General features: G+C 42.5%; 3 protein-coding genes and 1 long non-coding RNA gene across 5 annotated transcripts; 2 read left to right on the forward strand and 2 right to left on the reverse strand.

Moving 5' to 3' along the window:
• Window positions 1-8,416: 8,416 nt before the first annotated feature.
• On the forward strand, window positions 8,417-75,481 carry LOC137333768 (uncharacterized). 2 transcript variants are annotated; one of them, XR_010965980.1, is made up of 4 exons: window positions 8,417-8,747; window positions 66,230-66,299; window positions 68,941-69,054; window positions 75,384-75,481. It is a non-coding gene; the product is annotated as an uncharacterized lncRNA (long non-coding RNA). The 2 variants fall into 2 exon arrangements; XR_010965979.1 differs by lacking the exon at window positions 68,941-69,054.
• Window positions 55,540-102,153, reverse strand: mphosph6 (M-phase phosphoprotein 6). The gene is made up of 5 exons (XM_067998099.1): window positions 101,990-102,153; window positions 87,682-87,794; window positions 75,713-75,803; window positions 69,475-69,572; window positions 55,540-62,230 (listed from the first exon to the last, which is right to left on the reverse strand). Exons 1-5 carry the CDS (start codon window positions 102,044-102,046, stop codon window positions 62,095-62,097), a joined length of 495 nt encoding a protein of 164 aa, XP_067854200.1. The 5' UTR covers window positions 102,047-102,153; the 3' UTR covers window positions 55,540-62,094.
• A 44,180-nt stretch (window positions 102,154-146,333) lies between these two features.
• On the forward strand, window positions 146,334-914,734 carry cdh13 (cadherin 13, H-cadherin (heart)). Its single transcript, XM_067998100.1, has 14 exons — window positions 146,334-146,438; window positions 268,039-268,150; window positions 366,659-366,873; window positions 399,824-399,940; window positions 467,487-467,636; window positions 531,762-531,906; window positions 666,354-666,532; window positions 800,971-801,111; window positions 831,066-831,248; window positions 834,649-834,902; window positions 866,858-867,000; window positions 891,500-891,733; window positions 897,414-897,629; window positions 908,741-914,734. The coding sequence occupies exons 1-14, from the start codon at window positions 146,394-146,396 to the stop codon at window positions 908,746-908,748; spliced, it is 2,142 nt and encodes a 713-aa protein (XP_067854201.1). The 5' UTR covers window positions 146,334-146,393; the 3' UTR covers window positions 908,749-914,734.
• A 182,221-nt stretch (window positions 914,735-1,096,955) lies between these two features.
• mlycd (malonyl-CoA decarboxylase) lies at window positions 1,096,956-1,123,917 on the reverse strand. The gene is made up of 5 exons (XM_067998101.1): window positions 1,123,312-1,123,917; window positions 1,109,704-1,109,816; window positions 1,108,715-1,108,871; window positions 1,104,765-1,104,917; window positions 1,096,956-1,098,980 (listed from the first exon to the last, which is right to left on the reverse strand). Exons 1-5 carry the CDS (start codon window positions 1,123,840-1,123,842, stop codon window positions 1,098,447-1,098,449), a joined length of 1,488 nt encoding a protein of 495 aa, XP_067854202.1. The 5' UTR covers window positions 1,123,843-1,123,917; the 3' UTR covers window positions 1,096,956-1,098,446.
• Window positions 1,123,918-1,153,433: the final 29,516 nt, after the last annotated feature.

Here is a 1,153,433-nt window from a genome sequence, read left to right on the forward strand (position 1 = left end):
CAATGACTCAGCCTCCACAGCTTTTTGGGGTAAAGAATTCCAAAGATTCATGACCCTCTGAGAGAAGAAGTTCCTCCTCATTTCCTTCTTAAACGGGCGACCCCTTATTCTGAGACTATGCCCCCTAGTTTTAGATTCCCCCATGAGGGGTAACATCCTCTCAGCATCTACCCTATCGAGTCCCCTCAGAATCTTGTATGTTTCAATAAGATCTCCTCTCATTCTTCTAAACTCCAATGAGTATAGACCCAACCTGTTCAATCTTTCCTCATAAGACAACCCTTCTATACCCGGAATCAACCTACTGAACCTTCTCTGAACTGCCTCCAATGCAAGTATGTCCTTCCTAAACGCAGTACTCCAGGTGTGGTCTCACCAGCACCCTGTACAGTTATAGCATGACTTCCCTGCTTTTACAATTGTAAACAATTTTACAACACCAAGTTATAGTCCAGCAATTTTATTTTAAATTCACAAGCTTTCGGAGGCTTCCTCCTTCCTCAGGTAAATGTTCAGGAGCTCCTCGAAGCCTACGCATTTATACATATAGAACAATACATGGTGTTTACAGAATGCCCCTGCAACTGCCCGTTGCCAAGGCAATCACCGTGTTCAGACAGAGAGGTGTCACCTGCAGAACCCCCGAATACACATTCAACAAAAAAACAAACAGGAAAAAAAACAGAGAGAGGCAGAAACATCCGGAAGGCAGAGAAAGCCAGCAAATGACCCATTATATTAAAAACAGATAACATTTGTTCGCTGGTGGGGTAACGTGTAGCGTGACATGAACCCAAGATCCCGGTTGAGGCCGTCCTCATGGGTGCGGAACTTGGCTATCAATTTCTGCTCGACGATTTTGCGTTGTCGTGTGTCTCGAAGGCCGCCTTGGAGTACGCTTACCCGAAGGTCGGTGGATGAATGTCCATGACTGCTGAAGTGTTCCCCGACTGGGAGGGAACCCTCCTGTTTGGCGATTGTTGCGCGGTGTCCGTTCATCCGTTGTCGCAGCGTCTGCATGGTCTCGCCAATGTACCATGCTCTGGGGCATCCTTTCCTGCAACGTATGAGGTAGACAACGTTGGCCGAGTCACAGGAGTATGAACCATGCACCTGGTGGGTGGTGTCCTCTCGTGTGATGGTGGTATCTGTGTCGATGATCTGGCATGTCTTGCAGAGGTTACCGTGGCAGGGTTGTGTGGTGTCGTGGACGCTGTTCTCTTGAAAGCTGGGTAATTTGCTGCGAACGATGGTCTGTTTGAGGTTGGGTGGCTGTTTAAAGGCGAGTAGTGGAGGTGTGGGGATGGCCATAGCGAGGTGTTTGTCCTCATTGATGACATGTTGAAGGCTGCGGAGAACATGGCGTAGTTTCTCCGCTCCGGGGAAGTACTGGACGACAAAGGGTACTCTGTTGGTTGCGTCCCGTGTTAGTCTCCTGAGGAGGTCTATGCGATTTTTTGCTGTGGCCCGTCGGAACTGTCGATCGATGAGTCGAGTGTCATATCCCGTTCTTACTAGGGCGTCTTTCAGCGTCTGTAGGTGTCCATCGCGTTCCTCCTCGTCTGAGCAGACCCTGTGTATTCGCAGGGCCTGTCCATAAGGGATGGCCTCTTTGACGTGGTTAGGGTGGAAGCTGGAAAAGTGGAGCATCGTGAGGTTGTCTGTGGGCTTGCGGTAGAGTGAGGTGCTGAGGTGCCCGTCTTTGATGGAGATTCGTGTGTCCAAGAAAGAAACTGATTCTGAGGAGTAGTCCATAGTGAGCTTGATGGTGGGATGGAACTTGTTGATGTTATCGTGTAGTCTCTTTAGTGATTCCTTGCCGTGGGTCCATAGAAAGAAAATGTCGTCGATGTATCTGGTGTATAGTGTTGGTTGGAGGTCTTGTGCAGTGAAGAAGTCCAGCTCGAACTTGTGCATGAAAATGTTGGCGTATTGGGGTGCGAATTTGGTCCCCATGGCTGTTCCGTGTGTTTGGGTAAAGAACTGGTTATCGAAGGTGAAGACATTGTGATCCAGGATGAAGTGGATGAGTTGTAGGATGGCGTCCGGAGATTGGCTGTTGTTGGTGTCGAGTATTGATGCTGTCGCAGCGATGCCGTCATCGTGGGGGATACTGGTGTATAGTGCCGAGACGTCCATCGTGGTGAGAAGTGTTCCTGGTTCAACTGGTCCGTGGGTACTGAGTTTTTGTAGGAAGTCTGTAGTGTCGCGACAGAAGCTGGGGGTTCCCTGTACGATGGGTTTCAGGATGCCCTCGATGTATCCAGAGAGGTTCTCACACAGGGTTCCGTTGCCTGATACGATGGGACGTCCGGGTGTGTTGGCTTTGTGTATCTTTTACACTCCATCCCCCTCGAAATAAAGGTCACTATTCCGTTTGCCGTCCAGATTACCTGCTGCACCTGTATGTTGACTTTTTGTGTTTCATGTACGAGGACACCCAGATCCCTCTGTACCGCAGCATTTTGTAGTATTTCTCCATTCAAATAACATTTTGCTTTTTTATTTTTCCTCCCAAAGTGGATGACTTCACATTTTCCCACATTATATTCCATCTGCCAAATTTTTGCCCATTCGCTTAACCTGTCTATATCCCTTTGCAGACACTTTGGGCCCGATTTTAGCACCCGGTCCCGGGTGCGTTCTCGGCGGGGGGGCCTCTAAAACCCCGATTTCGAGGAGCGGGACCGGATCGCGCCTCGATCCCGCCCACTTCCGGGTTGCGCGCTGACGTGCGGGGGTGCGTGCGTTGGCCCCGCTGGTGGGAATCCCGCAGGCAATTAAAGCCAGCGGGGTTCCACTTGAGTGTATTTATCTAGGTATTTCAGGTCATTAAATGACCTGATTGAGCTGTTTATTTAACAGGTGTGGGATTTTACAGTGAAATGAGACTGTTTCCCATACTGGGGGAAACACTCACACTCTCAACGGACGTGTTGCAGCCAGTAGCCTGTGGCAGCTGCCAAGGTGCATTCCACAGGTGGGGGGGGGGAGAGCCTTCACCAACGCAGGAGGCCACTCCGTAACATTGGGCAACGCCTGCCCTCCACCACCCTCCTCCAAGCAAGAAGATTCACCGGCGTGGAAGTGCAACCCCTGTGCGAGGACACACTTTTCTAGCGTGCACAACCCCGCAAACCTACACCTGCCAGATGGGTGCTTCGTTGACATCCTCAGAGGACGAACAGCATGACCAGCCTCAGCAGCCTCGCAGTCCATGCCGTCCGCCTCAGAGACGTGCATCCCCACAACACGGTGCTGTGGCACATCCAACTGCACAGCAGGATGGAGGGCATCCGCAGAGAGAGATGCGTCGCAGGAGGCACTACCCTCCGCACAGGGTCTACAGACCGAGGCTCAGCTTCATGGACCTCTCTGAGCAGCAGTGCATACGTAGGCTCAGAGTCACTCGCCAGGTAGTCGCCGACATCTGCAGCCTCCTCAATGACGAGCTGCTCCCGGATGGACCAAGCAGCATCTTCTTACCCGTTGCCGTCAAAGTCACCACTGCCCTCAACTTCTTCGCCTCCGGATCCTTCCAGGGTGCCACGGGGGACATCACCGGGGTCTGTCAGTCGTCTGCACACAAGTGCATAAGGCAGGTCACCGATGGGTTGTTCCGCAGGGCCTCGGCCTACATCAACTTCGCCATGGATGAACGCAGCCAGACGGAGAGGGGTGTTGGATTCCATGCTGTGGCCGGCTTCCCACGGGTGCAGGGTGTAATCGATTGCACCCACATAGCAATACGGGCACCTCCACATGAGCCAGGGCTGTTCATCAACAGGAAAGGGTATCACTCCATGAACGCCCAGCTCATTTGTGACCACCGCCAGAGATTCCTACACGTGTGCACCAGATACCCTGGCAGCTGCCACGATGCCTTCGTCCTCAGGGAGTCCACCGTACCGCCCCTCTTCCACGCACCCAACGCCGGCAACGGCTGGCTCCTCGGCGACAAGGGATATCCCCTGCACACATGGCTTATGACACCTCTGAGGAACCCCATTACTGAGCCGCAGCGTCAGTATAATGACAGCCACATTGCTACCAGGTCTACAATTGAGCAGGCTATAGGGCTGCTCAAGATGCGCTTCAGGTGCCTTGATCGTTCCGGGGGAGCGCTCCAATACACGCCATTCAGAGTGGGACGAATTATAGTTGTCTGCTGTGCCCTGCATAACATGGCACTCCAGAGAGGGGTGCTGCTGGAGGAGGCCCCATGCACACCCGCCACCCACATTGAGGACGACAATGAGGAGGAGGAGGAGGAGGAAGAGGAAGAGGGAGAGGAGGAGGAGGAAGAGGGAGAGGAGGAGGAACGACCCATGCGCCGAACACCGGCTCACCTGCGTGCTCGTCAGGCCAGGGAGGCACTCATATGCCAACGGTTCTCCTAACATCACACTGTGTGAGGCGTTCACATGTCATAACGTGCACAGACGAGGGTCCATACAGGCTCCATCCACAGAAGAGTGGTACCTGTACACCTGCACCCACTGTATTATGCCCAATGGGTGGGACGGGGTGGTCGTCGTCATGACGAGGCGCACGGAAGGGACATATTGCACAAGCCGCAGAATTATGGACAAGAGGTGGCAGCATTGGTGAGAAAAAGTGAGTTTATTTTGTGGTGACATTCAAAGAGTGGAAATTTAAAAAAAACAAATAGACAAACACCCTGGTGCAATCCCTGTGTGCTCACGGAACTTTAGGCATTCGTTTTCGGGACCCCCTACGTGGTGCTACCCCTGTGGCTCCAGCAGAGGTGGTGGCAGGTTGCTCCTGTTCGTGCCCTGACCGGGTAGATGCTTTGGGCCGACGCCCCCTGGGTTTCGGTGCCCGTGAGGGCACCTCCACAGACTGCTCCTCCTGCACCTGTGCAGGGGCAGACTCGGCCACCTGGAGAGGATGGACTATTGCGGGCACTGGTTGAGAGGGGGGCAACGGGTGAGATGTGGGGGCGCCTTGAGTAGCGTCCACATTTCCATTTCCCCGTTCACCATCTTCCCTCTCATGGCCAAGGCCCACATCACCCCTTCCACCCTGCAGGACGGCAGTTTGGATGACGTGGGTGAGACCTTGCAAGGCCACCTCCAATGTATCTGTCAACCTGTTGATGGCGGCAGAATGTTGCTCACCCTGAATCCGAACAGCCGTTGTGAGGGCCTGGATGGACTCATTGGTGAGCTGTGCGTGACGCTCGAGGGAGGCTAGCCTGTCCTCCACCGCAGACGTTCCCACACCTACCCGTGACACTATCTCAGAGATGCCTTCACGTCCCTGCGACACTATCTCGGCGATACCCTCCTGCACCTGTGCCACCATTCCCCTCATGCAGGAGTTGGACTCCTCCATCCTCCGTGCGATTGTGGAGAGTGCGCGTGGCACCTCTCCCACTACCTCAGCAATGTTCTGGTGCCCCTCGACGACTCTCCTTTTGACAGGTGGCCCCCTGGGTTCAGCATCTGGGTCCGGCTGAGCAAAGCCTGGAGAAGAGTGCTCCCACCGACGCGGACCCTCCGCGGCTGACCCTGCTCACGTGTGCGCGGTGACTCACCATGTGCAATCCCAACTAACTGAGGGGGGGGGAACCCACCGAGGTGTGTGTATCTGCGCTGGTGGATGCAAGGCTCATGTGTGACGATGCACCCTCAGAGACGGGCATGCCCCCCTGAGGAATGTGACCAAATGTGGCGGTGCGGCATATGCCATGTGATGCTAAGATCATTCGCGCTCATGAGTCATGAGTGCCAGCTTTCCCTTACCGGCCGTTTCGCCAGAAACAGACTCGCCATCCGCCACCGACAGGCAATGCAGCGTGCGGCTGAACTCCAGTGCCTCGACCTCGGCGTCTGTCAGGGCCACCTCGTGTGGCGGGCCCCCTCCGGTGCGTGCCCTATCGCGTGCATTCCTGGCCCTCTTCTCCTGTGAGGGCAAAACACAAAAACGTTATTGAGTGATGATTACAATGTGAGACGCTTCAAGCATTGGGGTGAGTGGGTTGAGCGTGTGCCAGATGGATGGGAGGATGCGTGTGCCACATGGCCATCCCATTGTATGGGCATTGGGGTGTGTGGTAGTGGTCGAGTGGGGACAGGGACGGTGGGTACGTGCAGGCACTGTGAGGATGATAGTTGGGTGGCTGTGAGGATTGGTGCGGGAGCACAGTGCTGTCAGTGGAGATGTGGTTGTGAGGTGTTTGAGGTGATGTGGAAGACGGAGTGATGCAGAGTGCGTTAGTGTACTCACTTTTCCGGACCTGGTGAGGTCATTGAATCTCTTGCGGCACTGAATCCAAGTGCGGGTGGTGTTTCCCCTGCTTGTGACCTCAGCGGCCACCTCCTCCCATGCCCTCTTGGTGGCGCTGGCAGGGCACCTCCTTCCATCTGTGGGGAACAGCGTCTCCCTCCTCATGCGGACCCCGTCCAGCAGCACCTGGAGGGCGTGGTCCGTGAAACGGGGAGCAGCCTTACCCCTGTGCTCCTCCATCCTTCATGGAGTATAGTTTGTGGCTGGAGGGGCTTTGGTGGACTGCCCCTTTAAATAGAGCGTCACCATCGCTCAGACGTCAATGCGCATGCGCAGGCCGCCGGCACGCAGCTGAGAAGCGCGGAACCCGTAACTGCCGGCTAATTACATCAATCATCCCGCGATCGCGCGCACAACGCACTCAATTTGGACGGCGCGTTTTCCTCGAGCCCGACTGACCACCCGCTGCCAACCCGCACCCCTGGTAAAATCGGGCCCTTTGTGTCCTCATTGCAACTTGCTTTCCCACCTATCTTTGTATCATCAGTAAATTTGGCCACAAGACACTCTGTTCCTTCATCCAAGTCATTGATATATATTGTAAATAGTTGAGGCCCCAGCACTGATCCCTGCGGCACCCCACTAGTTACAGATTGCCATTTTGAAAATGACCCTTTTTTCCTGACTCTTTGTTTTCTGTTAGTTAGCCAATCCTCTATCCATGCCAGTATATTACCCCCAACACCATAAACTCTTATCTTGTGCAGTAATCTTTTATGTGGCACCTTATCGAATGCCTTTTGGAAATCCAAATATACTGCATCCATTGGTTCCCCTTTATCCACCCTGCCCGTTACTTCCTCAAAGAACTCTAATAAATTTGTCAGACATGATTTCCCCTTCATAAAACCATGTTGACTCTCCTTGATTGTATTATGAGTCTCCAAATGTCCTGCTACTACTTCCTTAAAATGGATTCTAGCATTTTCCCAATGACAGATGTTAGGCTAACTGGTCTATAGTTACCTGCTTTCTGTCTCACTCCCTTCTTGAATAGGGGTGTTACGTTTGCGGTTTTCCAATCCGCTGGGACCTTTCCAGAATCTAGTGAATTCTGGAAGATTACAACCATTGCATCCGTTATTTCTGTAGGCACTTCCTTTAAGACCCTCGAATGCAAGCCATCAGGTCCAGGGGACTTGTCAGTCTTTAGACCCATTAGTTTACCTACTACTTTTTCTCTAGTGATACTTGGTGTGAGTTCTACCACCAAGTCAGGCTGAAAAAGAACAATATTCGGATAGGGCTTGGTCTGTTATACCATTGTTTCCTTAAATCAGAACCTATTTAGATACTATTTTTGGAGCAAATCTGACAGGTTTATTAAGAAACCACAACTTAGCAGATGTTCATTATCTGTTTTACGCTGCTAGATTCAAAACCTCTTTCCCCATAATATTTACATTTGAAAACAGTTAAAAATCTTGGTTTTATCTGATCTAACTAACTTTTGCAACTGCATACCATTTAATAGATAAGGAATCATTGAGCCAGAAATTGCTCCCGAAATAATGGAGGAGCTCATCAGTGCTCTCTTTTCTATGGCGAATTGAAGGAGCAAGTTCCTGTGTTTGCACATACGCACTAAAACACAGAAATCATGATCCTGCTCCTTTTGTTTCGCCGATGACTTGGCAGCTGTGAATTAAAGGGCCATCGCACGCTACAATCAGAGAAATCACTGAAAAATCGCATACTTGCTCATCTGCCCAGTTAGAAAGTAACTAATTACACCACCAAACAGGTACGCTTAAAAATACCAGGTCAGAACTAAGGTTTAGAAGTTAGTCTTAATGACTGCAAACCAACTAAAAATTAAATTTTAAATATGTGGAGTCTCATATTACTCTTTATTTTAATAGTTTTTGGTCATTAAAAGAAAAATTTTAAAAATTAAAAAAATATTTTTTTTACTTTTCCCTTCTGTCTCTTTAATTCAATTATTTATTTGGCTTTTTATATATTTTTTTATTTACAATGACTTCCAGAATAGTAACTTTAAATGAATGAATTCTGCTTGCCTGCTTGTGGGCGTGACTTCTTTTCCTGACAGATTTTGTGGGCGCGTCTTCTAGTTTCACAGACTGTTCCATGCGCATCGACTTACCCTGCTCAGAGTTGTGTTTTTCCGATAGACCTGGCAAAGACCAGACTGCAGAACCAAAGGAATGGGCTGCGTACCTGCACTAACATGATGGACTGTCTGATTAAGACCGTGCGATCTGAAGGATATTTTGGAATGTCCAGAGATGCGGCTGTGAACCTGACATTGGTAACAACTGAGAAGGCTGTTAAACTAGCTGCAAATGACTTTTTTTCGTCGATATTTGTCAAAAAATGGTAGGGGCTTAAATGTATTCAAAGAGATGCTGGGTTGATAGCGCACAATTCTTTAAAAGTTCAAAATCAAGCAAGTCGACGCCCCAGAGCCCGCAGTAAGTACATTCGATAATTTAATTCACAGGAACTGCTGCGAGCGTTGCCACGTCACTCTGTGCAAGTTCTGACCCATTAAATACCCAGAAGGTTTTAAGATGTTGAGTGAACCTTGGTTTTCTTGTTAACTTGAGAGATTTCAACAGTCATTTATTAGTAGGTTTCAGAAGGAAAGTCAACATATCTTTGGTTAAATTGGTTTACCCCAGAAAACAGGCGCGGGCATCGCATTGCGCTATTAACCCCTGTCCGGTCGACCTTTCGCAGGTAGCACAAGACCTCGTGCATCCAAAGAACCAGGCCTTCACACGAGGATTCCACGACATTCGCACTTTCCACCAACAGGGGGAACCTGAATCTCTTAAGGGCAGGCTGTATCACTGACAGGCAGCCTGCATCTCAAAGGTAGCCGGTAACTGTTATTTGCTAAAAGTAAAAGTAAGATACGGGTCTGCACAGAACCTGAATGGAGATCAGACATCGCACATGTAAAACACAGATACAGGTCCTGTCCCTATGTTTACAAACAGTTGAGTTATGATAAAACATTGAATAAAGGTTGCGCACCACTAAATTCCACATCCTCCAATCTGCATGCCAGGCCTCACCAATCTGCTGGTCTGAGTTGATACCAGGCCTGCGAGAGTGTGTGCACCAAGGTTCTCTGCTGATGCACTAGAGACCTTGGTGCAAAAGGTAGACAGAAGGAGGGGCATCCTATATTCGCAGGGGGAAGCAAGAAGCCCTCCAGGCATATGCTCAAAAGGCAGTGGGAGACAGTAGGGAACGCAGTCAATGCCAGGCGCATAGCACCACGATCATGGATGCAGCGCAGGAAGAAGTTTAATGCTTTGACACGAATGGTCAAGATGAGCGAGGTCAACTGTTAAGTGGCGTCTCCTACCAACTGCACCACTAGCCACATCCACTGCTCCACGCACTACACCCCCCCATCACCCACATACCAACAAACTCTTTCAATCAGTACTCAACTCTTCCAATCAGATACTTCCTTTCATCCTCACACATTACCAATGTTGCAAGCTGCACACCCACAACTCACAGGTCACACACACTGGTAGCTATTCAACCATGACAGACACATCACCCAGACACACTTCTCGCTTTCTTGCAGGAGACAGTGGCACATAACAGGAGGCGGCAAGTGGCAGTGGCATTTAGCCCTCAAGCCTGTTCTGCCATTCAATGAGATCATGGTTGATCTGTGACCTAACTCCATATACCCCCCTTAATACCTTTAGTTCACTGAAATCTGTCAATCTCAAATATAAAATTAATAACTGAGCTAGCATTAACTGCCGTTTGCAGATGAGAGTTCCAAACATCTCCCACCCTTTGCTGTAGAAGTGTTTCCTAACAGATATCCCCACCATCACAGAAGCCAGTCTTCAGCCAATTCGATTCACTCCACGTGATATCAAGAAACGACTGAGTGCACTGGATACAGCAAAGGCTATGGGCCCCGACAACATCCCGGCTGTAGTGCTGAAGACTTGTGCTCCAGAACTAGCTGCGCCTCTAGCCAAGCTGTTCCAGTACAGCTACAACACTGGCATCTACCCGACAATGTGGAAAATTGCCCAGGTATGTCCTGTCCACAAAATGCAGGACAAATCCAATCCGGTCAATTACCACCCCATCAGTCTACTCTCGATCATCAGCAAAGTGATGGAAGGTGTCATCGACAGTGCTATCAAGCGGCACTTACTCACCAATAACCTGCTCACCGATGCTCAGTTTGGGTTCCGCCAGGACCACTCGACCTGATTACAGCCTTGGTCCAAACATGGACAAAAGAGCTGAATTCCAGAGGTGAGGTGAGAGTGACTGCCCTTGACATCAAAGCAGCATTTGACTGAGTGTGGCACCAAGGAGCCCCAGTAAAATTGAAGTCAATGGGAATCAGGGGGAAAACTCTCCAGTGGCTGGAGTCATACCTAGCACAAAGGAAGATGGTAGTGGATGTTGGAGGCCAATTATCTCAGCCCCAGGGCATTGCTGCAGGAGTTCCTCAGGGCAGTGTCCTAGGCCCAACCATCTTCAGCTGCTTCATCAATGACCTTCCCTCCATCATAAGGTCAGAAATGGGGGGGGGGAAACAAGAGGCCCTCCAGACATATGCTCAAAAGACAGTGGGAGGCAGCGGGGGACGAAGTCAATGCCAGGAGCACAGCATCATGAACATGGATGCAGTGCAGGAAGAAGTTCAATGCTTTGACATGAGTGGTCAAGGTGAGTGAGGTCAACTGTCAAGTGGCGTTTTCTACCAACTGCTCCATGCACTACACCCCCCCATCCCCCACATACCAATAAGCTCTTTCCATCAGTACTCAACTCTTCCAATCAGATGCTTCCTCTCACCCTCACACATTACCACTGTTGCAAGCTGCACACCCACAACTCACAGGTCACACACACTGGTAGCTATTCAACCATGACAGACACATCGCCCAAACATCCTGCAGGACACTCACCGACACACCTCCCGCTTTCTTGCAGGAGAAGGTGGGGTATAACAGAAGGCAGCAAGTGGCAGTAGCATTGAGCCCCTCGAACCTGTTCTGCCATTCAATGAGATCATAGTTGATCTGTGACCTAACTCCATATACCGCCTTAGCCCCATATCCCCTAATACCCTTGGTTAACAAAAATCTATCAATCTCAGATTTAAAATTAATAATTGAGCTAGCATCAACTTCCATCAACTTGCAGAAAAGCGTTCCAAACTTTTACCACCCTTTGCGTGTTTCCTAACTTCACTCCTGTAAGTCCTGGCTCTAAATATTAGGCTATGTCCCCTAGTCATCGTATTCAAGTATAGGAGACCTCCAAAAACAGGTACAAATGCATCAGCAGCCAGAAGCACTAATCCAGCAACTAACCTGTAAATTCTGCATGGTCCCTTTAAATAGCACTGGTGGAGAGTCCTCCAGATCATCTACCACATGTTCAGCTGGACGTGGTTAAGACAATGCGTTGGCTGGAGCATTGAGTGCCAAAGTGGTATCTATCCCTTTAAATCAACATTGCACACTGATCTAATGCATAATCTCCTTACTTTATATGCTTTTTTTTAATTCATTCATGGGATGTGGGCGTCGCTGGCGAGGCCAGCATTTATTGCCCATCCCTAATTGCCCTTGAGAAGGTGATGGTGAGCCGCCTTCTACGTTGCTGGCATTCATTATTTGCATCTGCGCAAACCCCTTTACCAAGGTGGCGTCCGGTGCATGTCACTCTAGAGGCGTACACGTGCATTCTGGACGCCATTTTGGGACTTCAGGAGGCCACATAGCACCTAAAAAATGGGCCCTGCACAGCCGAATTTCTAGCCCATTGTCTCCTTCGAGGGCTTCTCTTCTCTCCCCAAACCGTTACCTCTGGAGTCCCTCAATGATCTGTCCTTGGTTTTATCTTCTTCCTCATCTGCATGCTGCCTCTTTGCGACATCACCCACAGGCATGAGGTCAGCTTCTACACTTACGCTGACAATACCCAGCTCTAAACCTCCACCACCTCTCTCAACCTCTCCATTGCCTCTGAGTTGTCAGACTGCTCGTCCGAAATCCAGTCTTGGATGAGCTGCAATTTCCTCCAGTTAAACATTGGGAAGCCATCATCTTCGGCTCCCACCACAAACTCCATACCCTTACCAATGATTCCGTTCCCCTCCCTGGCCGTTATCTCAGGCTGAACCAGGCTGTTTGCCTGACCCCATCCACTCTCCATCACAAAGCTGCCTACTACCACCTCCGTAACATCCCCCGCCTGCACTCCTGACTCAGCTCACTGTTACCTTGGCTCAGTGGTAGTGAAATCTGGATATTCAGATTTTGTTTCCATGCCAGCAAGTAGAGCTTTCTCCCATGAATAATACACTATTTATGGTAGAACTGCAGTAATTTCATTGCAAAAGCCTTGGTGTTAGTGCTCTACAAGCCCACTGAATTTCAACTGGAAAGTCAAAAAGATGTTATTAGAGCATTACATTTTGTCCTCTCAGCCATTGCTTGATTTGAACTTTTTCTTTTCTTTTTCAGATTTAAAAGCTTATCCACTTTTTGTTCCAGTCTTAAGCTTCAGTGGGAGTCGGCATTATTTTCATGTGTGTGAAAAAACAATTTTTCTACAGAATCCTGCATCTTATTTATCAGGTTGTATTTTAAAAATCAATGTTATTTTACTTTTCTATGTTCCCATGTTTTTTCCATGCTTTACTGGAAAAATTAAACTTCTGTCAAGTTTGTGTCTGAAAATCTGTGCAACCCATGAAATTGTTGACAGGGAGGTCACTGTTGCAGTAACAAATTGCCATACTTGTTGCCTCCTTAACTTTTAGGGCCATCTACCCCACCACAAATCTGACTGCAACATTCCATTACAGTACGTGAAGAACCTGGTTGTTAAATTGGGTTTTTCTCACTTGCCATTGAGACTTTATCCATTAAATATTGTGGATTGCATAGCTGATTAATGAACTTTGACACTTGTACTGTTTAAGTGGATTGTGAAGCATGAAATGGTGGATCGCAATTGGCTGCTATTTTGCATTACTAACAAAATCGTATTCTTAGGAATTGCATGTTTCAAAACAGCTTTTCCACAATTTCATTAGTGGGTCATAAATTACGCTGAAAAACAGATCTTCCTCTTGTTTTTCAAAAAGAAAAAACTCTAACCCATAGTGTTCTATATAGTCAAGAAATATGAGCATATCTGATCCTTCAACTCATTGCTAAACTCTTACACTGGAAATGTGCAAGATGTGAGAAACCCTTTTGTGTGGGTTTTCGAAGAGCTTTGCTGCCAATGAAATGAATATTTGATAAATTATATTCATATCAGATGTTTCTGCATAGTACCAGCACAACAGAAAAGTGGTAAGATTCTGAACATAAAAAAAAATCAGCTCATTCCTAATGTTGGACTCGGTCCAATACTAAATTGGATTATTTTTCCAGATGTTTCCAGTTTGAACCGATTATATGGCAGTAAAAGTCTGATAGGATTTGACATTGAAATATTAAGATTACAATAAGTGTTATGAAATCAATTAATGAAATCCATGTGAATGCAAATCTGACTGAAACTCCTGATGTAAACATCATCATGATGCAGCATGGCCCTATAATTTTCTACAAATAGGAATCGCTCTGGTGTCCTTTCCTTTGACTTTAAGGAATAACTTTTGTCAAACACAGAAGGTAAAGGGCAAAGGCTCTTTTTGCAGGTTGAAAAGCGTAGAAGACAAGATAAATCAGGAAGTAATAGTCAGGTTGAGTTTTAAAAGCCTGAAGATTGTAGGAGGATGGAAAGTCCGAAGGCGGTAAGGAGTTCCACATTTTCAAGATCCTGGGAAAGAATGAGTTCTAAGAGTCTATTTATTAATTATAAATAAGAAATGCCACTTTAATCTCATTGTCTTGAGCAGTTTGTATCTACACAACTTCCCTCAGATTTTTCTTAAGTTTTTTAGCAGCTCAAAACTGGGCATCCATAGTGTGGGACTAGAGTCACATATATGCCAGACCAGGTATAGGTGGCAGGTTGTCTATTAGCGAACCGGTTGGGTCTTTAGAACACTCCAGCAGCTTTCATGTTCATTTTCTGGTGCTAGCCAAATTACCAGATTTATTGAATCCAATTTCACAACTTGCCATAGTGGGATTTGAACTTATGACTTTTGGGTTGCTAGTCCAGCATCATAACCACTGCACTATTTTACCCATTACACAAATATAAACTAGAATAATTTAGAAAATAATATCAAGAACAATATTAGACTAAATGAACTGAAGAGCTGCAGAAGTTCTTCTTGTTATTCACTTAATTTCTTTTGAAGTCAGTTTTCCAGCCAAACTGGATGAGATTAAAAATGATCAGTACAAAAGGATGAATTAGACAATTCAAACCTACCATTGGACAATTGTTAGCTCAATAAGTTTCTCACAGCTGAATTAACACCAACATTAATTAAATGTGTATCTAAATGTGTGAGAGGCAAAGCAACATTCGATTAAATTATCAGTTTATGTGCACAAAGCGTTTGCTTTATACATAAATGTCTAGATAAATATCTAGATATATATCTTACAAAGAGCCAGCATGGCCTCAATGGGCCAAATGGCCTCTTTCTGGTGCTGTAACCATTCTATGATTCTATATACATTTATAAACCATTAACTTGCTTAACACATAGAAAAATCTGCTGTTCATGCCTATGCAACCATTAGGAACATAGGAACAGGAGTAGGCCATTCAGCCCCTCGTGCCTGCTCCGCCATTTGATAAGATCATGGCTGATCTGTGATCTAACTCCATATACCTGCCTTTGGCCCATATCCCTTAATACCTTTGGTTGCCAAAAAGCTATCTCTCTCACATTTAAATTTAGCAATTGAGCTAGTATCAATTGCCGTTTGCGGAAGAGAGTTCCAAACTTCTACAACCCTTTGTGTGTGGAAATGTTTTCTAATCTCGCTCCTGAAAGGTCTGGCTCTAATTTTTAGACTGTGTCCCCTACTCCTAAAATCCCCAACCAGCGGAACTAGTTTCTCCCTATCCACCCTATCTGTTCCCCTTAATATCTTATAAACTTCGATCAGATCACCCCTTAACCTTCGAAATACAACCACAATTTGTGTAATCTCTCCTCGTAACTTAACCCTTGAAGTCCGGGTATCATGCTAATCTTATCATTATCATTTGAGTGTTCTGCATCATCATTTACATTTCTTGATCCATTAAATCATATCATTAACTTTTTAAAAAATAAAATCAAGACTAGCTATATAAGCATTTTAGTAAATGATACAATAACTGACTATTTGCAGCCATATGAAACTGGCAAAATCAGGAATGTATGCCTGCTATAGAAATGATCAAAACTATGAAAAACATAACGTCTGGCGTGTGATGGTTCAGTGCATTGGAATCCCACACAGGGACAAGCTTGTCACAAGAATATTTAATCCCTGAGCAGGAAGATGAGATAAATCAGTGAGAGGAGGTTCTGAGGGAAATAGAAAGATGAAAAAAGAGGTGGAAAGAAATAAGACAAAAATAGCCGTAGTAACTTATTGGGGGGGGTGGGGGCGTGATGAGTTAGTGATTGAAGCAGCGATCATGTCAACATTTAAAAATAGGCCAGAAAAGTAGTTGAAGGAAAGGTGGATAAAGGGACAAAGGAACACGGCAGGCCCATGGGTTAGGATGACTGCTTGTGTGGAGGATAAACAAGCACTGGTTGAGCTGAATGGCCTACTTCTGTGTTGTAATTTCTATATATTGAGCATAGCTCGTGGCAGTTTAATGACTGAGATCAATTAACTTAATGATCACTGCCACAGGGCCATTTATTGAGGGAAATCAACTAATTTAATAAATCAGGTCATTAGGAATTGGTTGAAGGTAGGAGGAACCTTGCTGCCTATTAACAATAGGAAGGAATCAAGCCAATTTTTCTAGTTGGGCAAATCCGTGACCGTGAGTAGGTTGGAACGCAACTCGCTCCTGCCAAATGGGTTGACAAACGCAATTCCCTGAATTAGCCCCATTAAAATATAGAGCAAGTTCCAGGTGTCAAGAACATCTCTCACTGTGAATTCACCCGTGGAGATTGGGTGGAGGGGGTTACTAGCTCCCTACTGCGAGATTTAAAAGCCTCCATCAGCTTAAAGGGACAGGCATCACAAACATTTAAAAATGATGACTGGCAGGCTTGCAGGAGGGGAGAGAGCCCTAGTATTAAGTTTATGGATGTAGCTGTGGAAGTGCTGCTGAAGGAAATGAAGCAGATGAAGAAGGCTCTGCTTGGCAAGAGTGGCACAGACCACCCCCACCATGGAGAGCAGGACAGGAGCAATTGAAGAAGGTAGCCAGGAGCAGTCAACTCTTTGATCCCAAACACAGCAATGTAGAACCATAGAATCATAGAAAATATACAGAACAGAAGGGGGCCATTCGGCCCATCGTGTCCGCGCCGGCTTGAAGAACAACCAGGTGCCCATTCCAATCCCACCTTCCAGCACCCGGTCCGTAGCACTGCAGCTTACAGCACTTTAGGTGCAGGTCCAGGTACTTTTTAAAAGAGTTGAGGGTCCCTGCCTCTCCCACCTATTCGGGCAGTGAATTCCATACACCCACCACCTTCTGGGTAAAAAGGTTTTTCCTTGTGTCCCCTCTAATCCTTCCGCCAATCAGTTTAAATCTATGTCCTCTAGTTCTTGAACTCTCCACTAGGGGAAACAGGTACTTCCTGTCTACTCTATCTGGGCCCCTCATAATTTTGTACACCTTTAATCAAGTCTCCCCTCAGCCTCCTCTGCTCCAAGGAAAACAACCCCAGCCTATCCAATCTCTCCTCATAGCTGCAATTTTCAAGCCCTGGCAACATTCTTGTAAATCTTCTCTGCACTCTCTCCAGACCAATTACATCCTTCCTGTAATATGGTGACCAGAACTGCGCACAATACTCCAGCTGTGGCCTTACCAGCGTTTTATACAGTTCCATCATTACAACCCTGCTTTTGTATTCTATACCTCGGCTAATAACGGAGAGCACTCCGTATGCCTTCTTCACAACCTTATCTACCAGTACTGCCACCTTCAGGGACCTGTGCACATGCACTCCAAGGTCTCTCACTTCCTCTACCCCTTAATATATTCCCGTTTACTGCGTATTCCCTTTTACTGTTTGCCCTCCCTAAGTGCATTACCTCACACTTCTCCGGGTTGAACTCCACCAACCCATTGATATCTTCTTGGAGTCTATAGCTATCCTCTTCACTATCAACTACACGGCCAATTTTTGTTTTGTCTGCAAATTTGCCAATCATGCCCCCTACGTTCAAGTCCAAATCATTAATATATACCACAAACAGCAAGGGACCTAACACTGAGCCCTGTGGCACACCACTGGAAATGGATTTCCATTCGCAAAGACATCCATCGACTTTTACCCTTTGTTTCCTGTTACTGAGCCAATTTTGGATTCAATTCGCCACATTTCCCTGTATCCCATGGGCTTTTACCTTTCTGACCAGTCTGCCATGTGGGACCTTGTCAAATGCCTTACTAAAATCCATGTAGACAACATCCACTGCATTACCCTCATCAATCCTCCTTGTCACTTCCTCAAAGAATTCAATCAGATTTGTAAAGCATGACCATCCCTGAACAAATCCATGTTGACTAGCCCTAATTAAACCATGCCTTTCCAAGTGACAGTTTATCCTATCTCTCAGTATTGATTCTAATAGTTTGCCCACCGCCGAGGTAAGACTGACCGGCCTATAATTGTTCGGCCTTTCCCTCGTACCCTTTTTAAACAATGGTACTACGTTTGCAGTCTTCCAGTCCTCCGGTACCTCCCCTGTATCTAGTGAGGATTGGAAAATTATCCTCAGAGCATCCGCTATTTCCTCCCTGGCTTCCTTCAATAGCCTAGGAAACAACCCATCCGGCCCTGGTGACTTATCAACTTTCAAGGATTCCAGTCCCTCTAGTACTTCCTCTCTCGTTATGTTTACCTTATTCAATATTTCACACATTTCCTCTTTAACTACTACGTCCGGATCATCCCTTTCCTTTGTGAATACGGAGACAAAATATTCATTTAAAACCCTACCCACATCCTCTGCTTCTACACACAAGTTACCCTTATCATCCCTGATAGGTCCCACCTTTTCCTTAGCTATCCTCTTGTTCTTAATGTACTGATAAAACATCTTTGGGTTTTCTTTCATCTTACTAGCTAATATTTTTTCATGCCCTTGCTTTGCTGTCCTTATTTTCTTTTTTACGTCATCCCTGTACTTTCTATACTCCTCTAGGCTTGCTGCAGTATTTAGTTTTCTATGACAGTCATAAGCTTTCTTTTTGTGCTTTATCTTGCCCCGTATACTTCTAGACAACCAGGGGGCTCTAAATTTGGCAGTGCCAGCCTTTTTCTTTGAGGGGACGTGTCTGCATTGAACCCGTAGAATTTCACTTTTTAGTGCCTCCCACTGGCCTGCCACTGATTTCTCCTCAAGTAGTTGTGTCCAGTCCACTTCTGCCAAATCACCTCTTAGTTCTGTAAAATTTGCCTTCCCCCAATTTAAAATGTTTACTCCTGATTTAACTCTGTCCTTTTTCATAATAATGCTAAAACTAATTTAATTGTGGTCACTATCCCCAATATGGTCACCCACTGTCACTTCACTCACTTGCCCATCTTCATTTCCCAGGACTAAATCTAGAATTGCATCCCCTCTTGTTGGGCTTGTCACATACTGGCTAAAAAAGTTCTCCTGGACACCGATCAAGAGTTTTGCTCCCTCTGTGCCCCTCACACTGTTTGAATCCCAGCTGATGTTAGGGTAGTTGAAGTCCCCTACTATTATTGCCCTCTTACTTTTGCACTCAGAAATTTGCCTACATATTTGTTCTTCTATCTCCCTTTCACTATTCGGGGATCTATAGTACACTCCTAGTCATGTGACTGCCCCTTTTTTATTTCTTAGCTCAACCCATATGGCCTTGATTCATGATCCATTTAGCGTATCATCCCTTCTCACAACTGTAATTGATTCTTTAACCAATAATGCTACCCCCCCTCCTTTTTTAATCACCCACTCTATCCTGTCTGAAAACTCTATATCCAGGGATATTGAGCTGCCAATTATCCCCCTCTTTAAGCCAGGTTTCCTTTACAGCAATGATATCATGCTGCCATGTGTCCATCTGTGCCCTTAGCTCATCTGCTTTGTTTGTAATACTCCTTGCATTGAAGTATATACCCTTTAACCCCGTCAAATTCCTGTGCTGAACACTATTTAACCTTTGCTTCTTTTGCCTTTCTGAGTCACTAACTACATCACTAACTGCTTTTCTACTTCCTGTTTCCTGGTCTGCCCTTTGGTTCCCATCCCCCTGCCATACTAGTTTAAACCCTCCCCAACAGAACTAGCAAATGCCCCCGCGAGGATATTGGTCCCGGTTCTGCTTGGGCACAACCCGTCCAGTTTGTACAGGTCCCGCCTTTCCCAGAATCGTTCCCAATGCCTCAGGAATTTAAACACCTCCCTCCCACACCATCTCTCAAGCCACGCATTCATCTGGTCTATTCTCCTATTTCTGCTCTCGCTAGCACGTGGCACTGGGAGTAATCCTGAGATTACTACCTTAGAGGTCCTGCTTTTTAATTTATTTCCTAACTCCCTATATTCTGCTTGCAGAACCTCATCCCTTTTTTTACCGAAGTCGTTGATACTGATATGGACTACGACCTCTGACTATTCACCCTCCCCCTTCAGAATGTCCTGCAGCCGCTCCGTGACATCCTTGACCCTAGCACCAGGGAGGCAACATACCATCCTGGAGTCACGTCTGCGGCCGCAGAAACACCTATCTGTTCCCCTTAAGATGGAATCCCCTATCACTATTGCTCTCCCATTCTTTTTCCTCTCCTCCTGTTCAGCTGAGTCACTCGTGGTGCCACAGTCTTGGCTCTTGCTGCATTCCCCGATAAGCCATCTCCCCCAACAGTATCCAAAGCAGAATATCTGTTTGAGAGGGAGATGGCCCTAGGCGACTCCTTCTCCACCTGCCTAGTCCTTTTACTCTGCCCGGCAGTCACCCATTTCCTTTCTGCCTGCGTAATCTTTACCTGTGGTGTGACCACCTCACTGAACGTGCTATCCACGATAATCTCAGCATCGTGGATGCTCCACAGTGTATCCGTCTGCAGCTCCAGCTCCGAAATGCGGTTAGCCAGTAGCTGCAGTTGGACACACTTCCTGCACACATGGTCGCCAGGGACACCGGTAGTGTCCATGACTTCCCACCTAGTGCAGGAGGAGCATATCACGAGTGCAAGCTCTGCTGCCATGACTTGCCTTAGAGTAAGCTCGTTAGTTACTCCCTTTAAGGAGTTTACTCATTTAAATTACTCTTAATTTAGAGAATGTTAACTACACTCAGGACCTTGATTCACTAAAAAATGCTACTTGCTATGACTAAATTAAGTTTAGTTTTTAATAAAAAATGCAGTTTTATGCTATAAGTTACTTAGTCCACAGTCCTAAGAAAGAAGAAAACAGAAGAGATACTCACCACCAACCACCTACCTGTCTTACCTGTGACCTCACACTGCAGTTTTGTTGTTGCTGTGACCCAATCTCGGTACGCTGTCTAATCAAATGCACCTCACCCCTTACTGCACTGAATCCCCTCACTCACCAAATTCCCAATTATAGACTCTGTAGAAACCAGACTCCTTCGATAGCTGCTACTCCGTGCTCCCTCACTCCATGGGCTCGAATTTAGCAGGCCTGCGGGTTCCCAGCGGGTGGTCCTCCGGGAGCGTGGTCAACACGCTCGGCGAAATTAGTGGGTTGCCCGCGCGATCGTAGCAGGCAACACACTAATAGGAATCAATTACCTGCTCCTCCGGGGTCCACGCTGCTGGCCTGCGCGTCGGGCGGGCTGCGCATGCGCAGTACGATCTGTCAGCTGGAGGCTCTCTAGTTAAAGGGGCAGTCCTCCACTGACAGATGCTGCAACCAATGGAACAAATTGCAGCATGGAGCAGTCCAGGGGGAAGGCTGCTCCCAGTTTAATGATGCCTCACTCCAGGTATCAATACATGGGGTGAGGAGTAGGGGGAGGACACAGATCTTCCCCCCGGCGGGCGGGAGGAAGCGGCCTGCCTCTGCCACCAAGAAGGCCTGGCTCGAGGTGGCAGAGGGGGTCACCTGCGCCACCAACATATCGCCCACCTGCATACAGTGCAGGAGGCGCTGCAATGACCGCAGTAGGTCAGCCACAGTGAGAACACGAAGTCTTTCCCCTACACTCCGTCTACCACAACACTGCCCCCACCCCACATCTCCTTCGGCACCGCCAACACTATTCTGTCACATCACCCTTCATACCCACTCAAACCCCATCCTCATCTTACCTCCACCTACTCACCTCGCCAGTACTCATCCTGCCACTAACACGCAACCCAATCCTCATACAATCTCATTGCTCCATCCCATACTCACCCTCTCGTGCATCTCCCTCACGGCCAGCCTCACTCAACCTGCCACCACCTGTGCTGCAGCCACAGGGCATGCATCACATATGTGCAGTAGGCAGCGTAAGGCAAACGTGTCGTGAGCATGAAGGGGGTGCACAAGGGTGTCTGAGGGTTTGTCCTGGGTGTTACCTATATTGAATTTCAGAGCAACAAACAGCACACATTATATTGACACCAGCACTGCCATGTCTCCGCGAATCCTATCCGTTGTGTCCAATAATGCCCGCTCCTGGGTATCACTATGAGGACCCACCACTGATGCCACCCATCGTGTTACTGCAGAGTAGGTGCAGGTGTATTTGCAGGACTCTTCCGCGCAGACGACTGAGAGACATCGGCGGTGTAGCCGGCTGCACCCTGGAAGGATGCGGAGGAGAAGTTGTGGAGGGCAGTAGTGACTTTGACAGCGACAGGTAAGCAGTTGGTGCTGGGGCCAGCCAGGAGCAGCTCGGCATGAAAGAGCCTGCAGATCTCCACGACTACATGTCGAGCGAATCTGCGCCTCCCTGTGCACTGCTGCTCGGAGAGGTCCGGGGAACTGCGCCTCGGTCTGTGGACCATGTGGCGAGGGTAGTGCCCTCTGCGACGCATCTCTCCCTGCGGTAGCCCTCCCTCCTGCTGTGCAGGTGGGCGTGCAACAACACCGTGTTGGGGAGCTCCACGTCTCTGCTGCGGACGGCGTGGACTGCGAGGCTGCTGGGGCTGGTCATGCTGTTCGTCCTCCGAGGGTGTCCACGCACCACCCATCTGGCAGGTGTTGGTCTGAGGGGTTGTGCAGGGTAGGTGGGTGGTTCCTCGGACTGGGGCTGCGGTTTCGTGTCGGTCTGTCCTCTGGCTTGGCGGGGGGTGGTGGAGGGCAGGGGTTGCCCTATGTGACGCGGTGGCCTCCTGCGTGGGTGAGGGCTCTCCCCTGTGGAGTGCACCTTGGCACCTGCCACAGGCTGCTGGCTGCAACACGCCTGGTTGGAGAGAGACTGTTTCCCCCAGTGTGTGAAACTCACTGCCTTGAACCTAAAATCCCACACTTCCTCTTTTGACAGCTGCTTCAGCTCATTAACTGACCTCAACAAGCAAGGTAAGTACACTCAAGTGGAACCCCGCTGGCTTTAATTGCCTGCGGGATTCCCACCAGCGGGGCTTGCGCGCGCAGCCCCGCACGTCAGCGCGGTACCCGGAAGTGGCCGGGATTTCGGCGCGATCCGGTCACGTGACCGGATATCGGGATTTTCGGGGCCCCCCCGCTGGAAACCCGCAGGTAACCCGACCCGAAAATCGAGCCCCATGTGTTAGCAAAACCCTTCTGAATTTATGCTAGCTAGAATGCCAATCACCTGAGTCAGCCCCAGCTAATAGTAGATTACCAGTTCTAAACAGTCACCTAATTAACTAGGTGACCAACTGCCACTTCAGGCTGCTTGTTTACCACTAACTGAAAACTGCAAGTTCAGATTAAATTTAAGTTAAATGCTTGATGCCAAACTTAGTCAAATTGTAAACAATTTTACAACACCAAGTTATAGTCCAGCAATTTTATTTTAAATTCACAAGCTTTCGGAGGCTTCCTCCTTCCTCAGGTAAGGAGGAAGCCTCCGAAAGCTTGTGAATTTAAAATAAAATTGCTGGACTATAACTTGGTGTTGTAAAATTGTTTACAATTGTCAACCCCAGTCCATCACCGGCATCTCCACATCATGACTAGTCAAATTTTAGATAAAGATCAACCCTTAAAAATCCCCTCACTCACCAAATTCCTAATTATAGACTCTGTCGAAACCAGACTCTCTTGATAGCTGCTACTTCGTGCTCCCTCACTCATAGTGCCGGAAAAAAGATTAGTTCTGGCAAGGTAAGTGAAACCAGCCGCATCTGCCAAGAATACAACCAAGGAGCATATCAGCCACATATAATTTCCTCCTCTTACCGTGTGTTGAAGTGCCTGAAGTACCATGAATGTACAGAAAGCAGCACAATGCTTTTTATCCCTAACCTTCACCTGGAAGTGTTCCTTCACTCACAGTCCTACCCCATTAAAAGCCTCTTCATGGTATGTAACTGCCTGTTGCATACACGTCATAGCAACCATCATGAGTTGTATGAAACCCAGATATCAGCATACCTGTCATAGTAATAAAAGATGACTTTTTTGACTTTTTTCTCAGGACAAGAGAGCCCATTAAAACTGATAGACCCCCAAAGCTCTGCACTCACCCCTGCGAAGAGGAAGAAGAGAGGCACTGGCTGAGCGGTCAAGTTGTGCACTAGACCCACAGCATGTGGCATAACACAATGACAGTTCCCTTTGAAAGAGCAAAGCTTCTGCAGCCTTTGCTCCTTGGTGAAATGCAAGCAGGAGCACTTCTGCCCATAGACTCTGGTGTTTAGGTTCCCATTGGTGGATGTCATGTTCTTCCAGTGCGTGACAACCCTCCATTGCTCCTCCTAATTTTTATTAACAAGCAACAAGGATAGAGAGGAATTTGCATTGAAAAAGCTATTGTATGGGGGAGTATAGGCAGCCCTCAACAAAGGCAGATGACAAAGTAGTTCGCTACAGCAAAAAAAAACCATAATGACTGAGAAATAAGTTCTTAACTGCACCTGTAAACATTGGCCCTTGAAATTCTCTTCCATCTTCACTAGAGTGCTTAGCAATCCTAGACGACATTTTATACAGGTATGAATATGATTTGTAAATCAAGCATAATAGATGTCTTTCCCATTTCTTGCTGCTGCCTGCATGATTGGCCCCCCAAAATCAGACAGCTACCAGCTGAAACCTAAGCAGAATGAATTTTGTAAAACTATATTGCTATATATTTGTGTTGGTATCCACCCCTAGTGTGCAGTCATAGAAAATAGTTATAAAGTTATGCACTACCGAGCTGTTACATGAGGACATCTAGTGGTATATTGATCTCACTTCATCCATTTTGAAATGTTCAGGACTTTAGCTGCATTCATAATGGTTAGAAAGCCTCTTTATGGAATAGTAAGTATAATGGAGTGGGGCGATTAAGAGTGTTGCAACAAAATAATAATACATTCAAAAAATACGAGCGTAGTAAAAGACAGAGAAAGACCAGCTGGTTCATCAAGCTTGTTCCTTCGTAACAGGTGCAACTTAAGCACGGCATCAACTCAACCCAAGTGAAACCCAAAGCCTTCCGCTCCCCACCCCCCAATAGTCCTGACAGAAACCTTGGGCTAATTTGGTAAAAACTCTTCTCCGATCCCTGAAGGCAATCAAGCAAGCTCCAGGAGATCATGGTGACTCATTTCACCAAGCCCCATTAACCTTCTATAACTCGAGATGTCTGCCTCTCACAGGAACTCGCCCAGCTTCCTTCTGGAGGCCACACTCACGGCATGTACTGGCAACCTATCCCAGAGGCTGACGACTCTGAAAAAAGAAGTACCTCCTAGAATCTAGCTTAACTCTATCCTTTTGTAACTTTCTGAAATAAAAAGCCCTAGCTCTCTAAGCCTGTCCTGGTAACTTAGAACCTTTAAACTAGGTATTAATAGAGTCACCTTCTTCTGAACCTTTTCCACTGCCTCAATACTCTCCACTATGTAAGGTAACCAAAACTGGACGCAGTGTTCTATATGCGGCCAGACCAAGGCTTTGTACAAGGCAAGGATTTCACTCCTAGTTTTATATTTAATTGTCCTAGCTATACATCCGAACACCCAATTTGCTTTTGCAACAGCCTTGCAACTCTTGTCAATGATTGAAAAATTACAGCCCCATGTCCTCTCCCATTTAGCAGCTTTGAGCGCAGTGTTTGCATGCTTGGAATTGCTCCTTCCCAATTGCATCATGCTGCACTTGTCTACATTGAAAGACATCTGCCAGACATAGGCCCATTCCCCCATTGCGTCTAGATTCACCTGCAAACTATTTTTTCATCTGAGGTCCTAACTCCTGCACAGATCTTCGAGTCATCCCCAAATTTGTGGATACTTTCATCTAGACTACTAAGAAAGGTGAATAGCAACGGGCCTAACATCGATCCTTGTGGAACTCTACTAGTGACCACGGAGCTGTTATCATTAATAACTACCCTCTGTCTATGCAAATGCAACTAATTCTCTATCTAACTTAAGCTCTTCCCATCAACCCCACAACATGCAACCTTACTTAGCAACCTTTTGTGTGGCATTTTATCAAAGGTTTTTGAAAATCTTGATATGCAATATTTATCAGGCTTCCCTCATCCACCAACCAAGTGGGGGATTTTAATTCCTGAACTTCATCTGCATAGCCTTAGTCTGTCTCCCACTCAAATCCGCCAGGAAGTAGCAGGCAGAAGCGCAACGTTAGTTGGCAGGAGGCCACTGCCGGGGAATGAAGGAACAGCCCTTAGCACTTGGGTAGGTCTTGGGGAAGGCAATTAGGGATACAGGGGTAGCCCGGGGCAGGGCAGGCCTAAACTTTCCATTTGGGATCCTAGGTTTTGTAAGTAGGGGTATAGAGTACAAAAGCAACGAGGTAATGTTAAACCTTCTGCAAATCATTGGTTAGACTGTAATTCGAATAGTGTGTGCAGTTATGAGCAACTTACTTTAGGAAACATGTCAAGGCCATGAAGAGGGTGCAGTAGAGGTTCATTAAGATGATACCAGGGATGAGAGGCTTTAGTTATGAGGAGAGACGATAGAAACTGGGACTCTTACAACAAAGAAGGGTAAGAGGAGGTCTGACAGATGTGAAGGATTCTGATAAGGTAAATAGGAAAAAAAACATTTCCACTGGTTGGCGTGTCAGTAGCTAGATGGTACATATTTAAGATCATCACCAAAAGAACAAAGGTTAGGAGAAATATTTATACTTTATAATTAGAGTGTTTTTAGAATATGGAATGCTCTATTAGCAACAGTGGTGGAAGCAGAACCCATAATAGCTTTTCAAAAGGAAGTGGATAAATATTTAAAAGGAAAAATTTAAAAGAACATGGGGAAAAGGCAGGGGAATGGAACTAAGTGGAGAGCTCTTTCAGAGACCTCTAGAGAACGAAAATATAATAAAGACTAGTCAGCATGGATTTCAGAAGGGAAAGTCATGCTTGACCAACCTTATTGAATACTTTGAAGAAGTAACAGAAAGTGTAGACAAGTGTAATGCAGTAGATGTAATGTATTTGGATTTTCAGAAGGCCTTTGATAAGGTACCATATTGTGGACTCATGGCTAAGGTCAGAGCATGTGGAGTCAGGGGACAGGCTGCAGAATGGATAGCAAGTTGGCTACAAAACAGAAAACAGAGTGGAGGGGTTAAGGGCAGCTACTCAGACTGGCAAAAGGTGAGAAGTGGTGTATCACAGGGACTGGTGTTGGGACCACTGTTGTTCACAATTTACCTTAACGATTTGGATCTGGGAATCAGGAGTATAATTTCAAAATTTGTGGACAACACCAAATTGGGGGGTATAGTTAATACAAAGGAAGAATGTGTCAAAATGCAAGAGGACATTAATAAACTTGCAGAATGGGCATGTAATTGACAAATGAATTTCAATATAGATGAATGTGAGGTGGTGCATTTTGGGAGGAAGAGTAAGGAGGCACATACTGCTTGGATAAACGGGATAAAGGAGCAAAGGGATCTAGGGGTACAGATACACAAATCACTAAATGTAGCGACGCAGATTAATACAGCCATAAAAAAGGCAAATCATGCACAAGGGTTCATTTCTAGAGGGATAGAATTGAAAAGCAAAGAAGTTATGTTAAACTTGTATAGAACCTTGATTAGACCACACTTGGAGTATTGTGCACAGTTCTGGTCTCTATATTATGAAAAAGAATTAGAGGCATTGGAGAGGATGCAAAAAAGATTCACAAGGATGACAACAGAACTGAGAGGATATCCTTATCAGGAAAGGATGAACAGGCTGGGGCTCTTCTCTCTAGAAAAGTGAATGCTGAGGGGTGACCTGATAGAGGTCTTTAAGATAATGAAAGGGTTTGATAGGGTAGACGTAGAAAAAATGTTTCCACTTGTGGGGAGTTCAAAACTAGAGGTCATAAATATAAAATAGTCGCTAATAAATCCAATAGGGAATTCAGGAGAAACTTCTTTACCCAAAGAATGGTAATAATATGGAACACGCTACCACAAGGAGTAGTTGAGGCAAATGGCATAGATGCATTTAAGAGGAAGCTTGATAAGCACATGAGAGAGAAAGGAATAGAAGGGTATCCTGATAGGGTTAGATGAAGTGGGGCGGGAGGTGGCTCATGTGGAGCATAAATGCCAGCATAGACCAGTTGGGCTGAATGGCCTGCTTCTGTGCTGTAGTTTCGATGTAACTTGATGCTGAAAGATGACCTTCTGGCTGCTGTCACTCTGCAGCCCTGTGTAGGCTACCTGAAATGGAAGTTTTCAGAGCAGCGTTATACGTGTACATTTTTTATACTGATCTGAAAGAACTGTATAACTAATGTACCTATCTGTGTTGTATAGAGTTACTTTCTCTTTTAATCTTATATCGGAACTCTGCATTACTGATGTTGGCTTAAATCTAATAAAAAAAGACTTGAAGGCAAACTCAATCAGAATGTGTGTGACCTTTAGCTTCTGAAATACTCAGCAAGAATTTTTCTAAGGCAATCATTACATATTTGTAACAATATGATGACTGTCTGTAACTGGTTGTCACAGAGAAAAGTTCAGATATTCTAAAGCCAACATGGTTTATTTAAGCAAGAAGCATTTTACAATGTTGACACAAAGTAATAACAAACACAAGAAATAGAAATAATATAGCTGTTACAAAGTGAACAATAATCATTTCAATAAGACTTCTTACATTTCTGACTTGTGTTAAGAGTTTAGAAGCTTAGAATCCAATAACCCCTCAGAAAAAAACAATACGAATCTGACACTTTCAGGGAAGGTTTAATTCAAATGCTTTACACACTTTAACATTCTGTAATATTTCCTATGATTTTGGCATTTATATTTTATTTAGTCTGTTACATACTATAAAAGAATAGTTATGTGCAAGCGATTCCATGGCTCCAGTCTGACCTTGGAAGTAGATGACGGTAAACTTTCAGTTTAAAAGAACATTTATATTGCATAATTACTTTGGGAAGTGGTTCTGCAATTCTAGTTCCAGTTCCTGAGTGCTGTAGAAACTGATCTAGCTACATTGCATTTCCTTACAGATGTTATTGCTCACCCCCAGGCTCGACAGTCCCAATGAACTCATCCTTCACCTTTCATAAACTTCAGCCTCTCATCTTTCACCATCCATAAACTTCAGCTCATATCAAAACTCTTCTATCCATATCCTAACACCCACCAAGTCCCGCTAACCATTCACCCCTGTGATCGCTGACCTACATTGGAGGCGTTGAGGGAAGTAGGAGTCAATGTAAAATTCTCATCAAATTCCTCATGGCCTCGCCATTTCCTATCTCTGTAACCTCCTCCAATCCTCCAAGAACTCTGCATTCATCCAACTCTGGCCTCTTGTGCACCCACCACTCCCTTTGCCCCACTATTGGCAGCCATGCCTTCAGCTGTCTAGGCCCTAAGCTCTGGAATTTCCTCCCTTAACTTCTCCATCTCTCTCCTCCTTTAATACCCTTCTTAAAAACTAACTTTTGGACTACGTTTTTAGTAACTATTCTTAATATCTCCTTTGGCTCGCTTTCAATTTTTGTCTGATTACACTATTTGAAGCACATTGGGACATTTTTCAATGTTAAAGATGATATATATGCAAGTTATTGTTTTGAAATGTAGAAAGCTTGTATAATATGCTCATCAAGGTGAGGGATGACAATGTTAGTAAATAGACCGCTTCTTTTTTTTCAACCTGTGACAGTATTGAGCATTCCCGGATCAAGTAGAGCAGGGATTACAGGATAGAAATACAGTTCAAACACATTGGTCCATATTCACATAAAGTCAGTAACATCAGTTTCTTTGTCAACTAGATTAGATTTGATTATGGAAATACAATAAAAGTTACAACATTGAAATAGGTCAATCAGTCCAACTAGTCCGTGCCTGCATTCACTCTCCACGTATACGAATAGTCCTAATCACCTTTACCCACTCTGTTCCCATATCCCTTTATTCCCATTTCCTTCATCCACCTATCCAGTCTAATCTCGAATGCTGGCATATTTTCTGCCTCAACCACTAATCCTGGAAATGATACTCCCAGCCTCACAATTCTTGCACCTATGGCCCCTCAACTACTAGAAACAATCTATTTCTATCTACCTCGTCCTATCCTTTCATAATTTTAAACACTTCTATCATATCGCCTGATAATCTGCATTGTTCTAATGAAAAAAGCCCAATTTATCAAGACTTTCTTCACATTTGTATTTCCCCATACTAGGTAGACATCATTCTACTGAATCTGAATTGTACTCTATCTAAAATTTCAATATTTTTCCTATAGTGTGAAACCAATATTTTACTGTTCCTTTTGATATTATTGGATTTTTTTTCCTCTTGCTTTTCCTTATTCCAGTAAAGCTCTTATTTTCTCATATTAATTTATTCATTATTATTATAGTTCTTATTGACCCTCTTTTTCAATTCTAATTGGTTTCTAACCTCTATTTATCCATAGCATCCTGGACTAATATTAATATCATTCTTTTTTAATGGAATATTCCAATTCTGTAGCTTCGCAATCTCTTTTTAAAAACATCCCACTGTTGCTCTACAGTCTTGTGTGCCAATTTCTCTATGCAGCAGACCTCAGCTAGCTCACTCCTCATCTTTCTAACGGCAGTGCTTCGAGACTGCTTTAAACACCGGCAGCCAGAGACCAAAGAGGGAGGGCAAACAGGACCCGAGATCAATTCGCATCGAGCGCGGTATCGCTTCTCGGCCTTTTGGCTAAGATCAATCTGGTGTTCTAGTTTCTGTACTGACTTTTCCCCTTTCTAGATGGATCTTTAATCTGATCGCATTGTGGTGACTATTAGTTAAGTGCTCATCTGCATTTAGCTCACCCACCTGATCTAAATCTGAAGAACTAACGCTCTAACTCACTTATACGTATTTGATGTCTTCTCAACAAGTTTTGTCTCAAAATACTGAAAAAGGGTGAATGCATGAAGCCAGAAAATTAATAATGTCTGCCAAAAGTGCAGACTCTTCATTAGTGACCAATTTCTAGTCTTAGTAGAACCTTTCCATCATGAACGTCCACTGAGCTGAAATATTTTTGAGGGCTGGTTTTCAAAAATTTGATGATTAAATGTTGACAAATTCCCAGATCTTGATGACTAAATAGTAATTAAATTATCCTTCTCCTCTGTGTTATATAATTCAAAGAATTTGATCATTAAAATTGACTTCTCAATGTGTTGGTCAACAGTAATTTGCTGCTAAGCAATGGCTTATCCAATCTCAGCAGGATAACCCTACTGCATCAGCATTCTATTTCCATTACACAGTAACCTTTCAATTGAAAAATGCATCATAGCTGTTGCTTGTCCCTGGGTGAGCAATTTTGTTTCAAGAAACATTTTTTTATTTGTCGGTTTCACTTTAACATGTACTTTGAATTTATGTATTTTCTAAATTCTGATTGTACCACTTCAATCTCTAATTTTCTAACTTATTGATCCACGTGACCAATATTTTTAGTATTGTACAATATGCACAAGATCAACACTAGTATAATTGAACTCCTTTTAGAATCAACAATGATTGTGTACAAAACTGTCCACTAAATTTAGATCAATTTTGAAAAACGGAAGCCTACTTTAATTTAAATATCGCAGATTAGCATTAATCCATTTCCTTATTTAGTCCAGGCTGGATGTTCTTTGCCGTCCTTCACACTATACAATAACACAGCTCTCAAATATTATGTGAATAGGGTCTTAATGGATTCTTGCCAACAGTCACATTTCAAAGCTCTGACAAAAATTCACATTCATGCAAATTTGATGTAGAACATCTATCTTACCAGATATTGTTTCTAAATGACTCAAATTTTGTAAGAACATTATATAATTATACATTATATTCACCCCTGAGAGAGGAACAAATTGACAATTATTTGGAACTTATGACATTCGGAAACATTTTTAATCATCTTGAACAGCTCTGCAGTAAGGAATACAAGTAACTTCAATTACAACATATGTAGTTTAAAGCATTCAATGTCCCTCATGTCAGTTTTAAACTATTGTAGGTAAACTGCTGAAAACCAAAGGCTGAGATTGCTCAAAAAGATTAAAATTGGTAAATTTTCCCTCACTCTATCATCAGTTTTTGAAAATTTTCATTTTTGTTGCAGCCCAGTAGCAAGTATTGGAAATAAATGAGTTTAAATGATACTATTGGACCCATGTAACTAAGGCAGGTAGCAAATGGCTATGCAGTGTTGTCCAGAGGTATCAATACTGCTCCCAGAAGTAATTAGTAAACCAAAGCATGTAATTAGCTAACATCAGCAAGTATGTCTCAACCTTCCTAAGGCCAGCATGCAGAACAAAGCTAACATTTATTTTTCACAATAGATTGCAATCAAACTCATTGCAAAGTTAACAAAGTGTGAAATAAACCTTCCATGTTTTTTTCTGGAACATGTTGTTAAATGATGACAGAGCAAGTGAAAAAAAGTGAGAGAGAAAACAGTGAGCTTATTTATTTTTGATTGTATCAGATTTTAATGCGGCAGCTTGGCTCACTTTGGAGCACTCTCATCTGAGTCGGAGGGGTTGTAGGCTCAAGCCCCACTCTGGGACCTAACCACATAATCTAGGCTGATATTTCAGTGCAGTATTAAGGAGTGCTGTATTCTCATGGATGCTGTTTTTTGATGACCTGTTAAATTGCAGCCCTGTCTGCTGGTTCAGGTGGATATAAAAGCCCTCATGACACTATTCAAAGAAGAGAAACAAGTTCTCCTAGAGTCTTGGCTGGCATTCCCTTCTTAATTAGCACTGCCAAAAATGGATTAACTTTTCAGTCACCTCATTTATTATTTGTGAGACCTTGTGCAAAAACTGGCAGCCGTATTTTCTTATGTAACAACAGTGACTGCTCTTCAAAAGCAATTCATTGTCTATGTCCTGAAGACAATGAAAAGGCATTATGCAAATACAACTTCTTTCTTTCTAACTCTGAAGCTCATATCCAAAAATACTTTACTCCTTTAGGTTAAAAAAAAGCTCATGGGGACAACATGGATCATTCACTGACAGTGCAGGGAAGTGAGAAAGACAATCTTCCTGCCTGAAATTTATGGTAGCCGAGAGATATATTAGCAAAATAAACCAAGTTTGAAATCTAGCTTCAATTAACCCTCATTCCTAACTCACCTGTCCTAATGGCCAAGCCATTGCATAGAACTCTGTAGCAATGGAGTATTGTATTTCAAGGTAGAAGCAATACTGTTTCTATTCGCAGTGGTATCCAAATTTTGTCCTACCTTAATTACCTTTCCGCGATTGACTTGTGCCCATATTGGGAGAACCAAATTTGGCATCAGATTTCATCCTGCCTTAGTAACTTTTCCCTTGTGTCATGATATATATTGGTTGTGATATAATGCCAGTTTAACCCTATATTAGTTATCATTTTAATATCTAAGGCTATTTGAAATTAGTGGCTAGCTGGTTGAGTACTTCTCACATTAGATCAAATTATAAACACAAATCTGGTGATAACACTACCTTATTATAATCAAAATAAATCTGATTTGATGTTTAAGCTGTATAATTATATTTCAATATTCTCTCCAGTAAGACCAGGGAGCATATTGTCTTCCAAACATTTACAGATCCTTTTCGTTTCAACATAAACATCCAACTGTTGATTCTGGACATTTCCTGAAGGATTCTTTAACTCTGGAAGTGCAGCAGCCATGTTACTTTGTCTGAGTGTGATTGGATCATGGCATAAGCTATGGTAATTATGCCACTTCTAGGTCTGACTGACTGAAAAATAGCATTTGCTGTTGATTATCAGCTATTAGAGGCTATTTTTTTAAAATATGAGACCCATTTCCACATTGAACAGTTGAACTCAGAAGTCAGAAGAAAACGAGGGAGTACAATATTTAAAGTTTTTAAAAGAAATGGAACAGACTAGATAGAAGTATCTAGAAATGAAGTCAAGGCAAAGTTAAAATAATAAAAAACAGTAGAGAGAGAGAAGGTTAAAAGGAAAAGAGGGATACTCAGAAGTATTTAAAACATTTCAAATTGAATTTTAAGTGTGTGCTTTAGTACAAGTTATTACAAAACGAAGCAATTGGCATTGGAGTAGCTTTATTACTTTACCTAGTGGATCGCCTGTGGCATTGCACATAGAAATTCAAGACAAAGCAAATTTCCCTCTGTGTATCAATGATGACATAGATATAGGGATCTGCAGCTTTGGAGCTTATGAAGCCCCTCTGTTGGTAGAGATGTGCAGCTGAAGGTGGGACTGTATGACAGCTGCCTTTAGAATGGGAAAATCCTGATGCGATGCCGCCTAGAGGCATGACTGAATGCTGATGCTCTAATAAGGTGACTGACATACATAGTAAATTTATTAGAGATATTAGCATTTGTTTCAGCATCACAGTCTGTGAGCCGAATAGGTACAAATAGCTAAGTGGACTGAAACTCCACAGCAGCAGTTTGAGGATTAATTATTCAAAACGATATTTCTAGCAAAGATAATTAACCTGCATTACCATGGCTACACTAACATTTGTACATTCTCCTTTCCAATCCCAATGACATGAATGAAGTCATTTGTTAAATCTTGCATTTACACTAGATTAATTCAACCCGTCTTACTGTACCTGGCCTCTTCATGATAGAAGACCAGTCACTTGGGTGCACTAGTAAAAGAAATATCAAAGACATCTTATCTCATGTACATCCAACATAAGCCGTTTCCATTAGTGTTGCTTGGAGTGCACCGTGACAGTCTCGCACATACTCACCAGTTGCCTCCTTTCCTTTGATCTCTTGTCTCAGTATTTAAGATTTTTTTAAGCAGTTTTGTTTTGATATTTTATATATATATATCATGCCCTCGGAACATGCCATTTTCCTGGCTGAAGAAGGAGGTTTGGTGGAAACTGGCTTTTACTCAGCAAGGGCAGTGCAGCAAATGGAAATATCACTGTGTTGTATTATTCTGAGGTTGGGATTGACAGCTATTCTAAGGCAAGATAAGATGCAGACTCAGCAAACCATCTGGGTACCTCTACTTTTGATAGTACAGATGACATTTTTACACTAATGTGCACTTTAAATGAGTACTGAACCAAAGTGTACAGAGACATCAATGTGTGCTTAAGTGTCCTGGAACTGCCCAGGGTCAAAATAAATGTTCCAGAATTTTAATATACTTTATTGTTTACATGGAAGGTAATATTTTTCTTCAATATTATAGTTCAATCTCAGCAAAACAAAAAGGAAAAGGTCATCTTGTTGCCAGGTAATATTTTCATACCCTTTTCATATTCTTACTTTCTTTCAGCACTTATGACAGATGCTCCATCTTTATTAGTTCAGCTTGCCAGCTGCTTGATTAGTTCAGTTGAAAATTGCTGTGCTCCTGCCATCATTCTGGTCTTAAACTTCTGCTTTGTGACTTTTCGTTGCTGAACCATTCTTTGACCTCTATAAATATTCAGGTAATGTTCTAATCTGCCAGCCACATTTAGTCTCCTCTGCAATAATCTATAATCCTCGTGTCTGATTTTTAATTTAATTTTTGAAGAGAAATTGATGCTATATATCTTCCAATAAGGTGAATGAAAATATGGAAAGTATTTGAAATGCAGAACTTGCCGATGTTATTGCACACATTACACACAATGGCAAAGCAAAATCTCAATTTATTAAAAGGTACTATGAGGCACTATCTATAATAGCAATATTATATTGCACTTGACATCCGCAGAATGTGTCAGTCAACTGTTTGTAAATAGAGAAAAACGTTGCAGAAGTGATACCCCGCGAGTAAAAATTACAAAATGCAGAAAAAAAGAGAATATGGGGGGACAAACTGAATGGAGTCAAGAATGCTAAACTATGGCATTTTTCAGGTATTCTAAAAACAGCATATGGATTCTTAAGCTTGTAGATAAGTTCCTACTTATAACAATTTGAACACATTATTTAAGTCAATATTATTATTTAAAACATTAAAAAACAAAATCATACAGCAGCATTGGTTTCACTTTTCTATTTTCAATATTACATGCTGGTATTTGCAACACATTTTATAATTATTTACCTAATATTAAATTCCACTAAGTGGTCAAATCAAGTCCAAGTGTTCCATATGTATTTGACAGTTTTCTGTTAAATAATCTTTAGCAGGAGATAAAGGATATTGTAAATGTTTCAACTTTCTGTTACTCAGTGGTTATAGCACTGATCAGCACAATGCTACTAGAGTTTCATTGCAAATTGACCTTCATCTGCCCTATTTGATTCAACTAATCTCTATATAAGCACCTGCAGAATCATCCTCGGAGCCCTGCTTGACTGGCTTCCAATTGAAAACGTACATAGTATTACAACTGAAATTCAGTTCAGTCTCCTAATTGTCCTGTTCATTTATTTATTTTTCCTTTCCAGAAAATGTTGACCTCCAGCTGAGATACAATCCATAAATACTGGATGCCCTCTGGCACCCCATCCAAGTGTCCATCCCTCATGCATAAGTCAGGACAGTAGTGTCACCAGACTATTCAGCTGCAAAAAAAATCACAACAGAACCCAATCCTGTTCTCACCTTTCTTCCAGACACATGCATTTCACCAGGGATCACCAAATAGTGATCAAACATAGTAGCCTGGCGAATATTCCCTCCAGAACAAGGAACACTAAGACCAATTGTAGTATCCTTACTACTGCTGCAGTGGAGGTCAGCACAGATAAAGCCTGAGATCTTCCTAGTCTGTAAATTAATTTCTTTAATACTAAAAGTAAGGTAGACTTCCAGTTTGTAAAATGGTTTTAAAAGTTCAACAACATTAGAAATGTGGTTTTTCAAGCCTATTGACCTTATTTGCATGTTTACTGCAGCCAAGCACTATGTTGAAGACCTCATAAATTTATCCACTATAACCAATAGATATTTTATCTGACCAGCATAATTTACCAACCCGTCATTCAACACATACTCCCACTTTTGGTTTCTTTGTTCCTGTACTAATTATTTTACACTTATTCACACTTTTGCCAGCTTTGGGCCGAGTCAATAGAACAAATTCCTTCTGAATTTGGTTGCATTGTTCCTAATTATTTGTACTGCTTTCTATTTTGAAGCCATTTACAAACTTGGAGATCATATTCGAAGAATTGTTACTTGAGTAAGGTGCGAGAGGGTTATCAGCAATACTAAATGATGGGAGCTGGAAAAGAACATCTTGCAATATCTATATCTGTCTATCTAATAAAATTTTTTAAACAGTTACATCTGTGCTCAGACATCACACTTTTTCACAGGTGCAAAACAATCTTAAATAGCTGCATGCTTCTAAGTTTGAACCTGAAACTGACCAGCAATTGAATTCCAATTTACAGTTTCCTGACCAAAAATCAATTCAAACCTGATTGACCTGAGGCTCTGTTTACTTATAGCATTGGAATTTCTAGCCTTAAAGGGACACAGATTCATCTTACCAGCACATTCATGCATTGTGTATTACATGATATATTGGGTGGGAAATTTTTATTAAAATAACGATGAGCCTAACAGCGCTCACCGTTATTAATGGTGAAATCGAAGACCAAGTTCCAGCGACCGCATATGCGCAGTCAAACGTGGAAATCCGGAACTTGCTTTTCCTGGTCCATCGTTGATTTGAAAGCTTTGCATTAAAGGGACCTCGCTGGCTGCAATCAATGGACCAGTGCGAACTTGCTCTCCTGCCCAGCTGGAAATGAACTAATCTCACCACAAACAAGGTATGCTGATTTTTTTAGGTCTAAGTTAAGTTTTAACAGCTTGGTAAGTATTAATGAATGCCAAACATCCTCTCTGGCCCTGAAAATTAAATTTTAACAATGTGGAGTCTCATTCATTGCGATATTAATAGTTGTTGGACATTTAAAAACATTTTTTTGTCTCTTTTATTGGTCTTTAAATTTGATATTTCTTACCCTCTCTTTATTTTGCTTTCTCTAACTGATTTTGCAATTGATTTTACTGTTATAGCTTTCACTTCCTGGTTTTGACTCTTCGCGGCTTGTCAAAGATGCTGCAATCTGATTGGTTAAAGCTAGCGAGAGCGAGATCCTCTTGTTGCCTACATAGGTCCTGGGTTCATGGGAGTTAAAGATGGACTGTTTTCAGGTTCCCAGTAGAGGAAGTTCCTGCAGTAAAGACCGCGGATGCAATATGGGTACGTTAGTATGTAAGGAGCGGCAAGTACCTGTCAGTCGATGCTCACAGCAATTTCCAGCCCAATATTTCCGTCCTTAGAAAGCAGCATGTTATCCAATAGTAATATATTAAAAATGGCACCTGAAAGTGCAGGTGGTAATCTCAGGTTTACTACCCGAGCACATGCTAATTGGTATAGGGATAGGAAGATCAGAAAGGTGAATGCGTGGCTGAGTGGTATAGGAAGGAGGGGTTCCATTTTATGGGACACTGGCACGAGTACTGGGACAGGAAGAAGCTGTACCACTGGGACGGGCTCCACCTGAACCGGAATGGGACCAGAGTCCTACCGGAAAGGATAAATGGGGGGGTGCATAAAGCTTTAAACTAGCAAGATGGGTGGGAGGTATCTGGTAGCAATAACAAAAGCTTAAAGATAAAAGGAACAGGAGATGAGTATAAAGGTCAGACCAGGACAAGGAATAAAGATAACAAATGGTCAAGGAAATACAGTTCTAAAACAGAAGTATAAAAAGACTGTTAAAAATAAAGTAAAAGGAATTAAATTGCCTGTACAGCAATGTACACAGTGTCCAAAATAAAATGGGGGAACTGCAGGCAAAGTAATAAATTGGAAAAAAGCTGAATTTCAGAGGATAAGAATGGAACTAGGGAAAATAAACTGGAAAAATTTACTGATCAACAAAGAAATAGAATAGCAGTGGGAAACATTTGAAACAGTGATCAATAGAGTCCAGGAGAAATATATCCCACTAAAAAGCAAGAACAAACTAGCCAATAATGATACACCATGGATGAAAAAAGAAACAAGGGCAAAATTGAAACTAAAGAAAAAGGTATACACTAAGTACAGAGACAACAAAGGAGAGGATGACTTAAGGGAATAGGAAAAGGTTAGGAAAGAAGTTTAAAAAAAACAACTAGGAAGGCAAAGAGAAACTACAAAATTAAATTATCAGGGAAAATAAAAAGAAATAATAAAGTATTCTACAGAAACATAAATAATAAAAGAAAAATCAAGATAGGGATAGGGACACTAAGGGATGTATACAATAAACTCACAGGTAATGACAGCGAAATGGCAGAAATAGTAAATAATTACTTCGCCTCAGTATTTACCAGGGAAACTAACATGGTGGGCATGATATTAGAAGAAGAGATCAAAAAGATATAAAGACACTTAGGATAGAAAGGGGGGGGGGGATAATTGATAAACTAATCAAACTTAGAGAGGATAAAACCCCTGGTCCGGATGGATTACATCCGCGCATTTAAATGAAGTTAAGAAAGAGATAGCTGAGGCACTATTACATATATATAAAAATTCATTAGAAAAGGGAATAGTGCCAGAGGACTGGCAGACAGCTAATGTGATTCCTGTATTTAAAAAGGGAGATAGAACAAGTCCAGAGATCTATAGACCAATTAGTTGAACGTCGGTGGTAGGAAAGATAATTGAATCTTTACTCAAAGATATAATAGAAAGACATCTAGAAACCAAAATATAATAAAGAATAGTCAGCATGGATTTCAAAAGGAAAGGTCATGCTTGACCAACTTTATTGAATTCTTTGAAGAAGTAACAGAAAGAGTAGATAAGGATAAAGCAGAAGATGTAATATATTTGGATTTTCAAAAGGCCTTTCACATGGTACCGCATAGTAGACTCATGACTAAGGTCAGAGCATGTGGAGTCAGGGGACAGTTAGCAGAATGGATAACAAGCTGGCTACAAATCAGAAAACATAGAGTAGAGGTTAAAGGTAGTTACTCAGACTGGCAAAAGGTGGGAAGTGGTGTTCTACAAGGATCGGTGCTGGGATCACTGTTGTTCACCATTTACATTAACGATTTGGACTCGGGAATCAGAAGTATAATTTCAAAATTTGCGGATGACACCAAATTGGGGGGGGGGTGGGGTAGAGTTAATACTGAGGAGGACTGCGACAAAATACAGGAAGACATTAATAAACTTGCAGAACGGGCGTGTAATTGGCAAATTAATTTCAATATAGATAAGTGTGAGGTATTACATTTTGGTAGGAAGAATAAGGGGGCCACATACTGCTTGGATAATAAGTCTAAATGGGTTAGAGGAGCAGAGAGATCTGGGGGTACAGATACATAAATCGCTAAAAGTAGTGAAGCGGGTTAATAAGGCCATAAAAAAAGCAAACCAAGCACTGGGGTTCATTTCTGGAGGGATAAAATTGAAAAGCAGAGAAGTTATGTTAAATTTGTATAGAACCTTGGTTAGACCACACTTGGAGTATTGTGAACAGTTCTGGTCTCCATATTAGAAAAAGGCTATAGAGGCACTGGAGAAGGTGCAAAAAAGATTTACTAGGATGATACCAGAACTGAGAGGTTATACCTATCAGGAAAGACTGAGCAGGCTGGGGCTCTTTTCTCTAGGAAAGAGAAAACCGAGGGGTGACCTGATAGAGGGCTTTAAGATTATGAAAGGGTTTGATAGGGTAGACGTAGAGATGTTGTTTCCACTTGCGGGGGAGACCAGAACTAGGGGCCATAAATATAAGATAGTCACTAATAAATCCAATAGGGAATTCATTAGAAACTTTTTTACCCAGAGAGTGGTTAGAATGTGGAACTCGCTACCAGAAGGAGTAGTTGAGGCAACTAGCATAGAAGCATTTAAGGGGAAGCTAGATAAACACGAGGGAGATAGGAATAGAAAGATATGCTGATAGGGTTAGATGAAGTAGGGAAGGAGAAGGCTCGGGTGGAGCATAAACACCGGCATGGTCCTGTTGGGCTGAATGGCATGTTTCTGTGCTGTTTATTCTGTAATTCTATGAAAGTATGCAGGAGCAAGACTCTGAACATCACACTTCGATACAGATGCAAAATAACCTTAAAATGCTTGGTGCTACTGAGCTGCAACCTAAAACTACATTTATTTATACCAATTAGACTCTTGGGCCTTGAAAGGACAGCTGCACCTTAGCACCAGAATGATACATTGTGCATTATTCCTGTCCTTATAAAACATTGGATCAACTAATCTATCATAAGCAACGCCACAGGCATTCAGTTAGTACACAAATAACAGTCTAGCACTCATTCATCACTCTTCAGATGTCGCACTAAAAATCTTCTAAAAAATCTTATTGACCTGGAATTTAGAATCAATTTCAATTGTCCTCTGGTTGACCTCAGCAGGTTCTAAGTGGCTGAATTTGCTTAGAGCATATCAGGCCAGGTTAGCAGCTAAACATCTCAGCTATACTTCAAAACAGAGATCACTTGTGAGCAATACTATAGGTGATCCACTAGAAGCATAAAATGTATCCATGTTTGGAGCCAAAGCCCAAAAGTCTTATACTGTAACAGGTATAGCATTATAATGAAAAATGTTACATTAAGGCCTGTGGTGTGTCATTTCTTTTAAGGCATGATAAGCACCTTACAGGGCTGCAGCAAATCATAGGGCAGCTGGCCAATAAGCATTGAAATTAGTACATTTTCAGAATCTAGTAAGTTCCAGTGGCCCACAATGGCAAAATGTTTTAAAGTTAATGTAATAATAACTGTGATATAGCAGATACCTCTAGTTTTAAATTCTGATCACCTCAAACATGTAGTGTGGTCTTATTCTAATGTATTGTAAATTAAAATCAATAAACACACAGCATTGCCCTTGAACCTCAGGGTTAATGTTGCTTGCTTCTAAAAAATAAACAAATGTAGTGCTTGTTTCATCAGGGAAAGGAACTTAAATCAGATAACTGTCATCCATACGTTTACATTTCAGCCTGGTTTAGTGTGACAAGGACACGGACACAACTTCAAAGCAACTAATCATCTAGCGGGAATGAAGGTGACCTCCTGGGCATTCTAGCACAGCATAAAGTATAAGAAAATGTCTGTTCTAATGCTCATCCACATTGTTAATAACCTGCAGAGCAGCGAATTTAACATACATAACCTTCTGAATACTATGTCTAACCATATAGAATCATCACTACAGGTTTTTAGTTATTTTTAATATATAATGCTGCTATGTACAACACATTGGATTAGACAGAAACATTAATATAACTAGATTCATGTAAGTTAAGACTTTAATAGTTATGTTGGTGTTTAGTGACTCAAGCCAGGAACCATTTTAGCAGACAAGCCAACAAATGTGATTTTTTGAGACATAATCAGATTTAAAATATTTTCACAAAACGCTTCTCCCAATTTTTAAATATAGTTAATATTTTATTAATTGGCATCCTAATTTCATTAGTAAAAATGAGTGTCAAGTCAAACTTTTACATTATATACAGGGAGCCAAAAAAGTATTAAATGTACTAAACAAATAATGTATTACTGCTACCGCACAACGCGAGGACTCATTATTCATGTGAGCGATGATGCTGACTGTTGGCATTCTATTCCACTAAGGGTTTGGGGCAGGGGAGAAAATCATCCTTGCCAGTCTGTATGGCTCAGCTGTTCACTGGATAAAGTCACTGAATCATCATGGGAGTCTGTTTGTAAAATAAGTTATACACAGCTCCGATCCTTGAGAGAATTGGAGCCTTTGGCTGGGCTCTGCATTTTGGATGTTCATTCTGCTTTACACACTTCTTGCTTGCAACAAACTTTCTAATGTCTCTCAAATTACAGTTGACTTTAATTAAGACCTTTACAGCTCATTTTATGAATACGAAATGCAAGGAAAATATACCTGTTTCTATTTCAATCACAGAAAAAAAGTATGGAGTGGTCACTGGCCTCCTTAAATCTAGTGTGTTGATGCCATAGTTTATTTCTAGTGCTGTATGGTTTTGAATGCTGGACTTATTAAATTCCTTTTGTAGCTTTCTCAACATGAGGTGCAACTTTTTGTGTTATACAGTTCTAAAAAAAATGTTTTGTCAGTTCTACTATAAAACAGAATCAGAAATGTTTAAATCACAACATTGGAATACAGACCATTGTGTACTTAAGAAAAATAATTAACCATACTTGCTTTATTATTAGTTATTCTAACTGGAACAGGGGTACATCCAACAGCTCAAGCGGCGGATGTCCAATGTGCTGTGGTACTGAGACAATGCAAGCCAGGAAAACCCTATTTCATTCTCTGGCCTGTGCCAAGTTAGGTGATCTCTACTGAGTGCGATGAGGAGGCACATTTCATCTAAATGTTGCTGGGTTAAGGATAGGAAAAATATATCAGTCAGGGTCCCTGCTTCTGATCCCTATCCAGTGAACTCTACTGCAAATTACTGGAGTGAAATTCAACTTCAGTGGGGGCGCAAAAGGATGGTAGTGAGTCGGCCGCCTGGTATACACCCCGCCCGATTGAAGTTAATGGAAAGTAAATCCGGCAGGGATGTATAATGAGTAGTTGATTTGCTATCACCTGTTTTGCAACCCTGCTGAAGTTGGATTTCACCCCCTACATATCAAAAGGAGGGCAGGATTGGGCTTGGGTGTGATGCTGTCTTAAAGGCAAATAGCCTGTTGCCACTCCATGCTCAGACATTAGGAATAACCATTTTAACAAGGTAGCAGAGGGCTGCTAGTTGCTGTGAAATCACAACCCAGCAATAGGCATTATCTTCAAGAGGAGGGGAGATGAAACACATTAATAACTTGACACATTCTGATTTGAATGTCTAGCTGTGAGGCTGATTCATTGTTTCATAAATGTAAACATAAAAGAGCATAGAATAAAGAAAAGGCCATGTGACTCATTAGGCACATTCCTTCCAGATACCGTGCATCGGTCACTTTCATGGTCTCTATTTGCTTTACCTCAAAAAAATTCCCCAAATTTGCTCGCTACATCCCACCCAAAAGTAAATCAAGAAAAGCTCTGGAATATCTAGCACTATACCCTATATTATTAATTTTTCACTAATTATTGTACTTGGAACATTTCCATTATTACAGTAGTGCAGGAACCATCATATTTCCACATAGAATTCAATTGTCACTATCTGTATTTGCACTTATAACATTCAAACCCGTTAATAACCAAATATTCATTCATCTCTTTTCGAATAGTTAAATGAGCTAGCATTAACTGCCTAACCTGGGAGTCTGTTCCAAATATATACAAATCTGTGGGAGAGGGGACAATTCTCTCTAATTCAAGTCTTTTTGCAAGAATATAAATATATTTTCTAATGGACAGATCAAGGAAGAACAAAAGAGTGGGGAGCAGATCAGGATAACATAACCAGCATTATTAAAATCTATTTATCTCATATATTTAGAAAGCCAGAGAGGGATCTGTACTGGGGCCTCAGCTTTTCACCATATAGGTCATAGGTATGTACACAAGTCTTTGAAGGTGGCAGGATGAGTTGAGAAGGCTGTTAAAAAGGCATACAGGATCCCAGGCATAGAGTACAAAAGTAAGGAGGTTATGCTAAACCTTTGTAAAACACTGATTAGACCCCAGCTGGAATATTGTGGCCAATTCTGGGCACGATACTTTAGAAAGGATGTCAAGGCCTTAGAGAGGGTGCAGGAGAGATTTATTAGAATGGTACCAGGGATGAGGGACTTCAGTTATGTGGAGAGACTAGACAAACTGGGGTTGTTCTCCTTAGAGCAGAGATCATGAAGGGTTTTGATACAGTAAATAAGGAGAAACTATTTCCAGTGGCAGAAGGGTTGGAAATGAGACGACACAAATTTAAAGTAATTGGCAAAAGAACCAGTGAGACATGAGGACATTTTTTTTACATAGTGAGTTATGATGATCTGGAATATACTGCCTGAAAGGGTGGTGGAAACAGATTCAACAATAACTTTCAAAAGAGAACTGGATAAATACTTGATTGCTCGGCTATGGGTGAGTGGGACAGATTGGATAGCTCTTTCAGAGCCAGCACAGGCACGATGGGTCAAAAGGGTGTAAGGATGAACCCAGCAACTATAGGCCAGTCAATTTAACCTTAGTGGTGGGGGAAACTTTTAGAAACGATAATCCGGGACAGAATTAACAGTCACTTGGACAAGGGTGGTTTGATTAGGGAAAGCTAGCATGGATTTGTTAAAAGCAAATTGTGTTGAACTAACCTGATAGTTTTTTGATGAGATAACAGAGAGGGTAGACGAGGGCAATGCAGTTGATGTGGTGTATATGGACTTTCAAAAGGCGATTGATAAAATGCCACACGGTAGGCTTATCATCAAGATTGCGGCCCATGGAATAAAGGGGACAGGAGCAACATGGATACAGAATTGGCTAAGGGACAGGAAGCAGAGACTAGTGGTGAACGGTTGTTTTTCGGACTGGAGGGAAGTGTACAGTGATGTTCCCCAGGGGTCAGTGCTGGGATCACTGCTTTTCTTGATATATATTAATGACTTGGATGTTGGGTGTACAGGGCACAATTTAAAAATTTGCAGATGACTTGGAAGGGTAGTAAACAGTGAGGAGGATAGTGATAGACTTCAAGAGGATATAGACAGGCTGGTGGCATGGGCAGACACGTGGCAGATGAAATTTAACACAGAAAAATGCGAAGTGATACATTTCAGTAGGAAGAATGAGGAGAAGCAATATAAACTAAAAGCACAACTCTAAAAGGGGTATATGTGCACAAATCATTGATGGTGGCAGGGCAGGTTGAGAAAGTGTTTAAAAAAGCATTCGGGATCCTGGGCTTTATAAATAGAGGCATAGAGTACAAAAGTATGAAAGTCATGATGAACCTTTATAAAATACTGGTTCGGCCACAACTGAAGTATTGGGCTTGATATTAGCACCCGCTATCGGGTGCGTTTCTGGCGGGGGGGGCTCCGAAAATCGGGGAATCCCGGAGCGGGTCTGGAGCTCGCCTCCAACCCGCCCACTTCCGGGTTCCCCACAGACGCGCTGACGTGCGCGCACATCCCCCGCATGTGGGACTCCCGCAGGCAATTACAGCCGGCGGGGTGCCACTTAAAAGTATTTATTCTGGTATTTCAGGTCGTAAACAGGTATTTTACATGGGGTGGGATTTTACAAACAACTGGGACTGTTTCCTGTACTGGGGGAAACACTCCCAGTTCAAATGAACGTGTTGCAGCCATCAGCCTGTGGCAGCTGCAATGGTCCATTTGACGGGGTGGGGGGGGGGGGGTGGGGGGGTGGGGGGAGACCTTCACTCATTGCAGGAGGCCACTCTGTCACTTTGGACAAAGTTTGGCCTCCACCACCCTCCTCCTAACAATAAAATTCACCAACTTGCACACTTACCTCGGGGTCCAGACACATGTACCTACCTTGCGGACCCCCTCAGATGTACATCTTCCGGATGGGGGCCGCCGTAGCTGCAGTCATGACCTCCTCGGAGAGCGAACAGCATCACCAGCCTCGTCGTCCACCTCCTTGTGGAGCTCCACAACAGAGTGCTGTGACACATCCACCTGCACAGCAGGAGGGAGGGCAAAGGCAGAGAGAGATGCGTCGCAGAGGGCACTATCCTCGCCATAGGGTCCACAGACCGAGGCTCAGCTTCCTGGACCTCTCTGAGCAGCAGTGCACATGGAGGCTCAGAGTCACTCGACATGTAGTCGTGGACATCTGCAGCCTCCTTCATGACGAGCTGCTCCCGGCTGGCCCGAGCACCATCTTCTTACCTGTCGCTGTCAACAACTTCTCCTCCGCATCATTCCAGGGTGCCACCGGGGACATCGCCGACGTCTCTCAGTCGTCTGCACAAAAGAGCCCTGCAAATACACCTACACCCACTCTGCAGTGACACAATGGGTGGCATCAGGTGTGGGTCTTCATTGTGATCCTCAGGAAAGAGCATTATTGCACAAACCAGACAAGATGTGCAAAGACGTGGCAGTAGTGGTGCCAATATAATATGTGATGTGAGTTGATCAGAAATTAAATATAAGTAAAAACCATGACAAACCCTCAAACACCCTTGTGCATCCCCTTCATGCTCACAACACGTTTGCCTACTGCACATATGTGATGCATGCCCTGTGTCTGCAGCACAGGTAGTGGCAGGTTGAGTGAGGCTGACCGTGAAAGAGATGCATGAGAGGGTGAGTATGAGATAGAGCCATGAGATTGTATGAGGATTGGGTTGAGTGGTAGTGGCGGGATGAGTACTGGCGAGGTGAGTAAGTGCAGTTAAGATAAGGATGAGCTTTGAGTGGGTGTGAGGGGTGATGTGACAGAGTAGTGTTGGCAGTGCAGGAGATGTGGGGTGGGGACGGTGATGTGGCAGATGGAGTGTAGGGGAATAAGTGTACTCACTTCGGCTGATCTACTTAGGTCATTGCAGCGCCTCCTGTACTATATGCAGGTGGGCGATATGTTGGTGGTGCAGATGACCTCCTCTGCCACCTTGAGCCAGGCCTTCCTGGTGGCAGAGGCAGGCCGCTTCCTCCCGCCCGCCGGGGGTGAAGATCTCTGTCCTCCCCCTCCTCCTCACCCCATCCAACGATACCTGGAGTGAGGCATCATTAAACCTGGGAGCAGCCTTCCCCCTGGGCTGCTCCATGCTGTACTTTTTCCGATTTCTTGCAGCATCGATCAGTGGAGGACTGCCCCTTTAAATAGAGCTCCTCCAGCTGACAGACCTCACTGCGCATGCGCAGTCCGCCCAACACGCAGCTCAGCAGCGGGGAACCCAGAAGACCAGGTAAGTGGATCCAATTTAAGGAAGGGCAGGTGACAGAAGTGTTAGTGAGGGATCACTTTGGGACCAGTGATCATAATTCCATTAGTTTTAAGATAGCTATGGAGAATGATAGGTCTGGCCCAAAAGTTAAAATTCTAAATTGGGGAAAGGCCAATTTTGATGGTATTAGACAGGAACTTTCAGAAGTTGATTGGGAGAGTCTGTTGGCAGGCAAAGGGACGTCTGGTAAGTGGGAGGCTTTCAAAAGTGTGTTAACCAGGGTTCAGGGTAAGCACATTCCTTATAAAGTGAAGGGCAAGGCTGGTAGAAGTAGGGAACCTTGGATGACTCGGGAGATTGAGGCCCTAGTCAAAAAGAAGAAGGAGGCATATGACATGCATAGGCAGCTGGGATCAAGTGGATCCCTTGAAGAGTATAGAGATTGCCGGAGTAGAGTTAAGAGAGAAATCAGGAGGGCAAAAAGGGGACATGAGATTGCTTTGGCAGATAAGGCAAAGGAGAATCCAAAGAGCTTCTACAAATACATAAAGGGCAAAAGAGTAACTAGGGAGAGAGTAGGGCCTCTTAAGGATCAACAAGGTCATCTATGTGCGGAACCACAAGAGATGGGTGAGATCCTGAATGAATATTTCACATCGGTATTTACGGTTGAGAAAGGCATGGATGTTAGGGAACTTGGGGAAATAAATAGTGATGTCTTGAGGAGTGTACATATTACAGAGAGGGAGGTGCTGGACGTCTTAACGCGCATCAAGGTAGATAAATCTCCGGGACCTGATGAAATGTATCCAGGACGTTATGGGAGGGTAGGGAGGAAATTGCGGGTCCCCTAGCAAAGATTTTTGAATCATCGACAGCTACAGGTGAGGTGCCTGAAGATTGGAGGGTAGCAAATGTTGTGCCTTTGTTTAAGAAGGGCGGCAGGGAAAAGCCTGGGAACTACAGACCGGTGAGCCTGACATCTGTAGTGGGTAAGTTGTTAGAGGGTATTCTGAGAGACAGGATCTACAGGCATTTGGAGAGGCAGGGACTGATTAGGAACAGTCAGCATGGTTTTATGAGAGGAAAATCATGTCTCACGAATTTGATTGAGTTTTTTGAAGGGGTAACCAAGAAGATAGATGAGGGCTGTGCAGTAGACGTGGTCTACATGGACTTTAGCAAAGCGTTTGACAAGGTACCGCATGGCAGGTTGTTACATAAGGTTAAATTTCACGGGATCAAAGGTGAGGTAGCCAATTGGATACAAAATTGGCTTGACGACAGAAGACAGAGGGTGGTTGTAGAGGGTTGTTTTTCAAACTGTGACCAGCGGTGTGCCTCAGGAATCGGTGCTGGCTCTGCTGTTGTTTGTTATTTATATTAATGATTTGGATGAGAATTTAAGAGGCACGGTTAGTAAGTTTGCAGATGACACCAAGATTGGTGGCATTGTGGACAGTGAAGAAGGTTATCTAGGATTGCAACGGGATCTTGATAAATTGGGCCAGTGGGCCGATGAATGGCAGATGGAGTTTAATTTAGATAAATGTGAGGTGATGCATTTTGGTAGATCGAATCGGGCCAGGACCTACTCCGTTAATGGTAGGGCGTTGGGGAGAGTTATAGAACAAAGAGATCTGGGAGTACAGATTCATAGCTCCTTGAAAGTGGAGTCACAGGTGGATAGGGTGGTGAAGAAGGCATTCAGCATGCTTGGTTTCATTGGTCAGAACATTGAATATAGGAGTTGGGATGTTTTGTTGAAGTTGTACAGGACATTAGTAAGGCCACACTTGGAATACTGTGTACAGTTCTGGTCACCCTATTATCGAAAGGATATTATTAAACTAGAAAGAGTGCAGAAAAGATTTACTAGGATGCTACCGGGACTTGATGGTTTGACTTATAGGGAGAGGTTGGATAGACTTGGACTTTTTTCCCTGGAGAGTAGGAGGTTAAGCGGTGATCTTATAGAAGTCTATAAAATAATGAGGGGCATAGATAAGGTAGATAGTCAAAATCTTTTCCCAAAGGTAGGGGAGTCTATAACGAGGGGGCATAGATTTAAGGTGAGAGGGGAGAGATACAAAAGGGTCCAGAGGGGCAATTTTTTCACTCAAAGGGTGGTGAGTGTCTGGAACGAGCTGCCAGAGGCAGTAGTAGAGGCGGGTACAATTTTGTCTTTTAAAACGCATTTGGATAGTTACATGGGTAAGATGGGTATAGAGGGATATGGGCCAAGTGCAGGCCATTGGGACTAGCTTAGTGGTATAAACTGGGCGACATGGACATGTTGGGCCGAAGGGCCTGTTTCCATGTTGTAAACTTCTATGACTCTATGACTCTAGCCTGCGATCGCGCGCGGGGCAGACTGATTTCAACAGGCGCGTTACCCACGCGCCCAATAGACTCCACGCCGCGAACCCGCCGCCCTGGTAATATCGAGCCCATTGTGTCCAGTTCTGGGCACCACACTTCAGGAAAGATGTAAAGGCCTTAGAAAGGGTGCAGAAATGTTTACTAGAATGATTCCAGAGATGAGGGGCTTTAGTTACGTGGATAGACTTGGCGAAGCTGGGGTTGTTCTCCTTGGAACAGAGATGGTTGCGAGGAGATTTGATAGAGGTATTCAAAATCATGAAGGGTCTAGACAGAGTAGATAGAGAGAAACTGTTCCCATTGGTAGAAGGGTCAAGGACCAGAGGACATAGATTTAAGGTGATTTGCAAAAGAACCAAAGGTGACATGAGGAAACATTTTTTTTTACACAGTAAGCGGTTAGGATCTGGAATGCAATGCCCAATGCTGGGGGGGGGTGAGGCAGATTCAATCATGGCCTTCAAAAGGGAACTAGATAAGTACTTGAAATGAAAAAACTTGCAGGGCTACGGGGAAAGGGCGGGGGAGTGGGAATAGCTGGATTGCTCTTGCATAGAGCCAGGCCAGACTCGATGGGCCGAATGGCCTCCTTCCGTGCTGTAACTTTTCGATGATTCTATTCTGTGCTGTATGATTCTATGATATATATTAATGACTTGGATCAAGGAATACATTTGCATATCCATGTTTGCAGATGACATTAAGTTAGGAAGAGCAGCAAGGTGCATAGATGGGAGCAGGAAATTATAAAGGGACGTAGACAGACTAAGTGAGTGGGTAAAACTATGGAATATGGAGTTTAACGTGGGGAAGTGTGAGGTCATCCAGTTTGGATTCGAGAAAGACAAATTGGAATATTTTCTCAATGGTGAGAGACTGGGAGCTGTGGAGGAGCAAAGGGATTTAGGTGTCCTGTACACCAATCACTAAAATGTAGTGCACAGGTACAAAAAGTAATTTAAAAAACCTAATGGAATGTTGGTCTTTATCTCAAGAGTGTTGGAATACAAAAGTGAGGAAGTGATGCTTCAGTGTTAAAAAAACCTTGGTCAGACCCTATCTGGAGTACTGCGTTCAGTTTTAGGCGCGGAACCTCAGGAAATATATATTGGCCTTGGAGGGGCTAGTGTAGATTCATCAGAATTATACCAGAATTTAAAAGGGTTTAATTGTGAGGCTAGGTTGCATAAACTTGGTTTTGTATTCCCTTGAATTTAGACAGTTGAGGGGTGATCTAGTCAAGGTTTAAAATGATCAAGGAATTTGATAGGGTAGATTCATAGAAACTGTTTACTCTGGTGGGGGAATCCAAAACAAGGTGGTATAATCTTAAAATTAGAGCTAGCCTATTTACGATTGATGATATTATGAAGCACACCAAGAGTAGTGAAAATCTGGACCTTTGCCCCCAAAAAGTTATGGATGCTGGGTCAATTGAAATTTTCAATTCGGAGATTGATATATTTTTGTTAGGTAAGGCTATCAAAGGATATGGAGCAAAGGTGGGTAAATGGAGTTGAGGTACAGATCAGCCACGATCTAACTCAATAGTGGAACAGGCTCGAGGGGCCGAATGGCCTACTCCTGTTCCTATGATGGAGCTAGATTGAACAAAAGTTACACAAGTTATTAAACTACAAACAGTTGGTGGAATTGTATTTGTTCAAAAGTAGCAGTGTTCCAACCTCCAGCACTGACATACCTCACTTGGATGTGTTCAAAAATTGTCAAAAAATTATGAATTAAAAAAAATCCCAACTGCATGAAGCAAACCACTGGAAATGTAAAACGCATTCTCTGCTACATTATAGCTCTTGCTAGAGCACATGTATTAGACACGGACACTGTATTTTTACAAAGGTTATGGCTCAAAGGGGTTAAATGTTAGACACTGGGCGCATTATAAATCAAAGGATTATAGCTGCTTCCATTTTACCTGGACTATATGATATAGTCATTGTTCTAAGGTAATCTAACACATGCTGATACTTATGGAATAATGGCAAATTATGGGAATGGCAGGATAAGAGGCAAGAGGGGAAAAAAGTAACGTTTGCTTCAAATGGAAAATATATTAATTACACGGCACTAACAATTCATCATTATTCAAAGAAATAAATAGCTGTTGCATGTTAACTCTTCATCAGTGGGTATTAAACATATGTGAATAGCTGTACTTCATAAAAATGCAATGATTTAAATATGGGCATTTTTAAATCACAGTAAGATAGGATACTTAAACCATCTTCAGTTTAAAATATTTGACCAAAATCTGTCCAATGTCAAATTTGTACAACTAAAAGGAAGCGCTCTTCATAGGTCAATCCTAACTAAATTTTTTGTTACTTCCCTTTTTCTAATGTTTCTCCACATTACTTCTTTACTGTGAGTGACCGATTCTCGGGTCTCTGCCAGTAATGCTACAAAAATGGCCTCTGGGTGGCACACGAGCATTGTACGGCAGGCTCACCCTTTCATTTTCCCTCCTCCCTCAAGGGACATTTCTCACTTCTGCTCACAGCCTTTGTAGACTACTACTCTCAGATCAAAAACTTATTGTGTGCAGCATATTAATATTAATACCTTAACAGAAAAATGTATAAAGCCTAATGGCAAGTGCAATGTATTTTATCTGATTTAGTAGAAAGGATTTCCATTTAATTACTTTCCTTAACTAGATACGATTGCTTTCTCTCATCCATTGTAGGCATATTAAATTCTGCAATTCTATTAGAATATTGTTTTATATTTATTTAATCTTGATCACTTTATTCTAACAATCATTAAAAAAATTGACACCAAAATTTACATTAGTACCCGGGCGACATACATATAGCATCAAACAATAATATTGTTTGATGCTATATGTATGTCGCCCGGGTACTAATGTAAAGTGTGTGAAACTGATAAGATATACTGCAGTTTCAGGGCATTTCTGTGTTATGATTGTTTACTCATCTATTCTTCTGCCTGAAATAACATCAAAGAAAAACTACTTTCCCTCTCTTTTTCCTGCACGTTTCCCCTGCCCCATCTCCTTTCCTAAAAGCACTGACTTCTAGCTGGTGTATGGTAGCATCTGTAAGTAGTTGCCCTCCAATACTCCCCGCCTGCTCTCCCCCACCATCCTTCCAAGAGCCGAGACTGTGTTGTCAGGTTATTTTACCCATGGGGCATCAAAGCAAAATGACCCTGCCTGTACCAGACATCCACACACATGCACTTCCAGGGGCATTAACCCTCGCAAATTTCCCTTTTCCAACCTAAGGGTGCTGAGGCCAGCTGTAGCACCCCTACCCTTGCTGAGATCAATGAACTCGGCAAGGAACAGGTATCAATTTTTTTTTTTATTCGTTCACGGGATGTGGGCGTCGCTGGCAAGGCCGGCATTTATTGCCCATCCCTAATTGCCCTTGAGAAGGTGGTGGTGAGCCGCCTTCTTGAACCGCTGCAGTCCGTGTGGTGACGGTTCTCCCACAGTGCTGTTAGGAAGGGAGTTCCAGGATTTTGACCCAGCGACAATGAAGGAACGGCGATATATTTCCAAGTCGGGATGGTGTGTGACTTGGAGGGGAACGTGCAGGTGGTGTTGTTCCCATGCGCCTGCTGCCCCTGTCCTTCTAGGTGGTAGAGGTCGCGGGTTTGGGAGGTGCTGTCGAAGAAGCCTTGGCGAGTTGCTGCAGTGCATCCTGTGGATGGTGCACACTGCAGCCACAGTGCGCCGGTGGTGAAGGGAGTGAATGTTTAGGGTGGTGGATGGGGTGCCAATCAAGCGGGCTGCTTTATCTTGGATGGTGTCGAGCTTCTTGAGTGTTGTTGGAGCTGCACTCATCCAGGCAAGTGGAGAGTATTCCATCACACTCCTGACTTGTGCCTTGTATATGGTGGAAAGGCTTTGGGGAATCAGGAGGTGAGTCACTCGCCGCAGAATACCCAGCCTCTGACCTGCTCTCGTAGCCACAGTATTTATATGGCTGGTCCAGTTAAGTTTCTGGTCAATGGTGACCCCCAGGATGTTGATGGTGGGGGATTCGGCGATGGTAATGCCGTTGAATGTCAAGGGGAGGTGGTTAGACTCTCTCTTGTTGGAGATGGTCATTGCCTGGCACTTATCTGGCGCGAATGTTACTTGCCACTTATCAGCCCAAGCCTGGATGTTGTCCAGGTCTTGCTGCATGCGGGCTCGGACTGCTTCATTATCTGAGGGGTTGCAAATGGAACTGAACACTGTGCAGTCATCAGCGAACATCCCCATTTCTGACCTTATGATGGAGGGAAGGTCATTGATGAAGCAGCTGAAGATGGTTGGGCCGAGGACACTGCCCTGAGGAACTCCTGCAGCAATGCTCTGGGGCTGAGATGCTTGGCCTCCAACAACCACTACCATCTTCCTTTGTGCTAGGTATGACTCCAGCCACTGGAGAGTTTTCCCCCTGATTCCCATTGACTTCAATTTTACTAGGGCTCCTTGGTGCCACACTCGGTCAAATGCTGCCTTGATGTCAAGGGCAGTCAATCTCACCTCACCTCTGGAATTCAGCTCTTTTGTCCATGTTTGGACCAAGGCTGTGATGAGGTCTGGAGCCGAGTGGTCCTGGCGGAACCCAAACTGAGCATCGGTGAGCAGGTTATTGGTGAGTAAGTGCCGCTTGATAGCACTGTCGACGACACCTTCCATCACTTTGCTGATGATTGAGAGTAGACTGATGGGGCGGTAATTGGCCGGATTGGATTTGTCCTGCTTTTTGTGGACAGGACATACCTGGGCAATTTTCCACATTGTCAGGTGGATGCCAGTGTTGTAGCTGTACTGGAACAGCTTGGCTAGAGGCGCAGCTAGTTCTGGAGCACAAGTCTTCAGCACTACAGCTGGGATGTTGTCGGGGCCCATAGCCTTTGCTGTATCCAGTGCACTCAGCCGTTTCTTGATATCACGTGGAGTGAATCAAATTGGCCGAAGACTGGCTTCCGTGATGGTGGGGATATCGGGAGGAGGCTGAGATGGATTATCCACTCGGCACTTCTGGCTGAAGATGGTTGCAAATGCTTCAGCCTTGTCTTTTGCACTCACGTGCTGGACTTTCCTGTCCTGAGGAGTCTGGAAAAGTAATTGTAAACTGAAAGATTTGTTCAGGAATAACAAGAGCCAACGATCACAGATATTGCTATGTATAGTTGCTGAACATAACATTTATCACAGATGCAGAAAAAATGCTTCTGCAGAGATGCATACCAATTTTAGATTCTAGTTAGCACTGCAGAGAAAGGCTTCCTCGCCCCCACCCCCCAAAATCAGTTAAAGTAATCCTATTCAATGGTAAAACAGACTGTGAGAAATTCTGAAGAAAGTCTGAGCAGCAAGAATGTAACAAACTTACAAAACAAATTTTATTAGGCGATTGAGAGTACGAATCATTGGGATTTACATCAACAGTCAACTTTTTTCAAATTCAAGTTTGAATTTTACCTTTATGTTGAGAATACAATATACTTTATCCTATAAAAATGCACAAGTGAGGGCTTTCTTTACATTTTACTTTAACCTGTGTATCTGCATAAAATTACGTGAGCATAAACAAGATTATGCTACGGCAAAGTATAAACCTTTAGACAGATTTGCACTGTTATCAGTTTTATAAATCAAGCAGTAAATGAAGGACAAACAAGACAGAAGCAACTCAACAATTTTGCTTTTGGCAAGACAGCGAATACCAAACAAGGACGTGTGTCGGATTTAACCTCATATTCTTCAGACTTATTGGTCTCGATCAGCACAAAATTTAAGGGCTTATTACTGGAAGTTGACTTGTCAGGGTGTTCCAAAACTTACATTGGCAATGAACTCCAATATTTAATAAACGTTAGTAAAATTATAGTTGTGTTGTTCGGAAAAAAACTAAGTTTATTGTAAATCCGTGAGAACACATATGGCAGAATGGGTTGTTCAGTTGTTAAATCAGTGCAGCGTTGTGACAAAGGTTTTAGCACAGTTTCATGGTGGCCGTATGAAATTTTTATACTATATTCACTTGAACTCTGAAAATATCCAGGAGTGCAAGTAACGATTTTGTGTTTCCAGACTTGCATTGGGCCTGGAGAGTGTATTTGGAAATTCAAGGTGATTGGGCGTCACTGGTGGTGGTAGTGATGGGAGCGATTTGTGATGAATCAAGAGCATCATCACACAAGAAAAATACTGGCACAGTATTAAACATATTGGTCTGAGCGTGACTTCTGTAGCGCATTGGCACCAGTTCACTAAATAAACCTTGTGGCAACACTGCATTGTATTTTCATTATGCATCAAATATAATTAGAAGCATTTTATTGGATGAATCATCTTTTAACATTTGCTAATCAAACTGGATTTTAACATACTAATCCAGCATTTTTAGGTGCATATACTGTTCATATTATTTCTATTACATTGCAATTACTAAAATTATATTTCTTTTGAAATTTAATTTTAACAAGATCTTCAAAATGTAAACATTCTCAATGCACTTCATAAAACAATAGTCTAATTAACATTCATGCTGTCTTCAGCTGCACTGGAACCAATCTGCAAAGAAAGAGTGCCTCACTGAACCCAATCTCTTGCTTTTTAATCTAATTCTTTTCTTTAATATATGCAATAAATAGAATGCATTATGAAGAACTGTGGGTTATGATTGATCTCACTTTTGTTGGAAACCATGACTCATTCACAACTTCGCATGTGACTTAGCAGGCAGCCCACTCATTAAAAATAAATAGCACTTGAGTTTCCCATAACGTATTCTATGTATACAAATGGATACGTCAAATTTAAACTCCATTAAGTCAGGGATTGGGTGGCGCAGTGTATTGGAACACTGTGCTTTCATTTTTGGGACTTAGGTGTGAATCTAATCCAGACTGATAGGGAATTCTCTTCGTTCTGCCAGTCACATGAAACTTGCATGTAATATATTTCTATCCAGTTTTTAGTGGGCACAGGAGTGTGGGTGGGCGGGCAACCAACCCAGGCAAGATATGAAGTTTGGTACCTTCAAATCTTTTTTTAAACAAAAGCACTCAAGGAAGAATTTATTTTTCTTTAGCAGTGTCAATTGTCCACTATCAACCGAGGATTGCATTTTCACCTACCTGATTTTATCTTAAGATTCCAATGGTGCACCTAGTAGTAGATTAAAAAACGAAGCAATTCAAAAGCATTTAGTAACAATGAAGCCAATAATTCCAACCCAATAGGAGTTTATGAAAGAAACTCATTTCTATCAAATTTACTGGAATTCTTTCAGGATGTAGCATAATGGTTATAAGGTGGATTTTAGATAAAGAGACTGTATGAGGTGGGTCACAAGAGACTCTCTTAGAATATAAGAGGATGTTGTAAATTGGATAGTAGATTGGTTGAGTAGTAGAAAACAAACAGATCACTTGTAGTAGTTTTAGTGGACAGCTATGACCAAGAGTGTACCTCAGAATTCAGTCCTGAGTCACTGATATCTGTTCTCAACTAGGTTACCATATACATACAGAGCATGTAGATGTCCCCATTGAACTTTGGGTACAATATGGTACTTAGTTAGAATACCATCCTTTCACCTTTAAAACCAGTTTAAACTGAATCTTGACTAATGGAATAAAATCTCTTCTATAGGTTGGCTGTAGGGTTTCATGTGAAATGAGCCTCCGCTCCATTCTTCAAGGATGGAAGCCACAGTGTGAATTGCTTACAATTCAACAGCAAACAGAGGTCATGTGGGTGGTAGGTGTGGAAGTAGAGATTTTCATGCAATAGAAGGTAGACTTCTGAATTTTAGGTTCAGGCAGATTACAGGAAGCTTAAGTCTATGGCTAATAGTGTTTTAAATGGAATAAGGTTTCATTCCCCAATGCTCATACTTGGTCAACATAAAAATTCACAAACTTAAAACGTACATCTAATTTCCCTGCTATTTGAAGGTTATGTCCATATTTGAAAGAACGATGTACATTCAATTAGTGCCTCATTATATCTCTCATACTTCACTTAATGATTTATTGTTGTTATGTAGACAAATGTGGCAACCACTTAGCACACAGCAAGATCCACACACAACAATGAGGTGAATGACCAGTTAATCTGTTTTTGGTTATGTTAACTGGGGAAGGAATGTTGGACACAATACCAGGAGAACTTTTGGGTATTCGCTGAAGCCAGCCATAGGATCTTTAGCATCCTCCAGTCTCCTCTGAAGAGGAGCACCTGATAATGGAGCACTGGAGCTTAGATTATGTGGAGTGGGACTCAAATCAAAAACCTTGCAACTCTGAGGTAGAAGTGATACTGAGCTACGTTTGAAATGAAAGTTCACTGAGCTTAGTGGGTAAAATCTACATTAACAGATAATGGCAAATGCTCTTAAAAGTACACCATCCATGATTTTGGCATCAGACCTCATAATACATATATTTTAAATTTAGCCCTAAAAAAGCTACTCATCAATTTGTTTCCTTAGAAAGCTCCCAGTTGTTTTTTAATTTATTTGAGATGTTGACAATGAAAATCAACGAAGTCTTTGCTGTATTTACAATGCAGAAGTGTTATTTGAAATTCCCTAGTGTGGCAGTGTCCCTAATATTTTTCAGAGAAGTACTAATGTTGCTTATTACAATGCAGCGTGAATAGAGCAATATCACATTCAAGATTTACAGACCTTGTAGCTCTTATTTGTCCTCATGACAATATTCTGTTTACTTGCATGCTTCTGTATGTTTTATTTGTTCTAGAAAAGTAACAGCCAAATCTGTAGAACAGCCACAGTGGTTAACAGTTAATTTTACAGATAATTTTCTGAGGAATGATGTCTCAGTTTATCTAAATCATTCTAAAAATTGTATCTGTGATTACTAATTTCATGTTGCTGGTGTAGTACTTGTAGCCATCAATAGCCATGAAATACTTAAGAAGCAAACTATTTAGTTTGTCTTGAAGTTTATTTTGGTTTTTAAATCCAGCGTATTGTTTTAATTGAGAGCTATGCTGAGGCTAAAACAAACAACTGTCATCCTGGAAAAGCTCAGCAAGTGAGGCAGCATCTTGGAGAAAGAAACAGAGTTAATGTTTCAGGTCGAAGACCTTTTGTCAGAACTGGAAGATGTTGAAGAGTTAAAGTTTTTAAGCAAGTACAGAGCCAGGGAGAGGGGAGGAGGGGGAGTCAAGGAGACTACTGTTTGTACCAACTACAGTGGTACAGGAATGAATAAATGAAAAAGAAAACCACTTTCTGGCCAGTGTGCATTGCAAGTATGTGCATTGCTGGTATTGCATGGATTAGCCACAGAAAATTGACACTGCTGAGGAAATACTGATGTAAATGGATTCCCAATGAAACTTTGACTTTGCTTTGCAAAAGACATTCAACTTAACAAAAAAAATTATCTTTTCCTTTTTTTGGGAACTTCATGCTCATCAAGGTGAGGTATATTAGTGCTGGGGCATTTCAAGTATCAGCACCAAGCTCTTCCAGATCAGCTATTGCAAGGTTAAAATCAGAAAAAAAATTCTCTGTTGTGCCCTGACATGTCCAAACCCCAGTCTATGAAAAGTATTGTATGTTGTACCAGTGAGACATTTTCAATTTCCAATACTGGGTAACCATTGGCCTCTCGGTGTAGAACGTCAACTATGGATTTGTGTTGTGGGCCAATAACCACTAGGAACTGGATTGAAACTGCCCAAACTCATCTTACATAGGACCCTTACTGTCAGCACAGGAAACTTTCATTCCATCAGTCTGGGCTGGACTTCAGCCAAGAGACAAAAGGTTTATGTTTGATTTACATTTTCTGAATTTTAATAGTTCATTTATCTATAAAATAAAAAGTCTTGTATATAGTGCATGTCACACATGAAATGTGTCTGTAGCATGAAAAATCATCCATCACACTTTTCGGATTACCTCAAATTACCATTATCTGTTAAATTATCCATGCTGATTTGATTAAATTTAGACAGGTGGGAAAAGCGATCAATCTTGAATCAGCAATCCACACAATCAAATTGCTCATTTTTTTTCCTGCCAGTCGAGAATCAACTACCGCTAAAATCAATTCGCTCCATTTTTTCTGATTTTCTTCTAATGGCCATGTTGTTGCTAAGGCAGCCAACTATATAAGCTGAAAAAATTAATTTAATGCAACACATTAACAAACAATTCACAATTTTTTTTTTCTAAACTTACCCATGTCATGTTCAAAACCCATCCAGTAAGTTTCTCTCTTTCCTCTCTCCAAAGCCTACTCTCCAGCACCCAGGGACTAGAGTTTGGCTTCTTTCTGCTGGATTTTCGCTCATAATTTTTTTTTTGCCCTCTGTGCACACGTGACCTCAGTATCCAGCTATACCCTAATCTAGCTCATTGTGTATATTTGAATTGATTGGGAGCTCAATGTGCCCCAAAACCACATCTCCTATGACATGATGCAATTCACGTGCATGCACACAGACTCCTCATTCTTCAGTCTGTAAGGACCAGGTTGCTCCAATGGGGCAATAACTTTTCATTTTATTGTTCTTTGCACTTAATGGAACAGTGGAATGATGCTGGTTTCAGCAATGCGCAAAATTACATACTTCTCCAAACCTCTGAGAGACCATCACTCAATTCGATAGCCTCAGGTCGCGAATGGATCAAAACTTACAGTGCAACCTAGGCGACTGTCCACATCTGTTCCCCGGCTCAATAAAATCTGTGGGTGGGGCTGTAATTAGGGGTATCTTCTGTCAAATAAAAATTTATGTTTTGTGACTTTAAAAAAAATCATTACTCCTGCCTGCAATTTACCATCTTCTAAATTTTCATGTTTAGTATGGTCAGGTAATTCTGTGTGTTGTGAGAGGGTTGCGTTATCAGTTTTTGGTTTGGTGGAACAAGGCTTCATCTCACATCTAATAATTTTGGCTCTATTTTTATTCTCTGCTGGTGCAATATCTCTTTTAAAAAAAACATTATTTTCAAAATCAGTGAAATTATAAATGCCCAGTGTAATTTTTTAAGGTGTTCAAAAATTCAAGATTTTTAGAATGTATTTTTTAAAAACAAAATAAGCTTTTCAAAACAACCTGAAGTCCAAGCTGGCATTGAATTATTTGTTGTAATATATTGTGTGTTACATGGTGTAATGCTACTGCTGTTACAAAACAGCTTATCCCCAGAGATTTCCCATGAAAGAATAACTGTGGAATCTGACAAAAAAAATCTCACAGTGGGACAGAGTAATGTGCTCAGAGGAATTGAAGATCACATCCCCCTCTCCTGGTAGAGTGACAGATATAAGTCAAATCTCAGAAACATTTGGAACAATCCATCTAGAGTATGGAGGGAGATGTATTAAAAACCTCATTTCTTTTCATGTTCAAATCACTGACATTCGTTTATCAGTTTCCTAATGCACACAATAAAAGATCTCTATGAAGAGAAGCACAAAAAGATGCTATCATAAAGGAAGACTACAATACTTTTAGCACATTGAGATTTACAAAAATATTACCAGTAGAAAATCCTAAAGGAAGGGAAGACTACCACATTTGTTTTTAGAGCTGTAGAATATAACCACATAAATTAAGTTTGCACGATTATATATTTAATATAGTTCTGTCCCAGGACTACTTTCTAAAAGTATAATTGAACTGATTTTTACTTGCGCAAATATTATAACGTGTCGTAGATATGTGATAGAGAAAGACCAGTATCCTTTCAATACAAGGAAACAGCAGAATCTGTTTACCTTCACAAAATACTTTCATTGCAGCAAGCTGTAATACTTTCCAAATTTAGTATGCAAACAAAATTAATATTTCCATAATTACAATAAACAGCCAGCTGCTGTAGTTTCAGACAGGAAGTTCATTGCCTTACATATGAAAATATTTAAAGACACGCTTGTGTTGTTTATTCCTGAGGCTTCATGAATGTCTTCTTGACTTTACCACCCCTGGTGCTACCTTCTGTTTCTTCACTTGGAAGAGTTGATCGATCTCTCTTTTTGGTAAACTTCCTTTTTATCGTCCCCACTAAGCTCTCATATCTGAAAAAGACAAGGTTTGATATTGCTTCACTGAATGCAAATAATTTGCAATGTTAACTGTTTCACATTATCCACTGATTTGTAATATTATTTTGAAGTATGAATTCTAAAGGAAATTACCATAATTTTGTGCTAAAGTCCACTATATTTACATCCAGAGGTTAAGCCAGTCTTAACTAAAATTTTAAGCACCAGTCCAGGTGCTATGGGATGCAGATACAATAATCCATGGATCAGAATGGTTTCCGTGTTGCTGAGCCTAGGCTGTAAGGCGGCTGTAGAGGGCATATTTGAATAGTGGAGATGTGACAATGGATGAATCTTCTGAATTTTGCTCGATTACCTTTAGGAATCGAGAAGCATTAATGAAGAAGCTTCTTATGAGATCAATTGGTGGGGTAGATGAGAGTTAGAATGCATCTGTTGATGAAGTGGTTTCATGGGCTGGATGGCAGTCCCATGGAGCTGGACAACAGAGGAGAGGCATTGAAGGAGGATGGTTGACCGCGTCAAAGGCTGCAGAGGTTGAGGAGAGATCATGCACCAGGGTCAATTTCACAGAGTGCGTTATTTGTGACTTTGATTAGGGCTATTTCAGTGCTGTGGCAGGGACAGAAACCTGGTTGGAGATATAAATACGGAGTTGTGGGAATGATGGATTTGGGATGTGACAATACACTGAAGGACTTTGGAGGAAAGGGAGGTAGTTTGCAAGTACAGAGGAGTCAAGAGTGGGTTTTCTGGGGGGGGGGGGGGCGGAGAATGGTGATGGCAGTTTTGAAATGGAGGGGCAACACTACCTGAAGGAAGGCAACCACTGGCATGGGGGAAAGGAAGGGAAACTGGGTGGTCAGCAGTTTAGTGGGAATAGGTTCAAAGGAGCAAAAGGTAGGTTTCATGGACAAAATGAGCTCAGAGATGGTATGAGGGGAGATAGGAGAGAAAGATGTGGGTTCATGGCTAGGGCATGGGGGGAGCCTCAGGAAAAGTTTGGTTTGGTGGGCAAGGAGAAAAGAGGAAAGCAGCAGAGGCAGCTGAGTGAATTGTCTCATCTTAGTGACAAAGAAGTCCATGAACTCCTCACACTTGTTGGAGGTGAGGGTGGAGGAACAGGGTGGTAGTGGAGAAGAGCCATTGGGAGTTATTTTTGCTTTCCATGATGATCCTGGTGTAATGAGCAGTTTTGGCAGAGGAGAGCGAGACCCTATACCACATGGTGGTCCAGCCAGGTCTTGTGAAGAATAGCGGAACCTGATGTGCACCAGATGTCTGCGCCCCTTGGGCTTGAAGTGAAGATGGGGTCATACCAGGGAGAATGACCAGGATAGCAGAGAGTAAAAGTTTTACTGGGGACAAGGGCAGGTCAACAGCTGAAGTATCTTGGCCAATAGCTAGGCAGTTGGCATCTTGAAAGTGCAATTCTAAGTGAGAAGAGTTTTTCCCAGAGACAGACACCACTGGAAAGGGATAGGGGGATGTGGATGGTGAGAGATGATCGAGTAATGGGAGTACAGAGACCACGTGAGATGGCAAGGTCGAGAGGTTAGCCGTTAATATGGAGGGAGAGGTTACGAAACGAAAAAAGGTCAGTGAAATCAGAGGCGAGGGGGCATGGTGGCTTGAGATGGAATTTAAATCTATCGAGAATGAAGAGTCACTCAGTGCACAGTCTGAGGAAGGAAAGGAGGGAGGGTATCTCAGTGAGAAATGCGGAGCAAGGCTGAGGGGGGTGGTAGCGAATGAGGATTTTAAAGGAGAGGCAATGGGCTGGAACAAGGTGAGCTGCTCAAAGGAGGAAAAGATACCAGAGAAGTAAGTGGAGAGACCAAGGTGTAATTTGGTGATAAAGGCTACACTGGCATACAGTGGTTTGGGCGGGGTAGCTGATGGGAACTATAGACAGGTGGTGAGGCTTCAGTAAAGGGCAAGGTGTTGCCACCTCTAAGCCAAGTTTCCATCACAGCCTGGATGTCAATGCAATCATCCACAATAAGGTCCTGGATGGCAAGGGCCTTGTTAGTGAGTGAACAGACAGTCTGGGCGGAAATACAGACAGGGACAGTGATTGTTGATCCACTGGCAGAGTCTGAGGGGCAGTGAAAAGCAGTTGGCGGGCTTAGCACCAGCAGACGGACTGGGCAAGAAGGTCAGCAAAAGAGGAGGATGATGCAATTGGTGTTGTGGCTCATAAGAAAGCAGCAACAGGTACCAGGATGGGCCCTTCGGAAAATGAAGTGAGATACAGAGGGTAGCTATGAGCTTATCCAATGAGGATTCAATCTTGGGATGGCAGGAGAGTAGAAAGGCAAAGGAGTAATGATGGGTAGGGGTAGGGGGAGCAAAGTACCGGAGGCAGGAGAAATAAATAGTTGCATGACTGGGTGACAGGAAGGGGAGGAGACAGGAAAGAAGGGCCCAAGAGGGGCCAAGAGCAAAAAAAAAGGGAGATAGAAGAAATGGGCTCAGGTCTGGACTGGTAGCTAAAACGTGTAAACAAATAGACACAGAGGGAATTCAGGTTATATAGGCATAGCAAAGATCAGGAGAGACATGTTCTGATCATAAACAGAGGACAGAGAAGTGATTATACGAGAAAGTCCAAAGTTAAAGTCTGAGAACCTGTGGCGAGATGAAGTTGACTTGTAGACTGGGTAAAATCAGCTTGCAGGGTTGATGAACCAATGACAGTTATGGAGAGGGAGTGAATCCAGGAGTTGTTCGAGGGGCAGAGTATCAGCGGATGCTTTGCTGGAAGTTGTCAGCGGAAGAGGATTGAGAAACACAAGGACCGAGACCAGGGAAGCCCAGGAAATAAGTGGAAGGTAAATCGCGGGGTCAGTGCAGATGAGGGAGCTGGTCCGAGGAACAGCTGTAGGTAGGCGAGGGGCACACAATATCAGAAGCAGCAGCAGGAGCTTGAGGAGCCGGACCAACCCACTCTAGCGAAGAGTGATGGAGGAGTTGTGAAGTATGAGTGGAGTCAGCGGCCGTGGGAAGTGAGCGAAAAGCACAGATCATTCAGTAGAAAGTGGAGGTCACAGTAAAACCCAAAAATCAGGAGAAATGGACTTTGGTCCAGGAAAAAGCAGATTTTTGTTCAAGACCCAACACAGCAGCAGAGTAAAGCTGAGAAGCCAGCAGTGCACTTAAGTACAATCCCTACGATTTGCTGTAGAAAATTTGAAACAGATACAACATATTTGACTGATCAAACTATGGAAAGATTTAGTGCAATGGATTATGCAACTTTCACTCCTGTACAATGAAGTATTTGTTGCTATACACTACTCTTTTTCAGTCAAGCTTCATAAACCTCAGCGGTGTCTTCTTCAAGTGATAAAATAGTTATCAAGCAGCTGTCTTCCAGCAATAAAGATTATTGAACAGGTGGCTAATAACCTCAATAACTAGCAGCATAGTAGTACTCAGAGGTTTCAAAAGCTCAAGAGTACTATAAAAATACTCTAATGAAAAATATGACATTTATTAACAACTATATTTTATTTATGATTCAATTATTACATATGAACATGCAGTATGATTAACCGTGTAACATAGTTCTGCTGTCAATAAGTATAGTACAATGATATTACGCTCCACTAGAGAAATCAGATAACAGCAGTGGAGTGTGATACCATTAGCATGAACGGAAACCATGCAGTGCTCTACACCAATGATCTGAATTTAAAAAAAAATCTTTTACTTTAATAGTTTGATCATGTGTAAGGCTGTTCCCAACATCCATGAAGAACTGACTGATACAGAAATAATCAATCTGTTCCCCATGGATGTTTTCCCCAAAATTTCATTAACATTACCATACAGTGAAACAGATAAACTGATTAGGACTGTCACCCAGAATATGGACCATAAAGAGTTAGATTCTCATCATGCAAATAAGGAATATAATTTTCTTTGTAATCTGAAAGACAATAGAGGGGGAAACTTCAATAAAAAGAAAGACAGAATGCTCACTGTCATTTTTGATTTTTTTTTTAGCATTCCCATTTTTCAAAGAAACTCAGAGGATGATTAGAGGAAATCCATCAGAAAACTGCTAAACTAAAAGGTACTGAAATAATCAATTTAATTCAACGGCACTACCATTGCCGAATCCCATACCATCAACATCCTGACCAAAAACTTAACTGGACCAGCCACCTAAATACTGTGGCCACATGAGCAGGTCAAAGGCTGGGTATTCTGGGGCGAGTGACTCACCTCTTGACTCCCCAAAGCCATCTACAAGGCACAAGTCAGGAGTGTAATGGAATACTCTCCACTTGCCTGGATGAGTGCAGCTCCAACAACACTCAAGAAGCTCGACACCATCCAGGACAAAGCAGCCCGCTTGATTGGCATGCCATCCACCACCTTAAACTTCAGTGGTGGGGAAATTTTTAGAAATGAAATTGGACAAGTGTGGATTGATTAGGGAAAGCTGGCACGGATTTGTTAAAGGCAAATCGTGTTTAACTAACCTGATAGAGTTTTTTGATGAGCTAACAGAGAGGGTAGATAAGAGCAATGCAGTTGATGTGGTGTATATGGACTTTCAAAAGGCGTTTGATAAAGTACCGCATGGTAGGCTTGTCATCAAGATTGCGGCCCATGGAATAAAGGGGGCAGTAGCAACATGGATACAGAATTGGCTAAAGAACAGGAAACAGAGAGTAATGGTGAACGGTTGTTTTTCGGACTGGAGGGAGGTGTACAGTGGTGTTCCCCAGGGGTCGGTGCTGGGATCACTGCTTTTCTTGATATATATTAATGACTTGGACTTGGGTGTACTGAGCACAATTTCAAAATTTGAGATGACAGGAAACTTGGAAGGGTAGTGAACAGTGAGGAGGACAGTGTTAGACTTCAAGAGGATAAAGATAGGCTGGTGGCATGGGCAGACACGTGGCAGATGAAATTTAACGCAGAAAAATGCGAAGTGATACATTTCGGTAGGAAGAACGAGGAGAGGGAACATAAACTAGAGGGTGCAATTCTAAAATGGGTACAGGAACAGAGAGATCTGGGGGTATACGTGCACAAATCATTGAAGGTGGAAGGGTAGGTTGAGAAAGTGGTTAAAAGAGCATATGGGATCCTGGGCTTTATAAATAGAGGCATAGAGTACAAAAGTAAGGAAGTCATGATGAATATTTCTAAAACACTGGTTCGACCACAACTAGAGTATCGTATCCAGTTCTGGGCACCGCACTTTAGGGAAGATGTGAAGGTCTTAGAGAGGGTGCAGAAGAGATTTACTGGAATGATTCCAGGGATGAGGAACTTTAGTTATGTGGATAGACTGGAGAAGCTGGGGTTATTCTCCTTGGAACAGAGAAGGTTGCGATGAAATTTGATAGAGGTATTCAAAATCATGAAGGGTCTAGACAGAGTAGATAAGAGAGAAGCTGTTCCCATTGGCGGAAGGGTCAAGAACTAGAGGTTCTGATGGATTTCCTCTAATCATCCTCTGAGTTTCTTTGAAAAATGGGAATAACTAAAGTGACATGATGAAAAAATTTCTTACACAGCGAGTGGTTAGGATCTGGAATGCACTGCCCGAGGGGGTGATGGAGGCAGATTCAATCATGGCCTTCAAAAGGGAACTGGATAAGTACTTGAAAGAAAAAATTTGCAGGGCTGCAGGACTACGGCGATAGGAGTGGGAGTAGCTGGATTGCTCTTGCATAGAGCCGGCGTGGACTCGATGGGCCGAATGGCGGCCTTCCATGCTGTAACCTTTCTATGATCCTATGATTCTAAACATTCACTCCCTCCACCACCGGTGCATCGTGGCTGCAGTGGGTACCATCTACAAGATGCACTGCAGCAACTCGCCAAGGCTTCTTCGATAGCACCTCTCAAACCCGCAACCTCTACCACCTAGAAGGACAAGGGCAGCAGGAGATTGGGAGCACCACCGCCTGCACGTTCCCCTCCAAGTCACACACCATCCTGACTTGGAGATATAATCGCCGTTCCTTTATCGTCGCTGGGTCAAAATCCTGGAACTCCCTACCTAATAGCACTCTGGGAGTGCCTTCACCACACGGACTGCAGCAGTTCAAGAAGGTGACTAATTACCACCTTCTAAAGGGCAATTAGGGATGGGCAATAAATGCTGGCCATGCCAGCGATGCCCACATCCCATGAATGAATAAAAAAATACATTACTTCCTCGAAGTGGGAACTCAAGAGGTTGTCCTTTTTCGAAAAAGGACACAATGTCTGAAGAATGGAAAAGGGACTCATAAGCAGATAGCAGGGTTGGGGTGAGAAGTGAATTTACTATCACATTACTTTCTACCTGAAAAATATAGAGAATTCACACTAATTGTGACATTATCCAATGGACACATAAGATACAGAAGTGAAAGCCACCAATGTACAATGCTACTGGGTTTGCCCATTAGATAATCATATGTAACTTGGTCCCTGACAATTTGAAGTTTTTGAAAATGGACAGTAGTAAAAGAATTCAGAGCCTCCCCAATGGCTCAGCAAGTTTATTCAGTAAGTAGCTGAGCTTTATAGACTTAGAGGGTCCCAGGTTCAATCACCAGTGTGTGCTCAAGTTAGATGATCTCACTCAGAATGATAGTAAGTGTGTGACAACTGGCCTCACCACTCCTGGGTTAGGAAACGAAAAAAAAATCAGTCGGATTTCCCATTATTGATTTCTTACCTCCTAGCTATTTCCACATCTACAGGTGAAAACTGGATCTGACATGGTTGTGATCCCCACCCCCATGGTTACACAACTTGCCGACACTCACTGTCTAGGCTCACAGAGGAATAATAGCCAATTGGACTAGATACTGGAGGTACTTGATGTGTGTGCGTGTGTCAGAGATCATAGGCTGAACAATGTATCTCATAGTATACAATTGTTTTCTACAGTGGAACTGTTTAATATCAAACTGATTGCACCAACTATTAATCCTAATCTTTTCCCTGAAGTTGGGATCACTTACTCCCATTATAGTTCACTAATCCTTTCCTGTTTAAACTCCAGCATTACATTTTCATGGTTTATGATTATTGTAATGGGAGAAAAAATACCACTTTTAAATGATGTACTGCAACAGCTCAAAATCTGTTGCTACTATAACATCCATCATTTGCCTTGAAATATGTACTGCATCTTTAACTTTGAGATATTAAGTACATTCTGTATTCTGTGCCTGATAGATGAATTCAGCCCAATATGTAGAATCACACCTCTTGGAGATATAGTAGCTTACCTCCTAGCCATTTCTACATCTGAAACATCTACTTCCATCTTAACCTCTTCTTCAGGCTCTTCATTTTCATTCTGGGAATACATCTGTGCAACTAGTTTCTGGAATAAAGGCAATGCTTACGTATTAACAATCTGTGCATTATTTGGACAATTTGGCATTTTGCTGAATGCAATTATATTAGGTTATCTGGAAAACTGCTCTTAATCAGGCCACATTGTTATTATTTACTTTTCGAATTTAAAGCCAATAGAGAGAGGCTTAGCTGCCGAGATTTGTAATTTGCTGGTAGTTGCAGGACATATTAAAATTAATAGATGACTTTCTATTTTTTTAAATTTGTTCTTAGGATGTGGGCAGTACTGGTAAGGCTGTCAATGATCAAGATTGCCCTGATTCATATTGATTGTTTTTACAATTGAGTGGCTTGCTAGGCCACTTCAGATGACATTAATAGTAAAACGCAGTGTGGGACTGAAGTCATGTGTAGACCAGACGAGCCATTCTGGAGGACATTAGTGAACCGGTTGAGTTTTTATAACAATCAGCAGCTGGTTCAGATATTGCCAGATTTATTGAATTCAATTTCGACTGCAGAAGTGGCCGTGGTGGGATTTGAATACAATCCGGGTTTCCAGTGGTGTACCATAACCACTACACTACTATACCTGTTTAATCTAAACTTTATTTCTTTCACACATGAAGGTATGTCACTTAGATGATTTTAGACCAAGTCAGATGCACAAATTAGGTTTCATGTCACTTGCAGTATGGCTTCTGTTTATAGTGCCACATGTGTATTGCAACTACAACTCTTGTATTTTTGTTACTCAGTGCACAAGTCCAGATTTCTAAAAATATACAACATTGATGGAAAACATATTTGGCACAAATTAGTAGCAGCATCAAAAAAACATTATATTTTTTCATTTAAGAAAAAGCCTTTGGTTTAAACCTCCCACTGTGAGTATCTCACCTTCTTCTAACTTCTCATCTGTCCTTCTAAGTCCTCACTGTTTATTCACCCACCCCTCCCCTCCCTTCCTTCTGATTTTCATGGAATCATAGAATTTTACAGCACAGAAGGAGGTCATTCAGCCCATCATGTCTGTGCTGGCTCTCTGAAAGAGCTATCCACTTAGTCCAATTCCCCTGCCCTTACCCCATACCCTTTTAAACTTAATATTTTCAAATATGTATCCACTTCACTTTTTAAAAGCCATTATTATGGCTTACAGCACTGTTTCTGTTGTACATTCCATGTCCTAACATTCCTGAATAAACAAAAAAAAAATCCCCTAAGCTCTTCTTTCATTCTTTGTAATGATTATCTTAAATTTATACTCTCGAAGTACTGCCTCATTGACCAGTGGAAATGACTGTTTCCCCGGTTTACCTCATCAAACCCCTCATAATTTTGTACACCTCTATCAGGTCTCTTTTCCTTTTTTTTGTTCTAATGAAAAAGGCATCAGTTTCTTTCAACTCTCTGCAGAACTAAAGTCTCTAGCATCATCTTAGTGAATCTCTTCTGCACCACTCCATGGCTTTGACATCGTCCTAATGTAAGGCGCCCAAAACTGAGCGCAATATTCTAACCGCGTCCTAATCAATGATTTTCATAGGTTTAGCATTCCTATACATTAGGTAATGGTAATGGAATTAAAAATTAGTAGGCAAAACAGTAACTGAACAATGGGAGGCCTTCAAGGAGGAGTTCGTTCGGCTAGAGTAGACACATCCCAAGAGGGGGAAAGGAAGGGCATCCAAAGCTAGAGCTCCCTGGATGACTAAAGATATAGAGATTAAAATGAAACAGAAAAATTAGGCTTTTGACGAATGTAAGGTTCATAATATAGTAGAGAACCAGGCTGAATACAGAAAGTACAGGGGAGATCTAAAAAAGGGAATAAGAGGGGCAAAGAGAGAGTATGAGAATAGATTAGTGACTAACATAAAAGGGAACCCAAAAGTCCTTTATAAAGATATAAAAAGAAAAAGATTAGTGAAGACAAAAGCAGGTCCCTTACAGTCAAAAACGGGAGAATTTATAATGGAGAACAAGGAAATGGCAGAGCAATTAAACAAATACTTTGGTTCTGTCTTCACGGAAGAGGACACAAATAACTTCCCAGAAATGCTAGGGACCAAGGGACTAGTGAGAAGGAGGAATTAAAGGAAATTAGTATTAGTAAAAAAATAGTGCTGGACAAATTAATGGGACTGAAAGCAGATAAATCCCCAGGGCCTGATAATCTGCATCGCAGAGTACTAAAAGAGGTAGCCATGGAAATAGTGGATGCATTAGTTGTCATCTTCCAAAATTCTATAGATTATGGAACAGTTCCTGCAGATTGGAGGGTGGCAAATGTAACCCCACTATTTAAAAAAGGAGGGAGAGAAAACAGGAAACTATAGATCGGTTAGCCTAACAACAGTAGGAGGGAAAATGCTAAGAGTCTATTATAAAGGATGTGATAACAGGACGCTCAGAAAATATCAATGGGATTAGACAAAGTCAACATGGATTTATGAAAGGGAAATTATGTTTAGCAAACCTACTGGAGTTTTTTGAGGATGTAACTGGTAGAATAGATAAGGGAGAACCCGTGGATGCGGTTTATTTGGATTTTCAGAAGGCCTTTGATAAAGTCCCACATGAAAGGTTAGTGTGCAAAATTAAAGCACATGGGACTGGTGGTAATATACTGGCATAGATTGAAAATTGGTTAACAGACAGGAAACAGAGAGTAGGAATAAATGGGTCTTTTTCGGGGTAGCAGGCAGTGTCTAGTGGGGTACTGCAGGGATCAGTACTTGGGCCCCAGCTATTAGCAATATATATCAATGAGTTGGATAAGGGAACCAAATGTAATACTTCAAAGTTTGCTGATGACACAAAACTAGGTGGGATCGTGAGTTGTGAGGAGGATGCAAAGAGGCTTCAAGGCGATTTAGACAAGTTGAGTGAGTGGGAGAATACATGGCAGATGCAGTATGATATGGATAAATGTGAAGTTATCCACTTTGGAAGGAAAAACAGAAAGGCAGAGTACAAAGGGACCTGGGTGCCCTTGTACACCAGTCACTGAAAGCAAACATGCAGGTGCAGCAAGCAGTTAGGAAGGCAAATGGTATGTTGGGTCTTGATTGCAAGAGGATTTGAGTAAAGGAGCAAGGATGTCTTACTGCAGTTATACAGGGCCTTGGTGAGACCACACCTGGAGTATTGTGTGCAGTTTTGGTCTCCTTATCTAAGAAAGAATATACTTGCCATAGAGGGAGTGCAGCGAAGGTTCACCAGACTGATTCCTGGGATGGCAGGACTGTCGTATGAGGAGAGATCGGGTGGACTCGGCCTGTATTCACTCGAGTTTAGAAGAATGAGAGGGGATCATATTGAAACATATAAAATTCTGACAGGGCTAAACAGACTGGATGCAGGGAGGATGTTTCCCCTGGCTGGGGGGTCCAGAACGAGGGGTCACAGTCTCAGGGTACGGAGTACGATATTTAAGTCTGAGATGAGGAGAAATTTCTTCACTCAGAGGGTGGTGAACCTGTGGAATTCTCTACCACAGAAGACTGTGGAGACCAAGTCACTGAATATTTTTAAAAAGGAGCTAGATAGATTTCTAGACACAAAAGGCATCAAGGGGTATGGGGAGAGAGCGAGAATATGGTATTGAGATAGAGGATCAGCCATGATCATAATGAATGGCGGAGCAGGCTCAAAGGGCCTACTCCTGCTCGTATTTTCTATATTTCTAAACATATAAATAGTAAAAGGGTAGTCAAAGGAAGGGTGGGATCGATTGGGAACAAAAAAGGAGGTCTTCTTATGGAGACAGAGGGCATGGCTGATATACTAAATGAATACTACGCATCCGTCTTCACTAAAGAAGAGGGTGCTGCCATTGTAGCATTAAAAGAGGAGGTAGTAGCGATACTGGATAGGATGAAAGAAGATAAAGAGGTACTTAACAGATTGGCAGTACTCAAAGTAGAAAAGTCATCTGGTCCAGATGGGATGCATCCTAGACTCTGGCCACAATCTTCCAATCCTCCTTAGATATGGGGATGGTGCTGAAGGATTGCAAATATGTTACACCACTGTTCAAAAAAGGGGAGAGGGATAAACCCGGCAATTATATGAGAGTGTGCCTAATGTCGGTGGTGGGAAAACTTTGAGACAATAATCCGGGACAAAATTAATTGGCACTTGGAAAGTATGGGCTAATAAATTAAAGACAGCACGGATTTGTTAAAGGAAAATTGTGTTTGACTAACTTGATTGAGTTCTTTGATGAAGTAACTGAGAGGGCTGATGGAAGCAGTGTGGTTGATGATGTGTGTATGTGTGTATAGACTTTCAAAAGGCATTTGATAAAGTTCCACATAATAGACTTGTTAGCAAAATTAAAGCCCAAGGGGTTAAAAGGACAGCGGCAGCGTGGACACAAAATTGGCTAAGAGACAGAAAGCAGAGAGTAGTGGTGAACGGTTGTTTTTCAGACTGGCGGGAAGTATATAGTGGTGTTCCCTAGGGGTCAGTATTAGGACCACTGCTCTTTTTGGTATATATTGATGACCTGGACATGGGTATAGAGGGTATAATTTCCAAGTTTGCAGATGACATGAATCTTGGAAATGTAGTAAACAATGTGGAGGATAGTAATAGACTTCAGGAGGACATAGACAGACTGGTGAAATGGGAAGACACATGGCAGATGAAATTTAACGCAGAAAAGTGTGAAGTGATGCATTTTGGTAGGAAGAATGAGGAGAGGCACTATAAACTAAATGGTAAAATATTAAAGGGGGTGCAGGAACAGAGAGACTTGAGGGTGCACATACACAAATCTTTGAAGGTGGCAGGACAAGTTGAGATGGCTGTTAAAAAAGCATATGAGATCTTGGGCTTTATTAATAGAGGCAGAGTACAAAAGCAAGGAAGTTATGCTAAACCTTTATAAAACACTGGATAGATCTCAGCTGGAGTATTGTCTTCAATTCTGGACACCACAGTTTAGGAAGGATGGCAAGGCCTTAGAGAGGGTACAGAAGAAATTTACTAGAATGGTATCAGGGGTGGGGACTTCAGTTATGTGGAGAGACTAGAGAAGCTGGGGCTGTTTGATAACACTCCTGTGAAGTGCCTTGGGACGTTTTACTACATTAAAGGTACTATATAAATGCAAGTTGTTGTTGTTGTTCTCCTTAGAACAGAGAAGGTTGAGGGGAGATTTGATAGAGGTGTTCAAGATCATGAAAGGTTTTGATAGTTTCTCCTTATTTACTCTGTTTCCAATGGCAGAAAGGCCGGTAACCAGAGAACACAGATTTAAGTGATCGACAAAAGAGCCAGAGGTGACATGAGGAAACATTTTTATAATGCAGTGAATTATAATGATTTGGAATGCACTGCTTGAAAGGGTGGTGGAAGCAGATTCAATAGCAACTTTCAAGGGAATTAGATAAATACTCGAAGGGAAAAAATTTAGAGGGCTATGGGGAAACAGCAGGGGAGTGGGACTAATTGGATAGCTCTTTCAAAGAGCCGGCACAGGCACGATGGGCCGAATGGCCTCCTCCTGTGCTGTAACTACTTTGATAACCCTTTGGTGCTCCGTCCTCACCAAATCCCTCGCAGTCTGCCATGTTCACAATGTTCCCAGTGCAATTCTATCGCTGCTTGAAATCATGTGGTTTGGTTGTTCACCATCAGCTCTGGAATGACCACCTCAAGCATTAATTTTTTTAATGTCTCTTCAGCCAAATTTTCTTACTATTTCCAGATCATACTGGAGTAATAATGGATTCTACTGTAATTCAACACAATACTGAATATTCTAAAGTAAAATAGAACTGCCACTGCTGATTTTAATTACCTAACCCATTCTGCTCTACAGATATGAACATTTCCACTGACATTATGGTTCTAACAAGGTCTAGAAATCACATTTCTCTAAGGAGTTCCTCCTGCCCATCCTATCTGAACAATTTGAGGACTGGAGTAGCATCATAAAGAATGTGAAATGTTGAATTAAAAGATTTCAATCATACTATGCATCCAGCATTGACTATTTCATAACATTTGTCCAACTTAACTTTATAACATTCAACACTTGAAATTTACAGAAATTCATTGTATATCATTTCGTACATCTGAAAAGTCCTTCAGCACTCAAAAGGTTACTAGAAATCAAAATACAAAACTGGATTTCCTGTAAAAACATACCTCTATCTCTGGGTTAAAACCTTTAAAGGACATTCGGCCAAACAGCAAGTCTTCACATGGCACAAAGCTCTTTTCTTCAATAATATGACTCCTGAAACAAATCAACAGATTGGCGGAATTAGCTATTAAAGAAAATATTTGAGAGTTTTGAAAGAGCAACACTTTGGTTGTTGAATGGACGAAAGTTACAGGTAATCACTCCGATTGGGCTTTACCAACTTTATTTTTTTCCCTCCTAAATTATAACAAAAATTTAAGAAAAAAAACATCGACTGCCAGATATTTCTTTTTTAAAAACACTAATATATTGGGTTATTCATTAATCATTCTGATGCAGACTGTGCAAGGCCAAGGAGATGTATTATCTGTCACACAGTTTATTACTTTGTAAATTATATATTCCAAAACCATGAAATTATAAGGCATTTGCATTTCTTTATGAATGACATGCCAAATATACAATTATGCAATAATATGTTTATACATTGGTTCTGAAAAATGAATTTATGATTTACAGAATTTATAAATTGCCTATTTACAATATCCAGTCATTAATAGTTAGAGACAATAAGTGAACTCTACAAAACATTTTCAAATATAATGCAAGAAAAGTTATGATGCTACTTTTGACAACTAAAATTATTCAGTCCATGGTGTGATGGCATTTTCTGTTCCATACTAATCTGCATCTTACACAAAACAGGACAGACAAGATAGCTGTATAGAAATTGTCATTGCAATTATCAGAAAAAAATTTATGGCTATTACCAAATCCTTGGACTAAATACTAGAAGTGACTCAATGTGGAACTTGCAAACAAAGAAAGTTTCATTATTTTCCACTAATTAATGTCAGTGAGCAGTCATTAGTTATGTCAGCAGGTAACTGAATAGAATCAAAAGCCCAATGACATCAAAGGCCAGTGATGGAACATTTAGTGATTTAATGTGAAAATATAGTTGACTTAACTCAACACCACCACCATGTATTTATATAGCATCTTTTACTTGAGAGGGAGAGCAGTACATGGGAAAAATGAAAAGGGGTGGGATAGAAAGCACAAACTATTTTTAAGAGGCTTTTGAATGAAGTGACGTTAGAAGACAAGAGTGGTCTTGGCATTACCATTGCCGAATCCCCCACCATCAACATCCTGGGGGTCACCATTGGCCAGAAACTTAACTGGACCAGCCACATAAATACTGTGGCTACAAGAGCAGGTCAGAGGCTGGCTATTCTGTGGCGAGTGACTCACCTCCTGACTCACCAAAGCCTTTCCACCATCTACAAGGCACAAGTCAGAAGTGTGATGGAATACTCTCCACTTGCCTGGATGAGTGCAGCTCCAACAACACTCAAGAAGCTAGACACCATCCAGGACAACGCAGCCCGCTTGATTGGCACCCCATCCACCACCCTAAACATTCACTCCCTTCACCACTGGCGCACCGTGGCTGCAGTGTACCATCCACAGGATGCAATGCAGCAACTCGCTAAGCTTCTTTGACAGCACTCCCAAACCCGCGACCTCTACCAGCTAGAAGGACAAAGGCAGCAGGCACATGGGAACACCACCACCTGCACGTTCCCCTCCAAGTCACACACCATCCCGACTTGGAAATATAGCGCCGTTCCTTCATCGTTGCTGGGTCAAAATCCTGGAACGCCCTACCTAACAGCACTGTGGGAGAACCTTCACCACACGGAATGTAGTGGTTCAAGAAGGCGGCTCACCACCATCTTCTCAAGGGCAATTAGGGATGGGCAATAAATGCTGGCCTTGCCAGCGACACCCACATCCCATGAATGAATAAAAAAAAGAGACTGCTAAATAGCAAGGCTACAAGACTGAAAGACTGGTCTTTGATTGTGAAGCAGAGGATGGGGAGTGCAACTAGTAATCATAGAAGTTACAACATGGAAACAGGCCCTTCGGCCCAACATGTCCATGTCGCCCTTGAGCTGCGAGAGGCCAGAAGATGGTGAAGTTTAGCTTCAGCAGGAGTGATTGGGACATCAGTGTTGACATTTTCATTTATATATTTTAATTCCCTGAAAGTGCCAGTGCAGATAGATAAAGTCATAAAAAAAGGTCACCAGAAAATTGGATTTTATAAATAGGAGCATGCAGTACAAGTGCAAAGAAGTACTGATGAATTTATAAAAAACATTGGTTAGGCAACAGTTAAAGTATGGTATGTAGTTTTGGGTGCCCTATTATAGAAAGGGCATAAACGCACAGAGTCCATACAGCATAAATTTACCAGGATGATGGCAGGGATGGGAAACCATAGTTATGAGAGACTTGAAATGGTAAGACTATTTCCATTGGAGCAGAGAAGGTCAAGAGGAGATATAATAGAAATGAAAATGATGAAGTTTTGATAGAGTGAAGAGGGAAAGACTTTCCTCTCATTCGGGAAACAATGACATAGGGTCATTGATTTATCATGAAGAAAGTGAAGTGAAAAGATTAGAGATATTTTATTTACACAGTTATTCAAGCATGGAATATTTGCCAAAGACAGAACGCACAGCATGTTTTAAAGGAAAATTGGATAAATATCTGAAGCAGAGGATGATACAAAGCTATGGAGAGAAACCAGAACAGTGGGATTACTTTTTGGATTGCTCTAGCAAAGATCCTGCATAGACACTAATGGGCCAAATGGCCTCCTTCTGTGCTTAAACTTCTTTGGTTCTAGAGCTGGAGTGTGTAGACTGGGACGTACAACTGGAAAAGATTGTTCAGTTAACATGATACAAAACTGTGGAAAGATATGAAAGACGAGGATCTTGATGAGGAAGAGAGCCAACGGAACTTGGCGACAATGGATGGGAATTGGATGTGTGGGATATTCTGTATGAGAGGACTCAGGATGTAGAGTTCTGTACTAACTGAAGTTTGTGTAGGGTGGTGGAAGAGATATTGGCAAGGACAGTATCAGGGAAACCAATCCTGAAGCATGGGTCAGGATTAAGAGCAGAGGGAGAGAGGTAAAAGTGCAAATAGCAACGTTCAAGAGGTGGAAATATACAGTCTTGGTGATAGCTGGTCTTTTTACCCACCTCCAGTCTAAGAGACAAGCAGCATGCTGAAATTGCAAGCCACTAGTTCAGCCTGAATTAAGATCCAGAGTAGTTGGTGGAACTGAAGCCAAAGGCATGTAGATGTTGATAGGAACTGAAAAGAATACCTTTGGTGGTGGCAACATTTAGCTCAAAGCAGAATTTAAGCAAACACTGCAGAAATATAAAAATGCCAAATTCATAATTTTAACATACTTTAAAAAAATATATAGATCATTATACCACACAGCCAACGAGAGCCTGGATCTCAGTGGCAGTGAGCGCCACCATCTAAGATGATTGTAACATGGTGAATCCTAAACAGGGTAGCCCCTTGATGCATGTCAATGCAAGTCGAGATTTTAAAATGGAGCACCTCAGTCTTGAACTCTTGGATTAGCTGAAGTCCTGATTAATACCCACTTTAGCCACTAATAATTATACAACTGCATTCCACAGTATACAGAGAACACTGACAATGTATATAGAGTAGGTAATGAAGAGAAATGTTTACAACGTGATTATTATAGCTAGATATATTTGCCAACAGCCTGAAACATTTCTAGTTTATTTGGATGATGCATAGTGTACATTTTACACTGGATAAGGAGACCGTAATGATTTGTGCTATGCCACAATGATTATCACATTATAATAAAATGTTATTTCCCAGTAATAAACTGATTAGCACTTGATAAACTTGCTATGATTATGTCATAACTGTTGATCTTTCAATGCATCAACTACATGGGGAACACTTATATTATTGGCAAGCCAAAGAATTTTTTCAAAACAAGTAAATAAAACTCTTAAATTCCACACAATACATAAATATGCATAATTGAAAGGATAAGATACTAGAGAATGATTACATGGCAGTAATTCAGTCTTGGCGTGCTGACAATGCTTACAAAGTGTCTGCACTTTCCTCTCGAGTCTAGAAAATAATCCAAATTCCTGGATGATATTACTATAATGGAATCACTGCTAGGTATTTTGACAAATCATGTTATATAATGTGTTTTTGACAATATTCAAAGATTAAGCCCCTATTACCATATGAGTGTGATCCTTATTTAATTTGGCCATTCAAGAGTTACACTTTTTTCCACTTATATATGGAAAAAACTGGGTGTACCATTGTGCCCTTTCTGCCTTCCTTCATTTAAGTTGAGCAATAGGAGTTTGGGAGATCTTTAAATATGGTGTGCTGGCAGTTTGATGGCAGCTTTTAGAAGATAGAAGGTCACACATCAGTAAAATGTAACAACTCCTTGCCTAAAACTACTGTGGTGCATGAAACAATGGTCTGGGAGAAAGAATAGCTAATGATTATTATCTGGAATTCATCATTTGCTACCAGTTTTTCTAAACTCCCTGAATATCTACCTAGGGTTCTAACCCTACCCCAGGACCTGAGCTCATGATCTAAGTGTAGGACGGAAGGAGTGCTGTGTCGAACAAACTGTGATATGATGAGGGTAATTCCTTTACTAGAAGATAATCGGGTTGGTATCCTGAACAATTAGGCCTATAGGTCAATTGGGTTTGTCATCCAAAGGGATCTTGTATTGTTGCTAGAGTGGATGTGTCATGTCTTAGTGTTGTGTCTATTTGAACCATTTTTTTATAAAGCAATGTACTTAGTTTATAGTTTTTGCTTAAGTTTAAATTGTGTCAGGAGAGGATGTTTAGAGCTAGGGTGAAATTCTGGTGGTTCCAGGTCTGTTGCTGGTAGGATTAATTTGAAGTGACTGTGAATATTGCACAAGGGAATCAAGGGATATGGGGACCGGGTGAGAAAGTGGAGTGAGGTCGAAGTTGAATGGCGGAGCTGGCTCGAGGGGCCGTATGGCCTACTCCTGCTCCTATTTCTTAAGTTCTTATATAACAGTTTTCTTTCCATCAGATTTCAGACACTGCACTTCAGTGTGTCAAAAGTATATAAAAATATAGATAAAGAAAAGCTGGTTTCTTCTAGCCGGGAACCAGAAATCTACAAACACCTGCCAATCTACAAACTTCCCTCACTAACATCAATTAAACTCTAACTGACCTCAGAATCTCTTATTACAGCAATTACATTTTGTGACCTTAAAGGAATAGGCCTGTTATTATGAAACAATTTATTATCCATCTTATCATAAGCAACAATGGGAGTTCTGCAAGATTACCTTAAAATTTTGCAACAATTTTCAGTATATGTCTGAATGTCCATTTTACTTGGATGAATTAAAAGTGGAGTCTATTTTTCAATGGGCCATAATTTACTCTCAAAATAACAGTGAAGCTAACGGCGCTCACCATTATTTATGCGCAAATCGGACATCAACTTCAGGCGAGAGCAGATGCGCAGTTAAATGCGAAATTTGGAAGCTGCTGTCCGAGATGCGCTGCTCTGCTCTGCTGTCAGCTTCGCGAAAACGGCATCTCGTTGCCTGGCTCCCCATTCAAATGCATTGAATGGCGTTAAGTTCCTGTATTTGCGTGGTAGATATGAACTAAACGCGCCACAGAAAGTTAGGGCTTGTCCTTTTCAGTCTAAGCACCCTTTTTAAAGGCGCAATACGTCTTAAATACTGCCAAACAACCTCTCTGGCACTGAAAATGAACTTTTACAAGTGTGGCATCTCATTCCTTCAGTTTTTGATTGTTGGAGATTCAAAAATAATTTAAACAACAGTTTTTTTACTTTTTCTTTCGGTCTCTTTTTTCTCTCTCTCTTAATCCAATCTTTCCTTCCCTCTCTTTATTTCACTTTCTGCACCTGATTTGACATTGAATTCACTATTCCAATTTACACTTCCTGGTTCAGACTCTGCGCTGTTCATTAACAAAGCTTCAATCTGATCGCCTTGTTCACACAGGTCCCAGATGCCCTGTAGAGGACGCCACGCTGTTTGGATCTCTAACTTACAGCAACTTGCTGTGTAAAAGCTCATGGAAAGAATATGGGCATGGGCAAGTCTAACGAACGATGGGCACTGTTCATTTGCCGGCTACAGTACATTCTGGCCCATTATAATTAAATTCCAAGCTTCAGACGTGACGGCCTGTCTTGGTGTCAACTTTACAGAAGCAGAGGAGCAATTTTAATATTGGGATACAACACAAAACCTTTTTCCCTTCATTTGAGTCATTTGGTTTTAGGGTAGGTTTGTTGCTGTCTGGCTTCTCTTGTTAGTTTGAGTGCTCACTGCACTTCTGAAGACTCAGCAGGTCTGATTACCAAAAGGCAAAGAAATTGCGATTATGCCAAAAAAACTTGGCACCAGTGGTGTTTGGCATCAAAATTCAAATTCTGACATAAAATGGAAAAAGCCAGCTCAGGACGTTGAGCAGCAGCAGTCAGTCCATGAAAGACTGGGATTAACCAGTTTCCTTCTGTGCAGTGTGTTCACTGTGATATAGTTTTTGGCTTTAATTTAATTTAATTGAAACAAGCAATAAGCACTACAGATTGAGGGTGACAAATCCCCCCTCAGATCAGTCTGCCTTATATCTCACTTGCAAAATCTACCTAAAAATAACCAACAACCAACGCTGAGATCAAGATCGGAGACTGAAATGAATAAAAGAAATAATGAGTGCAAATGGAGCTGGAGCATTGGGCAAGGTTTACAGACTGTGAGGGAACTAGACCATCTGCTGGGCTCATTGAAAAATAAGAGACACAGAATAATTGACTTGGCTTTGTTCAAACTACGCATTGCTTTTCTATTCTATTTTACATGTACGGATCACATATTTGTATATGCGCACTGTCCCTGATCTAATTCCCCAGCGTTTCAAGTCAATTATGCCCCTCCAATAGTATATACCCCAAATGTAACAGGAGATACCATTTGAACTTTGAGATTTTGTTCACAGGGAAAAAAAAACGACTCATTATTAAGTCATTACTGTCTAATAATTTTCAACCTGCCTCTCCCCTCTAATGCTTCCGCCTCGATTCCCATTCTCGTTCAGTGGTTCCAGTGCCCTGGCTACATTTCAGAAACTTAAGTCATTTAGCTTTCTCCAGCTAATCTCATCAGATGCAAATATCAACTGGTGAACTTACAATCATGCCTTTGGGCTATTGGAAGTAAAGCTTTTTTAGTTTAAACATATTGAAAAAAAATTTTGTATTTATAATAAAAGACGACGTGCTGTACGGCAGATTTCACAGTTGTTGATTTTTTATCATAATGCTGAAATTTTGTCTTTAAGCACCGAACACACTGATGTATACAGTTTGCTTTCTCTTTCCTAACTTATCTACAAGGAGGCTGGATGGACAATTGCTTTACTGATTCAAAAATCTATTATCTATACATTTACATTGGTTTTCCTAATTTACTTCAAACTTTCTAATGCACTCCATCTGAAATGAGAGATTACCTACCTAATGGGGCAGGGGGTTCTATTCTTTGAACAATATGTGTCCTCCACACACCTGAAGAGTATAGCTTAGCTTGATAAGCCTGAGGAAATTTCTCGGCCTCCTCCTAAGGTCCCCTCCATCACAGATGCCAGTTTTCAACCAATTGACTTCACTCCATGTGACATCAAGTAATGGCTGAGTGCATTGGCTACGGGCCTGACAACATCCCATCTGTAGTGCTGAAGACCTGTGTTCCATAACAAGCCATGCCCCTACCCCTACCCAAGCTGTTCCAGTAAAACTACAACACTGGCATCTGCCAGCAATGTGAAAAATTGTCCAGGTATGTCCTGTCCACAAAAATCAGGACAAATCCAACCTCCCCCTTATCAGCCTACTCCCAATCATCAGCAAAGTGATTGGAGGAGTTCTATCAAGCAGTTCTTACTCACTAATGCCCTGCTCAGCGACAGGTTCTGCCAGGACCACTTGGCTCCAGACCGCATTACAACCGTGGTCCAAACATGGGCAAAAGTGCTGAATTCCAGAGGTGAGGTGAGCATGAATGCCCTTGGCATCAAGGCAGCATTTGACCAAGTGTGGCACCAAAGAACTCTAGTAAAACTGAAGTCAATGGGGATCGGGGAAAACTCTCTAGTGGCTGGAGCAACACCTGGCACATAGGAAGATTGTTGATAGGTAGGGAGTTCCAGCATTTTGACTAACAATATTATGGGACTGCAATGATTCAGGAAGGCCCACCACCACCTTCTCAGGGCAACTGGGGATAGGCAATAAATGCTAGCTTTGCCAACAACATCCACATCCCTACCTACAAAGGTGGATACATTAATTTCTGTTCCATCAGATTAAGGTTCCAAATTGGAACCATCCACCAAGGTGACAAGTATGTTTTTGATACTCTTTTTATCAATATCAGCAGGATTTGCATCATTGTCCACAGAAATGTGGAAGAACAAGGTAACTGTTGTCTGTACTGTAATGGATCTTGGACATGTGCCTTGTTTGGGAAATGCAGATATATTCCAAATTAAGAATTCCACATAACACAAGCTATTCATACCTGTCACAAATCATAAGGCAAACTTCTTCCGTCTGCTGTGATATTTTTACTAATTATATTTTAACTAGTTGAGCACTGGATTTATTTAGTAGCTTTTAAATAACGACTTGATTTACAGAGCACCTTTAACGTAATGAAAGGTCCCAAGGCACTTCACAGGAACATAACTGGACAAAAACTGTCCCGAGCCAAAGAAGGAGATATTAGGAGGGGTGATTAAAAAGCTTGGTCAAAGAGGTATGTTTTAAGGAGGGTCTTAAATGAGGAAAGAGGGGTTAAGGGAGGGAATTCCAAATGTTACGGCCTAGACGGCTTAAGGCATGGCTGCTAATGCTGGAGCAAAGGGAGTGTAAGAGAGTAGAGTTGAAGGAATGCAGAGTTCTTGGTGGGTTGTAGAGTTGGAAGAGGTTACTGAGATAGCGAGGGGCAAGGCCACGGAGCGATTTGAACATAAGGATGAGAATTTTAAAAAACGAGGCGTTGCCGGACCGGGAGCCAATGTAGGAAAGTGAGTACAGGGGTGATGGGTGAGCAGGACTTGGTGCAGGTTAGGATACGGGCAGCAGAGCAGATGAGCTCAAGTTTATGGAGGGTAAAGGATGGGAGGCCAGCCAGGAAAGCATTGGAATAGTCGGGTCTGGAGGCAAGAAAAGCATTGATGAAGGTTTCAGCAGGAAATGGGCAACAGCAAGGCCAGAAACAGGCGATGCTACAGAGATGGAAGTAGGCGGTCCTTGTGATGGAGAGGATATGGGATCAGAAGCTCAGCTCAGGGTCGACAAGGATTCAGAGATTGCGAATAGTCTGGTTCAGCCTGAGACACTGGCTGGGAGGGGGATGGAATTGGTGGGGAGGAAACAGAGTTTTTAAGGTTGCCAAAGACAATGGCTTCGGTCTTCTCAGTATTTAATTGGAGGAAATTGTGTCTTATTGAGGACTGGATATAGGATAAGCAGGCTGACAATGCAGAGGCAGTGGACGGATAAAGAAAGGTGGCGGCGAGATAGAGATGGGTGTCATCAACATACATGTAGGTCCTGACGTCATGGCTTTGGATGATGTCGCCGAGGGGCCAAGGATAGACCCTTGGGAGACTCCAGAGGTAAAGGTGCGAGGGCAGGAAGAGAAGCCATTACAGGAGATTCTCTGGCTACGACTGAATAGGCAAGAGTGGAACCAGGCGAGGGCAGTCCCAGTCAGTTAGACAACGGAGGAGAGGCATTGGAGGAGGATGGTGTGGTCGACCATGTCGCAGACTGCAGAGAGGTCGAGAAAGATGAGGAGGGTTGGGGAATTCAGTCAGAGAATATAATTTCTCACTTTGATTAGGGCGGTTTCAGTGCTGTGGTAAGAGCAGAAACCTGATTGGAGAGGTTCAAACATGGAGTTGCGGGAAAGATGGGCATGGATTTGGAAGGCTACAACATGTTCTAAAGACTTTGGAAAGGATAGAGAAGTTGGAGATGGGGTGGGTGTTTTGAGGAAGGGATGATGCTGATAGATTTGAAAAGGATGGAGACAATGCCCGAGGAGAGGAAGCCATTTACAATGTCAGCTAATATGGGGACCAGGAGGGGAAGTTGCGTGGTCAGCAGTTTAGTGAGAATAGGGTCGAGAGAGCAGCAGGTGGGCCCCGTGGACAAGTTGAGCTTGGAAAGAGAATGAGGGGAGATACAAGAGAAACTAGAGAAAGAACCCGGTAAGAAAACACATTTCTTACTTGTACTGTAAAACATTCACATAATTCCTTGTCTGTCCCTCCCTAACTGAAAATACATTGGGGAAAAAAAATAGAAGACTCCTAACTGGCCCATTTACACTACACCTCTCTCTGTAATCCTAAATGACTGCAGTTCCTTAATATCATTTTCATTTGCATGCTTAAAAAAGTCACTTATTTTGTAAACAATTAGATCACCAAAACAGATGAACTAAATTGCTGTTAGTACTTCTACTACTACAGTACTCTAAAACTGATTCTATACTGCTACAGTTGAATTCCAGTGATCCAGTCATCTCCTGGATCACAAAAACCAGCGTCTATAAATCTGCCACCAGGATAATGGAGTCAGATTTATCAATGTAAATGCCAACAGCTGGATTACGGATGACGGTCTCCTGATATCTGAAACACAACTGTACTTTACAAGTGGTTTTAGATCTCGTGCTGGACTATTTATCTTATAGTGCATACACTTCCAAGCTCACTTTGGTTTTAGAGGTCCCATTTACACTAGCACAACTAAAACCCAACTTCAGCTTGTGGGGATTTTTTTGGTAGTGATGTCATGACATCACAATACCTGTGCAAAATTTGTAAATTCTGGAGGCATTAAAATGATTCTTAACTTTAACCTAGGAGGAACAACCAATGGAGAAATCATTTCAGCGATTATTAAAATGTCTTTTCCTTAGCCCTAAACATTGCTCTTTGGGATCCAAACTGCAGAAGACCGTGTTTACACTACTACCTAGGATCTGCAGGTCTTGTCTGAAACCACCAGGTGCTTGAGTTAGACAGTAGAGGCTATCTGCCATCAAACCCATTTACACATCATCTTCAGTATTGCTGCAAAGGTTTTATGAAGGCAACCCTAATGAGACAGGACTATTATACAGCATTTTAGTTTGAAGCCACACACAAACTGCATACTAAGTAAAACTTAGTATAATGCCATTATACTAAGGCATAATGTATAGGATTGTGCAGACTTCAGCAAGCAGCAATGTACATTTATAAGCAGAATGCTGAATGGATTTCTGTGTATAGTCTAGAGCGAATAGGTTTTAGAATCTACAAACGTAAAGCATGTGTTTTAGCCACTAATCCAAAACACAGTATTACTTTCATGTTGATCCTAACAAAATTACATTTGATAGCACATTGTAGAGAACATGTTAAAATAATTTCTTTTGTGTTTACTATTTTACACTGAGGCAATTTATTAAGTCGATTATTTAATACACAAAATATTCATCACTAATGCAAATTAATACTAAAATAATTTTTTTAATGTTCCTTAGCACTCATCAAAAACATACAACTTGAACTTGCTTCAATTAACTTTTCACTTGCCAAACATGGTTATAATTAACCTCGAAAAATAATACATGGTCATTTGGTAAAGCTGTACACTGGCACAGAGAAAAGCTGCAAGGGTCTAGAAAGGAACACGTGCAAGAGAGTACAGAATGAAACAATGAACATTCAATGGTATAGAGATAAAATGGTGATTTAACATAAACTATTGCTGTATACATTTTTAAAAAATATTTATTTTGTCTTCTAAATCAAATCTAACTCAGTAAGCATTGTTAGTCTTACTTCTAAGTTGAGCACACAATTATTTTTGAATTTCAAAGACTAACCTGAAATTACTTGGGAAGGGACGATGCAACTTTACCCAAGTAGAGTCATTAATGAATCTTCATAAAGAATTGTTCACTTACTCTTTTTCTTTCAATTCTGGTAAGTCCAGATACCAGTGTTCATCACTAATTATCTTCTTTTCTTCTTCTTCCAACTGCTTCTTGGTCTCTGTATCCAAACTCCTCTGCATGAACTAAAAGCAAATCAAAAATTAACATAAATTCTTCTAAGAAATTAAAAAATAAAAACAAAAATGCTGAATTGAAATAAAAGTTTTGATTTGTTAAGAGTACCACAAAGCCAAACATATCCTAGTTAAGAATGATGCCACAATGATTCATGTTGTATTCTAAGCAATCTTGTTTCAGACAGTCAGTATCATTATTAAGTTATTTTGAGGTTATATAGTCCTTACTGGGGACTTAAAACACATATTGCAGCTACATTGTGATCTATGGTAAAAGCAAAGTGCTGTCAAAATGAATTATTTCAAACTTTATCTCTTTTCCTTAGTACCTGAATTAAAATCAGTGGGTGGTATGAGTGGGATAGAACAAGATCACTTTTGAACAATAATCACAGAAAACAAATCCAAGTAATACAAGCTGCAGTAACACCACGGCAAATATAGAAAACAAAATAGAATTACAGCTGTAACAGTGGATGTAAAAGACTTCATGGCATGATTCAAGGAAGAGCAGGCAAGTTCTCCGGGGTCCTGACCAACATTTATCCTTCAACCAACACCATCAAAAACAAATTAACTGGTCATCATCTCACTGCTGTTTATGGGACTTTGCTGTGCACAAAGACTGGCTGCTACCTTCGCCTATAAAACAACAATGACCACGCTTCAAAAATAATTAATTGGCTGTCAAGTGTTTTGGAAGTCCCGAGGACACGAAAGCTGCTACTTAAAAGCAAATTCTTCCTTTCTTTCTTCATGCTCCTAATTCATAATGCTGCAATACTGATTGTAAAAGAAAACTGTCAGTTGATTTTTCATTGATTAAACCAGTGTTCTTGATTTCCTATATTAAATACACTTTATACCAGCAATTAAGGGAAAATTGAAATTATCTTGTGTCTACTATGTGGAATGTGATGGTCAAGTAAATTTGTGTTCACTACGTGTAGTTTTCACAGTGAACTTAAACGAGAAAGTCCAACAACATAATACAAATCACAGCGCATTTACACCACAATAAGGTAATCAAGTATTGCTCAGATACCATCCCTATAAGAAGGTAGCGGATTTTTTTGGGGTGGGGCAGGTAGAATCAAGTTAAATTTCCCACAACTTTCTGGACACAGAGTATACACTATTATAATGGATGACCAGGCACAGAATAAGAAAAAAATACATAATAACATTGCTTTGCCTATTGTGAACCGCATTTATGTTTTAACCTAGTTAAGAATCTGACAACCATGTGGGAATCTGTTTTTTTTCCTTAGAGATTTGCAATCATCTGTGAAAAATAAATGTCAGAATTTAGGTGACTTTCACAGATCAGTAGCTCTAAATCTGTTGTTGTGTGTACAGCAGGTCAAATAAAATACTGGGGTCAAACTCTTTGCACACCACCTTAACCACTTTATGAATATAGATTTTTAAAAAAATAATCGTTTTTCCAGGCTACGTTTGTTTGGAGTCCCTCAACTGTTATTCATTTTTTTCTGTGTCTGCAGGTTAATTTGAAAATTTACAGTAAATAATGCTTCAAAAGTGCATAGCTTGCAATTTCTTCTCCTAAATTACTGAACACTGAAAAAAGATATCAACCAAAATTTTAAAAATCACTATTTGAACAACCCAACCCACTGAGATTAGAGAAGAAGTGCAGAAACTGACTTATGCACCATAAGTAAGGAAGATTACAGAACCTGAGTGATGCAGTGACACTTTTATCTGCAAGATACAGACCACATCTACTGTCCTTATAGTTAATAGGACAGCACTACTGAAAGTGGCAGATTCTATGTCAGTAAGAGACTTTAACACTGGGTGTGCTTGAGTAATTGGGCTTTTGCAGGTAACCTTCTGCATGTGTACATTTGGCTGTGGTATAGCCAGGTTAAGTGATAGTGAACAGAGGAATATATTCATGGGTACAGTACTTGGAAAGGAAAAATATCCAGCTAAAATGCAGAGATAAAAAGTGTAGCTAAAGGTTACAGACATGCAATTATAAAAATAATTGACATTATCAATGTCAAAGTATTAAGTAGCTATATCCTGTAAAAATTCTAGATATATCCTCTGATTCCTTAAAATCTACTATGGCAAAAATAAAACATGCCCCAGCTATAGTAGCACGCATCTTAGTTTTTGATAAATGGTGTGGCTTTCTGATGCATTCCAAGGGCTGATGATACAAATGTGTTGAAATGCTGATGGCTCTACAATTTCTGCCAAGCAATGTTAGCTTTGAAAATGCCTCATACGTTTAGGACATAAACTTTAATACAAAACAATTACTGAGCATTCTAGCGTGCATGTAAAATGTATTAGTCCAGTGCCACTTTTCAGAGATTTAGCTTGGTTAGCAGTCTACAATGAATCAATGCATTGCTTGAAATGATCAAACATCAATTGGACTTTTACCGATTTGAATGATCCGGGAGTGACATATAGAACAAGTATCTTAGGTCAGTTGTAGATAAGATAGCAAATTTGTCATTTCATAGAATTCAGTGCCTGTGCATTCTGATAGAGTACACTTTCATTTTAGTAAGCTATTCCAGAAAGGGGTTGTTCAACATTAAAACGACTGCAAAACCTCAGTCTTGCAATATGGATCAGGCAATTCACTGTTCACAGTATCACCATCTCAAATATTATAGAAAAACAAGCTTGCAACACAATTTTCCTCTGAATGATTTCAACGTGCAGTTTTGCTGGTTTTCAAAGCTGATCAACAGTGATTTTTCCCCAATGTATGATCCTTTTAATTACAAAATAATTCACAGCCTGTTGCTAAGAATATGAAAAACTTCACAAATCAAAAGCTTCAAAAAAAAACCTCCATGCTTTAGGATATCCATGTAGAAGACTGGTTCTGCTTCATCCAAATGAAATTCAAAACAAAATAAAGAGCAAAGAAAACTACAAATGCTGGAAATCTGAAACAAAATCAGTGTTCTGATAAAGGCTCATATGCTTAAAACAATAACTTGTCGGTTTTGTCCACAGATGCTGACTGACCTGTTGTGAGTTTCCAGCATTTTATGTTTTTGTTTCTAAAACAATAGCATCGTGCCTTTTTTTGCTGCTTGATGCAGTTACTGTGCCAATAAAGTAATCGATGCAGTCCCTTTTTTAATCATCCCAATTTCAATTGTGTGGCTTCCTCAGGCTGGATGGTCTGATGTACGGAGTCATACAACACCAGGTTATAGTCCAACAGCTTTATTTGAAATCACAAGCTTTTGGAGCTTTGCTCCTTCGTCAGGTGTGTGAAGGGTTCCATAAAGGCACCGCATATATAGTCTGACTATATATGCGGTGCCTTTATGGAACCCTTCACACACCTGACGAAGGAGCAAAGCTCCGAAAGCTTGTGATTTCAAATAAAGCTGTTGGACTATAACCTGGCGTTGTACAACTCCGTACATTTGTCCCCCCCAGTCCATCACCGGCATCGCCACATCATGGATGGTCTGGGGTATCATTAACTGCACTTCTGATGACACAGGCCTCACATTTAGTACTTTTTAAAAACTGTAGCTAAGTTTAGATCCCAGGATTTCTCAACTTAAAACTTAATTGTTTTTTTAAAGAAAGGCCACAAACTTGGAACAGATATATTTGCCATATTGTCTCAAACATCTCAAAAGTGCTTCACACAATGAATTGTCTTTTTTGAAGCATAGTGACTGCTTTGTAGGTTAAGTCCTTCCTTTGTTCAAATATACACACAGTCCTCACTAAGCTAGAATCCACATAATATTGGTAAGCCATACAAGTCCCTTTCACTTCCTGTGCTCTCATGTCTCCCTGTTCACCTCTTTCAACCTAGAAAGATATGACCATAGAATTAAAGTTTTCCCCTATGTAATGAAGTCACCTAGATTTGTTGTTTTTATCATTCCAATAGGGGACACTGATAACCTCTTTTCACTATAACTTGCGACAGAGAAATGAACAATTAGTAGAAATGCTTGTGCAGTATTCTACCAAAGGCTCTGTGACAAGTTTTCTCAGACTTAATACCAGACCACACAGAACTATGAGGCCTTTCCAATAGCTTTAGTTCAATCCATACCCCATCGAACAGTATTGGCACACTGGAATGCACATTCTGTTCAAGTTTGCAATGGGAAGAACTGAAGTCTGACAATAGCAGTCTCATCTACCCCCACCTGATAATTTCTCTGAGAATTGCCTCATCCTCATGTCATATCAGGTTAGTCAATAATCAGGAAATACAACTCAAGCATCATAAGAACTAGGAGCAGGAGTAGGCCATATGGCCCCTCAAGCCTGCTTCCACATTCAATCAGATCATGGCTGATCTTCAACCTCAACTCCTCTTTCCTGCACGATCCCCATATCCCTTGATTCCCCTAGAGTCCAAAAATCTATCTATCTCAGCCTTGAATATACTCAACGACTCAGTGTCCATAGCCCTCTGGGGTAGAGAATTTCAAAGATTCACAACCCTCTGAGTGAAGAAATGCCTCCTCATCTTAGTCTTAAATGGCCGACCCCCTATCCTGCGACTACGCCCTCTAGTTCTGGACTCTCCAGCCAGGAGAAACAGCCTCTCAGCCTCTACCTTGTCAAGCCCTCTCAGAATCTTATATGTTTCAATGAGATCGCCTCTCATTCTTCTAAACTCCAGAGAGCATAGACCCATTCCACTCAATCTCTCCTCATAGGACAACCTTCTCATCCCAGGAATCAATATAGTGAACCTTTGTTGCACTACCTCTAAGGCAAATATATCCTTCCTTAGATAAGGAGACCAAAACTGTACCCAGTACTCCAGGTGAGGACTCACCAAAGCCCTGGACAGCTGTAGTAAGACTTCCTTACTCTTGTACTCCAAACCGCTTGCAATAAAGGCCAACATGCCATTTGCCTTCCTAATTGCTTGCCGTGCCTGCATGCTAACCTTTTGTGTTTCTTGTACGAGGACACCAACATTTAATAGTTTCTCACCATTTAAAAAATATTCTGTTTTGCTATTCTTCCTACCAAAGTGAATAACCTCACATTATACTCCATCTGCCACCTTTTTCCCTAATCAATCAACCTGTCTATATCCCTTTGCAAATTCTTTGGGCTCGAATTTAGCAGGCCTGCGGGTTCCCGGCGGGTGGTCCTCCGGGAGCGTGGTCAACACGCTCGGCGAAATTAGTGGGTTGCCCGCGTGATCGTAGCAGGCAACACACTAATAGGAATCAATTACCTGCTCCTCCGGGGTCCACGCTGCTGGTCTGCGCGTCGGGCGGGCTGCGCATGCGCAGTACGATCTGTCAGCTGGAGGCGCTCTATTTAAAGGAGCAGTCCTCCACTGACAGATGTTGCAACCAATGGAACAAATTACAGCATGGAGCAGCCCAGGGGGAAGGCTGCTCCCAGTTTAATGATGCCTCACCCCAGGTATCATCAGATGGGGTGAGGAGGAGGGGGAGGACACAGATCTTCCCCCCGGCGGGCGGGAGGAAGCGGCCTGCCTCTGCCACCAAGAAGGCCTGGCTCGAGGTGGCAGAGGGGGTCACCTGCGCCACCAACATATCGCCCACCTGCATACAGTGCAGGAGGCGCTGCAATGACCGCAGTAGGTCAGCCACAGTGAGAACACGAAGTCTTTCCCCTACACTCCGTCTGCCACAACACTGCCCCCACCCCACATCTCCTTCGGCACTGCCAACACTACTCTGTCACATCACCCTTCATACCCACTCAAACCCCATCCTCATCTTACCTCCACCTACTCACCTCGCCAGTACTCATCCTGCCACTAACACGCAACCCAATCCTCATACAATCTCTTTGCTCCATCCCATACTCACCCTCTCGTGCATCTCCCTCACGGCCAGCCTCACTCAACCTGCCATCACCTGTGCTGCAGCCACAGGGCATGCATCACATATGTGCAGTAGGCAGCGTAAGGCAAACGTGTCGTGAGCATGAAGGGGGTGCACAAGGGTGTCTGACGGTTTGTCCTGGGTGTTACCTATATTGAATTTCAGAGCAACAAACAGCACACATTATATTGACACCACCACTGCCATGTCTCCGCGAATCCTGTCCGTCGTGTCCAATAATGCCCGCTCCTGGGTATCACTATGAGAACCCACCACTGATGCCACCCATCGTGTTACTGCAGAGTAGGTGCAGGTGTATTTGCAGGGCTCTTCCGCGCAGACGACTGAGAGACATCGGCGGTGTAGCCGGCTGCACCCTGGAAGGATGCGGAGAAGTTGTGGAGGGCAGTGGTGACTTTGACAGCGACAGGTAAGCAGTTGGTGCTGGGGCCAGCCAGGAGCAGCTCGGCATGAAAGAGCGTGCAGATCTCCACGACTACATGTCGAGCGAATCTGCGCCTCCCTGTGCACTGCTGCTTGGAGAGGTCCAGGGAGCTGCGCCTCGGTCTGTGGACCCTGTGGCGAGGGTAGTGCTCTCTGCGATGCGTCTCTCCCTGCGGTAGCCCCCCTCCTGCTGTGCAGGTGGGCGTGCAACAACACCGTGTTGGGGGGCTCCACGTCTCTGCGGCGGACGGCGTGGACTGCGAGGCTGCTGGGGCTGGTCATGCTGTTCGTCCTCCGAGGGGGTCCACGCACCACCCAACTGGCAGGTGTTGGTCTGAGGGGTTGTGCAGGGTAGGTGGGTGGTTCCTCGGACTGGGGCTGCGGTTTCGTGTCGGTCTGACCTCTGGCTTGGCGGGGGGTGGTGGAGGGCAGGGGTTGCCCTATGTGACGCGGTGGCCTCCTGCGTGGGTGAGGGCTCTCCCCCGTGGAGTGCACCTTGGCACCTGCCACAGGCTGCTGGCTGCAACACCCCTGGTTGGAGAGAGACTGTTTCCCCCAGTGTGTGAAACTCACTGCCTTGAACCTAAAATCCCACACTTCCTCTTTTGACAGCTGCTTCAGCTCATTAACTGACCTCAACAAGCAAGGTAAGTACACTCAAGTGGAACCCCGCTGGCTTTAATTGCCTGCGGGATTCCCACCAGCGGGGCTTGTGCGCGCAGCCCCGCATGTCAGCGCGGTACCCGGAAGTGGCCGGGATTTCGGTGCGATCCGGTCACGTGACCGGATATCGGGATTTTCGGGGCCCCCCCGCTGGAAACCCGCAGGAAACCCGACGCGAAAATCAAGCCCTTTGTGTCCTCCTCACAACTTACTTTCCCACTTAGCTTAGTATCATCAGCAAACCTGGATACACAACACTCAGTCCCTTCATCCAAGTCGTAATATAGATAAATAGCTGAGGCCCAAGCACTGATCCTTGTGGCACCCCACTAGGTACTGCCTGCCAATCTCAAAATGACCAGTTTATCCCTACTCTCTGTTTTCTGTCTGCTTACCAATCCTCTATCCATGTTAATGCGTCACCCCCAATCCCAGGAGCACTTATCTTGCGTAACAACTTTTTACGTGGCACCTTATCGAATGCCTTCTGAAAATCCAAATACACATCTACATCCTCCTTGTGAGACCAGTGCCACAAACAAGATGGTTTTCAGGTTAAGGAGATCAATGTGAATGGAAGAGATAGGTTCAAATGCATATTTTACACCTCAATGCACAAGGAAATGATGGCCTACTAATAGAATCAGGACTGGAATACATTGCCACAATGAAACTCACAACATAGGTGTACCATCTTTAGTCTTTCCACTTCAATTATACAACCATGAATGACTTCAAGGGCAATGGGCACATACATAGGAAAGTTGTAGTTTTCTTAGAATGTTCTCATATAAAATTCCTTACACAGCTCTTGTCCACGTTCACTATTTTCTGACAGATTTACATTTAAAATACTGTATCAGATGTTTTTCACAAGTGAGAATACTAAGTCCCATTGCCAATCCCATATTTAGCAGGATTAACAAATCACCAGAGATCCTGTGGCCAAGTGACAACACTAACCAGTGGTGACATCACTCTCAAACTCAATGTGAAATTCTATCATATTATGATCACTCTTCCCGAGAGGGTCTCCTACTATGAGATTACTAATTAACCATGTCTCATTACACGAGACAAGATCTAAAATAGCCTGTTCCCTGGTTGGTTCCATGGCATATTGTTCTAGGAAACTGTCCCAAATGCATTCCATGAAGTCGTCCTCTAAACTACTTTTGCCAATTTGATTTGTCCAGTCTATATGAAGAAGATTAAAGCTCCCCCATGATTATTGCATTACCTTTGTTACAAGCTCCTATTATTTCTTGATTAATACTCTGTCCAACAGTTTAGCTACTGTTAGGGGGTCTATAGACTTGTTATTTCTTATCTCCACCCATACTGATTCTACTTCCGGATCTTCCGAGCCAAGATCCTTCCTCACTACTGTCCTTATGTCATCCCTTATTAACAGGGTTACACCCTCTCCTTTTCCATTTTATCTATCTTTTCGAAACGTCAAGCACCCTGGAATATTTAGTTCCCAACCTTGGTCACCTTGCAACCACGCCTCTGTAATGGCTATTAGATCAAACCCATTTATCTCTATTTGTGCCATTAATTTGACTATCTTGTTACAAATGCTTTGTGCATTCAGATAAAGTGCCTCTAATTTTAACTTTTTACCATTTTTCCCTGAATTGACCTTTTTCGCTGATGCACTATTATCGTTAAACTCTCTGTCCCTTGCTGTCACACTCTGCTTATCTTTACCCGAATCGCTACACTGCTCTAATGCCTTGACTTTTCTCTTTAGATTTCTAAATTTCCCCACACCTGAACCCCCCACACTTTTTAGTTAAAAGCCCTTTCCACAGATAGAGATATTAGGACAGGTTACCAAAAGCTTGATCAAAGAGGTAGATTTTAAGGAACGTCTTAAAGGAGGAGAGGGAGGTAGAAAGGCGGAGAGGTTTAGGGAGGGAATTCCAGAGCTTAGGGCCTAGGCAGCTGAAGGCATTACAGCCAATGGTGGAGCGAAGCGAATTGGGGATGCGCAAGAGGTCAGAATTAGAGCAGTGAAGAGATCTTGGAGGGCAGTAGGGCTGGAAGAGGTTACGAGATTAGGGAGGGGCAAGGCCATGGAGGGATTTGAATACAAGGATGAGATCTTTAAAATCGAGGCGATGCCAGACTGGGAGCCAATGTAGGTTAGTAAGCACAGGAGAGATGGGTGAGCAGGACTTGGTGCAAGTCAGGATATAGGTAGCAGAGTTTTGAATAAGCTCAAGTGTACAGTGAATGGGAGGCCAGGAGAGCATTGGAATAGTCAAATCTGGAGGTAACAAAGTCATAGATGAGGGTTTCAGCAGCAGACTGAGGCGGGGTGGAGATGGGCGATGTTATGGAGGTGGAAGTAGGCGGTCTTGCTGATGGAAAGGATATGGGGTCGGAAGCTAAGCTCAGTGTCAAATAAGACGCCGAGGTTACGCAAAGTCCGGTGCAGTCTTGGTCAGTGGCCAGGGAGGAGGATGGAGTCAGTGGCTAGGGAACAGAGTTTGTGGCAAATACATTTTAGGTTTAATCAGAATTAACCACTCATCCCTTTTTCCCCCACCCCCCAAAAAAACTGTAGACATTTTAGTCTGTTTTCTTGTGCATTTATGCTGCAGTATCTAATCTACACAAATAACCAATAAGGTAATCCGGTTACATATTGATATAGTACAGAACTGCAGTAGCCACTGCTGCATAAAGAAGTGTTCATAGTCACTGAGTTGCATGCTAACATGGATGTTTGCAGATACATTGCAGTAACTTGCGAGCTTTCTGGAATTAGCCAACATACTTTTTTCCATTCGAACATAAACAAAGTAATGCACTTATTAATGAGCAAATAGTTCAAATCTATATGATAAAGAAACAAACCTCAGGTCACATTTGAACCCAATTCTAGACTTTTTGTAAAATGTAAATACTTCAAAGCATCTCAGATGCACTTCACATTACAAAGGAGTAAATATTTTTCACAAATAATTGATCAACTGCATAATTACCACTAACATTGACAGTGAGTAACTTGTGTAAGCGTGGCAAATATTGGGGCTGAGATTATATGGTCTTTATTAGGAAGTTTTTTTGAATGCAATAAGCTTTACTGCACGATCATAGGCTATTTACATGGCATAGTTTTAAACTGACATAATGCTTGCAAGTAGAAGCAGGAAATCCACAATATTAGAAGTACAGATGCCACATTGGAAAGGATTTTGTGCCTTCATTTTTGTGTTCATCAGGTGTAGTTAAATCACATCAGGATAAAAGTCATGTAATGATTAAATGCAGAGAAATGTGAAGTTATAAATTTTAGGAAAATGCACAGTGAATGAAAGGAAGTATACCTTAAATGGAAGGATCTCAACAGAGTGCAGGAGCAGGGAGTGATGGGAATACATACACATACATCTTTAAAGGTGGTAGTTCAGGCCATGAAATACCAAATGGGATTCTGGTGTTTTATATATCGGGACAAACCATATAAAAGCAAGGAAGTGATGTTAAATTTGTACAAAATATTGTTTGTTGTTCTGGACACCCCTTTATAGGAAGGATATTAAAGCCATGGATAGGGTACAGAGAGGCTTGTTTAAACTAAGCGTAGTACTCTTTATTTTATACTCTAATCCAATCAATACACGTTAAAACCTTATTTGCCTTCCTAATGTCATCTCACATTGCTTGTGCTCTTTTAACAAGTTGCCCACTATTACCTCCAAGTCTCTATTGATCTGAAACCTTTAACAGGTTCTGCTGCTCAATAGTTTCCTACTCTAATTCATTAATTCATTCCCAGGACCTCCAAACTGTGGAACTCCTATCTAATCACTGCTTCCTGGCTTATAGTAGCCTCAATTATCCTCATAGTATGGTACAGCACAGAAGGAGGCCATTCTGCCCATGCTGGCTCTTTGAAAGAGCTATCTGTGGTGGGTAAAATTTTGGAGTCTATTATTAAGGAGACAGCAGCGGAACATTTGGATAAACATAATTTAATCAGACAAAGTCAGCATGGCTTTATGAAGGGGAAGTCATGTCTGACAAATTTGCTTGAGTTCTTTAAGGACATAACATACAGGGTGGATAAAGGGGAACCAGTGGACGTAGTGTATTTAGACTTCCAGAAGGCATTCGACAAGGTGCCACATAAAAGATTATTGCTCAAGATAAAGAATCACTGGATTGGGGGTAATATTCTGGCATGGGTGGAGGATTGGTTATCTAACAGGAAGCAGAGAGTTGGGATAAATGGTTCATTCTCGGACTGGCAACCAGTGGCCAGTGGTGTTCCGCAGGGGTCGGTGCTGGGTCCCCAACTCTTTATAATCTATATTAATGATTTGGAGGAGGGGACCGAGTGTAACATATCAAAGTTTGCAGATGATACAAAGATGGGAGGGAAAGTAGAGAGTGAGGAGGACATAAAAAACCTACAAGGGGATATAGACAGGCTGGGTGAGTGGGCGGAGATTTGGCAGATGCAATACAATATTAGAAAATGTGAGGTTATGCACTTTGGCAGGAAAAATCAGAGAGCAAGTTATTATCTCAATGGCGAGAAACTGGAAAGTACTGCAGTACAAAGGGATCTGGGGGTCCTAGTGCAAGAAAATCAAAAAGTTAGTATGCAGGTGCAGCAGGTGATCAAGAAGGCCAACGGAATGTTGGCTTTTATTGCTAGGGGGATAGAATATAAAAACAGGGAGGTATTGCTGCAGTTATATAAGGTATTGGTGAGACCACACCTGGAATACTGCATACAGTTTTGGTGTCCATACTTAAGAAAAGACATACTTGCTCTCAAGGCAGTACAAAGAAGGTTCACTCGGTTAATCCCGGGGATGAGGGGGCGGACATATGAGGAGAGGTTGAGTAGATTGGGACTCTACTCATTGGAGTTCAGAAGAATGAGAGGCGATCTTATTGAAACATATAAGATTGTGAAGGGGCTTGATCGGGTGGATGCGGTAAGGATGTTCCCAAGGATGGGTGAAATTAGAACTAGGGGGCATAATCTTAGAATAAGGGGCTGCTCTTTCAAAACTGAGATGAGGAGAAACTTCTTCACTCAGAGGGTAGTAGGTCTGGGAATTTGCTGCCCCAGGAAGCTGTGGAAGCTACATCATTAAATAAATTTTAAACAGAAATAGACAGTTTCCTAGAAGTAAAGGGAATTAGAGGTTACGGGGAGCGGGCAGGAAATTGGACATGAATTTAGATTTGAGGTTAGGATCAGATCAGCCATGATCTTATTGAATGGCGGAGCAGGCTCGAGGTGCCGATTGGCCTACTCCTGCTCCTATTTCTTATGTTCTTATCCAATTAGTTCCACGCTCCTGCTCTTTCCCCTTAGTCCTGTAATTTTTTTTCCCCCTTCAAGTATCTATCCAATTCCCTTTTGAAAGTTACTGCTGAATCTGTTTCCACCCTTTCAGGATTCCAGATCATAACAAGTTGTTACACAAAAAAAATGTTTCCTCATGTCACCGCTGGTTCTTTTGCCAATCACCTTAAATCTGTGTCCTCTGGTTACTGACCCTTCTGCCACTGGAAACAATTTCTCCTTAATTACTCTATCAAAACCCTTCATGATTTTGAATACCTCTATTAAATCTCCCCATAACCTTCTCTGCTCTAAGAGCAACCCCAGCTTCTCCAGTCTATCCACATAACTGAAATCCCGCATCCCTGGTACCATTCTAGTAAATCTCTTCTGCACCCTCTCTAAGGCCTTGATATCCTTCCTAAAATGTGGTGCCCGGAATTGAACACAATATTCCAGCTGAGGTCTAACCAGTGTTTTAGAAAGGTTTGACAAAACTTCCTTACTTTTGTACTCTATGCCTCTATTAATGAAGCCCAGGATCTCATATGCTTTTTTAAAACAGCCTTCTCAACTTGTCCTGCCATCTTCAAAGTTTTGTGTACATACACCCCCAGGTCTCTCTGTTCCTGTACTCCCTTTAAAATCATACCATTTAGTTTATATTGCCTCTTCATTCTTCCTACCAAAATGTATCATTTCACACTTCTGAGTTAAATTTCATCTGCCATGTGTCTGCCCATTTCACCAGTCTGTCTATGTCCTCCTGAAGTCTGTTACTATCCTCCACATTGTTTACTACATTTCCGAGTTTCGTGTCATCTGCAAACTTTGAACTTGTACCATGTATATCCAAGTCCAGGTCATTAATATATCTCAAAAAGAGCAGTGGTCCTAATACCGACTCTTGAGGATCACCACTGTTATACTTCCCTCTAGTCTGAAAAGGGAAGGCTATTCTTCCTTAGCCAGAATGATTTTTGTGGGAGTTCCGATTCAGTTTTGCATAAGACAACTAAGACTTTGATTGAAAAAAAGTCTTGGGTTCTTGATTCAGCCGTATTTACAGTAAATAATCGAGGTTCAACTGCACCTCATGTTCTCTTCTACTCTTTCAACCTTTGTAAACAATTTTACAACACCAAGTTATAGTCCAGCAATTTTATTTTAAATTCACAAGCTTTCGGAGGCTTCGGAGGACATCCCGCATCCCTGGTACCATTCTAGTAAATCTCTTCTGCACCCTCTCTAAGGGTGAATTTAAAATAAAATTGCTGGACTATAACTTGGTGTTGTAAAATTGTTTACAATTGTCAACCCCAGTCCATCACCGGCATCTCCACATCTTTCAACCTTGGTACTTCTGCTCGGTGGGCTTTTGTCCTCCAGTGTCTCAAGAAAAACACAAAGATCACAACCAACAAAGATATCGGGAGAAATATTTCCACTTTGGAAACTGGACATAACTAATTGGCACCTTTACCAAGTCCAAAAGTGGGCCTAAACAAAATTCCAGTCAGCAGTCTCCTTTAATAGCATCTCTAACGAAGCTGCCGTGGATGGAGCACAGCTTGCAAAATTCAAACACCAGCCAAAGTCAGATCATTCGGAGAAGCTTCATTGTATTCCCGAATGATAACGGTGGCAATACTACAGTCACCGCAATTATGCAGAATGAGAAAAATATATTTCTATTTCTTTTTAAAGTGAACTTTTGGTAAGTAGTTTACATTTTACAAATTTCCTGGACGGCCTGGTCCAACGCTGCTGCAATGATGGCCCGAATACCATGGCTTATCCGCTCTGTCTCATTTCTATATAAAGATATTTATGTTACCCAGGCCAGGGCCTACAGCCCATGTGAGCCCACACCAGGACCCGGGACCTCCATTTCCAAAACAGACTTCGAAATAATATCGTACCTTCATTTTCAGCAGATTTTTTGACAGTTTCATGGTGCTTTCTCTCGCCATTTTCATAAAACAAAACGCTGAACTTAAAACTAATAAACAAAACAAGCCGCTCTCCCTCACTCCCCAGCAACACGCTGGCAACAGACACAACCAACCGATCCGCCGAATTCATCGAGCCGCCGCAGGCTGGGAAATCAATCGTTAAAACCAGGATGCGGAGCTGTCCAACTTCTCAACACTTTTTAGGACGTTTAAATTCCACGTTATGTTTCGGAAAGGAAAACTTTTAGTCAAAAAATATCATTCTGACTTTATGTTGGTTTTTTATTTTATCCAAGAGTTCAAAACATGCCTCTAAAATTAGTTATTTTAAAGTGTTACTCGATCTGTTGTGTCAGACAGAATGGTAAGGTGCGTTTTTTTCCCCCCTGATGGTGTTGCTCCCTCGTTTCATCAGATCATGCATCTTCTGCACCCAACAGGGCAGTTGGCTGAAATGATACAGGTCTTCAAAATAATGAAAATAATAGATTGAAGTAGAAATAAACAAGCTACTTAACTTGATCAACATAGAACTAGAAGGAGAAAAAAGTCACTAAAGCCTTAAGCAAGGTTAGAGATTAGAAAATCGTTTGTTCCCCACATGATAGTGGATGGTGGAACAAATTGGCATCTTTAAAGAGGAACTAGATTGATATCTGTGAAGATTATAGAAATATTTAACTACACTACCTTGTTTTTTTTCCAAGGAAATTGGGGAGGAAGTTAGTGCCTGGTGGTGAGGGAGGAAAGCCCCTCACCACCATAAGCTAATCACCCGTGAACTTTGGATGGAGTGAGCAAGATGAGCTGAATGGCTTTTGCTTGCAGTGGATTTTCATATGTTTCTATAATCCATTATAAAGCCTTTATCAATACTACATTAAAATGGCCAACTTGTTACTAGGAGGGGTCTGAGACCAGCCTTGCAACATCTCTGATTTTTCCCAGAGGATGAAGAGCGGTCCTCCACTCAGCAGCTCCGACAGCAAACCTGCATATTGTTGTTGCAACACATTATAATAATAACAACAACAACAACAACAACATGCATTTATATAACTTGTTTAATGAAGAAATACATCCCGAGGCACTTCATAGAAGCGTAATCAGATAAAAATAGATACCAAGCTAAAGAAGGATATATTAGGAAGGGTGAGGTGTGGGTTTTAAGAAGGGTCTTAAAGGAGCAGAGATGTAGAGAGGTGGATAGGTTTAGGGACGAAATTCCAGAGTGTAGGTCCTAGACAACTGAAGGCACAGCCGCCAATGGTAGGGTGAGGGGGATATACAAGCGGTTAGAGTCGAAGGAATGAATAACACAACTATATGCTAGAATTGTTGATTCAAATTTGGAATATTCTGTGTCAAAAGAAGAACTTGCATTTATATAGCACCTTTCACAAACTCAGGACATCCCAAAACACTTTACAGCCAATTACGTACTTTTGAAGTGTAGTCACTGTTGTAATTTAGGGAAACAATGCAGTTTTACACATCTCAGGCTTTTGGTTATACAGAGTGACATTAGTGCAATTGAATGTTCTACTTTTCTACCTTTATAATTCTCTTCATTTAGGAAAATCCCATGAACTCAAGACCCAAGTGCTTGTAAGAGTAGTTTCTAACGGAAAACATTGTTGGATATGTTTCAAATACTGAAAAGACAACTGTAGTGGTAAGCGTAAAAACTTGGTTGAAATTCCATACATTTTTAATGATCTATTGTGTTATAAACCTTGACACCAAAATTAAGATAGTTTGGTACGTGTGAACCTGTCCGATCTATCAGGGATTAGAATTTCTGGAGGAGAGAGGAACTGCTGGCCTTATGCCTCATTTAAGTTCTGTTCTAAATTCTGCTGCAAGTGAGGGAGTGTGTAAAATGCACCCACCTTAGCTTTTTTTCTTATTTGTTCATGGAATGTGGGCATCGCTGGCAAGGCCAGCATTTATTGCCCGTCCCTAATTGCCCTTGAGAAGGAGGTGGTGAGCTGCCTTCTTGAACCGCTGCAGTCCGTGTGATGAAGATTCTCCCACAGTGCTGTTAGGTAGGGAGTTCCAGGATTTTGACCCAGCGACGATGTGGGAATGTGGATATATTTCCAAGTCGGGATGGTGTGTGACTTGGAGGGGAACATGGTGGTGTTATTCCCATGTGCCTGCTGCCCTTCTCCTTCTAGGTGGTAGAGGTCGCGGGTTTGGCAGGCGCTGTCGAAGAAGCCTTGGCGAGTTGCTGCAGTGCATTCTGTAGATGGTACACACTGCAGCCATGGTGCGCCGGTGGTGAAGGGAGTGAATGTTTAGGGTGGTGGATGGGGTGCCAATCAAGCGGCTGCGTTGTCCTGGATGGTGTCGAGCTTCTGGAATGTTGTTGGAGCTGCACTCATCCAGGCAAGTAGAGAGTATTCCATCACACTCCTGACTTGTGCCTTGTATATGGTGGAAAGGCTTTGGGGAATCAGGAGGTGAGTCACTCACCGCAGAATACCCAGCCTCTGACCTGCTCTTGTAGCCACAGTATTTATATGGCTGGTCCAGTTAAGTTTCTGGTCAATGGTGACCCCCAGGATGTTGATGGTGGGGGATTCAGCAATGGTAATGCCTTTGAATGTCAAGAGGAGGTGGTTAGACTCTCTCTCGTTGGAGATGGTCATTGCCTGGCACTTGTCTGGCGCGAATGTTACTTGCCACTTATCAGCCCAAGCCTGGATGTTGTCCAGGTCTTGCTGCATGCGGGCACGAACTGCTTCATTATCTGAGGGGTTGTGAATGGAACTGAACACTGTGCAATCATCAGCGAACATCCCCATTTCTAACCTTATGATGGAGGGAAGGTTATTGATGAAGCAGCCGAAGATGATTGGGCCAAGGACACTGCCCTGAGGAACTCCTGCAGCAACGTCCTGGGGCTGAGATGATTGGCCTCCAACAACCACTACCATCTTCCTTTGTGCTAGGTATGACTCCAGCCACTGGAGAGTTTTCCCCCTGATTCCCATTGACTTCAATTTTACTCGGGCTCCTTGGTGCCACACTCGGTCAAATGCTTGATGTCAAGGGCGGTCACTCTCATCTCACTTCTGGAATTCAGCTCTTTTGTCCATGTTTGGACCAAGGCTGTAATGAGGTCTGGAGCCGAGTGGTCCTGGCGGAACCCAAACTGAGCATCGGTGAGCAGGCTATTGGTGAGTAAGTGCCGCTTGATATCACTGTCGACGACACCTTCCATCACTTTGCTGATGAATAAGAGTAAACTGATGGGGCAGTAATTGGCCGGATTGGATTTGTCCTGCTTTTAGTTGGCAGGACATACCCGGGTAATTTTCCATATTGGGTAGATGGCAATGTTGTTGTTGCACTGGAACAGTTTGGCTAGAGGCGCGGCTAGTTTTGGAGCATAAGTCTTCAGCACTATAGCTGGGATGTTGTCGGAACCCATAGGTAATGTGCAGCCTTACATATGATGGTTTTAGGATGGAATTATCAGATTTAAATTCCATAATTTCCACTCTAGGACCTGCCGATATAACTTTTATCCCTATAAAACAGGGGTGGAAAACAGTAATTGAGGAAAACTGATGCTGGAATCTTAAAGGTGATTACTGTGTTTAGTTGTGCTGATAGATAAAGACTCCTAACTTTACTTTGGATTGTCCTTTGTTAAAAATGTTGTTGCTCTTTATTTTTGAGGCTCTTATTTTTATGTGTAATTCTCCTTTGAGACTGCTCCTTATTTGGGGAATTTCCTTGGAATATTGAGAAAGGTTGCTCTGACAGAGTCAAACATTTAAAGTGCATCATACTGTTATTAATAGATATGTTAATAAAATAGTATTAGTTCACAGATTTGTGTTTGACTCCTTCTTTCATGACTTTGGTGAGAAGAGGTTCATTGACATAGTGTGCTGTGGTGTCCTAGGTGGTTGTTTTGGTTTGTGTAACTGGCAGAATACTTTGGAGTAGGTAATGTAACACGGTTTGGAGGCAAGCAAAAATTTTAGGCATCTAGTAATCCTTAGATGTGGGTGATTATTCTCCAGCCAAAGCTCTGATGTGGAACTATGGCAGAGGGGTTAGAGATTCAGCTGATAACCTTTGCTTAAAATTCTTTATGTGGTTTATGGATTTACCAGCTACAATATTGTTATTCCAAGGATGTTTTTATTCATTATTTTCACTTTGGATGTCATGATTGACAGTGCTGGTCAGCATGCTCCATTTGGTTGATGCATAATGGCACATCCAAAGAGCTTCCTAAGACATAATTTTCAGTAATTGTTATTCACTGGTTTGAAGAGTCACTTTTGTTGCACGATTTAAAATAATGCATCAAGGAACCACTGAATGTGGAAGGTAAGCAACAACTAACCTGATTGAGTAACTCATAGATAATGCAGTTGCAAGTATGCTGTGTTGAACATACAAGCAGAATATTTCTCCTAATCAATAATATGTATTCCATCTATATCACAAAATCATAGAATGATACAGCACAGAAGGAGGCCATTCGACCCATCATGCCTGTACCGGCTCTTTGAAAGACTTATCCAATTAGTCCCATTCCCCTGTTCTTTCCCCATAGCCCTTCAAATTTTTCCCCTTCAAGTATTTATGCAATTCCCTTTTGAAAGTTATTATTGAATCTGCTTCCACCGTCCTTTCAGGCAGTGCATTCTAGATCGTAACAACTCACTACATAAAACAATTTCTCCTCATCTTGCCTCTGGTTCTTTTGCCAATTACCTTAAATCTGTTTCCTCTAATTACTGACCCTTCTGCCACTGAAAACAGTTTCTTCTTAGTTATAGGCCAGTTAGCTTAACATCTGTGGTGGGTAAAATTTTGGAGTCTATTATTAAGGAGACAGTAACGGAACATTTAGATAAGCATAATTTAATAGGACAAAGTCAGCATGGCTTTATGAAGGGGAAGTCATGTCTGACAAATTTGCTTGAGTTCTTCGAGGATATAACGTATAGGGTGGATAAAGGGGAACCAGTGGACATAGTGTATTTAGACTTCCAGAAGGCATTCGACAAGGTGCCACATAAAAGATTATTACTTAAGATAAAAAATCACGGGATTGGGGGTAATATTCTGGCATGGGTGGAGGATTGGTTATCGAACAGGAAGCAGAGAGTTGGGATAAATGGTTCATTTTCGGACTGGCAACCAGTAACCAGTGGTGTTCCACAGGGGTCGGTGCTGGGTCCCCAACTCTTTACAATCTATATTAACGATTTGGAGGAGGGGACCGAGTGCAACATATCAAAATTTGCAGATGATACAAAGATGGGAGGGAAAGTAGAGAGTGAGGAGGACATAAAAAACCTGCAAGGGGATATAGACAGGCTGGGTGAGTGGGCGGAGATTTGGCAGATGCAATATAATATTGGAAAATGTGAGGTTATGCACTTTGGCAGGAAAAATCAGAGAGCAAGTTATTTTCTTAATGGCGAGAGACTGGAAAGTACTGCAGTACAAAGGGATCTGGGGGTCCTAGTGCAAGAAAATCAAAAAGTTGGTATGCAGGTGCAGCAGGTGATCAAGAAAGCCAACGGAATGTTGGCTTTTATTGCTAGGGGGATAGAATATAAAAACAAGGAGGTATTGCTGCAGTTATATAAGGTATTGGTGAGACCGCACCTGGAATACTGCATACAGTTTTGGTCTCCATACTTAAGAAAAGACATACTTGCTCTCGAGGCAGTACAAAGAAGGTTCACTCGGTTAATCCCGGGGATGAGGGGGCGGACATATGAGGAGAGGTTGAGTAGATTGGGACTCTACTCATTGGAGTTCAGAAGAATGAGAGGCGATCTTATTGAAACATATAAGATTGTGAAGGGTCTTGATCGGGTGGATGCAGTAAGGATGTTCCCAAAGATGGGTGAAACTAGAATTAGGGGGCATAATCTTAGAATAAGGGGCTGCTCTTTCAAAACTGAGATGAGGAGAAACTTCTTCACTCAGAGGGTGGTAGGTCTGTGGAATTTGCTGCCCCAGGAAGCTGTGGAAGCTACATCATTAGATAAATTTAAAACAGAAATAGACAGTTTCCTAGAAGTAAAGGGAATTAGGGGTTATGGGGAGCGGGCAGGAAATTGGACATGAAGCTGAGTTCGGATCGGTCAATGCCCTGTGGGTGGCGGAGAGGGCCCAGGGGCTATGTGGCCGGGTCCTGCTCCGACTTCTTGTGTTCTTTAGATTTGTGGTTGGGATCAGATCAGCCATGATCTTATTGAATGGCGGAGCAGGCTCGAGGGGCCGATTGGCCTACTCCTGCTCCAATTTCTTATGTTCTTATGTTCTTATGTACTCTATCAAAACCCTTCATGATTTTGAACACCTCTATTAAATCTCCCTTTAACCTTCTCTGCTCTAAGGAGAACAATCCCAGCTTTTCTAATCTCTTCACATAACTAAAGTCCCGGATCCCTGGTACCATTCTAGTAAACCTCCACTGCACCCTCCCTAAGGCCTTGACATCCTTCCTAAAGTGTGGTGCCCAGAATTGGATACAATACTCCAGTTGGGGCCTAACCAGTGATTTAAAAAGGTTTAGCATAACTTCCTTGCTTTTGTACTCTATGCCTCTGTTTATAAAGCCAAAGATTTCGTATGCTTTTTTTAACAGCCTTCTCAACTTGTCCTGCCACCTTCAAAGATGTGTGTATGTGCACCCCCCCGGGTCTCTCTGTTCCTGTATCCCCTTTAAAATTGTACCATTTAGTTTATATTGCCTCTCTTCATTCTTCCTACCAAAATGCATCACTTCACAATTCTCTGTGTTAAATTTCATCTGCCATATGTCTGCGCATTTTATAAGTCTATCTGTGTCCTCCTGAAATCTGTTACTATCCTCCACATTGTTTAGTACATTTCTGATTTTCATGTCATCTGCAAACTTTGAAATTATGTCCTGTATACCTAAGTCCAGGTCATTAATAAATCTGGAGGACGCCACTGTATACTTCCCTCCAGTCTGAAAAACAACAGTTCACCACTACTCTCTACTTTCTGTCCCGTGGCCAATTTTGTATCCACGTTGCCACTGCCCCTTTAATCCCGTGGGCTTCAATTTTTCTAACAAGTCCATTATGTGGTACATTATCAAACACCTTTTGAAAGTCCATATACGCAACATCAACTGCACTACCCTCATCAACCCTCATTACTTCATCAAACAACTCAATCAAGTTAGTCAAACACGATTTGCTTTAACAAATCCATACTGGCTTTCATTTATTAACCGATATTTTTCCAAGTGCCAATTAATTTTGTCCCGTATTAATGTCTCTAAAAGTTTCCCCGCCACTGACATTAGGCTGACTGGCCAGTAGTTACCGGGTTTATCCCTCTCCCCTTTTTTAAACAGGGGTGTAACATTTGCAATCCTCCAGTCCTCTGGCACCAATCCCATAGCTAAGGGGGATTGAAAGATTGTGGCCAGATCCTCCACTATCTCCACCCCTACTTCCCTCAGCATCCTAGGATAATAATATAAGAAGAAGAACATCATAAATAAGATGCATCCCAGCTAGACCGGGTGACTTTTCTACTTTGAGCATTGTCAACCTTTTAAGTACCTCTTTATCTATTTTTATCCTATCCAATTTCTCTACTACCTCCTCCTTTACTGTGACAACGGCAGCATCCTCTTTAGTGAAGACAGATGCAAAGTATTCATTTAGTACCTCAGCCATGCCCTCTGCCTCTACAAGAAGATCTCCTTTTTTGTCCCTGATCAGTCCCAGCCTAAACGTATTAATAGTAAAGGGGTAGTCCTTTACTATTAATACGTTTATAAAATACTTTTATAAAAGTGCAAGCTATTCAGCTAAAAATAATTGACCTGCAGGTACCTTCTTTCTGCAGGGTGAAGAGGATTTTTGGGATGTTGTATTTAAAAGAAAGAAAGACTTGCATATATAGCACCTTTCAAGATGGCCCAAAGTGCTTTACTGCCAATGAAGTACTTTTAAAATGTAGTCACTGTTGTAGTGTTAGAAGACCATCTGTTGCTTTAGTCACTAGATCTCACAGTATATTTAACGAATCACATCCCTCTCTTTGCTATGTCTTCCTTTCTTCTTCTTTTCATTTGCTAGTTGTTGTGCATTCATCTTTCAATTGTTCTCATTTGTTCCCCCTTCCATTTTGATGTTTCTCTTTGTGTAAGAAGATTTTACTATCTACCAGTTTTAAAGTTCCTTTCTACCTTTTACTGAGGGGCTTTCACCATTCTATTATCCCCACTACCTTATTTTAATTTTCCCATTTAATTGATTTTAAACTATTCATCTAATTTCCTTTATCTTTCACTTTTTTAATGCTTTTTCAGAACCTATCATTATCTCTCCTGCTGCTAATCTTACACCCAGACCTTTACTTCACTTTGGCTATTCCTTCCAACCAATTTCATTTCAGCTTTCTTGCTTTTAACATGCTTTATACAGAACCATTTTCCGCTGCTGACCTCTAATTTGCAGAGTCTCCTTTATAGCTTTCCATTGAGTTGAGTGGAGTGGTTTTATCTTCTCCTGTGTGCTATGGATTGAGTGAATCATTTGTTAGATGAGTTGCAACCTTGTACTTGACCCCAAGGGCAACAGTATTGAGTGACCACACTACCATTTGCACAGTGGAAACAGGCAGAGGTGTCTTTTCTGATATCTATTATTTGTTGTGCCATTAGAGCCTATGGTTGTGAAGGTGAATGAAACTCGCCACGTCAATTTTATCACCAAGGCAGGTCAATGCAGTTCTAATTAGTATTCCTATGAACTGTTAAATTCTTTATCTGCAGCCGAGTTCCATTCAGGAAGGTAGCAACTTCTTTCCTGTCTGTAAAACATTGAAGAAAATCATGTTTAATCTGATCCTTAGCACTAAAAGCCAACTGATCATTATAAGCAAACACAAATGCAGTAGCACAAATGGGAAATGATTTTGAAAAATAAGACTACAGTATAAGTTGGAAAAGCTCACGATCAACCTGTATAGTGCTCTGGTCAGACCACACTTTGAATATTCCATCCAGTTCTTGTTGCCAAGACACAAGGGAGACATTCAAGCACTGGAGGCAGTGCAGCGAAGAGCCACAAGTTTGATCCCTAATGTCAAAGGTCTGAGTCATGTGGAAAGACTGGAGGAACTTGGGCTTTTCAGTTTGGAAAGGAGTTGCCTGAGAAGTAATCTTATAGAGATATGCAAAATAGTTAGTGAAATAGAAAAGGTAAATCTAGATTATTACTTTAAATTAAATTGTGAGAATAGGGCAAGGGGGTCACTGGTTCAAAATAGTTAACGGCATTTTTAAGAACTGATATCAGGAAATTCTTCTCACAGAGAATGATCAACATGTGGAATAGACAATATGGATAGAGCAGTGGAGACGAAAGGCCCGGAAGCATTTAAGAAACAATTGGCTGCTTCAGTGGAAATTAATAATAATTGAGTATCTAACAGGAGTTTAGAAAAAAAGGTTTCTAAATATAATATATGGGCAGCTGAGACCCATTGCCTGCAATTCCTGTGCCACGTGAGAACTTCAGGACACTTCATGTGTCCTTGAGGGCCACATGTGCAGGAAATGCATCCAATTGCTCGAGCTCAAGCTGAGGGCTTCTGAGCTTGAGGGGCGGCTGGAGTCACTGCAGAGCAGAAGGGAGGCTGAAGGTTTCCTGGATTGTACGTTCCAGGAGATGGTCACCCCGCAGCCACGGAGAGTTCAGGACAGCAAGTGGGTAGCCATCCAAAAGGGTAGGAAGAGGCAGGTAGTGCAGGAATCTTCTGGGTGCGTGGCACTCTCAAACTGGTATTCATACCAGTGAGGGTGACGACACTTCGAAGGAGTGCAGTCTTGAACGTGGCACCATGGGGCAAAGGACTGCACAGGGGGGCGGAGTGAAGTGTAGAAATGCAGTAGTCATAGGGGATTCGATAGCCAGGGGGACAGACAGGTGTTTTTGTGACCGCTGATGTGAGTCCCACATGGTGTGTTGCCTCCCTAGTGCCAGGGTAAAGAACATCACAGAGAGGGTGCAGAATATCCTGCAGAGGGAAGGGGAACAGCCAGAAGTCGTGGTCCATGTGGGTACCAATGACATAGGAAAGGGATGAGGTCCTGCGGTCAGAGTTTCAGGAGCTGGGGAGGAAGTTAAAAAGCAGGACCTCAAAGGTAGTAATGTTTGGACTACTCCCAGTGCCACTTGCTGGTGAGTACAGAAATAGGAAGATAAGGCAGGTAAATGTGTGGCTAGAGACATGGTGCAAGAGGGAGGACTTCAAATTCTTGGGGCTTTGGGACCAGTTTTGGGGCAGGAGGGACCTGTTCAAGATGGATGGGTTGCACCTCAACAGAGCCGGGACCAGTGTCCTCGCTGGGAGATTCACTAGTGCTGTGAGGCTTGGTTTAAACTAATTTGGCAGGAGGACGGGCACCAGGATGTAGCATTAGGAAGGAGAAACAAGGTGCACAAAGGATTAGGAGAGACAGATAGCACTAGAATAAGAAATAGTACACTATTAATTGGGATCAGACTAAGAGAGAATACGAGAAGGTCTAAGATAGGTTTAGAGTGCAAGTATGTAAACGCACGAAGCATGGTAAATGAGCTGAGGCGGCAGAGCAGAGGAGAGGGAGCGGCCCATAAAAAGGCAGGAGTCGGAGGCCCGAGAACAGCGGAGTCGGCAGAGCAGAGGAGAGGGAGCGGCCCATAAAAAGGCGGGAGTGGGAGGGCGAGTGTCAGGGAGAGAGAGGGAAAAAAACCCCCAAAGTGACGTCAGCACAAGGGAAGGAGCAGACAGGCATTTCTGGAAGGAATCTTACAACACCAGGTTATAGTCCAACAATTTTATTTTAATATCACAAGCTTTCGGAGATTATCTCCTTCGTCAGGTGAGTGAGTGAGTGAAAGGTTCTCAAATCGCATATCTTATATTAGGCTGGGACATGCTCACACCAATCAAAGGTGTCGTTGGTGTTCAGACAGGTTAGCCACAGAAAACAGTTCTGAATACACAATGGGTCAGGTTACAAAGCCAGAGAGAGAAAGAGACCCGAAAGGCAGAGAGAGAGAGAATGTCCAGTTGTATTAAAAACAGATAACTTTTTTTTCCCTGCTTACGTGTAGCGTGACATGAACCCAAGATCCCGGTTGAGGCCGTCCTCATGGGTGCGGAACTTGGCTATCAATTTCTGCTCGACGATTTTGCGTTGTCGTGTGTCTCAAAGGCCGCCTTGGAGAACGCTTACCCGAAGATCGGTGGCTGAATGTCCTTGACTGCTAAAGTGTTCCCCAACTGGGAGGGAACCCTCCTGTCTGGCGATTGTTGCGCGGTGTCCGTTCATCCGTTGTCGCAGTGTCTGCATGGTCTCGCCAATGTACCATGCTCCGGGGCATCCTTTCCTGCAATGTATGAGGTAGACAACGTTGGCCGAGTCACAGGAGTATGAACCATGTACCTGGTGGGTGGTGTCCTCTCGTGTGATGGTGGTATCTGTGTTGATGATCTGGCATGTCTTGCAGAGGTTGCCGTGGCAGGGTTGTGTGGTGTCGTGGACGCTGTTCTCCTGAAAGCTGGGTAATTTGCTGCGAACGATGGTCTGTTTGAGGTTGGGTGGCTGTTTGAAGGCGAGTAGTGGAGGCATGGGGATGGCCTTAGCGAGGTGTTCGTCGTCATCGATGACATGTTGAAGGCTGCGGAGAACATGGCATAGTTTCTCCGCTCCGGGGAAGTACTGGACGACGAAGGGTACTCTGTTGGTTGCGTCCCGTGTTTGTCTTCTGAGGAGGTCTATGCGATTCTTCGCTGTGGCCCGTCGGAACTGTCGATCGACAAATCGAGCGTCATATCCCGTTCTTACGAGGTCGTCTTTCAGCGTCTGTAGGTGTCCATCGCGTTCCTCCTCAACTGAGCAGATCCTGTGTATTCGTAGGGCCTGTCTATAGGGGATGGCCTCTTTGACGTGGTTAGGGTGGAAGCTGGAAAAGTAGAGCATCGTGAGGTTGTCCGTGGGCTTGCGGTAGAGTGAGGTGCTGAGGTGCCCGTCTTTGATGAAGACACACACACGCACAGCCAAACACACGGAACAGCCGTGGGGACCAAATTCGCACCCCAATACGCCAACATTTTCATGCATAAGTTCGAGCACGACTTCTTCACTGCACAGGACCTCCAGCCAACGCTATACACCAGATACATCGACGACATTTTCTTCCTATGGACCCACGGCGAAGAATCACTGAAGAGACTACACGATAACATCAACAAGTTCCATCCCACCATCAAACTCACCATGGACTACTCCTCAGAATCGGTTTCTTTCTTGGACACACAAATCTCCATCAAAGCCGGCACCTCAGCACCTCACTCTACCGCAAGCCCACGGACAACCTCACGATGCTCCACTTTTCCAACTTCCACCATAAGCACGTCAAAGAGGCCATCCCCTATGGACAGGCCCTACGAATAAACAGGATCTGCTCAGACGAGGAGGAACGCAATGGACACCTACAGACGCTGAAAGACGCCCTCGTAAGAACGGGATATGACGCTCGACTTGTCGATCGACAGTTCCGACGGGCCACAGCGAAGAATCGCATAGACCTCCTCAGAAGACAAACACGGGACGCAACCAACAGAGTACCCTTCGTCGTCCAATACTTCCCCGGAGCGGAGAAACTATGCCATGTCCTCCGCAGCCTTCAACATGTCATCGATGACGACGAACACCTCGCTAAGGCCATCCCCACGCCTCCACTACTCGCCTTCAAACAGCCACCCAACCTCATCGTTCGCAGCAAATTACCCAGCTTTCAGGAGAACAGCGTCCATGACACCACACAACCCTGCCACGGCAACCTCTGCAAGACATGCCAGATCATCAACACAGATACCACCATCACACGAGAGGACACCACCCACCAGGTACATGGTTCATACTCCTGTGACTCGGCCAACGTTGTCTACCTCATACGTTGCAGGAAAGGATGCCCCAAAGCATGGTACATTGGCGAGATCATGCAGACACTGCGACAACGGATGAACGAACACCGCGCAACAATCGCCAGACAGGAGGGTTCCCTCCCAGTCGGGGATCACTTTAGCAGTCAAGGACATTCAGCCACCGATCTTCGGGTAAGCGTTCTCCAAGGCGGCCTTTGAGACACACGACAATGCAAAATCGTCGAGCAGAAATTGATAGCCAAGTTCCGCACCCATGAGGACGGCCTCAACCGGGATCTTGGGTTCATGTCACGCTACACGTAAGCAGGGAAAAAAAAGTTATCTGTTTTTAATACAACTGGACATTCTCTCTCTCTCTGCCTTTCGGGTCTCTTTCTCTCTCTGGCTTTGTAACCTGACCCATTGTGTATTCAGAACTGTTTTCTGTGGCTAACCTGTCTGAACACCAACGACACCTTTGATTGGTGTGAGCGTGTCCCAGCCTAATATAAGATAAGCGATTTGAGAACCTTTCACTCACTCACTCACCTGACGAAGGAGATAATCTCCGAAAGCTTGTGATATTAAAATAAAATTGTTGGACTATAACCTGGTGTTGTAAGACTCCTTACATTCATCATTTAGAAAGACACGGGTTAATCAAGGACAGTCAGCATGGATTTGTTAAGGGAAGGTCGTGTCTGACGAACTTGATTGAATTTTTTGAGGAGTAACAAGGAGGGTCGATGAGGGTAGTGCGTTTGATGTAGTGTACATGGATTTTAGCAAGGCTTTTGAAAAGGTCCCACATGGCAGATGGTCAAAAAAGTAAAATCCCATGGGATCCAAGGGAAAGTGGCAAGTTAGATACAAAATTGGTTCAGTGGCAGGAAGCAATGGGTAATGGTTGACGGGTGGTTTTGCAATTGGAAGGCTGTTTCCAGTGGGGTTCCACAAGGCTCAATACTAGGTCCCTTGATTTTTGTGGTATATAATAATGATTTGGACTTGAATGTGGGAGGCTTGATCAAGAAGTTTACAGATGATACAAAAATTGGCCGTGTGGTTGATAGTGCGGAAGAAAGCTGTAGACTGCAGGAAGATAGCAATGGATTGGTCAGGTGGGCAGGAAAGTGGCAAATGGAATTCAATCCAGAGAAGTGTGAGGCAAACAAGGCAAGGCAATACACAATAAATGGGAGGTGTAGAGGAAGAAAGGAACCTTAGAGCGCATGTCCACACATCCCTGAAGGTAGCAGGACAGGTAGATAAGGTGGTTAAAAGAGCATAAAGGATACTTTTCTCTATTAGCTGAGGCATAGACTATAAGAGCAGGGAGGTTATGCTAGAACTATATAAAACATTGGTTAGGCCACAGCTTGAGTACAGTTCTGGTCACCTCATTACAGGAAAGATGTGATTGCACTAGAGAGGGTACAAAAGAGATTTACGAGGATGTTGCCAGGACTGGTGAATTTTAGCTATGAGAAAAGATTGGACAGGCTGGGTTTGTTTTCTTTGGAACAAAGGAGGCTGAGGGGAGATTTAATTGATTAATAATAAAATTATGATGGGACAAGATAGAGTGGATAGGGAGGACCTATTTCCCTTAGCAGAGGGGCCAGTGACCAAGGGGCATAGATTTAAAATAATTGATAGAAGGGTTAGAGGGGAGCTGAGGAGAAATGTTTTCACCCAGAGGGTGGTGGGGGTCTGGAACTCACTGCCTGAAAGGGTGGTAGAGGCAGAAACCCTCATTGCATTTAAAAAATACTTGGATGTGCACTTGAAGTGCCATAACCTTTAGGGCTACGGACCAAGTGCTGGAAAGTGGGATTAAGCTGGATAGTTCTTTTTCGGCTGGCATGGACACGATGGGCCAAACGGCCTTCTTCTGTGCTGTAACTTTCTATGATTCTATGAAGTAAGTTGGTGGGCTGCAGGCGTAAATAGCCATATGGGAATATGATGTTGCAGCGATAACAGAAACCTGGCTCAAAAAAGAGCAGGTTTGGGTACTAAATATTCCTGGATACAAGATATTCAGGAAAGATAGTGAAGGAGAAAAAGGAGGCGGGGTGGCAATATTGATTAAGAACAATATTGCAGTGCTAGAGAGAGCGATAGAGAGGGAAAGAAAGAAAGAATTGAGGGGTTAAAGACTGACACTATTTGGTTAGAGTTAAGAAACAATAGAGGTGCCATTACACTACTGGTTATAATCTATAGGCCACCAACTAGTGGGAAGGAGATAGAGGAGCAAATTTGCAGGGAAATTAGAGAGGTGCATGAACTATAGAGTAGTGATAATGGGGACTTCAACTATCCTAATATAGATTGGGCTAGTAATAGTGTAAATGGCAAAGAGGGGGAGGAATTTCTGAAGTGTGTTCAGGAGGACTTTCTTGATCAGTATGTTTTCAGCCCAATGTGGAAGGAGGCATTACTTGATCTAGTTCTGGAGAATGAGATGGGTCAAGTGGAGCAAGTGTCAGTGGGGGAGCATTTAAGGAACAGTGAACATGGTATCATAAGGTTTAGATTAGTTATGGAAAAGGACAAGGAGCAATCTAGAGTAAAATTCTTAATTGGAGGAGGGCCAATTTTAGTGGGTTGAGAACGGACCTGGCTGATTGGTAGGCAAAACTGTAATCGAACAATAGGTCGCCTTTAAAGAGGAGAAGGTTCGGGTACAGTCTAGGTACATTCTCACTAGAGGGAAAGGTAGGGCAACCAAAGCCAAAGCTCCCTGGATGACAAAAGAGATAGAGAGTAGAATGAAGCAGAAAAAGGGAACTTATGACAGATGTCAGATTGATAATATAAGTGAGAACCAGGCTGAATGTAGAACGTACAGAGGAGAAGTGAAAAAGCAATTAAGAGGGTCAAAGAGAGAGTATGAGAATCGACTGGCGGCTAACGTAAAAGGGAATCCAAAAGTCTTCTAAAGGCATATAAATAGTAAACGGGTAGTAAGAGGAAGGGTGGGGCTGATTAGTGACCATAAAGGAGATCAAGGCATGGAGACAGAGGGCATGGCTGAGGTACTAAATGAATACTTTGCATCTGTCTTTACCAAGGAAGAAGATGCTGCCAAAGTCACAGTAAAAGAGGAGGTAGTTGAGATACTGAATGGGCTAAAAATTGATAAAGAGGAGGTACTAGAAAGGCTGGCTGTACTTAAGTAGATAAGTCATCTGGTCCGGATGGGATGCTGAGGGAAGTAAGGGTGGAAATTGCAGAGGTGCTGGCCATAATCTTCCAATCCTCCTTAGATATTGGGGTGGTGCCAGAGGATTGGAGAATAGCAAATGTTGCACCCTTGTTCAAAAAAGGGTGTAAGGATAAGCCAGTCAGTTTAACCTCGGTGATGGAGAAACTTTTAGAAACAATAATCCAGGACAAAATTAATAGTCATTTAGACAGGTGTGGATTCATAAAGGAAAGGCAACACAGATTTGTTAAAGGCAAACCGTGTTTAACTAACTTGATTGAGTTTTTTGATGAGGTAACAGAATGTTGATGAGGGCAATGCAGTTGCTGTTGTGCACATGGACTTTCAAAAGGCGTTTGATAAAGTGCCACATTATAGGCTTGTCAGCAAAATTGAAGCCCATGGAATAAAAGGGGCAGTGGCGGTGTGGAAAACCATAAAGAGATGCCTGACCATATTAACTTTCTAGTACACCTAAACCATAAAGAGATGCCTGACCATATTAACTTTCTAATACACCTAAACCATAAAGAGATGCCTGACCACATTAATTTCCTAATACCCTTAAAACCAAAAAAAGAAGAAATGCATGATGGATAAGTTGACCATGTTAACTGACCAGCTGAATATAATAGAAAGCTTATGTTTTAGTTCTCACCAAAGACATACAGAAGAGCTATTGTGTGCTCTCATTGATAATTGTCTGACTAACAGAAATGACTGACCATATAGCCTTGAGACTAGGTACAGACCCACTGATAAGAAAAACTGTTTATTAAGGAAAATTATTTTCCCAGCACAGTGTTCAAAAATCACGAGGCAGTCATGAGGAACCAGAGGGTGGGTTCCCTATTTTGATTGACTAACCACTTGAACCAATAAAGTATGTACATGTACGCCCATATTCTACACAGGTAGGCGTTATTAATTAAACTGTATAAATGTGAACTGTTTCCTTTGTTCAGTGAAGAGGTTGTTCTGACCATTGTTCAGAACACAGCTTCCCTTGTATACAAGTTTCTTTTAATAAGTTCTTACTTGTCTGAAAATAAGTGTTTGGAGTTAATGCATTGTATATAATAGGTAATTAAGTTTTCGACAGCGGCATGGATACAAAATTGGCTAAGTGACCGGAAACAGAAAGTAGTGGTGAACGGTTGTTTTTTGGACTGGAGGAAGGTTTAAAGTGGTACTAGGGCCGGTACCAGGACCATTGTTTTTTTTGTTATATATTAATGACTTGAACTTGGGTGTACAGGGCACAATTTCAAAATTTGCAGATGACACAAAACTTGGAAGTGTAGTAAACAAGAGGAGGATAGTAATAGACTTCAAGAGGACATAGACAGGCTCGTGGAATAGACGGACATGTGGCAGGTGAAATTTAATGCAGAGAAGTGCGAAGTGATACATGTTGGCAGGAAGAATAAAGAGAGGCAATATAAACTAAATGGTACAATTCTAAAGGGGGTGCAGGAACACAGAGACCTGGGGGTATATGTGCACAAATCTTTGAAGGTGGCAGGACAGATTAAGAAAGCGGTTAAAAAAACGAATGGGATCCTGGGCTTTATAAATAGAGACATGGGGCTCGATTTTCGCGTTGGGTTACTAGTGGCTTTCCAGCGGGGGGGCCCCGAAAATCCCGATATCCGGTCACGTGACCGGATCGCGCCGAAATCCCGGCCACTTCCGGGTACCGCGCTGACGTGCGGGGCTGCGCGCGCAAGCCCCGCTGGTGGGAATCCCGCAGGCAATTAAAGCCAGCGGGGTTCCACTTGAGTGTACTTACCTTGCTTGTTGAGGTCACTTAATGAGCTGAAGCAGCTGTCAAAAGAGGAAGTGTGGGATTTTAGGTTCAAGGCAGTGAGTTTCACACACTGGGGGAAACAGTCTCTCTCCAACCAGGCGTGTTGCAGCCAGCAGCCTGTGGCAGGTGCCAAGGTGCACTCCACGGGGGAGAGCCTTCACCCACGCAGGAGGCCACCGCGTCACATAGGGCAACCCCTGCCCTCCACCACCCACGGCCAAGCCAGAGGACAGACCGACACGAAACCGCAGCCCCAGTCCGAGGAACCACCCACCTACCCTGCACAACCCCTCAGACCAACACCTGCCAGTTGGGTGGTGCGTGGACACCATCGGAGGACGAACAGCATGACCAGCCCCAGCAGCCTCGCAGTCCACGCCGTCCGCCGCAGAGACGTGGAGCCCCCCAACACGATGTTGTTGCACGCCCACCTGCACAGCAGGAGGGAGGGCTACCGCAGGGAGAGACGCATCGCAGAGGGCACTACCCTCGCCACAGGGTCCACAGACCGAGGCGCAGCTCCCCGGACCTCTCCAAGCAGCAGTGCACAGGGAGGCGCAGATTCGCTCGACATGTAGTCGTGGAGATCTGCACGCTCTTTCATGCCGAGCTGCTCCTGGCTGGCCCCAGCACCAACTGCTTACCTGTCGCTGTCAAAGTCACCACTGCCCTCCACAACTTCTCCTCCGCATCCTTCCAGGGTGCAGCCGGCTACACCGCCGATGTCTCTCAGTCGTCTGCGCGGAAGAGCCCTGCAAATACACCTGCACCTACTCTGCAGTAACACGATGGGTGGCATCAGTGGTGGGTCCTCATAGTGATACCCAGGAGCGGGCATTATTGGACACAACGGACAGGATTCGCGGAGACATGGCAGTGGTGGTGTCAATATAATGTGTGCTGTTTGTTGCTCTGAAATTCAATATAGGTAACACCCAGGACAAACCATCAGACACCCTTGTGCACCCCCTTCATGCTCACGACACGTTTGCCTTACGCTGCCTACTGCACATATGTGATGCATGCCCTGCGGCTGCAGCACAGGTGGTGGCAGGTTGAGTGAGGCTGGCCGTGAGGGAGATGCACGAGAGGGTGAGTATGGGATGGAGCAAAGAGATTGTATGAGGATTGAGTTGCGTGTTAGTGGCAGGATGAGTACTGGCGAGGTGAGTAGGTGGAGGTAAGATGAGGATGGGGTTTGAGTGGGTATGAAGGGTGATGTGACAGAGTAGTGTTGGCGGTGCCGAAGGAGATGTGGGGTGGGGGCAGTGTTGTGGCAGACGGAGTGTAGGGGAAAGACTTCGTGTTCTCACTGTGGCTGACCTACTGCGGTCATTGCAGCGCCTCCTGCACTGTATGCAGGTGGGCGATATGTTGGTGGCGCAGGTGACCCCCTCTGCCACCTCGAGCCAGGCCTTCTTGGTGGCAGAGGCAGGCCGCTTCCTCCCGCCCGCCGGGGGGAAGATCTGTGTCCTCCCCCTCCTCCTCACCCCATCTGATGATACCTGGGGTGAGGCATCATTAAACTGGGAGCAGCCTTCCCCCTGGGCTGCTCCATGCTGTAATTTGCTCCATTGGTTGCAGCATCTGTCAGTGGAGGACTGCCCCTTTAACTTGAGAGCCTCCAGCTGACAGATCGTACTGCGCATGCGCAGCCCGCCCGACGCGCAGACCAGCAGCGTGGACCCCGGAGGAGCAGGTAATTGATTCCTATTAGTGTGTTGCCTGCTACGATTGCGCGGGCAACCCACTAATTTCGCCGAGCGTGTTGACCACGCTCCCGGAGGACCACCCGCTGGGAACCCGCAGGCCTGCTAAATTCGAGCCCATGGTGTACAAAAGCAAGGAAGTTATGTTGAACTTTTATGAAACACTGGTTCGGCCACAGCCGGAACATTGTGTCCAATTCTGGGCATTGCACTTTAGGAAGGATATGAATGCCTTAGAGAGGGTGCAGAAAAGATTTGCAAGAATGGTTCCAGGGATGAGCTGGGGTTGTTCTCCTTAGAGCAGAGAAGGGTAAAAGGAGTTTTGATAGATGTGTTCAAAATTATGAAGGGTTCAGATAAAGTAAATAAAGAGAAACTGTTCCCATTCGCAGAAGGGTTGAGAACCAGAGGACACAGATTTAAGGTGATTGGCAAAAGAATCAAAGGCGACATGAGGAAAAACTTTTTTAAGCAACGAGCAGTTATGATCTGGAATGCACTGCCTGAAAGGGTGGTGGAAGCAGATTCAATCATGGCTTTCAAAAAAGAATTGAATATATACTTGAAGGGAAAAAAATTTACAGGGCTATGGGGAAAGAGCAGGGGAGTGGGACTAACTGGATTGCTCTTGTAAAGAGCCGGCATGTGCCGAATGGCCTCCTTCTGTGCTGTAACCATTCTATGATAACCCTTCCAATTTTTTTCCAGATTTTCAGTTTGCCACTTATTCCACTGTATTGTGTACATTTTAAGATTTTTGTTCCTCAGCATACAACATCTCTAGGCTTATCTAGTTACAAAATTATTTGAGAAATAAATTATTAAAGTAGGGTCTTAATATTCAGATATTTTGTTAACCTTCAGTGCATTAGATGTGAACTTGTCCACACCCATTCATTAGCTGTATCCTTTCCTGGTCATACTTTAGTGGGACCCTACTGTGTTTGCTGTATTACAACAGTGATGACACTTCAAAAGTTCTTCATTGGCAGTAAAGGGCTTTAGAACATCCTGAGATCATGAAAGGCATTATATAAATGCAAGTCTTTATTTATTTTTTATTAGGTGTCAGCCCTGACTCAGTGGTAGCACTCTCACCTGAGTCAGAAGGTTGTGGGTTCAAGTCCCACTCCAGAGACTTGAGCACAAAATGTGGGCTGAAATCCAGTGCAGTACTGAGAGAGTTCTGCACTGTCGGAGGTGCCTTCTTTCAGATGAGATGTTAAACCGAGGCCCTGTCTGCGCTCTCAGGTGGACGTAAAAGATTCCATGGCACTATTTCGAAGAGGAGCAGGGGAACTCTCCCCAGTGCCCTGGTCAATATTTATCCCTCAAACAACGTCACTGAAACAGATTATCTGATCGTTATCACATTGCTGTTTGTGGGACATTGATGTGTGCAAATTGGTGCCGTGCAAATTGGTACAACAGTGATTACACTTTAAAATTACTTCATTGGCTGCAAGGCGCTCTGGGATATCCTGAGGTTGCGAAAAGCGCTTTTTTTTAATATTCGTTCATGGGATGTGGGCGTCGTTGGTGAGGCCGACATTTATTGCCCATCCCTAATTGCCCCTGAGAAGGTGGTGGTGAGCCGCCTTCTTGAACCGCTGCAGTCGGTGTGGTGAAGGTTCTCCCACAGTGCTGTTAGGTAGGGAGTTCCAGGATTTTGACCCAGCGACAATGAAGGAACGGCGATATATTTCCAAGTCGGGATGATGTGTGACTTGGAGGGGAACGTGCAGATGGTGTTGTTCCCATGTACCTGCTGCTCTTGTCCTTCTAGGTGGTAGAGGTCACGGGTTTGGGAGGTGCTGTTTAAGAAGCCTTGGCGAGTTGCTGCAGTGCATCCTGTGGATGGTACACACTGCAGCCACAGTGCGCCGGTGGTGAAGGGAGTGAATGTTTAGGGTGGTGGATGGGGTGCCAATCAAGTGGGCTGCTTTGTCCTGAATGGTGTCGAGCTTCTTGAGTGTTGTTGGAGCTGCACTCATCCAGGCAAGTGGAGAGTATTCCATCACACTCCTGACTTGTGCCTTGTAGATGGTGGAAAGGCTTTGGGGAGTCAGGAGGTGAGTCACTCGCCGCAGAATACCCAGGCTCTGACCTGCTCTCGTAGCCACAGTATTTATATGGCTGGTCCAGTTAAGTTTCTGGTCAATGGTGACCCCCAGGATGTTGATGGTGGGGGATTCGGCGATGGTAATGTCGTTGAATGTCAAGGGGAGGTGGTTAGACTCTCTCTTGTTGGAGATGGTCATTGCCTGGCACTTGTCTGGTGCAAATGTTACTTGCCACTTATCAGCCCAAGCCTGGATGTTGTCCAGGTCTTGCTGCATGCGGGCTCGGACTGCTTCATTATTTGAGGGGTTGCGAATGGAACTGAACACTGTGCAATTATCAGCGAACATCCCCATTTCTGACCTTATGATGGAGGGAAGGTCATTGATGAAGCAGCTGAAGATGGTTGGGCCTAGGACACTGCCCTGAGGAACTCCTGCAGCAATGCCCTGGGGCTGAGATGATTGGCCTCCAACAACCACTACCATCTTCCTTTGTGCTAGGTATGACTCCAACCACTGGAGAGTTTTCCCCCTGATTCCCATTGACTTCAATTTTACTAGGGCTCCTTGGTGCCACACTTGGTCAAATGCTGCCTTTATGTCAAGGGCAGTCACTCTCACCTCAACTCTGGAATTCAGCTCTTTTGTCCATGTTTGGACCAAGGCTGTATTCAGGTCTGGAGCTGAATGTTCCTGGCGGAACCCAAACTGAGCATCAGTGAGCAGGTTATTGGTGAGTAAGTGCCGCTTGATAGCACTGTCGACGACACCTTCCATCACTTTGCTGATGATTGAGAGTAGACTGATGGGGCGGTAATTGGCCGGATTGGATTTGTCCTGCTTTTTGTGGACAGGACATACCTGGGCAATTTTCCACATTGTCGGGTAGATGCCAGTGTTGTAGCTGTACTGGAACAGCTTGGCTAGAGGCGCAGCTAGTTCTGGAGCACAAGTCTTCAGCACTACAGCCGGGATGTTGTCGGGGCCCATAGCCTTTGCTGTATCCAGTGCACTCAGCTGTTTCTTGATATCACGTGGAGTAAAGCAAATTGGCTGAAGACTGGCTTCTGTGATGGTGGGGTTATCAGGAGGAAGCCGAGATGGATCATCCACTCGGCACTTCTGGCTGAAGATGGTTGCAGACGCTTGAGCCTTGTCTTTTGCACTCACGTGCTGAACTCCGCCATCATTGAGGATGGGAATGTTTACAGAGCCTCCTCCTCCCGTTAGTTGTTTAATTATCCACCACCATTCACGACTCGGTGTGGCAGGACTGCAGACCTTTGATCTGTTCCATTGGTTGTGGAATCGCTTAGCTCTGTCTATAGCATGTTGCTTCCGCTGTTTAGCATGCATGTAGTCCTGAGTTGTCGCTTCACCAGGTTGGCACCTCATTTTTAGGTATGCCTGGTGCTGCTCCTGGCATGCTCTTCTATACTCCTCATTGAACTAGGGTTGATCCCCTGGCTTGTTGGTAATGTTGGTAATGGTAGAGTGAGGAATATGCCGGGCCATGAGGTTACAGATTGTGCTGGAATACAATTCTGCTGCTGCTGCTGATGGCCCACAGCATGCTGCTAGATGTGTTCTGAATCTATCCCATTTAGCACGGTGGTAGTACCACACAACACATTGGCTGGTGTCCTCAGTGCGAAGACGGGACTTCATCTCCAAGAGGACCGTGCGGTGGTCACTCCTACCAATACTGTCATGGACAGATGCATTTGCGACAGGTAGATTGGTGAGGACGAGATCAAGTAGGTTTTTCCCTCGTGTTGGTTCGCTCACCACCTGCCGCAGGCCCAGTTTGGCAGCTGTGCCCTTCAGGACTCGGCCAGCTCGGTCAGTAGTGGTGCTACCGAGCCACTCTTGGTGTTGGACATTGAAGTCCCCCACCCAGAGTACATTCTGTGCCCTTGCAACCCTCAGTGCTTCCTCCAAGTGATCTTCAACATGGAGAAGTACTGATTCATCAGCTGAGGGAGGACGGTAGGTGGTAATCAGCAGGAGGTTTCCTTGCCCATGTTTGACCTGATGCCATATATAAATGCAAGTCTTTTTTAATTACAGAAAATATTTACTATTTGCTTCCTAATAGTCCCAAAGACTATCTCCCTGTTTGCCCTTTCAGTATTTTCAGCATTGTTAAGGTTAACTTAACTGGACCAGCCACATAAGTACTGTGTCTACAAGAACAGGTCAGAGGCTGGGTATTCTGCAGTGAGCGACTCTCCTCCTGACTCCCCAAAGCCTTTCCACCATCTATAAGGCACAAGTCAGGAGTGTGATGGAATACTCTCCACTTGCTTGGATGAGTGCAGCTCCAACAACACTCAAGAAGCTCAACACCATCCAGGACAAAGCATCCCGCTTGATTGGCACCCCATCCACCACCCTAAACATTCACTCCCTTCAGCACCGGCGCACAGTGGCTGCAGTATGTACCATCTAGAAGATGAACTGCAGCAACTCGCCAAGGCTTCTTTGACAGCACCTCCCAAACCCGCGACCTCTACCTAGAAGGACAAGGACAAGGGCAGCAGGCGCATGGGATCACCACACCTGCACGTTCTCCTCCAAGTCACACACCATCCCGACTTGGAAATATATCGCTGTTATCTCATTGTCGCTGGGTCAAAATCCTGGAACTCTCTACCTAACAGCACTGTGGGAGAACCTTCACCACATGGACTGCAGCGGTTCCAGAAAGCGGCTCACCACCACCTTCTCAGGGGCAATTAGAGATGGGCAATAAACACTGGCCTTGCCAGCGGTGCCCACATCCCATGAATGAATAATAATAAAAATAACCAATGCAATTTTTGAATGTCTTTTTAGGTCTGTTCTGGGGCTTGCGATGGTAAACTATTGCAGAAAACAAACTCGGATGTGTGGAGCAGCTTGGCCTGTTAGCACCTCATCCTCTCTGTTCCTGACAACCTCCTTCACCTCCTCTGGAGGGTGCAAATATTTACAGTTCCAGTTATGCCTCAAATGCCTCTCAAATGTGAGCTTGCACTCATTTTTCTCTCTCTGTGGAACATTTTCCTTTTTTAGCTGGGAACATAATGAGCTCGAAGTTCGAAGCAGTATTACAGAATGTATAAGGAAACAAATATCTCATCTCCACTAACCCAAATTCGTGTGAAGGTTACTGTTTCTGACCCAAATAACAGATCTGTGAAGATAGCTTTCTTAGTTCCCTTTATCCCAAATACATGTGGGGATCACTATTTAACTAAATAAGCAATGTACAGGCTAGATCTTATATTTTAGAAAATCCCCATCTATAAATGTGGAATTTAAAAAGAACAAGCATATCGCAATATTTATAATTGGTTCCCTCTAACATCAGCTTTACAATAATATTTTACTGGAATGGTTAAGACACAGGTCTTATCCTACAAGAAGATAATGAGCTGAATTTTGTTGTGAAAATAACAGCAAGGCTAACAACGCTCACCATTATTTCTGTGCAAATGGTACTGTAACTTCCGGCAACTGCACATGAACAGTTAAACACGGAAATACAGTTGCTGTACCAGATGCTCCTCCGTAAGCGCCACAAAGACAGCATCTCACCGTCTGGCTCCCCATTCAAATGAATGGAATAGCATGAAGTTCCTGCATTGACATTGCAGATACAGACTAATCTCACCAGAAAAGTTAGGGCTTGTTCATTCTGATGTAAGTACCTTTTTAATGGCATATTAAGCTTAATGACTGCCAAACAACCTCTCTGGCAGTGAAAATTAACTTTAACAAGTGTGGGGTCTCATTCCTTCAGAGTTTAATTGTTGTTGGACAACTTTTTTAAAAAAAATAATGTTTTACTTTTTCTTTCTGTCTCTTTTGTCACTGTCTCTTAATTCAATATTTCTTTCCCTCTATTTATTTTGCTTTCTGTACCTGATTTGACATCAAATTCACTTTCTATCTTATTTTTCCTGGTTCTGACTCTACGCTGTTATTAATGATTCTTCAATCTGATTCTTCAATCCCTGATTTTAATTGTTCCATCATTGGCGGCCGTGCCTTGAGCTGTCTAGGCCTTAAGCTCTGGAATTCCCTCCCAAACCTCTCCGCCTCTCTACCCTCCTTTAAGACGCTCCTTAAAACCTACCTCTTTGACCAAGCTTTTGGTCACCTGTCCTAACATCATCTTATGTGGCTTGGTGTCAAATTTTGTATGAAAACGCTCCTGAGAAATGCCTTGGGAAGTTTAACTACGTTAAATACGTTATATAAATGCAAGTTGTTGTTGTTAAGGGGATACACAGTTGCTTGCCCTGTTCACACAGGTCCCAGGTGGCCTGTAGATGGCGCAGTTCTTTTTGGCTCTAATTTTCAGGAACTTGCTTTGCTAAAGCCCATAGAAAGTCTGTGGGTAAGAGCAAGTCTAAAGAACATTGGGAGCAATTCGTTCGCCACTCAAAGCAAAATCCGGCCTAATGAAATGAACACTCTCCTTTTCAAAATATCATTTCACAAAGTGACAGTCCTTTTACTGGTGCCCCACACTAATATAAACAGTCCAGAGTCGTTACTGACCCGGTCCTACCATACCAGAACCGTATTGTTTCTGTAATGAGTATTTCTCTCTCCCACTGTCTGATAAACCTGCCTAATGTGTGTCAAGTGCTGATTAAAGCAATGCCTACTCTGATGATGGGGGACTTCTGGTCGCAATTGTACAAGCTAAGCTCCGAAACTCTACACTCTGTAAGTGGCGTTTGGAGAACTGAATTATAAAAGAGTTGTTTTCAGATCATTCAGAACAGCAAACGATATCATATTTAATTTCTGCCACTTGGGACGAATGCTGGTTTCAAATTAATAATGTGGTAATTGTGGGTCCTCGTATATTTAAAAAACAACACCAAACCACCACCAGAGAGCCAAGGGAAAGAACTGATATATTTCCGCGGGTCGCTGCCAGGATGTATCACAAAGAAGCTGTCTATAAATGTGGCAAATGTGAGTCAGTAATTACAGACTGGAGACTTTGTCCAGATTCTTTGTTGCCCTGCAGCAGCTGCTATCAATTGGGAACTGATGCATCCACGTTGCTGAAAAACACCAAACGGTGGGTTGATGAGAATATGTGTGTGCGCCTTTCGCACTCCGTGCACTTCCATTTAAAGTCACACAAGATATGTCAGCTGTACAGTTTCACAGCTACAAACACCCTGCAGACTGCGATAGTGTTTTGTGCACAATACTGTGTATTGTGGGTGGGTGGGTGAGTGGGGGAGTACTAAATGGAGATTATAATTTTCCGTTCTTGGAAATAAGCGAACTTTGCTGGCAAGATGATTTGTTTTTTTTCGCACTCATTAGAAAAATCACCAGTCTGAGATAATAGATTTTGTACGAGACTCCTTCCTGGCATGAATAAAGCTTCAAGAAATCAGAATATGTGTGGGGAAAAAACACGGAGGCTGTTGATGTTTTTGAGGCAGATTAAAAAATAATTGTTCATGTATCAAGTTGACTTAGAACATAGACAGTAACCGTCTGATTTATGTACACGTAGATTTGGAGAAAGTCGCTGGGGCTACACAATTCCTCTAATCTTCCCCCATATTGCAGTAATATTCATACACCCAGCTCACCTCTAGAGACAGTTATTAAGACCGTTTTAAATTGATCTTTCAGCAATTGAACGACACATTTCTGACATAATGCAATAAGCTAAAGACCGGCTCATAAAAGTGTTCACAAAGGTTATTCATCATCTCCCCTCTTTGTTTACTGGGACTGGGTATTAAGTACATGAATATGCACAGCTCGTCAGATTTTACGGTTTAATATTTTACTTGTGCGGTTTATGAGTAAGAAATCATCATGGCGGGTATATTAAAGAGAAAGCAGTTCGTCTTTACCTGATTACACAGTTTAATTGAAACACTTTTTAAAAAATAAACCCCTAGTGAAAAGGAATACTGTCTCCATTTACACTTTTGGAACTGTCAAATGAGGGAACAGGTGTTTTCCCAGTCAGCAATGTTATTACAAATTGCATCCGACCCCTGTCTTCAGCACAAAGAACCCTATGTCTCGTGTGCATGACTTAGTGACATTCCCTTTTTGAAACGAGTCAATTAAACGCGTGTGTACAAAAGCGGCATTGGTTTGATGAAAGAGTGGATTCACACGTCGAAGATTGCTTAAGGAACGTGTGTTTAAACAAACGGTACATCTGAAAGTCTGAACTTTAACTGCAAGGGACGTATACACCCGATAATGCAGCACAGCTTCAGTACTGCGGTGAAACACATGATCTCGATTGAAGCTTCCGTGTAGTATTGAGGTGCATTGTCAGAGGTGACATCTTTAGATGAGATATTAAACCAGGCTCATTCAGATTCCACGCCACTTTTTTTCTTAAAGAGAAGCTCTCCAGTGTCCTGGACAATATTCTTCTCTCAACCACCATTAACAAAACAGATTAACTGGTCACTTATTAAGGTGCTGTTTGAGACCTTGCCTCTTATTTCAGGAAGCAGAAAAATATTTAAATTCATATAAAATTTGCCGATGGTACCAAGCTCTGAGGCCAGATGGCAAATATAAAGCAGATAAATAGCATTCAATAAGATCTGGACCAATTAAGCAGATGGGCCAAGGAATGGCAGAAATAGATTTTAACACAGAAAACTTGTACAATTGTGGTCACATCGTTCATTTAAGGGATTTGGCAAACCCATCAGGATGATTATTAAATTCCTCTCCTTAATGGAGGATGCCATTAATATTTCAGGGAAGTGGCACTCTGCCCAAACTGAGAATTTCATTATAACAGTAATTTAAATTACTATCATTAAATTGGATGCAACAAAATAACCAGTGTCTTGTGTTGCCCATTGGCTAATGAACTGGTGAACATTGGACTCCAGCACCCTAAGGTCCCCTAAGTGTGCACCAAAGTTAGAAACATACACAAGAAATCAGATAGTTTGTTCAGTGAACATGAAACATGTTTAAGTAAATACCCATTTGTTTTGTAAAAAAAACATTTTATAGAAAGAAAGCTATATATAGATATTTATATTGAAAGTTTTACATATGCTTACGTGAAGGTGACATCACACCATTTCCACATAGATATTAGGTTTCAGCTGAGGAGGTTTAAATTTCCGATTTACTTACATTATACTTAACTTTAAGACCTCCAAGTTCTTGAGATTTATGTCTCCAATGTAAAAGGTGTTGTGGCAATATGCACCACAGGTACATTCCCTTCACATTGTCTTTTTCCCTGGGGCGATTACCCCCTCTTCTCGATGCTGGCTGCAGTCCTGGCCTAATCCCTTTCCTCTAAGGAAATTTGAGGTGCAGTCACATTTCTGGCCCCTTCCCCTCCACATCAGCTATCACCTACAGTCCCAAATACACTTATTATTCTCTGGTCTGCAATGCTAGCCAGATCCTTCCCCAGGCTAGTGCCATACACCTATTGGTAGAAAATGTGACTTGAGGCTTGGAGCCCTCCCACTACCTGCCATTGACACCGATAGTCTGAATAAACCGACAACCCCATTGGTCTTTGGCTCTGACCGGATCCCTTACTCAATCAGACATGCCATTGACAAAAGAAAAGAGAGAGCAAGAGCACAGAGAATGAAGCAGAAAAGAGAGAGAGAAAGAGAAGCAGAAGGTAAGAGAAAGAGAGAACCAGAAGGGGAGAGAAACAGAATCAGTGCAAGAGTGAGTGAGACAACCAGAAAAGGAGAAAGAGAAAGAGATGCAAAAACACAAAGACAACAGACACAGATAAGAAAGAGAACAAATGCTGCAACTTACCATGAGCAACTTCCAATCCACTAGTATATAGAAAAATATATACCCTTTACCCTCACTAACACATGAGATTATAATGTCTTTGTTCCATTCACAAATATACACAATACTGGCTAATGAGCTTTGAGAGGCCCTAGCACTTGATAAATGGTGGTAGTCTGAACTGAAGGTTACTTCAGACACATGGGACCTGGATGTTGACTCCAGAAACCGACAGAAAGGCCTTTAAATGTCTCAAGAGTGCTCTGAATGGCAAAACACGACAACAGTCTAGAGGTGGATTGCAGGTTTTGCAGATTGATTAGACAGTCAGTCTACTCCATCAATTGTATCTAGCCCAATTGCATAATATTTTGCAATGTAATCATGTCAATGTATACCTGAGTGTTTCTAGCCTGATTCAGCAGCTATTTATTCTCCTCCCTCACACCCTCGGAGGATACTAGGGGTTAAAGGGCCAGCATCAACTTCACATGGATGATGTTGTTAAAGTTTAGGCTTGCTTTCAACACTCTTACCTTGCTTCTGTGGCAAAAAGGCAGTTTCCATATGTAGACTTACATCTCCTGATGAAACTTGCAACCTTTTGTGTGATGTGACTGGGATAACATTCCACAGGAGGAACACTTACTCTTTTACCATGATATTTGACACTGAATATTATATGGCTACCCACCATGTTCTTCTGTCCACTTCAAAAGGTGGTGAGTACCATATTGTAAGAATGTATCTCTCAGATCAAAACTAAGATTCAAATTTATTGGCATGTAGGTTCCTTACACAGGAGCAGAAATATGCAGCAAGAAACCAACAGTAAAATACTTGATGTACGATCTAAACAGTTTCAAAACAGTAAAGAATCTTTAGCAATCCTTTCCCATAATGTTTAAGCTGAATTTCTGGTAAAATGTTATGCAGATAATCTATGCCACAGAACTCCTTTTGCCTGCTCAACATGAAAACAGGCAGCCAAAACAGGGAACTAAAGACCCCAGGACTGCTGCCTAACTACAGTCATCTTTTTTTTAAGTGGAGGCAGGCTCCTTTGAAGAAAATTCAGATTCTTTCTTAATAGTCAGGGAATAAGAATATCAAATATTTCTACAACTCAATTAAATAGAGTGTGTACAACCTTTTCTTAGCTAATGAATCATTTGCTGTTGACTCCTGGCCACAATAGAAATTATTAGGAATGTTGGATGTAAGTCTGTGTATTCACATACATTGACGTTGAAAGAATTCTGAGATTGGCCAAACAAACTTGACCTGAATAGATTCTGATTACATATAGTAACACTACCAGTAACTGGTTGCTTCCTTTCAAAAATAACTATCTCTGGACAATTTTGTGTATTGTTTTTCTCTCCACAAAGATAAAAGAACTGTTTTAGGATTCAAGCTACACAAAGATAGCCCTTAAATCACATTAGTCTGTCTATCTATTTAAAAAGAATGCAACATAGAAATTGTTCTTGTTTGAGGAACAGTGGAGCTCTCCTTCTGTCACAAATTTGTCTCCTGCTCCTCTGGCTTTCACTGTATAATTTGGAGAAGGCCCCTGGAGTGATAGATGTTGGGTTTTCCCATTGTTTGACAGCTCAGAGAGAAATCTGATCCATGGGTTGTTTTGTTCAGTGGCCATTGATGATTCCCCTCACTTGAGGATTCACCACTTCCATTTGATCAATTATTGCCCTCCTTCAAGATGATTATAGCCTGAGATATGGATGCCATGAAGCTCGATGAAGATAACTAAGCTATGGACATATGAAGAACATTGTTCAATTAATTGTTTCGGACTGAACAGTCATTGAAAATGCAGAAAGTGGAGAGCCATATAATATATTCAGTTCAAGTGTGGTCACACAAGACTTTATTCCAGTGAATTAATAATTCAAACTAATATCTGATTGGGTATTTCATTATGGAGTAGAGGGATTATGTCAGATATCATTGTCCATGCCTGTTTTTCCTTTTCTGTGTTTGGTATAGTCAGCATAGCTTGAGGAATGCATGTTTAGAAATGATGAATTGCTTCACCAAATGAAAGCATTCCTCTGTAAAGTTGTGACACCTTTCCTCTGTCCTTTACTACCACCAACATGTAATATCATGTTCATCAGAATACATTCATCTCCTCAACGAGTTGGTGGATTTGAATAATTCAAACTGATATCTGATTGGGTATCTAATCTTACCATGGCAGTAACTTAACATGCCAGGCTGTTGGAATTTGCAATGTTCCTATCCGGGCAGAAACTGAATGTGTTTGCCGCCCCAGAACCATCTAAAGTGCCTGAAGCTTGGCAGTCCAAAAAGCGGCCCATTAATTACAAAGATTTTTTTTTCTAGACATTTGAAATAGATTTGGGCAATCATGCATGGTGAGAATGAATTAAAGTGTTTGAAATTATACTGCAAATAAAGAGAATGTTAAATGTGAATGCATATTCAAAAAAGAATTACTCAATTATAGGACATGTTTGAATAAAGATCATATTGGGAATTTGATAATGGATTTATAAATGTAAATGCCCCAAATTAAAATATTTTCATTTAGCCAAGCACTTTAATTTGATTGACTATAGACCAACTAAGACTACGGTTATACTAGAAATGCCAGTGTGAGACTGGTACATGTTTGGTTGTGCATCGGGCATATACACCAAAGTTACACTCACACAGCATTGATAGCATTTTTGTCTGTTTGAAAACCAATTTGGACTTCCCACATGTGCAGATAATGGAAGTAGGTATGATGATGCAGACACTGGCAGCTACATGTGCACAGCTTATTTAAATGGAGTTTCTGCTGACACAATGTAAACTTTAGAAATGTGTTTATGAATAGACGTCAATAAAAAGAAAGTTACATCAAGTAGCATCGAAACTACAGCACAGAAACAGGCCTTTCAGCCCAGCTGATCTATGCCAGTGTTTATGCTCCACAGAAGCCTCCTCCCTCTCTACTTCATCTAACCCCATCAACATATGCTTCTATTCCTTTCTTCCTCATGTGTTTATCGAGCTTCCCCTTAAATGCACCTATACTATTTGCCTCAACTATTCCTTGTGGTAGCGCGTTCAACATTCTTACCACTCTTTGGGTAAAGAATTATCTTAAAGACCTCTATCAAGTCCCCCCTCAGCCTTCTCTTTTCTAGAGAAAATAGCCCCCGCCTGTTCCGCCTTTCCTGATAAGTATATCCTTTCAGTTCTGGTATCATCCTTGAGAATCTTTTTTGTACCATCTCCAATGCCTCTATATCCTTTCTATAACATGGATGCCAGAACTGTGCACAGTACACCAACTCTGGCTTAACCAAGATTCCATACAAGTTTAATATAACTTCTCTGCTTTTCAATTTTATCCCTCTAGAAATGAACCCCAGTGTTTGATTTGCCTTTTTTATGGCCTTATTAACCTATGTTGCTACTTTTAGTGATTTGTGTATCTGTAGCCCTAGATGCCTTTGCTTCTCTATTCTATTTAGACTCTTATTATCCAAGCAGTATGTGACCTCCTTATTCTTCCTATCAAAATACACCACCTCACACTTATCTATATTGAAGTTAATTTGCTAATTACATGCCTATTCTGCAAGTTTATTAATGTCCTTTTGCATTTTGGTGAATTCTTCCTTTGTATTAACTACAACCCCCCCCAATTTGGTGTCATTTGCAAATTTTGAAATTGTACTTCCAATTCCCAAATCCAAATTGTTAATGTAAATTGAGAACAACAGTGGTCCCAGCACTGATCCCTGTGGAACACCTTTTGCCAGTCAGAGTAGCTACCCTTACACCCGACACTTTGTTTTCTGTTTTGTAGCCAACTTGCTATCCTTTCTGCTACCTGTCCCCTGATTCCACATGCTCTGACGTTGGTCATGAGTCCATAATGCGGTACCTTATCAAAGGTCTTTTGGAAATCCAAATATATTACACCTACTGCATTACCCTTGTCTACTCTTTCTGTTGCATCAAAGAATTCAATAAAGTTGGTCAAGCATGACTTTCCCTTCTGAAATCAGTGCTGAATATTCTTTATTATATTTTCATTTTCTGGATGTTTTTCTATTACATCTTTGAATAAAGATTCCATCATCTTTCCTACCACCAATGTTAAGCTAACTGGTCTATTGTTCCCTGGACTTGTTCTATCTCCGTTTTTAAATATAGGAATAACATTAGCTGTTCGCAAGTCCTCTGGCACTATACCCTTCTCCCTCTGCTGGAGAAATTAATGGGACTAAAAGCCGACAAATCCCCAGGACCTGATGGCCTACATCCTAGAGTTCTAAGAGAGGTGGCAGCAGAGATAGTGGATGCATTGGTTGTGGGGTTGATCTTCCAAAATTCCCTAGATTCTAAAATGGTCCCTGTGGATTGGAAGGTAGCAAATGTATACCACTATTCAAGAAAGGAGGGCGGGAGAAAATAGGGAATGACAGGCCAGTTAGCCTGACATCAGTAGTCGGGAAAATGCTAGAATCTATTATTAAGGACATGGTAACGGGGCACTTAGAAAATCATAAAATGATTAGACAGAGTCAACATAGTTTTATGAAAGGGAAATCGTGTTTGACAAATCCATTAAAGTTTTTTGAGGATGTAACTAGCAGGATAGATAAGAGGGAACCAGTGGATGTAGTATATTTGGATTTTCAAAAGGCATTTGATAAGGTGCCACACAAAAGGTTGTTACACAAGATAAGGGTTCATGGAGTTGGGGTAATATATTAGCATGGATAGAGAATTGGTTAACAGACAGAAAACAGAGAGTAAGAATAAATGGGCCATTTTCAGGTTAGCAGGCTGTAACTAGTGGGGTGTTGGAAGGATCAGTGCTTGGGCTTCAACTATTCACAATTTATATTAATGACTTAGACGAAGGGACTGAGTGTAATGTGCCTAAGTTTGCTGATGAAACAAAGCTAGGTGGGAAAGTTAGCTGTGAGGAGGACACAAAGAGTTTGCAAAGGAATATAGACAGCTTAAGTGAGCGGGCAAAAAGGTGGCAGATGGAGTATAATGTGGGGAAATGTGAGATTATTCACTTTGGCAGCAAGAATAGAAAAACAGAATATTTTTTAAATGGTGAGAAACTATTAAATGTTGGTGTTCAGATGGATTTGGGTGTCCTTGTACACGAAACACAAAAGGTTGGCATGCAGGTACAGCAAACAATTAGGAAGGCAAATGGTATGTTGGCCTTTATTGCAAGGGGGTTGGAGTACAAAAGTAAGGAAGTCTTGCTGCCATTGTGAGACCTCACCTGCAGTATTGTGTACAGTTTTGGTTTCCTTACCTAAGAAAGGATATACTTGCCTTAGAGGCGGTGCAACAAAGGTTCACTAGATTGATTCCTGGGATGAGAGGGTTGTACTATGAGGAGAGATTGAGTAGAATGGGTTTATATTCTCTGGAGTTTAGAAGAATAAGAGGTGATCTCACTGAAACGTATAAGATTCTAAGAGGGTTTGACGGGGTAGATGCTGAGAGGCTGTTTCCCCTGGCTGGAGAGTCTAGAACTAAGGGGCATAGTCTCAGGGTAAGGGGTTAGCCATTTAGGACTGAGATGAGGAGAAATTTCTTCACTCAGATGGTTGTGACTCTTTGGAATTCTCTACCCCAGAGGGCTGTGGATGCTCAGTCATTGAGTATATTCAAGACTGATATCGATAGATATTTGGACATGAAAGGAATCAAGGGATATGGGGACAGGGCAGGAAAGTGGAGATGAGGTCAAAGATCAGCCATGATCTTATTGAATGGTGGTTCAGGCTCGATGGGACGTATGGCCTACTCCTGCTCCTATTTCTGATGTTCTTATGTTCTAACAAATTTTTATATATATGTAATAGTGCCTCTGCAATTTCCTCCCTATCTTCTTTTAATATGCGCAGATGCAGTCTATCTAGACCAATGGTTTTATCCTCTCTAAGTTTGATTAGTTTATCAATTATCTCCCCCCTTTCTATCTTAAATGTTTTATATGTTTTTTGATCTCTTCTTCTAATGTCCCGCCCAACTTGTTAGTCTCCCTGGTAAATACCGAGGCAAAGTAACTATTTAATATTTCTACCATTTTGCTGTCATTACCTGTGAGTTTATCTTGTGCATCCATTAATGGGCTTATCCCTATCCTGATTTTTCTTTTGTTATTTATGTGTCTGTAGAATTCTTTACTATTTCTTTTTATATTCTTTGATAATTTAATTTCATTGTTCCTTTTTGCTTTCCTAATTGTTTTTTTGACTTCTTTCCTAACCGCTTCATTTTCCCTTTTGTCACCCTCTCCTTTATTATCCATGTACTTAGAGTATGCCTTTTTCATTAGTTTCAGTTTTACCCTTATCTCTTTATTCATCCATGGTGTTTCATTATTGTTTAGTTTGTTTTTGCTTTTTAGAGGAATATATTTTTCCTGAACTCTATTGATCACCGTTTTAAATATTTCCCACTGCTGTTCTATCTCTTTGTCTGTCAATTTTTTTCCGGTTTATCTTCCCTAGTTCTATTCTCATTAGCTTTTTTCCAATCTATTACTTTGGTCTTTGTCTTACTTATATCTTTCTCAATCATTATTTTAAATCTTATTATGTTATGATCGCTATTGCCTAGATGTTCCCCTATGCTGCCTTCTCTTATCTGCTCTGGCTCATTTCCTGATACTAGATCCAGCAATGATTCCTCTTTTCAAATGCAAAATACCACGGATGCTGGAAATCTGAAATAGAAAAACAGGAAATGCTGGAAATACTCAGCAAGTCAGGCAGCATCTGTGGAGAAAGAAACAGAGTTAACGTTTCAGGTCGATGAATATTTGTCAGAACTGGAAGAAATTAAAGGTTTAACAGTTTTTAAGCAAGTATAGAGCCAAGGAAAGGGGGGGGTGGTGGTGGAATGGGAGGAAAGAACAAAAAGTGATAGGGTGGAGGGCAGGAATGATTAAATGAGAAAAGGGATGATGGTGCAAGGCAAGGAGGGTGGTAATGGGACAAATAAAGAAACAAAAGATTTGTCGAGAGGCGCTGTAAATGGTAACAGCAGAACCATTACCAGCATCCGTTGTCCGAACAAATGGGAGCAGTGGCTGCAGAGATAGTGGATGCATTGGTTTTGATCTTCCAGAATTCCCTAGATTCTGGAACGGTCCCCGTGGATTGGAAGGTAGCAAATGTAACCCCGCTATTCAAGAAAGGAGGGAGAGAGATAACAGAGAACAGGCCGGTTAGCCTGACATCAGTAGTAGGGAAAATGCTAGAATCTCTTATTAAGGATGTAGTAAAAGGGCACTTAGAAAATCATTAAATGGTTAGGCAGAGTCAACACAGTTTTATGAAAGGGAAATTGTGTTTGACAAATCTATTGGAGTTTTTTGAGGATCTAACTAGCAAGGTAGATAAGGGGGAACCAGTGGATGTAGTATATTTGGATTTTCAAAAGTCATTCAATGAAGTGCCACACAAGAGGTTGTTGCACAAGATTAGGGCTCATGGGATTAGGGGTATTATATTAGCATGGATTGAGGATTGGTTAACGGACAGAAAACAGAGAGTAGGAATAAGCAGGTCATTTTTGGGTTGGCAGGTTGTAACTAGTGGGGTGTTGCAAAGATCAGATGGGCTCCAGCTGTTTACAATCTATATCAATGACTTAGATGAGGGGACCCAGTGTAATGTATCCAAATTTGCTGACGATACAAAGCTAGGTGGGAAAGTAAGCTGTGAGGAGGACGCAAAGAGGCTTCAAATGGATATAGACAGGTTAAGTGAGAAGGTGGCAGATGGAGTATAATGTGACAAAATGTGAAATTATCTACTTTGGTAGGAAGAATAGAAATGCAGAATATTTTTTAAAAGGTGAGATACTAAAAAATGTTGGTAGTCAGAGGGATTTGGGTGTCCTTGTACATGAATCACCGAAAGTTAACATGCAGGTACTGCAAGCTATTAGGAAGGCATATAACATGTTAGCCTTTATTGCAAGTGGGTTGGAGTACAAAAGTAAGGAAGTCTTGCTGCAATTGTATAGGGCTCTGGTGAGACCTCACCTGGAGTATTGTGTACAGTTTTGGTCTCCTTACCTAAGGAAGGATATACTTGCCTTAGAGGCGGTGCAACAAAGGTTCACTTGATTGATTTCTGAGATGAGAGGTTGTCCTATGAGGAGAGATTGAGTAGAATGGGACTATATTCTCTGGAGTTTAGAAGAATGAGAGGTGATCTCATTGGAACGTATAAAATTCTTAGAGGGCTTGACAGGGTAGATGCTGAGAGGCTGTTTCCCCTGGCTGGAGAGTCTAGAACTAGAGGTCATAGTCTCAAGATAAGGGATCGGCCATTTAGGACTGAGATGAGTAAACATTTCTTCACTCAGAGCGTTGTGAATCTTTTGAACTCTGTACTCTAGAGGGCTGTGGTTGCTCAGTCATTGAGTATATTCAAGGCAGAGATCAATACATATTTGGATACAAAAGGAATCAAGGGATATGGGGATAGGGTGGGAAAGTGGAGTTGAGGTAGAACATCAGCCATGGTCTTATTGAATGGTGGAGCAGGCTTGAGGGGCTGTATGGCCTACCCCTGCTCCTATTTTTTTTAATCTAAATTTATGGAAATCAATGTTTAGTCCGGAAGGTTGTAAAGTGCCTAATCGAAAGATAAGGTGCTGTTCCTCGAGCTTCATTTGGGCTTCATTATTACAGTTAGGAGGCCAAGGACTGAGAGGTCAGAGAAGGAGTGGGACAGAGAATTAAAATGACAAGCGACCGTAATGTCAGGGTCACGCTTGCGGACTGAACGGAGGTGTTCAGCAAAGTGATCACCCAATCTGCATTTGGTCTCCCCAATATAGAGGAGTCCGCATCGTGAGCAGCAAATACAGTAGACTAAGTTGAAAGAAGTACAGGTAAATTGTATTTGGGATCTGGGACGGTGGGGAGGAGTTGAAAGGGCAGGTATTGCATCTCCTGCTCTTGCACGGGAAGGTGCCGTGGGAAGGGGAGCGGATGTTGGGGGTGATAAGAAACATAAGAAGTAGGAGCAGGAGTAGACTATACGGCCCCTTGAGCCTGCTCCGCCATTCAATAAGATCATGGCTGATCTTTGACCTCAACTCCACTTTCCTGCCCGATTCCCATATCCCTTGGTTCCCCTAGAGTCCAGATGGAACTCTAGTGATGGAAGAGTGTACCAGGGTGTCACAGAGGGAACGATCACTAACTCCTCTCCTCTGGAGATCTTCCCCTCACGACTTCCAACCTCATAGTCCCCCAACCCTGCATAGCCCGCTTTTATCTCCTTCCCAAGATCCACAAACAGGATTGTCCCGGTATACCCATCATTTCAGCCTGTTCTTGCCCCATGGAACTTATTTCTTCCTATCTCGACTCTATTTTTTCTCCCCTTGTCCAATCTCTTCCGACCTACATCCGTGACTCTCCCGACGCCCTCTGCCACTTTAACAGTTTCCAGTTTCCTGGCCCTAACCATCTTGATGGACGTCCAGTCCCTCTACACCTCCATCCACCACCACCAGCCACCTTGATTACACTTCCACCCCGCTTCCTATAATGTTTCTATTACATTCTCCCAGTTTCTCCATTTCCACCTCATTTGTTCTGACGATGCCACCTTCCACACCACTGCTTCTGATATGTCTTCCTTTTTCTTCATCTGAGGATTCCTCTCCACTGCAGTTGACAGGGCCCTCGACCGTGACCGCCCTATTTCCCGCACTTCCGCCCTCACCCCTTACCCTCCCTCCCAGAACCACGATAGGGTCCCCTTTCTCTTCACCTTTCACCCCAACAGCCTCCATATTCAACGGATGATTCTCAGCCATTTCCGCCACCTCCAGTGCAATGCCACCACCAAATACATCTTCTTTTCCCCTCCCCTTTCAGCATTCTGAAGGGACAGTTCTCTCCGCGACACCCTGGTCCACTCTTCCATTGCCCTCAATATCTGCTCCCCTTCCACGACACCTTCCCGTGCAAGAGCAGGAGATGCAACACCTGCCCTTTCATCTGCTTCTCCCTTGAATGGAAGCCCAACCAGTCCCCATCCACCACCACCCTCCTCCGCCTGGCTGAACTTGTTCTTACTTTGAACAACTTCTCCTTTGACTCCACTCACTTCTTCCAAATAAAAAGTGTCACTATGGAAACATGTATGGGTCCTAGCTATAACTACCTTTTTGTGGGATACATGGAACATTCTTTGTTCCTGTCCTACTCAGGTCCTCTCCCTCACCTCTTTTTAATGACTGTATTGATGCCATTTCCTGCTCTCGCCCCGAACTGGAAAATTTAATCAACTTTGCTTCCAATTTCCACCCTTCCCTTGCCTTCACATGGTCCATCTCCGACTCTTCCTTTCCCTTCCTTGACTTCTCTATCTCCATTTGTGGGGATAAGCTGTCAACCAATATCTACTACAAGCCCACCGACTCTCACAGCCACCTTGATTACACTTCCACCCCGCTTCCTATAATGTTTCTATTACATTCTCCCAGTTTCTCCATTTCCACCTCATTTGTTCTGACGATGCCACCTTCCACACCACTGCTTCTGATATGTCTTCCTTTTTCTTCATCTGAGGATTCCTCTCCACTGCAGTTGACAGGGCCCTCGACCGTGACCGCCCTATTTCCTGCACTTCCGCCCTCACCCCTTACCCTCCCTCCCAGAACCACGATAGGGTCCCCTTTCTCTTCACCTTTCACCCCAACAGCCTCCATATTCAACGGATGATTCTCAGCCATTTCCGCCACCTCCAGTGCAATGCCACCACCAAATACATCTTCTTTTCCCCTCCCCTTTCAGCATTCTGAAGGGACAGTTCTCTCCCCGACACCCTGGTCCACTCTTCCATTGCCCTCAATATCTGCTCCCCTTCCACGACACCTTCCCGTGCAAGAGCAGGAGATGCAACACCTGCCCTTTCATCTCCTCCCTTCCCACTGTCCAGGACCCCAAACACTCCTTCTAGGTGAAACAGCAATTAACTTGTACTTCTTTCAAATTAGTGTACTGTATTCACTGCTCACGATGCCATCACCTCAATGGATGTGGAGACCAAACGCAGATTGGGTGATCTCTTTACTGAACACCTCTGTTCAGTCCGCAAGCGTGACCCTGATCTGGTCGCTTGCCATTTTAATTCTCCATCCCACTCCCTCTCTCTAGACCCATCTTTTGTTTCTTTACTTGTCCCATTACCACTCTCCTTGCCATGCACCATCATCCCTTTTGTCATTTAATCACTCCTGCCCTCCACCATATCACAGACCTTCCCTTTTCTTCTTTCCTCCACTCCCCTTCCTTCCCAACTTTGCCTGGCTCTGTGCTTGCATAAAAACTGTTATAACTATAATTTCTTCCAGTTCTGATGAAAGGTCATCAACTTGAAATATTAACTCTGTTTTTTTCTCCACAGATGCTGCCTGACTTGCGGAGTATTTCCAGCATTGTCTGTGATTCCTCTCTTGTTGGGCTTCTCACATACTGGGTAAGAAAGGAGTCATGTACACACTGTAAAAACTCCATTCCCTTTTCTCCTTTCCCTACCTCTTCTCGCCAGTTTATTTGGGGTAGTTGAAATCCCCATGATTATTATTCTACGTTTTTTACACAATGCATAAATTTGTCTACATATTTCATCCTCCACTTCACTCCCACTATTAGGTGGTCTGTAGAATATACCTGCTAATGTGATCGATCCCTTCTTATCCTTTGTCTCAATCCACATTTTTCTATCTTAATGTTACTCATGTTCCTTTTTTCTATTGCCATTATGTTGTCTCTAATTAGTTACCCCCGCCCCCTGCCTTCTTCCTTCCCTATCCTTTCTAAATATGTTATATCCTGCAATATTTAACTGCCAGTCCTGTTCCTTATGTAAAGTGGAAGAGATTGGCTTATAATTATTTAGAATTACCTAGTCTGCTAATCTTTTTTTTGGATATTCCTTATTATAATTGGTTCAAGAGGCTTGATGGCCTTCTGTAACAGTTGCTCTATGTCCGCTCCCCTCCTCGAGCTTCAGCAGGCAAGGACTGTAGGAATGGATTCTTATTCCAGTGGGGTTTGGACATGCATTCCCCATAATAATTCAGAAATTTGCATGCAAAATAGTGCTTTTGCCTATTCTATATATTGATTTATTATTTTTGTTCCAAGGTCACAACATAACACGGGGATTCCCAATTATATTCAGAAATGCTCACTTACCTCATTTAACAATCTTAAAATGTTTTGGTTACACTAGTACATCCTAATTTTTATGGAGTCAATATAAATATTTCTCTATTACTCTCTCCCTTATGTCTGTGTTTTACTCTCTCAGATTGCTCCTGATGCTTTCTTTATTACTCCATCAATTTCTCCCCTTTGTATCCTTTTCCTTCAATAATCACCAACTGCTGCCTTTTCCTCCAGTAATCTTTCCCAACTCTGTTCCTTCTGACGAGCTGATCTGTGCACATAAGTTTTATAAGATTCTTCTGTGCTCTCAAAGCCCCTGAAAAGCTAACCAGTGTGAATATACAGTATGTGCAACTAATTCTCCATCTTTATCTGTATGTTAGATAGCACATAGCAGTATTAATCGCAATGTAAAATGGGCATGAGGAGAAATGCAGTGTCCCATTTGACTTTTGTCATAATACGGTGGTCTTCTACCAAAATGAGATACATGCACAGTGGTGGCAGAATTATCAAGTGATGAATAGTTCTATTCTCTAAGACTGACCATGGTGCATTATCCTTCCTTCTTCTCAATTTCTTTGCAGCCTTTGACATGGTCAGCTACACATTCTCCTCCAATACCTCTCCTCTTTTGTTCAGCTTGGTGAGACTGCTCTCGCTTAGTTCCTCGTTTACTTATCCAAGTGTAGCAGAGCATCTCCAGCAATGATATCCCCGCACCCTTACCTCTGGAGTCCTCCAAGGATGAATCTTTGGCACTTTCCTCTTCCTCATCTATATGCTGCTCTTTGGTGACATCATCCATATACAAGGAGTCAGCTTCCATATGTACATTGACATGTACCTCTTCACCACATCTTTCAACCCCTCCATCGTCTCTGTGCTGTCAGACGGCTTGTCTGACATTCAGTCTTGGATGAGCTGCAATTTTCTCCAGTTAGACTTTGGGAAGACCAAAGCAATCATCTTTGACCCCCACCACAAACTCCATCCCCTTCCCCGGCCATTGTCTCAGGCTGAATCAGACTGTTCACAAACTCGGCATCCAGTCACCCCTGAGCTGAGCTTCTGGTCCCACTGTGGATTTAAGAATGGCAGATGGTTATGCAGTCTAAGTGGGAAAGCAATAGGGATAGATGAACAGAGGGATCTAAGGGTCCACATAAATCTTTAAACGTTAGTTCACATGTACAAAAAACTATCAAAAAGTCTAATGTAATGCTCGGCTTCATTACAAGAGGTTTAAAATATAAATAAAAGGAAGAACTACTGCAATTATACAAGCGTTAGTCAAATCTAATTTCTAGCATTATTCTTAGTTTTGGGCTCCCAATCTTGAGAAAAATATGCTGAACTTGGAGAGAGTGCAGCAACAATTTACAGGATGAAGGGAATCATAGATTGGATAAATTTGGGACTTATTCCCCAGAGATGAAGTTACAGTTGATCCGATTGGGATATTTAACTTAATTAAAAAGGTGGATGCTTAAAAATAATGAAGAAAATTAATGAGCAGATAGTAGGGAAATCCAGAACAAAGCAACATAATCATTAGATTAGACTAAACTGGTTAAAAGTGTTTAAATACCGTGAAATATCTTCAGCAAAATGAGGCTTTTCAAAGAAACAAAAATCACTAGTTAGGTATTCTACGGAGTCCTTCAAAATTGGTAATAAACAAATAAAATGCAGACAGCTCTGATAGAATCCTTCCACCTCCCCCTTTTCCCAGAGAGTAGTGAGCCTCTGGAATATATTGCTAGCTGGTGTGGTGGGTGCTGACTCACTGTATGCCTTCAAGAGAGATCTGGATCGGTTCTTGACTGGGGCAGAGATCACATCATATGTAAGGTAAGTGTCTTAATCGATAATGCTGGGTCCATGTAATCTCCTGGACTAGGTTCGATGGCCTGAGGGGGTTGAAGAGGAATTTTCCAGAGTATTTCTTCCATGATTGGCCCAGGGGTTTTTCTGTTTTGTTTTGTCACTCCTAGGAGATTACATGACTGGGGGGTGGGCAGGTGGTATCTAGTCATGATGCTCCAGCCATCATGGTGTTGGGCAGGCTTGATTGACTGACTGGTCTTTTCCTGCCAGTTAATTTCTTATGTCATTCTGGTGAATTGAAGTGACAGTATATAGCAGTAGTTAGCTGCTGTAGGATTAACTTGGTGGAGGTCGACTGTCAGCACCACAGTTATCCACGATCATAAGAGAAATCAAACCGTAGCCGGCCAGGTATACTAAATGTAATCCCATTTGTAATATTGCAACAGGGAAAAGCAGAACCAAGTTGAAATTACTTAAGCGTGCACACTGCATTTAACAATAAATGTCCGAGGCGGGAACCGCATTTCTTCAGTTGTGAAGTGTTAATATATTCCCCCCTAAATTCTTATACTGGTGCTTTTGCACGAGATCCTCTGAAAAGCCATTGGTTGTAGTCTCAAGTAGCCGCCCAGTGCTTTAGTGATGATGCTGCAGATCTATTTGGGAAGTTGGCTGGGTTTCAAGCCAGCCTCAAGCTCAGCTCTATATAAAAATATGCACTGTGGTATCCAGCGCATGAATGAAACCTACAGGACCTTATAGTCGGCAGACATGGAGCACAAAACTCAACTAACGCTGGCTTTCCTTCTTTTTCAGGTAAGAAAGGACGATTCTAACGCTTTCCGGTTCATAGAATTCCTTGTTTTTTTAAAAAAAATGTTTAACCTCTATTAGAGGAAAGATCTAAATTAAACGAAAAAATTTCACGGGCGTGATGCGATTCCTAATGCAATGCAAGTGGATTGGATTTCGACAGTCAGTCAACTTAACGTACAGGGCTGAAGCGTGCTTTCTCTGTCAGTTAGATATCTAGCAGGATTAAGCTACTTCTTCCCAAGGAATCCATTAATGTTTAACATGGATTTTTTTTCGATTAAGCTTCTTTTCTTGGAGGAGGGGGATAAAAAAAGTTAAATCACACTTCGGCTTTCAACTGTAGTGTTTATTGTCCTGGAATATTCGACTCTCGGTTTTCTAATAAACTCCTAAAATGTGTGGTTTTTAAAAAAAATAAAGTTTTGGTTTCTTTTAGCTTTAAAATTCTCCGTGGATGAAATCATACCACTGGGAAAGTGTAACAGATCCCCCTGGACATTAACTGCTGCTGCTGTCAGTCAAGGAGAGTAACCCTGGAATGTTTCTGGATTAGTGTTAAAGAGGGGGAGGGGGGGGGAGAAAGAGAATATTCCTGCTCCTTGGGAAAAAAATCCAGCGATGGGATATATTTTAGGAATATAGAATTGTTTTTGCTCAGTTACGTTCCAGTGATTAAACTGGTGCTAAATGTTAAAATGACGATCGAGGGGTTAACCAGTGAGCGGGAAAAAAAGCTTATTTTTATGGTGAGCAGAATTTGGGCACAAATTATGTAGTTTGGTGTTTAAAGTAGAGGGACTGGCAGATTGCGCACGGATAACACGGACCTGAGTGTCAGCGTTTAAATGAATGCGTGACTTTTGCTAAATAAAGAGCACGACTCTCATCCCATTCTACCGTCACTCGTTTATCGCTTTGCAATGTTTTTATGTCTTTTTTAAATCGATGACCTCTTCCCACTTTCAATTACTCCCTTTAATATCACTTCAGGCTCAGACGTAACGCTACAGCATATACCACTCACTTTCCGAAATCTCTTGATCTATTTATGCAAACTGGAACGTTTAATCAACAACTGCCCGTTAAACCCGGCGTTTACTATTGTTAATTTCTAGCGAAGGCATTACATTACAGGCAATATCACTGCAGTTTATCAGAACACAAAATACAGATCTAATCAACAAAACCCTGGCACTCTTAGCTCCAGTTCCTCTTTTCTGCAAAGTATGAAGACCAGAATTCCCAAGAACGAAGAACTTTGCCGACGCCTATATATATTTACAGAAAAAAATTTAACAAGTCACATTTTCATTTTGAGTTTACTTGAATATTTCGTAACATTTCTGGTTAGCGTTTTACTGCAACACTGTGTACTCTAAAATTGGGTGTGTCAGGTGTTGGCAGCAAGGTTTTGGGCTCTGCTCCATCGATCCAGCAGCAGTGCTCTTCACTGAGAACTTAAGAAGCAAGCCACCGTACGGTACCCGCACAGTCCGGTTCTCAAATCTCATACAGCATGTTCAGTTCGGCCCCGACTCTCAACCTGTTTATGCCCTGATGAGGTCGAATGTTAAAGATATCAAACAGATCTTCGTTTCTTACTCCAAGGTTTCGTGTGAACTTGGGTCACATATTTAAGAGATGACTCTTTGACTCAATTTCTTTCTAAAATTATTAAGTGTACTCAGTTACACAATTCTCAAACTCCATCATGTTTTGTTCCATTGTGGGAAGGAATAAGACTTAACAGTACAATCGTCGCCACTACTGTGGCCAATGCAGTGCGCAGAGATGTTCCTAAAAACAGTCAGTGCTGAGAAATAATCGTAAACAATTTTACAACACCAAGTTATAGTCCAGCAATTTTATTTTAAATTCACAAGCTTTCGGAGATTTAAACATTTGCCTGAGGAAGGAGAAAATCTCCGAAAGCTTGTGAATTTAAAATAAAATTGCTGGACTATAACTTGGTGTTGTAAAATTGTTTACAATTGTCAACCCCAGTCCATCACCGGCATCTCCACATCGAGAAATAATCAGTTCGAGAGTAATAAACTTAGTAAAGATACACTTCCATCTGCTGTCGGAAGATGGCGCAGCAGATTATTTTTGGGAATCTTTCCCTCACCAGTGCATTGGTTCACCCTCGGGTCAGTCCAAATCAGGTACTGCAGGGAAATATGGAACGTTGTCCTTATATGATAAAACTTTGCATTAGTCAGTAGTTATGGTAGAAGCAAAAGTAATTAAACTCATTTAAATTGTCTTTTGAGGTCACTCCCTAGTATATCAAAAAATTGTTTTGTCATTTTTAAAGAAAAGTATCTTGTACAAAGCTTCTTTAAACAATTCAGTTTAGATGTTAGCATTTGTTAGGAATATAACAATAAAGAGTTCAGAGAGATTATGAACCATCTGTTGGAAATTAGATAGAATTAACGCAAATGTTTCTAGAGATAGGCAAGTGTTTGAATTTAAAATCCTATTATGTTGATTGTTAACAAATGCAAATTCAAAACTGCACCACATTTGATGATCTTTCCCCTCTTCCCAAGAGGTTCTGTGCTAAGTTATACAATCTTTTGAAGTTAATGGGCTGGAATTTGCTGGAGCGGGGATTTCGTGACATATCTCACAGTGTACCCCGTTAGTTAGACTTTTTCCTGCACCCTGCAGGTCATAAATGTTTTGCCTGGTAAGTTGCTGGAAGTGTGTGCTGATAACGGTGTGGCGAGGGCAACAGAGCATCTGCATCCTTGGTGAACAACGGGACCAACAGTGTATCTCCTTAACCAATGAGATTTAAGGCTTGAGAAATAAAGAGGAAGGACTGAGAAGGAGGGTGAAATTAATATCAAATCGGGTACAGAAAGTTAAATAAAGAGGGAAAGATTGGATTAAGAGAGAGAAAAAAGTGACAGAGGAAAAATTAGTATTATAAAAAGCATTTTTAAAATCTCCAAAAACAATTCACAACCTGAAGGAATTGAGACTTCACACTTGAGGTTGATTGTCAGTTATTAACAATTGTCACATTGTTAAAATAGAACTTGCACTATTAATTACTAGACTTAACTTTTTGTGGCAAATTTAATGGGTCATTAACATGCAAATGCAGCAACTTCATGGGCTGGAAAACATGCAGAGCGGCGTCGCATGGCTCTCCGCAGCTTGTGCAAATTAAAAGAACAAAAGTACTTACTGTGGGCTCCGCTGTGGCAACTTGCTCAATTTTGAAGTTTCATGAGGTTGTGTGCTGTTAATTCATCCTCTCAGCAACGTAAGCTGATTCGTATGGGACAGTCTGTGGGAATGGAAGACAAGCCCACAGAATCTGTCAGGAAGAGAAGTCATGCCCACAAGCAGGCAAGCAGACTTCATTCATTTTAAGTTAGTTTTGTGTGTCACTGTAAATAAAAAAAAAAAATTTAAATTAAAAAGCCAAGTAAATAATTGAATTACATTAAAGAGAAGTTAAAAGTAAAAAAAAAAATCAATTTTACAATAAGGAGTAATATGACATTCCACGTTTTTAAAATTTAATTTTTAGTTGTTTGGCAGTCATTAAGAGTCATCGCGCTTTTAAAAGTAGTGTAGACTTGGTATTTTTTCAGCGTACCCTTTGGTGGCGTAAGTAGCTACGTTTCAGATGGGCAAGTTTTGATTTTTTTTCAGTGATTTCAATGATTGTAGTGTGCAATTTGCTTTTTAATTCACAGCTGTCAAATCACTGGCGAACCAATAGGAGCAAGTTCACGATTTCCGGGTTTTAGTGCGCATGTGCAAATACGTGAACTTGCTCCTTCGATTCGCTGGTGGCGACAGAGGATGCCGTTGAGGTACCCCGTTGTTTGGTGAGCAATTTCTGGGCCCATATTACTCATGGAGGTTAAGGACAAGATGCTATTTTTGCTAAGCTAACTGAAGAGTGGCGATAATCATCCAGCAACTTGTGGTGATTCGCAATTCACGGGGTATCTCTTCCTCTCCAAGTTGCTGGCTGATTTGCACATTAATAACGGCATGTGTTGTTCACACGCCGTTATTTTTTTTCCAGCAAATTCCGGTCCAATATTAAGGTTGAATTTGATTTAATTTAGCAAGTTTCCAGAATTCTGATTAAATTGTCCCAGGCAATTTATGTAGAAAATACAAATTGAAAAGTAACCAAAATTTAATAAGAAATCAAAAGGTAAGTGCTCCTCTTTACCAGCAACAGTTTTGAGAAACATTAGCTTCATCTACTTTCACTTTAAATATTGTCCTGTAGTTTGGATGATATTTATTGTGCCTGATATTGCTGTTAACTGCCATCTAGAACTAGGGGGCATAGTCTCCGGAGAAGGGGTCGGCCTTTTAGGACTGAGATGAGGAGACATTTTTTCACTGAGGGTTGTGAATCTTTGGAATTCTCTACCCCAGAGGGCTGTGAATGCTCAGTTGTTGAGTGTATTCAAGGCTGAGATCGATAGATTTTTAGACATCAAAGGATATGGGGATCAGGCAGGAAAGTGGAATTGAGGTCAAAGATCAACCATGATCTCATTGAATGACAGAGCAGGCTCATGGGGCTGTATGGCCTACTCCTGCTTCTATTTCTTATGTTCTTACACTAGGGAGGTAGGGCACACTTGGATCAGCTAGATCTGAAGTAGCTCACTGTTTCTGTTCATACCCTAGTGACAGATATCAATACTGGTTATGCTGACAATGCTTAGGTATAACTGACTGGTACTCCCACTCTACAATATGGTTGTAACATATGGGAAATAACCAGACAGATTCTTTTATGCTTGGAAGTAGAACTCACAGCAGGTTCTGAGGATATCCATAAAGCAGAGGATTCATAATAAAGTAATCAGGATGTAACCAGCCAAGGACTAAAGAGTTCATACTAAAGACTGTTGGAGGAAAATCGACTACATGGACAAGTAATGGGAGACCAGTGGCTTTGATGGTAGATCGGCAAAAGGCAGAAGATTATGACAGCAGCCAACCAACTTGGACTTGCACTCCACAATGCAGCTCGCCAAGCCATCAACAGATCCATTGTTCCAGCACCTGAGTGATGTAACTGAGTCCTGTGATACATTGTTAGGATGGACAAGCTAAATGAGAAGGCATCACTCAAAGTACATTTTTAATTTGCACTTGCACTAAATTGGCTTCATTTGCTCTTTTGTATACTTCATTTTTTCTTTATCGGCCTTTATTTTATGAGTAGGCAAAAGGACTGCTGGTCAGTAGTACAAAAGGGCTGTTAACTGACTTAATTTTATTCGAGACACCAAGCACAATGGTAATGAGGGTTTGCAAGTGCTGCTACACGTTGGAGCGAGCTAGCCCAGAAGAGGTGACCTAGCATCCACCAAGCAGAGAGCATAACAGTTAATGAATACAACACATGCCTATAGCAAATGCCATATGTGAGCTGGTACAGTAAGTCCTGGTCTGTTATGCTGTAATATTAAGATGTTATAAATAGGCATGCTGATGGAATATGTTACTAGGATTTTTATTGTTTAAGGAAATAAAAACAGACAATTCCAGTGACATCTTCTACAATACACTTCTTAATATGCCATTGTTTTATTGGAATAATAACACTTTTATTTCTAAACAATTTTTGTTAAATGTTAATGGAAAACATCAGTATACATTTCAGCAACTGAAATCAACAAAGCGTAAAGAAAGCTGAAAAAGAAATTCCTTCAGATATTGTGGGTAGTAAAAGATTGCTCATTTTTGCTGTTTTATATTTTGAATTTTTGTGTTTACCAAGGTGAAGTAAAGGTACAACCATATATTAAAAAGCTCAGTGGGGGAGGGGAGGAGATGTCAGGTCAATACTGGGAATTGGAGTTAGGGCAAAGCAACCTATGACAAAAAAAATTGGGGGGGACATGTTTCCCTTAGCCTCCCCTCAGTGGTTGTGTCTGTGAGATGAGGAGTGTAAGTGCAGCATAATGGAATACATCAACTCTCAAGTCAAGTATAAAACAGCTGTGCGCAAAGTAAGACTCCATCTACGTTGTTCCAAATTCTAAGATTTCTTCCATGTGCAATATTTGACAAAATCCTGAACTGTTTATATAAAATTGTTGCCCTTACCACAGAAGAGTACCTTCTACTACACAGGTATTAACTTTTTTTCCATTTTCCACACAAGCCATTGTGATGCTCTGAATAAGGTTTCAAGTTCAGTACCAATTAGGGCTGAATTATAGGGTTTTCTGTGTTCACTAGGAATTGGGTTAGGTGTGGCCCAAACATCTTGACTTGGGAATCTTCCAGTGGGCAGAAGGAAGGAAAGTTAATTCAATCAGTCTCATTAGATATTAACCAATACTGTAGGTGAAAGGAGTGTGTCAATCTATTATGGCAGCCAGTCTTATGTACGGCACTGTTTTGAAATAAAATGTTACTCTCTGTGCAATTCTTTTGGATCAACTTTGTGAAAAGGAGCTCTGAGAATACAAACAACCCGTTTAAATGAATTGTTGCTCCAAAGTTTCCTTTCTTTTTAATTAACTTAATGCAAGTACAACCTCCACAATGCAGCCTTTTGATACGATAGGGCAGTGAATGAGGATATAACACATGGATATTTAAAGGGACATTTCAGACATCAGTTCATTATGTACTCCAATGGCAAATTGTTGGTTCATAGGAATAGATTAGATTGGGATTGTTTCTTTAGCCATAAATTCTTGGTCAGAAATGTAGAGATCATTGTTGAATTAGAAAAAAACAAATTATTTATTTTAAACAAAAGCAATATTCAGTTTTAAAAAATAGTCCATGTAACTACCAATTTCTATGGCCCTGTATAATAAGTAGTGATTAGTTTTTCCATAAATAGATGAAGTATGAATGTTTGAGTAGTCTTTGCATTATAGCTATTTATAAAATACACCCTTTCCTAAATAATTCTTTGAGCCAATTTTGCATAATCTTATCACTTGCTACAAACATGCCTGAGATCAGTCAATGCAGTTAGTTCTTGTGAATTTTTAACTTGCCGCATCAATGTGGATTGGTATTTGTACACCTACCTTTTTATACAATTTGGTTGATACAAATCACTACAGTACTTTAACATTTTGTTCACCAGAGTTAATTCCTATTACAAATGGATGCTGTTACTGTAATAGAAACCACAATAGCTAATCCTGGAAAGTTTTGACTAATGTTCATTTTTACTATTATCCCTGAATTATATGGAACAATGTTTACTATTATGTTTGGAAGCAATATTGAGACTATATAACATTTAGTAAATAGAAACCATGTTAGAATTTGTAGCTTCATCAATTGTACTTACTTTCTCTGTTGATCAAAAGTTTGAAAATTGAGTTTTTTCTATTCATCACTATGAAATCTGAATTAGTTTCTTAGATTAAACACAAACAAATTGTGCTTATCAACGTGAGGGATGCTAGTACTAGGAAATGGATATAGAACAGTTTCTATTGTTCAGCGTTGGCATCAAGCACTGGCGTAGATTGCAGAGTAAAGCTCCCTCTGTTCTGTCTTCCATAATGTGCCTCAATCTCAACTTCAGAAGAGCAATCCCTATTTCACCAATGTGACATTTACTATTTCTAACATCAGCCATTCTTGTGATCTTAGGAGCACGATTGTTCATTTTTAAAAATTAACATTCTCTGGATATGGGCATCGCTAGCAAGGCCAGCATTTATTGCCCATTCCTTGTTACCCTTGAGAAGTTGATGGTAACCCTATAACTAAACTAGGGTGAGTTTAATGCAGTGAGCCCGCTGAGGTTGAGTCTGCACACACTAATTTCACATGGAACTCTAACAATCAGCAGACAGTGGAGGCTTTAATCTTCTCAGTCTGGGCTTGGTTGAAACCAGATCCTAGAAATGAGAGGACAATGTGAACTCGCTGCACCACCCAGACCTCCCAGCATTATCTTTTAAAGTATATTTTTATAATGCATACATTCATTATAGATTTATTATAGAAAGTTGACTCATCAGAATATACAACCTTTCATGTTATGCATTTGTCTGAACTAGTTATAGATTTTGTTGCACATTTATTGTGGGCTTTTATTGTAAGCATTATCTTTTCAAATAAATGGCCTATTGCATTTAAATATTAAGTAGTCCATTAGACTGTTGATGAGGTTCATTACAGCTATTGAATGTAATTTTTTTATAACACTTTTAGCTCACTTGAAACTTGCAATTTTTAAATTTACTAGTCCCTTGAGTTTAATTCTGTGAGTGACGGGGATGTAGCTGTTAAATTTGCTGAACATTAATCCATTATAGAGGTAAGTGACTAATGACTGGCCACATGAGATTTTTTTTTACTGCTGCATGACACAAGATTTTATGATGCTGTAACAATAGATTATAACAGAAAATGATTTGCCTTTTTTTGATGATTTACCAGTTTGCAATTTTTTTTTCAACCCCTGCAATACCACTAGCCTTTCTGCAGTTTGGAAAGCAAGCAGATGGCTTCAGATCTCAACACAAGTTCTGTTACGAATACCCTTCAGTAACTCGTGTTGCCACAGGTCAGGGCTGGGCTGAAGCATGAATTCCTCCCCAAGGAGGAGCACCACCTACTGGACTGGTTGAGAATTGGCAATACACATCATTATCGACGATTGGTGGATTCTAATGTCAAACATTAATGGTACCAAACTTGCGCAATTCTAATGGAGCAAGAAAGCGAGCCATTATATTCACTTCTAAAAGTAATTTCCATGATGTAACTTTTTTTTAAAAAAAAGCATGAGACAATTGCACTTATAATGCATTCAATACTGATATAGAATGGTTACAGCATGGAAGGAGGCTATTCGGCCCATCAAGCTCGTGTCGACTCTTTGTAAGAGCAATCCAGTTAGTCCCGTTCCTTTGGTTCTTTTGCCAATCGCCTTCAGTCTGTGTCCTCTGGTTCTCAACCCTTCTGCCAATGGGAACAGTTTCTCTTTATTTACTTTATCTAAACCCTTCATAATTTTGAACATGTCTATCAAATCTTCTCTCAACCTTCTCTACTCTAAGGAGAACAACTCTAGCTTCTCCAGTCTATCCACGTAATTGAAGTCCCTCATCCCTGAAACCATTCTAGTAAACCTTTTCTGCACCCTTTGTAAAGCCTTCACATCCTTCCTAAAGTGCGGTGCCTAGAATTGGACACAATATGCGAGTTGTAGCTGAACCAGTGTTTTATAAAGGTTCAATATAACTTCCTTGGTTTTGTACTCTATACCTCTATTTATAAAGCCCAGGGTCCAGTGTACTTTTTCAACTGTTTTCTCAACCTGTCCTACCACCTTCAAAGATTTGTGCACATATACCCCCAGGTCTCTCTGTTCCTGCACCACTTTAGAATTCTACCATTTAGCTTATAGTGCCTGTCCTCATTCTTCCTGCCAAAATGTATAACTTCATACTTCTCTGTTAAATTTCGTCTGCCATGTGTTCTCCAAGTCTATTACTATCCTCCTCACTCTTTACTACACTTCCAAGTTTTGTGTCATCTGCAAATTTTGAAAATGTGCCCTGCACACCAAGTCGAAGTCATTAATACATATCAAAAAAAGCAGTGGTCCTAGTTCCGACCCCTCCATCATAAGGTCAGAAATGGGGATGTTCGCTGATGATTGCACAGTGTTCAGTTCCATTCGCAACCCCTCAGATAATGAAGCAGTCCGAGCCCGCATGCAGCAGGACCTGGACAACATCCAGGCTTGCGCTGATAAGTGGCAAGTAACATTGCCTGGCACTTGTCTGGCACCAATGACCATCTCCAACAAGAGAAAGTCTAACCACCTCCCGTTGACATTCAATGGCATTACCATCACCGAATTCCCCACCATCAACATCGTGGGGGCCACCATTGACCAGAAACTTAACTGGATCAGCCATATAAATACTGTGGCCACAAGAGCAGGTCAGAAGCTGGGTATTCTGTGGCGAATGACTCACCTGACTCCCCAAAGCCTTCTACAAGGCACAAGGCACAAGTCAGGAGTGTGATGGAATACTCTCCACTTGCCTGGATGAGTGCAGCTCCAACAACACTCAAGAAGCTCGACACCATCCAGGACAAAGCAACCCGTTTGATTGGCACCCCATTCACCAACCTAAACAGTCACTCCCTTCTCCACCGGTGCATCTACAGGATACACTGCAGCAACTCGCCAAGGCTTCTTCGACAGCACCAAAACCCGCGTCCTCTGCCACCTAGAAGGACAAGGGCAACAGGCGCTTGGGAACAACACCACCTGCACGTTCCCCTTCAAATCACACACCATCCTAACTTGGAAATATATTGCCGTTCCTTCATCATCGCTGGGCCAAAATCCTGGAACTCCCTACCTAACAGCACTGTGGGAGCACCTTCACCACATGGACTGCAACGGTTCAAGAAGTCGGCTCACCACCACCTTCTCCAGGGCAATTAGGGATGGGCAATAAATGCTGGCCTTGCCAGCAATGCCCACATCCCATGAACAAATAAAATAAAACCCACTGTATATCGCCCTTCAGTCCGAAAAACAACTTGTCACCACTACTCTTTCTTGTCACTTAGCCAATTTCATATCCATGCTGCCACTGCCCCTTTTATTCCACAGGCTTCAATTTTGATGCCAAGCCGATTATGTGGCACTTTATAAAATGCCTTTTGAAAGCCCAAATACACATGAACTGCATTGCCCTCAAACTCTCTCTGTTACCTCATCAAAAAACTCAGTCAAGTTAGTTAAGCACGATTTGCTTTTTAACAAATCCGTGTTGGCTTTCCTTTATTAATCCAAGCTTGTCCAAATGACTCTTAATTTTGTTTCGGATTATTGTTTCTAAAAGCTTCCCCACCACTGAGGTTAAACTGACTGGTGTGTCGTTGCCGGATTTATTCTTGCACCCTTTTTTGAACAAGGGTGTAACATTTGCAATTCTCCAGTCCTCTGGCACCACCCCTTTTCTTCTGCCGCGCCGTCCCCCCACCAACCATCTAAGCAGGATTGGAAGATTATGGCCAGCTCCTCTGCAATTTCCACCCTTACTTCACTCATCAACTTAGGATGCATCCGGACTGGGTGACTTATCCAGTTTAATTACAGCCAGCCTTTCTAGTACATCTTTATCAAATTTTAGCCCATCCAGTATCTCAACTACCTCCTCTTACTGTGACTTTGGCAGCATCATCTTAGTAAAGACAGATGCAAAGTACTCATTTAGTACCTTAGCCATGCCCTCTGCCTCATGTGTAGATCTCCTTTTTTGGTCCCTAATTGTCCCCATCCCTCCTCTTATTACCTGTTTATTATTTTTATATGCCTATAGAAGACTTTTGGATTCCCTTTTATGTTGGCCACCAGTCTATTCTCATACTCTCTCTTTGCTCCTCATTTCCTTTTCCACTTCTCCTCTGTACTTTCTGTATTCAGCCTGGTTCTCACTTGTACGATCAACCTGACATCTGTCATATGCCCCTTTTTTCTACTTCATCTTACTCTCCGTCTCTTTCATCATCCAGGGAGCTCTGGCTTTGTTTGCCCTACCTTTCCCCCTAGTGAGAATGTACCTAGACTATACCCGAACCATCTCCTCTTTAAAGGCCGCCCATTGTTCGATTTACAGTTTTGCCTGCCAATCTTTGATTCCTATTTACCTGGGCCAGATCCGTTCTCAACCCACTGAAATTGGTCCTCCTACAATTAAATATTATTACTTTAGATTGCTCCTGATCCTTTTCCATAAATAATCTAAACTTTTTTTTTTATTCGTTCATGGGATGTGGGTGTCGCTGACAAGGCCAGCATTTATTGCCCATCCCTAATTGCCCTTGAGAAGGTGGTGGTGAGCCGCCTTCTTGAACTGCTGCAGTCCATGTGGTGAAGGTTCTCCCACAGTGCTGTTAGGTTGGGAGTTCCAGGATTTTGACCCAGCAACGATGAAGGAACGGCGATATATTTCCAAGTAGGGATGGTGTGTGACTTGGAGTGGAACTTGCAGGTGGTGTTGTTCCCATGTGCCTGCTGCCCTTGTCCTTCTAGGTGGTAGAGGTCGCGGGTTTGGGAGGTGCTGTCGAAGATACTATGATCACTGTTCCTTAACTGTTTCCCCCACTGACACTTGCTCCATTGACCCACCTCATTCCCCCAGAACTAGATCCAGCAATGCCTCCTTCCTTGTTGGGCAGGAAACATACAGATTGAGAGTTTTCCTGAACACACTTCAGAAATTCCTCCCCCTCTTTGCTCTTTACACTATTACTATCCCAGTCTGTATTCGGATAGTTGAAGTCCCCCATTATCATTACTCTATAATTCTTGCACCTCTCTGTAATTTTGCTCCTCTATATTCTTCCCGTTAGTTGGTGGCCGATAGAGGCGCCATTACACTGCTGGATGTAATCTATTGAGTCTTAACTCTAAATAGATTCTGTTCTTGACTCCTCATGGGCATTCTCTCTCTCCAGCACTGCAATATTCTCCTTAATCAATACTGCCACCCACCTCCCACCTCTTTTTTTTTGCTGCCCTATCTTTCCTGAACACCTTGTATCCAGGAATATTTAGTACCCAGTTCTGCCCTATTTTGAGCCAGGTCTCCGTTATCGCCACTACATCATATTCCCACGTGGCTATTTGCGCCTGCAGCTCACCAACCTTATTTACCATGCTTCGTGTATTTGCACACCTACACTCTAAGCCTATCTTAGACCTTCTCGTATTCTCTTCGTCTCATCCTGCCTAATACTGTACTATTTCTTATTCTAGTGCTATCAGTCTCTCCCAATCTTTTGTGCACCTTGTTTCTCCTTTCTAATGCTACATCCTGGTACCCACCCACCCTGCCAAGTTAGTTTAAACCCTCCTGCACAGCAGATATAATTATCAATATTAGAAAATTTGCATCAAGCGGCAAGTTGTTCTTGACTCGAGCCCTTAATCATAAGCAGGGCAAGCAAGTTATGACGTGATTTGTTATCACTCAGATCTGCTTAGATAAGTGTTAAAATCCAAAATTGTGACAGCAACCTACTACACGTGGTAAGTGTAGAAATTGGCAGGAATTATTGTGGATTTGCATCATGCTAAATGATATCCCTGCATCATAAGTGATTTTCAAAAAATGGTTACAAAAATATTCTGAAAATTGCAGAAAGACTCTGCATTCTCCTCCAACTCAAAAAATGTGGAACTCTTCCCCCAGTCTTTCCTTAAATCTTCATGTTTTAAAATCCCAAACTTGGCATTACCTTCTTCTAACCCTATTTCAATTTTGCTGGTGTCTTGCACCTCTTAGGCTTGATCTTTTTACCTTGGTTGGTCAGTAAAAAGCAGCAAAAGACCATTGAGCCTTTAATCAGCACGGATAGAGATATTTCTGATGTATGCACATTCAGTAGTAAGCAATTTTCATGTCTGTATGAACTATTATACAAAAAAACCAGGGTTTTATAATGTTTTGCTTGTTGCATACAGCCTATAATCTCAAGAATCAATAATATAATTATTGCTTGGGTTTCCCTGCATTTCCTTTCCATCACAAGTGAGCTTTCTATATCAACACTACCCTTTTCAGTCAGAGTGGAACTTATCCAGTCAATGCCATTCTATGCAGTTTAGGAATTGCCTCCTCCTTGACCAATTTTCATCCCGTTTACAGACAAATTTGCAGGAATGGTAATGCCTCCTCCTTGAGGAAGCATCTAAGAGTTCAACCTACTGGGCTACCCTACACTCTGTGCAAAATAACTTCTAAAATGTATGGTGTATATAAACAAATCTATATCCATGGATTCTCACTTCCTGTTCACAAACTATACTTCCCGTTGTCATGATTTTTGGTCATACCTTTCTGTCAACATTTACCATTGTCCATTGCTATGTCTACTTCCTGTTCAATTTTACTGTCCTGATGTAGTTGCAGGCTCTGGTCACTAGGTGGCTCCATGGAGCAAGTTTCTGAAGTCTCTTTCCCAAATTCATTATCATCTTATAGATTTAAAAATCATCAACAGTGACAATGCCACTAGCAATTTACTAGTACTTTATAAATCCTTTTATTTAGAGTTTCACGGTGCTCTCAAATAGGCTAGAAAGATGGCCAGGGTGGGAAAAGGATTATCACACTGGTGCAGTAGGAGATTCTGTATGTTGTTGGGGTCACAGCATATTGTTGAGGCAAAGGAAAGGCACATTTAACTGCATTTGGCCTGTATTTTATTTGCCTAGGATTGCTTGATACTGAGGCTGCATGTGAAAAGTAGAAATGTGTTTCATTCTTGAACGCAGACATTGTTTAACTTGAGAACAAATTACCTTTTTTAGAAAACCTTTTCTAATTAACAATCCAAATATAGCATCGCTAATTCACTACCTTCTGTTTCCTTCTCTACAATATCTCTTGTTTCTCTGACTAGTGACACATTGCATGCCCCATCCAGCTTTGTAATATTGTTTGGCCTTTCATTTACTCCACTTTGCTGATTTTCTCCAGGAACTGCTTTCCAGATGACAACTATCCCTGAATTAACCTGCAGTCTCACAAAGATATCAAGTTACAGTGGTGTCAAAACACTACTCATCCTGCCTTCTACACAAGAGACTGCTTCCAAAAAGACACATTAAGTCACATAAGAAAAATTTAAGACCGAAATCCCAAACAGCAAGTACTACATTTCAGCACACAATCAAGGCTGATATTTTAGTGCAGTCAGTGCTGCATTGTCAGAGATACCAATCTTTGGAAAAGACATTAACGCAAGGCCAATCTGTGTGCTCAACTAGATCAAGTGGTTATATTCCTACTAGTCCAAAAGGAGTAGGATGTTCACCCAGTGTCCTGGCCAACCTTCCTCGCTCAACCAATACCATCAAAATAGATGAACTAACTAGTCTTTCATCTTATGGCTGTTTGTGGGATCATGCTGTACTTAAAATGGCTGCTGCATTTTTCACATAACTGCATAATGTAATTCATTCTGTGCCAAGTGCTTTGGGACAACTTTGAGTGCGAGCTGCAAAAATATATTGTTCTTTCCTCCTATAAGCAGTAGATTATGGCATTCCAAGCGTATGTGTTTGTATAAACATCCACAACCACATATAAACTTATTTAGTGTTTTTGATTGTGTTATTTAGCAAGTTGGATTATAAATATTGCTTAAAATACACTGATTTCAAAATTTATTTACGTTTACTATTTTAAAGGATTTAATTTATATTGTAATATGTTATCTCATTTATAGTTTATGCATTGTATTTGTCAGTAGTTTATTAAATCTGCTTTCTATACATGATTTAATACTTTTTGTTTTAAAATATCTGAAGTTTTAGGTTATAAATCTGTCAAGTACATATTGGGGCAGAAATTGCTTGGAGTGGTGAACCAACAGTGCTCGCCACTACATAGATCTATACTAACCCACTAACTTTTCTTCGGGCACTTCCTCGAATAGGAAGCTGAGAAGAGCTCAGCGTCAGTTCAAATGAAGCTAGGACCCTGGGAGAAGCGAGAGGAACAATCTCTCCCCTCGAACAATCAGATCGCAGCATTCTTGACAAGCTGCAAAACACTCTGCAAGCTTAAAACGAGGAAGTGAAAAGTACAACATTAAAATCTTTGCAAAAACAGTTATGGACTGAGGGGGGGAGAAAAGAGGGTAAGAAATAATTGAATTAAATAAAAGGAAAAATTAGAAAAAATTTTAATGACCAGAAACTATTAAAATAAGGAATAATGAGGCTCCACATTTTTTAAAAGTTAATTTTGGCATCATTAAGACTTACCATGTTAAATTTAAAACTTAGTTTAGACCTGTTTTTTTTTCAGCATACCTGTTTTTTGTGGTGATATTAGCTACTTTCCTGCTGGGCTGATGAGCAAGTTTGCACTTTTACAATGATGTCTCTGATTGCAGCTGTCAGTACCTCTCCCTCTTAATTCGAAGCTGTCATATCACTGGCAAACCACCAGGAGCAAGTTCTGGATTTCTGCGTTTCACTGAGCATGTGTGAATGCCGGAACTTGCTCCTCAATTTCGCCACTAACAGTATTTTGCAAGCAATTTCTGCCCCATTGTCTTAGTTATAACTGGTGTTTGTATTTGCTAAATCCTCACTACTTTTTTTTTCTGATTCCCCATAACTTAGATTTACTAAATAGTGGATGGAGCCTCTAAATCTTGACACTTTTTTTCAAAAAATATACTTTATTCATAAAATTTGTAGCAAAACATACAATACAGTTGTTATCACATTCCAAACGTACACAATACAGATTATACAATTTGCAGGTTAAATCAAGTACAGTTCAATGAACACATTGTACATAATTACAGTTCATGACACTCTGGGGTGTCTCATTGCATTATAGTCAATACAGATTATTGATTACAGATTCATTACAAGTACATTATAGATTCATTACAGGTACATTACAGCAATTTGAATTTTACATTCTGCCCGGGGGGGTTTTTCCCTGATTGCAGCCCCTCGGTATACGATGGCAGGAAGGCTCTAAATGGTTGCCTTTCCCCACAGAGCCTTTGCGGCAGCCACACCTAGCTTCAGTGCGTCCCTGAGCACGTAGTCCTAGACCTTGGAATGTGCCAGTCTGCAACACTCGGTCGAGGACAGCTCCGTGCACTGTAAGACCAGCAGGTTTCGGGCAGACCAAAGGGTGTCTTTCACCGAGTTAATGGTCTTCCAGCAGCAGTCGATGTCTGTCTCGGTGTGCGTCCCCAGGAACAGCCCGTAGAGCACAGAGTCCTGTGTTACGGAACTGCTCGGGACGAACCTGGACAGATACCACTGCATCTCTCTCCAGACCTTCTTTGCAAAGGCGTATTCCAGAAGGAGGTGGGTGACTGTTTCGTCTGCACCACAGCCTCCTCGGGGACAATGTGCGGTGGCGCTGAGAGTCCGGGAGTGCATGAAGGATCTGACGGGAAGGGCCCTTCTCGCCACCAGCCAAGATATGTCTTGGTGCTTGTTTGAAAGTTCTGGCGATGAGGCGTTCTGCCAAATGACATTGACAGTCTGCTCGGGGAACCAACTGACAGGATCCATTGTCTCCTTTTCCCGCAGGGTCTCGGACGTTACGTGCAGACCACTTATTGATCGCCTTGTGATCGAAAGTGTTTTTTTGCATAAACTTTTCGACGAGGGACAGTTGGGACGGAACAGTCCAACTGGACAGAGTGTTCCGTGGCAGCGTGGCCAGGCCCATCCTTTGCAACACCGGGGATAGGTAGAACCTCAGCACGTAGTGACATTTTGCGTTTTCGTATCAAGGGTCCACGCAAAGCTTGATGCAGCCGCACACAAAAGCGGCCATCAGGATGAGGGCCACGTTGGGCACACCTTTCTCCAGAGATTTGTACATCGTGTCCCTGCAGACACGGTCCATTTTTGATCTCCAGATAAAGCGGAAGATGGCTCGGGTGACTGTCACGGCACAGGAGCGAGGTATGGGCCAGACCTGTGCTAAGTACAGCAACACCAAGAGCACCTCACACCTGATGAACAGGTTTTTGCCCACAATCGAGAGGGATCGTCGATCCCACAGTCCCAGTTTCTGCCTCACCTTGGAAAAACACTCCTTCCAGTTCTTGGTGCATGCCCCGGCCCCCCCGAACCAGATCCCCAGCACCTTCAGGTAATCTGACCTGACGGTGAAGGGGACAAAGGATCGGTCGGTCCAGTTCCCAAAGAACATGGCCTCGCTCTTGGTGCGATTTACCCTGGCCCCTGAGGCCGGTTCGAACTGGTCGCAGATGCTCATCAATCTGCGGATTGACAGCTGATCCGAGCAAAAGACGGCGACGTCATCCATGTACAGGGAGGCCTTGACCTGAGTGCCTCCACTGCCTGGTATCGTCACCCCTCTCATGCCCGCATCCCTCCTGATGGACTTGGCAAAGGGTTCGATGCAACACACTAACAAGACGGAGGAGAGAGGACAGCCCTGCCTGACTCCAGATTTGATCGGGAAGCTTTCTGATTCCCACCATGCCGCTACTGATGTTTGTGTAGAGCAGTTGGATCCAATTGCGGATTCCCTCCCCAAACCCCATTTTGGAGATCACGTCCATGTACGTGTGGGATATTCTGTCAAAGGCCTTCTCCTGGTCCAGGCTGATCAGGCAGGTATTCACCCCCCTGTCCTGTACGTAGGCGATCGTATCCCTGAGTAGCACCAGGCTATCAGATCTTCCTGCCGGGCACGGCGCAGGTCTGATCGGGGTGAATTACCACCTCCAGGGCTGATTGGCGATGACCTTGGACAGAATTTTGTAATCCACGTTAAGTAGTGAGATGGGCCACCAATTTTTGATTTCCTCCCTCTCCCCCTTCCGCTTGTCGATAAGGGTGATGGTGCCTTTCCTCATGGAGTCTGACATGCTGCCTGCCAGAAGCATACCCCCGTACACTTCCAGCAGGTCTGGGCCTATCCAGTCCCACAGAGCCGAGTACAACTCCACCGGTAAGCCATCGCTTCCGGGAGTCCTACTCTTCTCAAAGGAACGGACGGCCTTCGTCAGTTCGTCCAGAGTTAGCGGGTGATCCAGACTCTCCCGCTTGCTGTCGTCTAGAACCTCCGTGATAGACGACAAGAAGGACCGGGAGGCTGCGCTGTCTGTGGGCTTCGCGTCGTACAGTCTGACATAAAAGGATTTGCAGATCCTCATTATGTCGGGCTGCTCAGATGTGACTGAACCGTCCTCTTCCTTCAGGCTGCTGATCACAGAGCTCTCTCTGTGCACCTTTTTGGAAGAAGAAACGCGAGCAAGTCTCGTCCTGCTCCACGGAGCAGACTCTGGATCGGAAAATGATCTTGGAGGCCTCTGAGGCAAAGAGCGAGGCTTGCTGGTCCTTCACCTCTGAGTTCCTCCCCGACATTGATCCCTATCGACTGCAGCAGGAGAAGATTCTGCATGCTTTTCTGGAGTCGGGATGTTTCCCTCTGCCTCTCTCTCTCGCCTTGTGAACACCTTTGAAGATGAAGAACCTCTTGATGTTCGCCTTGATGGCTTCCCACCAGTGCATTGGGGAGTCAAAGAGGGGCTTTACGGTTCTCCAACCTTTGTAATCCCTCGTCAGTTCCTCAATGTTTCCCGGGGTCAACAGTTTCACGTTCAGCTTCCATGTCCCCTGGCCCACTCTCTGATTGTCCTGTAGGTGACAGTCGGCCAGGAGGAGGCAGTGGTCAGGGAAGAACACTGGTGTGACCTTGGTGGATCTGACCTTGAGCTTTGGGGACACAAACAGGAAGTCTATCCTGGAACGGACGGACCCGCCTGGTCTGGACCAGGTGTATTGACGCGCCGCTCCATCTGCAGAGTTGCTGAAGACGTCGCACAGCTTGACGTCTTTCACTGCTTCCATTAGGAGTTTGGACGTTGTGTCCAGTTTGTTGTCGGCTCTGCCAGATCGTCCAGCCGCATCGATGATGCAGTTGAAGTTACCGCCGAGAATGACTGGTCTAGATGTTACCAGCAGCAGTGGGGGGGGGGGGTCGCAGCAGGGCAAGGGTTCCTGGCCTTCTTTGGGACAGCCTTGCTTGTTGCCCCCTCCTCCTCCTCCGTTGTGTTGCTCTTGGCCGCCTGGGCGTAGCTGAAGCTGCGTTTGGGGCAGGCCCTGTAGAGATGGCCATCCTCCCCGCACAGGTTGCAGCATTTGCTCTCCTTGCAGTCCTTAGTCTGGTGCCCTTCCTGCTTGCAGTTCTTGCAGACGGTTGCAGTGCAGGAGGCCGCCACATGGCCGGATTTGCCGCAGGTGCGACAGACTCTGGGTTGCCCCACGTACATGATGTACCCTCGACTTCCTCCGATGGCGAAGCTGGAGGGGGGGGGGGGTGGAGGATGTTGCCGTGGGCGTCAACTCTCAAAGTTGCTGTGATCTCTCTTACTGGTCCAGATCCCGAAATGGTCGTTGACGTCAACGCTGTTCTCCGCCCCGTTGACGTATCTGGCGAGGAACGTCAACACATCGACGACCGGGACATGTGGGTTGTACATGTGTACAATCAGCTTCCGATTCCTCTGCGTTGGGAGGGTGAGGAGCGGCTCCGCAGTGAGAATCGCCAGCAGTCCTTCGCTCCCCTTCTCCTTGAAGACCTGAAGAAACTTTTGGCATCCAGCGATGGTCTTGAAGGTGACATCGAAATATCCGCTTCAAGGGAAATCCTGTAGGCAGAAGATGTCTGTTGCGTTGCTTTGAATCCACAACTGTGCAACAAAAAACACACGATCCATCGGCGTAATGCTTTCAACTGTCTTCACCGCCACCCTGACGGTGTTTCGCACACCATGGCCGAGTGCCTGGTTGCCCTTCACTGCCATTGCAGTGTTGATGGAGCCCCTATGCGAATGTAGGGGCGGAGCCAGCACAAAAAGACCTATCGCTGCAAAGTGAGCACTTTGCAAGCATACAAGGTCATAGCTGGTGTTCTGGTTAGCTCAGATACAAGGTTAGCTCTAAAGGTCCAATTGATCGTCCGTCCTCCTTCGTGATCAAGGTCGTTCCTCTGCCTTGGTGATCACAGATTCTCCCCTGCCAGGTAATCAAGATGTACAAATTAGTGAGATCTACCTCCTGGTTCACCATTGAGCTACATCTGGCCTGTACCCACTTCTCAAATTCACATTCACATTCACAAATACTGGTGATAGTTAATTGTAATTCCAACCCTTACTGGTTGAATAATAACATCTGTGAATGTAGATTTGGTAAATGAAGATCAGATCTAATCTTATTAATTTGTAACCCTGGGGTAGAATTCATTAGTGAAACTAATGTTCATTAGTATGTCACAGGAGGGCAAAATAGTCTTTTTTCTAACCTATCAAGAATTAATGAGAGGAATTTGTGTTAAAATAATTCATAGGTATAGTATTTTGAGATTTAAAAAATTATGAATCTCCTCACAGTTTATGCCACCCATGAACCTGAGAAGGATTTTAATGTAAAATCTGAGTTACTTTCTACCTGGATTGATTTTGGAGCACAGAATTTGTCCCATGTACATTGCCTATTGAAGGCTAGATTTAAATAGATGTTCAATCTGATTGTTAATGTAATGAGGTATTTTCCACTTAAGGAGATCCCACGTTCTAAATTTGTTCCTGACTTTGAACTACAATGCATGAAACACAGTGGGAATTCAAGGTAAATGGATAAAAAATTGGCTGAAGGACAGGAAGAGGTGGTTACTTGTTCGGGAACTGATGTCAGGGTGAAGGAGAATACTCAGTTGAATACTTCCTGGGATTATTGCTGAACCCACAATGCAGATTCCTCAAGCCCTATAGTCCCTCCCTAAAGCTGAATTCTTCTGATTCCAGCCTTTTGTGCAGCTCCCTCCCTTCACCCAACCATTGGTGCCAGAACTTTCAACTGCTTTGATCCTGCTTTGCATAAATGCTTCCCTAAACCTTTCCTTTTAAAAATATTCACAATACCCAAATCTTTGATTATGCTTTCAGCTATTTCTTTTAATCCCTACTTTTATGGCTCAGCATCTGTTTTCATTATCCCTGTTTGTGAAGTGCCTTGAGAAGTTAATGGTGCTGTAGTTGTAGTAATATCAAAAGTGAAAATCTCAGTGGGATTCTGGTAGTGTCTGAATCTTAGCAGGTTCAGGTATGAACAGAACACAGCTTCACATATACTGATCTAAAGGATACAAAACCCTCCCTGACCAAATACACATAAGCTACTATATGTGAACATCTTGGAAGCCCTCTATTTCAAATAATAATTTGTATTCTTTCTTTATGCACCAATTTTGATTTGCTGTTGTTTTGTCACGACTCTCACGTGCGAACAGATGAAATAGAAGTGGCACAAATCTTATGTTACGGTCTCTATTTGTTGAAGTGATGTTAGCTGCTAAATGTGTGAGATATGAAGTGTATTGGAGGACAATGTGACAATTATATGAATGCATCTCTGAGGCATTTGAGAAGAAATTATGAGCATTCAGATTTAGACATTTTTACATAAAAGAAGCAGAAATTTGCACAAGATCTGATAAAACTAAGATCTTACCACAAACAGACCAAATAAATGTGGCAAAAAACAGAAAATGCTGGAGAAGCTAAATGTGGTTATGCAGTAACATTAAAAAAGCACATTGTGACTTGAGGTCAGGGAACAGTGAAGTCAAAATACATTTTTTTTATTAGTCAGTTACAGCTGAAACTGAAGAGAGTTCAGTAAAGAGTTAACAGGTTACAATGTTTTTAGCTATCAATTCTATCAACACCAAATATATTGAACTGAGAAGATCTGTTAGTCTTCAGAACTCAATTACAAAGTGGTTTTGTGAACATTCCAATCAGTTTTCTTTTGGTATGTAATGTAAACCCTTGTGTAAAAACATAGCTGTAAAACATCCTGTTTAACAGTGCATATGATAAATGGCAACCACCTAATGTGTTTTGTAGTTGATTCATCTTGCCATTTAAATGACTTTGCTCACTAGCCACTTTTCCAAATGGAGCTAAGAGAAAGCTGCTGGGAGAATGGCATTGGTGAAGGTTCAGAAACTGGTCACCTACTTGCCCTTATGGTTGGGGACTGGTATTTTGGGGAACGCTACAGAATGAAGGAAAACACATTTAAAAGCTGAAGAAATGAAAACAAGTGGCCTGAAGTTTCTCTCTCAATGGAAAAGCAGTGAATGTCTGCTTTCCTCTGTGGGGTTATTAATTACAAACAAAACTGGGTTTTCAGAAATTGTATATTTCAATGTTATGTATTCCTGCAATCGGCCAAATGGCCTCCTTTTTGTGCTGTAACAGTCTGATTCTATGAATAGTGGCATCAATAATTGGAAATAAAGAGTCTTTAATTTAGTTAAAAACCATGGTTACTCGGTATCAGTTAATCTAGAGGTAGCTATTGTGCCAAAGAATGTTCTTCCATCCTTCACCCTCCATATTTTAAAGGACAGTTGCCATGGCTATCCTAATAGTTCAATAATTGTTTTTTTAAAACTAGAAATTACTGTTTGAGATTGTGTTGGATGAATGCTTAAAGCATTTGTATGACATTCCTTCCTGTTTCCACAAATTTAATAGCGGTATTAACTCATTTATTTTAAATACCGCCACCAGGATGGAACACCTCACTGTTACTGGGTGCTCCATCTATCAGCCTAGTTCAGAACTGATGAATCTTTCATTAACGTACAAGAAGGAGCATGTTGGCTGGTAGGTGATGTTTTTCTGACCTTGAACCTCTCCATAATCTTTATTGTTGTCCACGAGTTTATTATCATTGCATCTTTGAACTAACCTTCCTCGTGCCTCTTGAGCTCCAAATATACAATCCCACACCATTTTTTTAAATTCATGTGTTGATCAAGACTGATCTTACGGTCACCTGTTCTATGTCATTTATTCCCAACACCTCAAAACTGAGGAACTCAGTCAGTCCTCACAAACTTTTACAATCTATAGACTTTTATAGACCAAGCTTGGCATCATTTAACATCTACTTCTCGATTTTATCTCATCTTCTCACTTACCCTTTTTACCTTGATGGTGTTCTGCAGAATGAGCCTTCACCTTCACTTAGCTTTCATACTTGGGAGGAAATGAAATACAGACAGCCTTCGTGTTCTTATAAGTAAGGAACAAACACTCAACCATTTGAGCTGAGTCCACTTTATGGGTTAACACTAATGGCACCATTAAAAAGATCAACCACTCTGTTTTTGTTTCATTTTATTTATTTTTTTGATTTAAAATGTCTTTTTGAAAACCAAAACAATTTATCGGGGCACAATTACTTGATTTACATATATTTTAGCATAATACATATGATGGAGAAATGACAATTGATACACCACATTTCACGCTCAACGTTAGCTCACAGCTGCAGTTCTGTATGTCTGTTAATGCTGTATTATTTTCAATCACAGATTTATAAGTTTCATGAGAGTTAGAAATGGGTTCCGTTGTTGGAACCTTCATCCTTTCTTCTGCCCTTAAGCTAAATACTGTTTAAAAATGACTAAAGACTTATTCATATTGTTTGGCAACCACTCGCACTCATAGCCATCCTGAAGCACCTACTATCTTATCTCTTAGCCGTTTTGATCTTATGTCTAGTAAAATAACTTTTGTAATTGTCACATTTTGAGAAATTTCAGATTAATTTATATATATTTTTTAAAATTGCTATTAACATTCAGTTCACAAGAGGTTAAATCCATGCAACAATGCAAAATTCTGGGAATACTGTTCTGTGCAGTCCACAACAACACTTGAAGCTATATAGTGCCTTTAACATCGAACAATTACCCAAAATGCTTCACTTCAGTGCAATCCAAAAAAATGGATGACCAACCAAAGAAGGAGATAATAGGAGGGGTGACCAAAGAGGAAGGCTTTAATGAAGGTCTTAAAGGAGAGGGAGGTAGAGAGCCAAAGGGGGTTTAGGAGAGGAAGGTGGAGAGCCGAAGGGCTTTAGGAGAGGGAATTCCATTGCGTGGAACCCATGTGGCTGAAGGCACGGCTACCCACGATTGGGTGAAGGGCAGGAGGAGGGTACAAAGATGGGGAGAGAGAAGACCATGAAGGAATATAAAACTCTTTTTCTTTCCCAAAGTTTTTTTCCTTGTGGCTCTGTGAAGCACCTTGAGATATTTTTCAAAGTTAGAAGTGCTATATAAATGCAAGTTGCTGTTAATTTTATCAGCTGACAGATAACTTATAATTGTAGTGTAATTTGCATTTGTGTATTTTGTAGCACAAATGCAGTATTCAGCAAAGTGTACACAGGAGGGAGTTTTTTTTATTTTAAGTTGGATTTCAGAATAAAAATAAACTTCTTCATCTGTGAAATAGAAAATTTTCATGAGGCTCAGTATAAACGTCTGATGTGAATCTCTTGTGGATTTCCACTAGAAATCAAAAGTCAGTGTACAGATTGGACAAGTGCCTTCTGATGCATGAAGTGACGTGGATTGACCCTTGTATAAACCCTAGAGAAAATTGCATTCATTTAGAAAGTGCTTCCAAATCTCTTTGGATTTGGAAACACTTTGTAAATGGAAGCTTTGAAGAGTATAGTTTGTTTAATGAAATGAGCTCTCCCTATTTAGACGTGTGAGCTTTGACTGTAAAGGGCATCGCAGTTGAGGCCAATCCTGCCCTTAACATGTCCACAAACACATACTTTTTAGGGTGGGGTGTGCGGGGTTGATGGTTAGCAGTCGGGAGCAAGAATTCTGGACGTTTTTCCTTTTCCTAACCTGGGGCACTGAGGACGCCATCTACCAAATTCAGCTGACCCAGCAGAAAACGGGGACCAAAGCTGCAACCCTTGTGGGGTGTGTGGTTGAGCTATTTGATGGATAGACTTGCTAAGCCTTTTGGGGGGAAGCTGCTTCATATTTTTAATGCCTGCACTCATGTTCAACACATCAAAAATTCTGTCCTTTAACATATTAAGTTTGTAAGTTATTACGAGGAAATATGTTATCACTTCTGTTTTGTGATCAGCCTTTAGTTGACAGGAAAGAAAAGCCTTTTTACTTGCAGGGACAATGAATAGCTGCCACAATAAATCATACTAAGGTCTATTAATCATCAGATAGCAGACATCCTTGGTGTTTCAGCATGTCTATTTGTAATCACAATCATAACCTTTTCAAGATAACTGTTGTCATAATGTTTGAGGAATATTACAGGCTCCACCCCCATCAGTGCAAAATATAAACTCTTTCTTTCAGCTCAGTGGTAGAGTAGGAATCTTATAAAGTGTAAAGGTGAAATTTCCATCTACATGGAAAAGAATACAGCATCTCCAACAGTGTGCTGTTTAGTTGTCATTCTGCAACAATACCATTTGAATATGAAAGATGAGAAAATCTATAGTTATTAATGTCATAAACATCAAATCTAAAGTGTAAAATGGGCTACATTACAACACCTATTATTGTACTGTTCAAAGCATGTGTGTGTATATATAGCACTTAATTATAAAAGTATTGAGGACTATTTGTCATATAAAATGCAATTAAGAGTATTAAAAGGGATAAAGAAAGATGGACTTTGGATTGTTGAAATAGGGATCAAAATACACTCTTTAGGCTACATATGAAATAGTTGGATCATTTTAAGGAATAATTTGGGTTGAAATATCAGAGGGCAAATCAAGACAGAGGAATGCAGAGGAAATTTACCAGAATGATAGGGATGAGAGACTTCAGTTATGTGGAGAGACTGGAGAAGCTGGGATTGTTCTTGTTAGGGCAGGGAAGGGTTTGGGGAGATTTAATAGAGGCGCTCAAAATTGAGGGGTTTTGATAGAGTAGATAGAGAGAAATTGTTTCCACTGGCAGGAGTGAAATTAGAAGGTTTTTTTTCACCAAAAAAGGGCTATTAGAATAGGCAGAGTCTATAATGTCATTTAAAAGGGAATTGGAAAAATTGTAAAGGATATGGGTAAAGGGCAGTGAAGTAGGATTTAGAGTGGATAGTCCCAGTTCAAGAACTAGCACCAGCACATAGTGGCCTCTTTCTGTGCTGTATTTTTGATGGTTCTGTAAGGAGTATGAAAGTGTAAGACAAGATGGTTTGGGCATGGTTACTTGGCAGAGGGAGTTTGCCCTTAAAAAATGGTGCAGCTGTGGCACTCTTTGAAAGACATATGGAATTAGAGTTCCTTGATTTATTACTGGTATAGCTGCTAATTCCTCTTTGGCATTGTCATCCTCCTGCTTTGCCATCCTGGTCATTGACCTGCTTGTTGAACCCTCTTTTTTTCAGAGTAAAGTCAATGAGTATTCAGCAGGTGACAATTACTCGGGAAACCCTGGAGTGGGTTGGACTGCCCATTTCAGTCCAGACATGTGAAGTACTTTTTCAGGATACCGATTGTATGCTTGATAAGAATTCTAGCTGTCGTCTAAGCTTCACTGTGCCTGCCCTCTGATTCTACCCACTGGTGCATGGGTGCCATAATCCAGGGATGAATAGGTTATTTCTGGTCTCTAGCGCCATCCTTCGAACAGAATCACTTCGGATCATATAGGGCACAGCATTGTGTAACGGGGCCTGAATGGCAACACAAGTACAGGCTCTGGTCCTTTTGAACGCTGAGAAAACTGGCAGTACTGCAAAATTGTGTTCCCTGCTCACATTGTTGCTATTCAGTGGAAAAAGTAATGAAGTTGTTGGCTGTGCTGAATAATGTATCTGTGATCCCCCGCAAAATTTGTGGACGACACCAAATTGGGGGGTATAGTTAATACCGAGGACTGCAACAAAATACAGGAAGCATTAACAAATTGCAGAATGGGTGTGTAATTGGCAAATGAATTTCAATATAGATAAGCATGAGGTATTACATTATGGTAGGAAGAATAAGGGGGCACATACTGCTTGAATAATAGTCTAAATGGGGTAGAGGAGCAGAGGAATCGGGGGGTACGGATACCAAAATCAAAAAGTAGCAATGCAGGTTAAAAAAGCCATTTTAAAAAAAACAAGCAAACAAAGCACTGGGGTTCATATCTAGACCGATGGAATTGAAAAGCAGAAGTTATGTTAAACTTGTATAGCACCTTGATTAGATCACACTTGGAGCACTGTGCACAGTACTAGTCTCCATATTATAAAGTGGACATAGAGGCAGTGGAGAAGGTGCAAAAAAGATTTACTAGGTATATCTTCTCAGTTCTGGTATCATCCTATCAGGAAAGATTGAGCAGGCTGGGGCTCATTTCTCTAGAAAAGAGAAGACTATGAAAGTGTTTGATAAGGTAGACGTAGAGACGATGTTTCCACTTGCTGGGGAAACCAGAACTAGGGGCCATAAATATAAGAGTCACTAATAAATCCAATAGGGAATTCAGGAGAAACAACTTTACCCAGAGAGTGGTTACAATGTGGAACTCGCTACCACAAGAATTAGTTGAGGCGACTAGCGTAGATGCATTTAAGGGGAAGCTAGATAAACACGAGGGAGAAAGGAATAGAAGGATATGAAGTAGGGAGGGAGAAGGCTCATGTGGAGCATAAACACCGGCTTGGACCTGTTGGGCAGAATGGCTTGCTTCTGTGTTCTACATTCCATGTAGAGTGGCCGACATCCCCAGTGCTAACCTGGAAGGAGCCTGATGCATAATAATTGAAGACCGTGTTAATTATGCCCTTTAGATGTTCCATGTTGTACGGAGGTCTTCCCAAAAGAGAGAGTGTAGCTCTGTCAATGACTCTTTGCTGAATCTCAGCATTTTTAGGCACATCTCTATAGTGTCATTACCAAAGTAGCTGCACCTGGTATGGTAGACCCCTGGTGTAGTGGAGTGGGAGAATTTGTCACTGTCAGATGGCTCACCTGACATCAGACATTCCTTTCATGCTCTTGCTGGTTCTCTTTTCCAAGTCCAGTGCTAGTGAAGCACTAGATGGAGTTGCTGTAGTGCCTGAAGATCAAGAAAGCAGAAAAAAATTGAATCAACTAGTGATTTCAGTCTTTAAATATTAATATTTCCCATAATTTGAATGCACTAGAGTTTATGATCTATTTCCATGCTCTAGCAATTTTGATAGTGTCAGGAAACATGCGGTAAGTGAATGTTGTACTGCATTCCCAACATTGCTGCCTTCTATCACTCAATTGCTACCGGTGTAATGCTGACATCAATTTCTAGCCTATCATTTCAGATCAGTTTGAGTATGTAATTTATAGACTTACCGTCAATCTGATCTGTATCAATTGGGCAACTGGTTGGATCTGCAAGATGAAGTTGGAGATCGAGCTGCACAATATAAAGTTGTTTTAAACTTCAATAGAGTTATTCCTTTTTAATTCCATCTTGGATTATCATGAATACTAAAACAAGTTTAAGTCAGAACTTTGCTCTGCGAAGGGTTATGAGACAAAATGTAACTTCAAACTAAAAAGTTGCAGAGATGCTGCTCTTGACAGTTGGCAAAATACCTAACTGATGAGCAGCAGAGAGAAAAGCTATTATTTTTGTATAAATGTATGTTCAAATCACTTAAAATATATTTACTGCCAGAATTAATTATAATTTTACAATGCAGGTTTGATTGAGTTATAGCATTTCTAATCTTTTTTTAAAATCCAGTGTCAAAAACTTGTCCTTGTATTTCACTGAAAGGAAAGGATTGCTATAGATAGTACAATGTCTTTATTGACATTAAAAAAGGAACTTTCCTCTCTTCCTAGTACAACAAAAAATATACTTTTTTCTCCACTTTCATCTTTTAGGCTTTCCTTTATTTACAGCTTTCATTTAAAATCTAGTTAACTTCACAAGTCACATGCCATTTTTGTGACCTTATTTAAAAGTTGGTATCTTCTTGAGTCTTATGAGCAACACAACATTTTAGAGACCAAATTGTAGAATTTTACAGTACTTCATTCCATTTCTGTGCCCTTTAAAATTTTTAATTAAAAATATTATTCGCTTCCCTCTTAAAGGTGACTGCTTCATCCCCTTTATGGAAACCTTAATATCTGTACTCTTTAGAGAGTGCACAAAGGTGCATCATGGCCCATTTTAAAATTATTTAAAAGTATTAAATTAGCATCAATATGACCAACTTTCAAGACCTTTTAACATACCTAAGCCCCTCATAATTGTGATTGATAATAGGAGCTCATTTTATAGAGATGTTATGCTCATAATCCTCTTATGCTATATATTCCTCCTGAGCCCATATCTCTCCTTCTAATGTCTTTCGCTTGATGTCTCCTACCAATAAGGACAACTGTTCAGGTCGATTTTTTGGCATTTAGAAGGCAAATAATTATTTTCCTTGTGAAGTTCAAGATCTCCCTGATCATTATACATTTGACCTACATTCACCATCAGAGAGTAGACACTCCCCAACCTCTGATGGATTGTCATGCATAAACTTGGTGTCCTCTCGTGCTTTCAAGGTTTTGGATGCTTTCATTTCCCTCCCTCCATTCCTGGAGCAGGCATAATGTTCAGCAACAGCCCAGGGATGGGAAGCTCATTCAACATCAAACTTGTATAGAATATAGATGCTTTTCCTCTACCAGATCCTCACCACAGATTAGGATGCATTCTCTAGCGCCAGACTGGCAAAGATCACATTAGAGCAGCAGATTAAATGTATACATGGACTACCAAAGGTGCTGTGACTCCAATAACTAGTAACCTCTATTAGCAATCAAAATAATACTAAATGAGTTACAGAACAATTAAAGTGGCATTGAATTTGCAGAAAGGCACTTTGGACACCTGATGATCGACAGTGCCATGGAGTGGGGAGGGCAGCAGAAATGGTGTAGTGAAGTCCCAAGTTCTATATTCAATCTCTGACCTGTGTGAAACCAATCTCAGCCACGGCAGCAGTGGAAACACTGTGATTCATTTAAGTGTTTCTAGGCAAGGAAGCAGAAAAATTGGCTGGAATTATCCATGCTAACTGCTATCCAACAGCCCTTGATGGAAGTTCGAATGTGTGGAGGTGTGACAAGTGAAGCTTTGCATTTCAAATTTTGCATTTCTTGTTTATTTGTGACTATCTTATGCACGGTTGGGGGCAGTTGAATTTATTTTACTTCTGTGTATCTGAAAAAGAACATAAGTAAGAAAAGCAGAGAAAGAATTAACTTGAAGGAGGGAAATCCTGGAGGAACTATGCTACCATTCAAGTAAGAAGGGAAGGTTTGGATAAACATTCTTAGATATAAGAACATAAGAAATAGGAGTAGGCCATTCGGCCCCTCGAGCCTTCTCTGCCATTCAATAAGATCATGGCTGATCTTTGACCTCAACTCCACTTTCCCACCCCAATCCCCATATCCCTTGATTCCCCCAGAGTCCAAAAGTCTATCGATCTTAGCCTTGAATATATTCAACAACTCAGCATCCACAGCCCTCTGGGATAGAGAATTCCAAAAATTCACAACCCTCTGAGTGATGTATAAGCAGGCGGCTCTTTGGTAACGGCATATACTATTGCAGAAATGTTTGGTGAATAGGAAAGATGAAAGTTAGGATAATATTTTCTTAAGTTTATAGTCTTTGCTATAAAAACCCATTCAAATCTGAAGGACCATTTTTTAAAAATTCAATATTGTGGTGGGAGCCAACTTGGATAAAGCCACCTCTATGGTGAATAAAAGTTGTTTTTAATTCGCATCTGACTGATTCCCATGTCTAGTTGCAATCGGGAAAGATGTGCTGGTGCAGTTAAAAACAAGATAAGAAAACAAATCTAAAAACACAGTGCAGTGTATCTTTTGGTAATGGGCAAATCTGTAGAAGAACCCCTGCCCCTTGCTAGATGCCTACTCCTGCTCCTATTTCTTATGTTCTTATGCTTGCTGAAGACGGGGCCAGGCTTTGCTGTAATGGTACCTATTGATTAGCCAATAAACATGACTATCCAGGTAATAACATGAAAAATGACCATTTTAGATATTTAAGGGGCAGCATTTGCTCATGGAATTGTAGCTCAGTATGAGTATTTGTCTTCAAGAAAAGAGAGTAAGAGCAAAAATTGGAGAGACAGATGTTGTTTCTCTTTCTTTGTTTATTGATCTCTCTGTCGAGCCCTTGCTATCTACCTCTTCACCCTTTTCTCAGTGTGACTTCTATTAGTGCTGGTCAAGTTAACAGTAAATAAACAAAATGGACTTGTAAGTTGTACCTAAAATGGTCTAAATTAGAACAAATTTGAGTCAAATCAAGTTTTCACATTCGGCCTTTATTACCAGAGTGAAGTCTTTGCAAGTTAACAGTAGTTTCTAACCAAGCCCCCTGCAAAAGAGAAATCTGTTCTCTGCAATGCTATGACACTTAGGGTTCGATTTTACCGTCTGGTTTCCTGTGGGTTTCCAGCGGGGGGGCCCCGAAAATCCCGATATCCAGTCACGTGACCGGATCGCGCCACGATCCCGCCCACTTCCGGGTTCCCCGATGACGTGCGGGGGTGCGTGCATGGCCCCTGCTGGTGGGAATCCCGCAGGCAATTAAAGCCAGCGGGATGCCACTTGAGGTTATTTATTTTGCTTGTCCAGGTCATTAACTGACCTGATTAAGGGACTTTGTGTGATTTTGGGGAAACATGGGACTGTTTCACACACTGGGGGAAACAGTCCTAGTTGAACTGGACGTGTTGCAGCCGTCAGCCTGTGGCAGCTGCAAAGGTCCATTTGACAGGTGCGGGGGGGAGACCCTCACCCATTGCAGGAGGCCGCTCTGTCACTTGGGACAAAGTGTGGCCTCCACCACCCCCCTCCGGACGGTCAAAGTGACCAACCTGCACACTCACCCCGGGGTCCGGAGACATGTGCCTACCTTGCGGACCCCCTCAGATGTACATATTGTGGATGGGGGCCGCCGTAGCTGCAGTCATGACCCCCTCGGAGGGCGAACAACATCACCAGCCTCGCCATCCACGCCGTCCACCTCTGACACGTGGAGCTCGACAACAGAGTGCTGTGACACATCCACCTGTACAGCAGGAGAGAGGGCTACCGTAGAGAGAGACGCGTCGCAGAGGGCACTACCCTCGCGACAGGGTCCACAGACCGAGGCGCAGCTCCCCGGACCTCTCCGAGCAGCAGTGCACACGGAGGCGCAGATTCACTCGACATGTAGTCGTGGAGATCTGCAGGCTCTTTCATGCCGAGCTGCTCCTGGCTGGCCCCAGCACCATCTGCTTACCTGTCGCTGCCAAAGTCACCACTGCCCTCCACAACTTCTCCACCGCATCCTTCCAGGGTGCAGCCGGGTACACCGCCGATGTCTCTCAGTCGTCTGCGCGGAAGAGCCCAGCAAATACACCTGCACCTACTCTGCAGTAACACAATGGGTGGCATCAGTGGTGGGTCCTCATAGTGATACCCAGGAGCGGGCATTATTGCACACAACAGACAGGATTCGCGGAGACATGGCAGTGGTGGTGCCAATCTAATGTGTGATGTTTGCTGCTCTGAAATTCAATATAGGTAACACCCATGGCAAACCCTCAGACACCCTTGTGCATCCCCTTCATGCTCACAACACGTTTGCCGTACGCTGCCTACTGCACATATGCGATGCATGCCCTGTGGCTGCAGCACAGGTGGTGGCAGGTTGAGTGAGGCTGGCCGTGAGGGAGATGCACGAGAGGGTGAGTATGGGATAGAGCCATGAGATTGTATGAGGATTGGGTTGCGTGTTAGTGGTGGGGTGAGTACTGGCGAGGTGAGTAGGTGCAGGTAAGATGAGGATGGGGTTTGAGTGGGTATGAGGGGTGATGTGACAGAGTAGTGTTGGCGGTGCCGAAGGAGATGTGGGGTGGGGGCAGTGTTGTGGCAGACGGAGTGTCGGGGAAAGACTACGTGTTCTCACTGTGGCTGACCTACTGCGGTCATTGCAGCGCCTCCTGCACTGTATGCAGGTGGGCGATATGTTGGTGGTGCAGGTGACCCCCTCTGCCACCTCGAGCCAGGCCTTCTTGGTGGCAGAGGCAGGCCGCTTCCTCCCGCCCGCCGGGTGGAAAATCTCTGTCCTCCCCCTCCTCCTCACCCCATCTGATGATACCTGGGGTGAGGCATCATTAAACTGGGAGCAGCCTTCCCCCTGGGCTGCTCCATGCTGTAATTTGTTCCATTGGTTGCAGCATCTGTCAGTGGAGGACTGCCCCTTTAACTAGAGAGCATCCAGCTGACAGATCGTACTGCGCATGCGCAGCCCGCCCGACGCGCAGACCAGCAGCGCGGACCCCGGAGGAGCAGGTAAATGATTCCAATTAGTGTGTTGCCTGCTACGATCGCGCGGGCAGCCCACTAATTTCACCGGGCGCGGAGGCCACGCACCCGAAACCCAACCCGCCGGAAACCCGCAGGCCTGCTAAAATCAGGCCCCTAGTGTTTAAATCAGTGTGATGCCTGTGCACATAGGGAGTATACAAAAGGGGGAAAAAAATGGAGAAATGCTGGCGATTTGGGGAACAGTGATCATAATACTATTAGGTTTAGAATAGTTATGGAAAAAGACAAGGAACAAGCAAGCGTAAAAATACTTAACTGGAGGAGGGCTAATTTCAGTGAGTTTAAAAGGGATTTTGCCCTGGTGGATTGGAATAAACAAAAATGGTGGGAAAAGCAATAATTGAATAATGGGAGGCCTTCAAGGAGGAGATGGTTCAGGTACAGAGTGGACACATTTCCAAGAGGGGGAAAGGAAGGGCTTCTAAAGCTGGAGCTCACTGGATGACTAAAGATAGAGATTAAAATGAAACAGAAAAAGGAGGCTTATGACGAATGTAAGGTTCATAATACAGGAGAGAACCAAGCTAAATACTGAAAGTACAGAAGAGATCTTTTTTAAAAACAAGGGAATAAGAGGAGAAGAAAGAGTATGAGAATAGATTAGCAGCTAACGTACAAAATGGAACCCAAAGTCTTTTATAAACATAAATAGTAAAAGGGTAGTCGAGGGAAGGGTGGGACTGATTAGGGACAAAAAGAGATCGTCTTGTGGAGACGGAGGGATCAATTTTAGGATGGCCAACCGGGTGTGTTCGTGGCGGGAGGGTTCCTAAAATTGGGGAATTCCGGAGCCCGGCTCCAACCCGCCCACTTCTGGGTTCCCCAATGACGCGAATCGGTGCGCGCGCAGTCCCCGCATGCGGGACTCCCACTGGCAGTTAAAGCCGGCAGGATGACAGTTTAGATAGTTAGGGAGGTATTTGAGCTTGTTGACAGACCTCATTGGGAAGAGATTTTAGCAGCGATGTGATTTTGGACTTTCCTCAGCGTGTTCCCCATGCTGTGGGAAACAGTCCCTGTTGTTGCAGATGTGTTTCAGTCAGCAGCCATTGGGAGATGCAGAGAATTCCTTGACAGTGGGGGAACACCTCATTCATTGCAGCAGGGCACTCTGTCACCTCAGACAAAGTTTTGCCTGCCACACCGTTGTCTCCACACTCAAAATTATTACATCATACCCTAAACTCTGCTGTCCAAACACATTTACCTACTTTGCGAACCCCCTCACACTCAGACCGTCAGGATTGGGGGGGTGCCATAGCTACATTCATCACTCCATTGGAGGACGAGCAACATCACCAGCCTCGCCAGGCATGCTGTCCACCTCCGTCACGTGGAGCTACACAACACAGTGCTGCACAACAGGCACCTGCACAAAGTAGTCATGCAACTACACATACACCCACTGTAGGGTGACCCAATGGGTGGCATCAAGGGTGTTCATGGAGAACCTCGTGAAAGGGCATTATTGCACAAGCCAGTCAAGAATGGCTAAGACGTGGCAGTAGTGGTCACAATATAATATGTGAGTTGATCAGAAATCAAATATAAATTTAAAAACCATCAATACTCTTGTTTATCCCCTTCATGCTCACGACACGTTTGCCTTACGCTTCCTACTACACGTATGTGATGCATGCCCTGTGGCTGCAGCAGAGGTAGTGGCAGGTTGGGTGAGGCTGACCGTGAAAGAGATGCATCAGAGGGTGAGAATGAGACATGAGATTGTATGAGGATTGGGTTGAGTGGTAGTGGTGGGATGAGTAGTGGGGAGGTGAGTAAGTGCAGGTAAGATGAGGATGAGCTTTGACTGGGTGTGAGGAGTGATGTGATAGAGTAGTGTTAGCAGTGCAGAAGGAGATGTGGGGTGGGGGCGGTGATGTGGCAGATGGAGTGTAGGGGAATGAGTAAGTGTACTCACTTTGGCTGACCTGGTTTGGTCATTGAAGTGCCTCCTGCACTGTATGCAGGTGTGCGATATGTTGGTGGTGCTGGTGACCTCCTCTGCCACCTCGAGCCAGGCCTTTGTGGTGGCAGAGGCAGGCCACTTCCTCCTGTCCGCCGGGTGGAAGATCTCCCTCCTCCTCCTCCTCACCCCATCCAGTAAGACCTGGAGTGAGGCATCATTATATCTGGGAGCAGCCTTACCCTGGGTTGCTCCATGCTGTAATTTTTCCTATTTTCTGCAGCATCAGTCAGTGGAGGACTGCCCCTTTTTTAAATAGGGCTCCTCCAGCTGACAGCCTATGATGCAGGTACACAGTCTGCTCGCTGCGCAGCTTTCCAGCGTGGAAGCCAAGGTAAGTGGCTTCAATTTACTTATGATCGCGTGCCAAACCCACCGATTTCACTGGGCGCGTTACCCACGCGCCCAGTCGACTCCCACCTTGGTGCCAAAACTCCTTCCTCCTAATATCGGGCCCAGAGTGTGGCTGGGGTATGAAATGAATACTTCACATCCGTTTTCACTAGAGAAGAGGATGCTGCCATTGTAGCAGTAAAGGAGGAGGTAGATTATATTAGTCATTATAAAAATAAACAAAGAGGAGGTACTTAAAAGGTTGGCAGCATTCAAAGTAGAAAAGTCACCCGGTCCAGATGGGATGCATCATAGGTTACTGAGAGAAGTAAAGGTTGAAATTAGAGGCTGTGGCCACAATCTTCCAACCCTCCTTAGATATGGGGATGGTGCCAGAGGACTAGAGGATTGCAAATGTTACACCCCTGTTCAAAAAAGGGGAGAGAGATAAACCCGGCAATTATAGGAGTCAGCCTAACGTTGGTGGTGGGGAAACTTTGTGACAATAATCTGGGACAAAATAAATTGGCACTTGGAAAAGTATGGGCTAATAAATGAAAATCAGCACGGATTTGTTAAAGGAAAATCGTGTTTGACTAACTTGATTGAGTTCTTTGATGAAGTAATGGAGAGTGTTGATGAGGGTCGTGCGGTTGATATGTATATGAATTTACAAATGGCATTTGATAAAATACCACATAATAGACTTGTAAGCAAAATTAAAGCCTACGGGATTAAAGGGACAGTGGCAGCATTAGTACAAAATTGGCTAAGGGTCAGAAAGCAGAGAGTAGTGGTGAATGGTTGGTTGTTTTTCAACCGGAGGGAAGTATATAGTGTTCCCCAAGTGTTGGCATTAGGACCTTTTGCTCTTTTTGATACATATTAATGACCTGGACTTGGGTATAATTTCAAAGTTTGCAGATGACATGAAACTCAGGAATGTAGTAAACAATATGGAGGATAGTAGTAGACTTCAGGAGGACATGCAGACACATAGCAGATGAAATTTAATGCAGAGAAGTGTGAAGTGATCCATTTTGGTAGGAAGAATGAAGAGATGCAATAAACTAAATGGTATAATTTTAAAGGGAGTGCTGGAACAGAGACCTGAGGGTGTATGTACAGGAATCTTTGAAGGTGACAGGACAAGTTGAGAAGGCTTTTTAAAAAAAAGGCATATGGGATCCTGGGCTTTATTAATAGAGGCATAGAGTACAAAAAGCAAGGAAGTTATGCTAAACCTTTATAAAACACTGGTTAGGCCTCAGCTGGAGTATTGTGTTCAATTGTGGGTGCCATACTTTAGGAAGGGTGTCAGGGCCTTAGAGAGGGTGCAGAAGAGATTTACCAGAATGGTACCAGGGATGAGGGTCTTCAGTTATGTGGAGAAGCTGGGGTTGTTCTCCATAGAGCAGAGAAGGTTAAAGGGAGATTTGATAGAGGTGTTCAAAATCATGAACGGCTTTGACAGAGTAAATAAGGAGAAACTGTTTCCAACGGTAACCAGAGGACACAGATTTAAAGTGATTGGCAAAAGAACCAGAGGCGGCGTGAGGAAACTTTTTTTTACGCAGAGTGTAGTTATGATCTGGAATGCATGGCCTGAAAGGGTGGTGGCAGCAGATTGAATAATAACTTTCAAAAGGGAATTGGATAAATACTGGAAGGGGAATAAATGATGTGGAAAGAGCAGGGGAGTGGGGAGTTCTTTCAAAGAGCTGGCACAGCATGATTGGCTGAATGGCCTCCTTCTGTGCTGTAACATACTGTAATACTATATGAAGAGTTGGATCAGTTGGGTGGGGAGGGGGTGCGGAGAGGTTCTGATCATTTAAAAATCAAATCTTCACACTAATGCTGGGGGGATAAATAATATTTGTAACTTTTATGCTGGCACAGCATGGAAAAAGCTGGGACTATTACAGGGTTGTTCTATATGTGCAGTGTTGGCTACTCACCAACTCTTTGAAAAATAATAAATGTATTTACAATATCATGACTCACTGGAACATCGCTGTCCTTTCTGTTTGCTGCTTTTAATGACTCGAGGACTCGAGTTTAATTTATTCCTATTAATGAAAAATAACAGACCAGGAAATATAGACGAGTAGCAGAGACAAACAAATGGGTTGAAAAAAGACGAAAGATATTTGGAAAAGAGTGCTGGAGTTGTCCTTTGATATTTCACCCAAGTGACTTCCTTCAGTTTTAACAGACTACTCATTTGTGGAATGCATCACTATCAAGCCAAATTCTGTCCTCACCTGACATCCACACATGCCTTAAGATGGGCACTGAGGACAATGGCAATGCCTATACTGATGTTCTGGCTAAAATCAGCTAACTTAGTACAAGCCAAACTACCACTTCTCCAATTTTGAAACCTTCTGCTGATGGCTCCTACTCCCAAGGACTGTGGAATGCTCTGCTGTATTTACTTTTGGCTACCATCAACATCAGTTTTTTAGGATTAGATTAAAAATCAACTGTGAAGTATAAAACTGTGTAAAATGAACTAGAATGTGTTTTTCCACCCCCCCCCCCCCAAGAATCTATGCACCGGTAGGTGGGGGGACTATTTACAAGACATGTACAATTTTAAATCTGTTGCCTACATCCTTGGTTTTAAAGAATAGGAGATTTCAAATTATAACACGTACTTATGTGATAAATCCTTATACTGAGGGAAGGGGCTTTTGAACAAACCCCCTAAATTAACTGCAGCTCATATGAGGGTGCAGGAATCTCCTGAGATTTTTATTTCTCTTTTAATCAGTGTCTATATTCAGTTGCGAGCAGCTCTAAAATGCATGGTTAGTTTTGAAAATGCTATGGTTTTCACTCAATGCTATGGTTTTTATTAAAGAAACAGACTATCACAAGAACATCAAAATCTGCATTCTTCTGAACAGATTTGAAAATTAGTGTGGGATAGCACCAATGGGGACATTTTGGCTTTTAGACTGGGTATTTACTGTAGATGCTGTTAGGTGGTGAAGCAAGTTAAAAGTGGAGCATAAATTCATTCTGACCCTTAGATTGTCAGATTCCTCTTTTCCTCCCCCACCAGCCCACACGTACACACATACTACCTGGGACCTAAGAAGGTGGTGTCAAATTAAGCTTATTAAAGTTGTTTTATACAAGGTTGCGTGGAAGGAGTATTGCACCTATATTGGGAGTTGGTTTACATACCATGTCTCCAGTTTCCTCTCGAGGTGCAGTAAACAAAATTGGAGAGAAATTATTCTAAAATCTGATTATATCTTGCCACAAAATTGTTTTTTTTTGTTTTAAATGAATTTATATCCATAGGGAAAACAAAAGTGAAATCCAAGCAGAACATACCTTTTCCTATATACTTAAATTCAGACTCTGAGATCTGAGCGTACTAAATTAGATTGCTTTTGCAGGCAGCTTCTATGATGTGAGCTCATGTCCATGTGGAATTAAGTTGATGCTGCCATCTCTCATCTCAGAAGAGCCCTTTGTCTTTTCCTTGGGCTGGATTTGAACATGGGTCTCCAGAGGTACATGCAGTGTTCTTGCATTGATAGATCATGTACCTGTTTCAGTTCATTAGACAATTCCTGTGCATTCAAAGTGTGCCAAAACATACAGTGATGGCAGATTATTTTCATACTGTATAGATGAAAAGCAATTTTAATTAGAGATGAATGTTACACATAAAGTTGGGATTTCCAATTCTTTACTTGGGATTTGAATATAATCTCCTACTACAGATGCAGAATGAGCCAGATCACTTAGTCATGAAAGTCTTTGGTGCAGCATGTGGTTGTGTTTACATCGGCACAGAACATTTTCAGAACATGTGTCCCTTTGCATAGTCACTCAATGCTATGGTTTTTATTAAAGAAACAGACTAGCATAAGAAGATCCAAATCTGAACTGGACCATATTTGCATTCTTAACAGGTTTGAATCAATCTAATTTGGATCTGTTTATGTTCAGACATTGGATCTTAGTCATCAACATTTGCACATATACAACTATTTTTGAATGACATTTATAAATTCAACCACCAAAGTTTATAAAATTAGAATCAAGTAACACGTTGATGAGCTCCCATAGTAACATGGCATTGTATACATCACAGATGATACTATGGGTCTATCTGAGATTGGCTTTTGGTTCTATCTTTGCACCAGAAGCTAACTTGTATTCAGGGCTAGTTGTACTGGTTCTAGGAAAAAAACTTATTTAGATCACCACAGAATGTATCTTACAATAATACAAGGGTGATGTCAACTCCTGATGCATTCTGGGATGCATATTCTTAAGCCTAGGCCATCCTCTAGCTTCATAGTATCACTAAATGCTGCAAAACAGGAGTGAACCCAGATGTCTTGGCTAGTTGAGGAAGGTCATATGCAATTTGGTGACCAGATTTACTTGCTTATAGAGCCATTTTGGTCCCTGTTCTGTGTGGTTGGGGTGTTAACTACCCACTTTTGAAACCAGTTTGGATTTCCAATTATGTGTATCACTCATCTCTAATTAAAATTGCTTTATATCTACACAGTATGAAAATAAACTGTCATTGCTATATGATTTGCAGCACTTTGAATGCACAGGACAGGAATTATCGAATGAATTGAATCTGGTTCATGATATGTCCATGCAAGAACTATACCTCTGGAGACCTCTGTTCAAATGCAGCCCAAGGAAAAGATAAAGGGCTCTTTTGAGATGGCAGCATCAAAGTAATCCCATGTGGACATGAGTTCACATCATAGAAGCTTCCTGCAAAAGCAATCTAATTTAGTACTCTCGGACCTGAGCCTGAATTTAAGTATATAGGAAAAGGAACGTGCTGTCTGGGTTTCACTTTTGTTTTCCCTGTGGATAGAAGTTCATTTAATTTAAAAAAAAACATTTTGTGCTGTGATATCAGCTTTTCTCTCCAAATTTGGTTACTACGCATTGAAAGGAAATGGAAGACATGGGGGGTGATTTTAAACTCCAAGAACGGGTGGGTTGGGGGCGGGTGGGAGTTGAAAATAGTTGTTTTTTGGGCCGCGACCGCAACGCGGCTTTATTTCCAGGTTTAATGCGGCGCGTGAAAGTGCGGGCTTCCCACTGGGAATGCAAAGTCCGAAGATTTTGCGGTTGCAACCCAAAAAAACAACTATTTTCAACTCCCACTCACCCCCAACTCACCCGTTCTTGGGGTATAAAATCACCCCCCATGATATGTAAACCAACTGTAAAACCATTCCATGCAGCCCTGTATATAAAACTTTGATAAGCTTGATTTTACACCTTCTGTTTACTAGTAAATTCTGTTTACCGTGCACAGTCTCATCCGCAAGAAAACATCATGAATTATTCCTAAAACTGTGCTTTCCCTTGCTATGCTTAAAGGAACTCATTAATATAGCTGTTGGCAAAACATGGAGCAGGTGCAGCTTTAGATGAATCTTTCTTTAACTTGCTAGACTCCATCGAAATGTAATTGTGCACCCCCACTTCATTGGACTATCTCCAATGCTCTCATCCTTCACTTCAGTGAACAGAGGTGAGGAGGAGGAGAATGAAACAATGTACAGATGCTATCAAGCACATCCAACCACCTTTTGAACCTGAACATTTTTTGACTGCGTCACAAATGGGACGTGTTTGGCAGAATTGCGTGTAAATGTTTATTCTGAAATGCAATCCAGTGTCATATCCTCAGATGGAAGTTTACCCCTTGCAACTGGTAAAGCAGCAATTCAGCCAATTATGGACTGTTCATTTTCATGCCTTTGTACTGACTGTCATGATGTCAATGTAAGAGCCTGCTCCTTAAGAAAATTTGGTGTGAAGCAAAAAGCTTGAGCTCTTAAAAAAAAAAAAAATTCTTTAATTTCCAGATACTATAAATAATAACAAAGCCTTGAGTCAACGGAGATTTAAATGAGTTCTTCTTTCTGCAGTACATAAACCTAGGGCATTAATTGCTTTTTTCCCCTTATTTTTAAACTTGAGTTGTTCTCCAAAGCTATATTCATTTGTTGTATTTAATAACTTACAAGTTATATATTGGGTGACCAAGCTGTACCTTTTTTGAGCAGAAGTAGGACTTCTGTCAGGAATGCATTAATAACAGCAAGTTCTTTTAAAGGAAAATTGTTTTAAGGTCTGAAATCATAGTATTTGTTTCACTTCACTGCCTCTAGGAGGTAAATTGATGCAAAATTGGAACTAGCCCACACCATGCCACTGATGTCAGCTTGTGATCTTTCCCTGTGCATAAGCAGTTTTAGTGATATCCTCCTTAATCATATCTGGAGAACTTGATCTGATTGCTGCTGCTCTAGGGGCCTTCTCAGAGTTTACACTATCTCGAAATAATCTGAAACTGTTTTCCAATTTACATCTTCTACCTCATTTTATCCATGATATTGCTGTGTGGGAGCAGACTGCTGAATCAATAGCAAAACCAATTGGGGAAACTTCACAATCGCAACTTTAAAAAAAACATGAGGGGTTGATCTCTATCTACTGATGTAAGTTGTTCAATCAAAATCAGATCACTTAAGGACTTGAATACTAGTTCCAGAAGCATTTTTTTAGAATTTGGCAAAGATAAATGGTCAACTAAAATTCCTAGGCCCAGTGCTCAATTTAGCAGCATGAGATTGGTACATACAGGTTGCAATTACCTCCTTGTTTCGAGGAAAGAGACTGGGGAAAAAGTGTCTAGTGCAGTAGTTTGGAGTGGAATACTCTTTGCTCCTACCACAAACTCATTACATTCTCTACAAATGTACGTGTGTTTTGAATTTCTTTTTTTGTGAATGTTTGTACTCATTAAGGTAAGGGATGTTCATGCTGCACCAAGGACACCTAGGAGATATAACATGGTTAGATGTGTAGTACCTTCGCCCAACTTCAGAAGAGCACCCCCTAATTCACCAGTGCGAGATTTTCCTATTTCTCACACCAACCATCCTGGTGACCTCTCTGAGTAGGATTATCAATTAACGTCAAATTAGGGACAGTTTTGTGCCGTGGACTCATTCCCACTAGAAACTGGACTGAAATTGCCCAAATTCATTTCAAATAGGACCTTTGCAGACAAAGGCGGTTTTCATTCCATTGGCTTGAAACTAGTTCAGACTAAAGTGCTAGAGGTGAAGTGCCACTGCACCATATACTTCCCCTTTAATTATATAATGTAGCATATGAACATTGAATCCAAGTACACTTTATGGTTTGCAGAGTTCTTTAATTTTATAATCTTTAAAAACATTCTGATCATCATATTCCTCAGGCTATGTTAGGTGCATGTACAAGCTCCTAAATGTTCCTTGATTATGTAGGGCATGTTTAATAGGTCAACAGTTTGTGTATGTTAATCCGTATAAAGCATTTTAGTGAACTAATGGAATGTAGCCACAGACCTTTGCTGTGCCCAGTTTACATGCACAAAGATTTCAGCTACAACATATGCTACTGTTTGCCAGAAGAAAATGTACAGTCCATAGTGCTCACATCAGGGTAGGCAGTAATTGGAACAGTTGCTATTTGTTTTGCTGCAGTTCTCGTTTCTGCATTCTTTGTCACTGAGGCCCAAAAATGTGTAGTGGCTTGCTATGAACTGACCATCTAGGTTAAAATGGTTGCCAACAGAGTTTCATATGCATTGTGTTTTAAAGAGGTTACAAACTTTATAAAATAGATTTCGCAAATGGATAATATAATATAGTAACATAATCATTTAACAATATAAGTCATAGTCAAAACAAATCTGACACACATTATTTGTAAGTAGAATTAATTGTCATTCGGCAAACACAATGGGCGCTAAATTGGGCAGTATAGCGCCCGTTGTTTCGGCGCTATACGGCCTCTCCGACAGCCAAGGTGGCGTCTTGGATGCGCAAGCATTTTTCCAGCGTGACGTGCGCCAGACACCATTTTCGTATAGGAGCTAGCGCAGGCACAGATAACGCCCACTGAGATTATGTAAAGTAGAGAGAAAATGGCTTCAATCAGTGAGCAACGCTGATTTAAAGTGATAAGTCCCAAAATGGTGTGTAACGCTCAACTCGATGCACAGTCTTAACCCCGACCATCTGAACGTGTCTTAAAGTGCCTGGAGGACCTCCCAACCGGTGCTATTGAAAGGGAGCATGCAGGATTTACAAGTTAGTGGCTGGACTATTGCTTCTGGCTGTCGAGACATTTGTAACTGTTTTTGGAGGTCTCCTATGCTTGAATAGGACTAGGGGGCATAGCCTAGCATTTAGATCCAGGACGTGCAGGAGTGAAGTTAGGAAATGCTTCTACATGCAAAGGTTGGGAGAAGTTTGGGAAGCTCTTCTGCAAACAGCATTTGATGCTAGCTCAATTGTGAGTTCTAAATCTGAGATTGATAGATTTTTGTGAACCAAGGGTATTAAGGGATATGGGGCTAAGGCAGAAATATGGAATTAAGTCACAGGTCCACCATGATCTCATTGAATGACAGAACAGGCTCGAGGGGCTGAATGCCACTGCCACTTGCTGGCTACTGATATGTACAACCTTCTCCTGCAAGAAAGAGGGACATGTGTCTGGGCAATGTGCCTGTCATGTATGAATAGCTGCCAGTGTGTGAGTTGTGGTTCAGCGGCTTGCAACAGTGCTAATGTGTGAGGGTGAGAGGAAGCGTCTGATTGGAAGAGTTGAGTACTGATGGAAAGAGTTTGTTGGTATGTGGGTGTTGGGGGGTTTAGTGCGTGGAGGAGTGGATGTGGCTAGTGGTGCAATTGGTAGGAGACGCCACTTAACAGTTGACCTCACTCACCTTCACCACTCATGTCAAAGCATTGAACTTCTTCCTGTACTGCATCCATGTTCATGGCATTGACTTCACCCCTGCTGCCTCCCACTGCCTTTTGGATGTATGTCTGGAGGGCCTCTTGCCCTGCCCCCCACTCCCCCCCCCCCCCCCCCCCCAGATATAGGATGTCCCTCCTTCTGACCACCTCTTGCACCAAGGCCTCTGGTGCATCAGCAGAGAACCTTGGTGCATGCATTCTCAGATTGGTGAGGTCTGCCATGCAGATTTGAGGATGTGGGATGTGGGTGCGCAACCTTTATTCAAACATAACTCATCAGTATGTAAACATAGGGATGGGATCTGCATCTGTGCTTTACATGTGCGATGTCTGATCTCCATTCAAACTCCTTGCAGACAGCAGGCTGTTATATTCAGCAAATAACAGGCACCAGCTACCTTTTTTAAGAGGTTTCCAACAGACAGCCTGCCTTTGAGATTGCAGCTCCCCCTTCAGGTGGAATGTGCAAATTGCATGGACTCCTTGTTCAATGCTGATTTCCAACGCAGATTGCAGGTGAGTCCATAGGCCTGACGAAAATCTCGTCCTGCCTGCGCAGGGACCATTGGGTGCGGGATAAGAGCGGATCATGCTACTCCCGTCCAAGAACAGGCCCTATCCAATTTTCCCCCCCCCCCCCAAAATGGCCTTCCGTAATGCTCCATTTTTCCAAATTCTCAACCCCTACTGCATGAATTACTCAATGTGGCCTGGACCTTCCATATACACATCCACATTCTGTATCTTGCAACTGCATCAAAGGATTCTTCTATTTGAAAGTCAATTGGAAACATGTCCTGGGGATTTGGTGCTGTTCTGCAGCAGTTTCTTGCTAGGGTCATTGGTTGGGAAACTGTCTGTGACAGTATAATGTCAGGGAGGTCTATTACTGACACATCAGTAGAGAATGCCACTTACTGTCTGTTTTTTTAATTGTACTTGTTCGTTACTTCGATAATTTCTTTTAAGCCATGCTACTTGTGACATTTGTTTTCTAACCAGTTGGATACAAATAGAGAATTTAATGACCAGTGGCTAGCTTGTTTAATTTGTTCCGTGCAAGTCATGTAGACTCATAGCAGGATAATTTGCTGATAACTGGAGTGATTCTGGCAGTGTCAAGTAGAATGGAGGTTATATAGTCACAACTATTTCAGCATCTGGTTTCTTTAATACATACAGCAGCTTGGGTTTCTGCAGGGTTTCACTGTCAAGTAATGGATCCAATTTTGATAGATGTTATTTATTCAATGGAATTATCTAGTTGAGGGTACCAGTGTTGCTGCATTAAACAGTTTTGCTTTGTGACTAGCATTGCCTGGCCAAATATGGCATGAATCCATTTTAATGCTAGATTTACTCCAACAGTGAACCGCAGGGCTACTTTTAGCATTTAAGGCCTTAAGCAAAGTACAAATCATGAGTGATCGAGCACCTATAATTCTGAATATCATAACATTTGCCTGCATGCCATCTCCATGCTGCCTCTTGACACCAGGTTCCATATATACACTGACGACACCCAGCTCTACTTTTCCACCACCTCTCTTGATCCATCCACTGCCTCTCTGTTGTCAACCTACTTGTCTGACATCCAGTCCAGAATGAACCGCAATTTCCTCCGGTTAAACATTGGGAAGACCAAAGCCATTGACTTAGGCCTCCCCCACAAACTCCTTCATTTTCTTCACACTGATTCCATTCGCCCCTCCATCCCTAGCCACTGTCTCAGGCTGAACCAGATTGTTCGCAAACTCAGCATCCTATTGGACCCTGAACTGATCCCAAATTCTCCATCACAAAGACCGCCTACTTCCACCCCCGTAAAATTGCCTGTCTCTGTCCCTGCCTCAGTCTATCTGATGCTGAAACCCTCATCCATGATTTTTTTTCACCTCCAGAGTTGACTATTCAAATGCTCTCCTACCCAGCCTCCCATCCTCCACTCTCCATACACTTTAGGTCATCCAAAACTCTGTGGCCAATATCCTAACTTGCACCAAGTCCTAATCACCCATCAGCCCTGTGCTCGCTGACTTACATTGTCTCCCAGTTCCCCCAACATCTCTTGGTGGAAGTAGACAGTCTTTGTAATTTTTGTCTGATTATGCTTCTATGAAGCACCTTGGGAAATTTTCCTATGTTAAAGGCGCTATATAAATGCAACCTCTTGTATTTTATTTTTCTCCAATTTCTCTTGAAGGTACTGAGTTATGAATGGTATATTTCTATAAATGCCAGGCCCACCACCCTCTCTGGTATTTTCCCAAGTGACCATTCTTCATGTGTGAGACTAAATAGTGAGTGTCAGTAGGCTATCTAACCAATGGAGGACCATCATGGATGAGTCCAAGCTCGTGATGTCCTGATGTCCACACATGCACATTGTTCAACCAGAGTCTTTCGGACACTGGCCTAGGAACTGGGATTCTGACTGTTTCCTCTCCGGGGACACTGAAGCCAACTGAATCATCCCTGCCCAGTCCCACCTGGGATGAACAAACTCAGTACAGACTCGGAATTAGATTTGGGACCTTCATGATCTGAATGGCTCAGTTCTACGTTTGACAATATCTCAACATTTTACACCAAATTCAGAATATCTTCAGAATTAGAAGATCTTTACCTATGTTCACCCAGCTTCATGCATGTTTATGACAAGTTTGAAACTGAAACATTGGTATGTAAGATACAAGTTTACAAACCAAGTAATCCAGTTGGATTATTGATTATGACTATGAGTATTCTGACATTTATAGTCAGATGCTTTTGTAGAATTTAAGAAATGCATAAAAATACTTCCATGATCATTCAAAAGAGACATTAAAATGAATTATAAATGGCCAATTACAAAACTACATAAAGGAATAAAAGGGGAAAAATAAAAATGATAAATAACATTTCTTTTTAATAATTCTATGACCAGTCATTTTGATGTCCCTGTGAAGAAAGTTTAAGAATTGTATTCATGTTTTGTCCACATTATTTGTCCAGGGTAATTCTTTCCTCTTTCTGTACTTGAACACCACACTGAGAAAGCGGCAATGTAATATTAGGCAATGTCTCCCAAAAGTCAACCCAATGGCTGCCACTCACATTAGCTAGTAAGGTAATGGAGCTGAAAATCCTCAGCCCTTCTGGTGCTCTGCAACTCCAGCAGGAGTGCATCTCAAGGGCCAGAAAATAGGCCAGTACCTGCCTACACCAGATTCCAACCTGATGCCGTGAATCCCTTGGAGCCTTGCAAGGGCTGGAGCATCAGTCATCCCTTACAAGACCAGTAGTGTAAAAGGGGGCATGATTGGGGGATGGACAACATTGGGGGTTCCAGCAACTCTGGTGGCCCAAAATACTCAGTCTTTTTTGGGTGCTCCTGCTGCAGCTCTGGCGGGAGTGCAGCCAAAGGGCCACAAATTAGGTTGCGACCTGGATACATGAGCTCTGGCCTCCTCACCCAAGACTCCTATGGACTTTGTTTTGAGACAGGAGCCACATTTGCCCCAAACCAGGCCATTAATATGGAGCGCATGAGGCAGGGGTAAGGACATCCTATGTTGGGAGTTCCCACTTGACTTTGCTTCAGGTGCAAAGCAATCTTAAAAAAGTGTGACATTTTGAAGTGCGACATCTAGAGTATAATAGACACATGCTAAGTGTAATCTATTTTTAAGATGTAGCAGATCTCCCATGGTGGGACAAAGGATGCACTGTTTTCTAACCATAGGAGTGTTATCAACAAAATGCAACAAGTAAAGTGCCACAAGATGTAAGTGTGACACTTACAGGAACTGCACATCAATGCAAGCATTTCAATGTAATATAAATGTATGTATATAATTTTGTAGTGCGTCAGCTTAAGATGATACCCAAATGCTTCTTTGGAACACTCTAATGGCTGTCAGAGACAATGGGGTTAAAATTCGACTTTGACTTCAATGAAAAAGAGAATTGGGGAAGGTATAAAATAGGCTGCCAATTTGATAGCGCCCGTTTTGCGTAACCCCCGTAAGTCAAAGTCCAAAGCTCAGTAAGCGTTTGATTCCATTTATTAAAATTATAGATTCTTTGCAGGATGGGGTTGTCTTGTCCAATTGCTGTAAAGAGAGTGGAAAAACAATTAGTCTATCAGGCTGGCCAGAAGGCTCTGTTCATGATTTGTCTGCTTAACTGTTAAAAATGTTAACATTTTCATTGCCTGGCTATTGCAAAGAAATCATTTTGATTTTCAAAGGAAAAGATATCTTCTAACCTATAAAGAGTTTTGGGGTCCTTGTGCTTCTACTAGCTTTCACATGCAGTGCTAATGGGAGCTCCAGGAACAATCTCCTCCTGTGATCACCATTAGAGATTTCTACTAAAAACTTACCAGAAAGAACCGCAATGACCTTGGCTGCTCTTTTCTTGTTTTTAAACAAAATTACAAACATTAAAAATTATAGCAATCCATTACTTTTTTATGCTGATTGTATTAATGTATATGTGAAACAGTAGTATAACTATTTCTCCAAACTGATATATCTTCATTCAATTCAGGTAAAACAGAAGAGATTGATAGATGTTTATTAGCCCCATATCATTCAATACCCTTGGTTAAGACGGTTATATGGAGTTAGGTCACAGATCAGTCATGGTCTCATTGAATGGTGGAACAGGCTTGAGGGGCTAAATGGTCAACTCCTGTTCCCATGTAACAGACTTTGACAATCACAAATTGCAACACAATCACTTTGCGAATATCTGCAGACACATAGGATACCCCACTCCGAGTAAAAATCACGCCCTAGAGCTCCTCTGCCTCGAGTACCTCCTCCTACAATAGCTTGATTATTTTGTCTGAATCTGTTGGAGCAGTGAACGCTAAATTTGGACCAGAGGGAAATTACTTAAGATCAATATACTCAAACTTCTTAGCAGTTTTTACTGACAAAAGACTTCCAGAGGGTAGTTGGGCCATTAGCAAAATAGTTAAGATGCTACATCATTGCATTGTTCAGCTAAAGTTGCTTCTGGGTTAACAGCTCATGCTGTTCAAAAATTACTGCAAATCTTGGTACCAAGTTTGTATTTCCGTTCTTTTGTTCAAGCAGAAATGGATTCATTATTTACTGTGTAAATTACAAAATGCTGTGATTCTTGTTCGATAGCTTAAACTATGCTCTCATCTCTTTTACAGTAATTTATCCTATTGTAATTTGTAGTTTATTCCCAGTGATTTAGCTCTCTAAGGAGCCACTGCCAGTACCACTTATGAGTTCCATTAAATGTGGCTTTCATGCACAATGGGGAGCAGTGGTTTGCTGGAAAATGAGCCACCTTTTGACATCAAAGCACTTATCATTTGGGCCTGTCAGTTATGGAGTTGTGAAGTCACTTGACTTATTTTCCAGTAAACCTAGTTGTTTCCTTTGACTTATCACTAATTTTAATCCTCTGGGCACTACAGATGCTCGTTAGCTTTTCAGCCAAGACAGCATAGCTAGGTTTTCCAGAATGGCTATTGGTGAGATTTAAACATACTGAAATGTTGAAAAGTATGCTGTTTACATCCAATTTTCTGATGTCAGCTCAGAGGCGTAGTTACTGGTGTAGGGAGCACTTTGGTGCAAGTGAAAAATTAAATTTAAAGGGATGGGGACAATTAAAGGGAAGGGAAGTGTTACAAAAAGGATGCAACAATTCTGAAAAACTTTAGAGCGCCTTAAAAGACATCCAAGCCCATTAGCAGCCATCGCCAAGGCTGAAGAGACAGAGGACTAAGAAAAGACAGGCAAAAATAAAGGTAAAGGAAAGCTAAGGTGAAGGCAGGAATCTGCAGGCAAGCACCAATTCCCTGCTTGAGTGCTGTTGAAGTGAATGCGGTGCTATTTGAGGTTGTTGCAAGAAGAATAGCCCTCTGCGCCACTATGCCACCATCCCTATAGGTCAGCATTACAATAGATGGAGCCAGGAATTGAGCGGTTGGGTAGATGTTTGTGTGGGGAAACCCGGAAGCGAATTGAGTGCGTCAGAATCTGCGATTGCAACTCAATTGAAGGCAATTAATTTTGCTTCAGGTTTCCCGTGTGACAGCCAGCCAGATTGACAGGCTGGCTGGCTGTCAGGAGGGAGTGCAGCCAGGAATCAGAGGAGGGAGAGATCGTGGGTTGTGGAGGACACGGTGGAGTGGGTGCCGGTGGAGAAGATCACGGGTCAGCAGAAGATCGGAGGAATCTGAGGTCGGGAGGGGGTGTCTCGCATCGGGGGATGGGGGCTGGATATCCAGGGGTGGGGTGGCTAGGTTGGACATGTGGGGGTGCTGCCGATCGCAGGGGTCCAATCACAGCAGGTAAGCTGGTTGGGTCTGGAGGGATCTCTCCTGGTCCTCAAGCAGTGCTATAAATGCATTTACCTAATGAATCCGGCCCTTCTCGCCCCCTTTCACCTGGCATGATCCAAGGGCTGCAGGAAAGCAGTCTTGGAGACATTAAATTCAAAGGTGAGTAATATTCAATTAAAAAAAAAATCTACCTTAACTATTTCAACGAGGTAAATTGACCCATTAATCCACTGCCAGCATTGAGTGGGGATGGGACTGCTGGGTTTTGGCTGCGCGCACGCATCCAAATGCGTTCATGTTCAATCCAGAAGTGGGCACGTTGGAGCTGGGTTGTGATCGCGCTTGAAAAACCAGGGATTTTGACCACCCACCTGCCCCCAACTCACCTGTTTTTAGGGGTTAAAATTAGCCCCCAGGACACAGCTGACCATTGCTGTTACTGGATGTCCCAACCATATGCTGCATTATTTTGGCAGGTGTCCTTGCAATACATGGTACAGCACTGCCATCTGCCTCTCCGTTGATCTAGACACTGAGAAGATGGTTCATTTGAAAAGAAAGTACTTATGATTTTGATACTTATTGTGGGCAGAGCAGTTTCCTTCCCTATTCCCCAGCAGCAGTTGCACAAAGTTTCTTCCCACACATCTTATCAGCTCCAATTTGAATTACTGATTGCTAACTTGAAAATTCACGATGGCATCTATTTAAAGTTGGAGTGAGCTAATGCATAAAGCATAGATCATAGAAGCTGATCAATGGCTTGCCAATTCTTGTTCATAATTTTAGTGAAAAAAATCTCAGTACAAATGGAATTTCCCATGTCACCCCTTAAGTTCCCATTTTTATTCTAACTTTATATAAAATCTTTTTTTTAAATGGTGGGTATGATTTGGGGATGTGATCTCAAATTATCACTTATTGCACCATCCTATTTGCAAACTCTGATATAATTAACAACATTAGATGGAATACTTTCCTTTATTAGCCGAGGCATAGAATATAAGAGCAGGGAGGTAATGCTAGAACTGTATAAAACATTGGTTAGGCCACAGCTTGAGTGCTGGTCACCACATTACAGGAAAGATGTAATTGCACTAGAGAGGGTACAAAGGAGATTACGAGGATGTTGCCAGGACTGGTGAATTTTAACTATAAGGAAAGTTTGGATAGGCTGGGGTTGTTCTCTTTGGAACAGAGGATGCTGAGAGGTGATTTTAATTGAGGTGTACAAAATTCTGAGTGGCCTAGGAAGGACCTATTTCCCTAGCAGAGAGGTCAATAGCCAAGGGGCATAGATTTAAAGTAGTTGGTAGAAGGATTAGAGGGGAGCTGAGGAAATTTTTTTTTCACCTAGTGTGTTAGGGGCAAAGAACTCACTGCCTGAAAGGGTGGTAGAGGCAGAAACCCTCAACTCATTTTAAATGTACCTGGATGTGTCCCTGAAGTGCTGTGACCTACAAGACTACGGACCAAGATTTATTCTGTTCAAATGATCTGCAGGTAAAGGTTGGATGTGTGCAAAAGCAGCATAAGACTGGGTTTCTGAAATTGGAAGAGGCAATAAATATTTTGTGAATTATTTAACTACCAAAATTGCAATCAATCACAGTGAGTATAATACGAAGAGATTAAGCAGGATTAAGAAGGGTGAGATAGGGAAGGTAATTAATCAACTAATGATAATACTTTCACACATGTGCCAAAAGTATTCTTGCATGAAGTGGAAATGTCAACATCCTGAAGGCTTTCACAGGAAGATCTGCATGTGGCTCATCAAGCCGGTTAAAATGAAATTGAATCCCATTATCTGATTAGATATTTCAATAGAATTACAAACCTTGGCACACATGCACACACAGTTTCAGCATTATTTATTGGTAAAGTCACTTCATTTATTAATGAAGATAGAAGATAGGACAGTTGGGTTGTGATCCTGGTAGTTATTCTAGAATTGGGTACGCTGCAAAACTCGGTGGGGAGGGACCTGTAAGAGAGGACCTTCGATGGTGTGGGACACATCAGTAAGACCAAGCAGACCTGTGCCACTGGTATGGCAAGTTTGAGGGCCTAGGGGTCCAAACCCCCAACAGGGGAAACCCTGCCCCTGGCTCTGACCCACTCCCTTAACTCAGTGGCCTTGTGTAACCAATTGCATCCACTCCACATTTTAAATTTCTAATTCCAAGAAGAAATGGGACTGCGCTAAGTGTAATAAAACCGTAACTGCCTTTTATATTTAATTTTACATGGCACACACGCATCATTTACCCTCTCCCCCCCCCCCCCCCCGGCCAATTGAGTTTTCTGTACAGATCAAGAAGACTCCATCTCCATTCAGCAAAGAGTTTGCTCGTCTTAACTAGGGAGGAACTAGGAGTACTACAGCTGGTCTCGGTGTTTGAGTTAGGAAGGGCAAAACTGGCCATTGTACCCATTGTTGATCACTGTTGGAAGGGGATATCTGTGGACATAAGGTGAGGACAAGGGTTAACCTTGTCTGTGATTCCTCCATGTTGAATCATCGGCCAAGGTTCACACTTTAATAATGGTCACTTGGATGAGTATTTAGAAAGTGGCCTGTGCCCATGATAAGTACACCCATGAGGAGTCAAGACCTTCCAAGAGGGAAGAGGAGAAAATTGTTGAGGGTGTTCAGCTATAAATGGCTTTAAGAAAGCTTACAGCTGACTTGGAGAATTGTATAATGGCTGTTTGTAATGTGCATAGTAAGTGAGTTGAAGATTCATTTTGTGGGGGACAATTTTTTCTGTGACTAGAAGTACGGGTCTTAATTACACAGAGACTGCCTAGAACTAAGGCATGGATGTGAGCCCAAGACAAACAAACAACTGACACCTCCAACCCACTCGCCCACTCTTTTTTTGCTAATAATTGCCTCCCCTATATTGCGATTGTTTGAGAAGTGAAATGTATTGTGCCAATAGGCACATTATGGTGTAAAAGGGGCATAAATACATTTTTAAATTATGAATGCACCCCATAAAGTAGTTGATTTGAGTTTATTCAACATGCATAAATTGTTAAATGTGGGTATTGCAAAGCCAACTCTGAAGGTTAGATCATAATCCTGGCAGCCAGTGTAGAAGCCTTCAAAGATCACCATGGAACAAGAATGCATTCTCCCCATACTGGGTTAATACTCACATACTTAACGCTATGCTGTCGGGGATCAATCAGATGTAGAAGCCACTTCTCTCCTCGATTGATCAACCAATGTGACCAGGCAAAGTGGCTACATACCAATAATCAACTCTTCTCAACTGTAGACTAGGCCAACAGAGAAGCAATAAAACATGCACGAACATCTAATTTTATTGCTGTGGCCTCAGCTACTGATGGGAACCAAATGATTGACGTGTGGTTTAATGCTTTTAAAAATCAATGGTAAGAACATGTGTTTGCTTCTGTTATCTGAAAAGGACAGGCCAGTGTCAATTCAAAATGATCTGAGCTGAGTAAAATCCAAGTATCCACAAATTAACCCAAAATGCCCTAATTTGGTATTAAATTTGGTTCGACTCTCACCTCTTTTAATATAAATTACAAAAAAAACTTTAATCCAGGTTTCAATAGTCATGAAAACACTAATAATGTGCTTTTTAAGAAATTAGATATCAGATTGTATAGGTTGCATTGTAAAACAAATCAGTGAACATGACAATATGGTAGAATAATATGAGCCATTTGAATTAGGGAAACATTCCAACATATGGTATGTATTCTACATTCCTTGTATAGTGCTATTGATGTTTAAAATGAGAATCGGCTAAGCTGTTACTACAGCAACAGTATCTCCGTCATGTCAAGGTGAGATGCAGATTATGGTATACGGCCTTGTGTTTGCTGTATTCAATGTGGTCTGTAGGGAACTCTTACATTCTATCAAAACGAAAGTCATATTGTCAGCTGTGCCAACTTGGCTCAGTTGGTAACACTCTCTTGCCGCTGAATCCAAAGATTGTGGGTTCAAGTTTCATTCCAGGATTTGAGCATATAATCTAAAATTAATCAGTACAGTTCTAAGGAAGTGCTTTGTTGTCCAATGAGGTATTAAACTGAGGTCCCTTCTGTGTAAAGGTTCCCATGGTAATATTTGAAGAAGAGCTGGGATGTATCCTGGCCGCTATTCCTCCCTCAGCCAAACACAGATTAATTGGTCATTGATTTGCTGTTTCTGAGACCTCACTGCGTGCAAATTGATTTCCAAGCTTGATTACATAACAGTGGCTACTCTTTGACCAACTGTGTATGTGAAAGATCTTGTATAAATTCAAGTTCTTTTTCGTATAATGCAGGAAAATCAATCCGCTCTTGGATTATGAGCAGTGCTGAAAAGTACAATGATATGGTGCTAAATCTGAATGTGATCTTATTGGATGCCAATGGTAGCACACCTTTTGAGGTAAAAGAACTATGCTTGAATTGCCATGTTATTTGAGTCAAACAATAGGGATATTACCACTGAAAAACACACACAGAAATCATACCATACATCCTCATGTATAAGGAGAAAAGTCTGACACTATTGAAGTTGGTGGAGGTGGGTGGGGGGGACATTTTTATGCAAGTATAAAGTGGAATGGGAGACTGCCAATGGATTAAAATAGAAAGGGAGACTGGGTTCAGATAAAGTGGAGTGGGAGATCAGCGCTGCAGAGTGTAAATGTTGAGTATTTGCTGACTGTATTTGCGATGCTTGGTCATTCTCTCACTAAATGGAGCAATGGACCAGCCACAGTATCACATATATACAGTTGAGAAGTATGGAATGCAACCTGCACTCTTTTTGCTGTACTTTATGCAATGCTGATCAGCCCTTCTACTTTATCCAATGCCAGTCTCCCATTCCACTTACACAAAGTTGGTCTCCAATTTCACTTTATCCAGCGTGTTTATATTTAGCTAGAGTGTAGAGGGTCATCTTCTTCTAGGTAAGTAAATACGTGAGCTGATTATGAAGTGCCAAATCAAAAAGAATGAGAGATACAAACTCTGGTCCTACAAAGTATTGGTCTATCCTACAGGTTGCTAATCAAACTCTGTTTATTTCCTCCTCATATCTTCTCCCACAGTTTATTCTCATGGCAATAGGGAGGGGGTGGAAGGTCAAGAACAGCTAACCTACAGCTCTCAAACATCACAATTACACCAGCATTGGATATCTAATTGGCTTTTTAGTTTCACCGTGGGCTGCTGGACTTTTTCTAAGTACCCTGCTTAATGGCCTATTCCGTGACAATTCTTCACCTGCAAGGAGGCCATAAATAGTCTTTTTAGGAAAACCTATTCACCAGAGATTTAGCTCTTAACCTTTTCTTAGCCAAACATTTTGCAATGTTATATTTCTTGTACTCTTAAGCATATAATATTTTACCTAGGTTTCACATTAGTAAGGGTGCTATTCTTTCAAGAATGTAAATACATTTTTTAAATGTTGTCCATTTTCAGATTGGGGGGTTCCTTTTCTATGTTTGAATTTTAAGCTTATGGTAATGAAAGCAATATAGCTTGGGGCTGACTGGTTTAATCAGTTAATGCAAATCTTCATATCATACCATTAACAGATACTGAGGACATTCCCCATCCCTAATCCTACTGGCACCTTTTATTCTAATGTGCCATGACATTCATTCCTAAAGATAGTGATACTGACCTAAACCTTTTTTTATATCTGTACCAGTTGAAAAATTATTGCGAACACTGCTAACACCAGCACCAGCATTAATCATTTTTAGGACTTGCAAGATGGTGTGAAACCTATTGTTGACTCAGTATTGAATGCCATTGACATGTCAGGATAAGGGCAAATGTACTTGCATAAATATTATAAACATAGTTCCAGCGAAACGCCTTTGCAGATATCAGAATTTATTCAAACCATTTCTAAAGTTAGATGATACATTTGGTCATATACATCCATCGGAACTTTCAACTTTGGTGGGGGTGTAAAACAGGTGCTATCAGATTGGCCGCCGATTGAAGTCAATCGGGTGGAGTGTATGACGGCCAGTCGATCCAATATCGCCCATTTCACCCCTCCAGCGAAGTTGAAAGTCCTGCTCATCATGTGCAAGGATGTGAAAAGGAGGCGCCATGACAGCTTAGTGAGTTTGTGCAATAATAACCTAATCATAGTCATGAAAGCCCCAGGTTTGATCATGTCTGTGCAGCGTTAGCGAGTTTTGGCTGGGGCAGTGGTAGGGGCATTATAATTGGTTTCAGGAATTAAGGAAAGAAAATTCCAGCCATCAGTATGCTCCCAAGGTTTCTATTTCTAATTAATATCCGCGGCTGGAAACACATAAAATACATTGGGGGGTTTGGCTGTACTCGTCCCTACAATTGACATTCACAATCAAAGATCACGTATGAATAATGGCCAATTACACATGGCCTTGGATTGGTGCTCGATGCCCAAGGAATTGTATTCAGCAAGGAGCCAACATCCTAAGGGGAGGAGGATGTTAATGAGAAGAATACATGACATAGGACTGGAAAAGTTGTAGAATGTGCAGAACTTTTCGAACATTTCAATCCATACATAGCAATAACAATAGAGGCAAAATAGTTTAGTGTACTTTATTGATATCAATGGTTTGCAGTGTAAAATGTTTACAATGAAACATAATGGGACAGTGAATACAGAATAGCATTGTAAGTTATAGTGGCAGAAACCCCATTTACCCACAAAGCGGGGGGGTGAGATTTTAACTCCCTGATTGTACCCCCGCTCCATTCCTGCCAGTTAAGGTGGAAGTGGCTCCAATTCCCACTCTGTTCTCAGATTCCCCATTTTAACGGCACTGTTTTGGTGGCGGATGAGGCGCCTACCGGCCTGCAGTGGGAGCCTCATTAATAAATACTAATCGAGGCCAAATGACGTACATGTGGCCCTGATGGCATTTCAACGCGCTCCTGAGCGAGGCGCTTGATGCGGCAACCCTGCCAAGTAAAGCAGTCGGGGAACCAGTGAGGCCAATGAAGGTAAGCAAAAAGACTTTCCTTAGTGGGACCAGGAGGAGCAAAAGGGTGCTCTGCTGCCCCAGGCTCCCCTCCCCCAGCTGCAAGAAATTAGATCCAGCAGTTAAAATTTGCCATATCTCTGACTCATACTCCCGGGCGTGAGGGCAGTCCGATCATGCTGGCTTCCCATTGTGTGTTAAAATTAGCCCTGCAGTTTCAGCCCCACTTCCAGCAAAGTTATGACATTGGAGTGGGATCAGCTCTCGGGAATTTCCCAGACATGGATATTTATGGCAGTTGGCAGCTTTGACAGGTGACACTATTACTACTGAAAAGAATGATAAATAAATGATGCGCTTGTAAAGTTTCTATGAACACTGTCTGATGTGACGAACGCATCACTATGATTCTCATTGCTTTTTGCACTGCACAGATTTACTATCATGTTATATATCGGCAATAATCCCAGTTTTATGTTTGTAATGGTGTTAAACAGTGTCTGTCCCACAATGTAAAAGCATTTCAGTGAGATGTCATAAAGATCGGTTGCTTTTAAAAGCATTTTATGTAGTAGAGATTTTGCACTTGGACACATTAACGCTGAATGGTCCCAAACCCTTTAATGTGTTGAGAGTACATCTGTAGCTTTTTAAAAAAAAAATTGTCTGGTGATTTATTTCAATAGTACAGTTCAAACCAAGGTCTGATGGCATCAGTATGGTACTTACATAAAATAAAGAACAGTGAAGTGCTTTAAGGTGTTTTTTTTTCACTCCTTCCCCCAAATCCTTGAATTGCAATATTAAAACATACGAGAGAGGAGATGGGGGGGGTAATGGAGGTGGAATGGCTTCATGCGTTCTCAACAGATATTCCTCCTGAGCAAAGATGTGGCCAGATGATGGCAAATCCTGACATTAATATCCTACAAAACAAGACAGCGCAAGGAAATACGTATTTTTTTAAAACATGAGCATCTGCTGTTGGCATTATTTTCAAATTCAGTAGATTTCTGTTGAGGAAGCTGCACTGGCAGGAAAGACTCCCCTCTTAGATTTGTAATTGGTAACATTACCATCAAGGAAGTAAGATAGTTGGCACGATTTCCTTTTTTCGTGAACAGTCACATAAATTCTATTTTGCCAACAAGATCCCAGCCATCAATATGCTGTCATTAAGTTTTAGAAAGTCACTTAAATCAAATTGATAGCTGGGTTTTTGTAAGGTTCTTGTGCAAATACTTCCTACTTTTTTGTCAGAAAATACAGCACTATAAGCAGTTTTATTTTGAGTTTTTTTTGTATTGTTTTTAGCTCATGGAATTGAACAGCCGTTGCTCAAACCCACCAGTTAAATTTTGTTAAACTTTTCAAAAAAAATCTAACAAAATTGGAGAATAGCCAGAAAATGCCCATTGTTTGAAAATTGATCTAAATGCATCAAATTGTTCTGAAACAATCCAAATTAGGTAAAGCCACCATTTGTCCAGTGCACCAAACAGAATAGCCACAATAAATGACTATAAGACCTGCACTACATTTTTAAAGTTGTGTTAATGTGCAATTCATTTGGAAACCAGGTTTTATAAAATCTAGAATACATTATCACAACAACAAGGATTTTAATGTGACAATTAATCAAATTTCAGTCACCCCAAAGTGACACCCCGACATTAATTTAAATAGGTAAGATACAGTCACAAGTCATGCCTGTAATACCCACTTTCTCCATTTCTGTGGAAAGGTGCACTTTCTATATTCAGCGGGTGGCTTCACTCTGTCTTGGGCTTCTTGCCCTCTGCAGTAAATTGGAACTCAAAAGGTAGTCTCCTCACATAACTCATTGAATGTTGATATTTTCAACTTTGAATCCACATGTACCTGGCAACAAAAAAATTCAGTTTTCCCCATGATTGCCGATTCCCGCTGCAATATCAAACAAATAAATAAATCGCTCAGATCTCGACCCCTGTTCTGGAGGTGTCGTTTGACTCTTTAGTGCTTAGAAAAATAATCCTGACTGGCTCAACCACCTAAATAACTAAGTCGGGTCCACTCTCTTCCTGAAATAATTCAATTGTCGACTGACCAGATGCTTTAGGAAATAATTTATTCACCACAAGTTGAAACAAAATCTGTGCTGGACATTGCTGTGGTTTTACAATATATCCATACATAAATTGGGGGCACACCCTGATCTTTCAAATTAGAACAACTACCAATTCTATGCTTTCCTCCTTTCACTTGCTCTTTCCATTCTTAAGATTAGTTTTGTCCAGCTCGTTGCACCCTCAGCCATTCATGAATAAATAAAACTTCACCCCACCGAAGGCCTTTCCCTCCTACTCCACATCACAACCGCTCTTCCATTCAACCATGTTTCCACCCTATATGACTATTAGCCATCCATCTGAACACAATCCCTGCCATTAACAAACTCCTGCCACAGCTAAGATGAAGAAATAAGCTGATACTATTTAAATATATTATAACATACCATTTTCTGTGACTAATCATGAGTAATGTCATGGAAGATATGTTACTACAATATACTGGTGCTGTTGAAAAACCTTATCTATGGTAATTACCAATGTAATCTGTTCAAGTAATAGTGTACTCAAATAAAACTAGACCTATGTTGCATCAGTAGTATGGATCAAGACTGAAGGTTAGAACAGTCCCCACAACAATAGGAAAATTTACACAGACCCACACTAACATTTTGGGGGGGGGGGGACAATTTGATTAGTTGAGCAACAACTAAAATAATTAATTTGCCCTCTGCTTACAGACATCTATAGATGAAAGATGCTACGTAATATTTGCATTAACTAAATTCAAACTAATTCTTCAACAGACAGATTTAAATCACTAAAATGAGTCATTGAATATTCTATTTTATTCTAAAGTGCATGTCTGTCAGTTAGTTTTACAAATGAGTTTGTTTGTAGTTTGCTGGCAGAATGAAAACTAGGGATGAGCCAACAGCTTCCTGTTGGAGACAGACAGTAATCCATATCAAATGTGAGCAAAATCCAGGGTAAATTTGAATCTTTTTCCCCATTTATTAATGAGGTAAACCATGGCTAAACTCCCAAGCATCAGTTTTGCTATGGAATTATTTTTTTGTTAGAAAATTTTGCGGCGTGATGTAAGCTAGTAAACAAACAATAAAACATATGGATGAAATTTTATCACTAAGCTGCCAGATGGTTTATTGGGGGAAAAAAACCCTTGCAATTTCTGTGGTGTCCCTCTCAGATCAGGGTCCAAACAATAAATAAGCAGAAGAAAAATCTCAACTAGAAGTACCCAGTGAGCAAAGTTACAGAATAAATGTAGCAAAGTGCCTTCATAAATACAATTGTAAACAATTTTACAACACCAAGTTATAGTCCAGCAATTTTATTTTAAATTCACAAGCTTTCGGAGACTTCCTCCTTCCTCAGGTAAATGTTTCAGGTATTCATAAATACAGACATTGTAAAGTCCAAGCAAGGACAAATAAAAAGACACCAAATCAAAGCAACATTGAAGATTGTAGGAGAGGAAGGAGTAACCTGGATAGGACACATGCCCATAAAATAGAATGCAAATTTAGGCCAGTGCCAATCAAAGCCAAGCCTGAACTTTAGTATCAACCCATTCAAATCTAGCAATTAGGTGATTACTTTTACTAATGGAAAACACATTTTTGACAGTTTTTATTTCCCCTCTCACCTAATCACAAGTTGAGAGATCCTGTTCAGTTTACTATTTTTGGTTCTTGAGAATAATTCTTACAGCAGCTGAAGGAAATTAGAAAGAAAAGCCTGTCGATCTCCCAGAATCGACAGAATTGGAGATAATAGGGTCAAACTCTGAAAAGATTTCTAGAAAAATGAAAGACCTTTCTCCAAAAACTGCAAATCACTCGTCAGTCCTAAAGCAAAAATGCACACTTGCCTATCAGATCATCTTCATATCTTGTCTGGTGACATCTAATCATGTGATGCTTGTTCTGAGTATAAAATCCTGCCAAGTTGGAAACTGGAATTATAAGATGGAGTATAGATCACCTTGTAGATATTCAGTGACTAATATGTTGTACTGCAACATTCCTGAGTGTCTCAAAACCACAGCATCAGTCTACCAGGGGCACTAGGGTGCTCCAGCATCAAAAAGCAATTTAGACATCTCTAGAAATGAAGTGGTGCTTGTTGAAATATTTTCCAAACCAGAACTCAAATTTTGAACTCTTGGGAGTGGGGGGGGGAAGAGGATTGGCGGGTGCACCATTGCTTTCTTTAGTGCCTCTTCCTGGAGAAATAGTCCAGGAATAAAGTCCTGAAACAAAATACACTTGTCAAAAAAATAGGTCTGCAGTTATATTCCTGCCAATTGTCATAATGGCCGACCAATAGGAGATCAAATGTACAAGATTTGCTTTAAAGTTGCAACGTAAGAATGGTAAATTCCCAATTAGAAGATTAGAATTCAGATTTCAGCTCTTACTGTTTTTTTATACATACATATATATATATATATATATATACGGGCTTTCCCTCTCTCCTCTCTGAGCAGTCTTATCCATGTTACCCAGTGGATGATAGTAAAACTAAACTGCTAACATCAGGTCGGATAACAAGTGGGATTGACAGCATCCATGCGATATGTTTGGGTTGGACTGGCCTGCCGTCTTGCACAAGGAAGATGGCGATTATGGTGGAACATCTTTCTTTTTTTTTAGTTCAAGGAATATGAAAATTGTGAAAAGTAAGAAAAGTTCTTTGTTTTCTTACACTTTGTAGACAATAACTTCCAAATTATAAATGGCAGGACATTTGTGCCGTTTCAAACCTGGAAAGGTCTTCCGGTATTAAGAAGATTTTAAAAAATCAGTTTATTTTAAAAGGTGCCCAGTTTGACATCAACATAAGTTCCTAACTATAACTGCAGATACACAAAACACACAAAAAATCAATGTAATATGATTTTTTTTAAAATGAGGCTAAAAAAATGGTTCATAATGCATGTACTTAATTTTATGGTGTTAATGGTTGCTATAATCTTAGACCTGAAATGCTGAGGAGTTTGTGAAATACAGGAATTAAAATGATACATGTAATGAGATCAAAATGTTTCACATTACTAGAGGGCTAATTTAATGGTGAATCAAAGTTGCTGGCTCATTAACCTGCCACTTTATGGGGAAAAAGTCTTAAATTAGGAATGGTTTATTTTAAAGAACTCCATAGGAAGTTTTTAAAAAAATTCTGAGAACTAGTTAGAATTCTGCACCAAAATAGAGATGACAATGTAAAAGGAAAAATCAGAGAATACTGTGATTGAAAAATGTTCTACAATAGACAGAAAAACTTGCTAATTAGCCATAGGCAAGATACTTTCTTCTTTTGCAGAGCTTTAAAAAACCTTCCAGTTCACAAGGAACATTGTGAATGTCCAGCTGCCCTGATCCTTTGGAGCTTGTCACTGTGCTTGTCACTCTAACTATTTCCATAATTATTAATGGTGCATTTTCCTTTCAAAATTAATTTCGTTTGGTTAATATGGATGTCCAAAGGGACTTAGGGATTCAGGTACATAGGTCATTGAAGTGTCATGAACAGGTGCAGAAAATAATCAATAAGGCTAATGGAATACTGGCCTTTATATCTAGAGGACTAGAGTACAAGGGGGCAGAAGTTATGCTTCAGCTATACAAAACCCTGGTTAGACCGCACCTGGAGTACTGTGAGCAGTTCTGGGCACCGCACCTTCGGAAGGACATATTGGCCTTGGAGGGAGTGCAGCGTAGGTTTACTAGAATGATACCCGGACTTCAAGGGTTAAGTTACGAGGAGAGATTGCACAAATTGGGGTTGTATTCTCTGGAGTTTCGAAGGTTAAGGGGTGACCTGATCGAAGTTTATAAGATATTAAGGGGAACGGATAGAGTGGATAGAGAGAAACTATTTCCGCTGGTTGTGGATTTTAGGAGTAGGGGACACAGTCTAAAAATTAGAGCCAGACTTTTCAGGAGTGAGATTAGAAAACATTTCTAAACACAAAGGGTTGTAGAAGTTTGGAACTCTTCCGCAAACGGCAATTGATACTAGCTCAATTGCTAAATTTAAATGTGAGATAGATAGCTTTTTGGCAACCAAAGGTATTAAGGGATATGGGCCAAAGGCAGGTAAATGGAGTTAGATCACAGATCAGCCATGATCTTGTCAAATGGCGGAGCAGGCACGAGGGGCTGAATGGCCTACTCCTGTTCCTATGTTCCTATAATATTCAGCTGCTAAAACATTACAGGAACACTCGTGGGTAAGGTTCTAAGGTGACCTGTTTCTTGATTTTATTCATCAGAAAATACTGTAAACCTGTATTGAAATCAAAAGAGCAAGTTAAAATTGTAACCCACGGGAAGGCGCGGGATCAGTGAAGACAAGTGGCTGTGGCCACTTTAACTACCTGATCGTTTTCTGCTGGGTGGGCAGCGTTAAAATCAACCCTTTTTTCCAGTTAGCGCACTTCCAGAGAGGCTCGTTTACAAGTCCAAAAAGGGAAACGTCTCAGATGTCCTCTAATCTCCCTTGTTTAGGGAAGTTATCTCCATTGGTACATTCCAGGACAGGCTTTCACAGAATCTTCACTCATCGCATGTCTTATTTAACAAAGTAACAGTACTTCCCCAGTTTGCTCTTCAGCCGATTCTACTCACAGCAGCCTCATTATCTCCTTATTCTGCTGAACCCAACCCATTCTTTGCCTGGGGGATTATTGTTCTTACTAGCTGCCTTCTTGATCAGTTTTAACCTCAAAGGAGATTATGTCAGCTATTTCCATCAGTTCCTTGATGACAAATTTGGATTTGAACTGCTGCTTCTTTGGTACTTAGATTCATTAGAGAGGATATGGGAATATACACTGTGACTGTGCCCTCGGTTGCTCCTTTTTTCTCCAAACCTAATGGTTCCATAAATTATCTTTAAACTTGTCTACTTCACACTGGCAGACCTAACCAGCTCCAACAACAAAGCAACGAGAATCCAGAAGACATTGTGAACATGGTGTGTTGGAATAAAAGCTAAATGTTTCATCAAAGACCTTTTTTAATCATCTCAGCTGATGTAGACATGTCTATCTCTAATTAATCCATTCCTTTCTAACATAATTTATGTGCAGCACTCAGTAAACGTGCAGCACTTAGCGCATTACAATGTTGAGGATTAGAAATTGAGACAGAATTCATTTAAGGAGTTGTACTCCTTATAGTAATTTGAAAGTTGTAAAAGTCATTCAGTGCTCAAAGGAATTTATTGTGTCTTAGTACTGTCTTGGACTCACTGGCCCCGATATTAGTGAGGGGGGGGGGGGGCGCAATTGGGCGCGTGGCAAACCCGCATGAACCAAACGTACCATTTCCGACGCGATCGCACGTTGATTGATAGTGGTTAATGTCCTCTCCAGGTTTCGCGCCTGGCAGCTAGCCTGATTGACAGGCTGGCAGCCATCAGGAGCTGCAATGCGGGTGGTGGTGGTGGGGGGACAGGAAAGAGAGCCAGACATCATCCACGCTGGAATGGAAGACCAGGGTGGGGGGGAGAATGGAAGATCCAGTGCCAGTCCAAGGTGGGGTGGGGGGAGGGTGCTGGACCGGGAGGGTGAGATCTGGGGGACATCGGAATGGGAGACATTGGAGCAGGTTTCAAAGGTAGGTGCATTTAGTGTTTTAATTTCAGTGTATGATTTTTTATTTAATTAGTTTCTTTTTCCCTGATCCAGCCGAGACGTCCGTTTTCGGGTCACCTACGCGCACACAGGTGGGTCCCTGGGAAACCCTGAAGCCTGCGGGTTGGAGACTGCTTCTGAACCCGGACGGGATTTGCGCCATTTTCAGAGACCCCGCTCCCAACGCACCTGCATTTGCCTCCTAATGAGCGGGGGTGATTTTATGTTCCTGCTCATAACTAATGCCATTACCAACTTTATGGAATGTTGTTATTATCTTGAGTACTCCACTTAGTATCTGGAACTCCAAAGTGTCTCCTGCGCAGTGTGCGTCACAGAGAAGCTTGAGATAGTACTTTATAAGTGAAGGCACATAAAATACATATTTATCTATTATTTTCATAATAAAAACTGTGTTCAACTTTAAATAGTAAATGTGTCTTAATGCAAATATTGATTTCTCTTGAAAAATACACCTTCCCTCTCTATAAGCAAAGGGAGCTTCAATCTGCTACTATTCCTCAATAACATGAGGCATGTTTGTTTTATTGTGGCACCTTTCTTTCTAGAGCCCTTTTTGTCTTCTGAAAGCAAACATAAATTTTGCTTCATGGACTTTGCAGTTACTGGAATTAATTGAATTCCAGCTAGCGAGCTGCTGTCTGGATTGGTTATCAACCCATCAGCAGTCGATCTTAATCAATTGCAGTAATATATAGCTCAACCAGCTTATTTTTGCTTTAATTCAGCGTATATGTCATATCTTCACCTAAACCCTTTGTGTTTGGGGAGCTGATGTGACCAGGAGTGTATGCAGCTAAGATTGCTGCTGCACATTTTCACTTCATCCAATCGCTTTATGCTGTGCTTGCAGAGGCCCTTGTCTTACAAAGCAACAACTAAATTTCCCTTTTATTAAAAGCATGATGGACAGTTCATTGTGATTGTCCAGGAGAGTATTTGTTTGTGCACAAACAATTCTTAATCTTCCCTACCTAATTGTTTTTATTTGTGACAGGGCAAATCTAAGATTATGATTAAAATTATTTTTAAAAACCTGTATTGTTTGAATGTATTAATTCAATAGTTTCAGGAAATCACAGTTTAAAGTTTTTTTTTCTCCCCTTCCAATTTTCTCTTTCTTTTCGGAATGCACTGACTGACATTGGGGGATGGTTCCAGCTGTCTAGTCTCACACCCAAATGACCATTCTTCAGGGTATCGCCAGGCTATCCAACTATGGAGAGAGGGCATCACAGTCAAGCCTGATTGTGCCCTCAATTAATGTCCATATAGGAGCATTTTCTAGTAGGTGCCATTGATAGGAGATCAAGGACAAGAAGCCTTGGTTGATTTGTTTTTAATTCTTTCCCTCCTGCTTATCTTAGGGTACTGAGATCAATTGCAATCCCCCACTGCTGCTCTTCCTGAGATTGGCTAATTTAGCTCAGATCCTCCTGGTCTATGTCATTCAGTTCCACATAAGGCAATGATTTTATTTTTAAACTTGAGTGCCCACTTTTTTTTAATTCAGTGTCTGGCTGACACAGTGGTGTCAATAATGAGTTGGAGGCGGTGCGGGACTTGCATCAGGACTCACAGCAAACAGTCTTATTTTACAGTACACCAAGTCTATTTACTCAGCAGACAGAGTCTATTTAAACAGCATACTACAGCAAACAGTCCACAGAGTCTATTTAAAAAGGGTCTCTATGAACCACAGCAAACAGAACTCATGACCGAAGCAGGGTGATTATTTCTCCTGATCAAAGCGGGGTGATCTCTCCACCAAAATGCAGTGGAAGATAGTTACTTACAAATTATGTGGGTAAAATCAATCCCAGTCATTTACAGCAGCGCGGTCTCCAGGCGCGTTTGACCGGGAAATGATCGAATCATCTCCATTCTGGCTGGGAATAGTGGTGTAGCCACTTGCCTTGATAATTTGTACTTTTGTCCCTTTGTGGTGCAGCCCTTTTATTGGGAGTTGTAGTTGAAATGACCATTTTGCTGCTAAAAGGTAGCCTTTGCCTGAGCAAAAAGATGTGGGGGAAAAAAAGCACTGGGTGCTGTGGTTGTCTCCAAGCTTCCCCTATTTTTCAACTGATTCACAATAGATACCGAGAGATAGCTAATAGATGTGTATGGCAGCATTTTGGCACAAGAGCTTTGAATTACTTATTACAATTATTTCTGTCATGGTTTAGACCCGCAACTACAAGCATCAAAGGGAAGCCTTCTATTGTTACAATATGTACTCCCACAAATGACAGTTGCTTCACAGACAATTTACAACAAGTCCTTGGCAGGTTTGACTAAATGGTGATTAGTAACTGTGGTTTAATAAAAAGTCTGAAAATAACTTGAAATGATTGCATTTTTAAATGCAGACGGTATAAAATTGCAAACTTCATATAAATCATTCAACTGAATTAACCTCCTAATTGAGGGGAACATTCCAACAATATCCTGGCATTGTTATTTTTTTTAAAAAAGGTTATATTTGCAGGAAACTGGAGAGGTAGCTACATGATGGGGAGAAGAAGAACAGCTCAAAGTGGCATTGGAGCTGAACTTGAACCCACTGAGAAAAAGGGACAAAGAAGAGTGAAAGAGAAAAGATCTTATAAAAGAAAGAATAGATTAAACATAGAATGAGTATGAGCTGTAGAATGAGGGAGAAGAATCATATGACCAACGGATGTCAAAATATGAGCATTTTCCATCAGGTGCCATTGGGTAGAGATAAAGAGCAAGAAGTCTTGGCTGTTTTTTTTTGTTTCCCTCAAAGATCAAAGAAAAATAAATGTCAGAAGATAAGTATGATGGAAAGTAGTTATTTTAAAATAATTAGTAAAAATGCATCACCACCAAATAAGTATGTCTTTTTAAATAAAGTTCAGCTCCTCTGATAGTTCAGCAAGCTTTCAGTGAATAGATAAGCCATGTAGACCCAGGTCTATATTTGATCTGTGTTGAACATAGGAACAGGAGTAGGCCATTCAGCCCCTCGTGCCCGCTCCGCCATTTGATAAGATCATGGCTGATCTGTGATCTAGCTCCATAACCTGCCTTTGGCCCATATCCCTTAATACCTTTGGTTGCCAAAAAGCTATCTATCTCACATTTAAATTTAGCAATTGAGCTAGTATCAATTGCCGTTTGCAGAAGAGAGTTCCAAACTTCTACCACCCTTTGTGTTTAGAAATGTTTTCTAATCTCACTCCTGAAAGGTCTGGCTCTAATTTTTAGACTGTGCCCCCTACTCCTAGAATCCCCAACCAGTGGAAATTGTTTCTCTCTATCCACCCTATCCGTTCCCCTTAATATCTTATAAACTTCGATCAGATCACCCCTTAATCTTCTAAACTCGAGAATACAACCCCAATTTATGTAATCTCTCCTCGTAACTTAATCCTTGAAGTCCGGGTATCATTCTAGTAAACCTACGCTGCACTCCCTCCAAGGCCAATATGTCCTTCCGAAGGTGCGATGCCCAGAACTGCTCACAGTACTCCAGGTGCAGTCTAACCAGGGTTTTGTATAGCTGCAGCTTAACTTCTGCCCCCTTGTACTCCAGCCCTCTAGATATAAATGCCAGCATTCCATTAGCCTTATTGATTATTTTCTGATGTGGAGATGCCGGGGTGGACAAATGTAAGGACTTGCACAACACCAGGTTATAGTCCAACAGTTTTATTTTAAATCACAAGCTTTCGCACCTGACTAAGGAGGAAAGCTCTGAAAGCTTGTGATTTAAAATAAAACTGTTGGACTATAACCTGGTGTTGTGCAAGTCCTTACATTTGATTATTTTCTGCACCTGTTCATGACACTTCAATGATCTTGTACCTGAACCCCTAAGTCCCTTTTGGACATCCACTGTTTTTAACATTTTACCATTTAGAAAGTACCCTGTTCTATCCTTTTTTGATCCAAAATGGATGACCTCACATTTGTCTACATTGAATTCCATCTGCCACAGTTTTGCCCATTCACCTAATCTATCAATATCCCTTTGTCACTTTGTAGTCATCTACATTGCTTACAATGCCACCAATCTTTGTGTCATCGGCAAACTTAGATATGAGACTTTCTATGCCTTCATCTCACTCGTTAATAAATATTGTGAATAATTGAGGCCCCAAGACAAATCCCTACGGGACTCCACTAGTCACATCCTGCCAATGTGAATACTTACCCATTATCCCTACTTGGTCGCCTTTCGCTCAGCCAATTTCCTAACCAAGTCCGTACTTTTCCCTCGATTCCATGGGCTTCTAACTTAGCTAACAGTCTCTTATGTGGGACCTTATCAAATGCCTTCTGGAAGTCCATATAAATAACATCCCTTGACATTCCCCTGTCCACTACTTTAGTCACCTCTTCAAAAAATTCCATCAGGTGTGTCAGGCACGACCTACCTTTCACAAATCCGTGCTGGCTCTCCCTGATTAACTGAAAATTCTCGGTGTTCAGTCACCCTTTCCTTAATTATAGACTCCAGCATTTTCCCCACAACAGATGTTAGGCTAACTGGTCGATAATTCCCTGGTTTCCCTCTCTCTCCTTTCTTAAAAAGCGGAGTGACGTGCAATTTTCCAATCTAGAGGGACAGTTCCTGAATCTAGAGAACTTTGAAAGATTATAATTAGGGCATCTGCAATGTGCTCACCTACTTCCTTTAAAATCCTGGGATGGAAACCATCTGGTCCTGGGGATTTGTCACTCTTTAGTGCTATTATTTTCTTCATTACTGTTGCTTTTACTTATGTGAATTTTATAGAGTCCCTGTCCCCGATTCAATATAAGTTTTCTTGGGATTTCCGGCATGCTATCCTCTTTCTCAACTGTAAATACTGATGCAAAGTAATTATTCAACATGTCTGCCATTTCCCCATTGTCAATGACAATATCCCCACTTTCAGTTTTTAAGGGGCCAACACTGCTCCTGACTACCCTCTTTTTCCTAATATAACTATAAAAGTTTTTCGTATTGGTTTTGATATCCCTTGCAAGTTTCTTTTCATACTCTCTTTTTGTAGCTCTTACTATCTGTTTTGTGACCCTTTGTTGATCTTTGTATCTTTCCCATTCGCCAGGATCCGTGCCATTTTTTGCCTCTTTGTATGCCCTTTCCTTATGTCTTATACTGTCCCTTACCTCTTTAGTTGTCCATGGCTGTTTTTTTTGGCAAGTAGATTTCTTGCCCCTCAGGGGTATAAAGAGGTTCTGTATCTCGTTAAATGTTCCTCTAAACATTTCCCACTGATCATCAGTCGTTTTACCCATTAACAGATTTGCCCAGTTTACTGTGGACAGTCTCTGTCTCATCCCATTGAAGTCGGCCTTACCCAAGTCTAGAATCTTAGCAGCTGATTCACTTTTTTCCCTCTCAAACATTACATTGAACTCGATCATGTTATGATCGCTATTGGATAGATGTTCACGCACAGTTAAGCTGTTAACTAAATCTGGTTCATTACTCATTACTAAATCTAGTATGGCTTGCCCCCTTGTTGCCTCTAGGACATACTGCTGTAGAAAACTATCCTGGACACACTCAAGAAATTCACTACCTTTCTGACAGTTGCTAGTCTGCTTTCCCCAATCTATGTGAAGGTTGAAGTCCCCCAATAAGACCACTATGCCTTTGTTACACGCTTGTCTAATCTCTGCATTTATACAATCTTGCACTTCAGAGCTGCTGCCAGGAGTCCTATACACAACTCCCACTATAGTCTTAGATCCTTTCCTATTGCTCAATTCAACCCATAAAGGGTCTGTTGGCTGCTTACCTCGTTTTATATCCTCCTTTTATCATTGAAGTGATTTCATCTCTAATCATTAAGGCTACTCCTCCCCCTCTTCCATTTTCCCTATCTCTGCCGTAGACCTTATAACCCGGTATATTTAGTTCCCAATCCTGACCATCCTGCAGCCATGTCTCAGTAATAGCTATCATGTCTTACCCTTCAATTTGAATTTGAACCTGTAGTTCATTTAATTTATTCCTTATACTCCGTGCATTTGTATATCGAACTCTTAGTTGGGCCACACACCCTAGCCTGACCTTCAGCTTTGATGCTTGAGATAGCTGATCTCAATTGGGGCACAGTAGCACTTGTTATTAAGTTCACTTGGTAACAAACTAGAAAAGACTTCAGAGGGGATCAGGTTTAGCTGTGAAGCACCCATGGCCACACTACTTGTGAATACAAAGATCACCATGGGAAGTACAGATGAGTGGGCCACTCCATCCATCTAGCTCATCCTTCCATAGAACTCTGGTTTTCCGCCATTTTGAACGATTCCAGAATTCCTGCCCACACTCCCCTGCCTCAAAGACCATTCCAAGATATTTATCACTCTTTGTGTGAACAAGTGCTTTCTGAAATTAGTCCTGAATTTGTCTTGATAATTTGTACTTCTTGTTGAGGATTTAATTAAAATAATGCTCTAGATTGATCTTTCCTATTCTGCTTGGTGTTGTATACTTCTGTGGGCTAGTACCAGAAAATGACCGAGAACTGCTGGATTGCCTTAAAACAAAAAACAATCAGGCCCTTTAGGGAAGGTAAGCTGCCGCCCCTATCTGGTCTGGCCTACATGTCACTCCAGTTCCACACTATATTGACGCTTAATGCCCTTGGGGACTCGGGATTGATAATAAATACTGTCTTGTCAGGGTTGCCCATATCTGAAGAGCAAATTTTTTTTTAAAAGTCAGTGCCTTCAAGGGGCGAAGCAACAAACTGACAGAGCAAATTGACATGCAAATACACAGATTCCTCAATTTTAGACGTTTGACCCACTCTCTGTTACAATCTCTCATTTTCTCCTTCACACACAATCTCAACTTTGAAAATTTCTTAGCACAATGGCTCGGACAGAGTGTCCATGGTATGTGGCACTATCTAAAATGCAAATATTTAAAATACGTGTGAAGAATTTGTCATAGAGGTTGGCCCGAATCCAGGATTTGTTTTTGCCAATCAGATGCAATGCGCAACAACTAAGGAAAACACAAGGATCATCCGGGAAATTCTGCAGCAATTGTGACTTCTTAATTTCTGAAGTGGGATCATGTTCAAATCTACTAGGAAAATCTAAATATTGTAACATAAAAACAGTTTATAAGAAGCTATTTTAAGACAGCACAAGGGGAAGAATATCCTTGTATGTTGTATAAAACCAAATTAATGAAAAATCAAACCTATACCAATGTATCGAAGCATTAGTAGGTTTTGTCCAATTGCTTATTTTAATGGTGATGGTAGTGATGCATTTTTACTAATTATGGTTTTTTGTTGAGCACAAGTTTTGCTACTAAATATGAAATATGAGCAATGGCACTCCTATGCAACTAACACTGCTGCTGCTTTTTTTTCCCTAAGCTAACTTCTTTTCATATTTTCTTGTTATTTATTCCTAACCTAGTACCAAGAGTCAAACTACAGTAATTTGGAAAAAAGAACAAGAAGCAAAATACTGCAAATCCTGGAAATCTAAAATTAAAACAGAAAATGCTGGAAACACTCAGCAGGTCTGGCAGCTTCTGTGGAGAGAGAAACGTTTCAGGCCAATGATCTGTCAAGACAGTAATTTGGGGCTGAAAACACCTGTCTCTGTCATTCTCCTTGTGAGAGAGACAGATGAATTAAGTGTGTTGGGTCCACTTTTACGGAGGTTGAAATTTCAGCTTCTGGAATTAGAAGATCAGTATAATAAGACACTGAGATATCTTTATCTGGATATTGGTCTGGAAAATCTGTGGAGGTTCCACTGGACATACCGTGTAACTTTGGCGGAAACCACTGGGAAATGGCAGGGACCCATTTTTGCTGGGTTTCCATAATTTCCAGGACTTTCCGGCCCATTCTGTAAGGGACAGAACTTCTACCCACCCCTTTTTTATATAGGGAATGTTGTCTGGGTGGGTGGAGCTGGAGCGAAGCTGGGGCTAGGGACTTCATGTATCTGGGTTCCTGCTTGCTCAAATCAATTTGGGCGTACCAAAGTACTGTAGGCTGAGATGTTCCAGCCTCAGGTGAGCCGTACTGGGCCCCCAACCTGGTGGTCCAGGCTAGGGAACCTGGCTCCCTGAAGAATGCCCCCAATTTTTTTTACATAGAGATCGGCTCCCTTAAGTAGTGGACTGATGAAAGACTACAAGGGATATGGAGGGCAGACTGGGCAATCATCATTTCCTGCCCTCCCCCCCCCCCACCCAAAGTTAGCCAGGCGTTAGCTGCATGGAATGGACAGATGCTGGCGATACTCTTGTAGCGGCACTTGCACTCACAGGCCAAGTGCAAATTAGGTGCCCTCCCACTGACCCTGCAAACTCTGGTGGGATCAGCATGGGCAGGTGCAATCCCAGCATCTGCAGACTTTCGGGGCTATTGGAATAAAGGCATTTGGCAGACCTGCCAAGCCAAGTTCGCATCCAGCTCCATATGCTAACCTAATACTTTGAGCAGCTGAGCCTACGTTGTCTCTTGGGTAGCAAGTTGATAACTTAGCCACGCAATGCAAACACATAGCACCACACAATTCTGTATATGAAGCTTGTTAGTGATTATAGTGCTGCAGCACAAAACAGCAATACTCTGGCACATAGATAATGCTGAGTGTTTTGTGATCCCCTCCTTTTAACATTCTCCCCTATTTCCCTCAGTCAGTAACTCATAACATATGTGAGTTAATTGAACCTAACAGAGAAATAGATGCTGTAGGATCTAGAACACATACAACAATCCCTAACACCACTTGATATGAGGACAGACCCAATAACATGAATTGAATCCCAAAGGATGTTTTGAGTTCCATTTGCTGCCCTCATTCTAGTCTTTCATTTGCTGGATCAAATCACACTGGATTGATCAAGAGATTTGACTAGAGTGTGGAACTTTCAGTTTACAGCTCAAATGGAAAATGAAAATGCTGAGAGAAAAATAAATTTAAAAAGTGATATCAGGATCTGTGTTAAGGAAAAGCCACTGGATCATTGGGCTGTGATAAGCAGAGTATGGGGAAGTTTTTATAAATGAGAATGTTTTAAAAAAGGTTTCTGGCATTTTACTATGCCTCAATCTAGACGCCAGTTCGCCAGACAACAGTAGTGGGGTAAATGCTAGAATCTATTATTATGGACGTAGTAACAGGGTACTTAAATCATAATATGATTAGGCAGAGTCAACACGTTTTATGAAAGGGAAATAGTGCTGGACAAATCTATTAGAATTTTTTGAGGGAGTAACTAGTAGAGTAAGGTAAGGGGGAACCAGTGGATGTAGTATATTTGGATTTTTAAAAGGCACTCAAGGTGCCACACAGGAGGTTGTTACAGAAGATAAGGGCTCATGGGATTGGGGGTAATATATTAGAATTCACCTGACAAAGGAGGAAGCCTCCGAAAGCTTGTGATTTTCAAATAAAATTGTTGGACTATAACTTGGTGTTGTAAGATTGTTTACATTTGTCAACCCCAGTCCATCACCGGCATCTCCACATCACGAGTATATTCAAGACTGAGATTGATAGATTTTTAGACACTTAAGGGAATCGAGGGATATAGGGATAGGGCGGGGAAGTGGAGTTGAGGTAGAATATCCGCCACAATCTTAATTACTGGCGGAGCAAGCTCGAGGGGCCTACTCCTGCCCCTATTTCTTATCTTCTTAATCACATTTTCATTATTATGTACTCTTGTTGCCAAAGTTGCAGTCCTGCAATAATTTGCAAAATTTCTCCATTTCACCCTCTTGACATAAAGACCCTGCCAATTGCTTACAACCCTGCAGTACTAATATTTAAAAATAACTCCAAAATACTACTTAGGACCATTAGTGTCAACCTTGGCTCAGTTGTAGCACTCTTGAGCCAAAGAAGGAGAGATTAAGAGAGGTGGATGACCAAAGGTGAGGTTTAAGAAGGGTCTAGAGAGTGGAGCCTATGTGGCTGAAGGCATGGCTGCCAATGGTAGGTGAGGGAATGGGACATGCAAAAAGCAGGAGTCAGAAGAACTGACAAGAGGAGGTTATTGATATGAGGAGAGGTGAGGCCATTGAGAGATTTAAGGATAAAAATTTGAGTTTTTAAATTTGAGCCATTGAGGGACCGAGAGCCAATGTAGGTAAGTGAGGATGGGGATGAAGGGCAAGCGGAACTGGATGTGGCAGAGGATACAAAAATCAGTGTTTTGGCTGAGCTGAAGTTTATACACTCCCTACCCCAAACCATGTGACCTCCTAAGAGAGGCAAAAAAACAGATTTAAGAAAAAAGTTTATGGAGGGTGGATGATATGAGCCCAGCAAGGAGAACATTGGAATAATTGGGGTAGATTGTGTAAAACGAGTGATTTACACAATTGGCAGCCTGTTTTACATCTCTTGATTTTTATTTAAAGGAGAAGTAAAAATCAGGAAAGATGTAAAATGGGCTGCCTGTTTACACTATCACACTGTCAAAATCTACCTCCATTGAATCTGGAGGTGATAAATGCATGAATGAGGTAGGGCTGAAGGTGGGCACTGTCAGGCAGGTGGAAGTAGGTGATCTTTGTGATGGAGAGGATATGGGGGTGATAGCTCAGCTCAGGATTGAACAGGATATAACTTACATACATACAATGGCAGACAGGAAAAGACCCTTTGGTCTATCCAGCCTGTCCCACACAACCGTGATACCTTATGTATCACAATATATACACTCCCTACCCCAAACCATGTGACCTCCTAAGAGAGGCAAAAAAACAGATTTAAGAAAAAACAGGCTAATTTGGGGAAAAAGAATCTGGGAAATTCCTCTCTGACCCCTTTGACAATTAAAACTAAGTCCAGGAGATCACTCTGGCCCTGAATTCTATGCATTACATTATCTACCTTTGGTAAGAGGTGATCTCCACCCCAGCCAGAAACAGGTTCAGCTCTCGCTTGAAATAATTCAGCGAATCAGTGTCCACCACATGAGCTGGCAGCCTGTTCCAGAGGTCCATTCGTCTCTGGGAGAAGAACCACCTTCTGACATCTAACCTATATCTTGCCTTACTCCAATTAAAATTGTGACTCCTGGTCCTCCCTAATGTATTTAATTGGAACAAACTGTCAATTGGACCACAATCCATTCCTGTCATCATCTTATAAACCTCAATAATATCACTCCTAAGTTTACGCTTCTCCAAAGTGTGGAGTCCCACCTCTTTTTTTAGCCTATCTTGATAACTAGGATGCTTTAAGCTGGGAATTAGTCCAGTGGCCTTCCTCTGCACCTTTTCCAAAGTCTCCATATCACCCACCATATGAGGAGACCAAAACTGGACACAGTATTCTAACTGAGGCCTGACCAAGGTCTTGTACATGGACAAAATAATATACTTTGTCTTAGTCAATTTTCCTATAAATGCACCCCAACACTTTTTTTGCTCTAGCTATTGCTTCACTGCATTGCTCATGAACCTTTGAGACCTATGTACTAGAAAGCCCAAATGTCTGTCTTTCTCCACCACCTTTAATGCTTTTCTCTGAAGGGTGTATGTATGTTAAGCATTTGTCCTGCCCACGTGCATAACACTGCACTTCTCCAAATTAAACATCATTTGCCAGTCACGAGCCCAGTCTCCCAACACATCAAGATCCGCCTGAAGCAGAAGCAGTCGAGCATCGTCTATAGTCCTGACACTCGCACAGATCTTGGTATCATCTGCAAATTTGCAGATCATACCCCCAACACCTACATCTAGATCATTAATAAAAATAGTAAAGAGCAACATTCCCAACACCGATCCCTGCGGGACGCCACTGGTGACCGGTCTCCAAACAGATCCAAATCCATCTATAAATACTTTCTGCCTATGTCTTTAAACCCAGTTCTCAATCTAGCTTAATATATTACCACTAATACAGGAGGCTTCGATCTTGTAGAGAAGCCTCTTATGTCGTACCTTGTCGAAAGCTTTTTAGAAGTCTAAGTAGAGAATGTCTACTAGGCTTCCCTCATCCACCATCTTGGTGACTTCTTCAAAAAATATAATCAAATTTGTTAGCCATGACTTTTTTTTGAAGCCATGTTGAATGTCCTCAATATGCCCCCCTCTATCCAAGTAATTGTATATTACATCCCTAGTGATACCCTCAAGCAGCTTTCCTATTGCTGATGCCAAACTAATGGGCCTATAGTTATGCAGGTCCGTCTTGTTTCCTTTTTTTAAAGATGGGGACTACATTAACCTCCTTCCAGTCTATGGAAACAGTCCCAGAGTGCAGTGAGCTATTAAAAATATGGGCAAGGGGCTCACACAGCAAATATCCCATCTCCCTGAGGACCCTTGGGTGGATATCATCTGGCCCGGCTGCTCTATTTTCAGGTTCTTAATTCGATCTAAAATATGTTCATCTATGTTAATATTACTAGTCTGGTTTTGCCTGAAAGAGTGGTCAAGGAGGGAGTTGGAGGCAGTGATGGAGACCTAGAGATTGTGGCAAGGACCGAAGATAATACTTTCAGTCCACCCAATGTTTAGTTGGAGGAACATATAGCTTATTCAGAACTGGATTTTAGACAAGCACTGGAGGAGTCCAAATGAGGTGGTGAAGAGATGGAGCTGGGTGTCATCAAAATACAAATAGAAGCTGACTCCAGGCCTGTGGATAATGTCTCCTAGGGGCACCATGTAAATGAGTAAAATAAGGGGACCAAGGATGGATCTTTGGGGAATTCATGAGGTGGTGGTGTAGGGGCAGAGAAGATAAGTGATTGCTAAGGATGGTTTGGCTACAATTGAACAGGTAAGAATGGAACACTGCAAAGGCAGTCCCATGGTGCTGGGCAATGAAGGACAAGTGTTAAAGGGGGTGGTGTGGGAGAAGCATTAAAGTGTAGTCAACTCTGTTGAAGGCTGCACAGATGGCCTGGACAGTGCCGAAACATTCAGTGTATAATGAAATCTAGGATTACATTTTTCTATAGTGCCCATAAGTTGCATATTGGAAGTGAATGTTTCCATGTAGATGTACCCAAAATGCTCACATCTGCAAAAAGTCTATTTTTGCAGCAGACTGCATGGGCAGACCATTTCGTACTGCATGCTAATTATGCAAATTTAAGGGCCCATCTGTGAATATGCATATGAAAGAGGTGGAGAATGATGCTGGAAATGTACACAAGTGGAAAGCATCAAAAGAAGAAAAATACCACTTTCTCGGAGGTGGGCTTTTGAAAGCAAGAAATGCACAAGGGTCACAATACCTGTGGAAATGATGAAAGGTGCATCATAAAACACTAGGTTGAAAATAGTGTGATACCAGGGAAGTGAGAATGAAGTAGTGGAGGAGATAAGGATGGCAAAAATAGTGTTTGTTTTTTGATACAGGAGAGACAAAAATAACCAGACACCTCAATGATTCACAATGTGTTCACCGTGGTCCAGTTCATAGAGGATTAGAATTCAAAACCACACTCTACCCATCTCCTCTATCCTATTGCATCCCAGATGCTGCAAATTCAAGAAGCTGTTTTTGAAGCACCCATCAGGGTCCTCATCTGGTAACAATTAGGCCAAGTGAACTATCACATTATGTAATTGGACAACCTGGTGAGTGGCTTGAGCAAAATCATGGCAGAGGGCTGTGTTCTTCCAGGCATAAAGAGTCAAAGATAGTGGGGCCAAAATTAGTCCAGCAGTAGTGTAAATTGGGCGCTAATGAATCGGCAGCCTGCTTTACATGCTGCCAGATTTTCTTTTGCATTTACTTCCAATGGAAAAGGAAATCAGACGGGGTGTAAAATGGGTGGCCGATTCGCTATCGCCCATTTTGCGCTACCACCAAAGACCAGTTTCACGCTCAGTGTACCTTCCAGCCTTGGGGCTCGATATTCGCACCCGCTATCGGGTGCGTTCCTGGCGGGGGGGGGCTCTGAAAATTGGGGATTCCCGGGGCGGGTCGGGAGCCCGGCTCCAACCCGCCCACTTCCGGGTTTCCCACTGATGCCCTGACATGCGCGCGCAGCCCCCGCATGTGGGACTCCCGCCAGCAATTAAAGCTGGTGGGGTGCCACTTAAGGTATTTATTTAGGTATTTCAGGTCGTTTACAGACCTGATTAATGAGATATTTTAGGAGGGTTGGGATTTTACAAATAACTGGGACTGTTTCCTGTACTGCGGGAAACACTCCCAGTTCAAATGGACGTGTTGCAGCCATCAGCCTGTGGCAGCTGCAAAGGTCCATTTGACAAGTGATGGGGGGGTGGGGGAGACCTTCACTCATTGCAGGAGGCCACTCTGTCACCTTGGACAAAGTTTGGCCTCCACCACCCTCCTCCTAACAATAAAATTCACCAACTTGCACACTTACCCCGGGGTCCAGAGACATTTACCTACCTTGTGGACCCTCTCAGATGTACATCTTCCAGATGGGGGCCGCCGTAGCTGCAGTCATGACCTCCTCGGAGGGCGAACAGCATCACCGGCCATGCCGTCTACCTCTGACACGTGGAGCTCCACAACACAGTGCTGTGACACATCCACCTGCACAGCAGGAGGGAGGGCAACCGCAGAGAGAGATGCGTCGCAGAGGACACTACCCTCGCCACAGGGTCCACAGACCGAGGCTCAGCTTCCTGGACCTCTCTGAGCAGCAGTGCACACGGAGGCTCAGAGTCACTCGACATGTAGTCGTGGACATCTGCAGCCTCCTTCATGCCGAGCTGCTCCTGGCTGGCCCGAGCACCATCTTCTTACCTGTCGCTGTCAAAGTCACCACTGCCCTCAACAACTTCTCCGCATCCTTCCAGGGTGCCACCGGGGACATCGCCGACGTCTCTCAGTTGTCTGCACAAAAGAGCCCTGCAAATACACCTACATCCACTCTGCGGTGACACACTGGGTGGCATCAGTTGTGGGTTTTCATTGTGATCCTCAGGAAAGGGCATTATTGCACAAACCAGACAGGATTCGCAAAGACGTGGCAGTAGTAGTGCCAATGTAATATGTGATCTGAGTTGGTCAGAAATTAAATATAAGTAAAAACCATGACAAACACCCTTGTGCATCCCCTTCATGCTCACGACACGTTTGCCTTACGCTGCCTACTGCACATATGTGATGCATGCCCTGTGGCTGCAGCACAGGTAGTGGCAGGTTGAGTGAGGCTGACCGTGAAAGAGATGCATGAGAGGGTGAATATGAGATAGAGCCATGAGATTTAATGAGGATTGGGTTGAGTGGTAGTGGCGGGATGAGTACTGGTGAGGTGAGTAAGTGCAGGTAAGATGAGGATGAGGTTTGAGTGGGTGTGAGGGGTGATGTGACAGAGTAGTGTTGGCAGTGCAGAAGGAAATGTGAGGTGGGGGTGGTGATGTGGCAGACGGAGTGTAGGGGAATGAGTAAGTGTACTCACTTTGGCTGACCTACTTAGGTCTTTGCAGCGCCTCCTGCACTGTATGCAGGTGCGCGATATGTTGGTGGTGCAGGTGATCTCCTCTGCCATCTTGAGCCAGGCCTTCTTGGTGGCAGAGGCAGGCCGCTTCCTCCTGCCCGCCGGGGGAAGATCTCTGTTCCCCCCCCCCCCACCTCCTCCTCACCCCATCCAATGATACCTGGAGTGAGGCATCATTACACCTGAGAGCAGCCTTCCCCCTGGGCTGCTCCATGCTGTAATTTTTCCTATTTCTTGCAGCATCTGTCAGTGGAAGACTGCCCCTTTAAATAGAGCTCCTCCTGCTGACAGACCTTATTGCGCATGCGCAGTCCGCCTGACGCGCAGCTCAGCAGCGGGGAACCCGGACGACCAGGTAAGTGGATCCAATTAACCTGCGATTGCGCGCGGGGCAGACTGATTTCACTGGGCGTGTTACTCACGCGCCCAATCACCCCCCCCCCCCCCCTGCCGCCATGAACCCACCGTCCTGGTAATATCGGGCCCTTGATGTTCGTAGAGCAGTCAAACTGAATCTCTTGCACTTAGTAACCCTTACTTATAGGGCTCTGGAGAATGACTAAGTCATAATCATTTATTATCAATGCAAATTGATGTCAGCATCTATGCTGATGATAGCAAGAATTATTTCTAGGGTTGCCCTGTTCAAATTTTAACAGTTGACCCAGTGATCATTTAATTGCGCTGTAAATAGTTACTACAGTTTATTTGTTATGGATCAATAGAGGTGTAGGTAGTATTTGGGATTACCGCTATAGACGGAAATTCTATGGGGGGAATTTTGGAAATGAAAATCGGGAAAGATGTAAAACGGGCTGCTGATTCGCTATCACACATTTTACAGTATTGCACAAAGTCAAAGTTACCTCTTTTAGGTTTACCTGGTCAAAGTGGCACCCTTACACACAGATCACAAAACAGCAAGAGAAAATGGAGACATCGGCTTTTCTTTCCCCCCCCCCCCCCCCGTTCTCCTCTTTCTCCTGTCATTGTGGACTAATTATCTTTGCGTTTCTTTTTCATTTGTTGTATTGATGCATACAAATTTAATATATAGCTTGGCTACATTTCAGACATCAGTCAAATAGATGTAAACTGCCTACAAAATTTGGCTTTGTCTCCTCACTGGAAAATCACGTGAGGGAAAATTTTTCCTTGTACACTGTTCCTTTTGTGCATTGCCAAAACTCAATCTAGAAGAATATGAAAGACCCAGTAACATTACAAATGGTGTATATGCAGGCATTTTTTGCACACACACACACTCCTGTATACCAGGTGTACTAGTTGAACTACAAATTTAAGTTCAGAGGATAATATGTGTTTCTCTTAAATCCATTTCATAGCATGTGTTATGATGACTAATTGCAATTCAGTATCGAGTAGAGGTATCTAGTTCATAAAGAAGGCATGATTGTACTACTTGTGATTTGTGGATTTTTTTATCAGTGGATACCCTAAGAATAGCAAGGTCATGAGTCAATTCCGTTTTAGAAACAAAATGATGGAGGCATTCCATATTCTGTTTATTATTCTTGTACTTTTCTACTTTTGGCTGACTTTATTATGCCATGTGGTGTAGTAGCTTGAATTTTTGAAAAATGATTTCCACAGTTGCTATCTGTGGTATTAATAAACAAAACATAATACTGCTGACTTGACACTGATAGGGGAGTAAGTACAGTAGGTTTGGATCATCTCTTAGAGTTATAAACAGGAAAGCCAAGGATGATCAGTGGTCTGAAATGCCTGATGCACATTCTAAAATAAAAACAACTGATTGAAATCAGCTTTTAGGCAACACACATTTTATCCAAATATTATTGGAGCCTTTGCAATTGCTTCAGACTCACCTGTAGAAGACCATATTGTTACCTAAATGACACCAGGTTTATAATGGCATTGCTTTACAACAGCACAGTGAATAGTATGCGGAGATGCTCATGTGCAGCAAGCCAGCACTACCCTGTCCTCAGTAAATGATTCAGGTCTAAGGGTGCAACAAACATTGACTGAGATTGTCTAGCATTCTCAGTTCCCAGCTGCAAATTGTGCAACAAATTATTTTCCACTGAGGAAATATATTTGTTATATTACTCTAACTAACAAGATTTCATCAAATTCTCTAATACTACGCATCTCCACCTCTACTCCTTAATTTAAATGGGCACATGCATTTGATTATTTCCAAACCTGGGTGAACTTCTGTTTACCTAACAATGTTTCTTTCATTTCAAAGTGGGCACACAGAATGCCCCTGTCTTGTGACACATATCACTTAGCAGGAAATACGGAAGCTACGGTTAAAGAAGGCTGAGGCCTACCAACGATGCAGTAATTGCACCACTGGGACTCAACACCGATTATGATTGCAAATCTGAGACTGCTAATTCAGGTGAACTTTTGTTCACCCTAAGCTATTAAATAGGTGATCGCTTTTGTGAGACAGGATGACAAATTTTCCAGTTCATCAAGTGACATAGCACTTGCCAATTATCTTTTCTTTACCCATCAACTCTATTGATCAGACATTTGTATAACTGGGAGCTCACTTCCAAAATGTCTCTTTAATGTCTTTTTAGGTTCTACATTAGAGCAGGCAATCTTTACTGAGCTATATAATAGCTTTTAGTCATGGAAAAATGATTGAAAGCTGAAGTAGTAACCTGTATGTCTTTGCCTCGCTTGCACAAACAGACATATAACCCAAATTCTCACACAGGTTTTAGAGAGATGGGGAAGGGCCATTTTCCTGATTAACTTTGAAGCAGCATTTTATTCTCACAGTTCAGGAAATACAAAAGCCTCTGTCAATAACTTATGTTCATATATATTTTCTGTTATTCATTAAACCTTATGTTCAGAAAAAAACTTGGACTCCGTAGTCAATAGAATGTAAATAAGTTATCAGCAATATAAGTTAGTGAAGATCTAAACTTGATCAGGCATTTACATGATTGCAGGCCTCTGGACTTCTAAACTATCCCCACTATATTTTGGCAACTCAAGAATCCCTAAATTCCATAAAATATCCAGATTTCAGTACTTTAATCTAGCAACTAGACACCACTGCTGGATTTTGATTGTAGACCAGCCCTACTACTGAATTACTGGCCCCATTCCTGAGAATCTCAACTGAGTCAGTTATCCATCTGTGCTTGTTGATTTAGCAGATTGCTAATATAAATGCTAATAAAAATCTGTTTAACTAGTGTTTTCTGGAAGCAGGTAGTGGATTTGTGTACCAGAAACCAAAAGAAGATGTAAATTAGTTTTTAACAAATTGGGATCATCCTCCGGCTAAATTTTTAAACTTTTAGCAAGGTTGATTAAAAATAAAATGTTTGCTTCAGGTAGATGTAAAAAAGATGGTACCATAGAAAAGATACAGCCCAGAAGGGGGCCATTCGGCCCATTGTGTCCGCGCTGGCTCGAAGAACAACCAAGTGCCCATTCTAATCCCACCTTCCAGCACCCGGTCCGTAGTCCAGCAGCTTACAGCACTTTAGGTGCAGGTCCAGGTACTTTTAAAAAGAGTTGAGGGTCCCTGCCTCTACCACCAATTCAGGCAGTGAATTCCATACACCCACCACCCTCTAGGTTAAAAATAAGTTTTTCCTCATGTCCCCTCTAATCCTTCCGCCAATCATCTTAAATCTATGTCCTCTAGTTCTTGAACTCTCTGCTAGGGGAAACAGATACTTCCTATCTACTCTATCTAGGCCCCTCACAATTTTGTACACCTCAATCAAGTCTCCCCTCAGCCTCCTCTGCTCCAAGGAAAACAACCCCAGCTTATCCAATCTCTCCTTGCAGCTACAATTTTCAAGCCCTGGCAACATTCTCGTAAATCTTCTCTGCACTCTCTCCAGAGCAATTACGTCCTTCCTGTAATGTGGTGACCAGAACTGTGCACAATACTCCAGGTGTTAACAAAGGAGACTCTGTGAAAACTATAACCCCAGTTATCATTACTGGGCTGTTGATCTCCCCGTCATGTTAGTTCATTGAGGCTAGGCAGCACAACGGCCTAGTCCGAATAACTGCAGTAACAGCTACAAGATGATATATATTTTGTACTCAGCAAGTTGAGTGATGTTTGTGCTGCAGAATAGAATACTTCTCAATTTATTTTTATTGCATTCCCTGTCAGCACTAAGTGCTCCCAGGTCAGGGATGGGACAGGTAGAATGCACAGTAAAGGTTTCATTACACCGCTCCCAAAAACGTGCCTCAGCACCAAACCTCAGAATAGCATCCCAAACAATGCCACTCTGAACTGGAAGCTGAAAATTCAGTTTCCAAATATCTGCCAACCTGATGGCTTCACTGTGTGAGATGGGCAGTTAAAGGCGAATTATGGTCATTTTTGTGCTGTGGACTCATTTCTGTGGCTGAAGCCTGCCCAAACTATTTTCTACTTGGCACCTTTGCAGACAATCCATCAGTCTGGAGTGCATTGAAATCCAGGATCTGAAAGTGAAAAGACAGTATTGAAACACATGGTGCCACGGAATCCTCCTTATTTTAATGTCCCATTTGTAGAAATGTTAATGTTACTTTGACATAACGAATCTAGTGCGAGAGCTTTAAATTTGGGTTTTAGATTATTTTCCTCTTTTTAGGAACAGGCTCGAGGGGCTAAATGGCCTACTCTTGTTCCTATGTTCATTTACCTGTAACCCAAAAGGCTTCTTAAAATCAATTGTATGACTTTTTTACAAATTTATTGTTAAGGTATTTAATCAGTCTTTGAGTTTCCATTACATCTGCACACAGTGGTTCAAAATAATTTGTGTTTTATTAAGTCACTTTTTGATGTTAAAGCTAGCTGAATTGTATTTATTAATTTGGCAGGTAAAATTTGACTCAGTTTTATAGTCAAGGGTTTCTCTGTATCATTAAAATGTTCTTTACGAACAAGTTCACTATTTCATTACACAAAATGCACTGAGGAAATCTTCCCCCATGATTCTAAATATGCAGAAGCATCCAGAAGAGTAAGTTTGTAGAAAAGCAAAACCAGTGCAGCTTTTGTTCATTTTTGTTAGGGTGCTTGCCCACCCAGTGGCACTTAATATGTAAGATGGTCTCCTGCCTTTTACCCTACTCTAATAATGTCCAAAACACCAAATGGAAGTAGGGCTTGGGGAGGGGTGTAAATACATCTGAGTAAGAATTTTATTTACAATTCTTTAATTTTTAATGGTTTATTAAAAACATTACTTTTACTGGATATCTGTCAGCTGAGGGAAAATTCAGGATGGCTGCTCAAACCAAGTTCACACAATGTTTGGAGTGATCCTTTATTATTGGCTTTTTTGATTGCTCATGTTTAATTTGGTGTTTGCCCTCCACATGAGCAAATAGTCCTAATCGTGTTTATCCACACTGATCCAATATCCCTTCATTCACCTCTCTAATCTAACCTTGAGTGTTAACATAGTTTCTGCCTCAACTATCAACCATGCAAGTGAATTCCACATCCTCACAACTTTATGTAAAGAAGTTTCTTTTGCCCTTTGTTCTATGGCCCCTCATTCTCAGCCCCTCACTTACTGGAAACGAACAGCAAACATACGAAAAGACGGACAGAAAAATGACAGGCTGGTCCATCATGTCTGTTCCATTTCTGAGAGACCCAAAACTGAGGCTCCAGCTCCACCAGTGGTGAGAGGGTGTAATTACAGCATGACATGTTTACATAGGCAATTTCCATTATATATGTGGACATAGAAATTTATTATGGGAAAAGGTGACAATAAGAAATAAGGTTTTGTAGACAAAGTGCAGACAGATGTCAGGTTTTTCATATAGATAAATGTATACTGGCAGATTCTCTGCTGTTGCACATGGTGAGCTGGAAGACACCGCAGCACTAGCGGGGGTGTTGGGATCTTGGAGTTTGGCAACAATGGGGAAGAGGGAGAGTATGGGGTTCAGTGGTGTAGAGGGGGGTGATGTACTAATTTTCAAGTATTGGAGTGGGGGAGATGCAGTGGTTTGGTAGCACTGAAGTCTTGGGGTTCAGTATTGTGATGCAATTAACTCAGCTGCATAATCAAATCTTTATGTGAACAATAATTGATTTGGAATTCTAAGTATAAACAAAATCATCACAGGGCTGTAAATCATTTCCCTTTATTTGTCTATGAAGTAAAAATAAAACAAAAGTTTCAATGTCAAAAAAGATTCTTGCATTCATCTTCCAGCCTGTTTTGAAATCATTTGGGAAAAAACATACCCAAAATACCATATCAGCCTGAGCAAAGTCATAAATCAACATTTATACCAAGAAAAAAAATGCATTTTCTGCAAATAATTATTTATGATTTCTAAGTATGAACAAAATAAAATTTAGATGGCATAATCACTCCTGTCTCTGAGTTAGTCTTTGTCTCTGAAGTGAGTCATTGATTCTCCAGCTTGCTTTGTCATTTAGAAAAACAGACTCAGAAAACCCATTAAAGCATGAGGAATGGCAGACTTCCAATTGCACTGCATCATATTTATGCATTCGGGAAAATTCTTTGCACTATATGTGCTCAGACTGCATCATCTTGGTAATTATAGACACAGGTGTAGGTGACTCCGTTGAACTGAAAAAGTGATAGCAGGCTGTGAAATAAATTGGCAGCCCAGGCTTTTGAGAGAGGCTAAAAACCATAATGAAGCTACTCAAAGACATAAATCATGTTTTTAATGTGTTAGAAACTTTATTTTGAGTTTGTAATTGGCAGGATAAGGGTTAAAAAAAAATCACTGACAAAAAGTAATTTGAATGATTTAATTGATCTGCTTTGTTTTATAGGTAGATTTTGGTTCATGCTTGATTCATTACTGGTTTGCTTACTTTTAATTCATGCATTTGCTAGCTCCTGAGTTGTGATTTGTTGCCATTTTATAAATAAAATATAAGCAAGTCAAAAATGTGATGAATCAAGAAGTGTAATCTAAAAGTGTTAGCGAATCCAAAAGTCTGACTCCGAAGTGCGATGCTAATGTCACAGCATATAGGTTTCTTTAAAATATGTCACTTTTTATATAAGGATGGATTTTCCTGCCTTTTTTTTTTCCCCGCCCCCTCCCCACCCTCAATGCTAAACCGAATTTAGTGCCAGTGGAAGGGGCAGAAACTGGACATTCCCCGGGAGCAAAGGTCAGGAAAATCCACTTTATATGCTCTCCATCAACAGCATAGCTTGTCTTTTCTCCTTGCTGTTTTAAATCAGTTTGATTTCTCTTGTCAGTGTACATTTTACCCAGTATACATTATTATCTATGTAGTATTCTGAGACAGACATAAATCATAAAAGTACCCGATATTAGTGAATTGCCAGATTTCATTCAGTGTTTACTACATGTCAGGCAGGTTGAATTGTTTGATTAGATTAGCACTCAAACATGATCATGAATTAGTGTTTTACATCCCTCCTGCTGAATGCCTTGCAAAAATCCAGATCTTTCACAGGTGTTTAGTTTTTGGCTGATAAGCGTGCTCTCTTATTATGCACTCGCCTGACGAAGGAGCAAAGCTCCGAAAGCTTGTGATTTCAAATAAAGCTGTTGGACTATAACCTGGTGTTGTGCGACTCCTTACTATTATTATGCTTCATAGATGGAACTTTGACGATTCTGACTTGAAGGTGATCAGTTGCAAAAAAGCAAAGATTTAGAAATGCATTTTCACTTTATCTGTATGTGTGTTTGTCTGTAAACCAATTAAACCAAGCCAGTGAAACTTTTTGTAGACTTCATTTGTGTTGAATTCATGATCCTATCCCTCTAGAACATAATGATTTTTCCAAATCTTGTGCCCAGTGATAGAACACGAACCAATATGGGACCTCAAGAGTCAAGCCAGCACAATTGTATATTGTAGAAATTTAAACTGAATGTTGTTCAGGGAAGCCAATGAATACTTTTCCATTCAGTCTTGGGACTATATATTTATCAAAGAAGTGGCTTTGTATTTTATAACTCATAATGCTGCAACATGGACAGAAAATATTACTGCTGTATTTCATAGTTCGGTAATGTATTAATTAGTTGGCAAACATAGAAATAAACCTGAAAGAGGTTTGGGGGAGGAGGGCAAATGGAACAGAAGCATATAAAGTGTAAATTAGGAAAAGCCTTTCAACTCTAGCTTGCCCTGTTATTTAAGTCTTAGGATTCACTCCGATTCATTACATCTTGGTGTAAAGACTATGGGAGTGATTTTTACCTTCACTGCCTGTGCAGTAAACTTGATGTGGAGATGCCGGTGATGGACTGGGGTGGACAAATGTAAGGAATCTTACAACACCAGGTTATAGCCCAACAGTTTTATTTGAAAATCACAAGCTTTCACTCACCTGATGAAGGAGAAAGCCTCCGAAAGCTTGCGATTTTCAAATGAAACTGTTGGGCTATAACCTGGTGTTGTACGATTCCTTACATTTGTGCAGTAAACTGGCAGAGCGGATCACCAACTCTTATCGAACCTGCCTGATTTTCATTTTCATTGAAGTTGATGGGATGGATAATTGGGCGGGTTCTCCAACAGGTGGGCAGTCGTCTCCTCTGATTACCACCCAGGCAGTGAAGGTGAAAATGACCGTCTAGCACCTACATCTTGTTGAACCAAGAATCTGATGATTTCTTTATTTGAATATTTGAACTGAGCTTGTATTAGCTATGCTGGGTGGCAATCTATTCCATAAGCTAACTGTAATGTTGCATTTACATTGCAGCTACCTATCTGAGACCAGCAGCTGCATTGTGGGTTCAGGCGGGCACTATTCCGATTATATTGCCTGGCTGGAAGAATTCACCTTCTCAATTTCATTTGGTTTAGATTCTGCATTTGAAATTGTGAATTTCCCCTACTTGCATAACTTTTGAAATCCCATACAAGTGCCGAGGTCCTCTCCCAAGAGTTCCATTTTAAATCTTTAAAAAGTGCAAGTGGTAGCATCTGCACTGCCTAAACATTTAATTTGACTCCCAGCAGGATTAAAAAGTGTTCAGGAGGTCAAAGCGATTAACCTGGGTACTGTTTAAACTGGGGTTTGACACCATATTGAAGAGTACCCCTCCAGGGAGTTTCACATCACTTCTCTCAAGAATTGGGTTGGGCCCTGATTTGGATTCATACTGTGATTTTAGCATCGATACGAAGCAGAAATCACTCCACAGAAATGCTAAAGTTGTAAGGGCTGATTTTACAAATGTGTGCCACCAATTGGGAGCCTCTCCTTCCAGTCATGCTCACCCCCCACGATACTTCATTCATTAAAATTACTGGCCATTAAAATGACAGATTTCCTGATGTGTGCGGCTGGTGGGGAAGACTCCCTGATGGTAATATCCATTTGTGAAATCAGCCCTAAAGTGTAATGGGAAACAGCTGCTCCTTAAATTATATTTATCTTTAAATTTCTGTCGTTTATGTGCTAGAGCCTTTTGTATTTGAATCCTGACTAACTGATTGTGAGGACAAAGTCAACTGCTGAGTTTATGCAAGTGAAAGAACAGAATATTCAACAATCCTGAGTTTATAATCTAATTCCCCACTTTTCTTTAGTTTGAAACATTTCCATACTCAGCCTATTGATTACCATCATAATTTAAAACATTGGATTGTTTTGTTGCTCCTAGCTCATTGATTTAACACCCAATGGAATTCTTTGTGCCCTTGCTTAGATCTTTTCTTACAACACCAGGTTATAGTCCGACAATTTTATTTTAAAATCACAAGCTTTCGGAGATTATCCCCTTCGTCAGGTGAGTCACTCACCTGACGAAGGGGATAATCTCCGAAAGCTTGTGATTTTAAAATAAAATTGTTGGACTATAACCTGGTGTTGTAAGATTCCTTACATTTGTCCACCCCAGTCCATCACCGGCATCTCCACATCATAGATCTTTTCTTTAAGACGATTAGTAGTTAACATCTGGCTCCATATCTTTGAGAACTGATTCATAACAGTGCTGGTTTCTATGGCTGGGTTTTTTCCTCTGTATGCTCGCTAGCCTAGCCTGCAATTCTCCTGTCCATTAAAATGAATGGAGTTGGGGGGAGAGGTTCGTGATCTGGCGAGTGCACAACGGAAAACCCCGGTCTACATGTCTTCTCAGTCTGATAAATTTTAGAAAATTCTAAATTCATACCCAAAATTGTAAAATAAAACTGGTATTTATTGTGTGTGCATGTTTATATAAAACTTTGGGAATGTGAACCGAGAATGTTGCAATATATGGATCATTTGCACCATTATGGTGCGTGGTAGGAGGTAGAATGGTATAACTGTGTTCATTTGCTCTCAAAAGCACATATGCACTGTAACTGAAACTTACTATCATTTTGTTTCATCATGATGCATTTTCCACACAATTTTTACTCCCCCCTATCAAAAATACCCTAGCAAGCTTCTACAATGATTGCCCCAGAAATCTGCATACTCTTAGATTACAAGTTTTTTTTTAATATAAAGGTAAATCAGATTGAGTTGCACAGCACTGACAGCCAAACAGATTTGATTGATTGCACCTCACAAACTTCTGCTCACTGCAGACCAATTACAGTCTTAGCTATGTTTTGCTTTCATAACGTTCCTGACACAAGTGATGTTCATGCCATTGTTTCTGATTCATTTGTTAGGTACTTGACATATCGTGATGATATCACTTCAGGATATCACTTCAGGATATCTCTGACGGTCGCTCAATGGAGCTATAAACTTGTGCTCTGTGCACCACATATATTATGTTTTTATTAATAAAAACAATGAACTGTATTTCTCAAAATTAGACTGAAAATGCACGAATGCATTTGTTACAAATGCATTTGCTGGTGCAGTACTGAATCATACAGACCTAGAGGGTTTCGGCTTTAATAACCTGCCTGTGTTGAGATGGCTGATCCTAGTGAGTGCATCAGTTTGGGTGCAATATTTGGCCTCAGCACTCCCTGATTAGGAGGGGAAAAAAGTAGTCAGGATTCCCATTTCTGACCACTAAAACTGTAACTCCAGCCAGAAAGTACACAAGTGTGAATACTGGGTAAAGACGGGAGCCTAGATATTGGTTTGCGCTGTACTTTGGGTGCATTTGAAGAATAATTCAACTTGCAATGTAAAATAAAAGATGTGAAATAATATTCTCATTTTATGCAAATTCCAACCTACCAGCACAAACTAGTAAAGGTCACTAAATAATTAGGATTGTTCACCCAGGATTGTTGAATATTATGTTCTTTCACTTGCATGGAATAGCTACGTACCTCATGCTGTGAGCGGCACAGGGTTGACACTTGTGAAAGAGCCTTGTCATCTTTCAATCTCTGAAAATTTGGTACTACCACAACATTCACTGCACTCTGATATTTTTAGAGTGCCTTGAAAAGTCTGATTGCTGTGTTGAACTTGACTGTCTTCCATTTTGATTTTCTCTGAAGGAAGGAAATATATTGTACAGTTTCAATGCACTAAAATATTTTGATTCTTAATATTGTGTTTGCCTGATTGATCCAGTTTTGCTGCTAGATTGCTGTAACTATATGCTAGAGCCTTTTGTATTTGAATCCTGACTAATTGATTGTGAGGACAAAATCAACTTTTGACAACTCTAGAGCTGCTGAAATCTCTGCTGCTATTCAGATCCAGCAAAAGAAAATGTCTGGCATTGCAATACTTTCTATTGTCAGCTGTGGCTCAGTGGTAGCACCCTTGCCTCCTGAGTCAGAAGGTTGTGGATTCAAGGCCCACTCCAGAGACTTGAGCGCATAATCCAGGCTGACACTTCAGTGCAGTACTGAGGGAGTGCTGTACTGTCAGAGGTGCTATTTTTCAGATGAGATCTTAAACCGAGGCCTCATCTGACCTCTCAGGTGGACGTAAAAGATTCCATGGTACTATTTCGAAGAAGAGCAGAGGAATTCACCCTGTTGTCCTGGACAATATTTACCCCTCAATCAACATTTCTAAAACAGATTATCTGGTCATTATCTCATTGCTGTTTTTGGGATCTTGCTGTGCGCAATTTGGCTGCCGCGTTTCCTACTATAACTCATTCTTTCCCAGGACCTCAAAACTGTAGAACTCCTTACATCCTCAATCTTTACCTCTTCTTCCCATCTTCAGGTTTTTAAAACCCAAGCACGAAGGCACCTGATCACTACCTAATTAAGCTCATCATTGTTCTACCTTGGTAATGGCTTATACTACGAACCATGATCCTTTCCCTTGGAGAATTTTTTTTAAAATGCCTACTGTTACAATGCTCCTGCCTAAATGTGCAATCGTGTGTCTGCAGCTGAGGCTAATAATAGCTATGTTATGTGACATGTAAAAAAAAGTTTATTGCATTTCAATATTGCAAGAACTGTCAGCTTTTAAAATTGATATTCATGCTGGCATCCTACCTATTCACAGGTGTAAAAGCATAGCAATATCAAAGACAGGGCCTACATGAACATTGCTTCTGTGTGGCCTATTGTGAATTAAGGAGCTATCGAATATTGGTGGTATCACTCACTCTAACTTACCTCCCTCTGAACTCGCAACACTCCGTTCTCTCAGGTCCAACCCTGACATTGTCATTAAACCTGCTGACAAGGGCAACGCTGTTGTGTGGCGAACAGACCTTTACCTTGCAGAGGCTGAACGACAACTCTCCGACACCCCCTCCTCCCTCCACCTGGACCATGACCCTGTTGCCGAACATCGATCCATAGTTTCCAGGACCGTCACTGATTTCATCTCCTCTGGAGATCTTCCCTCCACGGCCTCCAACCTCATAGTCCTCTAACCCTGCACAGCCTGCTTTGATCTTCTTCCCAAGATCCACAAATGGGACTGCCCTGGGAGACCCATCCTTTCAGCCTGTTCTAGCCCCACGGAACTTATTTCCTCCTATCTCAACTCTCTTCTCTCCTTGTCCAGCCTCTTCCAACCTACATCCGCGACTCTTCTGACTTCTTCCGCCAATTTAACAGTTTCCAGTTCCCCGGCCCTAACCATCTCCTTTTCACCATGGACGTCCAGTCCCTCTACACCTCCATCCCCCACCAGGACAGCCTGCAGGCCCTCTGCTTCTTCCTTGAACGGAGGCCCAACCAGTCCCCATCGACCATCACCCTCCTCCGCCTGGTTGAACTTGTTACTTTGAACAACTTCTCCTTTGACTCCACTCACTTCCTCCAAATAAAAGGTGTCGCTATGGAAACCCGTATAGGTCCCAGCTATGCTTGCCTTTTTGTGGGATGCGTGAAACATTCCTTGTTCCAGTCCTACTCACGTCCCCTCCCTCACCTCTTTTTCTGGTACATTGATGACTGTATCAGTGCCATTTCCTGCTCTCGCCCCAAACTGGAAAATTTCATCAACTTTGCTTCCAATTTCGACCCTTTCCTCGCCTTCACATGGTCCATCTCCGACTCTTCCCTTCCTTTCCTTGACTTCTCTATCTCCATTTGTGGAGATAGGCTGTTAGCCAATATCTATTGTAAGCCCACCGACTCCCACAGCTACCTTGATTACACTTCCTTCCATCCCACTTCCTGTCAGGACTCTATTCCCTTCTCCCAGTTTCTCTGTCTCCGTCACATCTGTTCTGACAATACCACCTTCCACACTGGTGCTTCCGATAAGTCATCCTTTTTCCTCAACCAAGGATTCACCTCCACTGTAGCTGACAGGGCCTTCGACCTTGCACATTCTATTTCCTGCACTTCTGCCCTCACCCCTTCCCTTCCCTCCCAGAACCATGATAGGGTTCCCCTTGTCCTCACCTTCCATCCCACCAGCCTCCACGTTCAAAGAATCATTTTCCGCCACCTCCAGTGCGATCCCACCACCAAACACATCTTCCCCTCCCCTCCCCTTTCAGCATTCCGAAGGGACCGCTCCCTTCGTGACCCCCTAGTCCACTCTTCCATCACTCCCAATACCCGCTCTCCTCCCCACACCACTTTCCCGTGCGAGAGCAGGAGATGCAACACCTGCCCCTTCACCTCCTCCCTTCCCACCGTCCAGGGCCCCAAACAATCCTTCCATATGAAACAGTGATTTACTTGTACTTCTTTCAATTTACTATACTGTATTCACCGCTCACAATGCGGTCTCCTCTACATTGGGGAGACCAAACGCAGACTGAGTGATCGTTTCGCTGAACGCCTCCACTCTGTCCGCAAGTGTGACCCGGACCTGCCAGTCGCTTGCCATTTTAATTCCCCCTCCCACGCCTACTCTGACCTCTCTGTTCTCTGCCTCTTACACTGTTCCAATGAAGCTCAACTTAAGCTCGAGGAACTGAACTGCACCTATTCTTTTTGTTTAGGCACCTTACAACCTTCCGGACTCAACACTGATTTCAGTAACTCCAGACCATAAACGCTGCTCCCATTTTTTCGGTTGGTTGTGCTGTTGCTATTTACAGCTACTCCTTTTCAGTCTCTCGTTTCTTAACCTGTCCCATTACCACCCTCCTTGTCTTGCACCATCATCCCTTTTGTCATTTAATCACTCATGCCTTCTACCCTATCACAGACCTTCCCTTTTGTTCTTTCCTCCCCTGGCTCTGTACTTGCTCAAAAACTTTACCTCTTTTAACATCTTCCAGTTGTGACAAAAGGTCTTTGACCTAAAACGTTGGGGCTGATTTTCAGGTGACGGAGTGGGTACGTTGGAGGTGGTGGGGGGGCTCCAAAAATCGTTAAAATGCCGAGCGGGTTCGGAGCCCGGCTCTAACCCGCTGACTTCCGGGTTCCCCAGTGAAGCGTCTGCGTGCACGTGCATAGTTTGTCCGATAGTTGAGATAATTGAACTACTTGATTGACTAGACATTTTGGCAGCATGTCTCCCGTGCTGTGGGAAACACTCCCTGTTGCAACAGACGTGTTTCAGGCAGTAGCCAGTGGGAGATGCAAATACTTATTAGACAGGTGGGGAGAAAACATCATTTATTGCAGCAGGGCACTCTGTCTCTTCAGCCAAAGTTTTGGCTGCAAGACCTTTGTGTTTTCACTCAAAATTCTTACTTTCCACCCAAAACTCTGCTGCGCAAACATATTTAAGTACTTTGCGGACCCGCTCAAACTCACACCATCAGGAGGGGGGCGACATGGCTGCATTCACCACTACATCCCAGGACGAGCAACGTCACCAGCCTCACCAGGCATGGCGTCCACCTCCGCCACGTGGAGCTTCACAACACGGTGCTGCACCACAGGTACATGTACAACAGCACAGAGGGCAACAACAGAGAGAGCGACGTTGCAGGAGGCACTACCCTCGCAACAGGATCTCCAGACCGAGGCTCAGCTTCCTGGACCTCTCTGAGGAGCAGTGCATACAGAGGCTGAGAGTGAGTCGCCAGATGGACACAGACATCTGCGGCCTCCTTCATGCCGAGCTGCTCCCGGCTGGGCTGAGCAGCATCTCCTTACCTGTCGCAGATAAAGTCACCACTGCCCTCAGTTTCTTCGCTTCCGGATCATTCCATGGTGTCACCGGGGACATCGCCGGGGTCTCTCAGTCATCTGCACACAAGGGCATAAGGCAGGTCACCGACTTGTTTCTCAAGGCCTCTCACTACGTCAGCTTCCCCATGGATGACCTCAGCCAGACGGAGACGGCAGTGGAATTCCATGCTGTGACTGGCTTCCCACGGGTGCAGGGTGTAGTCGATTGCACCCATATAGAATACGAGCAACTCCGCATGAGCCAGGACTGTTCATCAACAGGAAAGGCTACCATTTCATCAACATTCAGCTCGTTTGTGACCACTGCAAGAGATTCCTTCACGTGTGCACCAGATACCCTGGCAGCTGCCACGATTCCTTCATTCTCGGGGAATCCAACATCCCGCCCCTCTTCCAAGCACTGAACACCTTTAAGGCCTGGCTCCTTGGACAAGGGATAACCCCTGTACACGTGGCTTATAACACCTCTGAGGAACCCCACAACCGAGCAACAGCATCGATATAATGCCAGCCACATCGCTACCAGGTCTACAGTTAAGCAGGCTATAGGGCTGCTCAAGATGCGCTTCAGGTGCCTTGATCATTCTGGGGGAATGCTTCAATACACACCAGACAGAGTGAGACACATTATAGTCATCTGTTGTGCCCTGCACAACAGGGCACAACAGAGAGGGGTGCCGCTTGAGGAGGCCCCATCCACATCTGCCACCCACATTGAGGAGGAAGAGGGGGAGGAGCAGGAGCAACCCATGGGCAGAACAGCGGCTCACCTGGCTGCTCGTGAGGCCAGGGAGTCACTGATATGTGAACGGTTCTCCTAACATCAGATAGTGTGAAGAGTCCAGTCCTCACACCACCTGGATACAGCAGCGCCCACACCAGCAACCCCCTCCCTGCACAAAACAGTCCTGCAACTACACATACACCCACTGTAGCGTGAGCCAATGAATGGCATCAAGTGTGGGCGTTCATGGTTGAACCTCGTGAAAAGGCCTTATTACAGAAGCCAGTCAAGAATGGCCAAGACATGGCAGTAGTGGTGACAATAATAATATTTAATGTGAGTTTAACAAAAAGCAAATATAAATTTAAAAAAAACATGACCAACCGTCAAATTCCTTTTGTGCTTACAAAACCTTTGCCTTTCGCTTCCGACTACGTCTACGTGATGCATCCCCTGTGGCTGCAGCAGAGGTAGTGGCAGGTTGCTTTTGTCCATGCCCTGACCGATGAGATGCTTTGCGCGGATGCCCTCTGGGTTTTGGTGCCTGTGAGGACTCCTCCAAAGACTGCTCCACCTGCACCTGTGCGGGGGCAGACTCGAACACCTGGAGAGTAGGCAGCATTACGGGTACTGGTTGAGAGGGGTGAGACATGGGGGCGCTTTGATTGGCGTCCCCACTTCCATGACCCCTTTCGTCATCATCCCTCCCCTGGGCCAGGCCCACACCACTCCTACCACTCTGCTGGATGACAGTTTGGAGGACATGTGTGAAGCCTTGTAAGGCCAGTGCTAGTGTATCTGCCTACCTGTTTAAGGCGGCAGAATGTTGTTCACCCAGAGTCTGAACGGCCGTCGTCAGGGCCTGAATGGACTCATTTGTGAGCTTTGCTTGAAGCTCTATGGAGGCTAGCTTTCCTCCATCGCAGACATTCCCACACTTACCCGCGACAGTATCTCTGAGATGCCCTCACGTCCCTGTGACATTATCTCAGAGATTCCCTCCTGTACCTGTGCCACCATTCCACTCATGCAGGAGTTGGACTCCTCCATTCTCTGCGTGATTGTGGAGAGTGCGTGTGGCACCTGTTCCAGCACCTCGCAAATGTGCTGCTGTCCCTCGATCATTCTCCTTTTAAAGGATGGCCCCCCGGGTTCAGCTTCTGTCTCCAGCACAGCAGAGCCTGGAGAAGAGGGCTCCCACTGATGCGGACATCTCCACAGCTGCCCCTGCCACCAGTGTCTGCTCGTGCTCACGTTTGTGGTGACTCACCATGTACCAACCCAGAGACAGAGACATCACATTGGATGAGGATTGGGTTGAGTGGTAGTGGTGAGTGGTAGTGGTGGGGTGACTAATGGGGAGGTGAGGAAGTGCAGGTAAGTTGAGGATGAGGTTTGAGCGGGTGTGAGGAGTGATGTGATAGAGGAGTGTTGGCAGTACAGAATGAGTTGGGGAGTGGGGGCTGTGATGTGGAAGATGGTATGTAGGAGAATGAGTATGTGTACTCACTTTGGCTGACCTAGTTAGGTCATTGAAGCGCTTCCTGCATTGGATCCAGGTCAGGGAGATGCTGCTGCTGCTGACCTCCTCTGCCACCTCGAGCCAGGCCTTCTTGGTGGCAGAGGCAGGCCACTTCCTCCTGTCTGCCAGGTAGAAGACATCCCTCCTCATCCTCACCCCATCCAGTAGCACCTGGAGTGAGGCATCACCAAATCTAGGAGCAGCCTTTCCCCTGTGCTGCTCCATTGTGCTGTGTGGGTGTTTGCTCCAGGAGCAGCCATTGGAGGACTGCCCCTTTAAATAGAGCTCTCCAGCTGACAGCCTGTGACACGGGTGCGCAGTCTGCCCGCTGTGCAGCTTTCGGATGGTAAACCCGGAAGCCACGTTAAGTGGCTCCAATTGACCTGCGATCGCGTGGGGAACGGACAGATTTTATTGGGTGGGTTTTACCCTCGTGCCCAATCGCGCCCCCCGCCCCCCCGGCTGCCATCCTGCCTCCCCACTAATACAGGGGCCGTTAACTCTGTTTCTTTCTCCACAGATGCTGCCTGACTTGCTGAGCATCTCCAGCATTTTCTGTTTTTATTTCAGATTTCCAGCATCCGCAGTATTTTGTTTTTGATTGGTGGTATCATGTTCTGATAGATGGATTTTAGTACAGTATCTGATTACTGAAGCCATTTTATTGTAATTGAAGATCAAGGGCTTTCTGCATTTGCATCAATAACACACACTCTGGGTTGTCTTGGCTTCCTGTTCTGATTTATAGCAGAATGTTTATAGTATCACTTGTTGCCTAATAGGACGGATGACATTTATCCTCATGTTTAAGTTGCTAGGAATTTCTAAATAAAATCTCTTCAGAATAGTTTCCACGCATTAAAGCCATTTGTTATTATGCCAAACTTACAACACCGAAAATGTTCGAAGCTCAATGTCACTTTATTAAAATGATTTAATGAAAAAGTCACAACTTAAATTTTATACAACTTTTAACAATGCAGATACAGGGTTTGGGCAATGTTTTTTTTTATTCATTTATGGGATGTGGGTGTCGCTGGTAGGGCCAGCATTTATTTCCCATCCCTAGTTGCCCTTGAGCTGCTTTCTTGAACCGCTGCAGTCCATGTTGTGAAGGTTCTCCCACTGTGCTGTTAGGTAGGGAGTTCCAATACTTTGACCCAGTGACAATGAAGGAACGGTGATATATTTCCAAGTCAGGATGGTATTTGACTTGGAGGGGAACGTGCAGGTGGTGGTAGTCTCATGCGCTTGCTGCCCTTGTCCTTCTAGGTGGTAGAGGTCACGGGTTTTGGAGGTGTTGTCAAAGAAGCCTTGGTGAGTTGCTGCAGTGCATCCTGTAGATGGTACACATTGTGAAGGTGATGGATCGGGTGAAGAGGGAGGGAGTAAGGTGGAGGCTGGGGTGCCAATCAAGCGGGCTGCTTTGTCCTGGATGGTGTCAAGCTTCTTGAATGTTGTTGGAGCTGCACTCATCCAGGCAAGTGGAGAGTATTCCATCACACTCCTGACTTGCACCTTGTAAATGGTGGAAAGGCTTTGGGGAGTTAGGAGGTGAGTCAGAATACCTAGCCTTTGACTTGCTCTTGTAATATATGAGAAAGACAAATCATTTAATGAAAAGGTCACAACTTAAATTTTATACAACTTTTAACAATGCAGATACAGAGCTTGGGCAATGTAATATGAGAAAGACAAACTTTGTTCAATTAACACATATGCACTATCTGTAAGAATTTTTCTTTATACCTTGGTCACAGGGATTTGCATCCCTATGATTCAAGTGTCACGAACAGACAAACCAACTTATGATAAAGGTCAAATTCAGTACAACAAACTCATGGCTGAGGTAATAAATTCTACTTTTATGTTGATCGTAACTGGATATTTTATGGTGTTGCTAAAGTGGGCACTGTGCATCATGATTCTGAGCATACTGGCTGAGTGGTTGGTTCTTGTCATGAAAATAGCAATTTTGTCTTGGTAGTTGCCTTGGTAACCCCGATTGCCTTGGTAGTTGCCTTGGTATCCCAAATTTGAAATAGAAGATAAGAGAAGTTCTATTCTTGAGAAAGCAGAAAGATTATTTTGATCAAGGATAAGTTTGTAAATTAAAGGCTTTCTTTGACTCAGGGTGTGACTGGTAACTCTATCTTGAACTGCAACTGAAAATTGCAAGGTGTCAGCACCTGAGCAAATAGACTGATAACACTGAACTGTTGCTGATAGTAGAGTTATGTAGTGGGTTTGTAGCACTAAGTCTTTAAAATAGAATCCATTTTAGCTGTCCACAGCATTTAGTCCCTGTAATGTTGTATTTGAATATCAAGAGAGTCTGCACTTTTGCCATGTGTCAAAATAGTATTATTCCTTGAAAGTCTTATCTTTAACAGAAAATTGTCTTTATAAGCCAGAGGTTTTTTTTTGCTGAGGAGTCTCCTTTGGAGATTGAGAGCGTTGAGAGATTGCAAAGATCGGGGTAGAAATCTGCTATGTAACGAATTGTATTAGATGTTTTGGTTAACAAGTGGGTAATGTCGTCATTAAAATAGAGGACAAAGGAATTTTGATAAAATATGTTAATACATTTGTCATTTACACTGATTAGCTTGATTTCAACCCTTAGTTTGACGCAGGAGGTGATTTGGAGAAACTTTTAAAAAGACTATTGAAAGCTTATTTGCTGCTGAAAGAAAAATGTTCTGAGCAGACTGATGCTTTAGCAGACTTCATTTACTATATGTGTTGCCTTCTGCTGTGTAATATATTGCCGACTTCTGATGCATCACTGTTGCATTTGTATATTAGCATTCTAGCAATTTTAGTTTAAAAAGACATGGCATGTGGTATTTCTGTGCTGAAATTGACAGGGGAGTGAATCTTGCATTAAGTCCAATGCATAGTGTTATTGCAAAATAGGGTAATTGTTAAACCAGTGCTACAGAATTTACAACATACACCACAGATCACCAGGGGAGCAACTCAACCATGGGGACTCGGGTACTGTGTGGTATATGACTGTAAAGTTGCTGTAAAAGATTGTTTTAATTATATGTAGGCCTCCTAAACGTTAACATTTCAGAGTATGTTTTGCAGTCTTTGCGAATAGTAGGTTAGTAGCAATTTATGAAATTTATGGTTTTTATTTTTATTGTATAAAAACACGATCAATGTTCCTTCAAAATAGGAATAAATGATTGGATTATTTTAATTTCACAGGATATACTTAGCTTTTGTTCATGGGGAAAATCAGAGTGTGTCAGGAAGGGAAAGAGAGTTTAAAGGTAATAGTGCATCAGTCAATATGGTCAAATCAGGGAAAAATAGTTAAAAAGTTAAAATTAAAGGAGCTTTATCTGAATGCATGAAACATTCGAAACAAGATAGATGAATTAATGGCACAAATAAAGATAATGGGTTTGATCTAGCAGCCATTACATTCACTCCCTTCACCACCATGGCTGCAGTGTGTATCATCCACAGGATGCACTGCAGCAACTCGCCCAGGCTTCTTTGACAGTACCTCCCAAACCCGCGACCTCTACCACCTAGAAGGACAAGAGCAGCAGGCACATGGGAACAACACCACCAGCACGTTCCCCTCCAAGTCACACACCATCCCGACTTGGAAGTATATCGTCGTTCCTTCATCGTCGCTGGGTCAAAATCTTGGAACTCCCTTCCTAACAGCACTGTGGGAGAACCTTCACCACATGGACTGCAGCGGTTCAAGAAGGCGGCTCACCACCACCTTCTCAAGGGCAATTAGGGATGGGCAATAAATGCTGGCCTCGCCAGCGACGCCCACATCCCATGAATGAATAAAAAAAAATGTGTTTGCAAGGTGACCAAGGTTGGAAATATTTCAGGGTACTTGACTTTTCAAAAAGACAGACAAAATGGAAAAGGGGGGGAAGCCTTGATAATAAAGGATGATGTAAAGACAGTAGTGAGAAAAGATCTTGGCTCAGAAGATCAAGAAGTAGAATCAGTATGGGTGGAGATAAGAAATAACAAGGGGCAGAAAACATTGGTGGGAGTAGTTTATAGGCCCCCTAACAGTAGCTATACTAATAGACAGAATATTAATCAAGAAATGAAGAGCTTGTAATAAAGGTAGTGCAATAATCGTGGGGGACTTTAATCTTATAGACTGGGCAAATCAAATTGGTAAAAGTAGTTTGGAGGATGAGTTCATGGAATGTATTTGTGGCAATGTATTGTGGAACCAACCAGGGAATAGGCTATTTTAGATCTTGGCTTGTGTAATGAGACAGGGTTAATTAAAAATCTCATAGTAAGTGATCCTCTGGGGAAGAGTGATCATGACATGTTAAAATTTCATATTAAGTTCAAGAGTGACGTACTTAGGTCCGAAACTAGAGTCTTAAACTTAAACAAAGCCAATTACATAGCTGTGAGGGACGAGTTGGCTATGATTAATTGGGAAATTAGATTAAAAGATATGATGGTAGATAAGCAATGGCGAACATTTAAAGAAATATTTCATAATTCTAGACAAATATACCTTCCATTGAAAAATAAAAACTCCACGGGAAACGTGATCCATCTGTGGCTAACTAAGGAAGTTTAAGGATAGTATTAGATTAAAAGAAGAGGCTTAAAATGTTGCCAAGAAGAGTAGTAAGCCTGAGGATTGAGAGTCTTAGAAACCAGCAATGGGTGACCAAAAATTGATAGTTTACTCTCATTCTATTTTCTCCCTCTAATAAGAAATATAAAAACAGATTGTAAGAGCTTGTACAAGTATGTAAAAAGGAAGAGAGTAGCGAAAATAAACATGGGTCCCTTAGAGGCTGAGACAGGAGAAATTAAAACGATGAAGAAGAAAATGGCAAGGGTGTTAAACAAATATTTTGTATTTGTCTTCACAGTAGAAGAAACAAAAAGCATACCAGAAATAATGGGGAACCAAGAGTGCCAAGGAGAGTGAGGAACTTAAAGTAATTAATGTTAGTAAAGAAAAAGTACTGGATAAATTAATGGGACTAAAAGCTGACACATCCCCTGGACCTGATGGCCTACGTCCTAGGTTTCTAAAAGAGGTGACTGCAGAGATAGTGGATGCATTGGTTGTGATCTCCCAAAATTCCTTAGATTCTAGAATGGTCCCAGTAGCAAGGTAGCAAATGTAACCCCACTATTCAAGAAAGGAGGGCGAGAGAAAACAGTGAATTACAGGCCAGTTAGCCTGCCATCAATAGTTGGGAAAATGCTGGAATCCATTCTTAAGGACATGGTAACAGAGCACTTAGAAAATCATAATATGATTAGGCAGAATCAACATGGTTTTATGAAAGGGAAATCGTGTTTGACAAATTTATTAGTTTTTTGAGGATGTAACCAGCAGGGTAGATAAAGGGGAACCAGTGGATGTAGTATATTTGGATTTTCAAAAGGCATTTGATAAGGTGCCACACAGAAGGTTGCTACGCAAGATAAGGGCTCATGGGGTTGGAGGATGAGTTCGTGGAATGTATTTGGGTAAGTGAGCGGGCAAGAAGGTGGCAGATGGAGAATAATGTGGGGAAATGTGAGGTTATTCACTTTGGTAGGAAGAATAGAAAAGCAGAATATTTTTTAAACGGTGAGAAACTATTAATTGCTGCTGTTCAGAGGGATTTGGGTGTCCCTGTACACGAAACACAAAATTAACATGCAGATACAGCAAGCAATAAGGAAGGCAAATGGTATGTTGGCCTTTATTGCAAGGGGTTTGGAGTACAAGAGTAAGGAAATCTTGCTGCAATTGTACAGGACTTTAGTGAGACCATACCTGGAGTACTGCATACAGTTTTAGTCTCCTTGCCCAAGGAAGAATATACTTGCGATGCAACAAAGGTTCACTAGATTGATTCCTGGGAGTTGTCCTATTAGGAGAGATTGACTAGAATGAGCCTATGCTGTCTGGAGTTTAGAAGAATGACAGATGATCTCATTGAAACATATAAGATTCTGAGAAGGCTTGACAGGGTAGGTGCTGTGAGGGGCTGGAGAGTCTGGAACAAGAGGGCATAGTCTCAGGATAAGGGGTTGGTCATTTAGGACTGAGATGAGGAGAAATTTCTTCACTCAGAGGGTTGTGCAGACTCTTTAGATCTTGCTGGATTTGGAATGGTGTTCAACTAAAGAGCTCTATGAGCATTTGGTTTATGTCCTTCACAAGAAAATTCCTGCCTGAGGGAAACAGCTGGAGATAACATTCTATTACTAAAAGACACAAAAAGACTGGACAGTTGACATTTATTATGTCAGTTCTCAGAACTTTGTTTTATTCCAAAAGTCTGTTTTAATTCCAGGAGATGATTTTAACTGCTGGACATTGGCTAATGAATGTTTTGAATAAACTGTATGTAAAAAGGAAAAGAAAGGGCTTGCATTTATATAGCGCCTTTCATGACCTCAGGATGTCCCATAGTGCTTTACAGCCAGTGAAGTACTTTTGAAGTGTCGCCACTGTAATAATGTAGGAAACAGGGCAGCCAACATGTGCACAGCAAGGTCCCACAAACGGCAATGAAATAAATAATCAGATCATCTGTTTTATGTGATGGTTGAGGGATAAATGTTGCCTGTTCACCAGGAGAACGCCCTGTTTTTCAGAATAGTGCCGTGGGATCTTTTATGTCCATCTGAGAGGGCAGAGGGGGCCTTGGTTTAACATCTCATCCAAGAGACACCTCTGACAGTGCGGTACTCCTTCAGTACTGCACTAAAGTGTCGGCCTAGATTATGTGCTTAAATCTCAGGAGTGGGGCTTGAACCTTAACCTTCTAACTCGGAGGAGAGAGTGCTATCACTGAACCATAGCTGACCCCATATAAATCTCAATTGCCTTGTACATTAGCATTAGTCTAATTTGCTGCAGTTCCTAATTCTAACTGATTTTTATTAAATGCATTTCATTAATTGTTTCAGCTTGTTGAATCTCTGATCTGTATGTAATATTTCTACTGATTCAATTAGACTGAAGATGTAGTGGGAATCCTATGTAAATTCTGGTACATAATTTACCATAATTGGGATAATTATCAGTCCTGGGTCCATGCATCCTGCAGGGGCTGAAAATGCAAAGCAGCAGATATCCGGTCATAAGTGATGTAGTCTGCTAACACCAAGCCATTGGGGGGGGAAAAAAAAGTCCAATATTATAATGAGCTGGATTTCATAGATTTTAACACAGCATGAATTAAATTTGTTCTAAAGAAATTTATTGGCGGTAACAGAAGTAAATTCTCCTGTCATGATGCAAGTGTTCTTTTCAAGTTTTTTGGGTAGCCACATTACCATTTAACCAGTATAATTGCTGAATATTATGTTCATCTAGTTGTGGATTATGCATAACTTGAAGATTAGCAGACCTGGATATAGAGGTACTGATTGTCTTTGGAAAACACTATGCTTTATGGTCCAGGGTCAGTCTACAAACCACCTCCACGCAAAGAGCATGACAGTACTGATTGGGTTAACCTGTGATTGACCAGTGTGAGAACTTGGTAGGAGGTCTGCAAGTTTATTGAATTGCACCAAGATAATGCAAAAATATCTTAACTTGGAGATGTACACAAGGACGGAGAAGTGCTTGGAAACATACTAGGCTTGAGCTTCCTTGTGAACTGGACATCGTCTTTGGTCTCCACACAAACTCCAAACCATTGCCATTGACTTCATCCCTCTCCTCTGCTCCTGTCTCAGGGTGAACCAGATTGTTCGCAACCTCAGCATCCTGTTCGACCTTGGGCTGAAATTCTGACCCCATATCCTGTCCGTCGTAATGACCGTCAACCTCCACCGCTGCCTCAGCCCTTCTGCCAGTGAAATCCTCATTCATGGCGTTGTCATCTCCAGACTTGATTACTTCAATGTTCTCCTTGCTGGCTTACCATCAGCTAACCTCCATGAACGTCTGTTCATCTAAAACTCTGATGCCCCTATCCCACTTGCCCATTGTTCCCATCTTCACTGACCTACATTGGCTGCAGCATACAATTACTGGCAATGCTCACTGCACCCATGAGTTAGGGCTGTAAATTCTGCTGTGTTGATCCATTGATCCTCTGGTGATACTTTGGAATGTTACCCTTCCTTTCACTGACTAACATAATTTCTGGGAAGTCAGGCCTCACTTTCTGTTCATTTCCCACTTGCGCAATTTCTACTTGGTCATTAACAAGGCTTTCACAGTTTTATTCCCAGAAATTGACTTTCAGACCTTTTGTGATGGGAGCAAGACAGAGGAGCAGGCTTTTCACTCTGTTTACAATTGATACTAGTCTTGCTTACCTGTGTATTCATGTCTTTAAAAAAAAAGTACAGCATTCCCAATGATGTGTATGGTAGTCATTTTTATTTTAAATTGAATGCATTTTATCACAATAATGTTTTGCTGTGGTTTCCTACTAACAACACAAAACAACCAGAGATGTGCAAGTGGGTTTTTTTTTTGATCTGATTCAAAGCTTATTACAGGTTGGGTTTGCAGATTTCCAATTTCTCACTCTACCAAGTGCTGATGGTAAAAGTCTGCTGGTGGGTCCAGGGATTGTGGTGAGGCAAGGAGATACATCAGCAATATCATTGACCTGCCATCTATTTTTACCATTTTTGTTGGCTGCCTACACTAGCGGAGATAAATTGGTTACTTTTTCTATCAGCTGTTCCTTAGGTTAGTGCAAAAATTCTCAGTCTGGAGCACTACTGTATTTTATAATGAAAGTATTTATCCTTCAATGAAGGTCAAATGCCCTCAGATCTTTCCCTCACTTTTTCCCCTTTGTTGGTCCATTCAGGTCTCCACAAAGCTGAAAGGACAGATGGGTGGCCTGTTACCAGGTTGGCACCAATGTCACTCTTTGGGTGGCTGCCTGGAGCTATCTTGCAACAACACAATAAGAACACACCATCTTAATCTTTTACTTCCCCATAGATGTGGAACTGAGCAGAGCAGGAGATCCAGCCTGCATTCTTCTACCCTGGTGCTATAGTTTGGTGCTCCAACATGTAGTGCCATTGCAGAACTCTTACCTTTATTGTTGTTGCTCACCATGAGAACACTTGCAGAAGCACATACAAAATACATAATATTGAAATAAATTACTAAACTAATCATTTAAGATGTAATGCCTGCCAGAAGTTTCCCCCCACAAAGGCCTTACTGGAAATTTCGCCTGGGCTGCCTTGGTGTTTAGGAGTTTGAACTTGTGTTTTAAAAAAAATTGTGAATGTGTGAAAGAAAAGTATCGTGAAAGTTGTAGTTCTCGCCCTGCTTCTGTAAAATCACAGTTCTCCAGAGTGAGCTGTGGCAACCCCTGCCAAATGTCAACTGGATGAAGATTTTACAAATAACAGCTGCGAGGCAGAAGCAATGGATGAAAGCCTCATCAAAAATAAATTAGACATAAATGAAATGGTCTTAAGAATTGAGGGAATAATAAAAGTTACTGATGATATCAAATTTGGGGTATGGCAAATTGTGATGAGGATTATAGAAGATTGCAGCAGGACATAGATGGGATAGACAATGGGCAGATAGGTGGCAGATTCAGTTCAATGTAGAAAAAAAAATGGTAGTGGTTGTTGGAGGCCAATCATCTCAGCCCCAGGACATTGCTGCAGGAGTTCCTTGGGGCAGTGTCCTAGGCCCAACCATCTTCAGCTGCTTCATCAATGACCTTCCCTCCATCACAAGGTCAGAAATGGGGATGTTCGCTGATGATTGTACAGTATCCAGTTCCATTCGCAACCTCTCAGATAATGAAGCAGTCCATGCCGGCAATGTCCAGGCATGGGCTGATAACAGCATTGTGGGAGAACCTTCACCACATGGACTGCAGCGGTTCAAGAAGGTGGCTCACCACCACCTTCTCAAGGGCAATTAAGAATGGGTGGTAAATGCTGGCCTTGCCAGCGACACCCACATCCCATGAACGAATTTTTAAAAAAGTGAAGTAACACATTTTGGAAGTAAGAATAGGGAAAGGGAATACACCGTAAATTATAAAATTTTAAATGGGAGCAGAGGAGCAGGGAGTGGTATGCAGATAAGCAAGCCATTAAAGGTGGCAATTCAAGTCGATAAGTCCATAAAATGGCAAACAGAGTCTTTAGCTTTGTATCCATAAGAATAGAATATTGGTGGTAATGTTGAACTTAAACAAGAGCTTACTTAGGCTGCAGTTGGAGTGCTGGGAGTAACTTTGCACTCTGAGCTAGGTGCCGCACTCATAGTGAGTGTGGGTCAGAGAATCGGGGTTACAATGTTGTGGCCCTATCTCTGATCTGCACTCCCTGGGAGTGTGGTACTCCTCTAGGAGCATGGGATCATGAAATTACCCTTTTATCTACAGTTTTGGGTACCTTATTATACAAAGGATATAAAAGCTATAGAAAAAGTACAATATAGATTCACTAGAAGGTTACCAGGAATGAGGAATCATTGTTATGAAGAGAGACTTGAGAAGTCACAAAGTTTAAGGATGGCTTGATAGGAAATTATGAGAAAGTAAACACTGATAGATTGTTTCCACCATCAGCAAGATGGAAACAAGAGGACCACAAATGTAAGATAAAGAATCAAATGTGAAGTTGGAAAAATTTCTTTACACAGAGGGTGAACAGAACATTGAATTCTTTGCCATATATTGTTGAAGCAGAATCCATAAATTCTTTTAAAAGTGAGGTAGATAGTTTCTTTAAAAAGGATAGCAAAATGAGCGGAAGAGTGGGATTAACTAGCTGGCTCATGTACAGAAATACACCATTGCAGATGTGGTATCATGGAGAGATTGAGTTGAATGGGCCTATACTCTCTGGAGTTTAGAAGAATGAAAGGTGATCTCATTGAAACATATAAGATTCTGAGAGCTTGTCAGGGTAGATGCTGAGTGTCTAGAACTAGGAGGCATAGTCTCAGGATAAGGGGTTGGCCATTTAGGACTAAGATGAGGAGGCATTTCTTCACTCAGTGGGTTGTGAATCTTTGGAATTCTCTACCCCAGAGGGCTGTGGATGCTCAGTCATTGAGTATATTCAAGGCTGAGATCGATAGATTTTTGGAATCTAAGGGAATCAAGGGATATGGGGCAGGAAGTGGAGTTGAGGTCGAAGATCAGCCATGATATTGAATGACTGGGCAGGATCGAGGGGCCGTAAGGCCTACTCCTGCTCCTATTTATGTTCTGATCCAATTGGCCTGTCTGTGTACTATAACATTGCACGATTTTATGAATTCAAGGGATTTTTTAAAAAAAACTGAGCGTACAAAGTTGTTTGGGATTAGGAGGAGGACCGATATTTACACCAGGGTTAGAGGAGGATGTTTACGGGATGCTTTGATGCTGAGCTCAGACGTTTGCACTGTCTTACTCCTATCACAAAGTATAACACATGACCATCTGTTCAAAATGTTAGTTATTGAAGACTCAACAATGTCGGAGAAAAGTCTTAGTGCTAAGATACGTCAATGACAGTTCTAGGAAGGAATACAACTCCACCGTGGGAAGTAAGGAGAGAAAAATATCTTGTAAATTACGTAACTAACCAAGAAAAAGTAGTAAGGTTTGGGGAGGAGGGGTAGGATTTAAAAAAAAATGAAGTACATACTTGCATCTTAAGCAAATGCTACAAATCCTGGAGGTAGAGAAAATAACATAAATAAAGAGGTTTCAGTGAGGGGGAAAAAGCAGATAAAATGACTTGCATCTTAAACAAGTTTTCTAAAGTGGGAGGGAAATAGTTATTGCAAATATTATGCTTGTGAGGTTGGTATCATTCAGTAACAGTACCTATATAATAATTTTACCTCGTCAGTCTTGTGATGTATTGCTTCAGTAATTTGCTACATGATGCCGATGGATGAATTTATGTCACAGTTAGGCTGCAGCAGGACCCTGGTAAACAATCCAACATGCCACCCATTATTCAACAAGGGTGACGAAACAAACCCATACAACTACAGCCCAATTAGTCTTGCAACAGTAATAGAATTGATTACCAGGAGCAAATATGAGGATCATAAATAGCAGCCAACATGGCTTCAGAAGGGGCAAGATTCTTTCTTACCAACTTCTTTGACTTTTTGGAAGCAATGGACTGTAGAAAGCCATATACTGTGGTATGCTTTGACAAAATTCTGCATGAAAGACTGTTATGAAAATCCATGGTAAAATCTGGAATTGGATAAGGAATTGGCTGAAAGGTAAGAAGCATCAAGTACTTGTTAAGGAGTTTCACTTGGTGTGAAGATATAATAAGTGGTGTGCCTCAGCGATCGGTGTTGCACTGTACTCATTCTAATTTACATTTAATGAGCTAGAATCAGACATTTGATGTAAAATGGTTAGATTGGCAGATGATAGTAAACTAGGGGCTAGAGCAGGAGGGGGTAAAGAAAAGTTGAGTCTGAATAGACAGCCAAAGAATCCACAAAACATGGTAGATAAATCCTGTAAGCAGATGGACCAGTGATGGGTGAAATTCAATTTGGCTAAATGTAAAGTATTGCACATCAGAAGCAAAAATAGTGACACAAATACTCCATGAATGGTGTTAAAATAGTTGAGGCTAAATTGAAAAATATCCAAGGGTACTAACAGACTTGGCACTTAATACTGTTGAGCCTTTTTGGACAAATATTGTGCACACCACAATGGCATTAATGACATTTTTGACATATACACCATGAGTTTGTGAACTGCAAAAGTGGCCTGACCTTTTTTTTGAAATCAAAACCATTAGTGGTGAAAACATGCTAAACATTCAGAATCAATAACTTCAAATCCCTGGGAAAATGCAGTTACACTGTTAGTAATATGTGTACTAACACAGTGTTACACTTTTAACTTAGTGTTAAAAGATTAACACTTTTAATCTTTAAAAATTAGAGTTAAAGGTTCATTGTTGCAGTTATATTACAATTTACTTTTTTCTTTTTCACTTACAAAATTCTCAGGAAAGGCATGTTTCAAAATGGCACTTTCCTGCAACTTTATTAGTGGGCCATCAATTTCAATTAAAAGCAGGCTTTTCCCTCTCTCTCTCTTTTCTCGAACAGAGGAAAATATAGCCGAGTGTTTCTTTCAGTGATGGATTATTTATCATATTATTAACAGTGTAACTGCATTTTCCCAGGGATTTGAGGTTATTGATTCTGAATGTTTAGCATGTTTTCACCACTAATGGTTTTGATTTCAAAGAAAAGGTCAGGCCACTTCTGCAGTTTGTTAGTGAAATACAAAGGAGGCAGGCAGTCTGTCAGGATGAGAAATATTCTGTATCTTGTTTTTGCAGCAATCTTTTCTGCCACATTATGTCTGTTTCGAAAGGCACATTTTCATTATATGGTATACTGCTAAATAAAAGGCAGAATACCAAACAAAACTTGCCATTCATTTTCCGGGTCTGTGTAATACACATTCTTTTTCTTTCCTATGTTACATCATGTCTACAGCATAGAAACCGGCCATTCGGTCCATCTGGTCTATGCTGGCATTTGTACTCCACATGAGCCTCCTCCCTCCTGATTTCATCTAACCCTATCAGCATATCCTTCTATTCCTTTCTCCTTCATGTGCTTATCTAGCTTTCCCTTAAATGCATCTATGTTATTTACCTCAACTACTCCTTGTGGTCGTGCGTTCCACATTCTTACCACTCTTTGGGTAAAGAAGTTTCTCATGAATTCCCTGTTGGGTTTATTAGTGACTGTCTTATATTGATGACCTTTGGTTTTGGACTCCCCACAAGTGGGGAAAAAATTTCTCTATATACCCTATCAGATTACCCCTCAGCCTTTGTTTTCTAGAGAAAAGAGCCCTAGCCTGTTTAATCTTTCCTTTCAGTTCTGGTGTCATCCTTGTGAATCTTTTTAGCACCATCTCCAATTCCTCTATATACTTTCTATAATATAGAGACCAGAACTGTGCACAATGCTCCCAAGTGTGGTCTACACAAGGTTCTATACAAGTTTAACATAACTTCTTTGCTTTTCAATTCTATCCCTCTAGAAATGAACCCCAGTGTTTGGTTTGCCTTTTATATGGCCTTAATTACCTGTGTTGCTACTTTGTGATTTGTGTATTTGTACCCCCAATCCCTTTTGCTTCTCTACCCATTTAGACTCTTATTATCCAAGCAATATGTGGCCTCCTTATTCTTCCTACCAAATTGCACAACCTCAAACTTATCTATACATTTGCCAATTACACGCCCATTCTGCAAGTTTGTTAACATCATCTTGCATTTCAATGCATTCTTCCTTTGTATTAATGGCAATCCCCACCACCCCCCACCATGTCATCCACAAATTTTGAAATTGTACTTCCGATTCCCGAGTCCAAATCATTGATATAAATTGTGAACAACAGCACCGATCCCTATGGAACACCACTTCCCTTTTGCCAGTCTAAGTAGCCACCTTTAACCCCGACACTCTGTTTTCTGTTTTGCAGCCAACTTGCTATCCATTTTGCAACCTGTCCTCTGACTCCACATGCTCTGTCCTTAGTCGTGAGTCTATAATGCGGTACCTTATCGAAGGCCTTTTGCAAATCCAAATATATTACATCTACGGCATTACCCTTGTCTACTCTTTGATATTTCTTCAAAGAATTCAATAAGGTTGCTCAAGCATAACTTTCCCTTCTGAAATCCATGCTGACTATTCTTTATTATATTTTCATTTTCTAGATGTTCTCTATTACATCTTTGAGTAAAGATTCCATTAGCTTTCCTACCACCGACGTTAAGCTAATTGGCCTATAGTTCCCTGGACTTGTTCTATCTTCCTTTTTAAATATAGGAATAACATTAGTTGCCCACCAGTCCTCTGGCACTATTCCCTTTTCTAATGAAATTTTATGTATATGTGTAATAGCGCCTCTGCTATCTCTTCCCTAACTTCTTTTAATATGCACAGATGCATTCCATCCAGACCAAGGGTTTTATCCTCTCTAAGTTTGATTAGTTTATCAATTATCTCCCCCCTTTTCTATCTCAAATGTCTCTATATCTTTTTGACCTCTTCTTCTAATGTTATGCCCACCATGTTAGTCTCCCTGGTAAATACTGTGGCAAAATAACTATTCAATATTTCTGCCATTTCGCTGTCATTACCTGTGAGTTTATTGATTTTTCTTTTGTTATTTATGTGTCTGTAGAATACTTTACTATTTCTTTTTATGTTCCTTGATTTAATTTTGTAGTTTGCTTTCCTAAGTTTTTTTTGACATTCTTCCTAACCTCTTCATATTCCCTTTTGTCATCCTTTGCTTTATTGTCTATTTACAGAATATGCCTTTTTTTAGTTTCAATTTTACCCCTATCTTTTTCTTCATCCCTTGTGTTTCATTATTGGCTAGTTTGTTCTTAGTTTTTAGAGGAATATATTCCTGCTGAACTCTCTCGATCACTGTTTTAAATATTTTCCATTGCTGTTTTACCTCTTTGTCAACATTTTTTTCCAGTTTACCTTCCCTAGTTCCATTCTCATCTCTCTAAATTAGCTTTTTTCTAATCTATTACTTTGATCTTTATCTGTCTTATGTCTTTTTCTTTCATTATTTTAAACCTTATTATGTTATGATTGCTATTGCCTAGATGTTCCCCTGTGCTTACTTATTTATCTGCTCCAGTTCATTCCCCGTTGCTAGATCCAGCAGTGATTCCTCTCTTGTGTTTCTCACATACTGGGTAAGAAAGGAATCATGTACACACTTTTTAAAAAAAACTCCATTCCCCTTTCCTCTATCTCTTCTTGCCAGTTTATTTGGGGACAATTGAAATCTCCCATGATGATTATTCGCTGTTTTTTACTCATTTCATAGATTTGCCGATATATTTCTTCCTCCACTTCCCCTCCACTATTAGATGCTCTGTAGAATATACCTGTTAACGTGATCAATCCCTTCTTATCCTTTGCTTCAATCCATATGGATTCTGTTTCTATCATATTACTTAAGTCCTTTTTTTCTATTGCCATTACTTTGTCTCGTTAGTACAGCTACTCCAACCCTACCCTCTTCCCTTCCTCCCTATCCTTTCTAAACACGTTATATCCTGTAATATTTAACTGCTAGTCCTGTTCTTTATGTAGCAGTGTTTCAGTTCTGGATCCTTGCTACGAATTATTATTTCCAGTTCACCCATTTTGTTTCGGATGCTGTGCACGTTGCTGTTTAGGCAATTTAATTTGTTTTTAATAATTGTTCCCCTCACTTTATTTTTAAGTCATTTTGTACTCATGTTCTATAACTGTATTTGTTCCCTGACCGTTTATGAGTACCCTTATTCCTTACCTTGGTCTGACCTTTTACTCTAATCTCCCATTTCTTTTATCTTCAGACTTATGTTATTTTCACCAGATTCCCCGCCCAACCCACTCACCCCAGTTTACTAGTTTAAAGTCCTATCAACAGCCCTGTTTATCCTTTCTGCTAGGATACTGGTTCCATTCCGGTTCAGGTGGAGCCCATCCCAGCGGTACAGCTCCTTCCTGGGTGAATAATAACTGAGTACTGGTGCCAGTGTCCCATGAAATGGAACCCCTCCTTCCCATGCCAGTCTTTCAGCCACACATTCACCTTCCTGATCAGCCTATCCCTATGCCAATTAGCATGTGGTTCAAGTAATAATCCTGAGAGTACCACCTGTGAGGTCCTCCTTTTTAATTTAGTTCCCAGCTTTTGATATTCCCTTAGTAGGACCTTCTTCCTTTTCTTCGCTGTCATTGGTCCCAACATGGACTGCGACAACTGGATCTTCCCCCTTCCTTTCCAAGTTCCTCCCCAGTTGCTCCAAGATATCCTTTACCTTTTGCACCAGTTGGACAATGCACCCTTCTAGGCTCTTGGTCGCAACTGCAGGGGACGCTTTCTATCCCCCTAATTGTCGAATCCCCTGCTACTACAACCTTTCTATGTGATGTTTTGTTTTCTCTATTACTGCTCTGTGCACTCTTTTTCATATAGCTCTCTTGTCTCCTCTTTAAATCAATCAGCTCTCAAGTACAATGTAAACACTCCATTTTAGTGAGTAATTAGCATTGTATGAAGTCTTCTGAGAGTCCTGGTATGCAAATGTGGATCGTTTCACTGCTTTCAAAAACTGTCATACTGAAGTCCCCATTATATTTTCAAAAACCATTGAAATTGTTCATTCTAGGTCACTTATGCAAACCATATGCAGTCCCTAGGGACCTATTCTAAGGGATGCCCTGAGTTAGTTCATGCACCAGGAGGTAGTAAATGAAATGAAATTATCTGCCCAGCGCATGCACTGTCTTTTAATTCCAGTTTAAACCCATAGAAGATTTGAATCAGATACTTAGTATGACATAAATCTCTTGATTCACAGCTCCAGACAAAATCCAACTATTTCTACTTCTCCAGCTACCTTAGTAATTTATTCCCTAATTTAACCACAAAAACTTATGATGATGAAAGGGCAAAATGAACAAAAATCTGTTTGCACATTGGGTGTAACATAGTTCCTGAACCTGTTGTTTATCCTTCTAATGAAGGTGCTAAAGCAAATGTTTCTGTGGGTGAATAATAACTGAGCATTACATTTGCATTTATTTATTCCTGTTATCTTGATTGGAGTGATGTTATTAATTTGTCAAATATGTCTAATGTCCCCATAAGTTACTGCAGTGGTGCGAGTGATCAAGACTTGATGCATTATGGAATGTCCTCCTTGAGCCAAAGGACTGGCGTATCCCTAAGCTAACAGTAAAGCATTTATTTGAGGGACTATGAACTTCACCAAAAGTGGCCATCATTACACGTAAAAGTGTCCTAACCAGCCTGTGCTAAAACATTTGCCTTTTGTGGGACTTTGGAGAAATTTTAAAATAAATTCAGCCATATTTAGACAAGTGCTTGGATGTCCCTGTGCACATTACATGGCATTTGAAGTCAAGTTTGGAGTTTATTTCAATAACTTTCTCTTTTCTGAATTTCATATCTTCCTTCCCTGTTAGTATATTTTCTATTCAACTTAGATAGGGTGGTATTGATAAAATTTGTTCACATCGAAAATGGTAGCAGGTGTTCGGGCTCAGAGTCTCTCTGGCTGTATTCACTAAGTTAATGCCCTGGACCTGCCTGCTGCCATTCTTCCCCAGTGAATAACCAGCTGCTTTTTGGAGGCTTTCTTCCAACAGGTGGCATGACAGCAGGTGAGGGAGTTGCTACCACCTCAGCTTGGATATGCTCAGCCAGTGAACTGAAAGCCATGCTCTCCAAGCCCAAGACCCATCCCATATGATTTGCTAGCTGCCCTGTTGTCCACTTAGCACCTGATCGTGTACCCTGTTATCAACACACTGCTGGGGGTTGTCTGAAATAAAAAGAAAAGTTTAGCATTTTATTTTGTTTCTCCCCCAAAATGTTCTTAAATTCAGAAAGTTGTATGTTCATATAATTTCATGCAATGTAACTTCATCTCTCTTGTGTATGATTGTGTGTACTTTTGGAAAGTCCCAGACTACGTCAATTATGAAAGGGTCAGGTGACAGGTATTTTTTTTTGTTTTTGCTGAATTAACAGAGCAGCCACAAATGTGATCAACTAGGTGGTATAAACCGTGGTTGGTAGGTTAAGTCCTCCTGATCATGTGTTAAACAATGGTTAAATCCCTGGATGGGTGATTTTTTTTTGGCTACATCTGCAACTTTTATTTTAGGTTGTTTTGGAAAGATAGCATTTAGAGCCATATTATTTGTAGCATAAACAAACTCAGCTTCTTTAGTCTCTGTTTATAGCTCAGGTGTGGAGATGCCGGTGATGGACTGGGGTGGACAAATGTAAGGAATCTTACAACACCAGGTTATAGTCCAACAGTTTTATTTGAAAATCACAAGCCTCCGAAAGCTTGTGATTTTCAAATAAAACTGTTGGGTTATAACCTGGTGTTGTAAGATTCCTTACATATAGCTCAGGTAGTCGATGAGTTGTTTTTTCCTGTACCTTTTCCAGCATCTTGATGTACTTCCCACGATATGGTGACCAGAACTGCACATACAACTCCAGATGGCGACATACCAATGTACTGTGTAGGCTCAGTATAACTTACTATAATTTTTTTTCCTATTCCTTTCGCTGTGCAACCCATGATCCTATTTGCCTTATTTACTGCTGCTTCACACTGTGCTCATGGTATCAACGATTTTCCCTCCAATTTATTCTCCTTCTCTAGTCTTATCACTTTGCACTTGTTGATACTGAATTTCATTTGTCATTTCTCAGCCAAGCTTTCCAATCTATCTAGCTCCCTCTGCACCTGATCAGCCTGCTCTTGATTGTTTGCAACCCCGCGCCCCCATCTTGATGTCATTAGCAAAAGTTGACAATTTGTCTCTACTCACACTTCCGAATCATTGATATACAAGGTGACTAGCAAAGGTCCCAGCACTGATCCCACCAGTTACTTCCGTCCACTCCTGACGCAGCTCAATACACGTCCACCCTCTGCTCCCTTTGATGCAGCCAATTTCTTGGGAATTACTTTGATGTAAGAATGCAAAGAATAGCAATCACAGGCTAGGGCAAGAGCCAGCTGCACTGCCTGCTTTTTGTTTTTTTTGTTTCTCATGATGCCAAGTAAGTAATTATGTAGCTGATTCTAGTTTGTTTGCTGTAATAGCTTCATGAGTGCAATAGGCAGGTCCCAAGACGCCATTACGGCAAACAAACTAGAATCAGCTGCACAATTACTTGGCATCATGAAACACACAAAAAAACCACAGGCACTCGTGAAACCTCTCGGCACATGCTGTTTAAGTTTAGAGTGCTGCTCAAGTGCTGCTATCCTAATTAAAACTGGAAATATAAATTTGTACCAAAAAAATATAAAACAGGACTCTTTGAGAATGCTTATGAGTAATCGATTTAATAAAAAAATATCAGCTTGATAAAAGTTATATTTAGATTTTGAAACCATTTTGTTTTCTTGAATATTGATGAGCAAAATATACAATACCCTGAATTCTAAAGTAGTAGCTGCAATCTCTGTCAGCAAGATCTATCAATAAGCATGTCAGAATTTAAGCTGGAATAGACCTGCGATTTTACACTGCGGATTTGATAAATGTTATATTAAAGGTGCTGGCTAAGAACTGCCAAAGTAAGGCAATTTGCCGTATTTATAGAGAGATTTGGACACTAATGGATTAATGATGCTACATCATCTGGAGCTTTAAATGATGTTTAGTCTTTTATAAAAAGGTGAAAACTAAATTGCAGCAATCAACATGGTAGCTCAGTGATCTTTACAAAAAACTGTTCTAGACAACAGGGCATGCTGAAAACTGCACAATCCAGGGCCACCACCTCTAATTATTTTAACTGGGTCACTTTTATACTCCATATAGCACAATGCCAGACTTTTTTGTTCACTTTGTTTCAGAAAACCAAATGAATAGCTATATTGTATCAGCTTCTTTCTTAGATTAAATGCTTTAGGATTTGCAGTTATACACCTCCCTTTGTAAAAGGATATGAGCTTGGTGTATATGGTGGTTTATATTTGGTGGTTTATACCTCCATTTTGATACTGGCAGAAATTCTTTTTCCTAAGACCATCTACTCCCAATATTTGTCATATATTAGCATTTATTCTAAACTCTTTAAGTTGTTTTGATAGAGAATTTAAATTCAACTCACATGATCACCTTGCACGTCACTCTATTCCCATCACTAAATTTGCACTGATAAGTCTGCTAAAATTGGCAAACACTTGATTAAAATGATTGAAACTTTGTTTCTTACCAATTTTCTTCCCTCTGTTTCTCTCCTGATGTCTTTGACTGCTTGTTTGGGTAAAGTTCCACTGACACTAATCATCCTCTAGCACCTCATCAAAGTGGTCATTATTCATTTGTGTACCTTGAAGTGTTGGCAGGCTATTCCACCACACAGTGCATCATAGCAGGGCCCGATCCTGTGTTCACTAGATGTTCACACTTCCATTGGGGTTGTTGGATGGCAATCAGGATTGATGAATACTTGGATGACTTTTTCCCTCCCTAAATAAGGTGTGTAAAGCCCTGTTGCACTGTCTGTGTCACCATCCTTGGGTGAGATCAGCTAATTCAGCACAATCTGGGGTGGAATTTGGGACCCTTCTACACTGTACATCCCAGCTGCTCACTGACTAAGCTCATTAAGTCATTGGAGGAGCCCTCATAATTGAAATTCTTAAAAGAAAATGCACACATTTTACTAATCATCTGTACTATGTAAATAGAGTATGCCTTGAAAGCAGTGGCTTCGGAAAACAAACCCACTTATGTCCAGAAGCCACAGTTCCTAACCTGTATCTATATTTTATATTTCGCTGAAGAGTTGCACCTGAGATATTAACCTGTCTTTCTCCCACAGATCCTACTCACACAGTTGTGCATTTTCTGTTAGTTCAGATTTTCAACATTTGAATTTTTTTTGCCATTTGCTAATGATAATCGCCCTCTCTTCCTCTTCTATCCTTCGATATTTAAAAAAAATCCTTTATATAAATATATATAAATTTAAGATGCTTGTGGTTAAGGATGTCACTTTGAAAGTATTTTAAAAATTGAAATCATATTCCAGCCACGACAAAATTATCTGAATTCATAGTCCATTTACAAGCATAAGAGCATTGCTCTTGCTGTGACTTACAATGTCTTTGTTGTGTTACCATATTGAAACTGAGACGGCATGAATTACTTCACAAATCTCCACTTATTCTGGAGTCCTTTCGATTTTCTTACAAGTAATTTAAAGCAATTTTGCAAAAAAATGACTCACCCCGTAGTAAGTAACAAAGCCTTACATTGCTGTTCAACTCAGCAGTGACTTATCCATATACATACACCAGACTTCTGTTTTATTTTTATGACATTGCCCCATTTCTATTCCCCGCTCCCCCTCACCCCGCTTCTTGTTTGAAGGATTCCCCCTTTGCCTAACAGGTGGTGAAATGGGAGGCACTCAACCCCGCAAATAACTCCATGGGTACCATTAATACCATCCTTTGGTTGGTACAGATGGCCCCCTGCTCCCGAGTCCCGATGATCCGACTGAGACTGGTATACTTGCTTGTCAAAGGAAGCCTCAGTGCAATGATTAGTTGAGACTGGATCTCCTAGTTAGGAATCTGAGTAATACAGGTATTGAATGTCTGTCACTGATACCACTTTTTATTAATATTCTGAGGGAAAGGAAAGTTATGGATAAGTTGTCAGTTTATGGAATCTGTGACCTCTGCAAAATGATATTTTTATGTATGATAGAATTACTTTAAACTATGTTTAGGCCAATAAACAGTGTTTAATTATTACATTTTTCATGAGTTTAGATCAAAGAGGAAGTCAAAGCTGGAGGATTTTTGATAGGTTTGGAATCAACTTGGTTTAGCTGAGTAATCGCCTGAATTATATGATTAATTTTGTGGACAATACAAATGATTGTAGCAGTCATTTTTTTCCAAATCTCTCTTCCTAGGTGCTGCTACAGGCACTTGCAGTTAATTTGGATTGCACACCTGGATTCCAGAAGAAGAACTATCAAGTCCTACAGTCCTCAGATTATAAAAAGGACCAGTTCATTCTGAAAGGTAAGGGCTTTTTAGCTCATCAGATGGCATAACACCAGGATGCAGCCAGAGACATGGTGTAATCTATTCCTTCTGATCTATGAGAAATGTTCTCCCATCCTCTAGTGTCATCTTGGTACTCTTCAAAATGCTTAAATTCCATGCAACAAGTCATATAGCTATTTCTAGCGGGGTTTGATTTTTCCAGCATTCGATGAACTCATGGTATGCACAGTTCCAACCAAAGGGCCAAACGAATCCAATCTCTCGTTTTGATTGCGGAAACAGTCTGGTTTGTACCCAGTTCTGACTACATCTGATTTCTGACTTGGTAATTCTATCTTGCTGCTTAATTCAAAATATCTTGTATTGGCTTAGAATGGCCAAAGGCATCCAATCCTCTTCTCTTCTTCTGCCTGTTTCAGCCTTCAGAGACACTGCTGTATATATTGGTGTCGAAATCACCACCCATTTATGTAGTTTTATTTTGGTCTACAGAGAGATGCTGCACTTGTTTCTCCCATGGAATGCTTTACTTGATACCCTGTGCTCTAGCCCATGTTCTGGTAGAGTAATCGGCAACAACCGTGAATCACAGTGTCAGAACCAGCTGATATCTCAAGGATACCTTCATTTTCTATTGTGATTTCTTCCTTTTGAACACTTTATTTTGTACTAATCTTACTCTCTTCATTGTTGGTAAATGACCAGCCATTTGTTTTAGAGCTATATGTAGATGTACTGAATTATCTTCTTAAATCATGCACAATATCATTCATGACCAATCTGGAGCGTTACCTACAAGTGTGAGACCCAAATCTCGTGTCAGAAAATCAACATTCCAAATTTTTTAAAAAAGAATGGCTGTGTGTTCTGTAGCATAGCAACCAGCAGAGGTTGGCTGAGCGTTGGTGAATTTAAAATAAATAGCAATTTTAAATCTAATATGTTGGGTCGGGAATGGACATGAAGGCTTCATTTTAAACTGGATGCGCTGTAAGTGATTTAAAAAGAACCAGCCATGTCCTTAAATCCCTCACTCCTGCCCCCTCCTCCCTCACCTCCAACAACAATGGCAAGGAGCTCATTTACTTTTGTTGTCACGTAGATTTGAGACCATCCATTCAGCTGCCTCTGCTGCTTTTCCTAATTCCTGTGTCTTTCCCTAGTTTCTCTCCTATTTCCCCATATACCGTCTCCAAGCTCATCTCGTCCATGAGACCCATTAAATTACTGACCACCCAACTTCCTTTCCTGGCTCCCATGCTAGCTGACATCATAAATGGTTCCCTCTCCTCAGGCTCTGTCACCCTCCCTATCAAAATCGCTGTAATCACCCCCGCGCCCCTAAAAAACTGACCCTCAACCCCTCTATCCTTGCAAATTACTGCTCCATTTCCAACCTTCCTTTCATCTCCAATCCTTGAACATGTTGCCTCCCAAATCCATGCCTATCCTTCTGGCAACACCCCACAATTCCATGTTTGAATCTCTCCAATCAGCTTCTTCCATAGCATTGAAACGGCCCCAATGAAAGTGACAAATGACATCCTCTGTGACTGTAAGCATTATTTGTTCTCGTCCTCTCCAGCCTTCCACTCCTGATCCTCCTGGTTCCACTGCAATTTTTTTTAAAAAACGTACTTTTTGGTGGCGGTCACTGCTTAGGTTGTACTGACCGTTGAAGAATTAGTTCCGGAGCCCACTCCGCTCATCGCTCACCAATTTAGTGCAGGCGTTAGGCCCATCATTTACATGTGTAAGGGGCCTGATACCTGTTTCAGGCTGATGCCATCAGTGCCAATATGGCGGCGCCTGTACCCTGGGCGCTGATCGGACATGGGTCGTTGCTTCCTGAAATTGGCCCTAGTTATCCCTGTTTTATGCCTATAAGATGGGCACAACGAGTTCCAATTTCTACCCCAATATGTTCTGTGTTGCTTATCTAGCAGTGAAGGAGCCACAGAAAAAAGGTATGTTATGTTAGAGACTGGATGTACCACAGAGCTTTACAATGAGAGAATACTGTACCAGGTGACATGTATTAATTTACCGGTCATAAACATGTTTTAACCATTTAACAGATAAAAGAGAGCATCATTTAAAAATAAGTAATTACCTAGAACAATTGTACACCTCTAAGCTTCTCTGATACTGAAAGATATTCAAGCAGAAACATATATATACCAGTAGAGAAATATGGAAACACCAACAAAGGGAATAAGAAAGCCAATAAATGTATGCTTGCCTATGCTGAAATTGGTGGTGGAATGTAATCTGTTTTTAATTTGTCCTCGGGATGTGGATGATGCTACCAAATTCCTGGCTCATCCCGGGTAAAAAATCAAACTTTCTTAATTTCCCTTTCTGTGAAAGGGGGGGAGGGTCAACACATTCCAATCTTGTGCATTGCTTCATGTCTGTTTACAGAATAACTTTTGCATGGATCACCAAGCAGGTGCACTACGCTCCCTCTTAGAGTGGTGTAGATGATTCAAACAGTTGGAGGAGGCCTCTTATCGTACTGCAGAAACTGTACAAATAACATAAAATAAAAGACAAAATAAAACAAGGCACCCTTGAAATAACAATTACTCAGGATAAAAAATTGCTTGTAAAGAACCTGTACTTATTTTCTGTGCACTCACTTATGCTTAATATAGATTTTAAAGTAATGTTTTTAAATTAGTAAATACAATTTCCTCCCTTGTAACACAAGGTACAAAAGCCTTAATCTGTAAACCTGAAGTTTCCAAGCAAAACATCTTCTTCATTGAGAAAAACCAGTGCGCCCTGCAGTAAATTTAATCTGTGGCTGAGGCTATACAAAAAATACACCGTTATTTCACATTCATAAAACAAGTAGAGCAGTGATTCAGAAAATAAACTACAAAAATACAATCCGCAAAAGCTAATACTATATTCTTAGTTCTTTAAGCTAAGTAAAACTTATGAATAAACTTCATCCAAGTTGAGCACATCTTTGTCTCAATAGTTGAATGAGAATTATTGTTTAGGGTTTTCTGTTATTCATGCATTAATTAAAAAGCCAAGCTCACTGAACCATTTATGTGAGACAATAGGGGATTTAGAATAATTTTCAATGCCTAAATAGTGTACCATGACGGAAGGTTTAGAAGAATGAATCATCTTTTATGATTGAAAATCACATCTCACGCTCTCATGATGTGATTTCAATTACAGGAAGAGCAGATATAATCTGCCATGCCAACAATTATTCAGGAGAAAAGAATATATACAAAGATCACATCTGCAATCTTCAGTGTCTTCCCAATTTTCTTTCCTTTTCCCTCTACCCTGAAGGCACAGGCTCTTGATGCAGTATGATTCCAAAATGTGGGCAGCCTTCCGGTACTTGATTCAAGTAGTCATTTTTCATGCGTGAGCCAAGACAGTGAGTGCCAACAAGCTATTCAAGAGTTGGGAGCATCACAGCTGAGCACAAAACTATGCTCCCCTGATATTCATCCACACACATACACATGGACTTCCCACCAGGAGTTTCTGGATAGTGATTTAGGAGGTGAGAATTCTGGCTGCTTATCCCAGGGCACAGAAGCACCTGAATTTTAGCACCCCCACTACTACTAATTTGAGTTTAGCTAACTTAACATCAAATGCAAGACTTCCTAGTCTATATGCCTTAGTATTACATTGAGTGGTGCGTGTGCCCATTAAAGTTTAACATATGGCGTGTTTCTCTTCAAGAAAACTTTCCCTGATGATGTTCAGCAACATTCAATCAAATAATACAGTCGATAGGATAACCTCCAGCTCTGCTATTGATAGTTAAATAAGAATGCAACCTATCCCCAAGAAATTAGAGGAATCAAGAAAATCAAGATCAAACATGTGTGAAATTTTAGGAGCTTCTAAATAATGTATGAATAGATCAAATCTCTACTGGCATGTATGCATTTTTTTTCAATCCTATCTTTCTTATTCATTCCTTTGTCTCATTCTTATATGAATCTCTTGAACTTAATCATACCTTCCATTCCCTAACCATTTTCATTTCCTCAGCTCTCGAGCAGCCTTTTAAAACCCAAGCTTGGCGTCACCTAATCACTACCTTCTTTCCTAGTCTTCTCAACCTTGGGGGTGTGGACATTGCTTGATGGGCTTTGACCCTTCACCTAGGTTTCTCAGTAATATTGTTAAAAATTTGAATGTAGGACAAACTGATATCCAAAGGAAAAGTCAGAATGTGACAAACTTTTTTAAAAAATCATATAGGCTTTGATTAGAAAAATTCTACCAAGAAGCCTTTGTTTCTACATTTTTTGCATAATTTCTAATCTAAAAACCCTGACTAATAAATTCAATCTGAAGAGCTCACTGGAATTTTAATACCCAATAAAGTTGAATAAGAATAGGAACACTGCACACCCATTTCCCATAAACAGTGGTATTTATTATCACTATGACACCTAGCTGACATTGGTTATAACATTTATAAATAGGGGTCCAACCAGATAAATACAATTATATGCAATATATTCTTCTAATATATTCCAAGAACTCTAATCCTTTTTTACAATTCTTAGTTTAATTTGTTATTAGCATAAATTTAAGCATAAAACACTATCGAAAGCTTCTTCAATGTCTATTGTAACTATACATGCCAAAGCCTCTTGGCTTAAGTGCATTGCATCAGATTTACAATCATTTTAATAATACCACTAACCCTTGACTGTTCTAAGTTTTAACTGACTCAAATAATTCCAATCTAATCAGACGTGATCAATTGAGTCAATCTGGACTCTATCCTATGACTAAAATGGAAAGACATGGGGGTAGATTTTGACTTTTGGGTGACCGATTGGCAGAGCACGCTGGTTGGCCGCCCATTCCGGCAGCGACATGACCTCCGTGAGTTTGAAGCTCCGGCCTCGTTTACATTTGCCAGGTGAGCTGCAGGGCATCAAATGGGCATCCTGAAGCAACTCGCTAGATTGAAGCCTGAAAATAGAGCCAAAGCTGCTGCCAGCAAGGTAGGTTGCGGGGAGTAGAGTCATGATCGCGGAGGCGGCAGCGGCCCAGATTATTTTTATAGGCCCGAGAAGAGCACTCCTGCTCCTCCAGGGCCCATGAAAATCATTCAACATTTACCATTGAAAGGCCCTCTTCGGTTCCGTTGCCTATGGAACTGGTCGGAGCCTGCACTAAAATGGCAATCGGGGTCTCATTGACGTCATAGGACCCTGATTTTCGTAATAAAGAGGACCATCGCCCGAAATAGGCGGGCACTTTGGACACCTGGCGGTAGGCTCCTTTTAAAATGGACCTGGTCGCTTCGCCGGTGTAAACGAGGCTGTCGACCCCGTTTTGAGGCCGTTGCCGCCCCTTTAAAGACGGACGAGGAGAATCAAAATTGACCCAAAAGATCCATCACCATGGTGATGAGGGGGTCACATTCAAAGATAGCTAAGACAGGTGTTTGCATCAAAAAAAAATCCACTCTACTTTCACAAAGATTTTTTCCTTTTTTATTTTAAATTATTTTGTCAATTGAGGTGTCGGCTTGGCTCAGTGGTAACACGCTTACCTGAGTCAAAAGGTTATGGGTTCAAGCCGCAATCCCTGGGACTTGAGCACATAGTTTAAATTGATATAGGAAGTTATAATGGGAGGAAAAGTTGACAGGACGTGCATGCAGACATAAGGTTTTAATATATTATAGATATCTATATAGTAAAAGTCGTGCATATAGCATGCAGCACCCTGGCAGTGTAATATTTATTCCTGTAACATTTTCCCTATCACACTTGTTATAAAGCAGTACATCCTCCGAGTCACCATGAGCAATCCCATAATATTGACAATAACCAGACCTTTGCAACTCCATCAAAACTCTCTTCACCAGAAATGACCTGTCTACAGTTAGTTATTCTCCGTCACTCTCTTGAACAATGAGTCATATGATATTCTTCATTTGATGTCCCACTGAGCTGACATTATATTCCCCTGATTCTTTTGATGTACTTGATAGTTTGAGGCTGATATTAAGGCATAAAAAGTACAGAGGGAATTTTTTTCTTTGCCTCTGACACGCTATTTTTGACCTGGGTGCAATTTATGGTGACAGTGGGTGTAAAATGAGGGAATGTGTTCCACGTTTTTCACTTTCAACATAGAATAGTTATTTTTCTTTGGCGAACTTAGGTGGAATAAATAGATAAGGTCAGTGAAATTCATGGAAATAAAGGAAGGCTGTGGCCTAGAAATTAGATTGCACCTGAATTGGGGCGTGATCCCAGCGCAGGGCTTGCTGCACGTGCCGAGCGAGGCCATCCAGGACCACTGCATATTGGTCTGTCAGCCTCATTAGGATAGTATTGGTGATCTGCGGGCGTCAGTCTAGGCCCCAGAGGCGGCTCGCCAATCACAGAGTGGGGGATGACATCGGCGGCTGGGACGCTGGCGGAGGGCGTCGGGTGAGTCTGGGCGGAGGGGGGTAGATGAAATCGGGAGGGGGGCAAGCAGTGGCTGGCAGAGTGCCTGCTTCTCCCTATATTTTTTTTTAAAACTTACCTTTTTAGTGGTAGTCTCCAGCGCTCCCTTTAAAAACCACCGGTTAGGCCGCATGTAGACCTGGGAATCCTGAACGGAGCAGGCCCTACACCTGCTGTGTTCAGGGTAAACCAATTTCCAGTTTGGGTCCTAAAACAGGCGTTAGGCCCCTCGCTAACATATTGAAACATCAGTTTTAGGTGGCCGTGAGGGCTGCCTCTACAGCGCCTAAACCAGTATGACGTCAGATGTGTTTCCGACGCTGTTGGGGCATGGGAGTTGGCCGCCTAAATTACACTCTTTGCAACCGTTTTCCATCTGGAAAATGGGTGCAATAATGTCCAATTTCACCCCCTGTATTCCCTTGTAAATAGGTATAACAAATGTTATCTAGGAAGTACCCCCTCAGGAATGTAGCAAAGAATGAAAAATATATTTCCCAAACAATCGGTGATATTCAATGCTAAGTTTATCACCCACAGATTTACACTTCCCAACTGAACATCCAATTTCTAAGCACCTGTAACAGACCTATCCAATGTTGATTTTATCTGATTTGCTAATTTTGGGAACTTCAATGAAATCTGAAAGAAAAACTCTCTGTGAACAATATCTCTGGGACATGCAGAAGAAACATTTCAGTTGTGACATGTTTACTGCTCACTGATCAACCAGTGCAGCAAGCTCCCTAGATGATGGATAACTTTTATTCACACTAGGGCTGAAAATCTTCCCGACCTACATTAGACTCATATTTGGCTACACTGAATGTCATTTCCACTACTCACACCGCAGGCAAGATGTACCCAGCTGTTCCTGGGGAGATATGTTTCTGTTAAAACCAACTGTTAAGGTAACTTCCAAATGAACTCTGTTGCATGCATATTTGGCATTAGGAGGAGCTGGTTGCAACTACAATTAGGTGCAAGGCATTAAAGAAATTGAATTTTGAAATCTCTGACTACATTTCTATTCTTGAATAATTCACAGTACATCATGTAATCCGGCGAAGTATATTGCTTTTGATTAAAGCCTTATAGCGATCAGAGTGGTGGTGATTATGATTACCATTTGAATTCTTGTAAAACCTACCCACGGTAATAGCAGTAATTAAGTCCTTTTTTTTAAATGGGAAACAAGGTGACCTTATACTGCAGCTATTGGTCTCTGACAGTTATCTTTTGAGTGGGACAAAGGAGCTTTGTGCACACATTTGGTTGTAAGCAGATCTCTGCTCCCCAGTGAGAACAAGCAGCAGCATCCACTTTCCCCTAATAATAACAAAATCAAAAAGTAAGTTTATAAAATGCCAAGTGGTCAGTGCTGCACCTAAATATTTTTAAAAGTGATTTCCCACCAGACTCATTATACTGTATGCAATGCAAGCAAAATCCAATGTGGGAAAACCTTGTGGAGGGGATGTCACATTCAGCTTGGCTTATGACCTGGCTCTTGAGATATGTGGCTACTTTTGTGTCAATGGCACTCAAATTCTTCTTCTACTTTGTGACGTTGATTAAATGATATTATGTTCATTCAGCTTTATTTTTATGTATTTTAGACTGAACAACAAATTTAAACTCAACTACAGGATTACTTTTAATTATGTACTGATAGGGAGACATCTGGTAAATTCAGGTTCCTTGTCAATAACTGAATCTCTCCCAATGAACATTAAATCTACAGTAAAACAGTGCACTACAGTAAAAACTGATCAATTTATAACAAGTACGTTTGAGCTGATAACTAAATGTCACTAAATCCAACAATCAAATCTAAGACATGCTAAAGTTTTCATTGTATTGTCAGTGTAATCATTTATTGTTTTCAATTAATTGGCCAACTCTGACATTATAGATATTACAGGGCTATTGCTGACAGCCATTATGAATTGTATAGAATTGGGGAATAATTGGCAGTAGTGCAAATGTTTTTTTCAGAAATCTGATGAAAAGCAAGTAAAAAGAAAGTGTTTGCATGTTTTTTCTTCAAAATAAACAACACCATGGAGGCTGTGAACCATTTTATAATTATATAATGGTTACAGCACGGAAGGAGACCATTTGTCCTGTCAAGTCCTTGCCGGCTCTTTGCAACAGCAATCCAGCTAGTCCCACTCCCCCGCCCTTTCCCTATAGCCTTGGAAATTTTTTCCCTTCAAGTACTAATCCAATTCCCTTTTGAAAGCCACTACTGAATCTGCCTCCACCACCCCCTCAGGCAGTGCATTCCAGTTCTTACCCACTCGCTGTGTAAAAAAGGGTTTTTCCTCATGTCGCCTTTGGTTCTTTTGCCAATCACCTTAAATCTATGTACTTTGGTTCTTGACCCTTCCGCCAATGGGAACAGTTTCTCTCTATCTACTCTGTTTAGACCCTTCATGATTTTGAATACCTCAATCAAATCTCCTCTCAATCTTCTCTGCTGTAAGGAGAACAACCCCAGCTTCTCCAGTCTATCCACGTAACTGAAGTCCTTCACCTCTGGAATCATTCTAGTAAATCTCTTCTGCACAATAATAATCTATTCAAAGTTGTAATGGAAGACTGGTTGGAATGAATAACATTCTGGCAGGAAAATAATCATCGTATTCCATAACAAAATTACTATTTCCAGAAATGTATTTTTTTACCAAGCATTAAGGTGGCATTAACCAATTAGTCAACAGCTGGACTCCAGGTTGTTTGATTCTGTTTTTCACTGCATGTTTGCCAGCTTGCTAACTCGGTTGTGATATCAATATTTCTAATTAATGTCTAGTTGAAAGCATTAACATTCAAACAACTGTTTGCTGGATAATTTGGCTAAACCCTATGGCTTTTTTTTGTTCCATTTGGATTGCTTTAATACTCTTGGCAAAGGCTAATATCCAGCCAGCCCTGTCGTTGAAAGCTGACATTGGCACAGCAATCACTAAAGTGAAACTTCACACTGATGATCAAGCAACACCCAAGAACGTGTGAGAAATTGAAGTGAAGCAACAATATTTTTTCACTTCGAGACTGTAAGGAGATAGAATAACTATCCATTACTGGGAAGGAGTGTCTTTGGGCATGATTTCTAATATTCAAAAATAGTTCAAACATTCACACCCGGTGTGTCATAATTAATGTTGGTACATCCACACAGGTTTTGTATAAATAAAAGTTAACCTAAAATTTTATTTGCACGGAGAGTGAGAAGGAGAAAGGTAACACATAGGAAACCATTGGTTCACAAAACTCAAATAATGGAAGCCACATTATTCTTGAATGCAGTGAATATGTTGGCTGTAGCACAGGTGTCTTATCTTCTATGTTACCACTATTGTCCATTTTGTTTAAATATATATATTTATAATGAAATGTGTGTAATATATCATACTGTAATTTATATAAAACAGATGCTTAGTAAAAAAAATGTTGTTTAAATTGCAGTTTTCAATTAATCTGCTTGATTTTGGCCAGACTCAGCAGTGTGAATTTAATGAGAAGCTGGAGATTAAAAAAAAATTATTCTGAGGACTTGAGTGACACTGGCAAGGCTACATTTATTGCCCATTGTTGTGAAAAGGTGGTGTGGTCCACCTTCTTACTTTGTGCCAATTATTTTTTACAAGAGAGTGGCTTGCTTCAGACAGCATTAAGAATCAATCACATAGGGCCCAATAGTAGCAGGGCGGCGGGTTTGCAGCGGGGGGTCGACTGGGTGCGCGGGTAACGCGCCCAGTGAAATTGGGGTGCTCCGCACGCGATTGCAACTTGATTGGAGCCACTTACCTTTGCTTCCGGGTTTCACGCTGGAAAGCTGCGCAGCGGGCGGACTGCACATGCGGAGCATAGGCTGTCAGCTGGAGAAGCCCTATTTAAAGGGGCAGTCCTCCACTGACTGACGTTGCAGGAAATAGGAAAAATTACAGCATGAAGCAGCCCAGGGAGAAGGCTGCTCCCAGGTTTAATGATGTCTTACTCCAGGTATTATTGGATGGGGTGAGGAGGAGGGGGAGGACAGAGATCTTCCCCCCCGGCGGGCAGGAGGAAGCGGCCTGCCTCTGCCACCAAGAAGGCCTGACTCGAGGTGGCAGAGGAGGTCACCTGCACCACCGACATATCGCGCACCTGCATACAGTGCAGGAGGCGCTTCAATGGCCTAAGTAGGTCAGCCGAAGTGAGTACGTTTACTCATTCCCCTACTCTCCGTCTGCCGCATCACTGCCCCCACCCCACATCTCCTTCTGCACTGCCAACACTACACTATCACATCACTCCTCACACCCACTCAAAGCTCATCCTCATCTTACCTGCACTTACTCACCTCGCCAGTACTCATCCTGCCACTACCACTCAACCTAATCCTCATACAATCTCATGGCTCTATCTCATACTCACCCTCTCGTGCATCTCTTTCACAGTCAGCCTCACACAACCTGCCACTACCTGTGCTGCAGCCACAGGGCATGCATCACATATGTGCAGTGGGAAGCATAAGGCAAATGTGTCGTGAGCATGAAGGGGATGCACAAGGGTGTTTGAGGGTTTGTCATGGTTTTTACTTATATTTAATTTCTGATCAACTCACATTACATATTATATTGGCACCACTACTGCCACGTCTTTGCCAATCTTGTCAGGTTTGTGCAATAATGCCCTTTCCTGAGGATCACAATGAAGACCCACACCTGATGCCACCCATTGTGTCACTGCAGAGTGGGTGTAGGTGTATTTGCAGGGCTCTTTTGTGCAGACGACTGAGAGACGTCGGCGATGTTCCCAGTGGCACCCTGGAAGGATGCAGAGGAGAAGTTGTTGAGGGCAGTGGTGACTTTGACAGCGACAGGTAAGAAGATGGTGCTCGGGCCAGCCAGGAGCAGCTCGGCATGAAGGAGGCTGCAGATGTCCACGACTACATGTCGAGTGACTCTGAGCCTCCATGTGCACTGCTGCTCAGAGAGGTCCAGGAAGCTGAGCCTCGGTCTGTGGACCCTGTGGCGAGGGTAGTGCCTTCTGCGACGCATCTCTCTCTGCGGTTGCCCTCCCTCCTGCTGTGCAGGTGGATGTGTCACAGCACTGTGTTGTGGAGCTCTACGTGTCAGAGGTGGACGGCGTGGCCGGTGAGGCTGGTGATGCTGTTCGTCCTCCGAGGAGGTCATGACTGCAGCTACGGCAGCCCCCATCTGGAAGATGTACATTTGAGGGGATCCGCAAGGTAGGTACATGTGTCTGGACACCGGGGTAAGTGTGCAAGTTGGTGAATTTTATTGTTAGGAGGAGGGTGGTGGAGGCCAAACTTTGTCCAAAGTGACAGAGTGGCCTCCTGCAATGAGTGAGGGTGTTCCCCCCCCAACGTGTCAAATGGACCTTTGCAGCTGTCACAGGCTGATGGCTGCAACACGTCCATTTCAAATGGGAGTGTTTCCCCTAGTACGGGAAACAGTCCCAGTTGTTTGCAAAATCCCACCCCTTCTAAAATGTCATGTTGATCAGGTCTTTAAACGACCTGAAATACCTTAATGATTACTTGAAATGGCATCACGCCGGCTTTAATTGGCGGCTGGAGTCCCACATGCGGGGGCTGCGTGTGCATGTCAGCGTATCACTGGGGAACCTGGAAGTGGGCGAGTTGGAGCTGGGCTCCAGACCCGCCCCGGGAATCCCCGATTTTCGCAGCCCCCCCACCACAAACGCACCCGCTTGGGGGTGTGAAAATCGAGCCCATAGTGTGGGACCGGGGTCACATGTTGGCCAGATCAGTTTGGGGAGAGGCAGGTTCCTTTCCCTGAAGAACATCAGTGAACTAACGGGTTATCATAATAATCTGGCAGCTTTCAGTAGCCATTTTTTCAGGTGCCAGCACAAAAATGACCAGATTTAGTGAATTCAATTTCACAATTTGCCTTGGCGGATTTGAACTCACAACCAAAGGGTTGCTAGGCTAGTGCCAGAACACTACACTACCATATCACTTGTACACAGAAACACACTTGGTGATGCCAAAGAAAAAGTCTACAATCAGTTTTACACAATATGGGACTGAGTGGTTTATAAAAAGATTAAACCATCTGAAATTACTTTTCTCCCAGTTCTGGTTTGGCTCATAGATGGTTTTCAGATAACAGACTGACAGAAGTCTGATGATCTCATGTAGTCCCGAGAGTCAATGGATCTTGATTCCAAAATCTATGGCTTAAAACATCAAGTTGAAGCCATCAGTCCCAAAGATCCAGACATCATGGGCATGATTTTTACCTGGAGCTGGGAAGAGAGCAGGTGGGTCGATTTTCGTATGGGGAACCCAGAAGTGAAGTTTGCGTGTCGGAATCTGCGATCGCAACTCAATTTAAGGCAATTATTTTTGCTCACGGGTTTCGCGCCAACAAGCTGCGCAGCAGGCATATTGCGCACCCGCATGGCAGGATCGGAAGTCCACTATTTAAAGGGCCAATGCAAAAGTGGATTTTGGACGAGAAAGGAGGAAATCAAGCTATGGATTCAAAGGGGGTAAGGCCGGCACCCAGGTTCATGGCTGCTTCACTTGGAAGTACTGCCGGGTGCAGTGAGAACCAGGAGGGAGATAATTTACCCAAGCGATGGGAGGAAGATACTTGGTTTTGCCACCAAAGCGGTATGGCTGGAGGTGGCAGAAGAGGTGAGCAGCAGGAACATGGTGCCCAGGTCTTGGCTGCAGTGCAGGAAGCAATTTAATGACCTTACCAGGTCAGGAAAAGTGAGTACAATTACTGATTCACCCACATCCTGTGGTATACAACGCCCCCCCCTCCAGTCTGTCTTGGCAAGCCTACTCCATCACATCACTCCTCATACCCACTTAAGTTTCAGCAGCAACCATCCTTCACTTTCTGTGCACTTCCTCACCTCCCCATTTATGCATTCACTGCTGCCACTTGCCCCAATCCTGATCCAATCTGTATCTCTGTCTGTTAGTCAACATCTGATGCATCTGTCTGATAGTCAGCATCACCCAATGCACTGCATACATCAGGTGAAAACGTCACATTCAGTCACTCACAGGTCTGTTTTTTTGCCCCTTGCAGGAGGAGAGAGCACAACCTAAGGGAGAGAGCGAGGACAGGAAGTGGCCCTCTGCAAATGTCCAGCTGACAGATGTAGAGGAGGAGGCCATGGGCATGAGTGGGACATTGGCATCCCTTTCCATCGGAAATGGAGAGACTGAGAACCCTCAGGTGCCTGGTGACAGAACTTAAATATCTTTGCAACATATGATAACTATATTTCATCAATGACTGAACTATAAGAAACCTGAGTGTGGTAATTGGCAAGACTGTTACTTTGCCATGACTAATTCATGTTGTCTTCCAGGGCCTTCACGCATAGAATAAGAATGTGTGGAGATGGATGACATTGATTCTTCAGAGGACCTCATTCCTTCTGAGAGTGCACCATCACAGGATATACAGCCATACACCAGCACAGATACTAGCACTTTGGTGGGTCATGTCAACCAGTTAGTTGGGTTGTCACCTGTTGATTCACAACTCATAAGTGAGCACGAGCAGACACTGGTGGCAGGGACAGCTGTGGAGAGACCAAGCTGGAGGGCGCACTTCTCTCAAAGCTCTGCTCAGCTGGACACTAATGCTGAACCCCAGGGGCCATCGTTGAGAATGAGAATGATTGAGGTACAGCTGTACCTTTGCGAGATACTGGAAAACGTGCCACGCACACACTCCACAATAGCAGAGAGGATGGAGGAGTCTAGCACCAATACTTGTTGTTTCGGGTAATTGTGAGAATGTCTGCCATGGAGAGTGGCTGCCTCCATGGAGCATCAAGCACGGCTCTCAAATGAGTCTGCTGCCTTAAACAAGATGATAGATACCTTATCCGTGGCTTTACAACGCGTCAGATGTGCACCAAGCTGCTGTCCAGCAGAGTGGTGGGAGTTATGTGGCGCTGGCCCGGGAGATGGATGATGGCAAATGGGGCCATGGAATTTGGAACTCCACTCAAAGCACTCCCACGTCTCACCCATTGCCTGAACTCCCCCCGCCCCCCCCCCCCACCCCACCCCAACCAGCACCGGAAATGCTGCCTCTCTCCCAATGGCTGAGTCTGCCCCTACACTGGTGCATGTGGAGCATTCTTTGGCGGGGCCCTCATGGGCTCCAAAACCCAGAGGTTGTAGGCCAAAAGCATCTAAGCAGTCAGAGCAGGGATCTGAGCAGCCTGCCACTACCTCTGCTGAGGCCACAGGAGATGTACCACGTAGATGTGATCGGAAGTATAAGTTCAAGCAATTGTAGTTCACCAAGAATATGCACAAGGGTGTTTGAAGAAGTATTGTGTTGTTAAGTTTCCTTTTTTATACATATTAGCATATTAAATATATTGATTAGCGACACAGCCACGTCTTGCCCATTATTGCGTCCCAAGTGTTAAGTTGCTCTTTCATTTGCTTCATGATGAATGCCAATACATGACGGTATCCATTGGGCGGATGTGAAATGGGTGTTTGAGTGGTTGAGGGACTGTTTTGTGCAAAAGTGGGGTTGGTGGTGGTGGTTGTGTCAGCCGGCCTGAGTATCTCACTGTCTCTCTTTTGCCACTGCTATAAAGACAACCTAAGCGAGATGAGGGCATCCCGGGCAGCAATGTGCGCGGATGGTCTGGTGGTGGGTGCCCCTTCATCAAATTCCTCCTCTTTCTCTTCAATTTTGTTGCCAACAGAGGATGATTGACTAATGCCTTCATCCTCCTCCTCTTGTAAACTTCTCTGCTGCGCTATGTTGTGCAAGTTGCAACACACCAAGATTATTCTGGAGACCCTCGCTGGCGAGTACTGAAGGGCGTCTCTTGACCGATCCAAACACCCGAAGCGCATCTTCACATGCCTACGGCTTGCTCAGTGACACACCTGGTGGACACGTGACTCTGGTTGTATCGCTCTTGTGCTCTGTTGGTGGGGTTCCTCTCAGGTGTCATGAGCCAAGTTTGCAGGGGGTATTCCTCCTTCCATAGAGCTAGCCCTTAAGTCTGTCTCCTGTGTGGAAGTGTTCTGGAATGTTGGACTGGTACAAAATGAACGCATTATGACAGCTGCCAGGGAATCTGGCACCCACCTGCATAAATTGCTTCTTGTGGTTGCACACCAACTGTGCATTGATGGAGTGATGGTTGGCACTTTCGGTTTATGAAGACTCCTGGCTCATGTGGAGGTCCTCAAATTGCCATGTGTGTGCAATTAATTGTGCCCTGCACCCGTGGGAAGCCAGCTAGAGTCGAACCCATTGCCCGCTCATTGGCTAATGGCAAACAAGCTATCCGTGCACTTATGTGCAGACAACTGACACACCCTGGAGATGTCACTGGTGGCACCCTGGAAGGATCCAGAGGCGAAGGAATTGAGAGCAGTGGTTATTTTATCCGCGAAGGGGAATACCCGGTCACCAGGTCCAGCAGGGAGCAACGCTTCCTGAAGGAGGCTGCAGATGTTTGTGATCACCTGCCGACTCAATCTGAGCCTGCGTAGGCACTGCTTCTCAAAGAGGTCCAGGAAGCTCAGTTTCTGCCTGTGTACCCTCTCGTGGGTAGTGCCTCCTCCAACCTCGGCCCCTCTGTAACTCCCCTCTCTGCTGTTCTCCAGATATTTATTGCGCACCTCTCTCTTGTGCACCTGCAAATCTCAACACTGCATGACGTAGATGGTCATTTTCTTCCTCCTCAGAGGTCCTCTGGAATACATCCATTGCACCCCACATCCATCCTGATCGTGTCAGTTTGAGAGACTCCAAAGTTTTGCTAAAGATCTCTCAACGAAGAACACTCAGTCTCAACACAAAAACTCTCAGCCAAACGTTTGCCTGAGAGAACTGAGAGACCAGCTGCAATACCTGAGCTTTTATTGGGATGGGTTAATCATAGGTTTAAATGCCCAAATCAACTTTGGCTGAATCTCGCCTCCGTTTGACTGGCGAGATTCAGAAGCCCCTGAAAACCCGTGCAGGAGAGGTTAAATTTGTTTGTTTAAGAATCAATTTTTAAAAACTACCTCAACGATCTTAACTGACACGCTAACTACCCGCCCGCCAGCAGTAATTGGGGAGGCGACTTCTGGGATTGTAGACATAGAAATACGGCAGGGGGACTGTGATATACTCGAACATATTAACATCGAGCGGGAGGAGGTATTGGCGGTTTTAGCAGGCCTAAAAATGGATAAATCCCCAGGCCCGGACGAAATGTATCCCAGGCTACTGTGTGAGGCAAAGGAGGAGATTGCGGGGGCTCTGACACATATATTCAGAACCTCTCTGGCCACAGGGGATGTGCCAGAGGACTGGAGAACCGCTAATGTAGTACCATTATTCAAGAAGGGGAGTAGGGAAAAACCGGGGAACTACAGGCCAGTGAGCCTAACATCAGTGGTAGGAAAATTATTGGAAAAAATTCTGAAGGACAAAATTAGTCTCCACTTGGAGAAGCAAGGATTAATCAGGGATAGTCAACATGGCTTTGTCAAGGGAAGATCATGTCTGACTAATTTGATTGAATTTTTTGAGGGGGTGACTAGGCGTGTGGATGAGGGTAACGCAGTGGATGTGGTATACATGGATTTCAGTAAGGCCTTCGATAAAGTCCCCCACAGGAGACTGGTCAAGAAGGTACGAGCCCATGGAATCCAGGGTGCCTTGGCACTTTGGATACAAAACTGGCTTAGTGGCAGAAGGCAGAGGGTGATGGTCGAAGGTTGTTTTTGTGACTGGAAGCCTGTGGCCAGTGGGGTACCACAGGGATCGGTGCTGGGTCCCTTGCTGTTTGTGGTCTACATTAATGACTTGGATATGAATGTAAAAGGTATGATCAGTAAGTTCGCTGATGATACAAAGATTGGTAGGGTGGTAAATAGCGAGGAGGATAGCCTCAGTCTGCAGGACGATATAGATGGGTTGGTCAGATGGGCGGAACAGTGGCAAATGGAATTTAACCCGGAAAAGTGCGAGGTGATGCACTTTGGAGGGACTAACAAGGCAAGGGAATACACAATGAATGGGAAGACCCTAGGCAAGACAGAGGGTCAGAGGGATCTTGGTGTGCAAGTTCACAGATCCCTGAAGGCGGCGGAACAGGTAGATAAGGTGGTAAAGAAGGCATATGGGATACTTGCCTTTATTAGCCGAGGCATAGAATATAAGAGCAAGGAGGTTATGATGGAGCTGTATAAAACACTGGTTAGGCCACAGCTGGAGTACTGTGTGCAGTTCTGGTCGCCACACTACAGGAAGGATGTGATCGCTTTGGAGAGGGTGCAGAGGAGATTCACCAGGATGTTACCAGGGCTGGAGCGCTTCAGCTATGAAGAGAGACTGGGAAGATTGGGTTTGTTTTCCTTGGAGCAGAGGAGGCTGAGGGGGGACATGATTGAGGTGTACAAAATTATGAGGGGCACAGATAGGATGGATACTAAGGAGCTTTTTCCCTTCGTTGAGGGTTCTATAACAAGGGGACATAGATTCAAGGTAAAAGGCGGGAGGTTTAGAGGGGATTTGAGAAAGAACTTTTTCACCCAGAGGGTGGTTGGAGTCTGGAACTCACTGCCTGAAAGGGTTGTGGAGGCAGGAACCCTCACAACATTCAAGAAGCATTTGGATGAGCACTTGAAATGCCATAGCATACAAGGCTACGGACCAAATGCTGGAATATGGGATTAGAGTAGACAGGGCTGATGGCCGGCGCGGACACGATGGGTCGAAGGGCCTCTCTCCGTGCTGTATAACTCTATGACTCTATTCGTCTGTGCGCACGCATTCAAACCCTGAAGTGGGCGCGTTGGAGCCGGGTTGCGGTCGTGCTACAAATATCAATGATTTTCACTATCCCGCCCTCAACCCACCCATTCTTGGGGATTAAAATTCCCCCCCACCGCCCCATGAATTTGGAGCACTCCAGAACTTAAGCACATAATTCAATTTGGCATTTCAGTTAAGTACTGAGGAAGTACTGCATTGTCAGAGATGCCATCCTGCAGATGAGACATTAAACCAAGACCCTGTCTGCATGTTCAGGTGGATATAAAATATCCCATGGCTCAATTCGAAGAAGAATAGGGGAGTTTGCCCAGCTTCCTGGCCAACATTAATCCCTCAACCAAAAACAGATTAACTGGTCACTTACATGCTGTTTGTGGGATCTTACTTTGTATAGATTGGCAGCCACGTTTGCCGACATAGCAACAATGAAAACACTTGAAAATAATTAATTGGCTGTAAGATGCTTTGGGAACATGCTGAGGATGTAAAAGGCGCTATATAAAATGCAAGTTCTTTCTTTATCACAAATCTACCATTAAAATGCACAACTAGTCAATGGATAGCTAATGACATTTTTAACAAGCAAATTTGAAGGCTTCCACAACCCCTCAGGGAGCTAGCAATGATGTGCTTAATAATTACTCACTACTTCATTTTACAATCTGTATACTATTGTGATGCTTTCTAAAATTTATTATTGTGTTCTATCATGGCTATGGAACTACATTTCTCAGTCAGATGCCACTTGTGGCATGTTAATTGTACTGCATTAATCATATTTATGTTTCACATATGTATGTTGGGGTTTGGATATTTCTAATTTGACTGTAAATCTCTCAACCTATATGAAAAATGAACGCAGTTATTTGAAAGTGTTCTGTGATGCACCGTGAATATTTAATTGGAGAAGTTGCTCGCTATTTCAAATGTCAAAACAAAAGCTATTCCTGGGACCCTAAAATAAATTGCTTCCGATTATTCATTGATGACCTAGAAACATAATAGGTGTTACAGACAGAAAATGTTGGAAATACATAGCATCTGAAAAGAGAAGAGAGAGGTTAATATTTCAGGTAGAGGACTGGGGGGAAAAAAAGACAAAACGAAATCAAAAGTAAAATACTGCAAATGATGGAAATCTGAAATAAAAATGGAAAATGCTGGAAACACACAGCAGGTCGGGCAGCATCTATGGAGAGACAATGGGTTTAATGGTCTGTGAACAGAACTTTTTTTTTAAAAAATGGGAAAGTGGTGAAAGTTGCTGGATGATATGCAGAGGTCACCATAGCCAAGCCGTTAAAATGCATTAGAAAAGCAAAGGATAAGTGGAAACAGCTTCAAAATAGAAGAGAATGGAATAAATCTGACTGGAAAGAAAATGAGTGAGACAATTAAGATTTGAAAGTGATAAATAGGTGATAAATTGTGAATCACCTCTGGGTGTGAATATGTAGGAGGAGAGTTGCATGCTTCCAGCAATTTTTCCTTTGATTTTATGTTAATTAAATGTGGGAACCTCTCATTCATATCTTCTCAGTAATGCTGTGTGTTGATACTCATTTGAAATCTGTTGTACCACAAGCTTATTAGGAGCTACTGTACTGCCAAATTGTCTATAGTATGTTTTGTCTTTCAATCTTTCGAGTTCCAGGAGTTTTCTTCAATGAGTGGAAGTGGTCGTCAAAAATAATTTTTTGAAATTGTGCTGAAGTGAATGTACAGAAAATCACGGTGGGTACTCACTTCATTCCTGATATCCACTTCTGGCGGAGGAAGAGCGACACCAAGAAAGCGAATTTGCAAAAATGATCACTGTGAAAAGAACAAGAGGAAGAACACTTGGTGCAATTCATTTTCTGCGTTAGATTGAAGTGTATACCAATTAATAAACTGTCTTGCTGTAGTTTAAAGTTGCAGGAATAATTTTAACTAAATACACCAGGTAAATGTTTAATATGCATTCCGTAGCCAAATCCAATCTCATTCCCCCTCTTGGGTGGTGGAATCAAATACCTCCCAAGAGGGGGAATGAGATTGGATTTGGCTCATATTCCATGGAGCTGAAATTCTAACCAAGATGGAATTTCATGTGTCGATGGTATAAGCAAAATGGAAATTTGGAGTCAGAGGCCTTGTGCTGAGGGAAAAGGAGATGTGTGCTCCTCCTGAGTACAAACTTCTTTAAAAGTAAAACTTTTATTCTCAGTCCCGACTTTTTTCGCTAGTTTGAGCTGGGAGTCATGGGGCTATGCCCTTAAAAAGAAGTGCACATGAAGTCTATAGCAGGTGTACAAGTAGTAGAAAGCACTTGCTGCCAGTCCTAAAGGTTTCTGTGCAGTGATTATTGGACTTCTCACTTTTCTTTTGTTGTATTTGTTTCAGTGCATTTTTTTTTGCATTACACTCTAATTGAAACTTTTTTTTCTTTTTCCTAGCTACTAGCAAGGGGGATTTCAAAGCGGTAGGCAACATTAAGTTGGGCGCTTCTTTTGAAGGTTTTTCTCGCACTCAGCGAGCTAAAGAACAGCAGGGATTTCCAGAGAATTCATTAGCCTTCTGAATTCAGCACCGTTGTAGGGGATGTGAGGAACAAATTCAACCCTGCAGTTAATCAGTGCGATATCTCTCCTGGGATTTGCTGAGACTGGGCACAAAAAAGTGGAATTTTTTTTTATTCGTTCATGGGATGTGGGCGTTGCTGGCGAGGCCGGCATTTATTGCCCATCCCTAATTGCCCTTGAGAAGGTGGTGGTGAGCCGCCTTCTTGAACCGCTACAGTCCGTGTGGTGAAGGTTCTCCCACAGTGCTGTTAGGAAGGGAGTTCCAGGATTTTGACCCAGCGATGATGAAGGAGCGGCGATAAATTTCCAAGTCGGGATGGTGTGTGACTTGGAGGGGAATGTGCAGGTGGTGTTGTTCCCATGTGCCTGCTGCTCTTGTCCTTCTAGGTGATAGAGGTCGCGGGTTTGGGAGGTGCTGTCGAAGAAGCCTTGGCGAGTTGCTGCAGTGCATCTTGTGGATGGTACACACTGCAGCCACTGTGCGCCGAATAAAATCGAATCTGAAGCCCTGATATCATTCACCTTGAACACTTGGTGGGAGAAAAGCTCTGAAAGTTTACTGGTGGCATGAAATTTGTTTGTTTACTCAAACCTTGGTGAAACTTAGATTAAATTTATCGAAGGAAACGTGCTTCCAATATGTTTAATTACACTTTTACCATGGTTGGATTGTAATCATACAACAGATGTTTCTTGATGCATGATAATCAGCAGGAAAGACCATGGTGTCAAATTGGCATTCCAGAAATGTTGCAACAGCTTTCTCAAGGTCTTGGCGCTCTTTTTTTTTTATGCTGAGTGACCTTACAAAATACTAAAGTTATTTTCAGGATTCTGGTGCTTGCAGATATAGGAGCCTTTTGGGGTTTTGTCACTGGAAACATAGACCACGGATTGCCTCTGATTAGCTAGTTGTCAACATCAAATTCTAATTACAAGTTAAATATCACACTGCATAGCAATGAGCATTGCAAGGTCAGCATTTAAAATAGGTAAATGCTTGCTAACGGCCATTTGTGTAACCTCATACATGTTTCCCCAATTTAACACTTCACTTGATGTTTGGGAATATATCACGTAACAAAAGCTGGTGTTAGAGTGTGCACAGAGCCAGTTGAAACCAGGTTTGTTCTGCTCCCATTTTTCTTTTGTGGGGCTGCAGGTGCTGGTTATGGTTCTGCTGTAGCCATTTACAGCTCCTTTTGTTTCTTAACTTTGTCCCATTATCACCCTCCTTGCCTTGCACCATCAACCCTTTTGTCATTTAATCACTCTTGCCCTCCACCCTATCACAGACCTTCTCTTTTATTCTTTCCTCTCTTCCCCCCCCCCCCCAACTTTTCCCTGGCTCTGTTCTTGCTTAAAAACTATTAACTCTTTAATATCTTCCAGTTCTGATGGAAGGTCTTCGACCTGTAACATTAACTTTGTTTCTTTCTCCACAGATACTGCCTGACTTGCTAAGTCCAGCATTTTCTGTTTTTATTTCAGATTTCCAGCATCTGCAGTAATTTGCTTTTGCATCAGTTTGTTATTGGTTATGTTTCCCATTTCTGACTTTACTCCATTTGCTGTATTATTTTGGCCCGGAGTTTCCTGGAACTTTTCAGCATAACTGCAGTGTGTGAGCAGAGTTGCACTGTTTTCTCCTCAAGGAAATTCCCGTGTAACTGATTTCACATCGAAGCATCGCTACTTACATGATACGTCCACCAAAACCCTCTGCTGTTTATTCACATAGCACCACCCTCACTATGCAAAAGACCAGCTCAGGTGAATTTCCTGCATTTCCAGGCCTTTTATTGCAGTAGCCAATAAAATAATGTTCCCCCTACTTAAATTGTTTTCTGACAACTGGAGCAACATTTCATAACCCACAAAAGAACTATCACATGACTTCCTCCATGCTGGTTATCCGGTTACTATGTTCTCTACATGTAAGCTCTAATAAATGATGATGTGGAGATGCCGGTGATGGACTGGGGTTGACAATTGTAAACAATTTTACAACACCAAGTTATAGTCCAACAATTACCTGAGGAAGGAGGAAGCCTCCGAAAGCTTGTAGATTTCAAATAAAAATTGTTGGACTATAACTTGGTGTTGTAAAATTGTTTACAACTAATAAATGATGTTCCTTTGCATAAGATGCCACAAATGTCAAAGTGCATTTTGATGGATTAGCGATTAGGATATTGAAAGAAGGAATCATATAAACTACTGTGTTAAACATACCTTTTGTTCCTGTAATGCATTTGATTATCATTGTGCTGTGCCACTGTGATTCCCATGTTTTTTGGCCAGCAGCAGTGTGTGCTGTGCTTTGTTTGCTATGTTGAAGTGATTGTTCTTGTAAGAAGCATCTGCTGTTGCTGTTTGCAAGATCTTCTCGGGAGTTTTCAGGGATTATTGTGATGCATACTTATAGATGCTGAGATTTCATAAGGAGCTGCAGGAATGGTGGCTAGTGCACTGGCAGAGGTTATCTGCATACTCCTTTAAAAGTGGCATTGCGGTGGAACTGGCACCTAATGCTGCTGTTTTGCCTCTAAACCTCTTCTGAGATCAAGACCTCATGAAGGTCCCTTATCTCTGTAAGCAGAGACCTTTGGGCTTTTCTTAGGACTCTGAAACATCCTCTCGAAATTCTTTGCATAATGTCTGTACGTGCTTTGAAGTAAGCTGTTTTGCTTTAGGAAAGGTGGACTTCAAAATCACACCAGCATTATGGGATCTTCTTGTGCCAGTCATGCAACTTCTGTATCGTGAATTCCTTCTGGTGTATTTCCAGTAGGAACCAGTTAGTTGTACACACAGTTATGGTCCTGTTTGGTGGCCCCATGAAATCCAAAACTGGAATTCGCTCCACAGCGCCCTCTGACAATCCAACCTTCCGTTCAGCAGATAGTAGGTATTTCTCCAACACCAATTCTGCCTTTTCCTACCCCATTAGACATGGCTTAATATGTAGAGCCTCCTGTAACTGTACAGCTACATCCCTCATGCTGTCTATCTCTGTGGTTGTGTTGGAATTGACAACCCAATCTGAAAGATGTGCTGCTTCTTTGGCTCTTGTGAAATCACAATGGGTCTTAATCTTTCTGTGATAATTAAAATGAACCCTGTGTGAATGTGGCTTCAATGTTGTGCTTTTTTGTGCAGCACTATAATTACATATTATGTACTGCAGAAATGCACTGACACTGTCTGTCCTCAGGTGATAATGAATTATAAGAATACTTTATGTTGCCATAATAACATAAACTAGCCGTTTTTGCAAGAACCCCAGATTTGGCCGCCCTTACTCCCTCAATGATGAATGCCAAATGATGGTTCTCCTAGGTAGTGGGAGTTTCACTGGAATCAGCTTTCACTGAGCAGTGTTAAAGACCAAATTCTCCTGCAATTAGTAAATTAAATGTGTTGAGTCACAGTAGCTGAAACTTGTACAGTATATTTTTAGTATGTACAATATGTTATGCATATATTGCTGATTGATCGGTACCATGGTTATTATAATTATTTTTGCTATTTGTCCATATATTTATAACTAAATGGCCTTCAGAAATGTTACTTTTGAGGATGCCAATATATGCCATTAGATTGGTTCCTTGTATTTGCACCTTTTATCAGGTTTAAAAAATCATTTTTCTAACACTGCTATTGTAATTACTTAGAAAAACACAACGACCCTAAAAAATCTGCTGGTCTTACATCATAACTCCAGCAGGAGACTGGCGGGACCCAGTTACGTTGGGCCTCTGCTGTTTCCAGGATCTTGGCCTGTCGAGTACGGGGTATTTCCCTTACAAGCCAAATATTAGGGGGTGGGGACTCCCTATGCCATGAAGTGCTATAGACCTGGCTCAGTCAGGACCTGGTGTAGTACTAGAGGCTGATATGCCCAGTGAGATGAGGTGAGCTGGCCTCCAAATTGACGTAAGTGGACTCTACTAGCAGGTGGGGGGGAGGGGAGGTGCTGGTAAGTGGTCTGGGCCCCTGAAAGATTTTTTTTGACAAAATCTTGATTATCCCTTTATACAGTGGATCAAAGGGGACATAGCTGTGGCCTGGGGTTAGGGTTGGGGTGCTAGAAATTTCTATTTTTGTTATAAATATTTGAGATGAAGTTGCAGTAGTGGTATATTTTCAGTGCTGAATTTACAGCTTATTCTTACCCTTATAACAGAGAAATACTCTACCATTTGTGCCTTCGCTCTGGAGATATTGTATATAATCTGTTCCATGTTCTACTTTCAGAATCTGTTTCAAATCACAAGCTTGAGGCAAAATGGCTTAACATTGTTTTAACTTGTCTTAAAATAGATGCATGGAGTTGATAATGTGAGCTTTGAAAGTAACTGAGAAATTTGAAGACATAAACATTATAAAGTGAACCTGAAGTTAATGGAAATGAAAATTGGACAGGCTGTAAACTAGGGAGCCGATTCGCTATCGCCTGTTCTTTGCCTGGCAATAAAAGTTAAAATGACTCCTCCTCCCACCCCCACCCCCCCAACCCACCCTAAATTTCTCTTTTTTAATGAGAAACCAAGGTGAAATGCCAAAGCCTATAAGCCCACAATATAACCAAAAGGAAGCATGGTTAATCAAAATGTAGGGCTTAGGTGACACCAAACCTAAGTTTATAAAAGCTTGAAGATTGTAGAATGAAAGAAACACCGAGGGAGATAAGGAGGGTCATATTTTGACGTCCTGTGAAAGAATGAATTGGAGCTGGAGATTGCCCTGTTTCAGCCATTAGCCAGCCTGTAAAACGCTCCAAGAAGATGTTAATACTTGTTTCAGTCCAAAGGGTTTGCTCCTCCTAGTAGCTGCAGTTCTCATGAGCTTTTATTGTTATGGGAAATTTTCCACAAAATTTAAGAATGCAGAGATTTGTTTTCTGGTGTACAATCTTAGTATTATTCCAGGCATGCGAAGTTGTTATATTTTTAAAAAGCAGGATGAAATAAAGTTCATAATATTTTGGCGGTTGCTAAAATCATCTAGTATTAGTTGCCAACAGTTCCATTGCTTCCTTGTAAAGATTTAATTTGTGCTTATATAACTTAATGCATACTACAATTAATAAATGGGTAATTGCATGCAACTTTGCTTTCTGTCATGTCCTAATAGTGTTTTTGTTTGAAGAGTGTGCTTTGAGAAAAGATCTAGAGAAGCTATAGTGGTACCAGAAAATGAATCAGCAGAAGAAAAATGTTCAGAATAATTTAGTGTATGTGGCAAGGGAATATATTCCTGTGAGAAAAAGGAGATAACTAACAAGACAGAGACAGTAATAGTTGAATGAGGATAGTAATTTGAATGAAACCTGATCTCAATCAAAAATACTGCAAGGAGTAAATCCTACCTATTGACTCAATAAATGGCATATCTACTATGTATATATGCAAGATATATAACTTAAACTGGTATTGCAGAACTGGAGGATGTAAATGCAACAGTGGCAAGCATCAAGACAGACTACAGATTAGGATTTTTTTCCCACAGAATAGAATTCACTCAACAGTTGATGCTATGCCAGTTCACTTCTTTTAACAACAGCTGGTTGGGAACAGTTTGAAGATGATGTGGATAACTATAGATATAATGGGAATGTCTGTGGAATGTAACAGGACAGGTTTGGATAATAGATTGTATGATTGGGTTGTCAGTGTTTCACTTGATTAACCTCAGTGATTATTACGTACTAGTTGATCTTGCATGGCATTGCCCATGTACCATTATTTTTGTTATAAATCTTTATCTCATTAAGAATATGCAGGAAGGAAACAGCATAGTAATGAAGTTGTATGTATTAAAGATGTTAGGATTGATTTTAACTTGTTGAAATCGGCATATTGGATTTGGAATCAGCTGTGGCTCAGTGGTAGCACTTTTGCCTCTGAGTCAGAAGGTCATGGGTTCAATCCCACTCCAGAGACTTGGGCACAAAATCTAGGCTGATACTCCAGTGCAGTACTGAAGGAGTGCTGCACTGTCGGAAGTGCTATTTTCAGATGAGATGTTAAACCGAGGCCTTGTCTGCCCCCTCAGGTGGACGTAAAAGATCCCACGGCACGATTTTGAAGAAGAGCAGGAGAGTTCCCCCGGTGTCCTGCCCAACATTTATCCCTCAACCACTACCTAAAATAGATAATCTGGTCATTTATTTCATTGCTGTTTGTGGGAGCTTGCTGTGCCTCTGGGCCACCTGATATTGGACTGGCCTCAATCCAACAAACTAGATCTGTGGTTCTATTTAAATGAGGCCCGAGCCTCAAAATGGCTCCAGTCTCTTCGGTCCCAGAACACCGCCCAAAAGTTAAAATCCACTCCATTCTGTGTGTAGTGGGGGAAGGAAGACAATTTCAGAATGCTTGGGCATGATTTTGACCCTGAGTTGGGAAGGGGGCGGGGCATCAAATTGCGAACGGGAAACCTGGAAGTACGGGTTTCCTGGACGTTTTTACGATTTTGATATAAGGATGGCTTTTTTTTTGTCGGCTTGCCATCCGAATAACTGGCCTGATTGACAGACTGGTCTCAGTCGGACGGGAGACCAGCCAGGGAGAGGACGTGTTCAGGTAAGTCTTTGTTAGTATGGATGGGGGGAGGCATGGGTGAGCACAGGTTGGCGCAGGGCATGGGTTGGCTGGGGGCATGGGTTGGCATGGGCTGGGGGGGCAGTCAGTCATGAGGGGGGGGATCAGGGGTCAGTCACGGGGCGGGGGAATTTTTGGGATCAGGGGTCATCGCGGGGGTCCGTGATTGTTGGGGGGTCGGGGATCTGGGGGGTGGCTCTGCGATTGTTTTGGTGGTGTCGGGGATCGTGGGCAGGGGTCCGCGATCATTGGGGGAGGGGTGTCGGGGGTCATCACAGGGGTCCACGATCATTGCGGGGGTTGCTGCAGGTAGGCTTGTTGGGCCTGGGGGAAGCACTCCTGCTCCTCTGGGCCCTCAAGCTGCGCCTTTCTAGGCACTAACCTGTTAGTTTTGAGCCTTCTCACCCTCTTTCACATGGCATGAAAGAGAAGGCCCAGGAATCCCAGCCCCCGGGGTTGAAATCAGAAAGTTTAGAAAAATGGAGGCCGGAAGCCTCCTTGCAAGGTTTTAATCACCAACCCGCCTCCCGGGAGTGCCCCGTCCTGATGTTGTTCTGTTTTCGGATGATGTCGCCGACGGAAAACCGGAAGTGGACAGGTTGGGGGCGGGTCCGAAATGGTTGCGATTTTGAATGCCCCCCCCGGCCCCAACCCACCCATTTTTCCCTTTTAAAATCGTGTCCCTTATCATTAATGAAAGGGTCAATTGCACTGACTGAATTGGCTTTTATTACAGGAATAGAGCACTGACTTTGGTAGTGTTGATGACTGTGTGGTAATCGAGGTCATGAAAGTCTGTAGGTCTGCAATGCTGGGATTACGTCAGCTAGGAACCAAATATCTTTGGAATTCTCCACCCGAGACGGCTGTGGATGCTGAGTCGTTGAATATATTCAAGGCTGAGATAGATAGATTTTTGGAGTCTAGGGGAATCAAGGGATATGGGGATTGGGCAGGAAAGTGGAGTTGAGGTTGAAGATCAGCCATTGTCTGATTGAATGGCGGAGCAGGCTCGAGTGGCCATGTGGCCGACTCCTGCTCCTATTTCTTATGTAATGCCACTGATCCTGGCAGACTTTCCAGTGGTCAGGGGAGTTTCCCTACTGAGTTTGAGAATATTGGGCACCCGCCCTCTATGCAATTTAGAGCACATGTCATATTTGAGGGCCCATAAAATCTGTTGGAGGAATTCTGAGTTGGACGAGGGGTGTGCAGAGTCCCTCCCCCTGCAAAAAAAATTATAGGTGCCTCCCAAAAAAAGGGGCTGCTTTATAACAATTTTTTAAAAATTGCTGCTCTTTCTTTAGGGATCCAGGCTATGATCTGGACCAGGCGTACCTATGCAGACCATATACCAGGTCCCAGTGAATGCCTGAGATGCGGAAACTCTGACGACAAAAACAACAACTTGCATTTATATAGCGCCTTTAACGTAATAAAATGTTCCAAGGTGCTTCACAGCAGTGTTATCAAAGAAAATTTGACACCGAGCCATGTAAGGTGGTATTAGGACAGGTGACCAAAGCTTGATCAAAGAGGTAGGTTTTAAGGAACGTCTTAAAGGAGGAGAGAGAGAGACGGAGAAATTTAGAGAGGGAATTCCAGAGCTTGGGGCCTAGGCAGCTGAAGGCACGGCAATGAGAATCGGCGATGCGCAAGAGGCCAGAATTGGAGGAGCACAGAGATCTTTGAGGGTTGTAGGGTTGTAGGGCTGGAGGAGGAGTCCCTGCCCCTGGTTCTGCCATCTCCTATGTCAATGACCATGCCTGGGGTCAGCAGAGGCTTCATCCTCAGCAGGCCATTGAGGAAACTTTGGTGCAATGATGGGACCTTACCTACTTTATGGCTATTCTGGAGTACTCCCATTGAAGCTACAGTGGGTGTATACCGGAATGGCCATGGATTTCTGGGACCGTACTGTTTCTTTCAAATCTCACTCTCTTACTATTTGGTTTCTTTTCCATTTTTTGTTTAATATACCTTAATTTCCATATTACCCAGTATTTCAATGTTGCTGTTTACATATATGGAACTGTAGCAAAAATTAAGTGGAAAAATTCAGTTTTGATATAACAGGCATGATTTACATTGCAGCTATATTGCACCCAATGGCAAGCCAAAATGAGACTATCCCCTTGAGGCAGTTTCGCTCCACTTGCAGGAATTTGATGCCCCACAACTTTATTTCCAAGCTGCACACGTTTAATGATGCAAGGCCATAACCGCTTTACATTATTGCCAAATATGTGGCTTAACTGGTCTATTAGTTTACATTAAGCAAAAGTGTAAAAAGGTTATTGAAAGTCCATTTGTTTAAAATTATAGACTTTTCAGTTTTGTTCCAGACAATTAGGCAGCTATGTAAATTACATTGAAATAATGAGCTTGGGGGAAAACAGTCAAATGTGCACTTTACAGTGTTATGCAGGTGAGTAGATGATCACTTTCATAATTTAGAGCTCCTTCTTATTATTTTTCTGTGTGCGAATGTATCGATTCGTAAAATCAATTAGTTAAATTATTCGGAGAGCTTTTCTAGTTTTTTTTTTCCCCCCCACCTTGGTTTGTTTTTTCACAATTTAAAAAAGAAATCCCTTGTGTAATTCGAAGCTTTGGCTTGCCACACCACCACATTCTTCTTTAAGTAATGGAGTTAACTGCCACCAATTTTGTTTAATGGGATTTAAGAAATTGTGCTTTTCGGTGACTCCAGACCAGCTCCTTTTTGTACTCGTGTTGTTCTCTGTATAACTTGCACTAAATTATATACAAAATTTTAGCACATCATGACTGATGTTACAAATTAGTGGGAATAGATCTTTGTATTATAGTCGGTGAATATTAAATGATATCCAATGTATCCTAACTAAATTTGGACTCACCTGATTAATTGTTTGCCTTTGTTGGCTTTTCCTGTGGCCAGATGGACTCTAACATACTAAATATGGTGGCAAAACAATGTTTGAAGCCAGCAGCCCAAGTACAGCTATTATAGTCCCTGATTGATTCAATACCATTTCCACAATGCTCATTAAAGAGACTTTAATGTGGTTGATTACATAGAATTACATAGAATGTACACCACAGAAATGGGCCATTTGGCCCAACAGATCCATGCCGGTGATTATGCTCCACACAAGCCTCCTCCGTCCCTACTTCATGTAAACCCGATCGGCATATTCTTCTATCCCTTTCTCCCATGGCCAGCATAGGTTAGATTAGATACCCATCAACAATCAAATACATTCTTCTTATATGTCAAAGCCCTTCTATAATGTTCAAGGGAAAGTAAATTTAGTTAAAACAAGAGAGTAATACCATAGAAATTGGCTGTCATGTTCATTCACTTACTCAAATGTCAGACTGTACTTCAAGGTTGTTGTACTCCTCTCCTAGTGTCATTTAGTCTGTATTGAATTTCTGTTACAAATAAATGTGGACTGTCTTCTGCTGAATGGTTCTTGTCAATCTGGCCAATTTTCTTTTAAGTAGACTTGCAGTTTTGTTGTAGTGAGCTGTATGCAATGATTGTACTTCTAAAACACTTACACAGTTAGTTAATGTAAAATTTATTAGCTTGTCTTGAAATTGAAAAGGGATGCAGCTAACGAGAGACATTGAATTTGCTTCTAGACTTGAAGTGATCAAGTGACAAGTTTTGGTTTTGTCTGAAATAAAGTTACTCAATTCACAACTTTGAGTTCTAACTCACCTCAGACATATGTGAAGAGGCACAAAATATCCCTTTGTACACGAGTTCTACTATTTAACAAGTACTGTCATTGTCTCTTACATATGTAGAGCAATGTTTTGTCTCACTGCATGTACACAGACCTATTGTTGGTTATTTCAATGGCCACAAATATCAAGGATAGCGAATCTGTGATTTCCTGATCTGCATAGCTGGTGGGCACTGTTCCTTGCAAACTTGGAAAATGAATTCCTTTTTATTTAATGTGTTCTTAGAATGTAGGTGACAGTATTTATTGACAATTCCTAGATGCCATGAAAAGTGAACCACACATGGTGGGACTGGAGTCACATGTGGGGGAAGTAGGTTCCTTTCCCTGAATGTCTGTAGTTCTCCAGTTGTTGTGTTTTTACAATTATTATTATATTTATTATGTTATATTAATATAACATAACAGAATATGGTGGGATTTGAACTCACAATCTTTGGGTTGTTAGTCTGTAATATAATCCCAAGGCCACTGTACCCTCTTTTACCCCTAAACAATGTGAGCTCAATAAGCTCTGGGGTGCTGTGATTACTAATTTGGCCTCCCAGCTGTATATAAATGTGTAAGAACGTAATGATAGAACAAGAAAAGATCTTCTCACCCTCATCAAGCATGTTCCTTCTGCAGACCATGTAGAATTTTACCCTATTGTGGACTCTACCTCACTTATTTCATCTGCTTTGGAAAGTACTGGTAAATACTCAATGATCCTTCAAAATATCAAATAAAACTCAAGAATATCTATCCTTCACCACATTTCCACTATTCAGCCTTGGCCTGCTGCCCTCCCTAAATAAAACTGCCAATGACATAGGAATAATTGTACCACATTCAGTACTTGATTATCCCAGTCTATACTTATCCCAATAATCTTCAATCCCATTCTTAACTAGATATTTATACAACTCTTTTTTGATTGTTAATCAACACAACATTAATTACTTTTGCTGGCAGTCCATAGGGGAAAAAATTAATCTTTGTCATTTCTTAATTCTTAAGTCTGTACCTCTGGTTCTGTGACCACAGTCTGAGTTAAATAGTTTAGCTACATCTATAGTAGCTATGCCTCTCAGTATTTTAAAAATCTGATCATGTACTTCCTCAGATCTTTTTCTCTTCAAGAAAAAGAACATCAAATCTAAAGAAAGAAAGACTTACATTTATATAGCACCTTTCACAACCTCAGGATGTCCCAAAGTGCTTTACAACCAATGAAGTACTTTTGAAGTGTAGTCACTGTTGTAACATAGGAAACGTGGCAACCAATTTATGCACAACAAGGTCCCACAAACAACAATGTGATAATGACCAGATAATCTGTTTTTTAGTGATGTTGGTTGATGGATAAATATTGCCTTGGACACCGGGGAGAACTCCCCTGCTCGTCGAATAGTGCCATGGAACCTTTTACGTTCACTTGAGAGGGCAGACTGAGCCTTGGTTTAATGTCTCATCCAAAAGACAGCACCTCTGGCAATGCAGGACTCCCACAGTACTGCATTGGGAGTATCAGCCTGGGTTATGTGCTTAAGTCTCTAGAGTGGGACTATGAACCCACAGCCTTCTGACTCAGAGGTGAGAGTGCTACCAACTGAGCCACAGCTACTACCAATTGAGTCATGTTCTGTAAGTTGTCTTATAATTTAGAGCTCTAAGTTATGGAATCATCCTAGTTGTACTCTTCTAAACCCTCTCCAATGCAACAATGTTGTTATGAAGCAAGATACCTAAAATTGCACACAGAATTGTTAGTGTGGCTTGTGTGGAGCATAAACGCTGGCATAGACCAGTTGGGCCGAATGGTCTGTTTCTGTGCTGTAATTTTGATGTAATGTCTGGTGTATAGAGGATTAAAGTGTCAACAAGATGAATTGTTATTTGATTAGGGTTGATAACAGCTTTATATTGACTGGAAACTTTCAATCACACCCAAGTCCCTTTCCTTTACCACCTTTGCTAATGGACACCTCCCCATTGTGTACATGTGTCTTGTTTCCTGATTTGTTTCCTCAGTGGTTAAACCAGAAGCCATACCTGCCAGGGAATTATTGAACCAGCTTCACTTCAGGTTTTCAAATCTCTTCAGTCTGAATTTAGTGGGCTAAAGAATACCAGAGATGTTAATGTGTATAATTATAAGATAACTCGCATTGCATTTTCTTCTTTTTCCTTTTCCTTTTCACACCTCCCATCCAGATCTCTGTGGAAGTGCCTTACTTCTGAATGGTGACAAAGATTAGAAAGTCCCTGAATAGAGAATTACGGGAGGAAACTTGTATCTGACACTAACTTGTTGCTATTAAGTGGTAATAATGAGTTATGCAATAGCAGGCTGCTGAGACATTTTACAAAAAAATCTGAGCCAAACTAATTAGAAAGTGGTCAGGTCTGGGTCTGACTAAATCAAACAGGCTTGGGTATATTGAAACAAATGGATACTCAACAGGGCACACAGTCAAAATGCAATGTACAATTGTAATGGGCTTCCAAGGACTTCACACATCAAAGCTTTAAAGCACAAGCTAGCTGCATGATGCTTAGTCACTTACTGACACACACACATTAGCTTTCAGGTTGAATGCATGCCAGTCATTGTGAATGCCACCCTTAAAGCATTTCAAAATTACTTTACAAATTGCATGACAACTTGGCACAGAATTCACAGGAATAGGTACCAACTGCAGAAATGTTTACAAATCACAAGTCATTAAGTCCTTTTAGATAATGCCACTCTGGACATCCTGGCCTATTACAGCATGGATGGCGAAGGAAAAGTGAAGCAGCAGGCCTCCCTCTGATCAAATGTAATGCATGAAGACATTGAGACAACTAGACAAACATCACACACAATTTCTTGCAATGCAAGCTCTATTTGAAGGTGCGTCAGGGATCCAGTATTCTAACATTTGTTCCTTTTCTGTCATTGTTGGCCTGGAAGAGCAGTCTATCAGGACTGCCAGTGGCCCAGAGCATGGCAGCGACACACAGCATATTGTGGCTCTCTCATCAAAAGTGTGCAAAAGCAACACAGCAACACATGTCAGAAGAAGCAATTGGTGGTAGCTTGAGGCAGAATGTAAAGGCAAGGACGAGGACGTGGTGGTGGCAGAAAAGGAACAGGAATTTTCTGGCCAGATAGCCACATGGGTGTCATTGACGATGTTCTGTGCTATTGATACATGGCCATTAAGGAAAAGTTCTGTGTTGTTTGATGCATCTGTTGACAGCTGACTGACTGATTTAGCATATCTCTCTGTGTCTGAATCTGGTGGCATATAAGTTTAATAAATTAATTACGAAGGAAAAAGCCAATCCTCTGGCACAAGTTGTATTTAGTTTTGCCCCCAGGAGATGGCATAGCTATGTGGCAGTCTTCTCTGCAAAGACAAAGCTCCACTGTCCTGCATGGAAAGGCTGTCTGAGTGAATAAATACAGGTCGGGGGTGAGGCTGGATGTGTACATAACATATGAGGTAAAGTCACAATGGTATTTTATGTTATCTCAAGAAATGGTCACAAAAAGTTGGGTTCTGTAAGGTCAACTGCCCACTACCTTATGATGAGATCCACTATGTAGCTGAGCTTGAAAAGTTGATGAATGGCTCTTTCAAACTGTATCAATGCTTTTGATATTGGTGCCAATCGATGACTCAACTACTGAAAGACTCGCTTTTACAAAGTAGAAGAGATCATTAGTTTTTTTCATGATGGAAAGCCCATATTACATTTCTAGGTTTGATTTATTATCCTCCATGTGGTCTTGTCACAAACAGAACAATTTAGAGTAAATACTGGCACTGGTAGAGTGAAGGGTTGCTAAAAGAATGACTTAAAAAGCTGCTTCAGTGCATGTTTCTCTCATACACGTTGACTTGTGTAATTTTAACTTGTCAAAGCTACAAGCTTTCTTTGACATAATCCACTCGAATCCTGTGTGTGTGAGAGGGAGAACAAAAGGTACTTAGAATCAGACATTTTATAACAGGTTAGACAACAGTTACAGGACATTAATCACTACATAAGAAGCAAACCTGGTACTCGGTAATAATTTACACATTGGGATTTTTGACCAGTAGAAACAAGAATTTACCTACATCTGGATTCAGCATTAGATTTATGCGTACATTAATTTGTAAGACTGCTCAGTAGGAGACATGCAAGAAATTTATTCAACCAAATATTCCTATTAAACATTAAAGTTATTCAGTGTACTTGGCAAAGGAAGAATAGAAATTTCAGGAGCACCATCTTCTGTGACTTTTGAAGATGTATTACATGCCTGAAATTTTAGTTCATCCTCCTTTTGAGAATTACAATGTTTTTGATCAGATTAAATGACTATCTGGTATGTTCACAGTGACACAGCCTTGAGGAAAGAACAATTGACAGGCTTCATCTCTTTGAAGAAACTCACATGACTGTAGCTCCTTCTACATTCCTGGATCAAGGGATTTTAAAGACTATGTTGAGATTGATTAGTAATTCAGGATAGAGCAGCCCTTTCCTTCTGACATTTTAGATTTGATATTCAAATTAGACTTCCGATCAGGCATCAGGCAGGTGGTACTTTATTAGCGCCTATCTGACTGTTAATGGGCTACATATGGGGACAAAAATGTTGGTCGTCTTTATAAAGGATCTTAATTTATGTATAATTTTTAACCCTTGCAAAAGTTGATAAAAGTTAAATGGCTGGCATAACACATCGAGAGGCAGGAAGCCATGTCTCTTGCCAAGTAATGGAAGACTTGAGCCTGCTGCTTTTTAGCTAGTAAAGTATTTTTTTATGCGTTCATGGGATGTAGGTGTTGCTGATGAGGCCAGCATTTATTACCCATCCCTAATTGCCCTTGAGAAGGTGGTGGTGAGCCGCCTTCTTGAACCACTGCAGTCCGTGTGGTGAAGGTTCTCCCACAGTGCTGTTACGAAGGGAGTTCCAGGATTTTGACCCAGCGACGATGAAGGAACGGCGATATATTTCCAAGTTGGGATGGTGTGTGACTTGGAGGGGAACGTGCAGGTACTTGTTGTTCCCATGTGCCTGCTGCCCTTGTCCTTTTAGGTGGTAGAGGTCGTGGGTTTGGGAGGTGCTGTCGAAGAACCCTTGGCAAGTTGCTGCAGTGTATCCTGTGGATGGTACACACTGCAGCCACTGTGCGCCGGTGGTGAAGGGAGTGAATGTTTAGGGTGGTGGATGGGGTGCCAATCAAGTGGGCAGCTTTGTCCTGAATGGTGTCGAGCTTCTTGAGTGTTGTTGGAGCTGCACTCATCCAGGCAAGTGGAGAGTATTCCATCACACTCCTGACTTGTGCCTTGTAGATGGAGGAAAGGCTTTGGGGAGTCAGGAGGTGAGTCACTCGCCGCAGAATACCCAGCCTCTGACCTGCTCTTGTAGCCACAGTATTTATATGGCTGGTCCAGTTAAGTTTCTGGTCAATGGTGACCCCCAGGATGTTGATGGTGGGGGATTCGGCGATGGTAATGCCGTTGAATGTCAAGGGGAGGTGGTTAGACTCTCTCTTGTTGGAGCTGATCATTGCCTGGCACTTATCTGGTGTGAATGTTACTTGCCACTTATGAGCCCAAGCTTGGATGTTGTCCAGGTCTTGCTGCATGCGGGCTCGGACTGCTTCATTATTTGAGGGGTTGCGAATGTAACTGATCACTATGCAATCATCAGCGAACATCCCCATTTCTGACCTTATGATGGAGGGAAGGTCATTGATGAAGCAGCTGAAGATGGTTGGGCCTAGGACACTGCCCTGAGGAACTCCTGCAGCAATGCCCTGGGGCTGATATGATTGGCCTCCAACAACCACCACCATCTTCCTTTGTGCTAGGTATGACTCCAGCCACTGGAGAGTTTTTCCCCAGATTCCCATTGACTTCAATTTTACTGGGGCTCCTTGGTGCCACACTCGGTCAAATGCTGCCTTGATGTCAAGGGCAGTCACTCTCACCTCACCTCTGGAATTCAGCTCTTTTGTCCATGTTTGGACCAAGGCTGTAATGAGGCCTGGAGCTGAGTGGCGGAACGCAAACTGAGCATCGGTGAGCAGGTTATTGGTGAGTAAGTGCCGCTTTATGGAAGGTGTCGTTGACAGTGCTATCACTTTGCTGATGATTGAGAATAGACTGATGGGGCGGTAATTGGCCGGATTGGATTTGTCCTGTTTTTTGTGGACAAGACATACCTGGGCAATTTTCCACATTGTCGGGTGGATGCCAGTGTTGTAGTTGTAATGGAACAGTTTGGCTAGAGGCGCGGCTCGTTCTGGAGCACAAGACTTCAGCACTACAGCCGGGATGTTGTCGGGGCCCATAGCCTTTGCTGTATCCAGTGCACTCTGCCGTTTCTTGATATCACGTGGAGTGAAAGTGGTGCTGAAAAAGGCCCTCCCCATTGGACAACATTGCAACATGCGAAGAAGGAGATGGACGAAGAGGACTTGAGGACGCAGCTAACTGTTACTGTCCCTGGCAGTGCCAGTCCTGTGGTGTATGTCAGCTACAATTGTTGCAGCTAATGTTCTGTCTGCTGTCCTGGAGTCTGTGTAGCCAGTTCTGTGGAGCCATTGCCAGGTAGATGTGCCTCTGCCTGTACATGTGGATGGAAGTTACCGGCAGTCTACCTGTGGTGCAGCTTTACCTGGATGGAATTCTTCCTCTGAAAAATATAAATAAATAATGAAACCCATTGCCCAAATATCATGAACATTCCAAAAAAAATGGCAGTGCTAGAATACTTGGCTCAAAGCAAATGGAAGTAGGAAAGAAAGAGTAAAAAGCAAGATTTTTTTCCAGAATTGGCTGAAAATGCTGCAATACGACTTTTTAAATGCACTTCCATATCAGCACATCTGGATGCCCTTTTTATATGGCTGGGTTGACAGTATTAAGACAATCCCGATCCTTTAATGCAGGCTCCTGGACTCCAGAGACAGAGAATCGTCTGATCGATAATCTTTATTTATCAAATCAACATAAACCCAATACATGCAGTACTTACGAGATAGGCAGCTTTCATACTCAAGTAACAGAATCATCGGGGATTCATGAACGAAGCCCTCTGACCAGTCACGGTTGTCTCAAGAAGACTATTTTAGAGTTCCTACAATTTCCCTGTGTGCCCCATCTTAATACAGTTCAGTTAACGTAAGTTGTAAAACCTCGCTAAAAAAAGTCATAATAAGAATGAAACCGGAAGGACCACCCGGCATTGGACCACTAGGCACCGGACACGACAAAGGCAAACCAAGCCCAGTTGACCCTGCAAAGTCCTCCTCACTTATATCTGGGGACTTGTGCCAAAATTGGGAGAGCTGTCCCACAGACTAGTCAAGCAACAGCCTGACATAGCCATACTCACAGAATCATACCTTTCAGCCAACGTCCCAGACTCTTCCATCACCATCCCTGGGTATGTCCTGTCCCACCGGCAGGACAGACCCACCAGAGGTGGCGGTACAGTAATATACAGCCAGGAGGGAGTGGCCCTGGGAGTCCTCAACATTGACTCTGGACCCCATGAAATCTCATGGCATCAGGTGAAACATGGGCAAGGAAACCTCCTGCTGATTACCATCTACCGCCCTCCCTCAGCTGATGAATCAGTCCTCCTCCATGTTGAACACCACTTCGAAGAAGCACTGAGGGTAGCAAGGGCACAGAATGTACTCTGGGTGTGGGACTTCAATGTCCATCACCAAGAGTGGCTCGGTAGCACCACTACTGACCAAGCTGGCCAAGTCCTGAAGGACATAGCTGCCACACTGGGCCTGCGGCAGGTGGTGAGCGAGCCAACACGAGGGGAAAAACTTACTTGACCTCGTCCTCACCAATCTACCTGTCGCAAATGCATCTGTCCATGACAGTATTGGTAGGAGTGACCACCGCACAGGTCCTCGTGGAGACGAAGTCCCGTCTTCGCACTGAGGACACCATCCAACGTGTTGTGTGGCACGACCACCGTGCTAAATGGGATAGATTCAGAACAGATCTAGCAACTCAAAACTGGGCATCCATGAAGCGCTGTGGGCCGCCGGCAGCAGCAGAATTGTATTCCAGTACAATCTGTACCCTCATGGCCCGGAATATTCCTCACTTTACCATTACCAACAAGCCAGGGGATCAACCCTGGTTCAATAAGGAGTGTAGAAGAGCATGCCAGGAGCAGCATCAGGAGTACCTAAAAATGAGGTGCCAACCTGGTGAAGCTACAACTCAGGACTACATGCATGCTAAACAGCGTAAGCATGCATGTAGAGCTATAGACAGAGCTAAGTGATTCCACAACCAACGGATCAGATCAAAGCTCTTCAGGCCTGCCACATCCAGTCGTGAATGGTGGTGGACAATTAAACAACTAATGGGAGGAGGAGGCTCTGCAAACATCCCCATCCTCAATGATGGCGGAGTCCAGTACGTGAGTGCAAAAGACAAGGCTGAAGAGTTTGCAACCATCTTCAGCCAGAAGTGCCGAGTGGATGATCCATCTCGGCCTCCTCCCGATATCCCCACCATCACAGAAGCCAGTCTTCAGCCAATTCGATTCACTCCACGTGATATCAAGAAACGGCTGAGTGCACTGGATACAGCAAAGGCTATGGGCCCTGACAGCATGCCGGCTGTAGTGCTGAAGACTTGTGCTCCAGAACTAGCTGTGCCTCTAGCCAAGCTGTTCCAGTACAGCTACGACACTGGCATCTACCCGACAATATGGAAAATTGCCCAGGTATGTCCTGTCCACAAAAAGCAGGACAAATCCAATCCGGCCAATTACCGCCCCATCAGTCTACTCTCAATCATCAGCAAAGTGATGGAAGGTGTCATCGACAGTGCTATCAAGCGGCACTTACTCACCAATAACCCGCTCACCGATGCTCAGTTTGGGTTCTGCCAGGACCACTCGGCTCCAGACCTCGTGATAGCCTTGGTCCAAACATGAACAAAAGAGCTGAATTCCAGAGGTGAGGTGAGAGTGACTGCCCTTGACATCAAGGCAGCATTTGACCGAATGTGGCACCAAGGAGCCCTAGTAAAATTGAAGTCAATGGGAATAGGAGGAAAACTCTCCAGTGTCTGGAGTCATACCTAGCACAAAGGAAGGTGGTAGTGGTTGTTGGAGGCCAATCACCTGAGCCCCAGGGCATTACTGCAGGAGTTCCTCAGGGCAGTGTCCTCGGCCCAACCATCTTCAGCTGCTTCATCAATGACCTTCCCTCCATCATAAGGTCAGAAATGGGGACGTTCGCTGCGCAGTATTCAGTTCTGTTCGCAATCCCTCAAATAATGAAACTGTCGAGCCCGCATGCAGCAAGTCCTGGACAACATCCAGGCTTGGGCTCATAAGTGGCAAGTAACATTCACGCCAGACAAGTGCCAGGCAATGACCATCTCCAATAAGAGAGAGTCTAACCATCTCCCCTTGACATTCAACGGCATTACCATCGCCGAATCCCCCACCATCAACATCCTGGGGGTCACCATTGACCAGAAACTTAACTGGACCAGCCATATAAATACTGTGGCTACAAGAGCAGGTCAGAGGCTGGGTATTCTGCAGCGAGTGACTCACCTCCTGACTCCCCAAAGCCTTTCCACCATCTACAAAGCACAAGTCAGGAGTGTGATGGAATACTCTCCACTTGCCTGGATGAGTGCAGCTCCAACAACACTCAAGAAGCTTGATACCATCCAGGACAAAGCAGCTCGCTTGATTGGCACCCCATCCACCACCCTAAAACTTCACTTCCTTCACCACCGGCGCACAGTGGCTGCAGTGTCTACCATCCACAAGATGCACTGCAGTAACTCGCCAAGGCTTCTTCGACAGCACCTCCCAAACCCGCGACCTCTACTACTCAGAAGGACAAGAGCAGCAGGCACATGGGAACAACACCACCTGCACGTTCCCCTCCAAGTCACCCACCATCCCGACTTGGGAATATATCGCCGTTCCTTCATCGTCGCTGGGTCAAAATCCTGGAACTCCCTTCGTAACAGCACTGTGGGAGAACCTTCACCACACGCACTGCAGCGGTTTAAGAAGGCAGCTCGCCACCACCTTCTCAAGGGCAATTAGGGATGGGCAATAAAGCTAGCCTCGCCGGCGACGCCCACATCCCATGAACGATTAAAAAAAATGTTTCGTACTCAAGCACACCAGCAGTCATGTAGACAATTTCCCCTTCTCGCGCATGTGTATTCTGACTTGATCTGTTTATTATTTTCCAGACATTTCACATGCTTGAGCAGTCAGGCTAGTCTTGGGGGTCAGCACTTTATTGCCTGTTCAGCCAATTCTAACACTTGATCATCTACCCGTCTCTGATTTATAACCACCTTTCCAGACGTGCTGGTGCCTAATTCTCTCTTTCAGCATTATGTTCCCAGCATTCTATTCAAAGCAATCAAAGTCCCCTTGCTAACTGTATAATTACTACTGCAACTATTCTACTTTTACTTGTGTCCTAACAGATGGTTGTGCACGATAACAATGTGAACTTCAAGAAGTTTCATGCGCTTCAAATATATCATCGGGCCTCAGTCTTAATATAATTAGCTGGTGGGCGCTTGTACTACTGGTATAAAACCTAACCAGAGAATTGAAAGGAGCTAACTGGCAGAAACATGGCATAATGGATTACTGCCAATATTCAATATTGGGAAAATTATTATTTAATTTTCTTCATTAATGTGGTTGCAGAGGAAGTTTGCTAATGTATAAAGAAGAAAAGGTGCTTCAAGGGAGTTTTTAAACTATTTTAATCACACCTCAAGGACAGGAAGAGAAATCATTCCAGGCACCTGAAATCTACTCACTTTGGGATTTTTTTTATTATTTAGGTTTTGTGTATATTTCACTGGGATTATCATTTTCTCAGCAGGAATTGAAATTTAAAAGATTTTCATAAGTGAAAATAAAGTGCAAATCTGAATCATAGAGGGGAAAAAAAACACAATACATCAGTAGCAATTCTGAAATGGGGACCACAACTACAATTACAAAACATTTAGTATTGCCAATATAATTCTGCGATTTGTGCCTCGAAAAATTGGTTTGCAATGGCCTGCTGGCACGAACTGGGTGCAAAGTGCAATCCCTGTGCCGGAACAGGTAGGCCCAAGGCACACCCAAAATTGGGAAGTGGAAGCCAATTATTCTATTTGGTTTGCTCACTGTGTGCCAGTTAAATGGGTGTTATCGATCGGAAAGTTTATCCTCCTAAGTTTCGATCCGAGCTTTATTTGGAAGAATGCTCGCCTACCAGTTGTCATAGAGTGGCAAAGGTGAAGTCTGTGGGAAAAATGCATAGGTCGGAATATCATCCCTTCCTCTCTCATTGAAAAAAGCATGAAAATCAAAAGAGCAAAAATGATAAGTAGAAAAATTAGATAACCATATTAATTTTAATAATTTGTTTACACTGCATATGAATATTATCAATAACACTTGCAAGAAAAAGTGCGTATTCAATTCTTCCTATATCAGTAGGAAAGAACCAAATCGGCCAGAGAGCATTCAATTTTTTCTTGTGTATATATTATTCAAATAAATTTTAAAAATTGGAATGTTCTTGGGTTATATTTATTTGCTTTAGGGCAAAAATGTTTCCATAACCCTCAAATGATCAAATTGTTTCAGATATAAGATGTTGATATTAAGTAATAAAGTTATACCAAACATGTTACTTTTCAAGTATGCTTTCAGTAAGGGAAAACAGATAATGGCTTTTGGTTACATTAATATATATAGCCGCCCAGTTACTGTCATAAAGTGGGACCTGCAGCACACTACATTACAAAGTGCTATTATGCTGTCCACTTTTTATATGTTACTATGTCATAAAATAAATTGCTGTTTGAAATTACTCAGATAAATTATTTTTGTGGTTTCTGAGAGTTTGTTATAACTTTCATCAGCAGTAAGAAGAAAACATTTTCGGTACACAGAAGAATAGCTGGAGTTTAATTTATCAACACAAATGCAACTTCAATTCCTGCTGAGAATATGATAATCCTAGTGAAATATTCATAAATACACAAAACCTAAATAATAAACAAACTAAACTCCTTTAAACACCTTTTCTTCTTTATAGATTCGTAAACTTGCTCTGCAACCATATTAACGAGGAAAATTAAATAATTTTCCCAATATTGAATGTTGTATTGTAGCAGCAAATAATAAAATAATTTTACATTAAAAAAATTTAAAAGATTTTCATAAGTCAAAATAAAGTGCAAATCTGAACAATAAAGAGGGAAAAATATACTATACACCAACAGCAATTATGAAATGGGGACCACAACTGCGATTACAAAACGTTTAATATTGCCAATATAATTCTTAGATTTGTGCCTAGAAATTGGTTTGCAACAGCCTTCTGGCACGAACTGGGTGCAAGGAGCGATCCCTGTGCTGGAACAGGTAGGCCCAAGGCACACCCAAAATTGGACCTCGGGCCTCACTTAATTGCTGGGCGACCCCAGGCAACTCGCCGGCGAAGGGGAATTCAATTTCGGGCCACTGTGTTGCCGTTGAGAGGGGAGGGAGGTGATTGGGAGGCAGGGGGTGATCAGGAGAGGGTGGGAGGCGATTGGGCAAAGACCGACAATGGTCTTCAGCACTGCATTCCTGCTCCTCCCAGCTCCACATTCGGGTAAGTATTTTTAAAAAAAAATTACGTTTTTGGTGGTGGCCTCCAGGACTGCACGCAGACCATGTTTTCATGGCCCAGCAATGACTGCGTTCGGGGCATCCCAATTTTGCGAAAGGGACCTCAAACAGGCGTTAGGCCCCCTGTTTCAGGCACAGGCTCTGGACGCTTCTTTTTCTGCCTTTACCACTCTGGCAGGCAGCACACAATGAACGCGTGCGGCCTCCCACAATATTCAATGCTCAGGTGCCTGTTTTGCACCTGCCAAATGGGCGAGGTGCCATCGAATTTCTAGGCCATGAAGTCTGATAAATAGGTGCAAAATTGCTTTTAAACAAGCAAAATTATTTTGATTTCTCTGTACTTAGAGCACATGAAGAAAGGTGTATCGAAGCAGAATGGGCTGCAACTCATGGGGCCTGAGCATAAATCTACCAGTTGAGACTAGACCAATTACAACTGCATCAAACAGTTTCTCAACCTTGATACTCCACATGCTAGAGCTCCCAACATCAACCAAGCTAAGAGGTAGAGAAATTCAGAAGATAAACTACCCCAGCTACTGTTGCAGCCCACTTTATGGTTGGCTAAGGAACAGGACTGCTTGTTGAGAACAAAGTCACTAGACAATTGTCTTGACTGGAGAAGGGGAAACTACAGGGAGAAGATGAAGGAAATATTAAAATGCCCTTAAATGTGAAAACTGTTTTTATTCTGGATTCTCCAAATTTAATGGAAGAGCTGCATTAGAATGCTGGAAATGTCTTACACTCTGTTCGTAGTATCAGTAATATTTCCGTGGCTAGGTTTGTGATCTCCATATCCTGCTCTTTAATTGCGTACAGCACAGTGTGCATACTGTGAGTTGTTGCAGTGTGTATTCCTAATGGCATGCAAGCAGTTTTCCAAATTTATTTTGCATTTCGATCACATTCTAATGATGTGCATTGCTTGGTACCAGTGTTTTTCTTCTAGAAAAGGGTAATTTTATTGTTCAGGGCAAAACAATTTGTTACCTATTGTGGGTGAGCATCAAAGGAATTTCTGAATATCAACCAATCTGAACTGGACTGATTTTGGTTATTTAGAATATTGTATAAGTGTACAATTGAGGTGTGCATATCCCTTTAAGATGACAACAGGGTGCATCAGAGCAGAACAGTGTGTCAGATCTGCTATTTCTGACCATGCTAGTAGTGCAGTACTTTACATCACCAGACCTGGCTGGACCACATCAAGTACTATCAGACCTCATTCTCCAACTTCCAAGACCATCCACCACTCCAGGATCATCCTGGAGAGCAAAGACAAACTCAGCTTCTTTTCTCCATTACCAACACCCCTCTCCTACCCCCTCCACCCTCACCTCCAGCAACAAATGCAAAGAGCTCATGGATTTGCTTTTCACAATGATTGAAACCATCTGTTCACCTGCCTTGGCTGCTTCCCCCACTTTGCCTGCCCCTTAGCTGAATCTGCATCTTTCTCCATTTTCTCTTTTATTTGCCTTTATGTCCTCTTCAAGCTCATCTCATCCATGAGACCCACCTCCTGCTCCATTGACCCCATTCCCACTAAACTGCTGACCACCCAACTTCCTATGCTAGCTGTCATTGTAAATGGTTCTGTCTCCTCAAATGCTGTCCCCCTCCCTTTCAAAGCAGCCAGCATCAACCCCTCCTCAAAAAACCTGCTCTTGACCTCTCATCTTCCAAACTATTGCTCTATCTCTAATCTCCCTTCCCTCTCCAAAATTCTTGAATGTGATGTTGCCCCTCAGATCTCGGCTCATCTTTCCCACAACTCCATGTTTGAATCTCTCCAATCAGGTTTCCACCCCTGCCACAAACGGCTCTAACCACAATTGTGACTATGACTTTGGTGCATTTTTCTTCCTGATCCTCTTCTACCTTTCTGCAGTCTCTTCATGCTCCCTCACCATTACCTCAAGTCCCCCAAGGACCTATCTTTGGCCCCATTCTCTTCTTCATCTACAATGCTGCTTTTTGGCGACATCATCCAAAGACCTGAGGGAGTTGAAATTGGATTTCGGCAGTAGTTCAAAAAGGGCGATAAAAAATCAGCAGTCCATTTTACGTTTTACTGTTTCTGTGCTGTCAGACTGCTTGGATAAACCACAATTTGCTCCAGTTAAACATTGGGAAAACCAAAGTCGTTATCTTCGTCCCCCGCAACAAACCCTTGCCACCGATTTCATCTCCGCCCCTGACAATGTCTCAGGTTGAATCAGATTCTTAACAACCTTGGCATTTTATTCAACCCTGAGCTGATCTTCCAATCCCATATCTTCTCCATCACAAAGACCGCCTACTTCCATCCACATAACATCCATGCCTATGCTTCTGCCTCAGTACATCTGCTCTGAACCTCAGATTCATGCCATTGTCAGCTCTAGACTCAATTGTGTTCTCTGGGCTGGCCTCCTACCCTGCGTGCTGTGTAAATTTCAGCTCATCTAAAGTTCTGCTGCCCATATCCTATTCCACACCAAGTTCTGCTTACCCATCACTCCTGACATTGCTGCATACATTGGCTCCCGGTTCCCCAACACTTCCAATTTAATTCCTTTATCCTCATGTTTAAATCCTTTCATGGCCTCAACCCTCCTTGTCATGTCTTATCTCCTCCAGCTCTCCACCCCCCCACCCCAGCTCATAACTCTCCATTTCTCTGCTTCGAGTGGTTAGGATCTGGAATGCACTGCCAGAGGGGGTGGTGGAGGCAGATTCATTCACGGCCTTCAAAAGAGAACTGGATAAGTACTTGAAAGGAAAAAAATTGCAGGGCTACGGGGATAGGGCGGGGGAGTGGGGCTAGCTGGATTGCTCTTGCATAGAGCCGGCGCGGACTCGATAGGCCGAATGGCCTCCTTCCGTGCTGTAACCTTTCTGTGATTCTGATCTCATGCACCCACCGTCCCTTCACCCCACGATTCGTGGCCATGCCTTAGGCTCTGAAATACCCTCCCTAAACCTGTCTGCCTCCCTATTCTTTAAGAGCCTTTTTAAAACCCATCTCTTTAGCAAGCTTTTGACAACCCCTCGTTCTTTAGCTTATTGTCTATTTTTGTCTGATTATGCCTTTGTGAAGTACCTTGGGACACTTTCCTACATTAAATGTGCTTTAAAAATCCAGGTGGTTGTTATAGTTACAATACTTAGTTGTATAGTATTTGCATGTTTATTGTGCACTTGGATTAAAGCACTGAAGATGACACACTGAACAGCTCTCACATGTGAGAAAATAACTATCACTGATGAGAATAAACTCTGTGTTGGCCAAATGTGCCATGACCGTTCAAAAATTGGTTTTCTGAATAGTATTTTTTTCCCATCAGTGCAGCAGGGCTTGATAAGAACAGTCCAAGCAGCACTGTGATTAATCCATCCCTCTAACACATTAGAAAATGTCTCTAACCTTTGTTCTCAATATTGTTTGGTGACTGACATCAGTATGGAATAACATTGAGAACACATGTTAAAGATATTTTCTAATGTTTTTGTAGACAATAAAACAAAGAATATTGCCCATTATTGTTATAAAGCACAGGAACCTACCATAAACAGAGGAGATGCATCTCCTGTTGCACAATCCAGCATCCCTATAACAAACAAGGTCTAATTTTATTTGGGGCATCTGCTAGTCAGAGCGGGTAATTAACAGGCAGCACACGGAGCTGGACAAACACCAGGTGATATAGATCCTATTCTTGCAGGCCAACCTTAAACCCATTCAAGCTCCCAGGGCCAAGGCTACCTGCTGAGGAGACACATCCCACAATGCCTACAAGATAACCTATTGTAGCACCTCATCCACCTCCCAGAAGTCCCTAACTAGGAATGACTCTGACCCTGTCACTGAGCTCCATACACCCTAACGTTTAGTACTGTATTACTGCACTTACTTTCAAGAATTGTGAAGTATGCATGAACTCTGTGCGAACCCCTATCCCCAGAGCATGTAAATGTCTTGTATTTTTTAAAAAATCCTTAAAATTAAGTTTAGTTTGAGTGTAATACAGCAGGTCTGAACTATAACTGGTAAACAAAAATTGCCTGTGGCTTGTGTATTATGAAACCATCAGTTCCTCTAATGACCCAGTTTATAGCTTTGCAACACAGCTTTAATAATGTTCATGTATATTGTGACATCCTTGATCCAAATCTGTGTAAAAAATATGAATGAATGTTCACAACCTACTCTGTTCCCTATGTTGCTGGAAAGATGCATCACATGCAATCATTGTAGTAGTCCTTAAACGGGAAAATAGATGACAAACCAACAGCTCGAAAGTGATAATGCAAACTAATAGCGCATTCAGAAATAAATGAAACAGATGGTGAGCACAATAGTGCTAGTCACCATCTGTAACCTCTGGGACCTAAGTAAAACCCAAGAAAAGAAGATGAAATTCTCCTCTAATGACTGTTCAAGGTTACATGTAAATTGAATTCTGGCAATCTCCGTTTAATATTCATTGAAAATGAGTCAATAAATGTGTCTCCAATCCAACATCTTAATTTGCTCTCTTTTAAGACTCCCAAAATTATGAGTGCACGAAGTAGAAATGCAACAAGGAAAGCTCATCTAATGCTAATCTTGGACGTATTAACAAGTTGGAACATGCCATATATTTCTAAATGTTTGTGTCACAGTTGACTGGGGAATGTTTCAGTAATGCTTTTGTATGCTAGTTGAGAAAGGCTTCATTCTCATCTTAATGTACATGAAATTTAAACATCTGATGATGCTTCCTGCGATTATGAGACTTTGATGTAATTAAACATTAGACCAGCCCCAGTCCACAGAGAAACTGGCCAAAAAATTGGCTTCTTGCCAGCTTCCTGCGCCAAGTAGATGGAGCGCCTGGAATGGAGCCTGAAGAAGTCGGCACAAGGCTTGCTTCAAATTGGGCCTTGGGCCTCATCTACACAAAACACCAATTGGGCTACTGGGGGCCCTGAAAATCTATGACTGTAAGTCATGGTGGGGGGAGGGAGGGGGAGGAGTGAAGGAGGGAAGCCCTGGCCAGCAATGGCCTGCAGTTTTGCTGTGGAGCCAGGAATAGTATTCCTGCTCCTCCGGCTCCACATTAATGTAAGTAAAACCATAGTGGAGCGTGGCATTTTGACAGCCAGCGCACTTCTGGGGTAGATTAGATGTGGAGATCATGCCCAGGAATTGTTCCCTCCACTTCCCCCCCCCCCCCCCACCATGCTTATTTTTCACCAAAAAAACAAGCACAATGGAGGCCAATTTCTCCCCCGTTTGTCTCTTTGTGCCTTATTTATGCTGTTTGATGTTGCTATTAAAGTTATCTGGTCAATGTCAACAAGGTACATTTAGTAATGTAGATTTACTCATTGTTGCCAGTTTCTGTTCACCGGGCATAGAATCATAGAATGTTACTGGACAGAAACGGACCATTCAACCCATCAAGTCTGCACCGGTGTGTTTTTACACATGAACCACCTAGTCCAATCCCACTCTCCTGCTCGTTCCCCATACACTTTACAGCCAATTTTCTGTGTATGATATGGAGGCTGCAAGATTTTAAGTTAGCTGAGAATTCCCTTTGAATTTATTATATGAATTATTTGGATAAGCAATTATGTCCGATAGTCTCACACAGTCACAATGGCTTTCTTTGTGCATTCTTGTCACTGCTGTTGCTGCTCTTGGATTATACACAACAAACCAGTTTGGTGTCTCACTTTGCAACAGACAAACTTTTCCCGAAGGGTTTGGACCTGATAGTGGGGAAAAAGTTTCAGTCTGCGATTCAGACCAGGCACTGAATTCTTTTAGTAGACAGTGTGGAATACTTTGTCAGAGAGTGGTTGAATCAGAGACCAGTGCATCTTTTAAGGGAAAACTGGATAAATGTTTGAATATACAGAACTATGGGTAGAGTGCAGAGCAATGGGATGAGTTTTGGATTGCTCAAGCAAAGAGCCTCCTTTTGTGTTATAAACTTGTATGGTTCTGTTTAGGGAATGAATGGGCAGTTGATGGATCCAATTTTTTAAATTTTGTTTTTTTGTTTAATGAATGGTAGTACGTTTGTTACTTAAGCCAAACAGCAATAATACAATATGCAGAGCTGAGGAGGTCGGGGTTTAGTATAAAACACAAGGTACAGGTACATGGCTGCTAACTTTATAGAGATAAGGATATATTTTCCGTAGCAAAGTTCATGAATGGACATCTAATGTGTTGTTGCTACATTTCTCTGTGCACTATTGCGAAGCAGGCATTAACCCATGGAATGAGATTTAGTTGCAACCTGCCTCAATTTTTGCACTGAAATTTTGCTTCTTTGGGTGGAGACCTATTTTAACGTTTGTGTGTGTGGGTGTATGTACATATATTGACATTTTATGTGTGTATATCCATGTCTATGTCTGTGAACAAGGCTTATTGTAGATGATTGCATTGACATTCTGGGTTTGTGTGCCTGTGTAACAATTACTCAGTAGGATGATATGACATCAATATAACAATACTAAACATGTCCTCAAGGGAAGCCTTCTTCTTCACCATCTCCCATTTCCTCAATACACCCCGAAGCAATGATAAGTAGAATGGGCCTATACTCTCTGGAGTTTAGAAGAATGAGAGGTGATCACATTGAAACATATAAAATTCTGAAGGGGCTTGACAGGGTAGATGCTGAAAGATTATTTCCTCTGGCTGGCGAGTCTAGAACTAGGGGTGTAGTCTCAGGATAAGGGGTCGGCCATTTAAGACTGAGATGAGGAGGAATTTCTTCACTCAGAGGGTTGTGAATCTTTGGAATTCTCAACCTCAGAGGGCTATGGATGATGAGTCATTGAATATGTTCAAGTTTGAGGTAGATAGATTTTTGAGCTCAAGGGGAATCAAGGAATATAGGGATCGGGCAGGAAAGTGGAGTTGAGGTCGAAGATCAGCCATGATTTTATTGAATGGCGGAGCAGGCTCGAGGGGCTATATGGCCTACTCCTGCTCCTATTTCGTATGTTCTTATCAAGGATGGTCACCTTGAAAGGGATCAGGGGTTTGAATATTTTGGAGTTCCCATGTGTACATACCTGCTTTCAACCATTATAGGACATCTGCAAATGGAAGAAAAGTACAGAGATATTGAAAGTACACAGTTCAGTGACAATGTCATACAGCTGCACAGCTTTAGAGGTGTACAGCATGCTACAAATGGAAGGTGTATAATCCTTGTCTGAAGAATTTTTGCTGTGAGCTTTGCTGTGCTTTAAGAATTGTTTCTGTGCACACAGGTTGCTATTTGCATTTCGTGTTGTAAATAAATCACACATCTTAAGTGTCCCTATTCAAACAAAGCATTCCTTGGCTTGATTTTATAATGCCAGAACTGCAGCAGGGTAAACTGCTGTTACTGCTTAGCACCTTCCAGCATGAGCTGACTTTCTTGTATGAGTACTTATGGCAGGTGCTTGTCCTATATAACAGTACTTTGGCTTACTTTAGCAGTTCTCTTCAAGTCTTGTATCTTCTTTCTGATATCCTTGCAGCTCCTATAGATGCAGAGACATCACTCACCTTTTCTGTTATCTCCACACCTGTCTGTTGCACCCTTCCTCATTCCTTGTAGAAAGGTTTCCACTTTCCTTTGAAGGTAGAATTGCTTTGGAAAATTGTAGTGTTAATAGCTGTGCTAGTCTCCTCTGCACCATTTCATGGGTTTGAATGAATGCTCAATGCATTAATGAGTGCTAATCTACATTCATTAATGTGGCTCCCCGTTGGATAGCATACTGTGTGGATGTTAAAGCCCGCATTTTAGTGCACCTATTGATTTCAGTGAAATTAAGTGCTAACCAGCTTCCTTGTACCTTTCAAAATCCTAAAGTAACGTTTGTGTTGACCCTTGATAAGGCTCAACTTATATGTTTTATGATTGCTATAATTTTACATTGAGGTGGCCTGCAACAATACAAGCTGGCAACTAAAAGTTGGCTTGGAATAGGTACTTTTTTCTTTTGTTTTAGAATTTTTTTGTGTTCATTAAGCGAGGGATGTTAGTGTTGGGGAATGGAACACTTTGCATTTCAGGCACGTAGTAACAAACTACACGTAGTGACCAGAGCAGCATGTTTCATAGGTTTGTAAAAACGTTGTGATATCTAACGTATCTTACAACAACATCTTAGGTAGAACCTTTAACATAGAAAAATGTCCCAAAGCATTTGATAGAGGCATATAAAAAAAAAATGGAAGCCGAGCTAAAGAGGGAGATATGAAGACGAGTATTGTCCAAACGTTTGGTCAAAGAGATGGGTTTTAAGGATGGTCTTAATGGTGGAAAGGGAGGCAAAGATGCAGAGGGTTTAGAGAATTTCAGACCATGGGGCCCAGGTGGGTGAAGGGAGGGGGTTGGCACAACAATCTGTAGGGCTGGAGGACGTTGCTGGGGATTTTTTTTTATTCGTTCACGGGATGTGGGCGTCGCTGGCGAGGCCAGCATTTATTGCCCATCCCTAATTGCCCTTGAGAAGGTGGTGGTGAGCCGCCTTCTTGAACCGCTGCAGTCCGTGTGGTGAAGGTTCTCCCACAGTGCTGTTAGGAAGGGAGTTCCAGGATTTTGACCCAGCGACAATGAAGGAACGGCGATATATTTCCAAGTCGGGATGGTGTGTGACTTGGAGGGGAACGTGCAGGTGGTGTTGTTCCCATGCACCTGCTGCTCTTGTCCTTCTAGGTGGTAGAGGTCGCAGGTTTGGGAGGTGCTGTCGAAGAAGCCTTGGCGAGTTGCTGCAGTGCATCCTGTGGATGGTGCACACTGCAGCCACAGTGCGCCGGTGGTGAAGGGAGTGAATGTTTAGTGTGGTGGATGGGGTGCCAATCAAGCGGGCTGCTTTATCTTGGATGGTGTCGAGCTTCTTGAGTGTTGTTGGAGCTGCACTCATCCAGGCAAGTGGAGAGTATTCCATCACACTCCTGACTTGTGCCTTGTAGATGGTGGAAAGGCTTTGGGGAGTCAGGAGGTGAGTCACTCGCCGCAGAATACCCAGCCTCTGACCTGCTCTCGTAGCCACAGTATTTATATGGCTGGTCCAGTTAAGTTTCTGGTTGATGGTGGGGGATTCGGCGATGGTAATGCCGTTGAATGTCAAGGGGAGGTGGTTAGACTCTCTATTGTTGGAGCTGGTCATTGCCTGGCACTTATCTGGCACGAATATTACTTGCCACTTATGAGCCCAAGCCTGGATGTTGTCCAGGTCTTGCTGCATGCGGGCTCGGACTGCTTCATTATCTGAGGGGTTGCGAATGGAACTGAACAATGTGCAGTCATCAGCGAACATCCCCATTTCTGACCTTATGATGGAGGGAAGGTCATTGATGAAGCAGCTGAAGATGGTTGGGCCAAGGACACTGCCCTGAGGAACTCCTGCAGCAATGCCCTGGGGATGAGATGATTGGCCTTCAACAACCACTACCATCTTCCTTTGTGCTAGGTATGACTCCAGCCACGGGAGAGTTTTCCCCCTGATTCCAATTGACTTCAATTTTACTGGGGCTCCTTGGTGCCACACTCGGTCAAATGCTGCCTTGATGTCAAGGGCAGTCACTCTCACCTCACCTCTGGAATTCAGCTCTTTTGTCCATGTTTGGACCAAGGCTGTAATGAGGTCTGGAGCCGAGTGGTCCTGGCGGAACCCAAACTGTGCATCGGTGAGCAGGTTATTGGTGAGTAAGTGCCGCTTGATAGCACTGTCGACGACACCTTCCATCACTTTGCTGATGATTGAGAGTAGACTGATGGGGCGGTAATTGGCCGGATTGGATTTGTCCTGCTTTTTGTGGACAGGACATACCTGGGCAATTTTCCACATTGTCGGGTAGATGCCAGTGTTGTAGCTGTACTGGAACAGCTTGGCTAGAGGCGCAGCTAGTTCTGGAGCACAAGTCTTCAGCACTACAGCTGGGATGTTGTCGGGGCCCATAGCCTTTGCTGTATCCAGTGCACTCAGCCGTTTCTTGATATCACGTGGAGTGAATTGAATTGGCCGAAGACTGGCTTCCGTGATGGTGGGGATATCGGGAGGAGGCTGAGATGGATCATCCACTCGGCACTTCTGGCTGAAGATGGTTGCAAACGCTTCAGCCTTGTCTTTTGCTCTCACGTGCTGGACTCCGCCATCATTGAGAATGGGGATGTTTGCAGAGCCTCCTCCTCCCGTTAGTTGTTTAATTGTCCACCACCATTCATGACTGGATGTGGCAGGACTGCAGAGCTTTGATCTGATCCGTTGGTTGTGGAATCGCTTAGCTCTGTCTATAGCATGTTGCTTCCGCTGTTTAGCATGCATGTATTCCTGAGTTGTAGCTTCACCAGGTTGGCACCTCATTTTTAGGTACGCCTGGTGCTGCTCCTGGCATGCTCTTCTACACTCCTCATTGAACCAGGGTTGATCCCCTGGCTTGTTGGTAATGGTATAGTGAGGAATATGCCGGGCCATGAGGTTACAGATTGTGCTGGAATACAATTCTGCTGCTGGTGATGGCCCACAGCACCTCATGGATGCCCAGTTTTGAGCTGCTCGATCCATTCTGAATCTATCCCATTTAGCACGGTGGTAGTGCCACACAACACGTTGGATGGTGTCCTCAGTGCAAAGACGGGACTTCATCTCCACGAGGACTGTGCGGTGGTCACTCCTACCAATACTGTCATGGACAGATGCATTTGCGACAGGTAGATTGGTGAGGACGAGGTCAAGTAAGTTTTTCCCTCGTGTTGGTCATGAAGAAATTAAACACGAGGATGAAAATTTTAAATTTGAGGCTTTGGCGTACTGGGAGTACAAGGAAGATAGGGGTGATGGGTGAGCAGGACATGGTATGGGATAGGATACGAGCAGCAGAATTTTGGATGAGATGAGGTTTATGGAGGATGGGAGGCCGGCCAGAGAATGTTGGACCAGAGAACATTGGAATAATTGAGTTTGGACGTGACAAAGGCATGGATGAGGATTTTAGCAGTTATTGAGGTTGGGACAGAGGAAGGCAATGTTAGAGGTGGAAATAGACAGTCTTTGTGATGGAAAGACTTTGGGGTCGGAGGCTCAGCTTGGGGTCGAATAGGATGCCAAGGTTGCAAACAGTCACCAAAGCAAAGCTAACCGATCAGAGAGTAGATCGATCATCTTTACAATAATGGTACTGAATTTCTCTTCGGAGCATTTTTTTTAAAATTAGCTTTCCTTACATTTTGTCCCTTCCTGCTCCTTTGATCTGCCATTGGAATGGCCGTGGGCTGCTCTGTTTTTCCTGACTGCTATTAGGGTGGGTGCCTCTGATATATCTTTAACGGAGCGACCCACCTGACCCCATCACGGTAATTATCCCATCCCCAGGATTTGGGTTGGGTCAGCGTCCTTCTATGTTGGCGCGTCTAAATTCCGCTCTGCTGCATTGTCTTTGGCGGTTGTTGTGAACAGCTGTATGAGTAAATTAGTGTGTAAAGGAGCTTAGGTTTTGTTTAATGTTTTCATTTCAGTCAAGAGGCAACAATAGGTTTCTGTTTTTTGCTCAATCGGATAGTTAACAGATTGGAGTAGAAATTTTCTTGGTGATCGGGGAAGACATAAATTCAGCACTCCCACAGAATCAGCATGGGGCCACATTCAAAGGGAGATAGGGCTACATGTTATAACATTGCTTCTCTGACCAATGCTTCCTTACAGAGTGGCTGAATTTGCTTGATGGGAACATATATTGATGTATTTTTTCCATTCCTTTCTGAGGGGGTATAGAAGGTTTTGGCCACTGTTATGGTCATTGGGCATGTGTTGATGTAGTTTTCAAGAATAGGTGCCTACACATGAAGGAATTTTACTTGGTTCAGACTGAGAGAATAAATGATTTTCTAAGTTTGGATGATCTTCCAAATATTCATTCTTAATTACATTAGTGACTTGTACCTATTGCAGCTTAGTCTAATTTTACTGACACATATTGCTAATGGTACAACTAATGCTGACTTGCAGGTTAAGAGGTCTATGTCATGAGTGGAGTATTGTTGGTATATTGCATTTATAGCACTCATATTTTGACAGTATGCAACAATATTTTGAATTGAGTGGTTTTCACTCATTAAATGTGTTTCATTAAAATGTGAAGTTCAGCATCTCATGGGTTTAAGCAGCTGAGCATTTGACTCCAAATTCAGAGGCTGTTGCTAAAACTGCTTGCTGCAGTGCAATGAGCTTAATCAGTTCTTAGTATGCTCGATGGAGTGTTAAACAAGACACAAGGTTTAATGTTTGACAGTACACTGGCATGATCTACCTCACCCCACCTGTATCAGGGGTGAATGTACAGAGACGGTGATAACGCCAAGCACAACGACACTTAGTAACTATTTCTTGATCTACCCATCCCCACTCCTACTGTTTTAAACCTTGGTGATGGTGTGCACTATGGGCCAAGGCCATTCACCTTGGTTCTCAATAAAATCAGTTATGGAGGAGTTTGTAACTCAGACCATTTCAACTCCTGGTTAGAGAAAAATTACAATGGCAAATGACCTTCAAGTGGAGACCTTCCCCCTCCCCACCAGATCAAACAAAACGGCGGTAGTTTAAACAGTTGCAAGGTTTACCTCAACTACAACAGTTCCCAGCTCCAACTGTGATCTTAAAAAAAAATTAAAACCTTTCCTGGACCCATACAAAAATAAACTGAAATGAGTTCAAATGTATAGTTTCAGGGAAATCCCAGGATGGTTGAACATTTTGTCCCACTACAGTGCAATCATTCCCCTGTGTGATAGCCTTCAATACTATTATCACAGAGAAACAGATTCCCCACTCACCTACCATAACTGGCCGATATCAACCTACATGTTTAAAGAGCTAATCTTAATTTCCTTTCAGTTGCTAGAAGTTGATTGTTTTGAAAGAGCTGTGCTCTTTTGTTTTTGTCTAACATTGTTCAATAATGCTGTCACTAGGAAAGAGGAGATTTTCAACTCGCCCACGCCCGTTTTACCTTAAAAAATGAACACTATGACCCCGGAAATCAGGTCGCAATCTCGCACATCCGTTCTGTGCTGAAAATTCGCCCGACGCCATTTTGGGCCAGGCCTTCATTTAGGAATCCAGCGTGACTGCCTGAAATTAGTGGGTGCCTATTTCAGCATGCAAATCAGAGTTTTGCCCCTTGTTTTATGACCCACATTCCATTTTAAACAGCTCTGACTCCTCTTCATCAATTCTGCAATAGTCGCAGAAATTATAGGTAGGAACAGCAGTAAGTTTTCCATTTCTAGCAATATTTAAAGGGATCATCCGCTCTCGGGTAATTCACTGGTTATTTTATTTTGACTGCTATTAGATTTTTGGGGAAGTTTGGCTGCTGGAACTGATATTAATTATTTCAGAAAGTTATTTGGTGAGTCTACAGAAGATTTTTGACCAGGGGCTGCTGGCAAACTTCTGGTTTGGATTAATGGGTGTGGTGCTTCATATGCCAATGTGGCCTAAAGAAGAAGAAGAAGAAGAGGAGGAGGTTAAGCAGCAGCAAGCTCGAGTCCCGGCAGCTGCAGAGAGAAGAAGCAGAAGGTGGGAAGCTCGCAGCAGGCCTGACCCCACTCGAGTCTACAGGCCCAGAAATTTATACCTGCCATTCAGCTGGGAGCAGTGCGTGAGGAGACTTTATTTTACCAGAGAGGCTGTCACAGAGCTATGTCACCGCTGCAGCACCAACTGCAGCTGAGCACAAGATCACGTACGTACTTGCTTGTGGCTCTGAAAGTCACTGTGGCCCTGAATTTTTACACCTCCGGGCCATTCCAGGCTGCAGAAGGTGACGTCTGCAACAACAGCCAATTAGGTAGGTGACGTGTGCGCTGTTCGCCAAAGCCAATGAATTCATCTCCTTCCCCATGGAGTCTACAAAGCGGGAAGGTGGAGCTCTGCACTTCGCAAGAATTTCAGGCTTCCCCCAGATTAGGGTTGCCAACCCTCCAGGATTGTCCTGGAGTCTCCAGGAATTGAAGATTAATCTCCATAAATCTGTTGCAAGCAACCCAGGAGAAAAAAAATTCATAGGGGCTTTAAAAAAGTGTTTTTAAAAAAAAAATCCTTTGAATAGTTACTTTTATTAGCTATAAGAATATTGTTGATGGGAAAAAGGCTGTTTGACAGTCAAGAATCATCCTATCAGGTAATAGAGTCTATCCACTTTCCAATTGGCCTGGGAAGGCAGGGCATCACGAGGATGGACATGTCATGCGACCAATGGCGGGAGCGTGGGGACAGGACAGTTGAAGACGGGAGATTATGTGATGAAACCTCCAGGAATACGTCTAACCAGAGTTGGCAACCCTACCCCAGATGCAAGGCATCATCGACTGCACAGACATATCCTTGTGTGCTCCAGCAGAAGAACCTGGGGTGTAGATGAACAGGAAGGGATTCCACTCACCGAAGGTGTGCGACGACATACAGTGCATCATGCCAAGTTTCCTGGCAACTTCCATGATGCCTTCATTCTGCGCCAGTCTTCAATTCCCCCAGCTGGCTTTGCGGCACCAGGACTAGCACTGCTTGAGGGGGTGGTGGGGGGGCAGGCTTGCTATCATCCTGCAAGGGAACAGCATACACCTCTTCCCTGGTGCCACTGGCACTCGTGGGGCACCTTAGCACTCGCACTGATCTGAGGGTTGTGAATCTTTGAAATTCTCTACTCTAGAGGGTGTGGCTGCTCAGCCGTTGAGTATATTCAAAGCTGAGATAGTTAGATTTTTGGACTCTAGGGGGAATCAAGGGATACAGGGATCGGGCGGAAAAGTGGAGTTGAGGTCGAAGATCAGCCATGATTTTATTGAATGGCGGAGCAGGCTTGAGGGCCGTATGGCCTACTCCTGCTCCTATTTCTTATGTTCTTATGTTGAGCAGACTGTAAGAGTCCTGTGACATCTTGGAACCTTCTATCCATGCATTCCTTCAAGCATAGTAAGCTGGATGAAATGGTCGAGCCAAGAGCCTGCATAGCATCAGTAAGTGCATCTCCGAGATGCTGCCACTGGTGCCAGAGACTCCTGGAGAGTGGGCCCAACTGCAGTCGGCAAAAAGGGTGACCGCATGCTCCATGGTAAACTACAGTGACTCGATGCCATGTGTGAGTGCTACATACAAGTTGGAAATAGATTCCTCCATATTGTCCAATATGGTGCATTGTCTCCCTGACAAGCAGTCCAGTGGACCTGACAGTTCCGGTTATGTAGGCACTATTGGTCTTTTACAGGCTGGGCCCTGGAAGTCATCATCTCTGCCCTCCATAGCAGGGCTAGGACATGAGCTCAACTTCCAGTGAGCTGTGTCCTGAGCTATCCTCTCCTCCTGCCCTTGCTCCTGCACACTTGTGCTCAGTGCGTCACCCAGTGCTTACCCCTCTACCTCATTATCTAAAGGTTGAAAGTGCCGTTTTCTGAACTGGTGCTTGAAAGGGTAAGAGTGAGTGACGTTGCATCTTCCTTTGCTGCCAATAGACTCGGGACTTCCGCTGGACCTGGGAAGAGGGGAGAGAGAAAACGGTTAGTAGCTAGAATTTTTTTTTTTTATTCGTTCACGGGATGTGGGTGTCGCTGGCAAGGCCGGCATTTATTGCCCATCCCTAATTGACTTCGAGAAGGTGGTGGTGAGCCGCCTTCTTGAACCACTGCAGTCCGTGTGGTGATGGTTCTCCCACAGTGCTGTTAGGAAGGGAGTTCCAGGATTTTGACCCAGCGACAATGAAGGAACGGCGATATATTTCCAAGTCGGGATGGTGTGTGACTTGGAGGGGAACGTGCAGGTGGTGTTGTTCCCATGTGCCTGCTGCTCTTGTCCTTCTAGGTGGTAGAGGTCGCGGGTTTGGGAGGTGCTGTCGAAGAAGCCTTGGCGAGTTGCTGCAGTGCATCCTGTGGATGGTACACACTGCAGCCACAGTGCGCCGGTGGTGAAGGGAGTGAATATATAGGGTGGTGGATGGGGTGCCAATCAAGCGGGCTGCTTTATCTTGGATGGTGTCGAGCTTCTTGAGTGTTGTTGGAGCTGCACTCATCCAGGCAAGTGGAGAGTATTCCATCACACTCCTGACTTGTGTCTTGTAGATGGTGGAAAGGCTTTGGGGAGTCAGGAGGTGAGTCACTCGCCGCAGAATACCCAGCCTCTGACCTGCTCTTGTAGCCACAGTATTTATATGGCTGGTCCAGTTTCTGGTCAATGGTGACCCCCAGGATGTTGATGGTGGGGGATTCGGTGATGGAAATGCCGTTGAATGTCAAGGGGAGGTGGTTAGACTCTCTCTTGTTGGAGATGGTCATTGCCTGGCACTTATCTGGCGCGAATGTTACTTGCCACTTATGAGCCCAAGCCTGGATGTTGTCCAGGTCCTGCTGCTTGCGGGCTCGGACTGCTTCATTATTTGAGGGGTTGCGAATGGAACTGAACACTGTGCAATCGTCAGCGAACATCCCCATTTCTGACCTTATGATGGAGGGAAGGTCATTGATGAAGCAGCTGAAGATGGTTGGGCCTGGGACACTGCCCTGAGGAACTCCTGCAGCAATGTCCTGGGGCTGAGATGATTGGCCTCCAACCACCACTACCATCTTCCTTTGTGCTAGGTATGACTCCAGCCACTGGTAGTTCACTGCAAATGAGTGGTTGCTCAATGCAGCACAAGACCATGATACAGATATAGTGAGGGGAATAGTTAAGTGATAACTTAACTTAGAGGGATGGGTACCAGGATGTAGAATTGGAAAGGAGAAACAAGGTGCACAAGGGATTGGGAGAGAAAGATAGCACTAGAGCAAGAAATAGTACGGTAGTAGATGGGACCAGACTAAGAGAAAGTACATGAAAGTCTAAGATAGGTTTACACTGCATGTGTGTAAACGCACAAAGCGGGTTAAACAAGATTGGAGAATTGCCGGCGCAATTAGCCACAAGAGAATATGATGTTGTGGCGATAACGGAGACCTGGCTCAAAAAAGGGCAGGATTGGGTACTAAATATTCCTGCATTCAAGGTGTTCAGAAAAGGCAGGGAAGAGAAGAAAGGAGGTAGGGGTGGCAGTATTGATTAAGGGGAATATTGCAGTGCTGGAGAGAGAGGATGTCCTGGAGGGCACAAGGACAGAATCTATTTGGTTAGAGCTAAGGAAAATTGAGGTGCCATTACACTACTGGGTGTATTCTATAGGTCACCAATTAGTGGGAAGGAGATAGACGAGCAAATTTGCAGGGAAATTACAGAGAAGTGCAAAAGCCATAGAATGGTGATAATGGGGGACTTCAACTATCCTAATATTGGGATAGTAATAATATAAGGGGCAAAGAGGGGAAGGAATTTTTGAATTGTGTTCAAGAGAACTTTCTTGACCAGTACGTTTCCGGCCCAACGAGGAAGGAGGCATTGCTGGACTTGGTTCTAGGAAATGAGGTGGGCCAAGTGGAGCAAGTGTCAGTGGAGGAACATTTAGGAAACAGCGATCATAATATCATAAGGTTTAGAATAGCTATGGAAAAGGACATGGACCACTCTAAAGTAAAAATACTCAATTGGAGGAGGGCCAATTTCAGTGGGATGAGAACTGAACTGGCCTGGGTAATTTGAAATCAAAGATTGGCAGGCAAAACTGTAATTGAACAATGTGCGGCCTTTAAGGAGGAGATGGTTCAGGTACAGTCTAGGTACATTCCCATGAGGGAGGAAGGTTGGGCAATTAAAGCCAGAGCTCCCTGGATGACAAAAGAGATAGCGAGTAAGATGAAGCAGAAAAAAAGGGGCGTATGACAGATGTCAGGTTCATAACACAAGTGAGAACCAGGCTGAATATAGAAAGTTCAGAGGGAAAGTGAAAAAGGAAATAAGAGGGGCAAAGAGAGAGTATGGGAATAGACTGGCGGCAAACATAAAAGGGAATCCAAAAGTCTTCTACAGGCATATAAATAGTAAACGGGTAGTAAGAGAAGGTTGGCGCTGATTGGGGACCAAAACGGAGATCTACTCGTGGAGGTAGAGGACATGGCCGAGGTACTAAACGAGTACTTTGCATCTGTCTTTACCAAAGAAAAAGATGCTGCCAGATTCTCAGTAAAGGAAGATGTAGTTGAGATACTGGATGGGCTAATAATTGATAAAGAGGAGGTACTAGAAAGGTTAGCTGTATTTAAAGTAGATAAGTCACCCGGCCCAGATGGGATGCATCCTAGGTTGCTGAGGGAAGTAAGGGTGGAAATTGCGAAGATACTGGCTATAATCTTTCAAATGTCCTTAGATACGGGGGTGGTGCCAGAGGATCGGAGAATTGCAAATGTTACACCCTTGTTTAAAAAAAGGATAAACCCAGCAACTACAGGCCAGTCAGTTTGACCTTGGTGGGGAGGAAACTTTTAGAAATTTAATCCAGGACAGAATTAGCAGTCACTTGGACAAGTGTGGATTGACTAGGGAAAGCCAGCACGGATTTGTTAAAGGCAAATTGTGTTTAACTAACTTGATAGAGTTAACCCTGTGACATGTTTCCTCCTGCCTCGCCATCTGCTATTGCTCTGGCTCTCCCTCTGCCCAGGATATCCATTGCTACCTCTTCTGCTGATGTGAGGACTTGAAACGATGGCGTCCCTAATCAGATGTGGGTATTCTCCCTGGCATTGTGCAAGAGGAAAAGGAATGTGTTTGTGAGTGACATGCTGAAAAGTCAGTCTGTGAGGATAGAATAGTTTGTCCAGTGCTATGAAGAAACATCAGGTGTGTGAACGGGAGTCTTACCTTAGCAAGTAATTAAACTTCTTCCTGCACTGCTTCCAGGTCTGAGGGGCTAAACTTCTGGAATTGACATGCTCTGCCACCTCGGACCATCCCTGTCTGGCAGTGTGGTAGGGCATCCTTCCCCCATCTGAAGAGAAGAGGATATTCTTCCTCCTGCTGACCTCCTGGACTAAAGCCTCCAGGGTACCATCTGAAAAGCAAGGCGCTCTTCCGGTGGTCATTTTGTTGCAGCTAATGCAGAACGAACACTTCCAGTTGAACTCCATAATGAACACTACACCTCCCCTTTTTAGAGGTGCAGACCAGCTGGAACTGGTGACAGGCCCGACCAAAATGCTTCCCTCAATGGGTGAGCTGTCCAACAACCAGCACGATTTGCATTGACAACTTACCTATCATATTTGAATGAGACATGAGCCTGAAAACGGCTGGTGCCTCTCTTTAACATCATCAAGTGAGTGACACTGGCTGCTCCGCCCACTTTGTGTTCATTTTGCGTGCAACTTGAAAATCGCCCCCAACGTCCTAACTTGAACATGTAACTGCAGTCGATAATTGTGGATAAATCTTTAGATTTTTGTCAACTGCTGCCAAGGGGGCAGTCATCTGCTGAAAAAGGTGTTATTCCAAAGCTGGTATAGAACAGTGAATTTCTGCAACAATCTTGGATGGATTTTAACACAACTGTATAACAGAATTTTGTTGGATTTTTTTCTTTAAAAACTCTGTGTCTGTGTAGAAGAATTAAGGAGACAAAAATCTGTGTCAGGAATGGCTGACTGCCAGCACAAAGCTAGTCCACAACACGCTGAGCCGACTGTGCACAATTTTGTCGGGTCAGGTCATTTGAATAATTAGCATAAGCTTCCAGCACAGTGTTGGTCTTGTGCCAGCAGCTAGTCTAATGGGGCATGAGGAAAACCTGTGTGAAAGCTCAATTTTAAAGGGAAATGCGACATGGTGGGTCCTGGGATAAGGACAGTTGCATATGGTGACAAAAATTGTTTCAGTCCTTGCCAAGGCTGTGGAGGGTAGAATGGGAAAGAAGCAATAGGTACTGTAGAGTGGTGGATCGGTGCAGCACCCCTGTTTGATAATTGGACAAGCAAATATGCTGCTCTTTTAGGTAGGTGGGCATAAGGAGGGCTGCCTTATTTGGCATTTCAGGCCATCCTCTCCAAAGGGAATAAGTGTACCTTGCCTGTCGGAAGGTGGCAGCCGGGCTCGATTGTATTAACAGTACATGAGCGCCATCTAGGATGCTCTGTACTCTTGGGAACTATGCCACATGGGAAGGGTTCGGTGTTCTGTCGAGCATTACATGCGTCACTTTCCACAGATAAGGTAATACGTGGGTTGCCCCTTGCAAACAAAGTCTCTTGTCACTTGCCTGATGAATCTGTGGGCAGCCAACTGACCCAGCCTATATCATTGGCTTGGAGGGATGTTTTTTTGACCCTGAATTTGGTGGTCTGCTGCATTAACTTCAGGAGATCAGCGGAAATCCTGGAGGAACAGTTTAGGTGGCTGAAAACAGGCTGTTTATGCCATTTCTCCAGGGGTTCTGCCTATCTCCCGCCAGAGTTACAGCAGAGTTTGGGACAACTCCCAGGGGAATTCAAGGCCTTTTTAGTAAAACATTGATGTAGGCTACCTGGAAAGCAGGTGGATAATCCTGAAACATTTTTTTAAAATTAAACATTTTGTGTTCCATTGTTAGATTTTTCAGACCTGTTGGATTTTACATCTGATTACGCTAGACATCAATCATGAACCTAAAGGGGTTTGGCTGCTGCTTCTAGTGGCTTCTGTATGTGCTGATTTTTATTTGCATGGAATTTTTTACAGCACAGAAACAGGCCGTTTGGCCCAACTGGTCTATGCCGGTGTTTATGCTCCACACAAGCCTCTCCCACCTTACTTAATTTCATCCTATCAACATGTCCTTCTATTCCTTTCTCCCTCGTGTACTTATCTAGATTCCACATAAATGTAGCTATGCTGTTCACATTAACCATTCCTTGTGGTAGCAAGTTCCTTATTCTCATCACTCTCTGAGTAAAGAAATTGTCTTGGATTATCTTTTTGCTTCCTATGGTGAAGGATTAATGTAACATAGAAGCATAGAAAGTTACGGCATAGAAGGAGGCCATTCAGCCCATCTTGTCTGTGCTGACCGAAAAAGAGCTATCCAGCTTAATCCCACTTTCCAGCACTTGGTCCGTAGCTTTGTGGGTTATGGCACTTCAAGTGTACATCCAAGTACTTTTTAAATGCAATGAGGGTTTCTGCCTCTATCACCCTTTCAGGCAGTGAGTTCCAGACCTCCACCACCCTCTGGGTGAAAAGATTTCTTCTCAGCTCCCCTCTAACCCTTCTACCATTACTTTAAATCTATGCCCCCTGGTCACTGACCCCTCTGCTATGGGAAATAGATCCTCCTTATCCACTCCATCTAATCCAGTCATAATTTTATACACCTCAATTAAATCTCCCCTCAGCCTTCTTTGTTCCAAAGAAAACAACCCCAGCCTATCCAATCTTCTCTCAGCTAAAATTCTCCAACCCTGGCAACATACTTGTAAATCTCCTCTGTACCCTCTCTAGTACAGTTACATCTTTCCTGCAGTCATATTACTTGGCACCTTCTGCTTAGCTTCTCTCCTCAACTTGACAGTTCCTTCAGTTTGCTCACCTGAGATCAATAACTCAGCATGTAAGAAATCACAGATGGAAGGCTCCCTCCAGTTAGTATTCTACAACTTAACATAATGGTGTGACAATGGGTGAACCACTTAAGGAACAACTTCATAGTAAAATGGGATGACACCATACAGATACCACAGTTATACCAACAACTTATGCTCGTCTCAATAATGATATTTGTACCTTCACCTTTCCTAAAGGATGCTTCACTAAGTTCTCTATAATTGGAGTTAAATTGAAAATATAAAATATAAAAGAATTCTCTTCTTGGATTAGGTAAGTTTTCATCTGGAAATAATTGTTAAACAATTTGTCATTTCAAAATGTCCACACATAGGTATATGAAGAATTTGTATCTCTTATATTTAACTCAAATAATATTGTACTTAGATCTTTGTGCCTCAATTTATGTATAGACAGACACATATCTATCCAAAGGGCAATGAAGCTCTTCTCACTGTACTTCCACCCATTACCAGAATGCAGATTTTTCAAAACATTTTTTTCTTTGTATTAAGGCAAGGGACGTTATTGCTGTTAATGGAACATTTGTCATTTTTTTATGTCATTCTCAAGTTCTCCCAGATTAGGTGTAGTATGACAGTCTAAAATGCTGCTTAACAATGTATCTCAATGCTTAACAATGTATCTCAATGCAAACCTCAGCAGATGGACCCAGACTGCACCACAACAACAATTTTTCTATTTCCCTCACCAGCCATATTGTGGCCTTTTTAAATGAGATTAACAATTTAGTGCCAATTTAGGGATAGTTTTGTGTAAGGGACCTAACTGAGTTGAGACTATCCAAGCTCAAAAGCAAACACAGGACATTTCAGTCTACCCAGCATTTAAATCTAGGTTCCAGAAGTAGGAGGTCAATGTTTAAACTACTGCAGCACCCAGCTCCTCGAATGTAGAACTTTCAACTCACATTAGGCATTAACAAAACAAACTCAATAAACACTGATCTCTAAAATCTCCTTCTGCTATCTCCGCTGTATACACACAAACAGATTAAGCTTCTGACAGTCCCCTTACATGAAAATAGCATTCTGACATTTAGGCTGGACTCTCAATGAATGAGTGAAGAATTGTGTGAAACTATAGGCCTTATGCGCTGCAGTTCAGATAGTAGGGAGCATTTGTGTCAATGTTGTTACTTTTGCGTAATTACCTTTCACTAGAAGGTGCAACATTTGATTCACTGCCCTGCTGTGTTCTATTTTACACATTTCAACTTTTCCTATCACTTTGCTGATCATTTCCTTCGTGAAAACCACTTGAATGAACTTTAACTCATTTGCTTTTGGGGGGAGTTACCACATTCTGCGTACAGAAGCAAGTGATTTTACAAATATCCCAACTAAAGCTATTATTTCAAACCAGGAGAAATATTTATGGACAATTACACATGCAAAATCTTGGTAGGATCTTAATGCCAGTTCCGAGATGAACAGTGGAGGTTATAGTGTGAAGAAATCATTTACATGCAGGGAGAATGTTTTGTAAAAGTAATGAGTGCTGCAAAAAGGGAATATGAAAAAAAAACTTGCAAGAGATATTAAAGCTAACAGCAGAAGTTTTTATAAATATATTAAGAGAGTGGTAAAGGGGATGTGGGCCTATTAAAGACGGATGTAGGGAAGACTAATAGGTAATAAGAACAACTACTTATTTATATAGTGCCTTTAACGTAGTAAAATGTCCTGAGGCGCTTCACTGAGCCACATAAGGAGATATTAGGACAGATGAGGTAGGTTTTAAGGAGTGCCTTAAAGTATGATGTGGAGATGCCGGTGATGGACTGGGGTTGACAATTGTAAACAATTTTACAACACCAAGTTATAGTCCAGCAATTTTATTTTAAATTCACAAGCTTTCGGAGGCTTCCTCCTTCCTCAGGTGAACGATGTGGAAATGAAATCCCTTGGCAGTTGAAAAAACTGTCTGTAATCACCAAGCATTGTTCTGTGAATTATAAATGCGATTTCATTTCGAGGATTTCATTTCCACATCGTTCACCTGAGGAAGGAGGAAGCCTCCGAAAGCTTGTGAATTTAAAATAAAATTGCTGGACTATAACTTGGTGTTGTAAAATTGTTTACAATTAAAGGAGGATTGAGAGGTAGAGAGGCGGAGAGGTTTAGGAAGGGAATTCCAGAGCTTAGGGCCTAGGCAGCTGAAGGCACAGCCGCCAATGGTGGAGCAATTAAAATCAACGATGCACAAGCGGCCAGGTTTGGAGGAGCGCAGAGATCTCAAAGGGTTGTAGGGCTAGAGGAGGTTTCAGAGATAGGGAGGGGTGAGGTCATGGAGCGATTCGAAAACAAGGATCAGAATTTTAAAATTGAAGCGTTCCCAGACTGGGAGCCAACGTAGGTCAGTGAGCACAGGGATGGTGAGTGAATGGGACTTGGTGCAAGTTAGGATACAGGCAGCAGAGTTTTGGATGAGCTCAAAATTTTGGAAGGTGGAAGATGGGAAATTGGCCAGGAAAGCATTGGAATAGTCAAGTCTAGAGGGAACAAAGGCATGGATGAGGGTTTCAGCAGCCGATCAACCGAGGCAGGGGCGGAGAGCGGCGATGTTACGGAGTTGGAAGTAGGCGGTCTTGGTGATAGAGCAGATATGTGGTCGGAAGCTCATCTCCAGGTCAAATAGGACGCCAAGGTTGAGAACGATCTGGTTCAGCCTTAGATGGTAGCCAGGGAGAGGGATCGAGTCTTTGGCTAGAGAACGGAGTTTGCGGCAGGGACCGAAGACAATGGCATCAGTCTTCCCAATATTTAGTTGGAGGAAATTTCTACTTGTCCAGTACTGGATGTTGGACAAGCAGTGTGACAAATAAGACAGTGGAGGGGTCGAGAGAGAGAAAGAGTGGCAGACTTGTTAAATGAGTACTTTGTATCCATTATCACAGTGGAGTAAGGGGACAAAATACCAGTAGTATATGGGAATTTAAAAAATGTCAAGGGGAGGAACTTAGTGGATTTAATATAAATATAAAAATTGGTAATGGAAAAAATAATGGGACTTATGGTAAACAAATCACCAGGACCTGATTATCTCTTCCCCAGGGTATCAAAAGAAATAGGTGAGAAAGTTGCAGATGCATTAGTAATAACTTTTCAAAGCGCTCTAGATTCAGGAGTTGTGCCTTTGGATTGGAAAATTGCAAATGTTACTCCATTACTTAAGAAGGGAGGGAGAGAAACCAGATAACTACAGACCGGTCAGTTTAACATCAATTGTGGGGTTGTTACTGGAATCTATCATCAGAGACAGAGTGACCGAGCACTGGGACAGGTATCAGTTGATCAATTAGAGTTGTCATACCTGTAACCTCCTGCAGCCCACAGCCCTCCGAGATCTTTGCGCTCCTCCAATTCTGGCCTCTTGCGCATCCCCGATTTTAATTGCTCCACCACTGACAGCCGTGTCTTCAGCTGCCTAGGCCCTAAGCTCTGGAAATCCCTCCCTTAACCTTTCCGCCTCTCTACCTCTTTGACCAAGTTTTTGGTTACCTGTCCTAATATCTCCTTGTGTGGCTCGTGTCAAATTTTGTCTGAAAATGCTCCTGTAAAGCGTCTTGGGATGGTGTATTATGTTAAAGATGCTATATAAATGCAAGTTGTTGTTGACATGGATTTGTGAAGGGTAGGTCATCTCTGACTGATCTAGTTGAATTTTATGAGGCGGTCACTAGCATGGTGGATAGGGGAGTATCTATGGATATTGTTTATATGGACTTCCAGAAGGCATTTGATAAGGTTCTGCAGAAGAGATTATTAGCAAAGATGAGAGCACTTGAAATTGGAGCTAATCTTGTGATTGAGGAAGTTCTCAAGATCGATTGCTGGTCTGTGTTGAGTTACCTGATCTCAGCTAGGACTGCATTAAGATGTTACAGTTGGCTTCAAAGCATTTAATTGAAGCAGGCAGGATTCCTGCTCCTGATCACTACTCAGTCACCCCTGTTGCAAGTCCACATGTGAAGTTCAGGTGAGGACAGGATCAGACTTGGCTATCATGTTCCTATGGTAAAATGGCTTTTTGGCACTCAGTGTTGTGAGCTCACACTTGGGTGAGATACCAAAGGATGACTGATGCCTGTGGAAATGTACCCCAGCAAAGAGTAATTGACATTGCTTTCAGGAGAGGGACCGGGAGAAAGGACACTATATTTGAGCAATTAGTTCTTCTTGAGATGACGGAGCTAGTTGGAATTCTTTCCTCCCATATAAGTCATCCATCGCACCTTATGTTCCTCCAAAAAAAATTCTCTTAATCACTTTAGACAAAGAGGTCTTACAATTAATGTCATCCATTAATGCAGCTAAAATATTTTAGTGCTAAAGTTTTTTTTTAATTCTTTCATGGGATGTGGACATCACTGGCAAGGCCAGCATTTATTGCCCATCCCTAATTGCCCTTGAGAAGGTGGTGGTGAGTCGCCTTCTTGAACTGCTGCAGTCCTTGTGGTGAAAGTTCTCCCACAGTGCTGTTAGGTAGGGAGTTCCAGGATTTTGACCCAGTGACGATGAAGGAACGGTGATATATTTCCAAGTCAGGATGTTGTGTGACTTGGAGGGGAATGTGCAGGTGGTGTTGTTCCCATGTGCCTGCTGCCCTTCTCATACTAGATGGTAGAGGTTGCGGGTTTGGGAGGTGCTGTCGAAGAAGCCTTGGTGAGTTGCAGCAGTGCATCCTGCGAATGGTACACACTGCAGCCACAGTACATCGGTGGTGAAGGGAGTGAATGTTTAGGGTGGTGGGTGGGATGCCAATCATGCAGGCTGCTTTGTCCTGGATGGTGTCGAGCTTCTTGAGTGTTGTTGGAGCTGCACTCATCCAGGCAAGTGGAGAGTCTTCCATCACACTCCTGACTTGTGCCTTGTAGATGGTGGAAAGGCTTTGGGGAGTTTGTTGCCAGTGATTTTTTTTTACATCTTTCTCCCTTCCTTTATCATTGGGTTTCATCGAGTTACATCGAAACTACAGCACAGAAACAGACCATTCGTCCCAATTGGTCTATGCAGGTGTTTACGCTCCACATGAGCCTCCTCCCTCTCTACTTCATCTAACCCCATCAGGATATCCTTCTATTCCTTTCTCCATCGTGTGCTTATCAAGCTTCCCCTGAAATGCATCTATGCTATTTGCCTCAACTACTCCTTGTGGTAGCATGTTCCATGCATTTCTCCTGAATTCCCTATTGGATTTATTAGCGACTATTTTATATTTATGACCTCTAGTCTTGGACTCCCCACTAGTGGAAACATTTTCTCTACGATAGCCTTATTAAACCCTATCATTATTTTAAAGACCTCTATCAGGTCACCCTTCAGCCTTCTCTTTTTTTCTAGAGAAAAGAGCCCCAGCCTGTTTAACCTTTCCTGATAAGGATATCCTTTCAGTTCTGGTATCATTCTTGTGAATCTTTTTTGCATCCTCTCCAGTGCCTCTATATCCTTTCTATAATATGGAGACCAGAACTGTGCACAATACCCCAAGTCCGGTCTAACCAAGGTTCTATACAAATTTAACATAACTTCTTTGCTTTTCAATTCTATCCCTCTAGAAATGAACCCCAGTGCTTGATTTGATTTTTTTATTGCCTTTTTAATCTGTATTGCTACTTTTAGTGATTTATGTATCATACTCCCTTTTTATATATTATGAGTATTAAAACAACATAACATCACACGTGGTAGATAGACATTGTAGAACCATCACTCGTTTCAAGGACAAGACACTCTTTTGATGTACACTGTAGGATTTCCCTGTATCATGTATTTTGGGTACACAATTGTATACTTCTGAAAGAAGACAGGTCAAATCTGTCTCAGGAAAGTACTTTGGCAGATCTTTGAAAGGAAACACTCCTATTTTTGAATGGCACTGTAGATGTAAAGCTTCATTCTGAGTCACTTTTCCTTTATTATGAGGTAGAATGTTATTGATATTCATAGAATCATAGAAAGTTACGGCACAGAAGGAGGTCATTCAGCCCATCGTGTCTGTGCTCCAGGTCAGCAGTTGGAGAAAAATAAAAGATTTATGAGCTGCTTCTTCAATGCCAGGAATTTGGGTATCACTCATTCTTGAACTTTCGATTTATTATTTACAGCCTTTACAAAGGAGTTTGGCACTGTATATTGTTGGAGTTTGCATTTATAATGTGGAGTACAGTAAAAGATTTCAAAAAGAATGAAAAACAGATGAATTGCACAGCATTTGTGAAGTACGCTGTTGTGAAACTGTTTGGAGATACCACAGGATCAAAAGATTAACCACATTAGTCTCATCCTTTACCCAAAATATCTTACTGATTGTGGGTAAATCTTAATTTTGGATCAAATAATTTGCACTGTTGATAGGTTAAAGATCTGGAGATAATATGTTAAGGATGATATTAGTTTGGGTTGTATCGGATTTCAAAAGTTAATAAATACTGTTTGGAGCAACATAATAACCTGTTGGATAACTACATTAGATACTATGCATCAATTTGAAAATAATACATAATAACCAATAGTGGAAGATCATACCTTCTCTGCTTTGTTCATTGTGTTCTATGTAGTGACAGACAAGTCTGAATTGTCTGGAATAGGTGTTAAACTGCACCCATACTGGTAACATGCGGATTACACAACAGTGGAATTGAAAAAAAATGTTTCTTTCTCAGAATTAAAAAAATCTTATAAATCTGAGAACAAAAGCGCAAACAGCTTTCTTGTACTCCTGTCACAGTCCAATTTCAAGTACTAGAAGTGAATTTAAAAAGTATTCCTAAATAATATTCACTCCATGTTATGATCTGTGCAACTCTTTGTCACTATATATAATGCTTAATGTCATCTAATACTGCAGCATAACAGGAAGTTTACAATAGTTGGAGATGATACACAACTCCATTTTGAGAATTTGAAGAATCTTATTGCTCTTGTGCTGTGCAGTGTTACCATGGGAGAAGATCTCCAGATCATAGTCTCACAATGGAGGTAAGTACTTCCAATACGTGCTATAAACATTTTATAAGTGATGATTCCATGGCACAGATTGCTGATGCAGTGATACTTTATGTCATGGAGTGGATGCGTGTCAGCTCAATTTATGCTCTGCTAAGTTCGGAGTTTGTGCCAAGCAGGGAAGTTAAAATGGAGACTTCTCCTGCAAAGTAGCTGGGAAGTAGAGTTGCATGTGGGTGGTATCTTGTGCCTTGTGGTTGGCCATGGGAGGAAGGTGGAGGGCATTTGTAGTAGTCTGGAATCAGGTTGCACATTTCTTCTTGATGAATCTTCAGGAGAATGGGGGGAAACTTATGAAGAAAAATGGCATTACTTTTTTAAAGTTAAAAATTAATGCAGAATTGCTAATATTATTTCAAATATACAATTTTCAGCTTACTATTTAAAAAAATTATAGCTGAATTTGGCTCTTCAAAAGGTTTCTCACTCAGAATGGTTTCTTCTGATTGCGTTTGTGAGCAGCATGTGGCTGTCTGAGAGTGTTAACTATCTTTTTCCAGATACAGTTAGATCACATCTCCCAAGGAGAATGCTTGCTCCTAATTAGTTGGGAGTGACTCAGAATTTCTAATAGGATAATAAATCCATTAAATTTTCATTGTTTTGTTAAGATAGGCATTCTGTCAATCCATATTACAGATCTGCCATGTCATGTAAGACCTAAAATAAACCATTTTCATTCTAATCTCAGAGTCCTTCAGATGGATTTTAACATGCACCATAATCTTAGTCAATATTCTCTATCTAGGGCTAATGAGAAATGCCTCAAAGCATTTAAAATGATCTTCCTTCAAATCTGATTAAATCACATTTGAAATTCTGATTTGTTTTTGCAGTATTATTGATAATAAGTTGGTATCTTGTTAGGAATTAAAATGCTGGCATAAGCACATGTACCAAGAACCTGCTTTCAAGAACAAGAGTTTGACTGTAATTTCCCAACTACCTATTGAAACTCAGCCTGGAGCACAAGACACATCCTTACAAAACTTAGGGTTAGATATTCCAAGATTGCAGAGACTTTTGGCAATATTTTCATTATTTTTAAGTTGACTTCACCTAGAAAGAAGAATTGGATAAGTTATTAAAAATATTACAGTAAATTCATTGATTCTTTGCTCCCAGCAGGGAGAATGAGTTGGAGAATCGGAGCTACAGTATTTGAACCCTGTCTTTGACCCAGGCGCCCTTCAACCCTGGTTTCTCCTTTAGAAGACTGGGATTGGTGAAATTACCCTATTGAGTCACTGGAAATTTAGATAGCTCACTGAATGGATTGTGTGTTGACTTTCTTGCTGAAATCTTGTTAGATGGTCACAAACTTAGACGTCATAACTGAGAAACTTCTAACATCCCTCAGTTTTCCCTTTCTTCCACAATCTGCAGACTGTTTGGCATGATGTAATTGCTATTTATTTTTCTCCCTCGATCATTTTAATCTTGATATCCTGTACTTTGAGTTTTGATCCCTTAGTTAGATTTCTATATATAAACAAAGCTGAATTCAAGAGCAGATGAATATATTAGCCTGAAAATTATGTCAGCATTCCAAAGAACACCCCTGCTACTTGTGGGTTACAGGGAAACAATATTGGGAATGTACATAATTCGCACCCATTTATTACATGCTGTCAAATTGCTGTTTGTAGGAAGTAGCTTGCAGGCAGTACTGTTCTGAACACGTACCTTAGGCTAGTAGACTCATTATTGCCGACCCAATGGGCCAGAATTTGTTTACAAAATAATGGTGAGGCTAATGGCGCTCGCCGTTATTTATGCACAAATCGCACGTGGTTAAATGCAAATATCCAAAAGTTACTGTCCGAATTGCACCACTCCGCCGTTAGCTTCACAAAAATGGCATCTCGCTGTGTGCCTCACCATTGAAAAATGCATTGGATGGTGTGAAGTTGTTGGATTTGCACAGTAGATACAAACTAAACTCGCCACAGAAAGTTAAGTCTTGTCCATTTCAAGTCTAAGTACCCTTTTAATGATGAGATAAGTGTTAATTACTGCCAGTCAACCTGTCTGGCACTGAAAATTAACTATTACAAGTGTAGAGTCTCATTCCTTCAGGTTTTAATTGTTAGATATTAAAAATTAATTTTAAAAAAAAATGTACTTTTCTGTCTCTTTTTTTCTCTCTCTCTCTCTTAATCCAATCTTTCTTTCCCTCCCTTTATTTCTCTTTCTGTACCTGATTTGACACTGAATTCACCCACTTTAATTTACACTTCCTTCTCAGTCCTTGCGCTGTTAATTTCACAATTGTTCAATCTGATTGGTTAAGGAGATACACAGTTGCTTACCCCGTTCACTCAGGTCTCAGATGCCCTGTTTCCCTCACTGCGACGATATCAGCTCGCACTTTCAGCAATTTGCCACCTAAAAAAATTTAAAAACCTAAACGGGCAAATCTAACTAACGGCAGACAGCGTTAGATGCCTGGCCAGAGCAAATTATGGCCCAATAAGTAGTTAAGTGCAAAGAACACCATAGACTTATCAGGTGCTTGAATTGTTTTGGGCCTGCATTGGTATCGGTCTGCTCCTACCAATTAAAGGTTATTTTGAATTACAAGTAGAAAAGTAATACTGAGATATGGAAAGTAGAACATGGACACAGACAGTACCATGCAGCTGTTCAGCTTCAAAGCCATATTGCCCGATCAATATTGATCAGACAACATTCTGCTAAGTTGACTTAACAAGCATTCCCTGTGTGACCCCCTTTAAGAATTATTGTTGCCTATACAGATTGGTGTATATAAAGAAGCATCCCCATTCATGCTAAACATTGGTTGCCCTGAAGTGTTTAACCTCCTCTTACTGGTTCAGCAGATAAGGATTTAAAGTTCGTCAGGACTGACTTTCTTGCATGTCTCCTTGTTTCTGGTGATGCAAAACAGTACTTTTGCCTCACTTTAGTAGATTTTTTCAGCTCTGATATCTTTTTCCTAATATCTTTGCGGATCTGCTGGGTTCACGAGGCAGAATTGAACCTTTCTGCAAATTGCACCCATGTCTTGCTGCGCCAGTACTTCTGGGGAGGGTGGCCACCCCTGCCATAAATGATATTCCTCCTTTCCCTCACTCCATGCAGAAATGCTTCTAGGACTTGGTCATCGAACCTTGCTTTCCTTTGCCTGATAGCCTCCACTGCACAGCCATATTGTACAGTTAATAGCTGCCCAGCTTTCTCATACGATATTGCAGGGGTTTAATGGTTACTTAGTGCTATCAACAGGTGTGGTCTCCATTATTAATATTGCTGCTCCATTAGAAAGAAGAAAGAAAGACTTGCATGATCTCGGGATGTCCCAAAGCACTTTACAGCCAATGAAGTACTTTTTGAAGTGTAGTCACTGTTGTAATGTAAGAAACGTGGCAGCCAATTTGGGCACAGCAAGGTGCCACGAACAGTAATGTGATAATGAGCAGATAATTTGTTTTTAGGTGTTGGTTGAGGGATAAATATTATCCAGGACACTGGGGAGAACTCCACTGCACTTCTTCGAAATAGTGTCATAGGATCTATTACGTCCATCTGAGAGGGGAGATGGGGCCTCGGTTTAACGTCTCATCTGAAAGACGGCACCTCCGACAGTGCAGCACTCCATCTGTGTGTCAGCCTAGATTTTGTGAACCCACAAGGTTGGTGCTGAACCCACAGCCGATTGACTCAGAGGTGAGAATATTACCAACTGAGCCACGGCTGACACCTGCTGTGTGGGTGCTATAATGCATGATTTAAATTTATCACTGCTCCATATAGCAGCAAAATCAAGAAACGTGCGTGCTTCAAAAACCTTAAGCAGTGTTCAAATTGCCCTTTGATTAGCACAGCAACAGTAATTTCCAGGCTCTTGTCCCTTTATGTTGTGTACCATTATTGCATGTATCCCATCATCAGTTTTTCCACTGCCATGGCGTTTAGTGGCTGAGCAGTTGCCATCTGTGGTTAGAACTACAGCAAGAATGGTAGGCAGCATCATTTTATTAGCTGGTAGTCTAATGATAAATAGGTGGTCATTTTCCTTGGTGATTTAGTTGGGAGTGGAAGGTTGGATGGATATTCAAATGCAGGCAATCAGAATATATCAGCAAAGTACCAGTACTGGCATGGAATACACTAATCAAATTGGGAATTGTCACAACACTATTAAAATATTTTTTTGAAAATTGAAAAACGAAAGAATATCATCATGAACTGTTTGCTCCTTTTTTTGGCTAATAGTTTGGATGCCTTTGTGTGAGAGGTGAACAAATGGCTCCTACTGCTGAAGAAAAGCATTAATGTGTCTAAATATGCACAGAGCATTCATCTTCAATCCAGAACAGGTGCATGTTAATATAATAGGTTGTGGAAGAGGAGTAAGTCCAACCAAACAGTCAACCTCTTCTGCTTTTTTAAGTGATGTATGTGATCACACATTTTGATGGGATTAACGATATGCTATAGCTGTCAATTCAGTGGGATTTTATGAATAATTTATAGCGTGTAATGTGGTTGTGCACTGCTCTTTCTTGATCCAAATATAACGTCAAGAATGGCAAGATTAAATTAAAATTGATTTAAGATAGAAACCAGCTGTAGGACTGAATTAAATACGGATTTGACCTGATCACTCTACAGAACTGTTGCAAAATGCCACTACAAGGTAGCAGTTGTCAAACTTTAGCAGTTACGCTGTGGTTTCTTATACTATTTACTGTTTTGCCATATGACAGTTTTGAGGTGGGGCTGTTATCTCTGTGCAGACCCTTTGTTCCTCATCCTCAGTCTTTTATTTGGTATCCAGTTATAGATCTTTAAGCTGTGATTTTACTCACTCACAGACTTCACTCTAGTGTGGAGAAATTCAACAGTGTATTTTCCTACTTTTACTAAATGTTATAATTAATAAGATTCTGATATGATTTTGTACCAGACAAAGCACCCAGCTTAAAGAAATTCAACTAATTTAATGAAATACACAAAAATATTGGAATGCCAAATTAAAAGTACAGGAGAATTTCCTACACAAAGGAAATAGATAAATTTCAAGGACTCTTTCTGTCATGAAAATAAATCCCAAATTGAATGTTGCACTCTGAACCAATATTGCTTAGTCCTTCCTTCTACAGTCAAACTGACATGTACGTCAAAAGCAAAATACTGCGGATGCTGGAAATCTGAAATAAAAACAGAAAATGCTGGAGAAGCTCAGCGGGTCAGGCAGCATCTGTGGAGAAAGAAACAGAGTTAACGTTTCAGGTGGAAGACTTTTCGTCAGAACTGGAAATGGTGTTAAAAGAGTTAAAGTTTTAAACTGGAAATGGTGTTAAAAGAGTTAAAGTTTAAAACTTTAACTCTTTTAACACCATTTCCAGTTCTGACGAAAAGTCTTCCACCTGAAACGTTAACTCTGTTTCTTTCTCCACAGATGCTGCCTGACTTGCTGAGCTTCTCCAGCATTTTCTGACATGTAAGTGTCAGTTCCCAGTGTGTTTCATTACATTTTTCTTCTTTTAATCAGTAGTTTTCAAAAATCATGCACAAGCTTGTCACAATCTCCTGGTCCGAGAATTGTAAACTTCCAGAAGATGATGGGATGCCACAGTGTCTCTGCAGGAGAGCTGTAAGCTTGAAGAGTTTGACAAGCTTGCACATGTTATCTATGGTAACTGTGTTTCAAGCCGGGTATTACCAGTGCTGTCTGGAACCGTACATAAGCTCATCTTTACTACTGGATAATATTGTTCCTTAGAAGTGTTGCTGATAAAACAACATCCTAAGTGTACAGTTGAACACTTTCAGTGTACCTGATCTGCCTGCTATGCACTCTGAAAATCATTTTAAAAGATTCCAATCTATGCAACAGTTTTGCTACACATTCAAGTGAATTAGGAGACAGTTGCACAGTGACTTTAGAACAACTAGCAATCTTTCTAGCAGGTGGGCCAAATTATGAAGGCTCTCACTGTCATGATAAACACTGCTATTTGATGAAAGTGAAAAGATGATTGCTAAGAGATTTCAGTGTCCTATCTCACAATGATCTTAACTCAGTTGTCATAAGATAAAATGCTGCAAATAATGACTTTGTGAACTGGTTTCTGTGTGATTATTTAGGTAATGTAATATTCATGGATGAATGAATCTTGAACTGATTCTAACTGAACCAGCGAACTATGTGGCTTGTGTTTTAGGAGATATGCATGATTAAATGGAAGTTGAGCATTTTCAAAAAGTAGGATAATACACAATGAGCAAAAGGCATCATAAATTCACTTGTATATCTGGAACCAAGTTTACGTCTTTGTGTCAGCTCCTGTACTGATATGTTGTAAGTTGTAAATGCTGTTTACCCACTACAGCAAGGAAGCTGGCATTTGACAGGACTTGCTGTGTTAGTGGGGTAGCTGAAAATAATTTTTTTCTAGCATCTCTGATAAGTACAATAAATATATAAATAGCAGGCATCTCCTCAACAAATAGTGAACAGCTTATATCTTCCACATTTTTTTGTGCAAGGGAATGTGGTGTATATAGTAGATGTTGCAGTGTTACCTTTTATACTGTTTGTATGAATAGTTTTTTGGCCCCGATAGACACTTATAGCATATTTTACATAATTTATTTTGGAGTTTGATCTTGCCCAACAAAGATAAAACTGTCTAGTAAGGAACGGGATCACAGGGGTGAAATTGGACTTCAATGGTAGCCCAAAACAGATGTTAGCAAATTGACTGCCTGTTTTACACCCCGCCTGATTTGGCCGGGGTGAAAAAGGGCTGCCGATTCACTATCACCATTTTGTGCTACTGCCGAAGTCCAATTTCATCCCCACAGTGTTTGATCTAATATCATTGATTCGTTTCAGTATTTTTAAAAAAAGTGATCATTAATTGTGTCCTTCATGCTGGTTTATGGAAGCTTTCTCTACTTTCTACATCAGTGGCAGCATCGAGACTCCCAGGTTGTGCATAGTATAGACCAGAATAGGATAAAACTCCCTTATACTCTCCAGCAATGTTTTAACCACTGTCTCAGAAGAGTACCCATGCAACACGAGTGAGGTATTTCCATTTCCCAGGCCAGCTGTGATTGTGATCTTGGAGTGAGATTGCCAATTTAATAGCAATTGTTGCAGAACTATGAATAATTTTGTTTTGTGGACTCTCGCCTACTAAAGACTGGATTAAGCCTGTCAAAATTAATTTCACTTAGTACCCTTGCTGAGACAAAGGAGACTTTCATCTCATCAGCATTTGAACCCAATTCCCAGAAGATAAAACAACAGGATTTGAGCCATTCATTGAACAGCATTTGGTCTCTTATCAATTTAATTATAAAACGAATAGCAATAACATTTATTTGTATTATAATTGTGCCGATGTAATCTCTTACCAGCTATGCCATCTTACAATGACAAACTAAATTAAGCGTATTTAATATCCATTTACAAATGGCTAACATATGTTCCTGCTTCTACTGTGTTTTTAAATTCGCATTATAAGCATTAAAATGTTAATCATTTTCATTTGCTGATTTTGTTATGCAAAAATTCTCAATCCACACTGTAAGTATGATTAGTATCTACATTATACATTGGGGGAGGGCTACATATAACACGAAAGCAGGCATTATAAAAGGGTAAATTTTGAAAGTTGTTCTCATGGCACGGAGCCTCGTTCAATGGGAGCACGAATCAGAGAATCAGATGCAGAGGTCAGTGTGCCCGATTCAAACATTCACAAATTTTTGGTGATTTAATTTTAATTACACAGATTGGGTGAGTTGACCTCCACCGCCCACCTCTCTGATCCGTGCTCTGGTCAAAGGAGGCTCCATGCAGGGGAGACAGCCTTGCAAAATTTACCCGCTGTATACATCTTGCAAGAAGGAAACAACTCAAGCTTCAACAATCCATTATAATAGTTTGCTTGCCCAAGAAATTAGAAATTAATTTGACGTGGACTTATGGAGGAGGTTTTTTCATATCCTTGGCATTCCATCATAATCAAGTCACACAAATATCATTGCAAAATATATCATCAATAAACATACATTACAGCCCAACCACAATTTCAAAGTATAATTACAATGCAGGGACTTGCTTACGCTTTGAACTAGAAGTCATTTTTGTCCTATACTAGTTCAATTACATTGGAAGAACTAAGAAGCTAGCACAATATCCATAGATTAATTCTCAAGCTGGAAACATTGAATGTGCTGATGTATTACTGCATGTAATCATCGCGAGAAAACATACAACATTTAATGTCAGCAAATGTCATTCATATTTCTCGCAGAATATTTTACTGTAACACACTTAGTACCATAATACTTATGCTATAAACCAAGTCGATACTCTTGCTACAGCCGCTATTGACATGTTTTCTTCTTCCAAGGATGTTTACTCCTTTCAATCAAGACAGACCTTACTGACTATCTTATTTTCTTAAAAACTTTCATTGGAAGGTCTGAGTCAGAACAAACTTTTCCAAACAGTTGGATCAATGACTGTGACTTTTATGGGAGTGTTAACTTTCAAGCAATTCATATCATATATGTTACTACAATCATGTCCTCAGGAGAAGATAGCATTAGTCATGTATAGGATATCATTTTTTTTCTGTTAAAACATTCACACAATTTAAAGAGTGTTGCATAGACATGAAATAATTTACAAACTGCTATGTCAATAGCAATGGGAAAGATTGTTTTTTTAGATATTAATTATATTTTTGCTAGCAAAATCAGTGATAAATCCATTATCACCCACCATGGGGAATATTGTTGTCAAGGTAATTCATTTGAAGTATTGAAAACACATTGACATTGAAACAATTTTTGTGATGTTAGCAAAGTCTGCCAAAATAGGATTAAGATTAATTTCATAAATTGATAAGAGCAGATCCCTTATTTCAAATTGCATTAAAACTGTGTAGTTTTAATAAAATGAAAATATAATAAATCTAATAGTAAGAAAATCTATATAGTTTTAATCTAAACAATTTTCTTTTTTTAAAGGATGTATCAAAGTATGAGTAGAATTAGAATATGCCAATGTATTCATAAACTATTCACTTCTGAACCATCATTAATCTAGATTTTTTTTCAGCTTATATTGCCATTAGTTCAATATATATTTTAACAAGGGAAATGCGGATGTGTAACCTTATATTGGAAATTTTTTGTGGGCAACCAGGAGAATGTGACATGTTAACAGATTTATGATAATTTCAATACGTTATCCATATGCCTTGCAATATGGAGAATTCTGCTGATCACTGATTTTAAATGACTCTGGTTGAACAAGCCAAATTCAGGGGTAATCAACATTTTGGACTAGTGTCACTGTTATTCCTACCAGTCACCTCTCCCAAGCAATAGCAGGCACAGTGGTAACTGCCTAGTATTTTAAAAGGGTGAATAGTTCTGATTACTTTTACATTGACATAGTTCAATACGATATGCAGTTCACTTTGATGACTAAGTGTCTGTGATACTACTATATTAAATTGTGAAATGTTGGATATTATGTAGCTAAAAAAAGAACAAACTCCGGCGACATAATGGCTCATCTGTGATTCACATGCCTGCTCTACCTGATAAGGCACTGTCTATGTATCTAAGTAGAGATATAAAAATCTCTGTCTGTCATGGTCATTAAGCTGTGACACACCCCAGCAATCTTGTGACTGGACACTTTTGCTTAAAATAAAGCAAAGTTTTAAAGAATTTTAACTTCAGAGTAATTTGGTATAGTCCTGAGATCCCATTGCCATAATTAAATAAGCTGCACTTAGCCTTTGATCTGCTAGTGAGATAATGGGGGTGATTTAAAACCCCAAGAACGGGTGGGTTGGGGATGGGTTGGTGTTGAAAATAGTTGTTTTTTTGGGTTGCAACCGCAAAAGTTTTGGACTTTGCATTCCCGGTGGGAAGCCTGTACTTTTACGCTCCGACGTTAAACCCGGAAATAAAGCCGGGTTGCGGTCGCGACCCAAAAAACAACTATTTTCAACTCCCACCCACCCCCAACCCACCTGTTCTTGGGGTTTAAAATCACCCCCAATGTATTAGCTGTGAGATGGTGTGCAGGGGAATATTATTGATTGCAGCTGGTGGTGGTTGTTATGAGGATTGAAAGATTCATCCTCCTCTCAGTTATGGGTCAGAGATGACTTTTGAGTTGGGAGTACAGCTACAGCAGCACAATATATATTGCACCACTGTATTAGATTTTGCCAGGCTTCGCTTTCCAAATCTGATCATGTTTTTCAGGCATTCCCAATTGCTCCTGTCAGCTTTGCTGAAATGAATCAGAAGTTCATATTTGGCTAAGGTTATGCAGAAGGAGGGCTAATTATTTTGATAAGGTTATACTTACTTTGCAAACTCAAATTTCCATAGTTGAACTGAAGCATTTAAAAACTTCTAGATAAGATTCCTGATTTCAAGGGGCTGTATCATTTTGCATACTTATCGTGCAAGTCTGAAACTGATTTGGGTTATTTTTTGGAGCAGATGGAGTACGCAGAAATGATGAACACCATGAAGTTGCCATAATTTCCAAAATGAAAATACTTTATAAATAGTTTCAATAATGCATTCTTGATTGTATATATGAAACTGTGCATGAAAATATCAGCATCCTGCATGGTCACCTCCATGCTGTAGATTCTCAAATTGGTCCCTTGTTAGTTTAGATCTTCCATGTTCTTTTTCAAGATAATACAACTTCTTCAATGAGCAATTTTACAGTTGATAGTGATTCATCATTTGACAGGAGTATGATTTAACAAAGCCCTTTCTTTTAAACAATTTTTAATGGTAGCTATTGTTTGTATTGTTTTAACCTTTTCCCTCTAGATAACCCCCTGAAAAAAATTAGTAATAAATTAAGGGAAGAAATCCTACACAAAGATCACTATTTGGTATCATTACTGGGGTTGGAGCATGTATGCAGCTGCTGCACGTTCCTATCCTGCCGACTGACCCTATTTCCTTAACATCATACAGTCTGTGTCAAACTCGAGAAGTTTGCTATCACATTTCACATTGTATCTGACCTCGGGTGACCCTAAAATATGTAGTGAGTACGGAATTGAGGGTGCTCCCCCATAGTGACATTTTTATATTAAAAAATCAAAGTGATCTAAAGTGAGGGATTTAAATACAGAATTTTATTAAAGTAGAATGCTTCATAATATTATTAAATCAATTTAGTGCGGTTTAGAGAAAGCTGCTACTAAGAAATATAGCCTGGAGAACTTGCTGTGTGATATTAATTGTACAAATGCAGTAAGCGATCAGACAGTTGTATCTTACAGCATTATTTCCAGGTTTATAGTTTGCTGGAGTTGTAGCTAGGTCCCATCATTTTGATTAAATAAGTACAATAAGACTGCTGTTTCCAGGTCTAATAACCTTTTGTCTCCAGTCGTGGAATTCAGTGCTGTTTGATCTAACAAATCTGGGAAACCGTCATTTGTTTTTCTAAAAGGAAATAAAGTCAAACTTTTCCAGTAATAACTTGACTAGTCCGTTTTATAACTGTTCATTTTGGTTTGAACATTTTGACCAAGGAGTGTTTGTCAATGGGAATTGTCATGCCTTGCAAAGCCTATCTCTTGTTAACTAATGGAGAATATCATTGATAATGGTAGTGGAAAAAACTGCATTGTCCTAGCTGAAGGAACAAGAAGTGAAGCAGAGACAGAGGATAAAGATAAGTATAAAATTGCCCTCAGTAAATGTCTCCAGTGGTCCAATGGCTAAATGCACCATCTGATGTGATATTGAGCCATACAAACAGGACGATCCTAGGTTTGATCTTTGATCTATGCTGTTTTAGTTGATAAAAGCTGAGGTGGTGGTGGAGTGCTACAATTGGACCACATAATGGAATAGCCAGCCAACATTTACTCTCTAGGCTTATACATAGATTTAAAGTAATTGGTAGAAGGATTAGAGGGGAGCTGAGGAAATTTTTTTTCACCCAGAGGGTGATGGGGGTCTGGAACTCACTGCCTGAAAGGGTGGTAGAGGCAGAAACCCTCAACTCATTTGAAAGGTACTTGGATGTGTACTTGAAGTGCCGTAACCTACAAGGCTACGGACCAAGTGCTGGAAAGTGGGATTAGCCGGCACAGACACTATGGGCCGAATGGCCTCCTTCTGTGCTGTAAATTTTCTATGTTTCTATGTTACATGAAGAATAGCTGATGCCCATTGGAGTTCCTAATGCCCATGGAATTGTACTCTGAATCGGACACTATCTTCTGCAGAAGAAAAGAGAAAATGTTTGAAGACAAATTGTCAGTAGAATTTAATAGTTCAGTTAACTGTGCGTCTGCTACAGTCTTTTCAATAATAGTATTTTTGCATAATAAAAGGGGAATAACACACTCTGGGGGTGTACTTTCAATTTAAAATGCTCCCCTCAGAAAGGCTGGAAGAAAGAATTAAATTTGCCTCCACCCTAAAGGAGATATTTCTATTTGTGCCTGTCTGGAAAAAATATTAGCTAGAGAGCCATCATTTCAGATCTCCTGGCTAAAAAAGACCTGTTCAGATGGTGCATCCAGTGGTTCTCTGTTGGTTCTTACATTAAGTAGGGATTTGCATTCTTCTGCGAACTGTGTGCTGATCTTGATGCAACAGCTGCCTTAAGAAATTGATTATCAGCCAGAATCCAGAACTAAACTTTTGTGTAATAGTGGTATGCTGAGACTGGAAACCAGGATGAGGAAGGATGTCAATCCCCTTCCTACAAAATATCACAAGGAGTAGTTGAGATGATTAGCATAGATGCATTTAAAGGGAAGCTAGATAAACACATGAGGGAGAAAGGAATAGAAGGATGTGCTGATAGGGTTAGATGAAGTAGGGAGGGAGGAGGCTCGTGTGGAGCATAAACACTGGCATAGCCATGGCTCAGTGGGTAGCACTCTCACCTCTGAGTCAGAAGGTTGTGGGTTCAAGTTCCGCTCCAGAGACTTGAGCACGAAAATCTAGGTGACACTCCAGTGAAGTGCTGCACTGTCCCCATCCTACAACAGAGCCTGGTCTCCAATCGTCTTGGATTTCCCTGCCGTTGGGCCAAGACTTCACTCCGCCGGGACCGTGTGGTGGTTGGTGTGCAACAACCACCCCACGTTAAAAGAATCCACGCACAGGCATCTTCCACCAAGTCATCCTCGACCCTGAGGGACTGCCAGAGAGAAACACCAGCATGGACCAGTTGGGCCGAATGGCCTGATTCTGTGGTGTACATTATATGTAATTCTATGCAGTGGCCTAACCATGAACTAGGAAGCTCTACTAAGGGAGGCAAGATGACATGTAGCTTTGTAATTCAAAATTATGACCTGACTGAGTGAGTGTCAAGCACCCAGCAACGATATGATGTATATTTAGTGGTTGGCTGGAGCAGGATTCCATTAGTCATTATTGCTGTTCTTTGTTCACATTGATATATATTTCCTGTCTGTTCTCCACATAGACATGAATCAATCTTAGTACCTAATATGATATGTATTGCTACAGTGATTATTAAATGAAGAGGCTGTTTGCTTTACCAAATGATTTGCCTTTAGAAGTAAATCCACTGATGTTGATTCTTTTCAAATATAAACTAGCAGATCACCCATAGCTTTCTCATGAATAATTTGTGATCTAGAGCAAGGCTGTGGTGTTTAGCAGTTAACCTGGCCATTCCTTTGAGGCCACTGCTCTTAATCGGCAAAAAAAAAGGAATTGCAATTGTTGATAAATTACTGAGTTCATTCAAGAGAGCAGTTGTAACCGCTTCTAAATTTTGGAGTCCAGGTCAATGACCGGCTTATTTGTCTCTTTTTTTTTTACATCTGTAATAAAGGATGACACTGTTTTTATGTACTAGCACATCTTCCATGGCATTTGTCGTGAGTAACCTGGAGCATGGTTATGTTGTTTAGTTGCTAACCTGCCCTATGCATCCAAGGCCACTTCTATCAATAAACAAATCCAGCTAACAAATCCAGTTAAAACTGCTTGCAAATTTTAGGCTGCAGATCAGTAACTGGCTTTCTTTTTCAGTTTTTAAGATTGTTTTGCACCTGTAACAGAATGTGATTTCTGCTATTTGGTGTTTGTCGTTGACAAATGGGGCTTGATTTTAAAAGGACGGCAGGATGGCAGCGGGGGGTGGGGTCAATGGGCGCGCTGCAAACCCGACTAATAAAAACTTACCCTTCCCCACGCGATCGCGACTTAATTGGTGGCCATTAATCTTGTTTCCGGGTTTGCCGTCCGAAAGCTGAGCAGTGGGCGGACTGTGTGCCTGCATGACAGGCTGTCAGCTGGAGTGTCTAGAGTTAAAGGGCCGTTGCTCCAATGGATTTTGCTGGAGCAAAGAGCAAGAAGACGCAATGGAGCAGCACAGGGGCAAGGCTGCTCCAAGATTCAGCAATGCCTCACTTCAGCTGCTACTGGCCGTGGTGAGGAGGAGGAGGGAACTATTTTATCTGGCTGACAGGAGGAAGTGCCCTGCCTCTGCCACCAAGAAGGCCTGACTCGAGATGGAAGAGGAGGTCACCAGCAGGAGCAACATCTGCCGCACCTGGGTCCAGTGCAGGAAGCGTTTCAATGAACTAACTAGGTCAGCAAAAGTGAGTACACTTACTGATTCTCCTGCATTCCATGTTCCACATCACCATCCCCCCCCCACCCAACTCATTCTGTACTGCCAAGACTACTCCATGAACATCACTCCTCACACCCACTTAGGCTCATCCTCAACTTATCTGAACTTCCTGAGAACTTCCTCACCTCCCCATTTGTGACCCCACCACTACCACTCACCCCAATCCTCATCCAATGTGAGATCTCTGTCTCATACTCACCCTCTGATGCACCTCTTTCACGGTCAGCCCCACCCAAACCAATGCATTCATCGGTTGGCCACTTCACCATCACTCACTCAAGCGTCTGTACTTTCTCCCCTTCTTAGGAGAAAAGAATGCAAAATGCATGCGAGAGGGTGAGGACTGGAGGGGGGCCACAACAAATAGTGGTCCTCACAGACATGGAGGAGGAGGCCCTGCAGATCAGCCACACCCTCGAGTGCCTGTCCGTCGGGGACGACGATACTGGCACCCTACAAACATTTGGTGACACAACTTTAACATTCATCACACACAACATGAATTGATGTTAACAATGATTGGCATGTTGAAAACCTCAGTTGTGCTCATCGCAACATGACACATCTGTGATGATGCTTAATATTGCCTTCTGTTCTCTCACAGGCCCTTCAACGACCACAGTGACGGCAGAGGACGATTCATCAGAGGAGCTCCCGGCCACTAAAGGCGCACCGTCACATCTTAGCAAGCCTTCCACCAGTGCAGATACTCACACCTTGGTGGGTCCTAGTAGTCAGTTAGTTGGGTTGGCACCTGGTGAGTCACCACACACAAGTGAGCATGAGCAGACACTGGTGTCAGGGGCAGCTGTGGTGAGTTCGCGTTGGTGGCTGGGCGCCCTCCTCTCCCGGCTCTGTTCAGCTGGATGCAGATGCTGAACCCCGGGGGCCATCCTTTAAAAGGAGAATGATCGAGCTACTGGAACAGGTGCCACAAACACTCTCCACAATAGCGCAGAGGTTGGAAGAGCCCAATTCCTTCATTCGAGGAATGGTGGCACAGGTACATAAGGGAACCTTTGAGATAGTGTCGCAGGTAACTGCTGCAATGCCTGAGATAGTGCCGCAGGTAAGTGCGGGAACATCTGTGATGGAGAGAAGCCTCTGTTGTGCTTTAAACACGGCTCACAAATGAGTCCATTCAGGCCCTGACAATGGCCATTTGGACTCACGGTGAACAACATTCTGCTGCCATAAAAAGCTGACAGAAACTTTACAAGTGGGCTTCCAAGGCATCATACATGTCCTTCAAACTGTTCTCCAGCAGGGTGGTAGGAGTTATGTGGGCCTGGTCCAGGAGAGGGATGATGGCGAAAAGGGACATGGAAGTGGGGACGCCACTCAAAGTGCTCCCACGTCTCACCTGTTGCCCCCCCCCCCAACCAGTACTCGCAATACTGCCTCCTCTCCTGGTGGCCGAGTCTGCCCCTGCACAGGTGCAGGTGGAGCAGTCTTTAGAGGGGCCCTCAAGGGCTCCAAAACCCAGAGGGAGTAGGCCAAAAGCATCTACGCTGTCCGGCCATGGACACGATCAACCTGCCACTGCCTCTGTTGCAGCCACAGGGGATGCACCACATAGAAGCGGTGGGAAGAGAAAGGTTAAGGATTTGTGATCACGAAGGGTATGCACAGGGGTGTCTGACAGACTGTCATGTTTTTCATTTATATTTGGTTTTTGTTAAAGTCACTTTAAATGTTATCATTCTCACTACTACTGCCAATTCTTGCCCATTCTTGACTGTCTTTTGTGATAGCGCCCTTTCATGCAATTCATCGTTAACGGCGACACTTGATGCCACCCAGTGGGTCACTTTACAGTGGGTGTATGTGTAGTTGCAGGACTGTTTTATGCAGGGGGCGGGGCTGGTGTTGGCGCTGGTCTTTCCAGGTGGTGTGAGGACTGGACTCAATTTCTGATCTTATGAGAACCCCCTGGCCTCACGAGCAGCCAGGTGAGCCACTGCTCTGCCCATGGTTTCGTCCTCCTCCTCCTCCTCCTCCTGCTGCTTCTCGATGTGGATGGTGGATGAGGGCATGGGGCCTCGTCAACCGGTACCCCTCTCTGTTGCGCCATGTTGAGCAGGACACAACACACTACTATAATGCGACCCACTCTCGCTGATGTGTATTGAAGCGCTCCCCCAGAACGATCGAGGCACCGAAATCGTATCTTCCGCAGCTTTATCACATGTTCAATTATAGACCTGGTGGCGATGTGACTGTCGTCGTATCGATGCTGTTGTTCACTGATGGGGTTCCTCAGAGGTGTCATGAGCCACTTGTGCAGGGGGTATCCCTTGTCCCCGAGGAGCCTGCTCTTGAGGGTATTCGGTGTGTGGAAGAAGCCCTGGATGTTGGATTCCCTCATAATGAAGGAATCATAGCAGCTGCCAGGGAATCTGGCGCACACGTGAAGAAATGTTTTGCAAATGAGCTGAGTGTTGATGGAGTGATACCCCTTTCTGTTGATGAACAGTCCTGGCTCGTGTGGAGGTGCTCGGATTGCTATATGGGTGCAATCGATTGCACCCTGTGCACGTGGGAAGCCAGCCACAGAGTGGAATCCCACTGCCCTCTCCGTCTGGCTGAGGTCGTCCTTGGGGAAGTTGACATATTGCAAGGCCCTGCGAAACAAGCCGTCGCTGACCTGCCTTATGCACTGAGAGACCCCAGCAATGTCACCGGTGTCACCCTGGAATTATCTGAAGGCGAAGAATTTGAGGACAGTGGTCACTTTAACAGCGATGGGTAATGAGATGCTGCCAGGCCCAGCCGGGAGTAGCTCAGCATGAAGGAGACTGCAGATGTCTGCGACCACCTGGCGACTTACTCTCAGCCTCCGTATGCACTGCTCCTCAGAGAGGTCTAGGAAGTTGAGCCTCAGTCTGTAGACCCTCTAATGAGGGTAGTGCCTCCTGTGACGTTGCTCCCTTTGTTGTTGCCCTCTCTACTCTTTTGCAGGTGCCTGTGGCGCAGCACTGTGTTGTGGAGCTCCAAGTGGCGTAAGTGCACGCCATGCCTAGCGAGGATGGTGATGTTCCTTGTCCTTGGATGTAGTGGTGAATGCAGCCATCACGCCACTAACCTGATGGTGTCAGTTTGAGTGGGTCTGGAAAGTTGGTAAATATGTGCGAGCAGAACAATTCTGAGCAGAAACCAAGAATTTTCAGTCTAGCACAAAGATCTCCCAGCCAAATTTTGTCTGAGATAACTGAGTGCCCTGCTGCAATAACTCACCTTTTATCCCCATCTCTCAAACAGACATTTAAATGTCCAAATGGCTGCCGGCTGAAACATGGCTCCTTCACCATGGCGTGTTTCACACAGCACGGGAAACACACTGAGGCAGCGTTGAAATAACTCGCCTTCATTGTAAATTGCATTTATTCATCTTTAAACTACTTCAGTTAGGTGATTGAGTGCTTTAAATAGCCGGCGGGACTTCCGAGTTCGGGAATGGCGCGCGCACCCAGATGACTGTGGGTCATGCGCGTTCTTCAGCGTGTTGGAGCCGGGATTTCTGCCTGCTCCAAAAAAACACAATTTTCTTTGCCCCCCCCCCCCCCCCCACCCCCGTTCCCAACGCACCTGGACTTTTCTTTTAAAATTGAGCCCATGAAGTGTGATGGATGCATGGTAGATGCAAGATGTATATAGATAGATTATAAGAGTTATTTTAGGTATAGGTACTGATTTGTGTGCAACTTTGGGGGAGTAGAACTCAAACGCAGTGCACATGTACAATCAGATCTTACACCAGCGAAAGGAAGGTCAGGTATTGACTCAGCAAGCCTTCAGATGTGGATAAGTTGAGTATGTCAGGCCCACCATTTATTTCTACTGTATGCACTAATTGTAGAGAATTTATTACGCTAAAACAATAATCTTTGTTGTCTGCCAATTTCTCTCAACATGTGCCTATAACAAAAAGCTCAGGCTTTATGTAGAGAGAAAGACAGAGAGAGAGAAACAAAGGCAACAGCAGATGGGTTAGTTCTACTCAGAGCAAAAAGCACTTCTGGGATTTGGTGTGCTTTAAGGTGCAGTGTCCATCTGCAATGCTGGATTATTGTTTGGTATCACAATATGCAGCTAGATTAAAAATTCCAAGTGTGAGTCGATGCAGGCAATATTCCACCTTTACAGTCAGGATTAGAGACTGAAGCCCTTATCCATGTTTTTGTTATCTTAAGGCTTAGCTTCTTGAATTCTCTCCTCACTGGTCTCCCAAATGCCCCAATACAAATGTCAATTTGTCCAAAACTCCACCAGCTACACTTTGACCTGCACTAAATCTCATACACCCATCACTCCTTATTGACCTTCATTGGCTCCCTGTGTCTCAAATCACTAAAGTCTTCAAGGCTTCACCCCACCCTACCTCTGCAGGACCTTCCAGCCCAAGGCGCACAGTCCTTTTGTGCATCCATTCCTCCTAGTGTTCCTCACTTAGTGTCAGAACTTAAGCTGTTTTGGCTCTACCCTCTGGAACTTCCTCCCTGAACATTTTTGCTTTGCTACTTTGCTCCCTGCCTTTAAAAATCTCCTCAAAACTGAACTCTTTGGCTATGCCTTTGGCCAACTCTCCTAAATCCTCTATCATTTGGACAAATCTCTCCTATGTGAAACACTTTGGGAAATGTTCTTACATTAAAGATGCTCTAAGTTCTTGCTATAATGCTTACAGATTATTGATAGAAAGGCAGAAAGTTAGCTATTCATTTGAATTTTTCATTGTCCGTTATGCTGTTTTGGTTTCAGCCAGTTAAAAAGTTTATTTTAATGGGCTACTGAGCGTTTGCAAGTTCTGAGAATTACCTTATTACAGGGCAACTGAAGGTCTTAAAAATTTGAAATGAAACTGCTTTTGAGAAAATTCTACTACAATATGTTATAGCCTTAAAATGCTAGATTTTCTATCTCTTGCCTCCTTTAAAGTTTCCCATAATTTCTCCCTTCTCCCCTATCTTATTGTAATACACTTTACTAAATGACAATGTCCCTTGAATCTAACAATTACTTCACAGTAATTATCACAGACATAAAAGATTCCTATATTCTGTTCTGTCAAAACTTACAAAAATTATGAACTTGGAACAAAGCTTTTCAATTTATTGCATTTAACATTTCACGTCAGTATTCAGTACAGCATCAGAAAGATAGAATTGACCTAGGCTGATTGAAAGGGCACATCAATTCCTACCAATTGTCCCACATAATTGCACTTTACAAACAAAGGTTTTAATAGAGCTTTGATGGATACTTTTTCCCACTTTTGTTCTCCTCATGACCTGTTACCTTCATTTAGCCTCATACTGCAGGATTGCTGTGATCACCAGTACTCAAGAAGCAGCAGAGTATGACAGACCAGCTTGTTCCCACCAGTCTGCTCCCTTATAGGAAATGGTCATTTCTTTAAGATACTTGCATTTTGTTGTCTGACTGAGGACTAGGGAAGCATATTACAACTGTGGCTGACAGATTCAAAAGTGCTGAGAATTGCTGTGCTCTAGGTTAATTCAAGGTCTTGCAAATTTGAAATGACACTGCTTTTGAAAGAAAATCCACTACAATATATTATAATGTTCAAAATGTCAGTTCTTCCTTCTCCTGCTTCACATAGAGTGGTGACATGAGGAGTAGCATGCTGTAGCACTTTGGCAAAGTCACTGGAACAAATCAATTGCAGAAGTATTATTTTTAAATCATAACCTTTTTGCTGCCACATGATCCTTAATGATTCAGCCACAAAGGCATAACATTATGGTGGAGCTGATGTAAAGGTGGAGGTTGGAAATATATTAGACATGGAAATAAGTCATCTTGGTTATTGATAGGGTGTATGGTTTGCAACCTAGATCTAGGATCCTAAAACTAAGAATTCATTCAAAATCATATTTCAATTTTCTGAAGTACATTACACTCTGAGGTAAGATTTGCTGGAAGTTGTGAAATTGCAAATACATTTATCAAGACCCATGTATAATTTTGCTACATCTAGCACAATTTTCCCAAGGAGTTGAAGTGAAGAACAACTGGCGATGTATTGATGTTTTGCTCCTAGGTCTCTTTACATGCTTTGAAAACAAAATATGAAATGATATTTACGAAACATGTCAGTGACATTTTAGTGTAACATCAATACTGCACCAACCTTTGTTTTATTATATTGACTGGTTGTAAGATTTGGATATCTTGGATCCTTAACTAATTGGAATGTCAAATTTCCAAGAAATACTTGGACATATGGCAAGATCTGACGATGCTTCAAATGAAACCTAACCTTGGTTGGCTAGTTTCTAGCTGGTGGTGCAGCAATTTATGTGTGCTAGACCTCCATCCTGGCCTTACAACTATTTATGCATGTTCAACATCAATGGCAGTCCAGTTGTAATTGCTCACACTTTTTCTCCATTGGGCTACAAAGATCTTCATCCAGTTTTGGACCTCCATTTAGACCACTTGAATTTCATGGATCTGAATATGAATCCAAATCCAAAGTCTGGAAATAAAAATCAACCATTAATCCCTGTGCTGTATTTGGGATACAGTGGTGTCATAGTATGGTACAGCACAGAAGGAGGCCATTTGGCCCATTGTGCCTGTGCCAGCTCTTCAAAAGAGCTAGCCAATTAGTCCCATTCCCCTGCTCTTTCCTCATAGCCCTGTAATTCCCTTCAAGTATTTATCCAATTTCATTTTGAAAGTTACTATTGAACCTGCTTCCACCACCCTTTCAGGCAACGGATGATAGATCATAACAACTCGCGGCGTAAAAAAAAATGTTTCCTCATGTTGCCTCTGGCTCTTTTGCCGATTACCTTAAATCTGTGTCCTCTGGTCACCGACCCTTCTGCCACTGGAAACAGTTTCTCCTTATTTACTCTATCAAAACCATTCACAATTATGAACACCTCTATCAAATCTCCCCTTAATCTTCTCTGTTCTAAGGAGAACAATCCCAGCTTCTCCAGTCTCTCCACAGTTCTCTGTTCCTCTGACAGTTCAATTACTGATTCATTAATACAATAAGAACACCCTATTGTTCTGAGAAACTTCTCATGATGTATATAAACTGGTTTTCAGCCTTCTTATAAATGGTACAAACTGCTTATCCCCTAGGCTCTTCTAAATCAAAGGCTGTTTTGAAGTCCATGGGAGCAGTGGGGGTTGAGGACATATTTGTGGATTAGTGTCTAATATCGTTCAGACAGCTAGATTCATGTAAATTCTGTTGGTTAGCATGAAGGTCAAGCAAATTCTTGTGACCTATTTGTAGATTACTAATTTGGAATGTCTGAATAACTGCAGTATTACCTTTTTGGAATTTTTTGTAAAGATATAAACAGAGAGTTAGGAGTGATATTTTTCTTTTTTGCTCTCTTTCCATTTGTGCAGCAAGTTATAAGCATTCTGCTAGCACTAAATCAAGTAGATGCTTTCACCCGTGAAGAAAGCATTTTGGAAAAATAAATAAATATCAGCGTTATACCTGATAAAAGCACACAGTAAAAATCTCTAATAAACATTTGCATTGTCCTCAGTAATAGAGAAAGACATAAATAAAGCAATGTAAACTTGACAAATAATACATTGTGACATACGTACTTTAGCGACCATTTTAGCACTACAAACTTTTGGTGGAGTAAAAGCGTGCATGAAATTTCCAAGCCAGCTTGATATTGATTTGTACATTTTGTACAATGAGAGTGGTGAAGATTTCAGTTATGCACTTGTCATTCCTGAATGTTTCTTTTGCTCTCAAAATTCTGGTTTCATTTTCATTTATGTACATCTGCTGCAGAGTTCTCGCAGTTATTTTTTGATCTTTGATTAACACTCCAGTTTTTAAATCAACACCCCATAGTTCAAGCCTCACTCCAGAACTTAAGTGCACTACTTAGGCAGTGCTGAGGGTGAGGTGCTATCTTTTGGATCAACAACAACAACTTGCATTTATTTAGTGCCTTTTAACGTAGTAAAACATCCCAAGGTGCTTCACAGGAGCGTTATCGAACAAAATTTGACACCAAGCCGCATAAGAAATGATTTGGACAGGTGACCAAAAGCTTAATCAAAGGTTTAAGGAGTTTTAAGGAATGTCTTAAAGGAGGAGAGAGAGGTGGAGAGGTTTTGGGAGGGAATTCCAGAGCTTAGGGCCTAGGCAGCTGGCAGCACGGCTGCCAAAGGTGGAGCAATTAAAATTGGGGATGCGCAAGAGGCAAGAATTAGAGAAGTGCAGAGATCTCGAAGGGTTATAGGGCTGGAGGAGGTTACAGAGATAGGGAGGGATAAGGCCATGGAGGGAAATATGAAATATTAAAATCGGGGTGTTCCTGGACTGGGAGCCAATGTGGATCAGACATTAAACTGAGGTCCCTTCTGCCTTTTAAGGTGTACATAAAAGATAACATTGCAATATTTGAAAAAGAACAGGGAGTTCTCCTGGCATCCCTCAACCAAAACCACCAAAAGCTGATTAACTGGCCATTTATTTAATTTTCTGTTTGTTGGACATTGCTTTGCGCAAATTGGCTGCTGTATTTGCCTATGTATTTGACAATACTTCAAAAAATAATTAATTGGATGTAAATGCATTGAGACATCCCAAGGATGTGCTATAGTGTTATATAAATGTAAATTCTTTGTTACAAGTTAACAGTCTATATTTAAGATATCATTAATAAGTTCCAGTGTTCCAGCTATCCCGATGGGACATGAGCATAAAATATGTAACCTTGGTCTTTGTAAGAGATTGTCTGCTGTGTCATTGGCAGTTCTGCTTTCTTCTGGGGTGCTCACCTTCACCACTGCGAACACCCATGTCAAGTTGTCATCCATGGTTGTGGTCTTCTTTCTTTGGTCATCATCTTCTCATGCCAGCTTAACTAATGTATGTTATTTCACTGCGTGGTAATATTGTCACTGAGACGTAAGTCATTAAACTAACATTTGTGATACACTGAATCATCTTTACTTATGTTCAATTGAACACTTAACCTACTAAATATTAAAACTTTCTTGGCTTTTGAAGATCTGTTTCAAATGCTCTTTACATTCTTCACAGAATTCTTTACAGAATCCCTCATAATGGTTGTCGGTTCTTCACAAATCTCCTCCCTAGATTCACTCAGCACTCTGGAATAAATAATATCTATCCCTCGTGATTTGTTTGATTTGAGCTCTTTTAGTCTGTTTCGGACTTCCATCTCACATATATCAAAGTCATTGATTTTACTCTGGTTATCTCTGTTTTGGAAGAGCATGATGCTCATGTCTTCCCTTATGGATACTTGGAGAAAATAATAATTCAGTATATTTAGTATCTTGTGCTCATTCTCGTCTTTTTTGATTCTGTTTACATCTTTTATGGTTTTCACTTTTTCTCTGACTGCCTTCTTACCGCTATAATATTATACGTTTTTGTTATTATTATGTTTAGCCTGTGCTGCCATGCTTTTTACTAGGTCTCTTTATGTCCCTCTGTTCACCCTTTTAACTTGTTCCTGCATTTTCTTGTGTTCATCCCAGTGAACCTCTTGCCCTTTATCTTCCTAGGACTTTTCTTCTTTATATCACTCATAATTTGTTTGTTAATCCATTTTGGGCCTCTCTGAAGTGATGTTAAACAACCACTGCTACTTTATTTGCTTTAGTTGTTCCTTCATGTCATTGATATTAGCCCTTTTAAAAGTACATACTTGGCCCCTGGACTTAGATATTTCTGACTCAGATTTTGTTAATATTTATTATTCTGTGGTCACTGTCTTCCACAGTGCTGTGACTTCCATTTCCTGTATATTATCTGGATCATTTATTAATACCAGGTCAAGATGACCACTGCCTCTTGTTGCCTCCTTGATATATTGGGTCATAAAAGCCATGCACTGAATTTACCAACTCTGATTTTAAAACACTTAGGTTTGTTTCTGTTTGTTTGGTTGAAATTTACCATTAAAATATCTTTCTTTCTCTCGCATACCCTTTCTGTCTCTCTTTAATTGTTGATGTTTAACATCCATCGGATGTTAATATTTATGGGGTTTATAAAAGCAAATTTATCAAACATTTAAACAGTTCATCTTAATTAACATTATATAATTATCAAATTGAATAAAACTATTAAAGATTCCCTTATATGAACTCTCTGCATACTAACATCTTACCAATGTTATGATGTCTCAAATGATTTCTCATCTTTATTTGAAAATAAATAGCATGCTACAGATTTTGAAAGAGGAATGTTTTACAGACTTTACATGTTAAGAGTCTGATGAAATGTAATTCTGTATGTCTTGTGACCAGAGAACCACAATGAGCTGGAGGCTAAGAAATGAGCCATTCTTAACTGGGTTGGATTGGACATATTGAGCTGTCACCAAATTCTATTCTAACTCTCTTGCAGCAGAGCAGGAAGAATAAAATATAGCATAAAGTGGGCTACATAGATTCTTGAATTGATTTCTGAGAAATATAATTTGCACTGTGCAAAGCATGCATTTTAACCAGATATAGATGGTATCAATATCTGACTTGGTTTTGTCGTCGTAGCTCTTGTGTTTGCTCTGGTTTGCTTTAATTCATTTGATTCACACTGCAGTGATGTTAACTGTTAAATGGCTGAAATGCATTCTGAATAGCTACAGATAATGTGGCTATATATGCCATCTGGTGTATGCTATCTAGGCTTCCTAGTTTTTGCCATGCAATATTCAAGTTCCATATTAGCTGTGCTTGCAACAGAATTTATTCATTATACTGGAATAGTTTTACCTTATTAATTTTGAGACTAATTGCTAATATGGAATTCGTCTCAAATAAATTTATGCTCCAACTGTTTAATACTTTGCTAATTGTAAATTTGAGAGCAGATCAAACTTTTTAAACAATATAGTCCAATTGTTGATGACCGAGAATGGCCTACACTTGTGACTTAAGAGCTGTATGCACAAAACTTTTGAAATGCTATACTTAGACCAGAAAAAATTCAAGAAGATATATGTAATCGTGGATAAATTACATTGAATTTACAAGGTATTCTCTGGCTAAACCTGCAATCCTGACTTAATCAGATTTGATTGCTGGTAGCTCTAAACAAAAGTCTAATGGCAGGTCAAGGGAAAAGTATGCTGTTTCTTTTAAAACTATATTAAATTTCAATGCATTAAACGTTCCAACAGTGTTGTCACCTGACTTTATGATACAAGTGAGATATTGGTAATCGCAAAGGCAATACACTGCTAATGGAATGACTGTTTTCTTATCATTTCATAAGACTGATGGCTGCAAAGATCCACATATACACTGTGCAAGAGGCAGTAGCAGTCTGTTCCTTGGAGCATGAGAAACAACAAAGGCCTGCCTCTAGAATAATAAAAGCTAGCACTGAAGGTTATATCTTAATTGCCATTTTTGTTCAATGTCTTTTCAGTGCACTTTGATGACTGCAGTGGGAATGAAGGGCTGGAGTTTGCAATTTCCAACCCAAACTTGCGGGTCGAAGCAGATGGGTCTGTGTTTGCTGTAAAAGGTATGGAGGCCACCATGCCAGGATTCTACATCCAGGCAACGTCTGTTCATGCGCAGGACTCGGCCAAAGTTCAGATTGCCAGAGGAGGAGAAGACAATCGTCATATTGCTTTGAAGGTAATAACAGTACATTGTGCAAGAAATAAACATGTATGCAGAACTAACATACACATTTGCACCTTCTTTGCAAATTTTTAACTGAGTTATTGGAATCATCTATTTATCTTATCTGCACATATATGCACACACACTGATACTACCTAAAGTTACTTAATCTAATTAATTCAAAAGTTAATGGTATGGCATCGTGCTTAACAACAGTTTAGGTTGTGAGGGGAAAAATCAGTTGTTATATCTTTCTGGCTGATTCAAAAGCATCATAGGCAAAAATGTGTGTGATTGTTCGCTCACTCTTTCAGATGGGGAATTGTGTGTCTGACATTTGAAAATCTAAAAGCTGGGAAGAAGAATAGGGATGAATTATAAGGAAGTGTTTTGGTCTCTACAGTTGGTGTTGCAAAACAACAGACACTGGAGGACTGGAAAATTTGGCAAAGAGCAATACATCCAGATCTGCGCCACTTTTGTGCCAAGTTCGATTTTCTGGCAGGTTTTTTAGGCTGGTCTAAAGTGGTCTCGCAAAAAACAAGCCATAGCTTCATTTAAATATTATAATACATTGAAATGAAGCTGAGTGTGATTTTCCATCTCCTGAGCCCAGGATTTACTCTGCTCATTTGGAATGAGCCAAAGGGAAGCTACATGAATAATAGCTCTCTTAAAGGGTCTGAAGTGTAGTGGCCTTTATTTTGTTTCACAGTACATTATAATGCAAGCTTCTATTATTAATTTTTTGTTGGCATTTTTCTGAAATATTGTTAATCTATTTTTGGAGAGTTTTTTTCCTCCTAAAATATGTTTCTGTGGAACATTGTCTGCTAATTCATTAGAAAGCTGACATTAATTCAAATATTTACAAGACAAATCAAGTGAAGGAAGAAAAGCTGGAAAAGGTCATTAAAAGCTAATTCTTACAATACAAACTTTCATAGGAACTCGGGGAGCTCCAAGGCACCTAAGTGAAGAATCCTGAGTTCATATTAATGACAGGGATTTGGTTTAGAAGTGCTCCAGTTTCATTATGTCATGGTTGAAAGAAAGAAGAAAGAACTTGGATTTATGAGGCACCTTTCATGACCTTAGGACATCCCAAAGCGCCTCACAGCTAGTGAAGTACTTTTGAAGTTGTCACTGTTGTAATGTAGGGAAACGCAGTGATACAAAATGAAAGAAGGCATGCCAGGGAGATCAGAGCTGGACTTCACACACTTGCCTTTATGCCACAAACCGTACTTGCAGTCCCTGATGTACCTATCTAAAAAATAAAACCACTTGCCTTACTGGGCCTCCTTTGGTCCTGGCTCCTCTTCCGACGGGTAGGCCTAGAGTGGAAACCACAATGGTTTCCCTGTGCAGCTCTTTGGCTAAAATGGGAGTCGAACCCCTATGATTTCATCAGAGCCCAATCTGCATATTTAAAGAATGATCCTGCTGGTTTCCGGCAGGTGTCCCTCTTGCCTGCTCAGAAGAGCAGGTTAAGATCGGAGCTGGCGGAAAGGCAGTGGGATCAGTGTGGATAAGTCACACTGACCATTTTAACTGCCCACGCAATTTCCGCCAGTTAAAATGCCAGTAGTTTGGTTGACACTGTTTCTATAAGCCAGCACAGAGCGAGACGCTGACAAAACTTGAGAACTGCAGCATGTCACTGACAGGAATGACGTATTGTTTTAAGATGGGAATAGAATAGGTCATGGATGTGATAGTAGAAAGGTAGAGAAGGAGTTTAATGCTCTAATCTGGTACTGAGTTTGATTTCCATTATGCCCATGTCAAATCTGAGCCCATGTGCAATGCTGTCTTTAGAGGAATCATTCACAATAATACACTGCTCTGTATAAAAGAGTGTTTGGTTCTAACAGTAACACACAGGAGCTGTGCAACAGTGATAAATTCATATAATTGGCTAATCAAATACTGTCATCTAATATTGATCGATGAAGTTTAAAAATAAAACATAATTTTTATCTTTTAGTTAGCCCTTTTGCCATCTTCTATCACTTTTATTTTTGAGTTGTCTAGACTTCATTGAATGACTTGGGAAGATATGTAAGGGAGCCATTGTTTTGCCGAGAGATGTCTGACTTAACTGACATGATACAGGTTTGTTGCAGGGAAAACATTAGAAACCACTGGAAAACATTAATAGCATCTCAAGAGAAAGTATAAATTAAAGTCTAATGATTATTTGATTAAGAATTAATTATGAGATAATTTAGTGTTACAATAATCCACCAATCACTTACATTTTGAACTGCTAATGTAGGAAAACCACTGGGACCTGTAAGGGACATGGCTCAGCAACCATTAAACAGGCCTCTTGTCTCAACTAATGTGATGGTTTAAGAAACAATCTCCTTTGTCAGCATCTTCTCTCATGTTAATTAACAGGTCATTAGGTCAAGAACGGCAGCATAAAAACATGACATATCGAATTTCAGTTAGATGTTTAAACGTGTAATAACATACTGTCTCAGTAAACTATCAATACACTGTGTCCTAAGATGAGTAATATTTAAATTCAAGTTTCAGTGTTACATAATAATGAAGGGCATTTATAAATGCAAAAGTAGCTGGCAAATATAACATCATTGTTTCTTTTTATTTCCTACATGATAAGTTGTCTATCTATGCCAGTTGTAAAACATATAACGACAAAAAGCTTTACAACTGTTGCACTATCTATTTAATTTCTTCCATCAATATTAATGTGCTGGGTATGAAATGTTAATTGTATGATTTGTATCAATTGGGGTTAATTGTACTCAGGTGGTGGGAATCAATTGGAGACTCTCTGGATCCTTTTTATAGGAGAGCTTAGCTCGGGTATGGGGTGTATGAGAGGAAACTCTGTGAATAAAGGCTTGGAAGCATCTAAAAACCAGGATCTAACATTCTTGCCTTCACCACATAGCTATCCAGTTTTAACATGAAAGTTCAGGTCACTATTCATGGGCGTGAGTTTAGGTAGAGAGATAAGTGAATGAAATCTTAGTGACTTGAGAACTACAAATTTCACCCCTGTGATGGACAAATTTGTGGCTGTATTAAATAGTATAGCCCTGAATATTTTCTAGTGAGGAAACAGGTGGGAAAACCTTTTCTGGCACTAGTGTGTCTTTGAAGAGGGTCTCCTGGCGTTTCATGCAGCTGTGACTCCTGGGTAGCTAGGTCCCCATCGCCGTCTTCAGCATTATCTTCCTCCTATGCTACCTGTTGCTGTGGTGGATCTGCAGGAAGGGAGGATAGAAGGCACGAATGGATGAGTATCATCCCCTTGGGATTAAGGAGACCAAGAAAGGGTGGGAGATCCTTGCTGTGTGATGCCTCACAGGGATGCCAGAGCGACAGTGCAGGTGCTCACTAAGTAACTTGCTGCTTGTAAGATGCTGCTGACCTCACCATCTCCCATGGCAAGAGTCACACGTATGCCCACAAACTGCCTGGACTTGTCCTCATAGGAGGTGAGTGGCTTGAAGATGGGGATGCTTCACCGGTGGCCTGCCTTGTGCACCAACTTCTCCTGCTAATGTATTTTGGGGTAGTACAAGGCAGTTGCAATATGCTTGGGGAGCTGTGTAGCCATAGTGCAGGATAGAGTGATTGAAGTGCCCTTAACCAGCGTGCAGAATGAAGGGTTAGTTGTGTGGGTGTTACTTTAAGAGGGTGAAGAGTATGCTGGTGCCCAGCGTGAGCAAGGGAGAAGTGTGTAGTGTGTTGCTTTGCATAGCCTGCTGAGGATGTGGAACTTGTTGCAACCCTGAGGGTGAGGGAGTTTACAGTCAGTGCCAGCGTCAGCTTCCTGCAAATGGCACGACTGATGTTGGTATCTGGTTTGATGTAAGAAAGACCCGGGAGTGTGAGACTCCTGTCTTGAACCTCTTGGAGGAGGACTTGGGGGTCCATCAGAGAAGCTGGTTATTATTATTCTGCCTGATGCTCTGGCATAGTGCCCAGTGAGCACATCTGGAATCTAAGTGGGCATGATGGTGCCAATCTGGACTAAATCTGTGGGTGAGAGACGCCGCAAAGTGATTTGTTTGAAATTACCAGCGAAACCATTTGTCGGCTGCTTGCCTTGCTGTCAGACAATGTTCTGCTACTATCGGGAGTGCTTTTAAAGAGTTACATTGTTATTGCATGGCAGTCTCCTTGGGGAGGGGGTGGAGGGCAGGAATTTACACAGTTTCTACACACAAGTTACACCAGAGTTCAAAAGGGAATTGGATATGTACTTGAAAAGGAAAAATTTGCAGGGCTATGGAGAGTCGGGGAGTGGGACGAATTGGATTGCACTTTCAAAGAGCCGGCACAGGCACAGTGGGCCGAATGACATCCTTCTATGCTGTATGATTCTATGAGTTGCACCAAGAACATTTAAATTAAATTACCCCAGGAACTTGCATGTAACTCCCTCTTTCTGGTGCAACAACGGTGTGACAATGCTGCAATTAACATCAAAGAAATTCAGGGCCTATGCATTTCACGATGGAGGAGGAGGAGGATGATGATACGCTTGAATTATCTCGGGTATATTGTGATGTGGACGGTTTCTACAATGGACATCCGATCTGCAATGCTAGTTTTACACCCAGACGGCAAGTTGAAAATCTACCCCTATATTTAATGTCCTTGTGGCTTCTCTCTCAGCATAAGTACTATTAGTGCCAGATTGTAAGAGCGTTTGTACCATGATTTTGTGGCCAGTTAACTGACTCAAGACTGCCCAAACTAATTTAACTTGGGGCTTGCAACAGTCTGCACAGAGACTGTCGCATTTGATCTTTGTCTAGAGTGAAACCCAAAGGTAAAACCTCAGTGCTTTAATACACTACATTATCTGATTGTCTAGACTCAAAATGACCATTTTTAATTTACTGTCAAGTGTCACATTAGTCCCACAAGATTGCATTGACTCAAATACTTGCTGTTCCTAAAGCAATAAAGCTAGTCGTTGGGCAGATTAAAGGCTCCAGATTTCTTAATAATTTTTCACCACAGGGACTGCAAATTTTTTTTATTTGGCAGTGCACTATTTGAACTTGGGCCTCTTGAGATTTTAAGAATATAAATTATATTGTTAGACTCAAAAGATTGGGTATTTTATAAAAATGTCATTTTCTCCCCCCACATTATATCTGCACGCCACAGAGGACCAGCACAGTTTGGATTCAGTGAGTGTTTGTGTTGGCACGGTAATTGGCTAGCAGCAATTTCCATGGTGACAATCAAGTACACCAGGGTCACAAGCAAACTAATTAAAAATAACTGGGATGTGGAAGAAGTGTGGAACAATCAACACTGAATGCAATGCCTTTATAGTTTAGTTATAAAATGTTATATTTTTAGCATTTATTTATGACAGTATTTCATCAATTTCCCTGGGGCAATGAAATTCAAAAGACAAGAAAAAAAATGGGAACATTTTCTTAGGATTTTCTTACCCTTGTATCACTTGAAGTACATCAATTTTGTATGCTGTGTTATCGTGAGGGGGGGAGGGGGAGGTGGGTAAAGACTCCAAGAATATATCATTTCCTTAGATATTTGCGATTTGTAAGTGTGACATTTGCTGCCATTAGTGACTTTAATGTGAAAAGTATGAATTTCTTTCCTGCAATTTATTTCTCCCTTTTCTGTTCTCTGCACCTTGCACCAACTGCAGCTGAGAGGGTTGGAAGGGGTTAACCTGCTTCCAGGCCACTTCTTATTGTATTTCGGTTGCTGTGTGATGCAGGGACTGGCCACGCAATGATTCTCATGCCAATTTTCTTCCTCTACCTGTAAGCAAGTTCCTAGGCTCTGCTCAGTGCTTGGTGGCCATAATCAAGAGATTGACATTATGGGGGATAATGGGTGAAGTCCCAACATTCCATCGTTTGCACCATCATAGCACCAAGTGTCTAAGTTTAATTTGCTGAGTTATTTGCCATATAAATGGTGAAATAGGTGATAGGCTGCCACTAATGTTTCATTGTGGCTAAATTCAGCTAGCATTAGGACCTTGGGGGGGACCATATTATATTTACTATGATTAATGGCAGGGACCTAGTGAAACTTCCAGCTTTGCCGCTGGGTACAGCTCAGCAGGAAGGCAGACACTTCAATTAGACCTATCAACAATTATAATAAATGTGGTAGGTTGTTCCAAGGACTGATATGCGCAGATAAGATAATTAGGGGGCTTGTTTTGCATGTATAGGAGTTATTTTCATGAGGCGATGGATGGAGCCTGTGAGGGAGTGCCTTACAGTTTTAGTGTACAGCAGCAGCAGTTCTGTGATTGGGATTGTAGCAAGAGCTGAGAGAAAGACAATCTAATCATTTAAATAAAAGCACAGAGCAGGGTTAGGAAGTAAAAGAATTAAAGATCAGATAAAATTAAGGGCATAATTGAGCCTGTGAACAATCTGTTGATTTGGCAGTGGAGCATGATATTTTGTTAATTGCTGCACTGTAGTGACAGTGCATTCAGCATTGACCATACACAATCACTCCCACATCACTTCCCAAGCTAGTTCAACACTATTCATTAAACGTGTGTCCTCCATTTTGTCTTCCGATGTGTAAGATCTTGCAATTATTGTATTTAATGTCATCTACTATAATTCTACTGCAAATATTGTCTAGGTCCTTCTGTAATTCTTTAGTTCCTTTGCCAGGCTCTATAGACCCCAGCCCACTTTTAGTATCATCTGCAAATTTAACCAACTTACTTTGTGTTTCTGAATCCAGATCTTTAATGGAGATCTGAAAGAGTAGGGTCCCCAGCACCGATGGCCGGGCCACTCCAATCTCTTAAACTGTGTAGTTTTATGTGGAACTTTATTAAAGGCTTTCTGGAAGTCTTGGAGAAATTGGATCTCATTACGCCCCTTATACAGACACAAAACGGTGCAACAAGGGCCAATTTCAGGGAGCAATGTCCTGCACCCCAGGGCTGCCTGAAAGACGCTTGACCCGATATTATGTCTAGTCCTTTTTCAGGTGTCCTTGGTGGCTGCGTAAATCAGGCATTAGGCCCCTTACATATGTAAATAGGGGGCTCAAGGCCTGTTTTAAGGCCCTCTCTACTGAATTTGATTCTTAAGTGGTTGCTGAGGGCTAAGCAACGACTGCCAACAAAAGGTAAGTTTTAAAAATAAACATTCCTGTGGATCCAGGAGGAGCAGGAGTGCTCCCCTAAACTCTCTCAGTACTCGCGATTGCACCCCCCTCGCCACCTGTTTCCACTCCATCCCCCCCAGCCTTTGCCTTGGGTCCGCTGCTGACGAGGCAAGCTGTCCAATGCTCAACACAGTGTCAAATGAGCGAGTTGCCTGTGGGGGTGTGACAGACGCCGGCATCTCACCAAATAATGCAAATGAAGCCCAATTTTGGGTCGGCCGCGGGTCTTCCGGTTGAGGCGCACAGTGTCTGCATGCCATTGGTCATGCTCCTGGGGACAGGCCATAGGCCATAACCAATTTCTAGGCTATTATAGGCTTTTCAACATCTACTTGGTAAGTCACTTCCTCAAGTAGATGTTGAAAAGCCTATAATAGTCAAGGAGGTTGGTCATGCAGGAGATGTCCCTTCAAAAATCCTGTTGACTATCACCAGGTTATTTTCACGTAGATACTCCTCAGCTTTGTCCCTAATGATTGAGTCTATTATTTTGCCAGTTTCGGCCAAGACTGAGGCCATCAGCAGGTGAAATAATGATGCAAAATGGAGGAGAGGAGGTCACTACTAAGACCCCCTCCCTCCATCCAGGGACGTAAGGGTCTTTCTGCTGCAACCCCAGAAATTACTGTGGCAGAACAGTGCAGGTGGGAGAAATATGACCCAGGAACCCTGGCCCACCTCCCTATAGGAATATACAACAGTGGTGGGGAAGGTGTGGCCTGTGGCAGTCCCATTGCCAAGAGCCAAACACAGTTCATCCACATCCAAGAATCAATAATGATAAGAACATAAGATATAGGAGCAGGAGTAGGCCATATGGCCCCTCGAGCCTGCTCCGACATTCAATAAGATCATGGCTGATCTTCGACCTCAACTTCGCTTTCCCGCCAGATCCCCATATCTCTTGATTCTCCTAGAGTCCAAAGATCTATCTATCTCAGCCTTGAATATACTCAACGACTCTGCATCAACAGTTCTCTGGGGCGGAGAATTTCAAAGATTCGCAACCCTCTGAGTGAAGAAATTCCTCCACATCTCAGTCTTAAATGGCTGACCTGTTATCCTGCGACTATGCCCCCTAGCTCTAGACTCTCCAGCCAGGGGAAACAGCCTCTCAGCATCTATCCTGTCAAGCCCCCTCAGAACCTTATATGTTTCAATTAGATCATCTCTCATTCTTCTAAACTCCAGAAAATATAGGCCTATTCTACTCAATCTCTCCTCATAGGACAACCCTCTCATCCCATGAATCAATCTAGTGAACCTTTGTTGCACCGGCTCCGAGGCAAGTATATCCTTCCTTAGATAAGGAGACCAAAACTGTACACGGTACTCCACGTGAGGTCTCACCAAAGCCCTGTACAAATGTAATAAGACTTCCTTACTCTTTACTCCAGTAAAATTGAAGTCAATGGGAATCAGGGGGAAAACTCTCCAGTGGCTGGAGTCATACCTAGCACAAAGGAAGATGGTAGTGGTTGTTGGAGGCCAATCATCTCAGCCCCAGGGCATTGCTGCAGGAGTTCCTCAGGGCAGTGTCCTAGGCCCAACCATCTTCAGCTGCTTCATCAATGACCTTCCCTCCATCATAAGGTCAGAAATGGGGATGTTCGCTGATGACTGCACAGTGTTCAGTTCCATTCGCAACCCCTCAGATAATGAAGCAGTCCGAGCCTGCATGCAGCAAGACCTGGACAACATCCAGGCTTGGGCTCATAAGTGGCAAGTAACATTCGCGCCAGATAAGTGCCAGGCAATGACCATCTCCAACAAGAGAGAGTCTAACCACCTCCCCTTGACATTCAACGGCATTACCATCGCCGAATCCCCCACCATCAACATCCTGGGGGTCACCATTGACCAGAAACTTAACTGGACCAGCCATATAAATACTGTGGCTACGAGAGCAGGTCAGAGGCTGGGTATTCTGCGGCGAGTGACTCACCTCCTGACTCCCCAAAGCCTTTCCACCATCTACAAGGCACAAGTCAGGAGTGTGATGGAATACTCTCCACTTGCCTGGATGAGTGCAGATCCAACAACACTCAAGAAGCTCGACACCATCCAAGATAAAGCAGCCCGCTTGATTGGCACCCCATCCACCACCCTAAACATTCACTCCCTTCACCACCGGCGCACTGTGGCTGCAGTGTGCACCATCCACAGGATGCACTGCAGCAACTCGCCAAGGCTTCTTCGACAGCACCTCCCAAACCCACGACCTCTACCACCTAGAAGGACAAGGGCAGCAGGCGCATGGGAACAACACCACCTGCACGTTCCCCTCCAAGTCACACACCATCCCGACTTGGAAATATATTGCCGTTCCTTCATTGTCGCTGGGTCAAAATCCTGGAACTCCCTTCCTAACAGCACTGTGGGAGAACCGTCACCACACGGACTGCAGCGGTTCAAGAAGGCGGCTCACCACCACCTTCTCGAGGGCAATTAGGGATGGGCAATAAATGCCGGCCTTGCCAGCGACGCCCACATCCCGTGAACGAATAAAAAAAAAACCCCTTGCAATAAAGGCCAACGTAGCATTTGCCTTCCTAATTGCTTGCTGTACCTGCATGCTAACTTTTTGTGCTTGTTGTATGAGAACACCCAAATTCCTCTGAACACCAACATTTAATAGTTTCTTATTATTTAGAAAATATTCTGTTTTTCTATTCTTCCTACCAAAGTGAATAACCTCACATTTTCCGACATCATACTCCATCTGTCACCTTGCTCACTCACTTAACCTGTCCATATCCCTTTACAGACTCTTTGTGTCCTCCTCACAGCTTTCTTTCCCACCTAGCTTTGTATCATCAGCAACTTGGATATATTACACTCGGTCCCTTCATCTCAGTTATTAGTATACATTGTAAATAGCTGAGGCCCAAGCACTTATTCTTGCGGCATCCCACTAGTTATAGCCTGCCAACCTCAAAATGACCCGTTTATCCCTACTCTCTACTTTCTGTCCGTTAATCAATCCTCTAATATATTACCCCCAACCCCTTGAGCCCTTATCTTGTGCAACAACCATTAATGTGGCACCTTATCGAATGCCTTTTGAAAATCTAAATATACTATATCTGCTGGTTCCCCTTTATCCACCCTGCTAGTTACATCCTCATCGAATTCTGCACAGCACCAACAGAGAGGAAAATCAGGTGCAGTATTTTTTCTACAGTGAGCATATGGGCAAGGTGAAAATTTTTTGCCTAATGGGTATATTGCAAAGAAGCAATCACAGGCTACGGAAGCGTCTTCCTACTAGTGTTTGTAAGCCAGGGTCAGTGTGGAGGAGTAGCTGCCCAACTGGCTACTGCTTCATGGTATTACTAGATGGTTAATATTCACAAGTACCAAAAATGCATTGCCATCCTTATATTTTATCATTGGAGGTATAGCACAGGAAGAGGCCATTTAGCCCATCGTGTCTGTGCCCACTCTTTGAAAGAGCTATTCAATTAGTCTCATTCCCCTGCTCTTTCCCCATAGCCCTGCAATTTTTTTTCCCTTCAAGTATTTATCCAATTTTCTTTTGTAAGTTACTATTGATTTTGTATCCACCACCCTTTCAGGCAGTGCATTCCAGATCATTACAACTCGCTGCGTAAAAAAAAATGTTTCCTCACGTCCCTTCTGGCTCCATTGCCTGTCACTTTAAATCTGTGTCCTCTGGTTCTCGACACTTCTGCCACTGGAAACAGTTTCTCCTTATTTATTCTGTCAAAACCCTTCATGATTTTGAACACCTCTATCAAATCTCCCCTTAACCTTCTCTGTTCTAAGGAGAACAACCCCAGCTTCTCCAGCCTCTCCACATAACTGAAATCCCTCATCCCTGGCACCATTCGAGTAAATCTCTTCTGCACCCTCTCTAATGCCTTGCGTGGTGCCCAGAATTGAACACAATGCTCCAGCTGAGGCCTAACCAGTGTTTTATATAGGTTTAGCATAATTTCCTTACTTCTGTACTCTATGCCTCTATTAATAAAGCCCAGGATCCCATATGCTTTTTTAACAGCCTTCAAAGATTTGTGTATGCACACCCCCCAGGTCTTTCTGTACCTGCACCCCCTTTAAAATTGTACCATTTAGTTTATATTGCCTTTCCTCATTCTTCCTACCAAAATGTATCACTTCACACTTTTCCACATTAAATTTCATCGCCCATGTATCTTCCCATTTCATCAGTCTGTCTACGTCCTCCTGAAGTCTGTTACTATCCTCCACAATGTTTATTACATTTCTGAGTTTCATGTCATCTGCAAACTTTGAAATTATACCCTCTATTCCCAAGTCCAGGCCATTAATATATATCAAAAAGAGCAGTGGTCCTAATACTGACCCTTGGGGAACACCACTGTATACTTCCTTTCAGTCTGAAAAATAACTTCACCATTACTCTCTGCTTTCTGTCCTTTAGCCAAATTTATATCCACACTGCCACTGTCCCTTTAGTTCCATGGGCTTTAATTTTGCTAACAAGTCTATTATGTGGCACTTTATCGAATGCCTTTTGAAAGTCCACATACACATCAACCACACTAACTTCATCAACCCTCTCTGTTACTTCATCAAAGAACTCAATTAAATTAGTCAAACGTGATCTTAATCAATAGCTTTTAAAATCAGCCACATGGTCACTCCCAATGGTTCATGGAGTTTGTCCACTGAGTGTTACAAACCTGAAAGATGGCAGATTTTAGCATGGGTCTGGAGAGATAGATGATCTCAGCTGAGCGGGCAATGGATCTGCTACAATAGACCTTAGCTCAACTGGACCAGCGAAGGAAAAATCAGGGTTCTTGCACCTGACTGTCACCCAGAAACCCATGCCAGAAATGTGCAAGTGTGGACATCGGATGAGAATGAGATTGTACATGACTGTGATGCCTCCCTCAGCTAAATAGCCTGCCTACACTTACTGTGAAGGCTTACATTTTCTTCATTAATTCATCCTCGGGATTTGGGTATCACTGGCAAGGCTGGCATTTATTGCCCATCCCTAGTTGCCCCTGAGAAGCTAGTGGTGGGCCTTCTTCTTGGACCGCTACGGTCCATGTGAAATTGCTCCCACAATGCTGTTAGGTAGGGAGTTCCAGGATTTTGACTCAGCGACAATGAAGGAACGGCGAGATATGTCCAAGTCAGGATGGTGTGTGACTTGGAGGGGAACTTGGAGGTGATGGTGTTACTATGCACCTGCTGCCCTTGTTCTTCTAGGAGGGGGAGATCGCAGGTTTGAGAGCTGCTGTTGGCGAGTTGCAGCAAATGCATCCTGTAAATAGTACACATTGCAACCACAGTATGCTGGTGGAGGAGGGAGTGGATGTTTAAGCCAGTGGCTTTGGGAGATGAGCCACTCGCCTTTGTTTATTTTATTTGTCCTCACTGAGACCTGCACTGTATTTTCTGAATCTTTGATTGCATTTTTATAGCATCACAATGAGTTGTATTAAACATTGAAAAACTTCCAGGATTTAAACATGCAGTGCCAAATGTGCATAAATGATGGTTTGATGGCTTCAAACTTTCATTTTCATACATAAAGATGGACTTAAAGAAGGAATATGACATAAGTTCAGTGCTTTCCTCGAGTCGTGATTGTTTACGCTGATTATTATTTGTTTAAGCCGGTTTTTAACGTTCTGACATATGCTAATGAAATTGGCTGAGAATTTTGGCATAATCGATCAGCGAAATTGAGTAAATTTTGGCGTAACTTGCCGATTATGCCTTTCGAGGAAACTCTAAGCCCTGGTGCTCCCTCAAGAATTAAATGCAGGATAAAGCTGCCATTACACTGCTTCAACAATATACCTCCATGGAGTGCAATTTGCATTTTCCACATAAACTGTCATTGTCTGTCTGAATTGGATTGGCAATTAGTGATGAATTAAAAGCAATTTTGTGCTGTTGATTCAGACCCAGTAGGAACTGGATTGAGACTACCCAAACTAATTTTACTCAGGAGCCTTACAGAGAACATAAAAATTAATGGAACAAGAAAAGGCCATTTAGTAGCTCCATTCACTCCATTCACAAGCCATGAACAGCAAGTCACATTATAGTCACTACTCAACCTATTGTGTTTCCAAAATGAAGTGATCAACCACAAGGAAAACTTTCAAAAAAGTAAATCTGTGTCAAATTTCTTCCTGACCCCAAATGTAATTAAATAAAATTCCAGCGTATTAATATAGTGACCCATACTATTCAGCTCTGACCAGTTGCATCTTACAGATGAATGTGATCCCAGCAGGACAGGAAACATTTGTGTTTCACGTAGTATATCAGGAAGACGTAGACAGGTTATCAAATGGGGACACAGGTGGCAGATGTAATTTAATGGGGATAAGTGTGAGATGATATATTTTGGAAGGGAAAATCAAGGAATCTGAGAGCATACACTCAATGAAAAGATGCTGAAGGGTGTGGATAAACAGAGAAACCTAAGGGTTCCAATATATAATTCCCTGAAAGTGAGAGTGTGGGTAGATAAAGCCATAAAATGGCCAACAGCATTTTGGGTTTTATAAATAGGGGCATACATTACAAGAGTAAAGAAAGAAATTTGTATAAAACATAGGGTCAGGCCACAGTGTGAGTATTGTGTGCATTTTTGGGTACCCCATTGTAGAAAGGACATTAAAGTCATAAAGAACATACAGCATGGATTAACAAGATTATGCCAAGGATGGCGGAACTTTGATTATGACGATAGACTCGAGATGCTAGTACTATTTCCATTGGAGCAGAGAAGGCTAAAGGGAGATTCAATAAAGGTTTTTGAAATTGTGAAGGGGTTTGATGAAGTTAAGAGAAAAAGACTATTTCTTCTGATTGGGGAGTCAGTAACAAGTATTGCTCTGGTCAATCAGGGAGTAAGGAGAGAGTATAGAAGAAGTTTCTTCACATAGAATTGATTGAGCGTAGAATGCTTTGCCATAGGAAGCAGTTGAAGCAGAGACCGTTGTATCCTTTAAGGGAAAATTGGATAAATATTTGAAGCAGAGGAAGATACAGGGCCATGGGGAGAGAACGGGGCAGGTTTGAATTGCTCTAGCAAAGAGCCAGGACAAACGTGATTGGCCAAATGGTGGCCTCCTGTGCTGTAAACTCATATGGTTCTATCGTTCATCTTTGATCAACTCCGGCTATAATTATTCTGGTAAACTTGAACCTGTTCTTGATTTAATATCTATCTTGCTCTTTTTCAAAGAGGTGAATAGGTATAGCATTAACTCCTTTTATTGGAGTTATGTTCTTTGAATCCAGTATTCTGTGAGAGGGAAGAATTCTTCTAGTTACTGTTATTCGGGGCTTTTTAATGTAATATTCAAGTCTTCTAGATTTGTGATATACAGTCTGTTACATCTTCTGCTTACATTACCTTTCCCTCTCAGCATTTTAAAGACTTCGATCATGCCACCACTCAACTTTCTTTTCTCCACTGCAAACACGTTTAGTTCTGTGAGCCTTTTTTTCATAATTTAGAACCCGATATCCCACAGTAACTCCTGCTGCTCTTCACCAAAATTTTTCCAATGGGTCATTTTGAATGGAGACTGTCTAGAAGCACACACCGTAATCTAAATCTGGCCAAGATGAGTTATACAAGGTTAAAATAATCTCTTTCAATTGATCAAATGCCCATAATATGCACCCCATGAGACTTTCACCCATTAGTCTGGGCTGGATTTGAATCCATTTCCCAGAGGTGAAAGGACAATGTTTTAACTAACTACCCAATGCCTCTAGAAATAAATGATTGTCAAAGTCATAAATTGGGTCACTGTGTCTTCTAAGTATCTTCCACTATATGATTATCCTCCCCACAAGTCTCAGTACTAGGTCCCTTGATTTTTGTGGTATATATTAATGATTTTGACTTGAATATAGGGGGCTTGATCAAGAAGTTTGCAGATGATACAAAAATTGGCCGTGTGGTTGATAGTAAGGAGGAAAGCTGTAGACTGCAGGAAGATATCAGTGGACTGGTCAAGTGGGCAGAAAAGTGGCAAATGGAATTCAATCCAAAGAAGTGTGAGGTGGGGAGGGCAAACAAGGCAAGTGAATACACAATAAATGGGAGGATACGGAGAGGTGTAGAGGAAGAACAGGACCTTGGAGTGCATGTCCACAGATCCCTGAAGGTAGCAGGACAGGTAGATAAGGTGGTTAAAAAGGCATACGGGATACTTTCCTTTATAACCTGGTGTTGTAAGATTCCTTACATTTGTACACCCCAGTCCATCACCGGCATCTCCACATCATCTTTATTAGCCGAGGCATAGAATAGAAGAGCAGGAAGGTTATGAACTGTATAAAACGTTGGTTAGGCCACAGCTTGAGTACTGCGTACAGTTCTGGTCACCACATTACAGGAAAGATGTGATTGCACTCGAGAGGGTACAGAGGAGATTTACAAGAATGTTTCTAGGGCTGGAGAATTTTAGCTATGAGAAAAGATTGGATAGGCTGGGGTTGTTTTCTTTGGAACAAAGGAGGCTGAGGGGAGATTTAATTGAGGTATATAAAATTATGATGGGACTAAATAGCGGGGATAGGGAGGACCTATTTCCCTTAGCAGAGAGGTCAATAACCAGGGGGCAAAGATTTAAAGTAATTGGTAGAAGGATTAGAGGGGAGTTGAGGAGAAATGTTTTCACCCGAGGGTGGTGGGGATCTGGAACTCACAGCCTGAAAGGGTGGTAGAGGCAGAAATCCTCAACTCATTTAAAAGGTACTTGGATGTGCACTTGAAGTGCCGTAACCCACAAGGCTACGGACCAAGTGCTGGAAAGTGGGATTAAGCTGGATAGCTCTTTTTCGGTCGGCACGGATAAGTTGGGCCGAATGGCCTCCTTCTGTGCCGTAACTTTCTATGATACTATGACTGCTGCTTAAATTATAACGGAATTTAAATACATGAAAGAGGATCCTTTGTAAATCTAATTTCTAAGTTTTTAAAGTCTTATTCAGTGTCACAGGCAGTAAATGGGAATTTTTTTATACATCAGATGTTTCCTTTTTATTATTAACTAGTCAGTCTCCCATGGTGTTAAACATGGTAGGTCAGGGAATATAGTCTCTCTTACAAATCACAAATGTCATTATGTGGCTGTTTTCCTTCTCTGCCTCACCTCTGTTGCTTATGGGCTCGATTTTCGCACCCGCGATCGGGTGCGTTGGTGGCGGGGGGGGGGCTAGGAAAATTGGGGATTTCCAGGGCGGGGCGGGAGCCCGGCTCCAACCCGCCCCATTTCTGGGTTCCCCACTGACGTGCTGACATGCGCGCGCAGCCCCCGCATGTGGGACTCCCGCCGGCAATTAAAGCCGGCAGGGTGCCACTTAAGGTATTTATTTAGGTATTTCAGGTCGTTTAGAGACCTGATTAACATAACATTTTAGCAGGGATGGGATTTTGCAACTGATTGGGACTGTTTCCCGTACTGGGGGAAACACTCCCAGTTCAAATGGATGTGTTGCAGCCATCAGCCTGTGGCAGCTGCAAAGGTCCATTTGATAGGTTGGGGGGCGGGGGGGTGGGAGACCCTCACTCATTGCAGGAGGCCACTCTGTCACTTGGGACAAAGTTTGGCCTCCACCACCCTCCTCCTAACAATAAAATTCACCAACTTGCACACTTACCCCGGGGTCCAGAGACATGTACCTACCTTGCGGACCCCCTCAGATGTACATCTTCCGGATGGGGGCCGCCGTAGCTGCAGTCATGAACTCCTCGGAGGGTGAACAGCATCACCAGCCTCGCCGTCCACCTCTGACACGTGGAGCTCCACAACACAGTGCTGTGACACATCCACCTGCACAGCAGGAGGGAGGGCAACCACAGAGAGAGATGCGTCGCAGAGGGCACTACCCTCGCCACAGGGTCTACAGACCGAGGCTCAGCTTCCTGTACCTCTCTGAGCAGCAGTGCACACGGAGGCTCAGAGTCACTCGACATGTAGTCGTGGACATCTGCAGCCTCCTTCATGCCGAGCTGCTCCCGGCTGGCCCGAGCACCATCTTCTTACCTGTCGCTGTCAAAGTCACCACTGCCCTCAACAACTTCTCCTCTGCATCCTTCCAGGATGCCACCGGGGACATCGTCGACGTCTCTCAGTCGTCTGCACAAAAGAGCCCTGCAAATACACCTACACCCACTCTGCAGTGATACAATGGGTGGCATCAGTTATGGGTCTTCATTGTGATCCTCAGGAAAGGGCATTATTGCACAAACCAGACAGGATTCGCAAAGATGTGGCAGTAGTGGTGCCAATATAATATGTAATGTGAGTTGATCAGAAATTAAATATAAGTAAAAACCATGACAAACCCTCAAACACCCTTGTGCATTCTCTTCATGCTCACAACACGTTTGCTTTACGCTTCCTACTGCACATATGTGATGCATGCCCTGTGGCTGCAGCACAGGTAGTGGCAGGTTGAGTGAGGCTGATTGTGAAAGAGATGCATGAGAGGGTGAGTATGAGATAGAGCCATGAGATTGTATGAGGATTGGGTTGAGTGGTAGTGGCGGGATGAGAACTGGTGAGGTGAGTAAGTGCAGGTAAGATGAGGATGAGGTTTGAGTGGGTGTGAGGAGTGATGTGACAGAATAGTTTTGGCTGTGCAGAAGGAGATGTGGGGTGGGGGCGGTGATGTGGCAGACGGAGTGTAGGGGAATGAGTAAGTGTACTCACTTTGGCCGACCTACTTAGGTTATTGCAGCGCCTCCTGCACTGTATGCAGGTGGGCGATATGTTGGTGGTGCAGGTGACCTCCTCTGCCACCTCGAGCCAGGCCTTCTTGGTGGCAGAAGCAGGCCGCTTCCTCCCACCCACCGGGGGGGAAGATCTCTGTCTTCCCCCTCCTCCTCACCCCATCCAATAAGAGCTGGAGTGAGGCATCATTAAACCTGGGAGCAGCCTTCCCCCTGGGCTGCTCCATGCTGTAATTTTTCCTATTTCTTGCAGCATCAGTCAGTGGAGGACTGCCCCTTTAAATAGAGCTCCTCCAGCTGACAGACCTTACTGCGCATGCGCAGTCCGCCCGACGCGCAGATCAGCAGTGGGGAACCCGGAACAACAGGTAAGTGGATCCAATCAGCCTGCGATTGCGCGCGGGGCAGACTGATTTCACCGGGCACGTTACCCATGCGCCCAATCGACCCCCCGCCGCCATGGTAATATCGGGCCCTGTGTCTCTCTCTTCTCTTTCTTTCTTGCTTTTCTCATGATGGGGGCAATTTTAACTTTCAGTGAGGGTGTAAAATGGCCAATATCAGAGTAGCCACCCATTATATACTCTGGCTGATTTTCCTTTCCATTGAAAATCAGGAGGGGGGGTGGGGGGATTGTACAATGGACGGCTGGTCCGATATCACCCATTTTACACCATTGCCGAAAGTTAAAATGACCCCCACAGGTGTTTTTCTTTTCTTTCCTTTCAGGTGGGAGGTGGTGGATGTTATGATGTGGTGGGGAGAGAACCACCAACGGCTGCAAGCTGCATTTGGGTTGGGGTCATAGGGAATCTGTGGTACTTATTGGCTGCCTTCCCATCCTCTTCCCCCAATCACTCATGCTTCTTTCCATCACTGCAACTCCTCGGTCCCATTAGGTTCTCTATTGCTTCCCACTATCCTCTATTCTTCCTACCACTCTCTGAATCTAATCACTCAGCTTTGCTCTTCCCCATTGAACTACTGATTTAACCCCTATACCCTCCCTTTCCCCTTGCCCCACTGTTGCTCAAATCACCCATAATTTACCAAGTACTACCCCCTAGGGCGGACGGTGAGAGACCAGACATACCCCCACCTTACCGTCAACCTATTTCCCTCCCATCCTATCTGTTTCCCTCAAAGAGGCTTTCTTTCCTTTGAAAATGCAACTTGTTTGTTTTTTAAAAAAGAAATCAAATTAGAATGAGGAAAGATGCTCTTGCTCTCACTCTGTCTTTTAGGTGTTAGCCAGTAGGATCTTTCTCTCAGGTACAAGGAATTAACATTTATCTTTTCTAAATAAAGTACAGGTGGATAATTCGTTAACTTCAATATTCAACAGGTGTGTTTTTTCTTTGAAAGTCGAACTAACATTAAATTAAGTGTCTCTTTTTTAGCCCCTTTCCTCTTTCTCTAACCCCTCTCTCTCATAATCTCATCATTAGCTTAATAAACTTGCTAACGTTCATAGAACACAAAACCACAGCTTTATAATTTGAACATAGTCATATTTTTCTCTATCATGTACACACAGATTTTTTAAAAACTCAATATAAACTTTGCATCAATAAATTTGTCCATTTGCTTTTGAAAATTAGTTGAAGAAAAGCTACTGAGTAAGAAGTGCCAGAAGCTGAAGTCACATCTCAGGGAAAAATCTCAGTCTAAGCCCAGGTTTTCTGGGAGAGGCTGAGGCCTTCAAGTAAACTCCACAATGTGCGCTTTAAAAGACACAAAAGATAATTTAGTGGATAAATATGTTACTGTGAAATACGCATTTTTAAAATTCTGTTTCAACACTTATTTTGGACCTTTAGAAATTCCAGTTACTCAGGGTAAAAAAAGGCAAATGAATGTCTTTTTCTTGGAAAGGATTTTGAGTGATTTGTGGGAACCCACTGGCTAGATTGCACAGGGTGATATACTCTGATTATAAAATAGCAGCCATTGCATGTGTCGCAGGCAATGATGGGAAAGCATGACACCGTTGACATTGAAAATACTCTTCACAGGGCTACATATAGGAGTAACAAGTACTTATAATGTGTGTAATATATAATTGTCATCAGTGACAAGTACAAATTCAGATCAGAAATTCAAGATAATCCACATCTGTTCAATCAGTTCAGGCTTGGATTTCCTGTGGAATGGTAGGATTTTCAATTGCAAGACATCCAAACCAAAACGGAAACAAACTGGGAACAGATTTTTCCTTGTAACATTGAATTTGATGGCAGTTTTGGTCACTTGGCTGTGGTCCAAAGTTCAGTGGATTACATATGAATTTGGATTCTGATCGCCATTTCTTAATGCGGTATTGCACATGGAACAGGCAGACCTGCTGTCTGAGTTTAAATTCAAACCTAAATTGTCCCTACTTGAATCAGATCAGATTCAGAAATGATTTGCAAATCAGTCTTACAAAGGCATTAGGCTTGATTTTGAAACAAAAGTGCGGATATAGTGGGGGGGTGGTCAGAAATCCCGGCTCCAACATGCCTAAGAACGCGCACGACCCAGAGTCATCTGGGTGCTTGCACCGTTCCCGAACCCGGAAGTCCCGCCGGCAATTAAAGCTGTCAGGACAATATTTAAAGCAGTAATTCAAGTATTAAAGTACTTGAAATGTACATAAATCTAATTAAGAATGAAGGCAAGCAATTTCAACGCTGCCTCAGCACATTTCCCGTCCTGTGCGAAATACGTCATGGGGAACAAATCGTCTTTCAGCCGGCAGCCATTTGGACATTTAAATCCCTGTTTGACAGATGGGGATAAAAGGTGAGTTATTGCAGCAGGGCACTCAGTTCTCTCAGACAAACTTTTGTCTGGGAGATCTTTGTGCTTAGACTGAAAATTCTTGGTTTCCACTCAGAATTGTTCTGTTCGCACATATTTACCAACTTTTCGGACCCCCTCAAACTGACACCATCAGGATAGGGGGCGCGCAATGGCTGCATTCACCACTATCTGAGGATGAGCAACATCACCATCCTCGCCAGGCACGGCGTGCACCTCCGCCACTTGGAGCTCCACAACACAGTGCTGTGCCACAGGCACCTGCACAAGAGCACAGAGGGGAACAACAGAGGGAGCGATGTCACAGGAGGCACTACCATCATCAGAGGGTCTACAGACCTCTCTGAGGAGCAGTGCATACGGAGGCTGAGAGTAAGTCGCCAAGTGGCCGCAGACATCTGCAGCCTCCTTCATGCCGAGCTGCTCCCAGCTGGGCAGCATCTCATTACCCGTCGCTGTTAAAGTGACCACTGTCCTCCACTTCTTCGCCTCTGGATCATTCCAGGGTGCCACTGGTGACATCGCTGGGGTCTCTCAGTCGTCTGCACACAAGTGTATAAGGCAGGTCACCGACGACTTGTTTTGCATGGCCTTGCAATATGTCAACTTCCCCATGGACGACCTCAGCCAGACGGAGAGGGCAGTGGGATTCCATTTTGTGGCTGGCTTCCCACGTGTACCGGGTGCAATCCGAGCACCTCCACACGAGCCAGGACTGTTCATCAACAGAAAGGATTATCACTCCATCAACGCTCAGCTCGTTTGTGACCATCGCAAAACATTCCTTCACGTGTGTGCCAGATTCCCTGGCAGCTGCCACGATTCCTTCATTCTGAGGGAATTCAGCAGGCCGGGCCCCATCCACGCACCGAACACCCTTAAGGGCTGGCTCCTCGGGGACAAGGGATACCCCCTGCACAAAAAACACATGGCTCATGACACCTCTGAGGAACCCCATCAGCGAGCAACAGTGTTGATACAATGACAGCCATATCGCCACCAGGTCTATAATTGAACATGCGATAGGGCTGCTAAAGATGCAATTTTATGCCTCGATCGTTCTGGGGGAGTGCTTCAATACGCACCAACGAGAGTGGGTCGCATTATAGAAGTGTATTGTGTCCTGCATAACAGAGAGGGGCACCGGTTGATGAGGCCCCATGCCCTCATCCACCATCCACATCTGCCATCCACATTGAGGAGGAGGGAGAAGGAGCAGGAGGCGGAGACGGAGCAGGAGGAGGAGAAGGAGCACATTGTGGAGAAGGACCAGGAGGGGGAGAAGGAGCGCGAGGAGGAGAAGGAGCGCGAGGAGGAGAAGGAGCAGGAGAGGGAGAAGGAGGAGGAGAAGGAGCAGGAGGTGGAGAAGGAGCAGCAGGTGGAGTCACTCATATGTGAACGATTCTCATAAGTGAGAAGAATCGAGTCCTCACACCACCTGGAAAGACCAGCGCCAACACCAGCACCCCCCACCCCTGCAAAAAACAGTCCTGCAACTACACAGACACCCACTGTAAAGTGACCCACTGGGTGGCATCAAGTGTCGCCGTTCATGGTGAAGCACATGAAAGGGCGCTATCGCAAAAGCCAGTCAAGAATGGGCAAGAAGTGGCTGTAGTGGTGAGAATGATAACATTTACTGTGACTTTAACAAAAAACAAATATAAATGAAAAACATGACAGTCTGCCAGACACCCTCGTGCATACCCTTCGTGATCACAAACCCTTAGCCTTTCTCTCCCGAACGCTTCTACATGGTGCATCCCCTGCAGCAGAGGTAGTGGCAGGTTTCCCATGTTCATGCCCTGACTGCTTCGATGCTTTCGGCCTACGCCCTCCGGGTTTTGGAGCCAGTGAGGGCCCCTCTAAAGACTGCTCCACCTGCACCTGTGCAGGGGCAGACTCGGCCACCTGGAGAGGAGGCGGCGGCATCATGGGTACTGGTTGAGAGAGGGGCAATGGGTGAGAAGTGGGAGCGCTTTGAGTGGCATCCCCACTTCCACGTCCCCTTTCGCCATCATCCCTCTCCTGGACCAGGCCCATATCACTCCTACCACCCTGCTGGAGAACGGTTTGGAAGACATGTATGATGCCTAGGAAGCCCAGTTGCAAAGTTTCTGTCTGCCTGTTTAAGGCAGCAGAACGTTGTTCATTGTGAGTCCGAACAGCTGTTGTCAGAGCCTGAATGGACTCATTTGTGAGCTGTGCTTGAAGCTCAACGGAGGATCGCCTTCTCTCCATCGCAGACATTCCCGCACTTACCTGTTAACATCAATTCATGTTGTGTAAGATGAATATTAAAGTTGTGTCACCAGAAGTTTGTGGCGTCCCCGATGGACAGGCACTCGAGGGTGCGGCTGATCTGCTGGGCCTCTTCCTCTGCGTCTGTGAGGACCATTATTTTGTTGTGGCCTCCCTCCAGTCCTCGCCTTCTCCCGTGCATTTTGTGCACCCTTCTCCTAGAAGGGGAGACAGTACAGATGTGTGAGTGAGGGATGGTGAAGTGGTCAGCCAATGAATGCATTGCTTTGGGTGAGGCTGACTGTGAAAGAGGTGCATTAGAGGGTAAGTATGAGACAGAAACATCACATTGGATCAGGTTTGGGGTGAGTGGTAGTGGTGAGGTCACAAATGGGGAGGTGAGGCAGTGCTCAGGAAGTGAAGGTAAGCTGAGGATGAGCCTTAAGCGGGTGTGAGGAGTGATGTGATGGAGTAGTCTTGGTAGTGCAGATTGAGTTGGGGGGTGGGGGGTGATGTGGAACATGGAATGCAGGAGAATCAGTAAGTGCAATCGCTTTTGCTGACCTAGTTAGGACATTGAAATGCTTCCTGCACTGGACCCAGGTGTGGGATATGTTGCTCCTGCTGGTGACCTCCTCTGCCACCTCGAGCCCGGCCTCCTTGGTGGCAGAGGCAGGGCACTTCCTCCTGTCAGCCGGGTAAAATAGTTCCCTCCTCCTTCTCACCCCGGCCTGTAGCAGCTGAAGTGAGACATCGCTGAATCTTGGAGCAGCCTTGCCCCTGTGCTGCTCCATTGGGTCTACTTGCTCTTAGCTCCTGCAAAATCCATTGGAGCAACGGCCCTTTAAATCGAGACGCTCCAACTAACAGCCTGTCATGCGGGTGCGCAGTCTGGCCACTGCTCAGCTTTTGGATGGCAAACCTGGAAACAAGGTTAGGGGGCACCAATTAAGTCGCGATTGCGTGGGGAACAGTAAGTTTTTATTATTCGGGTTTGCTGCGCGCCCATTGCCCCCCCCCCCCCGCCAGCTGCCTTCCCACCGCCCTTTTGAAATCGAGCCCAATGTGTCAGAACCTAAAGTGAAACTTTTGGCAGTGGAATAAATTGTTCCTAAATTAGAAATTCTACACAAAAGGGGCAATTTTGCAAGGGAACGCTTTGGGACATTTTTCTGTTAAAGACACTATATAAATGCAAGTTGTTGTTGTTGATGCTTTGATGCAGTGTGGAGCCTTGCTAGATGGGAGTGTGGGTTGAAGAATCAGCTCTATAGTGTTCCAGCCCTATCTCCGGTCTACACCTTCGTCTAGCGAGGTTCTATGTCAGGGATGGAGTCTCGCAAAATAAACGCTAAACTCCCATTTTATTTTCTATCTTTCGAAAGAAATTTCTTGACCACCAATTGGTTGTTTTTAAATATGTTGCTCTCCTTTGAAGTCACATTCCAAACTTGTTCATTTTGCTCCCAGATTTTTACCCTACATATTAATATTTTGCAATTTTAAATCTGTATTTTCATTCCACTGTGAGAACTTGTATATTTTCTTTTCATTTTTTAATGCACTCTGTTAAGATCCACAAATAATTCAATTGCAAATACAAGGCCTGTTACATAAAAGATGATCTTGTCACATTAGTGATCGGTACTTAAAATAAGAGAACAAATAAAAAAAGAATAGCTACATTAGCTTCTAAAATAGATTTATGTTAATATTCTGGTTTGGACTAATTATGATTGAATGGGAACCAATTGTAGGTGGTCCATTCATGCTGCTATTTCAGTTATTTAGTCCCTCCCCATTTTAAAATCATTTAATCTCTTTTAGGCACTGACTGTGTCACATACCATTTCCAGTGTGAGCAGGTTACTTCCTTCAGACCTATGCCAATGCTCCTCTCTAACTGGCTTCAAAGAAATGTTTAATTTTCTCTCCTTCCCTATCCAGAAGTGCTTTCCGTGATGGTCCTTGCTTTTGATCGGAATTTGTTGTGTTGGGAACTACAGGTGCATACTTGCTATCTTCTTATTCATGATCCATTTCTTTGGACCAGTTAGGTCAGTAAACTGCCCAATCATACATTTATTAGACAAACTTCTCACTTTGCATTTATGTAGTGTCACAAATAAATATTATTATTATTGGCTCACCTCATCAGTCAAATAAAAACCTCCATAAATCCATCAAACTGGAAATTAAACAGTTATCAGAAAATAGTATTAATTGGTCAGTGTATGAATGGAGCGCTTTTCATTACAGAATGGTTTGCCTCAAATTATTCTGCGAAGTCTATTATTGCCACATTCTGCTCAGAGTTGTATTGTTACTGACATATTGTAAAGAATAATAACTGAAAAGAGTCAGAATTCACGCATGGAGGAAATTAAGTGTAGCTAATGTTACCTTATGGTAGGAAGCAGCACTTGGGAAAAGAGCAATTTGTAAAAGAATTGTCACATTCAAAATAGTTGCAATCATTTTGCTGCTCCTTACTGCACCTGTATTACATACAAAGATTATTACAGAATTATCTTCATATTGAATAATTCTGTATTTAATAATAATACTGACAAGAAAACTTCCAGACCAGCAGCAAATAAGTGTGCCACTACAGCGTTATATATTTGCTTCACGTATGATTCAAGTTATACACCCTGCTGATCATTGCAAGGATGTGTAATTACGTTGCAAACAAAATATACATCAGCTAGCGATAGAGGTAGGAGACCTTGCTCGCAGATTTCTGGGTATTGCACCTGTTCACCACAATGATCTCAGTGATCAAGATAAATAATCGCATATGAAATTAATTAAAATAAACGTGATACTACTCATTGTCTAAAAGTACTGTAAGGTATTCCCATACATCTGCCATTATTCCACATCCTCACTTTATATGTTTTCAGTGTATGACTATAAAGGGTCTCGGCTGAAATAGGGAGCAGAACTGCTGTAATTAAATGAAACAAAAATTTGTGAATACTAGAAGTCTGAAATTAAAGTTGAAAATGCTGGAAGTACACAACAGATCCATCAATAACGCAAAAGATGGGTTCATAATTTGGGAGAGACTGTTCCCTGGAACCTGCTGTAGTTAAATGTCTGAACACTGGATATTTTCTGTGGAATATGATGCTCCCTCCCATGTACTATGATCTTTATTTCCATGAAGATGGTTGGCTTGATAGCACATTTCACGATGTGGCATGAAAATTCTGTCAGATGGAACTGTTGTAAACCACAGGAAGATATCACTAAGTCATTCTGACATAGCAACTGTGGAAATATGGGAATTGTTTTCTAAGTGCGAGCTCTCCAACAACCATAAGAGAAACGCACTTACAGCAGAGTATAGAAAATGCCATCTTGATTGCAGTAGCAGCAGATAATGGGGTAGATTTTTAACTTGCTGCCTGGGTGTGAAACGTACATTGTGGATCGACCTCCTATTACACAAACCACCTGATTTTCCTATTGATTGCAATTGGATGGATTCTCTAATGGGCGGCCAATCCACAAAAAGAAGGAAAGAAAGACTTGCATTTATATAGCGTCTTTCACGACCACAGGATGTCCCAAAGCATTTTACAGCCAATAAAGTACTTTTTGAAGTGTAATCACTGTTGTAATGTAGGAAACGCAGCAGCCAATTTGCACACAGCAAGCTCCCACAAACATCGGTTTTAGTGGTGTTAGTTGAGGGATAAGTATTGGCCAGAGCACCGGGGATAACTCCCCTAATCTTCGTCGAAATAGTGCGATGGGATCTTTTATGTCCACCTGAGAGTGCAGGCAGGGCTCTCTGAAAAACACAATGCCAGTTTTACGCCTGGACAGCAAGTTGAAATACCCCAGTGAATCATATGTTCTGTATATACACAAAGTAGCTATCAATTTCAGTGGTATAAATTGGGGCCAAATTAGTTTCCAACAAATAAACCTGAATGGCCAGATTAAAATTTGCTTGGAATTCAGTCCCTTGTTTTCCACTGCTTGGGGTTTTCAGTTTGGTTTGGTGTTCACTCTGAATATCTAGTCACTCATTTTGTTAAAAATAACAGCGTGATTTTTTTAAACAATTCTTTCAGTGTAGCTTTAATGTACCCATAACACCACCAAGGAGATTGATTTTTTTTTTCCCCCCCTTAAATCTGTATTTTGCTTTTTAGCCTATTTTCTCAGTACTGGCACATTCTATACTCTGGTCAAGAATCCTTCCACGCTATTTATGGGTCTAGGTATAGTGGCACACGAGTGCACTACGACTGTCAGAGAATAATATTCGAAAGGCAGTTAAAACGCAAGAGGACAGCAATAATTCTACCAACCAACTCACATTGCTGCCATGGTGGAGCAACAGGAATGTCACTACACATTTTCTTTACTTTAATTTATTTGTTAGTTGTAAAATCACAGTATTAGCATTTCTGCCACCAATAACACCCAATTAGAGTACACTGGTGTCTTAATATGCTTAGTGACTAAAAGCAAATTACAGTTTTGACACTAAGCACCTCCTGTCTCATAGGATTAACACACATTAGCAGAGCCAAATAATTAAAGTGGTTGTGCTAACAGTCAATCTCGTTTCAGCACAGAGAAATTGTTTCTCTATTTGGAAGTCAAAGCATAGCATTTTAAAATTGTCAGACATGGGGGGAATTTTAAACCCCCATGACGAGTGGGACAATGGCGGGAAGTAGGTTAAAATTTCTAAAATCCCCTTGAATGCGCCCACTTCCGATTTTAACGGAGATGGGTTGGGGGGCAGGTGACTAGCTTGCTCTCCAGAGGCGGGTCAGTTATTTAAATATGTTAATGAGGCTGCGTGCCTCAAATTTTAACAGACTTTCATATTTAACGGCTGCGGGGTTTCCCAGCACTGCTTGTGGGCCAGGACGAGCAGGAGTGCTTCCCCCGGCCCCCCAAGCAAACCTGCTGCAATCGGCCTCCCTCCCCCGCTATCTGCCGACACCCCCCCCCAGCAATCTGTAGCCCCCCTCGACTCACAATCTCGTTCCTGACCTGCAATCTCTTCATCTCCCCTCCCTCCCCCACCCGCGATCTCTCCCCGACGCGCAACCTCTTCCTCCCTCCCTCCTCTCCCCTCACCGCTGCAGCCTTCCAGAGCAGGCTTTCCCGCCCGCTTCTCAATCTGGCTGGCTGCCGGCTGGGAAATGGAGAAAAAAAAATTCAATTGAGGTCCTGCCATTAAGTTCGGCAGGACCTTTATTGCAAGGGGATTGGAGTACAAGAGTAAGGAAGTCTTACTACAATTGTACAGGGCTTTGGTGAGACTACACCTGGAGTATTGTGTACAGTTTTGGTCTCCCTATCTAAGGAAGTATATACTTGCCTTAGAGGCGATGCAACGAATGTTCACTAGATTGATTCCTGGAATGAGAGGGTTGTCCTATGAGGAGAGATTGAGTAGAATGGGCCAATATTCTCTGGAGTTTAGAAGAATGAGAGGTGATCAAATTGAAACAAAAAAGGTTCTGAGGGGGCTTGATAGGGTAGATGCTGAGAGGTTGTTTCCCCTGGCTGAAGAGTCCCGAACTACGGGACGTAGTCTCAGGATAAGGGGTCAGCCATTTAGTGAGATGAGAAGGAATTTCTTCACTCAGTGTTGTGAATCTTTGGAATTCTCTACTCTAGAAGGCTGTGGATGCTGAGTCATTGAGTGTATTCAAGGCTGAGATAGATGGATTTTTGGACTCTGTGGGGAATCAAGGGATGTGGGGATCGGGCAGGAAAGTGGAGTTAAGGTCAAAGATCAACCATGATTTTATGAATGGCGGAGCAGGCTCAAGGGGCCGCATGGCCTACTCCTGCTCCTATTTCTTCGTGACCTCTGTGTTCCCCATATTTCCGGGTTTCCTGGCCGCTACAATGGTGAAGTCAGGACAGTTCGCCGCCTGCCTCAGCCCCTGCTGGCCTGATTCCTGCCCTGAGTTAAAATTTGAACTAATGGCCCCAATATTTATGGGACGGCGAAGAGGAAGCAGCCGGGAAAGGTGGAGGTCCTTCTGAATTTAATGGCAGGACCTCATTTGAATTTTGTACCCAGTTTCCCACGTGGCGACTGGCCGTCCGGCATGCGGGACAGCATGCTTTACAAGGCTGCAGCCGGGAATCCGAGAGTTCGTAGGGGTGTGGGGGTTGGGGGGGTGGGGAGGGATGGGAGGAGAGGAGGAGATCGGATTGCGGGGTGGGGTCAGCAGATCGCGGGCAGGTTAGCGTAGGGGTCCAGGGGAAGCACTCCTGGCCCACAAGCAGTGCTGGAAAAGCATTTAGCTGCTGAATCCGACAGTTCTCACCTCCCTTTAGCTGCCGAGTTACCCGGGCCCTGGGAAACACGGCCCGCAGTCGTTAAATCCTGCTAAAATCTGAGGCCTCATTAACATATTATAATTACTGACCCACCTCTCGAGCCGGTTACTCGACCGCCCCACAACCCACCCCAGTTAAACTGGAAGTAGGCGTGTTCGCGGTGGGTTGGGGTTGGGTTTCCCATTTTAAAGAAGTTAACCCCTCTCCCCGCCCCTCTCCTGCCCATCCTGGTGGTGGGGGGGGGGGGGGTTAAAATTTCCCCCCAATGTGCCTCTTTACAACTGTGGTCTTACATTCTGTTGTACAAAGAGTGTATACTTATAATAATTTCCTGTTTGTATAACTGAATCATTTTTATTTGCCAAGATTTCCTGTGGCTTAATCCCCTTTCCAATCTAGCTTCAATTGCATATTTACATGAAGCCATCATTCACATTTAAGAAATCTCTTCCTAGATGGCAAATTAGCTAATTGGATTGAAAACTGACTTGGCAAAAGAAAGAAGGTAGTCAGGATAAATTTTAAAAAGTGCTGGCTGGAGGGTAGTGACTAGTGGAGTTATGCAAGTAGAATTTGTTCTTCCTTATCCTATATTATTCGTAAAGGGTGGATGGTACTTCCTGTAACGTTACAAAAATTTACTAATGACAACAAGCGATTTGGCCAGGTGATGAGTACAAGAGAGATTAATAACATTCAAAAGGATCTGAACCAATTAGATGTGGGGTCTAAGGAATGGAAGATATAATTTACTGTACTTAAATGTAAGTTTATACACATTTGGAACATCAAGCATGCGAGCACGATGAGGAGTGCATTTGCAAAGATGGAAAAGGAAATGAGTATGTTTTAACAACCAAAAACTTAGTAATCAGGTAAATTGTTAAGAGCAATGTTAATCCTCTACGTGGACACATCACAAGGAAATTGATGCAGACTTGATAGATCCAATGGCCCTTTCTTGTTACATACTTGCTTAAGTTCTTTCTTTTTTTAAAAAAAGAACTACTGGCTTTCTTTTTTAATTTCACATATCCCAATTCTATATCTTTATAGATGTTAAATTAAGAATTCATCATTATATTTTTAGTGGGGTGGGAGCAACTTTCTATTTCAGTAAGATCAATATTTGTGTCACAGATAGAATATTAGCTAATGATTCCTTTTAAAAATTATCAATTGATAAGAAACTAGTTGTTGCACTCGAGACTTTAAAGGCCACCTGACCACAGACTCCTTCTAGAAAATCTAGATTACCAGGTGCTCTCAATATTGTGTTTTCGATAAACATGCTGCAAAACTTTTTATGCCATTAGTTTAACTCTTCCTGTGTACAGTAAGTTGTTTGCATGAACTTACATTAAAGGAACAACATCTGTGCATACCAAAACAGCTTTCCATTATAAGTCTTGTTTTGTACTTGGATTTTTGCAATAAATTTACATCAATTTCAAAAACCCTTCCCTTTTAATATAACAACGGCACAAGTGCGTAAGCAATAATTAACACTAAAATAAAAGATTCTAATTACAATGTTGTGAAACGTTTAATAACACGTCATTACCAACATCTAACAATTAACAACTGCATATATTATTTTGTATCTTTAAACTGCCAGCCCCTCTGATGTTTTACATGGTTAACAATACAATGGCATAACAACTGCAATGCAAACAGGCTGAAAGTAACATGTTAATGCAGTTTTAACATACATAGACAGGTGCATTCTATTTGCTTGGGAGATTCACACTACTTGAGATATTAGACAAATAAATAATAAATCAGCTTGTCATTGAAAGCAATATCTACTTCATTACTAGCACAGGTGGTTCTACTGTCAAATAGTCAGAAGATTGTGAGTGCAAATTCTACTCCAGGGTTTAAGCACATAATCTAGGCTGACACCATAGTCAGAGGGAGTGTTACACTATCAGAGGTGCCATCTTTCAGATGAGACATTTAACTAAGGCCCTATCTGCCCCCTCAGGTGGATGTAAAAGACCCTCATGGCACTTCTCGAAGAAGAGCAGGGGAGTTCTCCTGGTGTCCTGCCCAATTTTTATCCCTCAGCCAACATCACAAGATTATCTGTTCATTTATCTCGTTGCTGTTTATGGGACCTTGCTGTGCACAAATTGCATGTCGCATTTCCCTACATTACAACAGTAACTGCACTTCAAAAATGCTTCATTGACCGTGAAGTGTTTTGGGATGTCCTGAGGATATAAAAGGCAGTATACAAGTGCAAGTTCTTTTATCTTTCCTTTTGTATAGGAATCTCTTTTTATTTGCTATATTCATTTTCTATCCAAGGATGTTTCATTTCTAGATAAAGTGATTCCGTAGCCAGGCCAAAGAATTTTTGCTAAGACCAAACTAATTCTAATGTTTGCTTTTGTTATGTACATACTCTAGAAAGGCAGGATTTGCAGAATTCCTAAAGTTTGACAATCCCACCAGGCAGTAGAAACAGAGAAAGTACGAAATGTTGAATGAGTGATGGGGAGAGGGGATTGAGGGAATCGACAAGTGAACAGTGGGGGGGTTGTGGAATGAGAAAACAAACAAATCTACAAAGGGAGAGGGGAATGGTGGTACTAATAAATGAACAGAGGAATGAGGGAATCTGAAACAAAAACAGAAAATACTGGCAATACACAGCAGGTCAGTCAGCATCTGCAAGGAGAAAAGACAAGTTCACGTTTAATGTGTAAGACCCCCCCCTAGTTCTGAGGAAGGGTCTTACATTTGGAATGTTAACCTGACTTTTCTCTGTACAGCTGGTGAATGATCTGTTTTCTGTTACTGTTTCAGTCATGGTTAGGTGATGTCAAGGATGAGTTTTAAAAGCCTGCTGTTTAAAAAGAAGATTGAGGGATACTTGATCCTAGTCTTTAACTTACTAGTATAGTATTGTACAATTACAGCATTGTTTCATAAACTACAGTTGTGTAGGACCAGGTTTGTACAGTTTGTTTTCTCTTACTTACTGACTGTTATACATTGCAATTCAAAAAAATAGTGCAGGTAAATTGTTGACTTGTTTCCGCTCAAAGTCTTATATAAATATGTTCAAATACCTTCAACCCCTCTCCCCCCAAAACCTTTTTAATGTAGTTTTACTTGTTGATAAGATGCATCTTTTTCATTAACTAGTTATCTCAGGGATGCAACAATGTGTTAAGGGATTGCTTCATTTTGCCAGCATCAAAAGCCTGAGTTACTTGTGTATTAGAAACTCATTCACTGAAATGAAAGGCCTAATTAACTTAACACTCTGTCACTGTTGAATTATGAGTCTTTTACATTCATTAAATAACCCATATGGCAGCATATCCTGTTATTCACAGACACTATGTACAGGCCTAGCTGTTAAAATGTGGTAGTCACCTGTATTAGCAAAATGTTAGAACATAATTTAATTTAATGTGTTGTGTTCTATAACACAGGCTGTCTCATCTCCACTTTTTTTAGAAGTTCCTTATTGTTTGATGTGAAAAGTTTACTGTTGTGTACTCATAATTAAAATGGCCATACTGTACCATTGTACTGTAATAAGTACCTGTTCGTAGCTCTGATCATATAGTTTTAGAGAAAAGAGGATGTGTTTACAATCTTTGATACATATATGCATATTAGAAATCATTTTATGTTTGACTTTTCTGTCTGAAGGAGGCCCTGAGGATTGGAAACGGCTCTATTCTCCACAGAAGTAAAAGATCTTTGATAGCTCCTCCCATTTCGTTTCCTGAGAATCAAAGAGGACCATTCCCAAAAGTTATTGGACGGGTAAGAATTATGGTAGTTGGTTTATTTTGCTGATTTGTATTCATAATTATCCATCTATTGAGTGAGCAGGTAGCCTGGTGAGATCTTAGAAACAGATTTAGGTTTATGCCATACATTGAACATGACCATACAACTAGCATAATACCACTAGTTTGAATTCATGGGGTAGAAATTGGTTCACGCATAAACTCGAGTGTGAATCCATCAGCAACAAGGACCACCGTGCCAAATGAGCAAGAGGACCACGTGAAATTGGCCCTTTTGCATCATCGTGACGTGACCGTCATGCTGAAAGTGCTAGTCGCACCCTAAGAGGCAGTGCCTGACGAGGATGAAAGTTGGTTGTCATGGATGCTAGCACCGGTCTCACATTAAATTCTGGGCGGTGAAGAGGGGGGGGGTGGTGTGGTGGTGGTGGTGGTGGGGGGAGGAGAACGGGAGGGTGGTAAGCAGTGGCGGGCAGTGGTCAGATGCTATTCAGTTTAGCAAAGGGGTCTGAAGCAAGAGTTAGCACAGGCAATGGGCCTAACGCTCGTTTCAGGCAGGCGCCCGGGACGACGAAGGGTCGCCCTAACCAATCTGGCGATCAATGCATTTACTGTGCGTTTTGGTCATGTACGATGACCAACAAAAATGGTGGTTTTGGACCTTATTTTGTGTCCAAAAAATGGGCGAAGCAAGATCCAATTCTACCCCTCTCCCCGCCCCATGTCTCCTAAAGCTACAATGCCCATAAGGAATTTTAACAATGCATCTTGGACCAAATATCTAGACTATTGCTTTGCCTCTGTAGAAACAAGTACATTCCTGAAAACTCAAGTAATGTTGATGAAAAGTATATCTAATATGATGGTAGTTTTAATAATTTTCAAGATATTAATTCCAAAAAAAGCATACTCGATGGCTACCAATCTGATATAAAGGGGTGAATTTTAACTTTCACCACCGGGCGGTAAACTCAGCATGGTGGATCTGCCCGCGTTATACAGCCCACCTGATTTTCCTTTCCATCAAAGTCAATAGAAAGGAAAATCAGATTGAGTATAGAACGGGCGCCCCTTCCACAATGCCAAGTTTACTGCCGGCTAATGAAAGTCCGAACACATGAATCACAAAAAGTTAGTATGCAGATACAGCAAGTGATTAGAAAGGCAAATGGAATGTTGTCGTTTATTGCAAGGGGAATTGAATATAAAAGTAGAGATGTTTTGCTACAGTTGTACAGGGCATTGGTGAGACCACATCTAGAATACTGTGTGTAGTTTTGGCTTCCTTATTTAAGAAAGGACATAATTGCTTTGGAGGTGGTTCAGAGAAGGTTCACTTGACTGATTCCTGGGATGAGGGGTTTATCTTGTGAGGAAAGGTTGGACAAGTTAGGCCTGTATACACTGGAGTTTAAAAGAATGAGAGGTGATCTTATTGAAACATATAAGATCCTGAGGGAACTAGAAGGGGTAGATGCTGAGAGGATTTTTCCCCTTGTGGGAGAGGCTAGAACTAGGGGCCACAGTTTAAAAATAAGGGGTCTCCCATTTAAGATGGAGATGAGGAGAATTTTTTTCTCTGAGGGTTGTGAGTCTGTGGAACTCCCTTGCCCAGAGAGCGGTGGAGGCAGGGTCATTGAATATTTTTAAGGTTGAGTTAGATAGATTCCAGATTAACAAGGGAGTCAAAGGTTACAGTCGGTAGACGGGAAAGTAGGGTTGAGGTCACAATCAGATCAGCCATGATCTTATCAAATGGCAGAGCAGGCTCGAGGGGCCGAATTGCCTACTCCAGCGATTAATTCATATGTATGTTCGTAAAATCTACCCCAATATCAACACAATTTAGCTTCACCAATTTCCCTGATCTGTCATATAATTAGGCCCACTGGTTGCACGTCTTTTTGCATTGGCCACAAGTTTGTTTCCATTCATACTGCATTTATTTAGGCATAAAAATTCAGGGGGATGCTTGATCAGGGAGGAAAATTTCCTTTTCACGCTATTTCTAGTGAAATCATAAACATGTCCTCTTGAGATTTCCTCTCCCCAAATTATTAAGCATTCAGTTTACTCTGTAGTATTAATCATGCTGTTTCTCCCTTTCGCTGCTTAGGTTATCGTCCAATCTTTTAGATTTTGGTACATGTTTTGCATAAATAAAGTCTGAGTTTACACAGAAAATGCTGCTGCTGAAGTGAAGTTATGCAGTTGCTTCATTCAGCATTCGATTTACAGAGCGGATGGTGTGTGATTTTAGAAAAAAGTAAGTGCATTCTCAAAGCTGCAAATGTATTTCAGTACTTACTGAAAAAGATCAATTTACAAACCAGTCAACAACAACAACAACAACAACAACAACTAGCATTTAGGTTGCACCTTTAATGCAGAACAATGTCCCAAAGCACTTCACAGAAATGTAAGGGAAAAAATAGATGCTGAAATTAGATTGAGGAGAGATTAGGAAGGGTAAATAAAAATTTAGCTAAAGAGATGGGTTTTAACGAGAGTTTAATATAGGAACACAGGAACAGGAGTAGGCCATTCATTCACTCACGCCTTTTCTGCCATTCAATTAGATCATGGTTGGTCTGTACCTCAACTCCATTTACATGCCTTTGATCCATAATGCCCTTACCCTAATAAAAATCTATCAATCTCAGTCTTGAAAATTTCAATTGACCCAGCATCCACAACTCCTTGGGGGAGGAGAGTTCTAGATTTCCACTACCCTTTGTGTGAAGAATTGCTTCCTGATTTCATTTCTAAATGGCCTAGCTCTAATTTTAAGATTCTGCCCTCTTATTCTGGATTCCCTCACCAGAGGAAATAGTTTCTCTGTATCTACCCTATCAAATCCCTTTATCATTTTGATCAGCCCTCAACCTTCTAAACTCAAGGGAATACAAGCCAAATTTATGTAACCTATCCTCGTAATTTAACCCTGTACCCCTGGCATCATTCTGGTGAATCTGGGCTTTACCCCCAAAACCGAATGCAGTACTCCAGAGCAAGGCTCTGTACAACTGAAGCTTCACTTCTTTGAATTCCAATCCCTTTGAGATAAAGGCCAACATTCCATTAGCCTTTTTGATTACCTTCTGTACCAGTGCACTAGCTTTTAGTGATTTGTGTACATGGACCTAAATCCCTTTACTCTGCCAAAGCTAATAGTCTCTTACCATTGAAAAATGTTTCCGATTTGTCTTTCTAAGATCCAAAGTGGATGACCTCACAGAGGGAGGTGGAAAAGCAGAGGGGTTTAGTGAGGGAATGGAGCCTTGGTGGCTGAGCACGTACCCTCCAATGGTGGGGGGAAGGGAGAGGGATGATGTACAAGAGAATGTTGGTAAATATGCCAATTCCTTGTATACTGCGTTGCAAAGTTCAAATGTCACAATTTATTGACGTATTTTTGTGTCAAAGTCTTTTTATCCATCTCAAATTCTCTCCTTTTTTCGTGAAAATGGTGTCCCATATTGGGGTATGGCTCCATGGGCACTGGCTGTCCTCCGGTACCTTACCCAAGTGGCCATTCTTCAAGTGTAAGCTCTAGATAGTCAGCAGGCTGATTCAATTGAGGGGGCATCATTGCTGAGGCCTTTCCTGTCCTTGTGGAAGGGGAAAAGTTCCTCTGTGAGCTCTGTGTAACAAAATTGTAAACCCATTTCTAATGAATGGGCTTCTGATCTTGTTGCACATAACACACAGAGAGGAAATCTCCCCTCCTAACCCCGCTGTCCACTCAAGTGCACATTCCAGCAGGACTCATTGGACAGTGATCAGGAGCAGAAACCACCCTGCCTATTTTTTTCCCTTTCCTAGCCCAAGGAGGCAGAGGTCAATTGTAAAATCTCTACCATTGCCTGCCTGTGATCAGCTAAGTCTGCACAAATTGAAGCCTAACTATATGGAGCAAAAGGCCCTAATGTTCAGTCCCACACTGGGCTGTCCTCTTACCAACTGAGTGAAAGGGAACTGTTATTTTAAATTCTTTGACTGCAATAGTTGCAAAAGTAGATTAATGCCATAATAATCAGGTAGATTTTCAACTTGTTGCCCACACGTAAAACTGGTGCTGCAGATCGGCTGCCCAGTATAAAAACTGCTCAATTTTCATTTCCATTGAAAATCTGTGCCCTCTTTACAATCCATCTCAAATAATAACTTCTGTTTAATCAGACCAATGTATTATTCCATCAGAAGTTGGGAACGATCAGTGCTGCAGTTTACAAATCCATCACTATAAAAGCCATAGTGACATTTTTAGGCCTTTTTTTAAGGTTTCTTGGGTAAAAAACATTCTAAAACGAATCATATGAGGTGGCAATCATGGAGATCAAAAAATGCTGCACTTTGAGAATTGCAATATTAACTTTACAAGATGGAATTTGCTTTATTGTTCTGCAAATCATACTGCATTTAAGATCAGCGAAACACAACAAAAATAATTTGCCTGCTATTTGGTGCTTGAGCTGTGAGCTGAATTTGTGCTGCGAGTTGATGCTACGGTTTGCTTTATGTTTACTTACTGTTTATTCTGGTTAGGCTGAAAAGTGAAAAATGATCCCACTACTCAGTGATACTACAAAAGACCTCCAGTGATAGTGGTGCTGAACCTATCGTTCTTTACCTGCTTTGTCTTGGAATTGATGTTTAGAGTCTTATTTGCACAATGAGATTGCACTGCCTTAGGTTCATAATGACGGAATGAACGCGCTCTCAGTATTTATACTTCCCTTATTCAGTTCAAGTGCCAGCGGGTGTTATTAAATTGCCAGCTTAATGCATGCATTGCATTTTTTCTCTTGCAACAATGACATTAGATTCTCAATATATACTGGCCTGGTCCGCAGAGGTTCTAAACCCTGCATATTATACCATTGTAGAAGATGGGAAACAGCACAATTATGGTAACAATTGGAGCTGAGGAGGATAAAATCCAATAGATGACATTGGGAGTGGATCTCCAATCAACTCTTTGCATAATTGGTTTTTAGAGCGTTCCAGAAGTACTGTATTCATAGAAAATCTTGAATTGGGTGATCACATTTTAAAAAAATTTACAGAAGCATCCCTTCCAGGATTGGGATGGACTTGCACTTCTACTATTGATGATGTTTGCAAGCAAGAGCGGAATCTCGCATCTCAAAAATGGAAAGTTTAACTACAAGTGAAGAGTACATAGAAACATAGAAAATAGGAGCAAGAGTAGGCCATTCGGCTCTTCGGGCCTGCTCCGCCATTCAAAACGATCATGGCTGATCGTCTAACTCAGTACCCTGTTCCCGCTTTTTCCCCATATCCCTTGATCCCTTTAGCATTAAGAAATATATCTATCTCCTTCTTGAATACATCTAATGACTTGGCCTCCTTCTGTGGTAGAGAATTCCACAGGTTCACCACCCTCTGCGTGAAGAAATTTCTCCTCATCTTGGTTCTAAATGGCATACCCCGTATCCTGAGACAGTGACCCCTGGCTCTGGATTCCCCAGCCATCGGGAACATCCTCCCTGCATTTAGTCTGTCTAGCCCTGTTAGAATTTTATATGTTTTGATGAGATCACCTCTCATTCTTCTAAACTCGAGTGAATATAGGCCTAGTTGAACCAATCTCTCCTCATACGTCAGTCCTGCCATCCCAGGAATCAGGCTGGTAAACCTTCATTGCACTCCCTCCATGGCAAGGACATCCTTCCTCAGATAAGGAGACCAAAACAGCACACAATGCTCCAGATGTGGTTTCACCAAGGCCCTGTACAACTTCAGTAAGACATCCCTGTTCCTGTACTCTCATCCTCTTGCAATGAACGCCAACATACCATTCGCCTTCCTAACCGCTTGCTGCACCTGAATGCTCGCTTTCAGCGACTTTCAGCACCCAGGTCTCGTTGCACCTCCCCTTTTCCCAATCTATCAGCATTCGTTGCACCTCCCCTTTTCCCAATCTATCAGCATTCAGATAATCTGCCTTTCTGTTTTTACAACCAAAGTGGACAACCTCACATATATCCATGTTATATTGCATCTGCCATGTTCTTGCCCACTCACCCAACTTGTCTAAATCACATTGGAGCCTCTTTGCATCCTCCTCACAGCTCACATTCCACCCCAGCTTTGTGTCGTCTGCAAACTTGGAAATGTTACATTCCGTTCCCTCATCCAAATCATTGATATATATTGTGAATAGCTGGGGCCCAAGCACTGATCCCTGCGGTACCCCACTAGTCACTGCCTGCCACACAGAAAAAGACCTGTTTATTCCTACTCTCTGTTTCCTGTCTGTCAACCAATTCTCAATCCATGCCAGTATATTCCCCCCAATCTCATGTGCTTTAATTTTGCACACTAACCTCTTGTGTGGGACCTTATCAAAAGCCTTCTGAAAATCCAAATACACCACATCCATTGGTTCTCCCCTATCTATTCTACTAGTGACCTCCTCAAAAAACTCCAGTAGATTTGTTAAGCATGATTTCCCTTTCATAAACCCATGCTGACTTTGTCCAATCCCGTTAATGCCTTCCAAGTGTTCTGTTATCACATCTTTGATAATAGACTCTAGCATTTTCCCCACTACTGATGTTAGGCTAACTGGTCTGTATTTCCCTGTTTTTCCTCTCCCTCCTTTTTTTAAATAGTGCCACCCTCCAATCTGTAGGAACCCTTCCAGAGTCTATAGAATTTTGCAAGATGACCATCAATGCGTCCACTATTTCCAGGGCCACTTCCTTTAGTACTCTGGGAGGTAGATTATCAGGCCCTGGGGATTTGTCAGCCTTTAGCCCCATTAATTTCCCTAGCACTATTTTTTTACTAATACTGATTTCCTTCAGTTCCTCCCTCTTACTAGACCCTTGGTTCCCTAACATTTCCGGGAGGTTATTTGGATCCTCCTTTGTGAAGATAGAACCAAAGTATGTGTTTACTTGTTCTGCCATTTCTTTGTTCCCCATTATAATTTCCCCCATTTCTGACTGTAAGGGACCTACAATTGTCTTCACTAATCATTTTCTCTTGACATATTTATAGAAGCTTTTACAGTCAGTTTTTATGTTCCCTGCTAGTTTACTCTCATACTCTATTTCCCCCCTCTTAATCAATCTCTTTGTTCTTGTTTGCTGAATTCTAAACTGCTCCCAATCCTCAGGCTTGCCACTTTTTCAGTGTTTTCTGTTTCCAGTGTTTCCAGTGTTTTCTGTTTTCATTTCAGATTTCCAGCATCTGCAGTATTTGTCTTTTTGGTGCAGAGTGAATCCTATTTCTGTGATACACATTTGCCTGAATCTCTGCTGCTTTAGTGGGGGGAAATGTACCTGAGCTCCCTGTCAATTAGATGGTAGATTAGTTGAGAGCTATGTTATGCTCTCTGACACTCTGGGGAAACTTGCTGTACTAGTACTCCTGACCCATATTTTTAGGCTTTATGGGGATGGGTACCGAGACTGAATTTCAGTGGACAATCTGAAGTGCGCTGAATTTATGGCCTCTGCATGAAAAGATTATTTAATCTGAAATTCCAGCAAATAGCCATACTTGTTGTAAAACGATGATTGTCCATGATTTGAAGAGCACAATGTTCCTTCAGTATATTCACAGATCACAACTCTAGAGGCTTAACCAAATGATTACTAGCATCAAACTATCAAACTCACAGGCCTCAAATCACCAACTCATTACCCAGGAATAATCTAGACTCTAGCACCATACACATTAAGAGCCTTTCACTTATTTTGACACAATTCAACATGACATCAAATTCAATTAAAAACATTAAAATTTATTATGTAAGTGTATACAACTGTTAACCATTAAAAAGCTGTTATCTATATTGCAACCCAGTAACCTCTGTGTTCAGTGCCTGCAAAATTCAGCTTCTTAAGCATACAAGCTGTGTACTTGTATAGAGTATGCTAAAATAATTTGATGCAAGACTTGCATACTGAATTTTGTGTCTAAGAAATTGATGTTGAATTCTGTAGTGTTTCACCAGTTACAGACCACAACCCTGACATCAGCATAACGTTTTCCAAACTGAAGAACTGAACAGCACCTCTTCCATTTACAGGTCCCGCACACCACTGGATTCTCTCTGTTTCGGTTTCCGTGTTTTGCAAATTCCAGAGAACAGGATAGAAACATAGAAGTTTACAGCACAGAAGGAGGCCATTCAGCCCTTAATCCTCAACTCAATGTAGTTGAGGGTTAAGGGCTAAATAGTTGAGGGTCCAAGTGCTCAGTCACTCTGTCTCTGATGATTGATTCCAGTAACTACCCCACGATTAATGTTAAACTAACTGGTCTATAGTTACCTGGTTTCTCTCTCTCTCCCTTCCTAAATAATGGAGTGACATTTGCAATTTTCCAATCCATAGGCACAATTGCTGAATCTAGAGAGCTTTGGAAAATTATGACCAATGCATCTGAAATTTCCTCACCTATTTCTTTTGATGCCCCGGGGTAAAGATAATCCTGGAGATTTGTTTACCATAAGTCCCATTATTTTCTCCATTACCAATTTTTATATTTATATTAAATCCACTAAGTTCCTCCCCTTGACATATTTTTAGATTCCCTTATACTGCTAGTACTTTGACCTCTTTCTCCAATGTGACAATGGATACAAAGTACTAATTTATCAAGTCTGCCACTTTCTCTCTCTCGACCCCTCCACTGCCTCGGATTTGTCACACTGCTTGTCCGACATCCAGTACCGAATGAGCAGAAATTTACTCCAACTAAATATTGGAAAGACCGAAGTCATTGTCTTTGGTCCTCCCCACAAACTCCGTTCTCTAGCCACTGACTCCATCCCTCTCCCTGGCCACTGTCTTGAGGCTGAACCAGACCGTTCTCAACCTTGGCGTTCTATTTGACCTTGAGGTGAGCTTCCAGCCACATATCCGCTCCATCACCAAGACCGCCCACTTCAACCTCCGTAACATCGCCCATCTCCGTCCCTGCCTCAGCTCATCCATACCTTTGTTGCTTCTAGATTCGACTATTCCAAAGCTCTCCTGGCCGACCTCCCATCTTCCACCCTCCATAAACTTGAGCATATCCAAAACTCTGCTGCTTGTATCCTAACTCACACCAAGTCTCGTTCACCCATTACCCCTGTGCTCTCTGACCTATGTTGGTTTCCAATCCGTGAATGCCTCGATTTTAAAATTCTCATGCTTGTTTTCAAATCCCTCCATGGCCTCTCCCTTCCCTATCTCTGCAATCTCCTCCAGCCCTACAACCCTCCGAGATCTCTGCACTCCTCCAATTCTTGCCTCTTGCCCATCTCCAATTTGAATTGCTCCACCATTTACGGCTGTGCCTTCAGCTGCCTAGGCCCTAAGCTTTGGAATTCCGTCCCTAAACGTCCCTACCTCTCTCTCCTCCTTTAAGACGCTTCTTAAAACCTACCTCTTTGACCAAGTTTTTGGTCACCTGTCCTAATATCTCCTTATGTGGCTTGGTGTCAAATTTTGTTTGAAAATGCTGCTATGAATCACCTTGGGACGTTTTACTACTTTAAAGGCGCTATATTAAAGCATTTCATGCTCCAACAATCCTTTGCATCAAGAAATTTCTCCTAACCTCTCTCTTCACTTGGTGATCATTTTAAATTGATAACCCCTCTCACTGACTTGTCAACCGGAGGGTAAAATCTTTCCTGATCTGAGCTGCGATCATGGCATGGATCCTGAAATTTGCTCTGGGATGTTTAAAATTTATTGAAAACCTCAAGAATCTTAATGACTAATGCCTCCACAACATAAGACACAACAGTAAATTGAAAAATAGACTATCATTAAAAAAGAGGCAAACTTAAAGGTCCAGGTCCTTGAGGAATAAAAACTCCACTGGAAAAGTGATCCCAACCATTGCTAACTGGAAAAGTTAAGGATAGTATTAGATTAAAAGAAGAGGCTTACAATGTTGCCGAAAAGAGTAGTAAGCCTGAGGATTGGGAGGGTTTTAGAAATCAGCAAAGGATGACCAAGAAATTGATAAAGATGGAGAAAATTGAATGAGAGTAAACTAACAACAGATTGTAAGAGCTTCTACAATTATATAAAAAGGAAGAGATTAGTGAAATTAAACGTGGGTCCCTTAGAGGCAGAGACAGGAGAAATTATAATGGGGAATAAGGAAATTGCAGCGACGTTAAACAAATATTTTGTATTTTGTATCTGTTTTCACAGTAGAAGACACGAAAAACTTACCGGAAATAGAGTGTGGAACTTAAAGTAATTAAGATTAGTAAAGAAAAAGTACTGGAGGAATGAATGGGACTAAAAACCTGCAAAACCCCTGGACCTGATGGCCTACATTCTAAGGTTTTAAAAAGGTGGCTGCAGAGATAGTTGATACATTGGTTTTATCTTCCTGAATTCCCTAGATTCTAGAACAGTCCCCGTGGATTGGAAGATAACAAATGTAACCCCACTGTTCAAGAAAAGAGGGACAGAGAAAACAGGGAACTATAGGCCAGTTAGCTTGACATCGGTAGTAAGGAAATTGCTAGAATCTATTATTAAGGATGTAATAGCAGGGCACTTAGAAAATCATCATCTGATTAGGCAGGTTAAACAAATGGGTGAGAAGGTGGCAGATGGAGTATAATGTGGGGGAATGTGAAATTATCCACATTGATAGGAAGAATAGAAAAGCAGAATATTTTTTAAAAGGTTAGAGACTAAGAAATGTTGGTAGTCAGAGGGATTTGGGTGTCCTTGTACACGAATCATAAAAAGTTAACATGCAGGTTCAGCAAGCAATTAGGAAGGCAAATGGTATGTTAGTCTTTATTGCCAGGGGGTTGGAGTATAAGAGTAAAGGGGGTCTTGCTGCATTATATAGGGCTCTAGTGAGACCACACCTGGAGTACTGTGTACAGTTTTGGTCTCCTTACCTAAGGAAGGACATACTTGCCTTAGAGGGGGTGCAACGAAGGTTCACTAGATTGATTCCTGGATGAGAGGGTTGTCCTCTGAGAAGAGATTGTGTAGAATGGGTTTATATTCTCTGGAGTTTAGAAGAATGAGAGGTGAACTCATTGAAATGTATAAAATTCTTAGAGGGCCTGACAGAGTAGATGCTGAGCGGCTGTTTACCCTGGCTGGAAGAATCTAGAACTAGGGGTCATAGTCTCGAGATGAGGAAATATTTCTTCACTCAGAGGGTTGTGAATCTTTGGAATTCTCTGTCTCTGGAGGCTGCGAATGCTCAGTTGTTGAGTATATTCAAGACTAAGATCGATAGATTTTTGGACACTAAGGGAATCGAGATATGGGGATAGGATGGGAAAACTGAGTCAAGGTAGAAGATCAGCCATGATCTTATTGAATGGTGGAGCAGGCTCGAGGGGCCATATGGCCTACTCCTGCTCCTATTTCTTCTGTTCTTATGTTATAGCAGCGTGTCTATTAATTTATAATTGAATTATGGGAGATCAGTTATAGCTAATAGACATGCACATTATATTGGCATTCATGATGAAGCACATGAAAGGGCGCTTTCACAAAAGGGACTCGAGAATGGGCAAGACGTGGCAGTGGTGGTGACAATTATAACATTTAATGTGCATTTAACAAAAAAGAAATATAAATGAAAAACATGACATTCCATCAGACACCCTTGTGCATACCCTTCGTGATTACAAAACCTTAGCCTTCCTCTTCCTGACACTTCTACCTGGTGCATCCCTGTGGCTTCAGCAGAGATAGTGGCAGGCTGCTCAGATTCATGCCCTAACTGATAAGATGCTTTCGGCCTACGACTCTGGGTTTTAGAGCACGTGAGGGCCCCGCCAAAGTCTGCTCCACCTACACCTGTGCATGGGCAGACTCAGACATCGGGAGAGGAGGCAGCATTGCAGGTACTGGTTGAGGAAGGGGCAATGGGTGAGACGTAGGAATGCTTTGAGTGGAGTCCCCACTTCCATGCCCCTTTCGTCATCATCCCTCTCCTGGGCTGGCGCAATATCACTCCCACCACTCCGCTGGACAGCAGCCTGGTGAGGAGATTATGGTGCTTTCTAAGACCACAGATGAAGTTTCTGTCTGATTGTTTAAGGCGGCAGAGATGTTGGCATCCAGAGTCCACACGGCCGTTGTCATGGCCGGCATGGACTCATTTTAGAGCCGTGCTTAAAGCTCAATGGAGGCTGCCACTCTCTCTATGGAAGACATTCCCCTACTTACTTGCGCCATCAATCCACTAGCGATGGAGTTGGACTCATCCATTCTCTCCGCTATTGTGGAGAGTGTGTGTGACACCTTTTGCATTACATCGCAAAGTTGGGGCTGTACCTTGATCATTCTCATTCTCAACGATGTCCCCCAGGGTTCATCATCTGGGTCCAGCTGAGCAGAGTTTGCAGAGGAGTGCGCACCCACCCCCCCGCCCGATGCTGCCCCTGCCACCAGTGTCTGCTCATGCACACTTGTGAGTGTTGAATCACCAGGTGACAACCCAACTATCTGTCTAACAGGACAAACTGAAATGCGATTATCTGCGCTGGTGCATGGCTGGATACGATGTGACGGTGCACCCTCAGAGGAATTGAGCTCCTCTGAGGAATCGCCCTCTTCCAGGGAGCCTGCCTCCTTATCAATCCGTGAAGGCCCTGGAAGAGAACATAAAGCAATATTAAAAAATAATCGCAGAGGTTAGTTTCCAGTGAGCACACTGAGGTGTGCAACAGGTCAATCATTGATCACATCAATTCATGTGAATGAAAGATGTTAAAGTTCTGTCACCAGCTGTCTGCGGGTTGCCAGTCTTGCCATCTCTGATGGTCAGGCACGTAACTGTGTGGCTGATATCCAATGCTGCCTCCTCCGCCGTTGTCAGTGGTATAATTTGTGGTGGGCCCCCTCCAGTTCTCTTACATTCCCGTGCATTTTGTGCTCTTTGCTCCTAAAAGGGGAGAAAGAACAGACGTGTGAGTGAGAGAAGGTAACGTGTTCACTCGATAGATGCATTGCTTTGGGTGAGGCTGACAATGAAGCAGAAGCATCAGAGGGTGACTACCAGACAGATTCATCACATTGCATCAGGATTGGGGTGAATGGGAGTGGTGGGTTCACAAATGGGGTGGTGACGAAGTACACAGAAAGTGAAGGTAAGTTGATGATGAGACTTAAGTTGGTGTGAGGAGTGATGTGATGGAGTAGGCTTCACAAGACAGAGTGGGGGGTGGGGGGAGTATTGTACACCACAGGATGTAGGTGAATCAGTAACTGTACTCACCTTTCCTAACCTGGTTAGGTCATTAAAGCGCTTCCTGCATTGCACCCGTGCTCCTGCTGCTGATCTCCTTTGCCACCACCAGCCATGCCACCTTGGTGGCAGATGTAGGGCACTTCCTCCGGTCAGCCGATATAGCACTTCCCTCCTGCTTCTGACACTAGCCAGTAGCAAATCAAGGGAGGAGTCGCTAAAATAGGATGCTGCCTTTGGCCTATGATGCTGCATTTTTGAATTTTCCTCCTTTCTCCTTCAAAATCCATTGTTGCAATGGCCCTTTAAATACTCCAGTTCACAGCATGTCATTTGGGTGCGCTGTACGCCCGCTGTGCAGCTTGGAGACGTGAAACCCGGAAGTAAAATTAAGGGCCTTCAATTTAGTCGCGATCGCTCGAGCCAACGCGCAGAAAATTTTTCCGGGTTTCCCACGTGACTACTCACCCGCCCACTGACTTCCCGCCACCATGTCAAAATCATACCCAAATAGTCGTCTTTTACATGCTGGGCTTTATATTCAACAAAGCCATTCCATTAGGTCAAATGAAAAGCAAGATAGAGAAAGGGAGAAAGCAGAGCAGATAATTAATATGAGTAGATGCCCTATCAGGTAACTCACAGATATATACCACATCTGATCTGCAGGCAATTTACTCATTGCACAGTATTACACAAGTCCTTAGAAAGATATAATTGAATGACCCTGGGACAAACCAAAGGGCTGAAGCCTTACTTCTGGCTTTGTTGCATTCAATTATTACCCTAAGTGATGGAACCATAGCTAGAAAAGCAGAATAAAGAGCGCTGAAATAGACCGAGAGAAAGAACATTCATTAAGTTAATAGCTTTTTATACCATTTCATCTCCCAGCAGGCCTTTCACCAGGCTGAGGTCATACTTCCTGCTAATATGCCGTGATGCCAGCCAGCATCAAAAGAGCACTCCCTATTACACTGTGTGATATTTTCTATTTCTGGAAATAACAATCCTTGTGCCATCTCAGAGTGGGATTGTTAATTCATACCAAATTGTAGTCAATTTTGTACTGTGAGCCATGTCTACTGCTAGTAGTTCTGAGTTCTGTACCATACTCATTTTGCTTTGGACCTTTACAATTGGCAGGGAGAAACTTTCCATCTGTGCAGAGTAGATTGCGTAACATTAAAGAGAAGCACTTCCCTCGAAAAACACATCATAGTGGGTTTGTACAGTGTCCTTTCCACATCTCTTTAGCAACCATAGTAACAGCCAGGCTGGCTGAGTGTGGAATGGCATGAGACTCTGGAACAAAGGAGGACAGAACTCCTCCCAACACCTGCTGGTATATACAATAATGAACAAATTACCCATCAAGAACAGATTTCTCTCTAATTGCCTGACTCATTAGATCATTGCTATATAATTCCTTAAAGACTTTATACATTCAGACATTTTGTTGAGTTTGATGTTTTTAAAATGCAAGAATCTATGTAATGCCTTAATAAGCACTGTGTGGCGGGTTCAGCTCCACATATACAAAGGGTGTTGAGGTAATAGAGAGGGTATAGCACAGATTCACGAGAATGCTGTCTGTTATGAGGAAGGAAGAAAGACTTGAAAAACTGAGGTTGTTTTCATTAGAGCAGGGAGAAATTAAGGGGTGATTTGATAGAGGTGTTTAAAATGATAAAGAGGTGAGACAAAGTAAATAGAACAAGATTGTTTCCAGTGATTGAGAGGTCTCGAACAGGGGGACATAGAAGTAACGTTAAATGTAGGAGATTTAGGACAGAGTGCAGGAGAAATGTTTTTACACAGGGGGTTGTGAGGCCATGGAATGCACCAGCAGAGTTAATGATTGAAGCGGAGAACATGTCAACATTACAGTGCCACTGTCGGACTGCAGGTGCCAAACCGGCTCAATATCGGGCATCCCATAGGCTGACCGGTTGGCAGCAAGGAAGGTCCGGGGGGGGAGGGGGATTATCATGGGGGAGACCCAGGGTAGCAACGCCGCACATTATGCTGGTCCCACCAAAATAATTTTAAATTTACTCGTTTGGATCCTCGGCTGAACTGACAAGTGAAACTGGGCAAAGCACGCATGGTGTGCACTCTGCCCTGTTGTCTGCCGAAGGCAATCGGAGTCCTATGTACATCATAGGAACATGATTTGCATATGTGAAAAGATCTATCACCTCAAATATATGGGCACTTTGTCCATCCAGTGGTAGGGTTTGGGCTCACAGCATAAAACTGGTCCAATTTCGGCAATAATTGCAATCTTATTCCTGGAAGTCATGGGGATACTAATACGGGAAATGTCACATTGGTGTATTATTTTTTATTCGTTCATGGGATGTGGCCGACGCTGGCAAGGCCAGCATTTATTGCCCATCCCTAATTGACTTTGAGAAGGTGGTGGTGAGCCGCCTTCTTGAACCACTGTAGTCCGTGTGGTGAAGGTTCTCCCACAGTGCTGTTACGAAGGGAGTTCCAGCATTTTGACCCAGCGACGATGAAGAAACGGCGATATATTTCCAAGTCGGGATGGTGTGTGGCTTGGAGGGGAACGTGCAGGTGGTGTTGTTCCCATGTACCTGCTGCTCTTGTCCTTCTAGGTGGTAGAAATCGCAGGTTTGGGAGGTGCTGTCGAAGAAGCCTTGGCCAGTTGCTGCAATGCATCCTGTGGATGGTACACACTGCAGCCACAGTGCGCTGGTGGTGAAGGGAGTGAATGTTTAGGGTGGTGGATGGGGTGCCAATCAAGTGGGCTGCTTTGTCCTGGATGGTGTCGAGCTCCTTGAGTGTTGTTGGAGCTGAACTCATCCAGGCAAGTGGAGAGTATTCCATCACACTCCTGACTTGTGCCTTGTAGATGGTGGAAAGGCTTTGGGGAGTCAGGAGGTGAGTCACTCACCACAGAATACCCAGCCTCTGACCTGCTTTTGTAGCCACAGTATTTATATGGCTGGTCCAGTTAAGTTTCTGGTCAATGGTGACCCCCCAGGATGTTGAGATGTTGATGGGAGGGAATTCGGCGATGGTAATGCCGTTGAATGTCAAGGGGAGGTGGTTAGACTCTCTCTTGTTGGAGATGGTCATTGCCTGGCACTTGTCTGGCGTGAATGTTACTTGCCACTTATGAGCCCAAGCCTGGATGTTGTCCAGATCTTGCTGCATGCGGGCTCGGACTACTTCATTATTTGAAGGGTTGCGAGTGGAACTGAACACTGTGCAATCATCAGCAAACAACCCCATTTCTGACCTTATGATGGAGGGAACTTCATTGATGAAGCAGCTGAAGATGGTTGGGCCTAGGACACTGCCCTGAGGAACTCCTGCAGCAATGCCCTGGGGCTGAGATGATTGGCCTCCAACAACCGCTACCATCTTCCTTTGTGCTAGGTATGACTCCAGCCACTGGAGAGTTTTCCCCCTGATTCCCATTGACTTCAATTTTACTAGGGCTCCTTGGTGCCACACTCAGTCAAATGCTGCCTTGATGTCAAGGGCAGTCACTCTCACCTCACCTCTGGAATTTAGCTCTTTTGTCCATGTTTGGACCAAGGCTGTAATGAGGTCTGGAGCTGAGTGGTCCTGGCGGAACCCAAACTGAGCATCGGTGAGCAGGTTATTTAGAGACTGTTGTTTGGAGACTGGGCCTAAGGCTTATTGCTGGGGCAGGGTAGTTGGAGCTTTACTTCAGGATGGCATCGGCTGGACCGGGAGATGGAACAGGGCAGTAAATTTTCCCCTTGCAGTTATTGGGGTGCTACTACCCTGTTTCCACTTGGCTGAGCCAGTGAAAATATCCCCCAATATTTCACTTGTTATTTGATTAACTGCACACATATCTGAAAATAACTTCTTATTGCTATAAGTAGAAAAGAAAAATAAAGTACGGAACTAAGGCATTGAATGGCACAGTGAATTGGCACCGTGTCCTTTCACCTCTGGACGTTCGGTCTGAATCCACTAAAGACTAATGGGTTGAACGTCCCCACAGTCTGCTAGGTGTAAGGGGTCTATGTGAGATGAATTTGAGGAAGCCTTAACCCAATTCCAAGTGGGTCTGGGCTCACAGCATAAAACTGGTCCAATTTTGGCAATAATTGCAATCTTATTCCTGGAAGTCACGGGGATACTAGTAAGGGAAATTTCATGTTGGTGTATTAGAGACTGTTGTTTGGAGACTGGGCCTAAGGCTTATTTCTGGGGCAGGGCAGTTGGAGCTTTACTCAGAAGATGATTTAAGGCTACCGCTTTTTGCTTAGTCCAATGCTAAGTAAGGGGAAGGGCTTGCATTAGTGTACAGCTTAGGATGATTCACAATATCATGTGAAACACGAACAATCCTTTTTGCAGTACGTGATTGCTTTATGAACAAAATGTGGCTTCCTAAAACAAACCTTTTGTATGACAAAGTGAAAGTTTGCTTCCTGGCCTCTTCCTGAGGCAAGAGGCAGCACTTTTCAATTGGTTGATTGAGTTGTTAATTAGTATGATGATGGAGTTTTGTTGTCTGCCCAGTGGAAAACCAGATGGCTCTGATCCTGGCTCTGTACCTAACCTGTGAGTGCTTGACAGCTATGCTGAGTACCTGAAATAGGAACATGCTCTAGTCTCCAGTGCTAATATCACAAGGTACAGAGACCAACATCATGCACCATTGCTTGACCATAAGGTTAAGCAGCCATGTAATCTGTTCCTAAGCCTCTGCCAATTCTCCTTTGTAGTCATCTGGGGAAGGGGAAGAGTGGTTTTAGTGCAGCCATAATAGACTTGTTCTTTGTATTTACCCTCTTCTTTGTGGTTCAATGCACCTCTCCTCTGATAAGTACTGTTGTTAATCTTCCTGACTGAGTCAGGGACCCACATTGAGGGGAGTAGTACCATACCAGGCCATTCACTATACCAAAATCTAGCAGTCAATTTCCTATGAATTTCTGAGTACTCGTTATGAAAAAATATTTTTAAAATCTAAAATCACCATTTAAGCTTTGTATTGCTTCACATGAAGGAAAGTCACCCTCAAGTTTTTTAATGAAAAATTATGCAGAAATTTGGAGAGACAAATAGAGTTAACACAGCTTGAAAAAGAACAGGTTTAATAAATTAGTGTTATTTTTGTTAAAAGGTCAGGGACACGCAATAGTAAAATCTGCCATCCGCTACTTAACCAATTATGTACTCAATTCCCTCAGCAGATTTCAAATGAAGCAAATGCTTTGTTACTTTTTAAAACTCTATTGTTACATAGTGAAATAAATGATGTGCTCTGGTGGATAATTTACTGTATGTGTGTTACACTAACACACTGAGAATAAACATAGTTACTTACTTCCATTACCAAATGTTGTGGAGTGTAGGAATTGGAAATTCTATGGAATTCAAGATCGATATAAGATAATTTGAATTAATTATAACATTGAGTTCTACTTTTCCATGCTATAGTGTAATTATTCCACGTGATATAAAATTATTTGATGTGATTGTTATAAATATTCTTCATATGTTCAAAGTTTTTTTCTTGTGCTCTGTTAAATGTGTAATTCTTTATGGGAGGCATGTGATCCATTAAGTGATTCATGTGTTTGTACTTCAGTATTGGAAAGTTGCTATTCCACACTGTAAACATTTTGGTTAACATGTCATAGAATCATAGAAATTTATGGCACAGAAGGAGGCCATTCAGCCCATCGTGTCTGTGCCAGCCGAAAAAGAGCTATCCAGCCTAATCCCACTTTCCAGCTCTTGGTCCGTAGCATTGTAGGTTACGGCACCTCGAGTGCACATCCAAGTACCTTTTAAATGCAATGAATGTTTCTGCCTCTACCACCCTTTCAGGCAGTGAGTTCCAGACCCCCATCACCCTCTGGGTGAAAAAATTTCTCCTCAACTCCCCTCTAATCCTACCAATCACTTTAAATCTATGCCCCCTGGTTATTGTCTTCTTTGCCAAGGGAAAAAGGTCCTTCCTATCCACTCTATCTAGGCCCTCATAATTTTATGCCCCTCATAATTTTATACACCACAATTAAATCTCCCTCAGCCTCCTCTGTTCTAAAGAAAATAACCACAGCCTATCCAACTTTTCTTCATAGCTAAGATTCTTCAATCCTGGCAACAACCTCATAAATCTCCATTATACCCTCTCTAGTACAATCATATCTTTCCTGTAATGTGGTGACCAGAACTGTAAGTAGTACTCTAGCTGTGGCCTAACTAGTATTTTATACAGTTCTAGCATAACTTCCCTGTTCTTATATTCTATGCCTCGGCTAATAATGGAAAGTATTCCGTATGCTTTCTTAACCACCTTATCTACCTCTCCTGCTACCTTCAGGGATCTGTGGACATGCACTCCAAGGTCTCTCTGTTCTTTTACACCTCTCAGTATCCTACCATTTATTGTGTATTCCCTTGCCTTGTTTGCCCTCCCCAAATGCATTACCTCACACTTCTCCGGATTGAATTCAATTTGCCACTTTTCTGCCCACCTGACCAGTCCATTGGCACCTTCCTGCAGACTACAGCTTTCCTCCTCACTATCAACCACTCCGCCAATTTTTGTATCATCTCCAAACTTCTTAATCACGCCCCTACATTTAAGTCCAAATCATTGATATATACCACAAAAAGCAAGGGACCTAGTACTGAGCCCTATGGAACCCCAATGGAAACAGCCTTCCAGTCACAAAAACACCCATTGATCATTACCATTTGCTTCCTGCCACTGAGCCAATTTTGGATCCAATTTGCCACCTTCCCTTGGATCCCATAGAATTTTACTTTTCTGACCAGTCTGCCATGTGGGACCTTGTCAAAAGCCTTGCTGAAATCAATGTACACTACATCAGATGCACTACCCTCATCGACCCTCCTTGTTACCTCCTCAAAAAATTCAATCAAGTTAGTCATACACGACCTTCCCTTAACAAATCCACGCTGACTGTCCTTGATTAATCCGTGCCATTCTAAATGACGATTAATACTGTCCCTCAGAATTTTTTCCAATAATTTGGTTAGGCTGACTGGCCTGTAATTACTCGGCTTATCACTTTCTCCATTCTCAAACAACGGTACAACATTAGCAGTCCTCCAGACTCCGTCACCACGCCTGCAGTCAGAGAGGATTGGAAAATGATGGTCAGAGTCTCCGTTATTTCCTCCCTTGCTTCTTTTAACAGCCTGTGTATACTTCATCCAGGCCTGGCGATTTATCTACTTTCAAAGATGCTAAACCCCTTAATACTTCCTCTCTCGCTATGTTTATCCCATCCAATATTTCATGCACCACCTCCTTAACTACAGTGTCTGCATCGTCTCCCTCTTTCGTGAAGACAGACGCAAAGGGGCCGATTTTTGGATGGCTGAGTGGGTACATTGGGGGCGGGGGGGCTCCGAAATGGCGGAATCCCGGAGCATGGTTCGGAGCCCGGCTCCAACCCGCTGACTTCCGGGTTCTCCAATGATGCGTTTGGGTGCGCGCGCAGCTCCCGCATGCAAGACTCCCACTGGCAATTAAAGCTGGCTGGATGATAATTTACATTGTTATTTAGGTCGTTGAGGTACTTGAAAGACCTCATTGACTGGAGATTTTGGCAGAGGTGCAATTTTGAAGGATCCTCAGCATGTTTCCCGTGCTTTGGGAAACACTCCCTGTTGGAGCAGACGTGTTTCAGCCAGCAGCCAGTGGGAGATGCAAAGGATTATTTGACAGTTGGGGAGAATACCTCATTTATTGCATCAGGCCACTCTGTCACTTCAAAGTTTTGGCTGCAACACCTTTGTCTTTCCACTCAAAATTATTAATTTATACCCTAAACCCTGCTGTGCAAACACATTTACCTACTTTGCGGATCCCCTCAAACTCACACTGTCAGGATGGGGTGGGGGGGGGTCATAGCTGCATTCATCACTTCATCCGAGGACGAGCAACGTCACCAGCCTCGCCAGGCACACCGTCCACCTCCACCACATGGAGCTCCACAACACAGTGCTGCGCCAAAGGTACCTGTACAAAGTAGTCGAGCAACTACACATACACCCACTGTAGGGTGACCCAATGGGTGCCATCAAGTGTGGGTGTTCATGGTGAACCTCATGAAAGGGACTTATTACACAAGCCAGTCAAGAATGGCCAAAACGTGGCAGTAATGGTGACAATAATAATATTTAATGTGCCATTAACAAAAATTAAATATAAATAAAAAAACATGACAAACCGTCAAACACCCTTGTGCATCCCCTTTGTGCTTACAAAACTTTGGCTTACACTTCCGACTACTCCAACGTGGTGCTTCCCCTGTGGCTGCAGCAGAGATAGTGGCAGGTTGCTCTTGTTCATGCCCTGACCAATTAGATGCTTTGGGCGACGCCCTCTGGGTTTCGTGAGGGCCCCTCCAAAGACTGCTCCACCTGCACCTGTGCAGGGGCAGACTCGACACCTGGAGAGGAGGCAGCATTGTGGGTACTGGTTGAGAGAGGGGCAACGGGTGAGACGTGGGAGCACTTTGAGTGGCGTCCCCACTTCCATGTCCCCTTTCGCCATCATCCCTCTCCTGGGCCAGGCCCACATCACTCCTACCACCCTGCTGGACGACAGTATGGAGTACATTTGTGAAGCCTTGTAAGGTCAGTGCTAATGTATCTGCCTGCCTGTTTAAGGCGGCAGAAAGTTACTCACCCTAAATCCGAAGGGTCGTTGTCTGGGCCTCAATGGACTCATTGGTGAGCCGTGCTTGAAGCTCGATGGAGGCTAGCCTTCCCTCCATCGTAGACATTCCTGCACTTACACTATCTCAGAGATGCCCTCACGTCCCTTTGACAGTATTTCAGAGATTCCCTCCTGTACCTGTGCCACCATTCCACTCACGCAGGAGTTGGACTCCTCCATCCTCTGTGTGATTGTGGAGAGTGTGCGTGGCGCTTGTTCCAGTACCTCGCAAATGTGCTGCTGCCCCTCGATCATTCTCCTTTTAAAGGATGGCCCCCAGGGTTCAGCATCTCTGTCCAGCTGAGCAGAGCCTGGAGAGGAGTGCGCCCACCGACGTGGACTCTCCACGGCTGCCCCTGCCACCAGTGCCTGCTGGTGCTCACGTGTGTGGTGACTCACCATGTGCGACCCCAACTAGGTGAGGACTGGGACCCACCGAGGTGTATGTATCTGCGCTGGTGGATAGCTCGCTCAGATGTGACGGTGCCACCTCAGAGGCCGGCAGGTCCTCGGAGGAATCGCCCTCCGCCATCACGGCGCTCGCTGAAGGCCCTGTAAGACAACAGAAAGCAATATTAAGCATGATGAAGATGTTGAGGTGCTGAAGATGGCAAGGCATGTTAACATCATTTGCTATTGTGAGTGCTGAATGTTAAAGTTCTGTCGGCAGCCATTTGTTGGGTGGTAGTCTTGGCGTCCCCGACGGATAGGCACTTGAGGGTGCAGCTCACTTCAAAAGCCTCCTGTTCCGCGTCCGTGAGGATGACCTGATGTTGCAGTCTCCCTCCGGTCTTCGCCCTCTCCCGTGCATTCTGGGCTCCCTTCTCCTTTAAGGGGAGAAAGTAGAGAGGCGTGAGTGAGTGATGGTGATGTGGCCAACCGCTGAATTCATTGGTTTGGGTAAGGCAGACCGTGAAAGAGATGCATCAGAGGGTGAGTATAAGACAGATACATGACATTGTATGAGGATTGGGTTGAGTGGTGGTGGTGGGATGAGTACTGGGGAGGTAAATAAGTGCAGGTATTTGAGGATGAGGTTTGAGTGGGTGTGAGGAGTGATGTGATAGAGTAGTGTTGGCAGTGCAGAAGGAGTTGTGGGATGGGGCAGTGATGTGGAAGACGGAGTATAGGAGAATGAGTAAGTGTACTCACTTTGGCTGACCTAGTTAGGTCATTGAAACGTTTCCTGCACTGGATCCATGTGCCGGAGACGTTACTGCTGCTGGTGACCTCCTCTGTCACCTCGAGCCAGGCCTTCTTGGTGGCAGAGACAGGCCACTTCCTCCCGGCCACTGGGTAGAAAATCTCCCTCCTCCTCCTCACCCCATCCAGTAAGACCTGGAGTGAGGCATTGTTAAATCTGGGAGCAGCCTTTCCCCTGGTCTGCTCCATGTTGTACTTTTGATTGTTTGCTGCAGGTGCAGCATTGGAGGACTGCCAATGATGCGGGTGCGCAGTCCGCCCGCTGCGCAGGTTGACGACGGGAAACCCGGAAGCCATGATAAATGCCTTCAATTTACCCGTGATCACGTGGGGAACGGACCAATTTCACTGGGTGGGTTACCCACATGCCCAGTCACCCCCCCCCCCCTGCCATCCCGCTGCCATCCCGCCTCCCTGGTAATATCGGGGCTAAAGTATTCATTAAGAACGATACCTACGTCTTCCGCCTCCACACACAGGTTACCTTTTTGGTCTCTAATAGGCCCTACTCTTTCCTTAGTTATCCTCTTGCTCTTTATGTATTTACAATTCTCTTTATGTATTTTTAATATTATATATGTATGTGAAAATATATATGATGTGTTCAAATTAACAATAGAGTCAGCTGTGGAGGACTTGAGACTGCAGTTATTGCGGTTCCAATTTGGAAGTTCAACAATAAGTCACTGCATTCTTAAAGCCATGTGGAATGGATGGACTTCCTTTGAGAATTTCCTCAATCTATTACGATCCTACCTACTATACTTTATTTATAATCCTTCATATCTCCCAGAGCTGCGCACATCAGCTGAGAGGATGGCCAGGTTATGATGGAGCTCTATGACCTCTGGCCATTGCTGTTCTATGACCAGTTAATAAAGGGTTCCAAATGGTGATCTGAAATGGAGCTCCTGACAAATTTACCTCTCTCCCCATCTAAAACATACTTTGTTTCTTCTCAGTGTTGCAGATGATAACCTGCCTGAGTTTTATAACTTACTGTTTGTGAGACGCTTCAATGCCAGTGTGTGTTGATGGAATCAATGCCTTGACTCTCAGTTTGTAAGAAGTGCCCTGATCCATTCTTACAGGATAACTAGATATAGATGAGGAAGGTCATTGAGCTCAACTTGGCTCCTCCATTGAAAAGACCCTACAGTTTCTCCATCATTACATCCAATATTTCTTAAATGATTCTAAGTTTCTGCCTACACCACCCTACCCAGAAGTCCATCTGTGAGTTGATCACTCTGTCATCATTTCTAAATTTGACTTTCATTAGTTTGAACCTGTACTCTCTTTTCACTGCTGCCATGATTTAGTTTGCTGTGTTCTGGATTTACCTTTTCTATAAAGGCTACTGTCTGATATATTTCTGTAAAATCATCTCTAAATCATCTCTTTTCAAGGTTGAAACGTTCAAGTATCTCCAATGTTTCCTCATTACTCAGATCTTTGATGCTCAGAATCAGCTTTTTCTTTAAACTGCCTACAGAACCTGAATGTCTCCCTTGTATCTTGATGACCAAAACTCCACACTACGCTGGATGGAACTTCTTGGGGATAAGTGGAAGCTGTGTCCACTGGAGATGTGCCCCATTTAAGGGGGCACAGAAAGCCAAGGCCCCCGAGCATACTAGATCTGCTTTAACTTCATACATAGCTATTTCCGCACCATTCACGGAGTACTTATGTTGTCCATTTTGTCTTCCTATTGGCAGTATTTTACACTTATCTGTATTAAATTTCATCTGATATATTTCTGCCCACTTCCATAGTTTGTGAACTCATTTTATAGTTCTTGATTTGCCTGCTCAGATTCAACTGCCTCTCCTAGTTTGGAACAATCTGCAATTTTAACTGATTACACTCTGTGAAGTGCCTTAGAAAGTTTTTCTACGTTAAAGGGGCTAAATAAATGCAGTTGTTGTTGGACACCCAGTGTTAGCAGCATATCCTCTGAGGCCAGTTATATCATGATTAAATATAAATTAAAGGTTCCTGGACCCAGCTGCTATGAAGTGTTTTGTTCCTGCAACCTCAGAAGAGCACGTGCTACTGCACTAGGGGAATTTTTTTGATGTCCCATACTAGCCATGTGCGAGATTGACAATTTATATCAAATTAAATGCAATTCTGTGCCATGGGTCTCCACTCTAGAAACTGAATAGGAATTATCCATAGGGTTCTTACTACCTGTAGAAAGGGGAGACATTCATCAGTTCAGGCTGTATTCAGGCTTTCTGTCTCAGAAATGAAAGGCCAAAGGGGGTAAATTTACAAGTCTGCTCATGGGGAGCGTATATGAGAAGCTCTCACAGTTTTCTGATAATTCAGAACATTGTGGACAGCAAGCGCTCAAATTTCTGTTATGTACTCCCAGCAGGTGAGGTTCCCAACCAGAGTGTGGACTTGTAACATGACCCTAATGTGTTAATTCATTGTACCATTGGGTCCCCTCTGTTGAGATCGACGAGACAACGGCATGTAGATCAGTTAAAACACTGCACCAGACCAAACGCCTGTAATTTCCAGACATTGGTCCAGAAATTGCTTAAAAAAGAACAGTTAGTGGCGAAATTGAGGAGCAAGTTCCGATGTTCACACATCAAACGTGGAAATCCAGAACTTGTTCCTCCTGGTTTGCCGGTGATATGACGGCTTCGCATTAAATGGATAGCGCTGGCTGGAATCAATGGACCAATGCCAACTTGCTCTTCTGCCCAACTGGAAAGTAACTAGTATCACCACAAAACAGGTGCGCTTAAAAGTACCAGGTCTAAACTAAGTTTTAACAGCGTGGTAAGTCTTAATGACTGCCAAACAACTAAAAATTAAGTTTTGAAACTTTTAAGAAGTCTCATTACTCATTTCAATAGTTTTGGTCATTTAAAAATATCCTATTTTTAATTTGATTATTTCTTACCTTTTATTTTCACTGTCTATAACTGTTTTTACAAATGATTTTAGTGTTGCACGTTTCACTTCCTGGATTTTACGTTCCAGCCTGCTGTAATCTGATTGGTCGAGGGGAGAATGTGATCCCCTCGCTTCTCCCATATGTCCTAGCTTCGCTGGAGCTAACGCTGGGCCTTTCTCTGCTTCCCATTAGGAGAAGTGTACGCAGCAACGATCGCAGTAAGTTGGTGGGGAAGTATATATCTATGGAGCATCGAACACTGTTGGTTTGCCAAGTGAGCAATTTTTGGGCCAGTGTGTTTTATGCCAGTCTGCAGATTCTGTGCTATTCAGCTCTCTTCAGTTTAATTAGGCAAATAACAAGTATTAGCCAGTCACCAAAAACCAGGCAATGTTACTAAAACCTTCTCAACCTGTGCATTTCTGAATCATTTTAATACCAAATTGCTCATGTTAAATACTTGTCTGCAGAAAACCTGCAATATATTGAGACCTATAATTTAATTTCTTCTTTATTATTGGAGTAATGTAAGAGAGATATAGAAAACCACACATGGCTCTTTGCAAGAAAAATAAAGTATTGCAGCTACAATTCAGACAAATTATTTTAATCTATTTTTATATGTAATATACACAAATGGGGCTCAATTTTAAAAGAAAAGTCCGGGTGCGTTGTGGACAGGGGGGGCAAAGAAAATCGTGTTTTTTTGGAGCAGGCAGAAATCCCGGCTCCCAACATGGTGAAGAATGCGCATGACCCAGAGTCATCAGGGCACGCGTGCCATTCCCAAACCCGGAAATCCCGCCGGCAATTAAAGCCAGCAGGACGATATTTAAGCCAGCAATTGAACTATTTAAAGTAGTTCAAAAATAAATAAATGTAATTTAGATTGAAGGCAAGCGATTTCAACGCTGCCTCAATGTATTTCCCGTGCTGTGTGAAACACTCCATGGTGAAGGAGCCATGTTTCAGCCGGCAGCCATTTGGACATTTAAATCCCTGTTTGACAGATAGGGATAAAAGGTGAGTTATTGCAGCAGGGCACTCAGTTCTTTGTGTTTAGACTAAAAATTCTTGGTTTCCACTCAGAATTGTTCTGTTTATCAACGGAAAGTCTTATCACTCCATCAACGCTCAGCTTGTTTGTGACCACCGCAAAACATTTCTTCCCTTGTCGCGCTGGATTCCCTGGCAGCTGCCACGATTCATTCATTCTGAGGGAATCCAAAATCCCAGGCCTCTTCCACACACCAAACACCCTTAAGGACTGGCTCCTTGGGGACAAGGGATACCCCCTGCACACGTGGCTCATAACATCTCTGTGAAACCCCATCACCGAGCAACAGCGTCGATATAACAACAGCCAAATCGCCACCAGGTCGATAATTGAACATGCGATAGGGCTGCTCAAGATGCGATTTCTGTGCCTCGATCGTTCTGGGGGAGCGCTTCAATACGCACCAGCGAGAGTGGGTTTCATTATAGTAGTGTGTTGTGCACAACATGGCGCAAAAGAGAGGGGTACCGGTTGAGGAGGCCCCACCCCCTCATCCACCATCCACAATTGCCATCCACATTGAGGAGGAGCAGGAGCAGGAGGCATCAAGTGTTGCCTTTCATGATGAAGCACATGAAAGGATGCTATCACAAAAGCCAGTCGAGAATGGACAAGATAGTAGTGAGAATGATAACATTTAATGTGACTTTAACAAAAACCAAATATAAATGAAAAACATGGCCATCTGTCAAGACACCCCTGTGCATACCCTTCGTGATCACAAATCCTTAGTCTTTCTCTTCTTACTATTCTATGTGGTGCATCACCTGCGGCTGCAGCAGAGGTAGTGGCAGGTTGCTCATGTCCATGGCCGTCTGCTTAGATTCTTTCCGCCTAAGCCCTCTGGGTTATGGAGCTCGTGAGGGCCCCGCCAAAGACTGCTCCACCTGCACCTGTGCAGGGGCAGACTCGGCCACCTGGAGAGGAGGCAGCATTGTGGGTACTGGTTGAGAGGGGGGCAATGGGAGAAACGTGGGAGCGCCTTGAGTGGCGTCCCCACTTCCCCGTCCCCTTTCGCAATCATCCCGCTCCTGGACCAGACCTCACATCACTCCTACCACCCTGCTGGAGAACAGCTTGGAGGACACGTATGATGCCTTGGAGGCTGAGTTGCAAAGTTTCTGTCTGCCTGTTTAAGGCAGCAGAATGTTCACCGTGAGTCCAAACGGCCATTGTCAGGGCCTGAATGGACTCATTTGTGAGCTGTGCTTGAAGCTCAACGAAGGCTAGCTTTCTCTCCGTCGCAGACATTCCCACTCTTACCTGCGACACTATCTCAGACATTTCTGGAGTTACGTGTGACACTATCTCACAGTTGCTCACGTCCCTGTGACACTATCTCAGAGATTCCCTCCCGTACCTGTGCCACCATTCCACTAATGCAGGAATAGGCTCCTCCATCCTCTGGGCTATTGTGGTGAGTGGGTGTGGCACCTGTTCCAGAACCTCGCAAATATGCTGCTGTCCCTTGATCATTCTCCTTTTAAAGAATGCCCCGTCGGGGTTCAGCATCTGCGCCCAGCTGAGCAGAGCCTGGAGAGGAGTGCGCCCACCGACGCGGACTCTCCACAGCTGTCCCTGCCACCAGTGTCTGCTCGTGCTCACTTGTGTGTGGTGACTCACCAGGTGCCAACCCAACTAACTGACTAATAGGACCCACCGAGATGTGAGTATCTGCGCTGGTGGATAGCTCGCTAAGATGTGACGGTGCGCCCTCAGAGGCCGGCAGGTCCTCTGAGGAATCACCCTCTACTGCCACAGCGGTCATTGAAGGGCCTGTAAGAGAACAGAAGGCAATATTAAGCATCATCACAGATGTGTCATGTTGCGATGAGCATAATGAGGTGTTCAACATGCCAATCATTGTTAACATCAATTCATGTTGTGTGTGATGAATGTTAAAGTTGTGTCACCAGACATTTGTGGGGTGCCAGTCTCAGTGTCCCTGACCGACAGGCACTCGAGGGAATGGCTGATCTCCAGGGCCTCCTCCTCTGCATCTGTGAGGACCACTATTTGTTGTGGCCCCACTCTGGTCCTCGCCCTCTCGTGTGCATTTTGTGCTCTCTTCTAGAAGGGGAGAAAGTACAGACGTGTGAGTGAGTGATGGTGAAGTGGCCAACCGATTAATGCACTGCTTTGGGTGAGGCTGACCGTGAAAGAGGTGCATCAGAGGATGAGTATGAGACAGAGATATCACATTGGTTCAGGATTGGGGTGAGTGGTAGTGGTGGGGTCACAAATGGGGAGGTGAGGAAGTTCTCAGGAAGTGCAGATAAGTTGAGGATGAACCTTAAGTGGGTGTGAGGAATGATGTGGTGGAGTAATCGTGGCAGTGCAGAATGAGTTGGGGGGTTGCGGGTGATGATGAACATGGACTGCAGGAGGAGAATCAGTAAGTGTACTCACTTTTGCTGACCTAGTTAGTTCATTGAAACGCTTCCTGCACTGGACCCAGATGCAGCAGATGTCACTACTGCTGGTGACCTCCTCTGCCACCTCGAGCCAGACCTCTTGGTGGCAGAGGCAGAGCACTTCCGCCTGTCGGCGGGATAAAATAGTTCCCTCCTCCTCCTTACCACGGCTAGTAGCAGATGAAGTGAGACATCACTGAATCTTGGAGCAGCCATGACCCTGTGCTTCTCCATTTGGTCTTCTTGCTCTTTGCTCCAGCAAAATCCACTGGAGCAATGGCCCTTTAAATCTAGACACTCCAGCTGACAGCCTGTCATGAGGGTACACAGTCCGCCCACTGCTCAGCTTTCGGACGACAAGCCCGGAAACAAGGTTAAGGGCTGCCAATTAAGTTGTGAACGCATGGGGAACGGTAAGTTTTCATTATTCGGCTTTGCCACGTGCCCATTGACCCACCCCCGCTGCCCTCTTAAAATTGAGCCCATGGTCTCAGCTCCAGTAAACTGCCAATAGGAGTTGGACAACAGGATTTGATGGCAAAAAGATTTTGTGTTCCACAATAAAGTAAACCTGCTGGGGTTTATTATAAAGGTCTATTAAAAGGATCTTTTCCAGCCATTCTTGTAAACTTCACAAACATTTTTCTTTTACAAATACTGGATAAAAATGACTTAAAAAGCATACAGTACTTGACTTCCTTTAGATCAATCAGCTGGGTAAATCAGCAATATTAGCCAACAGGGAGGAAAGCTTAGAATTTGCCTGCAAAAAAAAACTATGGGGTCCGATTTTAACCCTACTCGTCTGGTGAAAACCAGATGGGTAGGCAGTTAAAATACTGGCCCTGATCCCACAGAGTGTGATTTTAACCTACTGTCCTGAGCAGATGGCAAGGACACCCACCAAAAGCCAGCAGGATCCTTCTGTACATATCTATGTCGGGTCCCGATGGTAGCATTGGGATCCAACTGCAATTTTAACTCAAGCCTGAGTGGGGAAGCCCTTGAGGCCTTTCTGTCAGGCCAGCTCAGGACAGAAGAGGATCAGTCCCAGAAAAGGCTGAAAAAGGTAATTGCTTTTCTTTCCTTTGTGCTCCACAAGGAAAGCTTAGGCCTACCCTGCCCAAACTCCCCCCTTCTTTCCGTAGACAAGTGACTATGGCCAATTTATGACGATCAATGAAAAATAATCAATAAGAGAGAGCCAGAAGTTTTTCTGGAAATAATAATTAGCATTATCAATCACATTACTCTGCAATCTCCAGTGAGAGCTGCTTTCACCAAGTCTAAAGAATAGCATTCAAAGCAAAACAGAGTTTTAAAAAAAAGAGGGCAATTCAGTGCATAGGTTTTAAACATGAATGAAAATCACGTAACTTTACGTCAAAATAAATCCATTTCAAAATAGGCGCAGTTTATTGAAACATTATGGGCAGCTGGGAACAGGATGACATAGTGGGTTAAATATCTTCCTCACCTTGATGATCTGGATTTGAATCCAGCCAGAATATCATCCTCTCCTGGGTTTAAGGTCTACAAACATAGGAAACATAGGAACGGGGGTAGGCCAATTAGTCCTTCGAGCCTGTTCCACCATTCAATGAGATCATGGCTGATCTGTGACCTAACTCCGTATGCCCGCCTTAGCCCCATGTCCCTTAATCCCTTTTGGTTGACAAAAATCCATCAATTTCAGATTTAAAATTAACAGTTAAGCTAGCAACAACTGCCATTTGTGGACAAGAGTTCCAAACTTCTACCACCCTTTGTGTGTAGAAGTGTTTCCTAACTTCACTCCTGAAAGTCCTGGCTCCAATTTTTAGGCTATGTCCCCTAGTCCTCAACTCCCCAACCAGCGGAAATAGTTTCTCTCTATCTACCCTATTAGTTCCCCTTAATACCTTGAAAACTTCGATCAAATCACCCCTTAATCTTCTAAATTCCAGGGAATACAACCCTAGTTTGTGTAATCTCACCTCATAATTTAATCCTGGAGTCCAGGTATCATTCTAGTAAATCTACACTGCACTCCCTCCAAGGCCAATATATCCTTCCTAGGGTGCGGTGCCCAGAACTGAACACAGTACTTCAGGTATGGTCTGACCAGGGCTTTGTATAGCTGTAGCATAATTTCTACCCCCTTGTGTTCTAGTCTTCTAGATATAAAGGCCAGCATTCCATTAGCCTTTTGATTATTTTCTGCACCTGTCCATGATATTTTAATCTATGTACTTAGATGTACATACGGTAAGCACTTAAGCCTCAATTTTAACTGGGAGCGGAAATCGGGCAGCTGAGGGTTTTGGTGGGGGAGTGCGGTGAGATTAACGGCAAATCCTCCCAAACCATAGCAGCAAGAGGCTTGGGAATTTTAACTACAGGGCCTTATCTGCATGCTGCCGGTAAGCTGCCCACCTGATACGAGCTGGAAGCGGCAGCTAGCCGGCGGGCAGGAAAGGAAGCTCAAACTCCTACTCCTCCTGGCCCCACAGGGGAAGTAAAAAAATCTTACCTGTTTGGGCTTCTTCCAGTTTCAGGTCCTCTTCCTGCTGTCTTCACATTGAAGATGGTGGGATCCACGCAAGATGTTGGTGGCTAAGCCATCTGATCGAGTTGAATTGCTTGCCTGCCCAGTTTGTGCCAGGCGGGTAGGATTAAAATTGCCCCTTTATGGTTGAGTGTGGAAAATGCCCAAACTGGTGAAGTAGGTGATATTCTTCTAAGTTAGTAGTTACGGTGCAGTACGGAAGGAGCCCTACTCTTCCTCTCGCTGTGCTTCTACCAATTTGAGAGAGCTTAATGTTAACATTTGGTGGGAAGCGTGAAAGCGTTCCATTGTCTGTCAATGACCAGCTTCTCCATGACGAGCATAAAAATTTACCACAGAAACATGGGCTCCGATATTTACAGGGAGGCAGGGAGGGTGCGGGGGAAGCCAAGGAACCCGGCAAGGCCAGGAACACAGAGGTCCTGCCAAACTTAACTGCAATCGGGAGGGGGGGAGATCGGACATTGCGGCTGGGGTGGGGTGGGGAGGAGAGCAAGGCCGCCATCGGGAGGGGGAAGTGAGAGGCCGTGATCGGCAAAGGGGAGGCCGAAGGCTTTGTTGAGGGGCTGGGGGAGCACTCTGGCTCCTCTTGGCCCACAAGGAGTGCTGGAAAAGGCACTGGAGCTGGCAGCTCCCACCCCCCTTTCAATGCCTGGTTTCCCAACCCCTGGGCAGCTGTTAATTTTAAATCAGGCTTCCATTTGCACGGTGGGAGCCCGATTTAAATATGTTAATGAAGTGTCCTGCCTTTCCACGGCGGAACACTCGGACACCACAAAACCCACCGCTGTTAAAATGCCAACAGGCGTGTGCGCAGTGCGTTGGGGTCATGTTTTGTGCATTTGACGGTTTAGCCCCCTCCCCGATCCTCTCCCACTCATCCTGGGGGGGTTAATATCAAGGCCACAAATTCAAAATTGCAGACCATGTAATATGCTTGGAGTTTAGTGCAATTTTAAACTGGTACGATACAAGGCAAAAGTGAAGCAAAGTTATAGAATAAGGAAAGATAGTTTCACGAAAGAAAAAGTCCATGGTAGGAATTCCCATTATTGCACACTCTCAAATAACATTGAAATGGGAAAGGAGAAGAGAGAAATTAAGCAAACAAACAATAGAGTAAAAGAAAAGAAAAATTCAAGGGAATTATATCAAATAACATGAAGCAGTACTAGGTGAACAATTTCCATTAGTAGCCTAGAGGTTTGGCTTTCTTGGAGAATATGCTTGTTCTTTTTTGGTGATATTAGTGAATAGGGATTTTGTTTTTTCAAATCTCATTGTGTTTCATCACTTTGCATATTACTCAATCCTGCTGCCTTTAGCTCCATAAATGCTTCCTAGCTTCATAAATAATTAGTGTAAGATATTTCTGGACATGTAATCTGAAAGTTGTGTTAGAGATATCCTGTGTCATCCATAAGTTATTGGGGAAGCTGTGTGCTAGGATAGATTTCATGAGCGAATGCAGTTTGACATCTGGTCTCCATAGGTTTTGTTAGGATATTAAAAGTTAACAGGGTTGAAATGAAGGTAGGAGTAGTCATATAGTCCAGTAGGTACAATGTTGTTTAGATGGCAATTCATACACTTTATAGGTATGTACAGCAATGACATCTAAAGTGTGTTTTGTGGGTTGGGAAATCAACAACTTGCTTCAAAGTGGAATGGTGGAGAATTGCTGTTAGTTCCAGTTGACTTCCATTACCTGTGATAATGATGCTGTAGCCTTTCATACCACAGCAGTGACTGAAGACATTGCACAGTTCATTGCAAATTTGTCAGTCTTTGGTGAGTGATCGAGGGCACATAATATGGTATCGGGCACATGAGTCCCATTTGGGGTTTATTTGACTCAGAGATTCTGCTTCCAGAATGTGGTATTGTCTTACAACTTCATATGGGAAATCAAATTTAATGCAAATTGCTGCACCTTTGCTTGACTTATCGAGTTCACATTTCTTCCTGTCGTTTCGAACAAGTGAATAATCATTCAACCCTACTACTGAAGCAGGATTGCATATGTCAACTAGAACTGCCTGATGACCAAAGTGTCTAGTTTTAATTCAGTTACTATTAGTAAGCTCGACAGTTTTGTCTTTGGAGAAAGAAGCCTGTACCTTTGCTATAAACAGACATGACAAGCTTGCAGAAATGGAATATAGACCCATATCTCTTCATGTGTGAGTAGGTTGGGAGTAAAGTTTTATAGTGTAACTTGGTCTTCAATCTGGCAAATGGAAAATTGCAATCAAAGCACTGCAGTGTATCATTATGTAGTTAAATAAGTATATGGAGCCAGAGAAAGTTATTTAATTCTCTAACTCTGTTCACTGTGTGAGGACTATAAGTTCATACAAAAAGTTTCTTTCAGCTTCATTAAATTAATAAAAAGGCTTTTTTTTCACTTTTTAATCACTGAAATCACCAAAGATACAATATTTTTTTACAAATTAGCACTTGGAAAAAAAATGATTTTGGTAGGGCCAGTACTGAGTTTGTACCAAAGCAAGGGAAATATCAAATAGGACTCAAAGGATCATCTCAAGTACAAATGTTTTGTTCATAATAAAGTTTGGATATGGAACAAGCTGGTAGCAGTGTTGGACCATGATTCTGTAAAAAGTTCAAGATGGTAATGTTACCAAAGATTATTTAAAGTGTGCATTAAGGAGATTGCTCAGTAGCTAATGACATTTCATATAGGGATAAAACCTCAATATGGAAAATATAGAATGATCAATAGACAGGGAATAAGTTACCAAAGTACTCCTCAGGATTGTTCCTGAAGTGCCTGTCAGTGGTAACAGCCTTCCATTGATTCCATCACTGAACAATTACCGACCCAATTGGCTCACATGAATGAGCTCCCTCTTGAGAATCTGCAAAGACCAGCAGTCCCGAATGCTCTGGAAAATTTCTCAAAAGTCGATAAAGTCCCAAATGGAAACAGAACAGTATCTACGTTTCATGGGTGCTTTGACCAAACAACTTTGGGCACCATCTACCTACTATAGATCATTTAGTAAATTGCAGTATTCCAGCAGTACTCTGTTTGCAAGTCCTGACTAATAATATTGAATGCAAGACACTTTTAAGATGAAATGATGCTGTGAAATACTAAAGTACTTAACATGGTTATCTGAATAAATGGGTTAATGTCTTTCCTAAAATAGAAGAGAGTTAGTATCCAACGATGTAATTTCAGGAACTTTATGATTCCATTATAGTTCAACTTTCTTGCTCAGTGATCTCTGGAACACTTTTCACAGTCCAAGGATATTGAGACCAACCAAGAGTCAGTACTCTAGCTTGGTGTTCTCAAAACATTACTATTCTAAGTGCCTTACTATTATAGATCCCATAACTATGTCTTCCCAAGAGATAAATGTGTCTCTCACAGGCTGGGTTACTCATTTTCAGCCGTGGATTCAATTATTTAAGGATATAGCCAGAAGCTTCTGAGCATAGGTTCATAGGCCCCAATATTCACAGGGAGGGTGTGAGTGAGGCCGAAACGTTCGAAGAACCTGGCAAGGCCGGGGACATGGAGGTTCTGCTGAACTTAACAGCAGGACATCATTAACATTTTTTAGCTTCGTTTCTCATCCGGCAGCTGACCAAATGGACAGCCTGGCCGAAGGGCGTGTGGAAACACCGGTAGCAAGAGGCCGTAGCCGGGGTGCCTTAGGAACGGTCTCTGGCAATCAGGAGGGGGGAGAGGCCAGTAATCAAGAGCAGGGAGAGGCCCGTGATCGGGCCTGGGGGGAAGAGGCCCGTGATCAGGCCTGGGGAGGAAGAGGCTCACGATCAGGCCTGGGGGAAGAGGCCCGCAATGGGGCCTGGGCGTGGAGAGGCTCGTAATCGGGCCTGGGGGGGGCGGTAAGAGGCCTGCAATGGGGCCTGGGCGGGGAGAGGCCCGCATTTGGGGCTGGGGCGGGGGGGGTGTGTGAAGAGGCTCGCGATTGGGAGCGGGGAGTGACCTGCGATCGGGCCTGGGGGGGGGGGAGAGGCTCGCAATCAGGCCTGGGGTTGGGGGAATAGCCTGAGGGTGGGGAGAGGCCTGAGGTCAGAGAGGCCCACAATCGGGTGGGCTTTGGTGGGGGGTGTGGGGGGATGTTGGCAATTGGGAGGGCTGGGAGGCTGGTGATTGCAGCTGGGGAAGACCAAAGGCTTCCTTAAGGCTCTGGGGGAGCACTTCTGCTCCTCCTGGCCCACAAGAAGTGCTGAAACAGCTTCTTACCTTATGGAACTGGCAGCTCCCACCTCAGTTTCACTGCCGAGTTTCTCTACCCCTGGGAAATCCGTGCAGCAGCAGTAAATTTCAAATCAGGCTCCTAATTGCACGGTGGGAGCCCAATTTAAATATGTTAAGTGACCCGCTTCTCCACAGTGGGCACTTGAATGCCCCAATACCGAAAAAAAGGCGGCAGGCGGGTGCGTGGCAGGTTGGGGTTGCGTTCCTCCTCCCACCCATGTTGGAGGGTTAATACTGAGGCCATTATTTCTCTCAGCAAGTTGTAGCAAGCTCCTATTCTTTCAGACTCGCATCACAAAAAACAGTGCATCTTTGGTCGAACAATACAACCACTATTTTGCTATTAAAAAAGGAGAATTGGACTCAGTGTTACTATCTATGCAGTAATATACTGTAGATTTGGTGCTTGTGTACCAGAATCGGATTATGCTATCTAAACTGCACTCTGTTGACTTTCTCAATACTGCAGATCTCAGACAATGGAATATACCCACCTAACTCTCTATTTGCATTCCATCTCATCATTGAACAGAAGTGGTAATCCATAAATAGCTCATATGTAGCCGAGAGGTTGGCATATTTTTGTTTCAAGGAGAGCTGCGCTGTTGCTCTAATGGTCTTTCAATTATTCATTCTCAGAACACAAATTTTGGGTTGATGAAACAGCATTAATTTTAATCACTCTATACTGATTAAGCAAAGTTTGTTTTTCTTATCTCTTGAAGCTGAGTGTCATATGATCCCAGTGTCTTCTCGTAGCTCAAACATATTAACTCAAATGTAAGGATAAGTCTGACTCAACTCCACCTCACTTCACCCAAACTATTTTGTGAGATTGCTCAAGATACGAGTCCCTAATCTTTAGGCACCTTTATATTTAAGTGAGGTTTCAGGAGAGGGTATTAAAATAGTGACCTATGATCTCCATGTGCCACTCTCCTCTATTTACCTTCGTCTCTGTTGGTCCTAATAAAGGTTTGTGCATTTTCATTTAAGTGGAAATTGAACAGTAGTTTGCAAAACCTGTAAGAATGTGAGTCTCTCATTACTGCTGGGTTGCTGGAGTTCCCCAGATTTATGCTAGAGAGTGCTGTTTCTGGTGAGAAAAACGTGTATGGAAGCAAAGTGGAACAAGTTTGTATTTTGTTGTTGAGGTAATAAATCCAAGTCCTATAGGTTGTAGTGCTAACCAATTTTAATCCAATGATCCATTTCCAATTTTCATTTAAAATTGGTCCTACATGGGTTAATTCCCAGTTTCATATGGGTTAATTTGATGCTTATTGGAGTTTGCCATACTCCTGTAGATAGAAGAATTTGGAGAACGTCTACTGATGTCGAGATTCATGAAAAGGCTTGGATTCTCAGACGCTTCATTCAGTCTGCAATACCAGTCTAGCATCTTATTCTTGCTCGCCATAAAAACGTGCATGTTGCTTTTGATTCTACAAACACTAATTCTGTACCTTAACCACAGTCACTTTCCTATTTGTGGTCTCAATATACAAAGTTAATTAGCTGCAGCGCATCAGTGTATCTACCAAATTGTATATGTCATTTGGATAAAACCATTTGTACAAATTTTGAGAATTCTGTAGGGGGGTGAAATTCTCATCATAGAAGGTGAAGCTCTCTCTTAGACCATTTGAAAGGAAAAGCTGTATCTCACTGAAAGGAAGTTCTTATGCATTTGAAAGCCCCTTCCAGCTTTCTCCACAAAGATACACCTCAACAATATGGTAGAGAATTAGTTTCTCGTTAAACATGAGCACAGAAGTTGCTATATACAAGCAGGGGCACTAAATTGGGGCTACAATGTTGTTGAAACTTTCGCCAACTCGCACTCAGAGTCTAGCAGAGTCTCGCAATTTCTATTTTTAGATACTTGCTTATATAGATATACAATGGTAAATTCACTGATCCTGTGCTTCCTTTGGGAAGGGAGTGAAGGATGGAAAATTGCTGGTAAGAACATTAGAACGTAAGAAATAGGAGCAGGAGTAGGTCACATGGCCCCTTGAGCCTGCTCTGCCATTCAATAACACCATGGTTGACCTTCGACCTCAACTCCACTTTCCTGCCCGATCCCCATATCCCTTGATTCCCTTAGTGTCCAAAAGTCTATCAATCTCATTTTTGAATATACTCAATGACAGAGCATCCACAGCCCTCTGGGATAGAGAATTCCAAAGATTCACAACCCTCTGAGTGAAGAAATTTCTCCTCTTCTCAGTCCTAAATGGCCGACCCCTTATCCTGAGACTATGCCCCCTATCTCTAGACTCTCCAGCCAGGGGAAACAGCCTCTTAGCATCTACCCTGTCAAGCCCTCTCAGAACCTTATATGTTTCAATGAGATCACCTCTCATTCTTCTAAACTCCAGAGAGTATAGGCCCATTCTACTCAATCTCTGCTCACAGGACAACCCTCTCATTCCCAGGAATCAGTCTAGTGAACCTTTGTTGCACCCCCTCTAAGGCAAGTACGTCCTTCCTTAGGTAAGGAGACCAAAACTGTACACAGTATTCCAATGATAAAGTGTTGTAGTCCTGTTTTTGACCTACACTTCACTTGTGCTGCTTTGCGCTTGGGAGCACAGGATCAGTGGATTTACCCTAATATATTTATATTGTACTGAAGCATGTTCAAATTGTGCAAATCCAAGTTATGTACCAGCTGTGGGCTTCAAAAGATAGCAGCAAATACTATTTAAAATATGGATCAAGAGCGATGGGAATCTTTTTTTCAAAACAAAATGCAACTCTAAGTCATTACAATGTCAATTAAATTTCAAAAAGCTACTAAAAAAAAATGTAAAAATCTCCATTTATGACTACGGGCATGACCTGAAATTTGTCTCACTAAATATTTAAACAGCTGTATGCTCCATTTTTCTGTACAAGCAACTTATTGAATTTTTCTATTTTCATTTTATCTTAATTTCAGTTTGCAATAGAGGCTCCTAATTAAAATGGAAAACATTATTTTATGTATTGAGACATGTGTGTAATAAGGCAAAATTTATAATCATTAAATAATTGAATTTGAGCGAGGGTGCGAGAAAGATGTGAGGAAGGAGTCCAAAGCTGAAAAGAGAGCCACTTTACATTTATTAAGAGTCCATTTATTAAGATTTCTAGAAGTATATGTTTGTGAGATTTACAAATAAAGTTGCAGCATTCTTTTCCAATGAAATCTAGCTGTTGTCAGTTTCAAGTCAGTTAATTATATTTAAAAATCAACCAGTTATCTCTTGTGTACCCATGCTGACGTAGTCACATAACCATCATCAAAACCAGCCGGGAAAAAAAAACATTAGGAGTAGAAATCTGTTGGTGAAAGTGGATCAGGCGCCTTAGGTCCCTGAAATTGGGCCTTGTGCTTGTTTTACTTCTGTAAAACGGGCGCGACGAGGTCCGTAGTCGGCTGAAAGCGTTCAGACATAAATTCTAACAATTAAGAACAGAAAATGCTGGGAATACAATTTAGCTCAATATAAGGAGAAAAGACAGGTTCACATTTTGAGGTAGACCTGATTATAAACTTAAATTCGTATAATTTCACTCCACTTGGATCAATTCAGATGGCCAGATCTCTCATTCTTACTTAAAAGCTCATTCATTCTGATAGGAAATAAGGCCATGGTTCAGTACACAGTTTCTTCAAAAAAATACTTAAAACAAATTGGACTTCCCCTGCTGACTTGCCTCTGTAATGCAATGGTGTGAGAATTCCTTCGAGACACCGTTGGATTGACACAGTTGGGATTGATACTGCAAGGAGCACAATTCTAGTGCGGTGTTATGTTGAGTTTAAAAAGCATTTAAGTGGTCTGTTGGAATTCTTGGACACTGTAAACTGGAGATAAAGCTCATTTAAATATTTGAGTGTGTGGATACTCCCGCCTGCGTCCTTGGAATATTTACAGTTTATTGGCTGGCAGTGGAGCTCTTCACATGCACATAAGCGTATGTGCACAGAGCTCGCTTCTGGCTGTGACAGATTTGCACTTAGGCGGTCCAAATAAGGTGCTGCTGACTGCAATTTGAGATTGCCAGCTACAGTAAGCACAGCTTTAAAGTCATTCTAAAATCTATTAAGACTTCTTAAATATACTGCCTCTAACTTGGTGAATTTTGCCTGTGGGGTTGACGATATTTAGCCTGGTGAACATTAAAATAGAATGGATAATTGTGGGAACATTTTATGCTGGGATGACTATTTTTATATTGAACTTATGTTCCCGAATCAGGAATTCTCTATAACAGGAGTGAATGGGAAGTTATTTGGTACATTGGAATGTTATGCTTTGATCAAAATTCTGCTTGTTTGTGCTTATTTGGAGATAACTGTACTTTCCAGTTAATTGAACAGCTCTAAAATGCCACTTCTGCTTTTTAAAAGAATTGTGCATGGATTTTTTATTTGCTCTATATAGTTCAGTTTTTACCCGTCGAAATATGGAAGGACATTGTTCACAGTGTGGCTTTCATTGCACAATGTAACTAATTACACATAGTTATTATTTTGAATTTTTTATACCAATAATTTAAATCACAAAGCATTCCAACAGTACTCAAAGATATAACATATTTACAACACTACTGTATTAGTGGTTTATAGTTTTGGACATAAATAGAATGAAAGGAAAACTGGCCAGACCTTTCAGTCCCATTGCCAAGGCAGTGAACTATCAAGCTGAGAGCATGGCCAAATATAGCAATAATTTTGGTGTGGAAGGGAGATAAGTGTTTATCTTGCTTTTTAATAAAATGTCCAGTAAGAAAAGAAGGTGGTCATAGACACAAAATGTTTCATAAAAGGAAGGAAAAAATCCCCTAATAGGAAGCAGTTGCTTTTTAACCCAGATTTAACTGTAAATGGGCTCCAATTCTCAGCTATATATAGGACTGCAAGATCTAAAAAAAACCCCTGATGAGTCCACGAAAGACTTAAATAAAATGATCATCATGGTCGGTGTGTTACAGTTGTCCTCAATTGCTTGGATGGGGGTGGGGGATGTGCTGGAATCAATCAGGGCTCTGATTCCTGATCACAGATCATTGTATAATGATCATTATGCAATGACCTGTGCTGGAAATAGGCATTTTTGGGTGCTGGGTAAGGAATTACAATTCAGACTTTCTTCCAACACTTCAAACTTGAATACAGCGCAAAAAGATAATCTCCCTGAGCAGTATCTCTAATGAACTGAAACTTGGGGGTCGATTTTAGGATGGCCAAGCGGGGGGCATTGGGGGCGGGGGGGGGGGGGGGGGGGGGCTCGTAAAATCGGGGAATCCTGGAGCGGGTCTGGAGCCTGTCTCCAACCCGTCCACTTCCGGGTTCCCCGATGACGCGTTCGGGTGCGCGCGCAGCTCCCGCATGCGGGACTCCCACCGGCAATTAAAGCTGGTGGGATGACAATTTAAATACTTAGTTACCTTGCTGAGGTACTTGACAGACCTCATTGACTGGAGATTTTGGCAGGGGTGCAATTTTCATGGATCCTCAGCGTGTTTCCCGTGATGTGGGAAACACTCCCTGTTGGAGCAGACGTGTTTCAGTCAGCAGCCAGTGGGGGATGCAAAGGATTATTTGACAGTTGGGGGAAATACCTCATTTATTGCAGCAGGGCACTCTGTCACTTCAGACAAAGTTTTGGCTGCAACACCTTTGTCTTTCCACTCAAGATTATTAATTTATTCCCTAAACTCTGCTGTGCAAACACATTTACCTACTTTGCGGACCCCCTCAAACTCTCACCGTCAGGATGGGGGGAGCCATGGCTGCATTCATCACTTCATCCGAGGACGAGCAACATCACCAGCCTCGCCAGGCACACCGTCCACCTCCGCCACGTGGAGCTCCACAACACAGTGCTGCGCCACAGGCACCTGCACAAAATAGTCGTGCAACTACACATACACCCACTGTAGGGTGGCCCAATGGGTGCCATCAAGTATGGGTGTTTATGGAGAACCTCATGAAAGGGACTTATTGCACAAGCCAGTCAAGAATGGCCAAGACGGGGCAGTAGTGGTGACAATATAATATTTAATGTGAGTTGAACCAAAATCAAATATGAATAAAAAACATGACAAACTGTCAAACACCCTTGTGCATCCCCTTTGTGCTCACGAAACCTTTGCTTTACGCTTCCTACTACTCATACGTGATGCATCCCCTGTGGCTGCAGCAGAGGTAGTGGCAGGTTGGGTGAGGGTGACCATGAAAGAGATGCATCAGAGGGTGAGTATGAGGATTGGGTTGAGTGGTAGTGGTGGGATGAGTATTGGGGAGGTGAATAAGTGCAGGTAAGTTGAGGATGAGGTTTGAGTGGGTGTGAGGAGTGATGTGATAGACTAGTGTTGGCAGTGATGTGGAAGTCGGAATGTAGGAGAATGAGTAAGTGTGCTCACTTTGGCTGACCTAGTTAGGTCATTGAAGCGCTTCCTGCACTGGATCCAGGTGCGGGATATGTTGCTGGTGCTGCTGACCTCCTCTGCCACCTCGAGCCAGGCCTTCTTGGTGGCAGAGGCAGGCCACTTCCTCCCGTCCACCGGGTAGAAGATCTCTCTCCTCCTTCTCACCCCATCCAGTAAGACCGGGAGTGAGGCATCATTAAACCTGGGAGCAGCCTTTCGCCTGGACTGCTCCATGCTGTAATTTTGGCTGTTTGCTGCAGGAGCAGTATTGGAGGACTGCTCCTTTAAATGGGGCCCCTCCAGCTGATAGCCTGTGATGTGGGTGCACAGTCCGCCCACTGCGCAGGTTTCCAACGGGAATCCCGGAAGCCAAAGAAAGTGGCTTCAATTTACTCGCGATCGCGTGGGGAACCCACTGATTTTACTGAGAGGGCTACCCACACGCCCAGTCGACCCACCCCCCCCTGCCCCCGCTGCCAACCCGCCTCCCTGGTAATATCGGGGCCTTGCACTCTTATGTGTAACGTGAATGAAAAAAGTTTGTCACAAGATTAACAATTATCTTTTTCCTTGCTATTATATTCAGAATATCGATCTGTCTATTCTAAAGGTGAATATCATGCTATCAGCTGTTACATTTTAAAAAAGGAGGGAGAGAAAAAACAGAACTACAGGCCGGTTAGCCTAACATCAGTAGTAGGGAAAATGCTAGAGTCTATTATAAAGGATGTGATAAAAGGACACTTAGAAAATATCAATGGGATTAGACAAAGTCAACATGGATTTATGAAAGGGAAATCGTGTTTGACAAACCTACTGGAGTTTTTTGAGGATGTAACTGGTAGAATAGATAAGGGAGAACCAGTGGATGTGGTGTATTTGGATTTTCAGAAGGCCTTTGATAAAGTCCCACATAAGAGGTTAGTGTGCAAAATTAAAGCACATGGGACTGGTGGTAATATACTGGCATGGATTGAGAATTGGTTAACAGACAGGAAACAGAGAGTAGGAATAAATGGGTCCTTTTCGGGGTGGCAGGCGGTAACTAGTGGGGTACCGCAGGGATCGGTGCTTGGGCCCCAGCTGTTCACAATATATATCAATGATTTGGATTAGGGAACCAAATGTAATATTTCCAAGTTTGCTGACGACACAAAACTCGGTGGGATCGTGAGTTGTGAGGAGGATGTAAAGAGGCTTCAAGGCGATTTAGACAAGTTGAGTGAGTGGGCAAATACATGGCAGATGCAGTATAATATGGATAAATGTAAAGTTATTCACTTCGGAAGGAAAAACAGAAAGGCAGAGTATTATTTAAATAGTGATAGATTGGGAAATGTTGATGTACAAAGGGACCTGGGTGTCCTTGTACACTAGTCACTGAAAGCAAACATGCAGGTGCAGCAAGCAGTTAGGAAGGCAAATGGTATGTTGGCCTTCATTGCAAGAGAATTTGAGTACAGGAGCAAGGATGTCTTACTGCAGTTATACAGGGCTTTGGTGAGACCACACCTGGAGTATTGTGTGCAATTTTGGTCTCCTTACCTAAGAAAGGATATACTTGCCATAGAGGGAGTGCACGAAGGTTCACCAGATTGATTCCTGGGATGGCAGGACTGTCGTATGAGGAGAGATTGGGTCGACTAGGCCTGTATTCATTAGAGTTTAGAAGAATGAGAGGGGATCTCATTGATACATATAAAATTCTGACAGGGCTAGACAGACTGGATGCAGGGAGGATGTTTCCCCTGGCTGTGGGGTCCAGAACGAGGGATCACAGTCTCAGGATACGGGGTAGGACATTTAGGACTGAGATGAGGAGAAATTTCTTCACTCGGAGGGTGGTGAACCTGTGGAATTCTCTACCATAGAAGGCTGTAGAGGCCAAGTCACTGAATGTATTTAAGAAGGAGCTAGATAGATTTCTAGACACAAAATGCATCAAGGGGTATGGGGAGAGAGCGGGAGTATGGTATTGAGATAGAGGATCAGCCATGATCATATTGAATGGCGGAGGAGGCTCGAAGGGCCGAATGGCCTACTCCTGCTCCTATTTTCTATGTTCATATGTAAAGCCAATAGTCCAACTTGTTTACAAGTAAGACAATTGCACTGATGCAGAAATATGCAGCAAAAAATTAGCAGTACAAACCATACTTAAACCATCCAAAGCAGTAAAGAGTCCAAAATCTTCACAAGTTTATTTCAATACCTTTGTACTGATGATCTGTTAAGTGATGAAGACTCTATGGCGCCTCTCTAGGTTCCCTTCACTGGAATAAGAACTAACTATACAGGGCTGCAGCCTATTTATATTCCTGTTTATTCTTTCCTGTACAGGCAGGCACTTTTGAAAGGTTTGTTTCCAATTGTTAGGCAATCAGAATATTAATCACTTCTACCACTCAAGTAGATGAGATGTGAACAGCAGTTTCTTGGCTGTCGGTTGAGTTATTTTCTCTTGACACCTGATCATAACAGAACCCATTTTTAATGTTGGATGAGGGCCTGCAAGTTTGCATACATTAACATTTCAAAGAAAAAGTGAAGGATCAGCCAAACTTGACCTGGTTTGTTTCTGGCCAGGTAGTGACACCATCTAGACAGACTTGCATATTGTTTTACTCCTACGAGACCAAGACAAAAGAATTCTGTGTCTCAGCCACAGCTAACTGAAGGCAATTTTAAATTAATTTTACTCTATATATCTGAAGTATTTTGAAGAAAAAAATCCCTATAATGAAGAATTTTTCCTGTTTGAGGCTTGACAGAGCCCTCCCATTTGTGATTAGTATCCATTAGTGTCATGGATTGATGCACATGCAGATATCAGATAAGGACAGGATAGGACTCAAAGGGGATGATCCCCCCTCCCCCCACCCATTTGAATAGCTTTCTGACAGTTACCAGCAAGGCTCACACATTAATAATAGATACTTGGCTGAAGCACCAGAGGCTGTGGAATCAATGCCTTTTGGATAGGAGGGATAAAATTGAAGAGAAAGTGAAATTAATAGAATATTCATTCATCAGCATGTTCAGAACTATGTGACAAGTAGAGTACAAATGGAATATTAACTGAATGTGGGGCAAGTAAATCAATCACAGGTCATTCAAAATTGGTTTTGGGCATAATAAATAACTTACTTATTCATTTGAGAATGTTTAGAAAATTATCTTTTTGTAGACTATATCATTCCTTCCTGCATAATAGCTTTTTCTTTTAAATTGGCAGAGATTAAAGGTTTTTTAAAAAATTCCTGCCGCCCTGTGGGAACACGGCAGCAACGGAGTTAAAATTGTTTCGAGAGACTTACTACTCCGTTCCCACTCAATTCCCACCTACCGAGATATTAACCGGAGGAAGGGGAGGGGAGGAAAGAACAAAAGGGAGGGTCTGTGATAGGGTGGAGGGCAGGAGTGACTACATGACAAAAGGGATGATGGTCCATGGCAAGGAGGGTGGTAATGGGACAAGTCAAGAAACAAAAGATGGGTCTAGAGGAGTTGTAAATGGCAACATCAGAACAATTAGCAGCACTTGCTGTCCGAAAAAATGGGAGCAGTGGTTATGATCTGAAATTATTGAAATCAATGTTGAGTCCAGAAGGTTGTAAAATGCCTAATCGAAAGTAAGATGCTGTTTCTCGAGCTTCCGTTGAGCTTTATTGGAACAGTGTAAGAGGCCGAGGTCAGAATGGTAGTGGGACGGGGAATTAAAATGGCAACCGACGGGCAGGCCAGGGTCACGCTTGCGGACAGAGTAGAAATGTTCAGCAAAGCGATCACCCCATCTGCATTTGGTTTCCCCCATGTAGAGGAGACCGCATTGTGCTTCTCTAGACCCATCTTTTGTTTCTTGACTTGTCCCATTACCACCCTCCTTGACTTGCACCATCATCCCTTTTGTCATTTAATCGCTCCTGCCCTCCACCCTATCAGAGACCTTCCCTTTTGTTCTTTCCTTCACCACCACACACCCCCGCCCCACCCCCCCCCCCCTTTCCTTGGCTCTGTACTTGCTTAAAAACTGTTAAATCTTCAACTTCTTCCAGTTCTGACGAAGATTCATCGACCTGAAACGTCACTTGTCCTGTTCAGTGTAAATGTTCCAGTTGACAGTCCACTGATACTCTCTTGGGAGATTTCAACTCAGTTTTCAGTTGAAACTCCATTTGTAGGTGCATCTCGCCTCCTACTTTGCAATTCCTTTATTGCCAACACTAGTTTTCCATATAAATTCTCAGAACATCTACTGATGGAATATTTTAGCACTGTTTGGCAGAGTGCAGAGAAAACACCTCTTTTGCCCGTGATCTTCAAAGTACAAGAATGGTGATCTTATCAGAACCAGAATACTTGTCTACAGCCATGTTAGACCAGACATGATGTTAGTGTTGCACAATATTGTAACCAGGGTTACTAGTGTTTAAGCCAGGCCATTGTGCACATGCAATGAACAGAAGGTTGTAATGCTATTTCACTCCAGAAGTCAATGCAGATTAGCAGTAGCAAAATTTGACACTCAATTAATTTTGATGTGGAGATGCCGGTGATGGACTGGGGTTGACAATTGTAAACAATTTTACAACACCAAGTTATAGTCCAACAATTTTATTTGAAATTCACAAGCTTTCGGAGGCTTCCTCCTTCCTCAGGTGAATGTGTGAGGAATTCACATTCACCTGAGGAAGGAGGAAGCCTCCGAAAGCTTGTGAATTTCAAATAAAATTGTTGGACTATAACTTGGTGTTGTAAAATTGTTTTCAATTAATTTTCACCTGGAGTTCTGTTTCTTGTATGCAGAAATTCAAATGCAAAGTTAACTATCACTTACTGAAGCAGAGTTGTTGTTAAATGGGTTATGCTGCAGAAAACATGTGATGTTCGAGTACTATTTTAGCAGGTCTTTCTCTGCTCCCAATAGCCATCGGTGTCAAATTGATGAGAGATCTGTCCTCAGTACAGTTATCTTTGATTGCACCCTGTTGTTCTATCACCTCGCATGTACAGAAAAAAACTTCACTTCATATAGCATCCATTATGGGAGACTCAATAGTTCAGTATCTTTAGTTATCGCTTTCTTTTGTTATTTTACTTTTCACTTAAAGCTAGGGGAAGTAGAATGGTATTTGGTGGAGGGGTAAATGGATTAGAAAGAAAAGATGCCCTGTGAGTAATACGACTGGTACTTATTGCTTGCTGTTTATTTTGGCTCTTCTATTGCAATCTGGAGACTATTATATAAAATGTATGGAACCACTGCTGATCTGGCTAGATATTCACTAGATTTTTATTGAATTTCCCAGTTACTATCCCCTCTTAGGGGAGATTTAATTTTGCATGAACAATCTAAAAGACAACATTCTTTCAACTTTATGACTTTTCTTTTGTGTGGATGTTTTATTCTTGTATACGGTTCTGAAATAGGAACATAGGAACAGGAGTAGGCCATTCAGCCCCTCGTGCCTGCTCCGCCATTTGATAAGATCATGGCTGATCTGTGATCTAACTCCATATATCTGCCTTTGGCCCATATCCCTTAATACCTTTGGTTGCCAAAAAGCTATCTATCTCAGATTTAAAATTAGCAATTGAGCTAGTATCAATTGCCGTTTGCGGAAGAGAGTTCCAAACTTCTACAACCCTTTGTGTGTAGAAGTGTTTTCTAATCTCGCTCCTGAAAGGTCTGGCTCTAACTTTTAGACTGTGCCCCCTACTCCTAGAATCCACAACCAGCGGAAATAGTTTCTCTCTATCCACTCTATCTGTTCCTCTTAATATCTTATAAACTTCGATCAGATCACCCCTTAACCTTCGAAACTCTAGAGAATACAACCCCAATTTGTGTAATCTCTCCTCGTAACTTAACCCTTGAAGTCTGGGTATCATTCTAGTAAACCTAAGCTGCACTCCCTCCAAGGCCAATACGTCCTTCCGAAGGTGCGGTGCCCAGAACTGCTCACAGTACAGACATCAGTTCAGTTGTTTGTTTTAAAGGTAACATGATGGCGACTGTGTTTACAAATTAACGGTGATCCATATTAACTTCATTTACACACTGATCCACAAGGCTGTTTTGTGATGTGAGCTTCAGAGACTTGGGGAGCAGATCAAGATTACCTAGACTAATTTGAGTGATGATCCTTTACATGCCCCAATGCCTTTTGTGTTTGTTCTGAGGTTGGATTCAGGCCTGTATGAGTGAAAGGCAAAGCTGCAACAGTAGAAATTGTCCTGTTTGCAATTTTGCTTTGACAGTAATAGAAGCATGCTAGGGCTGTAAATAGTGTGCAGTTACTCAGCACACGCATCTTTTTCATTGCTTTTTAAACCATTTAAAAAACAGCAGTGATTTTCAGGTGGCTGATGAGATTGCCATCTCATTTGTGCTGGGCAGTAAATGGCTAGTACTGCATATATTTTCTGCTTACTGCCTTGTGGGCGTTTTACTTAAATCATGGGTTGTGGCAATCACTGCTGACTCCTGGCTTTTTGTGATAGGATTATGGTAAGACCATTTCAAAGTAGATTTTAACATAGGAATAGAAGTAGGCCACTCAGCCCCTCGAGCCTGTTCCGCCATTCTAATAGATCTGCACCTTAATTTCATTTACCCGCCTTTGCTCAATATCCCTTGATACCCTTACCTAACAAAAATCTATCAATCTCGTTCTTGAAAATTTCAGTCTGATGCAGCATCCACAGCGTTTTGGGTGAGAGATTTAACATGCCCTAAGTTCATAAAACAAGACTTTTTAGAAATCCCTAGCCACAGTTGGAGTCTTGACCCACATTCTGCAACTAAATTCTTTCTTAAAAAAAATCTGAAAATCTGACCTAAAGTTGTCTCCCTGTACGGACGCCAATTCAGTGCCAGTGAGAACCATGATTTTGGATGCCTGTCTGATTCCTGCTGGTGGTAAGTTTAAGTATATTTTTAAAAAATAGTGCATAACGCCCTGTAGTAATTAACCAGTGTAGAGGCCATAAAGTCTCAATCCAAACAATTGGAATATGGGGCCCAACATTTTTTACACTGCCTTGAAATTGTGCTGTTCATTGACTGCACGAACGAATTTGTATGAAGTTCCTCTGTCCATTATTTTAAAAAATTGATTTAAAACAACCTGGTTCATTTCTTTATTAAATGTCTGCTTGGCCCAGTGATAGCACTCTGAACTTTGAGTTAGCAGGTTCAAGCCCCAATCTAAGGCTGAGCATGTAACTTAGGCTGATACTTCAGTGCAGCACGGAGGGAGTGATACATTGTCAGAGGTTCTGTTTTTCAGATTAATTGTTGAACCTGTCCAGGTAGATGTAAAAGATCCCATGGCATAAAGAAGAATAAGGGAAATTTTCTGGTATCCCTCAACTAACACCACCAAAACAGATGAACTGCTCATTCATCTGGGGCTTCATTTTAGCACCCGCTATCGGGTGCGTTCCTGGCGGGGGGGCTCCGAAAATTGGGGAATCCCGGAGCGGGTCCGGAGCCCGGCTCCAACCTGCCCACTTCCGGGTTCCCCACAGACGCGCCGACGTGCGCGCGCAGCCCCCGCAGTCAATTAAAGCCGGCGGGGTACCACTTAAAAGTATTTACTTTGCTATTTCAGGTCATTAACTGACCTGATTAGGGGAATATGTGAGGAGGGGTGGGATTTTATAGACAACTGGGACTGTTTCCCACACTGGGGGAAACACTCCCAGTTGAAATGGACGTGTTGCAGCCATCAGCCTGTGGCAGCTGCAATGGTCCATTTGACAGGTTGGGGTGGGGGGGGGTGGAAAGAGACCCTCACTCATTGCAGGAGGCCACTCTGTCACTTGGGACAAAGTTTGGCCTCCACCACCCTCCTCCTGACAATCAAATTCACCAACTTGCACACTTACCCCGGGGTCCGGAGACATTTACCTACCTTGTGGACCCCCTCAGATGCACATCTTCCGGATGGGGGCCACCGTAGCTGCAGTCATGACCTCCTCGGAGGACGAACAGCATCACCAGCCTCGCCGGCCACGCCGTCCACCTCTGACACGTGGAGCCCCACAACACAGTGCTGTGACACATCCACCTGCACAGCAGGAGGGAGGGCAACCGCAGAGAGTGATGCGTCGCAGAGGGCACTACCCTCGCCACAGGGTCCACAGACTGAGGCTCAGCTTCCTGGACCTCTCTGAGCAGCAGTGCACACGAAGGCTCAGAGTCACTCGACATGTAGTCGTGGACATCTGTAGCCTCCTTCATGCCGAGCTGCTCCTGGTTGGCCCGAGCACCATCTTCTTACCTATCGCTGTCAAAGTCACCACTGCCCTCAACAACTTCTCCTCCGCATCCTTCCAGGGTGCCACCGGGGACATCGCCGACGTCTCTCAGTCGTCGGCACAAAAGAGCCCTGCAAATACACCTACACCCAATCTGCAATGACACAATGGGTGTCATCAGTTGTGGGCCTTCATTGTGATCCTCATGGAAGGACATTATTGCACAAACCAGACAAGATTCGCGAAGACATGGCAGTAGTGGTGCCAATATAATATGTAATGTAAGTTGGTCAGAAATTCAATTTAAGTAAAAACCATGACAAACCCTCAAACACCCTTGTGCATCCCCTTCATGCTCATGACACGTTTGCCTTACGCTGCCTACTGCACATATGTGATGCATGCCCTGTGGCTGCAGCACAGGTAGTGGCAGGTTGAGTGAGGCTGACCGTGAAAGAGATGCACGAGAGGGTGAGTATGAGATACAGCCATGAGATTGTATGAGAATTGGGTTGAGTGGTAGTGGCGGGATGAGTACTGGCGAGGTGAGTAAGTGCAGGTAAGATGAGGATGATCTTTGAGTGGGTATGAGGGGTGATGTGACAGAGTAGTGTTGGCAGTGCAGAAGGAGATGTGGGGTGGGGGTGGTGATGTGGCAGATGGAGTGTAGGGGAATGAGTAAGTGTACTCACTTTGGCTGACCTACTTAGGTCATTGGAGCGCCTCCTGCGCTGTATGCAGGTAGGCGATATGTTGATGGTGCAGGTGACCCCCTCTGCCACCTTGAGCCAGGCCTTCCTGGTGGCAGAGGCAGACCGCTTCCTCCCGCCCGCCGGGGGGAAGATCTCTGTCCTCCCCCTCCTCCTCACCCCATGTAATGATACCTGGAGTGAGGCATCATTAAACTGGGAGCAGCCTTCCCCCTGGGCTGCTCCATGCTGTAATTTTTCCTATTTCTTGCAGCATCTGTCAGTGGAGGACTGCCCCTTTAAATAGAGCTCCTCCAGCTGACAGACCTTACTGCGCATGCGCAGCCCGCCCGACGCACAGCTCAGCAGTGGGGAACCCGGAAGACCAGGTAAGTGGATCCAATTAGGCTGCGATTGGGCGGCGGGCAGACTGATTTCACCGGGCGCGTTACCCACACGCCCAATAGCACCCCCGCCGCGAACCCGCAGCCCTGGTAACATCGAGCCCCTGATGTCTGTGCAAAAATTGGCTGCTGTGCCTGCCTACATAAAAAGAGTGATTACACTTCAAAAGTAATTCATTGGCTGTGAAGTGCTTTGGGGCATGAAAGGCACTATATGAATACAAGTTCTTTGTATTAAATTTGCTGATACAGGAAATCCATTGGAAAACATCAGCTCGTTTGTTGCCAATACTAATTGATAATTCATGGCATTACATATGGAGAGTTATAGAGAGTTAAGGCAAGTGTAGTTTTCAGATGCTGTGGGTTTAGAGGGTGGGATATAGTTCAGCCAGAACGTGCAGACATAATCCAGTCCTCATTTTAAAGTTCTGTCCTTCAAACTTTTATTTTATATTGGGCTATAATTTGCTGTGGTAGGGCATCTAATGGCATCTGCTGTTAGTTCGATATGCCGTTGCACATTTAGGTTTTTAACATTTTTTGCGTGGCGAGTTGCTGAAAGTGCGAGCTGGTATCGTCGCAGTGAGGGAAACAGGGCATCTTGGACCTGAGTGAACAAGGCAAGCAACTGGGTATCTCCTTAACCAATCAGATTGAAGGATTGTGAAGGAAGTGTAAAGTAAAGTGGATGAATTCAATGTCAAATGAGGTACAGAAAGAGAAAGAAAGTGGGAAAGAAAGATTGGATTAAGAGAGAGAAAAAAAAGAGACAAATGAAACGTTTAAAAAAAAATTCAAATTAAAATTTTACATTTTTAAAATCTCCAACATCAATTAAAACCTGAAGGAATGAGACTCAATGCTTGTAAGAGTTAATTTTCAGTGCCAGAGCGTTTGAGTGGCAGTAATTAACACTTATCACATCGCTAAAAGGGTATTTAGACTGAAATGGATAAGACTTAACTTTCTGTGGCAAGTTTAATTCATATCTAGCACACAGATACTTCACGCATTTCAATAGTGAGGCAGAGAGCGAGATACCGTTTTTGCGAAGCTAATGGCAGAGTGGTGCGTTTCTTTTGGATTTCCGCGTTTAACGCGCATTTGCCCCGGCCTGAAGTTGCTGTATCATTTGTGCATAAATAACAGTGAGCGCCATTAGCCTCACCGTTATTTTTACAGCGAATTCCGGCCCATTATTATTTATTGTTAAATAGCAACACAATTTGAGAATCAGAGTATCGAGTTGGTTGGAGCATTTCATGTTTTCTGCAGTACAAACAGAAGAGCCTGATACTACAGCACCACCTCTTGTGGGAGGGTGTAACTGAACTAACACACGTTTACATCAGCAGTTCCCATTATAAAAGTGGATCTGGAAATTTGTAATTGAAGATGCGTGCAGATGTAAGATTTTTATATAGATTCTCACTGCAGGATTTCAAGGCTTCCAAGATTTCTTTGGTGTTTCTTTTCCCAACATCTTCAATGCATTTCCAGACACCCTTTCTCCAGGTGGTAAGGAAGGCAAATTGGCCAAAGACTTTTCACAGTTTCTTCTTGGTCATGGAACAGTAAAAAGAAGAGGGTTCTCATTTAAGAAATTAATAGGGTGAGGTTTGCAAAGTTAAATCCTCTTTCTAGAAAAATCTAAGTTCCTTCTAATTCACACAGGATTGTTAGTGTGGGAAACTGAAAAAATGTAGTGGGGTGTTATTCTGAGGCACATTGTTGGGACAGAATAGAGGGAGCTTTACTTTGCTTCACAATGGGTGACATCTCACCTGGCAAGTTTGATGCTGACAATGAAAGGTATTCCAATCCCCAAGGTAACACCTTGTAAAGCAGAAACTGCATGAAAAAAGTTGTATTTGTATATCTTACACTAAGATAGTGATAATTGTAAACAATTTTACGACACCAAGTTATAGTCCAGCAATTTTATTTTAAATTCACAAACTTTCGGAGGCTACCTCCTTTCTCAGGTGAACGATGTGGAAATGAAATCCTCGAAATGAAGTCGCATTAATAATTCACAGAACAATGCTTGGTGATAACAGACAGTTTTTTCAACTGCCCGTTGCCAAGGCAATCAGTGTGCAGACAGACAGGTGTTACCTGCCAGGTCTCAGAATATACAAATCACCAAAAAAAACAACAAACAAAAAAAAAACAGAGATAGAGAGGTAGAAACATAGAAAAGACAGCAACTGACCCGTTATATTAAAAACAGATAACATTTGTTCGCTGGTGGGGTAACGTGTAGCGTGACATGAACCCAAGATCCCGGTTGAGGCCGTCCTCATGGGTGCGGAACTTGGCTATCAATTTCTGCTCGACGATTTTGCGTTGTCGTGTGTCTCAAAGGCCGCCTTGGAGTACGCTTACCCGAAGGTCGGTGGATGAATGTCCATGACTGCTGAAGTGTTCCCCGACTGGGAGGGAACCCTCCTGTTTGGCGATTGTTGCGCGGTGTCCGTTCATCCGTTGTCGCAGTGTCTGCAGGGTCTCGCCAATGTACCATGCTCTAGGGCATCCTTTCCTGCAACGTATGAGGTAGACAACGTTGGCCGAGTCACAGGAGTATGAACCATGCACCTGGTGGGTGGTGTCCTCTCGTGTGATGGTGGTATCTGTGTCGATGATCTGGCATGTCTTGCAGAGGTTACCGCGGCAGGGTTGTGTGGTGTCGTGGACGCTGTTCTCTTGAAAGCTAGGTAATTTGCTGCGAACGATGGTCTGTTTGAGGTTGGGTGGCTGTTTAAAGGCGAGTAGTGGAGGTGTGGGGATGGCCATAGCGAGGTGTTCGTCGTCATTGATGACATGTTGAAGGCTGCGGAGAACATGGCGTAGTTTCTCCGCTCCGGGGAAGTACTGGACGACAAAGGGTACTCTGTTGGTTGCGTCCCGTGTTAGTCTCCTGAGGAGGTCTATGCGATTTTTTGCTGTGGCCCGTCGGAACTGTCGATCGATGAGTCGAGCGTCATATCCCGTTCTTACTAGGGCGTCTTTCAGCGTCTGTAGGTGTCCATCGCGTTCCTCCTCGTCTGAGCAGACCCTGTGTATTCGCAGGGCCTGTCCATAGGGGATGGCCTCTTTGACGTGGTTAGGGTGGAAGCTGGAAAAGTGGAGCATCGTGAGGTTGTCCGTGGGCTTGCGGTAGAGTGAGGTGCTGAGGTGCCCGTCTTTGATGGAGATTCGTGTGTCCAAGAAAGAAACTGATTCTGAGGAGTAGTCCATGGTGAGCTTGATGGTGGGATGGAACTTGTTGATGTTATCGTGTAGTCTCTTCAGTGATTCTTCGCCGTGGGTCCATAGAAAGAAAATGTCGTCGATGTATCTGGTGTATAGTGTTGGTTGGAGGTCTTGTGCAGTGAAGAAGTCCTGCTCGAACTTGTGCATGAAAATGTTGGCGTATTGGGGTGCGAATTTGCTCCCCATGGCTGTTCCGTGTGTTTGGGTAAAGAACTGGTTATTGAAGGTGAAGACATTGTGATCCAGGATGAAGCGGATGAGTTGTAGGATAGCGTCTGGAGATTGGCTGTTGTTGGTGTTGAGTATTGATGCTGTCGCAGCGATGCCGTCATCGTGGGGGATACTGGTGTATAGTGCCGAGACGTCCATCGTGGTGAGAAGTGTTCCTGGTTCAACTGGTCCGTGGGTACTGAGTTTTGTAGGAAGTTTGTAGTGTCGCGACAGAAGCTGGGGGTTCCCTGTACGATGGGTTTCAGGATGCCCTCGATGTATCCAGAGAGGTTCTCACACAGGGTTCCGTTGCCTGATACGATAGGACGTCCGGGTGTGTTGGCTTTGTGTATCTTTGGGAGGCAGTAGAAGTCTCCCACGCGGGGAGTACGTGGGATGAGAGTGCGTAGGATGCTTTGAAGGTCTGGATCGAAGGTCTTGATCAGTTTGTTGAGCTGGTGGGTGTGTTCTTTGGTCGGGTCTGCGGGTAACCGTCTGTAGTGTTCCTGGTTGTCCAGTTGTCGGTATGCTTCTTTGCAATAGTCCGTTCTGTTCTGTATGACTATGGCTCCTCCTTTGTCCGCTGGTTTGATGACGATGTTGCGGTTGGTCTTGAGAGCGTTGATGGCGTTGCATTGTGCTCGGGTGACATTCTGGACTGTCTTCTGAGTGCGGCTGATGAATCTGGCATTGACGCATTTCCTGACAGCTTGAGCATACATGTCATGCTGAGGGCAGCGACGCTCCGGAGGAGTCCAGTTTGACTCTTTCCTCTTCGGTTGCTGTACCGCGGATCCCTCTGTCTGCTGTTCCGGATCGTCGATTGTCTCATTGGGTTCGCTGCTGAAATCTTGGGGTTTGTGGTAGAATTCCCGGAGCCTCATTCTCCTGATGAATTCCTCTGTGTCTGCCGCGAGACTAGTGGGGTCCATTTTGGTAGTGGGGCAGAAATTGAGCCCTCGGCTGAGAACTTCGATTTCGTCTGGTTGAAGGGTGTGGTCGGACAAATTGACGATAGACTTCCCTGTGGTTGCAACCGTGGTACCAGGGGAAGCTTGGTCGATGCTGGTGGTGATGCCGAGTTTCTCAAGCTTCCTGCTCTTGGTTTTCATGTAGGCAGCGTAGTTCCGTTGCCTCGTCTGTTTGGCGGTATATCGTAGCTGGTCTGCTGTGTCCTGAGTACAGGTTGAGAGTATGGACTCTATCTTGGTTTCGAGGTTGTGGCGTCTGCTGTAGAGTTGGTGTATGAGATGGTTGCGGAGTGTGCGAGAGGTACGGCGGCAGAGTCTCTCAGCATAATCTGAGTTGTATGTGGACCTGAGTGGGTTCGTGATCTGGAGTCCTTTCGGGATCTTGTCTGCTTTCTTGCAGCTCTGTAAAAACTTGATGTCTGTGTCTAAATGCGCGATCTTCTTGGATATCCTTTCCACTGTGAGCCGGCAGATTGTGGTGTCGATGGTAGTCATGATGTGGAGATGCCGGTGATGGACTGGGGTTGACAATTGTAAACAATTTTACAACACCAAGTTATAATCCAGCAATTTTATTTTAAATTCACAAGCTTTCGGAGGCTACCTCCTTCCTCTGGTGAACGATGTGGAAATGAAATCCTCGAAATGAAGTCGCATTAATAATTCACAGAACAATGCTTGGTGATAACAGACAGTTTTTTCAACTGCCCGTTGCCATATGATAGTGATATGTGACCTGAAATCAAGCCTTACAATATTAGTAATGAATGCATTAATGCATTTATATTTGCTCTGGCATTTATTTCAATAGAGGTGTTGTCCCATTTTGGGATAATGCATTTGTTAAAATAGCAAACAGAGGAATTCATATGGACATGTCAACACACTCAATGTGCAATGCAATTTAAACTCAATGATGTGTTAATGCAATAGTGTTTCTACTGTGGGTTCACTTTTTCTGTGCTTCTCTCAGTCTCTTGCAATGTGTATGGAGGCTGCAGAAACAGTGCAGCGCCTGCTTTGTGTTCACCCAAGCTGAGCCCAGCTGATCGATTGCTAACTTGAGAGCCTGCTGACTGGTGCTGAGAGCTTGCATATTGATGTGATGCTGCATCACAGTCAAGGGCTAGTGCAACTATTTAAAGGGAAGTGGCCACTTGAAAGATCAATGGTGAAATGTGGAGGGCAAAAATGACTAGATTAGGAGGACTACAATAGTAGGTTCTAGAAGGCGTATACCATAAGCAGTGATTCAGTGAAAGCACTGCAGTAAAATAGAGTAAAGGCACATACACATAGCACTTACTGGGAAATAAATTGTTTGCACTTTATTTGAACTTTGTCCAGAAAGTTTACTTCTGACAGTGGAGATTAAGGTAGCAACAGATCAAAGAATGGACATCCATGAAAGCTGATGTAGGATGTAGGGCAGCGGATCTTGATGGTGATGATATATGGGCTACATATATAGGGGATGATAAGTTCCATGGTTAGGCCTCTGCACAGCAAAGTTGTGGAGCATGCAACAGACCCGATTATCTTGGTGAACCTGGGAATGGGGCTCCGCTGCAACACATCTGTCCAAATATCTGAAAGGCAACTTCTAGATGTCAATAGTTTGTTCTATTATAATCTTGGTAGATACATGGGTGTCATTGTACCTGCAGTCAACTTCTGTCTTTTGCTTTCTCAAGGGTATAATTAGCCAGGTTGAAGAGGACAGCCTTTGTCTCCCAGGAGCCATCCTTCAGTCTGTCTTTTACCCACCCAAAAAATAAGTACCGAGGATAGCACCAAAATAAAAGAATTATGACTGCTACCCGAGAAGTGGACATTAATCTTCATAATTCTGTGTTGCCTCGATTTTAAAATCCTCATCCTTGTTTTCAGATCCCTCCAAGGTCTCACCCCTTCCCATCTCTGGAACCTCCTCCAACCCTACAACCCTCCAAGATCTCTGCCTCTACCAATTCTGGCCTCTTGTGCATCCGCAATTTTAATTGCTCCACCATTGGCGGCCGTCCTTCAACTGCCTAGACCCTAAGCTCTGGAATTCCCGGCCTAAACCATTCTGCTTCTCCACGTCTCTCTCCGCCTTGAAGGCGCTCCTTAATGCCTATCTCTTTGTCCAAGCTTTTGGTCACATGTCCTAAAATCTCCTTATGTGGCTCAGTTTCAAATTTTGTTTGATAATGCTCCTGTGAAGGGCCTTCGGATGTTTTACTAAGTTAAAGGCATTATATAAATGCAAGTTGTTGTTGTTGTTGCTGGTCACTGACCATGTGAACATTGATGGAGTGGAACTCCTTGTAGGGCCTGGATATCTACCTCAGATAAGAAACCAATTCTAAGAAGACCAGAACATTACTGACTTTTTACTCCCTCTATGTAAGTTAGCATATGTACACTGCACAATTCCATCAGAAAGAAGACTATTTCAAACTAATGTTGCTTTAAATCTAATCTGCACAATTGTCAGCTTAGTACAGGTAGCATATTTGCACTTGAGTTTAAAGGTTGTGCATTCAAGCCCTACCAAAGTCCTTGAGTAGAAAATCTAGGCTGACACTTCAATGCAGTACTGAGGGATTGCTGCATTGTTAGAGATGCTGTGTTTTGGATGAATCACTATACCAAGGCCCTGTCTACTTGTTTAGGTTGATGTTAAAGATCGCCACAAAAATCAGTCAATGCTATGAAAAATATAGAATGGGAAAATAGAACAATAAATTTTACCACAAAAAATAGGATAGCCCCATAATTTTACCATACTCAAGCACTAGAACCAAGATATCACTGTTGGCATAAATAGTATCAAGATATGTCTTTCATATTATTTTAAATCTAGGTAGAGTGAAGATATGCAAAGGAACAACAACAATTTGCATTTATATAACGCCTTTAATGTAGAAAAATGTGCAAAGCACTTCACATTGTAATCAGAAAAATGGATGTTGAGCGAAAGAAGAAAGTATTAGGCAGGGTAACCAAAAGTTTGGTCAAAGAAGTGGGTTTTAAGGACTGTCTTAAAGGAGGAGATGGAGATGTAGAGGTAGAGGATCTTCATGAGGGAATTCCAGAGCATGGGGGCCTAGGCTGCTGAAGGCATTATCGCCTGTGGAGGGGCGAAGAGAGGGGGGTGCACAAGAGGCCAGAAAGCAGGGACAGAGGAATAGAATTGGCAGAGCTTATCGCCACTATCCATATGTCGGCCCCAGGGAGTGGTGGTAAATAGAGTGGATGGAATGGAAACTATTTAAAGGGAAGTGACTACTTGAAAGGTCGGAGGGCAAAAATGACTAGATTCCAAAAATGATTCATTGAATTTCATAGGTTAACTTAAGGCACAAAGTGCCTTGCTGGAAAAAGAAACAACGGAAGTAATAAAACGTGGAGCGAGGAAATGGAGCCTCCGTATAAGTAATGAAGTTCTCCAGGACCAGACAGCTCCTGTAGCAACAGATGTAGTGGAACCAGTTACAAGGCCATGTCATGACCCAATTCCAGGGGAGTACAGGGCCACCCAATCCCAAGTGCTTACTACTCACACCAGCAATGATTCATCTCAATTACTCTTTTTGCTATAGAAGCTTTTAGGTGGGGTACAATAATAGGTTCTAGAAAACGTGCACCATAAACTGTGATTCAGTGAAAATACAGTGGTAAAATTCAGTAAAGGCAGAAACACATATCACCTACTGGGAAATAAATTGGTTTCACTTTATTTGAACTTTGTCCAGAAAGTTTACTTCTGACAGTGGAGAATAAGGTAGCAACAAATCAAAGAATGGACACCCGTGAAAGCTGATGTAGTGCAGTGGATCATGATGGTGATGATATATGGACTACATATGTGGAGGATGATAAGTTCCATGGTTAGGCCTCTGCACAGCAAAGTTGTGGGACATGCAACAGACCCGATTATCTTGGTGAACTTGGGGATGGGGCTCCACTGCAGCACATCTGTCCAAATATCTGAAAGGCAACTTCTAGATGCCAATAGTTTGTTCTATTATAATTTTGGTAGATACATGGGTGTCATTGTACCTGCAGTCAACTTCTGTCTTTGGCTGTTTCAAGGGTATAATTAACCAGGTTGAAGAGGACAGCCTTTGTCTCTTAGGAGCCATCCTTCAAGTCTGGCTTCTTCTCCACAAAAATAAGTACCGAGGATAGCCCCAAAATAAACAAATTCTGACTGCTGCCCGGGAAGATGGGATTAATCTTCATAATTCTGTGTTGCTGGTCACTGACCACATGAATATTGATGGAGTGGAACTCCTTGTAGGGCCTGGATATCTACCTCAGATAAGAAACCAATTCTCAGAAGACCAGAACATTTCTGACATTTTACTCCCTCAACGTAAGTTGGCATATGTACACTGCATAATTCCATCAGAAAGAAGACTATTTCAAACCAATGTTGCTTTAAATCTAATCTGCATAAATTTCAGATTAGCTCACAGGTAGTACACTTGCATTTGAATCAAAAGATTGTGCATTCAAGCCTTACCAAGTCCTTGAGTAGAAAATCTAGGCTGCCACTTCAATGCAATACTAAGGGATTGTTGGAGATGCTGTTTTTTGGATGAATCATAAAACCAAGGCCCTGTCTACTTGTTTAGATTGATGTAAAAGATTGCCACAAAATCAGTCAATGCTATGATAAATATAGAATGAGAAAATATAACAATAAATTTTACCATAATGCCCTCATGCTTGGATCCAAGCACGAGAACCAAGATATCACTGTTGGCATAAATAGCTTCAAGATATGCCTTTCATATCATTTTAAATCTAGGTAGAGTGAAGGTATGTAAAGGAACAACAACAACAATTTGCACAGGAGACCAGAAAGCAGGGACAAAGGAATAGAATTGGCAGAGCTTATCACCACTATCCATATGTCGGCCCCAGGAGTGGATGGAATGGAAATTAACTGGGGACGCGGGTCCTGCATCCCCACTGCAATTTGCATGCAGTGGGCAGGGAAGGAGTGGTCAGTGGCGGTCCTGACAGAGGTTGTGGGGGGGGGGGATTCACCACTCGAATTTTTCCTCATTCTCCGCCAAAATCCAGCCTGATTGCTCATTGTGTCGAGCACACCTCAGTCACATTTCAGATGTCTCATTTCAGACGTAGCTTAGTGTCAAAAATATTTAAAGAAACCGAAAGTCAGTCACTTCCTGCTCTGTCTTCGCGATACCCTAACGGGAGCCAGGATTTACAAGCAGCTACAAATGGCCTCTGATTGATCCTGGGATGTTCCTACTTAGATCACTTCCTCATTTGGCGTAAATCAGCATTGGCCGTAAAGGGACAGCCCAGGTTAGACACAGCTCCATCTTAGCAGCTAAATGTCACAATTGTGCTTCAGATCCCAGAACATAAGTGGGCAACAGCAAGGAAGATCAGCTAATATTTCATAATTATGACCTATGTTAGCAACATGGATAGCTAAATTCAATATACCAGCCTAATACATAAATAAGTTTATCTTTTCCAAGCAGTGGAATTCACACACATGGTTAACACACTCACACGACATTCCTCTGTATGTTATTTTTAAGTAGGCACTAACCCATTTATTTTAAATGGTTGGCCTCTGCCTAGAATGAGTGCATAGAGGCATACACTACAAACATTTTAAGCGTTCAGATATGAATTGGAAAGTGTACCTCACGTTTTTGTGACAGTGCTAGTTTCTATCGCACAACATTCTTGAATCGCTGACTCTTTATTTTTGTGGCATGATGCATCTCTTTGACTTAAGGCTGCCATACCCTCCCACCCCTAGTACATGATTTACTAACTGCCCCTATCGTCAGAAAATCATCGTGGTGGAAAATTTCGACAATGGCAGACTTCACAGCTTTGGCAGACTCTACAGCACTGTAACCGGTGCTGTACTACAAAATGACACACTACTCCGTATGATTATACAAAAGCAGATGTGTTGCAGTCAGTTATAAGCTGTAATATAATCATTGCATTCAGATAATGTTTGAAAACTAGTTGAGACATACTGCCTTGGTTCATGTCATCTGAATCATTTCATTATGTTACATTATCTTATAATGCTGCCAACCCAACTATTTATTATTCTGAATTTAATACAGTTTAGCCTTGGTATACATGTTTAACAATATTGTTTCCTGAATCAGATATTGACTGAGTTCCATAGATGTAGCAAACACTTGCGGCAAACAGTTTGACAATGTTTGATTTTGGTTTGCTATTTTAATCTCGTTTCAAGACTAAGTTCTGTCACCCAGTAGAAATACTGAGATAAGTGAGCATTCATCTCATTTGTGATCTGCTCCTTGCAGTGTCTGCCTGCAAAATAGTCTGCTCGCTGCCAAATAACTTCCCCTGAGATGTTTGAAAATCGCACATGCAAGATATGTGTAAGACATGGAACTATACCTGCAATTTTTCACATGACACATTCCCAACTTTGGCTGGGACATCAAGGGAAATAACAAGGATGGGAGCTTCCCCAGTGATAAGAAGGCTGAAAAATCAGGATGAGTCAAGCTGGGCCACACGCCTACATCTCCTTGTGGCTGGTACATCTCTCCCATGAAGGAGTCTTTAGGTTTATTTTAAATATGTTTTACCTTTAGTCTTTGTTATTATTATCCATAAATTTTAAATGAATTACACTTTACATCTCTGACTTTAGTCAATTGCACTACAGTAGTTGAAAGCTTCAACTGGTATATTGTATTTTTATGCAGCTTCAAAGATACGACTTTCTCACGGCACCTTATTTACCTGTCTCACAGTAGGGAATTTAAGGAAGATTACTATACTTCCAATTTTAAGTTAACAGATTCAAAGATTTTAGTGGCACAGGGAGCAAAATATAGGCCTACTGGAAAAAAAACCAATGAAGATACATGGCCCTTCCAGCATACTCCCATCACAATTCTGGCAGGAGCGCTCAGGAAGGGCTGGAAGTTAGGCCGGGACCTGGATATGCCGGGTCCCAATCTTGCATGGGAGTTCCCGTTTGGCCTTGGGGGTTTTCATAAGAACAGGAATAGGCTAATCAGCCCCTAAAGGCTGTTCCAGTTCGAGCATGACTAAACAGTACCTTAACTCCTCAACGCTGAGCGTTCTCGTGTTCCTAGCCTGGGAGCAGATCGGGGCGAGAATAGAGGTGGGTGCACCCTTTGAAAGCAGCTGTATTGACATGCCTACTGATGCAGGTGGGGACCACTTGGGGGCTGGGCCAAATGCATGGTGTCAACTGCTGAATACCGAGGCGCTTTCCTGGAGACTTTTCTGCCCACTTACAAAGAGGAACAATGGCGCACTAAGATTGTTTTCTTGGGCGGAGGATTATAAATCTATTTTCTCCCTTCTGGGGTTTGCCCACTGCCAATTAAAATGGTGAACCTGATGACAAGTGGTGGTGACAATAACTATTTATCATTGCCAGGCAGTGAAATCTCCTGCCTGCCTCCAGATGCAGCTCTGCAATACAAATGAGATATTGATGTAGTTAATGTTGCTATGCAACTAACATTTTGGGGACAGTCATCTTTTGTTTCATTAGTCAACTTGAACTAGTAAGAACTTTTCATCAGAATGTCAAGGAGGTCCTATTATAAAGGGAAGAAAGAGAGAAAGAAAAGGACGAATAAAGGAAACCAGAAACAGATAGAGAGATGCGAGGCAGCGCGCTGAAAGAGTGTGACACTTTATTTGAGATCTGTGCAGAGATGATCCAATGGTTCCTTGCAGGTCTGTGTCCAAATATTCTCCATTCTGAGCCAATCATAAACTATTTGGAATCAACAGATGCTACTGTTATGTTCAATGGTCAAGTGATACCGAGAATCATGTTGTTGGCTCATATTAAATTCCATGTGGAATAAAGCGATATACATTGGAATTAGTGTGCAGTATAGATAAGTAAGCCGTGGTGTTTGAAACACTCCTGTATTATCTGTTACGGTATTTTAAGGTAATACAGTAAACAGGATGCGTTAATGCTTGCCAGGTATTTTGTTAATGATTAAAGAATAAAATGAAGTAAAGGGTAAGAGCTCCAAATCAGCTTGTTGAGGAAAGGATGCACAATACATTTTTAGAATCAATACATTGTTTTGATTAAACAGTTGGCTGGAATTCTCCCTTCCATTCATAGCCATAGTAATCTGCTCCGATTACATCAATGGACATTTGTTGTGTAACCACAGTTTCCTGAATAACCCAGTCAAAAAGCAAATCCTGGATCGTGTGCAAATAAAAAAAAGTCTGGATTTCTTTCATCTGCTTCAACACAAATTCCACCCCAGGGTTTCTACTGGCATTGACTTTCATCATAAATTTTTGATTATAAGGTTAGTTAATATTTGTGTATGGTGACATGATGACATTATCACACGCATGCTGTTTATGAATGGGAGAACTGTCTGCTCATCTATCTGTATAATCTCTATGGTTTCTTGTTTGGATTTGCATTCTGAGGAATCCAAACAAGAAGCCATTGAGATTATACTTAAATTACATGAACATAGGTTATCAGCCAGTATAATATTATCAATAGCAAAAGAGTAATTTCAGACCTTGTGGGCAGCATCAAAATCTATTGTACGTGGAATTGTTTTATCATTAGCACTAGCTTATCAAGCCAGGTTTAAAATAGTTCACCCGTTACCTTGTCCATTTTTAGCTTGCAAGCTAAATGATTATACACATCAGATTTGAGGTCTCTGGTAACATATGATGCTGAAAGAGCATCTTATGACTTGAGAGCATGCATGTTTGAGATTTTGTCAATAAAATGGTTTGAACAGTTATGGAATATTCATGCAAGTGTGTCGGAAAGCCATCTGAAATGTGACTAGAGTGCCACAGTGGAGAGAAGTCTGAATGTTTTGTACACTGGAATTCTTAGTTTGAATCTAGAAATGACCAAAGGTCTAGTCCTCTGAGATTTTCAAACTGATTCTCATTGGTGTCAACCCCATTGCATTTCTAGATTCCAGAAGGATGCCAAATGGTGTCACTTTAATAATGTTGAATGGATACAACTTGAAATGATCATTAGCAGTGCGTAGTTAAATATTAAATAGCATTTTTGTAAGAGACAATAGCAAGGAGAATAGTTCCTGTTGAACACGTAGTAAAAGTTTAGTTTTTAAATTAGTTGCAAATACTTTAATATGTTTGAAATTCATTCTGAATTAGTGCACTTAGAATATTAATAAATCCTTGAAACAAAATATTTACTAGAAGGAGCACAATTTAAGCTGACAAAAATTATGCACTGAGCACACTTGTAATAATCATTCTGTCACAATAAACAAAAGCAAGGTCAATGGATTTTAATCACTGAGTGCAGCCAATTACAATACTATCATGGGAAAGAAAACAATTTAGATTGTCTTGTGCCTTTAGCACTGATTTATCGTCAAGTGGGACAATCAAGAATCCGACTATTCCATTGATATTCTGCTTTAATGAAAGTCGTGCATTTTAGCATTTCCAAATTTAAGGTGGAGCGAAAACAATTTAAATGGTAATTGAGACACAGGCTCCAATATTATGGGGAGGGAGTGGGAGGAGGAATCATAGTGGCAGGTAACCTGGAGATCCTGCCGAATTTTATGGCAGGACCTCATTTACTTTTTTGTCTCCATTTTCTGGCCGGCACCCAACCAGATTGAGAGGCTGGCTGGCTGTCGGGTAGGAAGGTCTGTGGCGTCAGGCCACAGCAGAGGAGAGAAGGGAGGGAGAGATCGCAGGCCGGGGATGGGGGGGGGATCATTGTGGAGGGCTGGGGAGGAGATCGTGGTCGGGGTAGGATTGGGCGGTGGGGAGGGGATTTGAATTGGGGGGGGGTCCAATTGTTGGGGGGGGATGCTGGTTTACTTGGGGGACGGGGGGTTAAGCACTCCTGCTCCTCCTAGCCCACCAGTAGTGCTGGAAAGGTACTTACCTGCTGGCTCCGGCCGTTCTCTCCTCCCTCCAGCTGCTGGGTTTCCTGAGCACTGGGAAACCTGGCCCGCAGCCATTAAATTTAAAACTGTGGTAAAATTTGAGGCATGCAGCCTCATTAAAATATTAAATCATGGACCCACCTCTGGAGAGCAGCTTCATCGCCCGCCCCTCCAACCCGCCTCCATTAAAACCAGAAGTAGGCGGGTCAGGTTTCTGATTTTTGACATTTTAACCCCCCCCCCCCCCACCCCACCGCCCGTCCTGAGGGTTTAAAATTATCCCCTCAATGTCACTGATACCTGTGTCACAATCCTGACCCCATCAGATATCCTGAGGTTAGGCTATTTTAAATATCTTGGGAGAGGGGAGGAAATTTACTGCCACACTTTTGCTGCAGTATCAACGGGCTTATGGGGCTCTGAAACCCAGTGCAAGAATCTTTTTGAAGTCTTCCTGGTTTCTGCTGCCTATTTGGGCAATGTAATCAATTTTCTCTGATTGCATTTGAAAACTGGCCTTTGAATTTCTGAACTCCCCCATTGCCATAGTCCTCGGAACTGACCACTGCTAATGGAGCAAAGGAGGAAAATACGTTGTATGACTTATTTGCCTAATTTATATTCTAATATGACTGGCCATTGTTGGTTGCCCCCAAAAGTGCCAGGATCTGGGTTGGGGCCCAAAAAGGAGCTGTGTCCTGGTGGATCCAGGTTCCGCTCCAAATTCCATCCACTTTAGGAAATCCGCCACCAAAACTGTCCTCCCTAGCCTCAGGAATTTTAGGGTCCACGCTCTGAGACAATGTAGCATAGACTCTGGAAATATGTATGCAGCAAAAATAAACTAGTAAATAAATAAGTAGAACGTTGAAGTTTTCTCCTTATATTAGCTCGTTTGGTTGGCTATGTTTGTACTGTATTATTGGAACTTGCAGAGTATTTATTCGGGGTTTTAGTATTTTGTCGCTTTTCATTTTTCAATACAAAATTGAGTTGTTTCATGTCTTGTAAGATATATATTATTATTTTTCCAGGTAATAACTGACAGGCAAGAGGGCATAAAATTCCAACTTCATGGTAAGGGCGTAGAGGAGGAACCAAAAGGTGTTTTCAGAATCAATGACAACTCTGGAGAAATCATTGTCACCCGTTCACTGGATCGCGAGAGTATTGACATGTATATTGTAAGTATTACACATGGTTTATATTTACCTTATTTAAAACTGAGCCCCTACTAACAGCTATGAATAATGGATATGGCAAGCAAGTCCCATTCACTGCAATGGCTTAGTAGATAATGATTAAATAAGTTGATAACAGTGCCACTCAATTTTATCGTAACTTCAACGACAGCGGAGTCTACAAGAGGAACAGTTTATCTACACAGCTGTGACAGAACAGCTCCTCTGAACAGTGTCTGCAGTTTGACAGTTGTCTACTAAAGCTCAACATATATGGACTGATTTTAACTCAGCCTGCCTGGTGGGAACGGTACGGGTGTGGGGTTAAGATGGCAGGGATGGGATTCGCGCCGGGTTTCTGATACATTCCGTCCCCTGCCGTTTTAAGTTGCCTGAATTCAGGCACGGGAAGGCCACCTGCCTCAGATGAGTGGGGGCCTATTTTCAATGGCAAGATTGTGTCCCGATGACGTCATTAAGACGTGTACACCATTTTAACCACGGGCCCGACTAAGGCCGACACAGTTTCAAACCCACCAGCGAAAGCTTGTGGCAGCCAGGACCCTGACCACAGAAGGCCTAGGTAAGTGAGATTTAAAAGAAGTTTTTAAAGGTTCCTGGCCCCACAAGAATATTTTGGGCTCCCTCCACCCCCCAATCGCGGACTTTTTGATTTTTGTTTACCCCCCCTCCACCCCCAATTCCTTTCTTACCTTGTCGGAGACCACCACCATGGGGTTCCGGCTGCAGCCTGATGCCCATTGAAGTTTGACTCCCACCTACCAGTGGAAGCCCGAGTCAGGACATGCGAATGAGGCCAGGGAGTTAAAATCTGAACCGCACCGCCAATTACCCGTCCCTAGTTAAAATCAGGACTGTTGTTATTCCCCATAAGGATGCAAGACTAAGAAAATGCACATATGTGTCTTCTGGAAGCACTAATAAATCTTTCAGATTCTGAAGCCTAGTGTTAACAATCCCTCAATGCAATTGTAGATTTATTTCTGCAGCACTCTAGATTTCCCTCTGCACACTTGAGTAAGCCTACACTTGCAGCCTTTTAGAAGCCAATGACTCGGTTGGTAAATTGTAAACAATTTTACAACACCAAGTTATAGTCCAGCAATTTTATTTTAAATTCACAAGCTTTCGGAGGCTTCCTCCTTCGTCAGGTGAACGATGTGAAAATGAAAACCTCGAAATGAAATCGCATTTATAATTCACAGAACAATGCTTGGTGAGTACAGACAGTTTTTTCAACTGCCCGTTGCCACGGCAATCAGTGTGCAGACAGACAGGTGTTACCTGCCAGGTCTCACAGAATATACAAATCACCAAAAAAAAACAACAAACAAAAAAAAACAGAGATAGAGAGGTAGAAACATAGAAAAGACAGCAACTGACCCGTTATATTAAAAACAGATAACATTTGTTCGCTGGTGGGGTAACGTGTAGCGTGACATGAACCCAAGATCCCGGTTGAGGCCGTCCTCATGGGTGTGGAACTTGGCTATCAATTTCTGCTCGACGATTTTGCGTTGTCGTGTGTCTCGAAGGCCGCCTTGGAGTACGCTTACCCGAAGGTCGGTGGATGAATGTCCATGACTGCTGAAGTGTTCCCCGACTGGGAGGGAACCCTCCTGTTTGGCGATTGTTGCGCGGTGTCCGTTCATCCGTTGTCGCAGCGTCTGCATGGTCTCGCCAATGTACCATGCTCTGGGGCATCCTTTCCTGCAATGTATGAGGTAGACAACGTTGGCCGAGTCACAGGAGTATGAACCATGCACCTGGTGGGTGGTGTCCTCTCGTGTGATGGTGGTATCTGTGTCGATGATCTGGCATGTCTTGCAGAGGTTACCGTGGCAGGGTTGTGTGGTGTCGTGGACGCTGTTGTCTTGAAAGCTAGGTAATTTGCTGCGAACGATGGTCTGTTTGAGGTTGGGTGGCTGTTGTACAGCAACCGAAGAGGAAAGAGTCAAACTGGACTCCTCCGGAGGGTCGCTGCCCTCAGCTTGACATGTATGCTCAAGCTGTCAGGAAATGCGTCAATGCCAGATTCATCAGCCGCACTCAGAAGACAGTCCAGAATGTCACCCGAGCACAACGCAACGCCATCAACGCTCTCAAGACCAACCGCAACATCGTCATCAAACCAGCGGACAAAGGAGGAGCCATAGTCATACAGAACAGAACGGACTATTGCAAAGAAGCATACCGACAACTGGACAACCAGGAACACTACAGACGGTTACCCGCAGATCCGACCAAAGAACACACCCACCAGCTCAACAAACTGATCAAGACCTTCGATCCAGACCTTCAAAGCATCCTACGCACTCTCATCCCACGTACTCCCCGCGTGGGAGACTTCTACTGCCTCCCAAAGATACACAAAGCCAACACACCCGGACGTCCTATCGTATCAGGCAATGGAACCCTGTGTGAGAACCTCTCTGGATACATCGAGGGCATCCTGAAACCCATCGTACAGGGAACCCCCAGCTTCTGTCGCGACACTACAGACTTCCTACAAAAACTCAGTACCCACGGACCAGTTGAACCAGGAACACTTCTCACCACGATGGACGTCTCGGCACTATACACCAGTATCCCCCACGATGACGGCATCGCTGCGACAGCATCAATACTCAACACCAACAACAGCCAATCTCCAGACGCCATCCTACAACTCATCCGCTTCATCCTGGATCACAATGTCTTCACCTTCGAGAACCAGTTCTTTACCCAAACACACGGAACAGCCATGGGGACCAAATTCGCACCCCAATACGCCAACATTTTCATGCACAAGTTCGAGCAGGACTTCTTCACTGCACAAGACCTCCAACCAACACTATACACCAGATACATCGACGACATCTTCTTTCTATGGACCCACGGCAAGGAATCACTAAAGAGACTACACGATAACATCAACAAGTTCCATCCCACCATCAAGCTCACCATGGACTACTCCTCAGAATCAGTTTCTTTCTTGGACACACGAATCTCCATCAAAGACGGGCACCTCAGCACCTCACTCTACCGCAAGCCCACGGACAACCTCACGATGCTCCACTTTTCCAGCTTCCACCCTAACCATGTCAAAGAGGCCATCCCCTATGGACAGGCCCTGCGAATACACAGGGTCTGCTCAGACGAGGAGGAACGCGATGGACACCTACAGACGCTGAAAGATGCCCTAGTAAGAACGGGATATGACGCTCGACTCATCGATCGACAGTTCCGACGGGCCACAGCAAAAAATCACATAGACCTCCTCAGGAGACTAACACGGGACGCAACCAACAGAGTACCCTTTGTCGTCCAGTACTTCCCCGGAGCGGAGAAACTACGCCATGTTCTCCGCAGCCTTCAACATGTCATCAATGAGGACAAACACCTCGCTATGGCCAACCCCACACCTCCACTACTCGCCTTTAAACAGCCACCCAACCTCAAACAGACCATCGTTCGCAGCAAATTACCTAGCTTTCAAGACAACAGCGTCCACGACACCACACAACCCTGCCACGGTAACCTCTGCAAGACATGCCAGATCATCGACACAGATACCACCATCACACGAGAGGACACCACCCACCAGGTGCATGGTTCATACTCCTGTGACTCGGCCAACGTTGTCTACCTCATACGTTGCAGGAAAGGATGCCCCAGAGCATGGTACATTGGCGAGACCATGCAGACGCTGCGACAACGGATGAACGGACACCGCGCAACAATCGCCAAACAGGAGGGTTCCCTCCCAGTCGGGGAACACTTCAGCAGTCATGGACATTCATCCACCGACCTTCGGGTAAGCGTACTCCAAGGCGGCCTTCGAGACACACGACAACGCAAAATCGTCGAGCAGAAATTGATAGCCAAGTTCCGCACCCATGAGGGCGGCCTCAACCGGGATCTTGGGTTCATGTCACGCTACACGTTACCCCACCAGCGAACAAATGTTATCTGTTTTTAATATAACGGGTCAGTGGCTGTCTTTTCTATGTTTCTACCTCTCTATCTCTGTTTTTTTTTGTTTGTTGTTTTTTTTTGGTGATTTGTATATTCTGTGAGACCTGGCAGGTAACACCTGTCTGTCTGCACACTGATTGCCGTGGCAACGGGCAGTTGAAAAAACTGTCTGTACTCACCAAGCATTGTTCTGTGAATTATAAATGCGATTTCATTTCGAGGTTTTCATTTTCACATCGTTCATCTGACGAAGGAGGAAGCCTCCGAAAGCTTGTGAATTTAAAATAAAATTGCTGGACTATAACTTGGTGTTGTAAAATTGTTTACATTTGTCAACCCCAGTCCATCACCGGCATCTCTACATCATGACTACCATCGGTTGGTAAAGGCAGTGATTACCATAGGCATATAAAATAAGAAGGTCTCCAGTTCAATACTGATGAGTTAGGTAGTGTGGTGGTACAATTGTTCTGTGCCCCCTGCTATGTGGACACTAGGTGAGAACAGAAACAGGCTTGACTATAGTGCCCTCCTACAGTTGAATTGCTTGCTGTCACTGAATGTCAAGATTCTCAGGTGAACTTGAAGCACTTGATGTGAGGTACTGACAAGTGCTCACCACCTATATAGTCATACCCCTGGAAGCAGTCAATGGCTTCAGGAGAGCGGGGGAGGGGAGACGGTTGGCAGGAAAATATAAAAATCAGATGTAAAGAAAGTAATCTATCATTCCTAGTAGGGTGAACAATTATGCAAGTGCACAATTACATATCATAGGGTACGGTAGCATAGTGGTTATGTTACTGGACTAATAATCCAGAGGCCCGGACTAATATTCTGGAGTCATAAGTTCAAATCCTGCCACGGCAGCTGGGGAATTTAAATTCAATTAATTAAATAAAATCTGGAATAAAAATAAACTAGTATCAGTAATGGTGGCCATGAAACTACTGGATTGTTGTAAAAACCCATCTGGTTCACTGGGAAGGAAACCTGCCGGTCTGGCCTACATGTGACTCCAGACCCACAGCAATGTGGTTGATTCTTAATCGCCCTCTGAAATGGCCTGGCAAGCCACTCAGTTGTTCAAGGCGGCAGCTCACCACCACCTTCTCAAGGGCAATTAGGGATGGGCAATAAATGCTGGCCTCACCAGTGACGCCCACATCCCATGAACGAATAAAACAAAATGCCACATGCATGGCATTTTGGGACAGTTGAAGGTGTCTGAAATTGGAAGTTTATGTCCTTGCTTTAGACTGTGGTTATACTGTACGTGCCAATTAAACTCAGGGCCACCAGCAAGGAGAAGAGTAGCTGCCTGGAATTTCCTGGATCGTTTCAGCATAACTGTGTAAGAGCGGCTTTGCACTGTTTATTCCCAGGAAAATACGTGCGTAACACTGAAATGTTGATGAGCACGAGTTTCATTGTCTGTTTGCGCTGCTTCCAAGATATGTCCGCTGAAACCCTCTGCTACTCATTGACATAGCCCCTCCCTACATACAAAAGCCTAATTCACATGAGTTTCCTGCATTTAACGTCAGTAATGTGCTGGCGTAGAATTACACCCAAAAATTTAGGAGGGGCAGGACCCGAAGTCTTCTAATATTGGCCAACACAGAGATTTTTGGAGTTTGATAGCGATTTTCTTTGCGATTTAGAAAAAAATTCCTTACTGAGACTTGAACTATACTTAACCAAAGTGCTGTCAGTCTCAGTGCACCTGAAATTTTTCGGACATCCGCGTTGCTGTCCACCCCTGCATTCAAAAGGACTAAGCAGCTGGAATGGTCTTCCCAATGAGCATACCCCTATTCTGTTCACCTGAGGAAGGAGGAAGCCTCCGAAAGCTTGTGGAATTTAAAATAAATTTGTTGGACTATAACTTGGTGGTGTAAAATTGTTTACAATTGTCAACCCCAGTCCATCACCGGCATCTCCACATCCTGTATAATAGTGGAAGAGGAAGAGAGGCAGAAGAGGCAAGAGATTCTGAGAGAGACGCCATGGCATATGACAGGAGCCCACTTGCTAGTCCCTCTAATGGCACTTGTTTTACGCCAGCTTTTACATTCCGGTATAGGCGCGTGAGCTGTGTAGGAAATTTCAGCATAAGTTCCCATCGGTGTAGATTAGCGTAGAAACTGGTGTAAATTTCTGCGTATGTATGATCCAGGAAATTCCAGGCCACTCTGGTTCAACCTGCAGCATACAAAGAGCTGGCAACATGGTAAGAAACAGGAAATTTTTTCAACAATACAGTGACAAGGAAGAGATGACACTCCCTACACCAGTTAAACGTTGAAACTACACAATAGTTGTAATAATTTGCTTTAATACACTTTTAATCTGTTTTTCTCCCCCCAACCCATGCCTCAATCCTGGTCCCAACTCCCCACCGACCTCCTCCAACCCTTCCTCCCAGGCCCACACTGTCCGTTTTTGAACCTGGCTAAAGAGGGTAGCCCAATGCAAAAGCTTAACGTTATGCAAATTATTTTTCCCATCCCTGCAGGATGTGCTACAGCGTTGCATTCATTTGCGATGGTGTGAAATTTCATGTTAATAATTAGAGGCATGCAGAACATAACAGCGAAACCATTTCAAATTTACTCCATCATAAATATAAGCTAGTAATCAAGCTAAACCTGATTATAGCTGAAAGTGGAAGGAAAGTCTAGGGAGATTATTTTTGTTAAAAATATTTTCCCCAAGGTCTTAAAAACGAAACAATTTTTATTGAAGATGAATATTCCCTTTTTTGAAATATATATTTCCTTGCCTCACGTGGGCCCACCGTTTAGGGCCTCTGCCTCACTTTCTCTCTCCTCAGCTGTTCTGTGATGTCTATAAGTGCACCCCTGAGTGGTTCCATTCATTTTGATAGGGATCAGTGCTCCAAATCATTCTGCTGACTGAGTATGGTTGTGTGCTCAGCCAGTAAAGAGCTATCTGGGGTTGTACAGTTCTAATTTAGCTCCCAGATGGCATGAAGTGCTGTCTCCCATGGTGATGAATGGAACTGCCCTGGGATGCATATATCTTTTGAAAAGTTTCAAAAATATTACTGGGGTTTTACATTTCCTTTCTTCCTCATGTGTTTATCTAGCTTCCCCTTAAAACAGTAGGGCGCCATTGGCGTGACATTGCTAACAAATAAGAGAATCGCTATCAGCCCCAATGCAGCAAAAGTCTTTTTTATTGATTCTCCTTGTTACTGATCATAGCTTCATGTAACTATTTGGCTGTTTTAGTTTATAATGTATGTATATGCATTACTGAATGTTGATGGAAAGTAACATGACATTTGAAAAAGTGATACATTAGAAGATGTGCAATCAAATAATGTTCTTTGGCGTTTAATGCAGAACTCAATCAACACTTCAGCAACACAGAGCTGTGCATGCCCTGTACCATGGGGAGCATATTCAGAAATATCATGTTCTCAACTTCCATGGATGGAAAATCCCCTGTGCCCTCTGCGCTCTGTGTCCAAATTTCGAATATGTGCCCGTGACATGTAATGCTGTGTGCCAAAGAGCATGTATTTGTAAAGTCTATCCTGCAGTGTATTCACCACAGAGATTTACTTTCGTTGTGTGTGCAGAACTGATCCAGAACTGAGCATCTGGGACTTTGGTGAATGACAAGATCTATAGTCTTTCTCCTTAACCAATGAAATTTAAGGATGGAGAAAGAAACAGAGGAATGACAAAAGGAAATAGGGTGAAATAGGGTGAATTAGAGACAAATTAGCTCGCACTTCCAGCAATTTGCGGCGCAAAAATAATTGGAACTGAAGAATGAGGAAGAAAGCCCAACTCGCGTCATTCACTGCGAGATGCCCCGCTCCAGCAAATTCTGGGCCTCTGTATCATGAACGTTGTAGCAATGGGCCATTAGTCTTTTCATGAAGATGGATGGTTTTGTGTGTTGTCATTTGGCCCATGGTCACAAATGCTGCTTGTGACCAATGTGGCCATATCACAATGCAGAAATGCTGCAGATTTTCTAGAATATATTTGTGCTTTGAAATTAGAGTGAAGACAAAGGTGAAACCCCAATGCGGAATGGCTGCACTGAGAGGCAAAATGAAAACCCAACTAAACACATTTTATTTCTCACCTCATTGACCATTATGAATGGCAGAAATGTTTTGACTCCCAGTGGCAAATCTATCAATACTGTTTTATTAAGAACAATAAGTTGTAATGTTTAATTTGGTCACTAAAGTTCAGTGTCAGGGAATGAAATCAAATCACTTGGGTGTCAAAAATTAATTATCAGATCACAGCAATGATTGTAAACACTACAAGCAAAACCTGCCACTTGAAAACATTAATTTGATGTGTTACTTTGATTGATATGTTTCTAGTATGCTTAGCACAGTTTTAAATCTTTGTTTTAATTGTAGTTAATTATAAATAATCAAAGTTAATTAAAGTCAATGAATTTCATTTCGTAAGTGAACATTCTACAGGAGCTATGTCTAAAAATACCAGTCAGCAAAACCGGTATTCATTAAAACAAGACACTGTCTTAAGTTTAATCAAACAAGTTAATCAATTATTTACTGCATTTACCAACATTAGAAATCACAATACTGGAGAACAAAATATTTTCTGAAGAGCACCTAATGCTCAGTAATTAAGTTCTAGTTAGATGGTATCATTTGGGATATGTATTTTCCTTTCTTTGGTTATATAGTAAGAGTCAATAATATACACAGTTTAAAAACAGATTTTATTTGTTAAAAAGGGACTTTTTTTTGTGATTGTGTATGCTGTTGAATTTGAAGCATGTAAGAGGAGGAAAATGAAACATTTTCAATTTTCCTTTACCCAGTGGTCACCTTCACCCTCGGATCCATAATTGTCACAGGTGAGATGTGTTTACATCTCAACTTCGGAGAAGAATCGCCTAATACAACTATATGACCTTCTCACTTTCCAACACCACTATCCACTTCGAGGGAGATGGCTGATTTAATATTAGCAATTTTTGTACCATAGCTCCCTCAGAATTGGGTTGAGATTCTTAGAATCATAGAAATTTATGGCACAGAAGGAGGCCATTTGGCCCATCATGTCTGTGTCGGCCGAAAAAAAGCCATCCAGCCTAATGCCATTTTCTAGCCCTTGGTCCGTAGTCTTGTAGGACGGCACTTCAGATGCATATCCAAGTACTTTTTAAATGTGATGTGGGTTTCTGCCTCCAGCACCCTTTCAGACAATGAGTTCCAGACCCCCGCCACCCTCTAGGTGAAAAAATTTCTCCTCAACTCTCCTCTAATCCTTCTACCAATTACTTTAAATCTATGCCCCCTGGTTATTGACCTTTCTGCTAAGGGAAATAGGTGCTTCCTATCCGCTTATCTAGGCCCCTCGTAATTTTATACACCTCAATTAAATCTCCCCTCAGTCTCCTCTGTTCCAAAGAAAACAACCCCAGCCTATCCAATCTTTCCTCATAGCTAAAATTCTCCAGTCCTGGCAACATCCTCGTAAATCTCCTCCGTATCCACTCTAGTGCAATCACATCTTTCCTGTAATGTTTTTTTTATTCATTTATGGGATGTGGGCGTTGCTGGCAAAGCCAACATTTATTGACCATCCCTAATTGCCCTTGACAAGGTGGTGGTGAGTCACCTTCTTGAACTGAGTGGCTTGCTAGGCCATTTCAGAGGGTAGTTAAAAATCAACCACATTGCTGTGAGTCTGGAGTCATATATAGGCCAGACTGGGTAAGGACGGCAGGTTTCTTTCCCTAAAGGACATGGTCACCATTACTGATACTAGCTTTTTATTCCAGATTTTATTTAATTAACTGAATTTAAATTTCCCAGCTTTGAACTCGTGTCTCCGGATTATTAGTCCAGGCCTCTAGATCACTAATCCAGTAACATAACCACTATGCTACCGCACCCTGTGGTGAAGAGAACTGTACACAGTGCTCAAGCTGTGGCCTTAACTAGTGTTTTATACAGTTCGAGCATAACCTCCCTGCCCTGAAATTCTATGCCTTGGCTTGTAAAAGAAAGTATCCCATATGCCTTCTTAACCACCTTATCTACCTGTCCTGCTACCTTCAGGGATCTGTGGACATGCACTCCAAGGTCCCTCTGTTCCCTACACTTGTCAGTATCCTACCATTTATTGTTTACTCTCTTGCCTTGTTTGCCCTCCCCAAATGCATTACCTCACACTTCTCCAGTTTGAATTCCAATTGCCACTTTTCTGCCCACCTGACTAGTCCATTGATATCTTCCTGCAGTATATAGCTTTCTTCCTCACTATCAACCACACAACTAACTTTTGTATCATCTGTAAACTTCATAATCATGCCCCCTACATTTAAGTCTAAATCATTGATATATACTGCAAAAGCAATGGACCTAGTAATGAGCCCTGCGGAACTCCACTGGAAACAGCCTTCCTGTAACAAAAGCACCTGTCGACCATTACCCTTTGCTTCCTGCCACTGAGCCAGTTCTGGATCCAACTTGCCATTTTCCCTTGGATCCCATGGCCTTTTAGTTTCCTGACCAATCTGTCATGTGGGATCTTGTCAAAAGCCTTGCTAAAATCCATGTAGACAATATCAAATACAATACCCTCATCGACCCTCTTTGTTACCGCCTCAAAAAATTCAATCAAGTTCGTAAAACATGACCTTTCCTTCACAAATCCACGATGACTGTCCCTGATTAACCTGTGCTTTTCTAAATGACGATTAATACTGTCCCTCAGAATTTTTTCCAATAATTTACCCACCACCGAGGTTAGGCTGACTGGCCTGTAATTACTCGGTTTCTCCCTTTTTAAACAATGGTACAACTTTTGCTGTCCTCCTGTCCTCCATGCCTGTAGCCAGAGAGGATTGGAAAATGATGGTCAGAGCCTCCGCTATTTCCTCCCTTGCTTCTCTTAACAACCTGGGATACATTTCATCCGGGCCTGTTGATTTATCTACTTTCAAAGATGCTAAACCCCTTAATACTTCCTCCCTTACTATGTTTGTCCCATCCAATATTTCACACTCCTCCTCCTTAACTACAATATCTGCATCGTCCCCCTCTTTTGTGAAGACAGACGCAAAGTATTCATTAAGAACCATACCCACATCTCCAGTCTCCACACATTGGTTACCTTTTTGGTCTCTAATAGGCCCTACTCTTTTCTTGGTTATCCTCTTGCTCTTTATGTATTTATAAAACATCTTCGGGTTTTCCTTGATTTCACGTGCCAATATTTTTCCATGCCCTCTTTGCTTTCCCAATGTCCTTTTTAAATGTCATCCCTGCACTTTCTATATTCCTCTTGGCTTTCTGCAGTACTGAGTTCTCAGTATCTGACACAACCTCTTTTTTGCCTTATCCTACTCTGTATGCTCCTTGACATCCAGGGGGCTCTAGATTTTGGAGTCCCACCCTCTTTCTTTGTGGGAACATATCTGCTCTGAACCTTCACTGTTCCCTCGTTGAATACCTCCCACTGCTCTGACACTGATTTACTATGAAGTAGCTGTTTCCAGTCCACTTTTGTAAAATCACTTCTCAGTTAAGTAAAATTGGCCTTTCCCCAATTGAGAACTTTTACTTCTGGTCTATCTTTGTCCTTTTCCATAACTATGCTAAATGTAACTGAATTATGATTACTACCAGCAAAATGCTCTCCCACTGATACCCCTTCCACCTGCCCAGCTTCATTCCCTAAAACTAAGTCCAGAAGGGTTTCTTCTCTTGGGCTTGCTATGTAATGGTTAAAAAAGTTCTCCTGAATGCATTTTAAGAATTCTGTGCCCTCTATACCTTTTACACTGATTGTATACCAGTTAATATTAGGATAGTTGAAATCCTCTACTATTACTGCCCTTTGTTTTTGCACTTCTCAGAACTTTGCCTATATATTTGCTGTTCTATCTCCCTCTGACTGTTTGGGAGTCTATAGTACACTCCCAGCAGTGTGATTGTTTCTTTTTGTTCTTAAGTTCAACCCATATGGCCTCATTTGATGATCTTTCTAACATATCATTCCTCCTCACAGCTGTAATTGTTTCCTTTACCAATATTGCGACCCACGCCTCCTTTTTTTATCCCCCTCTCTATCTTGTCTGAAAACTCTGTAACCAGGAATGTTGAGCTGCCATTCCTGCCCTTCTTTAAGTCATGTTTCAGTAATAGCTATGATATCGTACTTCCAGGTGTCTATCTGCCCTCAGCTCATCTGCCTTATTCAATAGACCCCTTGCATTGAAGTACATACCATTAAGCACTGCCAAATTCCTTTGTTGTCTATTTTCTAGCCTTTGCTTCCTCTGCCTTCCAAACTCGCTTACTAATTTTCTGCCTTCCATTTCCAGCTCTGCTTCTCTCCCTTCTGAATCTACTCTCAGGTTCCCATCCCCTGCCAATCGAGTTTAAATCCTCCCCAACAGCACTAGCAAACCTCCCTACGACGATATTTTTCCCTGCCCTTTTGAGGTGCAACCTGCCCAGCTTGTACAGGTCCCACCTCCCCCAGAACTGGTCCCAATGCATCAGGAATCTAAAGCCCTCCCTCCTGCACCATCTCTCCAGCCACACATACATCTGCACTATCCTCCTATTTCTATACTCACTAGCGCGTGGCGCTGGCAGTAATCCAGAGATTACTTCCTTTTGAGGTTCTGCTTATTAATTCCTTTCCTAGCTCTCTAAAATCTGCCTGCAGGACCTCATCCGTCTTTCTACCTATGTCATTGGTACCGATATGGACCACGACCTCTGGCTGTTCACCCTTCCCCCTTAGAATGTTCTGCAGCCGCTCAGTGACATCCTTGACCCTGGCAACAGGGAGGCAACATACCACTGTTGCTGGGTCAAAATCTTGGAACTCCCTACCTAACAGCACTGTGGGAGAACCTTCACCACACAGACTGCAGCGATTCAAGAAGGCGGCTCACCACCCCACCTTCTCAAGGGCAATTAGGGATGGGCAATAAATGCTGGCCTTGCCAGCGACGCCCACATCCCATGAATGAATAAAAAATATCACGTCTGCGACCGCAGAAACACCTGTATATTCCTCTAATTATTGAATTCCTTATCACTATTGCTTTCCTGACCTTTCTCCTCCCCCCAGTGTACAGCTGAGTCACCCATGGTGCCATGGACCTGGCTCTGGCTGTACTCCCCAGAGGAACTATTGCCCTCACCAGTACCGGTTAGAGAGCGAGATGCACTCAGGGGACTGTACTACCTGCCTGGTCCTCCTTGTCTGCCTGCTGGTCACCCATTCCCTCTCTGCCTGCACACTCTTAAGCTGTGGGGTGACCACCTCCTGAAACGTGCTATCCATGTAGCTCTCAGTCTCGCGGGTGCACTGCAGTGACGCCAGCCACTGTTCAAGCTTCGAAACCCGGAGCTCGAGCTCCTCCAGCTGACAACACTTCCTGTACATGTGGCTGTCCAGGACACGAGAAACGTCCTGGAGTTCTCACATGTCACGTGGCACTGAGGTGCCCTGCCACGCCGCTATTTATTAGACTACTAACCAAAATTACCAGAAATAAACTTGAGACTTGTCCCTGATCTGGACAACAAAAAAACAAAACACTCACCAGCTACTTACCAATCAGCTCCTTCCCTTTTGCTGACGTCGCTTTAGGTGTTGTTTTTACCTCTCTCCCTGACACTCCCTCTCCTCTGCCGCTGCTCTCGGGTCTCTGACTCCTGCCTCTTATGGGCCACTCCCTCTCCTCTGCCATCGCTTTTGGGCCTCTGACTCCCACCTCTTTTATGGGCCACTCCCTTTCCTCTGTACAAGCTTATTTCAAATAGGACACAGTTGGCAGAGAGAAGAGAATTTCAACCCAGCAGTCTGGCTTGTATTCAAAGCCAGGTCCCAAAGGTTATAGAATGGTGTGCTAAGCCACTATGCTGTCCAATCTCTTGAGCTACTTATTTTTAGCATATAGAGATTGACATTTCATTAAGTCAATAACAAAAGTCTGCCTTACTCTCCAGAGTGGGGAAAGTAGAGCAGTAGGATTACTTTTTCATTTTCTTTTTGCTGGTAGAGATACTGCAAGACAGTGGTCTTAATTGCTTTTAAAAAAATGTAGATTAAAGAAGAAAGAGCAAAATGAGTATAAATGAGCAACTGTGCATTAATTATCCATTGCAGAATCTGTATGACTTAACTTTAGTTACGTTCTAGTAAAACCATAGTTTCCAGAAGTTTGTTTGTGAGCCTTTTTGTACTAAAGAAAAATGTAATATTGTACAATGATCCAGTAACTCGAGCAGTACCAGAAATTAGCAGGTTCCAGGCCTGCCTGTCACTCACACTCTTAACTTCTATTGAGTAAGAGTCATCAAGTCTCACTCAGGCCACAAAAGAAAAGCACAAAGTAGGCCATAAAAGCAGAACTCACTAAAATTAGATAATGATTATGCATACATCACTGCAGCAGAGTTTGTTTTTCTAATTAGGAAACTGTTAACATGAGGGACTCTGGAATATTTTATAGAAGCAGTTGCATCCATGTAGCTTGACATTAATCTGACAGTAGCCTGATCTTATTACCGAAGGAGAATGGATTGGAATTAGTAGAGCAATCCAAAGGCATCTTTGTAAGGAGTACAATTGATGGCAAATGTATAGTTCTTGTGCTATTAACAAAACTCACAACTGTAAAGCTGTCGATTTCTGGACACCTGACAGCATTACTGACCCACATTTTCATGGGTCCTGAGAGTAGGGTTGCCAACCCTCCCGGATGTCTCTCGGAATTGATGATTGATTTCTCGGTAAAATGTCAAGGTCGCCTGGTGATTGCCGCAGTTTGTTCCTTCCTGACTCGGAGCAGCTGCCCACAGCCAGCCCAGAGTGCATCTGCACAAGTAATAGAGCGGTTTCAGTGGTACGGGGTACTGTGGGTATCTGGTGCCACCATTACGGCATCGCTGTTTTGATATTTGAAAGTGCTTCAGAGGCAGGGAGGAAGTTCAGTTGGATGTGGGAAGAAACAGTTCAAACACGATCAAAACTTCTCTCTGATTGAAAACCAGGGAGTGACCTTACCTTTAACTTCCTTCTTGCCCAATGACATAAACTCTAAATGGCCCAAAACTCATAAACCACTGCTCGTTCATCACTCACATTGCCTATGTTGCTGAAGCTGCCCGCCTCGGAACTCACCATCTCCTTTCATTCCACAGAATTCTTTTAACCTCAACAGTTTTTGACTCCACTAATGCCAACACCTGTAACACACTCCCAGACTGGAACCAACAGAAAGGTCTCTGTCTCCCCGATCTCCCATTCTCCATTACATTCTTTTCTGTTGTCCGATTGCATCAATGCTGTTATGGTCGTGTCAACTTTCTTGTTCCTTCTGAATTCCAGATGCATCGACATGCTGTTTTTCCTGCTTGTATCCTCCCAGCGCTGAAAGCAAGCCTGGTCTCCAGGACTCCCACTCTATCTTTGTTTTCGTGGTTTACACCTGTGCACTTTCTTTGCCTGCTCGCGGGCAGCCTTCTAGTTCTCAGAACTTCTCGTGTGACAACTGCTAACACAAAGACACTCAACTATAGGGGACATAACATTTACAATAACATTTGACAACTCCAGTCAAGTGCCATGTAATCTGATATCACTTGATCAAACCTCCAGGAACACGTCCAGCAAGAGTTGGCATCCCTACCTGCCGAGTTGATGTCAACTCTCCACTTAGCTCTTACTGGTGACAGTGACAAACATGGGAGAACAATGCTCCATTTGAGTGCCACTGTCCTGGTGTCAGATATTTAAGTCACATTTAAGTTAGAGGAAAATAGAAAAGCTTTATAATAATTGCATTAATAGTATCAAATGAAGGTGTGCTTCTCCCTGGGTTGCTTTATGAGTTAACTGTTCGTTTACAAGTAGAAGGTTTGCAAGAGCAACAAAGACAGTGGTTAGAAAGCTGGCTGTTAATACTTTATTTCTCAAAGTACAAACTCCTTTTGCGAGCAAAGGAAGAAATTGTGTTACTCTTATGTTATATTGTTTTTTTAGGTTTCCTAATATTCCAGACACCGAGTAATGAAGTAAAAACAATCTGTCATGTTGCCAACAACTTTACAAACAGCAGGATTTAGCAGCTCACTACTAGTGATGCTGATAATGCTTGCTCCTTTAAATTGCTGCAGAATCTTTAAGTCCTGCAACAGATTGCTCTTTCCTGCCCTTCAATGGGTGAGCTCCTAATTAAAAGCATTTATAACATGAGCTTGCCCTCATTATTCAAATGAAGCAGACCCAGGAAATTGGAGCAGGATCAGCATTCGTGATGATGAGCAGATGCCAATTCCATCCTATTACACTTTCAGTGGGGATCAGGCCCTGTTGGAAAATCAAGGCTAGTGGTGTTGTGTAGTGTGGACATCTTTGGGTAAGATGAGTGGTAGTCAGTAATTATCAAGAAGCCATTCTGTTGAGCCATGTAAATAAATAAGTGGCAACTTTCTGGCACAGTCAGTACTAGGTGAGGTTTCAATGTTTCCAATTGTTGGTTTGGTCCATATTTTAAATGGGAAGAATAAATTGCTATCTTGTGAGCAATGTACTGAATTATTCTGAGTCAATACGTATAGAGATTACAGGACAGCTCAGCTCTTCCACAACAACCATCTATTCTAATCCTATTCGAAAGCTCTTTCCCTGTATCATTCTATATTCATCCTTTTCAAGTACTTATCCAATTCCCTTTCAAATGTTGTTAAAGTCTGCTTCAAAAAACACTTGGGTAACGTATTTCATCTTGTAATAACTCTCTTTGTGAAAAGATTTTTTCCTAATTTCCCTCTTCATTCTTCTAGTGATGATGCTGTGTTACCAATTTGCCAACCAGTGGAAATAATTTTTCATTATTTCCCCTCTCAAAATCAATCAGAAATTTGTAAACTTCTATTCGAGTCCTTCTTAACCTTCTCTGTACCAGTGGAAAAAGCCCAAATTTTCCATTTTTTTCTTCCTAATTATAACTTCTCATTCCTGGTATCATGCCAGCAAATCTTTGTTGTACTCTTTTCATGGCTCTAATGTTCTTCCTATAATGGAATGCCTAGATATGCACATAATATTCCAGAGATAAATAATATGTTGTACAAATTCAACATAATTTCTTTGCTTTGATATCTAACGCCACCGTGTATAAAATCAGAAGCACATTTAGCTATTCAATGGCCTTCCTACCAGCACTCCTTTTAAAGATCGATGTATCTGCGCTCTTGGAACACTCTGCTCCCCCACTCTGATGTGAATCTTACCATTTAGGGTATATTTCCTTCCACTCTTTTTCTCAAATGCGCTACTTCATATTTCTCTGCATTGCACTGCATCTGCCACCTACCTTCCCACTCCACTAACCTGTCTGTGTCCTTCTGCAGTCTCCTCAGTTTGCAATGGCCCTAAGTTTGATATTGTTAGAAAACTTCAATATTATTGCTCAGTGTGCATTTTTTCCACATTACTTTATGCTGATATGTCCTCATGACATGTTTGCGGTATTTCTTTTGACTTTTTTGTTATTTTAATATTGCTACTGTTACAGTTAATTCCTGTTTACAGTTCTAGTACTCCTGGATTTCTGGAGACCAATTTTGCTTTGTTTGTGGCCTTTCCTCCATTATTGTTTCTATGATGATTCTAGAGGCCATATTCCTTTCCCTTTGTATTCTGATTATCTTTATCTGGCCTAACCATATCAGTGTAAAGGTTGAATATCCTTATCGGCTTTTTTATTGGCTTTTGTATTCTGGACCATTGTTCTTGATGTGTATCAGTGGTATGCATTAGTTGGCCTAGTATATACAACACTCTCTGGTCACACCTCTGTAGCCTAATTATCCATCACCAAGAACAATCACTAAGAGATTTTACAAATAGAGCAATTAGTGGCTTGTGGTGCATTTGTGATCCGCTAATGGTATTGTCATACACAAACTGAACCTTTCACAAGCAAATGTATTGCTTAAAGGCTGCTTCTCAATCTGTACGTATCAGTTAATGAATGTGCTGAAGAAGCTATGGATTGACGAGATCATATTGGCCCATTTTAACCCATCCATCCAGAAAGAGGCTACACCCCACATCACAGCATCTAATTGTTTCTCAAATGATTCCAATGCTTTTGCCACTGCTTATCTACCCGGCAGTCCAATCCATGTGTTGATTACTCTTTTTGTGGAGAACAGCTTTCTGACACCAGTCCTAAATTTGACTTTTACAAGTTTGAATTAGTGCCCCGCTATCGTAATTGTCACAGTTTAATTTGAAGTTGTGTTTCAGATTAATTAATTCAATTCCATTTCTGATTACATATGTAGCTCTATAAATTCACCTCTCAGTTCCCGCTTCTGAAGTCCATATCTCATTAACTCATTCTTTTTGTGCACTAAGGATCTTTTCTGCATTGCTTGCAGGGCTTAAATTGGACACTGTACTCTAGACTTGATCTGACCAAAGCATTGTGCAGTTTAAGCATGAATTGCTCTGACTTCTGTTTCTGAATTTATTGTTCAACATTTTCTTTGCTCTTTTGATTGCTGCTCTATAGGGATTTGAACCATTATGCAGTGAATCTGATCTTTTTTATTCATTCATGGAACGTGGGTATCGCTGGCAAGGCCAGCGTTTATTGCCCATCCCTATTACACTTTACTCTTAGCTACTCCAATACTATTCCCGGTGTAATAATAATACCACCCACTTTATTTTCTTCTTATGTACAGAATTACATATTTTTCAAGGTCCCATCCACTTACTTATTTAAGAACATAAGAAATAGGAGCAGGAGTAGGCCAATCGGCCCCTCGAGCCTGCTCCGCCATTCAATAAGATCATGGCTGATCTGATCCTAACCTCAAATCTAAATTCATGTCCAATTTCCTGCCCGCTCCCCGTAACCCCTAATTCCCTTTACTTCTAGGAAACTGTCTATTTCTGCTTTGAATTTATTCAATGATGTAGCTTCCACAGCTTCCTGGGGCAGCAAATTCCACAGACCTACCACCCTCTGAGTGAAGAAGTTTCCCTCATCTCAGTTTTGAAGGAGCAGCCCCTTATTCTAAGATTATGCCCCCTAGTTCTAGTTTCACCCATCCTTGGGAACATCCTTACCACATCCACCCGATCAAGCCCCTTCACAATCTTATATGTTTCAATAAGATCGCCTCTCATTCTTCTGAACTCCAATGAGTAGAGTCCCAATCTACTCAACCTCTCCTCATATGTCCGCCCCCTCATCCCCGGGATTAACTGAGTGAACCTTCTTTGTACTGCCTCGAGAGCAAGTATGTCTTTTCTTAAGTATGGAGACCAAAACTGTATGCAGTATTCCAGGTGCGGTCTCACCAATACCTTATATAACTGCAGCAATACCTCCCTGTTTTTATATTCTATCCCCCTAGCAATAAACGCCAACATTCCATTGGCCTTCTTGATCACCTGCTGCACCTGCATACTAACTTTTTGATTTTCTTGCACTAGGACCCCCAGATCCCTTTGTACTGCAGTACTTTCCAGTCTCTTGCCATTAAGATAATAACTTGCTCTCTGGTTTTTCCTGCCAAAGTGCATAACCTCACATTTTCCAATATTGTATTGCATCTGCCAAATCTCCGCCCACTCACCCAGCCTGTCTATATCCCCCTGCAGGTTTTTTATGTCCTCCTCACTCTCTACTTTCCCTCCCACCTTTGTATCATCTGCAAACTTTGATATGTTACACTCGGTCCGCTCCTCCAAATCGTTAGTATAGATTGTAAAGAGCTGGGGATCCAGCACCGACCCCTGTGGAACACCACTGGCTACTGGTTGCCAGTCCGAGAATGAACCATTTATCCCAACTCTCTGCTTCCTGTTAGATAACCAATCCTCCACCCATGCCAGAATATTACCCCCAATCCAGTGATTCTTTATCTTGAGCAATAATCTTTTATGTGGCACCTTGTCGAATGCCTTCTGGAAGTCTAAATACACTATTTATTCTAGTTAATTTTACAGTTTCTGGACTGCTTTCTTAAATTCAATTATCCCTCATAATTTGGTATGATTTGCCTTTGATCGTCGTACTTTTGCAGCAGCACAGCCTTTAATTCTGTCTGTAATGCATCAGGTGACATTTTTAATCATCTTTCAGCATCATAGAGCTTCAAAATGAAGTTGTGAATGAAAAGTTCCCTTAAGATTTCCCATGTTTCTTTATGTTCAAAATTACACATCCATGCAGTGGTCTTTTTAATAGGTGTCTAAGAGGTCATCTTTTTTTCTAAAAGATTTGTTAAGAATTTACCCAGATGGATGTGGCAAGTGCTCAACGCTAAGATTTTCATATTGTCAGGCTTTATGCCTTCACCAATGACGATGACCCTATCACATGCCAGTTCAATGATTCCAAGATTCCATTTTGTTTGGAGTTGAAGTAATGCAAAAGGGAAGCATTAAGAAGCTTTAAATCCCTTAAGATATTGAACATGAATTATTTGAAACTTGCTTTATTCAGTTTCAATTGTCAGAAATCTAAAAATGCATTTGTGACACCTTATCCATACTTTCCCACAGGCTGGCAACTTATGGCTATATATTATATACCACATCATTCGCACAATTTTCTCTTTTCTCCCTCTCTTTTAGCATTGATGGATAGCATTTTAGATTTCTCATTCGATTGTGTCTTAATCGTTTTAATAACTACTGCCACAGTGGTTCTATTTTATTCACTGCACTATCTTTGTCTTGCTCTTTTATTATTTGTGTTCCCTGATGTATCTGCACTGCTCTAAGGTCAAGTCTTGCTGCATCAGCAGCATTCTGAGTATGATCTGATATTCCACAAATTATTGTGTCCTTTATTAGTAATTCTGCCAATTCACCAAATTCAAGCTATGAATTGAAGAGTTACAGGAAACAAAGATAACTGAAAAATCTGTACAGTGGAGTAGAAATATTTTGGTTATTCCTTCCTGCATTTACTGACTGTTCTGGTTAATTTATAAATCTTGGGGAATTATTTTTTCAGTCATCAATCAAACCATTGCAGATTATAATTGATTACAGTTTTTGTAGCTCCTGTATTTCTGCTGAACAACTAGACAGTATTACTATTACAATAGTAGGGAACTGCAGTGGGGGTTGAGAATATCGACTTTCAAATCTGCATTCAAGCCCAACTCAGATATTTGAGATGAATTCTGTCATCTTTGCTAGCTGTTAAGGACTCCAGCTGAAATGAATTTGGCTGCCAAATCAAACAGAGAATTAACTGACTTCAGATTTATTCACAAAGCAATGGAAGGGACTTGATGAGGATTTGAAAGAAGCTTAGAAGAACAAAAAACAATTGGAAATAAACTTTTAACAGTGGTATCATTTTTAGAATATGGGCATAAATATCTTGTGCCTGTCCTAGGATCAAATTAATTCAGGATCAATTAATGAATATGGCTTAAGCTCAACCCAGTTTGGTTGAAGAAGATAAATGCCATCCCAAATGGTCCACTTTATAGAACAAGAACAGTTCTGCTACACATATTTTCAGAAGCATCATGGTGGCAGAGGTTTGGAAGAAATTACTTAAAAATGGATACAGTCATGTTGGCTATAAATCTCAGCACAACACCAAAGCTACGATATAAAGATACAGTGAGAATATGTTGCACATTGAAAGAGAATAGCAGTTTAATAGAAGGAGCACTTTATATGCTCCATTATGCTATTTAGCTGGTTAAAAGACTGACATTTCAGTATTAGAAGTTTTTTTTAATGTCTTCTCATTGTGCACCATTGAGTTAATGTACTGTCATGTCCTTATGTCTCTGGTGCTGGATGGTGCTGACATTTCCAGAGTGACAATACCAAAAGTGCAGTATAATGCTTATGTGTGTCAATATTGCTGTAGGCAAAACAACCTTCAAGATTCAGTCTTAGTTGTTCTTGCTGCATGCTGCCGATGTAAAGTCTGCTTTTTAACCTTAAAAAAATTGGAACTACTGGTGCAGTAGGCTTCCTTTCAATTTCTGGCCTCAGCTCCTCCCAATAATCAAAAAGGTCACAAGCAGTCAGAGGGCAATAAGTGCATGTATTTGAGTGTGATTACATGGCCACCCCTATTTCATAACGCTATGAACAGGCAGTATAATTGTACCCTTGTATTGTTCCACTAATGCTGCCAGCAGTGCACCAGCAGTTGTAGCATAGTGTAGTATTGGATAACAGCACACTTAGAATAAAAGGAATACAAGGCTAGGAGGCATTTATGTACATATAACTCACTGTGGGACCCCATTTGGGGTGCGGTTAAGAAGAGATAATTGGTATGAAGGAGCTTCGAGGACAGCACAGCTATAAGAAATAAGCAGGAGAAGAAAGAAACAATAGACAGCAAGTGAGAATGGGAGTAAAATAAAGGAGACAGAAGGGATTAGGTGGATTTGTATGTTCCTCACTGAAGGGATAATTAGATTGCCATATGATAGAATGTGAAAGTAGTATCAGCTAGGGAGATTTAGGGAGGAGAAAAGAAGGGGAAATTAGTTTAAAGGGTCACAAGATTTGCGAACTAAGATTTAGCCAAAGTCGATATATATAAGATTATCTAACAGTGATCATAAAATGATCGAATTCAATCTTAGGTTTGAAAAGGAGAAATGTAACACAGTTACTGAGATTCCAGATTTTGGTAAGACTAACTTTAACGGGATGAGACGGAGACTGACAACAGCAAACTGGTCAAAACTGTTATCGGGCAAACTACAGATGAACAGTGGATGGTGTTCAAAAAAAGAATACAGGACCAATATATACCCCTAAGGGACAAGAGCAATACTTACCAAATAAAACAGCCATGGTCAACAAAAGAGGTGAGAGATAACATAAAACTAAAGGAAAGAGCATACAGAAGTGCAAAGAATAGTGGATTACCATAGAATGTACAGCACAGAAACAGGCCATTCAGCCAAACAGATCCATGCTGGTGTTTATGCTCCACACGAGCCTCCTCCCTCCCTACTTCATCTAACCCTATCAGCATATCCAGCTTAATCCCACTCTCCAGCACTTGGTCCGTAGCCCTGTAGGTTACGGCACTTCAAATGCCCATCCAAGTACTTTGTAAATGAGTTCTCTACGTCTATCCTATCAAACCCTTTCATAATCTTAAAGACCTCGGTCAGGTTACACCTCAGTCTTCTCTTTTCTCTTTTATAGATCCAGGGGACTGGGAGAGATATAAAGAACAGCAAAGGAAGACAAAAAAGATAGTAAGAGCTACAAAAAGGGGATACGAAAAGAAACTTGCGAGGGATATCAAGATTAACACAAAAAGTTTTTACAATTATATTAGAAGAAAAAGTGTAGTCAAGGGTAATACGGACCCTTTAAAAACAGATGCAAGTAATATTGCAAATGAAAATATGGAAGTGGCAGACTTGTTGAATAATTACTTTGTGTCAGTCTACACAGTAGAGGAAGAGGATAATATACCTGACATTCAGGGGAAACTAATAATGAATCAAGGACATGAACTCACTAAAGTTAATATAAGCAAGAAAACAGTATTAGAAAAAATAATGGCTCTAAAGATTGACAAATCCCCAGAACCTGATGGTTTCCACCCTAGGGTTTTAAAGGAAGTAGGTGAAGAAATTGCAGATGCTCTAGCCATAATCTTCCAAAGCTCTCTCAATTCAGGAATTGTCTCGTTAGATTGGAAAATTACAAATGTAACGCAATTATTTAAGAAAGGTGAGAGAGAGAAACCAGGAAATTATAGACCTGTTAGACTAACATCTGTTATGGGGAAGTTATTGGAATCTATAATTAAGGACAGAGTGACTGAGCACTTAGAGAGAATTGAGCTGATTAGAGAGAGCCAACATAGATTTGTAAAGTATAGGTCATGTCTAATGAAATTAATTGAATTTTTTGAGGAAGCAACTAAAGTAGTAGACAAGGGAATATCTATGGTTGTAGATTATATGGATTTCCAGAAGGCATTTGATAAGGTTCCACGTAAGAGACTGTCACCTAAATTAAAGCTCACGGAATTTGAAGGCAAGTTAGTAACCTGGTTCGGAAATCGGTTAGATGTGGGGGGTGGGGAGGACCGTGGGGGTAGAAGACAGAGAGTAGGGATAATGGGTATGTACTGGCTTTGGAAGGAAGTGACTAGTGGTGTCCCACAAAGATCTCTGCTGGGGCTTCAACTATTAACTATATTTATTAATGACTTAAATAACACAATAGAGAGCCATATATCCAAATTTGCTGATGACACAAAGATTGGTGGCACAGTAAGTAATGTAGACAGGAGCATAAAATTACAATGAGACATTGATAGGTTAAGTGAGTGGGCAAAACTGTGGCGGATGGATTTCATGCAGGTATGTGTGAGATCACCCATTTTGGACCAAAAAAGGATCGATCTGAGTATTTTTTAAAATGGTGAAAAACTAGGAACAGTGGAGGTCCAAAGAGATTTAGGTGTCCATGTACACATCATTAGAATGTAGTAGTTGGGTACAAAAAATAATCAAAAGGGTTAATGGAGTGTTAACCTTTATTACTAGAGGGCTATAATATAAAGGGGAGGAAGTTTTGCTACAGCTATACAAAGCCCCGGTGAGACCACATCTGGAGTATTATGTACAGTTCTGGGCACCGCACCTTAGAAAGGATATAATGGCCTTGGAAGGAGCGCAGTGCAGATTCACCAGAATGTTACCAGGGCTCCAAGGGTTAAATTATGAGGAGTGATTAGATAAACTAGGCTTGTATTCCCTGCAATATAGAAGGTCGAGGGGTGATTTGACTGAGGTTTTTAGGATTTTGAAAGGAATTGATAGGGTCGATAGAGAGAATTTTTTTCTGCTGGTGGAGAAGTTTAGGACAAGGGGACATCATAAAATCAGAGCCAGGCCATTCAGGAGAGAAATTAGGAAACACTTCTTCATGCAAAGGGTGGTAGAAATGTGGAAAACTCTCCCACAAGAAGCTGTAGATGCTAGGTCAGTTAATAATTTTAAATCTGAGATTGATAGATTTTTGCTAGCCAAGGGTACAAAGGGATATAGAGCCAAGGCAGGTGGATGGAATTTAGGATACAGATCAGCCATGATCTCATTGAATGGTGGAACAGGCTCGAGGGGCTGAATGGCCCGTTCCTATGAGATGGGTGCAAATTAATTGGTTATAAAGTCTCTTATGCATATAACGCTTTATACTGTACTTTTGGCTGTGAAGGTGCAAGATTTCATTCAATATATAGATTGGAAGAATGATGAGGAAAACTATACAGAACATTTAAAGGCAAATTTATGAAATCACAACCAATGGGAGCATGTATCAGGAATGTGGAGGTGTGTTCTCTGTGATTTTCTGTCGATTCATTTTAGTGGATGGAAAATTGTGGGGAGCATGCCAGGATTTCCTGGTATGGGTTCCTGTTAGAAGCATGCATTCATAATTTTGGTCACAATAAACAAACAGTCAGTGAGTGGCATTAATGTTTATTATCCTTTTTTGTGAAAAATAATGCATATTAATGGTTCTCACTCTCTGACTTTGTGGTAACATTTTACATTCTATACACATTTCCTTGTCTTTTTTTCCAATCTATATAGTTAAGTCTCTTGCAAGTATAATGCTACACCTTTCAAATGGATCACACCTTACAAGTGTCGTACATCCAGATGTCACATCTGCAATGGCAAAACATTTTTATTGGCTCAAATAACCACTTGCGTTTAATGATACCAGTCAAAAATAGCAAAACAGTTCCAATAAAGAACAAAAAAAAAATCTAGTCAACAAAAAAATCAATCAAATCCCCCATTCATGAACCAGCAAAACTGAACAAACAAATCACTCAGATAATTTCTTCATACTGTTTTTGACTGCCATGTTTCTGCTTCACTCAGGTCAGTATGTACAGTAATTCTTCCTAATGCCCGTTTCTAATACACTCTTCACAAGTTACATTTATACCTCCTCTCGTCCTATTCTCCTGGTTTGTTTTGAAGTAATACTCTGATTTAGCTTATCTATCTAATCCATTTAATATTTTATACTCCTTGATGAGGTCCCCAGTTAACTGCCTTCATTTTGAACTGTAAATCTTGCTTTGCTAATCTTTCCTCATATTCCCTTTACAATTGGGAACAGTCTTGTTGCTTTTCTATGCACCCTGTTCAATGCATGCATATATTTGTTGTAATCTGATGACAACAGTGGAACACAGAACTTCAAGTATGGTCTGACCAGTGCATTGGAAAACTATGGCAAAACCTCTGGAGGTTTATGTTCTGTTGTGTATCTCGATATCCCACTTGCTTTTGACTTGCCTGTCCATATTGTATAGACATTGAAAATAATGAATATACTATCATCCCCAGATCATTTCTAACTCTTCCATTCATTATCCACCCATGATGCACATGTTTGAGCAAAATGTAGTACTTTACGTTTGCAATCTTTTTCTGCATTATTTAACTATTTTAATATTGCTGTGCTGCCTTGTTAATGCTGCACAATCCCAATGCGCAAGTCTCTTGCAGCCAGAGGAACCTTAATGATTCGTTAAGGATGGTAGCCGTTGTCCTTGGTCAATCTGGTAGGTTTATTTTGGTGCTGCTCTTGACTGCATGAGGCCCATGCATCGCAGTCGGTGGCACTAACACTGCACTTAATCCAATTAAAAAGCAGCTTCTGTTTCTACTGCTCTCCCTGTTTTAGTCTCATCAGCAAATCTGAGACGCTTACATTTGCTTTCAGATCATTAATGTAGATTAGAAACAACAGGGTCCAAGCACCAGCTCCCAAGGGACTCCAATCAACGCTTCCCCCAGTCTGACTTTACACCTCTCAGAAGTACTCTCTCTTTCCTATTACCATTAGAACTAACATAGCGTTTCTTGATAAAGTAATTGGCTGCAGAAATTGATTCTGTATCATATCCCAGTTTTACTCGAACAAAAGTAATTTAAAAAGGAAAAAAAAAGAAATCTCTTCATTGTAGGAAACTTTTTAGGGCAAGATTTAAATTTTTGCTTTCACAATACAACAACTTGCATTTATATATCACCTTTAATATAAAAACTTCCCAAGGTGCTTCACAGGAGCATTATCAGACAAAATTTGACACCGAGCCACATAAGGAGATATTGGGACAGGTGACCAAAAGCTTAGTCAAAGAGGTAGGTTTTAAGAAGCGTCCTAAAGAAGGAGAGAGAGGCGGGGAGGTTTAGGGATGGAATTCCAGAGCTTACAGCCTAGGCAGCTGAAGGCATGGCCACCAATGGTGGAGCGATTAAAATCGGGGATGTGCAAAAGGCCAGAATTGGAGGAGTGCAGAGATCTTGGAGGATTGTAGGGCTGGAGGAGGTTACAGAGATAGGGAGGGGCGAGGTCATGGAGGGATTTGAATACATGGATGAGAAATCTAAAATCGTGGCATTGCTGGACTGGGAGCCAGGGGTGATGGGTGAATGGGACTTGGTGCAAGTTAGGATCAGGCAGCAGAGTTTTGGATGAGCTCAAGTTTACGGAGGGTGCAAGTTGGAAGATTGGCCAGGAGACCATTGGAATAGTTGAGTCTAGAGGTAACGAAGGTACAGAACAGGGTTTCAGCAGCAGATGAGCTGAGGCAGGGGTGGAGACGGGTGATGTTACGAAGGTTGAAGTAGGCAGTCTTGGTGATGGAGCGGATATGGGCTCATCTCAGGGTCAAATAGGACTCCAAGGTTGCAAACGGTCTGGTTCAGCCTCAGACAGTGGCCAGGGAATGGGATGGAGTCGTTGGCTCGGGAATGGAGCTGGTGGTGGGGACCAAAGACGGTGGCTTTGGTCTTCCCAATATTTAGTTGGAGGAAATTTCTGCCAATACCAAAACCAGTCCAAAGTGCCATGGTTGTAAAATTCTATTTTCTTAGCAGTGGAGGTTAACACTGGCAAATGAATATTCAAAATTGGTTGAATTATGATTCTGACATACTTCTGTGGCACTGCTGCCAAATTTTATATGGAGAGCTAGGAAGGAATAGTTGCTAGCTCTAGTGCCCCCTCTTCATCTCCTACACCAGCCATTAATAGATTCATTTAAAAAATGCTGGCAAATGGCCGAAGGGATTCTTTTGTCATCTGCAGTCAGTAAATTGGACTGTTCTCACAAAACTGCCATCTCTAGGTAACAATTATCTGACAGCACTTCCTGTACCTTATTAACATGCATTTTCCTGTGCAAACTGTACAGTGGAATGGTGTAAAATTTCAATTCAATTGTTAATTGGATTAAAGGAGCACTGTCTTCATAATAAGAGTTTATCAATCCCTTGTTTGTAGGCACACAATGCAATGGTGTAAGATGCATCAAATGATATTATTGTGCCATTTGTGCATAATGACATTATGACAAAAGTTAATTATGCCTTCTGGTGCTTCCGTTTTCCCAAAACAAAAAGGTTTGCCAGCTTTTCATGATGAAAGTCAGGTGCAGGCTGGCATGCTATGAAATAGGTTAATGCTGCAGTACATGCCATGAATCATATTTAGAGCAGTGACACACCCAGAATAGAAGTAGTTCTTAGTATATTGGACATTTTCCTTGTCTTTACATAGAAACATAGAAAATAGGAGCAGAAGTAGGCCATTTGGCCCTTTGAGCCTGCTCCGCCATTCAATATGATCATGGCTGATCCTCTATCTCAATACCATATTCCTGCTCTCTCCCCACACCCCCAGATGCCTTTTGTGTCTAGAAATCTATCTAGCTCCTTCTTAAATATATTCAGTGACTTGGCCTCCACAGCCTTCAGTGGTAGAGAATTCCATAGGTTCACCACCCTCTGAGTGAAGAAATTTCTCCTTATCTCAGTCCTAAATGTCCTACCCCGTATCCTGACTCGGTGATCCCTTGTTCTGGACCCCCCAGCCAGTGGAAACATCCTCCCTGCATCCAGTCTGTCTAGCCCAGTAAGAATTTTGAATATTTTGATGAGATTCCCTCTCATTCTTCTAAACTCGAGTGAATACAGGCTGAGTCTACCCAATCTCTCCTCATATGACAGTCCTGCCATCCCAGGGATCAGTCTGGTGAACCTTCACTGCATTCCCTCTATGGCAGTATATCCTTTCATAGGTAAGGAGACCAAAACTGCACACAATACTCCAGGTGTGGTCTCACCAAGGCCCTGTATAACTGTAGTAAGACATCCTCGCTCCTATACTCAAATTCTTTTAATATTGTGGAGCTCTTGTGATTTTTTTTCATAAGCACTTTTGATGAATTCTCTTTAGATCTATCTCCCTTGATACTGGATCATCAAAACAGAATGGATCAAAGTCCCTAAAGCCTTTCACGACACTGAAGGTGAATGAGCATTACAAACAAGGTGGTCCATTTTAAAGCCCTGGTTTGTACTTAGCCAATGTCAGGTGGAATGGTAGTGTGCCACTAATTAAACTCCCTATTCGAGGAAAAGGTAAAATATCACCTAAGGCTTCTGTTTTGATGTCCTTGGATGTCAAGTGAAGATAGAATCGGGTTCAAATATGATGATCATTTGGTCCACTGACACTCACTGCCTAGGAAATGGAAAAAAGGCAAGCTTGTCAGATTTGCATCCACGGTGACAACTGTAGCTCAGTGATCGCACTCTCGCCTCTGAGTCAGAAGGTTTAGGATTCAGGCCTCACTCCAGAGACTTGAGCACATAATCCAGGCTGACACTTCAGTGCAGTATTGATGGGGTGCTGCACTGTTGGACATCCCGTCTTTTGGATGTGACGTTAAACCAAGGCCCGTCTGCTCTCTCAGGTGGATGTAAAAAATCCCATGGCACTTTTTGAAGAAGAGAAGGGGAGTTCTTTCGGTGTCCTGGCCAACATTTATCCTTCAACCAACATCACTGAACCAGATTATCTGGTCATTATCTCATTGCTGTTTGTTTGCAAATTGGCTGCCACATTTCCTACATTACAACAGTGGCTACACTTCAAAAGTACTTCATTGGCCGTAAAGCACTATGGGACGTCTTGAGGTCATGAAAGGCACAATGTAAATTCGAGTCTTTCTTTCATTTACAATTAAGCCTTTCTTGACCTCAGTAGATCCCACAGTGATTCACAGCCAGTGAACTACTGCTGCCCCTAAGAAACCACACAGCAGCACTAACATCTCCCTTCCTTCAGGAAAGGAGAAAATTGGAGGACAAAATTTAAAAAAAAGAGGCAACCCAAATGGCTAAAATCTAATATGAAACCATTGTATTTTCAAAAAGTAACAAAACTTATAATCAAAAAGAAATGATGTACTAATGATGAAATAAAATTAGCTTGATAGTAGCACTCATTCTTCTTAGCTCGATAATCATGAAAACTTTCTTGTTTTGTTCTGAGTAGTGAATTATGAGGCATAACAAAATTTTTCATAACATCCAATTCTATTGTATGGCTTGGTTAACAAAGGCATACTTCCCAAGAATAAGGTGAGCAAAGTGTAATTTTTTTCCACTTGAGAATACCTCACCTACTGGTCTGGCTGACAATAAAATCTGTTATATGTCAGTTGGCAGAATGGAGGGCTAGTCATGGGTGGGTCTTAATGCTCAGCAGTAATAATACGGTAGCATTCTGTGCTTGGAAGTTGCTCAGCAATGCCAAAGACATTCTCCATTTAGTGAGAATGGAGCAACATTATTGCTGCTGTTACAACTTCATTGCTGTTCTGCCGGTGCTTTGACCACTGCTGTCATCACAGGTGAGACGCAGCGACACAAAGATAATACACAGCTAATTGAATTTTAGGCCCTACCTTTTGTGAAGGCTGTAGCGCTCCAGAGCAGATAGAGTCTATTAGCGTAGAATGTTCCTTTTACCTTGAAACACCAGCAGGTTTTGAGCAGATTGTGCTGACGAGAAGGTTAAAAGCTGTGAACATCTGCAGCAAAATGTAGTAATGTTTGTCCCAGACAATACTGCTTGCTAATGTACTGTGAATTTCTGACATTTGATCTTGATGTCTAAATGTGGACGTCTCTTTCAGTGATGTTTCATTCAGTAAGTACAGTTGTACCTTTTATTGACAATACAGGTCCTCTTCTGAGTCTTTTAAAGTCAGATTGCATTGAAATAGATAACAAAAGTACACTGCTATTGTCCATATTTGAGTTCTTTCCATTATTTTCATTTTAAACACTTTTTTAAAAAAGTGATTGAAATGAGAATCTAATACCTCAGTTACTGTAGTGCTATTTCTGAATGTCAAATTACATGTAGTCCACTACTTGGTTGATTTAGAATTGATGAAATTAGCCTGAAATCGAGCAGTAGATTGTTGGGGGAAATGATCTTGTAGCCTTTCTAATAATGTAATAATTTAGTCTTCTGACATTTCTAATAGAAATTATCTACATAGCCATACCTCCCAATGATCTTCTTGCCAGTCTTGGAAATTGAAAATCTCTCAACGAACATTTTAAGTAGGCAGATTTATTTTGGGTATGATTCATTTTATTCCAGCTATCCCCCATAATATGCTGAAAAGAAATGCAGTAAAACCTGAATATTATACCATAGTCATAATCTATCCATTATTCTAAAATCATACCACACATTTTAAATTCATATTCAATTTAATTTATCCCATTTAATCTAATAATAGATTCTGTGAACAACATGTGTTTTGATTAAAAGGAGCAATCCTTTCTTCCTGGTTCTATTAATAGTATACCCAGGTAATAAATACTGCATAATATTCTCTACTTAACAGGCTGTGTGAGCACTTAGTTTTAAAGAAGAAAAGAAGAACATTACATTTTAATTTAGGTTACAAATTTGGCTAAAATGCAGAAGGAACAGAATGATAACTTGATTGATGGCCAGAAATCCAAGACTAGCCTGGTAGCAGGAAATCGTGAGACTAGCAAGAAATTCCAGGACAAAAGTGTATAGGCCAGACTAGTAGCATAAAATTAACAGGGCAAACAATGTGGGATTGTTCTGTGGCTAACCTTATATAGGCCAATAGTGTGGCCCTTGTGCTATTATTATTTTTTTCAAAGTGTTAAATGATTAAATATTTAATATCATGCCTCTGGGCTGATTCCCACTATTCTCCAGCCCCGCTTCCCACCCCCCACTAATCTGTTGTATCAGGCTTCCAAACCAACCCACATTTCCCGTTGATCTCTCCTCTGTACTTTCTTTTTCAGCCCTCAATAAATAAGTTTCATTCTGCAATTTCTTCACATTTTAAAATTATAATATATCTGATATGGAGGGGGTGATTTTAACCTGACCTGCTCGACGGGAAACCCACAGAACGGGGTGGAACGCCAGTTTTACACCAGCGTTGCACCCAATCTTGGCTTGTTCCCGACGGGTGGGTTAGGTTAAAATTGCCCCCCCCCCCACCAAAAAAAGTCTCCAGATCTGTCACTGCTCCTTACAAGCCCTACATCCCCCCCTTCCCCTCAGCCACAACACTGGGTCTCCAGGCATGTCTCCTCTTCCCCATGGCCGCTCCTCTCTAATTTTAAATATTGTCAGTCATCAGTATTAATTTTCATTCTTTCTTCAGAGTTTTAAATGATCATTTTTATATTATTTTACAATTTTAATTAGGTGGAAAAACACAATTATGATTGAAGTAGGTGAGTATTTAGGGTCCAGTCTAAATGGGATATTCAGGAAGACAATAAGCCATAAGAAAGAACATGCATTTATATAGCGCCTTTTTTGACCTCAGGACATCCCAAAGCTCTTTACAGCCAATGAAATAATTTTGAAGTGTAGTCATTGTTGTAATGTAGGAAATGTGGCAGTCAATTCGCGTACAGCAATGTCCCACAAACAACAATGTGCTAATGACCCGATCATCTGATTTAGCAGTGTTGGTTGAGGGATAAATATTGGCCACCACACCGGGGAGAACTCCTCTGCTCTTCTTTATTTAAAATAGTGTCATGGGATCTTTTACCTAAGGGCAGATGGTGCCTCGGTTTAACATCTCATCCGAAAGACCGCATCTCCGATGTGCATCCTCACTGTGAGTGTTAGCCTAGACTTTCTTTCTCTGGAGTGAGACAAACTTCTGACTCTGAGGAGAGAGTGCTACCAACTGATCAAAAGGCTGACACCTGAGGGAGTGTTGGGAGGTGCACCAGAATATTGAGGAGCACAATACAGTTCTCATACTGGACAGGTCATATTACAAAACGGCAACGCAGTAGGTGTGGTGGGCACCAGTCAGCCTGCCGCACAGCGGACCTGGGGCAATGATTGATTTCAGCAGCACAAAAGGGGAGGGGTGGACAAATAAACCATAGAATCAATAGGACCAACATGGATCACCCTACCAGGATATCAGAGACACGCAAATGATGGCTGAATCCTCTGATTTGCTGTGGGCAATGCCTTGGGAGATCGATTAGTGTATTCTAATATTGGATCCATTTTATTTTTGTTGTCTCAATATTTTTTAAGTTGGTGAGTTTGCATATGTGTATATATGGGAAGGGGTAGGTCCAAGAAAGAAACAGGAAATGCAGGACAGAAAAAGCATGTACAGAAAAATGTGATAATCTGGGAACACTGACATAATTCACTGTACAACAATACTGGGAATGTTCCAAAGTATAGCGCATTCCTTTTAATCCATGCTTGTTGGGAGCCAAATAAAATCTATCAGATAAAAGTGATTGCAGGATTAAATAATGTACTTAATTTTTTTCCCCCCCTCACAGTTTTCAGTCATAGGGTTAAAAATCAGAGTTCAACCTCAATGCATGACTAATGCAGAGTCATGAGTTAACTGGTCACTTCTTAAAAAGTATATACCATTAATTATGTAATTACCTATTTCAACAGAAGTAAAGGATTTAGTAATATGAGCTACCATTCATGCTTACATATTATTGAAAATGTATTGTTTCAATTTATTTTTACTATGGTCCTCAATCTGTCATGTCACCAGTCCTAAATATGTAAATTACTCTACTATTTCTTGTTTATATCTCTATATTTTGCCTTTTGCTCAGAGCATGGTGTGGAATTCCTGCAGTGCCACTAAATAATGTTAGTGCACCAAAACTGTATTCTCTCCCTCCCAGTGGCGGTAAATGAACAACGAGCAGTCCCATGGCCTCCAAACTGCATGGTTGATTAGAGTTCTGGGAGGAAATTGCGACGGGTTAGCTGTGATTTCGTATCGACAGGAGTTAGGACCATCCTGCTACAACTCTGCCAACGGGAGGAAAATCCAGGGAATTCGATCCACTCCGTGTCTCTGAACTTCTACTTTCCTCTGCTTTTATTCTAACCACCACCTCCCCTTACACCCAATTCCCTTGTTCCACATTATGGATTTTCATATGCATTTGCATCCTCTGATGCCTCTGTGCTTGTTATCTCTGCTTGTCTGATATACCTTCAGCACCTTCCATTTTTCCAATTTACCTTCAAATCTCTCCATTCAATGTTTATTGAAGACTCTCTCATTAACCTGATCTCCTTTAGAGTTCTCCTCTTCCTTGCACCGGATAAAGTAGTGCTGCCTCTTCCTGCTCTTTACTTTTCTAAGTAGAGAGAATCAGGGAATGTTATTCGGAAGCAGGTTTATCCCAGCTCCCCTTGTAATGATATTGCTTGAATCTTTGATCAAAAACAGGAAGAAGATCTTTTTGGTAAATAGGTGGCCAGGACTTTGGAGACGCACATTTTTGAAAATGTGTTTATCTATGGCAGTCCATTATGCTTGTCTCAAAAAAATTCTAGGGTCCATGCCTGTACAGCTCAAAAAACGTCTTAACTAAATCATTATGCTGTATGCAGTGTGAGCTCTAATCTGCACTTCCATTAACATTTTTGACGTGCAACTATTATAGCGAAATAAAGCCAAATCGTACACAAGGAGAGGGCACAAATGCTTTGGGGTTATCTACTCGTAATTAGATCAGATAATTTTCTAATGAAGTTCACTTTTCCTCATAGCCATAGAAAGGAGCCTTTCCCATCTTTTTAACTCTTTGACTGTTAAATAAGCTTGACCATATTTGCATTCATCTAATGAAAGTAACCGGTATTTAGATAGAAGTAAATATTGCTAATGCTTGATGGATCTTTCTGGGCTTACTTATTAAATCAAATTTTCACTTGCAAAGGTCATTGTAATCCCTTGTAAATTAAACTTGTGCATACTCAATAAAACAAGAATAATAAAGCAATGTTTTGTTTTGCTAGTATGCTTATGGATGGCATATACTGCTCAATAAAACTGGTCAGTTATCTTGCCGTGTTTGCAAGATAATTCAAAGCCAAGGAAAGCTGTAACTATATAAAGACTCCTTTATTGAGGAGAAATTATTTTGTACATTATTAATGTGTTGGGGTGTCAGGACTGATTAATGCTCTGCTTAAATTACTATCACCAAGGGTCATTTAATAATTCAAGTAACCTTCTGAAAGACATCAACAAATACCCTGCATGGTTTCACAGTTGACCTTTTCACTTAACTGTAATTTTAAAAAGAAAATACAGTAAACTGTTTAAAACCAATGAATCTCATATTGAATTACCCATTCGCTTTACTGAATTCATTAGTGAAATGAAGCATAGTTGATTACGTTGTGTGGGCGAAGCCTTATTTAACTTTATATCATGGTAGCAGAATTGTTTCTGGAATGCACAAAGGCAGACTTCTTGTAATCTAATAGTAGGAAGTAGCACTGTCTATCCACCACCTTTTATTGTCCGTATAGCCACAACTGAAAGATTCCTTAACTGATATTGATCCTTCGCGATGTCTTATTAGCTGTCTCAGCCTAGTGTATTTATCGACCAGCACCGTGTCACCTACTGAAAATGTGAGGCAGTAAGTTATGCTTTACAGCAATAGACTCATGCATTTTCAATATATTGCCAAGCCACTGTGGGGATTCTGTGCCACAGTGGGTAGCTTGTGCTCTTCCCAGAAAACCTCCTGATTGGATTTGAAATAATTCCAGCACAAATCCAGGAGGTTTTGTACATGGAAGTCACTCTTATTTTTTGTTTTGAGTCCAAATTTCTCCAACAAGTTAAAGGTAAGGAATCTTACAACACCAGGTTATAGTCCAACAGTTTTATTTGAAAATCACAAGCTTTCGGAGATTATCTCCTTCGTCAGGTGAGTGAGTGAAAGGTTCTCAAATCGCATATCTTATATTAGGCTGGGACACAATCACACCAATCAAAGGTGTCGTTGGTGTTCAGACAGGTTAGCCATGGAAAACAGTACATCCCAGTATACTGAATACACAGTGGATCGGATTACACAGACAGATAGAGAAAGAGACCCGAAAGGCAGAGAGAGAGAGAGAGAGAGAGAGAGAATATCAAGTTGTATTAAAAACAGATAACTTTTATAACAAGTTAGAGAGCACTCTGATAACACTGTAGACTCAAACCCAAAGAAAAGTCTGAGCAGGTTGCAGTAAGAACAAACAGTCATGAAGTGGAGGCCGCCTGGCAGCTTTACCATTGGAATATCAAGCTCCCAACCAGAAAACTCAGCACTGAATTGTACCCTCAACTGACAGTTAAATTTAGTTGTTCTCGTTTGTTTTTTTGCCTAGCCGGGTAGGCCAATTGATAGCGCAAGGTAGGACTGGACTTCATCTTGGATGGAGGAAACTCTTTCAGGACTAGAAATCTCCCAGGAGAACATTGCCTGTCAATTAATGAATGGTCTCAATGATGACTGTAATGAAGTTCGTAGTCTGTATCTCCCATTCCTTGCAGCTGATGAAGTGGCAGCAAATGGCAATACTGAAATGGAATTTTCTTTGAAAAAAAAGCAGGATTTTTGTGGATATTAATTATGAAAAAAATCTGCTGTTGATTTATAAGATTCTCTCAAATGAGCACTGTAAGAATTATTCAGATTCTTTAACACACACCTAAATTTAAACTTTTTCCTACAATTGGCCCTATTTGGATTTAAATTCAAATTATTTATGTGAAATTTCTACAAATAGAGGGTACAGATGAATCGTACAGATGTGACTCAGAGTGTGGTGTTGGTGGATCAAAGGCTGTCTCTAGTATTAGGCCAGGTATTGTCCATTCCAAAGCAAATTCATATTTAGCCTATTTATTATCAGTCAACAGAAAAGATTTTGCAAAATTTCTATGCCTATTTCAACAACAGCAGTAACAGCAGCAGCAACAATGTGAAGTTACATTTCTATAGCACTCATTATATTTGGAGAGATGTCTCGGGTAGCTTTATAGGGCAGTGATCAGCAAAAGGGCATCAAGCAGGAGGGTCAGTGGTACAGTCAAAATGAAATATGAGTGTAGTGGCTGAAGAGGTGACTGCTAATGACTGAGGGGAGGGAACTGGGAATGAGAAGTAGGTAGTGTTAGAGGAGAGGAGGGTACATGCAAGAACATAGGGTTAGAGGAGATTGTGGATATAGAGAGGGTCTGGGCCATGAAACAATTTAAGATAATAAGAATCTTTAAATTGAATCTCTGGGACATGTGGAGTCTGTGGAACTTGGTCTGGAGATGAAAAAATGGAAGGCTTGCACTTTATGGATGGTGGAAGCCGGAGGTTGAGTTGGAGATTATTGGAATGGTTCAGCTGTGAGGTCAGAAAAGTGCACATTAAGGTTTCAGTAGCAAGAGAAGGTGGCTGTCATAGTTTAGGAGTTGAAAGAAATCAGTCTTGGTGACGGACCAGAATACTAGATCGCAAGATATGGTTCTCACATCTCCTTTGATTGGCTCCTTAATATTGTCATTACTGAAAAAACTTTTATTGTTATGTTGTGGGTGAAGAAACTGAACTTAGAGAAATAACCAATGTATCTCCATATTAATAATAAAAAATGCATTCATTTTATTTATTAAGATATCAATAATTGAACATTTACATAATGCTGCCTCAAATCATTTACTTGTCATTTTATATTTTTCAGAATTATTTACATTTTACCTTTTATCTAAATCCCGTTTCCTCTAACCAAAGAGATTTCTCTATTTCAGTGCAAGGCCATATCATCCAAGGGATTGAAATCATGTAGGGCCATGTTGGTAGATTCATTAATGCGTTTTAATGTAATTCCTTTTTCCACTATCTTAGTGAAGGTGCTAACTCATTTACTTTAAACAGGTTACCATTTTACATGGGTTAGTGCCTTTTGTTTGAAATAGCAGACATAAATTTCATACAAACCTGTTAACAGCACATTTCCAACTTACAAGATTTTTGACCTTTTTCCTCATTAGAAGAACATACCCAGTTGCCACAGGAAAACGTCCCTCTTTTTATACTCGAGTAACAATATTGAAAATTATACATAACCCATTTTGCATTGATTAAAAAATCTTAGAAAATTATCTTCTTGCTAATGTCTCTTAGTATACATAATATATGAGATGGAAAATGAACTCTATCCACCTCTAAAGTCATAAGGATATCCTAAGGATAATTTTTCTCTACAAAGATTGCTATTATACTGCTCTCATTTTCACTTGCTTATATTGTAATAATGCTCATCCTGCTTGCATTAATTTTAACTAGTACTTAAAGTACAGTGTATTTCTAGACCACTATTAGAACTTAATTGAAATGGAAGTCCTCCATACTGATGTCTTGAGATTTCAAAAATTGGAATATTTCTAAACTATTTGTTCACTAGAATTGAAAATAACCTGATAGAAGCAACTCTGTTGGCTCTGGTGTTAAAGGCATAGTCTCATATGCAACCCAATAGCAAAAACCAAGTTGTTTCCAATTTCAATCTCCAGTGTGTACTGAGTTGGTTAATCTCAGCTGCAGCCAGTTCGGGGCGCTATAACTGACTTCAGCATCCCTGGATTGGAAAGAGGAAAATTACCCGGAAATTCTTGCTCCTAATTGCTGTTCAATGACTTCTGCTCAAAAAGTACATGTGTATGGATATTGGATAAGGGCTGGATCTGGCTCAACTGTGGTGATTCATCTCCACCCACCTCTGCATCCCCCCTCCCCCCCACCATGGTCAAATACTGTTTCCCATCACCTAGGGTTGTTCATAAAAAATGGCCATTTCATGATGCACTGGGGGCATTTGCCTCCTGCAGAATTGTATTGCAGCAGGAGTCAGTACCTGTCAGAAAATGGGAATGGGTAATCAATTAAAACAAAAAAAACATGATATATAACTGGAAGAGGGTTACCAACAGGTTAAGTCTATTAATTCATTAACTTCTTCCCACCAATAGCTTTAAGAAGTGTGCATTATTTCCAATAAAGGTTGCTAGGATGATAGAGGCTATAATACTCAATTTATTGATACTATGAACCATTTTAAAAATGATTATTTATTTTGATTATGCATAATAAACATTCTCAGTCTACGCTGATGTGCTTTGGCATGCAATTCAGTTCTAAAGTAAAATAGAAAATAATAGAAAGACATAATTGGTGCCTCAGCATCTGAATAGAAAAAAGGCAGCTTAATGGTTGAACCTTTGTCAGAACTGGAAACTGGAGGATAAACGAGTGCCTTAGTAGGACTAAATAAAACGAGGGGGTAAGAGTTCTAATTTTTGTTACAGTTAATGGGTTAAATAGTCACTGAATAGGTTTTCAAAAAGCTGGCAAGAGACAAAAAACTGCTGAGTGATTATCAAACAAACTTTTCATTAAGTCAGTGAAAAAGCATTAAAGAAGAAAAGGGTTGTGCAAATAGTTATGAGACAGTTGAAAGGCTTCTGAAAAATGAAAAAAGCTCCTCTAAAACAGAAGGCAATGAAATGGATGGTGGATGAGAGAAAATGGAAGACAACAAGTTGCTAAATGCAATATCCAAACCAGAAGGCTTGCTTATTTTTCAGTTTTCTGATCCAACAAAGAATCTACACCTGAGATATTAACCTACCATCACAAAATGGTAATGGATGAGGAATTTCATTAAGCCCATCAGAGCTCATTCATCCAGAAAGATCCTATACTTTCCCCATTATGGCATTAAAATGCTGATGGTGGTTTTCACTTTGATTTGCTCTAACTGGAAATCCGCATGTGTTCATTACCCTTTGTGTGAAGAACTTCCTGTCATGAGTCCTAAATTAACCTTTTACTAGTTTGAATGTGTATCCCCTTGTCCTAATCTCATGGTTAAATTTGAAGTGGTGTTCCAGATTTACATTTTCTATACTGTTTACTATCTTGTATACAAGATCAAAATTCAGTACAACCTTTCAAGATTGAAAAACTCACAGTTTCTCTAGGCTTTCTTCATAATTTCTTCCTCTGATGCTAAGGATCAATGCCACAACTCTTCTTTGAACTGCTCTAAGGCGTAAATATATCCAGCAGATTAACCTGCTGTGTATTTTCTGATTTTAATTCACAGTTTTACCTCCCACCTTGTCAGCTTCCATTGCTTCACCCTACTCTCCAACTTGTCTAAAACTCCACTGCACATAGCATATCCCACATGTAGTCCTCATCCCCTATGATCCTAGCCTCATTGACCTCCATTAGTTGCCCATCTCAAAATTCTCATTCTTGTTTGCAAATCTCTCCTTGGCCTCACCCTATCTTACCTCTGCAATCTCCTATAGCCCTGTGTGCCAGTGCATGCCCTCTATGCTGCCAACTGTAGCCTCCATTGCAGTCCCCTCTCTCCCTCTGTTCCACCATAAGTAGCAGAGTATTTACCTATCTTGCACCTACAGTCTGGAACTCTTTTCCTAAATCTTTCTACCTCTCTTCTCATTTTTAAATGCCTCTTGCATTGCTGTGGTCAGCTCCTTCAGTTCTTTTCCTGCTACTACTTGGTGTGCATTTTTGCCTCTGCAGAGCACCTTGGACAATTCCATTATTAAAGGCGCTGGACAAATGAGAGATGTTTTTATCTTTCTATTTCATATTAATTTTCTTGCTAAACAATTTGTATTATGATATGTTATTTTGTTTAGATAATTTGAACTTAAGAGAAAAGCAGCTATTAGAGTTAAGATGATGGTAATGAGCATTATGTTTTGTGAACCTTTGCTTTTTTATTTGTTTCAAGCATCTTTGCCCTGTATGTATCAATAGGCTAGTTATTGAATCTCTGGATACAAAAGATGTGAGCTAGCTGATTGCTACATTAGCCAAGATAAAGAAAAAGCTAGTACCTATTGTATTATGTATTAAAGCATAATCACTGGCTCCAAGACCATATTGGTACAGAGTAAGTAATATTAGTGAGGGAACAGATATTTTCAAATTACAATATTGGAGTATTTAATAGTTATTAATATCTTCATTTCTACATCTGTCTGGCAAACAGGTTCATCTTTTGACTCCTACAAAAATAGTTTGACACTGTGGCCAAACTTGTAGTTCTGGTACTCAAATATTCTCTTGTCTTCACATTCTTATGACAGATATGTTCTGAGTGTATATATATTATTCATATAATTATAGAAACAGGCATTTCAGCCCAACCAGTCCACATTGGTGTTTATCCTTCACATAAGTAAACTGCATAAAATACAGTGGAATCTAATTTAAACACAGCTGCTTGATGCTAAACTCATAGGCCTCTATTTTCCTCCAGGAATCCACTTATTGATAAGCATTCCTGGTGTGTTAACAGGAGAAAAATGGAGCTGCGAGGTCTACCACTGAATCCCCATCCCAAAAAAATGCCTTGTCAATTTTTCTTCCCCCGCCCCTTTTGGGAAAGGACTTTTCAGGCTGCCTTAGCATTGTCCTATTACATGCGAATGATGATGGAGAAGGGGTGTTTTGGTGGAGTTGGAGATTTTGATCTCCTGCTGCCCAATTGCTGCTGGCAGAAAAGAATGTCTCAGGAAAGAGGTGCAAAGATTTATTTTTAGATTTTTGTAAGTTTCCTTAATGTTTTTAATGATTCTCTACGTATGTTAAAAGAATATTTAAGAATTTTTCAAAGTATTTAAAAACATCTTTCATAATGAATTTTTACATTTAATTTTGTGGACTGGGCCAATGGGGTCTCCCTTAGACCTCCGTTTGATCCTCTGCCTTGAGGAGGAAGAGGAGAAAGACCAAGAGGACCATTATCAGATACTAAGCTGAACAGGCACAGTGGGTGACCTCTGCCCCTGCCCACTGATAATTACACCTCTTTGTCTGCAGATCTATTCAGGTTAGAATCATAGAAGTTTACAACATGGAAACAGGCCCTTCGGCCCAACATGTCCATGTCGCCCAGTTTATACCACTAAGCTAGTCCCAATTGCCTGCACTTGGCCCATATCCCTCTATACCCATCTTACCCATGTAACTGTCCAAATGCTTTTTAAAAGACAAAATTGTACCCGCCTCTACTACTGCCTCTGGCAGCTCATTCCAGACACTCACCACCCTTTGAGTGAAAAAATTGCCCCTCTGGACCCTTTTGTATCTCTCCCCTCTCACCTTAAATCTATGCCCCCTCATTATAGACTCCCCTACCTTTGGGAAAAGATTTTGACTATCTACCTTATCGATGCCCCTCATTATTTTATAGACTTCTATAAGATCACCCCATAACCTCCTACTCTCCAGGGAAAAAAGTCTCAGTCTATCCAACCTCTCCCTATAAGTCAAACCATCAAGTCCCGGTAGCATCCTAGTAAATCTTTTCTGCACTCTTTCTAGTTTAATAATATCCTTTCTATAATAGGGTGACCAGAACTGTACACAGTATTCCAAGTGTGGCCTTACTAATGTCTTGTACAACTTCAACAAGACATCCCAACTCCTGTATTCAATGTTCTGACCAATGAAACCAAGCATGCTGAATGCCTTCTTCACCACCCTATCCACCTGTGACTCCAGGTTATTTCATAGTGAAAACTTTGGGCAACACTTCGCACACAAAGCAATAACTTGAGTGCTTCCAGTTGCCCAACAACTGCAGGCACAGCTCATAAGAGACCTTCAGCTAAGATCCAAGTCCACTGCTAACTGAGTCATGCCATCCTGGTCCCCTTTTGGCAACAAACTCAACTTAGTAATTCCATGACATTCTCCTTCACAACTATCAAGACTCCCATTTGGAAATCATTCTACAACTTTTTCATGTAAGCATTCCTCTATTTTTGTCCAAATCATTTTGAATATATCGATATGTCAGTGCCAAGAACATTTCACTAACAACAGATCTGTCAACTTTCCTATTGTTTAAGACTACCATAATGCCCTTTCATTCTTAGCCTCCTACCTTTCCTACAGTGGCAGAAGGTTCTCAGATGGCTGACTGATGATTTGCAGCAGGATCTTTGGGGGATTGTAGTGGTATATCCTTGTCTTTGGCTGTGGGCTGTTTCTGTAAGATCTCCTCTTTCCACGGGCCCAAACACTGGGTCATCTGTTTCCAGATTAGTAACACCTCAGCTGAAGAATTTTTAAATTTGTGGGCTCACTGTCCTGAAGAAGTACCAGAGGCAAAGTGGCTGCTTAAGCCCTTTCAGCTGCTGCAGCAGCAGTGGATTTTCCTCCCCATCCTACATTCCAGATTGCCTTTAAGAGCTAATAGTGTCTGGAATCTGACATGAATATGTAATGAAGCTGCACTGAGGAAAACTGGGCTGGTTTTAAGACCGGCAAAGTGCAATTGTGGTGCTTTTTCAGTACTGTATCCACAACTAAAAAAAACCTAGGTCATATCTTTTCTTGTGAAAGCAAGGTCTCCACTCTCAAGATTTTCTCTCCATGTGATTCACTAGTGGGTGAGCTCCTGAGTTCAAACCTGGAAGTTGCAGAGAAATTGGGTCAAGGTGAGGTGTTTGCTCCTTAGGAAAAGAGTGAACATTGGAGCGCAAATCAACCTACACTCCTCATGTGCTCACTTAGTTGGTTATAGATGAGCATAGGCAGAGGCCTCGGAACAGGTTTTGGCACATTGTGTCAAATGGTTATTGGCTTGAGGGGACCTGAAGAATATAACATAAAAATTGGGGTGGGGAGGTTGTAAGAATACAAATCCCTTTTGGATGATTTTTTCCATTTTAAAGAATTGCTATAATATCCGTGCAGAGCACAGCTTGCCAGTTTGTGTTTCCCGAGTATGCCTGGAATCATTTGATACATTCTAGAGTAAATTCATCTACCCGTACTCCCAGCAGAGAGTCACACTCAAAATGGAGTGCAGGCCAGAAGATCAGAATTACAGTGTTGTTTCCTTCCCTCTGACTCATGCTCCCTTCATGTGCGGCTCCACACTGGGAGTGCAAAAGTGCATTCCAGATCATTACAACTTGCTGCATAAAAAAATGTTTCCTCACATCGCCTCTGGCTCTTTTGCCGATCACCTTAAGACTGTGTCCTCTGGTTACCGACCCTTCTGCCACTGGAACATTTTCTCCTTATTTACCCTATCAAAACCGTTCATGATTTTGAACACCTCCATCAAATCTCCCCTTAACCTTCTCTGTTCCTAGAACACCACCAGCTTTTCCAATCTCTCCACATAACTGAAGTCCCTCATCCCTGGTACCGTTTTAGTAAATGTCTTCTGCAGTAGTGGGCATGTCCAAGTCTCTGGGTGTCTGGTAGGAAGAATTTGCCTTTAATCCCTGCTAGTCAAGGAAGTTGCTTTAAATCCACGTGGCTTGGCAATTAAGTGAGTGCATTAGTCATTTTATTCACATTTGGATTCAGAAAATATTTAATATGAAGTATGTGCTGCCTACTGAAAATGCTGTTAAGCAGCAGAGACAGCGACAGTTAAAGCCTGGTTTCAATTAAGTACTATTAGACAATAAAATCAAATAATACATATTGCTATAGATATTAACTACAATATACTTGCTTCAAACAAAACATGAATTTGTGTAAAGGGATGTTACTCATTAACTGAATATATTTTGTAATGCGTTTAAGATATTAGATATGTTCTTGAGGCAATAAATCAGTTATCATGCTTGTGTTGTTTAAGAGCAAAATCACCAGATTATCAGTTTATGACTGCAGTATAATGAACTAACAATGTACAATGATTTTAATCACAGTTGGACACAAGTTTGTTTGGATGAAGATTTATTTTTTCCCCCTCTTTCCATAGTTTATCAACTTTCTCCCTTCCCTTCCTTTTCTCCTGAAGGGGTTGATGCAGCAGTGAAGGTCCATAAAGACCCGACATCCTCTGGTACCCCCCAAAAAGTGTCCATTCTTCGCATGGAAGCCCAGAAGAGTCTAGCTAGCAGCTATCATGTCTTACCATTGATTGTTTCACCCTCAGTCCTTTTCCATCTATCAATATTCTTGACCCCAAACAATGACCTCTGACTGCGTATGGTAGCATAGTGGTTATGTTACTGTATTAGTAATCACGAGGCCTGGATTAATAATCTGGAGACATGAGTTCAAAATCCACCATAGCAGCTGGGGAATTTAAATTCAGTTAATTAAAATAAAATCTGGAATGAAAAGTTAGTATCAGTAATGGTGACCATGAAACTACCGGATTGTGTAAAATACCCATCTGGTTCACTAATGTCCTTTAGGGAAGGAAACCTGCTGCCCTTACCTGGTCTGGCCTATATGTAACTCCTGCCCCACAGCAATGTGGTTGATTCTTAACTGTCCTCTGAAATGACCTAGCAACCCACTCAGTTGTACAATCCCGCTACCTTCGCCGCATGGACTGCAGCGGTTCAAGAAGGTGGCTCACCACCACCTTATCAAGGGCAATTAGGACTGGGCAATAAATCCTGGTCTTGCCAGCGATGCCCACATCCCATGAATGAATAAAAAAAATATTGAACTGCCACACCTCTATCATTAAAGCTGCCTCCACTTTTGTACCGAAAACTTCTTTTGCCCTCAAATCTTAACTCTCTATAATGTCCAAGTCCATCCAAGACCTAAATATTTGGGGTGACTCTTCTAACACTTGTTTCGCACTTCAGGAAAGGATAAAAGGAAAACAAAATTGTCATCTGATGGGCCTCAGCTCTGATCTTCAACTGTTTTTCCATCACAACATTTCTTGTCTTTCTATATTTTATTGACAGAACTATGGTCAGTGGCCCTCTTTCCTTTTGTGTTCCTTTTAAACTACGACATGTTATCCTAAACAGTTGCTACCCCCTACATCCTCACTATGTTGAGAGACAGACAGACAGAATGAAAGAATTTCACTTCACAACCTCAAGATAACTCATTCTTTGCTGGAACCTTAAAGACGTGACACTCCTTTCCTCCCTCGGTCTTGCCTTTTCCCTACAATCGTCAGGCATGTGAAAGCAATGCATGTTCTCACCCATTGATCGGAAAACCATGTGTGGTGTGCGTCCAAGTGTTCCACATGCACTGTTTACAATGCACTGTCCCATGTTCCCAGCATTGAGCCCACTTGAAGGAGCATAGGTCATAGAATTAGGGCTACATTGTTGTAGCCTTATCACTGGCCCATGCTCCCTTCAAGCGTGGCTCAATACTAGGAGTGCTGGATTGCTAATTTACCTGCAAGTGTAGTTAGTAGAATCTATGTGATCATTTCTCTGCTCCCTAATACAAGTTATAGTTTGATCCTAACTTGTAGACCACGATGAAATGATCAAGATCAATTGTAGCAGGAGGTGGCTGAGGAGCTTGCAGACAACATTACTAAATTGTTGGCAACCAAAGCTCAGCATTGGCAGATGGCAGTTGTGTAGTGAAGATTAAGTGAACGACTGCACTCTCAGTCCTCAGGCAAATGTTACGTGGAAGATGTAAAGGTGAAAAATAATCATTTATCAAATACAATAAAACTTGTGTTGCTTCACATTCAACAGTTCTTTTCATTTTGCTGTATTCAGCTTGTTCCTTATTCATATATTCTAGTTTTGAATACATTTCTAGCAAGTGAGGTTGTTGAGGATTTTGTGAAAGTCACTTTACCTCACCACTGACTTGCTAAAATCACAGTTGAACAGTTTTTTCAAATGCTATTATTAATCAACTTACTATTTACAAATGAAAATTTCTTAAAATATTTCTAAAAGATTATTTGCATTATCATTTGTATTTCTTCCCAGATATTCCTAACTACTTTATTTAATCTGCCACAAAATTGCAGAATAAAATCTAGAAACTGTAATTTATGCTCATTTTTTAAAATTGAAATTAAACAGATGTTTGCTCTGATCTCTTGATATTCATCGCATGATTGATGGCCTGCATTTTATGTTGAAATAAAAATATAATTATATACAGTTCAGCAACCTTTCCATTTTATTAATAATTATGTTCAATTCAGCAACCTTTCAATTTCGTCACCTAGGATAAATAGATCTCAATCACAATTTATTTAATAATTACTTGATTTTTGATGCATAAATTTGATCTAAGCAGAGACCACAATGAAGATTTAATATATTTCAGTTAAGAAACCAATTCAAACTGTTTTTTATCAAAATGATTGATGAATTTCACAAATAATATTCATTATTGTAAAGCAGTTTTTGCAAATATTTCAGCTAATTTGGTTCTCAAAATATTGTATGCAAAAAAGATAATGACATCATCAGGCATAGTATGTGCTAGGACCAATGGTTCTGTGAGGGATGCATGTGTGTCTATAAACATGTAGAAGACATGCTGGCTAGATTTTCAACTATTCAGAGTCAACGGCAGAAAATCTGTTTGTAGTGCTCCTTCTATAGCGAGATTGTATATATACTTCCATGCAGTATAACTTTTTTTTAATGTTATGGTATAGTTTAGCTTGCTTTTATGTATCAAACTTGTTTCCAATAAAATTGTCTGAGTTGTCAAATTCTTCATTACAAGTATGTCAAAATTCAGCAGGAATGGTTTCACCTTTGCTAAGCATTGTTGTCATGTTGGATATTGTGATTCACTTTTCTGATTTGTGTCTTCCCATACCTAGTTGTCTTTCTCTTCTAGCAATAATCTTCAACCCCTGGATTTGGTATTTGGGTTTTCGCCTCCATCTTAGTCCCCTCACATATTTTTCACTCTCCTGCTTCAGTCCTATGTGATTTATCAATCAAAGGGTGCTGCTAAAACTAGTTTATAAGGCTGAGGGGGTTTTAACTGATACTATGATCAATCGCTAAGCATTGACACCATTTTGATTAGTACACATTTTTCTGCTTTCAATCCTTCAATAAGTTTGTAGTTGTGAGAGGCAGGTCAGGATGGTGAGAAATAAGAGATATGGAATGAGGATGATAGGAAGATGTAAGCTGAGGAGGAATTCTTGACAGAAAATGACAGGTAAAAGATGTAGATGGGACAGCAGAATTACACTCGTTCGGTTGACAGCAATACTTGCCCATACATCTTAACAGAGGAGAAACTATTCTGTTCAAAGTGTGATCAAACTATCTAACCCATAGTGATAGATCTCACAAGTTATTGTTTTCGAAGGCCAGTGATGTTTGTTGCTGGGAAGGGGTGAGGATTTGAATAGATGTTGAGTAATCTAGATACCATTGTTGGGTAATGTTCCATATATATTTAGGCATTAAAGTTGGTGCAAGTTGGCAGGAGTGCTCCCATTGAAAATAAAAGGGAGCATTAGATCCACATTATGGCTTCCAAGCCATATTTTGATAGAAACATTATGCTATATTACAAGCATCACATAACTGATTTCCTGAGCAGTGTTATTATGAAAAGGATATTGATGTTGGTGTTGGTGAGTTCGACAACTGCTTCATTCAGTTGTGAACAACATTTTTGGATAACATGGGGCCCAATGAGATACTGTGATGTTTCCATGAAGCAACCACTAGCCTTGTGGTGTCTGAGAATCAATCAGCAGGCAGGTCTTTTCTCATCTGTCCAATGTCCTTGGCAGTAGGCCCCAAAACCTGGTTGCATTTGACACCAGGAGGAATTTTTTCATTGGGCTCCCATTTCAGACAGAATGACATTACTTAGTTCTGCTGCTTGAGGAATGAGTGTCATGTTAGCTTTCTTATGCAAATAATATATTGGGATGAGTAATACCACATATATTTCAGCAGGACTGAGCCTCTGCTGAATATATGATTTGATATGCAAAGTTGAAATGACTAGCTGCACTCTGAAATGTATGTTTCCTCTGCTGATGTGGTGTATAAAAACCAAAGAAGTTTTTGAATCTTCGTCACAGTGTCACAGAACCATTCTCCATTCCTAGGAAGTTTAAACTGATAAAGGGCCCCCCACCTCCCCATCTCTCCCACTCCCCCACTGCCCCTTGGCTATGGAGACTTAGAATTCCATGGTCTTGACATCAGACTGCTCATGAAAGAAAATCATCAAGGCTGATATTCTCCATGTTTGTTTTCTGATGGGCTATCTGTAATGCTATATCACCTTGAGAACAAGCATTTAGAGATATTTCCTTAAGCATCAATATTTCAATTAAGTGACAATTGTTTAAATTCAGACTACAAAAGTAAGTCAGTATGTAAAATGGAGTTTGTAAGCTAGCAGCAAGCTGTTGAATGCAGCTTTTTGTGAAGATGTTTGAAACCATAATAAATCCAGTTGTTTTTAATCATTCAGTGCTGGAACCCTAAAACCAATATCTAGAAATGACTGTTAACGATATTAGCAGTTGAACGTTTAACAAATCTGTTCACCAATATTGTGAACAGTCATTTTTAGGCTTATATAACATAAAAACAGACTATCCATTTCAAGAATTGGCATGCATTTATCAAACTAAAAATACTCAAGGAAATGGAAAACCTAAGTCAAATTGCTCTGGCGCTGCCAGTGGGGAGTTAGTCTCTGCTAACAGAGCTCTGTTTCCAAAGGTCTGTAGTAATTGGAGTGCATACCTTGATTTGATGCTGTGCCTGTCTTGGAGGTAATGAAGTTACCCAGCGATTGTTAGGAGCAGATAGGTTTTGCATCAGATGCTATACATTTTATACTTTCTTGTGAATGACTAAGATCAATGAAATATAGAAATTAAGAAAGGATGGGAAAGGAAAGAGAGTGGCTGTGTTCCCTTTTTAATTTTTTTTACCTTGTGACCTTTAAGAATTTTACATCTGACATTGGAATTTAAATGCTCTGCTTCGACACTCTGTCTCCCCCTTTTAAAACTGCCATCGTCACTCTTTCCTCAAAGAACCTGCCCTTGGCTCCTCTGTCGTTGCAAACTACTACCTCATATCCAGCATCATTTTCCTCTCAAAGTCCTTGAGTATGTCGTTGCCTCCCAAATTTATGCCCATCTCTCACAATCACGTTCCACCCATCACAGCACTGAAACAGGTCGAACCAAGCTAATGGACAAAATTCTCTGTGACTGTGACCGTGGTGCATTATCCTCCTGACTTCACTTCAACCTTTGAGATGGTTAATCACACCATCCTCCTCCAATACATCTCCTCTGTTGCCCAGCTGCCCTTGCTTGATTTCACTCTTACCTATCTGAGTGTAGCCAGAGCATCTCTAGCAATGGCTTCTTTTCCCACTCCTGCTTCATCACATTAGGAGTCCTCCAAGGTTTTATCCTTGCCCCTTTTTCCTCATCTACATGCTGTCCCATGGTGATATCATCTGCAGACATGAAGTCAGCTTCCACATGTAAGCTGATGATACCCAACTCTACCTCTCCTATGCCTCTCTTGATCCCTGCATTGTCTCTGTGCTGTGATGCTGCTTGTCTGACATCAGGGACAGAGTGTACAAACATAGGAGTGCACTAGCAAATGGGGCCGGGGTAGGAAAGAATGGTAAAAAGACAAAATTAAAGGTTCTTTATCTGAATGTGTGCAGCATGCGTAGTAAGATAGATGAATTGACAGCGCAAATAGAAACAAATGGGTATGAGCTCGTGGCCATTACAGAGACGTGGTTGCAAGGTGACCAAGGTTGGGAGCTAAATATTCAGGGTTATTTAACATTTCGGAAGGATAGGAAAAAAGGTAAAGATGGTGGGGTAGCTCTGTTAATAAAGGATGAAATTGGTATAATAGTGAGTAATGATCTAGGCTCAGAAGATGCAGATGTCGAATCAATTTGGGTGGAGGTAAGAAATGGCAAGGGAAAGAAATCAATGGTGGGAGTAGTATATAGGCCCCCTAATAGTAGCTACACTGTAGGGCAAAATATAAATCAAGAAATAAGGGGGGCTTGTAAAAAAGGTAATGCAATAATCATGGGTGATTTTAACTTTCACATAGATTGGACAAATCAAACTGGCAACAATAGCCCTGAGGAGGAATTCATAGAGTGTATTAGGGACTGTTTCTTAGACCAATACATTGTGGAACCAACCAGGGAACAGACCATTTTGGATCTGGTAATGGGTAACGAAACAGGATTAATTAATGATCTCAATGTAAAGGATCCCTTGGGAAGCAGTGATCATAACATGATGAATTTCACATCCAGTTTGAGTGCGAGGATCTTGAGTCTGAAACTACTGTATTAAACTTAAATAAGGGCAATTATAAAGGAATGAGGGTGGAATTGGCTAAAGTGGACTGAGTAAACAAATTAGATGATATGAGCAGTGGCAAACATTTAAAAAGATATTTTATGACTCGCAACAAAAATATATCCCTGTGAGGAGGAAAGACTCCACAAAAAGGGTGAACCAACCACGGCTAACTAAGGAAGTCAAGGATAGTATCAGGTTAAAAGAAAAAGCATACAACATGGCAAAGATTACTGGTAAGCCCGAAGATTGGGAAAACTTTAAAAAAACAGCAAAGGATGACTAAAAGAATAATACAGGGAGAAAATAAATTATGAGAGTAAACTAGCAAGAAATATAAAAAATGACAGTCAAAGCTTCTACAAGTATATAAAAAGGAAGAGGGTAGCTGAAGTAAACATTGGTCCCTTAGAGGGTGAGACTGAGGAAATAATAATGGAAAACATGGAAATGGCAGAGGAATTGAACAGATATTTTGAATCTGTCTTCACAGTAGAAGACACTAATAATATAACAATAATAGTAGATAATTAAGGGGCAAAGGGGAGGGAGAAACGAAAAACAATCACTATCACTAGAGAAAAAGTATTAGGTAAACTGATGGGTCTAAAGGCTGACAAGTCCCCTGGACCTGATGGCTTGCATCCGAGGGTCTTAAAGTAAGTGGCTACAGAGATAGTGGATGCATTGGTTGTAATCTTCCAGAATTCATTAGATACTAGAAAGGTCCCATCAGATTGGAAAACCGCAAACGTTAAACCCCTATTCAAGAAGGGAGTGAGACAGAAAGCAGGTAACTATAGACCAGTTAGCCTAACATCTGTCATTGGGAAAATGCTAGAATCCATTATTAAGGAAGTAATCGCAGGACATTTGGAGACTCATAATACAATCAAGGAGAGTCAACATGGTTCTATGAAGGGGAAATCATGTCTGACAAATTTATTAGAGTTCTTTGAGGAAGTAACGGGCAGGGTGGATAAAGGGGAACCAATGGATGCAGTATATTTGGATTTCCAAAAGGCATTCGATAAGGTGCCACATAAAAGATTACTGCACAAGATAAGAGCTTATGGTGTTGGGGATAATATACTGGCATGGATAGAGGATTGGCTAACTAACAGAAAATAAAGAGTCGGGATAAAAGGGTCATTTTCAAAATGGCAATCTGTAACTAGTGGGGTGCCGCAGGGATCAGTGCTGGAGCCTCAACTATTTACAATATATATCAATGACTTGGATGAAGGAACAGTGTGTTTTGTGGCCAAATTTGCTGATGATACAAAAATAGGTGGAAAAGCAAGTTCCAATGAGGACACAAAATGTCTGCAAAGGGATATTGACAGGTTAAGCGAATGGGCAAAAATTTGGCAGATGGATTATAATGTGGGAAAATGTGAAGTCATCCACTTTGGGAGGAAAAATAAAAAGGCAAAATATTATTTGAATGGAGAAATACTACAAAATGCTGCATTACAGAGGGATCTGGGTGTCCTCGTACATGAAACACAAAAAGTCAACATACAGGTGCAGCAGGTAATCCAGAAGGCAAACGGAATATTGGCCTTTATTTCTAGGGGGATGGAGTATAAAAGCAGGGAAGTCATGCTACAACTATACAGGGTGCTGGTGAGACCACACCTGTAGTACTGCGTACAGTCCTGGTGCCCTTATTTAAGGACGGACATACTTGCATTGGAGGCAGTTCAGAGAAGGTTCACTAGGTTGATTCCGGGTATGGAAGGGTTGTCTTATGAGGAAAGATTGAACAGGTTGGGTCTACACTCATTGGAGTTCAGAAGAATGAGAGGAGATCTTATTGAAACATACAAGATTCTGAGGGGACTCGATAGGGTAGATGCTGAGAGGATGTTACCCCTCATGGGGGAATCTAAAACTAGGGGGCATAGTCTCAGAATAAGGGGTTGCCTGTTTAAGATGGAAATGAGAAGGTATTTCTTCTCTCAGAGGGTCATGAATCTTTGGAATTCTTTACCCCAAAAAGCTGTGGAGGCTGAGTCATTTAAGATATTCAAGGCTGAGTTAGACAAATTTTTGATCAGCAAGGGAGTCAAAGGATATGGGGAAAGGGCGGGAAAGTGGAGTTGAGTTAAAAATCAAATCAGCCATGATCTCATTAAATGGCGGAGCAGGCTCGAGGGGACGAATGGCCTACTCCTGCTCCTATCTCCTATCATCTTACCCAGACTTGGATAATCCATAATTTCCTTAGTTTCGGTCTTCCCAATGTTTAGATATCATCTTCAGTCCTTGCTCTAAACTCTATATCCTTGCCACTGACTCAATCACCCTTCTCAGACATTGTTTCAGGTTGAACCAGACTTTTGCAAACTCAGCGTCCTATTTGATCGTGTGTTGAGCTTCCAACCCCAAATCATTTTCATTACAAATATAGCGTACTTCCACCTCTTTAACATCAGCCACGTCCTGCCTCAGCCCATCTGCCACTGAAACCCTCATCAATGTCTTTGTTGTCTCCAGACTCGATTATTCCAATGCTCTCCTGGTTGGCCTCCCATTCTCCTCTTGTAAACTCTAGTTTATCCAAAACTCTGCTGCCCGTAAATATCCTGCACCAAGTCTTGTTTGCCTGCTTGTTGACCTATATTGGCTCCTGGATCCTTAACGCCTCAAATTTAAAATGATCATCCTTGTGTTTAAATCCCTTCAAGGCCTCACCCCTCCTTATTTCTGCAATCTCCTCCAACCCTGCAACGGCCCCCCTCCGCCCATCCCTGAATTCTCCATTCCTCTAATTCCGGCCTCTTGTGTATCCCCTACTTCCTTCACCTTACCATTGGTGGCTGTGCCTTCAGCCATCTAAGTCCCATGCTCTGAAATTCCTTCCCAAAATCCCTCCACATCTCCAGCCCCTCTCCTCCTTTAGGATCCTGTAACCCCTGCAAATATCATCTTCTTTGGCTCAGCATCCATTATTTTGATTTTGTCTCTATGAAACACTTTGAGGCATTTTTCTACATTAAAAGCCCATAGGTATGCAAGTTGTTGTTAAATGATCTGCCCTTGTGGATCAGTGCAGGTTGGAACCTTTGGAAATGTAATGCAGAAGCTCACTTTTCTGTTTGTATTGCTATGTGTCACTATCTTAATTGGTATAATTGCAGGTCTCTAAGTACAGTAGAACCTTAATTATCTGTGCTCCCATTATCCACATTTCAATTATCTGTGATAAGTTTTGTGAATAATGGGACGGCAGTGTCTTCATCGTTCGGTTCCTGCTGGCAAGATCAGGTGACTGCTAACTCAAAGCTCGTGATCTTCTGCCCTTGACTCTGGTCGCCCGACTTGCCACAGACCCAGATTACTTTACCAGCTGGCATCATGCTTAACATCTGCTTTGCTGCCCCCCGATGCCGCCCCCCCCCTCCCCAATCCATACAGTCTAAGACTTGCCTGAACACTTACCTTTTCATGTCCTCTTCCTTGCTGTGCTCCCGTCCGACTGAGGCCAGCCTGTCAATCAGGTCGGCCTATCGGACGGCAAACCGACAAAAAAAAACGTCCTTATGTCAAAATCGTAATTGATTTGACCCCCCTGCCCCCTTCCCGGGTCAAAATCCTGGCCTTGATCTCATAAGTGTAAACGTATGGTGGATTTTCAATCTGCCCGAGTTCCCGGGACAGGAAGGAATTGCCTGTGCTGAAAACTCTGCTGCAAGGCTACAGTGTTGACTCTAAGATAAATTTAATGCTGCAGTAGATATTGAGGGTGCGCTTTTACAACAGTCATGAAATGGAAAAATGGGCGATCTGTCATCCCAGCAAACATTCACACAGGACTGAATCCTCTAACACATGCAAACCATCACTCAATGTTGTACTGAAAGTGAAATATATAGAAGTTGAGTTTAAAAGAACTGATGGTTCCTTTGAGTGTGAACATTCTGTTACATATTGAAGGTAATGCCAACATATATAATTTATTTCAATCAATGACTCAGGCTGGTGAGTGAGGATTGATAACTCTATACGTGCCTAGCTTATAACTGTGCAGTGGACAGTATTGGTGTGGAAATCACTGAAAGATACTGTAGATGTAAGCAGGATAAAGGTGAGACAAATGTCTATTTTGTGATGCAATATCTATTAGTGAAGGATAATATAGTAGATCATAGGTATTGGAATATGCTTGATAAAAAAATTGCTATGTCGGAAAAGCCCAGAAGAAAGGTGGACCCTGAAAAAGATTGCTCAGAGAGAAACCAGTAGGAAAATGAAACAGTTACAGCAGCTTGTCCCCCTACAAGGGGGACCATGGGATGCCCTTTGACCACAATTGCTGTCAAATAGTCAATCGAGCTAAAGCTGGCAACTTGGTGGTGACGGAGTTAAAACACTCACTATACACCAATATAATGCAAGACATTCACAGCTGCCAGCCATATGTTAGGAGTTTTGTTCAAGGCAGGATGCTAGGTGGGATGCCAAGGGACTGAGAATTGCACTTAGAAGTGTTGACAATTTGCCACCTCACCTTGCAGCAAGCATCTTATTGTCTGAACAATGAATGAGATTGCCAATTGGAAGTCATAGGGAAAACTAGAAACCATTCAAGCCCTGTCCCAGCTGAAGGATAACACATAGAGTGCATCATGTTTGGAAGAAGCAAGAATATAAAGAGGAATAAAACAATATCAAAATGTTCACTTAATCATTTACTTTTTAATGATTTAATTTTTAATTAATTAAAAATTATGATTTTTTTTATTTGTGCACTTAAAATTTAATATAAAGAAAAAGATAAGAAAAAGCAAACAGTGAGAAAGTAATAAATTCATCAGCAAAAAGCCTTGTAAATGTTATTATTGTTCTTTTACGATGCTGGATTCAATAAATTAATTTAAATTGATAATGATTCGAACGTCCAGCACTGCCCGAAGAATTTAAAGATCCTATTTAAAATTAATGGTGGATAAGAACTATTGCTCTCTCAATGAAATGATGGGTCTACCTCATCTACTCACAGTTATTAATGATGACTAATGAATACCATAACATCTAAATTATGTATCAGATGCCCTCAAACAGTCAAAGAAAGTGTGTTTAATGAAGACTTTACTTCTCTGGTTGTAACAGGAATTTGATATTTCTTCTGATGGGTACAATACTCAACTCAATTGATTCTTGCATGTAAAAACTGAAAAGTATAAATGTTTCTTGACATGAAAACAAATATATTTAAGAAGCAGATACAATACCTTGGAAGAAATTTATTAATGGTTACTACCTACATGGGCTTATATACAGCTTTTACTTTAGACACAGTGAAGAGAACTAGAGATGGCTCAAGGGCACAAAATACAATTAAAATCCTTAAAACTTAAAAATGTAGAGAAAGAGTTGGAACTGAAATTGATTTAATGGGGATGAAAATTAATATTTTTATTGGAATTTTAGATTAATATTTACAACATAACATTCAAAATAATCTAAAATAAGCACACAATGATCATCTATGGAATATGCATGTACAATAATATTCAAATATTCTTGAGATTGCCAGCTGGTAGTCAACTTTTTCATGTCTCGAAATTAAATATTGTTCAAAGATTTGGCAGGTTTGGTCAAATCTAATGTACTCTCCTGTTGAATAACAATCAGGTAGCTGATGAAAGAATTAACGTATTTGGGTGTTTACATAGCCACCTCATCATACTCCATGGTAGATCATAGATTCAGTCCATTAGTGAGCAAAATTAAATATCTTATCAGCTGGCATTTGATACTGCTATCTTTTATGGTAAGATGGACACTATCTATTAATGTATATTGAATAACATGAGGAATGGCAAGTTAATTCTGTGATAGTCAGTGTCCTGAGCACTAGGAATGCAATCAGTATAAAGTATGCATTATCAGCCCTATAACGATATACCCAATTTTGGGTAAGATAGCAGAGAAACATCCAAACCCAACTCTATAGTAAAGCTAACAGAAAAGGCACCACTCCTGACACAAAAATAGCCATAGAAATGGTTAATCGTTTTAATTTATAAAAAACAAAATAACTGAAATATTAAAAGCCATGATCAAATGGGCTTGTTGCTTACCAATTTTATCTTCAATAAAGTTAACATAGGCATGGTGCTAACAGTGGCAGATTCTGTATCTGTTATGTGAATTATTGCATTAACATTCAGCTGCATTCTAATACAGTTTACATTGCATTCATCTGAAATGTTACTTTGTAGCAAAAGTAGAGATTAGCCTAGTTTATCTCAAGATAAAAAGGGTGTATTAGACTGAATCAAATGGCTGCAGAGATGGACTAAAAGAATTGTTTCCCCTTCCCCTTCCAATAACTTACTTTTTGTTGATCTGGTATTGTCAATTTAAAACTAATTTTTTTTTACTGAAATTGTAAAACGAAATCAAATCCCATCACACCAGGCTAGATTGGCCCCAGCTGTTTCGGTGGTAAGTGGAATGCATTATGCAATTCAAGCTGCAACAAATACTCCCAATATCAGTGGGTCATTGTCTTTTGCTTGTAGTATAACTATTCATGGCAGTATGGTTACAAGCAATGATTCATACAAGTGAATTATCACTTACTGCTTTCTTCTGTGAATTGACATTAAATTTCTAAAATCAACTAGATCAGCAAGTGTAAACAAAAAAAAGCCTCTGCTGACATTTTGCTACTGATTTTTTTTTCATTCACAAAAAAGCACCATTACTTACTCATGATTTTATCGTTCCTTAGTAATAGATGGAATTATTGCATGCCTCAAGCAATCACCTTGTGTATGATCAGAATAATCTTCTCGTGTTTGGTATGACTTAGTATCAATCTAAAATACTGCCACTGCAAAAAAACTACTCCAAGCTGTAAATATGTTAGATTTATGACACGAATGTAATATTCACTCAAAGTACCTGTTGTAATTTTCTTAAGAGGCAGTTTGTTAAGATATATATATACACACACAATATCAGTTGTTAGTCAAGCAAAAGTGGAATTCACATTAAATCTCTGGTAAAACTAACGGGGCTCTAACCAACTAAGGACAACAGAAATTCCTATGGTGAAGACATGGTCTTGTTGATCTTCCACTGTTTTATATCGGAGCTGCATTTATACATTTTATATATTTGTTTTGGCATATACTCCAACCTATGAATTAGCAAAAGCTTTCCAACAGCTTCAAACACCTCAAAAAATGTATCAATACCAAAACCATTGAAAGTGCACCAGGACATGCACTTGTGTTGATCCTTCACTTGTTTTGGAGGAAAAAACGGCCAAACTGCATTAAAACCTAAGGCAGGTACAAGTACTGAAAGCATAAGATTTATTTCAAAGAGGATTCTGAAGCACCCCCCCATTAGGGTTCCCAGCCCTCCCGGAATGACCGGGAATTTCCCAGAATCGGGGCTATATCCCCCAAGTGCTGCATCCAGCAGCCCGGGAGAGCAGCAATTTAAATTTCCCACCCCAAAGTGTGACCCCCGCACCCTCCGCTCTGTGACGTCACAGACTGCTAGTAGACAAGCCTTCGGCTCGGGGACATCACCCGCAGAGAACTGCGACTGCATGGATTGCAATTGGAAGGGGGCTGAAGAGCCGGGAATCTAGAAAGCCCAGGAATCGTGGTTGTCACCATTTGAGGGGCTTTGAATCAGGGGGGCATGGGCGGGGAGAAGAGAAGGAGACCTGGGGAATGGGGCTTGGGGTGGGGGGAGAGGGAGACTGGGATTGGAGAATGGGGGTTCGGGGAGAGAGGGAGGCTGTGGAATGGGGGTTTGGAGGGAGGGGGAGATTGGGGAATGGGGCAAGGGGGGAGAGAGACAGAGAGTGAGGAATTGGGGCTCGGAGGAGAGATGGAGATTATGGTAAGGGGCTCGGGGGCAGAAATCGAGAGTGAAAAATGGGGGCTGAGAGATGGAGATTGGGGAATGGGGGCTAGGGGGAGAGATGGAAACTGGGGAATGGGGACTCAAGGAGAGGGATACTGGGGAATGGGGAGAGATGGGGAATGGGGGCTCGGGGAGTGAGGGAGACTGAGGATGGGAAAGGAGGACACTAGGGGTAGCGGAAATGGGTTGGGTGTGGGAAAGGGGTCCAACATTTCCCTTTAGGGCCAGGAGCAACAGCAGCAGTAGCATCATGGTGAGTGGGAGCGGCACTGAGAGAGGAGCAGCCAGTAAAGGGATAAGTGAAACCAGGGGACTTTACAGTGGGTAAGCAGTGAAAGATTATTTCCACTGGTGGGAAAATGGGGAACTAGGGAATGGAAACCAAGGATTCTCACTGGAAGAAACAAGGGGGAATGACCAGTTACATATAGACTATCAGTGAGTTATTGTATTTCTGTTCATTATAAGGGGAATCTGAGTGTTACCACTTCACTATTAGTAATTAGTGCAATTTCAGTGAGTTACCATTAATTACTGGTGGAATCAAAGTTCCTCCCACCTCTAGTTTCCCCTCTGCAAGTCACTCCACCATCTTTGGTTTCCCACCTTCGCCACCCTCCGCTTTCCCCCTCTTCGCCTGCTCACAGGTGGCCTCCTGGTTCTTGGAACTTGTCACACAACAGCAGCTAGCGTGAAACCACAAGCAAAGATTCTCAACCACAGGGGACCCACCCTTTATAAGCTAAATGCAATAACATTTGTAGAAGTTATGTGATCAGATGTCATGTGATCTAATGTCACGTGCTCAGATGTTATGTGATTAGGTATCACATGGTCAGATGTCATGTGGTCAGAATGTCACGTGATCAAACCTCCAGGAATGTCTCGAACCAGAGTTGGTAACCCTACCCCCCGTAGAAATGTTCATTTTTGATATTTTATTTGGTGCATTTTCAAGTATTTTAGAGTGTACAATAAACATTGTAGATTTTTTAATCTAAAAAATGAATGGATATTTGTTCAATTTTATTGAAAATTGCTTTCAACTTGCCATTTGGAAATTAATTTTCTTTTATATTTAAAATGACTTTCTTCCAGTAGTTGCAGATAATCAAATACTGGGAAAGAAGGAGCTAATGTGATGGAGCTTGAATTCAACACACTGTGGATTCAGGGAGGAGGGAGAACATGTAGGGTGATATGTTTCAACTTAGAATTAACAAGAAAAGAAAGTTCATAGAAGAAATACTGTAGTAGTGCCAATAAAACAGAAACATCTGAATCTGAATTTGTTCTTACAAAGGGTAATTGGCCCTTTTTGTATCTGGTCCTGAAAATCTGTTTTCTACGTTAAAGGCACTATATAAATGCAGCCATTCCGGTGGACTCCTCCCAAAGTTACAGCGGGAGCACTGCAGACCTGCCATGGATTTTTGGGCTTTCCATGTTTATATATACATTGTACTTTAATTTTTGTGCTTGATATAATTTAATTATAAATAAAGTTAGCCTAGAAATTACTGTGTGGTATATTAGCATATGATCACTTAACATCCTGGAACATGACTGGAAAAGAATATACAGTCATCTGGCCGGTCGCAAAAACTAATATTTCTCAAATGCCCACTCTCATAAATATCAATCCAGTTCTCCATTAAATTTTTCCACACCATCTGTCTTTTTGCCTCCCTGGGCAATCCATTCCACATGTTTAGCACCCTCTGTGCAAAGTAGTGGAATCTAAATTATCTGGGTCCTTTCCCTCTTCTAGCTTGAGTCAGTGCTCCCTATTTCTGGAGTTTGTGGCAATCTCATTCATTTAGCATTGCTTTGTGCACTATTTTAATAAAGATCCAGTTACGCTGAAAGAGAAGACTGTTTAATAATGGCTCAAAATTATAACTTGAGAGAAGGATTATTTATACTTGTTTTTGTATTGTCACGAGCGAGGGAGAGCTTCCCCAAATATGGAAGCAGTATCAAGTTTTCAACTTTACTGAGAGCTCAGGGTTCTCCAGAGAAAAATAAATCTTTTGGCAGGAAAGATAAAGTCAAGTTTCTTGGAGGCAGATTTATCAATAGAACAGACATGAGAGTTCCATTTTTGATCAGAGGAAACAGTGAAGCCAAGAATGGAGCAGCAGGAGGATCAGGGTAGAAAATATTAAGAGGCAATGACATTTAGAAAATTGGCTCTACACTCTCATGATCTGTGAACTCAAAATTCTGTAAACTAGATAATTCTGACTGGGGCACATCTGCGACAGGCCAGGGATTCAGCAGAACACATCCCCGAGCACTCTTCCAGTCCCATCCATCCCAAATCTGCTAGAAAATTGGCAGGAGGGGGCCAGAAAATCTCGGCCCTTAGGTCTGTGTGTATATGTGAGCACAGCAGGCTCATTTCAGCAATATTCATCTTTGAATGATCGCAGTTCCTGCTGTGATACGATCTATAATAAATGCATACCTTTGAGTTCAATATTGTCTGATTTCTCCATTAACATTGCAACAAAGTTCCTTAAATATATATTGATAGAAAATTACAGTATATTAATTTTTTAAACTCCAAATAGGCTGTTCTAAATATTTATCAATGATTAGCATGATCCATCACTCTGGAAATGTCAAAACAATTTACTTTCAACAGCTCGGAGAGGGAGATCTGCAGAGAAGTTTCTTTTCTACATTGAAAATTTAAAAATGGTGAATGCAGGCTGTTAAAAAATGATATTGTAATTTTTGAGCACTCAATATTCTTTGCAGCTTTCAAACATTCTGTGCCTCATATCGGAATTATTTGCTTCAAGAGTTCAATGAATAGTTCTTCAAAGTAAAGGGACAGAAATACTCTTGGGAAAATATCCTTCCAGACAAAAAAAATTAAATTTATGATGTTATAAATTTACTTTTAATAGCTTTACTTGATAGAACAGAGCTTCCTTTTTCTTTTCAACACATCCAGTCGGAGCTTAGGATGTGATTTTCCACTCTGTAGAGAAAGAATAAAGAGCTAGCCTTTATCTTGAACGTCATCATGTCCTTAGGACATTTCAAAATGCTTCATAAATATTTATTTTCTTTTTGCAGTATAATCACTTATATATAAGCAGATATGGTATCCAATTGTGCACAGCAAGATCCCACACACAGCAAGTGAAATACCAGGGTAGAAACTGGTATGCGTTGTGTCTATTCTTTTGGGCGCAAAGCAGGCTCAACGTTGAGAAATTTAGTGGTGGGACAGTCCATGCCCAATCTGCGTGTATGTTCAGACCACTGTTAAATTCGTAGGGGCCCATTTTTTAAGTGTTCCGGGAGCTACCTAAACAGGTGTTAGGCCCATTCCATACTTTAATTAGGGGCCCAATGCCTGTTGAAGGACTCCTCTGATGAGTGGAACAGGCACCAGGCCTACCCTGTTCATAATTCTTCAGCAGCCTTTGTGACTGCCAATGAAAGGTAAGTTCTTTCCAATTTAAATTTGAAAAAAAAACCTTCCTGTGGAGCTATGAGGAACAGGAGTGCTGCCCTGACTCCCACAATCTTCACAATCGCCCCCCCCGCCAGGCACCCGGTCAACCCCTCTCCCAGGAATCACCTTTGAGCTACTGCTGGCGAGGCAAGTGGCATGACATTTGGCATCTGCACTACGCGAACTGCCTATGGAGGCGTGACAGGTGCCGGCACCTCGCGAATAAAATGGTTGGGACGTCTGCTATCTGCGCAGCGCTGAGTCTGGGCCCATTAATTGGCCAAGATGAATTTCTGCCCCCTTAATCTTGATTGGTGGTGTTGGTTCACTAGGGGAATCACTTGCTGTTCTTCAAATAGCACCATGGGATTTTTACCATCCACCAAAATGAACAGGGCCTCAGTTTAGCATCTGATGTGAAGGACAGCACCTCTGACAATGCAGCACTCCTTCAGAACTTGAAAGTCAATAAAGGTTATGTTCTAACATCCTGGACTGAGGCTTGAACCCACAAACTTCTGACTTAGTGGCTAGAATTTTATCAACTGAGCCAACATTACATGCGAATATACAGTACCAGAACAAAAACAGTGGTCATTCACAAAGTTCAGAAACACCATACTATACTCTAGAGCCTGGAAATTATTGTTGGCAAAATTAGTGGATGAAGACTTGATATGTTCGTATGACATTCCTTTGTCTGCTCTTTTAACAGAGGTGTTGACCCATTTCTTTGATGTGGGTTAATATGTCTGTTACAATAGTGAATAGATAAGTGTTATGTGAATGTGTCATGTATTGATCCGCTCACATCACCAACAGTAATACCCAGGCTTATCGTTGCGTGACAGGGTAGTGGAAGCAAATTCAATAATAACTTTCAAAAGGGAATTGGATATATACTTGAAAAGGAAAAAATTACATGGGCCATCGGGAAATAGTGGGGGAGTGAGGCATGATCGGCCAAATGGCTGTAACTCTGCTGTTACTCTGCTGTAATATTCTATGATTTTAAAATATTATCTGCTTTTCAATTCAATTGTCTTATATTGCCAAGAGGAAAATAAACTTTTACACAATCTGAAAGCAGATCTCCACACTATTTCCACACACTTTTTTTCAGCATATTTTGCAGCCAATTGCAAACAGGTCAAGTGGGATCTAAATGTGAATTGATTTTCTGTGAACTAAGAAACATTTAGATTGTTACCTATTTCTGATGGAATTCCTCTGAGACTAACTTGTTAACCCAGCCCGGGGCTTGTTGAAAGGAAATTGCTGATGTAAAAGATTTTTGGCACATGCTTCTGTCACTATAATAATTCAACTCATTCAATCCATCTCTACTTCAAATAGCTGCAAGTTGAAATTACCGACCCCAATGGGAAACTCCTTGATGGACCAGCGACCCTGTATATCACTATTATCGATCAGAATGATAACAAACCCCTCTTCAGGGAAGGACCGTATGTGGGCCATGTACTGGAAGCATCCCCCACTGGTGAGTTAAATCTATAGCTAGAAACTGTTTCCCACAAGGAATTTGTGAAATGTCTAGAGTCATTAACAAGGAGGAATGATGTAGTCATTGTAAGTTTTAGCAGAATACATTAGTTAAAATACATTTTAGCATGTTCTTTTTCCTAGTTCTTTGGAAGCTTTTTTCATTGGGATTTTCAGTAAAATTAGTTAGTTTTGTTGGGCTCCAATGTTATGATTTTAAGAATACTGGCATATTCAATGAATTGTAATTCTGTTGTTTAATACTAGGATGTATTATTATTTTCTGTTGAATCACCTTTGGTCACTCGCATCCTACTGTTAAGAACAAACTGGCAAGCTGTGCCCAGGCCTCTGCCAGTGCTCCTCCGAGTCTTTTTTTTGTTCATTCAAGTGTCCGCTAAAACCACTTAGCTTATCACTACAGAGCACTGGTGATCTTCGTGCTGCTTGTCCAGTTGTTACACCGCCCACCCACCCCCATCCTCCTCTGCCTATCTATTCAGACACTGCCTTGTAGGTCTATCTGTAACCAAATGGGAAGAATTCTGGATGAACAATGTTACAGGTCCATCTCTCCAGATTTCATTCATCAACCAAGCTGACTGATCATTCATCAACATCACCCTGACATAATGCAGAGCTGCCTGGTTCAGATATTAAATTACCGAGTTTGCCAAAGAAGATTGACTTGGTTCCAAACTTCCATTGTCAGCCATGTCGTCTTGGAGGTATCTTGACCTCAAGGAGACGCTTGTTACCTCCTCCCCTCCCTCCAAGGAGGATAGTTTTTAGTTGGTTGCCAGACAATTGAGAAGCACAGGTTTAAGCCTTTGCTATCTGGGTTATAGGTGTCAGGAGCATGGTGATTAGCACAACTCAGCATAAGATGTGTGAGTACATTGCCACAGTCCTTCTGACCACAGCATGAACACACACCGCATCCCATTGAATGGTTGGTCTTTTAGTTGGAGATGTGGAGCTTGAATAGTATCTACTTGCCTCTCTATAATTGAATCATAATAGGCAACAAACCATATGTATACGAGTGCATGTTCACACTCGACCTTGAGGTAATATGTTCCAACAGCTATTGTCCCAGATCTCAGTTTCCTCATCGTCTATACACTGCTTTGAGTGTGGTGGAAGCACCTACACAGGACAGCATGTGTCTGCGAGGCCCCTTGATGTTGTAGACATTGCTAAATCCAATGTCAGGCTTACCCATTACCAACCGCTTAATCAAAATCCTTGTGTGATGTGCTTTGCAAAGGGTTCTGCCCACCATGAGGTAAACTCCCCTTTCAGGGTATTCAATGACTGGTCATTGTAGGCCAGAGCTCTCCCTCCCTGCAGCAGTCTACCCTTTATGCCACAATTCCATTTCACAGTTTGGTTCTAGATCTCACTTATGGGCTGCAGGAATTCCTTCAGTTTCATGTTTAGGAGTTATGAGCTATGAAGGCAAACAATTTGGTCATGTGTCCTATATGCCACAAGTTTAACCTTTGCTGCCATTGAAGAAAGGAGAAAAAAGACCCAAGTACTTTTCGCTCCTTCTCAGCACAACCTCGCAAGACTATGTCCAAGCTGAAACTGGCATCTATTAGAATCCCCATATAAATCAACAATTGGAACAGATGCTCCTTGTGTTTCCCAGTCAATACCTCTGAGGTCCCCTCTTGGGCTGTGTAACACCACACTTGGGGGCATCCATCACCATATCCTACTGGTTAGCCAAATATTCAAGAGGCCACTAGATCCTTAGGTGAATCTGCCAGCAGGACAATATCATCTGTGAAAAGGAGTGCAACAATATTTTCAGAAATGACTGGAACAGACATTCTGAGGCCATTCCATATGAAGCCATCCATTATATCATTGCTGAACCATCCACTTGTACCCAGGGACAACCATTCTTCTGATTTCCTCCCTGTCCTCAGGGGGTAGCTATTTAGTCTCGGTTTAGTAACTCCTGACAGCAGCACAGTGATTTGGACCTCAGCAGCATGGGAGATCAAACCTTGTATGCTAAACATGCCATTCCATCCCACAATGGAGTGGATTTTGGTGAGGTGCTGGAGAACGTTGGCACTTGTGGCTTCCAGAAAGGAGAAAAAGAACATTGGAAGGAAGAATAATACATTGCACTGCCTTTACATGCTTGAATATCTCAGCGCATACAAATACACGGTAAATGAAGATAAGTAACCAAATATGTGAACTGTCCACATAACAATAAAAATTAGCATTGTTTTAAATTTGCAATTTTATTCTGTTATATTTTGGTTATTTAAATATAACATGCTGATCGAGTTATTGAGATGTTGTGTGAATGAAACCTGTCCAGATACAAGTGGAAATGAGATAACGGCAGAATTCTGGCTACATGTCTGTATCTGTTGATGCTGATTCCACCCCTACACTGCTGGACATAATAGCTTACAAATTCCTATTGCCGATATTAATAGTCAAATGCTTAACATGTTCATATGAAATTCCTCTGTCTCTTATTTTACTACAGGGGCTTATTTAGTTATTTTAGTCTCCTCGAAAATAAAGCACAGAGGAATGTCATCTAGATGCATAGATGTTTGGCTATTATTATCAACAACAGTCTTTTAGGCTAATATCTCCTTCCTGCCATTCCCCCTGATGATCTCATTACAGGTCAGGGCTTAAACAGAAATGAACAAAAGAATGTTAACGCCATAGTTAGACTGTCTGTCTAATTTTTAAAGCTCTACTAATGGTGAGATTTCACCTTGCAGGATATTGTTATATTTTAAATCCTTCACAGTAGTCAAATACAGCCATGGTTGGATAAAGAGGATGGATACTGTTTGCTGCACACTTAGCAGCATCAAATGAAATTGCAAATTGGATTGAAGCACCAACCATTTCTTATGCTTTGTGCTCCATATTATGATGAAAAATGATTGAATGCACAGTGCTGTAAAACTGATTGAATTGTAGGCAATTACTGATGCAGGAATGTACCTAAATATTTTATGTATACTAGTAGATTTCCCCAGATGTTACTCATGGGTAGTTTGAAGCATGGAATGCCGAGTTCTATATATGTTACTTGGAGAGCTGACATAATTGCTTTATTTCTCATCAAGGTCTTGTAGTGGTCTCTTTTTAGGGCTTTGGTTTATCTGCCTTGGTGGGCATGCTGATCACGAGCACTTCAGACTTGAAAGTCTGAATTTGATGGTACTGCTGGTGGAGTCAACAACAGCAATAATTTGCATTTATATAGTGCCTTTAATGTACGAAATGTCCCAATGTGCTTCACAGAAACTTAATCAGACAAAAATTGAAGAAAGATATTAGGAGGGGTGACTAAACGTTTGGTCAAAGAGGGTCTTGAAGGAAGAAAGCAAGGTAGAGAGGCAGAGAGATTTAGGGAGGGAATTCCAGAGTTTGGGGCCTGGATGGCTGAAGCCATGGCCACCAACGGTGGGGTGAAGGGAATGGGGGATATGTAAGAGGCCAGAATTGGAGGAACACAGGGTTCTTGGAGGGTTGTAGGGCTGGTTACAGAGATAGGGAGGGGCGAGACCATAAAGGGATTTGAACATGAGGATGAGACTTTTAAATTGGAGGCATTGGTGGAATGGGAGCTAATGTAGATCAGTGAGCACAGGACTGATGGGTGAGTGGGACTTGGTGTCAGTTAGGATATGGGCAGCAGAGTATTATATGAGAATTCCTAATGATACTTGGTGTAATCTCTGAAGTATGAATGCATACTCCATATTAAATTACCAGGCATCACAGCAGGAGTTGCGTGCATAATGTAGGTTGATATGTCAGTGCAGTATTGAGGGACTGCTGTATTATCAGAGGTGTTAACTTCCGCACATCTGACAATGCAGCACTCCCTCACGACTGTACTGAAGCTTCAGTCTACGTTATAAATAGATTATAAAACCATTGTTTAAAATATCATTTTTGGTACTTCACAGAAGCATGCAATGATTTCATTACATTTTGTCCTTATGTCTGCAATTTGCCTCCGGTCTTAAAACAAAATCTCAATCAATAATCTTTTAGTGCTATTTCAGGATGTGTAGCCACTAGTGTGTTGGTAGTGGTGCTTTATGATTTGGATGGATGCACTTTGTTGGTTCATACTTTTACCATTTCTAAATCTGATGTATCTCTAGATTCCTTCACTAAATCTACTTTAGTTTTGTGGATGCACTTAGAGAGTTAGGATTATTCACTTTGGGTAAACAATGCTCTTCGAGGATATAACTGAGGTTATTAACGTTAAGAAATGTAATAGGTTTGGTTAAGATATTCAAAATGGACAATGATAGTAGGGTAGTGGACAAATCTATAAAATGCTGAGTCAGGTTAGATATCAGGAAGCATTTCTCCTCTTAGAAGATTATCACGCGCTAGAAAGATTACCAGTGGATGTGATAAGTATGAGTATGTTACTGTCCATTAAGAGAGATTTGACAAATTCCTAACAAAGAGAGACCTTACGACTGAAAGAAGGGCATTGATGAAGCAGCTGAAAATGGTTGGGCAACCTGGGTATGCTTCCTGAGGAACATTTTCAGTGATGATCTTAGACTGTGAAGACTGGCCTCTGACAACCACAGCCATCTTTGTGTCAGGTATGACTCCACAGCCACTGGAGGATTTCCTTTGATTCTTATTGACTTCAGTTTTTCTAGTGCTCATGGTGCCATACCTGGTTGAATGTTGCTTTTATGTCAAGAGCAGCTATTCTCAACTCTCCTTTGTCATTCAGCTTTTGTGTCCATGTCTGGATCAAGGTTGTGATGAATTCTGGAGCCAGATGGTTCTAGCGGAACCCGAACTAAGATTGGTGAGCACGTTATTGGTGAGTAGGTATCGCTTGATGGCCTTTGATGACTTCTTCCACCACTTTGCTGATGATTGGGAGGAGAGTAATTGGCCAGTTTAGACTTGTCTTGTTTTTGCGAATAGGACATAGCTAGGTAATCTTCCACATTGTTGGGGAGAGACCAGTGTCATAGCTGTCTGCCCTAGAACAGCTATTGAATATTTTTAAGGCTGAGTTAGATAGACTCCTGATTAACAAGGGAGTCAAAGGTTTTGGTAGGTAGACGGGAAAGTAGGGTTGAGTTCACAATCAGATCAGCCGTGATTTTATCAAATAGCAGAGCAGGCTTGAGGGGCCGAATGGCCTACTCCTGCTCTTAATTTGTATATTCATATGTAGAACACCTTCATTGGGGGTCTGGCTAGTGGTTTGCACATGTCTTTGGTACTATAGCTGGGATGTTGTCAAGGCCCATAGCCTTTGCTGTGTCCGGTGCATTCAGCCACTTCTTAATGTCACGTGGAGTGAATCAAACTGTTTAGACACTAGCATCTGTGCTGGTGGGGACGTTATGAGGCAGATAAGTAGGATCATCCACTCAGCACTTTTGGCTGAAGACACTTCCGCTTTGTTTCTTGTACTTAGGTGCTGGGCTCCAGCATGGCTGAGCAGAGGATGTTCGTGGAGACTCCTCCTTCTGTTAATAGCCTCATTGTCCACCACTATTCTTCATTGGATGTGGTAGAGCTACACAGCTTTGCTCTGATCTGTTAACTCTGTCGGCTGTTGCTTTTAGTGTTCACCATGTAAATAACTGTGTGTTGCAGTTTCACTCCGTTTGTCTGCCATTCTAAGTATAGCTGATGCTGTTCCTGGAATCTCCTTCTACACTCTGCATTTAACCAGGGTTGGTCTCCAGGTCTGATGATGGTTAGGGAGTGAGAGGTGTGCCAGGCCATGAGGTTACAGATTGTGGAAGTGTTCAGTTCTGCTGATGATGATGACTGACAGTGCCTGATAGATGTCTGGTTTTAGGCTGCTAAATCTGTCCTTAGTCACTCCCCCAGAACAGTGGTTGTGCCACACTACACAGTGGAGGACATCTTAGTTGTGGAGACAAGACTTTTTCTTCAGAAGAACTGAGCAATGGTCACTTCTATCAATGGTATTGTGGGTAGACATGTCTGCAACAGGTAGGTTGGTGAGCATGAGGTCAAGTAGGGTTGCTGCCTGACCACTTGATGCAGGCCCAGTCTGGCAGCCACATCCTTCAGGATCATTAGCCAATGATTCCTACTGTAAAGTATACAAGTGTGGCTGTTGGATGACCTCTGGCTCAGGCTCAGCTGTGTTACTCACCATTCCAAAATAATTTGTTAACTCTCGCTGTCTAGATTGACACATGAAGAATGGCCCCCTGAGTGAGGCACTAGAGGGGGGGAGTCCTGCTGCCTGTGGAACCACACTCCAGCAAGAATCTGCATCTTCAGGAGAGGAGGGGAGAAAATTGGCATTTATTTTAAAGATTTAGGTTACCCATATCTTAGTTTCTGATCTATTATACAATAGCAAAACCTGACTCTCAATTAGCCATTTTAAAACCCAGGGTCAATCTTTAAAAGCAGGCCAAAGAACGGGTTAATGCTTGCACTTTGAAAACATTCCAGTAAAGTAAAATTGCTTTTTGGCAAGTCAGATATCCGTCAATTAAAGAAAGATTTATGTGCATTGGAGTTCAGAGAATAGGACATTGATGTTATCAGTGTAGCTGTCTTAGGACAGTCTTGATTAATGGAGGTCATATTGTATCTTTGCGTGTGTTGATACTGAAACTGCCATTGCAGTTAATTGCCTAAGCAACAATCTTTGGGAGGCAAATGGGAGAATAAATAATGTAAAACATTCAGGAAATTAAATCTCATCTCCACTGTGAGGTCGGAAATGAAAGGTGAAAAGCTAAAAAGGGAATTCTGTTAACTATGGAAATAAATTATTATAGTTTCTGATTAATCAGCAATGAATTTTCACCAAGGAACGGAAAAGGATGGGTACCACTACAGTAAATGGGCCATCTTTCCATTTTGAATTTCTAATGATAATTAACTACTTATGATTTAAGCTTTATTATTCCACAAAATTATGCAAGAATGCAGAAAGCAGTGCTTTATAAATGCCTCCGTACGAAATGGTAAATTGCAGTGCAGCAATTAGAAAAAATTATGGCGCAAATGATATAATTAAAAACATTAAGTTGCTCTTTCATTTGAGCAAACATATTTTACATTCCTAATGGCATTGCAAAAATCCAGTGACTATGGATACAGAAAATGTCTTTACTCAGAGTACACTCTTTGAGCAATTGTGCAATGTGTCCAAACAATATGACAAGTTAGAACAGTTGACACAAACCAGGGACTCTATTATTAACAAAACTTTCACTGTGTTCCTAGGTTATATAGATCTCAGCTTGTAAGTAAATTAATTAATACTGGTTAATGTGAATAATAGCAATGTAACAGGATGGAATATTTTCCCTTTGTCTGCGTGCTTGTACATAAAAATGTGTTGCCAACTATTACGCACTGTGAATTCACAAGTAGAATAGTTTAAACAGGTTTTATTTAAATAAAAGAGAGAATTGTATTTATAAAGCTTCTTACAAGTTTCTCAGAAATATTCCAAAATGCTTTACATACATTGAATTGCTTTGAAATACAGGGACAGTTGTTATGTAGACAAATGCGACAGCCATTTTGTGAATGGCAAGATCTCTCAAAAAAGCAATGAGATGATTGACCAGTTAACAGGGGAGAAATTCAACTTGCGCCCAAAACAGGCAGCAAGTCTGTGGAGCGACTGATGTGCCTGAGGCCTGAACCAAATTCAACATTGGGCCCTATAGGCGCCAAATGGGTGTCCCGATGCAGCTTGCCAATTGGGGCCTAACAAATTCCAGCTGGCTCCAACGCCGAGCCAGCCTGCAGGTAGGTCCTTGGGGGGGTGTAGCCAAAGCTGAGCTAGTTCAGGCCGGCAGCAGTCTACAGCACATTAGTGGAGTCATGAGGAGCACTCCGGCTCTTTCAGGCTCCAAACAATATAGAATCATAGAAAGGTTACAGCACGAAAGGAGGCCATTCATCCCATCGAGTCCACACCGGAAATATAAATATAACTTCGAAAAGGTTTTGTGGCCATTTTTCGAGCGGCCTTCAGCGTTCCCTTTCAGAACTGCTGGTTAAGCTGCTCAAATCCTAGTAGAACTAGGCGGAGTTTACACTGAATTTGTAGTTGAATTTTGCATTGGGGCCCTACAACCAGCGTGGGACCTCGATTTGCATAGTGAAGCAGCCTTACGACTCTTTCAGGCAGGTAGGCTGCTTGCCATTAATATGGCGCCAGGCATTTGTTGGGCATAAATGGGGCGGCTGAGGTGCCCTCTTCCCCCCCCCCCCCCCTCTAATTTTCAATTCCTGGATGCCCGTTTTTCAGGCATAAAACGGATGGCCACGAGTTGAATTTCTCCCCCTATATTAGTTATTTTACCAGTAACAAACCAGCGAACAACTGTTCTCCATTAGTTAATGGAATCATATTGATGAATCCTCTGCAAGAAATGCTTTCCAGCAAGGCTTTAAAATAGCAGTTTCTTAAGAGTATTCCTTAAAATCTACACCTCCATTTTTTCATTCTGTAAATTACTGTTTACATGAAAACATATTTGAAAGGTTTGTGTAAGATCCTCTGTTGGCCTGGTGTGATACTAAGCCATATAGAACAAAAGGGACCCAGGTTAGATTTCTGGTCTGTACTGAATTAGCTGATCTGAGCTGGCGAGCAACAGTTGGGCTGTTACAATTGTTCTCAAGTCCCCTGGACTGGGAAGGGGATAAAATCTCACTGCTGATCATTATCCAGTGACCCCTTGCTGGAAAAAAATCTTGTGAATAATGTTGGGTGATGATAGAATTGGGCTCAGCTGTGATGCCTCTTTTGATCAAATAGCCTTTTGACAATCACTGTCTGGGCTCACATTGTACACCAGCAAGTGTGAGGAGGAAGAGAGAGTAAATGGGAGAAAATTGGATGGTGGGGGAGGGGGAGGATTAGTATGTTCATCTGTTCCTAACTGCAAAAGAAACTAAGTAATTAAAGATTTAATGTGGTGCAGCAGCAGAAAATTAACAGCAATATTTTGAATACAGATGTCAAGGATAATTAGGACTAGTAAGGAGAAGTTGCATTGGATGTCTATACTGGTGCTGGTCAAGCTTTGCTGTGCTGCACTAGTGCTGGATATAAACCTGGGCTTTGGGCAGCAGCTACAGTAGCATGGATAATTTCCACTGCTCAAATGGCGCAAAACAATTAGCATATAATATTTTCATCGAAGAACTTCACAAGCTGTTTCTTTACTTGTAGGCAGATTTTGTGAATTGAGTTAGATTAACAGAAATAGTGGTAGCACTTTTAGGACTTCTGCATTCATGTTATCCTGCTTAGTGGTGTGAAATCTGTAACAGAAGGAACATTTTGAGAACTATGGCAGCCTTTCTGTTCTAAAATGAGATGCAGCTAGTGTTTTGCATTTTAATTTAATTCACAGAATGCTGTGAATCTAGAAATGCTTTCAAGTTCCATCTGTCTCCCTACTTCTAGCTTGCAATATAAAGCATTCAAAAACTGCTGAGAGTATCAGCTTTGCGGTTGTTACTTGGTTTGTTACTGGTAGAATAACTAATATAGGGGGAGAAATTCAACTCATAGACGTCAAAGAAACATAGAAAAGATACAGCACAGAAGGGGGCCATTCGGCCCATTGTGTCTGCGCTGGCTCAAAGAACAACCAGGTGCCCATTCTAATTCCACCTTCCAGCACCCGGTCCGTAGCCCTGCAGCTTACAGGACTTTAGGTGCAGGTCCAGCTACTTTTTAAAAGAGTTGAGGGTCCCTGCCTCTACCACCAATTTGGGCAGTGAATTCCAAACACCCACCACCCTCTGGGTAAAAAAGTTTTTCCTCATGTCCCCTCTAATCCTTTTGTCAATCAGCTTAAATCTATGTCCTCTAATTCTTGAACTCTCCGCTAGGGGAAACAGGTACTTCCTGTCTACTCTATCTAGGCCGCTCATAATTTTGTACACATGACTCACATTGAAAAACGGGAGTCCAGGAGTTGAAAATTGGGGTGGGGGGTGGTGATTATGGAGGCACGTAGTCACCCTATTGATGCCCAAGGCTCACCTGATACCATATCCAGGTGGGCCTATAATGGGCAAAGCAGCCTGCCCACCTAAAACATGCGTAAGGCTGCTCTACTATGCAAATCAGGGTTCTCTGCTAGTTGTAGGACCGCAGTGCAAAATTCAGGCCCAAATGGACCGAGCTCGAGCTGCACAAGCTCCACCGAGTTGTCCCAGGTTTTAAGCAGCCTAACCAGTGGTCCCGAAAGGTGAACGCTGATTCACTGTATTCCTCCCAGAAAGTGCTGGACCTATTTCTGTCTGGGCTGAAGATCACGTCATGAGACGTCAGTATCCTATAATATAAATCAGGATCTATGTGATCTCCTGGACTAATTTTGATTGCCTAATGTGGTTGGAGGGGAATTTTCCAGACTCTCCCCCCCTCCCGCGCAATTGGCCTGGATTTTTACCTTGCTTGTTTGCCTCTCCCAGGAGATTACATGGTGGGTGGGAGGGTAGGAGTTTAGGAGTGTCTGAGTTGTGTATCGTATGCACCAGGCATCACAACTATATGGGACAGGCTAGATGGACCAGTGGTCTGTCTGTCATTTTTGGATATATGTAACCTAATCCACAATTCTATTACACTTGGGTGACAAAAATTCTGCCTATCTTGCTTCTGTGCTCCTGGTTTCCTTATTTTTAGTTTGTGTCCATGCTAGCTGAACCCTTTGCCATAGTGAATGAATTGATGAACTGATTTTGTCAATTCCCTTTATAATCAATTAAGTCACTACCTCTCTTCTAAAGAATAAATGTCCAATAACCTTTCCTAATAACTTAAAGTCCTGATATTTATATAATCGAGGTTTGCCTCTCCCTACCTCTGTAACCTCCTCCAGCCCTACAACCCTCCGAGATCTCTGCACTCCTTCAATTCTGGCTTCTTGCACCACCTCTGATTTTAATTACTTCATCATTGGCTGCCTAGGCCCTAAGCTCTGAAATTCCCTCCCTAAATCTTCCCGCCTCTTTACCTCTCTCTCTTCCCCTTTAAAATGCTCCTTAAAAACTACCCCTTTGATCAAGCTTTTGGACCTCTGTCCTAATACCTCCTTACATGGCTCGGTGTCAAATTTTGTTTGATAACGCTCCTGTGAAGCACTTCGGGACGTTTTACTATGTTAAAGGCGCTACATAAATGCAAGTTGTTGTTTTGCTAACAACATTCAACAAGCTGGTCTGCAGCAAGGCAATTTACTTTCACTGTATTTCTCTTTTTTTCTGTCTTTCTCTTTCATTCAGTAATCCTGTAATCCTGTAACTGCTGGAACACAAGACCTTAAAGGAGATTTTTTTTGTCACCCAAAGGGCAGTAAAGTCATAGATTAAATTTACCAGGGAATGCCACTGAAGTGAGAAGGAATTGAGTGATATGGTGAGGAGGCAGCAGGAATAGGATTATTGGGTTTATCATCCTTTTCTCATTCCTATTGTATGTTCTTAGATATCGAATTAGCACTCAGTATGGTATCAGACAATATTAGTTATTTCACCAGCAACAAAACATACTGAAAAATACTAATGTTGGGCGTATTCCTATTTAAGAAACATTTCAATGAAACAGCATGCTTATACATAAACTTTCAAACCTTTGCAGAGGATCTCATGTAGAGTCAAACATCTTCACCATTCAACCATCCCACACTCAATGCATTTAGATTAATGAACAATGTATTTTTGCCTGTCAAAAATATACAAAGCAATGATATAAACCACTTCAAAAATGTACTGTTATGTTTTTTTGCACTAGGACAGAACTAAAGCCTGGCTCTTCTGCTTCTCCAGGTCAAAAATGCTTCAGCAAACAGTTTTTTGTTAATTACTTCTGTTTGCTGTTATGGTGATAGGTTCTGAAAATGACCATCACTATTTTGTGTGGTCAGATTACCAAAACATCTACAAGCAAACTTCAAACAGTGTTGAGATCATAGTAACAGCTGTTGTTTCTCCCTCTGTAACTACTGGGCTATTTTACATGGAATTAAGCCTCTTGTTTTCAGACTAAGTAGATTAAAATGACTAAGAACTATTGAACCACATCCATGACTTTTGCTCTGCATTGCCTACAATGAGGTCAGAATTTAGGATTGTAAGAAAGAATGGAATGACTAAAGAACATTAGGCATCAACACTGTCATTCCAACAGACTGTATGCAATTTGTACTGTCATAAATTGTCCTCAATTTAATTAATCTCTTGAGAGATATGAATAACCACATATAAGACCCTCGGAAGAGAAAAGCCTATTGGGGTGAAATTCCTCTGTCTGCTATTATAAGGAAGGCATTAAGCTTTGTTAAAATAGTGGATAAAGGGATGCCGGTATTACACGGTGCCATTTCAACCCATTTGCGATTTCTTCCTGAACGTGAAGATAATTGAGGGGAAACTCCAAGATTTCAATCTAACATTACAATCTGTAATTATTCAGCCGTGGGCCGTTGTACTTCACAGATAGTATTTTCATGGCATTAACGGTATTGAAAATAAAATACACTGACAAATCCTAATGCTAGGCATATTCCTATTAAACATTTCAAGGAAATAGCTTGATTGAACATCATTTTTCTGATGTGAGCAGCATTACCTTTGCAGGGGAACTCTTGTAGATCCATCAATCAGCCATCCCAGTGCTATACTCTTTATTTAATGCACCATTGAGCATTTCAGTTTTCTCAGGTGTCCAGGTTGGAGACCTTAAACACCAGCTAACACAAGCTTCCCAAGACTGTTGGGGAACATGGATAAATGTCTGCTCCAAACTACAGAATGTAGATATATATTCAGTTCTAGATAAGAGGTTGGATAAGAATGATCTCTCCTTGATATCTACTCCTGGAATTCTATAGACCTTCAAGAACATAAACATCGATGTATATCCTACCAGGCCACCAGAGAATGGACTCCCCTTCTATACTATCAGGGGATTTTCCTTCCTTCTACTGCCAATCGGAAAATAATCACATTCAATAGACTGCCAAAAATCCAGTAGACCACTTCCACTATATTACTGAGTGTTTGTATATATATATATACATAAAAAGAAATAAAAAAGCACCTACCTTTGTTATTATGCTCCAGCCACAGGCACCAGCCACCTTCTTGTCACCTGCCACAACAGTAGAATCTAATTGAAAATAGGCGAACATGTGTGCTGAGAAACATTTTGTCCCTCAGTATATGAGGACGGCACTCCCGATCACTGGTATTCATACTTCCGTTTAAATAGGGGGAGAAAAATCAAAATCTCCCCAGAGTTGCAGTGGTATTCAGTGAAAAAGGGATTTTCTTTTATAGGTCTTTATTGTAAAATGCTTCATTTAAAAACGTATCTCTCAAACTGCATAAAATATTGGAGTGCGGCCTATTGTTGTCACTTCCCATTTGTTGTCGCTTTTTCTGGTTGGTAAATTGAAAGTGACAATGAAATGCCATTAGACTGCAGCAGTATTATTATTTTATTCTACTGGCCCAGCAGCATAATGATTTAGATGCTCGGTTTCTATGTCTGATTGAGGATATGAATCCTAACATTGCTTTTTTGTTCGTATCTGCCAGCCAAAAATATTATTGTTCAAAGACCTCTTTGAAGTTGTGAGGCCTTATGATAAGAGCATCCTTTCACAATTGGCCCAGTCACATTGCATCCAGTAGCAAGCATGTATTCCATTGGTTAAGCACAGGTTGGTGGCCCATCTTTGCAGCTAATTGAGACTCTGTGATAACAATAAAATCCTTATGCAGAAAAAAATAAGGATGACATACTTCTACTGAATAGTTTACAAGGATATGGAAATACTGTCCCTGGGTAACTGTGTGCATGAACTTACTGATCCCCAGGTAATCTCAGCGGAGACAAGACTACTGGAGTGGTCACTTTGTCGATCATAATATAAAAATAATGAGCTTTCCCCATTGATTTCTGCAAGATTTTTCAGCACTTGGTTTTTTTGCCTTGAGGGAACTAATAATTAATAGGAAAAAAGAAAGCTGATTATACAACCTGCCCCACCACTTGCAGGCAACACAGAAGTTTGGATTAATTGCCCATGAGTATAAATCACCTACATTCTGGTATATTTTACAAACATATTTTACAAGCAAGTGGTCTTAGTTTGTAGAATTAAGTGTGGAAGGAATCTGTTGAAGTTTTGGTGCTAGATGAGGGACACCACCAGCTGTTTTGTGCTTAATTACCCGCAATCTGGCGAATGTGTATGCATTTATGGGATCATTGGGGGTAACCGTGCGGATAAATACGGAGTCAGATTTAGATCCATGAAAATTTGTGGTGGGATATAGAAAACAGTGTTGCACATATACAAAAGGACATTTTGTACCTCTGCACATCTTCACCTTTCAATGGTGAACCTTCAAAAATGGTCCTGTCCCTCCATATATATTCATATGTGAATTCCTCCTCCTTTCATCCTCACTGTGTTGAAATCAAGACTTAGTACAGACTGACGACTTCTGCGCTCCCAGCTGTGATTTTCCACCCATTAAAGTGAATGCAGAGTAAATGGTGGTAGGCTGGTGAGAACAGAAGCGGAAATCCCTGGTAACAGTTTCCTACTTCAACTCATTATTCTCTGCACCTCCAAACTGTGGAGCCCTTTATCTTGCTTAGTCTTTCCTTCATTCTATATTGAGGTTTTCAAAACCTAAAATTGACACCACAAAATTACTTCTTCCTGATTTACCTCATCTTTCCTTTTACTCTTTTCAACCTTGGTGATGTCTTGCATTATTGGCATTTGGCCTTCATTGTGATTTTTCTTTATTTAAAAAAAATGCAAACTACTTTATTATTATTTTTAAAAGGGACAGAGTTAAAAGTAGCCTATCCAGTGGAATACCCGAGTCAAAATGATTCAATTTGGGTCACTTTGAGTTTGAATGTGATTCAGGATTCATCCCCAATATGTATAGATATATGTAGGCATGCTTGTATATTTGCTGATACACACATGCATTCATACCTGCACATATGCATTCCTTGAGAAAACCACCATGAAATCCCTCAAGGACTGTGAGAGCTTTTGTATTCCACATCTAAAAGATGAAAGAAGATTCTTACTTAATCACAAAATCCTAGAGGATTACCTCAATAATCATTCTTTCGCAATAACATTGCAAGAAGATAGTGAAAGTGAGTTTCACTAGTTAAAGTATCCTCATTGAAGACCGTCTCAACTATATCGGATCATAAGCTGATTATGTTTGTTCTCTCCTTGTATTTGTGATTGCTAGTATTACTTCAGTGAGATGCGTACCTATTGAATTGTAATGTTACACAATTAATTAAATAAGTTCACAAAAATAAACACATGCATGCTGCTTTTGTAGGATAATTAACAATTCAGATCCATGCATAGTGACTTCAAGACTTTCCAGCAACTCTTCCTTCTTTAGTCTACTTACCCCTCGGCCTAGTATAATTGGCATTGTCATGATGGGTCGGACTTTGCAGTATTTATTCACAGGTACGTGTATTTATCATGAATAATTTCAAGGTCTGAAGTTTCTATTTGGTCACCTTCCATCACAATCACACATGAGGTGCTTTTACATTTAAAACCTGCAGCCTACAAGAAACATGCAGTTCCCTTGTTGCCAACTGCAGTTAGTAAAGTAAACCTGCCAAACTTCCTTTATTCTGCGGGTTGCAGAGATACATTTTTTTTATAGCTCACTGGGACTGCTGTTGAATTTGTGGGATCTGCTTCAGCTGATGGAGAACAGCGCCAGGCTGAAAGGTAAATGCGAGAGGCCGGGCAAGGAAAACTAGTCTCAAAAGAAATGAGATCGGCAAACACATTCATTTAGCATATAAACATATTGACAGGCAGGAAAAGACCACCTAGTCCATCAAACCTGCCCCACACCAGGATGGCCAGAGCATCGTGGCTAAACACTTCGGGCATGATTTTAGCACCCGCGATCAGGTGCATTCCTGGCGGTGGGGCTCTGAAAATCGGGGATTCCCGGGGCGGGTTGGGAGCCCGGCTCCAACCCGCCCACAGACGCGCTGACAGCCCCCGCATGTGGGACTCCCGTCGGCAATTAAAGCCGGCGCGATGCCACTTAAGCTATTTATCTTGGTATTTCAGGTCGTTTACAGACCTGATTAATGAGATATTTTAGGAGGGTTGGGATTTTACAAACAACTGGGACTATTTCCCGTACTGGGGGAAACACTCCCAGTTGAAATGGACGTGTTGCAGCTATCAGCCTGTGGCAGCTGCAAGGTCCATTTGACAGGTTGGGGGAGGGGGAGACCCTCACTCATTGCAGGAGGCCACTCTGTCACTGTGGACAAAGTTTGGCCTCCACCGCCCTCCTCCTAACAATAAAATTCACCAACTTGCACACTTACCCCGGGGTCCAGAGACATGTACCTACCTTGCGGACCCCCTCAGATGTACATCTTCCGGATGGGGGCCGCCGTAGCTGCAGTCATGACCTCCTCGGAGGGCGAACAGCATCACCAGCCTCGCCGGCCACGCCATCCACCTCTGACACGTGGAGCTCCACAACACAGTGCTGTGACACATCCACCTGCACAGCAGGAGGGAGGGCAAAGGCAGAGAGAGAGATGCGTCGCAGAGGGCACTACCCTCGCCACAGGGTCCACAGACCGAGGCTCAGCTTCCTGGACCTCTCTGAGCAGCAGTGCACACGGAGGCTCAGAGTCACTCGACAAGTAGTCATGGACATCTGCAGCATCCTTCATGCCGAGCTGCTCCTGGCTGGCCCGAGCACCATCTTCTTAGCTGTCGCTGTCAAAGTCACCACTGCCCTCAACAACTTTCCTCTGCATCCTTCCAGGGTGCCACCGGGGACATCGCTGACATCTCTCAGTCGTCTGCACAAAAGAGCCCTGCAAATACACCTACACCCACTCTGCAGTGACACAATGGGTGGCATCAGTTGTGGGTCTTCATTGTGATCCTCAGGAAAGGGCATTATTGCACAAACCAGATAAGATTTGCAAAGATGTGGCAGTAGTGGTGCCAATATAATATGTAATGTGAGTTGCTCAGAAATTAAATATAAGTAAAAACCATGACAAACCCTCAAACACCCTTGTGCATCCCTTTCATGCTCACGACACGTTTGCCTTACGCTTCCCACTGCACATATGTGATGCATGCCCTGTGGCTGCAGCACAGGTAGTGGCAGGTTGAGTGAGGCTGACTGTGAATGAGATGCATGAGACGGTGAGTATGAGATAGAGCCATGAGATTGTATGAGGATTGGGTTGAGTGGTAGTGGCGGGATGAGTACTGGCGAGGTGAGTAAGTGCAGGTAAGATGAGGATGAGCTTTGAGTGGGTGTGAGGGGTGATGTGACAGAGTAGTGTTGGCAGTGCAGAAGGAGATGTGGGGTGGGGGCAGTGATGTGGCAGACGGAGTGTAGGGGAATGAGTAAGTGTACTCACTTTGGCTGATCTACTTTGGTCATCGAAGCATCGTATGCAGGTGGGCGATATGTTGGTGGTGCAGGTGACCTCCTCTGCCACCTCGAGCCTGGCCTTCTTGGTGGCAGAGGCAGGCTGCTTCCTCCCGCCCGCCGGGGGGAAGATCTCTGTCTTCCCCCTCCTCCTCACCCCATCCAATAAGAGCTGGAGTGGGGCATCATTAACCTGGGAGCAGCCTTCCCCCTGGGCTGCTCCATGCTGTAACTTTTCCTATTTCTTGCAGCATCTGTCAGTGGAGGACTGCCCCTTTAAATAGAGCTCCTCCAGCTGACAGACCTTACTGCACATGCGCAGTCCGCCCGACGCGCAGCTCAGCAGCGGGGAACCCGGAACAAGAGGTAAGTGGATCCAATTAACCTGCAATTGCACGCGGGGCAGACTGATTTCACCGGGCGCTTTACCCACGCGCCCAATCGACCCCCCGCCGCGAACCCGCCGCCCTGGTAATATCGGGCCCTTCGTCTCTCCCCCGACGTCCACTCCCTCCCCCTTACCCCCACCCCCACAGCCATGTAATCTCCTGGAATAGGCAAATGAATTAAACAGGTAAATGAATGGTATTCAGTATAAGCAGTGTATTTATAATAATTCAAAACTTTGTTGTTTTTAACATTTTGAGGAGACCAATAAAGATGTTTCTGTGTGATGAACTGCTTTCAAGGAGCCTTTGATTTGTTGATCTCAGATTATCTGCCAACTGTGAGAAAAACACCCTCAGAAAGACTAAAAAGCCTTTGAACAAAGGAAATTAAAAACTGTACCTATCATTACTACTTTAGGTGATAATCCATTCACAGATTAAGAACATAAGAAATAGGAGCAGGAATAGACCATACGGCCCCCTCGAGTCTGCTCCTCCATTCAATCAGATCACGGCTGATCTTTGAGCTCAACTCCACTTTTCAGTCCAATCCCCATATCCCTTGATTCCCCTAGAGTCCAAAAATCTATCCATCTCAGCCTTGAATATATTTAATGACTCAGCATTCACAGCCCTCTGAAGTGGAGAATTCTAAAGATTCACAACCCTCTGCGTGAAGAAATTTCTCCTCATCTCAGTTTTGAATGGCCAACCCCTTGTCCTGCAACTATGCTCTGTAGTTCTAGACTCTCTAGCCAGGGGAAACAATCTCTCAGCATCTACCCTGTCAAGCCCCCTCAGAATCTTATATGTTTCAATGAGATCACCTTTCATTCTTCTAAACTCCAGAGAGTATAGGCCCATTCTACTCAACTTCTCCTCACAGGACAACCCTCTCAACTCAGGAATTAATCTAGTGAACTTTCGTTGTACTGCCTCCAAAGCAATTATATCCTTCCTTAGATAAGGAGACCAAAACTGTATGCAGTACTCCAGGTGAGGTCTCACTAAAGCCCTGTACAACTGTAGTAAGACTTCCTTACTCTCATACTCCCTTGCAATAAAGGCCAACTTGCCATTTGCTTTCCTAATTGCCTGCTGTACCTGCATACTAACTTTTTGTGTTTCTTGTACGAGGACACCCAAGTCTCTGAACACCGATATTTAATTGTTTCTCACCATTTAAAAAATATTCTGTTTTGCTATACTTCCTATCAAAGTGAATAACCTCACATTTCCCTACATTATACTCCATCTTCCACCTTCTTGCCCACTCACTTAATCTGTCTATATCCCTTTGCAGACTCTTTGTGTCCTCCTCACAGCTTACTTTTCCACCTAGCTTTGTATCGTCAGCAAATTTGGATACATCACACTCGGTCCCTTCATCTAAGTCATTAATATAGATTGTAAATAGCTGAGGCCCAAGCACTGATCTTTGTTGCACCCCATTAGTTACAGCCTGCCAATCTGAGAATGACCCGTTTATCCCTACTCTCTGTTTTCTGTCCTTTAACCAATCCTCTATCCATGCTAATATATTACCCCCAACCCCATGAGCCCTTGTGCAACAACCTTTTATGTGACACCTTATCGAATGCCTTTTGAAAATCCAAATATACTACATCCACTGGTTCCCCTTTATCTTTCCTGCTAGTTACATCCATGAAAAAACTCTAATAAATTTGTCAAACATGATTTCCCTTTCATAAAACCATGTTGACTCTGCCTAATTATATTATGATTTTCTAAGTGTCCTGGTACCACTTCCTTAATACTTGTCAATTACATAGATTGTTCGTCCCAACCATTTTGAATGCAACTATGAACTATAAATAAATAGTTAAATAAATAATATTCAGAATAATTAATTACTAAGTAATTTAAAATCAAGCTAAAATCTATCTACTAAATATAATCTAGGCCGTAAGTATTTCTATTAGTTCTAGAACTAAATTAATACTAACAAATAAAAATTGAAATGGCCTTGCAGGTTTTGTGTCGAGACTGTGGTATGTGGGAGTCTGTGGACAGCGAGACAGTCCCGGATTGCCACATCTGCAGGAAATGTCTCTGCCTTGAGTCACTCCAGCTCAGAATCCTTGAGCTGCACTACGAGTTAAAGACACTCCGCGCAAAGCTCAGCAGGCTAAGGGAAGTAGAGAAGGAGGTCCTGCAGACACTGGTCATATCCAACAGGTACAATGTACTTGCTCCCTGTGAGGATAAAGATGCAGGCTGCAGGGTGGACAGCCAGAATACTAACCATGGCACCATGGAGCAGGAGGCAGTCCAAGGTAGGTGGAGCAAAATAGAAAGGTTGTAATCATAGGAGATTCGATAATTAGGGGAATAGATAGCGTCCTCTGCAGTCGCCACTGAGAGTCCAGGAGGGCGGGTTGCCTACCTGGTGCAGGGGTAAAGGATACCTTGGAGCAACTGGAGAGGAACTTGGAAAGGGAGGGGTAGATTCAGTTGTCGTGGTCCATGTTGGGACCAATGACAGGGAAGAAAAGGGAAGAGGTCCTGCTGAAGGAATATCAGAAGCTAGGAACTAAATTAAAAAGCAGGACCTCAGGGGTGGTAATCTCAGGATTACTACTCGAACCACGTGCTAATGGGCATAAGGATAGAAAGATCAGGAAGGTAAATGTGTGGCTGAAAGAGTGGTGTTGGAAGGAGGGGTTCCATTTCATGGGACACTGGCACCAGTACTGGGACAGGAAGGAGCTGTAACACGGGGATGGTCTCCACCTGAACCGGAATGGGATCAGTGTTCCAGTGGAAAGGATAAATAGGGATGCCAGTAGGACTTTAAACTAGTAAGACGGGGGGAGGGATCTGAAGAAGATAACATAAGTCTGAAGACACACAACCTGCATGGCCAACGACATAGGTAGAACTAGGAATGAGGTTCTGCTGAGGGAGTTTGAGGAGCTCAGGTCCAAATTAAAAAGCAGAGCCTCAAAGGTAATAATCTCTGGATTACTACCTGAGCTACATGTAAATTGGCAGAGGGACAAACAGATTAGATGGTTGAATGCGTGGCTGAAAGAATGGTGTGGGAAGCAGGGGTTTCAATTCATGGGGCACAGGCACCAGTACTGGGGAAAGAGGGAGCTGTTCTGTTGGGATGGGATTTACTTAAACCGGGTTGGGACCTGTGTCCTTGTGAATCGAATAAATTGGGTGGTAGATAGGGCTTTAAACCAAGAAGAGGGGGAAGGGTTCAGGTAAGGGTAAATTTATAATTCTAAAGAGAAAAGTCAAGGCTGTAGAGCAGAGCAGTGATTTGGGCAAAAACAAGCAGAGTGTGTCAGGAAGGGACAGAGAGTTTAACAATAGTAATGGGGAATTAGTGACTAAGGTCACTTCAGGGAAAAAAAGTTAAAATTAAAGGCGTTATATCTGAATGCACGAAGCATTCGTAACAAGAAAGATGAATTAATGGCACAAATAGAGATCAATGGGTTTGATCTAGTAACCATTACTGAGACATGGGTGCAGGGTGACCAAGCTTGGGAACTAAATGTTCCAGGGTACTTGACATTTCGAAAAGATGGGCAAATGGAAAAGGAGGGAGGCCGGTGGAGATTGGGGGGGTGGGGATGGGTAGCACTGATAATAAACACAGCAGTGAGTGAGAAAGGATCTTAGCTCAGAAAATCAGGATGTAGAATCAGTATGGGTGGAGCTAAGAAATAACAAGGGGCAGAAAACACTGGTGGGAATAGTTTACAGGCTCCCTAACAGTAGGTATAGTGTTGGACAGAGTATAAATCTGGAAATCAGAGGAGCATGCAGCAAAGGTAATGCAATAATCGTGGGGGACTTTAATCTTCATGTAGACTGGGTAAACCAAATTGGCAAAAGTAGTTTGGAGGACAAGCTCATGGAATGCATTTGAGACAGTTTTCTAGAACAATATGTCAAGGAACCAACTAGGGAACAGCCTATTTTAGATCTAGTATTGTGTAATGAGACATGGTTAATTACTAATCTTATAGTTAAGGATCCTCTCAATTTCATATTGAGTTTGAGATTGATGTAGTTAAGTGCGAAACTAGGTTCTTAAATTTAAACAAAGCCAGTTATATAGGTCGGCTAAGGTAGATTGGGAAATTAGATTAAAAGATAGGACAGTAGATAAGCAATGGCGAACATTTAAAGAAATAATTACTAACTTTCAATGAATATACATTCCCTTGAGAAATAAAAACTCCATGGGAAAAGTGATCCAACCATGGCTAACTAGAGAAGTTAAAGATAGATTAAAAGAAGAAGCTTACAATGTTGCCAAAGAGAGTAGTAAGCCTTAGGATTGGGAGGGTTATAGAAATCAGCAAGGAATGACTAAGAAATTGATAAAAAGGGAGAAAATTGAATATGAGAGCAAACTAACAATCATTTTGTACTTATGTTCTATAACTGTATTTGTTCCCTGATTGTTTATGTTACCCTTATTCCTTAACTTGGTCTGACCTTTACTCTCATTTCCTATTTAGAACATAAGAACGTAAGAAATAGGAGGAGTAAGCCATACAGTCCCTTGAGCCTGCTCTGCCATTCAATAAGATCATGGCTGACCATCTACCTCAACTCCACTTTCCTACCCTATCCCAATATCCCTTGATTCCCTTAGGGTCCAAATATCCATCGATCTCAGTCTTAAATATACTCAACGATTAAGCATCCACTGCCCTCTGGGGTTGAGAATTCCAAAGATTTACAAACCTCTGCATGAAGAAATTCTTCCTCATCTCGGTCCTAATTGGCCAACCCCTTATCTATGCTATTCTCTTTGGATTGTCGAGTTTGTGGAGGTCAAACATGGAACATATTAATATGAGTACTTAATCAGTCTGCCAGAATGTTCATTTGACCATTGTGGGAGAAGTTCTTTTTACAGGCAGTTTTCCTCTCCTTGAAGATTCAACAGATTGGTATATAAATGACCTGCCAACTCTGAAATTTAGAGAATGCCACTTTATGAAGAATTTCTTGATATCAGTCCTAAATTTGCCATTCACTAGTTTGAGTCTGTGGCCTGGAAATTCAATCCTGCTGCACCCATTTACAAGTGTAAAATGGGCGCAGAAGGGTCCAATATGTAAAGTGGCCTGCACGCACTCATTCCATGCCGGATGTATGTTATATTGGATTGGGCTCCACCATAGGTATCAAGGGTGCACGCCAGAAGTATTAAACAACCTCATTAAAATATTTAAATAAGGGTCCTACGCTTGTAGGGCTCATCTACTCTATACAGGTTAATTGATAGTTTTGTCCTTGTGGGCTGCTAGTTAACTTCTGGGTGCTTTTTTTTGCCTATTTTCTGCCTTCTCCAACTGAATTCTGACTTCTTGCTGGTGTTGGACTCCTTTTGTTTGGAGTAAAACTGTTTCAAGGCAGTCATAGGTGGTCCGGTAGGTCTGCCTTTGGGGCTGGAGGACGAGTGGGACCAGCGAAGAAGACAGGAGAGAACAGGAGCAGCTGAGAGAAGAGGGAGGAGGAGGGCCCCGTGCAGGAGACCATACCCCACAGCAGGTCTTCAGGGGGTACTTCTCCTACTTTAACTTCTCTGAGGAGCAATATGTCCTTCCTTGCCTCAGTGCGCTGGGATAAATGATATCCATTTTTGGGAATGTATTTGTTTGAGCCATTTTGGCATGTCTTGAACTTCCACCTTGTTTATATCAAAGTTATTATTCTCCTTGGGTTATCACAATTTAGGAAATACATGTTGCTCATGTCTTCCCCAGTGAATTCTTGGAGGACGTATATCAACTATTTGTTCTCATCTTCAGTTTTGGCTCTGGAATTCCCTCCCTAAACCTCTCCACCTTTCTATTCTCTCTTCTCCTGTAAGATGCTCCTTGAAAACCTACCTCTTTGACCAAGCTTTTGGCCATCTTTCCTAATACCTCCTTATGTGGCTCGGTGTCAAATATTGATTGATAATCACTCCTGTGAAGCGCCTTGGGATGTTTTACTACGTTAAAGGTGCTATATAAATGCAAGTTGCTGTTGTTAAAAATGTTTAGTATTCTCTGATTTTTCTGACTGCAGTCTTTTTGTTAGAGGGCTGAAATAATTTCTTACTGTTGTGTTTTCTGTCTGTGGCAGTGTTTGTTCCAGCTCCCTCTTTGTTCCTCTGACCATCTTTTTAACATGCTTCTATATACTTTTATATTCAGCCAGGTGAACCCCTTCATCTTTCTCCCTGCAGGATTTATTGAGTTTTTTCTTCCTCCTTATTTTGCATCTGATTAATTTGTTAATCCATTGAGGGTCAGATTTGTTTAGTCTATACTTTCTAATCCAAAGTCTGTACTTATCCTGTGTGATCAGTATTATTCCTTTAAAGGAGTTCCACTTGATTGAAATGTTGTTGGACAACTCTTCCCCCTCACCTAGTCAATTTGCTTAAGCTGCCATTGCATATTTTTCAAGTTATCTCTTTTCAAATTATATACCTGGCTCCTGATCTTCAGTAGTTCTGAACTCCAGGTCATATTGAATATAAGAGATACCAGTTAAACCTTTGAAGTTGTGAGCTGTTTGTCCAAAGCAGTCTGAACAGCACTATGTTTAGCTGATGTTATGTGAGTTACAGTTTAAAAAAAGAAATGCATTATAGGCATTGAGTCAATCTGAGTCATGTCACCTTTGCAGTTAACAAAGCACAAGTGAGTCTGATAGGTGAAACAAAATGTTATTAGCACTATAATAATGTTGAAAATCATTATTGATGAAGGATATGGTGTTGATAGTGTAACTACATTATATTTCACTGTTCACGTAATCTTCACAACCTCTTCTCTCTATATACTAACTCCTTAAGATATAATAACAATGTCTCTAGTGTTGCTACTGTTATTCTTGTGTTATTACTTTTTGTCCTCCAATACACTGCTCTCATATTTGTTTTGGTTATGATTACTTTAAATCAATACTTGGGTTGACAGATGGCTGATTGACAACATCTGGCAGCTATTAAAATAGACAGACGCTGGTAGGACTCAAGATCCTAATATTAACCTTTATATGAATGTGACATACTGAATAAGATATAAATATATATGAAGTGATAGCGATTGGCCTTGGGTTATGGATTTGCAGTATTTCTGTATTTCCATTTTAGCTTTGATTTTTCAATCATTATTCTGATAATATACGACACATTTGCAGTTGGAAAATATTGAAGAACCAAAATTAGTTCTGTCATGACATATACTGAAATGAAAGCCTGTATGGTGTGACATTTAAAAAAAGGTCATGTTGCATAACACTTAATAGCTTATATTTGTCATGAATTTCAACCAATATAGAAAGTAGCTGCTAAGACTGAAAGCTTTATTTGTGGAAGAATGGCATCATTGAATCAATGAAAGGTCATCACTGTGTAAAGGTGAGAAGTAACTGAATGCCTGGCTGTCATATATTTTTGTAAATCTGTCACATTCAGTAGGTCAAATTCTTACTGTTTTACCTTCTCTACTCACTCTTATATTCTGTCATGGCTTGGTAAGTAGTGTTGAATTATATTGCTGGTCCTGAAAATCTACACTCACGTTCCATATATTGGCAATTAACACTGACAGATTGTATGTCAATAGATTGACAATGCATGACAATCATTAAAGCAACCTGTTGCTAAGAGAATTTATTGAAGGACTTTGGGGGGAACTTTAACCCCCCCAGGACCGGCGGGACAGTGGTGGGGGTGGGGGCTTAAATTGTTAAAAATGAGAAACCCGACCCCCAACCAAATGCGCCTACTTCCAGTTTAATTGAGGCGGGTTGGGGGGCAGCCGAATAACCCACTCTCGAGAGGCGGGTCAGTAATAAGGCTCTGTGCCTCATGCCATATGGATTTAACGCCTCCAGCACGGGTTTCCAGCTAAAAGGGGGCGAGAACTGCCGGATCCAGCAGGTAAATGCTTTTCCAGCACTGCTTGTGGGCCAGGAGGAGCAGGAGTGCGCCGTCCGGGCCCTCCAAGCAAACCTGCTGTGATCTTCACAACCCCCCCATGATTAGCCAACCCCCCCACCCACGCGATCACCAGACACCCCCGCACCCCCCTGCAATCCAATCTCCCCCTCCCCATCCCATGATCTGATCTCTCTGCCCCCCCTCCATGATCCAATCTCTCTGCCCCCTCTCCATGATCCAATCTCTCTGCCCCCCCTCCATGATCCAATCTCTCTTTTTCCCCCCACCACCCATGATCTCTCCACCCCACTCTCCTCCCCTGTGATCTCTCCCTCTCTACCTCCCTCCTCTCCAGTCCCCAGCTGCTGCCTTCTAAAGCAGGCTTTCTCGCCCAGGTGCCAGCCAGCCTCTCAATCTGGTTGGCTGCTGGGCAGGAAACGGAATAAACAAATTCTAATGAGATCCTGCCATTAAATTCGGCAGGATCTCCGCCTACCCGGATTTTCTGGGTTTCCTGGCCGCTGACGCGCGCCCCTGCTCCCTCCCCGTCTGCCTGGAGATAGCGGGACCTTTTTCTCTGAATGTCTATCGTAATCCAATTTATGAAGCTTCAGATGTCAATTTCATGTCTATTGCATAAATTTAAAATTCACTAGTCAATGAATCCATTTGTACTCCTATTGATTTAGGAACAATGCACAGCAATGAAAAGATTACTGGTATAAAATATAAATAGCTTTTCAAAGAAAATGTTTGAGGTTAAAACAAGAATTTTTAATAGGGGAAAATGTACTTTTAACTTATATTTACTGGAAGTCATTGAAGTTTTAGGAAAAAGGCATTATACTTTTAAGGGCAAACAAATACATGATTTGACTGACATCAATAAACAAGCAATGTTGCAGTCAATTAACCGATAAGAGTTCAACACATTCATTTTTAAAGAGCACTATCTTCATGAAAAGCGTTCGGCAAACCTTAGTTTGTTTACAAACGCACATCATGATGACATAAATGGCTTGTGTGCTGTTCGTCAGACTGATGCTCATAAAGAGGTATCAAAGAAAGAAAGCTTGCATTTACATATAAGACCTTTCACGTCCTCGGGACGTCCCAAAGTGCTTTCCAGCCAGTTAAGTACTTTTTGAAGTGTAGTCACTGTTGTAATGTAGGAAACTCGGCAGCCAATTTGTACACAGCAAGATCCCACAAGCAACAATGTGATAATGACCAGATCATCTGTTTTGGTGATGTTGCTTGAGGGATAAATATTGGCCAGGACACTGGGGAGAACTCTTCTGCTCTTCTTCAAGTAGTGCCATGGGATCTTTTACGTCCACCTGAGAGGGCAGACGGGGCCTTGGTTTAACGTCTCATCCGAAAGAGGGCATTTCCGACAATGCAGCACACCTATGATGATGGGGGATGCATGATGTGAATTGACAGGCTAAGAATCCACCTCCCCACACATAGTTTAATTAAAATGTTTAATTATTTGAAAAGCACACAGCAATTTGTAGGCAGCTTTTGAAAGCATGTACCACAATCAAATTTATTAAGGTTTTTTGATATTTTGTAAATTAATTGTGTACTATATGAAACAATACAAAAATACCTATAACTGAATAAAACAATAGGTGGAGGAATGCTTCTCCCAATGTATGTTGAAAAATGTAATTGCAGCTCTGAGATTAAAATTTACTCTGTAAAGTTGCCCTCACTTTAGTGGATTCTCCTGAGGGACTTTGGATTTTGCAATATGATATAATTTAATATTTTAACCTCAATGTAATCTTGCTTTCTATGCACAAGAGCGATTATTTTACGACCTGAACAAAATGTCAAAAACACAAGAATAAAAATAGAAAAACAATTATCTCACAACATATGTGAGAGTAAAAAGAAAAATGATTCTGGTAATACTGCATGGAATTGAACATTGCATCCTTTTTTTAAAAACAAGGGGAACAGAAGCCCTTAAGGCTTGGATCTTCTGCCAATTTCTGGGTGGTGAGGGCGGGGCAGAGAATTGGATGGGGACACACCCTCCTATATCTCCGCCCATTTTCCTGAGCATTGGATTTCCCGTTAGTGATCTCCAGTACGTCTGCCCTGTGTATGAAGGATACATTGTAATAATGTGCAATTGATGGGAATATGTCCTCTGATGCATTTCCTGTTATTTAAATTTTTTAAAAATTCATTCTCAGGATATGGGCATCACTCGCAAGGCTGGTATTTATTGCCCAACCCTAGTTGTCCTTGAGAAGGTAGTGGTGGGCCTTCTTTTTGAACCGCTGCAGTCCAGATGGTGAAGGTACTCCCACGTTTTAAATAGGAAATTCCAGGAATTTGACCCAGACCATAGGACTGTTGGACTCCAACGTTGCTATGGGTGGTGCAAGGGATATTTAAAGTTTAAATGGCCCAAAAGCTGATGCAATTGATTGATGAGCGATGTGTTGCATAGGCTTTGGTACTAAATTCAACCATTTTTTTTTCAACTTTATTCCAGCAGCAATGCTTCACTGCGGCAGGTCATAGAGGTATGCTGTAGTCATTCTCTGCACCTGTTACAGATGGATTACCTGGCAGAGTCTGGGGAGACTGCCAAAATTATGCAAATTACTCCAAAGAGAGAAAATCATTTGTAGTCAGGGGTGCATCTTTGTAGCGGGCCATCTCCCACCAAGCTGGAGATATGCCCCAATTCTGCTCAGGAGAAAGTCTAAACCACAGAATAAGCAGAAGTCAGTCAGGATAGGTCAGTATAATGTTCTTTTCACAGTCATGAAAAGTGGGCATCATTCATTTAATGTCCACAGCAGTTAGCAGTTGGTGCTGATTCACACCCATGAAAGAACTACCATGGAGCTTCCAAATGGTGGAAGGTGATGTGTACTGAGCAATGCAGATTAGGAAGGTTCAATCTCTGGTTTTAACTGAGTTAGCTGACCTCACTTAGTGTTACAGTTAGGTTCAGTATCCTTGGGCTAGGGATGGAGGAAAAAGGGCAGACTTCACACACCCAATTCATATTCTGTTAGAAAGTATGCATTTGTGGACCAGGATCAGGCTCTGTTGTGATGCTCCTCACAATTAAACAACCTAACAATGCTTCATCCAGGCATATTCATGGACTAGATGTTTCATCTGCTGAATGTGAATGGGAAAAATATGACCAAAGGCCTGTTGAACAAGCACCAAGGAGCTGCAGGTTCTTGTCCAGCATGAGTTGGCTTTCACCAGCATTTTTCTAAGATCACCTCTTGCTCACAAGAAAACTTTCTTTTTATTTTTAAAATTACATTTTTCAATTTTATTTTCTTAATCCTTTTCTTGAACTCCCCAACACCATGTGCCAATTTTGCCCAGGAGGGTCATCAGATGACCTGAGCAGGCCTCCACTAATGACATTCTACATGAGTAGCCTGGGGTGGTTCTTATTCCAGTTTTTCCTCTTTATTCACCTAAACTGCCTGATTTTTGCTTACTGCCTCTGATAACAGGACAGATAAAATCAGGAATTTAATAGTGAGGACCCATGAATGTGAATACGCATTCTGCTACTTCATAGCAGAGTGAATTGAAGTTTCAACCGTATGATTCCTATCATAAAATATTCTCGTTTGCTGACTATTCCAGTGACATAAGACTGACCTTATTCTAGAGGCAGCAGTACTTTCATATCAGGTGCAGTATTGTACTTGCCAATGAATTGTCTAATTGTAGGAGTTACTCAGCCTCTCAAACTGAAGAAGCTGAATTAAGATAAACAGTTGTAATAACAAGGACACTGAAGCCCCTGGGTTAATGACTATAATTAACCGCTGTTAATTTAGCTCCTTCACACTTTTGGGCACACTAACTCTTTCTAGCCAGTTTCTGCAAGATGCAATTTGTCAATTTTAGGGAAGAATAAAAATAGAGAGATAAAGATGTTAAAGTCAATCTGAATTCTTCTTAATTCTTTAATCTGTAAAAGTGAGACTGAGGGTGAAATGCACTTTAACCTCAGATGGCTTCTCTTGCTACAGAACTAGAACATTCCAGAACAGTGTCAGCCATGGCTTAGTGGTAGCACTCTCGCCTCTTGAGTCAGAGGGTTCAAGGTTCAAATCTCACTCCAGAGGCTTGAGCGCATAATCTAGGCTGGCACTTCTGTGTAGTACTGAGGAATGCTGCACTGTCAGAGGTGCCGTCTTTCAGATGAGACATTAAACCGAGGGCCTACTTGCCCTCTCAGGTGGACCTGAACGATCTCACGGCTCTATTCGAAGAAGAGCAGGGGAGTTTTCCCGGTGTCCTGGCCAACATGATCCCTCAACCAACACGTCCCTCAACAACAACTTGCATTTATATAGCACCTTTAATGTAGTAAAATGTCCCAAGGCGCTTCACAGGAGCGTTATCAAACAAAATCTGACACCGAGCCACATAAGGAGGTATTAGGACAGGTGACCAAAAGCTTGGTCAAAGAGGTAGGTTTAAAGGAGTGTTTTAAAGGAGGGGAGAGAGCTAGAGAGGCGGAAAGGTTTAGGGACGGAATTCCAGAGCTTAGAGCCTAGGCAGCTGAGGCACGGTCGCCAATGGTGGAGCGATGAAAATGTGGGATTCGCAAGAGACCAGAATTGGAGGAGCACAGAGATCTCGGAGGGTTGTAGGGCTGGAGGAGGTTACAGAGTTGGCGGGGGGGGGGGGGGGGCAAGGCCATGGAGGGATTTGAAAACAGGGATGAGAATTTTAAAATCGAAGCGTTCCCGGACCGGGAGCCAATGTAGGTCAGTGAGCACAGGGGTGATGGATGAAAGGGACTTGGTGCGAGTTAGGATACAGGCAGCAGAGTTTTGGATGAGCTCAAGTTTATGGAGGGTGGAAAATGGGAGGCCGGCCAGGAGAGCATTGGAATAGTCCTGTTGGAGGTTACAAAGGCATGGATTAGGGTTTCAGCAGCAGATGAGCTGAGGCAGGGGTGGAGATGGGTGACGTTACGGAGGTGAAAGTAGGCGGTCTTGGTGATGGAGCGGATATGTGGTCGGAAGCTCATCTCAGGGTTAAATAGGATGCCAAGGTTGCGAGATTCAGCCTCAGACAGTGGCCAGGGAAAGGGAAGGAGCCGGTGGCTAGGGAATGGAGTTTGCGGCGGGGACCAAAGACAATGGCTTCGGTCTTCCCAATATTTAGTTGGAGGAAATTTTTGCTCATGTTGGACATGCAGTGTGACAAATCAGACAGTGGAGGGGTCAAGGGATGTGGTTGTAATGTCGAGCTGGGTGTCATCAACCAACACGTAAAACAGATGATCTGGTCATTTATTTCATTGCTGTTTGTGGGAGCTTGCTGTTTCTTACATTACAACAGTGACTACACTTCAAATGTACTTCATTGGCTGTAAAGCACTTTGGGACATCCTGAGGTCATGAAAAGCACTATCTAAATGCAAGTCTTTTAAAATAATTGATTATTTGAAGGTGTGCTGCATTAATAGTTATTTTTCCAAAATTAAACCAGAGAGGACATTTTTTTGTGATTTACAACCTTTTCAAAATGGGGTGAGTGAACCTTTGATTGGTGAATATGTCTAGATTGAAACCGAGTTCAGCGAATCTACCAGGTTATACAGCTTTAAATGAACTAAGTAATTGCACACATATTGCAGTATTGTAACATTACTAGTACAATTGCCTGAAGAAATCTTCAATAGCAGAAAATTAAAGGAAAGTACGTGCTCAGTTCTAACAATGAGGGAACAAATGCAGTGGTATATCCGTCTGCTACAAGACTGGAGTTTTTAAACCATGAAAATGGTTTAAGGAAAGGTTGGTTTTCAATTGTCATCACATCAAAAATGTCACTGAACAAATCATTTTTTAAAGTACTACACCTTATTCCTGTCAAGTGAATAAGCATGAAGAATGAACAAAGTCTTGTAGCAAACATTTTTGTGCACGTTTTCTAAACATATAGGGACTGATATGCCCCTGGCAGCACGTACGGATCAAATGAATTTGGTGCACATAATAGAGCATGGTATAACATGGTGGACCAACACATGCCATGTGCTCACCTCATTAAGTATGCCAAATTTATTTAAACCTTCTATTCCACCCATAACCCAGTCTCAGTGCTGAGAAAGCACTGGTTGCTTTCAGCGACCATTTAACATGGACACTTGCTGGAATTGCCCATTCAGTTATTTTGGGACTTCAATCTTAAAAGGAAGTGTTACATTTTGCTGAGGCAAATTTACTTTGGCTCCTGCACTACTTATTTTGGAGACATTTTTGTCAATATTTTTTTTGCCATTCTTTTTTTTGGCCTACAGTATTGATTTCTCCTATTTGATATCAGGACTCTATCTGCCATATGTGAGTGTTTGCTCATGCTGCTTAATGCAACAGTGCCATAGTTCAGATCATGGCCTGCGGTTGAGGATACTACTATTATGTTATGAGTCTGTATTTATAGTGAGACTGTGTCTGTGTGTCTGTGCGTAATTTATCATGCTATTCAATTAAATGTATGAATTTTGAACTACTTTATGATTAGTAAACTAGTTTGTGTGAAATTTAACTTGTTGAATTTTGTTGCTGTAATAAGGCATAAATGCAGAGGCTGATTGCATGTAATTTAGTAATATATAATCTAGGCAATAATAGGGTATTCATCAAAGAGGAATAAATGCTATAAAATTGATTTGATTTTTCAATTTCTGCTCACTTGTCAAGTACGTTATAGCATGTAAATAGAATCACCTGAAATCGGACAGAAACTCACCACTGATTCATTGTTGGTTGTATTAGATGTTTGGTAGACATGAAATAAAAGGAATTGTTTTCAAAGATTCCGTTATAAAGGCCAAATAATATTCACTTTCCACAACTTTTGTTAATAATAATGAGGTAAACAATGTTGTTTTGGGGATTTCAAACCTCTTCCTTGCATGAGCTGTGAGGATGACTTTCTGTGGCTGTTGTGTTTAGTAACATAGTAATCAAATGTGGAAGAATTTGCGAAATGATAGTTGCTTTTTAACAAGGAAATTTTCAAAAAGAATACGTTTACAATGTCATCAAAATTTCACTAGAAATACCAAGTAAAGAAAATGCTCCTACTATTTGTTCATGTTGTGATTACATACAGCGATCAGAGGAATCAATTTGAAATGTATTTATTCCCAGAACGCATGGGGCATGATTTTAGCTTGGAGCCGGGAACCCAGCATGTCAAATGAGTGCGTCGCAACTTGCCATCATAACTCAATTGAAGGTAAGTATTTGTGCTTCTGGGCTTCCCACATGCCAGACAGCCAGATTGACAGGCTGGCTGCTCGTCGGGAGGGAAAGGAGCCGTGAATTGGAGAGGGGGGAGGGAGGGAGAGAGAGATCGTGGGCCGTGGAAGAAATCGGGCAAGTGGGGGGACATGGACGACATTGGGTGGGCCTTGAAGAAGATTGGGGGGTCCACCATTGGTGTGGGGGGGGGGGTCCAGCTTTGGTGGGGCTTTTCCCTTGGGTGGGGGGCGGTTGGTTTATCGCTGGGGTCCGATCATGCCAGATGAGCTTGTTGGGCCTGGATGAAGCACTCTTGCTCTTCCTGGCCCACAAACAGTGCAATAAACGCATTTACCTCATGGATCCAGCCCTTCCCGCCTGCTTTCACCTGACGTGAATCAGAAACAATGGAAAACCCAAACAGATCAGATTAAATTTGTTTGACATTTGTAATAGACAAAAAATTATGTGCCTCAACTATAGTAATGAGGTACATTTCCCCTTTAAGTATTGGCCTGCCAGCTTTAAGTGGGGATGGGACTTCCGGGTTTCTGGTATGTGTGCATCCTAATGTGCCAGGGTTAAACCCGGAAGTGGGCACGTTGGAGCTGGGATGTGGTCCCCCTCCAAAAATCAACTATTTTTACTGCCCACCCGTCCCCAACCCACCCTTTCTTAGGAGTTAAAATTACCCCCACAGAGTTTCAGCAAACACTTTCACTAAAATACACTAAATAAAATCCTACATCTTCAACATAGCATAGGATTTTATTTTTTTTAGAGCGATTTTAGTAACTATTTAAAATGCTGGCAAAGCCACATTAATTGCCCATTCCTATTTGCCCTGAGAAGGAAGTGGTCGGCCTTTCCTTGAACTGCTGCAGACCTTGTGCTGATGATGCTCCCGTGATGACGTTAGGTATGGAATTCCAGGATTTTGATCTGGAGATGATGAAAGAACAGTGATATCTATCCAAGTCAGGATGGTGGGTTGTAGAGGGGAACTTGGAGGTGATGGGTGCTCCCATGATCTTGCTGCTCTGTCATTCTGGGTGATAGAAGGGCTGGGAGGTGCTGTTGAAGTAATTTTGGTGAGTTGCTACAGTGCATCCTGTAGATAATAAAAAAAACGGCAGCCACAATGTAGCCGGTGAAGGAGGGGACAGATATTGAACCCAGTGGCACGGGTTCTGATCCAGTGGAGTTCTTTATTCTGGATGGTAACAAGTTTCTTGAGTATTGTTGCAGTTGCACCCACCTGGGTGAGTGCTGAGTATTTCATCACGCTCCTAACTTGTAGATGATGGAGAGGCTTTGAGGGTTGGGAGGTGAGCTACTCATCGCAGAGTACCCAGCCAAGGCCCTGTTCTTGTAGACACTTTGGCCCAGAAATTGCTTAAAACAGAACGGTGAGCTCAACAACGTTAGTGACGAAATCGAGGAGCAAGTTCCGGCATTCGCACATGCGCTGTCAAACGCGGAAATCCAGAACTTGCCCCCCCTGGTTCCCTGGCGATATGACAACTTCGAATTAAAGGGATATCGCCGGCTGGAATCAGTGGAAACAATGGACCAGCATCAACTTGCTCTTCTGTCCAGCTGGAAAGTAACTAATATTGCTACAAAAATACCAGGTCTAAGCTAAGTTTTAACAGTCCTAAGTCCTAATGACTGCCAAACAACTAAAAATTAACTTTTAAAAATGTGGAGTCTCATTACTCTTTATTTTATTAGTTCTTGGTCATTTAAAAAAAATTAATTAATGTAAAATTTTTTTTTACATTTCCCTTCTGTCTTTTATTTAATTTGATTATTTCTTACCCTCTCTCTTCGCTGTCTATAATTATTTTTACAATGGTTTTCCTGTTGTACCTTTCATTTCCTGGATTTAACATTCCAGCTTGCAGAAACTGTTCGCAGCGTGTCAAAAATGCTGCAATCTGATTGGTTGAGGGGAGGGAGCGATCCTCTCGCTTCTCCCATGGGTCCTCGCTTCACTGGAGCTAATGCTGGGCTCTTCTCCGCTTCCTATTAGAGGAAGAGCACGCAGTAAAGATCGCCGTAAGTTCGTGGGTTAGTATAAATCTATGGAGTGACGAGCACTGTTGGTTCACCGCTCCGAGCAATTTCTGGGCCATTGTTGATATGGTGCTTGAGTTAAGCTTCTGGTCAATGATTAACCCCAGGATGTTGATGATGGAGGACTCAGTGATGGTGGTACTCTTGAAGGAGGAGGTGGTTGGGCTTTTTCTTTTTGGAGATGGTGACTACCTGGCACGTAAGTGGTGTGAATGTTACCTGCCATCTGTCAGCTCAAGCCTGTATGTTGTTACAGGTTCTGCTGCAGGCTGGCATGGACTGCTTCATTATTGGAGGAGTTGTGAATGGAGTTGAACACTATAGGATCATCAGCAAACAGATTCACTCCTAAACTTATATTGGAGGGAAGGTCACTGATGAAGCAGCTGAAGATGGTTGGGTTGAGGATACTCCCCTGTGGAACTCGTGCAGTGGTGTCCTTGGGTTGTGATGATTGGCCTCCAGCAACAACAACCTTGTGTGACACCAGACACCGGAAGGTTTTCCCTTTGACCGCCATTGACATCAGTTATGCTAGGGATCCTTGGTACCATACCCGGTTGAAGGGTGCTTTGTTGTCGAAGGAGGCCAAGCTCACAACTATAAGACAGCATGTGGCAACTTGAAATCCTATGGAATCTTCACAGTAGGTTATAAAATTTATTAGGTTCCATTAGGACAATTAGTGATGTTTAAGAAAGGGAATGATCTGCACTTTAATGCATGAAAGTATGATTGGACGCTTGCTTCAAAGAGATAGTGTTAATGATCCACTATCCTTATTCATTGGCTCAAATATTTTGAAGAAGCTTGTTTTCCATAAAAAATGCCACAAATAATGGTAGTACCAGACTACTATCAGGTAATTATACAAAATGATGTTTGATTAGAGTAGTGTGACCATATTGGACCTTTCCCATCTATTATAAACAGGTAGTTTGGTCAACCTGTTGACTGAACAGGACAGAATACAGGTTGTCTTTATTGATTGAAAATTGCATTCATGGGGAAGATTATAATAGGAGTAAACTCTGTCAATGTTGAGTGTTCGAAACCCACTCCAGGATTTCAGCTAGTAATATAGGCTGACATTTCAGTGTAGTACCAAGGAAGTGCCGTATTGTTCCAAATGAGATGTTAAGCTGGGACTCTTATTAGCCTGTTCTGATGGTTCAGTTGGACGTTTAAGATCCCGCGACACTATTCATAAAAGAGCAGGGAGTTTTCCTGGCATCATGGCAAGCATTCCTCCCTCAACCAGCACCACCAAAAACAGATTGATTGGTCATTAAACTCATTGCTGCTTGTGGGAGTTTGCTGTGTGCAATGAATGCTGTGCCTGTTTACATAGCAACAGTGACTGCATTTCAAAACAATTCATTGTATGTGAAGTACTTTGGAAGTTAAAGATGTATTAAAGTGCTATATAATTACAAGTTCTTGCTTAGAGGTAAATGAGTCCCAGTTATTTTGTTCTTTTTGTTGGCAAATATTTTGTAATCTCATTACAGTACTTCTATGAGAAACTGCATAATAAAAATGAGAAGAAAATCTATGATCTGTCTGAAAACAAAAGAAACTGATGCCATTCCATTGATAAGTATAAAGATTGAGGGACGATCCCTGTGGTTTGCAATATCTCTGTGTTTCCACTCTATTGTTTGACTGCTGAAGAAGACAATCCCATTCCCATGAGAATATTTATAAAACAAGTTGTGCCAGATAAATAATTGAGTACCTCAGATTCATCCAGGAATACGTACTTACGTTTCATAGTACTGTATTTCCACATTACTGCTCCCTGAGCTGTTCAGTTGGCTACAAGTTAACTGCAGAAAATTCTAACGCAGGTTATGATTTGGATCCTTTTAACGTTAAATACCTATTATCCTTCTGTCAACCTGGGGGACAAATATTTGGGCCATGGAATAATTCCACCTCCTCATGCTATTCACGTAGTGCCACTACATGCACCATAACACTAATGAGCTGAATGATGGGTAAGAAGGACATCTATAGAGAGATTTTAAATCATCTTGTATCACTTGAACGGGAGTAAAGGCGGTTGAGAAGATTTTTCTGTTTAGTGGTCTCTCATCTATATCGATTATTCATATGTTGGAACAAGGACTAATTTCCTACTTCACCTGGTTTCCAAAACAGCTATAGTTAATGTTCCAAAAATACTGCATTTTAATCATTTGGTTCAGTGTCAGTTGAAAATTCTATCCACGTGACTCTGGAAATGCAAATATAAACATATTTTAAAACTGCCCAACCAGGGAAGAGAAGGCCTCTAAAGGAGAGTGTGTCTCTGTTGCTGGTGGTTAGGTGTAAAGCCACATGTTGGCACTGGTGAAGTACATTTACTTTCTTGCAATACTCATGAATATCAAAAATCTAAGCACTGAAAATAGCTGTCGTAAATCATGAAAACATGCAGATATTGGGGCTAACCTGCCATCGTTTCTGACTTTAATCTCAGTAAATGTGATTTTCAAGATAGGGGCTAAAATTTTCTGAAGAGATTGGTAAAGCCACTTTATATGAAAGGTATTAACATGCCCTGCATAATAATCTGAACTGAAGAACAATTATTCTAATAATAAAGACATAATCAACAGTAAATTATTAAGGCAGAATTGATTACATTTTTGAATGAGAACTAAATAATAATGCTTGTTTCTGGTCCTGCAAGGGATATATTTTGTATGAACTGTTTGGCATTGAGTATCACTGTTTCAGTACATAGAGTGACAAATAAGATCCATTGCTTTCGAAATGTATATCTTTCTCCTTGTAAATCAATACCATTCTCTTCTCTAGCTATACTCCCAAAACAAAACAAAAAAAATCGTACGTTACCTAACATTGACACAAAAATCTAACAAAAACAATCGACAATCCCCCCATGAACCTCAGTCCTTTTTACCATGTCCATCACTGCTCAGCAAGCAAAGATCCACCAAGCAATAGCATAATCTAGATGAAGCTCACAACCTCATTGTAGTACATCACCAGATATCACTTTGTCATCCAAAAAATACATAAGCATTTAAAAAAAAAATCATACAGAATTTTAAGCAATACAAATAAATAAAGCCATATAGAATACAAGATAGTCTTTGGGTAATTTATACTCCATGTGCTGTCCATTGCCATAAAACTCATAACTTTATTGCCTGTTAGTTGTCCAGTCGAGGTCATACATGGTAGACGGTAAATATTTTGTTTTAAAAGTCGCTTTTTTTTTTCTTCAATTCTATTTTTAATATGGACTTCACCCCCGCCTAATATGTATATCCCTCCAATCCATACACATCATTCTTCATTATAACATGCAGCACCAAATTATTGGATCAATGCTCTGTAATTATATTTAATTTGCATTTTTAATATTCTACTAGCTGATTGGCTAAATACGTTGATTACTGAATAGCAAATTACCTCCCAGCAAAAGTTGAATTCTTTCCTTTTAACTTGCTTAATTATTTTGATCACAAACAGTTATTCCAGGGCAATATTCTCTTCAGTGGGGAAAAAGGATTCATATTATTCATAAACAGATGTTGGACAGCCATGGGTGCTACATCTTGCAGGTATAGAGTGTAGGAACCTTGTACCAGCTTTTCATTAATTAACAGCTAAGTAAAACATGTTCTGTTTGTGAAGCAGACAACTGCTTTCTCATGTTCAATCTTTGCTTAAGTCTCCTTTTATTAAAATGGATTTTGCTATTTGTTCTAAGTAGTTAGTTCTGATTAGTCAACAGAGCAAGCCAGTGGAAGTCTTTACTGAGTAATCGTAAATGAAGTAAATTAAAAAAGCAATATCCATTTCATTTGGCCTTTTCCCTTTCAGTTCTCTTTTATTTGATTGAAACAAACATCAGCGAGGAACAATTCAATACAATGTATTGTGCAAACAAAACTGCAGATATTGGAAATTGGAAACAGAAACAGCAAATGCTGGAAGTAGTCATTGGGTCAGGCAGCAGTTGTGGAGAAGAACAGACAAGTTGATGTTATAGATGTTTCCGGTGAAATGTCAACTTGTCAGTCCTCTCCACAGATGCTTCCTGACCAGCTGAGTGTTTCCAACATTTTGAGGATACAGTTTCATTCTGGGCGGTAGGCCGAAACGGGCGAGAGCAAATCAGTGGCCCGTTTTGCAGGCTGCCCGATTTTCTTTTCCATTGAAGTGATTTAAGCGCAGCACGGCCCGAAATCATCTGACATCAGCACAACTGCGTTTCTGGAGTTTGATAGCCATTTACTTTGCAATTTTTTTTTGTTGAATTTTTCTTACTGAGACCTGCATTATACTTAACCAAAGTGCTGTCAGTGTCAGTGTACCCGAAATTTTTCAGACCCCACCCCACACACACCCCAATCTATTCAGAAGGACTACACAGTGAAATGGCATGTCCCTGTTCTGTGTAATAATGGTAGAGGGAGAGGGGCAGCAGAGACAAGAGGCCCTGAGAGTGAGGTGCCATGGCAGAAGACCGCATTGGTGGCACTGCAATTGTGCTTGCGTTATGCTGGTTTTTATGTTCGAGCGTAAACAAATAGGCTCCGCAGGAAATTTCAGTGTAATTTCCCATTGCCGAGATCGGCATAGAAACTGCATAATTTCTGCGTAAGTGCGATCCAGGAAATTTTGTGTCTCGTTATCTCTGCAGTGTCTGTACCTATGTTTTTGTGCCTGTCTCTATCTTATCTGTTTCCAAATGTAAAGAATCTTACAACACCAGGTTATAGTCCAACAATTTTATTTGAAAATCACAAGCTTTCGGAGGCTTTCTCCTTCGTCAGGTGAATGTGGAAATCCTTGAACCTTTCGCATTTATATTCAGAGAACAATACCTGGTGATTACAGATAATCTTTCCAACTGCCCATTGTCAAGGCAATCAAAGTGTTCGGACAGAGAGGTGTTACCTACAGGACCACCGAATATACAAACGGCCAGAACACAAAACAGAGAGAGAGAGAGAAACATCCAAAAGGAAGAGAAAGACAGAAAATGACCCGTTGTATTAAAAACAGATAACTTTTATTCGCTGGTGGGGTTATGTGTAGCGTGACATGAACCCAAGATCCCGGTTGAGGGCGTCCTCATGGGTGCGGAACTTGGCTATCAATTTCTGCTCGACGATTTTGCGTTGTCGTGTGTCTCGAAGGCCGCCTTGGAGAACGCTTACCCAAAGATCGGTGGCTGAATGTCCTTGACTGCTGAAGTGTTCCCCGACTGGGAGGGAACCCTCCTGTTTGGCGATTGTTGCGCGGTGTCCGTTCATCCGTTGTCGCAGTGTCTGCATGGTCTCGCCAATGTACCATGCTCTGGGGCATCCTTTCCTGCAACGTATGAGGTAGACAACGTTGGCCGAGTCACAGGAGTATGAACCATGTACCTGGTGGGTGGCGTCCTCTCGTGTGATGTTGGTATCTGTGTCGATGATCTGGCATGTCTTGCAGAGGTTACCGTGGCAGAGTTGTGTGGTGTCGTGGACGCTGTTCTCCTGAAAGCTGGGTAATTTGCTGCGAACGATGGTCTGTTTGAGGTTGGGTGGCTGCTTGAAGGCGAGTAGTGGAGGTGTGGGGATGGCCTTAGCGAGGTGTTCATCGTCATCGATGACATGTTGAAGGCTGCAGAGAACATGGCGTAGTTTCTCCGCTCCGGGGAAGTACTGGACGACGAAGGGTACTCTGTTGGTTGCGTCCCGTGTTAGTCTTCTGAGGAGGTCTATGCGATTTTTCGCTGTGGCCCGTCGGAACTGTCGATCGACGAGTCGAGCGTCATATCCCATTCTTACGAGGGCGTCTTTCAGCGTCTGTAGGTGTCCATCGCGTTTCCAGCACTCTTTCTTTCTCTGTTTGTTTCCATTGCTCTCTATCTCTATATCTCTGTTTCACTGTTTATACTACAACTAAATTTGTCTTGTGAATTTGCAATTGATTTTTCCCAATGATCCAAGTGTATCGTGGCAGGGTTATTACACTTAAGTTGGGAATAAACACTCTTTGCTCTGCTAAAGGATTTGAAGTGCACTGTGTATCTTCAGATTTGCATCCAATTCGTTCAAATTATTGAATGGTAATCTCCTACCATTTTGACAGGGAAAAAAATGTAAAAGACATGCATTGGGCAGGAATTTAATACTGTCTGCTGCATGAAATGAATCAATGTATGGTTGGTTGTAAAAGCTACAAGAAGTGCATGTCCAGGCTGAATATGATTTCCTAGGGTAATGACTGACTAACAGCTGTTTCTGGTGGCATGTACAATTAAATCAGACATTCTTAGTCCGGTTCCCATTTAGAATCTTGGCATTTTAATCACCTGTGTTACTCTGACAGACTTTGAAATACTACTGAAGAAAAGTTAAACTGGTTCAGTGGGGTTAAAAAGTATTATTAGTACAATCTGCAGGGGAGCTCAGCTTTGTAACTGAACAAATAAAAGCCAGATCTATATGCAATTGCACTAAATATATTTTTTTCAACTTTTCATGCAAATTCAGAGACAAACTATATGTCAGGAGACTACATTTAATGGTTTCATTACTATCTTCAGTGTGATCAATTACATTTCACAACTTAGAGTGTTGGGCACCACAGTGCATTAGAATGTTCTCTGATACCCAAGTTCAGACAGATGAGATGAAAGTCTGTTCTTCTGAAGACCATTATAAGTTCCAAGTGAAATGACATTGGGACAATATCAAAGAGGAATGTCAATCCATAACACAAGCATTTACAAAAAGAAATGTTTTTTTAACCAATGTCAAACTTTGACCTTGAGAATGCATCCCCTCCCTACCAAATTGTTTAATATTTTGTGATTTTCAATTTAAAAAATAGCAACGCCTAATATTTTGTGTTTTTAAAAAATTCGTTCATGGGATGTGGGCGTCGATGGCAGGGCCGGCATTTATTGCCCATCCCTAATTGCCCTTGAGAAGGTGGTGGTGAGCCGCCTTCTTGAACTGCTGCAGTCCGTGTGGTGAAGGTTCTCCCACAGTGCTGTTAGAAATTAGAGAGTGGGTGTGGCCTTTTGGGTTTTGGACCGTTCTTTGCAAAGGAAGCAATTTCTGTCATGGGAAAAAATGGTAGGATAGATTTTCGTTTCCACCACCTGGACAATAATCTAGCAGAGCAGATTATCTGCCCTTTGTAGGACCCGTCCAATTTTTATTGCATTGATTTCAATGGAATGAAAATCGGGTGGATTCTACAGCAGGCAGGCGATCTGCTCTGCTAGGTTATTGTCCAGGCGGTGGAAATGAAAATTAGCCCATAGTACCAATGGGGGAAATCAATATAATCTTCAGTTTGAAGCTGTAATTCAGCAGACTTGACATTCCATGGGGAGTGGGGTCTAGAAATTTGATGTCTCCATGAGTTGTGGGGGGGTGGTATCAAGGAGCAGGTCTCATGGCAAGTCTTGTGGGAAAAGTCTTTGGTTAAGAAAGACCTATCTGAACTAAGTAATCCCTTTCAAAAGTTTCTGTATCACTCATCTCTGTTATTCCTTAGGTAAATCACTCTGATAGTTCACTGCAGCAATAAAATCTTTTGGGTTAATAGAAACAAAACATGAAATGTGAATCCCAACTGAGTCTGAAGTGAGGGACAACCAGAATTAATATTAACCACCTTTATCAAACACTTAAGTTGTGGCGTATTCGAATGATGCCTGTACACTGAAGAAATCCAAAGGTTAGGTGCTGAGGTGCTTTTGTACTGTTATTTTTGACACAGTGTTTTTAGTGTCCATTTTGAAAGCCAATGATGCTGAGCTTTCCGTATTTATTACATGCTACATTGTTAAGAATAAACACAGATTTTTTAAAAGACGACTCAAAGAGCTAAGTAACAAAATGAAGCTGCTCTGTGTGTTTGAGTCTGGAACCCAGCCAACTGTTTTTGTTAATGCTGGGGGAATTAATGCTGGGGGAATTAATGCTGTGCGAACACGCAGCACACAGGTATTTGAGGTAAGGAACGTCACGCTTGGTGTTTGTTGCTTGCCAGATCTCATGGGCCACAGGGCAAATACATTGTGGTAGTAGCAATGCAGAGTGAACTGGTAAAAAAATAGGTATAACTGTGCATTTGGAGAGTGGATGAACAGTTGCCAGAGTGAAGTGTATTCTCTCTCTGTAATACTGCAGTGAAATACTATTAAAATGCCTTACCTTAGCAATCTTGAGCGAAACCAGCAAATTTCTTCCTTACCTGCTCCCAGATTCAGGCCATAGGGGAGATAGTATTTACCCATTGAACAACCCCCATCCAGGTTGCACTGGCAGTACTCTTGAGTAGTGTCTGGCCCTCCATTCCAAAAAGATCCTCCCTTCGCTGTATTACCTCATGGAGGATCACCTCGAAAGCAGCATCTTGGAATGGTACTGGTCTGTCTCTGTGCCTTCCTTCTGCCATTTTTAAATTTTGCTGCCTTTAACGTTGAGTGCTGGGAGTGCTGAAAAATGCATTTGAATGTGTTGATCTTGCTTTATATTGCAATGCCAGCTCAGTGTACTACAGATGCGCACAGTGTTCAAGAAGCAGCAATCCCAATGCCTCTGCACCATTATTGGTTCTTTTATATATTCGAGGATATTAGGTTTTCAGTGATTTAACCAATCACAATGTATCTCATACCCAGGGGCTTCATTGTAACATCATATTAATATATAAATATATGATGGTTTTAGGAATAATGTAATACTGTAATCCTATATGATACTGTTACTGGGTTTTGATTGAGCGCTTGGTTGCTACTTTTCTGTGATATTAAAATTACTGACATAAACCACTGATGTATGTCAGTGAAATTTAATTCATTATTTGATCCTGTTTCTATGTTGCAATTGACTAATTGTTAAATTGCAATATAACATTCATTTTACCAAGCAACATGGAATGACCAATTATGTATTGTTTATGAATAAAGTACAATGCAATATGAAAAAAGTAAGAGTGGATGACATTCTGATATCCTTAGCATAGCAAAAACTATGACCTCACTCTAAATTGCCCTGTGACCTAGGAGGCTTCCTTGGGACAGTAAGGCAGGATTTGATAAGACAATGGGTCTGACTTCTAGCGTGACATGCGCCAGACGCCATCTTGGTAAAGGGTTTTCTCCTCACTTTACATGCGCAAATAACGAACACAGGCAGCATGTAAAGTAAGGAGAAAATGCGTTCGCTCAGTGTGCAATGCTGATTTAAAGTGATAGACTCCATTTTGGGACTAATGCTCCACTCACCGCACTGTCTTAACTACGATCATCTGAAAATGTCTTAGAGTGCCTGGAGTGCCCCCCACCAGCGCTATATAAAGGGACTATGCCGGATTTACAGGTTAGTTGCTGGATTATTGCTTCTGGCTGCTGATGCATTTGTAAAGTACGGACTTGGTTAGGAAGTTGGCTGAGCGAAAGGCGACAGAGAGTAGGGATAATGGGAAGGTACTCACATTGGCAGGATGTGACTAGTGGTGTCCCACAGGGATCTGTCTTGGGGCCTCAATTATTCACAATATTTATTAACGACTTAGATGAAGCCATAGAAAGTCTCATATCTAAGTTTGCCGATGACACAAAGATTGGTGGCATTGTAAGCAGTGTAGATGAAAACATAAAATTACAAAGCGATATTGATAGATTAAGTGAATGGACAAAACTGTGGCAAATGGAATTCAATGTAGACAAATGTGAGGTCATCCACTTTGGATCAAAAAAGGATAGAACAGGCTGCTTTCTAAATGGTAAAAAGTTAAAAACAGTGGCTGTCCAAAGGGACTTAGGGGTTCAGGTACATAGATCATTGAAGTGTCATGAACAGGTGCAGAAAATAATCAAGAAGGCAGATGGAATGCTGGCCTTTATATTGAGAGGACTAGAGTACAAGGAGGCAGAAGTTATGCTGCAGCTATACAAAACCCTGGTTAGACCGCACCTGGAGTACTGTGAGCAGTTCTGGGCACCGCACCTTCGGAAGGACATATTGGCCTTGGAGGGAGTGCAGTGTAGGTTTACTAGAATGATACCTGGACTTCAAGGGTTAAGTTACGAGGAGAGATTACACAAATTGGGTTTGTATTCTCTGGAGTTTCGAAGGTTAAGGGGTGAGCTGATCATAAGAACATAAGAACATAAGAAATAGGAGCAGGAGTAGGCCAATCGGTCCCTCGAGCCTGCTCCGCCATTCAATAAGATCATGGCTGATCTGATCCTAACCTCAAATCTAAATTCATGTCCAATTTCCTGCCTGCTCCCCGTAACCCCTAATTCCTTTTACTTCTAGGAAACTGTCTATTTCTGTTTTAAATTTATTTAATGATGTAGCTTCCTGGGGTAGCAAATTCCACAGGCCTACTACCCTCTGAGTGAAGAAGTTTCTCCTCATCTCAGTTTTGAAAGAATAGCCCCTTATTCTAAGATTATGCCCCCTAGTTCTAGTTTCACCCATCCTTGGGAACATCCTCACCGCATCCACCCGATCAAGCCCCTTCACAATCTTATATGTTTCAATAAGATCGCCTCTCATTCTTCTGAACTCCAATGAGTAGAGTCCCAATCTACTCAACCTCTCCTCATATGTCCACCCCCTCATCCCCGGGATTAACCGAGTGAACCTTGTTTGTACTGCCTCGAGAGCAAGTATGTCGAAGTTTATAAGATATTAAGGGGAACAGATAGGGTGGATAGAGATAAACTATTTCCGCTGGTTGGGGATTTTAGGGGGCACAGTCTAAAAATTAGAGCCAGACCTTTCAGGAGCGAGATTAGAAAACATTTCTACACACAAAGGGTGGTAGAAGTTTGGAACTCTCTTCCGCAAATGACAATTGATACTAGCTCAATTGCTAAATTTAAATCTGAGATAGATAGCTTTTTGGCAACCAAAGGTATTAAGGGATATGGGCCAAAGGCAGGTATATGGAGTTAGATCACAGATCAGCCATGATCTTATCAAATGGTGGAGCAAGCACGAGGGGCTGAATGGCCTACTCCTGTTCCTATGTTCCTATGTTCCTAACTGTTTTTGGAGGTCTCATATACTTGAATACTAGGACGAGGGGACATAGCCTAACATTTAGAGCCAGGACGTGCAGGAGTGAAATTAGGAAATGCTTCTACATGCAAAGGGCAGGAGAAGTTTGGAACGCTCTTCTGTAGATGACAGTTGATGCTAGCTCAATTGTGAATTTTAAATCTGATATTGATAGTTTCCCGTGAAGCTAGGGTATTAAAGGATATGGGGCTAAGACGGGTATATGGAGTTAGGTCACAGATCAACTATGATCTCATTGAATTGTGGAACAGGCTCGAGGGGCTAAATGCCACTGCCACTGCCACTTGCTGCCTCCTGTTATGCCCCACCTTCTCCTGCAAGAAAGCGGGATGTATGTCCGGGTGATGTGCCTGTCATGATTGAATAGATGCCAGTTTGTGTGGCCCGTGAGTTGTGGGTGTGCGTCTTGCAACAGTGGTAATGTGTAAGGGTGAGAGGAAGCATCTAATTGGAAGAGTTGAGTACTGATTGAAAAAGTTTGATGGTATGTGGGTGATGGGGGTGTAGTGTGTGGAGCAGTGGATGCGGCTAGTGGTGCAGTTGGTAGGTGATGCCACTTGACAGTTGACCTCACTCACTTTGACCACTCGTGTTAAAGCATTGAACTTCTTCTTGTGCATTATCAGAGAACCTTGGTGCATGCACTCTCGCAGGCCTGGTATCAACTCAGATCGGCAGATTGGAGGATGAGGGATTTAGTAGTGCCCAACCTTTATTCAATGTTTTAACATAACTCATCAGTGTGTAAACATAGGGACAGGACCTGCATCTATGTTTTACGTGTACAATGTCTGATCTCTGTTCAGACTCCGAGCAGACAGCAGACAATTATTTTTAGCAAATAACAGGTACCTTTAAGAGATTTTGGCAGGCTGTCAGAGAGGCAGCCTGCTTTTAAGGAATTCAGGCTCCCCCTGCTGGTGGAAAGTGCGAATGTCTGGAATCGTGACGAGGCCTGGATTATTTGCATGCATGAGATAAATTCTGTGGTAGCACAAATGTCTCGTCCTACCGGTGACGGGTTGACCAGGTGCGGGTTAATCGCGCAATGCGATGCCCAGCCCGTTTTCGGGGGTTAACCAATTTAACTCCAATGTGGTGCATTAAGAAAATTAATCCTTACTGGACATTTTGAATAGATGTGATTGGCCTCAGGTTTTGGCCTGTTCTTATCAAACTTACTTATACAACTAATATTATGGGGTTGATAATGTAGGCCTGGTGCAGTGGCAATGGGACCAATGCACATTAGATATAAGCAGACTACAAGTTGACTTCACCTCATAATATGGGGACAGCTGATGTAATTTTTTGATGACACTGACAGAGCATAGAACATGACACGCTAGAAGAGTGCCAGGTTTCACAGGCACCAGCAGCTGTTAAAGGGCCGTTGGCTTTCTTTTGTGATTTTTGGAAAGAAAAAGATCTGATTCATCGATCAGGTGTTGAAGGCCATGATACAGGAGATCCTGCAACAAAGGGTGGCCTATGTGGAGGAGAGGGCCACTCAACAAACCACCCTTTAATTTATTTTTACCTACCCTCCTTTGAAGCATCCATTTCTAATGGGCACCGAGCATCTGGAGGTCAAACTTGGGTGGCCATTAATAAACTCTTAATGTATTTTTCTTTCTTTTATAAGTGGTGTAATATGAAGCCTATATATGGTACTGTATGTCGGTGGTATTAATGTCTCTCGCAGTAAGAAGTGATGACCAGTCTGCAGCCTTGGCATTTATCCAGCCCTGCCAGCTTTTATTACGATGTACATGATCTATATCATGAACTTTATCATAGAATCATAGAAAGGTTACAGCACGGAAGGAGGCCATTCGGCCCATCGAGTCCGCGCCGGGTATATGGAAGAGCAATCCAGCTAGTCCCGCTCCCCCGCCCTATCCCTGTAGCCCTGCAAATTTTTTCCTTTCAAATACTTATCCAGTTCCCTTTTGAAGGCCATGATTGAATCTGCCTCCACCGCCCCTTCGGGCAGTGCATTCCAGATCCTAACCACTCGCTGTGTAAAAAAGTTTTTCCTCATGTCACCTGTGGTTCTTTTGCCAATCATCTTAAATCTATGTCCTCTGATTCTTGACACTTCCACCAATGGGAACAGTTTCTCTCTATCTACTCTGTCTAGACCCTTCATGATTTTGAATACCTCTATCAAATCTCCTCGCAATTATCTCTGTTCCAAGGAGAACAACCCCAGCTTCTCCAGTCTATCCACGTAACTAAAGTCCTTCATCCCTGGAATCATTCTAGTAAATCTCTTCTGCACCCTCTCGAAGGCCTTCACATCTTTCCTAATGTGCGGTGCCCAGAACTGGACACAATACTCCATTTGTGGCCGAACCAGTGTTTTATAAAGGTTCATGATGACTTCCATACTTTTGTATTCTATGCCTCTATTTATAAAACCCAGGATCCTGTATGCTTTTTTAACCACTTTCTCAACCTGCCCTGCCACCTTCAATGATTTGTGCACATATACCCCCACATCTCTCTGTTCCTGTGCCCCCTTCAGAATTGTGCCTTCTAGCTTATTTTGCCTCTGCTTGATCTTCCTACCGAAATGAATCACATCGCATTTTTCTGAGTTAAATTTCATCTGCCACGTGTCCGTCCATGCCACCAGCATGTCTTTATCCTCTTAAAGCCTATCACTATCCTCCTCACTGTTCACTACCCTTCCAAGTTTTGTGTCATCTGCAAATTTTGAAATTGTGCCCTGTACACCCAGGTCCAAGTCAATAATATATATCAAGAAAAGCAGTGTCCTAGTGCCGTTCCCTGGAGAACACCACTGTACACCTCCTTCCAGTCCGAGAAACAACCGTTCACCACTACTCTCTGTTTCCTGTCACTTAGCCAATTCTGTATCCATGTTGCTACTGCCCCCTTTATTCCATGGGCCGCAATCTTGATGATAAGCCTAACATGCGGCACTTTATCAAACGCCTTTCGAAAGTCCATATACACCACATCAACTGCATTGCCCTCATCTACCCCCTCTGTTTCCTCATCAAAAAACTCTATCCGGTTTGTTGATATGATTTGTTTTTAACAAATCCGTGCTGGCTTTCCCTAATTAATCCACACTCGTCCAAGTGACTGTTAATTCTGTCGCGGATTATCGTTTCTAAAAGTTTCCCCACCACCGAGGTTAAACTGACTGACCTATAGTTGCTGGATTTATCCTTATACCCATTTTTGAACAAGGGTGTAACATTTGTAATTTCTACAGTACTCTGGCACCATGCCCATATCTGTGGATGTTTGGAAGATTATGGCCAGTACCTCCGCAATTTCCACCCTTACTTCCCTCAGCGACCTAGGATGCATCTCATCCGGACTGGATGACTTATCTACTTTAAGTACAGCTAGCCGTTCAAGTACCTCTTCTTTTTCAATTTTTTTAGCCCATCCAGTATCTCAATGATATCTTCCTTTACTGAGTCTCTGGCAGCATCTTCTTCCTTGGTAAAGACAGATGCAAAGTACTCATTTCGTACCTCAGCCAACCCCTCTGCCTCCATGAGTAGATCTCCTTTATGGTCCCAAATCGACCCCACCCCTCCTCTTACTACCCGTTTACTGTTTACATGCCTGTAGAAGACTTTTGGATTCCCTTTTATGTTGGCCGTCAGTCTATGACATCTGTCACACGCCCCTTTTTTCCATTTCACCTTACTCACTATCTCTTTTGTCATCCAAGGAGCTCTGGTTTTAGTTGCCCTGCCTTTCTGCCACATGGCAATGTGCCTAGACTGTACCCGAATCATCTCCTCTTTAAAGGCCACCCATGTTCGGTTACAGTTTTGCCTGCCAATCTTTGATTCCAATTTACCCGGGCCAGATCTGTTCTCATCCCATTGAAATTGGCCCTCCTCCAATTGAGTATTTTTACTTTAGAGTGGTCCGTGTCCTGCTCCATAACTATTCTAAACCTTATGATACTATGATCGCTGCTCCCTAAATGTTCCCCCACTGGCACTTGCGCCACTTGGACCGCCTCATTCCCTGGAACCAAATCCAGCAATGCCTCCTTCCTCGTTGGGTCAGAAACGTACTGGTTAAGAAAGTTATCCTGAACACATTTCAAAACTTCCTCCCCCTCTTTGCCCCTTATGTTATTATTGTTATCCCAGTCTATATTAGGATAGTTGAAGTCCCCAGTTTTCACTACTCTATAGCTTTTGCACTTCTCTGTAAGTTCCCTGCAAATTTGCTCCTCTGTATCCTTCCCACTAGTTGGTGGCCTATACAATACACCCAGTAGTGTAATGGCACCTCTTTTATTTCTTAACTCTAACCAAATAGATTCTGTCCTTGACCCCTCCAGGACATCGCCTCTCTCCAGTACTGCAATATTCTCCTTAATCAATACTGCCACCACCCCCCTCCTTTCTTTCTATCCCTATCTTTCTTGAACACCTTGTATTTAGGAATATTTATTACCCAATCCTGCCCTTTTTGAGCCAGGTCTCTGTTACTGCCACAAAATCGTATTCCCATGTGGCTATTTGCGTCTGCAGCTCACCAACCTTGTTTACCATGCTTCGTGCATTTACACACATGCACTGCAAGCCAGTCTTAGACTTTCTTGTACTCTCCCTTGGTCTGATCCCACCTAATACTGTACTATTACTTGCTGTAGTGCTATCTTTCTCCCCCGATCCTTTGTGCCCCTTGTTTCTCCTTTCCATTGCTACATCCTGGTGCCCACCCCCCGCCAAATTAGTTTAAACCTCTCCCCCACAGCACTGGCAAACCTCCCCGCGAGGACATTGGTCCCAGCTCTGTTGAGGTGCAATGCATCCGGCCTGTACAGGTCCTACTTCCCCCAGAACCGGTCCCAATGCCCCAGGAATCTAAAGCCATCCCCCCTGCACCATCTCTCCAGCCATGCATTCATCTGCTCCATCCTCCTATTTCTATACTCACTAGCGCATGGCACTGGGAGTAATCTGGAGATTACTGTCTTTGAGGTCCTGCTTCTTAATCTCTTTTCTAACTCCTCAAACTCTGCCTGCAGGACCTCATCCCTCTTTCTACCTATGTCGTTGATACCAATATGGACCATGGGATAATTGATGTGTTGCCCTTTGCTTGATGCACCTCAACAGCTAAATGAGATGGCATATTTTGTCTGTGATGACTTTAAAGGACTGCTTTAGAAAAAAGGAGTGGTAAATAAAAGTCTTGCAAGCAAAAAAGGCCAAATAGCAACAGTAGGTAAGGTACCAATGAAAATGCAGTTAAAGCTGGGTAATATAATCTCAAAAAAAAAATCCAAATCAACACTGAAAAATTCAGATAGCCAACTCTTAAAGGCCTAGCTATCCAAACAGTCACACACCCATTTTGTAAGGAGAAGAGTCCTTTCTCAAATCATTCAGCATGAGACCGAATTACCATACATTTATTCACAGACATAATGAGGCTTGTGATGTTTGCATGGCCTCAAAGAACTCCAAAAAATATTTCTTCAGAATATTTGGAGCACCGCACATTGCGTATGCTCGGCTGCACAGCCAATTCTGCAACCTGTTCCTCCATCAGTCCTAAGATTTCTAGAATTCTGCAGGATTTTGAAAAAAGAAAGAGGAACTTTTAGTCTTTGATATACCACTTTTGATGCGTGCAACTCTGCAATGCTTTGTGTCGACAATGCAGTTTGGCAGTGATTTTGAATTTCCTTCCCTAAAACTGTTGCCCAATTTGCAGCAAGCGTCAGATCTCACTGTTGCTGTATTTCTTGGTGGAAGAAGCATGTCATTGTGATATAATTATTTCAAATGAGCAGGTATGGATGTAGCCACAGAACCATAGCTTCCGCAGTGCCTGTGATGTATGACTTCTTGACTGCCTGATATCTTTAAAAATTTTTGAAAAAAGGTGTTCTTTTTAACTAATTTGGGAACTCTTTATTCATGATAATTTGATAGATAGCTGAGATTAAACACTTAATCTCATAGTCGTAATGTCTTATAATATCAAATGGAATTCATAAGTTAGAGTTTGTAATTTTTTTTGTTTCTGAAATTGTACTTGTATTGGAAATATTTGCAGTCATTTGCATTGCTTTCAGGACATCAAATTCGTTTTAAGAGGTGTGAAATTAGGTTGTTGAGCATCAAAAACTACAATTTCAGTGTTTCATCCCCATTCCATTTAGTCTTTCATTTTATACAGTTCCTGTTATCATATTTTCAGCATTCTGTCACCTAATCAGAAGCACTGTTTAGTGCTCAGCAGCAGTGTGATCTGGGCAGAACATCTAGAAAAACCCACTTCCCTGATGATCCTAACGTGTATTCGTTAATATTAAAATACTACAGTGCTTACCTCGAACCAATTATCATTAACATTGATCTTTATCTATGTTGCTAATGATTTAGACTCTTAAGATAAATAAATTCTTCACTTCAAAATTGTAAATATTCTCATGGCATTTATTTCCCCGATCAAATGTTGACTTGCATCATTCCTGTAAATATGACATGGTCCACCATTGGATTATCTGGAAACTTTAATTGATCTGAATATAATTTTTGAGAGTGGGAAGATCTGAAGAAATGCAGAAAGTGGATTGTTCTTGCTGATCTGTATAGGCTCCCATACCCCAATGCATTGATTTCAAAATCCTTGTTTTCATTTACCAACTGCAACCTGACCTTGCCCCACCTTATATCCAGCTGCAACCTCCAGCCGATGTTCCATTACACACTCCTCATTGTGTTGACTGTGGCTCTCCCCCACCCCCCAGACATACCTGAACTTTCAGTTGTTACACTCTGGGATTCTCTGCATAAACTCCTCTACCTTGCTCTATCTCTCCCCACCTTCAAAAGCCTCCTCAAATCCTATCTCTTTGACACTGCCTTCAGTCATCTATCCTACTGATTCTTAACTCTTGCTTGGAGTCTGTTCTCCCCTCCCACCTCTGCCCCATGAAGTGCTTTAGTATCTTTTACTATGTTCGATTGTTATGTAAGTGCAAGTTGTTGTTGAGCTAGTCTATCAAGAGATGAAAGCTGCATTTCAGGTCAAACACTTCTTACAGTAAACACTATTGATTTTCTTTATGGAGCTCGCACCATAGCAACATGTTTTCTTTTAGGCCATGAGTGTAAAAATTGTTACACTTAAAAGTTTCTATCATAAAGTAGAACACAGATGTGAAAAAACACAGCACAATTTGTCTTTCATCATAAAAGAATCTTATTAAGATCAAGAGAAAAGACGAACCTTGAATAGTAAGCTGAAAACTAACTACATGAAATAATATCCTATTCTGAAAAATTTTGATTTTGTCTTTAAACCAACTGTCTCAAGCATTTGAAAGAATCACTTTGTTTTAGCCAGGCTTGAAAAGATTCATTGCAATGTGTTTTTATTTCTGAACGCCTTTTTACTTTTGGGTGCTTAGAATGGGGAAAAATAATACAACTCTGTTGCTGAAATTTAAAAAAAAGTCAGACAATAACAAATATTAAAGGATTATTACATTTCAGGGTGCTTCAATATTAAGCATTTGAAGATTTAAGCAGTGCCTTTTGAAATACATTACTGAATGCACCATTAATGAAAGTTTAAGCACTTACATTATATAGCACATATTGACAATGCACACATAGTTTGCAGGATCCAGCTGTGCCCACAGCATGTGAGGCTATGACAGTCTTTTACAAGCCTTGTGACAGTCCTGGCACTAATCCAGCTTGCAATACAGTATATGGATTCTCTATAACTATAGAAAATGAGGTGAACACGAAGCCCCCATTGATCCTGGCTTTGTCTGCAGTGCTGCGGAAGATGCTTAAAGATGTAAATTGAAGTCATTGTCTGTGTGTAACACTGAACATGAATAAATTTTTCCCTGCAGTATGGCCAGTAAAGTATTGGTGGCACAGGTTTCAACTCTGTTTAATATCCCTGTCAGCCTGAAGTAAAGCTGACCCGAGTGGTGTAATGGTTTAATGCAGTTGTTATAATGGACTTTTGGTTCTGGTGCTGCACTACACTTTTCATTATGTCGGCTCCCAAAGTGCAGCTGGTGCTGAGCAGACTTCCACTCTTCTGACCCAGCTCAGGTGTAGTTGCCACGGTCTTTCGGACTCATGTAGCTTTTTAATTTTGACTATCCTGTCCACTGTTTTCAATACGTAAAGCATATGCAGGAACCTGGTTAATTGCCCTCCATGCAGGGGTTTGGACACAAATACACAGAGATCTGTCACCCTTCTCCCCCCTCACCCGAACTACCACTGTGAACAGTATTACTGGGCACTTTCCTTGTCCTACTCTTACAAAAAATTATTTTAAACTAAATTGCATCAACCGTTTTCACATAGTTTACTATCTTAGATGCCTCTATAAGGTTACCTCTCAGTCACCTCTTTTCAAAGCTGAAAGCCCCAAGTTTCTCCTCATAACTCAGACCTCTGACACTAAGAATCAGCCTTGTGTCTCTTCTCTGAACTGTCTCCAGTGTTTGATCTCTCCCTTGCATCTTGGTGACCAGAACTGAACACAATACTATGGTGTGGTCTGACTAGAGCACTATAGAGTTTGAGCATGACTTGTATTGTACTATTTTGGCTATATAGTTCTGTTTTAATGCTTTGCAGTGATTGAATGCATTGAGCATTAAGGTTACGAGGAACTATAGATGTCTTTCAAATTTAGCTTTTACTATTTCGACACTTACTGAGGTATGTCTGTTGGTTGTTTTTTTGTTACTATGTACACTTATTTATCTGTATTAAATTTCATCTGCAATTGTTCTGTCCATTTGCAAATTTTGTCCAACTCATTTTATAATTCTTGAGCTGCCTCCTTAAAACTAACTGCCCCTCTAACTTCAAATCAATGTCAGAGCAATGGGAGGTATCCAAGGGGGAGATTCAAGCAGTACAGAGTAAACATGTTCCCACAAAGAAAAAGGGTAGGGCTGCCAAATCTGGAGCCCCCTGGATGTCAAGGAGCATACAGGGTAAGATAAGGCAAAAAAGGGAAGCTTATGTCAGACTCTGAGAACTCAATACTACAGAAAGCCTAGAGGAGTATAAAAAGTGCAGGGGTGAAATTAAAAAGGAAATTAGGAAAGCAAAGATAGGGCATGAAAAAATATTGGCAAGTAAAATCAAGGAAAACCCAAAGACGTTTTATAATTACATTAAGAGCAAGAGGATAACTAAGGAAAAAGTAGGGCCTACTAGAGGCCAAAAAGGTAATCTGTGTGTGGAGGCGGAAGATGTTCGTATGGTTCTTAATGAATATTTCGTGTCTGTCTTCACAAAAGAAAAGGGCGATGCAGACATTGTAGTTAAGGAGGAGGAGTGTGAAATATTGGATGGGATAAACTTAGCGAGAGTGGAAATATTAAGGGGATTAGCATCTTTGAAAGTAGATAAATCAACAGGGCTGGATGAAATATACCCCAGGCTGTTAAAAGAAGCAAGGGAGGAAATAACGGAGGCTCTGACCATCATTTTCCAATCCTCACTGGATACAGGCATGGTGCCGGAGGATTGGAGGACTGCTAACGTTGTACTACTTTTTTAAAAGGGAGCGAAGGATAGACCGAGTAATTACAGGCCAGAGAGTCTAACCTCGGTGGTGGGCAAATTATTGGAATCAATTCTGAGGGAAAGGATAAACCGTCACTTAGAAAGGCATGGAGTAATCAAGGACAGTTAGCATGGGTTTGTTAAGGGAAGGCCGTGTCTGACTAATTTGATTGAATTCTTTGAGGAGGTAACAAGGAGAGTCGATGAGGGTAGAGTGTTTGATGTAGTGTACATGGATTTTAGCAAGGCTTTTGACAAGGTCCCACATGGCAGACTGTTCAAAAAAGTAAAAACCCATGGGATCCAAGGGAGAGTGGCAAGTTGGATCCAAAATTGGCTCAGTGGCAGGAAGCAAAGGGTAATGGTCAACAGGGTTCCACAGGGCTCAGTACTAGGTCCCTTGCTTTTTGTGATATATATTAATGATTTGGACTTAAATGTAGGGGGGATGATTAAGAAGTTTGCAGATGACACAAAAATTGGCTGTGTGGTTGTTAGTGAGGAGGAAAGCTGTAGAGTGCAGGAAGATATCAATGGACTGGTCAGGTGGGCAGAAAAGTGGCAAATGGAATTCAATCCGGAGAAGTGTGAGGTAATGCTTTTGGGGAGGGCAAACAAGGCAAGGGAGTACACAATAAATGGAGGATACTGAAAGGTGTAGAGGAAGTGAGGGACCTTGGAGTGCGTTGGGTGAAAATAAACTCACATCTAATCTGTGGTAAAGTAAAAGGTGCAGTTTATTAAAACAGAGCTCTGGGAGAAGGGTCTGTGCGAGCACCTTCTCCCTGATCAACAAAATTCACAAGCTTATATACAGTACAAGACTGGAGCACACCGATAGCAGTTACTACATTACTTATTCCTTAGCCAATCCGGCTCCGTGGCAACATTCAAAAACAACCTAATTATAACTTTACATCGTTAGCTAAGCCCCTTCTTTTAGTTCTGTCTTTTATCCAGTTATCTGGACAGTAGGGTCCATTTTTGCTGTATCGTGGCTTTTGACCGATCTGAGTTAGTGACTCGTGATTGGACATGGCTCAAAGGTTAATCAAATATACCCTGCATACACCCACGTGGCAGTTGCTACTTCGAAACCCGATTGTTCTGCAAATTTTAACCTTGTCTCCACGTGCTTAATCACTTTTGTCTCAACTGAAACTAGGTTGTCATGCTGTGTCGCTTGACTGCAACATTCAGCTGGTTCAAATTCCAACCCTTCAGTCCCTCCTGTTGGTCCCGGTACAAATTTAGATTTGCCCTGGGATCAACTTCCAATGCCATTTCTGGCCCTCCACCGGGTAGTCACCCTGTGTTGAGGGTTGGGCTCAATTGTCCTGAGCTCGTCCTTCGTTGATCATCATGTGACTCTTTACACGTGAGACTCGTCGTCCTCATCGTCTTCTCCCGTTGCTTGTAGTTCGTCAATCAAGTTAGTCAGACATGACCTTCCCTTAACAAATTCGTGCTGACAGTCCTTGATTAATCCATGACTTTCTAAATTGCAATTAATACTGTCCCTCACAATTTTTTCCAATAATTTGCCCACCACCGGGGTTAGATTGACTGGCCTATAATTACTCGGTCTATCCCTTTCTCCCTTTTTAAACAACGGTACAATGTTAGCAGTCCTCCAGGCCTCCAGCACCACACCTGTAGCCAGAGAGGATTGGAAAATGATGGTCAGAGCTTCTGCTATTTCCTCCCTTGCTTCTCTTAACATCCTGGGATACATTTCATCAAGACTGGTGATTTATCTACTTTCAAAGATGCTAAACTCCTTAAAATTTCCTCTCACACTATGCTTATCCCATCCAATATTTCACACTCCTCCTCCTTAACTACAATCTCTGCATCGTCCCCCTCTTTTGCGAAAAGAAATGCAAAGTATTCATTAAGAACCATGCCCACGTCTTCCGCCTCCACACACAGGTTACCTTTTTGCCCCTTATTCTTCCCCTTTATTCCACTTATAATTAATTTGTTAATTTAATTAGGGTCATATTTGTTTAATCTATGCTTGCTGATTCTCAGTAATGCTTGTCCTATGTGCTCAGCGTTATGCTTTTGAAGGAGTTAAACTTGCCTTCTATGAAGATGTTCCTAACTTTTTTGAATCTAGCTCTTTTAAAATTGTATACATGGCTTCAGAGTGCCAGATCCTGTGGAACTTGATCACAATCGCCCAAGGGTGCCACCATTTCCATTTCTTTTATATTGTCTGGAACACTCATTGGCCCAGAAATTGCTCCAAGTGGCTAACCAACAGTGCTCGCTGCTCCATAGGTTTACACGAACCCACTGACTCACCGCGGTCTTTACTGGCTGCACTTCCTCTAATAGGAAGCTGAGAAGGGCCCAGCGTTAGCTCCAGTGAAGCTAGGACCCATGGGAGAAGCGAGGGGAGGGTCTCACTCTCCCCTTGACCAATTAGATTGCAGCATTTTTAACACACTGCAAACAGTTTCTGCAAGCTGGAATGTAAAATCCAGGAAGTGAAAGGTGCAACACTAAAATCATTTTAAGAACAGTTAGACAGTGAAATTAAAGAGGGTAAGAAACAGTTAAATAAAAGAGACAGAAGGAAAAAGTGAAAAACAAAATTTTAATTTTTAATTTAAATTTTTTTTTAATGACCAATAACCATTAAAATAAGGAGTAATGAGACTCCACATTTTTAAAAGTTAATTTTAGTTGTTTGGCAGTCATTAAGACTTACTGCGCTGTTAAAACTTAATTTAGACTTGGTATTTTTAAGTGTACCTGTTTTGTGGTGATATTTGTTACTTTCCAGCTGGGCAGAAGAGCAAGTTGGCGCTGGTCGTTGATTCTGTTAATTGTTGCTGGCGATATCCCTTTAATGCGAAGTTGTCCTATCACCGGTGAACTAGGAGGAGCAAGTTCCGAATTTCCATGTTTGATTGCACATGTGCAAAGGTTGGAACTTGCTCTTTGATTTCGCCACGAAAAACGGTGAGCGCTGTTGAGCTCACTGTTCTTCTTTAAGCAATTTCAGGCCCATCATTACCAGATCAAGATGTGCACGGCCTAACACTGCTTCTTTTACACACAGGATCATGAAGTCACCTTCGCATCTTTCTCTAGTTTCTCTCCTATCTCCCCTCATGCCCTGTCCGAGCTCATCTTGACCATTACACCCACCTCCTGCTCCCTCGACCCTATTCCCACCAAACTGCCGATCACCCAATTTCCCTTCCTGGCCCCCACGTTAGCTGATATTGTCAACGGTTCCTTCTCCACAGGTACTGTCGCCCTCCCCTTCAAATCTGCTGCCATCATCCCTCTCCTCAAAAAAACTACCTTTGACCCCTCTGTCCTTGTATACTACCGCCCCATCTTCAACCTCCTTTTCCTCTCAAGTCATTAAACATGTTTTCACCTCCCAATTCCATGGCCATCTTTCCTTTAACTCCATGTTTGAATCCCTCCCATCAGTTTTCTGCCCCTGCCACAGTACTGAAATGGCCCTTATCAAAGTCACAAATGTTACCCTGTGAGTATGACCGTAGTAAACTATCCCTCCTTGTCCTTCTCCACCTGTCTGCGCCTTAGACACGGTTGACCATACCATCCTCCTCCAATGTCTCTCCTCCGTCATCCAGCTGGGTGGGACTGCACTCACCTGGTTCCATTCTTTTCTATCCAGTCATAGCCAGAGAATCACCTACAATGGTCTTTAGTTTATTTCAGCTGCAGCTGCTGGAGGCACGAAGTCACAGCCAACAGGTAAGTGATTGGCTGGTGACTGGTAAGTAGCTTTTCTTTCCTTTGTTTTTTCTTGACATTGTAGTTGTTGTTAAGCTAACTTAAGGGTTAAGTCATGGCAGGAGATCCCAGATCCGTGTCATGTTCCTCTTGTGGGATGTGGGAATTCAGGGATCCTTCCTGTGTCCCTGGTTCCTTCACCTGCGGGAAGTGTGTCCAGATGCAGCTACTGTTTGACCGCTTGACGGCTCTGGAGCTGCGGATGGACTCACTTTGGAGCATCCGCGATGCTGAGGAAGCCGTGGATAGCACGTTCAGTGAGTTGGTCACACCACAGATAAAAATTACTGAGGGAGATAGTGAATGGGTGACCAACAGACAGAGGAAGAGTCGGAAGGCAGTGCAGGGGTCCCCTGCGGTCATCTCCCTCCAAAACAGGTATACCGTTTTGGATACTGCTGGGGCAGATGGCTCACCAGGGGAAGGTGGCAGCGGCGAGGTTCATGGCACCGTGGCTGGCTCTGCTGCACAGGAGGGCAGGAAAAAGAGTGGCAGAGCTATAGTGATAGGGGACTCGATTGTAAGGGGAATAGACAGGCGTTTCTGCGGACGCAATCGAGACTCCAGGATGGTATGTTGCCTCCCTGGTGCAAGGGTCAGGGATGTCTCGGAGCGGCTGCAGGACATTCTGGAGGGGGAGGGTGAACAGCCAGTTGTCGTGGTGCATGTAGGTACCAACGATATAGGTAAAAAACGGGATGAGGTCCTACAAGCTGAATTTAGGGAGTTAGGAGTTAAACTAAAAAGTAGGACCTCAAAGGTAGCAATCTCAGGATTGCTACCAGTGCCACGGGCTAGTCAGAGTAGGAATGACAGGATAGCTAGGATGAATACGTGGCTTGAGAGATGGTGCAAGAGGGAGGGATTCAAATTCCTGGGCCATTGGAACCGGTTCTGGGGGAGGTGGGACCAGTACAAATTGGACGGTCTGCATCTGGGCAGGACTGGAACCAATGTCCTAGGGGGAGTGTTTGCTAGCGCTATTGGGGAGGGTTTAAACTAATGTGGCAGGGGGATGGGAACCGATGCAGGAAGTCAGTTGGAAGTAAAGTGGTGACAGAAACAAAAGGCAGTAAGGGAGAGTGTACAAAACATGACCGGACAGATGGTCTGAGAAAGCAGGGCAAAGACCAAGGGAAGTCTAGATTAAACTGCATTTATTTCAATGCAAGAAGTCTGATGGGCAAGGCAGATGAACTCAGGGCATGGATGGGTACATGGGACTGGGATGTTATAGCTATTACTGAAACATGGCTAAGGGAGGGGCAGGACTGGCAGCTCAATGTTCCAGGGTACAGATGCTATAGGAAAGATAGAGCAGGAGGTAAGAGAGGAGGGGGAGTTGCGTTCTTGATTAGGGAGAACATCACGGCAGTAGTGAGAGGGGATATATCTGAGGGTTCGCCCACTGAGTCTATATGGGTAGAACTGAAAAATAAGAAGGGAGAGATCACTTTGATAGGATTGTACTGCAGACCCCCAAATAGTCAACGGGAAATTGAGGAGCAAATATGTAAGGAGATTACAGACAGCTGCAAGAAAAATAGGGTGGTAATAGTAGGGGACTTTAACTTTCCCAACATTGACTGGGACAGCCATAGCATTAGGGGCTTGGATGGAGAGAAATTTGTTGAGTGTATTCAGGAGGAATTTCTCATTCAGTATGTGGATGGCCCGACTTGAGAGGGGGCAAAACCTGACCTCCTCTTGGGAAATAAGGAAGGGCAGGTGACAGAAGTGTTAGTGAGGGATCACTTTGGGACCAGTGATCATAATTCCATTAGTTTTAAGAAAGCTATGGAGAATGATAGGTCTGGCCCAAAAGTTAAAATTCTAAATTGGGGAAAGGCCAATTTTGATGGTATTAGACAGGAACTTTCAGAAGTTGATTGGGAGAGTCTGTTGGCAGGCAAAGGGACGTCTGGTAAGTGGGAGGCTTTCAAAGGTGTGTTAACCAGGGTTCAGGGTAAGCACATTCCTTATAAAGTGAAGGGCAAGGCTGGTAGAAGTAGGGAACCTTGGATGACTCGGGAGATTGAGGCCCTAGTCAAAAAGAAGAAGGAGGCATATGACATGCATAGGCAACTGGGATCAAGTGGATCCCTTGAAGAGTATAGAGATTGCCGGAGTAGAGTTAAGAGAGAAATCAGGAGGGTAAAAAGCGGACATGAGATTGCTTTGGCAGAAAAGGCAAAGGAGAATCCAAAGAGCTTCTACAAATACATAAAGGACAAAAGAGTAACTAGGGAGAGAGTAGGGCCTCTTAAGGATCAACAAGGTCATCTATGTGCGTAACCACAAGAGATGGGTGAGATCCTAAATGAATATTTCACATCGGTATTTACGATTGAGAAAGGCATGGATGTTAGGGAACTTGGGGAAATAAATAGTGATGTCTTGAGGAGTGTACATATTACAGAGAGGGAGGTGCTGGAAGTCTTAACGTGCATCAAGGTAGATAAATCTCCGGGACCTGATGAAATGTATCCCAGAACGTTATGGGAGGTTAGGGAGGAAATTGCGGGTCCCCTAGCAAAGATATTTGAATCATCGACAGCTACAGGTGAGGTGCCTGAAGATTGGAGGGTAGCAAATGTTGTGCCTTTGTTTAAGAAGGGCGGCAGGGAAAAGCCTGGGAACTACAGACCGGTGAGCCTGACATCTGTAGTGGGTAAGTTGTTCGAGGGTATTCTGAGAGACAGGATCTACAGGCATTTGGAGAGGCAGGGACTGATTAGGAACAGTCAGCATGGTTTTGTGAGAGGAAAATCATGTCTCACGAATTTGATTGAGTATTTTGAAGGGGTAACCAAGAAGATAGATGAGGGCTGTGCAGTAGACGTGGTCTACATGGACTTTAGCAGAGCCTTTGACAAGGTACCGCATGGTAGGTTGTTACATAAGGTTAAATCTCACGGGATCCAAGGTGAGGTAGCCAATTGGATACAAAATTGGATTGACGACAGAAGACAGAGGGTGGTTGTAGAGGGTTGTTTTTCAAACTGGAGGCCTGTGACCAGCGGTGTGCCTCAGGGATCGGTGCTGGGTCCACTGTTATTTGTTATTTATATTAATGATTTGGATGAGAATTTAGGAGGCATGGTTAGTAAGTTTGCAGATGACACCAAGATTGGTGGCATTGTGGACAGTGAAGAAGGTTATCTAGGATTGCAACGGGATCTTGATAAATTGGGCCAGTGGGCCGATTAATGGCAGATGGAGTTTAATTTAGATAAATGTGAGGTGATGCATTTTGGTAGATCGAATCAGGCCAGGACCTACTCCGTTAATGGTAGGGCGTTGGGGAGAGTTATAGAACAAAGAGATCTGGGAGTACAGGTTCACAGCTCCTTGAAAGTGGAGTCACAGGTGGATAGGGTGGTGAAGAAGGCATTCAGCATGCTTGGTTTCATTGGTCAGAACATTGAATACAGGAGTTGGGATGTCTTGTTGAAGTTGTACAAGACATTAGTAAGGCCACACTTGGAATACTGTGTACAGTTCTGGTCACCCTATTATAGAAAGGATATTATTAAACTAGAAAGAGTGCAGAAAAGATTTACTAGGATGCTACCGGGACTTGATGGTTTGACTTATAGGGAGAGATTGGATAGACTGAGACTTTTTTCCCTGGAGAGTAGGAGGTTTAGAGGTGATCTTATAGAAGTCTATAAAATAATGAGGGGCATAGATAAGGTCGATAGTCAAAATCTTTTCCCAAAGGTAGGGGAGTCTATAACGAGGGGGCATAGATTTAAGGTGAGAGGGGAGAGATACAAAAGGGTCCAGAGGGGCATTTTTTTCACTCAAAGGGTGGTGACTGTCTGGAACGAGCTGCCAGAGGCAGTAGTGGAGGCGGGTACAATTTTGTCTTTTAAAAAGCATTTGGACAGTTACATGGGTAAGATGGGTATAGAGGGATATGGGCCAAGTGCAGGCAATTGGGACTAGCTTAGTGGTATAAACTGGACGACATGGACATGTTGGGCCGAAGGGCCTGTTTCCGTGTTGTAAACTTCTATGATTCTATGATTCTATGAATGGCTTCTCTTCCAACTCCCGCACCATTACCCCTGGGGACCCCCAAGGATCTATCCTTACCCCCCTCCTATTTCTCATCCTCATGCTGCCCCTTGGTGAAATCATCCGAAAACACAATGTCAGGTTCCACGTGTACGCTAACGACCAGCTCTACCTTACCACCACCTCGCTCGACCCCTCCACTGTCTCTCATTTGTCACGCTGCTTGTCCGATGATGAGCAAAAGTTTCCTCCAACTAAATATTGGGAAGACCGAAGTCTTTGGTCCCGACTGCAAACTCTGTTCCCTAGTCACCAACTCCATCCCTTTCCCTGGCCACGGTCTGAGGCTGAATCAGACCGTTCGCAACCTTGGCGTCCTGTTTGACCCTGAGATGAGCTTCCGACCACATATTTGTCCATCACCAAGACCGCCCACATCCACCTCCATAATATTGCCTGTCTCCATCCTTGCCTCAGCTGATCTGCTGTTGAAAATCTCATCCATGCCTTTGTTACCTCTAGACTTGACTACTCTAAAGCTCTCCTGGCTGCCTCCCATCTTCCACCCTCCATAAACTTGAGCTTATCCAAAACTCTGCTGCCCGTATCCTAACTTGCACCAAGTCCCGTTCACCCATCACCCTGAGCTTGCTGACCAATAGAGTCCAGGAGAAATATATCCCACTAAAAAGCAAGAACAAACTAGCCAGTATGACATACCATGGATGAATAAAGAAATAAGTGCAAAATTGAAACTAAAGAAAAAGGCATACATTAAGTACGTAGACAACAAAGGAGAGGATGACAAAAGAGACTACAAAAAGGTTGGGAAAGAAGTCAAAAGGCAATATGGAAGAGAAAAAGAAACCACCAAATTAAATTATCAAGGAATATCAAAAAAAATAAAGTATTCTACAGACACATAAATAACACAAGAAAAATCAGAATAGGGATAGGGCCATTAAGGGATACAGACGATAAACTCACAGGTAATGACAGCGAAATGGCAGAAATTTTAAATAATAACTTTGCTTCACTATTTACAGGTGAGACTAATATGGTGGGTATGACATTAGAAGAGATCGAAAAAGATGTAAAGCTGTTTAAGATAGAAATGGGGGAGATAATTGATAAACTAATTAAACTTAGAGAGGATAAAACCCCAAGTCCGGATGGATTGCATCCGCGCATATTAAAAGAAATTCGGGAAGAGATAGTAGAGGCGCTATTACATATATATATAAAAATTCATTAGAAACGGGAATAGTGCCAGAGGACTGGTGGACAGCTAATGTGATTCCTATATTTAAAAAGGGAGATAGAACAAGTCCAGGGAACTATAGACCAATTAGCTTAACGTCGGTGGTAGGATAGATAATGGAATCCATATTCAAAGATGTAGTAGAGAAACATCCAGAAACCAAAAATATAATAAAGAATAGTCAGCATGGTTTCAAAAGGGAAGGTCATGCTTGACCAACCTTATTGAATTCTTTGAAGAAGTAACAAAGTGTAGACAAGGGCAATGCAGTAGATGTAATATATTTGAATTTTCGAAAGGCCTTCGATAAGATACCGCGTTGTAGACTCCTGACTAAGGTCAGGGCATGTGGAGTCAGGGGACAAGTAGCAGAATGGATAGCAAGCTGGCAACATAACAGAAAACAGATTAGGGGTTAAAGGTAGTTACTCAAACTGGCAAAAAGTGGGAAGTGCTGTTCCAGAAGGATCGGTGTTGGGATCACTGTTGTTCTCTATATACATAAACGATTTGGACTCGGGAATTGGAAGTACAATTTCAAAATTTGCAGATGACACCAAATTGGGGGGGGGGGTGGGTAGAGTTAATACTGAGGAGGACTGCAACAAAATACAGGAAGACATTAATAAACTTGCAGAATGGGTGTGTAATTGGCAAATGAATTTCAATATAGATAAGTGTGAGGTGGTACATTTTGGTAGGAATGAAAAGGAAGCCACATACTCCTTGGAAAATAAGAGTCTAAATGGGATAGGGGAGCAGAGAGATTTAGGGGTATAGATACACAAATCACTAAAAGTAGTGATGCAGGTTAATAAGATCACTTTTTTAAAAAAACAAACAAACCAAGCAATGGGGTTCATTTCTCGAGGGACAGAATTGAAAAGCAGGGAAGTTATGCTAAACGTGTACAGCACCTTGGTTAGACCACACTTGAAGTAGTCTGAACAGTTCTGGTCTCCATACTATAAAAAGATAAAAAGGATATAGAGACACTGGAGAAGGTGCAAAAAAATTTACTAGGCTGATACCAGAAATGAGAGGTTCTACCGGTCAGGAAAGATTGAGCAGGCTGGGGCTCTTTTCTCTGGAAAAGAGAAGACTGAGGGGTGACCTGATGGAGATCTTCAAGATTATGAAAGGGTTTGATAGGGTAGACATAGAGAAGATATTTCCACTTGCGGGGTAGACCAGAACTCGCGCCATAAGTATAAGATAGTCACTAACAAATCCAATAGGGAATTCAGGAGAAACTTCTTCACCCAGAGAGTGGGAAGAATGTGGAACTCGCTACCACAAGGGGTAGCTGAGGCAACTGGCATCGATGCATTTAAGGGTACATTGGCTCCCAGTCCGGGAATTCCTTGGTTTTAAAATTCTCATCCTTGTTTTCAAATCGTTCCATGGCCTTGCTCCTCCCTATCTCTGTAACCTCCTCCAGCCCTACAACTCTCCGAGATCTCTGCATTCTTCCAATTCTTGCCTCTTGCACATACCCGATTTTATTCGCTCCACCATTGGCTGCTGTGTGTTCAGCTGCCTAGGCCCTAAGCTCTGGAATTCCCTCCCTAAGCCTCTCTGCCTTTCTATTCTCTCTCCTCCTTTAAGTTGCTCCTTAAAACCTATCTCTTTGACTGAGCTTTTGATCATCTGTCCAAATACCTCCTTATGTGGCTTGGTGTCAAATTTTGTTTGATAATCACTCCTGTGAAGCACCTTGGGATGTTTTACTACATTAAAGGTGCTATATAAATGCAAGTTGTTGTTGTCATGCATCATGTTTACCAACTCAATTGCTAAACTGCTTGACAATTCTCAGCTTCAATTTGGTCAATGGGAAAATACTTGTTGCATCAAAACTTTGCTTTAATTAAGCATTTATCTGGCGTCAACTATAAATGGTGTGAGTTGACTCCACCCATAGTAATCTTGCTTTTCAAGCAGGTTTGTGGTTCAAAGAGCCTTCTTTTAAAATTCAGCTCATATCTAATACAGAGACCATGCTAATGAAAACACTGCATGGACCTATAATTTAGATGTTAAATAAAGGTCCTCAATTACTGAACTACTTGTAAACTTGTGGGTTAAAGGGATCTTCTGTTTAAATTCAGCTCATATCTAATACTGAGACTGTGTTAATGAAGGAACTACACTTTTGGTGCATTGACATATAATTTAGATATGGCAGTAGTCTTTGGCCCTGAATTTCTGGTTTGAGCGCAATCAGCAGTTGGGTGCAAATTGCCCCCAAAAATAGCGTAATCCGGCAGCTTAACAGAGTGTGATCATTTATTTTTTTTTGCAATAGAAGATATTCATTAATGTATTTAAAACAGATTTAAGAGGTGCAGTTTTTATTAATACAGCTGAAAATGGGTTTATCAAAAACAATAAGCATTTTTAATCAGTGTCTAGTCCTCCACCTGTGAGTAATTTGGTTCTAAATCACTGAAAATGACTTAAAAGAACTATACTGAAGCATTTACTACTTTCATTGCTGTACGCTAGTTAGTTTCTTAGTCAATTAAATATTTTCAATATTTAAAAACATTTAAAACCTGCCTACTTGTGCCTGTGCACCTAAGAAAACGAGCTTAATTTGAAGACCCTCCTCGAACGGCCGCAGGCGGGCACAATCGGAGGAAACTCGCCATCCTCATTATTTAGATCGGGGGGGGCGTGGCTAGATTTGTGGGTGGGGCCAATTTCAGCGTGATTTCTTTGAGCCAGCGCAAAAAATCATGGAAACTCAAAATATGCAATGTTTTGCGCTGATTCAGCCAGATTGCGCTGAAAAAGCCAGCGCAATCTAACGGAAACTAAGGGCCTTTGTCTTTTAGTCAATAGTCCAGCCCAAAAACAGACATTAGGTATTCAGCATCTCCAAGCTCCCCACTGTAAGTGAAACTTGCAGTGCAGTTAGGCTATCTCTGTGCAATATCTCAAAAATACTATCAATAACGTAACATTGTCACATTTATCTCATTATTGACTTTGTGAGTTTGAATGTTGTGTAACCAGTTTGCAAGATAGAAATGCAGGGTGACAGATTGCTGTCAATATCATTCTACCAATACAAATAAGCAATAAATCAGTCCATATCATCTTGTCATTTTAATTTTAAAATGGATTCACTCTGTTCAATTACCTTCTATAGTTAGCTGTTCTAATCAGCCCATTGAAAGAGAGACCAATTAATGAAAGTTTTACAGTAGCAGCCTAATATTATAATTGCAAAAGGAAGAATTTATCATTTGAGCAATTAGTTAAACCAGCTCTGCTAAATACACCTGGAAGCCTTTTAAAAACAAATATAAATATACGGTTCTTTCATAAGACTTAATTATTTGGATTTCTTTTCACAAATCTGCATCATGGATTTTAGCTGCATTCTAACAGCCATAAAGAACAAGTTATTATGTGAAGCTCATATTCTTCTTACTAATTAGGTTTGTCTGCTGTACACTTAAGTTTGATTTAAGTAATGAAGGAGAAAATATGAAAATATCTTTTTAATTGGTGGGATGTTGAGGTTCATATATAATAACAGTAATGTTGACATCAAACAAGCCCCAGGATCCGTGATTTTCTACCACACATATGTTCAAAATTCAATACCTAATTCAGCCGTCCCTGCTCTAAGACAGTCAAGACTGAGTGGGCATGAAATTAAAATAGCACCAAGATTACCTTTGGAAAGTGATAACACTCTCGTGTCCTTTATCTATGCTGCCTTGGATGAATGGTAAAATGCACCACCAATGACTTCTGTGTTGGTGTGATGTATCAATCGTCCTTGATGTTATTAATTATTCAGGATTCCTGAAAGTTAAGAGCCACACCACTATCAATCAGAATGGTCTCATTGTATACTGAAATCTGCTAAAAATTGAAAACAGTTCATCTAAATTGCAAATTAATAGCCATGCAATACTCCTATTTTAAAAAAAATATTATTTGTAGTGTAGTGCTGTTTTACTCCAAATAATTTTATAAAATAAGCAGGAGATCATGGAGGTCAGGACATGTCAGTCCATGAAATTTAGGAGCATCTCAATTTTCTGTCCAATCAGAGCATTTAGAAGATTTTGCTCATTGACCGCAACAGATTTCCAAAGGAGCTGGTGGTTGTCAAGGCATGAAATCATTACTAAATGAACATGATGGGTGTCACAATTTTGGACATGTTATTAGTATTGGATAGATATACGTAGGCTTTGCAAACTGAGACTACGACCATGGTTAATAGAACCAAAGGAGATAATGAGTTCTGTGTTGCAGAACAACATATGCAACCTACATCAACAACAGGAAAAGATGTGGGGGAGGACAAGTTGACAAAAGGCTTATGAATTTCCAATTTGCCTTCATATAGGGGCAGACTTTATTATGTGAAGACAAGGACTGAAATAAAGGAAGAGTCAACAAAGTAATGACTACAAGCCAATCAGAGAAGGGGGAAGAGAAGGAACCAAGTTAAGATCAAATGGGGGTAATTTTAACTCTTATCACTGGGCGAAAAATGGGTGATAGCATACAGGCATCCATTGGAAAAAAAATCGGACGAAGTGTAAAACATCTGCTTTCCCTATAACTACAGAATTAGGGACGTAGAATTAGATCCATATTTAAATATGTTCCATGTACTAAGGAAGAGTCCAGTTAAATGACCTGATACCTTTTCATTAAAGCCCCTTTAAACGTTATTGAAGTACTTAACTGATTAAAAGAACAGGACGTGTTTGAATTTTCTTATTTATCTAATTTATTTATATTTATTAAAAGTTCCAAATGCCTTAAATAGGGATATCATCAGAAATGGCCCAATGACATAGAATAATGATATATGGCTATAGTATGCAAGTGTACATGTCAATTGGTGGCTGGTGAAGTTATAGTCAGAGAGGTAGGGGGTTGGGAAGCTATTGGGTTCCGGCTATACACTTCCCCATAAGAACAGGAAAGAAACTAGAGGACGAATTGTCTAGACCACCTTCATGTATCTCATAACAGATGGTTATAGTGGCAGGTTTCCCAACTTTGCTCTCAGCTGGGAGAATAATACATAATATAAAGGGGAAAAAACATAATGGAGAGGAGAAAATCAAAATAGAATATTTAAAAAGGCTATTGCAATCTTATCAGGGTTCTTGGATTACTGTCTGAGTTGCACAAGGATATGTGCAATGACATCAGGGGGTCGATTTTCGAATGACGGAGCAGGTGCGTTGGGGTCGAGAAGGTTCGGAGCCTGGCTCCAACCCGCTGACTTCTGGGTTCCCCAGTGGTGCGTCTGGGTGCACGCGCACCTCCCAAACGCATAATTTCTCCAAACTACTTGATTGACTAGACATTTTGGCAGGAGTGCGATTTTGAAGCATCCTCAGCGTGTTTCCTGTGCTGTGGAAAACACTCCCTGTTGCAACAGACATGTTTCAGCCGGCAGCCAGTGGGAGATGCAAATGCTAATTTCACAGGTTGGGAGAAAACGTCATTAATTGCAGCAGGGCACTCTGTCACTTCAGACAAAGTTTTGGCTGCAAGACCTTTGTGTTTTCACTCAAAATTCTTACTTTCCACCCAAACCTCTGCTGTTCAAACAAATTTAACTACTTTGCGGACTCCCTCAAACTCATACCGTCAGGATGGGGGACGCCATGGCTGCATTCACCACTTCATCCAAGGACGAGCAACCTCACCAGCCTCACCAAGCACAGTGTCCATTTCTGCCACATGGAGCTCCACAACACAGTGCTGCACAAGAGCACGGAGGGCAACAACAGAGAGAGCGAAATCGCAGGAGGCACTACTCTCGCAACAGGGTCCACAGACCGAGGCTTAGCTACCTGGACCTCTCTAAGGAGCAGTGCATAAAGAGGCTCAGAGTCAGTCGCCAGGTAGTCGCAGACATCTGCAGCCTCCTTCATGCCGAGCTGCTGCTGCTGGCTGGCCAAAGCAGCATCTTCTTACCTGTCGCTGTCAAAGTCACCACTGCTTTCAACTTCTTTGCCTCCGGATCGTTCCAGGGAGCAACCGGGGACATTGCCAGGGTCTCTCAGTCGTCTGCACACAAGTGCAGAAGACAGGTCACCGACGGCTTGTTTTGCAGGGCCTTGCACTACGTCAACTTCCCCATGGACCACTTCAGCCAGATGGAGAGGGCAGTGGGATTCCACACTGTGGCTGGCTTCCCACGGGTGCAGGATGCAATCGATTGCACCCGTATAGCAATACGAGCACCTCCACACAAGCCAGGACTTCCTCAACAGGAAGGGCTATCACTCCATCAACACTCAGCTCACCTGTGACCACCGCAAGAGATTCCTTCACCTGTGCGCCAGATACCCTGGCAGCTGCCACGATTCCTTCATCCTCCGGGAATCCAACATCCCGCCCCTTTTCCACGCACCCTGGCTCCTTGGGACAAGGGATATCCCCTGAACACGTGGCTCATGACACCTCTGAGGAACCCCATCACCGACCAACAGTGTCGATATAACGGCAGCCACATCGCTACCAGGTCTACAATTGAGCATGCTATAGGTGCGCTTCAGGTGCCTTGATAGTTCTGGCAGAACGCTTCAACATGCACCAGACAGAGTGGGACGCAATATGGTCGTGTGTTGTGCCCTGCACAACATGGCACAACAGAGAGGGGTGCCGCTTGAGGAGGCCCCATCCACAACTGCCACCCACATTGAGGAGGACTACTTCGACGTGGTGCATCCCCTGTGGCTGCAGCAGAGGTAGTGGCAGGTTGCTCTTGTTCATGCCCTGACCGATTAGATGCATGGGCCTACGCCCTCTGGGTTTTGGTGCCCGTGAGGGCCCCTCCAAAGACTGCTCCACCTGCAACTGTGCAGGGGCATACTTGGCCAACTGGAGAGGAGACAGCAATGCGGGTACTGGTTGAGAGGGGGTCAACGGGTGAGTTGTGGGGGAGCTTTGAGTGGCGTCCCCACTTCCATGTCCCCTTTCGCCATCATCCCTCCCCTGGGCCAGGCCCACACCACTCCTACCACTCTTCTGGACAACAGTTTGGAGGACACATGTGAAGCCTTGTAAGGCCAGTGCTAATGTATCTGCCTGCCAGTTTATGGCGGCAGAATGTTGTTCACCCTGAGTCCGAACGGCTGTTGTCAGGGCCTGAATGGACTCATTTGTGAGCCGTGCTTGAAGCTCCATGGAGGCTAGCCTTCCCTCCATCACAGACATTCCCGCACTTACCTGCGAAACTATCTCAGAGATGCCCTCATGTCTCTGTGACAGTATCTCAGAGATTCCGTCCTGTACCTGTGCCACCATTCCACTCATGCAGGAGTTGGACTCCTCCATCTTCTGCGCAATTGTGGAGAGTGCGCGTGGCACCTGTTCCAGCACCTCGCAAATGTGCTGCTGCCCCTCGATCATTCCCCTTTAAAAAGATGGCCCCCAGGGTTCAGCATCTGTGTCCAGCTGAGCAGAGCCTGGAGAGGAGTGCTCCCACCGATGCGGACTCTCCACAGCTGCCCCTGCCACCAGTGTCTGCTTGTGCTCATGTGCGTGGTAACTCACCGTTTGCAAACCCAACTAACTGCGGACTGGGACCCACCGAGGTATGTGTATCTGCGCTGGTGGCTGGCTCACTCAGATGTGACGATGCACCCTCAGAGGCCGGCAAGTACTCTGAGGAATCACCCTCTGCCGTCACAGCAGTCGCTGAAGGCCATGTAAGAGAACAGAAAGCAATATTAAGCATGATCACAGATGTGTCATGTACCGATGAGCATACTGAGGTGCTGAAGATGGCAAGGCATGTTAACATCAATTCATTTTGTGTGTGGCTGAATGTTAAAGTTCTGTCACCAGACGTTTGTCGGGTGCCAGTCTAGGCGTCCCCGACGGACAGGCACTCGAGGGTGCAGCTCAGCTCCAGTGCCTCCTGCTCCGCGTTTGTGAGGATGACTATCTGTTGCGGCCCTCGTTCGCTACTCGCCCTCTCCCCTGCAATCTGGGCTCTCTTCTTCTGTAAGGGGAGAAAGTACAGATGTGTGAGTGAGTGAGTGATGGTGAAGTGGCCAACCGCTGAATGCATTTGTTTGGGTGATGCTGACCGTGAAAGAGATGTATCAAAGGGTGAATATGAGACAGAGCCATGACATTGTATGAGGATTGGGTTGAGTGGTAGTGGTGGGATGAGAACTGGGGAGGTGAGTAAGTGCAGGTAAGTTGAGGATGAGCTTTCAGTGGATGTGAGGAGTGATGTGATAGAGTAGTGTTGGCAGTGCAGAATGAGTTGGGGTGTGGGGATGGTGATGTGGAAGATAGTATGTAGGAGAATGAGTAAGTGTACTCACTTTGGCTGACCTAGTTACGTCATTGAAGTTCTTCCTGCTCTGGATCCAGGTGCTGGAGATGTTGCTGTTGCTGGTGACCTCCTCTGCCACCTCGAGCCAGGCCTTCTTGGTGGCAGAGGCAGGCCACTTCCTCCCGTCCGCCGGGTAAAAGACATCCCGCCTCCTCCCCACCCCATCCAGTAGCACCTGGAGTGAGGCATCACTAAATCCAGGAGTAGCCTTTCCCCTGTGCTGCGTGGGTGTTTGCTCCAGGAGCAGCCATTGGAGGACTGCCCCTTTAAGTAGAGCTCCTCCAGCTGACAGCCTGTGATGCGGGTGCGCAGTCCGCCCGCTGCGCTGCTTACGGACGGCAAACCTGAAAGCCATGTTAAGTGGCTCCAATTGACCCGCGATCGCGTGGGGAACGGAGAGATTTTATTGGGCAGGTTACCCACATGCCCAATCGCCCCCCCCCCCGCTGCCATCCCGCCTCCCCGCTAATATCGGGGCCTAGAACTCCATTATATCTGCCCTCAGAAATTTTTAAACTTTAGTTCAAAACTAAGAAAGAAAAATACATTGCCCTTCACCAGCAGCTTTTGGAGAAAGTACATCACGTAGGTTATTGAATTATGCATTATGTGTGCAATTGCAACTTGCGTTTTATAGCACCCCTGACATAGAAGTACACCTCAGAGAGCTTTAAAATGGGAGAGGAGGATACTGTGCAGGAGATGGGAAAAGATTAAGAAAGGAACTAAAAGCAGGTAGAAGAGTACTTTGAAAGGAGAGAGTTAGCAAGACAAAATGGTTTGGACATGGTTCGAAAGGACTGAGATGTAGTGGCTGAAAGGTCAGTATTGGAGTGAAGGAAGCAGCGAATGGAGAGAATCGGAAGAGTAGAGGGTGTGAGCTGGGATATATGGCTACAGAAGTGAGAACCAGGCTGAGAATAGAAAGTACAGTGGAGAAGTGAAAAAGGAAATAAGAGGGGCAAATAGAGAATATAACAATAGACTAGTGGCAAACATAAAAGGGAATCCAAAAGTCTTCCATAGGCATATTAATAGTAAAAGGGGAGTAAGAGGAGGGGTGGGGCTGATTAGGGACCAGAAAGGAGATCTATGCATGGGGGCAGGGGGCATCACTGAGGTGCTAAATGAGTACTTTGCATCTGTCTTTACCAAGGAAGAAGATGCTGCCGAAGTCACAGTAAAAGAGGAGGTAGTTGACATACTGGATTGGCTAAAAATTGATAAAGAGGACGTACTAGAAAGGCTGGCTGTACTTAAAGTAGAAAAGTCACCCGGTCTGGATGAGATGTATCCTAGGTTGCTGAGGGAAGTAAGGGTGGAAATTGTAGAGGTGCAGGCCATAATCTTCCAATCTCTTACTCTCTCCCCTCCTCTCTCACTCTCTCTCCCTTCTCATCTCTCTCTCTCTCTCTCTCCCTTCCCTTTGTTCTCTCCCCTCTTTTCTACTCCAATGTAACCAGCAAGTTTTACAAAGGGATATGGGAATCGGGCAGGAAAGTGGAGTTGAGGTTGAAGATCAGCTATGATCTGATTGAATGGCGGAGCAGACTCGAGGGGCCGTATGGCCTACTCCTTCTCCTATTTCTTATGTTCATAATCCTCCTTAGACATGGGGGTGGTGCCAGAGGACTGTAGAATTGCAAATGTTACACCCTTGTTCAAAAAAGGATGTAAGGATAAACCCGGCAACTATAGGCCAATCAGTTTAACCTCGGTGGTGGGGAAGCTTTTAGAAACGATAATCCCTGACAAAATTAATAGCCATTTGGACAAGTGTGGATTAATAAAGGAAAGCCAGCATGGATTTGTTAAAGTCAAATCGTGTTTAACTAAATTGATTCAGTTTTTTGATGAGGTAACAGATGAGGTTGATATTGTGTATATGAACTTTCAAAAGGTGTTTTGGTTGTCAGCAAAATTGAAGCCCAGGGAATAAAAGGGGCAGCGGCAACATGGATACAAAATTGGCTAAGTGACAGGAAACAGAGAGTCGTGGTGAACGGTTGTTTCTCGGACTGGAGGGAAGTATACAGTGGTGTTCCCCAGTGGCCGGTACTAGGACCACTGCTTTTTTTGATATATATTAATGACTTGAACTTGGGTGTACAGGGCACAATTTCCAAATTTGCAGATGACACAAAATTTGGAAGTGTAGTAAACAGTGAGGAGGATAGTCATAGACTTTAAGAGGACATAGACAGGCTGGTGGAATGGGTGGACACATGGCAGATGAAATTTAATGCAGAGAAGTGCGAAGTGAAACATTTAGGCAGGAAGGAGAAGGAGAGGCAATATAAACGAAATGGTACAATTCTAAAAGGGGTGCAAGAACAGAGAGACCTGGGGGTATATATGCACAAATCTTTGAAGGTGGCAGGACAGGTTCAGAAAGTGATTACAATAGCATACAGGATCTTGGGCTTTATAAATAGAGGCAAAGAGTACAAAAGCAAGGAAATTATGTTGAACCTTTATAAAACATTAGTTCGGCCACAACTGGAGTATTGTGTCCAATTCTGGGCACCGTACTTTGGGAAGGATGTGAAGGCCTTAGAGATGGTGCAGAAAAAATTTACTGGAATAGTTCCAGGGATGAGGAACTTCAGTTATATTGATAGACTGGAGAAGCTGGGGTTGTTCTCCTTGGAGCAGAGAAGATTAAGAGGAGATTTGATAGAAGTGTTCAAAATCATGAAGGGTTTAGATAAAGTAAATAAAGAGACACTGTTCCCATTGGCGGAAGGGTCGAGAACCAGAGGACACAGATTTAAAGTGATTGGCAAAAGAACCAAAGGTGACATGAGGAAAATCTTTTTTACGCAGCAAGTAGTTATGATCTGGAATGTGCTGCCTGAAAAGGTGGCGGAAGCAGATTCAATCGTGATTTTCAAAAAGGAAAAGTTTGCAGGGCTACGGGGAAAGAGCAGGGGAATGGGACTAACTGGATTGCTCTTACAAAGAGCCGGCACGGGCTCAGTGGGCCAAATGGCCTCCTTCTGTGCTGAAACCATTCTACGATTCTATGAGTCTAAGAAGATTGCCCAGTTACAGTATAGTCAGACCATGAAGGATTTGGAAACCACGACAAGGAGCTTCAAGATGATGCACTGGGAAACAGGGAGCCAGTGGAGCTTGGTAAAAGGCAGCATGATCGGGAAAGCGGGATAACGTGTGAGGGACTACTTGGGCCACTGAGTTTTTGTCTAATCGGAGTTTGTGAAGGGTGAAAGGGGGAGATCGGCAAGGAGTGGTATTCAAGAAATTGATTCTAGGAATGATTGAAGTTATAGATTTGGGATTCTGTACTGCAGGGTGTGTATGAACAGAGATGTAACGATGCAAATACATAATTCCCTGAAAATGCAAATGCAGGTAGATAAAGCCATAAAAAAGGAAAATAGAATTTGGGTTTTATCAACAGGGGCTTAGAGTACAAGAGCAAAGAAGTAATGATGAATTTATAAAAAAAACATTGGTTAGCCCACAGTTAGAAATTGTGTGCAGTTTTGGGCACCCCTTTATACAAAGAACATTAAAACCATAAAATGTAGATTCGTCCGGAATGATGGCAAGGATGGGAAACTATAGTTATGAGGAGACACTAGAGACTCTGGGATTATTTCTGTAGGAGCAAAAAAGCATAAGAGAATTTTTAATAGAGGTTTTTAAAATTATGAAGAGTTTTGATAACTAGGGAAATGCATGGGCATTTTAAATGCCTACCCACCCAGTTTCTGCTAGGCCGGTAGGGTTAAACGTGTCCCCATAGATTTTTGTCCACTGATTGCCAAGATGGTAACATGAGAGCACAAATTTAAATCATCACAAAAAGAATTAAAGGGGAGGTTGAAAAAAATATCTTTTCATAGAAGGTGGGTAGAATTCAAAATTCTTTATTACAAACCAGTGGTGAAGTAGAATCCATAAATTCTTTTCAAAAAGAATTAGATGGTTACTTGAAAATGAGTGCTATTAAAAGAATGTGGGGAACGAACAGGAGAGTGAGATTAGATTAATTACGCATGCAGAAAAACGTCAGTGCAGTCTTGAGGAATCAAATGGCCTGTTTCTGTGCTTTAATATTCTACAATTCTATGATGAAAATGGGACATAGGTACTGTTGAGAATCAAAAAAGATGGATTGGCTTATCCATGTCTCGATGTCAGGCAGGCTGTAGGATAATATGCAACAGCCCTGAAGTTGGTGGGAAGGTATGAGTGATAGTTTGAGTAAAGTCTAATGGTTGAAGAGTGGAAGACCTTTTTAAGAGAAAGCTGACACGATGCCAGATAATAGACAAGAGGTTGACAATGCCGGTAACTATGAAGCCAGGAAAGGTATTGGGTAGTTAACAGCTGTTATAGGTCAGGTTATACAATTTAATATACCTTCAGATCCCACATCATAGAAGGTGTATATCTCTGCCCTGTATCACTGATACTGCTTTCAAGTTCAAACTGCATCTGAAATCCTACACATCAAAGACTTGTCTGCTGGTTTACTCTGTAACTGTAAGAAAAGCAATTAAAAAGCAATTTTACCATTTGTACCACACTCTCTTTCTCTCTCACTCTCTCTATTTATCTAAAATTTCTTCTGATGCATGCACTTTCTGTGTCACACTTTGTTACTTCCTCTGTCATAATTTTTGTCACATATTGTGATATATTTGGCAACATCTGAAGTCATGTCTAAAAGTAATGTCTACATTTACATTTATTTTTAATGGCTCACACTGTCATACCAGTTAAAATTACTTATGGACTTGCCTGTAATTGCCTTTTAGTCCTCCCACCACTGGTGGAGTTGTGACAACTTACATATGTCTGGGCACCATTTTGTTTGTTCTGTTTCCCAAGTCAGGTAAGTTTTATATTTTCAATTTATTTTATTTTAAATGTTATTATAATTTCTTTCCCTCTGAATGTTTACCTCTCCTGTTCCTCCAACTCTAACCATGCTCCCCCTCCCCGCTTCAAATATTAAAAAAAATTCTGCAAACAATATGAGAAGCTGAAATGAGAACATGGAGGGAGAAGAAAAGTACTCAATGATATATATCCACATTTAATAATTATTCTGTCCCTAAGTGCAGACTTGTGTAACATGAGCTGTTGGCGTGAAGAAGGCACCATAAAAAGTAACAAAAGAAACACCTGAAAAATGTACAAGAGGAAGTTCGGCTGAACAACTATAATTCTTATATATGCAGGGTGCTTGTGGTTCAATCAATAATTCCTTTATTTTTGTGGAGTCAGTATGCACCGGTATTATGCACACCAGAGCTGTATTATTCAATTTTTCATAATTTACATTGCCAGATGGCTGTTTAGCAACTTGAGAACTGTGAAAATGTGCATTTGGGATTGGCTGTCATTAGTTTTTATGAAAAGGTCAGTTTTTTTCCCCCAGAAATATAGCCTTCAGCTTCTTATCCATTCCCAAGTTTTAGCCTGAAATTTCTTATCTATTCCCAAGTTTTAGCCTGAAGCTTCTTATCTATTCCCAAGTTTTAGCCTGAAGCTTCTTATCCATTCCCAAGTTTTAGCCTGAAGCTTCTTATCAATTCCCAAGTTTTAGCCTGAAGCTTCTTATCCATTCCCAAGTTTTAGCCAGAATCTCTATGGCTTCAAACTTAACTTATATATTTCTGTGTGAAACTTTTATCAGGTGTCTTTTGGAAGTCTAAGTATGTAGGGTTTAGCACAGTCCATTTGGGTTTTCACTTCTTCAAAGAGATCAAGGAGGTTGGTCAGACAGGATCTTTCCTTTCTAAAGCCGTATTGATTGCTGTTTACTATTATTGTACGAATATCCTGCAGTTTATTTCTGATAATCAAGAACTAAGACTGACAAGCCTACAGCAGCTTGTGGTTGTTTTGTTACTTTCTTGAATATGGGCAGCCCTTTAGCCTGCCTTCAAACTACAGGTACTTCCCCGGCCCATTGATTCTCTCATAATGATTTCCATTGCCTTTCAAGTCTCCTCCCTAGTCTCTCTCAGCCCTCTGGAATAAATATCATCTCACCCTGGACATTTATTTGTTTAAGGCCTTTTAGCTTGTCTAGGACCTCCATCTCATTTATATTGAAGTCCTGATTAGCCGTGCCACTTTTGGGGTGACGACATCTTGTTTGTCTCTTCTCTTTGTGAATACTTTGAGGAAATTATTCAGAATATTTACTATTTCTTGCTCACCATCACTTTCAAGACCATTTGCATCTAATGTTCTCACCTTTTCTCTCACAGCACTCTTGCTATTGTAGAACTGAAATTTTTTTTTACAGTTATATTTTCCATTTAAATGTCAGCTGTGGCTCAATGGCATCACTCTGACCTCTGAGTCAGAAGGTCGTGGGTTCAAGCCCCAATCCAGAGACTTGAGCACAAAATCTAGGCTGACACTTCAGTGCAGTACTGAGGGAGTGCTGCACTGTCGGAGGTGCCGTTTTTCAGATAAGACGTTAAACCGAGGCCCCACTGCCCCCTCAGGTGGATGTAAAAGATCTCATGGCACTATTCGAAGAAGAGCAGGGGTGTTTCTCCCAATGTCCTGGCCAACATTTATCCCTCAACACCTAAACAAAAAATGGTTGAGATGGTCATTTATTTCATTGCTGTTGTGGGAGCTTGCTGTGTGCAAATTGGCTGCCAAATTGCAACAGTGTCTGCACTTCAAAAGTACTTCATTGACTGTAAAGTGCTTTGGGATATCCTAAGGTCATGAAAGGCGCTTTATAAATGTCTATCCTTTTTTATTTGCTATTTTTTCTCTGTCTTTTTTGCTCCCTCTGATCACAGTTTGACGTGTTCTTGCATACTCCTAGTGAACTCCTTCCCCTTTCTACCTGCAAGATTTGTAGAAGTAAATTTTCTTTATCATTTCACTTTTACTGTTGGCATGTTAATCGATTTAGGGTCTGATCTAGCTGATCCTAGGTGTGTATTTGTTCTGCATGCTCAGCATGATTCCTTTAAATGTGTTCCATTTGCCCTCTGCTGAAATGTTGATGAATGTTCTCCTCCAATCCATTTGCTTTAGTTGCTCCCTCATTTTCATGAACTTTGGGCACTCCAGCAGAGGGGGCATCTGAAGAAATCTGGCACAAGGGCCTGCACTGTGACCCTTGCAAACCAGAGGGTCTGCAGGGGTCCCAAGGGCAGGCCGAAAATGAAGGAGGCAAGTTCCAAATCTTTTTTTTAATCCATTTGTACCAAACGATCTAAAGGCCCTGATGGTTTCAGTCAGAATTCCACCTGCTTGCCTCTTAAGCCTGCATCTGTGGTACTGTTTCCTACTCAATTTTCTGGCACATGGTCCAGCTGGCAACGGGAGTGCACCTAGTGCCATGAAAACAACCCGGGGCAGGAAAATCATATGCTCCTCTGTAATTACAGTGCACCTCGGATACAGTGCACCTGCCGTGGACCCAGCACGTGCCCATATAGGAACATTGGCCCCAATATTTCTGCCAAGGATGTGCACGTGATTTATATCAACCTCATTCAAACTAATTATGATGCCAGTTGGCATTGATGTAAGCGGTGGCACATTTAAAAGTTTGATATTTCAGAGTTTTTCATAGAAAAGACAGCAGCCCTGTGCAGGAGTTGTCCCAGTCTCCTGTTGTAGCTATGGGGCAGCACAGCAAACCCCCAAAAAAGGAGGAAACCAGTTACGCCGAGTTTCCACAATGTTTTGGAGGTTCCGTCGGAGTTATGACAAGAGACTGGGACGTCCCCCATGGAAGCTCAGGTCCAACTTCCGTCTTGGTTCTGTATAAATTTACAGACATAAGAAGGTAAATTTTCAGCTTTCGGAGCATGTACCATTGCATTGGGAGCACTGCAGATGAAAATTAACCCAAGGTTAATGACAGATGACAAATATATTGATGTTGATACTTTGCTGAAGTGCAGGTTGAAGTATGTTCAATAATTCACTGCTTACAGTAGTAGCTGTAAAATGAAGCACCCTCCCTGAGATAGGGTGGACAGTGGGTTATTGCCTTTTTATTCTGGGACCTGGGTTCAAATCCAACTTAGATTGAAAGTCTCCTCTTTCTGACAGCTTTCAGAATCCTCTGCAAAATGAGTTTCAGCTATCTCAACCCAGTAACTTATGGGTATGTTTCCACAGTACAAAACTGACCATAATTTGTCGTAAAATCAACAATCTCATTTACGGGAAGTCATGAGGATAGCAATGTGAGAAATGGAACAATTCATAGCAGGAGGTGTTCCCTGAAATTGGGACATTGTTGAGGTAAGGCACAGGAACGTAGAAAGTTTTTCAGGTGTAAAACGGGCACCTAAGGGTCCAATATGGCGGATGGCTCCACGTGCCCACCCCGCACTGGAAGTGCGCCACCTGCCATATTGTATGGGGCTCCTCTGTAGACATCCAGGTTGCGCACCGGAACAATTCAGGAAGCTCATTATAATATTTAAATAAGGGTCCTACGCTGGTTGAAGGACCCTTTTGTGAAATTGGTCTGCCCTAGTGACTGACTCGTCACATGATAAATTCACCCAGCAACGCATGGTGCTAACAGTCAGGAAGGACCCTGCAGGAGTGCAGTTTAAATGCTCATCCCCTCCATACAGATTAATTTCTGGTTTGTCTTCTTAGGCTGCTGGTTAACATCTGGGAATTTTCTTGGCTATTTTCTGTGTTCCACAAGTGAATTCTGACTTCTGGGATCAACTTTGTGCTGGTGCTGGATGGCTTTTGTCTCCTTTGGGAACAGTATATTGCAATTATGGGTGGTCTTGTAGGGCTGCCTTTGGCGCTGGAGATGGAGGGATGGAGGCAGGAGCAGTGACCAAAGACAGGAGAGAGCAGGATGAGCTGGAAGAAGAGGGAGGAGGAGGAATAGGATACTGCGTAGGAGACTCCGCCTGACCCATTATGATGAGGTGCTAGCACAAATTACGTGTGGTCCATGTGCCCACCTGAACAGCAACATGCAGCATGCAACCCGCCCCTTATGCATCCGATTTCTAGCATAATCAAATTGCTAGGTCAGGGAGTTTAGCTTTGCATCTGGTCCATACTATTTGTAACCTGGGACTACTGAATGACAAACATAGACAAGTTCTTCAGCATCTTAAACTTGATGGCTGCAAAAAAAAAATCAACAAACAAAATCAACTTTAAAATAACCAGACTCTGTTTAGAATACTGTGACAGACATCTGCCTCATGCAAACCTAACCAATATTTCCCTTCTGCCAAAATATAGATTGAAGCATTAATCATGTGTACTGGTGTATTAGCAAATTGTCTCCTGCAGGCTGTAGAATTGTTATTTATCTAAGTTTCTTCAACATATATTACAAATATTGTGATATATCCATCAACAGAAAAACACTGATGTATAACAATGTCATATGAACAGCCCAAACCATTTGTCTGTGCCTTGTGCTCATTTTTCCTAGTTTTCTTTTGACTTTATTGAAACCTAACTGAATAATTCTTTTCATAAACAATGGCCCCACTGTGTTATATTTACTGCAAGTTCAACTTGACATACAGATAATATTTAAATATCACTAGCAGATCTTCCTTGGCATTGTTCATGGCGCATCTGGGTTTGTAGCATAGTTGCAATATTCATCTCTTAGAGTTCAGTGTTCCAAGTATTTTCTCTGGGAATGTAGATGATTATAGCTATGTGCGATGTCTGGGGTGCGACAGATGCATACTAAATGCAGAGCTCTCTTTTAAGATTGTTTTGTAATCAAAATAAGGTGCGATGCCCGTTCTGTGACCGATGCTTGCTGGATATGTATATATAGATATTGCTGATGATGCTTGTTAAAATATTCCTGACATAACAATGTGGTCTGTCTGACCTTGTGCTGGCCATCACATTCCAGGCAGAGCTTAGAGTAAGCATGCAGACTGTCCATACCCAATATGCATATGGTTTGTCCGTAGCCTGTAGTGACTATTATAATTTAATTACATAATTTATTATTGAATCTTCACAGTCATGGCCAAGTTTTTATAGTATCATAATAATTCACCAAGCTTCATTCGTATTGGAGCTACTAACAATTCCAGTGATACACGCAGACAAGATGGCACTGCAATGGTAAATACTTTCAGGCCCAGTTTAAAAGCTCACATAATAGTCTTTATCTGCTATGTGGGGCAAGAATTCCTCTGCATGCAGTTTGTAACAACATTGTAAGCCCATTCTTTGTAAATTGATTGGTAATTATATTGTCTAGTGCGCATGGGGAATATTCCTGAACTTGCTTCGTTTAAGTGTGATGCTTATGACAGGTGTGACAAAAAAAATTGTTAACCCAAAAAATTGAGGTTCCAATGTGTTTTATCTTTGGGAAAGCTAAAGGTTTATCTCTTGATTCATATTATAGATGGAAGGAAACAATTAATAAGCATTCTTTAGCAGCAAACATTTTAGGACTAAAAGAAAAATCGCTTGATTTTTAACTAATGAAGGACATTTCATGATAAAATGACTAATGGTTTTGCATACACCCAGACTAGGTTACAAATGACTTATTGTTTGGCCTTGGGGGAGAAGCAAGTTCCAATTACCGTATTAAGCACCTTTCATTTAGTTGCCTCTTTTATTAAACTTTTGAGAATATTCATTGCTTTTAAAATCCCCGCAGCATTAGAAGTAACACTTTCTCCAAATCTTTTTTTGTGGAAAAGTGGTCAGAAAATCAAGAACCATAACAACTTTTAAACTAAAAACATTTTAGGGTAAATAACATAAGAAACATAAGAAATAGGAGCAGGAGTAAGCCAAACGGCCCCTCGAGCCTGCTCCACCGTTCATTAAGATCATGGTGTTCTTCTACCTCAACTCCACTTTTCTGTCCTATTCCCATATCTCTTGATTCCCGTAGTGTCCAAAAATCTATCGATCTCAGTCTTGAATGTACTCAACAACTGAGCATCCGCAGTCCTCTGGGGTAAGGAATTCCAAAGATTCAAACTCTCTGAGTGAAGAAATTTTTCCTCATCTTGGTCCTAAATGGCCGACCCCTTATCTTGAACTATGGCCCCTAGTTCTCGACTCTCCAGCCAGGGGAAACAGCCTCTCAGCATCTACCTTGTCAAGCCCTCTAAGAATTTTATATATTTCAATGAAATCACCTTTCATTCTTCTAAATTCCAGAGAATATATGCCCATTTTACTCAATCTCTCCTCATAGGTCAACCCTTTCATCCCAGGAATCAATCTAATGAACCTTCGTTGCATCCCCCCCAAGGCAAGTATATCCCTCCTTAGATAAGGAGACCAAAACTGTACACATTACTCCAGATGTGGTCTCACCAAAGCCCTATATAATTTCAGCAAGACTTCCTTACTCTTATACTCCAACCCCCTTGCAATAAAGGCTATCATGCCATTTGCCTTCCTAATTGCTTGCTGTACCTGCATGTAAACTTTCTGTGATTTGTCTACAAGGACGCCTAAATTCCTCTGAATACCAACCTTTCTTAGTCTCTCATATTTTAAAAAATATTCTGCTTTTTTTATTCTTCCTAACAAAGTGGATAATTTTACATTTCCCCACATTATATGCCATCTGCCACCTTCTTGCCCACTCAATTAACTTGTCTATATCCCTGTGTCCTCCTCACAGCTAACTTTCCCATCTAGCTTTGTATTGTCAGCAAACTTGTATACATTACACTCAGTCCCTTCATCTAAATCATTAATATATATTGTAAATAGCTGAGGCCCAAGCACTGATCCTTGTAAACAATTTTACAACACCAAGTTATAGTCCAACAATTTTATTTTTAATCCCACAAGCTTTCGGAGGCTTCCTCCTTCCTCAGGTGAACGGTGTGGAAATAACATTTTCGAATCCTTCGCATTTTAAAATCCCAGAACAATGCTTGGTGATTACTGCCCGTTGCCAAGGCAATCACAGTGAGCAGACAGAAAGGTGTCACCTAAAAAGGCCACTGAATATACAAACCCCCAAAAACAAAAAAAGAGAGAGAGATAAGGAAGACAGTCAATGACCCGTTATATTAAAAACAGATAACATTTGTTCGCTGGTGGGGTTACGTGTAGTGTGACATGAACCCAAGATCCCGGTTGAGGCCGTCCTCATGGGTGCGGAACTTGGCTATCAATTTCTGCTTGACGATTTTGCGTTGTCGTGTGTCTCGAAGGCCGCCTTGGAGTTTGCTTACCCGAAGGTCGGTGGCTGAATGTCCATGACTGCTGAAGTGTTCCCCGACAGGGAGAGAACCCTCCTGTTTGGCGATTGTTGCGCGGTGTCCGTTCATCCGTTGTCGCAGCGTCTGCATGGTCTCGCCAATGTACCATGCTCTGGGGCATCCTTTCCTGCAACGTATGAGGTAGACAACGTTGGCCGAGTCACAGGAGTATGAACCGTGCACCTGGTGGATGGTGTCCTCTCGTGTGATGGTGGTATCTGTGTCGATGATCTGGCATGTCTTGCAGAGGTTACCGTGGCAGGGTTGTGTGGTGTCGTGGACGCTGTTCTCCTGAAGGCTGGGTAATTTGCTGCGAACGATGGTTTGTTTGAGGTTGGGTGGCTGTTTAAAGGCGAGTAGTGGAGGTGTGGGGATGGCCATAGCGAGGTGTTCGTCATCATTGATGACATGTTGAAGGCTGCGGAGAACATGGCGTAGTTTCTCCGCTCCGGGGAAGTACTGGACGACGAAGGGTACTCTGTTGGTTGCGTCCCGTGTTAGTCTTCTGAGGAGGTCTACGCGATTTTTCACTGTGGCCCGTCGGAACTGTCGATCGATGAGTCGAGCATCATATCCTTGGCAACGGGCAGTAATCACCAGGCATTGTTCTGGGATTTTAAAATGCGAAGGATTCGAAAATGTTATTTCCACACCGTTCACCTGAGGAAGGAGGAAGCCTCCGAAAGCTTGTGGGATTAAAAATAAAATTGTTGGACTATAACTTGGTGTTGTAAAATTGTTTACAATTGTCAACCCCAGTCCATCACCAGCATCTCCACATCCTGATCCTTGTGGCATCCCTTGCTTTTGTCATTCAATCACTCCTGCCCTCTACTCTATCACAGACCTTCCCTTTTGTTCTTTCCTCCCCTCCCCTTCCTCCCCGCCCCTTTCCCTGGCTCTGTACTTGCTTAAAAACTGTTTAATCTTTAACTTCTTCCTGTTCTGATGAAACAACCTGAAAATGACCCATTTATTCCTGCTGTCTGTTTTCTGTCCATTTACCAATCCATTCTGATATATTACCCCCAATCCCGTGAGCCCTAATCTTGTGCAACAACCTTTTGTGTGGCGCCTTATTGAATGCCTTTTGAAATTCCAAATGTACTACATCCACTGGTTTCCCCCCTTATCTACCCTGCTAGTTACACCCTCAAAAAAACTCTAATAGATTTGTCAAACACGATTTCCCTTTCATAAAACTGTGTTGATTCTGCCGAATCATGTTATGTAATATGTAGTAATCCTTAATAAATACAGACAATTCTGGAAATACTCAGCAAGCCAGACAGCATCTGTGGAGAAAGAAACAGAGTTAATGTTTCAGGTCAAAGACCTTTCATCAGAACAGGAAGAAGTTAAAGATTAAACAGCTTTTAAGCAAGTGCAGAGCCAGGGAAAGTAGGGGGGGGAGGAAGGGGAGGGGAGGAAAGAACAAAAGGGAAGGTCTGTGATAGGGTAGAGGGCAGGAGTGATTGAATGACAAAAGCAATGATGGTGCAAGGCAAGGAAGGTGGTAATGGGACAAGTAAAGAAACAAAAGATGGGTCTAGAGGAGCTGTAAATGGCAACAGCAGGACCAGCACCTGCTGTCCGAAAAATTGGGCGCAGTGGTTATGATCTGAAATTATTGAAATAAACATTGAGTTCTGAAGGTTGTAAAGTGCCTTATTGAAAGATGAGGTGCTGTTCCTCGAGCTTCCATTGAGCTTCATTGGAACGAGGACAGAGAGGTCAGAATGGGAGTGGGACGGAGAATTAAAATGGCAAGCGACCAGAAGGTCAGGGTCATGCTTGCGGACCGAGCAGAGATATTCAGCAAAGCGATCACCCAATCTGCGTTTGGTCTCCCCAATGTAGAGGAGACTGCATTGTGAGCAGCGAATATAATATACTAAATTGAAAGAAGTACAAGTAAACCTCTCTTCCATCACCCCCAACACCCGCTCCCCTTCCCACGGCACCTTCCCGGGCAAGCGCAGGAGATGCAACACCTGCCCTTCCACCCATCCCTACGTCCAGGGCCCCAAATCCTTCTTCCAGGTGAAACAGCAATTTACTTGCACTTTTGTACAGTATGAAATCTGCTAAAGTGGTTTGCAAGACCAGATACAAAATTGGAAATGGGTCCAGTCATAAAACGTGTTTTGCATCACCAAATCAATTGAAACGTTGGCTTTGTGCCTTTTATCTTCACAATTGCTTTCTGGGGATTATTGATTTATACATTGCAAGAAATTTGTCTTACTTATTATACATCATGAACATTCGATTTTATTTAACCTCTCTGGATATAAGAAATAATTAGATCTCCTTGGTGATTTATTTCTATGATTTAAAATGGAGGTCTGAAAATGCAGCATGTTATATGAAATTAACCCTTTAAAAGCATCCACAAATAATGCATAGTTTCACATTCTATCCCTTTGGTTTCTCAATTTCTGCACTTCAATATAAAGACTCTTCCCAGCAAGATTATTTTCCTTATCATAGCAAGTTATTTGGATGTCAAAAGTCTATTATTTTCCAATAAAAACAATCAACTTATTTCCTTGTCTTCGACGAAAACTAAGTTGATCCTGACTGTTTTAGAAATTGTGATGAATAATATATTAATGTGTGTTCTGCAAAGAGAATCAATACTCGGAGGGTAAGCTTGACATTGGGCATGATAGCTTGGATAAATTCAGATTTAGGATCTGGAAGGTATGAAATTGTAATGAGCACCTCTACTGCTGCATCCGAGAATCTGCCGGCCTTGAATAAAGTCATGCTCACTGCTCCACAATTTCACTGTCCACTTTCCACCACTGGAAAAAGCACCTCCCCTTTAAGGTGCTGCAGGTTGCTCTTAAATAATGACTCCCCCACCGGATATCCTACCCTCCTGATCGATGAGCTGCCTATAGGGAGCACGCTTAACGCTGAAAGCTCGCCGATCTACTTCAAATGAGGCCCGACTAGGAAAATGGCACGGGCCACATGCTGATTCCTTTGGGCAGGTCCCGCCCACCCAATTTATGCTTGAATCAAAAATTGTGCGTTAAATACATTTTTTAGTAAGCACATTCCATGTCATATTGTGGTTTACAATTATCACAATCATAATGATATAACTTGCACTCATATTAAAAAGACTTTTATACCCCCTTCCTTTTCGAAGAGATTTATTTTCTTTAAATAACCCAGTGATGAGTGCTTCCAGACAGCCACAGGTTGTTATTGTGTCCTGCAAATCCTGTCACTACATGGGTACTGAAATTATGAGGACACCAAAAAAACCTATAATTTAATACAAAAATTAGAACATGTAAATTGAATGTAGAGAAATTGCTGATGGCTGCAGATATTTGATAGGTGACATAGCACTGACTTCCTAACAAAATACTTTGGAGTGAGCACATTGATTTTGTACAGAATTATCCAATGGGCCTTCCAAAACCTTGATAAAAATTCCAGGAATCGCATGCAACAAAAACTGAATTTGAGTTACTTAGTCAAGTAAAAATCAATGACCTTGATTTATAAAGAATACCAGCCAGTTGTATGTTATAGGAAAAGTCACAGTCTTTCTGATTTCACAAAAAATGGACAGATTCATTGAATGTCATCCCCAAAAACAGTGATTAAAAACGTTTGAAGCTTATGGAACAAAAAAGTAATTTGACTTACTTAAGTAGCCCTGGTCAAGAACACGATTCATATAGCTGCATATTACTCAAGTCTGTCTTCTACAGTTAGGAAGAATTTAATACGTTTTTCACCAAGAGCCTGGGTAAAGCCCTTTGCAATAGCAGAATATGCCTTGGGGAGGAAGGAAGTGACAGGCTTTGTTTCACCCCACTGCAGTGCTATTGCACATGAAGGGATCTCAAGATTACAATCTCAGAAAAGCCCGAACTCCCTTAATAGATGTTGTAAAATTATCATAGAAATCATAAACTCCATCCACTTGGAACAAACAAAGAAAAATCACACTTCAAAGTCTGAATAACTTTTGTTCCCAAGACTTGTGTGCTCTTACATGTTTTATTGGGACAGCCTCCAGTATTATAGAATTGTATTAACTGGGTGCTGGACTGTTGAGTGAAGTGTGAGATAATGTAGAGAATGGCTGCTATTAGTCTTAACAGCCTTAACAAATTCAGGTTCCTCTTTCCATTATGCAACAACCTCTATTGCTTCACTGAGTTCCAATATTTTTCAATTCAAAATTTGGTTTAACTGAGTTTCTATTATGCACTAGTGGTGGGCAAGGTCTGTTATAACTCAGAATATTTAGGTCTAAATGTTTATTGCCTAACTAAAATCAAGGATTTGTAAGTTTCACTTGTATATTCTGAGTTTTAAATTCCTGTTGAATTCTGATTGCCACATAAGTGCAAGATCTCAATAACCACTTTAAAATGAGGCGATATTAACATGCTGCACGTCAGCATGATTCAGTGGTAGCACTATTATTGCCTCTCTGTAGAAGGTTGTGGGTTCAAGGGGGTGATTTTAAACCCCAAGAACAGGTGGGTTGGGGGTGGGTGGGAATTGAAAATAGTTGTTTTTTTGGGTCGCGACCGCAACTCGGCTTTATTTCCGGGTTTAACGTCGGCGCGTAAAAGTACAGGCTTCCCACTGGGAATGCAAAGTCCCAAAATTTTGCAGTTGCGACCCAAAAAAACAACTATTTTCAACTCCCACGTGCCCCCAACCCACCTGTTCTCGGGGTTTAAAATCACCCCCCAAGTATCAAACCAAGAGTTGAACACACATATCTAAGCTGGAAAGATGTTGGTTTGCAAAAGAATGTTGCACCTGTGTCTGCCCTCGAAAAACAGCCTGATGAGAACCAAGTTGCTTTTGTATTGGGCTCCACATTGTAGGAAAGATATTGAAGCTTTAGAGAAGGTACAATGCAAATTCATTAGGATGTTGCCTGATACGAGGAAATGTGAATATGAACAACAAAAATTGTTTAAAGTTATGAAAAGATGATAGGGTAAATAGAAACAGACTGTTTCCAGTAGTTGAGGGCTCAAGAACTAGGGGCCATTGATATAAGGTTAAATGCAGGAGAAACTTCTTTACACAGAGAATTGTGAGGTTATGGAATTCACTTCCAGGGTTGGTGGTTGAGGCAGAAATTATGTAACCATTCAAGGTTAGATTGAATAGGTGGATGAAGGAAAGGGTGGGTGAATGTGATTAATATTATTTGTCTACATGCAGTGTAAATGTGGACATGGGCTGGTTGGGCTGAATGGCCTATTTCTCTGTTTTAACTCCTAGCTATTTGTATGAACATTTCATGCAGTTTGTAACTAAATGACTCCTTTTAAAATGAGTTGCCTATTATTCTTGCCGGGGCCAGTGATTGTGAGAGTTGAGCATGTTGGTGCATTGCCTGTTGGAGAAGAATCCACAGTCAGGTGCTTGAATCTATTGCGCTGTGCAAATTAATTTGCTCTTATGGTTTTCACACCGTACCTGTTTTTTTGCTCATCTAAGTGTTGATATGCGCAGAAACCTATCTTCATACTTAAGAGTCTCCAAAGCAAATTACTGAGAAATGTACATAAGTAGTTTCCATTTCCATGTGTACATTCTCTCTTTCTCCCCCTGCCCCCTCCCCTCTCCCCCCACCTGCCATGAACACACCTGAGCTACCAAAGCCAGAGAATATACATGCAAGTTGGCAAGACCCAAGACTTAAAGACTTAGTAAGCTTGTTCAACTCTACCCATTAGAATATGGGCTTGCAGGGTTATCTGGAGCTGAGCAGAAAGAATCCCCAGCTCCCAGACAAGTATACTTATGCTGGTCCCATCAATGAATGAGCCATGCTCAGTATGGTTAATCATAAAAAAAACCCTAGGGGCATTACAAACTTGCTTGGTTCAGTATTGGCTCACATCTTCCTCATTTGCTCTCAAGCAGAATGGGAGCTTTTGATACAGTGCTGTTACACCAGTCATACTGACCAAAAGTCAAATATTCTAATACTATCTAACAACCAATTCCAAGTTACAAACATTTAGACAGGAGATGGGCACCCTGTAATGTGATACTAAACCATACTGATCAGAAGCTGGAGTGGACAAAGCTAATTTTATTGGATCAGTCATTTAGATAGTTTATGGTCATATTATGTGAGCAAATGCAAGCAAAAGTGGGGCTTAAAGACATGAACATGCAACATAATTTTGCTCCAGAACCTTAGGAATTTGCTCCAATAAAATTATGTGTCCAGTCCTGACACCAGAATGTCCCAGATTTGTTTCATATTCTGTGCTGAGTTATCTGATCTCAGCCAGAGCAGCAGTTGGAGTGCTACAATTTCCTCAGTGCCATTAGTGAGGAGAAACGTCAACCAGGCTTCCTGCTTCTGAAAGAGGGACCCCAGGTGGAAAATATGTATGTGTGAATATCAGCCTGGAAGCAGGTTGAGTTCTGCTGCCAACACTCACTGTATAGACTCATGCAGAATGGTCACTTGGGTGAGGTATCAAAGAGCTGGCTGTAAATTCATACCTCAGTAGATTCAGCACCTTCTGGAGAGGTGGGGAGACAAATGGGGGAGAAATGTCTTCTTTTGATACTTCAATATTGCACTCAAAAGGCAGTACTCTCTCAACAGATATAAAATGGTAACAGCATTCAAAGTCTGCTCACAGACTTATGCTCAATAAACTATAAAAAAAAATCTGGTTGAAAGGTCAACCAGATGATCATAGACATCTCTGTAACCATTGTTTCTCTGTGACCAGCTAGTAGAGGTAAAACCGAAGTACTTTACTTAATCACCCAGCCTCATTCAGAAACTTAATACATATCGGAGCTTTTATTCTGAATATCAGTCCGGGCTGAGATTTGAACTCTTTGAACTATAATGAGAAGACATTTCTCTCCCAATTGTCTTCCCACCTCTCCAGAAGGTGCTGAACCTACTGAGGTATGAATTTACAGCCAGCTCTTTGATACTTCACCCAAGTGAGCATTCTGCATGAGTCTACACATTTGAACTCAGGCCAGCCAGTCTATGACACACAACACACTGATGCATATTAGGACAGTGTGCCAAATGTTTTTAATCACTGTGTACCAGCTAAAATTTATTCAAAAGCATAGATTTCAATGCTGAGGATTTTATAATTTGGATCTGCTGCCATTGTAGCTCTTTGAGGGAAGTAGCATAGACTTTGTCAGAATATTGTAAATTCAGCATGTGAAGTCTGAGTAAGGTAAGCATACCACCCATAGTGACAGGAGCACTTGGTTCATAGAGTATTCTTGCTTCAGGCTTGAATATAAAGTATACATAGAACAGTTTTTGGTACTTACATAATGAAATAAAAAGGATCACAGTAAAGGGAGATATGTTTGGTTGTGAGGTTAGGAACTTCTCATTGTACCATTTCCATCAAATCGATTGTGTGCTTTTCATTCAATTTAACCCTTCACATTTTCAGTTTGCAATCACATGATGTTTTATGTTATAAATATACTTGCTTTTCAACCATTCATCATCTAGAGAAAAGTAGGAAATTCCCATTGATTTCTGCAGTTCTATCCTTTTTTATCTTTAATATAAATACAGTCACTTTTATTTTAGTGAAAATCGAAGTCAGCTTTTCAGTACCTGGATAAAATATGGAGGAAAAAAGCAGAAACTATTTCCTTGTATTTTTTTCCTGTTTGTGAAATATTCTGAGTCCGAAATTGCTGTTGAATGAACACTTTCCATCCAGGTGACATATTTTCATGTTTACTGAGTAGGTTCCAAGTAGGAATCTTCCACTTCACATCCTGCATGGGGTTTTAGTGATAGATTTTTTTTTGGATGTTGTACTAAATTTAAAATAAATATTGAAAAACACTGTAGATTCAGGCAGGTATTTGGAATCGTCCGTTGGCTTATGTTGGATATAGTAATGTATTTAGCTATGCATTGGTAATGCAAACTTAAGTTTACAAAGGAAAGTTGTGCAATTTTAGATTGTATATACAACGGAATCTGGATTGCTCTTGCAGAGCCAGCATGGACTCAACGGGCTGAATGGCCTCCTTCCATGCTGTAACCATTCTGTGATTCTGTGAATCCTATTATGTGTGATAGCTGAGTAAAGAAGAAAAAAATGCATGCAACTAGAAATCAGATAACAGAACTCCTGTGCCATTACTTGCTATATATAAAAAAACAAAATTGGGATTTGGTGACAATTGACATATATTAGCTTACTGCGATGAATTTTCTTATATTGCAATTGCATATATATGAATTCAACACTTTATAAATATAGGCATGAAAAGATGGGCAAAAAATGCATGGTGCAGGATCTTTTGTAAAGTTAGGCATCTTGAGCTGGATGATGGGATTATAAGTAAAGGGTGACCTGGGTCATTGATTTACAGTGACTGAGTAAATCAAATTCCATTTTTATTACATGGGATTCTGATATTTTTATCAAAGTATTGGGATTATATTCCACAATCTTCTCTCTTTTTCCATGAAAATTCAAAGCCAGTGTCCTTCGGGATGACATAATTGCTATTAAACGGATGATAGTAACACAAATTAATGGAGGCAAAGCAGTTTGGATTGAAAATAATGATAAAATAAAGCAAGTGCCATCAGCTGCCACCTCAAGGTGAGCAGTTATGTAGAGGGTTGTTAGACAAGTAAGGGTCCTGCAGAATATCGTAATGTAATAATAAGGGACCCTTTCATTATCGTAATGTATCATTCAAGGGTAAACTGAAAGGGTGTGGTGACAATTTTATCCAGGTTATAAAAAACAGAATGTGAAACAGGGTATTAGACCAGATATTATGTTGGATTTAGTGTTTAGCCATTAATGAGAAACAGTTATTTCTGGAAGTAACTAAATTAGAAAGATCTGTGTTTATATAACACTTTAACACATCTCGCAAAAATACTGTAAAGCACTTAATATACAATGAATTACTCCCTTCAAATTCTGCTGAAAAATCTTTATCCTCCACTTCAACTATTAGAGCAGGGTCGACAACAGAGTAATTTCCATTTTCATTGCCAGCCTGTTATAGAAATGGAAATCAAGCGGGCTCTATAACAGGTGGGCAATCCACTCTGCCAGTTAACCACCCAGTGGTGAAGGTGAAAATTACCCCCAAGAACTCAATTTAACATCTGATCCAAAGAACACCACTTCTAACACTGCAGTACTCCCTCAGCATTGCAGTCCAGTGTTGGCCTAGATTATGTGCTGAAGTCCTAGAGTGGGGCTTGAACCCAGAACTTCTGACCAACTAAGCCAACTTTGCACAAGTTAATGAGAAATATCCAGTGGATTATACTTGAATTTCAGAACCCATTTGACAAAGTTTCATGTTTCATTTTTCTTTTTTTTTTAAAAGGCAAAGGACACAAAGAATAAATAGAAAATTAGTTAGATTGAAAATTAACTTGATAACAGAAAGTAGATTATGATAAGTGAATCAGACTCTATATGGAGGAGATACTAAACAGAGGAACACTATCCTGTGATCCCTGCTATTTATGCAATTAATGAATCACATAGAGGAGGATACATTTTGTGAGCAAAGAGTAGATAGAATCTAATAACACAGGATAAATTAAATGTGTGTGTGCAATGGGTGGGTAATATTTTGTAATGGGCCCAGGATATATCACCAGATGCCTTCCATTACAGAGAGCAAACCACTAAAAAATTAGTAAGGGGATGTCTCACCTAAAGAGGCATCAACAAAAAATAACCAAAATTAAATTAAAGTAATGATTGGGGATACGATGCAGTGCCCACCAGTGATAGAAGCCTTCCAATGAGCTGTAGACTCTGTCAGGGTGATCTTAAACCCCAAGAACGGGTGGGTTGGGGACGAGTGGGAGTTGAAAATAGTTGTTTTCTTGGGTCGCAACCACAAAATTTTCGGACTTTGCGTTCCCAGTGGGAAGCCTGTACTTTTACACGCCGATGTTAAACCTCGCGACCCAAAAAACAACTATTTCAACTCCCACCCGCCCCCAACCCACCCGTTCTTGGGGTTTAAAATCACCCCCTGTATGTTAGTGTACAATGAGTATCCATTGGCAAAGGTGAAAAGGAAAGCAAAAGATTTAGGTATAATTATTGACCACTGAAAGCGTCCGACCAATGTAAGATCTGGGGGTGACTTTTCAGGCCTCTTTCTCAATCCATGATATTTTTCACTTCTCTACATTGTCCCACCATATTCCAAATGTCTTGTTGACTATGCTGTGCTGCAAACATATTAATGTCATCAGATTTGTTATGTAATATCTAAGCACGTAATTCTTAATCAAAGATTCCAAAGATTTACGTTCAACCTGTCTCTGTATTTGAAAGAAAAGCTGAATTAGCAGAGTGTTTCCAAGCAGAATATTGGTAATGTTGTCACACTGGCATGTGCAATTCTATGTATGATTACAGTGCTGTTCACACCCCACAGGAAAAGCAGGCATTTGCACATGCCTTTCACGTGTGCATAAATAGACTTCAGACAGCTCTTTACTTGCATATAAAATGAATTTGCATTTTTAAAGTTGTACGTGAAACAACAAAAAAAACATTAAAACGAATAAGTAAAATGGGGCTTTTGAATATCCAAATTAGTGCAATCAGAATTGTTGTTTCTCAGAATTGTACACAAAAGTGGGTGTCACTATATGTAGCAATGTTATAATGGATGGAGAATCACAGGCTGGAGGTGCACAACTGCCTGAATACGTGCCCCCTCCGGTATGCATTCGGCGGACTGTTGTGGAAAATTTCACTTATAATGTATTTTACCTACATTTGCACTTGTTGAAATGATAGATTTTGAAATTATTTTTGAATCAATTCTTAAAAAGATTTCTTAAAGTATGTTCCAAGGATGAGGGGTTACAGTTATGTAGCGAGCCTTTAGAAGTTGGGGCTTTTTTTTAGAGCTGAGAAGATTAAGGGGTAACCTGACATAATCTTTAAGATTATAAAGGATTCTGATAGGGTAAAGAGTAATAGATTACTTGCGCTGGTCAGCAATACAATAATGAGAGGGCACAAATTTAAGATAAGGATGAAAATAATTAAAGGAGAGGTTATAAAACATAGAGGATGGTTAGCATACAGCATTCTATGTCACAAACAGTTGTTGATGCCGAGTCCATTTTTTTTTAAAGAAGGGAATTGGATATTGGCTTGAAAAAGGGTAATATCAAAGAATATGTGGAGTGAGCATGGTCGTTCTTGTGGAGAAAAATCCTGGTGCAAACCTAATGTGCCAAATGACCTGTTCCTGTGCTATAACATTCTATAATTTTAGAATATGTATATGGAATTAATGTATCTCCTGCAGCGTAATGTAAAACAATAACTCGCACAGTTTAGTGTGATGTAACAATAGGAATCCTAGGGCAGAACTTCCAACTTTGCTCTTCCCATGACCCCATCCCAAATGCTGGGGACAGGGTCATTAACATATTGGGGGTGGACCACCATCCTAGTTATGGTGCAACATCGGCACCCGCCCCACTGACCAGGTGGAATATCGGAGCAGCTCCTTGCTATTCCATCAAAAGTGCAGCAGGCCAATGTGGCTGAAATCCTTTGAAGGTAGATCGTTTCCAGAATGCTTCTACTTCTTCGATTGTGGGTCAGGAATCAAATAGCAATTGATCTCTTTGGGATTGATTGTTGTGCGGAGGCCCACTTGCAGCCCAACATGGCACTTTTGTCTCCTTTTGTAGGTGTCATTGCCTTTTCGTGAGGTAGCCCGGGAATGCCCTCTGATACACTCACGAACTGAGGTTGGGATGTGGGGGGGAGGGGGTCCGGATAGAAGAAGTGCCCTCACCCCCTTTCCTCTGAACTTGAATGTGACTTGAGCAAGAGTGTGGAAATATGGAGGAGCAAGGCTACACCCCAATTTCCAGTCCCTCTACCAAGCTCGTACCCAAATTCTGCCCAAGAAGAAGCCTTTTCTCTCCAATTTTCTCCTTTTCCCTTCTCTCTTTTATTGAAGACATTGATCAGGAGAGAATTTTTGAAGAACAATTGTGACAAGACAATTTAAGTAAAAGTAAATGATTTCTATTAAAACCCCTTTGCTGGAATTCTTGGGATATCTGGTGCACAATATTTGAATGTGTTGTGTGAGAACTGCAGACCTTCACATCGGCCATTAATATTAACCAAAGTAAAATTGACGATGCATAACAAGGGTGCCACTGGTGCAATATTTTGACATGACCCTAAGGCTACTGAATGGAGTTAAGTCTATCTGTAGGGAAGATATATAGCCTCATTCTTTATGAACTGTGAAAGTAATGTAACAGTCATTGAGTAAGAATGAAGTGTTTTCCTGATTTTTTTTTGGAGATTCATTCCATTGGATAACAGCATATAAACAATATAATATAAGAACCAGATAAACAACCAAATCCAATGTTATTACTGACAAAGGAGCAACAGATGAAACTTCAGACATATCTTAACAGAGCAGGGTGCAACATGCAAGAAGAGAAGATATATGTGGAGTTGTGTACACTTGGTTCCTATGTGTGACAAAATGGCAAATCAATTTACCGACTTGAAACTGAAATGAAAACACATTAGGCTTAATGGCTGCAGAAACCGTTCAATCACAACTTCTCTGTGAAAACTAACGATAACTCGTATATTAAGGACAGCAGTGACGAATTTGACATAGACACATTGAAACCTACAACAGATAAGATCAAGTCTAACCAAGAATGCTGAATCAACGGTATTTGACAGAATATCTCTGCATAACTAACACTGTTTATATTGTATTTTTACAATAAGAACAGACAGCTGCTGATATCAAATTAACCCATCCTCCCCAAAAAAAGGACAGATTTCACCAAACCAAAAGAAATGCTGTGTTCAAAGACTATTTCTTTTCATTTTAATCCCAGTTTCAGGTTACCCCGTTAGAGGAACATGTTCATATATGATGTTAGTTCAAAGACCACTGAGACAGACAGCACGTATTTAGGAGCAGACAAACATGGAGCTGCCTGTATAGTTAAATGTTCTCATATTTGTACAAAGAATGCATTTGTTTGTCACTGCATGATTAAAAAAGCCCACAAAACCACAAGTGCTATTGTGATATACCGTAAGAAGCAGTAAAAAGGCCAGCATTTCCCAGTTTTTCCCTCAGATGCTTTTGCTGATTTCCATTTATTTTTGAAGGAGACTTGAGTGGGCGGAGGGGGGGGTGGGGGAATGGAAAAACCCAGTCAAGATTGTTCTCAAAAAGATTAACAAAGAGAGATGCCTGATCGGAGACGTTGATTCAATGAAGAGATTTTAATTGCTGTTGTCACTGTGCATCCTCTAGTCTGCCATGAGTTCATTCATTCTGTCACTCTGTTCCTGCCCTTCAGAACTCTCTCCCAAATCAATTTCACCTCGCTACCTCTCTTCAAAAATGTATCTCTTTAACCATACTTTCTGTTCCATCCTTTACTTATTACTATCTTCTGCTTGACATTCTTGTCTCTGAGAGATGAGGGGTGCTTTATAAATGCAAATTGTTTCCGCATCCAGCCCACAGCTGCTGCCTCAAACGCAATGTGGATTTCCATACAAGGGAATTTTTTTCAAGTAAATCGTACTAATCATTGATCAAAAACTGAGCTGTCCAAATATTTTGGGAGAACAGAAAGAGTTATTATGCACGTAAGTTTTGCTCTCAGTGGGGCTGCCCTGTTTCCATATGTGATTGTTGCCCAGAAAAGTTTACCCATCTCAGTGTCATTGTGTTCCCTCCCAGAGACTGAACAGGGATAAATATTGCCGGTCCCTGTTAAATTGAATGAGTGCCCGCCATGCACTACAAGCCAATTTGTTCGTCAAGGTATTTATAAAAATGTCTTTAACACACATCTCTAAATACTGAACAGTGACTTTAACAAAATGACTGTGAAAAGCAACAGCTTTTCTAAGTCAAAAATTTTGAAGGAGTTTTGCATTCATCTACATGACAGCTTGCTCCAACCTATCAATTGACTCAGATGATTGGTGGACCACAATTGTAAATTGTAATTGTCTGGATGTATCTCAACAGACATTGAGAAATTCACAAATTCAGGTTGTGACACCTAATTAACAGCAATAAAGAGAGTGGATGGGTTTGGCTGCCTGGGGCAGTATGGCTCATATACTGTTGTCATCTACAGGCTAGTGGTATGTACGTGTGATAAGAATGAGAATAATGGATTGGCATCAAAAGTGCTGAGCTAAAAATCAAAAGATGTGCATGGAATACAACAAAGAGCTGAACCTCAGTGAGTGTAATGGATGAGCTGTCTTTCACAGCATAAACTTGATTTGACCGAGTCTGCAGCAGCTGTTGCAAATTAAATGGTCAGGCATGAGGTCTTATGTGCAGAGTGGTGGCAATATTGTTACCAATTAACTTTGCTACTATTTTTGTTATAACATATATGACAATAGTAACTTGATATTTAACGAATATGGTCTGGGAATCATGGAGAGATTTTCACACAATCACATTTACGGCTGCGTAAAATTTAGCTAAAAATAACACGTGTGTAAACTGAATATAAAACCAAAAGGGCAATATGATAACATATGTGGTTGACCACAGTTCAATTAAAACTTTTCTGCTTGTAAGTTACTTGGTTGGTTTCCCTTAGAGAGTTTATTTATTAAAGTAGAAATCGCTCGGAGTGGCAAACCAACACAACTCGCCACTCCATGAATTTATACTAACCCATAAACTTTTCTTCGGCCACTTCCTCGAATAGGAAGCGGAGAAGAGCTCAGCGTCAGTTCAAGTGAAGCTAGGACCCTGGGAGAAGCGAGAGGATCGATCTCTCTCCTTGACCAATCAGATCGCAGCATTTTTGACAGCTGCATTCACTGTCTTTGCAGGCTTCCAATATTAAACCAGGAAGTGAAAGGTACAACATTTTAAATCAATGTAAAAACAGTTATAGACAGCGAAAAAAAGAGAGGGTAAGAAATAATTGAATTAAATAAGAGACAGAAGGGCAAAGTTTAAAAAAAAATTAATATTTTAATTTAAAAAAAATGTAATGACCAGAAATTATTAAAATAAGGAGTAATGAGACTCATATTTTTAAAAGTTAATTTTTAGTTATTTGGCAATCATTAAGACTTATCGCGCTGTTAAAAACTTAGTTTGGACCTATATTTTTAAGTGTACCTGTTTGGTGGCGTAATTAGATATTTTCCAGCTGGGCAGATCAGCAAGTTTTTCAATGATTTCTCTAATTGCAGCATGCGATGTCCCTTTAATTCAAAGCTATCGCCAGTGAACCACTAGGAGCAAGTTCCGGATTTCCGCATTTCACTGCGCATGTGTGAACGCCGGAACTTGCTCCTCCATATCGCCACTAACAACGGAGAGCCCTATTCAGCTCTCCATTATTTCGGGAGCCATTTCTGCCCCATTATATCTCACTATTGACATTCATTGTCCCACAACTAGCCCTACTTAATCTCAGCTATGTGATCCCATTTATTCAACTAAGCAAGCAGGTGGTTCATTGTTTTAGGTATGAAATACCAAACTCTATATTTCATTAAAGAAATGGCTTAGAGCCACTTCTTAAAATCTTAATGTTTATACAATAACTAGTTCGGTTCTTGGAATATCGTGATATCATTCCAACCCAAAGATTGTATCAGGTTTGTTGAATGCACTCACATCATCTATTATTGAATTTAAAAAATACTTGATAAAGACTCAAGCACTACTCCAGGAGTTGAGCACTGAATCTAGTCTGACAGTTTAGTGCAGTACTAAATGAGCACTGCAGTCTTTAGAATGAGATGTTAAGCTGAGGCTCTGTCTGCCTGCTCAGTTGAACGTAAAAGATCCCATAGTACTATTTGAAGAAGAGCAGGGAGTTCTTCTGGTTTCCCAGTCAGCATTCCTCTCTCAACCAACACTACTAAAAACAAACAGATCAACTAGCTAGTTATTGATTTACTGTTCGTGGGACCTTGTGTGCAAATTGGCTGCTACATTTGCCAACATAACAAGTGACTGCACATGTAAAGCACATTTCAACGTCTTGCGGGCATGATAAGATGCTATATAAATGCAAATTCTTTCTTTACCATTCTGTACTCATAGCACATGAATTAAAACTACTAATTGCAAGAGTTGAATATATATTTCACAAGAATGAATCCAGATAATAAATTTAAGTGCAGGCCTATCATTAGTTTAGTTTCATATAATCAGGTGCAGTGATGCAGAATGGTATGTAAATTCACAATAACTCACAGAATATTAATGATGTTACAGCATGTCAGGGACTATCTATATTGCATCTCATCAACTCACATTAGAGATCAGCCCTGTTACCCACTTTTCCCTCTAGAGCGGCTACATTGTGAAATGTAGCTATGCTAATTTTGAGTGTAATTATTCTTTTCACTCATTAGCAATATCTGGAATTGTGCTGGTATTACAGCATGAACTGGTGTGTTTTTAACAAGTGGAGATGAGTGCGTGATCAACTGCTGAATGAGGTTTACTGAGCTCAACAATGGATGCCTTGCTTAATCTCATGATCTTGAACAGGACCAGGGTAAATGTTCAGAGTGCTTTTAATTGTACTGGTAAATTACCACCTGACAAAATATTGCAATCCAGACATTAAGGGCATTTTGAGTGGTATAACACCACTCCACAAGTTTCAATACAGGTTTAACACAGCCAGTGAACCAAAAACACCAATTTAGCCAATTATCGGAGGCAGAGCCAGTTAACTTAAAGAGGAAGGAAAGTCTAAGGGAAGTACTCTTTATTCAAAATACTTCACCATTCTAAATTTAGAAGCTATCTTTTAAAAACGTGGGGCTACTACTGATTTCTTGCTGTAGCTTCAGCAGGAGACCAATGAAAACCCCAGTGTATTGGTGCAAATAGCTGAAAGTGGTCATTTATACCATCTCTCTGGGGTTTCCGCTAGTCTTCCATTGGAATTACAGCAGGCGACTAGTGATAGCCTGGTAGAATTTCTGGACCCATATATTTACCTGCACAGGGACCACCCTGATCAGGTCTGCTCCTCATTGTCATACCATCTGTGACATCACCAATGGGAAAGTGTTACCAACGTGGCTCTGTTAAATGCGATAGAGCTCTTGACTTTGACCAGCCAAAGAGCCAATTTAGAGCTGCCTACCCCAGGATAGCAATCTACCAGCTGAAAACTCTGCATATTCAACCTCTCGCATGTTTTCTTGGGATTGGTCTCTAAAACTCCGAATGTCATCCCTGTCACTGATGTCACTCAGCAGCCTATCAATAAGAAAATGACTCCACTAGCCGTGTAGGAAAAGCTTTGAATCTGGAAATTACAAAGAATGTCTATTCTATTATTGAATTAAAGGAAAGTAATATTGAGCGTGGAGTATTGTCTGTTTATCACACAAATGGCTGTTTAGGCAAAGTGGCTTGTGGTTTCTACAGTGCTGAAGACATGCATTATGTTAATTCAACTAAGTATTGCCAGCATAACAGGTAGCTAAATGGAAATTGCACCATATTTTAAGGCTCCCACATTGCTAACCTTCAGATGCAACCTGTGTTGTGGACTGATTGTGTATAGTAATAGGTGAGCTGTTGTAGACTTGAGCATAGAAGTTCATAGCATGCAAAGAGGCCATTCAGCCCATCATGACTCTATCAGATCTTTGCCAGAGCAATTCAAAATAATTCTATTGCCTAGCTTTTTCCCCATTGTCCTGTATCTTTCTCTACTTCAGATGGTCATCTACTGTTCCCTGATAAGATGCAATGGTCTCTGTCTTAACTATTCTTGTGGCATTCCATGCTGTAGCAACGCTCTGCATAAAGACATTTCTCCACACCTCTCTCCTCACTCTCTTAGCCAGTTATACCAGATGTTGCTGAATCTGATGCAGGGCATTGCAGTGCACACCACAAGGAGGTCTAGTGATACCAGGCTCGCAGCTGACTGGTAGTAAAACCCTGCAGCCAGAAAGCACATTTAGTCCTTACATAAAGAGGTCACTTAGGAACAGTTATGTATTACATATTGCACACAATTCACTGGCATCATTGGAAAATACACTAACCATAATTAAATAACACACTATTAATTCAATAAATGCACTGCACTTAATCTGAACACTGTGCTGAATCATTTATGTGTCAGTGGTTAGAACAAAGCAGGAGCATAGCAGATAATGGAAATCAATGGCATTTGAAGAACTGTGCAGGAAAGTGTAGGTGGAAGTAGTATTGGGAAGGTGAGTTTGTAGATGCAGATTGTAGGTTTAAGAAATGGGCAGCTGTAGCACTCATTAGGAGACATCTTAAACTAGTGTCTGATGCACCAATTATGCTTGCTGCACGAGTAATTCCACAGCTGATCCCTCCTCATCTTCAGACTTCTGCCCTGCCATTCTTTCCCATCTATTCTTAATACTCCATGGCAAGGCTTCTTTGGTTCTCTATGTAATACAAAGCCATACAGTCCATAAGGTTGCAGGTTTGATCTGTGCTGCTCTGGCTGATCTGAGTGCAGCAGTTAGGGCTTCAGAGTACCTAGGCTAGGGAAAGAATAAATCAGCCAACTTTCCCCTTATGATTGTTATCTGTAATGGAAGTGCATTGTTATCTGTAATGGGTTTAAACTAACTTGGCAGGGGGATGGGATACAGAGTGGAGCGACAATAGGGGGTGATGTGCAGCCAAATATAGAGAAAAAAACAAGTCAGCTTGGAAGACAGGGCAAATATGTAAGGGCAAGGCTGGATGGCATCTATTTTAATGCAAGGAGTCTTGCGAATAAGGTGGATGAACTGAAGGTGTTGATAAACACATGGGAGTATGATATTGTTGCTGTCACAGAGACATGGTTGAGGGAGGGGCAAGACTGGCAGCTCAATATTCCGGGGTACAGAATCTTCAGGCGAGACAGAGGGGGAGGTATAAGAGGAGGGGGAGTCGCAATATTAATTAAAGAATCAATTACTGCCATAAGGAGGGATGATATATTAGCAGGTTCCTCTAATGAGGCCATATGGGTGGAGCTTAAAAACAAAAAGGGGGCAAGCACTTTGATGGGAGTGTACTATAGGCCCCCAAACAGTCAGGGGGAGATCGAGGAACAGATATGTAGGCAAATCTCAGAAAATTGTGCAAATAATAGGGTAATAATCGTGGGGGATTTCAACTTCCCCAATATTAACTGGGATACTCAGAGTGTAAAAGGCTTAGAGGGTACAAAATTCTTAACGTGCATCCAGGAGAGCTTTTTGAGCCAGCATGTAGAAAGTCCTACAAGAGAGGGGGCGGTACTGGACCTAATTCTAGGGAATGTGGCCGGCCAAGTGGAAGAAGTGCTAGTAGGTGAGCACTTTGGTGACAGTGACCATAATTCGGTGAGATTTAAGGTGGTCATGGAAAAGGACAGGGAGGGGCCGGAAATAAAGGTTCTAAATTGGGGGAAGGCCGATTTTAATAGGATAAGGCAGGATCTGGCCAAAATGGACTGGGATCAGCTGCTTGTAGGAAAATCCGCATCGGAGCAATGGGAGTCTTTCAGAAGGGAGATTGAGACCATACAATGGCAACATGTTCCCGTAAAGGTCAAGGGTGGTTCCAAGAACTCCAGGGAACCTTGGATGTCAGGGGATATACGAGAATGGATTAGGAAAAAAAGGAGGGCTTTTGGCAGATACAAAAGGCTAAAGACGGAGGAAGCCCTAGAGGAGTACAAAAAGTGCAGGGGGATACTTAAAAAAGAAATTAGGAGATCAAGGAGGGGCCATGAAATAACACTGGCGAGCAAAATAAAGGAAAATCCTAAGATGTTTTATAAGTATATTAAGGGTAAGAGGATGACTAGGGAAAAAATAGGGCCCATTAGGGACAAAAATGGCAATCTGTGTGTGGAGCCGGCAGATGTAGGAGGGGTTCTAAATGAATTTTTTGCATCTGTTTTCACTATGGAGAAGGACGATGTAGACATAGAAATACGGCAGGGGGACTGTGATATACTCGAACATATTAACATCGAGCGGGAGGAGGTATTGGCGGTTTTAGCAGGCCTAAAAATGGATAAATCCCCAGGCCCGGACGAAATGTATCCCAGGCTACTGTGTGAGGCAAAGGAGGAGATTGCGGGGGCTCTGACACATATATTCAGAACCTCTCTGGCCACAGGGGATGTGCCAGAGGACTGGAGAACCGCTAATGTAGTACCATTATTCAAGAAGGGGAGTAGGGAAAAACCGGGGAACTACAGGCCAGTGAGCCTAACATCAGTGGTAGGAAAATTATTGGAAAAAATTCTGAAGGACAAAATTAGTCTCCACTTGGAGAAGCAAGGATTAATCAGGGATAGTCAACATGGCTTTGTCAAGGGAAGATCATGTCTGACTAATTTGATTGAATTTTTTGAGGGGGTGACTAGGCGTGTGGATGAGGGTAACGCAGTGGATGTGGTATACATGGATTTCAGTAAGGCCTTCGATAAAGTCCCCCACAGGAGACTGGTCAAGAAGGTACGAGCCCATGGAATCCAGGGTGCCTTGGCACTTTGGATACAAAACTGGCTTAGTGGCAGAAGGCAGAGGGTGATGGTCGAAGGTTGTTTTTGTGACTGGAAGCCTGTGGCCAGTGGGGTACCACAGGGATCGGTGCTGGGTCCCTTGCTGTTTGTGGTCTACATTAATGACTTGGATATGAATGTGAAAGGTATGATCAGTAAGTTCGCTGATGATACAAAGATTGGTAGGGTGGTAAATAGTGAGGAGGATAGCCTCAGTCTGCAGGACGATATAGATGGGTTGGTCAGATGGACGGAACAGTGGCAAATGGAATTTAACCCGGAAAAGTGCGAGGTGATGCACTTTGGAGGGACTAACAAGGCAAGGGAATACACAATGAATGGGAGGACCCTAGGCAAGACAGAGGGTCAGAGGGATCTTGGTGTGCAAGTTCACAGATCCCTGAAGGCGGCGGAACAGGTAGATAAGGTGGTAAAGAAGGCATATGGGATACTTGCCTTTATTAGCCGAGGCATAGAATATAAGAGCAAGGAGGTTATGATGGAGCTGTATAAAACACTGGTTAGGCCACAGCTGGAGTACTGTGTGCAGTTCTGGTCGCCACACTACAGGAAGGATGTGATCGCTTTGGAGAGGGTGCAGAGGAGATTCACCAGGATGTTACCAGGGCTGGAGCGCTTCAGCTATGAAGAGAGACTGGGAAGATTGGGTTTGTTTTCCTTGGAGCAGAGGAGGCTGAGGGGGGACATGATTGAGGTGTACAAAATTATGAGGGGCACAGATAGGATGGATACTAAGGAGCTTTTTCCCTTCGTTGAGGGTTCTATAACAAGGGGACATAGATTCAAGGTAAAAGGCGGGAGGTTTAGAGGGGATTTGAGAAAGAACTTTTTCACCCAGAGGGTGGTTGGAGTCTGGAACTCACTGCCTGAAAGGGTTGTGGAGGCAGGAACCCTCACAACATTCAAGAAGCATTTGGATGAGCACTTGAAATGCCATAGCATACAAGGCTACGGACCAAATGCTGGAATATGGGATTAGAGTAGACAGGGCTGATGGCCGGCGCGGACACGATGGGCCGAAGGGCCTCTATCCGTGCTGTATGACTCTATGACTCTATGCATGTTGGTTTGAGATAATGATCAAGCTTGGATGTGATGCTTTTCATGGTGGAGTAGCCAGGCATCACTAGCTTTCTAGGTCCACCATTGAAGAATGGCCAATAGGTGAGGTACTGAAGAACTGTAGCACAGCAAGAGTCAGCACTGTTAGGAGAGGAGGGGGGAACAGTTGTTGCACTGCCGTGACTCTAATCATTATAGTCAGGGTCAATAATTTTTTGTGAGGTGTGATTTGATATTGCTTAGAAACTGCCTCTGGGACTTTTTAATGCAACATTGTGGCTCTAGGGCAGTAAATCGCACGACATGTTTGTGGGATTTGTTGTGGGATGTTTTGCTATATATTTTATCCTTCAGTTGCATCTTTAAGAAAAATCCATTAGCAATGAATAACGGTATATAGATTTACATATGTCAATATAGCAAGTGACCTTCACTTTAGAAGATGTGCTTCTCCTTTAGGTCAGTATGGGTTCATTTTATGAAAGAAACTTCACTTGATAAACAAAGATTTATTTGTTTGTTAAAATAAAAATGGAATATTTCATATTTAGTTTGTTGTTGACCTTGAAGCATTTTATTTATATTGCATAACCATATCATATATGCTAAATTAGATTTATGGTTTGCTGAAAATAGCTGTCTTGTTAGAGATTAAGGTAATGCCGTCAGTGTTATATGACAGCCATGCTACATTTGCCAGATTCTAAGTAGTGCCCACGTGCTGAATAAATGACCTTCAATGGTTCTGAAGTACTGTGCATAGCTATTAATACCAAATGATCTTATTGTTTTTTTTTGACTTTTCAGAGGATATTTTAGACGTTAATGAAAAAATCAAAATATTTGTCTTCCTGATTTGGTATTTCCAGTTTTTAAATTGGCGAGGATAGGGAGAAGAAGAGTAATAATTTTTGCATCACTTCACAGGACATAAATGAATTCTGTTTTCTGTTCTGAAGAATGTTGCATGTGTCTGTGAGTATGTGACTCCATTTTTGCACTGATGGTGCCAACTTGCGAGATGTTGCTTTTCTGTACTTTCAGAATGGAAATGCGATGCTGTTAAATGGTCGTTAGATATCAGGTCATGAATTATTTTGATTGGTCACTTCTACATTTTGTGAAAATGAGGTTAAGACCATTGTCACATCACAGTAATTGTCTGCTAGTCAGCTGGCTGTGTTTGATTAGGTGAAGCTCACTTCATGTAATATAATTAGCTGTAGGCCTCTGACCAATATTCAAACAATGGATATCAAAGAAATACAACACACAGCTTCACAAATGTGTTTGTGAAGCACCCTTTGGACATAATTAGCATGCACTTTCCACGATTATACCAACTGTAAAAATAAACATCGGGCACTAATCCAAGTCAGTGAGGTGACTTTAACATGTAGGTAACTAACATTACATTTAGTCACTTTTTTTTTCATGACAACAGAAGCCTCTTGATGTTACAGTATTGCTCAAAATGATTCACCAGTTCTTAGACCATTTACTAGTGCATGTTGAAGCAGTGGAGTGCTTTGCATCAGGGAAAAAAGATAGGCAGCACCCATAAAAGCACACATCCCTGTGAGGTGACCATAGAATGGCATTGCTGGTGACCACAAAGGTCACTGTTCCAGAACATTCTTGACAGAAACAACAGCAAAAAGGTGGAAATGTAGAAAGGAAAATGGTGTATTTAAATTCACACATCATTCCAAAAAGAGATTACAAAAATGAGCCAAATTTACAAGTCAAGGTGTTTGTTATTGGCAGGAGTTTTGAATCATTTTGGAGTCAATATTTGTTCAAGTACTCTAAAGTGACTGATGTTTGCTTCATGGTTGTACCCAGCGAGGTATTCAGTGGAGCTGACTGTGGGTTGAAAAAACTTTGTAATTCTTGCCAAACCAAATCTGTTGAGGTGTTGTGCCCATCCTTGTTACCATTAACAGCCATCCTAATGAATGATGAAAGAAAAATGATAACAAAAAGAAAAACAAAATTTCCAGCAGTTCTACTTTTACATAGCTTGTTCAAAATTATGATTTTTTAATGTGAAGAGTTTCGCAATGTGCCTGAAACCTTGTTCAGCTCTTAAATCACAGGTAGAGCATCTCTGCTCTTGAGTTCCCACATGATTGAAACAGCAAGTTTTTAAATGTGACATTTAATCCATAGATATAAATCACCCCAGAGTCCTATTATTCCATAAACTGTCTTCAGTTATTCCCTGTGGAAAGATAGGATTTTGATAGTTAAATTTACAGTGCACTCAGACATGTTAGACATGTTATTTTCATTTTTATATATGCAGCAGTTTTTGAGATATTTTAGAGTTTGGTTACTTTCTTGTTCTGAATCCAAGGGAAACTCATAACACTTCAAATATTTTTCGTAAAAAGACATAACATTAAGATTCTATCATGAAAATAATCATCAAATCTGCAGAACCCTAACTTTTATCAATGATCAGGTGAATGCAGCTTTCAATGTGCCTCTATACACAATTTCTGTTCAAAATGGTTACTAGCATCTCTTATGCAAATGGAGACAGCACCTGTAGGATAACGGAAAATAGTATGAGATTTAATGGTTGGGTTTTCTGCTTCTCTGCTCACCACCCTGCAGTTTTCCATCCATTCAGATTAATTGGTGAAAAATCTGTGGCTATCAAGCACAGAAGTGTGAAGCACCACCAATCTCTCCAATTTAAAACATTGATGTTAACGCTAATCGATTTAAAATTGCCCAGCTACATATCGCTTGATCCAACCCTAAATGTCTTTTCCTCTTCTTTCAGCATTTGATGTGCTATTTATGAAAATATTGAAATTAATAAATTGGACTATGTCTGTTCCAAACACTAACCTATTGCCTTTGGCATGGATCTGCATTTGAATCCAGACAGCACTAATGAGATGAAAATTACCTCACCCCTCATTCTGACTAAAGTTCCTATATGAAATGATTTGGGACAGTTTCAATGCATTTCTCAGTGAAATTGTTGTATAGTTGGTTGTGTCATTCACAACTTACAGAGGCAACAAGATGTGGAGGAATGGAAAATTACTGAGAGTTTTTTCTAAGCATAAGATTAAGGCTTTGGTTAAGGTTGAAATACATTGTTATGATACGCTTGATGCTTTAACCTGAACCTAACTAATACTGTACCCAACTCTAAAGTGCTTTATTTGACATTGTGTGTGAAATGACAAAGTATACCATTTGCTGATACTGAAACTTTCACCTTGATAAGCACAAAAAATAGGCAAAAATTCAAATTTCAACTTACATTTATTGTACAAATAGAATAAAAATAGATCTGTATGCAGTGGACATAATTTATTTTAATTTTATTAATGATTATTTGGCTTTTTACAGAACCATTAGGCCCTGATAACAACAATTTACATTTATTTAGGGTTTTTAATGTAAAAAAAATCCCAAAGCACTTCAAAGAAACTTTGTTTATCAAGGTGTTCCTTTTCTATGTACTCTGCAATCAAAATGCACAATACCTTCAGAAAGTACATATGAAAATACAATAATAAGAACACTTTGTATCACCCCCAGGACTTGAATTTGATTTTAGCCAAACAGATGAGATTGTGATCGGGACAATCTTCATACGACTGATAAGGGACTTAAGTAAACTGAATTTAGGATGTTTAGATCCTGTTCAGTTGCCTTGTGCCCAATTCATTGCTAATTGGCGTCAATTAATCAGTCTCACTCACATAGGTCCCCTGGATAGAGAGCATAGAAAATGGAATTGTCACACTGATGAGACAGAGGATGCTTACTATTGTGGCAAATTACTGGAGAGGGAATGAAGCTGTGGTCCACATTGTATCTACTTCTAAATCCGACCAAGGAGGACTCGAAGATGCCACTGCTGTGAAAGAAATAGATGTTCTTATTTCCCAGGGTTGTTATGTCTGCACAAAAACACAGTCACTCCAAATTAAGTTTAAATTATAAAAAGTAAATATTGCATTGACATTAAAGAGGGTATGCAAATTTAACCTGATATGCTCCTGCATATCTCATTCCTTTCGTGAAGTTAAAAGTATTTTAAATTGTTCTGACAGCAAAGATGAAAAGAACGTTAAAATATAATTTTAAAAATTTATATTCCCCCACTCTTGCCATTTTTCCTTCTTCAAGTCCCAAGTGCAGCCATTCAATATCATGTTCCCTCTTTCAACGAGGTGAATGGGATGGACACACTGCTGCCAGAGCCACTCTTTGACCAACCAACAGATGATGTGTTTCTATGGGGAGGGACTGACGCTGCCACTTTTTCTTCCCCCCCTGCGCTGAAGCACTTGAGCACTGTGGAGCATTTTATCTAAAGGACTGGCTCAGAGCTGACAAAACTCACTCAATGAAAGTAAGATCAAACTCGGGCCTTCTGTTTCTGGAGCTGCTAGGGCACCTTAAATTAAACCTTCTTTATATGGAACCATCTACTTGTTCCATTAAATGACTTAAATTATTGGCACTTTAGAGGCTAAGTTATCTTAAATGTTAGAAAATGTAATGAAACACTGCAGAAGCAATTCAGTATCTTAGGAGATGAAAAAGTAAAACAATAAAAATCATGCCTTTTTCTTAAACCACATTTTATTTAATATCCTTTCTAAACTGCTCCTCTAATGAAGCTACTGTAACTCAAATCCTTATATTTAAATACTGATGAAATCTCTGGCACTGTTTATTTAATGCACATAAATTACAGGCTTAAGAGATTTGCCGTGCAAACAATGAAATCTGGTAAGATTTCAGCAATGTATTCAGATCGTATTAGTGGAACGTTCAATCAATCATTACACCTCTACTATTGACATTTGTGTCTTCGTTTGGGGCTTTTTAATGCTATAAAGTTATTCAGCACAATAGATTTTCTAAATTATTGTGGTAAGGGATTCATCTGAAATGTCAATCTATCTTTCTCTTCCAGGCACTGACTAATCTACTGTGCAATTTTTGCCTTTATTTCACATTTCCTTAGTTATATGGCTTTCGATTGGCTATGATTAACAATCTGTAGTTTTCATTATCACAGTTATTAGGTTAACCACTGTAGGGGAAAGATTTCTACTGTTCACTATATCTGGCAAAATCGTAATCAAGCTTATAAAGAAAGTGGGTACAATTTTGCTATCAATAGTGAACAGGGGAACGCTTCACTCAGTCTTGCCTCCAGAATTTCAGTAAAGTGCCGAGTATGTGAAATTTTTATGCAATGCTTATTTCAACTTTGAAAAATCTTCAGTACAATTATAGATTGTATTCTTCTAAACGTGGTCTGTGCTTGGAGATAACGGGGCTGAACATCCAAGTTCTTTCCAGAAGAATCCCACTGTAACCCATGAGGCAGAGTGGCAAAAAGGCTGCAAATTAGTTTGAGATCTGGATATGCTGAGTCCTGGCCTTCTGATGGTGTTCCCATAGGGCCTTATAAGGGGAGGGGCCTTTGCCGGCCTTAAACAAGGTAAATGACAGGGTTGGACAAGGAGTCCTGCATCCTCGGCCTATAATATGCCAGACTGATCTTTGCCAGCCAGTATTCCGAGTGAGACCAGGATTTTTGCCTGGAGCTGGGAAGAGAGCGGCGGAGGTGGGGTGCATAGATTTTCATGTGGGAAACCCGGAAGTGAAGTTGGCGAATCTGAATGTGCGATTGCGACCTAATTGAATGATTACAATTTTACTTGCGGGTTTCCCACGCAACAGCCAGCCAGATTGACAGGGTGGCTACCTGTTGGGCAGGAAAGCAGTTGGAGAGCGGATGGCAGGTAAGTCTGACATTGCGGGATTGGGGGGTGGGCGGGGAGGGTCGGAGACATTGTTGGGGGGAGGATCAGAGACATCAGGGGGAAGGGTCGGAGACATCGGTGGGGGGGGAGGGTCGGCCGATCGCGGGGGTCTGACGCCAGCAGATAAACTTGTTGGGCCTGAAGGAAACACTCCTGCTCCTGCTGGTCCACAAGCAGTGCAATCAAGAAACTTACCTGATGAGTCGGCCCCATTTGCCTCCTTTTACCTGGCGAGATTCATGAGCCCTGGGAAAGCCATCCTGGAGGTGTTAAATTTAAAGCTTAATCACATTCAATTAAAAAAAAAACGATGCTTAACGACATTAATTGCCCTGCTAAATACCCACCCGCTGGCACTAATTGGTGATGCGACCTCTGCGATTCGGCTGAGCGCGCAACGTAACACACCCACGTTAAACCTGGAAGTGGGCACATTGGAGCAGGGTTGTGGCCGTGATCGCAAGAACTACTATTTTCACCTCCCACCCGCCTCCAAGACACCTGTTCTTCAGGGTTAAAATTCCCCCCCTCCCCCCAGGTATACAGGCCGTTTGATTTGTGGGATTGAGACCCTCCTGTGAGGTATTTAAATAAAGGGTGTTCTCCCTAACCCTACCAACTTTGACAGGGTCAATGTCAGAAGTTAAAGGCAGGTGGGATGTTATGCACATGGAATTTTGAGCTCCAACATTTTGAGCTAAAATATTTGGGTGAAATACTGATGGTTACAATTCTGTCATTGGTGGTAGTACTGGAGCCAATTTGAGATGATAAAATGTTTATATCACACAGGAAGAATATTGGCAGTAAAATGTATAGGCTTAAGTACTTTTCTTCCTGGGATATCAACACTGAATATGTGATTATTTTGTGATGAAATAAGTTAATACTATTTCCAATATTGACAATCCAATTTATTCTATGTTGTTGTGTTAATTTCCTGATAACTATCAGCAGTGATGAGAAAAAAATGTTTATCAGTCGGTTATTACTATAACTTATAGCACAACATAGTCTAGAACTGATTCAAACAATTCCAGTGGGTCATTAACAGCAATACAGCGATGGTGGAATACAACAACAACTTGCATTTATATAGTGCCTTTATCATAGAAAAACTTGCGAAGACGCTTTACAGAAGTGTAATCAGACAAAAATTGACACCGAGCCAAAGAAGGAGATATTAGGAGGAGTGACTAAAAGCTTGGTCAAGCAGGTTGGTTTTAAGGAGGATCTTAAAGGTAATGCAGAAGTTAGGGAGGGAATTCCAGAGCTTAGGGCCTAGACAGCTGAAGGCATAGCCGCCAATGGTGGGGCAAAGGGAGTGGGAGATGCTCAAGAGCCAAAGTTGGAGGAACGCAGGGTTCCCAGAGAATTGTAGGGCTGAAGGGATTTGAACACAAGGATGAGAAGGCGCTGGGGGATCAGGAGCCAATGTAGGTCAGTGAGCACATTGGTAGAGGGTGAGTGGGAGTTGGCATAGGTTAAGATACAGGCAGTGGAGTTTTGGATGAGCTGAAGTTTATTGAGGGTGGAAGATGGGAGGCCGTTGAGGAGAGCATTGGAATAATCGAGCCCGGAGGTGGGAAAAGCATCAACGAGAGCTTCAACAGCAGATGGGCTGAGGCAGGGGTAGAGACAGTCGATGTTACAGAGGTGGAAGTAGGCAGTCTTTGTGATGGAGAGACTATGGGATCAGATGATCAGCTCGGGGTCAGATAGGAGGCCCAGGTTGCAAACAGGAATACGAACATACAAATTAAGAGCAGGAGTAGGCCATTCGGCCCCTCGAGCCTGCTCTGCCATTTGATAAGATCATGGCTGATTTGATTGTGATATCAACCCTACTTTCCCGTCTACCTACTATAACCTTTGACTCCCTTGTTAATCAGGAATCTATCTAACTCAGCCTTGACAATATTCAATGACCCTGCCTCCACCGCTCTCTGGGGAAGGGAGTTCCACAGACTCACGACCCTCTAAGAGAAAAAATTTCATCTCATCTCTGTCAAAAATGGGAGACCCCTTATTTTTAAACTGTGGCCCCTAGTTCTAGTCTCTCCCACAAGGGGAAACATCCCCTCAGCGTCTACCCCTTCTAGTCCCTTCAGGATCTTATATGTTTCAATAAGATCACCTCTTATTCTTCTAAACTCCAATGTATACAGGCCCAACTTGTCCAACCTTTCCTCATAAGATAACCCCCACATTCCCAGGAATCAGTCGAGTGAACCTTCTCTGAACTGCCTCCAAATCAATTATGTCCTTTCTTAAATAAGGAGATCAAATACAGTTACATGTTACCTTTTGCCTCCTTCTCCTTGAAAACCATGTAACATATTAATTTAGTTATAAAAATATGAACAAAGCAACACAAATAAACTAATAATCATATCAGTGATGCTACATTGCTGGTTTTAATTTATGTATATGAAAGGAATTAATAACTCAATAACAACAAAAATAATGGACTTATTTCCATTTCACATATGTGAATTCGGATCAATAATATTATACTGTAGCCCCAATATACTGTGTATATTTTCCTAGATTTTGCTGGGAAAATATATCTTTAAACTGCCGTTCCCGTAGTACCAGTCATATAATGCCATGTGCTTTCACCTCTTATCTTGCTATCATTATCCCTTCACTGACATTATTCTATGTCTACTACGCTCAATGTGCCTGGCACCTAACAGAAAAGGCTTTTTTTCAAAGATGTTTTGTTTAAAACAAACAGCAGCCTAAATAAGATAAAGAATAAAAAATGGTCAGGTCAGGGTTTCAAGCAGTGATTATATCTTGAGTTTTCTGCTGATACCCATAAACCACTTAAACTTTCCTCTTGTGGTTTATGATCACATCGGATATGCTCAGTTGAATGATTGCCTTGTAATTCAACACCAACTACCTATTAACTATGTATATCCCTTGTCAAATGACAGATTATTTTTACTGCCGCAGTAACGCTGTAATGTAAAAAGGATTCTATTTGCCCTGTGTGTTTAATTTTTTACATAATAACAAGTAATGCTGTGCCTTTGAAATTGCAGTATAAAACAGGAGACATATTGGGAAACAACCATATTCATTCCACTGGTGAAGGACACTGGTGAGACTTCGCACTCAAGTATTATTTACTTGTGCTGAACAGACATGGGTATAGTTATTATATCCGACTAAGCACTCGGATTGGTTTGGTAATAGCTAGTTGCTTTTTATCTCTAGACACTTTAGAATATTCCATCAAAGAATAACGAAAGCAATTCAAGAGAAGACATTGGAATGTAATTGCTACAATGTCCTTACTCCCATCAGGGACCCTTCTAATGTTAAACTAACAATATTAATGAATAATGGTTCATTTTCAGGGTTAAAGAATATTTTTAGTAAAGCTGTAATTGTGTTGCCTCTGAGTGTTTTCTACTGATCCCTAAGAGAGATGACGGTGCTGCAAGAAAATAACATTTTCTACTTTGCACACACTAACTGCATCATGCACCTCCTGCTTCAGTATAGCATGGCTTGGTTGCAAACAGATCCTCCCACAGCTCTCCTGCAAAATTCGAATTCCACCTTCAGATGAGTCTCCCAATTGCTTTAAACTGACAATATGGCCTCGCTGAGTAAGCCTCCTTAAAGAAGTAGGACTAATTACTGCTGAATTATGCCCAGTGATGTTATGTTGGAACTATGAAACTAACTTTATTTGCAATCTCTTAGAGCCATTAGGGAAGGAGCTAGGTTTTAATCAGAGAGTCTACAGCAATCTCTTCAGTAATATTATTTTGATGCCTTTAATTGGTGTGCCCTTTGGATAGAAGCTTCTGTTTGAGATGACAATATTTGAACTATTATTGAAGCAAACAATTGCTAAATTTGGGTCTGGCTTAATTTACTGAAAAATTCATTCAAGTTCAGAAAGAAAGGCCAAATAGAGAAGAGTGTAGAGAAACAAAAGTGACCTGAGATGAAGACATCTTTTGTGCGATATAGGTAACAAAATTGTAAACCTGTTTATAAAGAATGTGTTTATAATCTCCTTGCACACAGTCCACAGGGGAAAGCTTCACCCCGAAAGAGAAAAAAAGTGGAGAGAAAGAATCAAAAAAGCAGCACAGCAACATGCACGTAGGACGTAGGATTTAGGTTCTGGCCTGTAACTCCCTCCATGGCAAAATTGTAGTTCAACTCGACCGTACTGTCATGTGAGGCGACAAGTGGAAGTGAGGCTGAAGTGGAGGCTAGGCAGTTCCTCTCAAAGAGGCAGCAAAAATCAACACATAATTCATCGCATGCCACTCTTGTTCACATGCTAAATAAAATGCATATGTTTTGCCCTTGGCACACTGAAAAAAATTACATCACACCACTTGAAGCTGAAAACATTGTGCAGCACTAAAGTATGGTGTAAGATGTTAATATAATCACTCACCTCCCCATCTTCCCCAGAGGGACATCAATGGCTTTTTAAAACAACAAAGTTAATGGCTCATTAGTGGACAGTTGCACAGGACAGAAACATTTGTTATTTTTATTAACAGATCAATACAAAGCTATAATGTTACAATTTATTTAAAAATTACTCCAATATAAAAGACTAATTATATTCCATAATTAATTAAAAAACTGGTGGGTTCTAACCTCATTATATTTATATTTTTTTTTTATTGCAGAAGTGGCATCACAGCCCTTGTGGATATAAAAATCTTCCTAGTAGAATAATGGGTCACATGAGGGTGCGGTGATTTAATATCCCATAAATAGCGGAATGTAACACATACCAAATTAGATAAAGAGGCAACAGTACTGTACAAATCCCTGCAGTTTCATTTAAACAGGCTGATGACAGAGGAATGTCTATATTTTGATAGCACATAATGAACTACCAGAAATCTGGTCATAGCATAGCTTCTTAATTCACTCTGGTACGACACTCCTGGGGCATGATTTGCTTGCAGTTTCTTGTTCCAAGCTGTTGACCAATGATGAACAGTCTAGCAGAAAGACGGATGCCTCTTCTGAGGATGAATTAGCTTGAAAAGAGCTTGAAAACTATTCATTTGATCAATAAAGAGCAGTGGGGGATGTTGACCAGGGTCAATGTGCACATTTTGGCAAGATTTACATTGTCCATTGACAAAGATAAATGAACAGACACTATATTCTGGTGTAGAATTTCTTTCATGCATATGCAGGACCTTATGTCCAAATTTGAGAATTATGTGACTCAAATATTCATTTATAAAGTCGCAGCATATGGACTACTCATTATAGATAAAATAATGGGTGAATAATTAAGAATTCATTGATACTTCAAATTTCAACTCACGTTAAAAAAAATGAATTTAAACCTTCTCCCTTTAAGAAGCCAACATTAGCACTTTATTAAATACAGAGTATGTTATTCCCTGTAACATTCAGTGAAATAAAAACCTGATATCACTGCAGTTCAATCATGTGTTACAATATCACTTGAAATTAAATTACTTGATACAGTAATACCTCAGTTGAAATGATATTAATTAATTCTGGAAGACTGCCATCCATTGTTGTCTGCTATGAAACCACCATTGGCAAATTAAAAGAAAACCCCTAAAAAAAATTGAATAATTGTACCCTGAGGAACCCTGCGTGTATCAGATTGAATAGGATAGGTTGAGATGTGTTTCAAGGATGAAACATGTTTCAGAGTTGAAATGACATTGATAGACTGCTTGATCTTCACATTCGCAACCTGTGACACCACCTCAATCCTGAGCTGTGTTACTGCATTGTAACACACTCCACCAAGGTGTTATCTTATATACAAAATACATCTATTTATTTTCCTGTAATTCACCACAGAAAGAAAACTCATACTGACAATGTGTACCATATAGCTTCAGGGCATGCTTTACTGTTGCCTTTGTTGTTCATTCATCTGCACCTTTACTGCAGGCAGCCCATCATCCACCCTAGATGCCGCAATTTCGTTGATACACTGACAAATCATAATTGAATAATTTTAAAAAGCATCGTCATTTGACCTTGAGATAGTCTGGAGAGGTTGTTGAGTTAAGAAGAGAAGTCAAGCAGCGACCAACCTAGAGAAACTTCCAACAGCATTAATAATTAACCGTGTGACTTATTTAAACCGCTACCCTATAGGGAGGATCTCAGCTGTGGCCTTAAAGGGACTGATCAGGTTAGCAGCTAAACATTATATCTGTCCTTCAGACATTAGACTACCTGCTTTATTTAAATGTGATGGTTTGAGCTGACCCAATGGATCAAATATGCCCATTGATTTGCTGAGCCATAAAGGCAAGGATGGCCCCATGTTTGATCTCAGGTCTGTGCTTAGTTGGCTGATCTCAAGCAGACCAGAAGTAGCAATTCTACAATTGCTCTTGGGTTAGAAAGGGATAATTGGCCAGCAGTCCTGTTTTTGGTTACTATACAATGAACCTTGCTGGAAGTCAACTTGTTTGTTTGCCAGATAAGGACAGGATCAGACTCAGCTGCAACGTCCCCAAATGGAAGAATAGGCTACCAACATTCACTGTTGAAGTTTACACAAGAATAATGGTCATTTAGAAGAGGTTCCATATGGCTGAGCTACTCAGTGGCTATACTTGCCCTCTGTTGAACTGTTTCCCAACATGAGAGTCAATGCTTCAGGAGATGAAGGAAGACTGAGAAAAAGTGGTGAGAAAGAAATGATGCACATTGCCCAATTGAATGGATGAACTCCATGTCCAAAACTAAAGGTTTGATCATGCTACATGTGTGGTCCAAATGTATGCATGCAGAGAATTTGTGACTGAGGCTAAATGCATTCCGAGAACAGGTGGGAAATATAGCTCTAGGGCAAGATTTAATTATCATTACATCCATCAGTGTTAAAAGCAATATTTTGCTGCAAAGCTATTACATTCAACAGTGCAATGCTGACCAGGTGAATCTTCAAATCATGACCTGAATATATTTTCATTGCACATTTGTACTGCTGTTATTTTGGCTTGGAAGCACAGGGAAGAATAGTTGCAGAGACTGTCAGTATTTAAAGTGGCTGTACATCAGTACTGCTGGGGATTCCTGGCTGGCGAGGGTCAGAGATTCTGATATTGGATTCTGGAATTTTGGGGGCTTGGGAGCAATTTCCCAGCAACATTAGAGAATATTTTCTTTCCTTTGAACCTCCACAGCTGATGGGTGAGGATTAAAATATGACTCAAGGCTGCTAAATAGCATTAACGGCATACATCACAACACTAATAGCGTTTAACAGGATATCATTCTGCCTCTATTTGATCAATCTCATTAAAGTAAAGAATGTTGAAATTTATCACACAGTGTGATAACATGATAACTAGAACTACTTCTCTTCCTCTGTTGATACCTCCTTTCAAGTATTTTATGTTGGGAGTACCATACTTAAAGCAACAAGGGTGACTTATTTCTGTCTGACAGCACCAAATGGGCAACATAACAAGGTGTTTTCAATTTTGGTCTTTGCATGGTCAAAAATATATATTTATACTGGATGAATTGCTGCCTCCTAGTATTGGTATTCTCCATAAATCATGTTTGTTAGTTCAATATTTAAACTTTCAGTCAGCCACATCTGGAGACACAGGTTGCAGTTCCCATAACATAAAGGGATACAGTAAAGCTGTCCTTCTATTTCAAAGTTATCCCCACAGTTATAAAAAGGATAAAGAATGAAAAACTGTGGAATTCTGGCTTCATTCCATTGCAATGGGGAAGAGGGATTCCAGCCTTTGCTAATTTTAGTGAAAAAGTAGGTACGAATATAAAATGAAATAATGCTTTGGATTCATTATTATTTTTTTGCTAAAATTAAAGGAGACAGCAATTTCAGTCCCATGACCTTTATGCCCTGCAATTAAATCTGTGTATATATTTACATGATAAAATCCATATGTATTTTGACACATTATTTTATATTTCAATGAGAGTGTTTGAAATTAGCGTTTTAATTGACTATGCTATATGTTCAAACTCTTGCAAACAGGCAGATCTGAATATATTCGTGAGATGCTTGTATGTCAATTACTTACACCCTAGGCATATTGTTAGACCACAACCACTTCAATTTATATAGTGTCTTTGACATACAAAAAGCTCCATGGTGTGAGGAAAAAAGACGTTGAACCAAAGAAGGAGATATTAGGAGGGGTGACCAAAGGAGTTGATCAAACCTCCGTGCTTCTCCACCTCCCTGTCCTCCTTTAAGACCCTTCTTAAAACCCACACAAACTTTTAGTCACATCTCCTTCATCTGCTCGGTGTCCATTTTTCTCTGATTATGCTTCTGTGAAAGTGTTTTTCTACATTAAACGCGCAATATAAATTCACGTTATTGTTCTTAAAGGATGATAGGGTGGTAAAGAGGCTGTAAAGATAGGTGGTTTCAGAAAGTGGAATCTAAGTGGCTGAAGTAACAGCTGCCAATGATGGGTTGAAAAGAGGGGAGGATGCACTAGAGGCCGGAAACAGAGGAACGGAAAGTTGGGGGTGGGTGGAGGGAAGAGATTGTAGGGCTGGAGGAGGTTACAAAAGGATGAGGCCATCAATGGATTTAAATATAAGGGTGAGAATTTTAAATTTGAGGAATTGGTGACCAGGGGCCATTGTAGGTTAGTGAGGACTGATGTGATGGGTAACCATGATTTGCTGAGAGCCTATGGACAGCAGAGTTTTGGATGAGCTGAAGTCTATAGAAGGTGGAGGTTGCAAGGCTGCCCAAGAGAGCACTGAAGTAATTGTTTAGAACTGACAAAGGCATGAAGGAGAGTTTAAGTGGCAGATGGGCTGTGGTAAGGGTGGAGGTTGCTAATATTACTGAGGTGAAAGTAGAAGGTCTTTTTACTGGCGAGTATATGAGGTCGGAAGCTCAGATCAGGGTTGAAAAAGATGACGAGATTCGAATTCTGGTTCAGCCCAATTCAGTGGCCAAGGAAGATGATGGAGTTGGTGGCAAAGGTACAGAGTTTGTGGGGGGAGTCAAAGACGATGACTTTGATCTTTAGAATGTTTAGTTGGCGGAAGTTACAGCTCATCCAAATGTGAACAGTTATGACAAAATGATTGATAATTATCATAAATTTCCTATAACATGTTCATGAAATCCTAGTCTGTGATAATCACATTTGGCTAGTGGGTATATTTTTAAATGGACAGTTGATACTGCAGACTCCAGATGCTTCAAAGATTCAATTTCTAAAGATATATCCATGTAGCTATGACTTCATTCCTACTTTTTTCACCTTTTACTCCAACCCATATTTGAAAGAGATCTCTGTTTCACTGTAATTTGTTTTATAATGTTGAAACTACTCTTACAGTAGGGAAAGGACATTACTTTAAATGATAAACATGTTGCAAACAAATTATCATGATATGAAATTATATCTTCTGTCCAACTAGTTGTCAGATTCTCTCCATTCAACTTAATATTGATTAATATGTTGAATAAAGAAGTTCAAACTTTTCATCATTCACAGCAAATTAACTTTTTGATTATCAACTTTCCATATCAAATGAATTGTTTGTCACCTCATAAATAATTCTTGTTTCTTCTCATTTCTCTGGCGTGATGAATCAAAAGGAACATAGGAAGGACGACAAAAATATGTGGACAACTCATTAAATGGAATGTAATGGAAAAAATGAGAAAATGGAAACTTATGGGCTGATGGCATAAAATAAATGAAGGGAGAAAAGTAGGGGGAAAGTTCAATTCATTCCTAGGCAGATGAATTTTAAAGTTTAATACAGTGAAGCAAAAGCAGAAAAAAAAAATCGAGCCAACAGTCCTGAAAATAATGGAATGGATGTGAAACTTTTTATATATACAATCCAACCTTACTTTAACCTAATACACTGATGTAAATAGGTCCTCGGGTCAATAAAGATCAGTTTATGCAAAAGATCACAGAAATTTCATTTGAACATTTTGTGATTGGAGTGAAAGATGCTTATCTCGTTTCGAACAGTAAATTGTCACCTTTAATCTGGTGTATACTAGAAATATGGGTCAAAGCCCAATTCCAATTCTGAGCTCGTTTGGATATATAAAAGATTCAAAATACAATATCCAATTTGAAGTGAATGTCTTGTTCTTTTGAAAATATGGCATGGAGCAAATGAAGGGGGACATTTGCTGAATAATCCCTTCGGAGCAAAAGGAATGATATTTTGAAGTTCATGGCAATTTTTTCCTGGGTTGGTGTTAGCAGCAGCAATAGACAGGAGTGACTGGCAGTTGGAATTAGGAGTGCTTCTATTTGTTTGTTTGGTGGTAGTGAGAGAAAAAAGGGTGTGTACCTAAACTTCTTAGTTGCAGAAGAAATTTGTGTCCACGTTATGTGGTAGTTCAGGGTAGATTTCATTATGGTCTAGTGGTGGGAAATGGATTTCTTTATTTCCGTGAAAGCCTGAGGAGATACTGGGGGGCGATTTTAAAGTAGTGCCCTCTCTGCCTACCCCTTGGTGCCAGCATGAGACCCAAGCCAATTTGAGGTCCGGGAATGTCGCCAGTAGCTGCAGGTGCCAAACAGGAGCCCTGCTGCAGCTCACTGGTTCTGGGAGGGTGGGATATCGGTGGCTCCCATGCTGAGCCGGCCAGCAGGCCAGGCCTCGAAGGGTTAATGATCTCGGGGTGGCAGGGGCGGGTGCCCTTAAATGAACCAGCAGTGGACCAGAGATTTTTGGTGGGCCCCAGAAGCCCGCCTAGACCCATTTCTTAAAAAAATGTCAAGTTTCCTGGGCTGTTTTTTTGAGCGGCCTCCAGCGGCCCGTTTAAGGCCTGCTGGTTAGGCAGCTCACCACCTATTACAAACGAGCCTGAAAATTGCAATTGGGATTCTGCAACCGGTGTAGGACCCTGATTTGTATATTTAAGCAGCTTGCCCAACTGCCTCATGTTACAAGCTGGATAGCCAGGTGGTGAAGGATAGAATACTAGAGCCTGGTCTTCAGTTGCTTCCAAGCCTTTATTCACAGAGCTCCACATTACACACCCCACAACCTAGATAAGCTCTCTTATATTTGGAGCTCCAATTGATACACACCACCTAAATAAAATTAACACTAATTGATATAAATCACATGGATACAATTAACAGATTACTTTCTCTCTTTAAATTAAAAAAAAACTTTATATACACACACAATACAAACAAAAATTTTAAAAATCAAAATCTTCCATACTCTGTACAAATTATACTATTCAATGTATTACATTGTGAGGCGACCCTTCTCCATGATCCCTAATAATTTCTTCGTACGTGTATTTCTTTTATTAAAACAATCAGACAGTTGATGGCTCAAATCCACCCATTTAATTTTAGGGATTTCCTTTCTCTCCAGCATTTGATTCAAGCCAGCAAGGTCAATCCGTAATCTTTTCTCACTCACATTTTTCATAGAGTGTACATTATCCCACAATGAACGATTGTCTACATAACATTCAATGGGTATACTATCTTCAGTACTCCCATTGTACAGGATGTCACTCAAAATATTTGCCAAATAGAATCCCATATCCACTGTGTCGACAAGAGCCAGTGTTCAGCAGCCAGAGTACTTTTAAGAACCCTTTTTATTTTCTTAGCTTCCCAAGCTAAAGGACAACATTTCCCAATCTGACCCATAAGAAACACTATGAAACCAGCTGCACTAGAATCCCCATCAGGAAGATTAGCACGTGAAGCATCGCTCAAGATAACTAGCTTCATTTTCTTTGGGTCTCCTAAGGATGGGAGCTTAAGTACGCATTATCTATTTAATTTTGGTAATGTTTTATTTGCCCTTAAAACATTCTCTACTATGGGGTGTTTTATTGAAGTACTTGACTCCAACACATCAAAACTAGCACCTGATCTAGTCTGAGAGCACAACCAGTTCAACCGACCAATCAAGCTTTGTAATTGCTCTGTCTCTTCTTTAGATATAACATCATCTTTCTGTGATGACCTAGCACAATTTACTGGGTTGGGAGTAACACTCTCTAGGACTGTTAATTTAAAGTTATACCAGACCCACTCTGCTTAATAGCTAAACCAATATATTTAAAAGCCCCACAACATAGGAACATGAGTAGGCCATTTAGCCCCTCGTGCCTGCTCCGCCATTTGATAAGATCATGGCTGATCTGTGATCTAACTCCATATACCTGCCTTTGGCCCACATCCCTTAATACCTTTGGTTGCCAAAAAGCTATCTATCTCATTTAAATTTAGCAATTGAGCTAGTATCAATTGCCGTTTGCGGAAGAGAATTCCAAACTTCTACAACCGTTTGTGTGTAGGGTCGCCTGACTCCCAATTTTACATTATACTCTATTCTTATTAATGACGAATTTCTCAAATTCTGCAGTAACAACCCATAAGGAAGCATCAACATGTATCAAGAAGATACCTGAAAGCTTTCCATTATGGTACCAATGACATTGCGGGATCTGATTTTAGTTGAAAACAACCTATTTTCAGCAAAACAGATCTCACCGAAAAATACCACACCCTGGAAGTATCATTCAGGCCATAGACGCATTTGTTTAGCTTCCCTAGTTTTCCATCTGCATTTGCTGCCTTTTCAGGCGGTTTCAGAAGCACTTCCCTCTGAAAATTATCGCCCTGCAAAAATGCAGCTTTTATGTCAATTGACCTACACTCGCATGAATATGTTGTCAAAAGAGCCAAGAAGATTTTTAAGATTACTTTTCCAGCAGTGGGAGAAGTCACTCGAACATCTATATCACCCTGTTTCTCTTCAAAACCCTTAGCTACCAACCTCGCTTTAGCCTTATAAATCCCATCTGCAAGGACTTTTTCAGTACAAATCCATCTATGCGACAAAGCTGATTGACCCTTATCTGTTACCTCAGAATAAACTCCAAATTATTTCCAACTATCTAACTCCCTTTGTTTTGCCTGTCTTACTCATTTATCCTCAAGTTTATTGGCAGCCACCAAATCTTCACGATCATGAAGACTTCTGTTTCTCGTTCTGTTACGTGCCTGTTCTGTAGCCTTTGTTTCATTGACCTAGTTCAAGCTACATCTGCTATTTCCACTTCTATGCCTGTAGGGACTACTACTGCGAGATCTCTCTCTTTCATCTCTAGTTCATGATTGTTTTCTGACATGAGATTCATTCCCAGACACTCTCTCACTACTTGTACTCTGCTTTCGTACTCTCCACTCTTTTGCTCCATTCTGCCAGTCCATGGACCTCAGTACATGACCACCATCCTAATATTCAACCAAAATTTAAACTTACCAGTAGCTTTGCCTGCACGTCCCAAAATTGTTGCATCCCTCCATTCATTAGTTCCCTCTGGAACATATGATACCTGTGTACTCACTTTGGGCAATTTTTCTTTGGATGTGATAGCTCTGTCATGTATTCCTTGATCACTGACATTACCACTGTCCAGCCCTTGATCTACCTCAGTCTGTGCTTCAGGCACCTCATCAAAAGAATTATGAACTCTGAAATCATGAAATCATGAATTGAACTCTGTCTCAGATGGTCTAATATGATGCCTCAGTGCTCTATGAATTTTCTCTGATACCTCAGCCTTGTTAAAAGCCTGTCTCCCTGCATGCATAGCATTTAAATGCTCTGAAAAAATGGCACTAATTGTACTACCTTCTAGAGCAGGAGGATTATCATGAAGAACAGAAGGTAATTTGGGATTGTGCCCATAAACTAGTTGGTAAGGACTGTATCTTCCAACCATCTGTAGAGAATTCTTTGCATGAACTGCCTATGCTAGGACAGTTGACAATTTCCACTCTGTGCGATCAACCAAAATTTTAAGCACCGTGCTCTCAATCACAGCGTGAATCCTTTCACAAAGACCATTGCTAAAAGGGCTCTCAGCTGCTGTATTAATTACAATTGTATTCATTTTCTCACACATGTCTCTGAACCTTGCATTAACAAATTTACCTCCATTCTCAGTCAAAAACTTTGCTGGTATCCCAAGTCCAGTCCCTATCCATTTTTCCATAATTTTATCTAGAATAACCATCTTCTCCTTACTATATAATAGTGTAGAAATACTAAATCTCATAGCCAGGTCAATAAAATGTAAGATGAAAACATTTCTGTCTTTGTCCCATACCTTTAGATCCATAGCAACTACCTCGTTAAAGTCACGTGCTAATGGAACACTTTTTTATAGGACGTGGGAGCATCTGTCTACACTTCTTACAGGTTTCACAGTTCTCACTAATCTCTTCTATGAGCCTTGTATATTCCTTATCAACTACACCTGCATCTTTAAACGTTGACAAGTAGGGTGGGCAAATTGTCTATTTAACTTTAAGACAATTTGTTTTTTTTCTCTCATTCTTATCGCCTGATGCCATTAATACTTGCCTAACCTGCTGATGAGAAACATCATGTTTTATTAAAGGGATACAATAATGCCCTGACTGGGTAAAATGCAAATCAGCCGATTTCCCAAAAATGATTGCTTCATGGTGTTCCATGTCAAGTTTCATTTTTGCCTTTTTCATGGAAGGTTTACCCAAAAGCATAAATACCTCACTTGAGACTACATCCTCACTTATAAAATGGCTTACTCCAGCTATCTTACATGGAATTACCACTCTCTTGACTGACATCAAGGTGTTGTCACCTCCAAACCTAAAACATCTAGAACTTTTATATTCCTTAACCTTGCATCGATCCTCACTACTTAGTGAATCAAGATAACATTTTAACCAATCTACCCCGCATAGAGTTGAAGTACATGTACTATCTAACACTGCACAATTAAAGGAATCTACGACTAATACATTCATCACAGGATTAAAACTCCTTGTGACCAGTATAATCTGTTCATATTCATTATTATCTTCATCCTCAGAACTCTTTTCTCCATGCGTCTTCAGTCTGGGCATTCGCCTCAATGATACTTAGGGTCACATCTAAAGCATCTACTGATTTCCCTTGGGCATTCCTGGGATTCATTCGCCCATTATTACTGTCCCAATTTTGTCTTCTGTTGATATAACTGAATTTGCGGTACCTGCTTTTATCACCACTCTGCCTGTCTCTAATCATTCCGTCATATCGACACCTACATCCGGCCTCTTGAAAATTTTGAAACCTGGACTGGCGCCTGCGTTTGGTATCTAGAACATTTCGAAACCTGGTACCCATCAAATCTTCCATTCTTTGTGTCACAGTAGAAGACCCCATTTATTCCATGAAGGCTGAAGGGAATTACTGTTTTCGCAGGAATTTCTTCAAGGCAGCAGACATTTGATCCAACAGAGTCTCCTTTTCCAAGAACTAGAAACCAGTTAGGATGAGTTGCCTGTCCACATGAGACACCTAAGCATAATCTAGTAATTTAAACATTAGTACTGATCCAGGGATTCCCAATTGGAACATTATCAATCTTTTGTACAATTTGTTAAAGTCCATGATATACTCTTCCATTGAATGACCGTCCGTTTTCCAAAATCTATTAAATGCTGACCAGGCCTCATAGGCATTTAACAGGTTATCTTTCTTGTCGATTTCATCCAGAAATTCTATTAGAAAGGTAAAACCTTCATCATTATCCAAAAGATCTGCCTCCATCTCAGAAAATACCTTACTTCTGATTTTACTTCATTCAAGAAGCGACAACATCCAAGGCCATGCCTTGTTTTCTCTTTGGCAGAGTAGTAACCTGTGTCCACGTGTCAGCCTCAATCTTCCACCTGTCATACGGTTCAAACTCCAAGAACATCGGAGGGAAATCGTACTTTGACGATTTAAACTTGCTTTCTGCCATTGTCCACAATGGCCACTAAGCTTTCAAGTTTTGTTTTAAGTCCAAAAAAAAATCATAGTTTCTAACCTCCACCTTTAAGCAACCATTTTCTGCTACCATGTTAGAAGTTGGATAGCCCGATGGTAAAGGAATGAATACTAGAGCCTGGTCTTTAGTTGCTTCCAAGTCTTTATTCACAGAGCTCCACATTACACATCCCACATGCTAGATAAGCTCTCATATATGGATACAAGACAGCCCCAATTGATACACCCCACCTGAATACAATTAACACTAATTGATATAAATCACATGGATACAATTAACACTTCAGGAAGCAGCTTGCCTATTTACAGATCTGCCTGAAAATTGCATTAGGCTGGCCTTGTGCATTAATAGAGTGACTGAGGTGCTCCCAATTTTCAATTGCTTACCACCCTGTTTTTCAGGCGAGTAATGGACAGCAGACAGTTGAAAATTGACCCCACTGTCTCCCTTCCTCCACTGATGGACCTGTTTTTTTCATTCTCTGCATTATCAGTGTCTAAATTTAAACAATAATTCTTTGAAAAATGTACAATTTGGAACATTGTGTATTAATCACATCACAAGAATGAATTGAAGTTTTTTTTTTAAAAAACAGCAGAAATTGTTTTCAGAAAGTCAAACTGGTGAGAGCGTAGTTTTATTTACATTACAATGCAGGCAGTAAAAGGGTAGTTCCAGCTCTGTTAAAGAGAAGTTTGTATTTCAACCATCGCCCACAGCCAGTTCAACTGTTTACAATCCTGGGTTGAGCAAGTATTTGCTTTACTTAGATAAATTAACTTTTTTTAGCCTAGTAGATGCTGAGAGCACATGGAGCGACTTGAGGCAATTGTCATAAGGCCTCATTTCAAGGATGTTAAATCCTGAGATAATTGCTTCAAGGGACAAGACCTCTGTGATTTTTGCACAATGTGATCTGTATGAAGAACTGTACTTAAATAATCAACCAACATACATCAGAATATTGGGTCAAAATAAGATCATACCTCACAAATATAAAACAGTTTTTCATTTATGGAATTGTTGGTTTAATAGTTCGTGGGAAACCTGATGTTACTTTTTATTGCTTTTACAAATAATTTTTCAGCCATACTGTGTTAAACTTTAAAACCACCTGGTGAAAAATAAAATTGAACTTCAACCTTTCTGCACCTCCTAATTTGCTCACATAGTCTCCTGAAGGTGTTGACTCATGCTCCTTTTATACCTCACCCAATGGCCATTCTTCAAGTGTGAGACTAGATAATGAGTGTCAGTAAACTATTCAAACATGATGTGGAGATGCCGGTGATGGACTGGGGTTGACAAATGTAAGGAATCTTACAACACCAGGTTATAGTCCAACTGTTTTATTTGAAAAATCACAAGCTTTTGGAGGCTTTCTCCTTCGTCAGGTGAGTGTGGGATTCCATGGAAGGCTACCGCATTTATAGTCAGAGAACAACACCTGGTGATTACAGATAATCTTTCCAACTGCCCGTTGTCAATGCAATCAAAGTGTTCTGACAGAGAGATGTTACCTACAGGACCACCGAATATACAAACGGCCAGAACAAAAGACAGGGAGAGAGACAGAGAAACATCCGAAAGGAAGAGAAAGACAGAGAATGACCCGTTGTATTAAAAACAGATAACTTTTTTTCGCTGGTGGGGTTACGTGTAGCATTACATGAACCCAAGATCCCGGTTGAGGCCGTCCTCATGGGTGTGGAACTTGGCTATCAATTTCTGCTCGACGATTTTGCGTTGTCGTGTGTCTCGAAGGCCGCCTTGGAGAACGCTTACCCGAAGATCGGTGGCTGAATGTCCTTGACTGCTGAAGTGTTCCCCAACTGGGAGGGAACCCTCCTGTCTGGCGATTGTTGCGCGGTGTCTGTTCATCCGTTGTCGCAGTGTCTGCATGGTCTCGCCAATGTACCATGCTCCGGGGCATCCTTTCCTGCAACGTATGAGGTAGACAACGTTGGCCGAGTCACAGGAGTATGAACCATGAACCTGGTGGGTGGTGTCCTCTCGTGTGATGGTGGTATCCGTGTCGATGATCTGGCATGTCTTGCAGAGGTTGCCGTGGCAGGGTTGTGTGGTGTCGTGGACGTTGTTCTCTTGAAAGCTGGGTAATTTGCTGCGAACGATGGTCTGTTTGAGGTTGGGTGACTGTTTGAAGGCGAGTAGTGGAGGTGTGGGGATGGCCTTAGCGAGGTGCTCGTCATCATCGATAATATTTGAAGGCTGTGGAGAACATGGCGTAGTTTCTCCGCTCCGGGGAAGTACTGGACGACGAAGGGTACTCTGTTGGTTGCGTCCTATGTTGGTCTTCTGTGGAGGTCTATGCGATTTTTCGCTGTGGCCCATCGGAACTGTCGATCGACGAGTCAAGCGTCATATCCCGTTCTTACTAGGGCGTCTTTCAGCGTCTGTAGGTGTCCATCGCGTTCCTCCTCATCTGAGCAGATCCTGTGTATTCACAGGGCCTGTCCATAGGGGATGGCCTCTTTGACGTGGTTAGGGTGGGAGCTGGAATAGTGGAGCATCGTGAGGTTGTCCGTGGGCTTGCGGTAGAGTGAGGTGCTGAGGTGCCCGTCTTTGATGGAGATTCGTGTGTCCAAGAAATAAACCGATTCTGAGGAGTAGTCCATGGTGAGTTTGATGGTGGGATGGAACTTGTTGATGTTATCGTGTAGTCTCTTCAGTGATTCTTCGCCATGGGTCCTGCAGAGGACCTCCAATCAACACTATACACCAGATACATCGACGACATTTTCTTCCTATGGACCCATGGTGAAGAATCACTAAAGAGACTACACGATAACATTAACAAGTTCCATTCCACCATCAAGCTCACCATGGACTACTCCTCAGAATCGGTTTTTTTCTTGGACATACGAATCTCCATCAAAGACGGGCACCTCAGCACCTCACTCTACCGCAAGCCCACGGACAACCTCACGATGCTCCACTTTTCCAGCTTCCACCCTAACCACGTCAAAGAGGCCATCCCCTATGGACAGGCCCTGTGAATACACAGGATCTGCTCAGACAAGGAGGAACGCGATGGACACCTACAGACGCAGAAAGACGCCCTCGTAAGAACGGGATATGACGCTCGACTCATCGATCGACAGTTCTGACGGGTCACAGCGAAAAATCGCATAGACCTCCTCAGAAGACCAACACAGGACGCAACCAACAGAGTACCCTTCGTCGTCCAGTACTTCCCCGGAGCGGAGAAACTATGCCATGTTCTCCACAGCCTTCAAATGTCATCGATGACGACGAACACCTCGCTAAGGCCATCCCCACACCTCCACTACTCGCCTTCAAACAGCCACCCAACCTCAAACAGACCATCGTTCGCAGCAAATTACCCAGCTTTCAGGAGAACAGCGTCCATGACACCACACAACCCTGCCACAGCAACCTCTGCAAGACATGCCAGATCATCGACACGGATACCACCATCACACGAGAGGACACCACCCACCAGGTACATGGTTCATACTCCTGTGACTCGGCCAACGTTGTCTACCTCATACGTTGCAGGAAAGGATGCCCCGGAGCATGGTACATTGGCGAGACCATGCAGACACTGCGACAACGGATGAATGGACACCGCTCAACAATCGCCAGACAGGAGGGTTCCCTCCCAGTCGGGGAACACTTCAGCAGTCAAGGACATTCAGCCACCGATCTTCGGGTAAGCGTTCTCCTAGGCGGCCTTCGAGACACACGACAACGCAAAATCGTCGAGCAGAAATTGATAGCCAAGTTCCGCACCCATGAGGACAACCTCAACCGGGATCTTGGGTTCATGTCACGCTACACGTAACCCCACCAGCGAGAAAAAGTTATCTGTTTTTAATACAACGGGTCATTCTCTGTCTTTCTCTTCCTTTCGGATGTTTCTCTCTCTCTCTCTGTCTTTTGTTCTGGCTGTTTGTATATTCGGTGGTCCTGTAGGTAATATCTCTCTGTCTGAACACTTTGATTGCCTTGACAACGGGCAGTTGGAAAGATTATCTGTAATCACCAGGTGTTGTTCTCTGACTATAAATGTGGTAACCTTCCATGGAATCCCACACTCACCTGACGAAGGAGAAAGCCTCTAAAAGCTTGTGATTTTCAAATAAAACAGTTGGACTATAACCTGGTGTTGTAAGATTCCTTACATTATTCAAACATGGGCATCCCAGCTGTGCTCGATTCTGTCTTCACCCAACACACACAAACACTATCCAGCAGGGCACTAACCAGATAGCAGTCAAGCGAGGGGTCATTTCTAAAAGTATCCAACATTCCTGTCTGTTACAATAAAGACTTAGGAATGCACAGGACTGTAATAGCCATTACGGTCTATCTGGCTGGATGTTATGCATCTGAGAACTGTGATTGTATTACTGTTCTATTATGGCGAAACATAATATAAACACTGAAAAAACATGCCATAAAATGCAAAACAAAACACAGCAAATGATTATCTTTTCTTTAAAAAAATCCTTCAAGTCCAAAATTCACTCAATATTTGTTTTTGCCGTTTGCCATTACTACTGATTGAAGTGTCGTTGAGTATCATTCTCGTGGATATGAGGGAATGAAAAGCAGGCTTCTGTTGACAAACTATCAGTGAACCAGTCAGCACTCTAAGGGATATTCTGTAAATGTTGAGACATGACCTTGTGTCCTCATCAGTAGATTCCAATTGTAAAACAGTCTGAGGCATATGGAGAGCATTTTCCCAACAAGGCCACAAGAACTAGCCTTGAAAACCGACTTATTTCCATATCAAAACCTCATTATTGCCTCATTCAGAAAGCCCATAAAACCCAGGGGATGTGGGTTAGTGGTACTGTAAATTGCATCATTTATGTTACACTTTATACTGTAGAGTAGACCACAGCTAACTCCAGCCTGGAGTAAAATGGCTAATTTTTAAAGCCGTGCAAGCTACATGTTAAATGCAGTTTACCTTGAAATTGAATTCAGACCAGTACTAGGTGCCCATGGACCCAGAGTGACTCTGTAGTCCATTCATTGTATTTAAATAACAGGGGTACCATTACGGTGAAATATTATGATCACACTGGCATCAATTTATGCCTGTAAGTTTTTTTTTATGGTCTCAGTTCTTCTGCTATGCCAATGGAAGAAAATTTTCAGACTCAAGAGCGAATGGAAGTAGCGAATTGTAGATCACTTACATTGTGATTGATTGGAACACCTAGACTTTGTGTGCATCTGTCACTCATGAGCAATTGGTATAGAAGCAGGTTCATATGTTCCCAAGGGCCTCAGCTTCTCATCTTGTAACTTGTTGGAGGCACTATAGAAAAAAAAAGTAAACAGATGGTGTGTTACGATGCCACAGGCTTGAGAAGCTGGACTCAAGCTTCAACTTCTGCTGATTTTTGCGCCCAGGCTTCAGTGCTAACAATGGCATTTACTGATATCATGTCATCAAACACGGCACTGAAGCAGGGGGTGGGTAGGAAAATATCAGGAGAGCATCTATCTACATTTATCTTAACTGCTGCAGAAGGGAAAAAAATTTAAGAAGTGATATAAACTGTCGTTATAACTCTCATTCTAGGAACTACTGTAATGCGAATGACAGCTTACGACGCAGATGACTCCAATACAGATAACGCAGTTTTGCGCTACACCATCATGAAACAGACACCAGAGACGCCATCTCCAAACATGTTTTACATAGACCCAGAGAAAGGAGACATTGTCACTGTGGTGCCACCTTCAATGTTAGACCGAGAGGTGAGTGAAAGGTTTATCTTTGGTTATTGTGTTTATCTGTTCATTGTTTCACTTTTGAACTGAACTGAACTCTGTGGGATGTGTTACTGTGCAACTTAAAGAAAGATTGACTCATTTGCCTTGACCATCCTCAAATAAGCTTTTGTGACATAAAGAAAGTTTTTGATGAAAGCTATGTAGCAAACGGCAACAAAGCACATTCCCACAGGACACTGCAAAATCAGAAAACCATAATCTTTAGTAAAGCTGCTTACATTCGACCACTGTTTTTGAAATATAGAATCAAGGAATTGTGCAAGGTGAAAAAAAGTTTAAAAGCAACATTAATTCAGCAAAATGTACAATTACTCGGATCTCTAGAAAAACCTCTCATTTGTTTTTTTTTGTAATTTTGATCTGTTTGCTTGTTTTACTGCCCTCCTTCAGCCAGGAGGATAGTATGGTGCGGGAAGTTGACTTCTGCATGATGTTGCTTCCGATCAGTCGACAGAATGCACATTATTAGAATGGACTAAGTCTCGCTGCCAAATTTTTTCTCCTGTGAGATGCAGCATTGCACCTTTGCAAACTGACCAAGCATTGGTGTAAGGCTCGAGTAGAAGATTACCAAGTTCAAATATCAGACATGGCTATGGATTCTAGGGCTCCGCACCTTTGCTTTCATTTCCATCCCCCTCTGGAGCCATTGTCTCAGGCTGAACCAGACTATTCACACCCTCAGTATCCTATTCGATCGTGAGCTGAGTTTCTGACCCCATGTCTTCTCTATCACAAAGATCGCCTACTTTCCTCTCTGTAACATCGCCCGCCTCCTGCCCTACCTCATCCCATCTGCTGCTGAAACCCTTATCCATGCCTTTTTCACCTTCAATACTCTCTTGGCCAGCCTCTCATTCTCCACCCTCTGCAAACTTCAGCTTATCCAGAGGGTGGTGGGGGCCTGGAACTCACTGCCTGAAAGGATGTTAGAGGCAGAAGCCCTCATCACATTTCAAAGTACTTGGATATGCACTTGAAGTGTCATAGCCGACAAGACTACAGACCAAGGGCTGGAAAGTGGGATTAGGCTGGATGGCTCTTTTTCGGCTGGTACAGATACGATGGGTCGAATGGCCTCCTTCTGTGCCATAAATTTCTCTGATTCTATGAAAACTTTGTTGCCCATATCCTACTTTGTACCAAGTCCTGCTCACCAACCATCCCTGTAACCTCCTCCAGCCCTGCAATAATCCTGAACTCTCTGTTCCTATGACTGTCCTTTTGTGCATCCCTTCTCCCTTTGCCACCCTGTGCCTTCAGCCACCTAGGCCCTGCGCCCTGGAATTCCTTCTCTCTCCTCCTTTAAATATCCACCTTCATATTCAGCTCTTTGACCAAACTTTAGATCACCCCTCCTAATATATCCTTCTTTGGCTTGGAGTCCATTTCTTTGGTTATGCCTCTGTGAAGTGTCTTGTTTCGTTTTTCTACGTGAAAGGTGCTGTATAATTGAAAGTAGTTGTTGTTGTGGTCTACCACTTGAGACCCTTTTTGCTCATTGTTTTTGTCAATGGTTCCTCTTAAAACTAATCTCTGATATTAAAAAGAAACAGTCCAAATTTTGGCATATTACACAAAATAAAACATTCCAACAAATCAAAAGGCATTTATTTAGTGCTCTATCCACTTGCTATAATACTGTCTAATATATCACAGCCCCTGATACCATGTCGATTGGTTTTATCTCCCTTACTAGCAGAGGAATCATATTAAAACCCTTTCAAAATGAATGTTTTATATGGTCCTTAGAGGCTATCTTAAAGATGAGACCTAGCGTTATACTAACCATTTTGTATGCAAAGGCGATTTGTGCTCCAACATTTAAAAGGTAACAAATAAGCTTTCAGGTGCTGGAGGAATTCTGCAACAAGGTATATTGTGCATAAAATCTCAAAATAGTAATGAAGTCACAAGAGTATTGTAAACATTGAAATAATCTAAATAATTGTCAAGACATAGCCAGTTTATTTTGAGGAAAAATGTACTGATTCATTAATTCAGCTTCAGTACGATGCAAGCTTTACAAGATATGCATTTCATAGATGTCAAATATTTGTATCAGTATGGTTCTTATTTCAGTAATCCAGATCATACTGACTAACAGTAAATGGGGCATCAGCTGTACATACTACTTTTATAATATAAAATAATTATAAATTGTTGATCATATGTGCTTTATATCTGTATTTATGTGTGAGCATAATCCTTGCATAATAGATAGGGTGTGGTACTGGGATCACAAAATATTTGTCAGAATGAGTGAACTGTGAAATTAATTAAGCCAACATACCAAGCAGGGGACAGGAATCTTTCAATGTATTGAAGTTTAATGATTTCTCCATGGTTGACAGTAAGAACCCATATTATATTTTATATTGAGCTGATACAGTTCGTCATAGTTAGATCATGGCTTACTCAACCATAACCTTTGTTTTTCTTTATGTAGTACACAAGGGTTATCACTCTAACTGAGTCCCATTCTTAGTACATAGGAACAGGAGTAGGCCATTTAGCTCCTCGAACCTGTTCCTCCATTCAGTGAGATCATGGCTGATCTGTGAACTAACTCCATATACCTGGCATAGCCCCATATCCCTTAATACCTTTGGTTAACAAATTCTATCAATCTCAGATTTAAAATTAACAATTGAGCTAGCATCAATTGCTGTTTGCGGAAGAGTGTTCCAAACTTGCACCACCCTTTGCAAAGATATAAAGTTGTCCAATTTGGAATGCTCCAGATTTAGATTAATTAAGGATGGGAAGTGTTAGTGTGTAAAGGGGCACAGTTCCATTTGCATGCATGTCACAATTCTATGTATCCAGACATTGCACAGTGGTATGCACAAAGAGAAACTTACTCTTGCTGTATACAATACCTGGAATATTCTTCTCCCATTATCTATAAATCCACCAAAAAACATTGGGCCAGATTTTCCTGTTAATGGGGTATTACAAGATAATTGGGTGGGGAGGAGCACACTTCCAGAATGGAGCCTGCCTGATTTTCCATCGATTTAAATAAAGACAGAAAATTGGACTCTGTTAGGAACGTACAGTTCTCCCCACCTAATTTTCCTGTATTTGCTGTGCCCAAACAATCCAATACACCCAGGTGCAGGAACGGAAAAATCTGCTTCAACCTCTCCAATTTATTGTGAATCCAGCTGAGACCTTTTGCTCTGGGATTAATCAGCTCTTGTTGGCTAAATTTTCCTTGCTAATGACTATATTGTTTTTTGTCACTGTCACAAGTGATGGTTTGGAAATGGTTAGAGGCTACAGATGAACAGAATCCTGCAGTTTTAATCCACTAACACTGGTAATATTTTAAAGCCCAACCCTGACAGGATGTAAGGAGATGGTACTCTGTTTAAAATAGTTTTTTTTTTTAAGTACATCTAGCATACTTTTCCTGTCCATCACAATTTTGTGTCCCACTTCAAGTGTCACACACAATTTTCTGTGTTGTTCAAATTTCAAAGAAAAGTATAACAAAACAAAAGAATTCTCCAAGAGTTACAGCCCTGTTCAAAAAGGGGAGAGGGACAAACCCGGCAATTACAGGCCAGTCAGCCTAATGTTCGGTAGCGGGGAAACTTTTAGAGACAATAATCGGGACAAAATTAATAGGCACTTGGAAAAGTATGAGCTAATAACTGAAAGTCAGCATGGATTTTTTAAAAAAGAAAAATCATATTTGATTAACTTGATTGAGTTCTTTGATGAAGTAAAAGAGAGGTTTGATGAAGGTAGTGCTGTTGATGTGTGTATGGACTTTCAAAAAGCATTTGATAAAGTACCACATAATAGACTTGTTAGCAAAATTAAAGCCCATGGGATTAAAGGGACAGTGGCAGGATGAATAGAAAATTGGCTAAGGGACAGAAAGCAGAGAGTAGTGGTGAACGGTTGTTCTTTAGACTGGAGGGAAGTATACAGTGATGTTACCTGGGGGTCGGCATTAGGGCCATTACACTTTTTGATATACATTAATGATCTGGACTTGGGTATAGAGGATATAATTTCAAAGTTTGCAGATGACACAAAGCTCAGGAATGTAGTAAACAATGTGGACGATAATAACAGACTTCAGGAGGACATAGGTAGATTGGTAAAATGGGCAGACACATGGCAGATGAAATTTAACGTAGAGCTAAGTGTGATGTAATGCATTTTGGTAGGAAGAATGAGGAGAGGCAATATAAACTAAATGGTACAATTTTAAAGGGGGTACAGCAACAGAGAGACCTGGGGGTGTATGTCCACAAATCTTTGAAGGTGGCAGGACAAGTTGAGAAGGCTGTTTAAAAAAGCATTTGGGATCCTTGGCTTTATTAATAGAGGCATAGAGTATAAAAGTAAGGAAGTTATGCTAAACCTTTATAAAATGCTGGTTAGGTCTCAGTTGGAGTATTGTGTTCAATTGTGGGCACCGCACTTTAGGAATGATGTCCAGGCCTTCGAGAGGGTGCAGAAGAGATTTACCAGAATGGTACCAGGGATGAGGGACTTCAGTTATGTGAAGAGATCTAATCCTCTCCACCTCTCTACCTCTCTCGTCTCGTTTAAGACGCTACTTAAAATCTACCACTTTGAACAAGCTTTTGGTTACCTGTCCTAATATGTGGCTCGGTGTCAAATTTTGTTCAATAACACTCCTGTGAAGCACTTTGGGATGTTTTACTATGTTTAAGGCGCTATATAAATGCAAGTTTTTGTTGTTAGAGCAGAGAAGGTTAAGAGATTTGATGGAGGTGTTCAAAATCATGAACGGTTTTGTTAGAGTAAATAAGGCGAAACTGTTTCCAGTGGCAGAAGGGTCGGTAGCCAGAGGACACAGATTTAAAGTGATTGACAAAAGAGACAGAGGTCAGAAAGAAGAAGGAGGCATATGACATGCATAGGCACTTGGGATCAAGTGGATCCCTTGAAGAGTATAGAGATTGCCGGAGTAGAGTTAAGAGAGAAATCAGGAGGGCAAAAAGGGGACATGAGATTGCTTTGGCAGATAAGGCAAAGGTGAATCCAAAGAGCTTCTACAAATACATAAAGGGCAAAAGAGTAACTAGGGAGAGAGTAGGGCCACTTAAGGATCAACAAGGTCATCTATGTGCAGAACCACAAGAGATGGGTGAGATCCTAAATGACTATTTCGCATCGGTATTTACGATTGAGAAAGGCATGGATGTTAGGGAACTTGGGGAAATAAATAGTGATGTCTTGAGGAGTGTACATATTACAGAGAGGGAGGTGCTGGAAGTCTTAACGCGCATCAAGGTAGATAAGTCTCCGGGGCCTGATGAAATGTATCCCAGGACGTTATGGGAGGTTAGGGAGGAAATTGCGGGTCCCCTAGCAGAGATATTTGAATCATCGACAGCTGCAGGTGAGGTGCCTGAAGATTGGAGGGTAGCAAATGTTGTGCCTTTGTTTAAGAAGGGCGGCAGGGAAAAGCCTGGGAACTACAGACCGGTGAGCCTGACATCTGTAGTGGGTAAGTTGTTAGAGGGTATTCTGAGAGACAGGATCTACGGGCATTTGGAGAGGCAGGGACTGATTAGGAACAGTCAGCATGGTTTTGTGAGAGGAAAATCATGTCTCACAAATTTGATTGAGTTTTTTGAAGGGGTAACCAAGAAGATAGATGAGGGCTGTGCAGTAGACGTGGTCTACATGGACTTTAGCAAAGCCTTTGATAAGGTACAGCATGGTAGGTTGTTACATAAGGTTAGATCTCATGGGATCCAAGGTGAGGTAGCCAATTGGATACAAAATTGGATTGACGGCAGAAGACAGAGGGTGGTTGTAGAGGGTTGTTTTTCAAACTGGAGGCCTGTGACCAGCGGTGTGCCTCAGGGATCGGTGCTGGGTCCGCTGTTATTTGTTATTTATATTAATGATTTGGATGAGAATTTAGGAGGCATGGTTAGTAAGTTTGCAGATGACACCAAGATTGGTGGCGTTGTGGACAGTGAAGAAGGTTATCTAGGATTGCAACGGGATCTTGATAAATTGGGCCAGTGGGCCGATGAATGGCAGATGGAGTTTAATTTAGATAAATGTGAGGTGATGCATTTTGGTGGATCAAATCGGGCCAGGACCTACTCTGTTAATGGTAGGGCGTTGGGGAGAGTTATAGAACAAAGAGATCTGGAAGTACAGGTTCATAGCTCCTTGAAAGTGGAGTCACAGGTGGATAGGGTAGTGAAGAAGGCATTCAGCATGCTTGGTTTCATTGGTCAGAACATTGAATACAGGAGTTGGGATGTCTTGTTGAAGTTGTACAAGACATTAGTTAGGCCACACTTGGAATACTGTGTACAGTTCTGGTCACCCTATTATAGAAAGGATATTATTAAACTAGAAAGAGTGCAGAAAAGATTTACTAGGATGCTACCGGGATTTGATGGTTTGACTTATAGGGAGAGGTTGGATGGACTGAGACTTTTTTCCCTGGAGAGTAGGAGGTTTCGGGGTGATCTTATAGAAGTCTATAAAATAATGAGGGGCATAGATAAGGTAGATAGTCAAAATCTTTTCCCAAAGGTAGGTGAGTCTATAACGAGGGGGCATAGATTTAAAGTGAGAGGGGAGAGATACAAAAGGGTCCAGAGGGGCAATTTTTTCACTCAAAGGGTGGTGAGTGGAACGAGCTGCCAGAGGCAGTAGTAGAGGCGGGTACAATTTTGTCTTTTAAAAAGCATTTGGACAGTTACATGGGTAAGATGGGTATAGAGGGATATGGGCCAAGTGCAGGCAATTGGGACTAGCTTAGTGGTATAAACTGGGCGACATGGACATGTTGGGCCGAAGGGCCTGTTTCCATGTTGTAAACTTCTATGAACTTCTATGATTCTCGGTGACATGAGGAAACAATTTTTTAACGCAGAGGGTTGTTATTATCTGGAATGCACTGCCTGAAAGAATGGCGGAAGCAGATTAAAAAATAACTTTCAAAAGAGAATTGGATAAATACTTGAAGGGAAAAAATGTACAGGGGAGTGAGACCAATTGGATAGCTCTTTCAAAAAGCCAGCACAGGCATGATGGGCCTGCTGCACTATAACATACTGTGCTATTAAGAAGGCTAAATACCAGAACCAGAATGTCTGCAGTTTCTTAATTGACAACTGAATGAACTCAACCAGTGTTTACTAGCAACTAGACTTCTGGGTTTTTAAGGGACATACACTTACATTTTGTATGGTATAATGTTTTCTGACCTAATAAAACAGATCATCCTCCATGAGCAGCACCATGGAAGATCTGCTTATAAATTGTACATCTAAATATGTAGAATCGGCTCTAAAAATGTCATTCCAGACATCATACTCTAGATGTAACACTTTGTAAGAGATACAAGTCAATCTTAAAATTTTGGGTGCTTCTCAGGAGCAATCATGAAATTAGCAAGCGTATTCTAATCTGCAAAGTTCCCTGTTTAGACAGCGATTAAGGTGTGAGTGATATGAAGCTGTGTTTACCTACAGCAGCAGACTTTCTGACCTTAAAGGAACAATCCAGTTTAAATATAGCTCCATTTTAGCAGCGTAACAATGTAGTATAATACTATAACTGTTAACAGCATATTATCTGATTTACCATTAGTAACTCCATGGGAGGCTCTCTAGTAAAATATAAATGGTCTGTGTATGTACCTCACTGTGAGGAAGCAATATAAATAGGCCTGATCAACAGCATACAACATTGTGATTCTGAGTAGAGAACCCAGATTAAAACACACTGTATTGCTGTACACACAGCAGTTAAGCAGATCTATGCTACCACCAATGAATACTTCTCAGCACTTAGTAATGTCATAGAGTTCCTCAAGTCTACTTTACCTACAGGTGAAATACCGCAAAAAGCCTTTGAATTATTCTGCATTCATCAACACAAAGCAATGGTTTTATTATATGGTATATGAAGGAAAGTCAGCAAGGAGTAGATATTTTTTTAAGCTTCCATTGTACTCTGATGTTGTTTATACCTTCTTGATCTGAATATATAGCAATTGACAATTGGCTATCACTAAAAGGTGCATGGTGATTGAGCCTAGTGTCCACTCCGAATTGTTGGAATTAAAGTTTTAATTAATTTGATTGCCTGAAAGGGTGGTGGAAGCAGATTCAGTTGTGGCTTTCAAAAAGGAGTTGGATAAATACTTGAAGGTAAAAAATTTGCAGGGCTACAGGGAAAGAGCGGGGAATGGGACGAACTGGATTGCTCTTACAAAGAGCTGGCATGGGCTCGTTGGGCCGAATGGTCTCCTTCTGTGCTGTCACCATTCTATGGTTCTATGATTGAAAATTCTACCTTATTATTTTGCCCAGACTTGGTAGTTAAAATTGGGGGCAAAGTAAGAGGAAATAATTTATATTTCTAATAATTTTTCCACAGATATAGTTTAATTTACAATAAATCTGCAAAAAAAAAATCTAATTTAAGATAAATGTGATCAAAGTAGAATTGATTGGAAAAACAACTAATTTAATGAAAGAGGGCTTCAATGGAGGGGAAAGGGGCATTACTTCATATAGGAACTAAATTGTTCCTTCACTCTTCTACATTGTGAGGTAAAATCGCCCATTTTTTCATTGCCCGACAACTTGCTAGAGTCCCACCACGTCCAGGATTCACCAGAGAAAATAAAACTGCCGACCAGTAATCAATCACTAAAGAGATGATAACCACTGACCTCCATACAATGCATTGTTGCTGACACGGAGACAGAGCCCTTAGGCCTACATCACTCTAGTGTGTCTGCTCCTCTCGACAGTGGAGCAAACGAATGAACAAAGAGATCCACCGAGCTGTCCAGCCCTCTAAATAGAATCACTTTAGAAGTAAAGATGTTAAAAATAAAAAACAGGGAAGTGCTCAGTGTGTGAATGATTACTGGTGTTTGCAGTGGAGTTATTGCTTCTTGTACCTTCTGGTTTAGCAAAAGGTATAACACCACTATATTTAATATTGAAGTACTGCATGCAGCATTAAAACCTCTACATACTATATAAATTTGTGGTGATGGGATTCTGGTATTTATCCAGCATATTAAAACTTTAGTGCCTTATGCACTACCTCATTACCAGAATTTAGTGTTTAATTATTGTCCACAACCCTGATTTGCCTACAAACTGATTTACTACTTTTTCCACCCAAATCCTTCATTTTAATTTATTTTATTTTTGTATGTGCTTCATAGCTTTAATGAAGTCCTTTTTTTAAACCAGATTTTCTTTTCACTCTTACTCTTGTTCCTTTTGCATGTGCTGGGATTTCTAGTTGACTGCTGCTGTATTGAAACGTAAAGCTCGATGTGGTTGTATTATTGTGAAATGAGATCAATTTTCAAGATGTAAATTGTGAAATAGGAAAGCTGCTGTTTAAAGAGTAGTTTTCAAAAAAGTAATCTTGTGGGTACTGGGTAGTGCAATATGTTACGTTACAATTTTGTCTTTCATTTCTGAGATCTGAGTTTGTATTCACCCTGGATAGACCGGTCTGACAGCTGTTGGTGGTAGAATGTTGGGGATTCTTTGGACAACATCTCTGACTTTGAAGGATGTAAGCCTTGGGCATTTCTGAAGTAAATATTAAGTACAAAAAGTGGAATCCTGTGTGTAAGTCCTTCTGAAATTCTAGGGAATAATGTGAATCTCCTTACTGGATCATTAGTTACTGTGCTGAGTTTTAACAATTGTATTGCAAAACATCATCGTTTTTGTCCACCTGCGAATTAAATGTAGACATACATTAATTGCATACATAGAATCACAGAAAGTTCAGTACATAAGGAGATCATTCAGCCCATTATACTTGTATTGGTGCTGGATCTGCCTCCGGTGCTATCTATTCTAATTCCAATCCTTTGCTGTTCATACCATTTAATACAGTCCCCACCACTTACACTGGCCCCACTTATCCCGGACAGCTGCCTATATCAGGAAAATGGTGCTCACCATTTGTCATTACCATAGGCATCAATTACAAAGGCGCCACTTAAACCGTATTAAGTACGCCAACTATTTTGGGCAGTTCAAGCAGCTGTTCACACCTTGTTAAAGTGCGATTACCTTCATAGCGTAGGTCTCACACTGTTCTTCAGTAGGCTCCATGTCCATGAATATATCCTGACCTCTGTGTCCCTTGTGATGGGACACCGACAGCGACGAGTCAAGGTTACTGTCTCTCCATTCAGGCACACTCCATTGGGTGGATACAGAGACAAGGTAGGTTTCGGTAAATCAACTGAGTAATACGCAATCAGAACAGTTTATACCCGGAATCCTTTTAATGAATCTACATTCATATAATTGTAATAAACCAAGTTCAGTGCATCGTTTACCAGAAAACGCACCCGTGCTGCAACGGCAAAAGTGTCAGAAGATAGCACGGTCCCGTGCCAGATTGCTCACCACCTCCAGGATCTCAGCCATCAGGTTACATTGGCCGCCGCATATAGTGGGCAAATTGCATTGACACCAATGTGCCCGCTATAAGTGGTGGGGGCTGTATTTATCTCTTCCCTTTTAAATGTGATTGACTTGGCTTCAAAGCCACTGGTACTAAAGTCTTCCATATCCTAATAATCCTTTGTATGATGAAATTCCTTATAATCCTCCCCCCACTCTGTGCTTCTAGTACTAATCCTGAGGTTATACCTCTTGTTGCACATAACGTCATGGATGTAGCTCTCAACCCTCATTATCTGCTCCTGCTTTTAGTTTCTCTTTGTTATTTTGAGAGTTGTTAATTGCATTTTGTGTGACTTTTTGTTGGATGCTGCCAGGTAAATTTTGTTTGGAAAACATTGAATCATAGGGTGTATGACATGTTTGTGGAGGGAAACTCTCTGTTTGAATACAATCTTGTAAACTGTGCGTGTGCTATGCTGAAATTGGCTATAAGTATAATGTTCTTTCCAGAAACTGTATTTTGTGTCCTAAGATGCATTGAATGAAAAAAAACGTGGTAACGTATTAATGAGTCACAGAAAAGGTTGACATTCTAAGGAAATTACAAATAGTATATAGTTTTTTTTAAGTTTTAGATAAATAATTTCATAATAAAGTGATTTCCTTCACTTTTGGTTGCCTTTGAACTCTGGGCTGGATGTTCTGATCGAATTAAGTCTGATTATTGTATCGCAAAGATAAAAAGAACATCAAATCCTGGAAATCTGAAATAAAATGGAAAAGGCTGGGAACGCATGGTTAACTTTTTAGATAGGGATCCTTCACCAGTATCTAAGAAGGTTCTGGTGAAGGGTCCCATCCAAAATGTTACGCTCTCATTCTTAGATGATCGAGCTGTTGTGCATCCCCAGCATTTTCTGCTTTTTTGCCTTGTTCTTCTTTGGTCATTTCTGATGTATTTTTATTTTTAACAAGTGTAGACTGCTTGTCATCCCTGTAAGAAGCTTGCTGTTATTGCCAGAAAAGCCAAGAAAACACAATCACATGGGCTCTGCTTCTCGACATGTGGTGTCACTGCTAATGATCACTATATAACCTTTGCAAAAGCCGCTCACGCTGTCATTGCTAAGGCTGGTCAGATGATCGGCCTTTGTTACACTCTGGCTCCCAGTGTTCAGCCTGAGCTTGAGTCACATGAAAAGCTACCACCCCTACTTTCAGATCAGCAAGGTCAGAATCTACCTCCTCCTCTCCACTGTACCATCTTTTCAAAGCAAAAGAGTGTTATGTAAAATCATGTTGCTACAAATCATAATGAGCGTTTTGTGCTGTTGTGATTTGGTTCGAAACGTTGCTCAAAGGAAAACCAAGTCTGATGCAGGGCTTTATGGAAGAGGTAAGTTTACTGTCGAAACATTAATTCAGACATGCAGCAATTGCAGCCTCAAAGCTTCCACTTGCTCTGTTAAAGTCTAGACTGAGTTAAACACTCCAGTGCCTTGAGATCATCCTGTATGATAATAGTAACACGTCCTTTTCAGATTCCATTGTCCACTGTTTCAATAAAGGCATGATGTGGAGATGCCGGTGATGGACTGGGGTTGACAATTGTAAACAATTTTACAACACCAAGTTATAGTCCAGCAATTTTATTTTAAATTCACAAGCTTTCGGAGGCTACCTCCTTCCTCAGGTGAACGATGTGGAAATGAAATCCTCGAAATGAAGTCGCATTTATAATTCACAGAACAATGCTTGGTGATAACAGACAGTTTTTTCAACTGCCCGTTGCCAAGGCAATCAGTGTGCAGACAGACAGGTGTTACCTGCCAGGTCTCAGAATATACAAATCACCAAAAAAAACAACAAACAAAAAAAAACAGAGATAGAGAGGTAGAAACATAGAAAAGACAGCAACTGACCCGTTATATTAAAAACAGATAACATTTGTTCGCTGGTGGGGTAACGTGTAGCGTGACATGAACCCAAGATCCCGGTTGAGGCCATCCTCATGGGTGCGGAACTTGGCTATCAATTTCTGCTCGACGATTTTGCGTTGTCGTGTGTCTCGAAGGCCACCTTGGAGTACGCTTACCCGAAGGTCGGTGGCTGAATGTCCTTGACTGCTGAAGTGTTCCCCGACTGGGAGTGAACCCTCCTGTTTGGCGATTGTTGCGCGGTGTCCGTTCATCCGTTGTCGCAGTGTCTGCATGGTCTCGCCAATGTACCATGCTCTGGGGCATCCTTTCCTGCAACGTATGAGGTAGACAACGTTGGCCGAGTCACAGGAGTATGAACCATGCACCTGGTGGGTGGTGTCCTCTCGTGTGATGGTGGTATCTGTGTCGATGATCTGGCATGTCTTGCAGAGGTTACCGCGGCAGGGTTGTGTGGTGTCGTGGACGCTGTTCTCTTGAAAGCTAGGTAATTTGCTGCGAACGATGGTCTGTTTGAGGTTGGGTGGCTGTTTAAAGGCGAGTAGTGGAGGTGTGGGGATGGCCATAGCGAGGTGTTCGTCGTCATTGATGACATGTTGAAGGCTGCGGAGAACATGGCGTAGTTTCTCCGCTCCGGGGAAGTACTGGACGACAAAGGGTACTCTGTTGGTTGCGTCCCGTGTTAGTCTCCTGAGGAGGTCTATGCGATTTTTTGCTGTGGCCCGTCGGAACTGTCGATCGATGAGTCGAGCGTCATATCCCGTTCTTACTAGGGCGTCTTTCAGCGTCTGTAGGTGTCCATCGCGTTCCTCCTCGTCTGAGCAGACCCTGTGTATTCGCAGGGCCTGTCCATAGGGGATGGCCTCTTTGACGTGGTTAGGGTGGAAGCTGGAAAAGTGGAGCATCGTGAGGTTGTCCGTGGGCTTGCGGTAGAGTGAGGTGCTGAGCTGCCCGTCTTTGATGGAGATTCGTGTGTCCAAGAAAGAAACTGATTCTGAGGAGTAGTCCATAGTGAGCTTGATGGTGGGATGGAACTTGTTGATGTTATCGTGTAGTCTCTTCAGTGATTCTTCGCCGTGGGTCCATAGAAAGAAAATGTCGTCGATGTATCTGGTGTATAGTGTTGGTTGGAGGTCTTGTGCAGTGAAGAAGTCCTGCTCGAACTTGTGCATGAAAATGTTGGTGTATTGGGGTGCGAATTTGGTCCCCATGGCTGTCCCGTGTGTTTGGGTAAAGAACTGGTTATCGAAGGTGAAGACATTGTGATCCAGGATGAAGCGGATGAGTTGTAGGATGGCGTCCGGAGATTGGCTGTTGTTGGTGTTGAGTATTGATGCTGTCGCAGCGATGCCGTCATCGTGGGGGATACTGGTGTAGAGTGCCGAGACGTCCATCGTGGTGAGAAGTGTTCCTGGTTCAGACTGAAGGATTTCATACAAACCTGTTAATGGGCTCATTCCTAATATCACACAGGGGAACTTCAAGGCATAGATTTTACATATCTGGGATGATAATTTCTCAGTATTAAATTATGCTTACACTTGTGTTATTAGATATCAAGGTAGCAAAAACGTCTTGCTTCATAGAAACCATTGATGAAGAAATAGGAAAATAATCCCCCATAAATCTATCAATAACTGCAGTAATGATATTCAACTTGGTTTGAAATGTGACAGGTACAGGAGTTTATCTGCTATATGGCAGGCTCTGAACTATTGCATCAATTGAAAACAAAAGCAGGCAATTGGCTTACTTGTAGATACCACTTTCTTCAAAGTGAACATTTAGTTTGGAGGAAGGAAGAAGGATGTAAGATATGACTCAATTCCTAGCATAGATGACAGGATTATTGACACACAAGCTGCATCTCAAAGAAAGCTAGCTCTTTCCTTCATAACAACTACAACAACTGTTTGGAGTGCATTCAGTTTATTTGCTGTACAGAAATTGTATTCCTCTGAGTCCTTAAGAAGAAGAAATCGAAGCACAGTATCATTACAGTTAAGGGTGGCAGAAAACAGCTAAGCACTTGTACCTTATTGAAGGGGCTATATCATCTTTCAAAAACTTCTAAAATAAAAATCACAGGCTTGGGGTCTGAGAAGGTGGGAGAATCAGCATTATAGTGCCAGTAACTGTATCCACTGCATGTTTCTTAATGACTATAATTTTGAATAGTTTCTGTAAGAATATGGTTTAAAAAAAGCATGGTCAAGTATCCCATCTCGCATTGTGTCCAGGCATTTTAGCAAGAGGGCAAATGTTTGGTTGGGGGGTGGGGGGCCGGCGGCAGCGGCAGTGGCGAAGTTCCTGCCTCTGTGTTTGAAGCAAAACAGAACACACAAGGTCATGAGATACAGATAAGAAGAGCCTACACATTTCTGTGAACAGTAACAGCTTGTAGAACAGAGATATAGGTTGAGGTCACCTGCTCACTGATGCTCAGTTTGGGTTCCGCCAGGACCACTCGGCTCCAGACCTCATTACAGCCTCAATCCAAACATGGACAAAAGAGCTGAATTCCAGAGGTGAGGTGAGAGTAACTGCCCTTGACGTCAAGGCAGCATTTGATCGAGTGTGGCAAAAAGGAGCCCTAGTAAAATTGAAGTTAATGGGAATTAGGGAAAAATTCTCCAATGGCTGGAGTCATACCTAGTACAAAGGAAGATGGTAGTGGTTGTTGGAGGCCAATCATCTCAGCCCCAGGACATTGCTGCGGGAGTTCCTCAGGGCAGTGTCCGAGGCCCAACCATCTTCAGCTGCTTCATCAATGACCTTCCCTCCATCATAAGGTCAGAAATGGGGATGTTCACTGATGATTGTACAGTGTTCAGTTCCATTCGCAACCCCTCAGATAATGAAGCAGTTCATGCCCGCATGCATCAAGACCTGGACAACATCCAGGCCTGGGCTGATAAGTGGCAAGTAACATTCGCGCCAGACAATGACCATCTCCAACAAGAGAGAGTCTAACCACCTCCCCTTGACATTCAATGGCATTACCATTGCCGAATCCCCCACCATCAACATCCTGGGGATCACCAAAGAGCAGAAACTTAAATGGACCAGCCACACAAATACTGTGGCTACGAGAGCAGGTCAGAGGCTGGGTATTCTGCGGTGTGTGACTCACCTCCTGACTCCCCAAAGCCTTTCCACCATCTATAAGGCACAAGTCAGGAATGTGATGGAATACTCTCCACTTGCCTGGATGAGTTCAGCTCCAACAACACTTAAGAAGCTCGACACAATCCAGGACAAAGCAACCCATTTGATTGGTACCCCATCCACCACCCTAAACATTCACTCCCTTTACCACTGGCGCACTGTGGCTGCAGTGTGTAGCATCTACAGGATGCACTGCAGCAACTCACCAAGGCTTCTTCGACAGCACCTCCCAAACCCGCGACCTCTACCATCTAGAAGGACAAGGGCAGCTGGGAACAACACCACCTGCACTTTCCCCTCCAAGTCATACACCATTCCAACTTGGAAATATATCGCTGTTCCTTCATCGTCACTAGGTCAAAATCCTGGTACTCCCTACCTACCAGCACTGTGGGAGAACCTTCACCGCACGGATTGCAGCAGTTCAAGAAGGCGGCTCATCACCACCTTCTCGAGGGCAATTAGGATGGGCATTAAATGCTGGCCTTGCCAGCGACGCCCACATCCGATTAACGATTTAAAAAAAAGGTCATTGGTTACGTTAAGCAAAGCAGCTCATCTTGAGTTGCTAACATGGCATTAGCCTGGCGGGATAATTAATAACTAGGAGATAAGGACAGAGATGCTTCCGTGCAGAACAAAGCAGCCAAATCGTATAAAAATAGTCCATTGCTCCTCCTAAAAGTTAGAGCTCTCAGGATAGTCTGAAGTCCACACCCCAGAAAGGCAGCCTAAGGAGGTCTAGTCACGTTAAGTCCAGATTGCAGGAACTGCTTGTCATTTAATGTAATGTTGAAGACAGCCGTGGTGCAATTCTGTTGCAAGTCAATTTTAAAACTTTTTGTTGAATAAACAGTCGGGCCCGTATCATGTGGAAGTTACTGTTGAAGGACTAACAACCCTTTGCAGCGAGAGTAATGGGAAAATCCACCTGCAGTTTCAAAGATAAAATATAGATCTAATTTTTGAAAACTTTTCAAAATATAATAGTATTTGCTAGAATTTGTATGACTATGATTCACGTTGAACTCAGCTGACTGGGGATAAGAATTCTTCAGGTTGCTATGTATAGTGATGTGTTTACGATTTCACCAGAAAATACCAAACTGGAGAAACCTTCACAAACTCATTCAAAATGTTGCTACGTGTAGCAACCATAACAACAACTACTTGCATTTATATAGCGCCTTTAACGTAGTAAAACCAGAGGAATTTTTATCTTGCAAGACAATATTGCAGCCGTCAAATTATCCATTTATACAATTAGACTAAAGTTGAATTCTAATAAATACATAACTAATGTGCCCTACAAACAAGATTATGTATTTCTAGAAAAGAGAAGGCTGAGGGGTGACCTATTAGAGGTCTTTAAAATTATGAAAGGGTTTGATAGGGTAGACATAGAGAAGATGTTTCCAGTTGTGGGGGAGTACAAAACTAGGGCTTCTAAATATAAGATAGTCACTAATGAATCCAATAAGGAATTCAAGAGAAACTGCTTTACCCAGACAGTGACTAGAATGTGGAACTTGCTATCACATGGAGTAGTTGAGGCGAATAGCATAGATGCATTTAAGGGAAAGCTAGATAAGTACACGAGGGAGATAGGAATAGAAGGGTCTCCTGATAAGGTTAGATGAAGTAGGGTGGGAGGAGGCTCGTGTGGAGCACAAACACCGGCATAGAGCAGTTGGGCAGAATGGCCTCATTCTGTGTTGTAAATTCTATGTAAATAACATGCTTATATCAGGATTATACTTGGATCCAAAAGATAAGTCTTTCAGCTCTGTCCTGAACAGTATTTTCCGAGAATGGATGCACTCAGTTAACTTAAAGGTTCACTAGATTGATTCCTGGGACAAGAGGGTTGTCCTATGAGGAGAGATTGAGTAGAATGGGCCTATACTCGCTGGAGTTTAGAGGAAGGAGAGGTGATCTCATTGAAACATATAAGATTCTGAGGGGGCTTGACAGGGTAGATGCTGAGAGGTTGTTTCCCATGACTGGAGAACCTAGAACTAGGGGATAAGGAGTGGGCCATTTAGGACTGAGATGAGGAGGAATTTCTTCACACAGAGGGTTGTGATTCTTTGGAATTCTCTACCCCAGAGGGCTGTGGATGCTGAGTTGTTGAATATGTTCAAGGCTGAGATAGATAGACTTTTGGACTGTAAGGGAATCAAGGGATATGGGGATCGGGCAGGAAAGTGGAGTTGAGGTCGAAGATCAGCCATGATCTTAATGAATGGCGGAGCAGGCTCGAGGGGCCATATGGCCAACTCCTGCTCCTATTTCTCATGTTCTTCTGTTCTTAAGCCAAAGTACCATCTAAAGGCACACCTGTCTGGTATTTTGACACATATTTCAGTTCTAGATACCAGCTGAAAGCTACAATTCATTTCCTAAAACAGTACTGTCTGAGATTTGCTATCGGCGCTCAGTAACAGATAACACAGCAAAACTCGTCCAGTGCTGTTTTGGGAAATTAATCACGACTACAGATTGGCCTCCAGAAATGGAAATGATGATGTTGTCTATGACTGACAAAAGTTGTTGAGTGCTTTTGCTCTCATGGTACATCAGTTTGCTGAGTGCTGTGGGGGCAGCTTTTTGCTGAGAGATTCATCTTCACAAGGAGGAGTTAATTAATAAATATAACCTGTGCAACACATAAAGAAGCAAGCACTTTGCATTGAAAATACTTCCACCTACAGAAAATTGTTATTTAATCATTGATTCAGCAATGCAACAACAAGGAAACATTGAAAAAATATAGATTTTATGCAGTGAATGGATGTGCTACTGTCTTCTGGTGAAATTTGGCAGTCAGTTATTATAGCTAGTGGGCTAAGCAGTAAATTAACTAATTGAACAACATTTTTATGTTTCAGTGAAGAACTTGAAGTCCATGTGATAGCAAGTTCCACATTCTAATTACTCTCCGGGTAAAGGAGTTTTTCTTGAATTCCTTCTTGGATTTATTAGTCACTATCTTATATTTTGACTTTTGAGCGGCCAGCCGGCTGTCCCAGTGGTGCAGAGGCGGCCAATGTTGGGCCTCTCCAGCCGGCAGTGCTTCGGCCACCAAGTGGCAGGCCCCTTTCAAAATGGCAGTGTGCCAATCACTGGGGTTGAAAGGGCATTGAAGCAACCAACCCTATTTTTAGGCCCCTTGTGTACAAAGGCAGTGAATGTGAAGCCATTTGATACATTTCAAATCTATGTTTGGATCAGGATAACTTTAGCTGGACTTGATAAATGTTTTTACTTTCCCATTCATGCTTCTTTCTCAATTCTCTCCCCTACTCTCCTCGCTTATGCCAAGACACAGGCAGGAGCAGTTGTTCAGTACTTGCTTCAAATAGCCAATCTTCATGTGTGAGCATAGACAGTGATTGTTAGCAGCAGGGGGTCATCAACCAAGCCATATCTTGCTGTTGCCCCACATTCATACACACGCGCTTCTCAGCAAGAGTAATTGGGAAACACTTGCTGACTTTTAATGTCCCTATTCCAGAAGTACTAAGTCCCTATGCCCACTTTTGTATTCATTTTTAATATAATGGAACTTCCACTGTAGATTCTTGCTTCAATTTAGATTTGATGGATTTTGACTAACTCAAAATAGATTCTGCAGAGCCAGTAAATCATCCCTACCTTTTACAGATGGAGTTAACTTATTAAAATCTGAGCTTATGCAGTCGTTTTTAAACTGGGAGTCTGCAGGGGACAGGGTTTCCGTGAGGGAGTATAGCTGAGTAGCAGCAAAGTGAGCAATGAGGCAGTTAGGAAGTGAGTGAGTGAGAGTCACCCCTTAAAACCCCATCTGAGACTGTGTCAAAGCATGAGAAGGAGAATTCATTACCATGAGGATGTCAATGGATTTCAAGAATCTTTGAAGGACTCGCTATGGTTCTATTGTTCTTGAAAATTCATTTCAGTGGTGCATGCTTGAGGAATAGTCTTGGGATTCGCAGGACAGGAGCCTCCAGCTACGCCATAGCACCTTCTCTGCATGATCCTCCTGTCAGACACAATCCAGCACCTTGAGGAAGGATCTTGTACCCAAAATGTCAATGAGTGTTCTCTCTCAACAGATGCTCCAGTATTTTCTGTTTCAGATTCCCATCTGTAGTATGTTGCTTTTCATTCATAAATAAAGTGGTTATGGATTTGTTGTCAACAGAAATATTGCATTTTTAGCACCTACATTACAGTCCCGACTGTTTATAGTGGACGTGTTGGTGTTAATGCGATTATAAATACTGGTACAACCATAATAGATTGGTCGAACATATTACCAAGTACAGTCGTCACAGTTCATGAAGCCTCCTTTACTACTCTTGAAAGAGTCCCTGGAGTAGATTTAACAGCATTCCCTGTGCCTTGGATTCAGTAATGGATTCTAGTCTGTCCGTCACAGGGCTGATCTGAGGCCGATTCCCGATCCAAACAGCGTATCGTCTTTCAGAGACACCGAGGGAGAACAGGAACAGAGACAGAAACAAATGGCTGACTGAATTCCAATTCCGTCCCGATGGTTACTCCTCGATCAGTGAGCCAATTGGAGCAATTGTAGTGCGGCATTTTCTTTAATCTATGTTTCTTGAACAAACACAGACATAGAATGAACTGTGACTGTCAGCACACTCCTTTTAAACAGACACAGTCACTGCCCAAAAGAGCCTGCACCTTTGTACTTGACGCTATGGTAGTGGCAAATGGTTAGCGCTATTTTCTTGATATACCTGGCTACCTATGACAAGCGTGGACAGTGTAAGTGGTGGGGACTATATTGGTATTATGCACTTCAGCTTTCTTTATTATTGTGGGGGTAATCCTGTTGAATTTACAGCAATTCAAAGAAGCATGAAGTGGAGCTGTTGTTTTTATGAATGCTAAGCAACTACAGATTATAAAAACGCTGCTGTGATAAATAAATTGTAAACAATTTTACAACACCAAGTTATAGTCCAGCAATTTTATTTTAAATTCACAAGCTTTCGGAGGCTTCCTCCTTCCTCAGGTAAATGTTCAGGAGCTCCTGAACATTTACCTGAGGAAGGAGGAAGGAGGAAGCCTCCGAAAGCTTGTGAATTTAAAATAAAATTGCTGGACTATAACTTGGTGTTGTAAAATTGTTTACAATTGTCAACCCCAGTCCATCACCGGCATCTCCACATCGTGATAAATAAAAGTAGAAATTAAAATTGCTTTGCTAGAGGGAGCCTGGTTGCAAATAACTTTGCAAGTTTTAAGATCTGAGGTCCGTGGTAGTGTGTCAATGTTTGTAGAGGGATCCACTCAACAGAAAAATTTTGAAAAACTCTGCTCTAATATGCAGTGAACAGTGACAATGGTTTTTACAAGAAGTATGCAGCTCAGTCCAGCCAGTTCTGTTCTATTTCCACTTGAGAGAGTTTGTAGGGAAAGAAGTTTTCCTGAAGATGATTGTTAAAATATATCCTGTTATAGTTCAACATTGCATAGACCAGACTTACATTTTGGGTTTTTTATGCTAGATATTTTCCATGGATTCAGCATCACCAATCACCTCAATAAGTGAACCTCACATTCTTGGTGAACCAGAGTGTTCCTTTACATGCCTGTATCTAGGTAACTGTAACAACACTAAGGGGTTGAATGTAGAACCCTTACCACTGAACTACGACTTATTACAATATATATGTCACATGCCACCAAATTATTTCCTTGACTTCAAGAGATGGAAGAATATACATTCTTTCGGACTGTGACTCAAAACAATTTATTTAACATTAAACAGGTAAATGGACAGTATTCGATACAAATGGTATATTTATCACAGACTTTACCATTCTTCTTGCAATGCCAAATTAGCAAAGGTGCACCTCCTCGCTACTCTTCAACATAAAATTGATCCTTCAAATACATTTCCTTACTTCTAATGTGGCAAAATACAACCACAGTGTCTCTGATTATCCCTGCATCTGTTGGCTACAGACTGACTGCTGACTAGGAGAAAGTCAGTCTGAGATATGCCATTCAAAGTCCTTTGAAGGTATGCTAAAACAGAGCAGATCATAAAATGTATTTTTTTTATTCATTGGTGGGATGCAGGCGTTGTTGGCAAGGCCAGCATTTAATTGCCCTTGAGAAGGTGGTGAGCCGCCTTCTTGAACCGCTGCAGTCCCTTTGGTGAAGGTTCTCCCACAGTGCTGTTAGGTAGGGAGTTACAGGATTTTGATCCAGCGATGATGAAGGAACAGCGATATATTTCCAAATCATGATGGTGTGTGACTTGCAGGTGATGGTGCTCCCATGCGCTGCTGCCCTTGTCCTTCTAGGTGGTAGAGGTCGTGGGTTTGGGAGATACTGTCGAAGAAGCCTTGGCGAGTTGCTGCAGTATAGGGGAGATTATCCTGGGCCTGAGCCCATGTGCACTGGAGAAGCTGGATATTGGAAAATTGGGCTGGTCGGATAGCATGCCTATAAAAGAACCCATCCAATTTTCATTCCATTCAAATGGATTCTTTCCCAAGATCTCAAAACGGTAAAGCTCCTTACTTCCCTCAGTTTTCCTTTCTCCTACAATCTAAAGCCTTTTAAAACTCTAGCTTAGCATTGCCTTCCTCACATATTCTACCTTTTCTTTTGCTCTTTTCAACCTTAATGATGACCACTATAGGCCTTGGCCCTTTCCTTTGGTTTTGCTGTAAAAATATAGGGTAGACTTTACTAATTAGCACTTCTATTACAGAGCTATGCATGATGCAAAGGCATATCAGGAATCTTGGTGTGATGGTCAGCACACCCCATGTGATTTTTCATTCACTAATTTTTAATAGATGGAAAATCATGCAGCATGCACTCACCTCCACCTCTGAATTCCTGATATGCGCTAACATTGTAGAAGTTCTGTGCCAAAAACATTAATTCGTAAATCTAATCATATCTCTGAACAAAACTAAGTACATCAACACGGAAGGATTAAAACTTCACAATCACATGGTGACACAAAAGGAGCCATAACGTCAAATAATATTATCAGCTTAATGTTTGAGTATTTATGTGCACAAAATTAAATAAAAGATGCTGATAAATATTAATAGCAACGCAGTCTACTTAAATAAGAGGTATTATAAATTCCCTGTAATTAGTTGGCTTTGATAGACTTAAGCTCCAGATTATCTTCATATAGAGAAGCAGAGGTCAGGGCTGTTAGTCAGAATCTGCCAGCCCACAGAAAATTTTCAGATAAATTAAACCAACGGGGATTAATTTACAATGCTCATATGGCCTTGCAAGCCTTTAAATCATAATTTATTCACTTCAACGGTGAATCAGATTGAAGGGGGGCCTGGAAATCAATGGAACTTCCAAAACTACTTTTCTAATTTGGAACAAACCACAAAGAGAACTTGTTTAAATAATTAGGTTCTGCTAGTTTTTTTTTGTGTTTTTGTTTAGGTTTACTTATTGACGCTTTGCCTTGCAATTCTTTAATTTGCCTATCTGGTCAAAAAATCACTTTAAGATTACTCTTTAGACAACTACACATTAAAAAAGGGGGGAAAACAGACAGAATACTTCTAATCACTAGATGTAACAAATGATGTGCAATTACAAGCATGTATAAGCCCGAGGGCAGAAACCATTTCTTTAATTGAAGTTTCCTTCAGTTAATCGTGCAAAGGTCAGCTGCTGAGTTCTTAATTGCTAATATATATACTTAATTACTGGGATTATTAAATTGTTTTGTAGTTAGGCACAACTACACTTTATGAGAAGGTGTGGGAATTTTCTTTATTTGCCTGACAACAACATCTTTAGCGAAATAAATGGGCCCATTCGCAAATGTCTTTGGCTTGATTTTGGCTTGTGTTGTGCTTCAGCTTTGTAGTAAAACTTCATTTTCACTCTTCTGTATCTGCAGCCACTGTAATATGGTTAAACAGCTTGTAAATTGGAAGTAAATGATGTACAAAAGGCTCTTTATATGTCAATCACATCCTTGTTAAGCCACTGTTAATTTAGAATCATAGAATCATAGAATCATAGAAGTTTACAACATGGAAACAGGCCCTTTGGCCCAACATGTCCATGTCGCCCAGTTTATACCACTAAGCTAGTCCCAATTGCCTGCACTTGGCCCATATCCCTCTATACCCATCTTACCCATGTAACTGTCCAAATGTTTTTTAGAAGACAAAATTGTACCCGCCTCTACTACTGCCTCTGGCAGCTCGTTCCAGACACTCACCACCCTTTGAGTGAAAAAATTGCCCCTCTGGACCCTTTTGTATCTCTCCCCTCTCACCTTAAATCTATGCCCCCTTGTTATAGACTCCACTACCTTTGGGAAAAGATTTTGACTATCTACCTTATCTATGCCCCTCATTATTTATAGACTTCTATAAGATCACCCCTAAACCTCCTACTCTCCAGGGAAAAAGTCTCAGTCTATCCAACCTCTCCCTATAAGTCAAACCATCAAGTCCCGGTAGCATCCTAGTAAATCTTTTCTGCACTCTTTCTAGTTTAATAATATCCTTTCTATAATAGGGTGACCAGAACTGTACACAGTATTCCAAGTGTGGCCTAACTAATGTCTTGTACAACTTCAACAAGACATCCCAACTCCTGTATTCAATGTTCTGACCAATGAAACCAAGCATGCTTAATGCCTTCTTCACCACCCTATCCACCTGTGACTCCACTTTCAAGGAGCTATGAACCTGTACTCCTAGATCTCTTTGTTCTATAACTCTCCCCAACGCCCTACCATTAATGGAGTAGGTCCTGGCCCGATTCGATCTACCAAAATGCATCACCTCACATTTATCTAAATTAAACTCCATCTGCCATTCATCGGCCCACTGGCCCAATTTATCAAGGTCCCGTTGCAATCCTAGATAACCTTCACTGTCCACAATGCCACCAATCTTGGTGTCATCTGCAAACTTACTAACCATGCCTCCTAAATTCTCATCCAAATCATTAATATAAATAACAAATAACAGCGGACCCAGCACCGATCCCTGAGGCACACCGCTGGTCACAGGTCTCCAGTTTGAAACACAACCCTCTACAACCAATTTGTTCTGCTAAATATAAGCAATGAGGTAGAAATTCCTGCAGGCCCGTTTTTGGACTTAGAAGCAGCGTGATGCCGGCAGCGTGCGCCTAATCACATGGGTGGAACCAGACTGGTAATTTGGTAGGGGCCCTCATTATAATTAAATAGGCCAAAAAAAATGGCTCCAAAAATCCCCTGTAGTCAAAAACGACTTTCCGGCGACACACCTTAATGGAGATGGGGACCCTTTTAAATAGCACTGCTTCAGCCAGCTTCCTGAATGTTGGCACCATGTTTATGTAGGTGGGTACATGAAAGTGCGAATGAAAGGCTGCCAGGCACCAATTTCATAAAAGAGCCCTAATTTAACCGCAGGACTCGTATTAACATATTTTAATGAGGTGGCAGCCTAATGTCTGGCTTCACCAATGTGGCGGCAGCCACTTTTGTGTGCACTTCCAGCGCAGGACATCCAACTGCGAAATTTCCAAGTCCAGTGCTGAATTTGTGATTTAAAAATCGGCAGGACGCGAAACAATTTCTATCCCAATGTCTCTTAAAGACATACTCTTATGACCAGAGAGTTCAAGTACTGAAAGTGCCTGGATCACTTCATTTTTTTTAAAGGAGAATGATGATGTTCCTACCATTTCAAGCTGAAAACCTCTCTTAACAGAAACCACAAACATTTGAGAATAAGCCACTGCTGTTCACTGTTCAATAAAGCCAAGCTAGGAAAATTTGTAGCAACCCAAATTTACAGAATCTGGCACCAAATGTTAGTTATGCTGAAAATGGGGAAAAATGGCAATTAAAATAAAGCCAGTGAACGTTCTGAGAATTCAGCTCCATATCCTGAAATAGAAGACTCTTACTCATCATTTTACCAACTTGAAGGCCAAACCTCTGACATTCTTCTGGCATTGCCTTCTGTACAGCGTGTAATGTTTTGTCCTAAACAGAGAGTTCCAATTCTTTGCAAACCATTTTGTTGTACACTTCCATTGTGGAAAGTTGATTAATTTCTATTGGTGTCTTTGTTTAAAAAAAATGAAGGCAACTGCATAATGATTAATTGTACAATAATCTACTTGTATGATTTAACATTATTTGTTTTCCTAATTTGAACTAGCCTCAGCAATCTGGCAGAGCCGTCTCTTAAGATGTCTGAGACAGAAGTCCTTTGCTGTCGAGTGAAGACACTCCATTATACATTATAATATTGGTAGATGGATCAAAATGAACTATAATTGTATCTCTTTCAGCTAAACTTTTTCCTGTATTGATTAACTGATAGATACGTTGAATTCATTCCTACAATTGTAGAATCATAGAAAATTTATGGCACAGAAGAAGGCCATTCAGCCCATCGTGTCTGTGCCGGCCGAAAATGAGCCACCCAGCCTAATCCCACTCTCCAGCACTTGGTCCGTAGCCTTGTAGGTCACGGCACTTCAGGTGCACATCCAGGTACTTTTTAAATGAGTTGAGGGTTTCTGCCTCTAAACCCTTTCAGGCAGTGAGTTCCTGACCCCACCACCCACTGGTTAAAAAGATTTTCCTTTGCTCCCCTCTAATCCTTCTACCAATCACTTAAAATCAATGCCCCCTGGTTATTGACCTCTCTACTAAGGGAAATAGATCCTTTCTCTCCACTCTATCTAGGCCCCCCATAATTTTGTACACCTCAATTAAATCACCCCTCAGCCTACTCTGTTCCAAAGAAAACAACCCCAACCTATCCAATCTTTGCCTTCCACTGAGGTTTAACTGACTGGCCTGTAATTACTTGGTCTATTCCTCACTCCTTTTTTAAATGTTCCATTCTCCTGTGCATTTTTATGTTGTCTCATTAAGAACTTATGCATGTTTAGTATACCTGTTTGAATTTATGGCTCAGCTCAATTATCAACTAATGGGCTCGATTTAAAAGGGTGGCAGGATGCCAGGGGTCAATGGGCGTGCGGCAAACCCAACTAATAAAAACTTAGCGTTCCCCGCGCAATCGTGACTTAATTTGTGGTCATTAACTTTCTTTCCGGGTTTGCTATTCGAAAGCTGCGCAATGGGCGGACTGCGCACCCGCATGACAGGCTGTCAGCTGGAGTGTCTAGATTTAAAGGGCCATTGCTCCAATGGATTTTGCTGGAGCAAAGAGCAAGAAGACCAAATGGAGCAGCACAGGGGCAAGGCTGCTCCAAGATTCAGCAATGCCTCACTTCAGCTGCTACTGGCCGGGGTGAGGAGGAGGAGGGAACTATTTTACCCGGCCGACAGGAGGAAGTGCCCTGCCTCTGCCACCAAGAAGACTTGGCTTGAGGTGGAAGAGGAGGTCACCAGCAGGAGCAACAAATCCCGCACCTGGGTCCAGTGCAGGAAGCGTTTCAATGAACTAACTAGGTCAGCAAAAGTGAGTACACTTACTGATTCTCCTGCATTCCATGTTCCACATCACCATCCCCCCCCCAACTCAATCTGCACTACCAAGACTACTCCATGAACATCACTCCTCACACCCACTTAAGGCTCATCCTCAACTTACCTTCATTTCCTGAGCACTTCCTCACCTCTCCATTTGTGACCCGACCACTACCACTCACCCCAATCCTGAACCAGTGTGATGTCTCTGTCTCATACTCACTCTCTGATGCACCTCTTTCACGGTCAGCCTCACCCAAAGCAATGCATTCATCGGTTGGCCACTTCACCATCACTCACTCACACATCTGTACTTTCTCCCCTTCTAGGAGAAGAGAGCGCAAAATGCACGCGAGAGGGTGAGGACTGGAGGGGGGCCGCAACAAATAGTGGTCCTCACAGACACGGAGGAGGAGGCCCTGCAGATCAGCCACACCCTCGAGTGCCTGTCCGTCGGGGACGCCGAGACTGGCACCCCACAAACGTCTGGTGACACAACTTTAACATTCATCACACACAACATGAATTGATGTTAACAATGATTGGCACGTTGAACACCTCAGTATGCTCATTGCAAAATGACACATCTGTGATAATGCTTAATTTTGCCTTCTATTCTCTCACAGGCCCTTCAACGACTGCAGTGACGGCAGAGGGTGATTCCTCAGAGGACCTGCCGGCCTCTGAAGGCTCACCATCACACATTAACTAGCTATCCACCAGCGCAGGTACTCATACCTCGGTGGGTCCTAGTAGTCAGTTAGTTGGGTTGGCACATGGTGAGTCACCACACACAAGTGAGCACGAGCAGACACTGGTGGCAGGAGCAGCTGTGGAGAGTCCACGGCGGTGGGTGCATTCTCCTCCAGGCTCTGCTAGCCTGGACACAGATGCTGAACCCTGGGGGCCATCCTTTAAAAGGAGAATGATCGAAGGACAGCAGCACATTTGCGAGGTACTGGAAGAGATGCCACGCACACTCTCCACAATAGTGCAGAAGATGGAGGAGTCCAACTTCTGCATGAGTGGATAGGTGGCATAGGTACGGGACGGAATCTCAGAGATAGTGTCACAGGGATGTGAGCAACTGTCTGAGATAGTATCGCACATAACTGCTGAAATGTCTGAGATAGTGTCGCAGGTAAGTGCGGGAATGTCTGAGATGGAGAGAAGGCTAGCCTCCACTGAGCTTCAAGCATGGCTCACAAATGAGTCCATTCAGGCCCAGACAACAGCCGTTCGGACTCATGGTGAACAACATCCTGCCACCTTAAACAGGCAGACAGAAACTTTACAACTGGGCTTCCAAGGCTTCGTACGCGTCCTCCAAACTGTTCTCCAGCAGGGTGGTAGTAGTGATGTAGGTCTGGTCCAGGAGAGGGATGATTGCGAAAGGGGACAGGGAAGTGGGGACGCCACTCAAAGCACTCTCACGTCTCACCCGTTGCCCCCTCCCAACCAATACCCACAATGCTGCCTCTTCTCCAGGTGGCCAAGTCAGTCCTTGCACAGGTGCAGGTGGAGCAGTTTTTGGAGGGGCCCTCACGAGCTCCATAACCCAGAGGCCATAGGCTGAAAGCATCTAAGCAGTCAGGGCATGGACGTGAGCAACCTGCCACTACCTCTGCTGCAGCCACAGGGGATGCAACATGTAGAAGCGGTAGGAACAGAAAGGCTAAGGATTTGTGATCACAAAGGGTATGCACAAGGGTGTCTGACAGAATGGTGATGTTGCTCGTCCTTGGATGTACTGGTGAATTCAGCCATTGTGTCCCCCCATCCTGATGGTGTCAGATTGAGGGGGTCCGAAAAGTTGGTAAATATGTGTAAACAGAACAATTCTGAGTGGAAACCAAGAATTCTGAATCTAAACACAAACATCTCCCAGCCAAAAGTTTTTCTGAGAGAACTGAGTGCCCTGCTGCAATAACTCACCTTTTATCCCCATTTGTCAAACAGGTATTTAAATGTCCAAATGGCTGCCGGCTGAAACACGACCTGTTCACCCTGGCATGTTTCACACAGCACGGGAAATACCCTGAGGTAGCGTTTAAATCGCTTGCCTTCATCCTTAATTAGATTCGTGTACATTTCAAGTACTTCAAGTACTTGAATTGCTTGTTTAAATAGCGTCCCGCCGGCTTTAATTGCCAACAGAACTTCTGGGTTTGGGAACGATGCGCGCACCCAGATAACTCTTGGTCGTGCGCCTTCTTAGGCGTGTTGGAGCCAGGGTTTCTGCCCGCTCCTGGAAATCGTGATTTTCTTGGCACTCCTGCCTCCAATGTACCTGCAGTTCAGTTTTAAAATCGAGCCCACGGTCTTTATTCTGTTGAACAACTAAATTCCTCAGACTTGAGAAGGTAAGAATTTGAAAAGAACAGCTCAGTCATGATAAAATGTAATTTTCCATTTGTGCTTGGCCATGCAACACTGCCAGATGTAAGGGATTAAATTAAGGCTGTTTGACCAAAGTTGCACTCATTTTCCTTTGCTGGTGCAGGTGTGGGTGCTGGCATTACATATGTCAACTAAAAGCAAACGTCCAACATGGAGACTATCAGAACCTAGTACCTGTACCAGCATCATTCAAGTATTTATAAACCTATATCAGAATACAGTCCTGAGGATGTGGCATATGGGCAGTATTCAGAGTCCAATTCACATCTCCTAGTTCCTAATTTTACGTTGGCTGCTTTCTTGCAAGCGAGCTAGTGCAGATAAGGCCCAGTCCTGTGTAGAATACATTGTGTACTTCTTTGAAGAAAAGAAAAAGACAAGGCGATAAATAGTTTCCATTAAGGGCAACAATGAATTGTACAACCATTAACTTCTTAACCTCTAAAACATGAGGAGAAGCTGGATGCTTACTTTAAAAAATCCTTTCAGAGGTCATTTCTCCTCATCACAAGAAAACATTACCAATAAAGTGCTGCATAAATGCACAAACTTAATTTATATCTCACTTAAATGTGACAAGAAAATACCATTGTGAGGACAGATTCAAATCAGCCATCAAAGTGCCCATCATTCAAATGCAATTTGTATATTTTATATCTATGAGAAAATCACAGCCATGTTAACACTTTAAAAAAACACAACTAGGTCATCCAGTGACTGTTTCGCATTAATGTTACTTTATGTAAAGGAAATTCTCAACTGTTAATAACTGTAATTCACCCTTCTCCCTTCCAAATGGAATCCATTTGTTTAAGAAGTCCGACTGCACAAAAACAGCACACGTCAAAAGTAATTACTCAAGTTCCCAAATATACAATAACATAGTTGTGGAGTATAAACCTTGTGCTTCAGAAGTGGGCAGATAAAGAGAGGCAGGGGTTAAAAAGTGAATGTTTGTACACTGCCATCTACCACCTAGAAGGACAAGAGCAGCAGGTACATGGGAACAACACCACCTGCACGTTCCCCTCCAAGTCACACACCATCCCGACTTGGAAATATATCGCCGTTCCTTCATCATCGCTGGGTCAAAATCCTGGAACTCCCTTCCTAACAGCACTGTGGGAAAACCTTCACCACACGGACTGCAGCGGTTCAAGAAGGCGGCTCACCACCACCTTCTCAAGGGCAATTAGGGATGGGCAATAAATGCCGGCCTCGCCAGCGACGCCCACATCCCATGAACGAATAAATAAAAAATCTTTTCAGGGAATCTATTTCTTTTTCTCATTTTTCTTTTCTTCCAGCTATCCGGAATTTTGTTCTTGAATGTAACAATCACAAGGATTTTAAGATTCCCTCTGGCACTGAAAGTATGCTGATATTTACAGAATGTAAACTTTTAATTACAGCTATTTGTACTGTTATAGAAGGCAGTAACAATTAATTCTTTGAGTTGGGATTACGGTTTGATGCACATTCATCAACCAGTGCACATATTTTTGACTTGTAGAAATTGGCTGAGGGCAGAAACTGAAATCCATCGCTCTGCAGAAAATGAAAAGGTGGAACTATTTAGCTTTCTGTGAGGAGGGAAAAAGGAAACGTACAATCACATTTTATGAATATTACAGCACAGTAAGAAAGGAAGTCAGGTGGAACTTTTACACTCCGAGCATAATAAAATTGTGGATTCACCAAAAAGGGAAGGTCAGTGAAGCAGACAGTATGGGGGTGATTTTAAACCCCAAGAATGGGTGGGTTGGGGGCGGGTGGGAGTTGAAAATAGTTGTTTTTTTGGGTCGCAACCGCAAAATTTTCGGACTTAGCATTCCCGGGGGGAAGCCTGTACTTTTACGTGCCGACGTTAAACCTGGAAATAAAGCCGGGTTGTGGTCGCGACCCAAAAAACAATTATTTTCAACTTCCACCCGCCCCCAACCCACCCGTTCTTGGGGTTTAAAATCACCCCCTATAAGTGGGTTTAAAAGTCAAGTGAATGCATTTTCAGAGAGACAGAATTAAGTGGTATTGCGAGAAGGGGCAGGTAGGTGGGATTGATCTATCATAAAGGGATGGGCTTGTCAGACCCAGAAATGTGATCCTATTCCTAAAAAAAAATTGTTATATTTCTCTCCTCTGTTTTGGACTTGTTTCATTTCTTTACAAGAGGGTGAACCAGATTAAGAATTAGCAGTCAAAGACTGAATCATTTAGTGTATAACTCGAACAAAGGACTGATGAATGAGATGAAGAGTTATAGGTACAGATAGAAATAATTAAATGCTGAATGGAACACGATGATTCCTGAGCAGTTGAGATTGTGGAGAGAAATATTATACCATTAGAAGATATGGATTGCATGATGTAATAATGTGAAACGATAGATAATGTGGAATGTAGAGTTAGATTGATCTTCTGGGATTTTGTTTCTTTATATTTAATTTTGGTGGAAACTTTTGTAGTCTTTCATCAGGCGATTAAAATGTTTGAGTAGAATCCATCACAGTGCAGATTGTATATGTTTTTTTATGGAAGAAAGGCCTATCTATTCCATGTTTTCTTATATTCTTCAATGAAGAATGTTTTATAATGTACAAGAGACAATTTTTTCAGAATTGGTGATTATTCCTCAACAAATTTAGAAGAATTATGTCAGAATCACAAACTTTCTAGTGCGGATGTGACCACACGTTAAATACATGGGAGGTAATTTTAACTTTTGGTGATGGTGTAAAACTGGTGATATTGGATCAGTCATCCATGATACACTCCACACAATTTTTCTTTGCATGGCTCTGACAGTTGCTCTAATGGTTGGCATCTGCTCTGACAGTCACTGCTAGCACAAAATTGACACATAATGGGGAACGCCCCTGCATATAATTGAAACAATATAATCCACCTTATCAATTATATGCAGGGTATGTTATTCATTATTTCCCAGTTTTGTGCTAGCAGTGTGATTCCAGTCTTAGGCATATCACTGAGTGTGTTAAGAGTGTTCACTGTCAAGATTTGGGTTTGTTTAGGTTATCCAAACCCCTTGAGTTTGTTTTGACCTTATAAAACATTCCCAGATATCTGTTAGTCTGTAAATGATGTGTAATTTCAATTCTTTTTACAGTTTATCTCTTGTCTATAACATTGGCAATATCACTTTAATAAACGTTGGGATGTAGTCCAGCATTTTTTAATATCCTAAGACAATAACACAAGTAATATTTAGCAATAAAAAGGCAAAGGTAAAACACCTTATTATGAATATATACAGAATTGCTATTATTTACTGTGACAAGTAACATTATCATGATCACCCTGAATCACATTGGGTCACACCTCCCTCCTTCCAACATGGTGAAGGAAAGCTTCTGAATTTTAAACATCCTATTCATATTCAGGAAATTTTCCAATTTTGATACAAGATAACTTGAAAGCTGTTTTTAATACAGGGAGCACTATTGTAGCATCTGTCAGCAAAGCTAGACTTGATGCAATTAAGCATGCTACTCGGCAAAACCCAGTTCAAGCCAATATGAACAATATATAGTTAGGTCATGTTGCTACTTCAGTTTAGTCCTGTGTGGAAAAAGACTATCAAGTTATTTTATTGTGTTGCGTAAAGGATAGAACACTATGATATCTATTCAGAATTTGAAGCACACAGTGTCAGATAGGTGGAATTAATAGTCTAAATTTAGGCAAATCTAAAAAAAGGTGTTGGGAATATGCAAATACAACTGTCCAAACTATAACCTCAATTACAAATAATGATACAAGTAAGTGTTTTATTCCACTAATTGACAGATGTGCTATTCAATGCTAGTAGAAAGATTATTAAACCAAAATGATCTCATTGGTCAAGAGAGCAAGGATTGTTGTGCGGTTAAAGCTTGCGTTCCTAAATTGAGCACGTCTGCAGTCCTCCAGTGTTCTTCGTGGCCTGTACAGCACCACAGTCTAAGAACTAAATCTTAATTTGTCTATCTCGTAATGATGGTGGTGAACTTTCCAATGTGCTTCATAATGGAGTAAAGGACCTCAAACTGATTAAAGCGTGAGGCTGTGCCTGCCTGTGCTCTAATCTCATCTTAAACACACCGGAAGGTTCATTAATACCATTAGCAGAGACACTCACTGGAGATTTATATGTAGGATGTGGTGGTGCATTCTAAAAATAAATTACTTTCACGTTATATTTAATGTGAATATAAATTGGTTCCAGAATCTCGCATTCAACAAGACGGATTATGTAAATAACCATTGAACCAAAAACATGTCAATCAGTGGCTTCAACAGATGCACCTGATTTAAATGCAGTGCTGGCAAAGTCACTGAACATTCCCTCTCACTGATATCTGTAATGGAGATTCATGTGCAATGAAGTCAGGCAGTCTTAAATGGATCCGCAACACATATTTTACCTCTAAATTTAGCAATTCATTGCAACTTCAGAACTGCAGGGTGGAAAATTGCATCAATTGGTTAAATGAAGTAGATGCCAGGATGAATATGCCACGAAGCTTCCGATTCCTCAAACAAATGGCATAATCGTAGCAAAAGAGCTGTACACAATAAGATAAGCAAGTGAGTAAGTCCTGTTTCCACAGCATTCAGATGTGATGTTGGTATTGTCAAAATTATGTTGATATTGCTGTTAAAAGTTTTGTGATTTTTTTAAAAAGTCTGAATATGCTATGTGTTTTTACATTAGTGGTAGTGTAGTGGTTATGTTACTGGACCAGTAATCAAGAGACCTGGACTAATAACCCAGAGAATGAGAGTTCAAATCCATCCATGGCAGTTTGAGAATTTGAATTCAGTTTTAAAAAAATCTGGAAATAAAAAGCTGGTATGAGTAAAAAGTGACAATGAAAAACTCAACTAGTTTTCTAATGTCCTTTAGGGAAGCCCGGTCTGGTCTACATGTGACTCCAGTCCTACACCAACTTGGTTGACTTGTAATTAACTGCCCTCTGAAATGGCCTAGAAAGCCACTCAGTTGTATCACCATCTTGTCAGGCCAACTAGGGATGGGCAGTAAATGATGGCCTCGCCAGCGACATCCACATCCTGAGAATGAATTTTGAAAAAGATTTCTTCTGACATGTTTGGCTACTGTACTTAAGGAGGATCATGTTAAAAAGAATTAAGCTGTTATAACCACAAATGTCATAGAGCTAGTTAAACTCTATTGATTAAAAGTAACATTGAGCCTTATCTGTTCAGTTGGTACAATTCCCTATATCCACGTTGGCAAAAATTACTCCTTTGAATCATTTTACCTTCTCTCGTGTGAAGCTCTTTGAGATGTTTCAATGACATGAAGAGATGCTATATAAATGCAAGTATCTGAAGTGCTTAATTCTCCTCATTCCTTTCTTGAGGGCAGTGGCTCATGCTGGAGTACAGTTTCATAGGTGACAAAACTGCTCTCGCATCTTGAAATGGCCATTCTTCAGAAGTCCACTTGGAATCTTAGCAGCGTATTCAGCCAGGTAGTCTGTGATAGCATGTTCTAACCCAAGTACTTTGAGTGCTGATTGTGAGTAAAGTGAACCCTGACTGATTTCTTTGTTCTAAATCCAGCCAGTGAATACTGAGGATAATTATATCGAGTTACATCGAAACTACAGCACAGAAAGCCCCAGGCCATTTGGCCCAACTAGTCTATGCTGGCGTTTATGCTCCACACGAGCCTCTACCTCCCTACTTTATCTAACCCTATCAGCATACCCTTCTATTCCTTTCTCCCTCATGTGCTTATCTTGCTTCTTCTTAAATGCCATTTGCCTCAACTACTCCTTGTGCTAATGCATTCCACATTCTTACCACTCTTTGGGTTAGGAAGTTTCTCCTGAATTCCCTATTGGATTTATTAGGGACTATTTTATATTTATGACCTTTAGTTATGGACTCCCCCCACAACCGGAAACGTTTTCTCTACATCGACCCTATCAAACCCTTTCATTATCTCAATGATCTTTATCAGATCACCCCTCAGCCTTTTTTCTAGAGAAAAGAGTCCCAGCCTGTTCAGCCTTTCCTGCTAAGGATATCCTCTCAGAAACCCCATTGCAGATCTAATTAGTAGTTACTAATTCAGCATAGACCATCGATAAAACCAGGAACTTTCCTGATCTTTATTGTTCATTATCATATCATACAGCGCATGTGTCCACTTAAGTCAAAGGAGGACCGTTACTCCTTTGATTTAAGCATAGAACTCCTTGGTGGATTGATTTTGTACTGTCAGTTGTATATGCATCTTAATGCAAGTGCTAATTTTACAGTTGTAAGATTTGGATGTTTGGTGTATGGAAAATCAATCTCAAAAAATCAGAGTAGTATTTTTCCTAATGTGGAAAGAGAGTGAGTTTTAACTACCGAACTAGCAAGGTCATAAAAAACATTTTTAGTTGATACGTTTTTAATTTTTATCTTCTATTGAGTCTTGGAGCAAAATGTTTTACTGGGGCATTTCTAGCATTATAGCTAATGATATGGGAAAGGTTGAATGTGAGGTGGAAGTAATCCCAGTTCTGATGTGATTTAATGGAGATTATTTTATGATTATGGATGACTTTTTGATGCATTGTTGGAGGGCTATTTTTTCTTCTAATCAATTTGTTACAATAATAATCCTACATAATCTTGATTTAAACAGTAGGAGATGAGTCACTCCAGAGTATCAACAGATCAGTCCATTAACAGCTAATCTTAAACCTTCTCTCAAACATTAAATCCCAATAGCTGGTGCTTGGATTGCTGAAAGGTATTAATTCCTTCAATTCTCCCATCACATTCACATTCTAGAGAAGACAGCTTTAGTGCATTCCATTCTACCCTGTTGTTTTCAGTTTTATTTGCCCTAACTTCTTCAAAATTATTCCTAGATTGCCCTGCATATCTGATGCTTCCTTGTATTACTATATTCCACATTTCCAGATTCATATGAATAAATGCTCTCTTCCACTAGACTCATTAATGGTTAAATGTCTGATTTTCATCCCAAGTAAATCAACCTTTTGACTGCCAGTAACATTGACTGATTCTTGAGGTTAACACTTGAGCCTCGAATCGCAAGTATACAAATTTCTGGTTTCATGTCGATTTTTTTCCCCCAATTAAATCAGAAGGGACTGCCAAATGCCATACTCCAGAAAGGCTTTGAGAGTGGAATTGGTCCTTCGCAACAGCTCAAAACAGGTTGTAATGAAATGATAGCCAGTTTCACACTGCAACCAATTTTCTTTTTCATTGATTTCAGTGGAAAAGAAAATCAGGCAGGGTGCAAGACAGGCTGCTGATTTGCCATTGCCCATTTTACGCTATCACCGAAGACCAATTTATGTTTATGTTTATCACCAATTTTATCTCCCTGTTTTCTGAAGGTACAGACTCTTACTAGAGTAGCTTACCCAAGTGGCCATTCATTTTACCTGAACCTAAAGAGAGTGTTGGGATGCTATTCTACCATAGAGAACATTTAGAAGGTTCACTCGGTTAATCCCGGGGATGAGGGGGTGGACATATGAGGAGAGGTTGAGTAGATTGGGACTCTACTCATTGGAGTTCAGAAGAATGAGAGGCGATCTTATTGAAACATATAAGATTGTGAAGGGGCTTGATCGGGTGGATGCGGTAAGGATGTTCCCAAGGATGGGTGAAACTAGAACTAGGGGGCATAATCTTAGAATAAGGGGCTGCTCTTTCAAAACTGAGATGAGGAGAAACTTCTTCACTCAGAGGGTAGTAGGTCTGTGGAATTTCCTGCCCCAGGAAGCTGTGGAAGCTACATCATTGAATAAATTTAAAGCAGAAATTGACAGTTTCCTAGAAGTAAAGGGAATTAGGGGTTACGGGGAGTGGGCAGGAAATTGGACATGAATTTAAATTTGAGGTTAGGATCAGATCAGCCATGATCTTATCGAATGGCGAAGCAGGCTCGGGGGGCCGATTGGCCTACTCCTACTCCTATTTCTTATGTTCTTATGTACAGCTGAGCACAATCCTGCTGTCACTTAAGGGTTTAATTTCCATGGGGGTTCTTCTGTAGTTTCCACAAATCTTCTGCCAAACTTATGGTGGATGATTGGGAAAATCCTCATGGAAATTCAACTCCTATGTTTCCACACGTGTGCTTTCTAGCAGCAGTTATTGCGAAATGATCAGGAGCAAGAATCCTGTCTAATGTTTATTCCTCTTTCCCTTGATCAGGAACCCTGATACCAATTGTACCAACCCCATGCTTCTGCTCCGGCTGAGATCATGTAATTCAACACAGACTAGGAATGGAACGCAGGGCCTTTGGTCTCTCTGGCTTAGTGTGGTCCTTTTTCCCACTAGGCAAGGAAGGGGAAGGGGAGGGACACAAGAATTGTGTTATTTTAGCACAATGTCAAAAAATGTTAAATGCAGGTTCCCCTCCTCCTCACACTTCTGACAGAGCACGTTTGAGAGATGGGCAAATGTAATAGCGTGCTGAGGTTCAGTTGCACACTGTGTAAAGCCCTAATGTGAATGATCTGCAGACAGTACTTTGGGATCCCTCACATGGATTCCTCTATATCTGTCCCATTCAGAAGAGAGTAATTGCAGCTCCATGCCTCCTTGAGACAGTATAACTACTTCAGTTTCGTAGATAGCTAAGAATTAATACAATTCTACCAACACCTCAGATTCGATGAACTTCTAACTATTGAATGATTTTCTTCCCCTCTTCCCTACTGTCTCCCTGATCTGCACGTACCAAAAAAAAACCTGGTAGTTAAACAATACCTTATGCTCCTCACCAGAGCCTACATTCTCCCCTTCACACGCATCCCTGATGTGAGAATTGCTGCTCTCGTCCAACTGATTTAAAAGATTTGGTGCGCATTATGTTAGGGTGATTTATATATAGTTTGACTTACAAAAAGCATTTGCCAAAGTCCCTTACTGGAGATGTATGACGAAAGTGAACACTCATAGAATGCATTAGAGTTGCAAATTGGCTTATTAATTAGCTGGGTAATAGGAAACAGAAGGTAATTATGATGGAAATATTCCTTATTGGGCAACTGTGACCAGTGGAATCCCTTAGATATCAGTCCTTGAATCCCAGCTGTTTAGAACATTCATTAATAAAAATATATCGTGAAAAATATGGAAACCATGAAGGTTGTTAAGATTTCTATAACATTTATAACTCACTGCATCTTGAAGGTTGCCCACTTTCTCTTTCAACAGAGACTGCTTATGCCACTATCAATGCTGCTTTGGAATTGTAATCAAAGAATAAGGATTAATCCTTCCAGGTTTTTCCGTCCCATGTTCCTCTTTGCTTTCCTCTCTTTCGCTTCTTCGCTCTCTATGTTTCTCCCCATTATTTGTTCTTTACTCCTCTCTCAGCCTGTATTGCTTTTTGGGGGTCATTTTCATCTTCATTGCCTAGGCGGCAATCTGGCAGAGTGGATTGACGCCTGTTGTGGAACTCGCATGATTTACATCCCATTGAAATCAATGGGCTAAAAATCAGGCAGGGTCTACACTGGGTATGTGATCCACTCCACCAGATTCATAGAATGGTTACAGCACAGAAGGAGGCCATTCAGCCCATCGAGCCCGTGCCGGCTCTTTGTAAGAGCAGACCCCAGTTAGTTCCATTCCCCCGCTCTTTCCCTGTAGCCCTGCAAATTTTTTCCCTTCAAGTATTTATCCAATTCCTTTTTGAAAGCCAAGATTGAATCTGTTTCCACCACCCTTTCAGGCAACACATTCCAGATCATAAATACTCGCTGCGTAAAAGAACATTTCCTTTTGCCAATCACCTTAAATCTGTGTCCTCTGGTTCTCGACCCTTCTGCCAACTGGAACAGCTTCTCTCTATTTACTTTATCTGAACCCTTCATGATTTTGAACACTTTTATCTCCTCTCAAACTTCTCTGCAATAAGGAGAACAACCCCAACTTCTCCAGTCTAGCCACGTAACTGAAGTTCCTCATTCATGGAACCATTCTAGTAAATCTTTTGTGCACCCACTCTAAGGCCTTCACATCCTTCCTAAAGTATGGTGCCCAGAATTGGACAAAATAGTCCAGTTTTGGCCGAACCAGTGTTTTACAAAGGTTCAACATAACTTCCTTGGTTTTGTACTCTATGCCTCTATTTATACAACCCAGAATCCCGCAAGCTTTTTTTAACCGTTTTCTCAACCTGTTCTGCCACCTTCAAAGATTTGTGCATGTATATCCCTAGCTCTCTCTGTTCCTGCACCCCCTTTAGAATTGTACCATTTAGTTTATTTTGACTCTCCTTGATTTTCCTGCCAAGATGTATCACTTTGCAGTTCTGCATAAGGAACATAAGAAATAAGAGCAGGATTAGGCCAGACGGCCCTTTGAGCCTGCTCTGCCATTCATAAAGATCAAGGCTGATCTTCAACCTCAACTCCACTTTCCCGCCCGATCCCCATATCCCTTGATTCTGTCATAGTCCAAAAATCTATCAATCTCAGTCTTGAATACACTGAACAACTGAGCATCCACAGCCCTGTGGGGTAGATAATTCCAAATATTCATGACCCTCTGTGTGAAGAAATTCCTCCTCATCTCAGTCCTAAATATCCGACCCCTTATCCTGAAACAATGTCCCCTGGTTCTAGACCCTTCAGCCAGGGGAAACATCCTCTCAGCATCTACCCTGATAAGCCCTCTTAGAATTTTATATGTTTCAATGAGATCACCTCTCATTCTTCTAAACTCCAGAGAATATAGGCCCATTCTACTCAATCTCTCTTCCCAGGAATCAATCTAGTGAGCCTTTGTTGCACCACCTCTAAGGCAAGTATATCCTTCCTTAGGTAAGGAGACCAAAACTGCACATAGTACTCCATGTGGTCTCACCAAAGCCCTGTACAGTTGCACCAAGACTTCCTTATACTTGCACTCCCAGCCCCCTTGCAATAAAGGCCAACGTACCATTTGTCTTCCTAATTGCTTGCTGTACCTGCATGTTAACTTTCTGTGTTTCGTGTACAAGGACACCCAAATCTCTCTGAACACAACATTTAGTAGTTTCTCCCCATTTAAAAAATATTCAGTATTTTTATTTTTCTTTCCAAAGTGAATAACCTCACATTCCCCCACATTATATTCCATCAGCCACCTTCTTGCCCACTCATTTAACCTGTCGATATCCCTTCGTGTCCTCCTCACCAGCTAACTTTCCCACCTAGCTTTGTGTCGTCCACAAACTTGGATACATTACACTTGATCCCTTCATCTAAGTCATTAATATAGATTGTAAATAGCTGAGGCCCAAGCACTGATCCCTGCGGCACCCCACTAGTTACAACCTGCCAACCCAAAGATGACCCGTTTATCCCTACTCTCTGTTTTTTGTCGTTAACCAATCCATACTAATATATTACCCCCAATCCATGAGCCCTAATCTTGTGTAACAACCTCTTATGTGGCACCTTATCAAATGCCTTTTGAAAATCTAAATATACTACATCCACTGGTTCCCCCTTATCCACCCTCAAAAAAACTCTTAATAGATTTGTCAAACACGATTTCCTTTTCACAAAATCCTGTTGACCTCTTCTCTGCAGTGAATTTCATCTGCCATGTGTCTGCCCATTCCACCAGACTTTCTGTATCCCCTTGAAGTCTATTACTAGCCTCCTCACTGTTTATTACACTTCCAAGTTTTGTGTCATCTGCAAAATTCGAAATTGTGCCCTGTACACCCAAGTCCAAGTCATTAATATATATCAAAAAAGCAGTGGTCCTAGTATTGACCCCTGGGGAACACCACTATATACCTTCCTCCAGTCTGAAAACAGTTCACCACCAGCCACTGTTTGTTGTCGCTTTGCTAATTTTGTATCCATGCTGTCACTGCCCAGCCCATCCCTGCCTTGGCAATGAAGTTTAAATTACCCGCTTCGATTCTTAGTCCTGCTTTGTTCTTTTCTTCTCTTGCTTCACAGTCTCTGTTTCTTTCTCACACCGTGTGCAGACCAGCATAATGGAGGTAGAAGCCTGTTGATTTGTGGCACAATGTTGGGGATCTGCTCAGAACAATGTAAAGAGAAGGCAGAGAAGGAACAGAGATAACTTGAAATAGAAAAAGAAGAGAAATTGTACAAAAAGACCGAAAGGGAGCAAGAGGAAGCAGGAGCTAGAGGCTGGCAGACCTGCTAGAAAGAGGAGAAGAGATAGGTTGAGATAAGAGTGAAGGCATAACTGAGAAATGGAATCGATAGTAGCCATGATGTGGAGATGCCGGTGATGGACTGGGGTGGACAAATGTAAGGATTCGCACAACACCAGGTTATAGTCCAACAGCTTTATTTGAAATCACAAGCTTTCGGAGCTTTGCTCCTTCATCAGGTGACTCACCTGACGAAGGAGCAAAGCTCCGAACGCTTGTGATTTCAAATAAAGCTGTTGGACTATAACCTGGTGTTGTGCGAATCCTTACATAAGAAATGGAGCACATCCTTAACAGAGAAATAGAAAGAGCCGCTGAAGAGGTGCAGAGGGTAAAGTCCTATAAAAGGAATAAGAAAAACACTATTGCAAACTAAGAGAGGTCAGACTGGCTCTGGATTCGAGAAAAAGGAAACAGAAAAACTAAGGCCTTAGCCTCAGAAGAAAAAGATCAGAAAAGTGAGACATTCATTCAAAATCGGTGATAGCAATGATTTGGAAAACCCAAGAGAGGATTTAAGAATCCAAAGATATTAAATTACAAAGTAATGTGAATGAACATTCCCAAAGGAAAACACAGATTTAAAAAAGGGGCAGCTAGAGTCTCTTTCATGAAACTGCAGCTGAAAGGGGGAGAAAACAAAAATACAGAAAAGAGAAGTTACCAACGAAAATACCAAGTCACCAAGGTCTGAAAATGTCAGGAACAAAAAGGCTGAAGTACCGGAATCCTCAGAGGATTGGTCTGCTCTTTCCTTTTAAGTTCCATTATAAACAGTCTACACTCTGTTTATTATGCAGGTGAGGACATGCTCACTACTAGTACTAAGGAGATGTATGCCCAGCCATGGCAAAGACCAGAGCCCTCCCACAACAAAAATTGCATTCCAAGCCCCACCAGTGATGTGGGACCTCACCAGGTTCACCCACAGTTTTTTTTTGAAAAATATATTTAATGAGTATCTTTGCAGCCCAAGAAAATCAATTTCAATCTTGGTGTCACTTTGTCTTTATCAGGAAAGGCTGAACAGGCTCAGGTTCTTTTCTCTAGAAAAGAGAAGGCTGAGGGGTGACCTGATAGAGGTCTTTAAGATAATGAAAGGGATTGATAGAGTAGATGTAGAGAAACTGCTTCCTCTTGTAAGGGATGCCAAAACCAGAGGTCATAAATATGAAATAGTTACTAATAAATCCAATAGGGAATTCAGGAGAAACTTCGGTATCCGAAGAGTGGTAAGAATATGGAACGTGCTACCACAAGGAGTAGTTGAGGCAAATAGCATAGATACATTTAAGGGGAAGCTAGATAAGCACATGAGGGAGAAAGGAATAGAAGGATATGCTGATAGGGTTAGATGAAGTAGGGAGGGAGGAGGCTCATGTGAAGCATAAATGCCGGTATAGACCAGTTGGGCCGAATGGACTATTTTTGTGCTGTAGTTTCGATGTAGCGTGTTGTGTTATACTTGTGGAAATCTGATTTTTATTTCTTTTACTATTTCACCCTACAGCTGATAGAAGTTTGATTGAGTATTTTGCCAGAGATTCTACAAATATTCATTTATCCATTAATCTAGAATTTGATATTTTATATTTGTAACATGATCATTTATTTTAAATTGCACAGCTGACCCAGAGGAGTATTAATAAATAGAAATAAAGTACAACCGTTGAAGTCTTCAATTTATATTATGCAAATCTTATGCTTCATAAATTACACAGTTTGAGTATTTTATTGTTTAATTCATTGAGCAGATTGTACAGCAATTTGAAATATTGATTCATGAAGATTTAAAATATGTGATATTTCCCTGAGTTTAATTTGACTGGCATTGCTAGGTACCCAAGCCTTCTATGGACCCTGTAGGCCTCATGCCATGGATTGAAATTTTGAAATTTAAATTCTATATGGAACATTGAACTGAATATTTGCAAACCATAAAAAAGAGGCCCAGAAAATGTTCTTTAAATATACGTATGGACATAAGAAAGTATGGAGCATGAAAAGACCATTTGATCCATCAATCCTAATCCATACATTTGATTACTCTACCCTGGCCTACCCTCCCCCTCCCCCACCTTTAAAACCACCATCTATTGATCGTCTACTTTAAAATCACTTTGTTTCTTCCCCTCCTAGCTCCTCTAAAAGAAACAATCCAACAATGCTATTAGTATTGTTATAATTACCAATTCCCTTTCTCAACTGATAAGGGTGTGTTGAGAAGGGGGATGGAGGATCACATCAACATAACATTAAATAGGTATGGGACTTTCAACATGCAACTGATAAATCTAAATCAAAGTGATAGGTCAGACTAGCTAAGTTAAGCTGACCTTGTCCCAGATACATAGAAATATACAGAAGCTACAATGTGGAAACAGGCCATTCAACCCAACCAGTCGTGTCAGCATTTACCCTCCACGCGAGCAAATAATTCGAACCACATTTATGCACCCTGTTCTCAAATCCCTTCAACTCCTTTTCCTTCATCCATCTATCCACTCTATTGTTGAATGTTGACTTTGTCGCGACCACTAAGCTTAGAAGTGAATTCCACAGCCTCACCGCTCTCTGTGGGTAATCTTAACTTTTATCGCCAGGGAAAGATGTGCGATGGTGAATTGGCTGCCCGTTTTATACCCTGCCCGATTTTTTTTTTCCATTCACTATCATCAATTTTTTGCCCAACGATAAAAGTTAAAATTACCCTCTCTATGTGATGAAGTTTCTCCTGCCCTCTGTTCTAAATCTCTTGCATTTAATGTTATATCTATGGCCCCTCATTCTTGACCCCTCAACTACTGAAGGATATTTGAGTGAGCTTGAATTTCTGAGTTTTCGATTCATGCTCATCCCAAGCTAGATGCCCCATAGATTTCTCAACATTAGGTATGCAGTGTTAAAAGCAAAAGTGCCAAGTTAAGATGGCCGAAAATGGCCATCTACACTTCTAAAATAGAAACTATATCTATAGCAATATCTCCAGTTGACCCCAAGTTTTTTGTGCCTGTGTGAGATTAATTTTAAATTTTTCATGTTTCATTAACAAATCTCTGACCCAAGAGCATTGCTGTATCAGTGGTGAATAGTTCTGTATTGTACTGAGATGCAGTGCCATATTCTATGCTTAGCAACTAAACCGGTCAGGAATGGAGTTAGTCCATTTAGTTGGCTTGGCAGCATCAACGAGTTCGTGTTTTTAACAGAAATTGTCTTTGTATGAGTGTGCATGAATTGCATTGGTGTGCAAATCAAATATGGATGCTTAGGCACTATAACATTTTGGATTTTATGCTAGATATTCTACTTTGCATCACCAACCCAGTCCCATAAGCGGATTTCGCATCCCCTGCAATCTTGAGTGTGTCTTTACCTGCTCAAAATTTGGGTAAACGCCAGCGAGACCCAGGGATTGAACAGAGATTCCATGCTACTGCAATCCAGTTTGAAGGAATGTACCATGCACTGCCAAGTGATGCTCCACTTTGTCAGTTGGCGGATTGAATATAGAACACATCAGACTAAAGTTTAGGCTGTAAACCAAGGACGACAACAACAACTACTTGCATTTATATAGCGCCCTTAAAGTAGTAAAAATGTCCCAAGGCGCTTGATAGGAGCTTAAACATAGAAAATAGGAGCAAGAGTAGGCCATTCGGCCCTTCGGGCCTGCTCAGCATTCAAAATGATCATGGCTGATCATCTAATTCAGTACCCTGTTCCCACTTTTTCCCCATATCCCTTGGTCCCTTTAGCATTAAGAAATATATCTATCTCCTTCTTGAATACATCTAATGACTTGGCCTCCACTGCCTTCTGTGGTAGAGAATTCCACAGGCTCACCACCCTCTGAGTGAAGAAATTTCTCCTCATCTCAATTCTAAATGGCATACCCCGTATCCTGAGACTGTGACCCCTGGTTTTGGAATCCCCAGCCATCGGGAACATCCTCCCTGCATCTCGTCTGTCTAGTCCTGTTAGAATTTTATATGTTTTGATGAGATCACCTCTCATTCTTCTAAACTCTGGTGAATATAAGGACAATTTATTTAAATAGATCAAGTAAATGAACAATATTTAGTGCAAAACGGTATATTTTACAGTATTTACAAACTTTGCTATTTTCCTGAATCTGTATATCAGAAACCATGAAAGTGCTTCTCTCTGAATAACCTCTCAGCCTACATTGGATCTTGAATATGAATGTTCATTTTTTATGTGGTGAAACACTATTATGGAGACACTTACTTATACAGCATCTTTGTCTTCTTCTGACTGACTGGTGATCTGGGCGCGCACAGCTTTAATAATCCACACTAGAGACATCCGATAACACAGCTGTCAATCAATTGACTCTCACAGGCCTGAGACACAGCTGTCAATTTAAGCCACTCCAGGCTGGCTTGGTTCTTTGATCTGTGCCAGATAACTTGAACTACTTGTGATGGCTGGCAATTAACATCTTGTCCAGCCAGCTATCAAAGGCCCTGTTTGACAGAATGACACAAATGAGTGTGCAGTCAGTTGATTAGTACATTAAACTCCCCTTTTTCTTAACAGAAATCAAAATTCAAATGGCGTGCCAGACCAAAGTACACATTCCTGCGGAAACAGCTAATAGAAACCAACATTAATTCTAAGGCCGCCAATAAAGAAAGCAGTTGATAAACTGACACAGAAAGAAATAGACACTTAAGAAAATTTTAATGAAATATTAGAATGGTGGTGAGAATAGGCAGGAGTCGTTATGCATAGAATAAAGCAGGTGATAGTGGGGAATATGGTGCCAAAAGGTGCTAAAATACCATGGACTCAATTTTGAAATGGTGGCGTGTTGGCAGCGGCGGGCCGGGGGGTGTGAAGGTGCGTGTGGCAAACCCGAATTAAAAAAAACTTACCGTTTCCGTCGTGATCGCATGGTGATTGCTGATGATTAACGTCCTCTCCGGGTTTCGCGCCCAGCAGCCATCTTGATTGACAGACTGCCTGCCGTCAGGAGCTGCAACGCGAGCGGGGGGGAGGGGGGGGAAGAGAAAGAGAGAGCGCGAGACTTCATCCGGTGGTGGAACGGAAGATCGGGGTCGGGGGGGAGATTGGAAGATCGGGGTCGGGGGGAGATTGGAAGATCGGGGTCGGGGGGGAGATTGGAAGATCGGGGTCGGGGGGAGATTGGAAGATCGGGGTCGGGGGGAGATTGGAAGATCGGGGTCGGGGGGGTGATTGGAAGATCGGAGTCGGGGGGAAGAGTGGAAGATCGGGGTCGGGGGGGAGATTGGAAGATCGGGGTCGGGGGGGAGATTGGAAGATCGGGGTCGGGGGGAGATTGGAAGATCGGGGTCGGGGGGAGATTGGAAGATCGGGGTCGAGGGGGAGATTGGAAGATCGGGGTCGGGGGGAGATTGGAAGATCGGGGTCGGGGGGAGATTGGAAGATCGGGGTCGAGGGGGAGATTGGAAGATCGGGGTCGGGGGGGAGATTGGAAGATCGGGGTCGGGGGGAGATTGGAAGATCGGGGTCGGGGGGGAGATTGGAAGATCGGGGTCGGGGGGGAGATTGGAAGATCGGGGTCGGGGGGAGATTGGAAGATCGGGGTCGGGGGGAGATTGGAAGATCGGGGTCGAGGGGGAGATTGGAAGATCGGGGTCGGGGGGAGATTGGAAGATCGGGGTCGGGGGGGAGATTGGAAGATCGGAGTCGGGGGGAAGAGTGGAAGATCAGTTTGGGGAGGGAGTGGAAGGTCGGGGCGGGAGGGAGAGTGGAAGGTCGGGGCGTGGGGGGGAGATTGGAAGATCGGGACGTGGGGGGGGAGATTGGAAGATCGGGACGTGGGGGGGGAGATTGGAAGATCGGGGCGGGGGGGAGATTGGAAGATCGGGTGGGGGGAGAGTGGAAGGTCGGGGTGGGGGGAGAGTGAAAGATCAGGTTGGGGGGGGGAGAGTGGAAGGTCGGGGTGGGGGGAGAGTGGAAGATCAAGGTGGGGGGGGGGAGAGTGGAAGATCGGGCCCGGGGGGGGGAGAGTGGAAGATCAGGTCCGTGGGGGAGAGTGGAAGATCGGGGCGGGGGGGGAGAGTGGAAGATCGGGGTGGGGGTAGAGAGTGGAAGGTCGGGGTGGGGGGGAGAGTGGAAGATCAAGGTGGGGGGGGGAGAGTGGAAGGTCAGGGTGTGGGGGGAGAGTGGAAGGTCGGGGTGGGGGGGGAGAGTGGAAGATCAAGGTGGGGGGGGGGAGAGTGGAAGGTCGGGGTGGGGGGGGAGAGTGGAAGATCGGGGTGGGGGGAGAGTGGAAGATAAGGGTGGGGGGGGAGAGTGGAAGATCAGGGTGGGGGGGGAGTGGAAGATCAGGGTGGGGGGAGAGTGGAAGATCAGGGTGGGGGGGAGAGTGGAAGATCAGGGTGGGGGGAGAGTGGAAGATCAGGGTGGGGGGGGAGAGTGGAAGATCAGGGTGGGGGGAGAGTGGAAGATCAGGGTGGGGGGAGAGTGGAAGATCAGGATGGGGGGGGGAGAGTGGAAGATCAGGGTGGGGGGGGGAGAGTGGAAGATCAGGGTGGGGGGGGGAGAGTGGTAGATCAGGATGGGGGGGGGAGAGTGGAAGATCGGGGTGGGGGGGAGTGGAAGATCGGGGGGTGAAGAGGGGGACATCAGAGGGGCGAAGAGGGGGAAATCGGTGAGGGAGACATCGGAGCAGGGTGGAGAGGTAGGTTGATTTTGTGTTTTAACTTCCTTCGATGGTTTTTGATGTTCTTTATTTTGTTTCTTTTTCCCTGATGTGGCCCTTCACGCCTGGTTTCACAGGTGTGAATCAGAAGCGGTGGGCAAACCGCCCAGGTAAATTAAAAATCGTTACAACCAAGTAATCTGTCACAAGTAAAGTGCCTTAAGTACCTCAATCAGGTACATTTGGCTCTTTAACTGTCATCCCGTCGGCTTTAATTGCCGGCGGGACTTCCGGTTTCGGGACGCCCGCATGCACACAGGTGGGTGCATGGGAAACTTGGAAGTCGGCGCGTTGGAGGCGGCTTCCAAACCCGAGCGGGATTTCTGCGATTTTCAGAGCCCCCCCCGACCCTGTCCCCAACGCACCCGCAATTTCCCGTTAAATTGAGCTCCATGTCTTCCAATGCAGTTTATTCTGGAATGCCACGTGTATCAGTACTGATATGAAACCTGCTCCTGAGATGATGTGGTTCACCACAGTACTGATTTGGATCTTGTGATTCTGTTTATCTTAGTGATAAACAGGTTGAATTTCAAATAAAAATAGAAACTGCTAAAACTACAAATGGAGACCTGTCAACATCTATAAAGCAAAAACCAGGATAACGGGGTAGATTTTGACTTTGCGCGATAGCGTAAAATGGGTGATAGCGAATTGGCCCCCCATGTTACATCTCAATGGAAATAAAAATCGGGAGAAATATAGAACGGGCTGCCAATTCGCTATCACCCATCAAATTCTACGCTAATGTTTCATGTACAAATCTTTCATCAGAATTGGAATAGGAGACTGATCGAAACGAAAAAAGGAAGGGAGAGCAACAGCTAAAGTTGATGGTCAAATATGTTGAATGCTAACACAGAGAGACCTAATGGACCCAATAGCCTCTGAATGGATTTCATTTCACACTGGAGAGAGGTGAAAAATGCTAGATGATGTACTAAGTTCACCCCATTCAGGCTATGAAAAGGTGTGAGAAAGGACGAAAGCTCCAAAATGAGGGAACATAGGAACAGGAGTAGGCCATTCAGCCCCTCCTCAGGGGCTTTGAGGAAGCACGTTAAGATCTGAAATATCAACTAACTGACTTCTGTTTCTCCACAGGTGCTGTCTGACCTGCTGAGTATTTCCAGCTTTTCCTGCTTTTGTTTTCAGATTTCTAGCATCTGCAGTAATTTGCTTTTTGCCAAAATGAATAGGAGGAGAATAGGATGTAAATGGAAGATACGGATAGGAATATAGGAGAGACAGCAAAGCTGTGATGTTGCTGAAGTCAGTAACAAAAACAGAAAAAAAAAACTGGAGATACTCAGCAGGTCAGGCAACATTTGTCAAGAAAACATGGTAAGTTGATATTTCAGGTATAACACATCTCCTCAGAACACTATGGTCAGATCAGAAGTCTGCAAAGTGCTCAGGAGGATGATGAAATACTGCTTCTGAAGTTTGGGTTGAACCTGGTTGGAATATTACAGGAGATCAAAAACAGAGAGGTCAGAGTGAGAGTGGAGGAGGAGTTGATGTGGCGAACCATAGGGACATTAGGGTTGTATTTGCAGCTGACAAAAGATGACATTCAGCAAAGCAGTTATGTAATTTGTTTTTAGTCTCCTCAGTTTAGAGTTGAATATTTGGTAGGCAGCAAATACAGTACACTAGCAAGTACATGTAAATCATGTTGGCAAAGACAGTCGTTACACTGGGTCCCCTCCAATTACGTGATTTCCTGGTTGGCCTTGTAAGGGCAGAACCTCCAATGGTGCAGGGCTGATGGTGGAGCTGGGTGGGGACACCCTATGCTGGGATAGATATATGTCCGAACTTCCGACATAGAACCATAGAGGACTGAAATACTTGGATTGGGAGAGAGTGGAAAAGAACATTTCCATCTGAGGGTCAGGAATTTGGGGTGGACCCATTTCGCTGGGATTGTCCCCATCCAAAAGGCGAGTGTTCCAGCCCCTCTCCCCCACATCAAGGGGCATATCTGGGGGATTTTCTGCGCTACCCGGGGAATTCTTCCCATTATGCCCCTTTAAGGCCTCAATGTCGCTCTCCACCACTGAGACCCGGCATGAATTCCATTGAGGCCCTTGGAAAGGCCCAAGAACACCTCCAAAGATAATGCATTCTGGAAGGGATCAATTGACCTAACTTGAAAAAGTAATGGTTCCTGTAGGAGCTGAATATTTTATTGTTGTCTTCTTCCTTCAACCCTATCAGAGCGGCAGTAGGTTGCTCCAAACTGCCCATTGATAGAGACAGGTGTAGTGTGTACCATCTACAGGATGCACTGCAGCAACTTGCCAAGACTTCTTTGACAGCACCTCCCAAACCCACGACTTCTAACACGTAGAAGGACAAGGGCAGCAGGCACATGGGAACACCACCACCTGCACGTTCCCTTCCAAGTCACACACCATCCTGACTTGGAAATATATCGCCATTCCTTCATCGTCACTGGGTCAAAATCCTGGAACTCCCTACCTAACAGCATTGTGGGAGAACCTTCACTACACGAACTGCAGCGGTGCAAGAAAGCGGCTCACCACCACCTTCTCAAGCGCAATCAAGGATGGGCAATAAATGCTGATCTTGCCAACGACGCCCACATCCCATGAATGAATAAAAAAAAGGTGTCTTTGATACAACCTAAAGGTAGGGGCTGCCATCCCTAATTGTTTAACTGACTTCCGCACTGCAATTTTGGGACACGGTAAGTGTCCTTGTGCATGGTGGTTGGGGGGTTTCTTCATTGACACACTTACATGGGAGAAAGGGGGTCTCCAGAATTTTAGCTCCAAAGAAGTTGAAAGCAACAAATGAGGCCATTTAGCCATTCTGTTTATGACAGCTCTCTGCTTGAGCAATCGAAAAACGACTTGCACTGCTCTTCTATGTTCCCATAGCCCTGTATCCTCTGGGTGTGACTGAAAGTTATCTCTGCCAGATATTTTAGTTGATTCTTTGGGAAAGATGCCATTGAGTGCCAACCAGAGCAGTCCTTCTTTACCTCACTGCATGAATCAACCCTCAAGGGGACCATCTATAAATATGCTCATGCACTGTCAGGCATCCTGCATTGATGAGAAATAGTGTGAACTTTTATTCCACTTCCCTTCAGTTCATATGAAATAAGAGCCCTTTAAATGACTGCTGCAGTCTTTTGAACAGCTGTAGCCGTGCTTTAAATTTCCTTGTCATTGCATGTAAGCTGCCTCGGGCAGGCTGCCACACTGGTGGGAGCTCGCCATAAATATATAGTTAGCAGCAAACAGGAATTTCTGGTGGGAGTGTAGTCATGTGCTACAAGTCAGTGAAGTCGGCCACAGTGTACTGTTCCCGCTAGCAACAGGCACGATCGGAAAGGTTTCTCCCATAGCTTTCGCTTGGTTCATTTTTTAATGATTTTCTTTTGCAGTTTTTCTTTATTAAGATCCATTTGCAAGATTTTGTTTTTCATTTTGAATAACAATAATTCCCAAATGCCTTAGCCCTATATGTGTTCTTTATATCTGAAGGTCAGCTCAGGTGCTGCAACTGTAATCCATCCCCGAAAGGTCATATAACTCAACTGAGCAGCTGATTATTTTTAAATTAGGCCTGAGTGATTCCTTTTTATAGCTCCTTGAATATCTTTTGCCTGTTATATCCACTTCAAAGGAGCCCGTAAAACCTAAGGCGTAAAATAATAAAGTAGTATGTGCTTTATTCTTTTTATTTGTATTATTTTTATAAGGTGTATTATTTTCTTCTATTCTTTTGAGCTTCCCATTACTTTGTACCATCCCTTATCAAGAAGCAGCTGGACAACTGCTCCCAGATTACTGCTGACATTGTTCCATCACCACCTTCTAGAATATGGATGAAATTGCTTTATAGATCATAGAATCATAGAAGTTTACAACATGGAAACAGGCCCTTCGGCCCAACATGTCCATGTCGCCCAGTTTATACCACTAAGCTAGTCCCAATTTCCTGCACTTGGCCCATATCCCATTATACCCATCTTACCCATGTAACTGTCCAAATGCTTTTTAAAAGACAAAATTGTACCCGCCTCTACTACTGCCTCTGGCAGCTCGTTCCAGACACTCACCACCCTTTGAGTGAAAAAATTGCCCCTCTGGACCCTTTTGTATCTCTCCCCTCTCACCTTAAATCTATGCCCCCTCGCTTTTGGGTAATCATGGGATGTAGCCTATACAGCCATTCTGTGACAAAGTGCATTAGAACATCAACTTCCTACAAAAATCTATTATCCTGTGGTTAAATATTTTTTATTTCATATAAAATGAGAAATTAATTTTAATTTTATTTCACTACTAAAGTCTCTGACTCAGATTCTGTTCAGTATTTCATTATCTGAAAAATAATTCAATCAGGCAGTCAAAATGGCTGCCACTAGAAAGAAAGCAAGTGGATGAAAGTGTTAAAAAGGTGGCCAATGTTATATAGCCACTAATTTTCTGGTACCCTAGTTTCATTTTTATCCACTTAGGTATTGTTATTTTCAACATTAAAAAAGTTTTCAAGCAAGTGTTTTGAAATAATCCCCAATCAATTGATACCTTTTGTATGTTGCAGCCACACAAAGGTTGATTTTCTTATGTGGTCACAGCGGTCAAAGAAATCCCATTGTCAATCTGATTGTAAGATATCTGTCCTGACACTGGAGCCTGAAGCCTGGCTTCTGTTAATGATCTTCCTCCTGGCCTTTCAATCTTTCTGTCTTTGTTCTGTCACATGATTTCACTGCATCTGCCTACTCCTGGTGTTTATCATCTCTCCAACACCCCTGTTCCTTTTTAATCAGTCTTTTTCTCTATCCCCTCTCGCTGCTCCCTAGGAACTGATGTGTCTGCCTTCACAATTATTAGATAATATGCAAGAACCCCCCACCCCCAAAAAACTGGATAGAGAAGAATATAAAAGAAAAATAAAGCAAATTGAAAGCTAACAAAAATAACACAGAAATATATAAATTTATAGATGACAATATGACAAAATAGAGCCACAGTTTGAAAGCAGAACTGCAGCATTTTGTGTTGAGGGCAGTTCAGTTTATACAGTTTTTCCAGCTGTGCTGTTATTTGTAGTTTGGATTCTTTGTTTGTTCTTTTATTTTATTATTATCCCACACGTGGGGTCCAACATGAAGAATTCTGTTCCACTCTTTCAATGTTAAAGAAGTGCTATCTGGATTCCCTTCTTAGCAGGCTGTTTCCTACAGGCACTCTTCTTCTGCTGATTCTCAGTGTCTCTTCTTCACCATTGACTCATGGCATCTCTCTTTGTTTTCCCTCCTGCGAACCAATTTTGTGACTTCCTCACGGCTGATCCAACATAGCAATGCTTAAGGGAAAAACAAGATCTAGATACCTTCACCAGGATGTCGTTCTAATTACTGCACCTTGTGGTTTCACATTAGAAGAACAATAATTACATTTAAAATGGATTTATTGTAGAAAGAAGGCAAACAGCATACTTGTATGTGTTATGTGTAGTATGCCAGTAACACGTTAGAGACATCGGGGTGTAGTCAGAAAGCTCAGAAAAATAATGGAGGGAAAGTTGTGAGCAACATGTCTGCAATTTCCTAATATGCATGACTGGCCATGACAATGTGCCAGAATCAAATATTGGCTGTTTTCCTGGCCTGTACCTTTTACATAATTAAACTCTCTATTATGCCAGTGAAATGTGCCTTTCTCATTGATTTTCTATCCAGGCTATAATGTTTCTGCTCAGCAATTCCTATAGAGGTCAAGATGTTCATTTCTTGCATGTTCAGGTGCTAACATACAATAATTGTTTACTCTATGATTGGCTCCAAATCATTTGCTAAACTTGACATGTAAGGGGGCATTTTCCACTTCAGTGCCCTCATGCAGAATTGCATTTGCTTGGAGCATTTATCCGAAAACTGCACACCTCCAGCCTGTGTTTTTTTCATCCATAAGTATCAGCCTCAGAGGAGTGGTACCACTCTTCCCTCTATGTCAAAAGGTTGGGGTTTCAAACTTGAGCAGGACCTATAATCTAGACTGGCATTTAAATGGAATACTGCATTGTCGGAGGTGCTAACTTTTGGATGAAATGTTAAACAGAGGCCAAGTCTGCCTGCTCAGGTGGATGTAAAAGATTCAAAGAGAACTTAGAGGTTCACTCAGTATTGTAGGTAACATCTATCCCTCAGCCAACACCACCAAAAATAGAGTAAATGGTCATTCACCTCATTGCAGTTTGTGGGACCTTGCTGTGTGCAAATTGGCTGCCACACTTACCTGAAAAACAACAGTGACTATGCTTCAAAAGTAATTCATTGGCTGTAAAGCGCTTTGGGATATCCTAAATGCAAGTCCTTTCTTTATTGAAATGAATGGACAGAAAATCAAGGGCCCATGTACAAGGCGCATGGTGGCCGATGGAACTGGACTAGCAATGCAGGGATTGTGGGCTCTATTTTAGCACCCGCTATCGGGTGCGTTCCTGGCGGGGGGCTCCGAAAATCGGGGAATCCCTGAGCGGGTCGGGAGCCCGGCTCCAACCCGCCCACTTCCGGGTTCCCCACACGCGCGCGACGTACGAGCGCATGTGGGACTCCCGCAGGCAATTAAAGCCAGCGGGGTGCCACTAAACAGTATTTATTTAGGTATTTCAGGTCATTAACAGACCTGATTAAGGGAATATGTGAGGAGGGGTGGGATTTTAGAGACAACTGGGACTGTTTCCCATACTGGGGGAAACACTCCCAGTTGAAAGGGACGTGTTGCAGCTATCAGCCTGTGGCAGCTGCAAAGGTCCATTTGACAGGTGGGGGGGGGGGAGACCCTCACTCATTGCAGGAGGCCACTCTGTCACTTTGAACAAAGTTTGGCCTCCACCACCCTCCTCCTGACAAGAAAATTCACCAACTTGCACATTTACCCCGGGGTCCGGAGACATGTACCTACCTTGCGGACCCCCTCAAACGTACATCTTCCAAATGGGGGCCACCGTAGCTGCAGTCATGACCTCCTCGGAGGGCGAACAGCATCACCAGCCTCGCCGGCCACGCCGTCCACCTATGACACGTGGAGCTCCACAACACAGTGCTGTGACACATCCACCTGCACAGCAGGAGGGAGGGTAAAGGCAGCGAGAGATGCGTCGCAGAGGGCACTACCCTCGCCACAGGGTCCACAGACAGAGGCTCAGCTTCCTGTACCTCTCTGAGCAGCAGTGCACGCGGAGGCTCAGAGTCACTTGACATGTAGTCGTGGACATCTGCAGCCTCCTTCATGCCGAGCTGCTCTCGGTTGGCCCGAGCACCATCTTCTTACCTGTCACTGTCAAAGTCACCACTGCCCTCAACAACTTCTCCTCCGCATCCTTCCAGGGTGCCACCAGGGACATCGCCGACGTCTCTCAGTCGTCTGCACAAAAGAGCCCTGCAAATACACCTACACCCACTCTGCAATGACACAATGGGTGGCATCAGTTGTGGGTCTTCATTGTGATCCTCAGGAAAGGGCATTATTGCACAAACCAGACAAGATTCGCGAAGACATGGCAGTAGTGGTGCCAATATAATATGTAATGTGAGTTGGTCAGAAATTCAATATAAGTAAAAACCATGACAAACCCTCAAACACCCTTGTGCATCCCCTTCATGCTCACGACACGTTTGCCTTATGCTGCCTGCTGCACATTTGTGATGCATGCCCTGTGGCTGCAGCACAGGTAGTGGCAGGTTGAGTGAGGCTGACCGCGAAAGAGATGCATGAGACAGTGAGTATGAGATAGAGCCATGAGATTGTATGAGGATTGGGTTGAGTGGTAATGGTGGGATGAGTACTGGTGAGGTGAGTAAGTGCAGGTAAGATGAGGATGAGGTTTGAGTGGGTGTGAGGGGTGATGTGACAGAGTAGTGTTGGCTGTGCAGAAGGAGATGTGGGGTGGGGTCGGTGATGTGGCAGACGGAGTGTCGGGGAATGAGTAAGTGTACTCACTTTGGCTGACCTACTTAGGTCATTGGAGCGCCTCCTGCACTGTATGCATGTAGGCGATATGTTGGTGGTGCAGGTGACCTCCTCTGCCTTCTCGAGCCCGGCCTTCCTGGTGGCAGAGGCAGGCCGCTTCCTCCCGCCCGCCGGGGGGAAGATCTCTGTCCTCCCCCTCCTCCTCACCCCATCTAATGATACCTGGAGTGAGGCATCATTAAACTGGGAGCAGCCTTCCCCCTGGGCTGCTCCATGCTGTAATTTTTGCTATTTGTTGCAGCATCTGTCAGTGGAGGACTGCCCCTTTAAATAGAGCTCCTCCAGCTGACAGAGCTTACTGTGCATGCGCACTCTGCCCGACGCGCAGATCAGCAGTGGGGAACCCGGAAGACCAGGTAAGTGGATCCAATTAGGCTGCGATCGCGCGGGGGGGCAGACTGATTTCACCGGGCGCGTTACCCACGCGCCCAATAGCTCCCCTGCCGCGAGCCCGCAGCCCTGGTAACATCGAGCCCAGTGAGTCCAAGTCCCACCAGGCCAAGTTGTAAAAGTGAATTCAATAAATCTGGTAATTTGTGGGGTGGCAAATGACCATGAATTTAAAAATCCAACCAGTTCACCAATGTCCTTCAGGGAAGGAAACCTGCCACCTCAGGCTGGCCTGCATGTGGCTGCAGTCTCACACTATATGGTGACTCTTAATGCTCACAGGGATAACCAGGGATAAGAGTACATACTGCCTTGCCAGTGTTGCCTGTATCCCAAGGACAAATAATATGTTAAAAAAAATCCTAATACACGCTCCTGGTGAGTGCAGTACAGCGCTGCAGATGCTGAAATGAGAAATCTCCACTATAATAAGTAGCATTGGAGATGCTGAGAGGAATCTTTAATATTCTCATGTGTTCATAAACTGTTTAGTGACAAATAAATCCTTTAGATGCCTTAGTTTTCGACATGCAAAATTTTGTACCTTTTGTACCCTCAGGCCAGTCAGTTTAACCTCAGTGATGGGGAAACTTTTAGAAACGATAATCCGGGACAGAATTAGCAGTCACTTGGACAAGTGTGGATTAATTAGGTAAAGCCAGCATGGATTTGTTAAAAGCAAATCATGTTTAACTAACTTGATAGAGTTTTTTGATAAGGTAACAGAGAGGGTCAATGTGGTATATATGGACTTTCAAAAGGCGTTTGATAAAGTGCCGCATAATAGGCTTGTCATCAAGATTGAAGCCCATGGATAAAGGGGGCAGTAGCAGCATGGATACAAAATTGGCTAAGTAACAGGAAGCAGAGAGTAATGGTGAACGGTTATTTTTCGGATTAGAGGGAGGTATACAGTGGTGTTCCCCAGGGGTCGGTACTGGGACCATTGCTTTTCTTGATATATATTATTGACTTTGGCTTGGGTGTACAGGGCACAATTACCAAATTTGCAGATGACACAAAACTTGGAAGTGTAGTGAACAGTGAGGAGGATCGTGATAGGCTTCAAGAGGATATAGACAGGCTGGTGGAATGGGCGGACACGTGTAAGATGAAATTTAATGCAGAAAAATGCAAAGTGATACATTTAGGCAGGAAGAACAAGGAGAGGCAATATAAACTAGAGGGAACAATTCTAAAACAGGTACAGGAACAGGGAGATCTGGGGGTATATGTGTACAAATCGTTGAAAGTGGTAGGGCAGGTTGAGAAAGCGGTTAAAAAAGCATACAGGATATTGGGCTTTATAAATAGAGGCATAGAGTACAAAAGCAAGGAAGTCTATAATACTACAAAATGCTGCGGTACAGAGGGATCTGGGTGTCCTCGTACATGAAACACAAAAAGTCAACATACAGGTGCAGCAGGAAATCCGGAAGCCAAACAGAATATTGGCCTTTATTTCTAGGGGGATGGAGTATAAAAGCAGGGAAGTCATGCTACAACTGTACAGGGTGCTGGTGAGACCACACCTGGAGTACTGCGTACAGTTCTGGTGCCCTTATTTAAGGAAGGACACACTTGCATTGGAGTCAGTTCAGAGAAGGTTCACTAGGTTGATTCCGGGTATGGAAGGGTTGTCTTATGAGGAAAGAGGGTCGTGAATCTTTGGAATTCTTTACCCCAAAAAGCTGAGGAGGCTGAGTCATTGAATACATTCAAGGGTGAGTTAGACAAATTTTTGATCAGCAAGGGAGTCAAAGGATATGGGAAAAAGGCGGGAAAGTGGAGTTGAGGTAAAAATCAGATCAGCCATGATCTCATTGAATGGTGCAGCAGTTTCAAGGGGCCGAATGGCCTACTCCTGCTCCTATCTCTTATGGTCTCATGGTCTTATAAGTCATGATGAACCTTTATAAAACACTGATTCGACCACAACTGGAGTATTGTGTCCAGTTCTGGGCACCGCACTTTAGGAAAGATGTGAAGGCTTTAGAGAGGGTGCAGAAAAGATTTATAAGAATGATTCCAGGAATGAGGGACTTTAGTTACGTGGCTAGACAGGAGAATCTGAGGTTGTTCTCCTTGGAACAGAGAATGTTGAGGGGAGATTTGATAGAGATATTTAAAATCATGAAGGGTCTAGACAGAATAGATAGAGAGAAACTGTTCCCATTGGCAGAAGGGTCAAGAACCAGAGGACATAGATTTAAGGTGATTGGCAAAAGAACCAAAGGTGACATGAGGAAAAGCTTTTTTACGCAGTGAGTGGTTAGGATCTGGAATGCACTGCCCGAGGGGGTGATGGAGGCAGATTCTATAGTGGTTTTCAAAAGGGAACTGGATAAGTACTTGAAAGCAAAGAACTTGCAGGGCTATGGGGATAGGGTGGGGGAGTGGGACTAGCTGGATTGCTCTTGCATAGAGCCGGCACGGACTCAATGGGCTAAATGTCCTCCTTCCGTGCTGTAACCTTTCTATGATTCTATGATTCTAGTCATTTGTGAGTTGCCTGGCTAGTCTATATGTATAATTATTCATCTGATGTTCCTTATATGAGATTAAAACATGCTGAATATATTTTACATCATTTTTCAGGTTATGGGTTGGGATTGCCTCCTATCTCCAAGGACTACGTCATTGAACTACATTATTTTTAGAACATTGACTACTTTGTCATAGGGCTAGGCTAAAACTCCAGATCTGTGACATATTGGCACTGTAGGGATAAATATATTTTAAAATCAGTGGTTCAGATTGGATTTGAAGCAGGGAATTTTACCATTTTGCTAATGACTAGCCATAGTCATGAGGTCATGTGCAGTGCTTATAAATCTATTACTGTTCTTGTAATAGAGTGCTGAAGTCACATAATTAGAAATTCAAAGCACCTGGGTGATGAGTTATTAATATGTACAAATGTTGGGGTTGTACTTGCCTCTAAGCTCCAACTACAATCAGCAAAAGTGAGATTTTCAAGATGGCAAGAAAAGAGTAAGGTTTCTGTTTCTGTGCTTAGGGTGCATTCTGGAAGCATATATTGTGAAATTCTGTACTCCCAGCCCATGATTTTCCATCCTTTAGTTTTATTGGATGGAAAATCACAAACTAAGGGTGTCCAATTCCACAATATGCAATCCCCATGTGCTCCTGAAAGTAGGAGTGGAAAATGTATCCTAAAATCTTCTTGTGAAGACCGTGAAATGTGATAGTTTACATGGCCATATTTTCCTCTGGTAATTTAAAAAAAGTAGATGCAAGTAAAAGGTGTTGTCATGTCAACAGAAAGCACTAAAGGATTATTCAGTGACATTTAGCGCAGCTCTGAGGATTCCTGCCCCTCCGAAAATGGATTAATGAATACTAGCGGCAAGCAAGTGAGTCATTTTTTTTTGCTTATTCAAGACATTAATGATGAACCCATGCAGTATTCTGCAGTTGGACTGTCAAAGGGAAAAGTGACTATTAATAAAGGCAGGATTTCAAAATATCATCGCAGTTGTGAAAAGAGTGACTAGTACGGAATATTCACTTTGATAAACATAACATCACATGCTACGTTAGAATTTTTTTAGATCACTCTCAGAATACCATGTAATAATGGATGTTTTGTCTCAGCACATTCTTGTCATTCTGCTTTGTAATTTTCAGCAGTAACAAAATTAAAGAAAATAATTTTTTTCAAGTGTCAAAAGTTGTGCATTTTGAGAGGTGAAAAGATTTACCGGTACTCTAAGGGTTAAAGAATATTACAGAGCTAAAAAGACACCACATTGCATATGTGTCTTATACCATAATACGTTGGTAATTTCATTTTTCCTTGCATATTATGTGATTTGGTTGGCAGCATTGAGAGATTTAATTACAGTTTAAATTGGCAATGCATAAAACATGTCCGATCTACCAATTTTATGAACCATGTAGTTGGCTGTAGAGGGAATTGTAAGAAAGCAGGAGCAGAAATGCAAAAGACTCTCTATTCCCTTTTCATTATCATTGTTTTTATAAGTACTGTTCTGCTTTTTCAAAATTATATTTCAAACATCTTAAGTGCATTCTATGGTTTAAATTGACCTTGGAAATGGTATTACTTCAGTGAACTGTTTCTACACAAGGGGCGGTATAAATACATCTGTTCTGTACTTCAAAAGTGAGCATAAGGAGGAAAACAGTACCATAACTGATCATAGTTAAATTCCAGGATACAATACAATCAACCACAGTTCAATTAACATCATTCTCAATTATCGACTAGAATTTTTGCAAAACAAAGCTTTGTACAAGATGATACTAGGGATGAAAGGACTTATTTCTGAGGAGACACCATAGAAACTTAGGTTGTTTTCAGTAGAAAAGAAAAGGTTAAGAGGAGGTTTGATAGAAGTGTTGAAAGTTGTGAAGAGTTTTGATAAGATAAATGGGGAAAACTACTCCCACTGGCAAGTGAGTCTTGTAACCGAAGGGCATAAATATAAGTTCATCACCAAAAGAAGGAAAGGGACAGATGGGAGAATTTTTTGACAGGACATGGAATGTCCTACCAGAAACTGCAGTGGAAGCAGAATACATATTTGCTTTTAAATAGGAAGATAAATAGTTGAAAAATAAAATATTTGAAAGGGGGATTGGAAAGGACAGGGAAATGGGAATAATTGGATACCTTTCTCAGAGAGCTAGCATGGGTACATCTGTGCTGTAAAATTCTGTGATTCTGTGTAAACAGCACATTGGCCTTGAAATTATTCTGTGTGAATATTACTTTACAAACACAATGCATGCACCCATTTAAAATAAGAGGTAACATCTCCAATGGAGCAGCAGAATAGGGAATTGCAAATCCGTTAAACATCTGGATGCCAAATATTTACACAGCGAACTTTCAAGGCCATTGATTAATCTTATAAATAAAGAAGGGTTGATTCTGTTGTATGAATGCTGTTCTGCTTTTCCTTTTTTTTATAGGAGCATCTTCTTTAGGCCTTTTTCCATCCGTACATTGCAAACTTTTAAAAGTAAAGTAACCCTTTTTCTTGGTTGTGCTGTTGTCATTGAGAATGGCGGAGGCTCTTCTGTCGGTTTTTCTATTTCTTTTTCCTTCTCCCTTTCCTGTGTTCTATATCTTTTGTTAATCAAAGACTTTTGCCTAAGAATCAGACTTTGTCCATAACGATTCTTATTGATCCTCTGCGTCACTGCAGTCTTCATGTTTTTTTGCTTTTTCTCCCACTTCTTGACACAAGTCTCCGTTTGTCTCTCCCTCATCAGTTTAATGTTCATGACTTTTTTTTGTTGTATATAATGCTTTTAGATAATATATTGCAGTTGGTAAAGATTCTAACCATTAAACAAAAGATCATGCACCGAGAAAAGATTTGAAAACTAGTGATTTGCTGACAGTACCAGTCAGTCTCTCACTGGCTCTTCAGTTCTACATCTCTTTGAAATAAACGACAGAATGCAAGCTGTGTGCCTTGCTCAACTGTGTACTTTACTTCAGCAAGATGTTGCAAGCTTTATAAATATTTTACAGTAGGAGGTTTTTTTTTAATGCAGTATTATGTTTCAATATGAGATTTTATTGACGCGAAAAATTCATAAGCACTCAGGTTCAGATATTAATCGAAAATGTGGTTATTTGAGAAATAATAATAAATGTTAAAATGTATTTTATGATTTATTCAATTAAATTAGATGAACTGTAAAAATTGGTAGTCATTGAATTGTGACAGGGATGATCGTAAGATGGGATAATATTTCAACAATGTCTCAAAATAAATTGTTGGTACCATAGAAAATGTAACCTTTTTGATGGTGGTGGGGGTATTTTGTGTTTACACGTTAAAGTGACAGATGGAACTCAGTACTTCCAAGTAGACTATAAGGTTCAGCAAATAGTAATGCCAACAGGCCTGAACTCCAGTTTCGGAAGACTCCTCCTTATCGTATCATTGTGACATTTCCATTTCATACACCAGCTATCCTTGTCACCTTTCTGTGTGAGTTTGGCAATTTTATGTGAACTAGTGCCTAAATATAGACAGTTTTTTAAAAAAACTCTGGCTTTCCAACTACAAGAGCTTAGTTAAAGATTATCCCCCTCCATTTCATTTAGACAAATATTATTTTAAATTGAAAACCCAATTGAAGGACCAAGGTCTAACGTCCAAGTGCAAGACCACCAAGGTTAAAAAGAATAAGACAGAAGACATTAAGTAACAATTGTCAAACGTTTCATTGTTTTATCCTCGAGGTGAAAGGTTATTGTTCTAACTTGCTGTTCTATTTGGTCACTAATATTTTGCATTTATAATATTTCTCTGTCAGTAAAGGCTAGTGAGGGCTATGGTGATAGATCAGTTTGATTTACATGAAGGTTAAGAGATTATGAACATTTTGGGTGAAGAGAAGTCAGCATTTGAGGTAGTCATTTGTGATCTCTCTTCCAGCAATGGGATTGTGGCACAGAATTCCCCCTTCTAACCACCATCTTTGTAAACATTTTTTCTAACCTTCCCTTTAATTCCCTTATCTACTTCCATTGTGAATTGCCTTGGATCATTTTTTATGTTACAGGCGCCATATAAATGCAAGTTGTTGTTGTGGTAGTAGTAATCATTGCCTTCAGGCATGGACTGTGGAAGAAGCAGGCTTGATGGCCTAAATGACTTTAGTCATTTCAAGCTTTGTATGTTCTTAATACTTAAAGTCACTGGGATAGATCTTGACTTTATGCGATCATGTAAAATGGGTAATAGCGAGTCGGCAGCCCGTTTTACATCTCTTCCCATTTTTATTTCCATTGAAGTTGGGAGAGATGTAAAACAGGCTGCTGACTCACTATCACCCGTTTAACACTATCTCACAAAGTCAAGATGTACCCCATTGTGTGGTTATTTGTGTATAATTTAAATACAGGGAAAAATTTTTGCCATCACTTTCAAGTACTGTTTGCCACTCATCGTTGATCTCTTACCCCTCAGCTTCGGTGCAAAGAAAATCATTAAACACCAAGGACTCTTCCTATTTGTATTCAAGAGAACTTAAAAGCTTTGTGTAATATAATGGACATTATTAAGCTGCAAAACATTTTGCATTCTCAGTTTTGGAGTTTTGCTGTCAAAATGAAAACCAACAGGCCATTAAAGGCTGTCATCAGTCATTCAGAAGGTGGTGTGTCAGCATTTTACTTCATATGCTTTATTCATTCCTTAACTCCCATGGTTTTCTTTTCAGCTGCCAACAACCATTGTACTTACTTTCTTATAATTCTCACAGTTTAAAGAATAAAAGCACATGACTATATTACAACAGTCACATTTCTAATATAATTATTATCCAAATGGCTATTGCTGTTTCTAAAATTTATGAAGGAAATGTGTCCAAGACAGTCCATCAGCTAGCCATGGATATAATCACTGGGCTGGATGTGCAGAAACATACTAAAAAAAAATTTGATTTAATACTTGAAACATTTTTCACAAAGTTTTTAGCACAACCTTGAGTAGCTTCTTTGGGTCAAAGGTTTGATCTTCTGATAAGCTGTTGCTTAGTTAAAAAGCCACAAATATCATTTTGAATTTAGTTGACAAAAGGATTTGCTTGTTTTCTGTGCAGCTGGCAGAGGAAATTTCTGACCGGACTGGTGATGTTCTGGTGAAATGTTACTGGATCAGACTTGGGATTTAAATTAAATCTGGGTATATTAAAATTTAGTTGAGGAAAGGATTTGCTGGCCTGTTGGTTTTCATTTCGACAGCAAAACTCCAAAACTGAGAATGCAAAATGTTTTGCAGCTTAATAATGTCCATTATATTACACAAAGCTTTTAAGTTCTCTTGAATACAAATAGGAAGATTCCTTGGTGTTTAATGATTTTCTTTGCACCTGAGCTAAGGGGTGAGAGATCAGTGATGAGTGGCAAACTGTACTTCAAAGTGATGGGATGTGGACTGCTGAAATAAATAGAACTTTTCTGTTGCATCCCTTAGAGTGGCAAATGTATGACAGTAAAAATTATTTGACTGGGGTTTTAAAAAAGTAGGACCCAGCCAAAGATTTCAAGCATGCAGCAAATATGATGTGAATGTGGATAACAATCTGTTAGCAATAAATTGAACATTTTCTCATCCATTTTGCTGCACCAGTAAGCCAACAGAGAAACCCTTCGAGTGCTGATTGCTTTTCCCACATTATAGCTTCATTGCCTGTTAAACTAACATCCTTAACTTTTATTACTGCTCAGTCTCAGGGCGCAGTACCTATATCAGATTTGAGCTACCGTCTCTCAAAAAGAGATTTTTTTGAGGCCTTCTGCATGGAAACAATGCAAAACAAATAATCATCATTGGCATTGTACCTAAAACTCAACATCTTAAGTAACTTTCTACTATAGGTCTATGTGCCTCAATAATCTTGGAAATTGAACTTTCCAAAATAATTTCTGACGGCTTAAGATAATACATAAAACTGTGAAAAGCATGTATACCATAGAATTCTTTTTTCGGCATACAATGTATGCTTACCCTTTGTTCTTTCAGTTTTTTAAGCCTTTTTTTCCATGATCACACACACCCCACATCCCCGCTCTCCCTGGGGAGGAGGTCAGGTGACCTAGTCTGCCAGGGTGCCCATGAGCAGACTTGCTGCTCATTCTTCACTGATCCATAGGAGCCATAGTTGAGTGATGCAGGCATCTTTCAAAGTACTGAGAAGTCTTGCTCTTGCTATGTTGGCTTTCACGGGCAAAAAAACCTGGTAGACCTACAGTGATTTAAAAAAAACTAGAGGAAGATTCTTTCAAAATGATACCTCCGCAAAAAAATTGAAAATTGGCTTAATTCAAGTTAACAAAATATGTGATTATAAGAACATTCCAGGCAAGGACAGTTTGGGGAGTAACATTACTGAGACGCAAATCAGTTCCTCAGCAAATACCTCTTTGAAATGCTGATCTACCAAGATCACTCTTGGTAGATCAGTATTTCAAACATAAACTATCTCATCTTTGTTTATGGTACCAGGTTAGGTAATGCTTCACCTTTTTGATCACAACATAATCTGAATAATGTCAGGCTAGGGTGTAGGCTTAGTTATCTATATATAATATATTAAAAATCTTAGTCCGCTGCACTTTGTGTCAATGTTTTCCATTATAAATTCTCATGGTCACAATTATAACGGAAGCTGCCTATGTAAACCTGTCATGCTTTAATTGCACGCTCTCCTGCCCTCCCCCATGGAAGCACTATAGTGTCACTACAGGCAGGAGAGTGTAATTACAGTGTGCCATGTTTGTATAAGCAGTTTCCATTATAAATGTGGACACAAGAATTTATCTGGAATTAAAAATAATCTTGGCTCAGTTGGTAGCCTCGTCAAGTCCTATTCCATGGCTTGAGCACATATAATCTAGGCTGGCACTCCAGTGCAGTGTTAAAGAGGTGTGGTACTGCGATGATGCTATCCTTCAGATGAGACATTAAACAAGGTGCAGTGTGCCTGCTCTGGTTGTTCAAGTCATAGAATCATACAGTACAGAAGGAGGCCATTTGGCCCATTGTGCCTGTGTCGGCTCTTTGAAAGAGCTATCCAATTAGTCCCACTACCCTGCTCTTTCTCCATAGTCCTACAATTTTTTTCTTTTCAAGTATATACACAATTCCCTTTTGGAATTTGCTAATGAATCTGCTTCCACCACCCTTTCAGACAGTGCATTCCAGATCATAACAACACGCTGCGTAAAAAAATGTCTCCTCATCTCCACACTGGTTCTTTTGCCAATTATTTTAAATCTGTGTCCTTTGCTTACTGACCCCCTGCCAGTGGAAACAGTTTCTCTTTATTTACTCTATCAATACATTTCATAAATTTGAACACCTCTAAGTCTCCCCTTTAACTATTCTGGTCCAACAAGAACACTCCCAGCTTTTCTAGTCTCTCTACATAACTGAAGTCCCTCATCCTTGCTATCATGCCTCTGCACCCTCCCATGTTCATGGTCCCATGGCACTATTTGAAGACGAACAGGGAGTTTCTCCCAGTGTCCTGGTCAACCTTCATCTTTTGACAAACACCAAAAACAGATTTACTGATCACTCATATCATTGCCGTTTGGAGTATCTTGATATGTACAAAGTGGCAGCTGTATTTACCTATATAACAACAGTCACTGCGCTTCAAAGTAATTCAGGACATGTGAAGTGTTTTCTGAGTGATGCAGTATAAATCTTTCTTTTCTATGTTGTCAATTTTTTTAATGCCATCTCCTTTTACATTTTAATAAGTGTTTTTGTTACTGTAAATCCTATTTAATATGTTCGTACTTTCAAGCCACAGTATGAAAGATACTATTTCTATAATGTATTTTGTTGAATTATGAAGAAAAAGTTCACAAATAATTAACAAATGCAAGTTACATTCAAAATGCTGAACATCATCTAGCATTGAGATGCAGGCAGCATATAACATTCGTGCTGCCTGGTCATTTACCTGCGAGCTGCGCTGTTGAGTAGCTGCTCACCAGCAAGGGGGGCCCTGATATCGCGCAAGTGGCTAGCATCACGTAAAGGCAGCCTGCACCTCTTAAAGGCAGTCTGCACCCCTTACTTACAAAATATAAGATACGGGTCCGCATGGAGTCTGAATGGAGATCAGACATTGCACATGTAAAACACAGATGCAGGTCCTTTCCCTATCTTTACAAACTGTTGAGTTATGTTAAAACATTGAAAAAAGTTTGCGCACTACTAAATTCCACATCCTCCAATCTGCACACCAGACCTCACCCAGCTGCCGCTCTGAGTTTGTACCGGGCCTGAGAGAGAGCATGCACTAAGGTTCTCTGCTGATGCGCTAGAGGCCTTGGAACGAGAGGTGGACAGAAGGAGGGGCATCCTATATCCTCAGGGGGGCAAGAGGTCCTCCAGACATATGCTCCCGAGGCAGTAGGGGACGAAGTCAATGCCAGGCGCATAGTACCACGAACATGGATGTAGTGCAGGAAGAAGTTCAATGCTTTGTTACGAGTGGTCAAGGTGAGTGAGGTCAACTATCAAGTGACATCTCCTACCAGCTGCACCACTAGCCGCATCCACTGCTCCACACACTACACCCCCCCATCACCCACCTACCAACAAATTCTTTCAATCAGTACTCAACTCTTCCAATCAGATGCTTCATCTCACCCTCACACATTACCACTGTTGAAAGCCTCACACCCACAACTCACAGGTCACACGTTGGCAGCTATTCAACCATGACAGGCACATCACCCAAACATCCTGCAGGACACTCACCGACACACGTCCCGCTTTCTTGCAGGAGAAGGTGGCGCATAACAGGAGGCAGCAAGTGGCAGTGGCTCCATGGAACATGAACCTGCTGTCCTCTCTCAGGATGGCAGCATTCCAGTCCCATTCTGCCACTCTGCCAGTGCCCTGTCAGCTAGCCAGCCCACTCCTTTTAGAGTATTGAAACTTTATTATAGGAACATAAGAAGATAGGAACAGGAGTAGGCCATTTAGCCCCACGAGCCTGTTCCGCCATTCAATGAGATCATGATTGATCTGTGACCTAACTCCATATACCCGCCTTCACCCCATATCCCTTAATACCTTTGGTTAACAAAAATCTACCAATCTCTGATGTAAAATTAACAATTGATCTCGCATCAACTGCCATTGCAGAAGAGCGTTCCAAACTTCTACCACCCTTTGCTTGTAGAAGCTTTTCCTAACTTCACTCCAGCAAGCCCTGGCTCTAATTTTTAGGCTATATCCCCTTGCCCCAGTATTCAAGTTTAGGAGACCTCCAGAAACAGGTGCAAATGCATCAGCAGCCAGAAGCAATAACCCAGTAACTAACCTGTAAATCCTGCATGATCCCTTTAAATAGTGCTGGCAGAGGATCCTCCATGCTGTTGATGACCTGTTCAGCTGTGCGAGGTGAAGATGGTACGTTGGTTGGAGCGTTGAGTTCCAAAATTGCATCTGTCCCTTCAAATCAGCGTTGCGCACTGATCTATCGCATATTCTCCCTGCTTTACATTGCTGCCAGCATTTGTTATCTGCATGTGCGCAAATGCCTTTGCCAAGATGGCGTCTGGCACACATCAGAAGTGTGCAGGTGCATTCTGGACGACATTTTGGGTCCTTAGGAGGCCGCGTAGTGCCTATAAAACAGACGCTATGCAGCTCATTTTATAGCCCAGGGAGGGAGTCACAAGAAATAATGGCTTTAAAGCATTCATTAATCATTAGTAAAGAAACACTACTCTATCTGCAATGCACCAGCGTACACTTACCTAAATATTTGTGCTGTAATTTCAAGGTGTCCTTGGTAGGACAATCCACTCAATACCAAAATGATTATTAACAGCAGTTATTCATTTGATGGTCTTGCTGTAAATCAAACTTTAAAAAAAATGCAAATGAACTGTAAATCCACTTTATGCCTGTGCCAGGAATTGCCAGCAGATCATGACTGTCTAATACTAGAAGGTAATCCTTATTGGCTTCTTCTTGAGATGTTGTAGTGGTGGAAAGAAATTTACTGCAGTAAGCATTTCAGTCCTGGAGGTTGCTAACTAAATCTGTGGAGGAAGTTTCTTTCTTTAAGTGTCAGTTGTGGCTCAGTGTTAGTACATTCGCCTCTGAGTCAGAACATTCTGGGTTCTTAGTCCCACTCCAGGGACTTGAACATAAAATCTAGGCTGACACTCCAGTGCAGTACTGAGGGAACGCCGTGCTGTCGGAGGTGCTGTCTTCCGGATGAGACGTTAAACTGAGGCCCCGTCTGCCCTCTCAGATGGATGTTAAAGATCCCATGGCACTATTTCGAAGAAGAGCAGGGGAGTTCTCTGTGGTGTCCTGGCCAATATGTATCCCTCAACCAACACCTTAAAACCGATTATCTGGTCATTTATCACATTGCTGTTTGTGGGACTTTGCTGTGTGCAATTTGGCTGCTGCGTTTACTACGTTACAACAGTGACTACACTTCAAAAGTACTTCATTGGCTGTAAAGTGTTTTGGAAGGTTCTGAGGTCATGAAAGGCGCTATATAAATGCAAGTCTTTCTTTCTTCAGTTGGATCTAGGTACCTAGAGAAGCAGCTAACATAGTGGCTTCACAAAATTAAACCTGTTTGCAATTTCTGCAGAGGCCAATTTCTTTTAAAAACAAGTTCAGTTTGCTGCTGAAAATCTTGCTTGTATCAGGAATCCTTCTGATTTTGCTGTTTTAATTGTTTGCTGAATTCAGACATAATGATCCTATAGAGTTGAACTGGCAATACAGATCTCCCAATGGGGAGAAACGCTCGCTGGAAGCAAATTTCTGCAAACACTACTCGGGTAATTGTGGGCACGTAGCCTGTAACTTAAAAAATTGGTGGTGGGGGCCCACAATTTCTTGAGACACACTGTCTGTAAGTGCTGCTCCCCACTGGGAGGGGAACCAGCGGCTTGGAGTAGGCAAGGGAGGTAAGCAGAGTGTATACATAAATTGAGGGGCGAAGAAAAATGCCAGTGCATGAAATGAGAGGAATTAAATAAGAGTGTCAGTATGAAGTAGAGGGGAAGAATAAGAATGCCAGTGTGAACTGAATGGAGGAAATACAGAGCCATCATGAGCTTTGGGGGAGGAAGGCAAGAGAAGGTGATGATGAGACCATGATCTAGGATGGGAGAGGGAGAAGAGTGCTAGTTTGAATTGAGGGAGAAGAACTCCAGTATGAACTGGGGGAGGGGGCAAGAGGAGAGTACTGGTGTGAACTGAGGGTTGAGGAAGGAAAATAAGAATGCCTCTGTGAACTCTGGGGAAGGCGAGAAGAGCCTTTTTGTCAGTGTGACAACTGTATAAATAATTTTTCAGTGATTTATGAATCAGATTTGATAACAGCAATACATATCAGCAGTAGCCTGCATTTGTGCCACAGTCTTCCACTAAGAAATATTGAGTATACCTGGAGGTAAAGTTATGACAAGGCCCCACTGCCCTTTTAGTGTAACTAAAAGTAGAAATTCTCTTCAGTGAAGTTCACATACGAGCACTTAATACACTCATACTACATTCCTTTGTGCATTATTTTTATGCAGGCATTAAGCTCTTTCGGCCTGCATAAAAATAGCACACCCTGGAATGTAGCGCAGGCATTAGCATTTGTAAGTGACCTCGCCGGTAGGAATTTCAACCTTTACGTGCCTTAGGCTTATATTCAGTGCTGTTTCTATGTCTTCAGCTTTTCTGAAGCTGTGTTACCCTTTTTGATGTTGTGGGCCAGCTATTGTAAGTTTTCCCAGGTTGGCAAATATGTGTCTCCAGTAGATGAATGTGTAGTAGGACGTTTATGAATGTAAGGTGGAATGTTGAGACTATTACTGCCCTACATAGTTCACCCCACCCAACCATATTTTGAAAACATGTAAATTCACTTGTTATACATTAACATTCCACCCCAATTCCCTTTATTATTTCTGAATCTGCCTCTGGCATTCTACAGTGGGCTTGTACTGTAGAAAATGGTGTTGAAATGGCAGTGTGAGGGGAATGAGTGAATAGCAATATCAAACCCCTCCAAGGGACAGCTACAATGATCACTGGAAAAGAATAGAAAGACTAAGGAACAAGACTGCATTGCATAGGGAAGACATTTGGCTTCTATTCTCTAAGTAATATGAGAATAAATATCTTCAAAGTAGTCACAAATGGAAAATTTATTTTAAAAATGTTTAAAGGATCATATTGAATGAGTTGGTAATATTTAAGTTGCCACAATGCACTAATGATAGTATCAAAGCATCTAAGAATACAGTGGGCTGTGTATCTGATGTAAGATTTATTTACTTTTCATAAGCTGTCAAAATGACAAATGAACCCACACAGACACCCTTTAAGAATTCTCATTTAAACCAAAAAATCTCAAGCATGATGGATAGAAAAAGAATCAATTATCCAGCAAAGATCAGTCTACACCAAATCACCATCAGTCTTCCCACATCTAACTTGTCGTTTTCCAACAACTCCAAAATGGAACACAAAACCACAATATGTTTAAATTAGAATTCAAAAGTTTACCACAAACTTTTTTTTTCTCTAATAAACAAAATAGTACAAAGTGCAATCCAAAAGAATCCTGGCAATGGATTGACAGTTCAACTTGATTACCCTCAATGAGCCAGATTTTTCCAGTTCTTTAGATGGGTGGCCAGATGGAAATATTTTACAGTATTGGAATATTCCAGCTCAGAGGGCAGGAAGTGAGAGAAACAGCCCCACTTGGCTGAAATACCACTTCTGGAATATGATTACATCATGGTGCTGATGGCAGTAGCAACAAAAAAGCTTTTGACCCAGGCAGTGCTACTGTCCTGAGTGAAGGAGGAAGCACTGAGGCAAGAACCAAGGCATCAGAAGCAGTAAAAAAAAATATACACTGACTATAATTAAAGGCATATGATAATGTTTAATTCAAATTTACTTGTAATAACCAACTTACAACAGCTTAATTAATGTTTTTTCACTGAAAATTTTGAAAGATCAGATCTATCTTTACCAGAGGAGCTTAAGAACCCTGCTTCAGTAAATGGCTCTGGTGTATAACAATCGATTTCCTACGAACAGTTTATAATTTTTCACCGTGTATTTTATCACTATGAAAAGTACTGCAAAGTTTAAATTATCTGTGGTTTATAATGTAACTAACCATGAAGAGCTAAACCACGCTAAAAGTACCAGCTAAGAGCTCCTATTACTTTGTTAATTAAATGGCAGAGAAAAAAAAATACAGCCAAAGGACTAAAAGAATCTTGGGGGGAAAAATCTCATGCCTGCAATTTTTTAAACGAATCTTTTTCGATATTTTATCCCTGTCCTCCATTGTTTTCTCCATAGAATCGCTGTCATCACTCCCTCATCAAAAAAAAACCTTAAGCTCTCTGTCCTTCAAAACTACCATCCTATCTTCAACCTCCCTTTCCTCTCCATAGTCCTTGAATGAGTTGCCGCCTCCCAAATTCATGCCCACCTTTCCCTCAACTCTATGTTTGAATGTCTCCAATCAGACTTCCACCCCTGACACAGCACTGAAATGGCCCTAACCAAAGTCACAATTGACATCTTCTGTGACTGTGAACATGGTGCGATATCCCTCTTCATTCTGCTGAACCTTTCTGCAGCCTTTGACAGGGCAGATCACACCATCCCCCTCCAGCGATCCTCTATTGTCCAGCTCAGTGGGACTGCCCTTGCTATGTTCCACTCGCATACCCAATAGTAGCCAGAACATCACCAGCAATGGCATTTCTTTCTACCTCCGGGCCTCTGGAGTCCCCCAAGGATCTATCCTTGGCCCCCTCCTCTTCCTCATCTACATGCTGCCCCTTGGTGACATAATCCGAAGAAATGGGGTTAGCTTCCACCTCTCCACCATCTCTCTCGACCCTTCCACTGCTTTTGTGTTGCCAAACTGCTTGTCTGATATCCAGTCTTGGATGAGCCACAATTTGTTCCAGTTAAAAATGGGGAAGACCAAAGCCATCATTCCCCCCCACCACCCAACACACGACTTACCCTTGCCAACAATTCCGTTCCCCGCTGTGGCCATTGTTTTAGATTGAATCAGACTGTTCCTATTCAAACCTGTGCAGAGAGATTTAGGGGTCCAAGTACAGAAATCACTAAAAACTAGTGGACAGGTAAGAAAATAATTTAAAAGGCAAATGGAATATTGGCCTTTATCTTAAGGAGGCTGGAATAAATAGAATCATAGAATCATAGAAGTTACAACATGGAAACAGGCCCTTCGGCCCAACATGTCCATGTTGCCCAAATAGGGGAGGAAGTTACTTTACAGTTATAAAAAGCTCTGCTTAGACCCCATTTAGAGTACTGCATTCAGTTCTGGACAGAGCACCTCAAGAATGATATATTGGCCTTGGAGGGGGTCCAGTGCAGATTCACCAGAATAATACCGGGGCTAAAAGGGTTAAATTATGAAGACAGGTTGCAAAGACTAGGCTTGTATTCCCTTGAGTATAGAAGATTAGGGCGTGATCTAATTGAGGTGTTTAAGATGATTAAAGGAGTTGATAGAGTAGGTAGAAAGCAACTATGTCCTCTGGTAGGGGGAAGCCAGAACAAAGGGGCATAACCTTAAAATTAGAGCTAGGCTGCTCGGGGTAATGCCAGAAAGCACTTCTTCACACAAAGAGAAGTGGAAATCTAGAACGAACTCTCTCTAAAAAGTTATTGAGGCAAGGTCAATTGAAAATTTGAAAACTGAGATTGATAGATTTTTGTTAGGCAAGGATATTAAGGGTTAAGGAATCAAGGTGGGTAGATGGAGTTAAGACACAGATCAGCCATAGTTTAATTGAATGGCGGAACAGGCTCGTGGGGCTGAATGGCCTACTCCTCTTCCCTTGTTCCTATGTACTACAGCTGATGAATTTGAAAGTGCAACAGTTCTTGTGACTGTTGGTGGGAGTAGGAGATTTCTGTATTTCCTCCAGTCTCACTGTTAAGAACAGGTGTTGAGAACACATTAAAGTTTCTTTTTATTTGATCAGGTTTACTTTGAAAAATCATGCACTGAGTGAGAGAAAGAGATCTATCCCTGAGATACTGAAATGTAATAGTCCTCTGAGCTTTTCAAAGTTTATTTTAGATTGAATTCAATATATCTGAAAGATTGTTTCATTTTCATCCTTAAATTAAATAATAGCTGTTTAACCCCTGCATTAATCGTATATTCAGTCTGTAAATCTGCCTTAGTATCTAACTCAACAAATTTCCATAAGTAGCAAACTGTTGATATATATGACAGAAACTCATAGGCCAGCAGAGAAAAACTAGTGCTTTGCCTGTGTTGTCTAAACTAAATTAAGACTTTGCATTAAATGGTGTTCAGGCCATAGAGACTAAATATACTTCACTGTTTACAAATTCAATGATGTGGAGATGCCGGTGATGGACTGGGGTTGACAATTGTAAACAATTTTACAACACCAAGTTATAGTCCAACAAATTTATTTTAAATTCCACCTGACGAAGGAGGAAGCCTCCGAAAGCTTGTGGAATTTAAAATAAATTTGTTGGACTATAACTTGGTGTTGTAAAATTGTTTACAATTTACAAATTAAATGAGGGGAAAATAAAGATTCAGATTGAAATTTAAAGCCAAATCCTGATTAGATTTATATGAAACATGGAATGGACTACTTCACAAAATTTCAAAATGTTATCCTCCCTTTTAATTTCTAATTTCTAAAAGGGTACTCACCTTGCTATGCTTCCTCTTCCATCTGAGAGACTAGAGAAAAAGATGGTATCTCCAGCTTTCTTGAGAGGATATATTGGCCTAGAAATTTGTCCACGCAGCACCTGTTTTTGTGTGCTATTCGGACTACCAAGGCCCCAAAATGGCGGGCAGGAATCATGTGCACATTTCCGGCTGGAAGTGCACCGCTCGCCATATTGGATAAGGACAAAAAAATGCATCCTTTACCCACACCTGAAGGAGATGTTGGACCCGTTGCATATGCAAATAAGGGGCCTAGCACCTGTTTGAGGTCCATTCTCCAAGGTTGATTTGCTCTGAGGCAACCAGCACCAGTGCTGGCTGCACTCAGAGAAACCAAGCCTAGGGAACGTCTGCTAGGCCCAACCAAGAATATAAGTAAGTTACCCTGAATGTGGAGCCAGGAGAAGCGGGAGTGCCTCTCCCGACTCCACAATAAAGGACCCGATCGTCGCCGCCGCCCCCCCCCTCCCCTATTGTTGCTGCTTCGCCCCCTCCCCCATCCTCACAGGTCCCGACCCCTGACCACTGATCTCCCGACCCTGACCCCCCTTCCCCCCCCATCTCCACCACTCCTGATCACTGGCCCCGCATTGCCTCACCATCCAATTCTCGGACCACCGATCCCTGGCTCCGTGTTCCCTGATCCCCCGGTTCCCGGCCCCTGCGATCTCCAACCCAACCCCCGGACCCACTTACCTGAGGACTGCAGCGACGCTACTCTTTGGCGGGTTGTTGCGCCTTGCCAGTCCCATTATAATGAGACCTGAGTCCCAATATCTGGGGAGCCTTGGGCCTCACCCATTCAGACACAGGTAACCTACCCTGTGACCCCCCCCCCCCCCCAACATCGTGGCCAAAAATGGGAGTGCCGAGTTTCTGCGCCGTGCTTAATATGGGAAAGACTGACAAAAGTTTCATTTTTCTTTCTTTCATCAGGACGTTTCATTTCCATTGAAACATCTCACCCAACAGTTTACCTGAGATCACATAAAAATTAGATCTCAAGCTTCAAGCCCTTCAGCACACTGGCAAAACAACAAGAATATTATTTGCCTGGCATCACTTCAGGTGGAAAATGCTGGAAGTGGTGGGGAGGTTGCAGTGAGTGAGGACTGGGCAGATCTGCTTCCAAAGGATTTTTAGATGAGATCCACTCATGTTGCACCTGGGAATTGGTGTAAACTCAAGCAGAAAATTTAGGCCAATGTATGTGCCTCTCAAGTGCGCAGGCCAGTAGCCACCTTATGTGAACATGCAGTGTGCAGATGCCTTCTGTTAGTGGTTTGCTTGATGTTTGTAACTTGCCACATGTACTAGGCCACAGAGCAAATGTATTGCCATGGTGGCAATGCATAGTGCCTTTGGCAAGCACATGACCAGCTGACAGAATGCTATGCATTCTCCTGCTATGATGCTGCCCTAAGCTTAAACTGCAGTGCTGTTAAGATGCCTTGAAAGGCAACACTATCAAATTAAGCATCATGTAAGCAGAACGTACCTTGGCAGTCTTCCTGAGACTAGCAAATTATCTACCTCACCTATTCCCATGTTCAATGCAAATTGAGACAGCATTCATTTTTTCAGCCACCTCCAGTCATTTGGCACTGCTCTTCGCCTAAGATGACTCTCAGTTCATAAAACCACCACACTTCTTTGCAGGATCTTTTCCAGTTTCACCTCCAAAGTTCCTTCATTCAACGCAGTTCTAGTGTGTGCAGTTGCTGCACTCATTTTTCCTTTCTTTAGAAGGAGTACAGCTTTAAGGATGACAAGCAGCCTTTTAAGAGCTGCCGTCTGCAGATAAACCACTCCTTCACCCTGAGGCATTTCCAACACATCACGTGTTGTTTGCCAGGAGCACTGGAAATGTATTTACATTAGCTAACCTTGCAATATAGCTCAGGTTAACTCACTATACTACAGGGACGTGCAGCGTCCATCATGCAGCTCAAACCATTCTAACCATGGATAACAAAGGAAATTAAGGATAGTATTGGATCCAAAGAGGAGTCCTGTAAAGTTGCCAGAAAAAGTAGCAAGCCTGAGGATTGGGAGCAGTTTAGAATTCCGAAAAAAAGGACCAAGAGATTGATTAAGAGGGGAAAAATAGAGTATGAGAGTAAACTTGCAAAGAACATAAAAGTGGACTGTAAAAGCTTCTACAAGTATGTAAAAAGAAAAAGATTAGTGAAGACAAATGTAGTTCTCTTACAGTCAGAAATGGGAGAATTTATAATGGGGAACAAGGAAATGGCAGAGCAATTAAACAAATTCTTTGGTTCTGTCTTCACGGAAGAGGACACAAATGACTTCCCAGAAATGCAAGGGAACCAAGGGGCTAGTGAGAAGGAGGAATTAAAGGAATTAATATTAGTAAAAAATAGTGCTTGAGAAATTAATGGGACTGAAAGCCGATAAATCCCCAGGGCCTGATAATCTGCATCCCAGAGTACTAAAAGAGGTAGCCATGGAAATAGTGGATGCATTAGTTGTCATCTTCCAAAAGTCTATAGATTAGGGAATAGTTCCTACAGATTGGAGGGTGGCAAATGTAACCCCACTATTTAAAAAAGGAGAGAGAGAGAAAACAGACCAGTTAGCCTAACATCAGTAGTAGGGAAAATACTACAGTCTATTATAAAGGATGTTATAACAGGACACTTAGAAAATATCAACAGGATTAGACAATTTCAACATGGATTTATGAAAGGGAAATCATGTTAGACAAACTGACTGGAGTTTTTGGAGGATGTAACTGGTAGAATAGATAAGGGAGAACCAGTGGATGTGGTGTATTTGGATTTTCAGAAGGCCTTTGATAAAGTCCCGCATAAGAGGTTAGTGTGCAAAATTAAAGCACATGGGATTAGTGGTAATATACTGGCATGGATTGAAAATTGGTTAACAGACAGGAAACAGAGAGTAGGAATAAATGGGTCTTTTTCGGGGTAGCAGGCGGTAACTAGTGGGATACCGCAGGGATCAGTACTTGGGCCCCAGCTATTCACAATATATATCAATGATTTAGATGAGGGAACCAAATGTAATATTTCCAAGTTTGCTGATGACACAAAACTGGGTGGGATCGTGAGTTGTGAGGAGGCTTCAAGACGATTTAGACAAGTTGAGTGAGTGGCCAAATACATGGCAGATGCAGTATAATGTGGATAAATGTGAAGTTATCCACTTCGGAAGGAAAAACAGAAAGGCAAAGTATTATTTAAATGGTGATAGATTGGGAAATGTTGATGTACAAAGGGACCTGGGTGTACACCAGTCACTGAAAGCAAACATACAGGTGCAGCAAGCAGTTAGGAAGGCAAATGGTATGTTGGCCTTCATTGCAAGAGGATTTGAGTACAGGAGCAACATGTCTTACTGCAGGTATACAGGGCCTTGGTGAGTCCACACCTGGAATATTGTGTGCAGTTTTGGTCTCCTTGCCTAAGAGGGAGTGCAGCGAAGGTTCACCAGACTGATTCCTGGGATGGCAGGACTGTCGTATGAGGAGAGATTGGGTCGACTCAGCCTGTATTCACTCGAGTTTAGAAGAATGAGAGGGGTTCTCATTGAAACGTATAAACTTCTGACAGGGCTCGACAGACTAGGTGCAGGGAGGATGTTTCCCCTGGCTGGGGGGTTCAGAACGAGGGGTCACAGTCTCAGCATACAGGGTAGGACATTTAGGACTGAGATGAGGAGAAATGTCTTCACTTGGAGAGTGGTGAACCTGTGGAATTCTCTACCACAGAAGCCTGCGGAGGCCAAGTCAATGAATATATTTAAGAAAGAGCTAGATAGATTTCCAGACACAAAAGGCATCAAGGGGTATGGGGAGAGAGCAGGAATATGGTATTGAGATAGAGGATCAGCCATGATCATATTGAATGGCGGAGCAGGCTCGAAGAGCCGAATAGCCTACTCCTGCTCCTATTTTCTATGTTTCTATGATTCTGTATTTTTCAGTTGTGGGTTTGGGATGAAAATTCCTGCCAGAAATTCATATATCTATTATTGTGTTAAATGCAAGGCAATAAAAGAAAAAGCTTTACCACATCATAAAATGTGTTAAACAGGGGTGCCATTGTATTCCAAGCGATTCCAAACCTGAGTCCATGGTGTCCTTCAATTTTATAGTGTTTATTTTAATGGGTTTACAATTCTGGTATTCAGCAATAGCAGATGGAAACAAGAAAGCCAAAGTAAAAAGGGCCATATATCATTGTCATTTGTCTGTCCCAAGTATTGGTCATGAATTTTCTCAACCTTTTGCAAACCCTACCACTATATTTAGGAGTTAGAAAGTAGCACTGAAAGGATTGTTCAAATGATATATAAATTGGGAGACCAAGGGCAGTGCTTTTAATTGATCGGAAAGCTGATTTGCTGCACAGTTTTTTGGCTATGCTAATGAATTATCTCAAAACTGCTGAGCTTAAGTTCGAGAAGCATCCACAAATCAGATTAAGCACGAGTTAGAGACAGGGTGAAATTCCTTTTACACTATTCCAGCCTCAACTCCAGCCTTATAGGAGCATCCCTTGCTGCACCAATCTCACATTTTCATCCCAACAGCATGCAATACTTTTTTTGGTTCGTCTGTGTGGGAGTGCTGAAATAAAGCTATATTTTGAGTACCCTGCGCTGTGTGCTGTCAACAAATTGGATCGGCATTGAAATTATTCATATTAATTTCGTGAATGACATTTATAGAACTTACGGAGAGGAACTTTTCATTCTTTCAGTTTTGGCTAGATTTAAAGTCTGGTCCCAGTGGTTAAAATATGTTTGTCCTTCCCTTGGAAAATGTTTCCAAATCATTATTTGCACCTGTGTTTTGTTTACTACACAAATAGAAACTCAATCTACAGGTAATTAAGTCCCTCCACATCAGTGCTTTCATGTGTGATGACATGGGGCTCGATTTTAAAACGGAACTGCGGGTGCATTGGGGCCGAAGAAAATCGGGATTTCCAGGAGCGGGCAGAAATCCCAGCTCCGATACGCCTAAGAAGGCGCAAGGCCCAAGAGTCATCTGGGTGCGCACGCCGTTCCTGAACCCGGAAGTCCCACTGGCAATTAAAGCCGACGGGACGATATTTAAACAAGCAATTCAAGTACTTGAAGCACTTGAAATGTACATGAATCTAATTAAGAGTGAAGGCAAGCAATTTCAACGCTGCCTCAGCATGTTTTCCTTGCTGTGGTGAATGGGTCGTGTTTCAGCCGGCAGCCATTTGGACATTTAAATACCTGTTTGACAGATGGGGATAAAAGGTGAGTTATTGCAGCAGGACACTCAGTTCTCTCAGACAAACTTTGGCTGGGAGATCTTTGTGTTTAGACTGAAAATTCTTGGTTTCCACTCAGAATTGTTCTGTTTACACATACTTACCAACTTTTCGGACCCCCTCAAACTGACACCATCAGGATGGGGGACACGATGGCTGCATTCACCAGTACATCCGAGGACGAGCAACATCACCATCCTCACCAGGCACGGCGTGAACTTCCGCCATTTGCAGCTTCACAACACAGTGCAGCGCCACAGGCACCTCCGCAAGAGCACAGAGGGGAACAACAGAGGGAGCGACGTCGTAGGAGGCACTACCCTCGCCAGAGGATCTACAGACCGAGGCTCAGCTTCCTCGACCTCTCTGAGGAGCAGTGCATACAGAGGCTGAGAGTGAGTTGCCAGATGGTCGCAGACATCTGCAGTCTCCTTCATGCTGAGCTGCTCCCGGCTGGGCCTGGCAGCATCTCATTACCCGCCGCAGTTAAAGTGACCACTGTCCTCAACTTTTTCACTTCTGGATCATTCCAAGGTGCCACCAGTGACATCACGGGTCTCTCAGTCATCTGCACACAAGTGCATAAGGCAGGTCACTGACCCCTTGTTTCCGCAGGGACTCGCAATGCGTCAACTTCCCCATGGATGACCTCAACCAGACAGAGAGGGCAGTGAGATTCTACCCTGTGGCTGGCTTCCCATGGGTACAGGGTGCAATCGATTGCACCCATATAACAATCCAAACACCTCCACTCGAGCCAAGACTGTTCATCAACAGAAAGGGGTATCACTCCATCAACGCTCAGCTCATTTGTGACCATCGCAAAACATTTCTTCATGTGTGCGCCAGATTCACTGGCAGCTGCCACGATTTGTTCAATCGGAGGGAATGCAACATCCCGGGCCTCTTCTACATACTGAACACCCTTAAGGGCTGGCTCCTCGGGGACAAGGGATACCCCCTGCACACGTGGCTCATGACACCTCTGAAGAACTCCATCACCGAGCAACAGCATTGATATAACGACAGTCACATCGCCACCAGGTCTATAATTGAACATGCGATAGGGCTGCTCAAGATGCGATTTCGGTGCCTCGATCGTTCTGGGGGAGCGCTTCAATATGCACCAGTCAGAGTGGGTCGCATTATAGTAGTGTGTTGTGTCCTGCACAACATGGCGCAACAGAGAGGGGTACCACTTGAGGAGGCCCCATGCCCTCATCCACCATCCACGTCTGCCATCTACATTGAGAAGGAGCAGGAGCAGGAGGAGGAGGATGAACCCATGGGCAGAGCAGCGGCTCACCTGGCTGCTCGTGAGGACAGGGGGTCACTCATATGTGAACAGTTCTTGTAAGATCCGAAAGTGAGAAGAGTCCAGTCCTCACACCACCTGGAAAGACCAGCGCCAACACCAGTGCCCACCCCCCCCACCCAGCTCTGCACGAAACAGTCCTGCAATTACACATACAGCCACTGTAAAGTAACCCACTGGGTGGCATCAAGTGTCGCTGTTCATGGTGAAACACATGAAAGGGCACTATCACAAAAGCCAGTCAAGAATGGGCAAGATGTGGCAGTAGTGGTGAGAATGATAACATTTAATGTGACTTTAACAAAAACTAAATATAAATGAAAAACATGACAGTCTGTTCATCACCCTTGTGCATACCCTTCACAAATCCTCAGCCTTTCTCTACCTACTGCTTTTACATGGCGCATCCACTGTGGCTGCAGCAGAGGTAGTGGCAGTTTGCTCATGTTCATGGCTGGACTGCTCAGATGCTTTCGGCCTACGTCCTCTGGGTTTTGTGGAGAGTGTGCGTGGCACCTCTTCCAGCACCTCGCAAATGTGCTGCTGTCCCTCGATTATTCTCCTTTTAAAGGATGGCCTCCGGGGTTCAGCATCTGCGTCCAGCTGAGCAGAGCCTGGAGAGGAGTGCGCCCTCCGATGCAGACTCTCCACAGCTTCCCCTGCCACCAGTGTCTGCTCGTGCTCACTTGTGTGTGGTGACTCACCATGTACCAACCCAACTAACTGACTACTAGGACACACCGAGGTGTGAGTACCTGTGCTGGTGGATAGCTCACTACGACGTGACGGTGCACCCTTAGAGGCCAGCAGGTCCTCTGAGGAATCGCTCTCTGCCATCACTGCCATCGTTGAAGAGCCTATAAGTGAACAGAAGGCAATATTAAGCATCATCACAGATGTGTCATGTTACGATGAGCATACTGAGGTGTTCAACATGCCAATCATTGTTAACATCAATTCATGTTGTGTGTGATGAATGTTAAAGTTGTGTCACCAGACGTTTGTCGGGTACCAGTCTCGGCGTCCCCGATGGACAGGCACTCGAGGGTATGGCTGATCTGTAGGGCCTCCTCCTCCGCATCTGTGAGGACCGCTAATTGTTGTGGCCCCCCTCCAGTCCTCACCCTCTCGCATGCATTTTGCATTCTTTTCTCCTAGAAGGGGAGAAAGTACAGAAGCGTGAGTGAGTGATGGTGAAGTGGCCAATCGATGAATGCATTGGTTTGGATGAGGCTGACCATGAAAGAGGTGCATCAGAGGGTGAGTATGAGACAGAGACATCACATTGGATGAGGATTGGGGTGAGTGGTAGTGGTGGGGTCACAAATAGCAAGGTGAGGAAGTTCTCAGGAAGTGCAGATAAGTTTTTTTTATTCGTTCATGGGATGTGGGCGTCACTGGCGAGGCCGGCATTTATTGCCCATCCCTAATTGCCCTTGAGAAGGTGGTGGTGAGCCGCCTTCTTGACCCGCTGCAGTCCGTGTGATGACGGTTCTCCCACAGTGCTGTTAGGAAGGAAATTCCAGGATTTTGACCCAGCGACGATGAAGGAACGGCGATATATTTCCAAGTCGGGATGGTGTGTGACTTGGAGGGGAACGTGCAGGTGGTGTTGTTCCCATGTGCCTGCTGCTCTTGTCCTTCCAGGTGGTGGAGGTCGCGGGTTTGGGAGGTGCTGTCGAAGAAGCCTTGGCGAGTTGCTGCAGTGCATCCTGTGGATGGTACATACTGCAGCCACTGTGCGCCGGTGGTGAAGGGAGTGAATGTTTAGGGTGGTGGATGGGGTGCCAATTAAGCGGGCTGCTTTATCTTGGATGGTGTCGAGCTTCTTGAGTGTTGTTGGAGCTGCACTCATCCAGGCAAGTGGAGAGTATTCCATCACACTCCTGACTTGTGCCTTGTAGATGGTGGAAAGGCTTTGGGGAGTCAGGAGGTGAGTCACTCGCCGCAGAATACCCAGCCTCTGACCTGCTCTCATAGCCACAGTATTTATATGGCTGGTCCAGTTAAGTTTCTGGTCAATGGTGACCCCCAGGATGTTGATGGTGGGGGATTCGGTGATGGTTGAGGATGAACCTTAAGTGGGTGTGAGGAGTGATGTGGTGGAATGAGTGGGGGGTGTTGATGTGCATAACAGAATGCAGGAGAATCAGTCAGTGTACTTTTGCTAATCCTGGTTAGGTAATTGAAATGCTTCCTGCACTGGACCCAGGTGCGGGATATGTTGCTGCTGCTGGTGACCTCCTTTGCCATCTCGAGCCAGATCTTCTTGATAGCAGAGGCAGGGTGCTTCCTCCTGTTGGCGGGATAAAATAGTTTCCTCTTCCTCCTCACCCCGGCCAGTAGCAGCTGAAGTGAGGCATCGCTGAATCTTGGAGCAGCCTTGCCCCTGTGCTGCTCCATTGGGTCTTCTTGCTCTTTGCTCCAGCAAAATCCATTGGAGCAACGGCCCTTTAAATCTAGATGCTCCAGCTGACAGCCTGTCATGCGGGTGTGCAGTCCGCCCACTGCGAAGCTTTTGGACGGCAAACCCGGAAACAAGGTTAAAGGGCACCAATTAAGTCACGATCGTGTGGGGAACGGTAAGTTTTTATTAGTCGGGTTTGCCGCGCACCCATTGACCCCACCCGGCTGCCATCCCACCGCCCTTTTAAAATCAAGCCTACTGTCGTCTACTGAATTGACAGAGATTGTCCTTATAGCAGTCTCAATGCAAGTAGAGAAATTCAAGTCAATGGTATTGTAGTTCCCTTTTAATGCCATTGTCTCTAATTTGCTTTGGGGAGACAGAGGCCCGTATGAAAATTGCATGCTTCAAAATTTGATTTACATCTGATAACTCAGTTGTAAAAACAAGTTTGATATTTTTGTTTCAAAAGGACTTGGAATATATAGAGTGATCTAATGCAAAGATCTCATCATACAAAAATGTTTTATCAGAGATATTTTTAACTAGGGTTGTCCTATTTAGAATTATTTTTTCACTTAACTTGCTATTTGGCAGATGAGGTTCAACTTATAGAAATTTCCTTCTACTTAATATATAAATTTTTCTAATCACTTTCTCTGCTTTAATTGGCTGATTTCCTGCCTCACTTACGTTGCCATACTGGACCTGTGCAGATGGCATTTCTTGGCTCTGATCTGCCCCTTGGGGAAGCTCCAGAAATCTGTAAAGGCTACGTAAATGGTGGGAGACCCAACATTATGGGTCTGTGCCCCCCTTTTCCTCATTCTTGTGCATGGGGAATAGATGTTCCCCCGGAGAGAGGCCAGGAAAATTGGTCCCCACATGTCTGGTTCTGCTGACTTATCAATCTAATGTTTTCTTCATTCAGCCAAGAGGACGGTGTGCTCTACTGAGACCTCTCTGCGTCTGATGCGTTAATTTAGCATCAAATTCGGGTTAATCTTAGTTTTGAGTAGGTCTATATGCCCTTCATCAAGTCTATCTCTATTTCATCTTATCGATTTGTAGACACATTTCATTTCCCCATGCTAACTCAAATGTGCATTGCAAGCTATTTGTGATTATTGACATTCTCATTCCTAATTCAGATATTCCAAAAGTCCACATAAACGTTAACATTTGCCATATACTCGATCTGTAAATATCTGAGCAATGCCTTGGAGGAATAGGTGAAATTCTTCTCTCAGTTGTTCAATAGTTTTTAAGCCTAAGGATCTAACGATACCTTTAATTTCTAAAATCCAGCGTGATTCTAAGGATTTAAAAAAAACATGTTTTAATTGATGAAGAAGGCTGGCTTGTATTAGAAACTCTCTGGGATATTGGAATAATACAATATAGTAAAATGTTACTATCGTACAATTTTACTTGATATATTTACTTAAAGGACATAAGGAAAGGCACCAATGATTCCCATTGGCTCATTTCTCATTGGTATATGTATATATTTTAAATACATTCTTTACAAGTCTTTCTAAACTAATATTAATAAAAACAGAAATTTAATGGAAGAAAAAATTGGAAATGAGCTTTAATAATTCCTTTAAAATGTTATTTTCTTCCAACTTTGAAGAAGGATATCATAGTTATAAGAACACAAGTACATAAGAAATAGGAGCAAGAGTCGGCCAATCGGCCCCTCGAGCCTGCTCCGCCATTCAATAAGATCATGGCTGATCTGATCCTAACCTCAAATCTAAATTCATGTCCAATTTCCTGCCCGCTCCCCGTAACCCCTAATTCCCTTTACTTCTAGGAAACTGTCTATTTCTGTTTTAAATGTATTTAATGATGTAGCTTCCACAGCTTCCTGGGGCAGCAAATTCCACAGACCTACTACCCTCTGAGTGAAGAAGTTTCTCCTCATCTCAGTTTTGAAAGAGCAGCCCCTTATTCTAAGATTATGCCCCCTAGTTCTAGTTTCACCCATCCTTGGGAACATCCTTACCGCATCCACCCAATCAAGCCCCTTCACAATCTTATATGTTTCAATAAGATCGCCTCTCATTCTTCTGAACTCCATTGAGTAGAGTCCCAATCTACTCAACCTCTCCTCATATGTCCGCCCCCTCATCCCCGGGATTAACCGAGTGAACCTTCTTTGTACTGCCTCGAGAGCAAGTATGTCTTTTCTTAAGTATGGACACCAAAACTATATGCAGTATTCCAGGTGCGGTCTCACCAATACCTTATATAACTGCAGCAATACCTCCCTGTTTTATATTCTATCCCCCTAGCAATAAAAACCAACATTCCGTTGGCCTTCTTGATCACCTGCTGCACCTGCATACTAACCTTTTGATTTTCTTGCACTAGGACCCCCAGATCCCTTTGCATGCAGTACTTTCCAGTTTCTTGCCATTGAGATAATAACTTGCTCTCTGATTTTTCCTGCCAAAGTGCATAACCTCACATTTTCCAATATTGTATTGCATCTGCCAAATCTCCGCCCACTCACCCAGCCTGTCTATATCCCCTTGTAGGTTTTTTATGTCCTCCTCACTCTCCACTTTCCCTCCCATCTTTGTATCATCTGCAAACTTTGATATGTTACACTTGGTTCCCTCCTCCAAATCGTTGATATAGATTGTAAAGAGTTGGGGACCCAGCACCGACCCCTGCGGAACACCACTGGCTACTGGTTGCCAGTCCGAGAATGAACCATTTATCCCAACTCGCTGCTTCCTGTTAGATAACCAATCCTCCACCCATGCCAGAATATTACCCCCAATCCAGTGATTCTTTATCTTGAGCAATAACCTTTTATGTGGCACCTTGTCGAATGCCTTCTGGAAGTCTAAATACACGAAGTCCACTGGTTCCCCTTTATCCACCCTGTACGTTATGTCCTCAAAGAACTCAAGCAAATTTGTCAGACATGACTTCCCCTTCTTAAAGCCATGCTGACTTTGTCCTATTAAATTATGTTTATCCAAATGTTCCACTACTGTCTCCTTAATAATAGACTCCAAAATTTTACCCACCACAGATGTTAGGCTAACTGGTCTATAATTTCCAGCCTTCTGCCTGGGAATTAAATAAGGGTGTTACATTAGCAGTTTTCCAATCTGCCGGGACCTTTGCCGAGTCCAGAGAATTTTGGAAAATTATTACCAAAGCATCCACAATCTCTACTGCCACTTCCCTCAAGACCCTAGGATGTAAGCCATCAGGTCCAGGGGATTTATCCGCCTTGAGTCCCATTAATTTACTGAGTACCAATTCCTTAGTGATTTTAATCGTATTTAGCTCCTCCCCCCCCTAGAGCCCCCTGTTTGTCCAGTGTTGGGATATTCTTAGTGTCCTCTACCGTAAAGAGTGAAACAAAATATTTGTTTAGCATTTTTGCCATCTCCATGTTTCCCACCATTAATTTCCCGGTCTCATCCTCTAAGGGACCTACGTTTGCCTTAGCCACCCTTTTTCTTTTTATATAACTGTAGAAACTCTTGCTATCTGTTTTTATATTTTTTGCTAATTTATTTTCATAATCTATCTTCCCTTTCTTAATCAATCCTTTTGTTACTTTTTGCTGTCTTTTGAAGACTTCCCAATCTTCTATCCTCCCACTAAGTTTGGCTACCTTATATGTCCTTGTTTTTAGTCGGATACTATCCTTAATTTCTTTACTTAGCCACAGATGGCTGTCATTTCTTTTACACCCTTTTTTCCTCAGTGGAATATATATTTTTTGAAAGTTGTAAAATAACTCCTTAAATGAACACCACTGTTCATGTACCGTCTTACCCTTTAATCTATTTTCCCAGTCCACTTTAATCAATTCCGCTCTCATACCATCATAGTCTCCTTTATTCAAGCTCAGTACGCTTGTTTGAGAACCAACCTTCTCACCCTCTAATTGGATATGGAATATAACCATGTTATGGTCACTCATTCCAAGGGGATCCTGAACTATGACATTATTAATTAATCCTGGCTCATTACACAGGACCAGGTCCAAGGTTGCTTGCCCCCTTGTAGGATCAGTTACATACTGCTCAAGAAATCCATCCCTAATACACTCAATAAACTCTTCCTCAGGGCTGCCCTGCCCAATTTGATTTTTCCAGTTAATATGATAGTTAAAATCCCCCATAATTATAGCTGTTCCCTTATTACATGCCCCGACTATTTCCTGATTAATACTTCTTCCAGCAGAGTTGCAACTATTAGGAGGCCTATATACTAAGCCCACTAGTGTTTTTTTCCCCTTATTATTCCTTATCTCTACCCAAACTGTTTCATTATCCTGATCCTTTGTCCCAATATCATTTCTCTGTATTACAGTGATTCCTTCCTTTATTAACATAGCCACCCCACCTCCCCTTCCTTCCTGCCTGTCCTTCCTGATTGTTAAATACCCTGGCATATTTAATTCCCAGTCGTTGTCACCCTGCAGCCATATTTCTGTAATGGCCACAAGATCATACCCATACGTAGTTATTTGTGCCGTTAACTTGTCCATTTTGTTACGAATGCTACGTGCATTCAGATAAAGAACTTTCAAATATGTTTTGCGACACTTAGTTCCTGCTTTTTCCATTTTTAATACTTTACCTTTTACTCCATACCTTCTGTCCCTTCCTGACACGCTTTCCTCTGTCTCCCTGCTCAGGTTCCCAACCCCCTGCCACAGCTTTGATGCTGGGTTAATCGCCTTACGCCTTCTAGTTTTTATTTTATCTGTCGTGCCTAAAGTACACTTTCTTTCCGCTGCTCTACTCTTTTCCCTTTCACTTGTTCTTGAACAACTGTTTGTACTATTTGTATTGTAGATTTCCCCTGGGTCTTCCCCTCTCTTGCTGCTCTCAACTTTATTCCCTTCTGACTCCCCGCTCAGGTTCCCATCCCCCTGCCACTCTAGTTTAAACCTTGCCTGACAGCACTAGCAAACACCCCTGCGAGGACATTGGTCCCAGTCCTGCTCAGGTGTAACCTGTCACGCTTGTACAGGTCCCACCTTCCCCAGAACCGGTCCCAATGTCCCAGGAATCTAAATCCCTCCCTCCTACACCATCCCTGCAGCCACGCATTCATCCTGTCTATTCTCCTGTTCCTATACTCACTAGCACGTGGCACCGGTAGTAATCCTGAGATCACTACCTTTGAAGTCCTGCTTTTTAATTTATCTCCTAACTCCTTAAATTCACCTTGCAGGACCCCATCCCTTTTTTTACCTATGTTGTTGGTACCAATATGGACCATGACTACTGGCTGTTCACCCTCCCCCTCCAGAATGCCCTGCAGCCGCTCCGTGACATCCTTGACCCTTGCACCAGGGAGGCAACATACCATCCTGGAGTCACGTTTGCGGCCACAGAAACGCCTAGCTGTTCCCCTTACAATTGAATCCCCTATCACTATCGCCCTGCCACTCTTCTTCCTCCCCTCCTGTGCAGCAGAGCCACCCGTGGTGCCCCGAACCTGGCTCTTGCTGCTTTCCCCTGATAAGCCATCTCCCCCAACAGTATCTAAAGCAGAATATCTGTTTGAGAGGGAGATGGCCCCAGGGGACTCCTGCTCTACCTGCCTAGTCCTTTTACTCTGCCTGGCGGTCACCCATTTCCTTTCTGCCTGCGTAATCTTTACCTGCGGTGTGACCACCTCACTGAACGTGCTATCCACGATAGTCTCAGCATCGCGGATGCTCCACAGTGAATCCACCCGCAGCTCCAGCTCCGAAAGACGGTTAGCCAGTAGCTGCAGCTGGACACACTTCCTGCACACATGGTCGCCAGGGACACTGGTAGTGTCCATGACTTCCCACATAGTGCAGGAGGAGCAAGTCCTATTAATGAATGTCAGTCAGACTGTTGAACAAGCTTAACTGAATAACACCCTGCTTCTCCTCCCCCTCATTCCACAAAAAATTTCAAATATTAAGGGCAGTGCACGCTCAAATTTCTGACACGGGCTCTCATTAGGTGAGGCTCCTCACTGGCTATGCAAGTCAGAGAATGATCCCTTGAATGTCTATGCCACTGGGTCCTCCAGCTATCAGTGAGAGACATCAGTTATATCAGACAGTATGCAGTTCACAGTTATAATACAGAGGTAACAGATGCCCTATTTCATCAGGCATCAGCAGTGGAATGCAGCATCAACTGGAGAGGTGGACTAATTTTTTAAAAATTCTGTGACATTTGTACTTCGATAGGTAGCGCCCTCCCTTTTATGAACATACAGGGTTCCTTAACATTCGGATGATGTGTGCGCTCCAGCAAATAATAGTGCAAGTTAATGCTACTTTTCCAGGAAGTACTCATGATTGCACACAACTTGAGGGATTCATGAGCTCCTCAGCTGTTCAGGAAAGAGAGGCCACTAAAGAATGCCAATAATCTGCTTTTTAGATTGCTGTCTTTGTAAATTTGTAATTGAAATATAAGGTTGGGGGCAAACAATTAGAAATCATTTGATTCTTGTGTTGTAACTGTAGATAATTTACTGTTTCGTATTTTGTGCAATTAAAATAATTTTAAAAACTAATTCATATGCAGGACAAGCTGGTAGGCATCTTGTGCAGTCTATCTCATTAGGTCAGGTTGATTGAGCTCGAGATTCTTGTGATGTATTACATGGGATATGAAGGCTATTATTTAAAGGATTTCTTCTGTGTTAAATGCCAATGTGTTAAATGTCATTATTTGGAATGTTTTGACCCTGTTTCCATGCACTTTGGAAAAATTACCATAATATATTTATAAAAGAAAATGACAGATATTTAGAGTATATCACAGAATATTAAACTTTTGTTTAATGGCAAAAATTGACATAGCTCTCTCCTTTTGATCTCCTGTTTATCATGGTATCACCTTTTGCTTTCTCCTTGTCCCTACCTCTCTACTCCTTCTCACCCTGATTCTTCAGTCTCCCACTTTCTCATTCACTTCTTTTGTATTACATACCAGATACTTCATCCTAACTGATAACTACCTCCGATGTGGGGCACTTTATCTGCTATCACACCTGGGCTTTAACAAAATAGATAAAAATGCAGTACATAGGTATAGGAACATATAATGATAAACAACACCACTGGTTTACAGCTTTCATGTACAAATAGGCAGAGTCACAGAGTGCGATTACCAAAATACTGCGGAAAATCCCAGGATAAATTTCCAGTGATGAGAATGCAGTTTAACTTAACGGGGGAGAAAATCAACTCAAGGTGGGTTCCGATGCAAAATGGGCAGCACGATCGCAACGCATGTCCTTACGACAGGAACTGCTTGAATGTTCCTGCTCAGATTTACATCTGCTATATTTCAAAAGGAAGTGAATTCGGAATGCCAAGAAAATTGGCTTATAAAAAGAAATGAAAAGAATGAAATTAAACTATATTAAAGAAGGGCTTGCATCTTTATAGTGCCTTATCATGTCTCTCAAATATTTAGAAGCACTTCACACAATGAATTACTTTTGGAGTGCAGTTACTACAGTTATGTGGGCAATCATAGCAGCAAAATTCCACAAACAGCAACTAGATGAATGACCAAATAATATGTTTTGGTGAGTTTAGTTGATGGAGGAATGTTGATCAGGACACTAGGAAAACTCCCTGCTCCTTATCAAGTAGTTCCATAGGATCTTTAACATTCACCTGCACTATTGGAACAGGCAAATTGTGCTTCAGTATAACATCTCAACTGGAGCACAGCACCTCTGACAGTGCAGAACACCATCAGGACTATACTGGAGTATCGGTTTAGATTATACAGTCATGTCCTGGAGTGTGGCTGCCATCTGAGGTAAGTTATGAACCAAATTATGAAGATTTATTCGTGTAAATGCTCATTAGGTGGGGAACTATTGTTTTGGAGAAAGAAGCATTTTCCAATTTGTGGCAAATGACAACTTCAAGTGTCTGTAAGGTTATCTACAGCGATTGATTTTTGTTATCTGTATGGAGCTCACCGCATTCCAAGCATTAACATTATTTTTTAAAGCAAAGAAATTGAAGTACCATTTTAGTTCTGTGTCCAGTTATAGGATGGGCTTCTAAAATAGCTGTCAAGACACTTGAGAGGGCTGTACTTTAGCCTTTGTTGGCATGACACTGCTATTTAAATCTGTCTGTCAGTCAGTCTGCTATGAATCAATGAAAATGCCATTCAGCTGGGTCAAGAGGAAAGCAACACAAAACTAATCAATTGTGTTGGTATATTTTATTAAAAAGTTCAGAAGCATTTGTATTATAGCTTCATTGTTTGTTTGTTTGTTTATTTATAATAGAAAAAAATGTTTTACTGTGGTTCTTTTTGAGAAGAATATGGACACAACATCCGACTGATTTCATACAGTGACATTGAAATCCACACAGGTTTTGAATCCATTTCTGCAGATTGCCAGTTATGACCCTAGTCGTGCTAAGATTTCCCTGTATTCCCCAGACAGCATTCCTCAAGTCAAGTATAGAAGAGCTCCTCCACTGCACCAAAGCGACCAAACTTTAATTTCCCCCACTTTCCATCTTAACCTCGCAGAGGAAGATTACCAAACTCTGGACAATTAGTCTAGGAAATCCTATCTATCCTGAGCAACTCTGCACTGTTGTTTCCACTTTCGGAATGCTTTGAAGTCCCAAAAGCTATTTTGAGCCATGGCACCACGTTGGGTGCTACAATTGGCCTCAGCTCCTCTGAGCCAGATAAGAGATAAATTACCTAGGGTTCCTACACCTGCCCCGCTGTTCAATAACTCCTGCTGGAAAATGTGCAGGTGTGGACACCTGATAAGGATAGGATCAGTATCAGCTGTGATGCCCCAGTTCATTTAAAAACCTGTCGACACTCGCTTCCAGGCTCACACATGAAGAATGGCTATTTAAGCAATGTACCAGAGACTTGCTTGCACTTGAAATTAGAATGTTCCAGCACACAAACATGCCAATCAGCCCTTCACATCTAGTCTAATCCCACTCTGTTGCTCATCCCCATACCCTTTAATATTCCTCTTTTTCATGTAACTAATTCTCTTTAAAATTAATTTATGGAGTCTGCTTCAACAATGATTTGTAGCATTAAATTCCGCATTCTAAACATCCTGTATAATATGTTGTTTTAACCTTCCCTTTAATTTGTTTTGTGATCATCTTAAATTTCTGTCCTCTTGTTCCTCTCTCATCCATCTCTGAAGCGATCTATCACTATTTAACTTGTTATAATCCTTAATTATCTTGGAGAAGGTCTGTCAGATCACCCATTAACCTTTTCAGCATCCAGTGAAAAAAGCCCTATCTTCTCAAGCTTCTCTTCATAACGTAAGCCCTCATCTCTGGTAACATCCTAGTGAATCTATCCTGTACCTTTTTGTTTTTATATCCTTTCTGTAATAGGATGTCCTGAACTGTGCACAATACTCCAATTATGCCCTAACTGAGGTCCTGTACAAGTTCAACATTATCTCCTTGCTTTTGTAATCTATGGCTGTACATACAAAATCAAGGATTCTTTTTACCCCTTGTATGACCTTATCTACCTGTGCTGTCACCTTTACTAACCTGAGCCATCTGCACACCAAGGTCCCACTCCTCCATTTAAAATCTTACCTTTTAAATTGTATTTCCTTCACCTATTCTTCCATCCAAAAGGAATTACTTCCCAATTTTCTGCATTGCATTTAATCAGCTAGCTATTTGCTAGCCTATCTCTGTCCTCCACCAATCTTTCGCAGACCCTGACACAATTTACCATACTCCCAATTTGGTGTCATAATCAAATTTAAATACTGTTCCTTCAATTCCAGATTTTATATATATATATGTATATTATTTGCCAATTTTTCCTTTTATTTAATCTGGACATGTACCCTTATTCATCTCATTATAATGTGTTTTTTTCCAGTTAAATACCCTTGTCCTTAACTTTTTTTCTTTTTCTATTCTTACACTGATGAACCTAATTATATTATGGTTGCTGTTTTCCAAATGTTCTATTACCTTTGGATCATCTACTTGCTTCACCTCATTAATAAAAGCCAGGGAAGTAGAGCATCCTTCCTTGCTGGATCAGCAGCATATCGACTCAAAAAACAGTCCTGAACAGACTGGAAAGAATATACTCCCTTTTCTCACCAGAAGCATGTTCTGTATCACATTTTTTTGGATTAATAAAAAATCTGCCACATATATAACTTTATTGTTAAGAAAAAATCTCTTATTCATCTACAAATTTAATTATTTTCCTTTCCACAGTCTATAATCCACTCCTTGTAGTGTGACCGATTCTTCAGCTCAATCCAAAGGAATTCTATTTTAAATCATTACAGTCTCCTGCTATGATATACAATCTAGTGCTATGATGTTGTCTCTAATTAATACCCCTATCTATCCACCCTTTCTTCCTTCCCTAACCCTCTTGAAAATTTTATTACCCAGGAATGTTAAGTTACCAATCCTGAACCCATTGCAGCAAGTTTCGATTACTGATATTAGGCCACGATTTTCGACTTTAATGGGTGATTGTATTTCCCTGTCAAACTGTACTCTAAAACACCTTCAGGAGAGAAAAGGGTGAAAATTAGTGAAAGAAAGGCTTCATTTCAAATATCCAAGCAACTAGGTCTGAATTTGCATTAACCTGATTTGCACTGTATCACTAGTAGAATCACAGAATTATTGAATCTTACAGCACAGGAGGAAGCTATTCGGCCCATCATGCCTGTGCTGGCTCTTTGAAAGAGCTATCCAATAGATCCCACCCCCCCCCCCCACTCTTTCCCTATAGTCCTGCAATTTTTTCATCTTCAAGTATATATCCGTTTCCCTTTTGAAAGTTACTATTGAATCTGCTTCTACCACCCATTCATGCAGTGCATTCCAGATCATACTCGCTGTGTAAAAAATTGCTCCTTATCTCCCCTCTGGTTCTTTTGCCAATTATCTTAAATCCCTCTGGTGCCCTCTGGTCACCGATCCATTAGTATATTTGCCAGTGGTAAAAGCTTCTCCATCAAAACCCTTCATAAATTTGAACACCTCTATCAAATCTTCCCTTAACCTACTCTTTTCTAAGGAGGACAATCCCAGTTTCTCTAATCTCTCCACATCCCTGGTAAAATTCTAGTAAATCTCTGCACCTTCTCCAAGACCTTGACATCCTTTCTAAAGTATGGTGCCCAGAATTGGACACAGTACTCCAGCTAAGGCCTAACCAGTGATTTATAAAGGTTTAGCATAGTTTCCTCGCTTTAGTTTATACAGGTATCAAATTCTTAAAGTGGAACTTTGAAAATTGCAATTAACCGCTCACCTTGATTAAGAATGTTTTTGTGAAACTGTTAAATTATATTTTAAAACCCTTTTTCTGGGGGGGATGAAAAAAGTAATTCTTCTATTATTATAGTGAGTGATCCTGAAACAGACTGGTTACATGGTTGAGGAAGCAAAGGTAAATTGAAAAAGGATGTTTAAATTCTGAGTTAAATAAGGCATAAAGATGAAAATTGAAGCATATTTAAAAAGGAATGTGGACAGAAAACAAATTGACTGCAGAAAATGAAAATTCCATTATCCTTGCGTTCACCACAAATATTCAGCTCTATGCACAATTAAGCTTTTTTGAAATCTGATAAGTTGCCACATGAAACGTATAACACAATTGTAAGCCTCTCATAACATATTTCCTTTAAAGATTTTCACATAAGAACTACTTCATATTCTTAGACAGTAATTTAATATTTGCAATAATGTTTTCCTCCTGACTAAGATGGTTTTACAGCTTCTCTGTAGTTCTCAGCACAGCGACTGAAACCAAAGTTGTTTGGGTGCATATCTATACTTTACCTTTTGCAAATTTGGTTTTGCAATGTGATGAACAATGTCTCATCACTGCTGGGATTTGGGTTCAAATCCAGCCATAACAGGTGGAATTGAAAGTTTCCTATGTCTGATAACTGTTGAAGATCCCCAGTGAAATGAGTTAGGTGCAGTTTTGATCCAGTTCCCAATGGAGATAAATTCACAGCAAAATAAAATTGTCCTTGGCATTAATTAGACACAAATTGGCATTAATTGGACAATCTTATTCAGGGAGGTCATAAGGGTGACTGACGTGGGAAATGATAATTTCACAGTGGTTCAGTAAGAGGTCTCATCAAAACTTTGGGCTAGGGCACATAGTATAAGAAAGCTAGGTTTCAGCATCCTGACAAATTTATGCCGAGGAACCAGACAAATTCTCAACACCCTCCTTTAACTCCTCACCAAGGAACCATCTGGGATTTTACCTCCCAGATTAGGTCTAGGGACAAGTGATGTCTGACTTGGCTAACCCAACTGTCTTACATCTAACCCAGTTTGGATCAGAATGAATTTAATTTGCTAACCCCCGATTAGGTTACCCTCAAGCTGCTGACTGAGTGAATTAACTCTTGTCAAATCACCAAGGAAGAGGCCAAACCAGAAGTCATGCACTGATCACAATTTCTTGATTACAAATCACAACTTAAAGTTGGGTAAACAAATGCTTAATATACATGAATAAATGTAATAAGAGTTATCTAGCAGTTGAGTAGCAAATTATTAATGGACAGAGTTACTTAAGAAACTGGGTAGCAAATTTACACCAGCAATTCAGTGTACCACTGTAAGTCAGCACTAAAGGACGTTGAGTGTTAACTATAGCAGTGACCAGAATCTGAAGTTATAAATTGGTGCGATTACTTTAGGAGTAATTCCTTAGATAGCTGACAAGTTAACAGATTTGAATAGCTCGTTTGTTGGATGGATCAAGTCTACGTGTGTGATTAACAATGTTCAGAGTTTACATGACCTCATCCTTATGATTGATCTGGTTAAGTCAGTCTCCTTTCTTCCCTGGGACTCAGGTGTTAGTTTCTGGAGTGTTGAGCTGAAGAACACCTTCACGGCGAGGTTATCTGTTATCACAGATCAGCCATGATCTTATCAAATGGCGGAGCAGGCACAAGGGGCTGAATGGCCTACTCCTGTTCCTATGTTCCTATGTACTTGGCTCTTCAGTTCTGACTGAACATACCTTATGCATGAGTGACGGTAGATGAGCTGGCTTCACTCTCACCTTTCTCTGATCTCGTTCTCTTATAAGGTTAAGTGACACATTCCTCTACCTGCAACTGACTATTATAACCTCGGTATTTTACTCCTTGTTGTAATACACTGTGCTTGTAAAGGTGCCTTTCAGCACCTGCTGGGTAAAGGTTCTTACAGAACCAAGAGAATCTAAAGTGATAGGCAGTGTCCTAGGCCCAATCATCTTCAGCTGCTTCATCAATGACCTTCCCTCCATCATAAGGTCAGAAATGGGGATGTTCACTGGTGATTGCACAGTGTTCAGTTCCATTCGCAACCCCTCAGATAATGAAGCAGTCCGTGCCCGCATGCAGCAAGACCTGGACAACATCCAGGCTTGGGCTGATAAGTGGCAAGTAACATTCACGACAGACAAGTGCCAGGCAATGACCATCTCCAACAAGAGAGGATCTAACCACCTCCCCTTGACATTCAACGGCATCACCATCGCCGAATCCCCCACCACCAACATTCTGGGAGTCACCATTGACCAGAAACTGAACTGGACCAGCCACATAAATACTGTGGCTACAAGAGCAGGCCAGAGGCTGGGTATTCTGTGGCAAGTGACTCACCTCCTGACTCCCAAAGCCTTTCCACCATCTACGAGGCACAAGCCAGAAGTGCGATGGAATTCTCTCCACTTGCCTGGATGAGTGCAGCTTCAACAACACTCATGAAGCTCGACACCATCCAGGACAAAGCAGCTCGCTTGATTGGTACCCCATCCACCACCTTAAACATTCACTCCCTCCTCCACCGGCGCACGTGGCTGCAGTGTGTACCATCTACAAGATGCACTGCAGCAACTCGCCAAGGCTTCTTCGACAGCATCTCCCAAACCCGCGACCTCTACCACTCAGAAGAACAAGGGCAGCAGGCGCATGGGGACACCACCACCTGTACGTTCCCCTCCAAGTCACAAACCATCCTGACTTGGAAATATATCTCCATTCCTTCATTGTCACTGGGACAAAATCCTGGAACTCCCTACCTAACAATACTGTGGGAGTACCTTCACCACATGGACTGCAGCAGTTCAAGCAGCTCACCACCACCTTCTCGAGGGCAATTAAGGATGGGCAATAAACGTCGGCCTTGCCAACGATGCCCAGATCCCAAGAATGAATTAAAAAAACTAACAGACAGGTTGCTGCTTCTACATAGACAAAGAGAGAGACAGTTTGCTCGCTCTAGAAAAAGATTACTCCAGACTGTCTACTATGGCTACTATTGATTGTCTATTGTCTAATTGTCTTGCCTTCTGCCAATCAAACCTGATAAATGTGGAATGCTGTGGATCTCATTGAGTCTTTGGGGCATGGCGTTTCCTCTAACAAGACAGACTTTGGGTGAAATTTTAACCACCTTGGATGGGGTGGAGGTTAAATTTTTAAAAATGTGAAACCCGACCCCAACCCACCGCGAATGCACTTACTTCTGGTTTAACCGAGGCAGTTTGGGGGCGGGGGGGGGGGGGGGGGGGTGGGCAGGCGAGTATCCTGCTCTCGAGAGGCAGGTCAGTAATTTAAATATGATAATGATGCTCAGTGCCTCAGATTTTAGCAGCCATTTGGAGTTAATGGCTGCAGGCCGGCATTCCCAGGGCTCAGGAAACCCAGCAGCTAAAAGAAAGCGAGAACTGCTGGATCCAGCAGTTAGATGCTCTTCCAGCACTGTTTGTGGGCCAGGAGAGGCAGGTGTGCTTCCCCCCCGCCCCTCAAGCAAACCTGGTGCAATCTGCCTCCCTCCCACGATCAGACAATCCCCCCCTCCCCCGTGATTGGCCGAACCCCCCCTCCATGATCAGGCGACACCCCCACCACCACAATCTGATGCCAATCTCCACCCCCCCCCCCCATGATCCAATGCTGACTCCGCACCTGTTATCTCTTTCCTTCCCCCTACCCCCCACTGCAATCTCTCCCTCCCTCCCTCCGTCCTCTCCGGTTCCCGGCTGTGGTCTTCTACCGCAGGCCTTCCCGCCCAACAGCCTCTCAATCTGGCTAGCTGCCGGACGGAAAACAGAGAAAGAAAATTCAAATGAGGTCCTGCTGTTAAATTCGGCAGGACCTCCGCGTTTGCCGTATTTCCGGGTTTCCCGGCCAATAGCAGTCGCCCCCACTCCCTCCCCACCTTCCCGGGACTATCATGGCCTTTGTATCTATAGTTTTTACAACCCCTACCGATCTTGCATTTCTCGAGTTTTTTTCACACAAATGGGGAAAGGTGACATGGTCCCTTAGCTGGTTTGAGTTAGGGATAATAGCTTCCCATACTAGTAAGAAATGTCTGGTGCAATCAGCATGGAACTTTATGGCTTTAATTGCCTTTGTGTAGTTAGCTTTCAAGCTAAAACTCTATTTTAGACACACTTTAGGACATTTCCCGAATGAACTTTGAAGGCACCCTTTGGGCAATTTATGGGGCACAGTTCCCACAGTAGGAATCTACATTCTTCTAACCAGTAAACCCCTGATGATGTAATTGGGTGAAGAGAAAAAGGGTACTCAGTTTCTTCCATGCCCAAAGCCCTTTGCTGCTAAAATGTTAATTGAATTTAAATTTCATTGGAATATTTCTCTATCATTTTTAACCAGTGGAGATTTTTTTTGTGCATTGCAACACTTGGGGACACTGGAAATATAGCAATTTGTCATATAAAATGTGCATCTTACACCGCAACAGTCCACAGTAATGAGAACCCATACCCATAATTACAGACGGCGGGTTTCCTTCCCTAAAGGACATTGCTGCAGGAGTTCCTCAGGGCAGTATCCTAGGCCCAACCATCTTCAGCTGCTTCATCAATGACCTTCCCTCCAACATAAGGTCAGAAATGGGGATGTTCGCTGATGATCGCACAGTGTTCAGTTCCATTCGCAACCCCTCAGATAATGAAGCAGTCCGTGCCCACATGCAGCAAGACCTGGACAACATCCAGGCTTGGGCTGATAAGTGGCAAGTAACATTTGCGCCAGATAAATGCCAGGCAATGACCATCTCCAACAAGAGAGAGTCTAACCACCTCCCCTTGACATTCAACGGCATTACCATCGCCGAATCCTCCACCATCAACATCCTGGGCGTCACCATTGACCAGAAACTTAATTGGACCAGCCATATAAATACTGTGGCTACAAGAGCAGGTCAGAGGCTGGGTATTCTGTGGCAAATGACTCATCTCCTGACTCCCCAAAGCTTTTCCTCCATCTACAAGGCACAAGTCAGGAGTGTGATGGAATACTCTCCACTTCCCTGGATGAGTGCAGCTCCAACAACACTCAAGAAGGTTGACACCATCCAGGACAAAGCAACCCGCTTGATTGGCACCCCATCCACCACCCTAAACATTCACTCCCTTCACCACTGGTGCACTGTGACTGCAGTGTGCACCATCCACAGGATACACTGCAGCAACTCGCCAAGGCTTCTTCGACAGCACCTCCCAAACCCGCCACCTTTGCCACCTAGAAGGACAAGAGCAGCAGGCATATGGGAACAACACCACCTGCACATTCCCCTCAAATCACACACCATCCCGACTTGGAAATATATCGCTGTTCCTTCATCGTCGCTTGGTCAAAATCCTGGCACTCCCTTCTTAACAGGACTGTGGGAGATCCTTCATCACACGGACTGCAGCAGTTCAAGAAGGCGGCTCACAACCACTTTCTCAAGGGATGGGCAATAAATGGCGTTGCCAGCGACGCCCACATCCCATGAACGAATATTAAAAAAATATCACCTGGTACAAGGACTGAGAGAGCTCTACCGATGAGCCCTCAAATACGTATTGTGATATGGGCAAATCACTGGAGCATTCCAATGGATTTTTATATGATTGTGGATTTCCAACACCTTTGTGTTATCATCACTATCATCCACTTTCTCATCTGAGACAAATGTGGGCTTGTTTTAGCTTTCAGTGATCTTGAAACAGTGGGAATAGTTTCTACTTATTATGCTTGTGTTTCATTGAGAAATGACCTTAAGCTTTTTGACATTAGGAACTCTGGATGGTTCCAAATTGCATGATGCAAACAGCTTCCATTTACTCTTTCACAAATGCCACAGTTTTATTTGAGCTCCAGTGGTTTGGCTCTGAGATTTTTCTTCTCACCTCAAGATCCATTTTGCAAACAGCCATAGCACCTGTTGAGCTGATAAATGAGGAAAGCTTGATTGATAGTTCCTGATCATAAGAAGTTCTGCTGGAGAATTACAAGTCGCAGTGCAGTCTTGATAAGCAGATGTACAGAATTAGTAGAGTTCCTGTTTTCATTACTTTCCTTCAACGGTAATAATCCTAATAACTTTTCCAAGTGTTTTCATTAAAGTACTCGAGTTCAGAATTGGTTTTTCAGCTAACAAGATATGATTGCTCTAAATGTTTTGAACAGACAAGAAGTAAGGTGATTACATTCATTGCTATTGAAAGGCAGTCTATTGCTTATTTTCTTAGTTGTGTCAGTTGGAAGCAGGCAGAAGAATTTAGCACAAGTACGTTAAGCGTTCAGACACAAACACTGCCAATTAGAATATATATTCTATTGTGTTTGCTGACATTGATTTTCCAGTGCCTAATACAAGGCATTGACATCAATTACATCTAGCAGATAATCCCCATATTGAAAAGGACTACAAAATCAATGTTTACCTTGTGTCCTGGCAATGATTAGGCAATTCTGACCTCGGTAGTGATTGGCACTTATTCTCAAGGAGTGTAGCTTGGCATGAGACATTGTTTTTCAGCATATAATATGGAGCATCTATTGTGCTTTTATATCTGAGTTGATGATTTGGATTACCCCTACCTCATAGACTGCCTGATAGATTAATACTTATCCATTTGGCACAAGTGTTTTGCTTTAGTTCACTATGGTGCTAAAACTGTAAGGAATCTTACAGCACCAGGTTATAGTCCAACAAATTTATTTTAAAATCACAAGCTTTCGGAGATTATCCCCTTCGTCAGGTGAGTGAGTGAAAAGGTTCTCAAATCGCATATCTTATACTAGGCTGGGACAGCATCACACCAATCAAAAGGTGTCATTGTTATTCAAACAGGCCAGTCACGGAGAACAGCACGTCCCAGTACACTGGATATACATTGTGTCAATTACACAGACAGACAGAAAGAAACCCAAATGGCAGAGAGAGAGAGAGAGGGAATATTAAAAACATAATTTTTTCCCCCTTTTTGCTGGTGGGGTTACGTTTGGCGAAAAAAGAAGTGACTGGCCTGTTTGAATAACAATGACACCTTTTGATTGGTGTGATGCTGTCCCAGCCTAGTATAAGATATGCGATTTGAGAACCTTTTCACTCATTCACCTGACGAAGGGGATAATCTCCGAAAGTTTGTGATTTTAAAATAAATTTGTTGGACTATAACCTGGTGTTGTAAGATTCCTTACATTTGTCCACCCCAGTCCATCACCGGCATCTCCACATCGTGCTAAAACTGGTCAGCATACTGGTCAACCTGCAAAATTGAAAATCCAGGACATAAAGTATAATAATTCTCTGATTGAGAAGTGTAAAAAATATTAATATTAGATATTTTCGACTTTATCCCCCAATTCTCATAACTCTACAAAAAAAAATTGGAATTCAGGTGTTATGCTCCAAAGATAGGACTGCAGGTTAAAATTGAAATTCACTTGCAAAATATGGAGACAGTATAATGTTTACTTTTTGATAGCCATAATTTTATAAATACTTGTATGAAGTAAGTTTGTGTTTTTCCTAGCGTTCATCGTTACTTTCACAGGGCTATTCAACATGGCTGCTCCAGCCATCGGTTATTGGAATAATACTTGTGTATGCATGGCAGACCAATTAGGAACTGAAAATTTTTAATAATCGATGCAGTCTTCTGGCTTTGCTGCTTTGTGCACCATTCCTTGGAGACTTGGGATAATGTGCTATCCTGCAGTAATAACAAATAGTTTAGAATGATCAATTTTACATTGCATTTTTGTTTACCAAAAGATCTGTGAAATTTATCATTAGTTCCCCCTTTGTTGAATAATGATTACAGCACTTATAAAATTTAACACTCATAGATTCTGTTTTGCTCTCGTGTGTCCTTTTGTTGGTGCTCAATTTTGTTGTAGCATCTGTTGTTTATAGATACACTGTTGCTGTCATGGTGGCCAGTGCCTGAAGTCAGTGTCCCATTCAATCTCTAACCAATGTGCTTTTTTGCACTTCGTCAGGACCACAGTTGTATTCCTCAGTCCCCTTTGACTTGAGTTGATGGAGGTGCAGCTCAGAATAATTTGTGACTATTATCTGTTTATCAACAATGTAAAATTATGCACAGCTGCTAATTGTTGTGTACAACAAGTGCCCGATGGCTTACTTGGCCTTTGTCTGGTTGGTCTAGAAGTTTGATGAAGTAAGATATTCTCCAGTCTTTTTCTCTGCTATAACAAATTTGTTCTGATCCTGTTAGCAGTTCAAAAGTCTTGTTCACATTAGCACACTGTAACAATATACAATATGGTATGCTTCCTTGTCTTCTTTGTTATGCCTAAAGCAATCAGAAAGGGGTAAAAACCTTTAATTCCCACTATTTCTGTCAGTATTGGGTAATTTGGGTCAGCATATACATGAAACTGAGGAAATACTATACCCAATATCAAGCATTTATATAGCACCTTTAATGTAGGAAAATATCCCAAAGCACTTCATAGAAGGGTAATCAGACAAAAATTGACACTGAGCCATAGGAGATTTAGGAGGGGTAACTAAAAGCTTGGTCAAAGAGGTAGGATTTAAGGAGTATCTTAAAGGAGGAGAGAGAGAGGTGGAAAGGCATAGAGGTTTAAGGAGGGAATTCCAGAGCTTATGGCCTAGACTGCTGAAGGCACGGCCGCCAATGATAGGGCAAAGGGAGTGGGCCATAGTTTTTGGAATGGAAATCAGGATGCTTAATTGCTTCATATCGTAGATAAAGTGGCTGTAAATTGGTCGTAGCCCGTTTCTTTCGTCCATTTATTTTTCTATACTCACAATATAAGTAAACTTCTGATTCCATTAGAGCGTTGTTGTATCAAGTGATTAATAATTATTCTGATGAAATATCAACATTTTTACAAATTTTGAAGGCTCTTCCAAGCATTACTCATATTTTCTGTTTTCAATTTATGCTGCTGACTGCTATTTTGAAAATTATTTGACTAATCTAGTTCAGAATATAAAAACTCTTTTCAAAGCCATCGCCCATTTTGTCAGCCATTTGGACCAGATGTGTCAGATCTCTAGCTGTGTAACAGTACTGGCTTTTTGTTACAAATTACAACGACTGACATCACTCACAGTTCTGTTCTCAAAATAGGCTGTTGGACATGTGTGCATTGCAAGCTGACATCAGTGCTTAATGAATAACTTCTGTTTTGCTTTCCAAAGATGCCTTTTCTTTCTCCAAAAGCAACATGAAGTCCAATCCTTTTAAGGTGAAATCCATAGATATACAATTATGGATTAGCATATAAAAGTCCTCACCAGGGTGGCAGTAGGAGTGCTACAGTTAGTCTCAACACCTCTGAACTAAAGAGAGGGAAAAAATTAGCCAGCGTTCTCAACTTGATTCAATAACCACCATTCCTGATTCTTGTGAACCTTACTGAAAAACATATGTTTGTACACCGGATGAGAATTAGATCATGTTCATCTCTGGTGCCCTCTGAGGTCAAATAGCCTGCCCACATTTAGTGTGTAGGTTCACATATGAAGAACTCTCAATTAAGCAAGATACTGAAGGATAGCTGATGCCCATGAATTGGAACTCAATGTGAACCAACACCTTCAGGAAAAGACAGAAATAAACAGGAACAAATTCATTCTGTACTATTTTTTCCCAGTATTCTGTTTTACAGGGTTATGTCAGAATGGGCTTTGAAGAGAATATTGTTTTTGTAACTCCTCAACAAGCCCGACATTCCTCAAACTTAAGAGTTGAAAGTGCACTATGCAATATTAGTAGCAAGCATGTAAACATGTTCATATGACATTTGTTTGTCCACTATTTATTAAGACATCAACCATTTAGAGCAAACAAGTTAATGCCTTTGTTAAAATAGTCTACAAAATAATTTTATGTGAACGTGTTGATGTGATTGTTACTAATTATGGCCTGGAATTTCCTGCATATTTGCACCCAGAGACATATGCAATCGGGGCGCAAATCAAATACTCTGCCTAAAAGATTGTGGAATTTTGGGCGTAAGTTACTGACGGGCGTAAATACAGTGGGGTAGAGTTTCACAATTGAGAAATTGTGGCCAAAATGCATGAGAAATTGCATTGGTTAGATTACAGTTCAAGTTTCAAAGAAAATTAATTTGCATAATCACAAACTTAAAATCTTCCATGAACTAACGCAATCGGGCAGCGTAATAGGATGTAATTGTTTATTTTGTTTTCTTTCCATTAAAAAGTATTCATTGATGTATTTAAGAGTGGTAACCTGATGCAGTTTTATTAATACAGCTGAAAATGGGTTTATCACCAAAAATAAGCATTTTAATAAGTGCGTCCAGTCCTCCCCCAGTGAGTAACCTGATTTAAAATCACTAAAAATGACTTAAAAAAATACTGAACCATTTACTAGTTTCATTGGTTGTCACCAGTTAGTTTCTTTGTAAATTAAACATTTCTTGCTATGTAAAAACTTTAAAAATATAGCTACTAGTGCCTTTGCACCTAAGAAAATGAATGTAATTTGAAGAATCTTCCCGAACCAGCGCAATTGTCAGAAACTCGCATTTAAAAATTCCCCGATCTTTTGTGCTGAGTCGGTCGATTTTGCGCTAATATTACTAGCGTAAACTCTACTCCAGTATGCTCAGATCTCCTCGATCTTTCACGATCATCTATTGATCCCTCCACCTGATCATATCTCCGCCCATAATGATAGCCCTGCTCCCAAGTTACAGCATCTCCTATGCAAGTTTCCTGCAATTGTGCTTGCTCAGAGGCTCTCTTCAAATTATGACCAGATTTTCAGGTGCAGCAGTAAAGAGTCATTTTTCTGATGTTTATTGCAATTCTTTGAGTTTTATTTTTATTTATCCACACTGAGCCCTGCATTGTGTTTTCTGTTTCTTTGAATGCATTTTTATACCGTCAGTATTAGTCGCATTTAAAATTGAAAAGCATCCCCAATTGCAGGTTCTTAAACATGCTGTGCCTAATGTTCATGAATGATGGTTAAATGAGTTGAAACTTTAATTTTCATATTTAAAGAAGAAAAATATGGTGTGAGTTCGGCCTGTTCCTTGGCCCTGATTATTTACACTGATTTCTGCTCATTTCCGCCCATTTTATGTTCGGAGGCATTCTATTGAGATTCGCAGGGAATTGGGCGCATTTTCAGGCCTAACTTCCGAGTTGCGCCCACGGGGGAGTTTCTTGGCCATTGTATATTCTGATTTCAACACATTAGCCTGTAAGATTACGATTTGAAGCAGTCTCTTAAACATTCTCTAGGATCAGCTTAATGTAAAAGTCCTGAAATGTTCCTAGTGAGTTTACAATCTAATTTCAATGTGCCACTTAGTTCCTTATGAACTGCACATGTCCACATTTATCTTTTGTTCCATTCAGTTCAGCAGAACCAGCTGGCTGCTGTCAGCATTCTGTAAATTTGGAAAAAATGAGCTCTTTGGCCTCTAAACGTCTGCAGACATGAAATCAGTAATACCAGGCAGCAGATGACAGGAGTATGATATGAATGCTAATGTTCACAAACTGCAGTGTTCAGTCCCCAAGATGAAAACATGTCAAACTTGATTTGCCCTGTTTTCCAGACAAGAAAGCATTGGTGTCAGTCGCTAAGGTGTAGATTGACTAAAATACTAATTTATGGTGGAAAAAATGAATGAATTTCTTGTTGCAATTATTTATGCCTTATCAACAATATAAAGTAAAGAATGACAGTTGATAAATCAAATAGCTCATAGCGAATGCAATACTTTCTAGTCACAGGTATCAGACCGCAAATCCAAAAATACTTTGGAGGGCGAAATCTCTCCCTTTATACTGAAAAAGTCGGTGGGAGTGTAGAACAAGATTTCCTTTTCATATCTATACTGATATTTATGTGAAAATTATTGGCTGGACGAATTTTATCCTTTGTTTCTTGCTGCTTAAAAGGATAGAATTTGTCTAATTGTTGAATATTTTGATGGTTTTTTAATGTTGATAGTTATATTTAACATTACATGATTACTGCTGGTTAACATAACTTCTGCAAAGCCATATCAGTGACCACATTGGTTGGAAACTGGAGATTCATAAAAACTATATTTAAACCAGAGATTTGTGGGCGGAATTTTCAACTTCGAGGGGGGTGTGAAACTGGCGGCCCATTATGTTCCTAGAAAGGAAAATTGGGCAGGGTGTATAGTAGGTGACGGTTTTATGACCCAACTGAAGTTGCAAGTTCTGTCCTTGGACGTTTTTCCATAATTCAGTCCACCCATCAATTTGTGTTTTTTTTATTACCACACTCAAGTATATTGGCATCTGTGGAAATATTTTCCCCAATTGCCATGCTTCATAGTTGACATGGGAATGTTCCGATCTGAACTTGTTTCAGGAATTTTCATAATACAAAATTGAATGAAACAGGAATAACTTGACAAAGATTTAAAACAACTTTATATACATCAGCATTTACCAGCTTGGCCTCTGCTTACAATATTTGAATCTTCAGACACCTTGGGGCTGATTTTCCTCTGACGTTCTCCTCGGTGTAACTCCAGCGGGCTGGGAGGGGAGGGGGAGCCAATCAGGTGCCATTCCGCCAGCTCCATGCCAACCACAGGCACTTATTTCCTGCCAGAAGTGGGGGGAGGCGTTCAATATGTCCGCCCAAATGGGAATTGAAATGAGGAACGTGTGGCAGGAATAGCTCGTATATTGTATATCCCAACATTTGTGCCATAGCAACACCAGATGGTAGAAACACCAACATTTCTGGCTTCCAGCGTTGCTATGGGATTAAATGCCCCAAAAGGAGTACAATCGATTGCAACGTGATGTATTATAATCTCCAACCTCATAAAACGTTAAATTATTAGAGAAAAAAAGTTCTTCAGCTGCCTGAGACCCACTGCAGTGATTTCCTTCCTTCCCCTGAGGCAATCTCTGACAAAACAGGGAATCCCACCAACGGCCCACCAAAATTATTTCAATGAGCCTGACCCTGATAGATTGATGAGGCTGGATGCGGATGCCCCGCTCAGCAAAATCTGGCGGGTAGGAAGCGGAGGTCCTGTATGGTGTTAAAATCCCACCCCAGTGAAGCTGTGTCGTCGTAGGGTCTACAACAGTCTGAATCAAATCGGTTGTATGACATGATATATTGTCAGATACTAATTGTTAATGGGTTGTCTCTAAGTTACATACTGAAGCTAATATCAAACAGTAGCTAGGAATTTCCTCGGAGCTGGTCCCAATCCACAGCTGTAACTCTTCAATGAGTGGGGTGGCAGCCCTATTTATGTCTGTCAGCAGGGTTTCTGCTGTACATCTGGTGAAGTTACGGCAGCAGAGTGTTTAGGTGCCCATGTAGACAAATCACTAAAAGCTACTGCAGGTAGTAATCAAAAAAGGCTAATTGAATGTTGGCCTTTATCGCAAGGGAGTTGAAATTCTAAAGTGAGGAAGTGATGCTTCAGTTGTACAGTGCCTTGGTCAGACCCCATCTGGAGTACCTCATTCAGTTTTGGGCACCAAACCTCAGGAAAGATATATTTGCCTTGCAGGATGAACAGCTCACATTCACCAGAATTATACCAGGGCTGAAAGGGCTAAATTGTGAGGAAAGGTTGCATAAACTTGGTTTGTATTCCCTTAAGTTTAGATGGTTGAGGGGTGTTCTGATCGAGGTCTTTAAAATGATAAAGGTATTCCATAGGGTGGTTACGGAGAAACTATTTCATCTGGTGGGGGGATCCAGAACAAGGAGGTACAATCTTATAATTAGGGCTAGGCCAGTTAGTAGTGAAATCAGGAAGCATTTTTTCACACAAAGGGTATTGGAAATCTGGAACACTCTGCCCCAAAAGGCTATGGATGCTGGGGGTCAATTGAGATTTTCAAGACTGAGGTTGATAGATTTTTGTTAGGTAATGGGATATCGGGATCAGGCAGGAAAGTGGAGTTGAGGTCAAAGATCAGCAATGATCTTAGTGAATGGTGGAGCACGCTCGAGGGGACGTATGGCCTACTCCAGCTCCTATTTCTTATGTTCTTATGTAAGGGTATCAAGGGAAATGGCTCAAAGGTGAGTTAATGGAGTTGAGGTACAGTTCAGCCATGATCTAATTGAACAGGGTCGAGGTACTGAATGGCCTACTCTTGTTGCTATCTTCCTATGTTCCTATATTTCTTCCCACCTGCGAAATCCTCCAATACCCCCGTGGCTTACCTGACTGCAGGCTTGACGACCTCGGGGCTGCCCTATCTTCCTGGGCCGGAAGCCAGAGAGCTGCCTCTGGACATTGATTTCAGGCGGGCATTTGGCCTACGGGATGTAAATGAGGCCCAACCATTAAAATGAACCAGGCCTTCCACTGCAGCTCCCAGGCGGGCCAGCCGTGTATCCCACGGGCTTCTCACCTGGGAGTTAAAATTCCCCCTTAAATGACAAAAATACTGAAGAAATATCCCATTGTCAGTACTGGAATCCCTCACTTTGAGCACAGAAATTTACCAAACGGTGTAATTTAAAAAAAAAACGAACTTAGTAAATACCTGTCCATAGATCCATTTTTAAATTCCAATTGTGAGCCTAATTTTAATTTATTAAATATCTAATGAATCTTAAACATGGAAATAAACATTTTCTTTTATATAAAGCTATTGTGCAGACTCTAAGTCCAGGAAGTAGATGGACCAAATGACATCCCTCATCAGGATCTATCTTGCGATCAATTAGATTTGATCTAATAGACAAAGAAATGAGCATTATTGAGTTCCACTTATTGACTTCCAGTAAGCAGAATCATAGCTCTGTGATTAATAGGTATCCTATTGTTCATAAAGGCAGACATTTGTCTATCATGAAATAAATAATAATTGCATATGGTAAACTTCTCCACTCCAAAAAGTAACATAATCATGGAAATTACACATTATCATTCTGATGTATTGTCTTATAGAATTTACATTCTATACCAGCATTAGAAATTTACAATTAGTGCAACAATTACAATACAAGGAAATACAGAGATATTAACAGACAAAGGATAAATTGTATACTATTGTGTATTTGTTAAAGAGGAATCAGTATATTAAGTACTTGGACTGCTTTTTTTTCGGGATCTGGATCTCTCAATTATCTTCACCCTTTGCTGGTTCACTTATGTTCTTTAGGGAAGGAAACCTGTTGTCCTTACCTGGTCTGGCCTATATATGACTCCAGGCCTACAGCAACTTGGTTGACTCTTAACTGTCCTCTGAAGTAGCAAGCCAGTCAGTTGTATCATACCACTAACGGTTCAGAAGAAGGCCCACCACCAGCTCCTCAGGGCAACTAGGGATGGGCAATAGATACCAACCTTGCCAGCGACACCCACATCCCGAAAATGAATAAAAATATTCATTGAGATTGTTAGCAGGTAGAGCTTCTTTAGACTACAGTACATTATATCCTGACTGTATAAACTCCCTCCCATATCCCAACCAACAGGGAATTTGGAACCTTGAACTTCAAAAATACCTGTCCCGAGATCATCAGAAAGGAAAATGGATGCCTCGTATAACATGTAGAAAAATATGGAAGAAAACCAATTGCACTGCATGCACCATTCTTCTTAAAAGAATAAGCCCCACTTCAAAATCTAAATTATCTGAATTGAATTTTAATTTTTTAAAAAATGAGTCCAAATTAGCTCTAAGAACTTTGGTTTGGATTTCACTGTGACTGCAGTAAAGGCTTTTATTTATCAAAATGTCAAATGTATTTTTCATTGGCAAATACCATATTTGTTATTCCATTAACAATAAGTTCTATGCTCTATATTTCCCTTATTATGGAAGGGGCTAGCATTGTCTACAAACACACAATTGTATTTTGTGTATGTGCTTTGATATAAGGAAAATAATGTATAAATACATTCAATAGGACTGTTGCCAGTAACTTTACCCACCACCTGAAATTATTCCCTCCCATTTCATATACAAACTCTGTGCATTAAGACCAACTGAGGCAAGTCACAAAGTAATCATCCTAGCTGAACTTTGTCCCCTCCGATTTTCTCCTCTTTTTCTTCCTCCTCTTAGGAAAGCACTGACTCATATTTAGTTCCCTGTTTGGTCTACATTGAGCTCCAATTAGAAGGCTGGTGAAGGTTTGCAAAGTGCCGCAAATCATCGAACAGCCATTTCAAATGAAATAATTCAAATAAAGCAGAAATAATGATGGCAACCATTATAGCTACTTGGTGAAGGTATTATTTTTCATCAGCAAGGAGCTACACATTTGGGGATTTGGAGCACTCATAAGGATAAGTTGTCCTTCTATATATTTAAAAGTACACCCTGGAGTATTCCTTAAATGTGTGAAGAATGCAAATAGACAGGCTCTATAACTACATTGCAGAGGAAAATGGTAGGGTTTTATTTCTTTGATGAAATACAGAAGTAAGACAAAGAGCAAAGGCACAGGAGAAGGATGAAAAACAATTCAGAATGAATGCTTTATATGTATATCCCTTTTGGTAAATTGTTGAATTGCACACTGAAATGACTTGAAAGCAATTCAAAAGTCAGCATTTGTTTGATTTAGATACTGGGAAATAAAATCCCCGAGCCTGATTGCACACAGCATTAATTTCTTCCATAAAACTTGTGTCACCTCACATCGATTCTGTGTTATTTTGGAACTTTGAAAGAGTGGGGTAGAAATTAGTTGGGGCTCGCCTTCAGGCCCAGGCTCAGCGCACACGCCCGAATAGAGAGTCTTGTGGCCGTCACAAAATTGGGCCTCGGGCAAGTTGCCAGCGCCTGTCGGATCTATGCTTGCAACTCGTTCCACGAGTTTTAAAAAAAATGTTTCCACTGGCAGCAGCCCTCAGGCACGGGAGTTCAGATTGGGCAATGGGTTGGGGGGGAGGCGGCGATGGCCAGGACTGTGGAGTTGGGGGGAGCACTCCTCCTCCGAGCTCCCCAGAAAGGTCTTTTATTTTTAAAAAGTGTTTAAAAACTTTAAAACGTTAAAAACAGTGGATATCCAAAGGGACCTAGGGGTACAGGTGCATAGATCATTGAAGTGTCATGAACAGGTACAGAAAATAATCAAAAAGGCTAATGGAATGCTGGCCTTTATATCTAGAGGACTAGAGTACAAGGGGGCAGAAGTTATGCTGCAGCTATACAAAACCCTGGTTAGACCGCACCTGGAGTACTGTGAGCAGTTCTGGGCACCGCACCTTCGGAAGGACATATTGGCCTTGGAGGGAGTGCAGCGTAGGTTTACTAGAATGATACTCAGACTTCAAGGGTTAAGTTACGAGGAGAGATTACACAAATTGGGGTTGTATTCTCTGGAGTTTCGAAGGTTAAGGGGTGATCTGATCAAAGTTTATAGGATATTAAGGGGAACAGATAGGGTGGATAGAGAGAAACTATTTCCGCTGGTTGGGGATTTTAGGGGGCACAGTCTTAAAAATTAGAGCCAGACCTTTCAGGAGCGAGATTAGAAAACATTTCTACATACAAAGGGTTGTAGAAGTTTGGAACTCTCTTCCGCAAACGGCAATTGATACTAGCTCAATTGCTAAATTTAAAGCTGAGATAGATCGTTTTTTGGCAACCAAAGGTATTAAGGGATATGGGCCAAAGGCAGGTATATGGAGTTAGATCACAGATCAGCCATGATCTTATCAAATGGCGGAGCGGGCACGAGGGGCTGAATGGCCTACTCCTGTTCCTATGTTCCTATGTTACCTGTAGTTGGGAGCCTGGGACACCTAAAAAATGGTCCCCACGAATTTGGCAGTAAGACCAACACGTGCAGATTGGCGCAGACTGTCCCACTGCTAAATTGGAATGCTTTGCTCCCATTTTACGTTTGAAAAACAGGCGCATTGCAGACCAATTTCTACCCATTTTGTGTTTACCTTTTCTTCCAGTGTATCCCAAAAGAAAGTTTTATTGGATGACTGTCATGCCACTGTAGGTCTGACCTGACCCTGTCATGCACACTTGTAAAGACTCCTCCATTAGTGAAGCGGGAAATTCAGACCCAAAGGGAAATTCAGACCCAGAAGCTTCTGAAGCCACAACCTCAGAAGTTTTGACAGCTTGCCGTGATTTGTTTTTAAGCAATGTGGCAGGTTGCATAACCTGTAAGATCTCAACCAAAATGATAAGAGATGAAGAGAACCTGTCCTATTTAATTGTTCCATGCTTGTCCGATGAATGACATTCACATTTTGCTTTGCAATGTCTTACAATTCGCTAAGGATAATGGCAATCTCCTTGTGGACTTCCCTGTTGTCATTAGTAATTCATAGGCTTGTGCAAATGCTTGATATTCACCGATTTGGTGTGATGCTTGATATTCTTTCTCCGACACTACTTCCAGCCTTCTTTTGAGGTGGTATTTCCAATTAGAGCTATCTTTTCCAATGCTAACTTTGCCTTTTTTTTGGCTAAGACTTTTTTTTGCTGAAGACTAACTATCATCTATTGCAGTTCTTATATGGGTAGATTTTCTGAGTTTGCACTCTCAGCTCAGAGCTTCGCTTGCTCAGGAATTGGGGCACAACAGGCAGCAGGCACCTCAGGATTTTCTGTCCATTAATTTTGGATGTAAAATTGTTTGGGCTGGCCTCTGGGTCCAAATTCCTGATATGGGCTCCTGTCAGGTAAAGCTTTGCATCAGTATTATGAATTAATAATGTCTACCTTATAGTGTCTTCCGAATGTTTTATTGATAGTCACCAACACCGCATATTGAGAGTTGGGAGAAAATTGCAGGGGAGTGGGACTAATTGGATTGCTATTTCAAAGCACCGGCAAGGGCACAATGGGCCGAATGGCAGCCTCCTGTGCTGTTAGATTCTATGGGGCCGATTTTCGGATGGCCAAGCGGGTATGTTGGGGGCGGGGGGCTCATAAAATGGCGGAATCCCAGAACGGGTTCGGAGCCCGGCTCCAACCCGCTGACTTCCGGGTTCCCCAATGACATGTTCGGGTGCGCGACAGTTCCCGCATGCGGGACTCCCACCGGCAATTAAAGCCGGTGGGATGCTGCTTTAGATAGTTATTTAAATAGTTGAGGTACTTGACAGACCTCATTGACTGGAGATTTTGGCAGGGGTACAATTTTGAAGGATCCTCAGCGTGTTTCCCGTGCTGTGGGAAACACTCCCTGTTGGAGCAGACGTGTTTCAGTCAGCAGCCAGTGGGAGATGCAAAGGATTATTTGACATTTGGGGGGAAAACCTCATTTATTGCAGCAGGGCACTCTGTCACTTCAGACAAAGTTTTGGCTGCAACATCTTTGTCTTTCCACTGAAAATGATTAATTTATACCCTAAACTCTGCTGTGCAAACACATTTACCTACTTTGCGGACCCCTCAAACTCACACCGTCAGGATGGGGGGGCACCATAGCTGCATTAATCACTTCATCCGAGGACGAGTAACATCACCAGCCTCGCCAGGCACACCGTCCACCTCCGCCACGTGGAGCTCCACAACACAGTGCTGCGCCACAGACACCTGCACAAAATAGTCGTGCAACTACACATACACTCAATGTAGGGTGACCCAGTGGGTGGCATCAAGTGTGGGTGTTCATGGTGAACCTCATGAAAGCGACTTATTACACAAGCCAGTCAAGAATGGCCAAGATGTGGCAGTAGTGGTGACAATAATAATATTTAATGTGCCATCAACAAAAATTAAATATAAATAAAAAACATGACAAACCGTCAAACACCCTTGTGCATCCCCTTTGTGCTCACAAAACTTTGCCTTACGCTTCCATAGTGCTTCCCCTGTGGCTGCAGCAGAGGTAGTGGCAGGTTGCTCTAGTTCATGCCCTGACCGATTAGATGCTTTGGGCCTACACCCTCTGGGTTTCGGTGACCGTGAGGGCTCCTCCAAAGACTGCTGCACCTGCAGGGGCAGACTCGACACCTGGAGAGGAGGCAGCATTGCGGGTACTGGTTGAGAGGGGGGCAACGGGTGAGACGCGGGAGCGCTTTGAGTGGCGTCCCCACTTCCATGTCCCCTTTCGCCATAGAATCACAGAATCATAGAAGTTTACAACATGGAAACAGGCCCTTCAGCCCAACATGTCCATGTCGCCCAGTTTATACCACTAAGCTAGTCCCAATTGCCTGCACTTGGCCCATATCCCTTTTTACCCATCTTACCCATGTAACTGTCCAAATGCTTTTTAAAAGACAAAATTGTACCCGCCTCTACTACTGCCTCTGGCAGCTCGTTCCAGACACTCACCACCCTTTGAGTGAAAAAATTGCCCCTCTGGACCCTTTTGTATCTCTCCCCTCTCACCTTAAATCTATGCCCCCTCGTTATAGACTCCCCTACCATTGGGAAAAAAGTCTCAGTCTATTCAACCTCTCCCTATAAGTCAAACCATCAAGTCCCGGTAGCATCCTAGTAAACCTTTTCTGCACTCTTTCTAGTTTAATAATATCCTTTCTATAATAGGGTGACCAGAACTGTACACAGTATTCCAAGTGTGGCCTTACTAATGTCTTGTACAACTTCAACAAGACATCCCAACTCCTGTATTCAATGTTCTGACCAATGAAACCAAGCATGCTGAATGCCTTCTTCACCACCCTATCCACTTGTGACTCCACTTTCAAGGAGCTGTGAACCTGTACTCCTAGATCTCTTTGTTCTATAACTCTCCCCAATGCCCTACCATTAACGGAGTAGGTCCTGGCCCGATTCGATCTACCAAAATGCATCACCTCACATTTATCTAAATTAAACTCCATCTGCCATTCATCGGCCCACTGGCCCAATTTATCAAGATCCCGTTGCAATCCTAGATAACCTTCTTCACTGTCCACAATGCCACCAATCTTGGTGTCATCTGCAAACTTACTAACCATGCCTCCTAAATTCTCATCCAAATCATTAATATAAATAACAAATAACAGCGGACCCAGAACCGATCCCTGAGGCACACCGCTGGTCACAGGCCTCCAGTTTGAAAAACAACCCTCTGCAACCACCCTCTGTCTTCTGTCGTCAATCCAATTTTGTATCCAATTGGCTACCTCACCTTGGATCCCGTGAGATTTAACCTTATGTAACAACCTACCATGCGGTACCATGTCAAAGGCTTTGCTAAAGTCCATGTCGACCACGTCTACTGCACAGCCCTCATCTATCTTCTTGGTTACCCCTTCAAAAAACTCAATCAAATTCGTGAGACATGATTTTCCACTCACAAAACCATGCTGACTGTTCCTAATCAGTCCCTGCCTCTCCAAATGCCCGTAGATCCTGTCTCTCAGAATACCCTCTAACAACTTACCCACTACAGATGTCAGGCTCACCGGTCTGTAGTTCCCAGGCTTTTCCCTGCCGCCCTTCTTAAACAAAGGCACAACATTTGCTACCCTCCAATCTTCAGGCACCTCACCTGTAGTTGTCGATGATTCAAATATCTCTGCTAGGGGACCCGCAATTTCCTCCCTAACCTCCCATAACGTCCTGGGATACATTTCATCAGGTCCCGGAGATTTATCTACCTTGATGCGCGTTAAGACTTCCAGCACCTCCCTCTCTGTAATATGTACACTCCTCAAGACATCACTATTTATTTCCCCAAGTTCCCTAACATCCATGCCTTTCTCAATCGTAAATACCGATGTGAAATATTCATTTGGATCTCACCCATCTCTTGTGGTTCCGCACATAGATGACCTTGTTGATCCTTAAGAGGCCCTACTCTCTCCCTAGTTACTCTTTTACCCTTTATGTATTTGTAGAAGCTCTTTGGATTCTCCTTTGCCTTATCTGCCAAAGCAATCTCATGTCCCCTTTTTGCCCTCCTGATTTCTCTCTTAACTCTACTCCGGCAATCTCTGTACTCTTCAAGGGATCCACTTGATCCCAGCTGCCTATGCATGTCATATGCCTCCTTCTTCTTTTTGACTAGGGCCACAATCTCCCGAGTCATCCAAGGTTCCCTACTTGTACCAGCCTTGCCCTTCACTTTATAAGGCCATCATCCCTCTCCTGGGCCAGGCCCACATCACTCCTTGGAGGAGTTTGGAGGACATGTGTGAAGCCTTGTAAGGCCAGTGCTAGTGCATCTGCCGGCCTGTTTAGAAGGTTAAGGGGTGATCTGATCGAAGTTTATAAGATATTAAGGGGAACGGATAGGGTGGATAGAGAGAAACTATTTCCGCTGGTTGGGGATTCTAGGAGTAGGAGGCACAGTCTAAAAATTAGAGCCAGACCTTTCAGGTGTGAGATTAGAAAACATTTCTACACACAAAGGATGGTAGACGTTTGGAACTCTCTTCCGCAAACGGCAATTGATACTCGCTCAAATGCTAAATTTAAATCTGAGATAGATAGCTTTTTGGCAACCAAAGGTATTAAGGGATATGGGCCAAAGGCTCCGCCATTTGATAAGATCAGCCATGATCTTATCAAATGACGAAGCAGGCACGAGGGGCTGAATGGCCTACTCCTGTTCCTATGTTCCTACGCCTGTTTAAGGCAGCAGAAAGTTGCTCATCCTGAGTCTGAAGGGCCGTTGTCAGGACCTCAATGGACTCGTTGGTGAGCCGTGCTTGAAGCTTGATGGAGGCTAGCCTTCCCTCCATCGCAGACATTCCCGCACTTACCCGCCACACTATCTCAGAGATGCCCTCACGTCCCTGTGACAGTATCTCAGAGATTCCCTCCTGTACCTGTGCCACCATTCCACTCATGCAGGAGTTGGACTCCTCCATCCTTTGCGCGATTGTGGAGAGTGTGCGTGGCACCTATTCCAGCACCTCGCAAATGTGCCGCTGCCTCTTGATCATTCTCCTTTTAAAGGATGGCCCCAGGGTTTAGCATCTGTGTCCAGCTGAACAGAGCCTGGGGAAGAGTGCTCCCACCAACGTGGATTCTCCACAGCTGCCCCTGCCACCAGTGTCTGCTGGTGCTCACGTGTGTGGTGACTCACCATGTGCGACCCCAACTAAGTGAGGACGAGGACCCACCGAGGTGTGTGTATCTGTGCCGGTGGATGGCTCGCTCAGAAGTGACGGTGCCCCCTCAGAGACCGGCAGATCCTCTGAGGAATCGCCCTCCGCCGTCACGGCGCTCGCTGAAGGCCCTGTAAGACAACAGAAGGCAATATTAAGCATGATGACAGATGTTGAGGTGCTGAAGATGGCAAGGCATGTTAACATCATTTGCTATTGTGAGTGCTGAATGTTAAAGTTCTGTCACCAGCCGTTTGTCAGGTGGCAGTCTCGGCGTCCCCGACGGACAGGCACTCGAGGGTGCGGCTCACTTCAAGAGCCTCCTGCTCCGCGTCCGTGAGGATGATCTGATGTTGCGGCCCCCCTCCGGTCTTCGCCCTCTACCGTGCATTCTGGGCTCTCTTCTCCTATAAGGGGAGAAAGTGGAGAGGCATGAGTGAGGGATGGTGATGTGGCCAACCGTTGAATGCATTGGTTTGGGTGAGGCTGACCGTGAAAGAGATGCATCAGAGGGTGAGTGTGAGACAGAGCCATGATATTGTATAAGGATTGGGTTGATTGGTAGTGGTGGGATGAGTACTGGGGAGGTGAGTGCAGGTAAGTTGAGGATGAGGTTTGAGTGGGTGTGAGGAGTGATGTGATTGAGTAGTGATGGCAGTGCAGAATGAGTTGTGGGGTAGGGGCGGTGATGTGGAAAACGCAATGTCGGAGAATGAGTAAGTGTACTCACTTTGGCTGACCTCGTTAGGTCATTGAAGCGTTTCCTGCATTGGATCCATGTGCAGGAGATGTTGTTGCTGTTGGTGACTTCCTCTGCCACCTCGAGCCAGGCCTTCTTGGTGGCAGAGACAGGCCACTTCCTCCCGACCACTGGGTAGAAAATCTCCCTCCTCCTCCTCACCCCATCCAGTAGGACCTGGAGTGAGGCATCGTTAAATCTGGGAGCAGCCTTTCCCCTGGTCTGCTCCATGCTGTACTTTTGGTTGTTTGCTGCAGAAGCAGCATTGGAGGACTGCCCCTTTAAATAGGGCTCCTCCTGTGATGTGGGTGCGCAGTCCGCCCGCTGCGCAGGTTGACGACAGGAAACCCGGAAGCCACAGTAAGTGCCTTCAATTTACCCGCAACCGCGTGGGGAACGGGACAATTTCACTGGGTGGTTTACCCAGGCGCCCAGTCGCCCCCCGCCCCCCCCCCCCCACCATCGCTGCCATCCCGCCTCCCTGGTAATATTGGGGCCAATGAGTTACTAAAAGAGGTGAGGAATTTTTAAGTCTGAGAAGAGGTGGTTGGAGTTCTCATTTCTACAGCCCTAAAACTTGGTTCTTAGAGAAGTCTAAAGCTCAAAGCTATGCACGGATTCCAATAATATAGACCGATGTGAGATTCTTTAAGTATCATTCGCCCCACTTGACAATTATTGATAGGGTAACCAATCCCTATTTGTCCATTCATTGTCCAGTTTTGTGAGATTTTCTCATCTGGACCAATTCGCACAGTGTCTTTGGCTGCAAAACCTCCACGACCTCAAAATGAAGTTCAGCCACTGGCAATAAGAGGAACAGCTGGTTCCAGGAGCTAGCAGCACTGCAACTAAATCTGCAATACATAAGCAATGAGCTGGCAAACAGACAGGATCCAGAAAATCTTATAACACTTACATGAGAGAGGGTGAGCAAAGAGCTAGGAAGAAAAAGTACCCTTTATGCCTATTTAATGTTGAGACTGCACGACAGTTGAAATAATTGACCTTAATGAAAGTTTTAAAAGGTTTTTGTCCCCTAACCAATGCCCTGGCCCCAGTCCCTCCCTGTGCCCAGTGCTGGAGCTGGCAAAATGTTGCAATGCCTAATTAGGGCTCAAATAATTCAAACCGACCTGCCATGGGAATAGGAGCACATACTGATGAACAGACTAGTGTGGAACATGAACACTCAACACTAGACTGCCAGTAATTAGATATTCCCCTCCACCAATATATAGAAATCTTGCAATGCAGATATGTCCTCACTGTTAGATTATCAAGGATCCATTATCAAAAGTACCATGAATTTGTTAACCTTCCCCTAGCTAGAGATTCAGGGAGAAAAACAAATCAAATGCACACTTTGCCACTAGACACAAGATGATGTAAAGGAAAATTGTTTGGCAGAGATACTGAATACTATTGGTTGCAGAAGATGGTTCCTTAAAACTGCTATTATACATAAACAGAAGGCCATTTCACCTTTCAAACACAGACACCAGGAGGTTGTGATCTCAATTGGAGCAAATTTGTATATTCATGAGTAATTCCAAAATTGCACAATTTATCTCACTTTAAATCAAAAAATTGGATTCAGCACTCATCACTAGTTTCAAATCTATTCTTCATTTAAGAACAAATTAATGCAAAGGTCATTTCTTCAAGACATTTCAGGGACATCCATTCCACATGGCACAGAAAAATAATTAACGCAGCATATTTATTCTCTGCAGGTAGTCAATGAGTGCATAGTTACTCTGTTTCCTGTATACAGTCCCCATTTACTGCTCAAGATTTTGATTTTGATTTAACTCCTGAGGGTCAATTTTAACCCCGAAGAATGAAAGGTTTGGGGGCGGGCAGTAAAAATTTCAGAATTTGGGAGCGGGAACGTATCCCGGCTCCAACCCGCCGATTTCCGCGTTTGATCCAGACGCATCTGGGTGTGTGGGTGCTTCTGGAACCCGGAAGTCCCGCCAGACATTTAAAGGTGCAATTAAGGTATGTGAAGTAGTTAAGGGCATTCAATTCTCGTGTATTGAGGCAGACAAGCAATTTTAACTCTACCTGAACGTGTCTCCCGTGGCCTCTGAAAGACACCATGGAAACGGAGGCGATTTGCAGCCTTCAGCCATTTGGACCTTTAAACCAATGATTGACACATGTGAAGTAAAGGTGAGTTTTTTGCAGTAGCGCACTCAGTTCTCTTAGACAAACCTTTGGCTGGGAGTTCTTTGTATTTACACTCAGAATTCTTGTGTTCAGATATATTTACCTACATTTGGACCCCCTCAAACTGACACCATCAGGATGGGGGACGCAATGGTTGTATTCAGAAATACATATGAGGAGGAGGCACATCACCATCCATGGCAGGCACGGCATGCAGTTCTGGGAGTTGCAGCTCCACAAGACAGAGTTGCGCCGCAAGGACCTGCAGAAAAGTAGAGAAGGAACCAGCAGAGGGGCCGAGATCTCAGGAGGCACTACCCACGTGAGAGGGTCTGCAGGCAGAGGCTGAGCTTCCTGGACCTCTCTGAGGAGCAGTGCCTACTAAGGTTCAGATTGAGTCGCCAGGAGGTCGCAGACATCTGCAGGCTTCTTCATGCAGAGCTGCTCCCAGCTGGGCCTTTTGGCCATGCATTCCCCATCGCAGTTAAAGTCACCATTTCTCTCAACTTCTTCACCTCCGGATCATTCCAGGGTGCCACCAGTGATATCACCAGGATCGCTCAATCGTCTGCATATTAGTGTATACAACAGGTCACGCGGATGGCTTGTTTGCCAGGGCATCCAACTATGCCAACTTCCCCATCGACGACATCAGCCAAACTGAGAGGGCAGTGGGTTTCCACTCTCTGGCTGGCTTCTCACGGGTACAGGGCACAAATGATTGCACACACGTAGCAATCCGAGCACCTCCACATGAGCCAGGACTGTTCATCAACTGAAAGGGATATCACTCCATCAATGCGCAGCTGGTTTGCGACCACCAGAGGAGGTTTCTGCAGGTGTGTGCCAGATTCCCTGGCAGATGCCATGATTCCTTCATTTTGTGCGAATCTAACCTTCCAGCCCTCTACCATGCACAAAATAGACTTAAGGGCTGGCTCCTTGCAGGCAAGGGATACCCCCTGCAGACGTGGCACATGACACCTCTTGAGAAACCCCACCAGCGAGGCACAGCAGTGGTACAAAGACAGTCACAGCACCACCAGGTCTGTCATTGAACAAGCCATAGGAATGCTCAAGATGCGCTTCAGGTGCCTGGATCAATCTGGGGGAGCCCTTCAGTACTCACCGGTGAGGGTGTGTAGAATAATAGTTGTGTGTTGCATCCTGCATGACATCGCTGAACAGAGAGGGTTATCGGTGGATGGGGTCCCATGCGCTCATGAAGCAGCTGCACCTGCCATCAACACTGAAGGAGATGAGGAGGAGGATGATGGGCAACCCATCGGCAGAGCAGCATCTCACCTGGCTGCTCGTGATGCCAAGGAGTCACTCATATTTGATAGATTCTCATAGGGAGATCTGCAAAGTGACGATAGTCAAATACTCAGACCACCTGGAACAAGCACCACCACCACCAACACCAACCCCCCAGGTTGCACAAAACAGTCCTACAACCACACATACACCCATTCTAAACGCACCCGATGGGTGACGTCAAGTCTCGCCGTTCATGATGAAACAAATGAAAGGGCACTTCCACAAAAGTGACGCAAGAATGGGCAATAAGTGGCAGTGGTGGCGAGAATTATAACATTTGATGTGCATTTAACAAAAAACAAATATAAATGAAAATCATGACATCCTGTCAGGCACTCTTGTGCATCCCCTTGGTGATTACAAAACTTAGACTTCCTCTTCCTAGTGCTTCTATGTGATGCATTCCCTGCGGCTGCAGCAAAAGTAATGGCAGGTTGCTCAGATTCATGCCTGAATTGCATAGATGCTTTTGGCCTATGATCTCTGGGTTTTGGATCCCGTGAAGGCCCCGCCAAAGACTGCTCCACCTGCACTTGTGCAGGGGCAGACTCGGCCATCTGGAGAGGAGGCAGCATTGCAGGTGCAGTTTGGGGGGGGACCACTGGGTGAGACATAGGGGTGCTTTGAGTGGGGTCCCCACTTCCATGTCCCCTTTTGCAGTCATCCCTCTCCTGGGCCAGGGCCACATCACTCCTATCACTCTGCTGGACAACAGTTTGGAGGACATGTGTGATGCCATGTAAGGCCAGTGCTAATGTTTCTGTCTGCCTGTTTAAGTCAGCAGAATGCTGTTTACCCTGAGTCTGCATGGCTGTTGCAAGGTCCTGAACGGACTCATTTGTGAGTCCCACGCATTCCCACGCTTACCTGTACCACCAGTCCACTAATGCTGGAGGTGCACTCTTCTATCCTCTGTGCTAATGTGGAGACTGAGCGTGGCAAGACTTCCAGTACATCACAAAGGTGTGTCCATATCTCTATCATTCTCCTTTTCAAGGATGGCCCCCGGAGTTCAGCATCTGTGCCCAGCTGAGCAGAGCCTGGAGAGGAGTATGCCCACCGACGCAAACTCTCCACAGCTGCCCCTGCCACCAGTGTCTGCTCGCGTTCACTTGTGTGTGGTGATTCACCAGGTGGCAATCCAAGTACCTCTCTAATAGGACCCACCGAGGTGTGTGTATCTGCGCTAGTGCATGGCTCACTATAATGCAATGCTGCACCCTCAGAGGCATGGAGCTCCTCTGAGGAATCGCCCTCATCCCCATCATTACTTCTTGAAGGCCCTGGAAGAGAACATACAGCAATATTAAGAATCATCGCAGAAGTAATGTTCTGATGAGCATACTAAGGTGTACAACAGGTCAATCATTGATAACATCAATTCATGTGTGTGAGGGATGTTAAAGTTCTGTCACCAGACGTTTGTGGAGTGCCTGTCTCGGCATCCCCGACGGCCAGGTACTCCACCGTTCAGCTGATGTTCAAGGCCTCCCCCTCCGCTTCTGTAAGGGCCACTATTTGTGGAGGGCCTCCTCCAGTCCAATTCCTCTCCCTTGCATTTTGTGCTCCCTTCTACAAGGTGAGAAAGTACAAACGCGTGAGTGAGTGAGGGTGTCAGGGTCACCCGATGAATGCGTTGCTCTGGGTCGGGCTGACAATGAAAGAAATGCATCAAAGGGTGGCTATCAGACGGATTGATCACATCACATCAGGACTAGGGTGAGGGGAGAGGTGGGTGCACAAATGGGGAGGTGAAGAAGTGCACAGAAAGTGAAGGTGACTTGACACTGAGCCTTATGTGGGTGTGAGGAGTGATGTGATGGAGTAGGCTTCACAGGGCAGAGTGTAAGGTGGGGTAATGTGCACCACAGAATGCAGTAACTGTACTCACTTTTCCTGACCTGGTTAGGTCATTGAATCGCTTCCTGCACTGCATCCACGTCCGGATGACGATGGTCCTGCTGGTCACCTCCTCTGCCGCCTCGAGCCAGGCCTTCTTGGTGGCAGAGGCAGGGTGCTCCCTCCTGTCTGCCGGATATAAAGTTTCCCTCCTGCTCCTCACGCCGGCCAACAGCAACTCCAGTGAGGAGTCACTGAACCTGGCTGCTAGTATCCTCCTCTACTGCTCCATCTCCTTAAATCACTCCTTTCTCCCACAAATCCCATGGCTGCAATGGCCCTTTAAATAATCCATGTCTGAACACGTCATTCGGGAGCCCATGGACGTAAAACCCGGAAGCCTCATTAAAGGCCTTCAATTAAGTCTCGATCGCTCAAGAAACGGCACGAAAATTTTGTACGGGTTTCCCACGCGTGCATTGACCCCTCTGCTGAGATGCTGCTGGTATGTTAAAATTTAGCCCCAATCTCCAGTTATCTGAATAATTCTGTAAACCCTTTATTGTGAAAACAATGACTTGAAACTAATATAGCAATAGGATATCATTAGCTCAATGAGTTAATATTAAAATTGTAACAATATTCCCTTTACCTGTTTCTCACACGGTGAATGGATTTGCAAATTCCAAGACCAAGTGTAATTGAACTATAGTATCGGCCCACATATTTATATTACATATTTAAAGTCTGGCAGTTGGGAGGCCCAAACGTTTTTCAAGTTCGGGCTTCGTTAACATTTTTCCATTTAGCGCCTGCAGCTCACCGGTTTTCTGTGGCGGAAAATCAGCCAGCTGTAGCATGCAGTTGGCAGGCATGTTGGTGGGGGTGGGGTGAGACAAAAACGGGCCGGCAACGGGTGAAAGATTTTTGTGGGGCCTGGAAGAATACACCTGCTCCTCCTGGCCTCACAAAAGTCCTAAAATTTTTTTCTTTAAAATTACCCTTGCAGAGAGGCCTCCAGCGGTCCCTTTAAGGCCTGCTGGTTAGGTCTCTCAAGGCTGGGAGAAAGTGGAATGAGCGCCAGCTATTTCTCCATGAAAATTGCAATCAGGGTTCTACAACAGGCATAGGGCCCCAATTTTCATATCTAAACAGTTGTAGAAATGCATAAAGAGTTACTTGACCATATTAATGTAGAAATGCATGAACAGTTACTTGACCACAGTAAAGAAGAAATGCATTTTGGATATTTGACCATGTTAGCTCCTTGGCTCACATAATGGGGTAGCTACAGCACACACACACACAGAAAGACACAATTGTGTAATTACGTTTAAGCCTTGGTATGTTGATAATTAAGTTGGCTGTGCAGGTGCTTGGTACTGTCTGCCCCCCCCCCCCCCGGCCCCCGAGCAGATAAGGGTATTGCTGACTATAAAATATAATGAGAATACAGTTTCTTGAGAGGCCATGTGGCCTTGAGACTGACTTCAGCCCTACTGATAATCAGCTTTAGAATTTAGGGAGGGTAGTGTTCTCAGGCCTACGAGGCCTACGTGCCAAAACAGGAATGAGCTATGGATGTCCAGAGGAGGCAGGCTCACTACTTGATTGACCAACTACCTGAACCAATAAAGAATGTACATGTACGCCCATATTCTATGACAGGTGGCATTGCTAATTAAACTGTATAAATGTGAAATGTTTTCCTTTGTTCAGAGAAGAGGTTATTCTGACCGTTGTTCAGAATACAGCTTCCCTTGTATACAAGTCAATTAAAGTAAAACTTTTCCCTTTGTGATACTGGTCTGAGTGTGTTAGTGCATTGGTATAGTGTTAAGTTTCGACACAGTCCCCCACCTGTTTTCATCCGGAATGCTGGACACCCAATTAAAGGCCTGACTGAAAATTGGTTCAGATGGGCAAATAGGTGCACAAGTTCCCCACCAGATTTTCTTTTGCATGTCATCCATTTTAGAAGCGAGAAACATGCAGCCGGCAGTTGAAAATCCCTCTCATATCGTTATGTTTATTATTTTGACGATCACAATAAATAACAATTTATTACAAAGTTTTGTTTTTAATCCAATTGAGAATCACTAACCAGAAATTTGACTTACAAAAACTTTTGAGTAAGCTGCATTTGATGCTCTGCAAATATTGCATTTGAGTGCCCAGGGACTTGGAATTACACAGTGTAAAGTGCTCAGCAAACCAATTAATGAGACCAGCACCTTAACAGTTCTGATAGCAGCTTTCACAAAAAGTTAACAGCTATAAATATACTTTAAAATAGTTTGAGTCACTTTATTGAAGTACTCTATCTTACTGGTCATCTTTTTGGGCAGCTAATGGACCTTAATGAGAGCATCAAGGTATATTATTTGTCAGCAGGTGGTTGGACAAAATAGTGGTCCTCAGCAGGGCATATTATTTTAGTGGCACCTGTTCTATTTGGCACAGTGTGATAAAGCACTGACTCTGCTAAGTAAGTGATTCCGATTTCTTTGCAATTCAGTGCACACCTTGCCCAATTGCACTGAACATTTCCCTCCCTAGGTATCTGCAATGGCTGTGATTTTAACCAGAAGTCAGGAACTAACTTATCTGCATGCAACCATTTTGACAGCAGTCTGTTGCTCTTGTGATTTTACACTTTGTTTCAAAATCACTGGAACAAGTGCCCTTTTCAAAATTTTTAATCAGAAACTCTCCATTTTATCCTGAAAAGTCTTTACAACATGAAGTGAGCCATAGACCTCACTATGTACAACAAGGCATATTTCTGTCACATTTAATCTTTCTCTGTGTTGTAGAAATGGAATTCTGTTAGGTACCATGGAGTAGTAACGTGTGAAGCCATAGGCCAAGTCATCCAGCTGTGTCGTAACGCCCAGCTGAAGAGTGGCATTGGCAGAGGTTGGAGCAGGTATCTAGCCTGTCCTCTTGATCAGGGAAGGTGTCTGGCACACAGGAATTGCAGTAGTGATGCTGATGGAGGTTGTTGGTGGGTGGGTGGGAGGGGGTTAGGGGACAAGAAAATGATTATAAGCCTTTAAAATCCAGATTGTTATTTTTGTAACTATGTTGTGGTTTCTGAATGTAAATTAATGTTTTCTTCATGACAAAATATTTGCTTTTTTTTGTTTTTAGAACATCATGCATCAGCAATGATGGTGTCAAATGCAAGTGATGCAATGATATACTCCAATATGATTTATGTCACTGCATTATTTGATTGTAAACAAATGAGAACAGACTTTCCAAACACTTTTTGATGATATGAACTCCTTTTTGGAAAAGCATCGTTTAATGAAGTTAGGACAAATAATTTGCAGCAATCAAAAGCATCCTGAACATTATGAATTATGATGAAGACATGCAAACATAACAAGAAATTAATTTGCCTCATACATTTATGGTACTTCACTACAAGGATCTCTTACTAAGGTGCAAGGAGCAGACTCCCTCAAAGACCTAGCTGGTTAAACTAGTGAGTAATTGACCCACACAGATCAGGAAGAGCTCGTGTTCAATTACAGGTCTGTGCTGGGATTGTTTGGTAGAGATAATACAGTTTGCCTCAGTGGTCCTGGGTTAGGAAGCAGACACTCAGCTCGGGTTGCCTTATGTAATCATTGGCACTGCTAACACGGCACTGCTAACACTCACTACTTAGGCTCACACCTAAAGAATAAACACTTGGGCAAATTAGCAGAGGGTGATTGACCCCTGTGAAACACCCTGATAAGCAGTCAACACCTTGAGGAGAGATGGAGAGTTGGAGAGAAAACTGTCAGTAAAAAGAGGGACGAAAAATTGCAAGAAACAGTTTCACCACCACGCTGTGCTGGCTTACTGTACCCCAGTGGATTGTTAAAATCCCTTCATGGTCTAGCCCCACCCCTCCCCATCTCTGTAATCTCTTTCAGCTGTACATCTCAGTATGTACCTTCAGCTTCTTGAACACCAGTCTATTTTTTATAACCTCACTACCTCCACTCCATCATTCACCCATTGTGCCCTCATCCACTGGAACTCCCTCCCAAAACCCCTTCACCTCACAACCTTCCTGCCTGCTTTCAAAAGTCTTCTTAATACCTTTCTCTTTAACAGTACTTACCCCCACGTCCTATGCTTTTTCTTCTCTTTTTTCCCCCCTTCTGCTGCTCAGTGTTCATCTTTCTGTAAATGGCTTTGAGGTGCTGTCCTCCACCTGAGCAGCGTTACCTAAATATAGTTTAATGTGATAATCCCAGCTGTGGGCCAGCAGCCAAAATATGTGTACACCATTAGATTCATTTTAAACCACACATGGCACCAAATGAGGTTGGGATGATAGTGTGATATCATCCATGAGATTTCCCATCATCCCATCCTTTCTTACGTTACATACAAGGCCCGCCAGCACAGAACAGAAAGGCCCAGGTGTCAGATTTAAGGAACAGTGAGGGCTTCAATAAGGCAGCAAACTCAAATTTATTATGCATTAAGGTGAGAGTTCTATGTATAATTGGGAGAGTGCTCATAGCAGGAGAGGATTTATTGCAGCTGGCAGTTCAAGTTTTGAACATCAGGGATATTATAACTAAAACTTGCGGCTGTGATTCTAGAGTGAGAGGGGTTTAAACAGCTCTCAGCTATCTCTTAAAGGGGAAACTGAGTGCCAGTGAGGATGACATTGGCCCAGATTTTGGTGTCAAAATAATGGTGAGGCTAATGCCGCTTGCCGTTATTTAAGTGCAAATGATACAGCAACTTCAGGTAAGGGGCAGGTGCATGGTTAAACTCAAATATCCGAGTTGCGCTGCTCCCCCTTTTAGCTTTGCAAAAATGGCATCTCGTTCTCTGCCTCACTATTGAATGGTGTGCAGTTGCTGTATTTGTGTGGTAGATATGAACTAAACTCACCACAGAAAGTTAAGTCTTGTCCATTTCAGCCTAAGCACCCTTTTAACGATGTGTTAGGTGTTAATTATTGCCAGTCAACCTCTTTGGCACTGAAAATTAACTATTACAAATGTGGTGTCTCATTCCTTCAGGTTTTAATTGTTGTTGGAGATTTTTTAAATGTAAAATTTTAAATTTAAACATTTTTTTAAAAATTCCTTTCTTTCTCTCTTTTCTCTCTCTTAATCCAATCTTTCTGTCCCTCTCTTTATTTCTCTTTCTGTACCTGATTTGACATTGAATTCACCCACTCTAATTTACACTTCTTTCTCAGTCCTTGCACTGTTAATTTCACAATCCTTCAATCTGATTGGTTAAGGAGATACCCAGTTGCTTGCCCCATTCACTCAGGTCCCAGATGCCCTGTTTCCCTCACTGCGATGTTATTCGCTCGCACTTTCAGCCATGCAAAAAAATTAAAAACGTAAACGTGCAACGGCAAATCTAACTAATGGCAGATGCTGTTGGATGCCCTACCACAGCAAATTATGGCTCATTATCTCTGGGCACTCCTCTGTACCTGGTCTTGCTTGAGGTGGAGCAAAGTGACCAGGGAAAATTCTGAAAATATCTGAAAAGACTATTCCAATGCTCTCCTAGCCAGCCTCCCATCGTCCACATTCCATAAACTTAAGCTCATCCAAAACTCAGCTTGACATGGGCCACATGAATGCTGGATACTCAGAAAATATGCTTCTAAGAGAAGCAGGTCCCAAGAGATCCAGATCCTCAGGGTCATCATCCGAGGTAGGATGCAAGATGCCCTCTGGACAGCACGTTCCTCCTCCTCCTGTGCCCCCACTACCTGCTCCTGCTCACTCATGCTCTGTGCATCACCAGTATACTCCCCTATAGTTCACTCTAAATCTCTGCAATAGATCTGAGTTGGTTCTTGGGAGGCAGAGAGGTAGCGATGGCATGTGATGTGAAGTACTGAAGTCTGGCTCACATTTCTGTGGCGCATCTAGAGAAAGAGAAAAGGAAGAAAGATTGCAAAGGCATCCTGATGAGCAGCCTTCACATGGAGCATCGCCTGCTTTGACTGTCTACCAGTGACCTCAAGCAGCATTCCTTACTGAGCAGAAGATTACTAACCCTCATTAATCTAATGGACATAAAATTGCTTATTCACAATTACATCACCATGTCTACAGAAATTGTCAGAATGACCTGTAAATAAATGTTGTGTTAGTAGCATGTAACAACCAGGTCAAAAGCAAAACAACACATGGCAATAAATTTCCTTGAAACTTGTTCTTAATTAAACTGGTGACATGAGGACATTCAGATTATTAAATTTCCTTAGTTAAACAGTCAACTAATTAAAGACAGATATATGTGGTGTAGAAACAGAATAGGTATTAATGAGAACAGGGGTCTGCAGACAGAAGGCTAGGGACAATTATGATACAGTGTTGACGATGACATTTTACTTTAATTGATCAGGATAATGAAAGTTTATTACCCAATTACTCTCTGGATTTTATGAAAGGAATGTGGTAGCCAGAATGACAGAACTGAAAGTCAGAATGAACCCCTCCAATGATGCAGAAATTAATAGCTGTGTATCAGTTTGAACAAACAGTTATACTATTGAGTTTAAAAACTACAAATGCTGGAAATCTGAAGCAAAAACTGCTAGAAAAATAGGCATCAGCCTCTGGAAAGAGAAAAGACAGGTTGACATTTTGGATGAAACTCTTCATCAGAACTGAAAGTTGAAAGATAAGCAGACTTCAGTTGAAAAGAAGGGAAGGGGCAAGAAACAGCAGATATTCCAACACAGAGAGAAAGTTAATGGGTTGAATGACCTGAAAACTACTTACTAAAAAAGCAGGACACAGATGATATAAAAGGTCATCTTACTAACAAGAACAACTTGCATTTATATATCGTCTTTAACAGTGTAAAATGTCCCAAGGTGCTTCACAGGAGTGTTGCCAAGCCACATAAGGAGTAATCAGGACAGGTGATCAAAAGCTTGGTCAAAGAGGTAAGTTTTAAGGAACGTCTTAAAGGAGGAGAAAGGCAGAGAGGTTTAGGGAGGGAATTCCCAGAGCTTAGACATTGGAAAGGCATTAAAACACATGCAAATAACTAAGACAGTGAAATGGTCCACACACGGAGAGAGGTGAGAAATCCTATATGTTTGTTATTTCAGTTTTATTAATAAATGAGTGGATTGTTATAAACTACATGATGGCAGTTTTCAACTGGCCTAACTTTTCAAGGCAGATGTCTGCTGCGTTTAAAAGAACCTTGACAGCAGTTATAATGATAACTAATATTGGAACAAGGGATCTCAGCATTAGATCAGCTTCCTAATGTAGGAAACAGAACAGACAAGATTTCTGTTTTAAATCAATATTCATTTTGACGTGTACAAATCCCTAAAGATTCATTAATAAAAATAAACTACGATGCTCCAGAGTTAATTGCATATGCTTGTATGTTGGGCATACAAAAGATTTTATGTGTGCCTTTGAAACAGTTAGAATTGTCTGCAAACAACAAGGAGCAAGCTAGAGGCTCCCTTGTTTGAGTCTGCTTTATTAATAAGTTGAATAGTTAGCTCCTTGCCCTGACAGTCGATCGAATAGATGGTTTCAGTAAATTGCTCTTCAGCCCCAGCTGCATCAGGATGAGGCTACAGACTTCTCATCAACGCCACCAATGCTTATCTACAATAATTCAATGGGAGGCCCACTTATAGATAGGCAGTGCCATTTATTTGTACTGTCCCCGGGGCACTGTACCTCAGGGTTTGTCTTAAAAGAGATGTAGCTGTTACAATTGAGGCAGGTAGGTTTGTGTACCAAATAGTGCTGAGATTTAAATCTTTGATCTCTGGATTGTGAAGGGAATATTCTTATCAATCCATCACCCGGGTCTACTGAGATGAAGAGACTATTCTTCAATTTCATCGTAGGGTTGACTGTCACAATCCGGGTAATTTTATAGCTACTGCATACAATGACAGAAAATTACAATTGATGATGCTCCTCCATGATTTATCTTTGAAGCGCAAGGAGAAGGTGTCAGTTATAGCACAATTAACTGCATCAGTAACCGTTTTAGGGAGAATGATGGTGTTGCAGATGCTGCTGCTGAAATTGAAAGACAAGTGTACGTGTAGCAAACACCACATTCGAAATTCACAATCCTGAAGCTTAGTTCAGATTCTTAAAGGTGTAGTGCTCCCTTTATATGGATTTCTGTCACTTTTACAAAACTAAAATCAACCAGGCAATTCACTCGTTTACTGCTCGTAGAAATTAATCAGCATGAGGCAGATTTTAAAATTGTGATTTGACGGGAATAGCAAATTAAAAAAGCATATTTAAGATTTGTGGAATATCCAGAATATCCAATGAATATACTGAAGCCAATCTGATTCCATTAATTCTTTAATCAAGCAATAAAGCAGTTTACTTAACAAAAATCCATTTAGAATGGCGATATTTAAAAATTGCACTGATATTGACTCTGCGAGGTTAGTTCCGAAATCTAGAAATGCAACTGCACCAGAATATTGGTATCAGTTTAATTTTTAATTTTGAACAATGAATAGATAGATGTGCAGTCCCAATATCACATAGAATAATTAAGAAGAAACTAAAGTTAAACATATTGGACCAAAAATCTGTGCGGCAGAGCGTTTTAGCGTAAGTGCCTGGGATGAGCCCACTTTTAACCCTTGTCTCCGGCTGTGCCAAAGTTCACAGAGTCAAAGGGAGGTCCTATGATTTGCATGCCGGCGGTGGGCTGAGGGCACAACTGGGGCACCCCTCTGCTGAAGAGGCTGGAAGGTCTACCCTAAGATCCGGGCAGGGCGAAAGGTTGCCAGGTCCCCTTGCAGAAGTAACTTTTAGATGCTCTCAGCCTCTTACAAAGCGGGAAACCTTAAAAATTAATTCCTGACTAGATCTACTGGCTTTCAGATCACTATTCCAGCCTGGGCCCCCAGGTGGGACCTTCGCCTGTCACTTGGTTGACTAGTATGTTACCAGGTGGACCTGCACTGACCATATTCCAGATTCTCAAGAAGGCCTGGGACATGGTAAATCCTAAATTTGGAGTCCCCACCATAGCCCCATGACCCCATATGTTGATTGCCTTATAAAGAAAGAAATAATTTCCATATGTATAGCATCCTTTGCATCTTCAGGATGTCCCAAATCACTTTAGAGCCAATGAATTACTTTTGAAATGTAGTCACTGTTGTTACGTAGTTTCCACCACCCACATGGCCATCCAGGGAAGTTGGGCAGGGATCTGCTGGAATGGCTGTGGATTTTTGGGGCCATTATGTTGGATTCCCCCGATGCATATTGCTGTGGCTCATCAATCTGGGGGCAAGAAATTTTGAATGGCCTGCAGCAGCATCTTACAGAGGAAGGGTGGAAACTTTGGATGTGGAAGGAAGCACCAGGCAAATGTTTGCAGCAGCTACAGCAGCAAGTAGATGAAATGTGTAAGCCTGTAAGAGTCAAAACCCACAAGCAGCTGCATTAAAAATGAATGCCACACTTGCTTCCAGCTTTTCCTGACTGCAGCTAAGGGTCCCTTTAATGTACAGTCAAAGTGGCCGATTCCCAACTTCTGCCGGGCGTTTTTGGTGGGCGGAGCAACTGGCAGTATTCCAGTGGGCACAGACGAAAATGGCATCAGGGATTGTGACTACATCATCTGAATAACATATTTTCATGAGACTCCTGCCTGTTTCCGACATAGCCAACAGGTTCACTCGAAAATGGAAATGGCAATTCAACTAAACAGGTTATTTTGCTTCTGTTACCGCCCCGTTTTTAAATGCAAACAGGGCAGTATGGACAAGAAAATCTCCCCTTAAATATCTATCCGCTACATATATTTCTGTCTACATATACCTGAGTATAATGTATGGCATGTGTGCTACCAGTGAAGTTGTATCTTCCATCTGTGATGTTAAAACATAGGATTCTAATATTAATGTTTTTCTTTTTCTATTAGACTCTGGAAGTATGCAAGTATGAGTTGATTGTCCAAGCTAAAGACATGGCAGGCAGTGATGTGGGATTGACAGGCACAGCAACAGCAACCATCATCATTGATGACAAGAATGACCATGCACCGGTATTCACTAAATCTATGGTAAGCAGACAGCATCAATATGTCACACTTTCTATGGTTAATTTTCATCATCCTGTGGGTCTGTTGGATATTGAATTGCATTTTCAAGTTTGTCACATTTCCTTAATATCGTGCATTTCTGTCCAGTGTATAAGTATTGCAGTAATCGTTACTACAGCTGAACACTGAAGAAATCCATTTATTAATTTGGCAAAAAATATGTCCTACATTAACACACGTGATTATAAATGCTTATCACTCTCAACTGATCAGAAGTAACTGGAAGCGATTATAAATTTACAGGCAATTAGCATCGGTCTGCTAAAACATACACTTTGGCCATCAATTAATGGTATCAGAAACACATGAATGGTTAACAATGAATGACCAGACTTTCGGCTAATTATTCTGATGTGCACTGATGACAGGTGAGGTTCCTTGCTGTGCACATGCTCTGAAAATGATCCTATTTTATATTTATATAAAATAATACAGTAGATATATTTTATTGAGCCAGTTTGAAATCATTTTTATTTAAGTAATATGTAAATGGGCATGCTTTGGAATGGGAAGTGAGGGCTGATTTTCCAGAAATGAGGACATTTTAAGGACAATAGTGATTACTGATAAGTAAGTGATGAAAATGTTGAAGGCAATGGAACAGGATAAGGATCCGGAATCGGATGTCTTGCACACACGGCTCCTTAAGGAATCGACATGCAGTGTTCAGAGTCTGAGCACCTGTTGTGTGCAAAGCTCATTATATCCTCAAAAAATATCTAAATTAGTGCAAATATATCTAAATATATTTTTAAAAATGAGCCTCCAGAAGAGGGTTACATCCAAAATGGGGACGGATAGCATCCCACCGCTTGATTTTTGGCTCCGCTACTGCCCCATTTTAAATCACAAACAGGGTGGAAGTGAGACAAAAAATGCCCCCCATGAGTCCTGACACAGATTGTCACAAAACTATAAACATTCCTACAGCCACACCTAGAAGCATTTCCAGGACAGGAATAGCTTTGCCAGTAACACCTACTTTGAACTTGTATGCCACTTGATCCTTACAATCAACAGCTGGAGATAAGTCCTAACCTGCAGTAAACAGTTGCATCTTACAGGTCTTAGGTGCTTTGTTTGTCTAGACCATTGCCACCATTGTCTGGCTTCCCCAAAGTTCACAGCACCATTGATGCCATGGGTCCAGTCCCTATCCCCAATATCTCCCTCTTCCTGAGTACAAAGAAGTTCCACTCTATGCAACTGGTCTGTAACCATAGATACCGAATCATGCATGTGAATGCTTGCTACCCTGCCCACTGGTACCCAACCCAATATTGTCCACATTCTTTTATCAGCATCCAGCAGCATTTGTACACAGCTATCATATTCTGTGCCATCCGCAGATAAATTTCCGAGGCATATTACAATACCATTTAAACCAAATTTAATTAATCCTAATTGTGTGTGGTCTTGACATGTTGTAAATTGAAAGGCGCATCCATGGATAGATGAAACATGTGAATATGGAGTCCTGTGTGAGGGCCTGGCTGCAGCATCCCTCGAGATGAGCACACTCTCTTGCAAAGACTGCAGAGTGCTGATGCCATGTTAGATGACACCACACAGGCTGGAAGTGGACTCCTCCACACCTTCAGCCATAGTGGTGAAACTGCTTGGCAGGCCTTCCAACGCCTGATATAAGAGCTTGTGTGAGGCCAGCAGTTTTCTTATCATGGCTGGACACCTGAAATCTTCATCTCTGTTCTGCTCAGCAGAGCTGGGAGTGGACCTCACCCTCTGGCAAGCTGTCTCATTGGGCTGTCCTTGCCACCAGTAGCTGCTGCTGCTCACTGGCTCTGGGTATTTCACCATGTGTAGACCCCTCTGGCTCATTATTTAACCCACGCGGAGTGTGAATGTCTGAGCTGGTAGCTGGGAGGGATACATTGAACTCCATCTGCCATAGTTTTGCCCCAAATTTTGTCTATGTCACTTTGTAACTTCCTGCTCCACCTGCACAACTTACTGTGCTATCTAACTTAATGTAGTTTGCAAGTTGGGATATACAACCCTCTATTCCTTCATCCAAGTCATTTATATATATATATATACATGGTGAAAAGCTGAGATCCCAGTACAAATCATGGGGAACATCACTTGTCACAACCCATCAATCAAAGAACATTCCCTTTATCCCTACTCTCTGTCTCCTACCAGTTACCATCCCATGTTCACATGGTTTCCTCCAATTCCGTGAGCTTTTATTTTCTAATAATCTCTTGTGTGGAAACTTATAAAATGTTTTCTGTAAGTCCATGTAGACAACATCCATAGACACTTCCCTATCCTTCTCAAAATACTCAACTAGATTAGTCAGACATGACTTACCCTTCACAAATCAATGCTAACTCTCTTTGATCAGCTCATACTTGTCTAAGTGCTCAGTCACTTTTCACTGAGAATAGATTCCAGTAACTTTCCCACGACTGAAGTTAAATTGACAGTTCCATAGTTACCTGGTTTCTCCCTCCCTCTCTTCTTAAATAATGGAGTGACATTTGCAATTTTACAACCCAAAGGCAAATTCCTGAATATAGAGTGCTTTGGAATTATGACTAATGCACCTGGTCCTGGAGATTTGTATATTTTATGCCCCATTATTCCCCTTTACCATTCTCTTTCTCAATATATTTATAAAAACCTTTGCTGTTAGCTTTAATATCCCTTGCAAGTTTTTTTTCATATCCCTTTTTGCACCTCTTACTACTTTCTTTGTATCTCTTTATGGCTTTTTATAGCTCTCCCGGTCTGCTGGATTTCTACTTTTCCTAGCATTTGTGTAAGCCTTTTCTTGTAGCTTGCCACTGTCTCTTACCTTTTGTGTTGACCATGATTGCTTAACTGCATAAGTGGAGCCTATGCCTTGTAGGGGTATGAAATAGCTTTGTATCGTACCAAATACTTCACTGAATACTTCCCATGGTTTGTCAAACCGTGGGAAGTATTCAATGAACTATTTTAGGTTTACCTTTTAACAGTTCAGCCCAGTTTACTGTGGTTAATTTATTTCTCCTCCTTTTAAAGTTTGCTACATGTTTGCTGAGGTGAATGATACAAGTAATATGCAGATACCCTGTTGAGGTAACCCGCCAGTCTCCCCTTTTCCGATACTCATGGATCTACTTGGGCCACTGAGATCCAGGGCTTCTTCCTCGGCATGGGTGAGGGCAATGATGTTGGCGACTCTTCCCCGGTCTAGGTCCTTTCCCTGGCATTATGTGCTGCCTTGTCCTGCAGAAAGAGAGGGTGAGAGTCTGTTGAAAAGATCAGAGGAGATGTGACGGGCTAATGCATATACTGCATGCATTGAGAAGTGAAGAAGAAAGATGGAATGAGGATGGGGAGTTGATGAATGTATAGCCACGTGAGTGTACTGTGAAGTGAGGATGAAGTGTTGGGAGGAGTTGGTGGTTGTGCAAGTGCTAAGATGTCAGAAGAGAATGGTGTCATTGTGTGGTGTGAAGAGAGGAAAGGAAGTGATGTGTGTGCTTGGCATGGGAAAGAGAGGTGTTTCAGTGTGCCCCTGTGAATGCTGTATGTTGAAGGGTGTGCTGGAGGGGAGGGAATTATTGACATGGTGAGGGAGGGGATGAAAGGCATGTTGTCAGGTGTTATTGAGAGAGGTGGAGAAATGAAGAGTTGTACTCACCCTTGCTACTCTTGTGACATCATCAAACCTCTTTCTACATTAAACCCAAGTTCTGGGAGTGATGCTGGTGGCACTAAACATACTTTACAGTGGCACTGGGGATGCTCCTGGTCATTTATCTTATTGCTATTCATGAGTCATTACAATGTGCACATTAGCTGGCACATTTCCCTACATTACAACAGTGATTGCACTTCAAAAGTCCTTCATTGGTTGTGCAGCACTTTAGGATGTCCTGAGGTGGTGAAAGCCATTATATAAATGCAAGTTCTTTCTTCTTTCCTTTCTCTGGCGTAGGTACCTGTTACAAAGTCAGATCTTCCCTAGATACCTTCTTGGACTCAGTGGTGTCATTTGCTTCCATAAGTGGTCTGTGCATCTTGCTTTTATGGATGTTGACTCAGACTGCCCTATCTTTAGTTGTATGGTAGTGGGACCCAGGAGAGTAACAATGGAACCCCCTTGTGACCTGAATTAGATATCCTTTTCTTCTGCACGTGTGTTTCTTAACTCAGTCTGCCTTCGGAGAGATTGAACATTAAATGAGGTGAAATTTGGTTTGAATTCTTAAGATGCTTTATTCCACAGTAAAGTGAGACATACAAAGCAACAGTTATGATCAGAGTTGCTTAGCTCAATCGATACAATTCTACTCATGTAAAAATACTAAATAGAAAAATATGCCCTCTTTCCCAAATCGGTGGGTCACTTTACTTGAGTTAAACAGAAAAACTCTCGGTATTCTATCCTATAACCCAGGCAGAACCTCTCTCCCTTCATTTTCCTGTCTTTTTTAATCGTCTAGCAGAACTTTTCTGCCTGATTGACTTCTTGGTGTCTGTCTTCTGTTTTAAAAGGCTTTCTCTCTGTGTCCAACACATTGGTGAGAGGTGTCTTTGTGAATACCTGGAAAAACTGATAAATCACTTCCCATTTCATCTGTAGGAGAACCAACTTCCATTCAATCTATTAATCATCTTTCATCTCGGTACCTCTTTGTCTTAAGCTCATGAAAGTACATGTGTTAAAAATACCAGCATTAAAAGTAACTTTTTTTTCTCAATCCTTTCTGTGGAAAAATGTCACTTTTTTTATTATTCATTCTCGTGATGTGGGCGACACTGGCAAGTTTGGCCTTTATTGCTCATCCCTACTTGCTCTGAGAAAGTGGTGGTGGGCCTTCTTCTTGAACCGCTGGTAGTGATTTGATACAACTGAGTGGCTTGTTAGACCACTTCAAAGGGCAGTTAAGACTCAACCATGTTGGTGTGGGACTGGAGTCACATATAGGCCAAAGCAGGTAAGGACAACAGATTTCCTTCCCTAAAGGATATTAGTGAACCAGTTGAGTTTTTACGACAATCCGACTTTTATTGATACCAGTTTTTTTTTATTTCCAGATTTTTTAAAAAACTGAATTCAAATTCTTGAACTGCCATGGTGGGATTTGAACTCACGTTATATGGATTATTAGTCCAGACCTCTGGATTACTGGTCCGGTAGTATAACCACCACACTACCATACCAGCAAAAAAATCCACAAGTTGACAGTGACAAACAGGGTTACCATCATTGTACCCACCTCATGCAGCAGCTCCTCCAATTTATCAACTATCAAACAGGGATTTGAGTGCTGCATTGCTCTATCAGTAGCCCACAGACTTTATCTCCAGCTTCTACATTTATTGTGCTAGCCATTGCGATTACCAGCTAATCCTTTGCCCAAATAACCTTTGGAAAGGTTCAAATATGCATTAAAATATTTACAGCCTTTTTAAAGGCTTCCTTCCATATTTGGCCACTTAACAGTAAGTGTCCACACCCCTTCAAAGTTTTCCATCAGTGCTTGTCAGCAGCACTTTAAAGAAGTTCACCCCCTTCCCACCTGAAGAGCTTCCACTGTCAGGCCCATGTATGGGCCAGGAGGTCATCTTTCATCCAATCCCAAAAAAACCATGGTGGGAAGCTAAACCCACATATGGATTTGATTAGATCGATATATCTATCTGCCTTCTTGCTATTAATTTGCATTGTTCTTGAGAGAAACACCTTTGGTCAACAAAGTTCTATCAAATTGGAAAAAAAAATTGTAAAAGGATATGTTAATACACAGCATACTAAACAGTACTGCATTGAAAGAAACGTATACTTTGTCATTTTATATTTTGGGATGAGTTTATGAACAAGAATATTCCTTCAGCGGGGTGGGTGAGGCAGTCGTTTTGCATAATGCCTTTCAAGCCTATAACCCAGACCGATATCCAGCCCAGACACATGGGATGAAGGTCTGCTCTCTGTGCTGATGGTAAGAATCTTGGGTGAATGCATGTGCTTCACAATAAATCCTCATTATAACACACCTCCTAAAGGTATAGGCCTACAACACAAAATCAGCACTGAACTGGCAATCTCATTGAGAGGCCACAGGAACAGTTGATGTAGGAAATGGTACGCTGCTTGAGTAGGAGATGGTTTTCTGTGATTGGGACCAGGTTTATTTTTTTGCAGCTTTTACTCTGCATTCATTATGCTATTCCTCACTTGGAAGTGCTTGATGCTGACTGGGATGCCTGAACTGGGAAGGGCTCAATTCCTTAGCGCTAATAACCTTCACCTTGATGAACACAAAATTTCACACAAAAAATAAGATACCTTTGAATTCTGTCTTCTGACATCTTTCAGACATTGCTTTTAATTGCAATTGCCGTTATTGATTGTTCACCTGTGCACAGTAGTGTGATGTTCTGATAATCCATTTGTACACATCATCTCAGCAAAGTTGTTCAATGTTGTCAAACTAAATTCACACACGGACATAAAAAAAAGTCATTAAAAAAAATCACTTCAATAACTGGTGCTAGGGCATGAATTTCTAAAGCGGATGGTGCCCACTGTTTTGGACTTACGTCAGCATGTAGAGTGCAACCAACGGACCACCACCTGTAGCTTTGTTATATTTATATTAAACAATAGCTGTTAAAGCTGTGTTGGTGGAATATATATCAATGTCACTCGCCACTGATTCCGAACTGAAAAGCAATGATATGGAAGTTAAATAGTTATTCATCATTTACAGTTGAGTTATTCAAATAAATGCGTATTTGCGACCTTCACATGTGGTCTAAATTTGCATTCCTCTGTATTTATTGCTTCACAATAAATCCTCATTATAACAATTACTGCCATTTTTGTAACTTTGAAGGAGCTGTGCTTGGTCAAGGCAGATGTGATTTCCTGCTGAGACTGTTCTGAGCGAGGCCTTTTGCACTTTAAACAGACCGTGTTGTAACAAACATTTTTATAGAACTTAGAAATTGCTCTTTAGATCCGATCGGACCTCAGGAAGAATATTAGAAATATTTACAGGTTATCTCTTAGGATACTGGTAGGATTTGTTCAAAAGCTTCTGATCAAACTGAGGCTACACTTTATCCTCTGTCTTTTGGGGAATGGTTCTCCTGAACACACAAACATGTGTCCATGCGTGTGCATATGCATGAACGTGTGTGTGTATGCACTGGCAAAGTGTAGCTATTACTAAACTTTTGACTTACCTGGAAGGGTCTTCTCTTCCCACCAGGGTTTACTGAGTGCCCACAGCGGGTGCCCTGCCCAGTAGGTCGTTAAAATGCCATTGGGGTCCTAATGACCTCATAGGACCCTGATTAGCATATATTAATGAAGCTCCCGTCTGAGGCAGGTGGGCACCTCAGCCACTTAAAAGGGCCCAGTTAAGATGGCAGCTTTGGGAATCGAGCGGGGATGGGGCAGTAAGCCTTTGCATTGCAAGTTTAACTGCCCGTCTGCCCCGTACCCGCTGGACAGGGTGGGACAAAATCCCCCCCTGCCCCTCCAGAGTGCCAGCACACAGGAATGCCTCCCTGCATTTCTTTTCCAGGAACAGGAAGCCTTAACCCAATGTGGGTCTGTGATGTCTACAATGCCATCAGTTGCCTGTTTGGCTGGCCATTTTTACTTAGGAATGTAGTGATGGTGAGAGAACCATAAATCTTCAGTTGGCTGTACTCGTTAGACAATTTCTAAAAAATTACCTTAAAAGAATTCTCTGATGCGGCTGCTACCAGCCATCTAATGCTATCGTCAGAGTCTGACAAAATAACATTGCTTTATATCTGAACTTTTAAAAAAAAGCTTCATTTTGTTCAAACCGAATGGTATGACATGACAATAGCTTTAGGCTACAGTCTTGATGTTGGATTTTCTCAATATTTTCTCTGCATGATCAGTATTAATCTCATGGGAAATGAAGCAATTGAATGCTCTCCCATCATGGTGGGATTATGGGAGGAAGGGATGCGTAAAAGACTGGAGTCAGAAAAACAGAATGTTTGGTGGAAATATGGGACGGCAGGAGATTGCAGAGAAAGGGTGGAGCAAGGCCATGGAAGGATTTAAAGATGAGGATATTAAAATTAATGGAGGACAGGGAGCCCATGTAGATGGCGAGGATAGAAGTGATGGGAGAGTTGTTTAGGATAGGATACATGCAGCAGAGATTATAACAAGTTAGAGTTTATGAAGGATGCAAGGCCAGCAAAGAGTGCATTTGAGCAATTTAACTGGAGGTGCTAAAGGCATGTATAAGGGCTTCAGTGATGAAGGGGCTGAGGTAGAGGGGAGCCATTCAATGTTGTGGAGGTGGAAGTAAGCAGTTAGATTGGACAGGTGGTTGAAGGAAAGATGGACGAAGGAAAAGAGGATAAAGGGATATGGGAACAGGGAGGGTAAATGTGATTAGGACTATTTTCTCATGTGGAGGGTAAACGCCAACACAGGTTGATTGGTCTGAATGGACTGTTTCCATGTTATAACTTCCATGTATTTCTGTGTCTTTGTGATGATGATGGTTTTGGTCTTCCCAATGTTAAGTTGGAAGAAGTTTTGACTCATGCAGGATTGGATGTCAGTTAAGCAGTCTGTTAGTACTGTGATAGTCAGGGGGTCAAAAGCAGTGGTGGAGACCTGAGTACCATCAGTGTACATGTAGGAGCTGACACTGTGCCTGCAGATGTCATGAACGGTGGCATGTCAATCAGAAAGAGGGTCAATCGTATTTATAGGATAAATTGATTAAATCTTAAATGCCCATAACATTTAGGGCTGAATCCTCTACAATTACCTCCAAAATTGGTGGGATCACGGCAGATATAGCGGGAAAATGAGGACGTGAGACCTACTGCCGCCTCACCATCCTGACCTCGATTTCCCCCCTTCAGGACCACCGCTGGTGAACACTTCCCTGTGTGCTGCATGTAAGTGCTGGTGGGGGGCACAGCGTTACCACTGCATCGCAAGCCTCCCTGGTAGAAAGTGGCACTAGACCTGGGATATTGGAAAGTCCCAAAATTCTGAGACCTAAAAAGAAATGTATCATTTTGTCTTTGGACTCTCCTGCCCCTTTAAGGCTATTCTCTTGGGCCTCTTGTGGTGCTGCAACAGCGTCCCCAGGATTTTCCTCCTTTGCACTGGCAGCCTCCCACTTGGTAGCGGGAATCCCGTCAGGAGATTGCCGTGCATATCAAATAACCCCTGAGCCAGGAAAATAGGTGAGGGTCAGGATGGATTCAGAGGGGTCGACGGAAGTCCCGCTATGTTGGAACTCTGCCCCAAAAAGGAGAATCCAGCACTGAGAGTCTTAGGCCTAAATTTTAACCCGGAAGAACTGTTGGGTTAGCAGTGCAGTAAAAATTTAAAAAATCTAAAACCCGCCTCCAACCTGCCCACTTCCAATTTTAACAGAGGCGGAACAAGGAGCGGGTGACCAACCCGCTCTCGGTCACTGAAAGCTTTCAAGAAGGCTGCCGGCCTCCATTTTAACAGCTTTTTTTAATTTTTAAACCCTGGGGGCTGGGATTCCCGAGCCTTCTGCTTCATACCAGGTGAGAGGAGACAAGTAGGCCCAAAACAGCAGGTAAGTAACTTTATAGCACAGCTTGTGGGCCCGGATGGGCAGGAGTGCTTGCCCCAGGTCCAACAAGCCTACCTGCAGTGACCGCCGCCCCCCCCCCAACCAATCACGATCTCCCGGCCCCCCGCACTGATGACACCCGACATCCCCACCGATGACTCCCGACCTCCCCCCCGATGACTCCCGACCTCCCCCCCGATGACTCCCGACCTCCCCCCCGATGACTCCCGACCTCCCCCCCGATGACTCCCGACCTCCCCCCCGATGACTCCCGACCTCCCCCCCGATGGCTCCCGACCTCCCCCCCGATGACTCCCGACCTCCCCCCCGATGACTCCCGACCTCCCCCCAATGACTCCCGACCTCCCCCAGATGACTCCCGACCTCCCCCCCCCGGATGACTCCCTACCTCCCGCCCCGATGACTCCCGACCTCTCCCCTGATGACTCCCGACCCCCCCCCGATGACTCCCGACCCCCCCGATGACTCCCGACCTCCCCCCACCGATGACTCCCGACCTCCCGCCCCGATGACTCCCGACCTCTCCCCTGATGACTCCCGATTCCTCCCCGATGACTCCCAACCACCCCGATGACTCCCGACCCCCCCCCGATGACTCCCGATTCCTCCCCGATGACTCCCGATTCCTCCCCGATGACTCCCGACCCCCCCCCGATGACTCCCGACCCCCCCCGATGACTCCTGACCTCCCCCCACCGAAGACTCCCGACCTCCCCCCCGATGACTCCCGACCTCCCCCCCGATGACTCCCGACCTCCCCCCCAATGACTCCCGACCTCCCCCCACTGATGACTCCCGACCTCCCCACCGATGACTCCCGACCTCCCCCCCGATGACTCCCGACCTCCCCCCAGATGACTCCCGACCTCCCCACCGATGACTCCCGACCTCCCCCCGATGACTCCCGACCTCCCCCCCAATGACTCCCGACCTCCCCCGTTGACTCCCGACCCCTCCCCGATGACTCCTGACCCCCCGATGACCCCAACCTCATTCCCTCATGACTCTCGATGACCCCCGACCCTGACTTCTGACGTCCCCGCTGACCTCAGACCACCCCCACCCCGATGACTCCAGACTCCCTCGATGACTTCCAACTCCAACTCCGATGATTCCTGACCCCCCCCGATGACTCCTGACCCCCCCAATGACTCTCGATCCCGACCCCCCAATGACCCCTGAACCTGACCTCCCCCTTCCCAAAACCAACACCCCCCCAATCTAAGACTTACCTTCTCGCATCCACCTCCTTCCTCTTCTCTCGTCAATCAGGCTGGCCTGTCAGGCTGGAAAACGAAAAAAAATAAAAGACGTCCTTACGTCAAAATCGTAAGGACGTCCGGAAACCCCTCTCACCCCCACCCCCGGCCGTCTTTCCGGCTCCGTGTTAAAATTTAGATCTTACTGTTCAATCACAAAGTGTTTTGCCTCTGATTATAATATAGGAGCATCTACTTAATAATTTTCAATGGCACCTTATATCTTATCCACCCACACCAAACACTTACATCGTAAATTTAACTTCCACCATGTCGTGGTTGCTGTTGACCTACCAATTTCATAATATCCATTCAACCTTCTCATTTTAATATATTGTTGAACTTGAATGTCACATAAGACAAAGCAACCTGCACAATATCAAGGTCCATTGTCAGCTTCACCCAAGAACATTAACATTGATGTATGCCCATTTATATTTTATTGACTGAGACAGTTGCACTGCATTAAATACGATACTGTAGTCCAGCAGCCCAAGATTAGAAAAGACAATAAATTGAGTTATGTAGAAAACATTTTTCATGTACATTCCACCTGTAAAGTTAATGATGTAAAGAAACTGTACTCATCAGCATGCGCAGGAAGCATTGAAAGTGAAAATGCACTCAAGTGGATTGGCAATGTCATATCTCACACTAAGTAACAATTATTTATGCATTTGAATGGTTGTGTTCTGTTGTTTAACCGAGTGTGACTCCAGATGAAATTGATACCAGCATAATAAAACTTAGTTACACGCTGCAGATCATGATGGTCAAAAATAGTCCCATTAAAATTAGTACCACATGGAGTTACTGTATTGCTTTAAAGACCACTGGCATTGTAGAACAATGCTATAAACTATTCATTGAAGGTAGATGAATGATGAAGCTGGTTCTAACACTTTTCACTACTGGGGCCAAGGTTAAAATTCAACTTAAACTGAAGGGCAGAAAGTATCTATCTCTTGTTCCTTCTCTCTCTCTTCCTGATAGTTGAAATGCCTAAGAGAAATTAGTTTTAGTATTTTCAACAGGTTCCACTGCATGTGAAAACAAAGCACAAATTGACCTCTTTTGGCATTAATTAGAAAATCTTAATAAGCCATAACATTAGACAAAGTGGGTAATATAAATATAGAAATGCATAGGTATAATCAAAAATTATTGCGGTGAAGGCATGTTTTCGTGAGGACTGTGTGGGGGGATCTTTATTCTACACCTTTGCATTACACTAGAATTGGGAACTATTAGATAGTGACACTGGGTGTTCATTGCCTGGAAGCATCATTCCTCATGATTGGAAAATGCAATCAAAGTTTTTTAAATAAAGATGCTCAATTCATAGTCTTATGGATAGCCATTTAATTCCCAAGATTTTCTAATACTTGAATTCACTTATTACAGTGGTGATGGGCCACTGGGACTGACACTAGTCTCACTTTTTGAAACAGCTGTAATGCATCTTGCTGTACAACTCTTGTCAGCTTTGACTTCAAGACCCATTGGAGTTAAGGTCATGGAACAATCTATTGGTCACCTAGTTACCTCCTAAGCTGAAGGTTTCATGGAGGTTGGCATTCTTGAAGAGAAAAATGTAAATATGTGGTAGTGGAGGCAACGAAGGTGACTTAAAAAATAGATTGAGTCAGTTTCAATCCCATGTCCAGTGAACACAAGTTCACAATATTGATTAATTTGCCACTCACTATGCAATCAGAATATACAGCTACTATGAGGAAAAATGCATGGGAAATGGAAATGTCACACTAGCCCATTATGATGGAGTTAAGGCAGTTGCTGGAGACAAAGGACAAAAACATCCATTCGTCTGTACTGGCATCACACACTTTGATGAACTAATGTCCACACACACGCAAATAAAATATTTAGAATGTAACAGCTAAAATTTATGCTGACCATTACACATGTTACCAATACTATATTATTATTTATGTATCTATCACGTGCTCTTGATTTTGCCATTACAAGATGTTTGATGGTTGTAATAAAAACAAGCTCCAACATCAAACATTAATGAACCTGTTGACTGATATCCAATTTGTCGGAAGGGACCACACTTGTAGTCAAAGATCTTGTGCTTATATGAAGATTTGCCAATATATCATAGATTATGCACCATTATTATTGTCAATCGTTATGAAGCCCACATGTATAAAATATTTGACTGAAGTGATTAGCACTTCTACACAGATTTGAATTATTGCCATCAATGTCTTAGTTTGTGTGCAAACTGACAGGAAATTCATAATTGAAGACAATGAAAATCCTTATTGTTTAAAAAGTGTGATAATAGGTTTCTATGTACATCATTACAGATGCATTTAAGAAAAGATAGAGTCCAATACCAGATGTGCATGAAGCGATAGTTATTTTCGGGTTCAATACAACAATAAATGAAAAAGAAACGGGCTATATTGAAAGATAAATTGTTCCCATTACCATTGCATTACAAACTAGTCTTATATTTTAATTAAAAGGCCAGTGCTGGTCAACTCCATATCAAAAAAGGCTGAGGCCTAGAAATATGATGGCACTACAGGAATAAAATGGGTGCCTAAGTGTCCGATATGGCCAGTAGTGTGCGCAGGCTCATTTCACATTGGAAGTACATGTCTGCCATATTGGTAGAGGCTCCTGCTTAGATGTCCAGAGCTTGAAAAAGGCATGAGGCTTCTTACATATACAAATAGTGGGCCTCATATCTGTTTCAGACCCCCTTTGCCAAATTGGTTTGTGAAAGATCCCTGCATGCACTGTGCAGGCTGCAGTCAGTGTTCTCAGGCACTTGCCACCAGAAAGGTAAGTTTTAATTATTTTATATACCTATTTGTGGAGCTGGAGTGCTTCTCCCAGCTCCACATTAAATTTGCGGCCTGTTGCTGGCCACCGCTCACTCCCCCTCTACTCATGGCCAAAGAAGGCATCTGAGCCGGACAATTTTGGTGCCTCTCAGGACTGGCGAGCTGCCTCTGGGGCCATGACTAGTGCCTGCAGCTCACCGATAATAAACAAATAAGGCTGATTTGCTGTGGTCATGCCACCGGCCTCATTAGGTGCATGCAGCTTGCGCAGCACCGGGATCACACCCCTATTTGGGTGCAATCAAATTTCTAGGCCAGAGTTACATTAAGTCACATTGAGGCTACAGCATAGAAACAGACCATTTCGCCCAACTGGTCCATGCCAACGTTTATGCTCCATACGAGCCTCTTCCCTCCCTACTTCATCTAATCCTATCAGCATAACTTTCTATTCCTTTCTCCCTCATGTGCTTATCTAGCTTCCCCTTAAATGCATCTATGCTATTTGCCTCAACCATTCCTTGTGGTAGCACGTTCCACATTCTAGCCACTCTTTGGGTAATGACGTTTCTTCTGAATTCCCTATTGTATTTATTAGTGACTATCTTATATTTATGACCTCTCGTTTTGGACTGCCCCACAAGTGGAAACGTTTTCTCTATGTCTACCCTATCAAACCCTATCATTATCTTAACGATCTCTTTCAGGTCACCCCTCAGCCTTCTCTTCTAGAGAAGAGAGCTCCAGCCTGTTCAGACTTTCTTGTTAAGTATATCCTCTCAGTTCTGGTATCATCCTTGTGAATCTTTTTTGCAGCTTCTCCAATGCCTCTAATTCTTTTTCATAATATAGAGACCAGAACTGTGCGCAATACTCCCAAGTGTGGTCTAACCAAGGTTCTACACAAATTTAACATAACTTTTCTGCTTTTCAATTCTATCCCTCTAGAAATGAATCCCAGTGCTTAGTTTGCCTTTTACGTACTTTAAGTGATTTGTGTATCTGTACTCCCAGATCCCTTTGCTCCTCTACCCCATTTAGACTCTTATTATCCAAGCAGTATATGGCCTCCTTATTCTTCCCACTAAAATGTACCACCTCACACTTATCTATATTGAAATTAATTTGCCAATTATAAGTCCATTCTGCAAGTTTATTAATGTCCTTTTGCATTTTGATGCATTCTTCCTTTGTATTAACTACACCCCCCAATTTAGTGTCATCCACAAATTTTGAAATTATACTTCCGATTCCCAAGTCCAAATCATTAAAGTAAATTGTGAACAATGGTGGTCCTAGCACCGATCCCTATGGAACACTACTTCCCACCTTTTGCCAGCCTGAGTAGTGACCCTTAACCCCCACGCACTGTTTTCTGTTTTGTAGCTAGCTTGCTATCCATTCTGCTACCTGTCCCCTGACTCCACATGCTCTGATCTTAATCATGAGTCTACTATGTGGTAACTTATTGAAGGCCTTTTGAAAATCTAAATATATTACATCTACTGCATTACCCTTGTCTACTCTTTCTGTTACTTCTTCAAAGAATTCAATAAGGTTGGTCAAGCATGACTTTCCCTTCTGAAATCCATGCTACTACTCTTTATTGTATTTTCTTTTTCTAAATGTGTTTCTATTACATCTTTGAGTAAAGATTCCATTATCTTTCCTACCACCGACATTAAGCTAACTGGCCTATAACTCCCTGGACTTGTCCTAACTCCCTTTTTAAATATAGGAATAACATTAGCTGTCTGTCAGTCCTCTGGCACTATTCTAATGAATTTTTATATATGTATAATAGTGCCTCTGCTCTATCCTCCCTAACTTATTTTAATATACGTGGATGCAATCCATCCAGATTAGGGGTTTTATCCTCTCTAAGTTTGAATAGTTTATCAATTATCACCTCCCATTCTATCTTGTCTCCCTGGTAAATACTGAGGCAAAGTAACTATTCACTATTTCTGCCATTTCGCTGTCATTTCCTGTGAGTTTATTTTGCACTCCCTTAGTGGCCCTATCCCTATCCTGATTTTTCTTTTGTTATTGATGTGTTTGTATAATACTTTACTATTTTATTTTATATTCCTTGATAGTTTCATTTCGTAGTTCCTCCTTGCTTTCCTAATTGTTTTTTGACTTCTTTCCTAACCTCTTCATATTCCCTTTTGTCATCCTCTCCTTTATTGTCTATTTATGTTTTTCTCTTTAATTTCAATTTTACCCTTACCTCTTTAATCATCCATGGCATTTCATTATTGACTAATTTGTTCTTGTTTTTTTAGAGGAATATATTTCTCCTGAACTCTCTTGATCACTATTTTAAATATTTCCTACTGTTCTTCTATCTCTTTGTCTGTCAAAATGTGTTCCAGTTTATCTTCCCTAATTCCATTCTCATCTCCTCAAAATTAGCTTTTTTCCAATCTATTACTTTGGTCTTTGACTTACTTATGTCTTTCTCAATCATTATTTTAAACCTTATTATGTTATGATCGCTATTGCCGAGATGATCCCCTCGGCTTACTTCTCTTACCTGCTCTGGTTCATTTCCCATTAGTAGATCCAGCAGTGATTCCCCTCTTGTTGGGCTTCTTACATACTGGGTAAAAAAGGAGTCTTGTGCACACTGTAAAAGCTCCATTCCTCTTTCCCCTTTCTCAACGTTTTCTTGCCAGTTTATTTGGGGGTAGTTAAAATCTCCCATGATTATTATTCGATGTTTTTTACTCATTTCATAGATTTGCCTACATATTTCTTCCTCCACTTCCCTTCCACTATTAGATGGTCTGTAGAATATACTTATTAACGTGAGCTTATCCTTTGTCTCAATCCATATGGATTCTGTTTCTATCTTAATATTACTTATGTCCCTTTTGTTATTGCCATTATGTTGTCTCTAATTAGTACAATTACCTCCCTTTCCTTCTCTATCCTTTCTAAATACACTACATCCTCCAATATTTAACTGCCAGTCCAGTTTTTAATGTTGCCATGTTTCAGTTATTGCTATGAATTATTGCCTCCAGTTCCCCTGCTTTGTTTTGAATGTTATGCACATTGCTTTACAGGCAATTTAATTTGTTTTAATAATTGCTTCCCTCACTTTATTTTTAACAGTATTTATGTTCTATAACTGTATTTCTTCCTTGACCGTTTATGTTACCCTTATTCCTTACCTTGGTCTGTCCTTTACTCAAGATTCGAACCTTCAAAATCCTTACTTGTCAGTTACTTTGTCAAGGAAGAAATACTGACATTCCTTCCTGGTAACTGTACTTCATTGCTCAACTGGCAAAACAGCAGGATCATAGTACATTGAGGCTTAAGGGAGAGATTTATCTTGCATATCTGCCAATGTGTTATCTCTGCTGCCTGAACTGTGATGTTTGAGTCTAAGGAGGATACTGATTGTGCTGATCAATATATTATGATGCTGTTGGAGATCATTTATATATTGGAACAGTGAAAGGAGCCAAATATTATTCCTTTGGTTGCTAACTGTTTTCAGCAAAAGTCTAGAGGATTGCATCTTCCAGCAGACTTCTATCAGTTCTGCCTTTGCCTGCCAAGACACAGATGTCCACTGGTGCAAATGATGGCACTCTCTATGGCTGGCAAGTTAATATTCTTTAACGTCTGACCATTTGTAGCAGGTTAACCGCCAAACGATGCATGCCATATGTTTCAATCTTCAAACACAGCACATAAGCTATTTTATAGCCTGATTCAGAATGCCCCCTATGGATTAAAAGCCATATTTTTCTCCATATTCCAGAAGAAGGAACCATCAGTTCCTCCACACAATAGGATACCAGCCAATGAATCTGAGGATTTAGTGATTCTCCCTTACTCCCCCCACACTTCAGTTGACTGGATGAGAAAGTTGGCTGCTGGCCAATTGTTTATTGCAGATCTGCTGGAGGAGCGCAGAGAAAACTCCTGCATGCCACATATTTATTGCTTGTTACAGGAATAGTGATGTAGAGTATAAAAGAGTCAAAGAGATTTTGTTCAACGGTATTTCATATGTGGCCTGCAACCTTTGGCATACAAGAAGGTTTACAATAGTCTCAATACTGGTTGCCTGTCATGAAATCCACACTGAGGAAAGATAAATGAGTCCCTCAGGTTTGTGAGGTTGGTAATGTGACCCATTTAAAAATAAATAACACCACTGCTTTAGTTCACTGCAATGAGAAAGATATAAGTGTAGATAAATATGGGGTCATTTTGTTCAACCATCTTTAGATCTTGAGAGAAATTTTGTCGTACTTTTCTGCAGGAGATTGAGTAAGCTGGAACTTAGACCTGAAAATGCACACATTTTGCCGATGCCAGGTTACGCTCAAATCTCTTGCGAATCTCATTAGAATAGGCCCGAACGTGAAATGGGTGGAAATGGGCTGTAAGCAGCATAAACAATCGGGCCCAAGGAAAGTGTGGAGCTCACACTATATATTCCTTCTTTAAGCATGAAAATTAAAGTTTCAACTCATGTAACCATCATTCATGCACATAAGGCCCAGCATGTTTGAGAACCTGCAATCGGGGAAGCTTTTCAATTTTTAAAGTGGCATACTTATGCCATACAAATGCAATCAAAGAAACAGAAAATCCAGTGAAGATAAATTACAAAAAAAACATTCAAAATTTCAATAAAACACCAGAAAAATGATTTTGTTTCCTGCTGCGTCTGAAAATCTGGTCGTAATTTGAAGAGATCTTCTGAGCAAGCACAATTGCAGGAAACCTGCATATGGGGCACTGTAATTTGGGGCGGGACTATTATTATGGGCAGAGATGCAACCAGGCGGAGGGATCGATAGGTGATCGTAAATGATCAAGGAGATTTGGGCGTATTGTACTTACGCACGTAACTCACTTATGCCTAAAATTCCACGATCTTTTAGGCCACGTTTTTGATTTGCACCCGGACTGCACGTGCCTCAGGGCGCAGCATCGCAGGAAATTCCAGGCCATTGTACCTGGACCGAGGAAGAAGCGAGTCTTATAGACCAAATGGTCCTCTCGTTCCATGTCGTCTGTGTTCTTATTTTTCTGTCCTGATATCTGTGGTGTCCCACCATAATCTGACAGGTTTGTTTCTGCATTACATCCATTACAAGCTCTAAAATTGCAAGAGCTTTCTTTAATTGTACACATTTCACATCCTTAAAGATGCTAACATGAATAGAATAGTAACAAATAAGTTACATCTTTACTGGCAGTCTGGCCAAAAGAAAAGTTTTAGACATAAGATGAAGCTGAATATAAAAACTATTCTCAAAATAACCGTGCTTCAGTTAAATTCATACTTTTCCATCTCTTTGTGCAATGAAATTTAACTCAAATAAGTAGGGTTTTTTTGTGCAAATTAAATTCATGTAAATGGATAACCTTTTACTGGGAACGCTTTAAAGGGTACTTTTCTAGGCATTGATTAATTCCTCTTTATATCCTGTAGTATTTACTTATTAAAAAGGAGTAAGAGGTGTTCTCATTCAGAGACTTCTGTTGTACAACATTAAAACGCTTGCTTCGTCATGAAGTGGAAGTACTGTGAATACAGAAGTTCCTCTATTTAACATCTTTGAACTAAATATAGCGACTTTGTTTATGTTTAGATATAATGTGTGTATGAGATGTTTTAATGTTTTATTTTCCATTAAATCAACTTAAAAATGATTGGCTGACATGACGATCAAAACAAAGATGGAGTCAGCGAGGCTGAGCTAAACAGCTAATATTGGTTTTAGTCCAGTTCCCTGCACGTCAGCATTTTGAATTTAATCCTTAATGTATTCAGAAGATTATACAATAATATTTTCTCAATAAGGAATAGATACTTAGCATTTTTCAGTCTGTGCGCTTATAATAGAGACGCTGAAGTTGGGGTCTGAGGTTCTGCAGAGATTACAATGTATTATTGAGGTCTGAACCGGCACTGCCAGCGAAAAGTCTTAAGCGTACAAATAGCCCAAATCTTTTTAGATGTCCATGATTCCATGTTCAATTCACAGCAGATACACGGTGCATTCACACTCTACAAGTTTAGTATCGATGCAATGCTGAATTTGAAGTGTAAATTGTGTGTGAAGGCCCAAACTGACTCGAGAATGAAGATGAGTGAGACTCCATCCTCCAGGGACCCTGTCTGCTTCTTTCTGGTGTCAGGTTGGCCTATGCCTCCACAAGCAAGTTGTGTTTACATTGTAACTTCAACATAGATGCAAAGCAAATCCTTATGCACCAATACTACCGCTGTAGTGTAAATGTACCATTAGATAACAGTTACACTTCAAATAAACAAAAACCTGGTTACTTCAAATTTGTTGAACTGATTTAGCCCTTTCCTTAATGCATTGTTTTCTATTGAACATGATGGAAGGTTACTTTATAGCTTTTAAGTTCTGTGGATTTTATTTGATATGAGCTAAAGGACTTAAGGCTAACACCTCTTCAACACAAATGAGTATAAAATGATAAATTTCTCTTCATATGCAATGTAGTATGCGGTATCATTTCTCTATTTATTTTTCCTCATTTTCCCAGTATTTTCTCCTAGGTGCTTAGTAGGAGTGAGACCCAAATTGAATTGCAAATCTAAAGAGGTCCTTCAAAGCCCAATTTGAGTATGAAATTAGAAAAGCAATTGAATTTGTAACATTAATACTTAAGTGTCTCCTGAAATACATGCATCATTCACAACCGTGAGGACATACATGACATGTGTCGTCAATCGTTTGTCTTAGCAGTATTCAACCAGTTTCCAAGAAGTGCACGAAAGTATAGCAAATTCACTTACATTTTTTCCCCTACCTCCCTCACTTGTAGCCACTCTCCAACTCTGCACCCCAACACCACCCCAGGGCCAACTGAAACCAAGAATTTGCAAAGAGGGAGTTCTGGTGGACAATCTTTGTCGTCCCCTTCCATGGGCCATAATCCGTTACTATAGTAGCATCTGAAGATCAAGCACTGCTTTTTTAATATTCCAATTATAACTGATGTTATCCAGAGCACAAGCCTCCATTTTATACAACAGTGCTGGGAAGAACTGATCTTCCACGATGCTTACAAGTTAAGGAGTCGTTCTCCATAGTAATCAATTTATAAGTTATTTTCAACTATTCAAATTGATTGGGATTAGGTAAAAATATAACTTTTATTTTCACTGAAATTATAAAAATTGATCATTATATGGTTGCAAGTAATTGTGCCTTAACAACAAAAGAAAATCTAAAATGACCAGAAGCATAATCAAGTCTAAATATTGTAAACAATCTTACAACACCAAGTTATAGTCCAGCAATTTTATTTTAAATTCACAAGCTTTCGGAGGCTTCCTCCTTCGTCAGGTAAATGTTTACCTGAGGAAGGAGGAAGCCTCCGAAAGCTTGTGAATTTAAAATAAAATTGCTGGACTATAACTTGGTGTTGTAAAATTGTTTACAATTGTCAACCCCAGTCCATCACCGGCATCTCCACATCAAGTCTAAATAGTTAGAGAAGATGTGAAGGCAATTGTGGGATTTAAAGTAGGGGGCAGAGGGGAGAAAATTTGGGGAGACATGGGTCCCTCAATCTTACCACCGCCCCCCACCTACCCCCCCCCCCCCCTCCTCAACACCCACTACCTCCAGTGGTTTTGTCTATTAAAATTACCTTTGCGCCAGTCAGTACAGCATAACATTCTATACAGTGTTAGGATTGGCAGTGTGTTCACATGAAATTTGTGCAATTTCACCTGTGTCTTTTAATCTTGCTTTTGTCTACTATTGTGTGGTCAAATTATAACTTTACTAAAATTGCTATTAGAATTGTCTTTAGTTTATGTGTACCTTTGTCGCAGTGTATGATACAGATGTATCGGTTACGGTCAAGAAGGTAACTGTGCAAACAGAAATATGATTTAACACGGCTCAGGGAGGAGTTTAATAAAAGCCTAACTGTAGGTTTTATTTCAATGAAAGGATTAATAAGGATTATTATTGTAATGTAGTAATTAAGTTGTCACCTAGGGAAATTACAGGGAATGTAAAACAGCTTGCATGAGTAGCAAATATTTTGCTGTCAAAAATATTTCCGAATTAATTATTTATAGATTCTGTGAGCTAGGTTGCTTCCATCACCAGAACAAAAGTTCGAGGGATAGAAATTTGTTAGCGCCACTAAGTTGGCACAAAGCCGAACAGGAAGGCCCAAGGTCTAAGTTGGTATTGTTCCTCAGGCAGCACGCTGGCGAAGCAGAGGTCAGTGTCGCAGCGGCCCTCAGTGAAGTGCTGGGGGTGGAAGATCATGGGCCTGCAGGAGCACTCCTGCTCCTCTTGACTCCACATGAAGGTTTTTTAAAAGAGAAAACCATAACTTTTTGATGGCAGCTACTTGTTAGACCGCATCGACTCTGGGACCACCCTATTTCAGGAGGGGGTCTTTAAAGAGGCGTTAGGCCACTCATTATTATATGCAAGGGTGGTAACGCTTGTTTTAGTCTGACGCCAGGGACACCTCTAGAGCGCCCGAAGCAAAATGATGGTGGACATGTTTTTGACGTGGTTCAGGCACGAGAGGTTGGCCATTTAAGTTGGACCTCTGTGCCCCCATTTTCCGCCTGGAAAACGGGTACAACGAGGTCCAGTTTCTACTCCGAAGTCTTTGAAGTGTTTTATTTATTCCAGTTATGTCAATTGTTATGTTAACGTGATCAAAAAGATTAACAGATCTATAATATATTAAAAGTCTTCTGTCCAGCGCACACTTCCTTATTGTCACACTTACTTCCTTTGTCACAATTACTTTTAGCAGAACGGCACATATACTTATATAATGACCGTTAATTTCTCCCAGTAGCAGATGGCGCTACTGTGTCTTCTCCAGGCTACTACTCCTGGGTGTGTTCCTCCAGGTGGCACTGCAGGACAGTTTTTTTTAAATTTTGAAATCCTGTGAGACCCTGTTCCCTTTATTTAGATTATTTTATTTTTAATTTTATCTCCTGCTGCTGCCAGGTAAGCTTAATTTGAATGTAATGAATTTTAATTTTAAAATTTACTCTCCTCCTGCTGCCTCCACAGACTTCTGACCTCTCTTGTTTTTTTTGATTCATTCTTGGGATGTGGGCATCGTTGGCAAGGCCAGCATTTATTGCCCATCCCTAGTTGCCCTTGAGATGGTGGGGGTGAGCCACCTTCTTGAACTGCTGCAGTCCGTGTGATGAAGGTACTTCCACAGTGCTGTTAGGTAAGGAGTTCCTGCCAACTTGCATTCTCTCCCACCAGTCTGCCCATCTCCTCTGGGCTCTGTAGCTGGACCTCTGGCCACACACCTTCCCTCCGTTCCTGTTGCTGATGTGAGCCCAACAACTGGCTGTCCTGTCATGCTTCTGGCCGTTCCCGCTTAGGTCTATCACTGCCACTGCATCCCACCTTCCTTACATACCCATTCCCAGACTTGCTCCCATTCAGGTCTCTGTCTTCGGCCCTGTTTCCTCCCAGTCCTGCTTGCTATCTTCAGTCTTTGCCAGTTTCCCAGCACTAACTTAGGGCAGGATAATGGGTGAGAGGACAGGATAGTGAGGGAGAAGTGGATGGAAGGGTAAGAGCGAGGGGAGGTGACGAGAGAGGAGGGTACAGCAGTTGAGTGGATTGTTCAAAGGGACAATGGGAGTGAAGTAGTGGTGAGGGGGGTACAGGAAAGGTAAAGGAGTACAGAACACAATGGGATTAAAGAGGTGGGAAGGAAATGAGAGGCAGTCCAGGGGATTGGGAAGGGAGTCATTGAGGGCTGCAGGCTACATTTTCCCCACATCTGTCACCAGAAAATGCATCATTGCCCTTGGTGGTTCCCTTTCACCTATCACCTCCTACCTAGAAGAAAATAAGCTGAAAAGGCAATCAAAGCATAAGAAAAAGAGAGAAAGATGCAGAAAAGGAGAGGCACTGAGAGAAAAACAGTAACACAAAGGTCATAGACAGCTAAGTGAAAGATCATATCCTCTAACTTACCATGTACAGTACCATGGGAGATCAACTAATAATAAAATATATGATTTTAAACATACACAAATTTGTGGCAACCCAAAAATAATCTCAAACATTCAACAATGATTACATAAATTGAAGAACCTGTGAAAGACTCAAGTTTATTCACAATTGGATGTGCCTTGCAATCTTCATTAGCACTTACACAGTGTGGCCTAGGTTTTTACGGAGGAGCGGGAATGGAATGAGCTCAGGCGCAGGCAGCGCACCCGGAGAGTTCAGGAACGTGGAAGCCCTGCCGTTCTTAATGGCAGCACCTGACTTAAATAAAAATTCCCAGAGTCCCGCCCGACACCCGGCCATATTGACTACCTGTGACCCGTGGTCCCGCCGTGGTTCTGCGGCAGGGCTGCAGACCGTGTGGGACAACCCCATACGTGAGGTTAAAATTGCATTTGAATATTAAGTAGGCCCTCACCTGCCTTTAGTGGGAGCCTCATTGATAGAATGACTCGCCGTCATAAAAATTACGGCGGACAAGGTCGCATCAAATTTTAACCCCTCCACGCACCATTCTCGCTGGGGCAGGGGGGTTAAAACCCTGGCCTATGTCTTTGGACATAGTCAAGATATTGACTACCATATTTTAGCTAGAGCATCACATAAACACTTAGCTTGGAACTGGTTGATAGGATACTTGAATGGCATTATACTTGAGTGGAACTGTACCATGTATTTGGATGGGAGATGGGTTGTGAGAACAATATTTCAGAATCAAGCAATTAGCTAGGACACTGTATTAAATCACTGCCCTCACACCCCAATGCTTTGAGTTTGAATCCTTCCCAGCCTGATAAAAAAGCTCCTCTGTAAGTATTAAATTTCATGAGTTTGTGCTAGTCTCAAAGCAATTGTTTTGGCTCTGAGTTGCTAACGGGGAAATCTGCTGTAATTTGATACTGATCAGCATTAAATTGGCATTCTCACTTGTGCAAGGATGGCTGGTGTAGGGAATGGAAAGATCATGTTGGTATAATGAAGGGTGCTTGTTTGAGGCTGAGGTAAGGTCACAATATCAAAGTAATGTAGAGACAGCTTTACTCTGCCTCTGACCTGGAATTATTTGATGCTGACAGTGGAGGTACAAAGTGATTAATGCGCAACTTCCCCAAACTGACATCACCTTGTTGAGCTGAATTTATCCCAAAAAGTAAAGACAACAAAAAAAAATGCTTACATATTAGCACATTTAATATATTTTATCTTTCCTTCATATTCAGTTTTTGTTCAGTTACAGTACATACTTTTTTTTCACAATGATTTTCATTTTGCTCTGTCACTCATTACCATATCGACTTCTTATGGGTTGAACTAATTATGAAATCTAAGGTGAAATTTGACAAATAACGGTGAAGAGATTTTCCTCTACCACTGGAACCAAAGTAGCTTTAAACATTTCCTTAATTGCAGAAAGGAAAGCCTTTCCAGCAGCAAACGGTACCTGTGGATGCTGAGTGAATGCCGAAAGGTTTTTCTTGAGCTGTCACAAATTAATAGTTACGGGAGTTTATAAGCACTCAAATTCGCAGATAACAATTCAAATTCATATCTGCAATCAGACTGAGTTGTTATCTGAAAGTGGCAGTTGTGTCTTACAGCAGTTAGCTTTTCAACAGTGAAATGCATTTATGCAAACAGAAATATGTAAATATTAATATTTGCTACCAACTGTATAAACAGAGAAAAAGTATTCTCTTTATAAACTGTTTTGAGAACAGGAGATTTTTAAAATAGCAATTATGAATCAAGCCAATTTTTCCTGTGTCCATTTACTTTTCAGACTAAAATGACTATAATTCATGTATTAAAATATTGAACAAAGATTAACAGACATAACATTCTTTGCAAACTAGTACATGGGGAGTTGGCTGGGCAGAAAATCAGATTATTACCTTTGCATGTATGTTGTTGGCTATTTGCATTGCCTTTGTGTACAGTGGAAGTGTGGATCTGAAAACTGAGCATAGATCAAATTCATACATATACTCATATCATGGTAATTCTAGGTCAGAAATTCAGGGGCATAAGCGTAAGCAATGGATATACCAAGAAAATATCCTCATAGAGAAGATTGTGCACCCTACAGAAAAACTAGAATTAGCATGATACAGATGACGATAAAGATGATATAAGTGGATAAACTGGGACTAGGAAGTGAAGAAGTGGAAGTATTGGCAATATGAAGGATTTTAAAAAAAAAAATGGTACATACAATTAACCGATTATGTTTAAGGCTAACTGAACTGAGTGGGCTCGATTTTCGCACCCCCGAGCGGGTGCGTTCATGGCGGGGGGCTCCAAAAATCGGGGATTCCCGGGGCGGGCCTGGAGCCCAGCTCCAACCCGCCCACTTCTGGGATCCCCAGCGATGTGCTGACATGCGCCCGCAGCTCCCACATGTGGGACTCCCGCTGGCAATTAAAGCCGGCGGGATGCCACTTAAACTAATTGAGTAGGTACTTCAGGTCATTTACAGACCTGATTGACCTGATATTTTAGGAGGGGTGGGATTTTCCAAACAACTGGGACTGTTTCCCGTAATGGGGGAAACACTCCCAGTTGAAATGGACGTGTTGCAGCCATCAGCCTGTGGCAGCTGCAAAGGTCCATTTGACAGATTGGTGTGGGGGGGTGGGGGGGAAACCCTCACTCATTGCAGGAGGCCACTCTGTCACTTTGGACACAGATTGGCCTCCACCACCCTCCTCCTAACAATAACATTCATAAACTTGCACACATTTACCTACCTTGCGGACCCCCTCAAACGTACACCTTCCGGATGGGGGCCGCCGTAGTTGCAGTCATGAGCTCCTCGGAGGACGAACAGCATCACCAGCCTCACCAGCCACGCCCTCCACCTCTGACACGTGGAGCTCCACAACACAGTGCTGTGACACATCCGTCTGCACAGCAGGAGGGAGGGCAATGGCAGAGAGAGATGCATCGCAGAGGGCACTACCCTCCCCACAGGGTCCACAGACCGAGGTTCAGCTTCCTGGACCTCACTGAGCAGCAGTGCACATGGAGGCTCAGTGTCACTCGGCATGTAGTCGTGGACATCTGCAGCCTCCTTCATGCCGAGCTGCTCCCGGCTGGCCCGAGCACCATCTTCTTACCTGTCGCTGTCAAAGTCACCACTGCCCTCAACAACTTCTCCTCTGCATCCTTCCAGGATGCCACCGGGGACATCGTCGACGTCTCTCAGTCGTCTGCACAAAAGAGCCCTACAATTATAGCTACACCCACTCTGCAGTGACACAATGGGTGGCATCAGTTGTGGGTCTTCATAGTGATCCTCAGGAAAGGGCATTATTGCACAAACCAGACAAGATTCGCAAAGACATGGCACTAGTGGTGACAATATAATATGTGATGTGAGTTGATCAGAAATTAAATATAAGTAAAAACCATGACAAACCCTCAAACACCCTTGTGCATCCCCTTCATGCTCACAACACGTTTGCCCTACGCTTCCTACTGCACATATGTGATGCATGCCCTGTGGCTGCAGCACAGGTAGTGGCAGGTTGAGTGAGGCTGACCGTGAAAGAGATGCATGAGACAGTGAGTATGAGCTAGAGCCATAAGATTGTATGAGGATTAGGTTGAGTGGTAGTGGCGGGATGAGTACCGGCGAGGTGAGTAAGTGCAGGTAAGATGAGGATGAGCTTTGAGTGGGTATGAGGAGTGATGTGATAGAGTAGTGTTGGCAGTGCAGAAGGAGATGTGGGGTGGGGACGGTGATGTGGCAGACGGAGTGTAGGGGAATGAGTAAGTGTACTCACTTCGGCTGACCTACTGAGGTCATTGAAGCGCCTCCTGCACTGTATGCAAGTGCGCGATATGTTGGTGGTGCTGGTTACCTCCTCTGCCACCTCGAGCCAGGCCTTCTTGGTGGCAGAGGCAAGCCACTTCCTCCCGCCCGCCGGGGAGAAGATCTCTGTCCTCCCCCTCCTCCTCACCCCATCCAATAAGACCTCGAGTGAGGCATCATTAAACCTGGGAGCAGCCTTCCCCTGGGCTGCTCCATGCTGTAATTTTGCCTATTTTCTGCAGAATCAGTCAGTGGAGGACTGCCCCTTTAAATAGGGCTCCTCCAGCTGACAGCCTATGCTGCGCATGCGCAGTCCGCCCGCTGCACAGCTTTCCAGCGCGAAACCCGGAAGCCAAGGTAAGTGGCTTCAATCAAGCTGCGATTGCATGCGGAGCACCCCGATTTCACTGGGTGCTTTACCCACACGCCCAGTCGACTCCCCGCTGCCAACCCACCGCCCTCCTAATATCAGGCCCATTGTGTGGGGGGTATTTGTTACTCCTATGTCATTCTGAAAATAAATGTAGGAGTCAGACTGTGGAAGTATTTCTTTTTACAAAACCAAAATTCCCTCAAAAGCCTGTTTTTCCTAAAATCACAGACTGCTGCAGTTTGCAAAGATAGCAAGTCTATTGGAAATCAAAACCTTGGTGAGGAGTATGTTTTATTAGGAGAATAAAAATGAGCTTTCAAAGGACACATTTCAAGAGCAAAGCATACTTTTTTTTCAATATAGTACATTAGGTTATTGCACAAAGATGTGTCTGTGAGCCACAATTGAAAATCATTTCTTCTTAATCAGTCTCTCTCCACAGTATTTAATTAATATTATTTCTGTTTGAAAACTTCTTTTTGCCTTTTCCATGGCTACATGATGACTAGCATCACTAATAATCTCATCCAATGATATTGATGCGATACCTATGTACCAAGACAGGTCAATCCCTAATATGCGTATAACAAGTAAACATAATCTACCTTAAATGGTTGCTAATTATAGTTTTTTGATCTGTCGTCTCGGTAGTTCAAATAGAGATTGTGTGGGATACAAGTGATATTGCGGTTGGTGGATTGTGTAAAGCTGAGCTGATTTGCTTTCCGATAGTTCCAGCGAAGGTTTTTATTGGTGCTCACGAAAGTATGGTTACTCCAACTTTGGTTATAATCGGACAATGTTGACTGTGTGGAAAATTTTTCAAAACACTGCTTATAATTTGAAGTTGGTGACAGTCTGTGTTGGTGACCCAGGTGAGGTCAAGAGAATAGTCTTGCTTCCATCTGGCAGAGTGAAAAGTACCCCATCATTTTGGATCATGGATGAGGTGCAGGTCATGGAGCGAGGTCTAGTCCAAAAGGTCAACTTTGTTTTGATCTGACTCCCTGTATCCCTAAGTGATGCGGTAGCTTTTAAAATCTCCAATGTTGGTGGAAGGTTTTGGGAGCTTAGGAAGAATATTTGGCATAGGCGAGGGTTGGCTAGGAGGCTTGTACACAAACTCTCACAATATCACTGAGATCCAGCACTCCAGTTGCACAATTTCTGTGAGACCTAAATCTCACCTCCAAACGGTGTACTAGATGGCAAGAACATGCTTCAAACATAGCCAATACCTATTTAGTGGTAACTGATCCAACAGTTCAGCCGCCTGGTTTTGACCTTCAATGCCATCTGCGAGTAATAATCAATTGCTTTAGATGTGGAATGATCAGAGGTGCTGCAAATGAGTGAGGTGTTCATAACTCTCCCCTTTGAGGCTATGGCCATTGGAAGATGTAGGCCACATACTTGCACCCATCAGCAAGAGCTGCCTGGTTCCCTAATAGACTTGCACAGTGTCCATCAAACATGAATGGTTAGTCATGATGTGGAGATGCCGGTGATGGACTGGGGTTGACAATTGTAAACAATTTTACAACACCAAGTTATAGTCCAGCAATTTTATTTTAAATTCACAAGCTTTCGGAGACTTCCTCCTTCCTCAGGTAAATGTACATTTACCTGAGGAAGGAGGAAGTCTCCGAAAGCTTGTGAATTTAAAATAAAATTGCTGGACTATAACTTGGTGTTGTAAAATTGTTTACAATGAATGGTTAGAACACTTTAGACTTTACAGTCTACATAAATGCAATCACAATATATGAAAAGTAGTTCAAATAATCTGTGTAGGATTCAGTCTAATATAAGTTTCTTTTCTATAGAAGGTGGAATAATATTTTAGTTTGTTGGAAACTAATTGAATGTTAGGAAACATAACTACAAAATGCATAGAAAACGTGGTACAGTATTTGAAAAATTTATTTTGTCTTCTGACTGTGAGAATTGAAGCCTTGCAGCCACTTAGTAATAACAATGTGTTTTTTTAAATCAGTTTCAAGCTACAGTGAATGAAGGATTTACTGGAATTATAGTAAATCTTACTGTGGAGGACAATGATGACCCAGCTACTGGAGCTTGGAGAGCGGTCTACACTATCATCAATGGAAACCCTGACATGAACTTCAAAATTGAGACCAATCCAAAGACCAATGAGGGAATGTTATTAGTTGACAAAGTAAGTATGTTATTAGTGCTCAGTCTTTCATCCTCTTTGGGAAAAAAAAACTCATTGGCTTCCTTACAATCATATATGTAAGAAACTGGACTGCAATTATTTTAAAGACACAAAGCAAGTCACGACTTGCTAGAAGTTTTCTATTTCCATACGTAAGGATGTCTCATTTTGTAATATTTTAATACTTCTTCCTATTCTCTTTATCCAGTGCAACAGTCGTTAATTAAGTTATTTTCCGTCAGCTCAAGGGAGGATAGTCCTTTAGAGTATTCATAGACTCTCACCCAATGGCAACCATATTTATTTGGAGGTTTAATGATATAAAGACCTAGAACACTGGCCTTCTAACTTGACACAAAGCAATTCTTCAGTTGTGGATCTTTCTCAGGCTGCAAAGGTACATTGCTCAGAGCAATTTCCCTAAAAATTCAGCTAATTCAAAGTATCAGCCTTAACTCTCCTCTGAGTCAGAGGTCATGGGTTCAAGCCCACTCTACAGACTGGAGCACATAATCTAGGCCAACTCTTCAGTGCAGTACTGAGGGAGTGCATCAGTGCTGGAGGTTCCGTATTTCGGATGAGATATTAAACTGAGTCCATGTCTACCCTCTCCAATGGACGTAAAAGATCCCATGACACTGTTTGAAGAACAGCAGGCAAACTCTCCCAGTGTCCTGGCCAACATTCATCCCTTAACCAAACATCACTAAAACAAATGACATGGTCATTTATCACATTGCTGTTTGTGGGACCTTGTTGTGCAGAAATTAGCTGCTGTTCTCCTTACATTACAATAGTGACTATATTTAAAAATGCTTTGGAACATTGTGAAAGGCCTATATAAAGTTTGTTCTTCATTCTTTATTTATAATACTTCTAATATCCTGTTACAAACATTAATTACAATATAAGAAAGATAACAGGAAAACACCCTGTGAAAAATACACAATACACAATTGCCAGTAATGTGCATGTTTACTACCATCTTGTTGTTTCATAGTGCCATATTGCTTTTCCCTCCCTCTTATCTCCGTGACTGCCCATGTCTAAAACTCTTTTCACTCATCACCCTATACTCTTACTCCTATGTGGTGCTACCTGAGTGTCAGGAGATTGTGAAGTTAGTGACTGGGTCTGTACCCATGGACCCCTCGAGGACTTAGATGGCATTCATCTCAGTGAACCGATGCCCTTGAAGCACCAGCTTTCAGTGTCATCTTGCTTGCGTATCCAATGCCTACTAGATCCAGACCAGAAACTCCCTCCTGTGCTGGTTTTGGAAGGAGCTGTATTGATGCAGTTGCATTGTCACTGCCATGAGAAGCAGCGATAACTGCAGCCACTTTTTGCATCCCACTATCATATGCCACGAGCTCATTTGGGTTAATGGTCTACATGAGAGTAGGATGAATAGTCACAATTAAGTCCTGAAAACCCTGAGCTGGTGTGCTATTCAAGCTATTTATGGAAGCAATCATTGCTGCTACTCCAGAAGTAGCAACTGCTCTTAGAATATCTTCCTGATGTCTTGGCGCTGCATTGATCTCTTGGACTGCCATAGTCACCAGGGTGTTCCTCACCTCATGCCATTATATTGGAGATGTGGGATGTGGACTTTTCAACCATCAGCACCATATGAAAAGAGACTGTCAACACTGCCTGCACATGAGATCTATGCTCCTGAATCATAGATCTTTTAAAGAATGGGACTCTGAGATCTTGGTCCTTGAGCTCCTCAGCTGAAGGCAGCCGTTTCTGCCCCTCTGAGGAGAGACAGCTCTTTCCTCATCATTCCCTTCTAGCTGTTTCACTGTGTGAATCCCCCCCTCCTCCTTCTCAGTCATGTCCTCAGGCCAATTATTTGTATCTGGGCTGGTGCTTGAATAATTAAGGTGCCATGATGGATTGGGTGGAGAAAGTGGCTCCTCTGGAGGTGGTGGGCTGCTCATCAGAGGCTTCTTTCTGTAAGCATTCAGCAACTGTGAGGGACACAAAGGGCATTCATTTTAGAAAGGTGCTCTCTGACTTGTGAATCATAAGATGTGACTGCGCAATAACAGGAGGCTTTTCAAGTTATCAGAATGTCTGCCAACAACAAAACCTCACAGTTCTGTAAGTGCTCTATCCCATTACCAACCTGAACCTGACAGCTCTCCTCCAACTCTACCATCTCCCACAGGCTCCCCAGTATGTCTTCCCAGGAGTTGCAGAACGTCATGCCTACTGAGGGGCCTGAGGCTAACCATTCCTCCACCTGTGGCAGTCCTTTGCCTCTGGTTGTTTGCGTGTTTCTCCTTTATAAAGAAAACAAAGATTTAGTCCTGCTACAGACCAATTATCAATGTCTTTTGACTCAGCTGTCTCCGGACATTCCCTTGTGAACATGTTTTCAGTTGCAAGCAATGCAGCAGTCTTTTCGCTTCTCAGTCAAACATTCAGGAGATGTGATATGTGACAGCGGAATGGTAGGTGAGGAGGTGTACCAGATGGTGCCGTGCCTTCTGCCAGCGCTTTTCTATACTCAAGTGCAATCCAGCTCCTTCTCTCTCCCTTCTGAATCATCTGCTTTGCTTCTGGCCATTTGAGCTGCAACTTGCCCTGAAATCCCTCCCTCCCAGCACTGGAGAGCCAGTCAGCAGCAGAACTCTCACTGAAATGCTGCCTTGTATATTAAAAGAGGCATTGCAAAAAAAAATGCAGTCACCTGCTGGTGGGATCACATGAGCGGTTGGAAGTCCCAATCCAGCATTTTTCCAATAATCTGAGGAAAATCCAAGCCAAAGTCTTTTTCTCTGAGCCGTAGAGACCATGAAGATCCTGGGTTCAATTATGACCTCTGTTGAATTAATTGATCTCTGCCCTAGTACTCAGGCAGTAGTGACTCAGTTAAGAAAGGGAAAAATCAGCCAGGGTTTCCTTTCTGGTCACCATCCAGTGACTCCTGCAGAAAGTGCAAGTGTGTGGACGTTGGATGAAGACAGTATTGGGCTTGGCTCCTCAGACAGATAGGCTGCCAACATTAAGTATCAAAAATCTCAACATAAATAATAGCAAGGTCCCAGAGGGCAACTACAGAAATTAGAGAACTCTATCCCAGAGAGGGAGTCCATGCCTTGTGGAGAAAAGGGAGAGAAGAGAAAGGAATGTTGAATGGATTTTTACTCAATTTCTAAATGTCCATGAACAATTAGAACAATTTTCACTTTTTAGGAATCAAAATGTTCAAACAATGACAAAGATTGATTCAAACAAATGAGCATGTCTGTTTTAAATATTGATCTGCTATTAGTGGAGGTAAATTTCAAATCGATAATTTGCACCTATAATTTGTACAATTCTGATTTTTAGTGGATTTAACAATTTGAGTAACTAGAACATTTCTTGATTGATTTTATTTCAGTCTTTGGATTATGAAAGATCCGCATTTCACACACTGCTGATTAAGGTGGAAAATGAAGACCCAATCATGCCTGAGATCAGTTATGGTTCCAGCTCCACGACCACAGTGCAAGTCACAGTTCTTGATGCGAATGAACCTCCTGTTTTCAATCCAAACCCAACGATGGTGGTCAAACTGGAGAACATCCCAATAGGCAGTGTTGTTGTGACGTTGAATGCAACTGACCAAGATATTCTTCAGAAACAGACAATTAAGTAAGTGTTTTATACAAGGTCAGAACACACACAGTTTACTTTTTTGAAGTCTAGGTGTGAAGGCCAAGGAGAAAACTCAATTGGCATGTCATATGGAGGTTAAGATATGTATTTCATCGTTCTGTAGTCATGCACTCAAACTGTACAAAATCAAGATTCATGCTGAGCTTCATTCGTTCACAGCCGGATTACTGGGAACGAGAAGTGAGGAAGGTTAGGATTAGGATCCACAGTAGAATTATAACTTTGACACTCTGATTGCTCTTCTGAATGGAACTACACTCTGGATACCCAGGGGTAAATTTTAACCCCCAAGAACGGGTGGGTTGGGGGCGGGTGGGAGGGTAAAATAACTGTTTTTTGGAGCGGGACCGCATCCTGGCTCCAACCCGCCCACTTTTGGGTTTATCCCAGGCAGGTTTGTATGCGTGTGGAGAGCAGACACCAGGAAGTTTCACCCCCGCTTAAAGTCGGCGGGCCGATACTTAAAAGGGCAATGTACCTCATTGCAATACTTGAGATACGAAATATTTTGGGCATTGGAAAATTAAACTGAATGTAAGCATACTTCTTCGGGTTTCTGAATCACATCAGGTGAAAGCAGGAGGGGAAGACCGAATTCATGAGGTGAGCGCCTTTATTGCACTGCTTGTGGGCCTGGAGGTGCAGGAGTGTTTCATCCAGGCCCAACAAACTCACCTGGCTGACAGGAACCCCTTGATCAGCTGGAACACCCCCCCCCTCCCCCCCCCGCCATGGTGGACATCCAGCAACCTCCGATCTTCTTCTCGGCCCCCCAATCTCCTTCCCAGCCCATGATCCCACCCTCCCTCCCTCCCCTCTGATCCCTGGCTGTGGCCTGCTACCGCAGGCCTTCCTGCCCGACAACCATCTAGCCTGCCCATCAGGCTGGCTGCTGGGCGCGAAAACCAGAAGTAAAATTGATTGGCTTTGCGACCCACCAACTTACCTTCCGGGTTTTGTACCCAAAAATCTTACCTCCCCTCCCCACTCCCTTCCCGGCTAGAAGTTAAAAATTACCCCCAGTCTCAGATGCAGTATTGGCACTAGATGCTGAGAAATCCATAGGTGGCTTACCTAGTCCTCTGTCCCCTGCAGGATAGTATACAGAAACCTGGCTATAAGTGAAAGGTTAAAAAAGACTAGGGAGATACTATGGGGGGGATTTTAGGAGGCAATTGCGGGTGCGTTGGGAGTGGGGGAGGGCTCCGAAAATCGTGGAAATCCCGTTCGGGTTTGGAAGCCGGCTCCAACCCGCCGACTTCCGAGTTTCCCAGGGACCCACCTGTGTCCGCGCGGGCAATCCGAAAACGGAAGTCCCGCCGATGACAGTTAAAGAGCCAAATGTACCTCATTGAGGTATTTAAGGCATTTTTACCTGTGACAGATGAAATACTTAGAAAGATTTTTAACTCACCTGGGTAGCTTGCCCACCGCTTCTGATTCACACCTGGTGGGGAAGGGCCGGATCAGGGAACAAAAAACTAAATAAATTAAATAAAAAACCATAGACGGAAGTGAAAACACTAAATGAACCCAGCTTTGCAACCTGTTCCGATGTCCGATGTCTCCCGCTCAGATGTCCCCCTCTTCGCCGACTCGATCTTCCCCTGATGTCCCCCTCTTCATCCCCCCGATGTCCTCCCGATCTTCTCCTCTCCCCCCCCCCCCCCCCCCACCACGATCTTCCCTCTCCCCCCCCCAGTCTATCAGGCTGGCTGCCGGGTGCAAAACCCGGAAAGGACGTTAATCATCAGCAATCAATATGCGATTGCGTCGGAAATGATACGCTTTTGTTCATGCAGGTTTGCCACACGAAACTTCACACCCCCCACCCCCCGCTGCCAACCTGCCACCATTGTAAAATCAAGCCCTATATGTGGAAAGTTGTTATGGATGAGATAAATTAAATAAGTTTTACGTATCCCAAACAAGAATTAATTTTACAGAACAAAGGTATCCAAAGTTAGAATGTATTTGCTTTTAAAAAATTACATAGTTGACAAAAATTAATTCAGGAACAGGAACTGAATGATGCACTGAATCATAGTGTGAAATCATCACACTTCTACGTTCCAGTCCAATACTTTTAATGGCTGTGAAATGTAATTCATTAAATGGGCTCTAACTGTTTCATTCTAGCGCATTGGGGGACATGTTTCTACAGTACAAATTTATCCCTTGGGCATTATGTTCTGAAAAGCCAATAACAGAACATGTGAAGAATGGAAATGGCAATTAGCAGGTGCTCGTTGAGACTGATAATTGAAACTTTGGCCCCAATTTTAAAAGGGGGCGGGAGCAGTACATGCGAGCCACAAGGCGTACCCAGAGAGTCTGGGGACGTGGAGACCCTGCCAATCCTAACGGCACGGCTCCATTAACATAAAGGTTCTCAGAGTCCCACCTGTCACCTGACCAGATCCACGACCTGGCCAGAGGGAGTGATCTCAGGCCAGTAAGTCAACTCGACCTAATTCTAACCCCTCCCCGCACCATTCTCACTGGACGAGAGGGATTATTATCAAATTAAATCCAGGAACACTTTACACTCTTTAACATAGTAAACATTGTTGTCCCCTCTTTGACACGCAGTAGGGTGGGTTGAGTAGTATTGTGTGAGAGACTTGGGGGCGATTCAGTCTGCATTAGTATGAAACAGCACAAACAGATCACAACATTTATCAAATCGATAATATCAGCTGGGCAAAAATTAATTTATTTTAAGTGGAAGTAATTATTTAGCCTCGATTTTAACCTAAGCCACCCAGCGAGAACAAGGCGAGGTATATATCAGCCGACCGACCTGAACCTGCTTCATTCTTGCCAGGCGAGTTAGGTTAAAATTAGGGCTTTCTTCTTTTCTCAAATAAAGAGTTTAATATAATTGTACTACATTTACTTTAAGGTTCTGCTGCCTTTCCTGCTATTTTAAAGGGTTAGGGGAGAATTCTGTCTTCCATTCACTTTTCTAATCCCCAGTTATGGTACACCAAGTGATGTATCATTGTTAAGAGACATGTGAGTGACCAGCTGTGAATCTACTATCGCTTCATTTGTTTTTCAGTGCGAGAAACCAGAGCCCTCTCCTTACTTAGCATAAGTGCAGAGCTATGCTCATTTGTCTCTGACTGCCAGCCCTCTTCTATTGTTGAAACTGTAAAGATGGTGCAGCAAGCTGGCTGACGAAAATGCATTGCACTGGGGATGTAAGATAACTTCTTTCAGATGATCTCCTTACTGACCTCAAGTCAGTCATTTCTGTAAAATCAGGAGTGTTATTCTCCATATTTGGTGCTGGTGTGCCACAATGTTTTGCACTACACAGGTTTACAGTTTGAAGCAGCGCTTTTTATATAAACATCACCTCATAATTTTTTGTTATATAAATCAAAAAAGCTCATCTTGAATGCATATCTTGAAATGATCAGTCTAAAGTTCAATACACATTTGAAGTTATTGCAGCTTTTAAGTTTCTGCATTCAATGGAACACATTTTATTTTATCTCCTGGAAGACTTTTCTTCCCTCTGTCATATGGTTCCACCCAATGATGTAACTGAGCTGCAAAACACAGGGTTGACTTTGATTGAAGAAGATTGAAAGGGACATAATCTAAGTCATTAAAATACTGAGAGGCACAAACGATACAGGCTATGCTGAGTGTGCAGAAATAGAAAACACAGATTGAAAATTAACAAGCCTCAAGTGAGAAAGGAGATTAGAAGATTTTTATTTGTTCCCACAGAGTACTCGATACATGGAATAGTTTGCCAGCAAGAAAAATAGTTATCGCTGCATTGATTGATTCCATCAAAAAAGTTCCAGCCATAATTTTCTTTAAAGCAGCTCAGTTTTAAAAAATGAACTGCACAAACGAATTGAAACTTTGCTTATCCCTATTGTCGTCACATGAATTGGTGTGTTATCGATGAGATAAATCCAGATGTAATTAGGAGTACTGTTTGTACTTTAGTAGGGCTTAATCGCATCATGAGTTGTGAAAGAAGTGCCTATTCCTTAAGCAGTGAGTCAATTAGAGTGAGCACAAAAATATAAGTATGAAACAAAATTGAGTCAAATCGGCTGGGGACTTAGATTCTGATAACTCCAATCATTTAAGTTAATCCTAACCATTCATTTCTCATATTGGTCCAGAAATTGCGCGGAGCGGCGAGGCAACGTTCACCGCAGTTCCTGCGAATTTAATTAACGAAAATACTTACCGCAGGCTCTGTGGCGTCCAATTGCTTGAATTTGAAATTTAGACAAAATGTGCGCTATCAAACCAGCCTCTGCGCAGCGTGAGTTGCCGCACGGCTGGAAACATCTGTGAGGAGAAGACACGCCCACAAAATCTGTCAGGAAGAGAAGTCCCGCCCACAGATTCAGGCTGCATTGCTCAAGCAGGCAAGCAGACTTCATTCATTTAAAGTTGGTATTCTGGATGTCATTGTAAATACAAATGTAATTGTTTTTATATAAACAGCCAAAGAAATAATTGAATGAAATAAAAGAGAGAGAAGGGAAAAGTTTTTTTTAAAAATTTAAAATTTTTTTCGAATGACCAAAAACTTTTTTTTAAATTCATTCATGGGATGTGGGTGTCGCTGGCGAGGCCAGCATTTATTGCCCATCCCTAATTGCCCTTGAGAAGGTGGTGGTGAGCCACCTTCTTGAACCGCTGTAGTCCATGTGGTGAAGGTTCTCCCACAGTGCTGTTAGGAAGGGAGTTCCAGGATTTTGACCCAGTGACGATGAAGGAACGGCGATATATTTCCAAGTCGGAATGGTGTGTGACTTGGAGGGGAACGTGCAGATGGTGTTGTTCCCATGTGCCTGCTGCCCTTGTCGTGCTAGGTGGTAGAGGTCACGGGTTTGGGAGGTGCTGTCGAAGAAGCCTTGGCGAGTTGCTGCAGTGCATCTTGTGGACGGTGCACCGGTGGTGAAGGGAGTGAATGTTTAGGGTGGTGGATGGGGTGCCAATCAAGCCGGCTGCTTTGTCCTGGATGGTGTCGAGCCTCTTGAGTGTTGTTGGAGCTGCACTCATCCAGGCAAGTGGAGAGTATTCCATCACACTCCTGACATGTGCCTTCTAGATAGTGTAAAGGCTTTGGGGAGTCAGGAGGTGAGTCACTCGCTGCAGAATACCCAACTTCTGACCTGCTCTTGTAGCCACAGTATTTATATGGCTGGTCCAGTTCAGTTTCTGGTCAATGGTAACCCCCAGGACGTTGATGTTGGGGTATTCGGCCATGGCAATGCCTTTGAATGATAAGGAGAGGTGGTTAGACTCTCTCTTGTTGGAGATGTTGGAGCCTAGCACTTGTCTGGCACGAATGTTACTTGCCACTTATCAGCCCAAGCCTGGATGTTGTCTAGGTCTTGCTGCATGCAGGCACAGACTGCTTCATTATCTGAGGGGTTGCGAATGGAACTGAACACTGTGCAATCATCAGCGAACATCCCCATTTCTGACCTTATGATGGAGGGAAGGTCATTGATGAAGCAGCTGAAGATGGTTGGGCCTAGGACACTGCCCTGAGGAACTCCTGCAGCAATGTCCTGGGGCTGAGATGATTGGCCTCCAACAACCACTGCCATCTTCCTTTGTGCTAGGTATGACTCCAGCCACTGGAGAGTTTTCCCCCTGATTCCCAGTGACTTCAATTTTGCTAGGACTCCTTGGTGCCACACTCTGTCAAATGTTTCCTTGGTGTCAAGGGGAGTGACTCTCACCTCACCTCTGGAATTCAGCTCTTTTGCCTATGTTTGGACCAGGGCTGTAATGAGGTCTGGAGCCGAGTGGTCCGGGCGGAACCCAAACTGAGCATCGGTGAGCAGGTTATTGGTGAGTAAGTGCCGCTTGATAGCACTGTCGACGACAGCTTCCATCACTTTCCTGATGATTGAGAGTGGACTGATGGGGTGGTAATTGGCCGGATTGGTTTTGTCCTGTTTTTTGTGGACAGGACATACCTGGGCAATTTTCCACATTGCCGGGTAGATGCCAATGTTGTAGCTGTACTGGAACAGTTTGGCTAGAGGCGCCGCTAGTTCTGGAGCACAAGTCTTCAGCACTACAGCCGGGATGTTGTCGGGGCCCATAGCCTTTGTTAAAATAAGGAGTAATATGAGACTCCACATTTTCAAAATTGAATTTTTAGTTGTTTTGCAGTCATTAAGACTTTTAAAACTTAATTTAGACCTGGTATTTTTAAGCATACCTGTTTGGTGACCTAATAAGTTACTTTCCATCTGGGCAGATAAGCGTTTTTTCAATGATATCGCTGATTGTAGCGTGCGATGTCCCTTTAATTCGAAGCTGTCATATTGCCGGCGAACCATTGAGAGCAAGTTCACGATTTCCGCGTTTTACTGAGCATGTGCGAACACGGGAACTTGCTCCTTGAATTCACCACTAAAAACTGAGAGCGCTGTTGAGCTCCTCCGTTATTTCTGGCCCAATATATTTTAGCTTCAGGGTATAGTTTCATCTTTCACTATTAATTATAATTCACTGTTTCTTGATAGATTTTTTAATAAAGTTTTTAATCTTTGTTTTTAAATTATGGAAATCAAATACTATCCATTTATTTTCTGTATGGATCTGTGAACTTTAATTACCATATAAAATTGGCTGCAAAATGTAATCAGGTGCATCAACTGTGCTTGCGTCAACTTTATCTTACCTTTTACGGTCCTAAATTTAAAAAAAAGTTGATATGGTGAGCAAAACAAACTCTGTGACGTGCACTTCAAAATAAAAACGTCAGTAACTCTACCTGGAGAACTTACATTGGCGACTGCTAACTCTGCTCGAGGCTATTATCACTGAAAGATTTTGATTAAGTATATAGGGATTTAATGTCACAAGCAACTGCATGGTGATATAGCCAATTAAAAATCATAATTCTCTGGAATAAATAACCAAATAAAATATCAGCGTGGAGCTGGCAGTTGCATGCAATTAATCATTGCGTATTTTCTAATTAGAATAGCTTAGTCCACTGATTTGTATTCATCTCCATTTCTTGTTTGTAAAGGTAATCTTATTATACAGGGATCAAAACTGTTGACAATGCTGTTCAGGATAGATAATAATTTGATGGGACTGTGACAAATATAGGGACTTTTGTCTTTATTTTGAAATATTATGGGATAAATACATTAAACTGTATTTATCTTACTAGAGAGTGTCGCCATTAATACCTCATCAAAAATTAAAAATAGAATTATGAAAAATGTATTTTTATAGTTTTTCTTCCTGCTTGTTTATAATTTGGTTTAAGCAGTGGAATCACTGGGGGAACTGGTTGGGAGGGGTTACTGAGTACTGAGAACTGGATCGAGTCACTCTAGTTCAGAGTTGTTGAGCTGGAGTGTGAGGTAGAGACACTCCGACACATAGGGGAGGGGAGGAATTTTTGGATAGTTTTCTCCAGAGTACAGTCACACCTCAGAGGAAAGCGCAGATACAGGAAGGAGAGAGTGTGACTGTTAATCAGCAGGGTAAGGGGAAACAAGGAGAGGTAAAAAAAGATGTCGCAGAGTTTGGTCCTATCCAACAGGTACGGTGTACTTGCGACCTGTGAGGATAAGGATGTAGGCTGCGGGGTGGACAGCCAGAATGCTAACCATGGCACCGTGGAGCAAGAGGTAGTCCAAGGGGTGGGGGGGAAGAGCAGAATAGAAATGTTATAGTCAAAGGGGATTTGATAATCAAAGCGTCCTCTGCAGTTGCATCCGAGAGGGTGTGTTGCCTACCTGGTGCAAGGGTAAAGGACGTCTCGGAGCAACTGGAGAGAAACTTGGAAAGGGAGGGCGAAGATCCAATTGCCGTGGTCCATGTTGGGATCAATGACATAGGTAAGAAAAGGGAGGAGGTCCTGCCAAGAGAATATCAGAAGTTAGGAACTAAATTAAAAAACAGGACCTCATGTGTGGTAATCTTGGGATTACTATCCGAGCCACATGCTAATTGGCATAGTGATTTTCAGATCAGGAAGGTGAATGGGTGGCTGAAAGAGTGGTGGGGGAAGGAGGGGTTTGATTTTATGGAACACTGGCACCAGTATTTTGACAGGAAGGAGCTGTACCTCTGGGATGGGGTCCACCTGAACCAGAATGGGACCAGTGTCCTATTAGAAAGGATAAATAGGGCTGTAGATAGGACTTTAAACTAGTAAGAAGGTGGAGGGGGGGATTGGGTGAAAATAACACAAGTCTGAAGATGAAAGAAATAGGAGATGAGAGTAAAGGTCAGACCAAGGTAAGGAATAATAACATAAATGGTCAGGGAAGAAATACAGTTATTGAACATGAGTATAAAGTGAGGGGAACAATTATTAAAAACAAATTAAATTGCTTGTACAGCAATGTGCACAGCATCCAAAACAAAATGGGGGAACTGGAGGCAATAATTCGTAGTGAGGAACAAGATGTAGTAGGGACAACTGAAACATGGCTACATAAAGAACAGAACTGGCAGTTAAATATTGCAGGATATAACGTATTTAGAAAGGATAGGGAAGGAAGAAAGGGATGGGGTAGCTGTACTAATTAGAGACAACATAATGGCAATAGAAAAAAGGGACATAAGTGACATTAAGATAGAAACAGAATCCATAGGGATTGAGACAAAGGATAAGAAGGGATCGATCACATTAACAGGTATATTCTACAGACCACCTAATAGTGGAGGGGAAGTGGAAGAAGAAATATGTAGACAAATCTATGAAATGAGTAAAAAACATTGAACAATAATCATGGGAGATTTTAACTATCCCCAAATAAATTGGCAAAAAATGGATGAAAAAGGGGATAGGGGAATAGAATTTTTACAGTGTGTAAAGGATTCCTTTCTTACCCACTATGTGAGAAGCCCAACAAGAGAGGGATCACTTCTGGATCTAGTAATGGGAAATGAACCAGAGCAGATAAGAGAAGTAAGCCTTGGGGAACATCTAGGCAATAGCAATCATAACATAATAAGGTTTAAAATAATGATTGAGAAAGACATAAGTAAGACAAAGATCAAAGTAATAGATTGGAAAAAAGCTAATTTTGAGGGGATGAGAATGGAACTAGGGAAGATAAACTGGAAAATGTTTTGACAGTAAAAGATATAGAACTGCAGTGGGAAATATTTAAAATGATGATCAATAGAATTCAGAAAAAAATATATTCCTCTAAGAAACAAGAACAAACTAGTCAATAATGAAACACCATGGATGAATAAAGAGGTAAGGGTAAAATTGAAACTAAAGTGAAAAGCATAAATAGACAATAAAGGAGAGGACGACAAAAGGGAATATGGAGAAGTTAGGAAGGGAGTCAAAAAAAACACTTAGGAAAGCAAAGAGGAACTACAAAATAAAATTATCAAGGAATATAAAAAAGAAATAGTAAAGTATTCTACAAACACATCGATAACAAAAGGAAAATCAGGATAGGGATAGGGCCACTAAGGGATAACACATAGATAATGAGAGCAAAATGGCAGAAATATTGAATGTTACTTTGCCTCAGTATTTACCAGGGAGACTAACAGGATGGGCATGACATTAGAAGAAGAGATCAAATAAGATATAAAGACATTTAAGATAGAAAGGGGGGAGATAATTGATGAACTAATCAAATTTAGAGAGGATAAAACCCCTCGTCCAGATGGATTGCATCCGCGCATGTTAAAAGCAGTCAGGGAAGAGATAGCAGAGGCACTATTACACATATATAAAAATTCATTAGAAAAGGGAACAGTGCCAGAGGACCGACGGACAGCTAATATAATTCCTATATTTAAAAGGGGAACTATGGACCAATTAGTTTAACGTCAGTGGTAGGAACATCTAGAAAATGAAAATATAATGAGTAGTCAGCACAGATTTCAGAAGGGAAAGTCATGCTTGACCAAACTTATTGAATTTTTTGAAGAAGTCACAGAAAGAGCAGACAGGGGTAATGTAGTATATGTAATATATTTGGATTTCAAAAGGCCTTCGATAAGGTACCACATTGTTGACTCATGGCTAAGGTCATAGCATGTGGAGTCAGGGGACAGATAGCAGAATGCATAGCAAGCTGGCTACAAAACAGAAAACATAGTAGGGGTTAAAGGTAGCTACTCAGACTGGCAAAAGGTGTGAAGTGGTGTTCCACAGGGATCAGTGCTGGGACAACAATTTACATGAACGATTTGGACTCGGGAATCAATAGAACAATTTCAAAATTTGTGGATGACACCAAATTGGAAGAATAGCTAATGCAAAGGAAGAATGCGTCAAAATGCAAGGAGACATTAATAAACTTGCAGAATGGGTGTGAAAATGAATTTCAATATAGATAAGTGTGAGATGGTGCATTTTGATCAGAAGAATAAGGAGGCCACATGCTGCTTGGATAATAAGAGTCTAAATGGGGTAGAGGAGCAAAATGATCCAGGGTATAGATACACAATCACTAAAGGTAGCGACGCAGGTTAATAAGGCCATAAAAAAGGCGAACCAAGCACTGGGTTTATTCCTAGAAGGATAGAATTGAAAAGCAGAGAAGTTATGTTAAACTTGTATAGAACCTTGGTTAGACCACACTTGGAGTACTGTGCACAGTTCTGGTCTTCATATTCTAAAAAGGAAATAGAGGGACTGGAGAAGGTGCAGTAAAGATCCACAAGGATGATACCAGAACTGAGATGATACACTTATCAGGAAAGGCGGAACAGGCTGGAGATATTTTCTCTGGAAAAGAGAAGGCTGAGGGTGACCTGATAGAGGGTAGAGAAAATGTTTCCACTTGTGGGGGAGTCCAAAACTAGAGGTCATAAATATAAAATAGTCACTAATAAACCAAATAGGGAATTCAGGAGAAAAGTCTTTACCCAAAGAGTGGTAAGAATGTGTAGCATGTTGCCACAAGGAATAGTTGTGGCATACAGCATAGATTAATTTAAGGGGAAACTAGATAAGCACATGAGGGAGAAAGGACTAGAAGGATATGCTAATAGAGTTAGATGAAGAGGGGTGGGAGGAGGCACATGTGCAGCATAAACGCTGGCATGGACAAGTTGGGCCGAAAGGCTAGTTTCTGTGCTGTAGACTTGATGTAACACGATGTAATAAATGCAGCTATAGAATCTTCCTATTTCAACTAAGTTCCCAAACACTAATGATTCAGATCTCACCCCCCACCCCATAATTTCATCAGCACTTACAGTTAAAACAAAATATCTGAAAAGAAATTTTTAAAAAGAATGAAATAATATTAATGTTCATTAATTTTTTAATAATTTCTAAAAAGAATGCTAATAAGGTTTTTTTTATATCAGGCACAACAATAGCCCAGAATTTCCTGGATCAGCAACATTTTGCCGTTTTGTGTTCAAGATATCCTGGTTTTCTAATTAGAATACGCCACAGCAAGCATGGCAGTGGAAGCGGCACAGCCGAAGGATAATTAAGAATTCATTTTGTTTATTGATTTCAGCGGCAATTTTAACCTATTGTATTTATTTACTTATTTATATCTGCCAGTAAATTGCTAAAAGATATAAACAGGAATAAACATTAACAAAGATTATTAGGGAAAAAAGAAGAGTTCTTCTGTATCTCACATCCTGTATCACGAGACTATGGCAGGAAGCTGTCGATTTTAAGAAGAGTGCTTTACTTTGCTCCTGGTTGACATCAAAAAGAAATTTCAGAAGCAGTGCAGAAAATAGTCACCCCAGAGGCAATGTCACAGTGTTTCAAGGATTGCCATCATTTTTTGATTACAGTATCTAGCAGTGCGAGAAATAATTTAGTATAAATAACATTCACATTTGCATTACATTGACCATCAAAAATGTGGGCTCTGCTTTGATCAATCTGATCAAGAAAATATATATAAAGAAAGAATTTGTAGAATCTCAAAAGCCACGGTATTAGGATGCACAGAAGCGATGTTGCCTTGTTTAAATGCATCCCTGTGTTCATTTGAAAGGATAATTATAGTTTAGTTACGGACGCATAACATTGATCTAAACCAATAATTACAGGATCCAAAATTTAGTGGCAATCTAGGCTTCTCAAATGGAAATGAAAATAAATACGAAATGATGGAGATAAAAGAATACAATAGGATAATGATGTGACACACAGTGTGCTTCGGCAAAAAGAAGATCCGGGGGGAGACATGTTTGAAGTTAATCTTACCTTGCAATTAATATTGAACTATTTGGCTGCAAGTCCTAACCCAAATTCCCAACAGATCCGTTGTAGTGAAACACTTTATTGTTTGATTCTTTTTATTCTGTTGTGTTGTGACATGTTACTCAACAATAATTAAATAGATATATTCTACTTATGAAAGAAATCGTATTATTTGGACTAATAGCTGTAAATTTGATTGAAGATAAACTCCTAAAAATATTCAATTGAAGCCAAAAACGTTACAGCCAACAGTAACAGTTACAAAATTGCCCAATCGTAAATATACATGGAAATAAAAATGAAACTTACAGTAATTATAAATTTGAATTGAGAACATATTTAAACGGTAAATTAAGATTTCTGTAATTATACCAAATGTACTGAGCCCACCAGCGCTGTTCTGTAATGGTCTATGTGGCAGCGGCAATCAAAGTAGTGTTCATTCAGCAAATCTGTGATCACCATTGATTTTAATAGCAGCAGGGCTATGATAATTAACTGTTCACTGTTTCTTTTGCGCGTGAAACGAGCCCTATGCTGCAGATGCGCTCTTACAATGGCACAAATCTCGGGGAAATTCTGGGCCAATGTTTTAGTATAGTTTCTCTACTTTGGCTGGAAATTCAATGTCCCGACGGATGTGAATAGCCCTATCTATAATATATTAAAAATCAAAAAAAGACTGTGTGTACTTCTTCTCTACAAAACCTACTTCCCTGTTGTCATGTTCAAATTCATACTTTGGCGTCAACTTTTTTCCATTCTAAATTCCCACATCCACATTTATAATGGTAACTGCCCACATAAACTTGTCATGCTGTAATTACACCACCCCACTGTAATGCTTCAGTTTTCATCTCCCAGTTTCTCAGGCTCTATGACAGAGGAACTCTTTTATGCTCCAACAAGCTCTATTTTTCTCTTTCCCAAACTGGCATAAATTATTATTTAATTATAAATAATATAAAATCAAAGTACTATAAAAAAAAGGACAGAATATATGACTTTAAAACTCAGAATCAATTACGTCTGTGCAATGTGGCCCCATTATTCTATGTCATCTAACCCTGCTTCCCCTGAAGATTACGCACTTTCACTCCCCATGTGTAATACTATGAAAGATTGACTATTATTTAGTAGAAAAATTGGGACTCATAAAATGAGTTCCAGGAAAACTGGAAGAAGCATAAATATAGCAGTTTGCTGCTCCTGATCTTTCCTGCCTGATTTTCAAACTGGCTGTTGCATGTCATAGAATCATAAAAAGGTTACAGCACAGAAGGAGGCCATTTGGCCCATCAAGTCCGCGCCAGCTCTATGCAAGAGTAATCCAGCTAGTCTCATGCTCCCACCCTATCCCCGTAGCCCTGCAAATTTTTTCCTTTCATGTACTTATCCAGTTCCCTTTTGAAGGCCATGATTGAATCTGCCTCCACCACCTCCTTGGGCAGTGCATTCCAGATCCTAACCACACGCTGTGTAAAAAGGTTTTTCCTCATGTCACCTTTCCCTCATATCGTTCCTTGATTGTCCATGGCAGACACACAAAATATGCCTATAATGCCTGCACTACCTGCCTTCTTTTCTTAATCTTTTTCAAGAATCCAGCTCTTTGCAGTTCTCTTCTTGATCACCTCCTTTCCAAGCCTACATGTGACTCCTATTACTTTTCCAAGGTTGATTCTCACTCACCTTCTAGACTAATGCTTAATATTTGTTTATTTTCCAAGTCTGAAGCTGGGATTTAATCTTTCATTTCAAACCTCTCCCCACTTATCATTCACTAGGAAAGGAGAGTTACAGTTATGCCACAAGAAATGTATCTTGCTCATCCTCGTTAGCATAAGTGTAAATGCTATAAGATCATCAAGTGATTTCACTAACAGGTTAATGAGCAAGTGTTATGGGAAGTATATAAAGTCTTAGGAAGTGAGAGAGAAGCATGGCAAACTCCTACAGAGAGTGAGCAGAGGGTTGAAAAGGGAACTCAAAGTGGAAAATATTCTTCGGAGAGACAGTGGAAAGTGCTGAAAAGCTTGAAAAGGAAAATGGAAAACTAGAAAGAGAGCATGAACTTGGAAAAAGATAGCAACATAAATGGAAAAGCAAAGACTTGAAAATTAAAGGGCAGAAGCCTGGAGATGAAGATGGGGTTGGTGAAAGCCAAATAAGAGTGGAACGAATTGGGGGAGGAAGTGAAGAAAGCCCAGGAAAAGGGGGTAATTTTAACCTAACTCACCGGGCGGGAAACCCATGGGATTGGGTGGAATGCCGGTTTTACACTCCACCCAATGTTATTTCCCATTGACTTCAGTTTCTCAACAGGTGGGTTAGGTTAAAATTGTCCCATAAATGTCTGCAACATAATAGATTGCATTTAAGAGTACAAGATGAAGCATGGAATAAGAAAAAATCAAATGTTAAACATTACTTCCTATGTAACATTTACCTACAAACCAGTGATGCCACTTCAAAAATAATTCATTCAATATGAAGCGCTTTGGGACATGATAAATAAAGTATTTCTTTCTTACATCCACTCATTATCCTCCCTCTTCAGTATTCTTCTTGCATTCTCTTTTATTATTTTACTTTTTTTTTCTAACCATTGCTATTCTAGATCTTTTTTTCCTGGAGTCTCCTGAATCCCACCAATCATTTTCAAGATGGAAGTAACTTTGGAAAGATTGGTCTCTAATTGGCTGAAACTGTTTTTTCAATCAGTTGAGTAACAGAACTTTATCATAGTCAAGTTCAGGTGATTTTCTGATGCATTTTAAAACATTAATGAGCGATCCACTTCTTCAGGATGAGTTAATTCCCATCATAACATGTTGCTGGAAACTAAGGGAGTCACAATGAGTTATACTACGTGCTGCATTAAATCTTGCATAGCATTGCATCAAGCATAAAACGAAAAGTCAGAAGCTATGGTCCAGCACCTTTATAGTGATGATTGTATAATAACTAAAAGCCTTACAATTAAACTGGCAGCTTACTATTACTATGATGTAGTATTAATGTTTACATATCTTTGGAAAGTTGTCCAAAGGGAATATTTAACACTACAATTATGTCTCCCACCTTCCACCTTTAAAAGCACTTAACTTGTGCTCTTCCATAGCCACAGGGAGGCCACGTTGGTAAGCCGATGGAAAGCAGTTGATTTCTGCCAACAAACATTGAGCTGACTTGCCTATCTATAAATGTGCTTCAGTTTTCAAAGTGATACGAAATGAGCTTTGCTACTGACAGCTGAGAATAAGGCTTCTTAGTAATGTAGCTCTTGATTGAGATAGAGTCATTGTAACTCAATTCTCCCTGCTGATGCCCTCTCTTGCTTGACATCAGGTTTCCAACTCTATACTCTTCACAAAACGGTTCCCCATTGGCAGTTTCACTTATAACAAGACTTTTATCCTGTGAGAGATTTTTAAAGGCAGCATACCATCTATAACATTCCATGTGATTCCTTTCACACTGATCCTCCCCATTTAAATGTCAAATATTTGTTACTTCCTATATTGATGATATCAATGGATAATTTTCTGTAATATAATTATAATAGCCAAGAAATTATCATAGTATCATAGTACGTACAGCAAAGGAGGAGGCCATTCAGCCCATCGTGCCTGTGCCGGCTCTTTTAAAGAGCTATCCAATTAATCCCATTCCTCTGCTCTTACCCCATAGCCCTGTAATTTTTTCCCCTTCAAGTAGTTATCCAATTGCCTTTTGAAAGTTGCCATTGAATCTGCTTCCACCACCCTTTCAGGCACTGCATTTCAGATCATTATATCTCGCTGTGTAAAAAAATGTTTCCTCCTGTCACTTCTGGCTCTTTTGCGATCACCTTAAATCCGTGTCCTCTGGTTACCGACCCTTCTGCATTGGAAACAGTTTCTCCTTATTTACTCTATCAAAACCGTTTAAGATTTTGAACACCTCTATCAAATCTCCCCTTAACCTTCTCTGATGTAATTACTGTTTGTGAAATTATTGTATGTGCCTTTAACAGATTTTTGTGGTTTTTGTTCTCTCTTATTCTAATGAATACATTAATCTATTTATAGCACCAACAATTTCCAGCCTTTGGTTATTGAATGCTTCTTTATATCCCTTTGATTCTTTACATGCTGACTCCCTCTGGATTATATTTTATTACATTGTGCTGATTAAATACTTAATTATTCATTTTATTGTGAGTGAGAATGAGTTACAGGATTGTAATCTAATTGAGAGGTTTAGGTAATGCTGTAAACATCCTCTCAACCCTGAGATGAGATTATTCGATCCTGAATTCCTGTTATTTGTTATAACCACACCTACGTGTAGAATGTTTAATTTAAATTGTAAACATTTGGGCAAAATCTGAGCATGTGAGAGTCTGAAGTTAGAATGGGGCAAAGAGCAATCATGAGGGATTTAGTAATAGCTATTTATCATTTATCATTTAGGTGAAGATAGAGTCAGTGAGATCTTAGACAACAAAGGAGCGAATTAGTCTTAATGTGTAAAGAGTTGAGTTTCAAGGATGTTGCTGTGAGCTTCTGACCCTTTGTGAAATGATTTTCCAGATAGCCGAAACATATTCAAAGGTTGGGAGGAAGGTGGAGAGGAAGGGGGAAAAATTGGATCAGGGACGTTTTTGGGCATGGGTAGCGTGATGCGTTATTACCCCGCGCCCAATGACCCCTGTGCAGGCAGGAGGCGAGTTTCGGCCAGACTGAGTACTACCCTGCAATCAGCATTCCATTCCGGGCCTTGCTCATGGAATCAATGCAATTTGCACTTTCCACCAGCAGGGCGAGCCCAATCTCTTAAAGGGAGGATGTTTCTTAGAAATCTCTTAAAGGTAGCTGGTACCTGTTATTTGGCAGCCAGAAGCAATAATCCAGCCACTAACCTGCAAATCCTGCATGGTCCTTTTAAATAGCGTTGGTGGGGGGCCCTCCAGGCCCTCTAAGACATGTTCAGATGGTCGGGGTTAAGACTGTGCATTGAGTTGAGCTTTAATTCCCAAAATGGTGTCTATCACTTTAAATCAGCGTTGCGCACTGATTGTATCCATTTTCTCCCTACTTTGCATGATTCGTTATCTGCGCCTGCGCTAACTCCTATACCAAGATAGCGTCCGGCGCACATCACGCTGGAAACGTGCATCTGCATCTAAGACGCCATCTTGGATGTCAGAGAGACCGTATAGCGCTGAAACAACGGGCGCTACACGGCTCAATTTAGTGCCCGAATAGCTCAAAGTGGAAAGGAATAGTAAGGAGAAACGTTGGAATTATGTGGGTGGACCAGAATAAATTGTCACATGTGTGGAATTCAAGGTATTTGAATGCAGGAACTTGTTTCATTACTATGAAGTTGGTTGAGAGGGTAATATTTCTGTGTGCATTGAAGAAGATTACCATGGATTTAGATTCTCTGTTAACATCAGTAATCTGTTATTCACTGTCCACGGTTAGTGCCCATTTGAAAAGGGTTTTGGTCCATGAGTGATTATAGTTTCCCGAGGGGAAAGGAAACATTTTATCTGCACAGAGAAGCAGTTCAGATTCTGTTGAAAGGGAGAAATTTTGTATGCAAAATAAAAGAAATGATCCTGCAGCATGCCGTCAAAAGGTTTCAGATGCTATAGAAATGCATATGTTTACAGAAATTGCAAAATTCTTTTTTGTGAGATAACTATGGAAGCAGTGAAATAATTGTGGAGGAAGCTAAGAAGCAAGAAGTTATCACAGGCCACTGTCAAGCCATAGTTTCATTGTCAATCAAAAAGTTGTAGTGGAGCATCTGTATTAAAATATCCTGGAGAAAATCCAAGTTGGTGTTTTAGAGGAAATGATTGATTTCAGAGTAATTGTGGAATTTTGAAATACGTATTCAAGAGATTAGCCAAATGAAGTACAGAATGACACAGGCTGGTACTTAGTTCAGATTTTGAACCTGATGCATGTATGATTCATTTTACATTCCTACCTTGTTTTTGTGTAGTAATACAGAGATGGGGAAAATTAATGAGCAGTAAGATTTATCATTACAGCAGTCCTCTGTTAGCAGGTAGTACTCTTTTGAATTCTGCAAAATTAACATTTTAGTCATCAAAAGCTGTTACAGAATTTTTTTTAAAAGACACATTTGGTATCGATTAAGAGTTAGTCTACAAATAGAATAAAAGTAAAGCAAGGCAGAGAAAGGAACAGTGCAGGGATGAGGAGGGAGGGATAAATATGCAGATACTTACAAGTGGTGGTTTGCTTTGTTTTGGAGGCTACCAGAGATGGAAGGTAACATGCTGTAGTTTAAATGGTAAATAGAATTGTCCATTCTTGATAGTGCAACAACTAATATCTTCTCAGTGATTTCAAATCAAATAGTTTAATAGATGGGTGTGTGTAAATGAGAGAACCTCTTGGTTGGCATTAGTTTTGCTCACCAAAAATTAAATAATAAAATACAATTTTAATTCTCTTACTTTCTAACTTTCCCCTAAATGCCCCAAGAAGGAATAGAAGAAAAGGTGAAAGATGAAAACCATCTAAAATACAGACATAAAGGGCTCGATTTTAGGGTCGGGTTACCTGCGGGTTTCCAGCGGGGGGGCCCCGAAAATCCCGATCTCCGATCACGTGACCGGATTCGGACGAAATCCCGGCCACTTCCGGGTACCGCGCTGACGTGCGGGGCTGCGCGCGCAAGCCCCGCTGGTGGGAATCCCGCAGGCAATTAAAGCCAGCGGGGTTCCACTTGAGAGTACTTAACTTGCTTGTTGAGGTCAGTTAATGAGCTGAAGCAGCTGTCAAAAGAGGAAGTGTGGGATTTTACGTTCAAAGCAGTCAGTTTCCCACACTGGGGGAAACAGGACCCTTCAAACCAGGCGTGTTGCAGCCAGCAGCCTGTGGCAGGTGCCAAGGTGCGCTCCACGGGGGAGCGCCCTCACCCACGCAGGAGGCCACCGCGTCACATAGGGCAACCCCTGCCCCCCACCACCCCCCGGCCAAGCCAGAGGACAGACCGACACGAAACCGCAGCCCCAGTCCGAGGACCCACACACCTACCCTGCACAACCCCTCAGATCAACACCTGCCAGTTGGGTGGTGTGTGGACACCCTCGGAGGACGAAGAGCATGACCACCACCAGCAGCCTCGCAGTCCACGCCGTCCGCCGCAGAGACGTGGATCCCCCCAACACGGTGTGGTTGCACGCCCACCTGCACAGCAGGAGGGAGGGCTACCGCAGAGAGAGACGCGTCGCAGAGGGCACTACCCTCGCTACAGGGTCCACAGACCGAGGCGCAGCTCCCCGGACCTCTCCGAGCAGCAGTGCACAGGGAGGCGCAGATTCGCTCGACATGTAGTCGTGGAGATCTGCAGCCTCTTTCATGCCGAGCTGCTCCTGGCTGGCCCCAGCACCAACTGCTTACCTGTCGCTGGCAAAGTCACCACTGTCCTCCACACCTTCTCCTCCGCATCCTTCCAGGGTGCAGCCGGCAACACCGCCGATGTCTCTCAGTTGTCTGCGCGGACGAGCCCTGCAAATATACCTGCACCTACTCTGCAGTAACACGATGGGTGGCATCAGTGGTGGATCCTCATAGTGATACCCAGGAGCGGGCATTATTGGACACAATGGACAAGATTCGCGGAGACATGGCAGTGGTGGTGTCAATATAATGTGTGCTGTTTGTGGCTCTAAAATTCAATATGGGTAACACCCATGACAAACCCTCAGACACCCTTGTGCACCCCCTTCATGCTGACGAGACGTTTGCCTTACCCTGCCTACTGCACATATGTGATGCATGCCCTGTGGCTGCAGCACAGGTGGTGGCAGGTTGAGTGAGGCTGGCCGTGAGGGAGATGCACGAGAGGGTGAGTATGGGATGGAGCCATGAGATTGTATGAGGATTGGGTCGCGTGTTAGTGGCAGGATGAGTACTGGCGAGGTGAGTAGGTGGAGGTAAGATGAGGATGGGGTGTGAGTGGGCATGAAGGGTGATGTGACAGAATAGTGTTGGCGGTGCCGAAGGAGATTTGGGGTGGGGGCAGTGTTGTGGCAGACGGAGTGTAGGGGAAAGACTTCGTGTTCTCACTGTGGCTGACCTACTGCGGTCATTGCAGCGCCTCCTGCACTGTATGCAGGTGGGCGATATGTTGGTGGCGCAGGTGACCCCCTCTGCCACCTCAAGCCAGGCCTTCTTGGTGGCAGAGGCAGGCCGCTTCCTCCCGCCCGCCGGGGGGAAGATCTGTGTCCTCCCCCTCCTCCTCACCCCATCTGATGATACCTGGGGTGAGGCATCATTAAACTGGGAGCAGCCTTCCCCCTGGGCTGCTCCATGCTGCAATTTGTCCCATTGGTTGCAGCATCTGTCAGTGGAGGACTGCCCCTTTAACTAGAGAGCCTCCAGCTGACAGATCGTACTGCGCATGCGCAGCCCGCCCGACGCGCAGGCCAGCGCCGTGGACCCCGGAGGAGCAGGTAATTGGATCCTATTAGTGGATTGCCTGCTACGATCGCGTGGGCAACCCACTAATTTCGCCGTTCGCGTTTTCGACGCTCCCGGAGGACCACCCGCTGGGAACCCGCAGGCCTGCTAAATTCGAGCCCAAAAAGTCACGGACAAAAATTTACCTTGTGGTAAATTGCAGTTCTATATTTAATCGGTGTGAAACCTACAGTTCATATTGTTTCCTCTTACGAAAACAGATATTTATTGATCAATACTTCATGCTGTCACAATAATGCTTCTTTTTAGAAAAGGAAATTCTTACTAAAATATTGTTCGGGAATTGCATGTCACATTACCTACAAATGTTCTCATCTGACTCTTATAAGTTAACTTTTACATGGAAATTTCATTAAGAGAAACTAGGAGTAACCAAGAGTAAACAGGAGTTTGAACTGAATTATTGAAAGAAACTTATAAATTGATATAACATCAGTTTCAAGGAGTAAAGAAAAAGCCCAAAACTGCCAGCCCTGTTTTTAAATCAAGACTCCCACAAGTTCTAATCTGTCCAATATGGTAAATATAAAATATTGGGCTAAGCAGTTAGAGTGTGGATTTATAGCCCATGGGGAGGTTTGAGAAAGGTGTCAGACAGGGACCATTAATCAGGTAGTGAGAGTCATTAATCCATCCAACAGCCATGCTAAGCAAACTTTACAGTCATTTTTATGCATCTTGTAATAACTCAACAAGTTCTAAATCACATATTTATGGAGACTATGTAATGAGCATCATAAATGTGTAATTTATGGATAACTTGGTATATTCAGTTGAACATCTCAAACTGTCAGTAGACTACCTTCATTTGCAAATGAATGCCTCTGTACAAAGAAACAGCAGAGACGATTTATCATGTCACTAAGGAACATTTTGCAATAGTCACATTTATTTTTTCAGTGTGGTGTCTTGAAGCACCAGGAAAACAATTGAATAGACTTGAGTTTTGTCATTTTCGCTGAAAAAAGGTAGCAAAACCTCAGTGTTAGGATGATTCCTTACTCAGTGAATTTCTGATCTCAGCCTGAGATCTGTGAGAGACTAGGGAATATGAGATCCTTCCATCCCATAATGCAAATTTGGACCCGTAACGACTTAAATTGCACGAGTAGAACACAAGGACACAGGTTCAAAATAGTAAAATGTAAATTTAGGACTGATATAAGGAAATTCTTTTTCACACAAAGAATGATCACTGAATGGAATAGGCTTCCAGGAGAGTGGTGGATGCAAAACTCTGGAATCTTTTAAGAAACAATTGAATGCTGAAAAGGAGGGTCTTTAGGATCTCTCTGGATGGATGAATTATGATAGGTCAAATGGCCATCCTCACCCATAATTATCTTGTGAACTCAAAAATGCCAGAGATAGAGTCCGAGGAACAAATTGACTACTTGACCTCTCGTTCAAGGAATGGTACATGGCACAAGGGGAATTTAAGGAAGTGTGAGAGCACTACTATTACAAATGTGGGCGAAGCGAGAGTTGCAAAATTGGCTAATTGGCCATGTTAATCCTAGAAATCTCTATGAGATCTTGTTGAAATTCTGAATAACCTACTCGGCCTTATTTTAATCATCCACACATTCCCCCAAGTAGGAGCTTGGAAGCAAAGAAACAGCCTGTGAATGTTGGTCATTTCATTCAAATCGATTGGACAATGTCCCTCAAATGTACTCCTCAAAAACACTGAAAGAGCTCACCACATTTGTGGCAGCCTAGCTGAAGTATTAAAGTCTCAATGATTTGGATGAGGGAACCAAATGTAATATTTCCAAGTTTGCTGACGACACAAAACTAGGTGGGATTGTGAGTTATGAGGAGGATGCAAAGAGGCTTCAAGGCGATTTAGACAAGTTGAGTGAGTGGGCAAATACATGGCAGATGCAGTATAACGTGGATAAATGTGAAGTTATCCACTTCGGAAGGAAAAACAGAAAGGCAGCGTATTATTTAAATGGTGAGAGATTGGGAAATGTTGATGTACAAAGGGACCTGGTTGTCCTTGTACACCAGTCACTGAAAGCAAGCAGTTAGGAAGGCAAATGGTATGTTGGCCTTCATGGCAAGAGGATTTGAGTACAGGAGCAAGGATGTCTTACTGCAGTTATACAGGGCCTTGGTGAGACCACACCTGGAGTACTGTGTGCAGTTTTGGTCTCCTTACCTAAGAAAGGATATACTTGCCATAGAGGGAGTGCAGCGAAGGTTCACCAGACTGATTCCTGGGATGGCAGGACTGTCGTATGAGGAGAGATTGGGCCCAGTAAGCCTGTATTCACTAGAGTTTAGAAGAATGAGAGGGGATCTCATTCAAATGTATAAAATTCTGACATGGCTGGACAGACTGGATGCAGGGTGGATGTTTCCCCTGGCTGGGGGTCCAGAACGAGGGGTCACAGTCTCAGGATACGGGGTAGGACATTTAGGACTGAGATGAGGAGAAATTTCTTCACTCAGAGGGTGGTGAACCTGTGGAATTCTCTACCACAGAAAACTGTGGAAGCCAAGTTAATGAATATATTCAAGAAGGACACAGAAGGCATCAAAGAGTATGGGGAGAGAGTGGGAATATGGTATTGAGATAGAGGATCAGCCATGATCATATTGAATGGTGGAGCAGGCTCGAAGGGTTGAATGGCCTACTCCTGCTCCTATTTTCTATGTTTCTATGTCTCCTGGAATTTAAAAGGGATGCTTTTGTTTTCTTTGAAAGTTTTTCAGTTCTTGGATAAGCAGGAACAGCCTGATTCATCATATTTGTCATTTCCTGGTCTTCAAATCATGTTGGAACAGAATCTATTTGCTATGGTGTGAATTTTTTCCCTCCTGGTTTTTCCTAAAATATGCTGAACTATATCTACATTTTAAAAAATGATTGCAAAATGTGGTATCAGTGAATCAGTAACAAAGTTGGCGCATTTCCTGAGTTTACATTCTGACAATGTTGTCTTGGATGACAATCGCAGAATAGATAGTTGACATCTTAGTGAAATGGGCAGGGGTAGTGTGATATTAGTTGCAAATTGTGACAATCTAAACTGTTGCTATAGCGATGACATTGACTCAGTGGAGATACAATGCTGACCGTGAACTGTACAATTCTGATGTTTTTGACAGATTCAAAACTATAATCTTCATACAATGACTTTTATTTGAAGATTATGCTTTTGAAACTATTCAAAACATATTTATTGTAAGGACAGCAGCAACCTTGCATTTCTATTGCCATCTTTGATTATTGAAATAGCTATTCTCTTTGAAGGCTTGTGAAAATGAGTTTTTGCACTTCACCCAAGATTTCCCAATTGCATGCTAGAATGGTAATTTTTACCATAGAAAGCTTTAATTAAACTACACAAGTCCAATTCGATGCAACTTATCTCCAACCATTACTTAAACAAGCCCCATTGTTCTATATGTTAAAATTGATTAATTATATTATTACAATATATCTATTTTAAAAAATTACCTCAATTCCAGTCAAAGAACATTTTGATTAAGATTCTAAGTACATTGCACTGCCTGAAAGGGTGGTGGAAGCAGATTCAATCGTGGTTTTCAAAAAGGAATTGCATAAATACTTGATGGGAAAAAATTTGCAGAGCTACCAGGAAAGAGAGGGTGAATGGGACTAACTGGATTGCTCTTACAAAGAGCTGGCACCAGCTTGATGGACTGAATGGCCTCCTTCTGGGCTGTAACCATTCTATGATTGCAAATCATATTTCATTATGCATATACAAATAATTAGAGCATTATCAGGGGTTACATCGTTCCAGTTTTGTTTGTGTTAAAAGTGTTCGGGGTAAAAATTCACGGGGTGGCAGTGGTGCCCGAAGCAAGAGGCCTGAGGATCGATAGAAGCTGCTCCTTGGGCCTCATCTGAATGGTCAGGTTTTCACGGGCAGCTCGCTTGATGGGAGACGTCAATTCCGGGCTGCCTTCCTCATCGGCAGCAGACCTCAGGTAAGTCCCGGGAGGTATGAGTTGGAGCGGGGTAAGGGACGCCTAAAAAATGGGCCCCACGAGTTTGGTAGTGGGACCAACACCTGTGCAGATTGTGCACAAGCCGTTCCACTGCTAAATTGGCATGCTTTGTGCACAGATGCTAGGCATATCCTTTATTCTTTTGTACTTTTGTATTTTTTCATCTTGTGGGTGAAATTGGACCTCATTGAGCATATTTTCCAGGTGGAAAACAAGTGCAAAGTGGTCCAATTCACAGGACCAACCTAGCACGTCCGAATAACATCTGAATCATGTCCGACTCCATATTGGTTTGGGCGCTGTTAAAGTGGCACAGTGCTCATGTGCAACGTAGGTTGCTGCTCCATATTTATCCCCTGCACACCCCATTCTCGGGCACTGGGGATTAAGATTAGGGTTATAGTTTTTGGTTAAGTTAATTTAGACACAGATAGATGTTAGCTTTTTAAGTCAGCAAGAAGTTCCATCAAACAATGTAATATTTTTAATACAATTTTATGGAATGTAAAATAAAAAACTTTTAGTTCATGTAGCATTCTGGCCATTGTGTTAAACACTTTTAGACATTTATTCACATTAAATCCTAATTTACAGTCAGAATTACCTATGTTTTCATGTTGCCAGCACTTTTGCATGTTCTAAGGATCTTCTGGACAACAGAACCCAATTTCAATATCAAGTACAAAGCAAAAACCCACTTCCACTATAAAGGCAAAACAACAAAGGGTTTACAAATGTCAACAATAATTTTTATGCAACAGAGAATACAGCAGTTCATTAGAGAGGAACACAGTCGATCCCATTTGCCTTCGTTTCTCATTGAAACCTATTAAACAGAACATAGGGCAGCAGTGTGCTGGGAGTAAGTTATCCTTCACTGCTCAAAGCTGAACCAGTTTTGCTAATTATTTTGTGGCTGCTGACAGACATTGGAAAAAACTTGAAGCATTGTTTTCTGTGGTGAGTTATTTAACTTCAACTCAATTCTAGGTGGTTTGCATCAATATGGGTTTATGCAAATAGCAAGAAAGCAACTGGCTGGAGGGCTAACTGTAAATAATAAGAATGTGCTCAGTGTTGAGTGAGTAACTAAAGGCACAGGTTACTATAAATTGCTCAATCAAACCCTATATATCTGGCATTCCATGAATAATGTCAACTTCATTTAAAGACAGCACAATATAAATTGTAACACTTAACTAGGAACGGAGCCTCGATTTCACTCATCAATGGGGTTCACCGTTGGAAGTGAGGTGTGACTGACCCCACTATCATCCTATCCCATTTTGCTGGGCCTGAGTTAATTATGTATCAGGGCTGCCTCCAGTGCTATGTGTGTCTTCCATTGGGACTCCTATGCCATGTGGGTGGGTTATCCCATGCATTGCAGTGTTTCCTTTGCTGCAGCTGCTTAAAGGGACAGACAGGCCAAAATCCAAATAAAATGGAGATTTCTCCTAAACATCGCCCTGCTTCAAATAATAAGGAAGCAGCAGAAAATGGAGGAGAGCCCCTCTAATTATGCTCACAGCCTGGCTTGCACCACCAAAAGGACTCTGAATGCTTCATCCATACAGGCATTGTTTTTGGGAGGTGGACTGAGAGAAATGGAAGGCTGGATCAAGCCCTGGCTTCTCACTGTCATTTGCATACGGAGGGGTGGGCCAGCGTTGGGTTGAGTGCTCCACCTCAAGGGGAAGATTGGAAGAAAATTCCATGGCCATTTTTAGTGGTGGGATTTCAGCAGAAGTGTTCCCCATTCCAATTTGCTTCATTTTCGACCCGTGTACCACCCAGTATTTAGGAAGAAAATCCAGACCAGTTTCTCCACAAAGCACAAAGGTTCCTCCAAATATACACAAATACTATCGTATAACATCTTCATTCAAGATTTTCAGGGAAGTGTAATTACAGTAAAATGTTACCTGCATTGCATTATACAGTTCTTTGTATCTTTTGAACGGTACATTTGTACGACTGTAAATGATAGTATCCACCTCTGTTCACATAAAATAATTCAGAATCCATGTTTTCAGCTAATAAAAACTTCTGCAACAATGGTATGAAGCAAAATTCAAGAAATTTGATACAAACATAAGTAAATTGACATTTTCACTTAGAAAGGGCAGGAGAATGCAGGCATAGCCTTTTTTTTTAAATGAGCTCTTCTTCTAAGGCTGGTGTAAGGGTGCATTGTGAAAATTGAACTGAATCAATCCAGAATTGTTGACGTACATTAGCTTATTTATCAGTGGAAAGTTGATATATGACTGATGGCACACCAGTATTACAGTGCTGCTTATAAATAGAAAAGTGAAATTATAAGGCATACTAGTCAGTCTCCCGTGGTGTTGCACACAGGGAATGCACACCAAGTGCAGTCGTTAGGTGACGCAGGGTTAGAGGTCCGAGGGATAATTGGACCAGGCATGCAGGTGCGAGATTTTTTAATAAGGTATTTCTCAGCCACAGAGGCTAAGGAACTGAGAGGCGTAAACTGAGCCACCACTGGTGGGAGGGTATAATTACAGCATAAGTTTATATTAGCAATTTCTATTATAATGTGGACAGAGGAATTTATAATGGGAAACCTTGGCACAAGAGGGTGACAAAATGTAACAACAGAAAATAAGGTGTGTTAGACAGGAAGGCCTATAAATTCTGCCTCATTGGCTCTAACTGGCCTACTAACCTCCAATATGGCGGGCAGGAAGTGTGCGCACATTTCTGGCTGGAAGAGCACCACCCGCCATATTGATGAAGGAGGAATAATAGATGTCTAGGGCTCATGTCTGAAATAGGCAGTTAGGCACTTTGCATATGCAAATAAAGGTTCAAATGGATGTTTGAGGACCCCACTTCACGATTGGTTTGCCCACACTCATTAAAACTAGACCTCGGGATCGCTTGCTACCTACAAGGTAATTTTTTCAAATTTACTTACCTGAATGTGGAGCCGGGAGGAACAGGAGTGCCATGCCAATGTAATGAGGCCTAAGGCCCAATATCGGGGGCTCCTCATGCCTCACCATTCAGGTGCTGGGTATATACCCTGCCCAAAAATGGACGTGTCCGAATTTCTAGGCTATAGTGTATGCAGACTTAATATTTTTATTACATTACCAGTCAACCTTCCATGGTGTTGCACATGGGGAAATCTGAACAAATGCAGTCTTCAGGTGAAGCAGGGATACACAGCAAATTGGATCAGGGTGCACAGATGTTATTCCTTCCCAATTTTGAAGTCATATATTCCTTATTTTTACATTTCCATTATAAATTCCTGTGTACACATTTATAATAGACACTGTCTATGTAAACTTTTCTCACTGTAATTGCACCTTTCTGCCAGTGATGGCACTGCAGTAAGAGGTGTTAGGTGCAGTTACAACGTGGAACATTTGCATAAGCAATTTCCATTATAAATGTGGACATAGGAATTTATAATGGAAAAAGTTGACAGGAAATCTGCACAGATCTAAGATTTTTAATATATTACAGATATAGATTTGGGAAGTAAATTCAAACAAATTTGGAATAGGAATTGAAAATAAATCCTAAGAAAACCAAAGGTAATACAAAGTAAGAAGTCCCTACCAAACAGTTGACTTTGGAGTGAATAATATGGAAATAAATCAAGTAGGTAAATAAGTTTACTTGGGCTGTCCAACACCTTCAGATAGCAGAAGTTAAATGGAGAATTGCAATTGCAAAAGAGAAATTTAACATGAATGAGTTGCTGTACAAACATAAAATCAACACTATTTTATGAATGTGAAAATTAGACCTTGAATGCTGAAGTAAGAAGAGTAAAGATTTTAAGTTATGATGCAACAACCATGCTGAAAATTAGTTGAATGAAAGATGACAAGTGAGACAGCCCTTGAGCTAGTACAAGAAAAGGGAAGTTATTATGTTAGTAGATTGTGATGAAAAAAATACCAGACGGTGGGCATATTATTAAGAAATCACAAGAAATGTTGTTGGGGTTGCTACTATCAGAAATCATTGAGGGCAATATATTAAGAGACAGGAAAAAAAGAAATTAGTTAGATGATGCAATGGAATGAACAAGTGTAATATCAAGCACACCAATAGAGGCCAGATACTGTAGAGTGAACTAGTCACCAATCTCCAGAGCAAAGAATGCTCACGGTGGGCGGGGGGGGGGCGGGAGGCGGGGGGCAGGGGGGGGGGGGGAGTTGAATAGAAGATACTTTCTACGTGGCCTTTGCCCAAAGTGGAAAACAATGTTTAATTCTCAAGTGTTGTGATCCCTTACCTTGATGAACACACATGTAAGGCAAAAAGTTTACATTCTGAAGAAAATTATTGAGACGCATAGTAAATAATGTTTGTTTGTTTTTTTATAACAATAATAATATACGATGAGCTATAACTTTTCAGAGTAACCTCTGGAATTTAATCATGCTTTGAGCTTTCAAAGTTTGTCACTGTAAAACACAAATGATGATTCCTATAACCACTGAAGCATATTTCTTGTTTTTCAGCTATGTTCCTTTCTTATAAAATAGATTGGCAAAATATTAAATGGTTTTTTTGTGGCTGGACAAGTGCCAAAAGCCTTTGGCCCATTATGGGGTTTTAGTCACATGATGCACATAGCTTTAAGGCATGCACAGGAGCCTTAAATCACACCAGTGACAGCTATAATTCATCAAGCACAGCTTGACTGGAACTGCCACATACTGACCTTCCAGTAATGCACTGAGCACTGCAGAATGAACTGGTATGGAGAAAGTATCATCAAATTGGCAACAGGAAAGAATTTTTCTCATTCTGTATACAGTCCATTAAAGATGCATCGTGGCCAGTTTACAGTAACTGCATAGCAATTGTTTTATTAATCCCCAAATTCATCATCTTAAAACAAATCTTACTTATACCGAGTATCCAATTATAAATAATTTTAAAATCTTCTTAAATCATGGGGTGCTAAGCAATATTTTTTCCATATCTTTCTTTCTCCTCCATGTTGAACTCCTTCGATTCCACGTGATCCCACCTGACAGTCAGTATATTTATGCCGGCATAATGATAGTTCCAAAGCAGTTTCGCAATATCGACTACAACTCCCAGTGCTGTAGAAACTGCCCCTATTAAATTGTTTCAAAACGCTACTGTACTCTACGGTGGAACCATGTCAAAGCTCAATGGTGTATTAACATGGTGAATACTCAATGTGGGCAAAGAGGAAGAGGTGTTAAGTGGAGGCGAGGCATTTCCTCACAAGGGGGAAAGTTGGAGGACAATCCACTGAGTTCTTTTCATATTTTCTGAACCCTCGAAGCAATGGCCTGACCTGCTTTTCAGTTGGGCAATGTTACATAAACTGGGTGATCCCGAAGGGAAAATAACTTGATGAGAAAAACATTAATTGTGAAATACTTTATATATGTGTCAAAAAGTGGAAAGTGTTCAGTTATTAGAGCTGGAGGATTAAATGGGGTATGACATCCACTCTACTATATCTGTGTACGTGTATGCTTCTTAAAATCAGATACCATAAGCAACCGATATTGCAGCACATTTTGGAGCAAATCATAATCAGCAAACAGCAATTAATGTTAAGTCTAGCTGCCAGTACGTATTATTTATTAGTTATTCATAAACTAAATTAACTATATTTCAACCTTTAAAATTGTGACCATTTGATAGGAATTTATGTTTGAGCTAATTATGGTATAGAATATGGATTTCTATAAGTTTGGTCCATAGTAGCAATGTAGAATTTTTAACTCAAATGTATATTTTTCATCAAAATGTAAACTGAAGTTGTTTTAATTTTGAACTTTTGGGACTTCTTTTCATACATTAGTAAATTGAATGTAAACATATACAATCACACGCAGAAGCAGAAATTCATGACTCATGCTTGTTCTGGGGCTATTGTACATTTAAACAAATTGGCCCATTTTTGATCAATTAACCTGCTTTTTAACCGCATATATACCTTATATAGCACCTGTATCGACCTCAGGACGTCCCAAAGCACTTTACAACCATTGGATTACTCTTCAAGTGTGGTCACTGTTGTAATGTAGAAACACGACAGTCAATTTGCACACAGCAAGCTCCCACAAACAGCAATGACCAGATAATCTGTTTTAGTGATGTTGGTTGAGGGATAAATATTGGCAGGGGAGAACATGCCTGCTATTCTTTGAATAGTGCCATGGGATCTTTTACATCCACCTGAGAGGGCAAACGGCGACAGGTTTAATATCTCATCAGCAATAAATGCTGGCCTCGCCAGCAACGCCCACATCCAATGAACGAATAAAAAAAATCCAAAAGGTGGCACCTCCGACAGTGCAGCACTCCCTCAGTACTGCACTGGAGTGTCAGCTTAGATTACGTGTTCAAGTCTCTGGAGCAGGACTTGAACCTACGACCCTCTGACTCAAAAGAAACCAGTAACGATAGTCAAAAATGCTTCATATTTGTCGCAATAATGCAAGCAGTTTAATCTGTTCAGAATATGTGGTATCCCTGTATCCTTGATGCACATCAGCAGTGCAATATAGCTTTAGAACAATGGATTAAAAACCATTTAACTGGAAATATGAAAAAGATAAGGTCATAGATCTTGCATTATTTCTTGAATGCCATAACTTAGATAAATCTTTGTTCCTAAATGCCAACAGGATATTAGAAGCTGCAGACTGTTCTATTAACAGTCACGTGGAATGGTTCTAAACATTTGTATAATTTAATGCTAACTGAGTTTCCCAATGACACAGTCAAGGTCATAAACTGCTGTACTATGCTATGTAGTAATTCTAGTGCATACCAACAGCATACTCATAACTTAGATAAATCACTGCCGAATCCCAGTTGTTTGCAACTCCACTGGCTGTAAGACCCCAGTTGCACTAGAATTAACTTTCCAAACACACAAAAAAAGACTTGACTGTTAGTTGATTTAAGTTTCAGTTCATTTTTTCTGATGAGTTTCAAGTTCAAATATAATTACTTTGGGTACCAGAAGTAGCTAAAAGGTTATAGATATGGTTTAACATGAATTATATAGTTTAAATAATCTTGTACATTAATAGCACAGAAATAAGTAGAGATAAGAATGATGGCAGAGAACGCTTTGAAACTCACAAGGGAAATTTCAACCATTGTCACTTAGGTTTAAGTATTTAATGTGAATCTCTGGCTTTTTTTAAACAAATCTGCAAGATATGACATTGACTTGTTGCCTTTCACAGGTTTGCACAGTTTCAGGATCCTGCCGGCTGGCTGACTATCAATCCTGCAAATGGCACAGTTACAACCAGAGCAGCCCTGGATCGAGAATCCACTTATGTCGACGACAGTCAATACAAGGCCTTATTTCTTGCATCTGATGATGGTATGTAAAAAAAAAACCTAACTACATACTGTTTCTTTCTTGAGCATTCAGAGTATATGCCAGTGTTAGAAATAGTCTAATACCAATTCCAATCGTGACACTAATATACAGAATTGAGGGAATAAACTCTCATCATGCACAGAGAACCTTAAAAAAAACTCGTCCCATGTCATGTAATCAAAAATCTAATGCTTCTGTTGTGTACTTACTCACATCGACCTTACGAGTGCACAACAGAGAAACTATGCACACTGGTGTTATGCAGTGTTATAAAGACACCAATGCGTACTTTGTTGAAAGTAAAATCTTGCTTAGAATGCTTACAAGCAAACAAAATTTCTTAGGTCTTTTCCAAAACAAAAATGAAAACACAAATATAATTGCACAAATGTATATTTGTTTCTAACCCTACCTTGCATTGGGCTGCTCAGGCTGCTATCTGACGAAAGGTCATCCACCTGAAACGTTGGGCATGATTTTAAATGGGAAAAATGGGTGGATTGTGGGCGGGGAGGCAGTAAAAATTTTAAAAACCTAAAGCCCACCTCCAACCCGCCCACTTCCGGTTATAACAGAGGCGGGACGAGGGGCGGGAGACCAACCCGCTCTTAAGAGGCGGGTTGGTCAGTAAAAGCTTTCAAGGAGGCTGTGCGCCTCCATTTTGACAATTTTTTTGCTTTTAACCCCTGGGGGCCGGGATTCCTGGGCCTTCTCCTTCATGCCATGTGAAAGGAGGCGAGAAGGCCCGAAACAGCAGGTAAATGCCTTTATAGCACAGCTTGTGGGCCCGGAGGAGCAGGAGTGCTTGCCCCAGGCCCAATAAGCCTACCTGCAGTGACCCTACAAATGTGGTTGATTCCCCACCTCCCCCACAATCCCCGATGCATCCTCCCACGATCTCCGACCCTCCCCACGAACTCCAACCCCTCCACGATCTCCAATCCCTCCTCCACGATCTCTGACCCCCCCATGAGTTCCAACGACCCCTCATGATCTCCAATCCCCCCCCCCACGATCTCCAATCCCCTCCCCCACGATCTCCAATCCCCCTCACGATCTCTGACCCCCTCACAATCTCCGACCCCGCCCTCACGATCTCCGGCCCCCCTCATGATCCCTGATTCCCCCCCCACGATCTCCAATCCCCCTCACGATCTCTATCCCCCTCACGATCTCTGACCCCCTCACAATCTCCGACCCTGCCCTCACGATCTCCGGCCCCCCCTCATGATCCCTGATTTCCCCCCCCACGATCTCCAACCTCCCCGATGATTGACCCACCCCCCGCGATGACTGACCCCCCCCCCAGATGACTGACCCCCCCCCCCCCCCTCCCGCGTAACCCCGGATGACTGAGGCCCTTCTTGATGACCCTCGACCTCCCCCCCAGTAACCCCACCCCTACCTTTCCACGTCCTCTTCCTCCCTCTTTTCCCGTCTGACCGAGGCCAGCCTGTCGACGGGAAACGTACAAAAATCTAAGGTCTTCCAGGAAACCCATACTTCCGAGTTTCCAGGCAGGAATTCCACCCCTCACCCACTGATAAAATCATGCCCGTTAACTCTGTATCTTTCCTTGCAGATGCTGCCTATCTTGCTGAGTGTTTCCAGCATTTTCTGTTTTTATTTCAGATTTCCACCATCCGTAGTATTTTGATTCTGCTATCTAACTGTTCTTTCACCCTGAAGATTTATTGCTCTGCTCTGACAGCTGATCTAACCAATTTCCAGAGAAATTTCGAAATGCTGCTAGTTTATTGGCCTTGTTATTTGGGATTCTGGGAGCTTGGTATCCACACTCTGGCTTCTGTTAATTGTGCTGACAAATGTGACTCCCTTATTCTGGTGGCAGTCTCGTAGGTCCAATTTTCCTTCGAATGTGAGGACAGGGGGAACTGGTTTCAGCAACAACAATACCAGCAACTGGCTCATGAATGCTGGGTTCCTGTAATCCAAATTAAAACAGCAACCAATACAAAAACAGTTCTGCACATGCTGGTCTTAAGACAATATCTGAATGATTACACTTACAACCACAAACTGTTATTTCTGTTCTCACAGTTGAATACAATACAAAAAGTCATCAGTTCTGCTAATTTTGCTTTTGTCTCAGGACTCCTTTCTAAATAACTGTTGTTTGCATATATTCACTGATTGAAGTGGCCAGTATGACACTCTGGTCCTTAAGAATGTTAGCTGACTAAGTTCTACCTAAGTCCTTGTCACGCTGCTTCTCTTTCTGCCTGCCCTGAGTCTTGTGCTTTTCTTTCCACTCTCCCTGCTTGCCCCAAGCTTTATACTTCTTTCTCCACTCACCCTGATTCTTACATTGCTCTCTCCACCTGTCCCAAGCCCCTGATACTGTTTTAATAATCACAAGTAGGGAGATTCTAGTTTCAGTTTATGGGATTCTTTTAATGATTCGACGAGCATTTTAATTAGGAAATAATAAAAATATCAGAATATTCTTCAGTCCAGTTGTAAAATGGTAACATGATACACATCACCGTTCTTATCTGCATTGGAATAAAATATCAACTTGAGCAAAAAGGTCTTTTTGTTTATTGTTAACAAAAGATCGTCACGACATTATTTTTTTTAACGTCTGTGTGTGTTTTTCAAGGACAGTGAATCCAAGGATAGTGTAATGTCATAGACTTCAGGGTTAGGGTGCTTTGAGACAACTCGAATTGTATGGAATAGAAAGACTCACTGAAGGATTGGAGAAAGAGGAGAATTTTTTTTTTAAAAAGGACAACTTCTGTTGAATTTGTGAGCCTTGCTTTGTGGAGTGCTTTAGAGTTTGGTGAAATTGTTTATCCAGTAAAGTTTAGTACCTGTGGGCTGACAGTTGGTTAATTAGACATTGTAACACTAAGATGCAGAGAATAACAATTTTTGATCCATCTGATACAAGGCACCTGGAGTAAAGGGAAAGTTCCTCTGTTTACAACTAGAACATGACTCTTCTAATCTCTGCCCTGACCATGTAACACAAATTCCTTCTGTGTCCATTCACATGCATATTTTAGCTGCTGCTCTGGACCCAAGCCTGTTACTTTTATCTCTCTCTTCTCTCTGCCCTCCACCGCCCCCCCCCCAACAACCATTGTCCACTCTAGGGCTCTTCTCTCCTGTCTCATACCCTTCCTGTCACCTTTTATTTCTCCCCTCTTGGGTACTTTTCCTCCCCCAAACCCTATCCCAACCCATCACAGCTCTTCTGCCTTACTATAATCCTGCTACTGCCCCAGACTTAAATCCCCGTTAAATAAGCCCAAGCTACCCCCTGTGCATCTCTTGGCATCCTCCACAGGAGGTACCCGTTACTGTCTCCTTATGAGCAGCAACCCCAACTGCCCCATCCTCTTTCACCAAGCTTCTCGTTCAGCGCCTGCTGGGGTTAAGCTAGCCCCTCCTTCCTGACCTACTCACCTCACCCCAACACTCCCCACCTTGGATTCTGCCAACGGAGCAACAACCTTTGCCCCCTCCTCATTTCCCTCCAGAATGCCTGTTCACTTGCAAACAAGGCCCTTGCCATCCATAGCTTTATTGTGGATGATTATAGTAATATCCTGTTTTTGACTCATGGATGGCAATACCTTGCTCCTTACTGAAGCCTCCACACCTGGCTACAGTTTCCACTACCTGGTCCATCCAAACTCCCGGATGGGTGGTGTGGTCTCTATCACCAAGTGACACATTGGTCCCTCCCCTATTCCACTAGTACCTTCTCCTTCGAACACCACACCTCATTTAAAAAAGCTCCCCCAAGTCACTTACAACAGTACTTTCAGACTCCCAGCTGCCAAGCCTTTGGTCCTCCATTTGCTACAATACTTCTGCAGCCGTTGATTTGTTCAGCAACTTCCTCACTTCCACCTTTTATATCTTTGTCCCCTACAAAACCTTTACCGTCTCCCATCCTAGACATTCCCCTGGTATGGCCCCCAGCTTTGTTCCCACAAATCCAAGGGTGCAGACGTCAGCATGTCTGGCACACAACTGGTTTAGCCATCCATCAGCAGATCGGGCAGTGACAGACAAAGTACAGTTCATTCTTTGAAGGTGCAGCTGTCTCCTCTTACCTTACCTGAAATGATCTAGTACGGCTATTAAGCTTCATCCAGCACTGATCTGCTGTGAGTGGGGCTATCTCACTGCACTGGTCGCCTTCTTCCACTGCTCCCGAGCAGCTCTCCTGGTGGGCCTTCGTGGCTCTGTCCCAAACAGAACCTTAACCAACAGTAATATTTTCACTGCTGTTCAGTGAATCTTGGGGAGTCTCTGCTATCCTGCAAACCTCACGGACATCCTTTTCGAAGGAGACTTTCAGATCAGCTGGGAAACCAATTTTCAGTGTATCTCCTCCTTTAAGCTGCTGCAGACCTTTAAATCTCACAGCAACACATTAGTTCCTAATCAGTGGCTTTCCGGATGCCTAGAGTTACCCAAACTATTACAATTAGGCTAACCTCAGAAACTGTGGTGGGAACAGCCCCTTTTTGCATTGAGCAGGTATGATTGATGCAGCGCCCAACTTCTGCTTGGGATTTTGCCTGAGTGGAAAATCAAGGTATGCCTCTAGTTCAATCGTAAAGAAACAAATAGCTGAAGCTTCAGGAGCCTATAAATGCCCCTAGTGGATGCACAAACAAGGAAGACCAGTTGATGAGGATTTGATACTAAACACTGACTGAGACATATTAAATGATTATTAGTTAATTATTTTCAACATGCATATGTCAAAATGAAGCAGATTTCTTGAAGTCAGTGATGATTTGTGACTCTTTTTACATTTATGTCAAGAGTTTTTATTTATTTATAGTGGAATCAAGTAGCTGGGAAATGAAAGCAATCAGTGAGTGCAAGTGCACCAGTTGAGGCATTTGCTGTCAGGGAATACATTGCAGGATGGGGCATGAGTCAGTATAATCACGTAGATGGGAGAATGTGATTCAGAACAAATTGGACCACAGTGAGGCCTATTCTATGGTTAAACATTGTAAGTCTTTAAGATATATTTTTTGTTTCATTTTATTATACATTTCTATGCTTTCAAGGTTGGGGCATTGCAGAGTTTCATTTACCAAGGAGTACGACATACATCTAGATGAGCCCTTTTACTTGTTATTAATGTCAATTCTTGAAACATACAGACACTTGTTGACATTGCAGAAGCTAAATGTTTTGGCCTTTATTTATAATATAGATCATTTTTTTGAAAGAAAAGTTTAAAAAGTTAATGTTTTGTAAAATGAATACATGTGTACCTGGAAATGAGGAAATATTAAAAAATAGAACAATGAATCAAGCACAATATCCAAACTTTGCCCACTTTAGATCTTTTTGAGACCCCCTTATTCCATTTAAAAATAGTGACAACATGTATGCAAATGTTACTCTGCACATGTATAGTTCAACTTCTTATTGTTATAGAAAGAGGAGTAGGCCATTCAGCCCCTCGAGCCTTTTCCGCCATTCAATTAGATCATGGCTGATGCGTATCTTAACTCCATCTACCCGCTTTGGTTCCATAACCCATAACTGAGATTAATAGATTTTGCCTAACAAAAATCTATTAATCTCAGTTTTGAAATGTTCAGTTGACCTAGGGCTCGATTTTAGGGTCGGGTTTCCGGCGGGTTACCAGCAGGGTGGCCCCGAAAATCCCGATCTCCGGTCACGTGACAGGATCGCGACGAAATCCCGGCCACTTCCGGGTACCGCGCTGACGTGCGGGGCTGCGCGCGCAAGCCCTGCTGGTGGGAATCCCGCAGGCAATTAAAGCCAACGGGGTTCCACTTGAGAGAACTTAACTTGCTCGTTGTGGTCAGTTAATGAGCTGAAGCAGCTGTCAAAAGAGGAAGTGTGGGATTTTAGGTTCAAGGCAGTCAGTTTCCCACACTGGGGGAAACAGACTCCCTCCAACCAGGCGTGTTGCAGCCAGCAGCCTGTGGCAGGTGCCAAGGTGCGCTCCACGGGGGAGAGCCCTCACCCACGCAGGAGGCCACCGCGTCACATAGGGCAACCCCTGCCCTCCACCACCCCCCGCCAAGCCAGAGGACAGACCGACACGAAACCGCAGCCCCAGTCCGAGGAACCACCCACCTACCCTGCACAACCCCTCAGACCAACACCTGCCAGTTGGGTGGTGTGTGGACACCCTCGGAGGACGAAGAGCATGACCAGCACCAGCAGCCTCGCAGTCCACGCCGTCCGCCGCAGAGACGTGGATCCCCCCAACACGGTGTTGTTGCACGCCCACCTGCACAGCAGGAGGGAGGGCTACCGCAGAGAGAGACGCGTCGCAGAGGGCACTACCCTCGCCACAGGGTCCACAGACCGAGGCGCAGCTCCCCGGACCTCTCCGAGCAGCAGTGCACAGGGAGGCGCAGATTCGCTCGACATGTAGTCGTGGAGATCTGCAGCCTCTTTCATGCCGAGCTGCTCCTGGCTGGCCCCAGCACCAACTGCTTACCTGTCGCTGGCAAAGTCACCACTGCCCTCCACACCTTCTCCTCCGCATCCTTCCAGGGTGCAGCCGGCTACACCGCCGATGTCTCTCAGTCGTCTGCGCGGACGAGCCCTGCAAATACACCTGCACCTACTCTGCAGTAACACGATGGGTGGCATCAGTGGTGGGTCCTCATAGTGATACCCAGGAGCGGGCATTATTGGACACAACGGACAGGATTCGCGGAGACATGGCAGTGGTGGTGTCAATATAATGTGTGCTGTTTGTTGCTCTGAAATTCAATATGGGTAACACCCATGACAAACCCTCAGACACCCTTGTGCACCCCCTTCATGCTGACGAGACGTTTGCCTTACGCTGCCTACTGCACATATGTGATGCATGCCCTGTGGCTGCAGCGCAGGTGGTGGCAGGTTGAGTGAGGCTGGCCGTGAGGGAGATGCACGAGAGGGTGAGTATGGGATGGAGCCATGAGATTGTATGAGGATTGGGTCGCGTGTTAGTGGCAGGATGAGTACTGGCGAGGTGAGTAGGTGGAGGTAAGATGAGGATGGGGTGTGAGTGGGTATGAAGGGTGATGTGACAGAATAGTGTTGGCGGTGCCGAAGGAGATGTGGGGTGGGGGCAGTGTTGTGGTAGACGGAGTGTAGGGGAAAGACTTCGTGTTCTCACTGTGGCTGACCTACTGCGGTCATTGCAGCGCCTCCTGCACTGTATGCAGGTGGGCCATATGTTGGTGGCGCAGGTGACCCCCTCTGCCACCTCGAGCCAGGCCTTCTTGGTGGCAGAGGCAGGCCGCTTCCTCCCGCCCGCTGGGGGGAAGATCTGTGTCCTCCCCCTCCTCCTCACCCCATCTGATGATACCTGGGGTGAGGCATCATTAAACTGGGAGCAGCCTTCCCCCTGGGCTGCTCCATGCTGCAATTTGTTCTATTGGTTGCAGCATCTGTCAGTGGAGGACTGCCCCTTTAACTACAGAGCCTCCAGCTGACAGATCGTACTGCGCATGCGCAGCCCGACCGACGCGCAGGCCAGCGCCGTGGACCCCGGAGGAGCAGGTAATTGATTCCTATTAGTGTGTTGCCTGCTACGATCGCGTGGGCAACCCACTAATTTCGCCGTTCGCGTTTCCGACGCTCCCGGAGGACCACCCGCTGGGAACCCGCAGGCCTGGTAAATTCGAGCCCCTAGTCTCAGCAGCTTTTTTGGGGGGAGAGTTCCAGATTTCGCCAACCTTTTGTGTGAAGAAGTGCTTTCTGACATCACCCCTGAACAGCCTAGCTCTAATTTTAAGGTTCTGCCCCCTTGTTCTGGACTCCCCCACCAGAGGAAATAGTTTCTCTCCATCTACCCTATCAAATCCTTTTATCATCTTAAACACCTCAGTTAGATAGAATCATAGAATCATAGAAATTATAGAATATGATGACCTCACACTTTCCCACATTGAATTCCACCTGTCACAGTTTTGCCCACTCTCTTAATCTATTAATGTCCCGTTGCAACTTTCTACTCCCATTTACAATACCGACTGCGCCACTAACTTAGATATACAGCTCTCTATTCCTTCATCCAAGTCATTTATAAGTATAGTGAAAAGCTGAGGCCTCAGTACAGATCCCTGGGGGACACCATTAGTCACATCCTGCCAATTTGGGTACATACCCAGTATCCCTACTCTCTGTCTCCTACCTATTAACCAATTCCATGCACCCTCATTTGTGTTAACAAATACATCTCTCTCTGCAGATCCCCAATACTATTTCCATTGTTTTGCTACAAGTTGTCAACCCTCATTGCTGTCGTATAGCATTGATTATGGGCTCACAGCAACAGAGGTTTTTATTTTAAAACAAGTATATAAGATCATGAAGGGTCTAGACAGAGTAGATAGAGAGAAACTGTTCCAATTGGCAGAAGGGTCAAGAACCAGAGGACATAGATTTAAGGTGATTGGCAAAAGAACCAAAGGTGACATGAGGAAAAACTCTTTTACACAGCAAGTGGTTAGGATCTGGAATGCACTGCTCAAGAGGGTGGTGGAGGCAGATTCAATCTTGGCCTTCAAAAGGGAACTGGTTAAGTGCTTGAATGGAAAAAAATTTGCAGAGCTACAGGGATAGGGCAGGGGAGTGGGACTAGCTGGATTGCTCTTGCACAGAGCCGGCGTGGACTCGATGGGCCGAATGGCCTCCTTCTGTGCTGTAACCTTTCTATCATTCTATGACTATGTTCTTCTGAAATTAATCTGATTGCTAACAGTCAGGTTGGGTGCAGTATTGGGGGCATGAGGGGTGGCGGCAGGGGCAGAGTATGTACCTCGACCCTATCGGTTCACTGGAGGGTGTTAGGGCATCCCATTACTGCCGGTCTAGTGGTAAATGACCATGCTCTTTGGTGACCTTAACTGTTTAACCACAGCAGAAATAGTAGGTTAAGTAGGCACTTGGTTAATCCCTGGTGTTCCAGGTGCTGGGGGAAGGGTTGGATAATGTCTCTATTCTCTTGCGAATATAGGGACCCTGACTCCATACGTTAGTCTTCAGTTTCACTGATACAGTAAAATAGCATATAAAATAGCAAAAATAGCGAGCATTTGCACAGCTTCCCAACAGGATATAAGCTTACCTCTGCAGTTATGCATGTGAGGCATTCCAGATCTCACTTAGATTTCAAAAGTAAATTTTAGAAGAGCAGAAACAAGTTGCTTCACCAAATGGAATGGCAATTTTCACACACCTCCTAGTTAGTTACAGCTCAGCATTGGAAGAGGCTTGGTAGTACAGCGCTTTGCCATCCTCCTGCAAACAGGGAAGGATATACATAGAATCATAGAATGATACAGCACAGAAGGAGGCCATTCGGTCCATCATGCCTCTGCCGGCTCGTTGAAAGAGCTATCCAATTAGTCCCACTTCCCTGCTCTTTCCCCATAGTCCTGCAAATTTTTCCACTTCAAGTATTTATCCAATTCCCTTTTGAAAGTTACTATTGAATCTGCTTCCACCACCCTTTCAGGCAGTGCATTCCAGATCACAACAACTCACTGCGTAAAAAAAACGTTTTTCCTCGTGTCACCATGTCGCCTCTGTTAATACACAAAAGTTAAAACACAGAAATAGGCCATTCAGCCCAAGCAAGTGGCGATGTTTACATAAGCAAATAGTTACTTACATTTATCCATCCAGTTCCCGTATCCCTTTATCCTTTTTTCCTTCATCCCCCTATCCAGTCTAATCTTGAATATTTTATGGTGCAGAACCATAGGAGGGGCAAAATACAAATACAACTAAAGCAAGGCACAGTGGATTCCTTATTGAAGTATCATGTGTGTATGTTATTAAATACTTACCTTCAGCCTGATGAAATGATTGAGAAGTTAGATGACAGTGTGTTTGCAAAGTGGCATGAAAAACTTCAGCGGGATGAAAAAAGAACAACAATTGGGATACTGAGCAATTTGTTTTTGGGAGCCATATTGTGAAAAAGTGACAGGGTCTTTCACCAAGGAGTTGAATCTGGACCGTTTAAAAAAAAAAAGTTGTCTTTTCAGTAAAGCCTGCATATAACAACAATAAATATGTCATCTACATCAGTGAACTCGAGTGCAGTATCATCAACACAGAAAAAATGTAGGCCACAAATTTATACAGGCTACGTGAATGAGACTGTCAAAATAATACAGGTGGGACGAGGTGGTGGAGAGGTTAAGACGATGGATGGCTAATTCATTGTGCTCTGTATGTGCAAGTTCGAATCCCACCCTTGTCACTTTCTTGAAATACTGCATGCCTCATGGTCATGTGTCCCCACGCGCCCAAAACGAGCATGAAGTCAGTGGCCTGTTTGTGAGGGGTGAGGCCTGAGCCATTTTGAGGCCCTGGCTTCATTAGCATGCCATCAGCGAGTTGTGGTCACCCGCTGCAGCTCGCCAGTTCTGGGAAGAGTCAGAAATCACCTGGCTTCCATGCTGAGCCAGCTGGCAACTCGACAGGGTGATCCCACGTAGGTGATCCCAGGGAAGGGCCTTGAATGGGCAGGCAGTGGTGTTTTTATCTGTGGCCCAGGAGGAGCATCCCTGCTCCTTCGGACCCACCAAAAAAAAATTGAAAGTTTGCTGGACCGCCTTCTGAGAGACCTCTAGCAGTCCCTTTAAGGACCATTCGTTAGGCCACTCAATGCCTGACACAACTTGGCAGAGCATGTGTGATACTTATTCTGATCACGTGTACCTGAAAATTGTAATCAGAGTCCTACAGCTGGCATAGGACCCTGATTTGCCTGAAAATTGCAAGAGGTGGGCCTTGGGTGTCCTACGGGCATCTGAGGTACCACATCTCCCTCCCCATAAATTTCAATTGCGAGTCACCCATTTTTCAGACGAGAAACGGGCGACGGTAGTTGAAAATTCCCCTGAATGTTTTTTTGTTTGAAGGAGAAATTTTATTCAGAATAATGTCTGGTGAAACCTGTTACAAAAAGGCATCTTAACTAGAAAAGAAGAATTTTTAGAAATAGAAAAAAGCTATTAGACCCAGCAAGCTTGTCTCTTTCTAATAGGACAGCTGCAACTACCTGCCTTCTCCCTATGGAAATGCACCATAATTGCTTGTATAACCCAATTACACTGTTCACTTCAATGGTTTTTCCGTAATAAATTATTCCACAAATCTATTACCCTGTATGTAAAAATTGTTCCTCCTTACTTCTTACAACTACTAATTTCCTAATCTTTAACTTGTGTCACCTGGTATTTGGACCTTTTTCAACAGTGAACAATTTGGCTGTGTCAACAATAAGTTACACTCCTCACATATTAGAAAACATCTCAGATATACTTAGGGAGGTGGTAAAGGTGGGTACTATGTAAGAAAGAGAAAGGAAAATTCATTGGTTTTGTCAGTGCCGATATAATCTTGAAACTTTAATTAGGTTGCCTCATATCTCCTCCTTTACCAAAGAAGACCAGCCAGCTTTCTTAATCTTTTCTCTTAACATAAATTCCAGATATCTGGAATCATTATTATTGCTTTGCCTCTGTACCGGCACACTTTAATCACTTGTGAAAATACAGCATTCGACAATTACAATGTTTCATTTTATCCTGTTATGATTGAATATGGGATCAGCTAACACATTTCATCTACTGCATAGACTACACTCGACCATCTTATTGAACAAATAGTAGAACTAGTAATAGCTTATCACTATAAGTTAAGTGCGGTTTCTATGGCGATACACAAATAAACTAAAATTGCTCAATGTCAGAATCAGCGGGGGCTTGCAACCTTTTGTGCATTTGTGAAACTATTCTTCACACAGTATATCTTATAAATTTTACAATTCCAAAATGAATATTGCATTAGTTGCCTGAAAATGTAAGAATTGGTTATGTATTCAATATTAACATCTCTGATAAAGCTTAGAAAAGCAACAAAACAGAACTGTATGAACACTTTAAAGATTGACAGCTTTTATATAATGGAGTTGAAAAGATCACATTTTATTCCTCTAGAACCTTACAGCACTTTACAGTAAATACCAAGCAAATCGCTTTGATTTAGCGTGCTATTAAACACTTTGTGTGGACTAAAAGAAAAAGAAAGAAAGATTTGCATTTATACAGCACCTTTCATAACCTCAGGATGTCACAAACTGCTTTACAGCCAATGAATTACTTTTGAAATGTAGTCACGATTGTAATGTAGGTAATGCGGCAGCCAATTTGTACACATCAAGGTCCCACAAACAGCAATCTGATAATGACCAGATAATCTGTTTTAGTGATGTTGGTTGAGGGATAAATATTGGCCAGGACACCAGGGAGAACTCCCCTGCTCTTCTTCAAAATGGTGCCGTGGGATCTTTTACATCTGAGAGGGCTGATATGGCCTCGGTTTAACGTCTCATCCGAAAGACGGCGCCTCCACATTGCAATTTCAACAGCAGTCACACTACATGTGACCAATAGCAATGAAAGGACCAGATTAAGAGAAAAAATCACAACAAAAATCATCTTTCAGTATCATACCGTATTATTCTTTATATTGGTTCTTTAACAGTTATTTAACCCGAACTGATTCCTTTCCATTTACACCTAAACCACTGACCCTTGTTGCTTCAAAAACCTGTATCCCTTAAATAGTGTTGGTACAATAATTGGTAGGATTGTAAGTTTACTACAGAAATCTCAAAGGTTACAGATCCTATGAATTTGTAACCTACACATTTCTCTTTCCATCTTCCTGTCTCTTCTATATTCCCCTCAGCTTCCTTTTACATTTCTTCATGTCTTCTCTGAGCCTCTTGTGTTTTATTTTTAATTCCCCAAAGTCTTCTGTGAGTTTCTCAGCATTTTGGCTCCTAATATATTATTATCTCTGTGTCTCTCTTCTTCCCTTTCCTCCATGGTGCTTTCAGGTTTCTGATTCCAGACTTCACAGAAGGTAAATATCTAGTCCCAAGTGCTATGCTGTTCCTATCATCTGTGGCATAAGTGCAGGCAGTGTGGAAAACTTTTATCTGTTGTCAGTGATTCACAGCAGCAGCCTCCTTTCAAATGTCTTCATGTTTTCTAGCCTGACTGTAGAGATGAAAATGATTCTATTAGTTGCAGTGTGTAGCACATCCATTCATTTCCTTTTATAATCTTGCTTACGACTGTTCTAGGATTATGTTTAAAAAAAAATCTTTGTGATGAAATTGCATCCCTGATGTTATTTGTTAATTGATATAAATGTCAATAGGAAACTGTTCCCAAAATGTATTTACCTCGGACAACAAAAGGAGCCAGCCGAACTGAATTCTAACTGTCCTTGGCTATTTATAGAATGACAGCCATGATTTGACAAAACTCCTGTGTCAAGAAGAACAATATCCTGACCAGTGTAAAAAAAAACACTTGCATTAAATACTCTCTTATCACAACTCTCAGAAACACCTTAAAACAATTCAAAAAGGTGAGTAAATAGATTTGAGGTACAGATCAACCATGATCTAATTGAACAGTGCAACAGGCTTGAGGGGCTGAATGACCCACTCCTGTTCCCGTGTTCCTAATACAATGCATTACATTGAAGGTCTAGTGACTATTGTTAATATAGACGAGTGTGGCAACCATTTTGCATACAGCAAGATCCCACAGGCAGCAATGAGAGGAATCTTTTTTTTTTCTGGGGATAGTGCTTTAGAAAGGAATGTTGGCCAGAGCACCAGCAGAACTTCCGGCTGTTTTCCCAGTAGTGTCGTGAGATTTTTACATCATCCTGAAGTGATGGAATAATCAGACAGGACTTTGATTTAATGTCTCATCTAAAGGACAGCACTTCTGACAAAACAGAAGTTTGTCAGTACTGCAAGTCCTGGAGTGGGGCTTGAGAGTGCTAACGGCTAAGCCAAGCTGACAAATAATATCAATTGCAGAAATGGATTGAACATGTTTTATTTCAGATCTTTATACAAATGCTCTTTTAGAATTTATCTGCTACATTTTCTGATGGTCAGTTGTGTCAAAGGATCCCTTTTTTGCTTACCTATATAATAAAGAGTTACAATCATGCATTGTTTGAAAGGGTTTTATCCGGCATACAATAAATGTGCATAATCCTCCTGTATTGTTAAGGGCATACAATCTCCATCCACAACTATTTAGAACTTGAAATAGAACACAATGGAGTAGAAGTTCATTATGGCCCATTTTGGATGCAAAACCAATGGCGTTCAGACAGCAGCATGGGAGAGTTGAAGTAAGAGATGTGGAGGTATCACCCTGTTCAAGTGGAGGAAAGGGTTTAGGGTTGTGCATGCAAGTAATTGCTGGTAAGGGAGATGGGTAGCCATACTGTAAGATCCTGAGTCAGTGTCCCCCTTAACCAGAGTGAATTATGAGGAGTTAGTTGCACAACTGTTATGTTTAGAGGGTGAAGAGTGTGCCGGTGCCCAGATTGAAAGGGAAAGGGAAGAGTTTCTGGTTTGTTACATTGCCTGCCCTGGTCGGGGCATTGAACTTTATGTGGCATAGATCTGTAGTCCTGAGGGTGAGAAAGCTGGCACTCAGTGTCATCTCTGTCCACATGGCACATGTGACATTTTTGGCACGTTCCCTGCCATGGACACCAAACAATCGGTGTCTCCTGAGCACAGTTTCCTCCAGGAGGGTTTGCAGGTCCATTTCTTAGAAATTGTGGTTGCTTCTTTTCTACCTCTGTGCCATACCCTGGTCCCTTGTATCACTGCCTGTGCCAGCGGCTGCTGTGTTAGACATTCTTGAAAAGTGGCACAGAAACATTCATGAGATACTTGGATAAGCTAGCAGAAAATCAACTGAGTGAGTCAATCATTGTTCCTTACGTACCTACTGTTGCACACTAATTTCCATGCACCCCAGCAGATTACTTCCATTTTACACGAGCTTTACACCAACCTCTACTCCAATGGATATGCAAATTCTTGTGTAAATACCTCTCCAGACCATCGATGGGGGTGGTCTTTTTCCATTGGCATAAAAGTGGTGCAACTAACTGTATGGAAATTCAGGGCATGGGATTCTTAACAGAATGCAAGAGATCTAGAGAACAAATACTCTGATCTTTTAAAGCTGGGATTTCAGGTAAAAAAGGCCAGGTTTAAAAAGCAGCAATTGAGGTTCTAGGTTTTATACATTGTGGCACTGAATATAAAACCAAGAAAGTGAGGTTGATTATGTACAAGACATTATTTAGGCCACAGCTGGGGTACCACGTACAGTTCTGGGCACCCCATTATACAAAGAATATTAAGAGTCATGGAAAGGATTCATTAGAATCGTACTAGAATGAGAGATTAAAGTTATGAAGAAGGGCTTGAAAAAATTTTGGTGGAACAGATAAAGTTAAAAGGGGGCTGTAAAAAATTTGAGAGGGTAAATAATGAAAAATTGTTTGCACTAGTTGGAAAATTGTAAACAAGGGGGCTTAGACTGAGGAATTATCATTAGCAGAATGATGAGGGAATTAGAAGAAACTATTTCATTCAGAGGGTTAATAGACCGTGGAATGCTTTATCACAGGGGGCATTGAGGAAGAAACTATAAAATTATTCAAAAGGGGATTGGATAAATACTTGAAATGGAAGAATATGAAACAATATAGGGAAATGGCAGGAAAATAGGATTGAAGCAGATAGCTCCAATTAGAGAGCCAGCACCATCACAGATACAATGGGCCAAATGGCATCTGTTTGTGCTATAATTTCTATGATCCTTTCGGTGTGTATTTCAATTGTTTCATAAGTAGCCAGAAAGTGAGCCAGGCCCCAATTAATGAAACAGCCTTAATACTTGCTTCCATTTATTTCCATTGTTTCATTAATCTTTTTATTGCTGCCCTGATGGCTTTCTCCTCACTTTAATTATTTCTTTCCTCTCACTGTTGCTCTTTAATCATAACTTACATGATAAGTTTGTTGTTTCAGAACTCTATAACTTTCTTACAGGGAGTTGTTCATGTATCCCACATGCCTGCTTTTTTTAGTCTATAATAAGTCTGCTTATGATAGTGCCAGAATTTTCCATGGCAACAAGCAACCAAAAACCAATACTTAATGAATCTTTGCAGTCACTGTCTGTGCTCCCCACTGAACATGAGTGTGCTAATTGCAGTAATGTATAAAATAGTAAGACAGAGGTGCTGTTTTACACTGATAATACGGCAGGAATGGAATACCACAAAGAAGAGCAAACTGCCCATAAAGGTAAAAGAAGCACCAAGACTATAAACTAACAAGATAAATTTCAGTATTGAAGATTAAGTAGGAGATCCCATGGTTTAATTATCAGTACACTGATACAGAGAGTCAGATTGGAAACGCTAGATCAAAACAAGAAAAACCATCTGTATCCTGAAGCTATATCTTATCAGCAAATACTTTACTATGTTATTTTAAAGTAGCAAATGTATCCCGATTTTACATTTGCTTCCTCCTTGCATACTGTGCTGTCCTGTTTTGAATGAGTTTAAACATTGAACCAGGCTTCCAGCTCAGATATGTATTCATTAGCGTGATTGACTCCACATGCAGCTTTCCCCTTCACTGTAGTAGTCAATTAATTACCATGGTAATCCAATTAAAAATAATTAGGCACATCATGTACATTATTTGCTAACAATTCAGAACAAAAATTAAGAATGCCCCACCACCTGTGTCATAGACAAATTGTCAGTAGTGCCAAAACTTTACTTTGCTATAAGGAATTATTTGGATCTTGTATAACATAAACAATTCATTGAAGAGAAAAGTTTTGTCTAGTCCTTTTATATATTGTCAGGCATATCTAAATTAATGAGTGGGCAAGTGTAAAATATAAGTTTTGTCAAGTTAATTTGGGCCCGGTTTGTATGAGGGTCTTATACTCTTAATACTCAATCATTATTGCCAATCTCTGTGAGATTGTAGAATTGGGGCTGTGACATGGAGTAAGCAAGCCTTATGGAGAGCAATGGCCTTTTGGTTTTGATCTGTACTGAATTCAGGAGGAAAATATTATTTATTTCTATAGCCTGGGTACAGTATTCAATCTCTAGCAACTGTGAAAAGAAAGGCCAAGCTATTTTGAAAATTCCCACTTTTGTGTCACATTTTCCACTGACCAACATTGCTCGTCTGCCCCAGGATAGTTCAGACAAAAGAATATTTGAGGATTTGATTGGTTTTTAACTGAAGAGAGCTTGGTGCTCTTGTACAAGAGTGTTTGGTGGACTGATCTGATCTTCTGAGCAGTAAAATTAGCACACCAATTCTCAAACTCCTGTCCAATTACGTCTATAATATGCCTTTGAACTGAGAAGTTAACAATGTTGTAAGAGATTGTGGCATTAGCAAAAAGAATATCATTTTAATGGCATCTACCAGATTGCTGACAGAGACAAGAAGCAAGCTGGGATCAGCCATCCTTTATGAGGGACTCCTGTGTAGGTGTTGCAACAAAAAGGCAGATGTCTATTCATCATGTCTGCACCCTGTCATAATTTAATTCAACAGTTCATCAGACGCACTACAGGATTCCAACTTTATCATCAGTTGGGGTATTATACCCTACTGAATTCTTCAGAAATATCACAGGGAACTGCTGTGCTGGACATTGAACTAATGTCTCCGTTTCTGCAGCATGAAACCAAGAGCATCTCAAGTTAACCAAAGACAAATTAATAACCAGGTAGCAGTAGTAACAGTTGAGATGGAGCTGCAGTGACTCATTTGTTATAATTCCACAAGGTTTAGCAGTTAGGATACTGCTCATTTAGCAGCCAGGGCCTGACTATGATTCCTTTCTGTGAATAGAAATTAATTGAGTCTATGCTTCTGGTATGGAGCCTTGCTCAACAGGAGTGTAGAACGGAGAACCTGGCTCAAAGGTCAGCATGCCAAATTCATGTTAGTTGCAACACATCAGACTTTACAGAAAGCACACTGATTTAAGATTTTCAGACCTCCAGTCCTCTAGAAATGGGGAGTAAAATTAACTCTTGGGTAGTGTACTTACAATTAACCTCCCTAGTGCTAGTATCATGTACCAGGTCAGGTGTAACACAGGAACATGCAAAGTTTCTCCACCCTGCTTCAACAATGTTCCTCAGCCCCAGCCTCAGAAGAGCATCCTGACATCACCACTGTGACATTTTTCCACTTTCCAAATAGGAACATAGGAACAGCAGTAGGCCATTTAGCCCCTCAAGCCTGTTCCACCATTCAATGAGATAATGGCTGATCTGTGACCTAACTCCATTAGCCCTAATGGCCTTAGTCCCATATCCCTTAATACCTTTAGTTAACAAAAATCGATGAATCTCAGATTGAAAATTAACAATTGAGCTAGCATCAACTGCCATTTGCGGAAGAGAGTTCCAAACTTCTACCACCCTTTGTGTGTAGAAGTGTTTCCTAAATTAACTCCTGAAAGCCCTGGCTCTAATTTTTAGGCTATGTCCCTAATCCTAGACTCCCCAACCGGCGGAAATTGATTCTCTCTCTCTACCCTATCAGTTCCCCTTAATATCTTTGATCAAATTGATCAAATCACCCCTTAATCTTCTAAATTTCAGGGAATACAACCCTAGTTTGTGTAATCTCTCCTCATAATTTAACCCTTGGAGTCCAGGTATCATTCTAGTAAATCTACGCTGCACTCCCTCCAAGGCCAATATATCCTTCTTAAGGTGTGATCCTTGTAGCTTGTCTGAGTAGGATTCCTAATTCAGTGTCATTTCTTTATGACTTTCGAGTGGTATCTTCAATTAATAACAGTGATTATTATTCATTAATAGTGTTTAAAATTCCATACTTAAGAAAAGACATACTTGCTCTCGAGGCAGTACAAAGAAGGTTCACTCGGCTAATCCCAGGGATGAGGGGGTGGACATATGAGGAGAGGTTGAGTAGATTGGGACTCTACTCATTGGAGTTCAGAAGAATGAGAGGCGATCTTATTGAAACATATAAGATTGTGAAGGGGCTTGATCGGGTGGATGCGGTAAGGATGTTCCCAAGGATGGGTGAAACTAGAACGAGGGGGCATAATCTTAGAATAAGGGGCTGCTCTTTCAAAACTGAGATGAGGAGAAATTGCTTCACTCAGAGGGTAGTAGGTCTGTGGAATTTGCTGCCCCAGGAAGCTGTGGAAGCTACATCATTAAATAAATTTAAAACAGAAATAGACAGTTTCCTAGAAGTAAAGGGAATTAGGGGTTACGGGGAGCGGGCAGGAAATTGGACATGAAGCTGAGTTCGGATCGGTCAAGGCCCTGTGGGTGGCGGAGCGGGCCCAGGGGCTGAGTGGCCGGGTCCTGTTCCTACTTCTGGTGTTATTTAGATTTGAGGTTAGGATCAGATCAGCCATGACCTTATTGAATGGCGGAGCAGGCTCGAGGGGCCGATTGGCCTACTCCTGCTCCTATTTCTTATGTTCTTATGTTCTTAAAATTGTAAGTTTTCAATTTATCCCATTGTAATCTAGATATTTGCTGCTGAATCTGGATGTTCAAAATATGCCCAGATCTTTCTACTGTATACCATCCATGGAAATATAAATTACATTTAAAACACCATTGTGAATATTAAGTAAAATCTGAGAGCTGTATGAGACCATAGATTTTTTTCTTAAACCCAGCTGCATTCCAGTCAAAATAATGAGTGAGTCAGTTTTACAGTACAATGATCCAATTCTTTTCCTATTGCAGTAGGAACAGGTGGCTGGTTCCTGAGAGTAAATATAATGCATCAATATCATCATCGCAGAGCAAATATTGACATAATGGCTCTGTCTGTGATTGCTTATGCAAAGAAAGGAAACATTACTGCTTCAGAGTACAATAATACAGCAGACATAGACTTTTCAGTGCCAGAATCATTTCTTGGAATCAAAGATTGATCAGGAAGCTGGTTTCTTGATTACATTTAAAATATTCTATGATTTGTTATTCCACCATTTTATCATAGTTCAAGATGAGTGCCAAAACATCTCTTTGAGACAATGGGGTAGAAATTCCAATTGGATAGGTGGATGAAGGAAAAGGGGATGAAGGGATATGGGACCGGGATAGGTAAATGTGTTTAGAACTATTTGTCCGTGATGAGGGTAAATGCCATAAAGGACTGGTTAGGCTGAATGGCCTGTATCCATGTTGTGACTTCTGTGTATTTCTGTGCAGTAAGATCAATAGCCATTTTCTGGCAAAAGCTTAACCTGCAAAAGAATTTTATCTCTTTGCGGTTGAAATCACAATTGTGTGATATAAGAAATAAACGTGTTTAACGTACTAGTCTAAAAGTCCCCATTTAAAGTAAATAATGGAGAAAGGATTTTCATATAAACATGTTAATGTACTTACTACTGGTATTGCAGAGTGGAATTTCAACCCCTTTATATTACATTTACTTTAAATGGGTTAAATTTTAGAGAAGGGAATTTCAGCTGAAGGTGTTAAGCATTCATATGCTAGAGTTCCACAGTGTCATTTCAAATGTTGCTGATTCTCTTATTAAATACAGCAGGCTACTTTTGGTATGTTAATACTGTCTAACAGTGATATTTGACCTGAACCAAATCAAATTAGTCTGTTCAAGACTTAATTTAGAATCGTCACAATCTATTTGTGTAGCGATTTGATCAACAAATTATTGTGCTATGATAAGATGGGTGAGGAATGGGATCACAAATGACCAAGGAAGTTATGTGAGAATTTGATCTTGTACCTAAACCTTATTTTCAATTACAGGGAATGTAAATGGATATGTAGATAGATTTTTTTTAAGATCAGAATTTGAATCAATCACAAATAATCTCTCAACTTCATTGTAATTATTTTCTTACATAGTAAAACATAATTACTATACTTACTATGTTATATGTCTGGAATGAATCACTGCATCTAGGGTGCACCATTATTCCATGAACTGTATGCTACACTGAACAGAGTAATTGTATTTTAACCTATTTGCTTCTCATTTCCTGGTTTATTTAATATCTTTTACCATCAATAGTCTTGCTAAGATTTAATGGACTTCTTACCTTCCCATGGATTTAATTATGATGAAAGTTTCAAATGACCTTGGTTTCTTACTTCACCAATGAATTCAACTCAGTGAAATCAAAGATGACAGTTTAGTATTATGAACTGATTCAGCCTTTAGAATAAAACGTTTTTGGAGAGTTTAAAAATTGCAATCTTCATACAGAAACATTTATTTAAAGCTCGATACTTTTCAAATACTCCACTTGTTTTTGTTCACCTTATTTATAAAGTGAACTGTGACAAACTTTAATGGCAAGCCTATGGAGTTTAAAACACGGTTAATCATTCTTATCGCAAAGTACAGTTTACATCTGCAAGGCATGAGTGTATAGTAACTTAGTGTTTTGAAATTAAAAGCCATTCTAAAGCAGATATGAGATTGAAGAACTAGCTCAGAACAAACATGCATTTTATTGAAGCTTATTTACATTTTTTCAATAGTGATGTGTGTGGAATTCAATTTCCTGCAACAGTTTTGTTGTGAATTCATGATGTTACATTTCTTTGAAAGTGTTATGATGTTATTGGTACTCTAGAGGTATACAGTATCAGTATGAACATTTATATGAATTGGACAGTCAGATCACACTTGTTCAAAATGCTTTATTAAAGTTGCACTAATTGAAACTCTTAAGATTTGAAATTGCACAAAAAATATGTACTTTACCTGAATGAAATTAAGGGAATATTCACACTGTTTTGTCAGGTTTATGATTTTAAGGAAGAATCATGGACAATTTCCAATATAAAGTCAGCATCCTAACGCGGAGCTTTACCTTATTGCCCTGACAATAAAGCTGATTACCACATTGCACACTAAACTGACCCTGGATAACCTTGCTTCACAGAATGCTGTGACTGCAGTCTCTCCAGACATGATAAACAGAACACACTCGGATGATTGACATTTTTCTTTTATAAAACCTAATCCCAAAATGTTCATACTTTGCTATCGTTTGTGAGGTTTAATCCAACACTTCCGGGACATGCAAAAGTGCGAAAGATTCGACTTTCCAAAACGGAGAAGTTAATTTCTCTCACAGTTTTACGTGGTAAAAATGGACATCTGAGTGAGAAAGAAGTAATCTTATAGGAATCAGTACCTGAAACTAGGAAACTCTTCAAAAGACATACTTTCCTTTTTAACAAATTACAATATTGATATTTGAAAATTGAATGTTCCTGTGCCCTATTGATCATATTTGGGTAGCACTGTCTGCTTGGGCAGATAACTACAGACAGGGACAATTAGAGTCATCAGTTCCTCCAGAAATGGACAATTCTTTAAAGGATAAGGCTTTTTAATTAAATGACTATTGAACATTTATTTTAAACACACATTATATAGTGCTTCTTAAATTGTTCCTGGCTGCTAAAAAAGCAAACAAGTGGAAAAAAATTCCACAATCCATATTCCCAGCAGACAACCACAATCTCAGGGAGTATGGTTTGCAGAATTGAGGCTATGCTATACTCCCTTACTTTTGGAGGATGATATTGTGGAATTTACCCTAAAATTTACACTCTGTAGTAGATCTAGATACAGGGTCTGAATGTTAATATTGATTACACAGTAGCTTAGTGGTTATAGTACTGGATTAGCAACTATTAGAAGTCATGAGGGCAAATCCCATCATGGCAGCTTGTGAAAGTGAATTCAATAAATCTGGTAATTTGTGGGCTAACATGTTGTTAAAACTCCAACTGGTTCACAAATGTCCTTCAGAGAAAGAAACCTGCTACCCCTACCTTGTCTAGCTTACATGTTACTCCAGCCCCACATTATGTGCTTGATTCTTAATTAGGGCAAAGAAGGATGCGCAATAATGCCTGCCAGTGTTGCTCACATTCCAAGAACAAATAAAAAATGCTATTAATAAAGTATTTAAAGCATTTCAGCTGTTTTATGAAGTTCAACACAGACATCGGCCATGACTCAGTTGTAGCACTCTCACATCTGAATTAGCAGGTTATTGGTTCAAGATCTGCTCCAGAGCCTTGAGCACAATCTAGGCTGATACTTGAGTGCAGTACTGAGGGAATGCTGCACTGTCGGTGAAGCCATCTTTTGGATGAGATTATCTGTCCTCTCAGGTAGACATAAAAGAGTCCATGATGCTATTAATAGAAGAGCAGGAGAGTTCTCCCAGTGTCCTTGCCAACATCTATCCCTCAAAAAATATCACTGAGATAGAATGTGGATATCTCAATGCTGTTACTAACACCAATTTTTAGTGGTAAGAGAGCATGGTTAACAATTTCTGCCTTGTCCTACATTGCAACCATTCTAAGTTCCAGGGCTTCCAATGGAACCAACCAAACACTATTAAAATGGGGCTTCTCACTGGGCTACAGTTATGCTGCCGCCAGTGTAAACTCTAAGCGGTATGAAGTGGCTTCTTGGAAGCGATCTGGCACTGCTTACCTTTAGTGCGTTTAGGCAACAGATCAGGACCTGACATATGTGTTATGTTGCCATATTCACATTGATGCACACACAAAACTACTTTAATTCGATGCAGACCTGCAATGTAATGATGCAATTTCTCAGCAGTTCCCAATTTGATCACAATATCTGATTAATAACACCATTTGAGGTGTCCAACTTGTGAAAAATTAGACAAAAGTTCAGGGTTCCATAAAGTGGAATTAATAAATAAAATAAATAAAGATGTAATCAACAGATAAAACAGATAGAAACATATTAAAAATAATACTCTACATATTGCCATTTCAGGTGCAAACACATAAGTTTATTTATCAGCACAAACTTACAGGGGTGGAGATTGGTTTAGCTCCGTTTTTGGGCCTGAAATAGACATGCTTTGGAGCATGCGCCGGAAACCAAAGACCCGAAGCTTGTCCCAAATTGGGCCTCGGGCCTCATCAGCATATTTCCAGTGAGCTGCAGACGTCATTTGGGCATCCAGAGGCCACTCGATGGTTTGAAAATGACCAATTTGGACTGGTCTGCCATTTAAGGTTGGGCTGCTGATGACCTGGAAACCCGTGCTCAGTCCTAACAAATTTCTGGGAGATGTCTTGAAACGGGCGTTAAGCACCTCATTAACATATGCAAAGAACCTAATACCTATTTTAGGCGGCTGCCAGGGATGCCTGAATATCACCCAAGCCAATATGACGTTGCATGTATTTCAGGTGCCCTTGGAGCGTGAGACTTGTGGAAATTGGTGCTTTTTGCCTCCCGAGAAACAGACACAGCAGGGTCCGGTTTCTACCCCATATTTACAAGCTAAGAAAATGGTTAAATTCATAGGAATCAGGCAAAATATTGGTTTATACAAGAAATAGGAAAGTTAAAACAAAAAAGACCACACTAACTGAATGATGGTACCAGATTACTTGTTATGAATTTCAATGAATCTCTTGTTGAAAGATTCAGTTTATATACATGCACACACCTTATGTAATACAATATAACTAACAAACACTTGTGCTGTGCATCCCTTAGGTATTCCTCCTGCCACTGGCACTGGTACCTTACTCATCACTATGCTGGATGTGAACGACAACCCACCCTCTGTTTATCCAACCGTAGCAAAGTTCTGCGAGGATTCAAAAGATCTCAATGTAGCTCTCTTGGGGGCGACAGACAAAGATCTCCACCCAAATGCAGATCCATTCAAATTTCAGTTGGGCAAGCAACCTGGAATTGAAAAAACCTGGAAGGTCACTCAAGTAAACAGTAAGAGACTTTTGTTTGGTTTTTGAACAAACTGTTATGAAATATGTCAGTAAGATGGTGTGATGTTCCAATCCTCTGATGATGTGTACTACTGAGTAATCGGATGTAAGTTGGTCTCTGCAATTCTTGACACACTTTCTTATTTTGCTAACACCTTCGTAAAGAGATGTAGAGCAGAGGCCTTGCAGTTCCCCACAAAGATGGAGGAAAATCAATTATCTAGTGACCCTCAGACACTCACCTTCAGTCCCTAGCAGTCTGGTCAAGCACAGGTGACCTATTTAATTTTTAGGCCCAGCAATAATTCTTGGCACTGAAAGATGATCAGACCTAGCATAAAGAGACAAGAAATGTTGTTAAATTACATTTCTCTAACACTTACATAAAACCTCCGCCATCATTATCAAAATGACAAAGGGCACTTTTGGTTCTCTCTCCTCAAACATGAAGAACTTTTCCAAACTGCCCTCAAGGCAGTGGTCATTCAGGTGATACAGCATGGTGGTGGGGAATGGAGTATTTTTTTCTTTTCTGCCCAGTATAAATAGCACAAAGTGTACTATTACCTAGGCCATTGGTCAGATACAATGGGCCCGATTTTAGCACCCGCTACCGGGTGCGTTCTTGGCGGGGGGGCCCCGAAAATCCCGAAATCCAAGTGCGGGACCGGATCGCGCCTCGATCCCGCCCACTTACGGGTTCCCCGATGACGCGCCGGTGTGCGCGCGCAGCCCCCGCTGGTGGGAATCCCGCAGGCAATTAAAGCCAGCAGGATGCCACTTGAGAGTATTTACTTTGCTTGTTCAGGTCATTAACTGACCTGATTAAGGGACTGTGTGTGATTTTGGGGAAACATGGGACTGTTTCACACACTGGGGGAAACACTCCCAGTTGAAATGGACGTGTTGCAGCTGTCAGCCTGTGGCAGCTGCAAAGGTCCATTTGACAGGTGGGGGGGGGGGGGGAGACACTCAGCCATTGCAGGAGGCCACTCTGTCACTTGGGACAAAGTTTGGCCTCCACCACCCTCCTCCTGATGGTCGAAGTCACCAACCTGCACACTTACCCCGGGGTCCGGAGACATGTACCTACCTTGCGGACCCCCTCAGATGTACATCTTGCGGATGGGGGCCGCCGTTGCTGCAGTCATGACCTCCTCGGAGGGCGAACAGCATCACCAGCCTCACCAGCCTCGCCATCTACGCCGTCCACCTCTGACATGTGGAGCTCCACAACAGAGTGCTGTGACACATCCACCTGTACAGCAGGAGGGAGGGCTACCGCAGAGAGAGATGCGTCGCAGAGGGCACTACCCTCGCCACACGTTCCATAGACCGAGGCTCAGCCTCCTGGACCTCTCTGAGCAGCAGTGCACACGGAGGCTCAGAGTCAGTCGACATGTAGCCGTGGACATCTGCAGCCTCTTTCATGCCGAGCTGCTCCTGGCTGGCCCGTGCACCATCTTCCTACCTGTCGCTGTCAAAGTCACCACTGCCCTCCCGAACTTCTGCTCCGCAGCCTTCCAGGCTGCAACCGGGGACATCCCCGATGTCTCCCAGTCGTCTGTGCAGAAGAGCCCTGCAAATACACCTACACCCACTCTGCAGTGACACACTGGGTGGTATCAGTGGTGGGTCCTCATAGGGATACCCAGGAGCCAGCATTATTGCACAAACCTGACAGGATTCGCGAAGACATGGCAGTAGTGGTGCCAATATAATGTGTGATGTGAGTTGTTCTTTAATTCAATAGAAGTAAGAACCATGACAAACCCTCAAACACCCTTGTGCATCCCCATCATGCTCACGACACGTTTGCCTTACGCTGCCTACTGCACATATGTGATGCATGCCCAGTGGCTGCAGCACAGGTGGTGGCAGGTTGAGTGAGGCTGGCCATGAGAGAGATGCACGAGAGGGTGAGTATGGGATAGAGCCATGAGATTGTATGAGGATTGGGTTGCGTGGTAGTGGCGGGGTGAGTACTGGCGAGGTGAGTAGTTGCAGGTAAGATGAGGATGAAGTTTGAGTGGGTATGAGGAGTGATGTGACAGAGTAGTGTTGGCGGTGCCGAAGGAGATGTGGGGTGGGGGCAGTGTTGTGGCAGACGGAGTGTAGGGAAAAGACTACGTGTTCTCACTGTGGCTGACCTACTGAGGTCATTGGAGTGCCACCTGCACTGTATGCAGGTGGGCGATATGTTGGTGGCACTGGTGACCTCCTCTGCCACCTTGAGCCAGGCCTTCTTGGTGGCAGAGGCAGTCCGCTTCCTCCCGCCCGCCGGGTGGAAGATCTCTGTCCTCGCCCTCCTCCTCACCCCATCTAATGATACCTGGGGTGAGGCATCATTAAACTGGGAGCAGCCTTCCCCCTGGGCTGCTCCATGCTGTAATATTTGCTGTTTGTGGCAGCATCTGTCAGTGGAGGACTGCCCCTTTAAATAGAGCGCCTCCAGCTGACAGATCTTACTGCGCATGCGCAGCCCGCCCGACGCGCAGATCAGCAGCGGGGAACCCGGAGGAGCAGGTAAGTGGATCCAATTAGTGTGTTGCCTGCTACGATCGCGCGGGCAACCCACTAATTTCACCGGGCGCGTTGAAAACGCGCCCGCTGGCCCACCCGCCGAGAACCTGCACCCCTGGTAAAATCGGGCCCAATGCATCAGTATATTGCTCCCCCTATGTTGTGATGACAATAAACTCAGTAAAACACTCTGTTGTGAAATTCTATTTCCAATATGGATTTTCAGAGTGAAATTGTCAAAAGAAAGCCAAATCCTGACAATGGTGACTAGCCGGCCAAAAAATTGCTTTACCAGAAATAACATTATGCTTGATTGGACTTTTTATAAACAGTAGATAAAAATAGCAAATTTGAAAAACTTTGCATTATAACTCAAACAAAAGACATGATAAACAGTGAACAAAAACCTTGCACAAAACTGCTCAGAATTCTAAAATAATAGTGATGTTTCTAGGTGAATTGAAGTAGATTATTATGTAGGTTGGTTCTTATTTAACACTGAACAGTAAAAAATGAATAATTAATCATGTTATGCTTAAATCAGGGAGTAAATGGGAAGTAGTTTGGTATATCAAGATTTTTGCCGGATTGGATCAAATATGTGTTTATGTGGAGTTGACTAAATTGCCAGTTGATGACCAATCAGCACCAATCTTCCCAAGCTGGGAAGCAGCAGAGCTTCACTAAGGGAAACAAGGCAAAGAAATATATTGGCCACATGAGAAAAAAAGTGAGGAAATAATGTAAATTGATTCCTGTTTTAGTGGCAAAAAACAGTTTTTAATCTCATTTTTGCACTTTTTTGTTTAATAAGGATTGAAGGCATTAACAAGTTACTTTGGGGTAAATAGATCAACATTTGTATTTTGTGTCGGATTTCATCATTTGTGGAAGGAAGGAACGGAAAGAAGAAACAACACATATTGTCTGGAAATTCGATCGCGCTTGAAAACGGGCACGTAAGGCCCAAAGCTGCTCGAGGTCGGTTACCTCTGTCATCTAAAGTGTCCTTAATGGAAGCTCAGCAGCCTTCCACCTGCCTAGCAATAGCCACTCGGGATATACCTCATAGGAGCACTTGGATAGGGAATCAAGCATAGAAGAGAGACACTAGGAGGTTGCACAGGGTGATTTTTAATTATTCCTGTTAATTATTATACACATATGGAACAGAGTTGTTGGAGTCTTTTTTTTCTGGATTCGGAGTTGGTGTTAATATTTAAAGTCAAGCGAGAACAAGACCCATAAAGCTGGACTGAAGGAAGGCAATCGTATGGTGGTGATAAGGATTGCGGGAATGTTGATGTTTTGGGGATGGGAGAGATGGTTGGTTGAGTTGCTTTCTCAGAGCTCTGGCAGCTAGGGGCAATGGTGGTTGATGCTGCTCCAGCTCTTCCTCCTCCATGCTGCTCTTCCTGCTCCTCCTCCTTCTGCACTTCTTGCTCCCCAAATGGTGCTAAGGGCCAGTCCAGTATCACAAAGCTATGCAGCACACAGCCACAAATCAGGTTAGGGCTGCCACACGGTCTAGGCACAGAAGCATTGCCTAAGACACAGACGGTTTAGTCAATGATATTTCTGGTGGCAGAAGGGCTCTCGTTGTAGGCGAGCTCTGCATCTATGCCCGATGATAGCCTCCTTGATGAAGCGCAGGTACCTGACACATTGCTTCTCTGTGAAGTTGAGGTATGAGAAGTGCTCTCTGAAGACCTGCTGTGGGCATGGTCTGCTGAGCAGTGCCCTCCTTCTCCTCCCTCTTCCAGCTGCTCCTGCTCCCTCCTGTCCTCTTCACTGGTCTATATTGGACCTTTAGGTGCTCATTTTATGCTAGTAAAACGGGCTCAGCATGATCGAATTTCTAGGCCACATTCTCTTAACAAGGCACAAATGTAAATTTATAACTGTATAACGGATAATCTGGTTCTCGTTTGCTAACACTAAAGGTGTTGGGGGGGGTAATTTTGACTTTAGACAATAGTGTAAAACATGTGACACGTCAAACCTGGAAATAAAGCCGGGTTGCAGTCGTGACCCAAAAAACAGCTGTTTCTTGATGTTACTGCACCAAAAAAAGACAGAGTTTCATTTGTAAAAATCAAGACTTCATTGGTGTCTGTCCTTGTGTTCTTTTGTTTCAGGGGACATGATAGTATACTTGGTAAACACATTGCCCTTCACCTCTGGTATTCAAGTTTGAATTCCAGTTTGAAAGTGCAAGAAATTAATTTGAACTGTCTCAACACAGTTTGTACTCCATGTGAGTCAATCTAAATACAAATTAGCATTAATTTTGGTAGCCTCGTTCAGACAGTCCATAAGGAAAGTGAAGAAATTGGCAGTGCTGCTGCAAAGAATCTTTCAGATCCTGAGAACAAGACACATTGTGAAATTATGTGTTGTGAAATTGCAAATTCCTTTACAAGCATTTTGTTAATCATAGCTCATAGAGGAAATCTTCTTCCTTTATTGGGACATAATAAAGGGAGCATTTATATAATAACAACATTTATATAGCACCTTTAACATACTATGTCCCAAAAATGTCCCAAGGCACTTCCTAGGAGCGTTATCAGACAAAATTTGACACCTAGCTGCATAAAAAGATATTAGGACAGGTGATCAAAAGCTTGGTCAAAGAGGTAGGTTTTAAGGAGAGACTCAAAGGAGGAGAGAGGTGGAGAGGCAGAGAGGTTTAGGGAGGGAATTCCAATGCTTAGGGCCTAGGCGGCTGATGGCATGGCCCCCAGTGATGGAGTGATGAAAATTGGGGACGCGCAGGAGGCCAGAATTGGAGGAGCACAGAGATCTCGGAGTGGTTACACCGATAGGGAGGGTTGATCTTAATGTAACACACGTAATGTAGAAAAACATTCCAAGGCACTTTGCGGTGAGTGAGGAAAACAGATGCTGAGCCAAAGAAGGGAAGATTTGAAGGGATGACAAAAGTCTGGTCAAAAAGGTAGGGTTTTAAGGAGGGTCTTTAAGGGAGAGAGGAAGGTGGAGAGATGGAAGAGTTTAAGGATGCGATTCCAAGACTGGGACATAAAGTGAAAAAGTGTTCCATTTACCAGCATTGATATTTCTCACCCTGATGAACAAAGAAAATTTACACTTATATATGAGGAAAAAAAATTCACATTTTTGTTTTGTTCTTTTAGGCACCCATGCTCAACTCAGCCTCCTGCATACGCTGAAAAGAGCAAACTACAATTTGCAAATTGTAGTGACAGATGGCGGAAAGCCCCCACTGACCAACAGTACAGATGTCCTAGTGCAAGTCTGCTCCTGCAAGAAGAACAAAATGGACTGCAGCACAGCCAACTATCTCCACATCAGCATCACGCTCCTCCTTGTCTCTATCATCACATTGTTCTGTGAGTTTTCTTAAATAGTTTTTTTCTCATGGTGATTTCTATTAAATGGCATCATTTAATTTTCTTTCCACTTATTTAGTTGCATTTCAGATGCGCTATGTGTCAGTTCTATGTACGAATCAAACATAATGTAACACAGTTTATGAACTCTGGAGACGTTCCTTATGAATTGGCTCCAACATCTTGGATGTCATCCTCCTAAAAGTTTATCTCTGTGATATGTCAGTTAAATTATGGTAGTTATTAATTTTTAATATGAATGGGTAAATGTGACATTTTATAGGTCAGGAATGGTATAAATTGTATAACAAGGCATGTATATATTTCAAAATATACATCAAATCTCTAGAGAGAGAACATTCTAGGCTAGAAATTACTGTTGGTGATATTTGATGAATTCTTAATGCATTCATATGACATTCCTCGATCTGCTGGAAGCGTTAGCCCATTTTATTTTAAACAAGCTGAAGCCTCTGTTTTAAAAAAAAAGTGGACAGAGAAATGTAATATGGACACATTAAATGTTCATTCACTTGTATTCTAATTGTAGATCCTAGGCTCAGGTTGTAATGTATGTTGGGTTCCATAGGTCCAAATTGGAAATCAGAGAACACAATTCTAGCTTGAATTTTTTAACAAGTGATTTTTCTTTTAATCTTGAACTTTATTTTGTTTTAGTTTGTCTCCAGTTTTCTGTTTTTCCGATCTACGAAAACTATATCTTCAATACTCAGAGGTCATTGCTTTGTTGAATTCTAAGTTCTGGTGTCAAGCCAAAACTGACAAACATAGCCATTGGCAAAGGCTTGTTATATGTTTGAGAGGACTTTTAAAGTTTAAAAAGACAAAACAGCATCTGTTTTTGAGCAATTAAGGTTAATAACAATCAAAATCTTATACCCATCAATACTGTTCTAACCCATGCCTGGAATTTCCCTGAGGGTTCTGCGGTGGAAGATCAATGAAGCTTCGAAGAAGTAGCATAAGCGGCTGAAAAGCTCCATTCACACTTTTTCTGCAGGGCTTCATGCCAATCTTCTGCTGAAGTTACGGTGGGACTTCAAGAGAACTCGGTAGAAATTCTCCCCCCTTGTGTCAGTAATATTGTATTTGTATGTCTGTGCGTCTGTAATACTGTAGTGAGCATGTAATGTTGCTGATTAGTCTAAACTAACCACATAACACTATTGACCCTCAAATCCCCACAAGAACACATAATGCGGCTAGCCATTTTTTCCTACTTTATATTTGCAGATATCTATTTTTTTAATTATAAGAACATAAGAACATAAGAAATAGGAGCAGGAGTAGGCCAATTGGCCCTTCGAGCCTGCTCCGCCATTTAATAAGATCATGGCTGATATACCAGTATAAATGGTATGCAATAACAAACCATTTCATGATTGCTATGCAGCAAAATTTGTATTTTTTCTCCCAATATTGGATGCCAATTTTTTTTGTAGCCATATGACATATCTATGCACACACAAAAGTTCTGCCCCTGCTCAGGCAATCATATTGCAATTTCTCTCAGTAAAAAATTTGGATAGTTGGACACGGTGCAGAAAATAAGTCCCTGCATACATTGCATATTCAAAAAAAAAACTTAAATTAGCATAACAAAAATTCCTCACAGACACCTTTCGTATCCAAGGGGAGAAATCTGCAAGCTATTTTTTAAAACCTGTTTCATTTATTGAGCTTTATACTGTATTAAGGCTGACTCTGAACTCTTGATTGAAAACTTCCAAAGGGAAAAGTCAGAGGCTCTAGTGTGATATTAGCTTGTCCACTCCTCTCCTGACTGTTTTAATAATAGTTCTTTAACAATATTTCTATCAGGAAGATGAAAATTGCAATTCGATTAGATAGGAACTAATATTCCAAACTATATATCTACTTGGGGGGGGGATGTTGGAAACTGCCAAATCATAAATTTGGTCCATGATATATAGTAATGATATTGCAAAGAGTTTTTGTTTTGGTGAAAGTAAGAGTGTATTTATATTGTACCCACCAATCCGGGATCAGTAGCTCCAGTATTGGTTTCAGTCTGGCTTTGATGGGAATTCTCCCACCCTATGGGCGAGCTTTGCAACTGCCTGTCAGCGAGCAAGTTCAGACCTTCCCTTTAATGTTTTAAGAGTGCAAGTGGGAGCACCAGCACTCTCTAAGCACATAAATCAACTCCATGTTAAGTTTAAAATTGCTGAGGAGGTCCAAGGGATAACCTAAGCACTTTTAAAACCAGGAGTCACACCATCCTGGACTTACATAGTTGTACTCCACAGAGTAGTGAGTGTTTTGAAGGAGGCAATCTCAGACTCAAGGAAGGTGACATTGCCTCCTCCAACTCACATCACTCTCCCCGAGAGTCAGGTCGAAACCCAACTCCAAAGTTATACTGCAACTCCAATATTACTGCGGTATAAATGCACCCTACAGCTACTTTCATTTTATAAAGAAAATGAAACTAGTGTGATCATAGGATCTTTCCCTTTTCTTCCTCAAATTGGTCTGGGTTTTTTTTCTATTTTTTTGCCTCTCCCAGGAGATTACATGGTTTTCAGGTAGGGTGGGAAATGTATTTATTGTGACGCACAAGGCATCGCAGTTGTGTGAGACAGAGGGTCTTTTCCTGTCCGTCATTGTTCGTATGTCTATAGATACTCAAATAAAATTCAAAAGAAAAAAATAATTGCTCTCCACAAGTTGGTACTGGAATACATGGACGGGTGATGGTTCATAATAAGCATGAGGCAATAATAGGAATTATTGGTCCACGCAGGTTAAATGAAAATAATATTTTCTTGCAAGCAGGGATAAGGTTAACTCAAAGCACACTCTACCATGGATATGTCAGCATTAAAATACGTTAAAAGATTACCAAAGGAACATAAAGTACTGACAAAAACAAAAACTGGAAAATGGTAGGGTTGCGTAAAACTGATGGGGAGTGAATAGATAATTCCACTAGTGCCGTATTTGCTTCTATCTGTCAACACCTTTGAAAAACAAATCACTGTCTTCACCCTCTATGTCACTACGTCCGTCTGTCTCTCTAGTATTTAATGGATTGATAGCAACAACAAATTAGAAATTTTGCCCAGAAGAGAACCTAGATATTTGAAGCTATTTATACTGCGCACTGGACTTGAGCAGTGTTATCACAGCATTGCATTTGGAAATGTGTGTATAATATTCATGAGTTTGAAATGGTATTAGGGGAGTTATCATGGTGATGCAGTTGAAAAGTCCTGTACATTATGGATATATTAATTCATGATAACTGGCATGACACTGTCGGCAGCACAATAATATTGTATCTCTACTGGACCAATGTAAACATTATCTAGAATAAAGGGACTGGCAATATTACAGTTCCACTGCTTTTGCTCTTTTCCAGAGGTACTTTTGAGGAAGCGCCTTGGAATGTTTTACCATGTTAAAGGCGCTATATAAATGCAAGTTGTTGCTGTAGTTAAATACCATATTTTTCTGTGTGGATTTATCATACTTCATTTTTCCAATTCAAAGATTTTGAGTGCTTTCAAATTTCATTAGTTACCGTAATTTCTTTGCTTTTCCTTTAGTTTAACATAAAGATCATAGTTGTGTTTTTGTGCTAAAAGGAATTGACAGATTAAATGGTTCTGGCAGGTATAGTGCAATCATCTCTCCATCTTTTTCAACAAATCACCTTTAAAAACGATGAACCTTGAAGAGTTAATATAGTTGTGGAATATGTTATCAGGTATGGCCATTGAAGCATATAGCTTCAAAAGACAATTAGATGCATTTGTAGAGAAGGGAATGTGAGAAGGTAGGTCGACATGGTTGATCTGTAGAAAAGAGACAGGTTTGATCGGACTAGCGGCCATTTCCTTTCCTAAAACATCTTGGCCTAGAAATTGGATTGCGATGTGCCCGTTTTACGGGTGTAAAACTAGTGCCTAAGCGTCCAATACGACGGGTGGCCATGCACCTGCTCAATTCACAGCGGAAGTGCAGTGCCCGCCATATTGGTTAGAGCTCCTCCTTAGGTGTCCAAGCCACGCCCCTTTGTGAAATTGGACTCAAAATGTGCCGTGCATGCTGCGGTCAGTTTTTTCGGGCGCTCAGCAGCCAAATCAGTGGTCCCTTTGAGGCTGCCATCTGAAAGGTAAGTTTTAAGTTTTTTGTACTTATCTTAGTGTGGAGCCAGGAGGACCTGGAGTCTGCTGAGACCGATCTTGCTACCCCCACCCCCCCCCGACGACCAATGTGCTGCCTCTAGGACCGCGAATGGTGCAGGCACCTTGCCGGTACTATTGTAATGAGGTCACCGGACGAATTTGCCGCAGTCCTGCTGCTGGTCTCATTGGATTCGGGTGCCATCTAATTTCTAGGCCCTTTTTTCATCCTACATCAAAAATATTATGTTCGGAGAGAGGCAATCAGTTAATTGATTTGCCTGTATAAGGGGAAATTCCATGAACTGCACTTTGAGTGCGGGGCAGGGGGGTGGTGGTGGTGTGCAGCTGTAGTCACAAATTTTTAGCCCCAATTTTCTGGTCCGCACTCTCCACTGCGGGCGTGGAAATCCCCCTATAGAGTCATGCACATGGCTATTATATATGGTTAGTAGAACAAAGTTTTGAGTAAGATTTTGCACATAATCATTTGTATCCAAACTTAAGGCATGTCCCGTTGTCATCTAAACAGAAAAGCACCAGAAAAATGGCCTCCAAAAGATATAGGTTAGTAGTAGGTCAGATAGGCAAGGGGTTACATAATCCAGAGAGAGTCACAATGCAGAGAAAGGTACCTGCGGGTCACCCTAATCAAAGATTCAAGCCAAGTCACACAATTCCTCACAATCCAAAGTTCCTTTTTCTCCTCAACACAGGATATTATTAGATGTGCCAAAGAGCCAACTATGTCACAAAGGATCCTGCACAGTACAAAGTATTCCAAGAAGGCAGACTGTTTGGAGACATTTTACCTGGTCCACCCAGAAAGCACACATTATTCCTTCTGAATGGGTTATCTGCCACAGCACCTGCCTCAGGCACACTAAGACCTAAATTTTAACCCGGAAGAACAGGTGAGTTGGGGACGGGGAGGCAGTAAAAATTTTTAAAATCTAAAACCTGACCCCAAGCCACCTCCAACTTGTCCACTTCTGGTTTTAACAGAGGTGGGTCAAGGAGTGGGCAACCAACCTGCTCTCAGGAGGCGGGTCGGTCACTGAAAGCTTTCAAGGAGGCTGCAGGCCTCCATTTTTACAGCTTTTGTATTTTTAACCCCTGGTGGCCGAGATTCCCGGGCCTTCGCTTCTTGCTACATGAGAGGAGGCGAGAAGGCCCGAAACGGCAGGTAAGTGCCTTTATAGCACAACTTGTGGGCCGCGGAGGAGCAGGAGTGCTTCCCCCAGATCTAATAAGCTTACCTGCAGCGACCCCCCACGATCTCCTACCACTCCCCACGTTCTCCGACTCCCCCCCCGATGACTCCCGATGCCCCCTTGATGACTCCTGACCCCCCATCGATGACTCCCGACCCGTCCCAGTGATTCTGGACACCCCCCCAATGACCGCCGATGAATTCCGACCCCCCGATGACTTCCCCCCCCACCACCGATGACCCCCAATCCTGACCTCCTCCCCTCATGACCGATTCTCCCCCCCACCAATCTAAGACTTATCGTCTCGCATCCACTTCCTGGCTCTTCTCCCGTCCGACTGACGGCCAACCAGTCAATCTGACTGGCCTGTCGAATGGGAAACCGATTTTAAAAAAACAATAAAAGTCCTTACGTTAAAATCGTAAAGACGCCCAGGAAACCCAATGCCCTTCCCACCCTCTTCCAGGCTCCGTGTTAAAATTTAGACCTAAGTGTTAGTTGCAATGCTTGATTCACATGACCAATACGCTCCTTTACACACCGTGGAGCAAGAGGTTGACTCTCTGCCAGTGACTGGGGTCACAGAAAGCTCCAGGGAGCCCTGAAAGACAACATAGTCAGTTATGGTCAGTAGTCAAACCCCTCGTGGATTTAACCTCCCATCAAAATCATAGCCAGAAAAGCCACACTGTTCAACAGGCTACAAATTATGGGAAGCCCCTACCATATGCCGAATAACTCCCTCCAGTATGTGTAACGCAATCTAAGATTCCAGCAATGAATTTGTAATGATGTTAGTAAGTACTGCATCTTTCAGTTTTCTACAGGCTGTTTAATAGAAAAAGGTGGCCTAGACATTGGTTTGCGATGGCCAGCCGGCACGAACTGGGCACAAGGAGCAATCTCTCCGCCGGAAAGGGTAGGCCCAAAGGCCCACTCGATATTGGGCCTCAGGCCTCATTTACAGGAGACCGGTGAGCTGCAGACACCTGCTGGGTGTCCCCATGCAGCTCGCCGGCAAGGAAAATTTCAATTTCGGGCCACTGCATCGCCGGCAGCGACCCTCAGGTAGGTCCTGGGAGAGGAGGAGGGAGCGATTGAGAGACGGAGGGGGGTGATCAGGAGAGAGAGGGAGGTGATTGGAGAGGGCCAAACGGGGGTTGGCATTTGTCTTTGTCACTGCAGTGGAGTCGGGAGGAGCATTCTTGCACCTTCCGACTCCACATTGAGGTAAGTATTTTGTAAAAAAACATACCTATTCGGTGGCGGCCTCCAGCGGCCCCTTTAAGCTAAGGACCGCTGGTTAGGTTGCATGTCGACCATGTTTTCCTGAATGCAGCTGGTCCTCCACTCCAAAAAACATCCATCAACCAACTTTTTATCCACGCTTCCATATTCCCTTTCATAATGTGTGCCTTAATTTTATGAACTTGCCTCCTATGTAGCATTCAATCTAATTGAATGGCAGAACAGGCTCGAGGGGTTGCATGGCCTACTCCTGTTCCTATGTTAACAAATGCCTTTTGAAAGTCCTTATACAACTTAATTTCCTTTATCGATTCACTATTATTTCCTCAAAGAGCTCGAATAAATTTGCGAGACATTACCTGTCAGTTACAAATCTTTGCTGGCTGTCCTTAATTAACCCATTTCTTTCTAGGTCAGTATTAATGTTATTCTTTAGAAGCTTACCTCATTGATGTTAGGCTGACTGGTCTATAGTTACCTGGTTTATCTCTTTCCCCTTTTTGACCAGAGGTGTTACATTGGCCACTTTCCAGTAAAGATTACTGGATTGTAATCAGAAACAGGAACCTTGGATCAATTTTCCTTTCCCTAACCCAAATCACTATGGCTATTTGTAGTGTCTGCTGCCCTGCTGATATCAGCACAAAATCGGCACAAGGTCTTTTAATGCTTTCATTTTGTCACATCCTAGAAAAAGTTTAGAGACAGGTTTGACCTCCATTTATTAAAGACATGTTCACATCTGATACATCTCAATGCTCATATAATACCTCCCTTATAGCAGGTTGATGTTATTGTTATAATTTACATGCAGATACTGACCTTTTAAATCACCTTAAATACACTAAGATTTTATGTTTCGTCCAATACATATTGATGATACGCACATCACAACTTTGAAACTGAAAATGAAACTATGGCTTGAAAATTAATTTATACACACTTTACATATATTTTTCTGTTATGCCCTAGGCTGCTATGTTTTTATTTTTCTGAGAAATCAATAGTTAATTTTAACCTTTATGCTGCATTTCAATATTGGATCGTTTTACATTTTTAAAACATTGCACCACATCAGTTTTCACAGTTTTTCTAAATTAAGTTATTTCCAACACACAGAACATAATTTAGAAATAAAAACAGAAAATGCTGGAAACACTCAACAAGTCAGTTAGCATCCATAGAGAGAGAAACAGAGTTAACGTTTCAGGTCAATGACCTTTCGTTAGAACTGGAAGAAGTTAAAGATTTAACAGGTTTTAGGCAAGTTCAGAGCCAGGCAAAGGGGGGAAGGAAGGACGGGGGGAGGGGAGGCTTATTCCACATAATTTAGAATTGTCTGAAACATTGTAAGGTCACTTTGGTTGGAATTAGTCAGTTTGTCATTCACACCATTTTTGTTTTGTAGTTTTCACCTCAAGGTCAAGACGTCCAATAACACACTCTGGCTGTCCTTTATACTTTTGCCCACATTTATTTGGCAGATCTGTCCAACCAGCAATTTTTCTGTTGTTCCTTTATAATGTGAAGACCACTGGAGAGCCACTCACATGGGGCTGACATCTGTGGATTCGAACCTGTTTGTGTCTATTCTATTGTTTTAAAAATCAATCATTATTGCTAAATACATATATAATACATGCATACATCAGCAGTCTATGGAATTCTTCTACATTGCTGTGTATAAATCCTACTGCAAGAATTTTAGCACAGCACTGAAGACAGGAATAGGCAGAAGTCCAATGTGTCATGTATAATCCCAAGCACACTAAGAAAATAACTTATGTAGGTATGTGTGTGTATGTACATATATGTAATATGTGTGTGTGTGTATTTTTATCCCGAACAACACCTTTGGCTCAGAAGATTTATTTAATTTCTTAAACTATATAAAATGATGGGAAAAATTGAAACCTTTTTTAAAAAAAATTGTTTTTAAATTCTACTACTTTATTTGTATGTTTCCTGCCTGGTTCTCATGTGGCATGAGCTGTTATGTTGCACTCTGGGTATTACAGTTTCATGGAGCAGGCTGAAAGCCACAGCCCTCATGATGCATACGTACATAATTTGTCCACAGGAGGAGAAAATCCACAGCACCAAAGACGCAGGTAACGTTACCAAACTGTGGAACTGAAGCAGAACTCAAGCCCAAATCCCACAAACAGGGGCAGATCTCTGGGAAGAAACTCTAATGTAGGAATGTGGAATACTATAGAGGCAACTATGTGACTAACTTTATGAATTTAAGGGAATTTTACTATTTTTATTGTGTTTATTGTTTTAGAAATGTTATTTACATGGCTACATTCAGCTGGATCAGAAATAAAAATAGCTGCTGGAACAATTTAGTTGGTTAAAATTACAGCTTTTCAAGTGACTGCTTTTCTATGGGATCTTTACTTATTGTTAATTCAGCAAAACAGTTTGACTAAGTTACTTATTTTGTTCAGTAAGAACATTGTTACATTTTTTTTCCTGCCACTTTAATGTATGACATGCTAGACAAAAGATAATCGTTTTAGTTATGCCCAATATTGAAGCAATGCAAAACCATCCTCGCACAGAGCCCTTGATCAATTAAATAAAATCAGATAGTAATATTCAATGTGTAATACCTGTGCTTCCTATGCTATTGTGTTCCTCACATTATACTGTGGCTGAACTCTTGATACTGGAAGTTTGAGTGACTGGTCATTTTTGAATTACAGCAGAAACTTTAAAATTAATGAGGCAGCAAAATGTAATCTGTCAAACTGCCTAAACTCTTAGCTTCACTCCTATGAATATAAGGGTATCTAGTGGCAGCCAGATGATATTATTAAATTTAGTGATTGCTCCTTTTCAGTTCAACTGGCAAAGACCAGAGAAGCCAGAATAAAAATAGTCTGGTCAGAAAGTCACTAACAATTAATTACTTAATTACTCAAGAGACATGAAACACAATGAACTAGAAGATAATATGGGAAGATTTCCACTATCCTATATTAGTAAGGAAATCACAAAGGTGTTCTTGGTAGGCGTTTATGATTTTGCTACAAAAAGCAAACTTTCCATATTCTTCGCAAACCTAAAAGGAACAATACTCGAAGAAGACTTCCTTTGAATGCTAGGTGCAGTGAAAATGGAAATGCAACATACAGAAAAAAAATCTTTGCCTACAATATTCTTTCTGACTGTCCCATAGGTATAGTTTATAAGCACAACACTTTGTGTGTGATCTTTCATTTAAGATGATAGATCACAATTCTAATAATACTAAACACTTTGCTTTCCTTATTACAACCAGATCAGATATGGCACAAATCAGATGCAATGACTCTCCATGCATTGACTCAATAGTGTCACTTCGCAGTAATCTCAGAATCTCTCTGTCTCTCTCTCTCTCCCCCCTCACTGCTTTTATGATCTGACATTTCCATTTTTCAGAGTGCTTGCTGTGTGGGAGATTATCCCTCCCCCACCCCCCAAACTCACTAAATATATAGAGGTAATGGGGTATATTTTAAGACCAGTGCTATTCCAGTATAAACACTTAATGTGTGCATGTTAAATTCTGATTTGTGCATGGATTAACCATGTTTTTTTAAAAAAAGGTTAATACTTGCCACAGAGGAATTTAGTATGAGCACATTAAGCATTCATTTAGGAATAGCACCAGGCACAATATATGCCTCAAAAGGAAAACACTTTCCTGTTTAAAAATTCCGTTGTCTTGATGTAAAACTTTCTTTTAACAATGTCTATTCACAGAGGGATTCTAAAGTTTCTGCTTGAGTATAAAAGTAGTTGATTTAATTAAAGGAAAGAGAAAATAGGGTAAAAGGGCTTAAAAACAAAGTCTAGAGTAAAATCTGTTTAGAATTTTTTTTAAATCTAGAGTAAAGGGCTTAAAAACAAATCTGGAGTAAAATCTGTTTAGAATTTTTTTACACTCCAGTCTGTGTGCTCCAACAATGATGGGCTGATACCTTTGACTTCTGTTAAAGAACACATCTAGCAACACCAAATTAACTACTGACACAACGTATTGTTACCATCAAAAGTTCGACATTGGAAGGTGCTTTCCTGCCTTCTCCCATTTTGGAGGCTGACTCGAAAGTAAAATCAAGCGGGGTGTAAACCAGCTGGCTGATCTGACCGCATCAGTTTCCTGCTTCGCGGGTTAGGTTAAAAGTATCCACTAAGTGTTTCTTTATGGTTGTTTATGAAATAAAATCAGCTGAGCAGTCCATTTCAACAATTGTTTCATTGGAACCTCATTACCTTACCACACGGTAGGGAGAGATTTTATCCAGTCTCTTCAATCTGTCTATTAACTGAACAGGATATCCTCAAGTTAAAATTAGTTTCAACCCTATAAAATGTTACGAAACACGAATCACAAATAAACAGTGTGATGGGAGTGAGTGTATTTCTTTTCAATTGCATGATATTGATGCACCTCTATAATCGACGACTTTTTCTTATTTCCCAGGCCTGTAACAAGTGCTGATGTTTGGTGCTGCCCACTGAGTTGCTGTGGCAACAAGAGGAAAAAAAAAGCCAAATCCGAAGAGTTTACAGGATTTACAGTTGCTCAAGTTCTAGACCTCCTTGCTCCAAGCACGCTTTAATTTGTACCTTCACTAGTCTATCAAACTGTGCTCCGGTCAATGACAGCCTCTGACCTTACTAGCTTCCACTAATGGGTTCCACCTCTATGAGCAAGTGTTACATTGCTTTTCCTTGAAGTTAGACTGAACATCTATGCAGAGGACGTGAGGACAGAATACACAATTAACCCAATGCTCTGCTCTACAATATTTTAATTGTAATGGCATTGAAAAGAAGGATATTTTGTCAAAGCAAAACATTTTCTACAGGAGACACTATTTGGAAGCTAAGTAAGACATGCTGTTGGTTCTTGTAAGGCAAGTTGTTCTCTGTGTGTCAAGGAAGTTAAACATAGATTGTGCGTAAGTGGTAAATATTGCTGTACATGCCTTTGTTTCCCTTTTTTCCTTTCAAGCAGTATATTTAGGCAGAATTAGATTCAGTAACCTCCATACTGCCACATACAGGACTGTACCACATATTAATTAAGATTACGAGCCTCTGCTATCACTAACAATGTTTAATCAAAAAAAGTTTGCATAGCTTAAAATTAGGGATAGTAAGTGCCAAGTGACAGGCGAGTAAAGGACAATTGTGCTTTATTCTAGAATAATTCAAGACTATGACAGCTAGATATCTAGATGTCATAAATATGGGTTCTGCTGGGATAAGAACTGAGGACAATCTTGTCAAAGCAGTTACAATGTTACAAACTAATTTGTGATTTGGATTTTTGCCACAAATTAAGAGTCAGTGCTGTCTTAAATAGGCTTGGTTCTTCGGCACTGTGAGGTTTATGATATATTCCAGATGGCAGCCACAATGCAACAAATCCTCACATTTTTAAATACCTTGTACCTTTGCAGTCTGAGGAATGACAACAAACCCTTACTTACATGGGGAAAATTGCAAACATCTGCTTATTTTCTCCATTCACCATCATGTGAGCACTAGTGGAGGGACTGCAGGACTCCCTTAGAGGTCCATTGGCCGTTAGTCTTGGTGTTGTGGTGGGTTTTTTTGCAATCAATATTTTGGAGGTTTGCAAGTTGCAACTCACTGCAACCTGCCAAATGGCCTCCCGTCTCCTTTCCCTGTTTTAATGATGTTAACTGTCAACATCCTGTGACACTCACCTCATTAGCATGCATACTGTCCAACTAAACTCAGCTCACAGGCCTACAATGCTTACCAGCACCACTTAAATCACAAGTCTGCATAATAGCCATATCTCAAGTGAAAGATATAACCGTAATACAATTATCTAGTGAACCTAAAAAAACTGCCGCTGGTAAAACCCCAGCCAAAAATATCATTTTTAGAACTCTCTTTAAAAAAATATATGGTCCAAAGGAAGGAAGGAATTTTAAATTCATGGTAAGTTTATAGTTAAATTTCTTACATGTGTACAGCTGTTTTTTCTTTCTCTTACTTTATAATTTACATCAAGATTTAACATCTCCTAGAGCTAGTTAGGGCTACTTTCAGGGTAAATTATTTACAGTTTTAGGTTAAAAGAAGCCTTATTTTACATATTAAAAATCATAATATATGATGAAGTGCGTATATATACCTGCTTCTTTTAATGGAATTTTGTTCTGATTACTATACATTTCAAAACTTTCTGAGAGATATTGGGGGTAATTTTAACTCCCAAGAACAGGTGGGTTGGGGGCATGTGGGTGGTAAAAACTGTACCATTTTAAATCGAAACCGCTCCCCGGCTCCAACGCGCCCACTTTCGGATTTAATGTGGACGCCTTTGGACGCGCGCACGCAGCCGAATCCCGAAAGTCGCCTCCCCAATTACTGCCGGCAGACAGATCGTTAAAGGGGCAATTTACCTACTTGAAATAGTTAAGGTAGGTTTTTAATTATTTCATGTTACTCACCTTTAAATTTAACGACTCCAAGATGGCTTTCCCGGGGCTCATGAATCTCGCTAGGTGAAAGGAGGCAAGAAGGGCCGAATGCATGAGGTAAGTGCCTTTATTGCACTGCTCGTGGGCGAGGAGGAGCAGGAATGTTTCTTCCCGGTCCAACAAGCTTACCTGCTGTGATCGGACCCCCGCGATCGGCTGATCCCCCCCCCCCATCAAAGGAGATCCTCCAGCCCCCGATGGGGACCGATGCCCCCCCCCCCCCCCCCCAATGGAGACACCTCTCCCCCCAATGGAGACGCCTCCCCCCGACGGATGCCACCCCCCCCCCCGCCCCCGACAGAGACGCTTCTCCCCCCCCCCCCCCCCGACAGAGACGCTTCTCCCCCCTGACTGAGACACCCTGATGGAGACCCCCTCCGATGGGCGACCCTTCGACCACCCCCCCCCCTTACCTCCGATCTTCTGTCCTGTCAACCTCTGATCTTCTGTCCTACCGACCTCCAATCTTCTGCCGAGCTGATGTCCTCCATGCCCCTCCTCTGATCTCCTTCATGCCCCTCCCCCCATGTCCACCACGGCCACCCCCTCCCGATGTCGACCACGGCTCACGATATCTCCCTCCTCTCCTCTCCCCAGCCTTCCCACCCCACAGCCGGCCTGTCAATCTGCTCTCTTCCCAGCTCCAGGTCAAAATCATGCCCATAGATCATCAAATTCCTTTAAAATAATTTTTTGAGACCTCCCTGTAAGCGAAGTATCCCAAATTTTTTGCATCCTTACTATTTTTGGGAACATATTCTGTAGTTTTCTTCAGAAATAAACTGAGAGTCCTGCTCTTTGGGATAATCATTAATGTTATGAGGCAGTTGGCAAATTAACCAATATCAAACATTAAATTGAACAGTTAAACTGAGATATCAACTTCATCCTGTCAAGATCAGAGTTTGAATGTGGTCCAAGGATCAGTAGTGAAAGGCATTCGTCATAGACAACTATGAAGATCATCAGTAAAATGAGATAAGTTGGTTTAATTTGTAGCTGGTATAAGTACATAGCATAAAATTCCTTTTAATTTGTCAACCTTAAATAAAGGAGTTCCACTGATTAAAATCGCCCAATGAAGCTTAAGCCAGTTCTCTGACATTGGAATTTAGGGAGCTTTGTGATGGCAGAAATGCAGTGGGTAATTTTGACTTTGCGCGATAGTCTGAAATGGATGATAGCGAATCGGCAACCTGTTTTACATCTCTCTTGATTTTTATTTCCATTGACCTCAGTGGAATTAAAAACCGGGAGAGATGTAAAACGGGCTGCCGATTCGCTATCACCCGTTTTACGCTATCGCGCAAAGTCAAAATCTACCCCGCAGTGTGTTAAATAGTTACTAAACTCCATGTACCTGAAAGCAAAAAATGAAATATTGCATTTCTAACACTTTACTAATTTGTGAGAAATTGAAATCCATCTAAAAATCATGTTATTAGCTTAAAATGTAATATAACACCATAATTTGGGAATTCAAAGGGACAACAATTACTAAATATAGGTATCTTGGAAAATGTAAAATAAATATGTGGACCTCCAAAGGGGTTGTCTCAAATATTGTCACTTCACCCCTAAATACTTTGATTGAGTAGTACATAGTTAAGGTCTCGTTCATTCATGATTTGTGTGTGAAAATGGGACTATCCCTTACTGGTCGTATCTGCCTGACCTGCAAGTTAATGTGTCCACAAAAAAAAATTCAAGTATATTAGCTGCCAGAAACTGTTAAAAGCTCCTCGTTCTTGATAGCAGAACTGCCCAATTTAGTTGTTCTCTCCTGCTATTAAGAACAAACAACCTTATGTGATTTGAACTGTCAGGGGAAGCTTCCTGGCGACAGATGGAGAAAAAGAAAGGTTTGAATAATGGGAAATTTGTAATTATTTTTATCGGGGCATTTAGTTTTACCTTTTTCTTTCCTTTTCTTTTTGCCTGAAAGCTGCAACTGAGACATCAGCTGCACAGTCTGCTTCTAAATCACCTCTTACTGACCAACTGTATGGGGTCAGGAACCACTCGCCTGTTGTCAGTCTGCTCTGTGCTTTTTCTTCCTTGCTGAAAATGCCTCTGTGCAGTGCCTCTCTGAATGAGGATCTGATTGGGAACTGAGCATAGTGGGACTGAAACCTACTACATTGGGCTGAGCCCACTCATTCTCCGTGCCACCCCGTAGCATTATTTGTAGGCATTACTCTCATTTCAGCTTAAACAATTGACCCAGGTTGAACTTAAGGGGGTAGTTCATTTGCAAATAGGCGCAGGGATGTCTTTGAGAGATGGTTGACGGTCAAAGAGGCAGTTAAAGTTCAAAGTGCACGAAGAGCATGGCAATTAATATAAACTTCATTTTATATTAGTTGTCTTGCTCTTCACGCAAGACAATTTGAATAGTGTGGAATAAACATGAGAAATACAGCAGTTGGGCAGATTTTGAGAAACTTCATGAATGTAACGGGACGGGCAGAATGTGCCCATAATAAAATTCATGTCCAGATAAGAATTGTTAAGACAAGCAAAAATAATGAGGGCTGCTACAGGAAAACATTCTTCAATAATTCCTTAAAGTTTATTTCTTACTTGGTATGGACCTGAAGATATTTCCACAGTGTGTCTTTTTAAAATTTTTTTTAATGGTATATGGTGGCCAATTTATGCTGTTAGACACAGGCCTTTGATTTCTGGGACCCGAGTTCAAATTTACACTGGACTGATGGGATAAAAGTCCTCTTCTGTTTCCTGATTTTGAGGGCCCTATGTGAAATGAGTTTGAGCAGTCTTGGCCAAGCTTCTAGTGGGCATGAGCGCATATCACAAAACCTTTCCTAATTTGGCACAGGTTGGTAATAAATTGGCAATCTTATCCAAAATGGCTGCAGGGTGACTGGTGTAAGAAATGAAAAATAGCACACCGCTGTAGTTGAAGCAGGTACCTATTATTGGGCCAGCATACAGGAAGCTTTACTTTATATCTGATCTAACTATACCTTGCTTGGTGGTGCTGATGCTGAGTGCCTGAAATGGAAAAAGTGCTGAAAATGGAACAAACATCCCTCATCTTGATCACAAAGAAGTACATTTTTAAAATAGTATTCCCTGGATTTTTTTTTAAAACTGCCGTCTGTGCTTCCCTTGATATTATACTGTTGCTTTCCATGTCCCGCTTATTTTAAATACTGCTCATTAGCTTCAATTGAGAATCAGGTCCACCAAAAGGGATATAAAGAAGAATGTGAGTGTTCCAGGATTTGATCTTCTACACAGGCTGTGAATGGAAGATATGGTGGGGCTTTCTAATTGAGAGTGAAATACAAAATAACCTTGCTTTCATCTGACTTAAACCTGCAATATATTAAACCCTGAGCATTAAGGGGAAGCAAAAACTTTTGAGACAATCCCTTGGAGAGCGTTTTGATAAACTGTAGTGATGTTTTAAAAGAACATGTGCTAACTATTTAAATTTAACAATGAAAGCAATCAGGGCATAAAATGATGTGGCACTCTAGGAGTTCAAAATAGTATTTTATCAATTATATTTCCTCTTAATTAAATGTTATTTGTGAAATGAATCTCAGTATCTTTATTAGTGAATGTACAAATGCAAACTGATGCACATGTTTCAGATGCACATATTAAATGACATTTTGTTATTTAAAAATTATATATATTTTTTTCTCTCAGTTGTAAGGGTGAAACATGGCTGCCCTAAACCTAGCATACCAACTCTAACCACTTTATTTTTACTGCTTAGAACTTCACAAAAAAGGGTCTGTTGCCAAATTGATCCATTCGGATATAGGTGCTGTTAATTACTTCATTAAAACATATTTGCTGAAATGCTTGCTGTTACTTAGCTGTAATAAATGTTACATTCATGAACATGATGTGATTGCAAAAAAAAACTTGTATTTATTTGTGCGATGCTGAAATAAAGGAAGTCTGGGATTTTATTCTTCTGGGAATCTTTGAAATTATTTTCACAGTATTTTTTTTCTCTGTGATCTTAGTCATACAGATTTGGAATCCTTAGTGTAGCTGGTGGGAACATGACATATTTGTCAATTGTAGCAGTACTGGAACTTTTCACTTGTTAGCCTTTAGACTGTTGGCATCTCCAGATAATTCCAGTCTCCCAGGGCTGACCATTTTTTGAACGTTTTTAGCTAACGCAGTGAGATTCTGAAACAAAACCTAATATTCCAGTAATAAAGCTACTGGAATGTTAGGAATAGCTTTACTCTTGCAATATTAATCCTATACAAGTAAAATTAGCATTTAAGAATTAAGCAGCTTGCTTTATTCACGTTCTAATTTTCTCCCCTCCCTTCCTCTCCTGAAAGTGTTTGATCTTTGCTCGGACACAGCTCCAATGGTGCCGAGGTAGTACCTGGCCTAAGTGGATACTATTCACCTGGGAGCATTGAGAGTGCGTCTTCATCGAGTAGTCCACTATGGGAGGCATCACAACCAAGCCCTACCCTCTCCTTATGAGATGTCCATGCACACATACACACTTCCACCAAAATGTGTTCCTGTTTGTGTGTGTATATATATATATATATATATATATATATGCATGAGGACGATGAATAGAAGCAGAAACTTGGGTAATTTTCCCTTGCTTAACCTGGGGCACTGGAGCCAATTATACCTTCCCTGAAATGAGCTAACTGAGCACAGGTAGTGGATCAAATCAGGGACTCTCCTGGCCTGTATCGCTCAGCTACTGACTAGATAAACTTGTTGATCCACCCGGGAAACAAGGCATTTAATTTCTGTTTGCATCACCCCCTATTATCTCTTCTTCCCCTTTACTCCTCTTTTCAATTTTTAATTTCATTTTACCTTATCTATAACTAATATATCCTATTCTATTTGTTTCTTCCCTTAAAAAAAGTTTAAAGACTTTTACTATTTTCTTCATCTTCTGCATCCCACCAACCAATAGGGAATTCAGAACAAACTTCTTTACCCAGAATGTGGAACTCGCCATCACATGGAGTAGTTGAGGTGAATAGCATAGATGCATTTAAGGGAAACCTAGATAAATACACGAGGGAGAAAGCAATAGAAGGATATGCTGATGGGGTTAGATAAAGTAGGGAGGGAGGAGGTTCGTGTGGAGCATAAACACTGGCATGGACCAGCTGGGTCGAATGGCCTGTTTCTGTGGTGTACATTATATGTAATGAATTATTCTACGTGACCATTTTGGAGATGGGCTCACATGAAAATAAATTGGCCTCTGATTGCCTGAAAATTGGCTTCAAAAGTCAATATAGCTGCATGCCATAAGTCTAAAGAATGTCATGGCAGCCTCACAGGCATAATCCAGTCAACTTTGGATAAATTCTGAAGCATCAAAGCAAGAAGCACTGCAGCAGTTATTTTGTCCACAGCCCCAGCAGCTAAATAGCAGCCAAATAGCATTCAAATGAGTTAACATATCCATTGGCACTTTACCAATCTGCAAAGTGAATTGTAAGTAGTACTGTGTGTGTCTCCATCCATTTCCAGTTCTGCCTTGCTTCTCGTAGTGCATCCTTTCTATTCCCACCTATTTACAATAATACTACCATTTATATTGCAACTTATCATGTTGGCACATCTCAAAGCATTTCATTAAATTACTTACTTCTGGAATGCACTGGCTGTAGTTATGTTAGTAAATGCTGAAGCCATTCTACACCAACAGTGTCCCACAATCAGTAATGAGATGGATGGCTAAATAAGATTATTTGGTGGTTTTGGTCGATAGGGCAATATCAGCCAGTTAACTGGGAGAAGTCCCTGCTGTTCTTTGAATAGTACCATGGGATTTAGCATCCACCTAAACAGAATATCTGGTCCTTGATTTGAAGTCTCATCTAAAGGATGACACCTCCAACAACGTACTTGGTACTGCAGGGAATGTCAGCTTGGATTATATACTCAAGTTCTGGTATGGAGTTTGAACTCATAACCATATGATCCAGTGCCACAAGTATTAACAATTAAACCACGTTTTTATGGTGTGTTGATTTTCTTTTCATGTTCCTAAATCTTTACGATTGATTGTAATTTTTCCCTTGCAATATTCTTTTTCTTACATTAAATCAAATGTTTCATGGTTGAAAAGATCTTAGTGTTAAGAATGTTTTTTTTTGCAGTTGTAATTTATTTTCTATCCCCCAAGGTAAACGCCATTCCCTTGTATTGGTGTGAGACGTGACTCTTCTCCATCAACCAACTTCCTCTCCCTCCCCAAGGCAACCCACTATAAAGTGTTGCAAATTTGCCCTAAGGAAAGTATAGGTGTAGATATTGTTCAAGACTAGAATTCAAACTTAATTTTCACGATTGACAGTCCACTGACATTAGTTACTTTAAAAAAATCTCCCTGGTATCAATTGTGAGTAAAGATGAAAGGGCACATCAATCTTGGACTTTTCTCATACATAATAGCCACTCATAAATCATTGATCCAAGTGAGTGTCTTCCCTTCCAGCAAGACACACAAAGATGCCACATTTCTCAAGCATACTTGCCTCAGATTGTATTATGGCAGATCTGAGATCTGGGTGACCTTGCTTTGTTTTTTTTTTGAATGCAACTTCCATTATTGTCTTGGACCAGAGTCCCTATTTGAGGTCTAGTAATTATTTCTAAATTAAAGTAAAACAATTGATCAGAGATAAAAACAACTTTCATCATTCCTGTGATGCCCTCTTGTACCAACACTACCCAGCTGAGGTGTACCAGTCCTCTTCTGGTCATCCTCTGCAGTAGTTCCCTCTCACTAGATGAGATGATAAAAAATGCCTGATGGTAGAATATTATTGCCATTAACACCAAATATAAAATATAATTGCACTGTGTAATGAGTGGGAAATTCCTGACTACATGTATAGAATGTGATCTTAATCAATGTGAATTGGATGACTTGAGGTCAATGAAGCTTAAAATCCACTTGCGTTGGGGAACCGCAAGGATCGATGCTTGGGCCTCAGGTATTTACAATCTATATTAATGACTTGGATGAAGGGACCAAGTGTAATGTATCCAAGTTTGCTGACCATACAAAGCTAGGTAGGAAAGTAAGCAGCGAGGAGGACACAAAGGGCTCGATTTTGCGATCGCGTTTCCGGCGGGTTCCCAGCGGGGTGGCCCCGAAAATCCCGATATCCGGTCACGTGACCGGATCGCGACGAAATCCCGGCCACTTCCGGGTACCGCGCTGACGTGCGGGGCTGCGCGTGCGAGCCCCGCTGGTGGGAATCCCGCAGGCAATTAAAGCCAGCGGGGTTCCACTTGAGAGTACTTAACTTGCTCGTTGTGGTCAGTTAATGAGCTGAAGCAGCTGTCAAAAGAGGAAGTGTGGGATTTTAGGTTCAAGGCAGTGAGTTTCACACACTGGGGGAAACAGTACCTTTCCAACCAGGCGTGTTGCAGCCAGCAGCCTGTGGCAGGTGCCAAGGTGCGCTCCACGGGGGAGAGCCCTCACCCACGCAGGAGGCCACCGCGTCACATAGGGCAACCCCTGCCCTCCACCACCCCCCGCCAAGCCAGAGGACAGACCGACACGAAACCGCAGCCCCAGTCCGAGGACCCACCCACCTACCCTGCACAACCCCTCAGACCAACACCTGCCAGATGGGTGGTGCGTTGACATCGTCGGAGGACGAACAGGATGACCAGCCCCAGCAGCCTCGCAGTCCACGCCGTCCGCCTCGGAGACGTGGGGCCCCCCAACACGGTGCTGCGGCACACCCACCTGCACAGCAGGAGGGAGGGCAACCGCAGAGAGAGATGCGTCGCAGGAGGCACTACCCTCCGCACAGGGTGTACAGAGCGAGGCTCAGCTTCATGGACCTCTCCGAGGAGCAGTGCATACGGAGGCTCAGAGTCAATCGCCAGGTAGTCGCCGACATCTGCAGCCTCCTTAACGATGAGCTGCTCCCTGATGGACCAAGCAGCATCTTCCTACCTGTCGCCGTCAAAGTCACCACTGCCCTCACCGGGGACATCACCGGGGTCTGTCAGTCCTCTGCACACAAGTGCATAAGGCAGGTCACCGATGGGTTGTTCCGCAGGGCCTCCCACTACATCAACTTCGCCATGGACGAGCGCAGCCAGATGGAGAGGGCGGTTGGATTCCATGCCATGGCCGGCTTCCCACGGGTGCAGGGTGTAATCAACTGCACCCACATCGCAATACGGGCACCTCCGCATGAGCCAGGGCTGTTCATCAACAGGAAGGGGTATCACTCCATGAACGCCCAGCTCATCTGTGACCACCGCCAGAGATTCCTACACGTGTGCGCCAGATACCCCGGCAGCTGCCACGATGCCTTCGTCCTCAGGGAGTCCGCCGTCCCGCCCATCCTGCAGGCACCCAACGCCGGCAACGGCTGGCTCCTCGGCGACAAGGGGTATCCCCTACACACGTGGCTCATGACACCTCTGAGGAACCCCATCACCGGGCCGGAGCGTCGGTACAATGACAGCCACACTGCTACCAGGTCTACAATTGAGCAGACCATAGGGCTTCTCAAGATGCGCTTCAGGTGCCTTGATCGTTCTGGGGGAGCGCTGCAATACACACCATTCAGAGTGGGACAAATCATAGTTGTCTGCTGTGCCCTGCACAACATGGCCCAACAGAGAGGGGTGCCGCTGGAGGAGGCCCCATCCACACCCGCCACCCACATTGAGGAAGGCGAGGGCGAGGAGGAGGAGGAGGAGGAGGAGGAGGCGGCGGAGGAGGAGGCGGAGGAGGAGGACGCGCCAGAGGATGTTGGACGACCCATGCGCCGAGCCGCGACTCACCGGGATGGTCGCCGGGCCAGGGAGGCACTCATACGTCAACGGTTCTCCTAGAGTCAGACACTGCGAGGCGCTCGCATCTCCTCACCTGCACATGCGAGCGGCCATACCAGCCCCCTCCAGTGAAGAGTGCTGCCAGTAATCCTGCACCCACAGCAGTGTGCCCAATGGGTGGCAGCAGGTGTTCGCCGTCATGATGGCCTCCACGGAACGCACCTATTGCACAAGCCGCGGAAGAATGGACGAGAGGTGGCAGGAGTGGTGAGAATAGAGTATTTAATATCTCGAATGTGACATTATATAAGAAAAAAAGTACAAATTAATAAACACCCTGGTGTATTCCCTTTGTGATTATAAGGCCTTTGCAATTCTTTTCCGGGAACCCCTACGTGGTGCTACCCCTGTGGCTCCAGCAGAGGTAGTGGCAGGTTGCTCGTCTTCTTGCCTTGACCGGGTAGATGCTTTTGGCGGACGGCCCCTGGGTTTCGGTGCCCGTGACGGCACCTCCACAGACTGCTCCTCCTGCACCGGGGCAGGGGCAGACTCGGCCACCTGGAGAGGAGGCACCATTGTGGGTACTGGTTGAGAGGTGGGCGACGGGTGGGACGTGGGGGCGCCTTGAGAGGCGTCCCCGCTTCCATGTCCCCGGTCACCATCATCCCTCTCTTGGCCTTGGCCCATATCACCCCTTCCACCCTGCTGGACGGCAGTTTGGATGGCATGTGTGAGGCCTTGCAAGGCCACCCCTAGTGTATCCCTCAGCCTGTTGATGGCGTCGGAATGTTGCTCACCCTGAATCCGTACAGACGTTGTCAGGGCCTGCATGGACTCGATCTGGAGCTGTGCGTGACGCTCGAGGGAGGCCAGCCTGTCCTCCACCGCAGACAGTCCCGCACCTACCCGCGACACTGTGTCACCGGTACCCTCCTGTGCCTGCGCCACCAATGCCCACATGCAGGAGTTGGACTCCTCCATCGCCTGCGCTATTGTGGACAATGCGCGCGGCACCTCTGCCAGTACCTCAGCAATTAGCTGGTGGCCCTCGACGACTCTCCTTTTCACTGGTGGCCCCCTGGGTTCAGCATCTGGGTCCGGCTGAGCAGAGCCTGGAGATGAGTGCTCCCTCCGTCGCGGACCCTCCGCGGCTGCCCCTGCCACCAGGGTCTGCTCATGCTCACTCGTGCGCGGTGACTCACCAAGTGCTACCCCAACTAGTTGGCGAGGGGGACCCACCGAGGTGCGTGTCTCTGCGCTGGTGGATGGTTGGCTCTGATGTGACGATGCACCCTCAGAGACCGCCATGTCCTCTGAGGAATCGCCCTCCACGATCGCTTCACCCAAAGACGGACCTGCAAGAGAACAGAGGGCACTTTGAGACATGTGGACCAACTTGACAGTGCGCCTGATGGCAGGTGATGAGACGGTAACTCGCGATCATGGGTGTTGAGTGTCAGCTTTCCCTTACCGGCCGTTTCGGCAGCGACACACTCGCCATCGGCCACCGACAGGCAATGTCGCGTGCGGGCGAGGTCGAGCGCCTCCACCTCTGCGTCGGTGAGCTCCACCACTTGCGGCGGCCCACCTCCGGTGCGTGCCCTTTCGCGGTTGTTCTTGCTTCTCTTCTCCTGTGAAGGCAAAACACAGATGTGTGAGTGGGTGCGTATTGCATTGTGAGACGCATCGAGCATCGGTGTGGTTGGGTTGAGCGTGGCGCGGATGGATGGGAGGAAGCGTGGGCCACGTGCCCATCCCATTGCATGGGGATTGGGGTGTGTGGTAGTGTTCGGGTGGGGTCAGGGACGGTGGGTACTTGCGTGCACGGCGAGGATGGTGAATGAGTGGCTGTGAGGATTGCTGATGGAGCGCAGTGGTGGCTGTGCAGGAGGGGGTTGTGATCTGTTTGGCGTGATGGTGGGGACGGGATGTGGGAGGGTGCGTTGGTGTACTCACCTTGCCAGACCTAGTCAGGTCATTGAAGCGCTTGCGGCACTGCTCCCAAGTCCTTGGGGTGTTGCCCCTGCTGCTCACCTCCGCTGCCACCTCTGCCCATGCCTTCCTGGTTGCGGCGGCAGGGAACTTGCGTCCATCTTCTGGGAAGAGTGTTTCCCTCCTCCTCCTCACGCCCTCCAGCATCAGCTGCAGTGCCAGGTCTGAAAAACGGGGCGCAGCCTTTCCCCTTTGCTGAGCCATCGTCTCAAACCGCTTGCTTGTAGCAGGAGGGGCTTTGGGAGACTGCCCCTTTAACTGGAGCTCCTACATCGCGTCGACGGTACTGCGCATGCGCAGCCGGCCGGCACGCAGCTGGGGAGCGCAGAACCCGGAAGCAGGGCTTAATCAGTTCAATTATCCCGCGATCGTGTGGGGGACGCACACGATTCGCCGTCCACGTTTTCCACGCTCCCGGAGGACCACCTGCTGGGAACCCGCAGGCCTGCTAAATTCGAGCCCAAAGAGTCTGCAAAGGGATAAAGACAGTTTAAGTGAATGGGCAAGAAGGTGGCAGATGGAGTATAATGTGGGGAAATGTGAGGTTATTCACTTTGGTAGGAAGAATAGAAAAACAGAATATTTTTTAAATGGTGAGAAACTATTAAATGTTGGTGTCCAAAGAGACTTGGGTGTCCTGGTACAAGAAACACAAAAAGTTAGCATTCAGGCACAGCAGGCAATTAGGAAGGCAAATGGCACGTTGGCCTTTATTGCAAGGGGGTTGGAGTACAAGAGTAAGGAAGTCTTACTACAATTGTACAGGGCTTTGGTGAGACCTCACGTGGAGTCTTGTTATCTAAGGAAGGATATACTTGCCTTAGAGGCAGTGCAACGAAGATTCACTAGATTAATTCCTGGAATGAGAGGGTTGTCCTATGAAGAGAGGTTGAGTAGAATGGGCTTATACTCTCTGGAGTTTAGAAGAATGAGAGGTGGTCTCATTGAAACATATAAGATTCTGAGGGGGCTTGACAGGGTAGATGCTGAGAGGTTGTTTCCCCTGGCTGGAGAGTCTAGAACTGGAGGGCATAGTCGCAGGATAAGGGGTTGGCCATTTACGACTGAGATGAGGAGGAATTTCTTCACTCAGAGTTTGTAAATCTTTGGAATTCTCTACCCCAGAGGGCTGTGGATGCTGAGTTGTTGAGTATATTCAAGGCTGAGATAGATAGATTTTTGGACTCTAGGGGAATTAAGGGATATGGTGATCAGGCGGGAAAGTGGATTGGGGTTGAAGATTAGCCACGATCTGATTGAAGGGCGGAGCAGGCTCGAGGGGCCGTATGACCTACTCCTGCTCCTATTTCTTATGTTCTTAAAATTGGGCGGGGTGTAAAATGGGCATCTGACCCGAACCGGTCCCATTGCAGTTGGGTGGTTTAGGTTAAAATTACCTCCTTAGAGTTTGATACAGTGAGATAACATGGCAGTCCTCTAATTTAATTTACTAATTGCTATTCAGCTTCACCAATCTGAAAAGTAGCTTGCAAGTAATGTGTGTTGTAAATTGGAGGTGGCCTTGGGGAGGAACAGAAAATGAATCAAAAAGAATGAGAAGTTAAATAACTTACAAAATGAGAAGGACGTGGAGAATTGATTTAAAAAAGAAACATGTATTTCAAAATCTATAAAAGAAAAATGTTGCTCCTAGGTGTTCTTTTCTTCTCTGGCATGGGCAAAATTTTAACTAGATTCATTATAAATAACTTGGGACACTTGTGGGAATCACTCAGCAAAATCTGTGATGTTATCAAATTCTGACAGAGGGTCTAAACCCTTGGTTGCGGGTGGAAAGATACCTCACCACCTGTAAACACTGAGCCTAGAGACAGGTACTTGGGAATTCTACAACTCCTGGCTCCTTATTTATTGATTAGTACTGAAGAAATTGCACCAACTAAAGAATGTTGATTAATTTCTTAAAATACCCAAAGCCCAGATTGCTGCATGTTGAATAAAAATAACAGAAATTGCTTACTCTAATATCTGGATAAAGGATCCAAACTCACTGAATGGCCAGGAGATATGTGGAGAAGACTTTCTTCTTCTTTCACTTGGGCATAGAGGAGCACCTGGATGGAACACAGAGGAAAATCAGGCTGGCAGAATCGCATGCCTGTAAAGGAGCCTTGCTGATTTTATACCCATTTAAACTAATGGGTCAAAAATCGGACAAGCTCCAATTTAGGCACACTATCTTCAAGTTCGATTTTCCTCTATGCACTCCAACCACGTGATCCTCTGTGCTCACGCACAAGAAGAGGAAAATCTGCCCTTGTAAGCAAGACTTACAATTAGAACTTGTGAGGGGTGAGGGACATTGGAGACATGGACAGGTATCAAGGCTGTTTTAGAATTGTAAACCACAAACATAGGAACAGGAGTAGGCCATTCAACCCCTCAAGTCTGTTCCGCTATTCAATGAGATCATGGCTGATCTGTATCCTAACTCCATTTACCTACCTTGGCTCCATATCCCTCAATACCCTTGGCTAGCAATAATCTATCGATGTCAGATTTAAAATTATTAATTGAGCTACCATCTCCTGCTTTTTGTGGGAGAGAGTTCCACACTTCTACCACCCTTTGCATGAAGAGGTGTTTCCTAACTTCACTCCTGAATGGCCTGGCTCTGACTTTAAGGTTATGCCCCCTTGTCCTAGACTCCCCAACCAGTGGAAAAAATTTCTCTCCACCCTATCAATTCCTTATCAAATCCTAAAAACTTCATAATTTGACCCCTGGAGCCCTGGTAACATTCTGGTGAATTTGCGCTGCACTGCTTCCAAGGTCAATATATCCTTTCTAAGGTGCAGTGCCCAGAACTGTACACAGTACTCCAGATGTGGTCTAACTAGGGCTTTGTATAGCTATAGTAAAACGTCCTCCCCTTTGTATTCTAGCCCTCTAGATGTAAGGGCTAATATTCCATTAGCTGTTTTGATTATTTTTTGTACCTATTACATTTTAGTGATCTGTGTACATGAACCCTTAAATCTCTTTGGACCTCCGCTGTTCTTAGCTTTTCACCATTTAAAAAATATATTTTTTTATCCAAAATAGATGACTTCACACTTGCCTACATTGAAATCCATCTGCTAAGTTTTGCCCACTCATTTAACCTATCATTGTCTCTTTGTAATTTTATGCTCCCGTCAACAGTACTTACTATGCCACCAATCTTTGTGTCATCGGCAAACTTGAATATATGACTCTCGATTGTGTTATCAAAGTCATTTATAAATATAGTGAATAGTTGTGGCCCCAGTGCAGATCCTTGTGGGACACCACTAGTCACTTCCTTCCAATTCGAGTACATACCCATTATCCCTACTCTCTGTCTTCTACCGCCTAACCAATCTCCTAACCAGGTCAATAATTTGCCTTCAATTTCATGAGCTTTAATTTTAGCTAATCGTCTCTTTTGTGGTACCTTATTGAATGTCTTCTGGAAGTTCATATAAACTACATCCATAGACATTCCTCTGTCAACTACTTTAGTTACTTCCTCAAAAAATTCAATTAGTTTCATTAGACAGGACCTGTCCTTTACAAATGCATGTTGGCTCTCTCTAATCAGCTCAAATTTCTCTAAGTGCTCAATCACTCCGTCCTTAATTATAAATTCCAATAACTTCTCCACTACATAATCTAAAATATTCCAGTTATTGAAAGAATCTGGAAATCATATTGATAGATCAAAAGTCTGATTGTAATTTGAAATTCAATTGCAATATGTTAACATTTTGCATTCCTTATGGTTTAAGAACAGTTAAAGTTTCATTTTGTCTCTCTGTCCATCTATTCATCCATTTTTGAACACATTTAGTTTGGCTCAGTTGGTAGCATTCTCATCTCTGAGTCAGCAGGGTATAGGTGCAAGCCCTATTCCAGAACTTGAATATATAACATAGGCCTACACTTCAGTGCAGTACTGAGGGACTGATGCATCGTTGGAAGTACCATCCTTCAGATGTAGTGTTAACCTCTTTGCTTGGTCAGGTGAATGTTAAAGACCCTTTGGCAAAATTTGAAGAATAACCATGGCCAACACGTTTCCTATAACCAAAACTAAATTAGTCAATCATTGCTGTTTGTGGGACCTTATTTTGTGCAAAATGACTTATGTTTACCTACGTGGCAATAGTAACTATACCAAAATGTATGTGAAGCACTTTGGAATGTCTTGAGAGACGTGATAAATAAATAAATAAACATGCTATGTAAATGCAACTTCTTGTTTCTATCAACTTTATCACCTCAAAACAAAAAACCTCTATCAGATATACCTCATGCTTAAGAAGACACTTCACTTCATCAAACATTCTGTTCTGTCCCAATCTAAGTGAACTGCCAATTCCCCACATACCTCTAAGCTTTGAAATGTCAATATAATACCTTAATGGTTTCTGTGATTCACTAGTTATCTACTTCAATAATGATTGCTTATCAAATATTAACCATCTCTATAACAACCTTTGCATTTATAAATGCAATTCAAATTCTATAATCATAATCGTGGATAGTGCTGACACGAGTGGTGATCCTGTACATCACTTCACAAAATCAACATTCCATTTAACAGTGCAAGAAAGTCAGAAGTCATGCTGTTTGCATTTGTAAAATAGCATTAACATTTGCTTCTGCCACGCTTATGTGTTATCACCGCTATTTTCATTCCACAGTACTGACGAGGTACAACTTCACACAGTCCTAGTAAAATGAGGTCTATAAGGGGCTGATTTTACGAAAAAAGTTACAATGGGGTTTCTTACTGGGAATGTGCAGCTGAATTCCTAATTGGTTCTCCCAACAGGTGAGTCTCCCTCCAGGAACATAATTTTGTAAAATCGCATTTTTAGGAACAGGAAACGGCAATTAGACACAACTAGCCAGTCTCTTTTTAATTGATCTCAATCTCACCTACTTGTCTTTTCACCATATTCACCTGCAGAAACATATCGAATTTCTATTGAATCCATTTTTACTTTTCACTTCACTGGCTGTCCCTGGTAACTTGTTCCACAAATCTATTATCTTTTTGTGTAAAAAAAAGTTCTGCCCGATTGCCCTCCTTGCTTATAATTTCCTGTTTTTTAAACTGCTATTTGGAACCATATTATTACACTGAAATAACATATCAAACCTGTTCATAACCTTATAAATTTCAATGAGGTTATGTCAAAATGTCTTCCTTTTCCAAAAAAGTCAAACTCAACTACTTAAACTCCTAATATTCAAAATGATCTTTGTTGTTCACCTCTGGACCCTGTCAAGGGCAGCAGTACCTTCGAAGTTTGTATCAATAACCTTTGGCCTGCTTTAGCACTCACTTGACACAAAAGCCTAGAAGTTGCTGTCAGCGTTAAGCCTAACACCAAGTAGCAAATGTGCATTAGTGGCCAGTAACGACAGGAACGTGATACACTTCTTGCTCATTGCCCAATTCAAAATTACTGCTTGAAAATTTTTCATTTGAAGTGCCAGCATCCTCAAGACACGTGATGGGCCAATTAATCAAAATGAAACCAGCAGATTAGACAGTTAAGAGTGCAACATCCCATAATGATAATGCATCGTTCATTCAATGCGTTCATATCTCTCAAATGGTACAGAGACTTCTGAAGAATCTGCGGTTTGACAGCTGGAGTCTTCAATTAAATGGTGAGTTGCTACAAATTTTATTTACACATTTCAGTTTTTTGTGTACCATAAGATTGCACTCACTGCACCATTAGCACTGGACTTGGCATAAGTAGTATTGTATCATTATGTTCACCTGGTATACAACCGCCAGCACAGAATCATGCAGGTCAATGACTGCTTCCCAGAAGTTCTCACAATGCCTTGATTTTAAGAATATCATATGTTCCACCCTTACTTAAAAAAGAAATGAAGAATGGAAAGGATGCCTCCAGGGAGACCAAAGCTACCCTAAAGGGCATATTTCCCGACACCCATGTCATAACCATAACCAGAAGCAAAGTGCAGCTAAGCCGATATTACAACCAGAATTATTACTGAACATACCATTGGGATCTTGAAGCAGCATTTAGAATCATAGAATGATACAGCGCGGAAGGCCATTTGGCCCATCGGACCTGTGCCGCCTCTTTGAAAGGGCTAGCCAATTAGTCCCACTCCCTGTTCTTGCCCCTGCAAATTTTTTCCCTTCAAGTATTTATCCAATTCCTTTTTGAAAGTTATTATTGAATCAGCTTCCATCACCCTTTCAGGCAGTGCATTCCAGATCATTACAACTCTCTGCGTAAAAAAATGTTTCCTCATGTCGCCTCTGGTTCTTTTACCAATCACCTTAAATCTGTGTCCTCTGGTTACCGACCCTTCTGCCAATGGAAACAATTTCTCCTTATTTACTCTATCAAAATGCTTCATTATTTTGAACACTTCTATCAAATCTCCTCTTAACCTTCTCTGCTCTAAAGAGGACAACCCTTGCAAATCTCCTCTGCACCCTCTCTAAGGCCTTAACATCCTTCCTAAAGTGTGGTGCCCAGAATTGGACACAATACACCAACTGGGGCATAATTAGTGTTTTATAAAGATTTAACATAACTTCCTTGCTTTTGTACTCTATGCATCTATTAATAACCTTCAAAGTGTTCTGCCACCTTCAAAGGCTTGTGTATATACACCCCCAGATTTCTCTGTTCCTGCACCCCCTTTAAAATTGTACCATTTAGTTCATATTGCCTCTCGTCATTCTTCCTACCAAAATGAATCACTTCACATTTCTCTGCGTTAAATTTTATCTGCCGTGTGTCTGCCCATTTCACCAGTCTGCCTATGCCCTCCTGAAGTCTGTTACTATCCTTCTCATTGTTTACTACATTTCCGAGTTTCATGTCATCTGTAAACTTTGAAATTATGCCATGTAAACCCAAGTCCACATCATTAATATATATCAAAAAGAGCAGTGGTCCAAACACCGACCCCTGGGGGACACCAGTGCACACTTCCCTCCAGTCTGAAAAACAACTGTTCACCACTACTCTCTGCTTTCTGTCCCTTAGCCAATTTTGTATCCATGCAGCAACTGCCCCTTTAATCTCATTGGCTTTAATTTTGCTAATAAGTCTATTATGTGGTACTTTATCAAATGCCTTTTGAAAATCCACATCAACCACACTACCCTCATCAACCCTCTCCATCAAATCATCAAAGAACTCAATCGAGTTAGTCAAACATGATTTGCCTTTAACAAATTTGTGCTGGCTTTCAGTTATTAACCCTTATTTTTCCAAGTGCCAATTAATTTTGTCCCGGATTAATGTCTCTAAAAGTTTCCCCACCACCGACATTAGGCTGACTGGCCTATAGTTGCTGAGTTTATCTCTCCCCACTTATGTGAACCGGGGTGTATGTACCTGAACTATCTCTTCTTTGAAGGCCTCCCTTTTCTCACTTACTGTTTTACCTGCCATTCTTTGATACCAATCCACCTGGGCCAGATCCCTTTTAAACTCACTGAAATTAGCTCTCCTCTAGTTTTTTTTATTCGTTCATGGAATGTGGGCATCGCTGGCAAGGCCAGCATTTATTGCCCATCCTTAATTGCCCTTGAGAAGGTGGTGGTGAGCTGCCTTCTTGAACCGCTGCAGTCCATATGGTGAAGGTTCTCCCACAGTGCTGTTCGGTAGGGAGTTCCAGGATTTTGACCCAGCGACGATGAAGGAACGGCGATGTATTTCCAAGTCAGGATGGTGTGTGACTTGGAGGGGAATATGCAGGTGGTGTTATTCCCATGTGCCCGCTGCCCTTGTCCTTCTAGTGGTAGAGATCACGGGTTTGGGAGGTGCTGTTGAAGAAGCCTTGGTGAGTTGCTGCAGTGCATCCTGTGGATGGTACACACTGCAGCCACGGTGCGCCGGTGGTGAAGGGAGTGAATGTTTAGGGTGGTTGAGTATTTTCACATTTGTTTTTTCCTTGTCGTTTTTGTAAGAATTCTGGGAATTCCACCTTTTCCCTGAATATGTAAAACTTTGGCCATTGACTAAAATCCTAAGATAGAAGGATAGGTGAGAGGTCACCAGACGAATCAACAACACACACAGTGGAATGTGGGATAATTACTGCTTCAGACATGTCTCTGTTTTAATGCAAAACCTACAGCAGGTGGTCAATGATCAGAGAGGCAGTAGGCCATTGAAAGAGGCTCCAGACATGGTGGGACCATGTCTTTGTTTTAAAGCAAAACCGATCAACACCTAGGACGTTGGATACAAAGGAAGCCTTGTGCGGCAAGTGCTCAACAAATCGGAATGAACAATGGCCCATCGAGAGAAGCAATTGCAACATGATGAGAGGCCATCAAAGATTCTTAAGGACTTTGTAAGAACTGTTTAAACAGGCATGGGAATGCCTCATTTAAGTGACGAAGACCATTGTAAGAGAGGTGTATATAAGTGGAAGCTCGAAACCTCTCTCTCTCTTGTTCTGCCTCTCTCTTGTTTTGCAGTCTTGCTTTTGCTCCCTCTTGTTCTGCTCCTCTTCTTTTGCTCTCTCTTGTTCTGCTCTTGTTTTGCAGTCTTGCTTTTGCTCTGTCTTGTTCTGCTCTCTTGTTTTGCTCCCTTGCTTTTGCTGTCTCTGGTTCTTGCTTCTTATCTCTTTTTCAGCTCTGTTTCTTTCTCTCTCTCTCTCTCTTTCTCTCTCTCTTCCTCTTAGTTCCTGCTCTTTTTTTTTTCACCTGAGCTCTCCAGGGAAGAGAGCAGCTTCCAACGAACCCTACATGAGAGAACCGGTCAGCCAGACCTGCAAGTGCAAAGGATTGGTGAGCCTCAACCATATATGTGTGTGTGTGATAGGTGTCTCCAGGGTCCCCACCAACCTCTTAGTTTAGCGGGATAAAGTACTGTAGTGAGTGTATGTAACTCAATGTACTGTGTAGGACTGTTTTTATCGTTATTTTCTTCGTGTCGATGGTATAATAAAACCAACATTCCAATTGAATTCAAACACCGAGTTTGTGTGTTCTCTGTGCTATTCGGCTATGTGATCCATCACCGGGTGCGCTAGCGTAAGTCCCGTTTTCCTGAACCCCTGATCCATGAGGTATAAGTATTCCTTGGCTAGACTGGGGACCAGATATCTGCATCGATCAATAGGATGAGAACAACCCCAAAACACCCTACATTTTCCATAACTACTCTAAACCTAATGATATTGTGATCACTGTTTCCCAAATGCTCCCCCACTGAAACATACTCCACTTGCCCCATTTCATTCCCCAGAACTAGATCCAGCACAGCTTCCTTCCTCGTTGGGCTGGAAACATACTGATCAAGAAACTTCTCTTGTACACATTTTAGGAATTCCTCCCTCTCTTTGCCCTTTACACTGTTATTTTCCAAGTCTATATTAGGATAATTGAAGTCCTCGATTATCACTACTCTATAGATTTTGCATCTTTCTGCAATTTGCCTACAAATTTGCTCCTCTGACTCCTTCCCACAATTTGGTGGCCTGGCATGCCATTCACCATCCCCACTCATGCCTGCTGCATCAGGTGCTTCTGGCGGTGGGTCCCATAAATGATGTTCCTCCTCTCCATATCTCCTTGCAGCTGGGCTGTAAAAATGGCTTTCTTCATTCTCAAGCCAAATCTACAACAACTATGCCCAGTTAATGTCTGCATTAGCCTTCCCAATATTATTTCAGATGCTTAAGTGGCTCTTCATTGGAGCTCATAGCTGACTATGAAGATTACTGCTTCCCTCTTTTCTTTGGCTATTTTATTATGTAAGGAATTATAGTTACCCTTTTAGGACAAAGATTGAAGACATTAAAATCATATGCAGGCTTTGTTACTCCCAAAGAAAATATGTACCCCACAGTTAAAACTGGAATCCAGCATCAAGAGCAATTTCTGAGGCTAATAAAACAGAATTTGGCAGAGATCTTGTTCCGGTCCAAATTAGTTTTTTCAATCAATGTGTGGTCTTTGAAACTGCATATTTAATAGGCACTGGATTGCACAGAGACTTCACATATTATCCTTTCACCTTCAGGACCTGGATCAGTCACTAACATTTCTTTTTAATGTTTTGACAGCTTCAAGAAGCAGCACAAGGGCATTACATCTTTGTATCACTGTATGTAAATTGGTAGCACACAATTAGGTAAGCAGGTTTATTGTGGAATCAGTTTGCTGACTATACTAGTTCACCACCTGTCACTCTCCACATTGCTGATAGTCAGACCTTGTTAGAATCTTCTGATGACAAACCCAGCTGGATAATTCAAGCAGCCTTGAATGCTACTGTGGTTGGTGTGTATTTATTTGAAAGGCTGAGCCTGTAGATGATGTTTATGCTTCTCTAAAAATTTGACTTCAAGTAATGTATAGCTTTTCTATTTTTGGAAACTCCTGAGGAATCTCATTCCCATAATATATGCACATACCTGGTGCCAGATAAATGGTGAAAATTAATGGACAATGTAATTCCTATCTATATTACATTACTCTCTTAAAATGTACTATTTGAATTATTGTGGATTATTTTTTAAATCAGATTTTATTTACTAATCCTAAAACTCCTCCACGAGTGTAAGCTAGTAATAAAACATCAGGATTTTGATTTTTTTTCTCACAGTGGGAAAGATTAAACCCCAAATGTTCGCTAACTGCACATGTGCTTAGCATTCGGAGAAAAAAATGCAAGTTCATTGTTGGGTGTTTTTTTTGTCCATTTTGTGTTTTAATTGTAGGTCTAATTGATGATTTTCTACAGGGGAAGGAAAGCCTAATGGCTCTAAAATAATTCATAGCTGAAAACATGGCTTAGTGAAAAGGCACCCAAAGTACATTTGTGAGGGAGTTGATAGCACTAATCATTACCAGAGGCAGAATGCAGAAAGTGTCTACCCAGATATTTAGAACAGAATTATTTAATCCATTATGTATGTTAAATTCCCTTTCCCTCAAGTTCCTTGCTGCTTTACAATAATTTTGTGTGATTCCACTGCCCCTATAGACCAGAAGAAGTCACATTTGATTCGCTTGTTCCATGTTATTCAACTACAAGCTTTCTTTTAGTAAAGGAAGTAACAAGAACAGATTGCACACAATTTTTTTTAAAAATGCTATTTGCATACAGAACAGCAAATTGCTGGCCAATAACTGGCTCTTTAGCCAGTCGTGGTTTTTTTTACTCGTTCATGGGATGTGGGCACCACTGGGAAGGCCAGCATTTATTGCCCATCCCTAGTTGCCCTTGAGAAGGCGGTGGTGAGCCGCTTTCTTGAACCACTGCAGTTCACGTGATGAAGGTTCTCCCACAGTGCTGTTAGGCAGGGAGCTCCATGATTTTAGCCCAGCGACCAGGAAGGAACAGCGATATATGTCCAAGTCGGGATGGTGTGTAACTTGAAGGGGAATTTGGAGGTGATGGTGTTCCCGTCCACCTGCTGCCCTTGTCCTTCTATGTGGTGGAGGTCGTGGGTTTAGGAGGATCTTTCAAAGAAGCCTTGGCAAGTTGCTGCAGTGCATCCTGTAAATAGTACACACTGCAGCGATGGTGTGCCAGTGACAAGAATACAGAAATTACTTGAGGTAGTTGGGCATACGAAAAAATTAACCTGCACTGTTCCCATACGTGCATTTAACATGCTCATACTAAATTATTCTGTGCTTTTTTAATGCAAGCAATATCCCCAGGTTAAAATATTAGTTTGCACATATTAAGGATTAGTATGGAAACAGCATTGGTCAGGAAATATCCCAATGTTACTAGTTCTGAGAAAAACATGCTAGATAATGTGCAACATTTTCCTTTTTTTCTCTTTTCTCTGCTGTACGTGCTAAATGTTGCTTGGCAGCACCCAAATGGCCATTCTTCATACAGTAAGTGTCAGCAGGCTATTTGAGCACAGAGGACATTGCAGTTGAGAGATCAGCTTCTCACACAACATCCAATCAGGTGGGGGGCAATTTTAACCCCCAAGAACGGGTGGGTTGGGGGGTGGGTGGGAGGTTAAAGTAGCAGCTTTTTGGGGCGGGACCGCATCCCGGCTCCAACGTGCCAACTTCCGGGTTTAACCCAGGTGCGCTGGGATGTACGCCTGGGTTAAACCCGGGAAGCCCCGTCCCACGTAAAGCCAGCAGGCTGATATTTAAAGGGCAAATTCAAGTAGTTGAAACACTTTTTGTGGATTCTGCAACAGAAATGGATTTAACTTCCCCTGAAGGTGTCTCCCGAGGCTCCAGCAACACGCCATTGAAACGGAGGCGAGTTGCAGCCGAATCTCATTTGGCCCTTTAAACCAGTGAATGACACATCTCGATAAAAGGTGAGGTATTGCATCTGGGCCCTCAGCTCTCTCAGATAAACTTTTGGCTGGGAGTTCTTTGCGTTGAGACTGAGAATTCTTGTATTCAGACAAATTTACCTACATTTTGGACCCCCTCAAACTGACTAGATCAGGATGGGGGGCCGCAATGGATCTATTCCACAGTACATCTGAGGAGGAGGAAGATGAAGATGGGGAACCCATCGCCAGAGCAGCCGTGCACATTGCTGCCCGTGAGGCTAGGGATTCCCTCATCTCTAACAAGTTCTCATAATGAGACTTTGAAATACTCAGGCCGCCTGGAACAAACCACCATCACCAACCGCCCCCACCCCACTTTGCACAAAACAGTCCTTCAACCACACATACACCCGTTGCACATCCGTCCAAGGGTGGCATCATGTCTTGGCATTCACGATGAAGCATATGAAAGGGCGAATTCACAAAAGGGACTTAATAATGGCTAAGACATGGCAGTAGTGGTGATAATGATTAAATTTAATGAGCCGTAACAAAAAAAATATATAAATTACATGACAGTTTGTCAAACACACTTGTGCATATCCTTGGTGAATTATAATTGCTTAGCCTTTTGCTTTCTACTGCTTCTACGTGATGCATCCGCTGTGACTTCAGGTTGCTCAGATTCATGCCCTGACTGCTGAGATGCGCTCGGCCTACGACCTCTGGGTTTTGGAGCTCATGAGGGCCCCGCCAAAGACTGCTCTGTCTGCACCTGTGCAGGGGCAGTTTTGGCCAGCGGGAGAGGAGGCAGCATTATGGGTATTGGTTGAGGAGGGGTCAACAGGTGAGATGTGGGAGCACTTTGAGGGGAGTCCCCACTTCCATGTCCTCTTTCGTTGTCATCCCTCTCCCGGGCCAGTGCAATATCACTCCCACCACTCTGCTGGCCAGCATTCTAAGGCCAAGGCTAATGTATCTGTCTGCCTGTTTAAGGTGGCAGACATGTTTGCATCCAGAGTCCGCACAGCCGCTGTCATGGCCTACATAGGCTCATTTGAGGCCGTGCTTGAAGCTCAATGGGGGCTACCATTCTCTCCATCACAGACATTCTCGCACTTACCCACGCCAACAATCCACTAGCAATGAAGTTGGACTCCTCCATCCTCTCCGCTATTGTGGAGAGTGCACGTGGCACTTTATCCATTACCTAGCAAAGATGCAGCTGCACCTCTATCATTCTCATTCTCAACGATGGCCCCCAGGGTTCAGCAACTGTGTCCAGCTGAGTAGGGCTTGGAGAGGAATGTGCCCCCCGATGTGATCTCTCCACAGCCGCCCCTGCCCCCAGTGTCTGCTCGTGCTCACTTGTGGGTGGTGAATCACCAGGTGACAACCCAAAATAACTGTCTAACAGGACCCACCAAAGTGCGAGTATCAGCGTTGGTGCATGGCTGTATGTCCTGTGATAATGTACCCTCAGAAGGAATGAGCTCCTCTGAGAAATCACTTTCTTCTATTTCTGATGATTCTTCATGAAGGCCCTGGAAGGCAACAGAAAGCGATATTAATGATACATCACAAAAATGACAATCTTTCCAATGAACATACTGAGATCTGGCACAGTTACATCATTGATAAAATCAATTCATCATGTGTGTGAAAGATGTTAAAGTTCTGTCACCAGCCATCTGCGGGTTGTCAGTCTCTCCATCTCCGATGGATAGGCATGCGACAGTCCGACTTATTTCCATGGCTTCCTCCTCCACATCTGTCACCTCCACTATGTGGTGGGCTACTTCCAGTTCTGCTCCTCTCCCTTGCGTTTTACACTGTTTTCTCCTACAAGGAGAGAAAGAACAAACCTGTGAGTGACTGAAGGTGATGTATCCACCCTAAGAATGTATTGCTATGGGTGAGGCTGACCATGAACGAGATTCATCAGAGGGTGACTATCAGACAGATGCATCACATTGCATCAGGATTGGGGTGAGTGGCATTGGTGGGTGAATAAATGGGCAGTTGAGGAAGTGCATAGAAAGTGAAGGATGGTTGCTGCCACTGACACATAAGTGGGTGTGAGGAGTTATGTGATGGGCTACAGTGGGATTGGAGGACCCCGATTCCTTACTGGGTGTAAAAATTGTAGCGTACAGCACATTCTGATCTTTGTTAAGTGACTGTCTTCTATGGAACCGGTTCAGTCTCAGACAAATCAAGAAGATTGTGATATACTAATTGCTCCACTTAAAGATATGCAACTCTTGCACCTTATGACTGATTAGTTCCCTCTATTTAAAGTGCATCATCTATGCAATAAAAATTCTTGTCCTCTGGCCCTGTGGTATTCAACAATAGACTTGTTAATCTCTATAGGCATATCAAACTGGTAGTTTCATTTGTTCTTCAATTAACTCAATTAGAAGCCCGACAAGGTTGTTTCATTCAGTTCCCTAAGAAAATCCGAACTATAATATTATTCCATCTGCTCCTATTTTCCAGCTCATCAACCTTTGCAGTTAGCCTGGTTGTGTTTCTTCATTGCTCTTCTGACTTAAATAGTCTTCCACAGATTTCATTACTATTATGTTCCACATCTGTCATCCTGCCAGTGATCTTTCTGGCCTCACCTCTTAAATTAGCAATCATTTTAAAGGTTAAAAATTGGCTCAAAAGAACAGAAACTGCCTCTTTCCAACTACGTATCTCTCACAAGGGAGAATACAACAATTCCTGGTTTTCTCACCATTTCTAGATAGCTAAAGATAGGGAAATATTTTAAAACATTTGTGAACCAAGTTCACCTTTGAGAACCAAGTGTTTTCAACCCAGAAAATTAATGGTCCATAGGTTTCTTCGCATTTCAATCATCTCAGAGGAAGTTTATTTTGGATTAAAATCAAGAAGACTGATAAATGCTGTAGTGATAGTGGGAGACTAAAGCAAAGCTCTCTGCCCAGACAACTGTATTATGTCTTTTAATTTAAGAACATATGAACAAAAGAAATAGAAGCAGGAGCAGGCCATCCGGCCCCTCGAGCCTGCTCCGCCATTCAATAAAATCATGGCTGATCTTCGACCTCAACTCCACTTTCCCGCTCGATCCCCATATCCCTTGATTCCCTAGAGACCAAAAATCTATCGATGTCAGTCTTTAATATACTCAACAACTGAGCATCCACAGCCCTCTGGGGTAGAGAATTCCAAAGATTCACAACCCTCTAAGTGAAGAAATTTCTCCTCATCTCAGTCCTAAATGGCTGACCCCTTATCCTGAGACTATGACTCCTAGTTATAGACTCTTCTTCCAGGGGAAACACCCTCTCAGCATCTACCCTCTCAAGCCTTTTCAGAATCTTATATGTTTCAATGAGATCACCTCTCATTCTTCTAAACTCTGGAGAATATAGGCCCATTCTACTCAATCTCTCCTCCCAGAAATCAATCTAGTGAATCTTCGTTGCACCCCCTCTAAGGCAAGTATATCCTTCCTTAGATAAGGAGACCAAAACTGTACACAGTACTCCAGGTGTGATCTCACCAAAGCCCTGTACTCCAACCCCCTTGCAATAAAGGCCAACATACCATTTGCCTTCTTAATTGCTTGCATGTAAACTTTCTGTGCTTCATGCACAAGGACACCCAAATCCCTCTGGACACCAACATTTAATAGTTTCTCACCATTTAAAAAATATTCTGTTTTTCTATTCTTTCTACCAAAGTGAATAACCTCACATTTCCCCACAAAATACTCCATCTGCTACCTTCTTGCCCACTCACTTAACCTGTCTATATCCCTTTGCAGACTCTTTGTGTCCTCCTCACAGCTTTCTTTCCCACCTAGGTTTGTATCGTCAGCAAACTTGGATACGTTACACTCGGTCCCTTCATCTAAGTCATTAATATAAATTGTAAATAGCTGAGGCCCAAGCACTGACCCTTCTAGCACTCCACTAGTAACAGCCTACCAATCTGAAAGTGACCCATTTATTCCTAGTCTCTGTTTTCTGTTCATTAACCAATCCTCTATCCATGCTAATATATTACCCCAACCCCATGAGCCCTTATCTTGTGTAACAAGCTTTTGTGAGGCACCTTATTTAAATTGATACTCCATTAGTTTCATACAAGTACATCTATTTACAAGGATGGAAATTTCTTTCAAGCTAAGCTCTTTCAAAATATGAAAAATGCATAATTGGTGAATGATCCAATATTTGTTATTATTTCTTTAACATGTTGTTAATACATGGTTGTTGTTAAGGTAAATGATAGCTACATTGTTGAATACTCAGGCGTAAACATTCTTATTATTTTACTCCTTACGATATCTTTGCATTGTGGATATTTCTCAAAGGGAAATATATTTCATACATCAGGCTCTTCCAATTCCAAGATCCCTCTGCACTCACAGTGCAACTGATCTCATAGTGCACAGCACGATAGTCTTTTAAAAAAAATACAACACACAGTCCTTCAAAGCTAACATTAGAACATGGGATTAATAAAATATAAATACAAATGCAATTTTTAAAATGTAATGGACAATGCTCTACACTGAATTGAGCAAGTATAGAATACATAGTATATTCATTGTACAGTAATTTTGCATTGTAATACATTGTGCAGTAATTCTGTTTCACTTGGATTATGGCAGTGACACCATTCAAATATTCAGATGCTGCAAAAACTACAAATATTGCAAACAAAACTAAGTAGGATTACGTTGAATCGTAAAATCTTAGAGGAAATTATATTTAATAAACTCAAGCGGCTTTCAGTGCTCAGTGGAAAATACATACTTACTAGCCTTTACGATGTATTAATAAAGAACTTGCATTTATATAGCATCTTTCACAACCTCCCAAAGTGCTTCATAGCCATTGAAGTACTTTTGAAGTCACTATTGTAATGCAGGGAAACACAGCAGACAATTTGCACACAGCAAGATCCCACAAACAGCAATGAGATAAATGACCAGATAATCTGTTTTAATGATGTTGGTTGAGGGACAATTGTTCATCAGGTCATCAGGAGAACTCCCCTGCTCTTCTTCAAAAAATTCCATGGGATCTTTTTACATCCACTTTTGAGAGCAGACAGGACCTTGATTTAACATCTCATCTGAAAAACAGAGCTTCCGACAGTGCAGCACTCCCTCCGTATTATACTGAAGTGTCAACCCAGATTATGTGATTAAGTCTCGAGTGGGGTTTGAATTCACAACCCTCTGACTCAGAGGCAAAAGTGCAACCATTGAGCCAAGGCTGACATGTTTCATGCAATTCGTTCCTGCTTACCGACAAGAAAATGTCAGTCATTAGAATAAGTTCATGTAGCAGTGGAGGTAATTGTTAAATTTGTTTAAAAAAAATGTAATTCAAATGAAACATATTATGACAATATTTTTTTAAAAGTGTGAGTGATATTTAGACAAATGTTCCTTGTATTAATTTTTGAAGACTGAAGTGAAAAGCTAAGGGTGGTTAAGGAGCAATCCAATGCCCCAGCGAGGAGCTGAACTTGTAGGAAGTGCGGTCTGGAGAATCAGGATTACAGTTCGTATTCCTGTTTGTGACCTGCGCTACTTGTAGGCACAGCTTCCTGCTATGAGAATGAGACTGCAGGATTTTTCCCTTAATCTAGCATATCTGTATATCCCAATCTCCCATAATATTTCTATTTAACTTTCCCCTTACATGATCTAACTGGCATTTATATTTTCATAGCCTGAGCCTACTATAAAGCTTTATAATGCTCTTTATAGTGCCTGCGCTATTTCATTTAAATTGCTTACTTTGAATTATTGGATAATTCAATTCTTTTTTCAAGCAAACAAACAACTTTGAATTAACAGAAGTAGACTGTAAATGGATGCCATTGCATTTCAAAGAACTCAAGGTCCATGATGGTTCACCAAGTCAACAAAGATCAACTGAACAGTATTGATGTGTTTATTGAACTCTTAATGCCTATTCTTTCTTCCCTAGTTGACTCAGGCTGAATATTTGGCCTCTGAAAGATTTTTTGTTATGAAACCTATGTTATCTTCTAGGAAACAACTATTCATATTGGGCCGGAAATTGCTTTTAAAATAATGGTGAGCCCCAACAGTGCTCACTGTTATTAGTGGCGAAATCAAAGAGCAAGTTCCAGGACCGCACATGTGCAGTCAAACGCGGAAATCGGGAACTTGCTGTTCCTGGTTCACCAGCGATCTGTCAGCTTCACGTTAAAGGTATATCACAGACAAGAATGAATGGATCAGCGGCAACTTGCTGCACTTGCCAGTTGGAAACAAACTAATTTCGCCACAAAACAGGTACGCTGAATTTTTTAGGTCGAAACTAAGTTTTAACAGCTTGGTATTAATGAGGGCCAAACAAGCTCTCTGGCACTAAAAATATATTTTTTTAAATGGGGAGTCTCATAACTTCTGATTTTAATATTATTTGGACATTTTTAAAATTATTAATTTTTTAAAAACTTTTTCTTTCAATCGCTTTTATCTGAGTCTTTTATTCTTATCCTCTCTTTATTTTGCTTTCTCTATGTCATTTTATAATACATAATCGGGCACATTCGGGTTTTACTTCGGGCGGTTTGACTATCATAGTATCATAGTATCAGAAGGAGGAGGCCATTTGGCCCATTCTGTCAGTGGTGGCTCTTTGAAATGGCTATCCAATTAATCCCATTGCCCTGCTCTTTCCCCATAGCCCTGTAAATGTTTTCCCTTCAAGTATTTACCTAATTCACCTTTCAAAGTTACTATTACCGCTTCTACCGCCCATTAGGCAGTGCATTCCAGCTCATTACAACTGGCTGTGTAAAAAAATGTTTCCTCTTGTTGCCTCTGGCTCTTTTGCCGATCACCTTAAACCTGTGTCCTCTGATTAACGACCCTTCTGCCACTGGAAACAGTTTCTCCTTATTTACTCTGTCAAAACTGTTCATGATTTTGAACACCTCTATCAAATCTCCCCTTAAGCTTCTCCGTTCTAAGGAGAACAACCCCAGCTTCTCCAGTCTCTCCACATAACCGAAGTCCCTCATCCCTCGCACCATTCGAGTAAATCTCTTCTCCACCCTCTCTAAGGCCTTGATATCCTTCCTAAAGTATGTTGCCCAGAATTGAACACAATATTCCAGCTGAGGCCTAACCAGTGTTTTATAAAGATTTAGCATAATTTCCTTGCTTTTGTACTCTATGGCCTTAGTTTTAACACCATGAACGGGTGGGTTGAGGGCAGGAGGGAAGATAAAAATTGAAAAAAAAACCCAAAACCGACCCAAACTCGCCTCCAACCTGCCCACTTCCGGGTTTAACAGAGGTGGGTTAAGGGGCTGGCGACCAACCTGCTCTTAGGAGGCGGGTAGGTCAGTGAAAGCTTTTAAGAAGGCGGTGGGCCTCTATTTTGAAGGATTATTTTATTTTTAACTCCTGGGGGCTGGGATTCCCGGGCCTTCTACTTCACATCACGTAAGAGAAGGCCTGGCTCAGCAGGTAAGTGCCTTTATTGCACAGCATGTGGGCCTAGAGGAGCAGGAGTGCTTCCCCCAGGCCCAACAAGCCTACCTGCAATGATACCACATATGTGATTGACCGAAACCCCCCCCTACCAATCTCCAACCCCCCCCCCCAATCTCCAACCACCCCCCCCAATCTCCAACCATAACCCTTATTTTCCAACCACCCCCCCCCAATCTCCAACCACCCCCCCCCCCAATCTCCAACCACCCCCCCCCAATCTCCAACCACCCCCCCCAATCTCCAACCACCCCCCCCAATCTCCAACCACCCCCCCAATCTCCAACCAGCCCCCCCCAATCTCCAACCACCCCCCAACGATCTCCAACCAGCCTCCCAATCTCCAACCACCTCCCCACGATCTCCAACCCCCCCCATGATTTCTGATCCCCCCCCTGGTGACACCCGACCCCGATGACCACCCCCCCACCATGATCTCCAACCACCCCCCCCGATCTCCAACCCCCCCCATGATTTCTGACCCCCCCAATCTGCACCCCCACCCCCCCGGTGACACCCGACCCCGATGGCCAACCCCTCCCGATGACCAACCCCCCAGTGTCCCCTGAACCCCTGATGTTTCCCCCCAATGATTCCCGACCCCACCGATGCCTCCCCCTCGATGCGCGCGACCCCCGATGACTCCCCCAATGACCGACCCCCCGATAATTCCCCCCGATGTAACCTGACCCTGACCCTGACCTCCGACCCCCCCCATCATCTAAGATTTAACTGCTTGTATCCGCTTCCTGGTTCTTCTCCCCTCGAACTGATGGCCAATCGGGAAACTGACAAAAAAATAAATAAAAGGCGTCCTAACGTCAAAATCGCAAGGATGTCCAGGAACCCTGTACTTGCGTGTAGAAGCATTTCCTAACTTCACTCCTGCACGTCCAGGCTATATCCCCTAGTCCTAGTATTCAAGTATAGGAGACCTACAAAAACAGTTACAAATGTCTCGGCAGCCAGAAGCAATAATCTAGCCGCTAACCTGTAAATCCTGCATGGTCCCTTTAAATAGCGCTGGTTGGGGGTCTCCAGGCACTCTAAGACATGGTCAAGGTTAAGGTTGTGCATTGAGTTGAGTGTTAAGTCCCAAAATGTTGTCGAGCACTTTAAATCAGCGTTGCACAATGACTGTATCCATTTTCTCCTTATTTTATATGCTCCGGCGTTTGTTATCTGCGCCTGCACTAACTCCTGTACCAAGATGGAGGAAGCACTGAGGGTAGCAAGGGCACAAAATGTACTCTGGGTGGGGGACTTCAATGTCCATCACCAAGAGTGGCTCGGCAGCACCACTACTGACCGAGCTGGCCGAGTCCTGAAGGACATAACTGCTAGACTGGGCCTGCGGCAGGTGGTGAGCGAACCAACACGAGGGAAAAACTTACTTGACCTCGTCCTCACCAATCTACCTGTCGCAAATGCATCTGTCCATGACAGTATTGGTAGGAGTGACCACCGCACAGTCCTCGTGGAGATGAAGTCCCGTCTTCGCACTGAGGACACCATCCAACGTGTTGTGTGGCACTATCACCGTGCTAAATGGGATAGATTCAGAACGGATCTAGCAGCTCAAAACTGGGCATCCATGAGGCGCTGTGGGCCATCAGCAGCAGCAGAATTGTATTCCAGCACAATCTGTAACCTCATGGCCCGGCATATTCCTCACTCTACCATTACCAACAAGCCAGGGGATCAACCCTGGTTCAATGAGGAGTGTAGAAGAGCATGCCAGGAGCAGCACCAGGCGTACCTAAAAATGAGGTGCCAACCTGGTGAAGCTACAACTCAGGACTACATGCATGCTAAACAGCGGAGGCAACATGCTATAGACAGAGCTAAGCGATTCCACAACCAACGGATCAGATCAAAGCTCTGCAGTCCTGCCACATCCAGTCGTGAATGGTGGTGGACAATTAAACAACTAACGGGAGGAGGAGGCTCTGCAAACATCCCCATCCTCAATGATGGCGGAGTCCAGCACGTGAGTGCAAAAGACAAGGCTGAAGCGTTTGCAACCATCTTCAGCCAGAAGTGCCGAGTGGATGATCCATCTCAGCCTCCTCCCGATATCCCCACCATCACAGAAGCCAGTCTTCAGCCAATTCGATTCACTCCACGTGATATCAAGAAACGGCTGAGTGCACTGGATACAGCAAAGGCTATGGGCCCCGACAACATCCCAGCTGTAGTGCTGAAGTCTTGTGCTCCAGAACTAGCTGCGCCTCTAGCCAAGCTGTTCCAGTACAGCTACAACACTGGCATCTACCCGACAATGTGGAAAATTGCCCAGGTATGTCCTGTCCACAAAAAGCAGGACAAATCCAATCCGGCCAACTACCGCCCCATCAGTCTACTCTCAATCATCAGCAAAGTGATGGACGGTGTCGTCGACAGTGCTATCAAGCGACACTTACTCGCCATTAACCTGCTCACCGATGCTCAGTTTGGGTTCCGCCAGGACCACTCGGCTCCAGACCTCATTACAGCGTTCGTCCAAACATGGACAAAAGAGCTGAATTCCAGAGGTGAGGTGAGAGTGACTGCCCTTGACATCAAGGCAGCATTTGACCGAGTGTGGCACCAAGGAGCCCTAGTAAAATTGAAGTCAATGGGAATCAGGGGAAAAACTCTCCAGTGGCTGGAGTCATACCTAGCACAAAGGAAGATGGTAGTGGTTGTTGGAGGCCAATCATCTCAGCCCCAGGACATTGCTGCAGGAGTTCCTCAGGGCAGTGTCCTCGGCCCAACCATCTTCAGCTGCTTCATCAATGACCTTCCCTCCATCATAAGGTCAGAAATGGGGATGTTCGCTGATGACTGCACAGTGTTCAGTTCCATTCGCAACCCCTCAAATAATGAAGCAGTCCGAGCCCGCATGCAGCAAGACCTGGACAACATCCAGGCTTGGGCTCACAAGTGGCAAGTAACATTCGCGCCAGATAAGTGCCAGGCAATGACCATCTCCAACAAGAGAGAGTATAACCACCTCCCCTTGACATTCAACGGCATTACCATCGCCGAATCCCCCACCATCAACATCCTGGGGGTCACCATTGACCAGAAACTTAACTGGACCAGCCATATAAATACTGTGGCTACGAGAGCAGGTCAGAGGCTGGGTATTCTGTGGCGAGTGACTCACCTCCTGACTCCCCAAAGCCTTTCCACCATCTACAAGGCACAAGTCAGGAGTGTGATGGAATACTCCCCACTTGCCTGGATGAGTGCAGCTCCAACAACACTCAAGAAGCTCGACACCATCCAAGATAAAGCAGCCCGTTTGATTGGCACCCCATCCACCACCCTGAACATTCACTCCCTTCACCACCGGCGCACCGTGGCTGCAGTGTGTACCATCCACAGGATGCACTGCAGCAACTCGCCAAGGCTTCTCCGACAGCACCTCCCAAACCCGCGACCTCTACCACCTAGAAGGACAAGAGCAGCAGGCACATGGGAACAACACCACCTGCACGTTCCTCTCCAAGTCACACACCATCCCGACTTGGAAATATATCGCCGTTCCTTCATTGTCGCTGGGTCAATATCCTGGAACTCCCTTCCTAACAGCACTGTGGGAGAACCATCACCACACGGACTGCAGCGGTTCAAGAAGGCGGCTCACCACCACCTTCTCGAGGGCAATTAGGGATGGGCAATAAATGCTGGCCTTGCCAGCGACGTCCACATCCCTTGAACGAATAAAAAAAAAGATAGCGTCTGGCGCACAGCACGCTGGAAACGTGCACGCACAGCCAAGACGCCATCTTGGCACTTTGGGAGGCCGCGTAGCGCTGAAACAATGGGCGCTATACGGCCCAATTTAGTGCCCATGTTCCAGAAAGTTCTCTTGAACACATTTCAAGAATTTATCTCCCTTTTTGCCCTTTACATTGTTACTGTTCCAGTCTATATTGGGATAATTGAAGTCCCCCATTATCACTCCTCTATAGTTCTTGCATCTTTCTATAATTTGCCTACAAATTTTCTCCTCTATCTCCTTCCCACTATTTGGTGGCCTCTAGTATCCACCCAGTAGCGTAATAGCTCCTATATTGTTCCTTAATTCTAACCAAATAGATTCTGTCTTTGACCCCTCAACCACATCATCCCTTTTCAGTGCTATAATAGTTTCTTTGATCAATACTACCACTTCCCCACTCCTTTCTTTCCTTCCCTATCCTGAATACATTGGAGCCAGGAATATTAAGTACCCAATCCTCCCCTTCTTTGTTATTGCCACTATATCATAGTCCCATGTGGCAACTTGAGCCTGCAGCTCACCAACCTTATTTGCCACACGACATGCATTTACACACATGCATTCTAAACTCATCTTAGACTGCCTTGCATTTGCCCCCTGTCTGATTCCACCTATTTCTGAACTATTCTTCACTCTAGTGCTACTTGTCCCTCCCTGCCCTCTGTGCACCTTGTTTCTCCTCTCTAATGTTTCATCCTGGTAGTTTTTTTTATTTAAGTTTTAAAAGTTGATAGATTAGTTTATAGTTCCTTGGTTTAAATCACTTTGCACCTCCTACCCCCTCTGCACCGAGTTCCCACGCTCACCAAATATGAACTGCACTTCCTGGTTCTCACAGCATGGCTTGCTTCAAGCTGATTGGTTAAGGGGCCTTAGCGATCCTTTCACCACTCACACGCCCCGGGAAAGATCGCTGATGTTATTTGAACTCTCAGTTCAAGGGAGTTGCCGCCAAAAGAATGCGGTAACTTAGTGGGCGACTTCAAATCTAATGAGCAGCGACCACTGCTGGTTCGCTGCTCGGAACAATTTCCGGCCCAATGTCCTTAATTTGGCACAGGGTGAGTTAAGTACAAATCTCCATTCTAAGAAGACCTCTCTTCCTACAATTGTTTCTAATCTCTTTTTTGTCTTTAATGCTGCATTCGAGTCATAATTGATCACTCCCAGTCCTCAGTAAGCATTGGACAATAGCAGATGAAGTCAATTGCACAATATATCCTGTACTTCTTTTGAGAAACATGGTGAAGGGCCAAGGTCAACAGTGCAGGACAACACCAAGGTTGAAAAGAGAAGGAGTGAAGATCACTTCGATTTCACTGTCTGTCTATCTGTCTCTCCTTCACTTGTTTTTCTTCATCCTCTTACTTTTTACATTCCCTTTTCTGGTACAGAAGGGTGCTCAAGTTGGTGCCCTTGGTTTCACTGTAAATCCCTTTCTCTCTCTCTGCCTCCGTCTTTGTCTGTCTATACTCAGGATTCTCTGCAGATGCTTTCTTTCCTTTGCAGGCTTCTCTGTACATCCACTGAACTCAAAATCATGATCTTTGGCACTCAGGGATTTTTGTCTTGCTCTCCTTCCTGCACCCAGGATTATCACAGGCACTCTGCCTTGCTGTATCCCTGTTCCAGTTTTACCTTTCAGACCATCTTACATTCTCTCTCTTCTGGTTCCCACTGAGTCAGCTTAATGTCTCTCCCTACACTTTCTCACGGGCTATCTTTATTATTACAGTTTATGTTCTCTTCTTTCAGTCCTTGTTGCCATTCCTTCTTTCATTTTTCTCCTGTGCTGATTTCCCCATGCTTGAATTCCATGGGTACCAGCTGTCTCCACCCCACTCAGCTAATCCCGTGCCCCTGTCTCCCCCAGTCTTCATGAGTGCTGTTTTCTTTTATCTTGCTGGCAAACAATGTATGCAGAAGAAATGGTGTACCAGACCATTCCGGTTAAATTTGACCCCGGACTAAATGTTGATGGGGCTTTCCCGACTATCCTGGGCGGTGGTTGCAGCACTATACAATGTATAATTGAAGTCTAGTGTTTTAATTTCTACAATAATGTGTCCAGTAAACGTTGTCATGGTGATTTTCCAAGGTGTTTTTCCCATGTGTCTCTTGTATGGCTGCAATATGAAACACCTACTCTACCACTCAATAAATCCCTAATGGTGGATGCAAATGTGCTGGTTGTGCAGGTTCCCTGAGCCTGCTGGGATTGTGGTGGACTTGGAAGGTCCTCCATCTCAGTCAACTATGTTTGGCTTGTATTCTCTTGAGTATAGAAGATTGAGGGGTGATTTAATTAAGGAGTTTAAAATGATAAAAGGATTCAATAGGGTAGATAAAGAGAATCTATTTCCTCTGGTGGGAGAATCCAGAAAAAGAGGGCATAATATAAGGATACGTATTTGACAAATACTCTTTTAATGGGGAAAGGGCAGAGAATTGAACAACAACAACATCTTGCATTGATGTAGCATCTTTAACGGAGTAAAACATCCCAAGGGACTTCACAGGAACATAATCAGATAAAAACTGACATCAAGCCAAAGGTGGAGATATTAGGAGCAGTGGTTAAAAGCTTAGTCAAAGAGGTAGGTTTTAAGAAGGGTCTTAAAGGAGGAGAGAGAGGCGGAGAGGTTTAGGGAGGGAATTCCAGAGCTCAGGGGCTAGATGGCTAAAAGCACAGCCACCAGACAAAGGGAATGGGAATGCGTAAGATAGCTCTTTCAGAGAGCTGATATAGGCATGATGGGCCAAATGGCTTCCTTCTGTGCTGTAAATTTCAATGATCTGGGACCTGGTCAGGATTGTTTCATTTGTTTTGCTGTTGTGCGTTCACTGTGGTGCACACAATGCCATACTAAACAGCTAGAGTAAGATTATGCATTCAAGACTATGCTGTGTAACACAGATACAGCATGAGAAATGCTCAGTTCCCTCCTTATGAAAGAGTCATTTCAAGGCTGTGTTTACTGAGGGAATTATTTGCACTTTCCAAAGGTTGGCATATCAGTAAATAGCAAGATTAGAAGTAATGCTTCTAGTATTTAAAGATCAGGTCAGGATCATAATCTGTATTTAAAAGCAATATTTACAGACTTTATAGCAGGACAACTGCTTGAATGAATGTGGTTACAAGAGGCATCGAGTTGCCACTTTGCATGGATTCTTGTTGAATTTCATTCAAGTTTCCTTGCAGGCTTAAGGGTGGTCTGGGAGAGAAATTTTCAATGTTATAGTTTTCCTTTATAGTTCGGGTTGTATTAAAGTAGAGCACAAAGCCTCTCTCAAGAGAACCATATGAAGCTTCTTCACATCAAAATACTCTACCAATATTACTGAATCTCTGTCCAGTTGAGACAGCCCTAGCATCAAAGAGTTGAATCTGTGGGAGATTTTTAATAATATTGAGGCAATCTTCACACATCCTCTCTTCCTGTCCTTGCTTGGAAAGTTATTGGCCCAGATATTGCTTAAAAAAGAACAGTGAGCTCAATAGCGCTCACCGCTGTTAGTGGTGAAATCAAGGAGCAAGTTCCGACATTCGCACATGCGCAGTGAAATGCGGAAATTCGGAACTTGCCCCTTGAGCAATATGACAACTTCGCATTAAAGGGATTTCGCCGGCTGCAATCAACAGAATCAACGGTCCAGCGCCAACTTGCTCTTCTGCCCAGCTGGAAAGTAACTAATGTCGCCACAAAACAGGTATGCTTAAAAATATTAGGTCTAACCTAAATTGTAACAGTCTTAATGACTGCCAAACAATTAAAAATTAACGTTTAAATATGTGAAGTCTCATTACTCCTTATTTTAATAGTTTTTGGTCATTTAAAGAAAGAATTAAAAATTATTTTTTTTTTACTTTTTCCTTCTGTCTCTTATTTGACTATTTTTTACCCTCTTTTTTTGTTGCAGTCTATAACTGTTTTTACAAATGATTTTAGTGTTGTACCTTTCACTTCCTGGATTTTACGTTCTAGCTTGCAGAAGCTGCTCGCAGCGTGTCAAAAATGCTGCAATCTGATTGATCGAGGGGAGAGTGTGATCCTCTCGCTTCTAGCTTCACTGGAGCTAACGCTGGGCCCTTCTCAGCTTCCTATTAGAGGACGTGCACCCAGTAAAGTTAGTGGGTTAATATAAATCTATGGAGTGGCGAGCACTGTTGGTTCGCTGCTCCGAGCAATTTCTGGCTCAATTGTGTTCCAAATGCAGTTGTCTGCAGTCTGAAATGATTATCAGTGGCGTATCCACAGACCCACCTTTATTCATCCTGGCGAATTCAATATAGAGGGAATAACAAAGGAGCATGTGAAGTTTCTCATAGACCCTATGTTTACTAAAAACTGTCATAAATGGCTTACCTGATGGATTAACCAGTTTGTCCAGTGAGTAGCTAACCCATTAAGTTTAGGAAAGTCTCAGATTTGATGCCTCTTCTGCTTTTACTTGATCTTATCCAGGATGGTGAGAGAAGCACCATGATCGGACTTAGCACCCCTGGGTGAAAGAGAGCAAAATAGGCCAGAGTTCCCACCACTATCTAGAGATCCATGTGGGAAGTACGTGTGTGTGCAATTGCTGGGTACGGCTAGAATCAAGCATGGTTGTAATGTTCACCATGATCAAATAACCTACTGATATTTACTATCAAAAACTCATCAATGGCCCCTTTAATGAGGCAAAAGATGGAGTGCATTGCCCATGGAACTGCATCCCAGCAAGGCTTTCTTTAACCTTGGGAAGGTACAGCGTGGAATGATTGAATCATAGAAATTACAGGGCAGAAGGAGACCACTTGGCCCATCATGCCTGTATAAATGGTAGCATTTGAACAGGAGCTATCAGACAAGATTTTTCTCTCATTTACCGCTGGTTTTATGATGGACTGAGAAAAGGCGGGGCCAGAAAATTGGGTGGATGCCCATTTTTATAACCACAGTAACTTCCAATGGAAGTAAATCTGGACACTGAAAGCGTCGGCCCAAAAACAGGTAGTTGTACCTAAGTGTGGTGGTGATGACATGTTGATGCTGTTCACCCACCCCACTTTCCACCAGGATCCCTCATTTCTGGTGGGTGTAAATAACCCCTGTATAAAATAAGTCTCCAGCTGCTGAACTGGTGGAAGTATTCTTAAAGGGACACAGCAGGTAATTTTGAAAATTCTGTGGCATCCTTCTAATACAACCATTTGGCAATTTTTTTTGCTACTGACAATTGCTTCAATTTCAACCTTAGTGCTTTAGTGGGGCTTGGACCTTTGCCCCCTTGTCCATTCTACAGAGGATACTGCGGGATTTCCATTGAGAATTCCTCTCTATCTATGCTTTTTTCAGGGAGAGGAAGGGGCCAATCTATCAGACACTAAAGAAGGCGTATGACATCCATCTGTCAGTACTCCCACTCTAGATTATACAGACCCACTCCCAACTGACCCGGGGTAATGTTTGTGGAGGCAGGTCTTCACACGGGAAGCCATCAATGAATTATGCCACATGCTGAAACCTACTTGAAGCCCAACTCCACCATCGTATTGCACTGCCAGTGGCTGTAAAGATCATCATCACCCAATTTTTTGTATTACGCTCAATCCTGGCTACCTTGGGGGAACTGAGTACCAATACTCAATCTAAATGCATGTACTTTCTTTCTTTCTTGCTGTGCACAGATGCATCATATAACCCAGTTCACCACCATCCAACCAGCAGTCGCAAAACACAGTCTTGCAATTTCCCTAAGTACAAGGAGACATAGATTATACCCACATGGCCATACATACTCCTTTCATTAATCCAGTCACCTAAATCAACAAGAAAGGATTCCACTTGCTCAATGTTCAGCTCATTTGTCACCAGTAGTGCTGCATCATGCAAGTAAATACTTGCTTTCCTGGCAGCTGCCATGAAGCTTTCATTTTAAGATAGTCCACCATGCCACCATACAACTATCATCGAATCATAGAAGTTTACAGCACAGGAGGCTATGCAGGCCATCGTGTCTATACCAGCTTTTTGGCTAAAGCAATCCAAAATTAATCCTACTACACTTCTCCCCAGAGCTTTGTATCTTTATCTGTTTCAACGGCATATCTACTCTTCCTTGAACCCAAAACCTTCTGACTCAGAGGCAAAATTGCTATGAGTTGTTAGCCATGGTTCAGTGGTAGCATGTTTGGCCCTAGGAGGTTGTGGGTTCAAGTCCCACTCCAGGGACTTGAGCACAAAATCTAGTCTGATATTCCAGTGCTGTACTAAGGGAGTGCTACACTATCAGAGGTGCCACCTTTCAGATGAAATGTTAAACCGAGGCCCTGTCTGCGCTCTCAGGTGGATGTAAAAGATCCCATGCCACTACTTCGAAGAACAGCAGGGGAATTCTCCTCGGTGTCTTGGCCAATATTTATCCCTCAACTAACAGCACAAAAACAGATTATCTGGTCATTATTACATTGTTGTTTGTGGGACCTTGCTGTGAGCAAATTGGCTGCCACGTTTCCTACATTAAAACAGTGACTACACTTCAAAAGTATTTAATTGGTTGTGAAACACTTTGGGATGAGATTGTGAAAGGCGATATATATAGTCTTTCTTTCTTTAATCATTTTAATTCCTGGGATGAGATACCATCAAGAATTGCAGAGAAGGCAGTCGCAGGAAGCAGTGCCTACAAATTTTCAGAGCAAACATTTATTGCAACAAATCAGGAGGAGGGAAGATGTCCAATTTGGAATGCAGGGAAGGAGGCCTTTCAAATGAACTGCCCAGATGACCTCGGCAGTAAGTACCAGCCCCACGACCCCCTCCACCCCGCCACAATAACTGCTCTGAGCTGGAAGAAGTTTAAGGAGGACAGCGAGTCAAAAGAGTCAGCCACACCTTCCAAGAATGTACTGTACAAAGCATGTTTGCCATTTATTACCATCTCTTCATCGTATCGAAGGACTTCAAGTGCATACCATTAATATCTAGGAAGTCCCATGGGGCTCTTTACACCCTTCAGGCTTCATCTACATGTTCCATCACTCACAACATGAATGATCTCACTTAAATCCTTACATGATATTCAATTACTTGTATTAAGCCCCTATCATCACCTCAATGGAGGTCTACCTGCTGACACCTTGGTGTGACTATATCTCATGACACCCAGAGAGCATTCCCACTTTTCGCATTCTTCTTAAAGGAGAAAACATTAACAAAAATGCCTGGCTCTTTAAACTGGTGTGGACATTCAAATCCTGTCTCCCCCCCATACCACCCACACCCCCCAACTGTCTTAGGACCCAATCACATGCTGCAACACCACTGTTAGCTCACCTAAAATATTTAAATGAAGCCAGCATCAGCATCGAGTGCATCAATGAGGACAATCTAATCTACTCCGATCCTACTTCTCTGCATTTTCCCCACGTTCCTTTATAATCTTCCTTTTCAAATACTAATCTAATTACATTTAAATGATTTGTAAACTCTCCCTCAATAGCCTCTTGTGGTGAACATTCCATGTTCTAATAACCATATGGCTATGGCCAGGGGTCAGGCTCAATTTTCTGTTCTTGCAAATTTTGCTCCCTTGTTAACGTAGTTTAAAAATAAAGTATGTTGGCTCAATAGATTTTGCCAGTCTGCCCTGTCTGCGGGTGAGGTTCCCCGCTGGCAGCACATGCACTAAAATCAGCCCTAATAGCGCTTCCCTATATGATATTCCATTTTTCTCGATCACAATGTGCTATTCTGCATGGTGCTTTGATATTTATCTTGTGCGTTGTGACACATTATTCTGGGGACTGCATGGTTCATGATCATAATTTGTTCACCAGCAGAATGCATTCTTTTATTCATGTTTGTATTGTCTTCATTTTCAATAAATAATTGCATGTAGTTGAATGGTTAAAATTGTAAAAGCCCTACAGGCGACATAAGGTGTAAAATGTCTTTTTTAACCAGTCACTTAACCCAACGTAACCATGTATTATGTTACAATTTGCTGTATTTGTTGAGAAGAGGCTTTTTGTTCCAAAATCCCTGAGCCCCTGTTGAACTGATTCATATTCGGAATTTAGATATATTTTGAAATCTCTGAGTACGGTTACACTTGGCTGCTTGCATTAATATGCATATTGTGCTCAGGCAGGCACCAGAACATTTTTAATGCCTTTATTTTTGTAATAAATCCCTTTCACAATTTGTACTTGGCTGACAGTACAGCTGTAATTATAAGATAATTTTCAACTTAATTCCTGCTTCCCCAACAAACATTTGTGTGTACCATAGCTATCTAATTTTCTCACATTTTGGTGGCTCCTTAGTGGAAAATGATGCATGTGGATTATGATAAAAGCTAACAATTGACTGGTTTGCAAAATTACTGGTTTAATTTGGCGTAGATGCTGTTGTTTATTTACTCTCCGATACCCACTGGTATAGTTTGTGGACTGTTAAACAAGATTCTCAGAAAAGAAAAGAAATGGGATTGCCTTCAAAGAAAGGCTCAATTTCCCCATTTTTGAGCAACAGCATATTGAAGGTTACCTTTATTTTAATTCGATCATGGGATGTGGACATCGCTGGCAAGGCCAGCACTTATTGCCCATCCTTGATTGCCCTTGAGAAGGTGGTGGTGAGCCGCCTTCTTGAAATGCTGCAGTCCGTGTGGTGAAGGTTCTCCCACAGGTGCTGTTAGGAAGGGAGTTCCAGGATTTTGACCCACTGACGATGAAGGAACGGCGATATATTTCCAAGTCAGGATGGTGTGAGACTTGGAGGGGAACGTGCAGGTGGTGTTGTTCCCATGTGCCTGTCGCCCTTGTCCTTCTAGGTGGTAGAGGTCGCGGGTTTGGGAGGTGCTGTCGAAGAAGCCTTGGTGAGTTGCTGCAGTGCATCCTGTGGATGGTACACACAGCTGCCACGGTGTGCCGGTGGTGAAGGGAGCGAATGTTTAGGGTGGTTGAGTATTTTCACATTTGTTTTTTCCTTGTCCTTTTCCATAACTACTCTAAACCTAATGATATTGTGATCACTGTTTCCAAGTCAGGATGGTGTGTGACTTGGAGGGGAACGTGCAGGTGGTGTTGTTCCCATGTGCCTGCTGCCCTTGTCCTTCTAGGTGGTAGAGGTTTGGGAGGTGCTGTTGACGAAGCCTTGGTGAGTTGCTGCTGTGCATCCTGTAGATGGTACACACTGCAGCCACGGTATGCTGGTGGTGAAGGGAGTGAATGTTCAGGGTGGTGGATGGGCTGCCAATCAAGCGGGCTGCTTTGTCTTGGATAGTGTTGAGCTTCTTGAATGTTGTTGGAGCTGCACTCATCCAGGCAAGTGGAGAGTATTCCATCACACTCCTGACTTGTGCCTTGTAGATGGTGGAAAAGTTTTGGGGAGTCAGGAGGTGAATCACTTGCCACAGAATACCCAGCCTCTGACCTGCTGTTGTAGCCACAGTATTTATGTGGCTGGTCCAGTTAAGTTTCTGGTCAATGGTGACCCCCAGGATGTTGATGGTGGGGTATTCGGCGATGATAATCAAGTTGAATATCAAGAAGAGGTGGTTGGACTCTCTCTTCTTGGAGATGGTCATCACCTGGCACTTGTCTGGCACGAATGTTACTTGCCTACCTATTTTAGAAGTAAAGCAGAAATTCAGAAAGAGTCTGTTACTAAAGAAAGAATGTAAACGAATATGGGGAAAATGCAAAGTAGTATCGGAGAAGATTAGATTGTCCTCATTGATGCACTCGATGCTGATGCTGGCTTCATTTAAATATTTTAGGTGAGCTAACGGTGGTGTTGCAGCATGTGATTGGGTCCTTAGACAGTTGGGGGGTGTGGGGGGTATGGTGGGGAGTCAGAATTTGAATGTCCACAGCAGTTTAAAGGGCCAGGCATTTTTATTAATGTTTTCTCCTTTAAGAAGAATGTGAAAAGTGGGCATGCTCTCTGGGTGTCATGAGATACAGTCACACCAAGGTGTCAGCAGGTAAACCTCCATGGGGGTGATGATAGGTAATTGAATATCATGTAAGGATTTAAGTGAGATCATTCATGTTGTGAGTGAAGGAACATGTAGATGAAAGCTGTAGGGTTTAAAGAGTCCTTTGGGACTGCGTGGACATCAATAGTATGCTCTTGAAGTCCTTCAATATAATGAGGAGAAGATTGTAATAAATCATCGAATCATAGAAAGTTATGGCACAGAAGGAGGCCATTTGGCCCATTGTGTCCGTGTTGGCCAAAAAAGAGCTATCCAGCTTAATCCCAATTTCCAGCACTTGGTCCGTAGCCCTGTAGGTTATGGCATTTCAAGTGCTCATCCAAGTACTTTTTAAATGTGATGAAGGTTTCTGCCTCTACCACCCTTTCAGGCAGTGAGTTCCAGACCCCTACCACCCTTTTGGTGAAAAAACTATCCTCAGCTCCCCCCTAATCCTTCTAACAAGTACTTTAAATCTATGTCCCCTGGTCACTGACCCCTCTCCTAAGGGAAATAGCATTCTATCTAGGCCCCTCATAATTTTGTACACCTCAATTAAATCACCCCTCAGCCTCCACTGTTCCAATGAAAACAACCCCAGTCTATCCAATCTTTTCTCGTACCTAAAATTCTCTAGTTCTGGCAACATCCTTGTAAATCTCCTCTGTATCCTCTCTAGGGCAATCACATCTTTCCTGTAATGTGGTGAGCAGAACTGTACGCAGTACTCAAGCTGTGGCCTAATTAGTGTTTTATACAGTTCTAGCATAACCTGCCTGCTATTATATTCTATGCCTCGACTAAAAAAGGAAAGTATCCCGTATGCCTTTTTTAACCACCTTATCTACCTGTCCTGCTACCTTCAGGGATCTGTGGACTTGCACTCCAAGGTCCCTCTGTTCCTCTATACTTCTCAGTATCCTCCCATTTATTGTATTCCTTGTCTTGATTGCCCTCCTCAAACGCATTACTTCACACTTCTCTGGATTGAATTCCATTTACCACTTTTCTGCCCACCTGACCAGTCCATTGATACCTTCCTGAAGTCCACAGCTTTCCTCTTCACTATCAACCACATGGCCAATTTTTGTATCATCTGCAAACTTCTTAATCATGCCCCTTACATTTAGGTCTAAATCATTAATATGTACTACAAAAAGCAAGGGACTTAGTATTGAGCCCTGCGGAACCACACTGGAACAGTCTTCCAGTCACAAAAACACCCGTCGACCATTACCCCTTGCTTCCTGCTACTGAGCCAATTTTGGATCCAATTTGCCACTTTCCTTTGTATCCCATGGGCCTTTACTTTTCTGAGTGTTTGCCATATGGGACCTTGTCAAAAGCCTTGCTAAAATCCATGTAGACTACATCAAACACGTTACCCTCATTGACCGCCCTTGTTACCTCCTCAAAAAATTCAATCAAATAAGTCAGACACCGACCTTCCCTTAACAATTTTTTTTTATTCGTGCATGGGATGTGGGCGTCGCTGGCGAGGCCAGCATTTATTGCCCATCCCTAATTACCCTTGACAAGGCGGTGGTGAGCCGCCTTCTTGAACCGCTGCAGTCCGTGTGGTGAAAGTTCTCCCACAGTGCTGTTAGGTAGGAGTTCCAGGATTTTGACCCAGCGACGATGAAGGAACGGCGATATATTTCCAAGTCGGGATGGTGTGTGACTTGGAGGGGAACGTGCAGGTGTTGTTGTTCCCACGTGCCTGCTGCCCTTGTCCTTCTAGTTTGTAGAGGTTGCGGGTTTGGGAGGTGCTGTCGAAGAAGCCTTGGCGAGTTGCTGCAGTGCATCCTGTGGAACTCCATGCTGACTGTCCTTGGTTAATCTGTGCCTTTCTAAATGACTATTTATACCGTCCCTCAGAATTGTTTCTAATAATTTGCCCACCATCGAGGTAAGGCTGATTGGCCTGTAATTATTGATCTATCCTTTTCTCCCTTTTTAAACAACAGTACAACGTTAGCAGTCCTCCAATTCTCCAGCACCACACCTGTAGGAGAAGATTTGAAAATGATGGTCAGAACCCCCGCTATCTCCTCCCTTGCATCTCTTAACAGCCTGGGATACATTTCATCCAGGCCTGGCGATTTATCTACTTTTATAAAGATGCTAATTCCCTTAATATTTCCTCCTTCACTATGTTTATCCCATCCAATATTTCACGCACCTCCTCCTTAACTACAATGTCTGCATCGTCCTCCTCTTTTGCGAAGACAGACACAAAGTATTCATTAAGAACCATACCCACATCTTTCGGCTCCACACAGGTTACCTTTTTGGTCTCTAATAGACTCTTTCCTTAGTTATCCTCTTGCTCTGTGTATTTATAAAACATCTTTGGGTTTTCCATGATTTTACTTGTCAGTATTTTTTCATGCCATCTCTTTGCTTTCCTAATCTCCTTTTTAATTTTACCCTTGCACTTTTTATGCTCCTCTAGACTTTCTGCAGTATTGAGCTCTTGGTGTCTGACATAAGCATCCCTTCTTGCCTTGTCTTATCCTATATGCTCCTTGACATCCAGAGGGCTCTAGATTTGGCATTCCCACCTTTTTTCTTTGTGGGAACATATTTGTTCTGAACCCTCACTATCTCTCCCTTGAATGCCTCCCACTGTTCTGACACTGATTTACCTTCAAATAGCTGTTTCCAGTCCACTTTTGCTAAATCACTTCTCAGCTTAGTAAAATTGGCCTTTCCCCAATTGAGAACTTTTACTCTTGTTCTAACTTTGTCCTTTTCCATAACTATGCTAAATCTAACTGAATTATGATCACTACCACCAAAATGCTCTCCCACTGAAACTCCTTTCACCTGCCCAGCTTCATTCCCTAAAACTAAATCCACAACTGCACCCTCTCTTGTTGGGCTTGCTACGTACTGGCTAAAAAAGTTCTCCTGAATGCTTTTTAAGAATTCTGTGCCCCCTATAAATTTTACACTGATTTTATCCCAGCTCATATTAGGGTAGTTGAAATCCCCTACTATTACTGTCCTATTGTTTTTGCACTACTCAGAAATTTGCCTACATATTTGCTGTTCTATCTCCCTCTGACTGTTTGGGGGTTTATAGTATACCCCAAGTAGTATGATTGCCCCTTTTTTTGTTCTTTAGCCCAACCCATATGGCCTCATTTGATGATCCTTTTAACATATAATCCCTCCTCACAGCTGTAATTGTTTCTTTTACCAATATTTTCACCCCCCTCCTCCTTTTTTATCCCTCTCTCTATCTCGTCTGAAAACCCTGTAACCAGGAACATTGAGCTGCCATTCCTGCCCCTCTTTTAGCCATGTTTCAGTAATAGCTATGATATCATACTTCCACGTGTCTACCTGTGCCCTCAGCTCATCTGCCTTTTTCACTAGACTCCTTGCATTGAAGTATATACCATTTAGCACTGCCAAACTCCTTTGTTGTCTATTTTCTAACCTTTGTTTCCTCTGCCTTCCAAACTCGCATACTAATTTTCTGCCTTCCATTTCCAGCTCTGCTTCTCTCCCTTCTGAATCTACGCTTAGGTTCCCATCCTCCTGCCAAGCTAGTTTAAAAATGGCAAACACGCTTAATACTCCAGGGACTTGAACACATAATCCAGGTTAGCACTTTGGTACTAAGGGAGTGCTGCATTGTTGTAGGTGCCATCTTTCAGATGAGACATTAAACCGAGGCCCTGTATGCCCTCTCAGGTAAAAGATTCTATGGCACTATTTTGAAGAAAAGCAGGGGAATTATCCCTGGTTATTTGGCCAATATTTATCCCTCAACAATCATCACTAAAATAGATTATCTGGCCATTATCTCATTGCTGTTTGTGGGACCCTGCTGTGTGCAAAATGGCTGCCCGTTTCCTACATTACAACAGTGACTACACTTCAAAACTACTTCATTGGCTGTAAAGTGCTTTGGGACATCCTGAGATTGTGAAAGGTGCTATATAAATGCAAGTTCGATCTTTCTTTTCTTTAAAATGAACCAAGGTTCTCATTCCTTATTTTTGTCCAGTGACCCATATTGGAATTGTGTGTCTGTTTATACATGTGTGGGGATGTTGGGCAATAACAGGAATGGGTTCAGCTCTGAGGGTTGATTGTACAATCCTCAGTCCCAACAGAGAAGCTACATACAAAGGGAGAGTGGGTCAGAGATTAGGGCTGCAATATTACAGCTCCACATCTCTGACCCATGGACAGCTTTCTGCTGGGCCACAAGATTGTGGAATTAGCCCTGTAATGTACCCCACATCAAATATTCTGTTTACAATATCTCTCTAAGTTCACAGACATAAAAAGATGACCATGTGGACAAGGTAAAGAAAGAAAAGGACATTTTTATAGTGCCTTTCATGACCTCAGGATGTCCCAAAGTGCTTCACAGCCACTAAATTACTTTTGAAGTGTAGTCATGTAGTAATGTAGGGAAATGCAGCAGCCAATGTATGGATAGCAAGGTCCCACAAACAGCCATGAAATAAATGACCAGATGATCTGTTTTAGTGATGTTGGTTGAGGGATAAATATTGGCCAGGACACCGGGGAGAATTCCCCTACTCTTCATTGAATATTGCTATGGGATCTTTTACATCCATCTGAGAGGGCAGACGGGGCCTTGATTTAACATCACACCTGTAGGTTAGCACCTCCAACAGTGCAGCACTCCCTCAATACTGCTCTGAAGTGACAGCCTGGATTATGTGCTTAAGTCTCTGGAGTTGCAGAAGCCTATGCTCCACAGAACCTAAGATGCATCCGTGCTTTCACGAAAGGGAAGAAAATAGGACAATTTATTTTTAACTAATGCAAGCACCAACTGTTGTCTCAGTGTTGTAGCTATCTCTTTTTGGGAGGGGGGAAAGAACTATGTTAAAAATGCTACTATTGAGCTAAACTTAGCTCTCAAGGGGTTAAATTCACAGGACAGCAGGGCTGGGGCATGTAGATTAGATTTCAGATGGTGATGTCTAATCCAACATGCTTCAGACAATGATAGATAGTTCATCATTCGAGTGATCATTCACATTCATTGTCGTGACAACTCTATTCATTTTGAACTCAACAGGGGTCATTGCCAAGTTAAGCTGATGGATTCCGCTCTTGGGTAGGGGAGGTAGTCTGTTTATTTTGCAGAATACACGTGACTGAACAAGAGTAGCAGGCTTTTTTAAACTTCTGCAACACTTCCTATAACATAGAGAAAATAATGAACTTGCCATGCTATTGCACATTGGTGGACTGTCCTGCTCATACTTCCAGTCAGTTTGTTTGCAAGCTGACATTGGAGTCAGATTGATTGAAGAAAACTCAGGAGACTGCAGAGAGAGAAAGTTCTACCCAAGGCTGAAGGCCAAAATGCAGGGGTTCAGTTTCTTAGTTCAGTAGTCGTACAGAAAGTAAGATAATTCTTAAAAATAAGTGTCTTCTCCAAAATAAACCAGCTTCTTGATTTATCATCAACCTCATCTTACTGTAGTGTTCATCAGTTCCACCTCTCGAAAAATGTAGTAGCAAGTTCTGTATTCTAACCATTCTCTGGGTAAAGAAGTATCTCCTGAGTTCCCTACTGGTTTTATTAGTGACTATCTTATATTTATGGTCGCTCGCTTTGGATTCCCCCACAAGTGGAAACATCTTCTCTACATCTACCCTATCAAACCCTTTAATAATCTTTAAGACCCCTATTAGGTCACCCCTCTTCCTTCTCTTTTCTAGAAAAAAGAGCCGCAGCCTATTCATTCTTTCCTGATATTTATAACCTCTCAATTCTGATATCATCCTTGTAAATCTTTTTTGCACCTTCTCTAGTGCCTCAAAAACATCTTGTAATAAGGAGACCAGAACTGTACACAATACTTTAAGTGCGGTCTAACAATAGTTCTATACAACTTTAACATAACTTCCCTGCTTTTCAAATCTATTCCTCCAGAAATGAACCCCAGTGCTTTGTTTGCATTTTTTTACGGCCTTGTTAACCTGCATTGCTACTTTTAATGATTTGTGAATGTGTACTCCTGTATGAGTAGATATTGGACCGTGTGAGTCAACTCCAGAACGTAAGGGACATGGAATCTGCTTACAGAAGTGACAAACACCACTGAACCCGAAAAAGTATCTGTGACAGATCCAAACTTGTAACAGTGGCATAAATTCAGTACAAGACACCCAAGGTTGTTAGGGCATGTAACAGGCATGGGAAATCTATATTGGTAGGTGCCTTCGTACAATTTTTCCAGGAAATTGCACTGTGTGATATTGCTAAATTAACATCAAAAGCAAAATATTGTGGATGCTGGAAATTTGAAATAAAAACAGAAAATGCTGGAAATAATCAGCAAGTCGCTTGCTGCCTGACTTGCTGAGTATTTCCAGCATTTTCTGTTTTTATTGCTAATGAACATCTTTATTTTAAATAGTTCACTCCTTTGTTAAAATTGGAGACAGAGTAATTTTTTACCAATGCATTCATTGGCGCTTTGTATCTACTGTTACGCAACCTAATGTAAAATCCCTTTTATGCCACATGCTGGGTCTTCAGAGAGTGACCTTTCTTGAAGTTATGCTACAGTCGGCTACAAGTCTCCCTCTGGGCCAGCGACAAAGTGTGTTCCAAGGCCTGCGCGTGTGCAGAGCGGGTGTGACAGTTTGGCCACAGCACATGCCACAATATAATTGCATCATGATATGATCAACAGATGTCTTCATGCCATTAGCAGAGGCATTCTGGAAATCCTTGCGAATCTTGTTACTGCCTGAGATCTGTGTCCAAAGACTAATATAAAAGCAGCTTAAGAGACAAGAAAAGATGAAACTACTAACTGAAAGCTTCCCAACTAAATTCTACAGCTTGCTTCAGGTTTCATACAGATTCACACCTGGTTCCAGGAATACAGTATGGCCCAGTTTAAATGGAAAAACAGAAAATCTAGGGATTTGTATCTAATTACATACTTTCACCAAGTTTAACTATATTGCAATTGTTCCTCTGTAGCATTACAGTCATATATTGTCGCATCAATGGGACTTTTGGTTACTAGCACCAGTTTTAATATGCTACTTAGCTGGCTCCTAAGCAGTACATTATAATAAGGATGTGAGGAGCCAAATGTAATTCAATTATAGCAGTAAAGCTGCAGTTATAGCAGTCGCTATCTCAGACCAGTATCTTTGGAATGTAGTTTGCAGTCAGCAAACTCAAGTTACGCTCCTGATTGTGGGTCACATTGAGGTCAGGGATAGAGGAGCTCTACTGATTTGTACACAGGTGCATGTGCAGAGGTCTGCTTACTGGGTGGTTAATTTCCAATGTTAGGAGAATGCATGTGGAACCATCACCTTCTCCTAATATTGAAACCAGTAAATAGTATAAAGTGTATAAGAGTACCAACGGACTATAGAGGCACTCTCAAGGTATGATTTTCTACGGTGCTGGGTTGATATTGCAACTGGAGTGTCCTCAAATAGGTGCGAGGTAGCCTCCTGGATAAGGAGAAATTTCTTCACTCAGAGGGTCGTGAATATTTGGAATTCTCTACCCCAGAGGGCTGTGGATGCTCAGCGGTTGATTATGTTCAAGACTGACATCAATAGATTTTTGGACTGTCGGGGATTCAAGGGATATGGGGATCGGGCAGGAAAATGAAGTTGAGGTTGAAGATCAACCATGATCTTATTGAATGGCGGGACAGGCTCAAGGGGCCATATGGCCTACTCCTGCTCCTATTTCTTATGTTCTTAAGGTCTTTCAACGCTCAACTTCATTGTGTTTGGGTCTCAGATAGGGACCTGATTCTCGAGTTGCACTGCCATTTATGCATCAATACACAAAGGTATCATGAAGACAAAGGTATGAGTGATGTTCATCGATGTATTTGGAAAATGTTCACCCAAACTGCAGAAAAATGAAAATTTTGTTTTCTATTTTTCCCTTATGTCCATAGCCACCTTATCTTCAAGAGGGGATATTGCTACTAGTTTCCTTACACAAGCACTGTAGTAAATATTACGGATGGCTGCTCCTGTCCTTCCAATTCTCAAATCGTGCATGCACCATTAAACATAATGACAAAGCCAATGTTGCCTTGGTGGTTTGTAGAGGATGTAGGTTACATTGTTGGAGTTCCACAATGAATAAAATAGATGCAGTAGCTTAAAAATATTGTGGAAAAGGGAAAATATTCAGGCTTGGCTTCCTGATTTACCTCGTCTTCTCTTTCATTCTGTTATCTTGGTAGTAGTGTTCTCCACTATGGGCCTTCACTTTCGTTTCTCAATAAAAAGTTGTAGCGATGTAATATTCCCATCAAAGCATTGTTTTACGCTGCTCGTTGTCAATAAGGTGAATATTGGGCATCGTATTAAAAAAAGAAAACCCCATGGGTTATCCTGACAAACCTTTCGCAATGGGAGTAACAACAGAACTGTTGTCAGTGTAATGATATCAAAAGAGAAAAAGAATTTTCTGTAGAAACACACACATAAGACAGTAGCTTGCTTCTGGCCTGTCTTCTTTGGTTTTGTTTCCTTCATGGAGTTATATTGTTTCACTGATTCTGTCCTAAAACTCTCCAGTTCTTTCCTTCCCTCTGCAATCTTCAGGTTTGATGTCACCTCATTTTTACTTCTTGATGTTCTCCTTGTGTTCTCCTTTATTCTGTTATCTTGGTAGTGTCCTCCACTGTTGGCCTTCGCCTTTGTTTCTCAATATAAAGTTGCAGCAACATAAGATGTAAGAAAATGTAGTAGCATTTAATAATTACTGGAAAGGAGTTGATCCTGCTCAAAATGTCCAGAATGTCTGACCTTCTGGTGCATTCTGGGATTCTTTGAGTTTTTCTCCAATGAGTGGAATGGCCTAAACTCTCTGAAGTTTAGAAGAATGATAGATGATCTCATTGAAATGTATAAGATTCTAAGAGGGCTTGACAGGGTAGACGCTGAGAGGGTGTTTCCCCTGGCTGGAGAGACGAGAACTATGGGACATAATCTCGGGATAAGGGATCGGACATTTAGGACTGAGATGAGGAGGAATTTCTTCACTCAGAGGGTTGTGAATATTTGGAATTCTCTACCCCAGAGGGCTGTGGATGCTCAGTCGTTGAGTATATTCAAGACTGGGATCGATAGAGGATCAGGCAGGAAAATGGAATTGAGGTCGAAGATCAGCCATGATCTTATTGAATGGCGGAGCAAGCTTGAGGGGCCATATGGCCTACTCCTGCTCGTATTTCTTATTCTTATGAACATATATATATATGGGAACCTGCTATTACTTTAATTTATTACTTAGTGGGGCCATTTTTAACTTGTATTGCCTGGCACTAGTGGGGCGGTAACGGCCTCAAAATGGAGTCGAAATGGAGTCTTGCCTCGCTGACCCTGATGATGCAGCCGGCGCTATTTTGAAATGGGCGTACCGCTGGGTGCCCGAAGTGCCTGTCTGTTTCAGGTGGTAACCCATTTCAATATGCAAATTGGGGTTCTAGGACCTAGACTGCTATTTTAGGTTGGAAATGGTCAGACCGCGTGCCGTGCAGGCACTGATCATTTCCATGGGCAATAGAGAAAACAAGGCACGGCCAAGGTTGGTTTGATATTATTTTTGTGGACCGTTTCTCACAGCCCAACAAAAATAATTTGGGGCCGCAGCCACCCGGGGCCCTCCCCTCCCCTCTGCGATCACGACCCTCAAACTTATCTTTCTGCCAGCCAGGGCAGCCTGATATTGGTAGGCCTCAATCTGGCCTGACCTTAACGAGGCCATGGCTCAAAATCACTGTTGTTTCTTTGCTTCAAGTGCGGGCAACCAATTGTCACATTCAAAATTAACTTCAGTATTCCCGCAGGACCTGTGTAATATCTTCCCATTAATGGTGCTATTCAGCAGGTGATTATCAGCAGCCTAAATTAAAACTGGCATTCAATTGACAGAGGAAGTGCTTGGACTTTCATGCAGAAGGATTATGGACTTTTTAATACCAGTTCTAAGGAAACTAAAAAGAAATCCTGGATTGCTCAAAAAGCACAATTGGGTTAACAGTATTAATAACAAAGGATAGAACACAGAATTGTTAACCTAACTGCATAGAAGGTTAAATGAGACGATGTACTTTCGTGGCGATAACGGACAAGGTTGAAGAAGACAGCTGCGCAGCTAGACCTTGAGAGACCGTGGGAACATTAGAAAACTGCTTTTGCATCAGAGAGAGAGAGGGAGGATGGAAAGTTATTGGGAAGTTTGGTTTGCCAGCAGCCAGAGTGTCGAGAAGTAAAAACAGAAAATGCTGGAAATACTCAGCAAATCTGGCAGCATCTTTGGAGAAAGAAGCAGAGTTAACGATGACCTTTTGTCAGAACTGGAAGAAGTTGAAGATTTAACAGTTTTTAAGCAAATACAAAGCCAGGCAAAGGGCGAAGGAAGAGGGGAGGAAGGGGAGGGGAGGAAAGAACAAAAGGGAAGGTCTGTGATAGGATGGAGGGCAGGAGTGATTAAATGACAAAAGGGATGATGGTGCAAGGCAAGAAGCATGGTAATGGGACAAGTAAAGAAACAAAAGATGGGTCTAGAGGAGCTGTAAATGTATAAAACATTGGCTAGGCCACAGCTTGAGTACTGCATACAGTTCTGGTCACCACATTACAGGAAAGATGTGATTGCCCTAGAGAGAGTACAGAGGAGATTTACAAGGATGTTGCCAGGGCTGAAGAATTTTAGCTATGAGAAAAGATTGGATAGGCTGGGGTTGTTTTCTTTGGAACAAAGGAGGCTGTGGGGAGATTTAACTGAGGTATATAAAATTATGACGGGACGAGATAGAGTGGATAGGGAGGACCTATTTCCCCCAGAGGGATCAGTGACCAAGTGGCATAGATTTAAAGTAATTGGTAGAAGGATTAGAGGGGAGCTGAGCAGAAATGTTTTCATCCAGAGGGTGGTGGGGGTCTGGTACTCACTGTCTGAAAGGGTGGTGGAGGCAGAAACACTCAACTCATTTAAAAAGTACTTGGATGAGCACTTGAAGTGCCGTAACCTACAGGGCTACGGACCAAGTGCTGGAAAGTGGGATTAAGCTGGAGAGCTCTTTTTTGGCCGGCACAGACACAATGGGCCGAATGGCCTCCTTCTGTGTCGTAACTGTCTATGATTCTATGGTTCTATGAAATGGCAACAGCAGAACCATTACCAGCGCCTGCAGACCAAAAAAATGGGAGCAGTGGTTATGATCTGAAGTTATTGAAATCAATGTTGAGTCTGGAAGGTTGTAAAGTTCCTTGAGCTTCATTGGAACAGTGTAGGAGGCCGAGGACAGAGAGGTCAGCTTGGGAGTGGGAAGGAGAATTAAAATAGCAAGCGACCGGAAGGTCAGGGTCACACTTGCGGACAGAGTGGAGGAGTTCAGCAAAGCGATCATCCGATCTACGTTTGATCTCCCCATTGTAGAGGAGACCGCATTGTGAGCAGCGAATACAGTATACTAAATTGAAAGAAGTACAGGTACATCGCTGTTTCAGCTGGATGGAATGTTTTGGGCCCTGGATGGTGGAAAGGGAGGAGTTGAAAGGGCAGGTGTTGCATCAAGAAGGATTGTTTAACCCTCTAAAAGAATAGACAAGGCTGCAGTCGGCAGGAAAGAGAAGAAAGATGACGTCAAAAATGTACCCTCAGACAAGGATGTGATAAACCCTTCATTTTGGGCTCTCCTTTAAGGTTGCATTATTGTTAACTGTTTGTTAAATAATTGGTAGAAGTAATAAAGCACAGTTGATTTTACCAATAGGTTGACTTATGTCTGTGACTGACCTTCCCTCTGAGTTTGAACTAAAATGTCTAGACATTAGAGTGAAATCCTACTAAGTGGGTAAAATCTCACACTGCTATCATCTAACGGCCATTGCAAATGTCATTGCCATTACCTGAAGCAGTGGGAAACTTGTCTTTAAAAGAAAATTTGTTCTATTTTGTTAAATTTCAAAAAATTAGAGTGATCACTAGATCCTCAATAATGACAGAGCCCAGCACATGAGTGCTGAAGTGTTTGCAAACATCTTCAGCCAGAAGTGCCAAGTGGATGATCCATCTCAGCCTCCTCCCAAGATCCCCACCATCACAGAAGCCAGTCTTCAGCAAATTCGATTCACTCCATGTGATATCAAGAAACAGCTGAGTGCACTGGATAGATCAAAGGCTATGGGCCCCGGCAACATCCCGACTGTACTGCTGAAGTCTTGTGCTCCAGAACTAGCCACGCCTCTAGCCAAGCTGTTCCAGTACAGCTACAACACTGGCATCTACCCAACAATGTGGAAAATTGCCCAGGTATGTCCTACCCACAAAAAGCAGGACAAATCCAATTTGGCCAATTACTGCCCCATCAGTCTACTCTCAATTGTCAGCAAAGTGATGGAAGGTGTTGTCGACAGTGCTATCAAGCGGCACTTACTCAGCAATATCCTGCTCACCGATGCACAGTTTGGGTTCCACCAGGACCACCCAGCTCCAGACCTCATTACAGCCTTGGTCCAAACATGGACAAAAGAGCTGAATTCTAGAGGTGAGGTGAGAGTGACTGCCTTTAACATCAAAGCAGCATTTGACCGAATGTGGCATCAAGGAGTCCTAGCAAAATTGAAGTCAATGGGAATCAGGGGGAAAACTCTCCAGTGGCTGGAGTCATACCTAGCACAAAGGAAGATGGTAGTTGTTGTTGGAGGCCAATCTTTTCAGCCTCAGGACATTGCTACAGGAGTTCCTCAGGGCATTGTCCTAGGCCCAACCATCTTCAGCTATTTCATCAATGACCTTCCCTCCATCATAAGATCAGAAATGGGGATGTTCGCTAATAATTGTACAGTGTTCAGTTCCATTCACAACACCTCAGATAATGAAACAGCCTTCACCACACGGACTGCAGCGGTTCAAGAAGGCGGCTCATTACCACCTTCTCAAGGGCAATTAGGGATGAATAATAAATGCTGGCCTTGCCAGTGACGCCCACATCCCATGAATGAATAAAAAAAATTGTGTTTTAATACTACTTAATATTGTTTTGAATAGCTTATTTTCACTGGAGAAAAATATTGCATCTCCTAATTTTTATCTTTCTCATTGAAAGTACATACCTAAATGATTTGCTCAAGTTGTAAAGTAATTATTCATGGCCGTATTTTCAAACTTGCCGATATACAGTCACTTTCAAGGATGACTTGATGATAATTTAGTTAGTTGAGGGGTAAGTTAAGCCATTCAGTGATAGAATGTTAGCAGTAATCATTATTGCATGCTGTAACAAGTCAGAAATGAGGCCTTTGACCCCTACGAGAAGAAAGAACTTGAATTAATGTAGCACCCTTCACATCCTCAGGACATCCCAAATTGCTTCACAGCCAATGAAGTACGTTTGAATTGTAGTCACTTTTGTAATGTAGGAAAATACAGCAGCCAATTTGCGAACAGCAAGGTTCTACAAACAGCAAAGATTTAAATGACCGGATAATATGTTTTGTTAATGTTGGTTGAGGGATGAATGTTGGCCAGGCCATTAGGAGACTTCCCCAGCACATCTTCAAACACTGCCGCGGTATCTTCTACGTTTACCTGAGAGGAAAAATGGGACCTTGGTTTCACATCTCATCTGAAAGACAGCACCTCCAATAGTGGAGCACTCCCTCAGCACTGCACTGAAATATCAGCCTCAATTATGTGTTCAAGTCTCTGGAGTGGGGTTTGAACCCACAACCTCAGAGGTGAGAGTACCACCACTGATCCAAGGCTAACACTTGTCATCATCGAGTGGTACCGACAGCAGTGCTATTGGAAAATGACAACTTTACTACACTCGGAAGTTTATTTATTTACCAGGAATCTCAGATTTATAGAGACATAAGTGGATCTTGGTGCTTTTATTTTTGGAGCAAAATTTAACTCCTCTCAATCCCATGTTCATGCAGAGTTGTCCTGTGAAGAAGACACAAGGCAACTTCTAAAACCGAAAGAATTGTAGATATCAGAAAATGTTTCTATGATATTAGAAAAAAGCAATGAGAAGGTGATATTCAACTGTTTACAGGAGAGAAATTGGATGAAGGTGTTAGCACAGAGGAAGCATACCTCTGTAGAGGAGAGGGTATCACAACTCATCAGTCTGTACATCTGAAAGGCACAGATGAGATGAAAAGCTGCCTCAATTGCTTTTGCAGCAGTTATAAAACGTGGCTGGAATTGGACCTATAGGGAAACTGGTGAAGTAAAACATTTCAAATGTCAGGAAATCAGAGACTATTGATGCAATCCACCCCTAATAATTGGTTTTGAAAATTCACGAGTAGTGACCCATTACTACTGTGGCTTCCCTTCATCAGAAACTGAGGACTAGCATTAATACCAGTAAAAGGACATTCACACCCAATGTGCTTTTTCTGATGGGCAGTATGTGGGCAATAATGACCAATCATCCACAAATATCCTTCTCATTCGTGACAATATGACTAAAATATTGTGAAGGAAACTGCCATCTTGTGCCCTATTGTGCCAGGGTATGTACTGCAGTTACATATTTGGAAGTGAAAAGAAAAGGCATCATGAACAAACCACTCGGTAAAGAAAATCACAAAATATTTTCTCGGCAAGTCCCTTTCTAGTTTGATTAGCCCTGAATTCCATGCAGGGTTAGGGATTGATGTGCATTATCACACAGCAAATATATTGTATCTTTAGTTATGGAAAGAGAACTCTATCGTAACGAGCTTTCACTATGCTACTAAAATGGCCCAAGGCCAAATAATGAGCATCATATGTAGTCCTCAGAGTGTATCTGAACCAAGTGAACATTTTTTGATTAATATGTAAAAGAACAACTGTGTAATTGACAGAAAATGGAACGGTAACATTTAAAGTGAATTCCAAATAAGTCTGAGCTAATTATATTCTGAATCCATACAGCAGAACACATCTAAAGATCTAGATTAAGACAGGCTGAAAATGAACAAAAAGATTGCACTACAATTCAAGCAACCACACACAAAATAAGTATCATCTTCTTGACAGCTATATGAAAGAGTGACTGCCCAGGGCAGATTCAGTTATTACTGCATCGAAAACATGGAAGCTGGAAATACCATTGATATGGCTTGAAATCTTGAGATCCATCATGGGAGTGGATACTACTACACCTGAACTTGCAAAGAGTCATTTCTAAACACAAATATATCCAAACTAATTAGATGCCCTACTTCATAAGTTAAGTGTATCCACATGCCCCTACTTCTATATATAACTGACTATTGTTGGTGATACAGTCCTGTTTTCTGACTATGGACTGTAGGTGGTAATGACTAGCATAATGCATGCAATTGTATGAAAGTGTTTTCACAATCAAGCTTATTAACTAAAATAAACACTAAATCCCCTAAAAAGGAAGGTCTTATGCCCCTAAAATCAATTAATCATTTTAATCCAACATTAAAATCTGGTCAATTATCTAATTGTAGGCCAACCAGTCACAAGCAGGGAGAAAACCAAACTTGCTCACATTTTCCCATGAATACCCAATAAATATAGTTGTGCCACTCTTTTTGCGCTGATTACCTCTTTCTTCCTCTATTTCTACAGTTTCCCATAGTTTTGGTCAGTTGGGTAGAGAAGGGCTGACTTTGGGATATGACATAACTTTCCTACTGGAGAATTTGATGTCCTTAAGGTCAACACTAGAGGCATGTCTTAGCATTTTCTTTGCTACTCAATGGAAGCTGTCATTTAAATTAAAGCAGATTTATCAACACCTGAAAAGAGAAAAGATGAATTAATGTTTTCATTGGGACCCTTCATCTGACTGGAAAATGGATGATTTTGTATGTCAGCCAACAGTTTTCACCTCTTTCCAGATTTTCAAAAAACCTGTTTGCTGTCATTTAAGAAGAAAGAACTTGTAATTATCTAGCACCTTATCATATCTTCTTCACACAAAAGGTAGTGGATATCTGGAACTCACTTCCCCAAAAGTCTGTGGATGCTGGGTCAATTGAAATGTTCAAGACTGAGATTGATAGATTTTTGTTGGGTAGGGGTATCAAGGTCATGTAAATGGAGTTGAGGTAGAGATCAACCATGATCTAATTGAATGGCAGAACAGGCTTCAGGGACTGAATGCTCTACTCTTGTTTCTATGGGTGCTAAATTGAGCCATGTAGCGCCTGTTGTTTCGGCGCTACACGGCCTCTCCGACATCCAAGATGAAGTCTTGGATGCGCACGCACGTTTCCTGCGTGATGTGCGCTAGACACCATCTTGGTTCAGGAGTTAGCGCAGGCGCAGATAACGAATGCTGGAATCATGTAAAGTAGGGAGAAAATGGCTTCAATCAGTGTGCAACGCTGATTAAAAGTGATAGATACCATTTTGGGACTCAACGCTCAACTCAACGCACAGTCTTAACCCCGACCATCTGAACGTGTCTTACATAAGAACATAAGAACATAAGAAATAGGAGCAGGAGTAGGCCAATCGGCCCCTCGAGCCTGCTCCGCCATTCAATAAGATCATGGCTGATCTGATCCTAATCTCAAATCTAAATTCATGTCCAATTTCCTGCCCGCTCCCCGTAACCCCTAATTCCCTTTACTTCTAGGAAACTGTCTATTTCTGTTTTAAATGTATTTAATGATGTAGCTTCCACAGCTTCCTGGGGCAGCAAATTCCACAGACCTACTACCCTCTGAGTGAAGAAGTTTCTCCTCATCTCAGTTTTGAAAGAGCAGCCCCTTATTCTAAAATTATGCCCCCTAGTTCTAGTTTCACCCATCCTTGGGAACATCCTCACCGCATCCACCCGATCAAGCCCTTTCACAATCTTATATGTTTCAATAAGATCGCCTCTCATTCTTCTGAACTCCAATGAGTGGAGTCCCAATCTACTCAACCTCTCCTCATATGTCCGCCCCCTCAGCCCCGGGATTAACCGAGTGAACCTTCTTTGTACTGCCTCGAGAGCAAGTATGTCTTTTCTTAAGTATGGACACCAAAACTGTATGCAGTATTCCAGGTGCGGTCTCACCAATACCTCCCTGTTTTTATATTCTATCCCCCGAGCAATAAAAGCCAACATTCCGTTGGCCTTCTTGATCACCTGCTGCACCTGCATACTAACTTTTTGATCTTCTTGCACTAGGACCCCCAGATCCCTTTGTACTGCAGTACTTTCCAATTTCTCGCCTTTAAGATAATAACTTGCTCTCTGATTTTTCCTGCCAAAGTGCATAACCTCACATTTTCCAATATTGTATTGCATCTGCCAAATCTCCGCCCACTCACCCAGCCTGTCTATATCCCCCTGTAGGTTTTTTATGTCCTCCTCACTCTCCACTTTCTCTCCCATCTTTGTATCATCTGCAAACTTTGATACGTTACACTCGGTCCCCTCCTCCAAATCATTAATATAGATTGTAAAGAGTTGGGGACCTAGCACTGACCCCTGTGGAACACCACTGGCCACTGGTTGCCAGTCCGAGAATGAACCATTTATCCCAACTCTCTGCTTCCTGTTAGATAACCAATCCTCCACCCATGCCAGAATATTACCCCCAATCCAGTGATTCTTTATCTTGAGCAATAATCTTTTATGTGGCACCTTGTCGAATGCCTTCTGGAAGTCTAAATACACTATGTCCACTGGTTCCCCTTCATCCACCCTGTACGTTATGTCCTCAAAGAACTCAAGCAAATTTGTCAGACATGACTTCCCCTTCGTAAAGCCATGCTGACTTTGTCCTATTAAATTATGTTTATCCAAATGTTCCGCTACTGTCTCCTTAATAATAGATTCCAAAATTTTACCCACCACAGATGTTAGGCTAACTGGTCTATAATTTCCAGCCTTCTGCCTACTACCCTTTTTAAACAAGGGTGTTAAATTAGCAGTTTTCCAATCTGCCGGGACCTTTGCCGAGTCCAGAGAATTTTGGAAAATTATTACCAAAGCATCCACAATCCCTACTGCCACTTCCCTCAAGACCCTAGGATGTAAGCCATCAGATCCAGGGGATTTATCCGCCTTGAGTCTCATTATTTTACTGAGTACCAATTCCTTAGTGATTTTAATCGTATTTAGCTCCTCCCCCCCCCCGAGAGCCCCCTGTTTGTCCAGTGTTGGGATATTCTTAGTGTCCTCTACCGTAAAGACTGAAACAAAATATTTGTTCAGCATTTTTGCCATTTCCATGTTTCCCACCATTAATTTCCCGGTCTCATCCTCTAAGGGACCTACGTTTGCCTTAGCCACCCTTTTTCTTTTTATATAGTCTTAGAGTGCTTGGAGGACCCCCCACCGGCGCTATTTAAAGGGACCATGCAGATTTACAGGTTAGTGGCTGGATTATTGCCTCTGGCTGCCGAGACATTTGTAACTGTTTTTGGAGGTCTCCTACACTTGAATACTAGGATGCGGGGTCATAGCCTAACATTTAGAGCCAAGACAACAGGAGTGAAGTTAGGAAATGCTTCTACACGCAAAGGGTGGGAGACGTTTGGAACGCTCTTCTACAGACAGCAGTTGATGCTAGCTCAATTGTGAATGCTAAATCTGAGATTGATAGATTTCTGTGAGCCAAGGGTATTAAGGGATATGAGGCTAAGGTGGGTATATGGAGTTAGGTCACAGGTCCACCATGATCTCATTGAATGGTGGAACAGGCTCGAGGGGCTAAATGCCACTGCCACTTGCTGCCTCTTAATATGCACCACCTTCTCCTGCAAGAAAGCGGGACATGTGCCTGAGTGATGTGCCTGTCATGGTTGAATAGCCACCAGTGTGTGTGGCCTGTGAGTTGCGGGTGGGCGGCTTGAAACAATGATAATGTGTAAGGGTGAGAGGAAGCATCTGATTGGAAGAGTTGAGTACTGATGGAAAGAGTTTATTGATATGTGGGGGATGGGTGTGTAGTGCATGGTGCAGTTGGTAGGAGACGCCACTTGACAGTTGACCTCACTCACCTTGACCACTCATGTCAAAGCATTGAACTTCTTCCTGCACTGCATCCATATTCATGATGCTGTGCTCCTGGCATTGACTTTGTCCCCCGCTGCCTCCCACTGTCTTTTGAGTATATGTCTGGAGGGCCTCTTGCCCCCCCCTCCCCCCACTGTGGATATAGGATGTCCCTCCTTCTGTCCACCTCTTGCACCCAAGGTCTCTAGTGTATCAGTAGAGAACCTCGGTGCATGCACTCTCGTAGGCCTGGTACCAGCTCGGTGTGCGGATTGGAGGATGTGGGATTTAGTCATGCGCAACCTTTATTAAATGTTTTAACATAACTCATCATTGTGTAAACATAGGGATGGGATCTGCATCTGTGTTTTACGTGTGCGATGTCTGATCTCTTTTCAGACTCCATGCAGACAGTAGGCTGTTATTTTCAGCAAATAACAGGTACCAGCTACCTTTAAGAGAGTTCTAAGAAATATCCTCCCTTTAAGAGATTGAGCTCTTCTGGTGGTGGAAAGTGAGAATTGCATTCATTCCATGTGGAAGGCCTGGAAAGGAATGCCGATTGCAGGTAAGTGATCCCTTGGCATCGCGCTAACACCGCCCAAAACGGACCCTTATCGAATTTTCCCCCTATGTTCCTATATCTTCAGGATGTCCCAAAGTGTTTTGCCACCAATGGTTATACAGGCAAACACAGCAGCCAAGTTGTGCACAGCACGTTCTAACAAACAGCAAATGAATGAATGACCATCTAATCTGTTTTTGCTGGTGATGGTTGAGTGAGAATGTTAACCAGGACAGCGGGAGAATTCCCTGCTCTGATTTCAAATCATGCCATGAGATCTTTTATATCTAGCTGAGGAGGCAAACGGGGCCTTCCTTTTACATCTCATCCATAAGTCAACACCCCTAACAATAAAGCACTCCCTTAGTACTGCACTTAAGAGTCCGTTTAGATTATGTGCTTAAGTACTTAATGGGCCTTGAACCTGCAACGTTACTAAGAGGTAAGAATGCTACCAGCACAGCTAAACTGAATACCCAACAACCTAGTAACTGCTCTATGCCACAAATTAGCCTTACTGACTCTTGAATTTTACATAGTATTCTCTTTCCTCCTTTCTCCATTGTTCTATTCAATCATATTAACAGACTCGTTTATTTTCCAAACTCCAGTTCTGACAAATGGTCTACACCCAAAGCATTAATCTGTCTTTTCTCTTTTCAGAAGATGATAGACCTGGTTTTATTTCAGATCTCTGACATTTGCAATTGTTTTCTTTTTATTTGGACTGATTATTACTTAACTGACAGAGATTCTCACTACTATATAATGATTAATCCTTATAGATTTCATAAGCAAAACAGTTACTATAAAAGGTAAGATCGTGTCTGAATTCAGCAAGCTTATATAAACGGTGAAAACTGAATGAAATGCACAAAATAAGAAAAAAACACAGTTAATGAAAACCGTCACCATCATAATGTGAAGTGACAAGAAAGGTTTTAGAAGTATTACAGCAAGATTGTTACATTAGCTTAAACATCAAAAACTGTTCACATATTTATACTGCTATTTATAAGAACTATGTACCCATTGACTAAAAATAGAAAAAAGCCTAGGTATGTTTGAATAATAGATTCAGATTACTTGTTACTTAGCTACTTGATTTAATCAACAAACATTTATACAGTGAAAGTGGTTCCAATATGCTGAGATGCCTCAGTATTTCACACAGGATGCTGGAAACACAGAAATGTGGTCCAACAATAGCATGTGATTGGACTACAGCAGCTGTCTCAACATGGAGCCAAGTGCCTGCAAAAAATGTAATATTAAAAAACCATTGGGGAGAACCAACTATTTTCAGCATTTTAATTGCATAACTAAGGCAGATGCCAGGTACCACCATTTTCTCACCTCACTTGGCTATTACAACACAGCTGTGGTAATTTACAGTCATATCACTGTAAAAACATGCACAACACATCACTCATCAAACATCCATCAGCTATCTCCTCCTTATAATCTTGGATTTTCTCTATTAGTACACAAAACAGGAGAAATTATATAAAACAAATTGGAAATGTTTGAGATTCTTTGATAATAAACAATTTCACTGTGGAATACTTTAAGATAGCATGACTTTCTCCGACAGAAAGAAGTGTGGAACACAAAGAATAAGAGCAACCAAATGCATTTTCTGAGTGAGTTAAAGATAGATGTTCATGCAGAAATTTAGATGGAAGAATTCTACAAGCATGTTGTATTGTATTTTTCATTTCTGAAGTCGTCACTCAACACTGGTGGGAAACAGAAGTTGAAAGAAGGGTTTTAATTATGTCCTTTGGTGACAGCCTACTTTTTGATTTGTCCCTCATCTATTGCAAGAATTTTGTAAATTGGAGTCCTGAACCTTTTATAACCACAGGATATACATTTGTACCTCATGATGAAATGCTGGTTTGCTGATGGTATCAATTACTTAATGTGCTTGAAACCACTGACTTCGAATACAGTATATTCAATATATCAGGCAGGCAATCTATGTGCACTAGCTACACCAAACTGGAAATTGATAACAATTTTCCTACAATCTATACGAGAATGTTACATCCCAGTTAAAACAAACTGGACCACTTTTTCCATAAAATACTCTCTTCCTATCAGTTACTGTGTTTACTACTCCAGTCCAGTGTCATAAGATTGTCAACATTCATCCTGACACAATGGGCATGATTTTTTCTCCAAGACGGGAAGGGGGCAGGGGGCTCAAATTGCGAACGGGAAACCCGGATGTACAGGTTTCCCGGACGTCCATACGTCTTTTATTTTTTTTGTCGGTTTGCCGTCCGACTGACCAGTCTGATTGACCAGTCTGATTGTCAGATGGGAGAGCAGCCAGGGAGAGGACATATTCAGCTAAGTCTTCAGGTAATTCTTTGTTTGTATGGATGGGGAGGGGGGGGAGCAAGGGGGGCATGGGCAGGCACGGGGGCACAGGGACATGGGTGGGCATTGGGGCATGGGTTGGCATGGGGCACCGGTGCGCATGGGGGTCACAGGGGGGAGTCAGTCATGGGGGGAGGGATCGGGCGTCAGTCACGGGGGGTTGGTGTCAGGATCAGGGATCATCACGGGTGTCTGCGATCATTGGGGTGGGAATCGGGTGTCGGAGATCAGGGAGGGGTCCGCGATCGTTGGGGGGTTGGAGATCGGAGGGGGCATCCACAATCATTGGGCTTGGTCGGAGATCGGGGGGGGAGCCCTTGATCGTTGGGGGGGGTCACTGCAGGTAGGCCTGTTGGGCTGGGGGAAACAGTCCTGCTCCTCCGGGCCCATAGCCTGAGACAGAAAGGCACCTACCTGTTAATTTCAGGCCTTCTTGCCTACTGTAAACGAGAAGGCCCGGGAATCCCGGCCCCCAGGGGTTGAAATTGGAAATTCTGAGAAAATGGAGGCCCACAGCCTCCTTGAAAGGATTTGATCTCCAACCCACCTCTTGGGAGTGGGAGTGGGTTGATCGCCCGTCCCTCGTCTCTCGTACCACCCCGGTGAAAACCGGAAGTGGGTGAGTTGGAGGAGAGTTGGAGGCAGGTCCAAAATGATTGCGATTTTGAATCCCCCCCACGCCCCCAACACACCCATTTTTCCCTTTAAAATCGTGCCCAATATGTAAGATTGCACAGCAAATATTGTCGGGTTTCATGTCAGGGATTAATAACTGAGGGGTAAAGTGGTAATGGAAACAAAAGGTATGAACTCTAGTGGTTACAAACCCTAATAGAAAAATTTACAGTACATACAATATAAAGAACAAAAATTTTGATTGCACTCAAGCTACAACATAACATTGGATCAGATGACTTCCTAAATCAGCTGAGTTTCATCTTTTTGTTTTATGCTAATATCTCAACCCATGGAACATATTATAAAGTTGTAATGTATGGGTCTATATTATTTACTTGTAATATAAAGTGAAATAAAACCCAATGTCAATGCATTTCATACCACAGCTAAAATGACACTTGAGTTCAAATCATCTGGTTTAACTACAGGAGCCAGACTGTTCATCATGATATTTGGTGCTGAGACAAAGAAAAACTTGACAAAAATGGAGTAACATGCACATGATATGGACTTTACCTGTATGTGGAATAACACAGTTTGAAATGCATTTCAAGGGAGTTCATGCATCTCAGATTTCAGGTGACAAAGATGTAGCATTTGAGATTCACTCTCTCAGTTATTGAAAATCATCTGAACCCCTTAATCTGCGGCTGCCTTGTAGGGCACTCCATCTTGTATGTTATCCTCAATGTATGTTCTCTGTATTTGAACTGTCAGACATGTTCTCACATAAGGTTTCCATACACAGGAAATGGATCTGACTTGATAGTATATACAAAAAATTTGATAAAATCAAAACTTGCATTTATATAATGTCTAAATGACCAATTGTATGGTCAAAGATAGAGGTTTTGAGGAGGATGAAGAAGATGGGAAGAGAGGCAACCAAAGGAATCATAGAATCACAGAATTTTACAGTGCAGAAGGAGGCTATTTGGCCCATTGTATCTGTGCTGGTTCTCTGAAGGACTCTCCACTTAGTTACTTCCCAACCCTTTCCCCATACCCGTTTGTATTTTTTTTCTTTTTCAGGTATGTATCCACTTCCGTTTTAGAAGATATTATGAATTCTGCTCTCCCCATTGTTTCTGGTAAATCATTCCATATCATAGCAACCTCTGCATAAAAAATTGTCTGAAAATTTCCCTCTATTCTTATGCCAATGATTTTAAATTTAGGCCCTCTAGCTACCAACTCACCCACCAGTAGAAATAGTTTTTCCTATTTAACTTATCAACATCCTTCAGGGAGAGAGTTCCAGAGTGTAAGGCCAGGACAACTGAAGCCTCTCACCAGCGAACGTGAAGCAGGGTGCATGTTAGCACATAGGACTGGAAAAGATTTAGTGAGGTCATGAAAGAGATTTGAAAATGATAATGAGAATTTTGAATTCAATGCATCGGGGGTCAGGGAGCCAATAAGGTCAATAAAATAAGGGTTATCAGGGGAGTGGGACCTAGAATAGGACATGATGAAGGCAGTGGAGTTTCAGATTAAATTAAATTCATTTAAGGTGGACCTCAGGAGATCAATAAGGAGAACATTGCAAAAGTTGAGCCTGGAGCCGATGAAGGAGTGGATGAGTGTATTGGTGGTATAGTGGTGAGATAAGGGTAGAGGGGGGCTCTATTTCAAAGGTCGAAATAGGTAATCATGGTGATGGATAGGATATGATGCTTACAAATGGGATGAGGTTGTGCACAGTTGGCTTCAGCGTGGGTGGACAGGCAAGAAATGGGATGGAACAAGGAATAGACAGCAGAATATTGAATGGAAAGCAAACAGAATGACTTTGGTCTTGCCAATATTAAAGTTCAAGGAAGTTTTAGGTCCTCCAGAATGTCATGTCGGACAAGCAATTGGACAGCAGAGCAGCAGTCTTGGGATAAAGAGTGGTGCCAGAGGGGTAGAGATGGATATCTCAACATACATGTGGAAGCTGACCCATGCTTACTGATGATGTCGCCTAGGGGCAGTAAGTAAGGCTCCAGTTTAATCTCTTTGAGTTCTTATTTTCCATTTTTTGGTTCTCGTAAAGAATTAAAGTCTTTTTTTAAATCTTTGTTTAAAGTGTATGTAAGTTAGTTGTTAGGCAACCATTGCAGCCTGTTCTACTGTTGCAAATGTTAAGCACATATCTCATGAGACTCACCAACACATCTGACAATGCCTCAGCTAGTTGCAATAGCATGTCAGAGAATCCTTTAAAATCTCTCATAGTGCTGATATTGCCTTTTTAAATTCCAATCTTTTATCTACATTAGGAGATATTTTCAGAGCAAGACAGTCTATTTTATTAGACAATGATGAATCTGAGCCAAATAACCATTTGTGCAGTAAAGTGAATCATTAATATGAAGTTGCAAAAAGAATGTCACACGTTTTTCACAGAAGACTGCTCTCTGTATTGCTATATTGCCATTGGTGCATTGCACATCTTTCTATCAAAGTGTCCTTCAGTCAAACTCTCTATTTATTGAAGCAGATGGCAAGTTGTCTTAAGTTAATTGAAAACGTGCTGTTCATGGAAAAAATTACCAACAGAAATATAAAATCTAATTTATCTTATGAAAATATAAGCTAAGAACTGGTCTTGTTATATTATAAGCAAATGTGCATTTATATCCTTAACTTAGTGAAACTTTTCCCATCCATTTATTGCCCACATGTTGTTTTGATGATAAGTGATATGTAGTCCGATCTTGATTTACCAAACAGGATGAAATTGTGACGACTTACTGAAAAGTTATCAAATGACAATTTCAGTATAAATGAAGATAAAAACATTTGGGAACAATTTACAGGCTCTTAGACGTAAACACACTTTAGACAATTGCAGTAGATAGTATTAGCTCCTTTCAGCTTATGTTGAACTCATCCAAAGTGCTATCCCTGACTCACTCACGCATATAAAGTAGCTTTATCACTGTTCTAGCCTTTACAGCACCACTTTGTAGAATTCCACTGTTTGTTTTCTCTTAGCCAAATTGGCATACAACACTAGAGTCAGACGTAGCACAGGAGGTGGATGTTTCCAATCAAGACCATAATATCCTCGACGTCCCATTTAGTACAGTTGATCGAGTTAGAGGCTCTGAGGGACTGTATTATGTGCTGAATCAGTCTTTGTAAATGATGCCTTAGCCATGCATGTCCCTGGAGACACAAGAAGTGATTAACTGCTCATGTGCAAGGACAAATCAGACTTAAGCAACAATACTTTTACAGACTAAAAGAAAATAACTTTCAAAAGAACAGCGCTAGGTATTGAGCTCAGCTAAGGGCAACAAAAGCTGCTGTCAGAGTGGCCAAAAAATCAATGGAGAAGAAGGCAGTGGATAACTGTAGCAGTAATAGTAAAATCTTTTTTAGCTATGATAGGAGTCAGAGAGTGATTAAAGACTTCTTAGGGCTGTTAAAGGATTCCTTAGGGCAGATTGATGAAAACATCCAGAGCATGGTAGAGATTTTAAATGGTTACTTAGCATCAATCTTCATTCCAGTAGACTATGCCCAGTTGTCATTAATGCTGTAAATGTCAAAGTGGATGCAGATAAAAGCCTAGAAAGAATAAGGGGTCTCAAATCAGATCGGGCTACTGATCTTGACGGCATTCACTCCAGGATGCTCTAAGAGATTGGAGCTGTGCTAAGTGAGCCCCTTGGCATCCTATTTGACCCTGAGTTGAGTTTCCTACCATATATCTGCTCCATCACCAAGACCGCCTACTTCCACCTCCATAACATCGCCTGTCACCGCCCCGCCTCAGCTCATCTGCTGCTGAAATCCTCATCTGTGCCTTTGTTACCTTTAGACTTGATTATTCCAATGCTCTCTTGGCCGGCCTCCCATCTTTCACCCTCCATAAACTTGAGCCCATCCAAAACTCTGCTGCCCGTGTCCTAACTTGCACCAAGTCTCGTTCATCCATCACTTGTTGATCTACATTGGCTTCCAGTCTGGCAATGTCTCGATTTTAAAATTCTCATCCTTGTTTACAAATCATAAGAACATAACATGAGAAATTGGAGCAAGAGTAGACTATGTGGTCCCTCAAGCCTGCTCCGCCATTCAGTAAGATCATGGCTGATCTTCGACCTCGACTCCACTTTCCCGCCCGATCCCTATATCCCTTGATTCCCCTAGAGTCCAAAAATCTATCTCAGCCTTGAATATACCCAACGACACAGCATTCACAGCCCTCTGGAGTAGAGAATTCCAAAGATTCACAACCCTCTGAGTAAAGAAATTCCTCCTCATCTCAGTTTTAAATGGTCGACCCCTTACCCTGCGACTATGCCCCCTAGTTCTGGACTCTCCAGCCAGGGGAAACAACCTCTCAGCATCTACTCTGTCAAGCCCCCTCAGAATCTTATATGTTTCAATGAGATCACTTCTCATTCTTCTAAACTCCAGAGAGTATAGGCCCATTCTACTCAATCTCTCCTCATAGGACAACCCTCACATCCCAGGAATCAATTTAGTGAACCTTTGTTGCACCGCCTCTAAGGCAAATCCCTTTATGGCCACGCCCCTCCCTATCTCTGTAACCTCCTCCAGTCCTACAACCCTCCGCGACCTCTGTGCTCTTGGCCCCTTGCGCATCCCTGATTTTAATCGCTCCACCATTGGCGGCCATGCCTTTAGCTGCCTGGGAACTTAAGCTCTGGAATTCGCTCTCTAAACTTCTCCGCCTCTCTACCTCTCTCTCCTCCTTTAAGACACTCCTTAAAACCTACCTCTTTGACCAAGTTTTTGGTCATCTGTCCTAATAGCTCCTTATATGGCTCGATGTCAAATTTTGTTTGGTAATGCACCTGTGAAGTGCCTTGGGACATTTTAATACGCTAAAGGCGCTATATAAATGCAAGTTGTTCTTGTTGTTCTTGTATATAGTTAGCAGTTTACTAGAATCAGGGATTGTTCCTATGGACTGCAGGGAGACTAATGTACCAATATTCACAAACGGCAACCAGTAGACTATAGACAAATTAGCTTCACTTTAGTTATAAGCATATTGCAAGAAGAGATCGTTAGAGATACTCTGTACGATCACCTGGACAGAGAAGGGGTCATCAGAGACTCTCAAAATGGCTGCTGCAAAAGAATGCCATGTCTTCCTGAATTTTTTGAAGAGGTTACTAACATACGAACATACAAATTAAGAGCAGGAGTAGGCCATTCGGCCCCTCGAGCCTGCTCTGCCATTTGATAAGATCATGGCTGATTTGATTGTGATCTCAACCCTACCTTCCCGTCTACCTACTATAACCTTTGACTCCCTTGTTAATCAGGAATCTATCTAACTCAGCCTTAAAAATATTCAATGACCCTGCCTCCTCCGCTCTCTGGGGAAGGGAGTTCCACAGACTCAGGACCCTCTGAGAGAAAAAAATTCTCCTCATCTCCGTTATAAATGGGAGACCCCTTATTTTTACTGTGTCCCCTAGTTCTAGTCTCCCTTACAAGGGGAAACATCCTCTCAGCATCTACCCCTACTAATCCCCTCAGGATCTTATACGTTTCAATAAGGTCACCTCTCATTCTTCTAATTGCATAGGGTATACGGGCCTAACTTGTTCAATCTTTCCTCATAAAGTAACCCCCTCATCTCAGGAATCAGTCGAGTGAACCTTCTCTGAACCGCCTCCAAAGAAATTATGTCCTTTCTTAAATAAGGAGACCAAAACTGCACACAGTATTCTAGATGTGGTCTCACCAGTGCCCTGTACAACTGTAGCAAAACACCTCTACTTTTATATTCCATTTCCCTTGCAATAAATGACAACATTCCATTTGCCTTCCTAATCACTTGCTGTACCTGCATACTAATTTTTTGTGATTCATGTACTAGGACACCCACATCCCTCTGTACCTCAGAGTTCTGCAATCTCGCTCCATTTAAACAATATACTGCTTTTCTATTCCTCCTGCCAAAGTGGATAAGTTCACACTTTGTAGGTTGTTACTTATATATATTCATTCTCAGGATATGGGCATCACTGGCAAAGCCGGCATTTATTGCCAATCCTTGATTGACCTTGAGAAGGTGATGCTGGACCTTCTTCTTGAACCGCTGCAGTCCATGTGGTGAAGGTACTCCTTCATCCAGAATTCCAGGATTTTAACCTAGCGACGATGAAGGAATGGCAATATATGTCCAAGCTGTGATGTTGTGTGACTTGGAGGGGAACCTGAGATGTTGGTGTCCCCATGTACCTGCTGCCTTTATTCTTCTAGGTGGTGGAGGTCGCAGGCTTTGGAGATGCTGCCGAAGAACCTTGGTGACTTATTGCAGGGCATCCTGTGGATGGTACACACTGCAGCCACAGTACACCGATTGTGGAAGGAGTGGTTGTTTAAGCTGGTGGATGGGGTGCCAATCAAGCGGACTGCTTTGTCCTGGATGGTGTCGAGCTTCTTGAGTGCAAGTGGAGTGTATTCCATCACACTCCTGACTTGTGCCTTGTAGGTGGTGGAGAGGCTTTGCGGAGTCAGGAGTTATGCAATCATCAGCGATGGGAGGCCGGTTTGATTTATGATGGAGGGAAGGTCATTGACGAAGCAGAGAAAGATAGGTGGGCCTAGGACACTGTCTGCTGCAACAATGTTCTGGGCTGAGATGATTGGCCTCCAACAACTACAACCATCTTCCTTTGTGCCAAGTATGACTCCAGCCACTGGAGAGTTTCCTCCCTGATCCCCATTGCCTTCAGTTTGACTAGGGCTCCTTGGTGCCACACTCGGTCAAATGCTGCCTTGATGTCTAGGTCAGTCACTCTCATCTCACCTCTGTAATTCAGCCCTTGTGTCCATGTTTGGACAAAGGCTGCAATGAGGTCTGGAGCTGAGTGGCCCTGGCAGAACAGAACTGAGCACCGGTGAGCAGTTTATTGGTGAGCAAGTGCCGCTTTTAGCACTGTTGACAACTCCTTCTATCACTTTTCTGATGTTTGAGAGTAGACTGATAGGACGATAATTAGCTTTGTTGGATTTGTCTTGCTTTTTGTATACAGGACATACCTGGGCAATTTTCCAGATTGTTGGGTGGATGCCAGTGTAATAGCTTTCCTGGAACAGCTTGGCTCATGCTGGACCATATGGATCTTCAGCACTACAGCCAGGATGTTGTCGGGGCCAGTAGCCTTTTCTGTGTCCACTGCATTCAGCTGTTTCTTGATAGTAGAGTGAATCAAATTGGCATCTGTGATAGTGGAGACCTCAGAAGGAGTCCATGAAGAATCATCCACTCGGCTCTTCTGGCTGAAGATGGTTGTGAAGGCTTCAGGCTTGTCTTTTGCACCAAATACCTGGAGCATGCTGGAGGTGGTCATTTGCTAACTGCATGAGAATAAGCAAAATGTGCATGCCATTGTGCAGTTTTGGAACATCATGACAGGCTAAAAGAATGCAAGACATTAAAAATATAAATTACAAAATAATGCAAAAGATGCTTTTCTGAAATTGGCTCCTGGCATGTTATTGGAATAGCACATAAACTGCTTTAATCTACATTTAACCAGAGTTACATTTAATTATAGGGCTCATTGAAGCTAAATATTTTACCAAGGTGTATAAGAAATATCCATCCATTGAGGACTTAAATATGGACTTGCTCGATATGCATGACTGAACACAATTGCTGGATGATACCGAATGTCAAATTCCTCTGCATTTAAAAAACAACTCATACTTTGCAGATTGTGATGTCTGTCCTTGCACAAATACATTTCCATTTTGCAACCTTAGACATCATAGTACTTCTGTATTTTTGTACCTTTACTGTCATATATTCATTGTTCTTCATTAAAATACCTGCACCCTGTGCAGTCAAGACAATGTTAAGTCATTTTTTTTAACAGAAGAAAAACGAGGAGTAAAATGTAACTCGTAATATAAAAAAACAACTGTCAGTGGATGAATCACTAAACTGCAGGGGTCTCTTTTTGACTTTGGACTTGAATGTGAATGAACACCACAGCCATACTAGTGTATGACCAAATAAGGACTATATATATATCTTTGTCATGCATCTCTGGAAATTGATTGTGATGTTTAGTTAGCTGTGTGAATATAAAAGAAATTATCTTGAATTCTGAATGCTTTATACCTGCATGGAATATAATGTCAGCAGAATATACACTTGATGAACATCTAACTAGATTCTCTAATTAATGTTGATACTAACATGGTTGCTGTCATCTATCCAGGTTTGAATCTTGGACTGTATGCTTTTAATTCAGGTTCATTGCATTTATCGTACATCACAGTTGGATAGGGATGAGCTGAAACAAGATGGATTGGATAATTAAAAGCAAAAAACCTCTGAAGAATTGAAATTCTTTGAAAATGTAGACCCCATGGTGCTAAAAGGGGTTTGTACAGAATGTGACATCTCCTATAAAATTTCATCTGTCCAACATTCGTGACGAAGATGTGCATTCATGTTTGGTCAACGAACAGCTGCAAAAATACTACTGATCTTAAAAGGTTTGAAACCACCAGAGGTTAACCTCAGATCTGATTATAGCCAGGGGCTATTATGTTCACACTTAAAAGTGTGGCCAGCAATGCTCATTACTCGACTGTGATAATAATTCTCTGAAAGGGCAATTTTCATATAGTTCCTAATCTAACATCGATCAGCTATGGTCAAGCAGCAGGATTCATCAGAAATTAAACATAGCACTTTGTTTTATTACACTAATAACTAATTACAGCTTAAGCCAATTAATTGAAATGGAGTGCCTATTTAAAGTGATAGTTTTAAATGCAGCATTTGCCTCCCACTTTACACATATTTTAAAGGAAAATTAGCTGTTTAATTGGATCAGTTTAAATTGTTTTTTAAAAAACGTTAGACAAATGATTGCAAGCATTGATACTCTGGAAGGTTTTTTGCAATCAGAACCAAAATATGACAAAAACACAACTTTTTATTGCACCAGGGAAAACTGGTATCCCCAAATTTTCACATTATTCATTTCATGTTAATTGTTACTTATAATTAACATGATTCTGACTATTGATATTGTAATCTCTTGATTAATGTTACAAAACTCACTTTTAAACATAATTAACAGATCTCTCACGGCATTGATCACGCAGAAACATAGGAACCGGAGAAGGCCATTCAGGCCCTCGCGCCTGTTCCGCCATTCAGCCAGATCATGGCTGATCTGTACCTCAACTCCATTTACCCGTCTTTGTTCCATATTCCTTGCAATTTCTACCCCAATATATTTTTGATGGTGATTAAACAGGAGAAGACATTGCATGTGTTACTGACTCAGCTGTAAGACAAAAAATCTTAAACTGTAAGACACATGGGACTCTAAGGCTCCATTTACAATATAACTGGCACAAAGCATTTTCATGTTGTACTAACACTAAGAATTTGCAGTGTAAAGCCAGAGTGTCTCATTCGGATATTAAGTTGGGATTTACACTACACTTTTGCATCAGTGTAAAGCAAAATCAGTTTGCACTGACACTGCAGTTGTAATGTAAAATGCAGCCTTCAATTTCCATGTACAATAAACCAGAAAGCAATGTAACAACATTTTTTAAAAACCACTTGGTGGTAGAAAGCTGCTAATAATCTCTACGTAGCAGTTAAAAACTGCCGTTAGGCAAATGGAGAACATTCTCTTTGAAGAATGCTTTACAGTGTAGATGAAATTATTTAAAAAATAAATCAGCTAGAAAATTTCAATATTGATTGAAACCTGACTTTTTGTTTCTATACTTCCCCCATTACCTGACAGCATTCGAAAGCACTAGTCCACATATCTGCCAGTCATTTGATTGGTGTCCAAGTAGCTTTTCATTGATATGTTTAAAGGAATACCAAACCCTGTTACAGAGCTGTTAGGGTAAATTTTAGCTTCCAGCCAGGAAGGGAGCGGGAGGGAAGATTTTCGGGTGCGAAACCTGGAAGGTAAGTGGGAGGGTTGCGATCTGCGATTGCGACCTTAATGAGGCCAATCAATTTTACATACGGGTTTCGCGACCGACAGCCAGCTTGATTGACAGGCTGGGGATCGGAGGGAGGGAGGGATCAGGGGCCCGGGAGGAGATCGGGAAGCCCGGTGGAAGATCGGGTTGCCGGAAAGAAGATTGAGGGGCCAGAAAGTAGATCGGGGGGCCAGGGAAGAGATTGGGGGCCACAAAGAAGATCGGAGGTCACTAGAGGACGGGTGAAGAGTCGGAGGTAGGTGAGGGTCCACCATGGGAGTGGGTCCACCATCTGTGGGGGGCAGAGGGGGGTGCGTGGCCGATCGCAGGGGTCCTTTCGGTCAGATGAGCTTGTTAGGCTTGGATGAAGTACTCCTGCTCTTCCGGGCCCACAAGCAGTGCAATAAAGGCACTCACCTCATGGATCCAGACCTTCCTGCTTGCTTTCAACTGACGTGATTTGGAAGTGATGGGAAACCCGAACAGGTAAGGTTAAATTCATTTTTATTTTCCAATACACAAAATATTAAGTATTTCAAGTATCTCAATGGTGTCTGCTGTCCACACACATACAAACCTACCTGGATTAAACCTAGAAGTGGGTGCACTGGAGCCGGGATGTGGTCCCGCACCAAAAAGCTGTTATTTTAATCTCCCACCCCCCACCCCCCCAATCCACCCATTCTTGGGGGTTAAAATGATCCCAGTTGTCTCTGAACCCCACCAATTCAAAATCCAGATTTCATGTGGCAAAGGAAATCATATCTTAGAATCATAGAATCATAAAAAGGTTACAGCATGGAAGGAGGCCATTTGGCCCATTGAATCCGCATCGGCTTTATGCAAGAGCAATCCAGCTAGTCCCACTCCTCCGCCCTATCACCGTGGCCCTACAATTTTTTTTCTTTCAAGTACTTATCTAGTTCCTAACCACTCACCGTGTAAAAAAGCTTTTCCTCCTGTCACCTTTGGTTCTTTTGTCAATCACTTTAAATCTATGTCCTCTGGTTCATCAATGGGAACAGTTTTTCTCTATCTACTCTGACTAGACCCTTCATGATTTTGAGTACCTCTATCAAATCTCCTCGCAACCTTCTCTGTTCCAAGGAGAACAACCCCAGCTTCTCCAGTCTATCCACATAACTAAAGTTCCTCATCCCTGGAATCATTCTAGTAAATCTCTTCTGCACCCTCTCTAAGGCCTTCACATCTTTCTTAAAGTGCGGTACCCAGAACTGGACACAATACTCCAGTTGTGGCTGAACCAGTTCATTATGACTTCCATATTTTCGTACTCTATGCCTCTATTTATAAAGCCCAAGATCACGTATGCTTTTTTAACTGCTTTCTCAACCTGCCCTGCCACTTTCAATGATTTGTGCACATATACCCCCACATCTCTCTGTTCCTGAAACTCTTTGAGTTGTGCCCTCTAGTTTATATTGCCTCTCCTCGTTCTTCCTACCGAAATGTATCGCTTCGCATTTTTCTGCTGTAAATTTCATGTGCCACGTGTCCGCCCATGCCACCAGCCTGTCTATATCCTCTTGAAGTCTATCACTATCCTCCTCACTGTTTACTACTCTTCCAATTTTTGTGTTATCTGCAAATTTGGAAATTGTGCTCTGTACACCCAAGTCCAAGTCATTAATATATATCAAGAAAAGCAGTGATCCCAGCACCGACCCCTGGGGAACACCACTGTACACCTCCCTCCAGTCCGAAAAACAACTGTTCATCACTACACTCTGTTTCCTATCCCTTAGCCAATTCTGTATCCATGTTGCTACTACCCCCTTTATTCCATGGGCTGCAATCTTGATGATAAGTCTACCATGTGGCACTTTATCAAACGCCTTTTGAAAGTCCATATACACCACATCAACTGCATTGCCCTCATCTACCCTTTCTGTTACCTCATCAAAAAAACTCTATCAGGTTAGTTAAACACGATTTGCCTTTAACAAATCCGAGCTGGCTTTCCCTAATCAATCCACACTCGTCCAAGTGACTGTTAATTCTGTCCTGGATTATTACTTCTAAAAGTTTCCCCACCACTGAGGTTAAACTGACTGGCCCATAGTTGCTGGGTTTATCCTTACACCCTTTTTTGAACAAGGGTGTAACATTTGCAATTCTCCAGTTCTCTGACACCACCCCCGTATCTATGGATGTTTGGAAGATTATGGCCAGTACCTCCCCAATTTCCACCCTTACTTCCCTCAGCAACCGAGGATGCATCCCATCCGGTCCGGGTGACTTATCTACTTTAAGTTCAGCTAGCCATTCAAGTACCTCTTCTTTATCAATTTTTAGCCCATCCGGTATCTCAACTATATCTTCCTTTACTGAGGCTCTGGCAGCATCTTCTTCCTTGGTAAAGACAGATGCAAAGTACCCATTTAGTACCTTGGCCATCCCCTCTGCCTCCATGAGTAGATCTCCTTTATGGTCCCTAATCGGCCCCACCCTCCTCTTACTACCCGTTTAATGTTTACATGCCTGTAGAAGACTTTTGGATTCCCTTTAATGTTGGTCGTCAATCTATTCTCATAATCTCTTTGCCCCTCTTATTTCCTTTTACACTTCCCCTCTGAACTTTTTATATCCTGCCTGGTTCTCACTTGTGTTATCAACCTGACATCTGTCATATGCCCCTTTTTCCCGTCTCATCTTACTCACTATCTCTTTTGTCATCCAGGGGGCTCTGGTTTTAGTTGCCCTGCCTTTCTGCCTCGTGGGAATGTGCCTAGACTGTACCCGAACCATCTCCTCTTTAAAGACTGCCCACTGTTCAATTACAGTTTTGCCTGCCAATCTTTGATTCCAATTTACCTGGGCCAGATCTGTTCTTATCCCATTGAAATTGGCCCTCCTCCAATTGAGTATTTTTACTTTAGAGTGGTCCGTGTCCTTTTCCATAGCTATTCTAAACCTTATGATACTATGATCACTGCTCCCTAAATGCTCTCCAACTGACACTTGCTCTATTTGGCTCGTCTCATTCCTAGAACCAAGTCCAGCAATGCCTCCTTCCTCATTGGGCCGGAAACGTACTGGTTAAGAAAGTTATCCTGAACACATTTAAAAAATTCCTCCCCCTCTTTGCCCTTTATTCTATTATTATTATCCCAGTCTATATCAGGATAGTTGAAGTCCCCAATTATCGCTACTCTATGGCTTTTGCACCTCTCTGTAATTTCCCTGCAAATTTGCTCCTCTATATCCTTCCCCCTAGTTGGTGGCCTATAAAATACACCCAGTAGTGTAATGGCACCTCTTTTATTTCTTAACTCCAACCAAATAGATTATGTCCTTGACTCCTCCGGGACTTCCTCTCTCTCCTGTACTGCAATATTCTCCTTAATCAATACTGCCACCCCCACCCCTCCTTTCTTTCTTTTCCTATCTTTCCTGAACACCTTGTATCCAGGAATATTTAGTACCCAATCCTGCCCTTTTTTGAGCCAGGTCTCCGTTATTGCCACATCATCATATTCCCATGTGGCTATTTGCGCCTGCAGTTCACCAACCTTGTTTACCATGCTTCGTGCGTTTACACACATGCACTGCAAACCAGTCTTAGACTTTCTTGTACTCTCTCTTACTCTGATCCCCCTAATACTGTACTATTACTTGCTCTAGTGCTTTCTTTCTCCCCCAATCATTTGTTCCCCTTGTTTCTCCTTTCCATTGCTACATCCTGGTACCCATCCCCCTGCCAAATTAGTTTAACCCCTCCCCCCACAGCACTAGCAAACCTCCCCGCGAGGCCATTGGTCCCAGCTCCATTGAAGTGCAATCCGTTCGGCCTGTACACGTCCCACCTTCCCCAGAACTGGTCCCAATGCTCCAGGAATCTAAAGCCCTCCCTCCTGCACCATCTCTCCAGCCATTCATCTGCTGTATCCTTCTATTTCAATACTCACTAGCACGTGGCACTGGGAGTAATCCGGAAATTACTACCTTTGAGGTCCTGCTTCTTAATCTCTTTCCTAACTCCTTAAAATCTTCCCTCAGGACCTCATCCCTCTTTCCACCTATGTCGTTGGTACCGATATGGACCACGACCTCTGGCTGTTCACCCTCCCTCCCCAGAATGTTCAGCAGCCGCTCAGTGCATCCTTGACGCTGGCACCAGGGAGGCAACATACCATTCTGGAATCACGTCTGTGGCCACAGAAACACCTGTCTGCTCCCCCAACTATAGAATCCCCTATCACTCTTGCTCTCCTGACCTTTCACCTCCCCCCTCTGTACAGGTGAGCCATCCATGGTGCTGTGGACTTGGCTCTGGCTGCACTCCCCAGAGAAACCCTCTCCCTCACCAGTATCCATATCTTGTGTTGCAGAGCGTTATATCTCATCTAATCAGCTTTGCATTAGTGCAAAGCTCACTGCCCTAGATCAATAAAAAGTAAGGAATCTTACAACACCAGGTTATAGTCCAACAGTTTTATTTGAAAATCACAAGCTTTTGGAGGCTTTCTCCTTCGTCAGGTGATCTCCAGCATCTCCACATCAATAAAAAGTGTAATGTAATGTTAGCAAAAAAAAATGGGAATTTTTGACAGATGGAAAAGCTCAACCAACTAAGAAAACAGGAAACCTATCTCTGTATAAATTCCTAATGCAAAAATCACCATGTCACCAGCTCCCTGAAGCTCTGGGTCTGATGCCTTCAAACTGTTCACTTTCTCAGACAAGCTCTAAGGATTGGTGGACGATAATCAAATCTCTATGCAACATCAGGACTAACCCTATTTTTAAGAAGAACGGGGTAAGGTGTCACACTCCTGTGGATAAATCTGAATGGAAAGCATCAAACGTTCAATGAAAGGGAGCAAATATTGACATCAATGTTTGCAGACCTCTATATTGATTCATGTATGTGGAAAAATGCATGTAAACCACAGTGATTAAGGAGCTATTATGCTTTGTCAAAATGCTGCAACTTGCTACCCAGTGCCAATTTGGTTTCAGAGCAAATCAATCAGTCTCATGATTCAGAAATGTAGCAATTTTCTTGATTTTCAGCACGAAGTGAGAGTTGGAGCGTTAGCATTTCTAGAGCATTCAATAGGAAATGGCATCTTGTGCTTGCATTGTATCTTGTGGCTTATCTGATGAGTTGCTAAATTAGACTTGTGACTTATTTGGACAATGTAAATTCCATATTATGATGTCGCCATTTACCTTTTTATCACAGTATCTACACTGAGGTGCTTTAGCGAAGCATGTTTAGCACCATTCTCTTTCTTATCTTCATTAATGACCCAATGAATATTGTCAAAAGTGACGTTCTTTTTGATAAAGGCACCACTGCCTATAGTGTCATTAAATACTTAGGGTATCTTCTCCCCCATTTGCTGATCTGAGAGAAAAAGTAGAGGTGAGTATAAAGCAGTGTTCCCCAGCTAATAGTCATGTCTATTTTTTATACAAAAATTAGGGAATGGAGGAAAATATGGTTCCATATCTTAAAAAAAACAAGCTATGAATGAATCACTGCAAATATATATATTAAAAATTGAACATGGTGTTATCAAATGGTGTGTTATACAATGTTGGGAAGTTAGAACAGGTTGTCTGTGATGATGCTTACCTTGCATTAAACATAACATAAGAAACAGGAGCAGGAGTAGGCCATACAGCCTCTTGAGCCTGCTGCACCATTCAATAAGATTATGGCTGATCTTCGACCTCAACTCCATTTTCCTGTCCGATCCCCATATCCCTTGATTCCCCTAGAGTCCAAAAATCTGTCGATCTCAGCCTTAATCATATTCAACGACTCAGCATCCACAGCCCTCTAGGGTAGAGAATTCCAAAAATTCACAACCCTTTGTGTGAAGAAATTCCTCCTCATCTCAGTCTTATATTTCCGACCCCTTATTCTGTGACCATGCCCCCTAGTTCTAGACTCTCCAGCTAGGGGAAACAACCATTCTTCTGTAAGGGTACCAAGTTCTCTTCAAATGCAAACATCTATCTCTTCAGCTTGGTAATCAGGTCTGAGCTATATCGGGCAAACGTGAAAAAGCTGACTTGAAAAGCTTTGATAAACCTTTGATTCTCCAGTGATAGAATTTTGTAGCCTGGGTTAAAAGGCAGCAGAAAAACCCATCTCTTGTCACTCACTTTGCTCCAGTTGAAAGCAATTAAAATCAGTGGCAGGATGAAACTAGCCTTCTCAGTGCCAGAGAGCATCCATGGCAAAATGGCAGTGATATGGTCAAGCTGCCAATATAAAATCATGACTAGAATAGGTTATTAGCATCATTGCCCGGAACACAAAGGTCACTGTAGCCACAGCTTAACATTTTAGATGGAATATTACGAGTCCATGCTGCCAGTTGGATGCTTCACCCCCCAAAAGCTCAAAACAGAGATTTGGGTGTACCTTTCTTTCTCTTACTCTAGTGCTTCTTCTAGGTGCAAGCGGAGGACTAGTATCAAAGAAGGTGATTGACTGCTTTTGTGGGGCAAAAATCTCCTGGGACAGAAGTAACCCTCTTCTCATGACAGCTTGGTCCTGAAAAGGACTTGAGGCTGACTGTAACTCTTAGGCTTCTGCCTGGGCAGCCTGATCTTGCCTCCTCAATGCCAATTGTGAGGAGCTCTGAGGGGATAAGCTGGATGCCTGACATGTGCTTCTGTCCTGAGAAATGGAAGCTTCCTACAAGTTGACTCCAGCAGGCACCATTCTACTGGATCCTGGATCTGTTTGTCCACTGATCAATGGGATGGCTGATCTATTGGCTGCTATAAATCCTGAAAGTCCTGTCAGACAGCTGCCTGTATTCTAGCTCTAAATGTGTGAAAGCCGGTATGCAAGGTTCAGTGTATTCTGTCTCCTACTGTCTCCAGGACAGCTGTCTGTGCTTCCTTGGGAGAGGAGGCACCTACTGATCCTGAGCCACTTATGAGATCGGGAATGTCACAGATTCAAGTGAACCTGCCATACACTCCGTTGATGCCTGCAAGGAGATTAGACCTTCCATGATGTTGCCACAAATGAGGGATGCACACTCCTACGTCACTCCTGTCAGTTGGTGCACATCCGCAGACGCTCATCTTAATGCTTTCATGTAGGTGTGATGTTACTCAAACATCCTTCTTTTTTTACCCATGACATCTGCGACCCTTCACTCTCAAGCTAAAGACAGTCATCACTACAGTCTTCACTCCATCCCCACTTCTCTGGCTCTCTCATACTTTGTGAATGACCCAGTGCCACATCCTTGCATAGTCTATCTATTTCCCTCCAAGTGAAAGTGTCTGACCTAGTGCATTGAAATAAGGCAGGAAGTAATGCAAGGGGTTAGGAGGGGGGGATGATACCAGGAGTTTGGGGCAGAGGAACATGGGGCAGGATCTTGTTCCAGGAACTCCCTTGTGACCTGCTGCTTGTTATTCTCATTCTCATTCTCATTCTCACTGTTATCATCCTCACTGTAGTTTACAAGGAAGAAATTGCATCCTGCCTCCTCCTCCTTCTCCTCTTCATCATCACCACAATCATCATCATCATCTTCCTCCTTCCTCTGACCCCTGTTGCTGTGATGGATCTGCAGAAAAACGGACAGTTACACATAAGGAAGCTCTTGACCGTCTGCTGCTTTACAGAGATTCCATGGTGATTGTGTAGATCTACACCCAATAGCCTGCACTCATCTTGTCATCTCCCAAGGCTAAAGCAGAGTGCCACTCCGATAGGAAAGGCATCATCTCTCAAATATTGGGTCTGGCCACTATGATTCACTGCCTTTCACGGGCATTGTACACTAGTTTCTCCTTGTAACAAGATTTATTGCCTTAGGTGAAGGCTAGCATTTGAGGGATTTCTGGCAGATAGCATCAGACAGCAGATGTAACAGATCTGTTGGTAGCGCCCTGTCAAAGTGGAGGAAGAGTTTTAGGGCTAAGTATGCAAGTCATTCTTGGAAGGGTAGTTGCCAACACATAATGCAAGATACATAGTCAGTGAACACCTGAACTCATAGTGTATTGAGAAGGAGGACTTGAGCAGGAAGTCACATTAGAGGGTTAACAATGGGCCCGATATTACCATGGCAGCGGGTTCGCGGCGGGGGGTCGATTGGGTGCGTGGGTAACGCGCCTGGTGAAATCAGTCTGCCCCGCGCGCAATCACAGGCTGATTGGATCCACTTACCTCTTGTTTCGGGTTCCCCGCTGCTGATCTGCGCGTCGGGCGGACTTCACATGCGCAGTAAGGTCTGTCAGCTGGAGGAGCTCTATTTAAAGGGGCAGTCCTCCACTGACTGATTCTGCAAGAAATAGGAAAAATTACAGCATGGAGCAGCCCAGGGGGAAGGCTGCTCCCAGGTTTAATGATGCCTCACTCCAGCTCTTATTGGATGGGGTGAGGAGGAGGGGGAGGACAGAGATCTTCCCCCCGGTGGGCAGGAGGAAGCGGCCTGCCTCTGCCACCAAGGCCTGGCTCGAGGTGGCAGAGAAGGTCACCTGCACCACCAACATATCGCCCACCTGCATACAGTGCAGGAGGCGCTGCAATAACCTAAGTAGGTCAGCCAAAGTGAGTACACTTACTCATTCCCCGACACTCCGTCTGCCACATCACCGCCCCCACCCCACATATCCTTCTGCACTGCCAACACGACTCTGTCACATCACCCCTGACACCCACTCAAACCTCATCCTTATCTTCCCTGCACTTACTCACCTCGCCAGTACTCATCCTGCCACTACCACTCAACCCAATCCTCATACAATCTCATGGCTCTATCACATACTCACCCTCTCGTGCATCTCTTTCACAGTCAGCCTCACTCAACCTGCCACTACCTGTGCTGCAGCCACAGGGCATGCATCACATATGTGCAGTAGGAAGAATAAGGCAAACGTGTCGTGAGCATGAAGGGGATGCACAAGGGTGTTTGAGTGTTTGTTATGGTTTTTACCTATATTTAATTTCTGATCAACTCACATTACATATTATATTGGCACCACTATTGCCACGTCTTTGCGAATCTTGTCTGGTTTGTGCAATAATGCTCTTTCCTGAGGATCACAATGAAGACGCACAACTGATGCCACCCATTGTGTCACTGCAGAGTGGGTGTAGGTGTATTTGCAGGGCTCTTTTGTGCCGACGACTGAGAGACGTCGGCGATGTCCCCGGTGGCACCCTGGAAGGATGCGGAGGAGAAGTTGTTGAGGGCAGTGGTGACTTTGACAGCGACAGGTAAGAAGATGGTGCTCGGGCCAGCCGGGAGCAGCTCGGCATGAAGGAGGCTGCAGATGTCCACGACTACATGTCGAGTGACTCTGAGCCTCCGTGTGCACTGCTGCTCAGAGAGGTCCAGGAAGCTGAGCCTCGGTCTGTGGACCCTGTGGCGAGGGTAGTGCCCTCTGCGACGCATCTCTCTCTCTGTGGTTGCCCTCCCTCCTGCTGTGCAGGTGGATGTGTCACAGCACTGTGTTGTGGAGCTCCACGTGTCAGAGGTGGACGGCGTGGCCGGCGAGGCTGGTGATGCTGTTTGCCCTCCGAGGAGGTCATGACTGCAGCTACGGAGGCCCCCATCCGGAAGGTGTACATCATAGGGGGTCCGCAAGGTAGGTACATGTGTCTGGACACCGGGGTAAGTGTGCAAGTTGGTGAATTTTGTTGTTAGGAGGAGGGTGGTGGAGGCCAAACTTTGTCCAAAGTGACAGAGTGGCCTCCTGCAATGAGTGAGGGTCTCCCCCCCCCCCCCACCTGTCAAATGGACCTTTGCAGCTGCCACAGGCTGATAGCTGCAACACGTCCATTTGAACTGGGAGTGTTTCCCCCAGTACGGGAAACAGTCTCAGTCAGTTGCAAAATCCCATCCCTGCTAAAATATCAGGTCAATCAGGTCTGTAAACAACCTGAAGTACCTGTTCAATTACTTTAAGTGGCACCCCGCTGGCTTTAATTGCCGGCGGGAGTCCCACATGCGGGGGCTGCGCGCGCATGTCAGCGCGTCAGTGGGAAACCCGGAAATGGGGAGGTTTGGAGCCGGTTCACGACCCGCCCCGGGAATCCCAGTCACGAACGCACCCGATCGCGGGTGCTAAAATCGAGCCCAATGTGTTAGTATCCATGGTGCCCAAGAAAGAGAATGGACAGTGGTTAACTTGCCTGCCCTCATCAACTCATTGAACTTTTTTTTGCACTGCTCCACATGTCTGAGGGTGAGAGAGGTGGCACTCAGTGCCAGTGCCACCTCCCTCTACTTAGTTATCAAAATAGTTTTCTCAGGTTTAAACCCATGGAAACCAAACAGTCTTTCTCTACTCTGCACATTTCATCCAGGAGTGCCGGTAGATCTTGTTTTCTGTCCCCTTTGAATTGCCTGCTCCCTTCTTTGTGTCCATCTGCCTGCTCCTCCTGTAAAAGACATTTTTTAAATCAGTCATGAAATCTCAGATGAGACGTTTCAAGTCATTAACTGACATTACATTTAGTCTTGCAGAAAGTTCCACACTTCCATGCTGTTCCCCCAACCTGCTACTGAAAGCTTAAAGTGAGTGCTGACTTTGAAAGACTGCACTTGAAAGCTTCCTCCCTTCCCCCCCTCCACAATTCCCATGTTACATGAGAGACAAGCTGTATCGATGTCAGTTAGTATGCAAATGAGTGGACCCCGTGAATTATGGTATGGTGAGAACCTGACTGGATCAGCAAGTGTAAATATCAGGTCAGTAGCATCTCTTCGGGTCAACAAGCCATATGCAATTTTGGGGCCATAGTGTCGTACAGCAACTCAAAACCTTAGAACTTTCTTCCCCCTTCAGTTTCCCCTTCTTCCTTCAAAGCCTTTTAAAACCCACCTTGCTGTCGTCTAATTACTGCTTCCTGATTTACATCATTTTCTTTGACTCTTTTCAACACTATTTTCCTTGGCCCTTTATGATTTCTCAATGTACAAACTGTGTAATTTGACTAGAACCTTCTACTCAGAAGTTCAGCCATAAAGTTAACTGTCACATATTGAACCAAATGATGTTGGAGCAGGCATCAAACCATGTAAGCCTCTGGGCATCTTCCACTTTGGTATTGCAACACAAACTCCCCAGGCTTTTTATGCTTCTAGCAGCCATCAGTTCAGTTTTGTGAGCCATTTGTCCTCATTACAGCTGCCTTCAGCTAACATGCCACTTAATATTTTTTCTTCCCCTCCTCCCTGTCCTAACAAGAAATGTTTTTTTTTTCCGGCACAACACGGAGATAGAAGTTGAAATTCACAATTGGAGTCAAGATTTTGATATGGAAAAGGAAGTAATGAACCGAACATCTAGCTATGAAAGTTGAGTGTCCCAACTAATATTTTGACAGACTTTAGGCCCTTGTTGAATGCCTTATTGAGCTTTCACTTCCAAATGATTTAAAATATCCCAAAAAGCCCTCCAGGATGCTAACAACACATGAAATATAATAGTGTAGTGGTATAGAACTTAAAGAAAATAACTAGTATCAAACTATTATTGAGACTTAGGGCCCGATTTTAGCACCCGCTACCGGGTGCGTTCTCGGCGGGGGGGCCCAGAAAATCCCAAAATCCCGGAGCGGGACCGGATCGCGCCTCGATCCCGCCCACTTCCGGGTTCCGTGCTGACATGCGGGGGTGCGTGCGCAGCCCCCGCTGGTGGGAATCCCGCAGGCAATTAAAGCCAGCGGGATGCCACTTGAGTGTATTTACTTTGGTTGTTCAGGTCATTAACTGACCTGATTAAGGGACTGTGTGTGATTTTGGATAAACATGGGACTGTTTCACACACTGGGGGAAACAGTCCCAGTTGAAATGGACGTGTTGCAGCTGTCAGCCTGTGGCAGCTGCAAAGGTCCATTTGACAGGTGGGGGGGGGGGGGGGGCGGGGAGACCCTCAGCCATTGCAGGAGGCCACTCTGTCACTTGGGACAAAGTTTGGCCTCCACCACCCTCCTCCTGATGGTCGAAGTCACCAACCTGCACACTTACCCCGGGGTCCGGAGACATGTACCTACCTTGCGGACCCCCTCAGATGTACATCTTGCGGATGGGGGCCGCCGTAGCTGCAGTCATGACCTCCTCGGAGGGCGAACAGCATCACCAGCCTCACCAGCCTCGCCATCCACGCCGTCCACCTCTGACACGTGGAGCTCGACAACAGAGTGCTGTGACACATCCACCTGTACAGCAGGAGGGAGGGCAAACGCAGAGAGAGATGCGTCGCAGAGGGCACTACCCTCGCCACACGTTCCACAGACCGAGGCTCAGCCTCCTGGACCTCTCTGAGCAGCAGTGCACACGGAGGCTCAGAGTCACTCGACATGTAGCCGTGGACATCTGCAGCCTCTTTCATGCTGAGCTGCTCCTGGCTGGCCCGTGCACCATCTTCCTACCTGTCGCTGTCAAAGTCACCACTGCCCTCCCGAACTTCTGCTCCACAGCCTTCCAGGCTGCAACCGGGGACATCCCCGATGTCTCTCAGTCGTCTGCGCAGAAGAGCCCTGCAAATACACCTACACCCACTCTGCAGTGACACACTGGGTGGCATCAGTGGTGGGTCCTCATAGGGATACCCAGGAGCGGGCATTATTGCACAAACCGGACAGGATTCGCGAAGACATGGCAGTAGTGGTGCCAATATAATGTGTGATGTGAGTTGTTCTTTAATTCAATAGAAGTAAGAACCATGACAATCCCTCAAACACCCTTGTGCATCCCCTTCATGCTCACGACACGTTTGCCTTACGCTGCCTACTGCACATATGTGATGCATGCCCTGTGGCTGCAGCACAGGTGGTGGCAGGTTGAGCGAGGCTGGCCATGAGAGAGATGCACGAGAGGGTGATTATGGGATAGAGCCATGAGATTGTATGAGGATTGGGTTGTGTGGTAGTGGCGGGGTGAGTACTGGCGAGGTGAGTAGGTGCAGGTAAGATGAGGATGAGGTTTGAGTGGGTATGAGGGGTCATGTGACAGAGTAGTGTTGGCAGTGCCGAAGGAGATGTGGGGTGGGGGCAGTGTTGTGGCAGGCAGAGTGTAGGGGAAAGACTACGTGTTCTCACTGTGGCTGACCTACTGAGGTCATTGGAGCGCCTCCTGCACTGTATGCTGGTGGGCAATATGTTGGTGGCGCAGGTGACCCCCTCTGCCACCTCGAGCCAGGCTTTCTTGGTGGCAGAGGTGGGCCGCTTCCTCCCGCCCGCCGGGGGGAAGATCTCTTTCCTCCCCCTCCTCCTCACCCCATCTAATGATACCTGGGGTGAGGCATTATTAAACTGGGAGCAGCCTTCCCCCTGGGCTGCTCCATGCTGTAATTTTTGCTGTTTGTGGCAGCATCTGTCAGTGGAGGACTGCCCCTTTAAATAGAGCGCCTCCAGCTGACAGATCTTACTGCGCATGCGCAGCCCGCCCGAGTCGCAGATCAGCATCGGGGAACCCGGAGGAGCAGGTAATTGGCTCCAATTAGTGTGTTGCCTGCTACGATCGCGTGGGCAACCCACTAATTTCACCGGGCGCGTTTTCAACGCGCCTGCTGGCCTACCCGCCGAGAACCCGCACCCCTGGTAAAATCGGGCCCTTAGGGCCCGATTTTAGCACCCGGTTCCGGGTGCGTTCTCGGCGGGGGGGCCTCTAAAATCCCGGTTTCGAGGAGCGGGACCGGATCGCGCCTCGATCCCGCCCACTTCCTGGTTGCGCGCTGACGTGCGGGGGTGCGTGCGTTGGCCCCGCTGGTGGGAATCCCGCAGGCAATTAAAGCCAGCGGGGTTCCACTTGAGTGTATTTATCTAGGTATTTCAGGTCATTAAATGACCTGATTGAGCTGTTTATTTAACAGGTGTGGGATTTTACAGTGAAATGAGACTGTTTCCCATACTGGGGGAAACACTCACACTCTCAACGGACGTGTTGCAGCCAGTAGCCTGTGGCAGCTGCCAAGGTGCATTCCACAGGTGGGGGGGGGGAGAGCCTTCACCAACGCAGGAGGACACTCCGTAACATTGGGCAACGCCTGCCCTCCACCACCCTCCTCCAAGCAAGAAGATTCACCGGCGTGGAAGTGCAACCCCTGTGCGAGGACACACTTTTCTAGCGTGCACAACCCCGCAGACCTACACCTGCCAGATGGGTGCTTCGTTGACATCCTCGGAGGACGAACAGCATGACCAGCCTCAGCAGCCTCGCAGTCCACGCCGTCCGCCTCAGAGACGTGCATCCCCACAACACGGTGCTGTGGCACATCCACCTGCACAGCAGGATGGAGGGCATCCGCAGAGAGAGATGCGTCGCAGGAGGCACTACCCTCCGCACAGGGTCTACAGACCGAGGCTCAGCTTCATGGACCTCTCTGAGCAGCAGTGCATACGGAGGCTCAGAGTCACTCGCCAGGTAGTCGCCGACATCTGCAGCCTCCTCAATGATGAGCTGCTCCCGGATGGACCAAGCAGCATCTTCTTACCCGTCGCCATCAAAGTCACCACTGCCCTCAACTTCTTCGCCTCCGGATCCTTCCAGGGTGCCACGGGGGACATCACCGGGGTCTGTCAGTCGTCTGCACACAAGTGCATAAGGCAGGTCACCGATTGGTTGTTCCGCAGGGCCTCGACCTACATCAACTTCGCCATGGATGAGCGCAGCCAGACGGAGAGGGCGGTTGGATTCCATGCTGTGGCTGGCTTCCCACGGGTGCAGGGTGTCATCGATTGCACCCACATAGCAATACGGGCACCTCCACATGAGCCAGGGCTGTTTATCAACAGGAAAGGGTATCACTCCATGAACGCCCAGCTCATTTGTGACCACCGCCAGAGATTCCTACACGTGTGCGCCAGATACCCTGGCAGCTGCCACGATGCCTTCGTCCTCAGGGAGTCCACCGTCCCGCCCCTCTTCCACGCACCCAACGCCAGCAACGGCTGGCTCCTCGGCGACAAGGGATATCCCCTGCACACGTGGCTTATGACACCTCTGAGGAACCCCATTACCGAGCCACAGCGTCGGTATAATGACAGCCACATTGCTACCAGGTCTACAATTGAGCAGGCTATAGGGCTGCTCAAGATGCGCTTCAGGTGCCTTGATCGTTCCGGGGGAGCACTCCAATACACGCCATTCAGAGTGGGACGAATTATAGTTGTCTGCTCTGCCCTGCATAACATGGCACTACAGAGAGGGGTGCCGCTGGAGGAGGCCCCATGCACACCCGCCACCCACATTGAGGACGACAATGAGGAGGAGGTGGAGGAGGAAGAGGAGGAGGAGGAAGAGGGAGAGGAGGAGGAACGACCCATGCGCCGAACACCGGCTCACCTGCGTGCTCGTCAGGCCAGGGAGGCACTGTGTGAGGCGTTCACATGTCATAAACTGGCATCCACCCGACAATGTGGAAAATTGCCCAGGTATGTCCTGTCCATAAAAAGCAGGTATGTCCTGTCCACAAAAAGCAGGACAAATCCAATCCGGCCAATTACCGCCCCATCAGTCTACTCTCAATCATCAGCAAAGTGATGGAAGGTGTCATCGACAGTGCTATCAAGCGGCACTTACTCACCAATAACCTGCTCACCGATGCTCAGTTTGGGTTCCGCCAGGACCACTCGGCTCCAGACCTCATTACAGCCTTGGTCCAAACATGGACAAAAGAGCTGAATTCCAGAGGTGAGGTGAGAGTGACTGCCCTTGACATCAAGGCAGCATTTGACCGAGTGTGGCACCAAGGAGCCCTAGTAAAATTGAAGTCAATGGGAATCAGGGGGAAAACTCTCCAGTGGCTGGAGTCATACCTAGCACAAAGGAAGATGGTAGTGGTTGTTGGAGGCCAATCTTCTCAGCCCCAGGGCATTGCTGCAGGAGTTCCTCAGGGCAGTGTCCTAGGCCCAACCATCTTCAGCTGCTTCATCAATGACCTTCCCTCCATCATAAGGTCAGAAATGGGGATGTTCGCTGATGACTGCACAGTGTTCAGTTCCATTCGCAACCCCTCAGATAATGAAGCAGTCCGAGCCTGCATGCAGCAAGACCTGGACAACATCCAGGCTTGGGCTGATAAGTGGCAAGTAACATTCGCGCCAGATAAGTGCCAGGCAATGACCATCTCCAACAAGAGAGAGTCTAACCACCTCCCCTTGACATTCAACGGCATTACCATCGCCGAATCCCCCACCATCAACATCCTGGGGGTCACCATTGACCAGAAACTTAACTGGACCAGCCATATAAATACCGTGGCTACGAGAGCAGGTCAGAGGCTTGGTATTCTGCGGCGAGTGACTCACCTCCTGACTCCCCAAAGCCTTTCCACCATATACAAGGCACAAGTCAGGAGTGTGATGGAATACTCTCCACTTGCCTGGATGAGTGCAGCTCCAACAACACTCAAGAAGCTCGACACCATCCAAGATAAAGCAGCCCGCTTGATTGGCACCCCATCCACCACCCTAAACATTCACTCCCTTCACCACCGGCGCACTGTGGCTGCAGTGTGCACCATCCACAGGATGCACTGCAGCAACTCGCCAAGGCTTCTTCGACAGCACCTCCCAAACCCGCGACCTCTACCACCTAGAAGGACAAGGGCAGCAGGCGCATGGGAACAACACCACCTGCACGTTCCCCTCCAAGTCACACACCATCCCGACTTGGAAATATATCGCCGTTCCTTCATTGTCGCTGGGTCAAAATCCTGGAACTCCCTTCCTAACAGCACTGTGGGAGAACCGTCACCACACGGACTGCAGCGGTTCAAGAAGGCGGCTCACCACCACCTTCTCGAGGGCAATTAGGGATGGGCAATAAATGCCGGCCTTGCCAGCGACGCCCACATCCCGTGAACGAATAAAAAAAAAAATAACGTGCACAGACGAGGGTCCATACAGGCTCCCTCCACAGAAGAGTGGTGCCTGTACACCTGCACCCACTGGATTATGCCCAATGGGTGGGACGGGGTGGTCGTCGTCATGATGAGGCGCACGGAAGGGACATATTGCACAAGCCGCAGAATTATGGACAAGAGGTGGCAGCATTGGTGAGAAAAAGTGAGTTTATTTTGTGGTGACATTCAAAGAGTAGAAAATTTAAAAAAAACGACAAACACCCTGGTGCAATCCCTGTGTGCTCACGGAACTTTAGGCGTTCGTTTTCGGGACCCCCTACGTGGTGCTACCCCTGTGGCTCCAGCAGAGGTGGTGGCAGGTTGCTCCTGTTCGTGCCCTGACCGGGTAGATGCTTTGGGCCGACGCCCCCTGGGTTTCGGTGTCCGTGAGGGCACCTCCACAGACTGCTCCTCCTGCACCTGTGCAGGGGCAGACTCGGCCACCTGGAGAGGATGGACTATTGTGGGCACTGGTTGAGAGGGGGGCAACGGGTGAGACTTGGGGGCGCCTTGAGTAGCGTCCACACTTCCATTTCCCCGTTCACCATCTTCCCTCTCATGGCCAAGGCCCACATCACCCCTTCCACCCTGCTGGACGGCAGTTTGGATGACGTGGATGAGACCTTGCAAGGCCACCTCCAATGTATCTGTCAACCTGTTGATGGCGGCAGAATGTTGTTCACCCTGAATCCGAACAGCCGTTGTGAGGGCCTGGATGGACTCATTGGTGATCTGTGCGTGACGCTCGAGGGAGGCTAGCCTGTCCTCCACCGCAGACGTTCCCACACCTACCCGCCACACTATCTCAGAGATGCCTTCACATCCCTGCGACACTATCTCGGCGATACCCTCCTGCACCTGTGCCACCATTCCCCTCATGCAGGAGTTGGACTCCTCCATCCTCCGTGCGATTGTAGAGAGTGCGCGTGGCACCTCTCCCAGTACCTCAGCAATGTTCTGGTGCCCCTCGACGACTCTCCTTTTGACAGGTGGCCCCCTGGGTTCAGCATCTGGGTCCGGCTGAGCAAAGCCTGGAGAAGAGTGCTCCCACCGACACGGACCCTCCGCGGCTGACCCTGCCACCAGGGTCTGCTCATGCTCACGTGTGCGCGGTGACTCACCATGTGCAATCCCAACTAGCTGAGGGGGGGGACCCACCGAGGTGTGTGTATCTGCGCTGGTGGATGCAAGGCTCATGTGTGACGATGCACCCTCAGAGACGGGCATGTCCTCTGAGGAATCGCCCTCAACCGAGACGTCGATCGCAGACGGTCCTGCAAGAGAACAGAGGGAAATATCAGGCATGTGACCAAATGTGGCGGTGCGGCATATGCCATGTGATGCTACGATCATTCACGATCATGAGTGATGAGTGCCAGCTTTCCCTTACCGGCCGTTTCGCCAGAACCAGACTCGCCATCCGCCATCGACAGGCAATGCAGCGTGCGGCTGATCTCCAGTGCCTCGACCTCGGCGTCTGTCAGGGCCATCTCGTGTGGCGGGCCCCCTCCGGTGCGTGCCCTATCGCGTGCGTTCCTGGCCCTCTTCTCCTGTGAGGGCAAAACACAAAAACGTTATTGAGTGATGATTACAATGTGAGGCGCTTCAAGCATTGGTGTGATTGGGTTGAGCGTGTGCCAGATGGATGGGAGGATGCGTGTGCCACATGGCCATCCCATTGTATGGGCATTGGGGTGTGTGGTAGTGGTCGAGTGGGGATAGGGACGGTGGGTACGTGCAGGCACTGTGAGGCTGATAGTTGGGTGGCTGTGAGGATTGGTGCGGGAGCGCAGTGCTGTCAGTGGAGATGGGGTTGTGAGGTGTTTGAGGTGATGTGGAAGACGGAGTGATGCAGAGTGCGTTAGTGTACTCACTTTTCCGGACCTGGTGAGGTCATTGAATCTCTTGCGGCACTGAATCCAAGTGCGGGTGGTGTTTCCCCTGCTTGTGACCTCCGCGGCCACCTCCTCCCATGCCCTCTTGGTGGCGCTGGCAGGGCACCTCCTTCCATCCGTGGGGAACAGCGTCTCCCTCCTCATGCGGACCCCGTCCAGCAGCACCTGGAGGGCGTGGTCCGTGAAACGGGGAGCAGCCTTACCCCTGTGCTCCTCCATCCTTGATGGAGTGTAGTTTGTGGCTGGAGGGGCTTTGGTGGACTGCCCCTTTAAATAGAGCGCAACCATCGCTCAGACGTCAATGCGCATGCGCAGGCCGCCGGCACGCAGCTGAGAAGCACGGAACCCGTAACTGCCGGCTAATCACATCAATCACACTCAATTTGGCCGGCGCGTTTTCCTCGAGCCCGCCCGACCACCCGCTGCCAACCCGCACCCCTGGTAAAATCGGGCCCTTAGTAATCAACACTTTTAATGCAGCAATATTTTTCACATTTCATTAAATACAGAAGAAGTACCAAATGACTTGAAAATGTTTAATATTGCTCCAATTTTTTTTTAAATGGCAGAAATGTGACTCTATGAATTATACACCCACAGGAAAAGATATTCAACTTTATTGTAATGGAAGCAAATTAACAACACTCAACATCATTGTTTGAAAGTCAGCTTCATCTCACAAATTTATTGGTTGAAAAGAGTACTGTGGTGGATAGTATGAATTTTGACCTTCAGAATACATTTGATAAGATATTTCACAAGATAATCGTGGCTAAGATGGAAGATCTTGCAATAAAGGGGAATTTTGTATTTTGGATCACAAACTGCTTAAATTGTAAGAAACAAAGATTAGTGATCAATGACAATAGTTGTAACTGGCCAAATATAACCAATGGCACACTCCTGGAACTTTTGCTGTGTGTGCTCAGTATTGTTAAAAGTTTACATCATGCTGGAAGTGTCACACATGCAAACTCTACGTCACACTTCACAGTGTCATATATGCAAATTATATATCACATTGTCGCACTTGCTCAACTGGCTCAAATATCGTATTGATAAAAAAGTGACAAATTACTGTTAACTGGATAACGTTGAGTGCCCAGAATATTACTGGACAGATAGGAAAACTGGAAAGTAAGAAAACTACCAATGAAAATTCAGCAAAGAGCTACCAATAAACAATTAGCAAAAAGAAGGGGAACCAATGAATTGACTCCAAATATTTTTTGAATATGCTTTCAGCCACTATCTTACAGTGCTGCAGATTTCCAGCTTCTGTGGACAAATTCTGTATGCAATAAATGCATCGTGGGAGTTGTAGTTTTCGGCCTGCTCCAGCAGAATTACAATACTCAGAATGCTAAACAGACCATATTGAATGTTAACCAAGTAGAAAATAATATTTTAACTGGTTACAAACCTGTTGACTATTTCTGAGTGTGAGAGAGAAGCATCATAGGGGTTATTGTTTTCAGCTGCCTCCTGTGAAATCAGACTGCATCATGACAAATAATTGACAACTAGACCGACAATTTATAAATAACAGTAAAGCATGGACAGAGAATCAAAAAAAAAGATTTTTTTTCAATGTTTCATGCAGTTTAAATCAACAACTTTCATTTATGTAGCACCTTTAACTTGGAAAAATGTCCCAAGGCTCTACACAGAATTGTATGGTGAGACAAAGAAGGAGATAGTGGGAGGGGTGACCAAAACCTTGGTCAAAGAGGTGGGTTTTAAGGACGGGCTTCAAGGAGAAGAGAGGTGGAGAGGCAGAGGAGTTTAGAGAGGGAATGCCACAGCATGTGTCCTAGATGGCTGCAGGCATGGCCGCCAATGGTGGGAGAAGGGGGAGATGCACAAAAGGCCAAAGTGAGAGGAAGGTAGAGTTCAAGGGAAGAGGAGTTGTAGCACTGATATAGGGAGGGGCAAGGCCACAAATGGGTTTAAACATGAGGATGAGCATTTTAAATTGGAGGCAGAACAAAAAGAACTTGAATATATATAGCACCTCTCACATCCACAGGATGTCCGAGAGCTCTTCACAGCCAATGAATTACTTAAAAATTCTGAACTAAAGGTATTGCTTAGGATGAGTTTTTTTGTGTCCCACCGAGGTGCAAATAGTTGCCTTGGGGTTAGAAGGTAATGCTTATCAGAGGATTTGATGCTGAACTTTGTTTCCTCTGTACCAAAACCTTTTACGCTTACTTGTTTGCACCATACCATCTTGTTGCTATATGTCCAACAGTGAGTTAGAGGTACTTGTTTAAGAGGCAACGCCTCAATTTTAAAATTCTCATCCTTGTGTTCAAATTCCTCCATGGCCTCGCCCCTCCCTATCTCTGTAACCTCCTCCAGCCCTACAACCCTCCGAGATCTCTGCGCTCCTTCAATTCTAGCCTCTTGTGCATCTCCGATTTTCATCGCTCCACCATTGGCGGCCGTGCCTTCAGCTGTCTAAGCCCTAAGCTCAGAATTCCTTCCCTATGCCTCTCTGCCTCTCCACCTCTCTTTCCTCCTTTAAGTCGCTCCTTAAAACCTACCTCTTTGAACAAGCTTTTGGTTACCTGTCCTAATATCTCTATATATGGCTCGGTGTCAAACTTTGTCTGGTAAGGCTCCTCTGAAGTGCCTTCAGACATATTTACCATGTTAAAGGCATTATATAAATGCAAGTACCTCTTAATCGCTGTGGGAGGTAAGGCAAAAAAAAATGTATGATGCAAACAACTAAGCACAAAAGGTTTTGGCACAGAAGAAACACAGTTACTTGCATTGCAAGCACATTTTGTAAAGTGGTCTGTAACTAGTATTATAAATATTAAATCTGTGAGGCTTGTTATCTTTTGGTAACAACAGTGTGTTAGTGTGTAATATTTTTGACTCATGTCATGTGATATATTGCCTCAGTAAATTTGCTGTATTACTGTGATTGACAAGTCCAATTGTATTTAGGCTGCTGCAGAACCACAGTAAGCATTATTAACTGTGATCCAGATCCTGGACTGTCTGTAAGCAATGCCAGGGGTGATCTAATAGTATTGATGACTGATCTGGATCAATGTATTTAAATAAAATACATAAGCATGCAGATGATACTGATTATATGAGAAAACAGTTTTCCGAACAAAATAGATAACATTTATATAGATTGGCTGCCCCAAGGGCTCAATGGATAAAGCAGTGAATAGTATTGTCATACAGACCTGAAAGGCCCCAGGTTTGATCCCTAGTTTGTGCTTAGTTAGTTAATTGTATATGGGATGGTGGTAGGGTTGCTACCAGTGGACTCAGTGCTCTTGCCCGGATAGAGGGAGGGAAGAGAACTCAGCCAGGGTTTATGATCACTATCTAGTCATTCCTGATGGCAACGCATATGTGTGCATTAGGTGGGGACAGCACCTGTTTAGACTATGATGCCCCTATGGGGAATGGCCTGCCAAGCCTCATTGTCAAGGCTCACACATGAAGATCGGGAAAGGTACCAGAGATACCCAGTTTAAATGGAACCACATCCCAGCAAAGAGTTAATGCTTTCAGAAGAGGTGAGGTGGGTAGAAAAATGATGGGAAATGGGAAGAAAAAAATTCAGAAAAGTTTAACAAGACTTAGCAACTCAACAGATGAATCACAAATGGCATTGAACACTGAGGAAGGTAAAATAGTATAATTGTTACAAAACATTTCAGACATGATTAACAAATAAATGGTGTGCTTTGAATTAAGGTGAGTTAAGAAAAAGCTGCATTCATAATAGTTGATCAAATATTGGCAGCGTTATTACAATGTATGGTAGAAGTCGCAAATGCAATTAAAGCACTTGTGTGTGTGATTAGGTCTGAACGCATGTTATTGACCCAGCCTGGCCACAGTCACTACAAATACTCTCATTAAGGAAAAAAGTGGCTTAAGGTGACTTTGATCCAAGTTTTCAAAATAATGACCAGAATCATTGTGATGGATATAATTGGGGCTTTTTGTGCAAAAACCAGGATAGAAGAGCTGAAAGGTATAATTATAAATTGAAGAAGCCACAGGCTAAACTTAGCTTGGGAGATATTTCTTCATACTCGGAGTTGTTCATTTACAGATTAGATTGCCATATAGTGCAGTAAACATTGAATCAGCTGAAGCATTCAGAAGAGAACTGCATGAATTCAGCAAAGAGTAGAGCTACATTGCTTGAAGGTAGAACAAAAGAAGATAAATGGTCAAATGGGAATCTGGATGAACGAGCGAAGTAGATACTTTTTTAAAGATATCTAAGTGAACAGCCAAGGCCCATGGTGTAGGACACCACCAAGTTTGAAAAGAGTAATAGAGAAGACAAGGGATCAGGAAGCAGTACCTAAGAGACAACAAGTTTAAGATATCAGAAAATGGTACTTAAGTGACATTAAGCTTAGGTTTAAAAGCCTATGGATTATATGAGACCTGACTCGTCTTTTCTTATTTTTAGGATCTTCGATATTAATATCAGTTGAGTCAACAGTGTGTGCTGGCTGTTAATCAAATATATTCCCATCATTCTAGTTAAAATTATAATATTCTTATCATTTCAAGGAAAATATGACACTTTTATGCATTTCAATTAGGAATGTTTATAAATTGTACATGATATGATTTCTCTGCCCAAAAATATCTGCATTAAAATAATAAGAAATTCTTCAACATTTATAAGAGGTTTTAACTAAAATTAAATGGTCAGAAATTCCCAAATGCAAGCACATTACTGTTTAGTTGAGAAAAATATCTTTCAAAGGGAAAGTTGCTCCGTAAAGTCACTTGGAATATTAAATTCTGAAGAAATTCTGAGTGTGTCAGTCAAATAAATTAAACAAAAAATGGCATCAAACACTGGGAAATGTATCACCTGAATGATACACCCAGCATTGCTTATTTTGCTTGCACTTAACACTACATTGAATTCTGATGCCACAAACTTCATCTGTGGTCTGCACAGAACAAATGGGATAGAATGAATTCAGCTACAATGGAAGCTAGGGAATATGTACAACACCAATCACAGGTGATCACCCAGCCATATCCATCCTGTTACTGATTTCATCCAAAATGATTAATTCCATTGCTGGCAAATAGATAAAAGATTGATATGGCTGTCCCTCACCGGGAAAGGCTTAAACTGCAGCTGAGCTAATTACCATAAAGATTGGTATTTCATTCTGAGATACATTTTTTTTCTGACACATTCCAATTATTTGACATTCCAGGTAAGTGACAGTACAATATTAAGCCAATTTTACCTAAAAAATTTCATGTCTTTCAGTTGACCCCTGCATTTTGATAGCTGATCCTTCGAGTCCCGGAGATGATTTATGCTTCAGAAATTTCAGCAGACAAGGCTTTCTGTTTTTGTTTTTGTGTGTATTTAGGTAATTCCCATTGCTCTGCTACTCTTTATTAGAAATCTCTGATGTGCATCCCACAAAATAATAATAAAGTGCCTTTGAATAAAAATAACAATAGGAATATCTATGTGATCTAGCCTGAGGTTGCTGTGTCAGTAAAATAGTTACAATGTAGCTCGCAATACTACTAAATTGATGGTCTCAAGGAAATGAAGCTCAGAACAAATGTCACAAAGAACATGTTGTTTAGTAGTTATAAATCAAAAGGAAATCAAAGATATAAAATGGTTGGCAGAGTTTATACACTTAACAGAAAAGTCATCTATGTTACAAGATAATTATGTTGAATATATTCTACCCTAACAACCTGAAGTAAGGAAAGAGTACGGGGGTGATTTTTAACCCCAAGAACGGATGGGTTGGGGGCGGGTGGGAGTCGAAAATAGTTGTTTTATTGGGTCGCAACCGCAAAATTTTCGGACTTTGCATTCCCAGTGGGAAGCCTGTACTTTTACACGCCGACGTTAAACCCGTAAATAAAGTCGAGGGTTGTGGTCGTGACCCAAAAAAACAATTATTTTCAATTCCCGCCCACCCCCAACTCACCCGTCCTTGGGGTTTAAAATCACCCCCATGTGTTTTCTTTTTAAGTGGTCTGAATTTTGTCAAAGTCTTTGGAATATTTAACCAAGTTCTTTTCACTTGATATGGTTATAAGTTGACTAGATTGTCTTCTGGGATATTACAAAAACAAGGTTGCTGTGACATCAAATCAGTCAAAAAATGATTCATTTAAGGCCACAGGTCATTCCAAACACTATATGCTGCATTGAATGTTACTTATGCAGCTATGATGCATTTCCCTGTTAATGCCCTTTGACCAGCGACGAAAAATGTCTTGTTAAAAGTCTTTTGTGTTGCAAGGTCAGTGTATATCAGATTTCAGGCAGACAAATTTGCCCTAGGTGACAAAAAGAGAATGTTGCTCACCTACCCGATCAATCAATGCCTGTTTTATCAACAGCACACCTAAAGGCACAACTGTGCACAGAATAGGATGAGGCAAATGAGCAATACAATTCAAAAAATAACTAAAATATGGATTAGCTCTCAAAGTTTTTCAAACTTTCAGCCAGTTGGACATCTTTATTAAATAAAAACAGAAAGTGCTAAAGATAATCAGCAGGTCCATCTGCATCTGTAAAGAGAAAGGATAGGTTATTATTTCAGGTCTAGATCCTTTGCCAGAACTTACTTCTTTTCTTTCTTTCTGGATGTAGGAACAAAAAGAAGTTAATCCAACTCAACTAGCTGCCTATCCATCTGTCTACTCACCTACCTAATGCATACCTCTCGATAAAAACATGAAAAAGCTGAAGTACTGTGGCCCCAGAATTTATGGAGCTGGGGAGGACATAAGTCACAATTACACTGGGGGGTGGGGGGGAGTGTGAAGGAGGAGGGAGACCAGAATATGGGTCAGAGACCCAGCTCCAGATCTTTTAAACTCTGGTCTGGAGAGCTGTAGATGGATTTCCCACCCGTTCCACTCCTAGGAGGAAGAGAGAAAGAAGTGAAAAAAAAGTACGAGCCCGATCCCAATGAAAGAGAGAGAGAAGAGGGTAAAGAGAGGAAAGCTTGCAAATGTATCCATGGCTATACCCTGTGGCCTGTCAATCATAAGGAACTTTGCCATCATTCCCCTATATAATGTAAAATGCTTGGTTCTCTCATCATCTGATGCTCTTGGAAAATAAAATCACCAATTTACCTGTTCCAGCAACAGTGAGTCTCCCAATCTGAAGAAAGAAAGATAAGAAAGACTGCCTTTCCTTAATATAGCACCTTATCGTAACTTTCAGAAATTTCCTAAAGTGCTTCACATACAATTAATTATTTTGAAGTAGGGGAATGCTGTTCTGTAGGCAAACATAACTGTCATTCTGAGCACATCAAAATCCCACAAATAATACTGAGATGAATGATCAGTTAATCTGTTTTCCATGGTATTGATTAAGCGGTGGAAGTTAGTCAGGATATTGGGAGAACTCTTTCTGTTCATGTAGTGTCATTGTATTTTAATGTCTGATTTAACCACCCTGAACAGGCAAATGAGGCCTCAATTTAACATTGCCATCTGAAGGACAGATGCTGTGACAGTAAGAGACCCTTGATACTGCACTGGAGTGACAGTCTCTGCACTTGAGTCCTGGAATGGAACAAGATGACCCTACAAGCATCTGACAGAGACCAGAATGCTATCAACTGAGCCAGGATGATACAGGAACAAGGTACTGCCAGGCAATGGTCTCCTTTGTTGCACTACTAAGTGCAATGAGTCGGTTCAGTGCTTCAGTGCTACATCATCTTGCCAACATAGAAGAAAGCAAAACCAATTTATGAGCTGCTATCCTGATGAATGAAAAGGGAGTAGATATACTACCGTGGGACACTGGCTCAGCATCGCAGGAATTCTTCATGAGGTTCATTCACACAATATTCAGTTCTGCTCTTTTTCTATATGGCTTTCCAAAAACAATGTGTTTCCAGGTTCACCCACCCCGACAGTTCTATGTGGAGACCACAACAAAGCAACAGTATAAGCAATGGATAGTAGCACACAATTTGCTTTTCCCAGGTCAAAGCAAAAAAATGTAATATAAAAAAGCCTAAAGACACCAATGCTACCTGCTCATTTGGCATCCTTCTCAAACCTTTTCTCCTTACAGTTCAGAAATGGTAAATTTTGCACAGGTATTAGGAAGTTCTTATTTACGCAAAGAATGATCAATGCATTGAATGGACTTCCATTTGGAAGAGTGGAAGTGAAAATCTTGGAATCATTTAGGATAAACATAGATGCTGCAATGGGGGAAAGTGTAGGGTCTTTTGAGATGGATGAACTAAGATGGACCGAATGGCTTTTCTCATCCATATTTATGTTGTGGTCTGGTAAGCATAATCTGGACCTGTGGCACCACAATTAATGGCTCTGCTTTTGTCTCACAGGACATTGCAACAGTTGGTTTATTGCCAATTTTGTTGCCTAGTGGCAATTAAATATAGACATGGGCCATTTTTAAAACCTTTGTGTTTCTTGCTGCCTTTTAATGCTTTTTTGTTTATTTTTGAGCTTATCAATATGTACTACTGGGGAATAGAACCCTTCCCATTTCAAGTTTCTAGTGTCTGGTATAGCACAATCAGACTCAGAGTAAAGCTTGCTCTGCTCTGCCTACTAAGCAACTGGAATGAAACTCCCCAAACTTATTGTGCATATCCAGCAAGCAGTGGAAACTTCCATCCCATCAATATGGACTACCTGTACTTAGAAGTGAGAGGCCAATGGCTAACCGACTACACCACCCAGACCCCTCCGCCAAGGTATTTAGAACTTTACATGAGTTCAATATTCAAATAAAGAGACAGTCAGCAAAATTTATATACCACACTGAATAAATAATAGTAAATCGTCAGAGACAGTGGGGGTGTAGTGTTTCAAGTATGTACTTGAGGTGGAAAACACCACTCGCTGGCAGTGAATCCATGATTGTGTAACATGCTGCCAGCGAATGAGGTTCCCCACCATTAGCCTGCATTTGGAAAATTAGCTCTGCATGTTTTAACATTTGTTGTCACTGGTTTTAATTTTTACCATTCTCTGCTGTAAGTTTTAATTGAGAATAGAACACTTCAGTGATGTGTATTTTCTCTTCAGTATCCCTGAGTTATATAGAAGTAATCAAGTGTTTCTCGAAGTAATGAGACCCGCAATGTTTTGAAACAACTTCTTTTACTCAAGAAGTGAATGCATTAAAGTATATTAACACAGTTCTATTCAAGGATAACTTTTTGGACACTAAGGGAATCAAAGGGTATGGAGATCGGGAAGAAAAGTGGAGTTGAGGTAGAAGATCAGCCATGGTCTTATTGAATGGTGGAGCAGGCTCGAGGGGCCGTATAGCCTTTTTTTTTTTTTATTCGTTCATGGGATGTGGGCGTCGCTGGCAAGGCCGGCATTTATTGCCCATCCCTAGTTGCCCTCGAGAAGGTGGTGGTGAGCCGCCTTCTTGAACCGCTGCAGTCCGTGTGGTGACGGTTCTCCCACAGTGCTGTTAGGAAGGGAGTTCCAGGATTTTGACCCAGTGACAATGAAGGAACGGCGATATATTTCCAAGTCGGGATGGTGTGTGACTTGGAGGGGAACGTGCAGGTGGTGTTGTTCCCATGCGCCTGCTGCCCTTGTCCTTCTAGGTGGTAGAGGTCGCGGGTTTGGGAGGTGCTGTCGAAGAAGCCTTGGCGAGTTGCTGCAGTGCATCCTGTGGATGGTACACACTGCAGCCACAGTGCGCTGGTGGTGAAGGGAGTGAATGTTTAGGGTGGTGGATGGGGTGCCAATCAAGCGGGCTGCTTTATCTTGGATGGTGTCGAGCTTCTTGAGTGTTGTTGGAGCTGCACTCATCCAGGCAAGTGGAGAGTATTCCATCACACTCCTGGCTTGTGCCTTGTAGATGGTGGAAAGGCTTTGGGGAGTCAGGAGGTGAGTCACTCGCCGCAGAATACCCAGCCTCTGACCTGCTCTCGTAGCCACAGTATTTATATGGCTGGTCCAGTTAAGTTTCTGGTCAATGGTGACCCCCAGGATGTTGATGGTGGGGGATTCGGCGATGGTAATGCCGTTGAATGTCAAGGGGAGGTGGTTAGACTCTCTCTTGTTGGAGATGGTCATTGCCTGGCACTTATCTGGCGCGAATGTTACTTGCCACTTATCAGCCCAAGCCTGGATGTTGTCCAGGTCTTGCTGCATGCAGGCTCGGACTGCTTCATTATCTGAGGGGTTGCGAATGGAACTGAACACTGTGCAGTCATCAGCGAACATCCCCATTTCTGACCTTATGATGGAGGGAAGGTCATTGATGAAGCAGCTGAAGATGGTTGGGCCTAGGACACTGCCCTGAGGAACTCCTGCAGCAACGCCCTGGGGCTGAGATGATTGGCCTCCAACAACCACTACCATCTTCCTTTGTGCTAGGTATGACTCCAGCCACTGGAGAGTTTTCCCCCTGATTCCCATTGACTTCAATTTTACTCGGGCTCCTTGGTGCCACACTCGGTCAAATGCTGCCTTGATGTCAAGGGCAGTCACTCTCACCTCACCTCTGGAATTCAGCTCTTTTGTCCATGTTTGGACCAAGGCTGTAATGAGGTCTGGAGCCGAGTGGTCCTGGCGGAACCCAAACTGAGCATCGGTGAGCAGGTTATTGGTGAGTAAGTGCCGCTTGATAGCACTGTCGACGACACCTTCCATCACTTTGCTGATGATTGAGAGTAGACTGATGGGGCGGTAATTGGCCGGATTGGATTTGTCCTGCTTTTTGTGGACAGGACATACCTGGGCAATTTTCCACATTGTCGGGTGGATGCCAGTGTTGTAGCTGTACTGGAACAGCTTGGCTAGAGGCGCAGCTAGTTCTGGAGCACAAGTCTTCAGCACTACAGCTGGGATGTTGTCAGTGCCCATAGCCTACTCCTGCTCCTATTTCTTATGTTCTTATAATTTAAAACAACTACATTTGTTAAATGATGTGATAACATTGAGAAGTTAGAAACCTGAAAAGCTTTTAAGTAAGTTCATTAACTTCAACATTGTGTGAACAATTTAATCAGGCCATGGTGGCTGGTACGTTAGCTTTCAGTTTCAGCTGGTCTGATTTTTTAAAAGTTATTTGAATTACTTTCCAAGGTGAAGATTCTTTTTTTCTTTTCTTCTTTTTTTCTAACCCAAGCCGATTGTTGATAGTTATCTATCTATCTATCTATCTATCTATCTATCTATCTATCTATCTATCTATCTATCTATCTAATATAATCTCTCATTGACCTCTAGTTATATTTGCTTAATAACAGTTAGACTATATGGATAGCTAAAACACAGCAATAATGCACATTAGCAGCAGAATAATACATTTGCCAGAAATTGCTCGTAAAATATCGGTGAGCCTAATAGTATTCACTGTTGTTAATGGGCAAATTGAAGAACAAGTGCCGGCGCCCGCACATGCACAGTCAAAGGCGGAAATCCAGAACTTGCTATTCCTGATTCATCGGTGATCTGAAAGCTTCGCGTTAAAGAGATCTCGCTGGCTGCAATCAATGGACCAGCACCAACTTGCTCTCCTGCCTAGCTGGAAACGAACAAATCTTGCCACAAAACAGGCATGCTGAGCTTTTTTTAGGTCTAAATTAACTTATAACGGCATGGTAAGTATTAATAAATGCCCAACAACCTCTCTGGCACTGAAAATTAACTTTTAAAAATGTGGAGTCTCTTTAGTCCTGATTTTAATAGTTTTTGGACATTTAAACATTTTATTTTAAAAATTAAAAAATTTTTACTTTATCTTTCTGTCTTTTTTTTATCTTAGTCTCTAAATCTTACCCTCTCTTTATTTCGCTTTCTCTACCTCATTTTATTGTACATTTACTAACCTTATCAAGCACTTCCTGGTTTTCAGTCTGTGTGGTCTGTCAATTGAATTTCACTTCCTGCTTCTCGCAGGGTGGCTTGCTTCAAGCTGATTGGTTGAGAGGACATAGAGATCCTTTCCCCACTCACACACCCCGGGAAACAACGCTGCAGTTTTTTAAACTCGGATTTCAAGGAAGTTGCCGTCAAAAAGACCGCAGTAACTTAATGGGTGAATTTAAGTCTCATGAACAGCGAGCACTGTTGGTTCACCACTCAGAGCAATTTACGAGTGTTACACAGTACAATGCTCTTGTCATTATAAAACAACATATCATCTGACTTACTATAAATGTCACCAGGGAAACTTGCTAATAATAGTAAATAAGGATAACACTATTAGATGAAATTGTTTGTTTCGTGAGAGTGTTTTGCGCGTGTGCATGACGTATTGGATTTTGTGTTATTGTGCAATGTTTCCTATTTTATCATATAATTGTATCTTACTGTAAATTTTTCAAATGCCTCTGGGTCAGAAAGTTGTGAGTTCAAACCCCACTTCAGGATTTCAGCACATAAACTAGACTGACATTTCAGTACAGTGCTGAGGGAGTGCTGTACTGTCAGGGATGCCATCTTTCAGATCAGATATTAAGCCAAAGCATATTCTGCCTGTTCAGGTAAACATAAAAGATCCCAGGCACTTTTTTGAAGTAAAGGAAGGAGCGCCTTGGTCAGCATTTATCCTTCAACCAACATGACCAAAACAAAACAACTGCTCATTCATCTCATTGTTGTTTTTGGGATCTTGCTGTGCACAAATTGGCTGCTGTGTTTGCCTACATAACAACAGTGAGTGCATTTCAAAAATGCTTTGGGACATTCTGAGATTGTGCTACATAAATGAAAGTTATTTCTTTCTTTAATCAAATGAATGATTGATCTAGAAGGAATCTATGAATACTGATTGATAATAAATAATACTTGCATTTATGTAAAACATAACTAAATGACAGTATTTAGAATAAAAATAATTTACACTTTGAGATGTTTCTCAGAGATGCAATAGGATGCTACATAAATACAAGTATCCCTCTTACTTTACCACATTGAAACATCTCAGAGCATTTCAATGATTTTTTATTGAACCACAGTGACTGTTGTTATGTAAGCAAATGAAACAGCTATTCTGCCCCATATTCCCACGAACATAAAAGAAGGTGAATAATCATTTAATCATAGTTTAATTTTTGTGATATTGGTTGAGAGAAGAATGTTAGATGGGACAAGAGCAGAACCTTTCCTCTTCTTCAAATTGTGTCATTGGGTCCTAAAAGTGCACTGGAACACACAGACTTGGCCTTGGTTTTAAAATTTCATCCTAAGGTTGTTAAACAGAGTCCCCATCTGCCTGTTCTGGTGATTGTTAAAAATCCTTTGCCACTCTTCGAAGAAGAGAAAGTCCTTTTTTTGGTGTCTGTGATTATTTCATCCACCGTTGCTGACCTTGTGGTCCCATTTTAATCCCTCTTTCTTCCCCATCTCTCCTTGTGGTAAATCTCATGCTCCTAATGTGGGTCATTACACCGCAGTAGGACATTTTCCATACCTCACTAAAGTGTGATTACACTTAGACGCAGGTAATGCAAAAAAAGTGCATCAGGTGCCTGCCCCCCAACTTACTGGGCACGGAGCCTGAGACCTACAAACGTCTTCAAGGCACCTAGTTTTCCCCAATGCACCACGGGGTCTGCAAGCTGTGTGCTAGGCTCAGGAGTCCTCTGACTTTCAGTTAATTTAGGTGGCTCTCCCATATTGCTTCCTGAAGTAACTGGTCAAATTTCCATCCAGCGCCAGTTTGGAATGGGCACTGAAAGGGAGCCCACGATTAAAAAAATTGCAACAAAACTACTGGCACATCTGCCCCCAATGCCCACCGCCCCCCTCCCCTCACCTTGCCCAATGCTGATGCTTCTCAGCCCACACAAAAGCCACCTTGTGTATAATGGGCAGTCAGAATCTCTTCACTGGCACCCGACAACCGGCACTGCCACTCTCGGGGCATCATGAGGGACATACCCAGAGCAAAGTCAACTAATTTGTGCGCAGGCAAATGCATTGTTTGGGCAGCATCAGGACCATATTATTGGCCTCTTAGTGTCACACTCAAAATATATCCATAACCGTTGCATACCTGGTAAAAAAGCAACTGTTCTTGTTTCAATGCAATGTGATCCCAACCGAATCCAAACCTATCCCAAAACAGTAAAATGATTATTCCCTTCTGCAGTTCACTATTGACGAAAAATCTGGCTCAATTCCACCCTAAATTTATGTTCAGTGTTTCTGTGTCATTGATACAAACCACCTAATCCCTCAAAGCTTGAAGGAAGAAAAGCTTGGCCTATGTTCAGCTTGTTCATATTTACCAAGTTGAGAAGAGAATGAGTCAGGCAACATTATAGGTTCCTACATCTAATTAATGGCACAGCTCACAGTCAGTTAGAAAATGCACTATTTCATGAGGACAGGATATTATACCATGTAAAATAGAATATAGGTGTGTATCCCTTTCCAGTTAGGAGTTGTAATTGTTCTACATTCTTGAAAAGGACTTTGGGTTCACTTGGAGATCTTGGAGCCATTGTAAAACCAATGGGGTTGATTTTGACTTTTGGGCATGCTGGTCAGCTGCCTATTTTGTCGGCGAGGAGGCCCCCACAATTTTGAGGCCCGATGCAGCTCTCCGGATTGAGGCCACAGGATCGGGCCGGGGAGCCGCCAGCAAGGTAAGTTGCGGGGAGCGGGATTGTGATCTAGAGGGTGGAGGTCCCGGGACAGTAGACGACCAGATTATTTATGTGGGCCCGGGAGGAGCACTCCCAATCCTTCGGGGCCCACCAAAATAATTCAACACTTACCTTTGCCGGGCCTCTTCAGTTCCATCATCTGTGGAACTGATCGGAGTGTGCACAGCACAGACTCTGACCAGTTACGACCTAAAATGGCCTTGGGAGTTCTGTTTACTCCATAGGACCCCAATTTCTATATTAAAACGGGCCATCACCGGGCAGCAGGCCCCTTTCAAAATGGAGCCAGCCTCATCACCGGTGTTAATGGGGTGATAAACTTACCAACTTCATTTTGAGGCAGTTACTGCCCTGTTAATGCAGGGCGAAGGCAGGGAAAATTGACCCCAATGTGTTTCTTGGAAAGAGGGCTGAAATGCACAGCATTTTAAGATTGCTTTACAACTGTAAGAAAAACAACCAAGAGGCGGGAGGGTAGATTTTCAACTTGCACTGGAAATGAAAATTGGGTGCTTTCTATGACAGGTGGCCAATCCACTATGTCAGTTTACTGCCCAAGCAATGAAGGAGAAAATTACCCCATGAAAGGGTAAATTATATTAATTATAAGAATTAATGTCTTAAAAAATTAAACTTTCCTAAATTTACATCTAGCTTTTAACTGTTCAATCCTTTTGATGTTATTTTAATTTAGTTTTCTATGGCCCGCTGTAGCTCTTGAGAAAGTGGAAGTCAGAGATGGGAGTCAATCACATGGGTAGAATTACTCAATGAGATATAGTAGAATAAAGTTGCCTGGTAAATTTGCCCAGATTAGGATAAATTCTAATAAATTTGATTTTGTGATAGAATAGTGACAGGAAGTGTATCAGAGAAGTGTGATAGGAAATGTGTTACAAAAAATGCGTGCTATATACTTTCTATAATACATTTCTAACATGGTACTAATGGATCTCTCGTGGTATTGCTCATGGTAAAAAAGAGGTTACATTCTCTCTCTCCTTATTCTTCTGTTCTTTTGGGCATGGCATGACAAGGAAAAGCACCACTGAGGGTGCAGTCCATATTTTCCAGTGGCAGGTCAGGGGAGGGCTCTGGCTAGGGCTGCAAACTGAATTATATGGGTTTCTTTTGGGCTGCAGTTGTCAGGTAAGGGGGAATGATCTGGTCAGGCCTGCTGGTCAGCATTTGGAAAAGGATGTGCTGAGTCTGGAGCCAAAAAGGGGCCCCAGACTAAAATCTACCCCAGGATGTGTTGACCAGAAATGGGGGAAGTCCAGAGGTATGAATACAACTGAAAACCGGTGAAACTCATTACAAGTCTTGCTGAATTCTACTGTCAGCAATAACGTAAGTCTTGAATTGTGACCAGATAATCGTACGGTGTGGATCTTATATGCTTTGCTACCTGAGACTTTTAAAATTTATTTCTTAGTTTTTCCATCCTCAACTTTGTTTTAATGCTTTTACTTCCTGTTTGCCACCACCTACCTTCTTTCAGCAGATTTGTCCACGTCCGCCAACAATGTCTTCCCATCATCCAACAGGAGGTATATTTGGGAAAAGGACAAGATGTCTATCTTTTTTTCCCTCTGTTCCAAAGATGGAGCATCCTGCCATGCTGAGGCACTCCATCGAATAACCTGCCCTAGAACTGAAGAAAGTTTCTGTCAACAGTGACAGGCAGTTCTAAAACTCAAATCCATTACCATTTGGTTTGAGAGGTAGGCATTTTAACAACTGTGCTCTTGGCCTTATTTTCCTCGTTTCATACATTTATCATATCAGTACTGAGGCTCAGATAGTCAATTTACTCCTGACAGATCTACAATATAAACTGCCCAATTTGTCTTTCTATTTGTTGTTTTTTCTAATGGATAATATTTATTAGAAAGAAAGAATGGAATATTTATTACTAATATTCTTTCTAATGTTTATTATTACATATCTGATTGGCTACCTTTTATTTCAATGTGGTTATTATGATTTGTTTGGTTTTGTGCTTACAATAGGACAATCACATGTAATGATATTTGATAGAGGCATTTTCAATTTTCATACAATGTCATTTTCTCCACCTTGCGATTACTATTATTTCCATTATATCATTGCACTTTAAAATAGTAAAAGAATATTGCTTGAGTTGTATCCTAATTGAAAATTGAAATCAAAAGTTTCAGCCAATGTAAATGTTACGCCATCCTCAAGCAGCTTCAAAGAACTTTTCACGCTGAAATATTGAAATATTTCAATATTTTAATGTAAAATGCTTATTTTTGGGGGAGGTAAGATCAGAAATAACCTTTCAGAAGAGATTTGAAAGTGTGAAAAGCACTGAAGCAGTAGAAGCTGAGTCAGATATGTGTTTGCATTTAAAGGAGGAAGAAAATTTAACTGTAATCCTTCTCTAAGCTCCAGCGTTGACTATGATTGTTTTTATGATGTGGAGATGCCGGTGATGGACTGGGGTGGACAAATGTAAGGAATCTTACAACACCAGGTTATAGTCCAACAGTTTTATTTTAAAATCACAAGCTTTCGGAGCTTACCTCCTTCGTCAGGTGAGTGAAGTCACTCACCTGACGAAGGAGGTAAGCTCCGAAAGCTTGTGATTTTAAAATAAAACTGTTGGACTATAACCTGGTGTTGTATGATTGTTTTTGGACAGTTGCCAACCTCACATGATGGACTTTAACTCAACATTCTCCAGTTCTTCTTCATCCTCTTTATAGTCCTTCTTTGGTTTAAGTTCCAAAGGTAATTTGTCAGGTATGGTAGTTTAGTGGTTTTGTTACTGCACTAGTAATCCAGTGAGCTCAAATCCCACCATGGAAATTTGAGAATTTAAATTCAGTTTGTAAAACCTGGAATAAAAAGCTGGTATCAGTAAAAGTCACCATGAAGCTGTCTGATCGTTGTAAAATCTCAACTGGTCCACTAATGTCCTTTAGTGAAGGCAACCTGCTGTCCTGACCTGGGTCTGGCCTATACGTGCCTCCAGTCCTACAGCAATGTGGTTGACTCTTAACTATCCTCTGCAGTGGCCTAGCAAGCCATTCAGTTGTATCAAGCAGGACAACTAGGGTTGGACAATAAATCCTGGCCTTGCCAGTGATGCTCACAGCGTAAGAATTAATAAAAAAATGTATAAGATGTTTTTTTTTTTTGCACATAGGTTGTCCCACTATGCGACACATAGTGCCTGATTAGTCCCATTGTACTCCACACAGTGAGTTCCAAATCTCGGCCAAGCTGTCTGGGGAAAACAGAAACAAGCATCAGTGGAAATATCAGAAGGTAAGTCAACCTGGAATTACAGTAATATTGAGGGACCCAAAGAAAAGAATTAAAAGAGAAAAATATCTAAAATTGAAGAAATATAAATATCCAATTTATACCCTCAAAGAATATTTATTTTAAAAATATCACTAAAATGTTATGATCTTGTTAATTTATATTAAAAATACTTAATTTTAATGATATTTAAGTGTATATAAAAAAATGTTAGTTGCAGGAGTCAATGGAGTGTGATATTTACCTTTTCACTACAGCAGCATGTTAATTGACTGTAGAAACTAAGCCAGAAGAATACAACTTGTGCAATAAAACCCTGTCATTATGTACTGATAGAGATTGATATAAAGCTAAAATAAAACAAAGAAATTGTTGGAAATGCACAGCAGGTGTGTCAGCACCTGTAAATAGAAAGGACAGGTTAACATTTTGGGTATGTACTCATTATCAAGCCCCTTCATCTGTTTTGAAGTTAACCTATCTTTTCCATTTACAGAGATTGATAGATCTGCCATGTATTAGCATTGTTTGTTTTTATTTCAGACTTTCAGCATCTTTTGATCATTATTCATAAATAATTCTTCAGATCAGGCAGTTGGTTGGATCAAGCTTTGAGCTACTTTAGTATACACTGTGCAGCTGAAGTTGGAATCAGGGAAGAAATCAGATATAATGACAGAGTATTAGTAACGGAGAATGTAGTAAAGTAGTCTGATAAACCAATTGCTGTTAAATTAGTGAAATTAAATAAGCTGCATAAGTCTTGGTTCTCTCAACCTTAACATCATCAGCCAGAAATATCCTGCAGTAAAGAAAATATGTCAAATATGTCAAATATGATCTTAATTAGTATAAAGGTTCAATAGCTTATTGTAGTTCAAATAGAGAGATTGATTATTACATTAAAAATAATGAAGGCTTAAGGTTAATGAGGAACAGCAAGGCACAGTAAATAGGCCTATTAAGGCACAATCTATTACAATGCAATACTATTTAGTATATGTTATTTATTTATGAGAAAATTTGCAATTCTAGCATCAATTCAAATGAATATATGAATTAAAGTTAAATACAAAAAGCAATTAGTAGAAGAAAGTATTAGTGAAATGTGTTTCAGACTGCCTTATTTATAAATTATATATATATGTGTAGAAAAGCATTGCTATCCAAAGATATCCTTAAGAGATAAATATCCGAAAAACGAAAGTACTTTAGGTAATAAAGAAAACAAGAAAATGAGCATTTATTTAATGAAACATGTGTGAACTTTGACAATTTTTGGTATACTGGGGGTTAAATTGGTTAACTCCTGGCAATGGGCATGGGGATTGTGGTGCACGATTAACCCACGCCTGGTCGTTGAGATGCAGGCAGCACGTAACATTCGTGGCTGCACGCACCAGCAGGCGGCCCCAATATCGGGAGTGGCTAGCAGTACTTAAAGGCAGCCTGCATCTCTTAAAGGGAAGGTGCACTGTGGCTGCAGGAAGTGGCGTCAGAAGTGATTCCTGGGCTGGAAGATATTGAGGAATGGCTGTGCCTTTGAGAGAGCGTGCACCAAGGTTCACAGACGGTGCACTGAAGGCCTTGGTGGAAGAGGTGGCCAGATGGAGGGCCATCTTCTATCTGCAGGGGGGAAGGAGGCCCTCCAGACACATTCTCAAGAGGCAGTGGTAGGCTGTAGTGGACGAGGTCAATGCCAGGACCATCTATCCATGCACATGGCCGCAGTGCAGGAAGAAGTTCAAAGATTTGACATGAGTGGTCAAGGCGGGTGCATTCAACTTTCATGTGGCCTATCTGACCAACTTCACCACTAGTCTCATCCACTGCTCCACGCACGACACCACACCGCCCTTCCCATCACCCACCTATCAACAAACTCTTTCAATCAATACGCAACCCTACAAATCAGATGCTGCATCTCACCCTCACACATTACCACTCTTGCAAGCTGCACAACCACAACTCGCAGGTCACACACACTGGCAGCTATTCAACCATGACAAGCACCTCACCCAAACATCTTGCGGGAACTCACTGACACATTTCCCTCTTTCTTGCAGGAGAAGGTGGCTCATAACACAAGGCAGCAGGACCTGGAGGAGGACAGGCGCGCCTACACGTCCTCACCCCCATGGAGGACACGGTGTTGGCGATCATTGGGCGGTCCATCGCTGCAGCCATGGCCACTGGTGGTGCTGGAGGTATCGACGATGAGGGTTTCTGCATACCTAATCCTCCTTCTCTCTTCCCACTTCTCCTTCAGCCCACAATCTTTTCTGACTCACGTGCTGCAGATGGTGTCAGCACGCACGTTTTACTTTCTCCTCTCCCCTCAACACAATTCAACCTGTGTCCCTTTGTCATTTCAAATACCCAAAACCTGGAACCGGCACCATCAGAGGAGGCAGAGGAAGATGACAGTGATGATGCAGACACACCGTCACTCGATCTTACACTCGCAGCCACCCGCTCAGATACTGACACTGCGCGTACTTTAGAGGCTAGGATAGAGGGGGGATCTGCACGTGGTGAGACACCAGGTACAAGTGCGCAGGAGCCAGGGCGGGAGGAATGGATACCGCAGGTGCCAGCTCGCCAGAGGGCGAGGTCATACACTAGTTCTGCTGCCGAAAAGTCAGATGATGACTTCAATGGGCCAGGCTACAGAAGAAGGCTGATGGGCGTACACAACCATATGCTTGGTGCACTGGAAGCCTGCCAGAAAGCCTTTGCACAATGTCAAGGGGAATGGAGGAGTCCAGCTCCAACTTGGCACAGGGCTTTGCCCAGAGCTTGGAGCCCATCCTTTCCCACATGGAACGGGTGGTCACCTCCATCAGCACACCTGAGGAACCCAGCTTGATGCAGCATCTAATGACCAATGTCTCAGCTTTCATTGCAACACAAACAGCTTCCATCAAAGATCTGCATGCTGCATTTGGAGCTCAGACTATTGCGTTACAGGCTCAGGCTACGGCTATCGTGGCTCTGGGTACCACTGTGGAACGGGGCTTCCAAGGCGTCACAGCTGTCCAGCAATCTGTTCTCCAGCAGATCACCAGGATTGCTGAGGCGTCATGCCGAGAGAGTGGCAGTGGTGCCTTGGCAGTCGGACTTACTGTCCTCTCTCCGGATGACAGCATTCCTGCTCCCATCCCGGCCATTCTGCCAGTGCCCTTGCCTGTCAGCCAGCCAGGCCAGACTGCTGCAGCCCAGGCTGAGATGGTGCAATCTTCAGCCAGGCACTCCCTGCCCAGAGCTGCTCGAGGTCGTCCTCCAAAGCCATCTGCAAGTTCGTTCATTGAAGGTTAGCAGCCTTCCACCACCCATGCTCCAGCCACTGGGGATTTCCCTCGTAGGAGCACTAGGATAGGTAAAGGCACATGTATGACAGGCACCAAGGGAATGCACAAGAGTGAATAGTCTCATTTTGTTTGCTTTATTGCATATGTTAATTGATAGATTTGGATTTGCATTTGGTGTTGGCTTTCATTTCTGTAATGAGCTGAGGGAGGAAGTAATGTGTAATCACAAGGAGGATGTTTTGATGGTCATGTGGGAGTGGAGAGGTAAGAAGTGTGGGACTGTTGGGGAGGTATCTGTGAGGTTACTGGTATCGCTCATTAATCATCTGATCACGCAGAGCCCTGGCAGACAGGGCCTGTCTACCTTGTTGCCTCCCTGCCTCTTCCTTCACTTCCTGCTGCACTTCCTCCTCCTCCACTTCCTCCTCCATCTCTTCCTCCTCCTCCGCCACCTCTTCCTCCTCTTCCTCTGCCTCTGCCTCAGGTTCTTGCTGGATAGGCAGTGGGAAGGGCTGTCCCCTCTTAATGGCGAAGTTGTGCAGCATGCAGCATACAATAACAAATCTTGATACCCGCTTAGCTGAATACGGCAGGGCTCCTTCAGAGCTGCCCAGACAGAGGAAGCATTGCTTGAGGATACCTATGGTATACTAGATAATGTTCCATGCGGCAGCATGATTCTCGTTGCACGCATGCTCTGCACGTGTGCGTGCATTCCTGACTGGTGTCATGAGCCATTTCATGAGGGGATAACCCTTGTAGCCCAGTAGCCAGTCTTTGACTTGCCGTGCTGGTTGAAATATAGGTGGCATGTTGGACTGCCGCAGAATGAAGGAGTCATGACAGCTGCCAGGATAGCGGGCATTGACCTGCATGTTGCGCTGCGTGTGGTCGCACACCAGCTGTACATCGAGAGAGTGGAACCCCTTTCTGTTCATGAACATGGCCGAGTTCTGATGTGGAGCATGCTTAGCAATAAGCATGCAGTCAATGGCACCCTGCACCATGGGGAAGCCTGTAATGCAAGCAAACCCTCGTGCTCATTCCTGCTGCTTGTCTCCGTCAAGAGGGAACGTGATGAATCTGTTTTGGAGTGCGTACAGAGCCTCAGTGACCTGCCTTATACAGCAGTGCACTGTAAATCTTGACCAGAGCATGGGACAGAATCAACAGTATAACTTGAGTCTGTTGGCACCATGTCATTGTGAGCAAGCACTGGTCTCAGTCTGTTTCCTGTAATATAATGATGGAGCACATTAACAAGCTGGTGGGGGTGAAATTGATCTTGGGCAGTAGCGAATCGGCAGCCCGATTTACACCCCGCCCAATTTCCTTTTCCATTGAAGTCAATTTTAGTAACACCTTTAGTAACACCTGCTGCTAGCACAAAAATGAATCAAAAGGACAAAATCCCCACACGAATAAAAAACAGTATATGAATAATTATTGTGGAAGAATCTACGTTTGAGTCAATTATCTTTAGCAAGCTGTTTGGATGATTTATCTTTTTACAAGTAATATTTATGCAAACACAATTTTATGTGCCGCCTAGAGGTTTCTCACTCTTCTAAATGTCTGCATGGAATAACTTCAGGTGGGTGATAATTTTTCTTCTTCCCACTGGTGCTAGTGGCATGCAACCACTTTTTCATGGCGGTTCGGTTCACATGTTCTCATTAAATATCAATGGGGAGGAAAGGGGAGATTCTGAACCCCAATAAAATTATCTGATCTCTGGCAGTTTAGTAGGTGGGAAGTGGATGGCAGCCTTCCATTCTGATGACAGTGTGCATCTTTGTCAGATCTTCGTCAGCAGTCTAATGGCTAGTATTTAATCCCTGGCAATGAAGTGACAATGTACTCATTTCTGCTATTAATTATGTGGATGCTTCATCACACATGAGCCAGCCATTTTAAATATGAACTACAATTCCTATCCCAAAGGTGAAGCAGAAGCCTGAAGTAATCAAACTGTTCATCCCTAGATGCAGTTTTGATTGCTTACACCGACGCATAATCACAGCTACCATCTTACCCTTAAAGGCAAGTGACCACCTATTCCAAAGGATCATTATCACAAACAGCTACATGATTATTATTTCAAAGTGAGTTTTTTTTAATCAACATTATAGTTTCATATCAATTTTTCACAGACTATAAACTAAAGGCACATGGGATGGAAAATCCTTAAAATTATTCATGGTATCACATCACAAAACTGAACATCACTGACTAATTGACATGAGATCCTCTTAACTATCAAAGATATCTCTATCAATCGTTCCCTGAAACATATCATGTAGATAGCTTTCTGTTGCATGGGGATTTCAGAGAAGGTATCACGACAAAATAAAAACCCTCTAATTGGCACAAAATCTTTAAATCTAATTAAGAAAAAGTATGCCTCAATGCTATCACAGAGCAGTCATTCTGGAATGTCTGAATAAATCTTTTCTCCAGTGTTATTTAAAATAGATTAAAAGCCACCAAAATAAATCGAGGTTTTAATTTTACGATTTTATATGAGACTCCAAAAGATCATGTTGAGTAATGTTCTGAAGACTAAATAATGCAAATCTTTGTTAAATAATGCAAATCTTTGTTGAATAATATTTAAATAAACTTTCCAAATTATATGCAACAAAAAAGGGGAGTTCTCCCAGTGTACTGGCCAACATTTACCCATCAACCAGTAAAACCAAAAAAACATGAGTTTCATTGTTGTTTGTGGGACCTTGCTGTGTGTAAATTGACTGCCAAGTTTCATACATTACAACAGTGACTATACTTCAAAAGTACTTCATTGGCTGTGAAGGGCTTTGGGACTTCCTAAGGTCAGGAAGGACGCTATATAAATGAAAGTTCTTACTATCTTTGTACATGTATACAGGCAAGAGCAGGCCGTATGTATTAAAATAACAGTAGATTTGGAGGAGAATGAAAAGCGTGGTGTTCTGAATCAGTTTCTGTGCATCTCCTTGAGCTTATATACTGCACACCCAACATACAAAATAACAAAACGTCAGGTGAAATTGTGGACGAGATGTCTATTTCGGGGTAAGTGTTTAGCAGCCGTGCCCTTTTAGGGAACAGAGAACTTGAAAACTTCACAAAATGTATCAATAATTCTAAAAAGAGAGGCTTTGGATGCTGTCTATGGCTTTAGAAAAGTGAAAGGCATTACACTGTTGCGAAGACAAGGTTAGGGGAGTGATTGACAGATAAAATACTTGCATCCCTAGTGGATGAAATAAATTGTATGAAATTGGCAGTCCTGGACCTTACAGCTTAGTTTGGCAATTTGAAAGCTGACATAGATAGGATTTTTTTTAAAAAGCAACATAACATAGTATAACAGAGGAAACAAATGACAGATTATCAGAGCTACTGGACTGCATGATAATAAAGGAGAAAAGGCTGAGTGGAATCACATATCTGAATTCAGGGTGGACAAGCTCAAGAACAAATATTGCAGAAAACAATTAAGCAATTATTTTCCTTCCCGGGGAAATCCAGGATAAGGTTTTAATGGAGTTTCTGGAGACTAACTTACCCGAAATGTTTGAATTGCCATATTAGATCCTTTTCCTTACAGTGGACTCATCGGGGCATAAATTGGTCTTGGCGGTAGCGCAAAACAGGAGCTAGGGAATCAGCGGCCCATTTTGTACTTTGTCTGATTCTTCTCTTCCACTGATATCAATGGAAAATAAAATCGGGTGGAGTGCAAAACAGGGTGCCAATTCCCTATCACCTGTTTGGCGCTAATTTATACCCTGTCCTTTCTTCATGAGTAGCTGCTCTGTTTGCTTTCACCAATTTCAGTGCTTCTTACTCTTTTGCTATGTTTCTGAAAAAGGATTTACCCAGAGCGTCTTAGAGTTGTGTCCCATCTATGCCTGCTCCCTCCTGGGAATTGTCATTATGTGTTGCCTATTTAAGAGATATCCCTATGGGCATCTCGCTCTATTTGCACGTTCTGGAGGAAGAAGAGGAGGAATGGACAGTAAATCAGGCAGGCTCCCTTACAGACATGCAATCTTCTCCCGCCCATTCGAGGTATGGTACAGACAGAAGTTCCTCAATATATATACTTAAGTACTGTTTTAAAGCAAATATAATTGGGCAAAAGGTGTGGAAGCCCCTAGTCAAGATGTTGACGTTACTCTTACAGCCAAAATAGCAATACTCAGAGTGGAAGAACCTGTCTCAAGTAATGTTCAAAGGAGAGTCAATGATAGGTCACCAGGGCAGGATGGATTGTTTCCTAGGCTATTGAAGGAAGCCAGGGAGGAAATAGTGGATGCTCTGAGGATCAATTTCCAATCCTCACTAGATACAGGGAAGACTGCAAATGTAGTACCATTGTTTAAAAAGGGTATGAGGGAAAGGCTGAACAATTATAGGCCAGTCAGTCTTACCTTGGTGGTGGGCAAATTATTAGAATCACTACTGAGAGATAGGATAAACTGTCACTTGGAAAGGCATGGTTTAATCAGGGATAGTCAGCATGGATTTGTTCAGGGAAGGTCATGCCTTACAAATCTGATAGAATTCTTTGAGGAAGTGACAAGGAGGATTGATGAGGGTAGTGCAGTGGATGTTGTCTACATGGATTTTAGTAAGGCATTTGACAAGGTCCCACATGGCAGACTGGTCAGAAAGGTAAAAGCCCATGGGATACAGGGAAATGTAGCGAATTGGATCCAAAATTGGCTCAGCAACAGGAAACAAAGGGTAAAAGTCGATGGATGTCTTTGCGAATGGAAATCCGTTTCCAGTGGTGTGCCACAGGGCTCAGTGTTGGGTCCTTTGCTGTTTGTGGTATATATTAATGATTTGGACGTGAATGTAGGGGGCATGATTGGCAAATTTGCAGACGACATGAAAATTGGCCATGTAGTTGATAGTGAAGAGGATAGCTATAGACTCCAAGAAGATATCAATGGGTTGGTGGAGTGGGCGGAAAAGTGGCAAATGGAGTTCAACCCGGAGAAGTGTGAGGTAATGCACTTAGGGAGGGCAAACAGTAAAAGGGAATACGCAGTGAACGGGAATATATTGAGAGGGGTAGAGGAAGTGAGAGACCTTGGAGTGCATGTGCACAGGTCCTTGAAGGTGACAGTACAAGTAGATAAGGTTGTGAAGAAGGCATATGGAATGCTGTCCATTAATAGCCGAGAATACAAAAGCAGGGATGTAATGATGGAACTGTATAAAACGCTGGTAAGGCCACAGCTGGAGTATTGTGCACAGTTCTGGTCACCACATTACAGGAAGGACATAATTGCTCTGGAGAGAGTGCAGAGAAGATTTACAAGAATGTTGCCAGGGCTTGAAAATTGCAGCTACGAGGAAAGATTGTATAGACTGGGGTTGTTTACCTTGGAGCAGAGGAGGCTGAGGGGCGACTTGATTGAGGTGTACAAAATTATGAGGGGCCCAGATAGAGTAGACAGGAAGTACCTGTTTCCCCTAGCGGAGAGTTCAAGAACTAGAGGACATAGATTTAAGCTGATTGGTGGAAGGATTAGAGAGGACATGAGAAAAAAATTTTTTACCCAGAGGGTGGTGGGTGTATGGAATTCACTGCCCGAATAGGTGGTAGAGGCAGGGACCCTCAACTCTTTTAAAAAGTACCTGGACCTGCACCTAAAGTGCTGTAAGCTGCAGGACTACGGACCGGGTGCTGGAAGGTGGGATTAGAATGGGTACCTGGTTATTCTTCGAGCCGGCGCGGACACGATGGGCCAAATGGTCCCCTTCTGTGCTGTATCTTTTCTATGGTTCTATGTTCTATGGAGACTGTTGGGTATCATGCTCACTGCAGCTAAATGTGCCTTTGTGAAACACTACAGAATTCTGGACATAGTGGGACAGATTTCCCAGTTATTATGCCTGGATACATGGGATCACTTGAGCACGACACATAGAGGAAATTCAGGCAGGAAAGATTTCACACTGATAATAGAGCCACCTGACTTTCTATCCATTTAAATTAATGGATGTAAAACGGGTGGGCTCGCTCACAGATCCTTGCCGCCTGGTTTTCCACCGTGCGCTGTGGTGAAGTGATACAGGCACAATAACAGTAAAATAGCCCCCACTGTTTTTTCTCAATATTTTCAGAACAGTCAAAATGAATTGCAGACAACATAAACTAGGATAATAAAGGGGAGGAAGAAGCATTATATATCGAAAATAAAGTGTGATAACAGCTGCGATTACAAAACATTCAGTTGTGGTCAGTCAGATCAAAAGACACAGAGGGCAAATTTTCTCGGAGTTTCTCCCGCTCCTCCGCAGTGACTTTGGGTTTTCCGTCGAACTCCCACCGATGTTAGAGCGGTGCAGCAAATTCACCTCCCACTGAATCATTCCAAACCAAGTAAGACTGGTAGATTCCTCTGAACTAATAACACATGAAGAAAGGAGTACTTAAATAGCCTGGGATGAGCCACGATACAGCTGGCTCTTCTGGGACCAAACGTGTAAATCTAACAATTCAGGCCACACTCAACCCTCGAGTGTTTATACTGAGTTATGAATAATCAGCACAGGTAATTTTTTATTCTGAACTCCGGGGCAGGACACTTCTAACTTGGAAGATTGGTTGAATCTCTGCAGGGAAACATGCAATGATCAAAGAGAATTGTGTAAAGTGAAAAATAGAACTCAGCCTTTGAAGTTCACCTTGGTGTTTTGCCATGAATTTATTGAGAAGAATCAGAGATGCGTTGGCTTATTTTTTTTGATTATACCAAGCCCCTTAACTTCACACATGTACACAATTCCAGACAAGGAACTTTCACTGGGATTCTTTTCCACTGTCAGTCTGCCATAATCCTCTGATTGTGGTTATGAAGAGTGGATAAAAATGACAACACATTGATGTATAAGAAAACATTCAGCTGTAACTGTAAATTACCGCTACTGTTACAGGTCAGGCTTTTATAACTCTGTTTTCTCAGTCACACGACCTGTCGACAGTTCCCATAAGTGAACTACATCCCTTGTGATCAGAAATTATATGCACCACTTCTAATAATTAACCTTGATTGCTGCAAATTGCTTAGTAGAATTAAGATAGGTTTCCCACTTCATCTTGTCTGTCAGATATCAGACAGTAAACCTGATTCATACAGGCTAAAGCAACTAATCAAATCTACTTACGCTCATGTACAAGCAGGAATGTGGGGAAAATTCCCACATTTACTGAGGATGCCTTGGATGTCCTGCTGCAACAGTTACAGGTAAGGCAGGTGGCCATCTTTGGAGCAGAAGACTGCCTTCCGGTGAAAGCTTAGAGTGGATGGAGACTTCCAGGTCCATGATACAGTCATTTTCAGCATAGCCTCATTGTTTTTCAGGGCCATTATGTCCATTGCTTGCTTAATGCATGCGTGCACTCCAGACTGGCTGATCTGGCAGATGTCCCCCTGCAGTGATTTACAAGGATCCAGTAGCATAGAAGCTTAATGCTGTGGTAACCTTCTCTTCTTTAGGATAAACTGCCCTTGTTCTGGATGTTGTTTGCAGGCCAATGTCGTTTGGAATATACTACCTGAAAGGGTGATGGAAGCAGATTCAAAAGTAACTTTCAAAAGGAAATTGGATATATGCTTGAAAAGGAAAAAGAGCAGAGGAGTGGGACTAATTGGATAGCTCTTTCAAAGAGCCGGCACAGGCACGATGGACCGAATGGCTGCCTCCTGTGCTATAAGATTCTATGATATTAGGAGGACCCAGCCCTGTATCTTGGGCAGTTTTGTTCCAGTTCATCAGTGCTTCTAAGGCTATTGAGAAAGGGGCTGAACATATTCAAGTATATTGTTATAAAGGTAAAGTGAATTTCTAAAAGGGCTCACAGGCAATGGCGCTGCCACTTCTTCCAGTCACAATTAAAGTTTTGGGTATCGGGTTGCATATCTGCAGAATTGCACAGTAAGGACAAGGAAGGTGAAATATCAATGGAGATGGAGAATTAAACATTGTGGTTAGGTACTTTAACTTCTCTCCTGAGAGAGCCACTGGGCTCTATCCAGCAAACCACATTCAGCATTAATTATTGTAACAGTACACGCCTTTACTGGCTAGTTGGTTATGTCTATGCAGTTTTCGAATTGTCTGTTTTAGTAAAAAAATTGAATGCCTTCAGTCTTTGGACTATTGGAATAATCACTGTCTAATGTACATTTTGGACATCGTTCATTATGCAAATATACTTGAAATTCCAGATGAGTGAACGTTTCAGCTGAGAACTGTTGCTTCTTGCATTGCTAATGTAGTTTTATCTGTTTGCCTGCTCAGTGTGTGACACCCCAGTAAACAAATTAGTTCCATGAAAGTTTGCCTACAGGGAGTTATCCACTGTGTAAGAAAAATTTATGAAGCACTGCCTTTTGGAAAAAAAAAGCTGTCTCACTGATTCAAGGGAAGGACATGAGTAAAATGGATTCATACATAACAGTAAGCTATTTGGCAGTAATTTGTTTCACCGTTATGCAAAACAGTAATAGTTCTTTTCAGCATACAAACTAAGAAGTAGCAATAATAGGAAACACCAGATGGAAGAGGCAAAGATTCAAATATAGCAAAACTAACACTTCAAAATATGCTGAAACACTGTTAAGACTATGACAAATTCAAATGCACTTGGGATGTTCTGCACGGATCCTTTAATTATCTTACCTGGACAACCACAACCCAGGGCTATAATTAATAAGAACATTCTGTAGATAATGTGTGTAGATAATGTCACTTAGTCACTTAATGATGAGGTAGAATCTACCCAATAGTTTGTCTAATGTAGGTCATTCCACATTTCTTGTATTGGATGCAAAGCTAACTTACTTCTCTGGATCTATGAGTTTCACAGTCAACCCCAGGTCATAATTTAATAGATAACTTAATCAGTACCTAATTTAAGATAGTTTAAGGCATCTTCAAGAACAACAGCCAGTCATTAATTCAGGCTCTGGACCCAGTCAATGGATTGATTAGCATATTCAAGAGGCCTAATGCCTGTTTTCGGCTTGCGCTCCTGATACTTGAAAGTTACCGGCTGCTAGATTGGCAGCTGGCGCACTTCTGGAGGGGATCGGAAATGAGGGATCGCGCCTGGAAATTGATCCCCCCCAGCTTTAATTTTTCGCCTAAAAGACCGGCACAACGGGGATGAATTTCTCTCCCGACTGAGCCACTCACAGGTCATCAATATGCCTTAGTGTAGGTAAACGGTCAAGTCGCCCTTTCGAGTGTGGCTCCACTAGTTCAAGTTAGATACAATTGTCGCTTTTATTCCACCAGTTTCACTTCCATTTCTTTTCTTTCCTATATGTCATCTATTTTCATAGCAGCTCATGCACATAAGTCATCTGTTTGCTCACAACTCAGCACACAGCTCATCGATTTTCACTGCAGGCCATCTATTTTCGTCTGTAGATTGTGTATTTCGTCTCTAGTGCAGTAGACAAGTGGTCAAATAGCCCACTTATATTTCAAAAATTGTAACAATGTGTGTTTGATTCATGAGATCTGCAAAGAAACAACAACATTTACACTATAATGACTTTAAAAAAAGTAAATCGATTGTACAACTGGCCAATAAATTGAGGGAAGAAGGGAGGACAAACATAACTCTATACTTCTGGTTAATAGTCCGAAAGACAATACATTCATTGCATACAATAATGTTGCCTTTAATGTCTATTTCTTCAAGGTACACCTATTTCTCCTGACAAATGTTTTAAGTGTGAAATTGTTATAAATGCTTCCTGGAATACACTTTTAATGGGATGAAGTTCACCAAATTACCTCCTTCTCCCACCCAACACAGAGCTTAGTAACAATAGAGTTGCAAGAAATATGAACATATGAATTAAGAGCAGGAGTAGGCCATTCGGCCCCTTGAACCTGCCCTGCCAGTTGATAAGATCATGGCTGATTTGATTGTGATCTCAACCATCCTTTCCCGTCTACTTACTATAACCTTTGACTCCCTTGTTAATCAGGAATCTAACTCAGCCTTAAAAATATTCAGTGACCCTGCCTCCACCGCTCTCTGGGGAAGGGAGTTCCACAGACACTCGACTCTCTGAGAGAAAAAAATTCTCATCTCTATCTTATGTGGGAGACCCCTTATTTTTAAACTTTGGCCCTTAGTTCTAGTCTCTCCCACAAGGGGAAACATCCTCTCAGCATTTACCCCTTCTAGTCCCCTAAGGATGTTATATGTTTCAATACGATCACCTCTCATTCTTCTAAACTCCAATGTATACAGGCCCAACTTGTCCAACCTTTCCTCAAAAGATAACCCCATCATCCCAGGAATCAGTCTCTGTACAACTGTAGCAAAACATTTTTTTTTATTCGTTCATGGGATGTGGGCGTCGCTGGCAAGACCAGCATTTATTGCCCATCCCTAATTGCCCTTGAGAAGGTGGTGGTGAGCCACCTTCTTGAACCGCTGCAGTCCGTGTGGTGAAGGTTCTCCCACAGTGCTGTTAGGAAGGGAGTTCCAGGGTTTTGACCCAGCGACGATGAAGGAACGGCAATATATTTCCAAGTCGGGATGGTGTGTGACTTGGAGGGGAACGTGCAGGTGGTGTTGTTCCCATGTGCCTGCTGCTCTTGTCCTTCTCTACTTTTATATTCCATTCCCCTTGCAATAAATGACAACATTCCATTTGCCTTCCTAATCACTCGCTGTACCTGCATTCTAACTTTTTGTGATTCATGTACTAGGACACCCAGATCCCTCTGTACCTCAGAGTTCTGCAATCTCGCTCCATTTAAATAATATACTGCTTTTCTATTCCTCCTGTCAAAGTGGACAAGTTCACATTTTTCCACATTATACTCCATCTGCCAAATTTTTGCCCACTCACTTAACCTATCGATATCCCTTTGCAGACTCCTTATATCCTCTTCACAACTTACTTTCCTACCTACCTTTGTGTTATCAGCAAATTTAGCAACCATTCATTCGCTCCCTTCATCCAAGTCATTGATATAGATTGTAAATAGTTGAGGTCCCAGCACTGATCCCTGTGACACTCCACTCGTTACATCTTGCCAACCTGAAAATGACCCATTTATGCCTACTCTCTGTTTCCTGTTAGCTAACCAATCCTTTATCCATGCTAATATGTTACCCTCTACACCATGAGCTTATTTTATGTAGTAGCCTTTGATGTGGCACCTTGTCAATTGCCTTCTGGAAATCCAAGTACACCACATCCACAGGATCCCCTTTATTCACATTGCTTGTTACTTCCTCAAAGAACTCTAATAAATTAGACATACACGATTTCCCTTTCACAAAGCCGTGTTGACTCTGCCTGATTGCATTGAGATTTTCTAAGTGCCCTGCTATAACCCCCTAAATAATAGATTCTAGCATTTTCCCTATGACAGATGTTAAGCTAACTGGCCTGTAGTTTCCTGCCTTCTATCTCCCTCCTTTCTTGAATAGAGGAGTTACATTCGTTATTTTCAATCTTCCCTCCCCTATATCCATTAGAGAAGGAGAAAGCCTCCAAAAGCTTGTGATTTTCAAATAAAACTGTTGGACTATAACCTGGTGTTGTAATATTCCTTACATTTGTCCACCCCAGTCCATCACTGGCATCTCCACATTATATCCATTAGATCGAAGGAGATTATGAGGTGATTTGGTAGAGGTATTTACAATTATGGAGGGGAGGGATATAGTAGATAGAAACAGACTGCGTCCAGTGCTTGGGAGATCTAGAATGAGGGGACCTTGATTACGATTAAATGTAAGAGATTCAAGGCTGAGAACAGAGAAACATTTTTTACATTGACGGTTGTGGAATGCATTACTGGAGATAGTGACTGAAGCAGAGTCATGTCAACATTTAGGAATAGGTTAAATAGGTGGTTGAAGGAAAAGGGGATAAAGGGAGACGGGAACAGGGCAGGCCCGTGGGATTAGGAGTACTGCTTGTGTGAAGGATAAACATCAATACAGACTGATTGGCCATTTCACAAATTGTAATTCCTATATAATTCTATGTAATACTGATTTTCCTCTATGCTCTGCACCCAGGGGATCCTTTATTCCGAAGCAGGAATGTAATTCAGCAAGGATGGGGGTAATGGCTAAGCAACACTTAGTATGGAATAGGGTACAGATGGCTGTGTTTCAGAATAGTTAGAGAAAGGAGGGCATTGGAATAATCAAGTTTGAAGGTGACAAAATCATGGATAAGAATTTCAGTGGCAGAGGGGCTGAAGGAGGGGTAGTATATCTGATCTTCGAATGCTTCATCTGGACAAAAGGTGCCCAAAGTTTCATGAGTTAAAACAGTCTCAGCAGTATGTGCCAGTTTCAAGCATAATCCACAAAACCATTTGTATTCAAACCACATATTACTCCCACATATGTGTTATATGAGATGAATATATCAGTTTTAAAGAAGAAAGTGGTGTTCATTTCTGACAGTCAAGCACTCCAAATTTGTAAAATTAAATTAAATTACATTTGTTGCTTTCCTTTCTCTGATGCCATTTTATCTATCCCACCTGAATATCACATGCCACGTGGTCGCACTGCGATATGTACCAGCGCTGCAATGCAAGTGCAGCCACGGCTTGGCACAGTGTACACAAGCCTACTAGGAGTCATCATATTTTAAAATGTCATACTTAATTAAAATCAACGACCTTAATAAAGCAAAGAAAATGGGCATGGTAAACACAAAAAGGCAGTTCTTGTTGATAAAAAAAAGTACCAGTGCAGTGTTCCTCAATGCTCGGGCCACTCTTCCGCCCTGATAATGTATAAAAGCAACATCAGTATAAAATGAATATGTGCTCAATTAGAACTGTCATGTCTCAGATGAGTGGGATGAATGTTTTATTCTTTCTCTTTCTCTATCCAATGGTTGAAAAAGAAGGTCAAATGAAGCTGTTGATCAAATTCCTAGTGGGCATAATTCCCCAATTTAAATCCTGTTCAATTTAGCACAGTGGACACTAATAGGCAATCTGTAGAATCATTTTGAATTTAGTGCCTGCACAGACCTGCACTGCACTGATTATTGTAATATCGGTCTCTTGAGTTCACATTAGTAAATTCTATCTGCTAAGGATTTTAGATTTCAGGCAGAAGAATGTCACTTCATGAAATCTAAAGTTGTAGGGCTTGAGTATAGAGGGATAACTTTACATGTCCACACTCCTGTTAAGGATCCTCGCCTCCCTTGGTTTTAGTGAGGATACTGTTTTAATTGAGCACGTGGCCCACCCCATTTAACTTAAACGGTTGGAAAATTACGTGCAGCCAATGTCTGACTTTCTGATTATGCAGTCCTGGTGAGCACAGCTCTTCACAGGGAGTGTGCACTCACAAACTTAACCTTTCAAAGTTAGGTCTAAACTGAACTGAAAACTCAGCATGCCCTTTATGAGACTTTATTATACTTTTTCATGAATGCCTACTTTTTTCCCAGTTTAGATTATTTCAGCTAGGGAATGTAAAAGCTGATTCTGAGGTACAACGATTCACTTGCATATAGGCACAACCATTTTGCAGATTCCACTGAAAGTTTTCTCACCATGATAGCAGATGAGAACAAATTACCTTTATTGCTGTGGCACCAGGCATGGACATGCCTGTTGCCACAGCAATAAAGGTAATTTGAAAAATTAATTTTTTGATAGGTTAACAAGAATGAGCTGGCAAGTGGCAGTCTACTTGGAGGAGAGGACTAATTGTTGCTGGAGAGTGCATCTGTATTGTCACTCACTATTGGGTGAAGGTCGGAGATGGGGGTTTCAGGGTGTGCAGCCGATACATAATTATGTGTGAATTCTTTCCCTTGTAGTCGATTGCAGAAGATGCCATAAGACCTTATGACAGTGGCACATTCCAATATATTGCCCATAATAAAATGGCCAACCTCAGGTTGAGATTCATACTTAATTTTGTAGTTCATTGCTGGGGTATTATGGGGATGTTTTGTGTCATATGTGGCCTATCCTATGTAAAAGAGAAATGCCTTGAAATTACACTCTCTGACTTTATTACGCAAATACATTCCTTTTAAATCTCTTTGTCTGCTAAGTTTAACTAAATGGGTTCATGCCTCCATTAAAATATTAGAGAAAGGAAATTCATACAATTGTATTAAGTGTTTGTACAGTAATATCAGTAATAATACATTGTGATTTCAAGGCCAAAGAGTTTGCTGGTAAAATAGAGTGGAAGGTGAATATTTATAAACTGAGCTCCAGCAGTCTGCTGTTTGCTATCCAAAGTAATGAACTAGCCTCCCTCTATTGTTTGAAAGGGAAAGGCTTTGCAAGTCAGGTCAACTGGTGCATTTCTGAACCTTGGATGGCTCAAAACTAGACTTTCAGATTATTAAGCCATTACGTATAAAACGTGTCCCAACTGTAATACAGGCCGTGGCTGTACAGAAAATAAGAAAGAAAAGCTTTTTAAACTTGTCAACTATTTATTAAACTTTTAAAGCAATTGGAAAACAAGTAACAGAAAAAGTTACAATAGAGTTACTTAGAAGTAAAATTCAGTAATAAAAATAAAAGAGAGAATTGGAAAGTAGAGAAAATGGAAATCAAAGAAAACTCCGAGCAAGAAGGGAAAGTATTGAAAAGCTTTTATTTAATTTGTTATTTTTTTTAGTTGCATGGTATTACTGTTTCAGTAATAAAGCCAGTCCTGAGATGAACAGTTTTGTTACTGTATCTGTTACTGATACTGCTCAATACAGAAAGTACAGAGGATAAGCGAAAAAGGAAATAAGATGGGCAAAGAAAGAATATGAAAATAGACTGGCGACTATCATAAAAGGGAATCTAAAAGTCTTCTATAAGCATATAAATAATTTTTTTTTTAATTCATTCATGGGATGTGGACGTCGCTGGCAAGGCCAGCATTTATTACCCATCCCTAATTGCCCTTGAGAAGGTGGTGGTGAGCTGCCTTCTTGAACCGCTGCAGTCCGTGTGGTGAACGGGTGGTAAGAGGAGGGGTGGGGCCAATTAGGGACCAAAAAGGAGTTCTACGCATAGAGGCAGAGGGCATGGCCGAGGTACTAAATGAGCACTTTGCATCAGTCTTTACCAAGAAGAAGATGCTACCAAAGTCACAGTAAAAAAGAAGGTAGTTGTGATACTCGATGGGCTAAAAATTGATAAAGAGGAGGTACTAGAAAGGCTGGCTGTACTTAAAGTCACATGGTCCAGATGGGCTGCATCCTAGGTTGCTGAGGAAGGTGAGGGTGGAAATTGCAGAGGTGCTGGCCATAATCTTCCAATCCTCCTTAGATATGGGGGTGGTGCTAGAGGACTGAGAATTGCAAATGTTACATCCTTGTTCAAGAAAGGGTGTCAGGATAAACCCGGCAACTACTGGCCAATTAGTTTAACCTCGGTTGTGGGGAAGCTTTCAGAAATGATAATCCAGGACAAAATTAATAGTCACTTGGACAAGTGTGGATTAATAAAGGAAAGCTAGCACGGATTTGTTAATGGCAAATCGTGTTTAACTAACTTGATTGAGTTTTTTGATGAGCGAGTAGTTATGATCCGGAATTCATTGCCTGAAAGGGTTGTGGATACAGATCCAATCGTGGCTTTCAAAAAGGAATTGAATAAATATTTGAAGGGAGAAAATTTGCAGGGCTACGGGGAAAGAGCGAGGGAATGGGACTAACTGGAATGCCCTTACAAAGGCTCGACGGGCCGAATGGCCTCCTTCTGTGCTGTACAAATTCTATGATTCTGTGATTCTGATTCTAACAGAGAGGGTTGAAGAGGGCAAAGCAGTTGTTGTGTATATGGACTTTCAAAAGACGTTTGATAAAGTGCCACATAATAGGCTTGTCATCAAAATTGAAGCCCATGGAATAAAAGGGGCAGTGGCAGCATGGATACAAAATTGACTAAGTGACAGGAAACAGAGAGTAGTGGTGAACAGTTGTTTTTCGGACTGGAGGAAGGTATAAGTGGTGTTCCCCAGGGGTCCACTGCTTTTTTTGATATATATTAATGACTTGGACTTAGGTGTACAGGGCACAATTTCAAAATTTGCAGATGACACAAAACTTGGAAATGTAGTAAACAGTGAGGAGGATAGTGATAGACGTCACGAGGACATAGACAGGCTGGTGGAATGGGTGGACACATGACAGGTGAAATTTAATGCAGGGAAGTGTGAAGTGATACATTTTGGTAGGAAGAATGAGGAGAGGCAATATAAACTAAATGGTAAAATTCTAAATGGGGTGCAGGAACAGAGAGACCTGGGGGTATATGTGCACAAATCTTTGAAGGTGGCAGGACAGATTGATAAAGTGGTTAACAAAGCATACGGGATCCTAGGCTTTATAAATAGAGGCATAGGGCTAGAAATTGGGCCGTCTAGCGCCCGTTGTTTCACCGCTACACGGTCTCCCAGAGTGCCAAGATGGCGTCTTGGATGCGCACGCACGTTTCTAGTGTGATGTACGCCGGACACCATCTTGGTATAGGTATTAGCGCATGTGCAGAGAGCGAACGCCTGCAGCATGTAAAGTTGGGAGAAAATACGTACAGTGTGCAACGCTGATTTGAAGCGATAGACACCATTTTGGAACTTAACACTCAACTCAATGCAGTCTTAACCACGCATACCTGAACATGTCTTAAGAGTGCCTGGAGGACCCCCCGCCAGTACTATTTAAAGGGACCATGCAGGTGATGCAGATAGTTGCTGGATTATTGCTTCGGGCTGCTGGTAGAATAGGAAATGTTTTTGAAGCTCCCTGTACTTACTGAGAGTTACTAGAGTACATTTGAGAGTGGTTTGGCAGGTACTGCCTTACGGTTCGGAAAATTACAACCATGGTTGAACAAGATTCCTGGCAACCATGGGTGGTCTGCTAGGGCTCCCGTTGGGCATTGAACATGACTGGGAGCATGAAGAGACGCCAAGCACAGCAGGTCAAACTGCGAGGTGAGGGAAGAGCAGGAGGCGCAGGGCAATGAGCAGGAGGCCACATCCAATGAGGGCCTTCAGGAACCAATTCTCTTATCTCAACATGAGCAAGGAGCATTACATCCGATGGCTGAGGTTCACCAAGGAAGTCATGACCGAGATTTATCAACTGCTGCAGCCACAACGACAGCCTCAGAGCAGGGCAAGGACAGAATTGCCTGTGGCTGTGAAGGTAACAGTGGCGCTGAACTTCTATGGCTCAGAATCTTTTCAGGCCTCTTCTGGCGATATGTGCAACATTTTGCAGTGCACTGCTACATAAGGGATGTCACAGACGCACTGTACGAGATGAGGAACAGGTTCACCACGTTCCCTTTTGATACAGACAAGCAGAACAAGCGAGCACAAGGATTTGCTCACATTGCCGGCTTCCCCATGGTGCAGGGTTCCAATGACTGCATGCACATTGCCCTGCGTGCTCTGCATATCAACTCAGCTGCCATCATCAACCGAAAGGGTTTCCACTTCCTCAACATGCAGCTCTTGCAACCACACGCATCGAATCATGGAAGTCAATGCCCACTACTCCGGGAAAAGTCACGACGCCTTCATTATGCGGCAGTCCAAAGTGCGAGCTACCTTTCACCTGGCTCGGCAAGTCAAAGGCTGGCGACTGGGCGACAAGGGCTATCCCCTCATGTGGTAGTTCATGACTCCAGTCAGGAACCCACGCACACGTGCAGAGCAGGCCTACGATGAGAGCCATGCTGCCACACGCAAAGTAGTGGAGCACACCATAGGCTTCCTGAAGCAACGCTTCTGCTGCCTTGACCGTTCTGGAGGACCCCTGCAGTACTCCGCTGAGCAGGTGGGAAGCCCTTGCCACTGATGATCAGACAAGACCCTGAGCCCGAGGGTGAGGAGGAGGAGGAGGAAGAGGAAGGGAAGGAGCCGGAGGAGGAAGTGAGGGAAGACGCAAGGGGGCAACAGGAACACATGCCTTGTCTGCAAGGGCTCTTCGTGCTTGCCTGATCAGTGCCCGGTATCAATAATGTGAACGACATCCCCCAACTCACCAACAGTCCTACACTCCCCATCTGTCCGCTCCCACATGACCATCAAATTGCCCTCCATCTGATTACACATTGCTTTCCCCCTCAGCTCATCGCACAAATAAAAACCACCACCAAATGCAAATTCAAAGTCATATTTATCAATTAACAAATGAAATTATGCAAACAAAACGGGACTATTCACCCTTGAGCACTCCCTTAGTGCCTGTTGTTCGTGTGCCTTTTCCTTTCCTAGTGCTCCTATGAGGTGCATCCCCAGTGGCTGGAGCATGGATGGTGGAAGGCTGGTGGCCTTCAATTGCGGAGTGTGCAGATGACCTTGGAGGACGACCTCGACAGCTCTGGGCCAGGAGGGCCCGACTTCATACTGCACCATCTCAGCCTGGGCTGCAGCATCTGGCCTGGCTGGCTGATAGGCAACACCAGGGGCACTGGCAGATTGGCAGTGGTGGGAGCAGGAATGCTGTCATCCGTGGAGAGTACAGTAGGTCTGACTGCCATGGCACCATTGCCACTCTCCCAGGGTGACGCCTCAGCAATCCTGGTGATCAACTGGAGAACGGATTGCTGGAATGCTGCGACGCCCTGGAAGCCCTGTTCCACAGTGGTCCCCAGAGCCACGAAAGCAGCAGTCTGAGCTTCCATTGCAGCAGTTTGAGCGTCAACCGTAGCTTTCAGACCTTTGATGACATCGGTTTGTGCTGCAATGGCAGCTGTTTGTGCTGCAATGGAAGCCATGACATCGGCCATCAGGCGCTGCGTCATGGTGGGTTCCACAGGTGTACTGATGGAGGTAACCACCCGTTCTGTGTGAGAAAGGATGGGCTCCCAGCTCTGCACAAAGCCCTGTGCCAAGTTTGAGGTGGGCTCCTCCATGCCCCTTCTCATTGTGCGCAGGCTTTCTGGCAGGCTTTCCAGTGCACCAAGCATTGTTGGTGTACGCCCATCAGCCGTCTTCTGTAGCCTGGCCCATCGAAGTCCTCATCTGACTCCTCAGCAGCAGAACTAGTGAGTGACCTCGCCCTCCGGTGAGCTGGCATCTATGGTATCCGTTCCCCCCACCCCGGCTCCTGTGCACTTGTGCTCGGTGTCTCACCACGTGCAAATCCCTCCTCTAACCTAGCCTCTAAAGAACGCGCAGTGTCAGTCTCTGAGCTGGTGGATGCAAGTGTCAGATCAAGTGATAGTGTGACTTCAGTGTCCACCTCCTCCTCCATCTCAGACGGTGCTGGCTCCAGTTCTTGGGCATCTGCAATGATAAAGGGAAACAGGTTGAGTTGTGGAGCGGGGAGAGGAGCAAGTAAGATGCGTGTGCTGACAGCATCTGCAGCACGTGAGTCAGAAAAGATAGTGGGAGGAAGGAGGTATGGGAAAGGAGAAAGGGCATTCGATATGCAGAGACCCCCTTCATTGGGACCTCCAACGGCATGTTGTCACGGCTGCAGCAACGGCCCGCCCATTGATCCGAAGCACTGTCTCCTCCAAGGGGGTGAGGACACATAGGCGTTCCTGTCCTCCCTCAGGTCTCCCCTGCTGTCGGCTGTAATGCGCCAGTTTCTCCTGCAAGGCAGAGGGCAGTGCGTCAGTGTGTATCCTGCAAGGTATCTGGATGATATGCCTGTCATGGTTGAATAGCTGCCATTGTGTGTGGCCTGTAAGTGTGGTAGTATGTGAGGGTGAGATGCAGCTTGCCAAGTGCAACATTGCGTACAGATGGGCAGTGTTTGTTGGTGGGTGGGTTACAGGGGGTGTCATGCGTGGAGCAGTGGTGCAGTTAGTTGAGAGGCTGCATGAAGGAATCATTCTAATTAGAAGGCAGCACGAAGTTCATGTGCTGCCTGCGCAGGAAGCATCGGCCGAGGGTTAGTTGCAGATCGTGCTACACATGCCCAATTATTGGCCTTGTCCAATTTAACCCCCATAGAGTACAAAAGCAAGGAAGTTATGATAAACCTTTATAAAACACTGGTCTGGCCATAATTGGAGTATTGTGTCCAATTCTGGGCATCGCAATTTAGGAAGGGCGTGAAGGCCTTAGAGATGGTGTAGAAAAGATTCTTCAGTGATGTGGATAGACTGGAGAAGTTGGGATTGTTCTCCTTCGAGCAGAGAAGGTTAAGAAGAGATTTGATAGAAGTGTTCAAAATTATGAATGGTTTAAATAAAGTAAATAAAGAGAAACTGTTCCCATTGGCGGAAGGGTCGAGAACCAGAGGACGCAGATTTAAGGTAACTGGCAAACGAACCAAAGGTGATATGAGGAAAGTCTTTTTTACGCTGCGAGTAGTTATGATCTGGAATGCGCTGCCTGAAAGGGTGGTGGAGGCAGATTCAATCGTGGCTTTCAAAAAGGAATTGGATAAATACTTGAAGGGAAAAAATTTGCAGGGCTACAGGGAGTGAGGAAATGGGACTAACTGGAATGCCCTCACAAAGAGCCAGCACAGGCTCGATGGGCCGAATGGCCTCCTTCTGTGCTGTAACCATTCTATGATTCTATGGTTCTTTTTTTCGGGCTTTGCTCCGAGTCACAATTCAGGAGCTGAAACATTTTTCAATAAATCGTTAGCCCACAGAGCCTTGATTTTCCTGGAGCTGCTACCACTCTTAAGGATTAAATAAACTTCTTTATTTCTATTACAGGTGTGTCCTGCACTCCATCTGATCTTGATGAAAGGCTTGTGAAGATTGGGCAACACTTGGCATGTTTGACTCTGTACTTATAAGATGAAAAACACTATTCCCGAGCACTTTAAAATTCATATTAGAAGGATAGTATTGGTTATTCAAAATGAAAGGGCACAAACATAAAATTTTCAATTTTTAAGAACTGTGTATAACATTCATATTACAGGGAAGTGAGACTAATTGGATAGCTCTATCAATGAGCCAGCACAGGCACAATGGGCCAAATAGCCTCCTTCTGTGCTGTAAGCTTCTATGATTCTATGATTCAACAGTTTGTAGTGCAATGTTGGGATTTGCTGCATCTTTCACCATTATCAAAAGTACCATTATAACAAAGTTAATGTACAATTTCATGATGAGGACTTTAAAGTTGAATTCCCTTGTGTCATAAAAACCCATGTGACTTTCAGGAGAAAGATGATTCTTTGTTCAGTTCAGATTACATTGAGCACAGGAACAAAAGCTGTGAGGGACACCGTATATCAGAATACTCGGAGTTCTTCATTTCACACTGATTGTTTGAGGTCTGGAGGCATCACAACCTGTCATCACTTTAGGCTAAAACACAACCGGGGGAAAAAAGTTCCATCAGTTCAGTTTGTCAGCGGAGGCCAGACTAACAGCTTTGAAAAGATTGACCAACTTTAGAGATGCAATCTCTGAAAAGTTCAAAATATTGAGAGAAATATCAAACAAAATGAGTGTGCTTGGAAATCGTACATGATCATTTCACTTCCGAAATACACAATCACACTTCACTGCTAACCAATCTAAAAGCTCTTAAGATCCTTTAAAATTAATTACATGTAACACTGTAATTTATCCTTTCATTGTGTCAATTTGCTTGCACAGTGATGAATATTGATGGCAATGCAAATTGGAAGCTTTACTACGTGGATTTTGCTATGTAATCTGATTAAGGTACTGTGCCATACAATTCAGAAGAACATCACTGTTAGAAAAGAGCAAATTAATCTAATTTTTGCATATATCGTAAGAAGCAAAATTACAGACATGCATTTGTTTAGAAAGTGGACTGATTATGTCTTCTAACAAACTCATTCCAATTTTCAATTCATGTTGTATACAGTCTAATTTTTTTAATCCTGCAGGATCTTAATTAGTCCATGTGTATTAGTACAATTGAATGTGAATGATATCGGGGTCTGTGCAATGTACATCCACGCTGTCACATCAGCTGTATGGAGCCTCACTAAATAGCTGTGGGTAGTGTAAGTGGCAACTCACCATCAGTGAAAAATTCAAGAGGGGTGGCATGTGCTACATTCCTGTGAAATAACAGTATCCTGTCAGTCAACTCTAGCTGTACCATTTGTACTGGGCTCAGCTTCTGGGTGTCCAGTGATCCGCATGATAGCATATCTAATGGCTCCCACCAGATCCTGAAAGCCCCGAAGGATTATTTCCTGTTACTGGCCCCAAGCGTCTGAAGATCAGAATGCAGGGCACTTTCAAGACTATCCCCCAGTGTCTCCAGGGCTGCAGTGTCTGCTTTAGAGGTGGAGAAAGCACAAAATTGAGAGGTGGGGGGGGGGGGGGGAATGGTAACAGACTGGAATAAAGCCATAATGCACTCCATCGATCTTTGGAATGAGGAAAAAGGTTCCTTTATATTGCTGCCCATGAAGCCAGTAGGCCGAATTGAAACCCCTGTCATCTGCCACACATCCTGAGAGAGCAATCTCAGTGGAGATGTGATTTTCATCGAAATTCTTCTTTTCACTGCCCATGAGCTCTGATTCCAAAGCCTCCTCGGCCAAAGGAAAATGCCTCCCCTGGGGAACACTGAATCTTCATCCACTTTCTGCTCCTCTGGGTCCTTCATACTCAGTGAGCTACCCAGTGCAACATCCTCATCCCACCCACCTCCCCACCCCGGTGAAAGACTGAGCTCATCCATGGGATAAATAAGTCGGGTGAAATAGATGTAAAGGAGGCAAAGGCCTCTGAGGGCTCCACAGAATGATCATGATTATTGTCCTCCTCTTCCTCATCATCATCATCATCTTTGCTCAGCAGGCTTTTAATTCCAGCAGCAAAAAATTTCTTCCCCACCCTGCAATGATTTGCTTCCATGTGGCACAGGAGCTGTTCTTCTGGGCCACCAATGCATATTAAAATGAGCTGACCTCATGAATTCAAGTGGAGTCAACAGCGTAATTCAAGAGCGGCCCTAAATCCTGCTCAGCCAGCGTAACAGGAGGTGCAGTCTGCCAAGATCTTATAAATGATTCAGAAAACATGAATGGAACTATATGTTTTTAAATTTGCATCAAAATATTTACTAATATCTCATTTATGCTCAGATAATAGGGCAACATGACTGCAAGGCTTCTGTAACGCATGACTGGTCTGGCAGCTTTTCTACCCCATGAGATGGTGTACTGTACTATTGTGAAATGCTCTTTCCAGCATTTTGCCCAAGAGCGAAACAAATTACACAAGGTCAATTGAGCTTGACTGATAGTCATGATTGGAATTTAAAAGTGGTCCTACAAAATAGAAGTCCACCATTCTACTGCTGCATCCACCAAGCTAACGTCAGGATTGTCGTTTTAATTCTTCATCTATATGTGTGTAAACCCCACAAAGTTGGACCTAAAGGAATGGTATTCCTCCTTCCTGATGACCTGCTTTATCTCAGTCTTCCAGGGACACTAGTGAAAAGTGTACATTTTTGTAACGTACATTTCCTGCAGAAAAAAAATTGTCAGTGGTAACAAAAATAAAAATCAGCCAATCATGACACACCTGCAACAATCACTTCTCAAGCAGCTAATGAGCCATTTAGCTGGTGTCAATGTCAGAAAAGCTTCTTCATCCAGCTGTGGACGGTGCAATGGTAGGCTGAATGCCAACAGATGCTGCCCTGTATACATTGCAATCCGGTTGACATTAGCCTCTCCAGACAACCCCACAGGGCCTGCAGTTCTTCATTCAATGTCTCCCCATCGAGTTGAATGACTTCCCCGGATTTCCCCGAGCCCCAAAGAAAATTAATTTTGCACCTTCAATCATTCACATCCCCCTTTAGAAATGTCTACCTGCAACACTGTAGGCCAGCAGCTCTTAACAAAAAAGTCTAACTACCTTAATCAACGTTTTAAAAATTAATTACCATTCCCCCCACCCCCCATGCCAGCCATTCAGGACATCTTTGGTCTCTAACCACCGCCCCTTGATTATTATCTCCCCTCCCCATGTATCTGATTTGTTGCAGGCTGGATTTGCACAGCCTGCACACCTCCCCATATTCTAATTATCCGACGCTGCAATTTAAGATGGGACGAGAACTGGGGTATCATGGAGGGCCGAAGTCCAGATTCAGTGGCATAACAGTGCCATTGGACCTTCCGAGACATAGAATTTACAGCACACATGGAGGCCATTCAGCTCATCATGCCTGTGCTTGCTCTCTAATTGGAGCTATCTGATCCAATTTCCATACCTTATTTCCTCATATCCTTTTATATTCTTGCTTTTGAAATACAATTCCCTTGTAAAAGATGTAATATTCTGTGCCTCAGAGACACTTGTGGTAAAGCAATCAATGTTTAAGAACCCACTGTGTGAATAAATTCCCCTACCTTCCTCTCATATTTTTCCAGTGATAATTCTCCGCCTATGTCTCTAATTATCAACTCACCAACTAGCGAAAACAACCTTTCAATTTTTACCCTCTGAAAAGAATATTACTAAAAGCCCTTCTAAGTTGTTTTCCACTTTATGTCCTGATTTAATCATTAAAATAGCTGATAGTAGTGGTTTTGAAACTACAGTTTTGTCCCCAGTGCAAATGCAAAGCGTTACTACTATGATTTAACATGGGACCTATTAAATTATGTGGAGAGCATTACTTTCTAATGGTTTAAAATGTAAATATTTAAATAGAATCAAGCATGCATTATTAAATTCTGTTTGCCTGCATTTGTTTTCTCTAGTACTTCCTGTTGAACAGATATTGTCAATAGAAACAATTTATACTGGTGAAAGGGTTTCCTGGGAGCGTAATGATTTGGTGGAAATGTTTTAATGGGTAGGCTGACAATGTGAAGGAGAAAACCTGTGACTGGATGCGTTCCAAGATCTTTTCGAGCAACAAAAAAAGGGATGAACATGATTAGTAGCAATTAATATTAGTACGGAAAATTATATCAGTCTCTTTAACCTTCTCCTGTACTTATGTCCTTTACAGCTTTTCAAACTTTTTTATATCGAAAGAAAGTTGGCACATGTAAACTTTCAATTACATGGCAGCACTGTTTTCCAATTTTTATACACTAGTCTGTCTATCCAAGTATTTGTTTGCTGGTTATATTGATTAGGAACAGTAGCTTTCAGCCTGTAAATCATTTTGCTTCCTATGTCTTCAGTTTATAGCACAAATTTTTATTTTGATTTCTAATATTTTTTCTCCTCTTTTCAGCTGCTTCAAGTAAATCAACTAAATCGCCACTGAGACAGCCAGGCTCTTCCACCATGGATCCTGTCCTCACCCTCTATCCATAAATTTTGATGCAGAAGTCACTGGATGGCTATCAGAAAAAGCAACCCTGGATGGGTCCCGACCATTCCCACCACCCCCCCCCCCATCCCCCATCCCCCCCCCCCCCCCCCACCACAGCATTACCAATGGCTCATTCTCTTTGAAATCTGTCCTCCATATTTGTCAACATCCCTCGTCTCAAATCCCACCCTTGATCCTTCTATCCTCTCTAATGACTATCCTATTTCCGGCCTTCCTCTCTAAAGTTCTCTAATGTGTGTTCACCACCCAGCTCTAAACCCACCTCTCCCATCACTCCCTCCTTGAATCCATTCAATCTTATTTCCAACCTGCCCACAGCACCAAGACTGGTCTAGCCAAAGCCATCAATGACATCCTTTGTGATTGTGACTGTAACATGCTATCTCTTCCTGTCTAGACTGATCTCTCTACAGTATTCAACACAGTAAGCCATTCTATCCCTCTTCACCCATCTCTTTGCTGTTCCCTAGCTCTATCGCACAGCCGTGGATGTTTCTACACCTACCCGTTCCAATGCAGCCAGTGTGTCCCTTGGAATGGTTTCCCCTCTCACCCCTGCACATCACCTGTGCCTTCATTCTTGGCCCCTTTTTTCCTTGACTATATGCTTCCACTTAGCAAGATCATTTGTAGGCATGAGATCAGCTTTCTCATTTAAGCTGCTGACACCCAACTCTGCTATCAACCTTGACTCCTCGCCTACCACTGTGCTGTCTAACTCCTTAGCCGATATCAAATCCTTGACAGGCAGAACTTTCTTCAACTCACTATTGTCAAGACCAAAGTATAAAACTCAGAAGCTCTTCACCTGACTCTGTTTCTCTTGCAGTTCCCACCCACCATGCACAACATGTCTCCACACCTACCTCACCCTACTGCCACTGAAACACTGATCCACTTCTCTGTCACCTCCAGACCTGATTACTCCAATGGTCTCCTTGCCAGTCTCCTAAGTTCTGTCCTTCACAAATTGCAATTTTTCCAAAACTCCATTGCTTGCATGCTGTCCTGCATTGAGTCCGATTCACTTATTATGCCTGTATTCACCAATCTTCATTGGCTCCCTGCCCTCCTGTACATTGATTTAAAAATCCTTGTACACATTTACAAATTCTTCCTTAATATTGCTCCTGGCTCCCTCTGCAACCACATTCAGCTCTATGTTCTTCTACTTGCCATCTGCTTTTCTGTTTCTGGCTTCCTTTACTCTACTTCAAGGTGCAAAGCTGTCATCTTTCATCACACCTTTCAGCCAATTTCCCAGATTCTTCCATCACCATCCCTGGGTATGTCCTGTCCCACCGGTAGGACCGACCAACCAGAGGTGGCGGTACTGTGATATACAGTCAGGAGGGAGTGGCCCTGGGAGTCCTCAACATTGACTCTGTACCCCATGAAATCTCATGGCATCAGGTCAAACATGAGCAAGGAAACCTCCTGCTGATTACTACCTAATGTCCTCCCTCAGCTGATGAATCAGTCCTCCTCTATGTTGAGCACCACTTGAAGGAAGCACTGAGGGGAGCAAGGGCACAGAATGTACTCTGGGTGGGGGACTTCAATGTCCATCACCAAGAGTGGCTCGGTAGCACCACGACTGACCGAGCTGGCCGAGTCCTGAAGGATATAGCTGCCAGACTGGGCCTGCGGCAGGTGGTGAGCGAACCAACACGAGGGAGAAAACTACTTGACCTCATCCTCACCAATCTACCTGTCGCAGATGCATCTGTCCATGAAAGTATTGGTAGGAGTGACCACCGCACAGTCCTCGTGGAGATGAAGTCCCATCTTCGCACTGAGGACACCATTCAACGTGTTGTGTGGCACGATCACTGTGCTAAATGGGATAGATTCAGAACAGATCTAGCAGCTCAAAACTGAGCATCCATGTGGCGCTGTGGGCCATCAGCAGCAGCAGAATTGTATTCCAGCACAATCTGTAACCTCATGGCCCGGCATATTCCTCACACTACCATTACCATCAAGCCAGGGGATCAACCTGGTTCAATGAGGAGTGTAGAAGAGCATGCCAGGAGCAGCACCAGGCGTACCTAAAAATGAGGTGCCAACCTGATGAAGCTACAACTCAGGACTACATGCATGCTAAACAGTGGAAGCAACATGCTATAGACAGAGCTAAGCGATTCCACAATCAACGGATCAGATCAAAGCTCTGCAGTCCTGCCACATCCAGTCGTGAATGGTGGTGGACAATTAAACAACTAACGGGAGGAGGAGGCTCTGTAAACATCCCCATCCTCAATGATGGCGGAGTCCAGCACGTGAGTGCAAAAGACAAGGCTGGAGCATTTGCAACCATCTTCAGCCAGAAGTGCCGAGTGGATGATCTAGCTCGGCCTCCTCCCGATATCCCCACCATTACAAAAGCCAGTCTTCAACCAATTGGATTCACTCCACGTGATATCAAGAAATGACTGAATGCACTGGATACAGCAAAGGCTATGGGCCCCGACAACATCCCGGCTGTAGTGCTGAAGATTTGTGCTCCAGAACTAGCTGCACCTCTAGCCAAGCTGTTCCAGTACAGCTACAACACTGGCATCTACCCAACAATGTGGAAAATTGCCCAGGTATGTCCTGTCCACAAAAAGCAGGACAAATCCAATCCGGCCAATTACCGCCCATCAGTCTACTCTCAATCATCAGCAAAAAGATGGAAGGTGTCGTCGACAGTGCTATCAAGCGGCACTTACTCACCAATAACCTGCTCACCGATGCTCAGTTTGGGTTCTGCCAGGACCACTCGGCTCCAGACCTCATTACAGCCTTGGTCCAAACATGGACAAAAGAGCTGAATTCCAGAGGTGAGGTGAGAGTGACTGCCCTTGACATCAAGGCAGCATTTGACCGACTGTGGCACCAAGGAGCCCTAGTAAAATTGAAGTCAATGGGAATCAGGGGGAAAACTCTCCAGTGGCTGGAGTTATACCTAGCACAAAGGAAGATGGTAGTGGTTGTTGGAGGCCAATCATCTCAGCCCCAGGACATTGCTGCAGGAGTTCCTCAGGGCAGTGTCCTAGGCCCAACCATCTTCAGCTGCTTCATCAATGACCTGCCCTCCATCATAAGGTCAGAAATGGGGACGTCCGCTGATGATTGCACAGTGTTCAGTTCCATTCGCAACCCCTCAGATATTGAAGCAGTCCGAGCCCACATGCAGCAAGACCTGGACAACATCCAGGCTTGGGCTGATAAGTGGAAAGTAACATTCACGCCAGACAAGTGCCAGGCAATGACCATCTCCAACAAGATACAGTCTAACCACCTCCCCTTGACATTCAACAGCATTACCATCATCGAATCCCCTACCATCAACATCCTGGGGGTCACCATTGACCAGAAACTTAACTGGACCAGACACATAAATACTGTGGCTACAAGAGCAGGTCAGAGGCTGGGTATTCTGCGGCGAATGACTCACCTCCTGACTCCCCAAAGCCTTTCCACCATCTACAAGGCACAAGTCAGGAGTGTGATGGAATACTCTCCACTTGCCTGGATGAGTGCAGCTCCAACAACACTCAAGAAGCTCGACACCATCCAGGACAAAGCAGCCCGCTTGATTGGCACCCCATCCACTACCCTAAACATTCACTCCCTTCACCACCGGCGCCTGCGGCTGCAGTGTGTACCATCCACAGGATGCACTGCAGCAACTCGCAAAGGCTTCTTCGACAGCACCTCCCAAACCCACGACCTCTACCACCTAGAAGGACAAGGGCGACAGGCACATGGGAACAACACCACCTGCACGTTCCCCTCCAAGTCACACACCATCCCGACTTGGAAATATATCGCCGTTCCTTCATCGTCACTGGGTCAAAATCCTGGAACTCCCTTCCTAACAGCACTGTGGGAGAACCTTCACCACACAGACTGCAGCGGTTCAAGAAGGCGGCTCACCACCACCTTCTCAAGGGCAATTAGTGATGGGCAATAAATGCTGGCCTCGCTAGTGACGCCAACATCCCATGAACGAATAAAAAAAAACTGTCTCAACCCCCGCACTTTGGACGACTTTACCTAAGTCCTTTTTCCTTGCTACCTTCTTGCTTCCTTCAATTGTCTGCTCAAAACCTATCTCTTTGATTGTACTTTTGGGAAACACCCCAAATCCTTCTCCCTCTATTTCTCAGAATATGGTTAATTTTTTCGCTGGAAAAGTTTTGGAACATTTTATTATGTTAAAGGTGCTCTATAAATGCAAGTTGTTATTATTCAAAGTAATAAAAGCTTTTTTTCTTAAATAAGCCTTGGCTCAGTGGTAACACGCTCATTATGAGTCATAACATCATAGGTTCAAGCCCCACTTGATAGATTTGAGCACGTAATCTAGGCGGACACTCCAGTGCAGTACATGGGGATTGTTGCTCTGACAGAGGTGCTATCTCTTGGGTCAGATTATTAAACTGAGGCCTTATCCCCTCTCTCAGGTGGACGCAAAAGATCCTAGGATGTCCTAAAGTACTTTCCAACTAAAGGATTGCTTTTGAAGTGCAGTCACGTTGGCAACTACAGCAGCCAATTTTCTTACACAGCAAGATCCCACAAACAGCAAATGAGTGAACAGATAATCGATTTTTGTTGGCTTGGTGTTAGGACCATAGAACCATAGAAAAGATACAGCACAGAAGGGGGCCATTCGGCCCACCGTGTCCGCGCCAGCTCGAAAAACAACCAGGTGCCCATTCTAATCCCACCTTCCATCACCCGGTCCATAGCCCTGCAGTTTACAGCACTTTAGGTGCAGGTCCAGATACTTTTAAAAAGAGTTGAGGGTCCCTGCCTCTCCCACCAATTCGGGCAGTGAATTCCATACACCCACCACCCTCTGGGTAAAAAAGTTTTTCCTCATGTCCCCTCTAATCCTTCCGCCAATCAGCTTAAATCTATGTCCTCTAGTTCTTAAACTCTCCGCTAGGGGAAACAGGTACTTCCTGTCTACTCTATCTGGGCCCCTCATAATTTTGTACACCTCAATCAAGTCTCCCTTCAGCCTCCTCTGCTCCAAGGAAAACAACCCCAGCCTATCCAATCGCTCCTCGTAGCTACAATTTTCAAGCCCTGGCAACATTCTTGTAAATCTTTTCTGTACTCTCTCCAGAGCAATTATGTCCTTCCTGTAATGTGGTGACCAGAACTGTGCACAATACTCCAGCTGTGGCCTTACCAGCGTTTTGTACAGTTCCATCATTACATCCCTGCTTTTGTATTCTATACCTCGGCTATTAATGGACAGCATTCCGTATGCGTTCTTCACAACCTTATCTACCTGTACTGCCACCTTCAGGGACCTGTGCACATGCACTCCAAGGTATCTCACTTCCTTTACCCCTCTCAATATATTCCCGTTTACTGCGTATTCCCTTTTACTGTTAGCCTTCCCTAAGTGCATTACCTCACACTTCTCCAGGTTGAACTCCATTTGCCACTTTTCCGCCCATTCCACCAACCCATTGATATCTTCTTGGAGTCTACAGCTATCCTCTTCACTATCAACTACACGGCCAATTTTTGTGTCGTCTGCAAATTTGCCAATCATGCCTGCTACATTCAAGTCCAAATCATTATTATATACCAAAAACAGCCAGGGACCCAACACTGAGCCCCGAGGCACACCACTGGAAACGGATTTCCATTCGCAAAGACATCCATCGACTTTTACCCTTTGTTTCCTGTTACTGAGCCAATTTTGGATCCAATTCGCCACATTTCCCTGTATCCCATGGGCTTTTACCTTTCTGACCAGTCTGCCATGTGGGACCTTGTCAAATGCCTTACTAAAATTCATGTAGACAACATCCACTGCACTACCCTCATCAATCCTTCTTGTCACTTCCTCAAAGAATTCAATCAGATTTGTAAGGCATGGCCTTCCCTGGACAAATCCATGCTGACTATCCCTGATTAAACGATGCCTTTCCAAGTGACAGTTTATCCTATCTCTCAGTATTGATTCTAATATAAAGACTCTTACAACACCAGGTTACAGTCCAACAATTTTATTTGAAAATCACAAGCTTTCGGAGATTATCTCCTTCGTCAGGTGAGTGTGGGATTCCTTGAACATTTCGCATTTATAGTCAGAGAACAATACCTGGTGATTACAGATAATCTTTCCAACTGCCCGTTGTCAAGGCAATCAAAGTGTTCAGACAGAGAGGTGTTACCTACAGGACCACCAAATATACAAACGGCCAGAACAAAAGACAGAGAGCGAGGGAGCCGTTTGGCCGTTTGTATATTCGGTGGTCCTGTAGGTAACACCTCTCTGTCTGAACACTTTGACTGCCTTGACAACGGGCAGTTGGAAAGATTATCTGTAATCACCAGGTATTGTTCTCTGACTATAAATGCGAAACGTTCAAGGAATCCCACACTCACCTGACGAAGCTTGTGATTTTCAAATAAAATTGTTGGACTATAACCTGGTGTTGTAAGATTCTTTACATTTGTCAACCCCAGTCCATCACCGGCATCTCCACATAATTGATTCTAATAGTTTGCCCACCACCGAGGTAAGACTGACCGGCCTATAATTGTTGTCCTGGTTTCCTGGACAACATATATCCCTCAGCCAACATCACTAAAACAGTTTATCTGGTCATTTATCTCATTGTGTATGGAACTTGCTGTGCACAAATTGGCTGCCACATTTGGTTATATTACAATGTGAATACATTTCAAAAGTATTTCATTGGCTGTGAAGTGCTTTGGGAAATCCTAAGGTCATTTAATGCACTATATAATCCAAGTCTTTTCTTTCTTGTTTAAAATCTTCTGAAAATTATTCTTTTTCTTTTAAAAGTTTCATTGTTTTAGAACTGAATATCATCGTGGAAACGTTACTGCTAGGCACCCTGGGATGCAGACGAACCTGCTACTGCAAGGGTTCTGATTGTGGAGGAAAGTCATCACTGCATGGAATGTAATTGCAGAGTGAAGCGGCCATTGCAAAGGATCTGGCCCATGAAAACATTGGCTAATGTGACTGATAGGTCCTATGTGGGAATTAATCATTGCCTAAGGCCTGGACCATGAATAGATGCTGCCACTGTAAGAGACCTGAGCTGTATGGATAGGCAACAGCGGGATACTGGAGCTTTGGGGAATTAAAATGGCACAATAACAAATCACAGTTACCAATATTACCTCTGGGAGTTGAAAAGCATTATAACAAAGGCATTACAAGAACATAAAATATCTGGCAAAATTTAGTGATTTTAAATAACAGAAATAGTTCAGTTAGTGTTCTGGACCGTTCTGATGACGATAAGCAATTGATTCATTTTTTCCTTTGATGGTTAAATGTCTTTTAGAATAGTCAAAGATGCCCTTCCTGTCAGCTGTAATGTTGATAATTCCTTACAGGCATGTAAGTCTCTATTCATCTCGTCTGATGAGTTTTGTTTGATATTTTTCTCCAACTGTGACAAGGACAGTTAGATACCCAATGAATAATGTAGGACAGAAAATATATACTAAACTTTGTCTCTAAAAGACAAGGGCCAGAAATCGCTCGGAAATAACGGAGGAGCGTAACAGCGCTCTCAGTTTTTAGTGGTGAATTGAAGGAGCAAGTTCCCGCGTTTGCACATGCCCAGTAAAATGCGGAAATCATGAACTTGCTCCTAGTGGTTTGCCAGCAATAGGACAGTTTCGAATTAAAGGGGCATTCACCGACGCAATCATTGAAATCACTGAACCAGTGCCAACTAGCTGCTGGAAACAGGTAAGTACGAACTAAAGTACAATTTAAAAGTTAGGGCTGCTCTGAAATGCCGACAGGAGCCTGTCCTGAAACCATTTAAATTTCTTGCATTATTAACAAAGCCAGGATGCAGCCTGAAGGAATTTTTTTGCCTGTTAGGGAGTTGTATAGGTCTGAGAGAGCCGTATGTCAGAGTTTTCAATTTATTTTCAGGTTGAAGAGTCCTGGAAGTGTTAAAGAGGCCTGTGTGGAGAAAAAAAAAGAGTAGGTGAATGCTTCCACCACTCTGGATCCCAGTGCTTTTTATATTACGGAGTAGAATGTACTTGAGACGCAGGGAACAACAAAGAACAATCAGGTGCCATCGCCGTAGGCTCATCAGAAGGAACTATTATCCACCCGAGTGTGTGTACAGGGAGAGGCTGTCCTTCAAGATGTTATCGGAAGAGATATGTGCGAGGAGACTTTGTTTTAGTAAGGAGGCAATCGGCTGCCTCTGTGAGTTGTTGTAAGAGGACCTACAGCCACGTTCTACTGCCAGCAGAATCTTGTCAGTGGCCATGAAGGTAACCACAGCCTTCAAATTCTATGCATGCGGGTCACTTCAGGCAGGCACCGGTGACATGTGCAACATCACCCAGAATGCTATGAGAGTCTGCATTCAGCAGCTCAAGGATACCGTATTCCGCAGGGCTTCTGGGTTCATCAACCTTGATATGTCCCCAGCGTGGCAAAGGGCAGGGGGCTGTTGACGGAACCCATGTAGCATTGAAGGCACCCAATAACGCACCTGTCACATCAACAGGAAAGGGTTTCATTCCTTAAATGTGATAATCCTTTGGGATGCTAACTTGCAGATCATGAGTGTAAATGCAGATCACGAGGGAATTGCACATGATGCCTTCGTCCTTTGACATTCAGACTTGCATGATACCTTTACTGGAGCGCGGCAAGGATCTGGATGGGTATTAGATGACAAGGGCTGCCCGCTGAAGCCATGGCCGATGACACCCTACCACAGGACCAATAGTGCAGCACAGGAGAGAGACAACCGTGCACACGTGCATGCGCCAAGTAGTGGAAAGGACAATAGGGGTGCTGAAATCACACTTTCGTTGCTTGGATAGGTTGGGGGAAACTTTGCAGTACTCACCTGTCAAAGTGTCGAGGATTGCAGTGGTCTGCTGCGCATTGCACAACTTTGCCCTGCAAGAAGGATTAACCTTTAACCAGGCAGACGAGATGCCACTGCAAATGGACAAGGTGGAGGATGCCAACCCAGCTGTTGCTTGGGCTATGGTTGGTGCCAGCCATCCCGCCCCCACCCACCAACAAAACCATAGCTGCAATGGGCAGGGCGGCAAGAGACCAGCTAATGGCTGATGCTTTTAGACATTGATGAAAGTGGCTAATTGACTCTCCCCCTCTCCCCCCCCCCCCCCCGATTCCCCAGAAAAGCAGGCCACAGAACAAGCAAGATTGAAAGTGAAACAGTGAACTTTTATTGCAGCATCAAAAAATTAGTGCAAAATTTTATATAAACATTTTGAGGTAGTTGGTTATTGCAAAATTTTATTGTAAACATTGAGGTGTGTAGTGCAAAACTTTAAATAAAAATTGTGTTAATTTATTCATTTTCTAATTTGAAAACAGTTGTGATGTTAACATGGTTTATATGAATAACATTTTTGAAACAAATACAAATGACTTCTGACTAAGATTTAAGGACAGCAGCAACAAAAATTATTACACAATCATAAGAGGTTCATTAAATAACGAAACACCAACAAGCGAATAAAAACAGCTAGAGTCCTTGATCTCCTGTATCATGGAGGCGAAACAGTCAAGGTACTTGTCGCTCTCATCAGCCATCAATGGTCTCACTTGTTGAACATTGACGTCCTCTCCCAGTAATCATCCACATGGGGGGTCTGACGTCTGCGTCGTCTTACAGGGCACTGGGCCACATCCAACCCAACACCCATTGGTCCCTCACCCTCCGACAGGTTGCATTCTGCTTGGCGGCTGTCTGCAAGAGGAGAATTGCGTGTGTCTCGCAGAGCCAGGGCGCAGGGAGTTGGCGAGGCAGTGAAATGAGGCTTGTCATGGTCAACACAGCACACCCCCACATCAACACCCTGGCGGTGGCATGTGGGGTCAGGAGTGACGACACCTCTTCGCCTGCCCTCCCCTCTGGAGTGCACACCCTCCTCATCCTCTAGATACCACCCACCCCTCCACCGTTCTTCCTCCTCCCATTCACTTACCGTGTCACAACCCTCTGCAGCAGAAGCATCACCACCCTCTACAGCCAAAGAGTCACCACCCTTTGCAGCCTCCGCTTCACTGCCCTCTGTAGCCACCACCAACTCACTGTCTTCTGCAGCCCGTGCGTCCTCAGAGAGCTGTGAGAAGGAAGAAAAAAATATTACAATGGTGAAGCATCTTCATCGGCCACATCACAGAAGCTCACATGCTGCAGGAGCACGGTCAAACTCTAATCTCCTTTTCCCACCCTGCAGCCAACAAACAGGTTTTAAACATGCAGCTGGCCAATACAAGAATGTGAAACTCACCTTTCCTCGCTCCAATGTCTGATCGGGTACCAGGCATTAAACTGGAAGTGTTGCCCTGCAGCTGAGTGGCCCTTTCTTCGTGCTCGGTCATCTCCTTCAAAAAAGCTGAACTGCTGCCGGTCTTCGATATCTCTCGGTTATTATGAGCCATTTTACTCTGCACAGACATTTAAAAATACAAATCAGTTTGTGCTTGTTTGTGTGAGAGAGACACAAATTGGTGGTTTGGAGACAGAGACTAATTCACTAATTGCAATATAACACCTCTAATCTCTGGAGAAAAGAACTCTAAAAGCACTTAGTGTGGCCCATCTACAATGGGAACCGAGTTTTACGACCAGTTGACATTAGATTGAACCTTGACCACACTGCCCATGAACAAATTACTCACAATTCATTGCATTAGTAAAATCACTGACATTTAAATCTTAAATTTTACATTTCAAAAAATCTCTACAAACCCTAGCTGACCGCATTAAATCATTACATTTTTGCGGTGCTGTTCTGCTGTCTGTGGTACGATGCTGTTAGCGCTGAGAGCCTGTGCCACGCCTTCCACGCCAACATGCTAAATTTCCGTAGCGCCCTAGAAGTCGTTCCCCAGAAGCCGCCAACGCCTCGCCTCGACTTCATCGAGGAGTGTGGCGAGGTCTTCATCACAAAAGGTATTACGTCTCTTCTCATTAATCTTTTGCTGTTCCATCTTTTTTCTGTAAGTGCAAAAACAGCTCAAATGCCTTTTCAAAAACAGTTCATTTTATTTTGCACTCCTTTTTAAAGACTGTTCATTTAAGTTTTCTCCGCTTTTTATAAACTGTTCATTTATCTTTGGCTTTTTATATTAAAAAAATTAAAATTTTTATTTACATACAGAATACTTAACTTTCAATGAATGAAGTCTGTAGGTTACGGCACCTCAAGTGCACATCCAAGTGGCTCACCACCATCTTCTCAAGGGCAATTAGGGATGGGCAATAAATGCTGGCCTTGCCAGCGATGCCCACATCCCATGAACAAATAAAAAAAAAGTACCCTTTAAATGCGACGAGGGTTTCTGCCTCTACCACCCTTTCAGGCAGTGAGTTCCAGACCCCCACCATCCTCTGGGTGAAAAAAATTCTCCTCATCTCCCCTCTAATCCTTCTACCAATCACTTTAAATCTATGCCCCCTGGTTATTGACCTCTCTGTTAAGGAATAGGTCCTTCCTATCCATTCCATCTAGGCCCCTCATAATTTTATATACCTCAATTAAATCTCCCCTCAACCTCCACTGTTCCAAAGAAAACAATCCCAGCCTATCCAATCTTTCCTCATAGCTAAAATTCTCCATTCCTGGCAACATCCTCGTAAATCTCCTCTGTACTCTCTCTAATGCAATCACATCTTTCCTGTAATGTGGTGACCAGAACTGTAAGCAGTACTCAAGCTGCGGCCTAACTAGTGTTTTATACAGTTCCAACACAACCCCCCTGCTCTTATGTTCTATGCCTCGGCTAATAAAGGAAAGTATCCCGTATGCCTTCTTAACCACCTTTATCTACCTGTCCTGCTACCTTCAGGGATCTGTGGATGTGCACTCCAAGGTCGCTCTGTTCCTCTACACTTCTCAGTATCCTCCCATTTATTGTGTATTCCCTTGCCTTGTTTGCCCTCCCCAAATGCATTAACTCACACTTCTCCAGATTGAATTCCATTTGCCACTTTTCTGACCACCTGACCAGTCCGTTGATATCTTCCTACAGACTTGAGCTTCCTTCTTCACTATCGACTCCGGCCAATTTTGTATCATCTGCAAACTTCTTAATCGTGCCCCCTACATTTAAGTCTAAATCATCGATATGTACCACAAAAAGCAAGGGACCTAGTACTGAGCCCTGCAGAACCACACAGGAAACAGCCTTTCAATCACAAAAACACCCGTCGACCATTATCCTTTGCTTCCTGCCACTGAGCCAATTTTAGATCCAACTTGGCACTTTCCCTTGGATTCCATGGGCTTTTACTTTTCTGACCAGTCTGCCATGTGGGACCTTGTCAAAAGCCTCGCTAAAATCTATGTAGATTACATCAAATACGCTACCCTCATCGACCCCCTTCTCTTCCTGACAGATTTTGTGGGCGTGTCTTCTACTCTCACAAACTGTTCCATGTGCGTCAACTCACGCTGCTCAGAGGTTGGTTTGACAGCGCACAATTTTTTTAAAGTTCAAAATCAAGCAATTTGATGCCACAGAGCCCGCAGTAAGTAATTTTGTTAATTTAATTCACAAGAGCTGTGGTGAGCGTTGCCTCCCTGCTCTGCGCGATTTCTGGCCCATTCTCTTCCTACTTATCAACGGTAGTCATGATGTGGAGATGCCGGTGATGGACTGGGGTTGACAATTGTAAACAATTTTACAACACCAAGTTATAGTCCAGCAATTTTATTTTAAATTCACAAGCTTTCGGAGGCTTCCTCCTTCCTCAGGTAAATGTTCAGGAGCTCCTCGAAGCCTACGCATTTATACATATAGAACAATACATGGTGTTTACAGAATGCCCCTGCAACTGCCCGTTGCCAAGGCAATCACCGTGTTCAGACAGAGAGGTGTCACCTGCAGGCTTTCTCTGCCTCCGGAGAGGTGTCACCTGCTGGCTTTCTCTGCCTTCCGGATGTTTCTGCCTCTCTCTGGTTTTTTTCCTGTTTGTTTTTTTGTTGAATGTGTATTCGGGGGTTCTGCAGGTGACACCTCTCTGTCTGAACACGGTGATTGCCTTGGCAACGGGCAGTTTCAGGGGCATTCTGTAAACACCATGTATTGTTCTATATGTATAAATGCGTAGGCTTCGAGGAGCTCCTGAACATTTACCTGAGGAAGGAGGAAGCCTCCGAAAGCTTGTGAATTTAAAATAAAATTGCTGGACTATAACTTGGTGTTGTAAAATTGTTTATACTTATCAACGTACAGAGTAAATGTAAGAATGAACTTGCATTTATATGACTCACGTCCTAGGGTGTTCTAAAGTGCTTTCCAACCAAAAGATTGCTTTTGAAGTCCAGTCACTGTTGTCATGTTGGCAAATATGGCAGCCAATTTGCACACACAGTAAGATCCCACAAACAGCAAATGAATGACTAGTTAATCTAGTTTTGCTGGCATTTGTTAAGAGAAGCCTGTTGGCCAGGAAACCAGGAACACTCACTGCTTTTCATCAAATAGTCTCATGTAATGCTTTACATCCATCTGAGTTGGTAGATGGGCCATTAGTTTAACATATCAACCAAAAAGAATGCCTCCAGCAATGCAACAATCCCTCTATACTACACTGAAGTGTCAGCATAGGTTATGTGCTCAAATGCATAGAGAAGATTGAACTCACAAGCTTCTAACTCAGCAGCAAGAGTGCTACCAACTGAGCCAAGTTGGCTGGAAGACCATAAATCTTTGTCCCCAATGGTCCTGGGGAGGAAGTTGGGTGCAGGAGGTTTGAGAGAGATGGGAATTCTGTCAGGACCTGGGAACATCAGATCTTCATTCAGAAATCCAATACCTCCCAATTTGCTCAGCAACCTGGGGAAAGACTGAAGGGATGCGATTCCCACAACAGCTCCCTCACTACCCAATGGCCTGGATGCTAGGATTAATAGAGTGTACCATTGGCTCAACAGCAGAAGTGGTGTCCACTTAGGGTATGGGCTTCAGTCCTAGCCTGGACTCCCATATTAACAGCATCAGCCTAACTCATATCAGCACTCTTGTAAATGGGGGATTTAGACACTCTAGAAAAATTGACTGAGCCAGTGGCGCTTAAGATGCATCCATATTGACATGTAAATTAAGTGCCTTACCCAGATTCCAAATATTCCAACGGGGTCGGGAGCAGAGGTCACCAGTGCTTACTCCACCACACTTCTACCACTGGGAGTGGAGCTGAGGAATTTCAGTCCCTTGTAGTGCAAATATAGTGCAGGAGTGAAGAATCACTGATGGACAAATGAGGAAAGTACAGAAAGCACACTAACTTTCACTCATACCTGAAGTTTCAGTAACAAAATTAGGTATCCAACTTTATTAGCAAGTGTTACCTTTCAGCTGTTACAAAATCCATTAGCAGCGAACATAAATCGCCCCCTTTTTGTTACTCACACTTCCAACCAGCAAGTTTCTTCCAATTGATACAGCCTTTCCTGCTACTCTTGCCCAATCATATAATTTGTTTTTGTCATTTAATCACTCCTGCCCTCCACCCTGTCAGAGACCTTCCCTTTTGTTCTTTCCTCCCCTCCCCTTCCTTCCCAACTTTCCCTGGCTCTGTACTTGCTTAAAAACTGTTTAATCTTCAACTTCTTCCAGTTCTGACGAAGGGTCATCGACCTGAAACGTTAACTCTCTTACATTTTCCACAGATGCTGCCTGACTTGCTGAGTATTTCCAACATTTTCCGTTTTTATTTCAGATTTTCAGCAACCGCAGTATTTTGCTTTTCATTTTTAAAAAAAACTTGCTTTTTTTAATTACTGATCTGCCAATACGCTTTAAACATTTTAATTGTGTATTGAACTGTGTGGACGACACACTTATACAACATCTGCCTTTTTCTATGAATCTTAGTAAGGTCTCTCAACATCCTAATAAGGACTTTCTTACAGTCCTTGAGGACTTTGACCCTGACAGTAGCCGTCTTTTACTCATTATTCTGTTGTAGAACTTGAACATTTTGCCTAATTGTCAATTAAATGCTACACTAGATAAATCTTACGAACTGTCAATCTCCACATGCTTTAACAGACCCACTTATCACGTGGATAAATGTTTATTTGACACTTGAGTGACCAGCATGAGAATCTTTGGCCTTGTGTTGATGAAATTTTTTTTAACCCTAATACTGCTGCTTTAAGTTTCAGATCGCCCAACATCATGTAATCCATAACTGAGGAAGTATTTCTCCTATAGAATTATTCACAACTGCCATCTAAATTTAGTATCATAGTATGTTACAACACAGGAGACCATTCGGTCCATCGTGCTTGTGCCTGCTCTTTGAAAGAGCTTTCCAATTAGTCCCAGTCCCCTGCCCTTTCCCCATAGGCCTTGTAACTGTTTTCCCTTCAAGTATTTAACTAATTCCCTTTTGAAAGTTAGTATTTATTCTGCTTCCACCACCATTTCAGGCAGTGCATTCCAGATCATAACAACTCGCTGCAAAAAAAATGTTTCCTTATGTCACTTCTGGTTCTTTTGCCAATCACCTTAAATCTGTGTCCTCTGATTAACGATCCTTCTGCCACTGGAAACAGCTTCTTCTTGTTTACTCGATCAAAACCATTCATGATTTTGAAAACCTCTATCAAATCTCCCCTTAACCTTCTCTTCTCCAGCCTCTCCACATAACTGAAGTCCCTCATTCCTGGTACCATTCTGGTAAATCTTCTCCGCACCCTCTCTAAGGACTTACAAGCTTTTGGAGCTTACCTCCTTAGTCAGGTGAGTGAGAGGTTCTAAAATCGCATAGCATATATTAGGCTGGGAGACGGTCACAGCAATCAAAGGTGTCGTTGGTGTTCAGACAGGTTAGCCACGGTCTACCTCATACGTTGCAGGAAAGGATGTCCCGGAGAATGGCACACCAGCGAGACCATGCAGACACCGCGACAACGGATGAACGGACACCGCGCAACAATTGCCAGACAGGAGGGCTCCCTCCCGGTCGGGGAACACCCCAGCAGTCAAGGACATTCAGCCCACGATCCCCGGGCAAGCGCTCCCCAAGGCGGCCCTCGAGACACACGACAACGCAAAATCGCCGAGTAGAAACCAACAGTCAAGTTCCGCACCCACAAGGACGGCCCCAACCGGGATCCCGGGTCCACGTCACGCCACAGGCAACCCCACCAGCGGGAAAAAAAAAAACATCCGCTTCCAATACAACCGGACACCCTCTCTCCCTCTCTCTGCCCCTCGGGTCGTGTGTCTCGAGGGCCGCCTTGGGGAGCACTTGCCCGGGGATCGTGGGCTGGATGTCCTTGACTGCTGGGGTGTTCCCCGACTGGGAGGGAGCCCTCCTGTCTGGCAATTGTTGCGCGGTGTCCGTTCATCCGTTGTCGCGGTGTCTGCATGGTCTCGCTGGTGTGCCATGCTCCAGGACATCCTTTCCTGCAACGTATGAGGTAGAACGTGGCTAACCTGTCTGAACACCAACGACACCTTTGATTGCTGTGACCGTCTCCCAGCCTAATATATGCTATGCGATTTTAGAACCTCTCACTCACCTGACGAAGGAGGTAAGCTCCAAAAGCTTGTGATTTTCAAATAAAGCTGTTGGACTATAACCTGGTGTGGTAAGATTCCTTACATTTGTCCACCCCAGTCCATCACCGGCATCTCCACATCATCTCTAAGGACTTGACATCCTTCCTAAGGTGTGGTGCTCAGAATTTAACACAATAGTCTAGCTGAGGCCTAACCAGTGTTTTATAAAGGTTTAGCATAACTTCCTTGCTTTTGTACTATATGGGCTCAATTTTAAAACCGAGCCGCGAAGTGGGCCGGTCAAATTAAGGATGAGAATGATAAAATCGTAAAGACGTCTTTTATTTTTTTTGTCGGGTTCCCGTCCGACTGACTGGCCTGAGCAACGGGAGACCAGCAAGAGAGAGGATGTGTTCAGGTAAGTCTGCAGGTAAGTCGTTGTTTGTATGGATAGGGGGAGGGGTACGGGGGGGAGGGGGGGGTCATGGGTGGGAATGGATGGGCACAGAGGTATGGTTGGGCACAGGTTGGCATAGTCAGGCATAGGTCAGCAGGGGGTCGTGAGTAATGGGAAAGGGTTTGGGGGTCAGTCATGGTGGGGGGGTATCGGGATCAAGGGTCATCGCAGGGGTCCGCGATCGTTGAGGGGGAGGATCGGAGGTCAGGGTGGGAGGACCGGGGTCGGGGGTCGGAAGATCGGAGTGGTGGGGAGGATCGGCGGTCCACGATTGTTGTGGGGGGGTTCTGTGCAGATAGGCTTGTTGGGCCTAGGGGAAGCACTCCTGCTTCCCCTGGGCCCGCAAGCTGTGCCTTTCCAGGCACCTTCCTGTTAGTCTCAGGCCTTCTCACCTCCTATCATGAGATGTAAAACAGAAGGCCCAGGAATCCCGGCCCCCCTGGGGTTGAAATCGGGAAGTCCAGAGAAATGGAGTCCCGACCCGCTTCCAGGGAACAAGTTGGTCGCCCGCCCCCTTCACGCCCCGGTGAACACCGGAAATGGGCAGGTTGGAGGCGGGTTGGGGGCAGGTCTGAAATGGTGGCAATTTTCAATGCCCTCCTGCCCCCAACCCACCCGCTTTTCAATGTTAAAATTGAGCCCTATGCCTCTATTAATAAAGCCCAGGATCCCATATGCTTTTTAACAGCCTTCTCAACTTATCCTGCCACATTCAAAGATTTGTGTACATTCACCCCTAAGTCTCTCTGTTCCTGTATCCCCTTTAATATTGTACTATTTAGTTTATATTACCTCTCCCCATTTTTTCTACAAAAATGCATCACTTCACACTTCATAGAAAGTTACGGCACAGAAGGAGGCCATTCGGCCCATCGTGTCTGTGCTGGCTGAAAAAAAGTATCCAGCTTAATCCCGCTTTCCACCACTTGGTCCGTAGCCCTGTAGGTTACGACACTTTAAGTGCACATCCAAGTACTTTTTAATAAGTTGAGGGTTTCTGCCTCTACCACCCTTTCAGGTAGTGAGTTCCAGACCCCCACCACCCTCTGGGTGAAAAAATTTCTCCTCAGCTCCCCTCTAACCCTTCTACCAATTACTTTAAATCTATGCCCCCTGGTCACTGACCCCTCTGCTAAGGGAAATAGGTCCTCCCTATCCACTCTATCTAGTCCCATCATAATTTTATATACCTCAATTAAATCTCCCCTCAGCCTCCTTTGTTCCAAAGAAAATAACCCCAGCCGATCCAATCTTTTCTCATAGCTAAAATTCTCCAGCCCTGGCAACATCCTCGTAAATCTCCTTTAATATCTCTAGTGCAATCATATCTTTCCTGTAATGTGGTGACCAGAACTGTACACAGTACTCAAGCTATGGCCTAACCAATATTTTATACAGTTCTAGCATAACCTCTCTGCTCTTATATTCTATGCCTCGGCTAATAAAGGAAAGTATCCCGTATGCCTTTTTAACCATCTTATCTACCTGTCCTGCTACTTCTTTGTATTAAATTTCATCTGCCACGTGTCACCAGTCATTTCACCAGTCTGTCTATTTCCTCCTGAGGTCTGTTACTATCCTCCACATTGTTTACTACATTTTTGAGTTCAGTGTCATCTGAAAACTTTGAAATTATATCCTGTATACCCAAGCCCAGGGTCATGAATATAGTCTGTTGTGATTTTGTACATTTAATGTTAATTTAGTTGTATTTAAATTCCAATCATTTAGAATAGATTTTACATTAAATGGATGTAGCTTTGGGGCCAGTATTATGATATTGGGGGAAATAAACAATTATACTGATGATATGAAGGGACAGACAGTTAATGTGGTTTGTAGACAGTATATGCAATGTGTGACTGATTAATTGTCAACTAGAGACTATTAAGAAATCATTTGTGAAGGAGTTTATAAAAAGTAATAAACTATGGGTAGTTAGTTCCTAAATATATATTTAACAGTTTATGGTTCTAGCTTTTCACTGAAGACTTCACAAGGTTTGTAGGCAGTAAAAAAGATTACAGTTTTCTGAGAGCTATCAATAAGTGCTTTAAAACAGAAGCACCTAAAAAGCACTAGAAACGTTTAGTTGTAGATTTCAGATTACATGAGTAACACATTGACAAAATCTAATTTATACCATTTATGATCCATTCAATATTGTGTTCTAGAAGAACAATAGAAGGAGGCCATTCAGCCCATCTGGCTTGTGCTGGCTCCCTGCTAGCAATATCCAAAACTAAGCCCACTGTCCTGTGTTCTCACAGCCTGTACCTACTTCTGCTTCAAATATTTGTCTACCTTTCACTGAAAGGTATAACGGTCTGCCTCAAACAATCTCTCTGTGGTAAAGAATTCCATGTTCCAAAAATCCTCTATGCAAAGAAATTTTTTCTACTTTCCTCGCTCTAAGTGACAATTTTAAATTGATGATGTCACCTCCCCCACACCTGTCACAGCATCCCCCATCAGAGGAAATAGTATTTTCCTATTCACTCAATCAAAACCCTTCATCGTTTTAAAAACTTCCATTAAATATCCTTTTAGCTTTCTCTGCCTCTGTGGAAATAGTCCCTCAAATCTCTTTTCAAAACTATATTTTTCCATCTCTGCCATCATCTTGGTGAGTCTAAGATGTTATCTCTCTATGATTTTAATGTCCTTTCTATAATGGGAAATCCAAAACTGCACACAGCACTCTAACAGTGGCCCAAGTAATGTTGTACAAATTTATCATTACTTCTTTACTCTTGCATTCTATGTGACCATTGAAAAAAGGTAAAGTGCTGTTGGTCTATTTTTATGGATTTATCTACCTGCATTCACACATTCAGGGAATTATGCATTTGAGCTCTTAGGTCTCTCTGTTCATCCAAATCATTCAGTGTCTTTCCATTGAGTGCATTCCTTATTTTTCTTTTCAAAATGTATTAACTCATACTTATCCACACAAAATTGAATCTGCCATCGAAATGCCCATTCTGCTAACCTGTTTATGTCGTCCTGAAGTCTTTTGTAATTCTCCTCGCTGTTATCTAAATCCCCCAACTTTTCTTTCATCAGCAAATTTCAAGATTTTGCTTCCTACGCCCAAGGCCAAATCATCAGTATCTACTGAGAACAGACTTTGGAGTTCATCACTTCCAACTCTTCCATTCCAAACACCCACAATTCCAAACTTTTTGTTCCCTGTCCATCAACCAAATTTCTATTCATGCTACTACATTTTGTCTACACCTAAATTTTTCTAACCATCTTCTTGAGAGACAGCTTATCTCACGCCTTCTAAAAATCCAAATATACATAGACATTACATCTACTGCGTCTACTTTCTCTATCCAACCAGCCACCTCTTCAAAAAAACTAATAAATTTGTCAAACACAACTTGCTTTTAACAAATCCATGCTGACTAACTTAAAACTAAACTTAATTTAATAAATTAATCAAGGCCAGTACTTGGTTCAACCTAAAAATAATTTGATTGGCATTGTAGTAATCAATTAAATAAATAAAATAGTTATGACAGGGCAGGAGATGTGTTGCAGCTGCAATATGTAGGAGATACTGGACAGTTTTGTCCAGGGCAACTACATCTGCAGTAAGTGTCTGCAGCTCGAGGAACTTCGGCTCCAAGTTGAGGAGCTGGAGTCCGAGCTGCAGACATTGCGAGGCATCAGGGAGGAAGAAAGTTACCTGGACACTTTGATCCAGAAGGCAGTCACGTCCCTTAGACTAAATACTGTAGAATTGGCACGCGGTCAGGGACAGGAGGGTGTGACTGCGAGTGAGGCAGGTACGGGGATCCAGGAGGTAGCATTGCAGGAGCCTCAGCCTCTGCACTTGTCCAATAGATACGAGGTTCTTGAAGCCCTTGTGGACGAGTGCAGAGACTGCAGGGAGGATGAGCAAACTGGCCACAGCACCGTGGTTCAGGGGGCCATTCAAGTGGGGGGAGTAAAAAGGAATGTAGTTGTAGTAGGCGACAGTGTAGTTAGAGGGATAGACACTGTTCTCTGCAACCAAGAGCAAGAGTCCCGAAGGCTGTGTTGCCTACCCGGTGCCAGGGTTAAGGACATCGCCTCAGGGCTAGAGAGAAACTTGGAGTGGGAGGGGGAGGATCCAGTTATCATGGTCCACGTAACTACCAATGACATAGGTAGGACTGAGAAAGAGATTCTGCTGAGGGAGTTTGAGCAGCTAGGGACTAAATTAAAAAAGCAGAACCACAAAGGTGATAATCTCCGAATTATTACCTGAACCACGAGCAAATTGGCACAGGGTAAATCGGATTAGAGAGATGAATGCGTGGCTCAAAGATTGGTGTGGGAGAAGTGGGTTTCGATTCATGGGGCATTGGCACAGTACTGAAGAAGGAGCTGTTCCATTGGGACGGGCTTCACCTGAACCATGCTGGGACCAGTGTTCTGGCAAACCGAATAACTAGGGCGGTAGAGAAGGCTTTAAACTAAATAGAGGGGGGGAGGGCTCAGGTGGGGCGAAGCTTAGATTGATAAAGAGAAAAGTCAAGGAAGTAGTACAGGAAAGTGATGGGGGTAATGGTAAACAGAGTGTGTCAGGAAGGGACAGAGCGTACAAACGTAAGAGTGCGCTAGCAAATGGGGCCGGGGTAGAAAAGAATGGTAAAAAGACAAAATTAAAGGTTCTTTATCTGAATGCGCGCAGCAATCGTAATAAGATAGATGAATTGACGGCACAAATAGAAACAAATGCGTATGATCTTGTGGTCATTACAGAGACATGGTTGCAAGGTGACCAAGGTTGGGAGCTAAATATTCAGGGTTATTTAACATTTCGGAAGGATAGGAAAAAAGGTAAAGGTGGTGGGGTAGCTCTGTCGATAAAGGATGAAATTGGTATAATAGTGAGAAATGATCTTGGCTCAGAAGATCAAGATGTCGAATCAATTTGGGTGGAGGTAAGAAATAGCAAGAGAAAGAAATCACTGGTGGGAGTGGTATATAGGCCCCCTAACAGCAGCTACACTGTAGAGCAAAATATAAATCAGGAAATAAGGGGGGCTTGTAAAAAAGGTAATGCAATAATCATGGGCGATTTTAACTTTCACATAGATTGGACAAATCAAATTGGCAAAAATAGCTCTGAGGAGGAGTTCATAGAGTATATTAGGGACTGTTTCTTAGACCAATACGTTGGGGAATCAACCAGGGAACAGGCCATTTTGGATCTGGTAATGGGTAACGAAACAGGATTAATTAATGATCTCAAAGTAAAGGATCCTTTGGGAAGCAGTGATCATAGCATGATAGAATTTCACATCCAGTTTGAGAGCGAGGATCTTGGTTCTGAAACTACTGTATTAAACTTAAATAAGGGCAATTATAAAGGAATGAGGGTGGAATTGGCTAAAGTGGACTGGGTAAACAGATTAGATGGTATGATGGTGGATAAGCAGTGGCAAACATTTAAAAAAGATATTTTATGACTCGCAACAAAAATATATCCCTGTGAGGAGGAAAGACTCCACAAAAAGGGTGAACTAACCATGGCTAACTAAGGAAGTCAAGGATAGTATCAGGTTAAAAGAAAAAACATACAACATGGCAAAGATTACTGGTAAGCCTGAAGATTGGGAAAACTTTAAAACCAGCAAAGGATGACTAAAAGAATAATAAAGAAGAAGAAAATAAATGAGAGTAAACCAGCAAGAAATATAAAAACTGACAGTAAAAGCTTCTACAAGTATATAAAAAGGAAGAGGGTAGCTAAAGTAAACATTGGTCCCTTAGAGGATGAGACTGGGGAAATAATAATGGAAAACAAGGAAATGGCAAAGGAATTGAACAGATATTTTGTATCTGTCTTCACAGTAGAAGACACTAATAACATACCAATAATAGTAGAAAATCAAGGGGCAAAGGGGAGGGAGGAACTAAAAACAATCACTATCACTAGAGAAAAAGTACTAGGCAAACTAATGGATCTAAAGGCTGACAAGTCCCCTGGACCTGATGGCTTGCATCCAAGGGTCTTAAATGAAGTGGCTACAGAGATAGTGGATGCATTGGTTGTAATCTTCCAGAATTCACCAGATTCTGGAAAAGTCCCAGCAGATTGGAAAACCGCAAACGTAACACCCCTATTCAAGAAGGGAGTGAGACAGAAAGCAGGTAACTATAGACCAGTTAGCCTAACATCTGTCATTGGGAAAATGCTAGAATCCATTATTAAGGAAGTAGTAGCAGGACATTTGGAGACTCACTATACAATCAAGGAGATTCAGCATGGTTTTATGAAGGGGAAATCATGTCTGACAAATTTATTAGAGTTCTTTGAGGAATTAACGAGCAGGGTGGATAAAGGGGAACCAATTGATGCAGTATATTTGGATTTCCAAAAGGCATTCGATAAGGTGCCACATAAAAGATTACTGCACAAGATAAGAGCTCATGGTGTTGGGAGTAATATACAGGCATGGGTAGAGGATTGGCTAACGAACAGAAAACAAAGAGTCGGGATGAATGGGTCATTTTCAAAATGGCAATCTGTAACTAGTGGGGTGCCGCAGGGCTCAGTGCTGGGGCCTCAACTATTTACAATATATATCAATGACTTGGATGAAGGAACAGAGTGTCTTGTGGCCAAATTTGCTGATGATACAAAGATAGGTGGAAAAGCAAGTTGCGATGAGGACACAAAGTGTCTGCAAAGGGATATTGACAGGTTAAGCGAATGGGCAAAAATTTGGCAGATGGAATATAATGTGGGAAAATGTGAAGTCATCCACTTTGGGAGGAAAAATAAAAAAAGTAAAATATTATTTGAATGGAGAAATACTACAAAATGCTGCGGTACAGAGGGATCTGGGTGTCCTCGTATATGAAACACAAAAAGTCAACATACAGGTGCAGCAGGTAATCCGGAAGGCAAACGGAATATTGGCTTTTATTTCTAGGGGGATGGAGTATAAAAGGAGGGAAGTCATGCTACAACTGTACAGGATGTTGGTGAGACCACACTTGGAGTACTGCGTACAGTTCTGGTGCCCTTATTTAAGGAAGGACACACTTGCATTGGAAGCAGTTCAGAGAAGGTTCACTAGGTTGATTCCGGGTATGGAAGGGTTGTCTTATGAGGAAAGGTTGAACAGGTTGGGTCTATACTCATTGGAGTTTAGAAGAATGAGATGAGATCTTATTGAAACTTACAAGATTCTGAGGGGACTCTATAGGGTAGATGCTGAGAGGATGTTACCCCTCATGGGGGAATCTAAAACCAGGGGGCAGAATCTCAAAAATAAGGGGTCGCCCATTTAAGATGGAAATGAGGAGGAATTTCTTCTCCCAGAGGGTCATGAATCTTTGGAATTCTTTACTCCAAAAAGCTGTGGAGGCTGAGTCATTTAAGATATTCAAGGCTGAGTTAGACAAATTTTTGATCAGCAAGGGAGACAAAGGATATGGGGAAAGGGCGGGAAAGTGGAATTGTGGGAAAAATCACATCAGTCATGATCTCATTAAATGGCGGAGCAGGCTCGAGGGGACAAATGGCCTACTCCTGCTCCTATCTCTTACGGTCTTATGGTCTGACTGTCCTTAATTAATCCATCCATTTCTAAATGCTCACTAATTTTATCCTGAATTATGGATTCTAAGGGTAAAAAATTAGTTATGGCCCATTATCAGGCACATAACTGATGGCGGGCATCTGAACCTGGAGACCCAATGCTCATCCAAAATTGGGTCTTGGGCCTTATTTTAATAACTGTGGCGAGCTGCCGGTGCCTGGAATCTCCAGAAGCAAGCCGCTGCGTAGCCATGATTTAATTTGGACCGCTTTCCTCTGTGGCAACGACCCTCAGTTGGTCTTCAGTGGTGGTGGGAGGGGGGGGGTGGGGTGGGGGTCGAGAACAAGGGCAGTGGCGAGCACTGGCCGACAGTGATCTTCAGGAGTGCTGTGAAGTCGGGAGTCATGGGATTTCCTGCATGTGTTTCACATTCTATAGCTACTGGTCTCAGGCTGGTAACGTAGTTTAACTATAAGCTTTGATTTACAATTTCTAAAGTATAGGTTTCCAAACACTGGCAAAGCTCTGGACTCCACTTAGCCTATAGTCTAGCCTCACAGATAATGGAACGCTAACAATTATTTCAAATCCTAGACTGTTGTGTTTGTTTCATCTGTTATTTGGCCAGAGCTGAAGAATAATATAATCTATCGGTATGGTGCACTATGTGTACCAAACATCTCTAGAATTGGCAGAATAATTAAAGTACTGGCTGGGGGATTGCATGAGCAAGCGCATCCGTAACCTTTCTAAATCACAAAGTATTTCTGAAAGTATATAATGCATTTCCTGTCCTTCGCTGTAAGAGGCAAACATTTACTGCACAGCAATTAGCTGTCAGGCGGGGATAGAGTTTTGACAGTGAAAAGCTTGAGAATGGTAAGTCGTAAAGTAAATTAACTTTAGTTTATATCAAGTACACATCTGAGTAATGGTTTTTCTAGTATGTAATTTTCACAATTATAATACTAATACAGACCATTTATACAGTCAGGTCTTACACAAATAAACTTAATTTAAAAATATAAAGTAGTTGGAAACATTTTCTCATTATAGCAATTAGACTGAGACTTTTAAGATTGAACATTACAAAATATATATTAATCATACACCTACAATAAAAAACCGTGACACCGTGGTAAATCAGGGAAATGTAATTACTCGGTGTGGTGTATGTTTTACAAGTGCATTGCAGTCCTATTATTATACTGAAAAATTCAGCTAAAGTATGAAGTGAGAAAAATTATACTCACTTTGACTTTTTCCACAAACATTAGCAAAGAGGAAAATATGAATTATCAGTTGGCCCAATGACGAAAAGAGCCAAAATTTTTTTAAGAGCATAATAAATTGGATTTATGGAGTGATTGTATAATACTGGTGGTATAAATTCTTGGCTGGAATTATCTTTCCGTGCTACTAGCAACTATCAGGGCAGAATCTGAGACACATTTGTTGGTCTTGTTAACATTGCCTTCAGCTGCACTCTGCAAAGCCACCTAATTTTCTAAATCAGTTAATCAGCTGAATCTTACTCATATCTCATTGGTTTCATCGTTTTCAGACCAAACTCTTCACGCTGTCAGCTTGGTACCATCAACCCATCAAAATGATCCACACCTATTACCACTCATTTGAGAATTGAACCAAAGTTTAGAGAAAAAAGGAGGAGCTGAATTAGAATATAATTTAATATCCCATATAGAAAATAAAAGATGCTAAAATGTATGAAAAGTCCAAGGCAGCCAAGAAAAAAAAATATTAATTGATCAAACATTGAGATCTTTATTGCCTTCAAAGTTTTGGTTGAAATTTGTGCTCATCCAATTGCTGGATGTCCCTGCTACAGAGTGAAATATCTTTCTACATTTTGCATCAGTGTTTACGCTGCTTCTCTGGAGATTTCCACAACTCTTCTGAAGTTACAGGGAATGAGTGGGAGAACCTCCACGGAAGGTCACCCCCTCTGTGTTGCTTCAACAAAACATCTCAAATAAACCTCAGAAGAATACATTGACAGTACCAGTGTGGATTTTTCTTTCCTATTTCCTGCACCAGTCATCCTTTAAGCCCCTTCAAGTGAGACTGCCAATGTAGTATCGGTTATGGGCCTGTGGCCCCTAGAATTGGAGTGAAGCTGCCCAAACTTATTATACTTAGGACAGTTGTTGGAGAGATGAGGGCCTTGATTGCCCTCCTACTGGGGGATTTGCGATGGGGCAGTACTACCTCCCACCAATGTGAGACCACTGCTAATGTGCTGCAATTTCTTCCCAGAACCCTCATTAACCAAGTTTGGAGGCCAGAAAACTGCCTTTCATTGGCTTATCACCACTGCTCTAGGTAGGATATTTGAACTGCTTGTGGACTGTTTTTATCTTTATTGTTATCTAAGTATTTGTGCCATCAGTGCAGCAGCAGCTTACGATATGACAAGACCATGTCCAGCTGCACCTTCAACTAATCTGAATATGAGCTTTCTGACATTGCAAAACCAAGACTATTTTTTGAACTGCCAGCTTTTTGGGAGCTGTGTCAGATTTTTTGAAGCTGCTGGTCTGATAGTTTTCTAGGTTGGTATGTATGAAAATGGAGCTCCAGAATTTAAAAAGTATGATGCACAGTTAAATATTATTTCAACTCAAGGCTGCATAAGGTATTCAAATTGATCATAACTAGTCCTGCAGGTTATTCACAATTACAGAACTATCTTTCCCTTAAAGGCTATTTTTTCCTCAATAAAATGAATTACACCTCACAATTGCTACCCACTTCTATACCAAGAAAAAAAACTAGCCAACACAAAATGAGGAGCTAAAACCATTAAAAGATTAGAAACTGTTCACATACTGAGTGACTGATGGTTCTCCAAGATATTCTCCTATACTAGGTGCCTGAATTCAAATCTAGCCTGGAGAAAGAATTTGAAGATCACATCTTACTAATAATAGCTTTTAGGTGTTTCAAAATGCCCATTTTTGGCTATTCTGCAGTAGGAACAAGTACACAGTACAAACTATCCATCACTCAGTAGCGTAAACTTTAACAATTTCAAGTTTGACTCGGACACTTGGTGCATTTTTAACGATAGAAGTTTTGGTTGCATTAGTGATGCCACGTAGAAGAGTAACTTTGATACTGATTACCATATAATTGGTTTCAAGTGTTAACTAATGTCACTAAAAGACACAACCAAGACAGGATCTCATTTTGACAAAGGATTTACATCCAAAACATGAATTCATCTGTTTCCTCCACAGATACTTTAGGACCTGCTAAGCGTTTCCAGCATTTTATGTTTTTGGTTCAAGATCCAGTCATCCATCTCAGCCCCAACTCTAACAAGTATCTGAAAAATCATGAAAATATGTATCAACTCAGCTGGTGGCTGAATGCAGGCCATCTTCTAAATAATAGTGTGACACAAATAGGATATTTGTACTACGTCCTTCTGTAAATCGCTTCCTACCCTGTAGGGGGGTACAGGTCAGAGAGGCCTGGGGTTGTATGTACACAATTCTTTGAAGGTGGCAGGACAAGTTGAGAAGGCTGTTAAAAAAAGAGATCCTTGGCTTTATAAACAGAGACATGGGGCTCGATTTTAGGAGGGAGGCGGGTTGGCAGCGTGGGGTCGACTAGACGCGTTGGTAACACGCCCAGTGAATTCGGGGTGCTCCGCACACGATCGCAGCCTAATTGAAGGCACTTACCTTGGCTTCCGGATTTCACACTGGAAAGCTGCGCAGCGGGCGGACTGCGCAGCCGCATCATAGGCCGTCAGCAGGAGGAGCCCTATTTGAAGGGGCAGTCCTCCACTGACTGAGACTGCAGAAAGGAGCCAAAATTACAGCATGGAGCAGTCCAGGGGAAGACTGCTCCCAGGTTTAATGATGCCTCATTCCAGGTCCTACTGGATGGGGTGAGGAGGAGGGGGAGGACAGAGATCTTCTCCCCGGTGGACGGGAGGTAGTGGCCTGCCTCTGCCTCTGCCACCGTCACCACGAAGGCCTGGCTCGAGGTGGTAGAGGAGGTCACCAGCACCACCAACATATCGCGCATCTGCATACTGTGCAGGAGGCGCTTCAATGACCTAAGTAGGTTAGCCGAAGTGAGTACATTTACTCATTCCCCTACACTCCGTCTGCCACATCACCGCCCCCACCCCACATCTTCTGCACTGCCAACACTATTCTATCACATCACTCCTCACACCCACTCAAAGCTCATCCTCATCTTACCTGCACTTACTCACCTCACCAGTACTCATTCCACCACTACCACTCAACCCAATCCTCATACAATCTCATGGGTCTATCTCATACTCACCCTCTCATACATCTTTTTCAGGGTCAGCCTCACTCAACCTGCCACTACCTGTGCTGCAGCCACAGGGCATGCATCACATATGTGTCGTAGGAAGCGTAAGGCAAACGCGTCGTGAGCATGAAGGGGATGCTATGGTTTGAGGGTTTGTTATGGTTTTTACTTATATTTCATTTCTGATCAACTCACATAACATATTATATTGTCACCACCACGACCACGCCTTTGCAAATCTTGTCTGGTTTGTGCAATTATGCCCTTTCCTGAAGATCACTATGAAGACCCACAACTGATGCCACCCATTGGGCTCGATTTTCGCATCCCCGATCGGGTGCGTTCGTGGCAGGGGGGGCGGGGGCTGCAAAAATCGGGGATTCCCGGGGCAGGTCTGGAGCCCGGCTCCAACCCACCCACTTTCGGGTTCCCCAGTGACACGCTGACATGCGCGCGCAGCCCCACGCATGTGGGACTCCCGCCGGCAATTAAAGCCGGTGGGGTACCACTTAAAGGATTTATTTAGGTATTTCAGGTCGTATAGAGACCTGATTAACATGATATTTTAGGAGGTGTAGGATTTTGAAAACAACAGGGACTGTTTCCCGTTCTGGGGGAAACACTCCCAGTTCAAATGGACATGTTGCAGCCATCAGTCTGTGGCAGCTGCAAAGGTCCATTTGACGTGGTGGGGAGGGGGGGGTGGGGGGGGGGGGAAAAGAGACCCTCACTCATTGCAGGAGGCCACTCTCTCACTTTGGACAAAGTTTGGCCTCCACCACCCTCCTCCTAACAATAAAATTCACCAACTTGCACACTTACCCCGGTGTCCAGTCACATTTACCTACCTTGCGGACCCCCTCAGATGTACATCTTCCAGACGGTGGCCGCCGTAGCTGCAGTCATGAACTCCTCGGAGGACGAACAGCATCACCAGCCTCGCCGGCCACGCTGTTCACTTCTGACACGTGGAGCTCCACAACACAGTGCTGTGACACATCCACCTGCACAGCAGGAGGGAGGGCAACGGCAGAGAGAGATGCGTCGCAGAAGGCACCATCCTCGCCACAGGGTCTACAGACCGAGGCTCAGCATCCTGGACCTTTCTGAGCAGCAGTGCACATGGAGGTTCAGAGTCACTTGACATGTAGCCGTGGACATCTGCAGCCTCCTTCATGCCAAGCTGCTCCCGGCTGGCCCGAGCACCATCTTCTTACCTGTCGCTGTCAAAGTCACCACTGCCCTCAACAACTTCTCCTCCGCATCCTTCCAGGGTGCCACCAGGGACATCGCCGACATCTCTCAGTTGTCTGCACAAAAGAGCCCTGCAAATACACCTACACCCACTCTGCAGTGACACAATGGGTGGCATCAGTTGTGGGTCTTCATAGTGATCCTCAGGAAAGGGCATTATTGCAGAAACCAGACAAGATTCGCAAAGACGTGGCAGTAGTGGTGACAATATAATATGTAATGTGAGTTGATCATAAGAACATAAGAAATTGGAGCAGGAGTAGGCCAATCGACCCCTCGAGCCTGCTCCGCCATTCAATAAGATCATGGCTGATCTGATCCTAACCTCAAATCTAAATTCATGTCCAATTTCCTGCCCGCTCCCCGTAACCCCTAATTCCCTTTACTTCTAGGAAACTGTCTATTTCTGTTTTAAATGTATTTAATGATGTAGCTTCCACAGCTTCCTGGGGCAGCAAATTCCACAGACCTACTACCCTCTGAGTGAAGAAGTTTCTCCTCATCTCAGTTTTGAAAGAGCAGCCCCTTATTCTAAGATTATGCCCCCTAGTTCTAGTTTCACCCATCCTTGGGAACATCCTTACCGCATCCACCCGATCAAGCCCCTTCACAATCTTATATGTTTCAATAAGATCGCCTCTCATTCTTCTGAACTCCAATGAGTAGAGTCCCAATCTACTCAACCTCTCCTCATATGTCCGCCCCCCTCATCCCCGGGATTAACCAAGTGAACCTTCTTTGTACTGCCTCGAGAGCAAGTATGTCTTTTCTTAAGTATGGACACCAAAACTGTATGCAGTATTCCAGGTGCAGTCTCACCAATACCTTATATAACTGCAGCAATACCTCCCTGTTTTTATATTCTATCCCCCTAGCAATAAAAGCCAACATTCCGTTGGCCTTCTTGATCACCTGCTGCACCTGCAGACTAACTTTTTGATTTTCTTGCACTAGGACCCCCAGATCCCTTTGTACTGCAGTACTTTCCAGTTTCTCGCCATTAAGATAATAACTTGCTCTCTGGTTTTTCCTGCCAAAGTGCATAACCTCACATTTTCCAGAAATTAGATATAGGTAAAAACTATGACAAACCCTCAAACACCCTTGTGCATCCCCTTCATGCTTACAACACGTTTGCCTTACGCTTCCTACTGCACATATGTGATGCATGCTCTGTGGCTGCAGCACAGGTAGTGGCAGGTTGAGTGAGGCTGACCGTGAAAGAGATGCATGAGAGGGTGAGAATGAGATAGACCCATGAGATTGTATGAGGATTGGGTTGAGTGGGAGTGGCGGGATGAGTACTGGCGAGGCGAGTAAGGGCAGGTAAGATGAGGATGAGCTTTGAGTGGGTGTGAGGAGCCATGAGATAGAGTAGTGTTGGCAGTGCAGAAGGAGATGTGGGGTGGGACGGTGATGTGGCAGACAGAGTGTAGGGGAATGAGTACGTGTACTCACTTTGGATGACCTAAGGTCATTGAAGCGCCTCCTGCAGTGTATGCGGGTGCGCGATATGTTGGTGGTGCAGGTGACCTCCTCTACCACCTCGAGCCAGGCCTTCTTGGTAGCAAAGGCAGGCCACTTCCTCCCGGCCGCCGGGGGGATGATCTCTATCCTCCCCCTTCTCCTTACCCCATCCAATAATACCTGGAGTCAGGCATCATTAAACCTGGGAGCAGCCTTCTCCCTGGGCTGCCCCACACTGTAATTTTTCCTGTCTTCTGCAGCATCAGTCAGTGGAGGACTGCCCCTTTAAATAGGGCTCCTCCAGCTGACAGACCTTACTGCGCATGCGCAGTCCGCCCGCTGTGCAGCTTACCAGCGGGAAACCTGGAAGCACAGGAAAGTGGCTTCAATTAGCCTGCGATTCCGTGCGGAGCACACTGATTTCACCGGGCGCGTTGCCCACGCGCCCAGTCGACCCCCCGCCCTACTAATATCTGGCCCATTGTGTCACTGCAGAGTGGGTGTTGGTGTATTTGCAGGGCTCTTTTGTGCAGACGGCTGAGAGACGCGGCAATGTCCCCGGCGGCACCCTGGAAGGATGCGGAGGAGAAGTTGTTGAGGGCAGTGGTGACTTTGACAGCGACAGGTAAGAAGATGGTGCTCGGGCCAGCCAGGAGCAGCTCGGCATGAAGGAGGCTGCAGATGTCCACGACTACATGTCAAGTGACTCTGAGCCTCCGTGTGCACTGCTGCTCAGGGAGGTCCAGGAAGCTGAGTCTCGGTCTGTCGACCCTGTGGCGAGGATGGTGCCTTCTGCGACGCATCTCTCTCTGCCATTGCCCTCCCTCCTGCTGTGCAGGTGGATGTGTCACAGCACTGTGTTGTGGAGCTCCACGTGTCAGAGATGGACGCCGTGGCCGGCGAGGCTGGTGATGCTGTTCGTCCTCCGAGGAGCTCATGACTGCTGCTATGGTGGCCCGCATCTGGAAGATGTACATTTGAGGGGGTCCGCAAGGTAGGTACATGTGTCTGCACACCGGAGTTGAGTTTGCAAGTTTGTGAATGTTATTGTTAGGAGGAGGGTGGTGGAGGCCAAACTTTGTCCAAAGTGACAGAGTGGCCTCCTGCAATGAGTGAGGGTCTCCCCCCGCTCCCCCATCACCTGTCAAATGGACCTTTGCAGCTGCCACAGGCTGGTGGCTGCAACACGTCCATTTCAACTGGGAGTGTTTCCCCCAGTAGGGGAAACACGCTCAGTTGAGATGAAAATCCCACCCCTCCTAAAATATCCTACAAATCAGGTCTGCTAACGACCTGAACTATCACATTAATTGCCTTAAGTGGGATTCCGCTGGCTTTAATCGCCAGCGGGAGTCCCGCATGCGGGGGCTGCATGCGGAGCTAAGCGCGTCACTGGGGAGCCGGGCTCCTGACCCGCCCTGGGAATCCACGATTTTCTAAGCCCCCCCGCCACGAACGTCCAAAAATCGAGCCCATTGAGTATAAAAGCAAGGAAGTTATGCTAATCCTTTATAAATCACTGGTTAGGCCCCAGCTGGAATATTGTGTCCAATTCTGGGCACCACACTTTAGGAAGGATGTCAAGGCTTAGAGAGGGTGCAGAAGAGATTTACTAGAATGGTACCAGGGACGCGGGACTTCAGTTACGTGAAGAGACTCGAGAAACTTGGGTTGTTCTCCTTAGAACAGAGAAGGTTAAGAGGGGATTTAATGGAGGTGTTCAAAATCATGAAGGGCCTTGATAGAGTAAATAAGGAGAAACTGTTTCCAGTGACAGAGGATACAGATTTAAGGTAATTGGCAAAAGAACAAGAGGTGAGATGAGAATTTCTTTACTCAGCGAATTGTTATGCATTGCCTGAAAGGGCGATGGAATCAGATTCAATAATAACTTTCCAACGGGAATTGGATAAATACTTGGAGGGGATAAATTTGCAGGGCTATGGGGAAGGGCAGGAGAATGGGATTAATTGGATAACTCTTTAAAACACCATGGGCCTAGTGGCCTCTTTCTGTGCTGTATCATTCTAATGACGTTAAAATAAGGTTGGACGTACAAGTCAATTTCTTTTTAAATAAAATGTGTGAGTGTCTATTTTCCTAAACAATTGTTAGTCCAAATCTATTCCAAACCAACACAAATTGGGGGTAATTTTGACCTTGTGTGATAGTGTAAAATGGGCAATATCGGATCAGGCGTCCGTTATACAGATGTATAACGGGCGGCTAAGTCGATTCATCTGTCTTACACTATCGCTCAAAGTCAAAATTACCACCATTGTGTCATTTTGCTATAAAAAAGAAACATATTTAGGCAACAGTCTTCTGATTTCAGCAGGATTTTGCTTTCAACAGGTATGATTAGATTACTAAGTTACTTATATGCCTTAATCAGCCCCTTTCTGCATAAGCATGTTCACTCCATTATTTTCCCATTGTGCTCACTGAACCATTTCTATTACTGCACTGAGTTTGCTTTTGTGTAAAATGATTTAATAAATTATTTATCGTTTCCAACTTCAAAAGATGTATTAAAAATTTGTATTGCTTTGCATCTATTTAACATTTATTAAAGCCATACATTATTCATAGGCTGCTCAACCAGCAAACCAAAATCTAGGTTTACGCTGGGCAGGTAGCATTCTGTTTAACCTTTTGGACACTCACGAGACAATATCTCATTAGGCACACATTCACTTCCCTCCTCACTCTCAGTGCCCTTAATGAGGTATTCTTTACTAAAAGGACTCCAATAGCACCAAGCACAGATTACAATTAGGAATCATGTAGTAGCAGAAAGTAAAAGCCTATATTTAAACAAATTTCAGGAATTCTCATTTATTTTGAATATTAATTGAGGAAAGGATCTTGGCGCAATTTTTAGGAAAAAAATATTTAACTAAATATGAGTTTATGCCATTAAAATGTTGCAGTTTTCTAATTTGTTTTTAGTTTGAAGGCTTATTAGACAATAGTCGATTGCTAAAATAATTCAAAATTCTGAAAACTTGCAAAAAGAGGGCGGCATTCAATTAAAAATTGAAGCAGGTAGCAGAGTGAATTTAATACACATCCCTGAAAAATCCCTGTTCAGCAATACTGATGTTTGTTTTATGTCCATTTAATTGAATATCTCAGGGAAGATGCAAATAAGGCAGTATTCAGTCCCAACCTCCATTCAAAGATGATCCAGACTAAATACAAAACCCTGGTGTATTCAAATGTTTCCTTTCCCTGGTTGACACAACAAACGACAGCTCTGACTCTTGATTCTAATTATGACCCTGTGTATGTAGTGAAGAAACATGGAGTGATGACACAGATTCATTAAGTATGTAGTATATTAAGAATGGGAGTGCATTTTGTGATTGACAAGCTAGGATTTCCATGGCAACAACTTATTCTTTCTTTCCCAGATGTTTTTGCATGATATGTAGGGGTGAGTGGCTTAAAGGGAGTAGGACAGAGAAAACATTAACTCTGAGGACTGTATTATCTCATCTCTGTAACAACATCAACTTGCATTTATATAGTGCCTTTAACACAGTAAAACATCCCAATAGATTTAAAAATTACTTTTATATGCATTCTCCATTTTTATAAGGATGTGCTATATAGATGACATATTCTATGGGGGTCATTTTAACCTAACCTTCCCGGTGGGAAATTCAACGAATTGGGTTGAAAGCTGGTTTACACCCCACTCGATTTTGCCCTCCATTAACTTCAATAGAGAGTAAAATCGCACCAGGTGTAAACCCGGCTTTCAACCCGATCCGTTGAGTTTCCCGTCGGACGGACGAAATTGTCCATGTGTCTCATTGTGTTTAGAGCATTCAACACTGTGCACTCAAAGGGACCTATTAGAAGCAGATACAAGATTAAAATAGATTACAGGGGGTTAAACAGAAGCCATGAGCATGGGTGAGGAAATTGTGTTTATTTGATAACATAGGAAAATAAAAAGATAGGAAAGAACAAGACTGGAAGACTCTGTAGTCAATCTGGCCAATCCTAAAAACAAATAACTCTCAATCACACCTTTTTCAAATATCAATCCAATTATCCCCTAAATTTTTCCATATGATCTGCCTCTACTGCCTCCTTGGGAAATCCATTCTACACATTCATCATCCTCTGCATAAGGTAATTAGATCTGTGCACCTTCCCCCTTCTAAGCATGAGCCCAAGTCCCATGGATCTAGGGATTCTGTCAATCTCAAACATGATATCAAGGTTCAATTTGTCCCATAAGAATGTTGAATACTTGACTATCTCTACTGAAAATTCTCTTTATTAGGGTAAATAATCTCTTCAACCTCTATTCATAGCTGAAATGCCTTAAGCTAACTATCAGTTTGGTTGCCCTTTTCTGTAATGCCTCCAATTCCTGGAGACGGTTATCAGACTGGACAATACTCCAGGTATGGCCATACCATTGCTTTGTACAGACTCATTATCACCTGAGATTTGCACTCTAGCCAGGGGGTTTATAGATCCCACGGTCTGGTTGCTTTGCTTACTGCTGCTGCACACAGCACTACTAGTTTCAGTAAAATATCCACCAATACCCTCAGATGCTTTACCTGTGCTCCACTAATCTAGAGCCATTTAGTTTATATTCCCACTATTTGTTTTCCTTTGCTTGTCTCATTACCTTGGACTTGTCCATATGAAATATCATTTTCCGCTGATCAGCTGACTACCTAACCTAACCAGATATTTTTGGTTTGCCTGTTCCCTATTGTTTGTACCTCCCCCTACGTCCCCCCCCCCACAAAAAAAAAATCTGGTGTCTTCTGCAAACTTAGATAGCTTTATTTCTGCCTCCAGATACAAATCCTTTGTGTATACTGTATGCAGCAATTGCTGCAGCACTGATCCCTGTGGTACCCTATTAGTGATCCTTTGCCATGTTGATGCACCTCCATTCACAACCACCCTTACTACCCTTTGCTTTTTATGGTTTAGCCAATTTTCACTCAGAGGTTTTCCTCCTATTCTGTGTTTTACTACTGTGGACCAATTACTTGTATGGCACTGTATCAAAAGCCTTGATAAAAAACCTAAATATATAACATTCACCAAGTTCTGCATTGTCAACAAGGCCCATCATTTCTTCAAAGGCATGACCTCTCTCCCATAAATTCATGCGGACTCCTGCTTGCCATACTATGTAGGTATTTCATTATCTCTTCTTTCTAACACTTTCTCCAAGCAGCTGCTCACAGGCTTTGGCCATCCCCAGGCCCATTTTTGAAGATTGGTGTTGTTAGCCACTTTCCAATTTTCAGGTGCTATTTCCCTGTCTCATGATTCTCTAAACATAGTGGCAAGGACATGATTGGTTTCACTGCCCACTTCTTTATGTACCCTTGTATGATGTCCATCCATGTCTGTTACCTTGTTTTCCTTTAACTTGCTCAGCCTATCAGAGATCACCTTATCTGAAATTTATATTTATTTAAATACTTCCTACACCCCCCGGAAATTAAAATCCCGTGCTGGGGAGACAATCATGTTCTCTCCATAAACACAGAAAAAAAAGAGAGTTTATTATATTTGCTATCCCATGTTCGCTTGATATCATGCCGCCGTTGAAATCTTTCAATGAGTTCACCATTTCCCTTTTCACCTATTTGCTGCAAATATATATACAGAAATGCTTGACATTTCTTCTAAGTTTAAAATTTTTCTCGGAGTAAATAAAATATTGGGAAGAATTTAAACTAGTATGGCAGGGGGTGGGGAAAATTTAGGTTCGAGACTAGGGATGGAGAGCATTCATTCAAAAAGTAGCTGGATGAGTTCCTTGCTATAACTAATTTCGTTACATAGAAAAGGTAGGTGGAACGGTGGAACTTTGGCTATGTACCTCATGGTCACTTTGATCTCTTGGAACTCATTTTGATCACCTTCGGGGGTCAGAAAGGAGTTTCCCAGGTTCCCCCCCCCCACCGCCGTATTTGCTTAGGGTATTTTTTAAATCTGTTTTTTGCCTCTCCCAGGATATTACATGACTACAAGTGAGAGGGAACACTGCAAGACATGTTTTTAGTTGCAACATGACTGGGGCAGGCTTGATGGACCAGCCGATCTTTTCCTATTTGACTTTTCGTATGTTTGTATGCTCCTATTAAGAATGCTATTATAATGGAAACGGGAGGTTTAATTGAAATAAATAATGAGAGAATATTATCAGAGGAAAAAGAGACTTTGAGGGGGTGAGAGATAAAACACTGTTGTGGAAGGGGCTAAGGAGATCAAAAAATTGGAGTCAGGATTGAGTGGTATGTATAGGAATGCATGAAGTATTCAAAACAAAATTGGAGAGTTAGAAGCATTGCTATGGAAGGATATAATATAGCAGCTATAACAGACACATGGCCTAGGTCTGAACATAATTGGGAGCTTAATATTCCTGGTTATAACATTCTCGGTAAAGATAGGGACTGACTAAAGGGGCAGAGTAGCAATGTTATTAAAGAAGTCGATCACAGTTGTAGAACTTGAGGATGTTCAAGGGAGTTTCACTAAGACAGAATCCATATCGATCGAATTAAGTAAAGGAAATGGTGTAATTCTTATTGTGTATTACAGGCTACCAAACAGTGGAGATGAGATGGGTAGATTTGCAAATTCAGTGTGATACATACGAACAAAAGGGCAATAATATTTGGTGATTTTAACTATCCCAAGATAGACTGAAAAAGGTAATTTGTGTCGTTGCAATGGGGGAATTATTTTTAGAATGCATCCAGGATTGTTTCCTAGATCAGTATTTTTTAGTCCTGGAAAATGAAGTGGGATAAATAACTGATGTGAGAGGAGGAAAGCAACTGGGAAATAGTTACCACAACGTAGTAGGATAATGAAGAGTCAAAGGGTGCTGGATAGGGAAAAAAGGCAAATTTCAGCAAGCTAAGAAGGGATCTGGCTCACATTAACTAGGAAGAAAAATTAGCAAACAGGTCAATAGATCAGCAATGATAAATCTTCAAATCTGAGGTGCATAGAGTACAAAATAAATATATTCCTGTGAGACGAAAAGGGAGTGCATCAAAGAATAAAGCTCCATGGGTAATTAGAGGTCAAAACTAAAATTAAAAGGGAGCATATGATAAAATTATGCTAAAAATACCAAAGAATATCATGATGAATACAAAAAATGTAGTGGAGAGGCAAAAAGTGTAAGAACACTCAAGGGCACCAGATGAATCCATAACCCCTTCATCTTAATTCCTTTTCAAGTAACCATTTCATGATTACCACCCAATCCATGCACAGGAGTGAATGATGCCTAAATTTGGCTTGCTAAACTGTTACATCAACCAGTTCAGATTGTATTTGCATTTACACTACTAACCTCCAATTAGGATAAATAAAGCTGCTGAGTGAATGAATTAACCCCCTTTTGACAAATTATCAAAGATAAAGCCAGACAACAAGGCATAAAGTAATAATTATTAACCTCAAAAACCTAATTAGCAGCACTTAATCTTAAACGTTGAGGGGGTGAAATTCATCTCAGGCAGTAGCGCAAAATGGCTGATAGAGAATCGGCCACCCATTTTACACTCTGCCCAATTTTCGTTTCCATTGATTTCAATAGCAGATCCAGGCTATCTCACATCACGTATACCACACACATTACTAGGCTAGCTCCTGATCCTGCTATTGCTATACTAACCTCTATGCTATTCTAGACTTGAATTAATTAAATATAATTTCACTTACCTGTTTGGTCTTGTAGAGTCAAGCTCAATCTGAATCAGCACTAAATTTTTATTCAGGCCAAACCCATTTCAAAAAAACTTACTCTGTTAGCACCCTACTCAGTCCTCTTGCAGCTGAAGGGAAGAATATACTTGAGCAGCAAACAAAATCACCTTTTCTCATTTTTCAACTTTCTACTGCTTTCTCTTGAAGGCAGCATCTCATTCTGAGTCAGTTTCAAAGGTGTCAGTAGCCCTCCAGTAGCTCACTCAAGTAGCCATTCTTCATGTGTGATCCTGTTCATGTGTGACTTTCTACAGTCTATTCAAAAATGGGAACATTACAACCAAGCCTGATCCCGTCTTCACCTGCTTTCCCCACAATTACACTTTCTAGCAGGGTCCATTCGACAGTAATCAGAAGTAGAAACCTTGAGGGTTTATCCCATCCCTTTCCTGAGGACACTGGCCAGCTGCAGTAGCCTCCCATCCCAGACTTAAATCAACATTGATTAATGACGGAATATGGGATCTTCCTAGTATGACTCAGTGCTACATTGTGTGCTGTATTTACCCACAGAATCATTGCAGCAACAAATCCTTTTTTAAAAAAGGTCATTTTTTTCTGAACTGAGTATTAATGTAACTGCAAACAGAACGGCCCAGAATTTGCTGTGGCAGGACAACGAACAGTGCCTGTTAGTTACACCTGCACGTGCCCGCTTAATCTCGATGATATTTTGTGCTGCAAGTTGCTGGAAGTGGGAGATAGCAACAGCATGGCGTCCTCTACAGGGCATCTGGGATCTGAGTGAACAGGGCAAGTAACTGTGTATCCCCTTAATCAGATTGAAGGATTGTGAAATTAATAGTGCAAGGACTGAGAAGGAAGTGTCAGTTAGAGTGGGTGAATTCAATGTCAAAGTCTCAGAAAGATAATAAGGAGAGGAAAAGATTGGATTAAGAGAGAGAGAGAAAAAAAGAGAAAAAGTAAAATAAAAATTAATTTTAATTTTTTTTTGTAAATCTCCAACAGCAATTAAAACCTAAAGGAACGAGACTCCACACTTGTAGCAATTTTCAGTGCTAGGGAGGTTGACTGGCAGTAATTAACACTTATCACATGGTTAAAAGGGTACTTAGACTTGAAATGACTTGACTTAACTTTCTGTGGCAAGTTCCTCTCTTCACAAATACAGGAACTTCACATCTTTCAATGCATTTGAATGGTGAGACAGTGAGATGCTGTTTTTGCGAAGCTACTGACAGAGCGGCACATCTTGGACAGCAACTTTTGGATTTACGTGTTTAACCGCGCATTTGCCCTTGCCTGAAGTTGCGGTACCATTTGCGCATAAATAACGGTGAGCGCCATTAGCCTCACTGTTACTTTGACAGCAAATTCTGGGCCAATGTGTTCTGTGAATTACAATGGACAAAAGAAAATTTTATGTTTTTAATAATGGAATTCAATTAAATTACATCATCTAACTAATAATGTGCTTTTCAAACAGAGACAGTTCAGAAAATTACATCATGCTTTTGGTGCGGTGTACTTAACATTAATTTTTTATATAAAAGTGCATTTTATTACATCGATAAATGTTACCACGTCTAGATTACAGTTTAATTATTTTCTTAATTTCGCGGATTTTGACCTCTTTGAACTAGAGGCAATCTACAGTATTTAAAATTCTGGTAAACCTAATAGAACTTAATTGTTACTGTTTGGAAGTACCATTGTTAAAAGAACCCCCAGATGAAAACCTAATTAAAAGCAAATGAAGGTAATAAAACTAAATAGAAAACATTAATTGCATTCAACAGGTTCCTGAAAGCTGGCTATTGGATTGTTCAACTGATTGTTGAAACAGAGTCTGTTAGTTTTTTTACAAGGGAATTAGATTGCTGCTTGAAAAAATGGAGTATTGAAGCAAATTGGAAGTAAGTAGTAGAATTAGACTAGTGGCCTGTTTCTGTGCTATAACATTATATGATTCAAGGCGGGTTAAAGTTAAGCTAGGGAAAAGTCTCTGCTATTTGTTGTGCAGCCATACAAGTATCCAGGAAGCATGGAATTAGCAGGTAACCATTCTAAAGTAATTGTACCAGACAGCTCTTAATGCGTATTTTAGGAAGTAGATGTATACCTGGACAAGTACCACAGTATACTACAACCCAATTGACGATAGATAGTTGCACCTCGCAGCTATTTCTACCACATATAGCTCTGAACCTGAATATACAGCACATGCCTAGTTGGTGTACTATAAAGGAGGAATAGGAGGGAGAGAGAGAGAGGGGGAGGAAGAGAGAGAAAAAGGTAGCAGGTCTCTTATTCCTAGTTTTGAGTTTTGTTGTAGTAAAACACAAAGGGGGAAAAGTTGGTTAAGGGTCCGTTCTGGGCGATGTTAGCGCACCCTGCGCCCGACGGACCTGGGCAGGCAAGACACAAGTTTGGTCCCAAGGGAGCACTTACCTGCAATTAGCGTTCCTTTCCAGGCCTTGCACGCGGAATGAATGCAATTCTCACTTTCCACCAGGAGAGGGAGCTCCATCTCTTAAAGGGAAGATGTTTCTGAGAAATCTCTTAAAGGTAGCTGGTACATGTTATTTGCTGAAAAAAAGTCTACTGTCTGCATGGAGTCTGAACAGACATCAGATATCGCACACGTAAAATACAGATGCAGATCCCATCCCTATGTTTATACACTGATGAGTTATGTTAAAACATTGAATAAGGGTTGCGCACTACTAAATCCCACATCCTCCAATCTGCACACTAGACCTCACCAATCTGCTGATCTGAGTTGGCATGTCTGCGAGAGCACATGCACCAAGGTTTTCTGCTGATGTACAAGAGACCTTGGGTACAAGAGGTGGACAGAAGGAGGGACATCCAATATCTGCAGTGGGGGGGGGGGGGGGGGGGGGAAAGAGGCCCTCCAGACATATACTCAAAAGACAGTGGGAGGCAGCGGGGGACAAAGTCAATGCCAGGAGCACAGCATCATGAACATGGATGCAGTGCAGGAAGAAGTTCAATGCTTTGACATGAGTGGGCAAGATGAGTGAGGTCAACTGTCAAGTGGCGTCTCCTACCAACTGCACCACGCACTACACCCCCCCATCCCCCACATACCAAGCAGCTCTTTCCATCAGTACTCAACTCTTCCAATCAGATGCTCCTTCCCGCCCTTACACATTACCACTGTTTCAAGCCGCCCACCCACAACTCACAGGCCACACACTGGCAGCTATTCAACCATGACAGGCACATCACCCAGGCACACGCCTCGCTTTCTTGCAGGAGAAGGTGGCGCATATCAAGAGGCAGCAAATGGCAGTGGCATTTAGCCCCTCGAGCCTGTTCCACTATTCGGTGAGATCATGGTGGACCTGTGACCTAACTCCATATACCCACCTTAGCCCCATATGCCTTAATACCCTTGGTTCACAGAAATCTATCAATCTCAGATTTAACATTCACAAGTGAGCTAGCATTAACTGCCTTCTGCAGAAGGGGTCCCAAACTTCTCCAACCCTTTGCGTGACTAAGCATTTCCTAACTTTACTCCTGCACGTCCTGGCTCTAAATGTTAGGCCATGTCCCCGCGTCCTAGTATTGAAGTCTAGGAGACCTCCAAAAACGGTTACAAATGTCTCGGCAGCCAGAGGCAATAATCCAACCACTAACCTGCAAATCCTGCATGGTCCCTTTAAATAGCGCCAGTGGGGGGTCCTCCAGGCACTGTAAGACACGTTCAGATGGTCGGAGTTAAGACCGTGCGTTGAGTTGAGCATTAGACACCATTTTGGGACTTATCACTTTAAATCAGCATTGCTCACTGATTGAAGCCATTTTCTCCCTACTTTACATGATTCCAGCATTCATTATCTGTGCCTGCGCAAACTCCTACACCAAGATGGCATCTGGCGCACATCACGCAGGAAACGTGCGTGCGCATCCAAGACGCCATCTTGGATGTCGGAGAGGCTGTGTAGCACCGAAACAACGGGCGCTACATGGCCCAATTTAGCGCCCAATGTGTCTACCATATCAGTTCTTCTCCTGTAATAAGAAAGTATCACAAGCGTCGATTATTACCAACCTTCCACCATATTGTGATGAAAACCTAAGTAGTCTACCCAGAGTAAAAGAGTTTAAAAAATTTGCACTTGTATAACACTTTATGTCTCTTAGAAACATCCCAAAACACTTGATATACCATGGATTACTTTTCAAAATGCAATCACAGTTATGTAAGCAAACACTGAAGACATTTTGCAGCAAGAAATGAAACAGCCCACTTCATTCTCTTCATGGCATGGAATTACCTCTTAAAAGGGGCAACAGTACTTACTCAGTTATTTAACAATGCTGTAAGAGCACACAGGTTTTCCCATAAACCAAAACTAATTCAAATAATATGCATATTTTAACATATTACTTGAAATGTACCAATAGTAACAAGGCAGAGCTGTGTCATGGGGAAAAGTTTGGTATTTTAAAAAAAATATATGACCATAGCTATACAGAGCATTGTGCTTTTGGAAATAACTTGGGAAGCTCGTGGGCTATAGCGTGAGGTATGAGTCCAAAAGTCTGCCAGCCACAGACAGGCCCTGTGGTCTTCAATCAGTCAGGATACAGTAGCCTTTAAACTCAAGTAATCAATTTATTGATCATTTGAAACATAGTGGATATTTTATTTGCAGACACTAATCAGACATCAAGAATAGTTTCTGTTAGTCAGGTATGAAAGACAAATGAACCAACCATTGCACATCAGTTTCTACTTAAAATATAGAGGTGGTTAATATTTTAATTGCCTGGCCATTGACAAAAATGTGTTTGACCCTAAAATGACCTCCCTTCAACTTCAAAGATGATACTTAAAACTGGACAGCAATTGAGGTCTCCACTTGCCTGCTTTGTGCACTCTATTCCATGTGAGACAGCGGCCAATTAACATTTCATCAGAATCTCAGTCTAAAGCTACAGAAAAAAGCTAATAACATTTTGGATTTTTTATTGTTTTGGAACAGTTGAGATATCTTGCATAAGTCAAGTTATTGAACTACTAGTCTTGTGCTTTTTTTTGCCCTGTAATTATCATCCTTGTGTATAAATAATTGTAATTAGTGAATTACTCTGATATTATGATATTTACTGCTTTTCATGAAGGACAGGAGAATGTGGTGGGCAGCCCACATTGTTCCCAGTACATAATTCTGTGATGAATAGGGTAATTATGACATGCCATCTCAGTCACGACACACATAAAAGGTGCAAATTTCAGTTCACAGGGGAAGTGGCTCCATTTATGGAAACTGCCTTTTTGCTGTGAACATAAGTTTAAAACGTTGGGAGATAGACTGAGCCATAACACAAATGACTATAAAGGGCAGAATGGCCCTAGTGGGATAACAAGCAGTTCTCTATTTGAAGCAATTACTAATAATGGCAGACTATCCCTGTGGTAGTCTTTTCAGTTGTGGTATGCAAAAGTGTTTATGAGTGCTGTCAACATCATAGAAGCTTCCATGTGAAATTGACCATGTTTAAACTAATGATCAGCTAAAGAGTAGCAATATACTGAACAATCAATCAGCTCTGAAGGCTTCTTAACTTTGAAGAGGTACATTGATGCCCTATGGACAATAACAATCCTTTTCTCTCATGCTGTCAGACGTTGTAAAACAAAAAGGGGAAGTTATACAGCTACCTATTAAACATTGTATGGTGTTTAGAAGTGACTACACGTCAAAAGTACTTTGTTGGCTGTGGTACGTCCTGAGTCGTAAAAGTCGCTATATAAATGCAAGTTTGTTCTTTCTTTCTAATAACTTACCAACTTAAAATGTAGTTAGGCATGCCAGATATCAACAAATTTTATTCTCATTAAATATTTGGACTGAAGTTTTGAATGGGCCTCAGCATTCATGTAATTCATCATTAAACACTTTACATGGTATATCAATTATCAATAAAACTGGCAGAAAAAAAAATTCTGTTTCACACAATGAATTTCCTAAGATTACATTTCTTGATACAATTCCTTTTTATTTAAACTCTAATAAGTAATAATGAACTGGTTGAAGTGTATCCATTCTTTGAGAATAGTTCATTGCCCTATGAAGCTCTAGTTAAAGTTTACTGATTTTCTGAAATTGAGCTACAAGACTCAGAATTTGCTCAGATGCTTCAATGTGTCTTGTCCTCAAGTATTGGACACTGTTATGATTGGTATCTTCCAGGAAATATCGATAGTTTGCCATCATTCCAGAGGATGATGAAATGCCACGAGAACTTGTGTCAGCCAGCCAGTTTAATCGCCACATCACCGCACCATTCTGAAGATGAAAGTTAGCTACTGGATTAAGGGCACCCCCACGATGTTTTTCTCCATACAAGTACCAGGCACAAAGTCGCATAAGTGGTAGCTCAAGAACTCTAACAAATTTGTCAGATCTCACCCACTCGTTGGTGGTAAGTAGGCGCTTAAATGTTTCTAACACAGATCCTCCAATGATGTCCTGGATTTCTTTGTATTCGGTTTGTGTAAAGATTTGGTTAGATGTCCCTTCCTTGATTTGGTCACTGAGGATTCCAACCAGCCACTTTGTGAAGCCGGGAATAGGAGATAGACTGGAGAACTGGTTCATGTGAGGAAACTCACCCTGCAGAGTACACACACAAATACAAATGAATGTCAGAGCCACTACACATTTAAAATAGCACTGAAGAGCAGCTATCGCTATTGTCCTACTTTACTGAGTCTTCTCTGCTATTCTTTTGATGGAGTCCTGTGGTATAGAGGCCATGGCCCTACACTTAGATTGCTCAACAAGAAAGGGAAGTGTCTTAATGGGAAAATGTAAAATGTTCCTTTTTCCAATTATTCCTATAAAATATATGCTGCAGAATATTCAGGTGGCAAAATTGTGCCTGAACTGCTGATATTTTGGAACAGGCAATACCAACAGGTGTGTGTGCTGCGATGCATTTTGTCTCAGAACTGGATAAAAATGTACTCAAGTTTCAACACTTGTCAACTAACAAATGGTGGTGAATTGGGTAGGTTTTTATCAATGGCACATTGGCAAACTATCATTAAGGAGGCATGTAACTTCATTGAGCAGCTTTGAAATCACGCTTTGCAATATTAAAAGAGGGTAACGCCTTGAAATAGCAAACAAAGGAACTTCATATGAACATGTCCGTCACCAATATTGCAGTGTAATTTTAAGGTATTAAAATCTCAGTTCTTGAACGAGCTGAAGCATAAAACGCAGCTGCAATACACACCAAGTGCAGTGTGTCACGTATCATTTATTTTCTGCTTGGATTTCACCTCTATGAACTATAAGGATGCAAATCAGTTAGGTGGTAGAAAATAATGGAAATTGACACCAACTTTTTTTGGGTGCTTGCTTGATTCACCTGCATTTTTCATTCATTTCATCTCAGATTAGATTATGGGCATACCAAAGCTCTTTTAGCAGAAAATATTACAGTAACGATCTTACCATGCTTACAATCATTCTCAGAGCAAGTGACAACCAGTCATTTCTCACTTGCTGAGGCCCTATAAACACTTCCACCCCATAATTAAATATGGATTAGTGCCCAGACTGGACAGTATTATAATATATCATTCAGAATAGTATTATTAGTGAGGAAAATAATAAGGAAATATGGATTTAAGAAACAACGGAAGAAATAGAATTGATGCCTTTTGAAACAGAAGAATGCAAGCTGCAGATTTTCACCCAATGGCTCATTCTGTTCATTCCTTTTCTCTTTCAGTATACTATTCCTCCATCAAGGGGTTGAGAAAATGACATTGGTGATCCTTTCAAACTGCCACATCAAGTTGTTTATCTGCATTTTTAGTAAATGGGCATCCCTGGCTTTTTCTCATGCTTAATCTTCTAGCCTAATACAAAAAAAAACACTAACAAAAACTGGGCAAAATACAGTTATACTTCATGGAATTCCAGCTCTAACAAAATTAGTTCTTTTATTTGGGGTTCATCTTACCTTTTTGGGTAGAATAGACTTTCAATTGGGCAGGGGTGATAGGTGTGGTGAAGGAGAGAATCTGTTTGCAACATTAATGTCGTGTTACAGTAAGGTGCAACTAAAATTATTAGCTAAGAAAAAGCAGCAAAATATGGGCTGCAAACTCATGGATCGAGTAGTGGGATCAGCATTTAGATTAATTGCAGACCTGCTTACAAATATTCGATCAATCCGGTGATTGCACGATCTTACAAAAAAATACAAATAACCCAACAGCTATGTGGTTTACATGGAGGAAGTAATATAAAATCAGAAAGTACACAAACTTAAATCTGATATAAGGGATGCTCCTTATAGCTATTTTATTACAGGAATACAATTTATAAATAATATGACACAAAGTTCTACTTCAATTAATTTTCATTGTATTTTAAATGCAATTACAAAAAATGTCTAGATGCTACTAATTTAATGGATTAGCTATCAAAAAATAATTGTGTATTAGAATTAATTATAAAAACACATGAAATTGCTATTTATATTGGTATAAGCTTTCCTATCTGCTCCTTTCTGAATCATCAACACATTTATACAGCACTTCTCACATAGAATAACGTATCAGATCACTTTACAAGAGAAGTGGATACCAAACAGCAAGTCAAAATCTTTAGGGATGGAGTAACTAAAGGCACAGTGGAAAATATAATAGGATTTTAGAGGCTTTAAAAGGTAGGGAAAGTAAGTAGTGCAAAGTGACTTTGAAAGGGAATTCCTGAGGACATGGGCATAGTGAATGAAAGATTAGTTTCAGATGGTAGAGAGGGGAACAAGCAGTAATCCAGAGTCAGAGGGACTGAGAGTGTGGGCTGAGTATATGGCAAAAAGCAGCATTGCTTTGAAAGTATAAGATGATATAAGGAAGAGTAGAGAAGTACACATGACTCTGGATGGAGGTGAGCTTCCTTGTTGAATCTATTGCAGGGGAAAAAACTCCAGAGACTCAAGCATGTAATCCAGGCTGACACTCCCAGTGCAGTACCGAGGGAGTGCTGCACTGTCACATGCGCCGTCTTTCGGATCAGATGTTAAACCGAGGCCCCATCTGCCCTTTAAGGTGGACGTAAAAGATCCCAGGGGACTATTTCAAAGAAGAGCAGGGGAGTTCTCCCCGGTGTCTTAGCCAATATTTGGGATGTATGAAAAACTGTCATAGTGATTGGATCACAACCTTTATTTTTCCCCATTAGAATGGGATCGAGTTTTTTTTTAAATGTGATTTTATAGGTTTTTTTGATGGAATATGATCTGAGAAAAAAATCTGTTTCGATTGGTGAGTAACAAAAATAGTAAAACACATTCACACCAGACAAGTGCCAGGCAATGACCATCTCCAACAAGAGAGAGTCTAACCACCTCCCCTTGACATTCAACGGCATTACCATTGCCGAATCCCCCACCATCAACATCCTGGGGGTCACCATTGACCAGAAACTTAACTGGACCAGCCATATAAATACTGTGGCTACAAGAGCAGGTCAGAGGCTGGGTATTCTGCAGCGAGTGACTCACCTCCTGACTCCCCAAAGCCTTTCCACCATCTACAAGGCACAAGTCAGGAGAGTGATGGATTATTGTCCACTTGCCTGGATGAGTGCAGCTCCAACAACATTCAAGAAGCTCGACACCATCCAGGACAAAGCAGCCCGCTTGATTGGCACCCTATCCACTACCCTAAACATTCACTCCCTTCAACACCGGCGCACAGTGGCTGCAGTGTGTACCATCCACAGGATGCACTGCAGCAACTCGCCAAGGCTTCTTCGACAGCACCTCCCAAACCCGCAACCTCTACCACCTAGAAGGACTAGAGCAGCAGGCACATGGGAACAACACCACCTGCACGTTCCCCTCCAAGTCACACATCATCCCGACTTGGAAATATATCGCCGTTCCTTCATCGTCGCTGGGTCAAAATCCTGGAACTCCCTTCCTAACAGCACTGTGGGAGAACCGTCACCACATGGACTGCAGCGGCTCAAGAAGGTGGCTCACCACCATCTTCTCAAGGGCAATTAGGGATGGGCAATAAATGCCGGCCTTGCCAGCGACGCCCACATCCCAGGAACGAATAAAAAAAGAAATTTAAATATTAAGGGAAATGAAACACATTTGATTGGAGCCTCAAGAATTCTGGGGTACCTCAAAGATAATTTCTGCAGCAAGTCCAACCAAGTTCTGCAGCAGGCTGCCAGGGACACCCAGATGCGAGGGATGCAGAGAAATAGCCTGGATGTCCTAGAAACAATACATTGGTGCAGAAAGCCACAATGTGGAATTGTGGTTGTTGGGCACAGAGAGAACAAGACAGCAAATCCATCGTCGACAAGGGAATCATTTACAACAACACAGTCTTCACAATTTTCAGCTAATGTGTGCGCACATCAATTCATTAGTCTTGGGTTTTTTCCAGTTTGGTTCTGCATTCTGCTCAGTGCACTTGCCAATTGTATTTGAAACGCCAACTGTGTATGTACCTGACAACTGTGCTTGCAAGCAATAAAGTCAGAATGGGTATAGTTTGTATCAAAAACAACTTGTATTTATATAGTGACCTTAACATAGAAAAATCTCAAGGTGCTTTATAGAGGTGTAAGGAAAATGAGCATTGAGCCAAAGGAGCAGACTTTGTGTGAGGAAAAGGTTGGTCAAACAGGTGGATTTTAAAGGAGGAATTTATAAGAGAGGGAAGTGGAGAAGTTTAGGGAGGAAATTCCAGATAGTGGAATCTAGGCAGCTGAGGGAAGGGCTGCCAATAGTGAGCAAAGGGAAGGGAGAGTTGCTTAAAATGTATGAGAGTGGGAGCTGAACACAGAGTGAGTTCCAGCCACAGGATCCAGAACGCAGCAAACAGAATCAAAAAGCAGGAGAAATTGGCAGATGTTCAATGAAGAAAACCGATGAATGTTCACAATGTACGCTACAGTCAAAAAATTTATTACTTAGATGCACAAGTATAAAACCTAAAAACAGTGGCTGAATAAACACTGCAGTAACACAATCTATACACTCCGGTGTCACGGAGCTGTCAATCATCCTGTTAAAGGTGGTGGAAATTAGTATGGAGGTTGCTGATGTACGAAAGTCAATTGACAACATTGTAATCTGGGTGTCTGTCAAAATGACTTGAGTGTCAGAATTGAAATTCAATGCTGCTTAGTTTCCAAAGCTCATATACATAGATTGAGCTTTCAACACATATCTCTAAAATTCAAGGCTACTGAATGAACCATCACCCCACTGAATAAATAGGAACGTCACGCTGTTGGCACAAGTTCTCTCATTAGCATGTATCATTTCTCGTATCAAATCAACTTTAGAAGGATATTGCAACTTTGGTGAAGCCTGTCAAAAACCATTAAAGGGAAATTCCAAGCTCCAGAAAACTTCTATTAATTCAAAGAATGGTCAAATATCCAGATATCTAGTTTCTTGTGCTAATTCATTTTGGTCATTTCAATAAAAATAAGTTTCTAAGTGCATCTTTCCCAGCTAAAAAGAACAGCTATCGTCTGTCACCCGATCGGGAGATCACACCACCTGAGTGGGCATCAAATCACAGCCAATAGCCTCATTCAGAGAGCTGGTAAGAACAGCTGGTGTGAGAGATGGAAATGTCACACTGGTGAAGAATGGCTTTTTTTCTAAAACTGGAAGCTTAACAATGCATCTAACCTTTGCTTTATCAGGCCTAGCACTGCTTACTGCTGACACTTGATACAAAAATAAAAAATAAAACCTGTTTTCAGCACTGACATCCCTCATCTTGATACAAATAAAAAAGTGGATTATTTCAACAGAACTGAGTCAGCACTAATAGCGGCTGAGGCAGGAAGCAATGACAAGGTGGTGGGTGGCTGGGACTAGAGGAGTCTACATTGTACAGTTTTTGAGGGAAGATTAATGGGAATGACTGTAATTGTTTTTTTCCTCCCCCCTGCAATTTAAATGATGAACTCCACCAATAAAAGTGAATTAATGGCATCTTAGAGAATGATAAATGGGGGAAATTTTGTAAAATAGATTTTTTGGTTTTGAATAAAAACATAAAGGGAGAACAATAGCACATTTAAAAATGTATGGTGTGGACGGATGCCAGTGAAAATTAGGAATATTTAAAAAATATATGATCTCTCCTAGATTTGTTAAAAAATGTTTTTTTGCAAAAACTGCGAGATGATTGTTTATTTTTACAATAAGACGCTAAGTCCTTAGGACATTTATTTTTCAGATCTAGAAATCATAGCTTTTCATAGTGTTGTGGTTTTTGCTACAAGCTAAGGTCATTTGTTACTACTGGCCTCTGATCACCGGACGCCACTGATCCCAGCCATATTTAAGACTGATCCTTAGACTTTATACTTGCTGTGACTAAGACCTACCTGAAGCTCTTTTACCACTCGCTTGATGAGGTAATTTCCGAGTTCTACCCCCTGCAGTCCTGGCTGTGTCGAGCTGATGGAGTAGAAAATAGCTGTGGTGATCTTGCTAACATCCTCAGTCATCTCAGGAGAAGGATCTTTTCGGACAATAGCCTACCACAAAACATTCAATTAAAACGAAAAAATCTTTATTTGTTTCATGGTCCATTTCCTATTCATCTTTTGAAAAGTTCACAGACGCTCCATCTTAGCTTCACATTTATTATCTGACAAAACAGTTTTAGTACATTACATAGTGATGACTATCACTGGAAACAAATGTGCCGAACCACTTTGTTTAATGCAGCATTTTATTTCTTCATTAAACAAAAACGCAAGCAGAATATATACTAATTAACACCATAACCAATAATCTGCTTCCAAAAACATTTAAAAAGCATTATTTAATGACAAATATTCAAGTCAATGCTAAAATGAGTGGCTATCTTTGCTTCATGAAATCCATTTCCACGGCACAATACTGATTCCACATAAAAAGTTAAAGCTCAAAACAATTGTGACTGAAAGATAGAGAAACAAAAAAACCTGAAATACAAGCACAATGCGTCAGAGTCTACAAGCAAAAGCTGTGCTCTTACTCTAATTGGTGGAAACAAAAACTAACAGGCAAATTACCGTGCATCACACTCACAAACATAAAAAATGAATTGTATTTTCAGCCCATTGTACACTGAAGATACCTAACTAGCTTTGTGGCCAAACATTTGTGCGCTATTGATATTTTATATTGAATAATAGATTAATTGAGAAAGATTACAAATTGGGATTATGTTATCTAACCTGATATTTTACTTTGGTCATATACAGCCAGAACAAAGTTTAAACAGATTATGAACATCATCTAATCTCTGAGATGAGATAAATACCAGAGTATCCTAACTAGACTACACTAGTAATTAACCCATAGCATTGTCCACAGTCAAAAGAGGTACGGCAGACAGAAGGCAGTGATGGTAACAGGCCTGTGAGGGGACAAAGGAAGAATAGCAGCAGGCGGAGAAGAGGGAGGTAGTGGCACTGCAACGCCCAGGAATGGGGAAGAAGGGAAATAGAAGAGGTTGGAGGCCAGTGAGTAGTGGAAGAGGGGCGGTAAATAAGTTGGGAAGGCAGGCAAGTGGGAAAAGAAGGGAGCCAGCCAAGATTGGCGGCTCAAGAATAGACGGCAGAAGAACATCACTGGGAGGAGGGAACCTGGATCGGAGCAACCAGGTGACAGGGAAACCAGGTAGATTCGCTAGCTGAAGATAATTTATAAGGGCAAAAGTTAAAAATGAAAAGGTATTAACAAATTGTTAAAAAAAAAATAAAAAAAGGTGCCTGGAATTTCTCCCCATCGTCTGCCATAAATTTGGCAGAAGATTGAAGGAAACCCCGGGAAATGGCATAAATTCACACTGTTTCTCCGGGATCTCCGCTGATCTTCCACCAAAGTCAGGACAGGAGATTGGGAGAAACACCAGGAAAATCCAGTATTTAGCTGGGAGTGATGAAAACCAAGATGGAAGACAGAGTTCCTCTTCAGAATGGAAAATTTGCTCCACAATACCACCAGGTGGCCAAAACCTGCAGCTGCAGCGGTCACAAAATGTAATAGTATCTCACAGATTGGAAAATCCTATTAGCGATGGTCATAGCCAAAGGGTTACATAGGACGTTTGAATATAAAGGCACAGGACTTCAATTTTAATATTACTAGTAGATGTCCTGTGATGAAGCTCATGGTAGTTATAACAATAGGAGTGTTTATTCCAAGTAGGGAATAACATTAGGGCCACTGATTCGCTGTGACTGAATAAATCAAATTCCATTTTATTAAAATAATTCTGGGATTTTTACTGATGCTTTGGGGATTGAATTTCGCAACTCTATCCATTATTCTGTGAAAATTGTAAATATTTGGTCTCCCTACCATTTTGAAAGCTGAATATACACTGCAAAATGGTATGCAAGATTCACCAACTCAAGGTAAACAACTGATAGTTAGTAGTACTGAGGAAGGGGAATGGACTTTAGCTGTACTTGGGCACAATCCTGTGCTTTGGTAGCAATGGGTTATAGTCCTGGTTTTTGGCAGCAAAGGGAAATGGTCTCCGGATTTGGTATGAGAGGGGTTCCTGGAGTTTAAAAGTACTGCAGTGAGGCTATTGGAGCTTGACAGCATGGGGTGAAGGGGGTCTTTGATCTAACATCACTGTGGAGGGGGAACCTGCAATTTGGCAGAATAGTGGAAGGTGATTCTTGGGTTTGGAGTTGAAATTGATGTTTGCCTTACTGGTAGATTCCTGGGGCTCAATTTTGAGTAAAAAAGAACTTACCTTTTCCGACACGATCGCGATGTAATTGATGGCGATTAAAGCTGTTTCCGGGTTTCGCGCCCGGCAGCCAGCCTGATTTACAGAGAAAGGGAGAGGGAGAGCGATATTTTTAGGTGCTGGAACAGAGAATAGGGGGCGCTGAAGATCGGGGGGGGGGGTGGGTGGGTGGATCGAGGGGCGCGGATCGAGGGGGGGGGGGGGCGGAGAGGGGAAGGTCGGAGAGGAAGACATCAGGTGGAGAGGGGGACATCGGAGAGGAAGACATCGGAGCAGGGTGGAAAGGTAGGTTTATTTTGATTTTTTATCTTGGTGCAATGGTTTTTTATTTAATTTATTTTTGCCTGATCTGGCCCTTTGAATCGGAAGCCGTGGGAAAGCTGCCAGGTAAATTTAAAATCATTTTAACTATCTACTATGTCAGAAATAAAGTACCTCAACGAAGTACATTTATTTCTTTAACTATCACCCCACCGGCTTTAATTGCCGGCGGAACTTACGCATTCGTGAGGCACGCGCACACACAGACGTGTCTGTGGAGAACCCGGAAGTCGGAGGGTTGGAGCCAGCTTCCTCACCCGCTTGGGATTTCCCCGATTACAGCAGCTCCCCTGCCCCCAACGTACCCACAATTTCCTTTGAAAATCGGGGCCCTGGTGTCTGTCACCAACGAACGGATGGGCAGAGCATGGTCCTGACAGCACTGGTTGGAAGGAATCTCACATATGGCAGCATTGGTTTGTGACTTTCTAAAGGATCTCTGTAAACATTGAATTGAGTGTTTTGTGACTGGTTCTTGTACGTATCTGTTCTCTCTATCTCACAGCTGTAAGAAAATGTAAATATTCGAATTACGATCAACAAAACAAAGGTGGCAATTTGAGCTTTCAAAATTCAAATTGTTAGTTTTTATTTTTAAAAAATGAAATGAGGAAAATGCCATGTTTGTCTCTCTCTCTGTTGCTGCGTCTGGCAATTGTTAGCAATTAGAATGTTTACCTTTTCTGTCATATAATTAGAGGCGGTTTGATTCAAAATTCAACTTTATTCCAAAAAAAACACAATTACAATGAGGAAAGACTCTCAGCTTAATACACTTTCTGAAGTTTAGAGAACATGAAACTAAAGCTACAATATATCTGTGATCAGCAATCTGTCATTTTTTTTTCTCTCACACTCAGACTCTCTCTCTGTTTTTCTCTCGCAGAACTCCTGCTCTTCTTCGAAATACCGCCATGGGATCTTTAACATCCATCTGAGAGGGCAGGTTTAACGCCTCATTCAAAAGATGGCACCTTCAACATTGCAGCACTCCTTCAGTACTGCACTAGAGTGTCAGCCTATATTTTGTGCTGAAATGTCTGGAGTGCGATCTGAACCCACAACCTTCTGACTCAGAGGCGAGAGTGCTACCACTGAGCCACAGCTGACACCAAGCTAATAAATTTCTTAGGAAAGTACTCATGAGCATTTTTTGAGCATTTAAATCTTAGGTCACTCTTATATTCTATTTAATTGGTATGTGCTGGCCTATAGCTAATGTACACTGCAGGCTAACAGTAACTATAATGAGCTCACCTGTATATTTTTAGAGATGTCATCTGTTAGTGCCACATGTAGAACTACCAGAGGTTCCCCCGGCATAGTATTGTGTGTGAAAACGTAGCATCTTCTGTAAGGTCCAACTCGGCGTTTAATATCTGTCCAGTTCCTGACAGGATGCACTGCCTCATACCTGAGTGAAATAAATGATGTGTTTAAGCTGCACTCATTATAGGACTGGAAAAAAGTAAACAATATTAAAAAAAGTTACTTCAAAGCTCAAAGTGCAACAATCAATCAGGTCTCAAACTAAAATGTTGTCCAGTAGGAAACAGAAAACAAACTGTATGGACAGATTCTGAGCACTGATAATCTGTTAAAGGTTTATTAAAAATAATGACCCTGATTTTTACTTCGGGTGGGTGGGCAGCAGAGTGAGTTAGAAACTCACCCACTGCACCAGAAATCAGTTCCGGGGTATTTTAACTCCTGGGTTTCATTATAATCTCACAGGAGGGTTTCCTACTCAATTCGCTGATACAATGGGAAATCCGCCCACTTTCTCAGTGCAATTTCTGGCGGGTCAGCATGGAATCAGCAAACTGCAGCCTGCCTACAACTACAGTCTCCTTTTTCCAGGCTTTCTATGTGTCCATATTTAAAATTACAGAAATTCAAAAGTACATTGTGTTTTCTATTAACTCTTGCACTCACCTCCAAAAACTTTTCATTTGAAGAGTTGAAAAGGCAGGAGAATGGGACTAATCAGATTGCTCTTTCAAAGAGCCGTCACAGGCATGATGGGCCAAATGGCCTCCTTCTGTGCTGTATCATTCTATGATGCATCTGGCCAGAATCTAGCTATTGATAGGCCCACAAAATGACAGTTACCTTTGAGTGCAAAAAGATTATTACTTGAATTTCAATTTATTGAGATTGACCCAAAATGACTTGTAAGTCTGCTGGCAAAGTAGGATGGCTTCTTTAAATACAACTACTGCAAAAACTGATTAAGAAACACTTACTCGCTAATTTTCTGCAGCAGTTCACAAGGGGATTGCCAGGTGATACGCTCCAGGTTCAAGAATCCTACAGAAAACCAATTTGAAAGCAGCATCTTCAATATGCCATTCATTTCCTGAAAATCAACACATAGTTAGTGAGTGAATGTGACCAACTTCAGAGACTCAGAGGAATATTTATTTCCAATTAAACAATTCAGTACAACCACATGCATTGTTTTTAGGTGGCCCTGTCATTCCCATTATTTCTACAAAAAACAGCATCCAAGAGTTCTGCTAATCGACCATACAGTTTCAGTTTGACTAATGGGCCCCTATCAGATATCATTACAATGCTATACAATACAGCATCTAACGGAATACAAACTCATTAAAGAATTGCCTTTTTTGAATATGAACAGATCAGTAATTCTTTTTGTCATAGCTGGATGGCTATATTTAGGCAACTGCCCATGGGGAATGAGATTTATAGTCAAGACAATTTACATTCATGACCATAAATGTGGTGGTGCCATTACGTTGTAATGGCCACTGAAGCTGACCAGACGTACACCTGGGTATTAGCTTCTTGGGCATTTATTATGACAACAGAATGTGGAAAACTTGCATAAATAAGGATTTGAATGCAGCAGACCTCAAAATGCAGTTATGGGCAAAATACTGCTGAAAAGCATTTAAATCATTTGTTGGATTATATATTTTAGTTACATATATATGAATAAAAATAAAGAACTAGTCCTGTAAAGGAAAATTAAAGTCTTTCATGGAAAGTGTTAAATAATTTGCAATTTCACATAGTTGAGTATATTTACATATCATATTCAAAGGAGGTTTTAAGTAAATTCCCTTGCAAACTCAGATGGCAGCACATTATTAACTTTGCCATGAATAATCCTGTGAACATGATGTTAACAACAAAGAATTCTAACCTAAGAATGAACCCTTAAAAAGTTGTATTATGTAATAATTTGCAACTTAGCATAAGGAACACTCCTAGCAAACCTGAACAGATTTTTATGATTCTGTATAGCCTATACTAGGTTATGAATTTCTGTGCATTTTATGAGCTCAATTCAGAAACCTAAATGGATCTACCTTCCCCTCCACTTCCTGAGTAGGCACATTGCATGCAGTAGCGTATGTTGTATAAAGACACCTCTGGTTATGCTCCTGGTCTTAGTTCTTATATGTAAAAGGATCAATAAGAGCCACCACAATGCTGTCAGGTTCCATGTGTGATTTTAAGAATGCTGCGTGCAATGCCGTTAATCATGAGGAGGTAGAAGTGGAAACAATGCCCAAGTTATCTCATCTGCTGAAAATCAGAGCTAAACTTTGACCATGCTACCTACTATCATAATCACATGGGTTTACAGCTTCAAACTTTTTAAAAATTAAAAACAAAAATAATCTAAGAAAGGGAAGATTGAGGAAAAAGTATTCAAAAAGTTGAAAGAGTTACATTTAGTGAGTAAAAGCCTAATCTGGATAAATATCAGAACTAGCTGCAAAATAACATAATGCAGTCACATCTCACTGATCTGAGAAAGTCCCTTGTGACTAGAATTTCAATAAAATGGAATGGTGGATGTGAGAAATGTTTGAACTGTAAAAAAAAATCTAGCAGTACAATCATTGATTTTAGCTTTCCAAACTTGGGTTGTGTCTATCAATGTGCTATAATCTAAGTTTGCAGGGGAATCCGTGCATAGCCTCAGTATAATTGAGCTGTATGTAACATTAGGATGAAGTAGTTGTGATTATAGGACCGCCACTATTGGTGGGAACAATTTGTGATGAATTAAAACATCACACATTAAGGTGTACTGGTCAAGTGTGATTTTTTTTCTGAAGTGTATTGGTATCATTACGATCTGTAAGGTTTTGCAGCAAAATAAAGATGACATGTAAACAGGCAGACCAAATCCATCTTCAGACCCTACAACAGAACCCGTAGCATCTGGTGGTTTCAGACCCAAACTACAGATCTCAAACCACAGCGTAAATATGATCTTCTGCAGTTTGAGTCCCAAACAGTAAAGTTGAGTAGGGCTGGGCTTGAAAAAAAAACTTAATATCTAAAATCATTCTTCAACTGATTATCCCTCCTGAGGATAATGTTAAAAAATATTTTTGATAGTTCAAAAATGAACTAGAAAGAAAGAACTTGCATTTACATAGCTCTCTCAGGATGTTTTAAATCACTTTACAACCAATGAAGACATTTTGAAGTGTAGTCACTGTTGTTTTTTGTAGGCAAATGCGGCAAGTAATTTGTACAGCAACGAATGAATGACTAGTTAATCTGCTTTTGGTGCTATTTGTCAAGGGATAAATATCAGCCAGAGCACCAGGAGAACTCCACTACCCTTCTTAAAACAGTGCTAGGGAATCTTTTGCCTCTACCTGAGGGGGCAGACGGGACCTTAGTTTAACACCTCATCCAATAGACGGCACCGCTGACTATCCAGTACTTCCTCAGCATTGCACTCACATGTCAACCTAGGTTATGTGCTCAAGTCTTGGAATGTGGATTGAACCCTCAACTTTATGAGTCAGAGGCGAGAGTCTAACCACTGAGCCAAGGCTAACACTGAACTGTTCTGTGCTTGTTGTGAAGTCACCACGCAAACACGATGACATCACTGCACAAAGGTCAGCTTTTGGAGGTGCAAGTATGAATCACCTCTCCAAACCCAAAGAAAACTAAAGACCAGTTTACTCAGTTCAACTGCTGGCATGTGAATGCACACAAAGCGAGTGACAATACTAAGTCATGCACAGTTTAAAAAAAACGTTGATGTGAAGGACATGAACAATATCAAAGTATTTCTTACTCAGTATTAGTGGTGTCAAAGTTGATGCAATATTTTGAATAAATTAGTATATTTTACAAATTGGATAGAACTATTGATTGGTTTACATCCTTGCTGTGCAGAGAGCTTTACTTTGAGTAAAACGACTTGGGTTGTGGCTAAATGTGAAGTCTTCCTGCTTCTTGGTTGATATTTCTGACTGTCAGTAGATATATCTGATGAAAATGAAAATATGTACTTTCTAGAAATTTATACCACTTGGGAAGTTAATAAAGGATGTTGGAAATATCTTCTTCCTGAAACAAAAACCATTAGATCAACAAATATACACATTTACTGAGGCCAGCATTTTAGGATGTTTGTTCTAGAAAAAATCTTGATTGGTTTTGAAATAAGTTAGACTGCAGTTTAGCATTGAGCCAAAGGGTGTCAGATGTGTTTCAATGTAAAATGTGGCAGTATCACCCAGTGTCAAGTCCTCATCTGACTGTCAAGCACACTAAAACCAAGTGGTACGAGAATCCTCCAAGAGGGCGTCTCACATCGCTTTGAGTTCACACCAGCTGCAGTGTAACTCCAGCATGGTACACAGCTGCAATTTTAAAATGTTGTTGGGAGTCCTTGGGAACTTTCAAAACTTATACAGAACATTTTAAAATGTTAGCGAGGCAGGAGTTTTGTCCTAACAATAAAAATTAGCTCCTGGCGAGAAAAGCTCTTCACTCAATCTCTCACATATGGTCTTTCACTGATTCATGGAGGATGAACTATTTAGGTTCACAGTTAATAGTGTTTTGATGATTCACATTGTTAATATACCTCAGTGCTTGTGAGATTGAAGTCAGTCTGCAGCATAACAAGGCTCTGCTGAGTGCACATCCCAGCTGGCAGATACACTTTCAGATTGGTGGCTGTAGTATAACTGCAGCCAGAGTAACAGTGTGACTAAAATGGATCCTAACATACTATATCATCAACAGTTTGAATCTCTGCATGGTAGTTGGAACACAAACTAATGGAATAATAAATCAGTTTGAAAAAGAAAACACAGAAAAATGTACTGAATCATCATTGACCAATAAAACAGATTAGCCAATTTGATTTAAATTTAGCCAATAACCTTTTAAATTTAACAATTCAATCTTTCCACCAATTAGCAAGTATAAATAAAGGCTCAAAATAAATTAAAATTAAAAATAAAGAAATTGCTTATCTCCACTATCATTTCAATAGACACCTTTGAATTATGTGCCATAGACATAGCGACTGATGTTTGTCTGCACTGGAGTAAGGTCTATATTAAAAGTACACAAGTGCTGGCATGTCTATATTTTTCAATCTATCCTGGCCTCATCAAAAAGTCAAACCTAAACAGCAAAGTCTTAAAAGCCCCTATAGTTCTATAATGTTTTCATAACATACTTCACTGAATCTGCACATCCATCATTTTAATTTAAAAAGATAACAAAAATAAAGACATTTTCTTTCATCATTTTAAACCGATATTTCTTCCACATTTTCTGGTGGCTGCACTGGGAGAGTTAACATTGCATGACTGCTAACCCAATTCAATTTCCGTTGTGTGTGTGGGGTACATTCCAGGGGCTCAACTTTGTAAATTTGTACAGTATCTACAAAAAAAAAGCAGCGCCAGATTTTGTAGTAGCAGCGTATCTAACGGCGTCTGTCATTAGTTAGACTTCCCCTGCACCCTACAGCTCAAAACATTTTTGCCCACGAAATTGCTGAAAGTGCGAGCAGATAACACCGCAGCGAGGGAAACAGGGCATCTGGGACCTAAGTGAATAGGGGCAAGCAACTGGGTATCCCGAACATACGAATTAAGGGCAGGAGTAGGCCATTCGGCCCCTCGAACCTGCTCTGCCATTTGATAAGATCATGGCTGATCTGATTGTGACCTCAACCTTACTTTCCCGTCTACCTACTATAACCTTAACCAATGAGATTTAAGGATTGGGAAATAAACAGCTGAAGGACTGAGAAGGAGGGTGAATTAAAGGGAGTGAATTTAATATCAAATCAGGTACAAAAAGAGGAATAAAGAGAGGGGAAAAAAAGATTGGATTAAGAGAGAGAGAGAGTGAGAAAAGAGACAGAAAAGTAACAAAAAAAATTAAAATTTGACATCTTTAAAATCTCCCCGAAAAATTCAAAACCTGAAGGAATGAGACTTCACACTTGTAATAATTAATTTTCGGTGCCAGAGAAGTTGATTGGCAGTCATTAACATTTATCACACCATAATAGATTTGTTAGCAAAATTAAAGCCCATAGGATTAAAGGGACAGCGGCAGCGTGGATACAAATTTGGCTAAGGGACAGAAAGCAGAGAGTAGTGGTGAACGGTTGTTTTTTCAGACTGGAGGGAAATATACAGTGTTCGCCAGGGGTTGGTACTAGGACCACTGCTCTCTTTGATATATATTAATGACCTGGACTTGGGTATAGAGGGTATAATTTCAAAGTTTGCAGATGACACAAAACTCAAATGTAGTAAACAACGTGGAGGATAGTAACAGACTCCAGGAGAGCATAGACAGATTGGTGAAATGGGCAGAAACATGGCAGATGAAATTTAATGCAGAGAAGTGTGAAGTGATGCATTTTGGTTGGAAGAATGAGGAGAAGCAATATAAACTAAATGGTACAATTTTAAAGGGGATGCAGGAAAAGAGAGAGCTGAGGTGCACATATACAAAGCTTTGAAGGTGGCAGGACAAGTTGAGATGGCTGTTAAAAAAGGCATATGGGATCCAGCGCTTTATTAATAGAGACAGAGTACAAAAGCAAGGAAGTTATGTTAAATCTTTATAAAACACTGGTTGGGCCTCAGCTGGAGTACTGTGTTCAATTTTGGGCAACATTTTTTTTTTAGGAAGGATGTCAAGGCCTTAGAGAGGGTGCAAAAGAGATTTATTAGAATGGTGCCAGGGATTTCAGTTATGTGGAGAGACTGGAGAAGCTGGGGTTGTTCTCCATAGAACAGAGAAGCTTAAGGGGAGATTTGATAGAGGTGTTCAAAATCATGAACGGTTTTGGCAGAGTAAATAATGAGAAACCAGTGGCAGAAGGGTCAGTAACCAGGGGGCACGGATTTAAGGTGATTGGCAAATGATCCAAAGGCAACATGAGGAAAACTTTTTTTAAAAAAACGCAGTGAGTAGTTGTGATCTGGAATGCGCTGCCTGATAGGGTGGTGGAAGCAGATTCAATCGTGGCTTTCAAAAAGGAATTGGATAAATGCTTGAAGGGAAAAAAAATTGCAGGCCTATGGGGAAGTAGTGGGGGAATGGTACTAACTGGATTGGTCTTACAAAGAACCAGCATGGGCTCAATTGGCCGCATGACCTCCTTCTGTGCTGTAACCATTCTATGATTCTACTCCAACTACTTCATCAGATAAGGCAAAAGCAAAATCATATTTTTCAGCAAATCAATCCGAGATGAAACAGCACTTAAAACTAACTAAATGGCACACTCAAGGCCCCTAAGAAGAGAAAACACCAATGCGGTATCGCATCAGAATTAATTGAACTGCAGGGTTCTGCAGGATGGAATGTCCCCTGCAACGTACCTTTCAATTCAAGACGGACCAACGCAACACATTATATGAAAGAATTTCATGTTGCTTCTGGTTCCAGTAGATGACTAGGTGATCACGGTTCACAAATTTAAGGTATATATATGCTAATGTTTATAGACTTAACACAATTGTTCATCTCCATCTAGCAAGGCTAATAAAACAAAATAATTCATCAGTTTGCAAGCAACACCAGTGTCCTTATTTTTCCATCTCTAAATTTTATTTATTTTCTTACAACTTTTAGTATCCTGTTGCAGCTCATGCTGTGCCCACTAACAATGTTCTTTACTTGTATCTTTAAGATTAGATTTCCTTCTTTTATACATCAAGTTACAGTTTCGATGCCAGAAAATGTTGTCTGGATGAGTTCTAAAAATTCTGGCTCTCTAAGAAATGAGTAACATTTTTCTGTGATTTAGCACAGTGCGTCACTATGGAGTGCTACTACAAATTCCCAAACAATGGGGCTGATTTTCACTTATTATGCCTGGCATTAATGGAGCAGTTAACAGCCTCAAAATGGGGTCAGTAGTCTTACCGTCCCGTTAACAGAGACAATGTGGCCGGCTCCATTTTGAAAGGTGCCGAATACCTGCCTATTTCAGGGAGTTGGCCCCTTTTAATATGCAAGGACCCCCCGATTGTCATTTTAGGTTTGAAATGGTTGGAGTATGTGCTATGCACGCTCCAATCAGTTCCACGGGCAATAAAACCAGAGGCCCATCAAAGGTAACCTGAGAAAATGCCGCCCCCAGGATCGTGACCACCCCCTAATATTGGTAGGCCTTAATCCGGCAAACTGCATCGGGATGACTGTTTTGAGCTCCGCAGCTTGCTGGCCCAATGTAAACGAGGCCTGGGCCTGAAAATCGCAGCCGTTGCGGATACAGGCGACCTGCTGGCATTCTCCACCGATCGGTTGGCCAAAACTCAAAATCGACCCAAACTGAGTTCTCAATCCAGACATGCCATCAGTGGGAAGCAGCAAGCAATGGCTAGATTCCTTCCCCTGCAGATGTGGGGAAAATGGTCAATCATAATTCATAGCAACTTGCTATAGTGCAGCATCAGTGGAGGCCACACACTATCCTGGTCTCTGACCTGTCAATCAGGATAGTGTATGGCATTAGCTTACATTAAATCTACAGATAAACCTTTTCACACACCTATAAAACACGGACCATCCTTGCAGAAATTGATAATGCAAATGTAAAGAGCGCAACTTAATTATAAACAGCTTTAGAAGTATACCAAGAGCTATATGAAAATAAAGCTGCAAAATAGTTTCTTATTCACAATGCTGCTAAACAAGGTCATGTTTTATCAATAGTTACATTCTGTGTAGCTACTGACCGTAGTGTATATTAGGAAGCCGAACAAATAGCTATGAAATCTGTATTTCAAACTGGGTGACATCTTGATTGAAGATGTAGATTATACAGGCAATGTAGCATTCCACACCTCAACATCTGTAGCAACAGCAGTGTTTGAACAAATTCATCAAAATGCACAGAAATCTTTATTTATCAACACAAACCAGTCATAGCATTAAAAACACACAAAGGTTCAGGTTGTAAAATTAGCTGAAGAGAAATTAGAACAGTAGTCAAATTCATCTATCATGGTTGGGCAAAAGACATGATGGCACTAACTCTACCTACAAAGCAGTGAAACTGATGAGGCATGGTCCACCAAATTTTCAAATCTCTAAGGTTTGGAAAAAAGGAAGTATTTCCATATCAAATCAAGTGTCCTCGTTATAAGGGAGGTGTCACTCTTGTCTTGCTTTACGAACAAGATACACCTAGGAGTAAACAAGATGAACTACTTTGAAATGCATTCCACGTGAACTGCCTTAGAAAAATCCATAACATCAGACGACTGGACAAGATCAAGAATGCAAAAGCTCAAGGAAAACTGCTCTGTAACCCAATTAGATGCTGACACCTTACAGCAGTTCAAAGTGAATATAATGCCAGAAAGCCAAAGTAAATCATGGTCTGTAAAACTGCAGAGGGTTGGTATAGTTCAAAACTTACATGGATAGATAGGCTTAATCAGACAAGATTCTGAACCCGTAGAGAATATTTTTTGACAACATCTGCTAATTAGCAGAATCCATAGCCAAACCTCTGCAGCCTTGAGAGGAAAAGAGAGAAAAATTAAAACAAATGAAAAATGCTAACAGCTTCAAATTAAAGAATACATATTAACCTGTAACATTCTGGAGAATCAAATGGAGCTTCCCAAATGAAGTTTGGATATTCAGCAAATGGTTAACTCCATTATACTTGTTCCATAACCACAGTAACTGACCCAGGCTTTTGCTTCACAATGGATAAGCTGTTTGACCTTGCCACAGAGGCATTAGCTAAAGAAATTCGCACGGGTCAGAAATACTGGAGATCAAAGTGCTTGACAAGGAAGACTAAGTCTCACTATACGTAGACAACGTCTGCCTCGACACTTCAGGTCCTTGGAGTCACCGCCATTCACTTGGTTGAAGAAACAGAGTGTCTTTTGGCCAAATTTGCTGATGATACAAGTTGTGATGAGGACACAAAAGTGTCTGCAAAGGAATATTGACAGGTTAAGCAAATGGGCAAAGATTTGGCAGATGGAACATAATGTGGGAAAATGTGAAGTCATCCACTTTGGGAGGAAAAATAAAAAAGCAAAATATTATTTGAATGGAGAAATACTACAAAATGCTGCGGTACAAAGGGATCTGGGTGTCCTCGTGCATGAAACACAAAAAGTCAACATACAGGTGCAGCAGGTAATCCGGAAGGCAAACCGAATATTGGCCTTTATTTCTAGGAGGATGGAGTATAAAAGCAGGGAAGTCATGCTACAACTGTACAGGGTGCTGGTGAGACCACACCTGGAGTACTGCGTATAATTCTGGTGCCCTTATTTAAGGAAGGACATGCTTGCATTGGAAGCAGTTCAGAGAAGGTTCACTAGGTTGATTCTGGCTGTGGAAGGGTTGTCTTATGAGGAAAGATTGAACAGGTTGGGTCCATACTCATTGGAGTTTAGAAGAATGAGAGGAGATCTTATTGAAACATACAAGATTCTGAGGGGACTCGATAGGGTAGATGCTGAGAGGATGTTACCCCTCATGGGGGAATCTAAAACTAGGGAGCATAGTCTCAGAATAAGGGGGTGCCTGTTTAAGACGGAAATGAGGAGGAATTTATTTTCCCAGAGGATCATGAATCTTTGGAATTCTTTACCCCAAAAAGCTGTGGAGGCTGAGTCATTGAATACATTCAAGGCTGAGTGAGACAAATTTTTGATCAGCAAGGGAGTCAAAGGATATGGGGAAAGGTGGGAAAGTGGAGTTGAGGTAAAATTCAGATCAGCCATGATCTCATTAAATGGCGGAGCAGGCTCGAGGGGCCGAATGGCCTACTCCTGCTCCTATCTCTTATGGTCCATTCCCAAGAACATAATCACTATTAAAAGATTCAGAACGATCTGAGGTATAAAACAGCTGAACAAAGATGGAAGTCTTGCCAGTAGCCACACAGTATCAAGGCCAGCAAAAAAAAAATTCTCCTTCAAAGAGTCACCATTGGCAGTTAAATATCCAGCAATCAATATAAACTCTGAAGACTGAAACCTTTACAGAGCCAATGTTCTGGGAACAGGAATACATCTAGGATATCTCTTCCTTTGACTTCGCTCCCAATCTCATAGTAAAGGACAATCAATACTCCAGATACTCGCAATTACAATCTCCCAAGATGTCATCAAAAATCTAGGCAAGAAATGAGATCACCAGTCTCCTCTAGAATGTCAAGAAAGTGAAAATCAGCTTCAAGGAGCTTGTGCTACCAAAGAATAAAGAAAGCCTCCCATTCTTAAACCGTTACTTCTACTACGAAACAGTACAAACCTAGACTAATTCCCCAACAGACCAGCTACAGGAAGTAATGGAGCAAGAATGCTGGTGGTACATCATCTCAGTACACATCCATTCTATATTTCTGCTCCGAAAGTACTACGCCACCGCCTGTCCACTAACACCCCTTGTCTGGGCGACCTTACAAGTCTGAGGACACACATGCCACAACTTTCACATCCTAGTGGAATGACCAGTGGCATTTCCTATGTGCTCAGCTATCCCGATAGTAACGATTTTGGAGGTTGAGTCTTTTTTTGACAAGGAGCTAAAAAGGCTTCCACAAATGAATTATGAAGCCATTAGACCTTATAAATCTTTGGGGGAAAAAAATGGTAACCCCAATGTTCTACAGAAACGTTGTACGATAATTTCACCAGTTATGAGTTTCCCTGGGCTCTTTTTCCTTTCCTGACAAGGAGTTATTTGAAAAGTACAGGAGTCAGAATTCTCCCATTCTGCATTGCGTAGTGAAACTACTTCATACCGAGGAACATTAGAGTAGTTTCACTAATACCACGCAGGATGGGAGAACCTTACCTCCCATTTTGGCCTTGGGTATGAGCCATAATATTGAACTGTGACAGTGAAAAAACCCTTAATTTCTCCACAGTTCAAATGCACGGTGTAAAACCATTTCTATTAAAGTCATGTGATTTGGTCAGTGGCAAACAACATCCATCACTGACATCCCCAACAGTTAAAAACACAAGTAACTGAAGAAATAGAGCCCTCTGGGGGGGTGTTCACTTCAGTAACACATTTCAGAGTTGAAATGGATGCTGAAATTTGACTCTAATGACTTATAGCATCATCTCAACCTGTAACATATTACTACCTTGTAATCAGTTTGCCATGTAACACACTGAAAAAAAGCTATTATTCCAAATATAGCGCCTTCCAGTATTTATTACAGCCTAGTTATACTAGTTTGTGCAAATGCAAAACACTTCCCCTTCACATTAACTCAAACTGGGTAATGGTGTAAAATCATTTAAGTTGAGTTTAGGCAGGCATTCAGATGACTTTGAGGAGGTAATCTCATGCAACTTTGGCTTCACACAGCTGCATCAAGAGAGCATTTCTATATTTACAGCAGAATATTGGGTTCAAATGCATTGTGCAATATTAGTGACAAAGCCTTTCACATGAAACTCCGTGTTTCACTATTTTAACAAAGGCATTAATCCATTCAAACGAAAGAATAAACTTGCATTTATAAAGTGCCTTTCACAACCCAAAGTGCTTCACAACCAGTGAATGCCTTTTGAAGTGCTGCCACTGTTGTTATGCAGGAAAACACGGCAGCCTATTTATGCACAAGTCCCACAAGCAGCATTGAGATGAATGGCCAGTTAATCTATTTTGACATTGTTTGTTGAGGTATAAAATGTTGACCAGAACACCAGGAAAACTTCCTTGCTCTTCTTCAAATAGTGCAATCGGTTATTTTACATCCACCTGAACCAGTGCTGCTGGGCCCCCATTTTCCACTTACATGGTACTCAGAGGGAAAGCTGGAGGTCTGGCATGTATGTCTGCACTGAGAGACAGCAGTATCAGGCAGGTGGACCTGAGTCATTGCCATTCCACTGGGCCCTGGATCCATGGCCCTAGAGATCAGCAGGATGGCTGGTCTAAAGACAACTATTAGGTCCTCAAAGCCCCAACACAGTGGTCAAAATGATCTGGAGGCTGCATTTCATGCTGCACTTCATTCTCTCCCCAATTGCTTCCACAGCTGTAGTTGCAGTCTTTGCTTCTGTGAGATAGAGGCAATAACTGGTCCCTGACCACTTCTTAGATTGGGACCTGCTGAAAATTCTAATGAAGTTGCCACTCGCATCACCGGTGTCTGTAAAGAAGACAAAGGTCCACGATGTTGCCACAAAGGATACCCGTGTAGAGTCGACAATCACACCCAGTTACTGCACATCCTCAGAGACTGACCTCAAAGCCTGCACATAGCTTTGATGTTTCCCAAACATCCTTTTCAGGCAGGTACCCATGAGTTCTGGGTCCCACCACTCACAATTCCTATGTCCACTATTTTGGCAAAGGGGTTAACCCATTCAAATTTAGTTAAAATAGCAAAGTAATTTCACACGAATATGTTAACACTCATTACCAATATATTGCCTGGTGCCATTTCCGCTCATTTGCACTTATCTGGGGACTTTGCAGCGCAACCTAATTAATGTGGGTCAGAATTTGCTGGAGTGAGGCATCTCGCGGCGTGCCCCATAAATTTAATTTTTCCCTCACCCTTCAGCTCGAAAAAATTCTGCACCACAAATTGCTGGAAATGCGAGTTGATAACAGCGTGGTGAGGTCAATGGGGCATCTGAGACCTTGGTGAATGACAGAAGCAACAGTCTATCTCCTTAACCAATGAAATTTAAGGATCGAGAAAGAAACAGAGGAATGACAGAGAAGGAAATAGGGTGAATTAGAGTCAAATTACTTACAGAAAGAGAAATAAAGGGAGGGGAAGGAAGAGAGAGAGAGAAAAAATGAAACAGAAAGGAAAAGTAAGAAAAAAATTTAAATTTAAAGAAAACTCAAGGAACAACTTACTATCTGCAGGAATGAGACTCCACAGTTTCAATTGTTCCATTTCTGGGCCAGAAAGGTTGAGTGGCATTGCAGGAACATAAATCTTGTTATTAAAAGGGTACTAATGTTGTGAATTACCAGCACTAACTTTCTGCAGCGAGTTTCATTTGTACTTACAGTGCAAATGCAGCAATTTCTTGAAAATCATTGGGAGATTGACAGGGAGCTCCCGTCTTCACAAAGCCAAAGGCGCAAATCGTCCAGCAACTTGTGGCAATTCACAACTTACGCCGAATCTCTTCCGCGCCACAAGTTGCTGGGCTTTTTAAACACACTGATAACGGCGTGCTCATTAAGGAACATAGGAACAGGAGTAGGCCATTCAGCCCCTCGTGCCTGCTCCGCCACTTGATAAGATCACGGCTGATCTGTGGTCTACCTCCATATACCTGCCTTTGGCCCATATCCCTTAATACCTTTGGTTGCCAAAAAGCTATCTATCTCAGATTTAAATTTAGCAATTGAGCTAGTATCAATTGCCGTTTGCAGAAGAGAGTTCAAAACTTCTACCACCCTCGCCATTACTTTCCCAGCAAATTCTGGGCCATTGAATATTCTTGATAACTGGCCCTTCTCTACCCCTGCTCCTTGCACGTTAAAGTCTGGTTTCTGGAATGATTGGGGTGTATGTACCTCATGGGTAGGAAGGTTGTGCTGCCTCTTACCCTAATCTGCGGGCTGTCTGCTGATTTGGATGACAGGTACTGTAGGATATCAGCCCGCAGGTCAACGATAAACTTCACCCCGTCCTCCAGGCGGCAGATGTGGCTGATGAGGAATCTGTAGCGAGGGGTCAGTTGGTAACGCAGCCTGTCCTCGGCCTGCAGCAAAGCTCCCAGGTCCCGGCTCTGCGCCTCTGTCACCCGGCCGCACTGCTCAGCCACCTGGTCGTGGTCCACGCCGTACTGCGCCGCCAGCTTAGTGAGAAAGGCCGGCCTGTGCGCGGCTTCCAGTCCCCGGTAAAACTGCACGAACTCCCGGGTCTGCCCCTCGAACAGAGCCGGCGACAGAGGCTTCTCCCGAGTCTCGTAGGCCGGCACCGCCGGTACGGTCCGGCGTAGGATCTCGTCCATGTCGGGGCCGCCCAGGCTGGGTGTGGCGGAGTAGCTGCTGCTCGGGGTCAGGCGTCCGCTATGGTAACTCAGCAAAGCGGCCGCGTTCCTGCGCTGCGCCCATAGCAGCGGCAAACGCACCATATCGGAGATCAAGGTCCGCCGGAACTGGGCCCGGGCCTGAGCCTGAGCCGTTACCCTGGCAACACCCCCGGGCCTGGTCTCTCCTTGTGCCAAATATTGGATTGAGCAACGACAGAGGTGGGATCCTTCCTCCAGCTCTGGTGTTTACCCAAGGTGAAAATTGATAAAAGATTTTCACAACTCAACATCCTCCTCTTCCCCTATAAGTAAATTGGGAGGTGGAGAGGTGGAAGAAATGGGCTTTTATTTTTTTTGTACATTTGTGTCTGCTTTACATTTTAGAATTTTTCCCAGCTCACTCAGAAATCACACAGTCCAGCCCAAATCAAGCAGATGCAATGATCCTAAAAATGTACAAAGGCAAAATTCGGGTCTTAGAAAAGACATTGGGGTCAAGTTTCCGTTTCCAGCGCAATCGGCAAATTGCGCTTGCGCTTGACATTGCGCTGGTTAGGTTACAGTTCAAGTTTCCGCTAAAATGCATTTGAATAATCACAAATGTAAAATCTTCCACGAACCAGCACAATCGGTCAACGTAATAGAACGCAATTGTTTCTTTTGCATTAAAAAATATTCATTGATGTATTTAAGAGTGGTAAACTGATGCAGTTTTATTAATACAGCTGAAAATGGGTTTATCACAAAAAAAAGCATTTTTATTAAGTGTCTAGTCCTCCACCTGTGAGTAACCTGATTTTAAATCACTGAAAATAACTTTAAAAAGCTATACTGAACCATTTACTGGTTTCATTGGTGTACACTAGTCAGTTTCTTCGTAAATTAACTATTTTTAATGTCTAAAAACATGCATATTAGCGTCTGTGCCTAAGAAAACGAGCTTAATTTGAAGACCCTCCCCAAACAGCCAGGCAGACAGTATTGGCGGAAACTCGCCATCCTTGTTATTTCGATCTGGAGGCGTGGCCAGTTTTGTGGGCAGGGCCAGCTTCGGGCGCAATAATTTTTGAACCAGCGTTAAAGATGCCGGAAACTTGATTTACGCTTGATGTAACTTACACTTGATTTTCCGCGTTCTTTTGTGTGTGATTACATCCAGCGTAATTCGAGTTTCCACGCTCTATTGCGTTGGTTCAAAATCATCACCCTGAAGCCGGCCCCATCCACAAAACCAGCAACAACCCCCCGCCACCCCCCCCGCACCCCAAGCAAAATAACAAGGATGGGGTGTTTCTGCCGATACCACCCGCTTGCAGCCGTTCAGTGAGGGTCTTCAAATTAAGCTCTTTTTCTTAGGCGCAAACGCACTAGCAGGCACATTTTGAATGTTTTTAAATATTAACAAATATTTAATTTACTAAGAAACTGACTAGTGTCCAATGAAACTGGTAAATGGTTCAGTTTAGTTTATTAAGTCATTTTCATTGATTTAAAATTAGGTTACTCACAGGTGGAGGACTAGACACTCTCATTAAAAATGCTTATTTCTTGCGATAAACCCATTTTCAGCTGTATTAATAAAACTCCACCAGGTTACCACTCTTAAATACATCAATGTATATTTTTGTTGCAAAGAAAAAAAATAAATGATTACGCTCTGTTAAACTACCGGATTGTGCTGCTTCATGGAAGATTTTACTTTTGCGATTATGTTAATGCATTTTAGCGGAAACTTGAACTGTAGCCCTGCTGGCGCAATTTTCAGGTACAATTTGTGCCCCAAATTGGAAACATGGTATTTATCCCAAAGTATTAAGAGAGACTAAGGAGCAAGAATGCTCCACCCGATCCCACGTTCAAAGAACGCCAGCTGCTGCCAGATACTGATTTTCCCACCCCACCGCCAACCCCTGCCCCAGCCACCGCTACCTCCCCCCGATCGGTGCTATCTTTTCCCTGACCACCGCTACCTCCAAACCCGGTCATAATAACTTGCTTCGCAAACAAAAACTCTCTCATCTCTCCTCTTGTTCTTTTTTTTCAATTATCTTAAATTTGTGTCCTGATTGCTGACCCACCTGTCAGTGGAAACGGTTTCTCTTTGTTTGCACTATCAAAAACCCTCGTACATTTGAACATCTCTGTTAATTTTATTGATGTCAACCATGGCTCAGTGGTAGCCTTCTTGCCTCTGAGTCAGAAGGTTGTGGGTTCAGGCCCCATTCCAGAGACTTGAGTACAAAATCTAGTGCAGTACTGAGGGAGTGCTGCACTGTCGGAAGTTATGTCTTTTGGATGAGACATTAAACAGAGATCTTGTCTGCCCTCTCAGGTAAAAGATCCCATCGCACTATTTTGAAGAAAAGCAGGGGAATTCTCCCCGGTGGCCAATGTTTATTCTTCAACCAACATCAGTAAAACAGATGATCTGATCATTATCACATTGCTGTTTGTGGGACCTTGCTAAGTGCAAATTGGCTGCCACGTTTACTACATTACAATAATGAATACACTTCAAAAGTACTTCATTGGTTGTAAAGCACTTTGGGGCATCCTGAGGTTGTGAAAGGCGCTACATAAATGCAAGTCTGTTTTTCTTTCTTTAAATCTCCACTTAATCTTTTTTCCTTTAAGAAGAACAATCCTGGTTTTTCTACTGGAAAATGTTAATCTGGAATACTACTTTAAATTAAGCTGTAAGAGTAGAATAAGCAGACAGGTCCAAAGTAGTGAAAGGTAATTTTGGGACTGATATCAGGACATTCTTCTTTATGCAGAGTGATCAACACTCGAAATGTTCTTCCCGACAGCGTGGTGGAGGTGAAAACCCGAAATAATTTAAAAGCCAGTTAGATGCAGTAATGAGGGAGAAATGTAAGGTCGTTCTGGGTAGATGAATCAATCTGAGCCAAATGGATTTCTTCGTCCATAACGATCTTGTGATCAATGACCAGGGGCACTATTTAAGCTAACTGAACAAGTCAAGTTTATTAGGTAGGAGTCTTTTTTTAACCCACATTTTAAGGCTCCCATGTTATGATTCTGTCTGGTCTTCCATCTCTGGCACCTACTCCCGCCTTTATTGGCAGTACAATCTGTGAGTGTTTCCATAAACTCAGCACCTTGCTACCTTACCACCTTCAAAAGCCTTCTCCTAACCTACCTCTTCAACCATGCCTCTGTTCAACTCCCTTAATTCTTCTCTTTGGATTCTGTTTTTGTCTCTGAAATGGGGCAGTTACCATATTAACAGAACTTTATAAAAGCAAGTTGTTTATAATTAGGGTCACTGGTTTATTGGTGATTGAATAAGTCAAATTCTGTTTTTATTACAGGATTTTATGGGATTTATACCAATAATTTTGGATCTTATTCTGCAATCCTGTCCATTTTTCTGTGAAAACTACAAAGCAGTAGCCTTGGTTCTGATTACATTATTGCATCTTGCCATGTATACACATCTGGTAATTGTATATTGTACCCAGGAAAGATGCATGCAAATAGTAAAGCTGCCTCTGTCACAGGAAATTAGGCACTTTAACTTTGCAGTATGAATGTGGCCCATTCTAATTAATATTTCAGCATTTGTTACCTTTATAATCTTTCTCTCTCTCTCTCTCCTAGAAACAGGAGTCAGCCAGGTGCGATTGAACAACTTTTATTTGGTACTGAAGTTATTTTCTACTTTTTTGTAGAATCATAATTGAGCAGTATTACTTATGTTTACAATTCAGCTACCTGCTGATAACCTGGATAAATGGATAGTCGGGACAAGCTCCAGAATTTGCCCCATGCAGAAGCCATTTTTTGAAGATCATACATCCCTTCAAAAGTACAATGCCATCAACAGTGTAAAATCTTATTTGCTTTAGAGTTTTTTAAAAACAAACAATGCCTTTGTGATGGCACCAACCTCTCTGCCGTTTGCACACTTGAGTAAGTTAGTATCTGTAATCAGAGTCATATAGCACAGTAGGAGGCCATTCGGCCCTTCGTGCCTGTGCTGACTGTTGTAAAAATCTGCTTATCATACTGTTACCATTTGTGCAGCTACTGAACTATTGGCAATTACTTCTAAGCAGGAGGAAATGAAGCTTTTCCAGTCCTCTTTCCTGGTTGTAGATAAGATATAAACCAAAATTTGGCTGTACATTCAGAGGCTGTTGCTACCCAGCCACCGCAATAGATGCTTCTGGGGACTAGCTAACATGATGGATTTCCATGTTTATTAAAGGTGACAACTACATCAAATAATTGCAAGGGATAGCATCATGACATTAATGATGTTTGGAAGCACAAGCTCCAGGCTTGAAGGAAAATAATAACTGATCTTTAATCAGTGGTGTTATAAATGGGGACAGTAGTCCTTGCAATACACAGCCGACTCTCCGAGCGAAAAACCGACGGGATCGAGTGGAACATCAGTTTTACACCCAGCCTAATATTACTCTCCAGGGAGTCGATGAAGAGTAAAATCGGGCGGGATGTAAAACCAGCACTGCACCCGATCCTGTCGGTTTCCTGACGGGTGGGTTAGGTTAAAATTGCAACCCCACCGCCCCCCCCGCCCCCAAGTTTTGTCGTATCAATTGGGACTATTAACTAATAATATTTAAAACGTGATTTACTTTTTAAAAAATACTTTACAGGCTCCTCAGATGGCTTGATGAGTTTATCCAGTGAGTAGCTGCAGTGAGCCAAACATAGGAACAGGAGTAGGTCATTCTGCCCCTTGAGCCTGTTCCACCATTCAATTAGATCATGGCTGATCTGTACCTTAACTCCATTTACCCGCCTTGGTTCTGTAACCCTTAATTCCCTTGCCTAATAAAAATCTATCAATCTCAGTTTTGAAATTTTCAACTTACCCAGCCTCAACAGCTCTACGGGGAAAGAGAGCTCCAGATTTCCACTACCCTTTGTGTAAAGAAGTACTTTCTGACATCACCCCTGAACGGCCTAGCTCTAATTTTAAGTTATACCCCCTTGTTATGAACTCTCCCACCAGAGGAATTAGTTTCTCTCTATCTATCCTTTAATCATCTTAAACACTTCAATTAGATTACTCCTTAATCTTCTATACTCAAGGGAATACAAGCCTAGTCTATGCAACCTGTCCTCATAATTTAACCCTTTTAGTGGTGAATCTACGCTGCACCCCCTCCAAGGTCAATACATCCTTACTGTGGTGTGGTGCCCAGAACTGAATGCAGTACTCCAGATGGGGTCTAACCAGAGCTCTGTATAGCAGTAACATAACTTCCACCCCTTTGTATTCCAACCCTCTTGTGATAAAGGCCAACCTTCCATTAGCCTTTTTAATTATTTTTTGTACCTGTCCACTAGCTTTTAGTGATTTCTGTACTTGGACCCCTAAATCTCTCTGCTCATCCACAGTTCCTAGCTTCTCACCATTTAGAAAATACTCTGATCTATCTTTCTTAGGTCCAAAGTGGATGACCTCACACTTTCCCATATTGAACTCCATCTGCCACAGTTTTGCCCACTCACTTATTCTATCAATGCCCCTTTGCAACTTTCTGCTCCCATCTGCACTATTTACTGTGCCACCTAATTTAGTGTTGTCAGCAAACTTAGATAAACGACTCTCTATTGCTTCACCCAAGTCATTTATGAATATAGTGAAAAACTGTGGCCCCAGTACAGATCCCTGGGGGACACCACTCGTCACATCCTGTCAATTTGAGTACATACCCATTATCCCTACTCTCTGTCTCCTACCTCCTAACCAATTCCCTATCCAAGCCTATAGGTTACCACCAATTCCATGTGTTCTTATTTTTGTTAACAGTCGCTTATATGGAACCTTGTCGAATGCCTCTGGAGGTCCATATAAATAACGTTCATAAACACTTCCTTATCTACCACATTAGTTACCTCCTCAAAAAATTCAACTAGGTTCCAGAAAGGGGCCCAGCAGGTCCTGATTTTGACTACTGGTCTGTATTGAGTTAGCTTATTTTAGGCAGGTTGGCCTTAGGGGCTCCAAAATTAACCTCAATACTCCTCAGTTAATAAGGAGAAAATCATGCATAGCCCCATGCTCCTGATCACTACTTTCTGGAGTGCTTGGGTAAACATGGGCTTAGGACCGGACTGGATTTAGCTATGATGTTCCTGGCTCCATGATTGGCTAGCCTAACGACACTCATTGTCAAGCTCACACATGAATAATGGCCACTTGAGTGAAGTACGGGAGAATAACCAGTATCCATACCCTAGCAAAGAGTCAACAATGCCTTCAGGAGAAAAATTGGATGGAAATTAACAAAAAATGTTGAAAATATTTATTTCTTGTCAAGCTTGTTTTAAATATGTGGCATGGCTAGTTCTAGTACATTGTCTCAAATCAATAATATTTGAAAATCGTACAGATTTATTTCTGAAGATACCATGATGTATAATATACCCAGGATTTCATTTATATGTGTTTTCTTTCATTAATCTGGAATCCTTCCCAGTAATGTGTGAAAATTTTCAATGTTTTCCACCAATTTTATCAATTTGAACAAATAATTATGCTAAAGAAAGCAATTACAATAGAACCTTCCTGCCTGCATTCTGTTCCTTTCCACTCTGTTAGTGTTTGTGTGATATATGGCACATGTTTCTGCAGCAATACAATTTGCATTTCATTGTAATGTATTTGTTCCTCCAATCACTGCAAGAAAATGAAAGACTGACAGTAATGAACATTTTATAATGTACATTATTTCTTGCAGTTCCTTGCTAATTTTTAGTCAGTTTTTCTATGTCTTTGTGCATGCATTGAATCTAAACCCCCTATTCATTTTATTACTTGGTGCATTCTCATTCATGTATATATTGGAAAATATACAGGAAACTACCAAAGAAATGTCAAGAAAAATGTTGGCCTACAGAAAAAGTCTAATCAATTTAATAACCTAGATAGATAAGATTATTTTCTATATTGGTTTTATTTTCTCCAAATTTCTATGAACTTCAGTAACAGAGTAGTTGTGAAGCATAAAATCAAAATGAATATAATTATTGGTCCTATTGCTTGTATTGTGTTCTTTTCCTAGGATTCAGCAATGTATCACACTGAAAATAGCTGTGTGATACAGTGGATTAGAACACAATTCTTTCCTCTGGAATCTGGGTTTGGATCCATTCCTGACAGTTGAGATAAAAGTCTAGACTTGCTGATGGCTGTTACAGGTTCTGACTGATAATAGATTTGAAGAATCTCGATCTACTTCACAATTCAAACATGTCTTCAAATTCAACTTTAATTGGCACCAATTTTGTATTCTGAATCGAGAAGGGTTATAAAAATAAGTAGTTTGGGAAATGTAAATTTAATTTTTACAATTTTGGAGTGGGGGAGGGGAATTCCTCTGAAATTGGAATCCAAGAACATTAACTGGATAAAGTCTGACCCATGATACATGGCACAATGGGCATAGAATATAAAATGTTCCATTGTCTGGCACAGTCATCCCTTATTTTAATCAGCACCATTACACACATCAAAAAGAATATAAACAATAACAAAAAGAAATGCATCATGCTGTCATACTTTTGAATAGTCAGAGAACAGTACCAAAAGCAATTAATCAAAGATCTCACTTCCCTTCAGACCTATTTTAAACTATAAATACAAGTGCAGTCCATGAGATCAGTCATTCTTGCAAAATGGGCAATGTTGCAAAAGTCCTGCAACAGTGCCAACTATTCTAATGTTGTAAGAATAAATCACTTTAAATTTATATGTTCAAAAAGATTTTGAAGCAGCAAAGAGGCATACCAACCTACCCATGTATTTTGCTGCAATATACTACCACAACTAGTCATAATTATGCGCACAGGAAAAAAGAGTTGTTTAATGTAGGCTCTTAGAATCTTAGAAAGATCTTAGAAGTGCAGAAATCATCTACTAATGTACTACGTGATTTAGAAATAATTAAAATAACTACAAAAATGAGGATTGGTGCTGACATGTGCTGAAATCATCCAATGTCCTGCAAAACACTCAGGAAATGTGCTAGAATTTCAAGTGCTCCAGAAGTTCTGACAACCACTTAATGAGATAAGGTTTGTAAAATGAAGCTATGTTTGGTGCAGTTTAGGCATGTACACCAATGATGACCCTTACTGTGCACTGGGATTACAGGCAATAATTTACTAATACATGTGCTACAGGATGGAGAAAAAGACTTGTCTGAGAATTCTAACCATCACATACTTAAGCCATTACGGTTTCTCAGTTCCTAGCCTGCAGAAGCTTTTTGTGCCTCTGTGTGTTTATTAAATTATGTCAGTAAAGTAATGAATCCAAAATACTAAGCCCCAATTTTAACTCAGTGCGGGAATCAAACGGGGGGCTAGATGAGTGGGAAGCCCCCATGATGTCACCAGCGTGAGGCCCGGGCAATTTTAACTCCCGGGCCTCATTTTAATATGATTGCAAGCTGCCCACCCGATCGCATTGGGAAATGAGCAACCCGCCCACTTTCTCTGCACAATATCCGTGAGGCCTCCCGAGGCTTATTTAAAGTGCGGTTGCATTCCATGCTTTCAGAATTCGTTGTCATACAACTGCAAGGAGGGGAAATCTCTGAAATGATTTAGTGGGCTGCTCCCAGATTTTCTGATGCCTACCCAGATGTCCTAGTGGAGAAGATCAGGGTCAGGAGCATCCCTAGGATCACTATCCAGCAGCCCTGTACAAGGATGGCTGACAGGGTCAGTGCAAGCAGCATCACCCCCAGGACCTGGCTTCCATGTAAGAAGATGTTAAATGCCCTCAGAAGAGCAGCAAAGTTGAGTACAGCTCTTCGTCTCTCCCTGACTACACTCCCTTCACCCCAACACCCACCACTCTCAGCATTTCCCTCTCCTCCATCACATCCTTCAACATACAAGAGCACATTACAACATCTCTCTTTCTCATTACAAACACACTCACCTCTCTTCTCATCATATTCTAACAGCATGCTCTTTTCACTTGCACAACCAGCAACTCCTCCCACCAATCCTTCCTCACTTCACATTCCGTACATTTAGTTTTACATGCATCGCCTCCCCATCCTCATTCCATCTTGCTTCTTCTCTAGCTCTCAGCACATGCACCTTCTGGACAAGCCCTACACATCTCCACTTACCTTTTCAACAGCCACTCACTAACTCTTTTTCCAGATGCCAAAATAACACATAATGCCAGGAAGAGGACCAAAACCAGGGGAGGAGTTGCCAATATCGAGTTACATCAAAACTACAGCATAGAAATGGGCCATTCAGCCCAACTGGTCTATGCTGGCATTTGTGCTCCACACGAGCCTCCTCCCTCCCAACTTCATCTAATCCTATCAGGATACCATTCTATTCCTTTTTCCCTCTAGCTTCTCCCTAAATGCATCTATGCTATTTGCCTCAACAACTTTCTGCCCTCAGCCAAGCAGAGTATGAAGTTTGGGAGATTATTGGCCCAGGGAAAGCCACAAGCATCGGGGAAGGTGAGTCTAGTGGCTTATCTGAGCAGGTGTCTGCATATTAGTTGTAACCCTTCATTCACCTCACCAAATATTCAGCAAGCTTCACAACTTTGAGTTGCATTCTCAAGACTGTCACCTAAAGATATCCAACCCTTCCATGCCATCCTATGTCTTGACCCTTTTCTCTTTCCTCTGAGTCCTTCTCAGCATCTGTACCCTGCAGGATAAAACACTTGGAAGTAAAAGTAAGTAATACTTCCATAAGCAAGTATGCTACGTCTAAACAATGGCATAGTATTTGTCTACATAACAATTCACTGCACTTCAAAGTAGTTCATTGTATTTGAAGCACTTTGAGATGTGTTGAGGTGTTATACACATTTTTCTCCCTGTATGCATAACAGCCCCATAAATAACAGTGCTTGATATTGACTTGTCTTCTAGCTGTACTACTGCATAATTCATATAGACTAATTAATTATGAACATCTCAGACTTGCACAGTAATAATGACAGAATTCATCAAAGATTTCACAAGAAAATTCATGAAGGAAATAGCTAATTAACACTGAGCGGTGGTTCCCTACATGGCTCAGCTAACACAGGTTTGATTCTCAATCTTCGCTGCGTTGCTGATTTCACCCATGGTAACAGTAGAGGCTGTTACAATTGATCTCTGCGCCAATCAGTTGGACATCCCTCTGCCTGTTTTGGTATCCATTAACCTCTGTTAGGTGGTGTACACGTGTAGACGTTGGATGAGGACAGGATTGAGTTTGTTGTTATACCTCTCATGGTGCAATACCCTGTTAACATTATATTAGCTTGACTCAGTCTTGCAGCACTCTTGCCACTGAATCAGAAAGTTGTGAGTTCAAGCCCCACTCCCAAGATTTAAGTACATAATCTGGAGGACACTCATGCAGTAGTGAGGGAGTGCTGCATTGTTGAGGTACTGCCATTTAGATGAGATGTTAAATCGAGGCCCCAATTTGTCTGTTCTGTTGCTTCTGATGGATGTAAAAGATTCCAAGGCACAAAGAACAGCAGGACGTTTTCTGACCAAAATTCCGTGCTAACAAAAATGATTAAAAATGAGTTTTTGATGGCTGCCGCATTTATTTACATAGCAGGCAAAAAAATCCACAATGATCCACAGTAAATTAAATATTTGGTATTTATCAAAAATTGTGTGAAGAAATATCAGACATAATAAAAATGCACTAATTGCATGACATTATAGTGACAGTCATATTACAAAACTGAACTGGGCTTATTAATTTATTTTTACATTAATACAACAGTTATAAATAGAATAATAGTCTGGGAATGTTATATTTTAAATAACCCTACATGTAGCTTAGGCACTTGGGAATTAAATGATCAGTTTCACTTTGGAAATATCTATCATATCACAACACGACATATCCTCTATATATTTACAATAGGATTTGTTCTTAGTAATTCTGTACTGGAATATAAAGCAGAGTATAGTTGTCTTTAAATTCAAACTCATCAAATATTGGGAAATGTGTAGCAGAGGAGATGTCCATCATAGAGTCATATGCTAATACAAGGTTGCATTGAAAAAGTACTCATCAATCATTTCTCAGCCAACACTCAGTCCATGGATTGCAAATCAACAGGGATATCCTGCAGTGCACGCTGAGGAAGTTTCTGGAAACGTCTTGAATGATTGAAAGTGTAAGAAGCAGCATTCAATACTTTGAGGAAGGACAAATCTGAATTTAAGTAACAAACAACAAAGCCAAGTTTACATTCTGCCAACACGTGACAGGGACGTATCGATGTTGTCACTGTTTCTTTTCAGGACGGTCAATTACAGAAAAAAGTCAACCCTCTCTGCCATACAAAAATCGAATCATTTGATTTACCAATGTCTTTGTATAACCAACAGAAGGTAGTCAGCAAGACAAAAAGTGGTAAGTGAGAGTCAGCCCTAAGCTACAGAAATAGAATAAAAACGTTATCGATTTTCTCTTCCATATTTTTTTCATTTATCTGCTTTAATTTCAATGTCGATTGGAAATGTTGACAACAAAGACCAACGATTGAACCCTGAACTTTCCTGATCTGCATGCTTCATTTCCAAACAGGGCAATATCTTTACTAACTGATCCATTGAGGGAAGCCTTCTTGTATATGAACATGGACAAAAAATCTGCACAAAATTGTTGTTTTCACCCTGATAAATGTAGTGATTGTGTGTGATAAACGTGTCCCTGAACAAAAACACATCAGCAGAAACTGGACACAATGGGCTCAATTTTAAAACCGAGCAGGGAAGGGGATTTGACGTAAGGACGTCTTTAATTTTTTTTTTGTCAGTTTCCCGTCCGACTGACGGACCTGATTGACAGGCTGGTCTCAACCGGACGGGAGAGCAGACAGGGAGAGGACCTGTTCAGGTAAGTCTGCAGGTAAGTCTTTGTATGGATGGGGGGGGGGGGGGGAGCATGGGGGGGTGCATGGCTGATCACTGGAGCATGTGTGGGCACGGGGGCATGGGTGGGCATGGGTTTGCACTGGGGTCGTTATTCATGGGGGGAAGGATCGGGGGTCAGTCACAGAGGGGTGTCAAGAACGGGGGTCATCGCGGCGGTCTGCGATCGTTGAGGGGGAGGATCGGGAGTCGCGGGTGGGAGGATCGGGGTCGGGGACCAGAGGATTAGAGTGGGGGGGGGAGGATCAGGGTCGGGAGTGGGAGGATCGGGGTCGGGGATCGGAGGATCGGAGTGCGGGGGGGAGGATCGGAGGATCTGAGTTGGGGGGGAGGATCAGAGTGAGGGGGAGGATCGGTGTCGGGGGGGGGGAGGATCAGGGTCGGGAATCAGGAGTCCGCGATCGGGGGTTGGGTTTCCGCAATTGTTGTGAGATCGGTGCAGGCAAGCTTGTTGGGCCTGGGGGAAGCATTCCTGCTCCTCTGGGCCCACAAGCTGTGCCTTTCTAGGCACCTATCTGTTAGTCTCAGGCCTCCTTTCAGGAGGCGTAAAACAGAAGGCCCAGAAATCCCGCCCCCCGGGGTTGAAATCAGGAAGTCCAGAAAAATGGAGGCCCGAAGCCTACTTGAAAGGCTTTAAGGCCCAACCCGCCTCCTGGGAGCAGGTTGGTCACCCGCCCCTCGTCCCGCCCCGGTTAAAACTGGAAATGGGCTGGTTGGAGGCGGGTTGGAGACGGGTCTGAAATGGTGGCAATTTTCAACGTCCTCTCGCCCTCAACCCACCCATTTTTCACTTTTAAAATTGAGCCCAATGATACTGGGTGCACATTAATGCTTACTTACACAACAAAAATAGATTAGTTCATACATAAATAGCAGTTGGCTACTATCCACCGAAGGAAAACATGGGCTCTCAATATCTGTAATTCATTTCATTTTTACATTCATGCTGTTTCTGGGATTGACTCTGCTTAAGTGGTGTTGTTCTTTTGTGTTGTCAGTTCAATACTGGCACACAAACAATTGGGCAATCCTCTTAATTCATCAATCATAACAGCTTAATGTTATTAACAAATGCAAATGAGTGTATAATTAACTTCCATTATTTAAAATATTCCAAAACATTGACATGCTTCTCAATTTGGCTAAACTGTATTTTTGGTTGGAAAGGCAGATAACTGTAATGAATGTAATGAAAGTATTTTAACGTGTGTCGTTGTTGTCTTTCTTTCCACCACATGTGTTTTGGCTAGAATTTGGCTACTAATTATCCATCATGATGCTTCCAGTTCTTATATAGGCAGAAAAATAATTTTCGGTTCATCTGCTTCAGTCATATTTTGTAGTTCTTTAAATGTTTACAGTGGGATTTCTTCTCACTATTAGTACTATTTTAGTGAATAAAATCAATATACAGTAAATCTATATTTTTCTTAGCTAGCCAGTCTTCACCCAGTTGCTGAGTATTTCACTGACTTCTACTTCAGACTTCACTTCAGAACCTTCTGGATATTATTTCAAAAATGGGGGTCACCATTGACCAGAAACTTAACTGGACCAGCCACATAAATACTGTGGCTACAAGAGCAGGTCAGAGGCTGGGTATTCTGCGGCAAGTGACTCACCTCCTGACTCCCCAAAGCCTTTCCATCATCTACAAGGCACAAGTCAGGAGTGTGATGGAATACTCTCCACTTGCCTGGATGGGTGTAGCACCAACAACACTCAAGAAGCTCGACACCATCCAGGACAAAGCAACCTACTTGATTGGCACCCCATCCACCACCCTAAACATTCACTCCCTTCACCACCTGTGCACCGCGGCTGTGGTGTGTACCATCCACAGGATGCACTGCAGCAACTCACCAAGGCTTCTTCGACAGCACCTCTCAAACCCACGATCTCTACCACCTAGAAGGACAAGGGCAACAGGCACATGGGAACAAGACCACCTGCACGCTCCCCTCCAAGTCACACACCATCCCGAGGTGGAAATATATCGCCGTTCCTTCATCGTCATTGGGTCAAAATCCTGAAACTCCCTTCCTAACAACACTGTGGGAGAACCTTCACCACACAAACAGCAGTGGTTCAAGAAGGTGGCTTACCACCACCTTCTCAAGGGCAATTAGGGATGGGCAATAAATGCTGGTCTTGTCAGCAACGCCCACATCCCATGAACTAATCAAAAAAAATCAAATTAATTTCTTCCTTTCTTCCATGTAACATGAAGTCTACTATTTCTTGCCTGAGAAAGTGGCTGTAGTCTGCCAGAATTGCTCTGTAACTGAGTATTAGGAGGTATGCAACTTCATCCTTATTTTTAACGTTATTTTATTTTTTGTTCTTCCTCATTCAGCAATGCCTTCCCTTGTTGGCAATGTGATCTCATTCAGATTATCATTGGCATGAACCTATATCCTACCATCTTGTACTACAATGTTTGATATGCCAAACTGGAATGACACTGAACCCAATTTTACCACCCACTTGTCTGTTCAAAGTAGAATTTATACAACGGCATTGATACAAGAACTATTTTCACAGATGTTTTGATACTCCACATGTGGTAACATAGCTACCTCTTTCCATGAGGTGAGAGTGACGGCCCTTGACATCAAGGCAGCATTTGACCGAGTGTGGAACCAAGGAGCCCTAGTAAAATTGAAGTCAATGGGAATCAGAGGGAAAACTCTCCAGTGGCTGGAGTCATACCTAGCACAAAGGAAGATGGTAGTGGTTGTTGGAGGCCAATCATCTCCGCCCCAGGACATTGCTGCAGGAGTTCCTCAGGGCAGTGTCCTAGGCCAAACCATCTTCAGCTGCTTCATCAATGACCTTCCCTCCATCATAAGGTCAGAAATGGGGATGTTCACTGATGATTGCAGCGTTCAGTTCCATTTGAAACCCCTCAGATAATGAAGCAGTCCGAGCCCGCATGCAGCAAGACCTGGACAACATCCAGGCTTGGGCTGATAAGTGGCAAGTAACATTCGCACCAGACAAGTGCCAGGCAATGACCATCTACAACAATTGTAAACAATTTTACAACACCAAGTTATAGTCCAGCAATTTTATTTTAAATTCACAAGCTTTCGGAGGCTACCTCCTTCGTCAGGTGAACGATGTGAAAATGAAATCCTCGAGATGAAATCGCATTTATAATTCACAGAACAATGCTTGGTGAGTACAGACAGTTTTTTCAACTGCCCGTTGCCAAGGCAATCAGTGTGCAGACAGACAGGTGTTACCTGCCAGGTCTCACAGAATATACAAATCACCAAAAAAAACAACAAACAAAAAAAAACAGAGATAGAGAGGTAGAAACATAGAAAAGACAGCAACTGACCCGTTATATTAAAAACAGATAACATTTGTTCGCTGGTGGGGTAACGTGTAGCGTGACATGAACCCAAGATCCCGGTTGAGGCCGTCCTCATGGGTGCGGAACTTGGCTATCAATTTCTGCTCGACGATTTTGCGTTGTCGTGTGTCTCGAAGGCCGCCTTGGAGTACGCTTACCCGAAGGTCGGTGGATGAATGTCCATGACTGCTGAAGTGTTCCCCGACTGGGAGGGAACCCTCCTGTTTGGCGATTGTTGCGCGGTGTCCGTTCATCCGTTGTCGCAGCGTCTGCATGGTCTCGCCAATGTACCATGCTCTGGGGCATCCTTTCCTGCAACGTATGAGGTAGACAACGTTGGCCGAGTCACAGGAGTATGAACCATGCACCTGGTGGGTGGTGTCCTCTCGTGTGATGGTGGTATCTGTGTCGATGATCTGGCATGTCTTGCAGAGGTTACCGTGGCAGGGTTGTGTGGCGTCGTGGACGCTGTTCTCTTGAAAGCTAGGTAATTTGCTGCGAACGATGGTCTGTTTGAGGTTGGGTGGCTGTTTAAAGGCGAGTAGTGGAGGTGTGGTTGTCCGTGGGCACGGCAAGGAATCACTAAAGAGACTACACGATAACATCAACAAGTTCCATCCCACCATCAAGCTCACCATGGACTACTCCTCAGAATCAGTTTCTTTCTTGAACACACGAATCTCCATCAAAGACGGGCACCTCAGCACCTCACTCTACCGCAAGCCCACGGACAACCTCACGATGCTCCACTTTTCCAGCTTCCACCCTAACCACGTCAAAGAGGCCATCCCCTATGGACAGGCCCTGCGAATACACAGGGTCTGCTCAGACGAGGAGGAACGCGATGGACACCTACAGACGCTGAAAGACGCCCTAGTAAGAACGGGATATGACGCTCGACTCATCGATCGACAGTTCCGACGGGCCACAGCAAAAAATCGCATAGACCTCCTCAGGAGACTAACACGGGACGCAACCAACAGAGTACCCTTTGTCGTCCAGTACTTCCCCGGAGCGGAGAAACTACGCCATGTTCTCCGCAGCCTTCAACATGTCATCAATGAGGACAAACACCTCGCTATGGCCATCCCCACACCTCCACTACTCACCTTTAAACAGCCACCCAACCTCATCGACACAGATACCACCATCACACGAGAGGACACCACCCACCAGGTGCATGGTTCATACTCCTGTGACTCGGCCAACGTTGTCTACCTCATACGTTGCAGGAAAGGATGCCCCAGAGCATGGTACATTGGCGAGACCATGCAGACGCTGCGACAACGGATGAACGGACACCGCGCAACAATCGCCAAACAGGAGGGTTCCCTCCCAGTCGGGGAACACTTCAGCAGTCATGGACATTCATCCACCGACCTTCGGGTAAGCGTACTCCAAGGCGGCCTTCGAGACACACAACGCAAAATCGTCGAGCAGAAATTGATAGCCAAGTTCCGCACCCATGAGGACGGCCTCAACTGGGATCTTGGGTTCATGTCACGCTACACGATACCCCACCAGCGAACAAATGTTATCTGTTTTTAATATAACGGGTCAGTTGCTGTCTTTTCTATGTTTCTACCTCTCTATCTCTGTTTTTTTTTGTTTGTTGTTTTTTTTTGGTGATTTGTATATTCTGTGAGATCTGGCAGGTAACACCTGTCTGTCTGCACACTGATTGCCTTGGCAACGGGCAGTTGAAAAAACTGTCTGTACTCACCAAGCATTGTTCTGTGAATTATAAATGCGATTTCATCTCGAGGATTTCATTTTCACATCGTTCACCTGACGAAGGAGGTAGCCTCCGAAAGCTTGTGAATTTAAAATAAAATTGCTGGACTATAACTTGGTGTTGTAAAATTGTTTACAATTGTCAACCCCAGTCCATCACCGGCATCTCCACATCACATCTACAACAAGAGAGAATCTAACCACCTCTCCTTGACATTCGACGGCATTACCATCGTCGAATCCCCCACCATCAACATCCTGGGGGTCACCATTGACCAGAAACTTAACTGGGCCAGCCATATAAATACTGTGGCTACAAGAGCAGGTCAGAGGCTGGGTATTCTGTGGTGAGTAACTCACCTCCTGATTCCCCAAAGCCTTTCCACCATCTACAAGGCACAAGTCAGGAGTGTGATGGTATGCTCTGCACTTGCCTGGAAGAGTGCAACTCCAACAACACTCAAGAAGCTCGACACCATCCAGGACAAAGCAACCCGCTTGATTGGCACCCCATCCACCACCCTAAACATTCTCTCCCTTCACCACCGGCGCACTGTGGCTGCAGTGTGTACCATCCACAGGATGCACTGCAGCAACTCGCCAAGGCTTCTTTGACAGCACCTCCCAAACCCACGACCTCTACCACCTAGAAGGACAAGGGCAACAGGCACATGGGAATAACACCACCTGCACGTTCCCCTCCAAGTCACACACCATCCTGACTTGGAAATATATTGCCGTTTCTTCATCGTCGCTGGGTCAAAATCCTGGAACTCCCTTCCTAACAGCACTGTGGGAGAAACTTCACCACATGGACTGCAGCGGTTCAGGAAGGCAGCTCACCACTACCTTCTCAAGGGCAATTAGGGATGGGCAATAAATGCTGGCCTTGCCAGCGACGCCCACATCCCATGAACAAATAAAAAAAAAATGAGTGAATGATTGTGATCTTAATTCTTAGTGTAGAATGAAGACTATATTCTTAGGGTCTTCTAAACCCAAATATAACATACTGTTCTATTGAGTCATGGAGCTAGTGTGAAACTTTTGCCTATAAAGTTAAATAAGGCGAAGTTCAAACATATCTAGAGTTTATATTCGAATTGTCCTGTTGTGCCAACTTATGGCATTAGTGTTTCATTTGGCATATTTATATCATATGGCATATTTGTAGAACTTGAATTTGATCTTTTCCCTTTTTCAAGTAATTTGTATTATTGTTTCCTTGTCAGTCACTCCATTGAGTATCATTCCTAGCCTGATGTGGAGATGCCGGTGATGGACTGGGGTTGACAATTGTAAACAATTTTACAACACCAAGTTATAGTCCAACAATTTTATTTTTAATCCCACAAGCTTTCGGAGGCTTCCCCCTTCCACACCGCCTGAGGAAGGGGGAAGCCCCCGAAAGCTTGTGGGATTAAAAATAAAATTGTTGGACTATAACTTGGTGTTGTAAAATTGTTTACAATTCCTAGCCTGATGAAGGAAGCAAAGTCTGGCTTCTGTCAATGTCCCCTTGTAACTTTTGTACTGTGAGATGCAGGCACAAATATTTTTAATCTTTTGGTCTTCATATCAAACCATGCAAGCACAAGCTCTTTCTCTTCTCTGCATTCTCATTATGTTGAAATCAAACTTATTGCACTAATTCATTCTACCCCAATTGTGGAACTTCTTAACTCTCCTTTTCATCCTATAATCAAGATTAAAATCCAAGCTTGGTGTTACCTAATCACTACTACTTGATTTCCCTTATCTTGTTCCCTACCTTCTTCAACTTTGTTGATATACTGCACTATGAGCCTTGTCCCTTCATCTTGATTTTTCAATAGAAATGGTAGTGTTGCATTAAGTTCAACAAGGAGACAAGTCAGCAGGAACAAGCATTCAGGACTTTAGCTGGTGAAAGCAGAATTTAGCTGGGCTGCCATTGTCCACCTCAACTCTCCACAACCAAAGTTCAATCAGTAAGACAAAATATCTACTTCAGGTTCATATTTGGGCTGCTCTAGTCTCATTGGAAATGAAGCCAAGTTCTAAATACATATTTAAATAACCCAGAAAATGTGCTCTTTGCATCATCATTGCAGAACGAATGGACTCACTTTCTACTTTGCACTTAACCTGTTATATCATTTCTCAGCTGACACACCAACTTAGATCAGCTTATTTGCCAAAGATCAGGATCAAACCCAGGACGTTCTGATCTACAAGGCTGAGTTATGTGTTACCTTTACCAACTAAGCTATTGGCGAATAGTTGTTTACGAATTGAGATAATTTAACCTTCACGAGTAATTTTTTTAAAAATGCCCTTTGCAAATAAACAAAACACTCTGAATCTTGAATGTTAACTCTGCAAAATATGAACCTATACAGATGGACACTACATTGCCCTCTAGGTATTATATATCAAATTGAAAAGCAAGACAACAGCAAAATAATATGGGGGTGACTTCCCACAGGGGTTCTCCTGCTTGTCTGCTCTGACTTTGGCGGAAGAGCTGTAGAAGCCCCAGAAGAGTGACATAAATACTGTTTATGCCATTTATTCGGGGGCGCCTTGGACCACACTATTCAGGTTCAAGGAGTGTATCCTGGGAGCGCCCGAATTTCTACACCATAAATTTTTGGGACCGGTCAGATTGACTGCAGATACTTTTCTGGTCCTATACTTTGCTATGTTCTTATGCCACTTAATATTTTTTACAGGACATGCAGGTACATGAGGTATTTTTGTTTCACAAATAACCTATGACTAAATTTGTATAGATTCTAGATTAAAATTCTGTGGAACAGCTATGCAGAACGAATGAAGTCTACAGCAAATTCAACAAAAATGGTAGTGTGTAGTGACCTAGGGCTTGATTTTACCACCCGCTATCGGGTGCGTTCTCGGCGGGGGGCCCCCGAAAATCGGGGAATCCCGGAGCGGGACCGGATCCCGCCTCGAACCCGCCCACTTCCGGGTTCCCCACGGACGCGCCGGCGTGCGCGCGCAGACCCCGCAGGTGGGAATCCCGCAGGCAATTAAAGCCAGCAGGATGCCACTTGTAAGTATTTATCTTGCTCGTTCAGGTCGTTTACAGGCCTGATTGAGCTGTTTTATTAGGAAGGGTGGGAATTTACCTTGAACTGAGACTGTTTCCCATACTGGGGGAAACACTCTCACTTCAAACGGACGCGTTGCAGCCAGCAGCCTGTGGCAGCTGCCAAGGTGCATTCCACAGGTGGGGGGGGGAGACCCTTCACCAACGCAGGAGGCCACTCCGTCACATAGGGCAACGCCTGCCCTCCACCACCCTCCTCCTAGCAAGAAGATTCACCGACGTGGAACCGCAACCCCGGTGCGAGGACACACTTACCTACCTTGCAGAACCCCTCAGACCCACACCTTCCAGATGGGGGCCGCCTTGACCTCCTCGGAGGACGAACAGCATCACCAGCCTCAGCAGCCTCGCAGTCCACGCCGTCCGCCTCAGACACGTGGAGCCCCACAACACGGTGCTGTGGCACATCCACCTGCACAGCAGGAGGGAGGGCAACCGCAGAGAGAGATGCGTCGCAGGAGGCACTACCCTCCGCACAGGGTCTACAGACCGAGGCTCAGCTTCCTGGACCTCTCTGAGGAGCAGTGCATACGGAGGCTCAGAGTCACTCGCCAGGTAGTCGCCGACATCTGCAGCCTCCTTAATGACGAGCTGCTCCCGGATGGACCAAGCAGCATCTTCTTACCCGTCGCCGTCAAAGTCACCACTGCCCTCAACTTCTTCGCCTCCGGATCCTTCCAGGGTGCCACCGGGGACATCACCGGGGTCTGTCAGTCGTCTGCACACAAGTGCATAAGGCAGGTTACCGATGGGTTGTTCCACAGGGCCTCGCACTACATCAACTTCGCCATGGATGACTGCAGCCAGATGGAGAGGGCGGTTGGATTCCATGCTGTGGCTGGCTTCCCACGGGTGCAGGGTGTAATCAATTGCACCCACATAGCAATACGGGCACCTCCACATGATCCAGGGCTGTTCATCAACAGGAAGGGGTATCACTCCATGAACGCCCAGCTCATCTGTGACCACCGCCAGAGATTCCTACACGTGTGCACCAGATACCCTGGCAGCTGCCACGATGCCTTCGTCCTCAGGGAGTCCACCATCCCGCCCCTCTTCCACTCACCCAACACCGGCAACGGCTGGCTCCTCGGCGACAAGGGGTATCCCCTACACACGTGGCTTATGACACCTCTGAGGAACCCCATCACCGAGCTGCAGCATCGATATAATGACAGCCACATTGCTACCAGGTCTACAATTGAGCAGGCTATAGGGGTGCTCAAGATGCACTTCAGGTGCCTTGATCGATCTGGGGGAGCGCTCCAATTTGCGCCACTCAGAGTGGGACGAATTATAGTTGTCTGCTGTGCCCTGCACAACTTGGCACAACAGAGAGGGGTGCCGCTGGAGGAAGCCCCATCCACATCCGTCACCCATATTGAGGACGACGATGAGGAGGAGGAGGAGGAGCAAGAGGAGGAGGAAGGACCCATGGGCCGAACACCGGCTCACCTGGATGCTCGTCAGGCCAGGGAGGCACTCATATGTCAACGGTTCTCCTAACATCAGACTGTCTGAGGCGTCCAGACCTCATCACGTGCACAGAGGAGCGGCCATACCAGCCCCCTCCACAGAAGAGTGGTGCCATTACTCCTGCACCCACTGTAGTGTGACCCAATGGGTGGGACCAGGTGTTCATCGTCATGATGAGCCCCACGAAAGGGACCTATTGCACAAGCCGCTCAAGAATGGACAAGAGGTGGCAGTAGTGGTGAGAACAATTGTGTTTATTGTGTATGTGCAGTAAACGACTATAAATAAAAACATAACAAATTGTCATACGCCCTGGTGCATTCCCTTTGTGTTCATAACACCCTAGCCTTACGTTTGCGGGAACCCCTACGTGGTGCTACCCTGTGGCTCCAGCAGAGGTAGTGGCAGGTTGCTCTTGTTCGTGCCCTGACCGGGTAGATGCTTTGGGCCGACGCCCCCTGGGTTTCGGTGCCCGTGAGGGCACCTCCACAGACTGCTCTTCCTGCACCCATGCAGGGGCAGACTCGGCCACCTGGAGAGGAGGCACCATTGCGGGTACTGGTTGAGAGGGGGGCAACGGGTGAGATGTGGGGGCACTTTGAGTAGCGTCCCCACTTCCATGTCCCCGTTCACCATCTTCCCTCTCATGGCCTAGGCCCACATTACTCCTTCCACCCTGCTGGACGGCAGTTTGGATGACCTGTGTGAGACCTTGCAAGGCCACCTCTAATGTATCTGTCAGCCTGTTTATGGCGGCAGAATGTTGCTCACCCTGAATCCGAACAGCCGTTGTCAGGGCCTGGATGGACTCAATGTTGAGCTGTGCGTGACACTCGAGGAAGGCTAGCCTTTCCTCCACCGCAGACGTTCCCGCACCTACCCGCGACACTATCTCGCGGATACCCTCCTGTACTTGTGCCACCATTGCCCTCATGCAGGAGTTGGACTCCTCCATCACCTGCGCGATTGTGGAGAGTGCGCGTGGCACCTCTTCCAGTACCTCGGCAATGTGCTGGTGCCTCTCGATGACTCTCCTTTTGACTGGTGGCCCCCTGGGTTCAGCATCTGGGTCCGGCTGAGCAGAGCCTGGAGAAGAGTGCTCCCACCGACGCGGACCCTCCGTGGCTGCCCCTGCCACCAGGGTCTGCTCATGCTCACATGTGCGCGGTGACTCACCATGTGCAATCCCAATTAATTGAGGAGGGGGACCCACTGAGGTGTGTGTATCTGCGCTGGTGGATGCTTGGCTCATATGTGACGATGGACCCTCAGAGACCGGCATGTCCTCTGAGGAATCACCCTCCACAGACACGGCGCTCGCAGACGGCCCTGCAAGAGAACAAAGGGCAATATCAGGCATGTGGACAAATGTTGAGGTGCGGCAGATGCCAAGTGATGCTAAGATCATTCGCGATCATGAGTGCTGAGTGTCAGCTTTCCGTTACCGGACGTTTCTGCAGCCCCAGCCTCTCCATCCACCACGGACAGGCAATGCAGCGTGTGGCTGATCTCCAAGGCGTCCAGCTCTGCGTGCGTTAGAACCACCTCGTGTGGCGGGCCCCCTCCGGTGCGTGCCCTTTCCCAGGCGTTCTTGCATCTCTTCTCCTGTCAAGGCAAAACACAGATGCGTGATTGAGTGATGATTGCATTGTGAGACGCTTCAAGCATTGGTGTGGGTGGGTTGAGCGTGTGGGAGATGGATGGGAGGATGCGTGTGCCACATGCCCATCCCATTGTATGGGGATTGGGGTGTGTGGTAGTGTTCGAATGGGGACAGGGACGGTGGGTACGTGCAGGCACGGTGAGGATGATAGTTGAGTGGCTGTGAGGATTGATGCAGGAGCGCTGTGGTGGCAGTGCAGAAGGGGTTGTGAGGTGTTTGAGGTGATGTGGAAGACGGAGTGTGGGAGAATACTCACTTTGCCGGACCTAGTGAGATCATTGAATCTCTTGCGACACTGGATCCATGTTCTTGTGGTGTTGCCCCTGCTGCTAACCTCCGCGGCCACCTCCGCCCATGCCTTCCTGGTGGCGGAGGCAGGGCACTTCCTTCCATCGCTGGGGAACAACGTCTCCCTCCTCCTCCTTACCCCGTCCAGCAGCAGCTGGAGTGAGTCGTCAGAAAATCGTGGGGCAGCCTTACCCCTGGGGTGCTCCATGGTGTGCTACTTCTTGTTGGCAGCAGGAGGAGCATTGGTGGACTGCCCCTTTAAATAGAGCTCCACCATCACTCAGACGTCACTGCGCATGCGCAGGCCGCCGGCGCGCAGCTGAGCAGTGGAAAACCCGCAACCACAGGTAAATGACTTCAATTATCCTGTGATCACGCGGGGGGCGCACTCATTTCACCGGGCGTGTTACCCACTCGCCCGATACCCCCCCGCCAGGAACCCGCAGGCCTGCTAACCTCGGGCCCCCATTGCATGAGTTGAGTGCAATTTGGAACTAGTATGAAAACCTACAGTTGAGAAAATTCAAGTGATGCTTAAAGTTAAATTTGCCAAGCTCATTTCACCCAGAAGAAATTGACCCTGTCACTGTCTGTTAGGATTACTTCTGGGAACTGTTACTTAAAGATCTAATCAGAGATAATTTCATGAGTGGATGTCACATTACCTGTATTCTCCCTGCATCAGGCTTGTATTTAAATATCAATTTTCCAGTTGTAATAACAATGCTAAAACATATTACAATTTATCACTGATATTGTATCATCATTTGAGCTGTTTAGACCACTTTGTTCAGCTTTATTAACTTGCTACAAAGTGTGATTGTAGCAATTAAATCACTGAGGCATGAATCAATCAATGTTTAATTTGTACAGATCTACAATTACTATGGAAGAATAGTCTTAAGTGTTCTTGTTTTGTCTGCCGACATTCAAATAACTACATTTACAGTTTGTCAATTTGATATTTGTCAGTTTTTATGTATTCAAAATAGCGCAATATGCTTCATAATTTTAGAACTGTCACAAGATGGTGATGGGGGCTGGATTACAAAAGGAGAGGAAATTATGCTTCACTTGTATAGAGCCTTGGTCAGACCCCATCTGAAGTACTGTGTTCAGTTTTGGGCACCGCACCTCAGAAAGGATATATTGGCCTTGGAGGGGGTGCAGCGCAGATTCACCAGAATGATACTGGGGCTTAGAAGGTTAATTTATGAGGACAGGTTGCATAAACTCGGTTTATATTCTCTTGAGTAAAAAAAAGGGGTGATCTGATTGAGGTATGTTAAAAGGATTCAATAGGGTAGATACAAAGTAACTATTTCCTCTGATGGGGGAATCAAGAACAAGGAGACATAATCTTAAAATTAGAGCTAGGCCATTTTATAGAATCATAGAATGGTTACAGCACAGAAGGAGGACATTTGTAAGAGCATCTTTGTAAGAGCAATCCAGTTAGTCCCACTCCCCCACTCTTTCCCCATAACCCTGCAAATTTTTTCCCTTCAAGTATTTATTCAATTCCTTTTTGAAAGCCAAGAATAAAACTGCTTCCACCACCCATTCAGGGGGCACATTCCAGACCACAACTACTCACTACATAAAAAAGCTTTTCCTCATGTCGCCTTTTGGTTAATTTGCCAATGACCTTAAATCTGTGTCCTCTGGTTCTCGACCCTTCCGCCAATGGGAACAGTTTCTCTTTATTTACTTTATCTAAACCCTTCCTGATTTTGAACAGTTCTAACAAATCTCCTCTCAACCTTCTCTACTCCAAAACAAAGCTTTTCTAGTCTATCCATGTAACTGAAGTGCCTCCTCCCTGGAACCATTCCAGTAAATCTTTTCTGCACGCTCTCTAAGGCCTGCATATCCTTCCTAAAGTGCAATGCCCAGAATTGGTCACAGTTGGGGCTGATTTTCATATGGCCGAGCGAGTGCGTTGGGGGCGGGGAGGCTCCTAAAATGGCGGAATCCCGGAGTGGGTTCGGAGCCTGGCTCCAACCCGCCCACTTCCGGGTTCCCCAGTGATGCGTTCGGGTGCGCGCGCAGCTCCTGCATGCGGGACTCCCACTGGCAATTAAAGCCGGCGGGATGCTACTTTACATAGTTATTTAGATACTTGAGGTACTTGACAGACCTCATTGACTGGAGATTTTGGCAGGGGTGCAATTTTGAAGGATCCTCAGCGTGTTTCCTGTGCTGTGGGAAACACTCCCTGTTGGAGCAGACGTGTTTCAGTCAGCGGCCAGTGGGGGATGCAAAGGATTATTTGACAGGTTGGGGAAAAATCTCATTTATTGCAGCAGGGCACTCTGTCACTTCAGACAAAGTTTTGGCTGCAACACCTTTGTCTTTCCACTCAAAATTATTAATTTATACTCTAAACTCACTGTGCAAACACATTTACCTACTTTGCGGACCCCCTTAAACTCACACCGTCAGGATGGGGGGTGCCATAGCTGCATTCATCACTTCATCCGAGGACGAGCAACATCACCAGCCTCACCAGGCACGCCGTACACCTCCGCCACGTGGAGCTCCACAACACAGTGCTGCGCCACACGCACCTGCACAACAGCATGGAGGGCAACAAAGAGAGAGCGGCGTCGCAGGAGGCACTACCCTCGCCACAGGGTCTACAGAGTGAGGCTCAGCTTCCTGGACCTCTCTGAGGAGCAGTGCATACGGGGGCTCAGAGTCAGTCGCCAGGTAGTCACGGACATCTGCAGCCTCCTTCATGCTGAGCTGCTCCCGGCTGGCCTGAGCAGCATCTTCTCACCAGTCGCTGTCAAAGTCACCACTGCCCTCAACTTCTTCACCTCCAGATCATTCCAGGGTGCCACCGGGGACATCACCGGGGTCTCTCTGTCGTCTGCACACAAGTGCATAAGGCAGGTCACCGATGGCTTGTTTCGCAGGGTCTCGCACTATATCAACTTCCCCATGGATGACCTCAGCCAGACGGAGAAGGCAGTTGGATTCCACTCTGTGGCAGGCTTCCCACGGGTGCAGGGTGTAATCGATTGCACCCATATAGCAATACGAGCAACTCCACACGAGCCAGGACTGTTCATCAACAGGAAGGGCTATCACTCCATCAACACTCAGCTCATTTGTGACCACCGCAAGAGATTACATCACGTGTGCGCCAGATACCCTGGCAGCTGCCATGATTCCTTCATCCTCCTGGAGTCCAACATCCCACTTCTCTTCCACGCACCGAACACCCGCAAGGGCTGGCTCCTCGGGGACAAGGGAGACCTCCTGCACACGTGGCTCATGATGCCTCTGAGGAACCCCAGCAGCGTGCAACAGTGTCGATATAATGACAGCCACATCACTACCAGGTCTACAATTGAGCATGCTATAGGGCTGCTCAAGATGCAATTTAGGTGCCTTGATCATTCTGGGGGAGCACTTCAATACACACCAGAGTGGGACACATTATAGTTGTGTGTTGTGCCCTGCACAACATGGCACAACAGAGAAGGGTGCCGCCGGAGGAGGCCCCATCCACATCTGCCACCCACATTGAGGAGAAGGAGGAGGCAGAGGAGGAGGAGGAGGAGGAGGACGATGACGAGGAGGAGGAGGAGCAACCCATGGGCAGAACAGTGGCTCACCTGGCTGCACGTGAGGCCAGGGAGTCACTGATATGTGAACGGTTCTCATAACATCAGAAAGTGTGAAGAGTCCAGTCGTTACACCATCTGGAAAGAGCAGCACCCACAACACGGCCCCCACCCCGCCCTGCACAAAACAGTCGTGCAACTACACATAGACCCACTGTCGAGTGACCCAATGGGTGGCATCAAGTGTGGGTGTTCATGGTGAACCTCATGAAAGGGCCTTATTACACAAGCAAGTCAAGAATGGCCAAGATGTGGCAGTAGTGGTGACAATATAATATTTAATGTGCCATTAACAAAAATCAAATATAAATAAAAGACATGACAAACCGTCAAACACCCTTATGCATCCCCTTTGTGCTCACAAAACCTTCGCCTTTCGCTTGCAACTACTCCTACGTGGTGCTTCCCCTGTGGCTGCAGCAGAGGCAGTGGCAGGTTGGTTTTGTTCATGCCCTGACCAATTAGATTCTTTGGGCCTACGCCCTCTGGGTTTCGGTGCCTGTGAGGGCCCCTCCAAAGACTGCTCCACTTGCACCTGTGCAGGGGCAGACTCAGCCATCTGGAGAGGAGGCAGCATTGCGGGTACTGGTTGAGAGGGGGGCAACGGGTGTGACATGGGGGCGCTTTGAGTGGCGTCCCCACTTCCATGTCCCCTTTCGCCATCTTCCCTCTCCTGGGCCAGGCCCACATCACTCCTACCACCCTGCTGGACGACAGTTTGGAGTACATGTGTGAAGCCTTGTAAGGCCAGTGCTAGTGTATCTGCCTGCCTGTTTAAGGCGGCAGAATGTTGTTCACCCTGACTCTGAAGGGCCGTTGTCAGGGCCTCAATGGACTAATTTGTGAGCTGTGCTTGAAGCTCCATAGAGGCTAGCCTTCCCTCCATCGCAGACTTTCCCGCACTTACCCGCGACACTATCGCAGTTGCCCTCACGTCCCTGTGACAGTATCTTAGAATTTCCCTCCCTTACCTGTGCCACCATTCCACTCATGCAGGAGTTGGACTCCTCCTTCCTCTGCTCAATTGTGGAGAGTGTGCGTGGCACCTGTTCCAGCACCTCGCAAATGTGCTGCTGCCCCTTGATCATTCTCCTTTTCATGGATGGCCCCCAGGGTTCAGCATCTGTCTCCAGCTGAGCAGAGCCTGGAGAAGAGTGCGCCCACTGATGTGGACTCTCCACAGCTGCCCCTGCCACCAGTGTCTGCTTGTGCTCACATGTGAGTGGTGACTCACCATGTGAGACCCCAACTAAGTGAGGATGGGGACCTACCGAGGTGTGTGTATCTGCGCTGGTGGAAGGCTCGCTCAGATGTGACGGTGCCCCCTCAGAGGCCGGCAGGTCCTCTGAGGAATCACCCTCTGCCATCACAGCAGTCGCTGAAGTCCCTGTAAAAGAACAGAAGGCAATATTAAGCATGATGACAGATGTTGAGGTGCTGAAGATGGCAAGGCATGTTAACATCAATTGCTATTGTGTGTGCTGAATTTTAAAGTTCTGTCACCAGCCGTTTGTCGGGTGCCAGTCTCGGCGTCCCCGACAGACAGGCATTCGATGGTGCGGCTCAGTTCCAGCGCCTCCTGCTCCGCGTCTGCGAGGACAACTAGATGTTGCGGCCCACCTCCAGTCCTCACCCTCTCCTGTACATCCTGGGCTCTCTTCTCCTATAAGGGGAGAATGTAGATAGGCTTGAGTGAGTGACGGTGACATGGCCAACCGATGAATGCATTGGTTTGGGTGAGGCTGACTGTGAAAGAGATGCATCAGAGGGTGAGTATGAGACAGAGCCATGACATTGTATGAGGATTGGGTTGAGTGGTAGTGGTGGGATGAGAACTGGGGAGGTGAGAAAGTGCAGGTAAGTTGAGGATGAAGTTTGAGTGGGTGTGAGGAGTGATGTGATAGAGTAGTGATGGCAGTGCAGAATGAGTTGTGGGATGGGGGCAGTGATGTGGAAGACGGAGTGTAGGAGAATGAGTAAGTGTACTCACTTTGGCTGACTTAGTTAGGTCATTGGAACGTTTCCTGCACTGTATCCAGGTGCGGGAGACGTTGCAGCTACTGCTGACCTCCTCTATCACCTCGAGCCAGGCCACCTATTCCCACTAATTGGTGGCCTATGGAATACACCCAATAGTGTATTGGCCCCTCTATTGTTTCCTAACTCTAGCCAAATAGATTATGTCCTTGACTCCTCAAGGACATCCTATCCCCCAGCACTGCATTGTTCTCCCTAATCAATACTGCCAACCACTTCCCTCCTTTTTCCCTTCCCTATCTTTCCTGAACACCTTGTATCCAGGAATATTTAGAACCCAATCCTTTAGGAGGGAAATCAAGAAGCTTTTCACACAAAGGGTAGTAGAAATCTGGAATTCTCTGCTACAAAAGGCTGTGAATGCTGGGACAATTGCAACTTTCAAAACTGAGATCAATAGATTTCTGTTAGGTAAGGATGTCAAGGGCTATGGAGCTAAGGCGGG

This window comes from Heptranchias perlo, chromosome 16 (assembly GCF_035084215.1).
Source record: "Heptranchias perlo isolate sHepPer1 chromosome 16, sHepPer1.hap1, whole genome shotgun sequence".
Lineage (NCBI taxonomy): Eukaryota > Metazoa > Chordata > Chondrichthyes > Hexanchiformes > Hexanchidae > Heptranchias > Heptranchias perlo.

Excerpts from the sequence above, each read along its gene's own strand:
- mphosph6 (XM_067998099.1), bottom strand. The coding sequence starts at position 102,046 with ATGAAAATGGCGAGAGAAAGCACCATGAAACTGTCAAAAAATCTGCTG. Across the intron at positions 87,795-101,989 it reads AAAATCTGCTGAAAATGAAG|TTCATGCAGAGGAGTTTGGA; the intron begins GTACGATATTAT and ends ATTTGCTTTTAG. Across the intron at positions 62,231-69,474 it reads GATGTAGAAATGGCTAGGAG|ATATGAGAGCTTAGTGGGGA; the intron begins GTAAGCTACTAT and ends TGTCTTTTTCAG.
- cdh13 (XM_067998100.1), top strand. The coding sequence starts at position 146,394 with ATGGAGCACAAAACTCAACTAACGCTGGCTTTCCTTCTTTTTCAG. Across the intron at positions 399,941-467,486 it reads TCCCAAAAGTTATTGGACGG|GTAATAACTGACAGGCAAGA; the intron begins GTAAGAATTATG and ends TTATTTTTCCAG. Across the intron at positions 891,734-897,413 it reads GAAGGTCACTCAAGTAAACA|GCACCCATGCTCAACTCAGC; the intron begins GTAAGAGACTTT and ends TTGTTCTTTTAG.
- mlycd (XM_067998101.1), bottom strand. The coding sequence starts at position 1,123,842 with ATGGTGCGTTTGCCGCTGCTATGGGCGCAGCGCAGGAACGCGGCCGCT. Across the intron at positions 1,109,817-1,123,311 it reads CAGACAGCCCGCAGATTAGG|GAAATGAATGGCATATTGAA; the intron begins GTAAGAGGCAGC and ends GTTGATTTTCAG. Across the intron at positions 1,098,981-1,104,764 it reads GAGTGGTAAAAGAGCTTCAG|GGTGAGTTTCCTCACATGAA; the intron begins GTAGGTCTTAGT and ends TGTACTCTGCAG.